This window comes from Eublepharis macularius, chromosome 1 (assembly GCF_028583425.1).
Source record: "Eublepharis macularius isolate TG4126 chromosome 1, MPM_Emac_v1.0, whole genome shotgun sequence".
NCBI classification, from domain to species: Eukaryota; Metazoa; Chordata; class Lepidosauria; order Squamata; family Eublepharidae; genus Eublepharis; species Eublepharis macularius.
The window spans coordinates 233717996-234867919 of NC_072790.1; the positions used below are offsets into that span (position 1 = coordinate 233717996).

The 1149924-nt window shown below is 46.8% G+C and overlaps 22 protein-coding genes, 2 long non-coding RNA genes, 1 other non-coding gene and 1 pseudogene across 41 annotated transcripts; 11 read left to right on the forward strand and 15 right to left on the reverse strand.

The window, feature by feature from the left end:
• Positions 1-6072: 6072 nt before the first annotated feature.
• KCNK4 (potassium two pore domain channel subfamily K member 4) lies at positions 6073-17908 on the reverse strand. Its single transcript, XM_054995670.1, has 6 exons — positions 17573-17908; positions 14632-14752; positions 12793-12953; positions 12093-12279; positions 10360-10499; positions 6073-6597 (listed from the first exon to the last, which is right to left on the reverse strand). The coding sequence occupies exons 1-6, from the start codon at positions 17852-17854 to the stop codon at positions 6073-6075; spliced, it is 1416 nt and encodes a 471-aa protein (XP_054851645.1). The 5' UTR covers positions 17855-17908.
• Positions 17909-24648: 6740 nt separating this feature from the next.
• Positions 24649-54297, reverse strand: LOC129325438 (centromere protein F-like). The gene is made up of 12 exons (XM_054973076.1): positions 54136-54297; positions 52043-52239; positions 49948-50050; positions 49611-49803; positions 48623-48700; positions 46947-47083; positions 36225-36333; positions 33732-34693; positions 32892-33018; positions 28289-28456; positions 27920-28076; positions 24649-25113 (listed from the first exon to the last, which is right to left on the reverse strand). The coding sequence occupies exons 1-11, from the start codon at positions 54295-54297 to the stop codon at positions 27934-27936; spliced, it is 2379 nt and encodes a 792-aa protein (XP_054829051.1). The 3' UTR covers positions 24649-25113; positions 27920-27933.
• Positions 54298-61471: 7174 nt separating this feature from the next.
• On the reverse strand, positions 61472-75054 carry GPR137 (G protein-coupled receptor 137). Its single transcript, XM_054993256.1, has 8 exons — positions 74919-75054; positions 73389-74092; positions 70960-71009; positions 69997-70222; positions 66119-66268; positions 62918-63046; positions 62100-62194; positions 61472-61740 (listed from the first exon to the last, which is right to left on the reverse strand). Exons 2-8 carry the CDS (start codon positions 73752-73754, stop codon positions 61572-61574), a joined length of 1185 nt encoding a protein of 394 aa, XP_054849231.1. The 5' UTR covers positions 73755-74092; positions 74919-75054; the 3' UTR covers positions 61472-61571.
• Positions 75055-77472: 2418 nt separating this feature from the next.
• Positions 77473-86204, forward strand: BAD (BCL2 associated agonist of cell death). The gene is made up of 4 exons (XM_054995193.1): positions 77473-77563; positions 78284-78509; positions 80872-81041; positions 85763-86204. Exons 2-4 carry the CDS (start codon positions 78356-78358, stop codon positions 85883-85885), a joined length of 447 nt encoding a protein of 148 aa, XP_054851168.1. The 5' UTR covers positions 77473-77563; positions 78284-78355; the 3' UTR covers positions 85886-86204.
• An 11-nt stretch (positions 86205-86215) lies between these two features.
• On the reverse strand, positions 86216-89282 carry LOC129340396 (glyoxal reductase-like). Its single transcript, XM_054995180.1, has 2 exons — positions 89180-89282; positions 86216-87307 (listed from the first exon to the last, which is right to left on the reverse strand). Exons 1-2 carry the CDS (start codon positions 89236-89238, stop codon positions 86443-86445), a joined length of 924 nt encoding a protein of 307 aa, XP_054851155.1. The 5' UTR covers positions 89239-89282; the 3' UTR covers positions 86216-86442.
• A 23464-nt stretch (positions 89283-112746) lies between these two features.
• Positions 112747-132100, forward strand: LOC129338753 (sodium/calcium exchanger 1-like). Its single transcript, XM_054993221.1, has 6 exons — positions 112747-114500; positions 119909-120015; positions 120949-121073; positions 122736-122835; positions 124851-125123; positions 131724-132100. The coding sequence occupies exons 1-6, from the start codon at positions 112747-112749 to the stop codon at positions 132098-132100; spliced, it is 2736 nt and encodes a 911-aa protein (XP_054849196.1).
• A 7311-nt stretch (positions 132101-139411) lies between these two features.
• PLCB3 (phospholipase C beta 3) lies at positions 139412-209251 on the reverse strand. The gene is made up of 33 exons (XM_054993232.1): positions 209104-209251; positions 200064-200141; positions 186711-186779; positions 184898-185041; positions 183759-183838; positions 183403-183456; positions 182830-182905; positions 182169-182269; positions 181451-181617; positions 181140-181286; positions 178394-178551; positions 175364-175446; positions 175123-175207; positions 171400-171580; positions 170423-170530; positions 168915-168979; positions 157577-157673; positions 156885-156978; positions 155717-155841; positions 154554-154708; positions 153842-154003; positions 152990-153089; positions 150838-150942; positions 149632-149723; positions 148099-148234; positions 147197-147232; positions 146270-146453; positions 145083-145251; positions 144434-144510; positions 144239-144328; positions 143798-143855; positions 143164-143250; positions 139412-140392 (listed from the first exon to the last, which is right to left on the reverse strand). The coding sequence occupies exons 1-33, from the start codon at positions 209200-209202 to the stop codon at positions 140228-140230; spliced, it is 3627 nt and encodes a 1208-aa protein (XP_054849207.1). The 5' UTR covers positions 209203-209251; the 3' UTR covers positions 139412-140227.
• Positions 209252-228136: 18885 nt separating this feature from the next.
• On the forward strand, positions 228137-234285 carry PPP1R14B (protein phosphatase 1 regulatory inhibitor subunit 14B). Its single transcript, XM_054979931.1, has 4 exons — positions 228137-229028; positions 232569-232652; positions 232794-232826; positions 233812-234285. The coding sequence occupies exons 1-4, from the start codon at positions 228801-228803 to the stop codon at positions 233878-233880; spliced, it is 414 nt and encodes a 137-aa protein (XP_054835906.1). The 5' UTR covers positions 228137-228800; the 3' UTR covers positions 233881-234285.
• A 3180-nt stretch (positions 234286-237465) lies between these two features.
• FKBP2 (FKBP prolyl isomerase 2) lies at positions 237466-243393 on the reverse strand. 3 transcript variants are annotated; one of them, XM_054980561.1, is made up of 6 exons: positions 241770-242007; positions 240270-240447; positions 238917-239029; positions 238272-238318; positions 238027-238062; positions 237466-237624 (listed from the first exon to the last, which is right to left on the reverse strand). In XM_054980561.1, exons 1-6 carry the CDS (start codon positions 241958-241960, stop codon positions 237563-237565), a joined length of 627 nt encoding a protein of 208 aa, XP_054836536.1. In that variant the 5' UTR covers positions 241961-242007; the 3' UTR covers positions 237466-237562. The 3 variants fall into 3 exon arrangements, with proteins under 3 accessions (XP_054836536.1, XP_054836552.1, XP_054836544.1); XM_054980577.1 differs by lacking the exon at positions 241770-242007 and adding an exon at positions 243272-243342 and having other exon boundaries at positions 237472-237624; XM_054980569.1 differs by lacking the exon at positions 241770-242007 and adding an exon at positions 243291-243393 and having other exon boundaries at positions 237512-237624.
• A 24923-nt stretch (positions 243394-268316) lies between these two features.
• On the reverse strand, positions 268317-293640 carry VEGFB (vascular endothelial growth factor B). The gene is made up of 7 exons (XM_054998054.1): positions 293008-293640; positions 289651-289693; positions 279094-279290; positions 276323-276396; positions 275168-275200; positions 272009-272134; positions 268317-268973 (listed from the first exon to the last, which is right to left on the reverse strand). The coding sequence occupies exons 1-7, from the start codon at positions 293077-293079 to the stop codon at positions 268952-268954; spliced, it is 567 nt and encodes a 188-aa protein (XP_054854029.1). The 5' UTR covers positions 293080-293640; the 3' UTR covers positions 268317-268951.
• Positions 293641-294008: 368 nt separating this feature from the next.
• Positions 294009-298905, forward strand: LOC129340454 (uncharacterized). The gene is made up of 3 exons (XR_008598016.1): positions 294009-294054; positions 297612-297734; positions 298827-298905. It is a non-coding gene; the product is annotated as an uncharacterized LOC129340454 (long non-coding RNA).
• On the reverse strand, positions 297754-360523 carry DNAJC4 (DnaJ heat shock protein family (Hsp40) member C4). 5 transcript variants are annotated; one of them, XM_054995251.1, is made up of 8 exons: positions 360462-360523; positions 357844-357996; positions 337756-337903; positions 334729-334828; positions 310905-311107; positions 310250-310423; positions 300710-300796; positions 297754-299128 (listed from the first exon to the last, which is right to left on the reverse strand). In XM_054995251.1, the coding sequence occupies exons 3-8, from the start codon at positions 337845-337847 to the stop codon at positions 298975-298977; spliced, it is 810 nt and encodes a 269-aa protein (XP_054851226.1). In that variant the 5' UTR covers positions 337848-337903; positions 357844-357996; positions 360462-360523; the 3' UTR covers positions 297754-298974. The 5 variants fall into 5 exon arrangements, with proteins under 5 accessions (XP_054851226.1, XP_054851200.1, XP_054851208.1 ...); XM_054995225.1 differs by lacking the exon at positions 357844-357996 and having other exon boundaries at positions 310893-311107; positions 360462-360521; XM_054995233.1 differs by lacking the exon at positions 357844-357996 and having other exon boundaries at positions 310893-311107; positions 360449-360466.
• A 10325-nt stretch (positions 360524-370848) lies between these two features.
• Positions 370849-377043, forward strand: NUDT22 (nudix hydrolase 22). 2 transcript variants are annotated; one of them, XM_054980225.1, is made up of 6 exons: positions 370849-370932; positions 372598-373108; positions 373446-373556; positions 373635-373732; positions 375227-375320; positions 376675-377043. In XM_054980225.1, the coding sequence occupies exons 2-6, from the start codon at positions 372641-372643 to the stop codon at positions 376777-376779; spliced, it is 876 nt and encodes a 291-aa protein (XP_054836200.1). In that variant the 5' UTR covers positions 370849-370932; positions 372598-372640; the 3' UTR covers positions 376780-377043. The 2 variants fall into 2 exon arrangements, with proteins under 2 accessions (XP_054836200.1, XP_054836191.1); XM_054980216.1 differs by lacking the exon at positions 370849-370932 and adding an exon at positions 371027-371224.
• Positions 377044-381627: 4584 nt separating this feature from the next.
• TRPT1 (tRNA phosphotransferase 1) lies at positions 381628-390192 on the forward strand. The gene is made up of 7 exons (XM_054971358.1): positions 381628-381846; positions 384575-384656; positions 385820-385989; positions 387096-387270; positions 387959-388015; positions 389070-389180; positions 390069-390192. The coding sequence occupies exons 1-7, from the start codon at positions 381754-381756 to the stop codon at positions 390089-390091; spliced, it is 711 nt and encodes a 236-aa protein (XP_054827333.1). The 5' UTR covers positions 381628-381753; the 3' UTR covers positions 390092-390192.
• Positions 390193-390682: 490 nt separating this feature from the next.
• FERMT3 (FERM domain containing kindlin 3) lies at positions 390683-443646 on the reverse strand. Its single transcript, XM_055000131.1, has 15 exons — positions 443542-443646; positions 438837-439004; positions 416852-417085; positions 416183-416308; positions 415459-415627; positions 413066-413168; positions 410011-410118; positions 409720-409854; positions 407513-407562; positions 405656-405780; positions 403958-404064; positions 401612-401821; positions 398070-398194; positions 394918-395059; positions 390683-391423 (listed from the first exon to the last, which is right to left on the reverse strand). The coding sequence occupies exons 2-15, from the start codon at positions 438994-438996 to the stop codon at positions 391244-391246; spliced, it is 1974 nt and encodes a 657-aa protein (XP_054856106.1). The 5' UTR covers positions 438997-439004; positions 443542-443646; the 3' UTR covers positions 390683-391243.
• Positions 443647-447997: 4351 nt separating this feature from the next.
• Positions 447998-471910, reverse strand: STIP1 (stress induced phosphoprotein 1). Its single transcript, XM_054993276.1, has 14 exons — positions 471827-471910; positions 466640-466849; positions 465001-465142; positions 462980-463121; positions 459900-460071; positions 458644-458770; positions 457698-457800; positions 456248-456368; positions 454603-454699; positions 452702-452826; positions 451200-451236; positions 450705-450808; positions 450059-450231; positions 447998-448493 (listed from the first exon to the last, which is right to left on the reverse strand). Exons 1-14 carry the CDS (start codon positions 471833-471835, stop codon positions 448421-448423), a joined length of 1635 nt encoding a protein of 544 aa, XP_054849251.1. The 5' UTR covers positions 471836-471910; the 3' UTR covers positions 447998-448420.
• Positions 471911-476915: 5005 nt separating this feature from the next.
• On the forward strand, positions 476916-861808 carry MACROD1 (mono-ADP ribosylhydrolase 1). 3 transcript variants are annotated; one of them, XM_054993310.1, is made up of 11 exons: positions 476917-477342; positions 485067-485168; positions 489702-489821; positions 738792-738821; positions 812218-812334; positions 856444-856565; positions 859995-860025; positions 860116-860189; positions 860378-860459; positions 860616-860645; positions 861658-861808. In XM_054993310.1, the coding sequence occupies exons 1-10, from the start codon at positions 477081-477083 to the stop codon at positions 860618-860620; spliced, it is 945 nt and encodes a 314-aa protein (XP_054849285.1). In that variant the 5' UTR covers positions 476917-477080; the 3' UTR covers positions 860621-860645; positions 861658-861808. The 3 variants fall into 3 exon arrangements, with proteins under 3 accessions (XP_054849276.1, XP_054849293.1, XP_054849285.1); XM_054993301.1 differs by lacking the exon at positions 860616-860645 and having other exon boundaries at positions 476916-477342; XM_054993318.1 differs by lacking the exons at positions 738792-738821; positions 860616-860645 and having other exon boundaries at positions 476916-477342.
• On the reverse strand, positions 529124-551900 carry FLRT1 (fibronectin leucine rich transmembrane protein 1). Its single transcript, XM_054993289.1, has 4 exons — positions 551871-551900; positions 533794-533873; positions 532974-533323; positions 529124-531488 (listed from the first exon to the last, which is right to left on the reverse strand). The coding sequence occupies exons 2-4, from the start codon at positions 533825-533827 to the stop codon at positions 529794-529796; spliced, it is 2079 nt and encodes a 692-aa protein (XP_054849264.1). The 5' UTR covers positions 533828-533873; positions 551871-551900; the 3' UTR covers positions 529124-529793.
• Positions 754741-755170, forward strand: LOC129338823 (profilin-1-like; annotated as a pseudogene).
• Positions 861809-864216: 2408 nt separating the features above from the next.
• On the reverse strand, positions 864217-878551 carry OTUB1 (OTU deubiquitinase, ubiquitin aldehyde binding 1). The gene is made up of 7 exons (XM_054978695.1): positions 878468-878551; positions 872561-872622; positions 871328-871426; positions 868943-869061; positions 868230-868314; positions 866178-866372; positions 864217-864637 (listed from the first exon to the last, which is right to left on the reverse strand). Exons 1-7 carry the CDS (start codon positions 878520-878522, stop codon positions 864440-864442), a joined length of 813 nt encoding a protein of 270 aa, XP_054834670.1. The 5' UTR covers positions 878523-878551; the 3' UTR covers positions 864217-864439.
• A 25841-nt stretch (positions 878552-904392) lies between these two features.
• LOC129345805 (U2 spliceosomal RNA) lies at positions 904393-904583 on the forward strand. The gene has a single exon (XR_008598619.1). It is a non-coding gene; the product is annotated as a U2 spliceosomal RNA (small nuclear RNA).
• An 8515-nt stretch (positions 904584-913098) lies between these two features.
• Positions 913099-916227, reverse strand: LOC129334643 (uncharacterized). Its single transcript, XR_008597523.1, has 2 exons — positions 916050-916227; positions 913099-913417 (listed from the first exon to the last, which is right to left on the reverse strand). It is a non-coding gene; the product is annotated as an uncharacterized LOC129334643 (long non-coding RNA).
• A 9052-nt stretch (positions 916228-925279) lies between these two features.
• Positions 925280-944097, forward strand: LOC129338841 (actin, alpha cardiac muscle 1-like). The gene is made up of 7 exons (XM_054993354.1): positions 925280-925305; positions 931566-931706; positions 938053-938377; positions 939450-939611; positions 939783-939974; positions 942477-942658; positions 943625-944097. Exons 2-7 carry the CDS (start codon positions 931578-931580, stop codon positions 943766-943768), a joined length of 1134 nt encoding a protein of 377 aa, XP_054849329.1. The 5' UTR covers positions 925280-925305; positions 931566-931577; the 3' UTR covers positions 943769-944097.
• Positions 944098-945475: 1378 nt separating this feature from the next.
• Positions 945476-960713, reverse strand: NAA40 (N-alpha-acetyltransferase 40, NatD catalytic subunit). Of its 2 annotated transcripts, XM_055001830.1 has the most exons (8): positions 960533-960713; positions 956705-956800; positions 955146-955198; positions 954796-954891; positions 954166-954324; positions 953031-953114; positions 951621-951698; positions 945476-948979 (listed from the first exon to the last, which is right to left on the reverse strand). In XM_055001830.1, exons 1-8 carry the CDS (start codon positions 960536-960538, stop codon positions 948838-948840), a joined length of 714 nt encoding a protein of 237 aa, XP_054857805.1. In that variant the 5' UTR covers positions 960539-960713; the 3' UTR covers positions 945476-948837. The 2 variants fall into 2 exon arrangements, with proteins under 2 accessions (XP_054857805.1, XP_054857812.1); XM_055001837.1 differs by lacking the exon at positions 953031-953114.
• Positions 960714-981063: 20350 nt separating this feature from the next.
• Positions 981064-991689, forward strand: RCOR2 (REST corepressor 2). Its single transcript, XM_054981930.1, has 12 exons — positions 981064-981761; positions 984421-984477; positions 985119-985199; positions 986090-986142; positions 986669-986830; positions 987351-987475; positions 988388-988457; positions 989601-989816; positions 990012-990089; positions 990238-990295; positions 990775-991013; positions 991093-991689. Exons 1-12 carry the CDS (start codon positions 981647-981649, stop codon positions 991456-991458), a joined length of 1620 nt encoding a protein of 539 aa, XP_054837905.1. The 5' UTR covers positions 981064-981646; the 3' UTR covers positions 991459-991689.
• A 2069-nt stretch (positions 991690-993758) lies between these two features.
• Positions 993759-1121784, reverse strand: MARK2 (microtubule affinity regulating kinase 2). Of its 7 annotated transcripts, none has more exons than XM_054993366.1 (19): positions 1121289-1121784; positions 1039763-1039942; positions 1026407-1026460; positions 1019542-1019590; positions 1019070-1019135; positions 1016396-1016466; positions 1014887-1014943; positions 1013542-1013778; positions 1013207-1013326; positions 1010190-1010289; positions 1009876-1009988; positions 1008313-1008445; positions 1006281-1006450; positions 1005478-1005575; positions 1001326-1001484; positions 999909-1000160; positions 997910-997936; positions 995618-995662; positions 993759-995349 (listed from the first exon to the last, which is right to left on the reverse strand). In XM_054993366.1, exons 1-19 carry the CDS (start codon positions 1121343-1121345, stop codon positions 994992-994994), a joined length of 2346 nt encoding a protein of 781 aa, XP_054849341.1. In that variant the 5' UTR covers positions 1121346-1121784; the 3' UTR covers positions 993759-994991. The 7 variants fall into 7 exon arrangements, with proteins under 7 accessions (XP_054849341.1, XP_054849358.1, XP_054849392.1 ...); XM_054993383.1 differs by lacking the exon at positions 1121289-1121784 and adding an exon at positions 1113660-1113739; XM_054993417.1 differs by lacking the exon at positions 1121289-1121784 and adding an exon at positions 1049988-1050051.
• Between the last annotated feature and the right edge of the window lie 28140 nt (positions 1121785-1149924).

A 1149924-nucleotide genomic window follows, 5' to 3' on the forward strand; every position in this document is an offset into this window, starting at 1 on the left:
GGTGTATCAGAGGCAGCAGCTTCCTGCTTTCATAGACTCGATATCTAGAGATACAGAGAACGGGGCTGAAATCTGAAAAATGACAACACCAGAAACTCACACTGATGAAATTTTGAAAAGCCATCTCTAAAAATCTCCATCACCGATAAGCTAGGGATAGAAAGACTGATTCAGTAGGAACAGGTATCAGAAAATAAGGACTGCCCTGGTAAACAAGAACAAATTCCAGGAAACAGATTTATCATCTCCATGAAAGGAACCTCCACATGCAGAAGCAGGATACCATGAAGAGCAGCTGTTGGAGATAATGATAATATTTGATTTATATACCGCCCTTCAAGACAACTTAACACCCACTCAGAGCGGTTTACAAAGTAAGTTATTATTATCCCCACAACAAGAATCACCCTGTGAAGTGGGGGAGAGGGCTGAGAGCGCTCTGGAGAGCTGTGACTGACCCAAGGTCACCCAGCTGGCTTCATATGGAAGAGTGGGGAATCAAACCCAGTTCTCCAGATTAGAGTCCCGCTACTCTTAACCACTACACCGAAGGGGACCTTCGGTCCCTGCTGGCAACTGCCTGGCCAATGGTAGAAGCAGGATCCTGGGTAAAGGAGGCCAATCCAGCCAAACCCCTTCTTAGAAACTATTAAAGTGTTTTTGTAGACCCAGTTTTGGAACTTTTCTCCATAACCAGAAGAGCTAGCTGTTTGCTTGGGGGGGTGGGGGGGTTTCCTAATTGAAATCTGGAATCCAGATTTGACAGCACACAGATCTGTTGTGCAAAATCTCAGGTGAACTAAGAAAATGTTAGGCATCTCCTGGAATGCCAGAGGGGGGACTTATGAGGAGGCACCAGATCACAAGCTACAAGGTCCTCCTTCTCTATCTGCAGTACTGGCCAGCTTTCAATGGAACAGTTGCTTTGCCACCATGTAAGGATAAGTAAAGATGAAGTGCGGCCAGGCCTTCAAGTGAAGCAGGGCTTTTTTTCTGGGGAAAGAGGTGAGGGAACTCTCACCTGGGGCAACTCCCAGCAGGAGGTGGTGCTCCTGTCACTATATACGTGTGCGCAAAGTGTGTGCACGCTCCCGGAACCACACAATGGAAGTGACATCATCGCACATGGTGCGGCAGCTGCCCTGAGAGAGAGGGAGAGGGAAAGAAAGAAAGAAAGAAAGAAAGAGAGAGAGAGGGAGGGAGGGAAAGAAAGAAGGAAAGAAAAAGAAAAAAGGAAAGAAGGAAGGGAAAGAAAGAAGGAAAGACAGAGGAAGACATGGAAAGAAGAGAAAGGAAGGGAGGGAGGGAGGCTTCAGCTTGTGGGGGAATCCCCTTCCTCTCAGCTGAAGTTTAAAGCCCGTTTGGGGCTTCCCCGGCAGGGAAGTCTTGAGCTGCAGGGAGAGGCTGTTTCACCATGTTCAGGCTGAAAAAAAGCCCTGAAGAAATGGCTACCATTTCCCCCAAGTCAGGGTAGCCAACTCCATGTCAGAAAATTCCAGGAGATTTGGAGGCAGAGCATGGGTGCGGAAATTAGGGAGGGGAGAGAACTCGGCAGGGATCTTTTGTCCTAGAGTCCACTTTTCAAAGCTGCCATTTTCTCCAGGGGAATTGATCTCTGTAGTCTGGAGATTATTTCATGCATGCCTAAGGATTTGGCAATACCAAGGCCAACAAGCCAGATAAGTTTTTTCTGGCTAGTCCACTGAGCTGCATAAAAATCTTCGGGGTTCACTTCCTGATGTATGTAGAAACTAGCAGACTCCATTGTTACTTATCACATGGTCAAACGTTCAGTTCCCCTGGAGAAAATGGCTGCTTTGGAGAGTGCACTCTATGGCATTATACCCCATTGAGGCCCCTCCCCTCCCCAAACCCTGCCCTCTTCTGGCTCCACCCCCCAAATCTCCAGGAATTTCCCAACCTGGACCTGGCAATCCTATCTATGTTTGTGTGTGTGTGTGTGATGTGCAGTAGACATGTGGTTATCCATTGTGTACTTCACAATTTTAACTTTTTTTTAAGGTTGTCACTCAGGGCTAAATTAGACATGCCGCAAGGATTCTGGCACCAAGAAGTGTTTTTTTGTTTGGATGAGGGCTGACAGGCTGAAACTTAAGTGCTACTGGAGGGGGGAAGGTTTGACCCAGGAATAGGGTTATCTCATGTTCAGAATACGGTTGCACTCCCCTAAAGAAGCAGGTTCATAGCTTGAGGGTGCTGCTGGATTTGGGCCTCCAGTCCGTTTGGGGGGGGGAAAGGTGACAAGAGTGGCCAGAGGTGCTTTTCATCAGCTCCAGCTGGTGAACCAGCTGTGGCCCTTCCTGGGCAGTAAAGATCTTGCCACTGTGGTGCATGCCCTGGTAATATCCAGATTAGATTACAGCAAGGCACTCTGTGTGGGGCTGCTCTTGAAGACTGTACAGAAGCTGCAATTAGTAAGAATGCTGTGGCCGGAGTGTTTACTGAAGTGGGTCGTAGAGATCATACCATTGTTCTATTTACACTAGCTTCCAATTTGCTTCTGGGCCTAATTCAAAGTGCTTGCATTAACCTTTAGAGCCATCTACGGCTTGGGACCAGCATACCTTAAAGATTGCCTTCTCCCATATGACCCTACCCGTCAAATCCAGTCATCTGTGGAGGCCTTGTTTTGGGTGCCCCCGCCATGTGGGACTAAACAATGGCTACTTGAGAAAGGGCCTTTTTGGTTGTGGTACCGAAACTGTAGAACTCTCTCCTCAGAGAGATTCTCCTGTCTCCTTCTGCTATTGTCTTCCGCCAGCAGGTGAAGATTTGTTTCATTTGTGGTACCCCCAGTAAACTCTTATCAGCCCTCTTCCCTGGTAGTGTGTTTGTTTATATATGCTTTTATTGTGCTTATATATGCCTTTTAAATGTAATTTTAATGTTTTAATTACTTGTTTGCCACTTACGGCTCCCATTTTGGGTGGGAAAGCAGCATATAAATGTTTTAAATAAATAAATAAATTTTAAAGTGATTTTAAAATGCTGCGAGGGGCTGATCCTGAATGGGTCCACAGCGATCTTGTTAATTTTCCACACACATCTTTTCAAGTGCTGAAACAGCCACGGGAGGAGGAGGTTGCTACCATTTGGGCCCTTGATAAGGCCCTTGATAAGGAGAGCCCTTCTGGCTGCCACACTGCACGCCCGCCCTCATGGTATTTTAACATATTTTAAAATAGCAGCAAGCTTCTGGTGGCCATAAGGACACCCTCGTGTCTAGTTTGACCCATAGTTGTAAGCTGGACTGTGGTTGACCTGGGCTAACTTTATACAATGGTGGGAACACATATTGTTTAGTGGCTTAAGGTCTTGTAAATAAATGAAATATTTGAGTGGGGCTCAGTGGTGGGGCCTGATAAAAGGGTGGAGTCAGCCAGCAAAGGAGCCAGTGGATGGACCATTCACTGTGTGCTCTGCCTCTTTACTGGCTGACTCCATCCTTTTAGGAGCTCCCCACCAAATCCCCATCCAGGTACCAGAACTCTTTTTTGAAAGTTGGCAACCCTTTCTGCAAACAATAATTATAACGGAAGTACGCTGCACGTTTTTCTCGGCCCTTCTTGCTTCATGATACGTTTTTATTTTTACTTGATCAGGTGCTTTGAACAGTTTCAGCTCTCTGTTCCTTGGCCCTGTGATGCAGGCTCAGTTAGCCTGGGAGTGATAATCTATAAGAATGGATTACCTTTTTGGTGCCCAGTTTTGATAAGATTGCATTTTTTGCTGTTGCAAGCGATATTGACAAACCCACAGGAACAAATCCAATAAGAGGTGGAAAGAGACAGCTAGGATGCCAGAGGGGCCCACCCCCCGAGTTGTAAGGAGCTTGGGAATGGATGTGATTTTGTTTCACCTGGCTGGCTTCCAGTACCATTAACAGCTGTATTGCAGGCTGAAAGCCAACAGGTGATAGGCTCTTGTTTTAAACCAGCCCCTTGTTTTAAACTTGTTTTCCCACTTCCCCTCCCTAATTTTTCTCCTGGGGGCCAGCAGACTTCAGAACAGCACGGGGGCAAATTGAGGGTACGCTGTGGGAGGGAGGCATCTGCCGAAATCACTGCCCCCTCGTCCTAAGTGAAAATGCCATTTTTTCAGAGGAACTCTCAGAGGAAAATGCCAATAGCCGATAAAATGTGCTGCCTTTGAGCCGAATGTACATTGTGTTCATAGAGGTACTCAGAAATATGCAGTGTATGGGTCAAATTGATTGATCATGGTTGGCAGATAACTGTATAAGGGAGAAATTATATAATTAAAATATAATGAACATAAGATAGGTAGAAGGAAGTAAAGAGTATCGTATAGAGTATAGGCTAGATTGATTGACTTATGCCGAATGTATACTATGTTTATAGAAGTACTTAAAGTTATGTAGAATGGGAGACAAATTGTTTGTTCCATATTGATGAGATTCGAATGTATGAGATAAAATATAGAGTACAAAAAACAGATAAATGATTATTATAATTAGAGGGTATATGCCAGGAATGTAATGTTTAGCTGATAAGTTAAGTGGGATAGGGAACAGAGATAGCACGGTATTATAATAGACAAGCTTAGAAGAGAGTGAAAGTATATGATTATTAGTATAAAATAAGTATGAAATGAGTAGGGGGAAAATGGACAAGGGGTTGGAAAACTGTTGGAAGTCAACAAAAAGGGGGGAAAGGGAGGGGGTTAGAATTTGAATATTTAAAGGAAATGGATTGTAATGAATATAATACCGATTGATTTCTAATCCAATAAAAAAAAATTCAAAAAAAAATGTGCTGCCCTTGAAAGGTACTCTCCAAATCAGGCAGGCTGACAGAGGGCCCGTCTTGCCATTGGAGACTTTTTCTGCCTCGCATCATCTAAGCGTTTGGGAACACGGGCACTTCTTCGGAGGATGCACATACAAGCACACACAAACGTCTCTTGAGTAGTTTTAGTTTTAATTCCTGGAAAACAAGATCCAAACAAAGAGAAAAAGAGAGAGAATGCTTCCACTATACAAAGTAGAGAACAGGCACATTTGTGAAGTGAAGGATGAACGGACGGAAAGGAAGGCACCCTCCTCCCACGCTCAACCCTTTGTAGCTTCCGGGAGCTGCCCTGTCTAACCAAACAACCCCTGAAGGAGGTCCAACAGAGCGGGACCTCAACCGGGATCACACACTCCCCATATTTTCTCCCCACTGATGGGGTGGGGGATTAGAGAACCCTCCCTGTGAGACAAGAGGCACAGCTGTAGATGCTTTTAGAAAGCTGGCCCTCAATGCAGCCTCCCTACGCCCTCTACCATCAAGGAGGAAGGGACAAGTCTGGGCCTATCTCCACTGCAAACCATTCCCGAAGGATCCTGGGAATGTTAGCTTGGCAAGGGCGCTGTCATTACAAACCCCTAGCTGAACATTCATGGAATGATGGTCCCCAGGATTATAAATATTAAATCTGTTCACACTTAGGGAGTAGATATGTTCCTTATCTGGCTCACAAGGGAGGGGGTGTTGTGTGCATGTTCGCTTGAGGTTAGGGGTTCAGGAGGGCATGCAACAGTAAACAGACTTGGTGCTTTGTGCTGGGGGCAGACGGGATTGATGCAGGCCCCCAGGAGGTGCAGTTCCAACATTAATAAAAGGGACGACCACAACAGACAGACCAGTATAAATGAGGCTTCCACTTAACTCAGCTCGGAAGGGATTGTAATCTTGTGGGAAAAGGTGTGTGTGTGGGGGGGTCAAAGATGGGAGCACCATGCGAAGAGGAGTGTTGTGATGCCAGGGTTTTGCCTCAACCAAAGCAAGGAACTCTGTTGGCACTGTAAAGAGGGTAGGATTCCCTCTGTTGATTGACGGGTGAGAGACTGGCTGGCAGCATAGAGGAGAGTACTGCAGCGTAAATGGTTTGTGCCAAGGCAAAGAGTTAGCACCACCAGGAAAGAACAGATGAGTTGCTTTGGATTTCACTTTGCTGGGGGGTAGGGGGTGGTAAAAAAGGGAATGAACAGAACTGCACCACGTGTATGTCATATGCTCCAAGCCAGAACATCGGCCCTTTCCCTTCCTAAACAGCTTCCCCTTTATCTCGGGTCCGACTCAGCAGATCCATGGGGAGTCCTGGGGGCTGGCCAGTGTTGGTGCGGTGTCGGGCCCGGGGGCGCAAGCGTCGGGGCAGCCTGGCAGAAGGTGGCCCTCCATCGCTTAGAGCATCTGAACTCTCATCAATGAAAGCCAAGTTTTCACCCGCGTAGTCTATAGGCCGCAGTGGGACGGCATTGCGGGCGTTCAGCTGGGCCACGCGCCGGTTGGTAGCTGGAGAAGGGCTTGGGCAGGGTAGGCACAACGATGGAGGCAAGGGTGGTATTAAGGCCGGGGGCTGCGATGGCAGTAAAGGCGGCGGGGGCTGTGCCGGTGACTGCTGTAACGGCTCTTCGCCTTCCTTGTGCTGCGGGATGTCCGAAGGAGACGGAGGCTTCCCTTTCAAAGTGCCCACTCTATGCAGCTTGTCGGGCAATGCCATGTTTGGGACACGCAGCTGGGATGCCATAGTGCCTGTCCAGGAGGCAGCATGTGCAGTCAAGTCCCCCATCTGCGGAGAGTGGGAAAAGGAGGGATAAAGACTGAAGAACACATGAAAGGCTTCTCAAAGGCCACCTACCTGCCCATTTTCTTTCTCCTGCAACCATGGAGCAGAAAGAGAATAACAAAAGTTCCCAGAGTGTAAGAATTGATCTGCTGGACCAGACCTGAGGTCCATCATCATCTTATTCCCTGACAAAATGCCTCCCAGAAGTCCACAAACAGGACATGAAAGCCTTCCTTGCTCTTACTGGCATTCAAAGATATGCTGCCTCTGAACATGGAGGCTCCACTTAGCTATTGTTTTATTATTATTTGTTTATAAAATTTAATATCCCCGCCTTTCTGCGTTCATCAGGGCCACCAAGGTCAGCTAACAGATTAAAAACTTACACAATAAAAACACAGCATTCAAACTATTAAAACCAAGTTAAAATACACATACAATACAATTCCGTAAAATAGACACATCTGAAAACAACAATTAAACACAGGGCAGGAAGGAGGGATCACTGAGGAACATCAGATGAAACAAAAAAAGTTCACTCACTGGAAAAAGATGGCAACGGAAGATGACAAGTGAGTTTCTCTAAGGACAGAATTCCAGAGCTTGGAGGCCTTAATCAGGGACACTTCTTTATGAATTAGGCCAAAACGTAACGAAAACACACTACTTTTTCTCCCAATGTTTTGGGCAATCCTATGTTTAATCTTGCTCCTTCTCTAGCACAAATTTCACCACTATACCACACTGGCTGTCTTGAAGATACAGGATTGGCTCTTGTAGATGCATTCTGCTAACAGTGGTGCTCCCTCTCTAATGCAGGAAGCCTTCGGTTAAAGCACCATTGTTAGAAGAATGGATTGCCAGGATTCAACCCATAAAAGTCCCATTTAGCTGCTATGACTAACAGCAGCTGTGGGGCACAGCACCGCGTCTTGTGGCAGTGGCATAAGTTCAATTATCCATTGCATTAATCCTCTTGTCTAAACTGGTTTGTTGTGCTGCGTGCATCAAGGGTCAGACAAGGCTGCCCTTCGGTGCCAATATCCTCTTTCTTGCACCCAGTCACATACACTCCCCAAATCTGTGGAGGAAGTCTTCCTCCTCATGATAAACCCAATGTGGAAAGCAAGTCTTCCCTATAACCAGTAGGCTGCACTGCACTGCCTGCAAACCAAGCGGGTCCATCCCTTCCCTCTGGTTGGCAAGGGCTGCTGGAAGATGCACAAGGCCCCCTCTTCCTTTCCCACTAATGAAAGCCCGCTGCCATCTGCAGCCGTTTTATTGCCTTTCATCTGAGCCCCAGAGTCAAAGAGAAAAACGGCTTTCAATTAGGCGAACTCCTTAATGAGCTCATGTGCAAAATTGATACCATCTGGTTTTTAAGCGGCAAAAAGGGAGCAGCTCCAGGCTGGGAGTGCGAAAGTCCTAACCACGGTATCACTGCAGAGCGTCGCATGTGGGAAGAGCAGGAAAGAACACCCCGAGAGCCACCGTGCTTTTAAAAAAACTTTTTCACTGACACATCCTCCTTCCTGTTGCCAATCTCTAGGTGGGGCCTGGAGTTCTCCTGGAATTACAATTGACCTTCAGATGATGGGGTTCAGTTCCTCTTGAGAAAACAGCTGCTTTGGATAGTTTATTATGCCTTTGTACCATGCTGAGGTCCCATTCAGGCTCCACCTCCCAAATCTCCAGGAATTTCCCAACCTGGAGCTGGCAACCTTACTTTAAAAGCAGCCACATCTGCAGTTAATGCTGCAAAGTCTAGTGGGAAGGTTCCTGGACATTTGGGGGCAGTGGCTGAAGAGGGCCAGTAAAGTTCAGGGAGCGCTGAGAGCTCAGCGGGAAATGTGACTCTAGGACTTCCATGTCTGCTAGACTACTCCATGATACACCATACAGTCCACCCTGGGAAGATGCCATTTCCTCCAGGGAACTTGAGCGATAAGGATTTTTTTTGTCTCTACACTATGCAAAGCTTTACCATTAGCATAAGAAACTGTGAAAAGCGCAAGAAGAAGCCAGGCTAACAGGCAACATGTTTGTCTGAATGCTGGAGAAACTTTCATCTGTAGGTTGGTGGTGGAGAGTGCCCTCGAGTCATAGCTGACTTACAGCGACCCCTGGTGGGGTTTTCATGGCAAGAGTCTTAACAGCTTGGTGGAACGCTCTGTCAATGGAAACCCGGGCCCAGCAGGACATATTATCGTTCCGCCGGGCCTGTAAGACAGAGCTGTTCCGCCAGGTGTTCGGTGATTGAAGGGGGCGGTGCCATGTCGGCCTCCCACCTTTGGGGTGGGGGAGGGTTCTCCCCACCACTGCACTTTTTAAATTTGTTTTATTGTTTGTATATTGATTTTAGTTCTTGTTTTTATCGATTTTAACTGTTCACCGCCCAGAGCCCCTGGGGATGGGCAGTATATAAATTGAAATATAAAATAAATAAAAATAAAAGAGGTCACCCACAGATTAAGCTGCTGCCAGTTGGCAGCACCTGGCCAGAAAACAGCTCGGAAACCTCAGTCACCTTCTGACCACGACAAACCTCATAGCTGCTGTGGGATGTAGCCAACCTCCAGGCCAGACCTGGAGTTCTCCCAGAACTACAACTGATCTCCAGACTACAGAGTTCAGTTCCTCTGGAGGAAATGGCCAGAGGGGGACTCTATGGCACTATACCTCTGAGGCCCCTCCTCAAACTCTGCCCTCCCCAGGCTGCACTTCCAAATCTCCAGGAATTTTCCTACCCATATTCGGCCACTCGACTCGCAAGGCAGCCTTGCAGAGCGCAATTCTCCCCACCCCACTAGCTTTTGTCTTTAGGGTGAGGGGCATGGCTGTGTGCTGAAGCCCGTTTTCCTGTGTGCTACAAAGCCATAAGTCTCCAATCCTCTAAATTCAATCCCTCCAGACAGCCGCGTTCTAGTCATATACAAGCAATAGTAGACTTTACAAATATATGAGTGGCATAAAGGGGTATAGTTAGGTACAGAAGTAGCAGCACAGGGTTGATATGGGATGATTAATAATAATAACGGTATGCTTATATACCGCACTTCCAGATAGATTAGTGCCCCACTCAGAGTGGTGATCAAAGTCCCCACAATACAGCTGGGGAGCTGGGCTGGAAGGAATGGCTGGCCCAAGGCCACCTCCTGAGCTCATGGCAGTAGTGGGAGTCAAACTAGCAGAGTGCTGATTAGCAGCCCGACCACTTAACTGCTATGCCGCAGCAACTTGCTTCACCAGAACATTCTGGTTCAAGTAAATCTTTTTTCTCTGGATTCAAGTGATTTTTATTATATTCAATAGTATAATATAGCATGATATGAAAGTTGATTTGTTTTGTTATGATGGTCCTTTGTGTTAAAATGGGGGGAGGTCAGTGCTAACTAGCTATCACGTTTTATGTTGTCCTTCTTCTGAGGAGTTCAAGATGTGGTTCTCTCCTCTTCCTCCATTTTATCCTCCCAACAGCCAAGATTAAGCTAAGAGAGTGTGCCAGTTCAAAATCATCTAGATAACTTCATGGCCAATTGAGGATAAGTTGGATTCAAGTCTCTGAAGTTTTAGTGGCTCTAACCATTACCACACACCGGCTCTCTCCACTATGCTACAAGATCAACCTGACTCGCAAGAGATAGTTGTCCATCTACATCGCTGCAATATGGGGGCTACGCTGCTGAAGGGAATAACAAGGAAGTATAAACGATGGGCTTACATGGCAGGGTTTGCATGCATGCTTAGGGCCACATGCTGCCTCACCTCAGCTCTTGTGCGTCGGGACAACACCCTCAACCAGTTGCCGATCATGGTCAGGATAGAGGCAAAATAGGCCAAACCAAGCAGAATCCAGAACCATACCAATGGTTTGTACCACGGATACTCCTCAGTTGATGTATCACCTGAAAAGAAAGGGGAGAAATTGGTAGAAAATTTGAGACAGATGCCTTTTAACCTCCCATGCTCAGGACCAAACTAGATGTTACAGTGTCTACGGGTCCAATCAGTGGACACCGCTGCCATTTTAGAGGTGAATTTGGGCTATCTAACAATGTCACAAGGAGGATTGGCCCTTCAGCATAGCTGGACCAGGCGATCTTGTCCCCCGACACCATTGTGTTTTTCCAAGTGATGAAACTCCAATCTTCCTGCAACCTGACCCGTTATAGACTGCCCAGTTTAGTGGTCAGAAAAGGACCTGGGAGTTCAGTCATGAACCTCTGTGCCCTTGGACCAGTCAACCGCTTCTCTCAGCCTAAATGCTTATCTGTCTAATACAATTTTATTCCATCCTTCTTCCAAGAAATTCAAAGCAATGGATGCGGACCAGACACTCCAAGGCCCTCTTCAGGGTTCAGTATAATCAATCCAAAAAATTTTAAATACATGAGGAACACAAATAGGCAGAGTTGTCCCGATGGAGGGAGCCACAGCAAATCTGGGAGCTTTATAGCAAGGAGTAGAGCAGGATTGGCTCTCTGAGATCAGCTGATTTCCTAGGCAAGGGGGATTCTGGAGCTATAGCGCTAGGACTGGAGAGAGACTCAATCTTAAAGCTGCCTCAACCATGATTCTTTACATATCGCTGTATCCCTTAGCATGCCTGGGCATGGAGCAGGGGTCACATGGAGTAGGGGTCACTGGGGCAGTCGGGGGGGGCAGTTGTGAATTTCCTGTATTGTGCAGGGGGTTGGACTAAATGACCCTAGAGGTACCTTCCAACCCTATGAGTCTATGAAAAGCAGTACTTTGCATTGGAAATTAGCATGGAAAACTACTAAAGTTTAAAGCTGGAAATGCCAATGACTGCAGATAGTGGTGTGTGTCGTTCCAGTCTTTTTCTTCTTTGCAGGAATCCAACAACAACAACAACAATATTTGATTTATATACCGCCCTTCAGGACATCTTAATACCACACTCAGAGCAGTTTACAAAGTGTGTTATTATCCTCGCAACAATCACCCTGTGAGGTGAGCGGGGCTGAGAGAGCTCTGAGGGAGCTGTGACTGACCCAAGGACACCCAGCTAGCTTCAAGCAGAGGAGTGAGGAATCAAACCTGATTCTCCAGATTAGAGTCCTGCTGCTCTTAACCACTATACCAAACAGTGTCTCCAGTGTCAAACTCTGTATGCTTTAACATTCACAGTGCAGAATGTAAATTTTGGTGTTGCATAGATCTCTTTTTTAGGGTGCAGTTCAGGAACATGTTAAAGGATAAAAATAAGGGTGACTGTCTGAAACTTGTCCCAGAAATATCTACTGCAAAGCACCCTCCATGATTGAGGAGACCACCTCAATCACCTTTACCCTTTCCTTGTCTGCCGTAAAGAAAACCACCCCTGACATGTCTATGGAAGAGCCCTACTTTGGTCTGCTCCATCAATCTACAGGGGCTAAGATGCGGGGAGGGAGTAAGAAGGAGGGGCAACAAACTGTACAGCTCACCCTGATCCCCTAGAAGGACCATCCCTTTCCACTACTCAGAGCACCCACCTGCCACATAATCACCAAATCCGATGGTGGTCAGTGTGATAACCACAAAGTAAACACTCTCAAGGAGGGACCAGTGTTCCAAATGCTGGAAGATAACAGTGGGCAGGGAAACGAAGAGGAGGCAGCCAATGAGAATGAAGAGCAATGCCGAGAGGATCCTTACGATGGTAGGACTGACTTGCCATTTCTGTGCAGGAAGAGAACGGAACGGGGGCAGCGTTCAAGAAACACACAGCCTACCCAAAAGGCAGTCGAATCCCAGAACACAAGAATTCCGCCAAAGATCTGTCTAACCCAACTTGAGTGTTGCCAGCTTAATATCTTTGGGAAGCCCACCAACTGGGCATGGTGACAAAATGCCCCTCCTCCATCTCCAACATCTGGCATTCTGCAACTGGACGGGGAGGCTCCATTTAGTTAATAGCCACTGCTAGACCTCTCCGTTTCCAGGAACCGATCCGATCATTAAAAGAAAAAACTCACCTAAGGTAATGGCCCTTGGGAGTTCCATATGAGAACTGTATCTTCCAAATTGGGAATGTTGATTAATGAAGTCGCCTGTGTTGTGCTGATGAACACAGCATGGGTACCAACATTTTGGTAGTGGCTACATGTCACAACTTCTGGAAATTCAGCAATGGGGTTTCCAGATAAGGTAGAAAAGGGGCCCAGGTGAAGGCAAGTAAGCAAAGCAACTCACCAAGAAAATATCCTCCACCTTGCCAATGCCCTTCCGTAGAGAGGATCCCAAATGGTCACCGACTCCAGCCAGCAGCATCCCAAAAAGGGGAATTCCCACCAATGCATAGAAGATACAGAAGAGCCGGCCAGCATCAGTTTGGGGGGAGTTGTTCCCAAACCCTACGGGGTGGAGAGGCCACAGCAAGAGACAGAACCGCTGTAACTGGTCAGGATTCACCCCATTTCTTGGTTAAGTACCCTTTTGGAATATACAGGCGTGTTGGCGCAGAAGAATTGAAAGAAGGGCTTTGCTGTAGAAGAAGGGGGGTTGCGTACTGTGCAATTGTACTGCATAAGTGCGGGAAGTATATCAGGCGCTAAATTTAGCATCCTGCTAATCTTTCCTTTGCAAAAAAATATACAGATTTCTAATTCTTGGGGTTATAGGACTAGATTTGAAAATATGAGGGCAATATCTTGCAAAGGCTCAGAAGCCAGAGAGATTGCCCAAGTGCTATCACCTTTGATCTGGAGGTCTACCGTCTTAGGGCCATCACCAGGTTTCAGGGGTCCTTTGGGCATAACCAGGGCTTTTTTTCAGCAGGAACGAGGTGGAATGGATTTCCAGAACCTCTTGAAAATGGTCACACGGCTGGTGGCCCCGCCCCTTGATCTCCAGACAGAGGGGAGTTTAGATTGCCCTCCACGCAGCGCGGAGGGCAATCTAAAGTCCCCTCTGTCTGGAGATCAGGGGGCGGGGCCACCAGCCATGTGACCATTTTCTCCGAGGGCAACCCACTGAGTTCCACCACCTCTTTTCCCAGAAGAAAAGCCCTGGCATAACCATTCCCTCCCCCAATCACAATTACCTTTCCCTTTGATTGGGGCACCCTTCTCTCCCTCCCCAACAATTACCCCAGCACTGGATGGAGCAATGTCTCTCATTCAGCTTTTAGTCCCATTAGTACCAAGAGGTCCATAAAGAGCAAAACCGAGTCAGCACAATCTTTGTAGGGCCTCTGGGCTCATCGCAAGGGATGCCTGGAGGACACAACAGAGTGTGCGTACTGTCTCCTCGGCTGGCTCCAGTTGCAGCGGTGCCCTTTGGCAGAATTGCGAGCCCAGGTAGGTACCCAAAATGCTGAAGCCTAACACCAGCCCTGTATCTTCTCACAAATGGGTGGAACCTGCCTGTGACTCCTACTCAGAAGAGCGGGAAGTTCTCCCTGTACATGCTCAGAGACTTTTTTTTCTATCACGAATTCTTGAATACATTTGGGGGCGAGGGGGAATGTACACGCCGCGTTCTCAGAAGCCCTTTCGTCATCGTTACGGACTCGTTTGCTCCAGAGATGACTTGCAGTTCGCACAAAGTTTTGCAAAAGGGTACCAATAGTCTGGGATTCATCCTGGGCCATTTCCACACAGCTTACCTTGTTGTGGAAAATAGCGAAATCTCACACGAAATCACGCGAGAAGACGCTGTTATCGTGTCTTTTTGTGTGATAACAGCATCTTCTCGTGTGATAACAGCATCTTCTTGCGAGATTTTGCTATTTTCCACAACAAGGTAAGCTGTGTGGAAACGGCCCTTGTTCTGTTGGGTGTCAACACCTTGATTGTTTGATTCCTGCCTCCTTGGTCTTTACAGATGCCCCCAAATCAGCCCAGCAAGACTTGCTGGATTGTTTTCCCTATCTGGGGTTGTAAATTCTTTGTTCTCATCGCCAGCACTCTCTGGGCTGTGGCCCGTTGGCTTGTGAATTGCAAGACCCCACCTTTTGCAACCACAGACAAGCAGCCTTCCTGCCCCAAGGTCTTCTCCCTCCCTTCTCTCCCAAACCATCTCCCTGTATACCGATCGTGGTGATAACGGTGCCAGCGAAGAAAAAGGCGCTGCCCATGTCCCAGTTGGAGCTGGTTTTGTTGGTATCATTGTTGAAAAGGTCCACGCCGGCTAAGATGGCCTCACTCACTTGCTAGGAGGAAGGGCAGAGAAGAGATTAGTCCTCCCAACACATAGAGGACCAGCACCCCAAACAAAAAAACCCAGCTTTCTTCCCCAGTGCTCACTCCCTTTCATTCTAAACCTCAGACCAAAATATCTGGAATCACAAGCTGGCAAACTCCGCCCCTCCCTGCATTTTTGTTCCCACTGCTCCATTGAGCCCAGGGCCAGGAAACCACAGCAATCTACTCCAGGGTCTCCTACCTAACCCTTTTAAGTGGGGCTGCGGGGAATTGAACTTGAGACTGAGCCATGTGGCCCCTCCCATTGCGCAATCAATGAATTGTGTAGTTAGCCCTGCTCACGTGTACCAGCTCCGGCAAATGACCAGAGACCTTTCCGATTTCCTTGCTCCTATTCCTAATAAATCACCGTTCCAGTTTTTGCCTTTTGGGGGGGGATGGCCCTGCTTAAATGTTGTTAGCGCAAGATGCTGGAGTTACCCATCAGGGTTCTGCTCCATCTCCTGAGGTAAAATCTCAAAACAGGGACCGTATGCATCGTCTCTTGTGTCAATGCATTGTGTCTGAATACTAAAGTGCCATGCAGTCCACAGCTTGCCGTTTCAAACACTGCCACTTCAGAGGTACATTCTGAATGCTTGGTATATTTATAACTTTAAAAGAATAATGCCCTCCTAAGAGTCTAAATTGATGAAAAGCATGCAGTTACAGAGAAAATAGATCCAGAAGGCAAAGGAAATTCTTCAGAAATGTGCGTGCGTGTGTGTTGGGGTGCTCAGGCAGCGGTCTTTAAGGTTCCTAGCCTCCAGTTTGGGTCTAAAGACCTCCCAGAATTGTAACTGATTTCCAGACTACAGGGATCAGTTCCCCTGGAGAAAATGGCTGGTGTGGAGGGTGAACTCTTTGGCATTATACCGTGCTGAACTCCCTTCCCAAATTCCACCCTCCCCAGATTCTACCCTCAAATTTCCAGAAATTTCTCAACCTTGAGTTGGTAACCCTAGAGAATTTGGGGCTTACAGCCACACCGATATTTCCATCCATGAAAGGTGAGAGGGTAACAGCATCCCCGTCCCAGAACCCCACAGCATCTTTACATTTCATAGGCAAGCACAAATCTCCTCACCCCTCTCAGAGGGAAAAAAGGGTATGTATGAACAGGGGGAAGCAAGGAGGCATGAGAATTTCTGGGCCCAGTGATCACTGAGGTCGGGCCCACATACATATCCTTGCCAACAGATCTTGCTTGTGTTATTCATTGCTAGGAGTAGTAACTATACAACCACGTATTGTTTTTTTAAGGATCCTACATATTATATAAATAATTCACGTAATTCATAAATAAATACTTAGTGTTTATGTAGTTCAATAGAGTTCAAAGCACTTTGCACCAATTGTCATGTGGCAGTCCTTATAAAAATACATATCCCCATATCACAGATGGGAATATCGAGGCAAAGAGAGGTGAGGGGAAAGTGGTTTACCTAAAGCTAAAGAGGTCACAATCAATTTGAACCAGGGACTTTCCAATTTATAGCTTCCAAGTCTTAGCCATTGGAGTGGAGAGCTCTGCAACTGTGGAAGACAAGATTTTGGTGAAGGAAACATTGGCCATTTCCAAACGTCCTCATAGGGGCCGCCCACTCACGGAATGCTGGCAGCTTTCCCCCACAATTCCAGACATCTTTGTTTGAAGAATGGTTTCAGGCTGCTTGGTCTTTTCTTTTGCCGTGGGCTGACTGAGTGTGTCTTCTGAATTCTTGGGCATGTGAATGGTTAAAGCGCTCTGAGGAATCGTATGGTCACAGCCCCGTTCCTCCCCTGAAGCTTTCAGCATGCAATTGTGCATGTGCAGAGCAAAAAAAAAACATTTGAAAGGGAGGACGGCAACTATGAAAGTGCCCAACCTCCCCTCCCAAACTGCTTCTTCTAAGAACTGTGGAGGCTGTCCTGCGACCTCAAAGCGCAAGGTAAGCGCTTTTGGGGAGTGTGTGTGGAGGCTGAGTTTTCAGAGCGACTCACAAAAAGTGGAGAAAGGGCGGGAAAGACCGACCATTCTTCCCTCAAGTCTTGATGTTGACACAGAATGGGAAGTTTGAAGGAAAATTCATGTGGCATCTTTGGAGGTGAAGATTACCAACTCCAGCTTGGAAAATTCCTGGAGATCTCGGGATGAAGTTTGGGCAGGGCAGAGCTTGGAGAGGAAGCTCAGGGATAAAATGCCATAGCATCTGCCCTCCAAAGCTGCCATTATTTCCACAGAAACAGATCTCTGTAGTCTGGAGATCAGTTAACTCTGGGAGAACCCTAGCCACCCACCTGAAGGTTGGTTACCCTAACGGAGGCTCGAGGTCAGACCAGATCTCAACCACCCAATGGATGGGCCGTCACATCAAAAGAACCTTGCTGGGTTAGTTCAAAGGTCTATCCAGGTCAACAACCCATTTCTCACAACGGCCAAACAGATGACTCTAGAAAGCCTACAAGAAGTGCACAGAGCTGTCTTCTTGTTACCCCTCCAGCAACTGGCATTCACTGATACACTGCCTCTGAACATGGAGGCTCCATTCAGCTATCAAAGCCGATATTAACTGATGGACCCGTCCTCCAGGTATTCATCTACTCTTTTAAAGGCATCATGCTTCCTGCAACAGTGAGTTCTATTCTGGTTGCTCACATCATGGTTCTAGCTCCTGACAAATCTCCTTCCCAATTCAATCTCTCCCTACCTTACCCGTGCCTGGTTGCCTGCTTACTTGTCTTTTCTCTGCCCTCCCCATCTTATCCTTTGCCCTCCCATCCAGCCCTTATTGTTATTTCCCTCTCACCCGAATGAGGGCATCCAATTCATCGGGCCCCACGCACTGGTGCCGTCTCAAGAACTGTTCCCGGTGCCCTTTCAGAAATTGCTCCCGGTGGGCACTGAGCTTCCCATGTTGGCGGACTTCATATGGCTGCTCCAGCTGGCGAAAGATGAAGGCCCCGGTGACTAGGTATACTAGGACCACAGTGAAAAGCGCAAAGACAGTGGTGAGGCGCATCACAGCGCTGCTTCCGCGGGGGCTCAGGCTCAGGATCGATTCCTTGGATGGGTAGCAGACGACAAGCATAGAGCCATGGTTGTCAGGAGGGCCAATGGCGGGGGGCAGAGGCGGCGGGGGGTAGCTCACTGTGGAGGATAAGGAGAAAAGGAGGTGTGAGTGCACTCAGATGTACACCATATTTCCACACTCCCTGTCCCCAAGCCTATGGCTAACAAGAGGGATACGTAGGCTCGGATCCATCCAGCTTTTTCACTCAATGTCACCCGGTTCCCCTCCATATTCCTCTCCCACGTGTATTTCAATATAGCTGTTTTGGTTAGTCAAAGATAGTCCGTCCTTTTACACCAGCAAAACAAGTTGGTTGGATCCAACCCACAGAGTCACCCAGTGAAGCTGAACGGCAGTAGGCCTGGGATGAACAAAAGGAAGTACAGTTGGCTTATGCAACTCACTGTGCAAGGTTGGTTTATGGAACTCACTGCCACTGAAACATGGCAATGGCCATTTGCTTCAGCACACACAGAAGGAAGCAAGTCCATACCGTTTATGGAACTCATTGCTACAATTGCAACCACATACTTGTAGAAGGCTTTTGAAACAGACCAGGCTAATTTGAGGAGCGGGACATGTCTATCACTTCCAAAGGTGCTGAAGAGAAGACATGCGGGGAAGGGCTGTTGCATTTATGCCCCATTTGTGGACTTCCTAGAGGGTATTTAGCTGTTCACTGTCGGTACCAGGGTGATGGACTGGATAAAGCTTGGTTTTATTCAGTGAGCCATTTCTGAGGAGCTGTTTTCTTTCTGCTTCTCCAGTCCAGGATTAGAAAAATTTATGATAGTGAAATAGATTCTCCAGTTACAGAGACATACCTTTGAATGACAGACACTGGCAAGGGGAGTGCGTGAAAAATCCTTTTTATTCATGCAAGGCTTCCCAGAGACATGGCACTGGCTGGACTAGATGGACAACTGATTTGATCTAGCGGGGGAAACAGAGTTCCTAATCCCATAAAAACAACTCTTTTAATTTTTCCCTCCCTGACTAATCTCTCTCAGTCCCCTATAATTCTATTAGATTAGTGCCGACTTGATGTTTCCGAACCTTTAAAATCAACCATGTGGTTTAAATATTGGTTATATTGAACACTTGTATCAATATTGAGCTTCCCCCCTCATTTATTTTCCCCTTAATCTAAACATAAAGACGTCAAGGCCGAATGAGCACTGCTGAGAGTTCTGTTCTTTTCAGTAGAACAATTTCCCAAAGTCAAACACAAACGGACTCAAGTGGAGGAGCTGCTCAAGTCTCTATTACCATCCAATGCCCGCCCCCCCCAATCCATTTCTTTGATTTGGACCCATAACCTATGCTGGGGGAAAGAAGAGATCAAACAAACCACCCGTTTTCTGAGCTGATTACAAGCTAGACCCGCCAAATCCTTATTTTTTCTCAGTAACGCTTTTGACCAGTGGTAGAATTGTATACATAGAACTCTTCCCCACCACATCTTCCTATGATAGCAATCATTTGTTCTTCGCTGTCTTCTCTATTTTCCCTTTTCTAGGGGATGGGGGGTTACCCCCATGTCTTCTCTACCACGGGGGGGGGGTTATAAAATTGTGCAGGAAAAGAGCACAAAGGTATAAAGAAAGGATAAGAGGATGAAAGGGGGGGTGATGCAGGGAAGTATTCTGTCCCTCCCCCATGAACAAGGTATGTTACTGGAACAGGGAGGGTAATATAGAAGGAAATAACAACATTCCCAGCCAATTTTCATCCAACTGGGAATGTTATTCTCCTGTTTTAAAAAAAAGCATTTGTCAAAAGGCATATTCCTGTACATCTCTTATTTATTGCTTGGAAAGGAAAAAAATCGAGACTCAAAAAGTATGCCAATTTTACAAGTTACACACAGGTAATATGGACTCTGTTACCACATGATTGTCACCCCAGTGGGTCTGGGGTGCACATATTCAAGAACTGCTCTCTGTTTGGTGCCCCTTTTCCTGTCCCCCAAACTGTGGCACTAACGTGGGTTAGAAACCGGCTTTGGGAAATGTTTCTGTCACAAAATATGGCACCCCAAAAAGAATCCTTTTCCATCCTTACCCATCCAGGACACAAACCTCTCTCGGTGTGGGAGAATTCAGGATACATGGGAGAGGAGGAAGCTGCCCCCCCCCAAGTTGCCCAGTCCCCCCCATTACACACTCACCGGCAAGGCTCTGATGGTTTGCAGACACAGACTTGATACTTTTGCTACACAAATGGATCCTTTTATAGCAGAGACCCAAAAGCCCTTGGTGTGTGTGGGGGGGAAGAGATATGGAACCTGGCAGCCCTTCCCAGCACTGGGCTGTGGGTGGACGGAGATGATTGCGGTACTGCGGGCTCCTGGCCAACCCCAAAGAACCATGGATGGCTCCAATTAACTGGAGACAATTCAATTAAAAGCTGCTTTCCCTCCTCAACCAGATCCCCAGGCACAGGCAACCAACCACAGGAGCTGGCAAACTTCTTACCTGGCTCTCCGGGGACACCAATCTTCCTTCTTAAGCACTTCTTTTCTTCCCGGACCTACCTCTTCCACAGTAGGGAGATGGACATTTAAACCAAGCTAGAGTTACTTGGTCCAAATGTGTGCCAGCCTATTACAGAAGTCCAGCAGGTGGCACTGTTGGGGAGTCAAATATGGGGCATCTCCACAGCAAAACAACAGAATCGAAAAACACTCCTACCAGTATAGCAAGTTTCTGTATCGCACAGAATTCTTCCCCAGGCAGCTCAAGCCTATCTGAGGAGTCTGAAGGAGATTTTTGAAAGGGATGAAAGATGTGTGGCTTGTGTTTTCTCCTACAACATGGAGAACAGCCACCTTTCAATTCTGACCTGAAGCTTTCTGTGCAACATAAAAGCTTGTCGTAGTATTCTTGAACTCGGTTCAATTAAGATTTACCCTCATTAGAACACACACACGATAATAGCAAGGAGTCCAGTAGCAGCTTTAAGACTAACCAACTTTATTGTAGCATAAGCTTTCAAGTGCCACAGCTCTCTTCGTCAGATGCATCTGACGGAGAGAGCTGCGGCTCTCAAAAGCTTATGCTACAATAAAGTTGGTTAGTCTTAAAGGTGCCACTGGACTCCTTGCTATTTTGCTACTGCAGACTAACACGGCTAACTCCTCTGGATCTACACACATGTAGTGCTGATGATTGTAAATGCACACGAACTATGTGCAGTAGATTCTTCTTCCTGATTCCTCCTGTCCATCACATGGGAGGAGGCAGGAGGCACCCATGTCCGCCATGTGGCCTCAGCTTCTTTCCCACATATGGCAGCATGTCTGTGTCACAAACAGTTTGTATCCCTCTTACCATCTCAACCTTCCAAGCCTCTCTCTCACACACACACACAAACACCCTATTCAACACAGAAAACAGTTTCTTCCACCCTTGTGTCCCATTTTCTGCAAAAAATACTTGGCCTTTCTCTTTCTCAGATCTATACACCCACAGACCTCTGGTGTCCTCCACACACTATGTTTTTAAAAAGCACTCTAGCAGAAGTGTATGCTCTCTCTGACATACACACACAAATACACACTCTTTTACTGTTCTATCTGGCATTACACTATCTCCCTTGCGTGTGTGACACACACACACACTCATGCACTTTGCCTGTCCTGTGTTTTACAAATATACACCCATAAACTCTGCCCCCCTTCTAATTTTTCACAGCAGTCCTGCAGCCAAGTTCAGCAGCAGCACCCCTCTGCCATCGCACCCTGCTTTGCACTGTCACACTCTCCCTGGTGCGTCCTCGTCACTTTGTGTTTCACTGACAACTCACGAGCATAACGTCCACACACACGCTGTTCAGGATGCAACCCCAAAGCAAGCCTACTTACTTGAAGATCTGCAGCCCCACAACAATCGATAGGAGCTGCTCCTGAGTAAACATATTCTGCTAGGATGGGGGCATCACCCACAGAATGCGGCCTCATTGGCTTGCAGCCCCTGGTTGTTGTTTTTTTTGCAAAGGCACAAGCCATTCACCACCTCCTGGGCTCTGATGTTTCCCTTCCACCCCACCTCGTGTGCTCCCACACACACACTCACACCCTCAAGACAATGCATCACAAAGCAGCTCCCCCTCCCCAACTAGAATACTGGTGGTGGAGAGGGGAGGGGAGAAGTGCCCGATGGGGCACAGATGGTGAGGGGGTGCTGCTAGAGACCGCCAGGGGACCCGCCCGAGCCTCCCTGCAGATACTCACTCTCTCTGCAGCCGCAGCTCCTCCCTGCTGATGCTGAGATGGCTGGGCTGGGCTGCCACTAGCAGGTGAAGCCTTCCTCCCCCCCACCCCGCCTCACTCCTCTTCCCCTCGCCCACCCACTCCCGCTTGCTCAGTACCCAAATCGTGCCCGCCTGGCAACCAGACGGAGCCTGGCGTGGCCCGGGGTGAGCGTGGACGCGAGGGAGGTGTTAGGACCAGGCGTTAACCCTTTCGGGGAACGGTGGGGGGGACGATGGGGAAACTGGGCTGAGATGGGGTGGGCGTAAAAATGGCCCTGCTGACCTGGGGTGTGTGTGTGTGATTAGCCGGAGAGGTGGGAGGGGGCTGAGAAACAGATGGCATAGTGGAAAATAGAATATTTTAAAATAGCTGGAAAATAGCAGTTATTGTGATGGATCTGGGGTGGAGTGCTTCACTTTTGGGGTGGGGATTATTGTTTGGAAGGAGGCGCTTTTTCAGGCTGTTTTTCGAGGGAGGTGCGCATGATAACCTCCTGGGTAGACGCAAAACAGGAGATGAGAGTCTTTTCCTCTGGGGAGGGGGAGATATTTGGTGGCCCGCTAAGAGGGCCTGTTAAGTAATCCAATGATGTCAATGCCCAAAGAATGACTAATCCAAAAGGGGGGGGGGATCCAGGGAAGAATCTGTGTGGAGCAGATGTGAAAGAGCCGCTGAAGATACACACAAATGCACAGACACACCCATGCTCTGGAGGGTGAGACAAAAGACAAAAAAATTGCTCACCTGTCATGGTTGGCTCACGCAAGACCGAAAAACGGCTCCCCCCATTGCTCTTTATCTTTCTGGAAGTTGGCTAAAACACACAGCCAAAGCAATTGGCCCCATATCTAGAAGTATCATATTATGTTGTCCTGACCTGGATAGTCCAGGTGAGCCTGATCTCATCAGATCTCAGATGCTAAGCAGGGCCAGCCTTGGTTAGTAATTGGATGGGAGACCTCCAATGAAGACCAGGGTTGCAGAGGCAGGCAATGGCAAACCACCTGATAGTCTCTTGACTATCAAGGGGTCATCATATGTCAGTTTTGACTTGAGGGCACCACACACATGTCAAGTTATATGTAACCATCATCCTGTTTTACCAGGAATGATGTTGAGAGTCAGCTTGGTGTAGTGGATAGAGCATCAGACTAGGCTCTGGGAGACCCAAGTTCAATTTCCTACTCTTCCCCTTCAAGTTTGCTAGGTGACCATAGGCCAGTCACTCTCTCCATCCAACCTACCTCACAGGGTTGTGAGGATAAAAGTTGTTTTCCTTGGAGGAAGGTATGCTATCTTTCTTGGAGGAACAATGGTATAGAAACATACTATACAAAGACGTGAGTCCTCTCTTAACCCTCCCTCTCGAAAAAAAATTAGAACAGCTTCATCCCCTGCCCCACAGCCCTCCTGCCCCAAATCTAAACCCAGAATGTAGCTAGTGTAGCAAGGGCCTAGTTTCAAAATCATATCACATTTGAACATGTCAGCAGTCTTGGACAGGATGTGGATTTATAAATATTTTAAATAAGTAAATAAATATTTGAATATCAATTTTCCTTTAAGCTGTCAGAGAATTTATAAGCGAGGTAGGGGGAGATGCACAATTTTACCAGAAGATCCACCCTCTTTCTGCAACGGAGTAGATGCTTTGCTGGCAGAATTAGAGAATATGAGGCTGCAGGGACGATGGCTGCACTAAGCAGCAAGCGTAGCCCTCTTTATGTTCAGATTAATCACCATGAAATGCAAATGTGCAGTATTTTATACACTGCATGAAAAAACCCTTTTTCTGAGATCTCAATGGGGGGGAAGTCGAGTGAGCTTTTTTTTCATGGCGAGATATGCTGGAGAACAGGATACAGCAGGGTTGGCATTTTGGTGCGTTGCTACTTGCCAGTGGGTCAGACACCAACAACAAGCCGACCACTTTGGGGGAGCTTGCAGTGAATTCCTAAGCAAAGTTACACCCTTGTACGTCGGCTGGATGTAGAGTGGCACCGTTGGTCATCTACCACACTACGAAGGGTAAGGAGAGTTTTACTATTTGATTACTGGTAACTTTCAAAAACACCAGATGTCTCCTGGGGCTCAGCAACGGGAAAAGCCATAGACCCCTCCTCACTCCACACCCCGAATGCAGACCCCTTTACGACGGAGGGCTCCATTCTCTGCCAGCTTCCAAATTCCTGCACTGAGATACTGTGCAGTTGACGGGCAGGCTACCTTCTGCAACCGCCAGACATGTGAGTTTCCCTCCATGTGTGCACACAACAAAGCACATCCATGTACAGTTGCTACATGTGATGCTCTCTACACATGGTTACATATGATTCCATACAAGGACTTCTGTTTCGCTGTGAGAGGTCCAGTTCAAGCATCTTTAAACAGATACATAAATAAAAATAAAGCATCTTTAATGGTTCTCCAGGTAGCAGAGGGTCTTTTGGGGCTATGTTGTTTACTGCCATCAGAAAAACAAAATAAGGAGGAGGGGGAGACGGCCACGTGTTCAATCTTCTTAGCTATTGGGTGGGGGGGGGGTGAGAGCAAACCATGCTATGAAGCCTGCGATTGGCTGTCAGGGAGCAACAGCAACTACGGAAAGATGGCCTCCTCCAATGGGGGACCAGTAGGCAAATGGGGTGGGGGTATGCTCCCTTCTTCTCCCTCCTCTTTCAGTCATCTCCCAAAACGGGAGATGTCGGGAACAGACCTTCTTCCAGAATGGTGGAGAGAAGGGTAGAGTGTGTTTGTACGGAGGGACAGAATGTTGTCTTTGGCTCAGAATGCTTCTGGCCCCTCTTAGGAAGTTTTAAATCCTTGCGGATAGCAGCAGCTCGTCAGCAAGGTGTCTTGTCCAGATCCTTCCACATAAGGACAACGCAGTGCAGGAGGTGAGGAAGCAGGAGTCTGCAATAACCACTGATCTGCGGTGGCCAATGAAGAAATATTATTGCAGATGTGAAAGCCCCAGTATGACGCCGGCACAACGCAGAGCTGATGTTGCAGTGAAGATCGTCTGCAGTGGGATAGTGAGAAAATCCAAAAAGACAAGGAAACATTATTCGGATTGACTTTTCACATTCTTATCCCACCCTTTCACCAAGGAATTTAGGGCAGTGTACTGGGTCCCTCTCCCTTACTTTATCATCACAACTAGGGGTGTGCAAGCCAAAAATTTTCGGCTATAGCCGAAAGTAGAAAGCCGAAAGAAGATTCTCTATCGTTAAAGCCGAAAGCCGAAACAAGAATCTCTTTCGGCTTTCGGCTTTCGGGATTCTTTCGGCATTATTTCGGCATTCTTTCGGTTTTTTTCTATGGGAAAATGCCTCCGTCTTCCAGGACGCCTGGAGGAGGCATTTTCCCACCGAATAAGCCCAAAATTGGCGGGGACCTTCCTCTAACCCTTCTCTAACAGCCACCCAAGTTTCAGACAGATTGAACTTTTGGGGGGGGACACCAAAGGGCATGGAAGCAGTATCTTACACAAAAATAACACAACTCACTTCACATTAAAGAATCACCCCAAAAATTGCTGTCAAAAGCACTTTATTTCTGTAACTGCTTTAGGTTACACAGTAGGAAGGCACCACAGAGCAGGAAAGCAGTGTACTACACAAAAATAACACAACTCACTTCACATCAGAGAATCACACAAACACAATTGCTGTCAAAAACGGTGAAGTGGGTTGTATTATTTTTTGTAGTACATTGCTATCATGCCCTGTTGTGCCCTCCTACTGTGTAACCTAAAGCTGTTCAAGAAATAAAGTGTTTTTGCCAGGAATTGTGTTTTTGTGATTCTCTGATGTTAAGTGAGTTGTGTTATTTTTGTGTAAGATAGTGCTGCCATGCCCTTTGGTGTTCCCCCCTGCTGTGTAACCTAAAGCTGTTCAAGAAATAAAGTGTTTTTGACAGGAATTGTGCTTTGTGATTCTCTGATGTTAAGTGAGTTGTGTTATTTTTGTGTAAGATAGTGCTGCCATGCCCTTTGGTGTTCCCCCCTGCTGTGTAACCTAAAGCTGTTCAAGAAATAAAGTGTTTTTGACAGGAACCGTGTTTTGTGATTCTCTGATGTTAAGTGAGTTTTGTTTTAATTTTTCTGTGTGGGGGACTGCTGGTGTAATGTGTCATAATGCTTTGCCTACTTGTACTTTGGAAGGGAGAAAATAATTTTTTAAAAACTTTATTTTGTGTTGTTCTTGTTTTATTCTTTGTTGTGCAGTTGGTTCCCATCATAGGGAACAATGGGGCTGGCTGGCCAGCCATCTCTGTAGGTGGTGGGGGAATTTGAGGGAGGGTGTCTGTGGTTCAGGTGCTCTTTCACAGGGACCAGCTGGCACTCAGAAGTGTGCCCACCATTGTGGCACCCCTGGGCTGTGCAGAATTGCCCAGGGAAAGAGAGTTTAGAAGTTCCCAGCATAGGGAACAAAGGGAGAGGGCTGGCCTTTGCCAGCCTGTTCCTGGGGTTATGGGTGTGGGGCAGGTGGGGGTGGATTTGGGTCTGTGAGGGGCTAATGTGGGGATTTGGGTCTGTGTGTGGCAGCTGGGGGGGAATTGGGTTTGTGTGGGGCTGTAAGGGGTGGACTTTAGGGGCTGAGAGGACCTACTTGGGGAGGCCATGAAATGCCCCCCCCAAGTGGGAGCAGTCTGAGCCTTGGTGGGGGTGGGAGGAAGGGTGGGAGAAGGGCCCCTGAGGGCTGGGGGGCATTTTGCATGCAAAATGCCACCCCTGGCAAGACAAGCCTTCCCCAGCTGTCAGTGGTAGAGAAAAGAGCACCTACTTGGGGAGGCCATGAAATGGCCCCCCCAAGTGGGAGCAGTCTGAGCCTGGGTGGGGGGTGGGGGGAAGGGTGGGAGAAGGGCCCCTGAGGGTAAGGGGGCATTTTGCATGCAAAATGCCACCCCTGGCAACACAAGCCTCCCCCAGCTGTCAGTGGTAGAGATTAGAGCACCTACTTGGGGAGGCCATGAAATGGCCCCCCCAAGTGGGAGCAGGCTGAGCCTTGGTGGGGGGTGGGAGGAGGGGTGGGAGAAGGGCCCCTGAGGGTGAGGGGGCATTTTGCATGCAACATGCCACCCCTGGCAAAGGAAGCCTGCCTCTTCATTTTTTCCCCATAGGAAATAATGAAGAAGATGAGTAGCAGCATGCTAACAATATGCTGCTCCTTCGCTTTCTTCTGGGAGGATGGGGGGACCTGCTTTGGGGGGCCATAACATGGCCCCCCAAAGTCCAATCTGTCTGAAACTTGGGTGGTTGTTAGAGAAGGGTTAGAGGAAGGTCCCCACCAATTTTGGGCTTATTCGGTGGGAAAATGCCTCCCCCAGACGTCCGGGAAGACGGAGGCATTTTCCCATTGAAAAGCCGAAAGAAAGCCGAAAGAATCCCGAAACGTTTTGGCTTTTTTCTTTCGGCTACCCGAAACGTTTCGGCATTCCCCGAAACGTTTCGGCATTCCCCGAAAGAAGCCGAAACACTTTTGTTTCGGCATTCTTTCGGCATTCTGAATGCCGAAACGCACATCCCTAATCACAACATCCCCAAGAGGTAGGCTAAGTTCAAAGAATGACTGGCCCAGGGTCACCCAAGAGAGCTTCATGACAGGACACGGATTTGAACCCAGATTTCCTGACCCTTAAGCATGACATGATGCTTGTTCTCCTACTTCTAAGAGGAAGGAGCTGGGTGGCTAGCATGGCACAAGAGACGTTGTCAACTATTTCAAACTTTTCCAAAAAAAATGCAGAACCTTTTGATCCCTGGCTTGGCTCCAAATGCAGCTGCCTCTGGGGTGGCACAGCTGTTGGAATCTGGGCTTCCTCACCTAATCGGCTGTTCTCAGATCCCTGTTCCTTCCTCCGCCTCTGGGAAATCCTCTTCCGGCTCTGCTCTCGGTGCCAGCTGGGCAACAGGGGCACTTCCCAAAATGCCTCGGCGGAGCACGTAAGGGCACAAAGGGCCAGAAGGAATGTCGGCAAATCCTGGAAAGGAGATCAGACTTGATCAGGAGGAATCCTTTCTGATCCCTTAAAGGCTGGTCTACACATGTGGGAATGAGAAGGCAGAATCCTGAGGTGGTACAATAGAACGTACCGTTCCAGATTGTAAGCAGAAACTCATTTTGGGGCTCAGCTGTAGGGAGCTGGTTCAACAACTGGCGACACTCCTGAGTGCCCTTCCCCTCTCCACATACCCTTCATGACTACTTCAGGAAGCCCGTAGGGTTCATACTGGGTGTCATCAAAAGCCACTGAAATGTGCTCCCGGCGCTGAACGCCACAGTACGGTCCCTCGGTCTGGGTCTGAGCATCCCACTGGCTCCCCTGCAGCCAGAGCTCCCTCTTCTGGGCAGCCTGAAGAACTACAAGATGTAGAATCCATAAATTAGAACAGAACGTGAAACTTGTCTACCCTAAATCCAGAGGTTTTAAAGGTTGCCCTCCCTTGTGGAAGGGGCCAAAAAAAAAATTAATGAAGGAAAGGCCATAGCACAGAGGTAGAGCCCCTGCTTTGCATGCCCAAAGATCCTGGGTTCAATATTTGGCTCGTTCAACTAAACAAAATAGAAGTCCAGTGGCACCTTAAAAGACTGTGAAACTCTCAGAGCCAAACTACAAGTGACGCCTGACACAGGTTGGACACTTGTCAGCTTCCCTCAAGTTTTGATGGGAAATGTAGGCATCCTGGTCTTGCAGCTGTAATGGAGAGCCAAGCTGTAAAACCAGGACGCCTACATTTCCCATCAAAACTTGAGGTAAGCTGACAAGTGTCCAACCTGTGTAAGGCGTCACTTGTAGCTTGGCTCTGATTCCAGCAGGATTTTCCATGAGTCAGAGCGCACGTCCTCAGAAGAAAAACATGGCTGCCCCTTTGGAATCTTTCCGCTGAAACACCTCAGGTAGGAGGTGTTGGGAAAGCTCCGTCCCTGACTGAGATCCTGGAGAGCTACAACCAGCTGGGCATGACTGCTACCGAAACAACAGAAAAGAGCTTCCTTTTCATCTGTACCTGACTCCAGTGTCAGATACAGACTTTCACATCACCAGAGACCTGGCCATTTCTAAACGGGAGATGTTAGGAATTGAACGTGGGAGTTTGTGCATGTCAAGCCGATGCTCTACCGCTGATAATAGGTGACCAGATTTTGTGACTTTGTTTTGACATTAAAAATTGACACTGAGGATGCTGCAGCACTGGGGGGAAGGGGTTTAACTCTTTCTGTTCTGCTGTACTTTCCACCAGAGTTACTCGTTTTCTTGAGAACTAAAATGCAGGTAAGAGAGATACATACCACCAGGTATCCAGCTCTCCTTCCACCACTGCGGCTAACAGCAGTTGTGGGAGGTGTTTCCTAACAAGAAAAGGGTATGGAGGAGGGGAAGATTAAATGCTGCCTCCCCTGGCACCGTGGCCTAATCACACACACTCTCTCAAATACACAGTCATTTATGATAACTATCACTTTGGGCCAAAATAACATAGAAAGTTATGACTGGATTTCCCAGCATCCTTTTGTCAGAAGATCCAATTGCGATCTCCCACTTAACTCTGGCCCTCGGTGACAACTGGCGTAAAAAAATCAACAGGCCTTGGTACTCAAACATATGCATGGCAAAGTCCCAAGTCCCAAAAGAAGGCAACGGACTTGTGAAGAAGAGAGCTACACAAATAGAACAGCAGCAAATATCCTTAATACTGGTGGTGGGGCAAGTTTTTCGTGCTTTAACTTTTTTTTTTTTGCTGTGCACCTTGCCATCCTCCCCACATTCTTCGAAATTTCTCACCTCACTGCCCCAAAGATTCAAAATGATACCTTCCAAAGATACCTACCATAGCTAAAGGGCAGCAATTTCAGCCTCTGTTTATGGCTAGTGGCATGTTGGCTTTAATATCTTTTTTTTATTGTATTCTTTTACACTTAGGTTTTATACTTGATTCTTTTATGTTTTGCAATAAAAAAACATTATTTGTGAAATATCATTTGCAATAAAGACAAATAAGCAACACAGTTGTCTGTATCTCAGAAATGATTATCCTGACGAATTATAAATAAAACCTTTATGGTTGGCTTTTATAAGTAATTGACTTTTTTTTTGGCTCACTGCTTTTTTTGGCTCACCGTTATTTGAGGCAAAAATAACCAGGCGGCAACTGGTGGGGGAAGGGCTGCTTTCAGCACTCTGAACTAGGGTTGCCAGCCTCCAGGTAGTGGCTGGAGATCTCCTGGTATTACAACTTGTCTCCAGGCCACAGAGATCAGTTCACCTGGAGAAAATGGCTACTTTTGGGGGTTGACTCTATTGAATTATGCCATGCCAAGGTCCTTTCCCTTCCCAAACCCCACTTTCTCCAGGTTTCACCCCCCCCCCCCAGATCTCCAGGAATTTCCCAACTTGGAGCTGGCAACCCTACTCTGAACCAGTAAAGACAACCCCAGGATGAAGTGAGGGGAGTCACACCATGCCTGGCTACCTTGTCACGCCTCTTCAGAAAAAAATGGCCTCATGCATTGGCCTAGTTCTAGAGCAGCGTTACCTAATATGGTGGATGTGGTCACCATGGCACCCACCCCAACGCAAAAAGCCAGTCCTGCATTTCCTCCACCTCATTGGCACAGGAGATGCTTCAGAAGACCACAGGAAGTATCCCCTTTAGAGCTGCAGGGGGCATCTCTTTGAATTTAGCTTCCCCCATCATTGGCTTGGAACCGCCCAGCATTCTGTGATAGTCCCCCCATCGTGGCCATTTTGTGATCAATCCTGACTCAATGGCAGCCATTTTGTGGTGATACCTATTACCCAATAATGAATACTGTGAAAGTGCCCACAGACTCAAGTTTGGGGACCCCTGTTCTAGATAGGTTTGTCTGTTCCAGCAGCACTATAAAAAACTGATAAAATTATTGTGGCAAAAGCGTCAGTCAGCCCCCATCCCCTCAACAAGCTAAGCTTGGGATTGGGGGACCTGTGTGTATAAAAAGCCACATAGTATAAGGCCACAGCAAAGAGAGAAATTGAGCAAAATTCCTTCCAGTGGAAAAGTGGTCAGGATCGAAACTATTTATATCCTGTTCTCTCAGAGAGAAACTACACAAAACGCCCAGGCACGTGTCGGGCCCTGCAAGGTTCCCTGGGTAGTGTAGTCTTACATAGAACAGCTGCTCGAGTCTCTGCCAGGGAGAAGAGTGGTGGTGGTAGTGGTGGGGGGATTCTCTCTCTCTAAGAGCCACCGTGGATTTCCTGCCTCTTGTTACATCCCCCACCCCCAAGCTCCCGGAGCAAAAACCTGAACCATGACTTTTCGCAGGAGAGAGAATCCTATTACTCTTCCCCTGGTGGAGAATCGCATCGAGCGGCTGTTCTCTGTAAGACTTCACTACCCAGGGCAACTTGCGGGACCCGACACGTGAAGAACATGTGTCTGGCATCTCATGTAGTTTAGCTCTCAAGAAAAATGACCAAGGCGGCACACGTGTGTTCATGTGCACACACAACAAAAGGACGAAGAAAATTATTACAAAATGAGGCCCAAAGGTCCAGGAATCCAAAGACAGATGCTTTCTGTGGAGAACAAAATCCAGTTAAAAGAGTAAAAGAGGCAATCCAAACAGGGCTTACACCACTCCCAACAGGTGATAACCTAGCAAGGGAATAAGAACATAACCTCTAAAGAGGGTTTTCGGTAGCAAACCAGCTGTTCCCAGTCTCTGCTGAGACCAAGATCAATAGCGCTTAGGAACTCCCAACTCAGCAGCTTCGTTTTGCCCTCACAAACCCATGCTCAGGTTAGTGCCATTTCAAACTGCAGCAACCAGCTCACACAGAGCCAAGCTACAAGTGACTTTTTTCACGTGAAGAACACTTGATCGTTTTCGCAAGTTTTTCTGGGAACTGAAGTCCTAGTGTCCTTCCACTCTCTGTTAGAATCGCTGCCTGAAGAGCCAAAGAAAGCTGGCGCCGGCGGCAGCTTTTGCAAATCGTTCCTCCAGTCACAAGCCTGCTCTCAACGATCTTTGGGGGCGGGCAGCTGCAACTTTCTCCCTGGGCGTCCTGCTCGGCTTCACCGACATGTCGGCTTTCTCCAGAGCAGCTCCCCGGGAGCAAGACGCCCAGGGAGAAAGTTGCAGCTGCCCGCCCCCAAAGATCGTTGAGAGCAGGCTTGTGACTGGAGGAACGATCTGCAAAAGCTGCTGCTGCCGCCGGCTTTCTCTGGCTCTTCAGGCAGCAATTCTAACAGTGAGGGGAAGGACACTCGGACTTCAGTTCCCAGAAAAACTTACGAAAATGATCAAGAGTTCTTCACGTGAAAAAAGTCACGTGTAGCTTGGCTCTCAGTTCAATGCTCCTCAAAAGAGCCCCACATAGAAAACAGCAGATCAGGAACACATGAAGCTGCCTTATATCAAGCTTGACTATTGGCCTACTGGGGTCAGTATTGTCTACTCTGACTGGCAGCAGCTCTCCGGGGTCTCAGAGGTCTTTCATATCATCTCCTACCCGATCCTTTTAACTGGAGGTGCCAGGGATTTAACTTGGGACCTCAGAGGCTCTTCCACTGAACTACAGGCCCTCGTATCCTAGGAAGGCTGGTTGTAGCCTAACCTTCTCCTTGACATGCTCTTTATCTGAAAAGAAGTTTTTGTATACAAGCACTTTTAAATTATGCAAGTCTGCAGTGTGACAACCCAGACGCAGACAGACCACCTTAAGGAGAACTAGGCTCATGAGAAAACGCTATTCCCTCTCCCAGTTCCATTTGGATCCCCTTCCTTTCCACATGGTGTGCCCCATACTTACCATCCACAGCCTGACCACTGTCTCCTGAACACACCAAGTCAGGGGGACCAGTGACATTGCCATCTCCTTTTTGCCAATGCCAGGCCTCCTGGTTTTGCTGGAGGACCCATGAGTCAGACTTGTCCAGCTGCAGAAAGAGGGCATTGAGGTGAGACTGACATTTATCTGGGGAAACAAACTGGTTCAGTTCCGAGATCGTCATGCCAAACCGTGGTTTGTGCTAAATGTAGTTTAGATTCCAAACTGAGGTTTGAATTTCCAGATGTGTAACATGCAATCCACGGTTTGGAATTTTGCCCATTTGCAAGATTTGAGTCCGGTAGCACCCTAATGACCAACTAGATTTTCAGTGTATGAGCTTTCAAGTCAAAGCTCATTTTGTCAGATGTCTGTTTACATCTCCCGACTTCCCAAGTTCACTCCTGCAATGACTGTATCTGTGGTTTGTCAATTCAGACATACATCAAATCAGGCCTGGCATTAATCCGGGATTTTCATATCCATATGAAATTTGGATATGAAACCAATTGCAACCAATTGCAAACCACAATCTATGCATTCAGATGGTGTTCCTTACCATAATGAAGAGCCATGGTTTGGCAGGGTGTCGGAATTGAGCCACTGATTTCTTAAAAGGGATGCGGGCAGAGCTGAAGCCTGCCAAAGCTGTGTGTTATTCAATGATGAGAAGGGGAAAGAACTCTGTATATGCTCCAGTGCACCCTTCATTATCGTGGCATTCAGGGGCGGCCGGCTTTACCACGCTCGCGGCCGGCTGGATTCTGTATGCACAGAAAAATACCAGCCCTAGGACCACCCCCCTCAAAAAAAACCCCTTACTTGTTCCTTCATCCCACGCTTTTCTCCTTGCAGATGTCCTGCTAGGCCAGTACCAGCCTGACCTTTCTGTGGCTGGACCTGTGATTTTTCCACAGGAACCTCTCTTGTCTCACTGCCTCTGTGTGGGTCTGAGACACTGGCTGTGTGTGGTTCCCTCAGCAGCACCCGCAGCCGCTGGCTCTCAGCACTAGCCATATCCAATGCCTTCTTGGTCTCTTCCAACTCCTGGCTTAACCTTTGCATCAGCTGGTCTTTCTCCTCAGCGTCGGTCAGCAGCTCCTCCACGTGGCAGCTCTGGGTCTCCATAGCTTGCGCCAACCGCTCCGTCTGCTTCCCTAGGGTGGCCTGAAGACTCTGTAGTTTCTGCTGGGCCAAGATAGCTTGAGCCTCTGCTTTCGCTTTCCCTGCGGCTAAGGCCCGGATCTCCACACGTAGGGCCTCCATGTCTCCCTCCAGCTCTATTTTCCCCTCACAGTTGGCTTTGCTGTTGGCCAAAGAGTGGACTGTGGTGTGGTCCTTCTCTTCCACTAAGGCAGGCATATCCCCTGGGGCCTGCTCCAAGGCTACAGCCACCATTTCAACTTCTGCTTCAGCCTCTCCCACCTCAGGAAGTTTCAAACCTCCCTTATCTCCTGACCAGGCCTTCACTTTGGCCCCTCCTCCATCCCCCTCAACTGTTTCTGAAACGGAGGCTTCCCCTTGACCTAGGCCTAGCTCTCTGGCCCTATCATGGCAGTTGCCCTGGATCTCCGGTGTCTCCTGTTTCGGTGACGCCCTCCAAGACAGCACCTGCTTTGCTTGGGCCCAAGCCCCAGATTCCTGTTTCTGCCAGCAAGTCTCAAGCAGGCTTTTGCATTGACTCTCAGAAGTATCCAGGTTCCGCCGGAGCATCAAAACTTCCGCTCGAAGGGCCTGCAGTTCTTCTTGGGCCTGGTCAGTGCTCTGGAGCCGGGGACTTGGTCCTAGGAAGCCAGACGGAAGACAGAGAAGGCATAATGATAGGGTCTGTCTATTTCTATTTTATTTATTTAGAGTCCACGTTTCTCACTGAGACTGGATGTATTACAGCACGACCCAGTTTTTAAAAAGGACGTTTCTAATCCTGGTGGATGCGGAGAAGACAACTACTCCCTCTCCCCCTACCCCACCCATAGCAACAGCCGGGCAGCACGGTATAGTGTCAGATTAGGAACTGGGAGTAAAAAATGGTAAAGGTAGTCCCCTGTGCAAGCACCGAGTCATTACTGACCATGGGGGGATGTTGCATCACGACATTTTCTTGGCAGACATTTGTTACGGAGTGGTTTTCCATTGCCTTTCCCAGTCATCTACACTTTACTCCCAGGAAACTGGGTACTCATTTTACTGACCTCAGAAGGATGGAAGGCTGAGTCAACCTTGAGCTGGCTACCTGAACCCGGCTTCCGCCAGGATCGAACTCAGGTCGTAAGCAGAGCTTGGACTGCAGTACTGCAGCTTACCACTCTGCGCCACGGGGGAACTGGGAGACCCCGGTTCAAATCCTCACTTTTCCATGGAAGCTTGCTGGGTGACCTCACACTCTCTCAGCCTAACTTACTTTATAGGGTTGTTGTGAGGATAAATGGAGAAGAGGAGAACAGCGAAGCCGCTCTGGGTCCTGACTGAAGAGTGTGTATAAATGAGGTATGGTATAAATGAATTAATAAATACATAACTTCCCACTTTCTCAGAACTAATCGTTTTAAATTAAACTTGGATGGTATAATTTTTATTTCCACCTCCCTTCCTTCATTTATTCCTCTCTCTCTTTTTTTTAGCAGGCGTTTGGGACTTTTTAGTTTAGGAAAAAAGTAAGCAGGAATGACGCTTCTTACATCTTGGACAGGGCACACCAAAGGAAACAATTCTTCACACAACTAGCTTATAGAACTTTTTGCAGCAGGATGTGGCAATGGCCACCAATCTGGATGACTTTAAGAGATAATCAGGCAAATTCATAGAGGAGGAATGTCTATCAATGGCTTTTGGCCACAGAGACCAAAGGGAAGCTTTGTGTTCAGAGGCGTTGCACCTAAATATATCAGCTGCTGCAGAAAAAAAAGGAAACAGCAGTCAAGTTTGCTGTCTTTGTGCTTTGCTTATGCAGTTCCCAGAGGCATCTGTCCGGTCACTGTTGGAAAGCGGATGATGAAACTTTTGATCTAATCTAAGCTTTCCCCTCCTCCCAAACTCTGCAAATAAAAACTGCTCTTTCTTACAGAGGTTTTTTTTTACCATTGCAAAAGTTAATGCAAGCTTTGTTTGCAATGAAATATTTGGAAATTTAGAAAACAACAACAAAATATAAAATAAGAAAAAACACCTTGGGTTTTGCCTGCAGACTACAACAAACCGTAATTGTCTATATCCAACCAGGCTTAACTGGCAAGCATTGTTCCTCAATAGCAGAATGCCATTTGCTTTTGACATGAAATTATACTCAGGAGTCACCCAGTCTTGCCTCCGTCTTACCTTTCAGTTTGATGGCAGCTCCCCGTTTCACAGGCGGCAGCTCCAAATGGGAGGAGCTCACGCTACGGCAACTGCCACTAGGGGGCATCCTTTCTATCCCCAATAGGCCCTGCTTCAGAAATGGAGTAAGAGCAGAGGTGAAGAGATGAGCAGAGATTGGTCATGTTGTCAGTCAGGAACAGCCAACAGCTTAGCAAACAAAATTGAATATGTTCATTTTCTGGGCTGAGCCTTAAAAAAATTATAATCTGACATTCCCACTGCAAAACAGAAGGTGGTGAAGAAATCCCAGTACGATAAAGGCACGTGATTAGTAAACATTGCTGTAGATCACTGCACATGTTTGCTTCTTTTTTTGTGGGGTGGGTGTCACATTTTCCTCTTTTGCACCTGCCATGCAGGTAAGCAACTTCCAAGCCTAACTTGTTCTCCCCTCCAATGAAGCTGCACTGTAAAATGCCAATGGTCTGCCTCAATGTGTGGTAAGTTCATAACAAGGGAATTGCGGCTCAGTGATGGAGCACTTGCTTGGCATGCTCTAGGTATCAGGTTCGATCCCTGGGCTGGCATCTCTAGGTAAAAAGATCCCCGATACCAGGGGCTGGGGAAGACCTTTCTCTGCTGAGACCCTGGAAAGCCAAGGTCAGTCAGAATAGACAATATCGAACTAGATGGACCAGTAATCATCTGACTTGGCATAAGGCAGCATGTAGAAAGCCTCAGGTTCAAGTCCTGCTGTTACTGAATGAACGATTCTGATGAAGCAGTGCTGAGAAAGAAGGCCCCAGGTGGAGCAGCCAGCATTAGGTTAGAAGGGATCAATAACTGTTTACTGCAAAGGAGGCAGGGCTGCTAGTTTTGCACAGACTTTTTAAAAGAACATAAGCCAATACAGAACACCAGCAAATCTAGCAACACCAGCTGGATTTACTCAAAAGGAAAATGACCCTGAAAGTCAGCAGCAGCCCGTTCAAGGGCTTTCTCTGGGGTGGCCCCTATCCTGTGGAATGACCTGCCTGAGGAAGTCAGAAGAGCCCCCACTCTCCTGGCTTTCCATAAACGATACAAAACCGAGCTGTTCAAAAAGGCTTTTTACTCAAATGGGAGGACTGTATTGTAGGGAAGGGGTCTCCGATGCTTCATTAACAAGTTGGGGATCATAGACTTCATCACTATTTTTGCCTTATATATTATCTGCTGCTTTAAATATGTACTATGTACAACCAGCGCTCCATGTTGTCTAATGTTAGTCCTAGAATTATGTTTTGCTCCAGTATTTTTTCTACTCTGTCTTGGATCCTTGCTATTGCTATGTCTTTTAAACTTGTATCTGTTTACCTTATGGTATTGTATTGAAATGTACTTGATACTGATTGCATTAACCTCATACTGTGCAATCCGCCTTGAGTCTCAGTGAGAAAGGCAGACTATAAATGACGTAAATAAATAAATAAAATAAAAATGTTAAATTTATTATTGGTCATAACTAACTTGTATGTGAATGGAAAACAATACATTCTCTTCTTTTTGATGGCATACCTGGGGGGGGGGAACCTAGTCTTGCATTCGAGTAAATACTGTATGTGCTAACTAATGGTACAGCTGCATTGGCATGCAGAAGGGGGCAAGCATCTAAGGGCCAAGCTGCAAGTGACGGATTACACTTGTCTGGCAAGTGAACAGACTCACGTGTGTTCCTCCCTGTGTATTCCTCCCTGTTCACAAGTGGAGAGCAAGTGAATGGCAAGTGAACAGGGAGGAATACACGTGAGTCTGTTCACTTGCCAGGCAAGTGTAATTCGTCACTTGTAGCTTGGCTGTCAGTCAAAGCTCTAGGCAAGGCTTTACATTTTTTCTTTATTTTTTTTTCATTTAACAAAAGGAGATCCAGAAGCACAAAGAGCTCTACTTGAGCGTTCTGTAGCAGAGGGCCACAGCTGCTCCATGTGACCCTCTGCTACAGGAAGCTTTAGTAGAGTTCTTTTCCTCCCACAGATAAGGGGATTCCAGAAGCAATACTACTACTAAAATCCCAATAGAGAAATGATAAATTAAAAGACTGGCTATAAAAACCAACAGGGGAATGCATAACTGCAATGAAATCTAAAAACTGGCATAGGGGGAAAAGATAAAAGAGAAGCAGTGTAGGGGGGGATCATAAAAGTTAAACCTATCAAAATGTAGGCTTGGTTTCACAACAAGGTGAGGTTAGGCAGTGGCTTCAGGTGGTAGATTTCACGGGATGGCAGCCAGCATCAACCTCACGCTTTTCTCCGCAGGAGTTGAAGCAGATAACCTGCCTTTCTTTTTTTTTTTAAATTTTTATTGGAATTAGAAATATTTTGTCATTTATAACAATCAAATTACTTTAATATTCCAGTTCTAACCCCCTCCCTCCCCCCCCGTTTGTTGACTTCCAACAGTTTTCCAACCCTTTGTCTATTCTTCCCCTACTCATTTCAACTTATTTTGTCAATTAAACATATACTTTCACACTCTTCTAAGCTAGTCTATTATAACACAGTACTAAGTCAATTTCCCTTCACTTATCAACTAACTAATACATTCCTGGCATGTTATTCAATAGTAATAATACTGGTAATATTCTCAATATCCTGTACTCTAACTTATTCATTCTAATGTCATCAATACGGGACAAACAATTTATCCCTCCCTATACATAACTTGAGTACTCATAAGTGATGAATACATTTATAAGTCAACCAATTTAACTTATACTCTATATGTTACTCTTTACTTCCTCTTATATCTCTTATATCTCTTATCTTTATAACATAAAGTCAATCAATTTGACTCATATTCTACACATTTCTAAATATACCTATAAACACAATATACATTCGACATAAGTCAATCAATTTGACCCATGTTCTGCACATTTCTAAATATCGCTATAACCAAAAATACCTTCAGCATAAGTCAATCAATTTAACCTATATTCTATATGCTACTTCTCATTCCCCCCTTCTTGTATTCATGAATTTTAATTCTGTTAATTCTCAATTACACCCCTATCTGCCAGCAACATAATTAATTAATTAATTTCTATTCTTATATATCACATAATAACTATTACTTAATACTGTATAGAATAATCAAATAGAATAATTGCTTAGTAATTCTTCTTTAACTCTCCTCCCCCCGGTATAGTCACTTCTCTCTTCTTTTGTTTTTCTTCAATAATTTTCAAACTGCCACAGTTCTCCTCCCACCTCCCATTTTTTCACCAAATATTGTTTCAGCTTCTCCCAATCTGTGTTAAACTGTCCTGGATCAAGGTCTCTTAGTTTTCTTGTCAGTTTATCCATCTCCGCCATGTACAGCAATTTGTGAATCCAGTCCTCGATAGTTGGCACTTCTTGTACTTTCCACTTTTGCGCATACAAAAGTCTAGCCGCTGCTGTCATGTAAAAAAGCAATGTCCTATGTTGTGCTGGAATATCTTCCATTCCCAAGTTCAGTAGCAGGAGTTCTGGGTTCTTATTAACTTGAAACTGTAAAATCTCACTTATTACTCTTATTATTTCCCCCCAGTACTGCCTGACTACCTCACAAGTCCACCAGCAGATAACCTGCCTTTCTGAAGGCAACAAAGGTGCTCTAATATGGAGCGAAGGGCACCTTCCTCCCCAGGAAGGAAACCTGCTCCTGCAGTCATCTGGTCAACAAGTACAAAGATGCTGCAGTGATTGACAGGTATATGGAGCCTTCTTGACAGGTATATGGAGCCTTCTTGTAGCCAGTCAGAGCCTTGGGGCGTCACGCCCATCTCAGGGACTGTGCCCGGGATCTTTTTCATGTAGATTATTAGCCCTGAGCTATGGCCAATCCCCATTGCTAGCCTCTAGCTAGCCAGCTGAAACTGCTCAGACCAGAAATATACTGATCGAATGAGCCAGGATTCAAAAAATCCCAGGCGCCAAGTCACCAGGTTGCCTAGAAATGTCATCATGGTGCCTAGAATCTTCTTCAACAAGCACACTCTCTCTCTTACAGTCTCTTAGCTTAGCTGCTCCTGCTTCCACTATCCTTCCATTTCCCCTAACCTCCTTGACCAACCGTAATGGGAGGGGGAGAGAGTTAAGTTTCAGATTGTTAGGGGTGGTGCAGATATTCATGGCACAAAAAGGCACAAGGTAATAGTCACGTTGCATTAATGGACCTTCCATGGAAGATGGAGCCCAGAAGAGGAATATATTCTGAGAATGACTTTATCAAGATCCTAACAGACTAGTGGGGTATATTTGTAAGTTAACCCCTCCCCCCTTTTTTACACTCCTGTCATTCTTTTAAAAAAAAGGTGTTTTATATCTGGGTTAGAGGTTATCTTTTGATTGTAGCAATGTAGCCAGAGGTAACTCAGTATTTATTTCTCTGCAAGACTTCTGTCAAGGCATTAATGAAATTACGAGAAACGGTGTTAGGATTAGTTTTGGGTGGGTTGGTGCAGCAGAAGAGGGAGATTTGGGTCCAGTAGCACCTTAAGGACCAGCTAGATTTCCAGGGCTTGCGCTTTTGAGAGTCAAAGCTCCTTTTGTCAGATACACGGAGTGAAAAAGAGTAAATCTTTAAAGTCCAGGCAGAGGGTGGGAGGGGTATTGCAAATTAGATTGTGAGGAAGCTGGCTATACTACCTGTTCTGATTAGCTAGATAGAACATGGGTACGAAATGTGTAAAATAAGCATCTGTAATGCAAGAATAATCTTACGTTCCAATTAATCTCTGGGGGATCCATTGTTCCAAATTTGCAAATAAACTCAATTTCAGCAATCTTGCCTTGTCATTTTCCTTTGAAGTTTCTCTGCTTAAGAACGGCTACTCTTAGGTCAGCAATGGAGTGGCCTGGCAGATTGAAGTGTTCTCCCACGGGTTTTTGAATATCAGATACCAGATTTACGTCCATTTATTCTTTTGTGAAGGGACTCTGGCCTGTTTGTCCAATATAGAGAGTTAAAGGGCATTGCTGACACTTGATGGCATATGTAACACTGGAAGATGAATCAACCTGAGATGGTATAGCTGATGTTGTTAGATCCGGTGATTGTTGTTGCTGCAGTAGAAATGTGCTAAACGACAATCGGGGAGACAACCTGGTTAATGAGATCAAACAACAAAGCCTAGCCGGTAATAAGGAAATATATATCTATTGTATTAAAGTGCATTAAAGTGCAAATAGCAAATATAATATAAACAGTGTACAAAAAGCAATAAATATATAGTTTACAATACAATTCCGTCAGTGTCCGTAAATGTTCCACAATGGGAGATCCAAGGAAGGGGAGGCGGAGTTCAAGTTGGAAACTGAATATCCAGGGAGATTCATAAACAATTCTTAAAAATCATAATCCATGCAAGATGAAACCATTATTGCCGACAAGCAGATATGTGCACAGATGTTCCAAATCCCGTTTCGTGGCAAAAAGACACTTCTTCATGGGCATATATCTTCTGGAAAGTAATAACTCCCGGTAAAACACACTCCCGGATCCAGTATACAATCAATTGTATACAATTGATAAGACGGTCCGTCTTATCAATTGATTGTATACTGGATATTCAGTTTCCAACTTGAACTCCACCTCCCCTTCCTTGGATCTCCCATTGTGGAACATTTACGGACACTGACAGAATTGTATTGTAAACTATATATTTATTGCTTTTTGTACACTGTTTATATTATATTTGCTATTTGCACTTTAATGCACTTTAATACAATAGATATATATTGCCTTATTCCTGGCTAGGCTTTGCAGTAGAAATGTGGGCAGAATTGGCATCTTGGTTTCTTGCAGACCCTGGTACCAGAATTTGTGAGGTGCATTGTTTGGGTTAGTTTTTGTATTAGGATTTTGTGTTAGGATTAGTTTTTGTAATAGCCAGGGCTCATTTCGAGGGGGAACACACAGGAAGGCAGTTCCAGCAGTTCCCCAAAGAGGTCACACAGCAGGTGGCCCCGCCCACCTCTCGGCCATTTTGGGCCCGTTTCAGCCTGGATTGGGGCCAAAACGGCCCGGATCGGGCCTCTGACGGGTGGTGGATCACTCTCCCACTCATCAGCGGCCCGATCCTGACCATTTTTGGCCACTTTTTGGCCATTTTCAGCCCCTTTTTGACATTTTGGGCCCAATTTCAGCCCTGAATGGCCAGGATTGGGTCCAAAACAGCCAGAATAGGTGATGTCAGGGGATGTGGCATATGCAAATCACTTATACTAATGACACACTTCCAGTGATGGCAAGAGGCGTGGCATATGCTAATGAGTTATGCTAATGAGTTATGTTAATGAGTTCCTCCAGATCTTTTTCTACAAAGTGACCCCTGGTAATAGCAATAATTAGAAAATGTGGTCATTAGAAGAGCAAAATTCTGGGTGAAAAGTGAGTCTGGCTTGTAAATTTGGGGCATGGTCCTAGATCCAAAGAAAAATTATCAAGTCCAGAACTGGACAATCCTAGTTACAGATTCCAGGATCCACATTCCCCACATTCTTGGCACAGAGATGCCAAGACCCTCAGCTCTTGCAAAGCTTATCCCAGCTTAGTTCTTGCAAAGCTTATCCCTTTTATTTGAAGAGGAGCTCCCACAACGAACACGTCCACCCTTTCCTGCCCATATTTTTATGGGCTAGATTGGGCAGCTCTGCAGACTGAATCTCTCATAGCCACCTGCTCCCAAAAACCATCACAGCTGCCAAGGCCCTCTGAACTGTTCCCGACAAGGATCTCATAAAAAAGCACTCTGTTGATGAGCTGCAGCCTTGTTAAAATTCCCTGCTTTTGGATTGGGCAGGCACAGCAGGGTGGCAGTGGAGAAGATTTGGCTGCTGTCCTTCCGCAGCGCTTCCTTGGCGTAAACACGGGTGATAATTAATGATGCTAATAACTTGGTCCGCTCCATGAAGAGATGAGGACTTGGGGCCTTGTAAAGATGTCAGGCCATGCAGAAGAAAATGAGGAGAAACTGTTTTTATCACAGGAGTCTGGGAGATAGTAAAGCATACAGGACGGTTCATATTCAAGTAGGGACTGCTGCAGAAGGGGAGTTTCCTTTCTCTTCCCCTTTGCAAGCAGCCCTAGAAAATACTGCAGTGATCAACGCATTGGGACCCCCACCACTTGCAGGCAAGATTTAACTTCTATACAGTGACAGAACCAGGAGCCCAAACCCAAAGCAACCTGCAACTTCCTAAATACATGTAAAGAGTCCAGTAGCATCTTTGAGACTAACCAACTTTATTGTAGCATAAGCTTTTGAGGACCACAGCTCTCTTCGTCAGATGCAGTGCTACTGGACTCTTTACTATTTTGCAATTACAGGCTAACACAGCTACCTCCTCTGGATCGGTCTGCATCTGACGAAGAGAGCTGTGGTTCTTGAAAGCTTATGCTATGATAAAGTTGGTTAGTCTCAAAGGTGCTGCTGGACTCTTTACTATTTTGCAATTACAGGCTAACATAGCTACTTCCTCTGGATCTAAATACGTGTGTGTCTCTCTCTGGATGGTGAGAGAAACACTCTGTGCACGCTCAGAAGAAATACATTGTTACTGCTTTTCACACATACCAAGACTGAATCCTGGTTCACAATTATTCTCTGCTTGTCAGGGACCCTTAAAATAGCCTATTTCTCAATACTCTGACAAGAGCTATAATTCTGAAATGAAATGCCCTTGCGAGGGACAGTCCCTGTGGGAGTGTGCATTGCATTGTATTTCCTGGCTTTGGTGGGTGGGGGCGGGAAGGAGTGGCGCATCAACCAACCAAAGAGGTTAGCTGCCTCACAGGAAACTGGAGGATCTAACTGCCCAATCGCTGCTAGTGATCTGTGGAATTAAAGGCCTGCCCACTGCACCTAGGCCATGACCAACTCTTGAGGTCTCATTTGGGTCCAAACGGCACAGAAAACACTGAGCAATGCAGAACTGGGCCAGCACAAGCAGTTGGTGAGGTGAGGTGTGTGCTGAGGCCCACAGACCGGTAAGGACTACCGAAGCAAGGGCGTTATTGTTATTCTCCCTACTGGGCACCCAGAAAAGTCAGACTTATCACACCACTATCTATAATAATAATAACACCAACAACATTCGATTTATATACTGCCCTTCAGGACAACTTAACACCCACTCAGAGCGGTTTACAAAGTACGTTATTATTATCCCCACGACAATCACCCTGTGAGGTGGGTGGGGCTGAGAGAGCTCTGGAAGAGCTGTGACTGGCCCAAGGTCACCCAGCTGGCTTCAAGAGGAGTGGGGAATCACACCTGGCTCTCCAGATTACAGTCCTGCCGCTCTTACTCATTACACCAAACTGGCTCAGCTTTTCAAAGACCAAGAACTCATACCCTCCCAGGGACTGCTGTGGCAGGCAAGGATTTGGATGAGAACAAGGATACAGGGTAAGCGGGCTGACAGGCTGTGAGAGGAGGTAGCCCTTGAAGAAAAGCCACCCCAGAAGGTTTGTGGGAGTTCCCCCACTGGTGTACCCTACATTCCTCCACCATGAGACCCATTTATTTCACTTACTTCATTTATATCCCGCCTTTTTACTCCATGGGGACCCAAAGCAGTTTACATTGATCTACTTTCCTCCATTTTATCCTCAGCAACTACACTGTGAGGCAGGTTAGGCTAAAAGTATGTGATGGGCCCAATGTCACCCAGCAGGCTTCTAGAACAGGGTGGGAATTCAAACCTGGGTCTCCAAGGATTCTGAAGGAGTAACATAAAAGAAGAGCGCTGAGCATCCCAGACTTTTATGCCTGGCTTGTCAGGTTACCACTGCCTTTGAAACATTATTTCTTTCTATCTCCTGTCTTAAAGAAGCAGAGCCCAAGGCTTGGCTGTTTGCATACAGTCCAGTTATTAAAAAATGAAAGGAATGTTCAAATTAAACCAGAAGGGAAAGGAAAGCTGGGCTCAGATCTCAAGTCAGCCATTTTTTATGGCCTTGGGTAAGTCTCTCGGCCTCTATTTGCCTATTTAACTAGCTGGACTATTAAGGACCTATCTCGCAGGCTTATTTGTGGAGACATAGGCGATCATTATCACACAACATCCTGTCCTAATAAAAGCACTGCAGATGATCTTAACAAGGCCCCTTGGACATTTTAGAAGGCTCCCTCAGCCTTTTAACAGCATGTATCATCTGGCAGGGGTTTAATATTTATGTGGTACTGGAAGTCTAAGTACATGCAGTCCAAGACTTTTGTCTTGTCCAAGTATGAAATTCAAGAGAAATGAGGATATCAAGGGACAAAAATCTTCCGTTTCCAACCCCCTACCCCACCCTTCTGTTACTAATGGCCTACTGACTGGCACCTTCTAAAAATAAATGTATGTTCCCTGTTTCATATTAGTTGATAATTTTTTGTCAATAGGTTTGGTTCTCCGTTTTTCACCATTGATTGTGTAGATTTTAGTGGTGCTGTGTATGTGTATCATACAGTTTGTACACAAGATTTGTACAGACAACCTATGTCATTTATACATATAATTATGTATGTATGTATTTATAGTTAGCTGTTCTCACTGAAATCCAAGGCGGATTACACAGTGCAGGTAAAAATATAATATAATCAACAGCTAGGATATTCACTGAGCAAAGTACAATAATGAATAACAGTTAGGACATTCAGGGAAAGAGATACAAAGAGATAGGGTATGGTAGCAGAAATTTTGAAAAACAAGCATAAAGCCCAGCATAGAAATGAAATCTTTCTGAAACAAAGCATAACTTATTTTACATGGCATGCTTCGCAATGTGGAAACTTCCTAGTAGGAGCATGTCTACATCAGCAGACATTTTCTAAATAAATAAATATATTCTGCCTTTTTAATCCTAGTTTTAGCCTGATGTGTTGTTAGTGGTTTTATGGCTGCTGGATGCAGACAAGATTTTTTTTTCCCTGAGGGGGAGTTGTTTTATTGGGATGGGTTGTTTTAATTTGAGTTTTAATCGTCTTTATCACTGTGTGCTATAAGCTGCCTCGAGCAGTTTTTCTGGAGAGGTGGTATACATATTTAATAAATAAACCAATGAAACCATGCCTGTTTAGCCAGCCAGTCTCTCTCAGTCAAACCTTCTTCACAGGGCTGTTGAGAGGAGGAAGGAGGAAGAGAGAATGATGTTGTAAGTTGTTTCGGGTTGCCACTAGGGAGAAAAGTGGGGTATAAACAGCCAGTTTGGTATAGTGATTAAGAGCAGCAGGACTCTAATCTGGAGAGCCAGGTTTGATTCCACTCTCCTCCTCTTGAAGCCAGCTGGGTGACCCTGGGCCAGTCACAGCTCTCTCAGAACTCTCTCAGCCCCACCCACCTCACAGGGTGATTGTCATGGGGATAATAATAACATACTTTGTAAACCGCTCTGAGTGGGCGTTAAGTTGTCCTGAAGGGCAGTATATAAATCAAATGTTGTTATTACATTAAAAATAAATAAATTGATGCACATGTGAGATTTTTTTAAAAATTCAAGAAAAAGTTGGTGTAAGAAAGCAGAAAACCACTCAGAAGAATCCCAGGTTCTACTGGCACACAAAGAAGAAGCAAAACCGAAATGGAAATTGGCAGGCTCAAACAGTGCAAAATAAGCTCATTGGAGCTTGCAAATCAGCAGAGCTCCAGAGGCAGGTTGGTGGGGTCAGAACATTGTGAGGGCCTGCACTAGCAGCTACGTGCTCAAGCTTTTTAGGCTACTCACCTCAGCTTGGCCACTTCGCTGCTTTTTCCACTGAGCCAGCTCAGCCCGCGTCACTTCAAACTGCTTCTGCAGGTTCCATAGTTCCCTTTCCGTCTCTTGCTTTTGTTTCTTTGCTTTGGCAAGCGCGAGCCTCAGCTCTAGATAGTGGAGGGAGAAGGGACTTAGGTCAATAACGCAGAGAAACCTCAATTTTCATACCTGAATCTGGGATTATCACATCCTCTCAGCTTCATTGCAAGGAAAATGACCAAGTGACCAGATAGACAAGTTCCTAGCCCTTATGGCTACAAGGTAGAACTTCAACAGAGTGCAGTTCTAAGTAGAATAGCTCTGGACTGCAGTGACAGTAGCTTAATCATTTTTGTATTAATCTAGTAACAAAAATTATCAATTAAAGAAGCCCTTGATTAATCTGGAAGCATATATTCTAAATATTTTTAGCAATTAAGTGGTTGGGTTGCCGGTCAGCACTCTGCTGGTTCGAATCTCACTACTGCCATGAGTTCAGCAGGAGGCCTTGGGTAAGCCACGCCTCTCAGCCCCAGCTCCCCAGCTGTATTGTAATAATAACACTGAGTTTGCTCACCGCTCTCAGTGGGGCAGTAATCTGTCTAGAAGAGAGGTATATAAGCACAAAGGCACTTCCAACTACTTTGTCAGACTGCACAGGGAAGCCATTGAAATTCACAAGCATAAGCAAAACTTCAACAGGAAAGAAGAAACCTTAAGAATGAACAGAGCATGGTTTCCAGTTCTGAAAAACACCAGGCTAACAAAACACTCTATACTCGACAATAGCCCTGCAGAGAAGATTAGCACATCAAGCACCAATCCATATGCAAAAGAACCTCCTCAGGATACAGTGAAGCCTCCCGCCATTAGCATTCCACACCCTGGGAAACTCTTACAGGATGACTCAGCTCAACCCCACCCCTCCTGAGTAGATACAAATGACCTGCCAACATCTTTTCCATACTGTGACACTGGGAGATCTCTGTCTTTTGGTGCTACACCTCTGAAGATGCCAGCCACAGCTGCTGGCGAAACGTCAGGAACTACAATGCCAAGACCACGGCAATACAGCCCGGAAAACCCACAACAACCATCTATATAAGCACAGTTATTATTGTTGTTGTTGTTATGCTGCAGGAACCATCTTTGACAAGGCATTCCTCCTTTCTCTGTACGCACACAAAAATGCCTCCTTTGGTGCCTTCCGTAGGGTATGTGAGCATTAGATTAAAAGAAGCATTTCCTGTTCTCAAATGAAGGGAATGCCTCTTGTAAGATGGTGCTGTGATATTTGTAGACATTATCTAAGGGACAATTTACACATTACAAAGTTCTGGTGTCCGCCATGAGGACTATGGTCTGGCATGTGATGGGAGGTTGTGCACCTCCCAGAGGCACGAAGTCCCCGTTCTGATCACGAGTAGGACTGCAGCACACACAGAGAAGGGGTTCATCCGCCCGTATCCTGTTTTCACATCCTGAAGCCACTTTCGGGACCCCAGAATGGTTTCAAGACATGAACAGTGCCAGGAAGGTAGCGAGAGGAGAGGCTGAAGGTCTTTCTCCATTCATGCAAACAGAATCGGTGCTAATTTATGCAGAATTAATTAATTGATTAAAATGCACGCAGTTAATTAAAACTTTTTATCGAGCGGCAATTTTACCAGGAACAATTTGTAAGCGTATCAGCTGCAGCGGCACCTTAAAAGGTATCAAGTCTGCTGGAGTAGCATTTAGCAGCACTGAAAGCAGAACATGGAAAGAGAAGTTCAAATCCTCAGTTGTCCATGAAGCTTACTGAGCCAGTCACTCTTGTCACTCTCTCTGTTAGTCTCTCTATATGAGATGCCTGGGCACGTGTTGGTCAAGTGTAGGTAGACACAATGTTAGCCAGGAAGCGTAGTTTAAAAAGACAGAGCAGGTGGAGATCACTCCTCAGAGGCTCTTGTCAATTTCATCTTCACCTCCCCAAAGACTCTGTCAAGTTCATCTCTCCAATCTAAAACTGTATGGGATCACAACCAGAGGGCAGCGAGGAATGGAAATGGCAATGGAGCTGCCTTCCTGAGCCAGGCTTAGACCTGGAGAGGTTATAATGGGCTGAAGTTTCTCTTCTGGCATTTCACAGCCCCTTCACACAGCTCCAGTGTACAGCAAAGCCTTTGCCCTGCTGCTGACTCCATCTTTTTAAACTACCCTTCCCAGCTTCCATTGCATCTCCCAACACGTGTCAGATGTCTCATGTAGAGAGACTCTTAAGACTACCTCATGGGAGTGTTGTGAGATCAAAAGGACTGAGAGGGAGGAAATCATGTATACTGCTTTAATCTTCCTGGAGGGAGGGCAGAATACAAATGCATAGATATGGCATAAGCTTTCATGGATCCATTTTTCAAGGGCTACTGCATTCTTGGCTTTTGTTTTTAACCCCGACAGATTAAAATGGCTACTATTCTTGAACTACAAAATGTATGGGAAATACCGCTATAAATCTGTTCTGGAACCAGATTTATGCAAAAACAACCCCTGATAGGAAACTGGATCACAAGCTGGCAGCCAGAGCCCCTCAGAAAATGTACCTCATAGGAGACTTGAGCAAGCGAGCCAAGCCAAGCCATGTAGCGAAAGAAAAAAAGGAAAATCTCCCAATACCTTCATTGTCCTTCTTCAGTTGCTTTCCTGCAGATACCAGTTCTGGTGCTACGGACTGGGTCCCTTCGCCATTTTCTGTGGGGGTGGGACTTCCGGGTGGGGCAGCAGGACAAGCTGTCTCTTGTTGCCAGTGGGTCACGGGGTTCTTATTCTCACAGGAATTTGCGAGCAGGTGGCTGCTACGTTGAATCTGCTGGAAGAGGAGGAGGAAAGATGGAGTTTTATGATCCAGGGCAAGCTTGTAAGGCCATGGTTAAATTAAACAATGCCTGAGGCGGGGCAGGGGTGGGTGGGAGGGCAGCAAGTGGAAGAAAAGCAGGACATTTCCTGTACTCACACTGCTTCCAGCTGCAAGGGTCCGGCTGGGTTCTGCTTTGACCTCACCATCACCTGCAGGGCAGAGGAAGTATGGGGTCCGGTTCAGGCCATGATGGACCCCTCTAAGATTTCACAGAGGAGATTAGGGAGACGCACAGAACACCGTTATGCTAATACTAAGGATCGCCACTTGAGTGCTTCTCCCCGTTATTACACACTGTCAACGTGTTTACTGCTATAGCACAGTTTTTAAGTGGTTCGGCTGCGAATCAGCACTCTACTGGTTCGAATCCCGCTACCGCCATGAGCTCAGTAGGTGGCCTTGGGTAAGCCACTCCGCTCAGCCCCAGCTGTATTGTGGGGATAATAATAACACTAACTTGTTCATCGCTCTGGGTGAGGTACTAATCTCTCTAGAACAGTGATATATAAGCGCAGTTGTTGTTGTTGTTACTCCACTGATCCTATTACTGCTCTGAAAGCCAAGAGAGCGTTCACGTTGTTCTTTTGGCTAAAGATATATTTGAATGACAAAAACTGTGTGAGGAGAGAAAGTCTTCCCTCAGAGAAGCTCCAAATTGTTGCGAATGCTTCAGAAGATATGAGGGAACTGAATAGGATGGCATAATGTCTCTGACTTGAGAGCACATGCTGTCCAAGACTGCATTCCTGAGGGAGAGATCTTTGTGCCAATCTTTTATTATTTATTTAATTTACTTCATTTATACCCTGTCTTTCTCTCCAATGGGGACCCAAGCAGCTTACATCCTCCTCCTCTCCTCCATTTTACCCTCACAGCAACCTTGTGAGGTAGGCTAGGCTGAGGGTGTGCGAATGGCCCAAGGTCTCCCAGCAAGCTTCCATGGCAGAGCGGGGATTCGAACCTCTCCCACATCTTCGTTCAGCATTCTAACAACTACAAAATTTGCAAATGGCTGCTCTGTGCCGGTGCAAAGCCCGTCTGAGTAATTCACACAAGTAATATCTTTCAACCATTCAAGACACAGACTGGCAGTTGCAAGGTGTGAAATGGCAGGCCTACATGTGCTGTAGAGGGAAGAGGCCTCGGAAAGGGATGTGAACCCTGAAGAAGGACAATGCTCACAACTGATCCTCACTGATTTTTAACAAAGTAACCTCAAAACAAACTAAATTAAGACAGCAATTCACAGGCAGTGCTCCCTGGTCATGAGGCCATCAATGTGGGGGGTGTCAGCTGCCAGCACCTTAGCTTTATCCCTCAACTGACAGCTTCTTCTTTCTGCCACACCACAAAGTCACTGTCCTGATCCTTGGCTGCTAATTCTGTCTCCATCTGCCAATACTTTTAATCCACATTTATCTAGTGCATCAGGAAGCTGTTCTTGTCGGCCTAAGAAAACCTCTACCGTTTCCTCTTTGGATTCTTTACCTTCAGCACATGGTGTCGGGGAACCCCAGCCAGGAGATGGAGGAACCAACATGTATCTTGATTGCAGCCTTTCAAGTTCTGATTGACACCTGTAGGATTTTTAAAACAGGAGAAACGGGCAGTGGCAGGGGGAAATAAGGGGTCTATTTGCAATACAGGGATAATAATACTGGTATACCTTAAGGGGCTGCAGTAAAGATTACTGAGTTCACGTGAAGCACTTTGAATGCACTAAAGCACGTAATATAAATGTTGTATTGTATTCTATAAAAATAAAAACAGTTCTGCATCAAAATAAAAACAAATACTCTCAAAATTAAGTACGCTCTGAATAGATCATGCAAACAGAAAAATCTGCAAATATCTACTTATTTTGGGTAAGTTATTCCAAACCTGCTAATAAAAGAGAAGAGCAAGTGTTAGAATACCAAGCACCAAAGCCCAGACCTCATGGCTTTTAAAAATGCAACTTAACTCCTCTTTCTAGCTTCTGAAATTTCAAACACTGGCAGCATACTTTTACTATAGCCCTGAAAGCTTTAAATGTGTTTCTTCTTTTTAAAACTGTTGTGTTTTTTTAGGGTGCCTGATCCTGCACACAGTTTTGCTTTGGGTTCTTTGAAGAACTGCAGAATATTTGCAGCAGCATTCATGGCCGTTGCAATGCAAATCCCGCTTGCTGTTTGCATTCCCAAGTGTGCACCTGTGCAATTCTTCCTCGAGTTCCGCCTGGCGGCGGTTTGCCTGAACAAGCTGACCCTCAAGGCAGCTCAGCTGGACTTCTTTCGCTTGCAGTTCCTGAGCCAGACGCTGGCGGGCACGCTCCACCTGCTCACGGGCTTCACTCAAGCTCCTGTTCTGCTGAGAAAGGAGACAGCAGGAGATTCTCTCTTCTTCGTGCTGAAAAGAACAAAGACAGAGGAGCTTCTTAAAAGCCCTTTAAGCTCTCTCTCTCTCTCTCTCTCTCTCTCTCTCTCTCTCTCTCTCACACACACACACACACACAGAGCATCACATTCTGTGACTCAGAGCCAAACTACAAGTGACGCCTTACACAGGTTGGACACTAGTCGGCTTCCCTCAAGTTTTGATGGGAAATGTAGGCATCCTGGTCTTGCAGCTGTAATGGAGAGCCAAGCTGTAAAACCAGGGCGCCTACATTTCCCATCAAAACTTGAGGGAAGCTGACAAGTGTCCAACCTGTGTAAGGCGTCACTTGTAGTTTGGCTCTCAGAAGTCCACATGACCAAGTAAGGCATATTATAAATGTTTGCGAATGTTTAGTATTGTGATATTTTCTTTTCCTTCCATGGCCTGGTTTTCCAACCTGGCCGCTGATCAGGAACATAGGAAAATAGCACCACAAGCCTCCCTTGCAGGGAAGATTTCTAAGATAGTGTAATGTGAACACTTGGGAAATATAAAAGTACTATATATTGCAAGAGGTGGGGTAGCTTATTGGTTACAAATCTGTTTCAAATCTCAGTCTAAGCTCATTGTATGGGCTTTGGCCATACACCAGACACTTTTCCCCATGTGAAGTTTGGGTGGGAGTGTTTTTGTTTAAAAGTTATATTTTGGATTTTTCACTTTTAAAGTGAAATCAAAGTGAGATTTAAAAAGGAGAAACACCTAAAAAGAAAAGAGAAGCACTAAACGAGCCATTGATCAAAGGCTTGGGAAAAATAAGGCAATCTTATTTGGTACCTAGAGGAAAACAAAATTGGAAGCAAGCAAGTCTTCAGGGAGGTTATTCCACAATTGGGGAGCCACCACAGCAAAGTCCCTGTCCTTCAGAAGGTAGAGTGGAGCAAGTTCTCAGAAGATACCACAAAGAACAGGCAGGTTCATATGGGAGCAGCTGGCCATTCAGATGATAATAGGGACCCATCCTACAGGGCTGTTGTCAGGACTGCAGAGCTAACGCATGTGAAACAACTTTGGAAAAACATGACATAAGATTGGGCCAGGTTAGGTCAGAACATGAAAGTCCAGGTTCTACACACAGCTGAGCTACAGATTCTCAAGGGGGCTTCATGCAGACTATTACTCTCTTACTCCCTTTTTTGCAAGGCCGGGATAATAATACTGGCCTACCTGATAGGGTAGTTGTTGGGACAACCAATATAAATGTGTGCAAAACATTTTGAATTCTACAGAAAAAGTGCTACCATAGAATCATAGAGTTGGAGGGGGCCTAACAGACCTTCTAGTCCAACCCACTAAATGAACAGCCTAAAGCATCCTTGATAAGTATTCATCCAGCCGCACCTTGAAGACTACCAACGTGGGGGAACCCACCACATCCCTAGGCAACTGATTCTGCTGCTGAATTACTCTTAATGTTAAGTTTTTTTCCTAATGTCCAGCCAGTACCTTCCCTCCTGTAGTTTGAACCCCTTGTTTTGAATCTTATAATCTGCTGCCAACAGCAACAGCCCCCTTCTCCCCTCTAAGAGACAGCCTTTTAAATACTTAGAGAGCAATCGTGTCTTCCCTCGGCCTCTTCTCCAGACTGAACATTCCCAGTCCCTCAGTCTCTCCTCGTAGGGTTTGGCCTCCAGGCCCCTGATCATCCTGGTTGCTCTCTTCTGCACCCGTTCAAGTTCTTTTTGAAGCGAGGCCTTCAGAACTGCACACAATACTTTAGGTGGGGCCTGACTAAAACCCACCCAACTGTGATTCATTCTTACTATTCCTTGCTGACCCACACTCACAGAAACCTTTCGCCAGGGCACGCCAAAGAGACAGGGCCCAACCTCTCTGAGCACCCTGCCACACACACTTTCTGGTTACCTTCTTTCTCTGCTTGTGCATCATGGCCTCCAGAGTGTCCAATTGCACCTGCTTTTGCTGGCGCTCCTTCTGCAGGCGCTCCATGCGCCGCTCCACCTCGGCTATAGCCCTCAGGGCCTGGATTGGCAATCCCACCTTCCATTCTTCAGCAGGCCAGCTCATGATACCCAAATGACACTCGGTGGGCCTGCACAGGCCTTCTTTTCCCCACTCCCTCTGTCCTCCAAGGACAGATTGCTGGGATTATAACGCCAGCAAGGGCTTAGGGCAGCGTCAGAGCAGGGCTGATGAAATCCCTCCTACGTCCGGCAGATGGGTCAGTCGCATGCACCTGACGGGGCCATTCACAAGATCAATCTGCTCTGGGTTTCCAAACCAGGATAGCATCAAAAACTTCTGGGAGTGTGCTATCTTCCCCAGGCCCGCCTTCTCTCCATTTCAGATTTTAAGCCAACCCATTTTTCTGCCATGTTCTTCTAGTTTTCCTTCCTTTCTGTGACAGAGTACAAATAGGCTGTTTTCACACTACTAACCTGCTTCCGTAACGTTGCGAAACATCACGCAAAAAACGCGGAAGACAGTGTCTTCTCACGAGAGTTTTGCGCGACATCACGAGAGTTTTGTGCGACATCGCGTAAAACTCTCGCGAGAAGATGCTATCTTCTGCGTTTTTTGCGCGACGTTTCGCAACGTTACGGAAGCAGGTTAGTAGTGTGAAAAGAGGCAAGAGCCACTAACCCATAAGAAGTATATTTTACGAATTAGAAAAGTGTACCACCAACCCTATACTGGAGAAGTTAGGCCTAAAATCTTTTTTTTAAAAAAATAACATATGTGGGTCTCCTAGTTCCACCCCTTGCTTCAAAATGACCCCCCGGGGTTGTCAGCTCCAGGTTGGGAAATTCCTGGAGAATTTGGGGGTGGAGCCAGGAAAACATGAGATTTGGGGAGGGGAAAGACCTCAGCATGGTGTAATGGCATACGGTCCAAAGCAGTCATTTTCTCCAGGGAAACTGATCTCTATGGCCTGGATATCATTTGTAATCCTGGGAGATCTCCAGCCACCACCTGGAGGCTGGCAACCCCCCAAGCTCTCAGGACCCACCTTCTGAGGCCTGGAGCTTCAAGAGTGCTAGCAACCTGACTCTCTTTGAGCATCATATAAATTGTAGAGTTACTAGCTCCAGGTCCAGAAATTCCTGTAGGGAGTGGAGTGGTTATCAACTCTGGGTTGAGAAATTCCAGGAGATTTGGGGGTGGAGCCTGGGGAGGGCTGGGTTTGGGGAGGGACTTCAGTGAGCCGTAATGCCATAGATCCCCTGCTCCCAAGCAGTTATTTTTTTCCAGGAGAACTGATCACTGTAATCTGGAGATCAGTCTTAATTCTGGGAGATCTCCAACCTGGAGGTTGGCAACCCTTAGTGCCACCCCAATGTGAAACAGTTTTGGGTTTATTGCAGCTCACCCTTGCTAGTTTTGCAATTACACTAGTTCTTAACCAGCACATCTGTTTCTGGCTTGGCTTGAAACTGCATCTATCAGAGGGTATTCAGGCAAGTCTCTGAAGCAGTCCCTTTTCTATAGACTCTTTCTAGGGGTGGCAAAACCTGCAACACCAAACAGTGACGGTCGATGGAGCCAGCTATACAAACCTGGATGTTGCATGATTTATGGAACCAAAGGCTGTTATGACAAACAACACTGAAACCGGGCTTTTATTTCCCTCCACCGTTGTGTACAGTCTAAGGAAAAACAAACTTACATTGACTGAATCATACCTTTGGTTTTGACTGTCTTCCACTTCCTACTGAATAAGAGCCAGCTAGGGTGGGCAAGTTTTGATTTCATGCACAGTGACTCTTTCCTTGGCGTGTCCAAAGAGTAGATCAGGTAAGTGAGGAGCTGGTAGAATCTAACCAGTCAGGGGCAGATCCTTGCAAGTCCTCTGAAGCTCATGTTCTGGCTACCACCACTAGTTTTCAGGAAATTTTAGTGGTTACAAAAGGGTAAAAATGAAGGAACAATTGGCTGGCCTGTTAGCCATGTTCACAGTGATGCGTTACAACCTATTTTTAAAGGTTTTCCTGTATTTCCCATCTCTCTTCATGATGCATTAACCCCTGCTTATCCTATGCTGTTTCAGATGGGTAGCCGTGGTGGTGTACAGTAGAAGAGCAAGATTTGAGTCCAGTATCTCCTTAAGAACCAACAAGATTTCCAGGGAATGAGCTTTTGAGAATCAAAGCACCCTTTGTCAGATGCTAATGCTAATTAACACACATCTTCCAAATTCAGGGCATACAGACACTGTATTAAACATTTTGAGATAATATATTAACGGTATTTTGGTCCCATCATGAGAAGACGAGACTCATTGGAAGAAGACAATACTGCTAGGAAAAGTTGGAGGCAGTGGGAAAAGAGGAAAACCCCAAATAAGATGGTTTGACTCAATGAAGGGAGACACAGTCTTCAGTTTGCAATACCTGAGTAAGAATAGGGGATTTGGGAGGGCCTTCATAGCGTCACCATAAGATGGAAGCGACTTGACGGCATATAACACACACACATTTATGCACAACTTTCCCCATAGAAAACCAACTGAGATAACTTAAAAACAAGATCAAGATGGGTAGCCATGTTAGTCTGTCTGTAGCAGTGGAAAAGAGCAAGAGTCCCGTAGCACTTACAAGACTAACAAAATCAGTGGTAGGGTATGAGCTTTCATGTGCTCATGTAACCGAAGAAGTGAGCTGTGCCTCACGAAAGCTCATACCCTACCACTAATTTTGTTCGTCTTATAGGTGCTACTGGACTCTTGCTCTTTTCCTTAGTTTAAAACAAGAGTTTTTAGTATGTTTTCTCCCTCACCCTTCTTCCAAATAACTCAGGTTGATGTACATAGCTCTTTCCTCCATTTTACCTTTACAACCCTGTGAGGCAGATTAAGCTGGAAGCCTGTGTCTGGCTCATGGCCACCCGAAGAACTTCCTAGTCTTATATCTTACCCACTGCACCATACTTGTTAATTTATTTAAAATATTTCTACCCTGCTTGAGTTCGCCTCAAGCTGCCTTATACTGAATCTGGCAACTTGTCTGTCAAAGTCAGTATTGTCTGCTCAGACTAGTAGCTGCTCTCCAGGGTCTCGGGTCAAAATCTTTCACGTCAACTGCTACCTAATCCTTTTAATGGAAGGTGTCAGTGATTCTTCAGACTCTACGTGGCTAATAAAGCAGCAATGAAACAAAATATCTTAAGGGTACCCGTTCATTTTATCCTACACGAAGAAGTCCACAAAGAGCAATGGAGTGACAAAATTGAAAACCAGAGACCCTACCTGTGATGTTAGCAGGTTCAGCACCATCAAAAAAGACAGAAATCTTCATCGCCTTTTTCTGAAAAAGAAGTTTGGTTCTTACTGAAATACAAGTTTCAGTGGACACCGGGGGCAAGGGAGCATTCTTCTTCAAGTAACATTTTCATCATGAAATAAAGCACTATTCAGCAGCGTATAATGAAGTTTAATGACATCAGCATCAAATTCCTATTTCTCTACCATCTACGGTTTAACCTATTCATTTATTTATTGCCATCAAGTTGCAGCTGATGTATTGTGACCCTCGTAGGTTTTTCAAGGCAAGAGATGTTCAGAGGCGGGTTGCCTCTGAGTAGCAACCCTAGACTTTCTAGGTGGCTTCCTATGCAAATCCTAACCAGGGTTGACCCTGCTTAGCTTGCGAGTTTTGATGCGTTCAGGCTAGCCTGGACTATACAGGTCACGGGGTTTAACCTAGGAGGTGGGTAAAAGCAAGAAAAATCTAAAACAGTGAAGTATTAGAAAAATCTATGCAGATATGTGAACGCTGTTGAATAATTTAAAACAGATCTACTTGCTGAAAATAGGTGGGTGGTCATCAAGTACATGGCCTTTTCTGCTGTGGCACCTCAATGGTGGAACTTCCTTTTCAGTTACCCAGCATCTCCAGTGAAGACATTTGGCTTATTTGTCTTTGATGTTAGATTTTCTTCGCCTCCCCATACCTCCTGCTTGCTCTTGTACCAATTTAGGTTACTGCTAGGCACTTGTTACTAAGTCAGTTTGTAAAATTAATTCATTGTGATGATGTTTAAAATGGTTTTATTTTTTATTATTATTATTATTTTTATTTACAAACAAAATTCATAATCTATAATCTTTTATAGGTCTCCTGACCTTTGCTGGGGTGCCATTAGCACCTGTCTCATCGGTCCGGAGTCTTGGAGTGATACGGGATTCCTCCTTATCGATGGAGGGTCAGGTCACGGCAACTGCGTCCTTCCGTCTTCGACAGTCCAGGCAACTTGTGTCCTATCTGTCAACCCACAACCTAACTACAGTGATCCATGCAACAGTCACCTCCAGAATTGATTACTGTAACTCGCTCTATGTAGGGCTTCTCTTGGGCCTAATCTGGAAACTACAGCGGGTCCAGAATGCTGCTGCACGTGTCCTGATGGGCACACCACACAGGGCACATATTACTCCCATCCTGCAGCAGCTGCACTGGCTCCCCGTCGAATTCCGGATTAGGTTCAAAGTTTTGGTTTTAACCTTTAAAGCCCTAAACGGACTGGGACCAGCATATCTGCGGGACCGTCTCTCCCTATATGTACCCCAGAGAGCATTAAGATCTGCAAATAAGAACCTACCGGTGGTCCCTGGACCCAGGGAGGCCCGGCTGGCCTCGACCAGGGCCAGGGCATTTTCAGTCCTGGCCCCAACCTGGTGGAACTCTCTGTTGGAGGACACCTGGGCCCGCCAAGATCTATCATCCTTTTGGCGGGCCTGTAAGACAGAGATGTTCCACCAGGCGTATGGTTGAGGTCAGTCTTTGATCGTTTAGGAGCCTCCCTACTGGTGTCCTACCAGGGGGGCAATGTTATCATCTATAAGTGCAGTTACTAGATTATTATGAACTGCGGCCCCACCCCGCCCCTTCTGTTCTGCTGTTTTATATAATGATTGGGAAATTGGAGGGGGGCTGCCATCCGAAATGCTTGTATTTATGGTCTGTTTGGTTCTTAATTGTATTTATGTTTTAATGCCTATTGAGCATTTTATTGTAACCTGCCCTGAGCCCGTTTGCGGGAAGGGTGGGCTATAAATCAAATAAATATATAAATAATAATCAAAACCAATACATTATAGAACTTAAATGTACTTTTTAATATTTCACTTAATTTAATTTTCAGATATATAATCACATAATTTTTCATCTTACTTCATGCTCATTCAGTTTACTCTTCCATTCCTCCAAATCTGGACAGTTTCCTGCCTTCCGTTTTGCAGCAAATATTACTCTTGCTGCCATCGCCAGATATTTAAATAATTCATTGTATATTTTTGTAATATTGCTTGGTAAGATATTTAATAGCATATTTTTGGATCCATCGCCAACTTAACTTTTAATCTCTTTTGCATTTCTTCCATGTATCTCTATCCAATATTTTCTTGCTTTTTTGCATGTCCATCACGTGTAATAAAATGATGCATCATTTAATTTCATTGTTTGCTATTTCTATGCCTTTTGAGGCGATACACCATCTATAAAACATTTTATACCCGTTCTGCCTTAATATTTGACATTCAGTAAACTTGATTTTTTTAGTCCAAAGATTTCCCCACTGATTCATGTGTGTATTTTATCCAAAATTTTGCATCCGTTTTGTCATACTATTTTTTACTTGCTGTCAGTGTCATTTTGTAATAACATTTTATACATTTTCTCCAATAGGTGTCTTAAATGTTCTTTAAAAAATCAAGATTTGGGATTTTTTAAAAAAAATTTTTTAAAGTATATTTGCCCAAATGACATGATCCAATGTTGCTTCCAAAATTTGACCTGGGGGGTGGGGGGAAGGTGTGTATCATATGAGACGCAGCTGATGGGAGTGTTTGCCTCCTAGATTCCCACCCACCCCTAACATGACCACAGAAAAATTCTGAGTCTTTGGCTTCGACTCTGCCAAAAATTTCCATCAGCACTGTACATATTCTGTACCTTCTTCTCCCTCCTGATGCAGCCCAAACTGTTCCTCCTGGATCTATCAGCAGCCTTTGACACAGTAGACCATGCCATTCTGTTGAGGCATTTAGAGACAGAAGCGGGCATCAAAGGATCTGCCTTGAACTGGTTTAAATGGTTTCTCATGGAACGGACTCAAAGGGCTGCTGTCGGAGATCAGCTATCTCCAGAATGGGAACTATCTTGCGGGGTTCCGCAGGGCGCAATCTTCTCTCCCATGTTATTCCACCTCTACATGAAGCCTTTAAGAGAACTCATTCGCAGCTCTGGAATTGGATGTCATCAATATGCAGATGACACCCAACTCTATATCGAGCAATTCATGTCCCCACAAGATGCAGTAGAAATCTTGAATCGCTGCCGGACAGCTGTGGAAAAATGGCTGAAAATGAACAAATTGAAATTGTTGTCTAACGTCAGTCTTAGAATTGCTTATGTTCTGTTTCAGCATTTCTTCAACTTCGTACTGGATTCTTGCGAATGCTGTATCTTGTAAACTTGTATTTATTTACCCTGTGGCATTGTTTATGGAAATGTCCTTGATACTGACTGTACTGATCTCGCACTGCATAATCCGCCTTGAGTCTCAGTAAGAAAGGCGGACTATAAATGACAAACAAACAAATAAATAAATCACTGCTTTAGGGAGCGGAACAAGACTGGGATCAGGGACAGCAATGAAAGAGAAGTGACAGTTTTCTGTAGGAAGGGGGAACCGGCAAAAATCTCCTGCTTTTGTAAGTAGAAATTATTCGCAGAATCCAACCCCGTATTTTCAACTTCTGTTTCACTAACAGCAGCAGAAGACTCCTTGCGCTGGTGGGAAGCACTGTTTAGCGGGATAAAAATAATCTAAAATCGATAAAAACAGCACACAAAAGATGCTAACACAAATGGTCTTTATTGTAAGGGGAGAATGGAACCAGCACCAAAACTGCAGCGAGTCTAGCATACAACAAAAAGGCTACTCCCAACACTGCAGCTCTGGCTTGGGGGGGCGGGGTAGGAGGAGGGAAGAGAAAACTCCCCCCACTCGGGCCCAATTTTGCCAGAATTCTATTTAAACAAGGACATCACAAATAAAACTGCACCCCAACCTACCCCATCATTTAAAGTGCCAGAGTTCTAAGTATACTATCGGTATTTAGGAGATGGGGGGGAGGGGGTCAAGCATCGGGACCCAGAATGCCAGCAAATGACCAACCAGCCCCGTGGCTAAGGAAAAGGCTAGATTTCCTGACTACACAATTTGGGGAAGGGGTTGTGGCTATAACACTCTGGGCATCCCTGTCTCTCCACCACCTGATTTCCTGCATCGGTAAGGAGCCCCTCCCTTCCCCGTCCTGCCTCCCAACCCTCCCACGTTCCTCAGTTCTGCGGGGTGGAGTAGAGGCTGTGGTGGTGGCTGCCAGAAACTGCTGCTTGTGAGAAGAGAAGAGGGGCTGTGGGAGGGTGATTCCCAAACCAATCCTGCTCGCCAACGCTGCTGTGGTTGATAGAGCCGTACCAGCTTCCGCTGCTCAGCCGTCCCGTCAGGCTGTGGGGGGAGAAGGATGAAAGAGAGACAAGACAATGCCATCGTTCAGGCTTTGGCAGCATTATTGGGTCAGGAGTCAAACCTAAATCGAACCTCCAGGTTCAGGCGCAATCTATCTCTGAATACCTGTTGCTTGGGAACCGAATGGCAGGGGAGGGCCCTTGGCATTTGTGTTTGCCAGAAGCATCTGTGGGCCAGTTTTGCTATCTCTGTGGATTTACACTGTCTTTGAGAGGCGGGGTGGGGAGGAGGAAGTTGAGCCAGTTCTCCGCACATGTCCTGCAGATGCCCACCATAATACAAATCATGAGGCTGGGATTATGATGGATGCCCGGTTACCAGGGAGGAAGGGTGCTTACCTGCTGGTCAGTCCTTCGCTATCACGCTGTCCAGGGTGGTCAAAGAAATAGGAACGGGAGACTCCAAGCTGCCGGGTGAAGACGCGGCTGGCACTCTGTAGGGAGGTAAATGCCGTTACTATGGATCTCTCCAATGCCCTGACCTCCTTTTCCTCCCTCTCCTCCTGTCCAAGAACCGTGACTTGCAGCACAGCTGCTCAGCAGCCGACATCCAGCAGTGAAACTGCCCCTCCAATCTTCCCCAGAGGAACATCAGGAGAGCCCTGCCAGATTGGACAAGTGGTCCATCCAGTCCAGCACTCTGTCTTGCACAGTGCCCAACTCATTGCCCCAGAGGGCCAACAAACAGGGCATAGAGGCCAAGGCCTCCCCGATGTTGCCTCTTACAATTGGCATTCAGAGGTTTATTTCCTCTAGCCGTGGAGATTCCCTTTCACCACCATGGCAGGTCACCATTGATGGCTCTTTTCTTCATGAATCTGTCTAATCTCCTTTTAAAGCCATCTAGGATCTTGACTATCCCTATGTGCATTGGCAGGGAATGCCACCATTTAATTAGGGCCATGTGTCAGCACCCCCAGAAGAGACAAATAGCTCCCCCAGCACGGCAAAGATCCGTCTCGCTTCATTTTGCTTTCCCACAAGACAACGCAGTCTAGAATCTTGCTCCTTTTATACAACCTACTACATTGCATCAAATCCTGAAACATAATTCTGTGCAGTGTAAAATGCTTAGGGCCACAGGGAAGCCTGGATGCCCCACCCCCACCCCACCCCCACCCCACCCGGTTCACTCTTTTCCAGGCTCCCCCTCTCACCATATCCTGAGCAGGTCGGTGAACCCGGAAGAAGCCAACCAGCAACGCAGTGGGCAGCAGTTCCCAAATGAAGAGGATGAGGCCGAAGACGATGTATCCTTGGTCTCCCAAGTCAGTGATTAGATCCGCCTGAGATGGGGGCAGACAGGGGGAGCTCAGATCCCGGGTAGGGAGCAGAACTCAAAACCGACATTCCCACTCTGGTGTCGCAATGAGGCTGGCCAGGATAGCATCAGCTGAGCCAACACCACGTTCAGGGAGGCAAGCCACACGCTATGGCAGAAGGCAAAATAATGCCCCACAGTGCGAGGGACAGTGCCAGAGCCAGGATTGGCATGCAGAAGGTCCCAGGTCCAGTCCTCAGGCAAAGGATTCAGGTAGCTGGTGTTAGGGACGGACCTTCCTCTGCTTGCGACCTGGGAGAGTGGCTGCTGGTCAGACAACGCTGACATAGATGGAGCAAAAGTGAAATCGTTTTCTTAAAAAAATCACTTCTGTCTATAGTGGGTGGGACTTGGATGCCTACAAAAGTTAGCTGTTCCCTGGAAGACCAGTTCTGGAGCTATCCAGGGAACAGCCAAGCCCCACTCAAATCCATGGGAATATTCATGAAGAAATCTGAGCAACCTACTGTTGATTTCTGCATTGTTTAACATGTCATGTCTATTACATTGCTTATTAGGTGTCCCATCCTATTGATCTGCATTGACTTATAGTCTATAATCCACCGTGAGTCTCAGCAAGACAGGTGGACTATAACTAATGTAAATAAAATAAAATGGGATTCAAGCACAGTTAAGATGGATCCTGCCATAGATGGCTGTAATTTCACAGGCACCGCAGCCCTTTTTACCCTAAGCCTAGAACTGCGGAGGCTGGTGGCAGTTTATACAACGAAGACAGAAAGGCTTTGTATCGCTAGCCTTGAACACATCAAGCTGCCTTCTCCCAAGTCAGACCCTCGATTTATCAAGTGACTGTCTATTCTGATGGGCAGCAGCTCTCCAGGGTCTCTGGAAGAGCTCTTTCATATCCCCAGCTACTTGCTTCTTTCAGGTAAGTAGCCTTGTACGTCTGCAGTAGAACAGCAGGATTTGAGTCCAGTGGCACCTTAGAGATCAACAAGATTCTCAGGATATAAGCTTTTGAGAATCAGAGCTCTCTTCTTCAGATACCTACCTGGAGAAGGGAGCTTTGACTGATCCAGAATGGCTGGCCCACAATGGTCAGTTATCTGAAGAAGGGAGCTTTGACTATAGGAAGAAGAGACAATGGCCGGTCCAGAATGGCTGGTCCTCAATGGAGAGCTATCTCAAGAAGGGAGCTTTGACTCTTGGAAGAAGAGACAATGGTCGGTCCAGAATGGCTGGCCCACAATGGCCAGCTATCTGAAGAAGGGAATTTTGACTCTTGGAAGAAGAGACAATGGCCGGTCCAGAATGGCTGGCCCACAATGGCCAGCTATCTGAAGAAGGGAGCTTTGACTATAGGAAGAAGAGACAATGGCCGGTCCAGAATGGCTGGTCCTCAATGGAGAGCTATCTCAAGAAGGGAGCTTTGACTCTTGGAAGAAGAGACAATGGTCGGTCCAGAATGGCTGGCCCACAATGGCCAGCTATCTGAAGAAGGGAACTTTGACTCTTGGAAGAAGAGACAATGGCCGGTCCAGAATGGCTGGCCCACAATGGCCAGCTATCTGAAGAAGGGAGCTTTGACTCTTGGAAGAAGAGACAATGGCCAGTCCAGAAGGACTGGCCCACAATGGCCAGCTAACTGAAGAAGGGAACTTTGACCCTTGGAAGAAGAGACAATGGCTGGTCCAGAATGGCTGGCCCACAATGGCCAGCTATCTGAAGAAGGGAACTTTGACCCTTGGAAGAAGAGACAATGGCCGGTCCACAATGGCTGGTCCACAATGGACAGCTATCTGAAGCAGGGCCAGATCAAGGGGAGGGCAGGGGGGGGGTAGCCTGCCCCCGGTGCCGCCAAAGAGGGGGCGCCGGGCGCGGCTGCCAGCTGTCCGGGAGGCTGAGCGCAAGGTTGGGAGACCCTCGCCAGCCCCACTGATGGGGCGGCTGGCTGGCTTGCCGTGCAGGACCTCTCAGCCCTGCGCTCAGCCACCCTGCGCGGCAAGCCAGCTGCCCCAGCGCACGCCCTCGCTGCCGCCAGCTCCGCAGCTCACCATGCGCTGGGGCGGCCGGCTTGCTGCACGGGCGGCACAGGGCAGCGGGGCACGCTAACTGCACGGAGGGCCTCCTAGCTCTGCGCTCAGCTGGCCGCGCGACAAGCCGGCCACCCCAGCACCTGGTGAGCCGCGGAGCTGTCGGCAGCGAGAGCGTGTGCTGGGGCAGCTGGCTTGCCGCGCGGGGTGGCTGAGTGCAGGGCTGGGAGGTCCTGCGTGCATGGCAAGCCAGCCAGCCGCCCCAGCGCACGCCCATGCCGCTGCCAGTTCCATGGCTCACCGGGCACTGGAGCGGCCGGCTTGCTGCGCATGGCTCCCGCCCTACGTGATGACGTCACAAAAGTGACGTCATCACGCAGCGCTCGGAGCGCCCGGGCAAGGTTTGCCCCGGGTGTCCGCGCGCCTGGATCCGGCGCTGCTCTGAAGAAGGGAGCTTTGACTCTTGGAAGAAGAGACAATGGCCGGTCCGGAATGGCTGGCCCACAATGGCCAGCTATCTGAAGAAGGAAGCTTTGACTCTCAAAAGCCTATACTCTGAAAATATTTTTTAAATAGTTTTTTTTTTAATAAAAAAAGAAAAATGACAATAGAAAGTGCATAGAAACTTATACAGAATACAAAGCACTACATCTGAGCTACATTTAAGCTACAACAGAAAAGTATGTTCAAATTATGTGACAACACAACTAGCTTATGTAACAGTTCTCTTCTCTCCCTCCTTGACAGCTTATACCTAAACTTTAACGTCAACAGATTTTAATCAGTCCTCTCTCTGAAAATCTTGTTGGTCTCTAAGGTGCCGCGTGACTCAAGACTTGCTGTTCTATTTGCACCTTTTGACTGGAGGTGCTGGGGATTGAATCTGGGACCTTCTGTATGCAGGTGCTTCAAAGTACTCTACGTGACTCTATCAGATGTTCCAGAGATGAGACCTTCCACTGGGATGCGGGGTTCACAGCTCAGCCCATATGAGCTGCGGCCCCGTCCCCCTGACCCAAGCATCGCTCGGCTGTGCTCACCTGGTCCGATACGTTGTACCAGTCATAGTCAAAAGAATCGAGACGGGTGCGGGAGGATAGAGCCAAGGCTGCCAGGTTGTAGCATGCTCGGCTGGCGTACAGCAAGACAATGGTGCCACCCATGGCAGCCGTTTGGCACAGGGTGGTGCCCTGCAAGGGAAGAGATGAGTGGAGTGGAGAAAGGGAATGAGGGGTGTGCTGCAACAAATAGCATTGTGGCATTTTAAACGCTAATAAATTAATTGCAGCGGTGGGCAAAAGCTCACTTCATCAGAGGCAAGAAATGGCCAGAGCATATCAACATCCCTGCCGGATCAGACCAAAGGGCCATTTAGTTTAGCACTGCTTTCCCATAATGGCTGGCACAGATGCTTTAGGAAGGTGACCAGCAGGGCATGATGGCAGTAAGCTTTTTCTCCCATTGTCCCACTCAAACGTAACTGATATTCAGAGGTGCACTACTTCTGGACGTGGAGTTTCCATTTAGCCACAGTGTCAGATAGACCCTCTTTTTAAATTCTGTAACATCCAGCCTAGTGAAGAGTTCTGGTGAACTCGAAAGCTTGCACGTTCTGTATGAATCTAGTTGGTCCTCATAAAAGGTACTGCACAGACTTTAGTTTTGGATTTTGCATGGACCAGCAAGGCTGTACAGTTTTTTCCCACCTTCCATATGCTGGTCTAGTTTCTATCGAAACTATGAAAAATTACAGCAGCCAGTGTGTGAGCAAAAACTAGGCCCTCGCCTGAGCCAACATGGGGATCAAACTCACAGCCCAAGGATTAGCCAACATGACACCAGCCAAGGTCACCTAAGTAAATAGATGCTGAAGGCAAAAACCACAAGAATTACACTAAGAAGAGATCCAGAGGAGTTAGCCGTGTTAGTCTGTAGTAGCAAAATCAAAAAGAGTCCAGTAGCACCTTTAAGACTAACCAATTTTATTATAGCATAAGCTTTCGAGAATCAAGTTCTCTTCATCAGATGCCTGATCAAAACTGGGCAGATACAGAAGAGGAGGGGGGTGATCTGGGGGAGCCCAGTGACGCCTGGTGTGGGCTTTCGGGGACCACAGTTCTCTTTGTCAGATGCAACTGGCAGGGAGAGCTGTGGTTACCGAAGGCTTATACTACATAGGAATTGGATACCTTCACTGCTACAAACTGACTGCACACCAAAAGGAGATGTTTACATTTCCAAGCAAAGGAATGTTTTGATTGCCTCTATGCTAATTGCATTCTGTCTTCTTGTGATTTATGCCCCCTTCCTTCTCTCTCTTTCCCCCTCCTCTTCTGTATCTGCCCAGTTTTGATCAGGCATCTGATGAAGAGAACTTGATTCTCGAAAGCTTATGCTATAATAAAATTGGTTAGTCTTAAAGGTGCTACTGGACTCTTTTTGATTTTACTAAGAAGAGAGGCTCCCCCAATGCTAGAGCACAAAACAAGGGGTGGAAACCCACAATCCAAGGGAAAAATATAACAATAATGTCAATAAATGTAGTTAATGTCAAATCTACTGTATACTACACTCTGTATATTTGTATTGATACTGTTTGAGAACTCATAGCTGACATCCTAGACACTAGTATTGTTATATTTGGTTATTAGTACCTTTATTGTGAAGAGATTGTATATATCTGAAATGCTGTTTAGAGTTTATCTGACCTTTATAATATTTATGTAAGCACTGAGTCACTTTAGCACATTGTTTTGATGTTTACATGTTGTTATAATAGATTTTATATTAACTACATTTATTGACATTATTGTTATATTTTCCCCTCGATTGTGGGTTTCCACCCCTTGTTTTGTAAAAACCACAAGAAGTCAGACAATGTAAAAGTAAACGGGGGTTGTTGCGGAGTTCCTTAGAGCACAAATAAATACTGCATCTAATCAAATGAACACCAGATCCAATTTGTGTGGGTGAAACCCACTCCTAACTAGCCGTCACCAGTAACAAATAGGTGTTGCAAGACCAATAGTCTAAACAAGCACCTAAAGTATCGGTGTGACAAATTCCAGCAGGCCAACTGGGTTAGAGCAATGACAAAAACAGAGTTTTGTGGCACCTTAAAATTGCCAACAGATTCATTGCAGCAAAAGCTTTGGGGGTGGGGTGGGGGAATCAAAGCTCACAAAAGCCTCCGAGGGGCTGCAGTACTCCACAAAAGTTCAATCTGTACACCCGCTCTTGCTTCAAGTGCCATAAGCATCTCTACCATCTTTTAAGGAGTGCATGCCAGCCATTCCTGGGGCTTTGCTGACACCAAGTTCCCAGAGGGTCAACTTTGCTAATGAGTTCAAGATAAGAGACTGTTAAAGTCTTCCCAAGCTCCATGCCGGGGCATCAAGAGGCATTATATTATCTTTGCCCTGCGTTGTGGCCAAAACTGGCTCCCACAGCAGCTTATAGCAATTTTTAAAATGATGCAAATACTAATTAAAAAGTGATACAAAAAGCTGCCCGGGCGGAGAAGGGCGATCAGCAAGCTTTGTGCCCAGGGAGGATTGAAGGGATGTCACTGCAATCCTCCCGTGGCTACAGTGGTAACTGCCCAAGACACAGATGTCCCTATATAACCGCCACCCTTCAGCCTGAAGGTTGGCATGCTCTCGAAGATGAGAAGACAGCCAAGAGGACTTTGGACCTGCAAGGCCTGAGTTCCGCTCCCACCTTGGCCATGAGCTCACGCACGGTCTCAGGCCAAGCCTTCATCACCCAACCTCGGTTACTTCAGTCAGTAAGACAAGCCCGGGCCTCTCCTCTGAGCAAACACGCTGCAATTTGAGAGCTGGAGATCATTACTCTGAATCCCAAGAGTATCAGTTTTCATTTAACCCTTACGACTTAAAGATGTCTGGGCAATGCAGAGATATATCTAAGAAGGCAGAGGGGGGACAGAACAGGAATTCCAGCCCATGTCGGGAGGGGGGAAATGGGACAGAAGGGGTTTAATAAACTCCACACCTCTGTCTTCCTTTTAAGTAGCCACCTCAAGAATCTCAGCTGTGACCACACCGTAGAGATCATTTAAATAAAACAAAGAAACAAAATGAAAAGGAACTATGCAAAGTAACGCAATAGGTTGGAACCCCCAGACCTCTCCCTCCCACCCCGTTCAAGGAGCTTTCCTTCTCTGGCACAAGAGGAAGGCCGGTTGCACTGGGAAAGGTGCTGCTTTCTGAGGAACAGGTCTTTGGGATCCAACCCTCTCTGCGCAAGCTTGCTTAATATGTACCAACAGTACAAACTTGTATGCTGTCTGCAGTAACTTTTATGCAGTATACTGTAGCACAGCAGTTAAGTGGTTGGGCTACAAATCAGCACTCCGCAGGTTCGAATCCCATTACTGCCATGAGCTCAGTACGTGACCTTGGGTCCGCCACTCCCCTCAGCCCCAGCTCCCCAGAAGTATTGGGGGGATAATAACAACCCTGACTTTGTTCACCGCTCTGAGTGGGGCACTAATCTGTGCAGAAGAACAGAATATAAGCACAGTTCTTTACAGATGGAATCAGGGCTTTTTTTCTAGGAAAAGAGACGGTGGAACTCAGTGGGTTGCTCTCGGAGAAAATGGTCACATGGCTGGTGGCCCCGCCCCCTGATCTCCAGACAGAGGGGAGTTGAGATTGCACTCCGTGCCGGGCAATCTAAATCTAAACTCTCCTCTGTCTGGAGATCAGGGGGCGGGGCCACCAGTCATGTGACCATTTTCAAGAGGTTCCGGAACTCCGTTCCACCGCGTTCCTGCTGAATAAAAGCCCTGGATGGAATTAAATAACCTGAGGGCAAAACATAGTGAAAGTAGATGGCAATTTGCATAGGCCACAGTGTCGCATCCACCCACTCCTCCAAACTCAGCAGAACCCACCTTGGCTTCCAGATAGATACGGGTGGAAGGAGACCCCCGGGCCACGAGACAGAGACAGAGTGCAAGAGAGACAGCCCCCAGTACGAACAGTGAGTCGTTGATTAGGACCCGCGCCAGAACCACGGCCCAGGGCTCCACCCGGCGTCCCCGTACTAGCACGGCACATGCCACATTCACCACTAGGAAGAGGATACTGGCGCCCAGGCATGCCCCGCGCACTGCCAACCTGGGGGGAAGAGAAAAGGATGGAGAAACTGAGTCACTGTATGAAGAGCCCTGTTGGATCAGACTAAGGGTCCATGTAGTCTGGCATCCAGTCTTTAGCAGAGGCTGGTCGGATGCTTCTGGGAAGCTCAGGAGCAAAGCATGAAGGCAACAGTCTTCCCCAGCACTGGGCATTCAGAGGTACACTGCCTCTGAACATGGATGCTCTATTTCCCAGTCATGGCGCAGAGCAGCTGATAGGCCTCTCCTCACTCACAAATGGGTTGAATCCCCTTAAAAAGCTGTATGTACGATCAGGGCTGCAGAAAAGAGCAAGAGATCAGTAGCACCTATAAGACTCAGAAAATTTATTGTAGAGTATGAGCTTTTGTGAGACACAGCTGATTTCTTCAGATAAGAAGTGCATTTGAAGAAGTGAGCTGTGTCTCACAAAAGCTCATACCCTACAATAAATTTTGTTAGACTTACAGGTGCTACTGGTCTCTTGCTCTTTTCTACTGCTACAGACAGACTAACAAGGCTACCCATCTTGATCTACAATCAGGGCTGTACACCAGAAGCGAAGAGACTTGGATCCTGTACTGCTGGGCATACAGCCAAGCTCTCTCTCCACCCCCTCCCCACCCTTCCCATTTGCCCCACAACTCCCCCCACCCCTAGCAAGAAGGAACGTGTGGAAAGGGAGGATGCGAGTGTTATGATTTACACAGACAAAACCAGACACACACAGATACTCACAGGCCCCTGGTCAGTTCAGGGCGGTATTTTGCTTTGGCTTTGAAAACCACCTGGAAGGGAGGGGGGAGAGATTAGCAGTACACAGAATGGGGTGGGGGAAACCATCTTGAAACAACTGATCTGCCTTCCCTGCCGCCACCAGGACCCAAAGCCCAAGAGGATCATAATGGAGCTCAGCTCTGACCGGCATGGGCTGATCCCTACAGAGAAAGAGTCCTGCTTGCACACTTTTAGTCAAAGCAACAGAGTGGGAGAAGCACTGCAGCACTGTGTGCATGCACCCTTCGCCCCTCCCTAGGTCCAAGGTAACCTGTCTGCTTGCACAAGGCCCACTGTGGTTGGGAAACACCACCAAGTAACTCATTCCAGAAAAGTAAATGACGAGCCCAGATATGGAAGTGACCTTTAGAGCAGTGCTATGGGTACACAGGTGGGAGACAGACGTACACTCCTCTTCCTCTGTTTGTGTATGGGAAACATAAGGGGGGGGAGACAGAGCAAAGCCCCTTTCTAGATCCCTTCCGTCTTTGTTTAGCCAACACTGCCCATACTTTTTCCAGTCTCACAAGGATGGTGGTTTCAGAGTTTCTGAGTGACTGAATCACTGGACAGAGAACTGGGCGCAGATTTAGGAAGAAGCCCCAGTGCTTTTGCAGATCCACTCTGCAGCTCACCAGCGCTCAATTCTCCATTGTTAAAGTGGGGGGGAGCATATTATTTCAGAGTTTTTCAAGTCATTCCCAGACATAATCAGGAACATTTACTGCAAAGCTTAACACCTTGCGAGGCTGTTAACCTTTGCAACCATCACAACAACCCTGCAGCATTGTTATCGCCACACCTCAGGTGGGAGGCCGAGGGTGAAAGACAGCGGCGCCACTAAGTGCGTTCATGGTGGCAGAGGCAGCGTTTGTATTAGTAGCTTTTCAGTTCAGACCCTTAACCCCAATGAGGCATTCCCTCCCAACAGTAAGAAACACTGACAATGAGTTCATGTTGTAAGCCTGATTTCTGCAATTCAGAGAGCGAATGCCAATTTCTAGAGCTCCTCCAAGTATAACCAAATATGCAGACAAGGATATACACACTCCACCACTGCTATTATACCCTTTTCACAGATCTAAAGCGTACAAGGAATTTGAAATCAACAATAACAACACCTTACAGAACTGCAAAAGACGCTACTTGGAACAGTGTACATATTACGCTGATATTTGGTTGATACTTAGGTCTCCTGTGGAAACATATCAGCTTAGCAAGGCCAATCGATAATAACATGTGACCTCTGCTTATTGTTGATTGTGTTTCAGATAATTCGAATAATAACAACATTCGATTTATATACTGCCCTTCAAGATGACTTAACATCCACTCAGAGCGGTTTACAAAGTATGTCATTATTATCCCCACAACAGCAAACACCCTGTGAGGTGGGTGGGGCTCAGAGAGCTCCTAGAAGCTGTGACTGACCCAAGGTCACCCAGCTGGCTTCAAGTTCAAGAGTGGGGAATCAAACCCGGTTCTCCAGATTAGAGTCCCATGCTCTTAACCACTACACCAAACCAGCTCTCTCAGCCTGCATGTGGCACTGCAGGGTGCCATCAAATCATAGCTAACTTATGGCAACCACTGGTGGCATTTCCACAGCAAGAGACTAACAGAGATGGTTTGCCACTGCCTGTCTCTGCAACCCTTGTCTTCATTGGAGGTCTCCCATCTGATTACTAACCAAGGCTGACTTTGCTTAGCTTCTGAGATCTGACAAGATTGGGCTTGCCTGGGCTATCCAACTCAGGGCATAAGGCCTATATACAGGGCTTTTTTGTGCTGGTATGCACCAGTACAATGTACTGGCACCTCTTTCAGACAGCGTGGCTTGGGCCTTCTGTGCTGAGGACAGGCCAAGCTGACTGAGAGGCCATGGATTGGCCCATCCTGCAGTTAAAAGTTGTGCCCATTGATGACATTTGCAGCCGTGACAGTGTATATTGGTTGCACTGCTGCCATTTTTCCAGTATGCCTGCCTGGCCTTCTCCGCCACCTTCCAGACTGATGTTTCTGAAGCTAACAATTCATGGACAAGGCAAATAGGTTCAAGAAGCTTCTGCTCATTATTAGGAAGTAGCTGCCTTTCCATTCATTTCTTTGAGAACCCTTCTGGAAATATTAAAAGAACTATGTTTTAATCTCTTAACTCCTCATATATTATTTATTTATTTAAAACATTTCTTTGCTGCCTGGCACATTTCCACCTGAATATGATCCCCAAGCTGGCAAACATCTTGAGTATCAGTATCTTTTTTAAAAACAAAAGCATTGCCTACATATATAACCAAGGCCCCTGTGATGCTCCCGTTTGCCAAAGAAAGGCCTTCCAGACATTCTAAACAGGCATCTTTACCCACAAGCCACCTGGGCAAGTGCATTACCTGGGCAAAATACAGGTTCATGAGGGTCAAGGTGAAGAACTGCAGGCAGACCGGGCAGCAGTAGAGAAGCCAGAAGAAGAAAGGACCCAAGTGGTTGGCCTTGAGGGTGTTTCTGAAGTAAAAGGAGAAGAGGGTGGTGCGCAGGGCGGCCCAGAAGAGGCAGAGGAAGAGGAAGACAGTCTGGTAGCTGAACTTCTTGTGACGATAGAAGAGAACCAACCAGAGCTGGGCGTAGACCGAAAGGAAAAGCAAGGCATACAGCGCTGTGTACAGTGCCGTGAGCCCAACCTTGACCGCAGGTGGGAAGGCTGGTGTGAGGCGGGAAGCTGGCACAACCGCACTGAGGTTGCCAAAGACTTTCTCCATCTTGAGTGTTCCAGGTTGGTGGGGGGGGGGGTGTCCCCAATTCGGCTAGGAGGGTGCCATTTCCAGGATTCAAGGTGTCAGCTGGGCATCAGTAGAGCCTCACTTGCTTAGGCGGAGTTGCCCCCAGCACGGGATGTGGGGGGTACATTACATCCTTCAGGGTTGTGGGAGTCCGACCCTTTGAGCAGATGAGTCAAGGGCAGTTGGCAAGTTCCATGGAGGGTAAAAAAGGGTGGGCAGAAAGAGTGGCACCGCTGGTGCCTGCCCACCCTCTCTGCTACAAAGACATAGAGAGGAGAAACTGGATCCAATTTCTGGTGCGAAAACCGTCCCAATCCCTGTAAGTGGGAAGGCAGGTCAGATACCAGTTATACAGGATTCCTATCCTAAGAAAGAGCAGCAGCCTGCCCTCCCAAATTCAGGGTTCCTTCCTTCCTTCCTCCATAAACCAGAAGCCAAGAGATTTATGGGACTGTTCAGTGCCTTGTCCCTCAATCAGTCTTGAGATATTTTATTTTGTCTGATTCTCAGGCACCTGGATCCCAAGTGCTCAGACACCTGAGTCCCTTTGCCACTGGTCCCTTATTCTTGCCTACTCCAGGATCTGCCTCTCAGGTGCCAGGTCTCTTGTCCACCAGTTCATCGAACCCCTCCCCTCCCCCCCCCCCCGCGCCCGCCTCCTCCAGATTCTCGGACACCTGGGTCTCTCCGCCCCCAGCTCTAGGATCCCTTCCCCTTGCCTCCTCCAGATTCTCGGACACCTGGGTCCCTCCGCCCCCAGCTCTAGGATCCCTTCCCCTTGCCTCCTCCAGATTCTCGGACACCTGGGTCCCTCAGGTCTAGGATCCCTCCTCCCTGCCTCCTCCAGATTCTCGAACACCTGAGTCCTTCAGCCCTCGGACACCTGAGTCCTTTAGCTTCTTCCGCTTCTTCAGTTTTTGTGCGTCCCTCAGCCCCTGCCTCCCGGATACCTGCGACTTTTGGCCCCCTCCCCTCAGATTAACTTCCCTGTGGACACCTACGTCTCTTGGTCCCTCCCTTGTAGCTTGCCTTGCCTCAGGCCCTCGGACGCCTGGGTCTCTTGATGCCCCTCTGTTGCTCCCCCCCCCGGAACTCCTGGGTCCTTTAACCTCCCCCCCCGGCCTCCTAACCTCCCTCCCGCACCCTTGAATGCCTGGGTTTCTTGGCCGGTTCCAGATTCTCGAGCTCGGGCGGCCCCCTCGGTTGTCTTTCCCCCCCAAGTGGGGGGAGGAGGGTCCCCCGGCCTAGAACGGTCCCCAGCTGCGTTAACTCCCGTCAGCTCCCAGCTACGCAAAATGCGTAAGCCCCGCCTCCTCTTTCTCACCGGCTTGGAGAGAGGATCGCAACGAATCCCTCACCCCCCCTCCTCGTTCCTTGCGCAAAGGACGTAACCAATGCTGTGAATGGCATTGAGCATAGGGTGCGGGGACTAGAGCGGTAGGGCCGCTTCCGGCCGCCATCTTAACTGTGGGCAAACAGTTTCTGCTTGTCATACTGAACAATTTCCATTAGAGGCGGCTACATAGTTTTTAGGTGGATAGCCGTGTTGGTCTTCAGTAGAACAGCAGGATTTGAGTCCAGAGTGAAAGCTCCCTTCTTCAGGCCTCTCAGAAGCGTATACACTGAAAATCTTGTTCGTCTCTAAGGTGCCACTGGATTCAAATCCTGCTGAGAGGCTGCTACAGTTCTCTTGAAGCTAGCTTTGCCAACTCCAGGCTGGAAAATACCTGGGGATTTTTGGGTTAAGCTTGCAGAGTGCAGGGTTTGGGGAGGGAAGGGACCTCAGCATGGTATAATGCCATAGAGTCTACCCTCAAAATCAGCCCTTTTCTCCAAGTGAACTGATCTCTGTGGCCTGGATCTCAGTTGTAATTCCAGGAGATCTCCAGCCACCACCTGGAGGCTGGCAACCCTACTTGAAGCCTGTGCCACAGTAATGATAGTTGCAAAACTAAGCACTTTGCCATTTTGTGATTAAAAAAACAACACTAGTCACTTTTGCAAAATTATATAATGTACACAGAGAGTGAGATAGTTACTTATATATACTTGACTTACATTTTTATTTATGTTTTAAAATGTATACACTGCTTTTCCAACAGAGAGGAAAGATTAACAATGCAATTCTAATCTTCAGCCTTTGGTAGACTGTGCCATCCTGTTGAGGCCAACACTGCTACTAGAGAAGCAAGTAAATGTAGCTACCCCCAAAAAAGGCCCTCTCACAACTCAGACTAGCCAGGAAAATGGCCTTCTACCCTGACATGGCCAATCTGGCACCAGGATCCACACCACAGTAACATCAAGACTAGATTATTGCCAAGACCTCTACATAGGTCTTCCCTCAAACGTAGCTTGGAGACTCCAGCTAGTGCAGAACTCCACAGCTCGATTATTCTCAGGAGCTAGATGAAGCGTGCATATCACTCCCATTCTGCAGCCACTCCATTGCCGACCGGTCAGTTACCAGGCTCAATTCAAGGTCATGACTATCACATTCAAAGCCCTTCATGGCCTTGGCTCCTCATATCTGCAGGACTGCCTCTCCCCCTGTGCACTTCCACAGCAGCTTCACTCATCTGCAGTTTATTTATTTAGGTCATTTCTAGTCCCCCAAGATTCAAGGAGGACTAACAACAGAGAATTCTCATGCATTCTCTGTGGTGACCTCCACTTTATGAAATGGCTGATGTGTGAATTTTTGGGGTGTGTCCCGGTACCCCCCTTGGCAGCCCTCGGTTCTTTTGAGGAAAGCTCCCACTCTTTTGATTTCCCACAAACTATGCAAAACAATGATTCAGGAGGCCTTTTTTACTCAGGCAATAGGGCTGTACTGTAAGAAATGCCTCGTTTGGAAAATAAACAGGAATTGTATTATATCTACAATCTAGATATGCTCCTACTGGATACTGTTTGCATCATTAAATATGTTGTGTTCAATTACATATGCTTTGAGCAGCGTTTCATCTCTGTATTTGGATTTATGTTGTTTTCAAATTTCTGCAACCCATCCTATTGTTTATTGAATGTTCTCGCTGTTGATTGTATTTATTTGCCCTGGGTAATATGCCTCAAGTCCCAGTGAGAAAGGCAGACTACATACATACATATATACAAACCACATAAGTGGTTTGGTAACATCATTTTTCTATATTGGTCTTGGTACTGTAATAAAAAATGGTGGTGGTGGTGGTGGTCTCCAGGCGACAGAGATCAGTTCCCCTTGGAGAAAATGGCTATTTTGGGGGGTGGGCTCTATGGAACTATGCCACACCAAGGTCCTTTCCCTCCTCTAACCCCACTTTTCACCCCCCAGATTTCCAGGAATTTTCCAACTTGCAGCTGGCAACCCTAACATACATACATACATACATACATACATACATACTCCTAAAAACATTGATTTAAATGGATTTAAAAGGGTGTTAAAGGGTTAAAAGATTGCACATGCCCTACAAAAGTGCAACCCTAGCAAAGCTGCAGGAAAACCCAAGAAGCAAGAAATTCTCCTCCAACTTCCAAAGAACGAACCCACGGGAGGGGCCTATTTGCATTTCGCAATCTTTTCGCTCCTTTCACTGTCAATTGAAAGGGCTGGGGGAGGAAAGAGAAGCGCCTGAAGGGACTTGGGAGGAACCAGAAGGCGGGGCAGGCCCCTCCTCTGTGACGTTGGCGACCCAGATTGGACACGGAAGGTGGCAGTTCTCCATTACCCCGGCGACTGTGGCTGGAGCTTTGCTGGTGTAAACAGTAAGGGTGGAGGAAGAGCGAGAGAGACCCCAATTTAGGTAAGGTGGAGGGGGAAGTGAATGGGTTGCAAATGGAGGCGGGTGGGGGAGAATTAAGAGGTCCAGCATTTGGAGGGGGAAGAGATTGGGATTCCAGATCTGGAAAAGGAAAAAGGGAAAGAGAGAGACTGTGGAGAGGAGGAAGGAGGGAAGAGCTCAGGATTTGGGAAAGAGGGACGTGGAGGGGGTAGGGAGGGTAGATCCAGGGCTGGGGATATAGGACCCCAGGGGTCCAGAGAGACGGTGGTGATAGAAAGGAAGAGTGATGTGAGAGCATTAGGGACTGGTGTGACAGCATTTGGGGCAGAGGGCTTTTCGAAAGAGGAGGTATTTCCTTCTATGGTACCCCAGGATAAGAGGAGACTGCTAAGGAAGCAGAGAACTAATTGTGGCTTCCAGGCAAAAAGGTTGATTTATCAATAATAAACCATACTTCTAATAATATTTAGCAGGTAGGCAGCGGGTGCCAAGAACATTGTGTTGATTATCTCACAGTGCAATCCTATAGAGTTACTCCAGGGTAAGTTCATTGACTCAAGCCAGAATTTCTGTCATCCCCCACGTTGTAGGCGCTGCAGAAGCGCCTTATCTAGGGCTACTGAGTTTGTGGCTGAGGTGAGATTCGAACTGGGGACTTCCTGGTTCTCGGCCGCTTGTCTCATTCTTTGGGACACATCCTTGTTTTGATGCCTGTTCTTTTCTCCTCCCCCCACCCCCCAGTTGAGTCGGAAACCTGGCAGACCCCTGGATAGTGGGAAGCCAGTTGTGGGGGGCCATGCCAGCCCCCTGACAATGTTCCAGATTGCTGAATACCATGATGAAGACGCGTTCCAGGCAGAGGAGAAGGAATTGCAGGGCCACAAACTGAACTGGAGGGGAGTTGCAGGAGAGGGCAAGGAGCCAGAGAGTTCACCACACCGTGAGACCACTTCCACTGAGGCCCAAGGTTTGCTACAGGGGAAAATTTCCCTTTCCTTCATCCTGTGCCCCTTTGGGGTACCCTGGGCAAAACCATCTTATGCCCCCCGTCTCTCTCTTTCATTTACTCCTGTTGTTTTGCTCAAATGGTATCCCTGTAGCCTCCTCATTCTCTCTTTTTTTAAAGCCATACTTTTCCACATTTGTCTCATTAAACTTTGTTTAAAACTTAACATTGGGGCTCTCTGTTGCTGGGAGGTCTGATTGTAAATGATCTTGTACTCAGAGGCATTTATAATAATACAAGTGCTGTCTAGTCACAGCTGACTTATGGGACCCCCTCGTGGGGGTTTTTAAGAGAAGAGTAGAGGTGGTTTGCCATTGCCTTCCTCTATATCGTAACCCTGGTCTTCCTTGGTGGGTCTCCCATTCAAGTGCTAACCATGGCTCGCCCTGCTTAGCTTCCAGGCTGTGATGAGCTTGGGCTAGTCTGGGCTAGTCAGGTTGCTCAGAGGAATTTTCTTCTGAGAAATATGGCTAAGAATGGGATTCTGTTTCTCTCTCAGACATTTTCTCCTGCCTTTCCTCCAAGCCCAGAACACTGTCCATGCTTCTCCCTTCCTCACAACAACTCTGTAAGATAGGTTAGGCTAAGAGAAAACAATTGGCCCAAGCCTCATGGCAGAGTGGGAGATTTGAACCTGGATCTCTTAGATCCTGGTTTAGTCTTCTAGCTACTACATCACAGTGGCTATCTCAGTTGTGCTGTTTAAATCACAACAGAGAGTTCTGGTCCCCTATAAACATATGCCGTATAATTCATACAGCAGAATATTACCACAGTCATTAACACAGAGTAAAATTCAGATTCTGTTGGTTAGAGTTTAGCTGGACGAGCTTAGCTGTGGTAAGTATACTCTTTAAACTATTGCTTCAGATAGCAAGTGGCAGCCCTCTTTGAATAATGCCTCAAGTATTAAACACATCACATGTTAGGAGGCCTTTTAGGTCTTGCCTTACCCGCAGCCTGCTAGCAGGCAAATAATTTTTCTTCTTCTTCGCTGGGTACATTATTGATTATTATTGCCATTCACTTCATTTATATCCCCCTTTCTCTCCAATGGGGACCCAGAGTAGATTGCACCATTCTCCTCTCCTCCATTTTATATTCACAACAACCCTGTGAGGTAAATTATTTATTTATGTTGTTTATATTTCACCTTTCTCACTAGGACTCATGGCAGCTTATTACAAAGTCAATACAATCAACATCCAAAAAGCAATGCAGTAGGATTTGTATAGTAGAAATCTGGAACCAACCCGAAATCTAAAAACAGAAGTAAAACATAAGTATTCACCTGACATGTTAAGTGATGCAAAAATTATATAGTAGGATCTTACGTAACAGCCAAAGGCAGTATGAGTTATGAACGGTAGTACAGATCACTGTCCCTAAACTTTTACAGAAGTAGTTTTCTAAACCATTCTGTACAGTACAACCCTGTTTAGGCTAAGTTAGGTTAAGAGTGTGTGACTTGACCATGGTCAACTACCAAGCTTCCATGGCAGCGGGTAAGTCTAAGAAGAATTCCACCCTGTGCTTCTTGGGCCATGAAAACTCTTAAGGTGAATGATGTTATCCTAAATTGGTTATGCAAACAAAATGCATTGAGGAAATTACTTGGCAGTCTTTTTGACTGGGCCTTTTGATGCCACATCTTCAGGCATGGGCTCATCTGTTTTTCTAGTTAAAGGGAACACTCCACCCCACCAACTGACAGGGTGTTCATGGAGAAAGTTGTGAACACCCTAGGGCATTTTCATAGCAGTCTTGAGTATTTCATTCCTCGGCATAAATAAGCCAGCAAGAATTACTTCCCCACAAGGAAGCTTTCAGGAATGAGCTCCCCCTCCTTCAGAAAACAAAATCTGTCTGTCTGTCCCCCTCTCCCCCACATTTTCTCTCTACAGCACTTCTATGAGAAATGCAATGAGAGCCAACAACTGGCTCAAACAGTTAGCTTTGTGGCTGTGGAGGGACAGATTCAAAACCCAAGTTAGCCTGTTCTATTATGTCCGGTACTTTATTCTTTCCCCAATTTGTACCCTGCGTTTCTCTCCAATGAGAACCCAAAGACACTTACAACATTCTCCCCTCTATTCTGTAATTACATCGACCCTGCGAAGTAGGTTAAGTTGATAGAAACTGACTGGCCCCAGGTCCCCCAGTGAGCTTCCGTCGCAGATGGGGATTTGAAACCTTGAATCCTAGTCAGACACCACTAACGCTTCACCACTCAATCCAATATGCTATGTCAGAAATGACGAATACGGGTTAATAAAGTTTGGGACAACCCCACGTTTGTTTTTCCTTTCACCTCATTCCCCAGAGCTGCGGCGCCGCATTGGGTCAGACCCTCCCTTGCCGGAGTCGGAGCTGCCAGATGAGGTGGGCACTTTCCGGGGGCGTTCACAATCTGCTCCTCCCATCCTATGGGCTGCCCAGCGGTATGGACGGGAACTGCGGAGGATGAGCGATGAGTTCCACGGGGCACTGCAGGTGAGACCAGCACGTCCCACAGGCTGGGATTCCCTGGGGAAACGATGTGTAGGTACTTTATGTGTTTGTGAAAGGATGGCAGCGTATCGCTGAGAGGGGGGGAAAGTACTGGAATAGTATATATTGCACATATACGTTAAATAATACTTGTTGGGGTTGTTTATTTACTTCAGCTTATATCCCATCTTTCTCCCCAATGGGAATCCAAAGTGGCTTACACTGTCCTCTTCTCCGTTTTATTCTCACAGCTCTGTGAAGTAGGGTAGGCTGAGTGTGTGTGGCTGGCCATAGGGGACACAGGGAGTAAGTTATTCGAGCTTAGTTTTCCCAGATCCTAGTCTGACATCTAACCACTACACCATGCAGTCTGTCTAGTGAATTCATCAGTGACATGGATTGTCTTCTAGAAATAATAGCCTCTGTCGTGTATTGATGCTTTTGCTGTTCCACCCAATTCCACCAGGCCATGGAGGCCGGGTTAAGTAGATTTCTTGTTGGAAATATGACTTCAACAGTGACATACAACCACTGATATAACTGTGACAGAAACAGTAACTTGCATAGTGGAAAACCACACTGCATTTAGAAGACTGTTGCAGCCTACGTGCCCTAACCTGGATAGCCCAGGTGAGCCTGATCTCATCACATCGCAGAAGCAGGGTCGGTCTTGGTTAGTAATTGGATGGGAGACCTACAGTGAAGACCAGGGTTGCAGAGGCAGGCAATGGCAGACCACCTCTATTAGTCTATTGCCTTGAAAACTCCAGGAGGGGTTGCCATATGTCAGCTATGATTTGAGGGTACTCTCCTCCAGTTTGCATACTTCCCATGTACCGTGAACCTAGTGTCTCAGCTTGTGTTAATGACTTCTGTAAGTCACCTGTCTCAGACAGCCAATTATTTCCAAGACAGCTGCTTTTCAATATTTTTTTTCAAAATGACATACAGAAGTTAAAAAGAAATCAAATGCCTAACAGTATTAAATATCTACAGTTACAAACCCAGCAGAGCCAAGAACACCTTCAGTCAACTGCTGAGGAGCAACCAGAAGGAAAGGTCTGGCTTCCAGACAAACAATGGAGCCGTGCAAAGCTCCCATGGGAGAGTGAAACAAAACTCTGGAGCCACCACAGAAAAGGCCCCGCTTCTCACAGAGGACAGCTTATTACATTCTTACCCTGCATTTCCTCAAAGAAACTCAAGACAGAGTACAGGTCTTTCCACTCCTCCCTTTTTGATCTTCACAGTGACCCTGTGAAGTAGGTTAGGCTGACAGAGTGTGACTGGGCTAGAGAGTTACTCTCCACTTAAGGTGGAATCTTCAACCAAACCTCATTAATAGATCTTAAGTGTTGTGTGGAGAGGGGAGATCCTGAAGAAATAAATCAGGATCCAGAGCGTTCAGTCTTTAACCGTCTCTGTATCAGGCATCTGACGAAGAGAACTTGATTCTCGAAAGCTTATGCTACAATAAAATTGGTTAGTCTTAAAGGTGCTACTGGACTCTTTTTGATTTTAGTCTTTAACGGGTTAGAGCAAGCACATTTAATTGGGCACAGAATCAAACTAGCAAGAAAATTCGTATGTCGTTTAAAAGACGATAGGTTTCATTCAAACATGATGCTGTCAGAGCAGACGAATTTAACCCGTGTGACTTTGCATGTGTCCAATCAATTATTTAAAACATGGGTAGACTACTTTCTCCAGTGATTCAAGGCAGTTTACAAATCAACACACCGGGTTGCAGTAAAAATAAAATGACAGCCCCTTCCTTAATTATGAATGCCGGAAGCCAGTGATGCAGGCTTTCCAGAAATCTATGGACTGGAAAATTTTTGGATGCCTTAATACAGTGTTATTTGATTTAGCATATTTATTTTGATAGGTTTTTTAAAAAAAAATGAAAAGTAGAAGTTTATTACAAATCAATAAAATATACACAAGCTCTGCACAATTTAGAGTAATGTCCCAAGAAAACATTTAATTACAACACTGAAACAGCCAACCTTGGCTAATAGAGTATGAGGAATAGCATCCTTGCATTGTTACTAATTTTGTGAAACCATGAATCTTTTAGAAATGTGAACCTTTCCATGGAAAAATCAAGCATTTGCAGAAACTGTGCCGCCCCACATCTCTGCCAGAAACACTTTCAAGCAATACCAAAGCAAACAGTCTGCTGCAGCCCTCCAAATCTGATACTATCTGTCACAAAAAAAAATCCTCTGAAATTGACTGCTTTGCGTGCCGTGCTTAAGACAGAAAACTAAGGCGCCTTCCATGCGTCTTCCGGCAAGCCATTCCAAATCACTGGTCCTGCCCCCAGCCAGTCCTTGTGGAGGTGGAAATGGAGCAAACGGATTTAATGGAAGGGGACAGCCAGGTCGTCTGCGGAGCACAATGAGCGCACAGGAGTATATTGGGAGATACGGTCTGATAAGATATGGGGAAGGGTCCCCTGGCTGTGAAGAGCTTCAAAGATTAAGGAAGGATCCTGAATTAGGCCCCAGAAGCAAATAAGCAACCAGTAGAAATGTTGAAGCACAGATGGCGTAGAGGATGGCATGGAGTTGTTTTCCGCCGTCCTAGAACATCAGACCAGAACCAGCGAATTGAAATTAAAAGAGTTTTCAGCTAAACATTAGGAAGAGCATCCTGACAGTGAGAGCGGTCCCTCTGTAGAACAGGCTTCCTCGGGAGGTGGTGGGCTCTCCTTTGGAGGTTTTTAAGCAGAGGCTAGATGGCCATCTGACAGCAATGCTTATTCTGTGAAGTTGGGCTGATCATGAGAAGGAGGGCAGGAAGGGTTACTTAGTTCCCGTGGCCCCTTCTTGCATGCCCTGGGCAAGGCCAATCACAACCTTCTGGTCAGGTAGCAATTTTTCCCAGGACAGTTTGGCTAGGAATCCTGGAGGTGTTTTGCCATCTTCTGGGCACGCAGTGAGGGTCATTGGGTGTGTGTTTTGGGGGAGGTAGTTGTGAATTTCCTGCATGTGCAGGGGGTTGGACTAGATGACCCTGGAGGTCCCTTTCAACCCTATGATACTCTGTTACACGTTCAGAGGGGCTAACCCCAGACAAAAGCCTGACTGCTGCATTTTGTGCCTTCCCTGATCATTTCAGAGGGGTAGCCGTATTGTAGCAAAACATACAGAGGTCCAAAGAAGTGAGCTGTGACTTAAGAAAGCTCATACTGGAATAAATGTTGAGAGTCATTAAAGCGCCACTGGACTTATGTTTTACTTTGCCACATTTTGTACCATTTGAAGCTTCTGAGTCTTCAAGGACAGCCCCATGTAAAGTGTGCTGCAGTAGTCCAGCCTGAAGTTTAAGATGACATACATCTGTGTGGCTGGAGCAGTAGCATATAGATAGGGCACTAACTTATGAGCAAAAGGTAACTGAAAGAAGGCACCCTTAGCAACAGTGCGTCAGTTTTTCCATCAACAAAGCTGTGTCCAAGCGCACCTTCATGCTTTTAATGTACTTTAACAGCCACCTAAGGTTGGGGCTCTAGAAAGACAGCATATACGTTTCCAAATAAATCTGTTAAGGAAAACTTAAGCCCCATATAAAGCTGGTAAATCAACCCTGTTCAAAGTTCTCTTGCCTCCCTAACCAAGCATCCCGTCTTGTTTAGATTCAATTTCTGCTTGTTCATCCTCAGCCACTCTGGCACTTGCCCAGGACAGTTAAAGAAGCTTCCAGAGGCTTAGATAAAGAAATAGAGAACAGGGTGTCATCTCTATGTGGATGACAGCCAACTTGAAAGCTACGGACACTTTTGCACAATTTAATATACATATTGAAGACAAAATGGACCCTTGTGGAACTCCGTAAATTAGATCCCAGCCTACTGACTCTCCATCTCCAATGGAAGCTCTTTGTGAGCAATGCTAAGCAGTGGGTTCCATTTTACTCAATGGGGTTTACACCCAGGAAAGTGTTCACAGGATTGCAGCCTTTGCGAAGAAAGAATAAAACAACCAAAAGCCCGACCCTTCCTTGCCTATGATAATTTCAGCCAATCTAGCAAAATATGATGGACTGTGTCAGATACTGCAGATTGATCTAACATAATTGGCAAGGAAGTATTGTCTTTATCCACTTGCAAGCAGAGGTCGTCCACCAGAGCTAGTATAGCTGTTTTTGTCCCCGAAAGAGATCTGAAGTCAGATTCAAAGGGGTCAAAGGCAGCTCAAATCCTACCTCACCCTAAAAGCTACGTGAGCTACAGTGGCTCTCATAAACTTCGCCACCTTTAAAAATGTTCCTTCTCTCTTCACCTTTAAAGATGTCTTGAGAAAAGATATACTTCCTTCAAGATGCATCAGTTCACGCATGAGCCACATGACTAGAAGGTGGAAGGAAAGGAAAAACAAAAGACATGCAATCCCGTTGGCACATAACAGCAGAGAGCCAGTTTGGTGTAGTGGTTAAGAGCACGGGACTCTAATTTGGAGAGCCAGGTTTGATTCCCCACTCCTCCACTTGAAGCCAGCTGGGTGACCTTGGGCTAGTCACGGCTCTCTTGGAGCTCTCTCAGCCCCACCCCCTCACAAGGTGTTTTGTTGTGGGGATAATAATGGCATGCTTTGTAAACCGCTGAGTGGGTATTAAGTTGCCCTGAAGGGCGGTATATAAATTGAATGTTGTTGTTGTTATTATTATTGTGAGGGAGAGATTTCCCGCCTTTCTCTTACGGCGTCCTTCTTTTACAGAAGCTGCCACGGCCCAAGAGTGCAGGCGCTGCCTCACAACTGTTTCGAGCGTCGGGTTGGAAGGAGACCCTGCAGTCATGGTGGCGCCTAAGTTCACCGGGACCTCCGAAAAGTCCTCCATGAACATGTTTTGCTGCTGCCTGTTTTAATGAACAAAGGAGGGGCCAGGGAGGGAGGGCAGAATAAGTAGGATTGATGTAGCACATTTTCTTATCCCAAAGTATTCAAGAAGGTGGGAATTGTTCCTCAGCATCTCCCCACCCATCCCAAAGGGGAAGGAGTTTCCCTTTTGCCACACACTATCATATGACGTGTAGCCATTTTACCTCCTCCCCCTTTTACAAGGAATCACAACCATTCCCCCCACCCCTTCACTCCAAGTACTTCTTTAAAAAAGCAAAACACTGTATGGATAATTAGAACAGAAGCCCTGAATTGGTTTTTTTCTATGAATAAATTTGTAAAAACCTTTATTAAAACACTGTTATTTCTGGTGTGTGTTGTCAAGAACCCATCACTCAAGCGGTTACAAATCCACCAGCAGCAGTCGCCTCTGGAGCTGGCCACAGACACATACCCAAATCTTGGATGCTGAGGGAAAGAATTTGAAAATTTTGTATTCGAAGGGTCTTCCTGACTTTTAGAACTAATTCTCGCCACAACCTCCCAGGCCCGATGTCCTAAGCCACACCACTGGGGTCCCAACAATAGTGTTTCCCACAATCCAGTGCACTCAATTCCTCCATCTCCATTTGGGTCAAGCTCCAACCCCAGAGCTGACTGTTCTCAGCCACACGGGCTGGGGATGCTGACTTAGGGATGACGCTCACCCCCTGCTGTAGAGCCCAGCGTAGCAACACTTGGGCCGGGGTACACCGTTGCCGCCCGGCGATCTTCACTACCTCTGGCCGACCCACAAGTGGGCCGGTTCCCAACGAAGAGTAAGCCTGTAGATGGATGCCCTTCTGGCGACAGAAATCCAGCAGCTCTGACTGGGCCAGTTCCGGATGGAACTCCACTTGGAGAACAGCTGGAGGCACACGGCAACTCATGAGCAGCTCTTGAAGATGCTCGACAGTGTAATTGGAGACCCCGATCGCCCGGAGCTTCCCAGATTCATACAGTCTCTCCAGAGCTCGCCAGCTCTGCTGTCGATGTTCTTTGTTACCCTTATCTTCCTGGGGTCGGCCTTGTGTGCCCGGCCAATGGATGAGATAAAGGTCCAGGTAATCGCAGCCCAATTCCTGCAAGCTATGGAGGCAGGCCGCTTCAGCAGCCCCCTCTCCGTGGTCTCTGGGGCTCAGCTTGCTGGTAAGAAAGATATCCTCGCGTCTGAGACCATAGCGCGGTAGCAGCTCACGAAGCGCACTCGCTATGGCTGCCTCATTGCCGTAGACGGCAGCCGTGTCCACCAAACGGTAGCCGTTCTCCAAAGCGGCATTCAGGCTAAGGCGCACCATCTCCCGATCTTTCAGGCGGTACGTGCCCAGCCCCAGAAGAGGCATAGGTGCTCCAGTATTCAACCATACGGTACGTTCTGGCAGCCTGGGAGGGACAAAATAGGTGGATTAGATTTCATGCCCCTCTCTTGGGAATGCCACGCTCAGCAGGGCAAATATTTTGACATCTTGTTCAATGACAGAAGCTGGAACGGAGACCACAAGACTGTCAAGTCTCCTTTGTAGTGAACACTACTGTTTTACTCACCAAAGCTTGGAACAGGATCCTTATACAATTATATATACAAATATATCTATTTTAGAACATATGAAGCTGCTTTCTTCAGTGTCTGTTCCATTTAGCTTGGCCCTGCCTACCCTGTAAAGCAGCCTGATTATTTGTTGGGTAGAGATGCCAGCAACCAAAATGGGGATTTTCCCCCCTTTGCAAGCCTAGCATGTGCTCTGCCAGGAGTTACACGTTCTTTCCCTCATGTGGTGCTGGCACGATCAGAAGTTGGAAACCGAGAGTCGTAAGATACTTGGGTCTCCTCTCAACAAGATCTCAGATGTATGCTGGTGTGAAAAGACCATTCAGGGGCCTCATTTCTAATCTCAACAAGGCAGGAGGAAGAGTTGGATGCAGTAGCACCCTAAAGAACAACTAGATTTCCAATCTCAAAAATGTCTCCTTTAAATACAGTGACATTCCAGCATAAAAGCTTTTGAGGACTGGAGCCCACTTCTTCTGATGCAATAAAGGGAGTCTCACTATGCAGACCTTTTTTGTGTAGTGGTTAAGAGCGCGGGACTCTAATCTGGAGAACTGGGTTTGATTCCTCACTCCTCCACTTGAAGCCAGCTGGGTGACCTTGGGTCAGTCACAGCTCTCTCAGAGCTCTCTCAGCCCCACCCACCTCACAAGGTGTTTGTTGTTGTGGGGATAATGATAACATACTTTGTAAACTACTCTGAGTGGGTGTTAAGTCATCCTGAAGGGTGGTCTATAAATCAAATATAATTATTACATAATAATAAAGCCAGTTTGGTGTAGTCGTTAAGACCGCGGGACTCTAATCTGGAGAGCCAGGTTTGATTCCCATTCCTCCACTTGAAGCCATCTGGGTGACCTTGGGCTAGTCACAGCTCTCTGGAGCTCTCTCATCCCCACCCACCTCACAGGGTGATTGTTGTGGGGATAATAATGATATACTTTGTAAACAGCTCTGAGGGAGCATTAAGTTGTCCTGCAGGGCAGTATTATTATTATTATTTTCATTTCCTGTGCGAACCCTCTGATCACATCTGAAGAAGCTGGCTCTAGTCCTCAAAGGCTTCTGTGGGAACAAAATGTTATTATATTTCAGCATGCTGTAAGACGCCTATTCATTGTCGCGGCAAACAGACCTAGACAGTAAGTCCCATTGACTTCAGTGAGGCTTGCTGCTCAGCAAAGGTGTTTAAGATTGCGCAGAAAAATGGCAAAAATAAAAAAGGGGGAGTGGGGGTTGAAAACTAAGAGCACGCTTAAGCGAAGAGCTTCATACTTGTGGCAGGCCTGATTCATGAGCTAGGCCCAACAATGTGAAAAAGAAAAATCACATGCTGTCTGAAAAACGGCGCTGGGGGAAAGGGGTGAAGCACATCTTGTGCAAAGTGTTATGCGCAAGGAAAGGAGATGTTTGGGCAAGGGGAGCAGCCAAATTATGCCTTCCTCCTCTCGGCTCACAGACACACAAAAACCCCATAAGGGTATCCGTGCTGCGGTTGTCAACCTCCAGTTGGTGGCGGGAGATCTCCAGGAATTGCAACTGATCTCCAGGCTACAAAGATCAGTCCCCCTGGAGAAAACGGTTGCTCTGGAGGGTGGCATTATGGCATTATACCCCGCTGCGATCCCTCCCCAGGATCCAACCCCCCACCTCCAAATCTCCAGGGGTTTCCCAACCCAGAGGTGGCAACCCTTCATCTCCCTCACCACGATCCAGGTAGCTCCCGCGCTGCTTGCCAGCTTTGCATGGTGGGCGACTCGGCCATGGGAGAGCACCCAGAGAGGAGGGCGGGGCTGCAACAGGATGGACAGCAGCTGTTCGCCAATTGGTGCGCAAAGAAAAGGGTAGGAGGCGTGGCCCCGAGGGAGACTAGGAAAGTAAATAAGAGTCGATTGGGTTGCCCTGCGGAAGGTGGGCGTGGTGAGCGCGCTCCTGCTTGCTCGGAGTTGCGCAGTCCTACTCTCAGTGCAGTGGAGAGGTTAAAAAAAAGAGAGAGAAAAATGGGTTCAGTGCAGGCTGCGTGGTTGGTTTTGCACGTCCTAAAAATCTATGCGATATATGTTGATATATATGTTGAGGTGGGTAGCCGTGTAGATCTACAGTCAAAGAGCAAGAGCCGGGTACAATAGCAGCACCTTAAAGACCAACTAGATTTCCAGGGTATGCACTTTTGAGAGTCAGAGCTCCCTTAGTCAGATAGGAGTGGAAATAGGAAAGAGTGCATATAATCCAAGTGGTGGATGACAATTTAGAATGTCAGGAAGCTAGCTGTAATAACATGTTGTGATGAGCTGGCTGGAACATGGGTGTGAAGTGCAGGAAATCAGCATCTGTAATGCGAGAAAAATCTTTTGTCCCGATACCACCTGGAAGCTCCATTGTTCCAAATTTGCAAATAAACTCAAGTTTCAGTAATTTTTGTTTTAAGTTTCTCTGCTTGAGAACTGCTGCTCTTAAGGAAACGATGGAATGTGTACCAGTTCACATACATATGCCGCTAATTGGAAGAGCAAGATTCAAGTCAAGTAGAACCTTAAAGGCCAACTAGATTTCCAGGGTATCAGTTTTTGTGAGTCAAAGCTCCCTAACTCCCTATAGGCAAGCATGCATTCTTTGTTGGTGACTGTGTATTGTCTATTGTGAATCGCTGTCCATAGTAAGTCCCTTCTTCAGATACATTTAGAAGTGGGTTTTATCCAGCCAGAAAGTAGGAGAGGTCTTTAGAGTAATAGTGTAAGGCAGGGCTTTTTTTCAGCTGGAACGCAGTGGAACGGAGTTCCGGAACCTCTTGAAAATGGTCACATGGCTAGTGGCCCCACCCCCTGATCTCCAGACAGAGGGGAGTTTAGATTGCCCTCCGTGCCACAGCTGGAGATCAGGGGGACGGGGCCACCAGCCATGTGACCATTTTCTCAGGGCAACCCACTGAGTTCCACCACCTCTTTTCCCAGAAAAAAAGCCCTGGGGTAAGGTATAATAATACTGTAATTAGCTTGATAGAGTTTGGGTGTGAAAAGTAGAAAACCATCTGTAGTGAGAGAATAATCCAATGTCCCTATTATCCCAACAACTGGAAAATTCTGCACCAATGTGCTCTGGAAACGTATCTATAACGGTGCCTCTGACTGAGTGCAGAATGGCTCTCTTTTGCAGCTGAACCTTATAGTGGTTGGGAAGAAAACCTTTGATAAATAAATCGTTATATAGGTCTCAGGAACCTAATTAAAGGATTCCATGTTTGAGCCGTTAGCAGAGTCTATCGTGTGGCATAGGAAGCATGATTACAGGTGGTTGTGAGCTCGTTCTGCTCGCTGGTGTGTGTGCAGGAATGAAAATAACAAAAGCATACGCTTGGTTTATATTTAGAAAAGAAATAAGAGTTCTTTATTGTAGGAACTCCATACTCTGATAGGAAAGGAGGAGAGACAGATCCTAACTACCTATCTAAGGATGGACATGGATGGCAGGGTAAGGCCTGTATCCATGCTGCTAAGATGGAGGGAGGAGAAGGAAAGAGGTGTTGCCTGGAACAAAGCCAGGAAGAGAAGGAGAGAGAAGGAGGAAGTCAGGAGGAGGAAATCCTGAGAATAGCAGTCTGCATATTAAAGGACAATTAGAGCAGTAAACAATAGTAAACAGTAAACCCTGACCTCTCTATCTTTCTAATTCTTTGGTTTGTCCCCCTCTGAAACCCGAGGAGAGAGACAGCGCTGGATCCTCTTCTCCCAACAACCTTTTAAAAAAAATCCAAAGGGTTTAGATTCTTGTTGACAATTGCAGTATGCTTTACCGTGCCACAGAATGAAGAATTGCTGAGCGAGAGTACATGTTCTCCACAAAGATTAAAATTAATATGCACAAAGTACCTGTAAACCCATTTTTTTGGCTTAAATTGATATTGAATGGTGTTTCATAACATTTTAACTCCTTCCAGATCTCCCATAAAAAGAGAGTTAAAGCAAAATTTCTTTGGGGAGGCAGGCTACAGATGCTCTGTGGGTTTACTTTCCGCTCCTTTCCTTTTCTGCGGTGAAAGTAGATGTTAGAAGATCAGATGGGTGCTACGGAGACCTGAGTAGAAATCACTGTCATTAACTCAGTTTAACCTACCTAACAAGGTGGTTGTAATCAGTTTAACCTACCTAACAATGTTGTTGTAATCAAATGGAGAAGGGCAAGCACTCATCCCTTGGAGGAAGAGTGGGATAAAAATATAACATTTCATCAAATTTCCAAATTAAACCCTGGCTGAAATTAAGACTTAGTTTAGGTTTCGAAGGCCCAGGTTCAAAATCTCTCCTTAACTCCCTGGCATAATACCATCTCTCAGCTTAATTTACTTTCCAGTCATGCTACAAGAACAGTGGCAGAAGGCTATTTATTTGCTTGTGTGCTTATTTTAAAACATTTCCGTCCTGCACAGATAATTGGAATTCTCAAGTTATTATAAAACACAATTAAAGCAATACAATGAGCAATAATAAGTCCTGACAGTTTAAAACAGCAACAAGATTTATATACGAATGAACTAGCAAATACAAGCCGTTAGAAACAAAGGAAAGGGCTGCATTAAGAGCTACTAAGAAAAAAAGTAAAATGGCCAGGAGAATAAATTTTGGACAGGAGCTTTGGGGAATCAGGAAATTAAATCAAACAAAAAAATCGACAAAGAATGATAAGAAAAGCAATCTCATCTGCCACCCAAGACCTAGAAAAATAGTTCTTGTAAAATACTCAGTCCACTAGAAGTTCCAAACTGAAACGGTAAGTGCTAGGCAAATAAACAAATTCCACAAACAAGGCACTGCCATAAAGAAGACCCTGCTTCTACCAGCCAACTCGGCAGGGAGGAGAACACAGTGAAGCCTCATTTGATAATCTCAACAAACAGGCAAGTTAATACAAACTAGCATACACGGAGACACTGCAAAACAGGGTAACTGGGATCTCCTGCAATGTATACCAGGATATTCTCGTAAAGAACTCTCAAATTAATCAGGCAGATGTTCTACAGGAAAGGTTTCTTTATTAACAAAGAAATAAAAAGGCAAGCACACAGAAAACACACAGCATGCGCACAGAGCTAGCTAAGGAAAACGAGGAAAATGCGAGAGAGTAATTGAGATCGGGTGATATCTACCAATTTTGGGGAGAAGGAGGAGAAGATAAATGGAGGAGCAGCAAAATGACCAGTGCTTCCTGGAGAGGAGACTCAAGCAAACTTGAGGGCATGTGGATGGGTACCAAGACACACACGCCGAGCAGTGCAATTATAGTGCAAAACGCCCTGGAGCAAGACTGGCGCCTCGCCTCCAGAACAGTGGCTTGATTGCTTATCCGAAGGTAGGACAATAAGTTGGGAAAGGTGTGATGTGACTATCTGGGCTGAACTATAGGTAAAAATATTGCTTGATGACCTGGTAACTACCAGATAAGGAGGCTATCAGATGCGTTGAATAGCCTTGATTAGGTAAGTGAGAGAGGAAAGGTGTTGATGAGATTAGGCAGGGAAGTGTCTCAGGAAACTTGGTTATCTCCAGGGGTCATTTTGTAGAAAAAGAGCTGCAGGAACTCATTAGCATAACTCATTAGCATATGCCACACCCCTTGACATCACCAGAAGTGTGTCGTTAGCATAACTGATTTGCATATGCCACACACCCTGACATCACCTATCCTGGCTTGTTTTGGACCCAATCCTGGCCATTCAGGGCCAAAATTGGGCCCAAAATGGCAAAAATGGGCTGAAAATGGCTGAAAAGGGGCCCAAAATGGTCAGGATTGGGCCGCTGCTGAGCGGGAGAGTGATCCACCACCCGTAAGAGGCCTGATCCTGGCCTTTTTGGGACCAATCCTGGCTGTTTTAGGCCCAATCCTGGCCATTTGCGGCTTAATCCAGGCCAAAATGGGCCCCAAATGGTCAAAATCAGGTGGGCGGAGCCACTTGACATGTGACCTCTTTGGAGAAGTACCAGAACTGCGTTCCTGCGCATTCCCCCTCAAAATGAGCCCTGGTTATCTCTGCTGCTCTCCTGGGTGTAGGGGCTGTTTAGCCAGTCATTCCGCTATGATGCATGTCTAGTAACTTTCCAGTCTCCAGGCCACCTGGCATCCATGCTGTCTCACTCGGCAGTGCCCGGCACTGTTGGCAAGGGGTTTATGATATTCCATATCCATAAACTGCCCATTTATTATAAGGAGAGGGTTTGACTTCTAACAAGAGTGAAGCCCTTTCTGGACCATGTTCCTGACCCAAATCAGGGCCCCACATGCTTGGGAGATAGGGTTGCCAGCCCCAGGTTGAGAAATTCCTGGGGATTTGGGAGGGGGGAGGATCCTGGAGAGGGTGGGGCTTGGGGAGGGGAGGGACCTCAGCTGGGTATAATACCATGGAGTCCATCCTCCAAAATGGTTATTTTCTCCAGGGGAACTGGTCTCTGTCAGCTGGAGATGGTAATTCCGGAAGATCTTCAGCTACCTTGGCACCCCTAAATGGGAGATTCTCAGCACAGTAGCATATGGTTGATGGCTTTCCAAAGGAAAAAGTGCAAGGTGTGGCTGGCAAAGTGTGGAGTCAGTGGGAGAATAGTGGAGGTGCGTGCATGCGTGTGTAGTTTGTGCTGCTAACGCTCGCCTATACACCTATGCATGCATAGATGCGTGCATGCATGTAGTGTGTGCTGCTACCACTCACCTATGTATTTTGAACTCAAGCTTTCGGTCCTCATCCTGGTTCCTTCTCCCAGTAAATCATCTCAGCCATTCCTACAGTCAATTCACCTGCTTGGTCACTGCACAACTTTTTCCCGAGGTCTCCTTCCCTGAGCCAAGTCACTCGGCACAGATGTACAGAGCCTGATAGCACCATGAAGCAGGTGGAGCACGAAATTAGACTCTAAGAATCATTTCGTCTTCATTTACCACAATATGCCATCTTTGTGCATGTTAGATGCCAGGCCAGTGATACACTCCTGGATAAACAAGTGACCTCAAGTAACCAACAGGCCCAAAGTCGCCATATTTCCATAGCATCTTCTATGAGGTTCATTCTCAAAGGGTGGCTTCTAGCAGCTGAACTTGACACCTCTGAGAACGAAGCTGGCACGAACACTGAGCTACTTGGATGGTTACCACTGTACAAGAAGAAAAAAAAGAAAGGATTTGTGTTGCAACGTATTTGTAGAATAAAGATAAATCAAGGCGGGTAGCTGCAGGGCTTTTTTTCAGCGGGAACGCGGTGGGAGTTCCGGCGCCTCTTAAAAATGGTCACATGGCCGGTGGCCCCGCCCCCTGATCTCCAGACAGAGGGTGGGGCCACCAGCCATGCAACCATTTTCACCAAGGGCAATTTAAACTTTTAAAAACTCCCCCCTTGTTCCAGCTGACCCAAAGTGATGTCATTGTGAGGTCTTGAGTTCCACCACTGAGTTCCACCACCTCTTTTCCCAGAAAAAAAGCCCTGTGTAGCTGTATTTGTCTGTAGCAGTGGAAAAGAGCAAGAGTCCAGTAGCACCTATAAGTCTAACAAAAGTTGTGGTAGGGTATGAGTCACGAAAGCTCATACCTTATCACACATTTTGTTAGTCTTATAGGAGCTACTGAACTCTTGGTCTTTTCTACTGTAGAATAGAGACATTCATTTTCTATTTCATTTCTTTTTTGTTTTGATTATTGATTATGAATGGAACACAGTTCCTGGTAGAATAACACACATCTATAGTTTACACTCCCTGTCCCTTTACCTCCAGAAGTTTGCCACAGAATCTTTGATGAAGATTGAATCCAGATGTTCTCTGATGATTTTCTTTTACTGATTGCTGTTTTCAGTGTGGTTTGAATTCCATTGCTTTGATGCTCCTATTGGCTTGCTTTTATTGGTCTATAGTCTTGAGGGTTTTTTTTACTGCAGGCTCTATTATTTATACTGGGTTAGCACTATTTAGTATCTTCATTTTGATTACTTTTAGCTTTGTAAGGCAGCCCAAGTGCCATGTTGGCAAAAGAGCAGGGTAGAAATGTCTACAGCAAACAAAAATATCTGATTCAGAGCTGCATGTTTAGTTTGAGGAGGAGAGGGCCTTCAGCAGGTTATAATGCCATAGAGTCCACCCTCCAAAGCAGCCATTTTCTTCAGGGGAATTGATCTCTGTCTTCTGACAATTGGTTATAATTCTAGATGATCTCCAGGCACCCACTTGGAAGTTGGCAACCCTAGAAATAACATTAAAATAGCATATCTTTAGTAGGAAAAATAAAATGACAAAACGAAGGCTGTTGTACTTTGGTCACATCATGAGAAGACAAGACTTTCTGGAAAAGTCAATAATGCCAGGAAAAGTGGAAGGCAGTAGGAAAAGAGGAAGACCTAAAATGAGATGGCTTGACTCAAAAAAAGGAAGCCACGCCCTCCAGTTTGCAAGATCTGAGCAAGGCTGTTAATGATCAGACGCTTTGGAAATCTTTCCTTCGTAGGGTCGCCATAGGTTGGAAGAGACTTGATGGCACATAATACACACACACTGTCGGAAAAATCTAGCATGAAGAAATAGAATATGGTACCAAAAAAGCCCCCTCTGGTTCAGTTTACACAAGGAAGAAGTGAAAGTTTTCTAATCAAGCTAGGAGGGATGAGAAATTCAAAGTCATCTCTCTTGTTGACCTTTTCCAAGTATCCAGAGGAGTTAGCCGTGTTAGTCTGTAGTAGCAAAATTGAAGAGTCCAGTAGCACCTTTAAGACTAACCAACTTTACTGTAGCATAAGCTTTTGAGAATCACAGTTCTCTTCGTCAGATGCATCTGACGAAGAGAACTGTGATTCTCAAAAGCTTATGCTACAGTAAAGTTGGTTAGTCTTAAAGGTGCTACTGGACTCTTTTCGATTTTTCCAAGTATGAATTTCAACCATTACCTTTATGTTCATTGCTGGCTATACTCCTTGTCTGATTCTTAAAAACACCCCAGCAGAATCATAAGCGAGTTCATTAATCTCACATAACCCATTCTCTCTCTCACACTCTATCTTTTTTTTGTATCTCCTAATATAATTTTTCCGAATCATTTCTTTAAACCAAATTACAATTCCACCCAGAAGACCTTGGCAAAGTTAAGAAAAGATGTCCTTCCAATAAAATATCATCGGATATGAATCTGACAGATACCGGGAGAGGTTCTGTTAAGTTTAATACCTTTGGCAAGACTCCCAAAACCTTCAATTCCCTTTTTTTTCCTGGCCAAAATAAATTAAACAAAAATCAGAGTGAGCCACAATATCAATAAATGGTCAGCAGAGGGCGCCACATACCATCCTCTTGCCTAAATCATGGTGGTGGGGGGGAGAGATACACACACATTACACACCTGGTCCTTTTTTTGGATGGAAGGGCTATAAGGACCCCCCTCTCAACCCACCGTTTGCTGCAGCGCTTTCTCTTCTCCATCACCCCAAATTCCAGATCCTATAATGCCAAAGAGGTTTGCATGATATAGGGAAGCTATCCAAACCCCATATATTGATTTCTCCTGCACTGGGATTTTGTTTTGCTTCATCTCTATTCGCCCCCAAACACATATGATACCTCCTGGGAGGTCCTAGCCCCCAAACACATACAAAGGGCTAGACTCCTCCAATGCCCCCACTGCAAACAGCTTTCCGTCTCCCTTCCCAAGTTTGAAGTGGGGATGGTAGAGAATCCACCCACACCCCCAGATCTGATTGATAGCGAAATCCCAGCTGCCATGAATGGGGAAATCCTCCCCTCCCACTCAGCTGTTGGGCCTAGAGAGAGAGAAAGAAAAATGAACAGTCAGGATTTTTGCCTTGCAACTTGGTAGGCTCCATTCGCTGGTGAAGTTGCACTTGCAGCCGGATCTGGGGTAGCTTTGCAAAAAGGCACAGGATAGGGGTGACAGAGGCTTTATGGCAGGAGATGCTCTTACAAGCGGGGGGGCAAAGAGTAGTTCGGGCTAAAAGTGCCCCCCCTTCCCTCTTTTGCTTCCCATCCTCCACGTCTTGGCATGGCAAAGCAGCAAAAAGGAATTGCAGCCAGCAGAAAGACAGCGTGCCCGGAATACAGAGAAGAGACCGAGCAAAGAGCAGGGCTGCTCGGGGAGCCCCTTGGGTCCCAGCTCCGCATAGCGCCTCCTGGGCGCAAAAAGTGGAACCGGCTGGTGTGGATTTTGCTGGGACGAGTTCTTTGCTCCATACAATCCCTAGTTCGCTCACACACTTATCCCCACCCCACCCCGGCCGGTCCCTGGACGGGACTGCACACTGGAAAGGCTAGGAAACAATCGCCTTCTGCAACGTCCCTCAGTGAATGCGGCCGGGACAGGCAGTGGCAGGGAGTTCCGTCGACGTCCGCCCTCCTTTGTCCCCGATCGTTTCCCCTTTGCATCTTGCAGAAATGCAAAGGGAGGATAATCCCGACCTAATTCGGTCCAGCGTCGGTGCGCGCGCCCTTTGTAGATGTCTTTTCAAAGCGGTCTTCGATTTTCACGACCGGCTGCTGTGCGGTGTGGAAAGCAATGTAAGGAGGGCAGATGATGGGGCGGGGGGTGAACAGGCTCTTCCTGGCTTGTGGGCGACGGGAGGGGGTCTAGAGCACTGGCTACTTATGGGGACCCCCCCCCCCAAATCATCAACCCCCAGGATCTGGTTTCTCCTTCGCCTCTGCGATTGCTCCAAACCGCCCCCCCAATCCAGCAATGCAGCTGGGGACCCCTTGAGGTGGAGATTTGGGGAGGGGGGCACCTGGGGCTTTGGATGCCTTCCGGGCACCCTGGTGGGGAGGAAGCGCCAGGCGCTTTCGGAGCAGCTCCCCCCCCCCCCATTGCAGGAGCTGCGCGCGGTCCTCCCCACCCCCCCGGCCAGGCTCTCCAGGGTGGAGCAGAGGAGGATGCGAGCTGGAGCGGAGCATCTCTCGGTGCCAGGGACGGTGGCTCTGCTCGAAAGCTGTTTTGCTGGCATCCGAGCGCCCTACATCTCACCCCCCCCCCCGCGCCCCAGCCGGTGCATCAGATCCGCTCTGGCTTTGCAAGCTGAAGGGGGGAGAGCAAGCTGGGTGGGGGGAGGAAGCGGGGCCAGAGGGAGACATCAGGTCCGCCTGCAGCATGGAGAAGTGATCTGAGACGACAGCTCAGCCCCTCCCTCCCCTTCCTCGGTGGGGGGGGGCACAGATCTGAAGGGAGGGGTACAAATCACACCCCTACACACACACACACCGTCCTGTCACTTCGCATCCGTCTCCAAAGACCTTCTGACTGCCAGGTAAGAGCAAAAGGGGGAGAGCGCAGGCGGGGGGGGGGGGGAGGTCAGTTGAGGCTGGTGTCAGGGTGGGAGAGAAGAGTCCCTTGCAATTTCAGGGGGGGGTCCACATGCATTTGGTTCCCCCTACATAGGATTTCCCAAAATGATGAAAGTTGGCTGCTAATGGATCGGGGTGGTTTTATTTTTCAACACCCCCCCCACCTCCAAAATTGCAAGGGAAGCAATGATGCATGCCACGCGGGGAAGGGAATGGGGGGGGGGAGTCTGCATCCCTAGGTTTTTGCACTTCTGCTCATGAAGAGAGGGGGTCGGGCAAGTTATTTGAGGGGGGGGGGATGCTTTAGAAAATTGCCAGGAAGAAGATCTTTTTTGCAGGCAAAACCGAGCTGCTGGGGGTGGTGGTGTGGAGTGTTAGTGAAAAAGAAAGAAATGTGGGGGGGGGGGCAGGAGCAGGGGCAAGAGAGGGGTTGAAGAGAAGCAGTCCTCCTGTCATTTCCCAGCAATCTCACTCCCCAGATTTGAGAATGGGAAAGGGGGCATTCCTTGTGCATTTTCCTTTGAAGCGTACACACAGACCCCTAAGTTTTCGGGTTAGGGGTTTGGGGTTAAGGGTCAGGCTGCCTCTGACCCAAATAACACACACATTGCAAATCCCTTGGGCCTCCAGTGTGCTGATTCTTCCCCCGTCCAGATAACATTCCCTTGCCCACCTGCACCCCCCAAAAACCTGCTATCCAGGAACAGCTTTCACACAAACACAGGCATGCACAGAAAAACAAGGAGGGGGTGCTGTGGGCTCCTGGCTGGTGCCAAGGCTTTTAATCAGAGGGATTTCCCCTCCCCCCCCTCTACTTCCTCCCCATCAATTCTGCATAGAGGGGGGGATGTTCTGGCTTCCCTTCTTTGGCATATAAGCAACAGAGTTCAGCACAAATTGCACCAGGAGGGGGGTGGAGGAGAGTAGGCAAGACAGAGAGCACGTGGACGCACTGCCTGGCACTAAAGGAGGAGGGGACCTGCAGGGACATGCTTGCACTGCGTTGCACAAGAGCCACATAGACACTTGCACTCGGCCACCGTGGCTGCGCTCGCACCAAGATTTTGGTGGGTGGAAACGTGTGTGTTCAAACACAAAAGGGCCCTGGGCCCTGGCCAGGTCGCTTGGAGGCTTGCCATTTTGAGTTGTGACCACACACGAATGGAATAGCCAAGTTGTAGTATGCGTGGGCGTGCAACAGTATGTATCTGACATGAATGCGCATTGGGTGTTAAACATGCTTGTAGACAAGGGGCAGCCACAAAATCATGCCAAAAGAGAGCACTGTTTGGTATGTGTGAAGAACGAATGTCCAAGGGGTTGTACGTGTCAGAAAGCGTAGTCTGGATTTCGAAAAAGCAGCTTGCAAAATAGCTCAAACATGGCTGTGAGAGTTCAAAGGGGCATTTCAAGAGGGGTGTTATTCTGGGTGCCCCAGTGTTTCTGGGCAGGTCCCACATGGCCTGGAGCCAGGTGAATGGGACAGCACTGGACTCATGCCGCCCAGCTGCTTCTCCCGCCAAGTTATCCATGTTCTGCCAAGGAACTTTGGGCACACATCGCTTATCCCTGGGGTTTCAAAGGATGCCAGTGTAGAGCCAATAACTGGCACAGGGTGGCCTCCTCATGCCCCCTTGGCAGTGGCAGTGATCAGTGCCAACAAACTTGGCCGGTATCTATGCTAGGTTGGCCCCTTAATGCTGTGCAGAAAGCAATTGCAAGAACATTTTTACTACACACAGGGTGTTAGAACTGGAAGGAACCCAAAAGGCCTTCCACCTTACCTTCGGTTCCCATGGGTCTGTGAGTATGTGTGCATGCAACACATTGATGCTTAAAATTCATGCCTGGAGCAAACACCTCCTTCCCAGTCTCCCACCTCCTATGCACCGCGCCATGTGCACATCCAGTGTGAGATTCCAACTACAGTTTTGCTTCCGAGAACTAGTTTCCATTGCCAGGGTCTGGTGTCGGAGCGTATGAAGAAAGAGTCTCTTAGAGCATGTACCAAATGCTTCCCCATCATATCTGCATCATCTCGAAATTGGCTTGAGATTGGACCTGCCTAATTCTAGAGCATAAGCAATGTGTAATATATCCTCTGTGCTCATACGTCAGCTGCACATTGACGCATCTTACAGACGCTCAGCCATTTTACACCCGTGCATTTTTATGCCTATGTGCTGGTCACAGGTGGAGACCCTCTCCTGGTCCCCTTTGACCACACATGTGCGCCTTTCATGTGTCCCTGAATCACATCTATTTTGCACTATTTTTTTACGTGTGTCCAACTCAGCAACCGTAGACATTTTTTCACAAGCCCTGGGACACGAGCTTTTCGCCTGCCTGCTTGCCTCAGAATGCGCCGATCGCCTAGTCATACGGCTATGCTTTCCATTTTCTCCCCAATTTGACCACTTCACACATGATAGATTTCCTATAAAGACATAAGCGGCCATGGAGGGAATTGCATTTCCATCACAATGTCGCAAGCGATAAGCAGGTGCCACATGTCTGTCTCGTTGCATGTATATGCAGTGGGATGCTCTTCTCTGCAGCAGGACCTTGTACCAAAGCAGACATGAGTTCTGGTTTCATATGTGACAATGGGTTGGATTCTGTACCGCAAACACAACAGTGCTCCTGGACTTCTTTCCCACCTTCCCCTGGCAGCTGCCTGGGACCTCTGAAATATCCGAATGCACACCCCTAGCTCCAACCCCTCTATAATTTCGGTTGCCATTTTCGGCATCTATTCTAGCCATGCTATAACTTTTTTTTTTTGAGATGGGGTGGCCAGAATTCCTATTGCATCGTTTATTAATTGTCTTATGCTGTCTAATTGTTTTTCTCTATCTTGTTATCCGCCTCGAGTCTCAGCAAGACTTACAACTGGAGAAAATAAATAATTTCCACATGTGAAATGACTGTGGAAGTTTAGACCCACACACTAAAGGGGCAAAGGTCTGTTCCCTCTGCCTTAAAACTGGAGGCTCTATCTATGTTCTGGGGCACTAAAAGAAATTCCTACTTTCACATCTTGTGTAATATTTTCACGGAGCCATGTGTGTAGGGGGAAAAAACAGAGGGGGACAGAGAGACGTCTTTTCTCCTCTCCCCCTGCTCTGGAAGAGGGTAAGCAAAAGAGGAATAATGGGACATCATACTTCCTCCCCCCACTCCCTACAAACAGCAGTGGGTGGATTAAAGACGGGGATTACAATGCCAGATTGCCCAGACAAACGGGCACAGGGGCCGATTTAGGACAGAGGCGTGTGAGGGGAGAGGCAGGAGAACCTGGGACAATGGAAAGAGAGATGCCTTCAGCAGAGGAGGCTGCAAGCTCAGTGCCCGTAGGGCAGCGTGTTACTCCTCCTGGCTTTCTTTCAAGAGCTCCCAGGCATTCAACTGTCTTCCATGCAGCTGCAAAGGAACTGCATTCTACCCACCACCACCACCCCAACCGGGAGAATAAGTTACATCCAGGGCCCTATTATACATAAGGCTAACTAGGCTGAAGCCTAGGGGCCTCACAGGGACTTGGGGCCCGTCAATTATTTTTTGCTGAAGAATTGTCACCTGCTCCCTAGGGCTCCAATGGTTAAAGGCATTTTGCACTCTGCATTGTAGCAATATGTGTACGTATATATTTATTCATATATATATACTCTCTCCTTTAATGGCATATTGCTTTCCGGTTCCTTTTTTGTCCATATCTCTATTCCAGTACTCAGGCGAGAGCAATAAAAGGCGGGAGTGTGTGCTCAAACGTTCCCACGGGCTGTTGGGACTGGAGGAGGCCTGAAATATCTTAAAGTCTAAGGACCCAGCCATGGGTTAATACAGCTCCGATTACATCACATGCAGGGCTTTTTTCAGCGGGAACGCAGTGGAACGGAGTTCCGGAACCGCTTGAAAATGGTCACATGGCTGGTGGCCCCACCCCCTGATCTCCAGACAGAGGGGAGTTTAGATTTCTATCCGCTGTGCTCAGTGGGGTGGAGGGCAATCTAAACTCCCCTCTGTCTGGAGATCAGAGGGCGGGGCCACCAGCCATGTGACCATTTTCTCCGAGGGCAACCCACTGAGTTCCACCACCTATTTTCCCAGAAAAAAAGCCCTGAACACATGTATTCCTTCCATTCTCCTAATGAAATCCAAGCTCATTTATTCTCCCCCCACCACATAACTGCTCTCAGACCTACCAGCGGGAACCCAAGTGGCTTGGCTCTGAACCAAGAAGTGTCCCCCCCCCTTTCACTGCCTTTAATCTTGCCTGTGCCATAAACTCACAAGATGGCCGTGGGCAAACTTCTGTTTTCAGCCTCAGCTCTTCCATCGGCAATTTGGGGGAAACAGTAATGCAGGCCTACCTTACAAGATTGTTGTTATTGTCGTGATACGAATGTTTGTTTTGGAGAAAACCAGAAACCTTTTAGTTTAGATTGTTTTGTTGTTGTTTTTGTTCTGTATTATGTATGTTTTTGTATGTTGATTCATTGGTTTGTTTTGTTTTAATATTATATGAGTAATTGTAGTTTTTTATGTTTGTTTTTAATTATATAAAACTTTTAATTTTAAAAAACCTAGATTGATGTGAGGATTACTGAAGAGACAAAAAAAACCCTCTTTGAACATTCAACCAAAATTATTATTGTGATCAAACTGCCCCACTGGATTTCTCCAGTCCCATCTCCCCACGCTATTGTTGAAACTCATGGACAATATTAATGAATTAATTTGCCTAAATGGATTCGGGGAAGGGGTAGGGATTAATGGAAAGGGAAATGTACTCTGTGCAAGCTCAGATACACTTTTTCACATGTTCCGGGATACAAAACAAGAGGTTTCAGCCATGGTATAAAAGACCTATGAATGATTCCCACGGGTATGGGTAGGAAGGAAGTACACAGCCTCCCCCTACCCCCCTTTCCTTAGGTGCTTTCACCGTCTTCAGCTGCAGCCTTATGCACACTTCCTTGGAATTTAGCCCTATTGTAATCAGTGGGATTTTCTTCTGAGTAAACATGCAAAGGATTGGGATGTTCGACCTTTGTCTTATGCTGGGGACATGCCCGGAAAATGAGTTGTCTTTAGAAATGCTGCTTCGGTCTGTGGGGTTTTTTTTTTTGTCATTTCCCACACGTGGAAGCCAATGAAAGCCAGAGATTGATTAATAATAAAATTAATATTTAGTATTCATAAAGCGCCTTAACACCTAATGCTGCGCAGTCATTGAATTAAGAAGAACAAGCCCTGCAGATTTAACGACCTAACCACATTTGACTTTTATGAGGCCCGTTTGATTTCCAAAGAGCCTGTCTCCCGCTTCCCATACCTAATTAGCAACGTTCACAAGTGACATTGTTCCAGGTGAAGGTTTTGTTCAACAGCCTGTATTGCACTGGCTTTCAGGTACATAAGCAAATGCTCCAATTCTTCCTATTGACCAGAGAAGGATCCCAATTTACTAGTCTCTGTCCCTGGAACACCAGTTTACAAGTTACAGTGAACACATATACAACATGGGTACGAGTTTTTTCTCAGTATGTGGTGAGTAATTGTCATGATACATGCAAAGCATGTACAGCTGAACACGTGAGTTAAACCTCATGTTTATCCAAGGACTAGTCCCCAGTTTCATTTGTTAAGTAAATGTGTGCTGGCTGTTCCTTACAAATAGATATATGCAAGTGCATGCAGAATGTGCATGCGTTCGCTGTAATGTGTGAATGGACTAGAGTCCCATCAGGGGATGCCTTGTTAAAATATTGTAAGTTCTGGTTGCTAGAGTTGTAGTTCTTCAGAGATCAGCTTCCTCCTGACAGTCTCAAAAAGTTCAATCTGTGAGTGTATTGGGTGGGTGGGTTGCACCTTGTTTTTAGAGTGCATGAAAGAAATGTGTGTGTATAAACACAGCACCCTGCAGTGTGCAGTTTCAGCATGGTGTATTTTGAACTCTTGATAACAGATCATAGGACAATTGTGCTAAAAAACCCCAAAGTCTTCAACAGTCCAGCGTCTTGGCCTTTAAATTGGTGGCAGCCAGGCCACTGAGCAATGAATAAATACTGCAAATAGCAGGGGGTGGTGAAGTGCCTTCAGCCATATGTTATGGCGAGAAGGCGATGTAGTTTGTAAAGTGACCCTTGGTATAAAAATCAGAGTTTTCCAAGTATATCATTAGTGAAATGCTAGAGGATAAATGTTGGTAAACTGGCCAAAACAATTCCCTACTCCCCCCACTACAACACACAAAATATTTCATAGAATGCTTAATCTTATTTTATTTATTTAGAAAATGGATATGCCACTTCTCCAAAGACCTGCTTGAAGTGGCTCACAAAGCAAAATGGTGCAATATAATAAGATCATAAAAAGCCACAGCATAAAATACAAGCCAGAGGCATAAAAACAGCATAAAACATTAAGCACTTAAAATGATATTCATCAAATATTCTTCAGGCAAGAAGCAGATTATTTGACTGGGGAGGGTCAAGCCATGAAGAACTAGACCTTTATCTAGGGCAGTGTTTCTCAATCTTTTTTTCCATGGAGGAACCCCTAAATTAATTTTTCAGATCCTGAGGAACCCCTACCTCTGAAAACGTTTATAGACCAGAAAAAGTTGATGGCAGGAATGCAATTCAATACTACTAAATCATTGTCAAGAAAACCATAAAGAGCTTGTGTGTGTATATATGACCCTATGAATTAACAACCTCCAAAATGTCCTATCATTAACAGACTTGCTCAGATCTTGCAAACTGGAGGATGTGGCTTTGAATCAAGCCTTCTCATTTCAGGTCTTCCTCGTTTCCTTCCGCCTTCCATTTTTCCTAGCATTATTGACATTTCCAAAGAGTCTTGTCTTCTCATGATGTGACCAAAGTATGATAGCCTCAGTTTTGTCATTTTAACTTCTAGGGAGAATTCAGGCTTGATTTGATCTAGAACCCACTTCTGTGTCTTTTTGGCTGTCCATGGTATCCACAAAACTCTCCTCCAGCACCACATTTCAAATGAATCAATTCTCTTCCTCTCTGCTTTCTCATTGTCCAGCTTTCACATCCACACATAGTAATGGGGAATAACAAAGTATGGATGATCTTGTTCTTGGTTCCCAGTGACACATCGTTGTCCCAAGATCTTTTCTAGTTCCTTTATGGCTGCCCTTCAAAGTCTCAGTCTCCATCTGGTTTCTTACTTGCAGTCTCCCTTTTGATTGATGATTGAGCCAAGCAATAGAAAATCTTTTAAGAATTTCAATTTCTTCATTGTCAACCATAAAACTGGGTGATTCCTCGGCAGTAGTCATTACTGTTGTCTTCTTGATTTTCAGCTGTACTCCTGCTTTGACACTTTCTTCCTTAACCTTCATCAATAGTTGTTTCAGGTTTTCACTATTTTCTGCCAGGAAATAAGCACAGTATTTTCAGGGATATTTGGAAATTTTTCTGGAATTGTGGTTTACTGTATGATTTCTTGTGGAACTCTTCATGATATCCTGCAGAACGCCAGAGTTCTGTGGAGCCCTGGTTTGGAAACACCGACTTAGGGACTCCATCTTGACCATGTGTTGAGGGACAAAGGGGAGAAGTTCCAACTTGGAGAACTAAGAACTTTTAATTTTTTTAATTATTTTTTTTCATCATTTATATTCTGCCTTTCTCCTCAATTGGGACCCAAAGTGGTTTACATCATTCTCCTCCATTTCATCCTCACAACAACTCTGTAAGGTAGGTCACACTGAGAGTGTGTGATTGGGTCAAGGTCACCCAGCAAGCTTCCATAGCAGGACTAGAGATCTGAACCTGGGTCTCCTAGATCCTAGTCCAATACTGTACCCACTACACCACACTGACTCTGGTACAACCTCAAGAATTACTCTCTCTCTGTGTGTGTGTGTGTATAAAGTGCCATCAAATCGCAGCAGACTTATGGCAACCCCACAGGCTTTTCAAGGCAAGAGATGTTGATAGGTGGTTTGCCATTGTCTGCCTCTGTAAAGTGACCCTGGACTTCCTTGGTGGTCTCCATCCAAGTACTAACCAGGGTGGACCCTGCTTAGCTTCTGAGATCTAACAAGATCAGGCTAGCACAGGCCATCTTGGTCAGGGCCAAGGATTATTAGACTATCCTAAATCAACATTCTTTAATATAGAATTTAGGGTTTAGAGAATTGCACGTTTTCACCTTTTCTTTATGTCCTTGCTCAGGTTGATGTTGTACAGACCATGTGTTTCCTTTTTGTCTTTGTTGAAGTTTCTTATATTTTGTATGGTAGAAGCCTGATCTGTGTAAACGCACCACTCCTATTCTGTCCCATTTTCCAAAGAGTAGTAAAGGGGAAGGGCAGCAGTCGAGCTCGCCATTCCGTGAGTAGAAGGGCTTGAAAGTGTGAAGGATTGCCCCTGTGCTGGCTAGGATGAACAGAGCAATTAGGCAGAGCCTCTAAAAACGGCAACGCAGAAAAAGAGTGCAAGATATACAACTCTGTCTAGCAGGAGATACTCATACAGATTTCGTAGGGCTAGTTGTTTCCACCTAAAGAGAAATTGATACTCCTGGGAGTAAGGGCAAAGGTTGCCTCACTGCAGGCTTGCCAACGTCCAGGTGGGGCCTGGAGATCTCCTGGAATTACAACTGATCCCCAGACTACAGAGATCAGGGCTTGCAAGACCATTCCTTCATGCAGCTAAAAAAGATGGAACTCTTTACCTGGGTAAAAAGAAATATTTTGGTCCGCCACCTAAAAAACAGGAAGGCAGCTTCAACATGGAGACTTTGCTCCAGTTTAGCATTCAAACCAGAGTATTTTTTTTTAAAAAACATCCATACGACATCTTCCCCTAATCATCTACCTTTTGTCTTTCCCCCAGCTTTGCTGCAATCGCCCCCAAATGTGGTTTGGTACAATCTTTTTGGGAAGATCACAGACAAAGCATGTTTGTATGCCATACAGTCTGGAAGGTACACAGTTATGCTGGTCCTACCCACATCAGAACCATTTTCATGGCCTCAGCACTGGAACGCTTTTTGGGGCTTTAAAAAAATGTTGATCAACATATTACACTAGTGTTATCAAGCTTTACCAATTGATATGCTCGTTTCTGTGAATGACTAGCTTTCATTTTCTGTTGCAGAGATATATGCCTTTTCCCCTTATACCTCTGCAACAAAAAGGGGTTAGAAATTTACTTTAACAAATTCAGTCTGAAATTTCAGAGGAGCTAGTAGATAGATTGTTATAATGGTACGGGGACAGATTAATTGTCAATCTTGAAAAAACTTCCCATGCTATGGGGGAGGAAATGGCAGCCACCGAGGGGGAAAATCAAGGAAAGTGCAGGGGAAACAGCTGTATGGAGGCTCCACTGCCACTGTAAATGCTTCTTCATCATTGCTGTGTGGTAGTAGCAAACAGTCTGTCCACATAAAAGTTTTTCTTCACCATGAATTCCATAAATTTCTCCCCTTTCATACAACATCCTCTAATCATCCACTTTCAAGGCTTTGCCTGTCTTCAGTATGTTATTTCCCAAACCTGGCGGGGTACAATCTTTCTACAGAAAACACAGCCCAAGTGCATTAGCAAGACATCTGGATGGGAAGACGCACATTTTCAAAAGTCCTGCCTGCAATGACACCATTTTCTGCTTCATCCTCTGCAGCCGTGCACATACCGTACACCACCTGATCGTTTTCCAAAAATCGGTAATTGCTATTGGGCTATATTTTTTTAATATTAAAAAGTGCCGCAAAAATGGCAAGAGATTTTCTTTAAAAAAAAAATAAAAGCTGGGAATGCAGAAGTATTAGTATATCTCTGCAATAGATTGTGATACCATTATTGCAGTATACCACAATAGCAATTACTGATTTTTTAATATAGCCCTCCAGTGACGCAGCATGGGAGAAATGCGGGAGAAATGGCAGCTGATGGGGGGAAAGTGCACACAAAACTCCCACGTGGACACTCCGTCGCCAATGCAAATGCCTCAGGCGATGAGAGTTACACAGAGAATTCTGTGGAGGCAACCTAAGATACAGTTGATCGGGCTGTACTACAGAATATCTGCAAATCAAGACACATTCAGTAACATAAAGTAGCAGCGTTGGAAGGGGAGGGCATGTTTTGGATCCATATGCACTGCATTTATGTGTTTGTGCATAACAGTCAAGATGACTGTCTACAGGGCTTTTTTTCTGGGAAAAGAGGTGGTGAAACTCAGTGGTGGAACTCAGGACTGCATAATGGAACTCAGGACTGCACTTTGGGTCAGCTGGAACAAGGGAGGAGTTTTTAAAAGTTTAAATCATCCTTGGTGAAAATGGTCACATGGCCAGTTGCCCCGCCCCCTGATCTCCAGACAGAGGGGAGTTTAGATTGCCCTCCGCACTGCTGAGCGGCACGGAGGGCAATCTAAACTCCCCTCTGTCTGGAGATCAGGGGGTGGGGCCACCGGCCATGTGACCATTTTCAAGAGGTGCCAGAATTCCGTTCCACCGCGTTCCAGCTGAAAAAAAGCCCTGACTGTCTACAACTTTGAAAGACTTTCAGTCTCCTCAAAAGTCACACTAGGAAGAGGGGTTTACCAGGGACAGGAACCAGACATAGAGCATGTGATATGGTTGACAACTCCAGATAGGGAAATTCCTGAAAATTATGGGGGTGGAGCCTGGGGAGGGGTGGGAGCTCAGCATGGAGCCATTTTCTCCAGGGGAATGGTAGTCTGTAGTCTGTAGAACAATTGTAATTCCAGGAGATCTCCAGGCTCCACCTGGAGGTTGACAAACTTATGTGTGGGAGTGTGAGAGAATCAAGGCAGTTAACAAAAGGTACAGCCTCTCCACAGTTCCTGCTAAAAGCATGTAAAAAGCAGAAGTGGCGATCATAATCAGAATTAGTGGTTGCAAACAGGACTTTTTTCTGGGAGAAGAGGTAGTGGAACTCAGTGGGTTGGCAGCACACGGGGCAACTCCCGGTAGGAGGTGGTACCCCTGGCACCACATGCGTGCATGTGCTCCCGCGCAATGATTTCACTTCTAGGCAGTAACATCATCAGGGTGCATCCATCCTTGGGAGCGCTCCTGCAAGAGGGGGGAGTTTAAATTGCCCTCCATGCTGCTGGCGATTTAAACTCCCCCCCCTTGCGCCAGCTGACTGGTGCCAGTCAGATAGAGCAAGGGGGATGGGTTTAAAGTTTAATGGTCACCGGGCACGTGACCATTTTCTAGAGGTGCTGGAATGCCGTTCCACTGCGTTTTGGCTGAAAAAAAGCCATGGTTGCAAATATTGGAACAGGAAGTGATATTTATGCTGAATTAATGAACAGGAAGCAAAAGAGAGTGAACTTGTATCTGTTAGCAGTGATGGCTAGTATGTAGAGAAACGTAGGATGCAGGGGCCTGAGTTGCAGCATATGCGTGTTTTTTTAAATGGCTGTCTTTATTGCTTATCACTTGCCACCATGGGAACACAACACATGAAATGCAGAAAAAGTTAAAATTCCATCCCCTTCCACCTCCCCTTCTACTATCAGTGATCGTTTCCAATGAGCTTTAACGGGCTTGGAAACAGTTGAGGTTTAGCAGACTTTGGAACTTTACGGGAGAGAGAAACTATCTTAAACTTAGAGCCTTGGTTAAGCTTTAGAAAAGAAAAGAGTTCCTTTATTGTCAGAACTCCATGCAGGACAGAAAAGGGTAGGTAGAGAGAGATCTCTTGCTAGCTGTCTAGTCTCAAGATGCCAGAGGATTGCAGGACAGGATGTCCTGTATCTATGATGCCAAGAAGGACAGTGTGACAAAGGAGAGGAAGAGGAGGTGTCATGAAGAGGAAGTGCCTAAGAATATCAGAGCCAAGCTACAAGTGACGCCTGACGCAGGTTGGACACTTGTCAGCTTCACTCAAGTTTTGATGGGAAATGTAGGCATCCTAGTCTTGCAGCTGTAATGGAGAGCCAAGCTGTAAAACCAGGATGCCTACATTTCCGTTCAAAACTTGAGGGAAGCTGACAAGTGTCCAACCTCTGTAAGGCGTCACTTGTAGCTTGGCTCTGATGAGTCCACACTTCAAAGCATAGCAAGGGACAGGGTTCAGTCCTCTTCTTCTTACATTATCCACAGCATCAGTTTGCATTCTGTGTTTATGTGGAGTAATGGCAAAGAACTCCTGCATTCTGTTCCTGGAAGTGGAGAGAAATAGAATGCATTTGCTTCCAGTCGCTGGGGCAGGGAAAGAGAGGTTGCTGTTTTTTCTATTGCAGAAAAGTGTGAAAGAGGCAGGAAGGAAGTGCTTCTTTTGGAAACATTTTTATTCCAAAATCCAGGGTGACAAAAAGTACGAATGCAGCAAGCAGGGTTAGCAACTGAGAGCGGAAAGAGCACGTCTGGGCATGGTGTAGGCAGAGAGACAATGAAGTTACAGATGGGAAGTTTGACATAGGCTGAGCAACTGTTTGAAGGTTCATATTACAGTCCAGATAAGGAAAGGAGTGCTGGGGATCTAAGAACTCCAGATTCGTCACCTTTCTTCTAGGACCCACCAAGTACTGCCACATTGCCCATGATCCTCCTGCTCTGCCTAGGTGTTCACTTGTGGCTCTTATGGTTGCCAGCTCTGAATTGGGAAATTCCTGGAGATTTGGGGGTGGAGTCTGATGAGGGTGGGGTTTGGCAAGGGGATGGACTTCAGCAGGGTATAATGCCACCCTTCAAAGCATCTATTTTCTCCAAGGGAGCTAATCTCTGTCGTCTGGAGATCACTTGTAATTCCGGGAAATCTCCAGGCTGTCTACCTCCATTGCCCGCACACGATCCAGTGAATAGTGGGAGAAAAACAGGGGTTTGGTCCTGTGACATTGAATTAACTCGATCTTTGTGGGTTTTGCCATAGAGGTATTTGCCATAGAGATTTGGGGGATTCCTAGAGTGTCATGTGTGTGTGATTGTTGGTGCAGGTCTGGCAACCCTAGTTCCATCCCATGTTTTCCAAATTCTATCCTGGCTCTGCCTGATCTACCATATTCCTGCGTTTGTCATCTCACCTCTTAGGGCCAAATTAGTCAAGACAGTTATTCACAGGTTGGGTTTAGGTTCTTGGATCCAGCTTTCAGACAATCAGCCAATTGTCAAGCCCCTGGGACCTAATTTTCCAAGTATGTGGGTCCCTGATTTGGATCAGGAGTGTGGAACAGAGAGAAGAGGGGCTTCCGTATCCCCCATGCCATTTACTTGATTTAGAATGGCTGAGGTGGGGTCTGTTTGCTCCACTGGAGGGGCTGCATGTATACTGATGGACTATACTTGCAGCCCCTCCAATGCGGCAAATACCACTGCCCATGGGCTTACCAGGCCTCACCACTTCTCAGCAAGATAGCAGAGGGAAAAGGGTGTATGTGTGAGTCATTGTGTCATTTCCATGATAAACCCAGAAGTGATATCATCACAGGGCATGATGCTCTACAGTCCTCCCAACTCTTGTTTTTGGGAGAATCCTAGAACATAATGCTGATGCGCTGACATCACGTCTGCATTTACACCGGAAGTGATGTTGCACCACCACCACATCACTCGCCCTATCTCTGCCCCCCCTTTTCTGCCCTGCCAATGGCTTGCAACCTTAACCATTCTGAGTTGAGAAAATGGAGTGGGGGGAGGCTGAAGCCCCTTCCACCTTGGACTCTGACCCTAAACTGAATCAGGGCCTTGAACATTTGGAAAATTATTTCCTAGCATTGTGATGTATAGTTGATGGCTTGAAAGTCAGGTCAGGGAACCCAGAACCAGTACTTGTGGGTCTTTTGAGTGTGAACAAGTATTAGATTGTCTCCTGCTCAGAGTTCATGAAACTTTGTCAAGTTCTGAACAATTCAGATATTTTACATAAGGCACCAAAAAAGCCAAACCTGAACTGGCATTTCTTTTGTGCTGTTTTCTGCTTCACAGTTTCCTTTTTCCTCACCATGTCACACCTATCTCAGCTGAAGGCTTCGGCCCTGCTACTGGTTTTATGCCTTCCGTTGCCACAGGCGACAGCAGATGACCTTCTGGGCATACTTGGGTCTGGCACGGCGTCTTCAGATGGTGGCAACCACAGCGACAAATGTGAGGAGGCAACCGAGTGCCAGGAAGGCGTGATCCTGCCCGTATGGCTCCCTCAGAACCCCTCGGTGGGTGACAAGGTAGCACGGGCCATTGTTTACTTTGTGGCACTGATCTACATGTTCCTGGGCATGTCTATCATCGCTGACCGCTTCATGGCCTCTATCGAAGTTATCACCTCACAAGAAAGGGAGATCACTATCAAGAAGCCCAATGGAGAGACCACCACCACCACCGTCCGCATCTGGAACGAGACCGTCTCCAACTTGACCTTGATGGCCTTGGGTTCCTCAGCGCCTGAGATCCTCCTCTCCATCATTGAGATTGTGGGCCATAACTTCTATGCAGGAGACATGGGACCCAGCACAATTGTAGGTAGTGCGGCCTTCAACATGTTCATCATCATTGCTGTCTGTGTCCACGTGGTCCCTGAAGGGGAGGTACGGCGCATCAAACACTTGAGGGTCTTTTTTGTCACTGCAGCATGGAGCGTCTTCGCCTACATCTGGCTGTATCTTATCCTGGCCTGGTTCTCCCCTGGTGAAGTGGAACTGTGGGAAGGACTCATGACGTTCCTCTTTTTCCCTGTGTGTGTGATCCAAGCATGGGTAGCTGACCGGCGGCTCCTGTTCTATAAGTACGTTCAGAAGAAGTACCGTGCTGACAAGGCCCGGGGGCTTATCATTGAGACAGAGGGTGACAGCGGCTACCCAAAAATGGACATGGAGATGGACAATTCACTAAAAGAAGGCTCCGAGGGCCTCATGGAAGGCAGCAAGGACCAAGATGAGGAAGCTCGCCGGGATATGGCCCGCACTTTGAGGGATCTCAAGCAGAAACATCCGGAAAAGGACATGGAACAGCTTATTGAGATGGCCAATTATCATGTGTTGGTCCAACAGCAGAAGAGCAGGGCCTTCTACCGCATCCAGGCCACCCGCATGATGATCGGAGCTGGGAACATCCTCAAAAAGCATGCGGCAGATCAGGCCCGCAAAGCGGTCAGCATGCAGGAAGTACGGGCAGAAGAGGATGAATCAATGACCAAAGTTGGCTTTGAACCCTCGCATTACCAGTGTTTTGAGAACTGTGGCTCGGTAGTGCTGACCGTGGCCCGGCGAGGAGGGGACCCATCTTGCATCACACTGCGAGTGGACTTCCGCACGGAGGATGGAACGGCAAATGCTGGTTCAGACTATGAATTTGCTGAGGGCACTTTACTTTTCAAGCCGGGTGAGACGCACAAAGAGGTGCGGGTCGGAATCATCGACGATGACATTTTTGAAGAGGACGAGTACTTTTACGTTCACCTCAGCAACGTGCGGGCGGTCTGGGCTGAGCCAGGCCCTGAGCCGCCCCCCAAAGCCTGCCTCGGACCCTCCGAGATGGCCACTGTCACAATCTTTGATGACGACCATGCTGGCATCTTCACCTTTGAGGGGGCCTCCATGAGGGTGAGCGAGAGCGTGGGGGCTGTGCGCATCAAAGTGCTGAGGACTTCAGGGGCCCGTGGGCGAGTGGCCATTCCTTTCCACACCATTGAGGGCACCGCTAAAGCTGGAGAGGACTACGAGGAAGTGGCCGGCAAGGTGGAGTTCCAGAATGATGAGACCATGTGAGAGACGGGAGAAGGGGGGGCTGTGAAGGCAGGGGAGGGTACTGTGTGAGGACATGAGGAAGACAGGGTGTGGAAGCTAAGGGACAGGTGATAGAGATGTTGGTTTCGAGTAATTGGGGTAAAGACATATTTTTAAAGCATCAGGGCTGAACTGGAAACCCATTTAGTATAAATGTATGCCTTTCTCTCCTGGGGTGAACGCTGAAACAAACTGGTTTTGAAGTTTGTAGTGAGGTACAGTCAGAATCAGGGAAAAGGCCGCTATGGAGAATATAGTTTGGCTAGCACCTGTGCTGTCACTAACCAACCTTTTCCCTCCATCCCGAACTTTGCAACTGTTAAAAAGATTTGCAGTTTGTTTGCTTTAAAAAGAAAGAATGGATGAGGAAAGTATAATCAGGCACTTGCTGTTTTCAAAGTTAAGCAGATAGTGTGCTTGGAGCACAAGCGGGGCGGGGGGAGCAGGGGCTGACAGCTAAACCAGGATTCAATTCATTGCCTTTAATGGAGGGACTGTTGGGGGTTTAAAGTTGCAGAGTTTAATATTAGCACAGTGGAAATAAGTAGACCCACTTCTGTGGTTTAGCTCTAGAAAAATACTTTTACTACATATCAGGGAAAAGGGTACATTAGTTAGAAAATAAAGGATAGCTAACTAACTCCTACATCTCTACGTCTTGGTGATCAGACTAGAAGACTGGGAATGGAGAGAGATTGACAGAGTGGACAAAGTGCAATAAAACTTTAATATATGTTGCTAGTTAATTGCCCCCCAATAAACTGGTTCATCCAATAGACAATCCTAGATCCCTTCATTAAGACTAAAGACTCCCTTTTCAATGGCAGGAACTTTTACTCCACAGCTAAGTGGTCCTATGCTAACTAGTTATCTAACTAAAGAAACAGAATAACAATTTAACACTTTCATGACTGAATGTAGGACACTTGCTAAAATCCCAACAGGGACAAAGAAGACACTGTCAAGGATCGCCCTTTAAAACTATTTACCTCAGTTGTCATTGTGAGGAATTGAGAACTAATTCCACCTTCCCTCACAGAGACAAAGTGTTCAGAAAAGCTTGCCTGCTTAAATTGTCCATGTGGCAGGCCTCTGTTAAAGGCCAAGCGGAGGATAAGACAATCCAAAACAAAAGACGGCAATGATAGGACATTTTAGATATTGTTAATTCATAGGGTCACCGTAAGTCCCAAGTGACTTGACAGTACATAACACACACACAGAAAGGACAAGATTAAAAAAGGAGACGATCTTATGGACAGATCCAAGAAACACTTCAAGAAGATTGTGCTCTATGGTGTTCTAAATGAGCAGCTAATAATGGGGTGAGTGGTGGATGGGAAGAGATGTATACATTGGAATTAAGGGGGTCAGTTCATCCATCTGTCACATGTTTGTCCTGTTCCTTCCTCCAAGGAGCTCACGGCGATGTACATGGTCCTCCTCTCCTCCATTTTATCCTCAAAACAAGCCTGTGAGGTAGGACAGGCTGAGAGAGACTGGCTGGCCTAAAGTTACCCAGTGATTGCTGAGTGGGGATTTGAACCTGGCTCTCTCCAGCCTGACCGTTATAACACATTGGCTCACAGTCGTATCTACGGTTGTCTCAGGGTGGGACAAATGGAAGACATTTAGCAGAGAACCAGCCCCCCCATAACCCCTTTCTCCCATGAGAAAGAGTCTATTTTTCCCTCCGTTTCTTCTGACACAGAGCGTAGGGCAACATACATTTCATACTCAAAACAACCCTGCAGAATTGATTTAGTTAAGCAGGAGTGACTGGCCCAAGAGCACCTTCTAGTTTTTACAAATGAGTAAGGATTTGAACCTGAGAACGTAGGTTCTCAGCAGTGTTATGCCAGAAGTTGTTTCTTTAAAAAAAAAACTGCTTTCCAAATTTTCCCAGCGACTTTGGTAGGGTTGCCAACTCTGGGTTGGGAAATTCCTGGAGATTTGGGGGGTGGAGCATGGAAGGTGAGATTTGGGGAGGGGAGGGACCTCAGTAGGGTACAATGCCACAGAGTCCACCCTCCAAAGCAGCCATTTTCTCCAGGGGAACCAGTCTCTGTAGTCTGGAGATCAGTTGAAATTCTGGGAGATCTCTAGGCTCACAAGGAGCTTGGCAACCCTAAACCCTGTAGAGGTCAGGTGTAGCCTTAGTGACTCCAGGGCCCTAGATAAAGATCATGGATGGGACCCCAGAATTAGTGAAGTGACCCATCAGGGGCCAAGCAAGGGTTGGCTCTCGTTCTATATGAGGTAGGTATGAACCATTGCTAGAAGCTGGTTCTCTGATCCTTGGAGGGAGTGAGCATATGCAGCCAGGTGCTTGAGCCCCAGATGAGGTGGCTGCAAGCAGCTGTTGCTGTGAGCGGGCAGCACAAGTTCTCCTCCAGATATGATGAGAGTGAATGGCAGCAGAACCCTGCTCTTTTTCTTCTTCCTCCTTTTGTTGGGGAAGGAAGGAGGGCAGTTGGGGCCCCCACAGCACAGTCCCTGCTTCAGTCCCACAGCACAGTCCCTAAGACTACGGCGGGAGAGGTCCCCTTCTTGTTTTTTCTGGCCCTATTCTGTTAGCCTGCAAACAGTGGCCGTTTCCACACGACTTACTGGCCTCCGGAGCATTGTGGAAAACACACGGAAGATAGCGTCTTCTCGCGTGAAATTGCACCAGGAAGACGCTATCATCCGGGAGTTTTGTGCGACATCACATCGTCCTGGTGCGATTTCACACGAGAAGATGCTATCTTCTGCGTGTTTTGCGCAGCGCTCCAGAGGCTGGTAAGTCGTGTGGAAACAGCCAGTAATAATAGTAATAACAACGACAACATTCGCTTTATATACCACCCTTCAGGACAACTTAACACCCACTCAGAGCAGTTTACAAAGTATGTTATTATTATCCCCACAACAGTCAATCTGTTAGAGAGCTCTGAGGGAGCTGTGACTGACCCATTGTCACCCAGCTGGCTTCAAGTGGAGGAGTGGGGAATCAAACCCGGCTCTCCAGATTAGAGTCCCATCGCTCTTAACCACTACACCAAACTGGCTCTCAGTAAGCTGACACAGGCACAACTTTAGCTAGTGAAGCTTTTCTTGACTGGAGAGAGAGATATAAATATGTATATATATTTACAGAGAATAAAATACACGGATAAAGATACAGAAGTAAATGTAATGTAAGAATAGATGTAAATAAATGCAAAGAAAGAAGGTAGAATGGGAGGAAAAGATAGATATTACCTTGGAATTATATGGCTCCTGAGCATTGTCAACAATCTCCATTTTTCAATAAATGTGTCACTTTATGTTCTAATACAACTCCTTCTATCGTAAGTTAATTTTAACGTCCTGGCTGAAGGCATTTCTTGTGCTAAACATTTTTTCACTCCTTTTCCTGCCCTTCAGGCAGCTCACAGTCAATAAACAAAAGCAGCAGAACAGCAAAAGAACAGCATTAAAATTAAAATGTCATGAATAATAAAATGGACTATCAAAATGGAAGCAGCAAAGGAGAGTCTGAAGAGATAAGAAATGGAAAAATCACATACTTACTGCCTGAATGCGAGTGTGATGTTAAAAGCATGAGAGCAGAGCCAGGGGAAAAAATAAGATGATGCCTTTAGAAACAGACACTCTGTACACGCTCAAAAGCACCCTTGTATACAGATGCAATTTCTCATGCTACATGGTAAGCAGTTCAGTGGCTGATGAACCCCTATTCCACCCTATAAACGCACAGAGAAATATTTGCCCCTTCAGTTTCTACTCAGCCCCCTTTCGCCTCCAGTCTTACCCACTCTCCCCCCACCCTCCAGCACCACCATACACATGGAATTAATTTCTGGAAATGTTACCCTTTCACCCCACCAAGCACTGCCTCAGAAAACTCTAGCTCCCCGTCTGACAGGCTCTGACCTAATTGTATGCAAGGGGAAGAGAGGCCCGTTTGGCCAACGGCAGCTGCGGGAGAGCATGAAAGCGTGTGGGTGAGTGAGTGGCTGGCAAGCCAGAAGCTGACGTGAGGCGGAGAGGGTGTGAGCATGAAGAGATGTGAACAGGCGCCTGTGATTAGACAGAGGCACAGAGGAGCGACCATGCATGAGGGGGCACCAGTGCGAGTGAGCCATTGAGGGGTGGCAGACATGAGTAAGTGTGAGGGAAGTTTTGTGGGGGGTGTGCACGAGCATGCGCACGTGCAAGCTGGCTGAGATTGTCACCTCTCCCAGAGAAGAAACCTCACCGTTAATGTTCTACAGATTTTTTTTTTAAAATCACACATTAGGTGTTCTGACCCTGCTCCTGGGCCATGGACAGCAGTCTAGCACAAAGATGAACTGAGAAGAAAACGCTTCACCTGTTTAGTTTCTGCGTGTCAGGCTGTGGTTAAAGGCCCAGGAATAGGACTGAGAAGAAAAGATAGCAACTTTCCCTCACAGTTTTGAGGTAAAAGCAGCACAAATTGGGGAATTGTCCCTATGTCTGCGAGAGCGTTGTCAAGAGGCCTCTCCTCCTCTTGCCTTTATTATTCATAAAATCTGTATGCCACGAAGGTCACTGTGTGCCTTTGTACCAATCATTCACTATCAGTCTGGCCTGTCTCGCAGGACTGTCATGAAGAGATACCAAGTACACCAGTTTGAGCTCCTTGGAGAAAAGAGAGATGAAAATGCAACAGACAGAAAATAGACTGATTAACTTTTCCTTATCTCAGTCCTTGGAGAAGTTTCCCCAGATACATTTTTGTGTGTGTGTACATGGTTTGTAGGATATCTCGCCACTTCTAGAGAAGGCAGGATGATGATTCAAAGCCAAAAGATGTCTGAAAATTTGCACATTATCTGTCCTACTACCTTTAAAAAAAATCCTGATCTTGTGTTTGGAATAACAGCCTGCTTTGTAGAAATGTAGACGGTGAAGACGTTTCCCCATTTCTGCTGCTCCATGTGGAGGTATTGTGTACATATGTGGCAGCACAAAGGGGAAAATTCTCCTTCCCTGTGCTGTTTTTCCACAGGGAGGAAAAGTCTCGGGAGAAAGGCAGGCGCTTTCCCTCCCCTGGCAGCAGCTTTCTGAGCCCATTTGCATGCTTTTTAAAAAAATACAAGCCAATCCTTGAGATGATGTGTGTCTGCACAGAAAATGGGTTGGCTCTGCAGAGAACTCGTAAAAGAAGTAACGTATAGGGTGACTATAATAGGGAAAGCTTCACTTGCTACATTTCTGCACATAAGGTTGCTGTAAAAAGGCACACGCCTAGAAGAAGAAGCCGGAAACTGCTTGGGGAGGTTAGCTTCACGCAATAGGCCTAAGGCTCAGTGATTGATGGCTGGGCAAAAAACTATTGCCTTCCTCTATGAGAGCGTATGTTCTCTTTCTTTCCCAGGAAATACATTGAAATTAAAATTATTGACGATGAGGAGTATGAGAAAAACAAGAATTTTCATTTGGAATTGGGACCTCCAGAATTCCTGGACACGGGCCCACGGCACGGTGAGCGTGGAGAAACGGGGGTGGGAGAAGCAAGGATGAACTCAGGGTGAGAAAGAGAAAATCAAAGGAACGGGAAATGGGTTGGCCTCTCAGTATAAGGGAGAGGAAGGAAAGGAGGATGCCATATACGTATGACAGTAGAAAAGAGCAGGAGTCCAGAAGCACCTATAAGACTAACAAAATTTGTGGTAGGGTGTGAGCTTACTTCAGATCTGAAGAAGTGAGGTATCTGAAGAAGTGAGCTGTGACTCACGAAAGCTCATACTGCTACAGACACCTACCTATCTTGATCTATATGACTATGATGTTTGAGTAATAGCTTGGGATTTGGGTGGTGGTGGTGGATTTGTTCGGAGGCACATCTGGCAGAAATGATGGGAACCAGCCTTGGCTGTTTCCACGCTACTCACCTTCATCTGGAATGCTGCGGAACGTCGCGAAAAAAACCGCGGAAGATAGCGTCTTCTCGCGCGAGAAGACGCTATCTTCCGTGTTTTTTTCGCGACGTTCCGCAGCGTTCCAGATGAAGGTGAGTAGTGTGGAAACGGCCCTTGTTTCTGCAGAGTTTTCCAACGGGTGCTGAAGGCATAAAAGGAACCATCGCCTTTCTTTCTTTACCTGGAAGATGTTTAGGAGGAGAAGCTTTTCTTAGTAGTGAGATGAAACATCAGAGGAAAAGCTTCAGGCTTAATTTCTATGTGCCGGCGGGCTGTTCAACAGTTCAGGAGCTGGGCGGGGCTGGTAGAAAAGATGGCAAAACCGAAGGCACAGTCTCGGCTGGGATTTGTGGGAGAGGAGGCTTGAGGCGTTTGGGAAAGGGGTATGAGCTACTGTTGGGTTTGAGAACAGAGAGGGATAGGGGAAATAAACTGGAAAGAGGGAGCTGGAGGTACTAGATCCTCTGGTAACGGCTTGCTTGCCCTCCCATGCCAGGTGACTCCAATGAAAATCGTCTGCCCAATGGGGGAGAAGAGGAAGCGATTGCCAAAATGGGTTGCCCGAGCTTAGGAGAGCACACCAAACTTGAAGTCATCATTGAGGAGTCGTATGAATTCAAGGTGAGACACCCCTTTCACACAAAAGAGACCCACAATCCCTCTCTCCCATCCGTAACATCTTCTCACATCTTAATATCCTGCAGCTGCTTCCACAATATCTGCCAATGTTTTACGGGCTCACCCGACAATGCTTCTGCCAGAAATCTCCCCTAGAGTCTCTACCTTGCGATTCCCTTGGCCCTTGCTAATGTCCCTGGAGCTGGTTCCCTTCTCTTTCTTCAGCAAAGAAGTGCAGATGCAGTGTGAATAGCCTACTCCAAGTGATACCCCACAGAAGGCTGTCCCCCTACAAGAAGGCTCTGGAGCAGAGATCATCCATACCTAGGGGGACCCACGGAGCAGGGGACCCACTAAGTCGCAAGCACATAACAGGAAGTAATGTGACAGAGGGCCAAGCTACAAGTGACGCCTGACACAGGTTGGACACTTGTCAGCTTCCCTCAAGTTTTGATGGGAAATGTAGGCGTCCTGGTCTTGCAGCTTGGCTTTCCGACTACTGTCCAATGGAGTTTTCAACTGTCACTTGCCCAACATTCCGCCAAGCTGCCTACATTTCCCGTCAAAACTTGAGGGAAGCTGACAAGTGTCCAACCTGTGTCATTCGTCACTTGTAGTTTGGCCCAGAGTCACCTGATAGAAACAGGGAGGAGCCAGTCCATAGGGTTGTCAGCCTCCAGGTGGTAGCTGGAGATCTCCCAGCATTACAAATGATCTCTAGGCCTTAGAGATCAGTTCCCCTGGAAAAAACGCTGCCTTGGAAGATGGACTCTATGGCATTCTAGCCAGCTGAAGTCCCAACGCTCCCCAAAACCCACCCTCTCCAGGCTCCCCCCCCCCACAAATCTCCAGGAATTCCACAACCAGGAGGTGGCAATCCTAAACCAGAGTTAGCACCAACCACACTTGTGTCATGAACAGCAAAGACAGAGCCTGAGACAGGAAGTGCTAGCAAAGTTAAAAAGGTGTATCATAGAGAGGAAGAAGCCATGGAGGAATCCTCTCCAAGCACAGTGGCTTGCTGCTCCTTTCCACTGCATAGAGAGGCAGGAAGCATAGCTTGCTGTATCTACTAATGCATGCTAGCAGGAGGTCCTTCCAAGAGGCAGCGAAAAAAGAGTGGCTCTGTAGATATTTGTATCCCAGTGGGTGGACGTATCTGAGGGTCCCACCTCACGGGTTGAAGATCATTGCTCTAGCACCTTGTCCTATGCAAAAGTTCCCTTTTGGCTCAAAGCACTTTCAGGCAGGCCAATTATATTCAAAATGCGTGGTCCTCTGTTCTATATTCAGGGCCCTTCTACGGGGAACTGGGCCTCAGGGACCAACGTCAGCCTCATTACGGCTGGCACAAATCTCGTTCCTCTCTAGCACCCTATTTTTCAACCCAATTTGAATCTTTCTCCCTGAATCCCATGCCACCTTACGCTCCAGTAGCCTCGACATCACGGCTGGTTAGGCAAGCAGCAGGGGGGGCACAATGCCAAAAGATGCAGTGACGTTTTTCCGCACCATTCCTGTGTGCTGGCACCAAACAGCCAAGATGACAAAGAAGATAGCAATTCCTGCAGTGGTGAAGGGAGGGGGGCTGACCATGCAGGAAATACTGCCCCCCATCTTTTCTCACCCCTCCTTGTTATCCCCTCCTTGCCCCTCATTTTCCAGAGCACGGTGGACAAATTAATCAAGAAAACCAACCTGGCACTCGTGGTGGGCAGCAGCAGTTGGCGGGAGCAGTTTGTTAGCGCCGTTACCGTCAGTGCCGGTAAGAAAGGGGCTGAAGATCACTGGGGCAGGAAGATCAGGGTGAGGGATGCAGTGGAGAGATAAACAATCCAGTGAGCTGCATCTCACTCAGGGCTTTTTTCTGGGAAAAAAGGTGGTGGAACTCAATGGTGGAACTCAGGACCGCACAATGACGTCAGCTGGAACAAGTTTAAATCGCCCTTGGCAAAAATGGTCACATGGCCGGTGGCCCCGTCCCCTGATCTCCAGACAGAGGGGAGTTTAGATTGCCCTCCGCTCCAGCGGCGCGGAGGGCAATCTAAACTCCCCTGTGTCTGGAGATCAGGGGGCGGAGCCACCGGCCATGTGACCATTTTCAAGAGGTGCCGGAACTCCGTTCCACTGTGTTCCCGCTGAAAAAAAGCCCTGGTCTCACTGCTTCTGATTATCCTCTTCACCTGGCACCCCGACCCTCCCTATATGTGGCATGTTATCGTAAGCAAAACCCAAATGGTTGCTGAAGACCTTGCAGGCTGAGTTTGGAGAGAAGAGACAAAGCTAAGGATGGATGGGACCTAAGGTTGCCAGCTTTCTGGTGGGGCTTGGAGATTTCACAGAATCACAGCTGATCTCCAGACTGCACATGTCAATTTTCCTAGAGAAAATGTGGACTCTATGGCCACCCTGCCAAAGTCCATTCCCTTCCCAAACCCTGCCCTTGCCAGGCTCTGCCCCCGGTTCTCCATGAATTTCCCAATCCAGAGCCGACAACCCTGAAGATCAAGTGCAGTGTTCATCTATCTGGGCTTTGTTTTAGTTGAGGGTGGCAGGTTGTAAGTCTCCCCAGAAAAAGTGGGTTTGGGGCAGGGAAATCAGGAAAGTAGGTGTTGTGGGAGGGAGCTCCGGGCATAAGGGGAAGCAAGGGAGAAAGGGTGAAGTTGTGTGAGGCCCTCTAGCTCCATTTCGACTGTCACCAAAAGAGAGGAAGGCGGCATCTCTCTTTGGCTGCAATTCATTAAGCACGCTTGTGTGTCAGGGGAATTAGGGCTTTTTGTGGAAGGAGGAAAATATTTGCTAGGAAAACACCAAATATTGCCCTCCTCCCCATGCACAACAAACGGATGTCAAGTGCTTCCTCCCAGATGGTCCTAAGTGGTGTCCCTGGCAGGAAATTCAGATGCTGTTCTCTTTCCCCCCAAACCCCCGTCTGTTGTGTGGCAAAAATACAAGGACAATGAACTAAATAATTCACGTTGCTTATTTTTAATCTTACCCCCAAATCTGCTGCCTTAGGTCGGCCTGGCCCTACTTTCACCTCTCCCCAAATTACTTTTAGCACATTTTATTCCACCCCTCCTCCAAGGAGCTCAGGGGGGGTGTTTGTGGATTTCCCCTCCATTTTATCTCCACAACAACCCTGTGAGGTAGACTAGGCTGAGAGAGAGTGACTGTCCCAGTGTCACTGAAGAGATTTCATGGGAAGCAGGAATCTAACCTCAGGCCGCCCTAGAGCTATTCCAAAAGGCTCTGGCAAATCATAGAAGCAGAAGCAGAGTAGCTAAGCATTGTGAGGTGTGGAAGAGATGTCCCCCCCCCCCCAGTAAGTTTGTCACATTGGTCTCACTGAAATACCCTCACGCAAGGAAACCCAATTTCCCCTTGCCCAAGGATCCTCTCCAACTGTGTTTTAAAGTGTTAAGTAGAGGAAGGGAGGCCAGGCCTCCCGCCTAAAAGTGGGAAACCTCCCAGCCTTCCTCTTCTCTGCCTGCCACCACTCAGAGGGGTGGTGGGAGAAATAATAGCTGGAAAAGTGGCGTTGCTGGAAGTGACATCACATTGCTGATTTGACACTCTAGGACTGGGCCTAAGCTCTATGGTTGTACCATAGAATTTTAGCAAGTCCCAGAGTATTGATGGATATAGATTTGGAGGTTTTTTTATCCCTGCCAGCATGGTGACATCACTTCCTTCTATTCGCCATTGGCATGATGGGTGATGAATAAGATTAAACCAACTAGGTTGGTTCATTTTGTATCTCTGTGCTGTCCCCCATAGGTGATGACGAAGATGATGACTCAGGCGAGGAGCGCCTGCCCTCCTGCTTTGACTATATCATGCACTTCCTGACGGTTTTCTGGAAAGTTCTCTTTGCCTTTGTGCCACCCACCGAATATTGGTGCGGCTGGGCCTGCTTCTTCGTCTCCATCTGTCTCATCGGGGTGCTCACTGCTCTCACAGGGGATCTGGCTGCCCACTTCGGCTGCACCATCGGTCTCAAAGACTCCGTCACAGCGGTGGTTTTTGTGGCACTGGGCACCTCTGTGCCTGGTTAGTAAGGGGAGGGGAGGGCTATGGTGGCAAGGATGCAGTACAAAAACCCAGCAGTATGTGAGGTGGGATGGCTGGGCTAGCCACAAGGACTAGGGTTAGAGACCTGGTTCCGAGTGATCTGAGCCCTCTGCCCCTGGTTGTCCTCCGAGTGCTAGGATTACATGGCTACGAGTGAAGCTTTTGCTGGCAGGGAGATGCATGGGCAGGAAGTGCTTTAGTTGCTCGATTTCTGTGTGCCAGCTACAAAAGACAGGAAATGGCAGCCGCCGCAATTAACATAAAAATTGCCTTAGGGCAGGGGTCTTCAACCCCCAGGCCACGGACCAGTCCCAGTCCGTGGCCTGTTAGCCACCGGGCCGTACAGGAGGTGAGTGGCGGGTGAGTGCAGAGCTGTCTCCAGGGAGCAGGCGAGGTAGGCGGTCGCCGTCTTGGGAGGGGCGGCCGCGCCTTCCCTGCGCCTTGCCTGGCCGGCCCTGCACTTTTCATTAGAAATATCACCTTGCCTGGCTGGCTGACTCCTATCATGCCTCTGGGTCTCTCCCCCACCCCGGTCCGTGGAAAAATTGTCTTCCATGAAACCAGTCCCTGGTGCCAAAAAGGTTGGGGGCCGCTGCCTTATGGTGTCCAGCCAGCTATCCAGTATGGCTTTCTAACAAAGGCTGCTGAGATGCCTCGGGAAGCTCAAACCCTCCCCTTTGCCTGTCATTTGTTCCTTGCGTACAGTATTGAGCGGTAAACTGCCGCTCTACCTGGAGTTTCCATTTCCAGTTTCCTTGGTAAATGAGCACCCTCCCCAGTCCTAACCTCTTTGCGTTTGGCTCATCCTATAACTGAGCTTTGTCTCAAACGTTCTTACATTGTGGCCACATACATGTTAACAACAACAACCATAACAATAACAACATTTGATTTACATACCACCCTTCAGGACAACTTAACACCCGCTCAGAAAGGTTTACAAAATATGTTATTATCCCCACACCAAACACCCTGTGAGGTGGGTGGGGCTGAGAGAGCTCTGAGAGAGCTGTGACTGACCCAAAGTCATCCAGCTGGCTTCAAGCAGAGGAGTAGGGAATCAAACCCTGTTCTCCAGATTAGAGTCCCGCCGAGCTTAACCAAACTGCCTCTCAAGAGTAGAAGATTAGACCTGTCTTACGGCCCTTACAAGAAACCAGGGGAGTCAAACATAAGGACCCCTCTGCTAGATCGGACAAGCCGTCCCTCTAGTCTGGCATCCTGTTTCACACAGGGACTTAATTAGTTGTCCTGGAGGGTTATAAGAAACATGGCATAGATGCTGAGGTCTTTCCCTTGACACTATCCCCTAGCATTGGTATTGAGAGGTTTGCTGTCTTTGAATATGGAGGTTCCCTTTAGTCAGTCTCGCTAGTAGTTGTAATTTGAAAGGGGTGGGGTTTGGATTATCTGAATACTGTTACAAACTCCACAATTGGGTCATTTCGTAGAAAAAGAGCTGGAGGAACACATTAGCACAACTCATTAGCATATACCATGCCCTTTGACATCACAGGAAGTGTGTCATTAGCATAACTGATTTGCATATGCCACCCCCTGACATCACCTATCCTGGCTGTTTTGGACCCAATCCTGGCTATTCAGGGCCGAAATTGGGCCCAAAATGTCAAAAAGGGGCTGAAAATGGCCGAAAAGGGGCCCCAAATGGTCAGGATCGGGCCACTGCTGAATGGGAGAGTGATCCACCACCTGTCAGAGGCCCAATCCAGGCTGTTTTGGCCCCAATTCAAGCTGAAACAGGCCCAAAATGGCCAAGGGTCAGGTGGGCAGGGCCACCTGACATGTGACCTCTGGGGAACTGCCAGAACTGTGTTCCTGCACATTCCCCCTCGAAATGAGCCCTTACCACAATTACCATAGCTTCTTGGAGAAGGAGAATGGAAATCGTGATGGCTGTTCTGGTTTTAAAGTCGTTTATATTTCTCTTCAAGGAGGTGGTCAGAATATTCCCAAGAGGTTGCCTCTGCTGGCATTGACCACAACTTTGGTCAAGAAACTGAGTCATATGTCCTCCAGCCCTGCTCAGGTTTGTAGGGGAAATGTTCCCCCACAAAAGCGGTTACACATCGTTTTGGCCCTTCCCTCACCAAAGCTGCAGTCCTCTAAGAACACTTGCCTGAGAGTAAGGCCCATTGAATGAAATGGGACTCATGTAAAGTTGCCAACAACCTGGAGAAAATAAATGTCCTTCCCCATTAATAGAATGGAAATGAGCAGGTGATACTTTTCATGACATGGCGATAAATAACATTGCTTGGTAAATAATACCCCATTAAGCCTCTGTTAAAGGGCTGGGACATTTTTTTCTCCAAGTTGTTCGCAATCTTGGACTTACTTCCAAGCAGACCTGCTAAAGATTGCTTCTCAAATCACACTTTCTTCAGACCAGTCCCACTTACTTAAACTTAAGAAATGTGGCTTGTTTGTTTTAAACATCTTGGGACGGCTTTCAAATTCTCAAAAGCTGAAAGGAATGTGCTTCATGTGTGCTTTTATCTCCCAGTTCACTTTGAGCTAGGACATTGCACAATTCAATCAACTGCAAAAACGGGGAGGGAAAGAGGGGAGGAGAGAGCCGAGGCCCCCCCAGGGAAGAAAATCAACTTAGGCACCAAGGCAGGTAACTGGTGGCAGCCCTACAGCAGATGGCATTGGGCCTGGACACAGTTAAAGGCCAGTCCACCCACTCCCTTGATGCTTATTGGATACCCCCCTCCCTGACACAAAGTTTACAATGGGCTTTTGAAAATCCCAGCCCTGCAATAGCTATTTAGGATGCACACCAGAGCTTGGGGCCAGCAATGTGTACATATTAATGAATTGGATGAAAGAGCAGAAAATTTAACTTCTAGAACATGTGGCTGAGAAAGCCGGCGGCGGCGGGCTAGAGGGAAGCAATTGTATTTAACCGGCAGTCTGGAGAACATGATTAGAAGCGAGAAAGCTCTCTCAATGGGTTGGTGGAGAAATGGTGATAAGACTCAGGCTCGTGTGTATATATAAAGCGTTAAGCTCCTAAAGTGCTTAAAGGACAAAATACTTATTACAGGGTGGAGAGGGAAAGATCGCAGAGAGGTTTGAAGGGACGACTGCAGAATGGGATGGTGTAGCAGGGGGACAGAGGCGACTATCATATTTATAAAGGTGGAGATTTATGGTGGCTGATGCTTTCAGGAGATGGAGCCTCACTTTATTAAAAAAGTACAGAGTGGATTTATTAATAGAGATGGGCATGAACTGAAATACAAACTAAAATTAAGCACCAACCAGGCCAGTTTGTGGTTTGATAACCACGGTTCGTCAGATCCCATTTCTGATGAACTGCCACAAACCTTAGGCTGGTTCGTTTGGTTCATTTTTTGGTTCGTCACTGCAGACAGCCTGGTGCCAATCAATCGGTTTCCTAGGCAACAGGGGATGGACTTCCTGCATACCTTCTGCTGACCTGGAAGTGAACTTCTGCTGACTCGGAAGCGATGATTTTCTGACCTGGATGTGACATTTTCATGAACCAAACGAACCAGTTCGCGAACCACCAGGGGCAGGTTTGTGAAAGTTCGTAGTTTGTAGTTCAAGAAATTTGATGAACCACGAACCACATGGTTTGGTTTTTTTCTGATTCACGCCCATCTCTACTCATTAATAAAGGGTACACTGAGACCCACAGCATAGAGAAGGAAAAGTTCGGGCAAAACGGCCATCTAATGCAAGAAGTCTAGCCGGTGACGTTTTTGGGCAAATGGCTGCAAGAGAAGTTCTATAATCTTTCACAACATCAGTGATCAAACTTGATTATATTCATCGAGGTTTATATCAAGAAGAAGCTTTTCTAACCCACCACAGGTTCAAAGCCAAGGAGCATAGTCACAGACTGCATCTCATGTATTTCAAGGCCTTTGACTTCCCTGTTCATAGTTTTTCTTTCTAGTCCATACTCCTAGGTATGTTGGCTATTTGCCAACCAAGAATACATCTGGTGAAGTTTTCTCTAATCCATGAAAGATCCTGCCACTATAAACCTGCTAGCATGCAGTGAAGTGCCTTTAATACTGTGTAGTAGCTGGAGTGGAGCTGTCTTAGAAGAGATGAGAAAATTCTAGGGCTTATGTACAATTTAAAAACTAAGTCATTTCGTCAGGATGGCATTCACCCAAAGGTTCTGAAGGAACTCAAATGTGAAATTGTTGATCTCCTAACCAAAATGAGCAACTTGACACTAAAAATGGCCAGGTAGAAAGCAAATGTAATGCTGATTTTAAAAGAAAAAAGAAAACCAGAAGAGATCCAGAAAATTACAGGCCAATTAGCCTAATGTTTGTTCAGGGTAAATTGATGGGAACTATAATTAAACATTAATTATTAAGCATATAGAAGAACAAGCCCAGCAGAGAGAAAATCAGCGTGGAATCTGCTGAGGCAGTCCTGTCTCACCAACCTTCTGGAGTTCTTTGTGAGGGATTTAACAAATAACATGGACAATGGTGATCTGGTAGACATCAGATAACAACTTTTGACAAAGTCCATCACTAAAGGCTCTTGAGTGATTTTAGCAGATGAGAGGAAAGGTCCTTTCATGGATTAGAAATTGGTTAAACAACAAGAAGCAGAGAGTTGGTGTAAACTGATAGGGTTTTTTTTACAATAGAAGTAAATGGTGGAGTTCCACAGATTAATGCTATTTAATTTGTCCATAAATTATCTGGAAATTGTGGGTGGTAGTAGTAGGGGTACCAGCCTCCTAGTGGGGCCTGGAGTTCTTCCTAGAATTACAACTGATCTCCAGAGTACAGAGATCCGTTCTGGACGAAATGGCAGCTTTGAAAGGCAGACTTTATGTCATCGTGTCCCTGATAAGGCACCACCCCCAAATTTCCAGAAATTTCCCAGGACGGAATTGGTAGTCCTAGTGAACGGTGAGGTGACCTTGTGTGGAAGATGGCACCACATTATTCAGGATGGTGAACTCTGAAGTGGATTGTGAAAAGCTCCCAAAAGATCCCCCCCTTACTGGGTGAGTGGCTGACAAAGTGACAAATGAGGTTCAGTGTGAGGAGTAAGTGATACACATTGCAGCAAAAAAAGAAACCCTTTAAATAAACGCTGATGGATTCTGACCTGCCGATGACCAAGCAGGAAAGAGATGTAGGATTTGCAGCCGGTAACTTGATAAAAATGTTGACTAAAGGGTCTAAAGCAGTAGCAAAAAATTTCTCTGTGAGGAATTATTGGGAACAGGGCTGATAACAAAACAGCCAATATTATCAAGATGTTAGCCCTTCTGAAGCAGGAGAAAAGAATAAGAGATCCAGTCCAGTTATCCTGCAGATGAATTTCAAAGGGAGATTAAAAGACAGACTGCTGAATTGTAACATAACACGAAGCTCAAGACAATGCATCCACCTGGATTGAATCAAGACTTCGGCTTCTGGTCTCATTACCAATGCTGAGTTCTCCACACCCTCTACCCCTCTGCATACCCCACCCTATCCAATCACGCCTGCTATTGTCATGCACTGGCTATGGTCATTCTGCATCTGAAATCACTCTACTCTCCAAGATATAAGGACTGATGGACTCACATTCTAGCTGTATCTGAAGAAGTGAGCTGTGACTCATGAAAGCTCATGCCCTGCCACAAGTTTTGTTAGTTTTATAGTTGCTACTGGACTCTTGCTCTTTTCTACAGCAAAATTATAATACTCTTCTATAGCTTTATGGTGTCGCCATATTCGGAATACCATGAAACAGATCGTTCCTGTATCTCAAGAAGTATATTACATCACTGGAAAAAGTACAGAAAAGGGGTTGGAACATTTTGCCTACAAGGAAAGGCTAAGGAGTTTTTGACTTGATAGTTCAGATAATGAGTAAGGGGTAATATGATAGAGGTTTCTAAACTTATACATGGGGTGGACAAAGTAAATAGAACTTTCCCTCGCCCCAAATTCTAGAATTCAGAGGCACCCAACAAAGTTGAGGGGAAGGATTCAAAATCAATGAAAGGAAGTACTTATTTATTCCGTAAGTAAATGAATTCACAGCTGGTGGATGTACAGATGGCTATGTGAATCAGTGGTTTTAAATGGGGATTAGACAGATCCATGAAGGAGACGTCAAGCAATAGCAATATTCAGAGGCAGAAATCCTCTGCCTAGCAGTGATGCCGAACAGGAGCAAGAAGAGGCTTCAGCCTTTGTGTCTTGCTTGTGGGCCTTCCGGATTGATTGGTTGGCTGCTGTGTGAAACAGGATGCTGGGCTAGAGGGATTATGGGTCTGATCCGATATAGCTACTCTTGCCTAGTCATCTTTCGAGCAAGAATTGAGGCGTTTACAAGCACCTCTCTCTTTTTGTATGTGAAATGCAGAAGGGGAGCACCTCCTAATATCTGTATAAGTTGAGAAATGGAGATCAGAAATATTTGGGTAGGGAAAGGTCCAGACCTCTCCATCCTGAATGGCCATTAACCTTGTTGGCATTTATAATGATATTCTGTATCTTCAGGTTGGGGGGGATCTTCCAGCTGTCATACCTACTAACCCCCTTATTTTCTGCACAGATACCTTTGCCAGCAAAGTGGCTGCCATCCAAGACCAGCACGCTGACGCCTCCATTGGCAACGTGACCGGCAGCAACGCCGTCAACGTCTTCCTAGGGATTGGGGTGGCCTGGTCCATTGCTGCTGGCTACTGGGCCTCCAAAGGCCAACCATTCAAAGTACAGCCAGGCACGCTGGCTTTCTCGGTCACCCTCTTTACCATCTTCGCCTTCATCAGCATCGCTGTGCTGCTATACCGGCGCCGGGCACCCGTTGGCGGAGAACTGGGAGGGCCCCGAACCCCCAAAATCCTTGCCACACTTTTCTTCGTTAGCCTGTGGCTTATCTACATCCTCCTGGCCGCTCTGGAGGCTTACTGCCACATCAAGGGATTCTAGGAGAAGAGGTGGGACTGGGTAGATTTGCTTGTAGGCTTGGGCCCAGGGGAGACCCTCTCTCCTGGATAACAACCCTGAGTTGGGAGCCCCCCCTTCATCTACCAACCTGGTGACCTCTTTACTGCTGGTACTGTCAGGGAAAGACATTGTTGAACACCTAGACAGTAGCCTGTGGTCTTGTACTGATGAAGGCAGCTATGAGCATGGGGTGATTTGCACAGGGCAGGGTTAAACACTAGCCAACTGTTAAGTCTATTCTGTGACTGACTGATGGGGTCTTCCATCTCCCTCGGAGGAAATGATGTATCTCCTATTGCTTCCAAGACTGATCTGGGAGACCCCCTTGGGGGGATGCCAGCCTCCTAGGCACATACGGGGCACAATGGACTCAACCAGGGATGGCCCACAGACCAACCCTGAATGCAATGTCTGTGGACGCAGGGTCCCTGCCAACTCTAACCTCCCTTTCGAATGGGCAATACTTGGACTGGAGGGGAGCGTATTAAGACACATACTTCCCCGCTCCCAGGCCTGGCCACAATTTCTCAAGTGAGAAAGCAGAGGGCTGTCCGGAGGTCTGAGCTCTTCATTGTGGACGTTGCATGTATAGGGTGTTTGGGACGAAGGTGAATATGGTACAATCTGGCCTCCTCCCACCCAGGTAATTCAGAAAGGGGGAGGGTAGGCCAGTGGGAAAAGCATGTAAGGAGTGGGTGGGGAGAGGGCCCCACCCACCCACCTCCATGTATCCTCTTCCAAGCACAGTCAAGACCCTCAGAAATCTACTCATACAAACCCCTCCAAAACAGCACAAATCTCAAAAAGCAAAAAAAGTGGGCGGGGTCTAAATCGGCTGCTTCCCCAACCCCATCCCCAAATTACCACCTTTCCCACATCGTCATTTACTCCTGTACAGAACCCAGATTTCTATTTAGTTGAGTTTATTTTACTGAAAGGAAACGCAAAACTTTATTTTATTTTTATTTAAAGGGGAGGGGGACCTCCTCCGACACCCATCCACTCCTCCCTCCTTTCCCTGTCTCTTAATGTTGACTCTCTGCTCCTTCCCTGAGGCCGCTGTGCGCGGTGCTTCCCTTCCATCCCCCATTAATGGGGGGGGGAGGGATATTGGTGCATCTCATGTCCTAGTCTGCATGGCGGCTCCTGTACCCCCAACCCACATGGTCTGCGTGTGTCTGAAAGTCACTCTCTGTTCACGCTTGCCTGTTTGTCTTTTTGCCAGTGCCTGCTAGTCTACTTCCCTGCTATGTCACCCTTTCCCATGTACACCCGCTATGTCCAACTGCCTGTGTTACTTGGGATATGTTTTGTGTGTGTGCGTGTGCGCGTTTTTTAAAAAAAAAGTTATTTAAAAACTTGGAGAAAGTTGTGTTTTTTAAAAATGATCCTGGAACTTCTCTTGAAGATAGCGATGGTCCAGTGGGTGTGCAAAATAACATTTGATTTATATACTGCCCTTCAGGACAACTTAAATGCCCGCTCAGAGCGGTTTACAAAGCGTGTTATTATCCTCACAAAAGGAAACAGAATTTCTTCTCAAAGGTTCTCTTTTTAGACCCCTTTAAATGCGTGGTCTCTAGTTGCTCAGGTGATTCCCAAATCGGTTCCTGTTAGGTGGCAAACCCCTCTCTCTCAACCCTTCTGGAGAGGCCACATTTTGGAAAGAACTGCTAGCACACGTGTGGAGAGGGCACTGTGCCGCCCTTTTTTGGCAGGCAAGTTGAGTGATGCAGCAGTAGCGCAAGAAGAAGTCGCTCAGGAATGACTTGTTTTCCTCTGCATATGGTCAGCCAGATGTGCGCTGGGAGTTCTGGGCTTGGAATTTCATTCCCAGGTGCACAGACCCCCAAGGGTAAGTGTGCAGCGTATGAGAGGACCCCACACATTGTTTTTCCAAGCAGCTCTGAGGAGTTCCTGTTTGCCTAGATGGGAAAACATTCCTGTAGCACATCAGTGTAAGTTCCCCCCAACTAGGTAAATAGTTCCCTCGGGGATGCACTTAAAGCCCATATACCTGCGTATTGCAGTCCCAATTCTAATTGGCCCCATCTGTACCTGAAAGTTGTGTTAGACAGGATTTGTAGCAGACACAGGTGGGCAAAAAGGTCCCTATAACCTGTGAAATGGCCTGCGCACTGTAACTTCAGAGAATTACCTCATGACTCTGGCCCATATCTGATTTTTTTTATTTACTTCATTTATGCCTTTCTCTCCAATGGGGAATGGAAGTGGCTTATATCTTTCTCCTCTCCACCATTTTATCCTCACAACAACCTTGTGAAGTGGGTTAGGCTGAGTGTGTAGGATTAGCCTGCCAGGTATGTTTTGCAGGATGGTATATCTGCAGGTCAGCTTGTTTCCTGGTCAGGTTTCCTTACGGTTCTCAACTCCGGTATGGGAAATTCTTGGGAGTTTCAGGGATGGAGTCAGATTCAGGCAGGGAGGGAGCTCAACAGAATGCCATAGAGCTAGTTACGAACTCTAGGGTGGGACATTTCTGGAGATTTGGGGGTGGAGCCTAGAGAGGGTGGGGTTTGGCAAAGGGAGAGGCCTCAGTGAGGTATAGTGCCATTGAATCCACCCTCCACAGCAGCCATTTTCTCCAGGGGAACTGAACTTTATAGACTGGAGATGACTTGTAATCCTGTCAGAACTCCAGGTCACACCTGGAAGTTGGCATTACCATGTATTCCAGGGCACACCTGGAAGTTATTACCTTCTGAGGCACCCATTTCATGTAGTGGGAACTGAAGATCAGTTATAATTCCAGAACTACAGCTCTACTTTGGAGTTGGCCGCCCTACGTTTTATACTTTGCTGCTCACAATCCTAGTTTTGGCATTAGCAAAGTCACAGAATCACAGAGTTGGAAGGGGCCATACCGACCTAGTCCAACCCCCTGCCCAATGCAGGTTGTGCCTAAAGCATCCCTGACAAGTATTCATCCAGCCTCTTCTTGAAAACTGCCAGTGAAGGGGAGCTCACCACCTCCCTAGGCAGCTGATTCCACCTTTGAACTACTTTGACCGTGAAAAAGTTTTTCCTAATATCCAGCCGGTACCTTTCTGCATGTCATTTAAGCCCGTTGCTTCGAGTCCTATCCTCTGCTGCCAACTGGAACAGCTCCTTGCTCTCCTTCAAATGACAGCCTTTCAAATATTTAAAGAGAGCAATCATGTCCCCCCTCAACCTCCTTTTCTCCAAACTAAACATTCCCAAGGCCCTCAGCCTTTCCTCGTAGGGCTCAGTCTCCAGACCCCTGATCATTCTCGTCACTCTCTTCTGCACCCTCTCAATTTTGTCCACATCCTTTTTGAAATGGGGCCTCCAGAACTGCACACAATACTCCAGGTGCGGCCTGACCAAGACAGTATAGAGAGGGGCTATGACCTCCTGCGATTTCGATGCAATGGCCCTTTTGATACAACCCAAGACTGAGTTTGCCTTTTTTGTCACCGCATCACACTGACTGCTCTTATTTAGTTTACAGTCCACTCTTACCCCAAGATCTCTTTCGCATACACTACTACCCAGAAGTGCATCCCCCATCCAGTATTTGTGCTTCACATTTTTGTGGCCCAGATGTAATACTGTGCACTTATCTATGTTGAATTGCATCCTGTTCACAGCTGCCCACTTCTCCAGAGTATTCAGGTCTTGTTGAATTTTAATTCTATCTTCTTGGGTGTTTGCCACTCCTCCCAATTTGGTATCATCAGCAAATTTACCGAGTAGCCCGTTTACCCCTTCATCCAAATCATTGATAAAAACAAGTCATTACTCTTCTTTCTGGCACATGACTGATGGCACATTACTCCCTATCATATTTTTGTTCAGTGGTCCATGGGCACGGTGGCTCCGAGAAATTGAAGACCCCCATTTTAAAGATCCCAATCCAACCCATCAGTTAAAGCATGCTCTAACCAAAGACTGGCTTTATAGGCTCATGGAAATCCTGCAAGAGAGCATCTAGGGAGATGAAGACTGTAAAAAAAAGGATTGAAAATTGAGCAAGATAAGCCACTTATTACAGGAGGGGGAAGTGTACTGCTTGCAAAGTATCATATACAAAGGAACAAGTAAAAGGTTCACAAAATGGTGGAGCAGGCTAGGTAGGTGATGGTATGTTTGATATTTTTATTTCAGGCAGTCGGAGGGTCAATCCCTCAGGCCTGTTCTCACCAAAGTAATTTAGAATTGATTCATCTAGCCTAAGTAACTAGACCACAATGAGTTCACCTTTCCAGCCATGATCCATCCCCACTTTCTACCATTGCTTTTAGCCACTCTGCTAAAGACCTCTCTGCCCCTTTTGCCTCAAAGACTTTTCTGCACATTAAGACCCCCAGGCTTTCCCTAGCCACCTCCCTTGGCTATTGAGTAAAATAGTGGTGGGAAGTGCCGTCAAGCCACAGCCAGCCAACGGCAACCCTGTAGGGACGTTCAGAGGTGCCCTGCCATTGCCTGGCTCCGCAGAGCAACCCCGGCCTTTCTTTGGTGGTCTCCCATCCAAGTACTAATCAGAGCTGACCTTGCTTAGCTTCCATGATGGGATGAGATGAGGCTAGCCTGGGCTACCAAGGTCAAGGCTTGGGTAACATCAGCCAGGATCTTTTACTGGGATATTGCCCGACACTACGGCAGTCAGTCCTAACTGAAGTGACTTGAGCAAGCAGGACAGTCTTTGCTGAAGTGCAAAAAAGGACTCTACACAACGTTGTGAAGACGCACACTCTACTCCACTTCCCCACAATGCTCTTTGGTAAAGTTACCAGACTTTTGTTGCTATCTTGGTTTTGTCCAAGTGAGTCTTGAAGCCGCACTTCTCCTTTAGGGAGGTTTAGACTTTCTCCATTGTCCCCCTTATGGCACTCTTAAGCAATACTAACCAAGGAAACCTTTCCCTCTTTTGCAACTTAGCAGAAGGCAAGTTCTGGTCCCCTGGATCGTGGTAGTTCCTCCCCATTAAGTTATCAATTGGCTATTCTCCTAGCCAGCTCAGATAAAGTTGACCAGAGAAACCTGAGCTGGGCCGTTGGTCCACTTGGCTGTGTTATACCTGCCTCTGAAAGTATCACCTTTAAGACTAAGCAACTTTATTGTAGCATAAGCTTTTGAGAACCACAGCTCTCTTCATCAGTTGCATCTACAACAAAGTTGGTTAGTCTTAAAGGTGCTACTGGACTCTTTACTGTTTTGCAACTACAGAGTAACACAACTGACTCCTCTGGATCTCTGAACATCAGAAGACTGCAAACCAAGTCTTTCCCCTCCAGAATTTTTATACAAGTTAGCAACGGGACAAGGTCATTCCACTCAGCGGCCCTGCCCAATTTCTGCAACACCCACTAGGGATGACACCCATCTGTTTTTGCCGCACAGTTGGGAAGAGGAAAAAGTTGTCAGGTTACAAGTGAAAAAATAAACAACATGTTTCTTATACAAGAAAATCCTTGTGGGAGGTGAAAGTGGTGAAGCCCTTGAATTGTTCAACTGGGGCAGAGAAAGCCCTTTCACATGCGGCCACAAGAGGGCACTCTCAGTAGCCAACACACACACTCAATCTCTCCTCTGGAGATATCCCCTTTTTTCTACCCCCCTCCCCCCCCCAAAAAAAACAGTCTAAGGCAACGCTTACCCCAACCAAACTGTTTTCATTCCAGGAAAAAAAACTGTCTGCTAAATTTCTGCATGCCCATTAAAGGCAATATCGCAGGCTTAGTAACAGATACCCAAGGGTACAGTAACACTACAAACTAATATTGGTTTTATACCAGCGTGACCATTATGATTTCTCCCAAAGAATGCACAGAATTGTACTGAAGAGCAGTGAAAACTCTCAATCTCCAGCTCCTCCCTGCCACCCCCAACTGAGCCTGGTTTCAGAAAGCGAATTATTAAATCAAGCCTGTAATGCAGATACCCCAGAGCAGCTGTGAGCCCCAAGTCCCAGATGTGGCCAGTCGGATCTTCTAAGGAGGTGCCCCCAATTGCTCAGGGCGGTACGGGCTTCCAGCCCTCTTGTGACCACGAGTCTGTTGTCATGTTCTGATCCGACAAGGGCCAGCAAGACAAAGCTTTCCAGTGAAGAGGGCACCTCTCGTTTCTGTACAGTTGTTCAAACGCACACGTGTATTTTCCCCACAAGCCAGAATGTTACAGAACCGCTTTCTGGAAAAGTGGTAGGGCATCCTACAGAGGACAGACAACCCCTCTTGGAAGAGGTCGGGCTCTATGCTCTGGCTAACATGTTCAGGAAGAAGAGACTTACGTGCTTCTTAACTCCTCTCTCGGAAAGGAAGAGCCAGAAAAACAGCCAGCATAGCAGGAAACCACCTAGAAATACAACGCCAGGCTTCTCTGCACGTGGAACCTGTCGCTGGCTCATCGACCTCCCCTGGTTCAGGCAGGCGACAAGCAGCTTCCTCCAGACAAGCGTCGAAGTCACTTTGAGCACACACTTTCTGCCCGTGGAAGCCTGGGGGACGCTCGAGTGGCATTTTCATTAGCCGTTTCCAAATTGTACTTTCCCCTAGTCTTTGGAGACGGAGCAGTCTAAGCATTCAGGTACAAAAGGAGATGAATAAAGGGAGAAGCGCTGGAGTGGCACAGCAGCGAAGTGGCTGAGCTGTGAAGTGAGGAAGCGCAAGGTGAAGTCTTGCTTCAATAGCTCGCTACTGAAGCTGCTCTCCTTGAACCGCAGCACTCGCTGGCAATATGAGCAAAATGTTTACTCCTCTAGGTTTAGGGAAGGACTGGAGCTCCATGGCACAGTAGCAGCTTTGCATGCAGAAGGGCCCAGCCTCAACCCTCAATAACATTGCCAGTTAAAGGGAGAAATGATAAAGGGGGAATCTCTTTCACTGTAGATAGTATCTGACTAGAGGGAACAATGATATCAGGCAGCTTCATCTGTTTTCAGAGGTTGTGTGTGTTATGTGCTGTCAAATTGCCTCCGACATTAAGGCGACCCTATGAATGAAAGACCTCCAAAACGTCCTATTATTAACAGACTTGCTCAGATCTTCCAAACTGGAGGACGTGGCTTCTTTTATTGAGTCAAGCCATCTCGTTTTAGGTCTTCCTCTTTTCCTACTGCCACCCACTTTTCCTAGCATTACTGACCTTTCCAGACAATCTTGCCTTCTCATGATGTGACCAAAGTAAGATCTTGGGGGGAAATCCCACAAAATCGCTACCTACCTGCTAAGAATCGGTGCTACCCATTGTATTGGCTATAAAGCTGGGGCAGCAATCCTAGAACCATCAACGAGGGAACAAGCAAAAGGCTACTGAATTACAAGTTTATTACTTACATTTTTTTAAAAAAGTTAGACAGGAAGAAAAAGGAACAGGCCAGGTAGCCTTCCTGCCGCTACCCAACAGAAGTAGAACAGCCCCGCCCTTTTCTCTTTCTTGTCCATCTCCATGAGCGGTGAGGGACCCGCCTCCCACAACACAGTAACGAGGCTCTTTCCATTACAACCCCTGCCGATCTTGCCCTCACTGCTCCTCGCCTGCAGCAAACAGACTCAGGGAAAGCGACGGCGTTCCATAGGTGGGTCTCTATGACACACGAAGTAAATCTGTTTTCTTTTTTTAAAAGATGAATATTAAAAAATAGCCCTTTTTGTTCCCCTCCTTTCAATGGGAGGAAGGGGAGGGTGAGATTACAGATTTCCCACCCACCGCCAATAGTGCATTAAAAGGTCATCGAAGCTACAGGCAGCAGGAAGAGTTACCCCTTCCCGGGGCAGGTGTGTGTACATGCATTGGGGTGGGGTGGCAGGGTTCTAACAGTCTAGTCCCCCCTTGGCCCCAAAACACAAACTCCTTCACTAGCCTCAACACAAACTGAGACGTGACAGAACATAATTACAAATTAGTTGTTTTTTTAAAAAAAAAATTAGTTTAAAAAAATAAAACATTTGCTCTTAAAAAAAACAAACAAAAAAGAAGAGAAGTGCCTTTAGTGTGTTTTTCACTGTCTCTGCCCCCATCACACTTTCAACAAGTTCCAGGGTGACGGGAAGACGGCAGTCTGTGAAGATGCTGTTCCCCGCCTCTCAGGCCCAGCCCCGCTACCGCACCCCCCCCCGGCCCTTTTCACAGCACCGTCAGCTCCTCTTCGGCAGGGCTCGGGCAAGCGTTTGACCCTGGTGGGTGTCCATTGCTGATGCTGCTGTCCAACTCTTCCTGCAGGTAGCAGCGGATCTCCTGAGGGAGAGAGAGGCTCTCTAGTTCACACTCACGTTCGAGCTGGGCTGCCAACTGCAGAGCAAGGAGAAGAGAAGATGGAAAGAAAATGAGCACGCCTCGTTTGTACCGAAGGCACTCACAGCCGTCTCATGTAGAGCCAGACCATCGGTCCATCTCACTCAACAGTGTCTGCTATGACTGGCAGCAAGTATTCAGACCAGGAAAGATGCTTTTAACTGCAGGCGCCAAGACTTGGCTACAGACCCTGAACCACAGCCCCTTCCTTAAAAACAGGCTGTGGCTCACTGGCAGAGGATCTACTTGGCATGCAGAAGGTCCCTGGTTCATTCTCTGGCATCTCCAGTCAAAAGCATCGGGTACCCAGTGAGCCCCAGGCAGGCCAGATCTCGTCAGATCTCAGAAGCTGAGCAGGGTCAGCCGTGGTTAGTCATTGGATGGGAGACCTCCCGCGAAGACCAAGGTTGCAGTGGCAGGCAATGGCAAACCCCCTCTGTTAATCTCTTGCTAGGAAAACCCCACCAGGGGTGGCCATGAGTCAACTATGACTTGAGGGCAGGATTTCATTTCAGGTGCTGTAGAAGGCCTTTACCCAAGATCCTCGACAGCTACTGTCAATCAAAGTAGACAACACTGGACTTAATGGACTCAGCAGAAGATTCCTGGACTCAATAACAAGGCAAAGGGTGCTTTGACTCTTAAAAGATAATACCCTGTTGGTCTTTAGGATGCTACTGGACGCAAAGGGCGCTAACTAAATCACCCCCCCCCACCCCTAATTTAAAGCTGCCTTCATCCACTGAGGCTAGTGTTTTCTGATCTGACTGGCAACAACTGAGCAGGGATACTCCCCCCTCAATGCCTGGAGATGCCAAGGATGGAACTTTTGCCATGCAAAGCAGGGTGCAGCACCTCCAAGCACCAAACCCCTTCCCAAATTAAGCTGCTGGCTCCAAGAGAGAATCTGAACTCATGCCTCCCCAGCCCGAGTCTTTGAGAATCACACTTAAAGGGGTCACAACAAATATCTGAAGCTGCCTTATACAGAGTCAGACAGTTGTCCACCTAGCTCACGCTGTGCCTCCTCTGACTGGCAGAGCTCCCCATGTTCCCGATCAACATAAATCAGTGCTGTGCTTAGGGCCGGTTCAAGCTACTGTGTCACCTCAAGCAAGGTGCTTTTATTGACTCCTAGGCTTAGAACTGGCCATCGGTGGTGCAGATCCAAGAAGTAACACCTGTTGCCTCCTAACTGGAAGCAAGCAGAGCTCCAGCAGAGTGGCAACGGGCACCCTCCCCCCTGTGTTGTTCCAAATAGTCAGTTGGGTGGCTTGGCAGGAGAAGCAACACCGGCAGCGCTTTCTGTAAAAGGCTTCTGCCCCAGTTCATTTGAGAAAGACACAGATTGTTTCTGCTTAAGTTTCAGCTCACTACATTGTTTTTTTATGCTGTTGTTGGTATGACCTGGCTTTTGGTGATTTAGACAAACCGAAGAAAGACGAGATGTAAATATTTTAAAAATCTACAAAAATTAAATAATTCAGACTCTTTGCACAAGTGGAGGCTGCTAAGAATATATTTGCCTCTATTATATGAGGAAGAGGGTATGAAATTCTGCTCAGTGCATGGAGAACGCCAATAGCATGGCGAAGCTTTTTCAAAATGACACTAATTTAAATACAAAGCCACCCAAACACCCTGAGGCCAAAGCTTACTTAAACTTGAGGCCATAATGCAAAACCAACAATTCGCCAGCCAGCTGTGTACACAAGATCAGTGGCACAACCGCCTTAATACCTCCCCAAACATGTGTGGTTAACAGGGAGCTCAAAACACTGCTAGAGAGAAGAGCACATCCTTGGCAGCTGCTGGCCTAAAGCCTCTCCACATTGCAACTTGGGTTTTAAACCAGACGGCCTTTGTGTGGAGTGCATCCTGTTTTCCGACACCCTTTGTGAATGCAATGCTCAGACCAAAGATGGAAAGGGTCCCAGGCACCACTGTGAATGCTAGAACCCCTCCAGGGTGAGCAATGGACACCAGAGGGCGGTGAAGAGCTGTGACCTCTTCAAGCTTGGCATCTGTTCTCTGTCTCTCTCTACAGGAGACATCTTATACAAGGACGCTCAAGTGTAGGGAAATGCAATATTAGCCTGGAAGCGTAGTTTAAAGACAAAGCAGAAGGCTCTTATCAATTTCACCTTTCTACACAGAGCTAGCAGAGATCACTCCTCAGAGGGTTTGTTAATTTCATCTTCGCCTCCCTGAAGGGGAGGTGAAATTGACAGAGATTTCAGTGGAGGCGAAGATAAAATTAACAAGGAGCAATCTCTGCAGGCTCTGTGTAGAGAGGCGAAATTGACAGCTCCTTTGGCTCTGTCTTTTTAAACTATGCTTTCCGGCTAACGTTGTGTCTCCCTACACTTGAGTGTCCTCATGTAAGATGTCTTGTGTACAGAGAGACAGTAGAAGCCATGGGAGTTCAGCCATACTTCTTTGCCCCCTGCACCCTTATGCCTAAAATAGCGATCCTAGGGATGCCAACCTACAGGTGGTGGCTGGAGTTCTCCTGGAATTGCAGCTGATCTTCAGACCACAGAGATCAGCTCACCTGGAGAAAATGGCTGCTTTGGAGGACAGACTCTATGGCATTATTCCCTGCTGAGGTCCCCTCTCTCTCTTTTTCCCATTCCCAAATTTCCAGGAATTTCCCAACTCGGAATAGGCCATTTTCATTTCTTCGGTGCAAGGCCACAGCTGCGGTCTCAGAGGCAGAATAAAATACGGGAGTCTCCCCCAAGCCTGTGCTGTAGTCAGGCACTCACCCGTGGCTCTTCTTCCTCAATGAGCTGCAGTATCGATTGGTGCCCTGCAAGAAGTTTCTCTTGTCTCCGTTTCTGAGCTTCCTCCAGCTTTGGGATGGAAAAGAGACTCGACTCAGGGGGAAGGAAGGACTTGGGGGGCACAAGAAGGGGGCTTGAGGGATGCAGGATCTCAGTGGTTTCAGCATCCTGGGAATCTGGAAGCTTCTCCCATACTCTGGCCATCTCACAGCACCCCCACCTATCCGCACCAAGTCTCCTGCGCCCCCGTCCCCAACCCCTTTCCATTATATGCCCACCTGAAATACCAACTCTATTCTGAGGAGTGCAGCCATTCAGTCGTATACTACAACTATAGCTTATTTTACTCCCACCAAGAATTTGGGGCAGTGTGAATGGAGGAGGGGGCTTTCCTTTATTTTTACAACAATCCTGTGAGGAAGGGTAAGCTGAGAGAATGACTGGCTCTAGGCCCCCCAGGGAGCTTAACGCCAAGGCGGGGGTTGAACCTTGGCCTTCCTAGTCCACTGTAACCATGACACCAACTCATTTCCCGCTCTACCTCCAAACCCGTATGTTGCTAAGAGAACACCTAGAGTGGGGAGGGTAGGTGAGTGGGTGAACGGACGACACTCACCCTGCGAATGGAGTTCACCGACTCAGTGATGTGCCTTCTATTTATCTCCGTGAGCTCACTGAGGGGAAAGATGTGAAAATACGGCTTATCAAGCGGAGCCTCCCTCCTTCCGAGTAAGCACACACAAGTACGGATCCTCCAAAAGGAGCAGTTGAGAACCAAGTCCCTTCACCACCCCCCAGGCAGAAGTGCTTAATACCATCCAGCTCTGACAAAATGGCTGCCGTACCAGCACAAACCAGGCCTACCATTACAGGCCCAGCGGGACCCACCCTCTGTCCAGGTTGGCCAAGCATCCCCAGGCATTCCCAGCTTTGGCTTAACAGCTCCGTTTCTCAGATCTTTCTGGCCACCTTGCATGCCACTTCTCTCCCTTGCCCCCCTCTTCAAAAACCCAAAAGCTATCACACACCCCCGACACACACTTCACTTCAAACTCACACATCTTTTTTACTCCTCTCACGGGATTTGGCCTCAGAGATACTGTTGTGCCGTTTTCGGTCCAAGATTTTCTGAAGCTCCTTCTTCTCTCTAAGGTAGGGGAGAGAAACAGGAGGAAGGGTGACACCCAAAGGTCACCCCCAGCAGGGGCAGGATCGAACCCGTCTCTTCGTTCTGCCCCCCAGCAGTACTCACTTCTCACTGATCTCCTTCAGTTTCTTCAACTGGGCAGCCTGACATTCCCGGGCAATTTCTCCCAGGCGCTGCTGGGCCTGGAGAAAAAAAAAGAGGCGGTGGAACGAGATGAGACGCCTAACCCTCAAATTGATTCTTATTTGTATGTCAACTCCAGGGGTGCATATGCCTCCGAGTTAACTGCATAAATTAGGCACGTTAAGTTTGCACACACTGAAGACCTGCATCGCTGCCTTAGACCAAGTCTGTCAAGGTCAGTATTGTCTTATCTAACTGCGTCATTTGACCCTTTGAAACAGAGTTCCCAACAAGAAATCATGTGCCTTTCTGCATGCAAATCAAATGTTCTACCACCTGCCCACAGGCAAGTTCTGTACCAGAGCTTAGGAAACCCTGTCCTTTGCTTCAGCAATTCTAGCGTGACCACACTCCCCAAAGGAGAGGGGAAATCCCGGTGCAAGACACTTGCAGACAATTTCTATTTGGTACCTTGAGGACTAAAAACTTGGATCTCTCGTTTATTTAAATCCCACAGCGCTGAGGTTTTTAAACTGAAGCACTCCTTGTACCTCCGACACTTGAATCCCATGTGTATGCTTTATTTTCCCCACCACTTCCAAGATGGTGGCTTAGAACCGAGTGGACACACCTGGTGCAGGTGCTCTTGCTTGCAGTCCCTCTCCAGCTGGTGCTGGGCCTCCCGCAGCTTTAGGAGCCCCTGCATCTGCCACTCCTGCAGCTCCAGCTTCCGGCGGGTCACCTCTTGCTCCTGGCCTGGCAGCACGGCCTCCACCGAGCGCACTGAGCTGCGGGGGGAGCTGGCGGGGGAGAGGGAGAGAAGAGCCATTCATTAACACAGGCAGGCAGGGGGGGGCTGACTTGCAAGCCAGCATGACGACGGGGCTGGGTGGGGAAGTGTACTGCAAACCAAGGCTGAAGAGGGAGCGGACGGAGGTACAGAGCTGGGCCCCCTGCTCCTTTTCCGTAATCGCCTCATCCGGACATTTATTTTATTTACATTATTTACAGTCTGTCTTTCAGATTGCACAGCGTTAAGTCAATACGATCAGAGACTGGGACATTCAATAAACAACGCAATAGGATAAGGATGGCAGAAATCTGAGCTGGGCGGGGAGGGGGGACGGAACGTTGAAGCCAAGCATACGCAGACGGATAGGACACGCTGAACAACGCAGAACTATCCAGCAGGGTCGCATTTGCAGCAACGGACGGTACACAGCAGCACTCGCAAGCTCCAGCCTTCCTCTCCCCACACCCACCTTCTCAGCTCCGATGTTGCCGCGTCCCACCCCACACTGGCTTGGGACCGTGAGAGAAGAGGCTGAACCACACATGAAGCTGCCTGATACTTAATCAGACCTTTTGGGCCCATCGAGGTTCGTATTGTCTACTCAGAGGGGCAGCTGCTCTCCGGGGTCTTTCACGCCACCTTCTTCCTGATCTCTTTCGACAGAGATGCTGGGCACTGAACATGGGACCTTCTGCCTGCGAAGCAGATGCTCTGCCACGGAGCCACATCCCCTCCCCCTTTTGAGACACAAGCAGCGGTGCCTCAGGTTTCGTATCCGTTCCCTCCTAGCCTCCGTCCCAAACAAATGTCTTGGGCACCGATAGGTTTCGTTTGCCCTCCAAGCAGGATTCTGGGGGCCGCCCCTTCAGATTTGGCGCTTGGCCACAAGAACGTGGGAAGCCCCAGCGCCTTCCCTAGAAGCCCACAACATGTGGACGTGAGCACTCGGATGTGATGCTCCTCAACCGAGGCTGTGCAGCACCGCACGCTATTGCTGTGCCTACCACGCAAGGCAGCCCCCTCACCCTTCCCGGCTGCGCTGCCGGCTCCTTTCCACCTGGGAGAGCTGAGCATTTTGCTTCTTGTTCAGACTGCAGATCTTCTTCATGTGCTTCCGCCGCAGCTCCTTCAGCTCCCGGTACTGCTTCTTCAGCAGTTTCACAAACGCTTTGTGCTGCCGCAGCTCCTCCACGGACTGGGGGGACACCTCTGGGGAAAGAAGAGTCTTTCCTTCAACTCTACTAGTTCGCCAGTGGTGCATTGCAGGGTAATCCACGTACATCAACCCACCCACTCCCAATACAAACACACACGAACGAGAGAAACTGGTAAAGCACACTGTATAAGGATCTTCTGAAGAAGTCAGCTGTGACTCACGAAAGCTCACACCTTACCACAAATTTTGTTGGTCAGAGAGCGGAACTACAAGTGACAAAAGCCACAGGTTGGACACTTGTCAGCTTCCCTCAAGTTTAGATGGGAAATGTAGGCCTCCTGGTCTTGCAGCTTGGTTCTCCGACTGCTGTCCAACGGACTTTTCAACTGTCACTTGTCCAACATTCCGCCACGCCGCCTACATTTCCCATCAAAACTTGAGGGAAGCTGACAAGTGTCCAACCTGTGCCTTTTGTCACTTGTAGTTCCGCTCTTAGAGGTGCTACTGGACTCTTGCTCTTTTCTACTGCTACAGACAGACTAACACGGCTACCCATCTTGAAGGATCTTAAAAGTTTCTCTCCCCCCAGTTCGTGATTTAGAGACTTGATTTAAAAAGATTAATCCCCGCACCGATATGAAGGGTGGAGATTTCTCAGGGCAGCGAGTCCTGCGTCGCTGTGATGCCACACAGAAGAGTTTTGGCTCAGACCCCACCCAAGGAAAAGAGCGGGGTTGTCTAGATGACCTTCAATTACCCACCACGCTACCAGTGCTGGCACAAGCCTTTTCCTTACCTGCCAGGATGCTGGCGATAAGATCATCCCTTTGCACTACAGGGTTGGAAAAGAATGGAGAAAGAAAAAAAAGAGACACACAAAGAAACAGTTAAATTGGGGACCAAGAAGGATCGTGTTCTCCCCGCTCCCTTTCATAGAGACAGAGGGAAGAAGCACCTGCTCAAACCATTTGCCCATTTAGGGATGAATTTATCGCAAATGAGCTCCATGCTTCTTCCCCATCTGCAAGCACAGGACAGGGTTTGGGGGCAGGCAAGAGTGTGCCACAGCTGGAAAAAAAGGACGGGGGCAGGGCCATGGCTCAGTGGTAGAACATCTGCTGGGCTTGCGGCAGGTTCCACATTCAAATCCCCGACATCTGCAGTTAAAAGCATCCGGTCGTAGGGGATGTGAAAAGATCTCTGCCTGAGACCCTGGAGAGCTGCTGCCAGGCTGAGCAGACAATACTGACCTTGACAGATTCAGTATACAGCAGCGTCATGCGATCTTTACAGCGCAAGCCCTGCTCAGTATGTTTTGGACGAAGCAGAGAAGGGAAGGATAGGTCTGATACTGGGAGGCAGTATGAGGTAGTGATTAACATATCATAGAGCCCAGGTGACCTGGGTTCAAATCCTCACACTGCCGTGAAACTCAGTGCAATCTTGGGGTACTCACGCTCCATCAGCCTGACCTTGCTTGCAGGGTTGTTGTGATAATAAAATAGTGGAGGGGAGATCTGCATAGGCTGCCCTAAGCTCCTTACTGGAAGAGTGTACAGGAACAGGGGAAGGGGCAACAAATCCTGGTTTTGTTTGCCAACCAAACTACAGGCTCTAGTCCTGTGTGTGTGTGTGTGGTGTGTGTGATCCCACCACCCTGTTACGAGAGTTGTGTCCATGCAGCTTTTGAGACCTTACCTTGACTGGGAACTACGCTGGGGCTCCGGGTGGGGGAAAGCAAAGCAGGTGGGGGCTTGCTTGCTTCTTCAGAGGGGGAGGAAGTTGCATCAGAGTGGCTCCTTCCTAGGGACTCCCGCGGCTTCTCTGTGCACTCCTGTGTGCAAGAATTTAAATAGAATATGATGAAGATCTCAAATGTTGCCCACCCCCATCTTAGAATCATACAATAATAGGGTTGGAAGGGATCTACAGGGTCATCTAGTCCAACCCCTGCACAATGCAGGAGAATCACGAATACCTCCCCCGGCCACACCCTCAGTGACCCCTGCTCCATGCCCAGAAGGTTGGCAAAACACCGTCAGGATCCCAACCAAACTGGCCTGGGGAAAATTGCTTCCTTACCCCAAAGTAGCGATCAGCATTACCCAGGGCGTTTAAGAAGGGGCCACGAGAACGAAGCACTGATGTAACCCTTCCTGCCCTCCCTCTCATGATCTGCCTAGGTTCACAGAATCAGCACTGCTGTCAGATGGCCATCTAGTCTCTTCTTAAAAAACTCCAAAGGAGAGCCCACCACCTCCGAAGGAAGCCTGTTCCACTGAGGGACCGCTCTGTCAGGAAGTTCTTCCTAATTTTTAGCCCCAAACTCTTTTGATTTAATTTTAACCCATCGGTTCTGGTCTGACCTTCTCAGGCAATGGAAAACAACTCTGTGCCATCCTCTATATGACAGCCCTTCAAGAGCCTGTTTGGTGCAGTGGTTAAGAGTGCGAGACTCTAATCTGGAGAACTGGGTTTGATTCCCCACTCCTCCACTTGAAGCCAGCTGGGTGACCTTGGGCTAGTCACAGCTCTCTGGAGCTCTCTCAGCCCCACCCACCTCAAAGGGTGTTTTATTGTGGGGATAACAATGACATACTTTGTAAACCGCTCTGAGTGGGCATTAAGTTGTCCTGAAGGGCGGTATATAAATCGAATGTTATTACTTGAAGATGGTTAAATCACTTCTCAGTCATCTCCTCTCCAGGCTAAACATACCAAGCTCCTTCCATCTTTCCTCATAGGACTTGGTCTCCAGACCCCTCAACATCTTCGTTGCCCTCCTCTGGACACATTCCAGCTGGTCTATATCCTTCTAAAATTGTGGTGCCCAAAATTGAACACAATACTCTAAATGAGGTCTAACCAGAGCAGAGTGATACCGTCACTTTGTGAGATCTGGTCATTGTACTTCTGTTGATACAGCCCAAAAATCACATTTGCCTTTTTACCTACTGCATCACACTGCTGGCTCATGTTCACTGTATGGGTCTACTAAGTCCCCTAAATCCTTTTCGCAAATACGACTGCCAAGACTCATCCTATAATTATGCATTTGATTTTTCCTACCTAAATGCAGAACTTTACATTTATCTCTGTTGAAATGCGTTTTATTTGTTTTAGCCCAGTTTTCCAGCCTGTCAAGATCATCTTCTCTTCGCTGTCACCCATCTTCTCCTCTATGGATTTCATCCTGTTACTATCCCTCCCCTGTCCTACGGCTGCCCTTACCTCACTTTCCCCCATCAGAGCTGCCAGCTGCTTCGCCCGCTGGTCCATTAAGCTGACATGTTTAATGGGGTTAATCAGAGCCTCCGCATAATCTGAGGAAGAAAGATGATGTGTAATAGGGCTGCTCACGTAATTTCTTTTTTAGGGTATGCATGAAAAAAAATAACGCCATCATTCATTGATTTCTTTATATTAATTGCTCAAGCTTCAGTCAAGTGGATCTGCATAAATTTACACGTGGGAAAATGCAATCATTCTGAAGGCAAGACAGTGCTCACATACAGGACGGAATGCCTCTTCTAAAGGGGCATTAGCCACCTGAAGTTTTCTATAAGCGCCTTTGTGAAAAAGATGTTTTAAAATCTGCTGCTCGAGCCATGGACGCCTTGTAGCTAATTAATCTACTTAAGTATTGCAGCACCCCCCAAAATGTAATTCACGCACACAGCTCTTCAATACATATAAATCCTGGGCAAATGGGCAATTACCCTGTAGAATGTGTAGCGTAACCCTTGCCTTGCCCCTGAGCCCCCTCCAATATATGCAATTGCGCTCTCCCCAATCTCTTCTGCCTGTCCAGCTCATTCAATTCCTCCCTCTATTCTCTTAGCATTTCCCCTGAACTGAGGATGATTTTCTTAGTCTTGTTCCCAAGGAAATGTTGGGGGAAATTCACGGGGGATAAGTGTGTCAATAGCTGTTTAGCCATGCAACTCCAAAAGTGGAACCTCCATTTCCAGAGGCAGTGTAAATCTGGACCACAGGTGATGGGAATGAAGAATAGGGGAGGGCCTTGGCTTTCATACCCCGCCTGTTGGCTTTCCAGAAGCACCTGACTGGCCACTATCGGAAAGAGGATGCTAGACCTCTTGTCTGATCTAGCAAGGCAATTATTTTGTTCTTAGAAGCTGCGTCAGCTAAAAGAAGCTTGCAGCGACAGAGAGGGCAGACCCTGAGTACCATGTCCTGGGGGGTGGCTAACAACAAAGGAGGGGACTTTTGCCTTGCCACTCTACTTGGTGACAACTTTCCAGAGGCATCTGCCCAGCTGTTACTGGAAACGGGACAGGATGGACTTTCGGTCTGAGCCACCAAGGCCAATGCTATGTTCTCTTTCATCTATGTGCCTCCAAGAAAACATGAGAAAGAAGCTCGAATCTACAGCAAAGCCCTCTCCCAGACCTCCCAGTCCAACCGTTCAATTACTTTGGTGATCATCTGGAATATAGTCATAGGCCTCTGTATAGACCAGCAAGGCTGGGAGACAAAGTGGCTGATTGCTCTCACTGCGCAGGCAAATGTAGTGATATCCTGCAAGGAAGAAGAGGGGGGAACAAAATAAGGCAACGTTAGTCAATTGGGGCAAGGGAAGTCAGGAGACAGTGGCACATATATCAGACTCAGTAATGCTTTTAACTCTGAGGGTGTTTAACAGGTATAGTTTGCCATCCCACCAGTTTTTTAAAAAATAAAGTTTGACAATGCTGTACGCTCTGCAATAAATATGCCAATTGTGGAGACAGCACGGGATAAAAAAAAAAGAATGATGAGCAAACAAACTGGATCAGAAAGACACTTAGAAGTGACAACTATGGGGCTGGATCCAAATCATTCCAAGCACATCAACTCTCGGGGCAGAATTTTCTCCTTTCCTGCCGCTGCTTGCTGTACTCCTGAGAATGCGACCCCTGGTGTTACGGGACTCTTGGGGACAGAGGAAATGGCAGAAACCCACTCCTCACACACATGCCAGCAGAAACGAAACTTGCACAAAGTGCAAAGGTACAACCATATGTGCACATTTTAAGAGTTAGGCTTAGATCAGGGAGGCAGATGTTGACGGTTCTCTAGTTTGGCTCGGGGGCTCAGAGACTGACTTTGGGCCAGTCTGCCTCTCTTGGCATAAACCTGAATTGTAGGTGCTGTTTTGAGGCTAGGAGGGGGGGGGGAGGTTAACTCCCCACCACCATCCACGTCTGCCACCCCGAGCTTCTTGCAGGAAGTGTGGGATATAAAACATATGGAATGAATGAATGAATGAATGAATGAATGAATGAATGAATGAGAGATTTCATTTAATCATTATGCATGAACACACACACATATGGAAAGTTACACTGCTGCTACCCTCAGCACGGAGTAGCACATTAGGCTTCAAGAACCTTACCCACAGTCAGATAGCCGACTCAGTCTTTACGAAAGGTCTTACGACACACTGTTGAGTATCTGTGTGTATGCATGATGTGACTAACTTTTATTAGCCAAGCCTTTGGGAACTAGAGTCCAGTTCAGGAGCACAGAGCATGCCCCTGGTTGGCAGATTAATTACACACACTCGCACACTTGCAGAAAAAAATTGATGGAGGAAAAAATGTGCTAACAATGAGATCAAAAGGCCATGAAATGCAAAGAGCATGAAGTAGGTCTTGGGACATTTCTATGCAGAGCACAAATGTATACAAGATAAGAACCGCAGCCACTGGGATAAATTAGCAGACTACGGCTTGAAAAACAATTATTATTGCAATATTATCATTCTTATCTGGTAAACATTTGGGCTCATTACTCTTTGTGTTTCATGGCCTTTTGGTTCCAGCTATCAACGTTCATGCCGCAATGATCCGTCTCTAAACGTCAGTGTGGTGAGCAGTTAAAGAGTCAGACTACGATCTCAGAGACCCAGGCTCTGATCTGCACTCACAGGAAAGCTCACGGGATAACCTTGGGCCAATCACCCCTTCTCTCAACCTAACCCACCTCACAGGGTTGCTGTTGTGAGGGTAAAGCAGAGGAAGGGAGAATGTTGTTAATCTGCTGTGCGCACTACCACTGGTCTAAGTAAATAAATGTGTGAGTGCAAGCAATTTTGATAAATGCACCAATCTGCAGAGAATAATACTTCAAGTATCTGACAAATTGTTCCCTAGTCCACCCAATCTTGTTTTATGACAAGCTACTGCGGTGTATTTATACAGCACCACCCAAAAGCTTTACAGAAGACAAGATGACATGTCCCTGCCCCAAGAAGCTTACAATCTCAATTTTAACATAAGGGAGACAAAGAAAGCAGGGAGCCAGGGAAGAATCTCCATTCTAAGTACTTAGGCTTAATTTCAGGGGAGGAGGCTCTCAATTAGTCTTTCAAATGCCCAAAGCATTCTTTGACAGAAGACGATTTCCAAAGCTTGAGAGACAATTGATGCCTAGCAAAGCGTCTTGGCCTGTCCTGGCCTCAGCACTCCTGATGGGGCCAAGAACTGTCCTGCTGCAATGCATTGTGGGACAGAGCACAAAAAAGAAGCCCCTCAACAAGAGCACCAACAGGTGGGGAAAGGGGAGGAAACGTGTGATGCCTCACCTGAGCGGATGGCAGAGACTGGCAGTATTCTGTGCCCCACGAACTTGCCCCCTTCTTCAAAGACGGCTATGCGCAATGAGGCCAGAGTAGGAAGCACCACCTGAGGGTAAAGATGAAGAGGGGGTTGTATTTTTGGTTGAGGGGGGACCGACACCGGCAGCACCACAGCTCCTCAAAACAGGTTGCCTCATGAAGTTTATCACATCAAAAGTGAGGGCTGGAATGGGGTCTAAACAGCAGATGTACGGTAAGAGTTCTTGGGGAGAGGGGGTTTGGCCTATTTAACTGCTTTAACGGCATATATACACTACAAATATAGCCATTTCAGCAGCATTTTATCGTCGCCATCTGAAGAGAAGCTGTATTGAATTTATTGTATAAAGTTGTTTTAATGTTATTTGTATAATGTTTTATCTGTTTTTAACTGTTATTTATGTAAATTGAAATGTTGTACTCCGCTGTGAGCCTGCCTGGCAGGGATGGCAGACTAAAAATCTAATCTAATCTAATCTAATCTAATCTAATCTAATCTAATCTAATCTAATCTAATCTAATCTAATCTAATCTAATCTAATCTCATCAATTTGTTTCCACAAAAAATCCTAAGAATTGTGGTTCAGCGAGTTGAGGACAACTCTACCAGAAAGGCCTAACTCTCCTCACAGGACTACATTTCCAGATTCCTTGGAGAAGGGGACAACTATGTCATGGCATAAATATTCCTTATGGTGGAGAAAATCCACCTAAAACCTACTTAGAAGGCACTCTCTATCAGTCCACCTCGTAACTGGGAGCTGAGCTCTTAAAACAAAGTGTTTCCCAACCAGGGCCTTGAAGCTCTTAGTTGCTTACCTTGTGGAAAACAAAAGGCTCTTCATCCCACACAGGGTTGAAGGAATTCCCCTGTGACGTCCGCGTGCGGAATTTGCGCTTGGTGTCCACTGGCAGCCCAAACATGTCCACTTCCACATAGATCCCCACTCGCTTGTCAGACAGGAATTGTCCTGAGATTATCTGGCGAGATGGAATGAAACAAGTTTTAATTTGTATTGAGTGCTGTTCTGCAATCTTTGTGAAACTGGACTGTGGCTGCCTTGTTTAAAATTGTTGCTTTAACCCATTTTATTTGCTAGAGAACAGACAAAGTGGCATATAAATGATTTAAAGGGATATGGCACTTGCCTACCCGGATGCCCACCCCCAGCTTATCCTCAAACCCCACACACCCCAAAAAGCATGACAGGATGCCTGCGGGAGGTTCAGTGGAACAATGCCACTCTGCACATGTTCAGAAGCTGTCTTTTCCAACCAGCCTGCTACCACCGAGAGTACAAAAAAGCAATCATAGCAGATAGCAATTCATTTGTCCGTACCGCCCCCTTTTTTCTTTCCCAGCTGTCAAATTTTACACTGCAAACTGTCCGGGGCAGAAACTCTCTTTCTTATGCTTTACGCCATTTTTCAAAGGGCTCTGAACAGTGATTAAATACACAGTAATTACCCAAGGTCTCCTGCACCGAAGCAACAACCCCCCCCCCCAAGCATCCTATTCGCTCTCTCAAACCTTCACTTTGATGGTGTTTGCAACGATGCCATCGATAATGTCTTCAGTGAAGGGATCAAAGGGCTTGTCTTGGCGCCGCATGAATTCTGGCTTTAGCAAGTAGCCACTCCGTCGGTTGTACTCGAAGATGCCCAGATTCAGCTGCATTGCCAAGTCTGTGCAAACGGAGTCAGAAGCACAAGCATCGTATGAGCACAGTGAGAGCCAGGGGGTGTACATGCAGCGAAACGAGGTGGCACACCGGACTGTGCTATTTCAAAGGGCAGATGGGGGGGATGCTATTTTCAGACACTCCACTATTTAAAGCTAAACCCTTCTCTGTAAGTAGAAGGTTACTAGAGATGTGTAAGAACTAGGTTACAACCCTTCCCTGCCAGACATGCTAGTCTTCTATCAACGGAAGGTTTATGCAGAGCAGCATTCAGAAGTGGTATCTCTTACTATTAACCTGAAACGATACACTGCATTCTGCCTCTACATTCTGCTGCATGTGTGCTGGGTGCTGTCAGGTCATTTCCAACTTATTGCAACCCTTTGAATGAATGGTTTCCAATATCATAGAATCGTAAGGTTGGAAGGGACCTCTAGGGTCATCTAGTCCAACTCCCTGCAAAATGCAGGACATTCACAAATATGTCCTATCGTTAACAGCACTAGTTGGGTCTTTGCAAACTTAAGGCCATGGCTTATTGAATATTATTGAATCAGTCCATCCCATGTTGGGTCTTCCTCTTTTCCTGCTGCCTTCAATTCTTCCTAGTGTTATCGTCGTTTCCAGTGAGTCTTGTCCTCTCGTGATGTAACCAACTAAGCCAAAATACTTCTCTCCCACCTCAAAGACAAAATCTCTCTCCTTGTAGGGTATAGGAACCTTCAGGCTCAATATTAAAATTACATAAATCCAACAGCCACCAGCAGGATTCCACTTTATTATTTGGGAAAGGAGAAAAAAAGTTTGCGATGGTCCCACGCAGTTTGTGCTCTGCCACAGAAAGTACACGTACAGAAGCCTTGCCAGGAGTAAAATAAACCTGTTTCTGTTTTGCCTGCTAGGGCCTGCAGGAAAAAAATCAGGGGCGGGGAAGAGGAACCATTTCTCTTTTATAAAAAGCAACATGTTCCTAGCCCTCATTAGGGAGGAGGGAGAACGAGGCGACACTCACCAAGAGTCTGGAAGTTGAGTGCCACCAACTGGCAGCCGGCATTCCAGAAGACCTGAGGCATGTAGTTGGAAGAATCCACCCGAGTCCCTTTTGGGTATATCCGGCTGAGTTGCTTCTTGTTGTATCTGGGGTGGTGGTGTCAAGGCAGCAACAGAAACGAGGGGGCTACTGCTCTACAGATACGTGCAGGAGTGGCTTCTATTTCGGGAAAAGCTAGCTACACTGGGAGGACTAAGCAGGCCCGTGGCCTGTCATGTCACTGCCCCAAGAATTTTCTGCCACATTTATACAAAAATGTATTATACATAAAAATTGTGGCACACTCCAGTAGAAGATTTTAGAACCCCAAGGGCCAAGCAGGCACTTCCTGCCCTTCTTCAGCTGCCTCCTGAAGATTGGGAATGATGGGGACAGATACACTTCCCTGGGAGATTATTCCTTGTCTGTGGGGGTCGCTAAAGGCCCTCTCTCGTGTATCTACCAGACAAGCTTCTTGGGTCGATGGACAGTCAGGAGGGCCTCTCCCTGTGATCTTAACTTCTGTACAGGATCGTATGGGAGAGGGTGGTTTTGCGGACACCATGACAGGGTTAAAGCCATGTGGGGTTTTAAAGTACAGCACTGGCTTGCAGGAAGATGCCAGTCTGCCTACCTTCTTTCCTACTAATCATTTTCAATCGTTCCTGGTGCTCAAGTTGCCAACAGAGTTGCCCGCCCAGGGATCCTTGGCTAACATCTGGATCAACAGAATAAATCACACCCCACTTCCACTCTTCAGCTGTTGATTCTCTGGCTTGTTATGCCCAAGAAGCTGAAGCAAAACAAAGCAAAGGGGCACACAGCACTAGAAGTTTGTCCCGTGCACTATTTAAATAGAAGGAAGCTACCTACAGTTGATGTATTGTCAAAGGCTTTCACAGCCGGAGAACGATGGTTGTTGTGGGTTTTCCGGGCTGTATTGCCGTGGTCTTGGCATTGTAGTTCCTGACGTTTCGCCAGCAGCTGTGGCTGGCATCTTCAGAGGTGTAGCACCAAAAGACAGAGATCTCTCAGTGTGACACAGCCCGGAAAACCCACAACAACTACCTACAGTTGCTTAGCATGGACCCCATACTCTGTGCCCCACCCCCATCCGCCCACTCCATCCCCACAACACCTAGCAGGATACTCAACAAACTCCATGCCCCCCATGGGGCTGTTGGTTAGTTGCTCCAGACCTTTAGTCTCCACAAATGAAGACATCTCGTAGGATTTGTTGCGTTCTTTGTGGAAAGGGAAAGAAAATTGCAGGACTTTAAAGTTCAGTGTTAAATGCAATCCCCTGTCATCGGTCTCTTACCAGTCCCTCCCTCTTTCTTTCTTTGTCTCTTAATGGTACTCTTTGTAATAGTATACTCTACTCTTTGTAATAGTATAAAACCAATACAGGTTTGAACAGTCAAAGCTTCCCTCCAGAGAATCACGCAAATTACAGCTTGACAAGTGAACACAAAATACTCATTGCAAAAATTCTCTTCACAGAACTACCAGAGGAGAGCCCGGTAGCACCTCTAAGACTAACAAAATGTGTGGTAGGGTATGAGCTTTCGTGAGTCACAGCTCACTTCTTCAGATACGAAAGCTCATACCCTACCACAAATTTTGATAGTCTTAGAGGTGCCACTGGACTCTTGCTCTTTTCCACAGATACAGACAGACTAACACGGCTACCCATCTTGATCTATCTCCAGGGGAGAGGAAGTGAATTTAAACCTATTTGTGATGCAGATTTGACTTAAACCACCACCCTCTATTCACCACGCATCTAGTTTTGCAAAGATGCTCCCTTCCCAGCCACCCCACTTTTCTTCCCCTACTCACTGCTGGCCACTTCAAAAGATTTGAACTTGACAGGTTCAATGTAGTTCACCAATGTGGACATCTCTTCCGTGGCGATAGCCTCACTACCTGCGGTACCCTGCCATGCACCAGGGGTGGGAGGAGGAGAGAAAGAGAGAGTGAGATATCACTTGGGTTGGCTAGGCAAAGAAACATTCAAGGAACAGAGAAGTAACCGGACTTCCGGTTTGGGATTCATGGAGGTCTAACGCAGCTCCATTTGCGGAGCTGACCGGATTGCCGTTTTAACCGGCCGGAGGGGTGAAAATAACCCGCGGCCGACTGCTCTCAGGCGGGGAGCAGGCAAAGAACGCTCAAGACCCTAGGGTGAGCTAGATCTCGGACGAGGGGGGGCTCTACACAAGGAGTCTCCCCCCCGATCCTTGAGGTCCCACCTTGCGACGGGTCGGCTATAATCTCTGCGGCAATCTTGGGGCCAATTCGGTTGGCATAAGACCTACATACCCAAGCTTCGATCGGGGAGGGAAGTCGAGAGGAGAATTTAAGATCGAAACAGCGATTACAACCCGAGAAAGTTGAAGAGAAGGTAAAGATCGCTATCTCTTGAAACGGGACAGATTGACAAAAACAGAGAGGAAAGAAAGTAGATTTTTAAACTGCAACAGACTAGTGAAAAGGAGGTGAAGACTCGGCAGGAGTTGTATTTTAAAAGAGACTAAGTTTAAAGAAGTTATTACAAAAATCGGACTATTGTTTTGAATACCTGTGGTTTTGGAGCTGTGGGAAAAAGACACCATCGCGAGACCTGCTGTGGGAAGACGGGAGACAGGAAGTGCGTAACAACAATAGAGTGGCTGGACAGGAAGTGGGGAATCGCCATTTTTGAAAGTGGAAGGGTCGTGGCTTCAGCGGAAGAGGAAGTAGGCCATCTTGGATTATAATAACATAGAGAAACCATAGAGAAAAGACGCCCGACATTTTGGATATAAAAAAATTAATTTTGGCAAAGATTGGGACATTTGAAAAAAAGGAAAACGTTTAATTATACGCCACGGAGCTGAGGAAGAGAGCAGATTCGTGGGAGCGAGCTAAAGCAAGCCCCACGATGTCGAAAAAAGAGTGGCAATCGGCAATAGAAAATTTGGACAAAAAACTTATAGACATGATGAAAGAACTTAAGGACACGAAATTGGAGCTTATTAAAGAGGTCAAAGAAGTTACACAGACAGTAAAGTCGGAGCTGTCAGAAGTGAAAAAAGGCGTGGAAACGATTAGCAGTGAATTACAAGGAACGAAACAGAGAGTCAAAACAGTAGAAGACGCGATGGAGAATTTAATAGAAACGCAACAAACAGAGATGAGATCGGTAAAGGGGAGGATGTCAGTTGCAGAAACTAAACACATGGAGAAGCAGCTTCGTTTTCGTGGTCTGCCAGAAGTTGAAGGGAAGTCAGCGCAAGAACAGATGACTGAGGTGTTGGCTGAATACCTGGGGAAGGAGGAGGAGGAAATTGTGGCTATCCTAGATGTGGCGTATCGTGTGAACTCGAGAATTGCAACCCAGAGGAAACTACCAAGGGATGTGATCGTGCAGTTTACAACTAGAAATATGAAAGAGATGATTGTGACAAAACAATTTCAAGACCCATTGGAGATCGATGGCAAGACGATTATCATAATGAAGGAATTGCCCAGATCAGTGTTACTGGACAGGAAAAAATATAGAGTGTTAATTCAGACTTTGAAGGACATGAACATTAGGTACAGATGGGAGTTACCGGAAGGAGTGTCCTTTGAGTTTGGAGGGGCAAAAAAGCGTATCAGATCTGAGCGTGAGATGGAGAGATTTATTAAGGACAATGAAAAAGACTTACCAACAAAACCATGAATATGGAGTGTAAAGTATTATCTTGGAATGTAAATGGACTAAACTCACCGAATAAGAGAAAAAATATTTTTCATTGGCTACTAAAACAAAAATGTGATATTGTTTGTTTGCAGGAGACCCATATTAGAAAACAGGATGTAAAATATTTAAAATCTGGAAAACTGGGCAAAGAATTTGTAGCGGCTTCCAACAAGAAAAAAAGAGGAGTGGTGTTGTATATAAAAGAGGAGCTGCAGCCAAAATTTGTTATGAGAGATGTGGAAGCTAGATTCGTAGCAGTGGAATGTAATTGGAACTTAAAGAGAGTGTTGGTAGTCGGACTTTATGCACCTAACGGTGCAAAGGAAAGCTTCTTTGAGGACTTAAGGAAGCATTTAGACGATTTTGTATATGACCAGATAATTCTTGCTGGAGATTTCAATGGAGTGACAGATTTGGAACTAGACAAAAAGACTACAAAAGCACAAAAGAAAAGAGGATTATTGCCAAAGCCTTTTTTTGAGTTGATTCAACAAGAGACTCTCGAAGACGTATGGAGGAGAGAATATCCTAAAACCAGACAGTTTACTTTTTATTCTGCAAGGCATCTTACATTATCAAGAATTGATATGATCTGGGCCTCAAAGGACTTAGCGTTATGGACTAAGGAGGTAGAAATAATGCCGATGGTAGGCTCAGATCACAACCCAATTATGTGGAAATTTGGAAAAAGGAGAAAAAGGAAAGCCTGGAGAATAAATGAGGACTTGTTACAGGAAAGTGAGAATATGGAAACATTGAGAAGAGAGACTAAGTTTTTTATACAATACAACGTGAATAAAGAAGTACCAACCAATAAAGTTTGGGATGCGTACAAGGCAGTTGTAAGGGGCATACTAATGGACTTAAATGGCAGAGCAAGAAAAAAGAAAGAGGAGAAAAGACAAGAGATTGAGGAGAAAATAAAAGCCAAAGAAGCACAGTTAAAAAAGAGACCAGGGAAAAAGAAAATATACCAGGAAATCAAAATTCTTCAAGAACAGCTAACAGCAATGAGTAATAAAGAATTGGAGTGGAACCTTAAAAGACTGAATCAAAAAGCGTTTGAGGGTGCTAATAAACCTGGGAAATATTTGGCATGGCAATTGAAGAAGAAAAGGGAAAAGAAAATAATAAATAAAATCTGTGAAGAAGATAAAACGTACTTGGAGCAGACTACCATTAGTAGAGCCTTCTATAAATTCTATGCTAAGCTGTATAATAAAAAAGAAGTAAACAAAGAATCAATAGCATCATATCTGGAGAAAACCAAACTTCCAGAAATCTCGGAAGCTTGGAGAAATAAGTTGAACAGTGAAGTAACTGACGAGGAAATAAGCAAGGCAATACAATCCGCAAATCTAGGAAAGGCGCCAGGGCCAGATGGACTTACGGCTAAATTTTATAAGACAATGGCCAATGAACTGGCACCATTCCTAAAAGAGGTGATGAATGGAGTTTTTAGGGATCAAAGGATTCCAGATACTTGGAGTGAAGCGAATATATCATTGATCCCAAAAGAGGGCCAAGACCTGACCAACGTGAAAAATTACAGACCTATATCACTACTTAACAATGACTATAAAATTTTTGCGAAGATATTGGCGGAGAGATTGAAGGGGTGGCTCTCGGAAGTCATAGAGGAGGAACAAGCAGGCTTTTTGCCAGACAGACAAATAAGAGACAATTTAAGGACAGTGATTAATGCTATTGAATACTATGACAAGCGTTGTGACAAAGAGGTTGGTTTCTTCTTTGTAGACGCTGAAAAAGCGTTTGACAATTTAAACTGGGACTTTATGTTTGCCACTATGGAAAAGCTACAATTGGGAGAAAGATTCGTCAGAGCAATTAAGGAAATTTATAGAGACCAGACTGCAGCAATTGTAGTGAATGATGAACTGACCAAGAAATTGATGATTAGTAAAGGAACAAGACAAGGTTGCCCGTTATCTCCATTGTTGTTCATTTTAGTATTGGAGATTCTGATGATACAAATCCGACAAGATGAGGAAATACGAGGAATAAAAATAAAGGACTATTCATATAAGGTCAGAGCATTTGCAGACGACATAATGTTAATCGTAGAAGACCCACTGGAGAACATGCCAAAAGTGATAGACAAGATCAAGGAGTTTGGAGACTTGGCAGGTTTCTTCATTAACAAAAAGAAGTCAAAGATATTATGCAAAAACATGACTAAGCAGAAACAACAATTGTTAATGGAAACAACGGATTGTGAAGTAACTAGTAAGGTGAAATACTTGGGAGTTGAGCTGACTGCAAAAAATATAGATTTATTCAAGAATAATTATGAAAAATTATGGACTCAGATAGAGAGAGACTTGATTAAATGGAATAGATTGAACCTGTCATGGCTGGGCAGGATTGCAGCAGTTAAGATGAATGTGTTACCAAGAGTAATGTTTCTGTTACAGACAATACCAATCATCAGAGACTCTAAACAATTTGAAAAATGGCAGAGGAAAATATCAGATTTTGTTTGGGCAGGCAAGAAGCCTCGAGTGAAAGTAAAAGTTTTACAAGATGCAAAGGAGAGAGGCGGAATGCAACTGCCCAATCTGAGACTTTACCACGATGCAATCTGCCTAGTTTGGCTAAAAGAGTGGATGACATTAAAGAATAAGAAACTATTAGCCCTAGAGGGATATAAAAAATTTTTTGGATGGCACGCATACCTATGGCATGACAAAGTAAAGGTCAACTCGATGTTCCTGCATCATTTTGTAAGGAGAAGTCTATATACAATCTGGAAGAAGTACAGAACTTACCTACAAGAAGGAACCCCCTTGTGGGTGGTTCCATATGAGGTGATAGATCCGAGAGCTGTGGATAATGAACAACAATGTTTAACGTATAAAGAAATAACTAAGATTGAAGTATCTAAACTTAGAATAAAGACGCAAGAGGAACTATCACCTAACTATGATTGGTTCCAGTATAGACAGATTAGAGACTTATACAACTCGGACTTTGCAAAAGGGGGCATACGAACAGAGAACTCGGAACTAGAGCAGACCCTTCTTAAAGAAGACAAGAAAAGAATATCCAAGGTATACCAAGTACTGTTGAAATGGTATACTGAGGATGAGATAGTTAAAACACAGATGGTGAAATGGGCCATAAATTTCAATAAAGAAATAACAATGGAGGCATGGGAATACTTGTGGAAAACTACAATGAAGACAACGACATGTATTAATATTAAAGAGAACATTTTCAAAATGATCTATCGTTGGTACATGACACCAAAGAAGATTGCGCTAGGGAACTTGAATACTTCTAATAAATGCTGGAAATGTAAGAAACATGAGGGCTCCCTCTATCATATGTGGTGGTCGTGTGAGGTAGCAAGGCAGTTCTTTGGGGGAAATAATAAGAGAAATGAGTGAAATTTTACAGTTTCAAATAAATAAGAACCCAGAACTCCTGCTGCTAAATTTGGGAATGGAGGGAATTCCAGCCCATCATAGGACGTTGATTTTTTATATGACTGCAGCAGCTAGACTTTTGTATGCGCAGAAATGGAAAGTACAAGAAGTGCCAACTATGGAAGATTGGATCTACAAATTGCTGTACATGGCTGAAATGGATAAGATGACAAGAAAACTGAGAGATCTGGACTCAGGGCAGTTTAACACAGACTGGGAGAAGCTGAAACAATATCTGGAGAAGAAATGGGAGGTGGGAGGAAAACTGTGGCAGTTTGAGAACTATTGAAGTATAATAAAAGTATAAAAGAGAGGGGTGACTTTACCGGGGGAGGAAGAGAAATGTGAATTTATAAGCAGTTAGATTAATAGATTGATATATATATAGATATGTATAGGTTAACTGATAGAACATTGATAGAGAATAATTAATGACAAGGTTTAAACATGAGGATTGAGTAACTAACAATATTTTCTTTCTTTGATAAGATTTATATGCACCAAACTGAATGTACAGAAGAGTTAAATTGATTGATTATGCGAGGAGTTATATAGAATTACCATAAAAAGTTGAAATGAGTAATATATAGAGAACAAATCAAATTGTTTGATTTAAATGTGGGAAATTTTTATGGTTTATGATATATAGGTTAATATAGAAATATTCAAAACTGGAAAATGGGATAAATTGTTTATCTAAAGACGTATAACTTGGGTGTATAATAAGTAAAGGAGTTATAGATGTACTGCTTAATATAATGGAGAATGTATATCTGTTTTAGACAGAGGAACTTAATAGAAGTAAGGGAAAAGGGACAGAGGGTGGGAAAGCTGTTGGAAGTCAACAAAAGGGGGGGAAAGGGAGGGGGTTAGAAACGAAAAATTAGGGGAAAATTGATTGTAATGTAAAAATAAAAATGTTCTAACCCAATAAAAATTTTTCAAAAAAAAAAAAAAAAGGAACAGAGAAGTAACCCAGAGAGAGGGCAATTTTAAAAATTATGTCAGAGCAGAACCACAAGTGACAAAAGGCACAGATTGGACACTTGTCAGCTTCCCTCAAGTTTTGATGGGAAATGTAGGCATCCTGGTCTTGCAGCTTGGCTCTCTGACTGCTGTCCAATGGACTTTTCAACTGTCACTTGTCCAACATTCCGCCAAGCTGCCTACATTTCCCGCCAAAACTTGAGGGAAGCTGACAAGTGTCCAATCTGTGCCTTTTGTCACTTGTGGTTCTGCTCTCAGTCATCAGTAGCAGAATTAGGAAACAAATTAAGGAAGCTCTGCATGCTCCTCAGAAGTCACCCTTTCAAAAGGCTAGTCCTGACCTGCTAATTTTATATATACAAGGGAAATTGGATGGAGTCGCATTAAAATGAACAATCCCCAGGGATTCTCTGCGGTGGTATAGCCCACGTTTCCAAGGGAAGGAGGGGCACAAAAAGCCAAGTAGCCCTAGGAGCCCATGGAATTAGGCAAGCCATGGGATTGGTGGCACGATGTTTGAGTGAGGGGGTCCATACTTGGCAGCCCCAGATACAACTCCATACAGGACTGTATCACAATTGACTATGGACATCTGTACAGCTCCAAGTTCAATTGCGAGTCCATTCTTTCTCCTTTTTTAGAATATTGCTTTGGAGGAGCAGGATGTCAATGCAGCTGCCTGAGCCAAAAGATATTTTCTTGTCTACTCTTGTGTAAGTCTGGTATTGAACGACAGAGTGAATCATACTCATACGTGGCTGCTGGCTAAAGATCCAATGAGTCAGATTCTACAGTGGTGAGAATGGAAGGAGTTTGCCCACGTGGATCTCGCCCACCTTTCCCTTCTTCCCTTTAAAGGTGATACCCATGATTGAAGGACCCGGGTACACAAAATGTACCGGGACAGAAAGGGCTGCAGCAGAGGTGAAAACTGAATGAATTTGTCCTTCTTCCTGACAGAAAAAACTCTCCCACTAAAGAAGAGAGAATGTTGGCCAGTTCACCCTCCTTGCCAAATACATTTGAAGAAACAGAAGATTTCAAAGAATGTCTTATGCAAGATTTATAACTTTCTGAAGAGATCGCAGATGAACCAAAAATAGGAAAACTGAAAGATAAATGTATCATCTGAAAGCGTGTAGCCGCAAAGACAGTCTGAAAATAGATCAAAAGTATGAAGTAGATGAATCAAGTAGATAACAGGTACAGGAGAAACAGAATTAAAGTAAGAGGAATCCCTGACAAAGTTGAAATAAATAATTTTAACAGCTTATTTAGAGCATCTCCTAGACCCGGCGATGGGATTCAGGTCAGATGATATATTAAGTGATATGATGTATTATTGTGTCAATTCTGCAGATAGAAGAAGACAATTTGATACACTTTATTTCAAAGAGAAAATTATCTATCTTGTACAACTTTCATACTCTAGAAATTAAGAATGTAAAGAAAGGACTGTTTTTTATCAGACTTATCACCTACTGTGTTGTTGAGATAAAGTAGAAAATGTCATTCAAATGGGGTCTCTTCAGAGCCACATTTTAAGGTAATTGAAAGAGGACAGGTGTTCAATCCAAGGAACAAGACAGCTTTTGAATGAACAGGACTCTTAGATATAGCATAGATATGCATCCTGTTTTAAAGAAACTACTTGTTCTACAAGGACAGACATGGTAAGAATCAGTAGCACAGATAATACTGAAGACAGTACCTCATTAAACTGATAACTATAGAAGAAATTGAACGTGCATTACTCTTATTTCTACTAGAATTTGGTATATCAGTTGAATTGGGGAGCATTGATAATTATGTAAAAAGTTAAATTGTTTAAAGTTTAAAGTGTCAGGGGGCTAAATCATTCCATGAAAAGAAATCTTTCAAGTCTTACCTTCTTGCGGGAAGCACATATATTAAAGAACAGCGGGATAATTATTTCAATTATAAGATATAAGATATTATTGCCACTGGAAGCATGGGGGTAAATGTCAAAGATTATTAAATCCATCGAGGTCTTCTCTTAACCCCTTTTGTATAGAATGATGCTTTTCTTTAGAAGAAGACACCATTTTATGGAGATTATTTCTTGTACTGGGGTGAAGAGAAGTTTGGATTGTTTAAATTAAGGAAGTAATTAAGGCAGTAATAATACCACATTGCTTTGAATATCTACAGCTTAGCAATTATATTCATGAAATTATGGAATGTGTTCATGAAACAATATGAAATCTCACATAAAACTGACTAATTCTGAAGCTTTCATTGAAAACAAGATGAAAGGAAAAGGATTACTGTCACAAATTTATAAACTGCTTTTATTTTTAGGAGACCATTTAGGGAAGAATTTTCAGAATTAGCTGGAGAAAGATGTTGCATTCATTGATGCATTGCATTTGTTCAACATTTTACCCAAATGGAAATTTGCAAAAATTTGAATGTAAATTAATATAAGTCAACGTATTCAATTCCATGTAGGATTGATAAAATGTATCTGGGTAACTATGACAAACTATTCCCAGAATAAAGTCGATTTTTTCACATTTGGTAGCGCCGTCCTAGTGCCCAAACCTTTGGGGAAAACAATTGTATGTTTGATTAGGAATAAGATTCATTATAGTTTACCAAATCTTTTATAGAGTTTGCTTGGATATTTAGACAGCTCTGTGGGGGGAAAAAATTAGGAAGTATTTGTTAACAACTGCAAATATTCCAATATCTAAGAATTAGTGTAAACAAAGTGACCATTGTTAAAGAACTAGTTTGGTCAAAGCGTGGAAACAAAACAGTCACTATAACTGAGAGCCAAGCTACAAGAGACGAATTACTCAAGGAGGAGCATGTGAAGGGAGTCACAATGTTAGTTGGGAAGCTGAGTTTTAAGAGAGATCGGAAGGCTTTGTTAATTTCCCCTCACTACAGAGCCAAGGAGATCACTGCTCAGGAGGTTTGTTTATTTCCTCTTGGCCTCTTAGAAGGGGAAGTGAAACTGACAGCCTTTGGGAGGCAAAGAGGAAATTAACAAACCCTCTGAGCAGATCTCCCTAGCTCTGTAGAGAGGGGAAATTGACAAAGCCTTCTGATCTGGCTAACAATGCAACTCCCTTCATGTGCTCCTCCTCGTGTAATTCGTCTCTTGTAGCTTGGCTCTGAGTGTGTACAATAAAAAAACCCTGAGGAATCTTCCACAGGTCTGACCACCATTTATGAATTTCATTGAAAGATGATATAATTTAAATGGTACTTTCTAAAGGCGCTTTTCACTTATTTGGATTAGTGTTGAATGATAGCTATTTAATTTTTAGGTAATATAATGACTATAACTTATGTATTTATTACTCCTGCAAATTAAATTTGGGGGTGGGGCTTCAACTGTTGTGGATGCATAGGAATATACTTTTGCAAAGATGCTGGGAATTTTCTATCCCCAAATTTTCCTATCTTAGCTCTAGTTCCCAGGGCTGAGAGAAAGCCATGACAGATCTTTATTTAGCAATCAAAGCATCCCACCAGAAATCACCTGTCCCAGGATGCAAAACAGCTTTGCATGTGTTCTACCACTGCTGTTGGTTAATTACTCAAGTTTTGCTTAGCAAGGAACTGAAGTTCAGATATTCTTGGTGAAGGGATTGCAACAAAATTATCTGAGGCATCCAGGCAGCTTTCAGTTCCCAGCCAGATCGTTCCAAGAAAGAGAAACAGGCAAAACATCTCTGGAATAATTTATCAACCTGCAAGGTTGCCTCAGAAAAATCTGTCATCATGAGCAGAAGAACTCCAACTTTTGTGCATACATAGCACTAGTTCAGGAGACCCCAACGTGGTGCCCACAGGCACCACATTGCCTACCAAGACCTTTCCTGATACCTGTCAAGTGTTTTTAAAAAAGAGGAAAAGTCAGGTGGGGCTTTTGCCCAGTAGGGCTTCTTATTGGCCACTGGAGATCTGATTGGCTTATCAGACTAAAAAAAAATTTAGCAGCCGCTCTCCCCATAGCACAAGGATCTTCACTGCATAACTGAAGGTATGCAAGCAAGAAAATAGTTTTAAACATTACATTTGTTTAAAAAGGGATTCTGTTAGGCAGAGCTTCGGCCTGAAGTGTTAAAGAGATACAAAGTTATGGATAACCTCACTGACATTTTTGGGTTGGCTCTGTCTTCTGTGGCAGCCATTTTTTGTTGGCTCCACCTCCCTATGTCAGAATTCCAAAGGGGCCTGCCGGCTCAAAAAGGTTGGAGACCCCTGCTCTAGTCAATAACTGCGAGTAAACTTGCCTATAGCCATCGAGAGCTTTTTCCCCCATTTAACCAACCAAATAAGCTTTTGTAAATTAGGAACCAACTGTTTCTGTGACCCCGCCCCAAGCAGTCAATTTCCCAATGACTAGTACAGAATGTGTCAACAGGAGACCTAGTAAAAACTTGTACGGATTGATAACTTCTCTCTGCTTTACAAGGCTATAACAGCTGTATGCAAGTAACAGATGTATGAAAAGCAGACAACATTCAATCCAGAAACTACTATTCTTTTTTTTTTTTATGTGTGTGTGGGCATCCCTGGAAGCTCCCTCATTTGTCAGCTTTTAAAATTTAACTTCTGTCCTCATCGTAGTTCAGAAATTTCAGAGTTGCTTACATGGGGCTCCCACGCTCTGAACAAGCTGATAGCAATATTAGATGCAGTAACAAATGCAGGACTGCCACTGAAAATGGCAGCCCCATGTTGTCTTTCCTTTCCTCTCCTAGAACGGAGACATATGATGGGACAAGATCATGTCACATTTCCCTTCTCCAAGATATAGGCAATTAGCGGAAGGAGAGGGGAAACACACAGTCATATAACATGTGATGATTACAAGGGGAAGTAGATGGAAAACTCAAAAACAGGGCTGCCATTTTCAGCGGCAACCCCACGTTCGTCCCGAAGTCTCGTTCTATCCCAAGGCCTGGTTATAACAACATACAGGTCCCCAGAGGCTTTGGGATACAAGTCAAAATAAGTCACCTTACATAGATACCTCATCTGTTGTGGGCTTTTTCAATTCTTGTTGCTCCTCCTCTTCTTCGCTCTCAGCTTCACGGTCTGGGCACAATGAGAAGGGAAAGGGTCAGAAGCCCAATTAAGATCACAATGCCAAAGAGAAACATCATGCCTAATCCTAAAGGCAACAACTGAGGACTTAAAAGGCTCCCTTTCCCCCACAGGGAATCCTAGTAATTTTAACACTATGAAAGAGAGTTCTTGGGGCTAGCCTACAGGTAGAGACGCCAGGAAGATGTAGGGGGCAGGGATAGGTGTGTGACCTCACTTCCAGTGAGTACTAGAGGCGGTGTCATGATGTTAGGGGTGACACTCTAGAATCTGCCAAAACTCCATGCTTAAACTGCAGTTTTTGCAAATCCTAGAGTGATGCCCTGACATCACTTCCATTTTTGGCCAAAAGCAATGTTGCGCAATGCCAACATGCCCACCCCATTTCCCCTGTAAGCCTTTGAGGTGCAAGCAGGCAACAGATGGGATTGCTAGGAGGTCTCCTGCCACAGTAGGAGACCTGGCATCCCAACCTACACGTGAAGCATGGGAAAATTGGACTGTACCACTTTAGACAATACACATGGGTAGGGTCTTGTCTGTAAAAGAGCCCGTGAACAGAAAACTAACTGGGAACAGGCAAAACTAGAACTTGCTGTGCTAGTTTTCTACTTGCAGGGAGTTTTTACAGACAGGCCCTTTAAATATAATACTCCTCTGCCATCTGCAGTGGTGTAGTCCCTTCCACAACCTACGTCCGTTCTGTGTGTTGGTTAGGCCTCAGTACCGTCACCATTCTGGAATTCTTAGAATTCTTTGGGGAAGTCAACAACGTTAGCACGGTATTAATCAATGTTATATTTTGCTGTGTAGATCTGGTCTCCAAGACATCTTAGGATCCTATTTCTGGCACCAAAAAAGAGACTTTGACAACATACCCCATTCTTCTCGCAACTAGCATTACTGATCACACACATTCCCTCCCCCTATCTACCTTTGACAGCTCCAGATAAATCACTTTCCCCCAGTCCTAGCTAGTTAAAATTTTATATTTGCGAGTTACTAGCATTGCCATTTTTCAGTGTTCAGTTCATCCCCTGGAGTATCTGCAAGTTAAATCTCCAAGCAGCGAGTTGCCGCATCTTGTCTCTGGTGCACATTCACATCAATGCATGCACATGAACACCATGCAATGCGTGGCCTGACATTTCCCACACACTGCAGCTGCTTGGGTATTTCTTGGTCAGTAAGGGACTGTAGGAAAATGTCTTTCTAGCATCAATCACCCTCGTAGCTCAGTGGGAGTTACAGCTATTGCCAAGTACACCAACACAACAGATGGCAGATACAACCTTCAGCAACAGGCTATGGGGATGGAAAGGCTGAGCTATGATCCTTGGTATGAGCGTAAGGGTGTTTCAAGTTTTCATCTGTGAAGCACTCATGACAACAATAGTTCCTTCATTCCCATCTCTCTCCCTCTCTGTCACTCACCGATGGATTTGCGGGGTTCAACCAGCTTAGCTATTCGCTCAGACGATTTCTCCTCGCCGTTGGTCATAACTGGTGAAAGTGGTTCTTGCTGTTCCACTAAAGGAGAACCTGGGGAGAGAGGGAAAGTGTAAAAACCGAAAAAAATGATACTTCATAGTATACAAGGTGAGTGAGGTTTCCTTTAAAATAACAGAAAACAGGATTTAAAAAAAAATCTAAGTTCCACAAGCGTGGAGCTCGGAATCCTGATACTTTTCGGTGTTTGCCTGTTTTTAAAACCAAACAAACCAACAACGAGGCTCCCTTGGTAACAAAACACAAAACCAAAGAGTGGACAAACTACAACTGGAGGAATATAAATATAAAATCCACTGCATAACAAAGATGCATGCATAACAAATTCATAAGCAATATCTGTTAAGTAACGGTCATATAAATAGTGGTTGCTTTATACCCAGAGATTTTTATTTTGGAATGTTCATTGTACCTTTGTATGAATTTTTAGAGTATTTATGAACATTTATAGAAGCACATAGTCACTTTATACATTTGAATGTTACCACTTATAAATTCAAACTTGAATTCTTTTTCATTGTTATTGATTAGGGGTCTCTGATACCCTTATTCCTCCGGTTGTGGTTTGTCCACTCTTTGTGTTTTTAAAACCTGGCTTCCAGCCCTCATGACTGTCAAATGTCATTAGTGAGCAACCATGTCAAAGGACCTCTGAGAATGCAGGGAAGCACACGATTTTCTTTCAGTGGTCTGTGGGGAGGGACTGCATTACACTATGTAGCTTCTTGGCCCTCTGGCTAGCAGAAGGCGAGTTGTACAGCACACACACGCACACTCAAGCTGTGGAGCAAGCCTGCATTATAGGGATCATCTTTCGAGAGCTACATGTTAACATGGGTTCTTGTCTAGAGGAAAGCAGCAACGTAGTCTGAGATACATAAGAGAAGAATCAGCGCGCTTACCCAGTGAGGGAGACCCCGTCTCGGCCACACTCGAAGAGTCACTGTAGGAACTGGGTGTCTGCTCCAGCACCCGCTTCCGTACGCTGCCCTCAGACTTGCTGTGCGGACGACGCTTCTTGTTCTTCACCAGGATACGGCCCAGCAGCTCCTGGGGACTCGGCAAGGCTACACCAGGCTGTAACTGCAAGTCGAGAAGGGAAAAGAGGGGTCAAGACCTGTGTAATATTGCCTGATTGGGCAAACTAACAGGCGCACGGGTCCCTTCCCCCTAATTTTCAGCATTTTTTATCTAGGTCTAAGAGTTTGTACAGTATAGTGGTTAACAGAATGAGCCAGAAGTCCTTGGTTGAAATCTCTGGCATAGACACATTAGATGGTTTGGGGTCAGCCTCAGCTCCCCTTCTCGCAGTGCGGGGATACTGCACACCTACCTTACAGAGGTGTTACAGAGAGCAGGGAAGGCAGGTTAGGAGGAACACCGTTGCCACTTTTTCTGTCTCAAGCATATAACTTTGGCTTATACCTCTTGGTCATGCCCAGGGCTTTTTTGCTGGGAAAAGAGGTGGTGGAACTCAGTGGGTTGCCCTCGGAGAAAATGGTCACATGGCTGGTGGCCCCGCCCCCTGATCTCCAGACAGAGGGGAGTTTAGATTGCCCTCTGCGCTGCTGAGCAGCGCAGAGAGCAACCTAAACTCCCCTCTGTCTGGAGATCTGGGGGCGGGGCCACCAGCCATGTGACCATTTTCAAGCGGTGCCGGAACTCCGTTCCACCGCATTCCAGCTGGAAAAAAGCCCTGGTCATGCCTAAGGACAAGAACTGAAGGGCCCTTGGGCTCTTACCTTACAGCTTGTGCTTTGCAGTGTGGACAACGGGCCACTGCACTAACTTTTAAGGATCACAACAAGGAAGTGATGTGTTCTGAACATCTAAAACACTATACAAATGCTAAGTATTAGTATCTATAGACCATTTATCTGTGAAGGGGCAAAATAACACACATACAGAAGATATTCTGCCCAACTGAGCAGGAAGGATGCAAGTTTGTTTCAGCTTTCAATAATGATGATGATGATGATGATGATGATAATACTCAATTTATATACATCCTTCAGGATGACTTAACACCCACTCAGAGCGGTTTACAAAGTATGTCATTATTATCCCCACAACAAAGCACCCTGTGAGGTGGGTGGGGCTGAGAGAGCTCTGAGAAGCTGTGACTGACCCAAGGTCAGCCAGCTGGCTTCAAGAGGAGGAGTGGGGAATCAAACCTGGTTCTCCAGAGTCCCGCACTCTTAACCTCTGCACCAAACTAGCCAAGGACAGCAAACATATTTTGGATGATTGACAGGCACTCAGATGTTCTTTGGTTTAAGTTACATCCCTCTCCCCACACCTAGATGGGGTCTGCAAACAGAGGCCAGGATGGAGAGGCATTGGGGAGCATGAATGAGGAGGGCTTTCGGAAGCGGAGCTTCTTCTTTCAACAGAATCAAGGCTCTGTAATTCCCTGCCACTGGAAATTTGCCTTGCTCAGCTTGGTATAAGGTTCAGTTAATTTTTGTTCAGAGGATCTTGGTGATTTGATATGACTCTGTATTTTTTCCTGCTGGCAAGTTTTGTTTTGTCCCTTCCAATGGCTTATGTACAAGGGTTCAGTTTTTCTTACAAGCTGTCTTTGTTTTTCTTACAAGCTGCAGATACACTTTGGATAAAAGGTTGTGCTATACATTTTTAATAAAATACCCTCAGGTAACCATGTGTCTAGGAATTTCTTCTGCAGGAAAGCAGATTTACCGTGAAGGTTTCCCCTGGGTGTCAACTGCATCCTGGGTCTGACTTTGACACACTGCACTCTACTGAAATGAGAAGCCTTTTTTCTCCAGCTTACTTACTTACATCAAGCCTGAATTCTCCCTTGAAGCTAAAATGACAAAACTGAGGCTATCGAACTTTGGTCACATCATGAGAAGACAAGACTTTCTGCAAAAGTCAATAATGCTAACAAAGGTAGAAGGCAGTAGGAAAAGAGGAAGACCCAAAACAAGATGGCTTGACTCAATAAAAGAATCCTACAGTTTGCAAGATATGAGCAAGTCTATTAATAATAGAACATTTTGGAGGTCTTTCATTCATAGGGTCGCCTTAGGTTGGAGACGACTTGACAGCACATAGTTCTAATAGATGGCTAGGTAACATGAGGAACAATTCTCTGTCACGTTATGTGATGGTGGTGCTGAAAATATCTAAATTTATTGAAAAGATACCGGACTGAGCATGGATTAGAAGTCACAATGATAACAGAGCACGGTCATTTTAAAGACATGGAAGGTGGCACATGATTGCTCTGTCTGTCTTTTTGCTAAATTGAAAAGACTTTTGTGTTTGTTTGATGCAAACTACCATTTTTGTTATTTATGGTATTTTTACAGACCGTCCTGGACGTGGATGGTCTAAGCCAGCTCAAGCTCATCAGATGCTGGAAGGTAAGAAGGGTCGGTCCCGGTTAGTACTTGAATGGGAGACCTTCTAGGAAGTGAAGGGTCACTATGCAGAGGCAGGCAATGACAAACCACTTCACAGAATCAGAGGGTTGGAAGGGACCTCCAGGGTCATCTAGTCCAACCTCCTGCACAATGTAGGAAACTCACAACTACCTCCCCTTCCCACAGTCCCAATGACCCCTGCTCCATACCCAGAAGATGTCAAAAACACTGTCAGGATCCTTAGCCAAACTGGCCTGAGGAAAAATGCTACTTGACACCAAGGTCGCGATCGGCCTTACCCTGGGCATGAAGGATGGAGCCACAAGAACTAAGCACTGATGTAACCCTTCCTGCCCTCTCTTTCATGATCTGCTCAGGTTCACAGAATAAGCATTGCTGTCAGATGGCCATCTAGCCTCTGCTTAAAAGCTTCCAAAGAAGGAGAGCTCACCACCTTCCAAGGAAGCCTGTTCCACTGAGGGACCGCTCTAACTATCAGGAAGTTCTTACTAATGTTTAGCCGAGAACCCTTTTGATTTAAATCCAACCCGCTGGTCCAACCTTCTGTGGCAATGTAAAACAACAACTTCAGAATGTCTCCTGCCTTGAAAATCCCACGAGGGGTCACAACTTGACAGCACTATCCATCACTGTTTTTGCAGAGTGCCTTGTTATGCTCAGGTACACAGAATGGGAACTATCAGACCCAGACTCAAGAGATGCTTGGGAAGAAGAACATTTTGCTGAAAACAGATGCTCATCCTTAGAGGCTTATTAGGTACACTGTCCAGATTTGCCCTACTTTGCCAAGTCATCAACTGTCAGGAGCAGTCCCCAGATCCACTTCAAGAGAATCATTAAATTTTTTGATAGGATATTGTTTTCTTCTGCACTCTGCGATGTAATGTAACACACCTTACCCCGGGAAACTGGGCATTCTAGAGTCTTTGCAACAGCAGAAAGGGAGGGCTAGGAAGAACTATTCGTAACTCTGGGTATAAAGCTCTCTGCCACGCAACTGCGAAGTAGACCCTAGTTCACAAAAGATTATAATGCAATAGACTGGTTAAATCAAGTGGTTGTTGCAGAGGAATCAACCCTTGACCGCTGGATGGAAATCAAAAGCCCTACGGGAGAGGTCCATACAGATCCGTACAGCAACACGCAGACTAGCTGAATAGCAAAGTGATTTTTGGAAAAACACTTTTTCAGAAAATGCCTAAATACAGGACGCACCGGGTATTTTTCCAAGGGATCAATGAGGAGAGCATCCCCAAAGGTATTCCGGCAATACTCTGCCATCTTTGCCTGCTGCTTTGCCCTAGGAAAGGAAACACAAAGGGAAGATTACCAGTGATCCAGGCCTCCATCTTCTCCCAGTTATGTGGGATTATGAGGGGACGGGTGACAGCTTGGAGGGGAAAGGGAACAGATCCACATTTCTCCTCTCCAGGACTGAGGCAATGCAGCTACTCACGAGTCTACATGATTCTCAAATGAAAGGATAACAGGAAAAGGTGACGTCTTGAAGGCACTTTCGGCAATGGCCTCTATGACTTCCTGTAATAAAAAATGAGACGGGAGGAGAGGTTAAGGGGTCAAAAGTACTTCTCTGGATAGAGTGGGGCAGAGGCTGAGGGGAGGAAGAGAGGCTACATGAGGAAGATATTGGCCGTTTCCACATGGCTTACCTTCCCTCGGAACGACCCAGAACATCGCGCAAAAAACGCGGAAGATTGTGCTTTCTTGTGCGAGATTTGCGCGACATCGCGAGAAAACGCGATCTTCCGAGGTTTTTGCGCGATGTTCCAGGTCGTTCCAAGGGGAGGTAAGCCACGTGGAAACGGCCTCTGTCAGGAGTGGCTGTGTGCCTCACAATTCAATCCCCACACCAGGCCCTCAACTGGTGACCTAACATATATCGCAGTGAGTTGTGTCTGTGCAGCTTCAACCTGTAATAGCTAAATGGAGGCAGCTTCTCTGCCAGGTACCGGGTACTGAACACAAAGGGTAATCACCACAACTGGAGGTATAGACTATATCAAGCCAAACAGGAATATCACATACAGATGATGCTCAATGTATAAGCTTTTATAAGTGCTATAAGGCAAAGAGAAATACCCTTAAAATAAAGAGTGCTAACAATAAATAAGGTAAGCACGGAGTCATTACTGACCCATGGGGGGACATCGCATCACGACGTTTTCTTGGCAGACTTTTGTTACGGGGTGTCATTGTCTTCCCCAGTCATCTACACTTTACCCCCAAGAACCTGGGTACTCATTTTACCGACCTCGCAAGGATGGAAGGCTGAGTCAACCTTGAGCCAGCTACCTGAACCCGACTTCCGCCAGGATCGAACTCAGGTCGTGATCAGAGCTTGGACAGCAGTACTGCAGCTTACCACTCTCTGCCACGGGGCTCTTAACAGTAAATAACCATTCCTCTATTCCAACATTCCAATATTCTGTATCTCAACCAATACAATAAATATCTAATGCAATTAATAACAGTTACAAAATCTAATCCTATTAACAACTATTACATAATTTACAAACGTTCTTGGCCGTTAATCCACTAACTGTTGTGGCAGCCTTATATATGCTGGTAATCGGTCTCTCTTAATCCTTTTTAGATACACTGGGATAGAAATCTCACAGCGGTACTGGGGACAAGACTATAGGGAAAGGCTGTTTGCCTTCACATTCCTTTTTTCTGGATTTCCTGAAAGCTTCTGACTGGCAAATATGGGAAAGAAAATGGTGGACTAGATGGCCTTCGGCCAAATCCATCCAGGCTCTTTTTATGCTGTTCAGTTTATGACACACAGTAAATAAAAGGGAACCCTGCTAGTCTCAACTTTTTGAAACGGGAACCCTCTCCTAAACTTACTTAACTCAACCTTTCAGGACTTCCTTGCATACTCAATTTCTATTCTACTCCTCCATACTCCATCATAAAATACCAGACTCTCACATCAAGTTTATGAACAAGTTGATATTTAAATATAAATAGAGTATATTTAAATATACTTTAAAAAAACCAAAACTTGCTTTGGAGATGAGATTTCAGCTGTTGCGTATGAAAGAAAACAGGTGGCTATGTGGAAAGAGGGAGGGGAGAGAGAGATCTCACTAACTTGTTCAGATATATGCTGGAAAAAAGAAATTTCAACCAAAAAACAAGATGAGTACCCATATCTGTTTATAGCAGTAGAAAAGAGCAAGAGTCCAGTGGCACCTATAAGACTAACACTCACTTATTTAGATACCACTTCTGGAGAAGTGAGCTGTGACTCACAACAGCTCATACCCTACCACAAATTTTGTTAGTCTTATAGGTGCTACTGGACTCTTGCTCTCTTCTACAACCAAAAAACGAGCAATCTTGAGAGAGAGCAGTTGAGTATCATGCTGGGATACACCTCATGTAGATGATGTTATTGCAGAAAGAGCCAGACAGCAGTGTTACTCAGGGCCAAACTACAAGTGACGAATGACACGTTGGACACTTGTCAGTTTCCCTCAAGTTTTGGCGGGAAATGTAGGCAGCTTGGCGGAATGTTGGGCAAGTGACAGTTGAAAAGTCCATCGGACAGCAGTCGGAGAGCCAAGCTGCAAGACCAGGACGCCTACATTTCCCATCAAAACTTGAGGGAAGCTGACAAGTGTCCAACCTGTGTCAGGCGTCACTTGTAGCTTGGCCCTCAGAAGGTACAAGGAAAAAGGTAAGTCGCCTGCAGGTTAAGAAACAAATAATGTGGAGAAAGAGGATTCTGACAACAAAGTAGGTGGCTATCTTTTACTGTCAGTGACAAAACTAGAGACATAGCAGTAACTGTTTGCTTATCTGGGCCACACATTCAAAGAAACAAATTTCAGAATGAGACAGAAGCTGCTATTTTCATCGCTCTTTGCACCACTGGCAGCAGGCCCAACTCTTGCAGCAGCACCGATAATGCCACAAGCGGGGCTTGGCTGATATACAGCTGAAGACAGCGAGGAACTGGGAGGCCAAAGGTGTAAGCTGTGCTCATCACTTCCTATGCTGCTAGGGCTTGGATAGGTCAGAAAACATGGTTGGGGCACTGAGTCTACATACTGACTGACTGAGCCTCTCCCTGAGGGAACGAGGGGGGCAAAGGTAGGAGGGAACGTGGCAGCTCTGCCCAATTTTACCACACCTACTGTTGGAATGGGGCAGGACCACAGTTTCCCAGCTGAGGAATTCAACCTTCAAGAGAGCAGGTTGTACGCCACCCAGTTTCTCCCTCTTGCCTTTCAACATCACACTTCACAGTCTGAAAACCACTGAACTAGACCACTGAGGGAACCTCTGACGAGGAACAAGCCTCAGCAAGTCATGTGACACTCCTGTCCTTTATAAAACAAACACTACGAATGAAGATTTGGGCTATCTCCTCAAACCCAGAAACAACCTGTTAGGAGGAGAGACATCAACTTCATTACTTGGAGGAAAAGTGGCTTATTGAGAAGAGCCTGGTTACCTTGAAGGATATCTCTGTCGTCATCGTGAATCCATGCGTGATGAAGGGCTCCTCATCTTGAGGGCGTCCCTTCCAACAGTCGAGCTCGATGCAACGGCAGCCACTGAGCAGCACCTGGCGATACATCTCTACTGAAGAATTGCCTGTCAGCTGCCCAGCTTTTGGGGGAGGAGGGAGGGAGGGGGAAAGATACAAAAACTATTAAGTGAGTGGGGAGAAGGTAAGGGAGCCAATGACTCAAAGCCTGTCTGGATTCTCCCTGCAAATCTTTGCAAACAAAAGGATATTGAAAAATGTGTATTTCTATAGTATTTTCAGCAGTCAAATCACTTCACGCATTATCTTGAATGCCTTGTAAGAGGCCTGTAAGATAGGCCAATATTATCATTATATTACAGAGGAACAGGGCTCATTTTGAGGGGGAACGTGCAGGAACGCAGTTCTGGCAGTTCCTCAAAGAGGTCACATGTCAGGTGGCCCCACCCACCTGACTCTTGGCCATTTGGGGCCCATTTCAGCCTGGATTGGGGCTGAAACGGCCTGGATCAGGCCTCTGACGGGTGGTGGATCACTCTCCCACTCAGTAGTGGCCTGATCCTGACCATTTGGGGCTCCTTTTCGACCATTTTCAGCCCCCTTTTGCCATTTTGGGCCCAATTTCAGCCCTGAATGGCCAGGATTGGGTCCAAAACAGCCAGGATAGGTGATCAGAGGGTGTGGCATATGCAAATCAGTTATGCTAATGAGTTCCTCCAGCTCTTTTTCTACGAAATGACCCCTGCAGAGGACTGTAGTGAGGTCAAGACTGGAGCAAGATTTGAACCATTTATTTATTTATTTATTTATTTATTTATTTATTTATTTATTTATTTATGTTATCATATTTATATTCCGCCCTCCCCGCAAGCAGGCTACTACGGACTTCCTGGATCACCGCTCGTTCTTTCACTCACCATGCTATAACAGTTTTCATTTTTTTTAAAAATAGACAGAAAGGACAATAATTTGAGGGGAAAGGCGAGAAAAGTTTCTTTCACAAAACCCATTTTACCTAAAGTTTACTGAGCGGAACGTGTAGCCTTGTGGAAATTCTCTTGCCCAAGAACAGTTCTGTTGTGGCTTTCACTTAACCATCAATATACACTGCAGCGAAATCCAATGAGAACAGAATTTTACACTAAATGGGAACCTTTTTTGGAATTTCTCTCTAGAAATGAATTTTTAGTCACAAAACTTCCTCAACAAGCAGTTTGTAATTTGGAAATGTTAGGCTTATGGTAACTCATTAAGAAGCCAAACAACATAATGCAAGTTGTAGTTTATCAAAATGCCAATGTATGGAGTTTTATCAAAGCTTTAAATGTTACAAGTTGTAATTGTAGATTTTTTTATTGTTACTTGCTATTTGTTATATGTTTTTACTGTTATATTTAAAAAATGGAAAATTAATTTAAATTTTTAAAAAAATATATATACTGCAGCGTCTTGAAAGTTAAGCTTGCGGGCATGATTTGCCTCTTTTTAACATCACTGTGCAGTACCTAGTTTTTGTCAAGTGGGTAGCCATGTTGGTCTGTAGTAGAAGAGCAAGGCTTGGGTCCAGTAGGATCCAAAAGACCAACTAGATTCCAAGGAGCTCTGAGTCTCAAAAGCTCTATACCCTGGAAATCTAGTTTGTCTTTAAGGCTCTACTGGACCCAAATTTTGCTCTTCTACCTAGTTTTTGTGGCACTTTGTAAATCAAGATTTATTTATTTACGTTCTTTATAGTCTGCCTTTCTCACTGAGACTTAAGGTGGATTAACCCTAAAGCGTCTGTTCTGTAAGAACAAGAGGATTCAATTGCAGCCTAAATGTGAACTATTATGTCTAGGTCAACATCCTCAGAATACCAATGGAAACACTTGACTGTCGATGCCTATATGTCGACAACTTCTTTGTGAAGAAACTGAAAGCATGAAGCATTCTAGAACCATATACATATTGGTTGTTGGGGGTTTTCCGGGCTGTCTTGCCGTGGTCTTGGCATTGTAGTTCCTGACGTTTCGCCAGCAGCTGTGGCTGGCATCTTCAGAGGTGTAGCACCAAAAGACAGAGATCTCTCAGTGTCACAGTGTGGAAAAGATCTTTTCCACACTGTGACACTGAGAGATCTCTGTCTTTTGGTGCTACACCTCTGAAGATGCCAGCCACAGCTGCTGGCGAAACGTCAGGAACTACAATGCCAAGACCACGGCAAGACAGCCCGGAAAACCCCCAACAACCATCGTTCTCCGGCCGTGAAAGCCTTCGACAATACATCATATACATATTGTTTATTGGAGGTCCTTGCTATTTGATTTTTTTTTAATTGTAATCAGCCTTGAGTCTCTGTGAGGAAGGCAGCCTATAAATGAAGTAAATGAATAAGAACTGTTCAATTACTGCTTCCTTAACTGCATAACTTGCAACACACCCATGTCACAGAGAAGGCTTCGAAGCTCAGCGTTTTCCCGGATATGCTAGTTTTCTATGCACCAGGTTGGTAATGATATGTAATTACATTCACCTCATGTAAGAGCGAGGTCTATATTTCAGCTTTCCCAAAGGACCACTCAAAGAAAAAGGTGAAGGACAGAGGACCAATTCCTTAACTGCCACCAACTTCTTTACCACAAATCTTTTGCTTCTAGGTTGGTAAGTGGGGAAGGGAGGAGGAGAGGGAGTCCCTCTTGGCGTACTGCAGGTGTTCAAACGCCTCTCATACCTGTGAGGTAGGTATTATGTGAGGAGTTAATTAAGTAGCTGCTCAGAGGCTGGGTCATATCATCACTTAAATCCAGCTTGTCAGGGGGCACAACGGTGTTCTCCTCTCCCCCTAGGTAACGACCAAACCCTTCCATCGACATCTGGTCTAGGGGAGAAAGGAGGGATGAAAAACAGGTCAACAGAAGCACAGGAGGGAACTGATGTGGTAAGAGGGTGGGGGGAAGTCTACCCTTACTCCATAATTACTCCCACACTACCACTTAGACATTATCCCACTATCCCTAGCCCGGATATGAGCAAGGGGCTCACCACGCTGTTTGAACTGCTGATTGGGCTCATACTTGTCAATTAGCTGCCGCACCTGGGCCCGAGTCAGTGGGGGGTACAGAACCTCGTTGAGGCGGGGGTCCCTTTGCTTCTGGTTAATGAAGTCCATCAGCTGGTCCAGACTCAGGTAAGGTTTTCCCTTGGCTCCACTATTAGAAAAGGGAGGGAGGGAAGACAGATGGTCTTATCAGACCCTTTCCAAGTTTATTGCCGAAGAGGTGGGCGGCCTTACGATTAATAGCAGGCCAATTCCCATAACAAAGGAGTTACATGTTGTATAACTAAACAACTGTTTGCTTTTTTTTAGGGCATTCTAGGGAATTTTTCTCAGTTATTAGGATTGAAGTATAGGAAAAATGTACATGCACAATTACGGGGGCTTTAATAGAGTACAGGTGTCCATAAACAAGATGTTTGATAGATTAAAAATGTGTGTGTGGTGGGGGGGGGGTAATTTTCTTGTGACAGCCGAAATAATGCAAGCAAAATGAGCATATCAAATGCACTAAACTCTTGTGATGTATTTTTATGTTATCTATCCACCCCAACGGAAGACAGGCAAATACACATTACTCCTCCTCAGTTTACTAGTCCTCAAAAGACCACACCAGAATCATTTCTGATCTGCCTCTAACACTCTGGCTTCAGTCTCTCTCTCACACACACACACACACACACACACACACCATAGCCAACTCACATCTCCAGCAAGATTTTGTCTATGTCTGGGCGAAGGCAAAGCTTATTCAAGAAGCGTTCAAAGATCTCTAGGGTGAACTCGTCAGGTTTGATGGACTCGCTCTGGAGGGAGGGTAGGCGAGAAGAAGAAAAATAAAGTTGGATAAGCTAGGGACAACTCCAGGAAAAGAGATTTTTGCAGTTTCAGAGGAGGCGAGATAAAAATACGGTTTTGGGGAGAACACATGATTGGTCCTGGGTTCAATTTCCCAGCATCTCTGGTTAAAATCAGGCAGGCAGCAAGCTTGGGATAGAACTTTCACTGCCTAAAACCCAGGAGAGCAGCCACCAGTCACAGTAGATAACACCGAGCTTGATGGGTCTGACTCGCTCTGCATAAAGCAGCTTCATATATACAATTTTATCCTGCTGGTTGCTGCAGCGAGACAGAGAAAGGCTGGGCCATATATTGCTGCAGGAAGAACCAGGCATGGGCTCCGCAGACCAGGGGGAAGACTGAACGAAACAAATGGACGGAGCAGCTCCCACTCAGACCTTAGCAGACCCAGGGGGCGTGGGAAGGCCTCTGAGGGTTCATTAAAGACCCCGGCAGGATGGAGGAAGAGGGTTGGGTAGGAAGGGGATGGGAGAGAAGGAGAACCCAGGAAGAGAGGAAAATATACCCTGTTGAAATTAAGGCCGCAGGACTCCAACGCTGTCTCGACTCGTTTCTTGTCAGCGGAAAACATTTTGAGAATGCTGCAAAAAGGAGGGAAATTGGGGGTATCTGGGTCAAACATGCAGAGCTGACAAAAGACATTATGAGGAATGCTAATAAAAAGATGGATGGATGCGGGAAGAAACCAAACAAAGATGATAAAGGGTTTGGGGAAAACGTATGACACACCAGGATAAGCTTGAAGAAACTGGCTATATTTGGTCTAAATAAACTGTGATGCTGCTGTGGGGTGGGGGGGAGTAGTTTTCAAAACATTTACAAGAGTCTGCTTTAGAGGGAAAACAGCTGTTTCTTAGAGGCAGAGAAAAAAGCGCTGGGGTTCAAGTGACAGCAGCACAGATGGGGAAAAAATCTTTTAAACTGTAAAAGCTGTTCCCACATTAGAGTCTGAGTGACGTATCCATCTTCCCAGTAACGCATCCTAAATTCAGAAACCTCATTAGGAATACTATAGAGCTCAGGGCACTACGGTGGGGAAAGAGAAGGGGAAAAAGAGTTTGAGGGCAGGCAATCTTACTTTTTAACAGGGATCCTTCCATCTTGATTGACTTGGAGTTTAAGCCGGGTGTAACTGCAAGGACAAAACCAGAATGAGTTACAGGGCAGCCCTTTGTATTCCTCGCTGGATAAATAAGGGAGGATAGATAGGGGCCTGCTTAGTTCTGGAAAGGTTTCAGTGCCCTCCAAACAACCTCTGTTCAATGAGAATTCTTGCCGTACCCTCTACACCCAACCCTACAAATCTCTAAAATCTACCAACCCACATTGAGAGAAGAACTGGCCAGACGAACTGATCCCTTCACGGGACATGAAAATCACAGGCCTTTGAAGGACGTCAGAACTGACCGATGCAATGGGACAAAAGTCACTCACGCTTTCTGAAGGAAGGTGTTCCGTGAAGCGTTCTGAGCTAAGATATTTGTGGCCAGATTGAACAATCCCTCCGTCCATACCTGAAGGGAGAGATGGAGGAGGAGGAGGAACAAGGTTATGCCAGCCACTTGCCCGTGCTTGTTTCCACCTAGGCACAAGCTTTGGCCTAACACACCTCAGGACCTAAGAACATAAGAAGAGCTTTGCTGCATCAGCGATGTATCTAGTTCAGCAGGGCATTTCCTTTGCATGAAGGCGTCCCCTTTTCAATATCTGGCATTAGGTTGTAGGTGAGTCAGTCAGAACAGACAATACTGAGGTTGACAGACCAAAGGATTACCTCAGTATAAGGCAGTTTAATGTGTTCAGTGGTTAAAAAGACCAGTGGTCTGGCTCAGCAGGGCCAGGCGGAGGCCAGGGGAGCCATTTTGCACAGGCCTCAAGTTCAAAGGGGACCTCAAATTTAGGTGTGTTCATTTTTTGGCATTTAATAAGTCAGCACTCTGATTCTATGCGCATCATTCATCATTTTTATTACGACAACAGGCTTCAAAAGTGGGAGGTGGCCTAGGCCGCAAACTCTCATAGGTTTGCCACCTTGCCTGCTGACTCGCCAGTGGTCAGCAGAAGGTGGCAAACTCCCAGAGGCTGGCAGGGCGCTACACGGGGTCGCTGCAGAAGACAGAAGCGCAACTGTGCTCTGAAGCAGCCCAATCTGGGTCGAATCAGTCCTGAACTAGGCCACTGCAGAGCACAGCAGCACTCCTGTGCTCAACAGAGGCCCAAACTGGGCCCCTGCGGAGTGCAGGAGCACTCCCAGGGTGATGTCACTTCCTGGAAGTGATGTCATCACGCAGACCAGGAGCACAAGCATGAAGAGACCACAACGGTAAGTCTGATAGTGGTCTGATAGTTGTTAGGCCTCCCACCTGGGGGTAGGGGGACCTGGCAACCCTACTCTGAGAGGGCCTGTGATTCAGCATAACATAGCTTCATACAATGTACATATAAACCATCCTGCTTCTCTCATTCCCTTGCTATTCCAACTACCCTATGTACATCTTGTACTCTGTGGGTAATGCCATTTCTCTTAGCAGGCCCTCTCCCTGTCATCTTCTCAAGCAACACTCCTGCCCTACCTTAGCAGTCTCATCCTGGACAACCGCCATGAAGTTGAGGAAGCTGGTGTTGACCAGATCGGGGCCATACACAACCGTCACCAGTTTCTCCTCGAGGCGCTGTTCGGAGCCCCCAAAGCCGAGTATCTCTCGGATCTTGGGGTCCTGTGACAAAGTAATGGAGACTCTGAATATGGCTAACTTGATTCACACAACAGAGAATCTGAGGTAATAAAGACAGGGATTCCCGTTTTTCCCTCCTGGCAAAGACATTATGTGCAGACCTAGTGTTACCTTGGAGTAAGGCACTGGTTGTAATTTTTTAAATACAGAGGAAACTTAACCACTGGTTTCAGACCACAGTCAGTCACACACACACTTCTAGGCTGACATGCCCTGAAACATAGAAACCCTCCTCTCTTCCTCACCTTTAAGGCCTGAATTATGTCCGTAAGTAGAGTTTGTCCCCAGGGCTCGTTTCAGGCCCCCCTATTCCACAGTCTTGACCTGAATTGGGCCCTTTAGTGTCTAGGGAGATCCCCACAGCAGTTGTCTGGCTGTGGGGAATCAAGTGGGAGAACCCCAACTTGAATTGTGGGCAAACATCTTGTGTAGTTCAGGCCTAAGCATGGCAAAATTGGGAACGAGCCTCAGGGTCACATCTTTCTTTCCCAGATATGATTACAATGTGTAGAAGGGGGGACAAAACCAGTGCAGTATAGTATGAGAATCTGTATAGCACTTCTGGGTGTTTAGAGTACTTCACATGCATTATATAGCTGTAACCTTTACAATAACCCTGTAAGGTAGGCCAGTAGTAGAAATGGGGATGGGGTGCTGAAACCCAGGACAAACACCTTGCTTAAGACCACCTTGTGAGTTTAAGGCAGGGATTTCTCCATTCATAACTAATTTCTTTGCCGCTACGCTATACCAGCTCTCGGAACCCCAATCCCACAAAAGCACACAAAGAAACTGCAGGGCGTGGTATGAGTCCTTGTTTTAAAAAAAAGAGAGGAGGTTTTTTAAAGTTTCTAGCCAGTATGTCTGCCATTTCCTTCATTTCCTTCTCAGGAGCCAGAGGAAAGGATTTCTAGTACCCTGCATAACCATTACCCCCTCCTCACAGCCAGCAGGAGCAAAATAAATGATGCAAATTAAGAAAAACAACATCAGTGTACTCAGCTTACACACAAAGAATTCAGCTTTATTCATAGAAAAACCTGTACTTCCTTGAGACACAATCATAGGTTAAGAGCAAGAGTACACACATTTCTAAAAGGCATGTTGGGAGAGGTAGACAACACAAAGCCAAGGAAATCTCCCAGCCCCAGCACAGAGAGGGTACCTTGGGTGGGAACTTAAATATCCCTACGACAACAAGGAGAGAAACTGTTTGACAAAGCCATCCGATTCATAAGCTCCAGACTTGATTCAACCCACAGTTTATTTTAACCGTAGTGAATTAGAGAATCTATTCATCTTGCAGGCCAATATTCAAATCCTTTTTTGCCTCGATAAATGAAGGTTTTATCGGCATTGTTCTTTTCTCTTACACAGATCTGACTGGTATCCCTTTCAGCACTGCAGCAAGGGCAGTGCCAGCAAACAAGGCGGGATATCCACACATGTACATCACGTCAAGCCACAGCCAAGACTAACCGTGGTTTAGCCAACTTCGAATCATGGTTCCCAACCCTGGTTTGACTGACTCTAACCCACTGGTAGCAGAGCACTCTGCACTCAGACGACCACACAAGCTATACGTAGGTTCAATCAAATTAAAGTTTCTGAACAGCGCCCTTCTCTGTTTCTCTGACAGCATCTTGGTTACCTTGGGAAGTTTGGCATATCGCCCAGTTCGAGTGTCCCGGATGAAGCTGATGTCCAGAATGTCCACTTCCTGTAATGGGAATAGGATTAGAACAGGAAGAAAAAGACTCCCCCCCTTAGTTTACAGCCCATTATTAGCAGATGCTACACATTTTCAACACCTTCTGCACAAACAAGAACTACAAAACATGTTAATTAGGCTGGGTAGCAAGGTCTTTTCGCAACGTGACAAACCATGCATTAATTTTAGCTTGCTAGCCGGCTGCCATGTTCAATTGGACAACAGATGCTTATTTTTGCATAAATGCTTCAAAAAAGGGGGAGCGAGAGGAACAAAAATCATTTATAATCATTGTATTTCGCTCCAGGCTGGCCATTAACGCAAATTTACCCCTTCGTATTCAGGAATGTTAATGTTCCATTTATCTTCCTTTCTCTAATGGAACTGTAATGTAATCTTTTCATTTTATCAAGCCACATTTCCATTAATTATTATGGTCAGCTTGTTGCTTATTGAGAACTACAGGAATTCTCATCTCTTTTAAGGCTGTAGTTATGCTGGGAGAGTACAGCGATAGTTATCATGTGTCTATTTAATACACACGTCATAGACGCACATGGCACTTTATAGAAGTGAGGGTCCCTGTGCCAAGGAGATAATAATCTATAATTTGAGATGACAGAAAACGGGTGATGGGGGAAGCAGAGGCAAGAATAAACAAGGAAAGGATGTGTGGTCCAATCCCCGTTACACATGTTTCAGCTCCGAAGGGCTACTATGGCGTTCATGGAAAAAGTGAGAAAGATTCTGAAGACAGACAGAGCAGCGTCGACATGCAAGCGTCCCAGCAGGCAGTTTCAGGCAGAAGAACCAGAAAGGAAGAAAGGGCAGAGTCACTGGGAGGGAGGAGATCACCTTCCGATAGCCAAGCTTGGTGCACATGGAAGAAAACAGAGCATGGCAGGGCTGTATTGGGATAGGAGAGTACGGAGGTAAGGCCACGGAGGGCTTTGAAGGTAACTTAAAGGAAGTTTGTTCTGGTATCCAGGAGCAGGCAAGAAGCCAGTGCAGGGATTTAAAGAAAGGCACCATATGATCAGATAGGTGAAAAGTTTTGAGACCAAAAGCCTGGCAAGGCCAATTCAAGGTTATCTCATCGTTCCATTGCTTTTCCTCTGTGTCACTGCTGCTGGGCTCCAAGCAGAACCACTTGGCTTGCAGCCAGGCGAAAAATGCTAAGCCCCTGTTGGGAAAGGGCACAGCACCCCCCCCCCTTTACTGTGCCACTCCAAGCAGCTGCTGGCTGAATAGCTTGGCTACAGAGCCGAATAGAAGAGGAGCCAAGATGCACCAACCTAGAACAGGTTGCAGTACTCGAGGCCAAAGACCACCAGAGCATGAAACGAAGTTTTTGTCCACCAGAAACTGCCTTCTATTGAGTCGAATTGTTGGTATCAAGGTCAGTACTGTTTACTCGGACTGACAGCAGTTCTCCAGGGTCTCAGGTAGAGGTCTTCTGCATTACCTAGTGTGGTGGAGAGTGCCCTCAAGTCACAGCTGACTTATGGCAACCCCTGGAGGGGTTTTCATGGCAACAAACTAACAGAGGTGGTTTGCCGTTGCCTGCCTCTGCAACCCTGGTCTTCACTGGAGGTCTCCCATCCAATTACTAACCCAGGCTGACCGTGCTTAGCTTCTGAGAACAGACAAGATCAGGCTCACCTAGGCTATCCAGGTCAGGGCACATTACCTACTACCTCTCTTTTTAAAAAATTAAGACTTATTAAACTACAATGATACCAAAGAGACAGAAAAGGGTGAAAAACATACAATATAAGTATATTGTCAAAGGATACGCTACTATTATACGCTACCTACTGCCTTGATGAGTTAGCCGTGTTAGTCTGTAGTTGCAAAATAGTAAAAAGTCCAGTAGCACTTTTAAGACTCACCAACTTTGAGGCATAAGCTTTCAAGAATTACAGCTCTTTTCATCAAATTCATCTGACGAAGAGAGCTGTGATTCTCGAAAGTGTATGCCTCAAAGTTGGTTAGTCTTAAAGATGCTATTGGACTTTTGACTATTTTGTGCTTACTACCTTTTAACTGAAGATGCCACGGAAAGTACCTTCTGCATGCCAATCACGCAACTGAGCTGTGGCTGCACCCGGAAAGAGGAAATGCTTGTATGTGAGAGAGATCAAAGGCTGTAGCTACTAGGGTCAGCGAGTCAAGCCCACTTAAGCAACGTCTCAACATTTCCTAAGCGCATGGCTTGTGTTAGAGCCACAACTTTCAACATACAAAGTCGCTAGCCCAAGGGTAAGCCACACATGCCAACAGCAATATACCAGACAATTCTGCTTGGCCCCCAACTCCAAGCCATCTAGCCACTAAGCGCTGGCAGCTCTGCTGGGTCCAGCAGTGAGGGAGAAGGCAACAGGAACGGTTTCTACCCATCGTTGCCTCCCAGACCTGCAAAGCCACCAGCCCTGAGATGCTGGCCGTGTCGCTGGGGCTCGGTTTGCACCAAAGGCCACATGCAACCCTCACCCCCGTCCAATTTGTTTGTCAACATACCGACTCCTTCACAGAGAGGCGTTGCATACTTTTCAGCTGTTGGCTCAATAGGAATGCCTACTCCTACTCTAGTCTTTTTATTTGAGGAAATACAAGGAAACATGTTCAAGCAATATTCTCCGCTGAGTCTGAAACCAATCTGCTCCTAGCTTCCGGCATTCCATCAAGCGAGTGCAAAGTTGACAAGCACATTTTAAAAGTGGATTAAACATTCCATATGGCTATCTTTAATAAGACTAAACAATATTAGACTACTTCCACTTAAGATTTTTCACTGGATATCATTGGCTTATTGCGCATCCTCATATACGATGCTAAAAACAACCCTGGATGAAACCAAAAACTGATTTAGACCAGCATCCCTGCTTCCCACAGCAGATAAACAGATGCTTCCAGGAAGTCCAAACCAGGGTCTAAAAGTGACAGCACCCCCCGGTGGTCTACCCCGTTGCAACTGGTATTCAGAGGTAGACTGCATCTGAACTTGGAGGTTCCATTAAGCCATGATGGCTGTTGGCGATCAGCCTCTCCCTCACCCTGAACGGGCAGTTTATGAATATGGCAATATCATAAACCCCTTCTCCTCATGTGGCCTGAGCACAAAACAACCTGCCTGGCTAGGCAGAACGGTTCCCAACCTGGCTGGAGTTGGAAAATTACTGGAATGTGCGTCATGAGACAAGAATGGCTAGCTGCCCCACACCCCAGAGATGTTCAAGGACTTAAGACAAAAGAGGTCTTCCAGGACCTCCTGATTTAATCTCATCCACGCCTGATCTTCCCCCTTCCCAATCAGAGTTATTCAGGGACCTGATAACTCTTCCTTTCCACTAACTGTAGGTCATCAATCACTTTTTTTACCTATAGTTCCACCCAGATATGCTCAATCAAGCCTTTCCCAATTTATTATCTCACCTCTGGAGACAGATCAAGATGAGTAGCCGAGTTAGTCTGTCTGTAGTAGTAGAAAAGAGCAAGAGTCCAGTAGCACCTATAAGACTAACAACATTTGTGGTAGGGTATGAGTTTTTGTGAGTCACAGCTCACTTCTTTAGATACTTATCTGTGACTCATGAAAGCTCATACCCTTCCACAAATGTTGTTAGTCTTATAGGTGCTACTGGACTCTTGCTCTTTTCTACTGCTCCGGAGTCTATTGTTTGTGGGGCAGAAGATGGGATCCTGCCCCAGGCTATGTTTCACAGTATAACTTGGCTGCCCTCCGCCATAGCTGTGTAGGTGTCCTTGGATCCACATGCATACCCTGAGATGCTTGCTTGAGCCTTCTCCTTCCCGTCACGAAGTGCTGGTCGCTTACGCTGCTACTCTCTACGGACGTCCTCTATCTCTCCTAGAACAGTAACTATTGCCCTACCTGAATCTCTCTCACTTTTCCTCACTGATTTCCCAGTTAATCTTGTGTGTGTGTGTGTGTGTGGTGTGGTGTGAATTTTGTGTGCAACTGTTGTTTTTTTTAACTGCCCCTTTAATAAAAACTATTCCGGTGCCCCGCCTGTTTATTACAGCGTCCTCTAAGGGAACAATCCTGGTATACACTGGTGGAGATCCTGAGAGTTACCCCCTCTCGCTGCATCTCCTTGTATGCTAATTCCCCCAAATCACAAGGAGACCTTCCTTTAGGGTATCAGGTTAATGGCCACTGATAGATGGCTAGCCTCCATGAATTGGTTTATAGTTCCCTTTTAAAGCCATCCAAGCAAACGGCCAGCACCACAAGCCAAATGCATTATTGGTGCGGAGCGGCAATGGTTGCCTTGATCCTTTGACTCAGCAACTAAAGGCCATCTGGTTTGGCATCATCTTGTTCGCTGAAGCTGGGCTCACTCGACTCACCAGGGCCTATTGGCACATCAGAAGCAAACATCCACTAAGAAAAATGTTTGGGTGGTAGTGAAAGCTCCAGGGGGTGCAGGGTACATGCCTTCTGGAGGAAGGTGACATAGCGGAGCCCCTTCTCTTGTGCTTTGATGCCCGTTACCTGCCTGTCCACCCTGCCTCTGATCCCCCGCCCCCTCGTCCTGCTGTTCAAGCATTCCTCGGAAGGAAAGGGAAGAGAGGCAGCGGAAGTTGTATATAGCCACTTAAGCTAACTGTTCTGTCTTGGGTCTTGGCCAGATGTAAAAGAGCTTTTAACCACAGGGAAATTGTGCGGTAGCAAAAGAGGCAAAGAATGGAAGGCAGCTGAGACTTTCCTCCAGTCAGAGGGAAATGGTTATCGCTCGTGCAGAGGACATTTAAGAGAAGGGAGGAGGAAAAGCCACAGAAGAAGAAAAAAGTCATTTTGAAGTTCAGGTGTCCAAAGTTAACAGCGCACCCATAAGAGGTGTGGCATTTTCTCTCTCTTTATGAATAAGACAGGAAATGAATCTAATTTATCTTTTAAAATCAAATCAAGAAGCTCCCCCCCTTTCCTCTGAGCTACAGAGAAACAACGTAGACAAAATAGTTACACAAACTATCCTCCCCGAGTCCGTTCTGCTGCATGTTGTCCCTACAAGCCAAAGCAAGGACAGATTAGGTTTTCTTTGGAGGTCTTTAAGCAGAGGCTAGATGGCCATCTGACAGCCATGCTGATTCTGTGAACCTAGGCAGACCATGAGAGGGAGGGCAGGAAGGGTTACATCAGTACTTAGTTCTTGTGGCCCCTTCTTACATGCCCAGGGTAAAGCCAACTGCAACCATGGGGTCAGGTAGCAATTTTCCCCAGGCCAGTTTGGCTAGGGATCCTGACGGTGTTTTGTCATCTTCTGGGCATGAAGTAGGGGGTTATTGGGGGTGGGGGAGGTAGTTGTGAATTTCCTGCACTGTGCAGGGGGTTGGACTAGATGACCTTGGGAGGTACCGACCCTATGATTTTAATTGGGGCTCATCATTGACCCCGCAGCTCCTTCAACACTCTGAGGAAGTGTTTGTTTACACCTGCCTCTTTCACCCTGCTTTTCTCCAGAGAACAACGTCACCAACTTAACATAACATTCCTTAAATATTTAAAAACTGCATTTCACATGGCATAATCTGCCCATTATCATCATATAGCTAACAACCATTGGGAGGGAGGTGGGCTTCCTGCGCGGCCCAGATTGATTTGCAAGAGGGATATTCCACAGCGAGGCTGTACGTTTCTGTGAACTTGGGGCCAATCCCCAGGTTTGCAATAAACATAAAAAAGTTAAGCTATATACATACCCAGACAAACTCAGAATTAACGGGTGTTGTCTGAGTACTGCAAATAACAAACATGCAAAAAAGTTTCTGAAAGATAGCAGACCAGCCGAGGGGAGGAAAATACGCAAGTGACGGAGAATATTGGTCACAGCAAGAGCAAAGGAAGGGTGACGGGATTTCCCCTACCTGCAAGTCCAAACCTAAGTTATATCATCTACTAACACGTTAAACTGCAATTATACATCACAGAATCAACACAGCCGTCTTTGGTTTTCTTAACTGGAGAAGGTTCTTTCAAACAATTCAGCTGTACCTTTACAACTATATTCCTCTCAAGAAAGCCATCCCACAGACCTGGGGCAGCTACTGAAAAGGCCCAGGAATGGGCTGTAGCCAGGGCTTTTTTTCTGGGAAAAGAGGTGGTGGAACGCAGTGGGTTGCCCTCAGAGAAAATGGTCACATGGCTGGTGGCCCCGCCCCCTGATCTCCAGATAGAGGGGGGGTTAGATTGCCCTCCGCGCCGCTGAGCGGCGCAGAGGGCAATCTAAACTCCCCTCTGTCTGGAGATCAGGGGGCGGGGCCACCAGCCATGTGACCATTTTCAAGAGGTTCCGGAACTCCGTTCCCCCACGTTCCAGCTGAAAAAAAGCCCTGGCTGTAGCTATCTGAGAATGTCTGCAAATGGGGATGGAGAACATCCAACAAACTAAGATCAGGAAAAGTACAATAGCCACACCTGGACGTGCCAGGAGAGGCAGTCATTAACCAGGGAAAGTCCGGAGGATCATGCATGAAAACACACTAGTTGAGCAGACCTCTTGGGCAATTCACATACAGTTCCTCAAGATTACAGTATAAGCAAGCAACCATCCTTGCTTTGTTTCAGGGGCTTTGGGGAAATTCCATTTCTTCTTACGGACAGCTCAAGATAGGTGTTGCAAACTCTTCTGTTAGAAGTATCGATCGAATAAAAGCAGTCCCGACAATTTGCTTTAGGTTCCAAATTTGCAAAGCATGTACAAGTTTTACTTTTGCAGCTGTGCTCTTACTGTTCCCTCCTTGGAAAAGTTAACTTTGAATAAGCTGGACGGGCGCCCAGTCCAATCTGTAAACAAGTTGATCTAAAGGTACACAGTTTGGGTACATATGGGAAATTTCTTCTAATAATAATTTCTTCTAATAACTATGCTTATATACTGCTCTTCTAGCAGAGTAGTGCTCCACTCTGTGCATTGAACAAAGTCAGTTTTATTATTATCCCCACAATACAGCTGGGGAGCAGAGGCTAAGAGGAATGGCTTGCCCGAGGCCCCCTGCTGAGCTCATGGTAGTGCTGGGATTCGAATCACCAAACTGCCTGACCACTTAACCACTGTACTACAACAGCACTCAGAGAAATGCTCATCTCATACCATCAGAAGTGACAAATTGGAAGGTTTTGGTATAGTTACGAGGGTTGCACGTAATTGAGCCTATATAAGATAGTCAGGGGTATTTTGGGTGTGACTCTCTCAGAAGTGGGCTGCATCTAATTTTTCTAAAAGTGCTTTGATGAAGGTCTTTAAAAAGGGCATTTTATCTTTTAGATTTAAGACAGTTCGGATAAGAGATGCGCATATGCTTATTTATTTAATTTATATTCCACCTCTCTACCATATTTGGCGCTCGAGGCGGTTTACAGCATACATATAAAAACACTATGAAAATAATATAAATAGAAACATTAAAATTGGTAGTACAGTATTAAAAAAGGAATACAAACATTAAAAGCCAATAATACAATAGAATACGAACATTAAATCCCATACATCTAAAAGAACGGCGCCATCACTATTTCTATTATCTATTTCTATTTCTAACATCTCTGAGATATTCAAATGTTTTTGAATCATTGTGATTCTTGCATAGTTGATACAATTAGATTCAGATTTTTTAAAAAGTCTTAAAAGACAAGACTGAATGATTATTGGTTGGGATACAGGTTTTCATTTCACACCTGGAAATAAAACAAAATTCTGATTTCTCGCAGCCTAAGAGACAGGCTGATGGAGAGAACAGCTACTGAAATAAAAACCAGTAGTTTAGTGGTTAGAGCAGTGTTTTTAGAAAGTGAGTGGGGAGAGGTGGGGCTTTTGCAAAGCACAGCTTCTGATAGGCCATTGGAGATTTGATTGGCTGGGCAGATTTTTAAAAACACTGCTTTGGCAGAGGCTGCTTCCGCAGCACAAGGATCTTCATTGAGTGACTGAAGGTAAGCTGCAGCATCCATTTTGTGGCTGGGTCAGCCTCCTGTTGCAGCCGTTTTGTGGCAGCCATATTGTTGCTGTACCCACCACACTGTGCCTGAATTCCATATTTTCCTGCAGGCACAAAAAGGTCAGGGACCCCTGGGTTAGAGCATCACTCCAAAACAGAGACTCTTTGTTTACACGTGTCTGTTTTGAAAGTAATGGTTCCCCTGCCCTAGATAATATGCTGTGACAGAGGTGAAATGCCACTTAACGCAGGCAAAAGTATTTTGTGGACTAGTAAAGTTGACAAGTTGGGGACCCATGAAGATCATGGGGAGGGAATTCCAGCCTCCCTGCCATGCTATTCCTATCCCCTCAGTTCTACCACTGCAACAGCGGCTCTCCACAGCCTGCCCACGCCCTCCACTGCCTCAACGCAGCGGCAGCAACCATTCACCCACCTGCCAGCCTGATGGAGAAACAGGTAAGTGCGTGGTCTGCAAAAGTACAAACAATGCTCTTATTCTGCGGAGGGCATTTAAGCCTCCCAATTTCTTTTCCAGGTTTTCAGATCTTTTTGCAGATGGGGTGGGGTTCCTCCCCAGTTTGCAGAACTGTTTCGTGTCAGCACGGCCCTGATCTATGGATTTAAGTATCTGCAGATGGGGCCACACTTGGCTATTGCATTTTAGGACAGCAGTTTCAGGTGAGTAGCCAGGTTAGTCTGTTGTAGCAGAACAAAATCAGAGTCTAGTATCACCTTAAAGACCAACACTTTCCCCCCTAGGTATAAACTTTCATTAGCTAAAGCTTTCTTTGTCAGATACAAGTAAGAAGGGAGATACACCAGCTGATCTCTCCAGGTCAGAAGGTGGGAGGGGAGTTACAAAGAAGAGCCAAATGGAGTCAAGATGCAGAAGTAGTGTCTATAAAATGATCTATCGTTGGTACCTGACACCAAAGAAAATTGCGCTAGGGAATGTGAACACGTCTAATAAATGCTGGAAATGTAAAAAGCATGAAGGATCTTTGTACCATATGTGGTGGACTTGTGAGGTAGCCAGACAGTACTGGGGGGAAATAATAAGAGTAATAAGTGAGATTTTACAGTTTCAAGTTAATAAGAACCCAGAACTCCTGCTACTGAACTTGGGAATGGAAGATATTCCAGCACAACATAGGACATTGCTTTTTTATATGACAGCAGCGGCTAGACTTTTGTATGCGCAAAAGTGGAAAATACAAGAAGTGCCAACTATCGAGGACTGGATTCACAAATTGCTGTACATGGCGGAGATGGATAAACTGACAAGAAAACTAAGAGACCTTGATCCAGGACAGTTTAACACAGATTGGGAGAAGCTGAAACAATATTTGGTGAAAAAATGGGAGGTGGGAGGAGAACTGTGGCAGTTTGAAAATTATTGAAGAAAAACAAAAGAAGAGAGAAGTGACTATACCGGGGGGAGGAGAGTTAAAGAATTACTAAGCAATTATTCTATTTGATTATTCTATACAGTATTAAGTAATAGTTATTATGTGATATATAAGAATAGAAATTAATTAATTATGTTGCTGGCAGATAGGGGTGTAATTGAGAATTAACAGAATTAAAATTCATGAATACAAGAAGGGGGGGAATGAGAAGTAGCATATAGAATATAGGTTAAATTGATTGACTTATGCTGAAGGTATTTTTGGTTATAGCGATATTTAGAAATGTGCAGAACATGGGTCAAATTGATTGACTTATGTCGAATGTATATTGTGTTTATAGGTATATTTAGAAATGTGTAGAATATGAGTCAAATTGATTGACTTTATGTTATAAAGATAAGAGATATAAGAAATATAAGAGGAAGTAAAGAGTAACATATAGAGTATAAGTTAAATTGGTTGACTTATAAATGTATTCATTACTTATGAGTACTCAAGTTATGTATAGGGAGGGATAAATTGTTTGTCCCATATTGATGACATTAGAATGAATAAGTTAGAGTACAGGATATTGAGAATATTACCAGTATTATTACTATTGAATAACATGCCAGGAATGTATTAGTTAGTTGATAAGTGAAGGGAAATTAACTTAGTACTGTGTTATAATAGACTAGCTTAGAAGAGTGTGAAAGTATATGTTTAATTGACAAAATAAGTTGAAATGAGTAGGGGAAGAATAGACAAAGGGTTGGAAAACTGTTGGAAGTCAACAAACGGGGGGGGGAAGGGAGGGGGTTAGAACTGGAATATTAAAGTAATTTGATTGTTATAAATGACAAAATATTTCTAATTCCAATAAAAATTTAATTAAAAAAAAAAGATGCAGAAGTAGTAACCAGCTTGGCTAGAACTAGGAGATATGCATAGAGGTGCGAAAGGAAGAAATTTAGCATCTGTAATTGCAGAACGCTATTCAGCCCTAGAAGTTCCATTGTCCTGAACCTGTTAATCAATTCTAGTTCAGCAATTTTGCTAAGTTGCTTGCCTCAAAGACTTCAGATCCACTTATATTTCTCACTATCAAACCCACTTGGGAAGCAAAGCATCTGGTTTGGAGGCCAATCCAGTAAAAAGTGTTAGGAAAGACCTTTCTCTGCCAAAGAGTTGCAGAAAGTCGGGATAATTCTGAGCTAGACAGAAGTAGCCTGACTTAGTACACTGTAGCTTCTACCTCTGAAGTTGCCTAACCACCCTGTCAGTTTGAGAGACAGGCACAGCGATGGAGTCTCTGCATTCTTTGCAGAAAGAATGCCCTGGGTTCAATTCCTGACATCTCCAGTCAAAGGATTTCAGGTCAGAGGCACTAGGGTAAGACGCTTCTCTGCCTGAGACCCTGGAGAGAAACTGCCAATCAGCGGAAGCCATACTGAACGAGAGGGACCAATGATTTTTGACTCAGCACAGAGAGCCGCTGAATTTCACAAGCCTCAAGGTACAAGGGTCAGGTTTCAGGTTGGCGGGGTGTGGTGTGTGATAATGATGGTGGAGTAGATTGCAGGGGGGTTCGCTGCAAAGCCAGAAAAGTAAAGAAAGCAAATTGGGTGGGGAGGAAACAGAGGTTGCCGGTCAAATCAATTTTTCAGTTCCCTCCCTTCTCTTTCTCTCTCCCTTTGGCTCTAACCCCAGCATTCTTGCCAAACCAGCTTAACAACTGAAGGCATGACAAGAGAGTGGAATGAAGGGAGCCTGCTGTGTATCACTCCTTCCCCTGGGGCGGAGGGGGAGACAGGACGGCAGGCAACTGACTGGATTGCCTGCCTTGCCCTTCCAGCAAGAGGCACTATAAAATACCATCCTTCACTGCTGGCTGGGCTGCTGAGGACCACCAGAGGGCCTGGAAAGTCCTTGTGACTCTCCTCACACGTTTAAAGAGAGAGAGCCAAGCTACAAGTGACTTTTTTCACACGGAGAACACTTGATCGTTTTTGTAAGTTTTCCTGGGAACTGAAGTCTGAGTGTCCTTCTCCTCTCTGTTAGAATCGCTGCCTGAAGAGCCAGAGAAAGCCGGCGGCCGCAGCAGCTTTTGCAAATCGTCCCTCCAGTCACAAGCCTGCTCTCAACGATCTTTAGGGGCAGGCAGCTGCAACTTTCTCCCTGGGCATCTTGCTCCTGGGGAACTGCTCTGGAGAAAGCCGACATGTCGGTGAAGCCGAGCAGGACGCCCAGGGAGAAAGTTGCAGCTGCCTGCCCCCAAAGATCATTGAGAGCAGGCTTGTGACTGGAGGAACGATTTGCAAAAGCTGCTGCGGCCGCCGGCTTTCTCTGGCTCTTCAGGCAGCGATTCTAACAGAGAGGGGAAGGACAGCTGGACTTCAGTTCCCAGGAAAACTTGCGAAAACGATCAAGTGTTCTCCACATGAAAAAAGTCACTTGTAGCTTGGCTCAGAGGCATGAGGGAATGAAGGAACTCATCAACCCCGTCATATAAAAAAGCCTCTCTAGGAACCGCCTCAGTGCTCGTTTTAACTTTCTGCTTAACTGGAAAACCTAGAAGAGATCTCTTTCAGGAGAAGAGCACTTCCTACAATTTCAAGTGAGCTACAACAGAGAGTAACGCAGTAAACAGATGTCAATACAGAAAACAATAACTTGCCCGCGTAATCTTACTAGTGCCTTCAAAATTTATTTAACACGTATAATCACCACAGTTGTATAAATAATTGCTGAAACCACATATATCATTTAGTAACCCTATACACAGTCAGAAAACCATTTTCACTGGTGCCTCACAGGCTTCTATCATAATGGATAAAGTGCTTAGTGCTCAAAGTGCTTCAAATATTATTGCACAGAATACTAAAGTGCAAATGCAGATATAGCACCATACGAACACCAGTCCTTATAACAACATTTAAGATCCTGACTCCTGAGCACCATGTGTCCAACCCATAGGGTAAGATGTGGCCGCAAAAGTACTTTGAAGCACTAAGCACTTTATCAATTATGATAGAAGCCTGTGAGGCACCGGTGAAAATGGTTTTCTGACTGTGTATAGGGTTACTAAATGATGTATCTGGTTTCAGCAATTATTTATACAACTGTGGTGATTATACGTGTTGTATATGTTAAATAAATTTTGAAGGCACTAGTAAGATTACGCGGGCAAGTTATTGTTTTCTGTATTGACAATTTCAAGAGAAGCAAAGGGTTAAAATTAGCTATTTCCAGGGCTTAGCGGGAACACGGTGGAACAGAGTTCCGGCACCTCTTGAAAATGGTCACATGGTCGGTGGCCCCGCCCCCTGATCTCCAGACAGAGGGGAGTTGAGATTGCCCTCCATGCAACTCCCTTCTTCTCTGGAGATCAGGGGGCAGGGCCAACGGCCACGTGACCATTTTCGCTGAGGGCGATTTAAACTTTAAAAAACTCCCCCCTTGTTCCAGCTAACCCAAAGTGATATCATTGTGCGGTCCAGAGTTCCACCACCTCTTTTCTCAGAAAAAAAGCCCTGGCTATTTCTATGAGGTTTCTTGCTATCAATGAAGCCCTTAGATTATATTACCTGGTTAGAACATGAGAGAAAAACATAGTAGGTGGACTTCTTGGTGCCCGCCCCTCCATACTCTCCCTGAGCAACACAGTCCTAGGAAGTTTTGTTCTCTTGGCCCTGACTGGCAGGCAGCAGACAAACAGATCTAGTATAGCGCAAAAGCTAGTTCAGACTCCTTCCTACACCAGCCTCCAAGATAAGAGGGCGCTCATAAGTGCCAAGGATTTCCTAGCTTGGTCATACTACTCAGTGATAAGAAGCCATGCTTGTAATTTAAAAAAAAAAGAGCAAAGTATGTAACAATTTGGGCGGGGGGGGGGAAGAGAAGAGAAATAGAGAGTTTGCGGAAGACAACCAATACATACCATGCTGGGGCCAGTCCAGTAGAGGAAAAATCCTTGTGGATCTACCCGCAAAGTCACTAAAGCCCGATTGGTGGGTTCCTAAGAAAGGGAACACAGTGAACAAACATTTGTCAAACTACATGTAATTACTAATTTGTTGTTTATATTGTTCCATCAACCTACCAGGTATGAGACATGGTAACATACTTGAGAGCAACAGGCCTCTGCCCCAAGGAACTTACAACTGCCGCCAGCTTAAATGACTTTTTAAAAGACTGTGTGTTTTTATCGAGTGTATTGATGACTTCCAGACATACCAGCTTAATGGAACCTCCATATAAGGAGGCAATGCACTTCTGACGTCTCAGGTGCTGAGAGATACAGTACGGGGAAGGCCACAACTTCCATGACCTCCTTGAGACCTTGCTGGACACATCTAGCAGAACACAGAATGCTAGAACAGATGGACCTTTGCTCTGATCCAGCAAAGAAATAAACATTTCTAAAAGTCAACAGCAGCTAGAGAGAAGGGCAACCAGGAATACTAAACCCCTAGAGAAACACCACAAGCTGTGAATGACCTAAGGCAAGCAGAAGTCCAGAATTCCTGCCTCCAGTTCTGTTCACCTTCCATTCTCCCCACATGTTTCCAGCACACGTTTCCAGCACACATCTCCCCAGATGATGTCATCTGGAATTACTGTTAACCATTCATTTTGGAGGTATTTCATTCATAGGGTCGCCATAGGTTGGAAGTGACTTGACGGCACATAACACGCACATTCATTTCTTAACACACCAAGAGTTTTCCAGTATTTGTGCCCCCCCCCCCAAATCACCCTGCAATGTTGGTCGCCACCATTCCTATTTTAGAGATATACAACTGCAGCCAAACAAAGACCAACTTGTCCAAGAACAGATGTTACATCTTCTGGCTGAGCTGGCACCCAACTTCAAATTTCCCCAGGTCAAATGCTTAGCAGTTCTTTGCTAAGGCTCTTGTTATAGTAGCAAAAGAAGAAGATATTCAAAGGGTTTCGCTTTTCCAGGCAGATGTTTTACAGATGTTGGACATCAGTCTGTCACTGCTGCTTTCCCAGGAACCCCGCATGGCAAAAGATGCCCCGACCCTATCCCACTAGTTCTAAGACCTCTGTTCACATGAGATTCACTAAAAAAGTTGCATAGGTAGCCCTGTTCCAATGCTACTTCTGCTGAAATCTAAGAACCAACTTTTATATATCAATTTTTCTTAAATAAATAGAAGCCACTTTAGCTATTATTCCATCCTTCCTTTCCAGGAATCATAGCCAGGGAGTCAAGAATTCTCTCCTACATACACGCCTATCTCGCCTTATAAAATTACACTTCCCAGGGGATAAGAGAGTAGAGATATGAATTGCTTTTAAGGTAATGTACAGGCACCCAACTGAGAAAGGTTTCCACACCCTCCTTTCTCCACTCTTTCTGAGCTCTCCAAGGACCACTGTTTCCCTCTAACCAGCTCCAGTTCTCAGGGCCCTTACACCCAACCCATAGCTCTTCTCCACCCTCAAGTACCTGCGGGGAGGAAGCTTTCGCCATCTTTGCCCCTCAAGGGTAACTTGAAGCAGTCATCCAGTCTTGAATAGATAGGAGGGAAATTATGAGAATTCCACTGCACAAATGCTAACTCTGTTTCATTTCATACACACACATACACTTCACCATCTCATCGCTATTATCGCTGGCCACGTGGAGGGGCAGGGCAGTTTAAAACAAGGGAACCTAAACAGGAGACCTACATCTTCTTCATGATTGACAAGTGCCCTGTTTATATGTTACAGCAAACACAGGTACACCCAGCATGTAGGTGCATAAAGCTGTTTGTAACAAAAGAGCCCATGCGTGTTCATTTTACAGAGGAAACTGGGGGCCAGTACCTGGATAACTATGGGGTTTAAATCACACACTGACCTGTATATACATTGAACGTCATGTGAGAATTCCATAAATAAAAATCAAGTGTACCCTGCACACAGTTCGCACATCCATTCATTAACTTGTGAACGGGGCTGTTGCAGTAGATAAGAGTTTGAGTACAGGGAGTACATAGGAATTAATGTCGTTGTAGTCCAGCATTTTATTTCCCACAGCAGTTAAACAGATGACTCTGGAAATCCCACTGTCAGGGAAGGAAAACACTAGCTTTCCTTCACTGTCTGTACCCCAGGGACTAGTATTCAGAGGTACACTGCCCCTGAACCTGGAGGTTCAAATCCGCTTTCACAGTTATATGAATACTTCTGGCCTCTGTGAAGTTGAAAAGTAGTACTTTCTTTCATTTGAGCATCTTGTCAGTTCCGCTGAATGATCCACACATTGGGGGAAGGGGGGGGGAGAGAAAAAAATCTCTACCTACTTTCTCCATGCAAATGTTGTAAGCCTTTCACATGTGCACCCCAGTTACCTTTTTAAAAAATTATCCATTCTATTTCTACTCTGCCTTTCTTTCCAATGGGGACCCAAAGGGGCTTACATTATTCTTCTCTCCTCCGTTTTATTCCTCAAAACAATCCTGTGAGACAGGCGAGGAAGAGAATATGTAAGTGGCCCATGTCACCCAACCAGCTTCCGTGGCAGAGTGGAAATTCAAACCTGGATCTATCTCCCAGATCTGACATTAACCATGACACCATACTAGCTCTCTAACTAAAACTGAAAAGCTCCAAATACTTTAGTCTTTCCTTGTAAGAAGACGCTCAGGCCCTCGATCCTTTTGGTTACCCTTTCAACAACCTTTTCCAATTCCATAACAGCATTTTTTAGATGAGTTGATCTGAACCATACACAGTATGGCCAGGGGTCATTTTGCAGAAAAAGAGATGGAGGAACGCATTGGCATAACTAATTAGCATAACTGATTTGCATATGCCACGCCCCTTGACCTCACCAGAAGTGTGTCATTAACATAACTGATTTGCATGTGCCACACCCCAAGACATCACCTATCCTGACTGTTTTGGACCCAATCCTGGCCATTCAGGGCCGAAATTGGGCCCCAAATGGCAAAAAGGAGCTGAAAATGGCAGAAAAAGGGCCACAAATGGTCAGGATCAGGCCACTGCTGAGTGGGAGAGTGATCCACCACCCGTCAGAGGCCTGATCTGGGCCGTTTCAGCCCCAATCCAGGCTGAAATGGGCCCAAAATGGCCGAGAGTTGGGTGGGTGGGGCCACCTGACATGTGACCTCTTTGGGGAACGGTGTTCCTGTGCGTTCCCCCTCAAAATGAGCCCTGGCTGCACTGCAGATTTATACTGAGATAATACAAATACTGGCCGTTTAATTTTCAAATAGTTGTCTCAGAATCCCTAGAATGGAATGTGCCTTTTTCTCTGCCACCTGTACTCGGCTGACATGACCCTCAGCTCTCTTTCTCAAACACAGATTTTCTTTTTGCCTCAAGGTTCATCAGTTTACTTTTAGTGACAAGAAACCTCATTGATCTTTTTGTTGCCCGTTCCTCAAGCATGAAGAAATTTCTTTGGAGCTCTTCAGTGTCTGCTTGGATTTTTCACCATCCTGAATAATTTGGTGTTGTTAACGAAACATGGCCACTTCACTACTCATCCCAGATCCTTCTAGGAGCCAATTATAAACAGTATCAGACATAATACTGATTTTTGAGGGACCTATTTCCACTGTGAGCACCCCATCTATTTTCTCTATCCCTTTGCTTCCCATTTAATCCATAACAGGTCCTGTTCTCTTACACAGTGACTGCTAAATTTACTCATGAGCCCTAGGTCGAGAGACTCTGTCAAAAAGCTTTTTTCAAAGTTGAGATATATAAAGCCTTACTCGATCATTCCTAGCAGACATTTCCGAAGAAGTCTCAAATGGCAGATGAAATGGCTCTCCCCTTTGTGGAAACCATGCCTCTCCTTATGTGGCAAGGCTTTTTCTTCCACAGATTTAATGATTCCAGCTTTAATTATGCTTTCAACCAATTGACCTAAGACAAACATTAGACTAAGAAGCCTGTAATTTCCTGACTTCTACTGGGGCATTAAAAAAAACACACACACACTTTGGCCAATTTCCAATCCTCTAAGCCAGGAGCCAGACTTTAGTGACAAGTTCTGCAAGGAGGTCAAATTTGCATTTGAATTCCAAAGCATTTCTAGGGTGTTTGCCTTCCGCACACAGCAAGTCCCTGCTTGTTCATGAAGTCTCTGAAAGACCTTAGATCAGTTATTCTCTCGCTTTCTTTCTCTAACCTACCTCACAGGGTTGCTGGGAGGATGTGGGGCAGAAAAGCCACCTTTGCACGCCAGATAGTGAGCGGGTTCACTAGAAGCCAATTCAAACAGGATTCAAATTTGGTAAGACAAATCTGTAGCTGTAATCTCCATGAGATACAACACCAAGCCACAAACAAATTTCTAGCAGGTAACTCCTGCATGGGTAATTGCATTGTAGCGGCATTTTAAAAAACCAACACAACTGAGCTTATTAATTTTTTTGCAAGACTGCAACCATGTCCCACTGAGAAAAACTCTACCCTCCACAAACCTTTGTTTTCCACCCCTCCCACTCCCAATACACACAACTTGCTCCAGCATTCCCCATCCCCCATTCCCTTTATTATCTGAAAAGATAAAGCTGTTCTCAGATTCACATTGGGACCAATACCCTGTCTCCCCACCCCCCATATCCCTGGGTTCAAAGAATCCCCCCTCAGGCACTGTATTGGGGTAGGGGAGAGAAAAAAGACTGTAAGTCAGGAATTTTAATGGAGGCCATATGCGCCCCTCTGGCCTGTACTAAATGCCCAGAGACCCTGGAAAAGTGCATCTTGGATGGGAAGATGAAAAGGAAATGGGGGGTGGGTGGGAGAGAAGAAGTAACAGAACAGAGACTTTGCAACTGAATTTCACTCCCCCTTTCTCCTCATATCCAATAGCTCACATCATGTGCCCCTCCCTCTCTGCTGCCTTCTGGACCGTTATCTCTGTGGGAACATTAGACTGGAATTATTGTTCCTGCTTCTCCCACTTGCGATAAGGAAATTGTTCTTGAAGCAATGGGGGGGGGGGGTTGATGTAAGGGGAAGGAAGAGCTGAGGATAGTATCTTACCCCCACACAGGGATATTTTTCCAACTTGGGGGGCGGGCAGAGAAGCAAACTACAGCGCAGACCCCCTAAAATATTCAGGGAATTTGGAGGCAAGGGACATCACACATGCATTTTTAAATAGCTTCTTTTCAGAAGCCGGGCGGGGTTGCTGGGAAAGGAAATCAAAGGGGACAAAGAGAACGGGGAACCCCAATTTCAGAATTAAAAAGGTAAGCAATGCAGGGCGGGGGGCTCATGAAGCTAGAGGCAAGCCAACTAATCTGCAAAGCCTGGAGCGAGTTACTGCTTTTTTTCCCCCAACAGAGAAAAAAAGTTTTACGGGAGACGGAAAAATTAGGATCTGCTTCAGGAGACTATTCTGGCCTCCTGTAATTTCACCCCAAAAGATCTGTTCTGTTTTGCGGAGGCCAAGGCCTGAGACTGACAAAATTCCTGGAGAGATCTCTCGGAGGCAATGTCTTCACAGCTGGTTAAGAAACATTTTTGGATGGAAAGGGGGAAGGGGGGGTGAGTTGGCAAAAACCCCAGGAGCATGTTTCTGTGAGCTGTGCAAACACTCACTAGATTTCACATCCGCAAGCAAGAAAAACGGAAGGGGGGAGCCAACAACCATCAGACCAGAGACGGGCACCTGGTAACTGAAAACCCCCTTAACCCCCCACCTCAAATTTCTCATCCCCTGCAGGCTTGTTCAGTCAAGCCCAGTTGACACCCACCAATTCTCCAAAACAGCTTGTCCTTCCTCTTCCCCACTCCACCCCAACACAGAAGCTGCCCACACTATTACAAGAGAGGTCCCTGATGGAAAGGGCCACGTCTGAGGCAAATATCTGGAGTATTTACACACACACTCACTCACACACATGTACACACCCTTGTGTGTATGCACCCATATCAGAGACAGACACCAAAGAGTCACACCCGGGGTGCGCAGCTAGCAAAGGAAACCCTTCACAAACACCCATTTAGACCCAGTGAGGGCGATTTCTTTGTGTTGCATGAAATAGGACTTTCCTTGGCCTCGTTGAGGGTGAAGGAGCTTAGAAGTTTCAACTCCAGCTTCTACTTTCTTTCACGGGGTATGTGTGTGTGGCTGCCTTGTCTCCCCTCCCCAATTCTCCCGGTCCTTTGAACCATAGGGAGAAGACAGCAGGGGCCCGTGCCCCCTTGATCTATCTCCCTTTCTGTCATTTTGCCTCAGGCGCCCGCTTCCTTTTTTGGGTCTGATGGAGCAAAAGGAAGTGTGAGGCCAGTGTTGTCACAGGCACTCTCGCGGGGCCTAGATTGTGAAACCCAAGGCAAGGCCGAGGGAGTGAGAACATAGGGGGTGGAGAGGGGAGAGCAGCAGGCCGGCGCCCTGCTGGAGAAGCAAGAAAGGGACAAAAAATAAAAGCCTCTCTTGGCCCTGCAATTATTATTATTAGAGGACCCCCAAGAATCCCCCTTGTAAACACACTTCTGCCAAATCTCCCAGGCCCCAGTGAGACTGCGCCATATGTACCTACATAGGCTCCACCCAAAGCTATCCAGGGATTGCTAATAGGGCCTTCAAGACCCCCCACATGGGCTACCACTAGCCACAAACCTCTGAACACCAAGTCTGCTGTGCCGTACTTGCTCAGAACATGTCCCTCTGAAGCTCCTCAACCACACATTTCCCCGGAGTGTTACAGGGCTAACTTTTAGCACCCCCTCTTTGGGGGTGGGTGGTGGAGTCTGCGTGGCATGCGCTGTGTGATCCTGAAACCAGCACTACTCCTGTGCCTGCAGGCAGGCAAGTAGATTCTAACCCACTTCCCATATAACTGCTTCCCAAGCTCAAATACTCCCTACATGTTCGCACAGGAAACAAATACCAGAGAGACTGTCTGTAATTCTTGACCCCAGGAAAGAGGGCACTCTTAGGTTTTAGGGCTCACAGAGACTGCCTCCCTCCCCAAACAGATGCATGCTGTGAGAGGAGAGACAGACAGGCATTAGGTCCTACTGAGACACTTCAGCTTAACAGTTTCCTAGTCCTTATTGAGGCTACGCTGCTCCTTAGACACAACTTCAGTAGAGCTGGTTTTGGCTCTAGTATGAAACCACAGGGAGTTCGGTTAACTGGGAACCCATTCAGAAAGCATCAAACCCACAGATCTACTGTAAGTCCTGCATTGCCACACCAAGACCACAGAAGAGAACACCCCATCTTATTTATTTATTATTTTATTTATTTATTTTTTATGTCTGTTATAGTCTGCCTTTCTCACTGAGACTCGAGGTGGATTACACACCGTGTGAGATGAGTACAGTCAATATCTTATAAGTACCAAATCTGATTTTAGTAAGCATATTTATTCTTACACACCATTTTGGTTTAAAAGATTTGTATATACACAAGCACCACGCGCATGGGATGCTGAGTGAGGAGTAGCAGCAAACAAGGGGGGGTCCCCTTTTTCATAACATATTTAAAGCCTTCTGGACAGATTGCAAAAGAGGAGTATTTAATAGGCCGAGAACACTTCCCCCAAGCTGCATTATTTAAAAACCCAGGTAAGCAGGAAGATAGACTGGTTTAGGGAATAAAACCTACAAAAAGTTAAGGTCAGACAAGGGAAAGCAGGGGGGAAAGTCATAGATCCAGAGGAGTTAGCTGTGTTACTCTGTAGTAGCAAAATCAAAAAGAGTCCAGTAGCACCTTTAAGACTAACCAACTTTACTGTAGCATAAGCTTTCGAGAATCACAGTTTTCTTCGTCAGATGCGTGGAAGGTAAGAAGAAACTAGTCAGGAAAAAAAGTGTGCGCGCAAAGATGGGGGGGGGGGACACAACTCCACTCCACGGTGACTTGACAGATCAGAATTTTGGAATGGCCAGTTTGGGGGCAATATGGTGAGAGAGTAGAAGAGAAGGCAGCCAGGGAGGAATTTGCAAGTATGAACAGCACTGAGATGCTATGTTAGAGACACATCATAGAGCACAGACAGAGCCCATGGGGGCAAACTCTTCCAGGGGAAAGGGGCTGCTAGATGTCCCGAGGTGGGGATGGGGTGAAGGGAAACATAAGGGTGGAGCTAAGGGAGAGACTGGGCACCCCAAAGGCACCTCCGAAGCAACCCAGCTGATCCCACTTCCCAGGAATCCCTATTGACAGCATAAAAGGCATTCCAAGAATGTAGAGCTATCCCCCAGTTTCGAAACCCTTAAGCTGATCTGCTGTGAATCAGGAAGTAGGATTCCCTCCCAAAACATCAGAAATACACTGGAGTGTCCAATGAGCCAAGAGCAAAGGGGGTAATTTTTTTTAATGCATGTTGGGGGAGCTCCTTCCTGGTTACACATAACCCCCCAATCTCCCCTTGGGGGGGTGGATCCCCTGAAAAATAATGGGAGACAGAGACGCAGAAAGTTTGATTCCTTGGAATCCAGGAGGATTTGCATAAGGAGAGCAGAAAAAGAAAAAAGAGAGGGGGTGTCTTTCCCACCCCAAGTCAAAAATATGAAAATTAAGAAGTTTCCAAAGGAATGGAATTTAGGAATGTCTTATGAGATAGACGCGGGGGGGGGGGGGCGAAAGAGTTCAAGGAGAGTCTCTCCAGGCTAAAGTGCAGCACTATAGAGGAAAAGCGGCCCCACTACAGAGGGAAAAGCCCCATAAGAAATGCAATGGGGCGGGTAACGGGATGGGAGTGAGATTGTAATCCAGGGGAAACCAACAGAATTAAAACTCAGAGAGGGAACAGTAGATTTGTTTCCCAGGAAAGGTTTGGAAGAACGCAGGAGAAGGGGGAGAAAGGCAAGCGGAGGATCGCCTGGTTACGCGGCTCCTCCTTAAGCCCGCTGCAAAGCAACGGGGCTGCACATGCACCGCGAAGAACAGTGGCCGTTTTCCGGGAAGAGTTTGCAACGCCGAGAAAGGGACCCGGGAAGGGACTCGTTCCCCGCCGCCCACTCACCTCGTCCCACTTGATGAACTTGCTGCCCTTGACGAGGGTCTCCGGCACCCGCGGGGGCTCCAGCTGGAGCGCGTGGACCCCCGGGCGCGCCCCGGCCATGGCTGCGCGCAGCTCGCCCGGGACCCCCGCGCCGCCCGTGCGCTGCCTCCTCCGCTTCTGTGGCGGCGGCCGCTGCCTCTCCCTGGCCCGGGAGGGGCGAGGCGGGGACTGGCGCGGGGGGTGGGACCGGCCCGGGAGGAGAAGGAACTTAAAGAGACAGCCGGGCTCCTCCTGGAGGGCGAGGGAGGCGGAGGAGGGGGGAGATCGGAGCAGAGGACGGGAGACGAAAGGGTACTTCGAGCCAGTGCGTGCCTACTCCGGAGTAAGGCCCATTGGGCTGGCTGGGGCTGACTTCCGAGTCGGTTGCGGCTGCGCGCCTTCCAGCTGTGTTCGCCAAGGGTTTTGCAAAGTATGAATGGAATGGGAGACGCCGGGGAGGAGGAAAGTCGTTCTCCGGAATTCTAGAACTCGGAGCCATTCAGTGCAACTGGCTCAGGGCAGAGGAAAGGAAAGTCTTTCTTCTCCCGACGTTTAATTATGGAACTCTCTGCCACAAGATGTGACAAGAGGTTTTTAAAAAATGGTAAGCGAATGGCACGGTCAGGTCAGCCCGGGGCGGCGAGCCAGAAAAGCCTCTTTGTACACAGGCAGTCTATCTTTAAGTCTGTTGTTATTGTAATTATGAATTAACTGTCCCACCTTTCTTCCAAGAAACTCGGGGGGGCGGGTGGCTGGCCCTTAAAATGCTGGGCTAGAGGGATGCCTTGCGCTGAGCCAAGAAAGCGCTTCTTTGTTCGTTTGGAAATAAGCCCCATTGAACTCACTGGCGCTTACTTATGAGTAAGGGTCACAGCAGCAAGGAGGTGGAATCCTTACCTCCGACCCACTTTTTGGAGATTTGGAATGAGAAATGACAAAAATGTCTGGAAGGGGGGTTAGGTTTGTGAAGAAAAGGGCGTGATGGAGGCTTCTTAATTGTGGGAATAAATTAGTTTTCTTTTGCTCCCCTAAGAGCCATTTAATAAGTCCATCAGTGGCTACTGGCCATAATGACTAAATAAAGCCTCCATATTCAGAGGCAGTGTACCCCTGAATACCAGTTCTTGGGGGCAACAACAAAGGAAACTTCAGACTCCACACTTAGCTTTGTAGGACTTCCAGTGGCATTTGGATGCTGAACTATAACGGACCACGGGTCTGACCCAGCACTGTTGATCTTATATTAATCTTTTGTTTTCCTTCTCTCATAGCATTGTTAAATGAAATAGATCAGCAGCAGCAGGTTCAAGATGGGGAAGGAGCATTTCTTCACAAATGATGTAATCTATATATGGAACTCACTGCCACAAGATGAGGTACTATGGGCACTATTTTAAAAAAGGTTTAGACAAATTCACAGAGGATAGGTCCATCACAGTGCTATCCAAATCTGAGTTACATCTCCTTAGGATGACGCTATGAATGATGGTTAAATGGAGCCTCCATGTACAGAGGCAGTATACCTCCAAGTAACAGGTACTGGGGTTAAACATCAGTGGAATGCATGCAATACTTGTGAGTTTCCCAGAGGCATCTTGTAGCTGCTGAAATGCTGGTCTAGATGGAACTTTGGCCTAATCCAGCAAGGTTTTATATTTTTAAGAATCTGGGCTATGTTCTGTTGACATTAGTGAAAGTTGCTTTCAGATAAACATACCTGGAATCATACTGTCCAGAAGAAAAACTCTTACCCCCTCCACACTTTAAGGACCTGGTGAATTGGGGTGTTCTCCTTTTGAGGAATTAGACCCTTAGCTTGCTAGCATTTTTAAAAGTACAGAGAAGTTTAGTTTCATTGGACCAAAGCTATAGGCGTTTAGGAAGGTGGGGAACTAGGCTGGAATATCAATGCTGGCTCTTTAAACAGGGAGAGCAGAGAATGGGAGGGAGGGTGCTAGTTCTTTAAGGTTTTAAGGTATCAGAGAATTAAGTTGATGGCTTGTTAGAGGGGCAGAACAGAATGAAAGACTAGGCAAAATAAAATCTAACTGCTTGGCCGTTTGTGGTGCAAGGAGCTAGATCAAGATGGGTAGCTGTGTTAGTCTGTCTATAGCAGTAGAAAAGAGCAAGAGTCCAGTAGCACCTATAAGACTAACAAAATTTGTGGTAGAGTATGAACTTTCATGAGTGAGCTGGTATCTGAAGAAGTGAGCTGTGACTCACAAACGCTCATACCCTGCCACAAATTTTGTTAGTCTTATAGGTGCTACTGGACTCCTGTGGTTCAAGGATGTTGGCATTTTTGGCTACTTAGAGCCAAGCTACAAGTGACGCCTGACACAGGTTGGACACTTGTCAGCTTCCCTCAAGTTTTGATGGGAAATGTAGGCATCCTGGTCTTGCAGCTGTAATGGGAGAGCCAAGCTGTAAAACCAGGACGCCTACATTTCCCATCAAAACTTGAGGTAAGCTGACAAGTGTCCAACCTGTGTAAGGCGTCACTTGTAGCTTGGCTCTGAGCTGGGAGGCAGATTGGGGATTTCCCAACTCACAAGTCCCATTTGTAACCCAGCCCTACACCAGCTCCGAAAGAGAAGGGCCTGGCGCTCAGAAAATCCATCCAAACCTGAACTATGACCTCGTGTACTTGCTCACGCTGCTCAGTTCCGTACACTGATCAGGTCACTTGTGCTCAAGCTTGCTAAACTTCTTGAGGTTGTTAGATAGTGAGTGGTAATGACCGCAATAAGTGGAAATCGCTAAGTGCGCTATAAAAACCTAGATAAGTAATAACACTTCGTTATGTTCCGAACTCAAGGATTTCCCCTTGGACAGAGAGCTCTGGTGGCATGGGTCCCACCCAGCTTTCGCACAGGATCACAGCATTAAGCCACCTTGGCTGGAATCCCACAAAGGAAGCAGCCGTCACTTTCGAACTCTCAGAGAATGTAAACAGGAGAGAGGGAAAGCAATCTCGTCTTGACCCCCATGGAGTCTCTCTCTTTTGTATACTTGAGGAAGCCCTGGAAAGGCAACCCGGAACACCCTTTTCTTGACAGAGTCACAGAACACATTAGTTACTTCTGAATTAAGTCCGAGTCCCTATTTCTTTGTGTAATCAGGGCACAGCAAAAGAAAAAAATGGTTGCATTTGAAAGAAAAAGTATTGGCCGTTCACCATCACCATCATTATTTATTAAGCAACCTAATATTGGACCCAAGCATTATTTGTTCAACTTTTAGCTCTCTGATTTCCCGTGGCCAGGACACGCAGCCAAGACAATTGTTTGACTGCATAAAGACAAATTGTTAAGGGTGTAAAACAGCAAGCTGAAGATTTTTAGAAACCCCATTGTGTCACCTGACAACTGCTAAGTTAGAAAGTTGCAGTACCTTCTTTTAGCCAGATGCCCAGGGCTTTTTTTCTGGGAAAAGAGGTGGTGGAACTCAGTAGGTTGCCCTCAGAGAAAATGGTCACATGGCTGGTGGCCCCGCCCCCTGATCTCCCGACAGAGGGGAGTTAAGATTGCCCTCTGCGCCACTCAGCGGCACGGAGGGCAATCTCAACTCCCCTCTGTCTGGAGATCAGGGGGCGGGGCCACCAGCCATGTGACCATTTTCAAGAGGTTCCGGAACTCCGTTCCACCGCGTTCCAGCTGAAAAAAAGCCCTGCAGGTGCCTTAATGGTGCCCATGAGATGTAGATTGTAGGCCATGGATTCCCTCTTGGGGTGAACTACCATGGTGCCTCAGCAGGATTTGGTCCTGTGGCACCTTAGAGACCAACAAGATTTTCAGGGTGTAAGTTTTCAAGAGTCAAAGCTCTCTTCTTCAGATGCCTCAGGAAGTGCAGGACTTAGGATGGCAACCAAAATTCCTGCTTCTAAGCCTCAGCGCTGTAGTTTTTCAAAGATTTCATGGCCCTTTTTAAGAAAACATTAAGATACATTTCATGGTAGTTGACAAGAAAACACTGAAAAGAGAGTATATCATTTCATTAATTTGATTTTTAGTCTGCTCTCCCCATGGCTGGCTCAGAGCGGTGTAACAACCAGGTTAAAACACATTAAAATATACATAAAACAGTTCATACCCTGACCTGGATAGCCCAGGTGAGCCTGATCTCATCAGATCTCAGAAGCTAAGCAGGGTCGGCCTTGGTTAGTAATTGGATGGGAGACCTCCAACAAAGACGAGGACTGCAGAGGCAGGCAATGGCAAACCACCTCCGTTAGTCTCTTGCCATGAAACCCCACCAGGGGTTGCTATAAGTCAGCTATGACTTGAGGGCACTCTCCACCACCACAAAACAGTTCATACAATGCTAAGTTCATACAACAATAAAACTCAGGTGGTGGCCCCCAAAATATGCCCTGCCTCGTTAACATTCAAGGGCTGGGAGGTTTAGAGAGCAACCAGTCTGACGGAAAGCTCAAAGGGGGCCACAATACCGCCTCCCCGGACAGGAGGCCGGTAGGGGGGTATTTTGAACATAGGCTTTTCAGAAGGAAAAGCTGTTGTCGTCCTCAGGACCCAGGCCTTATTTTGGAGGACTCAGTACAAAGCAGGGCTTTTTTTCAGGGGGAACGCGGTGGAACAGAGTTCCGGAACCTCTTGAAAATGGTCACATGACTGGTGGCCCCGCCCCCTGATCTCCAGACAGAGGGGAGTTTAGATTGCCCTCCGTGCCGCTCAGCGGCGCGGAGGGCAATCTAAACTCCCCTCTGTCTGGAGATCAGGGGGGCGGGGCCACCAGCCATGTGACCATTTTCTCCTAGGGCAACCCACTGAGTTCCACCACCTCTTTTCCCAGAAAAAAAGCCCTGGTACAAAGTAATATGAGCCCTCCTGCTAGTATCTCAGATGTAGGATCTCATGAGTCATGAAAGGAAAATGTGTTTTATTTCTGAAATGATGTAAAAAAAATGATCTGAAGGCAATAGGCTTGCAGTCAGAAGGGTGGAGCAGACTGCTGCGTCCTGGTTCAGTGTACCCATTCCTAGCCTCCAAGCTAACCGAATACTGGATCAAGCAAGCCTTTGGTGTCGTCCAGAATGGCTGTTTGTATGCAGAAAAATGTTGTGTGCTCATCTGTTAAATTAATAACTGCTGCTGGTTTGGGGAGCTCAGAAGGTGATTTAGAAGCAGAATTTGGATTACGAAGTTTGAGAAACAGCGTTAAAAGCACGTTTTGCATCGTGGGCACCGTCATGCGCAGATCGAAAACCTACTTTGGTGAAAACATACGTTTGGTTTGTACAAGGTCCCTCTTCCACTTTCTATCCAACATCAACATTTGCGTATTCACAGACTGTACCGCTTGAATTTCATTGTCCTCCCCGCCCCCCTCAGTGTTTTGCACCCATGAGTAGAGGAAAAGTGTGCAAGAGAGAGTGTGAGAGTCAGTTGAGGATAACATTTCATGCATCTAATTAACCAGCTGCAATCCCCAAAGCTTCTCCCAGAATAAATCTGACAGTCTTTACAGTTCCCCCAAGACTCCCTTTTTTCATTTGGTTGAAGGTCACTGACAGAGCTGTCCCCCTGGAATGGGGCAAATTGGGGCTTGTACACGCTTTCCAGGATCACAAGTCATGCTTGTTAAATAGGACTCCAGACGAGTCTCACACACAGCAGCATTAAAAAAATACACACAAGATTCTTGACTCTCACGATTGTTCAAGGGTCGATATTTTGGAATTTGGCTCCTTTTATGGTTAGGAGCTTTCTTCCAATCCCCAACCACAGTTTATTAATGGGGAGTTTATATTAGTCCGACAAGATGCCAACATTTGCTCCTTCGACTCCCAATCTGTCTTTTTCAGCTTGACGTTTCTGTGCTAAAGCCTGAAGACTCAATACTAAATTAGATTTCACTAGCAATACAGGCCACGGCCCATGGGGAAGGTTCCTGTTTTTGCCCTTGGGGAATGCCTTATTAAAATGTGTTTAGTGCAAGTCACTGGCATCGACATTTTTCAGGGTCCAGCTCCCTCCCCAGTAGGTTGCCAGTCTCCAGGTGGTAGCTGGAGATCTCTCAGGATTACAACTGATCTCTGGGCAACAGAGACCAGTTCTCCTGGAGAAAATGGCTGCTCTGAAGGGTGAACTCTATGGCATTATACCCCACTGAGGCCCTTCCCCAAACCCTGCCCCCTCTAGGCTCCACCCCCCCAAATCTCCAGGAATTTCCCAACCTGGACCTGGCAACCCTATCCAATGGGTCTCTAGAACCAAGGTCCCCACTTTTTGGAACCTATGGGCACCTTTTGAATTTTGACATAGGAAAGTAGGTGCAACTACAAAATGGTGACTGCAGGAGGCGCAACCAGCTACAAAATGGCCGCTGCAGGATGCAGAGCCAAACCCACATAAAGGATGCCCAAGCACAGGGGATAAGAGGAGAAATTACACACAACATCATCATCATAACGACAACAGCAACAACATTCGATTTCTATACCATCCTTCAGGACAACTTAACGCCCACTCAGAGCAGTTTACAAAGTATGTTATCCCCACAACAAACACCCTGTGAGGTGGGTAGGGCTGAGAGCGCTCTGAAAAGCTGTGACTGACCCAAGGTCACTCCACTGGCTTCAAGTGGAGGAGTGGGGAATCAAACCGGGTTCTCCAGATTAGAGTCCTACCGCTCTTAACCACTACACCAAACTGGAAAAGAAGCCTAAGGGAATAAAATGAATGCTGTAGTGGCAGCTGCCACAGAAGCAACATTATTCTGGAACAAGATCAAGTCCAATAGCACCTTAGACCAACAAAATTTCCAGAGGATGCCCTTTCAAGAGACAAAGCTACAAGAGTTTTGACGCTCAAAAGCTCATCCCCTGGAAATCTAGTTGGTCTTTAAGGTGCTGTTGGACCAGAATCTTGCTCTTCTACTGCAGACCACCACACGGCTATCCACTTGAAACATTATTTTAATCTGCATAACGAATCAGATCTCCAATGGCCAATCAGAAGCCCCGCTGGCCTCACCCATTTTCTAGAAAAACTTGTTTGGCACCGAGAAAGGTTCAGTCGGCATTGTGGCACCGTGTTGGGAACTCCTGCTCTAGAAGGTAAAGCTCAGAGTGGGTGGGGAAATGCCCCTTATTTCTTAATGTTTGTGCATGAGCATTAAGGCATTACACAGTGCACTGCCTGGTGGTGAAGCCTAGGCTGAAAATGTAAGAAATGGTAGGACCATTATTTTTCTACCATTATCATACGCAGAACGAAGTCCCTCTTGGATTTTAATGGAGTGCAGGAAAGACTGTTGAAGAACAGATTCCCTACTGCAGATGGAAAGGAGCGATCAGCTGCTTGCAAGATGGGAGGAGCTTGGGCAGTAATTCTTGGCTATGAGAATAGGAACGTTACAGCTTGTCCTCAATTCCATCTCTGAATTGCTGGAGGATAAATGCCCCTTACTGGATGTCAACTACTGTGCAATCCTTTGCCTGCTGCTTTCAACTAATTCAAGGGCTACCGATCTGTTGTCGTAAAGCTTCCTAAGTGATACCTCTTGGTAGCTCAGTGTGCAAATCTAAGGCAGACTCTCACTTGCATGCGGTACTTACAAAGAGAGCTTTAAAAAGCAAGAGTCGAGATGCGACAAGCTAAAGAGACAATTCCCAAAGCTCAGAATTGCACAAGCGCCGCCCAGGTGAGGAACATTTGCCTCTCAGGAGTAGGTAGGCTGTGCTGGACAATAGCAACCAGATGTTGGCCCTGCCCATGTGGTTCTGAGGTGCACATGTTCCAGAAGAAGCATGAGAAGGAAGGACGTGGGAGCAGAGAGATTTCCATACGAAACCGGGCCTCTCACCAGCTGCCATAGTTCTTCTTTTCCACCTGTGGATAACTGTGGTCCTGGGGAGAGCTCGCCATCTAGTGGCAGGTGTGGAGAGGTGCAGGCAAGTGACGCCTTAAAAAAAAAACCCTGAAGCTAATTAAAATTTTAATTTTATGCTAAGCAGGAGCCAGACACTGATCAAGGTCGGTGTTGTCTGTTTTGACTGGTAGTAGCTCTCCAGAAGCAGTCTTTCACAGCACCTGCTACCTGATCCTTAAATTGACATGCCACGGATTAAACTAGAGACCTTGCAAAGCTGAGCCACAGCCCAGTTAGGTTCATAAAAAAGCGTACATGTTTGTCTTTAAGGCATCACAAATCTCTTGGCTGTTTGGAATAATGTGAGCAGTGACAGGCAAGGTGAAAGAAAACCAAGAATATTGTTATTTGTGAGTCTGTGTCAGCTGAATCTGTGTCACTCCCATCCTACAGTCAGTCCATTGGCTACCTATCAGTTACCATGCTCAATTCAAGGTATTGGTTGTTACAAACAAAGCTCTTCATGGCCTTGGCCCAGCATACCTGTGGGACTGCTTCCCTCCCTATGTCCCTCCACGGCAGTTTTGAATATTAGAACAGGGTCTCTTGTAGGCGCCAGCCTGCACGTGGGTGAAATCAATAGCATCCCGCACACAGGCTTTCTGTGTGGTAGCCCCTACCCTGTGGAACATCCACAAACGATGCAAAACCGAATTATTCAAAAAGGCTTTTTAATCAGATTGACGGTTGGTATTGTAGGGAGGGGGGTCTCAGATGCTTTGCTAATGAGTTAGGCACCATAGACTTCACCACTATGTTGCCTTACATATTATCAGTTGCTTTGAATATGTACTCCTATATACTACCTGTGCTTTGTGTTGTTCAATGTAAATCCTAGAATTGATTGTGTTCTGTTTCAGCAATTCTTCAACTCTGTATTGGATCCTTGCTACTGCTATGTCTTTGTAAAATCCTATGATGTTGTTTATGGAAATGTTCTTGACACTGTATTGAAATGTCCTTGATACTGATTGTACTAATCTCACACTATGTAATCCGCCTTGAGTCTCAGTGAGAAAGGTGGACTATAAATGAAATAAATAAATAAATAATAAAGACAACTGTTGGATTTGATAACAAGCATAGAATGGTCACCTCCCAAGTGCTTCAGCTTTCGTTTGTGAAAAGAAGCAAGTTCCTAGTTCTCTTGATTGCCTCATGAAAGTGTCAACAACCTCTGGTGTAATCTTTGAGAGTTGGGGAGGCTGAGGGGCTGAGAGAATGAGAGCCAAACTACAAGTGACGCCTGACACAGGTTGGACACTTGTCAGCTTCCCTCAAGTGTTGATGGGAAATGTAGGCATCCTGGTCTTGCAGCTTGGCTCTCCGTTTAATTGAAGTTTATAGAGTGGCAGTCTGTGGGAGGGAGAACATGCAGTTGGGAGGGGATTGCAGGCGTCGAGCTCTCACCGGGCACCCCCCTTCCCCTCCGCTGTGTGTGTGTGTGGGGGGGGGGGTTCTGTAAACTTCAATTAAATGGAGAGCCAAGCTGTAAGACCAGGATGCCTACATTTCCCATCAAAACTTGAGGGGAGCTGACAAGTGTCCAACCTGTGTCAGGCGTCACTTGCAGCTTGGCTCTCAGTCAGTTCAAATGCTATCTCAGCTATAACCTCATTTTAGGCAAGCCGCTCTCTCTCTCTCTCAGCCCTGTAATCAAGAATATAGGGATGACAATAATACTGCTCCATCTTACAGAGCTGAATTTCTTATTTATATCCTGATTTTCTCCATGATTAGGTCCTAAAGTGGCTATTCACATTGTTCTCCCCTCCTCCACTTTTTTAAATCTGCCTCAGAAACAACCCAGACATTAAAGAAGGAGACAAAGGAGGAGCAGACGTCATCATGGAGAATCTGACTACCTTCAGGAGGTTGAAAGGCAACTCCCCAATACACAATCTAGTTGGTTCTTTTTAAGGTGCTATCGATCCTGGCAGGTTAGGCTGAGAGATTTTGAAGGGCCAGGATCCTTTGACAAATTTCTGGGCCAGGGATTGAGCAAGGATTGAGGCCTAGGTGTCACGTGCCAAACACTCTAACCACTACACCACACCAACACCTAGTTTCTGAGATCATGTCATAATTGCTCAGTAAAAATTACAGAGTGAGGGCCAAGCTACAAGTGACGAATGACACAGGTTGGACACTTGTCAGCTTCCCTCAAGTTTTGATGGGAAATGTAGGTCTTGCAGCTTGGCCTTCCGACTGCTGTCCAATGGACTTTTCAACTGTCACTTGTCCTACATTCCGCCAAGCTGCCTACATTTCCCATCAAAACTTGAGGGAAGCTGACAAGTGTCCAACTTGTGTCATTTGTCACTTGTAGTTTGGCCCTTAGAGGGAGAATATAAAATGAACCGTGCTGGATCAGACCTGTGGTCCATCTAGTCCAGTGTCCTGTCTTACCCGTTGGCCTAACAGATACTGTGGAGGGTCAACAACAGGACGTAGAGGCCGAGGCCTTCCCCTGCCGTTACCTCCTGACCCTGGAATTTCGAGGTTTATTGCCTTTGCTTGTGAAGGTTCCCCTTAGTCACCATATCTTGTAGCCGCTGATTGACCTATCCTACTTGAATGTGTCAAATCCCCTTTTAAAACCTTCTATGCCCATGGCCATCGCTATATCCTCCAGAAGTGAATTCCATATTGTGTAAAGAAGTAGTGCCTGGATCTACTCATTCCATCTCCTCAAGTTCTAATATTTTGGGAGATGGAGAAAAAGTTCTCCCTGTCCTCTCTCTCTACCCCATACATAACTTTATAAACCTCTATCATGTCCCCCCGTAGTTGTCTCTTTTCTAACCTGAAAAGTCCCAGACTCTCCAGAGTTTCCTCATAGAAAAGGGGCTCAAACCCCCTAATAATCTTGGCTGCCCACTTCTGTACTTTTTCCAGCTCTGTAATGTCCTTTTTGAGATACGGTGACCAGAACTGCACACTATATTCCAAATGAGGCCACACCAGATTTATACAGGGGCATGATTAATATTGGTTGCTTTATTTTCGATCCCTTTCCTAATAATCCCTAGCATAGTTTGCAGCAGCACGGTGGGTTGACATTTTCATTGAGCTCTCCACTACGACCCCAAGGTCTCTCCCTCTTGTCCTCAGCACGTTCAGACCCCATTAACATATTCTCAAGGCTCAACAGAATTTCCAAGGGCAGTTGCGAGGTGGGTGGGGAAGGATTTAGTATCCTGCTCACGAATACTTTCTAAATAAGCAAATATTTGCTTCTTTGTGTCAAGTTTGATGTAGTGGTTAAGAGTGACAGGACTCTGGAGAACCAGGTTTGATTCCCCATTCCTCCATTTGAAGCCAGCTGGGTGACCTTGGGTCAGTCACAGCTCTCTCAGAGCTCTCTCAGCCCCACCCACCTCACAGGGTGATTGTCATGAAGATAATAATAATATACTTTGTAAACTCCTCTGAGTGGGTGTTAAGTTGTCCTAAAGGGCAGTATATAAATTGAATGTTGTTGTTGTTAAGTTGGCAGGTCTCTGAAATTTGGTTAACAGTGCAAGATTTTCCTTTTTAAGCGCTATCTGCCTGTATTCCAGGTGGTGGGAAATGCCCTCAAGTCACAGCTGACTTATGGCGACCCCTGGTGGGATTTTCAAGGCAAGAGTCTAGCAGAGGTGATTTGCCATTGCCTGCCTCTGCAACCCTGGTCTTTGGGGGTCTCCCATCCAATTAGTAACCAAGGCCGACCCTGCTTAGCTTCCTAGATCTGACAAGATTGGGCTTGCCTGGCCTATCCAAGTCCTTCCTAAGCCTAATTTAAACAGCAGTCATTCTTTGTAGGAAAAAGAGCCAGAAATCCTCACAGACTATTCTACATATATTTAAATAACAACAACTGTGCTTATATACTGCTCTTCTTGACAGGTTAGTGCCCCAATCTGAGTGGTAAACAAATTCGTGATGTTATCATCCCCACAATACAGCATATAGGGAACCACTTTACCCCCCATTTTCCACAGATGAACAAAAGGGACGTGTTTGGAGCGCCCCTCAAGGATCAATGTGTGAGCTGCCCACTCCCCTTCTCACAATGATGCATTCCTGAAAGCTGGACTCTGTTTCCACTTACTCTGCAGCAGGCTGTCCTCTTGTTTATAAGAAAACCAAGATGGTGTTTGTTCCTTTGGTCAAATATATACTTAAAAAGAAATCATTAGCAGCAGTTCAAAGCGTACTTTGGCAGCTTCAGCCAGCACTGCACGGTGCCTTGATGTCCACAGGCAGGGATTTGTGCGTACTGCAGACAAGTTGCATCGGCTCCCCATTCAGAAGGGCCTTGATAAATTGGACCAAGAGTCTGTCTACTCCCACAGCCCATTTCCCACTCTCGTCAACTGGATGTCCCCCAAAAGACCCCACAGGAGGGGCACAGAGGCCAATGTCTCCTGAGGAACTGACATGCAGGCATAAATTACCTTTGAAAATGGAGGTGCAGGCTGCTGGGGTGGGGGGACACCTGGGCCAGCTGGCCTAGGGTGCCAAAAGCTCTTGGGCTGCTCATCATGGCTAATAGATATTGATCTAGGCTTAGCAGCAATTACTGGATCTTGTGGCAGTGAGTCCCACGAGTTTATGATGAGAAATTCAGAGACCCTGTAGAAAGAGATGGACTGGAAAGTGTTCCAGTGTTCTACCATCTCCTCCGGGCTTACCAATTATCCCTGTATTTGTCTTGGTTTGACCTTGCCACAGTGATTCATGCTATGGGCACCTCTCGTCTAGACTACTGTAACTTGCACTGTGTTGGACTACCCTTGAATGCGCTTTTGGAGACTCCAGTTGGTATAGAATGCAGCTGCTAGACTGCTGACCAGCACATCATGGTCAGTGCATATCACTTTGATCTTGAAGCAGCTTCACTGGCTTCCAATTGGGTTCTGAATCAAATTCAAGGTTTTGTTTTAAACCTTTAAAGCACTTAATGGTCTGAGACCCTCATACCTACGAGCCCATCTCTCCTGGTATAACCTCACACGTGCCTATGGTCTGTGGCTCCCTCTGTCTGGAATGCGTTAACAGTGGAGACTCACTCCGGGATTGGGTGAAATTCTGGAGGGCCTGCAAAGCAGAGATGCTTCGTCTGGGATTTGGAGGCTGATTCAGATATGTGTATTGGCTTGACTCCATATGATTTATTTATTATAGACAATGGGCAGACGTAGGGTTTAGGGATGGCGCTATTCTTTTAAAAGTATGGGTTTTAATGTTCTACTATGGGTTTTAATGTTTGTATTTTACTATATTATTGGTTTTTAACATCTGTATTTCATTTTAATACTCTATTATTGATTTTAATGTTTGTATTTTATATGTATGTTGTAAACCCCTTCGAGCACCAGACATGGTGGAGAGGCAATATATAAGAGGGAGGGCGGGAGGAAGGAAGGAAGGAAGAATTACATTCTTAACAATTCACATTAATATTGGCCGAAAAGGTTCCCAAATGACTTACTTTGTTCTCTTCACCTTAATTTTATCCTCACAGCAATCCTGCGAGGTAGGTTCCACTGAGTGCATATTTTATTTTTTATTTATGTCATTTTTATTTTATTCATTATTTTTATTTATTCTATTTTATATTTTATGATATTTTATATGTTTATTATATTATTTATTTTATTTTTATTTTATTTATTTATGACCGGCCCAAAGTCACCCTGCGAACTTACATAGCAGAGTAGGGATTCAAACCTGAGTTTTCCACATCCTAGTCTGACACTTTAACCACTGCACAACACTGGCATCCCCAAGACTGGCCTTCAACACAGTTGCCACCTCCTGGCCCGAGTTCCCATTCTGTAAAAGGCAGTGGAGGAAAGTGCTATCAAGTCAAAGCCGACTTATGGCAACCCTTGCTGGAATTTTCAAGGCACGAGACTAACAGAGGTGGCTTGCCATTGCCTGGTCAGACCCTGCTCTTTCTAGAGTGTCCCCCATCCAGTTACTAACTAAGGCCAACTTGCTTAGCTTCCAAGATCTGACAAGATTGGGCTTGCTTGCCTGGACTATCCAGGTCAGGGCTCTCTAAAAAGACGGCACTGTAAAGCACCTCAGAGGAATGAAAAAACGTTATAGAAGAACAAGAAACTTTGAAAGCTAACGTCATCCGTAGCGAGCATGTCGCATTATGAAACAGCATTTCTGGGCCTTTGCCAGCCGCTTGTCTCAGCTGAAGCTTCTCCACTGGCTGGAAAAAGCTTCCCTTAAGTTATGACATCTCTGCTTTCCATATAGCAGCTATAAGATACCCAAAGTCTGCCAGGAGGAAAAGAAAAGGAACACAACCAGTTCCAAAGCCAAGAGTGGCATTTTAGACAATAATAATAACAACAACGTTCAATTTATATACCACCCTTCAGGATATCTTAAGGCCCACTCAGAGCGATTTACAAAGTGTGTTGTTATTATCTTCACGAAAATCATCCTGTGAGGTAGGTGGGGCTGAGAGAGCTCTGAGAGAGCTGTGACTGACTCAAAGTCACCCAGCTGGCTTCAAGCAGAGGAGTGGGGAATCAAACCTGGCTCTCCAGATTAGTGTCCTGCCACTCTTAACCACTACACCAAACTGGCTCTCACTCCAAAGGTCAGGTTCCTACGGTGGCCTGCCCACACCCTAAGTACTTGTTCTTAACCAAGTCCTCTTTGAGGTATTTCATCACCCTGAGGAAGTTGCACCCACCACCTTCTTGGCTCCAGTGGCCACAGGACCTCAAGAGGTGGTGCCAGCAGCCAGGCCCCTGTATGGTCCCAGCACTCTCCTCACAGTGCCACCCCAAGCAAGAGAACGCCCCTGTTTTTACCCTCTGAGGAAAAGATGCAAAATGCAACTGGGGTTTATGTGGGTGGAAATCCTTTTGTCCTCCCCCCCCCCACCGCCCCTTCAAAAGCCACTTCTTCATGGAGCCTGAAGGGGGAGATGTTACTTAGTTCCCTGGCACACAATAAGGGAACTGGTCTTTTGTTGTGCCAAGTTGACTTCCTGTCCTTTGTAAACCTCTCTTTTAAAACCCTGTGGCTCATCTCCCAAAAGCCTGGCCTGCCTGGGCCCGGCTCTTGGTTTCTCCACAGCCGGCTGCCAGCATAGCAAGAACATCTGTAACGCACTCTGAAAACAGACACTGTTTCATTTCTGATCTATTTTTCTCTCTCAGGAGACCAGTTCTTATTCCGCTGTCATGGGAAGCCAGGAACTTTTGCCTTTTAGTTCACTCCATCTTCCAACCTCTAGGCATCACTCCCTTGTAGATTCTTTTCCAGTTTCAACTTATTCACCATTTGACAGCCTACATTTTTGCACATCACCAATAATTCAACAAAGCACAGCAGAACAATAAGAGAGGATGTAGGGTTGCCAGCTGCCTGGAGAAAAAAATGCCCTGTCCCTATAGTAGAGGTTTAGTGGACTGTTATTTACCAGGTGATATTATCTACCTCCATCCCATGAAAAGCTCATGCCTCCCAGTTCCACCCATTAAGCTTCCATGAAAGGGACAGGACATTTTTCTCCAGGCCTGTTGGCAACCCTAACAGTAATAAACTTCAAATAAAATATTGGAGACTCATTGCGAGGGTCTTCCTTAAAAGTTGTTTTTATGCAAAAGGCAGCCTAATAGCATTAACATGATTCAGAAATACAACTTTACATCCGGCTGATTTTTAAAATGCTGTGTAATTCAAGAATCAAATGTCACTCAACGAACACACAATGTTAGAAGACTGTACCAAAAATAAATATGCAAAGGGAATAAGGATGTAGTGAAACCACTCTTCAGGAAAAGACTGTTCAAACTACAACGCTATTCCCTTTATTTAATTTCCTATGAATTTTTAAAGGCAGTGTTGTTTTTTTCTCCCGCTCATATTGTACCGTTTATTGGCCATATTATTTCACTGTTCTCTGGGTGATCCAATTTTATTGCATGGTTTATTGGCTATGTTAAGACTGGTCTTTATTGCAGTTAGGATTCTGTAATCCGTCTTAAGTCTCAACAAGAAAGGTGGATGAGAAGTCAAACGATAAATACAGGAGCATGGACTTCTAGGTACAGGGAAGCCAGCATTTCTGGGATCTTGGCGAGGAAGGGGACTGATAGACTTTTTAAAAAGATGCATCTGCAGTTAAAAGATCTCAGGCTGGCCAGATTTCTGCTCGATACCCTAGCGAGCAGCTGCCAGTCAGAGGAGCCGGCGCTGGACTAGAATGGCCAATGGTCTGAGACTGACTCAGCTTCCTCCGTTCCAAAGAGTTTCTTGCAGCTGCCGCCGCCGCTCTTCTGCTTGGCAGGAAGTGGCTGAATTGAGCGTCTGTTGGGGCCCAAGCCATGTGCTCCGCTCCACCACCACCCCCAACAAGTATCATGCAACTTAAAGCCACAGCAATCTCTGTAGGCCCATCTCCCACCAACCGCAGAGACAATATAGGCCTTCAATATGGGGGGAATCCATAAGGCATGGGAGAGAATCTGCCCTTCTTTGCACATTTCAGTATTCAGAGAGAAGATGCCCCGGCAAAAAGTTGGCAGCAGATTCTAGCCTCCAACTGGCCTTTTTTTACACTTTGTACATAACCCGAACCCCTGCAACTTTACTGAGCCTGTGGGTACTTTCAGAATTCTGATGCAAGCTCGTGGGCTCAACAGGCTTGCCAACCTCCAGGTGGTACAACAATCTCAGTGTACAACCCGGGGGGAAAAGATTTCAAGAATTCACAAGACAAGAAATTTTAAATAGTGCCAAGTGCCAAGACAATTAGTATAATAAATACAATTTCATGAAATCCAACTGGTAGAGACAAAAAGTTCATACAGTAAAGAGTCCAACTGGTGAAGATCACACCATCAATTTTCTCTTTCTTTTTCTTTCATTAATAGGTTAAATGGCAAAGACCATCAGATTATCTAGAAGAACTAGAGCTGAAGGTTCCTTCAAACATATGGCTGCTTTGGACTGTATTGCAGTCCTCATGGAGGTCCTTCCCTTCTCTAAACCCTGCCGTCTCCAGACTCCACCCCAAAATTTCCAGGAATTTTCCGATCTGGAGGTGGAAACTGTAGGGTTCGACCACAAAATGGTGGCTACAGGAGGCAGAGCCAACCTCAAAATGGGGGCGAGAGGATCTTAACCTGTTAAAAATCTGTGCCTAAGGGTGCCAGCACCAGGCTGGGAAATTCCTGGAGATTGGAGGGTAGAGCCTGGAGAAGGTGGCATATGGGGATCAGAGGAGCGTCAGCAGGATACAATGCCATACAGTCCATCCCCCAAAGTATCTATTTTCTCCAGGGGAACCAATCTCTGTGGCCTTGAGATTAGGATCTGGGAGATCTCCAGCCCCCACCTGGAGGTTGGCAATTGTAGTGCCTAACAACTCTCTAGGAGGCCTACTAATGTCTACTTTACAAGAAGAGCTGTTGAGTAACTTTGAGGGCAAAGATGAGCAACTAGTCTTCATTGATTAAATCTTTAAATTGAAAGCACCACCTGGAATTGGAGACCCTGAGAGCTAAGACTGCAATTGAGAACTGGCCTGAGGGAGCAGTTAGGGTGTGAGGCTAGACAGCTGGGTTTAAATCCCCACTTCTTCCATGGAAATCTGACAGATTACCATTGGCCTGTCATAATTCCTCAGTCTAACCTACCTCACAAGGTTGTTGTGAGGATCAAATGGAAGAGAGGAGAAAGACGTAATGCACTTCTGGTCCCTATAGGGTATCAATGAAGTAAATAAATAGCTGATGTCTAAGTGACCACGCATAAGATTTTCGTTGGGCAAACTTCTTTGGAGAAATATTTCCAAATTTAAAAGACCTTATTATTACCAGCGGGTGAGGCTGGGATGAGCAAATCTTGAGGCACACACCCTGCCCCAGAACCAAATGCATTACAACACAGCAGGCCGTGAGGGCTACGTGGCCTACTGCCCTAGTTCCTGTGAGTGTTTTAAACACACATTCTTCTCCCCACCCCCTTCTCTGCCTCCACCCTGGACCTTTGTCCTGTCCAGATTTTGAAATCTTTCTTAAACTGGCCCTCTATGTCCTTTCTCCATGTCCCAAAGTGGGAGCAAGGCTATGCGATTGGGTGTGTGCGTGTGCGCGCTGGGGAAGGAAACAGTTTGCAAAATAATCTCCCATTCTTTGATGGAAAGCATGTGCGTACATCAGTCAGGTCAATTTTTAAGCAAATGTTTATTTCTAAATTATTCCAGGGTGGGTTTCATGAAATGCGTGTATATATTTTACACAAGGAAGCAAATAACATTTCTGCACCAAATTGGCTCTTTCTCTCTAAACGCTGCAATCCTATGCAGTTACTCCAGTCTAATTGGTTTCAATGAGTTTACACTGGAGTGATTGAAAAGGATTGTACTGTGAGTGCAATCCTAAACAGAGTTACTCTAGTTTAAGTCAATTGAAATCAATGGGCGTAGACTGGAGTAACTCTGTTTAGGATTGCACTGTGTAAGATTTAAATCGAATGAGCCCTTACCGAGGAGTAAACCTAATTGAACATAGTGGGGTTTACTTTTGAGTAAACATGCACAGTAGCGCTAAAGAGCTAGCCTTGAGTTTACAGATAGTTTAATTTACAGATAGATACAGGGACAGAGACAGCTTATTTTTTTCTGTGATTCGATTTATGGATTATGTATTCATTGATGCGATTCGGTGTAAAAGATCGAAACGTGAATATGGCATGAAAGAAACATGTTTTAAATAGCGCGTGAAAGCAAACTCTGAAAAAATCGAATATAATATGAAATAGTTCCCACCCTTCCCCCCCACATAAAATAACCAGACATCTATGGGGGGGGGGTCATATAGACACACCCATGTGAGAAGAAATGGGAGGGGGGCAGAGGAAGAAAGAAATTCCCCAGGCAGAAGAGGGACAGATGGAAATCCAGCGCGGGGGGTGGGAATATAGCAAATAAGCTGGGGGCGGCCAGGCAGGGGGCAGAGCAGCTGGACCAGCGGGGGAAGGGAGGCGCAGACAGACCCACCGACGGCCGTGCGGCCCCTTTAAGGGGGCGGGCGGGGGAGAGGGAGTCGGAGCCAGCGGCACCGGCGGCCGCAGCAGTAATAGCAGAGGCAGCGGGACAAAGGGGCCGTCCCCGGGGGAGCGAAAACGGATCGGAACCGGGCTCTGGCTGGCTTCGGAGCGCTGGAAGGGGAGTGAAGCCACCTCCCCGGGAGGAAGGGTTGGGCGGACAGCGAAACCGGTTTCCAGCGTTGGAAGAAGGGGAAAGAAGAAACAAGAGGAGGAGTTTGGAGTCCGGTTCTGATTCGGTGCCAACTCTCTTTCTCTCTGCCCCTTTGCAAGAGGAGGCAAGATCTCGATCCGTTTTGCACGTGGTTTCGGGCAAGGGAAAGGAAGAGCAGAAGGGGGGGAGACTCGTCCGTGCTCCTTGGCCAGTTCGGTGACTCCTGAGATTCGGTCCTGGTCCGGTTCGGGACAGGCAAGGAGGAGGACGCGCTTTCCCTCTGGTTTCCCATTGAAAAAAACCCTGAGCCGAGGAAGCGAGAAAAGAAAGCCGACCCGATTCTGGTGCCGGTTCGGTTCTGAAGACCCACTAGGAGGGGCGGACGATCCGATTTCGGATAGCACGTGGCGCCGGTTCGGGAAAAGGAAAGATCTCCCCGTACAAGCCCAGGAACAAAACCAGAAAGCGGAGCCACTCCTTTCCCCCTCCTTTCTCCCGCTCCTCCTTTCTCTTCTTTCTTTCTTTCTTTCTTTGGCGCTCCGGTTCCGATCCGGTTCGCATGGCGGCCCCTTGCAGCCCGGAGAGCGGCCCGGCGGCCACAGGGGGGACGGGGCCCCGGGTATATTTCCAAAGCCCCCCAGCGGGAGAAACGGGCGCGGAGGAAGAGGAGGGCCCGGTGCGGCGCCAGGGCAGAGTGACTGTGAAATACGATCGCAAAGAGCTCCGTAAGAGGCTCCACTTGGAGGAATGGATCCTGGAACAGCTGACGGTGCTCTACGACTGCCAGGTAACCACCGCCCCAGAACCCCTCGGACTGGGGTTGGAATCCCCCTTTCCTCCCTAGATCCCCAGATACTCGGTTGGAATCCTGTTGCTGGACCCACTTTTCGGAGACCTTACAGAACCCAGCATCCGTCCATCATCTGTAGGGTGCTCGTCTGTGCACTCGAAGGGGAGATTGAATCCCCCCCTTTGAATGCCATCTCCACCACCACCCTTCTTTCTCACTGTTAATAAAATCAGCCTCTGCCCCGAGGCGCTTCCAGAGTGCAATTGTGAGCAGAGGTACACCTTGGATTTAGGGGTGTTGCCTGGGATTGCAACTGCATATTCTGAGAAAGGAGGGTGGAAGGGAGAGGTAGAGTGTAACGGGCAGGCACCCCACAACATCTCTTGCCCCATAAGGCAGGAACACCCCCCCCCCTTACCAGCTGTTGGTATTGCTCACTTCTTGGCTTTGGGGGCGGGGCCTTTTTATCTTATTATCAGGATTGCAACAGTACAAAGAAACTAATTCAGGACAAAGGGAATGTCGAGGTATGCATCCTTGGATTTTATGACAGCCTCCCCCCCCCCCCCCGCCAGCCTTGAAGCCACTCCCTGGAAATCCAGACCCCAGTTTGCAGCTGTTGTATTCTCATAAACCAGTTCTAAAGCTTTCACACACTGTCTATAAAACCCTTTTTTGATTCCCTAACCGTTTGCATACATACCCAATATATTCCAGCCCAACTTGTTAACTGTCTCCCTCTAACCCAGAACCTAGAGCAGTGCTTCTACCTTGCTGGCATGCCTCCACCCATAATCTCCTCCCCACCATCAGCTGTAGAGGTACACCCACCTCCATGGCTGCAATTCTTTTGTCATTCTATAGCAGGCAGCCCTAACTAAGCAGGGACCCGGAATCTCACATGGAGGGTCTCCCAAGTAGATACACACACACACACACACACACACCCTTTAATCTGATCAATTACAAGATTAATGTAATCTCTCAAACGTGGTGCCTCCTCCCAGCCATCTAGTCTCCTTTATGGCCAATAATATGCCTGTATTGCCAGGGGAGAGCCCCGTAACTGTTTTTTCAGAGTAAACTCTACATTTCTGCATCCCATAGAATGGTTGGCCTGTGTCTTTGCTTTGGCACACCTCCATTTCTCCCATGCTGAATTTCTGGGGATGGGGGAGGAGCCTTCATACTTACCTGTTACTGCTCCCATCCCAAATAATTTTTAGTTTGATTCCATCTTGCATCCTTTTAACGAGGAGCGGTACCCCCCAGAACAGAATCAGACTTTGGTCCATTCGCCCCAACTTGCTTTTTAAAGTATCGTCCCACGTATTGCTTAAAGGACTCATCAGTGCCCCTTTATGACATCGGCAAGATTGGGGCATCTGTGCCCCTCCCCTTTTCTTATCCCTGTTCTTGGGTATCCAGTCCAATATGGTCTCTTTTGCATTTCCCATGTACCGTTAACCAGTCTTACAAAAGCCCCATTCATTTTTTTCCCCGATGTCATCTTCCACTGTTCCTCCAGTTCCAAATAAATGGACCTATCTGATAGATCTCCCCAATTCCTTCTTCCCCATCCCCAAAATTGCGGAGATGGCTCTGTATTTGTGACAAAGAACATTTAATACTCTTACGTTGGTAGTGAAGGTCATTTAAGGTCATTAGGATACAATCCTTCTGGCTGGGCCTCGGCGTGTATCGCACGTGTTTTGGGAAATTCATCCTAACCCCTCCCTACTCTGTCCCCAGGAAGAAGTGGGAACAGTATCTTGGTTTAAATTTCCTTCTTCCTATGTTGATATCCTAGCACATTGTATGGGGAAGGGGGTGTTAAACAGGGATCTTTGACTTCCCCCCCCACACACTGTTACCCTTGTAACAATCTCAAATTTGGGAGAATGCAGCTACCTCTTCAAAGGACCGTCTTTTATTGCATTAAGTATAATTTGTTAGCCATGTAGAATTCCTGTGTCTAAACCAAAAAGCACAATGAGGCTGTTAAAAGTGTGGAAAACGTGTTGTGTTTTTTACTTCCTCTTGTTCATCCTTGCAAAATTGTCATGTTCCTGCCCAAGAGGGGGGCCAAACGGACGGCCCAGTATGCAGGAACTTTTTCTCCTAGATCACCCAGTGGATTAATGGCCAAGGATTTGAACCCGAGGCCCAAGTCTAATTTTATATCTGCTGGACCTCCAGAGCAGGATCAACTTTCAGTCTGCCTGTTTCTCCGCCAGACCCCTCCCCAGCGCCATCTGGCAGCCAGCCAGCCCACCCTTAGCAATGTGGACTAGAGGGGAAGGAGGAGGATTTAGCGGCCATATGGACCTCGTGTATGAGCAGGCTAATGGGGCAGGGTGAAGCCTGTAACTAACTAATCAGGAGTGCCAAACCAAGGGCCCTGGGTTCAAAAGCTGCTGTGACCCTTCCCACATACATAACTAGTTGATCATTAGCCAGTGAAGACTTTACTGGCGGCCTTGGAGGCAGGATGGTGGCTGACCGGATTACCTTTGCCCCTGTTCTTGCTCAAACTTAACCACCTCCACTAATTCTCCTTAATATCCCTCCATCAATGGCTTTCTTGTTACTAGGCTGTGCTGCACAGTTAAAGGGTGCCAGTTAGGGCAACTCTCAGCATGCCCTGCATGAGATCATGCTAAGTTGGTTTTAAAGGGGAGTAGGTTGGCTTCCAGAATGATCTTGGTCAATTAATAGTTGAAGTGTTAATGGATTGAATAAGGATATGTGATGTTTGCATGTACAAATAGGCAGTAATTTGGAAGAAAGCTAGCTTTCATTGTTACATCCACACTGGGCACGTGCAGGTCTCATCTTGGAAGAGGCATTCCAGAGGGGGAGAGCAGGAGGAATGCCTCTTCTAAAATAGCCCTGTCCTCCAGCCTTCTGCAGGGCTACTATTAAAAATAACTTTTAATAACTGTGGTCCAGTTTATTGAAGCCACCTTATCAATGAAATGCTTTTTTAAAAATCTGTTACTCTGATGGATGAATTTGATGGAAAGGTTGCTGTCTGGTGGGTGGTGGGAAGAGTTCTCTTCCTTGCCATAGAGTCAGGGAAGGATGGGATTGCTGCCCACCACCACCCACTTTCCAAAGGTTGTGCCCTTGTCTCTCTATGACTGTTAGGTGGCGTGCATGATGGGTTTACACAGGCACCTGAATGAGATAAAGAGTTTTGAAAGGGTAGAAAGGACTATTTGAAAACATGCCTGCATGATGTACACCCTTCCCTTCATTAGGCAATTTTACTTACTCGTTTTGGTGTGTATGTGGGGAGCCATAATGCTCTCCACCCCATAGATGCATTATTCCGCTCAAGAGTGGCCATTAAGCGGAATCTTCCTCCCTTCCGTTCAAATTTTGAGTGGCGCTTCCTTGGGGCAGAGACCTCACTGTGAAACAAGCAGCTCCCAACTCGACGGCCCAAAGGCCTCCTTCCTTAGCCTAGCCATTGCTCTTCCGCTCCCCCCAAATCCACTTGCATTTTTGTGTTTGTGTTTCTGGACCTTGCAGGAAGAAGAGATCCCAGAGTTAGAAATTGATGTGGATGAATTGCTGGACATGGAAAGTGACGAAGCTCGCAGCGCCAGGGTGAAGGTAGGGCAAACAAACCCTAACCCTAGCCCCATCACTTTTGGGCAGGGCAACGTGGCTTTCAGAGGCCCCCAAACTAACCTGGTTGGGAGGGGAGAGCAATTCTGAATATTGGCCTCCATGGCTCTCTTCTCTCTTTAACAGGAACTCCTGGTTGACTGTTACAAGCCCACAGAGGTAAGTGCTGCTCTCGCCACCCCCCTCCCTTTCCCATGACTGAACAATCAGGTTCCCACGTCCTTTCGCTCCCCCCAGGGCAAGGGAGGTGGATCTCCCAACTCTTCCCTGCCAGCTGCAGCAGCCAGAAAAGTGAGAAAACAGCCACCGCCTCCCCCACCTCTCCAGTTCCTCCTCCCTTCCCCAGCTGAGAGCGAAGTCCTCTCCCTGGGAAGGGTGCGGGGGGGGGGGGAGCTCAGCTGTCTCCCCACTGTCCCCAGTTGCACAAAGCAAGAATGCTTTTCAGGGGAGAGGCAGGAAGGTGAAAGGGAGATGAAAGGTGCATTTTTGGTGCAAGAAATGAGCCTCTTACTGTTTTTTCCTGGGGTGTGTGGGGAGGAGATCAAGTTGGCAAGAGACACCTACCCAGCTGAGACCAAAGGTCCTTCTAGTCAGCAGTCCCCCCCCCCTCCATCAACCTATCAGATGGTGTCTGGAAATTCACCTGAAGGCCATCAAAGCCATTGCTGAGAGCTCTCCCCTGTTGCTCTTGCCCAGCCTATTGTATTTCAAGGTAGACTGCCTCTGAACACAGAGGCTCCATTGAATTATTCTGCCTGATAACAGCAGACCCACAGGCTTGGATCTAAGGTCGATCTAATCCCTGTATTGGTTTGTAGCACCAGCTTGCTGTATCCGGGAAGCTCAAAATTGGGGTTAAAAGACACAACAACTTTGCCGTTTTGTGTTCAGTATCTGTTATACCGCCTCCATAGGTGCAGGTTCCATTTAGTTATCCTAACTAATAGGTCTGCTACCTTGCATGGCTGTTTTAGGTGGTAGAGAGTTCTGTAAGAGTGGGGTCAGGGTTTTTTTTTTAGTTGTCAACAAACTTGGGTCTAGAAATTAGATGACAAGTATAGAGACCATTTGATGCGATTATGAATTTGAGGCTGTTGCTATACATCAGTGACCCCCACCCCTTCCTCTGTTCTTTCCTTTCTAGGTATTTGTAGCAGACTTGTTAGATAAGATCCGTGGGATGCAGAAATTAAGCACTCCGCAGAAGAAGTGAATTGAGAATAGGGATCTTCTACCACTGCGCCTCCTCCCTTCCACGTGGAGGTTGTTATTGAAACTCTGCTCTTTGAGGGGGGAGGGTACTCTCACGACGGACCGGGAGGCTGGTGGAGAATCAGTTATTGCCCCCCTATGAAAGAGAGGGGAGACTCTCTTTTTTGGGGATGCTTTGATAATCAAAACCATCTGGACACCTTTTTTAGCAATATCAACCTGTACCTAATGTTCTTCCCTCCGGTTGTGTGTTTGGGAGAGGAGGGAGAGTATACACCGTGTGAGGTGGGAGAGAGGAGACGGGGGGGGGGGAAGAGGGTAGGATCTTGAATTTTTTTTTAGAATGTTTGAGGTTTTTTTTTAATTGTGTTTTTATATAAATTTAATAAAGATGCTTTGAGAAGAAGAGTCTAGTTTCTGTCTCTAAAAGGGAAGAGGAGAGGGAAGGAGACACCAAAATTCATGTTACACAGATTAAAAACCTTCATATGCACATTTATGCTGCCAACTAGATTGTTCATCCACCCATATCTAATATATGCCATGCCACACAGGTATGTACTGATGCCAGTTTCCACACTATCCATAGAACGACAGAACAAGAGATATTCTGGGTTGGTTGATTTGGGTTGGGAAGGTGAGTCCATCATCTTCCCCTTTTCTCACTGCTTCGCCCTCTGCCCATGGTCTGCAGTGAACTCTGAGGTGGGAATACAAAAGGCAGCCAGAGACCTACCTAATATGTGCTGTGCCACAGGTCTCACCGTTAGCAACACAGCCCCACTGGGACTGCAACTGGCTTTGCCCCTCCCTGTGTCTGTGGCTGGATTGAACACAGCACGGAAAGAATGTCTTGTGGGGCCTGGAACAAATCGGGCCTTCGTGTTTCTAGCCTGAAGTCACCCTACTTGAGGCGAAGTGCCCGCCCTGGCCTGGAGAGGCCGCTTTGGCCATGCCCCTGCTCTTTCCACGTGGCTTCAGGGCCTCCCCCCACCCATCTGAAACAGAAGCACCTATTAATTTAGAGAGATTGGCACAGACCCTAAACGGGGTGGGGGAGCAAGTAAGTACTGGAGCAGCGCCAAACCTCACCACAGGCTTAAACCACCTCCTGGTACCCGGACCGCAGGAGGGCCTGCCTTGCGCTGCTTAGGGAAGGCAAAGATGCTCAGCCTTGCTTCCATTTTATGAGCCAACTGGGTAAAATAATACCAGGCTTCTGTCTCAGGGTGAGGCTGGGCCTCCTTCACCTCTCGTGCCAAAAGGGGTGTGTGTGGACTACTCTAAAAACAGGTGTCTCCTTTATTGACTTCAGCTGCAACTGCTTCGTTGCTGCCAGTTTTTCTTTTTTTTAAAGCCTGTGTGTTCCTTACCACAGAAGCAGGCTGCATCTTTTCTCACTGGCAGCTTGAGGGAATTTCCTGAGGAAGAGACATGCTTTCCTGGCCTCCCCCTTAGCATTTTCCAACAATTTTTCAAAGCTACCGTCTTCCAGAGGATTTACACAGCTTGGTCCTTTGCCCCATCTTACTAAGAAATGTAGCCCAAGACTTACGTCAGTCACATGTGACATGATTACATGCCTGTACTTTACCAATGTCGAACGGGCAACAGAATCCAACCTTTTTTTTTTTAATTGTGTGGGGGTGGGGGGTGGGAAAGCAACTTGCTAGCGCTTAGGATCACGAGATCAGGGTGCAAACTGCGTTGCAGAATCACCCCAAATAGAGGCGGGGGGATGAAACACAGGATCTGAAAGGTTGTGGTTGATGCATTCAATGTGAATTCTTGGTCTACCGTGCACTAGCAGGAAGTTACACCATATACGCAAATTTACTTGGTATTCATAAAGGATGCACATTGCAAAATTATGCACAACTCTTTTTTTAAAAAATCAAAGAGATTCTAAATGAAGGAAGCATGGAGGATGCTCTGGAAGCAACTGGACATTCTCTTGCACCAAGAGGGCAAGAAACAGTTACTCGGAACAGTCCCTAACGGCCCCTTCCCCGTGATATCCACAGTGATACAACCACTGTTCTTCTAACAGTAGACAATACTGGCAGGATTCCAGCAGTGTTCATGCTAGTAGTTTACTGGAGCGGCACACGCCCTGTGCTTCATCGCTGTTTATATTCTGCAGCACCAGCTCAGCTGTTGCCACCCTGCTTGCTCACCCTGTTCTGCTATGCCACGAAAATCCCCCTTGCTCTCTGCTGAGTTACCACAAAGCCCAGGCGGGCTTCCGTTTCATGTACACACGCACACACTTGCAAATTGCACCTAAGAGACCCCTGCCAGTCAGAAAGGGAGCTATTGTGGGCAACACAGATGAAGAGAAAGCCGCGGTGTTCCTTCTACCATTGCTCAGAAATCCAGAGCTTTTGAGTCACACCTTAAAAGCAAGATCATGTGTTGGTGCAAGGGTCAAGGGACTCCAGGGCATACCCTCACAAGACATGAGCAGGCTGGAGGAAGCCAGGCTGCTTTTTGCCTGACTGGGGACCATGCCAAGATCAATGAGTTGGCTTCCGCCAGGCAGGCCACACAGCTTCCTTGCCAGCCGTGCTCAAAGAATGTCTTGCTCCCCCTGTCTAACTTCTTCCTGGACTTTCTGTAACCAGCTATAAAGAACAGTGGCCATTCTGTACACCGTACACCACCTAAACACAACAGTGGTGGTAAGAAACTCTGAGATCTGATGAAGAGAGCTGTGGTTCTCAAAAGCTTACGCTACAATAAAGTTAGTTAGTCTTAAAGGTGATACTGGACTCTTTACTATTTTGCAACTACAGACTAACATGGCCATCTCCTTTGAATTTCTGAGTAAGTAATTCCTCCATGTGGAGGTTGGGGGAAAAACGCCTGATTATCTTTCCGGTGAGAATGCAGACGACTGACTAAGCCACAGTCATCCCCGGTTTCAACATCAAAGGAGCCCAGCGTGTTCAGCACCAAAAAGGGCTTATCGCTCAGGGATATTTATGCCGGGGCTTTTAAGCGGGTGTAGGCTGCAGGTATTTCTTTTAGAATGGGGAAGGAGGTGAGACACCAGGAAAAAAGGCTGCACAGAAATATATGTGCACGTACAAAGTTCCTAATACAGATTAGGCCTACTGGCCCATCTCTGCTTCGATTGGCAGCACCTTTAACTGGAGACGCCAGGAACTAAACAGAGACTTTCCGTAGGCCAGGCACGCACCAAGCAATCACCCCTCCCTACGGATGCCAGAAGGACCCAAGCAGGTCCCAGCTCCCAAGTTTCTTGTCACTTCACGAAAGGTACACTCACAGCTACAGGCCTGCTCCAAGCCGAGAGCCGATGGCAACAGCTTAGATTCAGCCAGCACCACTATGGGTCCAGGACTGCCTGGCCTGCCATGCAGTCAATGGCTAGAAGGCAAGCTGAGCCCCTGCAGCCTGCTGCTGACATCCTTGTTGGTTGGAAAACCAGCCGCCAGCACAAAAACTGGAGCCGGGGCCCTTGTTCCCCCTCCTTTCTTCTACAGTAGCATTACCCATCCTCCCACCAGCCGACTCCCCTCTCGCAGCCCCACCACAATACAACTTCTGGTCTGTGCTTTTATTTGACCCAACAATGTCATCATATCCACAGCCACTTCTGTAGATCTCCTCCCTCACTCCCTCCCCGCCCCCATGCCCCCTTCCCCAAAAAGACATCGCTACAGTTCCTGTCGTCGCTCAATCTTCAGCAGCTCAACTTCAAAGATTAACGTTGCGCCACCTGGGGAAGAGCACACAAAGAGAGAAATCAAGAGGGAGTACAGAAAGAGATAAAGGGCCCACAAGGTATCACTTGTCCCATTCATCACACTGTGTTTGGAAAGCTGTCTGACCCTCCCAACGGATGGGCACCAGAAGTAGCGTGGCCACTCATTTTCCAACTCCTGCCTGCTGTTTTCCTGGTGCCCTTAAGGCCAGGAGACAGGTGGGAGGTTATGGAAGTGATTCATTCATAAAACAGCAGGTATTTTACTTGTAGTGCGTGAACCCACTAAATTTTGGGGCAAGCAAAAGCACACAAAATTCCCCAGCTGTCCCTTCCCCCTTTCTCATTCTGCAATTCAGAAATTGCAGCAGGACTAAGCTTGTCGGTAAGTAGAAAGGGGCAGTGTACAGCATTTACCTGGGATTTTGGGCGGTGCTCCCCGATCTCCATAACCTGTGAGCCAAGAGGATGGAACCAAAGTCATTCCGGAGGCCCCATACTCCCTGCCCCAACACACTGCTGCCCGAGCTACCAAACCCAAGTTTCAGAAGCGTAGCAGGGCTCCTCAGAAGGAGCAAAGGGCCAGGCCCCGCCACGCCAAGCCTGGCTCTGAACCACAAAGCCCTGCACCCCAGTCCTAAGTTCACTTTCTTCTTCCTCACCCAGCTCAGAGGGAATCACCAGTTTCCTCTTCTCACCCTCGCACATCCTAGAAGGACCAAAGAGACAACACCATTAGCATGCAGCCCTTAAAAAACCATGAGGGCTAGAGTTTCCATCTGGGGGAAAGCGGCAGCAGCACAAAGTTAGAATTTCTCATCATTCCCAAAGGAAAAAGCATCTTCCAGCATCCCCTGGAAAAAGGAAGGCAAGAGAGTGACACAAGTTAAAACGTAAGAGAGGAGCATTCGTCAGGGGTACAGCATATCCTGGGCTCAGTCCTTGACATCTCCAATTAACAGGATGTCTGGCAAAGGGTGAGGGAAGAAGGGTGGGGTTTTTTTTGCCAGAGACCCCAAACAATTAAGTTTGGTGTGCAGAATGTCCTAGTTTCAGTCCCAAGCATCTCCCTTTAAAGCATCTTAAGTAAAGGACTGTGGGGGGAGGGGACTGCCTGAAACTTTCAAGAATCACCGCCTATCAGAGGAGATGACACTGGGTTACATGGACTTTGTACAAAGCAGATTCATGTTTACCATGGGAGAAATTCCACTTCTGCTCCGGCTGCTCAAAAACCAGCAGCCACGTTGAAGCAGTCAAGTCCCCACCTCGCTCCATCCCAGATCCCAGCTAGGAGCAGGAGTTACCCAAGCAGTCCTTGGTCCCAGCCTTTAATGACTTGTCCGGTCCCCAAGGAGAAGACAAACGGCTGATCGCGGGTCAGGCTGCTGTCAAATTCGGTCCCGTCTTCCAGCTTTCCCTGTGGTGGGCGGGAAGGAATGACGCCGGTGGGAAGGAGTGATGGCTTCTTTCAGCAACGGACACCCTATCGTTGCTATCCTTAGAAAGTGACCTCTGTCTACACAGATGAGGAATCCCAGCGTATTTCTGCTACAACTAAAGGCCAGTTCACACATACCAGTTGAATCTCAGCTTGCTAGGGAAACAGTAACGTGCTTGTATCACCTGAAAGATCTGCACCCTGCCTTTTCCTGTGCTCAAGAAGCATCAGAGCTGGGTAAGAAAGGTTGGCCATGTGATGGCCCATTCACACGTGCAACCCATTGCCAGATGTTCCACCCGATCAACCAGTGAAAGGCAGTATTTATTCATTTTATTCCGATGTTTACATCCCGCTTTTTCTCCTCAATGGGAAAAGCAAAGCCGCTGACACCATAATTCTCCACTACTCTGTTTCACTCTCACCCTGAGAGGTAGGTTAGGTTGAGAGTGCATGACTGGCACAAGATCACCCAGCAAGTTTCCATGGCAGGGTGGAGACTGAAGCCTGGGTCCCCCTGACCCTCCAACCATGAACTACTCTGTTTCTTCATGTGTAAACTAGCCCTCGGTCAGCAGAGCAGCGCACCGACCAAGCGCCGCTGCGATTCCGCTGAGGGGAAACGAAAGCACAGTTTGTGGACCTGGCGTAGAATCTTAAGCAGCTAATATTCAAAACAAACAAACAATTCTAGCCCTTGTGGCTGCAAAGACATTCTTTTAAGCATGTATTTAACGTCTAGTGAAATCTCGGCAGATAGAGAGGGAGCTGAGATTTCCTGTGGTAAGACAGGAGGTTAGAGGGGACACAGTTCCTTCTAAAAGAGAAATCATGCAAATATACTCAGTTCGCCCAGGGTTGCAGAATTTTCTGATTGCAGAATTGGGGTCACCTCAGGCGCAGAATTTTAATTTCATTTTTAAGTCTCTCTCTTAGATTACCTGTCAGCATCTTTGGGTGAAATATTCTAAACTCTGCCCATTAGTCAACCACCAGTCTCATAGTTTCAATCTCCCATTCATTCTTTGAACACGCAAATGTCATACCATGCAGCTGCGCAGCGCCTTCAACAGTCCAAAGCTCAGATTCTTAGCCGCTGTGCTACACCAACTCAGACCATTTCTTGACCATGTCCTCGCCAGAGCACAACCCCTCTGGAAATATTCCTGGTGCCCCAAAATAACAGGTAAACAGCGCCCGCCCCACCTGCGGCACTTACTGTATAATGCATATGGAGCACATCTCCCTTACGAGACTTGATGGGGCAATTGTCCACCCGTTTTTTGACTCCAATCTGGAGCTTCCGTTTGCCTTCTGTGCTCAGTGCCGGCGTGCAGAGCACCCACACGACAAGGGTGAGCAATGCTGCTCCCCGGCTCGCTTCCATCTTAGAAGTCCTGTAGCAAGGGAAGAGTGACCCAGAATGGAAGTCGCATTTCCCACCCTGCCAAAGCTTTACAAGAGGGAGCTGGTTCAGTGGCTCCCAGTCCCCTCCCCCAACAAAACCCTTTTCTTCATTGTACATGTACAAGAAAAGCGTAAGTGGAAAGAGCACCCGCTCGTCCATGCACCATGTCACACCACTGCATGTAAGCTCACCCTCAGTACATCCTCTCCTGCTACCACAGAGTAGTAGAGCTCATAATTCTGCTTCCTCATTCAAAAACTGCTTTCACAAGAGACATGCATAGGTTATTCCCACTTCCTCTGCCAATGAGATTTTGTATTCCTAGTGCAATTGCAGTGTTTAGTAGATACTGTATGACTGTATTTTTTCCTCTTTCTGTACTGCGTAATCCATCTTGAGTCTCAGTGAGAAAGGCTGACTATAAATAGGCAAATTTGCATGCTCTTATCTCCCAGAAATAGAGCATAGATGGCCATGGTTCTCTACAGCCAATAGCAGCAGCAGTTATGTATCTTTTTCACACAGGCACACACATGTTGAAGGGGATGTGGCTCAGAAGTAGGGCATCTGTTTGGCATGCAGAAGGTCCCAGGTTCTATACTCCAGCATCTCCAGATAAAAGGATCAGGCGGTAGATGACGTGAAAGGCCTCTCTTCCTGAGACCTTGGAGAGCCGCTGCCCATCTGAGTAGACAATACTGACCTTGATAGATGAAGGATCTGCCTCAGTATAAAACAGCTTCATGCCCCTCAAACTAAACAGCCAGACTGATGCCAAACAATTTTCTCCCATTATACATGCTGAATTCGTTAAGAGTGGACAATTCCTGGGACATACAAGCTCCTAAAAAGCTGATGAAAGGGTGTGAGAACTGTACTATTTTCTCATATCTGTACCATGCTAGCTCTTATATATTGGCTGTTCAACACTGGGGGGTTTTCCCAGCTGTAAAGGAGATTAGAGAACAGACATGGCTCCAATGAAAGCAGAGCTGAGGAAGGAGAGCTGATGCCCATCAGGAGAAGAGAAATAAATCCTGCCCCAAATCTCCCCTCTTACAAGGACTGGGGCCCAGACAGGCAGTCTGCCCCTCCTTTTACATGGAACCCCAAGACCCAAAGAAAGAACTCCTTGGATACAAAGGCAGACAGCCCCGAACACCCTTGCCACACAACAGTTCATGCACGTTTCTGCCCTTCCAGCTGTCTGTATAAATCAGCCTCATTGGCCCAACCACCACCTCCTACCCTGGCATGCAACAGCGCGCGGTCCGTTCAGGTCCCCCCAGGAGCCTCCGGACCCCGACTTACCCGTGCAGCCGGATGTGACTTGACTCTGGTCCCTCCCCTGGTGGCAGCAGCAGCCACTGCCACCAGAGTCCAGATTCTTTCAAGGATACTGGGGTGTCTCCACCCCAGCAGTCATCCGGCAAGGCCTCTCTTTTTCCCCTCTGTCTCCTCAAGACTTCCCTGCCCACTCCTCTAGACAGGATCTCTTTCATCAGAACCCAGATTATTCCTAGCACTTTCCCCAAAAAAGACGACCATAGCTTTTTGTCTCCCCCAACACATGTAAGACTGCAGTACCTCCCTCCCCCAACCCCTGCTCCCCCCAATACATCCCCTTTAAGATACCCCATACCCTCCCTCACCTTGCCCACCTTTTCTAGGGCCCTCTTTGCTAAAGGTCCAAACCTCGGCGTCCTCCACCTCTTCTTCATTACAATTAGTCACCTGGGCCCACACCCACATAACTCCAGCCCCTGATGGGTTCCGCACCTTGTGCACCCAGACATCCCCCGGTCCTCCACCAGCAGGTACCGGCTTCTCCCTAGGAATCCAGACCTGGCTGAGGTCAGAGGAACTACCAACCTCTCCAGAGTCTGCTTCCCACCCGCCTGGTCTCCGCTGGTGATCGGCTCCCCCCTGTGACCAAGTGAGCCCCATTCCCTGGGAGGCCCTCCCTGGCTTGCGAGGGACCCAGACCTGACCAGAAGCCTCCACAGGGCCCCGGCACCACTCCTTATGAACCCACACTGCGGCCCCTCTAACTGGGTCCCGCTTAGGTCCATCGTGGCTGGAGATTCCCCCGAAACTGCGGCTGCTGCTGACACCCCCTGCTCGGACCCCCTTACCCCTTTGTCCACTGAGATCTCTGGGCTGCCCCAGTCCCAATCCCCAAGTCTCTGGGTGCTCCGCACAGGGCAGCTGAGTCCCCACCTTCCGGGGGCTCTCCCCCTTTGCAGTTAGCACCAGATAAGAGTTGCAAAACTCCCCAGAGTCTTCTCTCTTTTGTGGCTCCCCCTGACAGCTCCCTGCATTCTCATTCTCTGCCTTGGCAGGGTCCTCGCCCCATAACCTCAAGCCCCCAAACTCTGCACTGCTGGGGCGGGCTCCTGCCCAACGAATGGCCCTTCGACCCATCTTGGCTCTCCCAACCTGGCTCTCCTTGGCTTTCTCCTGCCCCTCCTGGGCAGCCCCCACAGCTGGAGCCTCGGACTCCTGGGTCCTCCCATTCTCTAGCTCCCCCCTACCTGGACCCCAAGACACCTGGGTGCTCACGTCCTTCAGCTGCAGCTTCTGAGGGCCTTGGGCTGCCTCTGGCTCTGAGGGCACCCCCTTGTCCCCAAAGGCCACCCATTTGGGGGGCCCGGACTCCTGGGTCCCCTCCTGCCTGTCGCAGCCCCCCGCCTCCGTCCAGCACCAGTTCTGAGGCTCCCGCCTATCTGGCCCCCCGGGAGGCTCCTGCCTCCCCTCAGCGGCCCCATCTCTCCTAGGCGCCCCCTTCCCAGGCCCCACCCTTTCCTCAGGACCCCCCATCCCCCCTCTCACCTTTCCTCACTGGATACCACCACCCCCCTCTGCGCATGCGTCCTCCGCCGCACGCCAGCCTAAGCGGCTATTGAAGCCGCCCTGGAGGGCGCCATGTGTAGGAGGGCCGTGGGGCCTCTGTCACGTGATCCAGACGACTAGCCACGTCACGTGACAGCCCTTTTTTAAAAAAAAAAATTTTTTCTTTCATATGGTTGGATACTAGACCGTATCACTTTCTTTCTCGCGCCCGCGACTAAGGGTGGGGAAATCTCAAATCTTGACTGCAACCATTAGACACGTAACTAAAAAGGACTCGTCCCTCCAGGCCCGAGGTTGGAATAGGGGGAGTGGGCGTGGTTTCGCCTGAGGGCTCCCCCTGGTGTTGAAGAGCGGAGGTGCTTTTTCTTTGTCGCGTGTCTCCTTGTCAGAATTAATGGGAAAGCTTCTAATTGAAACATGAATTTGGATTTTCATATATTACATTTTCCTCTAGAATGTCTGCAACCAAGCAAAACTTTGATTAGGCATTAGTAATAAATCCGTAATAAAAGACGACCAGTTACTACATAACAGTAAAACAGCATCAAAAATGGCCCTAGTAAATTATGCTCCAGGCGGTGGCTGGCGATCTCGCAGAATTAGAGCTGATCTCTAGGCTACAAAGACTAGTTCCCCTGGAGAAAATGGCTGCTTTGGAGAGTGGACTCTATAGCATTATACCCTGAGGTCTCTCCCTTCCCCAAATCCTGCCCTCCCCAGGTTCCACCAACCCTAAGTGGGTTTCTCATTCTTTCTCTTCTCTTTTCTCTCAGGGGCTTCAGCTAGGATTGTCACTTTCCTGGAATCACAACTGATCTCCAGGCAACAGAGATCAGTTCCCCTGGAGAAAGTGGCAGCTTTAGAGGGTGGGCTCTGCCATTAAACCCTGCTGAAGTCCCTCCCCTCCCCGGACCCCACTCTCTCCAGGCTTATCCCCCAAATCTCCAGGAATTTTCCAGCCTGGATCTGGCAACCTTAAATACCGAACCCTGTGATGTCTCTGCAGATTGTCATCGCAAAATAAAACAAAAGTTGAGTGGCACCGTAAAGACTAACATTTATTTCAACATGAGATGACTCACACCTCAGTTCTTCAAATATGTGAAGGAAGATCATAACAGGAATTCTTCTCATGGGGAATATAAGAATTCCCAGTACTATTTTTTTATGGAAAGGATGAGAATTCCCAGTATGACTTTCCCTTCACTATCTGAAGAAGTGACCTGTGACTCACAAAAAATCAGACTGAAATAAATGTTTAGTCATATTCATTCATTCATTCACAGTCCACCTTTCTCACTGAAACTCAAGGCAGATTACACTGTGGGGTTTTCCACCTGAACCTGATAGTCTGTGTTTTCCTTGCTGCTAGACCACTTTTTGCCGAATCATGCTGACAACAACGCTTCCGCATAGCTTCCCTACATCTGCTTTTTTTTTGTAGTGTTATTTCTTGTTTTCCAGACATACCTGAACAAAAGTAAAAATTGTCTGTGCTGGGCACTTCCACCAGTGGGGGTAGCAAAGCACTGCCCACTTTTACATCTTTTTACAACTTTGTGCATGTACTTTATTGGTGCATTCAGGGCTTTTTTTCAGCTGGAACGCAGCGGAACAGAGTTCTGGCACCTCTTGAAAATGATCACATGGCCGGTGGCCCCGCCCCCTGATCTCCAGACAGAGGGAAGTTTAGATTGCCCTCCTTTGTCTGGAGATGGGGGGGGGGCACCAGCCATGTGACCATTTTCACCGAGAGTGATTTAAACTTTTAAAAACTCCCCCCTTGTTCCAGCTGACCCAAAGTGATGTCATTGTGCGGTCCTGAGTTCCACCACTGAGTTCCACCACCTCTTTTCCCAGAAAAAAAGCCCTGAGTGTATCGCATATTGTGAGTGCCTGACCCGTGTCACCCTCTGCACAGCATAGCTCCTCTTCTTAAGGACTGGACAGTCACCTTTCTACCCTAGTAACTTTGACATCATTGTGGACAGTTATTTGATTTGCTGCATCATCACAGTGTTATAAATCTCAAGGAAGGGGTGATCACAAATGGGGTGATCATTATTCTTTGTGTCAGCTTTCTTCGCTGTCCAATTTTAACATCCATATATACTAATAGGAAATACCATTGTATGAATTATTTTGATCTTGGTCCCCTGCAACATATCCTTAATTATCTTTTCTAGTTCTTTCATAGCTGCCCTTCCAAATCTCCCGTCTCCTCCTGGTTTCTTGGTTACAGTCTCCCTTTTGGTTGATGACTGAGCCAAGCAATAGAAAATCTTGAACAATTTCAATTTCTTTATTACCAGCCTTAAAACTGAGTAATTCTTCAGTAGACATTACTTTTGTCTTCTTGATGTTCCTCTGCTTTGGCACTTTCTCCTTTAACTTTTATTAGAAGTAGTTATAGGTCTTCATTTCATATAATAAGCCATGTAATAGGACTAGAAGCAGTAATGATAACCTTTCCCAGGAAAACTCATGTTATATTTCTATTTATTTAAAAAATGTTTAATGAAGGAGAAAAAAAACCCCACCCTTCCTGCTCCTTTGATAGGAGGATTTCTTCCTTTAGGGATCTCATATGACAGCTGCCACTTGATTTTGTTTATTAATTATTTTATTATGTGACATTTTGCAGGTCTCAAACCTTTTAATTTTTAGGAAAGGGTACATAAGAATTGCAGATCAAAATCAACATAATCCATCAGAATAAAATTCACTGGAACCACACAATACACTTATTAGGGCCACCCAAGGTAGAACTTTGCTGAGGCGAATTTCGCTCAGAACTGTTGCTCAGGTAGATTTTTTAAATTAAACAGATCTGCCCCATAGCCTTTTTTTAAATTCCAGCCTGAGGAAGAATTCTGTGTAATTCTAAAACTTGCACACTGCTTTATACATTTTTGTAGTTCCCAGTCAGCTCTATCTCTTTGAACTTTGTACACTGAAAATTGCAATAAAAAGGAATAGTGTTAATAAATAAAAAGGCACGCAGTTTCCCCATATGTGATGTTATGTTCACCCATTATTCCTTCCGTTTCTTACAGTACCTATCATGCTTGCTGTTCCAATACCTCTATGCCCACTTAGGCTGATAAAAGCCTTGGGGGGTCAGTCCATCCCTTGCAGCGAATGAGAAACTTTGGGGCGGCATCTCAAACATCCTAGCCGATGGCTGTCATTGCATTCCTTGACAGCCGTAATCTTGTGATCTTTCTGCGATTGGTTGGCGTATGAGACCATGTGACCTGGTACTAGACTTTGATCCTTATGTCCCTTTTGTGAATGTCTTATCCTGTGGAAACTGAGCTCTGGGGTCACATAATCCGATAAGGTATTTTAACTCCTTTATCTACATACAACCTGCCCAGTTCCTGACAATCTCTATCACACAACCTCCTTGACCTGTAAAATTCCATGGGTGAAAGACTTTGACCCTTGGTGACCCGATCGCCTATAATGTGACCCTCTCCTGATCCTTTGGCTTTCTCACCACTCCATTTCCTCTCTGGGGATCCAGTCCAGAGGCTCTTGTCAGCTCTGTTCATATTCCCAACTATCTAATGCCTCAAACTTTGGATAAATTGATCGGATGCTAGGTAGTGCCCCTCCCATTAAAAATAGAGACTATATAAATTTATTTTTACTCTGTTTTTCTCCCTGATGGGGACCCTAAGCAGCTTACAACATTGTCCCCCCCCCCCCCAATTTCATCCTCACACAAAAAAAATGGAGGTAAGTTGGGCTGAGAGAACATGGTTGGCCTAAGGTCACCCAGTTGAGCAATGGGGGATTTGAACCTGGGTCTCCCAGATCTCACACTCTATGCACTACAACAAAGTAATTCATATATTGTCTATCTATATCTCATACATTTTTATCCTGCCCTTCAAGCAGTATGCATGGCTTTCAAGCAACATACATGGCTTTCCTCTCCTCTTTTTTAATCCTTGCAACCAGGGCTTTTTTTCTGGGAAAAGAGGTGGTGGAACTCAGTGGGTTGCCCTCGGAGAAAATGGTCACATGGCCGCTGAGCAGCACAGAGGGCAATCTCAACTCCCCTCTGTCTGGAGATCAGGGGGCGGGGCCACCAGCCATGTGACCATTTTCAAGCGGTTGCGGAACTCCGTTCCACTGCGTTCCCGCTGAAAAAAAGCCCTGGTTGCAACAACCCTGTGAGGAAAGTTAGGCTGAAAGAAAGTGACTGGACCAAGGTCACCCCATTGAGCTTTGTGACTGATACATCTTCCCATTTTTATATCTCAAAAGATTTAGTTAGCACTGAATTGTAGAAACTAACTGCCTTCAGAGGAACCTGTTTATTGTGGACGTACATCCTGGTTGGCGGAACAGTGACTAAGAGCCAAGCTACAAGTGACGCCTGACACAGGTTGGACACTTGTCAGCTTACCTCAAGTTTTGATGGGAAATGTAGGCGTCCTGGTTTTACAACTTGGCTCTCCATTACAGCTGCAATACCAGGATGCCTACATTTCCCATCAAAACTTGAGGGAAGCTGACAAGTGTCCAACCTGTGTCAGGCGTCACTTGTAGCTTGGCTCTCATTCAGTCACATGACGGTACGCTTCTCCTGTATATCTCTCAGTTGGAAGTGACAAAATAATTCAATCATGTCCAGTATAGACAACCCACAGAACTGTTTATCTAGGCTGATGGGCAGTTGCAATGTTGTAAACCATGCAGAGTTGCAACAGGCAGACTCCATTGGAAATGGGAACTTTGGGCTCACAGGAACCTTTATTTATTTTTTGTGGCACACTACTAGAAAATCACTCACAGCCAGGGCCAGCTCCAGCATCGCCAGCACCCGAGGCAGATTAATGCTGCCTGTGTGTGCGCGTGCGTGCGTCCTCGCATGGGGAGCCTTCCTGCCCTCCCATTCAGTTGCTCTGTGGGCCAGGTGCAGCCGGCTGCCCTGGCCGTTGGCTGCACCTGGCCCAAAGAGCAACTGAATGGGAGACTGCCAGCTCAGCTGCCCCACACTGCTGCCACCAGCATATTCTCTTGGCCGGCGGCGGCAGCGGCAGCGGCAGCTCCGTGGCGTGCACCCCTGGCCCCAGGTCGGCGCCCCTCCAGCACCTTAGCGCCCTCAGGCGGCCGCCTCACTGGCCTCAATGGATGGGCCGGCCCTGCTCACAGCCCCCAGTTCGGGAATTATTTAATTAGGAATTTCACTAGAGGGGAGAGATAGCTACCCCAACTGTTTGAGTCCAGAAGCCTAGCAACTTGAGCAAGGGGGGCTATTTAGTAAATGTAGAACAACTTTCCCTGGGAGGCACATCTTTGTTTTCATTTCATTGCCAGGAGCACACACTTTTATTTCAAATTCCAGCTAGGCAGCTGCTGCCTTGGGACAACTCAGTGCCAGGGTCCCCAACACAGTTACACCTGTGGGTGCTTTTGGAATTTTGAGATAGTTGGACTGAGAACTGTGAGCACCACCAGAAAATGGCTGCCACGGGAGGCGGGAACAGTCATAAAATGGCTTCCAGAGCAATCTCAAGAGGCTGGGAAGTTCCAAGCCAAGCACCCTCCTTTGATGGGGGCAGCTGGATTTGGGGAGGGGAGGCACCTCAAAAGGGTGAAATTCCATAGAGTCCATCCTCCAGAGCAGCCATTTTTTCCAGGGGAACGAATCTCTGTGGTGTGGAGGTCAGTTGCAATTCCCGGAGCTCTCCAGACACCACCTGGAGTTTGGCAACCCTAGCTCACTGCAAAGTGAAATGGCTTAATCTGCTGAATTAATCTTCTGGTGTAAAGAATCAAAATCTCTGCATTTCACTGAGTAAAGTGATCAGCCCTTCCTGTTGACGTTGCTTTCTGCTTTTGTTCTTAGGCTGCTATTTATATCTGCTGTTTTATTCTTCACGTCCTTTAAGTATTTTAGACCACATTGTCTGATTTCAGTTTTGTTAGCTGGTTCAAGCATCTTTTTTGGACAGGTGAGCTATTACTGGCTTAAAGAAATACTGCGTCAGTACACGGAGTTTTGTGCCGCATGGCTTTTGGGTGCCAACGTGGTTAAAGTGATTAAAGTGCTAGGATCTGGGAGAGCTAGTTTTGAATGCGGATTCTGCCATAGAATCTTACTGGGTGACTGTGGGCCAGTTATGCTCTTTTAGCCTAACTTACCTCACTGGCTGTACTGAGGGTAAAATGGAGGGGGGGTGCCACCCTGAGCTCCTTGGAGAAAGGGCAGGATAAAAATGTAGTAAATAAATAGATAAAATGTAATTGCTTATGCTATCACAGTAGTATAGCATATTTAGATCTCGTGAGCATGCATGAAGCTGCCTCACACCAAGTCAGCCAGACCATTGCTCTGTCTGGCTCAGTATCGCCTACCCTGATCGGCAGCAGCATTCCAGAGTCTCAGGAAGATAAAGGTCTGCTACCAGAAATTTCTGGACCTTTAGCCTCGCACTTTCTGCATGCACAGGACATGCTCAGTCACTGAGCTATAATTTATTATATTTTACTTCACTTATACCCCACCTTTCTTCCCAATGGGCATTCAAAGTGACTTTCCTTGTTCTCCCTTTCTCCATTTAATCCTCACAGCAACTCTGTGAGGTAAGGTAGGTTAGATTGTCAGAAAGAATGACTGGTCCAAGTAGGATTGCCAACTCTGGATTGGGAAATTCCTGGAGATTGAAGGGTGGAGTCTGGGGATAAAGGAGTTTGGGGATGGGAAATACTTCAGTGAGGTTTAATGCCATAGAGCCCACCCTCCAAAGCAGCCGTTTTCTCCAGGGGAACTGATCTCTGTAAGCTGGAAAGCAGGTGTAATTCCAGGAAAACTACAGGCCGCACCTGGAGATTGGCAATCCTAGGCCCTAGGCCTAAGGTCACCCACCAAGCTTCCTTGGCAGACTGGAGATTTGAACATGGCTCTCCCAGATTCTAGTCCAAAACTCTAATCACGAGACTATACTACTAGCCACTCTGCTAGAGTTCCCAAAGCTCCCCCCTCACCCCGTTCTGTGTCATTTAGAGCCAAGCTACAAGTGACACCTGACACAGGTTGGTCACTTGTCAGCTTCCCTCAAGTTTTGATGGGAAATGTAGGCATCCTGGTCTTGCAGCTGTAATGGAGAGCCAAGCTGTAAAACCAGGATGCCTACATTTCCCATCAAAACTTGAGGGAAGCTGACAAGTGTCCAACCTGTGTCAGGCGTCACTTGTAGCTTGGCTCTTAGTTGGTCTTAATAAAAGGTACTATGTGGATTGTGTCCTTCTTTTCCCCAAAACTGTGTCCAACATGCCCTGCAGAGGGCAGCAGAATCCCATGTCAACATGGGAGGGGGCATGTGTCTAGTGGAGATTTGGGAACCAACCTGGCTGTCCCAGTTGCCAAAAAGAGGTACCTTTCTGCATTGGCTTCCTTCTTCTTTATCTCATGTGCCCAGCTGCGATGCTGCCATTGATAGGTTAGCCAGTAACTGCAAGGGGTCAGACAGATGACCCTGTGGACTGTTCACCCCACATGGCTGATGTGGGCCGGATGCCGGGCAATTCTTCTTCAGTTTTCAGCTTTTGACACCTGCAGATCTCACAAAATAGACTGTTGAAGTTGTTCGCTGTTTGAAAAATTGGGGTGGGAGAGAAAAACAGATGTGGGTGGGGGAGGCTGAAAACCAGAGCAAGAAAAATGCAGGCAGGGCAATGCTAACGCCAGTTTTATGACAAAATAATACCACTCTCTATATACAGTTATTCCTGCATGCAGTGGCATACATCTAACCGTGCATGTCTGAAGACTGATGTCATTTAAATCTTCAGACAAGGGGGTGCTAATTTCCACCAATTCCCTCTTCCTACTGAAGACCCCCCAACTTTGCCCCAATGGGAGCTTGCTGACCCATGGAAACAAAATTCCAAGGGGGAGGGGCTCAGTGGACTTTAGTGGGAAAGAGAAGTAGGGAAGTCCCTTTCTGCAAAATTTGCAGATGGTTGGCCTTGCTATACACAAATGAAGCAGGGTTCCGGGTAAAGTCCCATTTCAAGCAAATCAGACATTGATCACAAAAAAATTCCCAAACGTTCTTGCTTTCAAACAACTCCATTTAAACGCCAAAGGTACAAACCGCAGAAGAACTCTAAAAGCCAGAAACAAACGTGAACAGTCACACAAACATTGCCAGTACTAAACGTGCCGAATGCGGACCCTAAATGCCTCATTATTGGGGAGTAAACTGCCTGTCATCTTCTTGCATTAGTAAGGCTTGAGATGCAATTTTGGCGCTTGGGGAAAAAAACATGGAAGCAAGCCTAAGCAGATCAGAAGTAAGCCCCATATTATCCAACAGGGCTTACCCCTAGGAAAATGTCCTTTGGATTGTAGCCAATGACAATCATAATAGTACTTAGCATTTGATTGTGTCCAAAGCACTTCACAGATACCATCACTATAATCCTTACAACAACCTTGTAAGGTAGACCAGTATTATTGTTACCTTACAAGGAAAAGCTTGAGAATGATCACTTGGGGAGTTCATGATTAAAGTTGAGATCTGATCCAGCAGCCTCCTGGGCAGCACTGTATTTCGCTGCCCTAAAGGCAAAAGCCAGGTCATATCTTTTATTAATACCAAAATAGCACAACAAAGTGTGCAAGCTTCTGAATTCCACAGAACTCTTAATCAGGCTGGATGCTTAAAAAGTCTGCTGTAAAGGTTCTACGGAACTCAAAATCTTGCACACTATATTATGTTATGTTGGCTGGTCGTATTAAAAGGTATTACGTGTTTTTTGGATTTTGCTGTGCAGCAAAAAATCCTATTTCACATCTTGTGTACAAATACTTGGGTAGCCGTTTCTTCATGTCAACTGAACAACTGCCAGCAAATGTTTGGCATTTTATCCCCCTGACTACCGCCTCATAATTTATAGCTTGTCTCACTTATTTGAGTTTTCTGTATGCAGCAGATGGTGTTTGGCCTTACTGTCTGCTGGGATCTGAGCCCAGAGGCCTACTGTTTGGCTGTCTTGGGCCTTACCTGGTCACCTGATCCTTTAACCTGGAGCATCTACAGGCAAAATTATGGCCTCTCCTTGAATGAAAGGAGCCAAGCGGGTGGCCAGGGACAGTTCATGGCCTGAGTTCTCACCCCCCCCTCAAAGATATAGAACCGCTCTGCATGGAGGTTCTATTTAGCTGTTCTCATCCTTATAGTTCTCTCCCCACCCCCCAAAAACCTCAGCTACCAGCAAGCAGTGGCCTTGAGCAAGGGCTTGGGGGGTGCTTTACTGTGCCTCCCACCATCTAGGGCTCCAACCGGACTCGCTAAATATTGACACTTGCAAGGTTGGGGACAAAGTCCACCTGGAAACCCCAGAGGGCACATCCAGGCATCTGTTCCTGGGTATGATATACCTAAATCACTTCCCTTATCAGTCTTGGGGAACTCAGGGAGCAGGGATTAGCTCAATTTACAGGATTCAGGAGGACCCCCCCCCCACACACACACACCTCAAGTGAAAGGAGGGCAGTAAAGAAGGAACCATGCTGGATTGTTCCCTCTGGTTTCTCATTTCATTTTTAGCAGAGACTGCTTAGGTGCTTCTGGGAATCTGACAATCGGGGTTTGAAGGCAACAGTCCGCTCTTGCTGGTTGTTCTCTGGCCTCCGGCACTCAAAGATATATTACCTCTTTACATGGAGGTTCCATTTAGCTGTTCAGTAGTCATCAACAGTCTTACACTCCACGAATCTAATCCCTTTTGGAAAAGCTAGTCCTATATTTATAGCAAAGCAATTTATAGCTAAGCAGTTCAAGAGGAGAGCAAGCCAGACATCCCTTTCCATTCTTTTCACCATATAATTCATAATTTTACAACCCTTTATGATGCCCTTTGGGAGAGAAGGTGGGGCGGTATAGCCCGATCTTGTTGGAAGCTAAGAAGGATCAGTTTGAACCCCAGACTTCACTGTCTCTCAAGTCTTCATCCAAGCTGTGATCTTGCACTTGCAACTGAGACTAATCTTTCTTTTACAGTTGAAAACAACTCAAAGCCTAACTTCTCTTGTATTGTCGAAGGCTTTCACGGCCGGAGAACGATGATTGTTGTGGGTTTTCCGGGATGTATTGCCGTGGTCTTGGCATTGTAGTTCCTGACGTTTCGCCAGCAGCTGTGGCTGGCATCTTCAGAGGTGTAGCACCAATTTTTTAGAAAACAGGACCCTGTCTTTGTGCAAAGTGACAGAGACAATGGAAGCTGAAAATGAAGAACATAGCATCTATAAATCAGCCTGATGGATTTATACTCCAATGCTTCTGATGAAGTGAGCTTTAAAGCTTATGCTGGATAAATTTTACTAGTTCTGAAGGTGGCCCCTGCCTCATTTCCTTTAGGGCTTTGTTGTCAGGCTATGATTCAAACGTAGTCTGGACATCCTCACAAGAGATTTATCAGGAGCTCTCCAATGACAGGAGAAGCCCTGACCCGGATACCCCAGGAGAGCCTGATCTTGTCAGATTTCAGAGGCTAAACAGGGTTGGCCTTGGTTAGTAATGGGATGGTTGGACCTCCAACCAAGACCAAGATAGCAAACCACCTCTGTTCGTCTCTTGCCATGAAAACCCCACCAGGGTTGGCCATAAGTCAACTATGACTTGAGGATTTCATTTTCCCGATGAGAAGATGCGTGGTGCCTAAGTTTGCATTCAGGTGTGTACTACTGAGAAGAGGTATTCACTCCCCGTATGACTTCTAGTGACCCTAGAAAAGGAACTGAAGTCTGAAGAATGATGATGCCAGCAAGCGGACTCGGGCTTACGAAACTGGCTGCCATATTTTCAAGGCGCGATAAGACTGTGATTTTGGCTGTAGCAGACCAATACAGTCACCGCTCTGGGATTTTAACAAAAACTTTCTTTGCCACGTCCTTCAAAGGCGAAAATAGGAACAGCAAAGGAATGGGATGTACAAAAACCTCAGATAAATAGAGACAGCTGGAGGTATTGTTGTGGGCTGGCTCTCTGATTACTGTCGATGGGTCTCTCACTGTGGGTTCCGCCAGAAATGGTGCCTGATGGGAACCAGGGCTGATGACAAAGGAATGTTAATGGCTGTCGATGTTTCCTCAATGGGAGCTAATTGTCAGGAGATGGGTTCCTGATAGTGAGCTCTTTCTTTTGTTCAAGGACTCCTCAGAGCTGAAAGTGGCTCCCTCCAGCTGAGGGAGGGGGGCAGATATATGTTTGTGTGCACACATGTGAAGAACAGCAACTTTAAAGTTTATAACAGAGAGAAAATCAGAGTTGTGAGCCGGCTATGAGTAGGTTTGCCAGCTCCAAGTTGGGAAATTCCTGGAGATCTGGGAGGTGAAACCTGGAGAAAGTGGGGTTTGGGGAGGGAAAGGACCTTGGCATGGCATAATTCCATAGAGTCCACCCCCCAAAATAGCCATTTTCTCCAGGTGAACTGACCTCTGTGGCCTGGAGACCAGTTGTAATTCCGGGAGACCTCCAGCCACTACCTGGAGGCTGGCAAGCCTAGCTATGAGTGAAGCTTCTTGAGGTTCAGGACCTCTCTCAATGCTGTTATGACGTGTGGTGGTAAGTCTCTCACCCTGTTGCAGTGCCCACTTCCTTCCACCTATGCTTTTCCTGTGTGTTTGTAAATAAAACAACTATCACAAAGAGTCCATAAATCTCCAGTGTTCTCTCCTCCGAAAGAAACCAGATCTGGGTGGAGAGCACCTGATGCTTCTCAAAGCTGGATCGAGGAAGCCAGACACGCATAACCTAACCATTTGTTTTATGCTCTGAGGGGGCCGTTCCCTGGTTAGGATCTTGGCAGCCTCATTCTGAACCTCATTCTATATCCTCTGGATACTCTTCAAAGGTGGCCCGGGGTAGCGGGTACTAAATGAGGCTTCTCCTATCAAAAGTTTGCTTTGGGCTAGTGTAGAACAAGGCGTGTTATTTGCCTACATCAGAAAATACACAGGTCTCTGGACATCACATAAAACATTTTTAGATTCCCAGATTACACTTAGCTAGAGTATTGTAATACTCAGGAGCATTCTTGTGACACCCGCCCCCCGTTGTGCATGTGCATGCACGCGCATGTGCGCACATGCGCGCACACACACACACACACACCACAATTCCCAGGCATCCTTCTACAAAGGAAATCTGTACAGACCAGACTGTAGGGAATTACTTCACCCCCCCCCCCCGCAAATCTCCAGGAATTCCCCAACCTGGAGATGACAACCCTATTGCGTCATTCACAATTTTGCAAACCTGTCATACCCTCCCCTTAGCTATGTGTTTCCTAAACAATCTCAAAATGCAACTCTGTCTCCTACATTTTTATCCCATCCTTTCCCCAAAGAGATCAAAACAGCGTATGTCCCACCCACCCCTCCATTTTATCCTTGCAACAACCATGTAAGGTAGATCAGGCTGAGAGAGAATGACCCAAGATCACCTAGTACTTTTCATCAGAAGGAGGGATTTTAACTCGGGAATGCCTCGTCTTACTCCAACTCCCTAACCACTGTTGCCATAATAGCTTTCTCTCTCATACTGGCGATGAAAGAATAGACCTGCAAGTCCTTTTCCCTTGAGCATGGAAAAACCCTGAAGCTGTTCCAAGTCTCCACTCAACAACGGCACTCCTTTCCCTTAATCCCAGGGGACACAAACTTCTCCTTGGGTCGTATTTGCTGCCACCAACAAATCTGAAAGAGATGTTCACACATAGCGCTCTGTGGCTGCTTCCACACACATTGGATAATGCACTTTCAATGCTCTTTGGTGATCATTTGGAACTGGGTTTTCGTGTGTGAAACACAAAATCCACTTCTAAAGGATAACTAAAGTGCATTGAAAGTGCGTTATTCAACGTGTGTGGAAATGGCCTGTATCTGTGTTGCTGTTTAGGGATTCCACCTAGCTGCTGCAGCTCCCTCATGCTAACTACCACTAACTACTACTACTATTATACTTTCGTACTTTAGGGAAGGCGAGCACAACCATTGCTCCTCCCCTTTACCGCTGTTTGGAAGCAAGATGGAATAGGAGTGATGTGTTTCAAGAGATCAGGCTTTAAGCTTTCAAAATAAAGGAAGGTTTAATAAAAAATAAAAAGAGAAACCACAATCTGTTCAAGCAGGGCTGAGCAAGAATACAAAGAAAAGGTGGAAACATGCAGTCCTCTTAACCTCAACTCTACACTTATTGTAATGACTAGCAACAAAGCCCATTGTGGGAAAAATACAATGGGTTCTAGAAAGGGCAGGGCAGGCGAGCTGCATATTGCCCCCTCTACAGCTTCCCATTCTGGCCAGGGGAGGGCAGGACAGCCAGGCCGAGCATTGCCCCCTCCACAGTGCTCCAATCTAGGGGGAGGGCAGGGCAGCTGGGCTTCACATTGCCCCCTCTGCAGTGTCCTGATTGGACCAGGGGAGGACAGGGTGGCCAGGCTGGGTATTGCCCCCTCTGTAGTGCCCCATCTGAGGGGGAAGAGGGCAGGGTGACTGGGCCGGGCATTGCCCCCTTTGCAACAACCCAATCTCAGCGGGGGAGGGCAGGGCAGCTGGCCAGGCATTGCCCCCTCCCCTGCCCCCCATCTGGGTGGTGGAGGGCAGGGTGGTAAGGCTGGGCATTGCCTCCTCCCCAACATGGGGCCAGGAGCGCTCCCAGTGGGCAGAAAGGGACTTGGGAGTGCTCCCTCCGTGTTGTCCCTTGCAGCATCAATCAAGGGCGGGGGGGGGTCAGGAAAAGATGGGGATTCCTTCCTCCTTTGGCCCCTAAGCCACTGTTCCCAAAACCCTGTAGAGGCAGTGGGGAGCCCTGCCCCCGGCCACTGCAGGACCTTGGGAGGGCTGGAGGAGGCTTGGTGCTGTGGCCCTGGGTTTGCCCGTCACTGGGATAGGGTTTCCCCGGTCTTCGAAAGCCCTGAGACAGCAGGAAGGCCTCCCCTCTGCTGAGCTGGGTCTTCCCGGGCCCCTGGAGACCCTGAGGAGGCAGCAGGGAGGCAAACTACTTTGCCCCCAACTTGCTTCTTATCCTCGTATACTGCGCCTGTGCAGGGATAAGAAGTGAGTCATCGGCAACATGGTTTGCCTTTTATGTCTCAGGATGTTGCTAGAAAAGGCTAGGAAATCTTGAAGTTGCAGCATGTAAAAGCCCCTCATTACCTTTGTTCTTAGAACTGGGACTTCTGTTGTCCCTTGACATACAGTCAAGATGGAGTCCCTAAGTAAAAGTTTGCTCTGTCGTGGCTTATGCCCATCTGAGGAAGATGAACTATAAGGGCCAAAGTACAAGTGACGCCTGACACAGGTTGGACACTTGTCAGCTTCCCTCAAGTTTTGGCGGGAAATGTAGGCAGCTTTGTGGAATGTTGGACAAGTGACAGTTGAAAAGTCCATTGGACAGCAGTCGGAGAGCCAAGCTGCAAGACCAGGACGCCTACATTTCCCATCAAAACTTGAGGGATGCTGACAAGTGTCCAACCTGTGTCATTCGTCACTTGTAGCCTGGCCCAAAGAGAAGAGAGCCTCCTAAGAATGTGTAACTTTCCATTTTTGAGTCCTCCACCTCCTAATCTTCCTGCCCCAAGAGGAAGAAATTACTATCTAGTCTTTTGGCTGTCTCAGACTCTGCCCTTTTTAGGTGTGACATTCCAGCAAGGTGAGAGATATTACACCCTTATCATTCTTATCCTGTGGCCAGGGATGTTTGAGTAACTAAGCTCCATGCTTGGAAGAGACATGACTCCTTAGCGTCTAGAGTTAGGGTTTTTGTTCTTACTGGAAGATTTTGTGGCAACTTAAAAACTAACAGATTTCAGAGGCTGCATCTCAGGAAACCTCCTGCCACCATAGCTGTGCAATCTGTTATTTATTTACCTGTTTATTTTACTTCATTTATACCCTGCTTTTGTCCCCAAAGCAGCTTACCTCATTCTCCTCTCCTTTTTTCTTAACACTGAACTCTGTGAGCTAAGTTAGACTGAAAGTATGGGACTGGCCTAAAGTAACCCAGTCAGCTTCCATGGCAGAGTGAGGAATCTAACCCGGGTTGCCCAGTTCCTAGTCTGTCACTCTGGCCACTATCCCACACTAATTCATAGAATCATAGGGTTGGAAGGGACCTCTAGGTTCATCTAGTCCAACCCCCTGCACAATGCAGGAAATTCACAACTCTCTCTCCTCCTCACACCCCCAGTGACCCCTGCTCCATGCCCAGAAGATGGCAAAGCACCATCAGGATCCCTAGGCAGACTGGGGATTCCCTACGAAGAACTGGATCTAAGCACATGGATTTCAATGGGCATGGACTGGAGTTACTCTTCACAGGACTTAATTGAAAATGTGTACGTTTTTAATATGCCACAAGAAATTTTGTTATTTTACTAACGAACCTACAGTTTAAGAAGCCAGGATTAACTCTCAAAGGAGAACTCTGATTCTGAACAATGCTCTTGTGAGATGTGCCGGTCCACTTAAAGTTCTGCTGGCCTAGGATTGCCACCTCCCCCCACACACACTTGGAGTGGCGAACCCCTTACCCCCAGCCCCCCCCACCTCTGTTAACCAGGCAAGCAGGGGGGAACGCATCTGGGGAGAAGCACATGTGCGAGTTTCCTTGTCACACTGGAGAAATGATGTCATTTTCACCATGATATGGAAGCTATGGGTCAGTCCAGGGGACAAATCACTAAAAATTGCTCTGAAACACTGAATTGTCCCCTGGCTCAACCCGTAGCTTCCATGTCATGCCAGAAAACAGTGTCATTTTCTGGCATGATTGGAGGGCAAGCACCCTCCTGCCCCTGCACCCCACCCCCCGTTAGTCCCCTGGGGGACTTGCCACCCCTATTCTGGCCCTTTCCAGTCCCCCAAACAACATGGCAATCAGTTAATAACAACAATAATAACAATAACACTCACTTTATATACTGCTCTTCAGGGCAACTTAATAGCCACTCAGAGCAGTTTACAAAGTTATTATTATAAGTTATTATTATCCCCACAACAAACACCCTGTGAGGTGGGCGGAGCTGAGAGAGCTCTGAGAGAGCTGTGACTAACCCAAGGTCACCCAGCTGGCTTCAAAAGGAGGAGTGGGGAATCAAACCGGGTTCTCCAGATTAGAGTCCCACCGCTCTGAACCACTACACCAAACTGGCTCTGAGGCTAAAGTAACTCAAATTTCTTACTGGTACTAACCCTTGGGGTTTGGGGGAGGGCAAAGCAAATGATGGGAGGGTTCCCAGGACCCTATCCCCTCCCTGTGGGAGGTGGGGGACCTGGGACTTAGCCTCTGAGGCCTCGTACGCATGCGCTCCTGGAGAGGCGTGATGACATCACTTCTGGGAAGTGATGTCATCATTCCAGCCACATACGCATTCCCATACTTTGCACGGGGCTAATTCTGGCCCATTTGAGGCCAAAATTGGCCCCAACAAAGTACAGGAGCACACCCACAGCCAGCACGATGACATCCGGAAGCAACAACATCATCGCATCCCCCAGGAGTGTGCCCAGAGCGTTTCCCGGATTGCCTGCAGACGGCAGGTGATCACCGGGGGGGGGGGGTTGCCACCTCCCTCCAATTGCCAGCGCCAGGCAACCCAGAAAACCTCTGGGAGATTGCCCACCATCAACGGGCAACTCAAGTATACTTCAATTACTTTCTTAGGAGTATTCTGTACTAGGCTATACCAGCATACTTTCGACTAACCAAATCACATGATCTACCACCAGAATCTTAACTTGGGGGTACGGTTGCCAGTTCCAGTTTGGGAAATTCTTGCAGATTGGGGGGCAGTGTGTGAGGGAGGATTGAGTTTGGCGAGGGCAGGAAGCTCAGCAATAGGGAGGCCAATTATCCCACGTTTTCAGGATTTTGGAATATAGCAATGTCTTATATACAAAGAAGAAGCAAACAAGAAGATCCTGAAGGGGACTGAAGATCTAGACAGACAGGAATGTTCTTAAGGACATTTGCAACTTGTTTGTCTGCAGAAGGCTAATCTTGAGCTGTCCTTCTAAAACTCTCCCAATTTCACCCTTTCTTAAGCTACCTAGGAAGCTTAGCTTATCTCTTCATATTCCTATACAGCTTGCCAGTTCTAATAATAAAGTTTTTGTTAATCTTAAATCAGTTTGATATCCTAAGTGCTACCAACATGAAAAAGCAGCATTGCGCCCAAGTAATGTCACATTGCTGGCACGACGCTCTAAGATTCAGACAAAACTCTTTGGTTCGAATCCTAGAACATCCCATCAATGGCACACTTGTGCTGTGATGTCACTTCCGGGTATTCCCCCATGTCCCCACCTCCTCCCTCTTCTGCAAGTCGCCAGCTGATGGCTGGCTTTCCTACTCAACACAGATGTAGAGTCCACCTCGTAGAGCTCACCTCCGAAGCCTCCATTCTCTTTGTAGTTTGGAAATCAATTGTAATTCTGGGAAAACTCCAGGCCCCAGCAGGAGATTGGCAACTGTAGTTTTGGCTGGCCTCAAAAACTAACATAGGGAAACCCTCCCACCTGCATGCATTTTATCCGTTTTAGAGTTGCCAGCTTCCATATGGGGCCTGGAGATCTGCTGGAATTTCAGTTGATCCCCAGGTGACAGAGATGAGTTGCCCAGGAGAAAACGGCTGCTTTGGAGCTGCTTTGGAGGGTGGACTGTATGGCTTGAAAACAGGGACACATTTGCAGCATCCCATACCAAGAATCATTTCCAGCACACACCCATTCGTACTCATTGCTGAAACCCTGACTCTGCCTGCTGAATTAATTTGCTCTGCGGCAGCCTATCCTCAATTCATCAAAAAAGCCAAGAAAATCTTTGTTTTTTCTGGTGAAGCTATATTTGAAAAACATAAATATCCTGCAATATGTTAGCAACAATTCAAAATGTATCTCACCAGCTGCAGCCTGTGAAATGGCAGGCTGCGCACTGCGTGGCGCCTTGGTGTTCACGTGCACACATTGACATAAGAAAATGCATTCTCTACACTGAATATTAGAGTCCAGTAGCACCTTTAAGACTAACCAACTTTATTGTAGCATAAGCTTTCGAGAACCACAGCTCTCTTTGTCGAAGAGAGCTGTGGTTCTCGAAAGCTTATGCTACAATAAAGTTGGTTAGTCTTAAAGGTGCTGCTGGATATTCTTTACTATTTTGCAACTACAGACTAACACGGCTAACTCCTCTGGATTTCTACACTGAGTGATACAGTGCAATCCTCAGCAGAGTTACTCCAGTCTAAATCCATGGTTTAGGATTGCACTGACAGAGTAGTGGCTAGAGTGTTCAACTAGAACATGGGGATCTGTGGAAACAAATGCTATGGTACAGGAAGAATCAGATTAGAAGATGATCAGTGCTGCAAACACACTCCCTCAAATGGTAGCCCGCTTGTTTTGGGTGATAACTCAGAACGAGATTGCAATATTGTAAACCAAATCTTCCAAAGACCCACCCCCTACAAACCCCCTACAAACCCACCTACTTACTTTCATGTTTTGAACTTTCTGGTTCAGTCACTGTGGGAGGGACTTTACCAGCTAGAGAGCCGCTACCAGTCCGGGTATAGAATACCGCAGCCTCTATTAATAATTTGATAGTCAATGGCTAAATGGAACCTATATATCCCGTGGCAGAAGATCTCTGAATACCAGTTGTTGGCACCTTGGGGGGGGCGGCGGCAGGGGCAGTTTGCCTCTGCCTGTGGGCGTCTTGTGGAGATTCATCTGGCTGCCCACTGTAGGATGCAGGATTCTGGATGAGATCGGGTTCGATTGAAACTGATCCAGATTTGCGGGCTGGATGGTGTTCAGAACCACCTTTCCACATGTGTGAGATTAAACAAAACATTTCCAGGTTTGGTTTTTAAAATGTGAAGTTAGCACGTGGCATCTGCTCTTTGGCTCTAGAATGAGGACATTCTTTTGTGGCTTGTAGAGGGGCACTCGCCCTGTGGACAAGTTACAGCGAACGCACGTACAATTGTTATACAAAGTACTCCACGTTTTTCTTTAAACACCTGTAGAAGACTCCTCATCTTACATTCAACGCAGGGACAACTGAACATGTGATAGAAAACCCACATTGACCCAATGTCCTTGGTTTCATTTGTACAGTGAAAGCACATTGGCTGTTTTTAACAAACAGGTGGAGGTATGTACATGTAAGATGTGTGTGTGTGTGTTCATGCATGGGAGCTCCGTGGAGGCAGGAAAAGTAGGGAATGCTCACCCACCCACCCACCCACCCACACAAACACACACACACACACACACCCTAAGCTAAAGGAGGGGAAGGCAATCTGTGCCAGATCAGAACAGAGTATCAAACCACATACCAAAACAGAGCATGTGAGCATGTGACACAAAAGGGGTGCCCATAAACAATTCAGGGAAGTATAATGACCCATGCTGTGCTGGGACTAAGGATTCACACACACACACCCCGGCGATGAAGCCCACTGGATCTCCTTAGCTGGTGACTCTCTTCAGCCTAAACTACCTCACAGGATTGTTGTGTGGACAAAAGGAGAGGACGGGCACATACACCATCCTAAGATGGCTGGAGGAAGCAAGGTGGGTGGGTGGACATAGATCCTCAGAATATATTAGGCAAATACGGTGAGAGTAACGCTGAAAACAGCACACAGTAAAACACGTCAATACTTCAGATGTGATAAAACATGGACAAATATTGAGGCTCAGGGCCGACCATTTGTTGCAAAGGCGATTTCTGCCTGCAATGTTTTGTTCTTGTGTAACTTCATGTCTACTATATTTTGAGGATCTATTTTCAAGAGCTGTCTTTTTAGATGAGTTTGCGCTCATAGCCTCTGGGTATTGGGGGAGGGAGCGCGACTCCGTATGATATTTCCACCCATAATCATGGTTGCCAGCCGTTTTCTTGGCCCGTCTCCTGTGGCCTTCTAACTCAACAGGCTGACACGCAGAAATGTTGCAAACCAACCTGCAAGATCTGTGCAGACGTCCTTTTAAAGACACAAGAGCAGGGCCACAAAAAATGGTGGCGACATTAGAAATGCTGCCTACCACAGAGACCACCGCAGAGATCTTTTATCGGTAGAATTCTCTCCTAGATACTACTAGTCCCACACCCTACCCCAGCATGGAAGGAGTGTTTAATAGAAGTGTGTGTTACTCAACCGCCCTAGTCGCTGAACTTTACCTCTATTTCAGCAGCTCCTAGGAATACAGCTAGGGAGTGGGAAACGTTGACTTTGACCCCGAAAAAAATGACAGCAAAAGACAGAATTGTCCCAGTGTACGCCGTGCGAGGATATATGGTATTGTTACACTGTGTACAGGAAGCTGGAAATTATTAAGGCTTCTAAATGTAGTTATTAAGAATGGTGCCGGAAGAGTGGCTAAAAAGCAAGCTTTTGTTTTGTTTCTTTCACTCTCCCTCCTCAGGGACTGCCAGGGAAAGTGTCTGGCAACAGATTCATGACTGACAAAAGAGTACTTCTGGACACACCACGTAATTAACATATGGAATTTGCTACCAGGAGAAAAAAGGGAAAGTTTAGAGCTGGGCCGTTTTCACACTGCTTACCGGCCACCGAACATCATGCCGAGCTCCTGGAATGACAGCGTTTTCCTGGCATGATTTTGCGCGGAAATCGCACCATGAAGATGCTGTTGTTCCGGGAGCTTGGCACGATGTTCCGTGGCCGGTAAGTAGTGTGAAAACAGCCCATGTGCAGAGTAGTAGGTAGAGCGTCTGCCTAGGATATGGGAGACCCGGCTTCAAATCTTTATTCTGCCATGGAAGTCCCTGGGTGACTTTGGGCCGCTCTCTCTCTCACTCACCTTCTGTCTAATCTACCCCACAGGGTTATTGCTATGAGCATAAAATGGAGGAGGGGAGGTCAGTTTTGTTTCCAGTCCTCATTGAAGAGAAAAGTGAGGTATAACTGTCTAAATGATAAGACGTAGTATTAGGGTTGATTGAGTTATAAACCTGGCAAGGCAAAAAGACTTGCCCATGGGGCTCTGTGGGCGGGAAGGTAGCATGATATAGCCCGATCTCATCAGATCTCGGAAGCTAAGCAAAGTCGGTACTTGGACGGGCGACCACCAAGGAAGATTCTGCAGAGGAAGGCACTGGCAAACCACCTCTGCTTCTCGTTTGCCTTGAAAGCCCCTTGCTGGGGTCGCCATATATTGGTTGCAACTTGATGGCGCATGCATGCATACATATGGGACTTGGCACTTGCACAATGCCTTGTTCAAGCTAGGCTGCTTCTCTTGGCTATGCATCCTGTGGAGCTGCCTTTGACAAGTAGCAAGACCAGTTTAAAGAAGATGATGAATGGGTGCGAAGTCCCACAGGAAAGCTCTTTGGCCACAGCCACTGCCCCATGTATGTTAGATGGCTTTTGCAAACAATGGCAGATATTTGCAGAATGGGACAGGCCTATTGACAGCCAATAGCTCAGTATGCTAAATGGAAGCTCCAATTTGGATCAGATAAAGGGCAGTGGGTGCGCTGCCGCATCTACTGAACTAAGAATCTTTAGATGGGTTAAATTTGTAACATGCCATGAGATCTTGCTTTTTAGAATAGGGAATTTTTAAAAAAATACATCCGTGGAGGTTGGTGTCCCCCTCTCTAATGCTCCAAACTTCACCCACCTAATCTACCTGACTCTGTGTACCTAAGATTTCCCCCGGTGGAAGGTGAAATAAAATTCCTGCCTTTAGATATTATAGTTGAGCATAGGAGGGTGTTTAAGGGTATTGTTTAAGGAAGGTGTTCGTGGTCAATATGTGAAGGTCTCTGAGGTTTGAAGGTAACATTTTTTCCCCTGCTTGTATGTTTTTGATGCTCACAGCCACTAATAGTTCTGATTTGTTCTTTGAGCTCCTCCTGGAAATGTGACAGTCCAAGAGTGTATTTGAGATGGCCTGGCCTGGGCTCAAACAAACAGCCCCCATTGTCCTACCTATACCACAGGGTGCAAGCTAGCTGTTGCCTACGTCCCAACATAACAGGGACTTGGCTGAACTTGCTCTTGGCTGAACTTGCTCAGTGGCCATGCAGGGCAATGGCCCACCATGAACTTTCCCAAGCTGGCCCACTCCAGGCAGCCCCCGGCTTACCCAGGAAGGCTAGTCATGTTCCTGGGCGCGGTGATGCCTTCTTGACTCACATGCGGGCTTCTTGGAAGGGCCACATCAAGCCACAGTTAGAAATAGCAATGCTGGACTAGACAGACTTTTGATCTGATTCCGAAGAGCTCTTTTTAGGCTCTTACATTCCACTCCAAGCTCCGAGAAATTGGTGCAATGGGTAAGGGTACCAGGAAACTTGGACTCCCTAGGGAAGACAGCCTAATCCACAGAGCTGCTGATCTCATAGAGATTGGGAACCTTTTCCCAACTCTTGGAGGAGAGGGGAATCAAACAGTAGGGCACTGGAGCAGGCGGCTTGGAAGGGAGTGGGAACCAGTGAGTCGAAACAGGACAGGAATCGGACCTTTGCTGACCTATGCTATTCCTAAGGCTGAGCTCCTGAATCGATTAGGAATGCGAGGACTGATCCCTGCAATCCCAAAATCATGAGAAGCGTGCCCCTGAAAACATGCAGCGTGCTTTCCCACCCCCAATGAATTTCCAGAGCCATCACACACACACAATTTCCTGATAGGGCGAAGAGTTATTTTAGTACCAGCTCTTTGTAGGAACTTAATCATCCGATCCTGCTCTCATTATCACCTTGACTCCCTATTCTCACAGCAGAAGCCAGATCACGTGAAGCTGATGCAGCTGGGATCCCACACGCACAGCCCGGCACGGCTGGAGAATCCATGCGGAGCAGCACGTCTCAGGGTGGCAGTGCCAAAGCTGGGCATGGCTGGGCCCATTCAACAAGCCCAAGAAAGAAAGGAGCGACTCAGCAATTCACAGGCCTTGAAAGAGAAATGGGGAGGGGGGGGGGAATCGGGTTCCATGTGCCGCAGGGGAGGGACGGAAGGACACTGTGCAGCAACGGCAGCAGCCAAAGTGGAGCAGGGGGGAAACGCCGGGCTGTGCTCCTCCACCCACCCACCCACCGACTTTGCCAAATTATAAACAGCTCCCCATCAGCCATGAGAGCAATATAGATCCTCCAGATTCTGTTTGTGTAACAGCTAAAAAGATACAAAATAGGAGTTTGGATCCATGGAACCTCCATATTGAGAAGCAGTATACCTTTGAATACCAGAGGCCTCCATGCTGTGGTTGTAAGCTTCCTGGAAGCAGGGTACTGAACTAGATGGATTCTGTGATTTGATCCAGCAAGACTCTTTTGACATTCTGGTCCTTCTGTTGTTGGCATACCAACATAAGACTTGCAATTCTCTTATAAAGAGCTGGCAGGACAGCATATTCACGCCATACTGGGAATCATGCAGCCTTCTCTGGGGTGAGGTCACTGTTTAGAACAGGGACTTCTCCATCCTTCCACCTGAAAACATACCTTTTCCCATGAAGTCTTCAGCTTAGACTCTTTACTGACACTTAAGCTTTGACACAGGTATGACCTGCCTTCGCTCAACCCCCCCCCCCCCCGCCCCACATCAGCCTCGTCTCTTTCTTTCCCCTCTCCAGTCTTGAGATCTCTACACTCCTCAGGGCAGCTTGTCCTTTGCACACGTATACTTGCCCCTATTTATTTTACTCCGTAACAAAATGGTAATAGTTGAGCTCTCCTGGGATGGGAAATGCAGCACACGAACACATTTTAAGCTGCCTTATACTGAATCAGACCATCAGTCCAGCAAGTTCTATCATTGTCTCCTCAGGCTGGCCGTAACTTTTCAGGGTCTCAGGTATAGGTCTTTCACATTACCTACAACCTGGTCCCTTTTAACCGGAAATGCCGGGGATTGAACCTGGGTCCTTCTGCATGCAAACCAGAGACTCTTCCACTGAGCTCCAGCCTCTCCCTTCAGATCTTGGGTTGAGTGTCTCCTTGTTATCTTGCTAACATGGGAGGCTATTCACTAGCTAAGGTCCCAAGGGGCCAGTCTGGTGTAGTGGTTAAGAGTAGAGATGGGCACGAACCGAAATACGAACCAAAATTAAGCACGAACCAAGCTGGTTCGTGGTTCGTGAACCATGGTTCGTCAGATCCCATTTCTGATGAACCGCCATGAACTTTTAGGCTGGTTCGTTTGGTTCATTTTTTTTGTTTGTCATGGCAGAGAGCCTGGTGCCAATCAATCAGTTCCTTAGGCAACAGGGGATGGACTTCCTGCAGACCTTCTGCTGTCCCGGAAGTGACCTTCTGCTGACCCAGAAGTGACGATTTTCTAACCCGGAAAGCGACGTTTTCACGAACCAAACGAGCCAGTTCGCGAACCAGGGGCAGGTTCGTGAAAGTTCGTGGTTCATGAAATTTGACAAACCACAAACCACATGGTTGGGGTTTTTTCTGGTTCGTGCCCATCTCTAGTTAAGAGTGGCAGGACTCTAATCAGCAGAACCAGGTTTGATTCCCCGCTCTTCTGCTTGAAGCCAGCTGGGTGACCTTGGGCCAGTCACAGCTCTCTTGGAGCTCTCTCAGCCCCACCCACCTCACAGGGTGATTGTCGTGAGGATAATAATAACACACTTTGCAAACCATTCTGAGTGGGTTCAAGTTGTCCTGAAGGGCGGTGTATAAATCGAATGTTATTATTGTTATGTTATTATAAAGGCTTAGTAGATTCAGTCCCCAAAGCCATTATGAATGCCAGAACTCCGCATCGCAAACATAAAATACAAAAACCTCCTTTTAAAAAAGTCCTGACCAATTCCCTTCTATCCATTGTCTCCTTCTCTCCTCTCCCACAGCCCTGTCCCAAAGACTATGAACTCCTTGTAGGGGAGACCTGTCTATTTATGCTTATGGGAACCTGTAAAGAATCCGAGACCGGGAGAAAGAGTTCTGCAGGGTGTCTGGCGGAGTGGTCACATTCCCATGGCAGGGTCTTACAGGCAGATCTTTATGGATATTAATATAATAACAACATAATAATACTCCTAACAGCGTGACGGGAAGTACAAGCAGACGTGGGGCTCCCGTGACTGCCAAAGCTTTAAAGGTGTCTCTTTCTTCAGCCTGGAAGGAAGTGGTCTCTTGGAAAGAGTACCATTGCGGGAAGGTGTAGTGAATGTAAAAAAGACCGGGGGGGGGGGAATACAATTTAAGGAGCCTTCAGCGGGGAGGCCATTAAATTAAAAGAGACATGGGTGGACCACAGGAGACTGGTTTAGGATTTTAAATACGGATGGTGCATCTCTAAAATGTCTCTAGGCTAGACCTTTCAGCTCTTGCAGTTACATGGTACGGCCTCACTCCAGTGCGGAGAAAGAATCAAGGGGGGTGCAGGCCAGGGTGTTTGTGTGTGTCCTTTCCTGGCAGTTGTCAGACGTCTCCTGGACAAATAGGTCTTCCCGACAAATAACCCTCGTCTGTTCCCAGCAGAGAAAGTTCATGGCCAGCCGGGAGAGAGGGAACTTATCATCGAGCCTTTCTCTCCAGCTTCTTATCCAGCTGCGCGGCAATCTGGGGGAGGGGATGTTTGTAGAGTCCCCTCCTCCTCACTCTCCTATTGGATCATCTGCGGAGCTTTTCACACCTGCAGGGAGAAGGGGAGGACAGGATACTTTAGTTTGAGACCCTTTAAAAATGCATATTGAGATTTTGAAAATTCCTTTCCTGGACAAGGGTGCTGGAAGAGGAACCTCAGGGATATCTGGGCAAATGGCTCCAGTGCGCTCAACCTGGCGTTTACATACTAAAGGTGAGCTGAAAGAACCCGGTGTAATGGGCTGCTTTTTGAAATGCAGGTTTGCATCATCAAGCTGTCAGGTCTGTGACCCATTTTGTTGCGTATTGTCTGTTCGGATCAGCAGAGGTTCTTTTCTGCTACCTAAGATTCTTTGGCAGGAAATGCAAAGGACGGAATATGGGACACTCTAAATACCACTGGCTGTGGGTTTTCAGGCAGGCGTTTTTCTTATCCCTCCTACCTGAGCGCCCGTAACTTGATATGTCAGGAACCGACATTCGGGCCTTCTGCTTGCAAAGCCGGTGTGCCACTGTTTAGCTACGGCTCCCTCAAGGCAGACAAATGCACCTATAGGATTTTTTCTCCCGAATACACACAGCTGCCTGAATATATAAAGTCAATTCGCTGGGCTATCCACTTTGGTTCTGTGTGCTGTGACTTGCAGCCGCTGTCCAGGGAGCCAAGCAGAGCAAGGGTCTTTATTTCTTACCACTTGCTGCCTGGAATCTTTTGGCTGGAGATGGAACGTGGGGACTTCTGCATGCCAAGCAGATGCCATGGCCCGTCCCAAGACTGATTGTCTGGGGTGAGCTAAAGCATGCATAAGATTGCTAGACCAAAGGTCCGCATCTTGTTTTCCTACACTGGCCAACCAGATGTCACTAGAACACCTATAAACAGAACACAAATGCCGTTGACTCTCTCTGTTGTCCCTTTCCCCAGCAACGGCTATTTAGAGGTACACTGCACCCAAACACGGAGGTTTAATTTAGCCGTCTTAGCTAATAGCTTTCAATAGCCATCTTCTCTTCCATGGGATTCTTTTAAAGCCATCTAAGACAGTGGCGGTGAATTGCTAGAATACATAAGAATGGTGGTTTTCAAGCAATAATCTGGGGGTACTCAGGTACTCGGAGACATGCAAAACCATGGCAGAAAATGTGAATGAAAAGCCAGGGTGCCACTACTGATCTTCCTGTCATGCCCAGAGTGTGTGTTTTGAACCATGATCTCATTTAGATCTAGAGGGGGGACGGGTATTTTCCATAAGGGGATGAGCTTGTAGGATTTCCACATCGCTGTTGTTGTTGCCAATATAGTGCAGCAGCAACAGGTCTTCCAGATGGCAAATTTTCCCACATTTTACTTCTCCAAGACCCCATGGCAGTCGTTCCACCTCTAGGGCTGCCAGGACTGTTGCAAGCGATGAACAATGCAACAGTCTGGGATACCCAACATGGTGTTCATGAACACCATGATGCCCACACATAGGGTGGCCAGGCATGGACTGGCAACTGGCAGGAGACGGAGGAGGCAGGGACTTCTATTGGGGGCGCAATTGGCATCCCCAGGGCAATAATGTCACATCTGGCATGACCCAGAAGTGACATCATTAAGGGCTCTAGCATTCTCCCAAAATTCTTTGGTTTAACCACACAGTCTTGGTTGAATACTAGAGTGTCACCTAGCATGATGAAGTCATTTCTGGGTCATGGAGGAAGAGATGTCATCACAGCAAGGATGCAGATCATGCCTCCATTTCCTTCTGATGCTTAGCTGAACATTGGTGGTAGGGCTTCCAGGAAGTTGGAGGCATTCTGCTGGCAGCCCTTGTTGCCCACTGCCATTCAGAATGGCAGCGGGGGGGGGGGGGGGAAAGTCAGCATTGTGCGTTGGTACGTCACTTCTGAGGAAATTCAGAAGTGATGTAGTGGTGCACACGACACCACGGCCCCCACCCCTGTCCCTGCATGTGAAGCTCCCATTGGTTGCCAGGCACCACCTGGCGACCCTATAGGATTGCCAGTACCCCACTAGGGCAGGTGATCTCCCACCCCCAGCTGCCGACCCCCCGCCACTGCTTACCTGGCCAGCAGGGGGGAAGGTGTCAGCAAAGGAAGGAGGCGGGCTGGCAGGCTTGCAGAAGAAAAAAAAGAAAACCGAAGCCTCAAAATAAAAGGCATACAATGAATGCTTTTTGTATGCTTTTTATTTTGAGGCTTCGGTTTTCTTTTTTTCTTCCGCTTGCGTTTGTACCGGGGCTGCCCCTCCTTTGTTTTCTGGCAGGCTTGCAGGCAAATGGGCACGTGCACGCCTGTGTCACCTTGGCGAATACATCATTTTCCACACAACATGGGAGTGACGGGTTGCCCCAGGCCCAAAACAGCAAAAACACTATGTTTGAGGCTGACTTTTAAAAGACTGGCCCATGGCATGACCTGTCACTTCCGGGTCATGCTGGAAATGGCATAGTCGCGGGGGGACACGTACACACAGGTGCCCACCAAGTGTTTTTTAGAAAGTGGGCAGGGCCAGGTGGGGCATTTGCCCAGCAGGGCTTCTGATTGGTCACTGGAGATCTGATTGGCAGTGCAGATTTTTAAAAAGTTGCTTCAACAGCAGCTGCTACCACACCTTAAGTATATTCACTGCTGAGTGTATGCAAGAACATATTTTTAAACAATATGTTCATTTAAAAAGACATCCTGTTAAACAGAGCTGCCTGAAATATTGAAAAAGTTACTATGAGAGTCGCACACAATTTCACTTCCTGACATTTTTTGGTTGGCTCTGCCTCCTGAGGTGGCCACTTTGTGGTGGGATCCACCTCCTGCAGCAACCATTTTGTGGTTGACTGTACCTCCCACGGCAGCCATTTTGTGGCTGCTCCCGCCACTCTGTGTCAGGATCCCAAAGGTGCTCACAGGCTCAAAAAGGTTGAAAACCCCTTCAACTCCCCGTGTATTTGATTTTCATAACTAGAAAAAAGATTTGGATGACAGGGTTTTGAGAAGTGAATTATGGTAATAGTCAAACCTCCCTGGTCAAAAAGCCAGATATAAATATCAAAAATCAATAAGAGGTTATATGGGGCTTCCCACCTGCAACTGTGTTCATTGAGTTCCAAACCAAGGTTCCGGCAGCGTCGAGGACGGCGCCGGCAGCGACACTGGCACGTCTGTGGGTCTGGCTGCTTCCGTCTGTCGAGACAAGGGGGGCAGGGTACCCTAGGTGGGACAATGGGATTCTGCGTAAAACAAGGGTCCTTGGCCTTTGTCCATACAGGTCTCATTTGTGCAGATACAAGTGACCTACGCTGGCCTCCCTATTCCTGTCTTTCTTTCTTTCTTTCTTTCTTTCTTTCTTTCTTTCTTTCTTTCTTTCTTTCTTTCTTTCTTTCTTTCTTTCTTTCTTTCTTTCTTTCTTTCTTTCTTTCTTTCTTTCTTTCTTTCTTTCTTTCTTTCTGAATAATTTTATTAATAAGTTTAAAAACCCAATAAAAATGGAAGAGAAAAGAGTAAGAAAAGAAAAAGAAATAAAAAGGAGAGAAAAAGGAAAAGAACAAAAAATTAAAGAAAAAGAACAAAGAAAAATAATACATATTTCCCGGGCTTTTTTTCTGGGAAAAGAGGTAGTGGAACTCAGTGGGTTGCCCTCGGAGAAAATGGTCACATGGCTGGTGGCCCCGCCCCCTGATCTCCAGACAGAGGGGAGTTTAGATTACCCTCCGGCACGGCACGGAGGGCAATCTCAACTGCCCTCTGTCTGGAGATCAGGGGGCGGGGCCACCAGCCATGTGACCATTTTCAAGAGGTTCCGGAACTCCGTTCCCCCTGAACAAAAGCCCTGCATATTTCCATTTTCCGCTTATCTCTACAACACTTATCATACAAACATTATACTTGTAGTTTTGATACCTCCAGAATGTTCATTTTCAATACGGCCCCCCTTCTATATAGTTTTCCCAAATTTATCTTCTTAGAAATCAAATCCACAAATCTTCAGTTCATTTTTTCTTATCTCACGCAGAAAGACAATAAGGGATTTCCAATTTACTATAAAAGTAGACAATGTTTATCTCTGATCAGAGCTGTAAGTTTAGGCTTCTTCACTAACTCCATCATTTTAACAATCCAGTCATCCCTTGAAGGCAGTACTGTACTTTTCCATTTTTGTGCATATAAAAGCCTAGCCGCCATTGTCATATATAAAAATAGGATACCATGTTTATTTTCCAACTGTTTGTCCATTAGTCCCCACAAAAAGGCTTCTGGTTTAAATTGTATATTGATCTTCAAAATTTTCTGCATTATCATATGAACACTGGCCTCCCTATTTCTGTTTTTCTGACAGTGTTCCCATGTCTTGAAGGCAAGGAAAACAGATTTTCAGTGGTATACTTGCTTTATTGCTTCTCTGCTTGACCGGACAACTACAGTATGAACTGAAAATGGTTCCATATGGATTTTAATTGCCACACTTTTCTCCAAGGAACTCTGGGGACTGTTGTTTCGAGTCCAAACAACTGTGGGAACTGTTGTGTTTAGAGAATGTTAATGTTTTCCTGTTTGAAACCCTTTACTGCTTTACAGAACTACAACCCCAAGCCGTGATTTTCAAGGAAATTAGAAACTGAATTACACTTTTAGGAAAGAGAAGGACGATTCATCACATCCTCTTCAACTCTGTGACACTATGTGATGTGTTCAACCAACTAGCCATTCTCTGATTTGGTTACACCAGGGGTCAAAATTCAGACCCCCGCCCCCGCCCCCGTGATGCTCAGCCTTGCTTCTGGGGATCCAGAACGGAAAGAAAGGTTATACTTCTCATAGGTTTGTGTCAGTTAGATGCAGAGCTTTTTTTCAGCTGGAATGTGGTGGAATGGAGTTCCGGAACCGCTTGAAAATGGTCACATGGGCCACCAGTCATGTGATCATTTTCACCAGGAGCAATTTAAACTTTTAAAAACTCCCCCCTTGTTCCAGCTGGCCCAAAGTGATGTCATTGGTCCTGGGAGCATGCACGCATTTTGCATGCGCATATGTGGTACCAGGAGCACCACCTCATGCCAAGAGTTGCCCCCTGTGCTGGCAACCCACTGAGTTCCACCACCTCTTTTCCCAGAAAGAAAGCCCTGGTTAGATTGATATCCAATTTGGAGCTAGAGGAGAGAGTGCAGCTTTGTGGAACCGCACAACCACCAGTATATAGCGCTCTTGATTAAGAAGAGACGAAACAGGAGTTCAGCTTGCGCCCTGTTGAGCGCATGGTGGCTTTCCGTCCTCCCTGCAGGGTTGGCGTCCGCTTTGTGGAATCTCCCAACTGGGGCTGGTCATTGGAATGTGTTCATCATTTGACCACCGTGATTAAGTGAAAGGAGTGACTTGCTTCATTAAGAGACAATTTTGGGACGTCTTCCCCATAGGGGAGTGTGGACTTTCTGTTTGTACAATCTTTGTGTTCATTTTGTATTGAAAAGGAACAGTCTAGTGGCCTTTGTGATTAATATTGCTCATAAAAGTGGTTAGTAACTTAAATCATAAGTGTGTGCTGTACTTTGTGTAAGTTGCTTGTCCTTACTGTTGTGGGTCCTTAGATTCATTATCTGGTTAGATGTTTAGCAGGTGAAGCTTTGACTACTGTGCTGCTGGAGGGAGGACAGCAGTTGTTCCTGTTGATTTCGGCCTGTCATATGGCTGTTAAAGGCACAGAACCCTATTTATGCAGGACAGCCCCAGGGCATCTACACCAGGGAAGCAGTTTGCTCTTCCTTGCATTCCTGATACATTTATCTTTGGACTTTTTCCTCAGGAGAAGAACCATAGCAAAGCAAAGGGTTTTAAAATGTTCTTATACGCCAGTATACATAAATAACTTCTGCCAGGTGTTGAGCTGGGATTTGTCAGGCCTCTGCCACAGAACTTATTTATCAGTGCCAGAGGTCAACTCTTACAACAGGCAAAGAAGAGAGTACCCTTGAGCATGGGCAGAATGCCCCCACTACTGAATAATTACAACCACCAAGACACATACAGGTGTGGCTAGGTCAAAAGGTGAGCCTTGGCACCTCCCTTTTCAGTAATAACTTTAAACGGTAATTGTAAGAAATGACCGAGTTAATGTCTCTGAAGCACAGCGAGGGCTCAGAAAAAGTTACATAAATACTCAGTATGATTCTGATTAAATCAGCCATTTAATCTTTAACTGCCCTTGAACGGACGAGCTGATGGAGGCGACGGGAGAGGGAACTATCTTACCTTTCTGTTTTGTCTGCGATCAGTTTCTTTGGTCTGAAATAGAAGGGATGACAATTAATATATATTGTGGCTGTTTGGGGGTGGTCAATAACATTCGCCTGAGCTCCTTTACTAAGGAGTTGATACCTGACTGGGTTTTTTTTAAAAAAGTCTCTGACTTGCTTTGAGGAGGATATTTAGAGCACGTATGCTGAATGTACATGTGCTGCAGATGTTCAGTAATAAATGCAAGCAGATCTATGGCGGTATTAAACATGCTATCGAATACTCTCAAGTTTAAAGCACAAACAACCCCTTTTGATGGTCAACACGTACTACTGCCTACCGCAAGACAGGCTCTTGCAGCATATATGAATGATCTTGTCTCATGGCCAGTGTGGTGTAGTGGTTAAGAGTGGCGGGAATCTAATCTGGAGACCTGGGTTTGATTCCCCACTCCTCTGCTTGAAGCCAGCTGGATGACCTTGGGTCAGTCACAGCTCTCTCAGAGCTCTCTCAGCCCCGCCCACCTCAGAAAGTGATTGTAACATATTTTGTAAACCGCTCTGAGTGGGCGTTAAGTTGTCCTGAAGGTATAGAAATCGAATGTTATTATTATTATTAATTTTGGCAGTTGTTCTACAGAGAGTCAGCTGTCAGTTTGAGCCAGTTGGCAGCTCTGGAGTAGGTGTAAGGAAGTTTTCTTTACATATTCTAGTGATATGCCAGGAGATGTACGTTTCTAGCACATTTTTTTCCTTCATAAAAGAGCTCCCGATTCTTTTCTCCTTCCACCATTTTCCTGGCCTCAAACAATCTCACGGAACTGCTATATGCTCAACTGAGAGAAATGAGATCGGGTGCCTCTATGATTCCATCAAAGAGGCAAACAACTCTCAGAGGATATTTGAGGGAAAGAAAATGGCATGAGGGACGGAGTTAACATTCTTATTTGCTGGGCCACAGTTCTTGTCTCTTCCTCCATTTTATCTTCACAACAACCCTGTGAGGTAGGTTAGGCTGAGAGAGAATGATTGGCTCAAGGTCACCTAGTTAGCTTCCATGACAGACTAAGGATCTGAAACTGATGAAGGCATTGAGATGTTGGGAAAGCACTTGGGATCATGTTTTTAATCCAATCCCCAAACTTGCCCCTCTACAACCGGTGACTCTCACCTGCATTCACATGCACTGTGCTCCACAAAAGACATCTGACCTAGGTGGCTGCGTGGAAACCGGGTCCGCATCACCTAAACAACAAGGGAGAAAGAACATAAGAATCACCTGGTTCACTCAAGCTGGACTGTCTAACGTGGTGTCTCCACCCAACCCCTGATATACAGAGTCTCTCCACACAAGACATATATGACGTGTGAAGAACATGTGTCAGATGCAATGGTAGCTGGGAAGGGTAGTTTTAAAAGTCAGAGCCAGTGGTAAATGCTTTGCTATACACTGGAGCTGTATGAAGGGGCTGTGAAATGCCAGAAGGTAAACTTCAGCCCATTATAACCTCTCCAGGTCCAAGCCTGGCTCGAGAAGGCAGCTCCAGCCCATTTCCATTCCTCGCTGCCCTCTGGTTGAGATCCCACACAGTTTTAGACTGGAGAGGTGAAATTGACAAGAGCCTTCCAGGAAGCAAGATGAAATTAACAAACCCTCTGAGGAGTGATTGCCACAGGATCTGTCTTTTTAAACTATGCTTCCCGGCTAACATTGTGTCTCCCTACACTTGACAAACACACACCAAGGCATCTCGTGTAGAGAGAGTGGCGAACCATTGTCCATATCCCTTATCTTTTATTCAGAGGTAAACTGCCTCTGAACGCAGATATTTCATCTAGCCACCGTGGCTAGTAGCTGTGCATGATGCTAATTTCCTTTTCAAATAAACCTAAGAAGACTCCTCGGATCAAAGGGCCAGCATCTTGTATCCCACAAGTCCACTCTTCTATGTCCTACAAACAGCCCAACTTTAGAAGCTGGGCGTGCCAGTGATGCTCCAGCTTGAAGCCAGCATTTGATATTCAAAGATAGAGTGCCTTTGAAGTTGGAGGCTCCATTCCTAGTCATTGATAGGCATATACTCCACTGATTTGTCTAATCCTATTTTGAGAGCCATCTGAACATACCCTCAGTGAACCCCCTCCTGATTGTTCATCATGTTTTTCCAAAATATGAGCTCACTCACTCTGGTGTACTAGTTATCTCTGATCAATTTAAGGGAGTGGCTATTGTTATGAACAATTAAATTGGCTGTGTATTTGATACGCCTGCCAAAAAGCACAAACTGCTTGGCTTAAAAATCAAAGGGTGTATGTTTGCTTGCAGGGCCTTCTCTTTTGTTGAAAACATGTTTCAGTGGTAGGGCACTTGTTTGGCACACTGCCAGTTAAAGAATCTCATGTCCAGGGAAAGAGCTTTGTCCACCTGAGACAAAGCACTGTCTTGTAGATAGCACTGACCTAGACAGACCGACATTTGGACTCCTGAAAAGGTGTTCTGAAATGTTCACTTTTACCTATTAGATTGTTAATAGTTCCTTGGCAGAGTACATGGCTGTTTCCAGATGGCTTACCTGAAGCCGCTCCATGCCGCAATGTTGTGGATTGTGCCAGGGAAAACGTGAAATATTGTGTTTTCTCGCGCAACGTCACGCAAAACGTCACGCAAAACTTGCGCGAGAAAACGCGATATTTCGCGTTTTCCCCGGCACGATCCACAACATTGTGGCATGGAGCAGCTTCAGGTAAGCCATCTGGAAACGGCCCTGGTTTGGAATGTAGAAGATCTTTGGTTCAGTCCCTGTCACTCTCTTTAAAGGGTGTCAGGGCTGAGATCAGAGGAGATCAGAGGAGACAAGCCAGCTGACCAAGAGTCTGGCAAGACAGTAATTTTAAAAAATTGGGGTGGGGGCCTGGCTCAGTGTTAGCGCACGTGGTTTGCATGCAGAAGGTCCCAGGCTCAGTTCTTTAAAAAATTAGGTAATAGAGGCAAGCCCTAACTCATCAGATCTCAGAAGCTAAGCAGGGTCGACCTTGGTTAGTAAGTGGATGGGAGACCTCCAAAGACGATCAGGGTTGCAGAGGCAGGTAATGGCAAACCACCTCTGTTACTCTCTTGCCACGAAAACCCCACTAGGGGGCGCCATAAGTCAGCTATGACTTGACAGCACTCTCCAACACCAATAGATAATATGAAGGATCTGGAAAACAGCTTCCCATCAGAGTAGACAACCCTGACCTGGATAGATGAATGATCTGACTCTGCAAAAGGCAGCTTCGGCTGTGTTTGAGGAGGAGGGATAGGATATGTCTCAGCAATAAAATACCTGCCGTGCCTGCAGAAGGTCCCAGGTTCAATCGCTAGCACCTCCAGTAAAAAGGCTCAGGTTGCAGGTAGCAGGAAAGCCCTTTACCCGAGACCCTGCTGCTAGTCAGAACAGAAAATACCAATGCTGATAGCTTAGCTTCATGTATTCCAAAGGGAGAAAGGGAAGCAGAACATGTCCTCTTAAAACACCCAGGGGCTTTCAGCATGTTGATTTGCAAGTTCCCAGGGCTTTTTTTCAGCAGGAACGCAGTAGAACGGAGTTCTGGCACCTCTTGGAAATGGTCACATGGCCGGTGGCCCCACCCCCTGATCTCCAGACAGAGGGGAGTTTAGATTGCCCTCCGCACCATGTGGCGCGGAGGGCAATTTAAACTCCCCTCTGTCTGGAGATCAGGGGGCGGGGGGCCACGGTCATGTGACCATTTTCGCCATGGGTGATTTAAACTTTAAAAAAACTCCTTCCTTGTTCCAGCTGACCCAAAGTGATGTCATTGTGCGGTCCTGAGTTCCACCACTGAGTTCCACCACCTCTTTTCCCAGAAAAAAAAGCCCTGCAAGTTCCTATTCCCTTTTGACTCCCTGAGATTTAAAATGGCACCCTGCCTACTTCTTACCTCCATGATCACCACGTGCATCTGGACTGGAACGCACTGCAATTCCTCGTCAGAGCAGCAGCCGACACAACGCCGCAAAGGCACACAGGAGGGCACCAGGATGTGCTCCACTTCCCCAGGGTGCTCAGCGCTCACAGGCACCAGCGTCTCCTTGGGCTGGCAAAAGCTGCGGTTATACACGTCCATCCACCGGATCACTGCAGGGAGAGGAGCAACAGCCCATCAGAGAGCTGCCTTTGGAGTACCAGGTGTTGAATGATGGGCCTGTGCGCCCAGTCGGCGGCGTGACCCAGTTTGTGGTTAGGAGCAGCAGGACTCTAATCTGGAGAGCCAGGTTTGATTCCCCACTCCTCCGCTTGAAGCCAGCTGGGTGACCTTGGGTCAGTCACAGCTTCTCAGAGCTCTCTCAGCCCCACAGGGTGATTGTTGCGAGGATAATAACAACAGACTTTGTCAACCGCTCTGAGTGGGCATTAAGTTATCCTTAAGGGTGGTGTATAAATCAAATACTGTAGTTGTTATTGTTGTTATCTCCCTGCCAGGTCCTAAGCATGGAGTGTGGCATTTTGCCCCAAGTTCATTCCCACCATTAGGGTTTCCAACTGGCCTAGAGAAAAATGTCCTATCCGTTTAATCTGACAAAGGGAGCGTTGTCTCTTGAAAGCTTGTATCCTGGAAATCTTGTTGATCTTGAAAGTGTTACTAGTCTCCAATCTTGCTCTGTCCCTTTAACAGAGACTTTATGAGTGGAAATGGGCAGCCAAAGCTTATCAGAGTGTAAAGGTAAATAACATCCCATTTTTCTTCAGGCCAAACCCTAACCAAGATATATTCTCTGCACGTCATTTCAGAACTAAAAGTTGGAGGCCTAAGAGGAACCATGGGAGGGGGAGGGAAAATTGGAACTCCCCCCTCCCCCATGTACCTCCCAAATCTCTCTCATGAAGATTTTCTAAGGGGCTTATAAGATAGTCTAGGGTTGCCAACAACCAAGCAAGGCCTAGAGATCTTCTGGAATGACAACTGATATCTGTCGATTGCCTTGGAGGAAATGGCTGCTTTAGAGGGTGAATGCCAGGGCTTTTTTTCTGGGAAAAGAGGTGGTGGAACTCTGTGGGTTGCCCTCGGAGAAAACGGTCACATGGCTGGTGGCTCCGCCCCCTGATCTCCAGACAGAGGGGAGTTTCTCTGTCTGGAGATCAGGGGGCGGGGTCACCAGCCATGTGACCATTTTCAAGAGGTTCCGGAACTCCGTTCCACCGCGTTCCAGCTGAAAAAAAGCCCTGGTGAATGCTATGACATCATAACCCTTTGAGGCTCCTCCTCTTCACAAACGCCATCCTGCCCAGGCTCCACCCACCCCCAAATCTCCAGTAATTTCCCAACCTGGAGTTGGCAACCCTATTCAGTTCTTATATTTGTGCTTTTTCTTCCTGACGTTCCCCCTTTTTTTCGTTAAGCAGAAAAATACGACTTTATTAAATTATCTGGGGATTTGCCCAAGGATGTCTTCTCCATTCTCTTGCTGTGCTGCTCTCAAGACTGGCAGAGGGCCAATAATCACTTTAATATTAGGAGTGATTTTTCTTTCGTGACTCATGAGATTTTACATATGGGATAGGGACATAAGGTTGAGCATTATGGGTCATACACATCTGTATTGGGCTAAGATAAATGATACCTGGGTCCTGCATGCTACTCCAGGATTTATAGGCATAAAAGCGATTGTGGTCCCCTATAAAGTTTAATCGTTTTAAATTTAAAACACTAGTGAATCAGATCATCTAAAGCAGGAAATCCTAACCTTTAGTCCACTACCACCCACCAAGCATGCAACAGTATCAAATGTTTCCCAAGTGAAAAATTAGGACATAAAAACAGCAGTCCAGGCAGGCATTTAAATATTTATATAGTGTATTTATTATATACATATACAACACACAAGCATACATTCAATGAAACCCTGGTATCCAAAGGCCATCCGCCAATTCCTTAGGTTGGATTTCTATTAGCTGTTTACCGCTTTTTTAAGGACCTGGGAGACCTACGATTTTATCCTCACGGTGAGGCAATTGCCATTACGCACTATGAAACAACTCTCCTTAGTTTTTGGAAGCCATTGTATGTAAGGGAGAAAGAACTACTCAAAATTCCCCCGCCCCAATTTATTCCTGAATGTCCTTCCAGTTTTGCATATTGCTCTTGCGGGGGTCCGGTCCAGAGCTGTATTGCCCCTCTGTCTCTGAAGAATCACTTATCTACAGCCAGTTTTCAACAGATAGGTAGTTTACATTTGTGTGTTTTGTTTCTAAAAGCTGTTCTGGTTCCAGTATATTACTCTAACAGGGAGTGAAACAGAAAGATTAAAGATAACCTTTCCTTTGAACAATTTAACTTTTAAAATTAAATTATAAGTTCTCCCTTGTTTCCTTCGATATCTCTAAAAAGCATCTACACTGTGGTTTTGTTAATACGCAAGTTTATATAAATTTAAGTGATTAATCTTTTGCTGGATTACTTAAAAGGCAGGGGAGAAATAAATAGCCTCCATCTTAATGCAGTTTTAGGAAACTGGGGGAAAGGATATGGTTTAATTACTTACTAGAATAAGAACTCATGGAGGGGCTTCTCAGCCCTGGAAGGGGAGTGGTGACCAACGTTTAGAGCTGGAGAACCTTGGAAGGGGCGAGGGTCTACAGGGCAATAATGTAAGGAGGGGAGCAAATTGAATTCTTGAGTTTTAATAAACTCTTGCAGGGAGATCAACACTACATTTTTTGCTCAAGAAATGGAATTTACATGGGTGGTGAAAGTGTTAATAGATTGTAAATCAGGACTCCTTGGTTCTTTAAATGTGCAGGGGGACCTACAGTTGAGAGACTCGAAGAGCCCAAACTTCTAAAAGATCAAAGGAAAGGAATCGGTCCTGCTAGTTACAATAGGAGTGTTTGTGGGCTCTAGGAAACTGGACAAAAGGGCTGCAACATTTAAGTTGAATAGCTGCATGAATAGATTAAAAACTGTTTGGCTTGACCAACATTGCATCTGATTACTCAGGCAACAGATCTAATTTTTTAAAACTAAACCACCCATTAGAAGAGGCACACTCATTTGCATGATATAAGATAAAATTCTTGTGTGCTGATGCGCATTTATATCACAGTAGATTCTTATCTCAGAAACGAGGAAGAATGCCTCTTCTCAGATAACTGTCCATACATATCATAGCAAACACCATGTTGGAAGAGGCATTCCCTCTTTATGCTATGACACATACATACATCATCTTAAACGTAAGGTTGCCAACAGGCCTGGAGGAAATGTCCTGTCTCTGCCATGAGCTCAGTAGGTGGCCTTGGATAAGCCACTCCTCTTAGTTCCAGCTCCCCAGCTGTATTGTGAAGATAATAATAACACTGTCTTCATTCACCCCTGTGTGGAGGAGAGTGCCCTCAAGTCATAGCTGACTTACAGCAACCCTTGATGGAGTTTCCATGGCAAGAGACTAAAAGAGGTGGTTTGTCATTGCCTGCCTGTGCAACCCTGGTCTTCTTTGGAAGTCTCCCATCCAATTACTAACCAAGGCTGACCCTGCTTAGCTTCTGAGAGCCAAGCTACAAGTGATGAATGACACTTGCCTGGCAAGTGAACAGACATATGTGTATTCCTCCCTATTCACTTGCTCTCCAGTTGATCAAGTGGAGCGCAAGTGAATGGCAAGTGAACAGGGAGGAATACACGTGAGTCTGTTCACTTGCCAGGCAAGTGTCATTTGTCACTTGTAGCTTGGCTCTGAGATCTGATGAGATCAGTCTCACCTGGGCTATCCAGGTCAGGGTTCACCCTGGTGAGTGGTGGACTAATCTGTCTAGAAAAGTGATATAAAAGTGCGGTTGTTGTTACTGCTGCTGTTGTTATTAAAAGAGGTTTAATGTGTAGAAATGGGCAGGTGAAGCTTTTCATAGCGGAGGTAAAGGTAAATAACATCCCATTAAGCTTCTATTAAAGGGACAGGATGTACTTTTCTCCAGGCAGTTGGCAATTCAACTTAAAATGCTTCCCTCTCCTTTAGAATGGTTGGGGGTCGGTGGGGTTGTCCTATGCAAGGTGATACCATCTTAACTGATTGTCTAAAACTCTGACTAACTTTAATCATCCCTAAGAATGAGAGAACTTAAGCAATTAAATGGCACATTTCATGAGCGCAAAGCGTTTTCATATATTCTCTTGGCAATCTTTACAACAGCCCTGTAAGGTAGGACACAGCTGCTCTCATTTTGTAGACAGGGAGCCTCCGGTTGAGAGGGTCTCCTAATTCCATCTTGTAAACGTATGGAAGAGATGAGATTCCCACTTTGCAAGATAAGCCATTACATTCATAAGCCATTATGCTCTTTCCTGTCACAATTTTCTCTGCAGATTGCTATTCCATGCGATGAACACATAAAGCGACTTTATACTGTCTCAGATCTTTGGTCCATCAAGGTCAGTATTGTTGACTCAGACTAGCAGCAGCTCTCCAGGCAGAAGTCTTCCATACCACCTCCTACCCGATCTTTTTCACTGGAGATGCCTACCAGATGCTCTTCCATTGAGCCCTACCATTTCCCCCTTCCAAACAAAACTTGAAATGTCTTGGGTTTACAAGGGCTGATTCCGCACACGTTGGATAATGCACTTCCAATCCTCTCTAGAGATCATTTGGAACTGAATTTTTCGAGTGTGAAACAAAAAATCCACTTCCAAACGATTGCTAAAGTGCATTGAAAGTGCATTATCCAACGTGTGCGGAATCAGCCAAGGAGATGCAAATGGTAACCCAGAGGCATAAACAGCCAGCAGCTGGAGCACCTATTCCTGGCTACGTGGGTAGGCCGAGCCTGCTCATTCTGCAATTCTGCTTGAAATTCCTTGAGTCAAGTTGAGCAGTAATCACATACTGGCCTTCTACACTGGGTGCTCAACTAGATTTATGCCAGGGTCGCCCAAGTGTATGGAAAAGCTCTATTTTCCTCCTGTAAGACCAGCTAGATTTCTAAGGTATATGTTTTTGAGAGTCAGACGAAGAGAGCTGTGACTCTCAAAAGTGTATACCTTGGAAATCTAGTTGGGTCTTTAAAGTGGTATTATAGTAAAGAGTCCAGTAGCACCTTTAAGACTAACCAACTTCATTGTAGCATCAGCTTTCGAGAGCCACAGCTCTCTTCATCAGATGCTTATGCTCGAAAGCTTATGCTACAATGAAGTTGGTTAGTCTAAAAGGTGCTACTGGACTCTTTACTATTTTGCTACTACAGACTGAAACGGCGAACTCCTCTGGATCTGAGAAAGTGGGATTTGACTTCGATCTTACTCTTTGACTGCAGACCAACACAGCTGCCTACATGAAACTATTTTGCTCCCATTCGTCTCTAGGGTGAAAATCCTCCTTTTTCTTCAAGGCTGCGTGTTTTCTTTCATTCTTGGTGCAAGTTGTATTTTCTGAAAAGGATAGATACCTTTGCCACAAGAAATTGGGGCATCACAGAGCCAAATTTTCCTTAACAACAACAACATTCTATTTATATGCTGCCCTTCAGGACAGCTTCATGCCCACTCAGAGAGATTTACATAGTACATCCTTTTTATCCGCACAACAACCACCCTGTGAGGTAGGTGGGGCTGAGAGAGCTCCGAGAGAGCTGTGACTGACCCAAGGTCACCCAGCTGGCTTCAAGTGGAGGAGTGGGGAACCAAACCCGGCTCTCCAGATTAGAGTCCTGCTGCTCTTAACTGCTACACCAAACATATGGAAGGTACACTCAGGACAAATGCCATGTTGGAAAGCAAAATTCACATGGATTCTGGAGGACAGCTCCAAGGGAAGGGCAGAAAGCATACGCTCCCTCCCAATGATCAAGGACGCTGGAGATGGTGCCAGCATGCTTGTGCCGGCTCTCCCTTTGAGTGTTTAGTCAATGCATGGAAAGGTCACGTGTACAGGCCTTTGGTGTGACATGGTTTGAATGTTGCCAACCTCCAGATGGGTCCTGGAGACTCCTGGAATTATAGCCGATCTCTAGGCAACAGATGAGTTCCCCTAGAGAAAATGGCTGCTTTTGAGGGTGGGCTCTCTGGCATTATATCTTGCTGAGGTCCCTTCTCTTCCCAAACTTCACCTTCCTCAAGTTCCACTCTCAAATCTCCAGGGATTTCCCAGCCCAGAGTTGGCAACCCTGGCTAAAAGTGTTGTATAAATGTAAAGTATTACTAGCTTTTTGAAGAATAATTGCCATAAACTTAGATACAAAGATTACATCATACTTAGCACTGGGTGTTCAAAGCATTCCATATAGGAGGGTAGCACAGTAAACCTAACAACAACCTTGCAAGGTAGAGCAGTATTATCATCCTTAGTTTACAGATGGAAGTTAGAGAGAGAACAGCTTGCCAGAGGCCAGCTGGTGTGTTTGTGGCAGAGGCAAGATTTGAATCTGTCACTTGACTCCTACATTATACTTCCAAGCAAGCAGAACACTTGCAAGCCAACAAAAATAAACTAAAGAAAGGCGCCAGCGATAGAAAAGCAGTGATAAATGAGGAAAAGAGAAATGTTTCTAAAGGTCATACAGCAAACATGCAATACTTAAGCTAAACAAATGCTACATGTTTCCCTCGCAGAGATGTCGTAGTGTAGAGGTTTGAGTGTCAGTCTGAGACCTGAAAGAACCGGGTTCGAATCCCACCCACCCACTCCCCGCCATGGAAGCTTTCTGAGTGACCTTGTGCCAAACACTCACTCTCAACCAAACCTACCTTACAGGGTAGTTGTTGTGGGGAACAAATAGAGGCGAGGAGAATGACGTCCCCAATGGAGAGAAAAACAGGATATAAATAGGTATAAATAAAAGAACTTGTCCTTGCCCACATAGATAACCAAGGTGGGTTCGAAGATGACACAACCAATTCCCAGAAATAGCAATTTCATAGAAACAAGCGTTCCTTCATATGTTCACACCATACAGATGACGTGGCAGAATGGGAGGCTAGGCCAGTATGTTCCTGGCTGGCGTTCCTCCCCACATGTTTAGTCAATGCATGCAGGGGTCATGCGTAGATGGCTACAGTATCCTATTCTTGCAAGAGCCCAGTAAATTGAGTCAGATTAGTCAGTATTGTTATTCCCATATTGCAGAGAGAGACAGACATATCTCAGCGCCAAAAGGGGCTGGGGACTTTTAAAAAATGAAAGCTGGAAATTCCATTGTCCTGATAACCAGATTGCTATATCATTATAACATTCAGTTGCTGACTTATTAAAAGCCCTGTTGTGTGTGTGAGGGGGGGGAGAGGATAACTTCTGCCAGGGTCTCACCTGATTCCAAATAGGTAACACCAATAATTGCCCTGACCTGGATAGCCCAGGTAAGCCTGATCTCATCAGATCTCAGAAGCTAAGCAGGGTCAGCCGTGGTTAGTAATCGGATGGGAGACTTCCAACGAAGACCAGGGTTGCAGAGGCAGGCAATGGCAAACCACCTCTCTTAAGTTTCTTGCCATGAAACCACACCAGGGGTCGCCATAAACCAGCCAAGACTTGACGGCACTCTCCACCAACACCAATTATTACAATTTCTCCCTGTTCTATTCTTGATTATCTTTGCATTTGTACATAATATTGACTGCATTCAGACGTCATGCTACACCTCAGGTCGTCAACACCAGTTTGCCGCAACGGGAATGAACCCAGCTTGTTTATCATGCCTGCGTGATAAAGTCCCCTACACCCCTTCTTGCACAGAGTGCAAAAACAAACCCCTGCCCAGGGGTGAATCTCAGTTTTGTAGGGGGCAAACTAACTCCAGTTCGTCCAGGCGCCTGCATTCAGATGTCACAGGGAATTCAAGCTGTTTTCCAACCGGAGTTTGTTTTTACTGTCTGTGTACGAGGGGAGAGGGAGAGAAATAACGGAAGCATGCGGGCTGAGCAAACAAGCTGTGTCCATGCCCATTTGCAGCGAACAGGAGCTTCAATGCAGCTTAACATGATGTTGGGATGCAATCCTTGTCACATCTTGGACTTCTTGAGATTCCCAGCCCTTTGACCTTGCCAACAGAGCTATTTGTTCAAAAGTCCCTATTAGACACATGCATGGGTCTAGAGGCTGGTTCACACATGCAGGTATGTAACCTGAATTACTTTACACTTGTTTACTATGCAACAGATAACTCGCAGCTGAACTTAACTGAAAGACATTTAGGTTTAAGAAGATATGACAGTGAATTGTACCTGCGGAGGGCTGTTCATACGTGCAGTCTATCACGGGTGTGGCAGACGTGTGGTGACAGACATGCTAATGTGGGCTAGCACTAACACCTCATTTACCCATAAATATCGAGGTTTAGGACCATCCAGATCTGGGTGGTCAAGGATGGTGGTAGGAGAGGTGAGAGCCGTCAGATTTTTTTTCTCGTGAACTCTCTCCATTCTTCCCTACTTCTTGTCAATGGAAGTCTAAAGATCCAGAACTGCGTATGTTCACAACCATCCTTGTTACACATCTGGGCTTCCACGCTGTACGCTCAGCCACAACTGCTGCCAGGGGTGGTTTAGTCCTTGGAGAAACTATTCCCCCCGCCCCCCGTCTGATACCATAATGCAAGTTATCTCTAGGGTAAGATCCTTCATTCTTCCGCAAGAACTACTCATTTCTCATCTTTTCCCTGGGGCCCAAGGCACTCCCTTCTCTTACTCCTCCATTGTCCAATTTTAATTGAAAATTCATTTTGCTTATAAAATATTTTACTTTGTGCTGCTGTGATGGTGCTGTATAAGACTGGGCAGTATCCGATTATCTCTGTGTGGAAGACACACGAGGATTTCCCTTTCCCTTTCCTGCAGCTCTTTTGACCCCCAAAATTATCATTCCTCCTGCCGCAGGTTATAAGAGCCCCGTGGCGCAGAGTGGTAAGCGGCAGTACGGCAGTCCAAGCTCTGCTCATGACCTGAGTTCGATCCTGGCAGACGCCGGGTTCAGGTAGCCGGCTCAAGGTTGAGTCAGCCTTCCATCCTTCTGAGGTCGGTAAAACGAGTACCCAGTATCCTGGGGGTAAAGTGTAGATGACTGGGGAAGGCAATGGCAAACCACTCTGTAAAAAGTCTGCCAAGAAAATGTCCTGATGTGACGTCCCCCATGGGTCAGTAACGACTCAGTGCTTGTACAGGGGACTACCTTTACCTTTTACCTGCTGCAGGTACTCTGCAGAGGAACAGCCGTATGGGTTGGTGATTTGGAGTGCAAAGAAGCAAGGGGATAACAACAACAACAACAACAACATTAGATTTATATACCGCCCTTCAGGACAACTTAATGGCCACTCAGAGCGGTTTACAAAGTGGGGGAGGAGTGGGAATCAAACCCAGTTCTCCAGATCAGAGTCCTGCCACTCTTAACCGCTATAACCCTTTTCCTCGGTAGAGCTGCACTTGCGAAGAGTGAGCAATTTCTCTTCCTTGCCCTCCTCGCTTTATCCCCCCCTACCTACCCCAAAGAAGCTGCACGGTCAAGGAGGAACATGGAAAAGCAAGGCAGACTGGGCACGGAGTGGCAGGATACTGCTCATTATCTTGGGGGACCAATATATCGGGATGACCTTTCTGTTAAGTGCCACCACCTTGTAATGACCAAGGCTGCAGCGAGGTAACCCATGGTAAGACCCCCGCCAGTATCCTACTACCATTACCAACCTGAATTCCTCTCTGCTGCCCCTTTCAGCCCCTGGAAGGATCGTTCCCAGGGCTACAGCACCCATGTGCAGATAAATAGCTGCCTGGAGTGGGGGGCTGGAACGAGGACAGAAAAGGAAGTTGAAATCGCTCCTCGTTCGGCAAGTGCTGCTCCACTCAGGAAATAGGTTGATTTCATCCCCTTGTCCCTCTTTACTCCAGCCCATTTACGGGCATGGCTGTTCCTCTGCACAGATTGTGTGACCCTAGGAATTATCTTTCTAGGGATCAGAAAGGGCTGCGGGAACAGAGAGGAACAGGGGAAAATTTCCATACGTGGATGATGGGATACGTGCCATAGTCTTAAACCCACTCCCCCCCCCAGTGTCAGTATTTATGCGCATGCAACTTAGAAGGATCGAACTGTAGGTGACATGAAAGACCTCTGCCTGAAACCCAAGAGCTGCTGCCAGTTAGAATAGATAATACTGACCTTGACAGATCAAAAAGATACACAGACCTTGATAATCTTATTTGATATAAGGGCAGCTTCCTAAGTTCATGAATGCATGGAATGTCAACATCATAAATGCATTACATAGTCTAGGATGTAGTATTTAACGAGGGCAAATTAGTTAATAACCATGAATGCCAATTTACTCGATAGGCGAAGAGGATTCATATTGGACTCTGCAAGTCAGTGCCCTGAAGGTCAAAGGTGGGACAGGAGCAGGCTTGTCCACTGACTTTAGGCCATAAAAACCAAGGCGTTGGGGCCTTTGGGCTTAAAGAGTTCTAGGACAGTTGGCCCCCATTCTGTACTTCAGTGATGACCAGTTGCCCAGTTCTTACCTTCCCCAGATGGATGGGTCTTGTCAGCGTCAGGGTGCGTCATCTACAAACAGATCAGAAAGAGAATCGGGTCAGAAAGGAGAGGGCTATTTCCCGCCATTCTTGTAAAAGCTGGTTTGCGGCCTCCTCTGATCTTCTTTCTCGGAGCCAGCCCAAAAGTAACCCATCCCTCAACCTCTCTCATGACTGCTACAGACAGAGACAAGCGATTGCAGTAATCTTACATGGTGCCAGGGTGATGTATATCCAAAAGAAAAAGACCCCAAGGTTGCCAGCTCCAGGTTGGGAAATTCCGGGAGATTTAGGGGTGGAACCTAGAAAGGTGGGGTTTGCGGAAGGGAGGGATCTCAGCCGGCTATAATGCCATAGTCTACCTTTCAAGTCAGCCGTTTTCTCCAGGGGGACTGATCTCTGTCACCTGGAGTTCAGTTGTAATTCTGGGAGATCTCCAGCCACCCCCTGGAGGTTGACAACCCTACATTTTCACACCAAACTAAACCCAATGTATAAATGATATAAATTGCACTAATTTGCATGATATATCTGATTTTATATAATTTATTCTGGATTTCAAAAATATTCTGCTTCTGCTAGTTATGAGAGCTGAGGGGGAAGGTGGGGAGCACTTTGAAATCTTGTTTCCGGACCACAGAGCATCTTATTTGGTAACTCCAGCCAAAGTGGCGTTATGGTCAGTGTTTCAGCTGGGGAGACACGGGTTCAAATCTCCACAGAGCTGACTGGGTGATGCTTGGCCAGTCATGACCTCCCAAAGTTATTGAAAGGGGAAAGAGGAGGAGGGAGAGAATTGTACCACCTGTGTTTCTTGGAGAAGGCAGACTCAAAATCTAAGAAAGAAACCTGGCCTGCTTCTAAGCCGTCCTCGTCCACCATTTTGTAATGCAGAAATTTGCAAACCTAAGGGCTAGAAACTGGTTCTCTTTAAAAAGCAGAGATGTTGGAAGCAATTTTCCCCAGGCCAATTTGGCTAGGGATCCTGATGGTGTTTTGCCATCTTCTGGGAACGGAGCAGGGGGTCACTGGGGGTGGGGGGTGAGTTCACTGCATTGTGCAGGGGGTTGGACTAGATGACCCTGGAGGTATCTTCCAACCCTATGATTCAAGGTACTGGCTCGGTGTCCAACACAGTTTTCTGCACCCCTCGGGAATTATGACAGATCTGCAGCCCAGAGAACCAGACAAAGAGAGGAAATCTTGCAGAGGCAAAAATCTGAACAATCCACAGCGAGTCTCTCCCCAAATTCTCCATCCTTTTGAACCACCCCCTCCCCCAGGAAATGCTAGATTTTTACGATAAGGACGTAAGAGCTCTGCTGGATCAGACGGCCCAGTCCTGCATCCTGCTTCCAGCCAGATGCCTCTGGAAGTTCATAAACAAAATGTGGAACAGAGGGTCACCCAACCTCCACCTTATTTGCCTCTACACGGAGTTTGCTTTTCCCAGGCCCACCATCCAGGGATCTGTCTTAAGTCTTTTCTTAAAGGCAGCGTGCTTTGCCGCTGCCACCCCATCTTGTGGTAACACTTTCCACAAGCTGCTCATGTATCGCGTGCAGAGGGCACATTTCCCCCCCACTCTACCACTGATAGATCCCACATGGGGGCAAAAGAAATTCAAGATGGCAGGAAAAAGCGTTGGGACCCCTGCAGCGAATGGAAGTTCCCCAAGGCTTGTTACAGCCCTGATTTGCATGTTAGCCACAAAAGCACACTGGGTGACTGTCAGGTGAACGGCCTTTACGGTAAATAAGACTGAGGGGCTCAAGATGGCAACCTTGACGGCGGTGTTGAATCAGGGCATGTGTGCTGAACAGATTTACCGCTGCACATGGGCTCATGCGCATGATGGGACATGCTGGGAAGCAGGGAAGGACATTTGCTTGTCAAAAGCCACGTGGCAGTGACCTGTAGTCCTTGCCTGAGGAACGTGCAATTGCAAACTCCTCCCAGTGGCTCCAACTGCAGCAATGGGTGCAAGGCTCTAGCGTAACATAGTGGCTGCAACCCAGCCGTGACCCTGGAAGACCCTGGTTCAAATCTTCGCTGTGCCATCATCTCACATGGGAGCCTGGAGCGTGTCATTCTCATCTTCAGCCTTCTGCTTCTAAAATTGTGGGGTGGTGGTAAGAATGCTGGCCTGCCTTACAGGGCTGTTGTCAAGATTATCTATCAATTGTACAGGCAGCGCCTTAAGCCATTACATCAGTCTTAACCCCAGGCTCTCTGATCCACACTTACTTTTTCAGCCGCTAAACCTTACACTGTCTCTAGCAACTATTTAGGCAAAGCTGGAGGGAAACCCAGGAGAGTAAAGTGCTGGGAACCTTTCAAAGGAAGCAGAAGGACAAGCATAGCAAATTGGATTAAAACCTGGGGGCCAGATGAAAGATTTAACCTTTTCAGTCACCGGGACAAAAGGGTGGCAAGTTTTGGAGTTTTTTAATGCAAGGGCTCAACTCTGGAATGCATTTCCAGGGCTGAAACCTGAAACACAAGAAGTTAATAGACCTCTGAGCATGTGCAGAGAATGTTTCTAACTAGCTCTTTTTGAACTCAAGGGCAAGGACCATTTTCTGGTCTGCTGCCATAACCTGGAACAGGGCTTCCCAAACGGAAAAGGGGGTAGGGTGCAGCAACCGCTGTTGAGCTCTACTGGTTCTGGGTGCAAAAAAGGTGTGTTAAGGGGGAACTAATTCGAGGCAAGTTCTCTTTTCCAGGTGCCCTTAAGCACTCAGAAGGGACCCACAAGGGAGGAGGGCTGGTTTGTCGAGGGCACTAAAAGCTGTATAGGACTTGAAAGGCAACTGGCAACTCCCAGATGGCGGAGGGCAGAGGAGCGCCTGGTGGCAATACATTGGAGCTGCAGGAAGTTCGATCCGTGAATGGTGCCCCAGCAGGACGCCAGCTTGGCCACCCTCCTTCTCTTACTGCTGTATCCAAAGTGGCACCGACTGGTGGGCACACCACTGTCGCCAAAGGAACCACACCCCCTTGCCTGCAGCCCTCTCTTCTCCTCGCCCCCCTCCACCGACGGCACCCTTCTCTTCGAGCCTCACTCCATTGGCTACCAGCGCAGGCGACCAGCCGCCCCTTGCCGTGCCCTCTGCGGCTCCTCCCCACCGCGCCAATATGCCCGCGCCTCCGAGGGCCCTCGCCGAAACCTCCCGGTGCCAGCTGCGCCTCGTCTCCTGCCCTTCTGTGCTCCCTGGCTGCCTTTGGGGAAGAAGATCACCCCCTCCCGCTGTTCACTTATTGCCCCCCCCCGCCCAACCATGCTGCCAGGTGTTCCTCGGTGCCAACTCCCACCCCCCACCCCCGATCTCAGTGCCCACCTACCGTTGCGGCGCAGTACAGGATCCGCAAGGTTGTTGCCAGGAGAAGCTGAAGGGCATTGCAGGGGGCATACATGGTGCCAAGGCTGCGTTGCTGGGGGAGGGGGGTAAGCGGGCAGGGGCTTCTTCAGTGTTGCTGCCCCGAGGATCCAGACAGCCCCCTGCCTCCGATAGCCTCCTGGCCCCCGAGCATTGTAATCCAGGCCAAGGGGGCGAGGCGAGCCGCCCCCTTTTCCAGCCTTGTCTCGAACGCAGAAGACACTTTGCCAAACTTTTGTGGGGGGGCGGTGTGGGGTCGCTGTCAGCTGGGAAAAAATCCTCAATCCATCGAAAGGGGCCGAGGGAGGGGCCAAAACGATTCCCGAGATCCCGGGCAATGCCCTCAGAGACAGAGGCGCTCCTGGCGGCTGGGCAGTGCCCCTAAACAAGGGCACCGGTGCCCACGGCTTTTCCGGCTCCTCTATGATCCATGCCGCTCCCGCTGGAGGTTCGAGGGACGGGAAAGGAGGGGGGACGCCGCGGGGCAGGGGGAGGCTACAGGTGCGCCGCCGCCGAGCCCCCCTCGCGCCTGCCCGGGAGCCGGCGTGCCAGGCAGGGAGTGGGAGAAGTCACTGGCTCCAAGTGCGAGAGCGACAGGCAGGAGCGGCTGGCAAAAAGCGGCGAGGGAGCCGAGCGGGCTCATGTGACCTCGCAATCCCACCCTGCGCAGGGGAGGGAGAGCCCGGCCGCTGGAAGCAGGCGGCCCTGCTGGGGTGGAGGCAGCGAGGGAAGGGGGCCGGGGATGCTGCCGGGTTGCAGACCCGGGCAGGGCGCTAAGCACGGCTGAAAGGCTCACCGCCCAACTAACGGGGCCCCGGTGACCCATCACCGCCGGCACCTTGGCATTCAGAGGTAGACTGCCCTTGCACGGGGAGGTTCCGTGGCCCAGAGCCGGTCCTTAAGCGCGCACTGGATCGGATCCCTGCTGCTTTGAACAGTGGCAGGCCAGGTGTGGCCGGAGACAGAATACCAAAGTAACCCCCGTTTGTCCCCAGCAGCCTGCTATTCAGAGGTACACTGTCTTTGAACAGGGAGGTTCCACTCAGCATCCGGAGCGAATAGTTCTGTCCCAAGGCCCTGCTGGATAAGACCAGAGCAGGCGAAAGCCATTCACTGCTGCTGGTGCCCCCACGACGATTGTTCAGCGGTGTACTGCCTCTAGACATGGAGGTTCTGTTTAGGTTAATAGCAGACTGCTTTGCCTCTCCCATGACTTTGTCTAAAACAGAGAATTATGTACACCATTCTCAACTCTGTGGGCAAACGCCAGGTTAGAAATGTTTTTAGAGACACGAGTTCAAAGTCTCTTTTAAAACCATCTAAGCCATCAAACCTTGTGCCAGTGAATTCCGTAAGCCAATTATATACTGCCCGGGCAACTGAAGTGGGTTTCTATTATCTGTAGCATCTTTATCCGGCCCCTTTCTCTGCAGAGCTTAGGGTGGCATATACAGTCGTCATGTCCCCCCCCCCCCCTTTTATCCACACAATAAGCCTGTGCGGTAGCTTGGACTGGAGTGGCTCAGAGTCATCCATTGGCAGAGGAGGCATTTGCGGTGGGTCTCCCCAGACCGCATCCAGTGCTCAAACCACTACTGATCACTCTCAAGCAGGGCAAGCTGAGCCAGCCCCCCCCCCCCCAATACACACCTTTGGGGCAATATTTTTAAGGAGTTTCTGAAAGAGCAACTTGCAGTGCCATCCCAGTCCAAGGTTCGGATCATTCTGCACCAGAGACAAAACCGGCAGGAACAGTTTAAGGAAATGAAAAATGGGTGTCCTTGTAGCATCTTAAAAACTTAACAGATTGCGGCGGCAGCTTCTGCCGCAATAAATCTGTGGGTCTTTCAAGACTTTTTGTTTTTCGCTGCAAAAGAGTATCGTGGCTACCCCTCTGGAATGCATTACCCGAAAGCGATTCTGAGTCTGCCGTTGGCATTGGTGCATTCAGCTCCCTGGTCGCCTGCAGGACAAGAATGGCCGATTTCCACAAGGCTCTGTCCTCAGCAGGTCACAACTTCTGCCTGGCACAAACCCCAGGAAGGCGAGCTTTGTCCTGCAAAACGAGCACCAGTTCAGCCTGGCACAGGAATCTCATTCAAGGGAAGGAAAGGTTGCCAAGCAGAGTTCCGTTCGCACTCCTGGAGCTTGATCCCCATGAACTGGAAGCCAAACACCAGAAGCTGCTACAAGCCTCCGGGCAAGGGCTCGATTCTGGGACTCGGTGAAGACAGGTGTCCTTCAGCACCCGCATGTGTGTGTGCGTGTGAAGTGCTGTCAAGTCACAACTGACTAGGGCGACCCCAGCAAAGGGCTCTCAAGGCAAGTGAGCAGCAGAGGTGGTTTGCCATTGCCGTCCTCTGCAGAGTCTTCCTTGGTGGTTTCCCTGCTTAGCTTCTGGGATCTGACGAGGTCGAGCTATCCCACGCTGCCTTCCCTCTATATATACATTTGATGAAAAATACATGACATCTATCAGCTAAAGTGCGCAACTGTCCCCATGAACAGGGACGCCAGTCGCATGCCCCACATGTAAACTTTTGCACATGTGCCTGCTTCATACCTGATGTGCCACCTGAGTGGAAGTTCCATTAAATGACCCCGAGAAACCAAAACCACAGCCTGTAGGGATGAGTTTAGGAATAGCTGGGCCCTCCCACAATTGGGGCGCAACTTCCAAACTACATTTAAACCCCAGCATCTATCAGGTCAGTAATTAAAAGTGGGTAACAATTCTTCAGCTGCTAATGGAATCCAGCAAATGAAGAAATTGCTAGATCCATGAGGGGTGTGGTTGGAGCAGGATACCCTCTTTAGTCAGGGAGGGGAAGGGAAAGTCTGCACTTTATGCAGGTTTCTATTTTTTAAAAATGAATACCCTCCCTGTCCCTTTCTTCCATCCCCTTAGTCAAATCCCCAATACTTAATTGGTAGCTCAAAGTCATGTCAAATGTCTGAGGAAGAGGTTGCAAACACCAGATCCTGTGCCCACCTCTGGGGAAAATGGCCTGCACCCCCCAAACAAGGTCATGTCCATTGGCCACTTGGTGGGAAAGTGCTTCCCGAACCTGCCAGCAGGGGGCACCAGCAGCATAATGCATGCAATCAGAGAAAGAGATCTTAAATGCAGGTTTCACACGTTACACAGAGACGGTCCAAGGTTTGACCCCAAACGTATACTCAGCAGTGGATCATGGCTGCACATGAAAAGCTAGCACATCAAGGAAAACAGTTCCAGTTGAGCTCCACCTTGTAGCCTGATGCTCTAGCTTTCTACTTGTGAGGAACTCTTGAGACATGTGCAAAGGAAAGCATTTAAACAAGCAAATCCCCATAAGAGGGCTGCTGTTTTCTGGACATCTGCATGGGCCGGACATGCAACGGGCCATGTGCCTCTTCATACACACTACCCACGCACTCTCTTTGCTGCCTTCTCGCTTTCATTAATTTTCAGCTGCTTCGTCTACATTCGGTCTGCCAGCCATCCTCAGGGTGTTCTTTCGGTATATATCCCTTTTTTAATTTCCCCCCATATTTCTTTTCTTTTTTTTAACCATCTGGGCCTCTCTCCCCTGCACTTGTGTGACTACATGCAGACCCTTCCCAGGAGGCCAAGGACAGGTATGAGCTGTGGGTCACATTCAGTGTTAGGTGTGCTCTTCCCCCCACCCCCAAGCTGTAAGCAGGAGTCTTGTGGCTCAGGCCCTTGTGCACAATAAGATTAAACCTGCATTTCGCACATAGTTCCCATTGCAGCGGGGTCTTGCTAATCCTTCATGCACGTCACTCCTAGCCACCTCCAATGGTCCTTTCCCCTCTTATTCCCCCAGCCTGTGCGCACACACACAGAGAGCATTTGCTGAAGGAAACAGGCTGCAAGGGGGGGGGGGGGAAGCACCATTTTTAACGCCCTGAATCCCCTGACCCTTGATTGCAGCTAATGTGCAAATTTCTTCCCCAGGGATTTTTATGCCGTTCTCATTCCTTACCCCTGATTCTGCCAGTAAATTCCTACTTTATCCTCTGCCTATGAGCAATGCTTTGCTTCAGATTAGCCATTCCCAAAAATGTCTGGGGAGGAAATAAACTTGTGAAATAACTAAAGGCTCCTGTGGACAGAGAGCACCAATCCATTCACAGGAGTCTTCCCACTGTGCGACTGCATGAGTCAGGGAAGAAGACTGTGATCTAATGCAGCATTCAACTTCTGCTTGGTCTCTGCATTAGCTGACAGTTCCACTGCACCCGATGCAGAAGAAGAGAAGGATCATCTAAGATGATTAAGGCAGCTTTCTGTATAAGTTGCCAGCTTGGGCTTTGTCCCCTTCCAATAATCCTCAGACAGTATCTCTTTAATGAGCATGGCTGTAAAAAAATCAAGTCACTCAGGCTGCAGTCCTAAAAATGTTTTCCTTGGAGTATAAGCCACTGAATAAAATGGGACGTATTATATCAGAGTAGAAGTTTGCTTAGGAAAATCATTCCATCACAGTAGAATGAACCAACCTCAAAAGAGGTTGATCGCTACAACTCTGTGTGATTCACTGTTCCGGCTGTGCTTTCTTTCAGTGTATCTCTGGTGAGAGACAGGTGTGATTGAATCTCTTCCAAGACAGAAAAGCAGCAGAATCAAAGGTGGCTGCCTGTTGCATTGACACACACAGAGAACCGTGACTGACGAAAAGCAAAGAGGTGGGCCTTATTGGTGTGAAATTCTTGCTTTAAAAAAAAAAGTAAATCTTTTGATTATTCTGATTTAATTTGGGGATGTGTGCAGACGTTTGAGAAAAACATTGCCTGGATTAATGCTGACAGCCCAGCTTGGCTTCCTGAGGCTAGCACAGTGGACTCTTGGCAGCAAAGTTTCCCCACCCACCCACCCGCTCCTACGCCTACCCGGGCACACCTCAATTGCTGTTTCCCTTGCTCATGGGCAGGAGAGCAAGAGAAAGCTGCCCCAAAGTGGAACTGGGGCTAGCTGAAGGGACTCATCCTTTCAGAAATGGAGCCCAGAGGCGGGAGCCTTGATAGCTTTGCTGGCCGTGGTGTTCTGGCGGGCAGCTGACATGCCCTGTGCATTCTTCAAGGTTTGGCTATGCAAGGAAGGGGCACCAAAGAACGCAAGAAGAACCAGCTGGATCAGACCCTTCTGTCCATCTAGCATACTGTTTCATACAGTGGCAGACCAGTTGCCCTGGAGGGCCGTATGAGAAGCTGAGCCCCCCCCCCTTGCTGCTGTGTCCCTGCACTGGAATTCAGAAGTTTGCTGCCTCTGGAGATGGAGGCTCCCTTCACTCACCATGGCTAGTAGCCATTGACGGACCTCTCCTCCATGAAGCTGTCTGACCCCCTTTTAAAGCCATCTTTGCTTGTGCCCATCAGTTCCTCCACTGGCAGAGGATTCCATAGCTGAGAAAAGAAGGGTTTCCTTATAGCAGCGGCCAGAAATCGTCAGCCTTCCTCTGAAGTTCCAGCCCAAGTCCAATTGGGGGAGGGGTTAATGGGGTGGTGGTAGGGGGTCCTGCAAGGAGTAGGCTGGGTCATACAAAACTGCCTAACAGCGGCAGGTCATTGGTTCATTCTGAGCCAACATTGCCTACTCTGACTGGTTGTCCAAAATCTCGAGCACAGAAATGTCTTCCCCGACACTAGTTAACAGGAGCTGCCAAGAACTGAACCTGTGACCTTCGGTAGGCAAAGCAGGGCCTCCACTTCTGATCGACGGCTTCTCTCTCCATAAAAGCAACGGCGAGCCCCTTCTTACAACATGTTTCTATTTTACAGATAGATGAGCAGCAGAGATGGGGGGGGGCACTCCGCCAACATCCCCCCCCACACACACACACTAAAACACGAACACATCCTCTCTTTTGTACTTGGCGTCAGAATCTCTCCAGCAACTGCTGGAAGAAGCAAGTCCAGGACCGGAGCTTCACTTGGCAGTGGAGGAGGGAGCAGGTGGGTCCTTAACAGAGTCCGAGGCTCCCGTTGTTCGTGGGAGTTGTCCGTGCCGGATGCCGTAGCGCTGAGCGAATTCGGCACGCTTCTGCCGCAGCAGCTCCTGCTGCTCCTGGAGGCTGATGGACCTGCAGGGAAGTGCAGAATTGAGCAAGACAGCAGCGGTCCCGTGGGCCCACCACAGGCCCAATTTCCTGCTGGTTTGTACACAAGAGTTCACGGAGACCACGTTTATACCTGTGTCTTGTGCCGGATTTCATAGTGCTAAAACAGGGTCCTCAGAAAGAGAAGTACTGACCTAAGTAAAGGGTATGGTCCTTTAGTTTCGGGGAAATGAGGTCTGCACTATTCTACATTGTAGGGAAGCAATGTATATAGAGACATCCCCCCCCCCCGATCCATAATATCAGAACGGGGGGGGGAGGTGGAGAGGAATCGTCCAGTCTCATCAAATCTCGGTCACTAAGCAGCATCAATACGTGGATGGGGACTGCCAGGGAAGACTCTGCAGAGGGAGGCAATGGAGAACCACCTCTGCTTCCCACTTGCCTTGAAAGCCCCTTGACAGCACACACACATGCATAATACTAGAACTTACGTACGTATACGTAGGTATAATACTAGAATACTAGATTCTAGTAGACCAGCAGTAGATCCAAGAGAGATGAAAGGAAGTACTACTTCATACAATGGGAAGTTGACTTGTGGAACTCACTGCCACAAGATGTTGGACAAAATCACGGGGGGGGGGGGCTATCAGCCATTTAATAGGCGTAACAGCTGAATGCATTCTCTGGTTGGTGTTTAAAGGCAGAATGCCTTTGTGAGATGCTGGGAGGCGAGACAGCAGGTGGGCTTTCCTGTGGCATCCATGCTGGACCACTGGTCTGATCTGGCAGGGCTAATCTCATGATATCCCATTGGCCTTCTGATGCTAGAGACCTTAGGTTTTATGGTAGTTATCTTCTCCCAAGAGAATCCTGGAAACCACCTCTGCTCCAGGATTCCCTTGGGAGAGGATTTGCTCTAAAATCTCACCATTCTGCTTTCGGCAGCTCTGAGTCTAAATACACCTGCCTGATTCATGACTACTTCATGCATCTGATGGAAGTGAGCTATGACTTGCTGAAATAAAAACTTTCAGCCTTTAAGGTGCTGCTAGGCTCCTTTTTTATTCTACTATGGACGTCTTTTGGCAAACTACAACTCCCAGAACTCTTTAAGGGAAGCTACGGCAGCACTAGTTCTTCAGAAAAACTTCTGGAAATTCTGCCCTAGCTGACTACCCCCAACCCCGCTACCTGTTGTTATAAAACATTCAGTTGTGTGCACATTTGCCAATATTTGCAAAGAAGATATCTTTTGAAAGATACGATAACAGGGGCTGCTCACAGTAGCTGATTCTGCACAGAAAAGCATGAGGTTTGGTCTCTGGTGCTATAGCCAGCATTCAAAAATGAGCAAGCGTCTAGTCCTCATGGCTACGAAGGAAAGCATGATTATTGTTGGGAAAACCTGGTAAAACCTCTGCAGCCAGAGGAAGGGAAGGTTTCGGGAACAGAGCTTCATGGCCTTCCAGAGCTTCCTGTCCCTGTCCCCCCCCCCAAATAAGGACAGTGAAACAATTGTACAGAGTAAGCAAACACATTCACAGGGTGGTTTGCGAGGGCACAACATGGAGGTGGGATGAGGGCCAAAGCTCCACATACCTGGCTCGCTCCTTGTTCTCATTGTAGATCTGAGTTATGACTCGGTCCTTCTCATCCATGAAATGGTTGTGCGCTTCCTCCAGCTTCCTGCAACCAAATTGGGGGGGTTGGGGGCAAAAGAAGCAACAGGAACTGAATAGGGTGTGCTGGCAATGTACTCGCCCTGAGCCCACTTACAGGTTAGAAATGTTGTAATAAATAATACCGAAAGAAACCAGATGCAGAAAATTCTGCTGCAAACCAGAATTCAAACAGTTCAGCTCTTCTCATGAAAACACACGAAGCTGCCTCATACTGAATCAGACCCTTGGTCCATCAACGACGAAGAGAGCTGTGGTTCTCGAAAGCTTATGCTACAATAAAGCTGGTTAGTCTTAAAGGTGCTGCTGGACTCTTTACTATTTTGGTCCATCAAGGTCAGTACTGACCCAGAATGGCAGCAGCTCTCCAGGGTCTGGGGTAGAGGGTTTTTCACATCACTTATTGCCTGGTTGTTTTTTCAACAGGGGATCGAACCTGGGACTGCATGCAAAGCAGAGGCTCTTCCTCTGAGCCACGGCCTCTCCCGTTTGTTCTCTGCTCCCAACAAGAACTGGGGGGGAAGCCCCTTCCTGTTGGAATGGGGGGAGGTTCAGCCATGCTCCTCCCCCTTGCCAGAGGGAAAGCCTCAGCCCAAAGCATCTCCTTTTATAAACTAAAAGGTGGCCTGTGCCCCTCCTTCCCCACCTGACTCCCTAGGCAGCTAGCAGAGAATGCAGTCCCGAAACTGCACAATGTGGCACTCCTGTGCTGTGGCTGCTGGAGCTCTGCACCTGGTCTCACTCTGGCCTCGGGGTACTGAGGCAGAAAGAGACCTGCAGCCCAGGGACAGACTACGCTGTCAGGCCTAGACTCCTGCCCATCCATCCCGTTCTGGCACCAGCTCTCCAGGGTCTTAGGCAGCCAAGGCCTTTCCTTTCCCAGCCCTGGTATCAGGGATGTTTGAACTGGAGAGGCCAGGGAGTGTGTGGAGTATAGGTTTGATCACTAAGCTGCCCCCATTTCCATACCAACAGCATGACGCCCTTCACAGGTGCCCGAGTCAGCCGTGTGATGGGCGTCCCTCTCTCCCACTTTATAGGCAAGGCTGGCGGGAAGTGGCAGTTTCTTTCCCCCTCCTGTTCTACCAACAGGCTTTCCCCCACACCCGAAGCGAGAACATTACATTCAAAGCGTGTCGTCCATACGGTTACCGGTTGCCACCGCTCTCCTCTTCCCCCTCCTCAAAAAAGACACAAAAGAGCACGTCACTCATCTAATAAATACTCAGCTCTATGGAGCTGTGCAGGGAAGGGCTAATTAGAGGCTCCCCTCCTCAAACCAGATTTCCATAACAAAGGGACAAAAATGTTTTGCCCCTCCGTGCCCTCTGGTGTGTTTACACTGGACTCTGGAAAACTGGGAGGGGTGGCTGGAGAGCCAGGGTTCAGCCTGCTGAGCGGGCAGGCGGCACAGGCCATCCCAGAATCCTTTGCAAACGTGCCATTCTTTGTTCACCAGCCAAAGAAAAGAAAAAAGCCTGTGGACTGATTGATGAGGGTGCCCCCACCCTGCGTATTCTCCCGCCCTTCCTCCAATTCTTTCTCCATGGGGTTCGCTCAAGGGATTTGGAGGAGAATTAATAATAGGCTGGCAGACTCTTGGGGAAATGGCTGCCCCAAACAATGTTTGTGTGGCCTCCCTAAGGAATGGAAGGGGCGGCTTTGCTCCAGGATCCCCTGGATTCTTAGATGCAAGGGGTCTGGAAGTGCAGCTGGCTTGGCCACTCCCTTATCTAGCACTAAAGGCAAGGCTCCCTGACTCAGGACGTGGTTGTACGAAGCTTCTGGGGGAACGGAAGTCACTCTGCAGGGGTCCTCCTGGAGTGTTTCACTAAGTTGTGCAAAGCACGGGCTGATTTTTCCCCCTCTAGATTTTCCTAGAGCTTGAGAGAAGTAAGATTTACTTCCTACTGGATGACGACAGAAAAAAGATGCTTGCTAGTTGGTGATGGCTGGTAGTTCCTAGCCATATACACACAGGTAGTATCCATATAGGGATGGGATGTTGTGGTTTCGCCACTGCAGGTGCAGCTGCAGATGATAAAGTGCAGCCGCACGGCACTTTCCCCTGCCCCAAGCTCCCAGAAGTGGCCACCTCCCCTCTCCTGGGACACCAGGCCTTTTGCAATGGATTAAAAAAAAACAGCACTAGAATATTGTTATAGTGATAAACTGTAGTAACTATAGGTGTATCGGGTTCTCTGAATTCTTGGCTTTGATTTGAAGAAAAGGTAAATCTCTAGTCCCTTTCCCTGTGTGATGGTGTGGCTGGAGTGCTAGACTAAGATTCGGGAGACTCCGCTTCGATTCTCCACTCTGTCATGAAAGCTTCCTGGATGATCTCAGCCTAACCTACCTCATAGGGTTGTTGTGGGGGGGAAATAGAGGAAAGGAGAATGATGTAAGCAGCTTTGTGTTCCCACTGGGGAGAAAGGCAGGATATAAATGAAGTAAAATGAAGCATTAAAAACACATAAATATACCTTTTTCTATGTATCTCCACAAGCAAAGCAGCTAGAGACTTTTTTAAAAAAATGAAAGCTGAGAAACCAGAGAACCTGACACACTTATTTCACAATAGCATAATATAAGAATATTCTAGCATTGATCTTAAAAAAAAAAGCCCCCCCCCCAGTGGCAGGGAGGAAATGGCTGCTGCAGGGACAGGGTCAAGGAAAATGGCTGCCACGTGGGCTGGAAAACCCAAATGTATCTGCCCACACAGCAGCCATCCAGGCTTTATTGCAATCTTTCCCAAGATTTTGGAGCAAAGCACGTTTTTTAAAAAGAGTGGAGTAAAGCCGGGGAACCCACCCGCCCAGAGGCGCACAAATGCACCCAGAGGCTTTGGGGAAGCAGGAAAATAAACCTTCCAGAAGCACTGGACTCAGGGAAGATAACCTGTGCCAAAATGGCCGGAGTCTGGTAGTTGTCAATGCAGCCAGAAAAGGAGACAGAAGGCTGAGTTGTTTCAGCCAGGTGGAACAAGTCCCAAGGGCTTGGGCGAGGGAATGAACCCCGGCGGCTTTAAAAGATGGCATCTTCTGGGCTCCTGGCAACTTCCTCATGCTCAAACTTGTCTGTCTGTAAATTCACAGATATGGCCAAAAGGCCATCAGTCTCTGCTGCTCTCCTCTCCTCTGCAGGGAAATAATCTTGTGAAGCGGCAGCCGCTGGGTTTCCCTGCCATTCGGGGCGCAAAAGGCAGTGCTGGCGGGCCTGCCTTCCCTCCTTGCTCATCTTCCACCTGCGCTCGGGATTTATCCCCGCAAAACCCGCAGGCACACTTTTGCCTTCCCCCATCCCCTTATGCGCCCCTCCCCATTTCAGATTTAAGTGGGCATGTTTAATTGCATTAGCCTTGATTAAAGGCTGCTCACGATTAATCTCTCCCTGGTCATGGCTGGCTAATTAGGCAATGGATTGGAATTAGAACTGGCTGGCAGCCGGGCTTGGCAGTCTCCGTTGTGCAGGGAGGGCATCGATCTCAGAAAGTTTTTTTTAAACAATCTCCCCCCCCCAAAAAAACCCACCCCTAAATCAAACTCTCTGCTGCAACCAGTCGAAGAAGCTGCACAAGGCACCCAACCATAATGACACCAAAAGGGACTGGCCAGATACAAGCAGGTTGCAAAGCTGCCATCTGAGCACTTCCAGCGCCCGTCTGCTTTTCTGGACTGCATACACTGCCCATTCCGGAGCCTGCACTTCATTACACTCACATGAACATCACCCTGGCGCCCTGCCTTTGTCTACTAGGCTTGTGACCTGCAGCAAGGTGGCATCCTGACCGGATGTTGGTCGTATTAGGGGTACCAATGCCATTTTTCTGTTTACTTAGAGTTTGGAAACAAAGATAAAGGCTGGATTTTACGAGCTCTAAGGCTGACGCAGCTGGCTTGGGGAAGAAAGCTCTCTCCGCCCCTACACCTAGGATGGAAAAGCGCAGCTAACTTTTTCTACTTAAGATTTAGGATACTGCCGCAGGTTGTTACAATCAGACATGCAAAGAGTTTTGGACTACTTCTACAGAAGCATCTCTATAGTCTGTTACCAACATGAACCAAGAACTCAAATCCAATACATGTAAAGGCTTGAAGCTATGTAAGTTTTCATTCTTTTTGAGAGTTTATTTTATTTTGTTGTTTTTGGGGGGTCGTTGTTGTTGTTCTAGCCTGCTACTGTATTGGAAAAAGAAACTGAAACAATTCAATAAACAATTTATAACAGTTTGGAAAGTAAGAAGAAAGACTGGGTGGAGGCTGAAGTTGTGGAGGGGGGGGGAGGAGAGAGAGAGAGGGGGGGAGGAGAGAGAGAGGGGAGGGGAGGGGAGGGGAGGGGAGGGGAGAGAGAGAGAGAGAGAGAGAGAGAGAGAGAGAGAGAGAGAGAGAGAGAGAGAGAGAGAGAGAGAGGTGCAGAGTGAATTATTAAAACAACATTTTCCATGAGCTCAAAGTGCTTCACCTACATTATCTTTACAACAACCCTATTAAGATAGATCTTTGTTATTATCTTATCCCCATATTGCAGATAGAGAATAAAAGGGGAGGGACAGGAAGAGGGAGAAAGAAAGGGGAGCTCGTCTAAGGCTATTCTGAGTAGTGGTCTTCAACATTCCCAAACTCAGGATCTAATGACATGTAAGCACATGACAGGAAGTCATGCCACACCAGTGTCACATGACAGGAAGGAGGGGAGTCAGAGTGAAGACCTCACTGGTGTTAAGGTCAGGGCTGTGGACAGCGGACCAAAAGAGCTGAGAAGCAGAAAACACAAGCCAAGCACCAGGAGGTGTACCGTTCTGAAAGGATATTCTCCACCAGGAAGTGACATAATTTCACAGTCCCACGCCCCCTCCTCAATGTGCATGCAAATAAAAGCAGAAGGTGTGGTCCTCTTGCTCTCTATGCACACACACACACACACACACAAGAGCGAGCAGGGCTTTTTATAAAGCAGCAAAACTAAAAGAGGATGGCTCTGGAGGGTCTAAGGCCCCTGCCCCATGAGTTGAAGACCACTGGTAAGTTTATGGCTAGGACTGCCAGCCTCCAGGTGGGGCCCGGAGACCTCTCAGAATTACAACTGATCTCCACATTACAGAGATCAGTTCCCCAGGAGAAAAGGGCTCCTTGGGAGGCCGGACCCTGCTGAGCTACCTCTATTCCCCAAACCTCGCCTTCCCTGGGTTTCACCCCAAAATCTCCAGGAATTTCCCAACCTGGAGCTGGCAATCCTGTTTATGAAGCTGCTTTCTACCAAGTTTATCGTCAGTCTATCAAGGTCAGAACCGTCTACTCTGACTGGCAGCAGCTCTCCTGGGGCCCAGGGATCTTCCACACCACCTGCTACCTGACCCTGCCAACTGGAGATGCAGGGGAACAAACTGGGGACTTCTGACACGCAAAGCAAGATGCTCTACTCCGGAGCCACGCTGAAATTCACACTGGAGACTCCTGGCTTTTTTGCAGTTCGTGCTCAGCCACTTTGCCTTCGTAAAAGTGCCCCCCACCCCATATTGTGGACAGTGTTTAACAGACAGTTCCTGACCATTAAGAACCAGGTCTGGATCGCAACCTGAATGTTTTCTCTGGGGGCGGGGGGGGGGGGGAGAGGCAAATCCCTTTCCGGCGACATCAAATGAAACATCGTAAGCAAGACGTAAGGGGAACCGAAGTGCTCTGCGTTGTTCTGGTCGCTGCGCTTTTAAGGCGGATGCAAACAAAACCAGGGAGGATTTAGAGGAGAGCATCAAAGATGATAAAGGTTTTGGAATGTGTGGCCTCGGAGGGGAGAAGGGCAGAAGGGCTTGGGCAAGCCTAGCTTAGAGAAAAGAAGATTAAGGGGAGGCCAGAGGGAGGGGGGCAGGGTGATAGCAACGTAGCCTAATGATCAGTGGAATCCCCCTTGCTGGACTTGAAGAGGGCTCTTAGCATCAGGACTGTGAACACAGAGCAATGGCAGGGGTCCAAGAATCCCAACGTGTCACCCTCCTCAAAACGCTGAGACCACTGACATTCCTTTTCCAATTCACGCTTGTAGTCCTCATGGTGGTAAAGTGTGGGCGGAAGCCACCTGCCTGTTGCCCAAGGCACCCTGCTGTGGTCCAAGAACATGCGATAGAATCTCAGAGAAAGCAGTGCGATCCAAGTGAACACTTGCCAAATTCATATCCAAGGTTTGTTTTAATAGAAGGGAGCATGTAAAATGATGACCCCGCTCCCACCCAAGATAGCCTTGTGCCCTCAACCATGGCCAGCCAGATGGCATCAGAAGCTTTGCACAGAAGGCACAATCACACTATACCCCCATTGCTATTTCCCACAAATAGTTAAAAGGTTTGCAAACAGCCATTTGTCTGCTTGCCCCTCAGAGTCATCTGGAAGGGACCAGGCAGTAAAATTTGGATTCCCCCCCACCCCTACACATTATATGCCTAAGCAGAGTGGTAAAAATGTTTTTTCTGGGCTACTGAATTCAGTGGTTACTTGGAAGGCAGCATAAAGGCAGCCCCAGGCAAGAGCAGGATTTGGTGCTGGGTGCAGAACACAGTATGCTTTTTTTAAAAAAAAATCATGTAATGAGGTTGCAAAGACAAACTTGATGGTCTGTAGGCAAAATGGGGGAGACAGTAGAGAAGAAAAGGGAAGAAAGGTGAAGAGATGGGAGAGAAACTGAATGACTTTTGTCTGTTTTTAATGTGGAAAATGTGAGGCAGGTACCTATGCTGGAGCTACTTGTTTGGGGGGAAGGGTGTCTGAAGAACTGAGTGCAACAGGAGAGATGAAAGATGAAGTTTTGGACGACTTGGCAAAGTGAAAAACTAACATTCCTCCAAATGGCAAATAACCTCAAGGGTTATTAAGAAACTCAAATGTGAAACTGTTGATCATCTATCAGGAAAGTAGTAAATGTCACACTGATTTTTAAAAAAAGGTGTCCCAAGCAGATCTACAGAATTACAGGCCAATTGGCCCAACATCTGTTCCAGGTAAATTAGTAGAATGTTATTACAGAAAGAATTTTTAAGCACACCGAGGAACAAAGCCTGCTGATGGAAAATCAGCATGGCTTCTGCGAGGTGAAGTCCTGCCTCACCAATCTTTTGGAGATCTTTGAGAAGGTTGACAAGCATGTGGGTAAGGGTGATCCAGTAGACATTCTACTATATAAAAGACTAACCGTGTTCCAGACAACGCACTTCCTACTCTGGTGAGCCTCTAGAGGGCACTGGCGTGAAGGGAAGCCCAGAAGAGGCAACCCATCCCTACAGAGAGCGCCCTGCGGCGGGAAGCCCAGGCTGGGAGCAGATGTGGAGCAGGTGGCAATGCTGGCCCCCCACCTTCACCCACCTGGGATCAGGAGCAGAGCAGGTGATAATGCTTTCCTCCCACTTTCACTCAGCTGGGATCAGGAGTGGAGCAGGTGGCGATGCCCGCTCCCCGCCTTCATCCAACTGAGATCAGGAGCAGAGCAGGGGACAATGCCCGCCCCCTGCCTTCACCCAGCTAGGATAAGGAGTAGAGCAGGTGGCAATGCCTGCCCTCTCCATCAACCAGCCTGGATCAGGCATGGAGCAGGAGGCAATGCCCGCTCCTCCCTTCACCCAGCTGGGATCAGGAGTGGAGCAGGTGGCAATGCCCACTCCTCCTTCAACCCGCCAGAATCAGAGAGCAGGCGGCAATGCCCGCCCCCCTTCACCCAGCCAGATCAGATGCGGAGCAGGCAGCAATGCCTGTCCCCCCTTCACTCGGCTGGGATCAGGCGCGGAGCAGGTGGCAATGTCCGTCTCCCCCCCCTCCACCTTCACCCAGCTGGGATCAGGCATGGAGCAAGACAATGTCCAACCCCTCTTCACTCGGCCAGGATCAGAAGCAGAGCAGGCAGAAATGCCCACCCTCTTTCACCCTGTCGGGATCAGACGCAGAACAGGCAGCAATAGCCAACCCCCTTCACTTGGACAGAATCATGCGCAGAATAGGAGATAATACTCGTCCACCCCCTTTAACCGGCCAGGATCAGGCGTGGAGAAGGTGGCAATGCCCGCCCCCCTTTCTTGCAGCAATGCCTGCCCCCTGCTTTCACTTGACCAGGATCAGGAGCGGAGAAGGTGGTAATGCCTGCCTCCCTTCACCCGGATGCAATCAGGTTCAGAGCAGGAAACAATGCCCGCCCCTTCACCCAGCCAGGATGAGGAGCGGAGCAGGTGGCAGTGCCCGCCCGCCCACCCCTTCATGCAGTCGGGATCAGGAGCAGAGCAGGTGGCAATGTCTGCTCCCTGACTTCTCCCGGCCAGAATCACTCACGGAGGAGGAGGCAATGCCCTCCTGCCTGCCCTCCCTTTACTAGAGCCCATTGTATTTTTCCCACAACGGGCTTTGTTACTAGTTATTATATACTTGGACTAGCCTGTTGATAAAACACATCACCAAAAACTCCTGAGTAAGCTGAGCAATCATGAGCTAAGAGGATGGATCTTCTGATGGACTGAAAACTGGTTAAACACCAGGAAGCAGAGTATAGGAATAAATGTATAGTTCTTGTAATGGAAGGAAATGAGCAGTGGGATCCCACAAAGATCAGTACTGGGACCAATACTATTTAATTTGCTCATAAATAATTTGGAAGTGGGGGTGAGCAGTGTAGTAAAGTTTGCAGATGATGCCAAATTATTCAGCATGGTGAAAACCATGTATTGTTCTGGTTGCTGTATCTCAGAAAGAACGTTTCAAAGCTACAAAAAACACAAAAGAGGACAACCGCGATAACTGGAGCACCCATCCTATGAGGAAAAGCTGAAGAGTCTGAGAATTTTCAGTTTAGATAAGAGACAACTAAGGGAGAACATGATAGAGGTTTACAAAATTATGCACAGGGTAGATAGTGTACAGAGATAACTTTTTCTCCCTCTCTCAAAATCCTAGAACTCGAGGGCATCCTCAATGGGCAATAGATTTGGGGTGGACAAAAGGAAATACTTCTTCACTCAACAAGTATTTACAGTATCTAATTCACTGCCAGTGGATGAAGTGACAGCCACGAGCATAGATGGCTTTAAAAACATTGTCTACTGGTCAGGCCTTTTGGTGCAATTTACTCTGACTTGGACAGAGAAGGGCTTTTTCCTGCTTCTAGAGATCTATTAACTGGAGGCTGAACCTGGGAATTTTTACATGCAAAGCAGGTGAACTTGATGCCTGAATTGCTTTCAGCTGGAGATGCCAAGGACCAGAGTTGAGTACTCCTGTGTCCAAAGCAGGTGCTCAGTCTCTGAGCGATGGCCCCTCCCTAATCAATCCACATGATGTATCGTTTAAAGGGAACCTCTTTATCTGAAAGATTCATTCCCCACTTTCTCAAGCAGACTTGAACCGGAAGCCTCCAAATTCTTGTGCTGTTGCCTCTGGGGGGTAAGCCATAAACATTGCAGAGTGGAGGGGGAAAGGAGGCATTACCCTACCTGTACCCCACATAGTGGACAAGGAGGCTACCCAGCATCATGAGTAAACAGTAGCCGAAGAGCCTCCTGTTCAGGCGCTGCTTCTCCTCCAGCTCAGGACCCGAGAAGGACTCCACAGGGGGCTTGTGGAACTGCTGCCAGTAACGGACGTTCTCGTTGGGATCTGACTCTCTCCTGGAGGGAAACCAGGAGAAGGATCAGCAGGGGGCAGGAAGGATGGATATTAACAGACAAGGCATCCCCATGCAACCCACTGCTGTCCTCCCAAACAGAGCCCCAAACAATGACCCTGTGAGGTAGGTCAGGCTGAAAGATAGCATGGACCGCTGGCCCAAGATCACCCAGTGAGCTTCCGTGGCTGAACGGGTAATTCAAACCCAGGTCTCCCAAATCCAGATCCATCCTACTTCAACCCCAAGGAGCTTATGATTTAATGTAGACAATGAGGAAAACAGCAGAGGGAAAGAAGGAAACTTGGAGAGAGGGGGAGAGAAAGGCAGTTGCAGGGGGAGATTTCCCTACAGAGCTGCCTTATCTTCAGTCAGAGCACGGGCCCAGGGGACTCCATACTGTCTCAGGCAGTAGCTCTCCAGGAAATCAGGGAAGAGAAAGGCCTTCCTCAACCCCTGCTGGAAGACCACACCTCATCCCTTGCCTTGCTCCAAAGCTGCCAAAATCGAAGGGCTGTCTCTTGGGGCTGCTGTGGTAGCTGCCTGAGGAAGACTGGGGTCCCTGAGCGGTTCTCAGGCGATCGTAGCACCGCCGACTGCTCTCCTTGCTCAGCACCTTGTAGGCCTCGTGCAGCTTCACAAACTGGCTATGCAGGTCCGGGTTGGATGGATCACTGTCAGGATGGAGCTGAAGGGGAAGAGAGGAATCAGAACCAGAACAGCCCCCAGCTCTACCTACAAGTAGAGAACTCTGTCAACGTGATTTACCTGGATTCCAGCAAAGCTTTTGATAAGGTTTCCCATAACATTCTAATGGGTAAACTGGAAGACTGTGGACTGAACTATAGGACAGTTCGGTGGATAGGGAACTGGTTAGAGGACCGCACCCAAAGAGCGGTGGTCAATGGCATTTCATCAGATTGGAGGCAGGTGTCCAGTGGGGTGCCACAGGACTCGGTTTTGGGCCCGGTACTTTTCAGTATTTTTATCAATGATCTGGATGAAGGGGTAAACGGGCTACTCATTAAATTTGCTGATGATACCAAATTGGGAAGAGTGGCAAACACCCAAGAAGAAAGAGCTAAAATTCAGCAAGACCTGAATACTCTGGAGAATTGGGCAGTTGTGAACAGGATGCAATTCAACATAGGTACGTGCACAGTATTACATCTGGGCCACAAAAATGGGAAGCACAAATACTGGATGGGGATACACTTCTGGGCAGTAGTATATGTGAAAGGGATCTTGGGGTAAGAGTGGACTGTAAACTGAATATGAGCAGTCAGTGTGATGCGGTGGCAAAAAGGGCAAACTGAGTCTTGGGTTGTATCAAAAAGGCCATTGCATCGAAATCACAGGAGGTCATAGTCCCTCTCTATACTGCCTTGGTCAGGCCGCACCTGGAGTACTGTGTGCAGTTCTGGAGGCCTCACTTCAAAAAGGATGTGGGCAAAATCGAGAGGGTGCAGAGGAGAGTGACGAGGATGATCAGCGGTCTGGAGACTGAGCCCTACGAGGAAAGGCTGACGGCCTTGGGAATGTTTAGTTTGGAGAAGAGATTGAGGGGGGACATGATTGCTCTCTTTACATATTTGAAAGGCTGTCATTTGGAGGAGGGCAAGAAGCTGTTCCAATTGGCAACAGAGGATAGGAACTGAAGCAACGGGCCTAAATTACATGCAGAAAGGTACCGGCTGGATATTAGGAAAAACTTTTTCACTGTCAGAGTAGTTTAAAGGTGGAATCAGCTGCCTAGGGACGTGGTGAGCTCCACTTCACTGGCAGTTTTCAAGAAGAGGCTGGATGAATATTTGTCAGGGATGCTTTAGGCTCATCCTGCATTGGGCAGGGGGGTTGGACTAGAAGGTTTGCATGGCCCCTTCCAACTCTGTGAAGTACATTGCTGCATCTCTGGACAGACGGACCAGGCTATCCATCCATCCGCACATCCTCTCCCCTTAAAACACTAGTTTACAACATACAGGAGATCTTTTGTTTTCTCCATAGGATAGCATCAAAAAAATGACACACACAAACATCCACACATCCTGCCAGTGTGAAGTGGTACAGTCTGGAATTCCACATGGCCCCCTCATCCTGCACAATATGATGCGAGGATCAACTGTTCGCACCGTCATGATGGATAACAGAGCAACAGGCCCGATGTACAAGTGGCCTTTTCAACGCAGCCTGGAGACAGGCACTATCATCAGAGCCCTCCCTTTACAAGGGAACAACCCACCACCATCTCCGCATGGCAATCTCATCAGGGGTTGGCATGGGCTTTGCAGCCGGTTTGAAGTCTGTGTATAGGGCTGACAGTGAAGGCTGGAGAGGCATGGAGAGAGAGCCAGAGATAGGAGATCATGCTACAACTGGGCCTGTATGACATGCTCAGTCAAGACAGTTTGACAGCCAGCAGAGGCAAAAGGGTCTGATCTATGGCACTGGAAGTACTAGGTTTGAATTTCCCCTAACCGTGAACACAATTTGGTGACCTTAGGCAAGCTCCCCTCACTTGGCTCATCTGCCTTCAATCTGCACCACAAGGTTAAACAACTCTTAACGTAAGAAGAGCCCTGTTCGGTCAGACCAGGTGTAACGAGCTTTTGTCTGAAACTAAGCTTCTACTAGCCAAGAGAAAGATGTCTCTCTCTCCTGGAAAGCTTACAGCAATTAGTTCTCAGACCTGTCAAACAGATAAGTTCTTTGAACTAGCTGTTTATCAGTACATTTATTTATATAGGGTTCAATATTGCTTTGCAACTCTTTATCAAACACACAGACACCTGTCTAGAGTTTATTTCACTTTATTGAAAATACACCCTAGTTTTTTAATGAAGCAAGTAATCAAAATATAAATGGCTATTAATATAAATCCTATAAAAACAGAACACAGAAAGGCAATGAGAAATAAGTTTGCTAACATTTCTTAATAAATTCCAAGTTTAACATAATCAAAGTTTCTATGAAATGTATAGGTAAAAATAAGTTCTCACCTAAATTCTCTCAAGAGATTTCTTCCATCAGAGCTCTACCATTCTATCTGTGTTTGCAATTTTATACCTCATCATATGCAAATATTTAAGGTCTATTCACATGATAGCACAAACAAACAATGATTGGTTTGACGCTTCACTGAATATTCCTAATTTCTATAGTACAACCTTCCAATTAGTAAAAAATTACGTTATACTCAGGCTTTCAAAACAAAACTACAAATCTCTGAGAAGTGTCAGGAAAAGTTAAGTTGACTGATCACCATTGGTTGAATCTCTGATAGAGGAACATTAATCTCGATAGAGTCCACTATTTTAATTCACTGTCAAAGGATGAAAGCGCACCTGTTAGAATTACCTAACACATAGAAAAAACACACAGACAGTTCATGCAAAGTTTAAAAGTTCATCTAGAGAATACAAGAGTTTGGCCTAGTATAGCTCAGTATTGATTACTGTCATGTGCTTTTATCTATATTGGTATAACACGGGGGTCCATCTAGTTCTACAGTCCATCCCTCACAATAAGGACCAACATGGCATAGAGGCCAAGGCCTTCCCCTGATGTTGCCTTCTGGCCCTGGTATTCAGAGGTAGACTACCTCTGAATGTACAGGTTCCCTTTAGTCTCCATGGCTAGTAGCCACTGACAGACTTATCCTCCATGAATCTGTCTAATCCCCTTTTAAAGCCATCTATCCCCGCAGTGACAGTTTCAGGTGGGCCGCCGTGCTGATCTGTAGTAGAAGAGCAAGATTCGGGTCCAGTAGTACCTTAAAGACCAGCTAGACTTCCAGGGCGTGAGCTTTTGAGAATTTTTTCTCATCACTCATTGTCTAAAGAACACCCCCCCCCCCGACAGGGCTGTAAGGAGTAGCACGAGGTAACATTCACACAGGGCAGTCAGTGTTTTTAAAAGTTACATAAATGTTGGAGATTCTTAGTGCAGAGGATGTCTGGATCTAGGTCTTTCTGCTCTCAGGCAAAGAGCCTAGTGTGGATTAAAAACAAAAAAAGGTTAATCCCACACTAGTCACCCCAATTCCCCAGAAGAAGGGCTGGATGCAAAATGTAGCAGCACGGCAACATTTTCATGCCTGAGGTAAAAAAACAAATCCAAACTGGCACACTCCTTCCTGGTAGTTAACACTGGGTGCCATGCAGCTGTAAATTCTCACGCTAAGCCCTGCTGAAATTGATAGAAAAGGTGCCTGAATGGTTCCAGTGTGTGGTACGGTGCTCAGAGTGTCAGACTAGGACCAGGAAGATCCAGGTTTGAATTCCATTCGGCCACAGAAGCTCGCTGGGCAATTTTGGGCCTGTCGTCTGCTGTCAGGATAACTAAGATACATTCAGGTGGGTAGCTGTGTTGGTCTGCAGTAGAAGAGCAAAATTTGGGCCCAGTAGCACCTTAAAGACCCACTAGATTTTCAGGGTATGAGCAAAACTCCCTCCCTTGGGAGACAATGGAGGAGGGGGAAAGCACGTATGCCACACCCTGAACTCCTGGGAGGAAGGGGGGGGGAATAAAATGTACTAGGAGGCTAGATAATGGCAGTCTGTCTCCAAAGGTGTTGAAAAAGACAGTGCCATGTATTTTGTTGCTATAAATGGGGGCAAACATCAGCCCCCGCCCTCTTTCAGGCCCTATCAGGGACCTGGGCAAGAGATCAGGCCTTGGTTACCTCAGGAATTTAACACCCAAGTGGGAACATGAACCAGGCCTGTTGGCAGTCCCATGTCAAACTGTCTGAGCTTTGAAGATCAGAGGGCCACAAATGGGACATGTTCCCAGTCAGGGCCACCTGGGATGCCTCGAAGAGCCCAGGAGAGTGATGGCGAAAGGCTGTTTAGTGAACCTTTCTCTCCCTGCTTGCCCCCTCCCCGCAAGCTGTTCAAGTATCTGCAACAGGCACACACCCCCTCCAGAGAGGGTAAGGTAAGTGACGAGCTGTAGGTTGAATGCTTGCACCAAAAAAACAGGAGGGGACATCTTTGAGCGTTCAGCAAGTATTTCCAATATAGTCTAAAAACTTGACTTTTTAAAGGAAAGCTGGAACTCAGATAGCTGAATTCTATGTTCAATCCAATACTACATTACACTCTCAGGGGCAGTCATGGCACACACTCACTTTCAAAGCCAATGCCTGACAGGGCCTTTCCAGAACCACCTCAGGCCTAACAGTGCTCCTCTCCTACCCTGTGAACACATAAAGCTGCCTTCTATTGAGCCAGACCGCTGGGCTGTTTCGCTCAGTATTGCCTCCTCTAATTGGCAGCAGCGTTGCAGTGACTTATGAAGAGAAAGAGCTTTCCCAACACCTGTGACTTAAGATCCTTTAAGTGGAGACGCCAGGATTGAACCTCACTTACAGGACCTTTTTGCAAGCACTGAGCCCGTCCATCAGTGCTGCCCTCCCCTGCCTGGTTAATTTGCAGCGGCTTGAAAGCCTTCAGGGAAAGGGTTCTCTCCCTCTCGCTCTGTCTTTCTATACTGCACCTGGACAGATGCCGCTGAGATCCCGTACGAGGATGGAAAGATGCGGTAAAAAAAAATTACTGTTAATAAAAATTAACACACACTGTTGGCACAGGCTTGGAGCTGTGTGCCAATTTCACTCTTCCCAATTGTCTCTTCTCTCCATGCCCTCAGCTAAGGTGGTTAGATCAGCCTTGGCAGCGGCTCCATGCAGTTGGAACAGAAAAACAAGGAGGGCACCGACTTCGGTTGCCTTTAGGAAATCCCACTGCAAAGCCGCATTATTTAGGAGAGCATTTGAGGGAGGTTAATCCTTTCTCTTATGGCAACTTTACATTCATTGGCGTGGGAGGATGGTGGACTATAAATTATAATCATATGGGAAGAGTATGATGTTTTACCGGCTGTACGGTGGAGATAACACTGGCTTTGTTCATCACTCTGAGAGGACACTAATCTGGCCAGAAGAGCGGTATAAAAATGAACTGTTGTTATTATTTTTTGGCTGTGCCCACGTATGTTGGATCTTGGTTTCTGTAAGCTGCCATCAGTCCCCAGGTATGGAGGAGATAAGATCTAATACAAGTTTTCCAGTAAACGCATAAAGCAAATAAATGTGAAATAGTTTTGCCCTACCTTTCCCCAAACAGTCAGGTAGCTTAGAGCAAATACACCAAGTGATATTAAAAACTATCAACCATGCCCCGACAAGCTCTCCAACATTAGCGAGCTGTTCCCTGAAATGAGGGCTGCCTTGCACCTCTGCCCTAAAAACCAGTGACCTCCTAATCTGCTCAGGCAAGCCATTCTGCGCAAATGACTGAAACAATGTGCATGAAGCACTTTGAACGTCTGAAACCTCCAGATATGTGTGTTGTTGTTACTACCAAGTAAGTATGAATAATGGCATAAGTAGCATCCACGTGCGTGCAAAACATGGGACGTTTGCAGGACTATTCGTTCACAGGGACACACCCCAAGCCCCTCCCCGTATCTTAAACCCACGCTTGTGCCTGCCATCCCCCTGCTGCTAAGAAGCCTCTGTGCCTTGGCCTGGCAGTGGGGAAGGGCGGGACTCTTTAATCTCTGATTACATCTAGCCAAGCTGCAATCGTCTCTTAGCAGAGCAATCGGGCAAAGGCTGCCAGGAAAAAGAGAAAAGGCCCTTGAGGGCTTCCAGAAACAATAACCAGGGACAGAGGCCCTGGCCAGAGGCTGCTGTTGCTGTGCTGGCCGCTCCTTTGTTCCCACGGGACCGTCCATCATAGAGCAGCGGCGAGGTGGGTGGCAACAGAGACCCAGAGCCAAGGTTCGCTCCTCGTGCCAAACTGCAAGGATGCAGCGCAGCCCCTCCTGCAAATAAGTTACAAGTTACCGGGAAGTTCTTCCTTGAAGCTGGTCAAAATCCACAGCTTTTAGGAAGACACCCCCTGGATTACTGCTCAGACCGTGTGGTAAGACGGTGTGGTGTAGTGATTAGGGCACTGGACTCAAATCTGGGAAACCCAGGTTTAAATCCACACCCCGCCATGGAAGCTCGCTAAGTGACCTGGGACCAGTCATACGCACTCAGCGTAACCTTACCTCACAGGGTTGTTGTGAGGATAAAATGGAGGAAAGAAGAACAATGTACGCTGCTTTTGATCCACCTTGGGGAGGAAGGCAGGCTATATCAATGATGTAAATAAATACTGAACTTTAATAAGGGAAGAGGGGGGGAAATTTACACTGTTAAGAATTTGTAAACATAGGAACAGCCCAACTGGAGATCAGACTAAATGTCCATCTGGCCTAGCATTCTGTTTCTGACAGGGGACAGCCTCGGGAAGCCCCCAAGCAGGCCATGAAGCCAACAGCTTTCTTCTGTTATAAGTGCCCCACCATCTGATATTTAGAGGAATACTGCCTTGGAACAATTTTCCCGATTATTTCTCACTTGAGAAAAACATCCTGTGGATGTCCACGTGCCCCCAAGTGAACAAAGCAGCACAAAAAGCTAGGGCGAATCTGTCACAAGAGAACCACGTACCTACACACTGCCTGGCCGATCTTCTCAACATGCTCCCCCTCAATCACACATTTGGTACAAGCAATTAAAACAGTCTTGCAGTTAAAACCATGGAAGCATTGGGGGGGGTTAGGGTAGAAAGGAACAAGGGACATTCAGAATGGAGCGCTTGTTCTCTCCAGAGGTAATCCCTTTGGCTAAAATGAGTTCCCACAGACGACTTGGAGATGGGTGGGCAGTAGGAGAGGCCCGGAAATCACTTGGAAATTAATGCTACATCTTGTGTGTATGGCAATGGCAAGACCACCTGACAACCCAAAGAAAGCGCGGGGGCGGGGGGGGAGATTGCTCAACAACTCCCTTTGTATGGCTTGCACTTAATTCCTAAATGGTCTGTTAAAAGCAGGACTCTTTGCACTAAATCCCTTGAAGCCAAGCAGATCCTCCACCCCCCCCCCTGCCCGCAAGAGCTTCAAACAGACACAGAGACAGACAAAAGCATTTGTTGAGGCAGAGCTATCCCTGTGCATAGTGCTTTGATGACAGAGTAGAGAACAGGTCCCTGCCCTAAGGAGCTTACAATCTGCAACCTGATGCAAGGGAAACAACAAAGGGAAAGGAGGAAAATGGAGGCAGGAAGGAATTGGGCGTAATGAGTGTTAGGTTCAGTTATGTTTCTGCAGGGGATTGGGGCAATAGTTTTGTAGCGGCATCGCTGGTCATAACATACCCATTTCTTTTTGCCCCATGGTCACCTCTGGTCAGAAGTGTTTGGGAAGCCAGCACAAAACCCCGCAAAACCCACTTGGCCAGAAGTGACAGGGGAAGGGGTGTATATATACCCCTGAGCATATGCTTTCTAACACCAACTCTCTGACACCCTCCCCCACACCATTTCCCGCTTGTGTTCTTCTAAGAAGCGATGGCTTCCCGCCCCAGTTCCTGCCTCCTCCCATTTATCTCTATTCAAAAATGACCTTGATAGGTTGAAAAGCTGAACTGGAGCTAACAAAACAAAATTTAGCAGAGATTTAAAAAAAAATCTGCTTTTAGGCTGAAAGAATCAAATGCCTAGATGATGGATGGGGGAAACCTGGCTTGGCAAGTGCAGTACATTAGACTACTGTACTGCGCTCTACGCAGGGCTTCCCGAGTCTGATCCGGCGGTTACAACTGATCCAAAATGCAGCAGCACGTGTCATCACCGGAGTGTCTGGTGGTGCACATATAGCACTGTTATCACGCCAGCTGCATTGGTTACCAGTGGAGTGCCAAATCAGATTCAAGGTCTTGGTACTTACCTATAAAGCCCTATGCGGACTGGGACCTGCGTATCTGTGGGACCGCCTCTCCCCGTATGTGCCCCAGAGGACGCTCTGATCAGGAGATAAGCAACTACTAGTGGTCCCTGGTCCCAGGAAGGCCTGCCTGGCCTTGACCAGAGCCAGGGCCTTTTCGGTCCTGGCTCCAACCTGGTGGAACGCTCTGTCAAATGAGACCAGAGCCCAGCAGGATCTGCTATCCTTCCACCGGGCCTGTAAAATGGAGCTGTTCCGCCAGGCATATGATCGGGGCTGAGTCGGGCCCCCATTGGCCGAATAGAGGACATTGAGTCCCTCCCTGTTTAGAACCATCCACCACCTAACGGCTGTTCTGCTGAATGGGAACGATTGATTGATGGGTAACAGTGATTGATTGTTTTGGTGCTGCCTTATATAGATTTTTTAAATACTTAAATATTGTATTATTATTTTAAGTGATTTTAAATGTATCTAACGTAAATTATTATTGTGTGTTTTAGATGTATGTGATCCGCCCTGAGCCTGCAGGATGTGGGAAGGGCGGAATACAAATGGAATAAAATAAATAAATAAATTTGAAAAGGAACTCGGGACTGCGGTGGATTACACGGCGAACACTGGCCATCCGGGTGGCATGGCTGCAAAAAAGGCTAAATGCAATGTCACAGTTAGATCCTACCAGATTTTCCATTCAAGCTCTTCCAATCGCCCTCCACAATGTTGACATCGTACCACATGGATTTTGCCCAAATGGGTGCTGCAATCCTCAGCACAGCCTCTTTGGTGGTTCAAACAGGCCCTCTTCCCCTTTCCCCAGCAGGAAAAGCTGGAATTTATTTTTTATTTATTTGTGTCATTTATAGTTCGCCTTCCTCACTGAGACTCAAGGAGGACTACACAGTGTGAAATTAGTACAGTCAGTTTCAAGGACATTTCCATAAACAATGCAACAGGGCAAATAAACACAATTTTACAAAGACATCGCATTAGCAAGAATCCAATACAGAGTAGAAGAAATACTGAAATAGAACATAATTCTAGGATGGACATTAGACCACAGGAAGCACAAGTAGCTCATAGGAGCACATATTTAATACAACAGGTAGTACATAAGGCAACATAGTGGTGAAGTCTATGATCCTTAACTCATTAGCAAAGCATCTGAGAAGCCCCTCCCTACAATACAAAAGCCTTTTTGAATAATTTGGTTTTGCTTCGTTTGTGGAAAGCCAGGAGAGTGGGGGCTCTCCTGACCTCCTCAGGCAGGTTGTTCCACAGGATAGGGGCCACCACAGAGAGAGCCCGTGTACAGGCTTCTGTTGATTTTGCCCATGTGCAGGGTGGTACCTGCAGGAGACCCTATTTAGATAAGTAAAGCTGCTGTGGAGAAGGGTACAAGCCCATAGTATCCAGGACACAAAAAGTAATAGTTCTACTCTACTCTGTGCTAGGCAGACCTAGATGGGAAGTGGAAGTTTTCTGTGCTAGGCAGATCTAGATGGGAAGTGGAAGTTTTCAGGGAGAGGCCAACAAGACATCTACTGGAGATGCTCTAACTTGGGATTTCCTGTACTAAGGAGAGGGTTTGTCTAGATGGCTGATCAGACTCCTTCAGGTCTATGAGCCAGTTTGGTATAGTGATTAAGACAGGCAGGACTCTAATCTGGAGAACCAGGTTTGATTTCCCACTCCTCCACACTGGAAGACAGCTGAGTGACCTTGGGTCAGTCACAGCTCTCTCAGAGCTTCCTCAGTCCCACCCACTTCACAGGGTGATTGTTGTGGGGATAACAACATACTTTGTAAACCGCTCTGAGTGGGCGTTAAGTTGTCTTGAAGGGTGGTATGTAAATCGATTATGTTATTATATGATTCCACGACGTTCAGGACTGTGATTCAATGGCAGGAGGTCCCAGATTTAATCCCTTCCATTTACAGCGAAAAGAATCTCAATTTCCAGGTGTTGGGAAAGACCCCTGCTTAAGTGGTAAAGCACAAAGAATCTGTTTCCAGGTGTTGGGAAAGACCCCTGCTTAAGTGGTAAAGCACAAAGTTTCATCGCCAGATAAAAAATGGATTTCACACAGCTAGGACGGGAAAGACCTTTTTCAGGCCTGGAAACCTTAGAGAGCTAATGCCAGCCATAGAAGACTTTCCTTAGCTAAAAGGATCAGGAGTCTGAGATGGCGTGAGGCCACTTCATATAACTCGCAGAGCACGTGAGCTCTTGGAGCGATCAGTCCTAACCTGAGGATTCAGACCCTTTTAAAAGTCTTTTTTCTTTCTCTAAGCCATTTACTTTTTATTATTCAATCCACTATTTTTATTTTTTTTTTGCCTCGGCGACACTCAGCGGCTTTGGTTTCAAAACACGAAGCACCTGCCCTCAGCAGTCAAATGAAAAACAACCTCCCGACACACTAATATTTTTCACGGCCTCACAATGGCAGGCGCTTGATGACAAGCACTCATAACCTCTCTGCGGCAAAGCTGGCATTGCTTAGTGGCGGCTGGAGTCCCTGACATTCTGGAGAAAGGAGGAGGGCTGTGTAAACGCGATGTGGCTTGTGCATTTCTCCCTTGATGGAGGAAAAAATAACTAATCCAGAGGAAACAAAAACCTGTTACTTTCAGGACCTCTGGCAGGTTACTGGACTGTCAGAATGTTAAAAGGAGTGGAGAAGAAATTACGGGGTTCACCCCACCCATCTGAAAGAGAAACAAAAAACCCCCCCAAACACCCCTCTGTGTCTGACAAGCCAATAAATCCTCCCTAATGGCTAATTAAGCAATGTGACGCAAGAAAACAAGCAGGCCGGAGGGGGAGGTTATTGTTTTAAAGCGGCAGGTCAGCACGCACAGACCGGCCTTATTCCCCTCTCATTAAAAATGCCAGGGTGGTTGAGAAAGGAAGGGGGGGGGACAGAGGGGAGAGCTGGAAGGCAGGAATGTGTCAGCAAATGCAGGGCCCATCTGTGACCCAGATTCTCTGCCCAACTGAAGGAGCTCAGGAGAAGGCCCAGAAGTTCCCAAAACTTGTATCGTTTCCAGCTTTGGGGTGGGAGGGGTGGACTCCTATTTCTTATCCTTAGTCCAGAGAACCCTGCCCAAGCTGCCACTGGGGCCACCACAGACAGTCCTTTGAGAATGGTTTGCACAACCCAACAGAATGTTTCCCAACCCAGCCAAGGAAGCAAATGGCCAAAGGCAAGCTTTCGCACACCGGATGGCAAGCACCTGAGGCACCCTCCAGGCAGGGCCAGGCTGCTATCACTGTGGGCTAGGCACCAAATCTAGACCTGGAGGTTGTGTTTCCCAGTCCAGATTCCAGAGATCAGTGCAGCCAGCAGAACGTAACACTCTGTTGACCAGGTGAAGTCAGAAGACCAGACGTGCAGAACGGCGTTTCTATCAGGCCAGGCTGAACCAGATGGCTAGTCAGAGGGAAGAACACTGTATGCACCATTTCTTTCTGGACTCAAAGGTCTTGTAAGCAGTTCTAGACAAGTTCACCAGACCAGCCGCCAGGTACTTGCCACAAAGTTCTTAGTTCAAGCCCCAGAATCCCAGACAGCTACATTACCCTACTTGAAACATTAAGATTGGTGGGTTATAAATCTAAAATCAACATAAAAAATGACTATTGTTCTTACTGTTTATTTATAGTCTACCTTTTTCACTGAGATCCAAGGAGGATTACATACTAGGGGTGTGCAAGGCCAGGTCGCTTCGGGTTTACCCAAAGCGGGAAAATAATTCGGGAATACCGTAATTCCAAAGTGGCAAGCCTGGCGGCGGCTACATCACTCGACTGCAGCATCATCGTCAAGCATCGTCATCGCTCAGCTGCAGCTTGGTCATGGCGGCGGCGGAGGCAGCAGCGGCGGCAGCCTGGAGCCAGCCAGCTCCTGCTACTGCACTGCCTCCTGCCGCACCGCCTCCTCCACTGTTCTGCGGCCCTGCAGGTAGCAGGGAAGGCCGGAGCCACCACCGACTGCGGGGCCAAGGTAAGTGGGGGCGGGGTGGGTGGGTGGGAGTGGGGGGCTGTTTTTGATGGTGTTTAAAGGGCCCTGCCGCTGCTTGCAAGCAGCGGTGGGCCCCTTTAAACTAAGCCCCAACGCTTTCCGAGGCATTCTGAATGCTTCGGAAAGCTTTGATTCGGGATTTCCGAACTGGGGCCAGCATGCTTTGCCACCTAGCCTTTGCCATATGAAGGTGGTTGGGTGGTGGCTCCTGGAGGAATCTCCTGCTATATATCTTTTTAAAATCTGCTGTATTGTTTGCTGTGTGCTTTTAAATATTTAAGGAGTTTTATTGATTATAAAGGTATTTGTATTTTATAGTAGTGTATTAATTGTAATCCGCCCTGAGCCTGCTGATGCGGGGAAGGTGGAATATAAATCGAATAAAATAAATAAATAAATAAAATAAAAGCAACTTACATCGTTCTCCCCTCTTCCATTTTTTCCTCAGAACAACCCTGTGGGGTTAGCTTGAAAGACAGTGACTGGCCCAAGCTTCCATGGCAAAATGGGGATTCAAACTTGTCTCCCAAACCCTGGTTTGACACTCTAACCACTATACCAGGTACCCTTTTCCAGCACATGGGGACAACCAGATTGGGTGAAGTTAAATTGTTGAATGACTACAAAACCCACCTGCTATACCAATACGGAGTTTCCTTTCCCATGAGGTCAGAGTTAGGTTTTCATGAAATGGGAAGTAGAATCTTAGGAAATGTTTATTATTTGAAAAAGCAATCAGACAAGTCCCTGTACGCTTCCTTATTGAGCAAACAGGGAAATGTCAAAATGGCATTCTTGGCAGTACGTCAGAGAATGTGATGAGCGAATGTGTGCAAGTGGCTCAAAGTCATCTGGAAAGCCTTCATGGCAAACTGGGAATTCGAACCAGGGTTTCACACTCTAACCACTACACCACACTGGTTCTCAGACACAGCAATACTCCTGGCGCGTCTCTTCGCTGGAGTCATGCCCTCATATATCTTCTTTGCACCTAGAAGGGACTGGATGCAGAAAGAGAGGTTCAAATCCCCACTTGGCCGGGGAAGCTTATTGGGTTACCTTATTCCAGGCACATATGCTCAGACCAACCTACCTCACAGGGTTGTTGAAATAGAGATGAAATGGAGATGGGGAGAATGTTGTAAGATGCTTTGGGTTCCCTCTGGGGAGAAAGGAAAGGCCTTTTTGTAACAAAGAACACTAGAGTGGCTGCCCCCTGCCCTGGGCAGCCCGTTGTCCCCACATGGCCCTCGGGCACGGGTCTTCTCTTTATTTACCTTGCAAGCTCGTGAGTTTGGGGAATGGCGCTAGAAAGCAAACATTGGCAATTTTACCACTACCACTTACAGGAAACTTGGCGGGGACAGGAGGGAATTGATGCACACAGAGTACAGCCAAGTTTTAACTCCTTCGGAGAAAGGTTGCCATGCCACCCACTGGGACCCAGAGAAGTGTCCACGTTAAGCATCAGGTGAAAGGCATCACTAAAAGTCACAAACTCAAGGCACAGCTCACCTTCCTACTTGTACATCTGAACCCAAAAGGCTCTGTGGGTTCTTTTCCAAAAGAAGGAGGGCATAAAAAGCAGCTTGTCCCCACACCCGTTCTCTGCTTTCCTGCCTGCTGTCTAAGGGGAATCCGTCCTCGTTTGCTCTCCTAGTACCAAGGCTGTGAGTGCCGTGATTCTGCAGAGAGTAAGTGCAAAAATAAGTACACATTGTTTTTACTGTTTTTGTTTTATTGTCTTGAAAGCTGCCTCAAGCAGGTCACTGGGGAGGCAGCATAAACACTGCTTTAAAAAAAAAGGGGGGGAATTGGGTGCAGCGGAGTCAAGCTTCCTAAAATTCTCAACTCCCGTTTAAGATAAAGAAGTTTCTTGCCCTCACTGCTATGAAGTTATGCTTGAAGTGTGTGGGAAGTCACAGATAAAATCTAAGAATTCAATGAATAAGATTTCTGGTGGCCTTTCAGTGGCCCTGCCTATTATTACAGGAGGCAGAATAAATGGCACAAAACACAAGGCACCATGCTGATGTGATTAATGTAGGACATGGAATTTCACTTCAGCTCAGGGGCATGTTCTGGGTGGAACTGAGGGTTTGTGGGAGAGGCCTGGCAGAATTTGGAGCTGGCAGCTGTTAGGGTTGTAGCGCCAGCTGCCTGATGCAGCACACTTGTTTGACTGGGTTGGTAAAATACTAGCAAGCCTAGCGGTGGGATCTCTTCAGATGTCTCAGTACTACTTCCTCCTTCGCCATTTATTTATTTAATTTGCTTACTTCATAACACCTTCATCCCCACCCTGCAATGGGACCCAAAATGGCCTACATCAGTTTCCTCGCCTCCATTTTATCATCACAACGACTCTGTTAGGTTAGTCTGAGAATACGCGGCTAGCCCAACGTCACCCAGCAAGCTTCCCACAGTGAGGATTTGAACCTGGGTCTCCCAGATCCTAGTCTGACACACTATCCAATACACCAACTGGCTTTTAATCCAGATCCTACATCTAGAAAAATCCCTCTTTCATTTCCACCACATCCCCAAATTGAACTGCCCATGTCCCTTTTTCTCCCATGAAAGGAGAACTCAGGATCACCTGCTTAAGTTGATGGGAAGATGAAGGAAGTACTATGTCACAGGACTCTTGATCAATGGGTAGATTTTTCTCCCGCAAGAGTTAGCAATACTTTTGAAAAGGAATTAGACAAATGCATGGAGGAGGACAGGGCCATCGATGGCTACCAGCTGTGATGGCTACATGGAGCCTCCATGTTTAGAGAGAGTGTAACTCTGACTGTCAGCTGTGGGGAGGATGAGACAGGGAAGGGCTACTGCCTTGGAGCCTGCCTTACAGGAAGCACCTGGCTAGCCAATGTAGAAAACAGGATGTGCTGGATAGACCTTTGGTCAGATCTGATATTCTTACGATGAACGCTGCACACGTCCAACCTCGAAACGGTTTGAGGGGTGGCTTTTATTCTCCCTTAAGTTGTGGTAAGCGATTCTACTCTGGCTATGTGGAAGAGCGTGAGACCGTTTGCTGTCAGAGAACCTGAAAATAATTACCAAGGGACTGAACAACAAACAGACGCTAACTTATTAACTATTGATCTCTATAATGCGTTCATGACAACCAGCAGCGAACCTTGTGACTGTGAACGATGGGGAAAACTCTTTTCCGCTGGCCTCCTTCGATTCCACCCTGTCCTCTTCCCCAGCACACACCCTCGTCAGCCCTCTTCAGCCCATCACGTGCAACCCACGTTCTGATTCATGTAAGCCGTTGCAGATGCAGGACCACTGAGCTTTGTCCCAGATCTTTCGGCTGATAAAACAGATTATAGTAATAGTGTGGTGAGGGGCTGGGGGTGGTGGTTATTACAAAGATGGAGGAGATGGGGGAATGTTAACAAATACCCAATGGCCAGTTCCAAGCTTTAGGAGTGTGTCCTCCGAGCTCAGCCAGGTCTGAAAACTTTTGCAACGCTGCCTGGAACGCCCCCAGTTGTACAAAGTTTGTGGGCTGTCCCAAATTTTTTTGCCAGCAATGTTTCCCCTCTCTCCTGCTGGCCTGACTCACCCTCCCAACATGTGCTGCGCTGGGACCATTTCATGGGGATGGAAGTCAGAGCCGGTGGGAGGGCTGGCGAAGGAAGAACATGTCCCTAATGGGTAACCTCATGTTAAAAATCTACTGGGAATGAGGGAGCCAAAGCAAAGAAGGAAAAGGGGCCCAGTTAAAGATTGATCAGAAGGGCTGCTATCTCCTTGGAGGTTTCGACACCCCTATTCCAGCCCACTTTATTTCCCGCCTGGGTTAGAGAAACAAGCAAAACTGGCTCTGCATTGGCAAAGGCTGAGCAGCCCTCTCAGGCAAGCCAAAAAGATAAAGATTTCCAATGCGAGATTCCTGGGCAGACTTCCAACACAGCTGAGGCCGGAGATGGGTTAAAGGAGGGAGCTGGCCAGAGGCGTATAACCCTTCCCTCATAGCTGCGTCAGCGTTCGGGGGCTGTGGGATGCGACAGAAGAGGGCAGGGGGTTTTCCTCAGAAGGAAGTCTAGTAAAGGGAGATGGGGGGGGGCGGTTAAGAGAGCAAATACCATTTTTGTTGTTTTTGTTGCAGTAGCCTTCACAAACAAAATGGAGGGCTTCTGGCACTAGGCACAGCAAAGATGTGCGGAAGGGCAATCCTTGCCTTAACCGAGAGACGAAGAAGAGAGGGCTTTGGCTGTAGTGGAATAACATGTGCAAGAAGTCCCACTTTCCACCCCCGGCACCTCCAGTAGAAGTCACTCAAGAAGCAGGGATTCGAGAAGACATGCTCTGTCTGAACTGGAGAGCTGCTTCCAGTTAGGGAAGGCGATACTGAGCTAGGGCCAGTCGTCGGGCTCAGTACAAGGCAACTCTGTTTGTTCATCTGCTCCACTCTTCAACTGACAGGAGGGAGAAATAACATTTATTAAACCAATAAACGCTCCTGTGGAAAAGCGCCCACCCACAGAGGAGGCTGCCCGCTGAGTCTCCGTCTCCGCTCCGATCCACAGCTTTCTGCCTGGCCTCCTTCCAATCAGCTTCCGCAGCAGGCAGGCCGGCGATAATCCCGACACGTTTTTTGTCGCTGGGAGAGGCTGTGTAGTTTTATTGACTCTTTAACCATATTTATGCTGTCTGTTCATTCTGGCTGACTAGTTTACGTTTATTGGCGCTGTGTTGTGTTATTAGATCTTGGGGAGGAGGGGAACTTTACAGAACTCCGCTCTGATCCTAAGCCACATCACGGACCACCAACTGAAAATGTGGGGTTATAGCCATTCTAAATAAAATCAACAGCACGTTAAATAATGTCTGCTGACGGATTTATCTTCTCGGAGATAATCTCAGCCTAATCCTGGTGCGGGACCACTACCCCACATGATAAAATGCAAATGTTTCCTCTAAAAAATGGGGGCAGCTGTGTAAGGATATCCTTTATGACCACGTTTGTCCAGGTCAAATGTTAGGTGGGTTCATCAGCCCTCCTCCTCCTCCTCCCCTCCCTCATCTCCTGCAGCGGTCTCCCCAGCAGCCACTCCCATTCACCACATTTTCTAATCAGGCTGCACCTACGCAGGCTTCTTAAGCAAAGGCGGTGCTTTACTTTTAAGGAAACAGGGGCTGTGGCTGCACCAGTCCCTTCACCTGTCCTGCTCTCTGATTTGAAGGGTATGGGGACAGGCTGCAATGGCTCAATCAGAAAGAGCCCCCCCAGCTCAGTGGCAGAGCACTTCTTTGGTAGAGGGAAGGTTCCTGGTTCGATCCCTGGCGTCACCAGTTAGAAGGCTCAGGTAAGAGGCGATGTGAAAGACCTCCACCTGAGACCCTAGAGAGCTGCTGGCCTGTCAAGAGAGGATCCTCTGACTGAGAGCCAAGCTACAAGTGACGCCTTTCCCAGGTTGGACTCTTTGTCAGCTTCCCTCAAGTTTTGATGGGAAATGTAGGCGCCCTGGTCTTACAGCTTGGCTCTCCATTACAGCTGCAAGACCAGGATGCCTACGTTTCCCATCAAAACTTGAGGGAAGCTGACAAGTGTCCAACCTGGGAAAGGCATCACTTGTAGCTTGGATCTCAGTAAAAGTCAGGTTCATGCGGAAAGGCCCTCTGTATGCACAGCACAAATTTTTCTTCTATAGTGCCTTATAGAGAAACAACACAAATGCAGGTTCCTGATCCAAGGAGCTTACAGTCTAAAGTTCAACAAAAAGGAAGTGAATTAGGAGGTTCTGCTTAGTCATACATAGACTTAGTTCCCACAGGACTAAGAAGTCATGTCTTTGCAGAAACGTTGGGTTCTGAGGGCTGCATGGATGTGAAAGACAGACGGTGATGGGACATGGATGTGCCAAATAAGCTTAGTGAACGGTGGAGAGATGAAACGACAAAATCAAGGTCTCCAAAGGTTTTGCTTCTGTTTCCACCCCTGGGCAAGCAAAGGGGCTCAGCACAGCAGAGCACCCGCCTGGCATGCAGAAGGCGCCAGTTTAAAGGATCTTAAGCAGCGGGGTTGGGAAAGAACTTTCTGTGCCCCAAGTCACAAGTAGGGACTACGGCTGAGCAGCAGAACATCTGCTCGGCATGTGGAAGGTCCCAGGTTCAGTATCAGGTGGTAGGTGATGTGACAAGACTGGAGAGCCTGGAGAGCTGTTGCCAGTATGAGTAGACAATAGGGACCTTGATGCAGGGCAGCTGGCCATAGATGTCCAAGATGACCATTGCAAGTCAGAGGAGACAATATTGAGCTTGGAGGGGACAATGGCTCAACTCCGTTTTTGAAGAGGGCAGGAGAAAAGCACCTGTGGGCCACGCAGAAGGTCCCAAAGTTCAATCCCCAGCACCCCCATTTTCAAGGGCCTGAGGTCGTAGCTAACGGGAAAGACCCTTTCCTGTCTGAGACCCTGGAGAACCGCTGCCATTCGCTGCCGTTAGTATTGAGCTGAATGGACCAGCGGCGTGAATCAGTAAAAGGCAGCTTTGTGTGTTTACTGCTTGAGAGACCATCACTGCTTCACCCCCCCCCGCCCCAACTTGACAGGCGCTGATTTCAACACCCTCTTCCCCTCTGGCTCAAGAGCTTGGTTCTGAAACCCCCTCCCAGCTCCTGATGTTGCTACCGGGGACCCAACTCTTCCAGAAGTTAAGTGCATCCCCTTGACTGCAAGTTGGGAGGGCGAAGTGCTACTTGGAAGCGATCAATTAAGTACAGGGGCCTCCAGATTCCTTTTTGGGGAAAGGGCGGGCTTGGGGCCAAGATGTTGCCTCCTGCAGTTTTGGAGGAACACAGACAGCTGCATGCAGATGGTGGGACAGGGAGGGAGAGGAGAGTCTACAAAATCCTCTGTGCAGCGCATGTTGCTGAAGCCGCTAATGCAGGGTCGGGTATTCTGCATCCCCAAATGCCCGAATTCCATGCTGTGTGAGAGCCCAGATCTGGCACTCGAATTGTGCCATTTTGTGTACCAATGACTGATCTGCCCCATGCTGTCCACTGCCAAACAATGAATTTTGGCAAATTTCTTAGCATTTCAGATGTCACTGACTGGAACAATAAAGCACAAGGAAGTGAGCTGTGGCCCAAAGCAGAGAGCTCCCAGTAGCTTATCCCCAAGCCTTACCTCTTCTACTCAAAGACATCAGCCACTGTCCATACAAATCTTTGCAGTAATAAGGTCTGGAAATATTTTTTTTTTAAAAGAAGGCTGAAATTCTCAAGATTTGACACTGGTTGCTAACTTCTTTGTTTACACAGTGCAGAATTATGGGCATCCAGAAGTTAGAAAAATACTTATCCCTACTTGAAAGTACTTCTGTTTCCATGATGCAAGGAAGGAAGTTAACCATTGAGGGATCACCTTAAGCCCTGCTTTGTAGCAGACAGGTTCTGAAACTTTTGGCCCACAAATCCAGCAGCCAACGCTATCCTGTCCAGAGCTCACCCTCAAACCAAACAAACCCACTGCAGGAGATGTAACTTAAAGCAACAGAAGATTAACTAACTGCTCTGTGAAATGTCCTCCAACCACATCAGAAGGGTCCTAATCGCTTCCCAACTCTGCAAGGTTCTGCCTCCTCCCTCAGTGGCACCTTAGCAAGCTCTCAAAAATACATACAGGGGGGCACACTTATTTGCGATGCAGCAGACTGCTTGAAAGATACTCCCGTAATCATGGCAAGACATTTTCCCATCACCATAGATAAAAAAAGTGAGTTGGATGTCCCAGGTGGTTTCTGGCGTTGACTACTGATGGTCCAGGAACACCCTACAATGTTTCAAAGGGTTCTGGCATGCCGTCTCAGTTCTCTTGGGGAACTAAGCATACAGAACACGGAACCCCAAACTGGGACACCTTCTTATGGAAAGCACAAGAGTTTCCTGATTACAAGTATAGGTTGTCTCTCTCACACACACTCACCCACATGCACAAATACACAAACTAAAACCTAAGACTGGAACAGGGATTCAAATGAGTACCCTCCTGGTGACCAGAAAGACTAGTTTTCCTTAAGGAAGCCGCTCCACCTCACTTCTGGCCTAGCACTGCCCTCTTCAGGAAAGCAGAGGGAAGAGAAAAGGAGAATGTTCCTGGAGGCAAAGGACTGCAGAACGGGTCACTGGGTTTATTTTATTTTAAAGACTCGCTCGAGGATTAGATGCTCCCTTCTCTTTAAAAACATTCCACTGTGTTTCCTTCAATTATTCTATCGGTTTCATAATCCATTCAATTCTCTTTGGCTAAAGATCGGTACATTTAGAGGACGGAGATTCCAAAAACACCTAGAGCAGGGTAACGTCATTTAATCAGAACTAAGGAAATTGTCCAGAAGCGTTGTGCAAGCTTTTCAGTTCCTTGGAACTCTTAATCAGGTTAGACATCAAAAAATAAAAGCAGGAGGGGAGAGGAAGAGAAAAAGATGTTTCACAACATGCAAAGCCTGCAGTTCACAGCCTACTTGAAACGGAGGCAAGCAGGCACTGGAGAAGTAATTAGATGTGATGGCGGTGAGTGAAAACCAGATTTCGAGAGGCACCAGAGATTGCGCTCCCGGAGAAAATGGAAGTCAGCAGGCCATCAGATCCCAACTTGGTACAAAAAAACAGAGTTGTTCTCGGTTCTAGTTTAAGTCTGTAGGTGCAATCCACAGGGGATTGCACCTACCAGAGCAAGCCCCACTGAAACCAACGGGAATTGTGCTTCCAGTTTTGTAGGATGGGGCTTGTGCCATCCCCCTCACCCCCCCTCACTTGCAGCAGAGTTCGGATGAAGGTAGGGGCTGATGCAGGGAGGACCCTGACCTGTGGTGCCTCTAAAGTAAACACTGGGAAGTCTGCACGGGCCTGATGCTAACAAGGCCAGCGGTCTGCAAATCCATGGGGTTGGGACCCTCAGGGAGAGGACACAGAAACTATCTACAGAACTGTATGTTTTTCCTGCTTTTTGGGGAAGAATCTGCTGCCTGTGCGCTTGCGTAATGAGCAAGGGAGTCACACTTCCAGCAAGATGACCAGCGTGGCAGAAGTGGTTAAAGTGCCAGATTAAGAACTGGGAAACTGAGGCCTGAATCCCAGCTCTGGTATGAAGGTGACCTCAGGCCAGTCGCATACTCTTAAGCCTGACCTTCCTCGCAGGGTTGCTGGGAGAATAAAATGGAAGGGGGAGTGATATAAGCTACTTTGGGTCCCCATAACAACAGCAGCATTTGATTTACATACTGCCCTTCAGGACAACTTAACACCCACTCAGAGCGGCTTACAAAGTGTGTTATTATTCTCCTCACGACAATCACCCTGCGAGGTGGGTGGGGCTGAGAGAGCTCTGAGAGAGCCGTGACGGACCCAAGGTCACCAAGCTGGCTTTAAGTGGAGGAGCGGGGAATTAAAACCGGCTCTCCAGATTCGAGTCCTGCCACTCTTAACCACTACACCAAACTGGCTCTCTTTAGGGAATATATATATAAACTCTCTTTGCATACGTACCATGAGGAGTAGCAGGACAGCGAGGCCAGCTCAGTTGGCAGTGGAGAGGATTCCTCCACGGCTCTAATCCATGGTTTGCCCCTCATCTCTTGATGCTGAGCTTTTGTTTCCTGTCCCCAGCTCTCCTGGCCTGCTGCCCGCAATCCTGGTTTGGACACTGGTGAGTATGTATCTCCGATTCCCCCTTTTCCTGTCATGTGACTCTGATGTCACTGGCATGCGGTCCCCTGGGTGCTGAAAGGTCGAGGACCACTGCTCTATCATTTAGGCTTGTATTCTGCGGCAGGGGAAAACTGCCTCTAGGAGACCAGGCAAGGGAGCTTTAGGGAAGCTGTTTCCAATGCTCCTCCTAGGCAAATTACCAGCTTCAGAGGGTGGAGGCCGGCTGGCTAGTAAAATTTTCAGTAACCTTTTAAGCTCCTATCTGCAAAGCTGCCCTGTTGGTTTCATAAGCACAGCAGAGGGACAGGAGACACTCAGTCATGTGTCTACCCCTAGTTACTCCCGCAACTGCTTTTCCTCTGGCCAGAAATGCAAGGTATGCTTGCTTTTGTTATGAACCCTGCCCTCCAAAATAAAGTGGTTCTAAGGGATCTGATGAAGGTGATGCAGAACACAAAATATGCTAGTGGGGAAAGAGTTAAGAATCTCCTCTTTGCCTGTTCATTCTCTCTTCCAAATATATTTCTTTAAAATGTGGAAATGCCACCTTTCCGCAAAAATAAAACTCACAACAGTCCTACTGGATCAGGCCACAGATCCAGCTCATTCACCATCTTGTTTCCTACAGTGGTTAGCTAGATGCCAGCCGGTAAGGCAGGACGGTAACATCCTTCAGCTGCCATTGATGTTCAAAGGTATACTGCCTCTGAATAGGGAGGTTCTACTTCACCGTCATGGCTAAATGATGACCTGTGATTGGCCTACCTCCTGCATGATTTTTTTCTAGCCCTCTTGTATTATATAAACATTGCTGTATGCCGTGGCAGAGAATTCCCTTAAGCTGCTTACGTATCATCAGCACAATTGTACAAATACTGTACAGACCATTAGACACAGTACTACAAAGCAGAAATTAATTATCTTCTTATGCAAAGGCTTTTATGAAAGGGCAAAATTTAACTTGTTTCAGTTGCTTAAAACTCATCATGGAAAAAGCCATGCGACGCCTCCCCCCACCCCCAGCAGCGACTGCCGCAGTCTCGACACTGCTGCTGAGATGGTCCCGTCTCCTGCAACCACTTTCTGCTCTTCAGAATACAAAGCAGGACGTCTGAAGCTGATCCGAGTAAACAGGAAGGCTCAGAGAGGAGAAGGCAAACCTTTAAGACACGCTGGCCCTAGACCAATGAGAGCTTTAAGGCTCAACAGCAGCGCTTTGAACTGGGCCCGGAAACTAAGCAGGAGCTGGTGAAGTCGAGACAGCGAGATGCTCCGTGCGTAGAACCCATTAAGACCTTTGCCGCCACATTCTGGACCAGTTGCAGCAGCTGACTGCTTTTCAAAGGCAGGCTGGCGTGCAGTGCAATTTCTTAATTCACAAAGCTGCTTTTCAGCTGCCTCCGAGGCCATCAGAGGGAGGGGAGGCAGCAAGAATATGCTGCTCCCCCCCCCAAACTGCTGCCAACAGAGCCTTCGCCCTGGGCAGTAGGATTGCTAACCTCCAAGTGGAGCCTGGAAATTTCCCAGAATTACAACAGACATCCATTCCCTTGGAGAAACTGGCTACTCCAGAGGGTGGGCTCTATGGCATTGTACCATGTTGAGGTCCCTCCCCTCCTTAAACCCCACTCTCCCCAAGCGCCATCCTCAAATCTCCAGAAATTTCCTAACCTGGAGCTGGCAACCCTACTTGGCAGCCTGATCGAGACATCCCATCATTCCATTATATGGCTCTATCTACCACGAGGGCTGTTGCTTCCTCCTACAAATATTTTTCACCTGGCCCAACCAAAGGGCAACCCCCCCGCCCCCGCCCCATACCTTTTTGGATTTCCTGAAGAAGGCTTGCTTGACCTCCTCTAAGGTGGCATCCTGTTTGATTCCCAGCAAATCATAGTAATTGCTGTTCCTGGTAGGAGACCTGTGAAGAGAACAGCGAGTTGCTGGCAAGTCTTCAAAGTATAGGCTGCTAGGAAATTAAACAGATTCATGGAGAAGAAGTCCATCAATGGCTACTAGCCATGGTGATTAAAGGAGGCCTCCATATACAGAGGCAGCAAACCTCTGAATACCAGTGCTGAGAAGCGACTGTTTGCCCTCCAGGGCAACCGCTGGCTGCTGGGTGAGACAGAATATTGGACCAGATGGACTACTGGTCTGAACCAGCAGGGATCTTCTTACGTCCTGCCCAGCGTGATTTACCATCTTTTCAAAGGGCATTCAAGACAGATGTTCTGCCAGATGTAGGGCTGAGGATGGGGCAGGGACAAGCCTCCCAGCCGGTCTCTTGTTGAGGAGGGGGTAATGTAACCCTCCCCACCCCCTCCCCACCCCCCCCACCCCGTTCTGCTTCCCACCAGTTGGTTCATCTTGGTTATCTGGTAACCTTTCTCCACCCCGTGGGGTGTGCTGGCTGGGGTTAAGAAAGTATAGCCACTGTTTAGGGTGATGTTTTATTGAACGGAACTGTCTGTTAATTATGATTTCATTGTTGGTTTTAAATATAGTTGTTATCCGCCCTGAGCCCATTCGTGGGGAGGGCGGAATGTAAGTCAAGTCAATTAATAAATAAATAAATTAACTCACTGCTCAGAGATGTGGTGCCAGCCACTGGCTTACGTGGATTCAAAAGGGGGCCAGACAAATTTATGGCGGGTAGGTCGTCACATCCTATTAGCCACGATAGCTGAAGGGAACCTCCAAATTCAGAGGCAGGGTCCTTTTGGCTGTTAGATGTTGGGGGGCAGTCAGGAGGTGCGGGCTGCTGTCTGTGGGCCTGCTAGTGGGCTTCCCCACGGCCTCTGACTGGCCACTGTGTTGGAAACAGATGCTAGACTAGACGGACTGCAGGTCTGATCCAGCATGGCTGCTCTTCTGTTCATATCACTTCTCTGGCACTTTCCAGAGCAAAACACAAATGTAATTTTTATCACAGTGTTTCACAGCGGTTAAAGTGTTAGACTGGGAGCGGGGAGACCAATTCAGCAACTCACTGGGTGACCTCAGGCCAGTCACTCTCCCTCAGCCTAGCCTACCTTACTAGGTTGTTGTGAAGACAAAATTGGGGTGGGGAAAGAACCGTGTACACTGCCTTGAATGCACTACTGGGAAAGTGGGATTAAAAAAAACAGAGTAAATGTAAGAATTGCCTTGTTAGAGCAGACTTGGAGTCCCTCTAGGCCAACATCTTATTTCTAGCAGTGACCACCCAGACACTTCTGGGAAGCCCACAAGCAAGGCAGTGAAAGCGGTGGCTATACCATGTTTGTTCCCAGTATCTAGTATTCAGAGGTAGACTGTTCCTGAATACTGCAGTTCCATTCTAATACTTTATTAAAAGTCATCTAAGCAAGCAGACACCATCACATCCTGAGCTTCAATCTGTCACGTGAAACCGCAGTTAAGAAACTGTAACTATGATTCAGTGTGACATGTGAAATGACAAAATCGCAAACCACGGTTTGAAGAGCTTTTGCAAACCACAATTGGTGCTATGATTTGCTAAGACGTCTGAATTGACAAACCAAAGTTATGGCTGCTGTTATGCCTCCAAAAGCCACTGCAGCTCTGAGTAGATGAAGAGGGGAGGGGGGAAATAATCAGCTCTTGCCTATTGTACGCATGGAAACTATGATTTGGGTTCGAAACAAAGCCTAGCCAAATCATAGTTTGGCGATAATATCTGAACTGATTCAGTATGTTTAAAAGCTTCACCATGTTATAAAGATAAATGCAATACTGTTCGTAAACTTCTGCGCACTGAGGCAGTCTATTTGCAAATGATAGACACTACGGGGGGCAAAAGTGGTCACCTTCATGCTATGTTTGGGGGCAACCAGAAGTTATCTGCCTGGCCTGGTCAGAAAACGAATACTGAATTACATGGATCTTTGGTTTGATCCAACCAAATGATTCTGATGTTCCATTCTGATAGAAAGTTTGATAGAAACAGGGACCATTTTACATAATGTGATTCCAAAAGCACCTAAATGCAGGAACCGCTAGGTTGGAAGATGCCCAGAGAAGAGGCTGTGCGTATAAATATGGGGCTCCTTCACCACCACTACCTTTCATATAGTACATTAAAATTCAGACAAGATACCCTAGAGAGCTGGGAGAAGTACGCACAACAGAGCACGTTTCTCTTCCCAACACACATGTACTGAATGTGAAAGAACAGGAGGTTCATCGCAAACTTAAGAGGACAGGGCTAGAAAGGGTATTTATAACATTCGCCAGCTGTGTATATAGTATCTCCTGAATCAGCCAACCAAAGTGCCTCCCTGTTATCAGGTCAGCCTGGAAGGTGGGAAAATCGCCAACAGAAGAAGTGAGGTTTTGCCTTCCCCCCACCCTCCAGTGCTTCCCTGTTATTTTGGGAATAAATCTTTCTAATTCAACCAGGGTAAATAACTGTTTTATTTAAACAGGTGTGGCCCTGAGGCATCGGTGATGCTCTCTGCTACTGGACAGCCACGGAAGGGATGTTTAATACACTGGGGAAAAGGGTGGTGTGACCCTCTGAGCAAGTTGGAATCCAGACATGGATCATGTGCTTTCCAACTCTCTAGATCCCAAAGTGACAGAGCCTGAAAAGTAGCAGACAGGTTTCTCAAGAACAAAAAGCCTGGTTCATAGTATTTATATCATGCATGGCCAACTGAGGGGCTTCGTACTGCCTGTTGATTCCAGGGGCCCGCGATGCACATCCCTGTCCCCTTCTGTGCCTGAAGAGAGCTCTGTGGCTCTCAGTCCCACAAAGCTCACCAGCCAGGTCCCACCTCTGGCCCATGAGGCTCCTGGTTCGAGTCCCAGACACCCTGGACAAACAACAGGGAGAGTGCTCACCAGCTGCAGAGTGTGGTTGAGAATGCCCGATGCCTGGCACTTTGACACTGTTGGTAGCATCTGCAGATGAGGTAAGGAATGGCTGAAGTCATCTTCAACCCCGAGGAGCACCACACCCAAGTTCTAGGAAATGGCAGATCTACAATAGCTGGGAAAGAGCACAGGGAAGCAACTGGAGTTATTGCATTTCATAATTACTACTGAGTACCTCCTTCCCAACTGCACCCAAACTTGAACTACTTATCACTGCTCCTGGCCACAAACATTTCCCCCTCCGTCCATTTTCCTCCACATTGGCTGTTTTAGATTGCATGCTCATTTTGCGGGGAAGGGGCCCATTTCTTTGTTGCAATGTGAGGCTTTGTAAGAACTGTACGGAACGACGATGCTGAAAAATGAAAATATAATTGCAGTTCTTGAGATCTGCACCTACATTACAGCAGTAATCATTACCGCAGCCCTATAAAATAGCCCAGTGTTTCTGTCTCCACATTGCGGATTGCAGGACCGAGGTTCAGAAAACAGTGGCTTGGCTAGGGCCACTTAGTGACGTTGTGAGCCAGGGATTTCTCAGTCTACACCTGTGAGTCGGACATAACACAACCAGGCCTGAGGCTCACTTGCACATGCACAGCAAACCAATCAGATACTTCTTGCTTTATTCTTCCAAAATCCCACCCTTCTGCCAAATGAGTTCAGGGCACCCTACCTGAAGAGCCCCACTCATTTTATTCTTACAACAACCCTGTGAGCTGGGGTGGGCTGAGAGAGAGACTGGCCCAAGATTATTCAGCAAGCTCCATAGAAGAGTGAGGATTCGAACAACGATAGCCCCAGTCTCAGTACAGTTTGCTGCAAACCAGGAAGCATCCAATCATCCTGCCGGTCATCGCCTTCCTGTCTCATGTGTTACATGGTGTCGAACCATAGTCTGGCATTATGTTCGAACCAAGCCATAACCACCGCGCAACCCCCTCTCCCACTTATCCATTTGCTTATCCAAGAGCACGCATGAGCATTATGTAGGAAGGAGGTCCTTGTTTACAAATATGTACTGCAGAAGCTTTGAAACAAGAAGACACTATGAGGTACAGGGTTGGGCCAAGGAGATCCAACCTTGTCCCCACTCGGTTATAAACTTCACGGCACGACCATGGGCCAGTCGCTCTCTTTCTGCTTGATCTCAACTTAAGGGGTTGTTGTGATGGCGAAACTGGGAAATCCCTACATATGTTGCCTGTGGTCCTTGGAAGAAGGGGCAGGATACAAAATGGAAGGAAGTGCCATTTGCCTTTGTTTGAGTGAACGCAGCTTCAGCCAGCTTACCTCTGGGCATTCCAGTGGCAGGCTCTGGGCAGGTGGGGAGGGAACAGGGGCTTTGTAAAGGATTCACTGCTGAGGCTGCAACATGGGAAGCACAGAATTCAGCCAACGAGAGCCAAAGGAGCCAAGAATAATACGGTGGGATGCATTCCAGGTCAGAGTTTGGCAGCTTCTCGAAGGACGATGGCAGACACAGGGCCACCCTGCCAGCTCCTCAAGCCAATGGCAGGCAATGACCCCTCCCTGCCCTACTTGCCTTTTACTAACCCACATCAAAGGACTTCCAGTCTGAAGCTGAACTGGGTTTTCCACTCTGCGTTCCAATGCAAAGCATATACGAAGTTAGGCCACCAGAAAGAGCAACACTGCTCTGCACCCATAGAGATCAGCAGCAGACTTTAATCTACCACCTGAAATTCAGGCTGTGCGTGTGTCTCTCCAGTCTGCTCTATCTCTAGATGTTTTGACAGCAGGGGTAAGGAAACCCTGAAGTAGGGGTCTGCTGCCTATTGCTCGACAACCTATGGCTCTAGAGCCAAATGTGGCTCAGCAGGGAACCAACTGAAAAAGAAAATGAAATCTTTAAGGGTCTACTGGTGCGGTAGGTGGGATGCTAGAATATCCAGTACATAGAGGGAATGGCAGGCAAAGATTTTCACAGGACTCAAGTGCTTCTTAGAAAAACTTTACAGAAATAAAAACGATGAAAGAGAACAGCTGCCCATGAGAGCTGCCCACAGATTTACACCACTATATTAAAATGATCACACAAGGTGCTCCTGAGTATATTTATTACATATTGTGGGACCTCACGTGTGTCACCTCCTAATAAAAAAATAGTAAACAGTCCAGTAGCACCTTTAAGACTAACCAATTGTATTGTAGCATAAGCTTTCGAGAGCCACAGCTCTCTTCATCAGATGCATCTGACACAAGAGAGCTGTGGCTCTCGAAAGCTTATGCTACAATAACGTTGGTTAGTCTTAAGGGTGCTACTGGACTCTTTACTATTTTGCTACTACAGACTAACAAGGCTAACTCCTCTGGATCTATGACCATGGAAAACTCCTAATAAAAGACTCACAGCAATCAGTGTCTGGGCTGTGGAAATTTTATAGATTCCTAAGTCAACATTCGAGGGATCAGTAATGCTAAGGTGTATCTTTCCTGTTATGCAAACAGGCTTTCCTGGACTGGGTTCTTTGTTGATCTTGCTCTATATCTTCATGTAGTTGGTCCCTTTAACTGTAACTTTGCTGAGCCTTGTCCTGAAGCAACAGCATGAGGACAAACGGCCGGACTTGCCAGTTCAATATGGGTCAGTTTTATAAAAAAGTGAAACCACATGGGTACAACTATCTCTACCATCACTTCAGAATGCAGACGAAGGGAAGAGCATCCCAGGTTGGCTTCTGCTTTTGCAGCTTTGCTCAAGCAAACTGACTGAAGAGGTCTTCTGAAAGCTGTCCAGAGAGGTGCAGGGTCACAGGCAGTGGGGCAAACGCCCTGTGAAATCAGCAACTGAATAATATTACAACAATCTGTGTAACAAGTTCACTGAATCTCCAGCTTTCATTTTTTTAAAAAAGCCTCTAGCCCCTTTCATTGCAGAGATATAATGGGAAATGCCTATTACTGCAACAGAAAGAGCACGAGGCTTAACTTTTAAAAAATGGAATTCAGAAAACCTAACACACACACTGTTGCAACATTATAATGATATTCAGTTGCTGGTAAAAATAGAAAAAGGCATCCAGTAGTGGGGAGGGGGGGCAGCACAGGGGCAGGGAAAATGGCTGCTGTGTGGGTAGGACTGGGAGAATCCAAACTTTCCCACCAGCCTGATGAAATGTTTCCCAAACTTCAGAGTGAAGGAAATCCCAGGAGGTGCAGAAATACACCACAATGTTGTGGGGAAGCAGGAAAAAAAAACCAATAGTATCAAGCCCGAGCAAATGACCTGTGTGGAAAAGCCACTGGCCTGGGCTCCATCTCTACACCTTAGAAGCAGTAAAAAAAAAAAAATTCTCCATGCACATGGAAAAGGAGATGGGTAGGCTGCACCCTTTTCTTCAGTGTGCTAAATTTGGCCCCCAGCTCAGTCCTGGATGAATACAGCTTCGATTGGTCTGTCATGCTTTATATTCCCACGTAGCCAGATGACAACAAACTCTTGGAGACCACTACCATATCTCATTCTGACCTCGAGGCGTCCACAATAAACAGGGAACCTGACTTCAGATGGAAGCCTTAATCAAGAGCCAAATTAGGAGGACACAATTTCTATTTGCATTCCCCATCAGACGGTTAATTTGTTGCTACAGCAACTATGGAGACCCTTCCTCTGATACATTGCTTATCCTTGCAAATCCATCAACGTACTTCCCCTTTCTCATGAAATGATTTATTGCCATCTCTGGAGCAGAGCACCTCTAGCTGCCCCACATCCAGAGGAAGGGGAGAAAAAATTCACAAGCCTTCACAAAATCCACGAGTGGCTGGCCCCAGCAGCTGCAGCACTAAGGCAAACAAGCTTTGAGGCTTAGAAACCATCGCTGCAAAAATGCAGAATAACATAAATTTAAAAGGCACTAAGCAAGGCAGACGCGTCGGAGAAGGTTACAGATTGCTGTCATTTTCCTGCCATTTACAGATAAAAATGGACCTTTTGTCTCTTTCGCTTTTCAAAGCTCCTTAAAGAGGCTTGCACTCTTGCCCTGCGATTCCTACTCCCCATTACAGCGAATTTTTTCTGAAGATAAAAATATAACCAGATGAAGATATCAAGCAGCCTTGGATCAAATATTACAGAGAATAGCGGAAATCAACATCTCTGTGATGCCAGTTTATGGAGAACATGTTCTGACTCTTCCCCCCCCCCTTCTCTTCTGGCTCCCTTTGCAGCTGCTTCTTCCATGCTGGGGGTGGGGTGGGGGTGGGATTACAGCTAAGGGTTAAAGCTAAAAAAAAAAGCTTGTTAAGAAATGATCTGCATTTTCCACACGTGTGAGCAAACTGCCCTGGCAGATCTCCCCCCCCCCACACACACACCCGCAACTCTTGGATGCCTCTGCTGCTGGGTGTATTTTTAGCAAAATGCTTTGACTCCCTGAGTCAGAGATGCCCACCCAATGCCAAGTTAATTAATTATTGTTATTAAATTCATTTCAACGTACAAAATGCTTAGTGAATCTTCTTCCAATTGATCTTAACACTGACTGTAGCAAGGGTTTGTATTGAATGACAGAGGCATTTAACAGCCTAAGGAGTCGCACATTTGTAAGGAAGGATATCCTACCAAATATTATGAGATACTGTAATGGGTGAAAAATAGAGGGGCCATTCCGTGCGCGTATCAGCTTTTTGAACTGGCTGATGGGTGGCCGTGACGGAAGGTGGGTTTTCAATCGCATTTTGACTATCTGAGCTTCACGACATACGTGTGGTTTCAGTCACATTCCCTGAATAACTATGCACAGGATTCCAGCCTGAAACTGTGACCAAAAATACACGCGTGTGTTGAAAAAAGCACAGAAAGGCTGAAATGCGACTGGCACATCCACCTCCCTGCGTGGCCACTGCTGATCGATTCAGAAACCTGATATTCACATACTCAGGGCCATGCTACACGATATGTTCAACATGTGCTGGATCACAGGTGCATGACTGGACTCACTGTCGGAACTCACCTTAAAAAGTGCTCTGCTCCTGAGGGAGGAGCAGGAGCTGCCAGCTTCCAGTTGCCCCCCCCCCACTTTCGCCAGTGGAAAGGAGGTGCCTGAGGGGGGGGGGAGCTTTTCTCTCTCTTTTCTCTGGCTCCACGGGCCCTGTGATGACCTCCTTAGAACTAGCTTCTGCTTTTCACAGGCAGACACAAACAGCAGGAGAGAGGCCTGTGTGAATTCTGCCTCGGGATAAGCAAGGCTTTGAGAGAGGAAAGGAGAATGAGGCGGGGCTCTCTGGAGAAAAGAGGGGCCGGGGAGATTTGGGGTGTGGGCGACATCCCCACCCCCATGGGTCAGTAATGACTCGGTGCTTCCACAGGGGACTATCTTTACCTACAAAAGAACAACAGGCGGGGGGTGCCTGTGTCCTTTTTAGGCTTGATTTAAATGAGGCCAAAGCACGTTACAGTGTGCAGGTGCTTTGCGTGGTAGCAGCCAAATTTAAACTAGATCTTGCGTGGCACCATGTCCTAAATCAAGCCTTTGTGAGGAGGGGGCAGAGATAAAAGGGGGGCGGATGCTGGAGAGAACCCTGCAGGCCATCATTCCTGTCTGGAGGGCTGTGCTCAGCTGGGTGGCCCGCATGTTCGTGCCTTTAAAGGATACCTACCCTACCTTTCTGCACCTTGCCCCCCCCCAAGACAGCTTGCAAAAGGTTCAGCGGAAGAGACATGACGCCCTTAATTTACTAAACCAATCAATAAACTAAAACCAGCAGCATCAACAGTGAAACAATAAACACGCTGGGCAGCTCGGACGAGCTAGGCTGAAAGCAGCCAAAAAGGAAACGGCTTTCTTGGCAACTAGAAATACAGCAATGTGGTGGGGAGGGGGGTGGTCATAAAGCAGAAAATGGCTTTGCAGCCCATCTAGGCCAACCCGCTGCTCAAGGCCGGAGATCCAAAGCTAGAGCATCCCTGGGAGACGGCTGTCTAGCATCCACATGAAGAACCCCCCCCCCAGCAAGGCAGAACTCACCACACCTCCCCCCACAGGGGCTTCACTGTCAAACTGTTCTCATCGTTAGGAAGTTTATCCACATGTTCCACTGAAATCTGCCCTCCTCCTGTAACCTGAGTCTATTGGGGCTTGTCCCACCACCCTGTGGGTAGCAGAGAAGAAGTCTTGGGCCTCTCCTCCAAATGCGTCTCCGGGGAGGGTATTTTGCAGAGAGCCGGAAACCGGATCAACAGAAAGCTTGATTGCATTCTGAGGGCAAGTTCCTGTGATGGATAGTGATAAATGGAAAATTCTGAGGGGGGGGGGGGTCTTGCTAGAAAGTTTTGTTATCATAGGTGACATTTTATCCGTATCACCTAAGTTTGCCAACCTCCAGGTGGGACCTGGAGATCTCCCAGAATCAAAGCTGATCTCTTAGACGACAGAGATCAGGTCCCTTGGGAGAAAAAAGCTGCTTTGGAGGGTGGACTCTGTGGCACTAAACTCTTGCTGTCCCTCCCCTCCTCAAACCCAGCCTTCCCCAGGTTCTACCCTCAAATCTCCAGGAATTTCCTAAACCAGAGTTGGCAACCCTTCTTTTGCCTCTAAACTGGCAAAAGATTCGGGATGGGGCGGGAAATGCATGCTTCGTTTCCCAGGGCTGATGATGGCTCAGGGGTTTGCAGCTGCTGACCTTCTATGCAAGATTAAAGAGAGCGTTTATGCCCTCTCTCCGATGCCAGATAAATTCAATCACACAAGGCATGGTGTGGTGGTTAGGAGGTCAGAGAAGGTCCTTTCTGGTAGTTCCTGATTTATTTCTTCTGAAAAAAATATATCTTACTCTTTGGATATAAAATCTAGCAGGGTGGCTTACAGATTTTAAAAAAACAACAGTTCTAGGACCAATTTTTTAAAACCCCTAAATTGCTACAGACTACCACCGCCCTCCCTCTCCAAGCACGTAACGTATGTGAAAACAGTTCCCCAAAGCAACAGAGAGCCAGTGTGGTACAGCACTTACAGCGGCAAGACTAGGACTTCAGAGAACTGGGTTCAAATCCCGACTTAGCCACAAAGACCTGTCGCTCTGTCTCACCCCAACCTGTCTTCACAGGGTACATGTGGGGATAATATGGGTGGTAGCGGTGGTGGGGAGGCGATCCTTATACACTGTCCCGAGCTCCTTAGAGTAAGGACAGGATGAAAACGTGATAGGAAGTACTACAACAGAACAATCAAAATGCTTTAAAAATTAAAAATAAAACTGCATTAGCCACACGTGTATTTTTCAAGGTAGAGGAACGGAACTAGGAAACTATAAAGCAGAATGTTAAAACCAGGCCAAGCCACATGCGTCATTTACAAAAAAGACAGTTGTGACACTGGTATTAATTCGCCAGCCACACGGGCTGCCACCCTCTAAACTTCATTTACACGGGCTTCAGGTGGGCCAGCTGCTTCCTCCCCCCCCTTTGCCCTGCTGTATACCCTCCCCCCCTTCTGCCACACTTCTTGCCTAGTCTGCACTATTAGGTGTTTATTTGTTCTCATTGCAGTGTTCGCAAAAACACCATCTGGCTCATTACAGTTTGGAGCACACTAAATCAATTCTACCCCGTTAACCAGGTCAAAAATAAACAGATAAAAGGATGCCAAGCTGAGAGTTTCCAAAGGGCAGCTGTGGGGGGCAGCCACACTCATAAGCAGAGCATAAGCCCCTGGTCAGCAACTATTTTATTTTTCATATCAAAGGGCTGTGTTTTGAACTGATTAAGGACCGAAAGGGCGACCATATTAGATCTGCCCAGTGACTCACTCTGCTCACAAGCCAAAACTTGGATCTTTCCACAGATGCAAAGAGTTCCCCCCATGGAACATGACTTTCTGGCATCCCCCTCCCACAGAAGCCAGTAATACCCTCCTCCCAAATCCTTTTCCTAGGGTACAGGGACGAGAAAGTCAAGCTTCCCAGGTGGAAATTCTTGAGCATGTAGAAACAATAGTCTGAAATGGCAACAGAAGCCCTGCCCAAGCTTTCCCCGTTATGTATCTTAGAACAGCAGAGATCCCCTCACCTCTGCAGGAGTATACCGTATACCCTGCAGCTGTGGACAAGTTTACATCGGGACCACAAAGCGTAGCATCCAGACAAGAATAAAAGAACATGAAAGACACTGCAGACTTGGACAGCCTGAAAAATCAGCAGTGGCTGAACATAGCCTAACTCAAACAGGGCACAGTATCTTATTCCAGGACACCAAAATACTGGACAACACTTCCAACTACTTTGTCAGACTGCACAGGGAAGCCATTGAAATTCACAAGCATAAGCAAAACTTCAACAGGAAAGAAGAAACCTTAAGAATGAACAGAGCATGGGCTCCAGTTCTGAAAAACACCAGGCCAACAAAACACTCCACACCCGACAATAGCCCTGCAGAGAAGATTAGCACATCAAGCACCAATCCATATGCAAAAGAACCGCCTCAGGACACAGTGAAGCCTCCCGCCATTAGCATTCCACACCCTGGGAAACTCTTACAGAATGACTCAGCTCAACCCCACCCCTCCTGAGTAGATACAAATGACCTACATCTTTTCCACACTGTGACACTGAGAGATCTCTGTCTTTTGGTGCTACACCTCTGAAGATGCCAGCCACAGCTGCTGGCGAAACGTCAGGATCTACAATGCCAAGACCACGGCAATACAGCCCGGAAAACCCCCAACAACCAACTATCTTAGAATTTGTCTTCATTTTAGTACACAGGAGTGAGAAGCTATTGACACAGCCACTGTTACAGCTGTTCAAGCCAGGGGATAAAAGAGCCCCTTGCCCAGAGGTTGACACAATTCAGCTGGCCTTGATAACCAACCAGCATTTCTGCCCATCACAAACAAGACTAAGCCAGGGAAGAAGGAGAGAGGGGGTTTCATCTTTGATTACCATGCTGAGCTTTGGATTCATTCACTGCTCTCCAAGCACCTCTAAACCCCAAGCATACTGAGCTTGGGTATAACTTAGAATGCAATTAATTAAACAAAAAGTTTTCTCCGTGTGTCTTGGGATGGCCCAGGGGAAAAAAAAAACCAGATAGACAAGCAGAAGCCCTCTCCTGTTGTTTGATTCCAGTATCCAATAGACTTATACTGCTTCTCCAGAGGAAGGTTACATTTAACTATCATGCTTGAGAGACAGAGAGAGAATGAAGAGTGATTTGGGAAATATTATTTTCTATCAAGGAATGAGAAAATCCTGGCTCTACCGTAATGCAACCGTGCAGTCTAAAGAGTAGCAGAAACATCTCTTGCTGTTCGCCAAGCCCCTTTGTACAAGACCCCGTGTCCTTTTTGCAGCGGGCACAGCTGGCATTTAGACGAGCTACAGTGAAACCTTCCAAACCATTTGTCAGAAGGCCTGGAGCTCCTGTCACAAAGCAGGTGGCAAGATGGCAAACCAAGGGGGGGGGGATCAGGGTCTGGCCTTTTCTGTCTCTCCGCAGAAAGGGCCAAAGGTCAGCTGCCTCATGCTAAGTGGTACAGACATTTCAGCCCACCCTCAGCAGCCGCAGATTCAACGGGTGGCCTTAAGCCAAGCAATCATTTGCTCAACTTCTGTAACACAGGACCTGGATAACTTAAGAGCCATCTGCTGCCTTATGCATCATTGGATATATGGAGGGCAACCAGCTAGAACAGGGCTTTTTTTGCAGTGGCACTAAACTGATAAAACTGCCTCCTGAAGGAGGCCCACCGCGCTCCTTCTCCATCACAGTTTAGGCATTTCTTTATTCAGAGAGATTTCAAGATGCAGTGAGTGTCCTGATTTGGACCGCTGCCGCTACTAACTTCTCTCCTTCCCCCAGTCCTGATGGGTCTCTGCTGCTTTCTTGCAGGCGTTTCATGGGTTTTAGACTGTATTTTGGTTCATGAGGAACTCTTCTGCTACCTGCCTTAAAGGTTTTTTAGTGAAAGGCAGGGGTGCATCAACATTTTAGTAACAACCAATAGGACATTTTAATAGCAATAAATGCCGCTTCCCCAATCATAGAAGAATTATTACACTTTCATGACCATGCATTAATAATCGTATTCTTAATTAGCACTTTAGTATTATACCTTATAACCCTAATATTAACAACAAACATAACTTACACAAACACAATAAATGCGCAAGAAGTAGAAATAGTCTGAACTATTTTACCCGCAGTAATCCTAATTATAATTGCACTTCCATCCCTACGTATTTTATATCTTATAGATGAAGTTAATAATCCACACCTAACAGTAAAAGCACTAGGACACCAATGATACTGGAGCTATGAGTATACAGACTACGAAAATCTAACATTTGACTCATACATAATCTCAACACAAAATCTACCCCAAGGAAACTATCGTTTATTAGAAGTTGATCACCGAATAGTTGTACCAATAGAATCTCCAATTCGCATACTTATTTCAGCAGAAGATGTCCTACACTCCTGAGCAGTTCCAGCATTAGGAATTAAAACTGATGCCATCCCAGGACGCCTTGGTTATATCACTCAGTGTTAGTTTCATATCTATTTTTTTAAGCCTGCTCTTAGGCAGGGTCTCTTCCAGTGAACTGACCAGGTCTACATCTGTTTGGCTACAGCATTAGACCATCAATTGAATCCTTCAGTTACCATCTATAGAAAGTCAACCTTCCATGATCATTGTGATGGCAAATATAATCAAGAGAATTACGTACTTCAACAATCTAAAAAGCCTGAGAAATGATAAACAATGGGACTAGACCTAAAATGAGATGGCTTAACTCAATAAAAGAAGCCACGTCCTCCAGTTTGCAGGATGTGAGCAAGTCTGTTATGATAGGATATTTTAGAAGTCTTTCCTTCATAGAGTCTGCAGAGGTCGGAAGTGACTTGATGGCACACAGAAGCCTCATAGAATGCTTCAAACCCTGGTTAACACTAACTATGGTTTATTGTTGTCTGGTTACTCTGGTCTTTTGCTGGTTATGACTGCAGACTTCCTTCCCATCTTGCAAGCTGAGAAATCAGAGAGGCAGAGAAACTATCCAACCTTAATTTGTTCAGTCCAGGCATTCAACACTTAACCACATGCTTAATGCTAAACAGAGTTTGCAAACAAGGTGGTGGTGGTGGAAGGTACCCTCAAGTCCCAGCTGAATTATGGAAACCTGTAGTGGGATTTTCATGGCAGAAGACTAACGGAGGTGTTTGCCATTGCCTGCCTCTGCAATCCTGGCCTTCACAGAAGGTCTCCCATCCAATTACTAACCAAGGCCGACCCTGCTTAGCTTCTGATATCTGACAAGATCAGGCTCATCTGGGTTATCCAGGTCAGAGCTTGCAAACGAGACCCATCCTTTAACACAGTTTAGGTTTGTATATGAATCATAACACTTAACGATGGTAAAGAAAAACAAAACATGGCTCAGTTACATTGGTACGGAGCTACTAGGGTGGGAACATGGTGGCAGGGCATGCTGAACTTGGCATAGACATAGGTTTGAGAAGCTGAACTTCCACATTAGCAAAGGCTAAATGGTTTGGAGCATCCCTCTCTGGGTAGAGATCTGCTCCCAGCCTCCCCAAGGAGTCATTTCCATTCAAATGCATCTCACAAGCTTTTTGGAACTGCCTCCGGGGTTCCAAATCCCCACGGCAACTTCTGCAACGCTAATCAAAACTAATGTTAATTAGAATGGCTCGCACTCCGGCAGTAGTTCATTTTAAAAATCTCCTTGCTTGTTCTCTTTGGCCAGCGGGCCAAGTGGGAACCAAGCCATCTCCAGTTTTACTACTGGAACCATCTCTTTCTCTCTCTCTTTTTCCCATATTTTTTTTTTAGTAAGTAAACAAAGCAGCTGCAAAATGCAGGCCATTTGTTTTTACAATAATCCTATCACTTACCCCAAAAGAACCACCTATTAAACTAGGCCAGGTCAGTTGCGCCCCAGGGACAGCTTCCACAGCTGAGCAGAATGCAGGAATTTAGTACCAAAGAGATTCAGGCAACAATCCTTTAAAAGCAAAAAGAACTCCCCCACCCCACCCCAACATCAGACCGCTGCTAACAATGTGCCAGTTTAGAAGTCCACAGTGCGGCTACCGATGCATGCAAACAATGTTGAATTGTTTCTTGCATGTTACATTTAACCCCATGGAGGAAACACAGGATGTACGGGACCCCAGTTCTTCAAGCATTTCCCCTGTGCAAACGCTACTGGGGTTAACCCACAGTTGGGTTTTTTCGAAGTCCTGCAGAACTGTAACTATGGGGAAAAAATTCCATTCACTCACAGGAATTTTAACTAGCAGCCAGCCTGCACGTGCGTTCTGTGGGGATAGAGAGATGGGTGAGCTGGGGAAGCCATGAATTAGGCCATGCGGACGGCTCTGTTCGGCTGACTCTGTAAAGGCAGAGAGCTGAATCTGTAATAGTTATGCCTGGCCAATCCAGAAACCTCGCTCGGCCTGCCAATCTCTGCACAACACTGATGCTGTGCAAACTCTCTTTTCCAAGAGGGCTCTAATGATCAAACTGGAGTTTATTAGCAGATTGTGGTGTTGTGTGGTCTACTTTGGTTTTTCTTTCTAGAAACTCTGTGGTTCTTTTTTAAATTTAAAAAGGAAAACTGGGAATAACTTCCGTAATACTAGAATTTGGAGTGGTGATGGAGAGTGGAGGCAAGGTATAGCTGACTTACAGCGACCCCTGGTGAGGTTTTCATGGCAAGAGACTCACAGAGGTGGTTTGCCATTGCCTGCCTCTGCAACCTTCGTCTTCCTTTGAGGTCTCCCATCCAGTTACCAACCAAGACCAACCCTGCTTAGCTTCCAAGATCTGATGAGATCAGGTTTGCCTGGGCTATCTAGGACAGGACAGAATTTGGAATGCACTCCATAAAATTTATGAGCAGTTGATTCAAGGCATAAAAAATGCCAGTGAGACCACAATAAATGGGCTGATGATTCCACAAGCAGGGTTGCCAGCTACTGGTTGGGAAATTCCTGGAGATTTTTGTGGGTGGAGCCTGGAGAGGGTGGGGTTTGGGGACGGGAAGGCCTTCAGTGGGATATAATACCATAGAATCCACCCTCCAAAGCAGCCATTTTCTCCTGGGGAACTGATCTCTGTGGCCTGGACATCAGCTGTAATTCCAGGAGATTTCCAGCCACAACTTGGGAGGTTAACAGTACAGAGAGAATCACAAGAAGCAATAACGTAACAAAGTATCATGATGTTCTAACAAAATTAAGTACTAACACAACAATTAGAAAAATAATTAACTTGTTCTTATTTCATCTGTGCACAATTTACCATCAACATAAGGAGCATTACCTGACGTCTGGCTTACTAGTGGTTGAATAGGATGGCTTCAGGAATGGTGAAATTGACCATCTTTGACAAAAGAACTGAAACAGGACCTAGATGGTTTCCTTTCCATCCTGCGCGCCTTGACCTACAATTGGCATTGATGGACTTTATGCACCTTATATCAAGAATTGTTTATAAAAGCAATATTGAATGTTGTTAAATGTCTGCTCCTCAATCGTACTGAATGCACTAGCACTTTATGTATAGGTCTGAAGGTGGGAAGATTGTGTGTACTGTTATGTTGATGGTAAATTGTGCACAGATGAAATAAGAACAAGCTAATTATTTTGTAATTGTTGTGTTAGTACTTTATTTCGTTAGAACATCACGATACTTTGTTACGTTACAACTTGGAGGTTGGCAACCCAATTCCACAGGAAGCTGTGTTTGGGGCGCACGGCATATGGCTTGCAGGCTGCATGTGACCAGTACTAGGTATCCCCTACGGCCCTTGGCCCAGGCACCCATAAACTGCTCCACCCCAAGGGAGATACAGCACTGATCGCCTGCTAAGAGTGGTCCTTTGTGATGCAGCACACATTTCCCAGGAAGGAGGAGAGGGTTTTGGTTTCTGACCATCACCCTCTAAACAGTAAATTTTGCCACTGTATCCCAGGCACTTGCAAAAGCCCTCGGGGTTATTCTAGATGGCAGGCATTCTGACCCTGCATTCAACAGTTAGATGGGCCATCCTGTAGCCTGGCATTGTCCTGGAATGCCCCACCCACAGCTCCGCTCCAGTAAAAGTCTTGGCAAATAAAACGCCCGTGCAGTGCGTTTAAATCATGCATCAGTTGTACCTTCTGCCCATCCCTTGCTCACAAGGTGAACCCTAACAGTGCAATCCTAGCCAAAGTTACTCCAGTCTAAGCCCATTGATCCTAACTCTGCTTAGGATTGCACTGCTCGTCTCGTTCTCCCAAACCCCTAATTAAAGTTGCCGATCTCCTAGTAGGCCCTAGAAACAGGCAGTTAAAACAAAAGACAACTGTCTCTGATGTTGCTGTTCAGGTTATACCGGAACCCGTGGAGTTTGGGAGCATGGGACCCTGTCCCGGGAGGAGCCAGGCTTCAGGAACGCAGCCAGGCTCAGAATACTTGAAGTCTCACTCTAGTACTTGCTGGCTAACAGTCTCTCCCAGCAAAACTGATGAGCGGCCGGTTCAGCGCACAGAAATCCTTCTTCACACACATCAGATCCTTCACTTATGAACTTCTCTGCCACATGATGTAATGAGGGACACTGGCTTTGATATAGCTTTTTTATATAACAAAAAAAGCATATATTGCACATTTTAAAAAAAAACAATATATTCAGTTTTATTTATTTTTATTTTATTTAAGTCATTTATAGTCCACCTTTCTCACTGAGACTCAAGGCAGATTACATGTAGTGAGTTAGTATGGGGAAGGGTGTTGTCTAACCAAGGAAATTAGATTCGATTATAAACTTACCTTTAAGAAGCAGAATTACCCCTGACGTGCATTCACGGGGGCATTCTGTGGGTACAACAATTTCCACCCACAAGAGGGACTTTCTCTTCTTCATAGATGCAGAGGAGTTAGCCGTGTTAGTCTGTGGTAGCAAAATCAAAAAGAGTCCAGTAGCACCTTTAAGACTAATGCCTGGCATCTGACGAAGAGAACTTGATTCTCGAAAGCTTATGCTACAATAAAATTGGTTAGTCTTAAAGGTGCTACTGGACTCTTTTTGATTTTTCTCCTCTTCCGCACTCCTGCTTCAGAAGCATTTCAGGGCACTTTTGGGTCTGCAACGTGGGGTGTGTGAAAAAGTCCTGATCCGGTGGATCCAAACTGCTGAATGCCACATGCCGGGGAACAACCAACACGGAAGGGCTGGTGCCTTCATATCCTACTTTTGGACTTCCCAGAGGTTGGCCACTGTGCAGGCAGGATGGTGGACTTGGTCTGAACAAGTACGGCTCTTTATTCACCAGTGTTAAGTGATTCCAGGTAGTTATCCTGGATTAAGAACATCAGAAATGCTTTACCAATGTACATACCATCTAGCATTCTTTGTGAGAACCTGTGAACTTTGAGAGAATGCGGCTATGCCCTGCGCACCGGACTCAAGGAATACAGACAGGCTTCAACACTTGAAGATGCCACTGACTCAATGTGGTGGTCTTGTGAAAAAGCTAAACAATTTTGGGGGAATATTGTTGATGTTATGTCAGATATATTACAGAAAAAAGTGAGTAAAAACCCAGAGTTGTTATTGTTTTGTATATGTTTAGAAGATTTTGTGACCCAAGACAGAACGTTAATGTTTTATATGACAACTGCAGCAAGGATGTTATACGCACAATTATGGAAGACACAAGAGATACCGACAATAGAAGATTGGATACAGAAATTGCTGTATATGGCAGAGATGGACAAATTGACAAGGAAAATGAGAGAACAAGATTCAGAAGAATTTGTTATGGACTGGGGGAAATTTAAAAGTTATTTGGAAAAGAAATGGGACATAAGGGGGAAAGGGTGGTCATTGGACAACTATTAAAGGGGGAGGTAGAATGTCTTTACCGATGGAAATAATATATGGAAAGTTAAAATAAGTTAATAGAGTGAACTAATATTCTTTCTTTTTTTTTAGACAATGTATTGGATAGAATAATAGATACAATTAGATAATGGATTGGAAAGCTGTTGGAAGTCTAACAAGAAAGGGGGAGGGAGGGGGTGGGGGAAACAGGAAGAGGTGGGGTAATAGAATGTATATTAATTAATTTATATGTTAACTCACCCAATAAAATTTTAAAAAAAGAAGATGCCACTGACTCAAACAGCAACTGAAACTACCTTCTAATAATTTCTACTGCCCTTTGAGCGTACAAAGCCTTCAGCAATCCGTTATTGCCTTCACCCCCACAGCAATCCCCAGAAGCAGTTGACCACAGTAAACAATTCTACAGAAGCAGACAGGCTTGTCATTTCCAAACACACACAAAGTTAGCACCCTGTGGCATGGCACGGGTCCATCCTAAGCACCCTTATCGTTCCAAACAGAAGTAGGCAGCGGAAGATCTATTAACACAACCTACTCAAAGAGGGAGGAGTGGGGTACACCCAGGGAGATGGTGTATCCACCACAGTAGCCTTTGTGCCCCTGACCTCCTCTATATATTGGCACAACAGCCCAAAAAGATGTCACAGATGGAGTCAGGAAATGCAGCCACAGGTTTTTCACAAATTTGATAACCTTTTGGTCAGAGATACACAATGGGATAATAATATTATCATACTTCAGATTTTGTTCACTCCCTTCCTCCTCCGACCTCAAAAATGGCATAAAATGGGATGGCGGGTGGGGGACGTCTCCCACTCAGCTATAGGCCAAGTCTAGATCCACTTAGTGATGGAGCTAACTAGGCACAAGCACAAAAAAAACTCCTAAATTGTAAAGCGTTTAGCAGCATCTTTAAGACTAACCAACTTTATTGCAGCATAAGCTTTCGAGAACCACAGCTCTCATCGTCAGATGCATCTGACAAAGACAGCTGTGGTTCTCAAAAGCTTATGTTACAAAAAGTTGGTTAGTCTTAACGGTGCTACTGGATTCTTTACTATTTTGCGACTACAGATTAACACAGCTAATTCTTCTGGGGAAAAAAACCCTGGCCTGCTTCTCAGGGGTTGATGAGGAGGACTGCATCGCTGTCGGGATCACATTGAACTGAAAAAGGCCACTGGACTCTGCTGCTTTTCTTCAGAAGTAAGAAGGGGCCTAGAAGCCTCCTGTGTGGATACATATGTTTGCGTATACACACACCTGATCAGAACACTTAAGTTTCTCCAGCAGGGCAAACAGTGGCTCCTAGGATCATTTCTGGTCAGGAAAACATTACAGGGGGTGAAGAAGGCTGCCAACACACTGCAGTTCTGATTTGAATCAGGTCCCCAAATGCTTGAGACCTGAGTTTCAAAAATTGCTGCAAGCTGAGCATGCTAGTATCATCACGTATCTTGATGGGACTGGACTGAGAGACCAAACAGCGACCCTCAGAGGTTCATAGCTGGCAGGGGGCTCCTAGTCATTTACACTGGCCTCTAACTGGCTTCCAAGTTGCATACAAGATACTTGTTTTGACTATTAAAGCCCTAAACAGCTCACGTCCAGAGTATATGAAAGACCACCTACACTCATATTTAATTTTATTTTATTTACGTTATTTACAGTCTGCCTTTCTCACTGAGACTCAAGGCAGATTACTAAGCGTAAGTCAATACAAACAGCAGCAGGGACATTCAATGAACAACGCAATAGGGTATACCAATGCAAATTTGCAGAGATCGAAAACAAGCAGAAATCCAATCCAGAGCTGAAACAATGCTGAAGACAGAGCATAAGCAATTCTAAACCTGACATATTAAACAACACAGAAACTGCCCAGTAGGATCATATCTGCAGCAGCAGACAGTACATGGTAGTACAGTCTATAGTACCAGTCAAAGACATACCTCTGATACGTATTTCTGCCTCCAGATGCCTCAAAAGAATGGCATGTTCTACCGTATCAAAGGTTGCGGATCCAAGAGGAGCAACGAAGAAGCGAGGCCGTTTGTTGCTATTCAGACGGAGGTCATCAACAAATGCCACCAGAGTATTTTGTTTAACGGGACTGGACTGAGTGACCAAACAGCAACCCACAGAGGTTCATAGCTGGCCTCGAATTTTCTAATTATTTCATTTACACTGGCTTCCAATTTGTTTCCAGGCTCCCAATAAGGTGCTGTTTTTGACTATTAAAGCCCTAAACTGCTCTCGTCCAGAGTTTATGAAGGACCACCTCCACCCATATCAACCAACCCAAGACATGAAGATTGCATACGGGCTTTCCTCCAGGAGCCGGCACAAGCACATGTTTGGCTGGCAGGGCCACCCAGCCCTCCCCAAACAATGGAACTCCCACTCTCAGAAGCTCGGAACAAGCACATCTCTGAAGGCCTTCCATCTTCTCCAGTGCACCTACGGGTCAGATTAATTTGTTAAATGGTACGGCAAAGGGCAGTAGATGAACATGGGCAATACTCTAAAATTGTCTTCTAGATATGATGTTTTCGTTCATAATTTTATTGTGTTTTAGTAAATATTTTTAAAACATCTTTGGGATCATTTGGACAAAAGGTGGTCTGCAAGGAAGAGAAATAAATAAAACAGTCACCAGTCCGTAATGTTCTGTGATTTGCTATCATAAGCAGACCCTAATCTTAGAATGACTTTTTAAAAATCAGGTAGTAAAATGAATTAAAAAATCTATTGCTAGCCCTCCTAAATCATTCATGAACAGAGCAAGTGCAGCTCAATGGATATACAGCTGCCAACTCAGGTTTGGGAAATTTCTGAAGACTTAAGAGGTGATGTCTGGGGAAGGCAGAGTTAGGGGATGGGAGCTCAGTAGAGGGATGTTATGCTACATCCTGTGATGTCACATCCAGCTCCTCCACCCTCCTCACTTCACATGAGGCCACTTCCTCCCACCAAAGTTCAAATTTTAAATATTCCTTGCCTGATACCACTCAACCTTAAAAAAAACCTCTCAAAATTGTCTTCAGATTTTCCCCAGCGTTAAAGAGAAAAATCCAACCTAAAGACCCACAATAGGACACCAGCCAACAGCAGTCCTATCTAAGGATCCCATTCCCCTGTTTGGGGGGTGGGGGATCCCCTGCTCCCACCTCTGCCCCCCCCCCGCCACTGCTTGTTATCTGGCCATCGGGGGTAAAGGTGGGGAACGGGCCTCCTGGGTGCACTCCCAAGGCCGGTGTGATGACGTCACTGACATCATCGCACCATCCCAAGAGTGCTCCCATGCTTTGCTGCAAGCCAGTTTGGGCCCCAAGCGGGCCTGATTTGGCTCATTTGGGGCCCAAATCAGCCCACAGCAAAGTGCAATGATGTCACTTCCCAGAAGCGATGTCATCGTGCTGGTACGGGGCTGCATGCGTGCTTTACGTGCACACAAGGAGGGTCCACAAATACCAAGAAAGTAAGTGCTGGGTCTCCCCCTCCCACTGGGAGGGTAAGGGGACCTGGCAACCCTAGGCCTATCGCCCTCTCAATCCCCAGCGGACCTGGAGTCCTTAGTGTCTTTAGAGGCAGCTATCAACCAGTTTCTCCCAAACTGTACGGAATACCACAGGCAAAATGGAAATCCAAGACTATCTACTCTATGTAGCCACTTCCCCTCGACTCCATTTATCCTAGATTCTACTTTTCCTCCAGCAGAACTGATCTCTGTAGTCTGGAGATCATTTATAATTCCAAGAGAATGCTAAGCCCCACCCAGAGGCTAGCAGCCCTAAATGGATACCAAGATGCCCCCAAGCTGAGAGATCTAAGTTCAAATGTCAGTGATGTCTTTAGAGGGTAGCACTGGGCAAGCCACACTCACCCAGTCTCTTCAGTGAAATAGTAATAATTTCAGATAGGAAAACAACAGTATTTTTTACATTTTCCATCTGGGACAGGAAGTAGGATCACAGGGGTTACCAGAGAAATGTCTGTAATGATGAAGACTATAAAGTTCTGTGAAATGATGAAAACTATAAAGTTCTGTGCAAACTAAAAGTATTACATACAACTATAAAAAGTGTGACAGGACAGGACATTTAAATTTTACAGACGCTTCCAGAGGCATGTGTTAGATTCAGCATACAATTTCATTTTAAAATGTTTTATCGATTTAACAGTGATCTGAGTTCCTTGCATTGTGCTGGCACGTCACGATGAAATATCTTCACTGCTCTGTAACGTTTGCAATGGGGCTGAGATAGTTTGCATTCAATTCAGAAATGGTCATTGAGGGAAGGAGCAACAGAAGTTCCAAGTGCCCTGGAGTAAAATATATTAGAGAAAATGGAAAGGTAGTTCCAGGATAACCATCTGGCAACCTCCAAAAAGATACAGATGGATGGAACATAAGTTTCAAACAGGCCTGCCAGTTTTAACCAGTAGATTAATCAATTAATTGGTAAAGAACAATTTTATCCATGAGAAGGAATCTGAATTAATGGGCTGCCAGTTAAAAGGTGCTTTTGCTTATTTTATCCCCAAAGGCTACTGAACTGAGGCCTTCCAAGACCAATATGTTCCATATTTCTACATATAGAATAGCCACAGTGATTTTCTCAACATGATTCATGCATCTCAAAAGCACTTGTAAAAACTGAAGAGTTCTAAACCCTGTACCTAATTTTGAAGCTGACCACCATGCGGACTGAAAGACCCGCAGAATGCAGCAATGTCCAGACAGGGGTATTCTTTTGCAGACTGGAGAGACCTGTCCCCAGCTTGCAGAAAAATGTGGCACCCTCCCCCAAATGAAGGGGATTTAAATCCCCCCAAACACAGGAACATTGTCTGTACTTGCTGACTGTGAGTGGGGAAGGGAGGAGCCAGTCCCCAGTCCTGCTGCAGTCACCTCTCCTCTGCAGGCTGGTAGTTGGGCAGGGAGCCAAGGAGGAGGGGTTGCCGGCCCCTTGCTGCTGAGGTCACCGATGCCAGCTTTGCCACTGCCACTTCTCATCCGCAGGTGGGGGAGGAAGACCAGGAGCAGTCACTGTTCACCCCCTCCCTCAGCCACAGCCCCCACCACTGCTGCCTCTTCTTTCCAGATGGGGGCAGGGGAGGAGGAACAAGAGCCACTGGCCCTCTGCTGTGTGAGCCAGGTGGGCAGGGACCAACAGCTGTGCTCTGGGCAGCTGAGCAACAGGCTGACTTGGCAGGGGTGAGTGGGATCTCCCCTCTAAAGTCTCACAGGTCCCCCACTTGTATAATACATACATTTTAAAAAAACAATGTTCAAGAGTATTGTCGAAGGCTTTCACGGCCGGAGAACGATGGTTGTTGTGGATTTTCCGGGCTGTATAGCCGTGGTCTTGGCCTTGTAGTTCCTGATGTTCCACTGTGACACTGAGAGATCTCTGTCTTTTGGTGCTACACCTCTGAAGATGCCAGCCACAGCTGCTGGCGAAACATCAGGAACTACAATGCCAAGACCATGGCTATACAGCCCGGAAAATCCACAACAACCAATGCTCAAGAGCATCACCAGCTTTCCTTAACTGCTTGACCAAACCTACTTCACATCCCCAACAGACTCAACAACCTAGAAATCATCTTTTTCACATTTAAGCCTAAATTTTCACTTCATCAGATGAAGAGCAGGTTCAGTTACAACCATTTTTAAAATCACAAGGGAGAAAAAAACCTCTTACCACACAAGGGAAAAGTACAACAGCAACGCAAACGGAAACAGGTTCTTCTTGGGCTTTATATACTCTCTGGGGTTGGCCTCCCCACCCTACGAGGATTGCTATAGAGTTGAAAAGTCTAGTTCTATACACGGAAGAAGGAAAATGGCTTTGAACTAGTACACCTATTCATTCATTGCTGTCCCTGGTTCTCCTTTCTCCAGCTGAAATGCAAGCAGCTTGGAGCAAAGATCTTTGCTTATGATACTCAGATAAATATCCTGTATGCTGATGTCACACTATATAAGTAATACCAAATCACCCCATCAAAACAGGGATTTTTCTAGGACAGGGAGATAAGATTGCAATGGGAGCAATACCAGCAAGAACAAATTCTCTCAGTGGAAATCTTGTATTTGGTCAAAGGTCAGCAGGACATTGTGAAGATCTGTTACGTTTGCACCCACCCTTCCTGCAAGGAACAAAAAATGTTCCCGGTTCTAATTACCCCTAACAACCCTGTGAGGTAGGCTATGCTAAGAGAAAGGGGCTTGCCCAAGGTTCCTCAAAGCCATGCTGCAGTTCCCTCTTCAAACTAGAAACAAACCGCTTTGGGTTTTCCCTCTGGATTAAAGCAGAAAGCTCTGGGACCACCAAGTGACCGGCGCTTCCTGCTTTCCACGCAGAGGATAATCCCCATACACAAGCAGCCCTGCCTGAGCGACGATTTCACACCTGGGTTGCCTCAATCCCAGACTGCCATTCTAACCACTACGTAAAATCTGAAGGGCGGAACGATAAGGAGGCGGGTACACGTTTCCGGGGTAGGAAAGGAGGGCGACATTCATGGTAAATGCAGCACTTGCCTGAGGGAAGAGAAACGGCGGAGCATATGTTTCGCGGGGTGGGGCGCGAACAGGGTTGAGCAACGCTAATTTTAAACAGCGTCGAAATGAAAAGGGCAGGGCGTCTGGGGTGTCATCAAAATAATATTAAACCAGAAGCAACTCCCCCTCCCCTTCCCCTCACCAAAACAAAGGGTCGTTGCAGGAGAAAGGAGGGAGCGGTAATAGCGGGTACACGGCGGTTACCATAGAAACTCACACTTGGCGCGCAGGCCTCGCCACCATTTTGGACGGCCCTCCTCTTCGCCGGCGAGATTTGGCCCCGCCCCTTTCGAAAAGGCGGAGCGGAGAATCGACATCCGGGTACTTCCTCAACAGACTACTAGTTCTCATGCAGTTTGGGATTGTTGGGTAGCAGCTGTGTATTATATAACAAAGCAAACGTTTTGTGTCGTAACATTATATAATAGTTAATATTATATCCACATAGAACATACACATTTCCCTCCCATGTCTTTTACAGCGCTTTGACAAGCAGAAGTTCAACAGGAGGTAGTCCATGTGTCCGGGCTGGGCTGGAAAGAATACATGTGTTGAATTTCTGCCTGTTGTGGCCAGGATCATCTGCCTTCATGTTTTATCTGAGGCATGTTAACTGCTTTAAGACAACAGATTCCCTCCTCCCCCATTTCTGTGCTGGGAGAAGTTGCACCTGTAGAATGCCTACCTACTGTGTAGGTAGTAGAAAAGGGGAATAGAAACCCCAGATTCAGGCTGACGATACTCAGAATGTGTTGCTTCTCATAAAGAAAAAGTAGAACTCACATGGTATAGGAAAATAGCTGGCAAGCTTGGCTCTCGATGTTGCCAGCTTTTCTCTTTCTATTTTGTAACTGGCCCTTTTCCTCGTCCTTTTAATACACAGAAATTTAGCAAGGTAACACTTTTCCTGGCATGTCAAAAACGGATGGAAAGGCTTTATTTGATTACTATTATGTGGTATATGGCACTTGTTAAAAGCCCAGGACTAAGGCCAACACAAAAATAATAATTAAAATTGGCAACCCTAAATGAAACAAAGCAGGGCACACAACCCCATGTATTTCTTGGAATTATTCCTAAGAAGAGTGAAATCAGGCTAAAAGGTTCATCTGGACCAGCATCTGTTTCAGGGCTCCTACCTCCAGAGGTCAACAGTGAGGGCTGTTTCCTAAACTTAAATTACCTCCCCCTTTAGAAAAAAGGCCTAAATAATGGTTCTATGTAACACGAGCCAAAATTCACCCAAGGGTCACCAGTTGTCTGCCATAAAATTAACTTAAGGCCATTTTTGCTGGCACTGCACCTTCACATCTTGCACTACAGTTGCACTCTAGCAATAATTCACAACTAGACTGGCTTCTTTATGCAGGAAAATCCCATTGTGATGATTGCACAAATACAATGATTGCATAAAAACATCCTACAGGGTGTGTGGATGCAGCGTAGGACTTGGTTTTGGAACACTTGTGATCACAGACAAATGCCTTTCCCTATCACTGACATAGTTTCCAAACATCAAGTGATTGATTGTTTGCCTTTCTCACTGAGAAGAGCCAAGCTACAAGTGATGCCTGACACAGGATGGACACTTGTCAGCTTCACTCAAGTTTTGATGGGAAATGTAGGCGTCCTGGTTTTACAGCTTGGCTCTCCATTACAGCTGCAAGACTAGGATGCCTACATTTCCCATCAAAACTTGAGTGAAGCTGACAAGTGTCCAACCTGCATCAGGCATCACTTGTAGCCAGGGGCGGTGGGCCTATTGAGGTCAGGTAGGCGGTGGCCGCAGGCGTGGGGTGCCGTAGGGAGCGCCGGAGGAGGTGCGGCGCGGGAGCGCGCGCCACAAAGCACCAGCCTCCTATCCCTCCCACCCCGCGCCGCTGCCGCCGCCAGCACAAGCCCCCGGCCAGGCGCAGCCACCGCGGGCAGGCATCTGCGGCGGCACAGGCAACCGAGCGGGAGAGCTCGGAGGCCGCCCGCCGCAGCAATCGGGCCGGCGGTGGCGCGTGCGCTCCCATGATGACGTCACGCGTGATGTCATCACGCAGGCTGGTGCGCGCGGACGCACGCAGGGGCACCCGGCCAGCCGGCCGGCCACGAGCGTGGTAAACCCTTGCGCCGCCCCTGCTTGTAGCTTGGCTCTTCTCAGTGAGAAAGGCAAACAATCAGTCGCTTGATGTTTGGAAACTCTGTCAGTGATAGGAAAAGGCATTTGCCTGTGATCACAAGTGTTCCAAAACCAAGTCCTACGCTGCATCCAGACTCAAGATGGATTTTACATAGTGTAGGCCAATACAACCGACAACACAGATGTTCAACAAACAATAGGGTGTGAATCACAGAAATTTGAAAACAAGCATATACCTGGATGCAGAGGTGAAACATTGTTTTGGGTTTTTTTAATTTTTTATTTTAATTTTCAAAAAGAACAATATTAACAATACAAAACAAAGCAATATTATACATAACTAACTTCAAGCAACAATTTAACTACAATTGTTATTCAACCATCTGGTTAATGAATACAAGGTATAAATGGTATTGTATTACGTTAATAAGTAGAACAGTTATAACTCAGATGAAATATACTATATCCCCTTCGTCATATCTAAAGCCTACAATTCAGATTAGATGAAACATTGTTGAAACAAAGCATAAATAATTAAATATGACATATTTAATCATGTGGAAACTACACAATAGGAGCATATCTACATCAACCGATAGCAGGTGTATTCATGAGATCAGATATCAGGAACAGGAGTTTGTTTGGAGGGTTTTTTTTTTAAACATTTACTGTCTTCACAAACTTATCCATTAGACCAGGGCTCCTCAACCTTTTTGAGCCTGTTGGCACTAGGGTTGCTAGCCTCCAGGTAGTGGCTGGAGATCTCCTGGAATTACAACTGGTCTCCAGGCCACAGGGATCAGTTCATCTGGAGAAAATGGCTACTTTGGGGGGTGGACTCTATGGAATTATGCCATGTCAAGGTTCTTTCCCTCCCCAAACCCCTCTTTCTCCAGGCTTCTCCAGGTTTCACCCCCCAGATCTCCAGGAATTTCCCAACTTGGAGCTGGCAGCCCTAGTTGGCACCTTTGAAATTATGACACACAGTGTTGGGAACACAACTACAAAATGGCTACCACAAAAGGCAGAGAGCCAAACACAAAATGGCTGCTTCAGGAGTAGCAGCCACACACACACAGGATCCTAAGTACAGAGGAAAAGAGGGGTTGGAAAACTTTAAAAAATACACTGGGAAAGAGAATAAATAGAATAAAACTAACACTGTGGCAGCAGCTGCCTCTGAAACCACCTTATTTTAATCTGCTCAGCCAATGGGATCTCCAGTGGCTAATCAAAAGCCCCACGTTCTAAAATTATCTGGTGGGTGCCAGGAAAGGTGTTGGCCCATGGGTGCGAGAGGGTCCCTGCATTAGCCTTTTCCTCTGATCTACTCCCAAAGAAAAAAAACTCCATCAGAATGGTCATCCTGAGGTTCCCCAGCTCCATCTACAGACCAAGTTTTTAAAAGTTTCAAAATTACAATTTGGCAGCTGGGCAGAATCACAGCTCAGTAGCCGCATGTCTTGGGCTTGGGAATGAAGACTCACCGCTCCATTGCTGCTCCAGGGCTATGGCCTCTTCCCCTTGGCTTGTGCCTCGGGGTCATCATCAAAAGAGTGGCTTTCCTATCTAATGCGTGTCAAACATTGTCTTTCTGTAAGCAGCCAGACTGTCCCAGGTCAACACATATACACAACATGTAATCTAGACATGCAGTTCAGGCTAAAAACTGCTGACGCAAACTATGCTAATACCGCTTTACACAAATATGCAAACGAAGTGCAAGCAAAATACAAGGGTGACGGGGTATGAGATGTCAGGGCCTTCGTTGGACCTGTCTTTCTTGACGCGAGGGGCTCCATAGAAAGTACTGCTCTCTAAAGCAAATCGCTGAACAGAGACCACAACTGCTTAGCACTAATTGTGGGAATGGTGCCAAGGAGAGGGTGTGGTGCAACTGGCCAACAAAACCCACTTTTGTCAAAATTGCTACAGTGACTTCATTCTTTTGGGGGGCACAATGGTCCCCTTTCTCTCAAGGGGTTTCTCTCCACAATGGACCCAGTCAGGCCTGCTTAGCAGAAGTGCCAGAGGAAGGAGCGCTGTTGTCAAGGGAGATGAAGAGCTTTCTCCTGAGGGGCAGGGAGATGGGACCTCTGCATGGTATGAAAGAGAAGTTAAAGAATATGAGGTGGAGAGGTGTTCAGCAGAGGCTGCTAGCTAGGTCACAGAATGGACCTAAGAAGGGTGCGACTCTGTTTGGGATGACGTTGATACACTGAGGTGCAAAATCCAATTGTCAAAATATATTTAAATTAACTGAAATGTGCTACTGGACTCTTTTTGAAATGTGCTGTCATTGAAGAGTGCCCAGAATCTGTTGACTGATAAAGCCCTCTTTGCTTGGCCTAATGGTGTGTGTTGGGGGGTGCTTCATTTGGAGATCTTCCGCATACAGTGCCTTGTACGGCAGTATCTCTGGTTTCAGCAAGAGAAACAGCAAATATAAGACACAATTGCCATTTTTCTTTCCAATGGGGGTTCTCATATTTTTCACAACTGGGCAGAAGTTCAGGGGGCGAAGGTATTTTCATTATGGCATCCTCGGGTTTAGTAAAGTTTCATCTGCCCATTGCTGCGTTTTTTAAAGATACAGGATGCCCACAAGGCAGCATGTGGAAAACAGGGTTGTAATCTTTATTTAGATGTGCATTTGACCAGAAGAAAAACCACCCAGCCTTATCTGCTCTTTCAGCTTTATTAGTAGTTTGAGCTCTCAAAACCAGCAGGTGAAGCTTTTCAGGGAATGGAGATCCTCTACTAATGTCTACCCCTCAAGCTGATTTTGAAGGCGCAAGAGCAGAGGCGAGATGAAATTGGGGCTAGTTACAGTGCTTTGGGATACTGCAGGGAACCCACAGCAAATCTCCCCTCCCATTGTTACGTGTCCTCCTAAAGTGTTCCCACTGAGATTAAAATTAATTAGTGCCAATTACAAATCAGATTAGAGATAGCCTCTTGTGGGGGCAAATCGCTTACTGAATGGAACTATTGCCAAAGGGGTGTTTTGCGCAGGGACGTGATAGATGGGGAAGCAAGATTAATTTACCCACATACAGTCATAATCCCCTCCTGCAAAACTACGAATGAAATCCAAGATTTCTGGTAACCAGTAGACACTGTTCCTCTGCAACTTGAACTAGAAACAGAGAAATTTAGTTCCTGTTTGTTGCCGTACTACAATGTGACCGAACTTTGAGCATCCTAGCCTCCAATGTTTCAAGACGTTTGAAAAAAGGGACACCCTGATTCTCATATCAAGCATCATGCCCGACTCCCACCACAGGCATTTCTGCATATGGCTGACAGCTCTACTCGATCCACTCTGTATTGATTTACTATGCAACTGCCTATCCTCAATTGATTTAAAAGCTTAAGAAGGCGTTTGGTAAAGTTATATTTGAAAAACAACAACAGCTGTCTTGCAAGATATTAACAATTGTTCGAAATACAGTAGAGGTAGGTTATGAAACAGCAAGCTGCGCATTGCATGGCTCTTTAATGTTCATGTGCATACATTACTGTTCATGTGCGTTGGAGACAAGAATGTATCTGTTCCCGATTTGGATATGTAACTTCAAAATCCAAGGGGAAGGAGCTGAAGCCTGAAGAATGACATTGCCAGCAACTAATGACATTTTAATAAGAGGTCCTCTCCTGAAAAAAGCAAAATGAAGGACAAAAAGGAGTGCTAATTTACTATAGAGAAGGACCAAAAAATAGAAATTGTCCTTGACAAACAAGGGCAACTGGAGGATATCAGGAGCTAGCTTTTATATATAGCAATATTATTCCAGAGCATATAACGATATAACAAGGTTTTATATATATATTTACAGAAATGGCCATAAAACAAGCAGCACCCATAAAAGGGAAAATCAACCACAATTCTAGCTGATAAAGGAGCAGGCCAGCTCGGCGGGTGTTTTGCCTCAACAGATCTTTTTCTTGATGACTTTTGACAGGTTTCATCTATCTTCTTGTTAATGCTGTCTTGATCCTAATCAGATTCATCAGTCTCTCTTTCTCTTCTTCGTCTGAAGCCTGAATGAACTCTTCAACACCTATCTTCTTCCATAATCTTGCATTGCGGCTTCTCAGGGATGGAGACTGTCAATCTGTTTGCCTTTGTTTATAGCACTGGTATTGCAAAGGGGATTCTTTAGACACCAATTCTGTTCTGTGGAGGAAGTACAAGTAGAAATAGGTATGTCAGTCATCTGATTAAAGAAAAACTTAGTTAACTAACTGTATTTTTTTATCTGATTGAACCTATGAAGCTACCTTATATCCAGTCAGACCACTGGTTCTTCTAACTTGGTATTTCCCAAAAACATATTACCTGAGATCCTTTAACTGGAGATGTCAGGAACTGACCCTCAAACACACAAGGTTTGTGTTTCCCAATGGGCCACAGCCCTTCCACTAAAGTAGAACACGCAAAGCCGCCTCAGACCATTGGACCACAGAACCTTGGATCACAGAACCCAGTATCTCTCCAAGGCCTCAGGCTCAGAAAAGTATTTCCCAACATCTGGAACCTCCATGTGGTGCCTGGAGATCACCCAGAATTACAACAGATCTCCAGACTATATAATATTCTGTTCCCTTGGAGACAACGAGGGCCAAACTACAAGTGACGCCTGACACTAGCTGGACACTTGTCAGCTTCCCTCAAGTTTTGGCGGGAAATGTAGGCAGCTTGGCGGAATGTTGGACAAGTGACAGTTGAAAAGTCCATTGGACAGCAATCAGAGAGCCAAGCTGCAAGACCAGCTTGAGGGAAGCCGACAAGTGTCCAACTAGTGTCAGGCATCACTTGTAGTTTGGCCCTGAGTCTCTCTACACAAGACATCTTACACAAGTAGAATCAAGTGAAAGTTCTTACACTTGTGCTCCCAGTTGTGGATACTAGGGAGACAGAGTACACTTGAATATAAGACCACACAGAAAGTCACTTGAGAATCCCCATGTAGGATGTCTTGTATAGATTTTATGGTATTATGCTTTATTGAGGTTCCTCCTCTCCTTAAACCCCACCTTCCCTGGGCTTCAACCCCAAATCTCCGGGAATTTCCCAACCCAGAGTTGGTAACCACAGCTGGTGCTCTTTTCGTGAGCTGTTTTTTTCCCCCTCAGTCTGCCCCTGGCAGAAACCCCTTTAACTGTAGATGGTCATAGAATCTTTCTGCATGCAAAGTAGGTGCTCCGAACTACAGCCCCTCCTCTAAATCTACACACATCTGCATATTCATAAAAACACCTGCATATTCATAAAAACAACGGTTCTGAAAAGGGAATGTACACTTTGTCTCAAGAGGAAGCGTGTATGTCTCACAGCAGACATTGTGTTCCCTCCTGCGTGCAAGATAACAGCAAATGTTAAGGCTCATCTGGAAGTGGGGGTCACAGCAAGGGAGATGTTGGACTGGAACTCTAGCTTTTTAAAAATTGTTCCAATTTGGAAAAAAGATTGAGGCTTTAAAAAAGTATTTTCCCTCTCTATGTTTCCTGCAATGAAGCAAATAGGCAATTTGAGGTGGGAAAATGGGCATGGGTGAAAAAGAGTACCGGGGGTCCTAGTTTAGGTTGACTTATTAATGCAGGGATTTCTATATGCAGGGATTTTTTTCTGTATGAGCCACCACTTAAAGCCTGGTGGCAAAGATCAAACAAAGGTTTACTTATCCTCTCCCCAAAATTGCACACAAGTTTTTAAGTCCTCATATTAAAATAAATGTTAAAAATGCCTGACAAGCGAAGCTTTGACTCTTGAAAACACTTACCCTGGAAATCTTGTTGGTCTTTAAGGTGTTATTGGACTTGAATCTTGCCCTTCTACTGCAGATCAAAGTGGCTACCCGCCTGAAATCAAAAATACCTGTTTCCCTTGTGATTGACAAAAAAGTGATTGACAAAAAAAGGTTTTAATACATTAATTCACCAGACTAAGCAATGCAGTCCCAGTTGTAAAGAATTCTGCAGCTGTCCTGAAGGCCTAAATTCCAGGCAACCCAGTCTTTCTCTCCTCTGCTGCCAAAAGATATTTCTATTAAACTGCTAAGATTACATTCCACATTGTACTAAGACCAAATGGGAAAGTCTTTGCTTTGGAATTAAATTGAAGTGTTATAATCTTCTAACACTGAGCCCAAGGGCTCGCTTGTTTTTACATCCTTCTGAGCGTGTAACATCCATTATAAGGTCAAAAACTGAATCAGGTTTAATATTGGAAAGCTCTTAGCCTTGAAAATGTGGATTGAGGATGGTTGGCAGTAGGATATCTGTTATTTCTTCCACACATATTCCTGTTTTTTCTTCTTCTCATTTTTTAAAAAAGTAACTTGGACTGCACTAGGCTATGACCCCAGGTTGCCTTCTTTATCAATGGCATAAATTTTCTTCCTTTAACAGCAAACTTCGCCTAACATTGAGATATAATGATGGGGGAAATTTCACGAGTTGAATGTCTGTATATCAGTCTGCCGATTGATTGCACACGAGTAGAAGCAGTTATCAAAAGGCGCCTACCCTAGAAAATCTGCAGCAGGCAAAATACTATCTATGCACCACTGTAACGGGACCAGGCTAGGGTTGCCATTCTCCAGGTGGGGACTGGAGATCTCCCACAATGAAAACTGATCTTCCCAGTCTACAGAGATCAGTTCCCATGGAGAAAGCAGACTCTTTGGAGGGTGGACTGTATGGCATTATAACCTGCTGTGCTCCCTTCCCAGGCTCCACCTCCAACATCTCCAGGTATTTCCCAACCCAGCGTTGGCAACCCTTTGCACAAGCACCTTCTTGTGGGGCCAATCTGACCTGTCCACAATGCTCCTGTATGATCACAAGAGTGCCAAGGGTTGGCAACCTTTAAACTGCTAATAATCTGCAGTCATTAGTGGGTGGGTACTTTATTTCCATGCCGTGAAAGGCTTCATCTGTAGATTTCTTCCAATTAAACAATGTTAGAGGCACAAAAATAGGCTGCGCTCAGTTCCCCAACAGCTGGCAACTCACCCCTTCCATCATTCATGCAAATAAAAGGGGATGAGCAGGCTAGACCCAGCATGTTTTCCGTCAACCGACAAACCTTTTGTTTTGGATGTTTCTGGTCAGGCCTGATTCAGATATAGACATGCACTTAAGAAACCCTGAATATCTAGTTAGGTTTCCTATATCAAATAATTTAACTCCTGGCAAGAGGTACGCCACAGATAATGTTTTAGGTTCATTACTGGGTATTGCACACAAGTAATACAATTATGGAGTCTCTGCTCCCATTTTAAGCATTTATTATTACAAAATAATTATTCAGTATTCTTGATATTAACTCAATCAACAGAAAATCATACCATCCATCATAACTATATAGATTATTAAAGAAGAGCAATTACATGAATCCAAAAATGTCTCTTACCCAAAGATATGAAGATCACAGGCAAGGAGCCTCTCTAAAGAGGAAAATCGCGATTAGTTTTGCTTGTCCTATTTATAGGATTTCAGAACCTTTTTTTTTTAAAATAGCTGCTTCAGAGACTCAAATTGTTGGCTATTATGATTTCATACACTAAACTGTATGATTTCATACACTTCGGGGCATGGAACAAGGGTCACTGGGGGTGTGGGGGGGAGGTAGTTGTGAATTTCCTGCATTGCGTAGGGGGTTGGACTAGATGTCCCTAGAGGTCCCTTCCAACCCTATGATTCTGATTTTAAACGAGATTATCCATATTTGAGACATCTTCTTGAAACATATAATAGCTAATTCATTCTTGCTACTTTTTGTGTTAAAGTTTCTCCTACTTCAGAGTATCTTTTGGCTTTCCACCAATGTAACTATCCTCATATAATGTTGAGAGCTTCTTTCAAGTTAAGACACTCCTGCCATTCCCAGATACCTGGGCCTTGGTACATTGTATGAATGAGCTCTTCTAATATACACATGGCAATACAACCGTGTAACTCTATTGTTTTATGCCTCTCTCCAAGGTGGTTTTATTCTAAACCTCTAAATAGGTCACCTCTTTGTGACCTATCTAGTTATGGGGCTGGGCTAGCCGTTTCTGTGTGCATAGGTGTCTTCTTGAACAACTTTGTCATATCCAGCAATTGTTCTCCTATAGTTCTAGCCATATCCATGACACATTTTATCCCCCTGCCATAAAAATGACTCAATGGCACACGAGCAGTCCCAGCTGGCAACTGAGGTTGCCAACCTCCAGGATGGGCCAGGAGTTCTCCTGGAATCGCAACTGATCTCCAGCCTACAGAGACCAGCTCCTCTGGAGAAAATGAAGAAGAAGAACTCCTAGACTGTGTCCCGTCCTTGGCCGAAGAGTTGGCATACCCTAGGCGGCGTTTTTGTGGCCGGTTGGCAACCACCCCGACCGCATGCCATTTCAAATAATGTTAAAGGTGCAAAACCAAGGTATGTTTGGGGGCAGTTAAGTGGGACCGGTAACGCAAGCGAGCTGCAATAGGAAATGCGCTTCGCAAGGCGGGAGGCTCCTAGCCGCGGCGACCGGACTTCCTTCCTTCCGGGAGGCGGCAGCGGGAGGTAAGCAGGCCGGCTGGAACCGCTTCCCCGCCACGACCCTTGCGGACCCCCGCAGCGCAGCAGCGCCTCTCGCTCGGGTCCAGGGACCGGCTGTTCCTTGCGACGCGCTTCCTCTCCAGGCTCCACCAGGCGCCTCTCCGGGCTTGAGCAGCTCGCCGCTGAGCGCGGCGTGATTTGCAAGTCATCTGCCCAGCCGGGCGTTCATTATGCACACAGGAACGTGGCTCGTCGGCAGAGGAGCCGATTAAAGGACGCGCCGCCGGTCCCTCGTCGCCACTGGCGAAAAAAGCGGGTTAATGAATGCGCTCGCCTAGCCTGCGCAGCGCCGCTCGGGAGCAAGGCCGGGAGCCCAAACTTCCTCCCCTCCTAGTCTGGCTGCAGCTCCTATCAGGGAAGGGAGGCAGCTGCATGGGGTGGGGGGTGGGGGAGTTAACGCCGGTTAGCGTTATGGGTAGCTGTTAGCTAAGTGGAGCCTCCATGTTCAGAGGCAGTGCACCTTGGAGACAAACGGGGGAGCGCGTCGTTTGCATGCTTTGCTTGTGGACAAGTGACTGGCCCCTGTTGGAAATAGGACGCTAGGCCAGACGGATCCTACGTCTAATCCAGCCCATCTCTTCCTCCATGGCTGTTATGTGATCAGGATTTGCGAATTCATTTTCTCTGTAGTTAGTTACAGGTGGGTAGCCCTGTTGGTCTGTAGTAGAAGAGTAAGATTTGGGTCAGGAGCACCTCAAAGACCATCTAGATTTCCAGAGGAAGAGCAAGATCCCGGTCCGATAGCACCTTAAAGACCAACTAGAGTTCCAAGGGTTTTATGTCTTGGACCCCAAATCTTGCTCTTTAACTGCAGACCAACACGGCTATCCACCCGAAATGCGATTCCCAGGTATGAGCTTTTGATAGTCAAAGCTTTGACTCTCAAAAGCTCGTACTCGAAATCTAGTTAGTCTTTAAAGGTGCTACTGGGTTCACATCTTGCTCTGTACTTACTTCCAATGGCTGGTGACTTTTGTATTTTTCTCCCCCTTAGAAAGGCTTCCAAGGCCTTTGACGCCTTGCCTTTCAGGAAGAAATCCAGCAGTTGTGTATTGTCTGAACTTGGAGCATGCAATGACAGGAGAAAGCGTTAGTGGCTGAATTTCTATCTCAAAAGAGTATAGTTGCTGCTGTCTTTATCACTCTGTGTCTTTAAACAGCAGCTGGAACAAGTAGAAATTCAGCTAGTGAAGCCTCTGTTGTCATTGATTTCCCTGTCTAGAGAAACTTTGCCTTCTTGATCATGTTGTCGATGCTCGTTTTGGAAGTAGAGGAGCAAGACTAGTGAAAAAGATGGCAACCTTAGTCCTGTGCCTTTAATGCCTACTACGTTTCTAGAAATCAGGCAGCTGTTATAGCACTGGAATGGGTCCAGGGGAAAAAAAACCCTATATTCTTCTAAGAACTTAAGATTATGCCATGTGAGACCATTGATAGTCCATCTAGTTCAAAATCATCTGCTCTGCTGTCTTTTAACAGGGGATACAAGGGGAAGGAGATTTGAACCTGGGATGTTCAGTATAAATAACAAGTGCTCCAGTGCTAAGCCAAATTCCTTGCCTGTTGGAAAATTCGCCTTTAATTTCTGTGGCAAAATAAGTGGCAAGTGCTATCCTCTTTGTCTTTCAGACGTCTGAGGACTGCTTTTAGATGGACGCGGGGCAGCTAGAAGATGGATCCCGATATCTCCCTCATGTTCCAGTGTACGGCCCCAGTGGGCATCTCCGAGTGTCAAGTCCAAGCTGAACTTTCCCCTCAGTATGACCGACACCAGCTACCTGGCGACCGGGTCCAGATTGAGACTGCTTGGGCGGCACGGCGGCAGCAGAACCCGTGGCTCTTCGACGGGGCCAAATTCCGGCTCCACTCGATCAAGCAGGAGGGAGGTGTCTTAGTTTTTCGCCTCGGCCTCACCTCCTACAAGGACTTTGTGGGAACCAATTTGGCCCACAGAGTTGAGCAGTTGCGGCAACAGGGGCATGAAGATTTTGGTAACAGCCAGGCCTACCTTGCCGACCCCCTGGGGGTGGGTGCCATGCTGCACACAACGGATGATAAGTTCGTCTTGTTGCGGCGCAGTCTGCATGTAGGAGAGGCACCTGGGAAGGTTGACATTCCCGGGGGGCATCCTGAACCACAGGTTGGTATTGCCCAGTGGTTGTGTGTGTGAGAACAGGGAAAATCCTGTCATTGTCCGTATCAATGCGGGGAAGTAAATTTAAGATATTGTGGAGCCTGTGGCAGAAAAATCAAATACCTTTCCTGCTCGCCTCCTCAGTAGTTGACTCGACACATCCAGTGAGATTTCTGCATATGTCCTGTTGAAATCACATGAGTCATGGGTCCGGCCTGGCCTTCTCCAATTCTGCTGCCATTCAAGACAACCCAAAATGGGGGTGGGGGAGACAACACAAGCTTGGGCTGTACAGAATAGAATTGGGTTTCCTCTCTTCACTCTTGCACTAACTGTTTTTCAGGTTGTGGCTGGAAATGCTGTCTCAGAGGGATCCATCTGCCATCAGGACCTCCCGAAAGAACTGGTGGTGAAAGAGTTGTTTTCCTCTGTGTTGCGGGAGATTCAGGATGAGGTGAGACACCCGCAGGACAGGGCTGGGCCATTTTCTGGGTTTCCCTCCCTCCTCTCTGAACCACCATTTTCTTTCTAGGTTAACCTTCCCCTGCCCACCCTGAGCAGCCCGGTGTTGCTGGGGATAGCTCGGAATGAGACTAGTGGGGGCCGGGCCAGTGCCGAATTCTACGTCAGGTAATACATGTGATGTCAACATGGTGGCCAACTGGCAAAGAGCCACGGTTAAGAACTAGGCCCAACCACTTCTTGGCCTCTGTGCCCCCAACCTATAATAGGGAGAGAAATTGTCAAGGCTGCAGTGATTAATCAATATATTGTTGAAGGCTTTCACGGCCGGAGAACGATGGTTGTTGTGGGTTTTCCGGGCTGTATTGCCGTGGTCTTGGCGTTGTAGTTCCTGACGTTTCGCCAGCAGCTGTGGCTGGCATCTTCAGAGGTGTAGCACCAAAAGACAGAGATCTCTGAGAGATCTCTGTCTTTTGGTGCTACACCTCTGAAGATGCCAGCCACAGCTGCTGGCGAAACGTCAGGAACTACAACGCCAAGACCACGGCAATACAGCCCAGAAAACCTACAACAACCAACCTTAATCAATATAGTCGATTGGTTTTTGAAGAGCACCCACAATTAATTGAACAGCAGTTTGTTTTTTAAAGAAAATTTATTAACTATTTAGAGGAGAAGTGTCCCTTATGGGCAAGTGGCTACTGTGAAATGTGTGGAGATTATGAAAGAAGAGGCATTCCCCACCTGCCGAACTCATGAGGGAGGAATCCCTCTTCTATGGCTAAGCTTGCTGTGATTTGTATGGGCATTATGTAACGAGGCATTCCTTCGTTTCCTCACAGGAATGCCTCTATGACATGTGGACGTGTCATTTCAAATTCCTTTACTCTGGCAAGAAACCTGCTAATAATTCTGGCCAACCATACAGGGAGTTGTTTTGAGGGGAAATTATGTTAATGAATACTCTGAGGACTGAGAGGGAAAATGATATAAATAATGTTATCCATTTATCAAATGCTGGGCCTCATGCCACCTGATAGGCTCTGGTTCCTCACATGAGTAGAACCGAGTTTCTTCATGTTGTTGACCAGCCTACAAGTCCTTATAAAAATTCTATTCTCTCAGGGCTGTAGGTTCTTCCAAGCTCTGATTGGTTCCCAGTCGAGACCTGTGACTGCTTGAGAGCCTTTGGAGGTGTGGCCGATTGTAGTCATAGGGATGCCAACTTCCAGATGTGGCCTGGAGATCTCCCAGAATTACAGCTGATCTCCAGAGATCAGTTCTGCTGGAGAAATCCCTCTGATGAGGTCCCTCCCCAAACCCTGCCATCTCAGGGCTCTATCCCCAGATCTCTAGGAATTTTCAAACCCAGAATTGGCAACCCTACATAGTTAGGTTGTGCCAGCAGCTGTGGCCACAAAGCAAGGCCTTCTTCCACAAAGTCTTCATGGCCCTTCTTCCCATATTCCTTTTGCCTGCTCTTTGTCGGGCGCCTGAACTGGCTCCACGAGTTTTGATTCTGGCTGGTGTCTGGCCCACAGAACAGTCACTGTGGATGGGATTCCTACCTCTAGATCCACAGATCTACAGAGTCAGGTTTTTCTGGTCAGCTCCCAGATTTTATTCACTTCCACTAATAGGGTCTTTATTTCTGCTTTTCAGGTGTAGCCTTACTTCTGAGGAAGTGCAGCATAACTATGCCATTGGGGGCCCTGAAGCCCAAGAGTCGACTAGCGCCATGTTTGTCACGAGAGAGGTAAGTGGCAGTCCAGAGGCAAAGCTGATCTGGCCTATCTGGATGGAGTTAGGGCTTCACCCAAGGATCAGTTGCTCGTGCAAAAGAGCCAAGCTGGGCAGAATCAGAGGCTTTATAGGTTCAAGTGAAACCCCATTGGCCTGTCTGTGTCACCTGACAACTCCTGTACCAGCACTGCAGTACCACCTTCTGGCTAGCAGCATTGGGGGCACCAGATGCCTTTAGAAAGAGTGTATGCTAGTGGCTCTCCGAGCAAATTGTCAGGACAGTACACCCTGATTGACCAGTCTCTCTACACGAGACATCTTACACAGGGACACTCAAGTGACTGAGAGACAAGCTACAAGTGACGCCTGACACAGGTTGGACACTTGTCAGCTTCCTTCAAGTTTTGATGGGAAATGTAGGCATCCTGGTCTTGCAGCTGTAATGGAGAGCCAAGCTGTAAAACCAGGACGCCTACATTTCCCATCAAAACTTAAGGGAAGCTGGCAAGTGTCCAACCTGTGTAAGGCATCACTTGTAGCTTGGCTCTTACTTTCTGAGTGGTCTTATATTCAAGTGTACTCTGTCTCCCTAGCAGTGCATGTGTATCCACAATGGGACAACAAGTGTAAGATCTTTCACTTGATCCTACTCGTGTGAGATGTCTTATGTAGAGAGACTCTAAGTGTGTTTACTTAGAACTAGGTGTCTGAATTCAATGGGACTTCCCGATTAAGCAGGCATAAGATTACTGTTGGAGACCATGATTCTGGACCTTTCCCTGCCATTTAACAGCAGTGGCATAAATTCACCATACCCAGAGTCCATGTGCGATATCTTTCGGGCATGCAGTGAGGAAATGATTAGTGGAAGGATTTTGCTTTCAGATTTTGGACCAATCCTAAATGGGATTAATGATTTTTGGCTGAAGGCGTACCTGATCATGGATCATCCCCTTTGCTTAAAACATCTTCCAGGCCTTGCAGTGTATTATTTCTAAGGCTGCAGTCCTCAGCATGCATATTAGCAAGGACATCCTGCAGTCATAAATGGGATACTTGTGAGTGAATGTGGTCAAGATCAGCCTATTAACTATTGCCACAGTGAATACAGGAAGCCGCCAATTTGGTGTAGTGGTTAAGAGCACGGGACCCTAATCTGGAGAGCCGGGTTTGATTCCCCGCTCCTCCACTTGAAGCCAGCTGGGTGACCTTGGGTCAGTCACAGCTTCCCAGAGCTCTCTCAGCCCCACCCAACTCACAGGGTGATTGTCGTGAGGATCTGAACAGGGTCTCCTGCAGGTACCAGGCTGCACACAGGTGAAGTCAGCAGCAGCCTGTACCTTCCAATTCTATAATTCTTTGTGCAGAACATCCTAACGACGGAGCAGAATGGGGACCTGTGGAAGGAACTGTGCCCTTCAGCCAAAGGGGCCATAAAACTCTACACAGAAGTGATGGGCCTGTGCCAGTGACGTGACCACCCAGAAGAAACAGTAGGAGGAAACGAGTGACTCAGGGACCAATCAGGATTTCTTTATGTTTTCTGGCCCAGAATTGCCAGCTGTTTGTTGGCACAGCTGGAATATTACTCTAGGAGTATGTATAGTGGGCCTCCCCTCCAGCCACCTTGAAGCTGAATGGGCTAACTTCTTCCTTGTGCCTTGCCAGTCCTGCTGCTACCGCTGCCGTGCCTACTAGTCACCCACCTCAATAAAATCTTTAAAAAACTTCTTACAGGTATTTGGGCTTCACTTTCTGAGTATTCATTACTTTACTGCACTTTGCTTTTCTCACGCTTGCTAATCAGCAATACTAGCTACTTTTTCCTGCGACCCGTGTTTTTAAAATGTATATTTATATATATATAATTGTGTGATCCAGATTTGGCATAATTTATGCTCTTGTTGGTTCTGGGGAGGGCACAGAAACTTTGCAACCCCCTCCCTAACCATTGTTAATCTCAGCCAGCAGCCCTTTTACAAGTGTCCAGAATTACAGCTGGCATCACTTACATGCTTTTAAATCAACCAAACATAAGGACTAGAAACGTGTTTTTTTAAAAGCTTAGATTATTGGGAAGGCGAGTACTGCACATAGCCTCAGCTATGCCTTTCACTGGCTTACTTCTGGGAAATTCTTACCCTTTATCCCTGTGCAAATTATATGCGTGCAAAGAGCAGCACATGCCAGCAGTAAAGAAGTGTCTCTCTTCCAAGAAGTAAATGGGTTGCTCCAGGCAAAGCCTGTCTCTTCCCTGTGTTTGCACGCAAGTAACTCTGGAGGCTAGCCAGAGTGTGTCTCTCGCAGGGGTGGAGGGGTTGGGTGAATGAGGGGTGGGCAAGGGTGGCGTGAGAGGGGCCGCATTACAAGGAAAGAGTTGATCCTCTCCCTGAGCTGCCATTATCTGGATTATTGGCAGCTTGGAGGCAGTTAATGAGTCGGGATCCGGGACCCCACAATCCAAGGAGCCTGTCACCTCGCTCCTGAGCAGCTTAGTGTCTGAGCCGTGACCCGAGGGGCTCAGCTGCTGCATTTACTCAACTACCTCTGGTTTATAAGCGACATCTCCCCCCCTTTCCTTTTACACCAGCGATGTGGCTTCAATCCACCTGACACTGCCGCCTGTCCAGAAAAAGTACGAGTCTGGCCCACTTTTGTGCATTTATGAGCAGTTTGGTCTGCAGAAAGGGGGCAAGCAAAATTTCACAGCCGGGGACAGTCTTAGCTGGGCAGCTGCCTCTGTTAGCCCATTGCTTGGGGAGACCTAAGTGCCCATCACTCCACCCACCCCCGACAGAGTGCAGGAAAAAGAAGAAAAACAGCAGGCCCTCCCTGCCGCCGCTTGCGCCTACCCCATCTTGGAGTTTGGGTTGCCCACTTGCAGCAACCAGGAAACAGGGTGACGGCTGCCCCTTGCTTGGCCCGGTGGGGTGGCAGGAAGGGGTGGCACTGATTCTCGGACCGTGCCCTGGACTTGATTCCAGATTGGATTCAGCAAGGTTCTACTGACGTTCTTTACGTTCGCATTTCAAGATGGTATTAAGATAGAGCAGCAGGGCTGGTGAAAAAAGGCCGGCAGTGCTCGAGTCCCACAACGCAGTAACTTCTCAAGAGTTCAAAAGTTTAGGGGCTGTCACACGCAGGTACTGACCTCTTTACTGGCCTTCCAACTCCAACACACGTGAAGCTGCCTCCTAACAAATCACATCACTGATACAGGAAGGTCAGTATTGTCTGCTCAAACTGGCAGCCAGCAGTGCTCCACAGTCTTAGCAAAGGTCATTTGCATTGCTTACGACTGGGTCTGTGCAACGAGATTCGGGGGATGGAACCTTGAGCTTTAGGCAGGCCGTGAAGATGCTCAGGCACTGAGCCACAGCCCCTCCGATGCTGTTCCTTTCTCAGAAACAGTGTGCCAGGATGGCATAGTAATTAGCAGGGGTCATTTCGTAGAAAAAGAGCTGGAGGAACTCATTAGCATATGCCACGTCTCTTGCCATCATTGGAAGTGTGTCATTGGTATTTGCATATGCCACACCCCCTGACATCACCTATTCTGGCTGTTTCTGGACCCAATCCTGGCCATTTAGGGCCCAAATGGGGCCCAAAATGGCAAAAAGGGGCTGAAAATGGCTGGAAAGGGGCCCAAAATGGTTGGGATCAGGCCGCTGCACCACCCATCAGAGGCCGAAATGGGCCCAAAATGGCTGAGAGGTGGACGGGGCCACCTGACGTGTGACCTCTTTGGGGAACTGCCAGAACTGCGTTCCTGTGTGTTCCCTCTCGAAATGAGCCCAGAGTATCAAACCAGGATCTGGGTTCGAATTCCTGCTCAGCCATGAAGCTTGCCAAGTGACCTAGGGACCGTCGCACACTGTCAGATTAACCTGCTTCATGCTGTTGTGAGGATAAACTTGGAGGAAGGAAAAATTACGTGCAGTGGCCAAAGCTCATGACAGGAAAGGCAAGATAAATGTTGCAGCAGTTAGCAGATGATGATTTTGAGTCCCCTGCTCCGCCGTGCCATTTGCTGGGTAACCTGGGGCCAGTTCACATACTCTTAGCCAACTGTACCTCACAGGAGTGTTGTGAAGATAAAACGCTTATTGCCACCCTGAGCTTGGAGGAAGGTAAGGTTCAACACATACTAGAGAGAAAGAGAGAGATTCCATGGCGGGAAAATCTCCATGGGCTGATTTTTGCACTGCCCACCTCTGCTAAAGTCAAAGGATCGGAGCTTTTCTGGCAACCCCTCCTTCCCTTTATGTTGCCTTTTTCCTGTACATATAATTTGAAAAGAACAAACAATTACCAATAATACAAGATCAGTATTAATAAGGCCTAACTAGACCAAGTAACAGAGGGAAGGTCTATGAACAGCAGGATGGCTAAACAGAACCTCCATATTTAGAGGTAGCGTACCTTTGCCCAGGTGAGCCTGATCTCATCAGATCTTGGAAAACAAGGACTGGTTAGTAACTGGCTGGCAGACCTCCAACGAAGACCAGGGCTGTAGAAGCAGGCAATGGCAAACCACCTCTGTTAGTCTCTTGCCTTGAAAACCCCAGCAGGGGTCACCATAAGTCAGCTATGACTTGAGGGCACTCTCTACCACCTTTATATACCAGTTGGGGTGGGCAATGAAGAGAAGAGACTTCCTACCTAGCTTGTAGACTTTGGGGGGAATTTGTGAGGACCATTTAGTTGCTCCAGCAGGGCTTTTCTGACCTTGACGGCTGTGCATCTTAAGTAGGTCCCTGCCCCTAAGGAGATCACAATCGACATTTCAGCAGACAACTGCGGAAGGGAAGAGAAAGAGTCGGGGAAGGTTATTTATTCTCCCCATGGCCATTAATAGGAGCTTCTGTCTGGCATTTACGTCTACAGACTCCCCCGCTCCTTAAATTGCTGCAATTTCCCTGTCCCAACTGCCAGTGCAGCCCATCTCCCGCTCCTTGGTATTTCAGGCTTCTTTCCCCCCCGCCCGATCTCAACTCGCTTCGCTCTTGAAATGACCTTCCCAAGTCTGGGCGCAGGAAACTGGATACACAAACCTCACCTGACCAAAAGGGAGCGCAAAAATAAGGCAGACAGCGCCACTCAGTGGTCATACTTCGCAATAGCTGCCCGTCGGATCTTGGATTTTTAATTTGCATAGCACTTTTTTTTTTAAAGTCCAGTGGCACTTTAGGGACTAACAGGATTTGCAGAAAATGAGCTTTTGGGAGTTAAAGCTCTTTTTTCAGATGCACTGGCGGAGCAAGAAATATAAGTACAGCCCCAAATGAAGAAATATTAAATTCTCACTGGAGGGGGATCCTTTGTTGACAATTCATCAGCGAGGGAGAAATCCAGTTTCTGTCTGTATCAAATATATATGTTTATATGCTTCTGAAGTCTTGTGCCGCAACGGCTTTAGGAATAAAATCAAAGGATGATTTGAGAGAGATGCGCGGTGCCTATCGCGCTCCTTATCTTCCCTGTGATTTATGTTTGTTATGTGCAATATTTTACATGCCAGCTTTCCTCCCAGACAACTGGGGACGAAGGTGGGTGATGGAGGAAGCGTACAAATGATCCAAGAGCATCAAAAATAGAAATCTGAGGTGGGTGCGCTCATAATCCGAGGCTAAACCCTACTAGAAAAACCTGACAACAAAACATTTTCATAGATCCAGAGGAGTTAGCCGTGTTAGTCTGTAGTAGCAAAATCAAAAAGAGTCCAGTAGCACCTTTAAGACTAACCAACTTTATTGTAGCATAAGCTTTCGAGAATCACAGTTCTCTTCGTCAGATGCAAAACGTTTTCGACTCTCTTCCATTTGCAATGAATTTGGCTCCCAAATGCACAATGCGCTATGCACGTAAGGATTGCCAACTTCCAGTTGGGGCCTGGAGACCTTCAGGAATTACAACTGATCTCCAAATGACAGAAATCAGTTCCCTGGCAGATAATCGCGGCTTTGGAGGATAGACGCTATGCCATAATACCCCGCTGAAGTGTCTCTCCAAACCTTGCCCTCCCCCATGCTCAACCCCCAAATCTCCAGGAATTTCCCACCTTGGAGGTGGCAACCCAAATACTTTCACCGGGAGGAAATGAAGGGGCCTGAAAACAGCAGAGAAGGTTGAATTGGGCTGGATCCTAACTCCAGTTAAGCGCTCCCTAACTGTAAGGTGCAATGCCAGCTTAAGGAGAAAGGGGTTGGGACTCAGTGGAGACGGAAAACTACAAATCCCAGAAGCCTTTGTGGCACGTCGACTCTGGTTTCCTTGTGGTCTGGGAGGAGGGGCTATATGGCATACAAGTAGGGCAGGAAGGTTTGGGGGGGCGGCTGGGGTGTGTGCGTAAATTTAGAAAGTTGCAATAAATACCTGCGCGGGGGGGATAACAGGCTGATTTCCAGTGGGGCTTTGGTTTTGCAAACATTGGTGGGATCCTTGTTATGGAGGCAGAGGGGTCCAGCATTGGTCAGCCACCCCAAAACCCTGCAAGGAGAGCTCGAAACCAGGCAAACCGGAGAAGGCGCAGAGATCAGGTCTGAGATCGTCCCCGCCAAAGCTCCTCGCTTCCTTCTGCTCGGTCAGACCCGCCTTTGAGGCACAACGTTTCTTGTCCCTTGAAAGTCCTGCTGTTTTGAGAGTGGCTTGGGGTGGATGGGATTCTCCTATTGTGCAGCTTCTTTAATATTGCTACCGAACCAACAGAAATGAACTCTTATGTGCCACTGTAAAAGCCCCTTCAGGGGTCAGGCTTTGTGTGTTAAGAAGCTATTTTTCCCCCCTCTGGCAAAAATAAAAGCGAAGGGAATTTAGAATCCTAGAATCAGAGCTGGAAGGTACCCCCAAGAGTCATCTAGTCCAACACAATGCTCAGTGCAGGAAATTCATAGCTATCCCCACCCACTGCCCCAATGACCCCTGCTCAATACCTAGAGGAAGGCCAAAAAACTCCAGGATCCTTGGCCAATGTGGCCTGGAGGAAATTTCCTTCCTAACCCCAAAGCAGAGATCTTACCCTGGCTGTATAAGGGCCATGAGAGCTGAGCACATGGCTCATCCTTTCCTGCCTTCACAATCTGAATAATTGAAGCAACATACAGAATTTTGACATCTTACGTGCTCTCCTGCTTTTGGTATAAATATATTGGGGGATGGCCAACATCTCCACAGGTTTATATTATGCTCTATTAAACACGATGTTGTAGTAATAATGATGCAAAATACCTGTGGGAACATAAGCCTGAGAAAGTGGTTGAAAATGAGAAAGTTAAGATCTTGTGGGGTTTCAAAATCCAAACAGATAAGAAGCTGGAACATAATACTCCGGATATTACTGTGGTTGAAAGTAAAAAAATGGTCAAAATGATTGATGCGGCAATCTCAGGTGACAGTCGAATTGAAGAAAAAGAGATTGAAAAGATATCAAAATGTCAGGATCTAAGGTTTGAAGTTCATCATCTCTGGAAGAAACATACAGTGATTATTCCAGTAGTGATAGGAATGACAGGTGCGATTCTAAAAGGATTAACTGAACACCTAGGCAATATTGACATAGACAGGATAACACATGGACAGTTGCAGACAGTCGCACTATTTGGAACATGACAGATCCTAAGATTATACCTCACTGACTCCTAGATTCTTAGATAAAATCTGAGTTGGTGAGAGACCAAAAATTCCAGCCCAAACATCTGGTGGATTGTGGAAAATAGAGATAATAATAATATGTATTGGTGTGTACGTAGCAATTGCAATTGTTCCGAGCTCTTTGCCTATATGAGCTGGTTGTAATGCTTACAACAGCCCAGTGAGGTAGGACATTTTCATCTCTGTATCGCAAGTGTGGAGAGAGTGGGGCTTGAACCTGAGAGCGTGGCTGTCCTGAGGCCACCTAGTGAATTCACAGCGGAGGTTAAATTCAAACTAAGGACTTCCTGATTTGTATGCTGTTTGGATTGCAAAGAGGAGACATAGAGGGTCAGTTGATAAGATAGGCCACAAAGGAGTTGTGTTTTCTCCATATACAGTGACCATGTTTCCTTATTGCTGATGGGAAACCATCTCTTTTCGTCTTTGCTTTGAAAATCATAAGTTGCCATAAGTCACCTGTGTCTTGACAGCACCTTCCAGTCTTTTAATCACTGTGTTATACTCCTGGTTGCTAAACAGGCCTGGGAAAAAATCTTGTCTCTTTAATAGAAATTGTGGAAATTGGCACCTGATGCTTTTAATGGCACGGAGGTAAAGAACATCTCCTGGTAAATAATATCCCATTTGTGGGATGCAGCCCTGAACCCCCCCCCCTAAATTCTTAGTAAGCAGAGTCCCCCAGAGTCCCTGAGTGATATTTTATGCAACTCTAGATATAGCACAAACGTGTATCAGAAAGATAACTATACGAATGTAGATGTAATCATGTTTTATGATTTTTGTCTTTACACAGCCACACTAAGAGAAGCCCCTTACCCATCTTTCTCTTGTCCTTGCAAGCTAACAAAAGTGCTGACGGTAGAAAATGAAACTGCATTTCTAGAATCTGTGAGAACAAAACAATTAATATCCAGGCCTGTAAAATCTGAGTTCCCTCTTTGGCAACATTGCAAGAGATAGATGGTCATCATCCTGCCATAGATTGGGGCACTTGCATTAAAGCCTTTGTTTCAGGAATGCTGGGAAATGTTCTTTGCCCAGCACCTATATCATGTAATGGAATAAATTAACAATGGGTAGTTGTCCTGCTAGTTACATCAAGGATGGGAACAGATCCGGGCTAGTGTTAATTGAGTAAGGGGACAACCCCTAATTATGCTAAACCAATAGAATGATCCGAAGTCATATGTACACGTAACTAACTCAACCAATAACTTACTGAATACATAATAAACCCAAGGTGATAAAAGTTGATGGTAATGTTTCTCAAACCTCGGAAGAACGATTGGTTTTACTGGGCTTTTATTGCCCTTGTATCCACGGTCTTCCCTCTATTCGAATAAAGTAACTGTTTCCTCTCCTCATCGGACTCTATCTGTCTGTTTCTTCTGAATTGGGCCTGAGGCAGAACAGGCCACGAATTTGCGTGGTTCACATTCCTCCTCTGTTAAAGAGACAGGACTCTTTTTCCCTCCAGGATGTTGATGACCGTAGCTACAACAGTCCTTTACGTATGGCCCCAATTTTTGGAAGACTCCCTGGCTGGAGCCCTGCTTTCTTGTCCATAGTCTACTCCCTGGCCTGCTGACTGTTTCTTTACGAAATGTGTTACAGGATGCTGATGTTCGCCTGTCCAAAGCGCTCTCTTATGCCCTCCGCCACGGTGCGGACAAGCTGGGGTTACATATGGGTCCTGGTGAGTGTTTCTGCTCTGTCTTCTCCCCCGCTGCCTGGAAAAGCCTCACCAGTTGCATTTTTGTTTAATTAATACACAAGCCCCAGTGGAAAGAAAAGTTGGTGTCATGTATGCCAGCCTACCTGCCGTTACTGTATTCTGCATTCTGTACTGGTCATTACTGTTTTGCTAAAGTTGTATTCTGTTACAGCATCTGAGAGTGTGTAAACTGCTCACATGAAAGGCAGGTGAGCCAGTGGGGCCTCTCCCTTATCTGTTGAAAATATTTACTTTCACTTTTCGAGCGAGCTGCTGAATGCAGCAATGTATCTTTTCCCAGAGACTGGGCTGATTTCACTTTGTACTCTGTCTAGTCTAAACTAATCAGTTCCCATGTAACTTCTTTGGGTTTTCGCGCCAGAATGTCAACGAACCCGACGGGCGGGAAGTTTCCCTATAATTAGTAATGCCTTTGTTTGAATTGTCACTTCTGCCAATTGCCACCTTTGTGTGAACATCCTGAACTGTATGGCTCTCAATAAAGTTGCTTCAATGGGAACACCTGCGTGTTAACTGTGGAGAGCTTGAGGGACCTAACTGCCAGGGACTGACAGTTGGCCACTTGGACATTTGGCATTTTTGTAGTCAGCTGGGTGAGAAAGCAGATTATAAATCAAACCCAGTCCAAGCCCCCTTCCCAAATGCAAGTCTTCCCTATAATAAACACATATGCACACTCAGTCCAATGTGAACGTGGCATGTGCAGAGAGCAGGGACATAAAAGGATACCTGTGGAACCAAGAGTTCTGAACGACCCAAGAAACAGAGCCAAGCTCTAAGGTAGAAGGGACAGATCCATCAGTGGCTACTAGCCATGGTGAGGAAAGGGAACCTCCATGTTTATTATTTGAATATTTATTTAAAATATTTATTAGCCGCCTTTCTACTTTATGGCACTCAAGGTAGCTTACAATGTAAAAACAACAATCGTAAAAATGCCTCCACCCTGGGGAGGTTGTTCCATAATCGTGGGACTGCCTCTAAAAAGTAAACTTCTGAATTCCAGTGCTTAGGGAGCAGCATCAGAAGAGAGCCTTGGTATGGTTTAGCCGGGCTTTTGTGTACGCACAGTCTCGCTGGCAACAGGGTGGTCAAATGATGCTCTTGTTCTTCTCTGACTGCAGATGGTTTTGTGGACGTAGCAGAAGTCCTCTGTTTGCCCCAGTTTAAGGCTTGGTCCCCGGGTGACGTGCAACGCGTCGTAGAGACAAATGACAAGCAGCGTTTTGCTATGCGGCTGCACCCTTCCGATGGACACCCCCAGATCCGTGCCAATCAAGGGCACTCACTGCAGGTGGGTGAGTACGGGATAGCAGAGCATGCGTCAAAGACAGGCAGGGTAGGAAATCAATGGAAGGGCTGTGTGTATATCAGGATTGCACAGGGTTAAAAGCACAGGAGGATATGCTGTTGTATACTCATGGAGGAGAGGTCTCTTGTCAACAACTATTAGCTACAATGGCTCAATGACTGCAGAAGTAGTCCGTTTCCAAATACCAGGTGCCCTCTTCCTCCTGGTAACCCCTCTAGATACAAGCTGGGTAACTGGATATAGGGGGAGGGATGGTGCTTGAGGAGCAAGATTCTGGAGGAAATCTGAATTGCAAAGGTGCAGCTGATGGAAAGAAGCATCTTGGTCTAGGGCTGTCATCTGAGTAAAGAAGCCATACTGGATGAAGCATAGGAATTTTAACTAATTAAATTTGCACAAGAATGAGAAAAAAATATGCTTTTTGTGTATCTCAGCCAGCATCATGTTAGAAGAGGCATTCCCTCCTGAGGGAGGGAGATTGAGGAATGCCTCTTCTTAGATAATGCTATATTTATATATATCACAGGTGGCATCGTATTAACAGAAGTATTCCCTGCAGGTCAAGAAAAAAAAGGGGGTGGGATTTCTGATAATGCCCACACGTATTATAGCAGGCACCATTTCAGAAGAGGCATTCCCCTCCTGTGCAAGGGGAAATGTCTCTTCTGAGACAATGCCTGCATATATTGCAGCAGGGACCTCAAGCACAACAAAGGAAGAGGAGATGCCTCTTCTGAGATAATGCCCAGAGATCACACAGCAGGCACCATCTCAGAAGAGGCATTCCCTTCAAAGTGAGAGAGAGGGTAGGAATGTCACTTCTAAGGAGGGACCTGCTGTTAGTTGTTTTTGTATTGCACTTATATTAAATATAATATATTTATTTTTTAAACTGCCCAGTTAGTTGCACCTCTTTAGCTTATTAAAAGTTTATAGCCTTCATCATATTAAGCATCTCTGATGTCATAGGGCAAAAAAGGAAAAGGAAGGCTGCAGAAAGGGGGCAGAACAATTGGGATGGGGGGGAAGTGGGAATGAGTTGGTTATTTCCAGTGGATCGGTATCTGGACCGTTATTCCGTGCTGCAGGTATCTGAGTTGGAATTGGTCCCTTTGTTGGACCCCGCAGACTTCCCAGACACTGTGGCACATGGTACGTATCTGCGTCACTGGCCAGCAATACGACGTACGGGCTTGTCTCGGATGGGGAGAACGCACATCCACTTGGCCCCAGGATTGCCAGGGGACGGGGCTATCCTGAGCGGTGAGTCTTCCTTTCTCCTAACACACAAAGGGGAAATTAGTGACTTTGTAATGGCCAACCTAGGACAATACACAAGCCCCAGCCCTGTTCCACTGAATTTCTCCAGTATTGCCTCTTTCTGTGTCCACCCCACTGCCGGCTGAGATCAATCCAACAGGGAATCTTAAACATTCTTTCTCCACTAGACTGTCTACTGAAGTACAAAAGGTGTCATTTTCTGTGGTTGTCCCTTCTGATTTTTGAATAGTCTTCTGGAGGGACTGGGAAAGTCTTTTCTCTCCTTCTGTTTTGGAAGGGCCGTGGAGTACTTTTGTTCATAACAGCGTTGGGCTCCTGCTTTGGATCCACAGGGTGTGGGTCATTTCCCAGCATGTGTGAAGTGGGCCTGAGGTGGCAGAAATGGGCTGTGCCACTTTAGACCGCAATTGGGAAGCGCCCCAGTTTTAATTACTTTCCCATGTGTAAAAACTCCCTGCAGATTAAAAAAAATGAGCGTGTCAGGGTTCTAGTCTAGCTCTCAGCAGGCCGAACTAGCTTTCCATTTACAGGGTGTTATTAGTAGAGCTGGCTCATTCAGCTGCATGTATGGGGGGGTCTTGTCCTTCCTGCCCCCCTACCCTTGAGATAAGTGTCCTCAGCAAGACAGGAGCTGTATCTGACAGACCCTTATGTGGTTTTTGCTCTGCAGGAATGAGAAACAGCTGTGAGGTGGCCATAATCATCGATGCAGCCAAAGCTCTAGCAGGTGAGTGAGGAGGAAGCAGAGCCCACCCCCCAGTTAAAGAAGAAATGGGGTAGGCCACTGTTTGTAGCCCAGACCTTTCCGTTCACTCTTTGCCTCCTCTATTACTGCCTGTCTCCTTTCCTCCTTCCACAAGCTCATCCCATCTTACCTTTGCGACAAGACAACGATCAAGGTTGGCTTTTGAGATCATGGCTGGCTTCATTTCCTTCACTCATTGAGTTTCAGAGTTCAGTTGAGATTTGAACCCAGGTCCAGCAGAGTTTCTCAAACTTTGGATAGCTGAGATTTTTTTTTCTAAATTAAAATGGGAAGTACTGTTCACGGTTATACCCAAAGTGGTTTACTTTTAGAGTGTGTAAGCATAACAGTTATGTGCTTTCGCTGTGTGTTTCTGCCTGGGCCTGCCTCCTAATTGGAAGAAAACGAGCCTGGAACTGGGACTCGTGCAGAAGTGCAACAGGAAGCCTCCTTTGGGGAGCAACCATTCTGCTGCGTCAGAAAGGACTGAGTGAGCCATTGAGGCCAAGGCACCAGAGGTCAAAGTGCAACAACATGTCCCACCCAATTTGGAAGGAGGCAGTGAATCACGTAGGGTTGAAGTGGTGTGTGCTGCCTTTGTAGAGCGTGCACTTTGACCATGCAGGAGCCATTTGTGGGTCTACTTCTGTGCCGTTTGGAGATTCCTGCTGTGTATTCTATACTATTCTGGCTCTTACTTTCTAGATCTCCCCTTACCATCACATTGGAGAACAGGGAATAGAACGCAGGCACCCTGGATCTCAGGAATTCTTCAAACCAACAAAACCTGAATTGAGAATAAAAGGATATGAAATTTGGGGATCCTATTGCACTACTTTCTGGGGCCAGGAACAGCAGTTCGTTGCCGATTCCGCACACGTTGGATAATGCACTTTCAATGCACTTTATCCATCGTTTGAGGTGGATTTTTTGTTCCACACACAAAAAAATCCGTTCCAAATGATCTGTAAAGAGGATTGGAAGTGCATTATCCAACGTGTGCGGAGTGCTATAGACCTGATTTCTTCTCTTGCAGACGGAATTCCTTTTTACCACTCGGCTAATGGTGTCATCCTCACACCCGGTAATGCCGACGGGCTTCTTGTTCCCCGCTACTTCCAGGAAGCCCTGCAGCTCCGGCCTGTCCGTAAGTTTATAGTCAGACTAAACCTACAAACACATTTTGCATTCTAGTGCCCGTTAGGTTTGGTGGATGCATTATCACCCACCCAGATCCCACCCTGAATGCTCTTCAGTTATGATTGTCTAAAGAGCCTCACACTTAGGTAATTCAGCAGCTGTATACCAAGAATACTGCTTATGAAATAGACATGTGTCACTTCTACCCATTTTAAAAGATTATTTTGTTTACATTTGTGTAGTACCAGATCCCACCCCCCTTTTTTCATATACCCTTTTGTTTCATGTTTCATGTGGTGGGGAGAGGAAACAGCTTCCATCCAACTTAGCTACAATTTAACATACATTCATTAAATCCATTTCTAAATAATAATATTCTGAAAAAGAACTATTCAATACCTTAGTCAAATTTCAGGAAAGGGTCTCCATCCAATAAAAGAACATTTTTAAAAGAGCTATATTCTGGAAATTCCGTTAGATAAGTTATGAAACCATTCCATATAATCTTAAAATCATCATTCTTTTTTTCTCCCCAGAATTAATCTAATCTTATTTAATTATTCATTTAGTTTTTCAAGTACTGCTATATTTCTTAATTTAGCGGCACCTATCCAAGGAAATCTCTTTAGCATTTTTCTAACACTGGGCAGTAAGTATCCTAACGGCAACTAAAAGAAAATTATTAAGTGTTTTTTGCTTACATAGAAAACCTTCATTGGTAAATAAATTGAGCAGAGTTAATTTAGCAGTCAGTTTTATTTTTTCCCAGGTTATTTAACAATCTCTCTAAATATTGATTCCCAGAAACTTAGTGTAACTGGACAGGACCACCACATAGGTAGAAACGTGCCTAATCCACGATAACCTCTCTGCTCACCCCTTTTTTTCTCCCAAGGATGCCGGCTTTCTCTTGAGTGACCTGCCTCTGCACCAGGATTGCCCTCTTCTACATTTCCCCCAGGAGATAACAATTTCTGGTGTGCATATAATTTATTACTAAACAATAAATGTCACTATTTAAATATAGAATGTGCACTTTCTTTTTCTACATACAGCACCTAGACAAATTCATGGGGCGGGGGGGGGGGGGAGAAGGTCTATCAGTAGCCCACATGGCTAAATTGAGCCTCCATGTTCAGCAGCAGTCTGTATCTGAATACAAGTGGCTAGGAACAATCAGCAAAGGGAACACTCTAGCCTTCATGCTACACTTATAAGCTTTGCTGGAGAGGGGAAGATAGCATGCTGGAATATGGATTTCTGATCTGGTTCATGGGACCCAGCACTTAGCTCTTGTAGGTGCTCTAGCAAAATAATAGGCTGTCAGCCACCTAGGAAAAGGAACAGAACCTCACCAAATAAAAGGGCCACTCGAAAATGTGCAATGATGAGTTCTCTAGACAATGCAATTAAAGGGTTTTTTTACAGTGACAGTGCAGGTCACAGGGCAAAGCAAGAGAGAAAGACCATGATACATTATTGAGAATCAATAACATTTTTATTTATATTTCTTTAGGGTAGATAAGAATACAAAAAGCAAAACTCAGCTGAGGGGCCTTCAGTAAAACAGAATTTTTTAAAAAAATCCCATACCTTTAAAATAAAATGGACTACTCCCCCCTGCTCCCCCACATCAGATCCCTGAGACGTAATTATGAGGCCTGTGAAATGCAAAAGCAGCTGTGGGGGGACCCAATAGGAGAAATAACTCTCCCCACTCAATGCAGTTTCCCTGAAATTTGCCCCCTCGGCTGTGTTTAGCCCTAATATGGAGGGAAAAGACAGACACACTACAAGTACTGTCTTTTTACCCTGCTTTCTCCAGACTCCAAACCTCAAATCTCCAGAAATTCCCCAACCCAGAATTGGCAACTCTACAGGCACCTACACAGAAGTCAATTGGGTGGTGGTGGGGAATCTGATCATTAGCCCCCAGCATCAGTTATAGCTTGGCCTTTCAAGTCTTTAGGGGGCACCTCAGGTTTCCATCAGCGCTGGCCAGACCGTTCCTTGAGAAGGCAGGCCAGCGTGTGTGCTGCTGGGGAGGAAGTGTTGCTTGGTAGTGCCAGGTCAGAGAGCTTCATGGCCACCCGTCAGCTTGTGGAAAAGGTCTTCTTTCAGCTCCTGGGCACTTTCAGCCGTGCGGGTGGACAGGAAGATGTAGCCGCCAATATATTCATGCACAATCTTGCAGCTGGCGGAAATGCAGCTGAAAGCCACGTTGATGTGTTCGTCGAACTCGATGGCCACCTAGGGAAGAAGGGCAAGCACAAATTCATTCCAGGGTTAGAGCATCTTCTTTACGAAGAAAAAGTTAAAGGGATGGATCTGTCTGTTTTGGGGTGGTGCCTTCCCTCAGAACATGGTTCAAATGTCACCATTAGTAGAACGAACTTTCAGAATCCATCCTATAGTCAAGACTAAGATCTGGGAGACCCAGGTGCAAATCCTCATTCTGCCATGGATTGCTGGGTGATCTTAGGGCATGTCACACACTCTCATTCTAGCCTACCTCACAGGCTTGTTGTGAGGATAAAATGGAGGACAGGAGAATGGCATAAGCTGCTTTGGGTGCCCATTGGGGAGGAAGGTGGGGTATAAATGAGGCAAATAAAATATTGTTTGATGTTTTTTGTGGGTGGATGGGCTAAGTTTAGAAAAGCAACAGTGGGCATGATAAGAGGTTATTAAAATGGTGCGGAAGAAGTGGAGAGAGAAATTTCTCGTCTCTCGAAATGCTAGAACTTCTTGAGAGGGTCATGTAATGAAATGGATAGGCAGCAGATTCAGGAGAGATGGAGGGGTGTCCTTCACACAACTCCTAATTAACATGATATAGTTGTGGCCACTGGCTTAGATGAGTTGAAAACAAGGTTGGACCCATTTTCTGTGGTTTTGTCTTAACCACAACACCTTAATGGAGGTAAGTCTACCTCAGAATACCAGATGTTGCTTGACAAAGAACAAGGGGAGGCTGCAGCCATCTTGTTCTTCTTGTGGACTCAGTTGCTATGGATACTGGCTGCTGGACGAGAGGCTTGTTCCACCTGGGCTTGTTCCACCAAAGCTCCAGAGGCAGTCTTAGAGCTAAACGGTAAGAGGCAAATTACACAAGGACACTCATGTGAACACTGCCGGCGCCAGGGGTTCTAGCGCCTGCGGCAACCCCCCATGCGTGTGCGCAGCGTGCGCGCGCGCCATGGACTGCGCAATGACATTGTGCAGCGCAAGCCGGGGGCATTCACCGGTGAATGGCTCCACGCTCTGCACGCTGCCCCGGCAGCGGCTCGTGGCTGCTGCAGCCGGCTGGGGGCATGTGGCGGCGGCAGCATGGGGCTGGCTGGCTGCAGCAGCTGCAGGCCAGCCACGCCAGCTCTGCGGTGCGCGCCTCCGCCCCTGATACCCCCTCCAGCGCCTCTCCAGTGTCCTCGCGCCCTGAGGCCACAGCCTACCTGGCCTCAATGGGCGCGCCAGCCCTGCACGTGAAGGGAGTCGCAATGTTAGCTGGGAAGCTGAGTTTTAAAAGACAGATTGGAAGGCTTTCTCAATTTCCCCTCTCTACAGAGCCAGCAAAGATCCTGCCTTAGAGGGTTTGTTTATTTCCTCTTCGCCTCCTAGAAGGGGGGGTGAAACTGATGACCCTTTGGAGGCAAAGAGGAAATTAACAAACCCTCTAAAGAGCTATCAGAGCTTTATCAGAGCTTTATCAGAGCTGGCTCTGTAGAGAGGGAAACTGACAAATCCTCTTGATATGTCTTTTAAAACTCGGCTTCCTCACTAACATTGCGACTTCCTTCACAAGCACATCCTCGTGTAATTCATCTCTTGTAGTTTAGCTCTTAGTGAGTCTGGGGCTCCAGGCGGAGCCCCAGAATCACTGGGTGAGAGGGGGGGCATGACATGACATGTCACAGCCCCTCCCTCATCCCAGTTCATTGCCAATGCTGCTTGACAGTCAGGCAGTGAAGCGGAATTGAGCTGGGGGGGCAATGCCCCTTGCCTGCTGTGGGAGGCATCAGCAGGGCAGGGGGCTCCCAAACAGGGCAGCTCAGTGGTCCAAGCCCTCCCCCCTCCCAATGTGAAGGACACTCAGTGCAGGGTCTGCTGCAACTGCCCCGGTGGCCCCATGGCTAAGACTGCCCCGAAAAGCGCTTTTTATGTTCTTAAGCCTAGAAGGCAAGCTTTTAAAATAGCAACTTGCTTGATCACCTGTGGTGAGTGAAATTCTCTTCCAGGTCAACAAGAAGCAAATCTTAACTTTCCCACCAACTCATCCCTTCTTCTCCACAAATGCACTGTAGCATCAGGTATGCTGGTAAAAAAAATTGCTGATTTTCAAGGCCAATGGAAACAAAAGGGCAGATGGGGAGCTGAAGATTGCCTAGTTTGATTGCGGCATTTCTTCTGAGGCCCACAACTGAAAATGCTAAGCTTTAAAAACACACACACACACACCAAAGTTTGTGCACACTGCACCAAGGTAAGAAGCAGGCAGGGGATTGGGGAGAAGGGATATTGCCATCTCTCATTATCCTGGAACAGGCAGAAGATGAGGCCTGAGAATTTCCCATACTGCCTGTGATTATTTTGATTACAAAGAATGGCAGCCATTGTTGAGAGTTTGGATTTATTGACAGGCTGCATGGCCCAGCAAACACCTGACATCTCTACTCTGTGGAGTCAGTACTTCTGACTGAAGGAATCACAACTGAATTCTCTAATACATAGAAAGAAAAATCCCATGCATGCTGAAAAGAAGCATGTCAGGGACAGGGACAGACTACAATCTTTTCCTTGGACATCTAACCTTCTGTGTGAAAGGATTTTTTTTGTCTTACAAAGTGCATTCCATCACGCATGCCCCCATCAGCAGGCTGTAAGTGGTATAGCCCAGTACACGTCTACCACCTTGTGTGAGTTGTAAGTCCCCACTTTAAACCTTGCACATGTACACACATGTATCAGGGAGAAAACGGGGCTAGAATGCTTTTTGCTGACATGCTAGTTTTCTACAAGAGGGGGATATTTTTGCATGGAGGAACATTCACACAAGCCCCAGCCTTCAGTCTAAAACAACACATTTCAGATGCAGGTTTACTACTTGCAAAAATTCTGCTGCACATGTTTTGGCTTCCGGCAAACTACTGCTACTTAACATCAGCCTACCAGTCCATAATATGGTGATGCTGATTAAACCTGGCCTACCATACAAGGATGTTGTACAGATTGCTGAGATAACGTACGTGAAATATTTTGGATACTGAAAGTGCAACAGAAATCCAAAATCGGTGAGTGATATGTAGGCTGGGGTTTTTTTGTTTCCAGTTAACAATTTTAACATGTTAAAAGCAAAAATCAAATTTATCCTCCGTTAATAGGAGCTTTCTCATTTCAGAGTAATAGATCCAAGATAATGTTTTCCTCCAGGAACAAAAACATTATTGATGAAAGTTTACTGCTGGCGCGGAGGGCAATCTAAACTCCCCTCTTTCTGGAGATCAGGGGGTGGGGCCACCAGCCATGTGACCATTTTCAAGAGGTTCCTGAACTCCGTTCCACCGCGTTCCTCCTGAAAAAAAGCCCTGGACTATACAATGCACAATGACCACAGACTGGAATCTTCTGTACTTTTTACTTAATAAAAACAATAACCAGGGTGGGGGGGATGATCATAGAGCCACTCAGGCTTGTCCTGGGAACTCAAAACACAGGAATCTCTCCCCCATCTCATTGCATGGGCTGACCTGGCGGATATCCCAGTTGACATTCCACTGGCGCATGTTGCTGTACCGCCACGTCTTCACCACATCCCCGACAGCCAGGTCAATGCGGATCAAGCGGTTATTGGCAATGCCCAGGATTTCGTCCTTCCGGCTGCCCTTGAACCTGCACAAAGACAGCAAAAGGTGTACAGGAGGGTGTGGGTTGAAGGTAGACAGGCCCTTGAGTTCCTGGGGAAATTTCTCAGGCAGCAAGATCTGAGCTCAGCCGAGGGCACTGCAGGGTATGACTGGTCTGGATCCGGCCCGTGGTGGCCTCCATGGACGTAAGCTTGCCTGTTGCCTATTCTTGCTCTGCACAATTTAGAGAGAGGCAACAGATGAGTCTGTACTTGTCAACACTGCCGGTCCAGAGCAGCCAATCCCTGGAGTGCAGCTGGCACTGTAGGGGGCTCAGCTCAGCTTGTTTCCAGGCTGGTTCAATTATCCCCGTCTGTACCTGGTTTGGATGTTATATAAAGCTAAAGATGATGACTCTGAAAAAATTAATCAGTGATTTATTCGGCATCATCCACGCAATGTTGGAAAGGTTGTGGCAAAGAAGGAACTTTTGCACACTGTTGGTGGGAATGTCACCACATCAATAAATTCTGGAGAAAGGTCTTAAAACTAATTAAAGAAATGACTGGCTTTGATGTTCTCCTGGCACCAGAAGCAATTTTTTTAGATCAATGGGATAACATTTCTGTTCCTAAAATTAGAAGAGACCTTATAGCAAATTTGTTAGTAGCAGCCAGAAGCGCTATAGCGATGTATTGGAAATGGAAAAAAACAACAACAAAAGATAATTGGTTTCTAAAAGTCTGGGATCACTTTATTTTGGAAAAAATAAATGACAAACTTTATCATGCAGAATGTTACCCCAACAACACAAATTTTCTGGAGAAATGGTATCCATGTTTTGAATATATAGAAAGCAATAACCTTCAACCCAAGTCAAGTGTATTTCAATCTTTAATGAGCTTCTGAGACATTCTATTATTATCATTTTTAGGTTTATAATGTTGCTTGCTTTAGGACTTTATTGAAGCTTTATAATGTTAAACTGTAAACTAGTTTCTGTCTAAAAATATTTCAAAACTGTTTAAAAAAATTCTATTAAAATGTAATTTATTTAAAATAATAATAAAAAGCTAAAGATTATACCATAAACTTTAGCTGCACCAATTACTGGGGGAAAGAAAGACTGAGAAAGTGCAATTATGACTGAATATTCTGATGCGTTTCGGTTGTCTTCCCCAGAGGGATTTATTTATCAGTCACCAAGCACGAATTGCATCTCCTTCAAATATTACACGCTTACGGCAGCTGTGTCTGTGATCACAGCTCCTCTGCGTATTTTATATTAGAAGGAGATGTAATTTTGTTGAGCTGCTGAATAAACTCCCTTGATAAAAACAGCCTGAATGCGTCAGAAATTACTCATTCAATAATAATTGCAGCTTTCGACCTTGGCTTTTGGCTTTTAAAAAAAAGTCACATAGCCCCCAGCAAGGACCGCTACAGGGTCCCTTCTGAGATATTCCATACCCTTTCCCTACATTTACAATCTTTATTAACAAAATTGTTAGAACTTTTACTTATAGTGATAAAAATAAACAGGCTGTTTTTGCTACTTGATTGCCCGGTAAGAGAGAAACTCATTTCCCACCTTCTGTTGTTCTTACCAATGAGTGCCAAACACCAGAATTATTTGAAATTGCCTGAATGCTTGTCAATTTTAGAAAATTCAATTTTGTCCTATGAAATTAAGTAATTTAAATTGCAGTAACACAAGGGCTAAAAATTGCAGAATATACACATGCTCTGGGATGGGAGAGGGAACATTTAAGTGCGGGGAGAAACAACAATTTCTTGCAGTATTTAATAAAAAATGGTTTTTACTTCCAGATAAAGGACAGTAAATTTGTGGTGCATGAAGCTTTTGTGGGCCAAAAGATTTCAGACATGAGATATCTGACTCATGCTTTTGGCAAAGTGGTTTGAGGCCCATGAAAACTTCTGTCAACCTTTTAGGTGCCAAAAGACTGGCATGTCTGATTTTTATTCATTTAGGACTGAATCAAGATCACGGTTCTCTTTCCCATTACACATTCATGTATCTAACTTAGAGAGCCTGTATGATCTTGAGATGTAATGTGAAACCACGGTTTATTTTATAGCTTGTGAAGCCAGGATTTGGCTATGGATGATCACTCAAATCCTGATATGCCTCAACAAATGCTAGATTCAACCCCTTTCCTCTGGCCAGAGACTGAAAGATGGTGGCAACCGGAAGAAAACATTATTAAGCCAGGTCCGCATTTGTATGTCACATGAAACCATAGTTAAGACAAGTGATGGGTAATAAGCCACCTTCAGATTGTGATTTCAAATCCAGTTTTATAGATCCTAACTAACTATAGTTAGTGGAGTAGCCCATGTTATGACAAGCACACTAACCATAGCTAGTTTAATTAAACCTAGGTTTTGCATCATGTCTGAACCGAGCCTTAGTCCTGGAAATTCACTTGGGGTATATATTTCGGTAGGATGCAAAGAAAAGTGGCTGCACCTGTTCATTGTCACCTGTGCCCCTAACATATACCTAGTTTACACCTACAGTTTGCTTTCGGTAAACAACAAAGTAGATATGGTGACTTAGAAATCTGTGTGTTTAGGCACTGGGATAGTTTTTCTTCCACCAAACCATTTAACATATTTTGGGGGGGGGGGATTCCCAGGAGTTCCTTATCCCAGAAATTTATTAAGACTCCCATTTTGGCAGCAACATGACATGTCTCTAGAATATTTCTAGACTGATTTATGTTAATATATTTTATGCAACTGGCATTTTAAGACATGATCCAGTCAACATTGTAAACTTTCAAATCTGACTGATTTAAGTGGGTGAGAATGGACCTCAGTATGTCCTTAACTTTCTCCCTTGAGGGACTTTTAAAAATTATTAATTTTGTTCTCCATCATTATAAAATTAGAGCTTAAACATGCCTATTGCCGTTAGCAGCTGGATTCTTTCTGAGCAAAAATCCAAGTTGAAAGGTCAGCTTTGGCTTAGTTCAAGAAAGGAGACTATATGCTTACAACCAGACTGGGGAAACAGAACGGGTCCTTACCTGACCACAAAGTAAGAGATGCCAAAATCAGGGAGCGACTGCCAGGCCTGGATAAATTTCATCTTGGCATCAGTGAGCGAGAGCTGAGCCACATTCTGATAGGCTTCCAGGATACGTGGGGTTAACTATACATTTGCAAACAGAAAATATCAGAAGAGATTGTAAGTCACCTTAAATTGCAGGGAAAAGCATAATGCAAATAAATGAATGAATGAACCAATGAGACCAAAGGTCCCATTTAGTCCAACTTGTATCCCACAGTGGCCAGCCTAGGGTCGCCAACCGGTTTGGAGAAAGACACCCTAATGATTGGAAATGGGCAGCTGAATCCAGGCAAATAATATGCCATTAAGCCTCTGTTAAAGAGAGAGGATATTTTTTAATCCAGGCAGACGGCAACCCCAGTGGGGTAGAGCTTTTATTATTACACATTTGCAGCCCAAATTGTCACTCATTATTGTTCTTTTTACATTTTAATTGCTGGATTTCAACATTATGATATCAGGGGGGGGAAATCAAGCAATGGATTTGGCTACAAAAGCAACACACTAATTAGAGCCCCTCTAGGGGAAGAATCCATTCAGATATACTGCAGCTACTAAGTGATCGGAGAATAGTGAATTAAGAAGCTGAAACAAAGAAGAATGGAGCGAAATTTAAAGGGACAGAAGCTCTAGAATGCTAGAATAGCACATGGCCAGTCCACACTGGACGGGCTGCCACTGCACATTTTTAAATTTTGTTTATTTTATTTATACCCCACCTTTCTCCCCAATGGGGACCCTAGGTGGCTTACGCAATTCCCCTCTCCTCCATTTTATTCTCACAACAAGCCTGTGAGGTAGTTTAGGCAGAAAGGGTGCAACTGGCCCAAGGCTACTCAGCAAACTTTCATAGCAGAGTGGGGATTCGAACCTGTTTCTCCCAGATCCGAACCACTACACCAGACTGGCTATTTGAGAAATGCATTTTAAAATGCATTTGTACTTAAAAATGCCTTTTAAGTAGAAAGTAAACATTTCCACAACTAGGGTCTGAAAAAAAAAAAGGGAAAAAGTACCCCCCCCCCAAAAGCACCGGGCTGAACATTATATCGTCTGGACCAAATGACCAAATGACAACCATTCGGTACCAGAGAGCTAATAAAGAATGGCTGATTCCACACACGTTGGATAATGCACTTTCAATGCACTTTATCAATTGTTTGAGGTGGATTTTTTGTTCTGCACACGAAAAAATCCATTCCAAATTATCTATAAAGAAGATTGGAAGTGCATTATCCAATGTGTGAGGAATCAGCCATTATTGGAGTAATCTAAGCACATTTATTTTATTGTCAGTTGTGTTTTTAAAAACTTGCTCATTCATAATGGTCCCCCTGGAAGAGGGTGTGGGAGTCAACCAGGGGCTTGCACTTCAAAAAGATCAATTATCTGAAACGTGCATGACAGCCTCCAGTCTGATAGCTCCACATTTCATTTTTATTATATTATATTTCTATTCCGCCCTCCCCGCAAACAGGCTTAGGGCGGATTACATCAGTTAAAACACAATCATAACTACAGCAAAATTTACAAATTCATAAAACTTATTAAAATCACAGTTACATATAAATAATTAAGACATCAAAAGGGCGGCAATCACAGTATAGCTTATCTTTGCTCAATAAGACAATATTCTAAAGCAGAATGATAGTAACATTAAGCATTCATTGACTCCCCCCCACACACACACATATGGCCAGCGGAGGCCAGACCTGGCCTCAACCGTACGCCTGGCGGCCAGGGGTTATTTTGTAGAAAAAGAGCTGGAGGAACTCATTAGTACAACTCGTTAGCATAACTCATTAGCATATGCCACGCCCCTTGACATCACCAGAAGTGTGTCATTAGCATAACTGATTTGCACATGCCACACCCCCTGACATCACCTATCCTGGCTTTTTTGGACCCAATCTTGGCCATTCAGGGCCGAAATTGGCCCCAAAATGGCAAAAAGGGGCCGAAAATGGCCAAAAAGGGGCCCAAAATGGTCAGGATCAGGCCACTGCTGAGTGGCAGAGTGATCCACCACCCATCAGAGGCCCAATCTGGGCCATTTCGGCCCTAATCCAGGCTGAAACGGGCCCAAAATGGCCGAGAGTCAGGTGGGCGGGGCCACCTGACATGTGACCTCTTTGGGGAACTGCCGGAACTGTGTTCCGGCGCGTTCCCCCTAGAAATGAGCCCTGCACCTGGCGGAACACCTCCGTCTTACAGGCCTGGCAGAAGGACAACAAATCCTGCCGGGCTCTGATCTCAAGAGACAGAGAGTTCCACTAGGCTGGAGCCAGGACTGAAAAGGCCCTGGCCCTGGTCGAGGCCAGATGGGCCTTGCTGGGGTCAGGGACCACCCATAGCTGTTTGTCTGATGATGGAAATGTCCTCTGGGGTGCATATAAGGAGAGGTGGTCCTGTATAGTCAAGAGAAGTATCGCACTGTGTCATGGTGACCTCTTTCCCTTAGAAATGAGCACAGGGGTCAAGCTGGTTTGACTGTACTCGAAACACCACATTTTGACTTGCAGATGTACACTGACTTTCAAACCGATGGCCCAACAATCATGAGGTTTACTGCATGGGGCTGCATTTTGCATTTTCCTTTACTTGTTTGAAAAAGGCCGTGGGCGTGTTGGACTATTTTAGGAACCCAAAATGTGCTCTGAATTCAGGTACTAAATTTCATCCTGATATCTCAATGTTCCTAGGAGTTATTCTGTTACAAACAAACTGATAAATAGAATCCAGATGTGGTAGTTCAACCCCCCCAAAAACCCTCCACTTGGGCAAAAAGGAACAGCGAAAAGGTGCCTCTAGGGAGAAAATCAGACAGAGTCAGCAAGAGACCCACGGGTTGAATCCTGCAGACCTGCTTTACTAATGGTGCTGCTTTCCCCTGATACAAGAAGCAAAGCCTCTTGCATCAGGGGAACCTAATTAACATTTTGCTCCAGAGGAAAGCATCACCGCCTTGGGGACCTTCTTTCGGGTGGAAAGTTGGCATATAAATGGTTTTTAAAAAGAAATAAAATAGCTGAACAGATCTACAGAATCCAACCTCACGATCTCCAACTTTTTTTAAAAAAGCATTAAAATTAGCTGCAGTTTTCCCAATCTAAATCACCCCCTTAAATTTGCAGTTTGCTGCACAGGGGTACCTCTGTTGCTTTTCCTCCCATGGGGCAAATAACAGCCTTGGTTGGGTGACTGAGATCTGGAAAATGGCTAAAGGGAGAATGTTAGCCCTCTCCTACCAGCACTGCTTCCCTGAACCAATTTTCCTCTCTATCTAGGAGTGCTTTCAAATTTTTAAAAAGCCTTGCAAGTGATCCAGTCATGGAATTCCAACCTTCTCACTGAATTTGGCCATTACAATGCTGAGGAAATGGGCACTGGTTTATGGTTTAATGAATAGGGCTTTGAGTACCCTCAAGGCATGGGAGAGCTCTGTAGAGCGATACCATAGGATAACAATATGGGGAGGGGGACGCAGCACAGAGATACCTGCTTGGGTTTGAATTTCTTCTGGTAACGGGGCGACACCAGCCATTGGGCACCCTCGGCTTCAGGGGCAAGGGGTGCGTCCGGGTTGGCCCGCTGCAGCTGTAGAAAGGATAGGATGTTCTGCACCTCAGCCTGGTACGATGCATCTGCCATGGTTTTACCCTTTGCTGCCAGCCGGCAGCCAGCCATCCAGTGAGCATACTGCTGCTCCTAGTGGAAGAGAGAGGAGGAAGATGTGTCACTTTTACACAACAATTCGCCCTGGAGCTCTCGCTGCCCCCGCTGGCATCCACAGCAGTTGTCCTTTCACATTCCTTGCCTTACACTCCCTCCCTCTGCATAGCTGCCATTCCCCCTGTTACTGGATGGTTAAAAAAAAATCACCAGTTGCTAGATTGCTATAGCACAATAACACCGGAAACATCTATTGATCTGCTCTTCTGAATTCCCAGCTTTATTTTTTTAAGTGTGCAAGCAAAGGGGCTGTGGCTCAGTGGTACAGCATCTGCTTCATATGCAGAAGGTCCCAGGTTCGATTCCCCAGAGTCACCAGTTATGGGGATCAGGTTGTAGTAAGTAATACGAAAGACCTCTGCCTGAGACCCTAGAGAGCTGCTGTCGGTCTGAGTAGACGGTACAAACTTTGATGGTCAGATTCAGTATAAGGCAGCTTTATGAGTGCGCTCAACTAAGGTTTCCCCTTATACCTGCTGTAGCACAGTAGTTCAGTGTATGGGCTGCAAAATCAGTACTCTACTGCCATGAGCTCTGCAGGTGGCCTTGGGTAAGCCCCTCCACTCAGCTCCAGTTCCCCAGCTGTATTGCGGGGATAATAACAACACTGAGTTTGTTCACCACTTTGAGTAGGCAATAATCTGTCCAGAAGGGTGGTATATAAGCACACTGTTGTTGTTGTTGTTAAGATTTGAGTCCCTCCACTCAGCTCCAGTTCCCCAGCTGTATTGCGGGGATAATAACAACACTGAGTTTGTTCACCACTTTGAGTGGGCAATAATCTGTCCAGAAGGGTGGTATATAAGCACACTGTTGTTGTTGTTGTTGTTGTTGTTGTTGTTAAGATTTGAGTCCAGTGGGACCTAAGAGCCAACAAGATTTTCGGGGTATAAGCTTTTGAGATTCAAAGCTCAGATAGCTTTGACTCTTGAAAGCTTATACCCTGAAAATCTCGTTGGTCCTCTAGACACAAATCCTGCTGTTATACTGCAGACCAATATGGCTACCTACCCCCAAACTATCCTTATAATTCCATAATGAAAAGGGTAGAGACTTTTTAAAAATGAAAGCTGGACGTTTAGAGAGGTTAGTAGATCACGGCAATCAATTATTATAATGTTAATGTGTTGCAGTGATCTAATCATTGGCCATCGTCACACGGGCCCTTATTTCGTCAGTTTTGCACTAGAAATCATTTCTTCTGTTATCGTTATTAAAACAGATTCTCCCATCTTTTGACGACTGCTTGCGCTTCCAGTCGGTCACATTAACAGGGAAAAGCGCAATTCGATGGTCAGTCAAAGTGCCTCCGGAAACGGGGCCCTAAAATCCCGCCCCTTAAAAAAATTTTTTTTTTGCATATTTGCGCTATATTACTCTTCTATTATACCAATGTTGTGCTGGGCCAACCCAAAAGCCAACCGTGATAGGTAGCAGAGGTTTCTCGCCCATGGCAGAATAGCGCTATAGCGCTATAAGGCTGACGTTTTTAAAAAAAATTACTTTGAGGCTTAATTGCGGGTCACGCTGGGGATTGTGGGAGTGTAGGGCAGGAGAATCAGTGTTAGGTGAGACAGATGATCGGGAGAGTGAGTGTTTTGGTGTTGCAAAGCGTCCATCGTCGATCCAGGGCATTCACATGGAAGTGGATAAAGATGACATAAAGAGTCACAAAGCACTAAATTTATGGCCGTGTGACGACGGCCATTCAAAAAAACAAAACACTGAAAAAAAGTCCTCTGGTAGTGTAGGGGAAATGTCAGGGACAGGGGTAAGGAAAATGGCGCCAATGGGGGAGGACCTTCAAAAGTATGCATCTTCCTGTCCACATGTAGTGCAAAGGCACTTTGACGGAGATCTTTCCAAGTTGATTCATCAACCTAGGTTTGGGAAAGGTCACATCAAAGTAGGGGAGAATCTGGAAAGCGGACAATTAGGGGACAGTGCAATGTGGATACTTAAAAAAAAAAAGTTACTCCATCTTTGATACCAAACTGCAGCAAAACTTTCTGGAAGCAATCTTTGTCGGCAGAGCTTCCGCATCACTGGCTTGTTCATACAAAGGATGCTTCCTTTTAAAACTTGGTTTCTTTTCTGCACCCCAGTACTCACATCTGCACAACGCAAGTGAAGTTCACTCATCCCATCCGGTGAAGGAACCAATAGCTTGATGCAGAATTTCTGCCCTGAGATATTGACATCGGGTACTACCTCACAACCTGGAATGGGAAAGAAATAAGATTACAAATGGAGAAGATAACGGATGCAAAACATATGAAACTACCTTATACCGAATCAGAGCCTTGGGGTGGAAATACACATTACCAAGTACCTAGGGACCCTCAAGTGAACCTCATTTCACACGTGTCCCCTCCAACTTCCCATGCACTTGCTCACACAGTCACACTTCAATTTGCTCCCTGTGAATACATTCACACGTTGGATATCAGTTCCTCCTCAACTGCTAAAAGTATCCCAGTTTCCCCCACCTCCCACTTCCGTTCATTGAAATGCAGACCTTGACATTTTCTCACACCTTAAAGAAATGCAAATTGGCAAGTCAAAGAAGCGTACAGTACTTGCTGCTGCAGCAAAAACATAGCTGAATTAATGCTCTGCCCTCCAGACTCACTTGCAGATGCAATCACACAAAGGGAGCTCCTGTGAAAGCAGCATGCACATACGCCGAGCAAGAACAGCATGCACGTGAATTGAGGACCACACATAAAATCCTGCACTTGAGCATCCTCAGGTAATTCGCAACATGTATTTCCACTCTAATTCTATTGAAGTTATTGTCTACTCAGACAGGCAGCGGCTATCCAGAGATCGATCACATCACCTTCTGCTAGACCCTTTAACTGGAAATGCCGGGGAATCGAACCTGGGACTTTCCCACTCTACCACTGCGCCATGGCTCCCCTCCCCATGACCATATGAACCTGCCTTATACTGAATCAAACCATTGGTCCACCTGAACTCATTAGCATCTAATGACTCTACAGGGTTTCAGGTATAGAAACATAGAAAGGTCTTCTGCTGTTTCCAGAGATCCTTTATCTAGAGTCACCAGGGACTGAACCCAAGACCTCCTGTATGCAGACCACATGCCATATTAATTGGACTGTGGCCCCTCTCACAATACACTTGAGGAAAGTGAGTCTAAGCTGTGCTTTGGGGAACCCAGGGGTTTTCCAGCAGCTTTATCAGGGTCTGCCACTATGGCTCTTCTCCAGTAACAACTTCTGAAGGTATCTTATATGCAGGGCTTTTTTTCTGGGAAAAGAGGTGGTAGAACTCCATGGGTTGCCAGCACAGAGGGCAACTCTTGAGGGGGAGATGGTGCCCCTGGTACCACATGTGAACGCGCAAGGTGTGTGCATGCTCCCAGGACCAATGACATCACTTTCGGTCAGCTGGAACAAGGAGGGAGTTTTTTAAAGTTTAAATTGCCCTCGGTGAAAATGGTCACGTGGCTGGTGGCCCCACCCCTGATCTCCAGACAGAGGGGAGTTTAGAGGGCAGCGGCATGGAGGGCAATCTAAACTCCCCTCTGTCTGGAGATCAGGGGGCGGGGCCACCAGCCATGTGACCATTTTCAAGAGGTTCCGGAACTCTGTTCCACCGCGTTCCAGCTGAAAAAAAGCCCTGGCTTATATGGATAGAGCCACATCCAGGACTGCCTACTCTGACCAGCAGCAGCTTTCCAAGCTGTGCTCCGCAGTTTCTGTTTAACTGGAGACACACGGGACTGCACTTAGACGAAGCATAGCTCTGCCTCTGGAGCTCCGGCCTTGTGACCACACTCACCCTTCAGGTTGAGCTGTTGCACCGGTTCCCCCAGGGCTTCCTCTGGACTCTTGTAGTAGGAGATGGAGGTCTCTTTGAAGGTGACCCAATACTGCTTGTAACCTTTCAGTGTCAGCTTGCGAGGCCTGTGGGGCAACAAGGGAGGTCGTCAGAACCCCAATTGCTCTTTCCATGAGCCCACACAGAAAGCCCACAGCAGAAAAGGGAAAGAGGACATTGTTTAGTTTTCCTTCCTTTTTTTACTCTTCTCTTTCACAGATTTCCTCTCTCACTTCCACACCAATGTCCTTGTAACTTTTTCCCAACGGCTTCATGGGTTTCGTCCTCTGTACACAGAAACGTCACTTGAGGGAGTTATAAATCTTCTAGTTAAATCTACGACTGCTCTGTCTAGTTCTTTCCTGTGTCTCTTTTCCTTTGCAGCTCATTGGGCGGCCCAGCCTCTTTTCCTTTAAGCCTCCTTAAGAAACACCTGTTCACACATTTTCTCAATTCATCCTAAGAATCCCGCTGGGCCAGACCAAACGTCCAGCATTCTGTTTCCAACAATGGCAGGCTTGATTGGTTTTAGGAAGCCTGCAAACAGGTCACGAAGGCAAAAGCACTCCCTGTTGCCCCATCCCACTACTGGCATTGAGATACCCCACCTCTGAACCTGGAAGTTTCAACTTAGCAATTTGGGCTGAGAGGATTCTCTTCCTCCAATTCTCTTTTTGAGATGCCTAATAGCTCTTGGGACCTCTGTTTCATATGATTATTTACATTTGTGAGTTTTATAAAAAAAAATTGTTGTAAACTGCCTTATGAACAGTCTTCTGTTTGTGGGGTTTGGGTGTTTAATGGGACTTGCCGCATGCAAGCAGCAGAAAAAGTTTAAATGGCCATTTCCCCGGGGAAATGGCCATTTAAACTGCCCTTTAATACAAGCCAAACAAACCAGTAGACCAGTTTGTGGAAGTTCGTGGAAACGAGCTTCCGCGAACCATGAACCGGGCTGGTTCGTGGGGGTTTTTGGTTCGAATTCAGGTTCGTGCCCATCTCTATTCATAAGCTTGGCTGCTTTATTATTGAGTTTTGTATTGTATAGGCGCTTTAGAAATAAAAAAAAAAGTTCAGCGCCTTCAAGGAATCACCCAGGGGAGGGAGATAAATTATTTGGTCCTCCACTCCCCAAACCTCCCTCTCCTGGAAGTTATAGGCTCCCATAGGCTTCAGCAAGCCGATTTCCCAGTCTCCTTCTGTTTCCATCTTTAATTTACTCTCAACACTACATGCCTCCTGCAACACTCTCAGGCCTCTTCATCAAGCTGTCCCCCTACCCCCAGCTAATTTTCAAAGGAATATTCTTTTTTTAATACCTGTGGATCCCCTCCCCTGCTCCAAACATGTAGAAACTCTTTCTAAGCAAATGGCCTGGATTTCCTGACGTTTTTATGACTGATGCAAGCCACCCGCTTTATTTATAGTTAGGGTTTGGCAATGATCAGGGAACTGTGCTTTTGGCTGAGTGCTAAAGAATCAGCCCTGGAATGGCACCATCACTTCCGGGTCGTGCCAGAAGTGACATCATCGCACAGGGATGACTATCGTGCTGATGGCTGCCAGATTCCAGGGGGTGACCAGAGATCTCCCGGAATTACAACTGATCTCCAAATGATAGCGATAGTCCTCCATTTGCTGAGCGGCGCGGAGGGCAATCTAAACTCCCCTCTGTCTGGAGATCAGGGGGCGGGGCCACCAGCCATGTGACCATTTTCAAGAGGTTCCGGAACTCCGTCCCACCATGTTCCTGCTGAAAAAAAGCACTGACTATTACCAATTTAAGAGCTACTCCCAGCTTACGGTTTTCGGACTCACCTGAGTATTCGGAGGTAATCCTTCAACTCTGGGATAGCTGTGAGGCTGTCCTAGAACGGCAAGATGAAAAAGGGTCACAACAACTTCACAAGTCTTGGAGGTGAAGGACTGTACTGTATCTCTTTGTCCAAGCACATCACTACTCCAGAAGGGGCAGTAGGGCTTGAAGGTAGATAGTGCCAATTCCTCTGTATCCTTCCCTCGTGTCTGCTCTGCTGTCATCTCTTTGTTTACCCAGAGTGCTACTCTCAGGGACTTCCTTCCTTCCTGCTAATCCCCTGATCTTCCTGTCTGTCTAACCTCCATGAAATCAATATGGGCTCGCTCAGGATCATTCTGCGTCCTGTCTTAAGATACCCATATTGAAAGCTTGTTCTTCCTTTCCTGCCCTAGTCCAGAGTTCTTTAACAATAAAGGACATCCCTTTCTTTCCTAAAGCAATAAGCCTCGTGTGGAATTTATTCCTAAAGCAGCCTCCGCTTTCTGTTAGCAAATCAGGTCTATGCTATTACGCTACACCCAAATCCCCCCTCTCACCCTGTGCCAGCTCTGAGCCCTCCTCTAGAACATTATATTAAACAAATTTAGAATGCATATAATCACGCACAAGTAAAAACTTGCCTTATATCAAGTCACACCATTGGCACATTTAGCTCAATATTTAAAAGGCAGGCACTCTTCTAGGGACTTGGGCAGAGAAAGGACTTGTGTGTGCAAAGCATGTCCTTCAGTGTACTATTAGTCATCTAGCTATCATTTGTTCTGGCTGGTTCTCCAGGATCTAAGGCAGAGAAAAGTGGTCTAAATTCTAAACAAAATCCTTTTAACTGGAAATGCCACGACCTTCTGCAAAGATCCCCCCCGCCCACAAGTGTCCTACAGTCAGAGAGGTTCAACTCCCTCATGCAATATTGCTGTGTTTAGAAATCAGGGTTGGGTCCTGTGACTTCCTTCCTCAAAGCTGGTTCCTATTACTCTTTGCTAAGTCTTCCTTTACCAGAGAAAGCCTGCTTCCAAGGAAGAATGATTTTTTTTTGGATGAAGTAAAGTTTTAACAGAGGGAAGTCTTTCTCTGTTGGAAGAAGACTTGGTAAGAATGATAGGATCCAAAGGAAGGTAGTGCAGGGGAGAGCCCTACCTCGTGGTCCTACCTTACTTCTGGGATCCCTCGCCCCTGGTGGGAAAATGGCAGTCCTAGATCCAACACAAAGTATGTTATAATCACCATAAGGATAAGCTGGCACTTCAGATAAAATCCTAGGTAAAAAGAACTGCTTTGTTCTGGTGCTAAAACAGAGTAGGGTAGGTGCCAGGTGAGCCTCAAGTGGAAGTAGGGTTGCCAGCTCCAGGAAGGGAAATTCCTGGAGATTTTGTGGGTAGAGCCTGGAGAGGGCACGTTTTAGGATGGGATGGACCTGAGCAGGGTGTAATGCTATACAGTCCACCCTCCAAAGCAGCCATTTTCTCCAGGGGAACTGATCTCTGTCACCTGGAGATCAGTTGTAATTCCAAGAAATCTTCAGCCACCACCTGGAGATCTCCTGGAATTACAACTGATCTCCAGGTGACAGAGATCAGTTCCCCCGGAGAAGGCATTCCAAAGATGAGAGGCCACCACTGAGAACTTCTCCATGGTGTCCCCCTCTCTGCAGAACACCCTGTCATAAGAAGTTCTTCAGGCTTATTTGCTCTTGTTATTTTGGAGATTCGCTTGTACCCAGGGCTTTTTTTCAGGGGGAACGCGGAGGAACGGAGTTCTGGAACCTCTTGAAAATGGTCACATGGCTGGTGGCCCCGCCCCCTGATCTCCAGACAGAGGGGAGTTTAGATTGCCCTCCATACCGCCAAGCGGTGCAGAGGGCAATCTAAACTCCCCTCTGTCTGGAGATCAGGGGGCGGGGCCACCAGCCATGTGACCATTTTCTCTGAGGGCAACCCACTGAGTTCCACCACCTCTTTTCCCAGAAAAAAGCCCTGCTTGTACCCTTTAATTCCAAATGGCCTTGGCAAGGGGGGGGACCCCCATATACTCTGCTGAGCTATGGATTCTGCCTGTTATTTCAGTTTTAAAATGTATTAGCTGTTCTGTGTGACCTTCAGGACCTTCAGTTGGACTTCAACAGTTTGGCCTTGGAATGCTATGGTGGAGGCATGTCCTGTTCCATCAGCTCAGCGTACAGGAAGACCACGCCTATATCAGAACTCACCAGAACATTCAGAGTTGTTGATTTTCCTTCCAGTTTGACCTCCAGTGTGGCAAGAGCTGCGTCCAAGTCATCGAGGCCGGAGTCTCCAGCGTGGTCTGCAGGGTTGGTGTTCAGGGACAGCTGGTTGATCCGATACTGGAACGGATGACAGAAACAGGTTCTGCTTGACATGCTGGCACCAAGTGATTGACACTCAACGGGCCTCTCAAATAAAGGTCCAGAATCCCAGAATTAACCGCTAGCCATTCCACAGTCAATCGTTCTGGGGTGGCAGGGAGAAGAGAACCTTACCTGCAAAGCAGCAAAGACCACCATCTCTTCCTCTGTACAATCTGTCTCCTCTAGAAGCACAGCCCAGCGTGCCTGTTCATACAGTTGGTTGATCCGCACAGCATCATACTGGGTGCAAGAAGAACACCACGGTTTGGCTGAATGACTTACACATGACATGCTCTGCCCTGCTTTTAAATGCTCAGCAGTAAAGAAAATCCCCAAAGGTGAAGTTTTTTCTAGGGCAGCCAGCCTTGATAACTCCCAGGACTGGCAACTCCTGGGAGAATAGCAGCAGTGGAATGTACTGTAACAGCATCCCATAAACACCACAGAGTTTTGGATAAATCCTAGAGCATCCTATGGTGCAGTGACATCACTTCCTTTTACGCCTCTGGGGAGTGATGCTGCAGCATTGTGGGACAGTCTTTCAATGCTGCCCTCCCCATTTTTCTCCAACCACCCAACTGAGTGCCAGCAGGAGAGAAGTGGGCAGGCGTATGGCCACACTAAACTCTTCCTTCCTATCACTAAACATACATAAAGCTGCCTAGTTTTATGTCCACCTAGTTCAGTAGAACTTTCACCTGATTAACACCAACTGTTTGAGGTCATAGAAAGGCCAGAGAAAGGTCACTTCCCCATGTCCAAACCCATGCAGATATAAGATTTCTAACATCTGACTTACGCATTGGAAAGAGAAAATGTACACTCCAAGGAACCTTTGCAAACTGGTAATTCAGTCCCTGCAGGGGTCATTTCGGAGAAAAAGAGCTGGAGGAACTCATTAGCATAACTCATTAACATAAATCATTAGCATATGCCACACCCCTTGACATCACTGGAAATGTGTCATTAGCATAACTGATTTGCATATGCCACACCCCCTGACATCATCTATCCTGGCTGTTTTGGACCCAATCCTGGCCATTCAGGACCGAAATTGGCCCAAAATGGCAAAAAGGGGCTGAAAATGGCTGAAAAGGGGCCCAAAATGGATTGGGCCACTGCTGAACAGGAGAGTGATCCACCACCCATCAGATGCCCGATCTGGGCCGTTTCGGCCCCAATCCAGGCTGAAACGGGCCCAAAATGGCTGAGAATCAGGTGGGCGGGGCCACCTGACATGCGACCTCTTTGGGGAACTGCTGGAACTGCGTTCCTGCGTGTTCCCCCTCGAAATGAGCCCTGATTCCCTGTACTACAGGGCCTGTAGCTAGGTTTACCAAGCTCAAGGAGAGGCTAGGAGTTCTCCTGCTGATCTCCAGCCTACAGCGATCAGTTCCCCTGAAGGAAATGGCAGCTTTGGAGGGGATCACTTCCCCTGCTGAACTCCCTCTCCAAACTCCTTCCTCCCCAGGCACCAGCCCCAAATCTCCCGGAATGTCCCCAGCTGAAGTTGGCAGCCCTGCCTGTAGCCTGTACCCAAATCCAAGTGTGTTTTGAAACACCACGTGCTAAAAACGTTGACATCAGTCAAATGTAGCATAGTGGCTAAAATCTGGCAATCCCTGTTTCAAATGTCACCTTTCTTCTGGAGTCTTCTGGTAGTCTTAGATCATCCACTCTTTCATAAATCCAAAAAACAACACCCCTAACTGACTTCTATAATTAAAAATTAGGTGGTAGTGTCAAAAGCCCTCCTGAATAATTCTGCCCTATGCAGCTTCTGGAATCTCAACCAAGTGGAAGCCTAATCCTAACCACTTCAGGAAGTCTGTTCCATTGCCATAAAACTGTCCTAACTAGTCTACAGGTGGGGACAATTAATATGCGTTGATCCTAGAAGCAGAGATGTTGCATGGCTTGCTACGAGAACGGGCAGTCCTGAGATAGTAGAAAGCCGTCTGAAATCTTCAACTTAAAATTCTGCAAAATTCACTGCCAGAGGTTATAGCAATGGCCTTGAACATAGGCTGATTCCGCACACGTTGGATAATGCACTTTCAATGCACTTTATCAATCGTTTGAGGTGGATTTTTTGTTCCGCACACAACAAAATCTGTTCCAAATGATCTATAAAGAGAATTGGAAGTGCATTATCCAACATGTGCGGAATCACACAGAGGCATTCCGCACACATTGGATAATGCACTTCCAATCCTCTTTATAAACCATTTGGAACTGAACTTTTCATGTGTGAAACAAAAAATCCACTTCTAAATGATTGCTAAAGTGCATTGAAAGTGCATTATCCAACATGTGCGGAATCAGCCATTGATGGCTTTAAAAGGAGATGGGGCACATTGGGCAACTTCAGGGGAAGGCCTCAGCCTCTATGCCTTGTTGTTGGCCTTCTGGGGCAACTGCTTGGCCACTGTATGAAACACAATACTGGACTAGATGAACCAGTGGTTTGATCCAACAAGGCTCCTCTTATACAAAATTTTCTTTTAACATGTTTTCACGTTTAGCTTGACAATCATGAAGATTAAAAAACTTGATTTTACACCTGCTGAGCACTATGTTCCTTGATGTATGATGCTGCCACGGCCCTCAAAACAGTGTTGGGTGACAATATTTTAAATAAATAAAATACAACTTGGCCTCTGTACAAACGCTCAGAATAATTGGGGCGGAGGTGATAAGGACGTAAGCAGCGAGACTGGGTGTCAGAGTGTCAGTTTGCTTGTCAGTCCTCTAGCCAGAGTTACGCCATTTTACTTTGCTATAATCTATAGTTGTTTAGTTTCCCTCCCTCTAGGCCCAGGTGGTGCCCAGGCCGCATATATCCATGGGAGCGAAGAATTCTTATCAGCCCCTTCCGGCCAAAGACCTTGATGTCCTCGTCTTCCCATGCCTTCGCAGACAGGACTAAGGGGGGAGGCTGGGAATGGGTGTTTGAAATGTTGTTACTTTCATTTCATGTGTCATTCTCAACAAAGCTTTCGTTCAGCCAAGAGTCGCAAACCCTTGGAATGTGGACACCTGTATCCTGAGCATAATCTTCCAATAAACCTTTTGAAATCAAGAAACCTTGTGCTTCTTGCAGAGTGGGGAGACGAACTTTGGATAACTGGGATTCCATAGTCTGACACTGGGGGCCTGTTTCTGTGGGGAGGGAGGTGGCACTGACCTTTGGTTCTAGGTCAAAGAAACTGTAGTACTTGAAGCGTAGCCACAGATGATCGTTTTCCTTGATATCTTGCTGCAGCAAGGTCCGCGAGGAATCCAACCACCTGGGGAAGCAGGAAGTGAGCAAACATGAAGACCGATTGAGGAACTAGCTTTGTTGCAACTTTTCGTCCCATTTTTTGAGGGGTCTGCTTTGTAAGGAAAAGCACGCACAGCTTGCATTTGGTAATCTCGCTAGAGCTAAGCGAGAAGAGACAAATTACACAAGGGCCATTTCCACACACGTTGAATAATGCACTTTCAACGCACTTTAGCAATCCTTTGGAAGTGAATTTTTTGTTCCACAAATGGAAAAGCAGTTCCAAATGTTCACTAAAGAGTATTGAAAGTGGATTATCCAACCTGTGTGGAAGCAGCCAAGGACATGCTGTGAAGGGAGTTGCAATGTTAGCTGAAGCTGAGTTAGGAGGCAAAGATGAAATTAACAAACCCTCTGAGGATGCCTTTCCCCTGGCTCTGTAGAGAGGGGAAATTGACAAAGCTTTCCCATCTGTCCTTTAAAACTCACCTTCCCAGCTAACATTGCGACTCCCTTCGCGTGCATGTCCTTGTGTAATTCATCTCCTGTGACTAAAGATATCTTAGTTGACTAATCAGTTAATCCTGCAGACATTTGTATGAGTAACAATGCTGAAGAAAAAGCCCCTTTTTGTTACACATATGTATTAGTCTTAGAAGCAACATCCCCTTCTGTTTGCAGGAGGTGGGAATGCCTCTGCTTAGATCATGCCCTTACATATCACAACAAGCAATGTATCAGAAGAGGCACTCCTGTGAGAGAAATGAGGGGAATGCATCTTCCTAGATCATGTCCATGCGTACCAATGACAGGATCTCTCTAACAGGTTTTCCTAGTGTGAGGAAGAAGAGGAATATTTCTTCAAAAAGGGCCAAACTACACATCTAGGTTTTTAATGAGTTGGGTCTGGGTTCCCCAAACACAACTTGGGTTCCCGCAGCCACACAGCAGTTGTGGAGAACGGCTTTTAAAAATAAAGGAAAGCCCAAAGGCACAGAAACAGTGCTCGGGCATGGGAGTTATTTCCCGGTTTTTGCTGCTCACGTACACAGAATACTCCACATGGAGCAGCTAAAACAGGGAAATAGCTCCTCCCAGACTGTTTCTGCATGGGTAAATAACTTGGAGGGGGGAAGATAGGAGCCCTTCCTCCCCTCTGTGGTGGCATCCTAAGCCTATTTGCACTCGCCTTTATTTTTTAAAAGCCATTCTATGCAGCTGCTGCATGACTGATGGGAACCTGACTTACAATGCAATCCTATGGTGAGTTACTCCAGTCTAAGCCCATTGAAGTCAGCGGAATTAGACTGGAGTAACTCTCTATAGGATTGCACTGTTAGAGTCTCTCTACACATTACTGAGTACCTAGGAACACTCAAGTGACCCTCGTTTCATGTGTCCCCCTCCAACCTTCCATGCACTCGCGTGCACAGTCACACTTGAATTTGCTCTGTGTCACATGTTTGATATCAGTTCCTCCTCGACTGCAAAAAGTATCCCAGTTTCCCCCAGACCCATTCATTGAAACGCAGATCTTGACACTTTCTCACACCTTAAAGAAATGCAAATTGGCAATTTAAAGGAGCCTACAGTACTTGTCCTCGCAACAAAAACAGCGCGGAATTGGTGCTTTGCCCTTCAGAATCCCTTGCGGATGCCGGCACACAAAGGGAGCTCCCCTGAAATCGGCATTCGTGTGCATTGAGCAAGAACAGCCTGCGCCTGAATTGAGGAATAGACATACAATACTGCACTTGAGTGTCTCTAGGTACTTAGTAATGTGCAGAGAGACTCTTGGTGAACCAAGCAAAAGAGGCACACTGGGATAATGGGGCCACTCAGACCTAGGCTTGGGGCAGCATGGACAGCTCCCTCCCACCACCGGGGCCAGAAGAAGAAGAGGCAACGGCCCAGCATGATGAAAGAGTGCTTGGATTAAGATCTCATTAACAATCAAGCGTAATTGATAACGGTGTTATCTTTTAATTGCTACAAGCTGCTCTGGCAGCCAATTTTTGGCTGAAAGAGCGTAATACACAGCCAACAAACTGGGGATTGGCTGTCTCCATGTTTCTTGATAGCTTCCTAAGGGGGAACTGGCTGGCTGCAGTGAAAGAGAGAACGCCAGACAAGAAGGATCGTTAGTCTCTTATCTAGCAAAGCAATCCATGTTCTTGTGTTCAATGAGCTGGCAAGTCTGTGGCAGGTTCTATAGGTGCCCCTTTCCCCCGTAAAATGCGTCTGTCCCATCCCTCTGTTCCTCCCATGCCTACCTCATCCCCCCCCCATGCCTCCCCCCCACTCCTCCTCCTTACCTGCTGTTAATCTGAGTCTTCTCAACTAAGGATCCTGGCCGGTGCATGCGCAAGATCTGCTCTGGCGTCAGTCCGGTCTGACTGACCGACAGCATCCTGTAACAGGCTTCGGTGTTGGCGCTGTCCGAAAAGTGAGCAGGCATCCCGCGGAAGAGCTGCTGTTCTGCATCTGGTGTCAGGATGAATTGGAGGGAAGGTTCAGAGATGGCAAAGAAGTCGGTGTGTTTCACCTGTACTCTCTAGAAGGACTGCCAGATGGTCCTTGTCTTAGAAAGTGGACATTGTGATCTCTGCAGGGAGCCAGTTTGGTGTAGCGGTTAAGAGCGGCAGGACTCTAATCTGGAGAACCGGGTTTGATTCCCTACTCCTCCGCTTAAAGCCAGCCGGGTGACCTTGGGTCAGTCACAGCTCTCTCGGAGCTCTCTCAGCCCCACCCACCACACAGGGTGATTGTTATTGTGGAGATAATAATAACAGGCTTTGTAAACTGCTCTGAGCAGGCGTTAAGTTGTTATAAATTGAATGTTATCATTATGATATTATTATTAATATGCGATGTGCATATGCAATTACTATATTGTCATTTAATTTTTTTATATCGTTTTAATTCTCTGTATGCCACCTTGAACACCATTGGTGGAAATAGCGGGATAGACATGATTCAGATTCATAAATAAATATTAGCTATTGCACATGCTCACTTGGCCTCCTCCAAATTACTCACTTGTTGGGAGCCGCACTCCTGTCAGGTCATAGGTCTGTGTGGCAGTTCCTTCTTTCTCCTTCTGCTTCCGCTTGTCCTTCTCCACAGGTGCACGTAGCAACGACAGTTCCTCGGGATGACGGATACCTGCAGGGGGGCTGTATTAACCCCTTGGCTGATCACACTTATCGCTATATCCTTTCCTGGTCTCCTGCAATCCACACTACCCCCTTGCCCCATCTTTCCCTGTAACTTTCATGCCTCAAATTTGGGATCTGGACATGAATCTGCAAAGAGCTTGGCTAAAACCCATCCTTTTTCTTAAAAATTCCAGCTCGCTAAGTTGCTAGTCCTCATTATTGTAAGGAAAAGTTTTGGGGGGGGCAGGTGACCAGGGCACAAGAGAATGGAGCTAGGATGGCTGGCTTTTTACAAGAGGATGTACTGGGAGGTATGTCTTGTCTTGCCCCCACACCACAAGCCAACTTCTGTCATTTGTTCAGCTGTTCAAGGTTCAGGAAGCTTCTTTTGTAAGGGTTAAGGTATGCCAGAGTTGGAAGCACTGAAAGTAAAGTGCTCAGATCCTGAAATAGGAGCCCTTGGGGTAGAATAGGAATAAAGAGTTGTGGAGGGATGTTCAACGCCCAGTTCGATGCCCCCATGCCACCCTCTACCTCACGGGGTGCTCACCAAGTACCCTGCAGATGTCAATCACTGCACTGAAGACGGGCCGGGCAAAGTTGGCTCGGATACGAACGACACACTGGTTTGGTAAGGACAGACGCACTGGTTTATGCTGCGGCGTGTACAGCAAGCGGGCATCAGCCAAAACCCCATATTTATCCAGACTCCAGTGTGTATTCAAGAGCCACATTTTCTTCTGCTCCCACCATAGGGCATGGTCTGACCAGTCCCGCTGCAGCTCTAGAGGAGAAAGAGAAAGCAAGGGGAGAAACTTAGTGACAGAGCACGTACTTTTCTTGCAAAGCAGGTTCTATCCCTGCTGAGGATCGGACATTGGGAATGCTCCTTCTCCCAGTAAGAGCAGAAAACACTCAACTAGATTGACCAGCACTTTGAGTTGGAATAATGTAGCTTCATAAATCCTTATACAAGGGCCCTGTGGCATCAGTGCAAAAGCCAGAGATCCAAAGATCTGTGGGGCCACCAAAACAGAAGCAAGATCAAAATTCTGTGCCTGTGTAAACACCAGCAAACAGCAGCCTGTGAGAGGGTACACAATACTGGCAAGATAGAGGGCTGTGCAATGGCAGAAACTCAGTTTCAGACAATATACCCTGCCATGGCTTAGTGTAAGTACAGTTAGTTTGTGAACCCAGAATTCATTTCCCACACAATCACTCAAATCTTGGTTTTTCTTGGCAAATGCTTTGTTTCATAATCTCTGTAGCTGGAGATGTCTGCATTCCACCATCATGTGAAACCATATCTAAGATTAACCAGGGTTAATAAATCAACTTCAAACCAATTCTGGTTTGACAAACCCTAACCAGTGACCCACACATGGACAATCCCATTGATCACAGTTACTTAAACTCAGGTTTTGTGTGTCATCTGAAGATGTGAGGAAAACCTGGGTTGCCTCAGCCACAGATCCATTTGAGGGCCTTGGGCAATCACTCTGTCATGTTCTTAGCTCCCCATCTGTGCTACAGGGGACTACTACCACCCTGGCTTGCCTTACAAGGATGTTGTAACAATGATCGAGATTATGCAAATGAAACACTTTGAACAATCCCGATTTTGATCACTAATGTGTGTTATTTGGACAGGCTTGGATATTATTATTGGATGTATTTCCTGCTTTCCCACTGCATAATGGCAACTCAGTTCATCAGGACTTTTTCAGGATATGCTGTTCAGTAAAATCTGGGGTGTTCTACAACTCTCTCCCTGTCTGTAGGTTTGTGATTGGATGAGACTAGCTCCACGGATGTTCCAAAACCCTCCCTGCCCCACCTCCATCCCATCTGGGGATTCTACCTAGAGCTGCCCCTTCTCATGTCCTAGAGGGTGGCTTCTGACTCAAGGATGCCATGCTGGGATCACCGTTGTTGGTCTTTCTGGTGACACTGGACTCCTGAATTGCTTTGTTCAGTGCAAAACATAGGAGGGGTCTCAGGGCACTTTGGAGGCTGACCCCACATTATTGGACTCCACCCCCTTCCCCTCCGCACACACTGTTGGCTGCTGTGTGCAGTTTGCATGGGTAACCTGCTGGTGTGTAGTCTGAGGGCTTGTGTGGCTGCTCTGGCATGGGGGGGGGGTAACTCGCTCTGGGTCCCACAGTCCCCCACTGCACTGCTGGCATCAGGGTGGGTGCATGGGAGCTGCCGCCTTGGGGGCAGTAGAGGTAGGGTTGCCAGCTCCAAGGTGGGAAATTCCTGGAGATCTGGGTAGTGAAACCTGGAGAAAGTGGAGTTTGGGGAGGGAAAGGACCTCGGCTGTTACCAGAACTGCTCTTTATTATAATGGGGAATTAGCTATAGCAGTCTGTAACTTAATATTAAGCGCGGATCATATCCTATGTATACGGAGGTCCCGATCCCAGACACTCTAGTGAAAAAGAGGCAGACAACAAATAGGTTCCAAACACGTGTATTCAGTGTGGCGTAAGCCTAAACTTGCACAAGCATACAAGAGAACATACAAGACCTAAGAAACACAGAGTAGGAAATATAGAGACTTTCGCATTAGCGGGTTCCCAACGATGATAAGGGAAATACTCACAATCCTGGGGCGAAGCAGAGACACAGCAGCGAGGGTGGCCCAATGCCAGCACTGGGACCACAGACGGACAGCAAGGAGGTCTGGATAGGGAATGGCCTGAGCACCGAGTGGTCTGGGAGACCAGCTTAAATACCCCAAAATGTACCCTGGGGCTGGTGCTGTACTTGGTGGTTCTCACAGATTAAAACAAAGGTTCTAATGGGTTACTGAATGGCTTGGATGGGCCACTTTGGTAATCAGATTGCGATAAGTGACACCTCAGGAAGAGGGGACAAAAGAGGGAGGGGGAAATCCAAGTGGGCTGAAAGGATGTTCCAGCGGACAGGGCTTGTCCTGATGTCATCAGCTCTGGAATGCGGAGGTTTCTTTGAGATGCATTCTCTAAGTGCTTGGGATGGTCGGCACTTAGATCCTTCTCCGGGGCGGCTCCTAAGATATGCAGAGCGGGGCGAGGTACTCTCACTGCGGACGTGGTGTGTCTGCTTCGCCGAAATGGCTTCCCAAAGCAGTCTTTTCCTCTGGGTCTTCTGGGTGCCTGAGAACATGGATGCCGGCTGGGCATAGCTGGGGCTGGTTAGCAGGCTGCCCGGTAGCGAGGGCAAGCTCGGCGACCGGCCCGCGGGAGTCTCCAGGCGGGAACTGACCAGGGAGCGCCTAGCCAGGCTCGCTGGAGGTTTCCCCGGCAGGCGCCCGGCTGCTAGCAGCGGCTTGGGCCCATATGAGGCAGGCTTCCATGGAGGCAGGGGGAACAACACTTAAAACACAGTCCAAGGCAGGGAACAGGCACGGTCCGTGGCAGATGGCAATGCAGGCACGGGGCACACTTGTAACGGAGTCCAAACACACACTGGGAATTCCAGATACAGGGCAGGGCAGGGCTGCCCAGAAAGAGAGTCCTTTTGTGCAGTTATCCAAACATGGAGTCAGTAAACTGCACAGTCTATTGCAGCAGCAAGGTAATAAAACAGCAGACAGGAAACTGGCACGTGTACCAGAACACACACGTGCAAAGCAGTCTTTGGTGTAGCAGTGAAACAGTAATGCAGGAAACTTTAACACAGTCCAAAGCAGGGAACAGGCGCGGTCCGTGGCAGATGGCAATGCAGGCACGGGGCACACTTGTAACAGAGTCCAAAGCTCACACTGGGAAATCCAGATACAGGTCAGGGCAGGGCTGCCCAGAAAGAGAGTCCTTTTGTGCAGTTATCCAAACATGGAGTCAGTGAACTACACAGTCTATTGCAGCAGCAAGGTAATAAAACAGCAGACAGGAAACTGGCACGTGTACTAGAGCACACACGTGCAAAGCAGTCTTTGGTGCAGCAGTGAAACAGTAATGCAGGAAACTTTAACACAGTTCATAGCAGGCTTTAAAGCAGGGGAGGGGGCCTACTTGGCAACAATTCCCCCCCTCGGAGACCCCGTGACGTCAGGCGCGCGGGTCTCCGAACTTGACTTCAAAGGCGAGGTGGTCGGCAATGTCCGGTGGTCGAGCTTCGAGCGGAGAAGGAGTGGGAAGGGAAGGGGGAGGAGGCGTCACTCAAAAATTTAGTTTGGAGAACCACCTAACCGAATAAGTGCAATTTAGATCAGCCAATGGGCTGCAGGTCTCTGGGTTCACACCAGGGGGTGTGCTAAGTGCAATCGTCAGAATACATAGTAGCAATAGTAATTCATAGTGATATAGGCAGCAATGAGCAATTCATGCATATAAATAGCAATAATTCATATTTGTGTACATTGATCAATACATGGATGAAGGTAATTCATACGTAATTCATGGTGGATTAAAAGCACTAAAAACCAGGGGCAATTCATATACATGGATTAATTCATAGGCATAGAATTAAAAGCAAAGGCAATTCATGGATACAATTCATGAATGTAAGAATAAAAGCAGGCTACTTCATAGGAAGTTAAAAGCAGAATTCATAGGTGAGGGAATAATTCATATAGGAAAGTGCAAGTCAGGCATGGACCAATTCATAGAGGGTGGAGCAATTCATAAATGGTTAAAATCATAAATACATATATAGGATTAAAACAATAATTCAGGAAGTTAAAACCAATTTCATAGATAAAAGAAGCAATAGTAAAAGCAAGTGCGGGGAAACAATTCATGAGGGGTAAGCGGCGGAGGGGCTCATAGGGGCAGAAAAATAAACTCCGCAATTAAAAGACCAATTCATACAGTCAAATTAAAACCAAATTCATACAGGCTAAAACCAATGTTTAAATACCCAGTAAAAGAGGCAGCACAGGAGGGGTCTCAGTTAAAACCCAAATTCATAAAATAATAGATATGCTAGAATTACCTCGGCGGAGGGAGTCAGGTTAAAAAGGCAATTCACAAGGTTAAAATCAAATTCATAGGGATAAAGTTAATAGGGGGTGATAAAAGGGGTCCCAGTTCATGGGAAGATCATGGGCGCACTTGCAGTAGATAGAGGGAGGGACTAGTTCGGGGCTAAATTCATGGGAGTAAAATTCATGAAAAGCAATGGCAAGAAATTCATAAAACAATAGGGCAACAATGATCACAGATGGCTCAGTCCGCAGTACAGCTGCTGGACTGGGTTGCATATTTACAGAAACAAGCAAGCTTAGTCCATGTGTTCCAAAACACACTTCCACCCCCCCTTGCTGTCTGCGTCAATCCGCAGAGCAGGGTCGGCAGGCGGCGAGAAGGGCTCCAGGCACACAGTTCTAGTCCTCATGGAGGTGGCGCTGCTGGCGGTCATTTGGAGACGGGCCGTGGGCGGGGAGGCTGAGTAATATGACCCCCCCTAGTCCACAAGAGGGCCTCGGAGCGGTGTCCGGCAGCAAAGCGTCCATGGGGCCGGTTCAGGATCCGTACACATAATAAAATACAAGCATAGTTCATAACTGACGAAACAAGCAAGGGATAAATAAAACGAATGGGGCGCCAAGAATAACCCTTAAGGCAGAAGGAGGTCGGGATTGTAATGATCCAAACGGTAGGACAGTTGGAGTTGCTGGAGCTGTCGGCGGCTCCAACAGCCCAAATAAAGTAGTGAGGCACACAACAAAACTTGAAAAGCCAAAATAACGACGATCGGGTGCAAAGCCAAATTGTAAATTCCAGTGGCAGTGGGGCTCCAGCCAAAGAGGGTCTCCCACCACGAGTGCTCACCGGTGGTCTTGATCCGCTGGGCAAGATCCAAAATCTCCTTGCCGTTGTGGGACACAACCAAAGCAGTAGTGTCTCCGCCCCTCTGGATGCTCTGGAGGGTGCGGTGGAGCTGGGGGTGGGTCAGGAGCTCGTGGATTAATTCCAGACCGATGCCAAGGGAGACTGGCTTCACATAACGATAGATGGAGGGTGCCACCAGGATCTCTTCTTGGGTCCAGACCGGTACCGTGTAGGTGAAGTCGCAGGCTGCCACCGAAGACAGGTTGCAAAAGCAGCGGTTGACTCCCGGGATCACGGGCTTGAGCTGGAACGAGTTCAGGATCACAAAGTCGCAGGCCGTTCGCACGCAGGCACATCCTTTCCCAATGTAGACCATAGCGGAGCCGTTCTCCTGGACGACCTCGAAAGGGCACTCATTGAGGGCGTCGACTTGCGGGGCTACACAGGGGTGATGAGGTGCAAAGGCTTGGTCTTGGCAGATGAAGCCGGTCTGGTCTCGATGCTGGCACCCTTGGAGGCTGACGAGCTGCCATCCGGTCGGGGTGAAGCGGGCCCAATGGTCGGGGTGGCGGGCGTAGAGGACTTCGGTGTCGCTGACTTGGAGTCCCAGAGGCACGACTGGATACACATGGAATGACTCGTGCGCACTGGCCGTTAATAAAAATAATTTAAGCTCCTGGGTGGTCGGTGAGAACGAGGAATTTACAAGAGACCACCAGGATTCAAGCTCCAGTTCTATGGGTGACAATTTGGGCATAATCAATCTTTTAATTTCCAGGGGCAAGTGCCCGTCCGTGGCTTGCCGAATTAGCCCCATGGCCACAGCCTGGTTTAATTGTTGGGCTTGCATACATGCCATGGCTATCGACACGTTGCGTTCAAAAGACTGTGTTCCTTTGAGCAGCAGAGAAAAATCTCTTTCAATTTGACTCTCCCAGTTAACTAAAATGGAGCTGATCTCGTGTTGCCCATTCGAAATGGAATTTAGGGACTGCACCACCGGTTTACCTAAGTCGGAGATGCTAGTCGTGACATGGGCAAACTTATTAGCGAGAGTCTCAATATTGACCGAATCCATGATTGCTAAGCCTCCGGCTGCAGGAGCAGTCCAGTCGGCAATGCTTCGTCTGGCACGCGAGAGAGAGGGAGAGGGATCGATCCACAGTTGTAGCCATGCATTCCAACCCTTGCTACCGGCCTCCAGATAGGGAGCGCACTGCGGCAGCCTCTGGGTTACATTTAGCTCAGCTAAGTCTATGCGGATCTCTTTTAAAGACATTTGCGGGCGGACTAGAACTCTCTCTCGAATGTCAGTTTTCAAAACATGGGAGCCCACTATATGCGTGCCGCCTTGGCTTAATTGTTCATTGCTAGCAATCAAAGGGTCAATTTGGATGGTGTGGGTCTCCTGGGTCCGGATCAGCAGGGAATAATTGCCTGGTTCATGAGTCAAATTTACAAAGAGCAGCCCAAGCCGGTGAAATTTCTCTACTAGGGGCTTGGTTTGGCATTCGGGCGTCTGCTGAACCAGTATCCAATCAGGTGGGCCGTGTTTGGCTAGGTCTTCCTCTTTTACAATCCAGGTCAGGTTCTCCCAGCGTTCTATAGCAAAGGAGAGAACTGCGCCTGAAGGGGGCATGATAGTGACTGATGCGGATTCAGTGGTAGTAGTGCCTAGTAAGATGGTCATTCTAAAGGGGTCTCCTGCCTTCCATACTGCGGCCGACACTAAAATAACTTCACAATATGGTCCGAAAGCCTCAGTGACAAATGGCGAGGTCTCGAAGTTGACAGGGGTGGTATATTTGTCTACCACCGGGACTGCGGTGGGGGCTGGCCTGATACGGGGAAGAAACATACATGGAATTGGAGCAAGTGGTGAAACCGTATCAGTAGGCGAGTAGCACACTAGCTCTTGGGACATAGTTTTCACTCCCACACATAAAATAACAAGCTCTGGGGGTCGGATCCACTGCTCTTCGCAACTGCGGAAGTTTGTGCGATCCGTGGGGGTGGTCATATTACTCTGCTGTACAACTTTGCAGACCATCATTTCATTTCCAGCTAGTGTATTTATACATCTCCAGTGGGGGTAGGGCATTAGTTTGGACGGGCGTCCCTCTGTTAGGGTGCCTGCTAGCACGAGCAAACACAGAGTAGCCAGGTGCCTCATCTCCTGGCCTTCCTTTTCCTTTTGTGGTGAAAATATCCTGGGGAGACCTGCGGATATAAGTACAGGTTCCCTGAGTTTCTTGCAGCAAAATAAAATAAAGTGAAGCAGGGAAAAGGAGGGCGTTTTTCTGCCAGCACTGTATGTTAAGCGGGGTTCGAACGAGAAGTCCCAGGGGCACTAAGCGAGCCTTCCAGCTTGTTGCTCTGGGGAACTCCTGTGCGAAGGTTTCTTTCTCAAGCATGTATATTTCAGGGGGAACGTCTTTGCGTCGAGCAAGGGTCGGCTGTACGTTAGGCGGGATTATGCAAACTCGCCCCAGGGGTCCCTGGGTGCCTAGACTATGTGGCCTTCAGGTGCCCCTTGCTCGGTGGCGGGTTATTTTTATTTTGCGGGCTGAGAGCTATCGGTCCGGCTTGGCCTGGCCTTGCCGTTTTAAAAAGAAAAAAAACTAGAGAGCGGTTTCCATTAACTATAAGGGTTGCTGCTAAAGGAGACCTTCGTTCTATTTTTCTAAAATAATTTTTAAGTAGATGAGGTTAGGGTTGAAGGTATGTTTCATGATGGTTCGCTTCCGCTTTGCCTCCTTCCCTCTGCTTTTTTGCAGGACCTCATGTATGTATTTCAGCGGACCATTTTTTTCCTAGGATCAATTTTTGGAGGGACTCCTTCGGGAGGCCCCAATTTCATGTTAAAAGAAAGAAACACACAAAGCAAAAGCACACGGGCGTGGGTTACTTTCAGGTTGCCCTCACTTGGAAGGCCTGGCAGGGCTTCACTATAACTTCAATATGTCTCCCCCCCTTCTTTTCCCTTATACGGTACGGGCAAGGGAAAAGATTTCAGTACGTGGGGCGAGCGGCTGCTGGCGGAAAGGGCCGAAGTGGAGCCGAAGGTGCTCGGCAGCGTTTATCGAAAAGCGGCGGAGGCGGCCGAGATCTGCCGGCGCCACTGTGTCTGGGTTGTTCGGGGGTCATCTTGGCGTGGGGGATCCTGGCTATGTAAATGAGGCACGCTGCCCCTTGTGCGTAGCGAACGCACCTCAATAACATATTCCAGGGGTAACATATTTACAAAATACTGGCGGGTCTTTTACCTTTGCACTAAAGCGTACTGGATGGTGGCACCGTATAGCAACTCACCATGACGAATATGAACATTAGTAAAAGAGGGATGTTGGGCTATCTGGGGGTTCTTTTCCAGGGGAGGCACGGCCCTCAAAGCCAAAGCCGACCATCATGCGAAAGCGTGGGTCTGGCAGGTGAGACCCCGAATCTACGTAGATGCGGGATCTTCACCAGCACGGCGGGTGAAATGTTTTCAAATACAGAGATCACCTTTATTGGTGTGTCTCTAATATTGGAAATGCATTCACTTTTGGGCTAAAGCCTCTCCAAACACTTTCACACACAGCAAATCTCTTTTGCCTGTGCAATTTTTTTCCGAACATGCGGCTTAAAAATCCAATTAAGAATCACTCTCGGTGGTGGTCCTATTTGGCTTTGGTTGCCGTGTCTTCCCCAAGGGTCCCAACTGTGGGGCCCGCCTAATGAAGTTAAAGAATAGAACTGGAAAAACTTTTGACATTCACACCTACATCTACATATTCTACTGTTTCTTTTATACTAAGGCTACAAAGGTCTGGTCTAAGGGGACACAGGGTATCTCTGGCCCAGGGTGAAGGGATATCTGGCGAATCACTGGGCAGAGGGGGGCTGGGCTGGTGGCGGCTCCCCCAGGGTCATACACAGGAGGGGCGGTTTGGAGCGGCTTCCCTTTCCATTCCTTTAATTGAGAGGCATGAAAGTATTTTAGCCAAGTGCCTCCTGTCTTCCTCTGGATAGCTACCTGATAGACGGCTGGGGAGACTCTTTTCGTGATGGGGACTGGGCCTGACCATTTGGCTGCTAGTGAATGCGCCTTTTGCGAAAACTTCCTGTACAGAACGAGCTGTCCTTCCTCCCACTGCCTTGGGTTCCTGACCCATCCTTATTTGCGGTCCATATCTTTCTGGGCTGCGCCCAACTTCTGGGCCACTTGCATGTGGACGGCGTGTATGGATGAGAGCAGGTCCTGGACCCAAGCGTCATTAATCACTACGGGCTGCATATCAGAAGGGAGCTGCGTATCTAGCCAGAAGGCTTCCGGGAGCTGCATCCTTCGCCCTGTCATTACCATATGGGGTGTGAGCCCGTGAACTGCGGTGGTGCCTCTGATGGCCATTAGGATTATGGGGAGTTTTTCATCCCAATCTCTCCCGGAGGAGCGAACCATTTTGCGGAGGGCCTCCTTGAGGGTCCGGTTGGTTCTTTCTATGGCGCCTGAAGCTTGAGGGTGGCCGGCTATGTGGAAGCGTTGCTGGATGCCTAGCGCCTTGCAAAGCTCCTGGGTGACTTCTCCGATGAAGTGTGAGCCTAAATCAGAGTCCATGACTCTCACAATGCCCCATCTTGAAAAAACATTATTAAACAGTAGTTTGGCGGTGGTGGCTGCATTGTTGCGCTTACAAGGAAACGCTTCGACCCATTTGCTAAAGGGATCTATGACAGTGAGACAGTAGCGATTGCCGCGAGGAGTGGGGGGAAGGGGGCCGATAAAATCAATCTGGATGCGAGCCCAGGGTCCGTCAATTCTCTGATGCTGGAGGGGAGCTCTAGGTCCGGTGGGGTCTGCATTGACCATAGCGCAGGACAGACAGTTGTCTACCCATTGCGCTACTTCGGTGCGCATGCCAGGCCACCATCCAACCTCTTTGACCCTCTCCAGAGTCAGGTCCTTGCCTCGGTGTCCCTGCTCGTGGACAAACTGAATCAAGTCGGCCCTGACTTCCAATGGCACTACCCAGTGGCGTTCACCGGCTGTATCTACTGCCCAAACTATGCCTTCCTCTTCTCGGATCATTAGTCTTCCTGTCTGATCTCTTCCTGCGGCTAGGAGGTCAGCTACTTCTGGGTCAGATATCTGCAGTTGTGCTAGGTCTAGTGTTCCTGCGATTCCCTGAGCCTGGCTGCGGGCTTGTGCGCGGGTGGTGACAGGGTGGAGAGGACAATCGGTGGCTGGTTCCGGTAAGGGAGCATTTTCAGTGGCGGCTGCCTTGGCTGCGAGGTCTGCCTGGTCATTCCAATAAGCGGTCTCTGAGTTTGTCTTTTGGTGTCCTTTGACATGGGTAACCTGCGTTGGGCCTGAGCGGGACTGAAGGAGCGCGGCTACTTGCTGCCATAGCTGTAGGTGGGCTACGGGTTTCCCATCACTAGCTCTCCACCCCTGATTCTGCCATACCGGGAGCCAGACCGTGGCGGCTTTGGCCGTCCAATCCGAGTCTGTGTAAATGGCAAGTGGGCTTTCTGGGGGCTCGAACTCAAGCACTGCCAGAAGCGCTTGCACCTCAGCCGCTTGGCTGGAATGGGGGCGGGCTGGACCCTTTAGAGTGCATGCGTCGCTCACTCGCACGGCGCCGTAGCCTGTCCGAGGGGAGCCTCCAACGTGAAAGGAGGAGCCGTCGCAGAACCAGCATGTGAAGCCATTCAGTCGGGCTTCCTCTAGCGGGACTCCCCAAGTGACTGGCCAAACAACCTGCGGTGGCGGGTCCAGGGGGCACTCGTGCTCGGTCCCGGTCACTAACAGGCCGTAGGGAGCTGGTGGCTCAGTGGTTTCCTTTTTAAACTCTACTCCGCGGTTGACCAGGGCCAGGGTCCACTGTGCTATGCGGGCGTTTGAGACTTGTCCATCTTGTATTTTGCCAGACAGAATATATTTGAGGGGCGTGTGAGTGGTTTGAACTATTGTGCGTGAGCCTCCTATGATAAATTCCCAATGGGTCAGACTCCAAACTAGAGCAAGGCACGTCTTTTCGCATGGGCTGAACTTGGTCTCTACTGAAGTTAGGTTGCGAGAGGCATAGGCTACTACTCTAGCGGTTCCCGCTTGCTGCTGGGTGAGCGTGGCTCCTATGCTCTTGTCTGACACGGCTAGCTGAATAAAGAATGGCTGGGTAACATCTGGATGGGCTAGGGCCGGGGCTGCGGCCAGGCTGCGCTTCAGCTCGGCTAAGGCTGTCTGTTGATCCGGTCCCCACTCCCAGGGAGTGTTCTTCTTGAGGAGAGCATAAAGGGGGCGAGCCTTGTCTGCAAAGGACTCGATGAAGTCTCGGGAAAAGTTAAAAGTTCCTAGAAGGGCTCTGAGGGAGGGGACATCGGTGGGTGCAGGCAGCTTGGAAATGACCTCCATTCGCTGGGCATCCGGGGTGCGTCCCTCGGGTCCCAGGGTCAGACCCAGGTACTTGACGCTGGTCTGAACCAATTGGGCCTTTTCCCTGCTTGCCTTGAACCCAGTCTCGCGGAGGAGTTCCAGGACTTCCCTGGTGATCTGGCGGGCTAATTCTTCCGTAGGGGTGTGGACTAAAATGTCATCCACGTAGCTCAGTACGTGGGGCCTCGAGGAGGGTTGGAGGCGTTCCCACATCTGAACTACATGGGCATGACAAATACTGGGGCTGGAGTGGAATCCCTGGGGTGTCCGCTTGAATGCGTATTGCTGGCCGCGGAAGGTGAACGCGAACTTGTACCAGCAAGACTCATGCAACCGGATGGAGTGGAAAGCGTTGGCCAGGTCTATGACCGAGTAGAACCGGGACCCAGCGGCAATGGCCGTCAGGATCTCGTTGTACTTGGCCACAACCGGGGCAACTGGAGGGGTGGTGGCATTCAGGGCACGGAAGTCGACCGTCATTCTCCAGGTCACTCCATCTGCTTTCAGAACTGGCCACAATGGGGCGTTGCAGATGGACTGCATCGGGAGTATGACGTCCCACTCAAGGAGTCCTTCTATAGTCTTGGCTATCCCTGCCTCAGCTTCCGCTGGGTACTTGTACTGTCTCTGGGGAGGGGGGTCCTTTCCTTCAATCAGGACGCAGGCGCCCTTCACTATCCCACACTCGGCCTTGTCTGTCACCCAAACTTCGGGAAAGTCCTGAACCCAGGGGTCTCCTGCGATGGGGGCGAGAGGAAGGGGGGCCTTAAGGGCTGCACATCGATGGACTGCATTGACAAAGTCTGGGCCTCCTGGGATGCGCCACAGGAGCCCATTTGCTAGGTCAATGGTCAGTCCCTCGGCACGGAAAAATGGCATGCCCAAAAGTCCATCATCTTCTCCCCGGTTTGCGCATGCCGAAATCCGGGTGGCCAGGTTCCCAACGGAAAGGGGGATATCCTGCCAGACCGGGGATTCCTGCATGCCGCCTCCAAAACCGGCGAGCTGCATGGTAGTAGAGGTCTGAGTTCCCTTCGTAACTAAGGTGGGCCGGAGTATATTAAGCGAAGCTCCGGTATCTATGAGGAGGGTGGCAGGCTTCTTCTTTTCCCCGGGAGTCCCGATCCCTGCCTTTACTGTTGGTCTCCCCCATGTGTCCGGCTTTAGTTTGGCAACTATGCCCACGGAAGGAGACTGGGACTCGGGGCGACCCTATTCTGATCCTGCACCCTGGTCGGTGGAAGCGGCGCTTCCTCTAAAGGGGTTGTTGGGGCTCGGGCGTTCCCGGACCGCAGCTATCGGGGGACTCGAGAAGGGAGGGTCTGGCGGTAAAGGGGGCGCCGACGGGGGTACTGGGGGCTGCTGCTGGTCTTCCCACTCCATGATCGCCTTCATCAGAACGGACGTGGGCTTTCCATCGAATAGCTCCATGTTCGCTCCAATGTTTTTGAGGCGCATCCACAGTTCCCAACGGAGGGGGTCCCTGGACTGGGGCGTGCTGCCACGGTCCCGGTAGCCCTCGTGGTTGCCCTGCGATGCTCCCCAAGCGTTCGACTGATCTGGAGGCGGGTAAACCTGATGGTTGTACGGGTGTGATGCTCGCGAGTGAGAAGGGGCTAGGGGCGCATCCTGTGATCGGGGCTCGTGGGGTCCCTGCTGGGAGGAGGAACCGTAACTCGGGGTGGGTGCAAAGGAAACTCCCGGGCGGTAGTCCCTTGGCCCTCTCCCCCGGTTGAAACTGCTGCTCCTTCCCCTCAGGATTCCTCCCCTTGCCTCTGAGTACGAGTTGCGTCCCTGCGGTCGGTACTGAGAGTGGGGGCCATGATTGGCGTAAGTGACTGCACTTATCGGCTCGCTCTCCTTCCTACGAGAGGCCGGGGACTTCACATGGCGGATGGCGCCGGTTTCTCGCAACAGGCCAGCAATGCTCCTGATGCGAGCTTCCAGGTCTCCCCATGAGATGCTCCCAGGCTCTACTCCTGCTAGGGCTAGGCGAGTGGTGCTGTTGAGTCCATCTATAACTGCCCTCCTGAACTCTAACTCGTCAAAGTCGGGTACATCGCTGGCATCTAGGTCCACTTCGTCTGCCAGCTCAGCGAGAAGCTGCTTTCTAGCTAGATATGCCTCTGGGTCCTCTCCGGGTTTTTGAGACTCTGCAATGTACAGAGCCTTCAAACTCTTAGTGGGCCATAGGAATGCGCACAATTCTTTGATGGACCCATACTGACTGCGGGTGGCTAACTTTCGATTAGAAACGTAGGCATTAAGGGCTGTGACTATTTCGGGGCTGGCGCAGTGGCGGGCCAGTTGGGCTACATCGGAACCACTAGTGGAGGGCTGAGAGGTGGTCACATGGGTGAACCACTGGATAGCCGTGTCTCGGTTTAGGGGTCCCATACGATCTGCTATGGCTTGGAGCTCGTCGGGCCTCCAATTGCGGGTTTCCTTAACGACCCGGTCTGGCTTTCTGCCATCCTCGTCCATGGATACTATTTCTTTAGTGGCTATTGGGTGGAGGGGCTGTGGGGCTTCCTCGGGCTGGGGCGACTGAGACGCCCAGCTATCCTTACTATCTTCTGGGAGGGCCAAGAGGGCTGAGAGGTGCACGGCGGAAATTACGGCCTGTTGCATCCCCAGGTGCTGCTTTAGGGCCTCTAGCTCCCTCTTACAAGCGGAGTGGTCAGCGGAGGTTACCTTGGAGTGGTTATGCTCTGCCATGAACTGGGCGGCATGGGTTAGCTTAGCGATTCTTTCCTGTCCCTCGATTACTGCATGCTCAGCCATGTCGGCACGAGCGGTGGCCACTTCAGCCTTGTGCTGGGCGTCCTGGAGGGCGGTAGTTAATCCTTGCTTTTCTAATATGAAATTGACGCGTTCAGCGCGCCACTCAACTGCCTTTTCCTCATGGTCTCTCTCCTGTTCGGCTAGTTTGGCCCTGAGACTCTGGATTTCTAGATGCAGGGCGTCCTGTTCTCGCTTTGCTTTTTCCTCTAGCTCCTTCCTCTCTTTGTCTTGGGCTAATCTGAGCCTCTCTATTTCCTGCTCACTATCTTCCTGCGCTATCTGTAATTTATTTATCAGGGACACGCTGTCCTGTAAGGCAGTGAAAAGCGCCCAAGCTCCGTATCTGTCTTTCTTGCTCGACTTGGGTTTTTCCTTCTCACAAAAATCTTGGAAGGCGCTTCTGACTATCTGGAGCGGGTCGGGTCCCTTGAAGGAACCGGCTTCCCAGGGGCAATCTCCCTTCTTCACTAGCCACTTCTCCAGGCGGGGCACGGTGGGGTTTGCCCGGTACATTTTTTCCTTTTCGTTTAGGGCTGATCTCGGGGGAGGTTAAAGAGTGGATCAGCGACACCAGGGGTGGGGCGATTAAAGCTGCTCAGGGGTTTTAACAACTTCTTCCTCTCTATGTTCCTTTTGGGAGGTTTATCCTTCCCTCAGGTCCTCAAGGGTTTTTACCAGGGGGTTTTAAGGTCCTACTTTTAGGTTCACAAAGGTATTCTAAGGGTCCTACACTCGGTTCTTCTCCACCGGGGGAGAAGGAAAAATTCCTATTCCCGTTTCAAGCTTGCCTACAAGCCACGGGACCAGGAAAAGTTTACTGGCTCAGAAGGTGCTCTCAAGCTCTCTAAGCCCAAGAACAAAACGCTCAATGCTTCCAAGCCTCTGCTCAGAAGCTAAAGCTCAGGGGTCTCCCAAGCCTATACTCGGAAAACCAAAGCTCAGGGGTCTCCCAAGCCTATGCTTAGGCAACCAGAAATGCTCCCAAGCCTCTGCTCAGAAGCTACAAATGCTCTCAAGCTCTCTGCCCAAGAACTAAACTCAAAAGTGTCCCCAGGCCTCGTGCTCAGAGACAAACGGTTAAACTGTCTCCAAGCCTAGACCAAAAGACTAAATGCGCTCAAGGACTGCCTCTGCAAGTCCCCAAGCAAAGTGCTCAGGAGTAAATTTACTGTACTCCCAAGCGAGGTGCGCTCAAGAGTTCTAACAACTCCCAAGCAAAAGTGTGCCCAAGAGTCCTACTGACTCCCAAGCGAGGTGCGCCCACGAGTCTGACTTAAAACTCGCAAGCGGAAAGGCACCCAAGAGTCTAACTTAAAACTCTTAAGCACGGTGCGGCCGGCTGCCGCGGGGCTTCAGGAACCTGGCTTCAGATTCCCAAAGCTAAACTGAACGAACGGACTATCGATCCCTTCACGTTTCCTCCGGAGCGGGGATTGAAGTCTAAGTGCTGGCAGGAACGGGGTTTGGACGGACTTAGGAGAGACGGGGGAGGGCGGAAGAGAATTTTATATGTGCTGCTTCAGGAAGTATATATATCTATAGAGCCTACTTCTGGGATCCCACCCACATAGACGTGTTTAGGCGGCCCCGAAGGTGGCCAGGAACTTCACCAGTTCAGAGGTCCTCACCCACAGTACACCGGTTATAACGGCTGGAGGGCCTCGCGGTGCACCACAAAAGGCAAGTAGTCCAAAGCTGGCTGAAGGAGGAAATGGGGGAAAGCCAACCCACAAGATAGAAATGCTCGCTAGAGCCACACACACTCACACTTTTAATTCCCTGAGCTAAATTGCGCTCCTTACACTGAGGTCTGGAAAATTTTCCTCTAAGTCAGTTCGCTGAAGACACGCGTGTCGACTCACGTGCATTCACACGAACTGGGTTATGCCCGCATCCTCCACCAGTAAACTGTTACCAGAACTGCTCTTTATTATAATGGGGAATTAGCTATAGCAGTCTGTAACTTAATATTAAGCGCGGATCATAACCTATGTATACGGAGGTCCCGATCCCAGACACTCTAGTGAAAAAGAGGCAGACAACAAATAGGTTCCAAACACGTGTATTCAGTGTGGCGTAAGCCTAAACTTGCACAAGCATACAAGAGAACATACAAGACCTAAGAAACACAGAGTAGGAAATATAGAGACTTTCGCATTAGCGGGTTCCCAACGATGATAAGGGAAATACTCACAATCCTGGAGCGAAGCAGAGACACAGCAGCGAGGGTGGCCCAATGCCAGCACTGGGACCACAGACGGACAGCAAGGAGGTCTGGATAGGGAATGGCCTGAGCACCGAGTGGTCTGGGAGACCAGCTTAAATACCCCAAAATGTACCCTGGGGCTGGTGCTGTACTTGGTGGTTCTCACAGATTAAAACAAAGGTTCTAATGGGTTACTGAATGGCTTGGATGGGCCACTTTGGTAATCAGATTGCGATAAGTGACACCTCAGGAAGAGGGGACAAAAGAGGGAGGGGGAAATCCAAGTGGGCTGAAAGGATGTTCCAGCGGACAGGGCTTGTCCTGATGTCATCAGCTCTGGAATGCGGAGGTTTCTTTGAGATGCATTCTCTAAGTGCTTGGGATGGTCGGCACTTAGATCCTTCACACTTAGATCCTTCACACGTGGTGTGTCCGCTTCGCCGAAATGGCTTCCCAAAGCAGTCTTTTCCTCTGGGTCTTCTGGGTGCCTGAGAACATGGATGCCGGCTGGGCATAGCTGGGGCTGGTTAGCAGGCTGCCCGGTAGCGAGGGCAAGCTCGGCGACCGGCCCGCGGGAGTCTCCAGGCGGGAACTGACCAGGGAGCGCCTAGCCAGGCTCGCTGGAGGTTTCCCCGGCAGGCGCCCGGCTGCTAGCAGCGGCTTGGGCCCATATGAGGCAGGCTTCCATGGAGGCAGGGGGAACAGCACTTTAAAACACAGTCCAAGGCAGGGAACAGGCACGGTCCGTGGCAGATGGCAATGCAGGCACGGGGCACACTTGTAACGGAGTCCAAACACACACTGGGAATTCCAGATACAGGTCGGGGCAGGGCTGCCCAGAAAAAGAGTCCTTTGTGCAGTTATCCAAGCATGGAGTCAGTAAACTACACAGTCTATTGCAGCAGCAAGGTAATAAAACAGCAGACAGGAAACTGACACGTGTACCAGAACACACACGTGCAAAGCAGTCTTTGGTGCAGCAGTGAAACAGTAATGCAGGAAACTTTAACACAGTTCATGGCAGGCCTTAAAGCAGGGGAGGGGGCCTACTTGGCAACACGGCATGGCATAATTGCATAGAGTCCACCCCCCCCCAAGGTAGCCATTTTCTCCAGGTGAACTGATCTCTGTGGCCTGGAGACCAGTTGTAATTCCGGGAGATCTCCAGTTACTACCTGGAGGCTAGCAACCCTAAGTGGAGGAGGGGCTGTGAAGCAGTGTCCCATCTAAAATAATGGCTCTCTGGGGCAGCCCATCAATTGGGCTGTTCTTGTTTCCCCTTTTGTCATTTGTGCGGACTGAACATCAACTCTGAAGCTTTTGCTTGCCCCTGGGGGAATCCAGCAGGGAGCCCTGGCCCTGCTATCCCAGAGCCTTTTCATTGGGCCATGCAATGTTCTCTGCTGGTGGTGACAGAAGGGATGCCGTGGAGTGCCCAGTGCAAGCTGGCATGCCCTCATTTGAACCTACCCTCTTGGCCCAGTGGCATGCTGTTCTTGGTGGTGGGGCTGTGTATTGTAGCCTGCCCTCTGTTTTCTTTTTTTGCTTCCCCCCTCCACGTTTTCCGGGGAATGGTGAGTGTGGCTCAGAATAAGAATGGCTTTCGCCTATGGGCTGGGGGTGGGGGGGGGACTTCTCTTGCCATGGCTCTTTCCTCCATGCCCTTTGGCTCTTCTGGGGGGGGGGTAGTGGAGCTAAGGGGGCAGTGGCAGAATCGAAGGGCACTGATTGGATGCATGTGTGTACCACTCTGGCACTGCCTGATTGGTGGATGTTGCTATGGATGCTCGCTGTGCCCTCTGTGACTGAGCTGTCGTTTCCCCCTGCAGAACGTCCTTAGAGAAAGGACCGACACCAACGTTTTTGTGTTGGCAGCCCTCAGATGCTCTCCCCCACTGAGGAATATCAAGACAGGACCGGGCATTTGTGGCATTGCTCACCTGTCTTGCCATCCACATAGAATGACCACTCTCGTGGTTCTTTAGGGGAGATTAAAATCAGGTAAAGGTATACTAGAACTAGTTCTTGCAAGGAACATACTTCCCCCCAACACTCAGTTTCTTGCATTACATTTCTGTTCAGCTGTTCCGCCAAGTGAAACCATTAAAACTTTAAAATACCTCTGAGAGCTCAATGATGGCTTTAACAAGCGATCCGGGTATTGAGTCTTACTGCTGTTTCAGCTGCCACAGTGCTTTAGAGCAGAACATCAAGACTACTGAGCCTCAGAGCCAAGCTACAAGTGATGAATTACACTTGTAGGTTGGCTCTCAGCAACTTTACCACAGTTTTGTAGCGCTGCCATTACCACATCGCTTTCAGTATGGCCAGTTGCTGCTTTTAATACAGGAGGATACAGGAGGCCCAAGGTTCAAAAGTTTAACAGGAATAACAGCAATTTGTTTTTGTTGATCACACCTATGTTTTGCCGCAGATGTTCCGGACAGTGTTTGGAAATAAGGATACCTACCAGCATTTCACAGATGAAAATAGGGACGTAAGCAGGGCTTTTTGTTTTTTTCCAGAGGAGAGCCTGATCTCGTCAGATCTCAGAAGCTAAGCCGGGTCAGCCTTGGTTAGTAATTGGATGCTGCAGAGGCAGGCAATGGTAAACCACCTCTGTTAGCCTCTTGCCATGAAAACCCCACCAGGGGTCACCATAAGTCAATTATGACTTGAGGGCAGGATTTCATTTTCATGCGTTAGTATGGAGTACCAGCACCTCTTGGGCATTTGGGACTTGGGCTGAGAGGGAAGAACACCATAAGGACCAGTGCTTCTTCTTTTTTTAATAAGCTCTGCACATAACATTCAAATTCTCATACCAAAGATCGTTGCATAAGCACATATGTAGCATCCACTGTCACTCTTCAGCCCCTGACTCTATACTCTGAACATTTACTGTCCTCTGTTGATTTAAAAGCCAAGAGGGTTTTTGGTTTTGGCTTGTGGATACAGCGGAAAAACATAATTATTCTACAATACACTCAGCAACTCAAAATGTACCGCAGGAGCTGCAGGGTGTGAAAAGGGCAGGATGCGCACAGTGTGGTGCTTTAGTGTTTCATGCACACGCATATTTACATGCAAGGGCAAAATGCACCCAGATGAAACCTGGAGAGACGGGTGAACCTTGAAGAATGACACCTCCAACTAAGATTCTTATGAAGCATCCCCAGCAGGCAACAATAGGGACAGCAATTTACCCAGGAAACAGGGACTCAAAAGTAGGGACTGCCCCCGGTAAATAAAGGCAGTCATAAATAGTTGCTTATTAAGCAAAGGGGTTCCCCCTCCCTTTACTGAATCAGCATTCCCACAGACACAAGGCTGATATTGTTCAATTTCTCCCACTTTGATGCAAATGACCCCCCTCTGAAATTCACATAGTATAGTCCCTTTGCAAAGACCGAACCAGGGTGATAAAATGTCCAGAGGGGAACTACCTTTTTGAACAGCTTGGTCATTTCCTGGTCTGGTTATCACACCCTAGGCCAAGCAGGAGCAAGGGGGGTTAGTCCCATCCCCTAAGGATGACAATGTCATAACGTTTATCAGAAGGATTCCAGAAACCCACTGAGGAAAAGGGGTCTGACCACAACCGCTAGCTGAGTCACTATTCCTCCCTTACACACAGGCAACTGGACAGAGGCGCATCTTCATTGTGTTTTGTGAACTACCAAAAGAGAGACATACTTGGGTGCACCATTTAGTTATTTATTTGCCTCCATTATGTGACTTCCTCCATTATGTGACTCTGGAAGATCTGAGGCAAAAACTTAGGATGTGAAAAGAGATAGCAAAGCTTTTATTTCTAGTTTTGACTTTGGACCTGGTTCACTTTGAGATGGAACAGCAATGGCGTACTGTCCAGAAAGCAGTGCGTTTCTTGCTGACGCACAGTGATCCAAAAGTGCTGTAAAGCACACTGCTGGAACATACAGTAAAGTGTCAAAATGCAGACAGTAAAATTCATGACTATTGCTTGGGTAAAAGGAGGGAAACGAGGATAAAGTTGGAACCAGACTAGATGTTTCTTCCTACATTATGTGATTTTCCTACCTCTCCCTTCCCATAACAGCCCGAAATGCCCCCTGAGATTCTGTTCTTGGGGGTCCCTCTCTCCTCAGGAAGAGAATTTCAGGAAAGTATTTCAGAACAATTTTAAAAAGGGGAGATGGGAAAATCATGTTCTTTGCAGGGGCAGGGCCGTATTAACTGATGGCCGGGCCCCTAGGCTTTCAGGCTTACTCTGGCACTTCAATCTTTCACCCCACTACAGTTGACAGCCTGACCTTGGTATGGTACGTACTAGGCCACAGTATATAGCCCTATATCCATTTTGAGGGTCTTCTGAAGAATTCTATTAACAATTTTTTTAAATATTTTATTGCACGAGTAGAACTCAGGAAAGCATATTTTAGTGGTATAATTGTTCAATATTGTAATATTTTGAAGTGATTTTTTAATTAATTATTCAAATATATAATATATGGATAATTGTTTTAATATAAGAGACAATTTGTTTCACTTCAATAAGGAAGCAGTTAATTTTCTTATTATTAGAAGTTATATAAGAGAATCAATTAATTATAATTTATGTGGGGTTGTGCCTCAGCAAAAAAACCCCTAGGCCGAAGCCTAGTCCCTGGGGGCCCCTAGGCTTTGGCCTAGTCAGTCTTAGGAATAATATGGCCCTGTGCAGGGGCAGAAACGTTAGTCTGGATCCAACCCAATGTCTCCATTTGGAAGAAATCTATGTACATTTTGTAGTGTGCCCCCCCCTTCAACCTAACATCCAAAAATCTACACAAACCACCAACACACAGCTAGGTTTCTGCAATCCTGGACAAGTCATGTGGGGTGGAGCTAAAATACTACGTGGAATGGTAGCCATGCCATCTGAGTATACACAAACATCACAGGAAAAAGCAACTACCCAGAACTTTGCGTGCCATTTCTGAATCCCCAAATGGCAATTAACTGTGGCCCATAAGGAAGAAATTATTCGTGGAGGGGAGCAAGAGCAAGCAGGTGATGGAGGGAGGAGACAAGATGGGGGTTAGGGGAGACAAAAGTGTAAGCGAGGAGGACAAGCGGCTAGGGGTAAAGAAAACAGGGTGGAAAGGAAGGAAGATGGGGTGAGGGGAGAGAAAAAAATGAAGCAGAGAGGGGAAGGGCCAACAAACAGAACCGGAACAAGGTAGGAAATTGGGGACAACGGTCTGGGAGGGGTAGAATTCCCCCTACCCCTTGAATCCCCCCTTGTAACCAATAAAATATCTTTAAAAACATTTATGTATCCACAAGCTTGTTCTATAGTTTTCAGATAAGTGGGGGAAAAACCATGTTGGGGACTTACTTAATTTATCTACTATTTGGAGCATGACGCCTCCGATATGCATGCTACCAGAGACCCGGAGGGGGACGGGGTCAGCCTGAGGCCCCAGATCTTCCACGAACACGCTGAGCTCCCAAGAGTCATCGATATATTCCCCAGTGGCTGTCTTTATACCAGCCATGGTAACTCCTGGAGAGGCAAGAAAAGGCAATAGGTTGAGAGAGGCATCCTGCTGAATTGAATCAAAAGGTCCGTCTAGTCCAAATATACAGGAAATGACATTCCTCTATTTCTCACCAGTATCTGATATTAAAAGAGGTACACTGCCTCTTTACATGGAGGTTCCATCTAGCTATCAGGGCTAATGGCCATTGATAGAGCTCTCTTCCATGCATTTTTATAACTGCCTACTAAGGTAGTGGCAGTCATATCTTGTGACAGTGAAGTCATAAGTGAATTGTGTGTCTTGTGAGGAAAAACTTCCTTGTGTCTGCTCTGAATCTACTCAAATTGCTGGGAACCCTAGGATACAAGTTCAAGTCAACACATACTAGCCGTGGCCTCAGGACTGATTCTTGTATGACCTGAACTGCAAGTGACCCCTTACAAGCAGCAACCACACGTGAACACACACGAAGCTGTCTTGTACTGAACCAGACCATTAAGGTCACTGTTGTCTTTTCAGAGAATAGAAATAATGGAACAGCATAGGAAGGCCCCTGTAATGTAGCCTATTGCATCTTTTATTATATGTACCAACTCCCTTTTTACTGCATCATCCTTTATCTTTGTAATCAGATAGGAGAGCAGTATTGTAGGGAGGTGGTCTCAAAGAGATGCTTCGCTAATGAGTTAGGGACCGTAGACTTTGCTGCTATGTTGCAGTTGCTTTAAGTATGTGTTCCTATGTGCAACCTGTTGCTTTGAGTATGACCCGTCCCTGCTGGGTAGTTGTGTGTTGTCTAATTGCTTATGCTCCGTCACAGCATTTCTTCAACTCTGCATTGGACTTTTGCTAACGTTCCTTGTAAACTTGCATTTTACTTACCTTATGGCATTGTTTATTGAGATGACCTTGATATTGACTGTACTAATCTCACACTATAATCTGCCTTGAGTCTCAGTGAGAAAGGTGAAATATAAATGACAAACAAACAAATAATGGTTGTTGTGGATTTTCCGGGCTGTATAGCCGTGGTCTTGGCATTGTAGTTCCTGACGTTTCGCCAGCAGCTGTGCTGGCGAAACGTCAGGAACTACAATGCCAAGACCACAGCTATACAGCCCGGAAAATCCACAACAACCATCGTTCTCTGGCCGTGAAAGCCTTCGACAATAAAATAAATCATGGTATGTAATGGTTAGACTAGGACTTTAGACTAAAGACCAACTACATTTCAGAAGAAGGGACTGCCTGACTCTCAAAAGCTCATACTCTGGCAATCTAGTCAGTCTTTAAGGTGCTACGGGAACCAAATCTTGCTTTTCTACAGCAGACCAGCACAACTACCCACCTGAAACTATGCTTTAGACTAGTTTTTGTGTACATTGTATTTTCAGTTCTGTTATGTGCTGGCTGAGGGTCAGTCTGAGCCTAGGCTCCAAAAGCTCTCATTCCTATTGGTTGTTTTTTCTGCAGGCTGCCTCCAATCCACTATGTATAATAAAGTCCAATCACAAGCTCTGTAAAAATGTTACATTGTATATAGTTGATGCAAATGATGGTATTCTAGGGTGCGTGTTACTGGTTATTGGTTATCATCAGGGCGGGGTTTGTGTGTATATATATTTGGGCTCGCATTTGAGCTTAAGTTAGCTGTCTGTTCTGGTGGTCAATAAACATGTTGCTCTGAGCTGAAATCATTGCTGACTGAAATCACTTGAGTGCAAGGCTCAATACAAGTTCTGTAATCTGCCTACTGCGATGTTTATTGGATGTTTTTTGCCAGGGCTTTTTCTCTGGGAAAAGAGGTGGTGGAACTCAGTGGTGGAACTCAGGACCGCACAATGACGTCACTTTGGGTCAGCTGGAAGAAGGGGGGAGTTTTTTAAAGTTTAAGTCGCCCTTGGAGAAAATGGTCACATGGCTGGTGGCCCCCGGCCCCTGATCTCCAGACAGAGGGGAGTTTAGATTGCCCTCCGCGCCGCTGGAGCGGCGCGGAGGGCAATCTAAACTCCCCTCTGTCTGGAGATCAGGGGGCGGGGGCCACCAGCCATGTGACCATTTTCTCCGAGGGCAACCCACTGAGTTCCACCATCTCTTTTCCCAGAAAAAAAGCCCTGCTAGAAATGGTTCACACACACAAGCAGGATGAGGTGGGAATGAGACAACAGAGTGCTGAGGTTGGGGAATAGACTATATCACTTCAGACTGAAGGTCTGAGAACTCTGGAAAACCAGCATAATGAGAAACTGGCCAGGTTTCTTCTTCACTGTGATAAACTTCTAAGTAAATGTTAAATAAAGTATTAAAAATTATATGTACAGCTGTCTAAAGCAGCACTGTTTATGCATGTACAGATCCATAGTAATGCCTGCAATCAAAGATCTGCTGCAATAAAGATTAGTTACCACATCTTCTATTCCATCTCCCTTCCATACTTCCTGTGAAGTGCTGGTGTGGCTCTCTCTGGTCTAGACAACTGTGAAACCCTATGCATCACATCCTTTTCTCCTACTGTGTGTAAGCTCCTCTCTCTGGCCTCAGCTTATATTCATCATCTACTCCAAACACTTATGAGTCATGATTGCCATAAAAATCCATGCGTGAACTGCCTGCAGGTTTGCCTGCCAAGTTCCTAGTCCTTAGGAACTACTAGAGTTGCCAGCCTCCAGGTGGGGGCTGGAGCTCTCTGGGAATTACACCTGATCTTGACTACAGGGATCAGTTCTCCCACAGAAAATGGTACCTTTGGAGGATGGACTGTATGGCATCACCTCCCTGTTGTAGCCCTGCCTTTCCCAAACTCTGCAACTTTCAGCCTCCAAATCACTAAGAATTTCCCAATTCAGAGTTGGCAACCCTAGAAACTATTGTTGGGCTCAAGACTTCAGATAGCCTTTTTCTTGAGAAAAGTGGTACAATAAACATGCTGAAGGGAGTTGATGAGCAATTCCTAGATTCAAGGAGGTGCCAAAGGCTGTTGTGAAAATACTTGAGACAAAGCACGCTATCTTTTTAATGGTGGGGCAGGGAGGCAGGGTTCAGGAATGATGTTACTTAAGGCTATTTGGTAATTCTGTCAATACCAATAATTTTATGCTTACACCGAATCTGTGACGTTTCCTGAAATAGCAGGAAAAGGACCCGTTCGTTGGTCACTACTCTCATTGCTCAAGGTTTGCTTCCAGGCTAAAGGCTTTTTTCCTTGGTTGTAATTGTTCTGGTTATTAAGTTCTATTTAATAATGAGCTGCGAGTAGCATCGCAACCAGGGTTCCAACGCAGCTGTCATCTCCCTTTCAAATCCAGCAGTATCCATTCCCACTGGCCAGATTCTACTGTTACTCATACGCAAGTCCCTTTTTAGCAAAGTTTCCATTTCTTGCTGCATTTCCTTTTGTTTCATCCCTTCCCTTAGAACTTGACTGCTTACTCTTAGCTTCTGAATCAATGGTTAATTATAAGTTAGTGTTCCCTGCATGAGGGAGTGAGGTCAGAAGAACTGCTTTTCACTTTGTAGTCAAAGCAACCGATTTTAAAATATTAATTTAAAATTTAATAGTAAACAAAAAAATAAAATGAGCGTGCCTGCTGCTGGGAGGGGCCGTGGGCATGGCTCAGCCGCAGAGCATCTGTTTGGCTTGCAGAAGGTCCCAGATTCAATCCCTGGAATTTCCAATTGCAAGGATCAGGTAGTGATGTGAAAAACTTCAACCTGAGACCCTGGAAAGCTGCTGCCAGTCTAAGACAACACTGACCTTGATTGACCAATTTTCTGATTCCGTATAAGACAACTGTGTGTTTGTTCATCAATACTGAACTGTGGAACACCCCAAAAACTGAAGCCTGCGGATGGTCCCCTAGCATTGTTGGGGGGGGGCGGGGGCAGAATCACACAAATGCCGTTTTTATGTCAAATTTGCAACCTTCAGAAAACAGCAGGGGTATATTTCAGTCCCCCCAGGCCATGCTGCTTCTGACTCAGAAATTACCATTTTACAACAACCGAATTTCAAACGGGAGCTCCAACAGGAAATTGCTTGACTAGTGTCACCGAGTTTGATTCAAATCATTTAGGACTTCTTGAAGAGCGTGGCTTTATTTCCCAGCACAGGTGTTTATCTTAAAACCACCAGTGATTGCCCTTATCTTGAGTATCTTTTAAGATTCACAGAGAAACGGCACAAACCGTAATTCTCTTAAATAGGGCACAAAATGCAAGATGTCCGGATTAGCATACATTACACAGAATACGTTTGACCTCACTGTTAACCATTTTTCGTGTGTGTCTGTGTCCGTCTGAACCCTTTATGCAGCCAATGAATTATATTCTGAACTACAAGCCTTTAGCCTTTATTGTAATTTAGACTACAGAGGTGCCCCAAGACCCTCTGCCGTAACAGACTCCCCTTTCCCCAGCCTGGCACTCTTCTCCAGTGAGATCCCAAAGCAGAGAATTTAAACTATGATAACTTTACCAAGTAGTCTTGCCTAGGAACAGGTACAAAAAAGAGGAACTTCCTAATCTTGTGGCTGCGTCCTTAGAAGGAAACTGGAAACATACCTTTAGGCACTGGTCTTGCCTCCAAGACCTCGGTGTCACTGCTGTGGATTAGAATGTGGGTCCAGGCGTCCAGAGGTAGTCACAGCATGCTTCTAGAGCCGCCACCCTGCTCCGAGTTCAGGGCGTTCTCCTCCCCCTCCCTTATCAACTTCCTCACTGTGCACGTCACATGCTTGAATCCACCCCCTTGCAATACAAGACTTCCACTTTTGAACAAACTCGCCCAGGAAACTGTACAGCTCCTCCAGTTGGCTGTGCCCAGTGGGGAGCACCTGCCACCGTTCTTTATAGCCATATCTCACATTATAATCACACCTATGTACACCTCAGAACAGAAAGTTGGCTAATCTATTGTTTAACTAACAGAGGCATTGTGCAACAGCCTGCATCCTGTTGGCCAAAGGAGATGCCCACCCCCATACATGTGGACAGCTGGAAAATGCTTAAAAACTTACCAGCAGCTGCACCAATGGATGTTAAATGGGAGGATAGACAGGGAAGAAGAAAATCCCATTTTTGAATGTGGTTAACACCACCCTCCAGTTCCCTGCAAGTAGAAAACTAGCACAGCAAGGAGAGCTGAATTAGAACTTCTCAGCTGTGATAATCTTATGCTTGCAGGGGGTTTCTTCCACATTCCTTTACACAGAACACTAAAATAGTATCCTGCCCCAACACCCACCCACCACAATATTCTGTCAATCTGCATCCAGTGTCTTGAGAGTGAAAAGGTTTACGTGAACATGACTCCAAGGAAGAGGCACATCATGGAGTACGGGTATGTCAAAGAACCAGACTGGTGTTGTACTTAGTGCTAGGATAAAACCTGGGAGACCCAAGTTCCAATCCCCACTTTGACATGGAAGGTTGTGGGGTGACTTTAGGCCAGTCACACAGCCTCAGGTTAACCTACCTCACAGGGCTGTTGTGAGGATAAAACAGAGGAGGAGAATGACATAACTGCTTTGGGCCCCCGCTGAAAAGAAAGGTAAGAGATCAATGAAGTAAATAAATGTACACAATGCTTCACTGATCCAAGGATAAAGTGCTCACTTCAGCAGCACATATACGAAAATTGGAATGATACTGAACCATCCAAGTTAAACTGTCTTTCGCATCAGGTGAAGTTTCTTGTATTGGGGAAAATGCACAGCTATTAGTGGGATAGATCTGCAGGACTCAACTGCGTACTCTGCAAAGGGGGAAGCTGGAGAAATTCAAAATAAGTTTACACATGGTTGTTAGTGAGGTACAGTTTGATTAAATTGTTCTTTGTATTGCACTTTGAGGTACAAAGCCATGCAGGCAAGAAAGCTCCTACCATCTTCCGTAGGTCCTCATGATATTATCTCACATCCTCAAGCATTCCCTTGCAGCCAGAAGGACTTGAAATTTGCTTTAAAAGACAAAACAGCATGGGTTTCAGAACGCTACTTCTGAACTGTTTTAAAAAAATACTAGTTCAACTCTGGCCTTTTAGACTGTAAGTATGTATTTTAGTTCTTTATAAGGGGACTGGATTCATTCTTTTGCAGCTTATAAAGATTAGCAATTCTGTATACACTGCAGCTGCACACACCTCGCCAGATTATGCAGCCATAGTACAATGGGGCTGCACCCTGCAAATCCAAGGGATTTGCTAAGGGAAGCACTTCACCTCGCTGCAACGAGTCTTTGACCAACAAGACAAGAGAGCCCCTGGCCTTCTGGGGAACGGGCGACTCCGTAAGCCAGGGACAAGTGTAGCAGCAGAGATCCATGAAACCCACCACTGTGCATCTATGTCAACGTTTCCCATATCCATCCTAGGCTGCATTTTATAGTCATCCCATTTTATCTGGGTAGTGGAAACCCGTTTTATGCAAAACTACGCCTATGAGGTCTAATGCTCCTTAAAAGGCCACACCGCCCCATTTGTGGCATTTGGCACAGCGGTTATTCGTGGAGAGGTTTTACAGATGCTGAAATCCCAAAGGAGCAACCCATGTCCCTTCTGTGTGATCTCATCTAAATCCAGCTTCCTCAAAAACCTTAGGTCACTTAAAACGAAAATAGAACAAGGCTATAACCCTCGCGGCTACAGAAAGAGCTTGAAAACATGTGGAATGGTCACGAGCCAAAGGAGTTGGGTAACTGTCAGGAGCCAAAGGCAGGGTCTCCGTGCCCAGCATCAACTGCGTGCTGATAGCTAATAGAACGTTTTGCAAAACTGCGCACAGCAGCAGGACTATGCAGAATAACTATACCAGTCTGGAGAATTTTAATCGACAAAACGGGCATCACTGGTTGTGACTGCAAGGGAAGTGATACGAAGAACACCCTTAGACTAGACCAACTATTCAACTAGTCCAGCATCCTGCTACCTACTGATGAGCTCAGGAGGATCAAAACTGGTCACAAAGGCCAATTGCTTTCAAGGGCACATCCTCTGCGCCGCTGGCATTTGAAGAACATGGTCTCTGCACACTAAGATCTCACTCAGCCATCATGACTAATTGCTAAGTGGCACAGAAGCCGACTCAGGGCTGCAGCAAGTGTGTGTTTTGGGGGGGTGAAGCCAGGGTTTTTCTCCTCTGCACCGCTGCTCCATACCGACCTGGACGCTTGCGGATGACACACACAAGGGCACAGCGCAGACATGTTTGTGAGTTGCAAAAGGCCTGTGACTGAGAATTGGGAGGAGTTGGAAGAATTACAGCTTTGACTGCGGTTCCCCTTCTGACCCCACCGTTTCCTGTTTCTGTGACTACACTGGAAGGTTTTCTACTTAGAAGCCCTGCCTTGGGGTTGCTCTAATGCTCTGGAGGGGAGGTGGCTAGGCTGTTGGGAGCTAAGCCGCTTCCCCTGCCCATCAGCACCTCCCTCTAAACAGGGTCGATGTCAATGCAGACTCACCCCCCCCGCCACCTCTCATGTCTTTACTTCTCCAAGACTCTCCGCCCTAACCTCACACTTTGTTGGCACGTGTGCAAAGCGTGAAGACTTACTTTGCTTCTGAATTTTATTTTACTCGAAAGCAAAGGATACACAATCATTTCTGTTGCTTTCCCCAAGCTCTAGATCACCAAAGGCTCATGTGTTCTTCAACCCTTGACTGGATAGCCAGTGGATACTCTCGCAGTTCTGCTTCTCTTCACAGGGAAGCGTGAAGCAGTGACTGTATCCCCCTTCGGAGGCCCTGAACTTCCCGGTGCTGTTGCAATAAGGATTTCTGAGGCTGAATTAGCAGCTAAGGAGAGAAAGGGGAACCAGTGGGGAAAGCAACCGGAAAAGCTTCTCTACCGAACCACCCTAGGCTTAGAGCATATGAACAGCTGCATCAGACAGCTGTCGCCAAAAACACCTCTTCCAGACCATAGATCAGTATTCTCTGCAGTTCAGCACACTCGTCACACATTTCACCTGCAGCAGTTGTTCTAGCGCCCTCTCTCAATCATGGTGAAACCTGACTGACAGGAGGGAACAAATCAAAATTAAATTAACTTTAAGGACCGCTATCGCGCCAGTCAGCAATGCAGGTTCTCTTCAGGAGCAGAGTTTTGTTATGAGCACAAACTAGGAAGTCCCTGATTGAAGTCTTGTTTAGCTCACGCTCCGCCTGCGAGGGATGGCCATGGACATAAATGACTGCATTGCTAGATTGCAGGTAACCATCTTCAAGGCTGAAAAACTAGAACTAAAGTCCCCCAAAGCACTAAGCAGGCAGTGTTCCACACGAAGCATCTACAGTGTATTAAAAAGGAGAGAATAAAGTCCAATGGACAGTGTTTCCTGGATCTAGTCACGATAATATTTGGGAGCAGATAAGAGAAAATAAATTTGCAACAATATATAAAAAAAGGATTGTCCCACTGATGCTCGACACGGAGAATAAACTAGCTTGGCTATCTTCAGGGCTGCATTTAAGTGCAGAATTAGTTTTCCTTTAGAAGAGAAAACCCATGAAAACTCAACTTACTAGACCTTATGGTTGCAAAGATATGCTGTGAAGTGTTTAGGTAACGCTTGGTGAAATGCCGCCGTTGGGAGCCTATCTGAATGGAAAGGTAGCATATAAATATCTTAAAATGTATTTAAAATCTGAAGACAAGGGGCTGAAGACGATGTCCAGTAGTTGGGAGGGAAATCTTACTCTTCCCACTCCTAACAGAATTATGCAAAATAAGACTCTCTGCATATTTGCCTAACTTATTCCGGTTGCCAGATGTGAAGCGCAGAGTGACTGTTTTGTCAAGATGGTTCTGGGCTGTGTAGTTTTGACTGGCGTGAGCACTAGAAAATTAGCAGGGAGAGGAGACAATCTAGCCACATGACTAGCCCACAAATGACTGCAGAATATGCTTCGCCCGCTTCGTGTTGTGTTTGTGTAACCAATGGCAAAATCAGCATGCATGCTGTGGAGTAGACAAGACACGATTCTTGGAGGAAGAGAGGCAACGCAGGAAGCCAAAGCCAGTAACTTTGCTTTTGTTTTATTGGGTGTGCAGTAGACAAAACGCAGTCTCACAGCCAAAAAAGAAACCAGACAACCAACAAGCGATGAGCCTTCCCCACGCCAGGGCCACCGGCGAAGAGGATTAAAATTGCAAGGGGCGGAGGGGAAAGAAGAGGGCAGCGTACAAATGGGAACAAATGCCAAGAGGCAGAGCAACGGGGCAGGATGGTCGATGGGCCAGTCCCCTATGCTGACAGGGTGTTTGGCGTGAGCACACACACACACACACACGTGTATGTGCGAGAGAGAGAGACTGACACACCGCTTGACTGTACAAGTCTCTGCCTCCGGCAGAGCGGAGGCGTCCTCGGACTGCCTTTGCCAGCACCCCAAAAGTCCCAGCTGCCCTTTTCAACCGGGAGAGGGAGGGTGGAGTCAAAATCATCACCGAATCGCAATCAAACCAACATCCATAAGCTTCTGGATTTTCTGAGCGATGACAGGATTCTTCAAGTGTCTGTGGAGAGAGAGGAAACGAAGGAACTGGCATCAGGGTGGCTGCCTCCCAAAATGGCCGAACAGTTACTGTGTTCCCACTGAGTTGCAGAGAGAGCCTTCTGACAGCACAGAGACAATGTGGGGGCCTGTGTAGCGCTTACTGCATTGGACTAGGATCTTGAAGACCCAGGTTCGAATCCCCACTCTGTCACAGAAGCTTGTTGGGTGACCTTGGGCCAGTACCTCACCCTCAGCCTAACCTCTCTCACATGGTTGTAGAGAACAACGTGAACGGGAGCAGGAAGATGTAAGACACCTTGGGTCCCCACTGGGGAGAAAGGGGGGGGGAGAATAAATGAAATAAACAAAATAAAGATTTACACTTTGTTGAAAACAATTTACATGGGGATTTCAGAAACTACAGGGCTACCGGCAGAGCAAACTGCAGGAAGGCCTTGTGGGAGAGGGTTGCCGGGGCGGAGGAGTGCGTGGCGGAGCTGAGGTGGCTGGCTGCAGCAGTAGCTGCAGCCAGCCAGGCTGCCCCGTGCTGCCGCCGCCACATGCCCCAGTCGAGCGCAGAAGCTGCGAGCCGGGGCTGGGGAGGCGCGCGGAGGCTGCTCCGTGCGTCACCCCAGCAGCAGCTCACGGTTTCTGCGCCCAGCTGGGGTGGAGGAGCGCGCAGCGGAGCTGGCGTGGGCTGGCTACAGCTGCTGCTGCAGCCATCCAGCCAGCTCCGTGCCGCCGCCGCCGCACGCCCCAGCTGGGCGCAGAAGCCGCGAGCCGCTGCTTGAGCGGCGCACAGAGGCTGTGCCCGGCTGGCGTGTGTGGCGGCGGCGGCGGCAGCAGTAGCTGAAGGCAGCTCAGTCACTCCAGCTTCGCTGCGCGCGCCTCCACCCCCAACACCCCCTCCAGCGCCCCTCCCGTGCACACGCTCCCGAGGCCACCGCCTACCTGGCCTCCATGGGCGCGCCGGCCCTGCACATGGCCACCTGCCACAGATGTCAAACCATTTCCAGCCCTTCTCTGTATCTCTCCTGATGCCACAGCACACGAGAGAATTTACAGGAACTTTAAAAGCCCAGAACTCAGAAACTGTCCAGAATAAGGCTTGCAAAATCAGAATCTAGTCAAGGCACTGATCAGTGTACGCAATGCTGATCTGCATTTATTCAGAGTAAAACCTGGATCGCAAATGCTCTTTGCTTTAAGGGCTTTTTCTATACCCATGCATGCCGTTACCAATTTTAGCGCCAGCTCATTTTTTCACATCATCTTTTGACTGTTCAGAGCACGAGATGTTGTTCAAAAGATGCGCTGCTACATGACTGACTGCCAGTGATGTCCCATCAAGCTCAATGGGACTGATGCTCTGGTGTTTAGAACTGCAGCATCACTAGTATAATCTGGCACTATATAGGAGTTGCCAGACTAAAGGTAAAGGAACTTGAAACCAGAACACCCCTTCTTCCATTCAGACCAGCAGCCCCCTCACCCCGGATCTCCGTGGACAACCCAGACCAGTTTGCCCAAGCTGACCACACTAATCCAGCCCCTTCCCCCACTCATCTCCCTGCCCTCACTTACTCGCTTAGCGCCTGTGGATCTTTCTGCATCTGCTCAAGGATCAGCCTCATGGCTGGATCACTCATGATCTGCTGCACCTCGGGATCAGCCATGGCACGGCGCTTCACGTCCTCGGGGTTGTCATTGCGGTTGTACTGAGACATGAGGCAGCGCTGGTAACCCTCTGAGGCTTCCTGCGGGGTTGGAGGCAGTGGCATGAGGGAGTGTGCCTGGAGATGGGGGTGCACCTTGCCCCTGCACGCTAGCGTGTGAACTTGGCAAGATCTACAAAGCTCTGTATTTCTCTGCAATAGCTTCTCGCCCCCTACTGGAACATGTTGGAGAGACACTCGATTTCTTGGGGGATTGCAAACAGCTCAGCATACACAGCTGGGAGAAGAATATGACTGGCTAGGGGGGCATATGTACATGTACATGTGCATATGAAGGCAAACAAGCTTAATGCTTAGGAATGTCCCTTTTCTAGAAGAGAAAAGCTGGTTCCACTAGGAAGGCAATCACAAGGCCAATTTTTCATTCTTGGGGAGCAGGAGAAGGGCACCCACCCCATAACACTCCTCCTAACATTTCTTGACTCTGTAAGGGAAGAGTCCTCCGACCCTGTTGCCTTGGTTACAGCAGCCTCATCTAGCAAATGCGCACTCACCTTGCAGTTTGAGTCAAACTCAAGTGCCTTCTGATAGACATCCATGGCTTTGGTATAATCTTTCATTGCTTCCAGCGCTGCTGCTTTGCGTGTGTAGCCCTTAACTGCAAGCCAACAGAAAACCATTGGTCTCCACCAAATCATGAATTACTAGTCTGTGTTCCCCGATCTAAGTTATCTCGTTAAGAGAAGAAAGCCACTGTCCAACACTACTGGCTACAGCTAAGCATTTTACAGTGTGAACTTAAGGAGAGTGAGCTTGAATGCCACCCATTCATTAGCAGCAAGCCATGGTTCGGTTTTTAACATATGGACCTAGGTGTGGTGGCTTGGAATAAGCTGTAGCCCCTCGGAAATTTCCAGGCAGCTTGTAACCAGATCAGCCTCTGGGCCCTTCCCCATTACCAGAACTCTTTCATGATGTGCTGTTTCATCACCTTTTACCTTCCCCTAATCCCCTTTTCAAAGTTAGCATTCTCAAGATCACAAACTTACTGAAGGTGGGTTCTAGACGGATACATTCTTCACAGTCCTGTGGAAAGAGAAATCACTTTTAAAAGACCACTTTCTCTCCATACTGTGTGGGCCACTGGTTACAATCCTCCTCACAAGGCCTACTCTCTAGGCCCCTGCCTGCAGAAGACAGCAACCAGATAGCACCCTGTCCCAGTGGCTTCAGCATGCTCCCCACCCCACCCCAAGGCTTGCCTGATGCCAAACTTACTGTCTTATAGGCACCTGGGAAAAGCCATCTTTTTACCCTGGCTTTTAAGAGAGATTCCAACTATTTTTTAGGGGTTTTATGCACTACTTCTAGCCTAAGGTAGTCTGCTAAATGTTGTTCTGTTATTCATAATTCTATAGTTTATGATCTTATTATATCGTTTTTATTTTGTGAGTTGCCTCAAGGAGATCTCTAGAGAGGGAGTACATAACATTTCTAAATAATGGAGCTTGCCGCTCACTCCAATGCAAACCTTTCCTAAGCCTTCAAAGCCAGTCTAGCTACTTGTTTCAAGCAAAACAACCTGACAGTAGAGGAAGGAAGAACCCAGAATTTAAAATTAAGTGTTACGTTTACTTGTTCAATTCTGGAGAAGATGTAGGCGTGTATTTGTAAAATTGAAGGACCTACCGTAGGGGTGACCGAACTACAAAAGAACTGGGAATTGGCCCTAAGCCGTTCCAGACCATTAGGTGAACCTGAAGCTGGTAGCAGATGAGGGGAACAGAAGCTTGGCCAGACACCAGATTTAAGTTGTAAGCATTTGCAGCTAGTAAAGAGGAGGTAGTAAGTCTGTTTCTGTACTGCACCAATTTACACTGCAAATGGAATATCCCACAGCTGAATGTTTCCCCCATGCGGGCGCCCAAGAAGTGTGCACGTGCGCACGCACGCACAGAACAAATGGAGCCAAGTTCCAGGCTCCAGGGCAAAAACCGATGTGGAAATTGCTCCTCAAAATCAATGCACAATGCTTTGACACCAGTTTTCAATCTTTCTACCTTCAAGAAACAGCTGGCCAAATCAACAGTATCAACTACCTAGTATTTACAGAAAACATGCAATGGTCAAAGCACTTCACACACACTGTTACATACGTTACATGGGCTGGTATTGTCCCTATATTGCAGGCACGGAGTTGAGACAAACGTCTCAATTAGGACTATGAGTGCAGCAGAGAGGAGATCTGGAGACTACCCTGGAGCATGGCTGATACTTCTGCCCACTTTGCTTGGTCAACTCTTGTATGCCACAGAAATGCGTGCTTTGCAGAGGACTCTGGGCCATTTTCCAAGATACGCACTGTTGACGGAGTTTCTCTATGAATGCGTGCCCCCCCCCTCCCCGAGACCAGCTACTGTGGCCAACATGTCTTTTAAGGAAGCTTATCCACTTTTGCTGATCTCATAAGGAACACCAATCAGCTTCAAAGGGGCTCCAGGGTCCCCCAGAATACAGTTCAAAAGCCCCCCACTCCAGGAGACTCGGTTACCTTCAGTGCTAACTGGAACTCCAGCAGTTTGGTGTAGCAGGCAGCTCTGTTGCTGTAGAGTTTGGCATCGTTGGGGTTGCGTCTGATGGCTTCTGTGTAGTGTTTCATTGCTTGAGGGTAGTCCCCTGTAAGGAAAAAACAGAGAGCCAGCTCATATTAAAAATTTACATCTTGCTTTTAGTCGCTCCGTCCGGCCAATTCTTAATCAACAAAACACTAGAACGGAACAACAGGACTAGTTAAAACATGACACACCGGAAAGGTAAGATCAGCAGCAGGTATGTCACAGAAAAAAACAATTTAAATAACCTTGGATATGTTCAGTTAAGTCGGAAGGATAGTGAAGAAATTAAACTGCTTTATATAAGGAAAACCACTGGGCTATCACGGTCTCCTCTAAGGGTAAACACTCCTCAGGCTGAGGACCTTTACATCTCCTGCTATCGGATTCACTTGACTGGAACTGCTGGGGATTGAGTCTGGAATTTTCTGCATGCCATGGAGATCCATGGCCCCACCTTCTTCAATCAGTGACTCTGCATGGGAGAGTGTTCCCCTAGTTGTGATGCCACAACCAAGAAGGTCCTAGTTCTGGTACCCCCACTCCACCTCAGTGGGAAGAACCCAAAGCGGCAGCACTGGAGAAAATCTGGTTTCTAATACTTCAGATATCATTGTGCCAGACTTTAGAGCTTTATAAGTCAAAATCGGCTCTGTTTGTTTTAAACCCATCTTTCCATCCCAATAGGGTCCTGTGTTTGGTATAAGAAAATGCTTAACTATCAAAAATTTAAAACCACACGTGTGTGTGATGTGCCATCGAGTCATTTCCAATTTACGGTGACCCTATGAACTCCAAAATGTCCTATCACTGATAGCCTTGCTCTGGTCTTGGAAACTGAAGACTGATTACATTTTCATTTTCCGTCTTCGTCTTTTCTTATTGCCTTCAACTTTTTCTAGCATTATTGTCTTTTCCAGTGAGTGTTGTCTTTTCACAATATGACCAAAGTATGACAGCCAGTTTTGTCATTTGAGCTTGAATTGATCTAGAACCCATTTACTTGTCTTTTCGGCCATTCACGTTATCTGTAAAACTCTCTTCCATCAACCACATTTCAAATGAATCAATTTTCTTCCTGTTGGCTTTCTTCATTGTCCAGCGAGGGAATGACAACCCTAGGCAAGAAATTCCAAGGGACAGGTTCCACTGTCCACCACACAGATCTAGCCACTAAACCTCTGATGGCAATGAGACACAAAGCAGACTCTTGATGATCTAAGCATGACGGCTAGAGTGTGGGGCAGCCCTTGAAATATCCAGGTCCAAAAATCACTCAAGTCTTTGAACTGGGCCTGGAAACGAACAGGAAGCAAGCAAAATATTGGCATAACATACTTGGAGTGAGATTTTGAGATTGCTCTGGCAGGCACGGTCTGTATTAAGTTTCCAATTTTTTTTCAAAGGCAGCCCCCACATCCAGCCCATTACAATAATCTAATTTAGATGTCATCAAGGCACATGTGACAATCTACAGTGGTTAACTGGGAGGAAAAACCCTGAGTGCCACTCCAAGCTTCTTAGATAAAAAAAAAATCAGGATAAATGTTAAAGTAATATATAGCAGCAGCAGCTAGCTTCCATGGGTCTGCTGCCACAGAACACCACAGCAAATACACCTGCACTTACAGAACAGTCCTCTGCTCAAAAGCACCCACAGAATCCACAGGATCACAAGGCGCACAAAAGGCCCTCCTTGACCAAAGACCGGTGAACTGCTGCCTGTCAGACAACACCAAACCAGATGGACCGAAGGTGCGTCACTCAGCCTAAGGCAGCTGTGTTATGTTCAGTGGCTCAATGAACGGGCAAAGGTGCGGCTGAGTGCAGACTCTCTCACCTTTCTGGAAACACTCGTTGCCTTTGTTCTTCTCCTCCAAAGCCAGCTCAGGATCAATGTAGGCGAGTCGCTCCTGCTCTTTCAGTATTTTTTCAGCCTGCAGAAGGAAGTTGCGTTTAGAAACAAAAATACCATCACCAGCCCGTATCACTTCTGGAAATCCAGCCAAATCAAAGGCTTTAACGCTGAACCTAAGCCCCTATGCTCTATGTAAACCCCAGTAAAGTGAACGCATGCATTATGGTCATTAATGACAGCTAAGGAGAGTATTCAAGGGATGTGGCAGGAAAGACAGAGTTCCAGCACTTTCTCCCCTATTGGCCACATCCGAGCCTTAGATAAGGAGCTCCTGAACAAGGAAAATGATTCAAGTCCAGTTGCACCTTAGAGATCAACTGGATTTTCAGGGTGTGACATCCGTCTCAGGTTATGCTGCCTCTTTGCTCTTAAAATTACACTGCAGGATTTCTGCAGTCACTCAGCATCACAAATTCCTGCAGGAGTTGTATGAAGAAGACTGGATGCTTGTAGTGAGGGAGGCAGGACAGCAAAGGCAGCCGGAGACCGCAGATGCTTTTGGAGAGTCTGGAGTTGGGGGTGGGGGGCGCAGAGGGACAGGATCAAATTGCCCCCAGTCAGGGTGGATTTGATTTAAGTCACGATTTAAATCACTAGTCATTAAGGCTTGATTTAAATCATAGTTTTCTACATAAAGACTAATTCTTGCTGGTATAACTTTAATATGCAAGTAGATGCCTGCCTTACCAATAGGTAAAGGAACTTCATTAAAGTATTCCCAAACTGGGTCTCTTTTACGGCCTGCTGCCATTATAGGTTTTTTCCTCCAAGGAAAGAATGTGATAAACCTCAGGCCATACACACAAAAGATCCAAATACTTGTGCAGTATTGTGCTCAAAAAGTTTCACTTTCATTTTGTACTGCTTGCCCCTCCCTCCTCACACTTAGTTTCTTCTTGTGCAGATCTATTCCATTCCAAACAATCAGAAAAATATTGGTTGTTGTGGGTTTGTGTACAGTCCCGGGAAACCCACAACAACCATCGTTCTCCAGCCGTGAAAGCCTTCGACAATAAATCAGAAAAATACTGTTTCTCTTCACTGAACTTCTTGAAACTTAGCACTGGAGGGGTTGATTCTGTCTTCATAGGTTTGTAGAACAATAGGATTAAGGTCTTTTTCTCAACTCTGTTCATGTTATAACATTTTTGCTGTGAAGAAGAGGCATGTGATCTCTGCTGAGCTGACACAAATTCAGTTTTGAGAACTGCAAAACCAAGCATCTGTGATAATATCTTGTAGGCAGAGAAACTGCCCAATAATCTTACAAAAACCTCTGGAAGAGCATGACATTGTGAATGGATTAATGGAATTTATTTACCAAAAAAATTAAACATATACAGCCTTATTCTACATAATTAAAAACTAATCTTTATTTCATGATGGAATAACCTTTGGATGGTAATATATTTTCCTCAAAAAGCATTTTATTTTAAAAAATCCAATTTAAATAAAAAAAATCCGATTTAAATAAAAAAATCAGATTTTTTGATTTTTTTAAAAAAAAATCATTGATTTTTATCCACCCTGCACCCAGTAGGAGAAGGTTAAGGAATGCAGCACTTGCCTGCTGACACTTTTTCAACACATCTGGAGTGCGGTGCTCAGCCAGAGACTTATTGTAAAACTGAGTAGCTTCCTTGTACTTTTCCTCCTTGAAGAAAGAGTTGCCAATTCGGGCGTAAGCTCTAGACAGAAGAGAACATGCTTAGAATGAGTTAAGTGCAGGTCCCTGAGCTACAAACTCCCATGCGGTTTTGTTGGGGAGGACAGGGAGAATCAAGCAACACGTAAACAGAGGCTGGTTCCCCAGAGAGAAAGAGGGTGTGATCTTAGGGCTCAGCAGCACTCTCTGCCATTCACAAGAGGACGTTTCAAGCAATCACATTTCAGCTTCCGTACAGTTCACAGATAAAAAGTTCTCAAAGCCTTATAACAGACTGGCTTCTGTTTGCAAAGAAAAAATCCTGAAGAGAGCAAGCAAATTAATGGGCTGGGCCCTTCCAACTGGAAGTATAAGGCACTTAGAGGCAGAGCTTTCATTCATTGTTTTTTCCCCTTCCCCAGCAGTCTCCTAAGACACACTAGAAGCCGCTGGTGGGAATAATGGGAGCCTCTTAGATAACAAGACGTGGCACACACTGATGCAGGAACTCGGACACAGCCACCCCCAACTCACGGCACATGTTTTGCGCTGGTGCTGAGAGAAAAGGCTGATTTGCTCAAATCCCCTACCTGAGTTCAACAACCTATCCAATAAGGCTCCCCCAATTCTGCCTTCCTTACCTGCAGCATTCGCTTTCTAGAAGTCTTAACCGACTGCTCAAGGAAGATTCTGAGTGCATAACAACAACAACGTTTATGGTCCACCTTTCCCACTGAGATCCAAGACGTATGACACAGTACAAGTGAAAATACTATAATGAACAACAGTCTGGACATTCAGTGAAAAAGATACAATATGGTATGGTAGCAGAACATTTGAAAGACAAGCATAAAGCCAAGCACAATGATGAAATCTTTCTGAAACAAAGCATAACTCATTTATATGGCATGCTTAGCAACGTGGAAAACTGTCTAATAGGTACATGTTTATATCAGCAGACAGTACCCAACAGAGCAGCATATAGTTCATGTCCCTACCAATGCATCTTCTGACCTACTGCTTATGACACAGCCCTATCATCTGTACAGAAAGCCCTCCTGAATAATTCAGTTTTGGATTATCCTAGAAAGCCAGAATAATCCAAACCACTTCCTTCGCTCCAAAATAAAGAAAGGTCTATGATGTATAGATCAGGTGTCTGGGTTGGCAAAAGAGTTTCCTGAGAAGTATGTAGGAGCTCAACAGCATATGGTATGGGACTGCAACACCTCCCCTCCCCCTCAACAACAATGGGCGGAAAAGCCACGAAGGATCCCCAAAGAAACAGATGTCCCATCCAAACAGGTTTGCTAAAGACACACAACAGCCCCCAGCAACAGAGGATGGCTCTCAGGAGATGCTTGCTGCTTACTTGGCAATCTGGCGGTAGTCCTCTCGGTTCTCTCGCCCCACCTCGATGGCCTGCTCACACAGCTCCCGGCACTTATTGTAATCCGCCTTTTCAAAATACACCGCTGAAAGAGGAAGGTGGATGAAGAGAGATAAAGCAGTGAGCCCCGACAATCCTAAAACCACAACAGCTATAAGCAACAAGGTCTTTATAGATACAGTTGTCTGATAGGCAAGAAAGCACAAATTCCGGCACTTATACAAAACCACAACAAATTATATGACATTTGAGTCTCTGCCTCAAGGAGCTTATAAACTGGAATTTCAAACAAAAGGGAGAGATAAAAAAGGAGGAAAATGCATTCTTGTCCGTTAGGTTTTGTTTTGGTAGGGAAGGAGACTGCCAGACAACAGGGGAGAAAGACAGCCAATCATGATGCCCAAGAACTAGAGTTTTGGCTTAAGCCTCCTTAGCTGCAATAACCCTGTGCCAATTTTATGTTCTTGAACTGAGAAAAAAAGATGTGGCATAATGGCTAAGTGTCAGCTGGGAAGTGCCCGTTTCAGCCCTCGTCTTTGAGAGGAGGTAAGCTACTTGCTCTCAGCTTCAGCCCTGCCTCTGCACTAGAGGGATAAAGACATTAGTCCTGCCTTACCAGATGTTGTGAGGATTACTGAGAACGTGTGTGGGTGTGTCAACAGTACTATTTTATAAGTTACTATTAAATCGAATCAGGTCCTGGGCAGAAGTGTCATCTTCTTTTGCCAGTATCTTCTTGGCAAAAGGATGACTGAATGCTATGCTTCACTGCTTGCAACTGGGAAATAAGCTACTAACCTGGCACCACTCCAGCGCTAATATTCCCATTCTGGCCTCCTTCCCTGGCGTGGCTTTTTACATCTGCTAAAAACTGCTGGGAACCTCTCACCTGCCTTTGGGAAAGGAAAAGGATCTTCTTTCATCTTACCTGCTTGATTAGTGATATATGTCATGTTGGTCGGATCCAGCTCCTTGGCTTTGTCATAATGCTTCAGGGCTGTTTCAAAGTCTTTCTTCTTGTAGGCCTCATTCCCCAACTCTTTCTCCTTAAGAGCCTGAAAAGCAATCAAGATGTCTTTAAAGACATATTCCAGAGTCAAGGGGAGATTTAGGACCCTTCAAGGATGAAGACGTTTACTGCAGGAGAAACGGAAGATACCACTTGGATAAAGTGTGTATGCAAACAGAAGGAGGAAGAGGAGAGAACATTACAGGGGGCCCAGCAATCTACGAAACAGGTGTGCAGCATTCCTATGCAGAATTCAAAGGACAAGATCCAGAGAAAAAAATCTCACAGTGAATGCGCACTAACCCCAACCAGGGATGAATCATGATGAATAGTGAACATCAAGAACGAGGACAATGGGCAGTAACCTACCTTCCCTGGGTAGAAAGCATATGGAGTTTCCCCCACATTCCTCTCCATTGCTGCAGCTCTTTTGGGTCACGGGATCCGTGCTCAGGAACAACTGTGAGGACTGGCACGCTGGAGCAAGGAGGGGATGAAACTGCTCCCTCCCTCAGCTGACCTGCTCTTGCAGAAGGGGAAGGAGTAGTGGACAGGATCAGATAAACACTCTCTAATTGCAGAATGGACCAATGATGGACCAATGATGATCTGCTCACTTTCCTGTCCTCTTTATTGATTTATATTTTTTATCTTGCCGCTGGACACAGTGTTACTTTTTGGCTAATGTTACGTGACTGAAAATATGAATCAATTAAATCTTAAACCAATCATAGTTGATCTATGCTATCACATGAAAAAAGATCTTAGATTTTTTGCAAAGGATAACACAAATAGTCCTTTACAGAAGCGGTGACGACCAACTCCTTGACCATTCCTCACTCCAGCGCCTCCACCTGCCTGGCTGTTCCTTTGCATGGATCCTGCGAATGATCTTCCTGGGGTGGGGAAAAAGCTGCAGCCAAGGAGACGAAAACGGGAAGACTATACACCTTCTTGTGCACAGAGAGATGGGAGTCTGCCCAGTTAGTATAAGGATCTACGGCTGCAAAACACAGTCCTCAAGAATCACAGCCAAAGGGTGCTCCGGCACGTTAGAAGCATCGTAGCCTGCCCTGGAGCTGCTTCCCATGCTGCACCACTGCCCAGACGTGAGGCAAGTTTACGTGGCAGTATAAGCTAATGGCCTCTGAATCTCTGCATTCAGCAGGCAGTACCTGCTTCTTGTTCTCTGGGAGGTCTTCCTCCATGGGCTCCGGTTTCTGTTCCTTCTTGGGGGGAGGCGGAGGTGGTGGGGGAGACATCGCTTCATCGTCATCATCTGCACCAGCCAAGTCTACTCCAAGCAGCACCCCCAGGGTTGTCATCACGCGTGGGTCCTTCAATTTCCTGTCATGAAGCAGAGCACGGAACAAACAAGTTACGTGCTGGAGACAGCAGGATCCAGAGGCCTGGAGACAAAGGGTCTACCTTTGCCTCTTCTACACACAAGCATTGTTTACAGCCACTCTTATCCCGAATTAAGACACAATCCACATAATACCATTGCTCAGGATTACCTACGATGCTACAGAGCCCATGGGTGCCCAGTCACTATTAGTCTAAGTTCCTCCTCTGTAAAAATCTAAACAAAGGAAATCTTCATCACAAGATCATCAACTCTGTTAGTCCTTTCGAAGTCCGTAGAGCACTTGTGCCTTTGAGATGCCAAAAACCCACCTGAAGGGCTGTCCTATCAATATCCAATGGTACTTCCTGCGCCTACCTTGAGGACTGCAGGCAATGAGGCACTGGGGTTGAGTTTTGGAGAGAGAGCCTGAGAGATGGGCTCACCCTCCAAGGAAGCCAGCAGACACACACGCCAATTTCCTCCCTGGGGAGATGGCTGGAAACCACAACTATATAAGGACTCCTTTGAGGCCCTGTAATGGGAATTAGACCCTTTAAGAGGCATCCATTGGAGGGCAAATCTAATGCTAACGGCAATGGCAAACCACCCCGTAACAAAAAGTCTGCCAAGACAATGTCGTGATGTGACTCCCCCCATGGGTCAGTAAAGACTCGGTGCTTGCACCTTTACCTTAAAAATTTTTTTTTTTAAAATAACATATAAAGTTGTTGCAGTTGAAGACAGATTAAAGTTAGAACTTGAGAGGGGGGATCAAATACAGCACAGTGATAAAAGCATTCACTGTGCTCTGGTCTCCAGCCAGCCCACTGCTCCTGGCAGCACCTTCTCCAAAGGATGTAGTACCAGAGATTTCCTAGGGGGCCGAACACCACTATAAACGACTTCTTCCTGTCACAGAATTTCCTGCCAAGCCCACTGGACCAGAGTTCCCAGTGCAACTGTATAAAGGTTTGAGTGGACAGACTCTGGGCTTGGGTATAAAAATCTAGATCAATAAACTGAGGGCCAAGGAGGCAAAGGACTGGGAACGAAGATGGTTTACTTTTGAAAAGTGAACTAGCATAACGTTTATTTAGACAAAGACTGTGGTAAACTTTAATGCTTAATCAGGAGTTGTGGGACATTACATTTCAGACTGTATGGGCCCAAGGAAAAGTTTCTCTCAGGCAGGTTTATAGCACAGAAAATACAGCACTTTGCTACAGTTAAGTTGCACAACACCTCAGCCCTCCAGAAAGTGAAACTTAACCAAAGATCTGATATTTCCATAGATCTTTAGTTCTCTTTCCCATTAAACTAAGCCTTCTAACTCTCCCACTGACAACTTCCAACTTCTAACTCTCAATCCTCCAAAACCAAACTGACTAAACCTTCCCCCATCACTCTTTCCCCAAACAAATCTCTTATGGGTTGGTTCAAGGAGCTGCTCTGACAAGTCCCTGTGTTGCTGGGGTAACATTCCTGAGCTCCCCCTCCAAACCCTGAGAGTAAAGATCTACTTTCCCCCAAGGAGGAATCCAGTAACAGCCACACAGTCAATGCCACAGCTGGGACCGAGTTCTGCTCCCTGCCGTTTCCAGAATTTTACAATGCAGAAAGGCTCTGTTCTTTTGATGGATGTTGGAACTAGTTATGTATGGTGTAGTAAGGGTATAGGGGCCATTTTTTTCTAAAATAGACTCGACAGCTACAAAGCATTGACTATTTAATTTAATTTATCCCCTAACGGACTAGCCATTTAATTACTTTGATCCAAGCCGCTAGGGAAGAGAAGTGCATGCACTTGGGACAAAAACTATTTCAAGCTGCTTTGTGCCAGTATGATAGAATTTAACAAATCTGAATGGCCTGGGCGCAATTCCTGATACCTCAGGTTTAAGTAAACTTGTCAGAACATCTGTATTGGATCTGATGAAGTAGGCAACACTACAATAGAGAATTCCATGGTCCGATTCACTGTAAACCAGCTTCATATGTGCGTCTTTCAGCATGCCACCATGCAGTTAATATACACATGCACAGCAGCACCCTAGCACTTCAAAGCTGACATGTGCATCACCAGTCACATCTGACCCCTTTCCAGCAGGCACTTTGTGCAGAAACCGATGGATTTCCCAAACCAAGTGAAACCCAGGGGCCGTGGGTTGCTCTCATATTTCTGTCTCCAACTGTTCTGGAACTCTGCATCCAAACCTTGCCCTCAGCTGGTGGCACGGACACCTGGCCTCTGCAAGCTACATATCCCATTTTCATTCTGTGTTTGAGTCATAATGCAGAACAAATGTTGTCTGGCGCACCACCAATGGATGCAGGCACCAATGCCCAAGGCAACGGAGGCATCAAGGCTATTACATGGCTACCACCAGAAGAAGGCTGTGCCCTCAAGCTGTAACTGACCTACGGTGATCCCACCCACAGGGCATTCCAGGTGAGAGACAAGCACAGGTAGTTTGCCATTGCATTCCTTTGCATAGCAACCTAAGTCATCCTTGGTGGTCTCCCACCAATGTACTAACTATGGCTGACCCTGCTTAGCTCCTAGGCTCTGATGACCCTCGGCTAAGCTGGGCTACTTGGGCTGCTATCACCAGACCTAACTACAAATCCACCTCCGGATTCTGCCTCCAAGTGTCCAAGTTTCCTGCAAGTGGTGCCGTTTCCAGGGCCGATGATACCCTCAACTGCCCCATCTCTGCCCTCTTTCAAGGTGACAAACAAAGCTGTGGTAGCTGAATGTGGTAGCTGCCGCATACAGGCAGTCTCCCTCTGAATATCAGATCCTGGTGACAAACAAAGTGAAGGCTATGTATCTCACACCATATTAAGAAGCTCTCCAGAAACCGCCTTGCTGCTGAAGACAGAATACTGGACTGGACGGGCACTTACGTCCCCAGCTCCGAGGGCTTGTTGCGGAGCTGTTCGATCAGGTCTCTGTAGCTCGGGTCGCTGAGCAAGCTTCTTGTGCGGGGGTCGCTCTCCAGTTTCTGGTACAGGTTAGGCATGTTGAAAGGGTTCATGAGATTCCTTTCTGAAGGGATGAACGAGAGAAAAGTGAGATTTCTTTAAGCAACGTGCAGCGCCACTCTTGGTAACAGGATCGTTTCTGTCAACCACACCTGCCAATCCTGGCGAAGACCAGGAAGAGGAGTGCCTCATGCAAGGTGTGATGCTCCTGGCCAACACCTAGCTGCACCACGTGTGTGTCTTTCAAGAGCCAGCCTGTGTGGAAATACAAGTTCCTGACTTTTCAGCCTGGAATCTCAAAGGAGGCCCAGCCCTTCAGTGCTGTCTCAAAGCAATGAGCTTTGAGTCCAACTATCTCTGCCACAGCTTCCCCCCTTTTGGGCATGCAGTACAGGGATCGGAGGTCACCTGGGCAAGGTGCTGTGGAAAGGAATCAATCCAGGAGGTGGCTTTGCCGGTACACCAGTCTGGTGTTTTGTACGGCAATCTTATTTTCTTCCTAAGGCATAACTAACTTCTCTGGTGTTCGCACCGACTACTTTAAAGAGTTTTTAGGATAAATGCAAGTGATTCCATATCCCTCATCTGGATTTATTTGCATTTATACGGACGAAAATATGACAAAGCAAATATGCCAAGTGTACTCCTAGTGAGATTGTCAGAACCACAAAGAACCTTGGCCGCTGGAAACAATAACACTTAGGGCCAGTTCAGATGTAAATCAGGACTGTGGTTAGTTTTGTAAAACAAGGTTTTGGCTCACAGCAATCAGTCAACCTTGGTTTGCCTCAAATTTGTTGGTTTCATCCCTTTGGCACATTCCTCCGCCTCCCCTGCAATGATCCGGCTGGTACTCTAGTCTGTACTGCTGTGAGGGTGGCGTAGGGGAACAAGCTAGGAAAGCAGCACTTGTATGTCATGCAAAACCATAGCTTAAACTAGCTGCAGTTAATAGACCAGCGTCCAAACATTGTTTCAGGTCCTGGTATAATGTACCTCAACTAACAGTCAATGAAGCAGCCTGTGTTTGGATGATCATACTAACCGTAGTTTAGCTTTGTGTGGCATTAGATTATATAGTCATGGAGAACAGGTCTATCAGTGGCACCTAGCTAAGGTGACTATAGGGAACCTCCACATCCAGAGGCAGTCTATCTCTGAATGTCATTGCCAGGAGGCAACGTCAGGGGAGGGTTTCAGCCTCTACGCCCTGCTGACCCTCAATAACAACTGGCTAGCCACTGTGTATGACAGAATGCTGGACTAGATGGACCACTGGTCCGATCCAGCGGGGCTCTTCTTACGTTCTTATGACATCTGATAAGAACTTTTTCTGTCAAGCTGGAGGCCCTCTTCAATGACAGTGCTTGGAAACCATCAGTGATTGAAGACCTGAGGCAGAGCAGCACTGAACTCCTCCCTGCATGGCTCCCAGGGCATTAAAGACGTCCAGTCCTGGGAAGGAGGGGCTAGGGCACGCATCGCCTGGCAACAGCCATTCAAAGGCCACAGACAGAACACCATCTGAATAACCCATACGCCCAGATTTTGTTTTTAAAACTGTTCTCGCTTTTCCGGGTGTGCGAGGATGAATTCATTCGTTCCTCAATGCCCTCCACTTGCAACTATGCCTAGCGTGTACAAAACAAGTCCGTTCCATCTTCCAACTCAATTCAAGCTACCAAAACATTCAGAAGGGGCTCACCACTGAGAATGAGAGATTTCTTTATTGGAAAATAATTGGGGAGGACTGTACACAAACCGACAGATCAGACAAATATTGGATATTCCCCCATTTGATTCCTGCAGCTGCTAGCAAGGTCCCACTAGGCCAGGGCTTAGTGGACTCCTCCTTTGGAATAATGTCAAACTTTTTTTCAATTCAGCTGCAGAACTAGGAACAGCACACGTTCAGGTGCCACAAGGATGGAAGCATACCTTACCTGCCAGCCTGGCTTCCATGTTATGGAGGCCTTCCTTCAACTGTGCATTGCCTGGCTCATGTTTCAGGCCTTCTTCGTAAGTTTTCTTGGCCTCTTCAAAGCGGTTCAGGAATTCCAAGGCAGCTGCCTTTCGGGAATAGCCCTATGGGCAAGAGAAAAGAGGTGATGTCAGTGAGGCTGCCAGGAAGCAGAGAATGCTACTGGCACTTCCACAAAATATGACATTCAGTATCAGTGACAGCTACTTCCAGGGCTTCAGATCAGCCCTCACTCCAGATGTGGCTTGAGATCTGAGATTGTTTGAAAGTGGCATTTCCCTTGGAAAAAGGGCCCTGAACTGAGGACAGTTGGAAGGTGTTATTAAAGGCAAGGAAGCAATAAGCTGGATGTGAACAGTTTTTTTTTAAATTTAATTTTAGTTGCAAAATCTTATACTATGAACAAGAAACATATTTGGTATCATTCTTCCAATAACCTATTAACACAATTGTTGTTATTTACATTCAGGTTAAGAGTTTCTGAATAAAAAATATCTTCCCTGATGCTTTTATTGCTCTCTGACGATGATGTTGAGTATATATTTTCCTAATGCCTTTTCAAGAGTTATCAAAAATAGTAAGCAAACTATAATAGTCCTGGGTTGGCAAAAGCTTTTTTACAAAATCTTTTTACCACTGCTCTATGAAATGTGATTTATGATTTGGTCATCCTGATGGTTTTTATTTGGTCGGTGAGTTTTTCCATAGTAAATTGGTCTCACACTCGGGTAAGCCAATTTGAAATGGTTGGGGTTCCATTTTCCTTCCACAATGAGGCAACTGTTGATTTAGCAGCCAATAAAAAATTTCCAATCAAATTTTTGTGTACATTTGGGAGCGAGTCATCTTGCCAATCATTTAGGAGAATGGTTTCCGGCATCAGTGGGACTGAATAGTTAGTTATGACTTTGATATGTTTAACCACTTTAGTCCAGAATTGTTGAATATAAACACATTCTCACCAACGACATGGACAGCTATGAGCAAGGGTCATGGATCAGAAACGGAGCACCTGCTCAGCATGCACAAGGTCCCAGATTCAGTCCCTGGCCTCTCAGGAAGCAGATAATGGGAAAGGCCTCTTTCTGCCTTTAACCTTGAGAGCCACTTCCAGAGTTGATAACACTAAGGCAGTTTCACGTATTCATATGAGCAAACAGACTAGATCAGCAGCAGGCAACTTTTTCGGCATGAGTGAGAAAAATCCCGTAATGCCTACATGTCAAGATGTTGGCGTGCTGTGAAGAGAGATACATGCTGTGTGTGGCCAGACACATTGGGAGCAGGCTGAGCCCCAGCAGCAGTCCAGCTGCCTCAGGGATTCATGGTCCCCTTAGACCACTAGACAGAATTCAGCCCTGTGGGGAGAGAAAAATGGTCCAGATGTGCCTGTCTGGCACGTACTTGCTGAGGGTTGCCTATATCTGGACTAGACTTCTGCAAGGTGCCAGCTACAGAATTCTTTTGCTGAAACTGTTCAGGGACGAGCAGTACTCTCTGGTGGAGTCAACCAAGTGAGTCTAAAAGAGGTACAGGGACTCCCAACCACACAGAGGATTTCCCTGCCCTGAAAAGAGTCTCAGCTAGAAAGATCCTCTCACCTTGCCCCACTCCGGCTTCAGCTCGACGGTCTTGCAAGCATCTTCCAAGGCTTTCTGATATTCCCCCTTTTTGGCGTAAGCCGCAGACCTGTTGCTGTACAGCACGTGGTTGGAAGAGTCCAACTTAATGGCCTCAGAGTAGTGCTTGATAGCTTCAGCTGTGTTTCCTGAGCTCAGGGCTTTGTTACCTTTCTCCTTCAACTGGTTCACCTGAGAAGCATCAAAAAAGAGAGAAAAACCCCTCAAAGGCTTGTTAAGGATTCTGTGTGCTAGTAACCCAGTAAAGGAACCTATTTCCCCACTGCACTATTTCTTATAAAATAATGAGCACCCTGGATTAGTTACTCTATTATAACCTGCATCCAGACCTACATTTTTGCTTTCATGAACTAGAGCTTGGGTTTATAAAGACAAAAGAATGTTCTTCCTACTAAAGCTCTCGATGTTTTGAAAAGAACCTGGCCTTCCTAAGCTGGTCGTCACTTAAAGACACACACTTGCAACTGATCACCTAAGGCTCAATTTGAACATCTCCCGTGGGATCCTGCACCCACACAGCACCTCATTTTAACTAGGCTCCTACCCAAGCAAAACAGCTACTTCAGCCAGCGTCATGCTGAAATTGAGCCAAATATGCAAGGCAGGCAGGAATACCAACCAAAAAGAAATCCCTTTAACCAGCCAGTCTGCACAGTGATGTGGGTGGCAGTTGAAAACTGGTCCAGGTTTGCTTTTCATATAACCCAGATGTAGCACTCAAATGGGGGGACAGCAGAAGCTCCCTTCTTAATTCGTAGGGCTTGCTCTGCTCTCCAGGGGACAACCTGGGGAGGAGGGGGGGGCCCTGAAAGTTGATTGTGGAGCTTGTGAGGAGAGGGGGCCACGGGTCATTGGTAGAGAGCATCTGCCTGACATGTAGAAGGCCCCAGGTTCAATCCCCAGCATCTCCAGTTAAATAGCACACAATGCGAAAGACCTCTGCCTGAGACCCTGGAGAGCAGCTGCCAGTCTGAGTAGACAACGCTGATTTTGATGAACCATATGCCTAGTTCAATATACAGCCGGTTCAATTTAACTGGCTCCATCTAATTGCTTTTCAGTGATGCAGCACAAGCCTACTGAACCCTATTAATATATTACATACATCGTGCATTGTTTTATTTTACAGGATCAATCAATATACAGACCCTCCATTTCTTACAAGTCAGAAAGATTTTTCATCCCATCAGTGACAACAGCAGGAAGAACTTTCTGCAAAACCTTAATCAACATTTGGTTAATTAAGGGTCAAACGTAACTGTCACGGGGTAACCTCCTCCAGCCCATCAGCCCTCAGTTAACGATCCAACCCAAACACACGAAGCTGCCCCTATACGGAATCAGCCCATCAAGGTCAGGACTGTTTACTCAGACTGACAGCGGCTCTCCAGGGTCTTATGCAGAGATCTTTCACATCACGTACTGTTTGATCCTTTTAACTGGAGATGTCGGGAATTGAACCTGGGGCCTTTGGAACGCCAAGCAGATGTTCTGCCACTGAACCACCCTCCCTCTGAAACTGTCAGCACACCAGGCTTCACCCTAGGAAGAAATGCAGCAAGATCCTGAGGGACAAACAGGCCTCCAGGTATGACTCACTGCTTCCACAGGTAGCATCTCCCTCTAATGAGCTCCAGAGGAAGAGGAGCAGAGAGTGCAGCATTCACTGCCAGCACAAACGGGCAGCCCATGATCTGCCAGGGCAAAACAGGAGGACAACGTCCCCATCACATTCAAGGCCGCTCCTGGAATGAGAGGAAAGCGAAGGCGGCTGAATCACAGCTCCGTTCAGATGGGGACTGATTGCCGAAATTACAGACAGCGAAAAGGAGAATAATCACCATTTTCAACAGCACTGAATTGGAACATTTGGACTATACATGCAGAGGCCTAGGGCCCTTGTGACGCTACTTCGAGAGGAAGAACAGCTGCACATTAAATTGTGGCAAGATTAACGTGCGCACCTACAAAGGGCGAAATAATCTGCAAACAAGTCCAGAAGTAGAGCTCTCATTACTCTTGTCACACAACTGGTGGGAGACGAGAGAACCAGAACTGAACCCAGGGTTTTGTGAAGAGAAGCCAGTGGACTACAGCCAGGTTGCCATAGCTCAACCTTGGCAGAGACTCGTGACAGATTTACTTCGCCTCCCCTACGTGCCCACAATTTCCCCCTTGCAAACAGAAAAATGGCACCTTGCTAGCCTTGTTTAAAAAGGCAGTAACTTTCCACACATTCCATTTTCACACACTAAGGTAACGATGGGTTTCTTTTGCAATTAATGTTGGAATTCAGTGCCTATATTTAGTGTGAGGTCAGACAGGGCTATAAGTTCAGTGGCAAAGCTGATGCTTTGCATGCAGAAGCTTATTTATTTAAAACATTTCAGGGCTGCCTTTCCACCCAAATAGGGTCCTACACCAGCCTGTTTGGTGTAGTGCTTAAAAGCAAGGGACTCTAATCTGGAGAACCAGGTTTGATTCCCCACTCCTCCACTTATAGTCAGCTGGGTGACCTTGGGTCAGTCACAGCTTCTAGGAGCTCTCTCAGCCCCACCCACCTCACAGGGTGATTACTGTTGTGAGGATAATGACATACTTTGTAAACTGTTCTGAGTGGGCATTAAGCTGTCCTGAAGTGCGGTATATAAATCAAATGTTGTTGTTATTATTATTATTATTAAACAATGGCAGACATCAAAACACTAAAATAAGTTCCTATGAATACCATAACAATTTAAAAAACTATTTCTAGCAGCAGAGCTGGGAAAGTGCCACAGTTAGAGACTGGAGAAACAGCTGTTAATCTGAGTAGGGCAATACAGCCTCAGATGGACCACAGATCCAGCTCAATGCAACTTCCTGTTTTTATACTAATTCATCACTGAGCCCTTTTCACCAGAGAAATTTACGTTTGCACAGTGATTCCAATACTGCACAAAACTACATCAAGATCAACACCACCAAGCATGAGTGCAGAGGACCAATAGAGCCCTCCCTTTGCTATGGTGATGCAAAACTTCCCCTGAAACAGGACAGCTGAAATGCCTCTCTCAAAGTTTCCCTCTAGCAGCTGCCAAACATGCTGCAACTTGCCGACTGAGGTAAGCCCAGAAGGCACCCGAGAACAAGCATGCCTTTAAGAGCTATAGAGTCCCATCAAACCACAAGCAACCCAACCAGGGAACAGCTTCTGCTTCAATCCATGTGTTGCGGCACCCACATAAATCACCTCAAAGCAAAATACAACACACACCCCATGAAACAGTATACAACATCAAGCTTCAGAAACTGTTCCGCATATGCATTTCAATTTCTTGGTCTCACTCTTAAGAGATGACTCTGCATCTCCAAAGCCCTCCATAGACACCTTCCTAAATTGTGTATCTTTCCCAGCACAATTCAGAATTTCAAAATCACAACCCTAGATCAAGATCCCATATAATACTTGAAAGATACACTTTCCAAAAATAATGCTCTGTATTGGACCCGTGCTGCAGGATACTCATTCCAAATCCGATAGACACATTGCCATTTCCCATGCAAGGTACCTACTGGACACCCCCTTCTGAGGTACTCTCTTCTAAAACCTTACCTCCTAGGGGCAAATTCTGAGAGCAAGCCTAGATACACTAACGAGAGCTCTATGATGAACACCTTTGCAGCAAGTTTCAAATATTAAAATACAGTGGCATCAGGCCATCCAATGATCCTCACAGCTCCTCAGGGTGGAAAATGCACGTACTCCTACAGCAACAGTACCCCACCCTCACCCCCTTGTAGGACAAACAGTCAAGACAGGGAGGAGTGTGATAAACCCATCTAAATCAGGGCATCACGTATTCTGCATAGTTTTTAAAAAGTGGAAGATGAATGTACCGATCTCCAATCTAGTTTGGCCTGCAAAGAATAAAAGCAGAACGCTAAGACAGGGCTATTGTAAGATATGCAAAACAATCTAAGTATTCAAATATACCATAAAACATTAATACTAGTAGCCTATTGTTCATTTTTGGTTACATTTGAGTAATTTTACATAGCTAACCCTAGCCCACAGGCAAGACCCTCACACATGTCCCACTTTTTCTCCATCTACACCATTTCAGTCCATATTACCCCTCCAGGTCCACCCACCCACTACCCCACAGTACTACTTGCTCAAACCCCAATGTCCCTTGCACAGTTGTAGCACCTCCTTCCCTACCATCTCATATTATATTATCCTTCGTGTACCTATTACCTTCTAGTCTCCTCACCTTCGCATGATACCATCCCATAGTTAGACTTTTCCCCCTTAATAAGTCTAGGGGAGGGCATATTAGTCCTTCTGCCAGTCAAAATACACAAGAGTCCTGCTGTGGCACCTTAAAGGCAAACTACTATTTGCACCAGAACAAAACTATGTCTGTCTTTCAAGATACCAAAGGTGTCCTGTTGCATTTTTTCCTCAAGGCCCTCAAACCCACCTTAACAGCCCCTACCCAAGCAATAACTGTGATTAAAGATCACTCTGGATAGAAGAGCAGAATCTATAAACAAAATCAGTGTTGTTGTTATTCCCACAACACAGTAAGGGAGCTGGGGCTGAGAGGCTTACCCAAGGCCACCTGCTGAGCTCGTGGCAGTAGTGGGATTTGAACCAGCAGAGTTCTGATTCACCACCCAATCACTGCTACAGCAGCTCCCTCAATGACACACACCTTACCAGCCTTCAAACCTGCCACACTTTCCACCCTCAAGACCCCCAAATTCTGACACCCCCTGGGCCTAACCTTCCCAGAATCCCTTGCCCAGAAAGCCCTCTTTCAAGACCCTCTCCCTTCCTGAGCTCTACCCACAATCCCTTGCCTCGTGCTACACCATATTCTCAACCCCCCCCATTCAAGGACCCCCTGAGACTCACTTTCCCACAATCCTTTGCACACAGACAGCCCCTCGGAGACCCCCTCCTCTCCTAACCACCCCTCTTCCCAGAGTCCCTTGCTTTTCTCCACCATGGATCACCCCCCAGGGTCCCCCTTCCTCTCAAGCTCCCTGAGAAAGGCAAGGGCCTCAAATTTCTCTCACAAAACCACATTCCCTCAGGACCCCCTTCCCATGAGCCTTTGCGCAAGATGCAAGCCCTGCTTTTTCTTTCCTCCTCCCCACCTTCTCCATGGCGCCGGCCAGGTCTCCGCGCCACCACTGCCGCCGCCTCTACTTAAGCCTTCCCCCCCTCCCTCGCTCCCTGCGCCCGCCTTTCCTTTTCCCACCCCGCCTTCTGGAACCTGCTAGAACCCTCCGGCCCCGCCCCCAGCCCTTCCGATTGGCTCCCGCCTCGTCCTGAGAGACACGCCCCCTTTCCCCGCCTCTTCAGTTAGCATGTTCGGTGACCCGCCCCTTCCTTGGGCTTCCTTAGTGAGCATTTCCCCCTCGCCTCTCCACAGCGTCCCGCCTCCGCCTCACGTTGATAGGATGGCCGTCACGAGCGGGCTAGCTCCTTGCTGTTCATAGGTTTCTGTTTGTGTGCAAAGAGTGGTTGATTGCGAGAGGCGTCCCGGATTCCTATTGGACCCATTGGGAAGGGAGGGGTTGTTTCTAATAAAGCAACCGTCTTCTCATGGGCAAAGCCATGCTTAGGTCCTATTGGGTGAAACAGGTTGAAACGTCATCGAACGCCGCGCCCATTGGCTGGAGATTCCTTCCTTCCCCCTACCTCAAGATCTCTTTCATTGGCTCTTTAGAGTTCTTCTTAGACTGTACCTGAATTGGACATAGAGAGTGACGTCATCACCATGCCTTTTATGGACTCCCCATATGTGACGTATGAAGTTGTGAAACGTTTTACTTAACCCCTTTTTTATGCTACGGTCACGCACGCGCAAAAAAGCTGCAATCTTTAAAACGTCAGTTCTTTGCGCCTTAAAAAAATAATAGTTTTAATTCTAGAATTGGTTTTGATATAACTGGGCATAAATTATGGGGCATGCCGTACGGTGCTGGCCGTTGTAAAAATGCAGGTTCAAACCTTATGCTGACTATAGTTTTGCACATGATTGAGCGTATAATTTTTCTTTTAAAAAACAACAACGCCTTGACTTAAGCATTGCTACAATAAAATAGTTACTTCTGCTCCCCAATGAACAAAGTTCAGTTGTGGTTTTTTTATTTGTTTAAAAGGGCGTATACAAATTTGCAAAGATTTAAAACCAGCAGAAATCAAATACAGAGTCTGCAAATTCAATAATAATACATTTATTTTGAAGTAAGACTCAGTGTGGTAAGAAAGGTAGAATATAAATGCAGTAAATAAATTAGTTTGCTAACCCAACCAACACCGGTTCTTCCATTAATCTCACTGGGCTGTCTTGAGCTTTTATAAACATGTATGTAAACATGCATAAAGACCTAGAAAATGGGGGGTGGGGGTGGTGGTTTTTGGTTATGCAGTTCTGTGCCACTTTACTGAATGGTGGTATACATAAAATCAGTAAATATATGGCTGTGCTCTTATGCATGGTTTGAACATTGTGAAATATAATTAAGATTACATGCTCAGCTGTGCTTATTTATTTTTTAATTTATATTATCTTTCTCACTGTTACTCAGGGGAGATTATGCAGTGTAAATCAATGCAGTTAATAGGAGAGGACATAAAATAAATAGTGTAATAAGATTAGGATTGCGGAAATTAAAACTAAGTAATAGCCTGGATCAAAGCAGATACAAAATATAAATGTTAAAGTGGCATATTAAATTCTGGAGAAATTGCATAACAGGAAAATATACCATAGGTTTTTAGGTGGGGCCTCCATATGCATATTGCTTTGTAACCCGATCAATATCTTAAAGGTATATAGGTAATTCAGCATTACTGAGCTGAGACATTTTAAATTAATAGAAGTTAAAACCTGCCTCTTGTCAGCTTAGGGGTATTAAAGCAGTGCTCCCATTCTCATAGCAGAGATTGCTGCTCAAGTCTCCTTACCCTGGTATGTGTTCCTGAAGGTTCTTCTGGGTTTTTTTTTTTTTTTGGTAAGATGTATTCTAGTTTAAGATTGTGTTTGTTCTTTTTTTTTTAAAAAAAAGGTATATTAAAATGAGATAGCAGTTTGAAATATCTCTCTGCTTCTGTACGGTGAGAAATGATTGGCTGTGTACTGCATGATGCCTTGGTGTTTATGTGTGTACATATACATATTTATAAAGACAGCATGCACACAACATCACTAGATTTAAAAATTCAGCTTCCAGAGACTGGAAAGGGGTCTGCATGGAGTAACAACTACAGAATTTAAATTTTTTAAAATTTATTTTTATTGTGGAAAAGTTAATAGAGAACAAGAGGAAGTGAAACATAACAAGAAGACAACTACATAGGGCCAAGAATGGCCTACAAATCAATCTACAAAGTAAAAACAGTAAGAAACATAATAGGCATATTATTAATCCTTTACAGTTTTTCTCCTACAACACTTCTCTCTCTATTATCAATCAGCTTGTTGTCTCATTAATATCTTTTTGTGTCTCATCTTGATATCTCAGAACCTTATTCTTAAAAATCAAAGCCACAAATCATTAATTCATTTTTCTTTGTCTCTCACAGATAGTCCATAAAGAGCTTCCAATTTGCCATGAATGAGTGTTTTATCTCTAATTAACGCTGTAAGTAATTTAACAGGGCGTCCCCAGAGGCAAAAATAGAAACAATGACTTACTGGGCCTAAGAAAACTGGCACCCTTCCTGTTCTATTGGAGATTTTGCTAGTTAAAATGCATTTTTTAAAAGCATAGTTTGCTTTGAAATGGTGGCATTGTTGATTTATCTCATGGTACTTCTTTGAGGATTAATGGCATAAAACTTGTAAAGCACTATATACTATCAAGACTGTGGTCCTAATTTGCACACCAAGGAGCAGATTATAGGATTATGCTGTATGTTCTGCACAGACAACTCTTAGAAAAAGAAGAAAAGTTCTAGTCACATTTGAATGAAATGTCTTATTACTGTAGCTTATGCATTTGAATGAAATGTCTTATTACTGTAGCTTATGCATTTGAATGAAATGTCTTATTACTGTAGTTTATGTGACCCAACTTGTTTGTTCTGGACTATCCAAGTTCCTTGTGAACTGGAAGGGATGTAGTCTGAGCTTTCTAGGTTTGTTAAATTTCTAATTGGTGCTTGTTCGGACATTGAAACAAGGATATGAGAGTGGTATTGTCAAATACAGGGTGCAGGGAGCTGCAGGCACAAGATATATAAAGGGGGATGGGTGGGAATGAAGAAGTAAATTGAGGGTGCAGCCTTTAGGGAAAGTTGTGATGGACTTTAAGATCACAAAGGTCTAAACTTGGGTAAAAATGTAACAGTAGACTTGTAAGAATGGCTATAAGGACAAGAAGCTTTTAATTAAGGTTAGATCAAGTTGACTTATGAAATCATTTGTTTAATTTTTTATTGGTAGCTAAAGGTAAAGGTGCAAGCACCGAGTCATTACTGACCCATGGGGGGATGTCGCATCACGATGTTTTCTTGGCAGACTTTTTTGTTACAGGGTGGTTTGCCATTGCCTTCCCCAGTTATCTACACTTTACCCCCAGGAAACTGGGTACTCATTTTACTGACCTCAGAAGGATGGAAGGCTGAGTCAACCTTGAGCCGGCTACCTGAACCTGGCTTCTGCCAGGATCGAACTCAGGTCACGAGCAGAGCTTGGACTGCTGAGTACCCAGTTTCCTGGGGGTAAAGTGTAGATGACTGGGGAACGCAATGGCAAACCACCCCGTAACAAAAATCTGCCAAGAAAACATCATGACGCAACATCTCCCCATGGGTCAGTAATGATTCAGTACTTGCACTGGGGGACTACCTTTACCTTTTTTTTATTGGCATCATTTATGTATCTTGGATAATAGGCTGGAAAGACTACTACAACATAAATAAAAATACAGCCGCTTTGTTCTGGCTATGCTGCTTCTTCGGGCAGTAGAGAGAAAGCTAGGCGATTAGTTCCCTGGCTATAAATAGAAGCTTGGCTCCTTGACTTGGCTTGATGGTGCCTTGGCAACCTACCTAAATTTAGCCCAGTCAGTCACGCCAACAAAGGGAGACTAGTTCTGCCATTGTATAAAAAAAAATTGTGCCCTTTTCCTTTCTGAAGCTATCAAGCAACTAAACGTACAAAACCGGGCCACACATCTCTTGAATGAATCTGGAACGGCATGCTCCTTTTCCATAGCTTTAGACCTGTCATCTCCTGATTTCCTTTGATTATGACTTCTTCTCTTTTCCGATTTTGGTCTCCCTTTGTTGTGTGTGGGATTGTTACCCTTTCTCAATGCACTCCTGAATCCTGGCATGAGTGGGGGGCCGTGATTCTTAGTCGAAAAACGGCCAGCAGGAAAAGAGCTTAACCACCTCCCGCAAAACTGCAGGCTCTCCAAACTCCCTCCCTTTCTTTCAATGTTGGGGCTTTACAGGTGGATAATGTGTGGGAAAATAGTGATTTCAAAGGAAAGGCATGGTATTAAGAGGTGGCAGCCAGAAGCTGCTAGCTGAGCCTGCAGAATTGCTGCACTGGGGTGGGACAGACTTCCCCAGGAGTTTTCATCCGCTGCTAATTTGTATGAAAAGGTTGTGAGGAATGGAAATGTAGGGTTGCTAACCTCCAGGTGGAGCCTGGAGATCTCCTGGAATTACAATTGATCTCCAAACTACAAAGATCAGTTCCCCTGGAAGAAATGGCTACTTTGGAGGGTGGACTTCATGGCACTATACCCTGCTTAGGTCCTTCACTGTCCCAAACCCTGATCTTCCCAGGCTTCACCCCAAATCTCCAGGAATTTCCCAACTCATACTTGGCATCCCAGGGGGCTAGCTTCCCCAGAGAAAGAGAATGTTTAAGTGCATGCCTGCAGAAATATGCCATATTTCCTTAAGAGGCATTCAGCTGAGACAATGCATCTCTGGCTGAATACCTAATTTTTGAAGGCAGCAACAACAACAATCTGTTATTCCCCCCTGTGGAGACAATCTTTCTTCCGAGCCAGAGGTCTTAGTGATTTTTTTTTTTAATGAGTGAAAGAAATCAAAATCTGGGGTGCCTTGCACTGCTGCTGCTGCTGCTGCTGCTGTGTTTTTGATTTCCTGAAAAGCACAGAGAAAGAGACCAGGAAGGAGACTTTCCAGAACTACATTTCCCAGAAGACCGTGCAGCCGTCGAGGGGAGGGAAGAGGCTTAGAAGTCAAAGCCCCTTGTCGTGTGTTGTGGCAGCAGCTGCTGCAGCTAGCAACACTATCCCACTCTCCCACCTAAATACCAGGTGTTATAAATAAGGGAGAAGAATTTCTCTGGCTGGCTGAAGGGCCAACCAGAGAAGCAGGCTGGGAGCCCAGTTAATTCCCCTTAGTCTTGCAACCATGCCAGGATTCCTTATGCCCCTGCGAAACAGCAGGCTGTCTGGAGCCCTTGGGAGGTTGTGGAGGGTGTGGGGCAGCTGCCCTATAGCACTGCAAGGAGGTGGAAGGAAGGGTGCGTGTAGTGGAGGCAGGGTCCCCAGCTGCAGCGTGCCAAAGCACTGGGTGTTTACAAAGGGCATTCGGAGCTGGGCAGCGGCTCCTCTATTGGCTATGGCAGCCAAGGTGGATTTGACCTCATGCACTGACTGGAAGGAGGCTAAATGTAAGTGAGATGGGGCAAATGTGGGGGCTTGGGTGCGTCTGTGTGTGTCTGTGATGTGCCACTGCCGCGCCACTGCTGCTCCCTGTGCTACGGTCACATCTAGTTTTACCAGTGCAAAGTTTGTATATCTTGAGTCTCTGTCTTTTGCTAGGCCAACTTAAGGTGGGCACTAAATAGTGTCTACGTGCCTTCGGCTGACTATGTCTGTGTGAATTTAACTGTACCTCTGATCACCATATTCCTAGTTCCCCTGCAATACTCATAACGGCAGGTGGCATGTTGAGAGTTTCGGAGTGGGTGGAGAGAAAAACCCTGATCCAAAGGAAAGGGCTAAATATTTTAGGAATTGTGCAGTTACTGAACCAACAACTTGGCTTGTGTGTCAGCAGTGAATTATGGGTATTTAGCTCTGGTACCCATTGTGTTTGTATGATTCTTGCAATGTATTCTGGGAAACCTAAATGGTATCCCGGGATATAGGCTAGGGCAGCCATGTGTTTTCCAGAGGCCCAGATAAAACAACTCTCCAAGAAACTCAGGTTCTCGTGATACCTGGGGAAACTCTGAAGTTGACAGTTTTTGGGTGGGCATACGCTGGAATTAGATGTGCACAAGAAGATAGAGTTGCTGCATTTTTAAAAATTGGCCCTGTTGCTGAGCCTCTGGTACAAGCTTGAGCCACAAAAATTAAGCCAGTAATGTTTATCCTATACTGGAGCTGAGAAGTGAGGCAGGCCTCAGTAACGACATCTCTGTGTGCTAAGTTGTTCTGTTAAAAAAAGAAAGAAGCAGTTATACAGCACTTCTGCCAATGAACAGGCCTGTTTCCATGCCGTGCTGTTCTTGCACCCCTTAAAGAATGGCGAAGCGCATGCCTTAACTGTGCTATGGAGCACTGATTTTCAAACTTTCCACACTCAATGAGATTGTTTGGACATCCGACAGATTTTTCTGTGTCACTTTGCCTGCAGGGAATGCTGGGTATCAGCTGCAGAATTCCTACACATTGTACAGGATTTTAGGATACTTGTTGAGGGTGATGGTCAAGAACTGTGGAAAGTGGTGAAGTTTGGAAGCCCCTCCTTCCCCATGTTCTTGTTGTCAAGGAATTTTTCATGCTGATTTTCCTTCCTTTTCCTTCTTTAACTGTCAACTGCTCTTAATATGCTCCTGAAGCATATTCAGTCAGGCACGTCTTTTAATTTAGGTTAGTTTGCTAAGTTGTATTCTTCTGAATATTGTCCCTCAAGTACAGGGCTATTTTTCAAGGGGAACGCAGGGGAACGGAGTTCCGGAACCTCTTTGAAATGGTCACGTGGCCAGGGGCCCCGCCCCCTGATCTCCAGACAGAGGGGAGTTTAGATTGCCATCTAAACTCCCCTCTGTCTGGAGATCAGGGGGTGGGGCCCCTGGCCATGTGACCATTTTCTCTGAGGGCCACCCACTGAGTTCCACCTCCTCTTTTCTCAGAAAAAAAGCCCTGCTCAAGTATATAAATGCCTGTCCTAGTTTTATTGCTTTTGTGATTGACGCATGGCGGAGCATGTGTTGCTATTAAATGTAGCCATGTTCTAGGGGTTGCACAGCACCCTAGATTGTGTATGTTTCTTATCAAGAAGACGCATGCAAGAAGCTTAAGGTGCCACAAGCTTCCTCGAAGAATTAATTTCCCCATTTTTAAATTTTTATTTAGTTTTGCTTAATAAACAGTTACAATTTTAAAAAACAGTTATTATACATTGATCTCAAATAGATTTTCTATTACATATATTAATGATGGTTTTCATACCGTGATAACAATAAGTTTTATCTTTGGATTTCAAATAAAGGTTAATATACTTAAATGATATCCTAAAACCTGACATTACTATTGGGAATTCTTTATATAAACATAAACGATTGTATTACTTTTGTGATAATAATTGGATTACTGTTAAAGATAATATTTAAAATAGATTCTTTTGTAGTAATGATTAAATAGGTATTATTATAAAGTCAAACCTTTTGTGGCTCAATTACAGACAGAAATAAAAAAGAAAAAACAGTGATTTTGTAACTATTATTATAGCCCTTATGAACCTTGCTAAAATAACCCCCCTTCCCTTCCCCCCTCCCTCTCTTGACTCCATCCTCTTACTTACTGATTGATACACTATAAACTAAATTAACAGTGCAATCCTAAGCAAAGTTACACCAGTCTAAGCCCATTGATTTCAATGGGCTTAGACTGTTGTAACTCTGCTTAGGATTGCTCTGTAAGCTGCATACTAAACAGTTCTCTGTAGCCCAAGACAATTTGGTATTTCTTATACCAACCTGAAGAACTGTAGAAATAACTGGGGGCCGTAATTGTGAGCTCCACTGTTCCTTGGAGAAGAATTTGAAAACTTCTAAAGGGTAGGTGGAACTTCGCAGAGCCCCTGGGCTTAGAGTATGTCATGGTTGCTAGTAATCACATCTAAGGATGATTATGCCACTATTAGGTTTCCAGCTTCTTGTTTTGTGCATTACAAAAGTTGTTATTTTCAAGCAGTGCATCTGAGCATGTTTTTTCCCATCAGGAAAAAAAGATTAGTAAGGGCACAAGTGTGTCTGAGTATGTCTGGAGTACTTTTTGTTTGTAAAAAGATCTTTTTTCTGCCTAGAAAAGAGTGGCGCTAAAGAAATAGTGCCTTCAAGCACATGCAAATAGCTCTCTGCCTCTGACAGGAACAATGAAAAATTCTAGACGTGCTTCCCCCCACCCCGGCCACCTTTATTGGTTTCTGTTCTCGCTTATGTTGAGAACGTACTTGAAATTCTATCGGGCCTGATAATTGCAAGTTAGTTGGCAGTCTATAAGCCGCAATGGACTAGCTAACACTGTTAGAAGGAAAGTGTTGTACAATGAATAGGAAGACTCGAGTTCAAATTCTCTTGAGTAACCTTGGGCTAGCCACACTAACCTTGGGCTAGCCACACTCCTAGCCTACCCTATTCATAAGGTTATTATTGTGAGAATAAAATGGAGAACCATGTATGCTCCCTTGAGCTCCGTGAAGCAAAAGTGAAAGAAAAAAATGTCATAGACAGGAGTAAAATGTGCTGAATTTGCATGCAGCTGCATTTGGAAGGGGGGACAATAATATGCAGTCTTTAGATGAGGCCTAGTAACGAGGGCTACAGAGTGATGGTGCTATTGGCCTTCCATGTGACTTCTTACAATGATAGCAGAGCATCTTGGCACTGTTGGGCCTAGCAATCACAGCCAGAGAGCAAGGGTGCCATAGCCTTTTGGATGTCTCTAGAGGGCCACGCTCCAGTAATCACTAATGGATACTGGAAGGCTAAGGGCCTGGTTGCCTAGCAACCGTTCCTATTGTATAGCAGGAGAGCACCTTCAACTCTTGGGCCTAGTTTTGCTAGACAGAGGCTGGGTGCCAGAATGCCACCACAGGCTTTGTCAGTGGGGCTGTTTTAGAGGCCATTTTCTCTGCAGGCAGGATAAACCACAGAGTCCTTATTCATTTATGATATTTTGTAGTCTGTCTCTCAACAAAAAGAGTCGCAAAGTGGTTTGTGAAAGATTAAAAGCCTAAGAAAACAACAACCATGCAAGGCCTTTACGCGGGGTCCAACTGCAATATCATAAAATAGCAAGATTTTTGAGTTGCCAAGAATTCTTTATCAAGTGGAACGTTCAGATTATTAAAAAAGTGGGAGAGAAAAAAGATGTTTCAGGGCATGATGGAGAAGCCTCAAGTCTATAGTTTGTAGAGCTTTAAAATGGAATATAAGATGTGTTGCAGAATTGATTAGATAGTTCTAGGTGCACAATAGGTTTCAAGATGCACCACAAAAAAGAGAGAGAGAGAGAGAGAGAGGTGGTGGATAAAAATGGGATTTGGACTTTGTCTATGGACCAATCTGACTACTATGTACATTTCTCTGCCACCAGTCAAAACTGTAATTTAAAAGTGATCCATGCAACGGTCACCTCCAGGCTAGATTACTGCAACTCACTCTATGCTGGGCTACCCCTGGGCCTGATCCAGAAACTACAACTGGTCCAGAATGCGGCAGCGCGGGTCCTGACTGGTATATCTTACCAGTCACATATCACACCTGTCCTGCGCCAGCTGCACTGGCTTCCGGTTGAATTCTGAATCAGGTTCAAGGTGTTGGTTCTTACCTTTAAAGCACTGAGCATATCTTCGGGACTGCCTCTCCCTGTACGTTCCCCGGAGACCGCTTAGATCAGCGGATAAATGTTTACTGGTGGTCCCCGGCCCTAAGGAAGCCCGCCTCACTTCAACCAGGGCCAGGGCCTTTTCAGTTCTGGCCCCAGCCTGGTGGAACGCTCTGTCAATGGAGACCCGGGCCCAGCGGGACATATTATTGTTCCGCCGGGCCTGTAAAACAGAGCTGTTCCACCAGGTGTTCGGTGGTTGAAGGGAGCGGGGCCATGTCGGCCTCCCACCTTTGGGGTGGGGGAGGGTTCTCCCCACCATTGCACTTGGTTAATTTATTTCATTATTGTTTTGTATATTGATTTTAGTATTGTTGTTTTCTTGTTTTTATCAATTTTAAACTATTCACCGCCCAGAGCCCCTGGGATGGGCAATATATAAATTGAAATATATAAAAAAAAAGTGTTAAAGTCTTCATGTGAATTTCTAAACAAAGTAGGCCAGCAACAACACTTTCACTGAGCGTAACCTTGCAAACAAGAGTAGAAATCACAAAACCTATATCTAAAGCACCGGAGAAAGTGATACGGCAGTATATCTGGTCGCTGAGAGCCTTCCCTGCTCAGGTCTACCATTTCCCTAATCCACAGTCTACCTGATAGATCCAAAAACACACTTGGCTTCTCTGGGAGAGCAATGGAATAAGAAATTAGAATACACATCTGGCTGTGGAAAGCTTTTTCAAGGCTTTAGCCCACTGGTGTAAAATGAAGGTTTTTAACAGTAGAATTTAATATTTCACACATATTGAACACCTAAAAGATTGTTTCAAAAGCACCTGCTGCAGGTGGCTGGAGATGCTATCATGTTTCGACTTCATGTGATCCACACAATCTGGGAATGTCCGGTAATCCCATTTTGGAGGTAAGGTAAATATAATGTACACCTGCTTCTAGAAAACAGCCTTCAGTTTACAGAGCTAATTATTGAGGGGTGAGGAGGGAATACTTTGCAACCCTGTGGAAGATCACGCCTGTTCGGTGGAAATGGATTTTGTTACCACATTTGTGGCCGAGCGGTTGGTGTTGCGACATTGAAAAGATAAGAATTTGCTGGCTATTCAAAATTGGAAGGAAAATGTTATTTCCCTCTTTATGTATGAACTTAATGCTGAAGATAACAAATGATGCACATAAAAAGAGGCCTGCTGGATCAGACCAGTTTGTCCACGTAGCCCAGTATTTTGCCTGCTTCTCACAGTGACCAACTGGCTGCTTGGCTGGAGGATGAGCAAATAAGACCTGAAGTTGCCTCCTAGCACTGATTTTTTTGAAGTTTATTGCTTCTGCATATGGAGGGTCTCTTTAGTCGCTATGGTTAGTAGCCGTTGATTAACCTATCTTTCCTGGATCATCTCATTCCCCTCCAAAACTATCCATGCTGGAAGCTATCACCACATCTACCGGCAGTGAATTCCACACATTAAATGTTGAGTAAAGAAGTACTTCCTTGAATCTGTCCTGAATCGCCTTCCTATCTGTAATGCCTTATGGTTAGTTTATATGAGAGCGTACACATGGGGAAAAAAACCCAGCCACATGGGCCAAAATGTTATGTGACATAACAAAGCTCCCTCCAAATCAGCCTCTTCCCTTCCCCCTTAAATCAAAATTTTCAGCTACTTTGGCAATTTATCGTTTAAAAAACCCAATTATTTTAAAAGTTATGTTTAACAAGAGAAAACATGCTATTGATAAGGTTTTAAAAAAATAAGAGGATATAAACCTCAAACAAGTTGACTGAACCTATTTTGATGCTTGAAGAGAAAATGCCATGGGGTCGATGTGTACTGATAGGAAATTTTTTTGCTAGATTCCTAGAAATAAAGTTTAGACTCCTCATATTACACAGATCCCTTCTCTCCCCCAGATTAAAATGTTAATTAACCAGATTAAACCAGCAGAAGGAGAAATTAAAATATGTTTTGGGAAGTCGACTGAATGGAGAAACCTGTAACTCAGTGTACAACTGCTCGATGTCCCCCCTGCCCCAAATTTGGCCAGACTATACCCTTTGCCAAGTAAGTGTCCCAATACTACCTTTCACGTTGTCAGGATATACTCATTTTATTACAGACTTCTCAGGCATTGTACCAGCACAACTCTGAGCAAAGCAACTGCCTTATCTTTGCAACTCTTGCAGCAACTGGATAATATTTAATTAATTAACTTTATAGTTTAACAGGGATACACAATAAAGCGTGATGGTGTCAGTTTGGGTTTCTTTAAACACTGAAGTGCCCCAATTACATACCAGAGGAGTTAGCCGTGTTAGTCTGTAGTAGCAAAGCAGTAAAGAGTCCAGTAGCACCTTTAAGACTAACCAACTTTATTGTAGCATAAGCTTTCGAGAGCCATAGCTCTCGAGCCACATGCATCTGATGAAGAGAGCTGTGGCTTTCAAAAGCTTTTGAGAACCACAGCTCTCAAGCCATGTGCATCTGACGAAGAGAGCTGTCGCTCTCTAAAGCTTATGCTACAATAAAGTTGGTCAGTCTTAAAGGTGCTACTGGACTCTTTACTATTTTCCAATTACATGTGTGTGTTTGAGCCTTGAATGGCAAATGGTGCATGTGGGAGTGAGAAGTGCTGAACCCTTTCTACATCCACATTTATTTCCCCATATCTCCTCCTGCCTAGCCAAAATCATGTTCTGTATCCCACACTAACTATAAAGAAAAGTGCGCAGGGAACGAAGAAGTGGGGAGTTGAGCTGTGAGGTGCTTCTGACTGCTCTCCTCGTCCATAAGTACCTTTTGCGTTTAATCGGACCTACACATATATACCCTTTCTCTGATTGGGTCCGTTCATTCTCCTGCCCTCTGGCCTTAAATAAGTGACTTTTATTCATAGGCCTTTTAACCATGTTTCAAGTTATCTCACCAAAGTTTCTCTAAAACCTGGTCAGAATTAAGCGCCAGCAAGTATTTTAGTAATACGATCTAACAAAGCCCACTTTAAAACTGTTCATGTTTTTAGTGGCTTTCCTCTGCCCTATGAGAGTGGAGAAGGAGTCTGTATTTACCCATATGTTAAAAAAAAAAGAAGTTGGCAGGTGTAAAAATTGAAATAACAGATCTGAAAGGGAGGCTTTGACTTCCCAGCTGTTATAAATGCTTTAGAAGCCTGTCACCCATCTTAATATTTTGACACAAACTGGATTGCTTGCTGTGCCAGAAAAGTATCTTTTGATGTGTGTGAGGATGGGTGAGGCACTTATATTGATCTGTTGTTGAAGCCCACTTCTCGCAAGGGTGGTCAACCAGGATCCAGGTTGCATTGCTTTCAAGTGTCGTTAGAGGGACCTACTTTATGGCCCCGGTTTGGACTAGAGAAGACGTGGGTTTCTGTTACCTCTGTTGTAGGATGTGTTTTGTGTGTCTGAGCTAAAGGTTGGCTCCGACCTCTCTCTGCAAATTTTCTCCCCAGATTTGGATCGTTTAATAACCATGTTTGTTTCTATCCTCTCTCCCCCACCCTTTTATTTCCTGTTTAGCGTTTCTGAAAGGGTTGAATGCTAAGCAGAGGCGAGACCATTATTTCACCAAAGATTTTATTAAACTGAAGCAAATACCCACGTGGAAAGAAATGGCAAAAAGTGAGTCTCTTTAAAGCTCTCCCTTCCCCTCTCAGTATAATTCCATTGGTTACTGTGTATTTCTGAGGGAAACCTGAGACATGAAGAGCCAAGCTACAAGTGACGCCTTACACAGGTTGGACACTTGTCAGCTTCCCTCAAGTTTTGATGGGAAATGTAGGCATCCTAGGCCGATTCCAGTCGACTAACCTGAAGGCGCTGCATGCCGCCATGTTCTGGATCACGACAGGGAAAACACGAAATATCGCGTTTTCTCGCGCGAGTTTGGCGCGATGTCGCGATGTCGTGAGTTTGGCACAATGTCGATGTCGTGCCAAACTTGCGCAAGAAAATGCGATATTTCGTGTTTTCCCCGTCGCGATCCGGAACATGGCGGCATGCAGCGCCTTCAGGTTAGTCGTCTGGAATCGGCCCTGGTTTTACAGCTTGCCTCTCCATTACAGCTGCAAGACCAGGATGCCTACATTTCCCATCAAGTGTCCAACCTGTGTCAGGCGTCACTTGTAGCTTGGCTTTCAGCCTAACTTACCTCACAGAGTTGTGAGAACAAAAGGGGGTGTGGGAAGAACTATATACATCGCCTTGGGCTTCTTGGAGGAAGAACCAGATGAAAATGCATAGAAGGATACATTTCATAATGTTCCACATTTTTCTGTCCATCCTTATCTAGAACTGTTTTGCTGATGTAGATAGAAGAACCATCAGCAATCTGAAAATAAGGGTAAAATATGAGGCTAAGGCAGGAATCTTGTTCCCTTCCCTTCTCATTCTTACAAGCTGCTGATTCATATTCTACAGCCGGTTTATGGAGTGCCTCAGCTCTGGGCAGTGACCCATGAAACACTATCAAGGGGTCTGTTGTGGACAAAATGATGTGGCGGAAGCTTGGAAAGGAACAGAGTGAAAACAGAAATAAAGTTTATTGAGTGGAATAATGCAATGGGCCGGGCTGGAGAACTGGCAAACGCACGCAAGCTAAATACGGTCGAGCCACTCAACGATAATGCCCAATACGAGAGAGCCTTCTGAAAGGAGCCGAATCTTCCAAGCGCCTACATGCTGTGCAAGATTGTCTGCTCAGGCGGGAAGGCGAGAGGCCAGAGAGGGAAAAACAGGGACTATAACTGTGCAGGTCCATGCAAAAGTCCCAGGTAGGAGACTGAACGTCTCGGGAGGAAATGATCCAGAGGAGAAGAGAGGATGTATTTCATGTGTCAAGGTTCCCTCAGTGTTCTGTTTATTTAGGCCATTTTTGTGCTGCCTTTGTGCTTGAAGCAGTTCTGCAAATAAAATATAAACATACATTGAACAATAAAATTAATTTCCGTTAATCAGAACATGTTTATAAGAATTTAAAGCCACAGGAAGGACTCGGTTTAAAAAGGCCGTTTGAACTGAAAAAGAAAATCTTTAGCTGATGACTCAATGCCTACAGTGAGGGGACTAAATGTGATTCCAAGAGGGAGGGAGTTCCAGAGGTCATGGTCAGCTGCTGAGAAGGCCCGCGTATGGGTCCGCACCAAAAGGACTTCTGTAATTGTGGGGTCCTCCTTGCATGGATTCTCTTCGTGTGGGTTCTATGGGGCTTAGGAAGCAAACTTGCACATAATTGTAAGTTAAGAATTTTTTAAAACGTTTACCAATAAATACAAAACAACTGTTTTTTTCTTTAACTAAACGCATAAGTGCAACCATACAGAAACTTTCAGCCAACCATGGCCGATTCCAGACAACTAACCTGAAGGCGCTGCATGCCGCCATGTTCCGGATCGCGATGGAGAAAACACGAAATACCGCGTTTTCCCCGTCGCGATCCGGAACATGGCGGCATGCAGCGCCTTCAGGTTAGTCGTTTGGAATCAGCCCTAGTCTTTGAAAAGGTAAACAGTTCAGCTTGTCGGATCCCATCAAGTGACAGAGTCCTTTTTCACAATCTTTCCAATTTGAAGCAACTGGAACACAGGCTTCTGTCTTCTTCTTGGGGAATTACAGCCCTTATTCAAGGTGATAAGAGCGTATTAATGATTATTCAGCTCCCCAGCGACCCGCTTCTTCCTCAGCTGCCTGGCTCTAGCTACTGACTCCATCCTACTGGGCTAAACCAATTGCCTTATAGGGGTTGCATGATCTCTGGGTACAGGCAAATACATACGGGCAGTCAAAAGTGTTGAAGTCTTTAAAGGTCAAACACACTACTTGGTGCTGAGCTGGGAAACAAACCAGGAGTCTGTGTAATTGGTGGCTTCCCCACCTTCCAGTTTTTTTTTCTGGCTCTGCTGTGATTTCTTTTCCCAAACCTGGTTTGGCAGTCTTCCCTTGAAAGTGGTACCCAAAGTGGATTTGGAAGTGTGCAGAAGGGACGGTGCCATTTCCACCCTGTCTGCCATGCACCCCACCACCACCAGCAGGCTTTTACTGGTTTTTGTTTTTACAAAAATATGAGGTATCACTCTAAAAAGCCCACCAGTAGTGGGAGGGGAAAGCATGGAATAAATCCCTGGTGAAGCAGTGTGGCTGCTACAAATGTCTCCACATCTGGAATGGCAGAGCAAAAGAGAATCCCTGTGTGGAAGCTACCATTGATTCAGGGGAAATGATTTGTGCTTTTTGTGGCAAGCCCCTGTTCACAAGACTAGTCCCGGACAGATGAAAGATCAAAGCCCTCTGCTTGAGATTGAATACAAGGCCCCCCCCGTTACAGATTGAATCAAAAGCAAACATTTTTTTTTCTTTCCAGTCTTTGGGGAATAGGGGTAAGCCATGTATATCATCTGATAAGGAGGAACAGTTCAGGGTCTGGGGAACATTTCCAAACCAAAAAAAAACAGGAGGTCTCTAAGAGGGAGGATAAAAATGCATGTGTGTTTTGTGAAGTGTGTTTTTGGCAGACAGATTGTCTTAATTATGTTGCTGAGACATTCAGACCTATTTGTGGGAAAGTGAGAGTGGGCACAGTTCTTTGGCGGAATTCTCTGTTCTTTGGCGGAATTCTCTGTGAAGGATCCTTTTGTGGTCCCATCAACGTAGGTTCCATCTTCCCGTTAGGAAGTCCTTGAATTTGTAGGGGAACAATAGGAGGACTTTGTATCACCTGAGCAAAGAGAGTTTTCTGCTTCCCAGATGCAGAGCCTCAAGATTTGAGCCCAGAAGTACCTTAAAGACCAACAAGATTCTCAGACTATAAGCTTTCAAGAGTCAAAACTCTCTTCATCAGATACAAGTAGGAATGGAACTCCATGAACCTTTATATCCTAACCAGAAGGTGGGCGGGGTGTTTCCAGGAAGAGCTCTGGGATCTCCATTCCTCCTTGTATCTGACAAAGGGCTCTTGAACGCTTATATCCTGAAAATCTTTTGGGTCTTTATGGTGCTACTGGATTGAATCTTGCTGTTCTACTGCAGACTAACTCAGCTACCCACGTGAAACTAACTGGATGCAGAGAAGGCTCTTTTCTGTTTGTGACCAAAACAGATAGGGAGAAGCGGCTTTAGCCTCTTGGTTGCATATAAGTTTCACAATGGAGCCAATAGCCACTCTACAGAGTCTGTTTGCAGTCACAAAAACAGCTGTGGGTAGAGGCTAAAGCTGCTTTTCCCTGCCTGTCTGGGAGGCACAGAATTCCCATTGTGCGTGTGATGCCAAGTTGTCTTGTTTGCCAACAAACCTTGGGATAGTAAGGGAAGATAAAGGCAAATCCAAATGGAGGCTTGGGAATGCTTTTTGGAACTTCCTGGGGAATTTAATTGCTGTTCCCTGCTTAAGCGAGCCACCACTGCTTTTGTACAATTGGCAGCCATTGCACCAATCCCCTTCCTCCGCTCATATCTGTTTGCATCTCCAGCAACCAACATGCCTCATTTTAAGGGTAAGACAGGCAGAGACTGCCGCTGGAACCCTCTTTTGAGGCGCTGAGCTGCTGGCTGGAAAGAGCAGTGTTTCACACCAGCAAAACTATTCACCAATCAAGGGCTTTTCCAAATGGCTTGTTTCCCCTGTGTTCAATGGGTTTTCCCAACAGCATTATGGTGCATTCGTCCACTTCTCAGGTTGTTTTCTGGCTTCTCTCCAATCTTTCCCAAATCTTCATAGTTGCAAATTTTGGGGAAAGATAGCAACGAGCTTGGACGCCTTGCCCCGTGGGCAGGAAAGTCCGGATTTTCCCAGTCCCACTGTTTCCCCATTCCAAGTCCACATGATAGCCATTCCCCCTTTGCCAACGGGGGTCTTTTTTGAGGATCTTATTTACTGGTAAGTGATGTGACAGCATCCCAATAGAACGATGCATCATTGTGTTAATCAGGGGTGGGGGGAAAGTCATCAGAAAAGATTCCTGGTGGGGAATCTTGTGCGTCCTTTTGGTGCAAGCTGCATGCTATCCAAGAGGAGCATAGAGCATTAGGGGAGGAGGAGAGATTGCTTGCCCGCTCTTTTCCTGGACGGGAGCTGGGAAGTTGCAAATACATTCGGACCTTTTTGCTACTTGCCCATACTGGTACTGAAATGTGTGACCTCTGTCTTTTTCCCCCTACCAGGTGCCCGACTTAAGCCTCCAGAAGAGACCGCCTATTCAAAGGACAATCACCTGAACGAGAAGATCTCGCTGTTCCGTGGCGATATCACTAAGCTGGAGGTGGACGCAGTTGTCAACGCTGGTGAGTAAATCGGATTTGTTGTTATTTGGGAATGGAATTTCTTTTGGCTTTCTTGGGGCCCTTGTCACGTATGCCAGGCTGTGACTTGTGTCTGTTTGGGAACTTTGATGGTGGGATTCCCAAGTGTGGTAACAGTGGAGAGGTCAACCGTGGTTCCCCTCCACCCCCCAGGTTTTTGTGGTGCTTATTGATTTTGTTTAGTAGTCGAGTAGAAGAAATTGATGTCTGTTTGCCACATACAGCATTGCATCTATTGTACTCCCTTCAAAATAAATTGTCTCCAGCTTTAGTAAAAGTGTTTAGCACACAGAACAAAAGTGATACTATTTTAGTCAAGAGAGGGATTTTTTTGTTTTTTTGTTTTGCAAGTGAGATCGCTGGTCATAGTGTATACTTTTGTGAGGACTTTGTTTTGTTTGGTGTTCCTTCAGTGACTCTTCCTGCCCTATGTTCTGATTGCTCTTTCCTGCATTTTTATGTACGCATTTTAGTTTTAGTGACTAAGCAGAAAGGAGGGATTTAAATGTAAATAAATAAATATACACTCAGCCTGTTTTTGCTTTAGATTTATATAAGTTTTACAGATTTCTGTATTGCTTAAAAAATCTGCTTCAAACCCTGTTTGACCAGATGTGATGGGGGAGAAAAGAAATTCATGAGTATGCCCTTGGAAGTGATTTCTCTCTCAAACTACTTTCAACTCTCTCAAAGAATGCCTTTTACTTAAGAATACCAGTTGCCATTCACAATGTTGAATGAAAGAAACCTCTGTTAAAGATAAGTGGTCATGTTGGTTACAAAAAGTTGCAAGATACGGAAGATACTGGGTTGTGTTGTGTCCTCAGATGGCAGAACTTTCGGCTGGTGCAAAGGGGTTTCTGGATACAGCCCATTGCATCTCTGGGCTGGCCTTGACCTAGCGAGGCTGAATGTCCTCTAAGGAAAGAATTAGTTGGGTTTCAGTAAAGTTATTGTAAACTGGATTACAAACATCTGAATTTGCTGAAGCGATTGGGTTATATAATGGGCAAGAAACAAAGTAATAGGGGATGACTGTGGAAACAAACCACACGCAACACTTCGTCCAAGTGAACAGTCTTCTCCCCAGGGCTGAGTTCAGGCAGATTGCTGGTTCCTGTGACATCACGATGTCGCACCTGCCCAGTCTTTAAAAATTAGGAGGAGAAGCATTTGGTACAAGGCTAACGACAGAACCAGCGTTTGAACTGCTGTTACATATGCCTTGGCAATCCTGCTTTGAAAGTCTTTGTGCACATCCTTAGCTAAGAGCCAATCTATACGTTCTGTTTTCCTCTGGTTCTGCACAGTTGTTGTGAGTTCTGTGCTAAGAACTCAGCTTCTAAGTGCAGAGGGCCCAATTTGGATTGGTGCAGTACTGTACAGGGAGAGGGAACTTATGCCTTCTGCACCTGTCCTTTTCCTGACCTGAAATGGCCCAGAGGGTGCTATTTCCCTTGTAGGGGGGCTTCACGTGTACTGTTGGAGTACACCTAGGTTTTTCCAACTTGTAAATAGTAGCCCCTGGGGCCATTTCAGCTTGGGAAAACAGCGCAGGGGGTCATAACTCTTTTCTCCCTGGGTGCGGGGGGGACATAACTCTTCTCTTCCTGTGGTCCCAATTCGAATCAGGCTGTGCATACTTGGGAATTGAGTTCCCAGCATGGGACTTGTGATGCAAGCCTGGTTGCATGCATCTGTGGAGGATCTCAAGGAAATCCTAAGTGTGGTTAGGCAACTGTTAAAGCATCAAGACTTGCAAAATTGAGTTTTGCAAGGTGCAGGTGTCATTTCCCTCGATTTACACTAGAGGGCACCAAAGCCTTATGGTTCAGAGACTGGTTCTAATTTTGCTCCCTCAATAAATCAAGCTGTTTATTAGTGGAATAAAAGTCTTTGCTAACAAGAGGTTTTGTTGGCGCTTCATAAATCCTGCCTCTGTGCACCATGAAGCCCATATGTGCTTAATTCATATGTAAAGTCGCAAGTGGGACTATAATATGTGTCCATTAAATTCTAGGAGACTTGATAATTATCATTAGCCGTGAGTAATTACCTGTACGGATCGAGGCCAGGACGGTTAGCTACTATTGCTGCAGCGCCAAGCATAGTGGGTGGCTGGGAGGTCATGCAGCTCCAGGCAAACAGGGTGGGCTATATGGTGCAGGTAGGGGGAACTGACGGGCCGTTTCTTTCCTATTAAACTTGATTCCCCGCTAGGGTTCCAGAGTGCCAAACTATTGCCAGGCATGATTATAGCGTGTCTGTAGCAGCAGATAGCCAGGCCTTGGAAAGGAAGGCAGCTGGACTGTAGCAGGACTGGACTGGGGGATGTACTTACTGTAGTAAGTTCAGAGGCACAGAACAATGCTAAGCAGATAGATACCTGCCAGGTCTAGTTGTGCTGATGGTGGGCTTAGCAGCTGCAGTGACCGTTCAGCAGGCTCCTACCCAAACTTGCTGCTAAAAGAGGGAGCAAGCAGTGACTTCTCCCGATGCCTATCTGGCAGGGGGTGCCTATATTTAAAATAAAAATATTCTTGCATGTTTTCCTGCAGGGGTCCAACCCTAATCTGCAAAGTTCTAACCTCCCCATTATGTAAGGTGGGAGTGCAGAACCCATAAGGCAAAAAGCCCCAGATCTGTTATTGCTGTTTATGAGTCAGTCAGGTTCAAAAGCATGTGGAGTGCTGTACGTAAAAATTAGTCTTGAATACCCAGTATCCTGGGGGTAAAGTGTAGCTGACTGGGGAAGGTAATGGCAAACCACCCCATGAAAAGTCTGCCAAGAAAACATTGTGATGCGACATCCCCCTCCCCCCCCCCATGGGTCAGTAATGACTTGGTGCTTGCACAGGGGACTACCTTTACCTTTACTTACTAGATGTTTCCGATCCGATCCAAGCCACACAGTCGCGACCGACCCTCGGCTACTCGGGAGATCGTCCCCCTCCAGGCCTTTCTGTCCTATAGCGTGTCAAGAGAGATCCGCAGATTCTCGCAGTAAAGTTTTTACAGGGTAGTTCACCATTGCTTTCCCCAGCCCAACACATTTAGCCGTACGACAGCCACGAATGGTAAGTCATACATTGCCACCCCCTTGGCACCTTGAGCCGGTGTGGGATAAGGGGGACTAGATGTTTACATGTTGGGATTTTAAAAAAGAATCACAAGGAAGCATTGAAGAGCAAGACCTGTTCATAGAATTGTACAATCCAGGGCTTTGCTTAAGAGCAGCTTGTGTTTAACTTGGGCCTTAACTCCAGGTCTGTTTTTCAGCCATGCCCGTCCTCAAGAATCTAAAACAGGCTGTCAAGTTGGGGGAGGAGGGAGAGGTCAGGTTTGGTTCCTCGAGAGTGGGGATGGTATAGAGAAGAATCCAGTGGAGGGGCGGTGGTGGTAATGTGAAAACAGGGTGCGCCCTCTCCAGATGTCTAAGGAGATTTTATAGTTTCTTTTCAAGCCCTCTCGTGTAGCAGTGCGGGAGCTACAAATTCCCCAAAGGGAATAGAAAAGGCACAGCACGCACATTCACTGCTGTGCAGCATGTGCAATTGATACTCTTTTGGCACTGACGATAAGGTGTAATCGGAGTGGTTGCTGACTTTGATTTCGCTGTGGTGCGGGGTGCTGACCCAGTTCTTTCCCTCTCCAGCCCCGCTGCCCTAATGGAGGAAGCGCAGCCGCCTCGGTGCGCTCTGTCTCTTGGCGATGTTCAAGTAATGGGCTCCTTTTGCGCAGGAGCAGAAATGGAATTGTTACTGCTCTGGGTGGTGTTGCCCTTGAAGGAGCAGGCTGGCTCGGTAGGGTCAAGCCAAAGCTTACCTCGGATGCCGAAGTGGTGTTGGTAGTGTGTGGTGCCTTCAGGCCACTCAGGCCACTGTGCTGCCTGTGGTGACATCTGGCGGCAGGGCCACATTGCACTCCGTCGGGCTGTGCTTATAATTGAAGGGCTGCCCTGCAAGTCTGTCTGCTGCAAATCGTGGGCTGGGGCCTGAGAAGCATCCAGCTTTGGTCCCTGTGAGCAGTTTTGTCACACTCTTTGGGCTCCTTCTCGGCTGCTGGTGGCATTGCTTCTTTGGGCTTTCGCCAAGGTTGAGCTTTTAGCTCCTAAAACAGCTTGCCGTTGCAGGGGCTGACCCTCCTTGGGGGCAGGAGACTGGGTTGGCGCTGCCTTTTGCTTACCCGGCTGCCTACTCTCCTTGTGAGGTCGGTGAATGGGCACTCCTGTTCTTTACAGGCTCCTCATAGGGCAAGGATAGCATTGCCTCAGTTTCGTACATGCTCAGGTAATGTCTATTACCTTTTAGGTTTCTTAATTGTAAGCCTGATAGCCCAGGTGAGCCTGATGTCATCAGATCTCAGAAGCTAAGCAGGCTCAGCCTTGGTTAGTAATTGGATGGGAGACCTCCAATGAAGACGAGGGTTGCAGAGGCAGGCAATGACAAACCCCCTCCATTACTCTTTTGCCATGAAAACCCCACCAGGGGATGCCATAAGCCAGCTATGACTTGAGAGCACTTTCCACCACCCAGTTGTAAGCTATCTTGAGGGCCTCTTGTGAAGCTGAAAGATTAGGTATAAAATGTCTTACATAAATAAATGAACAAAAATTCCCTTCTTAACCCAGGAACTTCTTGGCCCAGCTATCCCTCTTCTTTGGGGATGGCTCCCCCCCACTTCAGTGATAGCCTGACCTGGGCTGTTTCTGCACGGCTTACCTTGTTCCGGAAAACAGTGAAATTTTGCGCAATTTCGCGCAATAACAGTGTCTTCTCGCGAGATTTCGTGCGAGATTTCGCTGTTTTCCGGAACAAAGTAAGCCGTGTGGAAACGGCCCAGCTTTCCTCGACCGCCTCAGACTGGCTTTGCTTGGGGTCACCTAGCAGTGATTCCAGCCCTTGTGCTGCCCATTGGTGATTGGGGAGGGGCGAAGAACATAACAGTGCTCGGCTTTTGTTTGAGCAGAAGAAACTGCAGACAACCGACTGACAGAGAGATCGTAGCAAAACCAACCGCCTCTCTTCTCCCAGCTGGGTGTTTTATGGATAGATGAATGGATCTAGCTGCTGTGTATCCTCTGTATTATGAATCGTCGCCTTATAACGACAATAGTTATGGGACCGCGAAGTGCAGGAGACAAAGCTCTAGGCAGATATTACGATGCCGAACTGTCAGCGTAAATCGCTTCACCTGTCAGTTTGGCGGGCCGATTGCTTGCGGATGTTTGCCGCTGCTCAGGAAGAAGAAAAAAGGCGGTGGGAGCTGAGCCAGCGTTGTGACTCGGGATGCTCCTTCTGTGGGAAAAGGGTGTTCTCCCATGCACCTAGAAATGGGTGTCGCGGTGTGCCTCTCCCAAAGTTGCATTCGGGGAGGGGCTTTGACTCAGCGGAAGAGCCTCTGCTTCTTGTGCGGAAGGCCCCAGGTTCAATCCCCAGCGTCTCCAGTTAAAAGGACTGGGCAGTAGGTGGTGTGAAAGGCCACAGCCCGAAACCCTGGAGAGCAGCTGCCAGTCTGAGTAGACAATACTGACCTTGATGGTGGTCTGATTCAGTATAAGATAGCTTGATGTGTGCAGTGGCCATTTGGAATCCAGTGGATGCTGTAGGGTTGGATTGGACCCTCCAGATCCTTTCCGCTAACAACAGAACCTTCCCTCAATCCAAGAAAAGTTCCCCTGAGCCTAGAGGGGAAAGCTCCTGAGACTAGGGAAGGGGGCAGGCGCCACTGTTAGTGGGACATATCTGTGGGACCCAGCCTACTGTGTAGAAAGCGAGAAACGTGAAATAAGCAACGTCGGGGGGATAGCTGTGATTAGGACGAACCAAATTCTTTCCTCTAATGGATGAAGAGGGCTACTTACAACTTTTCCCCTGCAAATGTGATCTAGATTCTTTGCCGCGGGAGGAAGGGCGAGGGGACGCTCTGTCCCAAGGCGCCTTATAGTATGAATCTGCCTTCTCCTGACTCAGTCCATTGATCTGTCAAGGAGAGTATTGTCGACTCTGGCCGGCAGCAGCTCTCCAGGTCTAATTCAGAAGTCTTTCAGATATCTTCCTATCCAACCCTTTTTAGTGGAGATGCTGGCAACTGAATCTGGACTTCCTTCGTGCAAAGCAGACAATGGTGGCAATCCACCCCAAATTAAGTCGAAACGAAGTCCCAAATCAGTGGAAAAAACATGGTTGCTGCTACCTGAAGTCCTCTAGCTTTCAATTTGACATGGGGACCAATGAGATGTGACAGCATCCTCATGTCTGCCCCACGGGGATGCCGCCGCCATTTTAAAGCCTAAAATGAGCGAGTGAAAAATTCCCCCCTCGTGGCCATTTCAGCACTGGAAGAGTTGTGAGAAGGTAAGAGCACCTTATCTCGCTGATCTGTGGACTCGATGCTGTTTAAAATGATGGTGGCGACCCTTAGTTATAAGCAGCTAGCTAGCTGGGCGTGGGCCAGTGTCTGGAAAAGAGCCTGTTATCCGAGAGGCAGAAGTCTGGGTGCCTCGTATGACAATCTGGCCTTCTCTCCCAGCCACCACTCATTTTCTCTATCAGCTCTTGTTACAAGTCGCTGGCCCTTCTGTCACTGTGACGCTTGGGCGCACGGAGTGTAGTTATTGAAAAGAGGTGCATTTGCATAAATGCTGTGGGTTATTTTATTTTTTTTTGCAATTTGTTTACGGTCACTGGGTTTCCTTCATAAACAACTCCATCAACCTTTCCTGAACTGCCGCTGTTGAACTCCAGCACCCTAGCAGCTGTGTCTGAACAATATTCGGAGAACTTTACAGACCCTCGTGGACCAGAACTCGGGATTTGGCTGCGCTCTGTCTTCACACGCAACAGATGGCAGTGGGTGGTGGGCCCCTATTGTCAGAGAACGGGCCATACCATTTCAGGTGGTGCAGGATGGATGCTGTTTTGGAAAACACCTCCCGCCCTTAAAACTCCCTGCAAGTAGAAAAGAAGCACACCAGGGAGAGTTAATTCTAACACGGCCCACTCCCTGCTGCTACTGCTTTTGGGGAAAAAAAGATTTTTTTTAAAATATGAGGGGATCTTTTAAAAAAGATATCCCTCTTCTGCAATCTGATGTGGTATAGTCCAGGTTACCACTTTGGTTCTTACCTTATTGCGCTACTTGTTTAGTTCTCACCTGATTTGCCAGCCTGTCGAGGATATGACTTCTTATAACAAATTTGTTTAATTGTCCTTGATAGCTTCATGACTTTCTGTAAGCAAGTCTTGCAAGTTTTGGTCTCCACACTTTCTGAGAAGCTCCTCACATCCTAGCTTGGCACTCCACTTCTGATAATTCCTGCTTAACAAACCTGATGTTCAGGCCCATCTACTCCTCCGTTTTTGTTATCTGTTCTTTATAGACTCCTGGCCTCCTCGGAACAGCTCTTAAGTTGGGAGACTTGCTCAGCTGCGTTGCAAAGCGCTGTCATAAAGCGCCAATCTGATGGTGCGCGTCGGGGGCTCCGGTGCAGAGTTTTTAATGGACAACTTTTATCTCCCTCTTTTTTTATGGCGTAGAATAATTTTTAGCGGCTTTCTGACTTGGCGAATAAAACCACTAGCTCTTTATGTTCCCATGGTGCTCACAAGACGCTGCTCCCTGGGCCTTGCTGCCTTCACAACCAAGGTCGAAAGCTCGTTCTTCTTTGCATGCTCGTTCAAATATTGAACTGCTCAGGCCTCCCTTCCCAAAGGGAGAAATAACTTCAGGCCTCCCGTTCCTGAGGGAGAAATATTTATTACTTTGTTTTTTTTACATCCACCTCTAACTGTCGACTCTTAAAAGATCTCTTAATAGATTAACTGTTTGGCTTTTCTGGACTGGGTTAATTAAACATACTTATGGCAAACACCTCCAAGGTGCTTTCTAGATGGCCCTGAACATGCTAACTCGAAAGAACGTACCGCCCTTTCTGTGGGTTTTTATGGATTTCCTTGTAATTCTGCAATGCATAAGAAGAAATACGGGCTGGGGACAGGCAACGATTTCTCTTTAGTGGTGTTCGGGGAGGCTGTAGGATTCTTTGAAACCTTGTGGGAGTCTTCTTTGTGGTGGGCAAGCTTCCTTGCAGGTTTGCCTAGTAGGGTTGCCAAGTCCTCCTGTCCTCCTGGTGGGAGGTGGGGGACCCGGCACTAACTTGCTTTTTTGTCTTTTGCATGCGCTCCCAGAAGTGTCGTCATCGCGCAGGCCGTGGCCACCACAGGAGCACTCCTGTGCTCTGCGGGGGTGGGGTGGGGAAAAAATTGGGCTGGATTTGGGCCAATTCTGTGCTCCATAGCAGTCTGCTCTGGGCCCATATTGAGCCCGAGGGAGCGTGCTGCATCACCTGGGGTCGCGCCCCCAGGAGGCCTGTGTCTCCCCTGCTGGCCAGGTAAGCGGGGGCGGGAGGTGGAGGGTGGGAGAGGGGGATTCCCCATCCCCAGCGGGAGACTGGCAACCCTATTGCCTAGTAGGATCAGGAGTGGACTGGGATAATGGCCCTGGAGCAAGTCAAGCTGAGTGGCCCCTGCTGTGCTCTGAGCCAGCACTGCAGGGCCTGTTGGCTCAGTGGGGCTGACGATGGGCATTAGCTCACCCACTGTATCATCCTCCAAACTGGAAGCAGTGCAGGAGGAGACATTTGGTGAGTTGATACCATGGCCGACAGCAGCAAGGGGTCTGGGCCAAGCGGCCCCTAAGGCTCAGGCAGAGTTGCTGGGGCTTGGATGTGCTTGTTTTTGGCCACTGGGGATCTCTAGGGCTGTGCCTCATGGGTAAATATTCTTGTAAGTTAAATGGCCAGTCCACCCCTGTCTAGGACCAGCCTTCTCCTGCCACTTGCTGCCACAAAAGCAAGGGTCTCTAAGTAGGGTTGCCAGGCCCCCTCAATCTCCTGGCGGGGGGACAGGGGCCTGGCACTTACCATTTGGGAGAGGGGGGTGCGCACGCACGGAGCGCGTGCGTGTGCCCCCACAGGCGCGATGATGTCACTTCGGGGTGATGTCATTGCGCGGCCGGGTGCTGCAGAATGCGCCCGAAACAGGCCGTTCTGCTGCGGATCAGACCCGGTTTTGAGGCGCTGCAGAGCGCAGGAGTGTTCCTGCGCTCTGCAGCGCCTCAAAATGGGCCCAATCCGCAGCAGAACGGGCCTGTTTTGGGCGCTGCGGAGCACAGGAGTACTCCTGCGCTCCGCAGCTGCTGAAAATGGGCCCGATTTGCCATGGATCAGGCCCGTTTTGAGCACCGGGGGTCTGGGATCCCTATCTCCAAGGCAAAGACTTCCACTGGGCCCTCTTTTGTATCACGCTGGACCAAACATCATATGAAAATAGTCACATTTATTGTCCACATCAGTGATGTAATTATTGACTATCTCTATGTGCACCGTGCCAATTTTTTTCTTTCCATTCCTCCCATTCATATCCCAAGGGTACCACACCTCTTGCTTCTCTTTGTTCACACATGCAACAGACCAGCAGCATTGTAAGGTGGGGTCCCTCTGTAGTGGTGAAGATCCCTCCGTGGCTTTAACCCGGATTGGCTTGACCACTAGGCAAGCCTAGGCAAGTCACCTAGGGTGCTAGATTTTGAGGGGTAACCAAAAGGCAAGAGGAGCCTCCTTTACTGGCTTGAAAGGAAGCTTGGCATTAACTAGTTTCTAGAATCTGTTGAGTCTGGTTTGCCATAACTGCCAGGATGTAATATGGAAGGCTTTGACAGAGCTTATCTATTTTTATTTTTACATTGGACGTTTTGAATGCTCAGTGAGTAAAACATTCATTTTAGACACCCCGCTCTTCTCTGTATTGAATGGTGTGTGCATTTACCAAAATCGTACATCACCTCAGGAGCCAATAATGTTTTCTTTAGTACGGGGCACTTCCTGGAGCTCATCTTGTGTTTCCTGACTCTTGAGCTGGTGCCCGCTGTCCTATTCTTGATACCGCTGAGGACATAACTTTGGCTCTCTCGCCTCTTCCTGTCATGTGACTCTGATGTCACATGACTTCCTTTGCAGTTGAGTAGGTCTCATACTGCTGTCTGTGGGTTGTTGAAGTGGGTCCCGGGTTGGAAAATGCTGAAGACCCCTGAACTAGAATATATTCTTGAGGTTATGTTACAGTTGACATTGCAGATCCGTAAGCGGGTCCGCCATCGTATAATTTAACTGCAAAAAAAGTGAGACCAGGGTAGGGACTGCAACAGTTGGGGAAGGGAGGTTAATCTCTCCCCTCCCTCACCAGGACTGTTTTCTTGATTGAAACTGAAAACATACTTTCTTGGGCTGCTTTAAGTCCCGCTAAGGAAAAAAAGAAGCACAGTAAGGTGTCTATCTCTTTTGCTGTGTCCATTCTTAAAACATCAGGGTGAGGAAGCACTTTTGATCAGAGGAATGGCAAGGGGATAGAGTTGTACCCTCACCCCAGCATTTTTGACCTTGATCCATATTATGGTCCAAGATGCTTACATCAAGAGATCAGATATCCTCGGCATGTGTATCCTTCGACCATACTCCCCATTCTTACACGGCAATGGGCTTTGTCCTCCATTTTTTAAAAAATTAAGTCTCTAGCTCTTTTCGTTGCAGAGATATAAGGGAAAAGGCATATCTCCACAGCAAAAGGGGCTAGAAAGTTGGGAATTCAGAGACACTGATGCACTGTTAGTTATAATGTTTATACATTGTTTGTCATGTTATGTTATGTATGTGTGTTATGTGCCATCAAGTCACCTCTGACTTATGACGATCTTATGAATGAGAGACTTCCAAAATGTTGTAATAATATTTAATAAATGACAAGCCTCGGTGGTGTGGGAGGGGGTGGCCACTGCTGGGGAAATGGTGCAGGGGGAATGTGGGTTAACCTGCGACGTGGAAGCCCCACTGCAACTGGCCTGTATTGGCAGCCACAGCAGCCACAGAGAAGCTGTTAAACCTTGTCCCCGCATGGACAACACCTGAGGCTTGTAGTGTTTTCTTATATGCAGAGAAGTTGATCATAGGGGAGCCGTCAGAAATATGATTTCTCTCCCAGTTTCAACTTGAAATGATTGCAAAGGGATAGCCGTGTTAGTCTGCCGTAGCAAAATAAAACACTAGTCTAGTAGTACCTTAAAAACTAAATCAAAAAGAGTTCAGTAGCACCTTTAAGACTAACCAATTTTATTGTAGCATAAGCTTTCGAGAATCACGTTCTCTGACGAAGAGAACGTGATTCTCGAAAGCTTATGCTACAATAAAATTGGTTAGTCTTAAAGGTGCTACTGGACTCTTTTTGATTTTGCTACTACAGACTAATACGGCTAAATCCTCTGCATCTATGACTTTAAAAACTAACAACATTTATTTCAAGTGATAAGAGTTCATTCTGCTGCTTTGTACTCTGCTGCTTAATTCTGCAGCAAATATGGACCAGACCTAATTTGGGAAGGAGGGAGGGGGGTGTCCTATTGCCTCCCCCCCCAAGTTTTGGCTGGGTCCTCTTGTTTGCAAGCAATTCTCTACCCTTGTGGAGTGCTGTTTCACCACATCAAAGAGGCAAAAGCTATTGAGCCCCCCCCCAGCCCATTTCCTGTCTCTCTCTTTTTTTTTGGCGAGGGGGGAGACAACCTTCCTCTCTTCTTCCTTGCTTCTCTCTTTTCAGTAGATGATAACAATGGTGGGGTTTTCTTCTTGGAGAATGAGAGCTGTGTCAGCAACCTTGGTGGCATTTGAGCCTTTGTTCAATTTAATGAACGCTGTTAATGGGAGAGCCAGCCGGGCGGTGTGTTCCTGGAAGGGGGGGGAAGAGATTTCTGCAAACGCGAAAAGGGCAGGCCACAGCGATCTTGTGCTGGGTGGTGGTTGCAAGATGGAGATACGGGATTAAAAGGAAGGACGGCAATGCTGTGCCGGTGTTGCGGGGGGGGGCAGTATTCTAGGGGATGCAGCCAAATATAGGCATCAGAGTGGGAATAAGGGGGGGCGGGGTTTGCAGGAAAGCCAAAACCTAAATGGAACCTAATGTTTAAAGTTGTTTAATTCCATTAATACAATTTTAAGATTTGAAAGAGTGACTGACTAGTGCTGGTCAGTCATCCAAGTCTTTCATTGGCCAAAAGACTGGGCTTGGCATCATGTTGAAAATGTAATGCGACATCCCCCCATGGGTCAGTAATGACTCGGTGCTTGCACAGGGGACTACCGTTACCTTTTTATTTCTTAGTTAGGAACAAGGAAGGTAGAATTTCTTTATGGGTTGTTTTCCCTGGGACGTGTCTGCAGGATTCAATCTTCCACAAGACTACCAGTTAAAAGACAAGAACTGTACAGCCAGAAGAGCCTAGAATATGCCTGGTCCCTGGAATATCCCCTGGCTGTGGCCCTCAGGGTATCAAACTGATAATCTGAATTTCAGTAATGAGGGAGATAAAAAGGAAAGGGAGGGAGAAGAGGAAGAGGGAACGATATAATCTCAAGACGAAGATGAGCAAATCCTTCATTTACTTAGGCCTTGTTCCTCAGCCCAGACTGCTGAAAGAACAACATTATCGTTTCCAGGATCTTGGTTTTCAAATAATGAGGGTGTCTGAAGGCCAAGTGGGTGCTTAATTCAGTGGCCGAGGACATAAATCCCAGGCATTTCAAAAGTAAAGAATTTCTGATATCAGGGCAAGGTCTCTGCCTGAGATTTTGGAGAACCATTAGCAGCCAGGATAGTTGGTAGAGAGTGAGAGAGCCAGGATGGTGCAGTGGCTAGAGTATTAGACGATGACCAGGGAAACCCAGGTTCAAATTCTGCTCAGCCAGTGAAGCTGGCTGGACCAGTCTCTCTTCCATAGTAAATCTAACTTGTGGGGTTGTAACAGGGATAATATAGGAGGAGGAAAGTCTATATATGCTGCCCTGAGCTCCTTGGAGAAAGGGCAGTCTCTGTCGTGGTTAAAGTGTTGAACCAGGAACCAGGAGACTCAAATTTGAATCGCCTCTGAGCCATGGAAACTTGCTGAGCCACTATGGGCTAATTATACAGACTCAGCCTAACTTACCTCACAGGCTTGTTGTTGGAGATAAAATGGAGGAGTAAGCTACTTTGGGTCTCATTAGTGCTTGGCAACCAGTGGGAGGGCTGTGAGCAGTGATATGGGAGGGGCATGACACTGGCTGTAGCGTCAAGTATTTCTCGTAAAAGTGACATAGGTAGCTCTAGGAATTGCTGGAAACTCTGTGATAAAACCATACAGTAACATTGGCACAGCATGCAACACTACAAGGTTTAATGTTTTTTTACCTGCTGCTGCACTGAGCAGCTGTGGGTAATGGGAGTGGGGCGGGGCAGGGGATCTCCTGCCCACACTGGGCGAATGAGACAGAAGAATGTGAAGAAAGATGGTGTATAAATTAGTGTAAATAATAAATTCATTAATTGATTGAATAGATGGACCTACAGTCTTCCTTGCTGCAAGGCAGCTTCATCTGAGTTCTGAAATTTTGTCAAGGCTCTTTAACTCATGAAGGCCTTTTACCTCATGAAGGTGCACACATTATAAAGTCCTCCAGCAATGGCTGTTTCTATCAGATATTTGCCATATGTATTGGGAGCTGCTCCCTGCTAGGTGCATGGGGGTCTGGTTCAGATCGAGACCCCAGGAGGAAGGGGCTTCAAACCCTCCCCCCTTTCTACAGTTTTCCCAACCTGAAGCGGCCATTATTTACCACTTTGAGGAAACTTATGTGCACGTGTTGAGTTTCCTCACTGGTTCCTTGGGGCCATTTCAGATCAGGCACGTGGCAAGTCATGGGAAGGCCGAATTACCTTCTCCCTGAGATCATGATCCAAACTGGACCCCAAAGAGGGGTTTGAAGAGACAGCAAGAGAGAATTGTGACGCTGCTCTGGAAGGGAGTTCCAGCACGGGAGAGAGGCAGAATCATTCATGGGTTTGGAGGCAACAGTATAATGGGAGAAGTGGTGGACACCAGAGCTCCCCAAGCGTTACATACCCCTTTTCACGGGTATCGCCTGTGTTGCTTAAGGGCTCGGATCCGAGGCCCTTGAAATTCTCGGGAAGTCTGCATGCACACGGCATAGCGCAATCTACTCACAGCTCTGTCTATCTTGGGCAGCCTATGAGAAACACCTCTTTGCTCCAGTCACTGTCCTTTGATCTCCTCTGTACACTTTTGAATTAAACCACGCCTAATAACTAGAATGGACCCACAGGTGTCTTGCCACCTACACAGGGATTCTCCTATCTGGTTCAAAAGACTGCAACAAGTGTAATTGGGCAGCACCGTTTCTCTGTTTCGCCCCACCTCCCTCCCCCTTTCTCTCTCTTCCCACCTTTTGGCTGTAAAAATTGCCATAAAAAGAGAGATTTGCAGCAGCCTTCTGCATGGCTAAGTCGGGAACGCTTCCCCATCAGATGGCTCTTGTCTCAGATCCCTTTTATTGTCACCGCCGGCCTATATTTCACAGGGAGGTTTCAAAGATCATTAAACCACCTCCTCCTGGCTGCTTTCTGAGGGGTTGGTGCTGAGGGGAGGAGGAATTTGAAGTTGGTTGGAAGGGCTGCTTAGCATCCGGGATGCCGCCCGTGGAAGACCGCCTTGGCATATTGGCAGACGTCGGTAAATGTCAGTTTTACTTTGCGTACAGGCAAATTGCTTTTACTTTTGCTTCTTTCCAGTCCTCCCGAACATTCACATTTATCGGGGACCTGTGATATGAATCTAAGTGAAGCTCTCTCCTGCCGCCATTCCTCATATACGTCTGTGATAGCCCCATAGCTATCAGAGAGCAATTTGTTCTAGAGACTGCGTGCTCCAGGTTTGGGGAGATCTGCAGCAAGATGACCCCCCTGGAGCCCTCCCCTCCTTATGTGGTGAAGTCGTTGCAGTCACCTGCCTCGTTACCAGAGAACTGAGCAAGTTGAGCGGCAGTGTTGGGTCCCTTTTAGCCACCGAGGCTTCCCTGAGAGCACCATCCCTTGATATCGACCCAGACTCTAGTACTGCCATCAAATTTTGCCTTACGTACTCCCTGTTGTCTTAAATATGTGCTCCTATGAGCTTCGTGTACTTCATGTGCTCTAATGTCAGCCCTAGAATTGCTTATGTTCCGTTTCTGCATTTCTTCAGCTCTGTACTGGATTCTTACTAATGCTATGCCTTTGTAAAATTGTGTTAATTTACCCTATGACATTGTTTATGGAAATGCCTTGAAATTGACTGTACTAATCTCACACTGTGTAATCCGCCTTGAGTCTCAGTGAGAAAGGTGGACTATAAATGACAAGAAAGAGAGAAAGAGAGAAAGAACTAAAGAAAGGTGAATCTGGGGGGGGGGTTCAACCTCAAGAAAGATTTCTAAGGAATTTTGAGGGGAGCCAGAGTAACTCTGGTGAAATTTCTCTGAAGGGTTCTTTCCATACATCCCTGCCTGAGATGCACCGAAAACCAGGGCTCATTTCAAGGGGGGACGCGCAGGAACGCAGTTCCAGCAGTTTCCCAAAGAGGTCACATGTCAGGTGGCCCCACCCACCTTACTGTCAGCCATTTTGGGCCCGTTTCAGCCTGGATTGGGGCCAAAACGGCCTGGATCGGGCCTCTGACAGGTGGTGGATCACTCTCCCATTCATCAGCAGCCCGATCCTGACCATTTTGGGCCCCTTTTCAGCCATTTTCAGCCCCTTTTTGCCATTTTGAGCCCAATTTCGGCCCTGAATGGCCAGGATTGGATCCAAAACAGCCAGGATAGGTGATGTCAGGGGGTGTGGCATATGCAAATCAGTTATACTAATGACACGCTTCCGGTGATGGCAGGGGGCATGGCATATGCTAATGAGTTATGCTAATGAGTTCCTCCAGCTCTTTTTCTACGAAATGACCCCTGCCGAAAACACAGATGCAGGGTTTGTGAAAACATGCACATTTGGCCCAAGTCATCGGCCTTGCATCAGTGCTGAATTTTGTTGTCTTGAAGAGGGTACAGCTGGTGAAGAAACTCCATGCAGTGGGCAAAGTTGGCACGATCCAGGACTTAGAATTGCCACTTGAAATTTGAAGCTTCTTTCTTGAGCAGTGTCAGGGTTGGGCTTTAGGCAGCCTTTAATACTGGTCATGAGCCAGAATCGGGCATGGTTGATCGTCTCTTTGCTTTCGCCCCAACAGTTCCTAACAGGTTGAAGTGGAACTTGCAGGAAATTTTGCCAACAGTAGATAAATAAATAAGATTAGTAGAATTTCTCATAGGAAGGCATCCCTAATTTATTGTTGCCTGACCAATTTTGACTAGGTGGAGCCCATTTGTAGCTGTCAGTCCAGGGTACAGAATGCCACAGTAGTTTTGGGGTCCTCCAGCATTCTATCATGGCAAAGAGGCAAGATTTCAAGGGCATAAGATAAGCAAGTACGGAATTCATTTTTTTAAAAAAGCCAGAACATTTTAGAAACCAGATATATTTTAAAAGTGCAGTCCGTTTCCTTTTTTAGTCCCGCGCACTTGGATTCTTTTTTGGGGGGAGTGGGGGGCGTGGTGTGGCACTCTTCCTTTTTCTCAGGCTTTCACTTTTTTTAGGCTTTGACTATCCTCTGACTCATGCCGGTGTGTGCTTGAACACGTTTGCAGTTGTCACGATGCTGACACCCTTTTCTAAAAATAGCATCCGGAACCCTCCTGTTCCTGGCTGGAAGAGCTGCTTGAGGGTTTTTTTTTTTTAACCCAGTTCTAGCACTAAACGTTGACTGGCGGGAGTGGGGAAAACTGTGAGATCTACTCCTCCCTCAGCACTCACGGTAAAGACCCTTCTGGTCTCATGGAGCAGCTATTTTAAGGATTGATGCATAAATTACCTGGAGAGCATCTAGATCGAGGAAAGAAGAAACAGCCAAGCTTTTAAAATCAACACTGCCTTGCTCTGCAGATCCTCTGAGACAGGCACCATATGCGAGACCTCCTTCCAAGAACAGCAGGGTCTTTTTGTCGGTGCGCCAGGCGGCTGCAGTCTGGTAGCGACACAACGCATCTGAAAAGCCCCCTGTCAGGCCCACTTGGGTAGTGCTAAATGGAACCATGCGTGACAGCTGGTTTAGCACTCGTCGAGCCTCACTTTGCGGCTGGTGGGCCTTGTGATTGTCCAGCGGGCCTCGAAAGTGTTGTGCTCCCTGACAAGCCAGGCCCTGCTTCAGGGTAACAGAGACATTGATCAGAACACTTAGCACTTGCGCTGGGCTTCCTGACAGGCCAGGCCTAGCGCAGCATCGAGGAGGCAGACGTTTAACAACCGTCATAACACTTAGCATTTGCAGAATGTCCTATCCATCACATTGTTACTCCGGCCTTTGTCCAAGAGGCTCAGGATGACCAGCACAGTTCTTCCCTCCTCTGTTTTACCTTCATAGCCCCCACTCTGGAAGTTTAGGGTGCCAATGGATTCTCCAGGTGGTGGCTGGAAATCTCTCAGAATTACAACTGATCTCCAGGCCACAGAGATCATTTCCCTCCAGAGAAATTGGTTGGCTTGGAGGGTGGACTCTATGGCATTATACCCTACTGAGGTCCCTCCATTCCTCAAACCCTGCATTTCCATGTTCCATCCCCTAAATCTCCAAGAATTTCCCAACCAGGAGCTGGCAACCCTAGGCTGTAGGGATGCCAGTCTCCTGCTGGGAGCAGGGGATCCCCCGCTCCCACCCTCCACCCCCCCCCACTTACCTGGCTGGTGGGAAGGGGAACATGCCTCCTGGGGCATGCTCCTGGGCAGCGCAGCATGCTTATGTGTTCCACAGTGGCCCAATTCTTCCCCCTGTGGAGCATGGAAGCGCTCCCAGGGCTGGCATGTGGCCTGCATGATGACGTCACTTCCAGGAAGTGATGTCATCACGCAGGCCAGGAGCATGTCCACACTGCAGTACTAGAGAGGTAAGTGTCAGGTCTCTCACCTCCCGCTTGGGGGGGACGGGACCTGGCAACCCTACTAGGCTGAGAGAGGGTGACAGGCCCAAGGTGATCCTGTCTGCTTCATGGCTGAGTGGTAATTTGAACACAGGTCTCTGTAGTCCCAGCAGCAGAACCACTTACTCACACTGGCTCTGTTTAGTTTTCAAATTACTTCTCATATACCCTCAGTAATCTTTAGAACACCCCTGAAAGAGGCAAATTGTTGTCCTTATGTTGCAGATGGAAATGGGGGAAAGGCTGGGACCAATAGAGTGTGACTTGCCTGAGGCTATCTTATGAATTCATGGCTGAGGTGAAATTTGTACTGGAGATTTCCTGATTCACGATTTAGGCAGGTAAGGGAAAGATACTGTTGTTGGTTTATTATTTATAGTGTTGACTCTCATCCCTGTGGCCACTTTGCCACCTAGTTGGATATTTGTAGCATTAAAGCTGTGGGGACAATAAGGGAGAGATGTGTGCCCACTGTACCTGTACTGCCCAGCTGGGGCTATGACACTGTCTCTGGAGCCCATCTGGTCTCGTTGGGGGTGACTTAGGAAAAGTTGCACGCCCCACTCACCTGTGTGGACCAAGTCTAAAATGGGTTGGAGGGGGCAGAGCGAAAGGAGGGTGCTTGGGGCAGCAATCCCATATTTGCATCTGAAAAAATAGGAGTTTTGTTTTTGAAATGGAGAAGAAGAAGGGGCAGCCGCAACAAGGCAAAACAAAGAAAAAACAGCAAGTAAGTGTGTGTTGTAGTGTACATATGGGAAATATACTAACAGGAATTTGGGAGATCCCCCTGATGAAGCTGTATGCAAAAAGCGTAGGAGTTATACCATTATTAAAGATTCTTCACTTTGCACCATTTGCTGGTTTTTCTTTGTTTTTGAAATGGAGACAACGATGAGGTAAAAGAAATCTGTGTGAATTGTGGAGAATATAGCCTCCCTGCATCAATTTACTTTCAACTTCCTTAAAAATAAATCTTTTTTTCTGTCCCTAGTTTGGGTCTTTCCTCTCTTGGGTCTCTTGGTGGATGTGCAGTACCAGTTTTAATGGAGTCTTTCTGCTCAAGTTTACATATCTCTGTTCCTTTTATTAAACACAAGATTTTTTTTTAAAAGTATGAATGTCAGATACCATGTTTTTTAAAAACTAAATTCTGGCCCTCATTGAGGAACAAGAAGAACTCCTCTTTGCTGGAGTCACTTTGGAAAGCTAGAGCAGCTATACCTGTGTTTTGTGTACCCCTTCTCTGAATTGACGTAGAATGCTCAGCGTGTGGCTAGATATGCTGCTGGCTCGTTGTATGGCTTGAATGTGTATGTAATATTTTATACACGGGGATAAAAATCGACCTGATTAAAAAGGAAGGAGACAGTTGGTTAAAATGTTTATCAAAACTTAAAACAGGAGCCTCCTGTTTGAAACCAGCTGTAAGTGGTGGAAAGGGAAGTTTCCCTGGGGTGGGATGGAGTTGTGACTCAGTGGCAGATCACATGCTTTGTACACAAAAATTCCTGGTTCCACTCTTAGCATCTCTGGTTAAAAAGGAATGATAGTAGGTAACAGACCTCTTCCTGACACCCCGGAGAGCTGCTGCCCGTAAGAGGAGACAATACTGACCTTGATAGACGAATGATTTGACTCCGGCAGCTTCAGGCGATGATCTGATGTGCGGACAACTGCCACAGGAGCAATCATCTGACCAAGGGAGTACATGAGAGTTTCACCTGAAGTTTTAGGGATTTTACCTGGTTCATGGAATCAAACGACATGAGTGATCACGGACCTCCCGGCTGTCCCTTCCAATTCAGGCCCAGGCTACACCCACAGGGGGAAGGGGGGGGTGTCTGATTTTTCCAGCCATTTATGGTTTTTTTCAGTTGCCCATGCTCTGTGCTTTTAGCCTTGGAAAGAGAGGAGGTGGGCCTGAAGCTTTTGGTAGGTGAAGTTGGATGGTGATGGAAGGGTTAATCACCTTTGCTCTATGGCCGTGATCCAAACTGAGGAGTGCCTAAAGTTTCACTAAAATAGAGGCACAAGGAGATGCATTATATCTCCCCCCTACACACTTTTGGTCCTTGGATCTCCAGGCGAAGAAGTAAAATGTCAGAGTGAGGGATCGCTATCACTTCTATTTTCTGCTCGGCTTGGGAACTGCTGTTCTTCTCCTAAGAAACCAGGCAAGGCAGCCTTTTTACCTCAGCCACCAGGTGCCAGCCACCATTAGAGTCTCTTCCTTCATCTGCCTGGCAAAGCCCTGTAGTGTTCAGTCCCCCCTTGTGTCTTAGGGCCTGAGGCAACACCTAAAGTAAAGAGAGGGATAAATCTGCATCGAGAATAGCTTTTGACAGGATGTGGTAACTAATGTTTGTGTAACAGCTGAGGACGTCTTTCATAGTTGTGGATGCCCTCCGTGGTAACTTTGTGTATAGCTCACTCCGAGTTCTCCTGGGAACTGTAGCGTGAGGGCACTGAGAATAGACATGAGCTTGTTTTCGTTTTCGTTTATTGTCATTGTCATTGTCTCTTCCGACTGTTGTCAATTATTCTTTTGATTTTTTAAAACACCATGTATATATTATATCCCTTTACATGCAATTGATACAAAAATGTGTAAATTTTAACCGGGTGGAGACGGGATTCGTATGAAGATAGTGGATCAAGTGTGAAAATAAGAATCCGAAGGTTCGCTTCTCACAAGGGAGAAATGAAACCGAACTATTCAAATAGTATTGGAGAAGAGTCATAGTGGGCGAATCCTAGCCCCTCTCCCCCAAGGAGGATTCTCAAGGTTTCTCAGCAAGAGGTATTGCCCGTCAAACCAATTTAAAGCCAAAATCACACCGGTATTGTAAAGCACCAGAAAGCTGGAATACGATTGTAAATCATCCCTCTTTGCATAGCCATGAATTGATTCTGAAATTGAAGATAAGTTCTTTTAAAAGTGCTTCTTTGTGTGGACAACTGAGAGGGGCTGAAAAGAACTTTCGGATGACAACGCTTGGCTTAGATCTCCGTACAGCAACCAGGATGCCAAGTGCTTATAGGACACTTTGCATAGTAGTTGCTGTATGAAGATCACTTTGTGACAGACAAAGGGTGTGTGTGGGGGTGGCAGTTAATGTGAGCACAAAGCACAGTCATTTTGGAAAAAAGCAGGTTCAGATTTACTGGCGGAGATGAATCAGAACTGAACTATTAAAAAAAAAAAGAACTGATGTGCTCCACTTGGAAATGAGATATGGGAGAAACAGCAATACAACATATGTTCACCTGCCTGTAGTTCCTTCATGGTTGAGGGCTGTACTGGCTTGAACTTAAATGCTCAGCTTTAAACCGGTTTTGTAGATCGATTGGCGTGTGTGCGCACGCTGCCGCAGCCAGTACACATCCTGCTTGAAGGTATCTTTCCAAGACTTGCGTTGGCTGCCTTCTGACCTTTTCTATGCATTAGTCTTTTAAGAAGACACTCGCAATCCATCCCAGCGGTACGGGACGCCTCAGGGCCTTCTTCAGCTGTGCCTTCATGCAGGATACGGCCGTCTTCTCTTAGGCCCTGAGAGCTGGCATTTGCCTTCTTTCCAGGGTTATTAACAAGGCGATTTTTTTCCTTTTTGTTTTTTTCACATCAAAACTCAGCTCCAAGAAAGTCTAGATTTAGCGATCGAAATAGACGGTGTAAATTAACGTACATTGCACTGTTTGTGCGTAACTGATTCTTCTCCTCAAATCTCGTTTTTGAATACAGATTTTTAATTTTTCTCACCCAAGCGATACTTTTCAAGCGGAACGCTTATGAAACATTCCCACTCCCCTTCTTTTGCCTTGCGAGGGGGCCGAAGCAGGTCAATAAAATATGGCTTTAGAGACGTAGCTCAATAAAGGCAAGGCTTATAAAAAGCAAGCGGGGGAAGCGTTTGCCCACAGGCAAGTAAAAGCAAGAGCAGAAGGAATGGGGCGGGGGGGGGGATGATGATGAGGTATTATCGGCCTGACATTAAACTTGCCACACTGCCTTCGAATTGGAGAGTGTAATGGTTTTCTTACTGCTGCAAGAAAAGTCACCTGCCATTTTGGACGTTATGAATAGATGGATTGTATATAAGGCTGGACTTAGAAAGGATCTGTTTGACTGGCGGTGGTTGGGCCTCTACTTAGCTGCTCTGATTTTTCTCCTCCCCCCACCCCTTTGGGGCTGATGCTGCTTAGGAAACCTTGGGCAAGAAATGTACAGGAAGTGGGGAGGAAGAGAAGAAAGGGGATGAAAGAGCTTGAGGGATTTGTGGGTGCTCCAACACCGATTTTGTTCAGTGTAGCCCTTGATATAATAATATCCTATCTGTATAATGGAAGGGGTAGAATAGCCCTGTTTATTTATTTAGGGATTTCCAGGGATTTTTTTCAGGGGTATGCGCCAATATATAGTTCCTGCATCTCTATGGAGCATCAGCACCTCTTAGGCTTTCAGGAGAGGGGAGAATATCATGAATACTGGCACCTTTAAAAAAATTTTTTTTTTTTAGGAAAACAGCATTGGGTATTTCTGTCCTGCTTTTCTTCCCACCTGGGGAGAGAGAGACGTGGTCTCCAAGTTAAAAAGAAACAGAAGACTATAATGTAGACAAAGCAAGGAAGAAACATACAACACGAATCCAGCGTCTGGGCTGGTTTTGGAGGCACTGGGCTGGCATGCTCAGGGTTACAGATTGCAAGCTGTGGGTTAAGAGCCAGGGGCTAACAGCCCACCCCCAAGGCCTCTGGCAATGCCAGGGTTCAGTACCTGTAATGGAGGAGGAGCAGAAGCGTCCCATTCAGCTGTCATTAAACTATTCTGTTGCCGGCAGTAGGAGAAGAGTGGAAGGTGTTTGCATCCTTGTTCATCTTCTAGTGCTGAGCCTGATAGATCAGATCGGAGGTTCATCTGCTCTAGAACTTCGATGCCAACCGGATGCCTCAGGGAAGCACACAGGCAGGGCCAGAAGGCGACACTCCTCCCCCGTTATCTGTCCCCACTCCCCCAGTATCTGGTGTCCAGAGATATACTTCCTCTGAGCATGGGAGTTCAGTATAACTATTGTAGTTAAATGGGAAACATGGACATGAAGCTACCTGATTCTGAATTAGATCATTGGTCCATCAAGGTCAATCTTGTCCACTCAGATTGGCAGCGGCTCTCCAGGATCTCAGGCAGAGGTCTTTCATATCACTTCTTGCCTGGTCCTTTTTAAAAACAACAACTGAAGATGGTGGAGGTCGAACCTGGGACTGTCTGCATGCAAAGGAGAGGCTCTTCCAATGAGCCACAACCTCTGCCGTCATTGTGGTGCTCATATGAGATGTAGCCTTGCTCCTTCAGGCAGCACCAGCCTGAGATATTTTGGCCTTCAAGGTCGTGCATCCAGATTTCCCCCCTTCTCTCTAAAGGTGGGATACAATCCAATGGGGATGTTGTTTTCCTTGGCCCCAGAAGGTCAGACCAGAACGAACGGGTCGAAATTAAATCAAAAGAGTTTTCTGCTAAACATTAGGAAGAACTTCCTGACCGAGCGGTCCCTCAGTGGAACAGGGTTCCTCGGGAGGTGGTGGGCTCTCCTTCTTTGGAGGTTTTTAAGCAGAGGCTAGATGGCCGTCTGACAGCCATGCTGATTCTGTGAACCTGGGCAGATTATGAGAGGGAGGGCAGGAAGGGTTACATCAGGGCTTAGTTCTCGTGGCCCCTTCTTACATGCTCAGGGTAATGCCGATCACCACTTTGGGGTCAGGAATCAATTTTCCTTAGGCCAGTTTGGCTAGGGATCCTGATGGTGTTTTTCCATCTTCTGGGCATGAAACAGGGGTCACGGGTGTGTGTGTGTGGGGGTGGTGGTAGTTGTGTGTGTGTGGGGGGGGTGATGTAGTTGTGAATTTCCTGCATTGTGCAGGGGGTTGGACTACATGACCCTGGAAATTCCTTCCAAGCCTGTGATTCTGTGATATTTTCCTCTTTGAAAAGGGCAACATCTGGGCAGGAGTGCCTGATCAGGCCCAGAGATCCACCTTGCAGAGTCGGTTCGCTTCACCTTCCATTGCAGCAGGGCTGCCTCTCTTTTTCTCCCCCCCTGCGTGCAAATCGTATTGAAATCGGAGCACAGGGAGAGACTCCCCGCGGCAGTGTTTATGATCCCTTGATCCAGCGACATTGATCAGTCGCAATTTCTGCACAGTGTTCTTGTTCGCTGCATGAATCTGTACATCTCCCACAGCGGGAGAACAACGGCCAGGTTGATGAATGTGAGCAAAGGGCCTACTGAGTGCGCATGCCTGCCTGTTCCGAGCATGAATGATTTTTTTGTAACCCCGGATGCTCAGTGGCTAAAAGGGAGCTTTGATTATCCTCCCCCCTCCCTTAACTCTAGCTAGGCTGCCTAGCCTTGCAGTCAGAAGACTGGAGACCCCGCTACTGCAAAACCCCAGACCTGGCTTTCCAAGGGCCAAAAAATGCCTGGCTGCCACCCCGTCGTATCTGCAGGCTGAAAAATGGCACCTCCATCCCCAGGAGAAATCCATTAACCTGCGGGCAGACGCTGGAGCCTGTCTAATGCAGAAGTAATGAGCTCTGGTTTTATGTTAAATTTAGCAGAAACCACTATTACAAGTGACAGAAAATAATTTCCCCCGAGGGGTGTGATAGGCCGGCAGGCAAGCGGGTAGCCTGGGGTGTGTGGGAGGGAGGGGCTGTGCTACAGAGGGAAGCAGTTTCCTCTTCCACCAGGAGAACCCAGCGCAGCCTAGGCGGCCCTTGCACCAATGCAAAGCCTGACGAAGGCCCTGCTTCACACTGTTTCTTTCCTAACATGACAGGAAGAGGCAAGAATGGCTGCAAGCTGCCTTGGTCCTCAAATGTGCAGTGGAGCAAGGAGGGCTGGGCCGGGGGGGCTAGGACTGTGTGCCTACAGACCTGAATATACAGCCAGGGGGTCAAGCCAAGTGTGGATGAGCTGGAGAAAGAAGCAGACCTCTCTCTTTTCTGGCGTGCCTCTTGCTGCCCCTGTTTGATTGATTTTTACATGGCTGTTTTACGTGGTGTCCCAGTTTGGTGTGGGTCCCTTAGTTTGGTTGGGCATAAATGCAAACCTGGGCAGTGTAAAACCTTTAGGAAGAAACACTGGCCCTTTTCATACTACATACGTGCTTCCCAGACATCGCGAAACGTAGCACAAAAAACGCAGAAGATAGCGTCTTCTCGCGAGAGTTTTGCGCGACGTCGCGCAAAACTCTCGCGAGAAGACTCTCTCTTCCGCGTTTTTTGTGCTACGTTTTGCGATGTCCGGGAAGCAGGTATGTAGTATGAAAAGGGCCAGTGTCTGGCTAATGGCAGCTGATTATTTCCCCCCACTCCGATGATGTATAACAAAGCCATCATTTTCCAATGGTGCATGCATTTGTCCCACTATTGACACCAATCAGACAGATTCTTGAAGATTTTTGTGCTGTTTTGGGAAAACCTGAAAAGGTTTTTGTCCGGGGATGATAAGAGGGGGGGAAAGCAAGCAAGTGGCTGGGGCAAAATAGTTTGTTTCAAATAAGAAACAAATCGTTAGGAATATGTTTCTTTGTTGTTTGGCACACTCCTGAGAAAAAACAGTTGAAACAAGTGGAAATGCTGGGCTTCTCGTTGAATGGAGCCGTTTAAATATCCTTTTACCTTCTTTCGTCTGGAAGGAATATACAAGGAAATGATCAGTTTTGGACATTGATGAATATATTTAAGGCACTGCTACACTTTCTGGGCCATCTGAAGAATATAACTTTGGGATCCTTTGTGGTTTATGCTAACCCTCCGTCTGTATACTGACTTGCCAATTTGCACTTTATACTTGTTTACACGCATTCACTTTATGGAGGTTGAAATTGGACTTGCTAATTATAATACTGCTTTTTGAAAATTTCTCTTTGAAGAATTGTTAAATTTGAATAGTAAGTTGGCTTGCGGTGGGGGATTTCCCTGTATAATGGCTGTCTGCTACTGCAGCGCTCTGTTTTTCGTTGGTCGTGGGGCAAAATAATTTGGCAGGAGGCATGCAGGGAAGGGGAAGGGTCTGCTTCCTTCTCCTGCTCTCCCACTGGCCCTTGTATCTACTTGCCCCAATGGGCTTGGGGCAAAGGATCATTGGTAGTGCTCATGATGAGACCTCCCTCCTGCGATGAGTGATTACGTTGCTTTGGATGAAGCAAACCCTGGCCATTTCCACACGGCTTACCTTATTCTGCAAAATAGCGAAATCTCGGGAGAAGACGTTGTTATCGCGTCTTCTCGCGCAATAACAGCGTCTTCTCGCGCGATAACAGCGTCTTCGTGCGAGATTTCATGCGAGATTTCGCTATTTTGCAAAATAAGGTAAGCTGTGTGGAAATGGCCCATATCACTAGCCGTAGAGTGGTGGGTTTCTCCCTTATTGCCTAACTTGGACAAAGCAATGGAGGGATCAAGACCGACTGGTTGGTTCCTGCTGTTCTGCAAGCCCAGTCAGGATGAGGCCCTCACAGCCTTTTTAAATGGCCAAATTTTTCTCTAAAATGATGCTGGAGTCCAGGGATTTGACCTGCAGATGCCGTAATGTCTAGTTTGGTCCTATATTCTTACTGTTTCTTTTCTGTGGAACTCTTTACTAGCCAATACATGGTTCTCTTCCTCTTTTTGTTCTTTTATGCCTTAAAGCTTGTTTAGTTCAGTGAGCTTTTGTCTAAATATTTGGTCTTCTCTGCGATTTTTACTTTGGTTTCTGGCACCTCATTGTCGGAATTAGATTCTAAAATCACAGGGGCAGGGCTTCTCTTTCTCTCTCTCTCTCTCTCTCTCTTTGTAAAGCACCTTTTTTTTAAAACAAGCATTTCACAAATAATGTATGTTTAATCATGCACAATAAGTCTAATCATGCACGAAAGCAGAGCTGTAGTGTTCTGGTGGGTATGGCTTACGGTTCCCAAGGGAAACACCTTGACCTGCGAATGATCCAAGGCAGACAGGGAGGGTAGCTGAATCACACACTGGAATTCCTTGTAGGCTTAGACAGGGGTTTTAGTCTCAAGGTTTATAACCCTGAGATAACAATTTCTGAATCCCAGTTGCATGAATAAACCTTATGCTATGGCTTTCTGCAGAGGCATTAATGCGATTTGTTTTGATATGACCAGTTGTGCCATGTAAATCCTTCCCTTGCTCTATAAACTCCCCACCAAAAAAATTCCTTTAATGGTGGCTTTTCTCCGCTGTAGAACATTCTTACTTATTTTTCACCTTTTCGCGTTCCCTTCCCTTCCCAGTGATACCACCAAGACTGCAGTCAAAGTTAAATCTTTTCTATTTTATTCCAAGAAAGGGCAAGGAAAGATTTTCGTTTGATAATTATATATATTTTTTTAAAACTTGTACTTTTATGTGTTTGTTTTTCTATGAAAAACAAGGGCAGGGGAGGACTAAGGGAACTTGCAACACATTCATCAGAAACATTTGAAAATTTTCAAGGCACCTAAAAAGAGAAGGAGGCCAAAGGGCGCGCAAAGAGTGCACTTTGGTTTCTCTGGAGACCAAAAAAAAAAAAAAGACACCCTTATTTTGGCGGAGAGAGTCTGGGATAGGATTCTGTCTGTCTTCCACAAAGAGCTCCACAGAACCCAAGAGAACTGGTGGGTGGTTGGAAAGAAAGGAGGCGGCAAAGGGCAGGAGTATTGAGGCTTGTCTTGTCCAAAATAGTCTTTCAGAGGATACTGTCCTCCTTGTCCGTGAGAGTTTACAAAGGATTTTCTTCAACAGTGTTCAGGAAATGCAGTGAGTTGAGTGTCAGTGCTCGTTCTAGGATAGTGACCATGGATGATGCACCTGCTTGATCTTTCTTGTCCTTCCCCCAGCACAGATCAATGATTTAATCCTATCACACACATTGGAAATGTAGCCAACTTGTCCAGTAAAAAAACACGAGAATCGTCTTGAAGCCCTGGATTTCACAACTAGCCCTGGATTGGGTTTTTTTTTGTTACACTCTTTAGCTTACCATGCCAGAATCTCAGGCTCAAGTTGGCACCCTGCGTAGCCTTCCGATTTGACTTGGAATCCTACAACCTGCCTTCTGTGTCAGCTCAGCCTCAGCTCTTGGTCTCAACTTGCTTGAACAGTACTCCAAAGTTCTTGGTTCCTATCCTCCCTCACTGGCCCCTTGCCCATTGGCTTCCCCCATGGTCGTGGAACATCTTTCTTCTCTAAAATGGCCTCCGAGTTTGGGTCCCTGCAAGAAAACCTGACTGCCTGCCATCTTCCAGACTTCTCTCAGTGGGGTTCCTTCCTGATGGACAAAAACTACCTCGGCACTCAACAACTTTCCCCATCAGCAAAATGGTTTTAGCACCAGAGAGCATGTACTCAAGATGGCGAAGGGATTTACGGACACTGCCAATAAGCCATCAAGGATGGTCTCTGCTATATGTATGTGTCCTAGACCAAGCTGGATTGTGTCTTCTTCCTCTGGATTGGACCCAAGATTGCTAGACAGCACATCTCTCAGTTGCTCAACTGACACTGCACTGATGTTCTCCTTGCTTATTTCTCCCAACCTGATAAAAAGGCTGCAGTGGGTGAACTATGAGCCACGCCTCTAATTCTGAATGTAAAGCAAAAGGAAAATGAAAGTGTGTAGGTCTCTTGTATCCAGAAGCTTATGTACCGGCTCACTTCCCTTCCTTTGTGCGCTGTCATCATTTGAGACCATCACGCTATGTGCACCTTCCCATCATTTCATTTTCTACCATGAAGAGAGAAGTCTGACGACTTGGTACTTTTTCAGCCCTCTCCTCCTCTCCAAAACCATGTATCCCTTTCCTGTATAGAAACCACAAAGAAAAAAAAAACATTTTAGTTCTGCTTCTTGTCTGGAGCCATAGCTCAGCGGTAGGGCACACATTTTTACATGCAAGAGCTCCAAGGTTCAACGCACAGCATCATCAGTTAGAAGAATCTCTGGTGAGGTCTGCGGAGGACTTCTCTGCCAGAGAGCGGTTTTTCAGTTCTGGACTAATGGTCTGATTGGGTAGAAAGCAATTTTGTACGTTTGTGTGAATCTCTTGCATACTCAGGGTCAAACCACACGAGACAAAATACACTCGAATTACACTCAAATACACTCGAATTACAAAATACACTGGAATTATCCGTGTAATTCGAGTGTATTTTGTCTCGTCTGGTGAGACCCTCAGTCTACAGCTTAGAGCCAAATGGGTATGCTTCCCTTCACCAGCAGGTCGTTATAATATATACCAGTAAAGAGTCCAGTAGCAGCTTTAAGACTAACCAACTTTTTTGTAGCATAAGCTTTCGAGAACCACAGCTCTCTTCGTCAAGAGAACTGTGGTTCTCGAAAGCTTATGCTACAAAAAAGTTGGTTAGTCTTAAAGGTGCCATTGGACTCTTTTACTATTTTGCAACTACAGACTAACACGGCTAACTCCTCTGGATCTATAATATATATCTACTCTGCAATGGGTGCGTCCAAAGCCAGGGGCACCACATATCCTTTAGGGACTCTTGTCTTTTCATCTGGGCATCATTGTTAACTTGATTAATCTTTGAGATGTATCCAGAAGTTCCGCAAATTTGTGGAATGTTTGCTTCAAAGCACGAAACTGCAGGCTGGAGGCTGTGGGTCTATTCTACGTATGATGGTGGGTCTAGAAGCGGCAATCGGATATACCAGTCCAAATATTTTGGAAGCCTGTTGCTCTGTTTCTTGCGTAACGTTTACAATAGGGTAGTTTTTTTTTATCCTGGGCTGGGAATTTTAATGCTGGAGTTTAATATCTTTGCACATTTTGTTTTTATTGTAACGTTGTAAGCCGCCTTACACAGGTCCCTGGAGAGGAGGCATAACATTTTTCTAAATAAATAAATAGCTTTCGAAGGCAGGCCAGATATAGCGTTGTGATGCCATGCTTGTAGGAATTCATGTAGTTGCGCTCAGGGTCTGCTACCTGGCAGAGTGTCTTGAGAACTTGGGTTTTACTTTTTATTAAAAAGCAAGTTTCTGGTCCTCTGTACTGCCTTGTCGTTCCGGAAATTTTTTTTTTTTTTTAAACCTGGAGGTTGCGCTTCACCCTTATGAGCACTGCCAGCAGTGGAAAGCTTGCCTAGTCCTGTTGTTCATTTACTTTTAAGTTGCAAACAGCAGTAAGGCTTAAGCCCCTGCTGCAAAGCAGCTCCTGCCTAGTAACAGAATTCTGTACTACCGGAGTTCGATTTGCCAGGAGCGCTGTGCTAAGAAGATAAAATGCTGTTGGGCCACTTTTTAGAAAGCATTATGAGAGGCCTCCTCTTGGGCTTATTGCTGACCCTTTTCCAGGAGCTCAGCCTTAAGAAGTCGTTGCAGTACATGAGAGAATTTAGTGGAGAGGTTTGAGTTGGTGGAAGAGAGGAGAGGTTTAAAAATAAAACGTACACAGAGAGGAACCGTCTAGGCCAGCATCTTACGTCTCGCCGATCACTCAATCAAAGAACCCGGGTCCTGCCGTGATAGAAAGGAAAAGCTTGCTTTTCCCAAGAAGAACATTTAGTTGTTTGCAGACATTCTGTTATCATTACTAGCAAAAGGTCACAGATAGATAATCTGAGGCAGGTTAGGGTCTGCAGGAGACAGCTCATCACAACTGCAGGTAGACATGGGGATTGAGGGAGAACAAATTCTTAGTCATTGTTATGAAAACTCTGCATCCTTCCTAGACTACTTCTGTGTTACCACACTGCTCGTCTAGATTATTGTTTTGTAGTGGGGTTACCTGTAACTGGGATCTATCTCAACCTAAGATGCTTTGCATCAGTGACATTGCTTCTCTCTTTCGAAGGAGAGTCCAGTAGTACCTTTAAGACTAACCAACTTTATTGTAGCATAAGCTTTCGAGAGCCACAGCTCTCTTTGTCAGATGCAAATAAAGTTGGTTAGTCTTAAAGGTGCTACCGGAATCTTTACTATTTTGCAGCTATAGACTAACATGGCTATCTCCTCTGGATCTTTCAAAGGAGACGGTGGAGAAAATCAGCAGGGGGAGAGAAAAGGGAGTAGGGTTGCCAGCCTCCAGGTGGCTAACGCTGGAGATCTCCCGGAATTACAACTGGTCTCCAGGCTACAGAGATCAGTTCACCTGGAGAAAATGGCTACTTTGGTGGATGGACTGTATGGAATTATGCCATGCGAAGGTTCTTTCTCTCCCCAAACCCCACTTTCTCCAGGTTTCACTCCTCAGATCTCCAGGAATTTCCCAACTTGGAGCTGGCAACCCTAAAAGGGAGAGAAGGCCAAAAAAAAACTGGATCTCATGACACCATTTGTTATTTAGAGTATTTATAGTTGTGAAAACGCTGAAGAATTTTACTCTTGGGTAGAGTTGGCCTACACACAGGGCCGTTGTGTTGGAAGGAGGAGAAAACGGGTGGGGAAGTGAATGGCTTCCTGTAGGTCCAAGGATTCTGAAATATCTCTGGAAAGGGAAATGGTTAAATGAGATAGAAAGTGAGAGCAAGCCAGGGAATGCAGAGCACGAAGCTCTTTCTCTCTGTCACTCACAGAAGAGTTAAGTGCTCTTCTGCTGAGCAAGTGGGAAGCCCAAGGCAGCTGTCAAGTTAGATGGGGTAGATGCTGCAAAGCGCTGAGCGAGTCTGATGGCTAACTCTGCCTCGTACGGAGGATGGATTGGGAGGGTACCCCACAGGCCCTCGGCGAGGCCGGCTTCCTCAGCCACTTTGTGTACCGCCGGCGGCATCCTAAGATTTTACTCGAGATCAGAATTTGCGGATGGAGAATGATTTGGTTTTAATTAGGGATATGTGAAACTTATCCCTTTTATACCTGCAGAGCTTTGCTTCCCCTCATTCCTTTCGCATATCTGTGAAATGTCTTAGGGGCATATGGGATTGCTGGGAGAGGGATATTGCCCTAGAAAGCGGTTGTGCCTGGCGCATGCATGTTGACCAACTGGGGATGGGAATGCACATCCCGTTAAGAACAGTTAAACCTACAAGAATGACCATGCTGGGGGAGCCCAGCCCCTCTAGTCCAGCACCATGTTTTATGAAGGCCCCTAACAAGGGCACAATTGCTAAAGCTTCATCTCGGTGATGCCCACAGCTAACTAATAGTAATGGTATACTGCCTTTAAATATGGAAGTTCCATTTAGTCGTCGGGGCTAAGAGCCATTGATGGACCACAAATCTGCCTAATCCCATTTTACAGCCATCTATCTGCTCTGAGAGTTTCCCATCACAGTGAATTCCACAAGATTATTATACATTGTGTGGATTTTCTGAATCTACTGCTGTCAATCCGATTAGGTGCTGCTAACTTTTTTAGGCTTACATCCTACCACTCCATTCAGCCAAGTTGGAAGCCTTTTTCTTCTACCCTAAGACTCCATTCTCCACCTTAAGTAGCTCTTCCACCAGAGAAAGAACCACTAGCGTTGGAGAAATTCTTCAAACTGTGCTGAGCAGAGTGGTAAGATACAAGCCCCAGTATCTGGGGAGAAGCAGAAAAAAATCCTCAGCATTTTCTCCACAACATAAATAATTCAGCCTCCTCCCCTCCCTCCCTAACATTTGCAACAGTTTGCACATCTAGGTGCTAATAATTATTCTCCCCTTCCCCTTGCAAAAGGTAAATTGGGTAGACTTGGACAAAAGGGCCGTCCCCACACAGCTTACCTGAACCCGGAACGCTGCGCAGAATGCTGGAAAAAACGCGGAAGATCGTGTTTTCTCCCACGAGTTTCGCGTGGTTGCGCAACATCGCGCAAAACTCGCACGAGAAAACGCGATCTTCCGTGTTTTTTTTGGCATGCTGCGCAGCGTTCCGGGTTCAGGTAAGCTGTGTGGGAACGGGAACGGCCCAGGAAAATTTGGGATAATTTGCCTGTGCCACCAGAACAACAGCCACATTGAAACTGGACCTGGTGGTTTACCACAGTGTCCCTAATTTTTATTGTTTCGGAGCCTTGGCGGGAAGGGGGAATTTTGTTGGGGTGTGTGTACTTGATCATTCTGATTATTGACCTTTCTGTTCCATTTTCTGCACCCAAAACAGACAAACTGAGGCTAAATTGAGATGGGCCGGAAGTGGCACAGGGATGCAAACGCTCAGGAAAGGACTAAACAAGCGTGCAAGAGAGCAGCAGTATGGGGGAATGCTTAATTAAGCATAGGGGGAAGGCCAAACCATTGTCAGGACCAGGCTAGGGCTGTCATACGCAATTCTGTATTGCGTGTGGCTTCCCACTAGGGTTGCTAGATGTATGCCTGGAACCCTGGGAGAGTTTTGGGGGTAGGGCATGGTTCACTTTTGGCTGAACCCAGAAATGACGACGCTGACATGTCAGGATTTTGCCCAATCTCTGTGGCAAAAACTATAGAGATCGGGAAGATTCCTAGAACATCACCAACGTTACTTCTGGGTTCCATCCGGAAGTGATATCGATGCGTTGCTGATGTCATTGCTGCCCCCAATTCACCTTTGCCACTCAGTTTAACATCAGTGGGGACGGGGAACCATCAGCAGTTTACCGGCCAATAGTGGACAAATGGTAAGCCTAGCTGTCACCCCGCTGTCCACTACAGGAGCAGGGGCCTTTGTACCCAGTACTTAGCATTTGTATAGCATTTCAGTGTTCCAAGCATTGCTCAAAGGGCCCTGCAGTAATCTTTACAGCATTCCTATACAGTAGCTTGATATTGTTAACTCCCCCTATTGTGACTTTGTGGGGAGTGGTGCTACGGTTGTGTCAATTGCCCACGTTTTTGGCAGAGGCAAGACTGAGACCGCCTGTTACGGTGCACAAGTTGAGCAAGGGCATAACTTGGAACTGGCAGAAGATACTGACCAGGGTCCTTGTATTTTTACCAGGCCCTTTCCGTACAGCCTACGAGTCCTAGAGGCTGATGCTTCACACCTTTCTTCCTTTCTGTGCCTGAAGCAGGCTCCAAGACCTGACTACGTGAGGTCTCGTGTTATACCAAGACCCAGCCACAGCCCATAAGAACCTTGGTCTGAGCACATCAGAATCTGAGACCTGCTACCCTCTCGCATGTCTGGCATCTGAGTCTTGTTGCTAAATCCTAAGGCAGTGATAGTAGCAGTAGGGATGTATCTTGGAGGCAATCCTCCCTTTTTTCTACCAGTGCCCCTTTAAAACACAAACAAACAACCCCCTCCCCTCCTAAATGATGAAAACTTTGCAAGCTGAGCTGCAAATTGCTTGTTACCATAAGCTCTGCGTGCGTGCCGGCAACAGCGTACACCGCGCAACCCTCGAATCACCTGAATTAATGAGCAAGCAGGGGGAAGGCAGGGCAGGGTTTTTCTCCCCCTCCCCTTTTTGCATTGTGCTAAACACATCCTCCCTGAGAGGCAGCTCGCATTAGCTGTGTTTGTTAAGTACTGTATATAGAGTTAAACACTTAATAAAATTACACTTCACGGGAGGCGAGACTGACGCGTCGGGTCCAAGGCCCGGATTGTGCGAAGTGATGTTTAGCGTATAAATATTACCCGGCCTGGAGCGCTCTCTCTTTTTGTGTTTTCCTTGTTGATGGTGTTTAATAGGAAGGAAATAAGCAACCCACCCACCGCTTCTTTCCAAACGACTTCTGTGGATGGCTTGTTTTTTCCCCCCACTGGTTATTTTAGTGCCATGCTAATGAGCTACATAAATTTGCATATAGAGAATTGAGGGTTGGGGTATAACAGTTGGAGAGACCGGCGTGCTTGATAGAGAGTATCTGTGTTACGGAGGTGGAGCTATGGGCACCTGTCTCTTTTAGAGGCATGAGACCCTCAAGACATTCCCAGAATATCGTTTCTCCCATCTACTGCCTTGGCTTCGGCCGTTTCCACACGACGTACCTTCCTCCAGAACGTCACGAAAAACACGCGGAAGATAGCGTCTTCTCATGTGAAATCGCAACAGGAAGATGTGATGTCACACGAAACTCCCGGATGATTGCAATCCTGATGCAATTTCGTGCGAGAAGACACTACCTTCTGCGTGTTTTTCGCGACATTCTGCAACGTTCCGGAGGAAGGTAAGTCGTGTGGAAACGGCCCCGATCCCTGAAACACTGCAGCTTCCTCAGGCCTGCCGCAGTGCCATTTCCAAGCAATTAATGGTGGTCTGGCTCTTCCTTCCTTCCCTTTTTATTCTCATTCCCACCAACCCGGTTTGCCTTTTCATAATTTGACACTGTCCATCTTTGTTCATTTGATGTGGGCATGAATTGACACAGGCTTGGGGAAGAGGTGGGACTGTTTGCTGAGCGGATTTACTCGCCAGCAGCTGCTTCACTGTTCCTTTTCAAGCGGAACGTCAAGGGAGGACAGCGTGGCTCACAGGTAGGGCTCACAAACAACCACCTGGAAAGCTCTTTTTAGCATATACCATAGTCTGTCGGTGGTGGTTTTGTAGCTGAAGTGCCTTCCTGCCTGGCCTTTCTACTGGCTCTCCTGCCTTAACTGCTGTAGCAAGAGAGCCTTGACGACTGCCCCGCAGCAGGTAAAGAGGAGGGTGAGTGGAAGGACTGGATTGGGGAGGCACTCTAATTGCACTATCTCCTTCTGCCCTGTCGAGAGTGATGCTGAATTGCCCAGATTGCAGAGCGGGCAACCCTGCTTTGCTAATGACATCCTGCAACAGAGGCACTTTGTGACCGGCCTGCCCTACTTGTAGCCTGCGAAGCTAAACATAGCCTGCAAACCGTGTATTGTGGTCTCCTGTTCTTATTGGCTGCCAGGACCAACAACAGGGGGATTGGCTGGTTGGTTGCTCTCGATAGCGGGTCACAAATTGTGGCAGCCCTGTCCTACAACCATAATCCAGCTTGTCTACTTTAAGGGCTACAGAAGCTCTTGTGCAGTTAATAAAAGTGCCTGCTCCTTACCAAGCAAGGCAAAAGTCCCAGTATGCCTGGGCCACAGAATGTGTTCCCAGCCTTCCTGTTAAGAGTTGCACACAAATTAATGTCTAGTATTAAAACTGTACACTGCTAGTGGCTGCTACGCTAGTGGAAACCAATAAGGGCATAGCTCTAGCCTTGCCTCTCTATGGAGAAAACCCTGTATGCTTAGCATTGCCTAGCAGAGTGAAACCCAGTTCAGTGCATTGGGATTGCATGTTCTCCCTTGCATGAAAGCAGGCATCCAACAATAATATACGATAAAAAGTCTCATAACTCTGCAAGTTCAGAGCCTCTCTACACAAGACATCTTACATGAGGACCCTGAAGTGTAGGGAGAGGCAATGTTAGCCGGGAAGCGTAGTTTAAAAAGACAGAGTCAAAGGCTCTGTCAATTTCACCTCTCTACACAGAGGGTTTGTTAATTTCATCACCACCTCTGGAAGGGGAGGTGATATTGACAGAGCCTTGGGAGAGGTGAAATTGACAGTGCCTTTGGGGAGGCAAAGATGAAATTAACAAATCCTCTGAGGAGCCATCGCTGCCTGCGCTGTGTAGACTTTGGCCCTGTCTTTTAAAACTATGCTTCCCGGCTTACACTGCCTCTCCCTACACTTGAGCGTCCTCTTATAAGATGTCTTGAGAGATGCTGCAGGAAAGGTTGGATTTGGAGAGGAGAGGCAAGAGAAGCAGCAGTGGGAGAGAAAGCTAGAGTTAGAGTTACTGTTATTAGGGAGTCAGAAAGAAGGTCTGGGCATTTTTGACAACTAGTTCTGCGGTGATTCAGAGGGATATGTTGCCCATTGGGCAGCTGATAGATGCAGAATCTTTACTGCGCCATTCTTATGGTGGTTGGCCTGGCTTTAAAAGCCTTTCTCTTATTCTGTTTCCTCCCCCCATCCCTTCCCCTGTCACTTTGTTTTGTCACCAGCAGCTTAAAAAGCATTTTTCTGAACGCTTATTATTGTCGCTATTAAGGAACACAAGCCTGTCAGAGAGCCCCAGTGGCAAGGAGAGGACTCCGTGGAAAAGATGCCTCTAATGGCGTGTTTATTGCCTGCTCTCCAGTTAGCCAGCTAATCCCATTTATTGCCATTCTCGGAAATTAAGGGGTTGAAACGTTGCATTTTCGTACACATGAGAAGGCGAATGAGAGGGAAATAAAAAAAGAGAGAATGACTGTACATTGAATGACACATAAAGTGATTGCTAATAAGCTTCCTCGGGGGATTCGTTTGCTTTTGGAGAAGAGCGGCGTCTTGGGAGGGGCTGATGATACGGGAGGGCAGGGTTCCTAAGTGATATTTTGTATTTTGGTAGAACCTCCCTGGTTGCCCATTAGGGACTTGGAAAAGAATTTTTAAATCATTTTTGCAGCCTGCTTCAGCCCTTTAGGAAAAGAAAAGCCCCCCCCCCCCACACACATGGTGAATTGGATTTGGGAAGGTCATCAGTTGTGCCCACCAAGGCTAGAGCCTTTTGTAGGCTCGCTGTTCAGATGGGAATTTATTTAACTGGGTGGGACTCCTGCCTGCTACTGCCTTTTGATGAAAAATTACATTTAATTCTGTCTGGCCTGATACTATTTTATACTTGACCAAGTTTTAAAGAAATATTTTTTATATTAGTGCTTCTGAGAACAGACAGGATTGCTAATAGGAAGAAAAATGGAACTGCGGAGGAGTTATTTCCTGAATTTTGTGGGGAGTTTGGAAACCATAGGAACTGCCTTACGATGCTGGGCCAAGGTCTGTCCAGTCTGGCTTTCTATTTCCAGTGGCAGCCAAACAAGAAGCTGTTGAGATGCATGGAGATAATGGCCTTTCCCCTGTAGTACTTTTTCCTCCATCCTCTGGTACATAGAGGTGAAGTGCCTTTATGCATGGAGGTTCCAGTAAGATATTAGCCACAGTAGACTTATCCTCCATCGGTTGTGTTTTTATTGCTCCTTTTCCAAGGAAAATCAAGGAATTCTTAACCTCTCCACTACATCCATTACCCTTAAACCTCCTGTAGATCTCTCCAATTCATTTGAGGGACTAGTGGAAGGAAACGTGTGCAGGACTGACATGAAAGAAAACTGACCTCTCCAGTTCCTTCATGCCAGCTCAGACCGGTGGTCCATCATACTGTCAACCATTCTCAACTAACTTTATATCCCTTTAAGTTTTCTCCAGCCGATTCTTTCCAGGCTCTTTCTTCATGCAAATTCTTCACTGACAATGCTGGCAGTCAGACCGGGAGCTTCACACATACAGTGTGAGTCCATTACCACTCAATTACCAGCCTGTTTCTTATAGGTCCTCAAATATCTAACAAGGAAAAGCCCAGTTTGGGCCCAATATCTCAACTGTGACCATCAACAAAAAATCAAGATTCCTTCATTCCCTATTGTTCATTCTTATCTCCTGGCACATCCACCGAGACCCTTTTAAGGGGTTTTAGCTGCTCAGGTACTGAGATTATATAGCATTTGTATGATCAAGTGAAGAAAATTGATAATTTTTTTTGGTGTTCTCCTCAGCCTTGAACCCTTCAGATCACTTTACAAGGAACCTAACTCACGTGGAAAGTCATTCAAGAACCAGGGCTTGCCTGCACAGCCTGCCAAGGTGACAATGAGTGTACCAGCCACATACAGCTGCTCAAATAGGGCTCAAATTATAATGTGTCTTTGGGACACCAAAATACAAGAGGGTTGTCAACCACCTGGCAAGTCACATGCCATATATGGTGTGTTTGGATTGGGGGTTCACAAGCTGCGAAGACTAGCCCGGGAAGAAACACTCAGAACATCTCAAACTAGCATATCAAAGGACTGTAGCTCTAGAAGTGTGCTCACAAGTCCAGCACTTGTGACAATTTCATTGATGTACCTTTGGACACGCAAACTTATCCCATGGGGAGAAGGGGCAAACAGTGTATATAAAGGTGTCAGCAGTAGACATAAAAACGCTTGACTGTCTTGGTTGATGGCCTAGCCTGCCCTCTTTGAACCAACTTGAGCCAAAATTTGCTTCTCTCTCCTTCCCTAACATCTCACAATAATTCACGTTCTGTGTGAACCTGAGATTTGTTTCGGACTCCATGACTCCCACCTTGGAAGGAACCTCTTGCTGGTTGGAAGACACCACGAGATCCACCTTCCGCTTCAGTTTTTGTTTTTTTGCTAAAAAGACAAAGAGCTACACGTTGAATTATTCCTACGAAGAGAATAATTTTGAATGATTGTCCCAAGGGATAGATGTGTGAGGCGGAGGTAACGAAACAGATACTCTTACAATCAGTCTGTGTGGAGCAGAATAGCTAAGTTCTTCTGTTGCAACAGAGCAAAAGAGGGCAAAGTTAGGGGAGGAAGGAGTTTGTTTCTGTTAACTCTGGAAAAAAACCTCAAAGGTAGACTTCCTCCCCTTATCATGGCAACTTTCATGATAAAATTGGAACCTGTAAAGAAAGCAAAGTTATAGGAACCAAAAGAAGGCCTCGGAGCCATGGCTGCCCTTCTCCAAAGATTCCCACTTATCTTCTCCCCCTGTACAGTCAACAGTTTAGCCAGTAGGAAAGACTTTTTGATGGTTTTTTTTTTTATAATCTAACCCCTGAACAAAATAGAAGATTTATACAGGAAGAAAGATAAAACAGGTAGCATTTTTGTTTTGTTTTTTTTCTGCTTAGCTTTTTCTTTTCTTTTCCAGGTTTTCCCTCTACCCCCCTCCACCCTTAGGATAAAACAAACCCAATGTTCTTCGATGGTCTGAGTTTGTTTTCTCTCCCTTAAATCTGGTATATTAAATATAAATTATGTCTCTTTCTCCTCCATGTCTACTTTTTTAAAACTTTTGTATTTTCCCCCCTACAAAATAGGCAATTTTTTTGTTTTGTAAAATTTTCCTTCCCCTCCCCTCCCTTTTGTTCCACCTGGTTCTGCTTGGAAAAATAGTTTGTGTTTGTTTTTGCTTTGCAATTTTCCATCTTGGCAAAAAACCTGGGGTGCATGATGAGGAGGGGGCAAAAACAAGGAAGAGTTTGGGTGGGGGATGTTTGTGGGAGGGAGGGAATTTTGCATCATGTATATGAGTAGTCTATGTCTGGAATTCCCCCGTCTCTATACCCACGAGTTGTGCCGTAGCCGATGGTGTGGGTACTTTTGTAAAGGCTGGTTCCATTGGAAGGGAATATGGTATGGATGACATATTCCTCCTTTGCCCGGTGAGGATTTATCGGTAACATCTGCAACCCAGGACCTCTGATCTCCAGGATGGAGTTATCCTTCTTGGTGCCTGACTCCATGTAGTCATCTTTCTTCCGACTGCCTCTGCTACAGGCCCGTTCTCGCGTCAGCAGCTCTCCTGTCCGGTGGACGTACCAGCAAATGGCAGCCAAGACCAGAAAGAGGAAGACCAAGGCCACAGCCCCTCCGATGATCCCTGCCAGTGGCAGCCCAGCCATCGGGTCCACATTTTGCTCATGATTGAGGGTGGTGGTAGGGCTATATATGTCCGCTGTCTCAGCTTTGGCGCACACTGGAGTCTCGTCAGGCACATAGGTGCTGCCTGTCTCCATCGTGACCATGCAGATGATGTAGGTGGACTTGGGCTCCAAAGCTGTCAGCAAATACTCTGTCTTGTCACCTTGCACCAGAGTTTCTGTGATGGAGCCCACAGCTGGGCTGTGTCCTAGGCGCAACCAGCTGAGGCGGAAAGAGGCCGCTGGGAACATTGCCTTCCAGCTGATGCGGATGCTGTCGGCCGTCAACGGCTTGACGTTCAGAACCAGTGCTTTGGCCCCAGCTCCCGTGGCCATTGGGTAGTCTATGTTGGAGTCCGGCAACTGGATGCCTGGCCTCCTGGCCTTGAGGGTGAAAAGGGAGCCCTGTGGGGTTGTGACGGCAGCATTGCTTGCGGTGGTCTTGGCCGCCGCCGGCCCTGAATTGCTTTGCGGGCCCAACTCAAAGCACTCGTCCATTTCATTAGTAATGTCCTTGATAGCCATGCCTCTGACCTTATCGGGGCCTTGGCACATCAGTCCTCTCACATTCACCACTGCGGCTCGGGCTTTAACCCAGTCCCGCAACCACATGAGGTTGCAGCCACAGTACCAGGGGTTGTTCCTCAGCAGGAGCTGGGAGAGGCTGTCGAGGTCGTCAAAGAGACCTTTGGGCAGCGTGGTAAGATTGTTGTTGGACAGGTCCAGCCTCTCCAACTCCCTCATCTTGGAAAGGGTGTTGTACGGGATGTGGCTGATGGCGTTATCTTGCAGGTACAGCTTCTGCAAATGGGTGCTGGGCAGGTTAAGAGGCGGGGCTGCCAGGGAGTTACGCACCAATGAGAGTTCGCTGAGGTTCTGCAGGCGACTGAAGGTGTCATCGGCGATGCGTTGGTTGGCCAAGAGGTTGCCATCCAGCACTAGGCGCCGCAGGCTGTTCAGTCCCTTGAAGGCATGGAGGGGGATGGTGGAGATGCGGTTGTCGTCTAGCCGCAATTCCTCCAGGGTGCGTGGCAGGCCGGACGGGATACTGCTAAGGTGGTTGCGGGAGAGGAAGAGCAGCTTGAGGCGTGTGCTGTCGGCAAAGGCGTCGTCTTCGATGCTGACGGTCGAGACAGAATTGTCATCCAAGTGCAGCTTCTCCAGGAGAGGGATGCGCGCCAGGGAGTCACGGGCAATGGTGCGGACGTTGTTGTCCTGGAGGTGAAGCTCCTTCAGGGAACGAGGCAGGTTGATGGGGAATTCGTCTAGGTCATTTTCGTAGAGGTAGATGACCTGATAGGAACGGAATTAAAAGGAGATTCAACAAGACAGAAGTGGAGAGAGACTGCGAATGACACATAATTCAAAATCAAGTTAAATCTCCAAAACGTTCATTTTTAGTTCTAGTTTATTAATACTAGAATACTACTCAGCTCATCGCACCAGAAGTCATAAACCTTATCTCCGGAAAAGGGGCCTAATTTATTACCTTCATGTTCTTTTGAGAACTTAATGTTAAAGAACCAAGATTCAAGTTTCAAAAACTACTTTTTGTTAAAAGACCAGATCATTACTAAAAGTTCAAGTATGACAGGCATACTCTGAAATCCACTCCAAAAGTGAAATGTCATGGGGCCCCTAAAGCTTCAATATGCTATTTTGATTTCCAAAATGGGATGGTATGGAGGTACAGATCTAAGCGGTGTCATCATTTCTTTAGGTTGTTGCTGCCCTCTGTTGAATCAGTTTTGTTAATTATTTTTGATATATGTGCTATCATATTCTTATTGTAAGTTGTCCCACGTACTTTTTTTTTTAAGTAGAAGGGCAGTGGATACGTTTTAGAACTCAATAAATGGGTATACTTAAGTCAAGCATCTAACCAAACATTGCATATATGAACCAAGCATTGCGTGAAGCTCTGTTAACAATTCAAACCGTTGGGTAGTTTGTGTAGCCAGCTATTGACTATTTTGGCTGCCACCAGCTGTCGGAGGCCTTTCTAAGCCCTGGTCTCTGAGATCCTTTCAAGGGGAAATGTAAGGGATTGAACCTGGGACCTTAAGCATATGCTGTGTCCCTCCCCGACCATCCTATGGCCTTTTTTAAAAAAAAACACTTTGAGCTTGACACAAGTTGACTCAGCAGGTCTGGGCATATCAAACTAGACTCACAAACCTTTCAATGACTCTTAACATTTGGAAAAATCTTCAAAATAAAAAAAATGGGTTGTCAAATCCATGCCTTGAATTCTCACTAAAGTATTTGAAATAATGCACTTGGGAGTATTCACAAAGTGTCGATTGTCAAGTTTCCATAAATATATGTTCAACTTTTAAATGAACACATGACATTGCCTTATACTGAATCAGAGGAATAAGCACAAAAGAAGGGCACCGCATAGTAGAACAAAACCAAAGAACTGAATCAGGCCAGAGGTCTATCAAGGCCAGTATTGTCTCCAGCGGCTCTCCAGGGTTTCTGGTAAAGGTCTTCCATATCACCTTCTATCTGATCCTTTTACCTGGAGATGCCAGAGTTTGTACCTGGGAACTTTTGCATTCAGAGCAGATGCTCTACCACTGAGCTATGGCCTCTCCCCAAACGTTTTGGATTTTGGGCTCCTCCCCAAATGGATTTTGGAAGAGTGAGAAAAGACTTATCCCACGCAACAATTACATTTTGAAGGGGAGGAGAAAGGGGCTGGGCTACAATCAGGATTAACTAATTAACAAAAACCCAAACAGCCTCTTTCAATCAAGCCCATGGTTCTCCAACCTGAACATTGAGTTTGTTCTTCAAGTTAGAGGGGATGCCGGCATTGTTGATCTGATTGTTCTGCAGGTACAGGGTGGTGGCGTCGTCCGGGATGTCGACTGGGATGGAAGTCAAGCCCCGGTCGTTGCAGTAGATGAAGCCGTTGTCACAGCGGCAGACTGATGGGCAGGTGGTACTGTCAATCACCTCGCTCAGGAAGGCAACCAGGCCATAGCAGAGGAAGAGCCAATCACGCAAGTCCATGGCCGCTGCTGTGGTCACCACAGTAGCCGTCACCACGGCAGCTGTCGGGGAGGCGGTCGCCATGGCTCTTCGGCTGCTAGGCTGATTCTGAATTTGGCCCTTGAAACCTGCAAAAGAGAGAGAGAGAGAGAGAGAGAGAGATTTTTTAAAAAAATCTAGGTATTTCCTGCCCTATTCCAAGGCTCATGGTAATGTGCATGGCAGGCTCATCTCTGCCCTCCCCCCTATATTTCCACCACATAGGTTAATCCAAGAGATGGTTACATCTCTAAGACCGCCCAAGTCAGAATTTAATTCAAACCAGGCCTTCATCCCAGAATCTTTTTCAAACTCAGTGGTGATGTTGCCTCTCAGCGTATTCAGGATGCCTTTTTTCACAAGGCATAGTATGACTGCCAAACACCACTTATGTTATCTGTGCAGAATCCAAACATGGTATTGCTTTCCCGTTTCGGGCTGCAGATGAAGGACTGCTTCTTTGAATCTCCTCCCACCCCAACACACATTTTTAAAAAAACTTAAAAAGCAACAGCACAGGAGACAACTAAGCTAAAAACCTTCTCCTTATTGTACTCACTTTTCATGGGTTTTCTCCTTACTTGGCGGAGCATTCAAACACTGTCTCTCTCCTCCCACCCCCTACTCTGGTCCAGCAATCTGAAATGGTACAGTTAAGGAAAGGTTATTTAACACATGCTTGGATGAATTATTAGATCCAGATTCTAATATTCCACTAGCCAGCTAGATACTCTTAGAGAAAAGGCTCCTCTGGTGTGTACATACTTGTAGGGTTGCCAGCTCCAGGCTGGGAAGCTCCTAGAGATTTAACAACAACAACAATTTGCACTTATATACCGCTCTTCTCGACAGATAAGTGCCTCACCCAGAGCAGCGAACAAGTTAGTGTTATTATTATCCCCACAATACAGCTGGGGAGCCGGGGCTGAGAGGAGTGGCCACCTACTGAGCTCATGGCAGTCGTGGGGTTTGAACTAGTAGAGTGCTGATTCGCAGCCGAACCACTTAACCATTGTGCCACAGATTTGGGGAGGGAGGTTAATATCATAAAGTCCACCCTCTAAAAGAGACATTTTCTCCAACGGAACTGAACTCTGTAGTCTGAAGATCAACTGTAATTCCAGGAGACCTTCAGGCCCTACCTTGGAGGACAGCAAATCTACAGGTTTGGTCTATGCTAACGACTGGCATACATGATGAGACGACAGATACAGTGCGGGGTGGTGGGGGTGGCGCATGTCAGCCATCTTGGCCTCTTGTTTCATCTCATTAGGAAGCACCAAACTTGATAACGAAATGCCTGAGAGGCTTCAAGGCCTTTTAAAACAACAGCTTTAATTAGTGTGAAAGCATCGATCGGATTTTTAATTGGATCTAAATCAGAGATGTTTTGCCTTCCCGCTCCCCTCACCCCACCCTGAAAGGAATGTGGTGCCCGTGGCTTGTGTTGCAAGCAACTAGTGTGTCTGTCTGAAAGTCGCAAAAAGGGGAAGGGATCTAATGTCGTTCATACAGGCCTCCAGGGCTTTCCCACAACGCTTTCCTGTTCAAGTACGCCAAAAGCACAACCATACCCGGCTGCTGCAGAGTATGCCTTTTTCAAAAACAAGACTGGGGCAAGGAACTGTCTGCCCCGCTGCTGCTTCCCATCTCTTCCCTTCAGAATCTGACAAAATGCTGCAAGGGGAAGGTTTTTTCCAACACTTAAAAAATATGAGCACTCTCCGAGTGGACCGATACAAGAGGGGAGCTATTTATTTATTAAAACTTTTTAAAAATCCTATTTTTCTTGCTATATGTGGTGGTTCAGAAGGCGACCTTACTTTACCAAAAGTGGCAGACAAAACATTTTGAAAAAACGAAGCATCAACTTCACACAACAGCCGACATTTCCCTCCTCCGGCGTAGTCCAGCATAAGTTCCGTCAGGGGCCTGTCTAAACAAGATTGCATTGCTACTCTTTGCAAAAAAAAAAAAAGTGGAAGCCAGCCTTGCTCCAGTTTCAAGGTACTGGAACTGCTTCGGATGTTCCAAACAAGTATCTCAAAGAAGGGCAGTGAAACAAGGAGATTTAAGAATTTACAAAATCTTATAGTCATCCTGCCCCGCCCACCCCCCAGCAATCCAAAGCAACTTTATCAACCTTGTATTTATGGGCAGAACAGGTCTTGCCAGAGTTCCCTGGCATGTGTGGGCAAGGTCTTGAAATGTCTACCACAAGGTGAAAAGCAATCTCTCCGAGAAGGCACCTATCAAACCCCAAACTAGCCTGCAGCCTGCAACCAACTCCGTCACCTCCAAAGTTGTTCCCACCTATGCTTAAGCTTTCAGGCAGCTTCTATCAAACCACAGAAAGGGTGGCAGACAAAATTATAAATCCCAGTTAATAAGAATTTGAAGTGTGGCAAGGCTGATGTGCAATGACCCTCCCATGGCCACCAACTGGGAGCCGCAGCCACAATCTTGCATACATTAAAGATGTGAGGAAGGGCAAGGAAGGGTTATTGGCAGCCTCTTGTGGGGCTTCCTTCACCTCTCTTGCATTGGTGTTCCAGCACATTTCCCAGCAAAGGCCCGTAGTGCCAAACCATTTGTTTGCTGGCTTCTCTGTTTCCCCCACCAATCTTTCTTCAGCGTGCAACAATTCAGCCTCATCTTTAATGTGCTCCTACTCTCACAAGTGGGTGGGGTGTTTTTTTTGGCAAACGTGCAAAATGCAAGATTCTTTAAGGATTTTTTGCTTCCAGAAGCAAGGATTTTTTGCTTTTATATTTGCAGGATATAACAAAACCCTAAATTGTTGATGTTATTGTTGTTCTCAGCTTGCTTAAGCAGGTACCTTTTTAGAAAAGTAGCTAGTTGGAAAACAGAGGAGCAGCACTGATGAAGTCTGGGAGGGAGGGCAGGCAGGTGGGAGCCTCTGTTCTCAGTTCTTGTCTACCTGTCCTTGCCATTTCCTGGTGGCTGTTTACAACCAGCCTCAGCTTCCAAAGACGTTTGGAGAAAGGAGGAAGAAAGAGCCTGGCTTTTGAGGGGGGGGGGAGAATAAAAGGGAGCCGTTTGCTTTTGGCTGCTCCTTTAAGCCCCTGTTGTTTATATTACACACTTTATGCAGCCTATCAAATTAAGGCCAGTAAATCGGCTTTGCTTTATAGTCTGTTTCTATTCTCTTGGATTTCGCTGAGAAAGGACGAGACGAGAACCTAAAGAGAGAGGAGTACAGCAGAGGCTGGGCAAGTGGCAGGATGTGCGTTGTGTGTATGAGAGAGCACACCTGGAAGCTGGCAGGGGCAAAAGTGTCTTGGTCTTTTTTGTTTGCCAGCGAAGAACCCAAATTGCAGGTTTCAGAAGCACTGTTTTCCAGCCCCCTCTTTCTTCCCCACTTTCGATGTAGCTGTTTCCAGCCTTCAGGCTCCCTGTGGTTGCAACACTAAGGACATTAACTCGGGAGTAAGTCCCATTGAACTCAGTGGGATTTGCTTCTCTGTTTAGGATTGCATGGTGCCTCTCACCTCAGCACCAGCTCAACATTTTCGGGGTCCTAAATGGAAAATCTAATACCCCCCCCCACTACTGCTAATCAACACAATGCACAATCCACCCATAAATTCTCTTCTTGAGCCTCATTGCAATGAATGGGAGAGACACAACAGCCTGCTTCCTTATTCAGTGGGGGCATTCACTGAAGAACTTCCTAGCTGATTGTGCCACAAAGGCTTTGGAGCTGCGTCTTGTGTCTCTCTCATTCTGCTGCCTTTAATGGCGGCCACAATCCCTTTCCTGAAATGGCTCCTTCCTCTGTTTTGAAGAAGGTGGGGGGAGATTGTTGGGGTGGCAGCAGGGCTTTTTTTCAGCTGGAACGCGGTGGAACGGATTTCCGGAACCTCTTGAAAATGGTCACATGGCTGGTGGCCCCACCCCCTGATCTCCAGACAGAGGGGAGTTTAGATTGCCCTCTGTGCCGAGCGCGGCATGGAGGGCAATCTAAACTCCCCTCTGTCCGGAGATCAGGAGGCGGGGCCACCAGCCATGTGACCACTTTCTCCAAGGGCAACCCACTGAGTTCTACCACCTCTTTTCTCAGAAAAAAAGCCCTGGGTGGCAGAATGGACTGCATTACTCTAGAGTTTAGGTGGAGGATTTTTAAATGGTCTCCTATGTTTTTTTTAAAAAAACTCTTTTAAATAGAAAGTCAGTAAAGTAGGCAAAGAACTGGTAAATAATCTTTTTCTCTGCTGGGGCGGGCTTAAATTTTTTTTTTTAAATACTCAGAACTAGTTTCTACAACCTGCACTCTGAAATGGTTGTCCATTCTAAAGCTTCAGCCCTTGGGCACCTCATTTATCTATAGGCAAAGGGAACACATGCAGCTCACTGAACAAAAGCGGGTAAGTTCAGGCTGCTCAAGCAAGTGAGCCATGCTACGCCAGAGTGCACAGTAGACCATACTCGTGCACTGAGTCAAAGGAGGGGATTCTTTCCAGCCTCAACATTCTTCACCCAACCCAGCTTGAAAATGAAACTAATCTGGTTTCCCCAAAAGAAGTGCGACTGGAGTTGCGGAACCACCAACCAACCAACCAACCAACCAACCAACCAACCAACCAACCAACCAACCAACCAACCAACCAACCAACCAACCAACCAATCAATCAATCAACATCCTATTTTTAGTTGCAGCAGATTAAAAAAAAAACTGCTCAGAGGAAGGATTGGGAGAGACCTGACCCCAGTCCCAATGAAGTCAATGTATCTTCAACCACATGCCAGTCTATAAGACCTTTCTCTGAGTTCTGTTTGTTTTCAGATTTCTGCAATCCAAACCCTATTGCATTGTTTATTGGATGACCCAGCTATCGATCGTATTGTCAGTGAGAAAGGTGGACTATAAATAATGTTAATAAATAAAATTAATTAACAGGGCTGGTTCGCTCTCCAAGCAATCACTGGGAGGGGCAGCACAGGAGACGACCAATGTGGCTTACACCAGCTGTCGCCTCCTAGACCTTGCTGCGGTTGGGTCCAGGGTCTGCAGTCTGCCTTAGAGCTGGCAGAGCCTGTACAGAAGGATGTGCTTCTCCTTCCCCCTTGTATACAGCTTGCCCAGGTCCAAGGGGGCTGCAGTCCTCCTTGGAACGGGCAGGGGTGGCACAGGGCGCCAACATTTGTTGAGCCAGCCCTGAGTACTGTAGAAACGCAAGAAGTTGCACCCTCTCTGCCAAGCAGCCAGGGCCAGCGGGATGGTGAAAATTATCCAAGTGCTGTCTTAGAGTGGCTTTAATTGTATCCTGCTATCGTCTGTGAGATGACGCACTGGTAGCCCCTGCAGAATTACACCCGTCTCTGGCTGTTTCCACACTACTCACCTTCATCTGGAACGCTGCAAAAAACTCACGCGAGAAGACACTATCTTCCGTGACGTTCCGCAGTGTTCCGGATGAAGGTGAGTAGAGTGGAAACGGCCCATCTCTGCATTGTTTGGATCTAGATTGGTCTAGCCAATCTTGTCTGTTCTGATGGGAAGCAGTTCTGCAGAGGTCTCAGGTGAGCGTGTAACTCGAGATTGGGCCCTGGATTGAACTTCAGTGTCACACACCAGATGTCTGCAAGGCAAGCTCTTACGATCATGGCTCGAGCCAATTTTTATCTCTCCCCCCCTTACTGTTTTTAATCATCCAAGCTGATGAAGAGTTCTGGAGAACCCCAAAGCTTGCATGCTGATTTGTGTCATTAAAAGGTGTTACAGGGACTTTCGCTTTTGGGACCTTTGTGTGTGCAAACCATATGCTCGGCTGTTGTAATGTGACCTCTCTATGCTTAACCACACCACTCATCCAATCTCTGTCCCTGAAATTCTGTACCAATGAGAAGCGAATTTCGAACTTTCTGTTAAGTTTGTGTAAGTACATTTTGCATACCTAGCTTATTTCTATAACATAATCTGCTTTGGCTGGGGAGTTTAGACATATTCAAAGAGGATAAGTCTGTCAGTGGCTACTGGTGACCAAAGGGCACTGTCCGTATTCAGAGGCAGTCAGCCTTTGAATAACGGTGCTTGGAGGCAGCATCAAGAAGCAGCCTCGGCCTGTTCATTGGACCTCCAGCAAACCACAGTGTGAAACAAGATGTGGGGCTAGCTGGTCCAGCAAGGCTTTTCTGATGACCGTAGCGCCAGGTGACTAACGCTTGTGACTCTGTAATACTTTTTAATACATCTGGCTTTTTAAAAATGACAAAATATTCAGTTTGGCTGCTGGGGAAGGTAAAACATTCTTCCAGTCCAGATTGACTTATTCTACAGGATACGAATTCTCTCTAGAAGCTAAAATGACAAAACTGAGGCTATCGTACTTTGGTCACATTGTGAGAAGACAAGATTCTCTGGAAAAGTCAATAATGCTAGGAAAAGTGGAAGGCCGTAGGAAAAGAGGAAGACCTGAAATGAGATGGCTTGACTCAATCAAAGAAGCCACGCCCTGCAGTTTGCAGGATCTGAGCAGGTCTGTTAATGATAGGATGTTTTGGAGGCCTTTCATTCATAGGGTCGCCATAGGTCGGAGACGAAATGATGGCACATAATGCATACATAACACAGGATATGGAAGTTCCTTGCAGCGACTGAGCATATCCAAGACTCAAAAAAATCTCTGTGTCTAGAAGCACTGTGTATGTCCGCTGCCTAGATGTTCTGTGAATTCATTCCCTTCCCCTGCTCTCTCATCTATTGTCCCTGCTCTGTCTGTCCCCTACCCAGCCCTGAATGCTTCCTCCGTCCGTCCTTCCAGATTTGACTTTTCATCCCTGCTTAGCAGAGCTGGGCACTCACTCATGCGGGACGCTGGCGGCTTCTGCTACAGAAGGCTACCTTTTACAGGGCTCCCGCGCATCCCTTTTAACCTCGGCTGAGTTAAACTTCTTCCAATGTTATTTTTTACAAGGCCCTTTTCATGGAAGATTTGAGTCGGCAAGGTGTCTTGCTGGGCCAGTGCCCGTTAAATCACTAGAAACCACTCACTTGGCTCGACTTCATTATGCATTCAATTCCTCTATAAATTTTACATTTCCTTTTTCTTTCTCTCACCACCGCCTATCTTTTCTCTCTCCCCCTTTTCCTATCTCCCTCTGGCTTACTCTTACTTTGGCCATATTCTCCATTATGGGACATAAAATCCTTTATAGCTCAATATTTCACGGTGTCAAATAAGAGGGCCCAACCGGACACGGTTTCCAGCCTCTTTGCAACGATCATTCCGCTAAAACAACCTGCTGTGGGATTCCTCCCCTCCTCTTCCAAACTTCGTAAATTGCTTTAGACAGTATTTTTAACCCTCCTAGAGCAGCTGTGAGCCCCACAGCATGAGGCTGCTGCTAAGAGAACTAATGCAATCATTCGCTGCATTAAGAGGGGATTATTGGGAAAGCTGACGGCCAGCACTAGCTGTCAGTGTGGACTAACAACAACAACAACAACAACAACAACTGTGCTTATATACTGCTCTTCTAGACCGATTTAGTGCCCCACTCAGAGTGGCAAACAAAGTCAGCGTTGTTATTATCCCCACAATATAGCTAGGGAGCTGGAGTTGACAGGAGTGGCTGACTCAAGGCCACCAGCTGAGCTCATGGCAGTAGTGGGATTTGAACCAGCAGAGTGCTGATTTGCAAGCTGACCACTTAACCACTATGCTATAGCAGTGGAGAGGTTACAGCTGAAATCCTCTCTCAGTGCTGTAGCATAAACTTTCTCGAAAGCTTCTGCTACAGTAAAGTTGGTTAGTCTTAAAGGTGTTACTGGACTCTTTTCTATTTTGCTACTACAGACTAACACGGCTAACTCCTCTGTGTCTCAGTGCTGTGATTATGTGTTATGCCATACTGAGTTCAAGATTTTAGGGAAACTGCGGTAAGGTTGCAGTCCAAAGACCCTCTGTAACCCCCCAAAGGTGGGATGTACAAACCAAATGTCATTTTAAGAGCGTGCCTGCCATTTTGTGGTGTCAAGGGGGAATAGTGGTGCTATGGGGTCCCTTTATGCTGGTCTTGGGGGTCAAAGAGCCATAGCACAGGTTGAATGTATGCTTTGCAGAAGGTCCTGTGTTCAATTCCTGCTGAAGAATCTTGGAAAGACTCTGCCTGATGCCATGGAGAGCCACTGCCGGTCAGAGTAGCCACTGTTGAGCTAAACGGCCCAGTGATCTGACTCCAGTAGTGGGTGTCCTGATACATTGCCACCAATGCCCGAGATCCCCCTTGTGCTTTGCCACCCTGTCACTTTCTGCATTGCACCTTAAGGCGCTCTGCTATTCCTCTCCTACTTATGTTTCTTAAGAAGAGGGCAATGGGAGAGCACCTGATTTGCCTGCAGAAGGTCACAGGTTCATACCTCAGTATCTCCAATGAAAGGATCTCAGGTGGTAGCTGCTGGGAAAGACCTTTCTTGGCCTGAGACCTGCTGCTAGCTAGAATAAACAAGACCGGGCTAGATGGATGGTAATAAGGTCTGGTATAAGTCAGCTTCCTATGTCCTTTCTGTCTCTCATTTTGATCCTGCCTTGCCTAACCTTTTGCCTCTTTGACTTTGGCAGGAGGCTCATTCTTTCTGCACTGTTAACCACTGAATCTTTCCAGACTCCATTCCTCTGCCAAGCCATGTCTCCCCCACTCCACCCCACTCTCCTTTGTCTTCTCCATCCAATTGTATTGTAAGACCTCTGGCTGGGAGCTAGCGTCATTTCTGCGTACCAAGACATAGCCAACATATTGTTGCTGTTTAAGCAATATTAAGTGGATTATGGAAGTAGTAAAAAGACCTCGGATCCTATCTGGACACATGCTACAGGCTCAGCACGCGATTCTGAGCAAGCCTCCATTTCTTTCCATCAGTTGAAGAGCAATCGTTGCTGGCTGTCCACATTCTGAGCAAAACTCAAAGGATTTTTTTTTAAAAATCTGCAGTACGTCTACTCACGTTCCTTATGCAAGAAAGCTCCAGTTTTCTGAAAAGTTAGGGATCTGTAAAACAGGCCCCCTTGTTTTTTCACACATTTCCATCTTTTTACACTTCGGCATCTCACATTCAGGACGCTGACTTGCATGAGCAGATATGCAAATTTCACAGGGCAGATCAAATCATATTTATGCATGGTGCACCTTACAGCCTGCAGACGGCTTAATTGCGCATCATGTGCCCCGTTCAAAAGCACAGCCCTCCCCCTTAGCAATCACTGAAGTCACTCTTGTGCATTGCGTATGCATTACAGCATGCAGTTGCACATCATGTTTCCTGTTTTAAAGCACTCTCTCAGCAGAGCATTGCAGAAATGAATCAGTCATATGACGCTGGCCCAGCTTACTTGCACATCCCCTACCTCACAAATCCAACGATAACATTCTCAAATTTGTTCTGCCTGCTACTAATCCACGGCGACTGAAATGCAGTTACGGCCTCAGATGCATTCCTGCTCATAGTAAATTCCGCAAGTCAGTATAACTTTGTGATCTACATTTCGAGCCAAGCTGGCTAGTGTTTTACATGGCTGTGCTCCATTTAGACCATGGCTCACCAATGGATTAGCTACTCCCTGAATGTCACACTACCACCTTATTAAGGAGCTTTACACAATTAGTCTCTTTCCTCGCAGTTCGGAGAACGTTTTAAGGCACAGCAAGAGGCGATTCTAATCCAAACTGACAATGGCGAAAGCCCCAGATTAGTTAATCTGGAAAGCAGACGTACAGGAGCACGTGATGAACACTATATTGGACGTGCATAGACAAAAACGAGAGGGGGCCAAAAATCCACCTTTTTCATCGAGCGCTTCGGATGTGCATAGAGAGCAATGTGTTCAAACACAATGGTGGGAACTCATCTGTATTAAGTAGCTGTGCACAGGTGCCAGTTTATGCAGTGTTAATTCTAGACTTTATTAGATACCAGCAAAATGTGTGTCATTAAGACTGGCAAGGGTGTATGTGCGTGTGTGTCTAGAGGAAGGGCTTGTCTATCGCAGCTGCCTCACCATGTGTTTGTAATGTGCTTCTGAGCATTGCACTCCGGTAACGGAGTCCCTGTCTGTGTGGGCCGAGGAGAACCAGTGTGTCGTCCCCACTGTAGCGTGCTCCAAGGGCAGTGTTTCCATTGTTCCCTGTCGGAGGGAATGGCAGCCTTTACTTAATAAGAATTTTGCATGTATATAGCACGTCCGTGCAAAGCGCTTCATATTTGTTATCTCAAACCTGATGCAGTAGGTCCTTTCGATACTCTCGGGAGAGTTGAGGCATAGCAGGTGGACGAGAGTTAAATTTAGAGACATGACTGTGGCAAGGGATAAAGGTGGGGCCTGGAATTCCAACTGATCTCCAGACTGCAGAGATCAGTTTTCCTGGCAGAAACGACAGTTTCAGCAAGCAGACTCTATGGTATACCATAGATTCTAGGAGAAATCCCTTCCCAGAATCCCCCTTCCCCAGACACTCCAGCAGTTTCCCAGGCTGGAGCTGGCAACCCTAACTAAAGGAAGGGTAGGCTTTCCTTTCTATTGAATATACTTTTGTCCTGGCCTTCCACCAAGGAGCTAAGAGGATGTACATGGACTTTGTTTCCTACTTTGTCCTCACCACAACCCTGTAAGGAAGGTCCGGCTGAGTGCTTGACCGGCTCAGGGTTGAGTTGGTGCTGTGAGTCTCTGTCTCCCCAGCTTTAATCCAGCACTCTGTCTGTTATACCCATGCTGACTTCCTTCCCCTGCTTTTCTCTTGAAATGCAGCCACTTCGGTTTGTCCCACCAAACGCAGCGGGAGAACTGAGCCCCACCCTGGATCCACGTTTTTGGTGTGATGCTTGAGGTGTGATGGAACCATGGGAACTAGCCTATAGATAGAAGCTTCCCAGTATGCAGTTCAGGGGATGGCGAGGAATTTATTTCAGAGGAATCTATTTTGAAATGTTTTTTTAAACGCACACACAGATTTTTCTGGCAAGTAACTCCTCGGGTGCTAATTGATAGGCATGAATTCCCTTCTATCTGCCATCTAGCTATTTTTGCATTCTGCGAAGTCCTGTTGTCATCTGGCCACTGGTTTGCCATTCTGGCACTCTTGGATCAGAAACACAGCTAGCATCTTCTCTTTTGTGGGTTGGCCCTCTTTGAAATGGGATTGCTTAGCTTCTCCTTTTGTTCTGGCCCTCCTCCTCTCTTTAATCAAGTTTCCTTAACACAGTGACCAGCAATTTTAGCCATCCCAGAACTAAATTTGCTAATTTTTTTAAAAAGCAGTTACGTATAACCTAGCTTACTTCCTTTGTAAGATACAGGCAACTTCCTTCAAGGGTATAAGGAAAGTTCTACTGGAGCATATCAGTGGTCGATCTAATCTTCACACAACAACAACAACAACATTCAGTTTATATAGTGCCCTTCAGAACAACTTAATGCCACACTCAGAGCAGTTTATAAAGTGTGTTATTATTATCCTCACGACCATCACCCTGTGAGGTGGGTGAGAGCTGAGAGAGCTCTGAGAGAGCTGTGACTGACCCAAGGTCACCCAGCTGGCTTCAAGTGGAGGAGTGGGGAATCAAACCTGGTTCTCCAGATTAGAGTCCTGCTGCTCTTAACCACTACACCAAACTGGTAATGGGCAACCTATTGCCCCAGAGGGCCAACAAACTAGGAACAGAAAGCACAGCTTGCATTTTGCAAGTTGCAACCCCTTTCAACTTCTCCGAGCAATCCAAAGGGGGAGCCGATGCTTTCCCCCCAAAATATTTCCCATGTTCCCTGGTTTCACACACATTAAGAATCTATAGCATGGCGTAACTGTATACTTAGTCAAAATCCTGTAATAACAGTCTTTCTCACTTCTCGGCTTCCTGCAACTAGTTTTTCCTAGAATCCCCCCCATTGTAAAGTATGTTTCTTTAAATATAACAAGCCACAGCCTTAATAAATAAGCCTTTTTGAACTTGCATTAGATGAAAGCACTCACAACTGGCTATTTTACAAGTCAGAGGCGGCAGAAAAGAGCAAGAATCCAATGGTACCTATAAGACTAACAAGATTTGTTGCAAGGGGTATGAGCTTTCGTCAGTCACAGCTCATTTCTTCAGATACCACTTCTGAAGAAGTGGGCTGTGACTCACGAAAGCTCATACCCTACCATGAATTTTGTTAGTCTTAAAGGTGCTACTGGACTCTTGCTCTTTTCTACTGCTACGGACTGACTAACACGGCTCCCCATCTTGATCTAAGTCAGAGGCAGGATATCTATGATTGCCAGGGCTCTTGCCCTCACACCCGGCTTGTGGGCTGCCCAGAAGTATCTAACTGGTCACAGCTGGTCAGAAATAAGATACTGGACGAGCGGGACCTTGATTCGATCCGGAACGGCTTTTCCTATCACAATAATAATAGACAAGAAACTTGTAGCACTGTACAAACAAGTTTTTTTAAAAAAATCTTGGTGCCACGAGGTTCCCATTTGTTTTTTGCTGCAACAAAACACGGTTACCCCTCTGGAATTAAAATCACAATTCTTGCTCACCTTTCCATCCAGCTGACTGTTATTGGAAAGAGGCCACAAAGGCTAGAGGGATGCCAGGCGCAATCGAGCAGGGCTGTTTACGTTTTCTTGTTAAGATAAAGTTTGCTGATGTTGAGCTGCTAGACAGCTCAGTGCTAAGATCTTGAGAGGACAGCCGTGAAGCCACCGCCCTCTCCAGAAACAAAAAAGAGCACAAATAAAGACTTGGATCTACTACGCCGCCAGAAGACATGTCTGTACAAAACGCACCCATGCTTTTGCTTGTTATCCAGTGGTGGAAAATTAGTAGGCACGTTTTTGGGTATGGAGTACAACCATAAGCTTTAGTGACGGCATGCAAGTATTGCTATAAGCTGTAACCTTTAAATGTTTTAGAAAAGGTTTTGGAGTGTGTTCTAGGCACGCCATCATGGGGAATGCAAGGAGGGGGCTGCCTCAGTTTCTAACGACAGATGTGTCCAAGGCTTCTGACCGGGTACAAATGCTAACCCTGTACTCTGGAAGGAAACCTTTTTCAGTGCATGAATGGATGCATTTGCTCAGTGTTGAGGGAAACGCACCCTGTATATGCTCAGAGGCACATCTGCTTATTATATAATAATTTCGCTTAACATCTGTTTCTTTAATGAAAGGGTGTGGCCAAAAATGAATGTGGTTAAAGGAGGAAGGCTGGGGCTGTTGCACAAAGACTAACAATACATGTGATATGCACGGTGCTGTGCCTAGTAACAGTAAGATAGGCCCGTGCCCTGAGGAGTTTATACTTATGAATTGGACACTGGGAGAGAAAGGGAGAGAGGGAAGGAATAAGAGGTTGAGGATGAACAGGGAGGGAAAATGCACCTAGTTGAATTTCAGTAGGGGGATGAAGATGGGGGTTTCAGTAGGGGGATGAAGATGGAGTTGAACCAACATTTTTTCTTTTCATACAAACTGGATGCAAACAGAGACAAGCACCTACCCCCCCCCCCCACCTTTCTTGGCTTTGACCATGAGCTGCTTTAACACCGCTTCACAATTTCAGACATTAGCACGCATGTTATTTTAGGATGTCTTTGCTGCTCACTGGTGGAGGGGGATAGCACTCAGGGTGGGGGGCAAATGATATTCATTCAGGTCTCCATTTTGCACAGGCCTTTTGTGCAGCAAATTCCTAAAGGGCTGTCCGTTGCAAATATTTTAAAATTTAAAAAAGCATTTCTGTACAAGTGCCACCTTCCCACCCCTGCGACTTATGGTGTTCAGGCCACTTCTGCTCACACAGCACCCGCCTCGATGATGAGCATTTTGCTAGTCCTGTATAAGAAATGGGAGGTGCTACCTAGTGACAGCTTGTGACCAGGTTGTAAAGCAGTTCAGCTTGACTTGTGCCAGCAAGACGTCATTCAAAGCCAGGAGCTTGTAGGCCATACCAGAAATGTTATGACCAAAGCTGCTTCTCAGCCTTAGAATTTCAAATCTCCCTAGTCCCTCCATTAGCAAGTTCCTTAGGCGGCAGAACCCTTTTGTGACATCAGAGCAACTAAGCCAATGGAAGGCGGCCCAGCAGATCAGCCACTCTGACAGGCAGACCCACACATAAGGCTGCAGGCTATGAACACATCAGTCTGCTAAATAGCTGAGATCCACCCACACAGACAACCGCACTGTTTGCACTGGGTGGGAACAAAGGAGTAAACCAGGATTTGACAGATCCATCCCAGATTCAACAGTCCAATTCTTCGGATTTCTGTGTGTTCGTCCCCGTGCGTGAGCGTGCACGCGCACACTCTCTCTCTCTCTCTCTCTCTCACTCTCTTTCTTTTTCCCATAAGGTAAATTAAAATGATGAAATTTAGTCCTCTCCAACCTGACGGCAATTTTTCAGCACAGGAAAATGGTTCTGCTCAGATGCCCAGATGTTGTCACTGCGGATGAGCTTGATCAGATGTAAAATACTAATGTTATTTTCCCCAAAAGGATTCAGTATCCCATCTGCTTCCGGTGTATGTTTGTTTGCGTGTGTGCATGTGTGTCGATAGATTTTTAACACTTGGCATCTGCACTAATTCCCAGTTTGACCCACGCTGCCTAATTTTTCAGAAGATGCCTACCTCCCCGCTGTGACCGTGAAATTCTTCTTCCTCTGTCAGAATACTAGAAGGGGGTGGGGGATATGTTTGGCCAATGAAGCTGACAGCGGGCAGCAGCTTCAGGAAGGGACAGTAAGGAAGTACTTATTCACACAATGCATAATTAACTTACGGAACTCGCTGCTGCGAGTTTGCCATTTGCTTAGACAGCTTGGGGGGGGGAAGTGATTAGAAATTGGAGGGATAAGTAGAGATGTGTCAACTTAAATACCTAACAGCGCAATCCTAGGGATCTTTGAAATCCTTGAAATCGGTGGGAGTAACTCTGTTTAGGATTGCACTGTAAAGGCCTCTGCAGTCTACCTCTGAAAGCCACATGTTGGGGACAGAGAGCAGCATGTTGCATGTGGCAAATTGGTTGGTGTGGGACAGAAACCCCCAAAGGGGGCAACAACAGAATCAAGATTTTGAAAGAGCGGGGTTTTTTTTATAATATACATGGGAAGGTTGAGAATAAATGTAGTGCATGTGACAAAACTCTGGCTAATTTGATTCCTGCTGGTAACCAAAAGATCTGGAAGTCCACAGAATTAATGAAGACCAGGCTCAACAATGGCTGTCTGCCATCATGTTTATTGCCACTGTTGGAAACATGATTCTGGGCTCTCTAGATCCTCGGTCAGACTCAGCAGTGCTTTTTTCTTAGGTTTTTATGAATTTCTTTGCAATACCGAGAGGAGTTAGCCGTGTTAGTCTGTAGTAGCAAAATCAAAAAGAGTCCAGTAGCACTTTTAAGACTAACCAATTTTATTGTAGCATAAGCTTTCGAGAATCAAGTTCTCTTCGTCAGATGCATGGTACATAAACTGGTCAAATATAGAAGAGGAGGGGAGGAGAGAGGAGAGAGAAGATCATCCCCTAACTGCATCTTCTCTCTCCTCTCTCCTCTCCTCCCCTCCTCTTCTATATTTGCAATACCGGAGATTGCAGCTGAATCTGCATACATATAAGAAGGGAATAAAATGCACTGTACCACTTTGTACTGCGGTTGGGAGATGCCACTTTTTGGGGTGGGGTAAGGAAAACTCCCTGCAAATAGGAAACAAGCACGTCAGGGAGAAGGTTTCAAGCTATACTAGTTTTCTAGATGCAGGGAGTTTTTGATGTAGGAAAGCTGGCTGAAGTGGTGCAGGCCACACACACACACACACACACAATTCTGTTGCGATCATGCGGCATAATGTCCCGAGAGACGTCCGATTCAAATTCCCACTGGTCACTTTTTCTCAGCCTAATTTACCTCACAGGGTTGTTGTCAGGATAGCATGGAAGAAGTGGTGGGGAAAACTATATTAGCTGCCCTGGACTTCTTGGTGGGAAACTGGGATAAAAATGTGATTGATAGATGGATGCATATAGACCAGGACTAAGTACTTGAATAATGGGCCCACCCAAATCGAGAGCAAAACAGCTTTTGCTCTTTTGGGTGCCTAAATATCCTATTCCATATTGATGATGGTGGGCTACTCACGTTGCTACTGAGCAGTTCTTCTGAGCAGCTGAACTTTCATTCACTACCTAACACCCCCCCAAATTTAAAAAAAAGAGGAAAACAATCCAATTCCTTCTGGAGTCTTTAATCTGCCTAATAATTCATAACGCTGCTAATTCCCTGTCCACAGCCCCCGAGTTCGTAAACCCTCTTTCCTCCCCTCTCCTTGCCTGAAGAAACACATGTTTAAACATTAAAATCGGCTCTTGCGTCTTTAAAGTTTCCATCAGGCTGGCTGCGTTCAAGGCAAAGAATATTAGCGGAACAGAAGAAGGAAAAGTAAACTCGGATTGTTGACTCTACAAAAGCTCTCTTTCTCATTTTCTCTCTCTCTCTTTTAAAAAAGACCAGATCTGGTATAAATATCTGGAGAGAGGCCAGCTGCTTATACATCTAATGCAGCTCCAGTTTTAAAACAACCGTGGTTTTGCGCTTAATTCACATCAGCTGGGAATCTGGCCTGCTAGAATAGAGTAGATCGAGGCACAGGCATAGCAACTTGGGATCGACTTGGTGAAGCGAGGCTGATTTAACAGGATGGTCCGTGAGCCAGTGGGGTGTAGAGGTTAGAATGTTGGATTAGGATCTGGAAGATCCGGGTTTGAATCACCACTCTACCATGGAACTTGCTGGGTGACCTGGTGCCAGTCACATGCTCTCAGTGTAGTCTGCCTCACAGGGTTGTTGTGAGGGTAAAATGGAGAAGAGGAGAACAAAGTAGCCTATGATCCCCATTGGAGAGAAAGGCAAGGTATAAATTCAGTAAAATAAAGTCATTCCATTGGATTAGTCTCCGGGGGGTGCATGCCAACTGAGTTTCTGGCTCCATTAACTGGAGGAAATCAGGATCGGACCATGCAAAGTTAGGGGTAGAGATAGAGGCTGATTTACAGGAAGAGGTGACCTGGTGATCTTAACTACAGTGGGTTGGAAAGCTGCACCCAGGAATGCTGATAGATTAAGGCTAGCATGATGCCCTGTGCCTTGAAACCCGTCTCCCGCAAGCACAGGTCAGGCGTTATCATCTCTAGAGGTTCCAGGCTGGACTTATGCCAAGTTGTGGTCTGGCCCGATTCTAGTGGATCAAGTTTTGACCCATAGATAGTGCACATCAGAACCCGTCTCCGCCAAAAGAACAAGCAACGGACTACGCAGTAAGCGACGCTCTGGTTTCCTTAGCTCCACGAGAACCAGTTGAGGCTTAACTTCAACTCCTAAGGATGACGACGGACTAACCGTGAGCAGGGAATCTAGCACCACTCCAGTGGTTCACAACTGGTCTAAAGCAGGATTGATTGACAGCAAGCAGAAAATCTAGCTATGGGTGATGGGACTTGCCATGGGGGCTCCTATCCAACTCATCCTATCTCTGGTGGATAAAAGGTTATTAAGGAAGTATCTCGACCCATTCACTTCAAGTGAACCCCGTGTGATCTGTTGCAGCTGGGGGCCTAGCCCTGCTTACCCTCCGAAACGAGCACGGTTCCCTTGCAGCCAGCAAGCCAGAATCCTATCAGGATTGTAACGCCTCCGCCTCCAATCATTTTTATTTCATCCTTCTTCCAAGGAACTCAAGGCAGTTTTCTAAAGTCTCAGAACAACCCTTTGAGGAAAGTTAAGCCTAATTCGGTTAAGTTAGGCAAAAAGTCCATCATTCTGTTTCCAGCAAGGGACGTCCAGGTGCCTCCAGGACAGATGTGTGTCCTCACTGTCTGGAACTGGACGGTATATTGCCTTTCGACTTGGAGGCTCTCTTTGCTGTAATTACTTTGAACAGAGCGCTACTAGATTTGACAAGAGGTCTGTCTAGTTCAGCATCCTCCAAGAAGCCTGACAGTATGAGCCATCCCCCTGTTGTACCTCTGCAGAAGCTGATACTCTGCCTTTACACATGGAGGTTCAATTTAGTTGACAAGACTGTTCAGCACCCTGACGAGAAGCCAGGAGGACTGGGGTTCAGATCCCCACTTGCCCATGAAGCTCATTGAGTAACCTTTGAATGGTTAACCTACCTCCCAGGGTTGTTGTTGTGAGGATAAAATGGAGAAGCATGTGTACTGCCCGGACTCCTTGGATAAAATGCTCTGGGATAAAAATGCGCCACACAAATCAAACCGAACATGAGAAGAATGTGGCAGCAGCACCAGATCACTGGGTCTATTTCAGCCAACATCCTCTTTCCTGCTGGGGCCATCCAGCTGCCTCTGGGATGCCCCCCATCTGTGCGAGTGGGGGGCCAGGTCTGGCCTTTGGGGGCACCCAATTGGTGCCCCCTGTTCTAGCCCCACCGCACCATAACTAGCTCCAAGGGTTCAAGGCTGATCACAAGGGGGTGAGGGCTTGCTCCCCATTCATTCCCGAGCCACAAAGCCTCCCCCCCCCCGATCCCTGCCAGGCCTCTGGCATCTGCTACTCCCCCCACCCTCTTTCCCCCTTGCAAACTTTTCTGCCGCGCGTGGGGCTACTTACTGCGCCGTGGCATCGCCGGAGCTGCTGCTGCTGCTGGCTGCGCGTCCCTTTTGCCCAGTGCCGGTATCTATATAGCAAGATCTTCCCCCGCCTTGCTTGGAGGGGAGAGATCTCCAAACCCGGGCGGGCTCGGGCTCTCTCTGCATGCACGGAGGAGGAGGCGGCAGCAGCAGCGGACAGATCTCCAGCGTGCACCTAAAAATGCCTTTTCCGGCATTGCGGTGCCATTCCGGCGGTGCCTGCGCGTGGATCGCGACCCTGCTTGGCTCCGCTTCCTCTTTTTTTGTATACTGTCTCTGCTACTCCGGATTCATCCCTCTCCGGGGCCCTATCGGAAGCAGCCGTGCAAACGGAGAAGCAGGAGTGATGACTGTGGGCTGAGTCTCTCTGTGCAAAAGGCCCGGGGGGGGGGAGAGTTTGGAGAAGGAGGAGGAGGCGGAGGCGGTGCTCTCCTTTCCTGGCGGGAGGGAGCCTCACTTGCAAGGGGGGGGGTCGCATGTGTTGTTGCTGAGGACCCCCCCCCCCAAACCAAACAGTTTCCCGTCTATCCTGAGATGCAAAGAATAATTGGAAAGCATTGTGAATCATTCTGGGTTTTGGAGGGGAAAGGGCTCCCCTTAAAAGGAAAGAGGTTAACGCTCCCTTCTTTCCTCTCCGTGGAAAAACTTCTGGCTAGGTAAGCGGGTTGCGATCCAGGGTGTCATGTTGAGCTCCAGGGGGCTTGCTTCCCAATAATTAAGCATGCACGAGATAATGGCAATAGTCCACTCCACGGAATTTTTTACTTACGAGTAAGTAAGCCATACTGCTCTCTGTGGGGCTGGCTCCCAAGTAATAAGCGCATAGAGTTACAGCCTGATCCTAGGCCTGTGTGCCTAGAAGCTTGTCCACGAGGATTTGCTTCCAAGTAAGTGTGTCCTCAGCCTTGTGGCCCTCTGGAAAGGAACAAGAGTCCAGTAGCACCTATAAGACTAACAAAACTTGTGGTAGGGTATGAGCTTTCATGAGTCACAGCTGACTTCTTCAGATACCTGTTAGTCTTATAGGCGTTACTGGACTCTTGTTTTTTTCCTGCTGCAACAGACAGACTAACACAACTACCCATCTTGTGGCCCTCTGTCTCTCCCCTTCCGTTTTCCTCCCGGTGTACTGGCCAGATTGCTCCCACCCACACACCCCCAGCCTGCAACCTCCCCACCAAATGTAGATGTGAGATTCCAGCCCCAGAGGGGGTGTCAGAATCTCTCTGGGGTTCTAGCACAGCAGATGGGTGCAGCCTACCCCAGGAGGAGGAGGAGGTATCTCGGTGCCAGAAACTAGAGGAGAGTCCTTGGAACTAAGTAAGGTTTACCACGCTGTATTTGTCACACAGTTTGGGGAAGCAAAACTGTTTTTATTTGCAGGTGGGTAGCCCTGTTGGTCTGCAGTAGAAAAGCAAGACTGGAGACCAGTCACACCTTAAAGACCGATGAGAACTCTGGAAATTTTAGAAAAGAGCAAGAGTCCAGTAACACCTAAAAGACTAACAATATTTGTGGTAGGGTATGAGCTTTCATGAGTCACAGCTCACTTCTTCAGGTATCTCACGAAAGCTCATACCCTACCACAAATGTTGTTAGTCTTATAGGTGTTACTGGGCTCTTGCTCTTCTCTACTGCTACAGACAAACACGGCTACCTATCTTGATCTACCTGGAAATTTTAGTTGGTCTTCAAGGGGCTACTGGACTTGAATCTTGTTTCCCTTTGGTGGTGTAAATTGTGGCCCCTAAAGAATCACATGGTAGCCTGATTAGCCCGGTTTGGCTTGGGAGCTAAGCAGGGCTGGCCAGCATCCTTACTTTAATGGGAGTTGCTATGTAGAGGAAGCCAATGACAAGCTGCCTCTGCTCGTCTCATGCCTCTAATGTCCTGTGGAAGGGGTCGCCATGGAACTTAATGGAACTTTATTTTAGAGAAACACATTTTCAAAAAGGGAATGCATACGTAGACCCCTCTGGATTGGGGGGGGGAGAGTTCTTGCATGCATGCAAGGCCACGTTAATGTATATGCTCTATATGGAACCAAATGCTATGCTTGGTGCAGCCTCCCCCCCCCCACCACTTCCCAATCTGCTATGTTCTTCTCCTTTAAAAGCTAGTTTTCCACAGGCAGATTTGGATACAGGTACATATTCAAACATGCAAATTATCCTATTTGTGTTCCAAGTCGGTGCTACAGTCCTGCAGTGACACTAGGGCATGCTTTTTTAAAAAAAATGGTCAGTTCTGCCATAAAACAGCTTGAATTATGGGGGGAGGGGGGAAGGAGTGGGGCAGGAATCTACCTCTTGAGTTTCCCTCGGTTTTCTAAAAATACTGTATGTGAGTGTGTGTCGGGGGGGGGGGGGGGACTACATACAAAGTAGGGAGCCAAGGGATTTCTCTACATAGAGCACTGCCCTGAGATCCAATGAGGCGTGTGGTTGTTGTCTTGGACTGAGCCTCTCAGTTATTAAGCTCCCTGGCTGTGCATTCCTAAACAGACTTATGCCCTTAGCTCTGCTTAGGGTTGTACAGCTGGGGTCTTTGGCCAGTCATACCCTCTTCTCTTGCCCTAACTTCTTTTGCAGGGCAGTGGCGCGGTTTAAACAGAGAAGGGGAGTAATGCCGATCGCCACTTTGGGGTCAGGAAGGAATTTTCCTCCAGGCCAGATTGGCCGGGGATCCTGGAAGTTCTTCGCCTTCCTCTGGGGTCACTGAGGGGGGTGCGGGAAGGGATAGCTGTGAATTTCCTGCATTGTGCAGGGGGCAGGACTAGATGACCCTTGGGGGTCCCTTCCAGTTCTATGTTTCTGTGTTCCCATGCATTGGAGCTCTTGGGAGGAAGGGCATGATGAAAACATAATAGACAGATAATTCCATGCTCTTTTCCTGTATGTTCAACTTGCAATTTCAAAAAGGGAGCTTAAGTGAAAGGTTAAGTAAAAAACGGGCAGGCCAAGTAGCCTATCCATTTACTCGACAGGAAGTCAACCACCTCCTGCTATTATGGCCTGTTAAGCATGAAGGCATTGAAGGAGGGGAGACACTTCTAAAAAAATTAAATTATAATTTATTAACATCGTTTAACACATTTTATCTAACGGACTAGGTTGCCTTACAGTGGCATCTCAATGTACTCCTAGAATCTGGCCAAAGGTCAGTTCATCTCTTGCCGCTGTTGAAGGTAAGAGAGGCCACTTGTCAGACCAGCAGCAACAGACAGCAAGGGAATGAGTTCCATACGAAGAGTGTGGAGCCATGCCAAGTCGGTGGCACCTACAGTACCTGGCAGAGTCTGGAAGGAGCTAGTTATTTTCCTAATTCCTTAGCAACGAGGAAACCTATCAAAATATTATTTTAATTAAAAACACACTCGCTCAGTGCACCAAAGTGCCTTAAGTGAGATGAATGATATGTCTAAAGATGAAGCTTTGGCCCTGTGGGGCAAACATCTTTCCCGGGAAAGGCGTCTTCACTTCCCTGACTTCTGCCACGCACTCCCCTTGCAGCCATGGGCAGGTTCCACAGTTCCCGCATTCAACTAGTCTGGAATCTTTTGGGAAGGCAGGGACTGGCAGTCATACCATGTCTGCCTCTCCCAGAGAGGCCCTCCCTCACTTTGTCTTCAGAAAATTAAAGGGAGGAGTTTTGTCTGCATGTACGTGCTCTTTTTCTTAAGCCATCGGCTGCAACTTAAAACTCATTACTAACAAAAATTCATATACGTATGCAACTGTGTAAGCTTATTCTGAAGTAATCTCCACTGAATTCAACGTATTTTCAAATAACTGTGTGTAGAATCTCATGGCCTTAGAGCTGATCTGTGGAGTAACCTGGTTCAGATGTATGGATGAACCAGGGTTTGGCTATCAAAAGTCACGCAGTCCCTTCTTCCCTCTCACTCTTCAGTGCCCTCCCTCCCTTCTTCCTTCCTTTCAATAAACCTCAGTTGACCATTATGCCTGAATTAAGTAAACCATGGTTTGTCTCCAAGCTTGAACTGGAAACCACAATTTGAAATGGGCTTTCCAGTTCTGATTCAGAGACAAACCATGATTTCTGGAAGCCATAGGTTGGGTGATTTGGATGTAACAGCCAACTGCGGTTCACTGCAAACATGAAGGTCTCGGCAGGGAGGGCGGACTAAAAATTTTATATAAATAAAATAAATTAATTGAAGGATCAGAGCACATGACAAGAGAAGAATGGAGTAGGAACTAGCGCACACACCCAAGGTGGCTAAACAATGGATTGGCCATTACATGTGAATCAAACCGTTGTCTTTTGTAGCCCAACACTTAGAAAAACGAGAAAGCTAGTTAATGATCATTTTTGGATTGATGGAAAAGAGGCCTGAATTGGTTGTTTTTAAAAATGTTAATTTGTTTTAACTGTGGGTTGCAAGGGACAAGTTAAGAAGAGGCATTCTCTCTTTCTTGCCCCGCCTTTTCTCTCTCACAGTGGGGAACAATTCTTCAAAGGTGGTGCCTATTACACATATCCTTCATAAAAAAACCAAAGGAAGCTTTTCTCTTTCAGATGTATTGTTCGTATGCAAATGTATGCAGATTTAGTTTATTGATCAATTGAAACACATAGATGAAGAGACTAAGATTAATTTTATCAGGTGACAGCCTTAATGGATTTACAGTACAATCCTAAACTAAGTTACAAATTTCTGTAAATCCACTTGGGTTACCTCCAAGTTAACTTGAACGGAGTGACACTCAGAGAAGGGGACTCTTCTGTCTCCCTCCTCTTTCTTAATCCCACTGAACTACCCACCCAAAAATTCTTCTCTGGGGGAGGGAGTCAGGAATGATCACAAACGATATGAAAAGTGAAGTGGGAACCTGCAGTAGGTGGAAGAACTGGCAAAAATCAACCCCCCCCCCCCCCGGCCAATCTGCCAGTCAGTACTGTTTTGCTAGTATTACGTGTAGTTACTCAGCACCTTTGGATCCAATTTATAGTTAATTAGAAAGTGTTTGAAGTGTTTCAAGTCCAGTAGTCATTACAGCAAGCATGCAAAGAAGGTCATCAATGTTGCTGTAATTAAAGATTGGGGCGTGGGGGGGTTATGAGGGGTTGTGTGCCTTGCCCAAAATCCCCAGGTAAATTTCTTGGTTGAATTGAGATTTGAATGAAGGACTTGCAGAGCACATCTAGCCCCTGTACTAAACTTTAAGGCATGTCTAGATGACCAAGTTCCTGCATTTTCACTCGAACCTGTTTCAAAGTAGACTAGAAGAGCCGGGAATGAAGAAAGCAGGTACTGTTTTAAACAGGGAGGGAGGGAGGGAGCCAGGAGAGTTAGATTCTCTTCCACCCTGGGAGGAAATTTATAGTACAGTCCAAGTTACTGTAGTCCAAGCCCACTGAAATCATTGCATTGGATTGCATTGGCAGAGTGGAGACCTCCAAGATCTAGAAATCTCTCCCCCTGCCCTATGCCATGACCTCTATTGCTATCTAAATGCTGCTGCTGCCTTTGGGAGTCAGATCCCTTCTTTCCTTCCCCCCAACTCTCAAGCAGGTATGAAGGATAATTTCCCCCCTGGCAGAGGTGCCAAGCCTCCATTAAGTTAATATCTATGGTGCCTTTTGAAGTAAATAATAACATTTTTTTTTTGCCCTTTTCATCTCTCAAGAGCGGACCGGATGGCAGACCGTAATTACCCTGGCTGCAGCTTGCTGGAGGCCTTTGTACCGTAGCTATTATTAAAGAGCCACTGGCTCCAGGGAGCAAAGGAGGCTTGTGCTGCGTTTTTCTTTAATCCATAAACTCGGGTGCCCCTTGATCTCTCTCCCTAGGGTTGCCATGCTCAGCACTCCTGCACCTCAGAGCCAGGGGAGGCCCCTCTGGCTGGTGAGCAAGGCAAGAAAGAGGCAAGACGGTTTCTGGGTTGTGCTCTGGAAGACAACCCGATGCATCCTTTGCCATCAGCTCTCTTCCCTCCTTTTCCTTTATAGAGCAAGTTTCTAGATCTCATGGCTCCACCATGGAAAAATGTGCAATTTCCCCCCCAATGTTTTCTATTCAACCACCTGTGGGCTTTCAAACAACACACAGCTGGAAAGTTGACTGTAGTGGTTTGAAAGAAACGTTGCTGCTCGTGGTGTATATGCAGATTCTGCTTCTGCCTCTGGCAGACAGGCTTTATAGGTTGGGTCCGAAAACCAGGTTGGGTCCGAAGAGAAAGAAAGCCAAAAGAAATACTTGTACACAGAGTGGGAAGAAATGTCTCATGAAATCATGAGCTCTCTTAAGAATTTTAGTTGTAGATTTTAGTTGTAGATTTTCCAGGCTGTATGGCCAGAAAATCTACAACAACTAACATTCTCCGGCCGTGAAAGCCTTCAAGAATATCTCTTAAGAATTGATCATCCAGGCTAAGGTTACAATTCTGTCCCCATTTAGGTCCAACTTTGTAAATTGCAATCCTCTGCAGATTTACATGCTTCCAAGTCTATGGAAGTGAATGGGCTTAAAAGAATATAACTCTGTTTAGGATTGCACTGTGAACTACGACTTGGGAATCTACCTTTGCTCTAGTTAATGTGCATTATCACCATTCATGGGTTACCTTTCTCCTGTGGCAAGGGTTGTGTCAAAGAGTTTTCCTTAGGACCAGCCAAAATATCTCAAAACAGTTTGCAGGCTTTTGAGTTCATCAGAACTCTTCATCAAGCTGGATGCCTGTTTTTTAAAAAATAGGGGTACAGGAGACCAAAAGGTGTTTTTCAGGTCATGAAGGAAAGACTGCTGGTGTGCAAGTTGTATAGGATGTATGGCAGACTTCATTAGATTAGGTGGTGCTAGGTGTTTCAAGTTGCACCCAAACTTTCTGGGATGGAGGGTAAAAATGGCAGTCTGCATTTGAGAATATCAAACCTAGTAATTAACTAAATGTCTCTCCTGTATTATAGACCATTGTGGCTGTCTGCAACCTCATTGTCCTGTGGTCACTGCGACCATATAGCCTTCCAGGTAATAGTAGAGAAGATACTCCCTTCTTACCTAGCCCAGATAAAACCTCATAGTGCTTTGTAAGACTATACTGCAACCCCAAAATATGTGTTTAGTTTTAGGTGGGTAGCCATGTTGGTCTGCAGTAGAACGGTAAGATTTGAATCCTGTGCCCCACAAGGTTTTCAGAGTACCTGAAGAAGGGAGCTCTGACCCTCGAAAGCTTATGCCCTGAAAATTTTGTGGGACTCTAAGGTGCCACCAGACTCAAATTCTGTTACCCATTTGGTGTTCTACTTTAACTTTGCTGCATCAAAAAGGACCTTTTTTTAAAAAAAAGGAAAGAGGAAATGTATACTTGGTATTCCTCTATGCTATGTGTGTTTTAAATAACCCCAAACAAGTATCTCTGTAGGAAAGAAACGATGGGTTGAAGGGTCAAAACATTTCAGGTAGAAAGCATTCATTCACATTACAGAAAAATTGCTTGGATCCAAAACTCGAACACAAACGCATAGAGGATAGCCGTTCTGACTTTGGCACATGCGCAGCAACCATGAGAAAGAGTCTTGGATGCGCTTTAAGTTGACTGTGTGAATTCAGTCTTATTTGGGAGGAAGCTCTGGTGGGTGCAGGGGGATACTTTGCATCGGATCAGCTTTAAGATTAAAGGATACTTTTGCTTTCTTGTTTCCAGCTCGTAAAAAGATAAACTACACTTGTAGATATGGATAACAAACCACATAATGTGGAAAACCACCATTAAACAGTGGATCGATGTGCTCTAGAAAGGTGGCTCTTTCGTTCTGCTCCCTAAATTCAGATTTATGTAGAATTGGAAGTGTTTTGGCAAGGACCGAGAGTTAGTGGAAGGAAACGGAGGGAGGAGGTAATATGGAAAACCGAACTCTGCTTATGTTGCCGATAAATACCTTTCCTTCTCTTCATTCCCTTCTGTCAAGCCAGTCATTCTTCAAAAAGTTACTTCAATATGCTTACTGTAAAAGTTATTATTATTCTTATTATTCATGTCTGTATGTCCATTGTGAATATAAGAAAATTAATAGCTCTGATCTAAGCGCTGAACACATTTCAGTTGTTTTTATGGATATTGGCTGTTTTTGCAAAGTGAATATTGAATAAGTTCTCGTCACTGTAGGTTTTTTATATTTCTAATTCTCAACCCCATGTTTGCCATATAATATAATTTTCAATAATTAAAAAGGCCCACAAATAATTTACTTTAACCGTGCAACATAATTACCAGCCAAAAAATTGCAAAGGAAACAGACAGAAAGATAGTAAAACTCTTGTGAAATTTCTTATTACAATGCTACGAAATGGCCAACGGGGAACCAGCTAAATATAAATAGATTGTTTTGTAGACCTGTCATCTCACGCAATCATACTGTTTTATCATTACTGTTGCCTCTTGTCACTTTCAACAAAATTACTGTAACAATTCACTTGGCAATCCAGGCAGCTGTTTTCTGGAGGATGTTGGTGCCCCACCATGGCCCCCTGAAGCCCCTCTACAAACCTTGCCTAGATTCTGCACATATATTAGACTCCACCCTCCATATTCCTTGTGCAACCATAGAGACCAGCTGCTTGCATTTCAAAAAGGAGTGCCGAATCCTCCAACAGGGAAACCGGTTCTGTAATTTGTGAAGATGTTTGATTTTGGTACTCCCACCATGCCTAATGGGAATGCATCTCCCCATTCCTGAAATCGCCATTTTGTGTGAACGGGGCAACATGCAAATTTTCCATGTGCACACAGCTTCAGTATGCGCAATAGAGCTCTTATGTATTTGAGGGACTGTGTGCACGTGTCGTGAACAGTATGTACATGGAAAATACATTGCCCCGTTCACACAAAATAGTGACTATGAGTATTGGGAGGATCATGCTCTCATGCACAGTTGAAGCACCAAAACTGAACATCTGAATAGGGTGTGTATATATTCTATATTCCCAGGGGGCCACATTAGCGAAGATCAACTCCTGCAAGCAGTCAAGGTCAGTATCTTGCCTATGCTCTCGTTCATGGATATATACCTTTTGTTAAAAATCTATGAAAATTCCAGGTTTAAAAAAATTATAAGAAGCCATATATGCACACGAAACCCTTTCAGAATCCCCAGCCTCATTGTACTGGCTCCCAACACAGGAAACAGAAAGCGTCTATCTCCTAATGAAAGCAAGCTCAAAATTGCAGCCTTCAATTCCTTTATTTCCCCATCCTCCCCTTCCCAGCAAAAACATTTCCATATCAGATGTTGCTATCAATATAATTAACCTCCCAAGACACAAGTTTGAAATCCTCTCTCACTCTCCACCTACAAAGTACGGCATTTTCTATTAACTTTGATAGTTTTTCAACACTGTGGCGGGAAGAAGCACCCCAAATTTCTTTTAAAGCATTATAGATATAGATACATTTTAAAAAATGATTTGCATACCTGCCTGCAATTACAGTGGAGATAAGGGAAGATGCATAATGCATATAGCATGAAATTGGCAAAATAATTAACTTTTGGGCCCTTTTATTTGGGCAGGGGAGGGGAGAGGGAGAGATTCTCAACTGCTGCCATTTCTATAACAAGACACCTCCTGATAAATATCAGACAGATGCTGCCTTGGTCCTGGATCTAGCTCGCTTGAGGCTCGTGTCATGATAATATCTTTCCTCAGCCGCTCTTGCAAACGAAGCAGGTTGATTCTCTGTCTTGATCCCTTAACTAGCACCTTTATCCCTGAGACTCTGTATCAGGACAGACAGCAGCTGCCAAGTCTTGCTGAGGCTAGTAAGAGCTAGTGGCCAAGGAACTGAGCGGTGGGTGAGTCAGGAAGGTTCCTGGTTCAATTTTTATCTCTGCCACAAATTCACTAGGCATCCTTAGGCTAGCCACCTACTTCCTGAAACTCAATCCTCTCTCTGTAATATGGGCATAATAAAACTGTGGCCTACCTTGCAGGGTTCCTGCTGCTACCATTATGGAGTTTGAATACTCCAAAGTGCTTTGTTAGTATTATTATTGATGCTCAAGGTAATTATCACCTCTTGCCAGGTTTCACAAACAATCCCAGAGAGAGGTTTGGACTGGAGGCTGTGGTGAAGCCAGGATGGCCCATTCAGCTACAGCAGTTTGTGGTTCAGTATTTTCATATCAACTTCCCTTGACGTGCCGTGTCTCCTCTCTTAATCAAGAGCCATCATTGGAGTATGTTTCAGGTAGGTAGTGCATTGGTCTGCAGTAGAATAGCAGATTTTGAGTCCAGTAGCATCTTAGAGACCAACAAGATTTTCAGGTGGAAGCTTTCCAGAGTCAAAGCTCAGATACCTGAAGAAGGGAGCTTTGTCTCTTGAAAGCCCATTTGGTGTAGTGGTTAAGAGCTGCGGGACTCTAATCTGGAGAAATGGTTTTGATTCTCCACTCCTTGTAGCCAGCTGGGTTGACCTTGGGTCAGTTACAGCTTCTCGGAGCTCTCTCAACCCCCCCCCCCCATCTCACAGAGTGGTTGTTGTGAGGATAATAATAACACATTATTGAGAGTCAGTTTGGTGTAGTGGTTAAGAGCAGCAGGACTCTAATCTGGAGAGCCAGGTTTGATTCCCTACTTCTTTGTTCACTCCTCCACTTGTAGCCAGCTGGGTGACCTTGGGTCAGTCACAGCTCTTCAGAGCTCTCTCAGCCCCACCCACCTCACAGGGTGATTGTTGTGGGGATAATAACAACATACTTTGTAAACCGCTGTGAATGGGCAGTATATAAATTTTAATTATTATTATTATTACAAACTTACTGGAGTACATCTGCAAGGTTCCTACAGACTCCGTGTCTTCTGTAACCACATGCCCACCTCTTAACATAGATGTTGCTTTGTCTTCCTTGCCTAGTTTTGAATAATAATATTTACTTGACCTCTCTCTTATCATTTGCATCCCATCACTCAGGGCTTATCACATTTAATCTCAACCCTTTGGGAAGTAGTGAAGCTGAGAGATCATGGGATGTGATTTTCGTTCCAATACTGAGGTTTTTAGAATGTGGTTCACATACATTAATTCAGCCATGCTCACGACAATCCTGTAAGGTAGGCCACTGTTATCATCTTGTTGCAAATTGGGGTGGGGGGCTGGGAGTTGAAGCAGAAAGAACAGTAAAACTGGTGAATTCATGGTGGAGGTGGGAACTTTGTACTAGGACTTTGTATCCTGTTTTGTCCCTATGTAGTCTTCAAGGAGATTTAAACCCTGTCCCAATGAAACCCAATTACAATAAAGGATATCTAATCAAACAATAACGAACAAACAAACAAAGGATATTAAGATTTGAAGACAGAAGGACCAGTAGAATACCTCAGCTGTTAATATCCTTGGCAAGCACAATAGTTTTGGTGTGGGATTGGAAAGACAGTGACATTAATATTACATGAACATGGCTGGGGAGGGCATTTTATCAATAGGGTGCCACCACAGAGAAGGCCTTTTCCCCAGTTGCTTAACTTCTGAAGGAGAGGGCAACCAGAGCAACCTCTCTGGTGCAGGTTCATATAGAAGAAAATGGACGTTCAGGTATCCCAGTCCTAAACCACTGAAGACTTTTTTAAACCTAAACTAACAATTTTGGATTGTGCCCCAACACAAACTGGAAACGACACCCTCTAATGCCAGTGAAATCGATTCTGAACAGTACATTCCAAGTTAACATGTCGGCCGGCATATTGTGAATCCTAAGTAGTCTCCAGTGGCAGCATCCCCCACTCCCATACAATGCATTATAGTAAAATAACCTGGCAAATAACCTGGCTGCCCCTTTGGCAAGGATTTCTCTGTCTACTGGGGCAGGTGTTGGCCTAATTTGATAAACGATGCTTCATGCCACAGATTTCACCTGGGCACGAGGGCCAGTTTGGTGTAGCGGTTAAGAGTAGCAGGACTCTAATCTGGAGAACTGGGTTTGATTCCCCACTCCTCCACTTGAAGCCAGCTGGGTGACCTTGGGTCAGTCACAGCTCTCTCAGAGCTCTCTCAGCCCCACCCACCTCACAGGGTGATTGTTGTGAGGATAATAATAACGCACTTTGTAAACCATCCTGAGTGGGCGTTAAGTTGTCCTGAAGGGCGTTAAATAAATCGAATGTTGTTGTTTTTATCTAATATAAGGGCAGGATGCCCATGTAGTGTAGGGGTTAGAGTGCTGAGCTATGAATGGGAATACCCATGTTTCAGTCTCTACTCTGCCATGGAAGCTCGCTGTATGATCTTGGGCCAGTCCCTCCCTCTCAGCCTAACCTACATCACAAGGTTGTTGTGATGATAAATGGGAGGAATGGTGACCTGTGTATGTCTCCCTCTTGCACTTCTTAGAGAAATTATAGGTGGAAATCAAACCACTCCATGAACCTTGCTCTAGAGCTCCAAGCTAGAATTCTGATCTTTAATGGAGCAGGGTGAATATCCCTTCCCCTGATTTTGGATTTTCAAAATACACATTGAGCGGTGCACGTCTGTTTCAGGGTGAAGGGAAGGGAAGTTTAGTTAATAAACTGGTAATCAATGGAGGGAGGGGGCAGGGGGCGGAGTAGCCATGCCTGCAGACAATTCATTACGACGCCTGAAAATGAGACCGTGAGATTAATAAGCCTTTGATTTATTGGCACTGTGAGCCCCTGAACATTATTCACGGTGTGGCATTGACAAGGCCTGAGTTCCCACCTCGGCCTGTGAGAACTGGGTGCGTGGGGGAGGAGAGTGTAGGTGCCTGGACCCTTCCGGATGAAGCCCTAAATGCCTGGCTTGTCGAGGCATTAATGGCTTTGTTGCAAGCCCCAAAGCCATGAAAGATTCCCTCTGGACGGGGGTAATTGTTATTGATTATGAAGGCAGATAAATCCAGCAGGAAGCAGCTGGTGAAAATCCACTGCTGGGATAGCAGCCGCCTGCCTTCTCTGGTCCCTTCCTTGATTAGTACAAAAATGCCTGCCTAGCCCTGCAGCTGCGATCCTGGCTGCTTAGGGCCTAGGACAGAATATAAAGTGGGGTGAAAAATCCTGAGTGCCCACTGGCCCCAAACGCCAGTACTGGCACCTAGGAGTGCCACAAGGTTTCTTGACCAGATTTCTGCATCGTGGTAACAAACTGCTACCATTAATTCCATCTATTAGGATGCTCCTTTTGCGGCTGTGTTGGAGACTTGTGCAGGAGAACTTCTTGGTGGGATAGACTAATGTATGTGTGGAAGTTCCATAGGGATTTTTCATCATAAGCAGAGTTGCCAACTTTCAGCTGATCCACAAACTATAGAGATCAGTTCCGCTGGAGAAAATGGCTGCTTTGGAAGGTGGACTCTGTGACGTTATACCCTGCCGAGGCCCCTCCCCTCCCAAACTCCGCCCTCCTAAGGCTCCACCCCCAAATCTCCAGGAGTTTCTCAACCTAGAGCTGGCAACCCTAACCGCAGGCACTGGAATGTCCTCAGCCAGCCTTGTATACGGTCGATCAGTTCCCTTCACGTGTTTTAAAGATTTGGTGTTGAGGAAGGCCAGAGAGAATAACCAAGAGCTTTAACTTTCCTCACTTACTACATTTTTATTCCACCCTTTCTTCAAGGAGCTTGGGGCAGTGGTCGTGGTTTCCCCACCCCCCTCCACCATTTTATTTTCACAACAATCATGTCAATTTAGGTTAGGTTGCGAGGGGACGAATGGCCCATGGTCACTTTGTTTTGTCACAAGTGGGGATTCGGCCGTGGATCTCCTTAGCTGTGACCTGTACTTTGACCACTACAGCACACTAGTTGGAGGGAGCCATGATTTAGGAGGCAGGGTACTGAGAATCAGGCATCTAAAGGAACAATGGCTGGAGGAATTGTGGGCCGGAGGGACCAAAGGAGAAGTTCAGGGGGGCGGGGTACATATGCCATGCCTGGGAAGGTAAGTCTAGGAATTCAGTCTTGCAGGAAGGTTGAAGAAGTGTGAATGGTCCACTCTTTTTACTTTACACCCTGTGGCTATGTAAGGTGTATTTTGAGCTGGGTTCCTCAAGAGAAGAGGCTTCAGAAAAATAAAGGACTGGGAAGGTGCTATGAAGAGATTCTTCATATAAGAATTACGGTTGCTTCCATGCAGGGATGACTCCCTCCTCTGTTCTGATTGCCTCCAGAGATTCAAAAGGTGTTTGCAGTGGCAAGAGCGTTTTCACACGGAGATTTACTCTGCACTTTCCTTCCTGGCCACCCTGACTCCCCACCACTCTGCAAGAACTCTGTTCAGAAGCAAGCTATGTCACTCTGCTTATCTGTGGAGCACGGGAGGGTAAATTTTAGTCGCTGACGTCAGATGACTGCTAATACTCCTTTTGATATTCTATGTTTAAAGTTACGTTTACATCAGCAGTGGACTTCAGGGGTTAAACTTTTCCTCGGCTGGGCTGCTTCAGGCTGCTTGTTGAAGTGTGTGGGTGTGTGTGCGTGTACTTGTCTGAATAAAGAAAGTAAAACTCCCTACAGGTAGAAAACTAGAATATCAAGATAGGGAGGGTTTTTAAAAATATGTTTAATTAACATCTGTATGTTTAATTTCTCTCCTGCAAGCTGACATGAGACTGTTCGGAAAAAGCGTTGCCTGTGCTTTGCATTGATAGTATTTCCTTGGCCCAGCCATGTATGGAACTGGGAACAAAATTTCCCAAATGGGAGGGCTCATGGAGTCAGGTAAATCTTTATTTACTTATTTTATAGTCTGCCTTTCCTCAAGGACTCAAGGCAGATTGTGTGATTTTTAAAAATATGATGTTGACTTGGGTCTGGGTATGGGAGGAGTCCCGGGATGTACCTTTGTTTTGAGGTATGCATGGTGGCTCTTGACGGCCCTAGCCTAGGGCATGCTGTCTTTTTGATGCTCTCTGCAAGTACTACGCACCATACCTCTCCAAGAACAGAGACCAGAACTCAGTGTGATCCCTAGCTTGTCTACTTGGGTTATATCCCCACTTGCTTGAGCTGCTTTCCTCAGCTATTTCTACCACCTTCTGCTTTCTGGCCTATTGCTTTTATTTAAATAGCCTATAGGATTCACGGTGCTTTTGGGGCCCCATACTGGTCTAGGGCATAGGTGTGAGATAGGCGATCTTACCTGCTTTTGGATTCAGAGAAGTGCCCTGCAGAGGTCGGAGTTCCTGTCCTGCGATGCAGGTTTTTAATGTGGTTCTCCGCCGCCTTTTCTACCCATTGACCTTTCCAAAGGCCTCAACACAATTTGCAAATTGAAAGAAGCCGTTTTACATTCTCGGGGTTGCTTGCCAGTCTTTCCTTCTCTTCTCTGAGCACACGAGTAAATTCCAAGGGTGCCTTCTGGTCCACCATAGGCCACCGAGACGGCTTAAGGAGATGCCTGTCTGAGGAAAAGACCTCTTTCCTTTCGACGGCTCCTGCCCTCTTCCTCTCGTTTTGCTTCTTCACGTTCAGTCCCGGTGGTCTGACTTGGCTCTGCTTTGCGAACCCATCCTAATGACAAATGGGTGTCTTCCCTTAAACTTTATCATCTGGGATGGTGTAGTTTGAAAACAGTCCGAACCCAATCTTCTGACTGTGAAAACTGCCCTCCCTCCTACTGCTGTCAGGAAATTCCAGAGCTTACATCCAACAACAGTTCTTCCTAGAAATAGCGCTTCAGATCTCCAAACGGAGCACGGAAGGCTCTTTCTTTGTAGGAGCCCCAGCGATGTTTCTTCGGAGATTGGCAAAGAGACGCAGAGTCTCCAGGCTGTTTGACCCACACAGCTGCCTTGTCAAGGATGGGTAAGTCTGTTGTTTAACAGCATGAAAAGAGCAGGGTCTTTTTTCTTTTTCTTTTTTCAAAAAAAGTAGCGATCAAAGTGTTTCCTCCATGAACTGGCGATGGGGTAAATCCTCCCAGCAACACCAGACTGGCGGCATCAAGGCAAAGACAGCAGCAGCTTCTGGAACCTGCAAAAGTCATTTCACAAGAGCGTTAAAGTCAAAGGGAGGGACAGTGAAGGTGGCAGGAGCAGCAGCACCCCCCGCCCCCGCACCCCACAGAACGTCACATGCTGGGGGCTTCTGTTCGTGGCCCTTCCGAACCTGACAAGATCAAAGGCAGCTGCTAGCTGACCAAAGTCTTGGTGCGCTGAAACAAAAGGGCAGGCCGGGCGCCCCCTCTTTGTCCACATCCACCCGCTTTATACTCAGGACTGTGTTCCCTTGAGCAACGGCTCTTAAGAGCCAAGCTACAAGTGATGCCCTACACAGGTTGGACACTTGTCAGCTTCCCTCAAGTTTTGATGGGAAATGTAGGCGTCCTGGTTTTACAGCTTGGCTCTCCATTATAGCTGCAAGACCAGGATGCCTACATTTCCCATCAAAACTTGAGGGAAGCTGACAAGTGTCCAACCTGTGTCAGGCGTTACTTGTGGCTTGGCTCTAAGTACTTCTATACAACAGTGATTTCCAGGGAATGCTTCCCACATCAGCTCCTCTGCCATGGAGTCCCTTGTGTGTTGCAAAGGATTCTGGGGCATGCTTTAGGACAGGTTGGTTGCCTTTTGTGATCAAAGAGAGTGAGCCAAAACACAACCCAACATTCCACGCGGCTGCGTGTTGCGGAAACACGAGCAGCCAGAGTGGGTGAATCTGCCTTTTAGGGAAGCTCCTTGGCCATGTCTTAACTTCCCACAGGAAATTTGGAGAGACTTACAAGGAACTCTGGGGTCAACTCCACTGCTGAAGACTGGGGTGCAGCAGCAAGTTGCTTTTTATTTATTTATTTAAAATATTCGCAGGGCCGTCTTTCTCCCAGGCTCCCCAGGACCCAACCATATGGAAACAACGCATCCTTCAATAAAACAAACATCAGAAGAACATATTACGCAGCCCATGCCAAGCAGGCGCTCTACCACTGAGCCACAGCCCCTCCATTCCTCATTTAAGATCTTTTCATTTGGGAGGCTTAAATTGATTTATACTTAATGATGGGTTGGATACCTGTGGATTCATTCTGCTAATGGCAGCCGCTGCCTCCCTGCGCAAAGAACCTTCCCCTGGTACCTCTGCAAGGCAAGAGGCGTGTTCAGCCACCAGGAGTGCCTCTTGCATCAGAGGAGAGTTTCTTGCACTGCACGAAGGCGCCACAGATACTGGAACCACTCTGCAGGATCCAAACTGCTGCTACACCAATTACAAGAAGGCAGGTCCCTGCCCCAAGGAGCTTCCTGGCTAATCTCTGGCACATGGGAGACAGCAAAGGGAGAGAAGGGAGATGTAGGCTGGAGATAAACAGAGGGAGGAGAGAGGATCATTTCAGTCACACCCTGAACTAAATAACTAGATTTGTAGGCGCTCGCTTGTAAAAAATGCGTGTGGATTTAAGATTGTCCATTCATTGACCAATTTGTTTAGATCCTCATTTAAATATAGAACAAATTCTGAGGCCTACCCTTGAAGACTTAGCAAAAATTTCCAGGGTACAAGCTTTCCTGAGTCAAAGCTCATTTAGGCAGAGACTGTTAAGGTCCATCGCCCTTATTTCCAGGTCAGAAAGTGGGAGGAGCTTTACAAAGAAGGTCCATTTGGAGGCAGCGTTTAACTCTTTTGCGCTGTACCTCTGCATCTGGCCCTTCTTTGTAACGTGCAAATTTTGTTGGTCTCGTAAGGTGCTCCTTGACTCGAATTATTTATTTTATTTGTTATTTATAGTCTGTTTTTCTCACAGGGGCTCAAGGTGGCTCACACTTTCTATTTTTTTGTTCTACAACTGTGGACTTAATATGACTTCCTGTCTGAAACTTATTTAAATACTCCCAGCAAATTTTTATTTATTCAAGTTCATGAACTGCCCTTTCCGCAAGTAGGGAGTGAGAATGATGGGGTTCTACCACAGGATTCAGAGATACGGTGGATTTTGAAGGGAAAGAGCTGGTTTCTCTCAGGTGTTCCAGGAGGCACTTTAAGGTCTAAGGGGCAGCAAGGGCTAGTAGTATCAGGTAGCATCTGTTGCCATCCACACATTAAAAAGTCTGTTTGGGAACAACACAAGGACTTCATATCACACGTGCAATGAGAGTTTTGTGCCTCCCAGGTGCATACTGACTCTGTTCTGTTTATAACCTCAGCATTCAGGGAGAAGCAGGTTGTAGCCCCCTTAGAGCCAAGCTACAAGTGACGCCTGACACAAGTTGGACACTTGTCAGCTTCCCTCAAGTTTTGATGGGAAATGTAGGCATCCTGGGCTTGCAGCTTGGCTCTCCATTACAGCTGCAAGACCAGGATGCCTACATTTCCCATCAAAACTTGAGGGAAGCTGACAAGCGTCCAACCTGTGTCAGGCGTCACTTGTAGCTTGGCTCTTACTCCAAGCTCTGATTCTGTGTTGATTGCATATGTAGATGATTTGTTACTTGTGAGTAAAAACCTGCAACGCCTGTACTTCTGACACCATTCAGCTCCTCTCCTACCTGGCCTTTGCGGGGTACAAAGTGTCTAAGTCAAACCTCCAGTGTTGTAAGCCAGCTATGTGTTATCTTGGGCATCAACTGTCGCACGAAGGACGCTCTCTTACAAAGAAGCACCTCCGGTCTGAAATTGCCTGGCCAGAGCCAAAAACTCAAAAGGAATTGCAAGCCTTTCTGGTTGCAGCTGGCTAGTGGATCCCAAACAGCATATACAGAGACCTGATATTTGCGGCACATACAGTCTCACTTTTATAGTCTCACTTTTTATTAGAGAGGCTTGTGGGGCTTTACATACAAATGCATATGTGGCTTTAAGCCATACAGTGGCCATATCCCAAAATGCTTTGGCTCGTTGCTGGGTCTATAGTGCCATTCCTCCATCTATGGAGGCAGGGCTGGTTCTCATCCCTTTGCGTCCTCAAGCTGCCACCTTGTATAAATCACATTACTTACATGGCTACATGTGAGTTTCACAGTGAACCTAAGCGATCCATGGGCCAGTTTGAAGACTCAAAAATAGCGTGTGGGGAGAGGGCAAAGTCACTTCTCCCTGCTTGTTTTGGTCACAAACAGAAAAGAGCCAGTGTGCTTCTGTTAGAGGCACAACCCCCCATGGCACATGCGATACAAAGTGCTTGTGTTTTCTCCTAACAAACACGAGGACTTTATAATGTATAGATGGAGCCTACGAGTCTCTCTACATGAGACGCCTTGGCGCATGTTCATCAAGTGTAGAGAGACGCTAATTTCATCTAGGCTTTGTCAATTTCACCTCTCCAGTCTAAAACTGTGTGGGATCTCAACCAGAGGGCAGCGAGGAATGGAAATGGGCTGGAGCTGCCTTCCAGAGCCGGGCTTGGACCTGGAGAGGTTATAATGGGCTGAAGTTTCCCTTCTGGCATTTCACAGCCCCTTCACACAGCTCCAGTGTATAGCAAACCCTTTGCTCTGCCACCGGCTCTGTCTTTTTAAACTACCCTTCCTGGCTACCATTGCATCTCCCGAAACATGTTCTTCACGTGTCAGATGTCTCGTGTAGAGAGACCATAAGAAGATTTTTGAATCACTGATATAAAGTTCATTGATTAGAATACGAGCGATACTTTATGTGAGATTCTCACAGGCAGCACTCAGAGTCCGTATTAAACCAAGATGATATGGGGTGGAGCTGCTTGTAAGATCACGGGGGCTGCCAACAAAAATGGCAACTGTTGCTGCCCCTTGCTGATGTTTGCCCACCTCATAACATGTCATCTGCTGCTGAGGAAATAAACATTGTAAGAGCAGGAAACAGTACAAAGGAAACTAGAGACTACAGAGGGGGAGGAGGGAATTGGACAGAGATAATGGGAGATGCCGCAATTTTCAGTAGCAGCCCTGTGTTCCTTTCATTGTCTAGTGTAATGCCTAGTTTTGCAGGAGCGGTACTGTAGGGTACCATACTTCCATAGAATATATGAATGTATAGGTAGTGTGGGCACTCTATATCATGTGACTTTTGAATGCAGTCGTTTTTTCTGAGGCTAGAAATCTTTTAATTCTTCCTTTGCTCCAAAAAATAGACATTACCTCTTTTACGAGCAAATAATAGTAGACCTATCAGTCTTTCAGTCGCGAAATTTTACGCGCTCGTGATTGATTTTTGCAGCCAGTTAAATGTGGTCTAGCTTTTTATATTTGAGTAGTCTGCTTAAAGCTAATAAGTTAAGAAGCAGTATGAGGTAGAGAGAGAGAGGGACATAAACATTGTAAGAGCAAGACCCGGTGCAAGGGAAACCAGAGACTACAGAGAGGGAGGAGGGAATTGGACATAGATATTGGAGGACCTGACAGTTTTTAGCGGCAGCCGCCTGTCTCTCTTAATGCCTAGTTCCACCCTCAAAGTTACCATAAAAGATAGAATTCAGGCCCAGGGTTTCTCTGATTTGTTCAGAGGCCATCTGATGGATGGTGCTTTGTGTCAGTCTAGAATGACGGGCGGCGTTGCCAAGGTATCTTTTTCACGGCATGATCCCCCTGTGCTGTGACAAGGCCTTCAGATTAATTTGCAAGAGGGAAGCGGGGAGGCGGCAGGAAGAGCAAGAGAGGGAGAGAGAAACCAAAAAGGTTAGGATCTGATCTGGATTGCACAGTGGCAGGCTCCAAAAATGTCCTCCTTTGCCTGGAATTAATTGGGAGCCCCTAATCCCAGACCCCTGTTTCCGTAACAAAAGAGCAAACAGAGGTGCCAGGTGAATGAGGCCTACCCTCCATGCCTCCCATCGTGGCCTAAGCAGCCTGGAAACTTCAAGCCAATTTGTCAGAACCCCACATTAGTGAGAAACAATTTTTCAAAACCCTGCAGATGTCAGCTTGCCTTTCTTTGGGAGGTTGCTGAAGTCAGATCGCCCAGCTGTGATCCTTTATTTTCTTCCCTTCTTTCTTTGAAGGGTTTCCCATCCCTAACGAGGACGAGCACAGCTGGAATATTTTGCTGCCTATGGTGAGCCCAGAAGGGACGGCAGCCTTGTAAACTTCTGATTTCAGATATATAATTCCTCCACCACCACCACCCCACCCCGCTTGGCCAGTGAGGCAGAAACAGGGCAGAATTTTGCAAGCCAGTATATGCTATAATGGTCAGACTGTGGTTCTAGAAGACTGGAATTCAAATTCCCCGTTCTGCCGCGAATGTGATCTTTGAGCGAGTTGTTTGTTTCTCAGACTTGCAGGGTTGCTGAAAAGATAAAATGAAAGAGCCCAGAAATATCTGGCAGGTCGAGCCGGGTAGAATAGCAAAGACCAACTGGAATTTCACTGGCTTTTAAATCCTTAGCACTTTTTTTTCCCGGGGAGGGTAGTGGTAAGGCTATCCTGCATCTCTCTGCTTTATCTCCGTTCAATCTTGAATTGGATCTGGTAACTGATGGGAATTTAATAGAGTGACTGCAGAATAGGAGTAATATGCATGACTCATCTTGCTTCTGATAATAATTGAGCTGTGACGTTCTGCACCAACTGGAATCTTTGATTCCAAGGGAAAACCTATGTACAGTGCATTACAGTAGTCTAGTCTTGATGTTATCGGCCATGTCAGGGTAGGGGGCCAGACTGAGTTAGGAGAAGGCATTTTTTGCACCTGCATTAACTTGTTTCCCTTCCCTTAACTGAGTCTTCAAGGGTCAAGTGAAACCCGTCGAAGGCGGGGAATGCAGTGTCATTCAAGCTCTCTGCCTTCCCAACCAGCATCACTTCTGGCTTGTCTGGCTGCAGTTTCAATTTGACCACATCTGTCAGGCAGTGGCTTAAGGCCTCTACTGCATCACCAGGGGATTGGGATAGAGAGATATAGGGCTAGGCGTCACCCCCATATTGATGACATCTAGTTCTGAAGTTACAAATGATCTCTTCTAAGGCTTTACATAGAGTTTGAATAACATGGGGGTTGCTCCTAGTAAATCACGGCTTGTATCCTGTCTGTGTTTCTGCCTCTTGAAGATGTCTTAAATTCTTCTTTTAATAATAATAAAAAATAATAACTGTGCTTATATACTGCTCTAGACAGATTAGTGCCTCACCCAGAATGGTGAACAAGTTAGTGTTGTTATTATCCCCATAATACAGCCAGGGAGCTGGAGTTGAGAGGAGTGGCTTCCCCAAGGCCACCTACTGAGCTCATGGCAGTAGTGGGATTTGAACTGGTAGAGTGCTGATTCACAGCCGAACCACTTAACCACTATGCTACAGCAGCTCTCTGGGTGTGAGCTGTTGCCGTCTTTGTTATTCAGGGTCCAGCTCCCTATCCAGGGTTTCTAGAAGTTAAATCTAGCACACATGCATGTAATGCTTGCACACGAACACTCATGCAGAGTGCAGCCTTGCCACTTCAAACCCAGCAGCTGCTTTGGGTATGTTTTTGAACGGTTGATAACATGTTGTAGGATAATTACGGCTCCCCCCGCACACACACCGGAGAATATCTCTCAACCAAAAGAACTGACACATTCTTAGCTTTTAAATCAATGCAGGACAATGCCGTTACAGAACAAAAGCATCAGCAAGCATCCAGCCAGGCAGTGAAGAGCCTTCAACAATGCGTAACGGTGGAGGCGGCAGAGCTTGCAAAAGGGATCTTTGGTATGTGATACTGGGTGTTACAAACACCGTCCCTCTTTCCACCTGTGGAATGTCGGAGGTGAAGGGCTGTGTTCTCTGTTTGCATGCCCCACTCCCCCTTCTGACGCAGGCCAGTTGAGGTTGCTGATGTTCTCTTGTGTGGGCTCCCTGAATCCAAGCTTGGGCAGCAGCGCTTTCAAAGCGCTCTTTTTCTAATTAATCCACCAGTGGGTTTCTTTCTACGTTGCAAAGCGCTCTGCCTAATGAAAGGAAAAGCGGCCATCGCATGGGGCCCCAAAGAACAAACAGGGAGCATAATTCCTTTCTTCCTATGGGGCTAAGATACAGCAATATATGTTTAAAAATAAAAGGGAGCGTATGTGTAGGAATTTGTGCGCCTCCTCCTCCGAGCTCAGAAGCCCAGCTTAATTCCCCCAACTTTGATGTTCTGATTGGAGCTTTCATCTTATTTAATAGCAAAGAAACAGAGAGGTGCTTTGATAACTCTCTCGAGTCCTGTGCGCTGCTAAATATCATAACGGACCCTCATAATTTCTTCTGTAGTGAGCTATAAGTGCCTTAGTAATTTTTTTTTAAAGTGGAACACTCAATACTCTATATGTACTTCTGTGTGGAGGTGTGATGGATTTAGGCTTTTCCAAAATTGGCATTAGTCATTTTCTTTGGGTTTTCTGACCCCAACCTGCTTCTAAAATGTACTAGTGACTTGGACGAGGGAAAGGTTAAGGAACGGTGCAGTTTCTTACTTTTGCAGAGTACGTGCCTTGTTCTTACTTTATTTATTAATTATTGTTATTATTATTATTATTATTTATGTCATGTATAGTCCATCTTTCTCACTGAGATTCAAGGCGGATTACACAGTGTGAGATTAGTACAGTCAGTATCAAGGACATTTTCATAAACAATGCCATAGGGTAATTGTCCTGAAGGGCAGTATATAAATCGAATGTTGTTGTTGTTATTAATTAAAGAAATATTAATTTATTAGTTGAAGCATTAATTATATCTGCATCAATTTGCATATGGAAACTAAAGAAAAAAGTCCTACTTCGTTTTCAGCTAATGTATCACTGGAGTATTGTAGAAGAAGCATTCTCTCCTAAGAGAGAAATAGACAAGGAATGCATCTTCTTAGTGCTTGCTATATTTCTAGGCACTATCTAAAGAGAAGCATTCCTATCTTTTAGTGTAGAAGGGAGAACCCTTCTTTAATAGAAGACTTGATCCCATTCATTCAGGAGGAAGGCGTTAATAAGTAATGCCCATTTAAAGTATTCTCTGTCGTAATGCGAGAAAAGGTGGAATGTATCTTTCTAGATGGTACCTGGCCATACCACAGCAGGCATTGTCATAGTTATTGTCCCTCTTGTGTGAGAGAGGAGGAGGAGCGCTGCTTCTGAGATGGTGCTGTTTGCAGTTTTGATGTGTATTTGTATTAAAAATATTTTTAAAATTAAAAATCCTAGAGTACCCTCCTAGGCAATTAAAATGTTTGCAATTGGTCTAACCCATTAATTGCCATAGCACTGCAGCCCCAGAAGAATGTTTGGCTTCTGTACAAGGCACTTCACATCCATTAGGCAAAAGCTGGTTGTGCCTGAATTTGTTACCCTACAATGAGAGTTTTGCTGGCTATTCATTCTGTGTTTATTTATGGTATTGATTTGATTTGATTGTTTTCATTTTGACTGTAGTCTCTGATTGAATGTAGTTACCTGCCTTGGGTTCCAGCTGTGCTTGATGGGCTTAGAAAATATTTTAAATAAATATTTTTCTCTTTCTTCCCTGGCCTCTCCATCCATTTTGTGCTGTGCTTGTTCGATTGTAAGCCGTTGTTTTAAATTATAACGTTCATTGTGCTGGTGGACAAAATAAACAGAGTCCAGTAGCACCTTAAAGACCGACGCAATTTCCAGGTAATAAGCTTTCAAGATCTGACTCTCAAAAGCTCATACCCTGGAAATCGTGTTGGTCTTTAAGGTGCCACTGGACTCAAATCTTCCCCAAATAATTTCAGCATTCCTTTATATCAGCCCTTCAAGGCAAGCCAGTATCACTTGCAAATAGCATCGGAGTGGAGATGAGTTTGAGGGCTTGAATTCTGCTGAGCAGACCTGCTGAAGGCCCCGATCCCCTCACCCTTTCGGAAGTGAAGACTGCCCTCAAGTCATAGCTGACTTATGGCGACCCCTGCTGGGGTTTTCATGGCAAGAGACTAACAGAAGTGGTTTGTCATTGCCTGCCTCTGCAACCCTGGTCTTCCTTGGAGGTCCCTGCCTAGCTTCTGAGATCTGATGAGATCAGGCTCACCTGGCCTACCCAGATCAGCTCCCCCCCCCCCCCGCCCTTTAGTTGCAGCAATTTAAAGGGCCAGAATCTGACTTGGAGCTGTCCTCTGCTCACTGCTCTTCCCCAGGAGCCTGCAGGGGATCTTGCAAAGGTGTCATGTGACTGGGGTCCCTGGACAGGACCACTGAGAGGCACTGTGGCAGGGTTGCCAACCTCCTGGCCGTGGCTGGAGATCTCCCAGAGTAAGATCTGGTCTCCAGACGACAGAGATCAGTTCCTCTGTAGAAAATGGCTGCCTTGGAGGTTTGACACCCTGGTGATGTCCCCCCTCCTCCCCAAACGCCTTTATCTCTAGCACCCCAAATCTCCGGGAATTTCCCACCCCAGATTTGGCAACTGTAGAGATATAGTGGTGAGAGGGTCCAAGTAGGGCCAGAGAGATCTGGGTTCAGATTCCCACTCTGCCATGAAACTTGCTGGGTTAACTTTGGACCCAGTCACTCTCTCATTCTCACAATGAAACAGAGGAGGAGAGAAGCACAGGAACACACGTGAAGCTGCCTGATTCTGGATCAGACCCTTGGTCAGTACTGTCCACTCAGACAGAGGCCCGTCCCTACTCCCTCATCCTTTCAACTGGAGCTGCCTTGAACCTGGGACCTTTTGTATGCCAACCAGATGCTTTGCCACTGAGCCACAGCTCCTCCCCTTGGAGCAAAGGGTGAGACAGAAAATGACTAGACGGATTAACCTTAGACCAGCCTGGGATCTGTGGATTCCTGATCTGACTCCTGCTTAACCACATCTTTATCCACTTCCTGATGTTTTTTTTTAATCCCGCCCTTTCTTTAAGGAGCTTCAGGTGTCTCTCCTCACAACCATATCAGGTAGGAGAGGCTGAGAATGAGTGGTTAGCCCAGGGTCATACGACAATGTTCTTGGCTAAGCAGGAGTTGGAACCTGGGTGTCTCAGATCCTAGTCTGACATGTACATGCAAATGAAAAATGCTAAAAGGGATTGGGGGGGGGATGCCTCATTCTTAAAAGCCCCCTATGTCTTTTCTTCCGTCCAGGGCTGGCACTGCCACGAGCTTTCTCTGTCTTGAAACTGGGCTCCGAAGCGGAGCCGCAGCAGTGCCCCGAGGTTGTTGATGGTACGTGAGCGGCGGCAGCGTCCTGTCAAGTTTTGTTAACCTCCCACCTTGCTCAGCATGCTAATTTTGATTTTCCCCTTTAGCTTGAAATCTTTTCGCATTGTGGAAAAAAAATTCAAGGAAGGTTTTCAAGATGGGAGGGGGGGATTGAAGCAGCACCTCCTCCCCACCCCATTCCTTCTCATCCCTTCCAGTAGCATCTTGCCGGCATTGGGATCGAGGAATTCACCCTGACACGTCTTTCCCCTCCGGCTGCAGTCCCGTCTCTCGGCCTGCTGTCTCGTGTAGGAGAGTGAAGGAGAGGAGTGGACATGGCGGAACCTGCCTCTTTTTTTGAGGCCTGGTGCACAAATGAGACACAGTGTGTGTGCGAGAGAGAGAGAGAAAGAGAGGGGCGACTGCCAGAACAATTGTAAGCAGGGAGTTCCATTAATTATGAATGGGCAACAAGCACTTTCCCCGTTGTTTGTAAATTAGCTGCTGCCTTTTCCCTTATTCTAAATTTATGCTTCTTAGAAAGGAGATTGTTCCAAGGGAAGGGGGGAGACATCATCCCACAGGTTTCCTTTGAAATATCTTGAAAGGAGAGAGGCCGTACATCAGGAACGGAAACTTGAACATATCTGGACTTCCGCTGCGGTTGGCTTGTGGTCGTGGGCTGTGGGGCTGTGATGATGATGGTAGGAAGGCGCAGGCCTGCCAGCTCCCTTCGACAGAGTCGAGCTGATGGCTGGGCTCTCTGTATTGTCTCTTCTAACTGGCAAGGACTCCCGAAGTCTCTGTCAGGGAAAGCCTCAAGACTTGCTGCCCAGAGCTCGTTTTAACTGTAGGCATTGGGGGCTGAATCTAGGACTTTTCTGCAAGCAAAGCCTGTTTTGTGCCATTGATTCACAGCTCTCTCCACCCCAGATATTGGACATATCCATTCAGGCTTAGCTGGGGTCATGGGCAGATAAATAACAGTCAGTGGCAGGATCGAGCAGGGCTGGCTGCAGGAAGAGAGGCAGGCTGAGTTGTCATTGAGGTAGTTAACCTATGTTGGGGCTATAGAATTATAGAATCATAGGGTTGGAAAGGTACCTCTAGTGTCATCTAGTCCAACCCCCTGCACAATGCAGGAAATTCACAAATACTTCCCCCCACCCCCACTGATCCCTGCTCCATGCCCAGAAGATGGCAAAGCACGCCAGGATCCCTAGCCAAACTGGCTTGGGAAAAATTGCTTCATGACCCCAAGGTGGCGATTGGCACCTGGGCATGTAAGACGGGGCCACGAGAACTAAGCACTGATGTAACTCTTCCTGCCCTCCCTTGCATGATCTGCCTAGGTTCACAGAGGTTTGTATGTAGGTTTAACAACCTCTAGGTGGGTCCTGAAGATTTCCTGGAACTGTACCTGATCTCCAGGCCACAGAGATCAATTCCCCTGGAGAAAGTGGCGGTATTGGAGGGTGGGCTCTGTGGCATCACAGCTCCATTGAGCTGCCTCCCCTCTCCAAACCCTACCCTTCCCAGGCTCCACCCCCAAATTTCCAGGAATTTCCCAACCCAGAGTTGGCAACTGAACCTGCAGGCTCACATAACTGAATGGTACAAGCACTGTTTCCTGCCTTACTAATTTCACAACGCCCAGCACCAAAACATTTCTAAACTTTATTGGAACGAGGGCTAGACCTGGACTGGGCCCTGCTAACCAGCTACAACCAATATCAACAACACCCAGTAAGTCAAAAGTGAAACTTAAAACAAAGGCTTCCCCCGCCAGTACAAGAAGGGAACATCACCAAATTCACAACAACCCCAGAATATAACACCTGCAAATAGAAAGCTAGCATGTCAGAAGAAGAGGGGTCGTCTAGCCTACCCTTTCTATATACAGGGATTTTAAAATCATGAAACATGAGCCCTCACTACAGGTGGAACTAGTCCAGGCCAAATATAGCTTGACCAGTGAGAACTGGGCCAGAATCTCATCAAACCCTGGACAGCTCCAAGTGGAAACAGATTAAGCTGCACCAATAAGTTACAGAGTGACTCATATCTGAGAGCAGGCAGCCCTCTTGATTGTTCCAAGCTTTGCCCTTTTGTGGAAAGCACATCAAGCTTACAGCCATGCTCTCCTATAGTGCTCTGTATTATCCGGGTGGATACATTACCACCTTTGGGCAAGGATTTGTAGGGAATTACGGAATCTAGAGCGCCTCGTGAGTTGAGTCTCTGGAGGGTGATGTAAGTGAGCTTCCTGACTGCTGCTTCCCCCAGGTCAGAGGCACGACACCGTTCTAGAACAGGAGAATTTTGGGTCCTTCTTGGCAAGATTGTTGAGGAACTTAGCTGTGGTACAAAGTGTATCTTCAGGTAAGCCCAGCTCTCGCACACCTTAGCCTTTCAATCAACTGTATTGTGTGACTTTAATTTTGTTTTAAAAGTTGCTTTTATGCCTCTGTATGTATTTTGGCTCTGGTGTTAATTGTTTTAATGATGTGTGGTTGTTTTGGTGGGTTTTAATGGTTTTAAAAGGTGGTTTTGTTATGCCAGGGCTTTTTTTCTGGGAAAAGAGTTGGTGGAACTCAGTGGGTTGCCCTAGGAGAAAATGGTCACATGGCTGGTGGCCCTGCCCCCTGATCTCCAGACAGAGGGGAGTTTAGATTGCCCTCCGCGCCGCCAAGCGGCGCCGAGGGCAATCTCAACTCCCCTCTGTCTGGAGATCAGGGGGCGGGACCACCAGCCATGTGACCATTTTCAAGAGGTTCCGGAACTCCGTTCCACCGCGTTCCAGCTGAAAAAAAGCCCTGGTTATGTATGTTTTAATTGGTTTAGCCGTCTCCATGGCCCTTAGGAGGGCAGAAAGGTGGGGTCTAAATTTTGTAAAATAAACAAAAAGCATAAAACTGCAACCCAAAGAAGCCAGATGGATCATCCTATAGCTGTGAGGTACAGGATTCATCGCCACAGGATGTAATACGGGCGACTAGCTTATATGCTTTTTTAACAAATGCAGGCCAAAATTGGGGCAGAGGAGACGCCTGTTGGCCACAGGACCCCCGTGCCCTGCCTGTGGGCTTCCCAGAGGTATCTCTCTGGAAGCCGCAGGAGAAAGTATGTGGCACTAGACAGGCCTTCGCCATGATCCAGCAGCTCTTTCCTTGAGCCTCTGGCTCTGACCGATTTCCCCTTCTCCCTGCCCAGTAAGGCCCTTAAATGCTGCCATCAGCGTTCCTCCTTTAAGCCAAACATATTGAGGTTGTTTAAGTGAGAGTGTGCTGCCAGGGCTGTTTTTCAGCCTTTCTTAATAGGTGGAGAAGGCAGTTAAAAATAATGGAGCCGTTTTTTGGCCTTCTGTGAGTGGTGTGGAGAGAGCACACCGGGTGGAGGGCGTGTGGAGAATAATTCATGGCCTTTCAGTATACAGGAGTGAAGCTCATCCATCCAGTTAAAAGGATGTCTTTCAGGGTTAAGCTAAGCAGACGGAAACATACACAGCAACCCCTTTAAAGCCTAAAAAAATGGATGGCAGCGTGAGCTTTCATAGGCTGGAGCTTATTTCATTCCGTACATATGGACCAGCACATACAGAAATGTTGTCTTTCTGTCGTGTCATGTCTCTTCACCCTCTGGAATCCATTGCCACTTGAGGAGGTGCTGTGGCAGCAGGCAGCTGCCCCTAGCAGCGTAAATGCTGGGGAAGAGTGATTCTCCTTGGTTAGGAGCAATACCTGGCCCTACAAAAAATGTCCAAGCAGAAGTAGTGTCAGGGCTGAAGGCAGGGTCGCCAACTGCATGGAAGGAAAAAGAAATCCTTTCCCTTTAACAGAGTCTTAAGGGGATGTTTTTAACCAGGTGATGTTAGTTACTTGTACGCCATGAAAGGCTCTGGCTGTCCATTTCCACGCATTAAACCTCTATTAAAGGGAAAGGTTGTTTTTCCCCTGGTGTGTTGGCAACCCTGGCTGAAGGTGCTGGCAGAGTATAATCAGGAAGGCAGTCGCTTACATACAGCTGAGCAGAGTCCCGAAATGGTGGGCCGGAGGTTAATGATCAGAATCTCAGCCCTTAAGTGTGGACACAGGTTATTTGGCCTGGAGAGCCAAGCCTTATTCTCGAGGCAAGGTAAAGCCCCCACTGGCTGCTTGCATGCCATCTGAAAAAACCACTCAGTCAGGCTGGGAACATTGGATGACCTGCAGTACCTCCTTCTAATCAGCTGTATTGGCGGTGCAGAAGAGCAGTTGATAACAGCCTTCTGGTACCCAGGGCTCCCTTTTCTGGCGTATTCCTGAGGCCTTAATCTGGCTCCCCAGTTGGAATGCCACTTTGTTTAGAAAGACCTTTCATCTTTAAAATACTACCGTGCCTTTTGTTGTCTTTGAGATTAGAGAGCATGGCCAAATGTGATATTTAATCAGTCTTGGATGCATTATTTCAGCATGGGGCTTCATGCGCATAATACAGGGCGCCTTATGGATATGGCCACCATCCTGATGTGGAGCTCTGATGGGTTATTCACATGTCACAGGGAAATTGATGCGGGAACTGAAGCACTGTTGGCTTCAGTTCCCACATAGAACTATGAAACACATAGAGGCGTACCACATTGTACATTCACGTTGCCATCTGCTTCTTCCCACACCCCTTTTGATTCGTGACAAAGCTTTAACATGGCTTGACTTTTGCCTTTTGCAGCCTGCTTGCTAGTATGTTGGGAAAGTACCGGCTTGTAAAGGGCCACATTAAAAAAGGAAATGAGTTTGCAAGCTTGTTATACCATCATGGCTTCCATCCAAGGCACACTGGGAATTGTAGTCCTGTGGCTTTCTAACAAAGAGTACCCTTTAGAATTGCTACAATTTGTGATAGAGACCTCAGGTTCTTCTTTCCTCTCTTTCTTCCTTGCTCTTCATTGTCACCAAAATACTGTTGGGATGTGTCGTGTGTATGTGCCTAAGAGCAAATGCTGCAATCAGATCGATCGTGGGCATGTCTTGCACATTGTGCATGGTTAATTTTAAGTGCGGAATCCTCCGTCCCCCCCTCCCCACCATGTACACACATGAGTCTGTAGCCATGATCAGCCATGCCCGCACAAACAAGGCATCGGGCCACAGAGAATCTGCCCGGCTTGTGTTTAAATCCGAGAGCTGCCAGGATTTTTAGACCTGGTGATTAAACTCTCTCTCTCACTCCCCCGGAGAGCCAGGAAGGTAATAAATCCACATTGTGCCGGTGCAGCGAACAGCTTGGGATAATTGCATTGGTGAAATAAAGCGAGCCGTTGCATATTTGGATGTCCTGACCCACCTCCCCCCACAACACCCTCCGGGACCTGCAGCTCCATATTGTCGTTTGCAGACAAACAGGAACCTTATTGAGAAATTTCTTCTTGCTTTGGAGGGAAAGGGCAAGGCATGTGTGTCTCCAGCTCCAACTATTCCTGCTGGGATTCTGCTCTGTTCATGTGGCATTTAGAATTCTCTGTGGCTAAAAAGGATGGGGAAGGTCAACTAGTCCAGGGCCAAGAAGAGGTCAGGAATTAGGAATTGTTGGCACTAAAGTTGAAATCTTAGACACTTTCTTGCCAGGTAAGATACAACCCCTCTCCCCCATCCTGACAAGTTTAAATGAAACTCCCCTTCCCACTTTGAAATATAACATAAAACTGAAGACTAGTGGATGCTTGTAGACTAATGGCATTTATTCCATCATGAGCTTTTGTGAGTCAGAGCTCTCTTCTTTGGATGTTATATGGAAGCAAATCATTTTGCAGATTTTTGTAAGGAAAATTACCAAGGCTAATCCTAATAAAAATCTGCAAAATAATTTCCTTCCCTATAGCATCCAAAGAAGTGAGCTCCAAATCATGAAAGCTCGTGCTGGAATAAATGTCTGAAAATTACCACTGGAGTTTTGTTTTATTTTAGTACAATAGACTAATGCAGCTATCCCTTGGAAATTGCTAAATGTACCCTATCATTGGCACACTTCTTATTAGCGAGCCCCACTTTGACCATCAGAAAACCTCTTTAATTCCTCCTCTCCTTTTATTTTTTGGTTTCTCACCAGGAATTGCCCCCATGCTTTCAAACCCACCTTTGCATTCTTAAGGGCTAGAAACTTGCTTCCTCTTTTTAGCAAAAAAGGAGATTCTCAAGTTGCTAAAATCCTACACGCTTCTGCTCTTGTGCAGTGTGATTGTGGAACTGGAATTTCAAACACTACCTGTATGCTATCAAACTCTTGTTGTTTCCATAAGAACTGGAAACTTGCCTTTTCAAAAGAGGGGAATAGAGATTCTCGGGATGACAAATTCAACCCGAGGTATTGGATTTCACACCAGTGCTGCAATCCCCATAGATAAACAAAATGCAGACAGTTGCCAAGGTTGAACTGCAGGTGCATGAGGGCACAGGAAGAGACACAGGTGCCTATTTATTTGTGTAGAAAAATGTGATGGCATCTTTTCTGAAACTTGTCCAAAACAGACCACGGACAGCTTGAAACAACAGTTTCCAGACTAAAATAGTGGGTGTTTTTTTTAAAAAAACCCCAACCCCTTAATTAAAAGCCTGGGTGAACAGAAACATTTTGGCCTGGAACCTAAAAAAAAGCAACAAAGGTGCCAAGCGAGCCTCAAAGGGAAGGGCATTCCATAAGCGAGGTGCCACTACTGAAGAGGCCCTGTCTAGAGCGAGGCTCGTAAAGCAGATCTTCATTGGTGGCTTGAACAATATGGGAGGGCATGGTCCTTCTTTGTTTATTTCTCTTTTAACGCCTGGATGAATTTTTGCCTGCTTGTTTCTCTTTCAACCCTTCCAATTGAGTTGTCAGGTATCATATCCGGCCCTTAGGAATCATCAGTGTGGCAGGAGGCACCCCACTCCAAACACTGAACCATCTCCAGGACTCAGAAGCTGATGCTCTTCATAGGAACTCACTCATGGCTGCTATTCACTGGCCAAGGCAAAATACTGCTTATGAATACATACAAAAGAGCCCTCTCTGGATCACACTCAGGGTTCCTCTCATCCAGTTTCCTGTTTCCCAGAATGGCTGGCCAGATGTTCTCGCAAAGCCCATTGGCAGGGCAGGAAGGCAACAGACTTCCCTGGCCGTTGGTCCTCAACATCTGGTATTCAGAGTTACACGGCCCTTGAATACGGAGGTAGCATTTACCCATCATGGAAAATAGATGTTGGCAAAAATGTGGTTTTGTTTCATTCTCTGTTGAAGCTGTCTAATACAAAGACAGGCCACCTTTGTGTGTGTCCAGAGTGCTGAAAGAAACACATAATCCATCTTTGAAAACATTGGGTGTGCTGGGGAACAAGAAGGAGAAGAGATGCAAATATTTCCCTTGGCCAGACACAGGGGGGACAAAGCATACTCTAATCATGTGGTGAGGGGCTTCCCTTCCATGTGGATCGCAGCCGGGCTGATCTGGGAGGAGATGAGAAAAGTGGATGTAAGCCACTTTCATCACTTTCTTCCATTCCACCAGCCCCGACATCTCTTCCGGTGCCTGAGCATCTTGTTGTTCAAATGCATGCCGAGCCAGATCATCTGATGTGCCACTTTTCTGGTGTGTGTGCGCACGCGCGCGCACGCATGTGCGCGCACCTGCCAACCACTGGTCTAATCGCATCACACTGGTGTTTTAAAATGTTTAAGAACAGGTGTCGTGCCAAAGCTTCTTCACTCATTTCATATTTTCCCAACAGAACTGAAGTGAGCGTTTGATTCAGGTGGAATTTATTTTTGGTGAAAATAAAGCTAATAGCTGTAACGGCTAAAGGAAACCTCCATGTATAGAGACAGACCATCTCTGAGTACCATTGCTTGGAGGCAACGTAAGGGCCTTGGCTCTGTGACCTGTTGTTGGCCTTCCAGGGTGTAAGACAGGGTCATGGGTCACTGGTCTGATCCAGCAGGGCACATGGCCCCAGAACAGAGAATTTGGCCCTGTAACGTGTTTGAGTTTGACATTTCCTGGCTTTAAATCCAGAGCCCGTTATCCTATATAAAATCCCATCACCTTTCTCTGTACACATGAATTAAATGAGATACAGATACTTAAGAATTAAAAGAAAATGTAGGGTTTTGTTGTTCTGTGTATTGCTGGGCAAATTTCCAGCAGCTGTGGTTGGTACGTGCTGGGGGAGAGGAGAGGCGGGAACTCCTGTCAATGCAAATCACGCACCGAATCTTAACGGCCAAAATAATTTCTTTTAACGCCTCTACGGGCATTGTTTCAGATGCTGTTCTCCCTTTTCCACATTAAACCTAGCACAGACGGGCCTCCTGACACCACATGCTGATCTCATCTCACCAGCTCAGGGGAGGCACGTTGGACTGGCGTATGGGTTCTGTTGCTGCCTTTGGTGGGCGATGGGTCTTCAGAGGCCAATGGAGAAGGGGAGAGACTTTCATAAAGGAATATTAACAGGGTAGCAGGCATTGGGGGAATCTTGGTGGGAAGAAGAACGGACCCGTAGAATGTTAGAAACAGCCCGTCTGGCTTCACACAGTGGTCCATAAGTACCATATCCTGTCCTTGATAGCGGTAAGGCCAGATGTGGCAAAGACCAGCACAAGGGTCTCATGAGAGCCCTGCTGGGATAATGTCACCGCCTGGAAGGTCACCCCAGCTGACATTGTTCTCTCTTAAACTTGTGGCTCCACCACATCATGGAACTTTGGTTTGGGAAAGCACAGCTTACTATTTGCCTGTATTTCTTTATCCTGCCTTTCTATTATATAACTTCCAAGACAATTCACAACAAGTAAGTAAACAAAACAACTTAACAGAAACCTCATGAGCCGATTAAAACAAAGGCAATGATAAAAAGCAACACTCATTTACCAAATATTGAATGACAGCCTGAAGAAAGTTAAGATTTACATCATCTATATATATAAAGACAAGTGTCCTGACTGACTCATCAACCCTTGGACCTAGAAACACGAAATATGGGGAGAACATTCCTTTCATAATGTAAACATCCACTAAGAAGGGATTTTAAGAATTTGCCTCCTAAGGGGGTAAAAAGGGGTAAAATGTGTTTTCCCAAAAGGATACAGCTTCCCTGTGCAGCTGGCAGGCTGCTGCCTGCCGGCACTCCCACTCACTGCCAGCTTGGCCACTCTTCCCTGATTGGACCAGCCTTTCAAGGTCATTTGCATATGTGGGCTGTTTGGGGCTCACAACATTCCACACCTTATCCCCCCCCCCCGAGACAGTTGGAACACAGAGGTCATTTGCATATGCGGACTGATTGGTCCTCAACCCCCCCCCCCCACACCATTCTAAAGAGTATGCAGTTGCAACTGGGAGTCATTGAATGTGACCTGAGGTAAAATGCACCTCCCAGTCTTCCCCTCAGAGTTCACTAGGGGTGCCAATTTCCCTGTGGGCCCTGGCTTTCTTGTGTGGCTGGCAGGCTCCTGCCTGCTTGCACCCCCCTCTCTCTAATTGGTCAGCAGTGGAACTCTGTGTTCTGAGTTAAAAATCAAGTAAACTGCAGACAGTTGAAGAAAGACGGTACAAGGTTCCTGAATAGAGATTTTATATAAAAGTTACATACCAAAAATGTTACATACCCGTAAGTATTATAACTGAATTTAAAGTAAATACTATAGCGAAGCAAGGGGATCAAGCTAGTATGTCTATATTTGCAGAGGCTATTTCATATTGGATGCCATCACAGAGAAGGCCCTGCCCCTGTTCATAGTATCATCTGAAGGTGCCTTGTACAGAGACAGACCGTTGGTGTACTCACTTTTTCCACGACTATCTGAGGCTCTCAAGAAAAGAAAGGTCTTTTATTTCCCATCATCCATTACCCAAGTTCTTTCAGTTTACAGGATCTGAGCAAATCTGTTAAAGATAGGACGCTTTGGAGGTCTTTCATTCATAGGTTCGCCATAGGTTGGAGACAACTTGACGGCACATAAAACACACACACATTACCCAAGTTCTAGGGCACCTTTTGCATGCAGAACATGCGCTTTACCACTGAACATATGGTTCCTGCCTAGTTATCTCAGAGTTCCCAAGAAGCACAGGTGCTTGCTAATTTTTTTGTATTGTGGCCACGTACAAAGGTGCTTGATGATTGATAAGTATTTCCCTATATGAAGCCTTAAAGGGCCTCTTTACACATGCCAAAGCCCCTGTGTTTGTTAAGCAACAACACCAGGACTTTGAAGAAGACATTAAACAAGGGTTTTGTGCCTCCTGGAGTTGCTTGTGTCCTTTTCTCCCTGACTGTTAAATTGGACTTGCATTTGACAATTGGTCAGTACAACCTAGCAGTGGCTTTCCATAATCTCAGACAGAGGAAGATCTTTCCCAAAGAGCTTTTAAGTGGAATTTGAGCGTAGGTCTTTCTGCACATGGTGTGTCACTGAGCCACCGCTTCTAACCTCTGGAAACGGGTTTTTCAGAGCAGGGCCTCCAAAGCGGATGATAAGGAGTTGTTACTCTGAGCCAGAGAATCCTGTTTTAAAAAATAACACCCTTTCCCACTGAACCACTGAAGTATAAGATTGAATTGCAACTCTTGTGTTTGCTAAACTACAGCTGTGTGAAAACCGGCCCAGCAGAAGTTTTACAGTGCTTACCGGGAATGCAAATTCCCAAGAGGAATATTTAAAGTAGCTCTGTTGTAAATTGCCGTTTCCCAAACATAAAAGACTAGTACATCGCATCTGAAGAAGTGAGGTCTGACTCACAAAAGCTCATGCTGGAATTAATGCTGTTAGTCTTCAAGATGACATGAGGCTTCAAGTGGAGCCTTTTACAACAGGGCTCAAAAAGGAGAATTTCCCACTTGATTGTGCTCTAGGTTTTTGGGGGAGATCTAAGCATATTTTGTTTAATCATATATTTGTCATTAAATTAATGAGACATTCAGGGTTTCTTTTACAAAGCTCTGTCAATCCAAACTGTAGGAACAGCCTCAGACTAATTCCTGCATGTTGTTGATTATATTTCATTGACTAGTTTATAGCCTCTCTTACCCCCTAAACTCTAGGCAGGGAAGCATTTTGTGATGGTGGGGGCGGGGCTTATCAGCAGATGCTAGAGCCTTAAAAATTAGGGTTGTTAATCTCCTGGTGGGGGCTGGAGGGCTCCCAGAATTACAACTGATCTCCAGAGTACAGAGATCAGTTCCCCTGGAGAAAAGTACAAAAGAGTCCAGTAGCACCTTTAAGACTAACCAACTTTATTGTAGCATAATTACTGTAACCAACTTTACTGTAGCATGATTACTGTGGCATAAGCTTATGCCACAGTAAAGTTGGTTAGTCTTAAAGGTGCTACTGGACTCTTTTCTATTTTGCTACTACAGACTAACACGGCTAACTCCTCTGGATCTGGAGAAAAGGGCAGCTTTGGAGGGCAGACTCTCTGGTGTTACACCTCACTGAGATTCATCCCACCCTGAAACCCTGCCCTCCTTTCCCTCCCCAAATCTCCAGGAATTTCTCAACCCGGAGACTACTTAAAATTGCTACTAAGGTGTTTTCATTGCCCAGTGGGGAAGAGGGGTCTGAAGAGAGGAAATAGGTTTGATGCTTCCAGAGAACAGACCACAGTCTCCCTGTCCAAAGGGGCTCGCTGTCTTTGGGTGCTGCTTCATAGCAGTGGTTCTCTGCCTGGCTCTTTTTCTTGCTGTGAATGCCGAAGCCACGGAGCATCCATGTGGCAGTTTCCCTCATACTTCCCTTGTCTCCATCTCTGTAAGAGCGGAACTACAAGTGACAAAAGGCACAGGTTGGACACTTGTCAGCTTCCCTCAAGTTTTGATGGTAAATGTAGGCATCCTAGTCTTGCAGCTTGGCTCTCTGACTGCTGTCCAAAGGACGTTTCAACTGTCACTTGTCCAACATTCCGCCAAGCTGCCTACATTTCCCATCAAACCTTGAGGGAAGCTGACAAGTGTCCAACCTGTGCCTTTTGTCTCTTGTAGTTCCGCTCTAAGGCAACTACTTCACATGCCACCAGACGGCTTTGGGGGAGCTTTCAGAAACAAATTGGTGTCATTATAGCACTATAATGCTGTCTCGATATGTCAATTATCAATCCTTTAAAAGCCCTCCTCTGGTGCTGCAGAGGACTGGGGCAAGAAAGATGGCACTGACGTGGGTGGGACTTGACAAAATCTACTTCTTTCTGTCCGCACTGCTTTGCTGGCAGGAGCTGAAACGTACATGCATACGGAAGAGTGCAGTGCAAATACTGGGAAGAAAGACCGCTCCTGTTCTGCGCCACAGCAGAACAAAACAGACATGTGGACGTGGCCTTTGGGGTATTGCTGTGATCCTCTATTGGTGGCAGTGTAATTGGATAGAGGGCTGGGAGCAGCTCCATCAGAGGTGCATGTGGAGTATTTTGTGCAAAACTCACATTTTAAAATTATCCTTTATGTGTTAAAAAAAAAACCCTCTCTGCAAGTAGAAAATGAGCAGACCAGGGAATTGATGAGCAGCTAGAGCCTTTCTCCCTGATGGGCTAGTTTTCTGTTTGCAGGAAGTCTTTATTATGTGGGGGAGACTCCCCACAAAGTATCTCGTTGCCTGTAGCCATATTTAGTATATTCCTGTCAGGACTCTACCACCTCATTCTGCTGCATTCAGCCCTGAGCTTGAAGAGGGTGAGAGACGAAACTCCCCGAGATCAGCATCTTGACCTGTGTCAATTTTCATTCCCCCGCTCCCTTGTCAATGATCGAGAGCGCCAAGAGCGATCTTAAAGCTTGGGGTGGGAGCAGATACAAAAGGGTCTTTCTCCGTTTTATAAGCCGCAAGTACTGAGTGTATCTTCCTGAAAGTGGGAGACACGATCAGAACTGGCAGATCTCAGCGGGATCCCTTATTCCTTGTTCCCTGCCAGCCAGTCGTGACCCGGCAACCTCCGTGGAGCCTATGAATCCCCCAGCCTCTCGCACGCTGCCTCAGGCTGCTGTAAATATTTACTCTGACTGAAGCTCTTTCTCCCGCCTCCCTCGTGACTCACTTTCCCTGGTCGCCTCCTTGTCTTTTGCCATCTGTTGGGTATGAATATTACTCTGCACTCCGAGGTAAGCCCCAGATGGTCCCGTTCTTTCAGAGTCCATGCCATAAATGGCCTCTTTTGTTTCTAGAACGCCTAGCCCAGGTTCCTGGCAGTGCCTCCCACTTTAACCCTAGAGAGATGCTTAGCACGGAGGGCTGATCCTGCACCACCAGGAAATGCTTCAAGGCTTCTGGTATTATACCAGGTGAGACTGCCAGTGTTTGTGTGTATGTATGTGTGTGTGAGAGAGAATAAAATTTCTCTGCATGGAGAAAAATAGCATCTCAGGGGAAAAAAAATACGCCGGAATGAAATCTGGAAGCAAAATGTTTCTGAGATTCAGATCTGGCAGAATTCAAATTGAATATTTAGAGCACTGAACCCTTTCAGATTTTTGTTTATGAAATTTAAGGCATATATTAGAAATACTCTCTATCTTAACTCTCCTTATTGAAGAACTTCAACGCAAGTGTTGGTTTTATTTTGAATTCATTGGCTTTCTATATTCAATGCATTTTAAGCCTTTCTAAAAATAAGACTCCTAAATCCTACATAATTAGTAGGACTAAAAAAAAAAATCAAAGTGGAAGAGCAAATGTTCACAATGTAGCTACCAAATTTGAGCTAAGATAATGAATTTAGTATTATTACTGTATACAGCACCATCTGTGTAAAAAATACTTTTGGCAGTAGCATATGCATAAAAGGCAGGTCCCTGCCACCGAGGAGTTTGCAGACTAAATTTCCACAGTGCTGCTGCTGCTGCTGGCCAGGAGGAAGTATTGCGGGCTGCTGTCTGACATGGGCTGGCTAAACCTGCAAATTTTTCAGGTGGCACAAGGGACCAATAGCATTTCACTTTGTCCTGTAAATCCCCAGAATCTGCCCTGACTGTGTCTCTGAAGTAAGAACAGAGCCGTTGATGCCTGCTCTCCTTACCAGCCCTGTACATGTCTTGCCTTGCCCACAGTTTGTGCAGTTACAACCTGCTACCTGATTCTCCCTTGCCTGCAACTTCAGCCTGCCAGCCCGGACACGTCAACTCAGAGAGTGCTGTTGAAGGGCTCTCGCTTTAGGCAGGTTTCCATTGGAATATAGAAAACGTAGATCTTCATTCCAAGGTTGAGTCCATGGGCAGAGTGACTTCACGGTCATTTCAAGCTTGGCACAGGATTGGTGGTGCTTCATAGGATACCTCACTGCTGCTTCTGATGCTAGGTAGAGTCTAGGACTGGGGAGGTCTAATCTCTTCTTGGCCCTGAAGCTAACTAGATGAACCTTGGGTCGGTCATGTTCTGCCTGCCAGCCTAACCCTAACTCGTAGGCTTGCTGAGAAGTTAGAATGGAATGTTTGTCCTGCCACGAACTCCTTTGTGGAAGGACAGAGCATCTCTTTGAGCCATGAGAGCTCCTAAAACTCAGCGGCTGCTTCTGCTCCTCTGTAAATAATGCTGTTCCTCCGGCAATGCTAATTTCTGAACTGGGTTCCCATGCTTGAATCCTCCCCTTCCCCACGACACAACTGCCCCTGGGGTGGAGCGTAGGTTTAGATTCTTGACTTGCTGAGATGTATGTGCCTCTGGGGCAGGGCACACCGGCCTGTGTTTACACCCACGCCAGCCGTTGCATGAAAGGAGCAATTTGATGCATGCATTTGAAATGAGCAGCAGAGTTGAAAGGGGCTAGGATTTTAATTACCTGAGCTGGATGAAATCCAGGGCACCGGGAGCAGAAATCTGAGCTCTGCCAAAAAAGCTGGCAGTTTTTTAATGATTACAGTGAGGTTTCTGTCCCCGGATCCCGCTTCACGTCCCGCCTCCCCAGCTTGCTGCCGCGGTTGCCCTGATGTTCCTGTAGCCCCACAGCTTGCTACCTCGAATGGGGGCATCGGGGTGGGGAATCAGGAGCTGATCTGTGTTTCGGCTGCGGGTCCCTCGAGTTTCAAGGACATTTCTAGCCCGTCTGCCAGAGCAGCTGGTTGTGAGAAGGGGAGTTTAAGGGGAAGATTTATGAGACAAGTTAAAATTTAATTTGGGTGGCAGGGCTCATGTGGTTACGATGCTCCTGAATAAGATTAATTGCTCCTTTTCTCTCTGAGCAGTTTATATTCAGGCCCCCCCCCCCACAACAACTTGGCATCCGGCAAAGGGAAATTGGGGGTTGTGGTGGCAGTAACAGCGCAGGACACCACAGGAAGAAGTGATGTCTTTTTGAGCTGTTGTCAAGTGGGGACACTTAAAAACAATATGGACGCGAAGATTGAAACTGTATGGAATTTCGTCACTTTGTCCTGTTATAAATTGAAACATACTAGACACCTGAAACCTGCAGAAAGAGGTTTGAAAAAGTTGCTCCCCTCATTGTCTCCTTGCCTACAGTGTGCCAAGTTATTTGTGACACATCAGGCAACAGAAAGCCCTAGTTGTTGCCACAGGAATGGCATCTCCCCCCCCCCAAAAAAAACAAAAGTGAAGGAAGGGAACCAACATCACATCAAAGAATCACATCCGTTCCACCCAAACCAAACTGAAGCAAGGGACTGCTTGGTTCCGTTCTGTGGTGTTTCTCCACTGGCTGAACCCAGCACCTGGCTGTTGTGAATGACACTGGATCTGTTGGAGTTTCTGGTGGAGTTTTATTTCCTCTGCCTTACTGCAGCAGGGGGAAACAAACAGGTATATATGTATTTTTCCCCCAGTGGGGATAAAAACAGCAGCAGGTTTTTCCAGCCTGAAATTGACGGGGAAGGAAATGGGTAAACTTGCTCTCCCCCCCCCACCCACACCTTTCTCCTCCTTGATAAAACAACCCTGCAGGCTGCATTTGCAGAAGGGGGGGGCACCGTTTAAAACAAACAGAAAAACAAATGGTTAATATGTGACTGATTTCTTTAAAAACCAGAAAAGTAGTCTCAGAGGCTGCAGGTGGGAGGCCATGATTGGTGGGGGAGAGAGGAAGAGGGGGCTGCTTAATACTTCCCCTTCCTGCTCAAAATCACGCCCCTTTTCAGCAGTTTTGCCACCCATGCTGGAAAAGACACCAAGACCGATTCACACAGGAGCGTGGTTGGGCCCTCTTGACGCTTCCTCTTCAGCTCTGGGCTCTCCCCAGCCACCCTCCTGTTGTTTTTTAAAAACAGTTAATGAATTCCCCGTCTGCTGCCCTCGCCTGATCCCCAGCCTCTTCTCTGCTTCTCCTCTTTGAAACTCTGTTGACTGCACTTACTCTGCAACCCTGCCATGCTGTGCTTTGTTCCTTCTCCCAGGTTTCAACCGCAAACATCTTTAGGCCCCCGGACAAGAGGCAGCTTTGGTCAGGGCTTGACATGACTCTTGGTGCGCTTCCCCCCCTCCCAGCTAGTTAATTTTCCACAGGCCTCTGTCCGAGCAGCGCTGAATCTCAAAGCCAAATGTACTCCTGGGCTCCTTCTGAGGCTATCAATCTCACTTAGGTTGCCAGCTTAGACTGCTCCCTGCAGGAATTCTCTAACTGGGATTGCCCTCCTATTAATCTAGCACCATCCCAGCTTCCCTCCCCATTAGACTCCCACCAGTTAACATGATAAAAATACTTAGTGTCTGAATACTGCCAATAGCGCAGCAAGCCAGATGCTCGGCGGATAGAAACAAGCCCCGTTTGCAAGCGTCTCCTTCCCTGGTTCGAGAATCTTAGTCCCCACCTACCCCCGATAAGCACAGGTTTGGGCATCAACAGTGCAATGCAGGACGTGATCTGCTTTGGGCTGGCTGATGTTAGGACAGAGAAGGCTCAGACGTATCTGCTTCAGTTCAATTTATTTACTTCATTTATACCTCACTTTCCCCCCCAACGAGGACCCAAAGTAACTTACAATGTTCTCCCCTTCTCCATTTTATCCTCACAACCACCCTGTGACTCACAGGGTAGGGTAGGCAGAGTGGGTATTTGAACCTGGGTCTTCCAGATCTAGTCTGACACTCTAACCACTATACCACACTGTCCTTTTTTACCTTTAAATCTCCAGTGTGGCTGAGCACAGGGTACTTCAAAATCCACCTTCAGTGTGAACCAGCTTGTACTCTTTTAAGAGAGCCAATGTGGTGTATTGTCTAGAGTGTTGGAGTAGAATCTGGGAGACCCAGGTTTGAGTCCCCGGTCTGTCATGGAAGTTTGCTGGGTTATTTTGGGCCAGTCACACCCTCTCAGCCTAACCTACCTGTCAGGGATGTTGTGAAAAGGCAGGAAATAAATAAATAACTCACCCAAGCTGCAGATGTCTGGCTGGCACCTCCAAGACAGTGGAATTCCCTTTTCTAGTGAACCTCTTTCAGCCCTATTCCTTTGAGCTTTAAGAAGCCCGGAGACTGTTTTGATTCAGAAAGTATACAGGTCAATTCTGAAACTGAGTTGTAGTCGATATATTGTCGAAGGCTTTCATGGCCGGAGAACAATGGTTGTTGTGGATTTTCCAGGCTGTATCGTCGTGGTCTTGGCATCTCAGTTTGACACTGAGAGATCTCTGTCTTTTGGTGCTACACCTCTGAAGATGCCAGTCACAGCTGCTGGCGAAACGTCAGGAACGACAATGCCAAGACCACGGCGATACAGCCCGGAAAACCCTCAACAACCATGAGTTGTAGTCGTTACTCTTCCTGGGTGTCTTTTTGTTTTGGAGTGTTGATACTTTTGTTGATTTTAATGGGTTTGTTTTTGCTTGCTTAATAATTGTACGCTTGATATTTTTCAAAAATTATACGGCCTTTGCAGGCCAGTTCTGTCCAAAAAGCATCTTCTAAATAACTTAAGTTAAATTAGTGCGAGGTTGGGCAGGGTTGGCACCACAGGCTTCGAGACTGGAATCCAAGATTCACAGATTCTGGATTTCTCGTGGAAAAATCACGGACGGAAACAGGCAACATTCGTCTGATCAGCCTCTGGTGTTGCCTTTGGATGTAAAAATAAGGATTATAGGTGGGGGAGGAGGAGACACAGCAGCAAGGAACATTGTGTGCAACAACCTTTTTTCCAAACAGGACCGTAGCTATCCGTCTTAAGACCACAGTGGGATCCTACGGCAAAATATCTACCGCCGTCCCACTTCAGCAAAAACTACACAGAGTCTAGTGCTTCTTCAGCACTAATCAATGAAACAGAAAGCTTTTTCCTCTCTCCGTTGTACCCCCACAGGCAGTCAAAATCAAAAATGGGCCATAGCTCAGTGGTAGAGTACATGCTTTCCGGGCAGAGAGGTTGACTCCCTGGCATCTTCAGGTAAAAAGACCTCAAGCAAGTGCTGGGAAAGACCTTATTCCGCCAAAGGAGAATCAAAATTACACTGGTGGTTGCACAGGGACTGAGGGAGCCTTTTAACGTAAGAACATACGTAGAGCCTGCTGGATCGGACCAGAGGTCCATCTAGTCCAGCAGAGAAGGCAAGACTTTTCCCTGATGTGGCCTCCTACTGGGTTTCAGAGGTTTGCAGCCAGTGTATAGGGAGGTCCCCTTTATTCACCATGGCTAGTAGCCATTGATGGAACTCTCTTCCATGAGTCTGTCTAGCCCTCCTTTTAAAGCTTGTGACCATCATTACATCCACTAGCAGAGGATCCCACAGTTTAATTGCTCATTGAGTAAAGAAATGTTTCCTTTTGTCCCCAGGGCTTTTTTTCAGCTGTAACGCGGTGGAATGGAGTTCCGGCACCTTTTGAAAATGGTCACATGGCCGGTGTCCCCACCCCCTGATCTTCAGACAGAGGGGAGTTTAGATTGCCCTCCATGCCGCTCGGCGTGGAGGGCAATCTAAACTCCTCTCTGTCTGGAGATCAGGGAGCGGGGGCACTGGCCTTGTGACCATTTTTGCTGAGGACGATTTAAACTTTGAAAAACTCCCCCCTTGTTCCACCTGACCCAAAGTGACGTCATTGTGCAGTCCTGCATGTGGTACCAGGGGCACCACCTCCCACCAGGAGTTGCCTCCTGTGCTGGTAACCCACTGAGTTCCACCACCTCTTTTCCCAGAAAAAAAAGCCCTGTCTGTCCCCAACCTATTTCCCCACAAGTTCATTGTATGCCTCTGAGTTCTTGTATCGAGGGAGGGGGAGAAAAAAAAATTATCTACTTTCTCTACTCTGTGTATAATTTTATAAACCTCTATCATGCTCCTCACCCCCACCCCACCTTCTTTTTACTAGGCTGAAGAAACCCAGTCTGCCCAGCCTTTCCTCACAGGAAAGGTGCTGCAACCCCTTAATCCTCTTGCTTGCTGTCTTCTGTACTTTCTTCAGCTCTGCCGCGTCCTTTTTGAGAGACGGTGACCAGAACTCCAAACGAGTCTGCACCATCGATCTATACAAGGGCATTACAATATTGGTCTTTTTATTTTCGATCCCTTTCCTAATAATCTCCAGCGTGTTGGCCTTTTTTACCACTGGTGCTGCCTGAGTCGACATTTCCTATCTACGACAACTCGAAGATTCTCTTTCAGAGCGGAACTACAAGTGACAAAAGGCACAGATTGGACACTTGTCAGCTTCCCTCAAGTTTTGATGGGAAATGTAGGCATCCTGGTCTTGCTGCTTGGCTCTCTGACTGCTGTCCAATGGACTTTTCAACTGTCACTTGTCCAACATTCCGTCAAGCTGCCTACATTTCCCATCAAAACTTGAGGGAAGCTGACAAGTGTCCAATCTGTGCCTTTTGTCACTTGTAGTTCCGCTCTCAGTCTTCAGTTCAGAACCCATCAGCATATATTCAAATATTATTACAGCGTGCATCACCTCACACTGACCCAAGATGAACTTCATTTGCCATGTTGATGCTCGCTCACCCAATTTAGAGAGACCCTCCTAGTGCTCTTCCCAGCCAGCCTTGGTTTTCACTACCCTGAATAACTTTGTGTCATCTGCAGACTTGCTCAATGCACTGCTCACCCCCCAGTTCCAGATAATTTATGAACAAATTAAATAGTTCCGTCCCCTATACCGGTCCTTGTGGGACCCCCTTGATTATTTCCCTCCATTATGAATGATGGTGGAGAGGACCCTCAAGACATAGCTGACTTATGTCGACCCCTAGTGGGGTTTCCATGGCAAGAGAATAACAGAGGTGGTTTTCCATTGCCCACCTCTGCAACCCTGGTCATCAATGGAGGTCTCCCATCCAATTACTAACCAACGCTGACCCTGTTTAGCTTCTGAGATCTGATGAGATCAGGTTCACCTGGGCTATCCAGGTGAGGGCCCATTATGAGTACTGTCCTTTTATTCCTATTCTCTGCTTCCAGCCATTTAACCAATCTTAAACCCATAAGAGGGACCTGTCCTCTTATCCCATCTTTCCTAAGCTTACTCCAGAGTCGATGGTGACTGAGGGACCTTGTAAAAAGCCTTTCAGAAGTCCAGGTATATAATATGTACTGGTCATCCTGCCCATATACATGTTGACCTGCTCAAAGAATTCTAAAAGGTTGATGTTGTTGAGGCAAGACTTCCCTTTGCAGAAGCCATGCTGATTTTCCCTCAGCTTTGTTCCTCAGTATGCTTAATAATTCTCTCTTTAATAATAGTTTCTACTGATTTACCTGGAACAGATGTTAAGCTGACTGGCAGGTAATTCCCTGGACCAGCTCTGAACTTGGGGGTGGTTCTGTAACTCAGTGCTAGATCTCAGAAGACACCTCCCGTTAAAGCATCTGGAAACTGCAGAGAAATACCTCTGCTTCAGATCTTGGCCAGACCTTGACCTATTACAGATCAAAGTAGTGGCTTACAATATAATCCTTCCCTCCCCTATTTTATTTTCACAACAACCCTATGAGCTAGGTTAGGCTGAGAGCATTTGACAGGCCCAAGGTCATCCAGCTAGCTTCTATGGCAGAGTGGGAATTCAAACTTGGCTCTCCTGGATCCTAGATGGGCACATATGTTTGGAATGGGAAGTGAGGCGTATCCTCCTTCCCTCCAGCCTATCTCTGGGAGCAGTTCCTATTTTGGAACCAGTCCTGCTTCTGATATTACCGGCCTTTTACTGTGAATCCCTGATGATTCTCATATCCATATTTAGATGCTCGGCAAAGGCATGAGATGATTACCTATCTCTCTATCTGTCTCTCTATCTGTCATCATTAATGTACATGCTTTTCACCCCAACATAGATAAATTAAAGGGCAGATCCCTACCATAAGAGCCTACAGCCTAAATTTAGGCAAGGTCAGGAAGGCAATAAAGGGGCATTTGTTTCCAAAATTGATGTAAAGCCCTTTCTTAATCGAGATCTGTATCCTGTAAAAAGCCCAAGCTGGAGGGGAATTAACAAGAGTCACTTGCAAACGCCGGGTGGAAATGCTCCTTCTCCCCTCAAGCCCTTCTTCCCTCTCCTGGGGCCTGAGATTCCGCCCCCACTGCTAGGAAATTCTATCATCTGCTCAGTGCGTCTTTTCCTCCATCTGCCTTGAGAGTGTCTCCGTGTTTGAAGCGCTGCCGCTGCTTTCGAAAGCAAGCAAGATGTTGTGAATCAGCAGGATTGCATCCGGTTAAATATTGAACGGCTCTTCCTCAGACCAGCCCTTCCCTCCTGCCTTGCTTCTCCTGTTTAAAGATGCATTTGGTGGTGGTGAGGAAGAGTTACTGATGGAAGGGGAAGAAAAGAACAGTAGCAGCCGCCACGAAAGGCAGCTCTAATCAAGGGATGTTGCTGTAAAGAGAAGCACCTCCTGGAAAGGAGATCTGAGCAGTTTTTGTTTTTTGCTTCGGGGTGTGGGCCTTGAGACGGCTGTTGCCTTAGACTAGGGGCGGGGGGGGGGGGAGGCTAGGAAAATATTTATTGGAAGAAGTGTGAGCAATGGAGAAAGCAAACTAGAAAGAGGAACAGACGGACAGACAGTAGAAGAAGGAAACACATGACAATGGTGTTTACCAAAGAATCAAGAGGGGACCCATCCAAGGCAGATGTCGTAGCCACTCTCTGGCCGTGGGTGGGTGGGGGAACAGACCATGGCAAACTGAGAGGGTACCGGGCACGGGGTTGCCACAGCAGAGTCTCCAGTTTGCTCTGATAAGCAAGGGATCCTGAAGCTTTAGAGGAATCAAAGGGATGACCTGAACCATCCCGTTCTCTTCGTAAGAGCCGTCCTTAGCTGGTCCAGTTGTACTCCTTTAGCAGTGTGCATTCTTTTCCAAATGAAAGAACCCAAGTGCCCTTTTTGGTTTCATTTGTTTAGCTAATGAAGACAAATGGGAAAACAATGAATAAGCAGATGCTGTTTCTAGCCCTAGACTCTGGCAACCTGGTATAGAGAATTTGGGGAGATCAGAGGGAGGGGGAGAGGCTCCTGTAGCTCCTTGCACTTCTCCTCCCCACTTTCCCCAGATGCTGCTTTTATATTGCCAAGACACTGTACTCCAATGCACCTTGGGAAAGGTAGTCTGAGGACTACCTTTCCCAGGTTGCACTAAGGCAACGTACCCTAAATGCATACAAAACAGCATTCAAGGTGCTGGGGAAGCAGAGACGGTCTTCCTGCCTGTTTGTCAGCCGACTGGCCACTGCAACCACAAGTCTGGGGCTTGGTGTGGTGGATTTGAGGAGAGGAAGGCCACCACAATGGCAATGGGAATGGAGGTAACAAGGACATTACAACGCCTGTACTGGAAAAGAATGACATTTTTGAAATGAAAACAAAACAGAAAAGTATGTATTCTCTTTTTTTTTTTGTCTCCCTGCAGTCCTTTCCTTTGGCAGCTAGGCCAAATCTTTGCTTTATGTCCTTTGGCACTCAATTTCCAGACCTGCTGCGTTCTAGCAAGCATCTATGTGCAGAAAATGTTTCTCTGGCCAGAAGTACAAACTGACGGTCACATCTTTGTGACGGAGGCATCCGTGCACTTTGTCCCCGTGCCTCTTGCTGTTCTCCCCGAGCCCCACTTGTGATCCATGATTCCACTACATTAGCAGCAAGGTTGGGTGTGTGTGTGTGGCTTAGTGGAAGAGCTTCTGCTTTGCATGCAGAAGGTCCCAAGTTCAATCTCTGGCATCTTCAGTTAGGACAAGGTGTGGTAGGTGATGTGAAAGACCTCCCCCTGCGACACTGGAAAGCCACTGCCAGTTTGAGTAGAAAATACTGATCTTGATGGACTGAGGGTCTCATTCAGTATAAGGTAGCATCATGTGTGTGTTCATGTGTAAAAAAAAATGTGTGTGTTCATGTGTGATGACAATCATGCGTGCGCGCGCACACACACATACACACACACACATCATGCTGCCTCCTTTCCCTCGTGGCAGAAAGTTGCCTATTAAATAGCTTCAAGGGGTGCTTAGCAGCACCATTTTGAACATGGAGTTTAGCTCCACCTCCCTCCCTGGACTGGCTGCAGGTGGATTCCATACAGATGCTTGTCTGCACAGTTTCCTCAATGAACTGGAGAGGGTTTGGAAGGTGCGTTGTTGTTGTTTTCCCTCTGGCTTAAAGGAGAAAGCCAGAAAAATCATGCTTCCGATGAACACAATGTTGTATAGAAGCTTCTCCGTAAAAGCAGGGGTTTCAAGGCTCTTCCTGGGCCCTGAATATCCAAAAGGAAGGAGAGTATAAAAAAGAAAGAAGTGACGGTCCACGTGAGCCAGGCAGATCAATTAGATATGAATTGTGTCTCCTCAAGAGCTTCTTGCGCTCCCGGCTCTAAAGATGGAAGAAATCAGGGTTGCCAACTGACCCAGCCTGGCTCGCTCTTACGCCTTCAACAGGCATCATCACTTGATGCTTTTCAAGGCAAATTGTCATTTGCTCATGTCTGCACACCAAGCTGCTTGTTTAAGGAGCAGCCACAGTGGCAGGATGGAAAAATGGCAACCGTAGATCACATCTGCCTGTTGCATTTTGATCCCTTTTTTCCTCCTAGGCGCTCAGGGTGATGCACATGGCTCTCCTCATTTTATCCTCACAACAACCCTGAAGAATAGATTAGGGTCAGAGAACGAGACAGGCTCAAAGGCATCTGGGTTGCGTCATGGCTGAGTGGGGATTTACCAGGCATGTACAGATCCACAGGCAGAATTTCCCTGCACAAAGAAAGCTAGCATACCAGGAGGGGAAAGTTCTAGCCTAGCCTTCTGCCTGACTTGCTAGTTTTCTAAGTGGAAGAGAATTTATTTATTTTGGATAGAGGGACTTCCATTCCTTGCCTCCCATCATTCCCCAGATGAAAATAGGCAGCTGCATGCAACACTCTTGATTTTCATAGCAAGGATACACTTCCTAAGCATCCCCTCCCCCCACCATTACACATTGCTGAAGCCCTTTTTCCACTTAACATATGCTGCATTAATTTATTGTGCAATAGTTGGTCCTCCGTGGATAATTGCCAAGAGGGTGTTTGTTCTTTTGGCTAAAGATATATTAAGAAAACATAATTTCCCTACAATCTGTTATCAACAGTTCCAAACGTACTTCAGCAGCTGCTGGCTGTGAAACGGCAAGCTACAGACCGCATGGGGCCTTAGTGTTCATGCGCATGCATTGGCAAGGATGCATGCTGGAGGCCAGATGCACCCACTCTTGAGATCTTGAGGGGGAGCTGAACGGTTTCGCATAATAATGCTAGAAACACGTACCAGCACAACATGTAACAGGGCATCACGAACAGGCAAAATAAAAAAAAAAGTAATAGGGACAGCAATTTTCCTGTGATAAATATCAGCTAAATAGGGGCAGTTGAAGCACATGTCAATTGTGTGAGCCCCCTTCAGTCTCTTGAGCCCTTCTTTCCTGATCCATCCCAAGGCACTCCAGAGAGTTCAACGACAGAGCTGAGCACATGCACCACATTGCGAGTGAAGTGTGTGAGGAGGGCATAGTCTCAAAACAATTTCCCTTCTCCTTGTGGATGGTGAAGTCTTGTTCTCATAGAGGCGAGAAGCCTGAATCTAAGAATAAATACTTCAGACTGCAGAGGGGAGGAGACTGCCATGTCTGACTTCTCCTCCCTATGAACACATTTCCTGTGCATAGGAACTGTGGTGTTGCTGACTTGCTAGTTTTCCATATGCAGGGTTTTTTTGGTATGGAGAAGCTATCAATCATACGAGTCTCCAATGTGAAGTGAGACAGTTAAGCACCAGTTTATCACATGTGGTGAGAAGAACCAGAAGCCGAGCCGGATTTACACACAAGCTAAGTAAACTACGATTTATGACCTCTCATACTATGAGTCATTTGAAATGTGGTGCTGGAGGAAAGTTTTGCGGATAGCATGGACAACCAAATAAGTGGGTACTAGGTCAAATCAAGCTTGAATTCTCCCTAGAAGCTAAAATGACAAAACTGAGGCTATCGTACTTTGATCACATCACGAGAAGACAAGATTCTCTGGAAAAGTCAATAATGCTAGGAAAAGTGGAAGGCAGTAGGAAAAGAGGAAGACCTAAAACAAGATGGCTTGACTCAGTCGAAGAAGCCATGTCCTCCAGTTTGCAGGATCTGAGCAAGTCTGTTAATAATAAGATGTTTCGGTGGTCTTTCATTCATAAGGTTATCATAGGCCGGAGGCGACTTGGCGGCACATAACACACGTACACTATGAGAGGGCTCTAGATGCAAACAAAATGCTAAAAATAATAAATTACCATTTGGGAGGAGCAATGCTACAGCGCCTCTTAAAATCGGCACAGCTGAGGATCTCAGTACATCTCAATCTGGCCCTGTCCAGGAGTGAATTGGCTCGTGATGGTGAGAATCGGTGCACGAGGTCAGTTTGGCCCTGGACTCCCTATGCCAACCCGGTGCTTCACCACCCGTACAACCACCTGAGAGGTATTTGGTGTGGTGCAGAGTGTGCCGCCTTGCTGGTTTTGAGGGTCCTTCTCTGCCCCACACGCCTCACCCCTCCCCAACAAGTGTGCAAGCCACCAATATCGGAGCCACCAAACCTGAGAAGGATCTGTGATCTGGGAGCATCAGCGTTGCTGTCTCTGTTTCATGTGTGGTCGTGATGACAATAGAAGTGCCTTTCCCCCTCTCCCTCCTTCCCCGCGCTCCTTTCCCTCCCACACCTTCTCTTTGCTGAAGCCCAGACTAATGGGTGGGTGTTTTAATAAGCATTTATTTTGAAGGGGCTGCAAATCTGAGGCCAGGAAGCGTGCTTGGGGGGGGGCTGGGGTGGTGGAAAGGGAGTTGGAATAACCAAATTACTCTAAACAGCTTGTCTTGTTTGCTGATGCAATTGGATTGATTTTTGTGTGGAATTTTTTTCTGTTACCTATGTCTGCTTCTTTGGTTGCGTCAACCTGCGTTTTTTTTTTACATTATCGTGCAACCAGGAGAGGCAACTTGTTGTTTGCATCCTACAAAAATGGCTTCTGGGGCTGCGTATGGGGGAGAAACAAGAGAGAAGGGGGAGGCTCTCCCTTGCTCTCCCCACAAACCTTACTCAGGACAACTGCCCTTCCTTCTCCTGCTATTCTTGAAGGCCCTCTGTAGCTTTACTTCTTTGCCTCCCCAATCTCACCTCTCTCTGCTCCCGTCAAGTCCTTCCTCAAAGTCCGCCTTTTCCAGGAACTCCTTAGCACAATCACCCAGTGCCCTTCTCTTTCTAAAACTGAGCCTACATACATGAGCACATAGCTTGCTCACCTGCCTTGGCCCCTTTCTCCATCTCCCTTATGACAAATTTGCCATTTCCACTCGCCCTTAAAGGGACGGCCTGCTCATTGAATGCTGGTGGCTTTCCTTGAGGAATCCAGATGTCTTCATTTGCAAAATGGTTGTGGGCCATTTGGCTTCCATTTTTTAAGCGCCTTTTCTGGAAATGCACTTCTTGTGGTCACAAAAAAGGCGCCGAAAAATGGAAGCCAAATGGCCTGCAAACGTTTTGCAAATGGAGATGTTGCCAGTGTTCCATGAGTGGGCCATCCCTTTAAGGGCGTGCGGAAACAGCCATTGTTAGCTCCTCAGGGCAGATACTTGTTTTGTCCTTGGTAAAGTACAACCATGAACATGGAAGGTGCTATATAACAATAATTAAAACTATTCACAATACCTAGGGTTGCCAGCCCAGGTCCCACAAATAGCAGGAACTTTCAAGTGGCGGAACTCTTGAAAAGTAGTGTTTCATGCATTGTGACATCACTTCCTGCAACAACCTGGAAGTGGCATCATGACCGCAATGCAACTCTCTAGGAATTCCTCAAATCTCTATGGTTCAGGAAGGAAAGCAGCAGAGGGCCACAGCAAAAGCAGGAGAGTGCCTGCCCAAACTGGGTAAGTGGTAACCCTGCGCAATACAATTTATGGGCTTTTGCTCTTCCTTCGGAGCACTGCTTTGATGATATATGTGCTTTCGCAGGGGAGGGGGGCTGAAACAAGAAATGCCTCAGTAGAGGAAGCCGAAATGCTGACTCCTCACAGAAACATAGAGCTGGAAGGGATCCTAAGGGTTATCTAGTCCAACCCGTGCTCAGTGCAGGACATTCACAGCTATCTCCCCTCCCGCCTTCCCCAGTGACCCCTGCTCTAGATCCAGAGGAACAAACAGAACAAACAGGGAAGGTAGCAACACAGTCTAAAAAGTATACTACTCAATCAGAAATGTAATAAATTGACAATGAAAAGAAATCTATACAATCTATAAATCAACAATTATGATGCATATGAAAAAAATGGGGACCCAATACAGTTTAACATAAAGGCAATTTATATACAGTATAACACAAATAAGTTGGTTTGTTTAAAGTAATGTGTAATAACAACAATTTCTAATCAGTTTGATAAAGGCAATTTATATGCATATCAGTTGTGCATATAAATTGCCTTTATCAATTTCTAAATTGTTATTACACATTAAACAAACCAACTTATTTGTGTTATACTGTATATAAATTGCCTTTATCAAACTTATATAAATTGCCTTTATGTTAAACTGTATTGGGTCCCCATTTTTTTCTTATGCATCATAATTGTTGATTTATAGACGGTATAGATTTATTTTCATTGTCAATTTATTACATTTCTGATTGAGTAGTATACTTTTTAGGCTGTGTTGCTACCTTCCCTGTTTGTTCTGTTTGTACCTTGAGTGGGAAGGGGAGCCCCTTGCTTTCCTTTTCATCTAGATCCAGAGGAAGGCAGAAGTTGGAGAGGGGGACAGTCGAGGGCACCAGTGGGTCCTGGGTCAACCCATAAGGTATAGACTGGGTTAAGGACGCCTTTATCCTATCGGTGCTCCTAAAGAGTAAGCGAGATGTGTTGATGGCACATGGAGCTGCATGTGACCTTGGCTGGGAGAAAAGCTCTTCAGGATCAGGGGGTGTGATGAAGGTAAGCCAGAAAGAAGCGGCGGGGGGGGGGGATTATGATTCCCTTCTCACTTTCTACATGATTGAGGCAGTTTTGGGTTAAAATGCAAATGGCACTCACTGTTGTGTCTCACGTGGCTTGTCTTGTGAGGCCAGGCCAGCTGTTGTCGCTCTCACCCTGCCACAGATTTATACCCAGATTTGGCTTCCTCTGGATTCAAAGAAGAAGAGCTTGAGCCACAGCAGCTGTTGACGCCCCTTTGGAGAAAGGGTGGTGCAGTTCGAAGCAAGACCCCAATGCAATGAGCCCTCCACACTGAGCTCCGTTGTAATATAATTTTTAGCTTGTCCTCTGAAATATTTGCAATCGCACCCAGCTTTGGCAAGCATGGGGCTCTTGGGGGTCAACTGTGTGCTGACAGGAAAGGGGAGGATGAGAGGGAGAGAAGGGCTATGCGTTAGGAAGAGAGAAGACATAGCCCCCCCCCAATTGTCTTGGGGTGCAAAGTTATGCCACTAAACCTTTCCCAGCAAAGCACCTGGCTGTTTTATAATTCAATACGTTAACTAATGCATGGGTCATTGAATGCAAATATGGGTAGAACTGCAACACAACACAGTCTGTCCCCAGAATATGCTTTCAGTGCCAGAACGATGCTTTTTTAAAAAAATTGCGAAATCATGAGCTAACACTTCTGAGCACGTACAGAATGCCTTCTCACCAATGAATATCTGCAGTCTCGGGGTCTGGGATCTGAGAAGAAGGCATCCGGTTCAGAGAGCATGGCTTTCAGGCTAGTTTGATGAGCCCTCAGACCTTTCATTTTAGAAACTGCGCACTGAATTTCTGTCTTCTCACACTAACTCACTCGACGCTCCTGCGGTAGCTTAGCAAACACCAGGCTTGAGCACCTTATCTGAGTCCTTCCAGCCTGACTTTCTTGGTGGGAGAAGAAAAGATTGAGTTTTAATTGGCATTAGATAGATAGCTCCCCCCCCCATATGCGGTTTAAGTCCTTCCCTTGAAACTGACGCACTACAGACTTCCTTGCTTCCTCTGTGCAAAGCCCACTGCTTCCTTTGTAGGCCACAAAGGCAGCTGGAGTAGCCGTCTCCTCTGGCGCTGCCTCGTTACCATTCCCACAGCATCGTCAGCAAACATCAAGGCGAGGAGCCGATAGCATCTCTTGGAAAGAGAGACTCCTCGGCAGGCGAGAGAGTGACTTGTCAGGCGAAACAGCGGCCTTCAAAATGGCCTCTCTCGGCTCACTTCAGAGATCCACTCGCCAGGCACAGGCAGGCGCTAACCTGAGGAGAAGCAAGGCCTGACTGCCTTGAGCCCTGGCTTTAGAGCACTATTTAAAGGCAGGAAAGTGGGAAAGAGGCAACTCTGACCCCCAGAAAACAATCAGTTAGGATGTCCATGGGGAGCCGGTGACTGTCAGAGAGAACTGAACCGAGCTGGGTGTCTTCAGCCTGCTGATGACCTCTCTCTCTGAATCTCTGAAAGTTCATCCAAAATGGAGGCAGCCCTCACCCGCTGAGATAAAGCCAAGGCAGTGGAGTCTTGCTGTCAGACTAATGTTTACTTTAATGTTAATTTTTTTAAAAAAGAAAACTTCCTTATATTCAATTGTGCTTTATGTTAGTAAATAGGGTAGTGGTAATAATAAAAACAACATTAAATTTGTATACTGCTCTTCAGGACAACTTAACACCCACTCAGGGTGGTTTACAAAGTGTGTTATTATCATCTCCACAACAATCACCCTGTGAGGTGGATGGGGCTGAGAGAGTTCTGAGAGAACTGTGACTGATCCAAGGTCACCCAGCTGGCTTCAGTTAGAGCAGTGGGGAATCAGACTCGGCTCTCCAGATTAGAATCCTGCTGCTCTTAACCACTACACCAAACTGGTAGTGTTGCCTGGCTGTCTGTTAACTGGTGGGAGGGTTGGGCATGGGGACGTGGGATGTGTGATACCAGCCACGCTGTTACGTAACTTCCAGGGGAACACCAGAAGTGACATAGAGCAGCTTTAGGAATCTCCATAAACTCTATGGTGAAACCATAGTTTTCAGCAATTCCTAGAGTTACCTTACGTGACTTCCAGGTTTTCCCTGGGACGGACGGGGCAGCACGGCCAATGCCAGTGGGTTTTTGTTCCCTCCCACCAACACTGTGAGTGATGGTGGGCAACTACAGCTGCCAAAAGGCATTCATAGTGACTGGCAGAAGAGGGGGTGTCATATGCTATAGTTTATCAGGGACAGTCCGTGGCCTCTGCCTCTGGTAAAGACCTTTGGGGAACGACTTGTCAAAATGCTGTGAGCTTATTAGGGTTATCGTTCTTCCCAGTTCAGCTGCTTCCCTCCCCTGGGTCTCTAGAAATTATATCTCAGATGAGGTAAGTCAGTGCGTCTTGTCTCTAATTCTCCTGGAGGGAAACACATGACCATGAACACTACAGCACCCGGCAGTGCTCAGCCTACTATTTTGCATCCTGCCACTGTTAAGATACGTTTCAAATGGTTTATATATTTACTTCATTGATATTCAGCCTTCCTCAGCTGTTGTTCTCCTCCCCTCCATTTTATCCTTATCACAACCCTGTGAGGGAGGCCAGGCTGAGTGCATATAACTGGCCTAAGGTCAACCAGCAAGCTTCCACGACAGAGAGAGGATTCGAACTGGGGTCTCCCAGATCCTAGTCCAAAACACTAACCTCTGCACTGCACATTATAAGATAATGTAGGATAATTCTTTTTTCCTGAACTACCTTTACCTAAACTACCCCCTTTAACTCAACAGAACAGGCTATTGCAAAACAAACTAATACATCTTGAAGGGGGGGGGCGGGCTTGGAGCACAGCCAGTCATTTTTGCATGAGTGATTGGTGTGAGAGGAGGCCGTAGGGAATGAACCCTACATAAGCTGGTCTTTTCTCAGGTCATTGAGAAAAACAAATATCCTCGCACCTCTGGAGTCAATTAGACCTCACAAAACCACCCGGAGCGATATTCTCAGAAGCACGGGGCACACCAGGGAAAAGGAGGTCTGAGCCAAAGACCGGCACAATCCAGGTAAGGGTTACTGCTGCCAGCCAGTGCCAGCAAGAAGCAGGGAGGTGAAGGGAAGCCCCCCCTCCACACACCTCACACAGAGAACAGATTAGCACACATCTGGAAGATGCTGAGAAGGGATAAACAGAGCTCACTCGCAGGTCATCTGCGCAGCTTCCTCGCAGAGAGAAAAACAGCGAAAGGTGGAGAGGCTCAAAGGGAAGAGGAGAGGGGAGTGGAGGTTGGGATTCCTGCCGTGCCGCGGCAATGTGATTCATCACCGTCATCATCCATTTGATGAAGGAAAGTCAGGCTGTAACTGTTTCTAGCAAGCCGAGGGAGTTGGGGGGCCAGGATTCCTCAGGTTCTCTTCTCAGCTAAACAAGATATTATGCTAGATGAGACCATAGCCAGGGCTCATGAGGACTGAGGCCCAGAACCGAGGCTCAGTCAGTATCAGGTTTGGATATGTAAATCAGTAAAGAATATGCACAGAGGCTATTTCCATAAGGGCTAAAACAAACAAACAAGCAAACAAATAACCACAGCACAACCTTACTTGTCTAGAATCAGATAGGCACTATATTTCTTTTGCAAGCCACAATTCTCTAAGCCTTAAAACCTTTTCAATCCTGACCTATTTTAGGGGTCTTGTAAAGATCACTGAGATGATGTATTTCAAAGGCTTGGAGATGCGATATATAACTGCTAACTTTCACTGAAGAGTGGCTATAACTCAGCAGTAGGTCTTAGGTTCAATTCTAGGTCCAGTGCAAAAGATCAGATAGTAGGTGACATGAAAAATCTTTCCCTGCGGTCCTGGAGAGCTGACTCCAATCAAAGTAGAACAGGGGCCCCCAGAGCATGTGGGCTGTTTGGGCATTTTGAACACAAGGCACCATCACAAAATGGCTGCCGCAGGAGGCAGTAACAAAATGGCTGACACCGGGTGCTGGGCCAGTCACATAACGTTGGCAGCTCGCAAGCCAAGCATCCTCCTACAGTGGAGGCAGTTGTTTTGGAATAAATCATCCCTGCAAGAAACAAAGGTGATGCCTTCTGTGATCTTCTGAAGTAACGCCCTCTTCAGTGAGGTGAAGGAAAGCCGGGCTTGACTATGCTTTGAGGAAGAGATGCTTTGGGGGGGCATCAGGAGGCCCACCCACAAGCATGATGGCACCCATGAGTGCCACCTTGGGGTTTACTGGAGTAGATGATACAGTTCTGGGTGAAGTGATCCAAAGGCCTGCTTCAGTATCAGGCAGCTTCATGTGCGTCCGCTGCCATTCCGACTAGGGTTGTCAAACTCCATGTGGGGCTTGGGATTCTCCCAGAATTGCAACTGATCTCCAGGTGACGGGGATCAGTTCCCCTGGAGAAAATGACTGCTTTGGAAGGTGGATTCTACGACATACTCTGCTGAGGTCCCACCTAGGAATCCCATTTCCCCGGTAGGGGCGGGGATCCCCCACTCCCACCTTTTGCTCCCCACCACTGCTTACCTGGCCAGTGGGAGAAAGGCGGGGAACGGGCCTCCCAGGCGTGCTCCCGGGGCTGTCACGACAACATCACTGACATCATTGCGCTGCCCCAAGAGCACTCTTGCACTTCGCAGCAGGCCGATTTGGGCCCCAAATGGGCCGCAGCTCAAATTGGTCCGCTGCAAAGTGTGTGCACTCCCCAGCCTTGCACGATGACATCACTTCCTAAAACTGGGCTAAATGATACACTTCCCAGAAGTGATGTCATTCTGCCGTCCTGGGAGCACCAGGAAGGTAAGCGCTGGTTCCCCACCCTCTCGCCAGGAGGATAAGAGGACCTGGCAATCCTATTTCCTCCCCCTCCCAAACTGCACTTTACCCAGGCATCACCTCCAAATCTCCAAAAAATTTTAAACTCAACTTTGGCAGCTCTAGTTCACACCCACTTGCCAAGTTGGGGAAGAGTTAGCTTGCAAAAAGGGAACTTTCCTAACTGAGGATCCAGGAACATATTGGCTAAGGTTGGAATGAAAACTGGTGGGCTTCCCAGGACTGTGCATATTCAGGTGCAGAAGGGGAAGGGGTGTGCCACATTGGTCCTTGCTCTCGGCAAGCAGAATGGATTGACTGAGCCAAGGCATTAAGTATTAGGGGCCTGGCCTTGTGCTCAGAGAACAACATAGATTCCAGTACATCCATTCCCACATTCTCTACATGGTATTCTCATTCCAAAAGACCATTTCACAGATACTGTTGAAGGCTCTTTGCTTCCTCCCATGCATGTATGCTACATTCATTTACTCTGCAACAGCCTGTCCTCTGCTGATTTGAAAGCAAAGAGGACGATTGTTCGCTGAGGATAGACACACTAGAAAAAAATGCAATTGTCCTACAATATGTTATTACTGTTCAAAATACATCTCAGCAGCAGTGTGTGTAAAATGGGAGGCTGAGCACAGCAGGACGCCTTAGTGCTCATGCGCAGGCAACGTGTGAGTGCTAGAGACAAAATGCAACCCCTCCCTGCTCCGAGATTTAACTTCTAGCCTGCCTGTGGAGGGAGCTGAACCCTGAAGAATGGCAATGATAGCTGTTCGCACTAACAGAAATTTAAAAATGCATCCCCAACAGGGCTAAAAGTAGGACAGGTACTAGAAAACAGACACTGTCCCTGGAAAATAAGGAATGCTTGAGCATGCATAGGTTTGCAGAAAACGGCTGTCCGTGAATGTGGGTTGGATAACTGCCAGATGCATCCTTCTGTTGGAAGGAAGGAGCAAAATGCTCCTATATGTAGTTACGTGTGTGTGTGGATGGGGTAGGATAAAATAAGGCAGAGTGAAGCCACACGTTTTGGAGACGGGGAGCACATGTCACAGCAGCAGTGTTGTTCCATGCTGGGCAATAGCTTTGATCCTTTTCTCTTTGCAGAAGGCACTTGTGCTTGCTGCTGGAGAGGGAGGGAGCAGGGCTGGCGCCAGAGTTTCTGGCGCCCGAGGCCGGGGGCAGCTTCAGCGCTGTTGCCGCTTCCATGTGTGCGCAAAGTACGTGCACGCTCGCACCTGGACTGCGTGATGACATCACTGCATGTGATGTCGTCACGCAGCATGTCGCTGCGAGCTGGCCCCATTGGTGCTCAGTTGCCCCACACCGCCCCAGCTGCCTGTTGCGCCTGGCCTGCAGCTGCGTGCAGGCGGCGGCAGCACGGGGCAACTGAGTGGAAGGGCTGGGAGGCTGCCCGCTCAGACTGCCCCACACTGCTGCCGCCAGCACGCGCTCCCGGCCAGTCGCAGCAGTTGTGGGGCAGGTGGCTGGGATGGCGTGCAGGTGGCTTCCCAGCCCTTCCGCTCAGCCACCAGTGCTGCTGCCATCAGTTCTGCATCGTGCGCCCTCGTCCCCGACTCCCCCTCCAGTGCCTCAGCGCTCAAGGCGGCTGCCAGACCTGCCTCAATGGATGCGCTGGCCCTGGGAGGGAGGCAATTTAGGGGGGGGATTCCCCCTCTCATGGCAGATCCCCACTCATCTCCCTTGCTGTTTCCAGGGGCCCAGAGTCTTCCTTGGTTGCCCTGAGAGGTGGAGAGGTACATCTGGTGCAGCTGTGCATAAGTGAGCCACAATCCCCCCCCCAGCTGATGGAAAAAGGTCGTTAGTCTCCCTGGATTAGGCACCCTTCCCCAGGGCCAAGACTCAGCAGGAGTCCCAGCTCCCTTGTCGGAACACAGACTTGGACCACCCCGTAGGTGTAGGAGATTGGGAGGGAGGAAGGGAGGGGAGGAGATCAGCCAGAGGCTTGAAACAAAAAGGAAAATTTTGCGAGCTCAATATAAACAGCAATTAATAGCTGCGCTCATTTGAAAAACAATGCTTAATTAATCCCCTCGATGGTGGCAAACAGCTTCCTTTGCTTATCTTGACATGGAGCAGAAGGAGTTGCGGTGGATGAGAAAACAACTCCCTGCAGTCTTGGCTTCAAACCTCAGCCCTGCCCTAACGGCTAAGTTGCCCCACACCATCTCTGACCTTCCAAAACAGACTAAACCCCGGGAGTCCTGCATCCAAACACTGTGCTACAACCACGAGGCATTTGCTGAGCTGAGGGAGGAAATCTTGACTTCTGTTGTAACTGCTGAGATCCACTACCTGTCCCAAAAGAATGCAGCAGTCCTTCATAGAATACACATGAACCATCCGGCGACTCTATCTTTAAACCACAGGTAGGGAACAGAACCAAAGAGCCTATGATTTTCAGTTTCTAGATGCCTCTCCCCTGCCTGCAGCTCAGAGAGACACTATTGTACCTGTTGTCATGGAACAGACATAGAGCGGGTTAAAGATCCAGCAGTCCTTTGAATGCCTCTCCTACCCGCCTCCTTTCTGACACGTTTCCTCAAACCCGCCCCCCCCCCAACGTGTTTAACACTTGTTCTCAATCAAAGAAATAGCTTGTAATATCTCCGGGCTTGCAAGAATGCTATTTCAGAACACACAAAGGCCTTCTGCTGTTTGTGTCCACTGACACATGCTATTCTTGTCTGTCCCCTGTTATCTCCCCATCACAGGGACCCATGCACGGCATTCACTCGCCGGGCTGGCCCGGCTCTTCTATAGGAGAAAGGGACGGCTGCCTGTGATTTATTTACTTCTCTGTTTATTTGCCACGAGCAGCTTCTATGGAGTGTTAATACACTGCCAGTCCAATGTCATCTCTAAGAAGGAGAGAGAGGCAAGAAGAAGCAGAGATGGCCGCTTCCGTTGGAGGACTTAGGAGACTGAAATAATGTTTCTGTCCCTCTCTCTTGGGCACATGCCCGTCTGAAAGCAAACACCAGGGATTTCTGCCACCCTGCGCCCTCCCTTCCAGACCGATCTCCCTTTGCTCAAAACACTAACCGTGAAATCCTAAGTAGAATTACTCCAGTCTAAGTCCATTGAAATCATTGGGCTTAGATCGGAGTAACTCTGTTCAGGATTTCTCTGGTAGTGTCCCCATTTCGTCAGACCTTTGAGCACACCCTGAGCCCAAGCCTTCCATTTGAGACCTACTCACTTTAGTATCAGGGCACTTGAAGCGACAGAAAGAAAGGGGAACAAAGCAGAACTGAAAGCTGCCAAATAAAATTAAAAACAGCCTACTAAATAAAAGTGATAGAATAGATCCAGAGATAAAGCACCTGTAAAACACATATTTAGCATTTTCCTTTCAATAGTTGTGTGCGTTTCCCCCCACACCTTTCATCACGAACTGCCTTCTTTGTACAATATCAACCTTTCTGTGACCCTCCAGCACACCAGAATGTTCTCGTATCACCCAAATGCATTGTTATTAACGCAGCAACGTATGGAGTAGATCTCATCCCCCCCTTCTGTCTTTTAACTGCCTGATTAGGTTTTCAGATGTGCCAGGCTGGTGGATTTAATCAAATCAAAACGGCATAATCATACCAGGGCTGTGTCAATGGACATACTCTGCAAGCATGAGGTTAATGGAGAGTATAAATTTTCCCTTCACGGTTATTATAGTTATTAGTAGTATTATTTTGTTATTTGGCTCTGCTTGAGAAAATGTTAGCAAACATCACATCGCATATATAGGTATATATACATTTCAGGTATATACGTGTGTGTGTGTAATAAAGGAGAATAGCTGGTAGTTTGTACTAATGGATATATTTCCCCCATGAGGAGTATTATTAAGTTTCCCTTCCTGCTGCTGCAGCATATTTTCAGAAACATAATCAGGAGTATGTGGAAGGAAATGGAGGCGATTAGGTGGAATGGGAAGAAGGTGGGAGGGTTCCGTGGCAAATTGGAGATGAAACATACCTACGCACAAACCTGTATGGGAGGAGCTACCTTTTCTAAGGGAGTTGCATTCTTGTACCTGTCCACTTGGGGATGTCTTGAGCCATCTTCAAAAAGCAGCCACAGCTGTCAAGCTGAGGTGGAGACAGAGTGCTGGGTTAGATAAGAACGTTGATCTGGTGATTTTCCTAAGCAGCAGGGAGAAATAAGTAGGGGACAATTTCTATGACTGCCATGTCGGTCCTTTTAAAACTATTTACAGGGCTCTATTAAATACTTAAACGGAGGCCTTAAAAATTGTATTCTTGTATCCCACCCTTCTTGCAAAGAGCTTAGGCTGCATAGTACAGTATGTTGTCTCGCGATACTTATTCCCACATGAATATAGACCCAAGCATCATTTCTTTGTGACCAGTACAGAATTGTTTCACATTAGGCGATTAGGTGGAATGGGAAGAAGGTGGGAGGGTTCCGTGGCAAATTGGAGATGAAACATACCTACGCACAAACCTGTATGGGAGGAGCTACCTTTTCTAAGGGAGTTGCATTCTTGTACCTGTCCACTTGGGGATGTCTTGAGCCACCTTCAAAAAGCAGCCACAGCTGTCAAGCTGAGGTGGAGACAGAGTGCTGGGTTAGATAAGAACGTTGATCTGGTGATTTTCCTAAGCAGCAGGGAGAAATAAGTAGGGGACAATTTCTATGACTGCCATGTCGGTCCTTTTAAAACTATTTACAGGACTCTATTAAATACTTAAATGGAGGCCTTAAAATTGTATTCTTGTATCCCACCCTTCTTGCAAAGAGCTTAGGCTGCATAGTACAGTGTGTTGTCTCGCGATACTTATTCCCACATGAATATAGACCCAAGCATCATTTCTTTGTGACCAGTACAGAATTGTTTCACATTCGCACCTCTCCCATCCCGTCTACACCATCTCATGAGGGGAAATCACTCCTTGTAATAGCAAATTTGATCGTTTGACAGTAAAAGTGAGCCATTCACAAAAAAGAGTAAAGGTGTGTGTACTCAGGGGGCTGTTTAGTTTTGTGAATTGAAAGAAGAAGGGCGGGGGCCATAGCAATGGCCTCATGAAGACCGAGCATGCACACTATCCTCCACAGGATGGAATGCTGAGGGCAAATAAGCATCACTTTTATTTATTTATTTATTTATTTATTTATTTATTTATTTATTTATTTATTTATTTATTTATTTATTTATTTATTTATTTATTTATTTATTTATTTATTAAAGAAGGAAAACAAGAGGGGAGGAACGACTGGCCTCATTTAATCCCTAAGAGTCTGTAATATCCTGGAGAGGGAGATTTGCATCTGGGGCACATTTTCTCATGGTTTATTCCTACAAAGAATGACTTGCAGCATATGTAAGTATGCTCCTACTAGATAATTTCTATTTCATTAACGTGTCATGTTTAATTACTTACATTTTGTTTTAACTCTGTGTCAGATTTCTGCGTGTTTTCAAATTTTCTGCAAACCAAACCCTATCAGACTGTTTATTGGATGTCCGGGCTGTGGATCATATTGACTTGCACTGTATAATCTGCGTTGAGTCTCAGAGAGATAGGCAAACAATACATAACATAATAATGATGATATATAAACAGATTGTACCATGAAAATTGGGCGAGGGCTTGCAGTCTGTTGTGGCCGTCCTTGAGACCCCCCCCCCCCGCGGTAAAATGTACCGAATTCCTCTCCTTACACTTCACATGATGTTTACACATATTTTAAGACCCTGCATGGCCCAGGCCTGAACATACACCATTACATTATTTGAATGGGATTTCCAAATTAAGGATTGAATGGGATTACATGAAAGGAACATTCAGTCCCAATAGAATCTATTTATACTATAATCAGCTGATGGGAAATGCACTTTTGTGTGATTTGTACCAGCTGTCTAACGAAATGGACAGTTCGTTCACATTCCTAAATGGAGAAACAAGTTTTTAAAAAAAAACAGTGACCACCTTATAGTTTCTGTGTTCGGGGTTCAGGCTGCAACATTGTGTATAAGTTAACTCAGGAGTAAGTCCCTGTGAAGTCTGAGTAAACATGAGCAAGAACAAGCTGCACCGAACTCAGTATTAGCAGAGAGATTAGCTGTGTTCCTTTTCTTCCATTCGCCGCGATTTGCTCCGATTCTTTCCTCCCTCTATCTTCTTAAACCCTACGAGCTCATCCATCTATGTATATAACATTACCAGGCAGGGCCTTTCAAGGCTCGTACGCTACAATAGTTATTCAATTTCCAGGTAGGAAAATAAATCCATTTTTATTGTAGCTAAGGAAGAGTGTGTTGTGCATGCTTGTGTGTGTATGTGTGCGTCCGTGTGTGATTTTAACCGTATTTTATTTATTCCTATCATGTCCCCGATTGCTAAATCGGCAGCAAAGTCTGCTTCTGGGTAGTGTCTGGAATAGTTTACGACGTTTTCCCGACGTCAGATGGCTGTAATATACCAACCGATTTTTTAAAATATCCTGTAGTGAAATAGAGGTTGTTTGCATTGTAGCTTCGTGTTCAGGAGGGGAGGAATGAAATGCCTATTAAATTATGCCAGGCCTCCTTAGACTGCCCAGACGTTGCACAGTTGGGAATTTGATTAACAGTGAAATGGCAACGGGTAATTCCCTCCCCCCCCTTTATGATGCAACAAACATAATTGCACAGTGCTCAGATGACACTTAGAACACCCAAAATTATTACATTCCCTTCTCTTTCAGGATAGTTTGGCTCCTTTCCGTTGAAATCCAGACACCTTCCATGCTCTTCCTTTCTTTTTCTTTCTATAGTATATGACTTGTTTAGTTTAGATGATCTTTCAACACAGAGGTCTCAAGATATCTTATGGTATAGAATACAAGTGTAGAGAGAAGAATTTAAACAATGGAATCAGCGATAAAAACTATAAAAACCATAAACAGCAGGATAAAAACATAAAAGATGCACAGTGCTGGCACTCGGCAAATATGCCTAAGGAAGGAGTTCCAAAGTTTGGGGGCCACCACAGAAACAGCTTTATATTTGATAGCAACCTGCGTGTCAAATGGGTGGGCTTGTGCATTTGCTGCTCGCCTATGGCCGTTTTGCTATTCATCCCAGGCGAATGATGGAAACAACACGGCCAAATTGTAACTTAGCTGCTTTTGTGCTATAAACCGCATAAACCAGGCCTGCTCAAGGTAGCCGGCTAAGCGAAATGAAGCCCCACCTTTTTTTCTGTGCACTCCCAGGTGTGCTTCAAAACCCCTCCCACTTCATCCATTTTAACAGTTCTAGGCGGGCAGGAAAAAAAATTGAGAGGTTCATAGAGCACTTTGCCTGATAGATTGCTTTTGACTTGGTGGTTAACAACAATAATAGCCAAGCTATTGTGACCATTTCTCTCTCCCCTCCTTCTCCCCTTCTCTCCTGATCTCCTCCTCCTGACTTTTAAAAGCCCCAAGGGTGCTCTCTGTCCCCTGACGGAGACAGCTAAACTTTGCATGTAACCGGCAGCTGCCCTTTCATAATTAAAATCTGGGGACTGCCAAGGGCTTTGCTTTTTTGGAACACATTATCCTGCAAAGAAGGTGGTCAGAGAGCACCCTTTCCCCTCCAGCTCTCAAAAGAGACGCAATCCTTTCTTCTTGCTCAGGATTTATGAGGATGGAAGAAAGCCAAGCATTCAGGTCTGCCAGTGGATACGGAAAGAAAATATCACTTCTGCCCCCCTCACACCTCCCCAAAAAGCAGCACCTGCTCCCCGACCCCCCCCTTTTATCGAACGCAATGGTGATTATTTCTAGCGTTCATTTAAAAGCTTAGTGCATGGTGCTAATGAGAAGAGCCGGTCCAAGCATGGGCTCGGACATGGACCCCAGAGGTCTTGGAGAGAGATAAAATCTAACCAAGGATGCCCGGGTGGTACAAGGTTAACCTCAGCAACTCATTTATCCTGCCTCTGTCTAGCCGGATCTTTTGGTGGCTGCCTGTGTTCCGGTTTAGTGCCAGGCGAGCCTTAGCGGTCTGAATAGAGGCCGGCTTTCTGCAGAACCTTGTTTGCCACTCCGTGCTCCTTGGAGGAAGACAGGCAGGCAGAAGACCAGAATCGGCGTTCTTTATTAATTTATTAATTTATGTCATTTATAGTCCGCCTTTCTCACTGAGAAGGTGGATTACACAGAGTGAGATCAGTACAGTCAGTTTCAAGGACATTCCCATAAACAATGCCACAGGGTAAATAAACACAATTCTACGAAGACTTAGCATTAGCAAGAATCCAATACAGCGTTGAAGAAATGCTGAAACAGAACATAAGCAATTCTAGAACTGACACTAGACCACATGAAGCACAAGCAGCTCAGAGCCAAACTACAAGTGACACCTGACACTAGTTGGGCACTTCAAAAAGAGTCCAGTAGCACCTTTAAGACTAACCAATTTTATTGTAGCATAAGCTTTCGAGAATCAAGTTCTCTTCGTCAGATGCATGATACAGAGACTGGTTGGGCACTTGTCAGCTTCCCTCAAGTTTAGATGGGAAATGTAGGCATCCTGGTCTTGCAGCTTGGCTCTCCGACTGCTGTCCAATGGACTTTTCAACTGTCACTTGTCCAACATTCTGCCAAGCTGCCTACATTTCCCATCAAAACTTGAAGGAAGCTGACACGTGTCCAACCTGTGTCAGGCATCACTTGTAGTTGGGCTCTCAGAGGAGCACAAATTTAAGACAACAGGTAGTACGTAAGGAAACATAGTGGCGAAGTCTACGGTGTTTAACTCATTAGTGAAGCATCTGGGAGCCCCTCCCTACAATACAAAAGCCTTTTTGGATATTTCGGTTTTGCATCGTTTGCGGAAAGCTAGGAGAGTGGGGGCTCTCCTGACCTCCTCAGGCAGGCTGTTCCACAGGGTAGGGGCCACCCCAGAGAAAGCCCGTTTGTGGGCTGCTATTGATTTCGCCCATGTGCAGGGTGGCACCTGTAGGAGACCCTGTTCAGAAGAGCAAAGGTGCTGTGGAGGAGCATAGGGAGGGAGGTGGTCCCGTAGGTATGCCCGGCCAAGGCTGTGAAGAGCTTTGTATGTGATAACCAATACCTTGAACTGAGCATGGTAGCTGATAGGTAGCCAATGGAGTGACTGCAGGATGGGAGTGATGTTCAGTGCTCCTGCTTGCTTCTGATAGCAGTCGCGCTGCAGCGTTTTGCACCAATTGGAGTTATGAGGCTCAGTTTGAGCTAGGCCTCCCCCAAACTTGTCCCAGAAATTAATTTTGTGTGCCAAGCCCTAAACTGTCAGCACTAGATCCAAAATTTGAGGCAGCTTTTGGAGCTCACTGGAGCAGCTTCAACTGGAAGAGCTATGGCGCACAAACCAATTCTCTGGTGTTTCCATACAGACCTTGCGTGCTCTGTATGGAAGGAAAATGTCAGCAGGCTTAGGACCTTGGCAAGTTTCCAATCTTTTGACTTTGCCGTCCTCTGGTAGTGACCCGGAGAGGTGGTATACGTACAGCCCAGAAGGGAGTGCCTCTGAGCAAATGCAGATTGCCTTTCCCCAAGTAAACGCAACTCGTGCCCTAACATCGAGAGCCTGGAGCAGAGCATAAGAGGATTTTCTGATTATTTATTAATGTGCTCCATTTATGTACTGCTTTTTCAGTATGAGGATTCTCAGAGGCAAAGCAATTAAAACGTCAAAGAGCCTCGCGGCACTTTAAAGATTAACCAATTCATTGCGGTAGAAGCTTTCGTCACTTTGGGCTCTGGCTTCCAAAAGCTTCTGCCGTAATGAATTGGTTAGTCTTCAAGGTGCCGTGAGGCTCTTTGACATTTTGGCTGCAATGGACTAATTTGGCTCCCCTTCTGGAATTAAGACACTGTAGCGCATAACAGCTCTTCACGAATGGAACATGAGCCAGTGGCAGCCGGCAGCCGGAGCTGCACCGTCGCCTCAGCCACCAACAGAGTACTCTTTGGCAAAACCACAGTTCCCTCAGCCTCTGGCCCTATCAGTTATGTGGGGGGTGATAAGTAAACAATCAACATTCAAACCGATTCACCGTCATAGTCACGATAGCTTCCCTGCATTTACGCAAGTGATTTCAATGCTCAAAAGTGCTTCACCTATATTATCTCTGCATTTATTTATTTACTTACAATGCAAACATATTGCAGCCGTGCAAGGTAGGCTGATAATGAATTGCGGATCAGGAAGGAGGGCGGAGCTGATGGAGACTTACTGAAGGCCACTAAGTGAGGTCATGGCTGGGTCCAGTCGACCGTCTGAATCATGCCACTTTTAGTCATTACACTCTGTTGATAACCCAGAAGCCAGCCCCGTAAGGTAGACAAATATCCTTATCCCCATATAGTACAGAGAGCCTTTCCCAAGGGCATGTATTTGTGAGCTCTAGTGAGATTTGAGCTAGGATTTCTCTTAGTCACTGTGCTTTGCTAACTTTCTCTGGCATTTAAAATGCCTAAATTGGATGTTTTAACTGGTTACGCTTAGCTTTTTGTTTTCCTATTTTGCCGTGAAGTAAGAACAATAATGTAGCTATAGGTGGGTCTTAAAGAACATCACGTGTATGTTTCCTTTATGGCATATTTGGGGCAAAAGTGAGGTGTACCAAGTATTAATAACTGGAGGTGTGTGCAAGATAGCAAGACCGTAAAGGGAGGGACACACACACACCCTCGGTGTGAAGCCTCCCTTTTCCTGTTGGACCCCTCCTTTCCAGATGGATTCGTCAGCCTTTAATTTAAGGCAGTAGATTGTTCTCCACTGCCTTTGTGGATAATTTTAATGTATTTATCCACCAAGCAATCTGTTAAATGTCCCCCCAGACTCCAGAACTCAGATTTGTTTTATTGTGAGCCTGTTTAAAATCAAACGCGTTTGCTCCGCTCCTGACGCCAGCTGTAATCGGGGCGCCGTTTTCCCCTAACACCACAAACACACGCACGCAGGCGAGCAGTGCCCCAGTCCCGCCATAAAAATCAGAGCAAACAATTTCCAACTCTCTAAGGTGTCCAAAGCTGTGGGAAAATTTCCTGTCTTGCTGTGTGTTTCTTGGAGCTGTGGCCGAGGTGTGGGAGGGCGGATAGCATAATGAGCACCACTGTGCCCCACAGCCCAAAGCTCTCCACACATGTGCCGCAGTTATGACCCATTATCAGAGCTGAGCGACAGGAGCCAGGGGTCGTGAAGCAGCAGGAGTTACGTGCCAGAAGATGGGGAATGCTGCTGTCAGCCAGGCAAAATCCCAGCCAGAACAAGAAACCTTTTTACTAGTGGCTAGTTCGGGGGGGGGGGGAGTCGAAAGCCCCCCTGGGTGGGCAGGGTCATTCCAGAGCCCAGAAATGCTTTATGGCCTAGGGAAACCATTCTCAAACTTAGCTACTGAGAGATTGCCATTTTGATTTTTTAAAATCCCTGGACCCCATAGGGTTGCCAGCTCTAGATTAGGAAATTCTAAGAGATGTGGCAACGGAACTTGGGGAGGGCGTGGACTGAGGAGGGGAGAAAACTCAGCAGGGATGTGATGCCCTCCAAAGCAGCCCTTTTCTTGCACCCAGTGCTTTCAAACAGGGACATCCAAGATTGCCAGCTCCAGCTTGGGAAATTCCTGGAGATATGGAGGGTGGAGCGTGGGGAGGGCAGAGTTTGAGGAGAGGAGGGATATCAGTGAGGTATAATACCATAGAGTCCAGCTTCTAAAACAGCTGTTTTCTCCAAGGGAACTGATCTCTGTGGCCTGGAGATCAGTTGTAATTCCGGGAAACAGGGAAGAGATAGCTGTGAATTTCCTGCATTGTGCAGGGGGCTGGACTAGATGACCCTTGTGGGTACCTTCCAGTTCTATGTTTCTATGTTCCTATGCATTGGAGATCTCCAGCTATCACCTGGAGATTGGCAGCCCTAGGGACATTTAAGAGGGGAGTTGAGCTTGGGAGTTTAGCAAGGGAGGTCAGTGGAAAGCAGGCGAGAACTCCTGTAGTCTGAGTTTCCTATGTGGGCGAGACTTTCAGATGGACCTGCTAGAGCCTCTTTTGTCCGACAGCTCTACCACAGTTGTGGAGACTGAGGGTTTTGTGGTCAGGCTGAGATGGAGGGACATACTCCCTTAGATGGGACTCCTCCCTCAGATGATAGGCCAATATCCTCTCATACGGAGGATACTCCTCTGGGGTTGGGAGGAGTGGGCCTTTGCTAGCGGGCGATTCAATTATTAGGAGTATAGAGTGTGGGATCTGTGACAGGCATTTTGACCACACGATGATTTGCCTGCCTGGTGAGAAAGTTGCAGACCCCATGATCTGTTTAGGTAGGTTGAAAGTGCAAGGGAGTAATCAGCAGTCATGGTGCACGTTGGCACCAATGACATTGGAAAATGTAATTATAAGGATTGGAGGAAACATTTAAGTTACTAAGCAGAAAGTTAAAGGCCAGGACCTCAAAGGTAGCGTTCTCAGAACTCCAGAGGAGTTCGCTGTATTAGTCTGTAGTCGCAAAATAGTACAGTAGCACCTTTACGACTAACCAACTTCATTGTAGCATAAGCTTTCGAGAACCACAGCTCTCTTCGTCAGATGTATCTGATGAAGAGAGCTGTGGTTCTTGAAAGCTTATGCTACAATGAAGTTGGTTAGTCGTAAAGGTGCTACTGGACTCTTTACTAGTTCTCAGAACTGTTACCAGTTCTGTATGCAAGGGCAGCTAGTCACGCTCAGATTAGGGGTCTCAATGCGCGGACGAGAACGCAGTGCCAGGAGGAAGCGTTTAAATTTGTTAGGCAGTGGGGAACTTTCTGGGACAAGCCAAACCTGTACAAAAGAGACAGGCTTCATTTGAAACGAAAGGAAATCACAGTGGGGTGGCAGAGCTGCTTTTAAACTAATCCCAAGGGAAAAGCTGACAGGAGCCGGGGAGCCTCCAGTTTGGGACGATTCAGTCCGGCACTTTTGGCAGGACCAAAATAGAACTTGGGAGTGAGGTTGGGATGGTTTAATGTTCTCTTTGGTATACTTTGAGGTTTCTGCTCTCTTGCCCCCGGACCTCGAGCAGTTAAATCTTGGGTGTGCAATGGATGCCCACACTCTAGCATTCATGCATGCCACTGATTGCGCATGAACACTAAGGCAGTGTGCAGTTTCACACACTGCAGCTGCTGAGGGATAGTTTGAACAGCTGGTAACGCATTATAGGAAGATTGTGTTTCCACTATTTTTAACAGCAACGACACAACCCACATTTATTTACTTGCTTTTATTTACTTCATTTATACCCCGCCTTTTCCCTTAATGGGGATCCAAAGTGGCTTTGGTTGTTCTCCTCTTCTTCGTTTTATCCTCACAACAACCCTGTGAGGTAGGTTAGGCTGAGGGAGTGTGATTGGCTTGAGGTCATCCAATGAGCTTCCTTGGCAGAGCAGGGTTTTAAACTTTGGTCTCCCAGATCCTAGTCAAATAATTTAACTGCTACAACGCAGTGGATCTCAACCACTAACCCCACACTGACCACATCACCCTCTTGATGCTTAGCTACGTGGTGAGCAAACTGTCACAGTATAAGTTAACACATGATGCACAGAGCGGTGAAAGAACTGATTTGATCCAGCCAGATTTTTCACTCCATCTTGACCAGTTCTCCTCCCTGCTACAGCCTCCGTCCCACGTGGCTCCTCTGCATGTAGGTTCCATGTTTCTGGTCAAAGGTGACCTCTCCTTCCTTTTCTCCTAGCAGAAAAGTTGGTTGGATCCGACCCTTTTTGTGTGTGCTTGCACACCTGTGTGCATGCATTGTGGGGAGAGCTGCTGGAGAATTCTAGCAAAAATCGAGCCAGTCCTTCGTCCAAAGGCCTGATTTCAATCCATGCCTTTTCTGCTGGTCTCACTACTGCAAAAAAAACCATGCCCCGGGACTTTGGGGCAGAACAGAGACCTTAAATTGCTCCCCTCTCCTGTTTCTCGCCAGCCTGTTGCTAGCACCACACTGGAGGAAAGAGGAGAGAATCGGGGAGGGGAGAGCGAGCGAGCATGCGAGAGCGAGTGATGGAAAAGGCTAATTCACAGCCGCCTGCTTCCCAGGAGAATAAAAACCCTGTTATCAAGGATATTGATGCGAAAATGAGTTATGGACATAAACAGCTGGGGTCTCTCGGCGACGTGACAGGGAGCAGGAGCTGATTCTTTGGCTGGGGCGAGAGCCATTTTGGAGAGCAGAGCTGAGGGAAAGGGGCCGCTGGGCAAAGAGGCTACATATAAAAGGGCTGGGAGGGGCTTCCTGGAGGGGCGTGGTTATAGTGCCATAGTCTGGAGTCCTGGCTTCTTTGTGCCCAGCTCTGGAGAGAAAAGCCCAAAGTGGTCATTTAAAATAAGGTGTGTGGGGTTAAGAAAGCAGTTTGGGGGTATAAATGGGACAGGGCACCAAGCGGCTAAGGCTGGATGGAGATGGGAAAGGGATTGTTCATTTGTTAGATTTTTTAAAAGCTGTCCTTCCTCTGAGTAGATGAAGGCAACATACATGATTCCCCATGATTCCTCGGAAAAACCTTACGAGGCTGGTTAGGCAGGAAGAGAGTAACTAGCCCCAGATCACCCAGTGAGTTTCGTGACTGGGGGGGGGATTCAAACTCAGCTCTCCTTTGATACTCTGACCACTGCATTGTTACATTTTTATCCCAGCAAGGAATTCAGGTTTTTATCCCTTTCTCATCCCCCTCCTTTATCTACAAAACGACCCTCCTACGAGGTGGGATAGACGTCATGGCTGAGTGATGATTTGAACCCAGATTTGCCTGGCTAAGGTCTGTCGCTTACATTCACAGTGCCCTGCCCTCATCTCCTGAAAAGGTTTTAGTTTAAGCTGACATCATTTTCTCATCATGAGAAAAAAATAAATGACTGAGCAGAGATCAAACGCTCCCTGATCGATAGCAATTTTGAGGACAAATAAAAGTGAGTTAAAGAAGGCCTCCTCTCTCCCTTCCTCCTTCTCTTTTGCTTTTCCTTCTGCTTTGCTCAGTATGTTTGCAGCAAGCAGAGAGAAGCTACAGACCAGGAGATCCTCAAGAAGACAGCGGTTTCACAGTGGTTAGAGCGGGAGCCATCTAGCATGCACAAACATCCAAGTAATGTGTGAACTGGAAGAAAAGGTCGTGGTGGGTTGCTAAGTTTTCATTCAAGACATTGCTGCCTCCTAGGCTGGGCCCAGCAGTAGATTTGCCCAGGGCCTTGGATGGGGGGTGATGGTACTCACTGGTACTGAGGGACCTTTCTGGGTGGGTAGGGGGAAATTGATGGAAATTGGCACACCCTTATACATGAGTACTGGCAACTTTATTAAAAACAAAAAAGCACTGAGGTCTGCCAAATTTTGAACTAAACCTTGCGCCTGTGCTTTTGACAGTGGCTTATTCTAAAGGCATTTTAGGGGAGTGAAAAGAGTCACCTGCATTTTCCTGTATGTTGGTCTGGGTATGTGATTCTCATATTTGATATGAGAGGTCCTGGGTTCAATTCCTAGCAAGTTCATATTATCCAGAACTGACAGAACCATAATCTTTACGGAGGATAGGTATGGCAATGGATATCTGCCATGATGACTAGGAGGAAAAAACCTCCATGTTTTGGGGCAGTACCCTTCTATAGTCACTATTTGAGAGCCAGATGTAGTCATTAGGGTGTCAAACTAGGACCTTGGAGACCTGGGTTCAAACCCCCCACTCTGCTATGGAAATTTGCTGCATGACCTTGGACAAGTCACACACCGTCAACCTGACCAACCCGTAGAGGAGTTGTGAGGATGAAATGGAAGAGAGGAGAATGATGTAAGCTATAGACTTCCAGGAGACATCTACCTTGCTTCCATGACTAGATGGACCTTTGCTCTGATCCAGCATGTCCCTTCTTATGTTTTTGTGCTTTTAGTGGTACAGTAGAGAGCTGGGCTATTTTTCTGGTATGTTGGCAACTAGGGGACAGAGCCATAACAGAACCCGGTGGCTCAGAGATAGGACCTGCAGGATTCTCAGCATCAAGAGGCAGAGTTTGGCCAAATTTGATCAAACCTTGATATACTCTCCCAGTTTGTTTCAGCTCCTACGCATCAAGCGGGCCACACGCTGGATCTGATCTTTGGGGCAGGGATTCAGGTGGACCTGGATGCCATGGAAGCGATGCCATGGTCATACCACCATGTCCTGAGGGCCCGTCTGGGTGTGCCGGCCCCTTCCTGCATGGGGGGTGAGCGGATTTATGCTCGCCCGTGGAGACTTACGGATCCAATTAGCTTCCAGAATGCCCTGCGGGATCCAATGCCCCTGGAGGTTGGTTGGATGAGCTGGTGGGGGACTGGCATGACCATCTCTCAAAAGCCATCGACAAAATCGCTCCCCGTCGCCCTCTCCGTCCCCGTGTCAGACTGGCTTCCTGGTATACAGAGTAGCTACGGCTGATGAAGCGGGAACTGAGACGGCTAGAGCAAATGTGGCGGCGGAATCGGGGTGAAGAGGCGAGAACATCTTATAGAGCATTTATGAAAGCCTATGAGGTGGCTGTGAAGGCGACAAAGAAGGAATACTTTGCCGCCTCCGGGCAAAATTGTTCCAAGTAGTTCGGTCCTTGGTTTCCCTATCGCAGAGAGACCGTCAAATTGGAAATTCAGCTATTAGCTGTGAGGCTTTGGGGAGCTTTTTTGCAGATAAAATCTCGTCCCTCCGTCGCGATCTGCCGGCCATGATTGATACAGTAAGGGAACTGGAGGCCCCTTGGCTGTCTTCTGGCCCATTTTTGGATCACTTTGGCCTGGTCTCCCAGGAGGAGGTGGACAGGATCCTGCAGCTGGTGAGGCCCACTATGTGCTCCCTGGATCCCTGCCTGTCTTGGCTCGTGAAAGCCAGTGCTGATGGGTTGGGGGCCCAATTGGAGGTCAGTATTAATACATCATTGAGCTTCAGGGTTTTTCCTGGGGTGCTAAAGGAAGCCGTAGTGAGGCCTCTTTTGAAAAAACCATCTTTGGACCCCACTGACCCATCCAGTTACCACCCAGTATCGAACCTCCCGTTCTTGGGAAAGGTGATTGAGCGGGCGGTGGTGGATCAGCTACAGGTGTTCCTGGAAGAGACCTCTGTCCTGGACCCATACCAGTCCGGGTTCTGTTCGGGTCATGGGACAGAGACAGTGTTGGTTGCCCTCATGGACGAGCTCCGTAGGCACCTGGATCAGGGCGGGTCGGTGCTGCTCATCTTGTTAGACCTTTCAGCAGCATTCGACACAGTCGACCATGAGTTGTTGGCCCACCGCCTCGCCGATGTGGGGATTCATGGGACGGCCTTGCAGTGGCTTGTCTCTTTTCTTCACGGTTGGGGACAGAGGGTGGCGCTACTGTCTGCACGCCAACTTTTGGAGTGCGGCGTCCCACAGGGGGCGATACTCTCTCCCCTGTTGTTCAATCTTTATATGCGCCCCCTTGCCCAGTTGGAGCAGAGTTTCAGACTGGGTTGTCATCAATATGCAGATGACATCCAGTTGTATCTGTTGTTGGGTGGCTGACCTGACTCTGCCCCAGACACCCTGTTGAGAGCTCTGGAGGCCGTGTCTGGGTGGGTAGAACAGAGCAAGCTGAAGTTGAATCCTGCGAAGACGGAGGTCCTGTACTTGGGCCACGGGCTGTCGAAGGCAGGGATCCTTCTTCGGACCTTGGGGGGGGCACCAATTGTGCCCGTACCATTGGATAGGAGTTTGGGTGTGATTCTCCTTGTCTATGGAGGGCCAGATCGTGGCTGTGGCTCGGGCGGTCTTTTCCCACCTTCGGCAGGCCCGGCAACTGGCGCCCTACCTCTTGGTCAGGACCTAACGACAGTGATCCACGCAATGGTCACCTCCAGGTTAGACTACTGTAACTTGCTCTACACAGGGCTGCCCTTGGGCTTGATCAGGAGACTTCATCGGTTCAAGAATGCTGCTGTGCGTGTCCTAACTGGAGCTTCATGTAGGACACACATTATGCCTATCTTGCAGCAGCTTCACTGGCTCCCAGGAGAATTCCGGATCTGGTTCAAGGTGTTGGTTTTGACATATAAAGCCCTAAATGGACTGGGACCAGCATACCTAAGGGGCCGTCTCTCCCTGTATGTGCCCCAGAGAGCACTTTGTTCAACCAGAAAACATCTACTGATGGTCCCTGGCCCTAGGGAGGCTTGGCTGGCCTGAACCAGGGCCAGGGCCTTTTCGGTCCTGGCCCCAACCTGGTGGAACTCTCTGTCTGAGGACACTTGGGCCCGCCAGGATCTTGTATCATTTAGGTGGGCCTGTAAGAGGGAGATGTTCCACCAGGCATATGGTGGTGGCTAATTTTAGTCCATCATTGCCGAGCCTTCCACGGGTCTCCCTCTACAAGGGGTATGGAGAGTCTACTCACGCTGGCTGCCCCAAAAGGGGTACAGTATTTTATCTGTTGCTGTTTTTATGATTGATTTTAAGTTGTATTTTAATCAGTGTTGTACCTCACCCTGAGACCACTTGCAGGGAGGGTGGGTTAAAAATAAAATAAAATAAATAAATAAATAGGTTACCCCATAGATGGAGTTTTGTAGACAGAAAGTTGGGGGTGAGGGGCCTCAGGGCATAATTGTGACCGCTTGGAACTGATTCTGAAGAAAGCCAGAAAGAGACGTAGTCTAATAGATATAAAAGTCTATTGTTGTTGTTGTTATATTATTGTTATTAACAACAACAACAATAACAACAACTGTGCTTATATGCCGCTCTTCTATACAGATTAGTGCCTCACCCAGAGTGGTGAACAAGTTAGTGTTATTGTTATCCCACAATACAGCTGGGGAGCTGGGGCTGAGAGGAATGGCTTACCCAAGGCCACCTACTGAGCTCATGGCACCAGTGGGATTCGAACCAGTAGAGTGCTGATTTTTAGGCAAACTACTTAACCACTGAACCCCTGTAGCACTGTGCTATAGCAAATACCATCAATATTACTAACATACACGTATAAATGTATTTATTTACTTCATTTATATGCCTCCTTTCTCCTCAGTGGAACAGTCCACATTGTTCTCCTCTCCATTTTTTCTTCACAACAAACCCTGCAATGTAGGTTAGACTGAGAGGCCCAAGGGTCGCCCAGTGAGCTTCCATGGCAAAGCGGGGATTTGAAACTGGGTCGCCCAGATCTTAGCCTGACACTCTAAACGCCACCACACTGGCTCCCGTTGTGGTTAGAGTTAATAATAATAACCTAGTTATTGTAGCTAGCCCTCATCAGCCACCTTAGGACCTTGACACACATTGGCCTGGACAATTGAAGGGAAGATTTGCTTCTCACTTAGTGATTGGGTGAATACTGTCTTCATTGCTGGAAGTCCCCTGACGTGACCAGGGCCCTTTGTGACTATCCCTCTCCCCGCAGGGCTCTTTTTTACCTGGTAGAACAGTAAAATATGAGCTGCTTGAAGAGAGTGACTTGATGGATGGTGAGTGGAGATGCCGCGGAAGCTCAGAGGGGCTGTGGCTAAACGGCATGGCACCTACTTGGCCTGTAGAAGGTCCCAGGTTCAATTCCTGGAATTTCCAGTCAAAGGGATCAGGTATTAAGTAATATGAAGGAGCTTGACCTGAGAGAGCTGCTGCCAATTAAAGTAGGCCTTGAGAGATCAGTGGACTGACTCCAGAGTTCATGTGTGTGAACCCATTTTAAGAGTACCTGTTTGACATGAGTTTGCCTTTATGAACTTCATTGGATGAATCCTACTTCATTCTCAGAATCCTACTCATGTCTATTCAATGGGGCTTATTCCCAGGAAAGTTTTATTTAAATCATGTTAGTATAGCAGCATTAGAAATGGTGAAAGTTAAAAAAAAATCACCAAATTCTGTGTCCTTTTCTTCTTGTCCTTAGAATATTTTCTGTTTAAATCACTGTTAATTTTTCCCCAATGGCACCTTTATTACTGTTATTATTAATAGTATTGTTGTGCGTTCGGCTGTCTGATTGCTCTGAATGGATCTGTCACTGTGGTGTTGTCTGAAAGTGTCGCTTGATTAAAATCCAGGGTCTGGCAAAAGAATGATAATGGTCCTTTGATGACTGTGAATGCTTCCTGAATGGGCAATTCACCTGTTAAGGTGTGGGGTCTGAGACCAACACTTGGAAGATTGTGTATGAACAATGGGCAATTTTGAGTTTTGAGGTAGGGCAGGGAGAGGGAGCAGCATAAGCTGAAAGATGTCTGAAAGTTAAGCCCTTTGGTGTTTGTGGCAGCCGTAGGGGGCGATGGAACTCCACTGTGCTTAAGGGGAAGGGAAATGTCGGAGAGAAGGCAAGATCAGGGGTGGACCCAGCTGCTCAGCCTAGACTTAAAAGGCACGATTAGACGCTCATGGGGGGGCAGAGGTTCCAAGGTGAGGTACGGTGGTGCAAACCACTTCTGGCCAGAGCTGTCGGGGAAAGTGTGAGTTGTCTACACACTTTATCAAGGCAAAATAAAAGAGGATTGCAACTGTGGCCCAGTCTCCTCTGTGATTTACTGCTGTGTCCACGGGGCCGGCGCACCCATTGAGGCAGGTCTGGCCCCTGCCTCGGGGGGGGAGGGGTGCCAGAGGGGGCGCCGGAGGGGCGGGGGTGCATGCCGTGGAGCTAGCAGCAATGAAAAAGAAAAGTATGGCCGTTTCTGCAACCGCAGTAAAGACAAGGGAGGGATTACCCACAGAAACGTTTGCACTCTGTGTGCAAGCCGCAACAATAATGAATGATTATACAATTTTCAAAGTGCAAGTGCCTCTTGTTCGTTGAGCCAATATTGCAATTCATACAAAGACCATTGCTCATAGGACAATTCATACATGTGCAAATCGTACAAGTGCAAAATATTACATGTGCAATTTCATTTCCGGTGCAGTACAGCTCTACAATACCAGGTATGTAAGTAATACAATAAATTTTATACAGATTCACTCCTTCCTCTCCTTCAACTAGTTCTTCCCAAAGGTGGTGTAAAGCCCAAATGAATTCCAAAGGAGGGAGTGGAGACCGCCACGCTCAATCTGGGGCCGGCTACGAACGCAGATTTCGTGCCACCTTCTTCAGGAGCGTGCCATAAACACTCCCCAATAGAATGTCACCACCACATTTCTCTCACCACATTTCTCTCATCGCCTGGTTAGTAGGTATGCTTGTTCTCTTCCTTGTGCATACCTACTAACCAGGCGATGAGAGAAATGTGGTGGTGACATTCTATTGGGGAGTGTTTATGGCACGCTCCTGAAGAAGGTGGCACGAAATCTGCGTTCGTAGCCGGCCCCAGATTGAGCGTGGCGGTCTCCACTCCCTCCTTTGGAATTCATTTGGGCTTTACACCACCTTTGGGAAGAACTAGTTGAAGGAGAGGAAGGAGTGAATCTGTATAAAATTTATTGTATTACTTACATACCTGGTATTGTAGAGCTGTACTGCACCGGAAATGAAATTGCACATGTAATATTTTGCACTTGTACGATTTGCACATGTATGAATTGTCCTATGAGCAATGGTCTTTGTATGAATTGCAATATTGGCTCAACGAACAAGAGGCACTTGCACTTTGAAAATTGTATAATCATTCATTATTGTTGCGGCTTGCACACAGAGTGCAAACGTTTCTGTGGAGCTAGCAGCAGCAGCGCTGGCGGCTGAGCGGGAGGAATGGGAAGCTGCTCATGCGCCACCCCGGCTGTCTGCCGGGCCTGGCCTGCAGCTGCTGCAGTCTGCCAGCCCTCCTGCCCTGCACTGCCACCGCTGCCAACACACGCCTCCAGCCGGGCGCAGCAACCGCAGGCCAGACGCAACAGGCGTCCAGGGCAGTGTGAGGAACAATGGAGCAGGAGAGCTGGGAGGATGCATGTGCACCTCCCCAGCCATCCGCCACGCCCGACTGGGAGCGCAGGCAGCCTCCGCACCCCGTCTCAGCCACCCGCCACACCAATGGGGCCTGCTTGCTGCATGATGACACACAGTGCGGTGCGCGTGCGTAGGGGCAGCCTCGGGCACCAGAAACCCTGGCGCCACCCCTGCACAGGGTCTTGTCTGCTTCTCAGCTTACTTTAACTCCTCTGCTACAGATAGGTGTCATGGACAGGCTTCATGACACCCACTGTAGTAAATTGCAATGACACTCAAAGTCTCGAGAAGGGGAGTGAGCCAAAGGAAGCTCTGCCCTTCGGAACATTCAGTGTCTCGGGGGAAATAGAAATCATTATATCCCATGTTCCAGAATTGAGCCCTGGCACAGAAAACCGATTCTAGGGCTGAGCCCTGGTGACCACTAGGTCAGATGGAGGAGAGACCCCTCGCAGTAGCAGGAACTATGTTCACTAGTCCTCAAGGGGTACCAACTTTTGATTATTTATTTCATTAATACTCCACTTTCTCCCTGTTGGGTTTCTATCATTCTCCTCTCTATTTTATCCTCACGATAAAACTTATGAGGTGTGTGATAAGCCTGAGGTTCCCCAGCAAGCTTCCATGAAAGCATGGGGGTTAAAACCAGGGTCTCCCAGCTCCACTATAGGACACTGAATGTATTTTGTTATCAAAAACTCTGCCCCCTTCTTGGGGTGAGGGCATAGTCTGGAGACTCTACACGAGACGCCTCACCATGCATTTGTCAAGTGTAGGGAGATGAAATGTTAGCCGGGAAGCATAGTTTAAAAAGACAGAACTGGTGGAGATTGCTCCTCAGAGGGTTTGTTATTTTCCTCTTTGCCTCCCCCAAGGCTCTGTCAGTTTCACCTCTCCAGTCTAAAACTGAGTGGGAGCTCAACCAGAGAGCAGCAAGGAATGAAAATGGGCTGCCTTCCAGAGTTGGGTTTGGACCTGGAGAGGTTATAATGGGTTGAAGTTTCCCTTCTGGCATGTCACAGCCCCTTCACACAGCTCCAATGTACAGCAAAGCCTTTGTCCTGCTGTGGGCTCTGCCTTTTTAAACTACCCTTCCCGAGTACCATTGCATCTCCTGACACATGTTCTTCACATATCAGATGTGTTGTGTAGAGACACTCTGAGGAGGGCTCATAGATCAGTGGTGGAAGACCTGTTTTGCATACAGAAAGTCCCAGGTTCAATCCCCAGCATCTCCAGTTCAAGATCTTTCTCCGCTCAAGAGCAGCTGCCAGTACTAAACCAGATGAACTAAGGGTCAGACTCAATAGACAGAGCATCAGATTCCATGCGTTTGGGGCGGAGTCCCATTTACCAGGGAAATTCCTTATTTTCTTGAATTAGTGCCCGGTAAATATTCCTAGAATAAATAATATCCCTAGACCCTGACTGGTTGGTCCATATTAGCCTGATCTCATCAGATCTCGGAAACTAAACAGGGTCGGCCCTGGTAGTACTTGGATGGGAGACTGGCAAGAAAGTCCAGGGTTGCTAGGTAGAGAATGGGAAACCAACTCTGTTGGTTTCTTGCCCTGAAAATTCTATGGGCTGCAACTTGATGGCACCTTACGCATAAAAATATCCCTAGAGAACAGAACTGTTACACAGCAAGTGAATACAGCAAGCAGCAAGGAAGAGCCCTCAACAATTTGTAATAGTGAATGGAGGCGGTGAAGCTCATAAAGTAATCTTTGTTATGGGAGCTGGGGCATTGACAAGCATGTTCTTAATTTCATGTATCAGGCACCTCTGTGGGTATGAAGCCTGTTGGTCTAGCCGACTATCATGTTCATATCCTGCCGTTCCTCCACTGAACCCAGGGTGGCACACACAATTCTCCCTTCCCCGTTTTGTCTTCAAAATTACCCTGAGAGGTAGGCCAGTCTGAGAGAGAGAGAGAGAGAGAGAGAGAGAGAGAGAGAGAGAGAGAGAGAGAGAGAGAGAGAAACTGGCTCCAAGTCCACCGGTGAGCTTCATGGCTATGGGCCTAGCCACACATATTGTTTATCGGTCCTGCCCCATATCTGTCCTGGGTCCTGTCAAGCAAACATGCATTGGACTGTGCTGAAATTTATATTCTCAGGCTCAGGGAGATCCAATGCAAATCAGAATGGTGATGCACTGGGAGGGAGGGCTTAAGCTTTCTCCATCCCCCCTCCCCCCGCACTGTTTTCCAACCTGATATGGCTTTGGGAGTCTCTATTTGGCACAGGATTGGGGGAATTTAAAACCCCTTTCTCTGTATGCTGTGACCTCAGTCGAAATTGGAATATGGAACTCTGAACTATGGCCCTTTCCACACGTCTTACTTTCTGCCGGAACATTGCGGAAGACAGCATCTTGGCACGCAAAATCACGCCAGGAAGATGCTGTCATCCGGGATTTTTGCACGAAATCGCATCTTCCTGGTGCAATTTCGCGTGCGAAGACGCAGTCTTCCACGATGTTCTGGCAGAAGGTAAGATGTGTGGAAACGGCCCATGTTTGGTCAACAGAATGCACGGTAGAACCATAAAAAATGTAATGTAGTTAGGCCCTAAAGGGGATTTGAACCTATGTTTCCCAGATCCTAGTGCAATCCTCTAATCGATGCACCATCCTGCCTCTCAAAACCTGCTGAGCTGGGGTACTCTCTGGAGGGATTGTTTTGGGTCGGTATCCATGTTGGTCTGCAGTAGAGCAGCAGTATTTGAGTCCAGAGGCACCTAAGAAACCAACAAGATATTCTGGGTGGAAGCTTTCGAGAGTCAGAGCTCCTGTCTAAAGAAGGGAGCTCTGACTCTTGAAAGCTTCCACCCTAAAAATGTTGATTTCTAAGATGCCATTGCCACTGGTCTTAAATACTGCTGTTTTCTGAAGGGAGGAGGGAGGAGGCATTATGGAATCTTTAAGAGGCAGGGGCAGAGCTAGAACAGAATCTACCAGATAGATCAAGGTGGGTTGCCGTGTTTGTCTGTAGCTGCAGAAAACAGCAAGAGTCCAGGAGCACCTATAAGACTATCAAAAATTGAGGTAGGGTCCTTTATAGTTAATTGACCTTCTGCGTGAGACAAGAAAAAATGATTTGTGGATTTGATTTCTAAGAAAATAAATTTTGGGGAAGTAAATAGAAGGGGGGAAGTATTGAAAAGGTAAATTCTGGGCATATCAAAACTACAAGTATAAAGTTTGTAAAGATATAACAGGTGTAGAGAAAAATGGAAAATGAAATATGTATTATTTTTCTTTGTTTTTTTCCCTTTAATTTTTGTTCTTCTCTTTTCCTCTTTTTCTTTCTCCTTTTTATTCCTTTTCCGTTTCTTTCTCTTTCCTATGCCCTTTTTATTGGGCTTTTAATCTCATCAATAAAATAAAAAATATTCTTGAGAAAAAAAATTGGGGTAGGGTATGAGCTTTCATGAGTCACAGCTCACTTCTTTAGATATTTGAAGAAGTGAATTGTGACTCAAAATAGCTCATTACCACAAATTTTGTTAGTCTTATAGGTGCTACTAGAATCTAGTAGGTTATGGGTGAAGCATGGCAGTACATGCTGGGTTTATTGCTTACCTGAAAGAATATTGAATTCTTGAAAGAATTACCTGAAAGAATTCTTGAAAGAATTACCTGAAAGAATTCTTGAAAGAATTACCTGAAAGCAACAAATATTGCTTACCTGAAAGAATGCCTCCCACTGGCAGAAGCAATATAATGCCAACCAGCTGAGAGACCCGTTCTCCTCTAGGAGTTGACATTAGAACTCAACCCTCCCTGCAGCACATATGTATCGCCGGTGAAGTCACCTTGACCTAGCTGCCATGTAATGCCATGGGAAGTGGGGGGGGGAGGTTGAGCTTCCTGATTAGCAGCTGCCCCTGTCTTCCTTGCAGCCGAAGTGGAGGGGGGCACAGAGCCATTAGCCGAAGCTGCTGCACAGCCAGGGAGGTCAGGCGTGGAGGAAGGCCTTCTGGCCTCTGCCATTTCCCGCTTGAGCGGAGCTCCCGGTCCCCCCCCCCATGCTGCAGTAATGTAGTTAAGAACACGCTTGGATTCTTAATAGAGGGGAAAGGATTGAAGGGTAATATTAATCAGGAAGCGCTGGGCTGCAGGGACAAAGCGGCTGGGGAGCTGAGGCAAAGGAAACTGGGCAGGGCTGGGGGAGAATCCTTTGTCATTTGGCTAGGCTACTGAGTTTTCCTGATCGCTCACAGCTACTGATGACCCCTGGGCGACACTCCCTTAGTACAGCTGACGGGAGAACACAGGATACCTATCTCCCAGCCTTCTCCAACCCACAAGGGCCCACCAGGAAAGGCTAACTCTTCAACCATCCTTGGATAAAAACAGGAATATGTTTGTAGCATCCTAAAAGGTCTCTGCTCAAGCATCCCCCTCCCCTCAATTATACATTGCTAAAGGCTGTCTTCGCTGCCTGCTGCATGCAGTTGAATCGAATGTTCGGTGGTGAATGTTTTCAATTGAAACGGGCCTTTTTGGGAGGCCAGACTGTTTCCTGAATGGTTCACCAGGGCTGATAGCCTTGATGAGCTGCTGCATTGGTGCCATCATCACCTCGAGGGGTGGATTTTTATCAAATCAGCACCGCACGGGTGCTTTCACTTCCTTGTTGCAACAAGTAAGTGGTCCAGAGCATATGGAGGCGAAGGATCCTCCACTCCACTAGGAAAAGTGGTAATCAGAGGTTAATCAGATGCAGAGGTGATGAAATGGCATACTGTGTGCACTGCATGGTGCCTTAGCGTTCATGCGCTGGCATTGATGCTCATGAGTGTTTTAGGCAAGACCTGGTGTCTCAGAGATTTAACTCTAGATACTACAGATACTACAGAGAAGAAACTGAACCCTGAAGAAAAACAGTGATCATAATATAACACCAAAATTTTTTTAACATCTCCAAAAGGGAGAAAATAGGGACAAATCAGGGTCCGTGTTTTCCCAAGAACTGGTGTCAGATAAAATGGGACTGTTCTGGTAAACAGGGGCAGTTAGAGAGCGTGGAAAAAGCATTCAGAAATCCTAGATTAAACATCCACACTCGTGGGCCTTCTCAGTGCTGGAATTGGGAATCCAGAGGCCCCCTCCTATCGCCAGCTGTGCTGTGGATTGAAATTAAGGAGCCAGAAGCAGCTTGTTTCTGTTCAGTAAAGTGGAATTGTTCAAGACGGCTCTTTGTAGAAAAGGAGTAGAAATGTAGGTTTTCCTTTTGTATTGTTTGTTGGATGGATTATATAATGTTTTTATTTCATTGTTCCCTTAATTTTTTAATTCAGCTTTATTGCGCTGTTTGTTGTACTGATCTTTATTGCATTGTTTTCTACTTCTGCAGTCCGCTTTGTGTCTCAGTGAGAAAGGCGGGCTATAAATGAAGCAAATAAAGCTTAGTCGCCCTGTCTCAAGAACGCAGTGCAGATTCATATGTTGTCGGAGTGCTTCATTTTTGCAAAAGAGGTTTTATGGTTCAAGCCTGCATAGGAGGCTGTTTTCTGCCTCGGAAGGAAACCCTTTTGTTTAATTCTAAGAGAGGTTGCTCAGGAGTGAAGGCAAAACACTCTGTACATGCTCAGAGATACTTTCTTTCCTCTTTCTAGTTCGAGCAGCAGGGCCAACCATACTTGCAAGATATTTCCATCCCCTCTGCGTCACTTATCCCACTGATACACACTTATTCACAAGCATGTATTGTGAGCTCAATGATAGCGTACTCAGGTTTGTCGCCTTGTCCTTGCACTTCCCTGTAGGTGGGTGCAAATTCATATTTCATAGTGTATGTGCGTGAACAAGTACAGAATATGTACAAAGCATTGCTTAAACCTTGCAACCCCTCCACATCCCCTGTCATTTGAAATGGACGAATCGGTGTCCTCGATGCCTTGTCCCGGTGGGCCTGTTTGCCGATGCCCCCCTCTCCATACTCCATTCCAAATCAGATGAGGACATTTTGTGTAGGAGGAGGAGAAGAAGAGGACTTGGTTGGGGGAAAGAGGAGGGGGGGATATGGAGGCATTGTCTGTAATAATTGCATTGTTAGGCCAAAGAGATTCCTTGTTCTGCTATCTAATTTCTGCGCCTTTATTAAACGTGATTGCCGGCTTGACAGCTGCGGGGAAATGAGCAGCACAGCGGCATGTCAGCGGGAGAGCCTGGCGCTTTACAAATTGTTGCGCGTGACAAGAAAACCTTATTGTGCCACAAGGCAGAGAGAGAGAGAGAGAGAGAGAGAGAGAGAGAGAGAGAGAGAGAGAGAGAGAGAGAGAGAAGCAGAATAGTGCTCAGAGAGATCCCTCTGGCCCGTTTGGAAAAGCAGCTGAAACCCAGCAGCAAACCAAACCTCCTCCTGTTCCCTTTGTGATCTCTCCATTGCATCCCAGCCTCTGGAATCTTGTGCAGAGTCATATCACATTCTGCGATAAGGAAGGCTGGATCCCGCAACCTGTATAAATTACAGAAAGAAATCGGCGCAGCTTCTCCTATGTATTGCATAATGGATTCTGACATTTTTGCCAGCTTGCATGGTTTATTTTCATTCTGCTTATCAAGGGCAGGGGCTTTCCAGCTTCCCCTCTCGTTACTGGAAATCGTAGGCAGAAATCCTCCTAGTTTCTGCGATCAGTAGACATTGACCACATGCTTCCAAGCAGGTATTTGCAGCCATAAGGGCTAGAAACTTGAACGGTGATGGTGTTGTTCAAATAAAAAGTAAGATGAGAATTCTGTACTTCCCTACCCCTGTACTTTGATCTCAGATAATTTTTAAAGCTGGTCTTTACTAAAATTGGGACTAGAAACTTTTTTTTAAAAAGGAAAGCGAGAATGCTGAGGTTATTCAGAAGCCACTCTATATTTTGTTGGAAAGGCATCCATACGCTCAATTCTTCCTTCTCCTCCGCTTGAAATTCAGAGCTATCCTAGCTATGTGAATCTGCCGTCTCATTTCTTGCTGGTTTGATCTGTGCGCTTTATATTATATTTATCTATTGATTAATCTGTGGGATTGGCTACATATCTGACTGCACAGGGCCTCTTGCTGCTGTTCCCAGACAAACCTAAAATCCCATCTTCAAAATGCATTATGCAAATGTTGCTTCTTTTGCATAAACTTCCCCAGTTCATAGAGCCCGGCGCTTCTGTTCCTCTCAACCCATCTATTTATTTGTCACAAGGGACTGTTTATAACTCTCCACCGAGAAAACCTCTAGATTTCTGCACTTTCAAAATAAATGACGCAATCAATACAGTGTTATGCAAATGTGCTGGTTTTGCATTAACAGCGTCTCCATTTGCATGCCTAACTCTAAGCCTGATGGTGGGTGATGGGCCAACCACTGTGTGGTGGCAGGAGCATTCGAATACGGCCCCCAAAAGCGCATTGAAAGAATTTTCAAGAGCCCATCCAATGTCACTGGTCCACAAAAGTGGCTATTTAATCAAGTGTGCAGCTGCTTCTGGGGTGGAGCGGCTGTTTATAACAGGACTGGTGGCTGATTATCACGGTGGGGCGAGCACTGTGCCCTGTCTTTGTGTAGCTGAAGAAGGAGCCCTGACTTGCGAAAGCTTTCACTCTGAAAACCTTGTTGGTCTTTAAAGTGCCACGGGACTCAAATCCTCCTGTTCTACTGCAGACCAACACGACTTCTCACCAAACTATCCTCTCTTCCAGGACCAACACATTTTGGTGCCAGAGGAGAAAGCACATAGGAACACACATATGAAGCCGCCTTATCTTGATGCAGGGCAGGCCGTTGGTCTATCAAGATCAGCCTTGTCTACGCAGACTAGCAGTGGCTTTCCAAGGTCTTCAGCAGAGGTCTTTCTCATCAGCCACTGCTTGGTCCTTTTCACTGGAGAACCTGGGGATTGAACCTGAGACCCTCTTCACTGCTTTACCCTTAAGCTGCAACCCCTCTCCTAATTGGCATGGGGTCCAATCCATCAGGAATTTCTCTGTGCAAACCCCATTGAAACTATTGGTCTATAAGGTGCTACTGGACCCAAATCTTGCTCTTCTACCACAGACCAAGACGGCTACCCACCGGAAAATATTTACCTTGCTATTGTTCCTGTCTCATAGCTCCTGTTCATTGCAATGAGGTCTATGCAAGAAAATGTCCCGGCAGATTATTTGTACCCTCTGGGGGTTGGATATATTACTTCCAGCATTTCACAGATGAAAATATGGGCATCCTTGCAACATTCCTGTACTTGCATCCAGGATCACTGCCCAGGGTTCCCCCCTGACCATTATAGTAAAAAGCCCAGTAGTACCTTTAAGACTAACCAACTTTATTGAGGCATAAGCTTTCAAGAACCACAGCTCTCTTTGTCAGATGCAGAGCTGTGATTCTCGAAAGCTTATGCCTCAATAAAGTTGGCTAGTCTTAAAGGTACTACTGGGCTTTTTACTATTTTGCAGCTACAGACTAACATGGCTAACTCCTCTGGATCCTGGCCATTATGACTTACTAGAGGCCTGATGTCTACTTGCAGAAACCTTCCACTACCAATTAAAAGACCATGACGATCTTAGGCAAATAAATATTTGAAAAATATGATTGCCCTGCCATCTGTTATCTGTCTTTTGAAATATATGTCAACCACATCAAGGTGTGAAAACTGAAAGGAGTTGCTCTGCACAGTGCCTTATTGTTCATGCTTAATATACATTGGTGCGCATGTGTACGAGAGGCAAGACAAAAATCCATTCCCTACTCAGTAATATGACTTTTATTCAGGACAGCTTATTTTAACTGTGTTTTTAACTTTGTTTTTACTGCTGTTTTTGATTTTATATTGTAAGCTGCCTTGAGCTCCCTTGGAGGAAAGGCGGCTAATAAATATTTTAAACAAACAAACAAATAACTTCTAGAGGCTCTGGCAAGGAAGCTGAACTCTGGAGAAGGACAATAACAATTTGCCTTCACAAAATTTTAAGAAGGCATTCCCTCTACAACCCCAAGGGACACTTTCCAGAGACAAGAACCAGAAGCACCCAGAACTGCATTGTCTGAGGCAATAACTTCACCAAACTTCATGGCTAGGCCATGTCTGCCCAGGACATGCCTGAAGTCGTGATCAGGATCAAATCTCTCTCTCTCTTTCTCTTTCTCTCTCTCTCTCTCTCTCAGATTGTCTCACTCCAGTGCCTGTGGCAAACAGGAGCCCTCCAGCCAGGCCAAGGCGCGTGTCTCTGTGTATATGTGTGTGATTGGAGATGGGGCGGGGAAGGAATCGCAGCGTGAAGGAAGGGCACGGCAGCAGCAAAGTCAGGGCCCGCCGCATCAATTTGGGCTGACAGCTAGCAATTACACTGCGCGATAGCCAGATTACCGCAAATGCATTTATTACAGGGCTGAAGAGCAGGGGACTTATTTACTGGCAAATCCATACTCATTACAAGACTCACCCTACCCTGGCCACAAAACAGCTCAAGTGAAACAAACAATTATTGAAGGCCTTGTGGGGATCACGCACTTTCCAGGGGCTCAGAGGGCTGGGTGAGGGGGGGGGTAAGGGAAAGGGGAGGGCCGTGCTTGCTTTCTTCCTTTCCTTCTCCTGTGATTTTTATCTTCCTCTCTATTACAGTAATTCCCAGAATGTGCCAGGGAGCTGGTAACATGTTACAAAGGATAAAGTAGCAACAGAATGAATGGCCTCTACAAACCCTAAGGCATCTTGCCCTTTCTTCTTCTAGAAGCACGAATTCTGCCTCATGTTTGCTTTAGTGCACTTAGTCCTTTCAAATACAGAAATGTAGCACAATGAACCTTGGTGGCTGGCTGCTGTATCTGAAGAAGTGAGCTGTGACTCACGAAAGCTCACACCTTACCACAAATTTTGCTAGTCTTATAAGCGCTACTGGACTCTGGCTCTTTTCTACCGCTGTATCTCTGTATGAGTCGCTGCTCTGGTCTTGCTTCCTTCCAGTCAAGAGCCATTTTCAGGATATGGAATAGCAAGACATGAATACAACAGAGTTCTTTGCAGAGGGGTCCTTCTAAGTCTTGCAAAACAACAATAATTTTTTGCCGGGTGTAAGAGGGAAAAGCACCTTCTGTTTTGAATCACTTGGATCCAGGTGGGAGCTGAAATAAACCTGTGTTATGTGTTGTAGTTGTTTTAATTTGTTGGTCCATTCTATTTCTACTCCTTTGTAGAGACAGTTTCTGCACGCTCAGGAGACTCCCTGGGTATGCAGAAAAATATTATTTGGTAAAATGAAAATAAGAGATATTTCCTAGGGTTGCTAAAGTCCTGGTGGGGTTGAGGATCTCCAGGAATTTTCAACTTATCTCCAGAATAGAAAGATCAGTTCCCCTGGAGAAAATGCCTGCTTTGGAGGGTAGATTCTGTGGCATTATGCCCTGCTGAGGTCCCTCCCCTCCCCAAACCTTTACTCCCCAAATTCCGCCTCAAAATCTCCAGGAATTTCCCAGCCCAGAATTGGCAACTCTCCTCCCCCCACCCAAACCCCCCATAATGATGAACACGGAGCATGTTTTTGCCTTCAAAATGTTGAGAACAGTTGAGAGTCAGGTAAAGGGGGGAGACAGAGTGACAGGAAATGGCTCTAAGAGCTACTAAGAGCTAAACTACAAGAGACGAATTACACGAGGACGCTTGCGTGAAGGGAGTCGCAGTGTTAGCCAGGAAGCTGAGTTTTTAAAGACAGATCGGAAGGCTTTGTCAATCTCCCCTCCCTACAAAGATTGCTCCTTAGGTTTGTTTCGCCACCTAGAAAGGGAGAGCCTTCTGACAGAGCCTTCTGGAGGTGAAGAGGAAATAAACAAACCCTCTGAGAGACAGTTTGGTGTAGTGGTTAAGAGTGCGGGACTAATCTGGAGAGCTGGGTTTGATTCCCCACTCCTCCACTTGAAGCCAGCTGGGTGACCTTGGGCTAGTCACGTCTCTCTGGAGCTCTCTCAGCCCCACCCACCTCACAGGGTGTTTTGTTGTGGGGATAATAATGACATACTTTGTAAACCACTCTGTGTGGGCATTAAGTTGTCCTGAAGGGCGGTATATAAATTGAATGTTGTTATTGTGGTGTTGTTGTGTAGCCAAGCAAGCCCTGCTTATAGGATCTTGACCATTTGTTGAAATTACTGGGGCAGATAGTGTTAGGCAGCATACTTAGATATGATACATATTCAGGGCAGTACCACACATTCCACACAATTCCATTCTTATTTTAAAGAACCTTGTGGAGAGAGGTTAAACAAAAGGCCAGCTACTGGGGCTGCAGTTCTGGGGAGGAAACCCAATGGCGTGGGACAGGATATTTAACCCTCTTACTGTTTCCTCACTGAAAATAACTCCAACTAAGCTGTTTTTTACACCTGCCCAGTCAAAACAAAAGAATTACAACTTCACATGACACTTAGTTCTGCCCTCAGTATGTAACTGGTATAGCTGGTAAAAAACTGAGGCAGGATAGTGTAGTGGCTAGAGTGATGGACTAGGATCTAGGCGGCCCAGGTTCGATTCCCTGCTCTGCCATGGAAGCTTGCTTGGGCCAGTCAGATGCTCTCAGCCTAACCTACCTCATAGGATTTGTTGTGAGGAAAAAAATGGAGGAGAATAGAATGATGTAAGCTGCATTGAGTCCCTAATGGGGGAATAAGGCAGGGTATAAATGAAGCGACATAAATAAAATAAATTGAAACTTGGTCTATTAAAATAGGGGCTGTTTTATATAAGCCTGCGGTTCTCCAAGAAAGAGGAACAATTTCCGCAGCACCTGTGAGGACCGCTTCCACCCTTGAGCCCTGATAGGTAGTGCCTCCTTCCTCCTGTGGTACCTCCCCAGGAGATATTTGGTGTGCCTGGTGGCATGGTGCATGAGTTGACTCAGTGTGGCAACTTCTCCCCAAAGTACATCAAGAAGATACCCGAACACCCTGTTCAAATGCCCTCTTGCTGTCCCACAGCTGTATCTTGACTCTTCATCCCTGTGTTTTTTCTTTTTGTCTTGTCGCCTGATGCTTCCAACTGCCTAATTGCCCGCGATCAATACTACCTCATCGAGGGGAAGCTGTCAGTTTAATTGAAATGTGGCCGCAGGCCTGCCAGCTCGCTTATTGCCTTCGCCTGCCTGCTGGGGGCTGGCCCTGGCACGGGGCTGTGCGACGCTCATCTTAAATATTCATTCACTTGACAGAACACTAATTAAACAAAGTAAGGTGCATTATTACTTGATTAAATTTTTTATTGGCAGTTTAATTGGTCTGTTAGTCGTCCCGCAGGGAGCCATGAGGAACCCCCTCCCCTTTCCCCATCCCGTGCGCACGTTAATGGATCAGTCGCCATGAAACGTCCTTTGTGACTGTGGTCTCTCTTCTTGCATGAAGGCACTTTGGGGAGGCAAGAGGGGAGGGTTTGTATGTGTGTATGCTATCTTACTGGTTGCCTTTGCAACGGTCACAGTCTGGTATGGCTGGAAGAGTATTGTTAATTCTAGATTCTGACTCCCCCTTTTCAATGCAACCCTCTCTCTCTCTCCTGGAAGGCACACCTGCCACCAGTTCTGACCCTTGTTTCAAATTAAAGTCACTTTTGCCTCCTTCCCACCTCCTACCAATTCATGCCTCAGCTTCTGGTGGATAGCTCAATGAAAATGTTGACTCATTGTAAAAGGCAAAATCTGTCCTAGGGATTATTAGGAAAGGGGCAGACAACAAAAATGGCCTGTACTGCAGGCGCCCATATAGATCTACGCGGCGACAGCGTTTGGAATACTCTGTACATTTCTTATCACCCTATCTCAAAAAGGTTATCACTGAGATGGGAAAATGCAGAAAAGCCTTCGACAAAATGATCCTTAGGTGGGAACAGCTTCCCTGTGAGGACAGATGGAAGAGTTTCTTCTGGATTTTCAGTTTAGGAAAAAGTCAATGGAAGGAAAACATGATAGAGGTTTATAAAATTATGCACGGCATGGAAAAGGTAGACACAGAAATTTTTTTTCCTTCTTTTTCCAAAGAAGTACAATTTGGGGGCACCCAAAGGAATTGAGGAGCATTAGATTCAGGATGGACAAAAGGAAGTTCTTGTTCATTCAGTGAGTAATTAACTTATGGGACTCAATGCCATGGGAAAATTGAAAAGAGTCCAGTAGCACCTTTAAGACTAACCAACTTTACTGTAGCATAAGCTTTTGAGAATCACAGTTCTCTTCGTCAGATGCATCTGACGAAGGGGGTTGCATCTGACGAAGAGATTCTTGAAAGTTTATGCCCCATGGTGCAGGGTGGTAAGCGGCAGTACTGCAGCCCAAGCTCTGCTCACGATTTGAATTCGATCCTGGTGAAAGCTGGGTTCAGGTAGCTGGCTCAAGGTTGACTCAGCCTTCCATTCTTCCGAGGTCGGTAAAATGAGTATCCAGTTTCCTGAGGGTAAAGTTTAGATGACTGGGGAAGACAATGGTAAACCACCCCATTAAAAAGTCTGCCAAGAAAACGTCGTGATGCGATGTCCCCCATGGGTCAGTAATGACTTGGTGCTTGCACAGGGGACTACATTTACCTTTACCTTTTATGCTACAGTAAAGTTGGTTAGTCTTAAAGGTGCTACTGGACTCTTTTCGATTTTGCTACTGCAGACTAACATGGCTAACTGCTCTGGATCTAATGCCATGGGAGGGGTTGATGGCTGCTAACTTAATTTTAGAGGGACCATTTGATCCCACTGTGGTTTCTTGTGGTTTTGGCATGGATTGGGCCCGTTTTGAGCCGCTGTGGAGCGCAGGAGCGCTCCTGCCCTCCGCAGCACCGGAAATGGCCCCATTTGGGCACGGATCGGGCCCATTTTGAGCTGCTGTGGAGCGCTGGAGCGCTCCTGTGGTCCGCAGCGGCCCCGATCCGGGCCAAACTGGGCCGATCCAGGTGGCTGCTGTGCACAGGAGCACGCAGCGCCGCAAGGAAGCGCACACACAAGGTGCATGCCCCCCCACCGGCCAGGTAAGTGGGGTGTGAGGGATGGGGGCGGGGGATTCCCTGCCCCCACCAGGGGTATGGTATCCCTAACTGGAAATCACCAGCAAAGCAAGAGGGGAAGAAGAGGGGATTGATGGGGGATGGAATTTCCCTTGCCCTATGGGTCCTTCCGCGTTGCCCTCTTGCACAAATCTATTTTCTGCTGTGAACAGTTGCTTGGTGGGCCTCTTCTATAGGGGTCATACATTTATTAGGGCCAACTAAAATGTTCCAAAGAACTAGTGGTGAGTAAATATTTCAAGTTAAACTCTTCTTCAAACTGGATGTTAAATGGATAAACAAAAGAAAAGTGTGTATTGGGGGAGGGGGGCAGTATGTTGCTAACCTGAGACTACAGTTTGTAAAAGCCTTAGAGTGTAGGAGGTGTTTGTGTGTTATGTTATTTTTTATCCTGCCCTTTCTCCAAGGAACTCAGAGGGGTGTGCTCATACACAATTTTGTCCTCACAATAACACTGTGATGCAAGTTAGGCATCCAGTGAGCTTCATGCCACAGTTACAAAGATTTTATTAGGTTAGGGCACAGCTCCCCAAACTTATTGAGCCAACAAGTACTTTTGAAATTTTAAGAAGGAGTAAAGACCAGAGAGCATTACCACAAAATGGCTGCCATGAGGGGCAATCATAAAATGGCTGCCACAGGTACTGGCTCTTTGCTTTCGGGACAGAGTTGTCTGACCTGCTTCGGCATATGCTGGGAGATTTTGAGGAAGGTGACTGAGGAGGGTGAAGTTTGGGGAAAATGTTATGTCACTTCAGGTGACACTCTAAGTACCCATAAGCTATATGGTGGCCGTTTTCGCACTACTAACCTGCTTCCATAACGTTGCGAAACGGAGCGCAAAAAACGCGGAAGATAGCGTCTTCTCGCAAGAGTTTTGCGTGACATGGCGCAAAGCTCTCGCGAGAAGACGCTATCTTCATGGTTTTTGCGTGACGTTTCGCAACGTTACGGAAGCAGGTTAGTAGTGTGAAAACGGTCAGAGAGGACCACAGAGAAATGGGGAAATTCCTGGAGCATGAATATGGAGGCTATTTCCTGGCTATTTATTCTCCTGCTCCTCAATTTCTCCAGAGCTGGAGATGGGCTGAGGGCAGGATTTTTACATGCTGTGGGTAGGCAAACGGCAAGCCTAACTGGGGAAGATTTTTGCTTTGTTGTTTGTTTCAGTTGCCAAAGGGAGAGGTTTCCAAAGCCCAAAGTGGCCAAGCTGAGGCCACCTGGCTTGCTTGGGATAAGTTTGACACTTTAGTAGTCAATCAGCAGGTAGGGCACTACTCAAAGCTCACTATCTTTTTCTGTTCCACCTGAGGTGCAAAAAAGATCTCAGTTGCACCAAAGGGTGATGAGTCAAATACACAGGTTTTGTTATCCAAATGTAAAACCAGCAGTCATTCGGCCCTCTTAGCAGGCTTTTACTCTAGTGGCATTGTAGAGAATAACAAGATTTTCAGGGTATAAGCGTTCAAGATTCACAGCTCCCTTCAGATGCAAGTAGGAGCGGAGATACCTGAGCCTTTGTATCCCAGCCAGGAGGTAGGAGGGGTGAAGCAAATAAGGCATTCAGGATGTAAAACAATAAAAAGTCCAGTAGCACCTTTAAGACTAACCAACTTTATTGAGGCATAAACTTTTAAGAATCACAGCTCTCTCCATCAGATGCATGAGAGCTGTGATTCTTGAAAGCTTATGCCTCAATAAAGCTGGTTAGTCTTAAAGGTGCTACTGGACTTTTTACTGTTTTGTAACTACAAACTAACATGGCTAACTCCTCTGATTCAGGATGTAGAATGTTACAGCGCAGCTTGATTAGAGCAGAAATTAGCATCTGTAGTGAGATAAGAATCCTATGTCTCTCTTCATCCTTGAAGGTTCTGTTGTGAATGAACTCAGGTTCAGAAATTTCACGTTATAATCTGCCCTTGAAGCTTCTTTGTTGGAGGACAGCCATTTTGAGGTCAGCAATAGAAAGCCGTAGAAGATTAAAATGTTCTCCCACTGGTTTTTGCAAGTTGTGATTTTTAATATCAGATTTATGTCCGTTTATGCCCCTATGCAAAAGAATAAAGGGACATAAATCTTCAGCTACAAAGATCAGGCAGTAGGTGATGTGAAAGACCTCTGCCTGAGACCCTGGAGACCCTCTGCCAGTCTAAGTAGACAAAACTGACTTTGATGGATCAGTGGCCTGAGTCAGTATACGGCAGCGTCATGTGTTCATGTGTTCACCACTGTACTTTCAGAGCCCTAAAACCAAGGGAGTCCAAGCCTGTCACAGTCCTTCAGGCACTTTCAGTTAAAAATTGAACTGGTTTTCCACTGCAAGGTTTGTATGTATGATACATTCAGGATGTAAAACAATAAAAGTATGTACATGCATGTATCTGCCTCTGTCTCTCTGTCTGTCTATTTAGTGCATTTTGATGCCAGGGGATAAAGCAACACCATTCTCTACCCATAAAGAATTACAGCCAATGGCAATTTTTAATTCAAAATGGAGGTTAGGGCTGTCTCTGGTGCTTTTTTCCTCCCTCTGTGCCCAGTACAGTACAGCATTATATTGCTTGTCTGGGAAGATCCCCCACAAACACATTTACTGTAAATGGCAGGAAACTTTTACATAGAAGGCTGATTCACTTTGCTAATCTCAGCCGTTGAAAGATGGTAACAGTTAGAACTGGAAGCATGTGGTGGTGGGGAGAAAATAAGAATGCCTTTGGGTATGTACCGAGGGCATTTTCTTTAAATGCTGTTATGCTGCCCAGCATCACAATTAAGGCATTCAAGGCAGAGGGCGTGTTTTGAGACCCGGCACCAATAATTTCAGAAACTAACCCTTGGAGAAGGGTCTAATCGTTAAAGAAAGAGGAGTATTGTGCCCCTTTGGAGACTTGAGTTATTATGGCATACATTTTCATGGGCTGGAGCATACTTCATCTGACACAGGAAGCATACGTGCACACAGAGGTACAGGGGAAAATACCAATAGCAGGAGCAAAAGGAGTCCAGTCTATGACACTGCAATGCAATGCCTCCGACATATACAGGATCAATACCGTGAACATTCCCAACAGCGGTAAATGCTGTTAACATGGTCTCCGTCCCTTTGCTGTGCTAATTAAAAACCTGTCGTGGGTGATAAAACCTTTGTCTCATTTCAGTCCTAGATTAATAACATCAAACTTCCAAATCAACCGAAAACAATAAGGATTTGAGGGTAGGGGGAAGCGTGAGATTCCCCTTATCACTGTTAGGAGGAGAGTGTTTTGAAGTATTTAGACCGTGTGTGATGAGGTTAGGATCCCAGCTCTGGTTTGGCGCTGAGTTTTTCTACCGTGGAGGTGGGGGCATGACCCCAGCACCAGCACCGCTCCCCGATAGCCCAAACAACTCCCTGGTCACTCTCGACCAGTAATTAAGCGTATCCAGGTCGTGCTTTAGGGTAGGAGAGGAGCAAGACTAAGCGGATTACACCGCTAAATCCTTCTCTCCATCAGATAAAGGGAGGGAGAGGCAGAACCTTTTGTCTCAACGACAGGAGAGCCTGGGAACAAGCACTTGGGCAGGAGGCCTGCATGGGGAGGGGGCAGCAGGAGTCTTGAGTGGGATTAGCTATTTATGGGATGCCGGAATGTGGTCACCATAGCACCTGTGCGACCATAAATCTGACTCCCCCGTCCTACTCGCTAAGAGTCTGTCTAGTTTCAAAATGCATTGACTTTCCCTCCAGTGCAACTGAAAATTAACGTCTTATTGCATACCTTCCAATATTTCACGAATGGAAATAAGGTAACACCCAGAATCTCATGCCAAGAATCACTGTCCAAGGTAGGGTTCTCCAATGTGGCACCCCTGGGCACCATGGTGCCCATCCGTACTTCCCTTGGCAGATGCCAAGCTTTTCAGAAAGTAGTTGGGGGCATTGAAAGGGGGGGGGGTTATTATTGGTTGCTTTCATTCAAATGAAAGGGTTTTCCACAGCTGCAAAAGCAGCCACAGCCACTGGAGGATCACAAGGACTGGTAAGCACCCAGGCTTTCATTAGTCAATGTGTGGTTTTATTCTCCCCTAGGGCTTTCCTTCCTTTCTTTTTAATCCCCTTCTCTTCCTCCCTCCCTCCTCCTTCAGGCTTTTCTTCCTTTTTCTTTTGTTCACATTACTTTTTCTCCCTCAGCCCCCCCCCCCGGCTTTCCTTCCATTCTTGTTATTCTCTTTTCTCTTTCTCCCTCCCCTCCTATGGGCTTTCCTTCAGTTCTTTTCATTCAATTATTTTGCAAAGCAAGGAGGGAGGTTTGCATTTGGCCCCACCTCCTGCAGCAGCCTTTTGGGGTTTGGCTCCACCTCCTGTGGCAGCCATTTTGGAGTATCCCTCACTACCCCGCGCTCAAAATTCCAAAGATGCCCACAGGTTAAAAAAGGTTGGGGATTCCTGGTCCAAGGCCTTGCTCCCCCCAACATTTTGTGGAAGACTACTTTGCATATTTTTAGGTGGGTAGACATGTTGGTCTGCAGTCAAACAGCAGGATTTGAGTTCAGTGGCACCTTCTTGCTGGTCTCTAAGGTGCCCATGGATTCAAATCCCGCTACTTTATGTATTGTATTAACTCCTCTGCAACAGCCTGCTGTCCGCTGGTGTAAAAGCCAAAAGCATTTTACCCATTGTGTTCATATATGAAACCATAATTGTATAAGTATCGACCATTCGGAATATACCTCAGTTCTGCATGGAGCAGCATGTCAGGCTGTGTACTGCATGATGTCTTAGTGTTCATGTGTGTGCAGTAATATAGATGTGCTGTTGAGGCGAGATGCATCCACTTGGAGATTTAATATCTACAGACGCTGGGCAAGGAGCTGGAAGCTGACAATGCCAGATCACACTTGCAAGGTTTTAACAAGGCATCCCTCAAAGGCAGAAAGGTTAAATGATTGACAGAGATCAAGGACTAGAAAACAGGAACTGATCCTAGTGAATAGGGACAGATGGAGCATTTATGGTTTGGGCATTAATCCAGAGACAGGGAAACAACTTCCCAAAACTTGTTCTCCATTCTCTGTAAGAGCTTGGAACCCGTTCACACATCGGTGTGGATTGTTTGATTTCTCGCAGTGTAAGAATTCACAGCTCCATGTGCGAGAAGTTGCAGCCCCAACGCACTATTGTTTGAGGTGATGTGTATGTGATAGAAAAGCAATGGGTTGGATCCTGTGCATCCTTTCCTCCAGTGCAAGAGGCTGTGCTGAAGCAAGAGAGGCAGGCAGAGGTCTTTTGCATCACCCTTTTCACTGGAGATGTGGGGGTTTAAACCTGGGACCTTCTACATGCCAAGCAGAGGCTGTACCACTGAGTCACAGCCCTCTCGACTTTCAGCAAAGGGGAGGCACCAAGGGAATATCTTGGGCTGGGGATCCTGGGCTCTGCTATGTGGGAGTCTCCCAACATCCATACTCGTTGTCTGCTGGCTCTTGAGGCACTGGAAGGAGGAAATGGGGGTACACTGGCACGCTTAGATGTAAGTGTGTTTTATGTGCCGTCAAGTTGCCACCGACCAATGGTGACCCTATGAATGAAAGACCTCCAAAACATCCTACTATTAACAGACTTGCTCAGATCCTGCAAAATAGAGGATGTGGCTTCCTTTATTGAGTCAAGCCATCTAGTTTTAGGTCTTCCTCTTTCCCTACTGCCTTCCACTTTTCCTAATATTATTGGCTTTTCCAGCGAATCTTGTCTTCTCATGATGTGACCAAAGTACGATAGCCTTAGTCTTGTCATTTTAGCTTCAAGGGAGAATTCAGGCTTGATTTGATCTAGTACCCACTTATTTGTCTTTTTGGCTGTCCACTGTATCCGCTTAGATATCCTCTGGTAAAAAAGTGGCATGGGGATGCTCAAAAACTTGGTGGTAAAAGCTAGTGGGTCTAAAGACATTGATTATGGTTAAAAAGTCAGTCTACTTGTACACCTTCCCACCCCCAATTCCTGCCCACCCCAATTCCACCACCATCACAAATCTTTGATACTCATTTGACACAACACACACACAACCCCCTCCCTCGCACACACACATTCAGTCTCCTGCTGCCCTCCAAATCTAGAGTTGGCTTGGAAAGTTTGCCCCCTTCCCTTCTGTACCGTGGAATGACTTGGTGGGAGAGCAACTCAGCCTCTGACCTGGTTTCCACCTCCTGACTCCTATGGAAAAAGTCATGTCTGGTTAGGCCCTGTCAGATCAACATCCAAGGCCTTGCTGGGTGTCCCTCTGCTGTCTGAAGTGCTTGTTTGGGACAAGTTTGGCTGTAGCATCTCCAGTTACAGATTGCCCTCCCACTAAGGTTGACAACTCCAGGTTGGGAAATTCCTGCAGATTTGGGAGATGAAGACTGAGGAGGGCAGAGTTAGGGGAAAGGAGGGACCTCAGCAGGGTATAATGCCATCGATTCTACCCTCTAGGGTTGCCAGGTCTCTGGGGGGCCAAACCAGGGGATGGAGTGCAGGGGGAGTTTCAGGGAGGGAACATACCTCACGTGTGCGCCCCAGAGCACCCTGTATCACTCCAGGAATGATGTCATTCCTGGTGGGACGTGGAAATAATGCGTTTCGCTGGGGGCCAATTGAATGAAAATTGGCCCCAAACACTAAATTGGGGGCCAATTTTAACTAATTTGTCCCCCAGTGCAACCTATCACTTCTGTGTCATGCCAGGAATTACATAATTCCTGGCGCGACGTGGGCGCATGCAGGGACACTCTGGAGCATGTAGGAATACACTTTGCTCCCACCACTGCTTTCCCACACCCTTCTTCCCCCTGCTGGCCAGTTGAGAGGTGGCCAAGGGAGCAGAAGCTGGGGGAGATGGATCCCCCACCCCCACCGGGGAATGTCAAGCCTACCACCCTCTAAAGGGCCATTTTCTCTAGGGCAGCTGTTCTCTGTAGTCTGGAGGTAGGTTTTCTAGGCATAGTTTGGCTCCCAGTGGGAGAAGGAAGGAGGTGGGAACTTATGAAGGGTGATGTGATCGTCATCCCTGTGCGATGATGCAACTTCCTGTGCGACCCAGAAGCAACACTGTTGTACCAGGGGTGACACACTTGGCAACCCCCCCCCCCCAGTTTTTGCAGTCCTTCCGGGTTACATAGGAAGTTGTGTCATTGCTAGGGTTGTCACCTCCAGGTTAAGAAATTCCTGGAGAATTTGAGGGTGGAACCTGAAAAGGGCAGGATTCAGGGTTCAAGAACTTCAGAAGGTTATGATTCCATAGAATCTACCCTCCAAACCAGCCATTGTCTCCAGGGGAACTGATCTCTGTCGCCTGGAGATGAGTTGTAATTCTGGGAGATCTCCAGCCGCCACCTGGAGGCTGGCAATCCTAGTCATTGCACGGGGACAACAATCACACCCCTGTTTGGTTGGCATGTTTCTCCTTGCCAATCAGCAGGCAGTGGCTCCAATCCTTGAGAGATCTGCCACAACCTGGTAAATAGGAACTCTATCTGGAGATCACTGGTAATTCCAGGAGATCTCCAGGACCCACCTAGAGGTTGGTAATCCTACCTCCTACAGGAAGCCTGCCAAATTTCTTTATCACTGCTAACCTTTCAACAAGCAGTGGAAATGCCTGTTTAAGAGAGCATTTGGAATCCAGTTTGTTGATTCTGGTCTTCTCATGAGGCAATTTTTCTGTGGTCTTTTCATTACTGGCTACTGTGATTCTGATTCTGATTTTTTTATAAACTGTTCCTTTTCGTATTGTATCTCATTGTTAGAGGCTCTGGAGATCTTTTCTGATAGGAAGGCAGAACATTCATTTGAAATAAATTAATAAAATTATGTTCTTTCAGGTAAAAATAATAAGGCATTTACATTTATATAGGCTGGAAACCCAAGAAAAATGGTGGGGAAAGGGGACAATTAGGAAATCCTCATTACTACCACCCCCAATTTCCCCCTCAAGGATTATATCTCAATGCAGGGTGGAAGGGCTAATTTCTCGTTTCCCTGCTTTTGTCTCACAGTTGCTCTCAAAATCTTATGCCTCATGAAGCAAGCTGAGATCTTACCTAAGTCATATTTTTCTGAATACCTGGTAGTCCCCCGAGCTGTCTGTGGATAGCCTGGTTTTGCTATTTTTGTTATCAAGAAAGGGGCCAGCCACTTAATGATTAGATGTAGTGATATACAGGGCTTTTTTCCAGCTGGAACGGGGTGGAATGGAGTTCCGGAACCTCTTGAAAATGGTCACACGGCTGGTGGCCCCGCCCCTTGATCTCCAGACAGAGGGGAGTTTAGATTGCCCTCCACGCAGCGCGGAGGGCAATCTAAACTCCCCTCTGTCTGGCGATCAGGGGGCGGGGCCACCAGCCATGTGACCATTTTCTCCGAGGGCAACCCACTGAGTTCCACCACCTCTTTCCCCAGAAAAAAAGCCCTGGTGATATATGTGTGTGTGTGCACGTGCACGCACACACGTGCATAATTTGTTTTTATGACAAACATTTATATTCCACCCTTTAATTCAAAGTGGATCTATAGTGCACCTCACAACAAAACTTTAAAAATCATCCTAATGTATACATAGAGAGAGAGGGGGGTGCTGGTACTCAGCCTGCAGAGATAACGGGCAGACAGTGTACTCTGCTGTGCCCGTTGATGATGTCATCATTGGGCGCAAGAGACTATATCGGCTGCCCTGTTGCCTTCTCTGCCGTCCCACTTGCTGCCTTCTCCGTTGACCTCTTTGCGAAGTGCTGGCACAAAAAACAAGCTCTCTCTGTGTATGTAAATCTGTCTGCATATGATTTCAACCCACCCTTCCTCTAAGAGCAACATACATGGTCTTTTGCATTTTTATCCCAGATCAGAATACGAAATAACCGGAAGCGCAAACAATGCAAAGAACAATCAGCAAAGAAGGGAGCTTGAGGAAATATCAGTAGTGTCTCTTTATTTTTAAATAATTCCGCCTTTCTCCATCGATTTAAAAAAAGCTTGCTCTCTATATACGTGTGAGACTTTTTATAACAATAAATAACCTAATAAAAGAAAATTGGGAAGATTTTAAAACGTTAAAGAAGCCATCATAAAATCAAAGAAAAACCTGCTAACGCAGCAATGGAACGAAAGCAGGACAGCTGATGATACTCTACAATGGAAGGGGATCTAGAAGTCTTGGTAAAATAAAAATATCTCTTAGATATGAGACAGACTGTGTAACTTCAGCACCAGCAAGGTTCTGTGAGGAGGGAGTTCCAGAGCTTGGGTGGCACCACTGAGAAGACCCTGTCTCTGGTACAGCAGAAGACTCAGAGCCAAGCTACAAGTGACGTCTAACACAGGTTGGACACTTGTCAGCTTCCCTCAAGTTTTGATGGGAAATGTAGTCTGGTCTTGCAGCTGTATTGGAGAGCCAAGCTATAAAACCAGGATGCCTACATTTCCCATCAAAACTTGAGGGAAGCTGACAAGTGTCCAACCTGTGTCAGGCGTCACTTGTAGCTTGGCTCTGAGATCTCACATATCCATTCTGCTGAGGTTTTCTCCTGATGCGAGAAGTCTCCTTCATCAGAGCAAATCCATAGGATGCATGCAGCTTTCTGCTAGTGATACAGTTCTTCAAAAGCAGACAGGCTTATGCGGGGTGGTCCTTCAGGTGCCCTGGTCCCAGACAGTGGAGAGCTTTTTGGGTAACCAGTACTTTGAATTGTGCCCTGAAGTGAACCAGCAGCCAGAATAAACCTTTTAAAAACTGTCAGAGTACGATCCCCTTAAGTCACACCTGCTAGCAGCCCAGACTCTGTGTTTTGAACTACTCAAACACATGTATATAAACACACACACTCAATATAAAGTATACTGCTGCTGGTGTCCATCTCTTTGGTTGCTTCTACGCTGAGATTTGAGTGGACAGCTACACGTTCCTTCTTTTGAGGGGGAGCTTCCTCACAATGACATGTTTTTTTCTGAGCACGACCTGTGGCCAGAGCAAAGGGGGAAAAACATGCCTCCAACCCCATGCCTGCAGCCAGTTTGTGGAGGAAGTTGAATCAGAGGTCCACCTTCAAAATGACAGAGCTTAGCTCTGCACCCCTCCTTTCAGCCCTTTAGTAGGCTGCCCCCCCCCCCCCCGCAGCTGAGTCACGGTGCTTTGAATATCGTGGCTCGGCTGCGAAGGGTTACTGGACTGCAAGGAGCACAGTGAAATCTTTGGGGTGCTGGCACTTCTGCGCCAGTGCGACAGTGGGGCAGGAAGGCGAGGCGATGCGGGGATAGTGTTCGTGGATTCCATCCCTACCCACCTCGGCTCTGCTTGCTGTTGCTGCCACAGAAGTGTCGCCATTCTGCACCCCTGTGTGAAAGTGGACTCACGACGCACTCATATGTAGAGTTACTCCAATCTTAGCCCAGTTAAGCCAATGAACTTATGCTGCATCCACCCCGCCGCGATTTTCCGTGTTCCTTTCATTGCCATTGCGAACGCAGAATGTAACATCCTCATGGTTGTTTCCCCACTTTCCTTGCCTAAGCCCCTGAACACGACTATTCTACCACCACTGGAGGTTTGGGGAGTGGGCGATTTAAAACAGAAATGGTAATTGGTATATAGCATAAAGCTCTAGCAATATGTCAGCTATCAATAGTAAATCCTGAAAGCAGAGCTTAGCTCCTCCCCACCCCGAATGGCTGTGGGGAGAGGATCCAGACGGACACTCCACCTACAGCCACCCCACACTTTCCCCTTTGAGCCAGTTACAATGGGGTTTTTACTTTCTGCAGCTCAAAGGGTGGGGAAATGGGAGCCTGATGAGCTGTGGCCGGATTGGGTGTGGCAGCTTCTGTTTACCGCCGGGGCTTTTCACTGCCCATGTGAGGAAAAATCTCCATGTGGCAGTAGCCTTAATTGAACAATGCAGCTCTGGAATGCCCAGCCTGCTATAGGGGAAAGAAATCATTACAAGAAAAGCCCATTTTCTGGTTCTGTGGACTCCAGTGACTAGTCCACATGAATCCAGCTGGCAGTGACCCATCAGAATCCAGCTGCAGCTAAAGGCCAGCTACTCACCCTCCTCTTATAGCCTCAGCCGGCCCCCCATCGTCCTGCCGTTCCTCCCAAGTCTGGCTTCTTCTACACGGTCAGGATTTCCACAGGTTCCCCTTCTGCATCTCCTTTTGTAGTTGCATCTCGAGTGCTCAAGCTTTTAATTTATATACTCCACCCACTGCCCCTTCCTAGCCACTGCCGGGCCTGGAGTGAAATTTACAGAGCACATAATTAACACCAGCAGGTCCCCGCCAGCACCAGGTCATCAGTCAGTCAGACGGTTCCCAAGTAGAATGGCAAGGGCAGGGCACCAAGGAAAGCAGGGCAGGGTTGGAATAGCGCAGGAGTGGGCAGGACAGGGGAGCAGACCCAGGCACCAGTGTGAAATATGGCCTTATTCTTCTCTCTGACTCTTTCCTCCTCCTCTTCCTCCTGTCTGCCAAGATGTTGGCTTTCCACAGCTCTTCCTTCTAAAAGCACAATTTCTCTTTTCTTGCTATGTCTCAAATAGCAGGAGAACAAGTTAGCTGGATGTGTGTGCGTGTATGCTCATGCACACACATTTCTGCAAGCAAATTCTCAACCTGGGCGGCAGGATTGTGCTGAAAGAATATGCGCATTTCTCCTCTCACTCTCTTTGCAAGCTGTTAAAACTGCGTTTTCACGCAAGAGACTTAAAAGCGCATTTAAGCCTCTGGCGTGGCACGGGTTGCTGTTGTGGAAGAGGTAATGCAATTGTACATACCACCCAGTATTGGATTGTATAGGGGCAGTACAGAAAGCGGTAGCACTTGCCTTCCTGGGCAGAAACACAAAAGAGGCCCGTATGAATGCCTGAGATGGTCATTAGCGAATACACGGCTTTTTTTGTAGGCATGTCTAAACAGTGGGTGAATACATGAAACATAGTGGGTTGTACTGATGGTCTATCAAGGTCAGTTCTGTCTACTCAGACTGAGAGCCAAGCCACAAGTGACTCCTGACACAGGTTGGACACTTGCCCGCTTCCCTCAAGTTTTGATGGGAAATGTAGGCATCCTGGTCTTGCAGCTGTAATGGAGAGCCAAGCTGTAAAACCAAGACGCCTACATTTCCCATCAGAACTTGAGGGAAGCTGACAAGTGTCCAACCTGTGTAAGGTGTCACTTGTAGCTTGGCTCTGAGAGCAGCTCTCCAGGGTCTCAGGCAGAGGTCTTTCACATTGTATACTACCTGAGGCTTTTAACTGGAGATGCCGGGGATTGAACCCAGAAATTCCTGCATGCAAAGTAGGTACTGAGCAACGGCCCTTCCAACTCAGGATCTGGTATGTGGCATACCTAATAAGACAAGTCAGTGGCTGAGGATAGACAATCTTTTTTGTTTGAGAGAGAGAGAGATTGATGGGGGTGTGATAGAGGCACCAAGACGTGTTGTACAACTGTTTTATCTTATCTCTGCACCGCTACTGGCTCTGTTCGAATAGGTTTTTGCAGGTTTACAAAGAACCCTGTAAAATCTGTGATCAGAAAATGCACACATCTTTGGGGGGGGGGGCTCGGTTCTGCTGCTTTAAATTCTCAAGTGGGGGGGAGCCCACTTTTTCATTTTCAGCCTTTAAAAAAAAATGTTTCCCAAGCACAATATTCTTTTGTTTGCAGAGTCAGATCAGCAAAATGAGTGAGTGGGAGCCAGGAGTTGATCTCTGAGGTCTGGCTTTGACCTTCCTGGTGGCCCTTGGCGACCCTCCCTCTCCATGGGCCTCTATAGTTTTTACCCTATGACCTTCCTTTGTCTGTCCCTGGTCTTCGGGAAGGGGTGGATTCTCATTGGTATGCACACCCACAGCCATGGGCTAGGATATTAAGTCCCAGCATAAAATGGCTATGCAATGCTCTTTTGTAAATGACTGGGATGCCCTGGCCAAGGCAAAGCCCTTATTCATGTATATTGTCTAAAAGGGGGATGATGAATGCATTGGGAGGGGATGGTATTATGGTGCCAAGCTCTGATGCCAGTGTGCATACTTAGGGTGTTCTCTGTGTGATCAGGGACCCTAAAAAAGCAGATGTTCTAAATGCACAGAGCGAGCCGTAGCCTCTTCATATGGCATCCAGTGACTGCCTGCAGGGTGTGGCAGAGCTTCCCATTACAGTCCTGCTCCCTCGGTCATGTTCCTTAATCCCATTAGAATGTCTGAAACCAGCTGGCACGTGAAAGGTGACCCAAAGCAGCTTATAACCTCATTCTCCCCTCTTCAGTTTTATCTTCACAACAACCACCTTGTGAGGTAGATTAGGCAGAGAGAGAGAAAGACTAGTTCTAGGTTACCCAGAGAGTTTCCATGGCAAGTTGGGGAATCAACCTTGGGTCTCCCAGATTGTCATCCAAGGCTCCATCTACACATGTATCCAGGAGTCATTTCGTAGAAAAAGAGCTGGCGGAACTCATTAGCATAACTCATTAGCATATGCCACGCCTCTTGCTATCATTGGAAGTGTGTCATTGGTATGACTGATTTGCATATGCCACACCCCCTGGTATCACCTATTCTGGCTGTTTTGGACCCAATCCTGGCCATTCGGGGCCGAAATTGGGCCCAAAATGGCAAAAAAGGGCTGAAAATGGCTGAAAAGGGGCACAAAATGGTGAAGATCGGGCTGCTGCTGAGTGGAAGAGTGATTCACCACCTGTCAGAGGCCCAATCCAGGCCGTTTTGGCCCCAATCCAGGCTGAAATGGGCCCAAAATGGCCAAGAGTCAGATGGGCGGGGCCACCTGATATGTGACCTCTTTGTGGAACTGCCGGAACTGCGTTCCTGCATGTTCCCCCTCACAATGAGCCCTGCATGTATCACATGCGCGGTGGGAGTTTGCCTCTCAAATGCATACTGGCTTTCTTTTGTTTGCACCAAAACAGGCAGGGAGAAGTGGCTGTAGCCCCTCCCCTAGGGTTGCCAGTCCCCCACTGGGGGCAAGAGGTCTCTCACTCCCAGTTGCTGACCCTTCCCACGCTTCACCTGGCCAGTGGAGGGGGAAAGGCGGGGCGGGGGGGGGGAACTGGCTGCCCACGTGCACTCAAGTTGCGCTGAGGGTCCATTTTCTGGCAATGTGGGAGGTTGCAGGGTAAATCCTGGTCTCCCCCCCCCCATCCTCCAGGTTGGCCCCTAAAGAATCTGGCATCCTTGGTATTTGAGTTGTTCCCCAACAAACATGAGTACTTTGTGATGTGTAGATGGCTCCCAATACTTCTAACTTCTACCTCAAGCTGGCCCATCCTTATTATTTATTTACTGTTTACGTACTATCAATGGTCAGCATAGCATAAGGAAAAGAAATCCCTGGTTACAAAGAGCTTTCAAACTAAATTTAACTGTATGTATGTGTGTCGGGGGGAGGGGTGAATGGAGCTGGAAGGGGAGGGAGGGAATAGGAAGGGATGAATTTAAGAAAAGCAATTAAATTGTTAGCAGTACAGCAGTCTGTATATTCAGCAAACAGAAGCTCCTCTTGGCCCCGTTTAGAACAGTTGCTGGTACAAAATATAGAACGAGTCCCGACTGTTGTTGCTCTTTCTCCTGGGCCACCTTTACCTAACAATGAAATGGCTGCCATAGCTTCCCTCCACTAGTGCCCCCAGAACTGTTTTCCTCGGTGCAACAATGCACAGGACACTTTGGTTCCTATGTTATTCACATCACATTAGGGGTATGGAAGTTTCCACAAAAGGGCTGGACTGGGCTGAATTGTGGAGCTGCCTCATTCAGTCTTTGGTGTCTGGGCTCTGTTCATCTTTGAAGGTGCCTCTCTTCATACAAGGCACACACCTCAGCCAGGGAGGCCCTAACTATTAAAAAAGTGATGAGAGGGGACAAGGTGTTTACAGTGGTGGCTCAAGGTTATGTAATTTGCATCTCAGAGAGATCATTGACCAGTGATCCTCTACAACGGCTTTTTAAAAATGCATGTAAGGCATTTTCACTCAAACAGTTGTTTCGGGATACTTTGTGAACTGTAAGAGAGTGCTTTTGAACATGTGCAGAGGGCCTTTCCATCACCATACAATAAGGTACCTGATCTTAGAGGCAACATTAGGGTCGCCAACTTAGGGTTGCCAGCTCTAGGTTGTGAAATTCCTGGAGACTTTGGGGGTGGAGACTGGGAGTGGGTAGGTTTTAGGACAAGAGTCCACCCCCCCCAAAGGAGCCATTTTCTCCAGGTGAACTGATCTTGTCACCTGGAGATCAGTTGTAATTCTAGGAGATCTGGGGGTGATAATCTGACCCAATTCCAGGTTGGGACTTTCTTGGAGATTTGGGGGGTAGCGTTTGGGAAGGTCAGGGTTTATGAAGGAGAGGGTCCTCAGCAGAGTATAATGCCATAGAACATACCAGGGCTTTCTTACTGGGAAAAGGGGTGGTAGAACTCTCAAGAGGGAAATGAGGAAGAAACACACAGAAGAAAAGTGTTGCTGCTTTCAAATGCCCCACTCCTTTTTTCAGCTGATGGGGGATCCCCTCCCCCACCCCTCAGCTGAAAAAAGCAAAGTGGATGTTTGAAAGCAGTGTTGCTGCTTTCAAGGCCCCCAGCTTTTTTTCAGCTGATGGGGGATCCCCCTCCCATCAGCTGAAGAGCGGCGGGCTTTGAAACTGACACTTTCCTTGCCACTTGCAAGTGGCAAGAAAATTGTTGCTCTTTGCCCGAAGCTAAAGAGCTGGACGCCTTGGGGTGCGCACGGGAGGAAACAGGATCGGGGTGGGGCCACCGGACATGTGATTACTTTCAAGAGGAGCCGCGTTCCCGCTGTAAAAAAGCCCTGGAACCTACCCTCCAAAGCAGCCATTTTCTCCAGGGAACTGATCTCTGTGGTCTGGAGATTATGTAATTCCAGGATATCTCCAGGCTCCACCTGGAAGTTAAACAACAAAAAAAGGCTCCTCTGGAATCTAAAACATTCACCTGGAAGTTGGCAACCCACTGCTCAAATGAAAGAAAAAGGAAGTCTGAAGGCTCCAGATCTTGTTAAGGTTGGTAACAGTTCCCCCCCTCCCTCCAGAGAGCCTTGAAAGTGGGTTAAAAGAAGGGTTGGTGCTTGAGTTGTATTTTCTACTTTCCCCCCTGATCAAACAAGGGTCCCCCCCCCCTTTACCATTATTCTTGCAAACCTGCAAATGTGTTTGACCTGAGGTGACAATTTGGATAAAAGAAATATGTATGCGCTTGTTAGGGAAGAATGCCTTTATCAACCCACTCACAGTTCTCTGAAAAAACGGCCGCCTGTCTCCATCTTCTCTGAACTGTCAGACACAGAGGTTTATGCCTTGTATGCAGTTGTTGGTTTTCATGTCATGTGGTGAAGATTTGTAGCAAGTGGAACATCTTCTAATAAATGTATCTGCTTTCGATCATGCAGTATTTTACCACTACTCTGAGAAGCCGTCCCCCGCCCTGTCAAACCATGACCTTTGTGAGGACAATGCAGGGGTAACAAGAGAATCCCCTAAGGGCTCCCAGATGGCGTGCGCCTTTTTGATGCAGTGGAAAGGGATTCCCTAGAAATGATTTGCTGGTGAAACCAAATCCGTTTGCCTCGCGCTGCACGATTCAAAGCCTGGCCTTTCTCCAGTCTCGCATGAGCCAAGATGGAGGGTGGCGGGAGGAACAGGGAAGGAGATTGTCTACACTGTATGTCCCATGAGCTGGAAGGTGTCACACTGACGCTGTTGTCAGTTATCAGCTTTGCTCCTGACACCCAAATTGCTGTCTTCTTTCTACAAGCGGCTCTCTCGTCTGTCAAGGGAAGTGCAAATTTAGGCACAGCAAACAGCTGTCGGTCCCCTCCCTTGCATCCTAGGCCCTCCTTCTCCCCCCCTCCCCAAAGCCTACCAAAATACATTATGTATTGAACACGCAAAAGTTAAATGCAGCTGCTTAACAAACGCAGAAGATAAAACTCCAGATGGATACAAAGGGAGACTGGTACTGCGCACATGTGCGCATAACCAGGGCTACATGCTTTCTGCTAACCTTGATAGTGCTGAGCAATTTTGACATCTGCTATGGGCACACTTCACTCTCCTGACAAAATCCTCAGCTTTTATTTAAAACAAACTAGTAAATAAACTCACCAATTTGCCCCAAGGGCAATTTTACTAGCCCTCTTAAGTTACGTTGCTCATTTGTAGCTTTAGAGGACAAAACCAAAACAGAACCGATTTTTCTAAAGTTTCCCTTGATAGTAATCTGGAGGAACTTCTTAACTCACCACAGATGAATGAGAAAGTGGCTACATCAAACATGGTGCTTATTTTATTTTTTTAAATTTTTGTTGTATAGTCCTCCTTTCTCACTGAGTCCTAAGGTGGCTTACACAGTGCAGGTCAACATGAACAACAGCTAACGCATTCAATGAACAAATAGAATAGGGTATGAGTTGCAAAAATTTAAAAATGAGCATAAATCCAAAACACAGAGATGGAACACTGCTGAAACAAAGTGTAATCAAAGAAAGAAAGAAAAAGCAAGTGTATAAAGCAACTGGTTTTAAGTAAAAAAGTAAAGAGTCCAGTAGCACCTTACCTTTTTTGCAACGACAGACTAACATGGCTAACTCCTCTGGATCTGTGACCATGGTTTTAAGTAAGGCTACAATGAGTAGTTGACAAGCTGGGTAGGTTAGTCTGTTTTTTAACAAATACAATTTGATTAAAAATTAATCAGTTAAAATATTTTGATAAAAGAAATGGGTTTATCCAATTATTTAGTCAGCAGTTTTATCTTTGAAAGCTAACTCGTTTTAATGCATGCATTTCTAAACATTGGCAGGTGATATTTTCGAAAAGGCATTCCCTCCTGTGTTTAAGAGAGAAGGGAGAATGCCTCTTCAAAGATGCTATCTTCTGCATGCATGCTTCTTCTAAGAACCGCAACTCTTTCTGTTAGAACTCTTGATTTGTTCACTTAATCACATTCAACCAGATTGATTCACTAACAGCATGACTACATTGTAAAACTCATCCAATTAATCACCAAAGTTTCAATCGGGGGACAGCCCTAGTTTAAAAAATGGGCCGCCTTGAAATGTGGGTTAAGGATGAAGCAAGCCTGTTGCCTACCACCAAAGTGCTAAAACTATGACCGGTTTCCATTTTGTCTCTTCCACCCCAGTCCCTTTTCTTGCCTGCATAGTTTAGACTTTCCAGCTTCTGTGTTGTCACATGTGGGGAAAATGCACAGGCCGTTTAGTCTTCCTGGCTTCCCAATCCCCTTTCCAAGGTGAGCAGGGAGCTAGACAGAGACTGGGGCTTCATGCAACCAAATGTTCTGAGATGGATGCAGGCAATACCCAGGTGTGCACATCATCATTAGTCAACAATATGCAAGCAAAAAAAAAAAAAAAAGAAGGGAGAGGAGGCTCTAACAATAGGAAAGAGCAAGGGGAGAAGCCCTGTCAATCAAGTGCGATTCTTATTTAACAGGTCATTTTGAGTGCATCTCAGCCGTCTTCATCAAGGGACTTAATTTATTCAGCCAAGCACCAAATTGCATCTTCTTTCAGAAGGCGGCTGAAACGCTTTGGGAATCGCCCATTAAATAAAAATTGCCACTTGTGGGCCTTGCCTCTTGCATCATTATTCCCCCCATCACCAGAGGAGCAAGCCAGAGTATAACAGGGGCTGGGAGGGAGGGAGCATGCTTACTAGATACTTCCACGGGCACCAGATGGTGAAGACCGATTCTCCGTCTGTGATAGGTGTAGTGTCAATATTGTATGGCAGTGCCCTTGTAATGTCAGGTTGACAGTGGACACCTGCGATATCAGCCAGCCTCAACCACTATATCATCTCCCTTTGTTTTTTTGCTGTCCAACCTCCAAAGCTATAACAACAACAACAACATTTGATGTGTGTTTTGCCCTTCAGGACAAGTTAATGCCACACTCAGAGTGGTTTATCCACATGACAATCACTCTGTGAGGTGGGTAGGGCTGAGAGAGCTCCGAGAGAGCTGTGACTGAACCAAGGTTACCCAGCTGGCTTCAAGCAGAGGAGTGGGGAATCAAACCTAGTTCTCCAGATTAGAGTCCTTCCTGAAGGTTGGCAACCCTACCAACTTAATTAAGAATGTGCCCGTGGTCTCTGTGTTTGTGTATGTTTTACTTAGATTTAATTCATTGATCTTTAGTGACGCAGTATCAAGACAAGCGCTTACCTCTCCCCTTCCATTCCTGCTCCTTTTTTCACTTGTCACTTCTGGAGCTGCCATTTCTTTACTCAACCTTGTGGCTAACCTGTTGTTTTAGTTACTGTGTACTTGGATGTGATACATCACCCACAACAACTAGTAAGGTAATACTCAAAATTGGCTTGTTGATAGTATTGATAACTTTTCAATAAATTATTATGAAGACACATTAAAGACAAAAAGAAAATGTGGAGTGAGGTCCACATTTAAAATACAGTTTGAAGTGTTGAGTTAGACGACAACAACAACAACAAAACTCTTCATGAAACATCCCCAAAGTATTTCAGATACTTAGAGTAGAAGCATTTCATCTCAGCCCATCAGTATGATCCATTTTTCCAAATATTGCCAATTAATTGTTGAATCACTTCCGAGGCGCCAACATCTTTTATCCTCATAAGAGGTCCATCGGTGGCTACCAGCCGTAGTGAATAAAGAGAACCTCCATATTCAGAGGCAGCAAACCTCTGAATACCAGTGCCGGGAGGCAACATCAAAGGAGGGCCTTGACCCATGCCCAGGACAAATTATTGTCCACTAAGTAAAACAGGATGCGGGACTAGCCAGACCACTAGGGTTGCCAACCTCCCGGTAGCTGGAGCTCTCCCAGAATTACACTTGATTTTTAGCTGCTGGAGATCAGTCTCCCTGGAGAAAACGGCTCCTTTGGAGGATGGCCTCTATGGCATTATATTCCACTAAAATCCTTCACTTTATATTCCACTAAAATCCTTCACAAACTCTGCCCTTCCTAGGCTCCGCTCCACAAATCTCCAGGAATTTCCCAACCAGGAGCTGGACTCCCTACAGACCACTGTGTCACAGAAATAGGGGTTAGAGCGCATTATACTTAATGATACCCATGTATTCTAGTGAACTGTATGTGAACTTTTCATGAACTTTACTGTCGTTTTTTTCTAGCATGTTGCATAATTACACGGGTGCTCTTTTGTCTTTGACAGCTAATTAAAAATAGTGGACAGTATCAGATAAATGTTCTCCAGTCATAGACTGGACCAATGATGATCTGCTCACTTAACTTTTCCTGTCATCTTTACTGATTTATATTTTTTTTTAAATCTTGCAACTGGACATAGAGTCACTTTTGGGCTAATTAAAACATCACATGATTGAAACTATGAAAAATTAATTAAATCTCAAACCAATCTTAGTTTATCTATGCGATCACATTAAAAAGATCTTAGATTTCTGCATAAGATATAACATATAAAAAGTACTAACCCAGATAGGAGATCAGACTTTTGGCTGAAAGAAATCTCATGAAGATCTAGGTGAGAAACTTACCTTTGTAATGTGTGCTATGGAAACCTTAATCCATTTCATAGTAAATCTGATTGATTTAAACTTAGAATTAATTAAGAAATGTTAGGAAACTTAATTCATGTTGCCTTTATCTATCACAAGTTTTATTTTCATAAGCATTTATATTTTGATACCTTGCTTCATTAAAAAGACTAGAGTTTATTTTAATAAAATAAATCATTAAACTCTTAAGAGGATTCTCTGTGTCTTGATTGGGAAAGTATTGCAAGAACCCTATAAATTATTTTGTACTGACAAGCAATTTCTCTAAAGAAATGAAAGCTGTTTTTCTCAGGTCTCAGTTCAAGGTCTGAACACTACTCAGGGTTTAAGATAATCTTCAGTCTGAGTAGTTACTAGTTAGCAACCTTAATGAGGCACAGAGAAGCATTCCTTTACAACTGGTTCGATCTAGCAGGGATCTTACGTTCCTATACCTTCTCAAAAATAGTCTGTCTAGCAATTAGGGATACCAACTCTGGCTTGGAAAAGTTCTGGAGTCCAAGGAGCTCAGCAGGAATGTGATGCCATGCCCTATTGATGTCATATCAAGGCCAAAGGGCAGCTCTTATAACTCCTCCCCTTCCTGTGAGGTCAATCCTTCCCACCAAAATTAAATTTTCTGTCTTGTAGCACTCAGCCGTAAAAAACACTCTCAAAAATAGCTTCAGGCTTTTCCTCAGTGTTCAGGAGAAAAATCCAATTTGATGACCTATAGAAGGACACCAGCCAACAGCATTCCCATCCCTGTCTCAGTTCCCACCTGGCCTAGAATTGCCAGCCAGTACTGGCACCCAGCAGGAGATGGTTGGAGATGGGGGTCTTACCTGATAAGCATCACACTGGCACTGTGACATCATCACATTGGCACGACACTCTAGGATTCACCCTAAACCTCTGTGGTTTAATCAGAGAGTTTTGGATGAATCCTTGACTGTCATGCCAATGCAATGATGTTACAGCCAGTTCACACCAGAAGTGATGTTGTGGTGTTGGTGTGATACTGATTCCTCCCCCATCCCCCCACCGCTACCCTATCGAGCCATAGCAGGGGATACTAGTTCCAGGGCAGGAGGTTTCCTGCCATAGCAGGAGACCTGTGAGCCCTAAAGCATCCTCTAGTCTTTACAGTGAGACTATCAATCAGTTTCTTCTATTCTCTATGATATATTATATAGTCTCTGTGGTATACCATACATGATCTGGTAGTCCTAGAACATCTACTCTCTGTTGGCCACTCTTGGACTTCCATTTCTCCTAGATTCAATGGTTCCTCCGGGGGAACTAATCTCTGTAGTCGATGATCAGTTGTAATTCCAAGACAGCTTCAGGCCCTGCTTTCAGCACTTAACCAGCATCCCTTCCTGAAGTCAAGAGGGTCTTAACTTCTCCTCATCTGGCATACACTGTGACCATAATGTCAGGGCTTGCGTTGAACACTGAGAAGGGCGGGGTCTATGGCAGCTAAGTGGTAGGGTGCATGGTTTGCATGTAATAGATCTAGGATTGGTAGGCCTTGAGGCTTTGGCAGCACAAGGCTCTGGTGACAGGGATGGGTGGAGATGGCATTGCACGCTGCAACGTCATGTCATTTCTGGCTGAAGAAAATAGAACTGGTAAGGCTTTAGGAATCCCACCTGTCTCTATGATAAAACTGGGCAATTCCTAGAGTGTCATGTCACTTCTGATTTTTTGACCGGAAATGATGTGGTATTGCATGACATCATTTCCCCCCTCCCCCTGCTGCTTATGTGAGCAGTGGCAGAGACCAGGGAGAATCAGCGACAACCCTCTTGCTGGAAACAGATGAGTGGCATCTCCAGAACTCCAGATCTCTCCAGAACTAGGAAATACTGGAGGGTTAACTTTAGAAAATTCCTCCGTACAAAATCTTGCACCCCCCACCCCCCGAACTTAGGAAATTAGCATGTCAGGAAGAAAGGGCTTATCTTTCTCCTTGACATACTAATTTTCTATGTCCAGAGAACTAGTCATGTAAGCAGTCAGAACTTTCGCTTTCGCTTTAAAGTGGTACAATCCAGGCACAGGTTCACTAGGCTTTGAGAACCTGTCAAGATAGTCCATCCAGAGCTCCTCTGTATATTGAATGACAGCCACTGTCACAATATAAGACTAGTACTCCCCCCCCCTTAATCTCGTGTATTATTTATTTATAGCAGGCTAATGCCTTTGCAGTAATCGGCTTCCTACCAATCTCTCTGCGGTCTGTCTTTTTTAAACAATCTTATTTTCAATCTGATCTGTCTTTAACCCACTCATCTTAACCTCCTCCACTTCTCCATCATTCAGTGGGCCCACTGCAGATAAGACAAGCAGCCCCCAAAGCCAGCCATGGTAAATGTTTGCGCAGCACTCGTGAGATGCAACGCCCGCCCCTGAGCATTTAAGTGCAGCAATGATTGTCATTATCCCCCTTTTGCATATTTTCTGCCAATTGCTGGATGGAAGTTTGTGTGTGTGTGTGTGTGTTAATTTTTTTTCACAACCACTGTTTGCTCTGAGTCCCAAATCTCTTAGCAATAATATTGCGTGGTTACTGAAAGGGTTGTTATTTTTCTTGCATTCCCAAAGGCTGCCGAGAGCAGCTACACAGACAAAAGTCTCCCAGCGGAAATCCCAGGAGCTCAGCGAGTGAGCAGGCTTGTGCAGTCTCTGGCTAACTGTTACAAGGCAGCAAGTTTTAGCACCCCCGCCCCTCAGCCAAGATCGTGAACCACTCCCGTGGAACTGAGCAGACCCAGAAACCGAGACTTTAAAAAAAAAAACACCAAACCCTGTTTGTTATCAGAGGAGGGGATGGAGGCTTCTCAGGGAAGGAAGGAATTGGGTTGGTTCAGACATAACCACAAACCACACTTTGGTACTATGTAGACAAGTCTTGTGCTCACACACTCCTTGGTTTATGTGCTCAGAGTCAGTTCACGGCTTCCAGTTTAGCACAAACAATAGTTTGCTGTTGCAGATATTCTCATATTATACATCACTTCCCAATTATTCCCCTCATAGTGCTTTGTTGTAACTCTACTCGCAGTAGGGTTCCCAGCTGCCCTTCCTGCCACCACTCAGCTGGGCAGTGGGAAAAAATAAGGGGGGATATTGGTGTGTGTGTGTGACATGCAGTGTCCAGACGTACTGACATCACTCCCCATATGACTGGAAGTGACATTGGTGTGTCACCAGGGACACTAGCATTCTGGTGAAACTATGATTAAACCACAGGGTATTGCCCAAATGCTGGAGTGTCCCCAGTGTCATGCTGACGTCACTTCTGGTTGCACAGGAAGTGGCATCAGCATGTTGCTGGCAATGACATTACCTCACTGGTGAGGCCCCCGCCCACCTCGTCAATCTCCCACCCGTTGCCAGCCTTGTGCTGGAAACCCTAACTCCCAAGGTCCTCAGCCTGTCAACCTACAGATCACTGTTCCCCAAACTTCTTTCCATGGAGTGACCCCTATATTAATTGTTCAAATCCTGAGGAACCCCTACCTATGAAAATGTTTACGGGCCAGAAATTGTTGATGGTGGGGAGCACAATTCAATGACTGTTAAATTATTATCAAGAAAACTTACTCGCAGAGAGGGGCTCTGTGTGAGAGAGAGAAAGAGAGAGCGTACATAACTTTAATAATCATGATATTTCAAATTATTTATTTATTCATGATTATTCATGGAACCCATATGATGACCTGAGGAACTCTAAGGTTCCACAGAATCCTGGTTGGGAGACACTGCTACAGACAGAAGGTAGTGGATGCCTCCACAAAATGGTTGCCAGAGGAGCAGGGCCAATTGGAAAATGAGGGAAGGTTCCAAGCCAAGTTTCTTGCTATGACAGAAACAACTGCCTCCCCCAGTTGGTGCTCCAAAAGTTGGTGCTCCAAAAGCGATGCCTTTCGCATCTCCTGCTCTAAGGAGGCAGGGGAACACTGAGATTGGCTGCTTTTTTAAGAAGAGGGCCTGTTTAGTTTTCAGTATCCAAAGAGAGGGGAGGGTTTGCTCTCTGTGTAGGCACAGAGAAAAATGGACAAACCCAAAGACAAAGAGCAGAACCACAAGTGACAAAAGGCACAGGTTGGACACTTGTCAGCTTCCCTCAAGTTTTGATGGGAAATGTAGGCATCCTGGTCTTGCAGCTTCGCTCTGACTGCTGTCCAGTGGACTCTTCAACTGTCACTTGTCCAACATTCCACCAAGCTGCCTACATTTCCCATAAAAACTTGAGGGAAGCTGACAAGTGTCCAATCTGTGCCTTTTGTCACGTGGTTCTGCTCATACACAAGTGTGTGTTCATGGTTGAAATGGGTGGTTGGGAGTGACCCCAATTTGTGTGTGTGTTCCATTTAAGACCCTTTGGATTTTGTTCTCACAAGACTCAAGAAGCAAGGAGACACAGGGAAACACCTCAGTGGGTACCTTGACACCCCCGCCCCCGGACGCCACATTGAGAATTACTGCTCTATTGTGTTAGTGGCTCTATGATAGCCCATCACCCATTCAGTTAAAACCAGGACGCTGCTTGTTTGTTCTTTTGCTTAAAGATATATTAGAAAACAACGTAATAGCCAGGCAATATGTTATCGCAGATCAAAATACACTTTAGCATCTGCAGTGTATAAAATGGCAATTTGTGCCCAATGTGGTGTCATGTGCCTGAAAGATCTGTGGCTGAGGTAATCCGAGAGGGCAGGCTGAAGGGCCTAGACAGAAGGAACAGAGGCTGAGAGAAGCAGGAGCCACAGTCTGAGAGAAGGCCAAGGCCAAGAGAGGGGGGCCTTAAGAAAACTAAACTGTGTATTAAAGGAAGGAGAGGTCCAGAGGAAGAGAGAGGGAGGCCTGAGGAATAAGTTTGAGGACCAAAACTAGAAGGTGCTTTTTAACATGAGGACTAAATAGGATTTTCCTGAGTTTTTGTGTCACCTCTCTTTTGTTGCAACCTCACAACAACCATATGTTGCAGGTTAGGCTAAGTGGAGACTGGAACTCAGGTCTTCTAAAGAATAGTTCAAAGCTTGTCCTGTTCTGACTTTTGAAGTAGGGGAATTGATCACAACAGGTTTTCTTTTGAGTTCGTCATGTTTTATAGAATGAATGCTTGCAGCCTGATGCGATCCATGTTTACTCAGAAACGTGCAAAGAATTGTGACCTTCAGGTGTTCTGTCTCTCTTTAGTGCCAGGTTAAGTCATCGTGGTTGCAATCATACGCACTCTTATGTTGGAACATATCCCACTGAAGCCCTCCTTCTTATCAAAACAGAAATAGGAAAATAAAGACAGAAAATAGGTACTAGCTAAGAAAACTTACAGTTTCCTCACACCAGCTCGAGGGAACAGTGGCAAAAACACAAAGACCATCCCTGCTAAACAGGCAACAGGCACAGTTTGAGCATACACCAGGGACTGTATATTGATCTGAAGTAACCAGTTAAATCTCTGGGCATACAGACCTTTTCGTAAATAAATAACTGCATGAATCAAGCAGCTAAGAGCATGTTGTCAGAGTTTGAAACTAGAGATAAGAAAAATAAGCTTTGCAAGAGTTGATCAGCCAAAACATATCAGAGGCCCTTGTTGAGAGAGAGAGAGAGAGAGAGAGAGAGAGAGAGAGAGAGAGAGAGAGAGAGAGAGAGAGAGAGAGAGAGAGATTTGGCTTAGAGACGTTAGATGAGCTTTTCCTTAAGGTTAGATTCACTCTAGAGAAGCAAAGCAGAAATATGTTTCAGCCTTAAAAATGGCTACATGAAGAGACCGAACGTTTTCAAGGAGCGTGATTGGAATGAGCGGAGCTGTACCTTGGGGAGGGGGAAGAGTGCATGCTTTGCATGTATAAACTCCCAGGTGAAAGGACCTCAGGTAGGAGAGCTGGGAGAGACCTCTGCCTGAGACCTGGAGAACTGCTCCTAGCCAGAGTCAACAGTACTGGAACATAGCAAAGGTGGGAAAATTGCAGTGCGGAGAGGGGGCACATCCGTTCCTAAAGCTGCTTGGCAATCTACCAGTAGGGAACCTTGTTGAACAGCTCAAGGGCCATTCAGAACCCATCAGAGCAACAGTAGGGGCAGAGAGGGCCACAGTCTAGGCTCCCAGTTGGACACAGCCTCTTCCTCTTCTAGTGCTGGTGAGCTGAAAATGGGAAGAGCAGGAATAAAATCTGGAGCCCTCAAAAGCAGCCAGAGAGAGACACGTGGCTGTGGGGCTGATAAATGTGCCTCCCTTTGGGCTTGAGAAACCAGAAGCCAAAGGCACGATGAAATGGCTGGCTTTCGAGGAGAGTTTTGAAGAGGGTAAAAGATGGCCATCATTGCCCCCACCCAGGTGATTGACTGATGGAACTTCAGTGAGGGTTGCTTTGCTGGGTCAGGGGGAGCATTGGCCCATTGCCACCTTCTGCTGAGAAAGACTGCAGAGGCCCTGCTAGCATTGTGTTCCAGCAAGGGGAAGTACATGTCCGTTGGGACTAAAACTAGCGGGCAGAGGCCGTGTGGCAGCCCATGCACCTCCTCCCACTTCTCCTTGCGCCACCAGCCTGCACAGCCAAGCTGCCTTCCTCAGCCACCCTCTGCCGTTCTCCATCTTGGGTGCACAGCTTCTCACCTGCTGGAAACAGCGCCTGCAATTCTTGCCTTTTTAAATACGTCACATCTCCCCAACGCTGCTGGGATAAATCAGGCAGACTAAGGTTGCTAATGAGCTGCTTTTGCAATTTCTTGCAAAAACTGACACGCCTGAAGGGGAGGGGGAGAAAAACTTTAATTGGGGAAGAGCTGATGCAGTTAATTAGAGCGAGGAACAAACGGGGCGGTGGTATCGGCCATATTTCAGCAAGGCTGCGTCTATCCATTAGGAGAGACCCCCCCCTGTTTTCCAGCAGGGCTTTTGTGCTTTTAAAACAGCTGCATGACAACAGGACAGAATTCAAGAGGGAATGCCCAGCTGTGCAGTTTTACACCTCTCCCCAGCTGCCCCAGTTTCCTGTTTCAGATAACTGTCCCCAGCAACACTGTCCTTGGAGAGCCAGTGAACACATGAAGCTGCCTTCTAAGGAATCAGACCTTGATCTGTCCAGGGCTGAATCCACACACTTGCGGAGCATCCCAGCATTGCGCTAAATGTTTGCTAAACACCTGGAAGTGTAGCGTCTTTCTAGCGCGATTCAGAAATCGCACTAGAAAGACGCTACACTTCTGGGTGTTTAGCGAACATTTAGCGCAATGCTGGGATGCTCCGCAAGTGTGTGGATTCAGCCCAGGTCTGTATTGTCTACTCAGGCCAGCAGCAGCTCTCCAAGGTCGCAGGCAGAGGTCTTTCGCAACATCTACTCCCTGGTCCTGTTAGCTGGAGATGCTGGGCACTGAACCTGGGACCCTCTGCCTACCAAGCAGATGCTCTGCCACTGAGCCACAGCCCTTCCAGTGAGAGAGCGTGGGCGGAGTGTCAGACAAGGAGCACTTGGCTGCAAATGCCCACTCAGGTGCGAAGTTCATTGGAAGACCATGGGCCAGTCCCTTTCGCTCTGCCTAACTATGTCACGGGGTTACTTATGGGGGTCAAATGGAAGGAGGGAGAACCACATACACAACACTGAGCTCCTCGGAGGAAGGAAGGAAGGGCTAGAAATGCTCTTTGCATCATTTGCCTTTTCCCCCTTTGTTCTATCAAATCAGACCATTGGTCCATCAGGATCAACATCATCGACTCACACGGGCCGCAGCTCTCTGGGTTCTCAGGTAGAGGCCTTTCCTATCATGGCCCACCCGTCCCTTTTAACTAGAGGTGCCAGGGATTGAACCAGAGACCTTCCACGTGCCAAGCAGATGCTCTACCATTCTCCTGGCATTCGCACACCAAGGACTACTGCCTGAGCTGTTTTTCCTCCGGCACTCCCCCACCTGGATCGACAAGCTCTTCTCCACGTGCTGTCTCTGTGCTTTATTAATTTACTCTGTGATGTGGGCCTATCCTGCCTCTGCTTTGGGAGCAGGCCTGTGAGTCAAAAAAAAAAAAAAAAGACAAATCTCGCAACAGATCTGATTGTACTTATTGCAAAATATTTGCAAATCGAATTCATTCAACAGCCTTTTGCTGTCTGGATAGCAACGTTGCGGACACAGGGACAAACTAATCACATTTTCCTATTTTTGAAAAAAAGGGATCCCTAGCATCTGTCCACCATGCAAAACAGAGACAAAATAAGGAAAGCCCTTCACCAGAGACAGATGCCAGAATACAGGGGGCTTTCCCTGATATAAAGAAGGCAGCAGGAGCGTATGCAGGTGGCACGTGGGCCAGTGTTGCCCCTTCTTTTTCAGATCCCCTCCTCCCTCCCACAACGGACTCCCCAGATAGGAAATATTGTTCAATGGGCTGGAGTTGCAGCTGATGCAGAATAAGTGCAGCTGCTGCAGTTGTGAGGTTATTTATATTTTTTTTACAATGTGCGTGCCCTGCAACAATCTCAGCCAAAGGACTGCCAAGAGGGCTTCCTTGCCCTCAGGCAATGAAAACACGTGCCAGTGAAAGCAGAGCAATCACCACAATCGACAACTCAGCAGCGTAAAATATCTGTGCAACTGTGTCTCTCAAGAGCTGCGTCCTACCTGTTTAACAAGGAGCTTGTCATGGCAAATGTGGGGCTTCCCCCTTCCAATTTACATCACTTAAAACGTTTTAAATTTAACAACAAATTTTGTTGTTATCGGGCAGAGTAAATAAATTATCCCTAACAAGAAGAGCAAGATGATCTGATCGCTAGAGCAGCAACAGGGAGGGATACACTGCAAAATCCAAATAAGATGTGCACCTAAACCAACTCCAAGTCTGAATTTGCAAAGAAGTTTGCCCCGGGCACCTTGTGAGACCAGGCAAGCCAAGCAAGCAGCTACAGAGCAGGAGATCCAGAGATGAGGTTCCACTGTTGAGGAAGCTGCATCTTTATTAAATCAATGTTTAATAGATTAGACAGGTATGTATATATTTATTTGAGCATCCCTACCTGGCTTCTTCTCCCCAGAGAGGTTTCAGAGGAGCTTACAAAGAAGCTCAAAAATATAATTTAGGGGAACAAGTAGGGAAAAATATATATTAAAGCAGTCAAATGGTAGAGTTCTCCACACAGAGAGTTCCACAGTCTTAGCATTTCTGTATAGAAGATGCTGTCCAGTAGACTCATCTGGACGAATCTAAGGAAGAGGTTCTGCAGAAGATGTATGGGCAAGAAGAGGAATTCCCAATATTGATTTCGAGTAATTCTCAATATCACTTTCCTATCATTCGTGGGTTTTCCCCCCAGAGCTCTACCAAGTGTGTAGTAGTAGAAAAGAGCAAGAGTCCAGTAGCACCTATAAAACTAACAAAATTTGTGGTAGAGTAGATAAGATTCTTATAAAGATGTCTCTGTGGGAACCAAGATTAGGATAATCCAAACAATGGTATTCCCTATTTAGGGCCTATTACGATGTATGGATGTGAAAGTTGGACAGTGAAGGAAGCTGACGGGAAGAAAATTAAGTCATTTGAAATGTGGTGCTGGTGGACAGTTCTGCGGCTACCACGGACAGCCCAAAAGACAAATAAGTGGGTAGTAGATCAAATCAAGCCTGAATTCTCCCTAGAAGCTAAAATGACAAAACTGAGGCTATCGTACTTTGGTCACGTTATGAGAAGACAAGATTCTCTAGAAAAGTCAATAATGCCAGGAAAAGTAGAAGGCAGTAGGAAAACAGGAAGGCTTAAAACAAGATAGCTTGACTCAATAAAAGAAGCCACGTCCTCCAGTTTGCAACTCTATTAATGATAGAACATTTTGGAGGTCTTTCATTCATAGGGTCACCATAGGTCAGAGGCAAGTTGATGGCACATAACACACACATGAGCTTTTGTGAGTCACAGCTCACTTCTTCAGATACCAGCAGCGTATCTGAAGAAGTGAGCTGTGATTCACGAAAGCTCAGACCCTACCCCAAATGTTGTTAGTCTTATAGGTACTACTGGACTCTTGCTCTTTTCTGTTGCTACAGACAGACTAACACAGCTACCCATTCTTGCTCTCTCTCCAAATGTGTAGTAGGTTTGCTGTCCCTAAAAGAAGCACGGCGACAACAGCTACCTCAAGTCGTGTTGTACACCTGCGTAAACCTATCAAACGTATAATGCCACCAACCACTTAGCATTTCCGTAGAGCCTCTGAAGTGTTCAAAGCGTTTCATTCACAGCTTTGTACGTCAAGTACTGTAGTTAGTGCTGCTATTCTTTTGTAATGCCAGGTTTCTCTTTAAAATTCAATAATTACCACTTCGGTATTTGCAGTCACTGGGATGGATGAAGGACGGATGCTTCACTAGGACGGATGCTTCATCCGTAAGTATGCATTAAAAGGAGTCAGGGAGAGAGGCACATACGTGATGCTTAAATTGCCTTCCTTGTGAAAATCCTAAGGGGGAGTTAAAGGGTGTTTGGAAAGAACTGGTCTCAGAAAGCAAGGGTGGGTGTAGTTCCAGGTGAAGTTTCCATTTCACATCCCAACACAGACAAAATGTATATGCTTCAGTAGCGGACCTTGTCCCTATTTTGACCTTTGGGGAATGCTTTGTTAAAATTTTTATCTGTGGGAAATTTTTTTATCTGTTTAGCCTGGAGAGGAGACGACTGAGAGGTGATATGATAACCATCTTCAAGTACTTGAAAGGCTGCTATATAGAGGATAGTGTGGAGTTGTTTTCCGTTGCCCCAGAAGGTCGGACCAGAACCAATGGCTTGAAATTAAATCAAAAGAGTTTTCAGCTAAATATTCGGAAGAACTTCCTGACAGTGAGAGCGGTCCCTCAGTGGAACAGGCTTCCTCGGGAGGTGGTGGGCTCTCCTTCTTTGGAGGTTTTTAAGCAGAGGCTAGATGGCCATCTGACAGCAATGCTGGTTCTGTGAACTTGGGCAGAGCATGAGGGAGAGGGCAGGAAGGGTTACATTTGTGCTTAGTTCCCACGACCCCTTCTTGTATGCCCTGGGTAAAGCCAATCGCAACCTTGGGGTCAGGTAGCAATTTTTCCCAGGTGAGTTTGGCTAGGAATCCTGACAGCATTTTGCCATCTTCTGGGCATGGAGTGAGGGTCACTGGGTGTGTGGGGCAGAAGAGGAGGTATTTGGGAATTTCCTGAATTGTGCAGGGGGCTGGACTAGATGACCCTGGAGGTCCCTTCCAACCCTATGATTCTATGATTCTAACTGCTAAAACTGCATCTGTTCATGGTTCAGCTCACTCCCTGGGGTCTCTTAGAAATTAAAGTTCAAGGAAGGGGTAGGAGAAGGCGGATGTATTTCTCTAAAGCACATGTGTGTGAATGAACATACATGAACACAGAAGTGCATTTTGCATGCTGGTGAGGTTCATTTTGAATAGTCATTAACAGATTGTAGAAGAGTGGGTGTTTTCTTTTTAGTATCTTAAAAACTGAAAGCTTTTCAAACAGTGCTGGAATATTCTGTTACAGAGTAAGCAGGTCGTTCAGGTTTTTGTGTTGCTTTGAAATCCCGCATAGAATCATAGGGTTGGAAGGGATCTCTAGGGTCATCTAGTCCAACCCCCTGCACAATGCAGGAAATTCACACATACACCCCCTGACTGCCCCAGTGACCCCTGCTCCATGTCCAGAAGATGGCAAAACACCTCCAGGGTCCCTAGCCAAACCAGCCTGTGGAAAACCACCACCCAACCCCAAGTTTGCGATAGGCACCACCCTGGGCATGTAAGAAGGGCCACGAAAACCCAGCACTGATGCAACCCCTTCTGCCTCTTCCTCACAATCTGCCCAGGCTCACAGAATCAGCATTGCAGTCAGATGGCCGTCGAGCCTCTGCTTAAAAACCTCCAAAGAAGGAGAGCCCACCACCTCCTGAGCAAGCCTGTTCCACTGGGGGGACCACTCTAACTGTCAGGAACCTGTTGGATAGATTTGACCCTGGGAGAAAAGAAACAGTGTGCATTTCCAGTGAACAGAGCCTTTGGCAGTGTTTAATGAGGTAGTCATCCTTGGTTTGAAAACAGAGACCCAGAGTGATAGAGTGGTTAGAGATGCAGAGGAGTTAGCCGTGTTAGTCTGTAGTAGCAAAATCAAAAAGAGTCCAGTAGCACCTTTAAGACTAAACAACTTTATTGTAGCATAAGCTTTTGAGAATCACAGTTCTCTTCGTCAGAGTGGTTAGAGAAAGGCTTCCCAACCAGAGAACCCTGGGATTTGAGTCTGGCGGCACCCCGGAGACTCTTGAAAGTTCACGCCCTGAAAATCTTGTTGGTCTCTAAGGTGCCACTGGACTCAAATCCTGCTGCTTTACTGCAGACCAAGTTAGCGACCCACCTGAAAATATCCTTTTGTAACCCTGAGCTTTCGCAGGACATTGCCAGGGGTTCTGCAAGAAATTATGGAATAAGCAGGGCTTTTTTTCAGCAGGAACGCAGTGGAACAGAGTTCCGGAACCTCTTGAAAATGGTCACATGGCTGGTGGCCCCGCCCCTGATTTCCAGACAGAGGGCAGTGTAGATTGATCTCTATGCTGCTGGAGCGGCCCGGAGGGCAATCTCAACTCCCCTCTGTCTGGAGATCAGGGGGCGGGGCCACCAGCCATGTGACCATTGTCGCTGAGGGCAACCCACTGAGTTCCACCACCTCTTTTCCCAGAAAAAAGACCCGGGAATAAGTAAAGAAATAAGTAAACTTTGTATTGACATTGGATGTGAACTTTATTTTGATTGTTAAAGTAAACTTGATGTGGTACTTTGATATTTGAAAAAAAAGATAATACAAAAAGGCAGTAAAAAGCTTCCCTTTTTTCTTAGAATATAAGCTGACAATATATATGTCATCTTACATTAACTGAAAAATTAATTTAGAGGTTCCTCCAAGGAAAAACGTTGGAAAACACTGGGCTAGAGTGTCAGATTAGGGCCTGGGAGAACCACATTTGAATCTCTGCTCCAGGCCAACCTAGACATTTTAGGGAAGAATTCAGCCATTTAAAAAACGCTCTGCGGCACGATCAGATTATCTTGCCCCCCCCTTTCAAGTGCTGGAACAGGGATGGGGGGACAAGATCACCTGCAGTGTAGGCCTGATCCAGTTCAGGTCCTTGCAGCATATTTTGATGGCCGAATCATTCTCAAAATTTACTGGGTGATCTCACACATTCTCAGCCTAAATAAACTGCTTGCGCTTCTTTCAGCATTGTTTCCAGCTCTGTATTGGATTTCTGCTTGTTTCTGTAAATTTGCATTTGCGTACCATATTACATTTTAAAAAAAATATCCAAGCTGTTGATTTTATTGACTTACACTGTAATCTAACACACACACAAAAATGCACACAAAAAAGAGGCTCCTCCAAACGAAGCACACTGGATATGTGGAACTACACACACGGGGGGAAGAAAATTAAGCAAGTAAAGAAACAATATCAAGTAAGGTTTACTCAGGTGTTTAGTGAAAAAGTGCTCTGTGCAAAATTTATAAGCCAAAGTTACACTGTAATCTGCCTGGAGTCCCAGTGAGAAAGGTGGACTCGAAATAACCTAAATAAATAAATACCTCACAAGGTTGTTGTAAGAATAAAATGAAGGAGAATGATGTAAGCTGCTTTGGGTCCCCATTGGAGAGAAAGGCAAGGTATAAATGAAGTAAAATTAAATAAATATTAATAATAAATAAATATGACTTTAGGCAGGCCCTGGAGCTGGCAAGTGAGTAAAAAAGAAAAGCGTGCTCTTGTGCCTTTAACAACAGCTCGAAGTACGGAAATCAGCAGATGAAAGCTTTTCACAGCTCCAACACTTGTGAACATCTGCACATCAAGTTATTGTTCAGTAAACTTGTGGCTGGTTGAAAAGCTGGCAGCCTCACTCAGCCCCGTCACGAACCCCAAACTGTGATCCGAAGACTAAAATACCGGCTGTGGTCTGAAGTATTTTGAAACGTGCTGCATATTAATAATTATATAATGCATTTGATGTTTCTCTCTCCTGTGAAAATAAATGGTTGCAGGCTACACTGCTTTGCCCTGGCCAGAAGGTGGCGCTGCAGATCCATCTTGCATTGGGTGTTACACACTCAGGTGTATACTGTGAGCATCGCCCAACTTGGCAGAAGGAGTGATGTTGCTCAGGTGGCAGGGAGAGGCATGGCATCACCTGGAGCCACAGCCAGTTATCATTATTTGCACACCGGCTCTTGGCCCAACAAGCCAAGGGTGGGCATAATAGGACCACAAGACCCCAATTCTGTGTGGATTGTGTTGAGTTCCCCTCTCCTTCCAGCAGGACAGTCCCCCCCCCCCCGCCCCTGCCCAAGTTTCAAAAGACCCAGTAAACAAGGCTCCTGCTATAAAGCAAGGTCAGCATTAGCGGATCGCTCTGAATATTTCTTTTTCGGTTAATCCAGCAAAATGCCACCCACCCTTATTTCCCCAGTTGTGGCGGCACAGCATATCGATTACGGCCAGGCAGGCAGGCAGGCAGGCGGCCAGGATGCCTGGGTTCTAAGCCCAGCATTGGGGGAAACGTGTGTGCTCCAGCAGCTGAAGCGAAAACAGCACACGAAGGAGGGGAAGGGGAGGGAGAGGCCTGGGTTTCCGGCCTCCGCAAAGGGATTCTTCCCCTCCCAGCTCTGAGAAACAAATGGCATCTTGGAGTCCAGAGCAAGGAAGGTGGGGGGAACCAGTGGGAGGACAGAGCACTAGAAGTGCTGCAAGAGAGAGGCTTTTGTTGTCTGTGCCGGCACACCTCAATCCGTACTCGCCTCTGATAAACAGGTTGTTCAGGTTTTTGTGTTGCTTTGAAATCCCACATGATCCTGTTGGAGAGCGGCGACCGGGGGAGAAAAGAAACGGTGTGTGTTTCCAGCGAACCATCTCTCCTATCGTATTTGTTTTAAACAATCATTTGCCTCTGGCCTTCCACAGCTGTCTCAAAAAAGGCATTCTGGCAGCTTGTCATGTCGTAGTGCTGCAGTGGGGCAAGAAACTGCCCCTGCTGGCATTCCCTCTTCTGTACCTCTCTTAAAGGGACAGAGCCTTTACGGCATCTCTTCAGCCCAGTTTCCAGTTCAGATCAGGTGGGTCTCCTGGGGTATTACCTGGAGTTATTCGTTGGTGCGGTGTCAAGGTTAGAGTTTCACACTAGGATCTGGGAGACCCACATTCAAATCCCCACCCTGCTATGGAAGCACATTGGATGGCCTGGGGCACGCCTCACAGGGTTGTTGTTGTGAGGATAAAGTGGAGGAGAGAGACAATGTTGTAGCCCCTTTGGGTCTCCATTGCGGAAACAAGATATGGATATCTAAAATATAATAAATGAGCCATGTGAGCTCTTGGCTATGTTCCTCTGTTTCTATTTGTTTTTATTCCACCTTTCCTCCAAGAAGCTTACGGTGGTACCCATACCTTTTCTCCCCCTCCTGCTTTATCCTCACAATAACCCTGTGGGGTAGGATTGGCTGAGAGAGACAAGCTTAAAGTTACCCAGAGAGCTTCATGGCAAGGTGGGCATTTGAACTTGGGACGCTCCATTAGGAAACACCGGCCCCCTGTTTCTGGCAGGGGACTAGGGCCTGGAAGTTACAATGGGCCTGAGGATGAAGGAAACTGGCCCGGCATGCCTGCGTTCTTCGGCTATTTCTATTTTAAGTGAATGAAGAGGAGGAGGGACAAAATGAGATGTTCATAAAGGTGTAAGAGCAAGATTTGGGTCCAGTAGAACCATAACAACCACGCTACTGGACCGAATCGAGCTCTCTACTCCAGACCCACCTGAAGCTATAAAGCTGTAAGGAACCTCCTTTGAATGAGAGAAACCATCTGTTCACCAAGCCTAGTATTTTATTTCCGCTGGTAGTAGCTCTCCGGGATCTTTAGATCTAGTAGATCTCCGGGACCTGCGGGCTACCAACGGATTGCACCCGGGATCTTCTGTGTGCTGTACCGCTGAGCTGCAGTCCCTCCCTAAGAAAATTGTCTTACACCGATCCCAGCCATACCACGAACTCATCCATATAAAGCTGCCTTCTACTGAATCTGACCCTTGCTCAATCATAGGGCCAAGCTACAAGTGACGAATGACACTTGAACGGCAAGTGCATTTCTTCCTGTTCACTTGCCCTCCACTTGCGCTCCACTCGATTCACTTTCCGTTCAAGTGTCATTCGTCACTTGTAGCTTGGCCCATAAGTCAGTTCCGTATGCTCAGACGGGGAGCTGCTCTTCAGGGACTTAGATGGTAGAATTCCACGTCACCTTCTACCTGATTGTTTCTACTGGAGGTGCCAGAGATTGAACTGGAAACTCAGGGCTGGCTCGAGCATAACTTGAGGCAGGGCAGCTGCCAGGACCCAAGACTTAGAGCAGAGCCCAAGGCCATCGGCACCCCACCCACATTCCTTCCCTGACACCCACCCCGAAGCCCCCTATGCCCAAGACAGGGTTGCCAACCTCCAGGTGAGGACCTGGAGATCGCCTGGAATGTCAACTGATCTCCAGACTACAGCAATCAGCTCCTCTGGAGAAAAGGGCTGCTTTGAGGTGTGTGTGTGTGTGTGTGTGTGTGGATTCTATGGCATCACGCCCTACTGAGCTCCCTCTGCTCCCCAAACCTCACACTCTTCATGATCCAGTCCCAAATCTTCAGGAATTTCACAACCCAGAGTTGGTGACCCTAGCTCAGGAGCGCTCTGCCCGTGCCACCTGTACTCCCGGCTGAATATGCTGCCCAGCGCCACCAGGGAAGGTCATGCAGATGGTACGCAATGGCAGCAGCTCTTCTGGCAGCCACAGGTGGCACTCCGAGCTGCACTCGCTGCCCTGTGCTGTCACAGAGCAATACTAGGCCAAGCAGTTGTACTCTAGATGGACGTTCAGACTTTGCATGAACCGTCCGTGTGTTTTTTCTGTGTGTTAGGTAATTCTAACAGGTGTGCTCTAATCTTTGGGAGGGTGAGCAAGAAGGGAAGTGCAAGCAGAGGGCTGGATGAGAGGAGGGCACCTCTGCCCCCTCTGCCCAGGGCCTCCCAAAACCTGGGACCCAAACTCGCACCAAGGCCCCACACAAGATATACCAGTAGTATAGTAGTGCAATCATAAGCATCAAAATTTTCAAATCCTGGACCCCCCCCCCAAGAAAATTCTCTTAAAGCACGAAGCTGCCTTTTACCGAATCAGATATCTACTCAGACTAGCAGTGACTACACGAGACATCTGACACGTGAAGAACACATATTGGGAGATGCAATGGTAGCTGGGAAGGGTAGGTAAAAAAGACAGAGCTGGCGGCTTTGCTATACACTGGAGCTGTGTGACGGGGCTGTGAAATGCCAGAAGGGAAACTTCAGCCCGTTATAACCCCTCCAGGTCTAAGCCTGGCTCTGGAAGGCAGCTCCAGCCCATTTCCATTCCTCGCTGCCCTGTGGTTGCCATTCCACATAGTTTTAGACTGGAGAGGTGAAATTGACAGAGCCTTTGGGGAGGAAGATGAAATTAACAAACCTTCCAAGGAGCGATCTCTGCCAGCTCTGTCTTTTAAAACTATGCTTCCTGGATAACATTGCATCTCCCTACAGTTGATGAACATGCGCTGAGGAGTCATGTGTAGAGAGACTTTTTGGCAGAGGTCTTTCACACATCCTACTCCCTGGTCGTTTTAGCTGGAGATGCCAGGAATTGAACTTGGGACCTTCAACATGGCAAGCAGATGCTGTACCACTGAGCCACGGCCTCTGCAGCTCCATCTTGCCTGGAAGTATTTGCAACCTGTCCCAGAAGGCTGCTCTGTTCCCACTATTCCAGCTTTGTGGGCAGATATGGCAGTTGCTTAGTGGAGAGGAAGCAGCACTCTACATGTATTTTTCTTCATGCCTGTTTTTTTTAAAAAGTGCAAGAAGTTTTCCAAAATGGGCATGGCTAAAGGAGAAGGGGAAGTCTATTTGTGGTGGCATCTACAAGAGATTGGCCGTTTCCACACATCCTTAAAGGGACGGGCCACTCACCAAATGCTGCCAGCCTTTTCCCTTTGCTCCACACATCTCCAGTTTCAAAACGATAGCAGGCTGTTTGGCTTCCATTTTGTCAGCGCCTTTCTGAGGACCGTGGGAAAGTGTGTTCTCAGAAAAGGCGCCGAAAAAACAGAAGCCAAACAACCTGCTACCATTTTGAAATCGGACAGAGACGTGTAGAGTGAAGGGGAAAAGAGCAGCATTCGGTGAGTAGGCCGTCCCTTTAAGGACATTTGGAAACGGCCATTGTTTTTTCTCTGTTTCCAGGTTTACTAGGCAAGGCCCAAGGTATTTATTCCAGAGGAGGTCCATGATTGGTCGATTATTCTTTTTTACTTGAGTACAGGTGTCTATACATGTGCATGCACACTGTGAACTTGGCCAGAGTAGTGGAGGGAGATGTTTAACCCATTTCTCCCAGTCCTGTTTCCCTGATCAAAACTGCCCTCCCTCTGCAACTGCTGTTAGTCCAGTATTTTTTGCGGGCTGGGGGCTTCAAGAAGCTTTAGATAGCTTTAATATTCCCCCGCCCCCAACCACCAAGAGTGGCTGCTTCAATCAAATTTGGAGCCCCACGAAAGTTCATAAAAGCATGCAAGTGATAAAAATGTCAGTTCATGGACCTTTCGCATGACATACGCTGGCCTTGAGATCCTTTTAAAACCAGATATGCCAGCAGTGACTGAAATGGTACAAAGCATGTGCTTTCAGGGCCCAGCGAGCACGGAGGCAGGCGTGTGAGAGGGAGGGTCTGCTGTACCTTTGGCTTTAAACCCCTCTCCTCGTAAACACACCCTGGCCTCCCTCTGAGTCTGGCGGGTCCTTGCGTTCCTGACCACAATGGTGCCTTTGAGACAGAGGTTAAAAGCTTCCATTTAACGGCCACAGTCTCACGGCCCAGGCTTGTCCGCAAAGACCCGCTTCCTGAGCCCTGGGCAATCCAGCTGCAGGGCTGTTGGCACAAAAGGCCAGGATTGACCTATACAGTGTGGCTTAGCCCCCCTTCCCCTCCATCCATTCCAAAGCTTTGTACATGCCCGGAAGGAGGGGGTGCACTTCTGTCGGGGGTGATATCTGAAAAAATGTTTGCTCTCCTCTTCTTGCAGTACTGTCATTAGACACACACATGCACACGGATAATCAACGGATCTCAGGACAGAGTTTCACCAAGGGGATCACGGACTTGAACACACCTGCTAGAATGCTCATTTATACAAAACTGTATGAATACGTTCCCTGCAAACAGGGAGAAAAGTTCTAGCCAGGCCTTCTCCCTTAGATGTAGGTTTTCTCTGTTCCTAGTTCGTGTACTTTTTGGGGAACACATGGGCCGCAGAAGAATGGCGTTCCACAATTGCCTCTCCACATGCCATCGCCACCTGAATTCCTGCATTCTGCATTCTTAAAATTTTAAGAGGAAAATGCCATAATTCTAACATTAACCAGAGAATCTGAAATCCAGCTGGGTTCCTTCAGCAAGCAGCCAAATGTCATTTTTCAATTCCATCAAAAGGTATTCAACCATGGATGTAAAAACGAGTAACAAACTTCATGACACCAGCATCTCTGACATTTCCCACTGGGCCTTGTAACATCTTAAAAATTACCGGTAAATGCCACCATTCTTCAAACTTCTGATATTGTCATTCTGTCTAAGTTACAGGTCTACCAGTTTGGGGCTGCCAGCAGCTTTCCAGGTGGTACTTCAGAAGAGTAAATGGAGAATAGGTCCATAGAAACACCTATTTTAGTGCCTGTGAGTTGCTAGTGCTAGAAACCAACCATCTTTCTTTTTAAGCTCAAAAGCTGTTACCTGCACGTAATGATCACTTTCCTTAAACAAATAATAATTTCCTTACCCCAGTTAAACACCCTGCCGTGTTTGCAATCGTAGTAGCCAAAAGGATTCCCCCACCCCTCTCTCTCACACACAAGATCCCTTCAGCATAAGGCTGGAAAATATCTTGAAAAATCCAACCTGAACTAGAGAGAATCTTGGCTGGACAGAGCGCGGGCAGGTCAGGTTGAGTTTGGGGAAGTACTTGGGGGCGGGGAATTTTGTCATCAGAAATGCCTCTCTTCTAAACAAAAGGTTCTTGTTTAAACGGAAGCTGTCATCTCACAAAATAAAACATCTGTGTATTTAAAAAATACAGAGGTTTTAATTTGTAAAATTAAATTGCTCTCCTCGGGTGGTGCTAGCTAGCACTGATTCCATTCTGGTTACGGCTCTATGCTCACTTGCCTTCCTCATCTGTTCTGTTGCTTGTCCTGGAGGGATATGTAAAGACTTCGTCTAAGATAATGACTTGGTGTCATGCCTTAGGATAGTGGGGCAGGCCTAGATGACCTCATGATACACCTTTCAAGCAGTCAGCTTCATAGGGGCTTTCATTGCACTGCCTCATCTCTTCTTGTCCCCCAACTCTCTTTTTGGTCTGTACAAAAAAAAAGTATTTTAGCAGCCTCCCTGTCTCTCCTGCCCTCCCTAGTTCCTGCCAACACACACAGGCGCGCACATATGCGCGTGCACGCAGACAGACAGACAGACACACACACACACACTAGCAAAAATTAAATGAAAGAAGTGTGATGGTGTTGCAAGAACTGGCAACCGATTTGAGAGAAAAAAACAAGTTCTTGCACTTTCAGGGAGAGATTTGATCACCGCTGGGATGTAACTCGGATAAAAGCTGAATTGTCAGCCAAAGCACAGGCTAGTGAAGATGCGGTGGGAGGTGCACAGCTGTGCTGCATGTCTAGAATGGCTCTGAACTGGATTAAAAGTCTTTGCTTTGCCCAAAATGCTCTGGGGGCAGTAGTTTTGCAAATGCTGCACCCATCATTGGTTAAGATATTTTCCTAGTGTTCCTTTACAGAACTGCAGTTCCCAATGGCAAGAATCGTTAAGCTAGTCTCAGACTGGTGTAAATGGGTAATGGGGATATGTCAAGGGCTGGAGGAGGCAGACGAATGAAAACAAGGTGTTGACAGTGAACATGCTGTAGCCAAAATGACAGAGGATGTGTCCCTTATTGCTACTACTAGATTTCACACAGAGGCTGTTTTCACACACACCCCGTAACCCTCTGGAAAATCACACAAAACTGACAGCACGAAGCGTCTTCCTAGCGTGATTTCCCGTCATGAGCCCGTTGAATGGCGCGATGACGTCAGAAATCGCGCCATTAAACGGGATCGTGATGGGAAAGTGCGCTAGGAAGATGCTTTGTGCCATGAGTTTTGTGCGATTTTCCAGAGGTTGCAGGAGTGTGAAAATGGCTAGAGTTCAGCGATTCCATTGCGGTTCCTTGTTAACATGTTGTGAAAAGAAATTGCCAGCATTCTCATTCTTTTTTGTTGCCTTGTTCCTCTAAAAGTTAAATCTCTGAATGGGGAATGGCTCTCATATGTCTGTAGTGCACATGCATAAAGATGCGCGTGCATGAACACGAAGGGCCAAGCTGTACATGAAGTTGGGGGTCTATGATCCATGGGTAATTCTGCTGCCAAAACCAAGGCCGATTCCAGACGGCCCTCCCCATCCCGAAACGTCGCGCGTCGTCGTGCGAAAAACGCGAAATATCGCGTTTTCTCGTGCGAGTTTTGCGCGATGTCGCGCAAAACTCGCGCAAGAAAATGCGATATTTCGCGTTTTCCATGCGACGACGCACGACGTTTCAGGATGGGGAGGGCCGTCTGGAATCGGCCCAGCTCAGGGGAGGCTCAAGATGGATCGGGGCCATAGCACTGATGGCGATGACTGTCCCTTATGCCATTTTTCTGATCAAAATTGCTCCCTTTAAGCCTTGATAGGAAAAAAGATATGTATCACCCAAGGTGGGGGCATTTTTGATAGGAGAAATGACCGGGGGATAATTTTCTTTAAAAAACCGTCCTCCAGTGTCACAGCCCCATGCCATAGAAGCCTTTGCAGCTAAATGACACGTCAAACCCTGAACATGAGCTTGAACATCATGTGTCATTGGTCCTCAGGCACCGTGCAGCTCATAGGCTGCTATTTCACACGCTGCAGCAGCCAAGTATATTTTGAACTCTTGATAACATCTTGCAGGGCGATTAGGTATACTGTAGGTACACGGCTTCCGTTTGGCTAATCACAGTTAATAGCCATTAATAGAACTTGTTTGAATTACAAGCCGGAGAGAAACACCCATTTAAGCACCAGCCTGAGGGCCACACGCTTCCCGCTAGGCCTCTCTCCTCCGCTGCTGGAAATGGAACTAGCTCTCTATGCTCCAATTTGTGGATGCTTTTCCCCTCGCTCCAGCGCTGGAATAAAAAGGACGCAAAGAGTCTCTGCTCCCAGCTTCCCATTCGCTCCAATCACTAGGCCCCGTCCCTGAGCGCAGAATTCATCCTCCCCCCCCCCATTCAAATCGCTTTGCCCTCTGAAAAGTGAACCACAAATCCTGCCTGAATTGTAAACCTCTGTCTGGAGGAAGATTCCAGCAGCCTTTAGGCTGAGTGAATACGGGTTTCTGGCCGCCATTAGCCACTGGAGGGGGGCTGTTGCATACCTAATGGCGAAACACTGTCTCCCATGACTAACCAAGCGGGCTAATGGAGGGTGCGAACCGCAGCTAACAAGACGCACAGTCTGCGCACAGCAACCAGATGGTACGGGCTATGGGATCCGTTGCCCAAGATTGCCTACTTGGACCTTTACTGGCCAGAGGTTTTCCTGCAAGATGACAGCCTGGGTCGTAAATAGTAAGACTAATTCAATCTTGGGTTGTATCAAAGGGGCCATAGCGTCGAAATCGCAGGAGGTCATAGCCCCTCTCTATACTGCCTTGGTCAGGCTGCACCTGGAGTACTGTGTGCGGTTTTGGAGGCCTCACTTCAAAAAGGATGTGGACAAAATTGAGAGGGTGCAGAGGAGAGCGACGAGAATGATCAGGGGTCTGGAGACTGAGCCCTATGAGGAAAGGCTGAGGGCCTTGGGAATGTTTAGTTTGGAGAAGAGGAGGTTGAGGGGGGACATGATTGCTCTCTTTAAATATTTGAAAGGCTGTCATTTGAAGGAGAAGAAGGAGCTGTTCCAGTTGGCAGCAGAGGATAGGACTCGAAGCAATGGGCTTAAATGACATGCAGAAAGGTACCGGCTGGATATTAGGAAAAACTTTTTCACGGTCAAAGTAGTTCAAAGGTGGAATCAGCTGCCTAGGGAGGTGGTGAGCTCCCCTTCACTGGCAGTTTTCAAGAAGAGGCTGGATGAATATTTGTCAGGGATGCTTTAGGCTGATCCTGCACTGGGCAGGGGGTTGGACTAGATGGTCTGTATGGTCCCTTCCAATTCTATGATTCTAGTACCCAGGGCTAACTTAATCGTCCCTCTACTTTAAAATATGGAACCACCTAATATGAGAGTGCAGGTGTCATGGTTATTATCGGATACAAACGATTCTGTTGCTTTTTCTGTGGCAAAATATATAGGGGCAATAATTAAACACCAGAGAAATGACATTAAGTAAGGTCCTTCACATTTTAATTTTTGCTTAAGGCAATAGCCATATGAGCAGTACTAGGCGGGAGATAGATAGATAGATAGATAGATAGATAGATAGATAGATAGATAGATAGATAGATAGATAGATAGATAGATAGATAGATAGATAGATAGATAGATAGATAGATAGATAGATAGATAGATAGATAGATAGATAGATAGATAGATAGATAGATAGATAGATAGATAGATAGTATCCAATTTGACATCTGGCATTGCTGTGCAAGTGCCTTAATTTATAGTGTGCACCCAGGACTAGCAATGACATAATACTATTTGTGTGTAACGCCCAGACTTCGTTTGAGCCAGAGCCCACTGGGCTTAACTTGGGATCAGTGTCAAATTCAGGCCCAGAACATAAGTTTTTAAAAAGTGCCTCAGAGCATCATAATTATGTAATACTGCAACCAACAGACACCCTTTAACGACATTGTGTGTGTGAGATCAGCCCTCAGGTCAAACAGCATGGCTTCCAGGCTGCCTCGACGTCGATGGTCAAAGCCCAGTGTACAGTAGTGGTTAGTGTGTCAGATCAGAGAGACCCGAGTTCAAATCCTCACTCAGCAAAAAAGCTCACTGGGTGACCTTGGACCAAACTCTCTGTCTCAACCTGACTACCTCACAGAGGTGTTGTAAGGATAAAATAGGGTGGTGGTGAACCACATAACCTTCCTAAATTCTTTGGAGGGGTGGTGGGATAAAAATAGAATCAATAGATAATCACAGTATGCATTTTTAAAAAATTTCTAGATCTCAAGTTTTCAGAGATTGGTTAGATAACGTGATGCATAAAATTCAGATGCTTAAAAGGTTGGAAAGAAAGAAACGTAAGACAAAGCCCAGCTACGTTTTATCCACTGCTTTCATAGCCTTATGTCTTTTCAGCTTTCATTCCTGTTCTGAGATATCCTTCAAAAGCATTATCAAAAAACCCAGCGGGAGGGGAGCTGTGTCACTCATCCCTCGTGATCACATGTGATGAGGCAATAGGACCCCGTGACACATTTATACACCGGTTGCAATAATGGGATTAATGGAGAGGAAGGGAGAGAGAGAGAGAGAGAGAATCACATTTTCCCAGTAATGAAAAGCTGAGGACGTGTGATTTCCTTTCCAGAGAAGGGAAGACGTCCTGGATTCTGCATATTATAAACGTACATTTTATCATGCAAGCATACCATCCGATCATGCGGAAATGTTATCAAGCTCCCCACATCGGACATTGGTATGTAGAAGAGATCAGTTCAATGCTGTGTCCTAGTACATATTGTCAGGGACCTTCAAGTGTCGTAGCCAGTGGGGTGGAGCCAGAGCTAGAGAATGAGCATAGACTGGTATGGGGCAAAGCCTCTTGATCCTTCTCCAGGCAGGAGTGCACAACATCAGCCCCTGTGATTGGAGGGCAGTATGAAGCCTTCGGGTTGGTCACGCCAGGTATAAATGGAAGATTCTTGGCCTTGTGGCCAACACAGCACTTCTGCACTCCAGGCTACACACCCCAGAAACACACCCTGCAGAGCTGGAGAATATACACTTCTAGTCCAGAGTGAGAGCTGTACCTCTCTGTCCTCCTGGCTCACAATTTGAAAGACAGACACCCTTGGGGAGAAAGAGTGTGGTGTAATGATTCACGTTATCAGACTAGAATTTGAGGTACCAGGATTCAAATATCCATTCAGCCAGAAAGGGGGTGACCTTTAACTTTCCCTTAGCCTAACCTGTGTCACACAGGGTTGTTGTGCAGATAAAACGGAAGGGGTGACATCCTTGTGCACCCACGCTTCTTGGAAGAATAGGATAAAAATGTGACAGAGAGACAGATGACGGGTGGATAGATACGTGCATAGTGTTGATCCCTGATAATTAAATAGGGACTGGAGCTGATGTCTTGGTAATAAGTGGCTCCGTTTAAGTCCTAATTAGTAGGGGAGTTAGTAGGAGTTAGAGTGTTGGACTAGAATCCAGATGACCCAGGTTCAAATCCCCAATCTGCCATGGAAGTATTCTGAGATATACTGCCCCTCAACATGGAGGTTCTAGTTAGCCATCCTGGGTGTTGGTAGACTTCCTCTTCATGAATCTCTCTGGTTCCCACTAATGTGATGAGTTCCCTGGTCACACCTTACGGCTATCAAGGTAAAGCTTGACTTAAGGTGTGTTGCACCTTGCAAGGGCTACAATATTTCCTTTCTAAAAAGTCTAAGACATCAGCAGGGAGAGAAGGCGAGAGGAATGGGGGTATTTAGCTCCACAGTTTTATGATGAGTTAACTGTCATGACTTCTTCCCCATAACAAAAATCCTGTAAGTTGTCGTTTCGCGCAAATGCTACGGATTCTTCTACCTCCTCTCCATCACTGCTCCCTACAATTCCTAGGTTCCTTAGGAAGAAGTGATTGCCAAACTGGTATGTCTGCAGAGAAGATAGGCCCCTTTAAGCCCAAGGAAGCAGAGAGAAGAGGAGGTAGAGGGACAGATGAGACAGAGAGCCAAGCTACAAGTGACGCCTGACCCAGGTTGGACGCTTGTCAGCTTCCCTCAAGTTTTGATGGGAAATGTAGGCGTCCTGGTTTTACAGCTTGGCTCTCCATTACAGCTGCAAGACCAGGATGCCTACATTTCCCATCAAAACTTGAGGGAAGCTGACAAGTGACCAACCTGTGTCAGACGTCACTTGTAACTTGGCTCAGAGAAAGAGGGGCATGTACATTTAAAATGCCATTTGGGGTTTCAAGTCATTCCCAAGTCCAAAGAAGTTAATGGAGAATTGTTCCAAGGCAGTCGGGGCGGGAGTTGGATCCCTGACTGGTGTTTCTGTGTTGGCCCACTGCAACCCCCAAGAGTCTCGAGGTACCGTATGGATCCAACAAACCTAAGATTTCGTCGGCCACACTTCATTGGATAAATAGGCTCTCTCACCCGTGGAAACTTTAGGCTGCACGATTTAAGTCCAGCGGCACCTTAAGAGACCAACAAGATTTTCAGGGTACGAGCTTTCAGAAGTCAAAGCTCCCTTCTTCAGATATGAAGGTGCCACTGGACTCAAATCCTTTATGCTGCAGTGAAACTGGTAGTGTTCAAGGTGTCACAAGACTCTTGGTTGTTTTTTGGAAGGGCGTGTCGCAGCCGGGTCCAAGAGGACAGGTGGAGTGCCTCAGAGCTGCAGAAAAGAATTGTGGGGTGGGGGTGCCTCTCGGGGGGTTCTGATGCCTTGTGGCCAGCCCTGAGTGGCAGTGCGAGAGGAGAGCGACAACCCGGGATTGCGGGTCACTGGCAGAACAGAACGGAGGGGGGGGGGAGAGCGGCATGAAGGAACGGGTGGCAGAAGCCTGCTTAGTGTCCTATTTTATTACTCCGACTCCAGAGTCAGCGATTCCTTTTACAGCTGTTAAGCATGAAAAATCCACTTCTCCGGTTCGTGATGAAGAGAACCAGATTGGTGAGGGGGGAGGGGGGGCCTGATCATATTTAATGGCCCTGTTAACACAGGAACTGATGCGCATGCCAGCGATAGCCATTAGGGATGACTCGTTGGGTTGGATCCGGAGCGGAAGCCTTTAAGATTTATGGGATGTGTATGGTTGACCGTGGACTGAGTGATAACATAGTGTAGAGATTGGGCCATGACAGGAGCGGATGGTCTGTTTGCTTTAGTCATATGGCAAGGAGGATGTTGGTGTTGCATCCACATCTAGTCGGGGAGAAACAGGAGAACGGCAAAACTCTCCTTGCTGTGCAGGCAAGCGCAGCGGACAGGCTGGCTCCTAACCTGGCTGGATGCCAGCTGCTTGATGGAGAGGTATATCTGTATTCACCTGGCATTTAAACCTATGCAAAGGTTGATGGAGACGTGCGGTACCCTGTTGCATTATCAGCGCTGCACTGACGTTTGCATAAGTATTGCAATAAAGTTTCAGTGGATGTGATGTGTTGCCTTTGCAGAACACGGGACGGTTCTGACAGAGTGCAGCAATGCGGGGGTTGTTTGCCCTGGCTTGGATGCTACCGGGAAGCAGGTTTGTGTTTCACTTCCCCACAGCACCATGGTGCTTCTATGCACCTCCCAGTGTTTTCCACGATCTTTCTCAAACCTCTTCTGTTGGGATTCTTTGGGAAAGATTGCAGCGAAGCTGGGGAAGAACCCATGTGAATGGGAAAGTCTGTATCTTCCCAGTCCTGCCTCCCATTTTCCCAACCCCAATCCCCTCATAGCAGCCATGTCCCCCTGCCTCAGAGGGCTTTTAATGAGCAGCTGAGGTTCTCTAAATTCCCAGCTTTCATTTTTAAAAAAATCAAGTCTCTAGTCCCTTTTCTTTCAGAGATACACCTTTCCCCTTATATCTCCACAACAGGGGTTAGAGACTTACTTTTTTTAAAAATGAAAGTTTAGCAGAGGTGCTTCCCTAGCCTTGCTGGACTCCCCTCCAATCTCACCAGTCCCCCCTGCCCATTTGTGCCCTTTCAGTTTTGCGTATGCTGTCATGCATAGTTTCATGTTCCTCTCTCTCTCTCTCTCTCTCTGCTACTATCCTCAACGGTGCTCAGAACAGGAATCTCCACTTCCTGCCAGAAAAAACATAATAATATTTCCAGAGCCTCTGCACGTTTGCTGCTTGCCATGACAATTTATGCAAAGTGCACACGTTATGCAAATGTTATTAGGATTATTTGATCTTGCAAATCTATCGTCTGATTTATGAGACACAAATCGCGCTCAAGTGTCGGCAGTCATTGTAACAGGGCATCTGAGGCAGTGCGTTCCACGCTGCTTTAGGCTTGGCTGTCTGCATTGCAAAGCTTGGCTGTCGGGTCCCTCTGATTCAGGGTCTTGGTTCGCTCATGTATTAATTTCACTTTTGTAGAATTGGTCTCCCTCCCCTTATACCCATCTCTTTCACTTTGTGCCCTGGATGATTTGCCTTTGTTAACGCAAGCAAATTAATCCATCGAGCATGTGCAGAGTGCCTTTCCTCCACCACTGTCACAATTATCCTTCCTTCTCATAGAACTGGGATTTGTTTATTTATTACACTGATATCTTGCCTTGCTTCCACCACGGAGCTTAAGACAGCGTCTGTGAAGTCTCTCATCCAGCCACTGACTAACTCCAGGCCTACTTCACCAGGGTGTTCACAACATATTTCTTCCAGCAATCCATGGGAGTAAGGGGGAAAGGCAGCAAACAGGAACTCATAGACAGCCTTGGACCACAAGAAGAGCCCATCGAGATCGGGTCAGAATTCTGTCTAGTCTAGCATTCTGTTTCCATCAGCAACCAGCCAGATGTTTCAGGAAAGACCATAAACAGGGCATGAAGGCCATAGCCTTCCCCTGTTGTTTGTTTCCTAGAATGTAGTGTTCAGAAGTAGACTGCCTCTGAACATAGAGGTTACATTGAGATGCCACACCCAATAATTTCTTGAAAGATTCCCTTTTTCATTAATTTGTCTAATCTTCTTTGAAAGCCAATGGCCACCGTCACATACTTGCGGCAGTGAGTTCTGTAAGTTAATAACCTGTTACATGGACTCATGAAGCTGCCCCTATACTGAATTAGATCATTTGTCTATCGAAGTCAGTCTTGTCTACTCACACTGGCAGTGGATTTCCAGGGTCTCAGGCAGAGGTCTTCCACATCATATACTGCCTGATCCTTTTTAACAGGAGATGTCAAGTGAAGGGGGGGGGAGATTTGAACTTGGGACCCTGTGCATGCCACTAAGAGGTTCTACCATTGAGCTCGGGCCACCCCCACATTGCACGAAGAAGTAATCCCTTTTTGTCTGTCTTAAATGTATCACAGATCCATTTCACTGAGTGGCACTCCCCTCCAGTTGCCCTATTACGAAAGACAGAGAAAAAAGTTTTCTCGGTTTGCTTTCCCCTGAGCTTTTCGTTTTCAGATTTGAACACAGCCCCCAGAATTGTAATTCCTACAATGTTAGCATTCAGACAGACTGAAACAGACAGTCATTAGATCATCAGACAATGAGGGTCATAAACCAAAGGTCATCATCGCAGCGTTAAAAATACGCATGAAATCAGTTGACCTTGTGGGTTTTATCATCAGTACTAGGTATATGTTTCTGTAATTCTCTGCTTTCACGGTTGGACGTGTACCCTAGGTGGCTGGTGGCAGCCGGGAGTTGGCTCGGGGCTGGGGAAATCAAACCCTGAACCTGCTTATTATACAAATGTCACACTGCAGCTGAAGTGGGACTTGGGCGGCACAGAGGCCTTGACGCCACCCCAACCCACTCTTACATCAGCTGCAAACTCCCCGGCGGCACCAGCAGGTTAGCAGGGAGAAACAAACACGCTTGTGCCATCGCCTGGAAATCACAGGTCGGATTATTCCTCCCATTTTGAAATGCTTGACAACACACAAAACTGAACGTGAAGAAAAGCTCAACTGAGCATAACATGCTGTATAGACCCAAGAGCCTTAACGCTTAAATGGAACCTCCCCGTACAAAGGCAATATATCCATAAATATCAGATGCTGGGTACGGACAACAGGGGGAGGGCAAACACCACTGCTTGTGTGAGCTTCCCGAAGGAATCTGAACGCTGGCCTAGCCAGACCTTGAGTTGGATCCTGCAAAGCAGCCGTTATGCTCGTTGAATAGATTACTCTGATTAGAACCTACATGTGCAGAGGCAGTCTAACTTTGAATACTAGACACTGGGCCAGAAAAGAGGACAGCAGCCCCTTTCCTTTCACTGCTTGTGAGCTTCCCGAGGCATTCGTCTGACCACACTCAAAATCAGTACAGCAGGCATGGTCAGTTTTTTGTCTGATCCAGCAAGGCAGTTCCTAGGTTCTAGTTTTTGGTTCCTGCTCACCGCAGAAGGCCACTCAATTTTTCTCTGTACTAAAAGGAAAACGAACCCTCATGCACTCTATTAATAATGTTGCTGCTGCTCCCGGAGTGGGGATGGGAAGAGAAGAAGGCCTTTGTTCAGATGCATACATTCATTAAATATAAAACATCTTTAAAGTTTAAAGCACCTGCATGTCAACAAAAACAAACTCGGATCCCCCGAACACAACAGGAAAACACCAGTCAGGGTGAATAACTCTCACAATTTGATGCTGGAAGCCCTTTTACTTTTGGAGTAGGGTGAGCGGCGTGTGCTGTCCGCGGTCAGCAGAACCTGCCAGGTCCTGGCATGACAGGTCACCCGGTCCCTTTACCAGCCAGTGGCAGAGAGAGCCACATCCATCTTCCCAAGTCTCTGAAGGTGATTAGAGATGACTTATGTGCCAGAAGCCCTGCACTCTCCCAGTTCTCCAGCTCCAGCACGTGCATATGTGCCTAACCTTTCAGTGGCTGTGCTATTCAGTTACCCAATAGTAGACAGCAAAAAATATCACAAGCCAATACAGCCTCCAGGTTTTGGAGGGGGGGCCCTTAGCATGGCACCCCACTTGTGGTTAGGGTTGCCAGTCTCCACGTGGTGGCTGGAGATCTCCTGGAATTATAGCTGATCTCCAGGCCGTAGAGGTCAGTTCCCTTGGAGAGAATGGGTGCTCTGGAAGGTGGACTCTATGGCATCATACCCTGCTGAGGTCCCTCTTCTCCCAAACCATGCCCTTCCCAGGCTCCACTCCCCCCGCAAAAAAACCTCTAGGAATTTCCCAAACTGCGCCTGGCAACCCTTTCATTTTTGGGAGAGACCCAGTGTGCAAACTGAGAATTCTCTGCCTCCGACCTTCTTGGGTGTTCTATGCAAAGTTAAACTGGTGCTACTAGGGGGCACTGGGAGTCTTGCGGTCTTGGCAAGTATTTTGCCAACCTCTAAAGCAGTCATGCCCCCAAGAGCCCTAGAGCGAAGCATTTCTCGGGCTAAGTTGTTCCTCATGCATCTGCAGGGCGTGGCGAGTTGCAAAATCTCTGCAAGGTTTGGTGTGTGTTTTGCACGTCCACAAGAAAATCAGGGCAGGAATTTGCCGTTTTCAGATATATAATCCAGAGATCATGTTATTTCAGAGTAGGCCCACCCACTTGAATTGATTTTAATCAGCGGGTAAATCTTTTGGAAGTTTTGCTGATTAATTAGAGGAGAGAATTTTAATTGAACGGGCTGCAAATGAAGGCCCACTTTTTTTTTTTATTCCAAAGCAAAGGAAGGAAGGGTATGTATCGAATGATGTAAGCCGCTTTCTCTTGGAGAGACAGGCAAGGTCTAAATGAAGTAAAGAAACAAACATATACTGAGGTTTGGTAATTGCAAATGTATTTAAATAGCATCGATCATCCCAATATTAGAGAAGCTGTTCTTCCTACATTTCATGGACACTTTGACCCTGCTGTTTATTTCCCCCCACAAAATCTCCTGTATAAGTGTCTGTTTGGTAGGATCTGCTACTTGCATCTGCTGAAGGAAGTGCTAGACCACCAAAATTTATGTTGGAGTTTAATCTTGTGATTCTTTAAGGTGCCACTAGACTTCTGTTTATCCTTGCAGTTAACTGATGAATTGGCTAAAAGGCCAGAGATTAATCAACTATATATTCTTCAGTGGGCAATCAGTCTCAATACAGAACAATAACCCTCCTTAACCATCATGTGAACAATGGTGGGATGGCTGTGCATATTTCTAGTAAAGGTTGCCAACCCCCACGTGGGGCCTAGAATTGCCCCAGAATTACAGCTGATTTCTAGACCACAAAGATCAGTACGCCTGGAGAAAATGGCTGCCTTGGATGGTGGCTCTTATGGCAATATAACATGCTGAGGTCCCTCCCCTCCCCAAACCCTCCCCAGACCCCAGACCCAAATCTCCAGGAATTTCCCAACCTGGAGCTGGGAACCCTAATTTCTGCCCACCTGACTCCACGGGCGACACTGTCCACCACCAAGAGATTAGAAACACAATTTTAAAAATACCATACAGTGTAGGGGGATACATCAGATCCCTGTGTCCTCTCCGGGTCCTTGTATCCCTGCTGCTTCCCTTCGCAGGGCTTAATGCAAAGTTGAACGAGGAACCATTCAAGGGAGTGTCAGGTTGCCCTAGCTCCACACCAGCCTAATCGCAGCCTGGTAAGTCAATGAGAGGCCAGGCCTCAATGGCAGAGCATCTGCTTTGCATGCAAAAAGTTCACAGGTTCAGGCTCCAGTTACAGAGGTCTCAGGTAGCAGTGCGAGGAAGACCTTTTCTCCCTGAGACCTAGGAAAGCCGTTGCCAGCAGAAGTGCTGCAGCCAGGGCTAGATGGGCCAGTAGTTAGAAAGACCCAGGTGTTCAGCCGTCCTCCAGAGCAACTGCTCTCATAACCTTCACGTCATTCCTTCGTTGCTTCTGCATGGAGCTTTTGCTCCAAATCTGCTTCCCCAATGGAAGCAGGTTTAAATTGGGCTCCTGTGCAACAGTGTCGTGCTTCTGCCAGCTTGAATTCCCCCCACTTCTGCTGTGCTTTCCCCCAAACCTGCTATGGTATGATACTCGTGAGTCCCCTCTCAAAAAGCCCACCTAAAATATGTTTGGGAAACTGTGGAAGAGAAGGCACAGATTTCCGCAGCTCCCCTCCCACATCTGGGCCTACGTCCAGCACCATTTTCCCACCCACCCAAGCACCGTACGCCCCCTCTGCTAGCATGTTTTTTATCATCTGTAGTGAGAATAGCTATACGCACACTATCACAAGATACTGACTATAATTTTTTTTTTTTGCCCAAAGCCTGCTGGTGATGGCTGCGGCGGCAGCGGCAGAGAGGGAATGGCAGGCAGTAGGAGAAAGCAAGAAGTAAACGTCTGCTCAGTGGCAATCAGAGCAGAATGGGGAAGCAAGCTTGGCCAGTCTACTAACTGTTGATGTTTTCGGAGAAGTAGCCACCACACCCATCTTTCCTTGTGCTACCCCCCCCCCCCCACACACACCAACTGCAGAGGACTCAGCAGCTCCGCCCCTTGGGCCTCCTCTGCGTCTCCAGCTGATTGGTGCATTGGCACCAGGCCCCACGCCACCCTGTTTCTTTTTTCAAAGTCTCCTTCCTGGATGGAGAAGGGCAACAGTGTTGTTCTTTCCCACCAGCAGGCACACACACATACACATATTGATGCACATGACACATGCCTCTTTTTTCTGATTCCCTTGCCTTTGCTAGAACTTTAGTCCTGTCCACCATACAAGATAGAGCTGAAGAGTCATGTCTGGTATGGCGCTAACAAGCTACACTTGGCAACTCAGGCCCAGCATGCCCACTCCCGGCTTTTGCAAACTGCACTGAAATTTTTTCCCCTCTCTTATCACACTGTTGCATAGACAAATAGGTAAAACTTCATTGAGCCCAGCCCTAATGAAAAGAGCCAGTTAGGCATAGGATGCATAGCTGAATCCTGTTTTCAAACCATAGCAGAAAGAATGAAAAAGAGACCTGTGCAAACTGGAAGCTTGTTGAATTGCCGTATCCATGCAGCAGGTCTAATAAAAGATGCCATTGAACTGCTTTCAACTCTGTTCATCTTTCTTTAGAACCAACACAGTTTCCATACTTGTAATGTCAGTATTCCTAAGCGAAGCTATTCCTTCCTTCCTTCCTTCCTTCCTTCCTTCCTTCCTTCCTTCCTTCCTTCCTTCCTTCCTTCCTTCCTTCCTTCCTTCCTTCCTTCCTTCCTTCCTTCCTTCCTTCCTTCCTTCCTTCCTTCCTTCCTTCCTTCCTTCCTTCCTTCTTGGGAAACAGATAGTGATGAAAGAGGCCAGGATGGCATATCTCCGTCCTTCTCCTCCCTTAAACCCAGACATGCGCACGCTCACGCTCACACACGCCCCCTTTCTCAGTCTTCATTTTTTATCTCAGGCACAAAATGTGTTGAATTTTGCAGGCCCCTGAATAGCTATTTCGGAAACTCCCTCTCACTTAGAGTTTAATTTGTGAAAAGAGCGGTGCTTGAGGGTGTCTCCAGCCCGACAGCCTCACCTCTCGGCATCCTGGGTTTTCTGTGGGGAGAAAGCACTCTGCACGTGTTCGCAAACGTACTACTATGTCCAGGGCTGCAAGCTTTGATTGGTAGATAACTCAATTAAAGCTTTTGTTGATTAATCAGTGATGTGTGTGTATTAGGGGGGGTGGTAATCATTGAGGCTGACATAAGGGTACAATTGCTTGGATGGGTTTTTTAGATTGTTTTGTTTCTGGTATGTTTGTGGAAGAGAGGGAAAGGAGATTCTAAATATGGCCTTTTCTTCTAAATGTGAACAGTTGCTTTTGGGTCGCTAAACTGGAAGTCTTTCCTTCCAGGTCTTGGGGCCAAACTCGAAGAAGCTCCATAATTATAATAGGCTAAAAGTGAGGGGTGGTGGTGGTGGATTGGGCTTATGAGGTGCTGTAGGTTTTTTTTTTTCCTTAAACCCTCCCCCTCCTGCCCATGACATTTTCTTGGCCTTCCTGGAGTTGCTGTTTGCCCCTGTGAGGGAAAGCCATAGATGGTATACGGATGTATTTTTCTCTGTGGGGCTACGAGAAGTTCAGAGTGTTGAGATGGAGAAGAGAACATGTAGGAAAGGATTAAACCCTTCCCCCTCCCTGCAGCTGCTGTTAGCATTAAAAAACAAAACGGGAAACATCCTAAGCATAGATCTTCCCAGATCATGTTTAATTTGGTCCTCAATAAGGCACACTTGCAATTAAGAGGTTTGGTTATGTGCAAACAGAGAGCTGGATAGAATTGATTATTTGATCGCAAAGCAGAGGATTAACCACTTTAAGAACTCTGCAATTGGTCAGCGGCCCTAACTGATACCCCTGTGTTGCAGAACTGAGTCCTTGATACTGAGTGCAGGATCCGGGACCCTGTCATCGTCGAGAGCCACGGCACAGACCCATTGATTCCTGCATTTCACTCGGCACGCTTCCATACCTTCTCGGGACTACACTTTCAAGCCCCTTGGAGGTTTCCTGGGTGTGCAGATGCTGATGACAGATGATGAAATACCCTAAAGGAGGAGAAGACTCTACCCTTCCCCGGGGCTTTCCCTGCCCTTATGTTTTACTCCTTGGTTGATGTGTTTACTTCTGAGTCGTTAGAAGCATTTCTTGAAGTAGAGACTAGAGTTAATTTGCTTGCAGGTATGAAAATGTAACAAGGAGTGGGGTGGGGTGGGGGCAATGGGACTGCAACCTTCCCCTGTTGCAAAGTAGGAAGAGACACCCACAACTATCCCATGTGAAATTCTTCCCGCAAAATTCTATGATATTTGCAAGGGACTCCAAGATAATGGCTGAGTTTGCAATGTCCACCCGGATATTTGCAAAACGTTGGCAAAAGCTGCTATTTACATCAAGGCCTGTGTTCTTTACTATTAGACTATTAGTGCTGAAAAGAACAATATATCTATATATTTTAAATGCCCCTTTCCCAAAGACCATCTCAGCTCTTCGGAGTACGTCACTTTGGGGGGAGTGGGGGGTGCGATCTCAGTCAGCCCCAGCGGGCTGGGTTGAAATTGCATAGAAACAAAGTATTTAATTTGGAATGGCAGACCTTTTGAGGCAGCAGGTTAATAATGGATTTATATGAAAAGCCAGGTCTTATAAACTTTGGGCACATTCTTTGGAGAAGTTCTTAGGGCTTAGCACCGGAGAGCTTCCCCATGGAACTTCCGGAGAACTTCCCCATGGAATGTGCCCGATTTCTGATTTCCCCGTTCAGTCCGTGTGCAGTGGTCAAGGCCTCTCACTCGGAACAGATGCTGGGAGAGGTGAAACAGCCACTAGTACATTCGCTAAAGATTGCAGAGTAAATTAAAGCCTACTCTCTTCCTCACACATGGCCTTTTTGGGCCCCCAAACCCACACTTCCCAGTTTCCCTCCAGTTTCCTCTACAAACAAACCTGGTTTCTTTTGCCGTGCTGTCTGCTAAACACATCCCTTTAAAACACAAGGTAAATCTTTTTTACCAAAAGAACAAAATGGGGGGAGACTTGGGAGTTGCTCACAAACCTCTTAAAAATGCATTGAGGGAGGGAATGAACACGCTTTATCAAATCAAACCAAAAACCAGAACACACGCCAGCAAACCGATGGTTGTTAAAATGTCGGTTCTTCCTTAGTATTTGATTTTTAAGATCTTCCAACCATTCCCAAAAGTTCAGTCTGAGAGAAGCCTAGGCAGAGCTTCATTTTAAAAATTGCCAGAAATTTCATCAGGAATAGGCTCAACGTCTGGAAGTTTGAAATCTTCCCCGCAGGCAAATCAGCTTTATGGAATCTATACATCAGAAGCGCTCACCACTGTTTAATAAGCAGCGCCTTGAGTTTGATTAGAGGCATGACATCGGTTTTCCCACCAGACCTCCTGGCCTAGGATGGTGGCAGCTATTTGGATATATTGGGGTGCATTCACTTAAAATCAATGGTCTGCCCTTGGGGTAAAGAAAGAAACAAAAGAATGTGCCGGCTCAAAGGTTGACAATATAAGATTAAAAGCTTTGCAAATATAATAATCTCCTTTTTGCCCTTTCCCATCACCGGCCACCTAAGCTCTTCGCAAACATCTATTAATTAAAGCTTCCCAACTTTCCCATTGCCGAGTTACCATTCAGAAGAGAAAACACCAGCTCTCAAAAGCCAAGGGATGTGGTGAAGGTTTGGGGAATGGGGGCAAGGGTGTCCCCCCCCCTATATAAACTAGAAACCAAGAGTTAGGTTTACGCCTATGTGTAAAGCTGTAGATAATATAACAACCTTTAACAGACTGATACTGACACGCAAATAAAATCCAAGTATTCATTTTTGGAGGCTCTGGTTTGGACCATGCATGTTGGCCATATGGGTCAAACGGTTACCGAAAATGGTTACTGATGGGTTTGCTCAGCTACAGATGACAAGAGCACCCTGTCGTCAACCTCTGGGGCTTCAACCCAAAATGTCAGTTTCCATTTGCAGCAATCCAATGAGGATTTCAGAAAGGTTGTTTTTAAAAAATGAAATAAATTATGACCATTTTTCTTTTAGCCCCTTTACACACGTCACCCTGCTAAAGTGACTGAGAGGTTTACAAAGATGAATTATCTTGGGGGGCGGGGGGGGGGGAGAGACATGTCTCTTTAAAAAAATGACAGCTAGAATTTGCCAAACCGTTCCCCTGCGACACTCTCAAGAGCTGCCCAGCCAGCCCTTTTGCCAGCTCTGCCGCTCGTGGCAAGAAATTTAATATTTTCCTCTCCTTTGGAAAGGGTGGCGAAGTGCTAGGAGCATCCCCCTGTGCTGGGAAAGTGTGTTTGTGTGCTGGGTGGGGGGGAGAAGGGGGATCGGCTACGCATGAGTGGACCAGTAGACAAAAACCCAACCCCGAAGGTATGTACACACAATTAAAAAAAAACATCTATCCCCCATTACAAATAAGACATTCAGCCTCCTTGTTTCTCTGCAGGTGTTAATATAGTCCTTTTTAAAACACATCAGATTTCTACCTTTGCAGAGGACCCTGGCTGCCTTCGCCCAATTGCTGGTCCATATTTATCCCTTCCCACAGTGACCGAGGTGAAAAGCCAGCAGCCTCACACATTGGAAAGCAACAGCATCAGCAAAGACTTTATAAAGTGCATTGGGCATCGTGGCCATCGTGTGGTTCCATTGCAAAACAGGGAACCGGAGGAAGATCTGTCTCCTCCCTGGGAAGTGTCGGCTGCTGTGTGGATTCCCTGCACGCTTGCAAAAACCAGCCAGCAATTTTGTTTAAAGACACACACATACACGCAGACCGAAGAAGTAAACACCGGCTACGAAGCCAAGATAGTTTGATGGTACACCATCCACAGATATTCCCTTGCACAACCAACTCTTCCCTCCCCCACACACCCCCCGTTTGAACTGTTGGGTTTTCTGCCTGAGCAATTCGCAAGAACGCAGTAAAATCCCAGCACTGAAAAACCGAGGCAGGGGCACTTTCCCTTTCCCTTCCCCTTCCCCTGTTACATCTAGCCAGCCTCTGTAGGCTGACCGCTTGGGCTGGTCGAAGCATCGCCTCTTTTGGTACCCAAGGCATCTCTACCAGCCTTCAAAAAATGCAACATTCGTGAAATACAAAACTGACATTGCCTTACCTGATCAGGGGGAGTTGTGCTGGACAACTGGGGTGGGTGGGTGTTGCGGGCAACGAAGCCCCCTTTCCCCTTTTGCAAAGTTTACTGTGCCAGCCAGCCGCTTATTCCAGTAGCAAGAGCACAATAACCAAGGGAGGAAGGAGTAGAAGATGACACGGTGGGGGGGTGCAGAAAAGGGAGCAGGGCACATTGGGGGGAGTGGATGTGTGTGAGAGAGGGGGGGAAGGAGAGAGAGAGAATGTCACAGAGAGAGAGGGGGAGAGAGATGAGGCTGGGGGTATTGTTTCTGCAAGGAGCAGAAGGCAGCGAGATGCTGAGATCTGTGTGTATGTGTGTGTGTGTGCGTGCCTGCCACACTCTGGAAAGGGAGGATGCTGTGACACACACACGCCAGATGAGAGCGAGAGCGCTGTTGGCGTACTAACCGCCTTGCTGCTTCGCTGCTGCTGTGGATGGTAACGTGGTCCAGGCTGGCAAAGGGAGCCGCCGTGCCTTCAGCATCCTCGCAAGTTTGCTTTGATCTGCATCCTCTCGCCCTGAACTGCTTGCGCGCACACAGCACAGGCAGGCAGCTAAGATGACAGTGGGGTGGTTGAAATGTCAGGGGTGGGCAGGAGACATCCTGAACAGGAAGGGGCTGCATTTTTACCAATGGCTAGATGAATCTGAGAAGGCCAGGAAGGGCGGGGGGGGGGAGGTATCAGCGAAGATTTGATGTTCTCAGAGTTGGACTCAACAGAGACTGGGAGTGGTTAGCTCACTGCAGAGAGTGACTGTCCTTCTTTTGGTATTTATGCACACAATCCATCATTCGTTGGGGGTGTTGATTCTGACTGGGTCTTTTACTGTTTTGACTGGATCGTGTTTCCATTTTTTGCTTTTCTTAGGAATGTAACATAGACAACATTCTTACATTGCTGGGCTATTTAGCCTCACTGTAGGCACTGTAGGCAGTTTGTGCCTAAATGAGGGCAACAGTTCATGCATCTGATGACGTGTCTGCTGAATCTCATGCGTCATACGTTTGTCTGTAACATTTCCCAAAATTCTTGGTTGTTTTGGCTATAGCAAACTGACATAAAGATCTCTCTGAAATTTCTACCTTTGCCACAAGTTAGATGCTGGAAAATAGGTTGGGAGCAAGTTTAAGTCCAAATTCTGCCACAAAGCTGAATATTGCTGTTTTCTTGGACCCTCCAAGGCCAGATGCATAAATGGTATGAATGAATGAATGAATGAATGAATGAATGAATGAATGAATGAATGAATGAATTTATTTGCGGTCAGAGACCATAACAACGGCAATACATCCTTATCCTTATCAATAAATAAATAATTAAATCCAGCGTAAAAATGTAAAGGACATAAAAAAATACATTTAACATTTAAAATCTTATCTTAAAATGTATATAGTTCTCTGGGAACCGCAGGAATTCTAATATTTACATAAATGGTATAAAAATGGGATTCTGTGATGGGGAACAGGGGTGCAAATCACATTAGAATACACAGAAGTCAAATGGTAAAATCTAAGTCTCACGTGAGTAAAATCAATTGAGCCAGAGTTTGACTTAGGTTAAAAGACCTCTTGCTGGGCTTTGTGGTCCAGGGGAGACCATGTGGACTAGTTTATTTGAGATAATACAAAAATATGTGGGTGTCTGTGAGACCAAATTCCCTTTTGTGCTTTAGTTGTACAGTCAGATCCTTATCTTCTTTAGCCTCGCACAAATATTCTGTGTCTGAGCTGGGATGTTTCTTTACTTAGATATTTGTACCTTGCTTTTCTCACCTGTGGATCTAAAGCGGCTTACAATATCCTTCCTGCTCCTTCATTGTATCCTCACCACAAAAGCCCTGTGAGGTTGGCTGGGCTGAGAGCAAGTAACTGGCCCAAGGTCACCTGGTGGATTTCCATGCCTGAGCAAGGATTCACAGAACTACGTCAGAGGGAGTCATCCCTGGGCATCTGCCACGGCTCCATTGTCTTGGGAGGGAAGGCCTGCCATTGGGTGGTGGCAGCAGTAATTGCATCCCACCCTCTTACAGAGTTGGAGAAGTGGTGCCATTGGGACCCGGTAGGAGGACCATCCTGCTCACCTCCTCTCTCCCCCTTGGCATGCAAACCACCTTCTTCTTCCTCCTCTCCTCCTCTGCTAGACAGTCAGAAGGCAGGCAGCAGTGGTTACTGCGTGCCCCTACTGTTTACTTACTTGCCCAAGTGAGTAGTGATGGCCTCTAGCAAGGAGCACCAAGGGGAAGGGGCTGTGGCTCAGTGGTAGAGCCTCTGCTTTGCATTCAGAAGGTCCCCAGTTTAATCCCAAGATCCGGTAGCAGGTGATGGGAATGACCTATCCTTGAGGCCCTGGAAAGTTGCTGCCAGTCTGAGTAGACAATACAGCTCTTGATGGACCAAAGGTTCATGTAGCATGGTGAGGGCCTGTGGAAAAGGATTGGGTAATAGTTGATGTGACTTCTACTCAATACCCTGAAGAGCCACTGCCAGCCTGATTATACAATATTGACCTTGATAGTGCAATGGTCTGCTTTCAGTACAGAGCAGCTCCGTGTGTTCACGGGGCTAGGCGTACCATCTTCCGGGGTCTGAGTTAACTTAGGGGCCCAGGCAGCTGGGCGAGATGCCAGCAGTTTGTAGCAGCGTACCTGCTCTAGCCAGCCATCAATTGCGTGTGCTTCTGAGTAGGTAGGGGGCATCCGGGGGAAATCTTTGACCAAAGATTTCAGCCCTGTTGCCGCTGGTGATGCTCTTATCTGCCAAACTGCACTCACATGTGAGGGGCTCACAGTACAGTTGCAGGGCATGTGCTTTGCAAGCAGGTTGAACTTCCCTGGCCTCCATTCCAAAGGGTCTGAACTAGGTAGCAGAGCTGAGGAAAGCAGGCAACAACAACCCTGCAGGATAGGTAAGGAAAGGATAGGAGGAAAGAAAGTAACTGATCGAAGTCTCCCAGTGAACTTCATAGAATCATAGAATCACAGAATCACAGAATCATAGAGTTGGAAGGGGCCATACAGACCATCTAGTCCAACCCCCTGCCCAGTGCAGGATCAGCCTAAAGCATCTCTGACAAATATTCATCCAGCCTCTTCTTGGAAACTGCCAGTGAGGGGGAGCTCACCACCTTCCTAGGCAGCTGGTTCCATTTTTGAACTACTTTTGAACTACTTTTCCACTATTCATGGCTGAGTAGAGTTTTAAACCTAGTTCTGTCCAACATGCTAATGGGGAGGAAGGCGTTTCAGAATCCATATTTGAAGATACCTTACACTGTCTGACCATAGACCTGCAAACTCCTGGTTGGGAAATTCTTGGAGATTTGGGGGTAGAGCCTGGAGAAAGTGGGATTGGTGTGTGGGGTGGTGCTCAGCAGGGTACAACACTATAGACTTCACCCTTCAAAGCAGCCATTTTCTCCAGGGGAACTGATTTACATAATCTGGAGATCAGTTTTGTAATTCTGAGAAATCTCCAGGCCCCACCTGGAGGTTGGCAACCCTATCAGACCATCAGACCCCCCCCCCCTCTCCTACTCTACTGTCAGGCCATCAGCCCACGTAGCTACTCGAAGAAGGAAAAGCTGACGGGTTCAATGGCTTGAATTGGTACAGGGCAGTTTGATTTGGCTCTAGCAGGACTTGGTTTGTGTTGTGGAGTCCCAAGGGCACCAATCCAGCACTTGTGTGCAGTACTAGGGTTTAGCCCTCAAACACGTCAAGCAGTGATCAAGAATCCAAGGGCCTTCAGCTTGGGTGCAACATGGTTTGGATCTTAATCAAGAGTGCTTGGAGAGGCATTTGGTATCACTCTTCTCGCCGCCTCCTCTCACCTGCAGTGTGAGGCTAATACCATCCTACTTTAGGGGCTGCCGTGAGCATTACCAAGCTAAAGTGCACAAAGCCCACAGCCTCGCCAATAATAATAAAAGTAACATTTGATTTATATACCGCCCTTCAGGATGATTTAACACGCACTCAGCGCATGTTACAAATTATGTCATTATTATCCCCACAACAACAATCACCCTGTGAGGTGGGTGGGGCTGAGAGAGCTCCTAGAAGCTGTGACTGACCCAAGGTCACCCAGCTGGCTTCACATGGAGGAGTGGGGAATCAAACCCAGTTCTTCAGATTAGAGCCCCCACGCTCTTAACCACTACACCAAACTGGCCGCCGGGCATATGGCTGAGATTGGGGCACTGGGCGAGCTCCTCTGCCCATCTCCTGCTCAGGGGGTACGAGGGACTGCCTTGCAGTGGCTTGTCTCTTTTCTCCACGGTTTCTTTTCTCCATGGACAGAGGGTGGCACAAGGGAAGAGGTTGTCATCATGCCACACTTTGTTATGTGGCATCCCACAGAGGGCGATACTCTCCCCGATGTTATTCAACATCTACATGTGTCCCCTCACCCAGTTGGTACAAAGTTTTGGACTGGAGTGCCATCAGTATGAGGATGACACCCAGCTGTATCTGCTGATGGACAGCTGGGCCAACTCTGCCCCAGATGCCTTGGTTGGAGTGTTAGAGGCCGTGATTGAATAGTTGAAACAGAGTCAACTAAAATTGAATCCCTTGAAAATGGAGGTCCTGCACTTGGGTCGTGGGCTGTTGGGTTTGGGAATCCGGCTCCCAGCCCTCAATGGGGCACTGCTTGCACCATCAGAGTTTGGCGGTGATTCTAGACATCTCTTTATCAGTGGAGGCCCAGATCACTACAGTCGCCAGACCTGCCTTTTTCCATCTGCAGCTGGTAAGGCAGCTTGTCACTTACCTTTTGACCCATGACCTAATGACAGTAATCCAAGCAACAATCACCTCCAGATTAGACTACTGTAACTTGCTCTATGCAGGGCTACCCTTGGGTCTGATCTGAAAATTGCAACAGGTCTAAGAACAGAGGTGTACGCAATGGGTTTCCGATTCAGGTTTTTAATCCGAATTGGTCCCGATTTGGGTAGATTCGGTATTCCCAAATTGGCCCCAGCATTGCTGAACTGGTTTAGAAATACCAAAGCAAAGCTTTCCAAAATGGTTCGTAATGCTTCAGAAAGCTTTGTGTAGAGCAGCAGCTTTCAAAGCTTCCCACTGCCTTCTTTCACCCAATGGGACAGGGAAGGAGGGGGTTCCCTCCTCTCCCATCGGATGAAAGAAGGCGGCGGGGGAAGCTCAAAGCAGCACTTTTCTTGCTGTTTGCAGATGGCAAGAAAAGTGTTGCTTCGATCTTCGGTGTGCTCCGAATCTTTACAGAGCATACTGAAGCGGTTTATATACCCAAATCCAGAAGCGGCTTTCCACTTCGGGATTCGGGTTATTCTGGAATGTTTTTCTGCTTTGGGTAAACCCGAAGCAGGAAACCCCAATCTTTTTTGCGTATACACCATAGTCCAGAATGCGGCTGCACATGTCCTTATAAGGGTGCCATATAGGGCACATATAACACCTATTCTGCGTCAGCTGTGAGTTCCGGATTAGGTTCAAGGTATTGGTTTTGACCGATAAAGCCTTTAGTGGACTAGGACCAGCATATCTATGGGACCTCCTCTCACCATATGTTCCCCAGAGGGTACTTGGGTCAACTAATAAACAACTGTTTGCCTGGCCTCAACCAGGGCCAGGGCCTTTTCATCGTGGCACCTACCTGGTGGAACTCTCTGTCTGTGGAAACTAGGGCCCAGCGGGATTTACTATCTTTCTGCCGGGCCTGTAAGACGGAGATGTTCCGCCAGGCATGTGGCTGAGTTTGGGGCACTAGGTGAGCTCCTCTGCCCATCTCCTGCTGAGGGGGGGACCCCCTCCCCTCGGTGTTCTGCCGACTCTCTTCATGTGTATACCACCTCCTGCCCCTTGGATATATCAGGCTGAATTTGATATATGGGCCGCTATGTAGCTGCTGCCTTGCACTGAATTTTATGTTTTCAATATGTTTTAATATGTTTGTATGTGATTTTTATTACTTGTTGTTACCCATTCTGAGCCCACTTGCGGGAAGAGAGGGCTCTAAGTCCAATGAAATAATAAAATAATAAAAACACTTGGAACCTTCTTTAAATGACAAAGAGCATGTACAGCGTGTGCCCCAAGTTGAGCCCTTCTTGTTGAGCAAAAGAAGAGGACAGTTTGGCATCTAAAAGGTGACCCAATTGGTGGCAAGAAAACATTTCTGGAGAGGACCTCCACAAATAGGGTGCCGCTGCAGCAAAGGCCCTGTCACCATCTGTCTGCAGAGAGTGCTGTGGGGGTGCGGCACTCACTTCGAATCCTTCCCTGACAACTGATTCAAGGCCTGCTGCGAGCTCAAGTCATGACCCCCATACCAGCATAACTGTGAAAGGCAGAGGGAGGTCTGTTGCATTCACACCTTGCTTGCAAGTGTCTCCGAAGCCTTATCTTAGCAGCAGGATGTTGGCGTGGCTGAACCTTTGGTCTGGCCCAGCAATGGTAGTCAGACCTTTCAGTGTTTGTTAACCAGGATAAGAGTCCAGTCCAGAGGCAGTGTACCTCTGAGCAGCAGTCCAGAGGGGAACAAACAATTGGGGAGAGCTGTTACCTTCCTGATAGGGTTGCCAGCCCCGGATTGTGAAATTCTTGGAGATTTTGAGGATACCGCCTGGGGAGGGTGGAGTTTAGGAAGAGAGAGACCTCAACAGGGTGTAATGCCAAAGAGTCCACCCTCCAAAGGAGCTGTTTTCTCCAGAGGAACTGATCTCCGTCATCTGAAGATCAGTTGTAATTCCATGAGATCTCCAGCCACCACCTGGAGGTTGGTAACACCACTTCACTCCCTGCCTAAAAAGCATCTGATTGGTTGTTGCAGTAGGAAGACACTGGACTAGATGGATCCAGTTTGGTATAGTACTTAAGAGCGGTGGGATTCTCATCTGGAGAACCGGGTTTGATTCCCCACTCCTCTGCTTGAAGCCAGCTGGATGACCTTGGGTCAGTCACAGCTCTCTCGGAGCTCTCTCAGCCCCACCCACCTCACAGGGTGACTGTCGTGAGGATAATAGCAACACACTTTGCAAACTGCTTTGAGTGTGGCATTAAATTGTCCTGAATGGCGGTATATAAATCGAATGTTATTATTATTATTATCCCTTCGCTGGATCCATCAGGCTCTTACGTTCAAGAGCTGAATTAAGCACTGTTATGGGGAGAGGGGGGGGCGGGTCTGTGTCGAACTGAACAAGGCCTCCGTCTCTGCCGATACATCCGATTGCAAGTAGTATTCTGTCCCATCCCTGCGCCGACTCATCACACACGCGGGCAAAGAAAGGAACTCTTTCAGCTATGCCTCGCCTAATGAATCTAGGAGGAACGACGGCGAGCGTTATAAATATTTATCCATCCCTCGTTGTTTGCCTGCTCTGTGTCACTAATGAAGCCTCCTTATTAGTCTCCAATAATCCCTGCCAAATTTTGCATTTCACCATACTGCTCTTTTTCTCCTTACAAATTCTGTTCGTTCCCCACCGCCACCTCCGCCTCTGTCCTGGCACAGCTTTAATTCCTGACATGAAAGATGCCAGAGCTCAATCCTGCTCTGAGAGAGGTCGACTTCTTGCCTCTGTAACCCTTCTCCTTAATTCCAGATGTGCAAGAGCTGGTGGTAGTTATTCACTAGTGAGAAGAAATCACTCTGCTCAAAATCGGCCGTAACAGCTCCTGCAAAGCATTCCGGGGTGGTTCTGGGCTGAGCTGTCAGTTTAGATCTGGGATGGCAACTCCTGGCAGGCAAGCCAAACAGTGGCACACCAGACCATTTTGCTCAGTTCTTGGCCCGTGCAACCACAGTCAGCCCCTGAGGCCCTGGCAGCAGTGCTGGCTGAGCCTAGCAGTGTGGGAGGAGGTGGCGGGCATGACATATGCCCATCATTGCCTCCTCGACTAGGGCATCCACCAGCTGGGGACATTGCCAACCCCTGAGGCGTTGGCAGCACCTCTGGGGCTCAGCTGGTTCCCTGGTGCGTCTGGCAGCCTTTATGTCGTACACACATGAGGGCACATGAAGCTGCCCTATACTGAATCAGACCTTTGGTCCATCAAGGTCAATATTGTCTACTCAGACTGGCAGCTGCTCTCCAGCTAGATGTCCTTCACCTGGCCCTTTTTAACTGGTCGTTCAACATGCCAAGCAAAGCCATGGCCCCTCCCCTTTTCTTTGCTGCCACAACTGCATCTTCACCGATTAATGTGTCCCCCTCCCCACCCCAGTTATACAGTATGACCTGCATGTATTTAGCAGGATTAGAATCTAGTGGCGTCTTAGAAACCGAAGATTTTCAGAGTGTAAGCTTTCGAGAGTCAGAGCTCCCTTCTTGTTACCCAAATAGGCGGTCTCCTAATTAGTTGGGGGAATTAGCTTAAGGAAGCAAGTGAGAGGGGGTAACTGGGATTCTCCGCCTACGATTATGGGGATTATTCCCTTAGAGAAGTCTCAAACAAGCCAGGCAGATGTTCAACTGAAAAGATTGTTTTATTAAAGAGAAATAAAAGGGCAAACATACAAAAACCCACACACAGCACACATACAAGGCTAACTAGAAAATCAGGGAGGAAAAGGGGAGAAAGCAGTTTCAGGAGGGCGATAGTTTTGAAGACAGAGGTTCACAGAGGCAGCAGCAAAACAACCAGCGGTTCATGAGGAGAAGAAGCCCAAATGGATTTGGGGATATGTGGACGAATCCAGAGAAGCACACACAGACACACACTCACTGGTTGCCAGAGAGTCCAATTATAGGGCAAAATGCTCCCTGGAGCAAGCTAACGTCTTCACCCCCAAAACAATAACTTGATGGCTGTCTCTAGAGGTGGACAATGGAGTTGGGAAAGGCTGAATGGGTCTGCCTGAGGTGGACTGTAGGTGAAAATGGTGCTTGATGGCCCTTTGAATACCGGATGGGAAAAGCTACCAGGTTTGCTGAGTAGTTTTGATTAGAGTAAATGGGTGTGGGGAAATGAGATCGGGCGTTGACGAGATAAGTCAGGAGCTTCTTGGGAGACTCATTGTTCTAAGTTATGGGTCTCTCTCCAGGGCGTGGACGGGCGTCAGTCAGTCAGCCACTCTGACTCGCACTCTGGTAATTTTCCAGGTTCCCACCGTTGGCATCCACTCTGGGCCGGGCAGTGCCCTTGGACTTATGATATATGAGGAAGGGGTATTTATGCTATTCCATCCATAAACTGCCCTCTTAGCAAGAGGAGGGGAGGTCTGACTGCTAACATTCTGACTCCTTGAAAGCTTATTTTCTGAAAATTTTGTTGGTGTCTAAAGTGCCACTGGACTCAAAACGTGCTGTTCTACAGCAGACCAACACAGCTACCCATCTAAAACTGCCTGTGTCTAGAAAGCTTTTGTGTTCAGGAGCAGAGTATCTTATTACCAAGGCTGGAGCAAATTAGATGTCTGTAAATGTCCATTTCAAAAATCCCAATAATTTTTCTCACATGTATTCTTTTCCTATTCGTTTTTGTTGTGACATTGTTTTTGATTCCATTGGTTTTCACTGGGAAATGTTTCAGGCCGTAATTTCTTTTGTTTTCCATTCCACTTGTATGAAACGGTCAGTGATTGTACCTCTCGTGGAAAAGATCCTCACTCCCACATTTTAGACGGATAAGGAAAAGGGGGCCCTGCTTTAGTGTCAGCCACAGGTAAAGCACAGTGAAACGACTAACGGCAAAACAAGAATGGCAAATACTGTTCGCTTATTCGGTGTTATTTCCATTCGGTTTTGCTATCTTAACAGATTTAATTAAGAGGTCTGTTTTAGTTCAGTTTTTTTATTAGTTTGGAAAGGAATTCATGACCCTATTCTGAATTCCAGATGTAAACAACGGAGGAAGGCCACCACTCCCGATTGTGAACTTTATGGCTGCCGTTAGGAGCGGGGCGCTGGGCTGCCTGGACTAATAGTTCTGATCCAGCAATCTGTATCTCTCATCTTTATACCTAACAATGAATAGCATTTGAATTTCTCTTCTGCTACATATGAATAATGCAGAATAGATTTCATAAGAGAAACTGAATCTTCCTTCCTTCCATGGCAGGATTTAAATACTTGTCATAGATTGATTGAAGCAGACCTGATTTTTTTAAACCAGGGAACACTTCGGTTCTTTGTCTATTTTGGTTTTCAGGTCTGAATTAGTGTTTTCCATGAAATCAACATTTCCCTTAAAATAAAACTTGGATTGTTCAGCTTTTCTCAGTCTTGTTCTGGACAATTTCCCCACCCTCCACGCAACCTGGCTGCTATCTGTAGCTTTTCTCCTTCTTCTTGAATTAGCCACATGGGTGATTCCAGCCTATCAGGGATCACGTCGTGCGCAAGCGGGCAGCTCAATGTTCCGTCTTGGGCATGGTGATGACAATACCGGTCATCGACCAATCAAATTACTGCCAGGCACGTTTGTGTGTGTTGTCTGTGAAGGCAAATGAGGCCAGTTGAGAGGGAACGTAATTTTTAGTGAACAAAAGCATGAAGGGAAAGGTTGTCTTTTGGTCACAAAAAAACAGCCTATTCATTTCCAATTAGCTTCAAGTTCAACCCTGCTGGCAAATCGCCTGTAGAAATACCCATCCCTTCAGTCAATCCTGTGTGCCAAGATTGATAACGATGTTTAATACCAGCTCCCTGCGAAGCTTGACCTGTTAATGATTTTCTTGATCTCCGAGCAGATTGTGCCCGTTTACAGACCTCTGCCATCATGCATGCAGTGGCCACTGCCCTCTGCTGGCAATATATCCAGGTGCCCAGTTGTATCTCTGAGCAGCTATCTCGGGTGAGGATTCTGAGCCGGGAATCAGTTCACACTGCCAGAGCTTATCCTTGGATTTTGCAAAGGGAGCTTCGATTCTTGAAAGCTCAAGCATGGGAATCCAGTTGATCTTTAAGGTGCTATTGGACCCAGATCTTTTTCATTCGTTTTATGAAAAGCATACCGCTCATTCTTTTGCATATTGTTCTGCTTTCCCTGAACAATATCTTAAGGAATATCCTCTCCCAAATTCTTGGCAGGTATTCTTTTTTTATAATTAAAATATTTGTATTCCTCCCCAAAAGGGTTCTCAAAACATCTTTTCATCTGCTCGAGCCCTGCTCCATATTCCACACATACATGCATATATACAACACCATACCTCATTGACTGATAGGCTACTCAAGATCGGGCATGTCATGCAGTGATGTCCAAGCTGTGGAACTCCTTTCCAGTGGAAATTAAGCAGGAGTCCACTGTCCACCTTAAAAGACTTAAAGGACTAACAAAAGATTTAAAAGACCAACAAAATTCATTTCAGCTTAAGCTTTCATGATCCAGAGCTCACCGTTGTCTTGCATCTGACGAAGTGAGCTTTGGCTCACAACAGCTAAAGCTAGAATACATTTTGTTAGTCTTTAAGGGGCCGCTGTTCAATTTTGCTGCAGCAGCCTAACACAGTTGTCCCTCTGGAATTATTCCCTTCCAGGGAGGGCTTGCTTGGCACTCTCAGTTTAACTCACAGGTTATTCCCCAGGGGCAATGGTGTTTTGCATGCAAAGTATTCCAGTGTTTTGATCCTCTGCATCTCTACTTAAAGGATATCAGACACCAAGTGCTGGGAAAGACCTTTCCCAGGGTGAGACCTCAGAGTGTCGTTGCCAAACAGTTGCGCACTGCCACCTGTTTTGATGGTGTTGCTGGTTTCTATGATGACTTCTAACAGGGTTCTTCTTGTATAGCCATTTGGATGGAAAGGCAGAATACTGTGATTAAATAAATGCATCAACGCGCGTGCCTCCCACGGCAAGCTTGTTTTCCTCAGATGCTGCTATTCCTGTTACACAGAGGTGTAAAACAAATAAGTGGGTACTAGATCAAATGAAGCCAGAATTCTCCCTAGAAGCTAAAATGACAAAACTGAGGCTGTCAAACTTTGGTCACATCATGAGAAGACAAGACTCTCTGGAAAAGTCAATATTATTATATTATTATTATATTTCAATTTATATACCGCCCATCCCCAGGGGCTCTGGGCGGTGAACAGTTAAAATCGATAAAAATAAGAACTAAAATCAATAATGCTAGGAAAAGTGGAAGGCAGTAGGAAAAGAGGAAGACCTAAAATGAGATGGCTTGACTCAATAAAGGAAGCCACGTCCTCCAGTTTGCAGGATCTGAGCAAGTCTGTTAACAATAGGACATTTTGGAGGTCTTTTATTTATAGGGTCACCATAGGTCGGAGACGACTTGACAGCACATAACACACACACAAGAGCATCTCAGGAATCTCAGCTGTCCTTTTAAAAATGTTAGCAGATTTCTAGTCCTTCCAAAAGCGAAGACAAGTCTGAGAAGCCAAGAGAGATGGGATGGAAGGGAATGAGGCAGGGCCGAGGGTTTTGTGGTGCAATCCTGTGCAGAGGCACTTCAGTCTAAACCCATTGATCTCATTGGACAAAGATTAGAGTAAATCTCTTTAGAACAGCAAAATATGAGTCTAATGGGACATTACAGACGGATAAAATTTTCAGGATAACAGCTTTCAAGAGTAAAAGCCAGTTTGGTGTAGTGGTTAAGAGCAGCGGAACTAATCCGGAGAACCGGGTTTGATTCCCCACTCCTCCACTTGAAGCCAGCTGGGTGACCTTGGGTCAGTCACAGCTCTCTCAGAGCTCTCTCAGCCCCACCCACCTCACAGGGTGATTATTGTTGTGGGGATAATAATAACATACTTTGTAACCGCTCTGAGTGGGCATTAAATTGTCCTGAAGGTAGGGTTGTCAGGTTTCTGTCCCCGTCCTCCTGATGAGAGGTGGGGGACTCGGCACCTACTTTCTCTGCATGCACATACTCCTGGGCCTGTGCGATGATGTCACTTCTGGGAAGTGATGTCATTGTGCAGGCCACAGCTGCCCCTACAAGTGCTCCCACACTCCGGGGGGGGGGAATCTGGCCTGATTTGGACCCGAATCAGGCCCAAATTAGGCTGGATTCTGGCCAATTCGGCCTGAATCGGGCTGCTGTGAAGCACAGGAGCCTTCCTGTGCTCAACAGCGGCCTGATCTGGGCCAATTCAGGCCAGAATCAGCCTGGATTGGGCCCGAATCAGGCCAGATTCGGCCCAGAATGGGCAACTTTGGTAGGCAGAAGCTCTGCTGTGATTTGGGGCCAATCCAGGCTGGATCAGGCCCATGAGAGTGTGCCGTGCCACCTGAGTGTGCGCCACCAGGAGGCCCATGTCTCTTCTTGTCGGCCAAGTAAGCGGGGCCGGGGGGGGGTGGATGGTGGGAGCGAGGGATCCCCTGTTCCTTGCGGGGGACTGGCATCCCTACCTGAAGGGCAGTATATAAATCGAACGTTGTTGCTGTTGTTGTTACCTTGAAAATCTTATTGGTCTCTAAGGTACTGCTGGACTCAAATCCTACTGTTTTCCTCCTTGTGGAGATCAGAAGCAGAATATATTATGCAAAAGCAGGCTTTGTTTGCATAATGTAAGTCAGCCCTAAAATTTAAATGGAGGGGGATAGATGGGTGGGTGCCATATTCATAGCAGGTACACAGGAGTGAAAGCAGGACATTATCGTTGCTCTGAGCTTGAACTTTGACTTCAAATTCCTAGCAGCCAGGGTCACCGGAGGAGAGCCTGCCTTCAGTTTTGCACATCTGGCTATAATAAGGTAGTGCTGCAGCCTCTGTGTAAGATCCTGGTAGGCGGCTGGATTTTTTTATACATCTTTTTTTCTTTAGATTTTAGGGTTGCCAACTCCAGGATGGGAAATTTGGAGATTTGGGCTGGAGCCTGGGGAGGGCAGGATTTGGGGACTGGCGACTCAGCAGAGTATAATGCCATACAATCCGCCCTCTAAAGCAGCCATTTCCTCCAGAGAAACTGATCCCTGTGGCTTGCAGATCAGCTGCAATTCTGGGGATCTCTCCAGCCCCCCACCTGGGGGTTAGCAACCACATTAGTCGTGCATGCGGTACCCGGCGGCACCGTTTCTCGATGCAATCCTAAAGAGAGCTCCTCTAGCCTAAGCCCGCCGACACCAACGGGCTGCGACTGGAGTAACGCCTCCTAGGCTTGCGCTGCCCGTGTTCCAGACGGGGCGGAGCGGAGCGCCGGCGAGCTGCGGTCGGGGCGCAGACGTCTGCCGAAATTGATCGGGCGCGGAGAGAGAGCGGCGAGGGGGCAGAGCCTGGCGAGGGGGTTGCCCGGCAACGGAAACGCCTGCTGCCAAGGCAGCCGAGGAGCGGGAGAGGGAGCCGGGCGGGGGTGCCAAGAAGACGCCCGCCGGAGCGCAAAGCGCGCGGGGGTTTGGAGCGCGGACGGGGAGGTTGGCAGCCTCCGCCGCAAAGCCGTGCCTGCTGGGTTAGGCGGGGCTGCCAAGGGAAGGGGGGGCGCTTCTCTGCTCCCTAGTTGCCCACAGCCCGCTTCTGCCGTCCTGGCATTGCAAGCGGCGGAGGAAGGGAGGGTGGCTGCTCAGTCATGCTGCTAGGAGGAGATTTGGTGGCTGCCGCTTGGCTGCTATGCCACCCTCCCCACCCACCTCAGATGGGAAATAATATGGCTGCCATGAGCCCTGGAGATCGTCCAGCATTACAACTGATCTCCAGACCACAAAGATTAGTTTCCCAGGAGGGAATGGCCGCTTTGGAGAACGGACTGTGCGGCATTATATTCCTCTGAGGTCCCGCCTCTCCCCAAACCCCACCCTTTCCAGGCTCCACCCCCAAATCTCCAGGAATTTCCGAATGCAGAGTTGGCAACTCTAAGGGCGGTCACCTGGTGAATGGGGAGGTTAGTTTGGACTTCCTGCCTCAAGCACCAACGTATCTCCAGCTGCTAACCTTCATTCAAAGGGATTGGCAACAAGACAACCAGAGAGAGGCTGGACCTTTCTTGGCAGAAGTGCCTTATGCGGAGGTGTGACTTTAAGGGGCAAGGAGGAAGCTGTGTGATCAGGGAGCCTAGAATGGCCCAGGATTCTGGGGTGCATCTCAGATGCTGTGCTGCAGCAGCCTGCGGTGGCAGAGAGTCACCGGCCTGCTCTGCTCTTCTGATATAGCTTTGTCTGTTGAATCATTTCCCCCTGCCTCTCCCTGCCTCAGTTTCCCTCCAGGTACTAGCTATTTCTTTTTTTTCTTTCTCTTCACCCACCCAATCATTTCCAGCATTTTAGGATGCAACTTTAACTTTCTCTCCCCCAGCCCATTTACCTTGTGTTTCTTAGGAGCCATTGAAACTGTATGGGACGTACTAATCTCACACTATGTAATCCGCCTTGAGTCTCAGTGAGAAAGGTGGACTATAAATAAAATAAAATAAATAAATAATGAAAAAAGCCAGCCCACAGCATTCTGCCCCACTCTGTCACATTCCAGTGTGACCGAAGGGACAGAACCCAGGGCAGGTCCAGGCAGCCAAAATCTGGCGCTGTTTCTTGGTGGCTGTCATTGGAATCGTCTGGGACAGACTTGAGTAGGTTGTAATCTCAGGGAGAGCCCTCTTGGTTTCTGGATCCAGGACACAATGTCAATTGAGCCAAAACGGTTTCTTGCTCCAGGTGCTGGGATCAGCTGAACCAGGTTTCACTTTCAGTCCCAACCCCAAAGACGGTCATCGAGATGTCCTCGGATTCTCTCAGATCCATGCTGGGCAATTATATACCAGCAGGAGCCTCTGGTAATCTAACAGGTCATTTTATTCAGGGGGGGTTCACCTTGAACTGGAGGCCCCTCCGCAGATCATGAACCCTTTTTCTCTTTTCCATCCCAACATGTCAGTTTTCTCATCCCCCACTCTCAGCCTCAGGACCAGGATTGGGTCCATCCATTACACACCCACAGGCTTTGAGTATCTCCTCCTTTCTGAGATTGGATGTGTGGCAACCCAGAAAGGGCCTTCTCGGTTGTGGCACCAAAATTCTGGAACTTTCTCCCCTCAGAGACTTGCCTTTCTCCTTCTGTTGTTGTCTTCCTACAGGTGAAGACTTTCCCCCTTCGGCCTGGTGTTCCCTCAGCAATCCTGCCTTCCTGCCCTGTTTTCAGCTGTTGTTTTTATGTATGTGTATTTTTTTGTATTGTATGGGTATTTTCCCTTGGTTTTATTTCTTTGAATGATGTGGGGTTTTCGTTTGGTTTTAATGGTTTTTAAGTTGTGTTTTTTATTAGGTGAGTGTTTAATCGGTTAGCCTCCTTGTTGGCCCTGATGAGGGTAGAAAGGCAAGGTATAAATGCTGTAAGTAAATAATAAATAAGGTGGGCACTCCTGGGAACCCTGTAAGGGCCCCACCTTTCCTGAAGAATGTATGCAGAAGGAGTGCATGTGGAAATCCTTCCGGACCCTGACCCGCTTTGAAAAAGAAACTGATACCCAAGCAGACGTGCACAGGTCATGGGCACCTTCCCGGACCTCTGAGACGGTGCCAGACTAGGTTGGCAAAGATCCCTTTCATGCCCACTGCCAGCTTATCTGCAGCGCCTTTAATTAACAGTGAGATAATGGAAAGGATTGAAGACTGCCAATCAGCAAGAGAGCCTGGGATGAAAGCAGAGAAAGTGCCCTGAAGCCCCGTCGGAGATTCGGGACCATGTGTTCTTATGTGCTTGTGTGCATTCTTTTGCCCTAGCCTGGTTGCTGGCTTAGCACCCCAGATTTGTGCACTCTCCCAGTTTGGGAGTTGTGTGCTCCGTCTTAATTAGCTTCCCATATTAATTTGGCAAATAAGCGCAGCCCTCGTGCATTCAGGATGCTGAATTAATTATTCCCTGAGTGCAGGACTGTTTGTGGGGGGGAGAGAATGTGTGAGGAAGAGGTTGAGTTTGAACAGAAGGGTGGGGGGAGACAGAGCTGCACACTTGCAGAGTCGGCTGGGTGGAGGGGAGTGCCAGCAACAGCTCAGAAGACATTCTATTTTCTAGACATAATGCGATCTTTTAGATTGTGGGACAGCAACTGAAAGCTCTCGGTCACGTCCCATAACTACATGGCTTAGCCTCACAGCCTCACAACCCCAGAGGCAAAAAACACATGCACAAAGTGTTGCGCAGAAGGCCTCCTCCTCCTTGAGCCCTTTTCCAAATGGCCTGCCAGGTAAACTCATTACTGGCCAACTCATCTATCACACTGTTACCTCGCTCACTTTTTCTGTGGTGGCTTACATGGTTTCCACCCTTCCATTTTATCCTCACAGCAACCCTGAGAGGTAGGTTAGACTGAAGCGATGTGACTGGCCCAAGGTCACCCAGCGAGCTTTCATGGCAGAGTGAGGATTAGAACCCAGATCTCCCCAGACTTAGTTCAAAACTCTGGCCTTTGCATATCCATTCTTCATTTTTTAAGGCTGGGTTGGAAACAAGCTTGCATCACGGGTGGGCAATTTGGAGCAGCGCTTTGGCTCTTCACAGTTACAAAGGGAGAAAAAAGCAGCAGCCCGATTAATGCGCCAGTCCCTGAAAGCAGGTCTACTTATTAGCAAGCACCCTAAGTTGCTGCTTCAGATGGTGGGTTTGCAAAAAAGCATGTTTTGGGCTGGGCATGTAAAAAGTTCAGAACCGCTTTAACAAGCCACTGGCTTCTCCATTACAAAAACTCAGAATTGGAACCATACTCCAAGGCATCAACTGGAAATCTAATCTGGGACATCTCCTGGGAACCTGTCTATTTATCTCATTTTTATCCAGCAACTCCTCCAAGGAGCCCAGAGCAGTGTACACAAAGTGTTCTTCTGCTGTTTCATCCTCACAATAAACCTGAGAGGGGTTACAGTAAAGCAGGGGTCCCCAACCTTTTTGAGCCTGCGGGCACCTTTGGAATTCTAACACAGGATGGGAGGTGCAGCCAACCACAAAATGGATGCCACGGGAGGCAAAGCCAACCACAAAATGTCAGGGAATTAGGTTATACATAACTCTTAAATGTTTCAGGCAGAAGCTCTGTTTAATAGGATGCCTTTTTGAATGAACGTACAGTTTTTAAAATATTTTCTTGCCTTTGTAGTTTACCTCCCATCCCACAATGAAGATCTTTGTGTTGTGGTGGCAGCTGCTGTCAAAGCAATATTTTTAAAGGTCTGCACAGCCCATCAGTGGCCAATCAGAAGCCCTGTTGGTCAAAAGCCTCACCTGGCTGCACCCAATTTCTAAAAACACTTGGCAGGCATCAGGAAAGGTGTCAGTCGGCACTATGGTGCCTACGGGCACCACTTTGGAGAACCCTGGAGTACAGAGGAAGAGAGAGAAAGAGAAAGAGAGAGAATATCACTGGCCCGAGGTGTGCAAAATCCTTCTTTTCCTGTCTTAAGAGCAGAATATTCACCCTGCCCACTCAAGGCAATGTGTACGCTATGCTAAAAAAACCTCAAACATGCTGAATTCTGAGCCAAGGGAAGCTGAATGTGGTGCTATATATAAGTAAATGGATTTGCATAAATAATGGAATAAAATATGCAGCTTGAACAAGGTTGCATACCTCCTGAAAATGAAGCAGACTTGCAAAGTTTCCTCAAGTTAGCTAAATCCATGCTGTGGTTTTTACTGCTTTTGTTTGCCTAATTTCTTTGGCTGTGCACGGAGTTCCAGAAGGTGTGGAGCCTGCCTGCCTGCCTTTGATTTTTATATGCCATTAATGGAAAGATAATGCTGAGAAATGCACTGCTTTTCACAGGGAAAATCAGATCTAGGAAATTACACGTGGGGACAGACAGGGAAAGTATTGCAGGCTTTATTTGCACAAGACGAAGTTGGAATCAAGTGTAGATTTTCACATTGAACTGGTGGGGATGAGAAATACAGTAGCGCTCCTAACTACAGCCTCTAACTCTGCCCACTGGAAGTCTTATTAAGGTATCTGTCTCCCTCATTTACAAGACTTCAAAAGCCATACCTCTGCACCGGTGCTGAATTAGTAAGTTTTGAAGTGCAGGAGCTCTTCGTGACACCCAACAGCCACGTCCTCAGCAAGCCAGTAACAACAAAAAAAGATAAAACTTTTGATTTCTTTCCTGACACAGTTTGCAGAGAGCCACCTAGGTCCAAAGTGAAATACAAAACTGAAAATGACACAATACCTCACAAGACCTGTGAGGGAGCTAGATAAGATCCTTAAAGATAAAGATGTCTCTCTGGGGACCAAGATCAAGATAATCCAAACTATGGTGTTCCCTGTTGCCATGTATGGATGTGAAAGTTAGACAGTTTCTCCAATTCTTGCAATTCTAGTTCTGTGGAAACTTTATTCCGAATAATGAACCATCTTTGATCCATTATTCTTTGCTCTGTTATACCACATTGGAAGACAGGAAGAGAGTTGATTCATTTGAAATGTGGTGCTGGAGGAGAGTTTTGCAGATACCACGGACAGCCAAAAAGACAAATAAAGGGATACTAGATCAAATCAAGCCTGAGTTCTCTCTAGAAACTAAAATGACAAGACTAAGGCTATCGTACTTTGGTCACATCATGAGAAGACAAGATTCTCTGGAAAAGTCAATAATGCTAGGAAAAGTGGAAGGCAGCAGGAAAAGAGGAAGACCTAAAACAAGGTGGCTTGACTCAATCAAGGAAGCCACGCCCTCCAGTTTGTAGGATCTGAGCAAGTCTGTTAATGATAGGATGTTTTGGAGGTCTTTCATTCATAGGGTCACCATAGAAGCAACTTGATGGCACATCACACACACTCCCAGATCCTAGTCTAACACTCAAATGACACTGTGCTGGCACGGTTCCCTTGGATTCATTCCACAAAGCCTCCTGCATTAAAGGAAGACTCCTTGGCTGAGGGAAGACACTACCATTAGGAGAAGAGGTCTCCCAAGATCCATCCCAATCCATCATTCTGTGATTGTGCTCGCAGCCTCAGCTTTCCTCTACCTGGATCCAGCCATCCGTCTGGCCCCTGCTGTTGCCCTCCCTCTTTGGCCCGTTGGTCCCATCTCTTCCTATCTATTTAATCTGTCTATCTGTGCAGCTCTGCTTCCCAAGAGCCCAGCACATGGCCCTGCTGCCGTTCTGCCTGTCCAATCCCATTTACTCTCCCTGTATTTCTGCTGAGCTCCTTTCAGTTCCTCCCAGGTGGCTTCCTTGATCAGGGCAGACACCGAGCAGGCCGGCTTGATGCTTTTTCTTGGCAGAAACCCATGGGCGCTCCTTGTCACTTGCCCCCCCCCCCCCGTGTCTGTGTACACCTTCTTATACAATTGGACGCGTGCACCCTGGTGGTTTCGTACGCTCTTTCTCTCTCCCTCTTTCTCTCTCGATGGCAGAGTTTCTGTAGGTTTTATTTGTAATCTTGGATTCCTTGAAAGCCCTACACGAGTCCAAAGGAGAGGACTGCAAAGAAAATAATACTGAATGATGAATAATGGAACTCACTGCTAATGGAAAGCAGCAGCCATGGGTAAACAATCCATGGCTTTAAAAAGAATCAGGCAAATTCACAAACAGGGTTAGCAGTGCAATCCCAAAGTACAATTGCACCCTTGAAGTCAGTGGGCTAAGAAGGGTGTAACTCTGTTTAGGATTGCACTGTAGAGCTCCCAAGGGCTATCAGTGATGATAGGTAAGTGGAGGTCCCGTATTCAGAAGCAACCTACCTCTCAGGACCAGAACCAGCGGCGTGAGAGCAGGAGAAGGCCTTCATGCCTTCCTTGTAAGCTTCTCGGGGGCATTTGGCTGACTGCTGTTGGAATGCTGGGTTAGAATGCAGAGCTGCAGGCAAGATTCTGTCTGATTGCTACGTAAGAATTAAACCTGCTCCCATCTTCCAGCATTTTGGCCAATGGGCCAGATACTCAACACATATCAAACATGTGGCTCTTTGCCAAAAACTGTATACAAATGTTCTGTTTTATGAACTTTATCTCAGAAATTAACTTTGAACACACTGGACTAATCGCATTTATGTCTGAACATTTCGTGCAGATTTATGAAGGTCTTCGTGTTTCTTGCTAAAGACATTGGCTGGTTTAAGACTTAAAACCAACACTTTTGCTTCCAGATGACCCTGAATGCTTGCAAGCAACATCTGTATGTTCTGCTATGCCCCAGTGGGGACCATAAGGGCTTACACCATTTCCTTCCATTTATACACAACAACCCTGTGAGGTAGGTTTAGGCTATGAGAGCGTGACTGGCCCAAGGTCACCCAGCAAGCTTCCGTGGCACGGCAGGGATTCAAACTTGGGTCTCCCAGATCATAGTCCAACACTCTAACCGCTACACTACACTACACTACACTGTCCGTCCGTCCGTCCGTATCTATCTATCTATCTATCTATCTATCTATCTATCTATCTATCTATCTATCTATCTATCTATCTATCTATCTATCTATCTATCTATCTAAGCCTTCCAAGTAGCTCAGCTGCAACATGCACATTTTATTTTATTTTATTAAAAGTATATTCCGCTTTCCCTGCAAGTGGGCTGAGAGTGGCTCACAAAATACAATAAATACAATAAAAACATGGTAGCATGGATTAAAACATCAGTCAGTAAAATCTATTTCAAACAATTGTGCACGTATTGCATAATCCACCAGGCGCAATCCACCAGTTCTCCTTTGTTATCCTCATAACACCCCTGTGAAACTGGTGAAGCTGGAGCGAGGGTGGGCGACTGACTGGCACAGGGTTGCCTCACCCAGCAAGCTTCAAGGCAGAATGGAGATTTGAACCCGAGCCTTGCCTGTCCTAGTCTGGCACTCTAGGCTCTCAAGGTCGAGGAGGGGTCATCCCAGCCACCCCTTTCTGAAGAGGCTGCTCTGCCCATTTCAATGCAGCCAGGCTTCCATGCCACTATTCACCTGGATGCCGACTAGCAGGGGAAAGACTGACAACCTCAATTAGCTTTGCAACTCGATCTAGTCCCGCTTGGGGAGACGGCGGATTAAGCTTTTGCTGGGGTGATTGACAGGAGCTGGTGAAAGCGTGGGAGTCCATGGAGAGATGGGCTGTCTGGATGCCTGACAGAGGGGTCAGACTCTTACTCAGGGAGAAGCAGCACGGGTGGGCTGGTATGTGTGCCTAGTGATTGGAGGGGGGGCAGTAAGAGAAAGAAAGATGGTTGTGGAGACCTCTTGTGTGGCGCTGACAGCTGGGTTTGGATTCTGACAACTCTGTTTGCAAGCCTAAAGCAGTAATGTCTCCCTGCTCCTAAACCATGTCATCAACATGGACCCACTATATTATCCCTGGGGGTAAATAGGGGCATGGACAGGCCCATACGGGCTGGAATGGCTTCAGGCCAAGCAAAAAAGTGAAATGCATATTTACTGTAATTTATATTGAAAATGTACACATTAAGAAAATTTGTATCCTGCTTCTTGAGAGACTGGCTTGTGGCATCTCACAAAGGAAAAGGCAATAAAATTGTTTTCAAAAAACCTTAAGAATTTTCAATATTAAAATAAAGCATAAAACAGCATAAAATAACCACGGAACAATATTCATGAAATAAGCCTCCGGTTTGAAGCAGACCATAGAAATGGCTTTGAAAGGTGGAGTCCTTTAACTATAAGCCTGGGGAAAAATAAATGTGTTAGCTTGGCCTCTAATGGAAAGCAGTGAGGGCACTGGATGAGCCTCAAGAGAGAGGGCATTGCACAGGTGAGGGGCCACCACTGAAAAAGCCCCGTCTCAGGTCACCACCCACCCCACCGCTTCTCGCAAGGGCACAGAGAGCAAAACTTGCGAGGAAGATGCTAGGTGGTAGGGTTGACAGTAAAGGAGGAGATGGTCCTTCAAGTACCCAGCACCAAAGCATGTAGGGCTTTAAAGGTAAGGACCAGCACTTTGAATTGTGCCTAGAAACAGATGGGCAACTAGAGCAGATCTTTCAGCACGAGGGTGATATAATCCCCTTTATAATTCTCCCTAGAAGCTAAAATGACAAAACTAAGGGTATAGTACTTTGGTCACATCATGGGAAGACAAGATTCTCTGGAAAAGTCAATAATGCTAGGAAAAGTGGAAGGCAGCAGGAAAAGAGGAAGACCTAAAATGAGATGGCTGGACTCAATAAAGGAAGCCACGTCCTCCAGTTTGCAGCATCTGAGCAAGTCTCTTAATGATCGGACGTTTTGGAGGTCTTTCCATCATAGGATCATCATAGGTCGGAGGCGACTTGATGGCACATAACACACACATCCAGCCCCTGATAGTAGCCTGGAAATGGATTGCACTGTAAATTCCAATGGGCTTAGACTGGCGTACCTCTGTTTAGGATTGCACAGTGTGGCATAGTGGCTCGAATGTTGGATTAAGACCTGGGAGGACCAGGTTGAAATCCCTGCTCTGCCATGGAAGCTCGTTGGCTGACCTTGGGCCGGTCAGCATAACCTACCTCACTGGATTCCTGTGAGGATAAAATGGAGGAAAGGGGAACAATCTGAGCCGCTTGGGTCCCCACTGGTGAGAGATGTGTGGTGTAAACAGGGCTTTTTTTCAGGGGGAACACAAGGGAACGGAGTTCCGGAACCTCTTGAAAATGGTCACATGGCTGGTGGCCCCGCCCCCTGATCTCCAGACAGAGGGGAGTTGAGATTGCCCTCGGCACAGAGGGCAATCTAAACTCCCCTCTGTCTGGAGATCAGGGGGCGGGGCCACCGGCCATGTGACCATTTTCTCTGAGGGCAACCCACTGACTTCCACCACCTCTTTCCCCAGAAAAAAAGCCCTGGGTGTAAATAAATAAAGAAATTGGGGCCAGTTGAAGTCGAAGCTTCGGCAGTCCCACATAGAGTGCATGATGGTAATTTACCGGTCATATTTCAGGTATCTGAAGAAGTCAGGTATCTAAAGAAGTGAGCTGTGGCTCACGAAAGCTCATACCCTAACACAAAATGTTGTTAGTTTTATAGGTGCTACTGGACTCTTGCTCTTTTCTACTGTTAACAGACAGACTAACATGGCTACCCATCTTGGTCATATTTCAGAGCGATTTAACTGCTTTTGCTTGCTTCCGTCCCCTTTGTACCCTTACGTCTCCATCCTTTCCTTCTCCCCCTTTACATTTTGATGTCGAGTTCTCTGGGGGACAGACCTGCTTGTGAAAGCCTGTATCATTTTGTCAAATTGTGGGTATCAGCATCCCAAGCCCAAAGCACCCTGGGACACGTAGTTTTCAGGACATCTCTCATCTTGATCACTGGGGAGAAAGTACATTTCCCACGATCCCATTGTGCCTAGTTCTTTGCAGTTTCAGCATTCAAAATATTAGAAGGGGACGGTGTATTCCTGGAGGCCTCTGGCCTTGACGTTGCTTCCGCTGCCAGGTAAATTGTGGGGGAAAGGAAGGGACTCCGGTTAATGTGGAAGTTGTCTCATGGGGGAGGCTGACTGGAGGGAGTCATTTAGCGACATCTTCAGGAGCATATTTTGAACTTTGGAATAGGCTTAGGAGAAAAAAAATTAATCGCTTTCCCTTAAAAAATAAATAAAAAGCAAGCTGAGAGACCAGAATTCTGAAATTTTTTTCAAGGACTGGGGGAGATTGAAGGAATATTTGGAGAAAAAGTGGGACGTGAAGGGGAAATTATGGCAATTTGAAAGTTATTAACTGAGAGAATTACTAGAGATAGGGATCTTTACCATTTAAAGTGATGTTTTAATTATTGTTAAGTTTAAGTTTTGAATAGATCTGAATTTAATGGATACTATTAGTTTATTAAGGGAATACGGGATAATATCATATAGAGGGAATAGATAAGTAATAAAATAAGATATGGGTTGGAAAGCTGTTGGAAGTCTGAGGAAAAGGGGGGAGGGAAAGGGTGGGGGAAATTGATATTTAGGTTTTTAAATAAAAATTTTATTTGTAATTTGTACTCACCTAATTAAAATTTTTCAGAATAAATAAATAAATAAATAAATAAATAAATAAATAAATAAATAAATAAATAAAAAAAAAGCGGAGGCCATTCTGAATTGAGCCATGGGGAGTTCACTAATGCAAATCAGCCTTCCGTTTCCTGAGGAAGAAGGGTGTAGGCTTTACGTTCTGTCTAGCGCCTGACATGAAATAAATTTGCGATTTGATAATGCTGTCTAGTGTAGAGGTTTCCAAGCTATCTTAAGCGACGCCTTTTTTGATCCAATACCTGCTGAGAATCCTTATAGTGATTTCGCACACCCTGCAAATAACGCACTTGAAAATTGGATTCTCCTAATGTCTCCATCTGATCTACTCCCATATACTGATATATCCACAATTTAACATGAGACGTGTGTTGAGCTCAGGTGCCACTTCGGAGCAGCCAGTGGAACTCTTGTTCGTTTTTATGGTAGGCATCCGGTCAATAACCGCTGTTGGTGTTATTCTCTCAACTTACTGGTTCAGGAGCAAAGTCACGCATGCTGACCTTTTACATCATTTAAATGTTCTCTGAGAAATGTTCTCTGCTGAACATGGATCCTAATCAGGGCTTTTTTTCAGCTGGAACGCGGTGGAACAGAGTTCCGGAACCTCTTGAAAATGGTCACATGGCTGGTGGCCCCGCCCCCTGATCTCCAGACAGAGGGGAGTTTAGATTGCCCTCTGCGCTGCTGGAGTGGCGCAGAGGGCAATCTAAACTTCCCTCTCTCTCGAGATCAGGGGATGGGGCCACCAGCCATGTGACCATTTTCGCCGAGGGCGATTTAAACTTTTAAAAACTCCCCCCTTGTTTCAGCTTACCCAAAGTGACGTCATTGACCCTGGGAGCATGCGTGCACTTTGCGCGCGCACATGTGGTACCAGGGGCACCACCTCCCGCCGCTGGCAACCCACTGAGTTCCACCACCTCTTTTCCCAGAAAAAAGCCCTGATCCTAATAAAAAGGAAAATAAAAAATGATAACAAGGAGGCCAGCAGCTAATAAAAAGGAAGCTTTAAAAAAAACAGTTTGTTACTCATGGTTTGTGATCAAATTATGATATTTGCCCATCGGTAAGTACTTCTGTGTGGCAGAAAATCCTTGGACATGTCCTGTGGTGGGGAGATGACTTTTTCCCCCATCAAGGAGAAAGTGGACTGTGCGACATGTACATTTTTCTGCATTTAATCAAATATTTTATGTATTCATTTATACTCCACTTTTTTCCCCAAGGGAGACTCAGAGTGGCTTAAAACATTCTATCTTCTCCAGTTATCCTTACAACAGCCCTGTGAGGTAGGTTGGGCTGACAGTATGGCCTGGCCCAAGGTCACCCACTGAGCTTGCATGGCAGAACGGGGTCTTCCATATCCTAGTCTGACACTCTAATCATTACGCCATGCGGGCTCTCATCGTGAGGCTTATTTTTTTTTATAAGGGCTTTTATTTTGTATTTATATCCTGCTTTGTCTCCCAAAGTGGCGTATCACATTGTTCTCTCCTTTTCCCCATTATCCTTACAACAGAAGCCCTGTGAGGTTGGTTAGGCTGAGAGATTGCAATAGGCCCCAGGTCACCTGGTGAGCTTTCATGGCAGAGTGGGGATTTAAACCAGTTGTCCTAGGTCCTAGTCCAACACTGTAACTGGAAGATGTTAGGGGAAGTCCTTTTCCACCTGAGATCCTGGAGAGCAATGGCAGGTCAGAACAGACAGTACTGAACTAGATGAACCAATGGGCTGACTCAGTAGAACGCAGCTTCGTACATTGTTGAAGGAGGTCTGTGTCTCAGTGTTGCGGTGTGTACTTTCTCTAATTTAAAAGGATCTCAGATCAGGTGAGCCGCTGCTGCCTGGCTCCTTGAAAAGCAGTCTCATGATCACATGAAGCAGCCTTATACAGAGCCAGACTCTAGGTCAGGGGTCCCCAACATGGTGCCCGTGGGCACCGTTGCACTCACTGACATCTGATGCCCACCAAGTGTTTGTAAAAAGTGGGTGTTCTATCCTAGCACGGCTTCTGATTGGCCACCAGAGATCTGATTGGCTGTGCAGATTAAAGTGATGTTGCCAATGGAAGCTGCCACCACAGTGGTGGATTTATTTTCCCTCCCTCTCCCCTTCTCCCTCCCTTACTCCTCTTATTTGGTGTATTTTTGGAATTACTCATCTTCTCCCCTGCACTTGGGCTTCCTCTGGGGAGGAGAGGGTTTGGTTCTGCCTCCTACCACAGTAGGGTTGCCAGCCTCCCGGTGGTGGCTGAAGATCTTCCGGAATTACAACTGCTCTCCAGGCCAGAGAGATCAGCTCCCCTGGAGAAAATGGCTGCCTTGAGAGTGTACTCTATGGCTTTATACTCTGCTGAGGTCCCTCCCCTCTCCAAACCCTGCTCTCTCCAAGCTCCAGCCTGCAAATCTCCAGGAATTTCCTAACCTGGAGCTGGCAACCCTACACCACAGCGATTTTGTGTTTGGCTCCCCCTCCTGCTGTAGCCATTCTGTGGTTGCTCCCACCACCCTGTGTCAGAATCCCAAAAGCTCAAAAAGGTTAGGGATCCCTCTTCTAGGTCAGAGGCTCACCAGCATTTCAGGTAAAGGTCTTTCACATCACTTGCTCCCAGATCCTTTAACTGGAGATGCTGGGAATTGAACTTGGGACCTTCTGCATGCCAAGCAGCTCCTCTGCCACTGAGCCACAGTTATCTGTTCATTTTAGGCAAAGTATGGAGAGCTAGAAGACCATCCCTGTCTTCTCACCTCTGAAGTTCCCTGCAGCACACCTGGAAAATCCATCCCGTGGCATCTCTCACTCCAGTCCCTTTGATCCCCACATCAGACACTGCCTGCTGTCTGTTTACATACAACACACAAAGGCAATATGGGCAGGCTGCTGTGAAGCCTGCGCGCATACACACGCCCCATGACACGGCCCAGTTCTCCCAGCTCAAGCCATGCCAAGAAGTTCCTGGCCAGGTTTCTGGGCCATATGGGAATGATTCCATGGTGGGTGTTTCCTGAGGTGACAGCAATCGTACGCGATGCTCCTGTTGCCAAGGTAACTTCTTGGTAACAGGTGCTAAACCTTCAGCAAACTGCTAAGGCATGAATGAAGTCTGGAATTGCATTTATTTTCAGCTGTAACCTGAGCGGGGGAGGAGGGAGAAAGCCCTGTTTTGAAGCACAAATCGGCTTATCCCACAGCTTCAGGCCCTTCTGTAATCCAAGGATCATTTTTATGATGATGGGTTCTTTCCAGCCCTTAGGTTGTAGATGAACTGGGTTCGGGTTTGGATTTTGGCTTGGTGTGGTTTATGGAACTCACTGCCACAACTTGCAGCCATAGCCGGTTGCTTAGCTTGGATGGTTTTTAATAGGGAAATTCACAGAGGATAGATTTGTCAAAGACAATCATTTAAAATACCTAACCAGAACGTCAGTGTTCAGAGGCAATAAATCTTTTGAGTACCTGATGCCTGAACAAATAAGAGGCTCTGTTTGTGAGATTCCCAAGGACTTCAGGTTAGCCACAGTTGGAAACAAAAGGATGAATTTTTGGCTGTGACGAGGCAGGGGTTTTCTTATGTTCTCTTTCCCCAGTGTCAAGAATTGAACCCGGGTTCTGAGCTCCCGTTTTCCTCTGCTCCAATAAGCTGATTGGAAAGTGCTTCTAAGCATGCATAGAGGTTTTCTTTCCAGTATTATTCCCATACTCCCAGTCATCTTCTATGCCAATGGTCTCACATTGTGGACTGGGACCTAAAAGTGGACCGTGTGACTTTAATTTGTGTGTTGTGAGGCCAAATGGGGCAAGTGGGGAGTGGACACTCTGGAGTGCTTCCCAGGAGTTTTTTTGCCTACCTCACAGAGTTGTTGTAAGGATAACATGGAGGAGAGGAGAATTATATGAGCTGCTTTGGGTCCTCGTTAGAGAGGAAAGCAGGGTATGAAAAAACAAATGAATTTGTTCATTGTTAACTCATATGAGATTCTTGTTTTTCATGTTGTGGAGGGAAAAGAAGTCCTGAGTTATTCTGCAAGTAGGCCTTGAAAAACGGGGTACTTTTAGAAGAGGATTCCACTTCAAGAAAGTTTTACAACCACGGTCCTAAGCCATTCCCTGCTCCTCAGCCACACATGCAAAGAAAGTTGTATGCTGAGCTGTGCATTTGCCATAATTCCATGATCACATTTCGCAAGTGCAGAGATTGGCACTGTTCCCAGAATTCAATTCAGCATCTATAGAACCTCGGTTTCTAGGCCTTATGACAAGGACCCTCCGGACAATGCTTTAGGCAGCTCTTTGGCCATTCCCACACAGGTTATCTGCCCCAACTTTGATGCTTTGGGGGAGCTTCTCTCCCCCCCCCCCCGCTTTCCCACAGCATCATGATATATTCATGCGTCTCCAGGGGTTTCCCTGGCTTTTCTTTGATCTTTCTCAAACCTGGTATGCTTCTGAAGTTTTGGGAAAGATCACAATAAAGCCCGGATGGCTGCTGTGTGGGTCTGAAAACTTGAGTTTTCCCAGCTGAAAGGCAGCTATTTACCCTAACGCTATCTCCATGATAGTCATCTCCTTCCCCTGCACTGATGTGCTTTCTAAATTTAAAAAATCTGCACTAGAATATGGTTATATTGATATAATAATATATCAGGTTCTCTGAATCTCCAGTTTTCATTTTTAAAAGGAAAAATACGTCTCTAGCCTCTTCCATTGAGGAGATATAAGGGGAAAGGCATATCTCTGCAATGGGTTAGAATTTTTTTTGTAAGTGAAAGCTGGGAATTCAGAGAATGCATACCGGTACATTGTTATATTGATATAATGATATTCTAGTGCTGATTTTTTTAATGCAAAAATCCTGAGAGCCCAGGGGAGGTGGGTGGTCACTGCTGGAGGACTGGGGCAGGGAAACTGCAACGAAACCTGCCACGTGGAAGCTCTGTTGCTACTATACTTTATCAGCAGCCACACCATCAATGGGGAAATAACACAAGCCGGTCCCCTATGAAATTTCAAAAGGCAGAACGGGGTGGAGAGTAAATTGTGTTAGTCTAGAGAAACTAGGCATTCGTGTCTTGCTGAACTCCTTGTCCCTTCTGGTTAACTAGAATAAATATTATGCAAATATGCAAAATTGTTCAGGTGGCTTGCATGCCTGAATTTTCTCCATGTAGAATTTGAATTACCTTGGCATAGTGTCAGGAATTATTTTGGGCACACGCAGCCCCCGTATAGGTATGCTACTGTAGTATAGCAGGAGCTGACAGCTTTACTCCCCTGGAGGCCTGGGCTGCTGCATTCACTGTCAAGAGGCTCTGCAGCTGGAGCTTTGTCTAATCCGCAGTTGGTGGAGAGAAACCCCTGTCCTCTTGATGACACCTGACTAGTGGAGGGGAACAGGAGTCTGTTTTTCACCTGGCTTACATCGAGCAGCAGTTTGCTGCCAGAGCAGTGCTACTGAAGGTGCAGTACCAAAGGGATAGAGTCCTTTGGGCTGCCTCTTCATGAAACAGTAAGGTGAACTTGGGAGTGTTAATATGTATGCATACCAAGGTTTTGCTCTGGTTTTGTCTCTATGACAGGGTGACGAGGAGACCTCCAGCAAGCATCCTTTGCTTCCCACCACCACTGCATCAGTCAGCAGGAGAAAAAATTATAAAATTAATTTAAAAAATCAGCATCAGTGTAGCAGCATGATGTCACTTTCAGGGGAAACCTAGAAGTGACATTGTGTCAAACTAGGACTCTGGAAAATAAAACCATAGTGTCTCTGGTTATTCCTAGAGAGGCATGATGTCACTTCTGGTTTTTTTCATGTCAACAGCACCTCCCTGGCTGTTTCCACACAGCTTACCTTGTTGTGGAAAATAGCGAAATCTTGCACGAAATCATGCGAGAAGACGCTGTTATCGCGTCTTCTTGTGCGATAACAGCATCTTCTCGCGTGATAACAGCATCTTCTCACGAGATTTCGCTGTTTTCCCCAACAAGGTAAGCTGTGTGGAAACGGCCCCTGTCAGCTGTGCCCTCATGTCCCCAAACTTGACTCCCTTCAGGTACTGGTCATTGTCTTGCAACTCTAGTCTACAGCTACAGATTTTTACCTGTGAGGACAGTGTGAAACCCCTGCTATATTATTTGCTATATAAGTGTAACCAATCCAGGCACGACATGTGCAGCTCTTGTACTTTTTACCTGATGAGCTGGATTAAAGGAAAACATGATGAAATCTGGTTCTTTGGGGAATGTGCAACGTAGTAGTGGGAGGAGCAGCCACGTGGATCTTCTGCCTGGAGCCACTCTGGGGAGCGGGGCAGAGTGAAGCTCTACCTTCAAAACAGCAATGCTAATCTTCACATCGCCCCCCCCCCTTCAGTCCTTTAATGGTCTTTTTTCATGTTACAGCTGAATCGGGGAAGGGGAAGGGCGGGCTCTGGGCTCAGAAGCATTGCTGTGACAGAGAGGAGGGGAAGGCAGCAGTGAGTGCAATGGAGACAGGGCTTGCGGATGCTGTCCCCACTCCCTTCCACGCCGCTCACTGCTGCTGCCATATCAAGGGCACATTTTTGCAATCTTGTGTGGAAGCAGCCTAAAATGGAGGTTTTAAAAAAATATCCAGAGGAAGTAGGGATCCAGGTCCCCTAGTCGGGGCAGGGGTTCCCCCACTCCCACCCTCCACCTCCCACCACCACTCACCTGGCCATCAGGGGAGGGGGAAGGCAGAGGAACAGGGTATGCCGGGTATGCTCCCGGGACAGCGCAACACCATCAGTCCTGGGAATGAGTACTTCCACGCTTCACACAGAGCCAATTTGGGCTCCACGTTTAGGGCCCAAATCGGCCCAGTGCAAAGCACTCACTCCTAGGCCTCCCAGTGACATCACTGTGCAGGCCGCTGGAGGTTTTAAAAAAACCTGGTAATTGACATCACCATAGAATTAAGCTTCAGCAATAAGTCAATTACCATGTAATTTTTTTAAAAAACTGTGAAAACCTTGCCATGGAGGAAGAATCGCAGCAGTGGGAGGCTGGAGCAAGGAAAGTGGGGGGAAAACTAATGTGTGGACGCTCCATTGCTGCTGCATGAAATTAGAAGCACCACAGATTGAATCTGAGCCCTTCAACACGCAAAGCAGGCCATTTGCCACTGAGGGTTAGATATTTATGAAATAATTAAGTGATTGCGCGATTTGTAAGTCGCCTTAGAGGATAGGGGCCTGGAGGCCAAGTCCTACGAGGAAAGACTGAGGGCCTTGGGCATGTTCAGTTTGGCAAAGAGGAGGCTGAGGGGAGACAGGATTGTTCTCTTGAAATATTTAAGCTGTCACTTAGAGGAGGGAAGGAAGTTGATCCTGTTGGCAGCAGAGGCTGTTCCTGCACTGAGCAGAGGGTTGGACTAGATGATCTGTAAGGCCCCTTCCAGCTCTGTCATTCTGTGATCTAAAGATGGGATCTAAATCAGTGGAATAAATAACTGAAGAGGCCACTAATGGAGTTCCCAGATTTGTAAGTACTCGGGCTTCCACAAAGTGATAGATGCGGCCCAAAGAGCCGTTCTGAAATGCAGCAAGGGGAGGAACTCCTTCAGCGACTGGCAGGGACGTTAACTGCCCTTGGGGGGTTGGTGCGAGATGTACGAAGGCTACGGTTTTGTGAATGAACGGAGATGGCTTTCGTACTGGCAGCAATTTAATAGCATCATCTTTCTCTCTGTTTTCTTTATAGCTAACAGTTCCCTGCTGGGAGGCGGCGGCGGTGAGTCTCCTAATTGATACCTTTTTCTTCACGATTTTAAAATTAATATCTCTGCTGGTTCGAAAGGGAAGGGGAGTGACAAGAAGAGGGAAACAAGCACTGCCTGGTTGCCTGGTTGCCCCAGGGCCGTAAAGAAAACCTCTGCGGCTTGGACCAATGGCTTGTCTTGTCCAATATTCTGTGGTCTGTCAGTAAGGTTGCCACCTCTGGGTTGGGAAATTCCTGGGGATTTGGGGGTGGATCCCCAGAAGGTCAGGGTTTGAGGAGGGGAAGGACTTCAGCAAGGTATAATGCCATAGAGTCCACCCTCCAATCTGCCCTTTTCTCTAAGGGAACTGATCTCTGTTGGCTGGAGATCATTTGTAATGCCAAAGATCTTCAGGCCCCACCGGGAGGTTATCAGACTTATCTGCCAGATTCCTTTGGAGAGCTCAGAAATGGATCCAGCATCTGACTTTGGAGGGAGGCATTTTGTTATCAAGGCAAATGGTTATTGATTTACCTGTTTAGTACATTTTTATCCTGCCTTTCCTCCAAGGAGTTGCAGGTGGTTTACATGTTTCCTCTTTTTATTCTCACAACAACTCAGCGAGGTAGGTTAGGATGAGCGTGAATTATTGTCCCAAGCTTACTCATCAAACTTCATAGCTTGAATCTTGGTATCCCAGATTCATCCAATTGAAGGACGCTACCGATGTTGCCAAAAATGCATTCGACTGTCAAATTTACCATGTTTGAAGGTGATGATTGGACATGAGCCAATCGCTCAATATGTTGGGTTTGTGCCAAGCAGATGCAAAGGCCTGCTGAATCGTTTTGCATTGGCTTTTCCCAAAACTGCACAGGCACGAAGACGCCAACAATTCAAATGGACCGGCAGTCATTAGCGTCACTAAGGACTTCTTAGCCAAATACTGGAGGATAGAATTGTATTGGAACGCAGCATTTTTGAACGACTGATTTATATGATTTGAGCATGAGCTAATCGTCCATTTTTTAAAAAATTGCCTGCCGAAGGGAACAGTTACACAGCAAGGATGGGAGACAGTAGGACGCAATCAGGCGATGTGAAAAATGCGCAGGTGCAAAAAAACCAATTGTGCTGTACCACATGGTTAAGGAACACAGCACAACAACCTGCCAAATGCTCTCAAACAGGTCGATGAATTATCAAACTGAATTTGAATTGCTTGAGGAGGAGTGTGGAATTGAATACTCACAGTCATGTATTTTCTGGAGGTCTCATTTATAAAAAGATTTTCATCTCATGGGTTTGGTAAAAATAAGGAAACAGAAAAAAGAGAAGAATATCTTCTGGATCTGAGGAAGATGGTACGTCGCAATGACTTGCTAGCAGATGTCATTCTGCTCTGTTATATTCCATTCCTTCTATTTATGGTCTTATTGCAGACATTTATTGATGCCATTGTGCTAATATCCTTTGATTTTTTTTTCATTTTGAAGCATTGTATGAATTGTGCGATATTGGATTTATAGTGATTTTTTTCTTACTGTGATTTTGCATTTTTCATTAGAATCTCATTTTTTCTCATTTTGTGGGTGTCAGTTGGTTTTATTCAATATCTCTCCACTTTTATTTTGTCTCCCTTCGTACTTTGGCACATCTTTTTTGGCATTTCAGAAGGGTAACCTCCCTCCCCCTTTCCCCCATTAAAAAAAGCCATCTTAGCTACAGGCCATTGCCAAATCTTATGGAAGGGAACCTTCGTACTTGTTTTTTTGGTGAAGAATTAGTACCTTCCAGTATGCTAATCTTGAATGTCCCAGTTATCTGTTTTCACAGTTTGTTCCGTGATGCTTAATTCAGACTGATGATAAAAACGTGAGAATGTGTGAACCACCCTACTGCATCAGACTCAGAGCCAAGCTACAAGTGACGCCTAACACAGGTTGGACACTTGTCAGCTTCCCTCAAGTTTTGATGGGAAATGTAGGCATCCTGGTCTTGCAGCTGTAATGGACAGCCAAGCTGGAAAACCAGGACGCCTACATTTCCCATCAAAACTTGAGGGAAGCTGACAAGTGTCCAACCTGTGTCAGGCATCACTTGTAGCTTGGCTCTGAGAGTTTACCTAATCCAGTGAGCCCCTTCCAGCATTGGTTAACCAAATACCCCCAAGAAGCCCAACAACAATGAATGCAGCACCTCTCCTGTGCTGTATGTCCCCAGCATCTTGCATTCAGAGATATACTGCCTCTGTATGTGGAGGTTCCATTTAACTATCATAGACCTATTATCAACAAATGTGCCTAATCTCCTTTTAGAGGAAAACTTTTAGACTGGGTTCATACCTGTGTTGCAATCCTTCACTTTTCGTTTAAGTCACTTTCCTTTTACTGTGTTTTGAAAGAAGTGCGCTGCGTATACTTTGCAGTGTTTTTGTGAGCTGTGCTGTTCCGCTATACAGAAGAGTGGTCTTTGATGGGGAGAAGGGGCTGTGATGGGCACTAGTTATTGGGCAATCAATGCCACAGCAAAGATTAATTCCGCCCATTTAGATGGCCAGCCACCTGGAACATATTTTTAATTACTCCCTTGGGTGTTGAAAGTAGTTGGACCAGTTGACAACCAGCAAGAGTTTTTTCATTGAAAGATCTGAAAGCCAGTAAGGTTGTTGTGTTAAGAAGTTCGGGAGCAGAAGTAACTGATATTGCTTTGATTCCGGTGCTACCAAGATGCTTGCTTCAGCATTGGCGTAACATTTTCTTTATTTATTCAAGAATTTATACTTTGTGTTTCAATATAACATTTCCAAGGCAGCCTCTATCAATTAAAATGCTAATTAATTGACTGAATTTTAGGTACAATAATGCAACACATATTAAAAGTCTTAGGGAAACAGCAAGCAACTCCCAAAAACTAACATCACTTCGGAACAGCAGGAATTATAACATGCTTGTCAATCATTAAGAAAGCAAGTCTAAGTAATTCTGATGCTCCCTTCTAGGACAGTGTTCTTCAGATTGCAGCCTAAAAGCTCCAGTAAGTATGAGACAGTTTTAACCTGGTGCCTAAACTGCAAATAAGGGCAGATGAGCATAACCACAAATACAGGTGCCGCCACCTGCATAAAAAGCAGCCAGAACATGAAACAACATAAAAATATTGAGTAGCTTGACATGATCCTTGTAACGCAGTCTTCAGGCTAGAATGTAAAAACCATTTACAAACATCAATCCTCTTAGTTAAAAGCCTGGGTAAAAAGAAATGTCAGAACATTTTGATGCTTGAAGGACAATAGGCGAGCTTCAAGGAGGACAGTATTGCAACAGCAAGGAGCTACCACTGGAAAAGCCCTGTCCCTGGTTGCCCCTTGCTTCACCTCTGCAGTAGGATTTATTTAAAATATTTATATCTTAATTTTCTCTTAAAAAGTAAACTCAAACAAGCTTACATACCACACTTTAAAACAACCCATCGAATTTAAATACTGGGTTAACATTGTAAAAGTATACTGTAGCACTGTATTTATTTACTTCATTTATTGCCTGCATTCTCCCTGAGACTCAAACTGGATTAGAAAATTTGAAAAGCAGTTCAACCAGACAGCAAAGACCACCAATAAACAGTGCAATTGGACTTAATCAGTGATAACAAAACCATGGCTGTTTTCTCACATCGTTAACGTCACACAACATTGCACAACACTCACAGAACAGTGGTGACTTCATGGCACAATTTCTGACATCAATGCGCCATAAAAACATAATCATGGCGGGGTGACGTCAGAAATGCGCCATGAAGTCGCCACCGTTCTGTGAGTGTTGCGCAATGTTGCGCAATGTTAACGACATGTGAAAACGGCCCATGCCTGATGATTTTTGGGAGCTTTGGGAGTGGGGACAATGTAGGGGAGCGCTGTCATCTGCACCCATGATGTAAAACTATAGAGTTTCTGGTGATTCCTAGAGCTATCTGACATCACTTCTGGTGGACACTGACCCCCTTTTAGAGCTGGATTCAGCCACTTAAAAGCAGCGTGAGGGCCCAGTCCTGATCAGGCCTGCAGCAAAGTGGGACTAGGCGATCTTCTTCCCCACCTCGTGCCTTTTTAAGTGCTAAAATAGCCTTGGGCGGAGGGGTGAAAGTACAGAAGGTGGGCTGCAAAGGTGGGAAACAACGCAATGAAACCAAGGTAATAATACGATAAACACTGAAATAGACTACAGTCCTATTCTGCTGGCTGCTGAAGAGCATATCACTGTTATTTCTTGTTTGTTCCTTTTTTCCCATAAGAAATTCTTAGGTCTAAATGTTTTGAAGCATCACCTTTCTACACTGTGCTCCTCCAAAAAGGAGGAGAAGCTGTTTCGATTTGGTTCCCTGCAGTATTCTTCTCTGAATGAGGGCTCTTCTAGTGCCACTGGGTTCCTGGGAAGGATTGCCAGATACTTTAAAAAAAAACCCCGAAAAAAGGGAGTTTAGCAAGTTGCGTTTCTCCTGTCCAGCCATTCGCACCAGGTCTTCCCTCAACTCACCTGCTCAAGGTTCCTCCTAGCACCCACATCTCATGAAGGCCACACCTATGAAATACAATAGCGCAATAGAACCTCCATATTCAGAGGCAGTATACCCCCAATTGCCAGACACTGGGAAAAGACATTAAGGGAAAGTCAGCACCTCCAAACCTTGTTCCTGACTTCCAGAGGCATCAGGCAGGCTTAGAGTCCTTCCTCTCAATGCATTTCCCTCCTAGATCCCCTCCAATGAATTGTCCCCTTTGAACCCAGTCCTAGTCCAACGCTAAGCCAGCAAGGTACCCATGTGTTAGAGGATAAAGCTGCAGAGCGATTATTGCGCAGTAGAATCAAAAGACTGACTCCTGTGGATATAGCTCTAGAAAAATACTTTTGCTATGTATCAAGGAAAAGGGTACATTTGTTGAGAAAATAAAGAATTGCTAACTAGCTTCTACATCTTGCTGGTCAGATTAGGACAGGATAGACTAAACTGCAGACTGAACTAAGACTGAACAAAGAGCCATAAAACCTTAGTATATGTTGCTAGTTCATTGCCCACCACCCAATAAACTGGTTACCCCATGGTGCATTCTAGAGCTCTTCATTATGCATAATACTTCCCTTTTCACTGGCAGGGACTTTCACTTAAGGTCTAAGTGGTGCTATGCTAAGTAGCTATCTGACTAAATAAACAGAACAACAATTTAACTCTTTCATGACTGAACATCACCAGGGCCTCAAGGCCACCTTTCCTGGTGGCAGCCAATGGCTTTTAGAAAGTGGGCAGGGATTTTGCCCAGCAAGACTTCTAATTGGCCACTGGAGATTTGATTGGCTGGGCAGATTTTTTTTAAAAACATTGTTTTGGCAACAGCCGCCACCACAGTGCAAAGACCTTCACTGTGAGACTGAAGATAAACTGCTGCAGCCATTGTGGGGCTGGCTGCACATCTTGCGGCAGCCATTTTGTAGCTGTGCCCTCTATGCTATGTCAGAATCCCAAAGGTGTTCACAGGCACAAAAAGATTGGAGACCCCTCTGCTCTAACCACTATACCCTGGCTCCCTCCCTCCTTGTGCACTTTCTAACTTCAATAAAGAATATATTTTAGAGGCCCCCTCCGGAAATTTCTCCATATCCTTGGCCTAACGCTGCCAGCAGTAAAGTCTCCAAGCTGGAAATATCGGAACCAAGGAAGATTGGTAGTGCCTTTTTGAGACGTGACATCGTCTCGAAGATGAATGGCCTGTCCTCCTTCACCTTGTAATATCTTGCAGAATCCAGACATTAAGATCACCAGAAAAAGCGTATCTTTGATGGAAAATAAAAGAAAGCGACAAGGGCCATTGCAGGAATGGGGGGACTGGCCCCTTTCAACGCAGCCGGGAACAGCGTGGTATGTGCACAGAAAACAAAAGCTTCTCGGGTCCTCCAGGAGATCGTGTGTTAATGCTTCCAGACTCGCTGTTCTCTACACAAGTAGAAGGTTGTGCTCGGCTTTTGACAAGGCTCCTGGGAGGACTGCGACTTCCAGGATCTGGTTGGAGAGAGGTCATGCTTGGACAGTGGCAGCCCCTGGCTCTCCAAGGCATTCATGACTCTCCAAGCAGCAGGATGCCTGGATTTCTCTCTCTCACACACACACAAATGGCAGTTACATGCCCTGTAAAGCTGATGCCTCTTTTTGCTGCAGCTCAAATTCTTCAACATTTGAAAGAAGCAAATTCAGTTTTCCTGATCTTTTGTTTCCTGGAACCTTTCGCCAGATGCTGCCTCCGCTGGGCACGGAGCTGCAGCTGCTGTGCTTTATTTTTGTTTTACTTCATTTCTATCCCACCTTTCTCCCCACTGGGGATCCAAAGCAGCTCCTCTCTTTCATTTCCCCCTCACAACAACCCTGTGAGGTAGGTTAGCCTGAGAGGATGTGACGGGTATGAGGTCACCCCACAGGCTTCCATGGCAGAGTGAGGAATCAAATCTGGCTTACTTAAATCCTAGTTTGTCACTGTAGCTGCTATACCACACTGGTTCTCAGGGATTCCTCATACTTGCATCCACAACGGCATAGCGGTCCAACGTCCAAGGTGCTCTTCCCTCCCCGTTTTATCCCCACAACTCTGTGAGGAAAGTCAGGTCTGACAGTGATAGCAACTAGTCCAGGGTCATTTAGTGAGCTTCCTGACAGGATGAACCTGGGTCTCCCTGGTCTTAGTTTGACACTACAACACACTGGCTGTAACCACTGTACAGTACTACTGCCCTGCCCTGTCTAGGGAATTTCATGAACTCCCATTTCCCAAAACAAATGCAGCGGTTTTCTTTTGGGGGGGGGGGGTTCTTGTTGGAAATACTGTTTTCAGAGCTGAGTGTGGGCCAGGTTTACAATCTCTGCAAAGGGTTTTAGTGGATTTATTTTTTTAAAAATAAACATCCGAAAAGGCCCATGCTTAGCTGTGCAGTAATTAATATTCTGCTTAAAGCAATGTTTCACAGACTATTCACGGCTAGCAAATTTCCCTTAACTTAAAAAGACAGAGAGATGCTTCACTCTTACAATGAAAATCTATTTTTCTTTAGTGTGTTTTACAGTAAAAATTACCTGTTCTCAGATGAGTCCATCCCCATGTATCTGTATGAGTTACTGGTCTAGGCATGCCTTCTGATTAGAAGGAGGCAAGCCAGGAGTAGAGACTCAGTCAGAGACCGAATGGTTGCACTCCTGTCAGGGTGAGTAATTTTGCATTGTCTCTATACTGACAGTGTCTGACAGTCACACACAATGCAGAATTATTTACTCCAGTAGAAGCCAACTGGAATAAGACTAGACCTGAGCAGAAACTCATGCAAAGTTATAACAGGCACCTGCTTCTGAAAGTGAAGAACGCTTCTCTATATCTGTACCGGGAGTCACAGTCCATGTAGTAACATTTTATTGTATTTAATTTTATTTACATTATTTATAGTCTGCCTTTTTCACTGAGACTCATGGCCGATTATACAGTGTAAGTCAATATGACAACTGGCTGGGACGTGCAATAAACAATGCATTCAGGAAACAATAGAATAGGATTTTTGAAATAAGCAGAAAACTGATGCAAAACTGGAACAATTCTGAAACAAAAGATAAGCAAATTGACATGACCTATTAAACAATGTGGAGAAACTGTCCAGTAGGAGCACAATTACAGCAAAAGACAATACACAGTAGTATAGTCAACAGTCTCTCTCCTTTTACCAACACATCTCTCAGAACCATTTCCTTACAGCACAGTCCCATTACCTGTGTAAAAAAAGCCCTTCTGAATAATTCAGTTTTTGCATAGTTTGCATAAAGCCAGGAGAGTTGGAGCTCTCCTGGCCTCACTTAGGCAGGCCATAGAAGTGGGGCAACCACCGAGATTGTGTGTGTGTGTGTGCGTAACTGGTGATCTTGCCAGTTGTGGCACCTGCAGAAGGCCCTGTTCAAATCAGTGAAACTACTGAGGTTGGACATAGGTAGAGGGAGGGGGTCCTATAGATATAAGGGACAAGGCCATGAAGGGCCAAAACCTTGAACTGAGCCCAGTAACTGATGGGTAGCCAATGGAGTGACCGTAGAATGGGAGTAATATGCCTAGCTCCTGATAATAATTAAATCTGCAGCGTTCTGCACCAGCATCTTTGCGTTGACTTTCTGCACCAGCAAAGTCTTTGTGTTGACTTTGAGGGAAGACCTATGTAGAGTGTATTAGAGTAGTCTACTTCATTGATTGGCAGAAGGCTTGGCCAGATCAGTGAATCATGCAGAGACACAGCAGATGGTTACTTTGTGCTCATAGGAGCCTCTATACGTTTAATTAATTCATTTATCATGGCCTGCAAGCCGTTCCTTCACAGTAAACAGCTTGGGGATTATCGATTAAAAAGGAACAGTGACCTTCCAGAGATTCCTAGAACGCCAGAGGCAAAAAAAAAAAAAGGATGATTTGCTTGCCAACATCTGTGCTCGATCCTGGCCTGACTTGTGCCAGGGCACCTCCGGAAACGGGAGGATGCCCTTTATGGGTCATCGGCCACCATTCCCAAATCTGCACTCCGTCTGCAAGCGCAGGCAGGCCTTGCTGAGCGGAGATTTTACACACAGTCAAAGCCCAAGGTGGTGCGCGAAAAGGGGAAGGGAAATGGCAAGGAAAGGAAGGAGCCAGGCAAACAAACAAGCCCAGCCCCCAGGCCACCCATTCCCGATGGCATCACTGCCAACGTTAATGGGCCTCTTATTTATGCCTGACCCAAAGCGATCCCATTTTATTTCCGCTCTTTAAAGCCCTGGACCTGTCGCCCAAGTTTGAACGTTGATAAACAAGAACCGAGGGGGATTTATCCTCACATCCATTAACCTGTGATCTCGCTGCTCACAAATAATGCTGAAGCGGCAAGCTTTGTGGCAAGCCGCCCCCTTTCCTCAGCCCCCCAGTGCAGCTGAGGCGGCAGCGAAGTGGGAGGTGATGCAGGAGGCTTGCCAGGCACAGACCAAGAGATGCTCCGTTCTGCAGCAGGGGAACCCGCCGTCCAGAAAGGATGCTCTTAGAACCTCGGTTCCCTGGTCCCCGTGGCCTTGAAATCAGGCAAGGAGGGTGCCAGAGATTCAGGTTGTGAAACAGGAGGTTGGGGCACAGCCCTAGTAAGCTAGCTACCTGTTGCAGAGTAGGTCCCCCCACTCTGCAATATTGGCCTCAGCCCCTGCAGTCAATGAAGCGAACACATCAGACTAGGATCTGAAAGGCCCAGGTTTGAATCCCCACTCTGCTGTGGAGGCTCGCTGGGTGACCTTGGGCCAGTCTCTTTCTCATCCTGGCCTACCTCACAGGGTTCCTGTCGCGAGGATAAAATGGTGCTGGGTGGGAGAATGATGTCATAAGCTGCTTTCAGTTCCCATTGGGGAGAAAAGTGGAGTATAAATAAATCAATTGGCAGGCAAGAGGAGGCTTCTGGATTGGTCGAGCCAAATATCCTTCACTATAGCCCAGGTAAGCCTGATCTCGTCAGATCTCAGATGCTAAGCAGGGTCGTTGTTGGTTAGTAATTGGATGGGAGATCTCCAGTGAAGACCAGGGTTGCAGAGGCAGGCAATAGCAAACTACCACTGTTAGTCCCTTGACATGAAAACTCCACCCAGGGTCCCCATAAGTCAATTATGACTTGAGGGCAGGATTTCATTTTCAAGCTCACTTGGATCCTGATGTTTGGGAGAATGGTGGACTTATAAATAGAGAGACCAATATTCTATTATTATGTTCCAATGATTTTTTTTTCTAATATGTCTTTTGGGTATCAGGTGAGGGTGTGTTACATGTGCCCCTCTTCTGTGAAATGTTAGTAGGCAGGGCTTTTTTTCAGCTGAAATGCAGCGGAACTGCGTTCCAGCGCTTCCTAAAAATACCCACATGGGCCATGGCACAAGTCAGGCTAGGATCGACCACAGGGATGTTGGCAAGCAAATCATGGCCTGTTTTGGCCATTTTGGGCCCGTTTTGGGTTCCCCCATGTGGTAGCGGTTTATTCCAGGCTGATTCGGCCCAATTTGGGCCCAAAAACGGCCAGGATTGGGCCGCTGCCAGGCAGGGGAGTGCTCTCTCACACGCAACAGCATGTTCCGGACCGATTTGGGCCCAAATCTGGCCCTCTGTGGTGCATGGGAGCGCTCCTGGGGCGGCCACAGCCTGTGTGATATCACTTCCCAGATGTGATGTCATAATGTGGTCGCTTTGCGCGCATGCGCATGGTACCCAGTGAGTTTCACCACCTCTTTTCCCAGAAAAAAATCCCTGTTAGTAGATACGAAAACGTCATCGTGTGTGGAGCGGAAGGGGGGGGCAGAATCTGCCCCAGGACACTCCATCCCCTGCCCTCAGTTCCCAAAGCCATCGGTGCAACTCACATGCCATCTGCGTGAAGTCAGTGCCATGTAATGGTCACAGCGTAAGATGAGATGATTTAAATATCCCCCTGGGCCACGAAACTTAGTGGGTGTATTTAGGCGTCTCTTAGCCTAAGCCACCTTTCAGCGTTCCACAGGTGAAAATAGGGTCTCTCTGGTCTCACACTGAGGATCAGTTCAGTTGGTGCGATGTCTCCAATCCGCCGTAGACACACCATTCCTCTTCCTGAAGGGTGCCTGCTGCACTAGCAAAGTGAACATAAAACCTTTCCTTTTAAAAAACTTTAGAATATTTAATCTCTCATTGGATCTGGCTTTACTTATTATAGAATAGCTGCTACTCAAACACATTCATCACCATTTGTTATCTGGAGAAGTGGCCCATGCCCATTATGGATTTAACCTTCAGAGAGATAGTAGTTGCATAGAAAACTGACATGAGGAAGTTCTGTTGACAAAGCCCGTTCCTCTTCATTCTCCAAAGAGTAGAATCCTCTCCACCGTGTGGATGCAGCCCTAGCGAAAGTGAGAGGTGGAGCTAATGCACATTTTAAAAGGCGTCACCTCCAACTCTTCCTTCAGAGGGCGAAATCCAAGACAAATTAAGAACAGGGATTGCCAGGAGCAAGTAGGAGAAGACACGGAGTGTTTGCCATAAACAGGGGCAGTCAGGAGAGGGTGTGCCACAGAGCTCTCATGTGCAGGCCTCACTGAAGTGAATGCAGTTGTCATGCAAAATATGCGCTCTCCCACTGAGCTGTGGGGCTCTTGCCTGACACTGTGGATGTATCTAAAGGCCAGAGAGAAAGGAAGCTGGGCACATTGTTCCTACAATTAGAACATCTTTGCTGAACAACTCGGGATCTTTTCCATAAATAGCCAAAGATATTCAGCCCACCAGGCAGAAAAATTTCTAAACTCCTAATCAGCAAAATAGCTCAGCACTAGAGAGAGAGAGGGAGGGAGAACAAAATCAATTTCTACATCTCCAGGAGGATATGAGTATATCTCCTCCTAAATGGGAAGTGACAGCGCTCACTTAAAACCACGGTAAGATTGATGCCACAGAGAGCAATACTCTCGACAACTGGGGACTTTTTCTTTTTTTGCTACTACCAGTGGGGCGCTAAAAATAGCTCCTGCGAAATGCTTCTGTTTGGGCACATCTGTGCAAGCGAGTGTTCATCCAGATGTTTGCCTAGCACCTGGAAACAGAACGGCCATAGATTTTTTTAAAACTGAAAATCTTCTCACATTGTTGGAGGGACAGACAGGCAAGTGTCAGAAGATTTTAAAACAAAATTGAATTGTACAGGGACAGAAAGACAGACGGTGTTGCTATGGCCATCCGAAGGGAGGAGATGACCTTTCTCTCTAAGCTGCTATATTTTGCTGTTAGCTAAAGGTGATCATCAGTGGCTAGAAAATGCTTCCTTTAAATGAGCATCGATGACTTCTGATGGCTGGTGGCAACTAGCTATTGGTCACACCCAGTCAGCGGCTTGGGTAATTAACAGGAAGCACTTGGAACTCTCTGACTGCTATTCCAGTGTTAAGGATTATTATGCTCATCGAATGATTTTTTTAAAAAAACCAATGCTATCAAACGCAAGAAGCTGCTGTTCCAGCCACTGCCAACCTGGCAGCCATCTTAAAGCAAGAAAGTAGTGTATAGTCCAATTCAGCAAGTTTGCAACAGACTGTGGTCTCATAGAGAGTGGGGGAGATGCAGCTAAGCGTGTATCCCCCCCCCACATTCCTAAGACTGACAGGGATCCATTCCCTTTGTGCCCCTTATACATACCCAGCATTGCCTGATTGCCTGGCTTCAAGGAACGCACGCTCGCGCGTCGTATCCCAGCGTGTCTCTTCCTTCTCTCCTTCCCATCCACAGCACTCTAGCGCTGTTCCCCAGACGTCCTTGTCCAGAAGTACAATTAAGCCCATTACCTTGGATTTTATTTTCCTGCCTTTAAAAGTTGTTTTGCAATCAAATTAAAAAGAGAGGAAGGAATTGGGGGGGGGTGGATTCTGCCCTTCCGCTAATGCACTCTCGCACCGCTAAGTGCCATAAATCTCCCCATGGCGTTAAAAAGCTGGACCTCGGAACTCGGCTATTTCACAAAAATCCCCCATAAATCTCTGTCAAGCTGAGCTAATGAAGAGAACAACAAACTGTCAATAGGAGAAGCTTCCAGAGGGCCCCTCCCTGTGGGACCCCTATATCTTCTCACACCGGATGTCAAGGGAGTGCTTTTTTATGAAAGGCAAGGGGCCAATTTTTTTCTTATTACCCCATTACTGTACAGTAGCATCTACAGGCTGCAGAGCCAAAGACGGTAAAACAGCTTAATTTTACCCCAAAGAGCTGCCAGGAGACTAAATGGCACCCCCTCCCCTACGCCTCCAGTTCCGCAGAAGTGGGTGCGGATGGCTGAAATCACAGCACGCCAGCACTTCAGAGTCTGCATTGGCCAAGTCCTGTTGCCTTCTGTTCCAGGCACAGCCCAAGGTATTTTTTTTACACACAAAATCTTAAGTGGCGTACAACGGAAGCACCAGAGAACGATCACCAGAGAACGGCGTCTTCGTCATTCTATCCGGCTACATCCAGTGATCATGGGTTATCCATGTGTTGCTCCTTGCAAGGGTTAGATGATTGCCATGTTCTTTATTGGGGGGGGGGGAATGCCTTTGAAGACCTCTCAGAAACGACTGGTCCAGAACGCTGCAGAAACCATGCTAACAGTAACGCCGTGATCACGTTACCCTGATGCTATGAGATCTGCATTGCCTCCAAGTTTGTTTTCAAGTGTAATGCAAAGTGCTGGTTGAATTCTTGAACGGTCTGACTTTAGAAATGTATGAAGAATTGTCTGCTGTCATATGAATCTATCCATTGGCTTTTAGCTGTAACAGGGAAAAAGACAGACATCCCTGTTGTGACTGTCTTTTTTCCTCCCAGAAAAACAACCCTGAAGTGATGGTTGTTGTGGATTTGAAGTGGATGCAGATCAGAGAAAGAGTTCAAAAGGGAGTTTTAAAAAATCCTTCCTCACTTTTGTGACCCTAATCCAGACAGGGCATCCCTCATAGTTAACTTTGGCAGCTCCGTTTCACAACTGAGATCCAGCCACTGTCAATTTTGGCTCTTAGGTATTCTTCCTTGGGTTCTGAAAGTGGGTGGTGATGTGGAACAGGGCCTTCTCAGGTTTGGCTCCACACCTCGGGAGTACACTACCCTGTGAAGTCCGCCTGCTGCTTTCATTGAACTAGGTGTTCGGATGAGCTGTTTCGCTCTTTTGCTTGCCCTTAGGTTCAATCTTTGGATGCATTTTCTGCTTATTTTGTTGTTGGTATATTATTGTAGTTTTATCGTTGGTTCCTTTATTGAGCTGGATTGTTTTCTATTGCCATTACCTAGTTTGGGAGGAAAAAGGTTAAATCTGGAAAAACTGGAAAGGAATTCGCTTATTAAATGGATAACCTGTTTAAAAAACACAAGATAGCAAGACCCTGCAGAGGAGCGTCGTCAAAAGCTAGCACATGGCAAATAGCCATGGAGGTTGCGCCAGCCTGAGCGTGGGAATTTTTGTAAGCATTGTACAAGATTATATGTTCCCAGCATTCTCTGGTCAAACAGGTAATGCAGGGTTTTGCTGTGCTTCATAAGCCCATTGGACCAGAAGCCATAGCAGGACAGAAAAACTAGAGTGTATGCCATCTCCCTGCTCCATTACTCTGTTTAGATATATACCACAAACTGTAGTATAGTGGTTAAGTGGTGGGACTGTGAATCAGCAGTCTGCTGTTTTGAATCCCACTACTGCCATGAGCTCAGCAGGTGGTCTTGGGTAAGCCACTCCTCTCAGCCCTAATTCCCACCTGTATTGTGGGGATTATAACACTGATTTTGTTCACTGCCCAGAGTGGGGCCCTAATCTGACTAGAAGCGTGGTATATAAGTGCACTTGTTGTTGTTGTTGCTGGGCAGCTATAAATGTCATGGCTTTCCATGAAAGCTGGAATAAGCTGAATGTAAAAGGGAGAAGGAGGAAAGAAAGACATAGGAGGAGGGAAAGAAAGAACTAATTGTGAGGTGTAGCTTTTTGCTCAGAAAATAGGCTATACTGTGACAAAATGATTCACAGTGAAGCTTGTGGTAAAGTCTTAAGGATTGTGGGCTATACCGTTTTATATAGTTTCTGCTATCTGTTACTGTAGGCAGGTTCTTACTATGTAATTTTTTGCATTGTTTAATGTGCCATTTTTGCATTGTTTAATGTGCCATGCTTTGCTTCCGCACCATTTCTGATCCCTGGTTGGTTCCAGATTTCTACAAGTCAAATCATATCGCGTGGTCTATTGTATGTCCCTTCCTGTTGACTTTCTGTATTGTCATATTCTTTGTAACCCATCTTGAGTCCCAGTGAGAAAGGCTGACTAAAAATAATGTGTTCAGCAAACACGACTTATAGCCGGTCCCTAATGCTGCACAGCAATACAGCGAGATCAAGGGTTCAAGCAGAAGAGATGAAGTCAACCAATACGCTTGTAGCCCATGGTGCGATCTCAATTTGCCTCTGAGCCATGCCAGGGAAGGAGAGGGTGTTTAACCCTTGCACTTGCTTTTACTATTCAGCACTGAACTATCTGCTTTGTTATTAGCATTTGAAAGGAGAAAACTGTGTGTATCTTAAAGAATGTGTCTTTTCTGGATGGAACAAGATACGTGAACTCTTTTTTGTCTGTTTGAGACCCAAAAAACCGTAACACAGCATGAGACTATATGTAGATGAAGGGGCAGAATTATACACAGGTAGGTAGAAACAAGTTGTTTATGCTTAGAGGCAGGCAGGGAACAGATTTTACACCTCCCATCCCAGTTGCGGATGGCTGCTGTTCACTTCAGCAAGGAAAAACAAAGCAGGACAGAAGGGGAAGCTGTTACAGCCCAACCATCTCCAAGTGGGATCCCATAAAGGTGCTTGAATGGGTTTAAAGTCTCTCTGTACACAGAGAGTCCTTGCCTCTAAAGACATCCACCTCTGGTCCTCCATGTTTGTTCACTGCAAGCAGGACAGTCTCTGGCTGCCATCATCCTTGGGCCTTGTATGCCAGGTCTGTTTAGGGTTGCTAAGAAGCATCACAGACTTCTTCCCCAGAAAAAGGGATCTGCTGGAGATTTCCCGACCCAGAGTTGGCAACCCGAGGTCCCCCTCACATCAAGGTTGCTAGCCTCCAGGTGGTCGCTGGGGATCTCCCAGAATTACAACTGATCCCCAGGCCAAAGAGATCAGTTCCCCTGGAGAAAACGGCTGCTGTGAAAGGTGAACTCTATTGCGGGAGTCGATCGTGGTGCGTGCCGAGGAAGCAGCAAGGAGGCGCCGCCGTTGCCACGCAGCGCTCGCAGACTCTGCGGGGCAGAGCCACCTGCCTGCCCGCCCGCCCGCTCGCTCACCGCCCCGGACCCCACGTCGGCCCACCAGCCCTGCCCAGCCCAGCCCAGCCGCAGCAGCCATGAGCGGCTGGAATGGCTACATCAACAGCCTGATGGCCGATGGCACCTGCCAGGACGCCGCCATCGTGGGCTACAAGGACATGCCCTCCATCTGGGCCGCCGCCCTGGGCAAGACCTTCGCCAACATCACGCCTACGGAGGCGAATGTGCTGGTGGGAAAGGAGCGGAGCAACCTCTTTGTGAACGGGCTGACGCTGGGGGGCCAGAAGTGTTCCGCCATCCGGGACAGCTTGCACACGGATGGCGAGTGCACCATGGACCTGCGGACGAAGAGCACGGGCGGTGCCCCCACCTTCAATATCACAGCAGCCACAGACGATAGTCCTTGTGATGGGCAAGGAAGGAATCCACGGCAGTTGTGTCAACAAGAAGTGCTTTGAGATGGCCAGCCACTTGCGGAGGTCCCAATATTGATGTGCCTGCGCTGCCCCGCCTCTGGTACTACTGATGGAACAATGTAAGGATGTCCAAGGTGGTGGCGACTGCCTGGGGCCACCGGCCTTGCCATCGTGGGATCGACCCTGGTGCCAGACCGCTGTCTATTCCAGCCCCGTTTGTTGCCTCCCCCATCCCTTTCTATCATTTTTTTCTAACCCCTTCCCTGGCACCTTCACTCCTTTTCCTCTTTGCCATTTTTCCATCACAAATCCTTATTGCTGCCAAATTTTCTGGTTGTTACAAGGTGTAGTTTTTTGGTTAAGAAAACTATATTGGAACAAGAAAAATAAAAATAAATTGAATTCTAAAAAAAAAAAAGTGAACTCTATTGAATTATACCCTGCTGAGGTTCCTCCCCTCACCAAAACCCGCCGTCTCCAGGCTCCCCCCCACCAAATCCCCAGAAATTTCCCAACCTGGACCTGGCAACCCTACACATCACCCTGGAAACAAGCGATGGGCTCCAAGGTGACCACAACCCCTGGAAATTTGCTCCTCGAGTTTCTCCTGGTCAGTGGGCCTGGCTCTGCAGTCCAGTCCAAAGGAGGATACTTGAGGCCTAGCTCAACTCCTCCAGCTTGCCATATTGTTCCCTCACCAGGGCATTTCTCCGTCTTCCCAGCTCCCATTTTTATCAACGGTAAAGGAACTGGCAGGGTGAGGGAGGGCGACTGCTTTTTTGTTTGTTTGTTTCATTTTGTTCGGTTTTGTGCATTTACTTATTTGTCTCTCCATTCTGCCAGCCACTGTGAGGTGTAAACAAGCTGGGGAATGGACAGCTCTCTACCCCTTAAGCTCCCCAGAGGGACTCGGGGACGTCAGCAGCTAGAAAGAAATTCCTGGCCTGTTTGCTACCACTTCACAAGGAGTCAGCCTTTTAAGCACCCCCCACACACACACACACACACCTCGCCCCTTAGGGAGAATAATCAGTTTCTTTAAGGATTTCTATTCTACTGCCTTCCCTTGGGCTTGAGATTGAAGCATGTGAGGGGAACAGGAGAGGGAGAGAGAGACCAGAGAGGTTACCGAGAGGGAAAAAGAGAAAGAGAGAGACTAATTTTTGTGAAGCAAAAATTGCTTTCCTGAGAATGTGAGCTAAAAGGATGCTTGTGGCTTCAAAGCAGAGGCAAAGAGGCCTCTCCACAAAGCCTCCCCACCCCCAGTAAGCCCCGAGATCATTAGAGATAATGGACTGAGGTAACCTGCTGGAGGGATAAGGTTGGTGTGTCCCCCCCCCCCCCACACACACAGCTACTTCCATTATATTTATGTGAATTCAGCTGGGGAGAGGAATATGGAAGACGGTGGCAGGTGGGCCTTGTATCTTAAGGCATATTCATACATTTATTCATACTGAAGGGTTATCAACAGGGGGGAAATTTCGTGGCCAATGGGTGGGTGGGGGAAGCTTATTTAAAGGAATGATTTTCTGCAGCATTCTCGGTAGGACCTGGCGGGGCAGGGGGGGCACATGAACAGTATCTGCTATGGGAATGGTTTGCTGGGACCCAGAGACGGCTGTAGCAATAGCAAGAGAGGGGGAGCCACCGACATATCCCTGCCACCAACTCCCTCGCTTTATTGGGCACATGGGAACTGTGATGCCGGAGGAATTCCCGGGGTGTCCTACAGTCCTAGGTTATATAAACACACAAACTGTAAGGAATTGCTTGGAAAAAAACCAACCTTTAGCCCCGGAAATCCTTTCTCCGTCTGTCAGATGTTTGAAACTGGCTATGGTCATGTGGCAGTCAATGCTTAGAATGCTCTCAAGGGCCCCCTGTTCTCTCTCTCTTTTTAAATATGTTAAGGGAAAAATTGGTTTTTTAAAAAAAATATTTCAAGAGGAAAATGGAGCTGGAGAGGGCCTTAGCAGCCGTTTTTGCCACAGAGGCCCGGAAGCAGCTGCGGAAGTGATGTCAGACTTCATAAGAGCGTGAACTTCAATTGCTTTCAGCTTTATTTATTTTACTTAAATATATTGACGCTCTGGACTTTGGTAGCAGATTTGGGATGTCATTAAAAGCAACGCAGCGGGAAACTGTTGAACCACGGAGAAGAAATGGGATAGCCAACTCCAGGTTGAGGAATTCCTGGAGATTCGGTGGTAGCACCTGGGAAGAGCTGAGTTTGAGGAGGGATATAATGCCACATAGTCCATCGTCCAAAGCATCTGGTTTTTCCCAGGAAACTAGTCTGTATAGTCCAAATATCAGTTTTAATTCTGGGAAATTTCCAGGACCTGCCTGGAGGTCGGAAACCCTAGTAGAAACCCCCCGTTTGCATGACTTCATTAAATATCAGCAATGCTGACAGACATTTCTATTTATTCACTTGTTTCACTTTCAACCACCTTTCTCATTAAGGCTTACGGTAGATTCCAAAGTTATAAGAACAATGCAATAAAGATTAGTATAATAAATTGCATATAATACTGGATTACACAATTAAAGAACAATGAAATTAAAACGGTATAATACGCCCAGTATCCTAGATTTCAGAAATTACAGGGTCCTTTAAATTGGATTTAACAATTAGAGAAAAATAAGATAAATACAGTATAATAATCAAATGAACAATGCAGTATGGAGGTGAAAGGAAAAGAAAAATTGTCTTAAAATTTTCACAAGCAATTATCATTTCAGTGCTCACTAACCTTTATAGAAAGTGCCCATGTTTGTTAATTAGGGTATGTTAAGCAGGGTGTACATTTGTCCAGAAACGCTAAAATGTTTTGGACTAGCTCTGGGTCCATCTTCCTTTTCCTGGAGATAAAAAAAAATCCTCCTCTATCTGTTCCTCTTTGGCTTGCCACCCACCTGTTCCCAAGCTGTAATCAGCAACTGTAAGGACTTGTAACTTGTGCTTCAAAGCTTAGGGTTCTTCTTAAAGTATGTACTTATATACCACTCTTCTAGACAGATTAGTGCTCCACTCAGAGCAGAGAACAAAGTGAATGTCTGATTGTCCCCACAATATAGCTGGGGAGCTCAGGCTGAGAGGAGTGGCTTACCCAAGGCCACCTGCTGAGCTCATGGCAGTAGTGGGGTTCAAACCAGCAGAGTGCAGATTCACAGCGCAGCCACTTAACCACTATGCCACAGCAGATTGCTAAACCCTACCCATATGTCAGCTACCCTATTCAGGGTAGAAGAAATGGAGAACTGAGATTTTCAGGTTGCTACATTCTGCCCTACATATTATGTAGCAGTGTGAAATAAGGTTCTCAAGTCCCCTAGTGGGGGCAGGGAATCCCCTGCTCCCAGCCTCTCCCCCCCCCCCCGGCTGTCATTCACCTGGCCAGCAGGGGGGAAAGGCCTCGGCAACGGCCAGTGCACAGTGGGCGCACTCCTACCATCCACAACAAAGTCACTTCCTCAAGTCCAAAGTAGTTAGCCGTGTTAGCCTGTAGTTGCAAAATAGTAAAGAGTCCAGTAGCACCTTTAAGACTAACCAGTTTTATTGTAGCATAAGCTTTCAAGAGCCACAGCTCGCTTCATCAGATGACGAATGCATGCATCTGACGAAGAGAGCTGTGGTTCTGGAAAGCTTATGCTACAATAAAGTTGGTCAGTCTTAAAGGTGCAACTGGACTCTTTACTATTTTACTTCCTTAAGTGACATCATTGTGCCCATTGGCAGGCATGGTCCCACACTTCACAAGGGGCACAAATTGGCCCCTGTGAAGCACAGGAGCATCCCTGCCAACAGGCGTGATGATATCACACCTGCCAAGAGCACGCGCAGGCTTTGCTTGCACGCAGTGAAATCGACCAGGGTAAGTGTCAGATATCTCCCCCACCCCGCCGGAGGACAAAGGGATCTGACAACCCTAGTGTGTAAGCAGTGGCACAGAATTATCAGAATCCCATGACTTCATAAAACACATATTCCAAAATTTCACAGATGAATATAGAGGCATGTTTTCAACCTCTCTGTTTTCGTTGCAAGAATTAGCCCCGCCCTCAATCTGTATATTTTTTACAGATGGTTGAAGGCTTGCTGTATTTTTCAAAATCCTGTTCCACCATTGAATTGAAAGCCAAGATGATGTTTGTGCTTTTGGTTAAAAGATGTGTGCGTCAAGGGTGAGGGATTGTCCTACAACAGTTCAAAATGTGTCTGTGTCAGAGGGTGAGAGCCCAAGGTCCCATAAGTTGGATTCCCAGAACCTCTAATTACTGATCCACGACTGAGAGCCAAACTACAAGTGACATCTTACACAGGTTGGACACTAGTCGGCTTCCCTCAAGTTTTGATGGGAAATGTAGGCGCCCTGGTTTTACAGCTTGGCTCTCCATTACAGCTGCAAGACCAGGATGCCTACATTTCCCATCAAAACTTGAGGGAAGCCGACTAGTGTCCAACCTGTGTAAGACGTCACTTTTAGTTTGGCTCTCAGCCAGCTTAGCAAAGTGGCTATATATCTGCACTTTGACTGTGTAGGAGCAGTGGCAGCAAGAGCTTGTTCTCCTTCTCCCCCACCTTCTTTGGGGAGGTGGGGTCATGGGCGTTGGGGCCCCTCCAAGCACTGGGCCCAGAGCAGCTTCCGCATTGCCTGTTGGCCAGTACTGCCCCTGCGTAGGGCCTGTGTTCAACACCCACTACAGTGTATTAAAATAGCAGGCTGTGCACGGCACCTTCATGTGCATTAGGGTGCCTGCTGCTGCTGGTGGTTGGAGATCTCCCAGAGTTACAACTGATCTCCAGACTACAGAAATCAGTTCCCCTGGAGAAAACGGCTGCTTTGGAGGGTAGACTGTATGGCATCTGATGCCTCCTGAATTCCTTCCCTTCCCCAAGCTCCTCCCTCCTCAAGCTTCACCCCAAAATGTCCAAGAATTTCCCATTTCAGATCTGGAAACCCTAGACTAGGCGCGTTCCTTAACATCCAACTTAGAATTGATTCCTAGAGAACGCTGGGGAGAGAAATGATCCCTGAAGAATGACAAAGCTATAATCTGAAGATAAATCAAATGTTAAGAAAGCACCCCTTAAGGCCAAAAATAGGGTCAGTGATTTATCAGGACCAGGAAAAAAAACCTGCCCCTGGTAAATAGGGACGGTTGGAGCAGAGAATTATTCCTCTCCAAGTTACCTACCAGGCTTCTCCCCTCCCCCCATTTTTTTTTTTTTTTGGCTCTCAGCAGATGTGTTTACTGAGTCCAAAGCATTTTCGCACACGTTTAGGATGTTCCAAATTTGTGTATGCTTTTTACAGTGCATTTTAGTAACAACATATTCCCACCTCCTCAACACCCTTTCTAGTGGCTTGGCCCTCCCACCTTACTCTTAGCATTAGGAAATCACAGTGCTGAGCAGCTCATACCAGCAAACTACTCCCCTCTCCCAAATGAAAACCCCACTACACGGGCCCTGCCAAACCCGGTTCCTGACAACAGCCTGCTCACCTCCAGACATCTCCCATTCATCCTGTAAGAAGGCTCAGCCCTGCTTAGTTTACGGTCCACAGCACATGTGGCTGGCATTTGGAGGGCATAGTGGTGCCAAAGTTGAATAGGGCCCGTACTGCAGGCAGTGCCAAGAACTCCGCGCCGAACATTCCTCCAGGCCAACTATAAAAGGCTTTTTACTAGGTCGATAAAAAAAGAAGAGAAAGGCTTTTCTGTTTTTATTAGTATTATGATTATTACAACCCCCACACACCCCAAAACAATAAAAACGACACTAGGCCCTTTTCTCATCATGCACTAAGAAACAGGGGCAAAGGCCTTAAATCAGCCACTAAATCAACACACTGCGCCCCACCCCACCTCGCATCTCAGCTCTCTTGTTTATTAGGCCTGACATGTTTACTCTGCGATAAGAAACGGCGCTTTCACTGGGAGATTTGTGTTCTATTTTTCAATTACCACTCGTCTTTCTCTGCCACTTTTGCACTAAAGGGATAATAAATGTATCGGAGCGTTTCAATTATTCATCTAAATCACGGACACGCCACGGCCGCTGCTGCAGTTGCGCACTCTTGACAGTTTAATTCAAGGCTTTCTCTTTCTTCTAGTTTTCTTTCCTTTTCATTCCCCTCCCCTCCCCCCCTGTCATCTTCCGTTTCTTTGCAATTAAGCTGTGATTCCCCCTCGGAAGACCCAAGTGCATTTTGTCAGTACAATACACAGAAGAGCAGACTGCTGTCAGTTCATCGTATGAGTGTGCGGGCCAAGGAGAGAGGACCACAAATGGAAGGCCTCGGGTTGCCAGCTCCAGGTTGGGAAATTCCTGGAGATTTGAGTGTGGACCTTGGGGAAGGCAGGATTTGGGGAGGGAAGGGACTTCAGCAGCATACGGTGCCGCCTTAGTTTGAATGTCACCTCCGCCACAAAAGCATCAGGTGAAAGACTTCCACTTGAGACTCTGGAAAGCCTATGCTGGTCAGCATAGGCAAGACTAACTTTAATAGACAAGTAGTTGGACTCAGAATAAGGCAGCTTCATGTGTCCAGGTATCCTCTTTGTGGACCTTAACTGGGGAGGCTCACATGGCGAGAGAGACTCTCAGATGTGAATGATGAGAGTGGGTAGAGTACCCATCGATTGACAAAAGATATTATTGCTCGATAATTCATTTGAACATGATACGTTTCTCCTGCAGCCCTTATTTGCAATGGTCTCTAGGTCAAAAATATTAACAGTGATGCAGGATATAACTTTCTGATCAGCAGAACGGGACGTATTGCCAAATTGGGGTACCAAGTTACCTATAACAGGATTAACCTTTAACTCTGCCATGTCAAAAAAAAACCCCATCCCTTGAAATTGTTTCTGGAAAATAGTTGGCAAGCCAGAACAGCTGCTATAGAACGTTTGATGATAGGAATTCTGATTGACTGTATTACAGGCACAAGTTGCCACTTCGTGGTTGTTGCAATACCAACACCCCCAGAGCTGTGAAAGCAACAGGCAGGGCAGAAAATAGCAGCTTACTGTAGTGGTTAGAATGTCAGGCTATGATCTGGGAGGCCCAGGTTTGAATCCCCACTCTGCAAGCTCACCGGGTTATTTTGGGCCAGTCACCCCGCTTCGCCCTAACCTACCTCACAAGGTTGTTGTGAGAATAAAATGGTGGAGGGGAGAACAATGGTATAAAGCTGCTTTGGTCCCCATTGAGCCAGTTTGGTGTAGTGGTTAAGAGCAGTGGGACTCTAATCTGGAGAACCGGGTTTGATTCCCCACTCCTCCGCTCGAAGCCAGCTGGGTGCCCTTCAGTCAGTCACAGCTTCTCAGAGCTCTCTCAGCCCCACCCACCTCACAGGGTGATTGTTGTGAGGATAACTATAACATACTTGGTAAAATATTAAAGAGTCCGGTAGCACCTTTAAGACTAACCATCGTAGCATAAGCTTTTGAGAACCACAACTGTCTTCGTCAGATGCATGGAGGTTGTTTCTTCATACCCTCCATGCATCTGAAGAAGACTCTTTACTATTTTGCAACTACAGACTAACAAGGCTAACTCCTCTGGATACTCTGTAAACCGCTCTGAGTGGGTGTTAAGTTGTCCTGAAGGGGAGTATATAAATCAAATGACATTAAAAGCAGGATATAAATATCTTTAAAAGTTAATTTTTTAAAATACAGAGGAGGAGCACCAGGATGGAATTTTCTGGGTTATGACTGAAGCTGGAGCAGAACCTGAAGTTTACAGGCTTTTGAGTCCCCAGTACTGGGCACTGACCTGGTCCAGCTGGTAACAGAAGCTCACGCACCAGACTGGAAGGAGGCACAAACCCTTAAAAAATGGGTGGGGGTGCTGTTCGGCACCCCGATTGCATACAGGATGTATCTCCCTCTTTTCCTGATTTTACAGTTACCCCTCTTCCCACAAAGAAAACCCCTCTGCTGAGGTGTAGCTGCTTCTTTCCAAACTGTCCTGAGTGCCTGACCCCAGAGAAAAAGGATAAGGAAGCTGATCTTGTGGGGGGGGCAGTTATAAGAGTGAGTGTGGTTATAAGTATTTATCTAGCGATACCAGCTTTTTTCTCCTTTCATTTTCTTATCCACCCCGCCCCTTCCCCCGGTCTCATGATTGCTAAGGTCTTTTCTCTCAATCAGTATTAACCTGCCTAAAACCTTATTGCTTTTCCAAAGGATTTGGAAACTATTCAATGTGAGATTAGTATTGGGGGGGGGGGGTCGTGTGATGGTAGCAAAGTGAAGAGAACTCACTGAGGGGGTTAGACATTTGACTAATAAAGCAGCCCCATGAACCTGCAGTGGAGGGGGCGCTAATCCCTTCTTTGCGCTGCCCCCCAGATGCTGAAGGACAATCCCCCCTCTTTGGGGGCATCACCTAGGGCACTGCGCTTTTATTCTGTAAAGCCTACCTAAAGTTGTCATTCAGCTCCACAAGGACAGTATAGGCATTTGTGGATCAGTTGCCAAATTATTTTCCTTTTTTAAAAAAAGGTATATGATTATTTGTTTTATTTGATTTATAACTTGCGGCCTGTCACTGGCGGTAACTTTATTACTGGGTGCTGTGAACAGGTCATAAATTATTACACAATCCATGAAGACCATATACTTAAGGTCTATTTCTTTTTTTCCCCCTCTAGGACCGCAGGTATCCCACAAAAGTATTACAGTTGCAATCTATCTACAAAACAGCTAAACCGCTAAGAAGGAGTGAGGCTGATAAATTTATGAATGGAGTGGAGAGAGGGATGCTTTTCTTCCTCTCTTATTTCATATATACTGAAAAGTAGGAGAGAGAGAGAATTCAGAAATGTCTAAAAGAGCCTATTGCCAGCACAAGATTGAATGATATTCACCAGCTTCAATTGCAGAAAGAAAGAGAGAGAGATGGAGAAACATAAGTCTATCAGTGGCTATTATTCTATTTATGTATGTATGTATTTATTTTAAACATTAATATTTCACAACTTACATGGCCAACTTTGGCTCTCTGTGGTGGCGTAGGAGAATAAGCCACCACAAATACCTTTTAAACATAACGCTATTTAAAATCCATTATCAAGGCCACTTTAAAAACCAATTAAGTCAGCAATCCCTGATAAAATTAACACAGATACAGTAAAACAGGTAGCAGAAACAATATCCTGAAAATACATCAGGCCAGCAGATGAAGAAGATAGTAGCAGCATACACAGGGAAAGCAAATCTCTTAAAACAATAGAGGCACGTACACAAATAATAAACACCAGTTTCCTAAAAACCAGGAGATATACCAGCACGTGTACCGTATAAATCAGCAGAATGAGGAGAAATAGAAAATGAATTATTCAAAAGGGCTTTTTACTCAGATAGGAGGGCTGTATTGTAGGGCGGTGGTCTCAAAGACATGCTTCACTGAGTTAGGGACCATAGATTTCACCCTTATGTTACCTTACACACTACCTGTTGCTTTAAGTATGACCCTACTGGGTAGTTCTGTGTTGTCTAATGTCTGTCCTAGAATTGTTTATGCTGTGTCTCAGCGTTTCCTCAACTCTGGATCAGATTTTTGCTAATGTTATGATGACTTTGTAACTTGCATTTATTTACCCTAAGGCATTGTTTATTTAAATGTCCTTGATATTGATTGTACTAATATCACGCTGTATAATCCGCCTTGGATCTCAGAAAAGCAGACTATAAATGACATAAATAAAGTTTGTCCTCACCCAGCACTGCATATTTAAAAGACTCGGTGCCATGTAGGCGAATGTTGAATGGACCTTCCGTACCTGGGGTGTCACACTTGCCACCAACTTTCTCTTCTTGGACTTGGACAAAGTCAGACTGATAACCTTTACCCTGGTCTGGCAAGCCAGTCCTTATTAGTCATGATAATTAAATGGAGCATCCATGTACAGATGCAGTATACCTTTGGATACCAAATACTGGGAACAATCAACAAGGGAAGACTGTCACCCTCCTGCCATATGTGTGAGATTCCCAGAGACTGCCTTCCAGGCAGACCTTTGGTCTCATGCCGTAAAGCAGTTATTTTGTTCCTAAGGGAGAGGCGCAATGCACTTTGGCCTTGCTGACTCTCCCTGGGCCCTTCTTTTAGCAATTTCGCAACCCCGCCCCCCACAGAGAGCAAGGGATGGCTCTCTCTGCCCCCTGCTGTACCCTACAGAGAGAGCCTCAGTACAGCAAAGAAACAGGCCCTTTATGTCTCATGAAGCATTCCACTGTGGCAGCCTCAATCAGCACCCCAGCAAGGATGGATTCATCGCTCCTTCAATAAGAACCCTCCACGCACTTCGGGAATGGCGCCCTGGCCTATTTGGGGGCATGAATGGGGGGCATTCATGGCTGGGATGTTTACCGCTCTTCCAAGGCTCTCAGAGAGCAAAGCCTGCCTTCCTTCGGCGCCCTGGGAAGAGAAAGGGGATTGTGCCAAGGTTCGAAGTAGCATGGGAATCCGTGGGATAGCTTGAGAGGGTAGTTGTAGGTTCTTTCCTTTCTGGGGTCTCTTTGTGCTTCGGAGGCGAGGGATTAATTGATGAGAGTGTAACGTGGACTTTAGGAATCCTGACTTGTGGTGTGTTTTACTTTACTTTTATAGGAAGGAGATCCATTGAGTGAGAGCAGGGGGGGCCCAGAAGCTGTGGTTCAGCTCTCCAGGCTAGGATTGTCATGTTTTTAACTATCCTTGCTCCTATGCCTTTAAGAACAAACCTGACAAGAAGAAATGCAGCAAGCAAACTTCTGCCTCATCCCTTTTCTCTCCATGCCAGGAAAAGATGTGCTTGTTGAATTTCTTTGTTATCATGCTGCTGTTAAAAGGCAAAGGCAGAAAAACAATGCTTAGCATTTACATACCACTTTCTGCATTCAAAGGGCTTCACACATAGTATCTCCTTATAATCCTTACAACTAGGGCTGATTTCGAGGGGAAAGCACAGGAAAGCAGTTCCCCAAAGAGGTCACATGTCAGGTGGCCCTGCCCACCTGTCTCTCAGCCATTTTGGGCCCGCTTTGTCCTGGATTGGGGCCGAAACGGCCCAGATCAGGCCTCTGACAGGTGGTGGATCGTTCTCCTGTTCAGCAGCGGCCCGATCCTGACCATTTTGGGGCCCTTTTCGGCCATTTTCAGCCCCTTTTTGCCATTTTGGGCCCAGTTTCGGTCCTGAATAGCCAGGATTGGGTCCAAAACAGCCAGGATAGATGGTGTGAGGGGGTGTGGCATATGCAAATCAGTTATGCTAATGACACGTTTCTGGTGACATCAAGGGGCATGACATATGCTAATGAGTTATGCTAATGAGTTCATCCAGCTCTTTTTCTACAAAATGACCCCTGCTTACAACAATTCTGTAAGGTTGGCCAGTTTGTGAGTACCTGGCAGATTTGAATGGGGGACTTTGCAGCACTGTCTCTTAGTCACTGTGCTACACTAGCCCACATGCCGTTAGGTGAAGGGGGAAAAAAGAGGCCAATCCTAATTCCCTGGGTAGAATCCAAAAGCAGTTATCCCAGCTCCCATCCTGCAGGCAAACCGAAGGCCTAACTTCGTGTTACATTTTCCCTGTGTCCTTCATGGATCGTGATGACATGTGTGCCCTGCAAATTCTATGCTCAGAGCTCAATTCCTAGGCACATAGGAGAGGCTGATTTGAATTGGGACCAGGGGCACAGGAAGAGGGGGCTGAAGTCTCTCCCCCATGCCATTTGCCTGACTTGAGTGCCACAGGGAGACACTATTTGCTCTTTTGCAGAAATTTAACATAGAATCATAGAATTGTAGAGTTGGAAGGGTCCTCCAGGGTCATCTAGTCCATCCCCATCTTACACAATGCAGGAAATTCTCAACTACCCACACCCCCACTGACCCTTGCTCCATGCCCAGAAGATGGCAAAAAACCTTTAGGATCTCTGGCCAAACTGGCCTGGAGAAAATTGCTTCCTGACCCCAAGTGGCGATCGGCATTACCCTGGGCGTGTAAGAAACACGATGGGCTGCATGTGCGTTTCCTTGTGTGGATCCATAGCAGACCTGCCTTGAGTTGTTTCAGGTCAGGGAAAATGGCAGAGGAAAGGCTTTGCCCCACTCTTCCCACGTGCCAGTGGTTCCGATCCAAATCGGCTCGCACGTGCCAGCAAACTGAATTCGAAGCATGGAGCTTGCTGCCCGTGTCTGATCGCCAGGACCAGGAATGATGGAAGGAAAAGGTCCGGGGTGACGAGGCCCCGAGAGCGGCAGCGGCAGCTTTTCACAGGTGCATCTCTGCAGATGTAAAGCACCACCACCTTACAAACAGATGAGGGTTTACTCATGCATGTGTGTCATCTGACAGACTACTGGGTGAAGATGTGTGTGCAGGAACGAGCTAATCTGCATCAAGCATCACCACAGAGAGGAACTTCGGCATCCCGTCAGCCCCCAGTGCTTTTCAGTGAAGGCAGTAATTCAGCTGCAAGTCGTCAAGGAGAGGGAAGTCAAGCTACCTGCAATGCACACGTGAACTGTCAAAAAGCCATCAGAATGAAAGCAAGATGCAGCCTGGCACCCCTCCATGGTGCCCGGGTCTGTCCTCAGCTAATAGCCTCCTCTCTAGTCACCTACCAGTTGCCACTGTTGGGGCTGTCTGAGGGAGGGGTTCAGCAGGCAGATACCCCCCCCCTCCTTCGTGCCTGCATCCACCTCCGGCTGAGAACCCCTTCCTCATAGATCTCTCAGAATTACAACTGATCTCTTGACGACAGAGATTGGTTCTCCTGGAGATAATGGCTCCTTTGGAAGGGGGCATTATACGCTGCTGAGGTCCTCCCCACTCCTAAACCCCTCCCTTCCTAGGCTCCAACCACAAAATATCCAGGAATTTTCAGAACCTGGAGCCAGCTACTCTACTTCCCCAGAACATCTTGTATTTACATGCTGTTTATATTGCATTTTGATTGCTGTTTTGGGAACCGGTTTTGGGTTGGCAAGTGGGATGAAAAGAGAACAGGTAAGTAAACCACCCCTAAAGTGTCAGAGGCTTGCAGGCTGCCTTAATCTCCCTCAGGCCTGATTCATACATGCAGGCGTGGCACTTTGTCACCATATCAAACAGGTCTGATAGATGTAGCTCCATCCTGCCAGTGGAACCTTGGGACCACTTCCTGTGAAATGCATGAACCGCTCCCTTCATCTTTAGCTGCATTGGCAGAGGTGAGGCAGGCAGTTGTGCAGTAGGAAGATGGAAGCCCCCCCCCCCTTGCAGGAAGCGCACCCACTTCAACTCCTGGCATTATTTTAAAATTTATTTCCGGAGGCGTTTTGAAGCGAGTAAAAGTTGTTGCTGTTGTTTTGAAAAAAATCTCTAACGCTGCCGTTTTTAAATGTTTCCTGGGAGATGTCAGTTTGATTGTGATAGGAAGAGCAATTAGATTTTTATCATGTTATCTTGATTTCACTGCCGTTGTTGCTGTAGAGCAGAGAGGTGGGATACAAGCGCTACAGATAAATAAAAGCGTGCTGGGATCTGGCATGGAGCAGTTCTGGCTGTACACATCCGCGTTTGAATGGAACGTTGTGTCTTCGACTGCTGGCTAAAAAAGCCACAGAAGCAACACGCCTCAGGCAGGGTGAAATGGCCCTCTTCAGGGGAACAGATCTTGTGTAAAATAATGGACAAGATGACAAAGGAGATTAGACAGATTCATGGAGGAAAGGTCTATCAGTGGCTACTCGCCATGGTAACTAAACAGAATCTCCACAGCCAGAAGCAATAAACCTCAGTTTGAATACCAGTGCCAGGAGGCGACATCAGGGGAAGGCCTCAGCCTCCATAACCAGTTGTTGGCCCTCCACAGTAACTGGCTAGCCACTGTGTATGACAGAATGCTGGACTGAATAGACCATGTAGCAGGAGAAAAGAGCAAGAGTCCAGTAGCATCTATAAGACTAACAAAATTTGTGGTAGGGTATGAGCTTCTGTGAGCCATAGCTTACTTCTTCAAGTACGTCTAGAATGTGAGTCCATCTGTCCTTATATCCTGGTGAATGGAGTGATTGCAGTAACCGAATGATACTAGCCGGTGAATGACAGTGGCAGGTGTGATGTAATAGGGCGGGGTATGCAAAGGGGTAGTGGGTGTGGAGCAATTAGCATGGATAATGAGACAGGAAGTCAGTGTCTCAATTCAGTCCAGGTGGGTGCATTGTCTTCTTGACTGAGCTTCGTTACCAGTTGCAACAAACGGACGCACATTCTATCTGTGTCTGAAGCAGTGTGAGCTGCAGCTCACGAAAGCTCATACCCTACCACAAATTTTATTAGTCTTATAGGGGCTACTGGACTCGTGCTGTTTTCTACTGCTACAGACAAGACTAACACGGCTACCCATCTTGATATATTATTCCATGTGTTATTTGAATACTGCCTAAACAAAAGTGCACACAAATTTGCTGCTAAAACCATTTTGGTTTAAAACTGAATTAAGCTTTTGTGCAGCCGTAGAGCATACTAAACTATTTGATAGGGTAATCCTAAACAGAGTTATACCCTTCTATGCCCATTGGCGTCCAAGGACTTAGAAGGGTTTAATTCTCTTGAGGATTGCACTGTATTTAAAAGTGTGTTCAATATTTTAACTTAATATGTTTTGTGATGTGCAATATATTTCATGCATTTCCCTCCCAGTTGGCTTAATGCTTATGAACCCAAGTAGGGTTTCTTTTACAACCTATGGATGTGATGGATTTTTGTAAACAAGTGCTGGTTGGAATAACTATTGAAGGGGCTTTTTTCAGTGTTTCTTTATGCATTCATCTGCCCCTTCTCCTTTCTCAGATAACTTCCCTGTCCTGCCCCCAATCTACAAAATAGTAAATAATCTCAATAGGAAGCAAGAACTGGAAAGGACAGTGTTCTTCATGAAATGGAAGATAAATGTCTGCATTTTTAAAGCTGATACTTATAAACCAGAGTTCTGAGTAAATTGCAGAGAGATGGGTAATTTTGCCAGAGATAAAGTCTGACGTTCCCCATCCCTCAATACCAAACCATAAGTATCTGAACTGGTATGTTATCTGCTGAGTAAAAAGTTTTCCTCACAATTTTCTCTTTACGGAGAAAAGCAGACTTTCCGAATAGGGTCGTAGTTTTAAGAGATTATATATTTGTATTAGACTTTATTTCAAACGAGCTTACTTAAAAAAAAAATTAAATCCGGTTTAAATAAAAAGCATATGATTTTTTTAAAAAACCACTGGTTTTATCCACTGCTTCCCTGACCCTATAAATCCTCTTGTCTCTTGCTATCCCTTCACCCCATCTCCTCCCTGGTCTGTAATGAATAGGGAAATCTTTCTCTGCTCGAGAACTGTCTGATTGGGTGGCAATTCTGCAGGAGTGGGACGGGAGGGGGGGGGATTAATAAAGGAAATGATTGTATGTGATGAATGAGGAGCAGTTGCTTGCGCACCCATTATGAAAGCTTAATGTTTTCAAATATCAATTGAGGAAACTGATCACTCTTAATAATGGACGTGGAATCACATCTCGAGGAACGGCAGCGCTTGTCTGTCTTCCGCTTTTGATCTCGGTGTGCCGGAGCAGCCTCAAAGGGGCCCACAAGGTTTTGTGGCTTTGGCACCCTATTACTCAGACCCTGAGACGCAGTCAAATTAACTCACTGTCTTGGCCCATTTAAACCCAGATCCCCACAAGCAATAAAAGGACTCTGGATCTGCAGAGGCAATAAAAGGCTTGCTTTATTAGGACTGAACAGTGTTCGTAATGGTTGTTGTGGGTTTTCCGGGCTGTATTGCCGTGGTCTTGGCCACAGCTGCTGGCGAAACGTCAGGAACTACAATGCCAAGACCACGGCAATACAGCCCGGAAAACCCACAACAACCATTGTTCTCCAGCCGTGAAAGCCTTCGACAATACAGTGTTCGTAATATTAAGATTATAATTCTGTTAACAGCTGCTAGCCATGTAAGCTAATGTGAACCCTCCAGATTCCAGGGCAGTGTATCTGATGCTGGGGAGGAAGTGACAGTGATTTCAATAGGTTTAGACTGTGGAGTAACTCTGATTAGGATTTCATTGCAAGTAGACTTTTGATTCAACAGGGCTGTTCATCTTTCGAAACAGCTTCCTGTAATCCAGTACGGCAGTTCTTAAGAGTTCTATGCAACCTGAAAGCTGACATATTAGGCATTGCATCAGGATTAGTCTTCGTGAAGGCATTATTTTACAAACGTTACTATTTACAGGTCGATATTGCAGACTTTAGAAAGCTGCAGCCACTCAGATTAGACAATATTTAATTAGAAACACCAACTGTCTGAGGCAATAAGACAGCTTCATATGAACTTTGCAAGCTCGTAGAAAAGTCATAGCTCAGGGGGAAAGCGCACATTCTGCATGCCAGCGTTTTCTGAATTCATGTGCTTTTCCAGATAGAAGGTCCTCAGGCACCACCAGCCCTGGCTGGTTTTGAGGCCTTGGAGAAGCGGTGACTGTCAAACAAGATGGAGAAAGGCAAGACATGACAGCAAGAGCTTTTCTCATTGTTTATCAACTATCAACCGGTATTCTGAGATATACTACCTGTGGACTTGGAGGTTCCACATTAGCAATCAGTGCAAATAGTTTTCAATAAACCTGCCTTGTGTGAATTTGTCTAACCCTTTTCATAAAAGGTCATGTGTGCATTTTAATCACAAATTTTGTGAAGAAGTTACATGTGTTATTTGCCCTCAAGTTGCTTCGGCCTCGTGGCAACCCTATGAATTAATGACCTCCAAAACGTCCTGTCGTTAACAGCCTTGCAAACTGAAGGCCTTTTTATACTTTGATACTTTTCTGAACATGGTATAATAAGGGACCTTTTCACATAACTCTTCCTCAGGCAGCTGGATCGGCAACCATCAATTTTTTTTTAATGTGCTGATGCGGTACAAGGCAACCTCTTATCTTTGTTAAGGTCAACATCCAAATTCTCAAAGCTGGATTCCAAATGATTTTTTTCAAAGCGTGTTTGTTTTTCCTCTAAAATCCGCCACTCGGGGGGATTTTCAGGAGGCTGGGCGCAACAACCGCTCCATGTACTTGGCAGTTGCAGTCTCCATGCATCTCACGGGTGTGGGAAGGGCTTCCAAATGCACGCATATATACAATCGATACAGAGCCCGTTAATTTCCATCAGGGCCTGCCTCTCTCTTGTACGCTCTCCCTCCTTTTTTTTTTGGTACTGATATAGTGCAGCAACGAGGGCTGGCAGGCGGTAGTGATTCATGGACTCCAAACTGCCGAGCCTGGCATTTAGAACACATTTCCTTTAAGGAAACAAACAGCGGTTGGGGGAGTCGGGTGGGGAAGGAGAAGAGGCCGGTGGGGAGGGTGGAAAGGGTGGCCACATGAGCTGCCAAATGGAAGGAGAAAGATGTCAAGGGCCGCCCGCAAGCGGCAACCAGCTCCTGCCATTAAAGTGTGTTTTCAATAACTCGTTCCAAGCTGGAGTGATGAATAAAATACGGCGGTGAGGGATATTAAATGGAGTCTTTTTCACTGAACTTGGCAAACTCGAGTTTTCTTCCCCCTGGGGCTCTTTCATTCTGTGGAACTGAGAGGGCCTAGTAGGGTTGCCAGCTTTGGATATTACAGGGAGAATGGCAGCCCCCCAATGGACAAGGCCAAGCTATAAAGCCTGCTGGACTGTGGTAGAGACTGAGTTGTGGGAGGAGTCAGAGTGTGGGAGGAGCCAGAGAAGAAGATGGCCGATTGTGGAAGCGGCAGAGCGGAACCTGGTGAATGCTGATTCACCAATGGGGTGAAAAGCAAAAAAAGACACCTCCCTAGTGAAATGTATTGGCTTCTTAGAAAGAAGAAAGTCGCCTGTTCATGTACAGAGTATTTTTCATTAATCACTGAGTAACTGTAAGTTGCTGGCAGGGGAGGGGGGGCTGCTAAATTTCCTGGCTGGCATGTGAACGATACACCTCTAATTTAGTGATATAGCACTGGGTTTTATTGTACTGGGGGTGGCAGGGCCCACACTCGGCCCACCTGCCCAAAGTCCTATTTTTGAGTTTGGGTACAATGTATACAAGCTTCTTTTTGTGCTTCTGGTTGTTCTCCTGTTTTTGCATAAAAACAAGATGATCACAGTAAATTCACACCACAACGCATACCACATTTTGCCCTCCATTGACACCCCCAAATTCGTGTCCACACAGATGTGGTGCATTGCAGGTGGGTGATATCTGATGTGCTGTGGGTGGGTGGCATCCCTGTTTCCCCCTTAAATTTTTTGCAGAGAATCTCATGCATGCTCCCCTACAAACCTGTCCGGTATGCAGGAATTCTAGCCCAATAGGCAGCCTTTGCAGTTTCAGTTATGCCTTTAATCATAGATTCGCACCAGCAACAGCCTCAGTTTTAAAAAGAAAAAACGTGAATAGCCCACTTTCGACTGGCAAGGGTAGGTGATGGCAGAAAGGCCGGGCAATGGCAGAACGGTGTGGCAGGAGGTATGCATAGGTACTGCTGGGACAGAGGCCACAGTGAGATAGTCAGAGATTGGTTGGAAAATGGGGAGAAGGTGTCAAGCAAAATGTAAGGTCAGGAATGCTAGGAGGGAAGTTCCTCTGGGCTGAAGGAGAAAATCTGCCCCCCTGCTAACAGTGCACACTGGTTCTGCCACTCTGCACTTGCACATGATACTGAATAGATGGCAGCAAATGAAGTTTGGAAGAAAAGCAGGGTCAGAATTAGGAAAGCACGTCAGGACTAGACATGGGCACGAACAGCATTACGAACAGAAAAAACCCACGAACAGTCCAATCTGCTGTTCGTGAGCAAGCTGTTCGTGAGGACCCATCCTAAACGAACAGGTGGTCGTTAAAAGCCTTGTTCGTTGCCTTCAGCAGTCATTGGACAAGCAAGACAGTCTGGTGCCTGCTGCAATCAATCCCCTTGGCAACCGGAGGGAGGGAGGGACTGAACTCTGTCTGAACTCCTTCTAGCTTTCCTTCTTGCTTTAACCCTTCAAAGTACTTCCAGCAGAGAGTTCCGTTTTTGCCACTGTGAAGAGAAAATGACAGCCAACGGGGAGACCTGTGGATCATGCCTTTCCCGGGGTGCAATCTCTCTTAAACTTGGGGGGTCTTCAGAGGACAGTGAGGACTATGTCCCTTGCAAATTTGGTGGGTATTGGACATTGGGAAGCTCCGTTTGTGGGATGTTTAAAGGGCCCTGCTCCTTGCACATGGCAGGAAAGGGCCCTTTACTCTATCAGCTGGCAGGTGACGGGAGGGAATCCCCCCGCCTGCCAGCTGATAGTTTAAAGGGATATTTAAAGGGCCGGGTAAGTGGGTTTGAGGGGACGGGGGCTAAGTGGGGTGGTTGGGGTGTGGGTGGTTCTGGACCCCATGAACAACGAACATGTCCGGGAACAGTCCATGTTCGTCCATGTTCGTTGTTCGTTGTTCGTGGATGGCACCGAATGACGAACAGGGTGTTCGGGGTTTTTTTTCTGTTCGTGCCCATGTCTATTCAGGACACAGTGGTTGGAACAAACAGCATCTGACTTTTAATAACTGAGCAAACCAAGGAGTATGATAGTGGAGGGGGGCACACTCATATCGGTTGTATGCAGTTTGTTTCATAATATAAAGGTAAACAATTTGATATTTTTCATAGATCTTTACAATGAAGTTTGCTGGGTTTCAGAGTTTAACCAGAGTTTAATGTCCAGTCTTTAATCTCCTTCTCAGGGTCTTTAGCAGGAGTTAAACCTTGGAGTGAGAGCTAGAAGTGGTGCAAGGGGAGCGATTTATCACAGATCCTACACCCTCCCCAGCCTTCTTCGTCCCTTTCCAGCATATTCTTCCACTTTCAATGGAAAAAAGAGTAATTGAAAGGTGGAAGCCAAATGATGAGAACACAGAAGAAAAAGAGCAATAATTCTGCACAATAGATCAGTTTGAGAAAGCCATAAACAAGTAGGCTACATATCTCGCTTCCCCAAACGTCACCTGTTGTGATAGGATTGCAAACTGTCTTGGAAAATTCCTGGTAATTTGCAGGTGCCGGAGTTTGGGGAGGGAAGGAAGCTCAGCAGAGATATGATGTCACAGATTCCACCGTCCAAAGCGGCTGTTTCCTCTGGGGAAACTGATCTCTGTAGCCTGGAGATCAATTGTAATTCCAGGAATTTTCCAGGTCCTACTTTGAGGTTGCTAATCCTACTTCCCAGAAAGTGCCTCTAAGCCTCAATGAAGAAGAACTGGCAAAGCCTATCTTACAATTCTGTACCCTCCTATGTTTCACAAATGAAAACAGGGACATGCTTGTAACACCCTAGTTCTCAATGCAAAGGATAATGTGCAAGTCCTACCCATTCTGTACGATACGAATGCAGATGAATCTTCACTATTTCACTCTAATGCTGTATGAATGTGCTCTGCAGTGGCATCTCCTCCGTTGATTTAAGCCAAAGGAGTGTTTATCTCGCTCTCGCTCTTTCCATACATACACACACACAAGCGTGAGTGCACACGCACACATACACTAATATATACACATACACACATGCATTATCAACAGTTCAAAACATACTTCAGCTGCTGCGGGGTATAGCACCTTAGTGTTCATATGCACACATTGATATGGATGTGCACTACAGAAAAGATATATTCAGGCACAAATCTCACACAGAGGTTCAATGTCCGGACAACTCTGGGTTGAACCCTGAAGAATGGCAAAAATAGTGACTCTTTAAGAATGTATCCCCCTAAGGCAAAAAAAAAAACCCAGAGACAGATCAGAAAACAGAGCCTTAAATAGGGATAATTTGAGTGCATGCAATTCATAATGATCCAAAATAGAATCCTTTAGAAATTTCCAGACATCCTATATTCTGTGACCATAAATCCCCCCTCCCCCCAGAAATCAACTAGTAATAAACTATCAAAGGTTTATAAAAGTATGTATAAAATGTTTGTGAACCCTGGAGAAAAGCAGTTGAATTCCTCAGTCACAAAATTTAGGGGTGAGACTGGTTCTCCCTTTGCCGGAGCCAGTACTGTGGTGGAACAGTTAGAGAGTTATATTAGGACTAGGAAAATCTGGGTTTAAAACTCCCTGCCCCTTCCCCCAGCCATGAAACTCAGGTGACTGTGGGCCAGTAACTCTATTTTTCAGCTTAATGTACCTCATATGGTTATTGTGAGGAAGGGGGAAGAATCATGTAGACCACAGCTTGGAGGAAATGCTGTATAAAAATGTCGAAATTGTGCTGGAACACAGAGAACTTTGTTCTCTTCCACAAGGTTCTGCCACAAATAAATTTCTGCCACAATTTTTTTTTTCTCATGACAAACTTACTGCAAGATTAGGAATTTACCCATCTGGTGAGGTCCCAACCTTCATCCACCTCAACTTCCTAGATCCCAGCTGAGTCCTAAATTTGACCCAAGCGACATAAAAGCACTTGTACATAAAAATATATCTCTGGCCTGGATAGCCCAGACAAGCCTGATCTCGACAGATATTGGAAGCTAAGCAGGGTCAGCCTTGGTTAGTAATTGGATGGGAGACCTCCAGGGAAGACCATGGTTGCAGAAGCAGGCAATGGCAAACCACCTCTGTGAGTCTCTTGCCATGAAAACCCCACCTGGGGTGGCCACAAGTCAACTTGACTTGAGGGCACTCTCCAGCACCACATAAAAGCATACTGAGCTATTGTGGGCTGCTGAGCTATAAAGTGTCCCTGGTTCTGGCGGCTGTCCCTGGTTCTGGCCTCCCTTTTGCAAGGCAACTGTGCCAGTAGCTTTGCAGCACATGGTGTGTGTTTGTGTGTGTGGGGGGGTGTTCAGTGGAAGGTAGCACTTTGGGACAGTGTGTTCCTGCACACTGAAGTGGAGTGGAGACCACGGCAGCAGGAGGAATCTGTCATTCACCCTTCTACCAAAGAACTTGGTTAAAATGCATTCTTCAGGAGTCCAGCTCACCTCTGCAATGTGATAGAGGCTTGCTAACCTTGCATGTGATGAAACGGGCTCTGACTCCCGAAAGAGCCTGCCACAAATAAATTCACTAGTCTTTAAGGAGCCATGATGCTCTTTGTTATTTTGGCTTCAGCAGACCAAAACAACTACTCCTGTGGAACCTGGTATAATACAATACTTGCTTTTGAGAATACAAACGTGCAGGGCTTTTTTTCAGCTGGAATGTAGCGGAACGGAGTTCCGGAACCTCTTGAAAATGGTCACATGGGCTGGTGGCCCCGCCCCCTGATCTCCAGACAGAGGGGAGTTTAGACTGCCTATCTAAACTCCCCTCTGTCTGGAGATCAGGGGGCAGGGCCACCAGCCATGTGACCATTTTCTCCGAGGGCAACCCACTGAGTTCCACCACCTCTTTCCCCCCACAAAAAGCCTTGCAAACGTGTCATTTTATCATCCAGAACAAAAATTGTTCTTCATATCCCCCTGAAGATTTCCTACCCATGTGTCAAGATTTTGGTATTTTTTAATTAAAAGAGTTTCAATACCCATTTCAATAAGGTTGCCAACTTTGGGTCGGGAAATTCCTAGAAATTTGGAGGTGGAGGCTGGGGAGGGTGGGCTTTGGGGAAGGGAGGGACCTCAGCATGGTATAATGCCATAGAGTCCACCCTCCAAAGCAGCTGTTTTCTCCAGAGGAACTGATCTCTGAAGTCTGGAAGTTAGTTGTAATTCTGAGAGATCTACGTGCCCCACCTGGAATTTGGCAACCCTACAGTACCCGTATACATCTTCTCCCCGCTTGCCCTTTAGTAAGATGGATGTACACTGTTGGAACCTTCTAAATTGATAGGTTAAAATAGTGTTGGGTTCTGCAGATCTGTTGTGCTATCAGCAGTGTTTTCCCCCAATGCAGTGGTCCTTTGTCAAGAGAAGGTCCCTTACCTTGGGGAAAGCCCTCTATCTGTAAAACAGATCCAGGGGATCCAGCCCATTGTTTTTTAAATAAAGATTTTGAGAAAGTTGAGTTGGTGTCCATGGAAGAATGGAGAAAAGCTGCTGCTGATTCCGTTCTCTTTGCAGGTACAAGAAAATGCGCTTCAAGTGCCCCTGTATGTCAAGGACATTCTTATTTTCTACCTGCCATCCCTGATAAGTCACTCACTGCCTATCTTGTCCCTGGTTTTGCTCATGGAAATTCACATATTTTCATTCCTCAGAGCTTCATTTCCTCCCCAGGGTCTCTGAAAGCAAACTCTCTGAGTGGGTAGATAAATGCTTCTTGGCTTTAGGACACATGAGTGTCAATGTGTACGCATGAACACTAAGGTGCCTCACAGTGCACAGCTTACCATTTTATACCCTGTAGCTTCCGAAGTATATTTTGAGCTGTTGATTACATATTGTAAAGGAATTACATTTTTCCCCTCCGATATGTCTGTAACCGAAGGAACAAAAACACCCTCTTCGCTTTTAAATGCAGCGGAGTAGAAGCTGTTGAAGAGCAAATGAATGTGGCATTCAGGGGGCAGAGAAGAACCTTTTACTTTGTTTCCATTGAAGGGGGGGGGCCCAAGCAGTGATCTGCGGTATGCTTAGAGCTGTTTGAGCGTAACCCTCTTTTCCAGAAGCTGCGCAATACATGTCTGATGCAGTCAATAGCAGGGGACCCCTTGCAATCAAAATTCACGGGGGTTAGTAACGATTCATGCCATTCAGAGCAGAAATGTTTACTCGACCCGGTTCTAAGTGCAGTTATTGATGAGTAAATCTCATTGAAAATCCATGGGATTTACTCACTTGTAAGTGCATCTGAGGTCACCACCTTAATCTATTATAACTGGGAGTGTGGGTTTAATAGGAGCAAGGCCGTACTGATTAACTCTCCCCTGCCTCTCCCCCATTCTCGGGCCTCGGGCACTCTTAATACATGTTAAATCCCTTTTCTGAGTTAAACTTAATCCCTTTGCAAACCGGGTTAATCTTAATTGGGGAGGGAGAAATCCATTTAATCCACATGAGTAAAGTCCCCATGGCTATGTAATAGAGGCCAACTAACCCATATAAAATTCAGGCCTCTAATGGGAATTGATTAGCAGAGTTGAGGCATTCCCCTACCCTCCCACCATAGCCACACCGTGCAGTTTGCAGCGTAACCCATTCAAGTTGTGACCTGCCCCGAGCCTGCTTGCGGGGAGGGTGGGATAGAAATGGAATGAAATAAAGGAAATAAATAAATAAGTGCTTGTCACATTTTTAAATGAATTTTGGAGTTTCTTAACTGTTGCAGCTTCCTATGCAAGTAGGTCACTGCAATTTTGTGAATGGATGGGCAGTGATCAAATTAGGTAGGGAGGGGATCTAGCCCCCCCTTTGTGATGGCCTCCTTAGCTACCGTTTTAGAAGGCTACAACATGGGTCTGATTCTTCTCCATATCTTTTATCAAGCCCCCCCCCCTGCCCCGGTCATCCCCTCCTGCTTGGTCCTCTTTAGTTCTATTATGTTGAAAATGTTATTTTTAAAAATAGAAAACTTTATAAAGTAATTTCAGAGGATGTCTTTTCACAAAAGTTTATGCTAGAATAAAAACTGGTTAGATTGGAAGGTGCCAGAAGGCTTCTGTTGGTCCTAGAGAAGATTGACATCACTTCCTAAGAAAATACAGAAGTGACATCAGTCCTCTCTAGGAGTTGCTGAACTCTACAGTTTTACCATAGAGTTTCTGGAGATTTCTAGAGATGTGTGACATCATTTCTGGTTTTTTTTGTGGGACTGATGTCATGCTGTCGACGACAACTGTCTCCCATGTCTCTCCTCCCGATCTCCTGTGGTTGCCCTGCTAGGTCTGGCAACCCTAATTCTATGGCATTATACTTTGCTGAGATCCCTTCCTTCCCTAAACCCCACCCCCCGAAGCCCACCCCCAAATTTCCAGGATTTGGCAACCTTAAGGGAGGGCAAGAGCAGCCTACATGGCAATGGCAATGTCAGATCAATAACTGAGACACTGGCAGAAAAGAGGGTATCCAGTAGGATTAGCAGTTGCCCACCAGTGGCAGGCAATCTCTCAGGGGTTTGCCTGGTTGCCTGCCAATCGCTGTGGTGACCTCTGGGAGATGGCAACCCCCGGAAAGTGTGCACTGGGTGTGCTCCCAGCAGGGCATGATGACGTCAGTTCCTGAAGTGACTTTGTCATGCTGGCCGCAGGCATCCTCCTGTGTTTTACTGGGGCCCAAACAGGCCAGAATTAGCCCAGTGCAAAGTATGGGAGCATGCTCGTGGCCAGTGTAATGATGTGTCATCATGCCTCTTTGGGGGTGCGCGCATGCACAAAGAATGTACATAACAAAACTTCCTCAGGTAAGTCCCACGTCACCCTCCCCCCAACAGGAGGGTATAGGGGCCTGGGAACCCTAGTATCCAGAGATCTGTTACTCTTTTTCTCCACCCCATCTGCTAGGCTCTTGTCCTGTGGGGAAAGAGGTGGTGGAACTCAGTGGGTTGCCCTTGGAGAAAATGGTTACATGGCTGGTGGCCCCGCCCCCTGATCTCCAGACAGAGGGGAGTTGAGAGTGCCCTCCGTGCCGCTCAGCGGCGCAGAGGGCAATCTCAACTCCCCTCTGTCTGGAGATCAGTGGGCGGGGCCACCAGCCATGTGACCATTTTCAAGAGGTTCCAGAACTCCATTCCCCCGCGTTCCCCCTGAAAAAAAGCCCTGCCTGTAGGGATGTGGAAGATGGGCCAAGTCTCTCTCTTTGGTACTGGGGCGTGGGCCTTGACAGGTGCCTGACCTTCCTGACTGAAGGCAGCGACTTGGGCAAACAGTGGCAGGAAAAAAGAGAAATTCAGGCACAGGCTAGCGTATACGACACCACTCCATTCTCAGGCCTGCTGCTGTGAGACAGTGATTGGCCTCTAGTGTGAACCACAAGCTGTGTGGTTCACACAGTGTGAACCACAAGCTGCACAGGAAATAAGACCCTGCCCTCAAGGTTTATTATCTGGTGGGTTTAGGCTGATTTACTGGGCATCAAACGGACCTGTCCACGGGTTGCTGACTCTAATTTCACTCCCCTTTGTGCCATACAAGGCTTCCTTTCTAGCTATTAATGGAATTTTTTTTCTGTAATAAATTATTAACATCCAAGTATGGTGTGCTTGTTTAGCATAAACTGACATGTGTGTCTTCACGCCCTGCCTCTCCCCTCCCATCTCCATTTGTTTGAAACATTTTTTTTATTATTGGCATAAATTTCAATATTTAATCTCCCCTTCATGAATATTACAAGGACCCTAAATATCTCCGGAACAGATTGCTAAAACGGTTTTTATTAAAATCACTCCCAACGGAGACTTCTGGAATACGAGGGCGTTTAAAAATTCCTTTACAATGGAGAAGCGTGTTGGGTTTGGAGGAGGGTGGAAACTGGGAATTTCTGGGGAGACATCAGCTTGTTAGCACTGGGAAGGAGCTATAGCTCCGTGGCGAAAGCACATGCTTTACATTCAGAAGTACAACCTCTGGCATTTTCATTAGCAGGACTGGGGAAGCTGCTTGTACTCCCTCCAACCACTGGCCTGACTAGCTCAGTATCGACTACTCTGACTGGCTGCTAGGCCTGGCAACCATAAGGAGGGGTGGGGCTGAGGAGGAGTGACATGCAATTCTGGTGACCTCACTATGTCACTTCTGGGTACAATCTGGAAGTGACAATGGGGGGCTCTAGGAATTGCTGGAAACTCTATGGCAAAACCGTAGATTTTACACAAATTCCTAGAGCTACCTAGAAGTGATGTAGTGGCAGAGAGGCTGGCAGCATTTTTCTCCTGCTGCTGTTCAGAGCAGCAGCAGGCAACAGCAGCGATCAGGAGGAGACCTGATAACCCTAGTGGCAGCAGCAGTCCAGGGTCTTGAGCAGAGAAAGATATGTCCCGATACCTGAGCTGGGGATAGAACCTGGGACCTTCCACTTGCAAAGCAGATGCTGTGCTCTTAAACTCTGGTTCCGCCCCAGTGTCAAGCATGCTGTCCAATAGATACCACCGGGCTAGAGTTAGCTGATGGCCTGACCCAGTATAGCGCTATTCCAATGAGACTGGGAAGAGGCTGATCTCTGCCTTTTTAAGTTAAAAAACTCTGTGGGAAAGACCTGGTTCTGAGACGCTTGACAGCTCTTTCCAACCAGAGGACCCAGCAGTGGATCTATCGCAGTATAAAGCAGCTTCATATGTTCAGGCAAACCACAAAGGACCCTTAAAGTTGCTATGCAGCTTCGGCGTGGTTGTATTAGCTCAGAGTGATAGAAGTTAATTTGCGGTCGTGTGCCTGTTTGCATTTCGAGCAATTAGCTTTCACCCTGCATTCCTTGCATTTCATGACCCCTTGGCCCTGCTGCTTATTTTACTTTCATAACTTCATATATGTCTGCCAAATGAGGACCTGCTCTACGACAAGAAAAGCAACAGCCTCTAGTCCACAAAATTTTACGCCACAGTGAAATCATGTTACCTCTTAAGATGCTGGTGAACGTTTATCCTGGAAGCAACTTGTGTGCATGTAAAGTACTATCAAGTTGCAGCTGCTTTGCGATGGTTTTCAAGGCAAGAGATGATCAGCGGTGGTTTGCCTCTGCATAGCAACCCTGGACTTCCTCAGTGATCCTCCACCCAAGTACCAACCAGGGTTGGCCATGCTTACCTTCCGATCTGGAGGCCAAGTCCTATGAGGAAAGGTTGTAGGCGCTCGGTATGTTTAGCCTGGAGCGGAGACGACTGAGAGGTGATATGATAACCATCTTCAAGGACTTGAAGGGCTGCCATATAGAGGATGGTGGGGAGTTGATTTTCGTTGCCCCGGAAGGTCGGACCAGAACCAACGGGCTGAAATTTAATCAAAAGAGTTTGCAGCTAAACTTTAGGAATAACTTCCTGACAGTGAGAGCGGTCCCCCCAGTGGAACAGGCTTCCTCGGGAGATGGTGGGCTCTCCTTCTCTGGAGGTTTTTAAGCAGAGGCTAGATGGCCCTCTGACAGCCATGCTTATTCTGTGAATGTAGGCGGATCGTGAGAGGGAGGGCAGGAAGGGTTTAGTTCTCGTGGGCCCTTCTTACACATCCAAGGTAATACCGTTCACTCCTTTGGGGTCAAGAAGCAATCTTGGCCAGGGATCCTGGAGGTTTTTTGCCATCTTCTGGGCATGGAGCAGGGGTTGCTGGGGCAGTCGGGGGGAGATAGTTGTAAATTTCCTGCGTTGCGCGGGGGGGGGGGTGGACTAGATGACCCTGGAGATCCCTTCCAACTCTATGATTCTATGATCTGATAAGATCGGGTTAGCCTGGGCCATCCACCTCAGGGTGGATACGCAAAATACAGTCCGTGCAGAAATCAGCCAGGCTTGGAGCACAGCAAGGTGTGCTTGTATAACTTCAGCCACTGTTCTAAGCAGCAGTTTCATCCCATTGTTTATCACTCAGTTAGGTTTGCATCATCCTGGCCGCCTCTGCAAACAAAACAAAAACGCTCCTCTGCCAATCTGCAGCTGGTTTTGAATGATCCGACTTTCTCGTCTTGCTCTCTGTGACCCTGACCCTGAGGTGTCTCCTGTTCTGGACGGCATTGTGCTAGGACGGCCAGCTCTAGCTGGCACCCCCATGGCAGAAATCGAGAATGGGCACAAGGGACTTGATGCCGTGCCAATGCATGATGTCATTTCTGGTGTGAAACTTGAAGTGATGTTGGCTCAGCAGCCTATGTTTAACCATCGTTTTGGGTGACTCCTAGAGAGTCACACGAATGCAATGATCTCACATCCTAGCACACGCTAGAGCACAACTTCTTGTGGTTATACTGGGGGGGGGACCCATTATTCTCCTGCAATATATTAGTGTTAAAAATATACTTCAGCAGCTGCACAGGGTGAAGAGGCAGGATGTGCTCTGCTTGAGTGTTAATATGCTTGCATGGTTGAGCACATACACTAGAAACAAGAGGCGTCCACACAACACACGGATTCTTAGAGATTTACTGTGCAATCCTAAGCCATTTTACATCCTTTTCGGTCCTTTGACTTCAGCGAACTAAGAAAGGTGTAACTCTTCTTCGGAGTACACTAAGAATTTCTAGAAGCTCTGTGGCGGCAACTGAAGCTTGAAGAAGGCAACTGTAGCAACTCACGTTCTCATTTTTTTTAAAAAAAAAAAAAGGCATTCCCATATGGCAAAAAGTAGTTACTAGGGACACAGACCAGAAAATAGAGACCAGCCTTGGTAAATAAGGATGTGTCTATATGTGTGTATATATATCAGGAGACAGATATATAAAGATCTCTGAGCCTGAAAGCAAAAGGTTCTTATCGAGAGGTTGGACACAAGAGTTGTTTTGAAGATCTTCCCATTCTCCAGGGCTTCCTAGCTTTGCTTTTCGGCATCCCAAGGGCCCCATCAGAGGCTGTGGATAAACAAGCTTTAATTAAACTGTGGCTGAAATAACAAGCCCCTAACTAGGCTGGGTTTAACTAGCTCTGGAACAGAGGGCACCAGTGTCACAGAGAAATTGTAAGCAGAAAGGGTGCAGTGCTTTGGTTTGAATTTTCTTTATTTAAACTATAAAGTATACACCATAACATAATAAACAATAAACATAGACAATAAGAAAAAACACACAAGGGTGCAGAGCTTTGAGGGACAGGCAAAGAGGCTGGAAAGTAAGCGTAAAACATATGCTCGTGCGCGCATAATTAGAAAAGCCCAGTTTTTACATTTTTGCCATGGCAAAGCTTGAAGAATTTTCAGTTGCAGTCTTCCATGCAGCAGCAAGTCCCGTGGATTTCGAGTTCATACAAATCTTAAGAAAAGATTTACAGGACAGTTGGGCTGAAGATAAAAATTACTCTTTTTTTAAAGCTGAATATAAGACAGCTTGAAAGACGGACTCGGTGATGCATGCTTGTCCCTATTTTATTTCTGGTCAAATAGGTTTTGTAGGTTTTGGAGTTGTTTCCCAAAAAGCCCTGAAAACCTTTCTATCCAGGGGCAACCACGTATGGGGGGGAAAATGTGTGTGTGTGCCATTAGTCTTGATGCCTATCTCACCTACGGGTCCTACAGACTTTGGTTCATTTCTGGCATGCTGTGAACAGTTCTGTGGTTAGTCATGCTCCATGTTGATGGGAATATTTGGTGCTGTTTGGATTCTTCAGTTCAGGGATCAAAATCCTGCAGTCCAGCCAGTCCTAATTGAGGCAGGAGAATAAGAGTCTCTCTACACAAGATATCTTACACAGGGATGCTCAAGTGACTTAGAGCCAAACTACAAGTGACGTCTTACACAGGTTGGACACTAGTTGGCTTCCCTCAAGTTTTGATGGGAAATGTAGGCATCCTGGTCTTGCAGCTGTAATGGAGAGCCAAGCTGTAAAACCAGGGCGCCTACATTTCCCATCAAAACTTGAGGGAAGCTGACAAGTGTCCAACCTGTGTAAGGCGTCACTTGTAGTTTGGCTCTTACTTTCTGTGTGGTCTTATACTCAAGCGGACTCCGTCTCCCTAGCAGCACATGTGTATCCACAACGGGAGAACAAGCGTAAGGTCTTTCACTTGAGCGTCCCCATGTAAGCTGTCTTGCGTAGAGAGACTCTAAGCTAAACAACCCTTCCTAAGTCTTCTGATGGTATGCCTATCTCTTTTACACACACAAACATCATTCCGGCTGCCTCCATGTTAGTCCCTGACACGCTAGCCCCATTTGTGTTGCAGTATGAAGTCTATTTGCACTTTGAAATTGATTCTTCGAACGCCCCTGTAGAAGTGTGAATGCAAAGCCAGCGCAAGAAGGAATCAGCTTGTGCTTCTCTCACAACTCAAAAGTTCCCTCCCACCCCATCCTGCTCTCCCAATCAGCATAGTCAGGTGTCAGGACGAATCAGGAAACCCTATTTACACCACAACCCACCGTGTCCACGGAACCGTGTCAGCAGACCCCCCCACAAGTGAACCTGTGTAATTGGTACAAGTAAGCATTTTTCTCACCTGCTGATGTGTTCTGAATTCATACGCCTAGTACAGGCATTTTCCCAATAGTTAGATTTATCCCAGCTAGTCCAAGCAATGCCGCCGGTCAGGAACTAGATCTCGCTGCTTTTATGAGCGCACCGTGAATTTCAATGCCCTGAACTTCTGAGCACTTTGAGAATGGAGCTTTTATTCCTACCTAGCAATCAGTGTATGAAATCCCATACTGACGTACGCACTTTCTGGTTTTGAAAGGATGTCTGTCATAATTTTTTGGTTACAATAACCATTATAACACGGTACTTTCATTTCATTTTGAACAAAAACTCTCTACTCTTTCTGTTTATTTTAGTCAGTAAAAATATGTTAGCACTAATATAATCCGGTTATTCCACTGTAAGAGAGCCTGGCTAAATCAGTCTGCCATCTTACTTCCCCCAGAGGCCTATCTAATGCTTCTGGGAAAATCTGAAGGACATACATTTCCCTGCAGCTGCCTTCCAGCATCGGACATTCAGAGGTATATTGCTGCTGACCTACAAAGGTTCCGTTTACTTATCACAACCGATAGTTTAGTCTCTTCTGTGAATTTGTCTAGGTTGCTTCTAAAGTTGTCTAAGCTAGTAGCCATCAGCACATCTTGTGGCAGTGTGTTCTGTAAGTTAATTATGAAATGTGAAGAAGTATTTCCTTTTGTCTGTCCCATATCTACTGCCCATTAACTTTTACTGCATGGCCTCAAGTTCTATTATTATGGGAAAGAGAACAAAGATGACTGCAACGTAGCGCTTTAGAAACCTCTATTATATCTATTTTTAGTAGTCTTTCCTCCCCTGCTCCTCCAAACTAGAACCATCCAAACTCTTTCAACCTTTCCTCCTAGGGAAGGTAAGCCAACCCCTTTCTTTATTCTACCCTCTGCCTTACCGCTATGCCTCAAAACCATCCCACCTTGCATAAAAACAAAAAAGGAGCCTCACAGCATTTTAATTTTTTTAATTATTATTTTATTTTATTATTATAACATATGTACATAATCATACATTGAATCATACATCTATTTTTACCCCTTCCCTCCCACCCCCCACCCCCCATTATATCTTCATATCTTTAACCATGTGCACAGATTCTTCATTCAGGCTTGAATGCTTGGGTTGGCTTCCCCCCTTCCCCCCCAGTGCCTATAACACAACCATTTACTTGTAATCTTTTGACGCTTATCCTCCCATGTCTCATCAGCAGTTATCTGTACAAATATATCCGATTGTACACGTTCAAAGACATAATTATTCCATTTTTCCATTGTCCATTTATGCTTGTCCTTCCATCCCGATGCTATTACAGCCATTCCGGCTAAAATCATAATTTTATATAGGTCTTGCTTATTTCCATCTACTCTTTTATTTCCCAATATTCCGGAGATAAGCAAATCCCTATTAACCTCTATATTACCTCACAGCATTTTAAATAATGATTTATATTGGCTTAGGCTTTCTTGTTTCTATGAATGAATTGATAAAGAAGTGGTTAATAGTTCAGTTCTTTCCAGAGTTACTAAATTCTGACGTTAGATCAAGATGGGTAGCAGTGTCTGTCTGTAGAAGTAGAAAAGAGCAAGAATCTAGCAGCACCTATAAAACTAATAAAATTTGTGGTAGGGTATGAGCTTTCGCGACCCACAGCTCACTTTTTTAGATACAGCTAGAATGTGAGTCCCTCATTACCAATGTTGATTTCTCCACACCCACTACCCCTCTGCATATCCCACCCTATCTAATCACGCCTGCTGTTATCATTCACCGGCTAGTACCATTCGGTTTCTGCAATCACTCCATTGGACTCACATTCTAGCTATATCTGAAAAAGTGAGCTGTGACTCACAAAAGCTCATATCCTACCTCAAATTGTGTTAGTCTTATAGGTGCTACTGGACTCTTGCTAAATTCTGAAGTGTTAGGGCCTAAGAAAGGCCCTGCTGGATCAGACCAGTGGTCCAGGTAGACAGTTTCCCACCAGCTGCCCAGGAGAGCCAACCAACAGGGCATGGAAGCTAAGGCCTTCTGATGTTGCCTCCTAGCTCTGGTATTCAGAGGTTTACATCCCCTGAATATGGAGGCTCCCTTTATTTACTGCGGCTTGTACCCACTGATGGACTCCTCCATTCATCTATTTAATCCCCCTTTAAAGGCATCTGTGTTCCTGGGCATCACTAAGTCCATCGGCAGTGAATTCCACAACTAAGAGCCAAGCTACAAGTGACGAATTACACTTGAATGGCAAGCGAACAGACTCGCGTGCATTCCTCCCTGTTCACTTGCCATTTACTTGCGCTCCACTTGGGGCCAAGCTACACATGACGAATGACACTTGAACAGCAAGTGTATTTCTCCCTGTTCACTTGCCCTCCACTCAATCCACTTGCCGTTCAAGTGTCATTTGTCATGTGTAGCTTGGCCCTTGACCACATAGTGATCAAGTGGAGCGCAAGTGAACAGGGAGGAATACACGTGAGGGCCAAGCTACACATGACGAATGACACTTGAATGGCAAGTGTATTTTTCCCTGTTCACTTGCCCTCTACTCAATCCACTTGCCGTTCAAGTGTCATTCGTCATGTGTAGCTTGGCCCTCAGTCTGTTCACTTGCCATTCAAGTGTAATTCGTCACGTGTAGCTTGGCTCATAATGACTCGTTGAGAAAAGGAGTATTTCCTTTTGTCCATCCTGAACCTATTGCTCTTCAACCTTATTGGGGGACCCTGAGGCCTAGTATTATGGGAGAGGGAGAAAAAACTTCTCTGTCCTCGCCCTCCACCCTGTGTATAATTTTATAAACTTCTGCCATGCCCCCCCTTAACCATCTTTTCTCTAAAAAGTCCCAGATTCCAACCTTTACTTATACGTAGAGAATTCCAGAAGATTTGGGGTGGAGCCTGAGGGGTGGGTTTTGCGGAGGGGAGGGTATAGTGTCTTAGAGTCCACCCTCCAAAGCAGCCATTTCCCCCAGATGAACTGATCTCTGTCATCCGGAGATCAGTTGTAATTCTGGGCCATCTCCAGGCCCTGCCTGGAGATTGGCAAACCTACCTTGGGTTGAGACCCCCTCTTGAGCTTAAATGTTGTAATTCTGCAAGGCATTGCAACATTTGAGGGACACAAAGACCTCCTTTTGGATTTTTTCCCATAGTTAACTCACACAGCTTCCCTTTCTGCAGTACTTTTCCATATAAATGCACACAAAATGTGTTTATGCCTGCGTCTCTCCCCCAGTCTCACATCCTGGCTTGCACTCTCTTTCCCTTCCCTTTGTGCAACACTAAGCATTACGTAAGCCTTAACCAAATCCATTATTTATTAACTATTATTTATTATCTATTATTTAGCTCTGTTATGTAACTTGAGGCTTGTATAATTCATACTCCTCCGCTGTGGCTCCTCTGCACTCGTTGCCCCCCTAAGCCTCCAGCCAGCAGGGGGAGCCTTGGAGCACCCTGCTCTTCAGCCATTCTCACCAGCCCACCCCAAACCATGCCATAGAGCTCAGTATTGTTCTCACTGAACAGAAAGTGTGAGTCAAAACAGTTTCTAAGAATAACCTGGGTTTCAAGTGTTCAGTGTCGAAACTGGCATTGTTTGCCAAGCAAGGATTTAGAATGTTCGCACATTTAAGTTACATTTTAAAAAGTTACTGAAAATTTGAACTTCAGTCTATGCTTTTGAAAGCTGGATTTTTCTACCTCTTGGCAAAGAGAGACATCATTTCCCACTACGTCCTTTTGCAAGCGTCTATCTGCTTTTATTGTATATTTTTCCTTTTTTAAAATAATCCTGTGGGGCCAAAAGCATGTCAGCTTTTCTCCCATATTGAAGCATGCACAACTAGCCAATTTTTAAAAAGGACTGCCGGGGTGGGGGGGCGGGTGGAGGATCTCATTTCCTTCTCTCCTGCTTTTCCTTCCTTGAAAGCCCCCCATAAGCCTCTTCCTTTTTCCTGCTTCTTTCTCTTAGGCTTGCCAGCCTCCAGGAGATAGTTGGAGGTCTCCTGGAATTGCAACTGATCTCCAGGTGACAGAGATCAGTTCCCCTGGAGAAAATGGCTGCTTTGAAGGGTGAACTCTATGGAATTATAACCCCACTGAGGCCCCTCCCCTCCCCAAACCCCACCCTCTTCAGGCTCCGCCCCCAAATCTTCAGGAATTTCCCAACCTGGACCTGGCACCCCTTCCTTCTCTCCTTCCCACCCACCAGCCAACCTGCCTTTATCCCCCCATCTTTACTAGGGTTGCCAGGTTCCTATACCCTCCCAGCTGGACCCGTCACCAGGAGGTAATTGGCCCCTTTGAAGCTCGGGAGCATTCCCACCGCTGGCACGATGACGTCACTTGAGAAACTGACATTGTCACACCTCATTGGGAGCACACCCACTGCATGCTTTCCCTAGTTGCCTGCCATTGGCAGGCAATTGTTGGGAGGTTTGCTATCTCCTACCTGTCTCTGGCGATCAGTGGATAACGGGGCAAACCCTTGGGAGATTTCCCACCACTGCCAGGCAACTGGGAACCCGAACCTTCTTCTCCCCTCCAGTCTCTTCCCAGGAAATCTCTGGCTGAGTTGTGTGGTACTGGCCACCAGGTCCAGTTGCATGGTAGGGAATCTGCAAGGACTTGCTGGGTGCACCTCACTTTCCCTTGTATTTCCTTCCACGTTATTTCCTCTTTCCCTCTACCTGGCAACCCCCGTATCCTCACCTTTCCCTGCTGCCTTCTTTCCTTCCCCCTCACCCACCCATCTACATTTAATCTGCCCACCGTCTTCAGCTGAGTAATTTCTGCATTGTCAGGTTTAGAATTGCTTATGCTCTGTCTTCAGCGTTGTTTCAGCTCTGGATTAGATTTCTGCTTGTTTTCAGATCTCTCCAAATTTGCATTGGTATACCCTGTTGCGTTGTTCATTGAATGTCCCTGCTGCTGTTTGTATTGACTTATGCTTAGTAATCTGCCTTGAGTCTCAGTGAGAAACGCAGACTGTAAATAACGTAAATAAAATAAAATTAAATAAAATTCATCTACCCCCCACCTTTCTCTTCAGTGAGCACTCAAAGCAGCTTACATCACTCTCCTTCATTTTATCCTCACAACAACCTTGTGAAGTAGGTTAGGCTGAGAAAGACTGCTGGCCAAAGGTCACCCAGTGGGGTTCCATGCCAGAGTAGTGATTTGAACCTGGGCCTCTCAGATTCTAGTCTGAAACTCTTAACCACTATACCACACTGGCTTTTGTGGGGTGGCCCTGTTGAACATTAACAAGCAGCTAGGCCTGGGCTGAGGCCTGGGTAGCAAGTTTTCCAGGGGTTACTGCCAGGCCTCCAGCCAACCAGAAGGTGTCCTGGTACCAGTAATGGCCAATCCACTCCTGAAAGGAGGAACCATGGCCTGGCCATGTAGAAAGATCTGTCTTGTCTGTTCACAGCTCCAGGCTTTGGATTTAAGTATCCGCAGATGTGGGCTTGTTGAGAATCAGATATATTGATAGTTTTAGGTGGGTACCCATATTGGTCAGCAGTAGAACAGCAGGATTTGAGTCCAGACATGTCTGAAGGGAGCTCTGATTCTCGAAAGCTTACACCCTGAAAATCTGATGGATCTCTAAGGTGCCACTGGACTCAAATCCAGATATATTGATGATATAGCAAACAATAGCATGAATGTTGCATACCGATTGCAGAGTCAAGTTCTGAGGACGGCAACACAGGTTCACACCCTCACTTGGCTATATAGTAAAGAGTCTAGTAGCACGATGTATTGTCGAAGGCAGGAAAGGAAAGAAGCAAAACTTCAACAGGAAAGAAGAAACCTTAAGAATGAACCGAGCATGGTTGCCAGTTCTGAAAAACACCAGGCTAACAAAACACTCTACACCCGACAATAGTCCTGCAGAGAAGATTAGCACATCAAGTACCAATCCATATGCAAAAGAACCTCCTCAGGATACAGTGAAGCCTCCCGCCATTAGCATTCCACACCCTGGGAAACTCTTACAGGATGACTCAGCTCAACCCCACCCCTCCTGAGTAGATACAAATAACCTACATCTTTTCCACTGTGACACTGAGAGATCTCTGTCTTTTGGTGCTACACCTCTGAAGATGCCAGCCACAGCTGCTGGCGAAACGTCAGGAACTACAATGCCAAGACCACGGCAATACAGCCCGGAAAACCCACAACAACCATCAGTCTAGTAGCACCTTTAAGACTAACCAACTTTAGAGTAGCATAAGCTTTCGAGAACCACAGTTCTCTTTGTCAGATGCATCTGACAAAGAGAACTGTGTTTCTTGAAAGCTTATGCTACTATAAAGTTGGTTAGTTTAAAAGGTGCTACTGGACTCTTTACTATTTTGTGACTACAGACTAACACAGCTAACTCCTCTGGATCTATCACTTGGCTGCGAGGCTTTCTCTCGTTCTGTTGATCATGAGGCTCAAACGGTACTCTGAGCACCAATTCATAAATTACTGTAAGAGTTTTTCCTCCAAGGCCAAACTAGCCATGACTGAGGCCACAATTATAATCTCACACAAGTTTGTAGAAGGCTAAAGGCAGGGACAAAGGTGAGGGGCTGATTCAGACTGCAGCTGTGGGGTTGATGCTTGTTCTTGCACACCCCGTAGTTGCTTTTTGCCCCATGGGGGGAAAACACAGCCATTGTTATATGGGTACCTTATGGTTTTGCAGGGACAGGTGAGGCAATTGGCATCTGGAAAATGGCCCACGGGAAAAGGTGAGATTGCTTTTCAAAGCCCCAATCCAGATCAGAACCCCCTGCAGCTGCTTAGAGATATCCCACTGTTGTGTAGTGGTTGGACTAGAATCTGGGGGGGCCAATTTGAATTCCCACTCTATCATGGAAGTTTGCAGAGTGATCTTTAGCTTTCAGTCTAACCTACCTCTCAAGGTTGTTGTGAGGTTAAAATGAAGAAGAGGACAACTATGTGAGCTGTTTGGAGTCTCCATTGGGAAGAAAGGTGGGGTATAAATGAACTAAGTAAATAAATAAATTTTAGCCTTTTCAAAAATGTGGGAGATCCTAATCAACGATCTCACATCTAGTGTGGGCCTAGGATGTTTTGAGTCTACATGTAAAAATGTTCAGTGTGCAAAATCTGAAGACCCTCACCTCCCATCCAGAATATGTAGGTACTGAGGGAAGGGGACTTGGCTCCGCAGTGGATGCCTCAGGTTCAGTCCCCAACATTTCTCCTTAAAAGGTTCAGGTAACATGATTCAAAAGACCTCCACCTGAGACCCTGGACAGCTGCTGCCAGTCAGAGTAGACAATACTGACCTTGATAGACCAAGTGTCTACTCACTATAAGAGACACTTGTGTGTATGTGTATTCCTGGATTACATGGGATGAGAATGTCGGCAATCTTTTAAAAACTAGGTTTCTCACCTTTCATGTCGGAAAACGTGGGTGATGCCTAAAACAACTTTTTAAGAAATCCAGAAGTGAGACTAAGCAGGAGTCCCCCGTGGTGTGGGAGTCCAGCATCTGGACAGAGGCTGCTTAATGCAGAGTTTCCCAAGCCCGATGCTGCTTTCCACTACTTTTCTACTTTCCCAAGCCCTTTCCACTCCAACAAAGCCTCTGCTTTTCCTCACTCGCGCTAGGAGAGCGTCATTGATCGTGCCCCAGATCTGAGCCGAGTCTGGGGGGTGGAGGTGGATGCAGCCTCGGAGACTTAATTAATGCCTAGGAAAAGAGGCTGCAGCATCAGCGGACTGATTAGCGGCTGCAGATGGGCTCAGCCGTTAGCTGCCGCTGCCCTTGTTTCCCCCCCCATGGCAGCCCTTACCTAGAGACTCCAGTGCTAACTGTTTTTGCCTGCAGCCTCTGTGTGGCTATTAGGAGATACAAACTTGTGAGCTTCACCAGGGAATGTCCTGCGCTGAACGGGCTTTGATCCTTAATTAGGGTTTTGGTGGGGAGGGGGGACGAGGGGAGGAGAGGGGCAGCACAGTATGGTCGACAACTGTGCCCTGCTCGTTGCGAAAGAGGTTGCGCTCAAAGCATTCCCTGTCTACTGACAAACAGGTGCCAGGAGCCGAGCGAGCGGAATGACATGTCCGCAATGTGGGATTCACCTGGAAGCAGTGGCGGATTGGCCATTAAGGCCGCTGGGGGAAGCCCCACTGGGCCAATGGGCTAGGGGCCACACACACACGCGCGCCCATTGGAGCCACCCTGGTCCCGAACAAGGTAATATTGAGCTCATGCAGGGTGGCCCCATGCGAGACAGGCAGGAGCTACTGCAAGCTGTTGGCTCTCGGCCAAGCTACACATGACGAATGACACTTGAACGGCAAGTGGATTGAGCGGAGGGCAAGTGAACAGGGAGAAATACACTTGCTGTTCAAGTGTCATTTGTCACTTGTAGCTTGGCCCTCAGTTTCCATGATGTGGGCAGGCAGGAGCCGTCTTTTCCATCGCTCTTTTTGCCTCCCAGTCCACCCCTACCTGGAAGGTGTGTTGTATTCAGTGGACTTTCAGCTGGACTTTCTTCCATGTATTAGGGTTGTCGACTCTGGACTGAGAAATTCATGGAGATTTTGGGTGCTACCTGTAGGGAGATTTGGGGAGGGATGGCGCCTAGATTCTATGGTATATCACAAAGTTGGCTTCTCTGAAGCTGCTGTTTTCTCTAGGGGGACTGATCTCTGTTGAGGGGAGCCAGTTTGGCATAGGGATTAAGAGCGGCAGGACTCTAATCTGGAGAGCCAGATTTGATTCCCCACTCCTCCCCTTAGGTGACCTTGGGTCAGTCACAACTCTCTCAGAGCCCTCTCAGCCCCACCTACCTCACAGGGTGATTGTCCTGAGGATAATAATAACACCACTCTGAGTGGGTTTTAAGTTGTCCTGAAGGGTGGTATATAAATGGAATGTTATTATTATTATTGTCTAGAGATCAGTTGTAATTCCAGGAGAACTCCTGGCCCCACCTCGTTGTTGGAAATCCTAGTACACATTGTTAGGCCAAACCGTGTTGGAGAGGTGCATACATTCCAGCTATCCTTTTTTGCCAGTGAGAATGTTATTTTCTGGTCCTCTCTGGCAAATTGTTGTCCCTGTCCGTGCCTTTCAAGAATGTCATGTTGAAATTCTGAGTGTGAGTTGCTAACATCGCCACTGTTCAGTTCCCTCCCCAAGGTCTCTGGAAGTTACATCTCTGAGTGCATCTTGTCTGTCGCAAAACATGCATACAAATGCAGCACAGGAGGCCTACAGCCTGCCATTTCCCAAACTGCAGCTGCGGAGGTACATTTTGAACTGTGGATAACAGATTGTTGGAGAATTATAGCTGCAATCACTCATGTGTTGTTATGCACAGGACGGTTGAAATGCAACCAGAGATCAACCTTTCCGCATGGCCGTCGGTTCAAGAACAAGGCACAAATGCATTGAGAACTGCCTGTTTATTTTTTACACGCACACGCCAACAGCAGAAAGGGTGTGTAGGCATTTGGCTAATGTTGTTTGGTATATCTTTAATTGGCTCTTAAATTCACAAAATACTGCAGAACAAATGGATGATGCGAATATTAAGAGAAGCACAATGTGCAGCGTTCAGGAGAGGAGTGCTTTTGAAGAGATCCTGGGTATGAATTGGAGTGTTAGGGGCATGGTGCTATTTTCATCTGGGGAATGCTAGAGGGAAAGAGGTACCCAGGCCCTGTGGCTGTCCCAAGACTTGATTCTGCACAGTTCATGATCAGAAGAAGACCCACAACATCCCACTCCACATGGAAGGCTTCAAGGTACAGATAAAGGTAGTCCCCTGTGCAAGCACTGACTCTTTACTAACCCATGGGGGGGACGTCACATCATGACATTTTCTTGGCAGACTTCTGTTATGGGTTGGTTTGCCATTGCCTTCCCCAGTCATCTACACTTTACCCCCTGTAAAACTCATTTTACTGACCTTAGAAGGATGGAAGGCTGAGTCAACCTTGAGCCACCTACCTGAACCCGGCTTCCACCAAGATCGAACTCAGGTCGTGAGCAGAGCTTGGGCTCCAGTACTGCAGCTTACCACTCTGTGCCACTGGGGCTTCCCAAAACCAAAATCCAGTAAATTGCACGCCTGCAGCAAGAGAGGAAGTTTTTTGGGTCTGTATTACCCAAACTACACTTCCTATGGCTAGAGACTAGTAGATGTCAGTAGACTGTGCTGTGTGTGTATCTTTGGCAGCATCCACACTGTGAGGATTCTCTGTTTTGCATTTATTGCTACTAAAAATACACAGGCATTTGCCTTTGCAACAGAGCTTCCTCTTGGGAGTGTTTTGCACACTTTCCTCCATCAGCTGCCATTTTCTTTGCAGTTTCCTCCTACCATGCTACAAAACAGAAGTAATGGCAGGTAGTTCTAGGAATTGCCAGAAACACTATGGTTTTACCATAGAGTTTCCAGCTGTTCCTAGAACTACCTGCCATTATTTACAGGTTTTCCCCACCATGCTACTGGTTGGCTTTTTGATGGCTTTTAAAAAAACAACAGTTATTGCTTCATCGTTATACAAATAACTGATTCCGCCTGTCAGAGTGTCAGTTTGCTTGTCAGTTCTCAAGCCAAAGCTACGCCATGTTCTCATGTTATAATCTGTAGTTGTTTAGTTCTCTCCCTCCAGGCCCAGGTGCCGCCTATATCCATGGGAGCAAAGAATTCTTATCAACCCGTTCCGGCCGACCTTGACGTCCTCGCCTTCCCAGGCCTTCTAGACAGGACTAAGGGGGGAGGCTGGGAATGGGTGAAGTGTTGTTACTTTCATTTTATGTGTCATTCTCAACAAAGCTTTCGTTCAGCCAAGGCTTTTCTAGCCCTTGGATTATGGTCACTTGTATCCTGAGCAATGTCTTTCAATAAACCTTTTGGAATCAAGAACTTTGTGCTTCTTGCAGAAGGGGGGAGACGAACTCTAGATAACTGGGATTCCATAGTCTGACACCGCCCCCTAAAAAGCTGGCAAAAAGCCCGTTAGTGATGTGGTGGGGAAAATGGCAGCCACAAGGGGCTGACAGAAGGAAAATGGAACTGAACTGGGCAGGACCTTGGAAAATGAGCACCTTTCAATCCATATGGCATAATGCATATGGTGTGCGGATGCAACCAAAAAACCAAAAAAAACCCCAATGCCTCCAATTTTGAAGGGAAAGCAGAGAAAAATCTGTGTGGAAATGGAGAAAATCCTCTGAGTGTAGAGGTAAAGAAAAACCTCCATGTGTGGAAGCAGAGAAAAATCTAGGTGTGAGGAAACAAAGAAAAACCTTTGTGTGTGGAAACAGAGAAAAACCTCATAATCTCTGTCATCTCTGAGGTTCTGGAAACTTTACAAAAACCCGCAAAATGTTTGACCAGATCGGAGACAATAGCGGGATGCACAGGGCGAGCATATTCTGGAGGTGTCTTTGTTGTTAAGGGCCCAAACCTCCCAACACTTTTTCCTGGATTTTAGACGTTAATACTGAGAGAAGTGGAGATTTGCTAGTTTAGTTTGAGACACCCTCTTCGCGATAGCCAGCTGCCCCTCCGCTGTGCCCCCTAGCTTCATAGCCCCAGCAGCAGGCATAGAAAAGGGGACATAGCTGACCCTGATGTGATTTGAGGGGATAATTCTCAGCCCCGACAGATGGGCCTGGCGGGCGCCCCCCTTTATGTAAGGAGATCTCAGGGAAAGTGGATTATTGACCTATCCTGTTGTGCTGCCCTTGAGAGGGGATTAGAGGCTTCCATACGAGGTGGGGGGTGAAGTGGGTTGCTTTTATCAGACTGGTTTAGGACAGGCTATCATCAATGCCAGAGTCAGCAACCAGGGTGGGTGGGAATAAGGATTGGGGGGGGGGGTGCTAAGAAAAATAGAGGCAACCGATTAGGGGGATAGGGGCTGACACGATCCTCCCCGTGAACCCTCGGACATATGAAGTTGCCTTTGACTGAGTCAGGTTGTTGGTCAGTCCGTCCCAGTACTAGCATCAGCCTCCTGGACAGAAATGTGGCCAAGTAGTTAGAACAGGGGACTAAGAGGTGCCCTGGGTTGTTCAGCCTAAGGAAGTCATAGCTGAGGTTTTCTCGTGGCCTCGTTTGCCACCCTGTGGGTCAGGAACGTGAGGGGGCCAGGATCTCTTATGGGGAATGGTGTTAAGAGCTCGGATTCCTGGGTTCTTCTCCAGTTTAGTGAGTTTTGCTGGGTTAATGTGAGATGAGTAGAGTATGGAGGCAACATGTAAGACAACACAAGGAATGTATGAGATTACACACATCCTTCTGAGAGATTTTAAAATGGATGTTGTCCAGGCTGCAGGGCTGATTGCCGCATTATAGATTGGGAAAGAACCTGAACCCTGTTGGCGAGAGTTTCCGGGTCTCTCTCTCTTTTTCTGTATTTTCCTTCCATCAATAAAGTTGCCTCCTGGCAGGATCCTTGCGTCTCTAAGAGCTGTGCAGCTGCCAAAAATTCAACAGATAAAGCGTGTCCTCCCCCCACCCCCGCCAGCTGAGCCTGTTGGATGTTATGTTATATTTTCTTAAGCTATGATAAAGGAATGGGTGTGATGCTGCTGGGCAGGGTGGGGAGTAAGAAAGGGAAGAGCCACTCTCTCGTCCGCTGTGTAATTCCAGAGGCCGCCGCGTATAATATAGCTTGGCCCTCTAAAATTTCAAGCATCTGGCACTGTTTGTTCTGCAAAGCTCTCCTGCAGCACATCTGCTTTCTGAGCTGTGGCACGAGATCTTTTGGATTGTGTAAAGCTGATCTTCAGGGTAGCAGAAGAGAGGGGAGCTAGAAGGGCTGGTTTTTAAAGCATGGTGATGCATCTCCCAATTCTATGAATGGTTTCAGAGGGACCAGAATGAGGGGAGAGAGCCCTCCTGAGTCCATCAGGCCCATCACTCTGTTTTGTTCTGCACTCAGTGCCATTGCCAGGGGGAGAGGGGCTCACCCCAAAAGAGGAGGAGGGAGGGGAATAATGCTGCTCTTGTTTCTGCCCACTTGCTGCTGTGCAGTGCCCCCTAGTGCCCTTTAAGGGCACTCCAGCGTACAGCTGGCTTCAGAACGGGGTGGGGGGGAGGCAGTGGTTTTTTTCCAGAGATTTGAAAGGCACATGACAAAGCCCCCTGGTGCATGAACTCACGTCTTTGGCTCCTGCATTTTTGCGTCTCCTTTTCTGCCCTTATTTTGCCTACCCCCAGGGCTCATTTCAAGGGGGAATGTGCAGGAACGCAGTTCCGGCAGTTCCCCAAAGAGGTCACATGTCAGGTGCCCCCGCCCACCTGACTTTCGGCCAATTTGGGCCCGTTTCAGCCTGTATTGGGACCGAAACGGCCCGGATCGGGCCTCTGACAGGTGGTGGATCACTCTGCCACTCAGCAGCGGCCCGATCCTGACCATTTTGGGCCCCTTTTTGGTCATTTTCAGCCCCCTTTTGCCATTTTGGGCCTAATTTTGGCTCTGAATGGGCAGGATAGGGTCCAAAACAGCCAGGATAGGTGATGTCAGGGGGTGTGGCATATGCAAATCAGTTATGCTAATGACACACTTCTGGTGATGTCAAGGGGTGTGGCATATGCGAATGAATTGTTCTAATGAGTTATGCTAATGAGTTCCTCCAGCTCTTTTTCTGCGAAATGACCCCTACCTACCCCCATTGCTTTTATACCTCATCTGAGCCACATGCACCCCACCCCTCCTTCCTACACCAGGGCCTTGTTGCAAGATGCATAAAATAGCTGGGGCGCAGCCTCACTGAGGTCCCAGAAAAGCCTTGCAGGTCCGTTGTTCATGTTAGTGCGTTTGCTAGTTTGGCTCTGTGTACTGTCCCAATCTTTCGGCTTGGCTTTTAGTTGCAATCCGCCTTGAGTCTCAGTGAGAAAGGCAGGCTATCAATGAAGTAGTCAGAATAAATAAATGAGAAGAGTCCTGATGGATCAGACCAAATAGTCCAGCGTCCTGTTTCCTAGGGTGGCCAGAGATGTATTTCCAGCTTCATCTCGTCCTGGATGTTCCAGTTAGCTGTCATAGCCTTTTGTAGGCTTGTTTCAGAAGGGTAGCCATATTGGTCTGTACTAGAAAAGCAAGATTCGAGCCCAGTAGCACCTTAAAGACCAACACGATTTCCAGGATATAAGTTTTTGAGAATCGAGTTTGTATCTGATGAAGGGAGTTTGACTCTCAAAAGCTTATCCCCTAGAAATCTTGCTAGTTTTTAAGGTACTACGGGACTCGAATCTTGCTTTTCATAGACATGAATTAGTAGCATCTTAAAGATCAAAACGATTTCCAGGATATAAGTTTTTGCAGGGCTTTTTTTCAGCTGGAACACAGCGGAACGGAGTTCCGGAACCTCTTGAAAATGGTCACATGGCTGGTGGCCCCGCCCCCTGATCTCCAGACAGAGGGGAGTTGAGATTGCCCTCCGGCGCGGAAGGCAATCTCAACTCCCCTCTGTCTGGAGATCAGGGGGCGGGGCCACCAGCCATGTGACCATTTTCTCCAAGGGCAACCCACTGAGTTCCACCACCTCTTTTCCCAGAAAAAAAGCCCTGAGTTTTTGAGAATCAAGTTTGTATCTGATGAAGGGAGTTTGACTCTCAAAAGCTTATACCCTAGAAATCTTGCTACTTTTTAAGGTGCTACGGGACTCGAATCTTGCTTTTCATAGACCTGTTCTCCATGAATTAATTTAACCTCTTTTAAAACCCTCTAAATGGAGAAAACAATGATTGATGTATTGTGAGGGAGAAAAATGGGATAGGCAACATTAGAAGTTCTAGACACATTATTAGTAATGGTAATTCATAGACAAGTGCCTCCTGCGTCCTCCACTGGACATGCAGCTGTTATCTCCCCTTCTCGAGTGGGGATCTCGTCTTTGCACCCTTCAATCTTTGCCCTTTCCTGGATCTCATTCTCCTTGAAATATCTGTCACTTTCAGTCTCCGTCTCACAGCATCTCTGCGTGGGAGTATCGGCGCGTGGAGGGGATGGGGAACCATGCATGATGGCAAAGCTCATTCGAGTTAACAAGTTGGGTGTCGGGGCGGAAAAACAGCTGATGCAGAGACTGTGGTGGGGGTGCAGGAGCCAAGGATGCATCTGAGAACTGCCCATGTAGAGATGTCTACAAGAGGGATGGAATGAGGAGGTAGAAGGGCCGTCCCATTTACTGCACGAATGGGACATATTCCTCCAGTAATAGGAAAATCACGACTTCTGTCTCCATCCCAGCCCCATCAGGGGAGGGAGGAATTGTGTTAGAAGTTCATGGGGCCTTTTCCTTCTCAGATTGTTCTCTCGTCAAGGTGATTGTTTGCAAAGGAGAGCAGGGGAATATAGGAAGCTGCTTTAGATGGAGCGGCTTTAGGTAGCTTCTTCTTTGCAAACCCATCACTTTGAAGAGAGAGTGGTTTGAGAAGGAAGATAGACTTTTGGCCTATCTAGGATTGATTCCACATGGTGGTCAAGTTGCCGGTGTTGTTATTGTTCAATTTGTGCTTGTAACAGACGTTCCGCACAGCCCAGGGCAATCCAGGTTTCCACCTTTGTTAGCGATGGCATCTCTTTCACACCAAATGCAGATTGTGTCATGCACGTGCAGCAGTTGTCTGGCCATCCTCTGGTACAGGGGCTCTTTCTATTATTTTGGTGGTTTTTAATCTTCCCTTCCTTTTTTTGATTTCGGATTTTTCTGCAGACCTGGGGCTTTTCTCAGGTTTGCTGAAAGATCTGTCTTGTCTGTTCATGGGGCTATGTTGAGAATTAGATGTATTGATTTCCTGAGGGCTGCTGCCTGATACCCTTTAACAGGAGCTGCAAGGGATTGATCCTGGGACCTTCTGCATGACAAGCAAGTTCTCCTGGGTTTTTTTCCCCCAGTTGTACGAAAGACAGAATTTTGTCAGGCTCAGTTTCCAATGCAGCAATGATGAGGCCCAGCCTACCAAACTATCTTCTTTTACACCACTATTAACAACGAAGGAAATCTGTGCTTCTTTGGGCTGAAGGATCCTTCCTCTTTGCCATCCCCCAATCCTCCCATTCCCCTTTTTAAAAGAAGCACGAACAAACAGGCAAACCAGTCATGGTGCTTTTAGTGCAGTCCTCCAGTCAAAGTCCAGTGATTTAGGGAAGGGGTAGGCATGCCTTAGCAACTGTGCCAGAAAGTGGACATGCCAGACAATTTTGCTTGGCACGTAGGGCCGGGTCTCTGTACAAGCAACCAAAGCAAGCCTGTAAGGAGCCACTGGGGCTGGTGGCCTGGGAGAATTCAGCAGGCATGGCTAGGGTTGCCAGTCCCCTGCTGGAGGAGGGGGATCCCTGCTGCCACCCTCCACCCCTGGCCCCACTTACTTGGCCAGCGGGGGGAAAGGCTGGGGAATGCGCCTCCTGGGGCGTGCTCCTGAGCGGCGGGGCATGCTCCTGGGTGCTGCAGTGGGCAAATCTGGGCCCCAAGCAGGCTGAATTGGACCCATTTTGGGTCTAAATTGGCCCACTGTGAAACGCAGGAGCTCGCCAGGGCTCTCCTGGCAGCACTCCCAAGCTCTGCAGCTGGCCGAATCGGGCCCGTTTGGGGCTGAAACTGGCCAGCTGCAAAGCACAGGAGCACTCCAGGGCCCTAGCAACCTTAGGCATGGCTTGTACCTGTCGTCACTCACTGGGTCTGTACAGCCATCAGCTAGGGGAACCCTGAGGAGATGGGAGCACGGAAGGACCAGGGCAGTTTCCTTGTGTCTGGCCATGGATCCTGAACATGGGCCGATTCCAGACGGCCCTCGCGCGGCGTTTCGGCATGGGGAGGGCTGTCTGGAATCGGCCATGGTGCCCGCCAGCACCTTTTCTGGCACCTGCAAAGTGTTTTTAGAAAGTGTGTGTGTGGGGGGGGAGACAGGTGGGGTTTTTGTCTAGCAGGGCTTCTGATTGGCCACTGGAGATCTGATTGGCAGTGCAGGTTTTTAAAAAGTTGCTTCAGCAGCAGCTGCTACCACATCTTAGGAATATTCGCTGTTGAGTGTATGCAAGAAAATGTTTTTCAACAGTATGTTTATTTTAAAAGGCATCTTCTGCCTGAAATGTTGAATACTTACTATTAGAGTTATGCATGTCCTCAGTCCCTGAGATTGTGGTTGACTCCACCTCCTGTGGCAGCCATTATGGAGTCGGTTTCGCTCCCTGCAGCAGTCATTAATAGTTGTGACCACCACCTAGGGTTGCCAGCTCCAAGTTGGGAAATTCCTGGAGATCTTGAGGGTGAAACCTGGAGAAACCTGGAGAAAGTGGGGTTTGGGGAGGCAAAGGACCTCGGCATGGCATAATTCCACAGAGTCCACCCCCCAAAGTTGCCATTTTCTCCAGGTGAACTGATCTCTGTGGCCTGGAGACCAGTTGTAATTCCGGGAGATCTCCAGCCACTACCTGGAGGCTGGCAACCCTACCACTACCCTTTGTCAGCATTCAGAAGGTGCCCACAGGCTCAAAAAGGCTGGGACCCCTTCCCTACCCTGTTTGTCAGAGAAACAAAGATCCTACCAGGAGGCAACTTTATTGATGGAAGGAAAATACAGAGAGAGAGAGAGAGAGAGAGAGAGAGAGAGAGAGAGAGAGAGAGAGAAACCTAGGAACTCTTGACAATAGGGTTCAGATTTTTTCCCAATCTGTCAGTAGGAGAGTATGCTGAGAAAATTTCAGTTTCCTTTTCAAATCCAGAGTTTCTGAACAAATTATGTAGCATTACTGTTTTTTTCTGGGTAGAGTATTGCCCATTCAGATCTAATCCATTTGAGGTTTTTTTCATTATCACAAGTTTCGACCCCATTCTTTGCAATGAGGGCTTCCAAGTGCTTGGGGCAGCTGTTTTTGCACTTAATGGCACCAAAATCACACAGATTACAGTCCTCCCTCTAAACCTTTGACCCACCAAGTTTGAACACAGACTGCAATGGGGTTTGGTGTTTATGGACTCCAAAAAATGCTTGGGGAAGGTGTCAAGGCACGTGTTGGTTGTGTGGGTGTGTGACTGCATGCGCACTCAGTGTTCTTTTCTTGTTGGGGAAACAAGGCTCTGGGGAAGCTGTTTTTGCACTTAATGGCACCAAAATTGCACAGAACACAATCTGTTCTCTAAACCACCACCCAGGGTAGATAAAAATCAATGATTTTTTTTCTAAAAAAAATTAAATCAGATTTTTTTATTTAAATCAGATTTTTAAAATTTAAATCGGATTTTTTAAATAAAATGTTGTTTGAGGAAAAATCTATCTAAAGATAGTTTTCTATTTAAGAGGCATTATAGTCCAAAGGTTATCACCATGAAATAAAGATTAGTTTTTAATTATGTAGCATGAGGCAGTATATTCTTGCAATGTTTAAATTTTTCGGTAAATGAATTCCATTAATCCATTCACAATGTCATGCTCTTCCAGTGGTTTCTGTAAGATTATTGGTCAGTTTTTTCTATCTAGAAGATATTATCACAGATGCTTGGTTTTACAGTTCTCAAAACTGTGAATTTGTGTCGGCAGAGATCACGTGTGCCTCTTCTTCACAGCAAAAAGGTTATAAAATAAACATACACAGTTGAGGAAAAGACCTTAATCCCATTGTTCCTTTCCAAATCTTTGTACACAGAACCAACCCCTTACCTCTTAAGTGCTAAGTTTCAAAAAATTCAATGAATAGAAGATTGTAAAGAGTAGAACAGATCTGCACAAGAAGCTAAGTGTGAGGAGTCTTTATGCAGAAAAGAATGAGCCTTTATCTAGAAAACCATGATTTAAATCTAGTCGTACTGATTAGTGATTTAAATCATTATTTAAATCATGATTTAAATCGACACACAACAACAACGGGCCCCGAGGAAGGTGAGTGTCAGCGGATGCACACAATGGTGGGAAACTGGCTGGTCAAGCAGTAACAAAGCGGCGGCAGCACCCAAGCAGGAGATTGCTCCAACCAGCGCAGGACGGCAACATTAAAAAAATTCCTGCTTTATATTCACTTTTTTCTTTTTCTAACTGATGGTAATGCCAATAAATTATTACCTTTGTGTCCTGCTGTTGCTGCTGTGCTTACTTCTGCTTTGCACTTTCAGTCCCACGATGAGGGGCAAAACGGGGTGTTCCTGCATTAATCTCTGCCAATCTCCATCACCCAAGTGCAGGCAGAAAGGCAGCATGGTTGTCGGAATCCCTGCCTCCCCTCCACTTAAGCAAACCTATGTTTTCCCCATTAAGTTTTCCTTTTGCTGTGGGCCAGCAGGATAGTTTTTGAAAGGGCGGAGTAGGACAGTAGCTCACAGGGGGCTTAGCTTAGGCTTGATGTAAAGAATTTGCTTTTAAATAATGTTTTGGCAAATGCTGGATGGGAGGAAGATTGCAGTCGGATGGAAACCTGAAGAGAAAAGTAGATTATATGTTGTGTGGGTTGGAACTTAGAAGAAGCTGAGGTTTCATTGGTTTCAATGGGGGACACGTTTGCCTCAGAAAAAGAGACACTATCCTAAACAGGTCTACTCAGATGTAAGTCCCATGTTACTCAATCGTGCTTACTCCCAGGGAAGTGTCTTTAGGATCGCAACCTATGATTGAAGTCTTCCATGGCTTTTATCAAGTTCAGTTGATAAACCATTTGCTCCTTGTCCCATGGCACTTTTCTTCACAGTGACCGACCATCCAAGTGCCCTAATGGGGTTGGGGGAGAGAGACCAGTGCCCAGGTGGCACTCCAAACCACCCCCCCAAAACCCAAGATGCCCATTCCCTCTTCCCTCCAACAGAGTTTAAAAATGTTTCCAAAGCCAATAGATAGAGAGAGGTCTCCCCTTACAAGGACACAGTTGGCAGTGAGGCAGTGCCATTACTCAGATAGCGCCAGGGGGGAAATGCAGTCATGCACATTGCGCACATTCCCTTTTCTTGCCAACGGAGTTAGGGGCTCTCTCCTCTTGGGATCCAATTGGTGAATGTTGTTAAGGAAAACAAGAGGCTGCCGTGCCAGCCAAGTGCCTATCTGCTTGCTGCTGTGCCGCCACGCGCTGAGAACCAAAATGAAACACACACACTTTTTGGTGGGAGGGTGTCATTATAACTTAGTTTCCCAGATCTGGTTCTCCATTCTGGACACTGCTTTAACTAAACAAAACAGTGAATTCTGAGTGTATGTCCAGCTAATTTGTTTTGTTTGCAAACCCCCTACTTGCCAACCTTTGGTCTAGGGAAAGAGGAGTCTAAGGAGCCCTAGAATGCTATGGGCTAAGCTCAGTCCTCAGTGAAGTCTCCCTGCATCCACTTGGCAAAAGATGTACACATTCTTCATGCAGGACGGTGTGCAGAGACAGCAAATGCAATTTTCTCCTTTGAAGCTGGGTCAAAAAATTCTGGCACCTCAAGCTGAGTGCCTGTAAGTATAGGCGGAGTGCCTTGTGCTTGAGCAATGTTAAAAGGTCTAAGGGCAAAGTGCCTCTGAGCTTGGCCTTTCCTTTCTGATTGGAAACAGCTTTGAAATCCAGTGTGCAGTGTGCAGTGTGCATTATCTGATGGCTCCTAACTATATTTTGAAAGAGCATCTTTTAAAAAGTAGGAAAATAAGAACTGGTGTGTACATCTTCCCATCCTAGCAAATAGCCCCAAAGGATGAATATAGCCAGTGAAATGTGTTGTTGTTGTTATGTGCTGTCAAGTTGCTTCAAACCTATGGCGACCCTATGAATGAAAGACCTCCAAAACGTCCTGTCATTGACAGACTTGCTCAGCTCCTGCAAACTAGAGGACGTGGCTTTTTTTATTGAGTCCAGCCATCTCATTTTAGATCTTCCTATTTTCCTACTGCCTTCTACTTTTCCTAGCATTATTGTATTATCTAGAGAATCTTGTCTTTTCATGATGTGACCAAAGAACCTCAATTTTGTCATTTTAGCTTCTAGGGAGAAATCAGGCTTGATTTGATCTAGTACCCACTTATTTGTCTTTTTGGCCGTCCACGGTATCTGCAAAACTACCCTTCAGCACCAGTGAAATACCAACCAGTTATTGGTGGTCTTGCTTGGAAGTGACTTGTGTAAAAGGTCCTGCAAATGGACTCTCCCTTTTAACTCCAGAGTCGGGCAGGCAATAGGGACGGGGGTTATGGGATGTTCAGGGCGAGGTCGGGTATGGGTGTCTGTTGTCTCGATTCCCCATGTTGTAGATCTCAGGCTCTGGGTCTGTCAAACAGAGACAAAAAAGTTCAGAAGACGGGCAGTCAGAATAGAAGGCGGGGGAGAGGCCGCTAACCTTGGGTGCAATCGCTTTCCTGGTGAGCAGAGCTGACAGGCGCCTCCCCGGAGGCTCCCTGCTTCCTACGCTGCCAGAAATAGCCCAGACACAAATGACACCCCACCCCACCACTCCGCCTTCCTCCTCCCCCATTGTTGGGACAATTTGCCTTCAGTGTGTCCTTGTCTCCTCTCACCCAACTAATTCCTGGGTCACAATACTTCTGCCTCTTGACCTCAACTTCTCTCCCCCCTCCCTGGGTTATTATTTGGCCTAAATAGGGGTCTTTGCTCTGTGGGCAGACCTGTATCCACTTCTCTCTGGCTGGGAAAATACCGGCTCACTTGCTTTGCTACAGGATCTAGTATCTCTGCTAGAATATTCTGAATTTTGATGTTATTGAGGGGAGGAAGAAGGTCCTCAGAAACTCCATTTGCATAACAGACAACCTCAAAAACATACCAGCGATGCTTCTCCTTAAACTCCCCCTACACTGACTTTCTGTCATTCAGCTTTTATGCCATATTTTCTTCAAGGAGCTGCACTTACTTACTTTTATTGAGTCATATTCTACCTTTCTCATGGAGACTCACATGATTCCCCCCTTCCTTCATTTGATCCTTCCAACGACCATCTATGAGATAGGTTGGGCTGCAAGAGAGCGTTGTGGCTGAGTGGGATTTGAACCCAGCACTCTTCAGTCCTAGCACACTAAGCACTATTCCCCATACCGGCTTTCTTCTTAGAGCAGGTGTGCAGGCTCCTCCTCCTTGTCTTCAAAGACCTCCAAGGTCGTGCCCCCTCCTCTTTCAGATCCTGATCTCCTCTCCCCTGCCTTGTACTATAGCCCATAACCTTCACTCCTCTAGCTGTGCCATTCTCCGCTGTCCTGCTCCCTCAACCAACTCTTCCTGTTCTCTCTCATTGACTCTTATCCCTGCATCTGCCTCCGAGAGTATCTGTATGAAGTCCCTTCACACACTTCCTGTAGATCCCTCCTCAAAACCCACTTTCTTGTGACTCCTTTAGCCCATCCCTTTAGTCCCTTTTCTCTATGGAAATGCTTGTCACGGAAACAGAGGAGCAACCCTTCCGTAGCATTCGACCCTGATTAGGAAATAAGGACTTCGTATAATGTATTTTGGGAACATACCTCACAAACTAGGGTGTTTTCAGAAAGTCCCCAAGAGTCCAGGAATATTTAGGGCTGTCATCCAATTAAAGAAGCATCTCAGTGAATTAATCTTAACAATATCCGTTTTGTGATTGATTAACAAATTGATTAGGTAAAGGTAAAGGTAGTCCCCTGTGCAAGCACCGAGTCATTACTGACCCATGGGGGGCATCACATCACGACTTTTTTGGCAGACTTTTTGTTATGGGGTGGTTTGCCATTGCCTTCCCCGGTCATCTACACTTTACCCCCAGGAAACTGGGTACTCATTTTACCTACCTCGGAGGGTTGGAAGGCTGAGTCAACCTTGAGCCGCCTGTTTGAATCCAGCTTCCGCCAGGATCAAAGGTTGTGAGCAGAGCTTGGGCTGCAGTACTGCCGCTTACCACTCTGTGCCACGGGGCTCTTAACAAATTGATTAAATGTACATATATCTGCATATGACTAAAACTATACTTCTGAAAAAGAATACTTTGCTTTTAGATTTTGCAAGCTCATGTTGCAGCAGAGGTAGAAGAGGTATTCTGTTGTACATGAAAGAAGCAGGAATGCCTCTTCTTAAATAATGGCCACACACATCAACAGCAGGCAGCACCATGTTAGAAGAGGCATTCTGTCATGCATGGTAAAGCTGTGGGAATGCATCTTCTAAGATGGCATCTGCCAACCCAATTTTTTTGTAAATGCCTACATTAAAAATAATTAACATTTAAAAAAAAATCTACTGCCCAATTAATTCAAGATAGTTGATCAAAGTGTTTTAATATAACTGATTAGTCAACTAAATACTGCAGCCATTGAAATAATAAACTGGTGAGAGGCATTTCAAGAACAAAAATGGACGAGTAGCAGATTCAAACTTTGGAGAGTCTGTGTAACGTAGTAGCTAAGGGTGTCAGTGGATGCGAAGGAGAACCTTCATTCAAATTCCACAAACTCATTAGGAGTCCTCAGAGAAGGCACTGCCTGCTGCCCGCTCGGATTGTCACGCCCACTGTTCACCCGTGCCCACAACCTTCATTATCCTCTGGCTACATTTTCTGTTTACTTCAGTCAATAGACATTTTTTTTCCTTTGGCTGCTTTCTCTCACTTGTGCGCACACAAACCCCAAACTAGGTTAACGAGGCCTGCTTAGTATGGCCAAAAAATTACCCCTTGCCTTTGCAATTCTATCGACTCCTCTCGGAGTACGGCAGATAAAATATTGTTTTATGGATTAGGAGATGGACTGAGAATGAGGTAATAATGGACCTTCTTGATCAATGCCTCTCCCTAATGGACTTCGGAGTGGACAGCAAATCACCCATCCCGTGCTGTCCCTGGAGCTCTAGGCCACGCTCCCCTTCTTTTCATGCCCCCCAACCATATGAACCTAAAAGCCGCCTTTCTGGGTCAGACCAAAGGTCCATTCCCCCCTCCCATTCTGTCGCCAGCAGCTGCTAGGCTGAGGCCTCTGTGGAAAGCCACAAGGAGGGCATGAAGTTGATAGTCACTCCCGTCCTATTGTTTGTCTTCAGCATCTGCTAAGGGCCAAACTAGATGCGGCAGCGTCCTCGTGGCTGCCCCAAGGATGCTACCACCATTTAAAAGTCATTTTAAAATGCCACAAGGGAAGTGACATCACACCTTTTCAAGTGCTGAAACAGCCATGGAGTAGGGTTGTCACTTTTTCAACACTTGATAAGGTGTGTGAGTCGTTGGTGGGGGGAATGGGACAAGAGTGCCTCAGTCTGCTGTGCTGTGGGCCTAGGGATCCCATTCCCCCAATGAATGGGATCCCTAGGTGGAGGATCCCCCGCTCCCACCTTTTGCCCCCTGTCACCACTTACCTGGCTGGTGGGGGGAACGAGCCTCCCAGGTGCATTCTCAGGGCTGGCGTGATGACAGCACTGACGTCCTTGCGCTGCTCCGTGAGCTGTCCCGCATTTTGCCCAAATCGGCCCTCAGCGAATTGACGTCACTTCCTGGAAATGAGGTCATCACGCCAGCACGGGACCAAGCACCAGAAAGGTAAGAGCTGGGTCTCTCCCTCCTGCTGGGAGGGTAAGGAGACCTGGCAGCCCTATGCAGACCCAACCAAGACTGTTCACTCAACAGTATTTTTAAGTGGCAAGAGCGACCTTGTGGTAGTTACAAGGACATTGCCATGTCCAGTTTGGCCCTCAGAGATACACTGCCTTTGGACATAGAGGTTCCATTTAAGCTGTAGTTCCATTAGAACTATCCTACATGAGTTTTTTTCTTTAAAAAAAAAACCCCTGAGCTAGTCTGTTTCCAGATCTTGTGGCAGTGAGTTCCATAAGTCAACTGTGTAAAGAAGTGCTTCCCTTCCCCCCTGTCCGGAACCTATTACAAATTGTTTTCAACCTGTCCACTAGTATACCTCTTACTCTCCATTGCATCAATGCTGTTCATTTAATAAACTTTTATCCTGGTTTATCCAGATACCTGAAGAAGGGAGAGTCGACTCTCAAAAGCTTATACCCTGAAAATCTTGTTGGTCTCTAAGGTGCCACGGGACTCAAATCCTGCTGTTCTACTGCAGACCAACACGGCTACCTACCTGAAAATATGCAGCCTGATGCATGTTTACTCAGAAGGAAATCCAACTGAGTTCATGCCGGTTTGCTCTGTATTGACTGTCCATAAGATTCCAGCCCAGGCTAGAATTAATGGTGTATGAATGAATAGTGCATGAAGAGAGAGAAGGGTTGAGGGAGGAGGGGAGGCAGTCCCACACTTGCCCAGAGCTCGGTGCCAGAGGTGATGATCGCCTCATCTCAGAAAAGGTATTGTGAAGAGTACAGAAAGGGCATTCAATTTGAGGGGTTGGAGCATGTTTCCTACAAGGAAAGGCTAAAACATTTAGGACTTTTTCATTTATAAGAAAGACAGCTTAAGGGGGAAGCCATAAGAGAATTCAATAAATCACAAAGAGTTTTTTTCTCCTCCCTCTTCCTTAACACTAGAGGTCACCCAACATGGAGGACAGACGTGAGGAGGTACTTCTGATCACCATACATAATTAATTTCTGGAATTCACTGTCACAGCAGCTTAGGGCCAAGCTACAAGTGACAAATGACACTTGAATGGCAAGTGAACAGACTCACGTGTATTCCTCCCTGTTCACTTGCGATCACGTAGTGATCGAGTGGAGTGCAAGTGGAGCGCAAGTGAACAGGGAGAAATACACGGGAGTCTGTTCACTTGCCATTCAAGTGTCATTCGTCACTTGTAGCTTGGCCCTTAGATGGCTTTAAAAGGGGAGTTGACTGGTCCAAGGAGGTCAATCTGTGGCTATTAACCATGATGGCTACACAGAACCTGCATATGCAGAGGCAGTGTGTTTCTGAAGCCTAGTTGCTGAAGGGTAACTCTAGGGCCGCTTGTGGGCTTCTGGAAGCATCTGTTTGGCTTCCATGGGAAAAAGGGAGGCCAGACTAGATAGACCTTTGGCCTGATACAGCACAGCGATTTTTAAGTAATCTGTTCAAAATGCCAGCGCTCCGTCCTGGAACAGATGAAGCCAAATACGTTTCCCCACAGTCTATTATATCAGCTATGAGCATCATAAATATTTGCAAGTGCACCTCTGCTTGCCTCGCTGACCATGTGGTTTTGGTTCCTTCCACAGTGGACGGCTGCATTCATCGTGCTGCGGGGCATTTGCTCAAAGAGGAATGCCGGACCCTAAACGGATGCGAGACCGGCAAAGCCAAAATCAGCTGCGGGTACCGTCTCCCAGCCAAGAGTAAGTCACTGCTAGCTGCCGAGCAGGTTGTGAAGCGTCATCAGCTTTGCGTTGTGGGAGAGGGCTTGTGTGCTTTTAACACCTGCATAGTTGGCAGAAATTCATGGCGTTTCCACACTTAGAATTTCAAATCCCTGGCCATTTAGATGTTTCTCTGGGCAAGTCTCTGTCAATCTCATATTCTAAAGTCTTGGACACACACTCACACACACACACACACAAAGCTGCCTTCTGCTGAGAACTAAGCTACAAGAGACAAGTTATACAAGGACGCGCATGTGAAGGGAGTTGCAATGTTAGCCGGGAAGCTGAATTTTAAAAGAGATCGGAAGACTTTGTCAATTTCCCCTCTCTATAGAGCCAAAGATCCTGCTCAGAAGGTTTGCTAATTTCCTGTTTGCCTCCAGAAAGCTCTGTCAGTTTTACCTCCCCTTCTAAGAGGAGAAGAGGAAATAAACCCTCCAGGGTAGGATCTTTGCTGGCTCTGTAGAGAGGGGAAATTGACAAAACCTTCCGATCTGACTTTAAAAACTCGGCTTCCCGGCTAACATTGCAACTCCCTTCACGTGAGCGTCCTTGTGTAATTCGTCTCTTATAGTTTAGCTCTCAGTCAGACATTTGGTCTATCAAGGTCAGGATTGTTTGCTCTGACTAGCAGTGACTCTCCGGTAAGAGGTCTTCCACACCACCAACTATCATCCTTTTAATCTGCCTCTGAGCCCCCTCTGAGAAGAGAGGGGTCATCTCTTCCCCTTCCTCTGAGCAGCATATATGGTCCTTCCTCTTCCACGTTATCCTCGCAACAACCCTGTGAGGTGGGTTTGGCTGAGAGAGCCAGACTGGCGCAGTTAGCTTCATAAGGCAGTGGAGATTGGAAGGCGGGACTCCCCAAGATCCTCGTGAAACACTCTAACCAGTACACAGGCTGTCTGCAACAACTCCCACACAAGGATGGGGTGATAGTAAAATGCCTTATTGGGCTCTTCCAAATTTTAAAAAAATGCTGTGTTATGCCTAACTTTTCCCAGCCTGGATGAAATTGCTTGCCATATGCCCTCTCCCCAACATCTGATAAAGGGGTATTCCTTACCCAGCAGTTGTTGTTTAATCCTCGCTGTTGAAAGGAAAGTTGTAACGCGGATCCCTTCCCCCCCCCCCCGCCTTCTGCTCTTTCTTTCCCTCCCGTGTGCCTTTCCCGGCCGCCCCCTCCAATATACGCTTGTCTGATTGAGAGGGAGCAGGGTGGGTTAATGAAAGCTGCCTGGGAGATGCCAGCCTGAGCCTCCCTGATTCGGACTGAGAATTCAGCCGTGCAGAATGCATTTAGAACCATAATGTGTGAAAGTGACACTTAGCGGAATGGAACGATGCGGCGGTGGGGAGTCGAGGGCAACTCGTCCTCCTTGACCAGGGAAGTGAGCACCCCAGATTTTTAGGGATGCCCCATTTTTCAGGGGTGAGCAATTGGACTGACAGCCCCAGACACGTTCGGGGGCCACATGCATTCCACAATGCCAGATGAGAGAGAGGCTTCAGGTGGAGCAAAGAATTCAGCATCCTGCCTTTATTTTTTTTACCCTTTAAAAGCAAACATCTAGCCCGACAAAGGGAGATTTGAACCTGGACACGGAAAGGCCTGTTTAAAGCCATGGAGAAGAGATGAGCCTGTTAGATTTCGCACGTGCCACTTGAAGTGCTTATTTTGAATGTCTCTCCCAGTTCTGGCGCACAATTGCAATAAGTAGATAACAAAGCAGAGATGTGCTAGTGAAAGGATGGCAATGCAAGAAGATGGACTTTACAATCGCATTTTGAACCTTCTTATATTTCTTTCCTGTTTCATCTGTGAACAAACATGTTTTGTTTGAATGTTTTAAGTCCTCCATCCCTCCCCTCTATTTTTAAATAATTGCATGCATGTTGGAATAGCCTTTTTCACATTTTAACTTCTCCTCCACAGAAGAGAGAGAGAGAGAGAGAGAGTATATGCGCGTGCACGTGTGTGTGTGTGTGTGTGAGAGAGAGAGAGAGAGAGAGAGAGAGAGAGAGAAAGAGAGAGAGAGATTTCCTTCGCCACCACCTTTGCAGCCCTGTTAAAACTCTGGGAAGTATCTCACAGATCCATTCAGCTCACGGCAGCTCTTCCCTCTGGCTTATGGGGTCTGTGTACTAGATGGAAGACCTTTGGTTGTTTTTAAAGGTAAACTTTAAAAAAAACCTGTCCTTATTTGTAGGCAGCACAGACAGCTTGCCCGAAAGAGCCGCTGCAAATCTATCCCCTCCCCACCAAGATGGGTAGCCGTGTTAGTCTGCCTGTAGCAGTAGAAAAGAGCAAGAGTCCAGTAGCACCTCTAAGACTAACAAAATTTGTGGTAGAACTGCTACAGGCAGACTAATACGACTACCCACCTTGATCTATCTCCATGGAAGGCACCACATTTAGCCGTACAGAATGGAAATCCATCAACCCTGTGAAAAAGGTATCTGAAGAAGTGAGCTGTGACTCACGAAAGCCCATACCCTACCACAGATTTTGTTAGTCTTATAGATGCTACTGGATTCTTGCTCTTTTCTACCCCTCCCCACCAATAAGTTTTTCTAGGGTTCCATTCCATCTGATTTCACCCCAATCTCTACTTCCTGCTGTCTCAAAGAATTGTGAGAGGTGGGAAGAAGTTCCCCCCATCCCCTCCCTCCCTCCCCTTTAAAAATGTGCAGGTGGCTTCCTCATTGCTCAAAACCAGCCCTTCTTAATTAAAAACTGAAGTGAAAGTGGCAGTGGCGTATCAATCAGAGGCCCCTAAATACAGCTCTTAGCTCATCTCTGGCTAAGTGAGCAAAGCGAGAACGGCTTAGTGTGTTGGAGTAACAGCAGATGAACAGATAGAGATGGATGACGGACAGACAGAAGGGGGACTGGATTTGCTTTATGTGCGCTCGGTTTCAACATCGATAAAAGGCTGTTCTGACCTATGCAGCAACTCCTTTTTGTGCAGGGCCTCTGCTTTCCTTGTTTGTCTCTTCTCTGCTGGGCATGATTACTTGACTAAGTTGACAGCTCTTACAGGGTAGGGGCTAAAGGTCCAACCAGACCAAATACTAGGGGCTCTGTCTTTTCGAGCTCTGGAGCGTTTTCTTCTTTGTCAACAGCGGCTGGGCAGAGATGTGATTCCGATCGGGGCTGCAGCAATAGGGGAGGGAGATTGCCCTCCTCCCTCCAGCTTCCTGTTATTTTCCCGCCCTGAAATGACTTCACAAGAGCTGCTCTTTAGGACAAAGATGTGGGTGACCTACAAAGTAGCTGGGAATTTCCCCATTTAAATATCATCCCAGTCATAAGTCAGATAGGAAACCTCAGGACAAACCTCTGTAGCCTTGAACACAATGAACACGTGAAGCTTTTTCCTTCTGAGGGCCAAGCTACAAGTGACAAATGACACAGGTTGGACACTTGTCAGCTTCCCTCAAGTTTTGATGGGAAATGTAGGCATCCTAGTCTTGCAGCTTCGCTCTCTGACTGCTGTCCAATGGACTTTTCAACTGTCACTTGTCCAACATTCCGCCAAGCTGCCTACATTTCCCATCAAAACTTGAGGGAAGCTGACAAGTGTCCAACCTGTGTCATTCATCACTTGTAGTTTGGCCCTGAGTCAGACATTTTGTCTATCAAGGTCAGCATCGGCTTCTTTGACTGGCAGCTGCTCTCCTGCATCTTTCACATCACCTTCTGCCAGATGCTTTAACTGGAGATGCCGCGGCGTGAACTTGAGACCATCCTCATGCAAAGAAGATGCTCAGCCACTGAGCCACGGCCCCTCTCCTGCCTTAGGCTCTGCACCTGCTAGACAGGGGATAATAATAGTGGCCTACCTTACATGGCTCTTGTAAAGATTACAGAGATCAGTGGGTAGGAATTGCAACACTACAGAAAAGCCATTTTTCTTTACTGTCCTAGCTTACTGCAGTCTTGATAATACATTTACAAAAGTTATGAGCGGCTCTCAGAATTTTTGTTCAGCAGCCAGCTATACATATCCACGTGCTAGTCAATTACGCTACATAGATGCAGGGCTTTTTTTCTGGGGAAAGAGGTGGTGGAACTCAGTGGGTTGCCCTCGGAGAAAATGGTCACATGGCTGGTGGCCCCGCCCCCTGATCTCCAGACAGAGGGGAGTTAAGATTGCCCTCCATGACGCGCTCGGCGCAGAGGGCAATCTAAACTCCCCTCTGTCTGGAGATCAGGGGGCGGGGCCACCAGCCATGTGACCATTTTGAAGAGGTTCCGGAACTCTGTTCCACCACGTTCCAGCTGAAAAAAAGCCCTGTATAGATGGCTTATAATAAAAAAGGAAAGGGAAAAGAGCCACGTTCTCTTGGGTGCATACAGAATGTTGTTGTGCAGCCAAGCTCACCCTAGGCCTTTAAGTCAAACGTACAATCTTGAAGTGCAAGAGAAACTGAGAAACAGCACAGATTGGTTAGTACCTGGCACATCATGAAACCAATGGTGAACTGTATAAACATGAGGGCGGTGGTTTAAAAGATAGTGTGCCTGAAGTGTGGGGGCAAAGAAAAGATCAGCCTTGGATTATGAGGCTGTGCTGTTTGAGGAGCATAGTTGGAGGGAAGGGAAGGTCACCGTGCACCATAGCCACTCTTGTTTGTACCCCTGGCTGCGCACCCTGATTAATGAAAACTCTTTTCCCGATAACCTAGAGCAGATTCTTAGTCCTGGGCGACTGGGTAACAGGATATTCATAAATCTGATTTATTCTGCTGTTACCTGAATGTTTCATTTTATTGAGGGCTTGTTTTGTTTAGCTTTTCTTGACCAAACACTGGAAAGGCAAGTCGTACCTTTGATATATCACTATTTATCCACTGCCTTTACGAACACCCTGTGAGGTAGGCTGGTATTAATATCGCCATATCACAGATGCAGGAAACTGAAAAGTGAGAGACGGTGGTTTGGCTTGAGGCCGTTTGTTTTGTTGGTGACAGATGGAAGCTGTGTACTTTCCTGGCTTACAGCTCGGCGTCCTTCTCCGCTGTGACAACTGAGCCTAGTGCAATCAGGGCATTGTTCCCTCCAACAGCAAAACTGATAGTCTGTTGGGAAGCAAAACCACAGACAGGAAAAGTTCTGGCTTATTCAGGGAGATTCCAGAAATAGGCAGAAAAATACTACTTTTTACATTTAAAAAAAAGAAAAAGACAAAAGGCTCGATGAAGACTGAGTATGCTGTGAGAGGCAGGAAATGGAGAGGGCAGACAACTGTCAGTAAAAGGCAGCCAGTGTGTCATGGTGGTTAGAATGTTGGACTGGGATCTGGAAGACCCAGGTTCGAATCCACACTCTGCCACGGAAGCTCACTGGGCAACTTTGTGGCCAGTCACTCTTTCAAACCTACTTGATGTCAGCCACTTTGAGTCCTCCACAGGGATAAAAATGGGATATAAATGAATAACTAAATGAAGAAGGGTGGGGGGAGGAAAGCGACAAGAGGGGCAATTGGCCTGCTCAAGATCCCAAGAGATTATGTATCCTCCTGGGGGGAAGATCTGGGTTGAAGGGAACTGTCTTGATCCTTTAAGGACCCTGCCCAGTGATGTTCCATGGCCCCACACTAATAAGTTTAGGGAAAGCAAAGCAGATATACGTACACATGAAGCTAACCATTGGTCCATCATGGTCAGTATTGTCTACTCAGACTGGCAGCAGCTCTACAAGGTCTTAGGCAAAGACCTGCTACCTAGTCCTTTCAACTGGAGATGCTGGGGATTGAACCTGGGACCTTTTGTGTGCAAAGCAGATGCCCTGCCACTGAGCCACGGGCCCCTCCCAATGTTACTCTGATGATATATGCTTTGCTGCCTTTCTAGATGTGATGCTTCTAAGATGCGATACTCACAGGCTTCCTCGGGAGGTGGTGGGCTCTCCTTTGGAGGTTTTTAAGCAGAGGCTAGATGGCCATCTGACAGCAATGCTGATTCAGTGAACCTGGGCAGATCACGAGAGGGAGGGCAGGAAGGGTTACATCAGTGCTTAGTTCTTGTGGCCCTTCTTATATGCCCAGGGTAAGGCCGAGCGCCACCTTGGAGTCAGGAAGCAATTTTCCCCAGGCCAATTTGGCTGTGGCTCCTGGGTGCTTTGCCATCTTCTGGCCATGGAACAGGGCTCACTAGGGGGTGGGGGGTGAGATAGTTGTGAATTTCCTGCAATGTGCAGGGGGTTGGACTAGATGACTCTAGAGTACCTTCCACCCCTATGATTCTGTGATCTTCTAGATGTGTTTTGTGGCTGGGCAGTATTGATTGCATAACATTTAATACACATTGATTGTAGGAAAGTCAATACGATTGAAAGCATGACAAGCCAGCCAGCCAGGTAGCTATGATAGTGAGTCTGAGCTGAATTTTGGAGCGAGGACTTCCCTGATGTTGACCACTGACAGCCAGTGAGGTGTAGAGTCTAGAAAGTGATGGGCTGGGATCTGGGCAGCGCCGGTTCGATTCTCTGCTCTGCTATGGAAGCTTGCCCAGTGACCTTAGGCCAGTCGCACCCTTTAACCTAACCTACCTCACATGGTTTGTTGTGATGGGGGGAAATGGGGGATAAGAGAATGATGTGAGCTGCTTTGGGTCTCCACTGGGGAGAAAGGTAGGGTATAAATGAAGTAAAATAAAATAAAATAACCACCATGCTGCACGAGCTCAAGAGCACAAAGAGCGGAACTGGAAGGTCTCCGGTGCGGAATGTTGTGCATTTTTTGATTCATGATCAATTAGGTCCCTCCTTTGTTCCAGCAAAGCTTTGGGAGCCGTGAAGGCAGGAAGGAAAGAAGAGGCAAGGGAGTGATGAGAGCCCCCCACCCCAGAAATTCCTCCCAATTCCCCAATCTAACACTGGGGAGCCACTCCCGCTTGTTGGAAGGGAACTGAGCCCCATGGGTTCTCCCTACCTCCCCAAACTAGGCCTGCGGTCTCCGTGCCAGGAATGCTGATCTCCGGGAGAGTGTGCCAGGCACACGTCCGTCTTCCTTTCTCCGGCACGCGGTATTCAAGTCACATTCTAAGCAGGTGTTTAGCATTCAGCACAGAGAGCAGCGTTTTCCTCCGACCGCCGCTTCCAGAAGTAACCACTGCTGCCTTGCGGGCAAGGGGAATGGCAGTGGGTGGGGAGAAAGGGATCTGGTGGAATCACAAGCATGTCTCTGGACTGGAAATCCAGTTCCACAGAGCACACTTTAATGGGGGGGGGGAATACAGTGGAGCTGATTGGAAATGGTGTGTGTGCGCATCATGTTGGACTCGGTTATTGCAACTCGCTGTAACCTCTTGCTAGTGAAAGTAATATCCGTTATCTGTTCTGAAGAGGTACCATGACTACTGCATATGTATTCCTCCCCTGGTAATTCCCAGCTGATGTGTTGGGAGAGCGGCTGGTATGCCTCAAGAAATTAATTAAACAATGAAAAGCTCCTCTGAGCCTTAAGCAGTTAACCGTGGAGGAGGCTTCCTGCTGCCCCTCTGCATGATTTGCTACTCTGGCCTTGTCTCCTTCCTTCCAGTGAAGCCTCCACTGGGGCAACTCTGCCATCGCTCTGCATTGGATGGGGCCGAATCATTCAAGCTTGCCTCAGGCAGACAGAGGGTAGACATATCCATTCTTCGAGGAGGGTGCCTGCTACATCTCTCTTCTCCACACTTGCCTATGTTCCAACTCGAGTTATACCCTGATCGGTGGGCCAAGCAGCAGCACAGTGTGCAAACTCCTTGGAGTTCACACAGTTCTTACACATGCTTTTTAGGTACAAGGGTGAAGCATGCCTTAATTATTAATGCAGTGCAAAAAAGTATGCTCAGCTAGCAGAAGTTTGCTGCTCAGCTTTCATCAGTTTATTAACTCCAATTCATTATCCCATTATTACAATTTAAACTTTTTTGTCTTTCTACATGGTTAAGGATATTTCTTCTCTCTCTGTCCAGCGGCAGCATTTACTTAGTGATTTGGAGATGCTCAAAGTGCCTCTCTTACATTCTCAAGAAGAAGCATTCCAATAGCAAGAGCCAATCCAATAGCAATTCTGGCCTTCCGTAACCTGTTGTGTTGCAGGCATGGTTTCGTTTATATTTTATTTATTTTGAGGATTTATGCCCTGCCTTTCTATTCTACAAGAATACCCATAGCCACTAACAGTAATAACAATGAAATAGCATATAAAACATCCAATAAAGCCCAACAGTAAATAAGACAATATCAGCATATCAATCAAAGCAATGTTGTCAAACAGCACTAAAACGTAACAGGACTCTAGCTCTCAGGATGCCAAGTTAAATAGTCAATTAATTTCAAAGTGCCCCCCTCTACCAACCCTCCCCCCCCAAATATGGTTTTCAAATTACAGAAGAAGACCTGCAGAGATGGTCCAGTTATACCCCTGGAGGGGAAGTTCTCCGGCTTAGGGGCGGCAGCCGGAAAAGTTTGTTTGCAAGTTCCCAACAGTCTGACTGGAAAATGCAGTTCCCACAACAAGGATCCGCTGTCCATCTTGGGGATTGTCTGGTTTATATGGCTTCAGTTGCATCTGCAAAGATAGGTTGCTTCCACCCAGCAATGATTTTCCGTGGCACTGTCAATGCTGTGGACACCGAGGCATCTTCAGTGGCAAGAGAACGTCCGGACAAGTGGCTTTGCTGCACGTTTGCCCTGAGGTTGTTGGGGGTTTTTTAATGGAGTTCTACAGAGCTGCTGATTCTCTCTTCAATCTGGATGGGCTTGCACTCTCCTTAAAAACCCAGACTGCATCTTGGGAGTATTATTGAATGCAGCCTTGCGGACGGACAATCAAGAATCATCCGCAGAACCTATTCCCCCCACCTTCCTTGGTTAATAATGGTGCTGGTGCGATATAACAACTGTGAGGTTGGTTTCAGAGGTTGAAATCGTAGAGGGATGGAAGGATTATGCTCCTTCTCTGCTCCCCCCATGGCCCCAAGCAGGACCATGCACAACTGCACGTTATTATTACTGTTTTTTTAAAGCTAGGGAGATCAAATCTCCCAGTGTCTCATTTGACTCTTAAAAGGATAAACATGGCAGCAAGCAGATGAATTACAGTTCAAAGGGTAGCTGCCAAATAAGAAAATTACAGTGCAATCCTAAATAGAGTTATATCATCCTTCGCTCACTGACTTCAGTGGACTTAGAAGGGTGTAACTATGCTTAGATGGCACCAGGGCTCATTTTGAGGGGGAACTCACAGGAACGCAGTTCCGGCAGTTCCCCAAAGAGGTCACATGTCAGGTGGCCTCGCCCACCTGACTCTCGGCCATTTTGGGCCCGTTTTGGCCTGGATTGGGGCCGAAACTACCTGAATCGGGCCTCTGACGGGTGGTGGATCACTCTCCCACTCATCAGTGGCCCGATCCTGACCATTTTGGGGCCCTTTTCAGCCATTTTCAGCTCCTTTTTGCCATTTTGGGCCCAATTTCAGCCCTGAATGGCCAGGATTGGGTCCAAAACAGCCAGAATAGATGATGTCAGGGGGTGTGGCATATGCAAATCACTTATACTAATGACACACTTCCAGTGATGGCAAGAGGCATGGCATATGCTAATGAGTTATGCTGATGAGTTATGTTAATAAGTTCCTCCAGCTCTTTTTCTACGAAATGACCCTTGGATGGCACTAACAATCACCTATCAGCAGCAGGTTTATTTGGATGAGGAGACCAATAGCGAAATCCAATGCAGAATTACTGTAGTCCAAGTCTATAGAAATCAGACCGGCAGTCCATCCAGTTCAGCATCCTGTTCCGTACAGCAGCCAACCAGTTGCGCTGGAGGGTCAGCAAACAGGGGAGAGAAGCCAAGACCATCCCCTGATGTTGCCTCCTAGCTCTGGGTTTCAGAGGTTTACTGCCTTTCAATATGGAAAATCAAAAAGAGTCCAGTAGCACCTTTAAGACTAACCAATTTTATTGTAGCATAAGCTTTCGAGAATCAAGTTCTCTTCGTCAGATGCATGATCCAAACTGGTCAAATACAGCAGAGGAGGGGAGATAGGGGAGAGAAGGAGACATATATCAGAAGGGGACAGGATGCAATTAGCGGGGAGGCAACCAAAACATTCCTTTGCTAGTAAATGTAAACATCTCCTTTTGGTGTGGAGTCAGTTTGCCGTGTTAGTTTGCAGCAGTAAAAGCATCCAATTCCTATGTAGTATAAGCCTTCGATAACCACAGCTCTCCCTGCCAGATGCATCTGACAAAGAGAACTGTGGTCCCCGAAAGCCCACACCAGGCGTCACTGGGCTCCCCCAGACCACGCCCCTGTAAAGGAAACCTGCTACCTGTGATAATGTGATAACCATTCATAGTCTCTATTCAGTCCCAGCTTGACAGAGTCAAATTTGGAGGCTCCCTTTATTCACTACGGCTAAGAGCTGTTGATGGGCCTCTCTCCCCCATGAACCCGTCTAGTCCCCTTTTAAAGCCATCTCATGGCCATCACTCCCTCCGCTGGCAGCAAACTGCACAATTTGATTCCTTGTTGAATTAAGAAATATTTCCTTTTGCCTGTCTTTTGTTGCACTGCACATCCTTTTAAAGGGTGCAGTGTTTGCCTGATGCTGAAAAACCAGGCAGGTTTGTTTGGGGAGGGAGTTCACAGGTTTGATGCTGTTGTCGAGAAAGCAGAATCCCGCTTGGCCGCTCCAATAGACCTGCTGGTTGAGGTAGATGTGGAATTGCTTCAGAGGCAGATCTTGGCAATTGGGAGCAAGATTCACATGGGAGTAGGTGGTCCTTTAGGTACCTTTTAGGATTTTTTTAAAAAAGACAAACCCAGGACTTTTAAAAACATCTGGAAACAAACTTGCATGCCATGAAGCTGGTGGAGAATTGGTGCAATATGCTCTTCATGAGCCCCAACTGACAATCTGGTGACTGTAGTCTCCAAGAGCTGCAGCTTGCTTGCTTGCTTATTTATTTATGTCATTTATAGTCTCCTTTTCTCACTGAGACAATAAATGCAAGTTTACGAAGACATAACATTAGCAAGGATCCAATACAGAGTTGAAGAAATGCTGAAACAGAACGTAAGCAATTCTAGGACTGACATTAGACAACACAGAACCACCCAGTAGGGTCATACTTAAAGTAACAGGTAGTACCTAGGAGCTCATACTTAAAGTTTCTGGACACTCTTTAAAGGCAGTCCCATGTGACAGTAGTCAAGTCTAAGATAACTAAGGAAAGGCTGCGGCAACATACTTTTTTGAATGTGGTAAACCACCTGGTGAACTATGGCTGGGGGGCAGGACATAAATATTTTAAATAAACAATATCAGTAATTTAAATAATGCACACCGTTGTTTGGAGGAGCAAACATCATAAATACATGTGTTTCCCCCCCTACAAACAGCAGATATGCTCATATACACTGTTAAGTGTCTGTATTTTCTAGTCCCTACTTAATGCCTATTTTTGCCTTTGGGGGATGCTTTCTTAAAATTGGGGGGTTGGTGCTATCATGGACTTTGTTCAGCTTCTTTCCCCAAACCACCTAAATTTGTAGTGCAGTCCTAAGCAGAGTTACTCCATTGGGTTTAGACTGGAGTAACGCTTCTAATGGATTGCACTGTTAATCTCTGAGCATGCACTGAATGGGTATCTTGTCTCTAGCGCACATCCGTGCCAATGCAAGCACATGAACAGTAAGGCCCATTCGGATGTTTCGCACGGTGAAACTGCAGAAGCATACTTGAACATATTGCAGGACAACTGTCTTTCTCTAGTATGTTCTTTTGATAAAGATAATCGCTTCTCTCGGGAGAGACTACCGCAGAGCAAATGAATACAGCAAACAGCAGGCAGAGAAGAAACTTCAGCGACGTGTAATCGTGTGTATGCGTGGGGGAAGGAGCTCAGTCAGTAAGAAAAAGCACATTCCTGTTTCCATCTGGGGAATACTGGAAGAGACATGTGACCTAGGAAATCTTAGCCAATTCAGATGTTCCTGTGCATTGCTATTCCTCGCTTAGAAACATATTTCCCACTATGCGCTTTGCAGAATTCACTTACCCCAAATGCCAATATAGTGGTGGAGAATGCCCTCAAGTCATAGCTGACTTATGGCGACCCCTGGTGGGGTTTTCATGGCAAGAGATTAACAGAGTGGGTTTGCCTTTGTCTTCCTCTGCATAGCAACCCTGGTCTTCATTGGAGGTCTCCCATCCAATTACTAACCAAGGCCAACCCTGCTTAGCTTCTGAGATCTGACGAGATCAGGCTCTCCTGGACTATCCAGGTCAGGGGCTAGCATAGAAGCCATGGGAAGCCCTCATGGAAAATGCCTGGGAAACTCTCCAGAATTCAAGCAGTATTTTGGAGGGACCGCATATAAACTTCCCAAATAAATAACTACGTTTGGCCCTCCGATTCATTCTAGCCTCCTCCCCCAGTACAAGGGGTTGTGAGCTCATGCATACTGAACTCCAAGTGGCTTTTTAACATGGTCCATGAGGGCTTGAGGACAGTTGGTTGGCTTGCCGTGCCAAGTTCAAATCCCTTCTGTGAGATACTGATCCTGGGCAGCTTGGACCGACGGTGGGCGCTGGATTTTCCTGACTTAAGGCGGGAATTCTTGCTTGTAAAATGGCTGAGTTGGGAGTTGAAATCCTGAGCTGTGGTGGTTTTTCTTTTTTAAATGCGACGTAGTGCTGAAACCTCAAGCACAGCGTTGCCAGCAGAGACATGCCTGAACGTATGAAGCGGCCTTACTCTGAGCCAAACCTTTGCTCCACCTCGCTCAGTATAGACTATGCTGATCGGCACCTGCAGAGATCCTTTTAATGCAGATTCCCTGAACTGACCCTGGGAATTTCACCAGGCAGAAGCGACAGACTCTCCCATGGCAGCAGTCTTCCACTGAACTGGAACACAGATCTCTCTAAGCCCTGTAAGGACACTTCGGACCGGCAGCGGCCCTCTGGGTCTAAAGATCGTTTTAATCAAGACGCTGAGGACCAAGCCCTTCATCCTTCTGCGTGCAAAGCACAGGCTTTACCCGCTGAACCAGAAACCTTCTCTAAGCTGCCATACCAAATCTGACATTTGGCCCATCTTGCTCAGTCTTGCCTTGTCTGGCTGTCAGAGGCTGTCGGGCAGAGAATAGTCTTTCTCAGGGGTCATTTCGTAGAAAAAGAGCTGGAGGCACTCATTAGCATAACTCATCAGCATAACTCATTAGCATATGCCACGCCCCTTGACATCACCAGAAGTGTGTCATTAGCATAACTGATTTGCATGTGCCACACCCCCTGACATCACCTATCCTGGCTGTTTTGGACCCAATCTTGGCCATTCAGGGCCAAAATTGGGACCAAAATGGCAAAAAGGGGCTGAAAATGGTCAGGATCGGGCCACTGCTGAGAGAGATCCACCACCCGTCAGAGGCCCGATCCGGGCCATTTCAGCCCCAATCCAGGCTGAAATGGGTCCAAAATGGCCGAGAGTCAGGTGGGCGGGGCCAGCTGACATGTGACCTCTTTGGGGACCTGCCAGAACTGCGTTCCTGCACGTTCCCCCTTGAAATGAGCCCTGGTTTTTCTCAACCCCAGCTTCCTTGAAGCAGAATAGGAATGTTAGGGTTGAACCTGCAACCTTCTGTGCTTTCCCATTAAGCGATAGACCCTCCGCCAAGAAGATATTGCCTTATATCATTAGTAACCATATTATGATCTCCTCTGACCTGAAGCCTCTCTACAGGATTTTTCCCTACTTCAGTCGGGCATGAACTTGGGGCCTTCTGCACAGAACTGTAGAGGAGCACAACTGTTAGTGCCTTATACCAAGGCCGTTTTCACACTACTAACCTGCTTCCATAACGTTGTGAAATGTTGCGTAAAAAACGCGGAAGATAGTGTCTTCTTGCGAGAGTTTTGCGCGACATCGCACAAAACTCTCACGAGAAGACGCTATCTTCCGTGTTTTTTGCGCAACATTTCGCAACATTATGGAAGCAGGTTAGTAGTGTGAAAACGGCCATAGTCACATCTTTGGTCAACCTAGTTTAATATTGTCTACCCACTTTCCCAATGCCTTCCAGCCCTTGGCAAGAAATACCAGCTATTGACTGAGCAGATGCTTCTATGCTGTTTCGGACAGAAGATGGGGCCCCATAGAAATCACACGCTGCCCCAGAAAATGTGCTTGATTGTTTGGCCTGGCAAATCCCCACCCCAGCTACCCCCAGTCTATCATGCTCTGGAGTAGTTGAACCAGACTTCAATAGAGTTCACGTCACCTTATCACAATTGACTCCAGGAAGCCACAGAGAGAATTACTCTCAACTAATGCCTTCTATTAAGTGGCACTACTGTTAATTAACAGCATCCTTTATACTCTTTGAAACAAACTTGGGTGAGATTGACTTTCTTTTTTTTTAAAGTTTCCTGAGAATTATTATTATTATATAAGCATTGTCTTCCTTCAAGGACACTGCTATCAGAAGGTCCGAATTCTGCTAAGAATCAATTATGCAGCTTTTCAGCATTTTAAATCCGGGCTGGTTTTAGGGTTTAAACCTCTGATGTTTTTAGGAATGGGTTGCCAACTCCGGTTTGGGAAATCCCTAGTGATTTGTGGGTGGTCAGGGGAAGGGCACGGTTCGAGTAGGGACCTCAGTGGGGTATAATGCCATAAAGCTCACCCTCCAAAGCAGCCATTTTATGTAGTCTGGAGATCAGTTGTAATTCCAGATCTCCAGGCCCCACCTGGAGGTTGGCAACCTTAGCTTAGGGAGTGGAGCGGCCTGTAGGCCTCAAGGCAGCCTTGCTGTCATGCGCAGGTCTCAGGCCTATATTTTCCAGGCACCTCCCAAGCTTCAGGATTAGACTGGGCTTGCTAGTCCCCCCTTGGGGGCGGGGGATCCTCCACCCCCTGCTGCCTCTCACTTGGCCCGTGGGGGGGGGGAGAAGTGCGGGAATCAGCAATGCGGTGGGGGGGGCCAAGTGTGCTCCCTGCGCATTCCCACATGAAAGTAATGGGTTGCGCTGGGGGCTAATTGAGTGAAAATTTAGTGTTTGGGGCCAATTTTCACTCAGTCGTCCCCCAGCCTGACTAGAATTCCCAGGTTCCTATACCCTCCTGACATGAGGTGGGGGACCTGGAACTTAGCTTATGTTGTCCCCTTGCTTCCGGACAGGCGTGGTGATGTCACTTTTGGAAAGTGATGTCATCACGCCACCCACCAGCGGGCTCCCGTGCTTAGCGTGGGACTAATTCTGGCCCATTTGGGGCCAAAATTGGCTCCAACAAAGCACAAGTATGCCTGTGACCAGCGTGATGACATCACTTCAGAAAGTGACATCATCGTGCCCCAACGGGAGCACACCCAGTGCCCACTTTCTCGGGTTGCCTGCTGGTGGCGCTTTGCCACCTCCTGCCAATCCGGTCAAACCTCCATGAGATTGCCTGCCACCAGCGTGCATGACCCATTACTTCCGCCTCATGCCAGGAATGACAATTCCTAATGCGATGCGGGGGCTCTGGAGTGTGCATGTGCTACGTGTCCACACAGGATAAGTGCTCCCCTGCACAACCCCGCCCACACACACACCAGTTGGGGCCCCCCAGAGACTTGGCAACCTGGGACTGGGGGGAAATGGAGGGAAAAACAGAAGCCAATCACTGTTGAGGAGGTAGAGCTTGGACAGAGAACGTATAAGGCCCTGCAGAGGGAGGTAGGAAGGGCGTTTACTCTCTGAAGCTGACAAGCAATGAGACTGCTTTTAGAGGGAGCTGATCTCAGTGCCTCGGTTGTCAAGTGCCATGTGGGGCCTGGAGATCTTCTGGAATTACAACTGATCTCCAGACAACAGAAATTAGTTCCTCTGGAGGAAAATGGCTGCTTTGGACCCTGCTGTGGCCCCTCCCTTCCCCAAACTCTACCCTCCTCAGGTTTCACCCCCAAATCTCCAGGAATTTTCCAACACAGAGCTGGCACCCCTGTCCCTCACCCCACAACAGGGTTGAGTCTGGCCTACTGGGATCAGGTATTGAAACAGAAATAGGAACTTCATAAGTCTGTCAAGTCAGGGAGCTTTGTTGGTTTCTGGCTGGCTTTTTTCCTGTGTGAGTTTTGCTCTATGTCCTTGTATTAATTCTGCCCCATTGTTTTAATAACTTTTCTCCTATTTACTTAACCGCTGTAGTATTTGTTTAATAAACTGTTTCTTGTTCATTCTGCCTGGGTGCTTCATGCCTCAGAATTGGTCATAGGGCATGGCATGCTCTGACTAAAGAGAGGGTTGCCTGCTGCCAGGAAGGGTGCTTTGGGCCCCCTCCAGTCAATCCTGGAGCCAGAGTGGTGGCAGCCAGTTATGGAACTTGCCTGCACCAGGCCTGAAGGGGACAAGAGGAAAGGAGAGGATATGTGGAGAGGGCAAGATCCCTAGAAGGGACATCCTGTCTGTGGAAAAGCTTGCACAGTTCCGCTCCTTCCAGGACAGATGCCAAGAAGACCTTGGGCTATAATCCTTTCAAGGTTTTGTATTCTAGCATAAATTGTTGTCAATTAGTGCCTGGTTGCTCGAATAAAATGATTTCAAAGTGCCACAAGACTACTGTTTGCTTTTTACTGCAGAAGATTAACGTCACTGCCCCTCTGGAATTATTGCCATGGAATGACCCTCCAGGGAAGACCTTCTTTGAGTGGGGAGAATCTTCCACAGTGGCCCTAAGGGAGAAGTTACTGGCGAGGGAACCATCCTTGAAGGTTTCGAGTGCTACATTTACGTCCGTCCTTCGCCCAGAAAAACCACTTGGAACAGAAGCTGGGAACGATCCCCCAGGAGGATTTCCGAGCAGCTGGCGTCGCTTTGTGCGAAGAGAAGCCGACTGCAGAACCAGAGCCAGCTGCTGCAAGCTGGAACACCTTGGTACTGTCTATGCGGGATTTTGTCTCTAGAATGACCCTCCGGAGCTTCTCGTTCAACACCTGCTGCAGCTGTAGTGGAAAAGGAGCCAATGGGCAAAGCCACTGGTTGCATCCCAAAGAATGATGCGTCTTCCTTTGGTCCAGAAAGGCTGCTTGGAGTTAAAGACTCAAAAATTCCTCCCAACTTAAAAAAAAAAAACCAGCTGGTATAGCCTGGAGGGGAAGGGAGGCTGGTTGGGGGGCCAGCCATTGTGAATTGAAATCCCTGTTGGGCACCCTGGGAAAAAGATCCAAGAATCTGTCTGCCTGAAGTTGAGCCCATAACCCCCAAAATGCCAACTAAAACCTTATCTCCACCAACTTTCAAAGGCAAAGAGAAATACTAACTTCTGTTGTGATGATGAGCCGTCTTACCTGCCTTGTTCTCCCTGCAGGGTGGGGGGTGGGGGTTTGCAACTCATACCAAGTAGCCTTGAAGGCCATATTGTGTGTGAATGTGTTATGTACCGTCAAGTGGCCTCCAACCTATAGCTACCCTATGAGTGACAATCCTCCAAAATGTCCTATTATTAACAGATTTGCTCAGATCTTGCAAACTGGAGGGCGTGGCTTCCTTTGTAGAGTCAACCCATCTTGTTTTGGGTCTTCCTATTTTCCTACTGCCTTAAATTTTTCCTAATATTATTGATTTTTCAAGAGAGTCTTGTCTTCTCATGATGTGACCAATGTACAATAGCCTTAGTTTTGTCATTTTAGCTTCTAGGGAGAATTCAGGCTTGATCTGATTTTGAACCCACTTATTTGTATATTTGGCCTTCCATGGTATCCACAAAACTCTTCTCCAACACCACATTTCAAATGAATCCATTTTCTTCCTGTCGACTTTCTTCATTGTCCAACTTTCACATCTGTACATGGTCATGGGGAATATCATACTTTGGATTATCTTGGTCTTGGTCCCCAGAGAGACATCTTTATCTTTAAGGATCTTCTCTAGCTCCCTCAAAGCTGCTCTTCCAAGTCTCAATCTTCTTCTGATTTCTTCATTGCAGTCTCCCTTTTGGGTGATGATTGAGCCAAGGAATAGAAAATCTTGAACAACTTTAATTTCCTCATTGTCAACTTTAAAACTGCGTAATTCCTCAGTAGTCTTTTGTCTTCTTGATGTTCAGCTGTAATCCTGCTTTGGCGCTTTCTTTTTTAACCTTCATCAGTATTCGTTTCAAGTCTTTGCTATTTTCTGGCTGTAATGTGGTGTCATCTGCATATCTCAAATTGTTAATGTTCCTTCCATCAATTTTCACCCTGCCTTCTTCTAAATCTAATCCATCTTTCCTTATAATATGCTCGGTATAGAGGTTGAACGGGTGGGAAGATAATAAGCATCCTTGTCTGACACCTTTGCCAATCGGAAACCATTTTATTTCCCCATATTCTGCCCTAACAGTAGCCTCTTGCCCAGGGTACAGGTTGCTCATCAAAACAATCAGATGTTTTGGCACCCCCGTTTCTTTTAACACCATTCATAGCTTTTCATGTTTGCCTCACCAAGACCAGTCCTCTGCATGCTTGAATTCCAAGTACCATTTCCACAATGGATGTATGAAATTTCAGGATTTAAACTCACAGCTGTTGCATCTATAGCCAGCCTCCTCTGCCCGCCCCCTGGCATTATGCCAGCTGTTGGGCACTTGCCTTTGGGGGTCATTCTTGAGGCTTATTTATTTATTTATTTATTTATTTATTTATTTATACCCCGCCCTCCCCACAAATGGGCTCAGGGCAGCTAACAACATTCATAAAACACAGTGAATTAATCACAAAACCATAAAATCAATAATAATCTTTACAAAGTCATTAAAATAGTCCAGGCACAGGCTTTTTATATACATATCTGGGAGTCTGTATATGGGCATAGTAGATGGCCGAGGGCAGCCCCAGAAAAAGTGGTGGTCTTAGATAGAAGAAGGGGGACACCCGCTGGCACTCAGCCAAAGGCCCGGCAGAACATCTCCATTTTACAGGCCCTGGGGAACTGTAACAGGTCCCGCAGGGCCCAGATCTCCAGCGGGAGAGCGTTCCACCAGGCTGGGGCTAGGGCAGAAAAAGCCCTGGCCCTGGTTGAGGCCAGACAGATGTCCTTTGGGCCGGGGACCACCAGGAGTTGCTTGTCTCCAGAATGCAATGCCCCGCAGGGGACGTAATGGAAGAGGTAGTCCCGCAGGTATGCAGGTCCCAGTCCAAGCAACCTTCTAGGGCAAAAGACAGACAGAAACAAAAGTAATCTCTGGGGATTTGAACTCACATCCATTTGGCTGTCTAGATGCAGCTCCCCCCCCCCCCGGCTATAGCAACTGCTATGAGTTGTGTCCTGGGGGATTCATTCCAGAGGCTCTAATTCCAGAACGAGAGCTTAATGCACCCACGAAGTGCAACTGCTGACACCTCAGCCAATATCTTTTTCACACAATGAAGATCCTACTGGGAAATTGTTCTCAGAAGCCTCTACGGGGCAAACTAGAGAGCACCCCCTGATGGGACTTAGGCAAGTATCTGCAGCCAGCCACTTTTCCTGATGGAATTCTTCCAAATGACGTGTAGTCCTGCCGCAAGGTCATTCTTCATTACAAAGCAGCCTACGCAAGTTAGAATAAGTAAAGGCATCTGGGTGAGACTCGAACTTGTCACTTGCTGGGCTGGTACTCGCCTGGCTGGAGCTGCGTTTGGAGAGGCCACCCTGGAGGCTCTAAGTTGCTCACAAAGAAGTGAGTGAAAGCTGGCAGGAGGCTTGAAACAGACACGGTCAATTCGGAAGAGAAGCATCACTGGCTAAAAGGAAGTCTTGGGGATGCGGTCAGGAAATCTGTTCGTCAAACCCCTTATTGACTTTCTGCGTGAGACGAGGAAAAATGAACTGATGATTTGTGGGTTTGATTTCTAAGAAGATAGATTTGGGAAAAATAAATAAAAGGGGGGTAGTAATTTTGGAGATACTAAAACTAAAAGTAGAATGTTTGTTAAAATATGATAGGTGTTGTAGAGAAAAATGGAAAATGAAATATTTATTATTTTTCTTTGTTATTTTCAATTTTTGTTCTTTTTGTATTCGTTTGTCTTTACTTTCTTTTTCTGTTCCTCTGCCTTTTTATCTTTTTGATCTTATTGATAAGATTGTTTTACTCTTTTAATCGTGTTAACAAAATAAAAAGTATTTCTAAAAAATTTAAAAAGGAAGTCTATTCGTCAGACAGCATTGCTAAGACAGGAAGGAACTAAAACTGGTATTGTGGGGGTGGATTCAGTGCTGTGAATTTGACAGTCAGCAAGCTGATGGATTTGGGTATCCTGCACTTAGTAGAAGGCGAACTCACGGCCAAGCTACAAGTGACGAATGTCACGAACGGCAAATGAACAGACTCACGTGTATTCCTCCTTGTTAGACATGGGCACCATCTGAATTACGATTTCAAAAAAACCTCGATTTTGGCGTTTGCGCCATCGTGACTCAGCTAATCAGTTCCGTCCACGGCAACCGATCCAGCAGTCGGGGGTTTGCTTGTTCGGGACTTGATCGGATGCATTGGTTTCTGGTCAGAATTGCAGACACTCTGGCGCCAGTAATTTATTCCCGGGGCAACGGAGCCAGGGGAATGAGCTGTGTTTGCCCTCCTTCTGTCGCCCTCAAAACACGAATGGAAGCCCAGCTTTCCTTGATTAGCAGGCTTCCTTCCAACCACGGAGCAGCAACCCAGGGGAGGGAAGGGGAAGGGGGTGTTCTGAAGCCATGGGCACAAAGGAAAGGCAAAAAGGCAACGCGGGAGGCTGGGAGGCCGCCCGCGCTGTTCGTCTTTCCCCAGGACAAGGGGCGCATGGGCAAGCCGGTGGCTCCTTGTCCTGGGGAAAGGCAAAAGGCAGTGCGGGAGACTGGGAGGCCGCCCGCGCCGTTCGTCTTTCCCCAGGACAAGGGGCGCACAGGCAAGCCAGCCGCCCCTTGTCCTGGGGAAAGGCAAAAGGCAGCACAGGAGGCTGGGAGGCCGCCTGTGCCGTTCGTCTTGCTCCAGGACAAGGGGCGCACGGGCAAGCCGGCCGCCCCTTGTCTTGCGGGGCAGGTGAACAGCGCGGGCAGCCGCCGAGCCACTAGCACTGCCGCCAGCTCCGCAGTGCACCGGGACAGCCAGCTTGCTGCGTGGACGGGGGGGGGGGCGACCCAGGAGCGCACGCACACACGCGGGCAAGAACCTGACTACGGTTGCCCTGGGCACTGACAACCGTAGATCCAGCCCTGGGAATGTCCCCTCCCTGAGAGGAGGCGGCTCGTTGCCGGGTTAAAAACATCCCCCCCTCTACTCTAAGTGTGTGTGTGTGTGTGAATGTCCCCTCCCTCCCTGAAGGGAGGTGGCTCATCACCGCCTCCCCCTGCCCACTGGGCCTGGCAGCCGCTGCCACCAACCACCGTTCCTATATCGCTGGAAACAGTGGGCCGCCCTCCCCGATTCCGGATCGGAAATGGGACTTGATCGGTTAGAATCGGTGGCCTGGGTTCAGCAGCGGCCCGGATCCACGAACGGCTTAATCGGTATTTTTTTTTGGATCGTGCCCATCTCTACTCCCTGTTCACTTGCACTCCAAGTGATCAAGTGGAGCACAAGTGAAGTGCAAGTGAACAGGGAGGAATACACGTGAGTCTGTTCACTTGCCGTTCAAGTGTCATTCGTCACTTGTAGCTTGGCTCTCAATGGCCTTTAAGGCCCCTTCTAGGACTGATTTCTGGAATCCTTCTCAATGTCCCAGAGAAAATCAGCTTGGGAGTCACACTTCCCTGGCCTTTACTGCTCTCCCTTCTGGGATTAGAGCAGCAGTCACTGGAGGAGTGAGGCAGGGCAGTAGCTGTGAATTTCTTGTATTGTGCAGGGGTTGGACTAGATGACCCTCGGGGGTTCCTTCCAGCTCTGTTTGTGTTCCCTCCATCCCCACCTTTGGCTAAACATTCCGCCTCACCCTTGATTTGATTTAAAACTAGTATTATTGAAATGAACGCCAATCGTGTCAGTGCAATCTGATATCACTCTATCTGGGAGGCCCCAGCAGGCAGATTTAATCTGTAACAAATGCTATTATTCATTACCATTGTCCGTTTCAGTCATTTTGACAGCTGGCCTCAACATATGTCATTTAAAGGGTTTTGAGAAGCCACGCATTAAGACTGCGTCACCACTACCCATCAGCACAACTCTAATTCTGCAAGCAGAGAAACAAAATTCTGCAAACGCTGTTGATTTTGAAACGTGGGATCCCACTGGTTTTTTGTTTCCTGACACTTGGAAGTTAAAGAAATTGGTCTCCCCGCCAGCCACCATGCACTGTTTTGTTGGCAGCCTGGAGAGTAGAAGGACGTTGCTGTCAGTTGTCCAAAAGAAAAATGAAAAAACACAACCCACATAATACCTTTTATTGTTTGTGTGCATGCGTGTGTATGTGTTCTGTGTCGTCAAGTCACTTCCAACTTATGGCAACCCTATGAATTAATTACCTCCGAAACATCATGTTATTGACAGCCTTGCTCAGGTCTTATAAACTGAAGTCTATGGCTTCCTTTAGTGTGTCAATCCATCTCATGTTGGATCTTCCTCTTTTCCTGCCACTTTCCCTACAATTATTGGTTTTTCCAATGAACCTTGGCCATTCCCACACGGCTTACCTGAACCCGGAACACTGCACAGCATGCTGAAAAAAACGTGGAAGATCTCGTTTTCTCTCACGAGTTTTGTGCAATGTTGCACAACATCGTGCAAAACTCGCGAGAGAAAACCCGATCTTCCGCGTTTTTTTCGGCATGCTGCACAACGTTCCGGGTTCAGGTAAGCCATGTGGGAACGGCCCTTGTCTTCTCCTGATGTGACTAACCAAATGACACGTAGATGTGCAAGCTGTTGAGTTCTCCAGAGTTCTTCTTTAGGCTAGATGTTACAAATAAACAATAGGAAAAGGAAAATGCTTCAGGGCATGGTTTTCAGCCTTGGGCCGTTTCCACACGTCTTACCTGCCTGTGGAACATCGAGCGAAAGACCCGGAAGACACTGTCTTCTCGCGCGAAATTGCGCCAGGAAGACGCTGTTATCCGGGAGTTTTGCACGAAATCGCACAAAACTCCCAGATAACAGCATCTTCACTGTCCGTCTTCTGTGCAGCCCCACATGGGACTGCGCCTGCGCAGGCCTGCCGACCGGATTTTTCTTTACTAGTCAACGTCCACTAGGGGGCGCACGTCCGATCCAATGCGCATGCGCGGCAGTTTCCCGCCCGAGCGACATTGGGCGACGTCGCCCCCTTCCCCTCAGTTTCTTCTTTGCCGCCGACCGGTTAGCAGCTAGCTGTCCGTTGTGAAGAAGTTACTTTTTTTCTGTGAGGAAAATCGACTGTTTGAAGGAGATGGCTGACAAGGCCTTGTTTAAACGTTGCGCGACGTGCTCTACAAAGATGACGAGGATGGATGGACATTCCGTTTGTCTGGAGTGTTTGGGAGAAGGTCACATCGTGGAGAAGTGTGAGCATTGCCGGCGTTTTACACCTAAGGCCAGGGCTGAGAGGGCTAATAGGTTGAACGCCCTACTTTGGAAGAGGGCTATGAACGCGTCCGGGGCCCCGGGTACCCCTTAAAAAGGGCCATCGCCGGCTAGTGGGACGGTCGAGACATCGGTGCCCGTTCAGCCTGCCCGTAGCTCCATCTCCACTCCCCGATCCCGTTCTCCTGATCGGATCCACCTCCGATCGCGGGAGACTGTTGAAATCGGATCCGACTCGGAAGCGTCGTCATCGGTCCAGGTCTCCCTCGAGGTCGGAACCACCTCCTCCATCGGCTCCGAAGGTGCAGAAGAGGACATCATCGGTTCCAAACATCACTGCTGGGTCGGTTCCTAAGCCATCGGATCCGACACCGCAATCGTCTTCTTTGGTTCTGAGGCCAGCCGATCCGACTGGCCCCAGTCTTGCTTCGAACCTTACTGTTCAACCGGATCCGAATGCTTCCGATCCATTGACATCTTCGGATCCGACGCCTCGGAGTCATGATTGCGACCGTGCCCTATCGGCTCCGACTGGCAAAAAGACCAAGAAGAAGTCGAAGCATATACAATCGACTTCGGCCCAAACCGACAAGGTGTTATGGGAGAGGCCTGCGACTCCATCTCCACACCTGTCTCCTCCATCTCCCTTTTCTGCAGGTGGGGATGGTGACCTGCCTGATGCTCCTCCTCTTCCTTCCCATGCCTGGGTGCACGGGGGACCCACCGGTGGAGAGGACCCACTTTATCGTTCGCCTTGGAGAGGTTTTGAGGGGGAAGGCTCCCTCTATGCGAGATCGCACCACTCGTATTCCCCGTCCCTGGGCAGGGAGTACTGGGGTGAAGTACGGAGTGATTTCTCCCGTTATGGGTCCCCCGGACGGGGGTCCCCTTATCAGCAGGGTGATCCTTATCAAGATCCGAGTCCTAGTCCTCCATCTGACCCATTGCCAGAGGACATCGTTATCGGGACTGGTCGTATTTCACCAACGGATGATTATAGGCTCTATACGGAACAGATGGTCCGTATGGCCCGTTCTCTGGACATCGACATTTCGGCAGTAGACCCAAAGCCGAAGGATAAGATCCTGCAATATGTCCAATCTGGGAGTCCGCAGACCATCTCATTCCCGTTTACGGAGGGCTTGGTGGACATTATTAACACCATCCATGAGAAGCCTGCAACGGTTTGCCCGACGTCTCGGAAGCTGGAAGCTTTGTATAAAACCAGAGATGACGTCTGCACGTATCTGTTTGCTCATCCGCCTCCCTCTTCCCTCGTTACGGAAGAAATGCAAATCCGTCATCGCCAGGGTCCCCACGTTGTGCCCACTGACAAGGAAAGCAGGAAGCTGGATTCCCTGGGCAAGAAGTTGTACTCGTCCGCGGCTCTCACCTTGAAAATTTTTAATTATTCGGCCATTATGGGGGCTTATCAGATCTTCCTATGGAACCGAATGGCGGTCTTCATGGAGAAGCTTCCTGCCGATCAAAGGGTTTTGGCCAAGGTGGTGCTTGATGAAGCGCTTCGGTTATCACGTCAGCAAATCAACGCTGGCCGTGACACGGTGGACACCTCTGCAAGAGCGTTGGCCTCCTCCGTTGTGCTTCGCAGGCATTCGTGGCTCCGCACTACGGCACTCCCGGTGGAGACGCGTAACAAAGTGGAGAACCTGCCTTTCGAGGGCCAATCCCTCTTTTCCGCCAGAACGGATGAGTATCTTTCGCAGAAGCGTAAAGACCGGCTGACGGCTCGTTCCTACGGGATCCTTCCCCCCAAGCAGTTCAACGATAACCGTTACCAGTACCGCTCGTTCCAAGGCTACCGTGGTTGGCAACACAGATACCAGCCGTATCCGCGTTATGGGTCCTACAGACCGCCCCAGCCACCTGCGAATACTTTTCAGTGCAGAAGGCCTACTTACCGCCAACGACGTGTGCATCAGGGCTCTGATGCCAAACAGTCAGCAACTCAACCCAAGCAGTTCTGACTAGAAGTGGAACAGTCTGTTGTTTTTGGGAACAGATTGGCTCATTTTGCCTCTGCTTGGGCAGAAATTACCCGTGATAGTTGGGTTCTTAACGTTATAGCTGTTGGATATAAAATTCAGTTTGATGCTTACCCCGTGTTGTCTCTTCCTGATTATGCAGTGCACTCCTTTTCTGATAAGTTACAGACGGAGGTTATAGAACTTCTGCATAAGGGAGCGGTGCAGGAGGTACTCTCAGAGGACTCCTCCTGGGGGTTTTATTCTAGGATGTTCCTTGTAGACAAGAAGGACGGAGGGGTCCGGCCCATCTTAAATCTAAGAGAATTGAATAAATTCGTTCTCGTTAAACGGTTCCGGATGCTTACATTGAACACAGTCCTCCAATTAATGCCGGAGGGCATGTGGTTCGCTGTTCTGGACCTCAGGGACGCGTACTTTCACATCGCCATCCATCCTGACCATTGGAAGTACCTTAGATTCCTTTGTAATAATAGGATCTACCACTACCAGGTGCTCCCGTTCGGCTTATCTTCAGCCCCTTGGGTCTTTTCAAAATGTATAGCCGTGGTGGTGGCGTATTTGAGGGAGCAAGGGTGTACCATCTATCCCTACCTTGATGATTGGCTGTTGGCGGCTCCATCTGCTGATGCCCTTTGGGCCCAAATTGATACTGTCCTCTGTACCTGTTTCCGGTTGGGGCTTTTGGTCAACCTAAAGAAATCCAACCTTACGCCGTCCAGGAGAATATTATTTATTGGTATGGAACTGGATGGCGTGGTAAATAGGGGTTTTCTACCCAGGGACCGTGCATTAAAAATTGGGAGAATGGTAAACCTCTTCTTGAGGTGTAGGTTTCAGTCAGTTACATCTATACAGAAACTGCTCGGCCTTATGGCTTCTTCCACGGCAGTTACCCCTATGGCCCGGTTGCACATGCGACCTCTTCAGTTGTGGTTCCTTTCTGTTCACGATTTTGAACATGGGTCCCAGAACAAATGGTATTCCATCCCCAGAGGGGTCCTTCGCTCATTGCAATGGTGGCTTAGTGAACCTAATCTTTTACGTGGAGTGGGTTTTGGTTCGGTCCACACTGATATTACCATTTCGACCGATGCCTCCACGATAGGATGGGGGGCCCAGTGTGGGTCCCTTAGGGCACATGGGATTTGGTCAGAGCAGAAGAGCGATCATATTAACCTGCTAGAACTAAAAGCGGTACGTTATGCCCTTATTGCTTTTGCAGACACTCTACAGCAGAAGTCAGTTCAGGTGCTCACGGACAATTGCACCACGATGTTCTACCTGAACAAGCAAGGGGGCACTACTTCCAAGGCACTCTGCGACGAGGCCAGTCGAATTTGAAACTGGGCCGTGGAGAGGGACATTTTTCTGCATGTGGTCCACATTCCAGGCACCACGAATGTGATCGCAGACAAACTGAGTCGAATGCGATCCGACAATTACGAGTGGACCATAGCAGACTCCTACCTGAATACCATCTTTTTGGACTGGGGGTTCCTGGACGTAGACCTTTTTGCGTCAGAGGCCAACAAGAAGGCCCTGCAGTTTTGTTCCAGGGGAGGGCTTGGTCATCATTCCCTGGGGGACGCGTTCCAGATACGCTGGACAGGGCACCTGTTTTATGCCTTCCCCCCCTTCCCACTGTTAGCTCGAGTGGTCAGCAAGATCCAAAGGGATGGGCCTCACATAATTCTGGTAGCTCCCTTTTGGCCCAGACAAGCTTGGTTCCAGCATGTCATGCAGCTGTCTCGAGGGTCATATTGTCGGCTCCCTCTGAACCCGGACCTTCTGTCTGACGAAGGGGTATGGTATCACGACCTACCCAAACTCAACCTCACTGCTTGGCACATTCAGGGGCAGAAGGGATGTCTGACAGGGTAGCTGAAATCTTGTTAAACGCAAGGAGAGACACCACTCGTAGGTCATATTCAGCTAAATGGAAACGTTTTGAGGCCTGGGCTACTAACATTGGCCTAAATGTTTGGGAATGCCAATTGTCTTCTGTGTTTGAGTTCCTCCTGTCTCTAAAAGACGGAGGACTCTCTAATTCCTCCATTAAAGTTTATTTGGCTGCTATTTCAGCCTTTCACCCTAAGATAGATGGGAAGACGGTGTTCTCCCACAGTTTGTCAAAGTCTTTTTTAAAGGGGTTATATAACATGTACCCACAGGTTACAGATATCGTTCCCCAGTGGTCATTACAGGTGGTGTTGACGGGGCTTATGAAAGCGCCCTTCGAACCACTGGCTACTTGTGAATTGAAATGGTTGTCTTGGAAGGTGGCCTTTTTGATAGCCGTTACCTCTGCCCGTAGGGTTAGCGAACTGGCAGCCCTAAGATGTGATCCCCCCTTCTTGAAGGTCCATCAAAATAAAGTGGTCCTGAGACCTGACCTTCGTTTTCGACCTAAAGTCTCCACTCAGTTCCATACTTCACAGGACATTGTCCTACCTATTTTTTTTCTGGATCCTTCTGATAATCCTGAAAGAGCCCTGCATTCCTTAGATGTTAGAAGGGCTATTTTATTTTACTTACACCGTACGTCACAGTTTAGATGTGCCAAACAACTGTTTGTGTGCTACTATGGACCCAGGAAGGGAAGAGCTGCTACGGCTCAATCAATTTCTCGCTGGGTTACCCAAACTATTAGGGCATGCTACTCGCATGCTAAGTTACCTTGCCCTTTGGAAGTAAAAGCTCATTCCACCAGAGCGCAAGCTGCCTCTGCAGCCTTCCTTAGGGGCGTGCCCATGCAAGACATCTGCAGGGCTGCAACGTGGTCGTCTTCTGACACGTTTGCCAAGCATTACACACTGGATGTGTGGGAACGCAAAGAGGCTGCTGTGGGTCAAGCAGTGCTTCAGTCTCTTTTTCAGTGAGAACACATGCCCGCCTCCTGGGTAAGTGGCTTGTGAGTCTCCCATGTGGGGCTGCACAGAAGACGGACAGTGAAAACAGAGTTGCGCTTACCGTAACTACTGTTCATTGACGTCTTCTGTGCAGACACACAACCCTCCCTCCTACCCCGCTGTGTTCTTCCAGGTATTGTGAAGACTGCGGTGGCAAAGGAGAAACTGAGGGGAAGGGGGCGACGTCGCCCAATGTCGCTCGGGCGGGAAACTGCCGCGCATGCGCATTGGATCGGACGTGCGCCCCCTAGTGGACGTTGACTAGTAAAGAAAAATCCGGTCGGCAGGCCTGCGCAGGCGCAGTCCCATGTGTGTCTGCACAGAAGACGTCAATGAACAGTAGTTACGGTAAGCGCAACTCTGTTTTCCTGGCACGATTTTGCGCGAAAAGTTGTGTCTTCTGGATCTTTTTTGCGTGATGTTCCACAGGCAGGTAAGACATGTGGAAACGGCCCTGGTCAAGTCTACATTAGATGTTAATCATTTTTCCTCGAGGGGGGGCTTCTGGGATGCAGCTCCTTTCCCCTGCTGCAATTGAGAAATCCTTGGGGGAAGGGAATTCTGAATTTCCTTTCAAGTGTTTTCTCAACTGCAGCTCTTCCATATTAAAACAGTTGTGGTTGACCGCCCCCTCCCCAGCCACATTCCCAGTGAGACTCAGCTGCTATTCGTCAGTAAGAAAAAAAAATAGAGATTCATCCACTGATTCTGTGGGACTTTCTTCCGAGTAAGCATGCCTAGGGTTGGGCTGTAAGTCCGAAGCACAGCTGGAGATGGAAATGGTCTTGGCTATAAGGTTCCCAACATTTTTACCAAGTGCTGCTCCTGTGTCTTTAACAGCAGCTTGAATTGCAAGCGTTAACAAGAAACAAAATGGGGGGAGGAGAACACAGCTACAAGGATCGAGCTTCTTTGGAAGAAAGGCAGGATAATAATGTTAGACAGCTAGGTAAACACTTTAGCTCCACACCACGAGAAGTTTCCAGTACTGATCTTTGTCAAACCTACAGCTATTTAAGGTTTAGCGGCCGCCAGCGTGAGTGTGTGTCTCTTCTGGTCTGTTGGCAACCCTTTTGGGCCGGTCACTCTGCAGTGTTGCTAAGGGAACTGATGGGAAGGAGACATGACACCCTATCAAGATTTTATTTACTCATTTATTACTGCATTTCTAGCCTGTCTTTATCATAAAAACTCAAGGCAGATTGCAAAAATTAAAAGCCAACAACAAATAGAGTACAATAAAAGCCATTACCAAAAGCTTTCAGCAAAACCTTTAAAACTACAACTATATCCTGTTCATAAGAACTCCCTCCTAAAATGGTCCATTTTGCACCATACGTGGAAAGACCAGAGTCTTCCTGAGTTTGTCAGGTAGGTTATTCCACCAGGTGGGGCCCCACAGAGAACACTGGGGTACAGGTAGCCACTGATGGCACCCTCTTGCCACATAGTACCTTCAAAGGGCCCTGCTCAGTTGAAAAAACCTTTCACAGTGGAGCAAGCAGATAACGTGGGTCCCAGGTAGAGCTGTCAGCCCAGCAGGCACCCAACAAGATATTGAGAAGGAGCAGAAGCCTACCTGATTGGCATCACGTTAATGCCATGATATCACTTTTTGGTGTGAGCTGAAAATGATGTCGTCATGTTGGCGCAATGCTCTGGGATTCACCATAGTTAACTATGGTTAACCATAAGTTTTTTTGGTGAATCCTAGAGTGTCCCGCTGACATAACATCACTTCTGATTAATACCGGAAGTGACATCATGGAGTTCGCGTGATGTCAAATTGCCCCCATCCTCCCATGCCACCCTGTTGAGTGGTGGAGGGGAATGGGGCATCCAGAGTGGAAGATGTCCTGCAATATCAGGAGACCTGGCCACTCTAGTCCCCAACCATGAAGGACTTTCCCGGTGATAACCACAAACTAGTTGGAATGCCTGCAAAACAGGAGTAATATCCTTTCTTTCTTTTGTAATGTGTAATGTAACTTTTGAGGTCTCCAGCTAACTCTCGCAGATCTGGCACCGGCCTGCTTGATTCCCGATTGGCAACCACACCAACACTCAGCCTGCCAGAAATGTTCCCAGGGGAACCAAAGGGGCCCCATGAAGAGGCCACCTCTGCCGTCCATGTGAGCCAGTGCAAAAATTGTTGCTGCTTTCTAAACCATCCCTCTGCATTCTTGATAGGGCAGGTTTGTACACAGGCGAAGCCAACCTGGGCATTCAAGGGCCGCTAGCTATTTATCATGCCGATATTATAGACTCAGACGGCAAATGCAAAGGACTATTGATTGGGCTGTCATGGGAGAAGGACGGCACGGGGCAGGCGTCAATAAAAGCCGCTGGATGCCAGGCCCCCATCTCTCCGTAAATCACATCCACAGGAGTCAATCTCCCCCTGCCTGGCTCTAATAGCAAAACCACCTCCTTAATGGCAAATGCCAGCGGTCTCTAAATCACCCTGCGGAGGGCAAGGACAGAGGCGCGTCCACTATCGACAGAAATCGGACACGGAGTGGTGATAACGGGCTGGCCTGGAGACCATAAATCACCCAGACGGAAGGCAGTCGAGCAGCTCAGCTTTGCCATGTAGCATCACAAACGCAAACAATATATTCTGATGTGCTCAGATTTCCCAATTGGTCTCCAGTGCTCCCCTCTTATAAGGTTTGCATTCACAAAACCGTGGCAGGAATTTATCACAGCCCTCTTTAGAACCACCTTTCTGCCATCTCAGGGGAGTGGCTCAGAGAGTGAGCTGTGACTTGGGTGCTATGACGCTGGATCGAATCTTACCTCTGCCATGAGCTCAGTAGCTGGGGATGTGGCAAGCTGCTCGCTCGCTCTCAGCCTCCCACCTGCGTAATATCAGTCTACTTTACAAGGCTGTTGTAAGGATTGCAACCATCGGGGCTCATTTCAAGGGGGAACGCGCAGTTCCGGTAGTTCCCCAAAGAGGTCATATGTCAGGTGGCCCCGCCCACCTGACTCTCAGCCATTTTGGGCCCGTTTCGGCCTGGATTGGGGCCGAAACGGCCCAGATTGGGACTCTGACAGGTGGTGGATCACTCTCCCACTCAGCAGCGGCCCGATCCTGACCATTTGGGGCCCAATTTCAGCCCTGAATGGCCAGGATTTGGTCCAAAACAGCCAGGATAGTTGATGTCAGCGGGTGTGGCATATGCAAATCAGTTGTGCCAATGACACATTTCCAGTGATGTCAAGGGGCGTGGCATATGCTAATGAGATGTGCTAATGAGTTCCTCCTGCTCTTTTTCTACGAAATGACCCCTGGCAACCATGTTTCTGGGACACTTGAAAGCACTCTGGGAATACATAGTATTATTACAGTTGGGGGTATTGTTTTTGTCCCCTGGGACCCAAGTGGGCATTAGAGACCGTCACAGCTAGAGAGATCAAAGTGTTCTGGATGGTTCAGAATTGCAGTCAATGAAATTTCATCTTGGAAGATTGGATGGGTAGGTTTTGCTCACTGTTTGCATCTTGCTGATAGTCCCAGGCCGGGGAGAGGAGCGGGGAGAGGCAGGGTCAAATCAGATTTGCCTGAGTGGGACTTGCCTTACATGTGATTAGCTTTCTTGAATCGTCTAGATTGCTTGATTATCTGGGCATGTCTACACGACACTGCATTACGTAAACTGGTTTTGCACCAGTCATCATGGCTCCCTCCAGAATCCTGGGAAGTGTAGTTTGATGAGCCTGCTGAGATTTCTCTGTCCAGAATCCAAACAGTTCCCAAAGGTGTCAAATAAGCTGTGGGTTGGATTTTCCTTTTCCCCAGCACAAGAAACCCTCCCCGGATGCAAGCATTAGAGGAAGCCTTCTTGCTGCAGGGGAAGCCCCACAGTTTGTGGAACGGATCCACAGGATCCACCCCTGTGCAACCCACTTGTGTTGTAGATATGCCTTTAGGCACCATTTGCTTGACCAATACTCTTTCTTAGAATCACAGAATTATAGGGTTGGAAGGTATCTCCAAGGTCATCTAGTCCAACCCCCTGCACAGTGCAGGAAATTCACAACTCCCCCCCCCATCCTCAGTGATATGCCCAGAAGATGCCCAGAAGATGGCAAAACACCATCAGGACCCCTAGCCAAACTGGCCTGGGGAAAATTGCTTCCTGCCCCCAAAGTGGTGATCGAGGGAGGGCATGTAAGAAGGGGCCATGAGAACCAAGCACTGATGTAACCCTTCCTGCCCTCCCACTCATGATCTGCCCAGGTTCACAGAAGCAGCATGGCTGTCAGATGGCCATCTAGCCTCTGCTTAAAAACCTCCAGAGAAGGAGAGCTCATCACCTCTGAAGACAAGCTATAGGCTGAACTGGGAAGCAATAATGTTGAAGGGGAGAGATGAAGAGTTCAGGTCTGAATACTGCTGATAGGCTTTGGGGGCAAAACAGACATCCTGGAGTGAGCTGGGGGGAGAGGGGATTTGCATAGGGAAAATGGCATGAGAGGGGAGGGTTAATTCCTCTCATGTTGTGTCCCTGATTTGAATCCACCCTCCTCCTATATGTAAGAATCACAGCAGGTCCATTCACCGCTAACTTATCTTCACATCTGTTTTGACCCTCAAAGCCCTTATTTCAGCTTTATGATTCAACTTGTAACGGTGAGTAAGAATTCGAATTCTCCTCAGCAGCTGAGAGCGCAGAACTTTCCGGCAGGTCGTTTGTTGTTTTTGTTGTTATCTCAAAGCCAAAAGGTGCTGCTGTGTGGGAATGGACAAAATGGCAGACGGATGCCAAGGATCGTAAAGAGAGGAAGGAACATGTCAAGTTTTGTAGGGCTGAGACTCCGGAATGGACGCTGGCTCTTAAAACACTAGGCCTGCAATGCTGTAGGAATTTCACCTTCTCCATCTCCTTCCCTCTTGGTTGTTTGTGGTAGCTCCTCACAACGATAACGTCAGGGCCCTCTTGGATCTGACCAAGGGCCCCTCTAGTCTGGGCAGCTTCCTGTTTCCCACTGTGCCTCACGGGATGACCCTCGAAGGCCTACAGCCCAGTCAAGAAGCCCCAAAAGCCTGCTGTTCCTTTCCACTCCGCCTCCTGCCAACAACTGATGCTTGGAAGTACAATCCCGTGGCGCATGGAGGTTCCATCCTAACTAAATGATTCTCTCCAGTTCCTAATTTGGGAACAAAGTGATAGGTCCAGGTCTGCAGGAAAACACCAGCCTCTCATGGGAAGGGAAGCCCTCTCCCAAGTCTCTGATGGATGAGGACTCAATCCCTTCTTCTGTCTGCTAACTTTGTAGTGAGCGAATTGCACTCTTTAGTTAGTTATTTACTTCCCTTATATCCCACCTTTCCCCAGCATGGGGACTCAAAGCAGCTTACGTTGTCTCCCTCTCTTTCATTTTGTCCTCAACAACCCTGTGAGATGGGTTCGGCTGAGAGCCTGTGACTGGCCAAACAGTCAGCGAACTTCCGAGGCAGAGTGGGCATTCGAACCCGGGTCTCTCAAATTGAGGTCCAATACTCTAACCACTGCACCACACAAGGCCTCAATAAATAAATGTTTCACAGCTCAGCCAAAGCACTGAGAATAGCTGTCGTAGCACAAATGAAGCAGCAATTCTTTTCCCTCCTCCCTTTGTTGTTTGAAGAAGCAGGTCTTCCCTGGCGGAAGAGTCATGAGGGTTTTAACTCCTTGCGAGGTCTATTCCCCACGTGAGCTGCATTTCTGCCTTCCTGGGAGCTCTTGTGTTTCCACCTACCTGCCTTGTAATTGAATTTCACGCCAGGCTGGGCGCCCGCCTCTGACTAACATTTTGTCTGCGAATTTCTTTTCTCTCTTTCTCTCTTTCACCACAAGGCCACGGTGGGGGGATTTTCTTTTCTGTTTTGTTCTACCTTCCGTCTTCTCGGGCTCGCCGAAAGCCGGTGGTGCGGCAGCGATGGCAATCTACATGATTAAATCGATTCGTTCACAAAACAGAAGATCAACGAGACGGGCTTAAAAAAAAAGAAAGAAATTGGGATTACGTGGGGGGAAAAATTAATTGCTGCTTTGAAAGAGCTGACAGCAACGTTCCAAGCATTTTTTCCCCGATACTGAGACTGTGCGGAAGATGATTTGTCAGAAAAATTCATAGAAACCTAGAGTTAGAAAGATCCCACAGGCCATTTGGGTCTGCCCTCTCCCACCTGAGATACGTCCATATTACACAGCATGGGAAAGATACATGGTGGTCGTGAATGGAGTATGGCAGGGAAAGGACAGGCAGGAGGCACTTAATCACATGGGTTTGGGGAGGTGGCCAGGTACAAAGGAGGAGCTGCAAGGTTCCTGTCATTCATTCATTCATTCATTCATTCATTCATTCATTCATTCATTCATTCAACATTTGGGGAGATGAGTGCGTTTCTGCTGCAGCTGCTTCTCTCAACCAAGCATGGACAAGCTGCATCTACCAAGACCACAGAGGGACCATGGCTTTGCAAGCAGAAGGTCCCCGATTTTATCCCTGGCATCTCTAATTAAAGGATCCACTATTAGGTGATGCAGAAGACCTTGATCTGAGACCCTGGAAACCTGCTGCCAATCAGAGTAGACAGTACTGACTTTGATGGACCAAGCATCTGACTCTAAGTCAGTATTAGGCGATGCCATGTGTCCAGGATGCCCTCTTCTGTGCATCTGTTAAAGGTGCAGGTGCCCAGTTGCCCTCCACATCTGGCTGTCCTCTTCTAGCACATACACACACGTGGTGGAGAGTGCTCTCAAGTCATAGTTGATTCTGTGAACCTAGGCCAATCATGAGCAGGAGGGCAGGAAGGGTTAGTGCTTAGTTCTCGTGGCCCTTCTTACATGCCGAGGGTAATGCTTATCGCCACCTTGGGGTCAGGAAGCAATTTTCCCCAAGCCAGTTTGGCTAGGGATCATGACTGTGTTTTGCCATCTTCGGGACATGGAGCAGGGGTCACTGGGGGTGTGGGAGGAGGTAGTTGTGAATTTCCTGCATTGTACAGGGGGTTGGACTAGATGACCCTCAAAATCCCTTTCAACCCTATGATTCTATGACGTATGGTAACCCTTGGTGGGGTTTTCATGGTGGGAGACTAACAGACTAATTGTCTGCCTCTACAACCCTGGTCTCCTTTGGAGGTCTCCCATCCAGTTTCAACCAAGGCTGACCTTGCTTAGCTTCCGAGTTCTATCCAGATCAGGGCACATACACACACATGCGGCCATTATTCAGTTGTCCTGGGGGATCCGGAGGAGCACATTTGTTTCCCGATTCTTCCGTGAGGTTCCGGTGCCTTTTGTTCCCCTTCCTGTATTCACTTTGTTGTTGTGGTTGTTACTGTTATTTTGGTAGATGAACGCCGTTCATAGTTTTCGTAGGGAAAAAAATTGCCCCCCCCCACTGCCAAATCATACTTACACTCAGCCTATTTTGTTTTAAAGGCCTGTGATTTTTAAAAAAGGGCCCCGATGATGACTTCTTTCAGTGTGGGACTTCTGCGATGGGGCAATCACATTGACCCCGCCGCTCTCCCAGTTCCATTGACCACTCTTGTGATTCTGAATGCCTCTTCATGGTAGCAGTGGCATTACCACGGTCCCCTATTCGATAGTCCCTTGATGGTCACTAGTTATGAGTGACAGAACTCCTTTGCCTGCCTGCCCACCATTTGAGTGCTTTTTTCAAAAGTTTTGTTGTTTTTGTTGTTGTTGCTGCTGCTGCTGTTGTTAAACTTTAGCTCTCCTCTGGCGAAGCACTTTGGTACAGGAGTGCTCACCTTGCACCTTTCAATGAACAATAAAAACAAAAAAAGGTGGTGGGTCAGCCCCTCTTCCCTTAACACCAAGGCCTCCCATCACTTCCTTTTTAAAAAATATATTTTGAACCTCTTATTTACTTCATTTATACCCTGGTTTTCTCTCCAATTAAGACCCAAAGTAGCTTACACTGTTCTGCTCTCCTCTGTTTTATCCTCGCAATGTCCCTGATGTAGGTTAGGCTGAGTGATTCTCACCGGGGTCTCCCACATCCTGGTCTGACACTCTAACCAGTAGACCACATTGGCTTTTGAGAAGTTTTGAGAACATGGTTTGATCTGTTTTTTTTTCACTTGAAGTCTGGTTGAGCCAGTTTGGTGTAGTTGTGAAAAGCGGCAGGACTCTAATCTGGAGAGCCAGGTTTGATTCCCCACTCCTCTGCTTCAGAGCTCTCTCAGCCCCACTTACCTCACAGGGTGATTGTTGTGGGAATAACAACAACATACGTCATAAGCCATACTGAGTATGGCATTAAGTTGTCCTGAAGGGCGGTATACAAATTGAATGTTATTGAGCAGCCCTGTGCCGCAGAGTGGTAAAGCTGCAGTACTGCAGCCCAAGCTCTGCTCACGACCTGAGTTCGATCCTGGTGGAAGCTGGGTTCAGGTAGCCAGCTCAAGGTTGACTCAGCCTTCCATTCTTCCGAGGTCGGTAAAATGAGTATCCAGTTTCCCAGGGGTAAAGTGTAGATGACTGGGAAAGGCAATGGCAAACCACCCCGTAACAAAAAGTCTGCCAAGAAAATGTTGTGATGGGATGTCCCCCCCATGAGTCAGTAATGACTCGGTGCTTGCACCTTTACCTTTACCTTTATATTATTATTATTATTGTTATTATTATTATTATTAAAGAGCACATGCTCCAAATGCCACAAATTACCAGCTCCTCCTGTGTGCCCCTGGTGTGATCTCTGAGTGCCACTGATAGACCATCTAAAATTTAGAGTCTAAATGGTACTGTTTGTATGGCTTGTTTGGGGCAGCAAGGGCCAAAGAGAGGCATTCTTGGTGCCCCCTGCCTCACTGTTATGGAGCTTCATACTACCATATGCTTGCTGATGTCTAAGCCAGAGCACCTTTTGAAAGTGTTGAAAGACCTATCTGCATCTGACAGAGGTGGCTTTTCTGGGCTCAGGGCTGAGGTGGGCAAAGGAGAGGAAACACCAATGAATTTGACTGTGAAGCCACTGTATTCTTTTTTTCCTCGGATTTGCTTGCTTGGTTGATCTTGGCTTTCGTTATCCACCCTAAGCCTTTTGGATAAGGAAGACTCTAAAGTCCAAAGCAATGAAAACATTTCTCTTCCCAGTTTGGATAGCTGGGAAGTGAAATTGACAAAGCCCTGAGCAGATAATTCTGTGTTCTCGGTCACAGAGATGGATTTGCGGAAGGATTTTGCAAATGTATTTGTTCGTTTATAATACACACATCCTGCTTGCTCCGTTGCAAAAATTCCCATGGTGACTTACGAACCTTATAAATACAAATAGGGAACTATCACTTAAAGCGCTGGCGGTTGAGTCCTGTTAAGGAACAAGTCATCATCACTGGTATAGTATGAAGATTCCCAGGCCTCCACCGTCAGCTCACGGGCTCTGCAGCCAGCAAGAAAGGGGCGAAGGAGGGCCAAACTCTCTCTCTCTCTCTCTCTCTCTCTCTCTCTCTCTCTCTCTCTCTCCTCTCTCTCTCTCACACACACAATAGTCATGAAAATATAACAATAATTAGTTGTTTGTTGCGGATGAACTGTACCCCCAAACCCACTGCTTGAGCCTGTTCCTGATCTAAGAGTAGGCTGGGCCAGCAGAGAGGAATGACAGCTTGTCCCCCCACACCAGGGTCACGGGGCAATGAAGATCCAGCATGGCTGACAGCCCTCCCACCCTCGGAGGTTTACTGTAGAAGTTGATATATCGCAGGCAGCTTTGTGGCATTTGCAAGAGCGATTGGTTTTTATTATCGGGAGCATCGTTGGCGTATCAGCTGGAGATTTGCATTTTGATTGCCTTCCCCAGGAGAAGGCGGCCACGAACCTCCCGCTGCACAGAAGCAAAGAGGAGATCGAGGCTGAAACGCACGCTGCAGTTTTAGTCTTTGCACCCTGCCATTCCGCTAGGGGGTACTAGTGCCGCATGGACCCGACAGCCACATCCACAAACAAGAGCCACCTTTCATTAGGAGCGACCAAAATGACCCATTTTGCAAGCTTTCGGGTTCTTCTAGAGGATGCGGCCAAGGAGGCCTTAACAGCATGGCTTGAAAGACCCCCACCCCCAGTTCTTTCATTTGAGTTGAGTTCTGGAGAACTTGATAGCTCACGCACGCTGGGTTGTGTCATTCTGGTTGGTCCTAATGAAAGGAGTTACGTGGCTTTTGTTTTCGGATTTCGGTTTGGACTAACACAGCTCTCTCTGCGGTAACCATTTCAGATGCATGTCTGTCTCATGCCATGTCAGGTTCACAGTTCCCCCTCATTGGCAGTCTTTAAGGATGGCGGCCGGCGGGATAAACACTTGTTGGGGATGCTTTAGGCTTTTCTTGCATTGGGCAGGGGTTGGACAAGATGGTCTGTAAGCCCGTTTCAGTTCTATGATTCTACGACTCCCCATGTCTTCTTTCTTTGCATCCTGCTTGGGAGCTTGACAGAACCTCCCCCCCCCCCCACCAAACTGGCATGCCCTTGCCAGCCTCCAGGTAGTGGCTGGAGATCTCCCGGAATTACAACTGGTCTCCAGGCCACAGAGATCAGTTCACCTGGAGAAAATGGCTACTTTGGGGGTGGACTCTATGGAATTATGCCATGCCAAGGTCCTTTCCCTCCCCAAACCCCACTTTCTCCAGGTTTCACTCCCCAGATCTCCAGGAATTTCCCAACTTGGAGCTGGCAACCCTACCTTGCAGGCAATTAACATTGATTTAGTAAGCGCTTTCATCTCGTGTGTGCATGCGTGTGCCATTATGTAGGGTGTATACATTATGTGTCTCTCCCCAGCATATGGAGCTGCTTTGTACAGAGTCAGAGTGTTGGTCCATCCGGCCCAGGGGTGATTGCTGTAAGAGGCAGCAGCTCTCCAGGCCTCAGGCAGCCGGAAGTCTTTGGAATCGAGACCCTTTTAAAGAGAGATGTTGGGGATCTGCAGGCAGAACATGCACTTTACCCCAGAGCTACGGCTGCTTCTGAGCAAGTGTCCTCTAACAAGTAGCAGGGAACATTGGGAGGGGGTGTAGATCAGGGCAAAGCCCCCCCCCCCCGCCCCGCAATGAGTCATTGGCACGGGCTCCCTGTGTGTTAATCATTGCAGATACTCCAGATTGCCCCAACAGCAGGATGGGGCCTTCCTCTGGGAATGGGCGGGAGGGAAGCCAGAAGCTGCCTTCATCAGGGAAAGAAAGCCAAGCCCTCCCCAGGGTCAATGAGTCACGGCCAGAGCTAAGGTGGCATCTGGCTGCCAAGAGATTGAAGAAGGCATGGCGGGGAGGGACAAAGATGCCGAGCAGCCAAAGCAGGACTCCCGAGTCCTTTCCACAGCTTGGGAGGAGGGCGGCGTTGGTAACCTCACACTCTGTTTTTAAATTTTATTTAACAGCAAATCATTTGAATTTATTAAAAATCTTTTGAGCTACTTGTTCTTGGGCATTTTGATGTTTCACATACGATGCCCTCCTAGCACAGTTGTGCAGTTGGTTATTCATTTGTGCAGTTGATTATTCCTTGTAACCATTTGCCCAGTTTTACTCGCATATTTGCACGCTGCGACTGCTTCTGTACGGTCCCTGGCCCATGGCTGTGGCTTTTGGGGGATGCCTTAAATAAAACTTGTGAGTTGCGACGTTCTTCAGGCTTCATATACACACACACTCTGCATCTCTAGAAGTATAAATCATAATCCTCGGCATGCTTTACTTGGAAGTAAAACCCATTCGGTTTTCTGATGGGTAAGTTTGCTTAGGATTCCTGCTTTAGTGTCTTGGAGGGGTTGGGTAGGTGCATCTCCTTTCTACTGTGCATGTCATAGAGATGTGGATTAGGGCATATTATACTTAGTGATACACATGTATTCTAGTGAACTTTGTATGAACTTTACTGTAGTTTTCTTTCTAGCATGATTGTATAACTGCACAGGTGCTCCATCTTTGATTTGATTTAATTAAAAATAGTAGACAGTATCAGATAAATGTTCTCTAATTGCAGAATGGACCAATAATGATCTCCTCACTTAACTTTCGACTGTCGTTTTTACTGATTTATATTTCTTATTTTGCAGTGGGACACAGTGTCACTTTTTGGCTAATTGGAATGGCACATGAATATTAGAATGGCACATGAAAACATGAATATTTATTTATTTATTATATTAGGCGGCTTTTTTTCAGCTGGAACGTGGTGGAATGGAGTTCCGGAACCTCTTGAAAATGGTCACATGGCTGGTGGCCCCGCCCCCTGATCTCCTGACAGAGGGGAGTTTAGATTGCCCTCCGCGCCGTTTAATACTCTTTAATACTCTTTTATGGGGTTCTTTTAATACTCAAATCAAAGATGGAGGGCAATCTCAACTCCCCTCTGTCTGGAGATCGGGGGTGGGGCCACCAGCCATGTGACCATTTTCTCCGAGGGCAACCCACTGAGTTCCGCCACTTCTTTTCCCAGAAAAAAAGCCCTGATATTAGGTATTTAGCTCACCCTCCCCTGCAATCTTAAACCAGACATAGTTTATCTGCATTATCATATGAAAAAAATCTTAGATTTCTGCATAAGATAACATAAAAAAGTGCTAACCCACATAGCAGTTCAGGGTTGGGGCTGAAAGAAATCTCAGGAAGAGCTATGTGAGAAACTTACCTTTGTAATGTGTTATACGGGGACCTTAATGCATTTCATAGTAAAATCTGATTGATTTAAACTTAGATTTACTTGAGAAATGTTAGGAAACTTAATTCTTGTTGCCTTTATTTGTTCCGTCTTTGTAGGTTTTATATTAATAAGCATTTATATTTTGATATCTTGCTTTATTAAAAAAGACTAGAGTTTATTTTAATAAAATCAAAAAGAGTCCAGTAGCACCTTTAAGACTAACCAACTTTATTGTAGCATAAGCTTTCGAGAATCACAGTTCTCTTCATCAGATGCATCAGATGAAGAGAACTGTGATTCTCGAAAGCTTATGCTACAATAAAGTTGGTTAGTCTTAAAGGTGCTACTGGACTCTTTTTGACTTTGCTACTACAGACTAACACGGCTAACTCCTCTGCATCTATTTTAATAAAGAAAGTAATTAAACTCGTAAGAGGAATCTGTTTGTCTTGGTGGGCAGAGTATTAAAAGAAGAACCCCATAAATTATTTCGTACTGACAAGCAGTTTCTCTGAAGGAGTGAAAGCTGTTTTCAGTTCTTTCTTCAAGGCCTTAAGCTGCTTGGGATTTAAGATAAGATCTTTAGTCTGAACAGTAGAAGCTTTAATGAGACACGGATAAGCCTTCCATTACAGTTGCATGTGTGTCAAGAAGCATGAACACTAACGCGCTAAGCCGTGCACAGCCAGCTGCGGTTCACACATTGCAACTGCTGAGGTTTATTTCAAATCACTGGTAACAATTTGGGAGACGACGAGAACTGGTGTAGTGCAGTGGTTAGCTTGGTGGGCTAGGATCAGGGAGATCCAGGTTTGAATCGCCACTCGGCCACAGAAGCTCGCTGGGTGACCTTGGGCCAGTCACACATTCTCAGCCTAACCTACCTCACAGGGTTGCTGTGAAGACAAATAGAGCCAAGGAGAATGATGTCAGCCACTTTGGGTCCCCGTTGGGGCGAAAGGCAGGGTAGAAATGAAATAAATCCATATTTTTCTATTATATCTGTAATCAAATGAACAGACAACCGCTTGGTTTTTAAGTCAGCAGAGAGCCAACTGTTGCAGAGTGGGGCGACTTAGCAAGCAGGGTAGAGCCTTCGATGAAGAGTAATGGTGGAAGGAGGGGCTTGCAAAGGGAATTGGGTGTGTGTGTGTGTGTGTTGATCACATCCCCGTTTGCACTTGTGAAACAACAGAGATGTGCATGTGGGGTGTGTAACCTTTTGAGGAAGAAACATCATTTCTGATCTAGTCCTGGGAATATCCCTGTCTGGCATCTCTGTCGGCTGGTGCAGGCATATGGCTAAGAGAACCAGCCAGTCCAAATCCCATCTCTGCCACAAACTCACTGGGCTGCCTTGGGGACTTCCCTCCCTCCCTGGCTCAGCCCTCCCATCTGCGACATGGGGATAATAATAAAAGTGGCCTGTCTTAAATTGTTGTTGTAAAAGCACAGCAACGTTATTACTAATAAATGCTTGGAATTAATAATCAGGGTAACAAGGGGGCCGCAGGAGGGTCTAGCGGCCATTGAGATTTTTGTGCAGGGTTTTCATGCCAGTGCTTGCAGCGGTTCGTTCTGCAAAAATCCAGGGCAGAGGGCAGGTCCTAGCAACAGCTTGCCAAGGCCCAGCTGAACCTCTGGTCACCCTCACATTTCCATAATTTGCACACTGGTGGGGAAAAAGGGGGGGGAGACTCTTTTAACTTCCGTTCCATGTGCTGTGATTGCTGGCTCAACAGCTCCCCCTGCTGTCTACAGCAACTGTTTCTGATTTTATGCAGCTGGAGTCAATGATGTTTGATACATAAGTACTGCTGCTCTGTATTGAAAATGCACAGAAGGGATGTGGAATGTATTTGGCAGGCCCAGATCCCCAGCCCTGTGGCTTAGGACTCCACTTATCCCTTCCCTCACTTTCATGTCACCTACAAAGCCATGTTGTCTTCTGTCGTGGGGCAAGAAGTTTATATACATGATTCTGGGTCCTATATTGTACTACTTGAACATTCCTTCTTTTTTTAACCATGCAGAGTTAAGCTCCTGCTATTGTTTTGCCTCTTTATTTGAAAGGTAGTTCACAGATCCTATTTCCTAGAGGACAGTCCCTATTTTCTACCTTCTGTCGCTAATAAATTCTTGCCTTTGGGGTGGGTAGAAATACCTTGTTGAAAATCTGTGAGGGTGACTAACTGATATTATCCTCCTTCAGAGTTTCTGCTCCTTCCACAGGGTTCCTAGAAGTTAAAGCTGAGTGGGGGAAATACATGCGCCTTGGCTCCAGCACATGTGCACACAACGCAAGCGCATGAACACTAAGGTGCCATGCAATTCCTGTCCAGACATTTCACACCTTTTGTAACTGATATTTTGCACCATTGATGACATAGTGAAGGACGATCGTTTTTCTGTTTTATCTTTAACCAAAGAACTAACATTTGCTTGGCTTTTAAATAGATGGAAACAGGGATGTTGCAGGTTGAAATTAATGCAGTACACGAGATGGAGGATTGCAAGTATGTGATACCAAGCCCCTAACATGAATCATTCAGAGTGTATATTCTTGTAGAAGTCTATAACCTCACGTTCTAATAAAATAGGAACATTAAAAAATATATTGCTACTTGATCAGTGCATTGCTAAGTGTATGTTTAATACAAAAAAGGAACAAAGAAAATCATTACATTACACAAAAGTGCTTTTTTAAGACTGAATTATAGCTTGCAAAGTACCTTAGAGCCTTGGTATAGCTGGAGGTCAGTATATAAATTTAAAATAAATAAATCCAATATGTAATCATCATGTAATATTTATAAAAGGGCCTACGGCATGCTAGCAAAAGTAATCTTTGCTCTGCTTTCTTGGTAAGGAATTGGCTCCCACATTATCAAATGAGCACAGGAGCCTTTGCAAGGAGCTTTGGTTGCATCCAACTGCTGAGCTCTTGCAAGTTGTTCTTGCAGTCACGGGTGGGGAGAGACACTTCCTGGTTATGACTACCTTCTCTCCTTTCAGATGTCATTCATACTGTAGGCCCCATTGCTCAAGGGGAACCCAGTGCTACCCAAGAGGCGGAACTCAGTAACTGTTACAAGAACAGCCTGAAGCTCGCTGTGGAGAACAAGCTACGGACTGTGGTAAGCAGGCAAGGAGGTTCCAGGTATCTGATGATGAAGAGGGGGGATAGGGTTGCCAGCCTCCAGGTAGTGGCTGGAGATCTCCCAGAATTACAACTGGTCTCCAGGCGGCAGGCCACAGAGACCAATTCACCTGGAGAAAATGGCTACTTTGGGGGGTGGACTCTATGGAATTATGCCATGCTACGGTCCTTTCCCTCCCCAAACCCCACTTTCTCCAGGTTTCTCCAGGTTTCACTCCCCAGATCTCCAGGAATTTCCCAACTTGGAGCTGGCACCCCTAGGGGGGATAAAGAAGGGGAAGCATTTGGCTTGGGGTTTTAGGAACACTGAGCGAAAAAGACTACCACCTTCATGATTTACTTGTGAGCTTCTGGAGATATCTGGCTGGCCACTGTGGGAAATAGGGAGTTAAGATCCATGACCCAACAGGGCTGTTCTGAATAAGTCTTGCTTTTAAAAAGTAGTAATATAGAAAGGAGCATGCTCCCCAAATGCTGCTAGCCCTGCCCCCAAGAAGCGTTACTTTCCGGTGACTTGGATGAAGTATTATTTCTCCTTCACCCCGGCATTTAGACATGAATCTTGTCAACCTGGAAAATGGGCAAAATGGGCGTGGATTTCTCACAAAGAGACTCACAAACAGCGTATTAGATCCCTGCTCCCTGCAACTCCTTGCCGTTTCTTTTAAAAACAAAACCTACAAAGAATTCCTGTTCCGCTGTGCCTCTCCCCTTTACTCTTGCACGGGAACAGCACACAGCCTCTTAGCGGAAGAACAAGGTTTTTTTTAAAAAGCAAGTTTCTAGTCCTCACAGTTGCTGAATTGTATGTATGGGGAGCACCTGGGGCAATTTCAGAAGGCAAGTGTGGGATTAAATGAGATGATCCGCTGTTGGGTTTGGGGTTTCAGAGCCTTTGCCACTCCCCACAAGTAGCAGAACCAAAATGTAATTAGAATAAATTGTGCAGAATGAAAGTACAGAGGTGCCTGAATTTAGCTTTTCTTGGAGCAGAACAAGGGGACTAGCTGTCTGGATAAACCTCTAGGCTTAGCAATGAGTGGCTCGATTCAGGCAGCCAGGTGAGCTTTAAGAAAGAGAGTTCAGCACAGGCTAAGAGAGAAATATGACTCTCATTGTTTTTACTGCATCCCCAAGCCCAATCTTAGTTTATAAAAACCAATTTAAGCATGATTTCCCTTTTAATTGGAGGATTTTATATGTTGGTGGTCAGATTTTTCTGCTTTATAAATTTATTACAAATTCCTGTTGCTGGAAAGGCCAGTGCTTAAAGCGTTCAAGCAAATCCTTTGTCTGTCTTTGTAGCCGTAATAGCCACAAATGCAAGTTCCACGTGCCAGTGGCTGTAGTATCTATCTGACACCCAGCCCTAAGCAGACACGCCACTGGAGAGGGCTAGGCTCACACTCTTGGCCCACTTGGGAACGTTAAGGGTAGGGTTGCCAGCTCCAAGTTGGGAAATTCCTGGAGATCTGGGGGGTGAAACCTGGAGAAACCTAGAGAAAGTGCAGTTTGGGGAAGGAAAGGACCTCGGCATGGCATAATTCCATAAAGTCCACCCCCAAAAGTAGACATTTTTTCCAGGTGAACTGATCTCTGTGGCCGGGAGACGAGCTGTAATTCTGGGAGATCTCCAGCCACTACCTGGAGGCTGGTAACCCTAGTTAAGGGCCATGAGGCTGGCTGCCAGCGGAGACAGAGCACTGGGCTAGACAGATTCAGCTCAGCAGCTTTTGGAAGGGGCGAAAACCTGTAGCCCAGCTAAAGACACGTGTATGTGCATGAAGGGCGGGGGAGCAAGTAAGCATGGAGAACCGGATATTTATGGACATGGTGCTTTACAAAATGCAAGATAGCAGGTCTCTGCCCCACAAAGCTAACAATCTGAGCTTTGAGGCAGAGAAAGAAGGGATAAACAGGGGAAGGATGCATTTGTTTCAGGGACACCCCCTTCAGTTTAGATCTGGTTGACCCACCCTAAAGAGTGAGGGAGAAAGGATGGCAGGGCTTCAGTCTGCAGGAAAAGGGTCCCGTTTTGGAATGCTCCCTTTTATGTAAAATCCTCTGCAGACAGAAAATCAGCACAGCGAGCCGAGTGTACATTATTATTATTATTAACAACTTCCTTTATGGCCTGCCTTTCTCAGTGAGAACCAAGGCAGATCACAAAATACGAACAGCGGTTCAGTCAGACGCCAGAGACCTCCAATAAACAATGAAAGAGAGCTACAAGACAGCACCGCAAAAGCAATGCAAACCACCAGCTATCTAAGGCATGTCATGTCACAATGAAGAAAGGAGGTTATGAAGGCAGACGGTGTGTGTAGGGGTGTGTGTGTAGAGCCTTTCTCCCACTTGTGCGCGTTTGCATGGAGCTTTTTCATGCAAAGGAGCATTCAAGGCCGGAATCTACCACCTGCCGTCTGAAGTGTAGTCTGGCACCTCAGCTGTCTGCCGCCTCCTTCTCCTGCACCTGTGAACCAATTGTAGAGTCAGTCGGGTTGGAAATGCAAGGGTTAAGCCAAAGTTTTAATGGGTTTTGGCCAGAGGGGAGTTCCAGATTTGGGAGGGGGGCATTAAGGAAGCAGAAACCCTCCCAATAGGGGCAAAGCTAGCAGAGCTGGAGAGGCACAGGCTCTGGGCAGTGCCGGGTTGGGTGGAGAAAGCAGAGGGGCAAAGTCACAGCACCTGGCGGGCTTTGGAAGGATGCCGAGTCCCTGCTGGATGCAGGAGCAGGCAGGAACTGGAGGAGGGAGCGAGACCCTAACGCTGAAGCGTCGCAAGGGAGCAGAGAGGAAGGGCCTTCTTTGCAGTGTCCCTGAGAAGTGGGAGAAACCACCCAAGGAGCCAAGAAGGAGAGAAAGTAAAAGAGGGAAATCGGGGCAGGCAGAATTTCCCCCAGCAAGCCGCAGGGGCCCGAACGCACCCTTCTCGCACGTGCAAGGATTCCAAGCTCTCCTTCACACTTGGTCACCCTGAAGACACCTACAGTGGGGGCAGTTTTGTGCCCGTCAGCTAGGAGGAGGATTTCAGCACACTGCTGTAAGGGAAGAGAACGCCACTGACCCATAGTGGTGAAAAACAGCCCCCGGGGCTTCGTTTTGGCCAAGGGGCACAGCTGCATTGGATCCCCCGGGGGTCTCTTTTGAAAGCCACCTGTGAGAACCCTGAAATCCCACTTTGCAACCTCTCCAGCTGAGCCTGTTCTTTTGTCACAGTTGGCTGGGGCATACATGTGCAGAACTCCTTTCCCATCACCCCACCAATAAGGCAGCTAGCGCCTCGCTTTCTATCCAACACGTTAGCTGGGATTAAGAGGGCAAGGGGCAAACATTCCCCCAGACAGTTGGGAGTCCCCAGTGCCTCTGGGCTTTGTCACTAATGGCCGCTTTTTCTGTCCCCCCAGGCCTTTCCCTGCATTTCTACGGGTGTGTTTGGTAAGTGGATGGAGGGAGCGGTGCTGCTTCTTGACAGGGAGGGGCTGGACCAGAGCCTCTTCCGCAACATCCCTCTCCCGCTCTCTGCAGGCTACCCCAACGAGGCCGCTGCCAAGGTTGTGCTGAACACACTGCGCCAGTGGCTGGAGGAAAACAAGGAGAAGGTGAGGGTGGGAGAGAGACCCTGTCGAGCTGGGACTGCCCCCAGGGAGCATCTCCCACGCTTGCTGGAGGGCTAGCTCAGCCTCCTCCATCTCTTATGTGCCCACGAGGGTAGGAAGAACGGGGAATTGTTGAAGCTACATTTATGTAAAGGACTTACAACTCCTCCCTTTTGCTGTCCCTCTGACAGGTCGACAGAATTATCCTCTGTGTCTTCCTAGACACAGATGAGATGATCTACAAGGAAAAACTGCCCGAGATCTTCCCCATCGGTGGGTCCTTGACAGCCTCTTCATGGGTTTTTTCAAAGGGCAGGTGCTTCTGATGCCCCCACACATCCGGAGCTCAGCTTCCTTGCCCGAGGGGTAATCAGGGTCAAGGGGAAAGGGTTCCTTGTAGGGATTCACCTCTTCTTCCTCTGTTTCCAGCTTGACCACAGTTCCCAGTCTCTGAAGGGGGTAAGAGCTTCCTAGCACCGGCTGCAGTGTTTTAAAGGGAGGGGGGGCGTGTGTGTGCTTGCCTGACACTTAACACTCCTACCTACTTGCTCACTAATGCAGCCAGCCAGGAGTCCAGGATCCTTTCTACAGCCTTGGGAGGGGAGCACAGACCAATAACTGAACAGGTCCCCTCCTCAGGGATGGGCTCTAGGAGGGGAAAGAAGGGACGGGGTGGCAGTCTAAGTAGAAGGATAACAGGCCACATTGGGTTCAGGAAGCGATTTTCCCCAGGCCCGTTTGGCTCGGGATCCTGGCGGTGTTTTGCCATCTTCTGGGCATGGAGCAGGGGGTCACTGGGGATGTGTCGGGGGGAGAGAGTTGTGAACTTCCTGCATTGTGCAGGGGGTTGGACTAGATGACCCTGGAGGTCCCTTCCAACTCTATGATTCTACGAAGAATTTCAAAAGCTACTAGTGGAACTACAGAGGTCAAGTCTACCCCTGCCTTGCGGGAGGACAGGGATTTTTTTAATGAAAAAAAAGGAGTGGAGGGCCACTTGGCTAATCTAGGGAAGCAACGGGGGACAGGTGGCTTAAGGTCAGCAGCAAAAATGCAAGCCGGTGGCCTGAAGTGATGGCGTATGGCCCAGGCTGGACCCCAAGGAGGGAGCTGTGGTGGGAGGGGATGCTAGCCAGAGCTCAGCGGTCCAAGAGGTAAGCTGGGGAAGAGATTGAGGGCGGGTCCTCTTATCTCCATACTAACAACCAACAGGCTTTAAGGGTGGCGTTTTCTCCTCCAGACTTTTTCTTTTTGCTGGAGAATGGAATTGCCTTCTTCATTCCCTCCCATTTCTCAGCCCTACCCTCCTAACTGTGTAACACCTTATCACGTACCGGCGCGCAGAGTGGGGGGAGCCTGCGTAGATTCGGAGCCACGTAGCTAATGAAGGATCCTGGAAATGTATTGCGGGCCTGGGGAGGAAATGGTCCTTGCCCAACAGATCTGACCTTGACCTCTTCCTTCCTGACAGATGCCTGTGGAGACCTGCACTCCCGTCTCTGAGCTTCCTTCACTCTGGCCAGTTGGCACAAGACATCTCATATTTGGAAGAGGGGAGGCGGTGGGGCGGGGGGAGAAAAACAAGCTCTGCAGCTGCTATTGGAATAAATTATGTACCTCCAGTCCAGTTGCACACCTTGTAAAATGGGGAGGGGAAGGGGGGGAGGTGTCAGAAGAGCTGGAGCCAAGCCTAGCAGAAAAATATAACCATTGGGAAAACATACCAGCCCACCTGCCAGCAAGACCCTCTGTGCCAGAAGGCAGCTTTGGTACTGGTCTGGGAAGAAATTGGCAGGTGCCTCTGGCGCGTTCTCCAACAATGCTGGTTGGGATTTGTAGAGGGAAAAATGCGAGGGAGAAGGCAAAACCATTCTGGGAGAGCTGGGGGTGGGGGGGGGAAGCAGGGGTAGAGGAACCAGCAATGCTATAAATAAGCCCAGAACCTGGAATCCACATCAAAACCCTGTCTTTAGCAGAAGACTGCCAAAGACTGCTCCCAGCTATCAAGAAAACCCCTTTTAAAAAATTAGGATTCAAGCCTCTACCAAGATGCGTAGCACGCGAGTCTTTGGAGCTTCTAGGACCCTGCCCAAGACCCCCACCCCCTAGTCCCCAGCCAGAAAGGGGGAGAATTGGAGGACAAAGGACGATGCTGAGCAAATAGGCGCGCATGCCTGGGCTCCCTCTCAACAACAGGGAAACAGCAAGTCACACGCCCCCCCAGCTGCCTCCAAGCAGGGCGGTATTAATTAATTCCTCATTTATCTCTTCAGGAGAATCCAAACAGCAATTCCGTCTGTCTCTCTTTCTCTCTCTCTCGCACACACTCACACACACACAGAGCGCTCCACAGAGATATCAGCAGCAAGAAGAGACAAGAGCAGAATATGGATCTGCTGAATAGCACCGAGGCAGGGGGTGGGGGGCTGGAAGGGAAACAGAAATGGGAGGAACAGCTTATGGAGCACAATTAGAGGCACCTGCCGGGAATGGGAAGTTGGTGGAAGAGGTGCCATAGTCTATCTGGACTGGAAGGAAATTAAGCACAGGTGAAAGGCTACAATTGCCCACTTAGGAGGAAAAGCTTCTAAGGAAACCCCCTTTTCCAAAGGCTAGTTTGGGGGGGGGGGTTAATAGGAGGTGTTCAACTCCAACAGTGGTTTTAGGTGAGTAGCCACATTGGTCTGCATTAGAACAGCAGGATTTGAGTCCAGTGGCAACTTAGAGACCAACAAGATTTTCAGTGTACGCTTTTGAGTCAGAGCTCCTACAGTAGTGTCTTCTGAGGGTCCCCCTGGACTCTGGAAACAGCCCCACCGGATCAGACCAGAGGCCCATCAAGCCCAGCACCGTTTCCAGCAGAGGCCGGTCAGTTGTTTCTCAGAGGTCAAACAAGCTGGGCAGGAAAGCAACAGCTGCCCACTCCCTGCCCCCTTGTAGCCAGCATTCAGAGGTAGCCGGCTTCTCAACACAAAAAGTTCCAGTTAGGCCCCATGATTAACATATAAAGCCTCCATGAATTCCTGTAGTCTCCCCCACCCCAATTAAAAAAAATCTAAACTAGTGGCTAAGACCACATCGTGTGACAGTGAATTATCTGTAGGACAAATAAATTCTTCCTTTGGTGTACTTAGACCTGCGTGCATGTGGAGGAGGGAGACCCGCTTGCACCCTGTCACACCGAGAGGCACGCACAGACCATGTCACACCTGCACAGCCAGATCCCGTCGCAGAGCAACCCTGCAAGGCAGCCAAGGAGAATCGCCTCCAGCCAAGTGAATGCAGGGCAGGAAGAGCCAGCTACTTCCTTGGCCCCACTTCCAATGAGCAGCGTCCTGTTTGGAGAAACCTGCTTCGTGAAACACTGAGTCAGCTGCAGTGGCTGGCTTGGGTGGCCCTCCAGCCCTTAGCAGCAGCAGATCGACAGTTCGGGGTCACGCAGGAACCAATTCTGCCCCACATACCCCCTCCCCAGGCCTGCCTGCATCGCTCGGGCTTCGTTTACAAGGCAGCCATTCTCTGTGCCAAGGGAATCAAAATTATGCGCTAAAAAAATCTCGAGTACATCCAATTCTGCAAAACAGATGCTGATCAATTTGTCATCCAAAAAAAATAATATGATGGGGGGGGGCATCGAAGCGCAGCCAAGTAAGAGGAAGACTAACCTTTGCAAAGTGCCAAGAGCTGACAACTGGATAGCAGGAAGGGCCCATCCAGACCTACTTCCATTTCCAGGATTTCACCAGGCTCTGGCTTTATATTTCCAAAAGACTTGTGTTTGCGGTGTTAGGGGCTAGAAACTTAACCCTTACGTGCCGTGATGTACCAGCTGCCAGATTCCAAATGGGTGTGCCCAGCCCTGCTTACCAGGAGTCTCTGAAGACCTGCCACTGCTTGCTCACTTTTTAGTGATGGGGGGTTTGTGCCTAGCTAGACAAACATTCCTGGGGGCAAGACTGGGGGATGAGAAGAAAGGCGAGACAGTGGCAGCCCACCCCTTAAAACATCGAACAGAGGCCACAGGCAAGCGTTTCACCGGCATCCCCTTTAATAAAACACAGAAGAGTGTAAGTGTAACAACATAAGGAGAAAAAAATATATAATAATAAACCAAGTGAGCGAGATGGCAGCAAGAGCGATCACCATTTACAACCACAGACGATGCTGCCTAGCGGGTGGGCAGGGAGACGTGGGCAAGACAGAGGAAAGGGGGGCTTGGCTCACTGGCCAGGAGCACCCCCGATATACCGCCTCTATTTATACAGAATGTCGTAGTGTCCCGGTCTGTACAGTAGATACACTTTAGGTTCCGAGCCCTCGGGGAAGATGTGGGGATTGGTGGTGCCGCCCTCGCCCCGGTCCATGTATTCCACCAGGATGGAGACGTTGAGGGCCTGAGCCAGCGCGATGATGTGGATGTGGTCGCTCTCCTTGCACATGGGCTCCACCTCCTGGGCAGGGGGAGAAAACCAAACGGGAGGCACAGTCAGCACTGCCCTCCCAGGGCCCTGAAGACTCTCACACACCACCCTTAAAACCAGGCCTTCCCGAGGAAAAGTTCTAAATCAGCTTTTCAGTTAAGAAGCACGGCAGACGACAACTTTTTAAAATCACAATAAAGCAACAAAAGCCTGGAGACAACAGGTAACAGGAGAGGTAAATTGACAGCAAGCTCGGGAAAACGGAAGTTTTGACCAGGCACCTAAAAGGTCGTCAAGGAGATGCCGGGCAGGCATCTCTAGCTAAGGCACCACCACAAAAAGGACCCCTCCCCCATACTCCTCCAGTCTTATTTCCGAAGGGAGGAGGGTCCTTTGGAGAAGGGCCTCTGAAGATGGCCTTAAGGATCAGGCAGGTTCACGTGGAAGCAGGCAGGCTTTTAGCTAGTCCCAAAATGCATTAGGCTTTGTAGGTCGAAATCAGCCCTGGGAGTTCTGCCCAGAAATAGACTAGAAGCCACTGAACAGATTTTAATACTTGTGAGAAAGCAGAAGCAGCCCTGTTCAATCTGGCCCCCGTTTTTGATTTCCAACACACTGTCTGTGATTGGTCACGCCACCCACAAGCTATCCTGCAGTGAGGAGCCGGATCAAGCTAAAACCATGGACGGAGCTCGCCTGTATGCCCGGTGTGATGTCAGATAGCAGGTCCTGTGTTTGGCACAGCGATCCTACAAACACACAGTATCTGCAAAGCCCACTGGGAATGCCTTTCTCCAAATCTGTGCCAGACAGACAGCAGAGCACATGAGGTCCCTCCTCTTGACAAGCACTCCTGGAGACACTCTGTGCCAAGTATGCTAACCCCCCGCCCAAACCTGTGCTGAGAATCTCTATTAAATCATTAGAGGGTTTTTTAATCACTGAAGTCACTGTTCTGTTTAGAGGCACCATTTATACTCAACGTGATGCAGCCCAGAATTCTAAAAAAGGGAGGAGAGCTGCAATAGCACAAATAAATATCTAAAATGGGGAGGTCAATCCTGTCCCAGGCCCCCCTGGTTCAGCAGGAGGCCAACCTCTTTCCCTGGGATTCCAACAGTTTTGCCTCGGAAGGTTCAAAGCCTTGTCACTGGGATTCACGAACAGTTCTCTCTCTCGAGAGTGGCAGGTAACCAGGAAGCACCTTAGGGGGCATCCAGGGAGCAAAGGTCACAGGAGCAGAGAGAGAATGCAGACAGATTGCCTCTTTGGCCCTGAGTCCTGCCTAAGGCTCTTCTTTTTTCAGCATACAGCAGCCATGTGTTTTTCTTGCTCCCTGCTACATCATGAGGACTAGAAACCTCCAAACCAAAAAAAACTGAAAATGATAAGTATTTCATATGGAAAATGCAGTCAGGTAGACTTCCAGAAGGCTCTGCTTTTCCACAGCATCATGGCCCTCTCAGGAACAATAAAAGGAGAGAGGGCCAGAAGCCTCTTCCTTTCTGGCAAAACTATCTGGTCCTCGCTACAGATTTCTCTCCTTGCTGTCTCCACTAACGGTCCTGACCTGCTGGCAGAACTCCTTTATGCTGCGTCCTCCCTCGATGAAGTGCTCGAAAAACTTGTTCTCGCGCTGCAGATAGCCAGAGGTGAGCAGTCGCAGGTACACCACCAAGTAATCCGAGGTGCTCTGGTCATTGAAGGAGGCCAGCAGCTCCGAGACTGTGGTCTGCTTCTCCACCTGCTCTATCAGGTCCATGAACTGCAAGGAAAGAAACAGGGCTGAGGCCGAGCAAGGGCACCTCTACGGCTACACAGGTGGCATTCAGGGGGACTGTGGGGGAAAGAGGGAGAATCACCAATGCCATGAAGCAGCTCCAAGGTGCTGCTGGACTCTTCCTTGGGCTTATTTCTGAAGCATGGGTGGAGAAAGGCGTGGGAGACTGAATGTGTCATAGGTGGGTCCCCCTCTCTCTTCTACAGATAGACAGACACCCCTGAACTGCTCCCTCATACTGCTTTTTCCCCCTTTTCTCAAAGAGTCTGGGCTGTATTTTTTCAAAGCTACACTAGGGTATCAGAAAAGAGAAAGAAGAGCAGACTGCTGGCTTCTGCCACAGGAAAAATAGAAAGGCAGATTGGGGTTGAGTGTTGGAAGAAGCAGCAGAAGCCAGCTGGGTCATAAGCAAGATCTCCCTTCTCCAGAGGTGTTCGGGGGGGGGGGGGGCTGGCTGCTTTCTGTCAGGCTCTCGTGTCTTAGCAGCCTGGGACTGAAACAGAACCCGACCAGACCAGATGCGGGGGCTCTCAAGTCCACCACCCCATTCTCAAGACTAGCCCACACCAAGACTAGCCAGATGCTTCCAAGAAGCCCACAAAAAGAGCCAGTCTGCTTTGTACTACCTCTTGACATGGAGGTTCCCTTTAACTACTGAGACTAGTAAGAGGAGAAAAACCGTCACCCTGAAGGTGACAATGGCTCCACCTAGTTCAGCAATAAACACGGCACGCCAAGGGCTTCCGGGAAATCCGCAAGGAGGACGCGAAGGCAACGCAGCCCGCCTGTTTTCAGAGGTAGACCCGTCTCTGGTCATGGAGGCTACATTGAGCTTTCACGGCTGAACCCACCCGCCCATGAATTTGCCTAACCCCCTTATGAAGCCACTGAAGCCACTGGCCAGAACCCACATTAGGCGGTGGCGATTTCCACAGGATAATTATGTATTGTCTAAATAACTTATTTTGTTTGTCCACTGAGAATGCCCCATCAACGTTACTGGGCAATTTTCTATTTCTAGTGTTATGTCTGTTTTCTAGTATGTTTCTGGCATCATGTTTGTTTTCATCCTGTTTCATGGCTGGCGACAGAAGCAGGTGTCCTCAGGCTCTCCCCTGCCCCCCCCCTCCCCACCACCACCAACATGTACTGAGTATCTCAGATCCTTACGACGTTTGTATTCTTTTCACTCACTACATATAAAGGGCAATTCTGTTTGGCGCACAGGCAACATTTCCCAGTCTCTTAACCACAGTTAAGCAATCAGGAGTGCCCGATAGGCTTGTATGTTCCTCCTCAGCATTGCAATTCATGTTACATCTGCACCAAGTTTATTGCTATCAACAGCCGACTTTAAACTATAGTTTGAAAACTGCTTCTGACCATGGTTGAAACCAGGACTGGAAAACGAACCATAGTTAGTTTCCAACTCTCTGTAGATGTTAGCGCTAGGAAAGAAAGGGAGTAATGAACAGGAACACAGACTGGTGAGAGGAGCCATTAAGGGGACTCTGTATCTCTTACCCATGATTAAGAGATTGGGAACCATTAGAACTTTCTTAGTCTTCTATGCCAAGGTTATCATACATTCGAAAAAGGACTCAAAGAGGGCAACAGAGACCCAATACAGGCACAAGTAGAGATAGCAAAGGGAAGACCCCCACACTCGCTTTGAAACTACATTGCTTTCAACAAGCAAGAACGAAGTTTCAGAAGTTTCTCGCCTTTTTTTCCTGCCTTGGTCAGACCTCAGGGTGCCTTTGAGGGTCCCCATCCCATCAACACTTCTGCTCCTCCTTATCCCACATGTGCTGGGGGGTGGGGGAGAGAAGCAGGCCTTACTGTGTTATGGAAGTCCTCAATGGTGAATTCTGTGAAGCCTTGTGAAACCAACACATCTTTGCTTTTGGCGGCTACTTCTTTGAAGCTGTGCGCAACGAAAGGAACAACAGAAACTAATCATGCTGCTGGAAGTCACCAAGGGCCTGGCTCTTGGCTCTGGGTTCAAAGCTGCCACGTGTATTTCAGCCTTGGCACAGAATGTGGCTGCCTCGTGTGGGCCCGGGGGAAGGTCTCCAGGGGCGGCTCTGCAGCACGCCCAGCCTGAGTCACGTGACCAATGTAACGAAAGCCAGGAAGTGAGACAATCCTGCCGGGGCCCTGATATCCCATCACTATCCCACAGAGAGCGAAGGTTACCAGAGCCGGAAGGAGCAAAGTGAAGGAAGAAACAGGCCCGGGTTCTTTCACCCAGGAGAGCAGAACCCCCCACCCCAGATCTGAGAGACTGCTAAAGATGAGGAAGGTAGCAGAAGATGTTCTTTTTACAGACACCTTCCCTACCCCATGGCTAGGACTTTGGAGGACCACCACATGCGATGCTACATCACTTCTGGCCTGGTTTTATTTATATCCAGCTGGGCATGTTACAAAAACACTACAGAGCCCGCCAGGGCCTGACCCACAACATCACATTCTGAAACCCAACCTGGCAACTGGAGCTAAGCCACTCTTCCGCCCCCAAACTCCCCTTCCTTCCCCAGCTCAACTCCTACCGCTGCAGTTCCTTGCTGTCCTCCATCAAAGCCTCGAGGTGGGAAAAGCCAAACGCCCGATAGAAGCAGTTGCCATCCGGCCTCGTCTTCCGGATGAACGAATACTTTTTCAGCAGATCCTGCATGAGAGAAAGGGGAAAACAGGGAGATGACAGAGACGGCGTATGGATGACTCAGCCGCTTACAGATGGCAACACAAGACTGCTACAGCCATATATGGCACCAACCTGCTTACGGCAATAAGGTAAGCTTAGACAATACATTATTCATTTATTTCACAGCAGCTTTCAAAAATGTAATACAAGAAAAACAGAAAGCAAAATCAGTTAACTATTACCAAAGTGCTACCACAGAAAAGACCCTGTCTCTGCTTGCAAACCCCTCACCCCTGAAGATGAGGATACAACAACCCACTTCTCAATTGATGCACTTGTTAATTTTGAGGAAAGCAGCCAGTTCTTCCTTTGCACCTCCAACTTGATCCATGGTCCTTCAGAGCCAGTTTGGTGTAGTGGTTAAGAGTGCGGGACTCTAATCTGGAGAGCTGGCTTCAAGTGGAGGAGAGCCCACTCCTCCACTTGAAGCCAGCTGGGTGACCTTGGGCCAGTCACAGCTCTCCGGAGCTCTCTCAGCCCCACCCACCTCACAGGGTGATTACTGTTGTGGGGATAATAATGACATATTGTCGAAGGCTTTCATGGCCGGAGAACGATGGTTGTTGTGGGTTTTCCGGGCTGTATTGCCGTGGTCTTGGCATTGTAGTTCCTGACGTTTCGCCAGCAGCTGTGGCTGGCATCTTCAGAGGTGTAGCACCAAAAGACAGAGATCTCTCAGTGTCACAGTGTGGAAAAGATGTAGGTCCTTTGTATCTACTCAGGAGGGGTGGGGTTGAGCAGAGAAGATTAGCACATCAAGTACCAATCCATATGCAAAAGAACCTCCTCAGGATACAGTGAAGCCTCCCGCCATTAGCATTCCACACCCTGGGAAACTCTTACAGGATGACTCAGCTCAACCCCATCCCTCCTGTGGCTGGCATCTCTGAAGATGCCAGCCACAGCTGCTGGCGAAACATCAGGAACTACAATGCCAAGACCACGGCAATACAGCCCGGAAAACCCACAACAACCAATAATGACATACTTTGTAAACCGCTCTGAGTGGGCATTAAGTTGTCCTGAAGGGCAGTATATAAATCAATTATTATTATTATTATTATTATTATTATTATTATTATTATTATTATTATTATTATTCAGACCCCAAATCCTTTCACCACCAACGTGAAGGGACAGGAGGACATGTCGCTATTTTGAACTGCCTGAGAACAGTTCACAGCTCCCAAAATTAGTTTGCAGAACTGGAAAGTGGGCAGAAAAGGGCTACACAAATGGTTGAAAAGTTGGAACATCTTCCTTATGAGCAAAGATGGGAAGTGTTTAGAGCTTTTCAGTCATGGGTGGAATGGGAGAAACAATTAAGCGGTGGGACATGACCGAAGTCCATTAAATCACGTATGATACAGACAGAAGGAGCTTTTTCTCCCTCTTCCATCACAGTAGAAGTCACAGTCTCAAAGAAAATTCAGCACAGGCAAAATAAAGGCACCAGTGACTTTAGAAATTACAATATTCAGGTCCAGCAGCATCTTAAAGACCAACTAGATTTCCAGGGTATGAGCTTTTGAGAGTCAAAGCTCCCTTAACCAGATACGACAACACACCCTTTTATCTTGATAAAAGGTGCTCCGACTCTTGAGAACTCATACCTAGGAAATCTAGTTGGTCTTTAAGATGCTGCTGGACACGAATGTTGCTTTTCTACCACAGACCAACACGGTTACCCACCTGAAAATATCTTTAGGAATTACATGACACAAGGCAGGATACTGCCACTGGCTTTACAAGGGGATAATACTAATCCATGTAGGGCAAGTCCAGCCATGATAGCTAAAGGGAACCACCATGTTCAGGGTCATTTGGCCTCTAAGAAAGAGATGATGGGGATTAGCAAGCAGGGAAGGATGCCAACTTTACGCGCCGTTTGCGCGCTTCCCTGAGCCTTCCGTCTGGCCGTGTTTGGAAACAGGCCACTGCTGCAGACTGACCTTTGCTCTGACCCAGCAGCACTTTCCTGATATTCCTCCCCCCTTAATTTACTTTCAAAGGCTGTTTCTTTTCAAAGGTCTCCCAAACACCACTCACATTTCAAGGGGGTGAAAATCTTGCAACACAGTGACGGTGCAACCTGAATTAAGCGGTTGGTCCTGCCACAGAGTAGCCCTGGGCAGGTTTGGATCCATCTGTCAGGAGCATTTCCCAAGCAGCCTCCCACCCCATGGCAAGAACACACAGCTGGGTACGAGCTGCCTGCTGTTATGCTTGCCTTGATCTTCTGCTGATAGACATGGTCATCATCAGCGTATTCTTTGTACAGGACTGACAACTCCATCCTCTCCGAGACAAGCGGGTTCTGGACTGCGATCTGCCAAGGAAGGTACAAAAAGGCGAGATTCAGAGAAAAAGCAGGGAAAATCCCCTGCTTTGCACACAGAAGGTCCCGGGTTCAGTCCCTGCCATCTCCAGTTAAATGTATTTGATTTTTACCTGCCCTCCCCACAAGCAGGCTCAGGGCTGGTTACAACACTATAATAACAATAAGACAATTTAAAATACGATACACAGAATTAAAAACAGTCACGTTATCAAGTTAAAACCAGGTTACCCAAGACGGCTCTCATGAGTTCACCATGCACGCCATCACTTGAGATGTTACGGGGTAGGGCAGGCAGATGATATATGATGTCAAAAGAGAAGCATGGGGGAAAGGGCTTGAGCTGCCAGAGACCCTGGAGAGCCACTGCCAGTCAAAGGAGGCAATAGGAGGCCTGATCTGGTCCAATTCAACAGAGGGAGGCGTTGAACAAGGGTCTTTCCTGATGATGCCTATTGCACCAGCCCACCCTCATTCACACAGGGCCATTCTGTTTATACAGAGAGTTACAATTGCAGTCCAGAAGGTACTGCAAGAAACAGCCAGTGCGTCCAGAAGAGGTGACCAGTCAAAGCAACAAAAAAAAAACCCAAAAGGAATCTCACGGCACCTTGAAGTCTAGCAGATTTATTGCAGAAGAAACTTATGGGGATAAGAATCTACTTCGTCAGATACATGAAGTGTTATCCGCAGCTGGCAGATACAAATATGCACACAGTGGGATGCAGAAAACAAACACTATTAACAGCAGTACTAAAAGGTCATGAAATTCAAGTGCCGAAAGGCATAAAAATGTCACTAGCTGAGCCCTTGGCATTCCAGGCTTTTCTGATCACACAAGCGCGCTCTCTCTAGAATCTATACACACACACACACACACAAACATACATACATGCTCCATGTATCTGATGAAGAGAGCTTGAGCCCCTCACAGAGTATGGATTACAATAAATCTGCTCGCCTTCCAGGAGCCCCTGGCTTCTTTTTTTTTTAAACTTTAGAACAAGTCACCTTGGCACAAGCTGTGAAAAGTCTGGGTCCCTGGCTCCTCGTCCAAAACCTGAAACACAACATGAAAAAACCAAGGCAGGCCGCAGACCAATCTTTCTGCTCCCAAGCACTCACCTCCTGCTGAATTCGATCCTGCTGGGCCATTATGGCTTCATCGTAGGCCAAGCAATTCACCCCTGGGAAAGAAAAGGAGAATAATCCAGATGAGTCGAGAGCCCCTCACGACATCTTCATCTAGGCAGAGTCGCAATGGCCTCCTTAGGGTGGAAGTTAACTGTAAACTTGCTGTTCTAAAGCACAGCTAAAACAAAATGAAACGTACATTCCTAGTGCACCAGGGTAGCCTGCTGACTTAAAATGTCTCCCTTTTATCTTTTTCCCCCCAAAGAGTACAGGATCCATCCCACTAAGCTGATTGTGTTATTGACACACAACTTAACCTTTGGCTTGCAGACAAAGTTTACAACACTAAAGCCCCCAGCGCTGGACAAGTGGCCCACTTCTGCCTTGTTAGCAGGACAAAATTAGATGCCATGGATGTGCAACGATGATGCCGGGGGTGGGTGTTCATTTAAAACATTTTGCATACCACTTTTACCCTAAAAAATACAGCTTATAACACACACATGAAAAAAACTGACTAGAAATCTGAAATGTTGATGTTAGTCTGTAGTAGCAGGATGGCACATGTGTATCACCCCTCCATGAGTTCTCTTCCTCTGTTGAACCTACCCACTGAAGGATCTTAGGTTGAAGTCCGGCCCAAGGTCACCCAATAAACTCACAGCACAGAAGGGATTCAAACCTAAGCCTCCCTACCCTAATCACTAGTCCGCACAGGCTTATTTCCAGCCCTCCTTTGCTCACCTGCTATACACCCCCCCATCACCACACAGAGAGAATAGCCTGCATGAAATTTTTCTGCTTTGCAACACCGTCAGGCACTGGCTCCCAAATGCTTCCTCTAGCATCATCTGCTCACAGCCGCTGCCAACACTGCAGAAAACCGAGAAACCAGCCTGGGGCCGTTCCATGTCATACATCACTGACAGGGAGATGTCCGGACTCCGGCCTGCTGGTACTGCAGTGAGGCAGGAGCAAATAGTTGCAGCTCCCACAGCTGGACTCGCAGGCTGCACTTCCCCTCACTTCCGAGCAGCAAAACTGGAGCCCTCCCCTCCAAAAGGGAACCTCGGCCTAGATTCACCACCACAGACACACCAAACAGTTCTCTAAAGGACGGGGGTAACACACAACATTCACGGAGCCAAAAGAAAGCAAAACCCTTGTATGTGATAAGGGTACTGATACTATAATTCCAAGGAGAAAGAATGCCAGCAAAGAGGCTCCAAAGTACTCATGGAAGACTAGGAACTTCAGAGTCTCAACAGAAGGAATTTGGTTCCTCTTCCACCTTCTTTCCCCACTAGCTAGAGCAAGGAAGACTCCCAATTTCTACTTAGGAGTAGCAAGGCATAATGGGAAAACACAGCAAGGCCCTCACTGGGCACATCTACACTGCAAAGCTGAACAGCCTGGCTTGGTGGAGGTGCTGAGGATTCTATTAAGATCCTTAGCTGTGTCTCACAGGGCAGGGAAAGTGTTGTTTGCCTGCTACAGAAATCATGTCACTTGCTAGCCCAGGAATAGAGCAACTGGACGCTGGTAACAGTCCCAAGACCTCTAAGGCACAGGACAGAAAACTAAGGCAGAAACCAACACAAAAAGTTCCTTTATTAAAAAAGGAGCACTAATGGGGGAGCCATCAAACACCAATGTAAAAGTAGCTGAAGGATCAAGCTTATTACTGAAGGGAAATGTCTCGGCCTGCAGCCTCCATCGCAGTCAATGACTGTTAAAGCACCGACTTAAATACGACCCTCAGTTGGCTGACAGCAGCTACAGGCAGCCGGCCAGCCACCCAAGTGAGATCCATATGCAGCCAAGGGTCTGTGTTCTTGAGTCTTGTAAAAAGTCACTGGATTGCTTCAGGCAGAGGAGAATGAAACAGGCTCAAGATCCAGTGAGGCAACAATTTGGGTCAGAACAGGTCCTACCTAACCCATATGAGTCTTCATTAGGCATCTGTCTACATCGTGTTCTACCAACTACTGATATATTATTAATATATTAATTATTATTACCCAGCATGCTGAACTAAAATGCTATCCCAGCTAGTTTACTAAAGTTTAAACCAGCATCAATGAAGAAGTGAAAAAAACCAGCAAGAAAACCTGTTTAAAACCATGAATATGGACTACAGAGTAAAACAATTATACACAGCAAATCCAGAGCAGTCAAGATAACAACAAAACAGTAAGCAAAGGGAGTAAGGGCCATAACAATGAAACCAGAGCAGCAAAATTAATGAAGGGAAGCAGGGTGGAGAAAAATACAAACAAGGAAAAGCAAATCCAAACAGACAAATATGCCTAAACCACCAGCAGCCAATCACGAAATGTCTGTGAATATAAAAATTAGCAGATAAGGGGCTACGGGGAGGACACTGTGAAATTGAGGAGTCACTACAGAGAACCCCCATCTCGGACAGCCTCCTGCCTCACTTCTGAAGATAAGGATATGCAGAGGATCTCTTAACTGTTGAGCAGCTTCATATGGTAACATGCAGGCCTGGCTCCAGGCTGTTTAGGGCTTTAAGGATAAGAATCAGCACTCTGAATTGTGCCAGGACACCAATAAGCAGCCAGTGAAACTCTCCCGTTACCAGTGAGAGATACCTCCCTATGAAATGTACCAGACAGTATTGCGGCTGCATATTTTGAAGCAAATGAATTTTCCAAACTGTTTTAGAGCCTGCTGAAGTAATTTAATCTGGATTTGATCAAAGCATAGATAATATCCCCATTCTGCCACTGGGTGGCTCAACGGGTGACCCTGGCCATCTCCCACTAGGTTGTTGCAAGGATAAAATGAGGAAGGGAGAACCAAGTATGTTGCCCTGAGCTCCTTGGAGGACAGGCAGGAATAAATTCAGGCAGACCGACCTTGCACCAACGAAACTCTGTTAAAGCCATTACATGCCAGAGTATCTCTCACCACATGAAGGTTCTCCACCACATTGTAATAACATACACAAAACAGAACTTGTCAAGAAACAATATCGGTGTCCAGTTTAGAGCAAATTCAACGCACAAAGGTCATGTATGCTTGATATATACTACACATGGTGGATGTCTGACCCTCTAGGCACCATGTGCAAGAGAGAAAATTTTCCCCGAGAGAAATAAAGTTTGCAACCCCCACCCCACCCCAAAACCTACTTCTACTGGGGACTGTTTGTCTATGTAGGGTCTATCAAGATCTCTCAGTGAGAGTTTAACTGCAGAGCGGTGATCTGAACCTGGGTCTTCAAGAGCTCTGGACACCTGAACCATAATGGCACGCTTTTAAGTGGAACCTTTACCTATTTCTTCTTGAAGGAAGGTGACAACTGAGTTTGGAGGCCTTGCAAGGAAAGGGAGCTGTGTGGGTTTCATCCTTGGAGTCTGGGAAAGCAAAATTCTGTAGTAAAATGCAAGGCGGATGATAACTAGTGTCACCAGCAGGGCATCTTTTGGGGAGATCTCACAAGGTCCTCAGATTGGCACTGCCAAATTAAACAGGTGAGGCTTTCCCTAGCGCAGGTCAGTTCAGACATCACACCAAGACATGGTTTAAAAAGCTTACCTCTGGTTCGGTGTAAACCTGAATTAACAAATCATACTCTGCAATCGGCAGAGCATGTACCAGGACCTCTGATCTGAAGTGACATTACAAACCACAGTTTGTGCCCAAATTAAACCAGTTTTACAGCTATTGCTTCACCCTTGCAGGCTGCTTGCACAGAACTAAGCAGATAGGAAACAAAAGCAGACAGATCCAAACCAGTTTGCCCACTTAATGTTCCAAAGCTTGAACTGCAGTTTGGGGCAATGTCTGGACAGACAAATCATAGTTATGATCATCACTCCACCTCCAGAATCATTATATCATGGAGACAAGGGTTTACGAAGCCAAGTGGAGGGAAAGCGAAAGCAGACAAGTAGTTCCACGCCACAGTTTTCCTGCAATATGTCTGAAGCATGGCTTCAGCATGTTTTCTGAACTGAGAACAAGAACTGGAGGAAAGAGTCACCTTCTAAATTGTGGCATGTGCTAAGACTGCTGAAAGCATATGGAAGGAGGCTAGGGGGAAAAGGAAATTGTAACACTGTTAAAGCTTGTTGAAAGGGATCTCTGCCATCCTACTCTTGAACTATTGGCTTTTGCTTGCTGGGTTGGGACCGGTAAGTGAGTAGCACTGTGATCTAAGATGGGACAGAGCAGTTGCATCACCACCATTTTGTTTTTTCAAGAAAATGAAAGAAAGAGGAAAGATGTCCCAAACCAAAAGAAGACAAGTGTCCTAGAATGGTTTAGAGAAAGGATCAATAAACACTAATTTTATCAACTCTGTTTCACAAGGTGCATCTACCTGAATGCCATTTTCATTAAAGGTACTGGAGCCCTGTCCTCCCTGACATCTAGTCAGCTAGAGGCATAAAAGCAGGGACATGGACATTTTTTTCTTAAAAGTGGGTTGCATTTTACAGGTTGAAGTTAAGAACTAGATGCCAGAACAGAACAAGTTGAAAGCTTTTATCACAAACAACTCCACCCATTCTCCCTGATGCCTAGGACTCCCTCCCTGAGTATGTATAGGATGCTCCCTTTCGCTCCTCTCTCAGCCCTTCTTAAAAAGGCTCCTTCCCAGAAAGCCTTTGGTTTAATCCTCACCCTAAATTGCAACCAAGCCTGAGCACTTGTACTCTGGAGAAGAGTCCATGGTTCACTGATGCAGCACATGTTCCACAGGTAGAAAAAACCTACCTTCACTCCTCAGCACCTCCAGTTAAGAGTCTCATGGAGTAGAGGCAGGAAAAAACTCCACCTGCATCCCTGAAGAATCGCTGCCAGTCCAAACAGACATCCTCGGTTTGCTGTACCTTCACTTGCTCATCTGTACCCCTGCTAACCTTGTCCGTCTCTCTGCTCTTAACTCTTCTGTTGTCCCCACTGTCAAGATTTAGATTAAGTGGTAGGGCTGTGAATCAGCACTTGCTGGTTGAAATCCTATTACTGCCATGTGCTCAGTAAGTGACTTTGGGCAAGCCACTCCTCAGCCCCAAATTTCTTGTGGGGAGTAACAACCCTAACTAGTTCGCCTATCTGAGTGGGGCACTAATCCGTCTAGAAGAGTGGTATATAAGTGCAGTTGTTATTTGTAAGCTCCTCTGGAGCAGGGACCAGTCTTAAGAAACCGGTAAATCGTTCTTGAAAAGAATTCTGATGCACCGTAAGGCAAACGAGAATGACCGAGAAAAAGCTTCTGTTGGCAATTTTGCAACTTTGTCAGATATCTTGAGCGAACAGGGTGGGCATGCCATCTTCCATTTTCTCAACAACCATGTGGGTAAGTAAGGCTGAGAGAGAAAACAGCCTAGGGAAGGGAAGATTATCACTGAGCAGGGACCTGGACCCAGGGTCTTCTCAGGCAATGCTCCAGCCGCTGGGGCCCTCTCTGAGGGAGATGGGCTTGAAGGGACAGCCTCTCCTGGGGAGATGGGCCTATTTGTGCCATTTAAAACCAAACCTAAAAAGAAGGGGGTAACTGTCGTTTTCTTCAGGGGTTTCCTGAGTGGACGAAGGGGCGTTTCCATGGAAACTGCCAGGAGGAAGGGGAACACGAGCAGGGCCCGGCCTTCGGCGTCTGCGTCCTAACGGGGCGGACGAAGGGCGAGGGTGCCGTTTCCATGGAGACCAAGGGCAGCGGCACTGAGTGGGAGGGGGAGCCGTTGCCAAGGAGACCGTGAGGCCGAGCTGGACGGGGCCGGGGGGCAAGGACGGGGGTCGGTGGAACGTGGGGGGCTGTTCCTACGGAGACCAATGGGGTCCTCGCCGGAAGCGGGCGTTGCCATAGAGACAGGACCCAAAGCCCCCCCGGCCCATAACGACGACCCGCGAAGCTTTCCCCATCGTTACCATCCGTGTCCCCGCCAAGGGGCTCCGGCTGCTGTTGAGGCTCTTCCGCCGCCATCTTCGCGTTGCAACCCCACGAGGAAGCTCTTCCCGGTCAAGTCTGAGCGCACCGGAAGCACTTGCCCCTTCCTCTCTCACACCGCCATAGCAACCGGCCCCCTAGCAACCGCCCGTTCGCTTAGCAACGCCCCCTCCCACCTGCACAATAATGAGGGAAAGAGGGTTCGACTGGCCTCAGACCCTCCCTGCTGAAGGGGAAAAAAGGCGTTTGCGTCATCACACTGTCCATGACGTCACCATATGGTACTCTTGCCGTGACGTCACTGGTTATGACGTCGTGGCCGGCTTGCTTCCTAACGGACGGGTCGCTGTATGCTTCTGCAAGGCAGGCTGGTTTTGACAAACGTGCAAGAGTAAGCTGGTCACAGTATTGGAACTGCAGAAAGCATCACCTGAGTTGGCATCAACCGATGTCCGACATACAAGCAAGCTTTTGAGTTCACCAGAACTCAACCCTGAGTCTGAGGAAGCGTTCTGCGAATCTCAGAAGCCTGCATCACTAATATTTATATAGAACCGTCAACATGCACATCTCATAGAGTTTAGAGCTCCGCCCTGAAGAACCTACAATCTAAGATGAAAAAAGGAGGGGGGTTAACAACAACAACACACATATATATCACTCTTCTAGACAGATTAGTGGTCAGAGCTGTGAATAAAGTCTGTTACCAGGGCTCATTTCAAGGGGGAACACACAGGAACGAAGTTCCCCAAAGAGGTCACATGTCAGGTGCCCCCGCCCATGTGATTTTCGGCAATTTTGGGGCCCTTTCAGCATGGATTGGGGCCGAAATGGGTGGTAGATCATTCTCCCACACAACAGCAGCCCGATCCTGACCATTTTGGATCCATTTTCAGCCCCTTTTTGCCATTTTGGGCCCAATTTCGGCCCTGAATAGCCAGGATTGGGTCCAAAACAGCCAGGATAGGTGATGTCAGGGGGTGTGGCATATGCAAATCAGTTATGCTAATAACATGCTTCCAGTGATGGCAAGGGGTGTGGCATATGCTAATGAGATATGCTAATAAGTTATGGTAATGCGTTCCTCCAGCTCTTTTTCTACCTAATGACCCATGTGTTACCGTCCCCATAGTATAGCTGGGAGCCAAGGCCAGCCACCCCCTGAGCTTATGGCAGTACTGGGATTTGAACCTGCAAAATGCTGATTAATATTACAACCACTTCACCACTATGCTGCAGCAGCTAAACAGCCCAAAGGTGTGCATTTCTTCCATTTACAGATCCTGAGTGATGTGAGTTGTATCACACTGGTCTTCACTGTAAAAGTAGTTTTCAAGGAGAGTTTTAAAGTGATATCACACAGTTCTTGGGATACAATTCCAAGCACAGTACATTCAATAGGAAAAATTAACTGGGGTCAGCCCTAATTAAAGGGGAGAATCACAGGTTGACTCCGCTTTACAACATTTCAGCTGTAATAGGATTGCCAACTCCAGGTTGGGAAATCCCTGGAGTTTTTGAGGCTGGAGTCTAGGCAGGGGAGGGTCTTCAGTGGGGTTTAATGCCATAGTGTCCACCCTCCAAAGCTGCAATTTTAGGGGAGCTGATCACTGTCGTCTGCTGTTTAGTTGGAATTCCAGGAGATCTCCAGGCTTCACCTGCGGGTTGGCATGCTAGTCTGCAATGTCATAATAATTTACTATGTCACCATTCTTCTGCCCACATCATTCCTTTGACCAGCCGTCTTGTTCTCATAGTAAAAAGCATGACAAAATAATGTTATGGAATCGTCTATTGCCATATAATTTTCCATTAATTGGTAAAGAACATTGAGGCAATTCTTTTATGTGACACAAATAAGGGCTTCACATAGCAGGGTAATGCCCAAGGGACGTAAAAGGAACTCATTTGCCAAAAATGTTTGCTGAGACAATATATTACGTACAATTCCAAAATCAGTATATTACTTTTATTTATTTATTTAATTACATTTTTAGACCGCCCTCCCCGTCAGACGGGCTCAGGGCGGTTTGACAACAAATTAAAAACAGTAAAAACATTATAAAAACATTAAAACATCGTATAAAAACCCATTAAAATTGGCGGGTGTAGAATATTAAATATTAAAATGCAGCATTGTCCTGCATGGGTGGTGGAGGGTCTTCAGTGGTATAGCCAGCGAGAGGACAGCCCAGCCCCCACCAAATGCCCGGTGGAACATCTCCGTCTTGCAGGCCCGGCGGAAAGATAACAAATCCTGCCGGGCCTTAGTTTCCTCAGACAGAGAGTTCCACCAGGTCGGAGCCAGAACTGAGAAGGCCCTGGCTCTGGTAGAGGCCAGGCGGACCTCCCTGGGGCCAGGGACCATCAGCAAGTTCTTAGTGGCTGATCGAAGCGACCTCCGGGGAACATATGGGGAGAGGCGGTCCCGAAGGTATGCTGGGCCCAGTCCGCATAGGGCTTTATAGGTCAATACCAAAACCTTGAACCGGACCTGGTACTCAACCGGTAACCAGTGCAGCTGACGGAGGATAGGTGTTACATGAGCCATAACTGGTGCTCCGGCAACCACCCGTGCAGCTGCATTCTGAACTAGCTGCAGTTTCCAGATCAAGCCCAAGGGAAGCCCTGCGTAGAGTGAGTTGCAGTAGTCTAATCTGGAGGTGACCGTTGCCTGGATCACTGTTGTGAGGTCATGGGTCGATAGGTAGGGGACAAGTTGTCGAGCCTGTCTTAGATAGAAGAAAGAGGATCTGACAACCGCTGCAACCTGTGCCTCCATAGACAAGGAAGCATCCAGGACCACCCCCAGGCTCCTCACTCTCGACACCAGCGTAAGTAGCACTCCGTCGAGAGCAGGGAGCCGGAGTCCCACACCCATGGACCCTAGACTCACATGCAGGACCTCCGTCTTCAAGGGATTCAATGTCAGCCGACTCTGCTTCAACCATCCAGTCACAGCTCCGAAGGCACGTTCCAGGACATCTGGGGCAAAGCCAGGCCGTCCGTCCATCATCAGATACAATTGGGTGTCATCTGCGTATTGATGGCACCCAAGTCCGAAACTCCGTACCAGCTGGGCGAGGGGGCGCATATATACATTAAATAGTAGAGGGGAAAGTATTGCCCCTTGAAGGACACCGCACACCAACGGGTGGCAGGATGACAACTTCTCCTCTAGTGCCACCCTCTGTCCCCGACCGTGGAGAAAAGAGACAAACCACTGCAGAGCTGTCCCTCGAATCCCCACATCGGCAAGGCGGTGGACCAACAGGTCATGATCGACCGTGTCAAATGCTGCTGATAGATCTAATAATATCAGCAGTGCTGACCCGTCTTGGTCCAGCTGTCTACGGAGATCGTCCATCAAGGCGACCAGCAATGTCTCCGTCCCATGTCCCGGACGGAAGCCCGACTGGAAAGGATCTAGGAATGAGGAATCATTCAGGAAGACCTGCAGCTGCTCTACCACCGCCTGCTCAATCACCTTACCCAGGAACGGGAGGTTTGAAACTGGGCGGTAACTGACTGGGTCGGTAGGATCCAAAGATGGTTTTTTCAGGAGAGGCCTAACCACAGCTTCCTTCAACGCTTCCAGGAAGATCCCAGAGCTCAGAGACATGTTGACAATGGCCTCCAGGGCATCCCGTAGCCCATCTATGCTGGCCTTCACCAGCCACGAAGGGCACGGGTCCAAGGAGCATGTGGTAGGCCTAACTGCTCGCAGGATCCTGTCAATCTCATCCCCAGAGAGCGGACTGAAATGGTCTAATATCATCCCAGAAGGCGGCCAAGGGGCCTCCAGTTCGCACACTGTATCAACTGTGGCTGGGAGATCACGGCGGAGAGACAAGATTTTATCAGCAAAAAAGCTCCCAAAAGCCTCACAGCTAATATCCGAATTTAAATTTTGACGGTCCCCTCCCGATAAGGAGACCAGAGACTGAACCACATTAAACAGTTTTGCTGGGCGTGAGCTAGCTGATGCAATGGAGGCTGCATAGAACTCTTCTTTGTAGCCTTCACTGCCATCTCATAGGCCTTCATAAACGTCCTATAAGATGCTCTTGCCTCTTCGTCACGAGTCCGCCGCCACACTCACTCTAGCCGTCTCAGCTCCTGCTTCTTCCGACGTAGCTCCTCTGTATACCAGGGAGCTAGTTTGGTACGGGGGCAGAGAGGGCGACCGGGGGGGGGGGGCGATTTCATCGATGGCTTCGGAAAGACGGACTTGCCAGTCTTCCACCAGCTCATCCAATGAGCCACCAGGAAGCATCAGATTCCGCAGAGCATTCTGGAAACCAATTGGATCCATAAGTCTCCGCGGGCGAGCATAAATAAGCTCACCGCCCTTGCAGGGGGGAGGTGGGATATCCAGCCGAGCCTTCAGGACCACGTGGTCTGACAATGGCACCAACTCAGTTGTTTCTAGCACCACATCCATCCCCATCCCAAAGATCAAATCCAGCGTGTGGCCTGCTTGATGTATAGGGGCCGAAACAATCTGGGAAAGTCCAAGTGCAGCCATGGAGAACACCAGGTCCACAGCCCGACTAGAGGTGTCATCGTCAGCATGGACGTTGAAGTCACCCAATACCAATAGTTTTGAGTGTTCCATGGCCCATCCAGCCGCCACCTCTAGCAGATGTGGCAGGGCATCTGCTGGTGCTCTGGGCGGCCGGTACACCACACAGATGGCCAAACTTTCCTCGGCACCCCACACTAGACCTACACTGTCAATGCCGGAGATCTCTGGGATGGGGAGCGGCCTGAAGGAGAAAGACTCTCGGACTGATATTTAGATGGACTCTGAAAGAAAACTCGATTTAATGGCTCACTAATACTGTCAAAATCAAAAAGAGTCCAGTAGCACCTTTAAGACTAACCAACTTTATTGTAGCATAAGCTTTCGAGAATCACAGTTCTCTTCGTCAGATGCATGGAGGGTAAGAAGAAACTGGTCAGATATTTAGGTGGAGAGGGGACGGAGGGGTAGATGCAAACAGTAGCTTCTGATATGGAGATCAGTTTGCTTCTGTTAAGGAAGTTACTTTGCATGTGCATACTCCTGACATGGTGCGATGACATCACTTTTGGGAGTGACATCATAACGCTGGTCGTGGAAGTGCTCCCGGGCTTCACACCAGGCCAATTTGGGTCTCCACACAGGCCAAAATGGAGCACTCCCATTTTGCAAGATGATGTAAAGCTTTTGATAAGGTCCCCCATGACATTCTGATGGGCAAACTGGAAGACTGTGGAGTAGACTATAGGACAATGGTTGTTGTGGGTTTTCCGGGCTGTATTGCCGTGGTCTTGGCATTGTAGTTCCTGATGTTTCGCCAGCAGCTGTGGCTGGCATCTTCAGAGGTGTAGCACCAAAAGACAGAGATCTCTCAGTGTCACAGTGTGGAAAAGATGTTGGCAGGTCATTTATATCTACTCAGGAGGGGTGGGGTTGAGCTGAGTCATCCTGTAAGAGTTTCCCAGGGTGTGGAATGCTAATGGCGGGAGGCTTCACTGTATCCTGAGGAGGTTCTTTTGCATATGGATTGGTACTTGATGTGCTAATCTTCTCTGCAGGGCTATTGTTGGGTATAGAGTGTTTTGTTAGCCTGGTGTTTTTCAGAACTGGAAACCATGCTCTGTTCATTCTTAAGGTTTCTTCTTTCCTGTTGAAGTTTTGCTTATGCTTGTGAATTTCAATGTCTTCCCTGTGCAGTCTGACAAAGTAGTTGGAAGTGTTGTCCAGTATTTTGGTGTCCTGGAATAAGATACTGTGCCCTGTTTGAGTTAGGCTATGTTCAGCCACTGCTGATTTTTCTGGTTGTCCAAGTCTGCAGTGTCTTTCATGATCTTTTATTCTTGTCTGGATGCTACGCTTTGTGGTCCCGATGTAAACTTGTCCACAGCTGCAGAGAAAGAAATCGAGGGAAAACTCCCATTTCTGGATACCTTGGTCATCCGCAAAGCAAACTTTCAGTTAGGTCACAAGGTCTACAGGAAACCAACTCATACTGATCGGTACTTACACAAAAGCTCCAATCACCACCCCCGACAGAAAAGAGGCATAATGAAAACATTAGTGGATCGTGCAAGACGGATATGTGAGCCGCACTTTCTCAATGAGGACAAGTTTACAGCGGGACCACAAAGCGTAGCATCCAGACAAGAATAAAAGAACATGAAAGACACTGCAGACTTGGACAACCTGAAAAATCAGCAGTGGCTGAACATAGCCTAACAAACAGGGCACAGTATCTTATTCCAGGACAGCAAAATACTGGACAACACTTCCAACTACTTTGTCAGACTGCATAGGGAAGCCATTGAAATTCACAAGCATAAGCAAAACTTCAACAGGAAAGAAGAAACCTTAAGAATGAACAGAGCATGGTTTCCAGTTCTGAAAAACACCAGGCTAACAAAACACTCTATACCCAACAATAGCCCTGCAGAGAAGATTAGCACATCAAGTACCAATCCATATGCAAAAGAACCTCCTCAGGATACAGTGAAGCCTCCCGCCATTAGCATTCCACACCCTGGGAAACTCTTACAGGATGACTCAGCTCAACCCCACCCCTCCTGAGTAGATATAAATGACCTGCCAACATCTTTTCCACACTGTGACACTGAGAGATCTCTGTCTTTTGGTGCTACACCTCTGAAGATGCCAGCCACAGCTGCTGGCGAAACGTCAGGAACTACAATGCCAAGACCACAGCAATACAGCCCGGAAAACCCACAACAACCATCATTATCCGGCCGTGAAAGCCTTCGACAATACAGACTATAGGACAGTTCAGTAGATAGGAAACTGGTTGGAGGACCGCACTCAAAGAGTGGTGGTCAATGGCGTTTCATCAGATTGGAGGGAGGTGTCCAGTGGGGTGCCACAGGGCTCGGTTTTGGGCCCGGTACTTTTCAATATTTTTATCAATGATCTGGATGAAGGAGTGGAAGGGCTGCTCATTAAATTTGCTGATAATACCAAATTGGGAGGGGTAGCAAACACCCAAGAAGATAGAATTAAAATTCAACAAGACCTGAATACTCTGGAGAAGTGGGCAGCTGTGAATAGGATGCAATTCAACAAAGACAAGTGCACAGTATTACATCTGGGCCACAAAAATGAGAAGCACAAATACTGGATAGGGGATACACTTCTGGGCAGTAGTATATGTGAAAGGGATCTTGGGGTAAGAGTGGACTGTAAACTGAATATGAGCAGTCAGTGTGATGCGGTAGCAAAAAAGGCTAATTCAATCCTGGGTTGTATCAAAGGGGCCATAGCATCGAAATCGCAGGAGGTCATAGCCCCTCTCTATACTGCCTTGGTCAGGCCACACCTGGAGTATTGTGTGCAGTTCTGGAGGCCTCACTTCAAAAACGATGTGGACAAAATCGAGAGGGTGCAGAGGAGATCGACAAGAATGATCAGGGGTCTGGAGACTGAGCCCTACAAGGAAAGGCTGAGGGCCTTGGCAATGTTTAGTTTGGAGAAGAGGAGGTTGAGGGGGGACATGATTGCTCTCTTTAAATATTTGAAAGGCTGTCATTTGGAGGAGGGCAAAGAGCTGTTCCAGTTGGCAGCAGAGGGTAGGACGTGAAGCAATGGGCTAAAACTACATGCACAAAGGTACCGACTGGATATTAGGAATAACTTTTTCACGGTCAGAGTAGTTCAAAAGTGGAATCAGCTGCCTAGGGAGGTGGTGAGCTCCCCTTCACTGGCATTTTTCAAGAAGAGGCTGGATGAATACTTGTCAGAGATGCTTTAGGCTGATCCTGCACTGGGCAGGGGGTTGGACTAGATGGTCTGTATGGCCCCTTCCAACTCTATGATTCTATGATTCTATGATTCTATGTCAATCCTGGAAGTGACATCGTAGCGCTGCGCCAGGAGAATGCACCAAAAGGCCTGTTCCTGCACCTTTTCCCCTGCCAGCCAGGTGAGTGATGGCGGGGAGAGGAGGCTGGGAGCGGGGGATTCCCTGTCCCCACCGGGGGAAAAGCAACCCTAGCAGGCAGTGTTCCCAGTTCCCTATACCCTCCTAGCGAGAGCTGGGGGACCCGGGACTTACTCTTTGAAGTATCTTTGCACACGGTCGCAGAGAGACGTGATGATGTCACTTCTGAAAAGTGACATCATCATGCCAGCCACGGCCATGCTCCCGCACTTGGCATGGGGCTAATTTGGGACTGTTTGGGGCCAAAATTGGCCCCAACAAAACACAGGAGCCCATTCACGGCTGGCACGAGGACGTCACTTCAGGAAGTGACATAATCAAACTCCCCCCCCCCAATTGCTAGGCGCATGGCCAGTGAGCACTCTCCCAGATTGCTTGCTGGTGGTAGGCGATCGCAGGAGAGGGGGGGGGGTTGCCACCTCCCACCTCAAGCCAGGATTTCTTTTGATGGATATGAAACAAGCAGCTTGTTGGATCTGTAATTCCTGTGCTTTACTTGCTTTACACCACCTGTACGATATTAAATAATATTCAACACGATTTTTTTTGCCAAACTGCCTACCATCTGTACTTGTTGTCCTACGATTTGTATAATTAATGGTTATAGATTTCTCTCAATTACTTCAACCATTTTCCTAAAAGAAAAAGGAAGATTCTGTTGGTTGTTTTAATTATCATGCTGCCTGTTTTATATTTTTTTCCGTGATCCGCTGTGAGCCTGGTTTTCAGGAAGAGCCGAATACAAATGTAATTAAATAATAAACAAATAAATAAATTGTAACATGTTAATTTCAGCGGTTTACTCATTTACCACTGTAAAAACCTGAATAAAAGAGTGCATCCCCCCTGCCTTTACAGATTCTCCATACAAACTATTGCTTGGACCGATTTTGGGAATCCAGAGAGAGATTAGGCAATCAACTTGATGACCGACTGTCCCAGTTCTCCAATGGGTGCCCTTCCTAAACTGGTGTAAGTGTTTTCAGAGTTGGTGCTGGAGACCCCGAGACTGATTGTTCTGGGGGACTTCAACATTCATGCCAAGGGCACCTTGCCTCTGCCAGCTCAGGATTTCATTTACTTTAAATGTTTATTTATTTGTGCAATGCAAAAAGAAAGGAAAACGGTAACAACAAATGAAACAATGCAGGTGCATCTATGCATAATCTATACATAAAAGGTCTCCAAATATCTAAAAATAAGTCCATATGCAATTGTGTATATGCAATACTTTCAAATACTGATAAGTTTATAAGGTCCTAAATCCAATTGGAAGTGGGCTTTTGTCTTTCCAGTGATGTAAGTCTTTTAGCGACCGTAAGGGTGTGGTGGGTCCATTTCCATCGACCATCAGTTAGGTTTCAAGAGACAGGCAAATAGTTTAAAAATACATAAACATCCTCAAAGATAAATGAGTATTCTAATCCAAAATTAATATGAGTAACGACTTCTTCTCAAAAGGATTGAATAATTTGTCATGTCCAAAGCATATACTTGAGAGATGCATCTTGTAAGTTACAATGCCAGCAACTGGACACTGTACTTAATCTTTTACTAAAAAGGCTTTAGATCAAGATGGGTAGCCGTGTTAGCCTGTCTCTAGCAGTAGAAAAGAGCAAGGGTCCAGTCGCACCTATAAGACTAACAAAATTTGTGCTAGGGTATGAGCTTTTGTGAGTCACAGCTCACTTCTTCAGATACTGGTACTGCTCTCCAACTGATCTCCAGATGACAGAGATCAGTTTCCCCGGAGAAACCAACTGCTTTGGAGGGTGGGTTTTATTATGGCATTACATTCCCACTGAGTTAACTCCTCTCCCTACTTCTCCTAGGTTCCTCCCCCAAATCTCCAGGAATATCTCAAGCTGGAGTTGGCATCCTGCATGTGAAGGGCCACAGGTACAGGTTTATCCTGCAGTGACTTTTCATTTTGCCTGTGCCCTTTCAACACAGCTTTGTATTTTATGTGTTTATGGTTATGTTATAAGCTACACTACAAATCTTAGCACCAATTCTGTCAGCATATGATTGACCTAAATGGCCTATTTACTTGCACAGGAAAGCTGAGAGGGGAAAAAAAATCTTTTTCAGGTTAAAGACATAGATCAAAGGAAATGTTTCATCCACTGCACCCTTTCATTTAAGCTCCTTGCCCAGTTTGTCTCGCTTAGATTTTAATATTAGCGATAAGTTGGTTGTCGGCAGAGCACTTTCCTTTGTGCTCACCACAGAAGGCGACCAGAAAGCCTTCTATGAGAACTCCAAATGGAACATCAAGAAGAAGGGGGAGTCAGTCTTATGACTGAGACAGGAAAATAAGCTGCGTCAGAAGTCGGCAGATCTCCTAGAGGTAAGCTTCCTAGCTATGCTCTGAACTAGAATAAAAGGACACACTTGCTGAAAAGGGGAAATAAAAAGTAGAACTTATGATAAATCCAAAGCCTTTTTGCTCTTAGATCCATGCTCCTGCTCTTATAGTTCTTGTCTAGGTGTGAGCTTGGGAGGGAAGGTGGCATGGTATAGACCAGTCTGGACAGATCTTGGAAGCTAAGCAAGATTGGTGCTTAGATATGGGACCACCAAGGAAGATTCCACAGAGGAAGGCGACGGCAAACCCCCTCTGCTTCTCACTTGCCTTGAAAGCTCCTAGCTGTGACTTGACAGTACATACATAGGTAGGTGTGACCTTATTTGGCAGGGATGGAAGCACAGGTAGCCCTTTATTTATAGTTTCTGAACAAGCGGTAGGAGGTGCTTCTGGACTTTGACTTATCCTCTTAATTTGCAGTCTTTCTTGCTCTCTTGTTTATTGCCCAGTGCCTGCCCCGGGTTTTGTGGGTCCTTCTGGAGAATATACTCAGTAGCCTCCCTCCCTCATCGGATGTGCTTTCTCTAACCATTGTCATTGCTGGCTACGGTTTCTTCAGCAGCACTTGAGAGCAGGCAGCCCAGAGTTCAGCTCCCCACCCAAAAAAAGCAGGGCCAAAACACAACACTTGACAGTTATCTTTTTGGCATCCGTTCTAGATCCTCTAGATCCTGCCTGCATCCATTCTAGATCCTAAACAGAGTTACTCCAGTTGAAGCCCATTGATTTCAATGGGCTTCAACTGGAGTAATTCTGCTTAGGATTGCACTGTTAGGGCGGTTTCAGGTGGGTAGCTGTGTTTGTCTGCAGTGGAAGGGCAAGATGTGAGTCCAGCTGCACCTTAAAGACCAACTCAATTGGGGCAGAAGATCTTGGCAGTATTTTTCCCCTTTCTGTTCTGTCTTGGAACATCAAAACCTTAAAAAAAGTCTAATCATCCCTTCCCAACACCTCAATTGGGCATTCTTGCAAACACCTCCTTCTACCATGGGAAATGTTGAATTTGCACAGTTGGCTCAGGCCTCAAGCCACTAGTGGCTACATTCCTCAATGTGGAATTCACTGCTCCACCTTTAGTCCACCTTCCCAGCACATAGAGGATTCCTTTTCTGTGACCTTCAGCAGGTATGAGAATTAGAGGTATGTTTGTCTAGTAGCACGCAACACAGACACTCTATTTATGTCTCTTGAGAGATTTTTCTTCAAATGTTGCATCACCCTCCTATTTTAAACTACAGTGGGTGTAGGGGGACACTTGGAAATCTCCGTTCACAGGTGTTTTTTCACCTCTTCTTTGCACCTGAATAAACTCAGACCAAGGTAAGCTTTTATATGGGACTAGATAGACCACCATAACACTGAGGCCGTTTTCACGTCTTACTGTCCACGCAAAATCGCGCAAAGCTCCTGGAATAACAATGTCTTCCTGGCTCACTTTCCCGTTACGACTCCGGTTTGTGGCGCGATTCGCGCCACAAACCAAAGTCGTGACGGGAAATCGCACCAGGAAGACACCATTGTGACAGATTTGCATGGTTTTGCATGACCGGTAAGACGTGAAAACGGCTTGATTTTATTAAAAATGAAAAAATTAGTTTGAACCATATCTGGTGCAATTGATTCCAAAAAGAGAAACCTTATAGTTGGGCTAACAACATGTGAACAGAGGAAAATAAAGTAAGTAATACCTGAATATTCTCATACTAGGGCGAAAGTTTACCCTCCTTTGATTATGAATTATGAAGTTGGGAGAATAATCATGTTTCCCGATTTCTGTTCATGATTCTCTCTTTTCCTTCCCTTTTGTTGGTCTCTTCACTTGGCGTCTGACTCGCATCACCTTCCAAAAGAATCCCCCGATTCTTCCTTTATCTTTCTCCCCTTCATAGAGATTCTCTGATACATCCAATAAGACCCTGACCCTCCTTTCTAGTGGGAAGTTACCAGCTGGCTCTCAGGTCCATTCCCAACAGATTTCATTGGCTGCAGGCATCTTAGGTGCTCCTGGAAAAGTATTTTCCGCATCGCCCTTGTTTTTATCATGGAGGATATACTCAGCTGGCCCAGATCTCAAGCTGCTAGACTTCCTTGAGTTCACCATGTTAGTCTGTAGTTGCAAAATAGTAAAGAGTCCAGTAGCACCTTTAAGACTAACCAACTTTATTGTAGCATAAGCTTTCGAGAACCACAGCTCTCTTCGTCAGATGCATGGAGTGTATGAAGAAACTGGCCAGAGATTTATAGGGGGAGGGGAGGGGTGCAGGGAGTGAGGACTATGGAGATGCAAATCAGTTGCAAAAGTCATGAAAGAGGTGGAGTGCGCAATCCAGGCTGGGTGCAAAAGTCATACGTTCACCTGTCCAGTTTCATCCTAGGTTTACTCTCAGCTGCCAACACCAGGCCACTAGTAGAATTGCAGCTTGGTGGCCTATGCTCAGACCGTAAAAATCAAATCCCCTCCTTAATTCTGCCAAGGTGGAGTTAGAAGGGAAATTTCAGAAATCTCACCTGTCAGAGATATTCCCAACTCTCCCTGATTCTCTCTTATCCTTTGATAAGTGTGAGCCAAATCATGAGGCTTTTCCCGTTGTCTCAAAGACCAAACAACTCCAATTGAAAAAGAAATATTTATCTTACAGAATCAGCAAATAGATACAAGCAGGGCTTTTTTTCAGCAGGAACGCGGTGGAACGGAGTTCTGGCACCTCTTGAAAATGGTCACATGGCCGGTGGCCCCGCCCGCTGATCTCCAGACAGAGGGGAGTTTAGATTGCCCTTTGCGCCACTTGTCTGGAGATCAGGGGGTGGGGCCACCGGCCATGTGACCATTTTCACCAAGGGCAATTTAAACTTTAAAAAACTCCCCCCTTGTTCCAGCTGATCCAAAGTGACGTCATTTTGCGGTCCTGAGTTCCACCACTGAGTTCTCCCACCTCTTTTCCCAGAAAAAAAGCCCTGGATACAATGAATAAAAGCATATAGGTTGAACAATAAAAAATTACAATTTCTGAGCACAGAGAACAGCTACCTCGCTCTTCAGTTATGGCTGCTTCCCTCCCAAAACTGCTTCCTCTCCTCAAGGAGCGCTTCTTCTATCCACAACCTCTCAAAATCGGTTCCAAGGTAAAATCAACAAGGTGGAAAAGGAAGAGATTAGAACCAGTGAGTCAGATTGAGGCTAGACGGTCTCCCTGCGTATGTGCACTCAAGATCACTTGCTGTTGGGCTGCCTCTGTTATCACGCTACTAGTTTTATTGCCCCGAAACTCTGCAGCTTGAAATTCAGAAGGAAATAAGGAGTGGGGAGCACTGTCTGCAGGCTACCTGTAAAGGCAATTTGAACTGAACCCCTGAGCATTCGCAGAGTGTAAGCCCAACACTCACAAAGCAAAGAGGCATTTTTTTATTTTGCTACAGGCTACATCTATCAATGTATCAGTTTGACATCCTATCAGCATGGCAGATCAAAAAGCCTGTTTTGCAACTATCTGCCTACCCGTAAAGGTTTTAGATTAACCTTTGAGCATTCCCAGGTGCAAATCCAAAATTTACCTTGCAGAGTTCATAGAATCATAGCATCATAGGGCTGGAAGGGACCTCTAGGGTTATCTTGTCCAACCCTCTGCACAATGCAGGAAATTCACAAATACCCCCCCCCCCACACACACACACAGTGACCCTATTCCATGCCCAGAAAAAGGCAAAACACCATCAGGATCCCTAGCCAAACTGGCCTGGGGAAAATTGCTACCTGATCCCAAGATGGCAATCGGCCATACCCTGGGCATGTAAGAAGGGGCCACGAGAACTAAGCACTGACGTAACCCTTCCTGGCAATCTTTACATTGGAGCCCCTGGTGAAGGGTTATTTTGGCACACATCCCTTTCATGAAAGAGAGAGCCCACATATTTATTGCAAGTCCAGCAGAGATTAAACCCTGCAACTATCACCTTGACAGGTCTTACTGAGGAGTAATGTCATCTATCTTCAAGTTTCACAACGGTTTCTCTTAAACCCACATTCAAGGAGATAAATATATCTTTATGTACGCTGATCTTGGTGGCATCTGGAGTATTAGTTCACCAATCTCCCGCTTGTTTTACTTTCCAAGCTCCCCCCTACCCCGGATATGGTGGTGGAGAGTGCTCTCAAGTCATAGCTGACACGGCCACCCCTGGTGGGGTTTTCCTGGCAAGATTCTAACGGAGGTGGTTTGCCATTGCCTGCCTCTGCAACCCTGGTCTTCGCTGGAGGTCTCCCATCCACTTACTAACCAAGGCTGATCCTGCTTAGCTTCTGAGAGCTGATGAGATCAGGCTCACCTGGGCTCACCAGCCCCCCCACCCAGTATAGACAACAGTAAACAAATATAGGCCATCTCTTAACTGATAGATGCACCTGTAAATATCATGACGTAGTCACATTGCTTCCCCCCATTTGTTCCGTAGCCCTGTCGCCTACTCTCCTCCTTCCCTCATAGCTGTGGGGGGGAAAGTCTGCTAGGCAGCAATAAGGACAAGCCCAAAAATAATGTGTGTGTAAAGTACCATCAAGTAACAGCAGACTTATGGCGACCCCCTCCATAGGTTTTCAAGGCAAGAGACAAACAGAGGTGTTTTGTGATCGCCTGCCTCTGTGTAGCACCCCTGGAGTTCTTTGGTGGTCTCCAAACCCAGTACTAATCAGGGGGTGACTGTACTTTGCTTCAAAATTGACAAGAATGGGCCAGCGTGGGCTATTTGGGTAAGACAAAAAACATTTAATGTTTAGAAATTCTGCATTTTTGAGCCAGTGATTGTTTTGAATGGCAAGGAATAGTTAAGAGGAGCTTGGGATGCTTAAGGGAAGCAGCTGTGTGGGCAACAACAACAGCAACAACAACAGTAACAACATCTCATGGAGATCCAAGGCAGATTACACAGTACAAGTGAAAACACAATATAACAGCAATATTCGATTTATATACCGCCCTTCAGGACAACTTAACCCCCACTCAGAGTGTATGATGTTATTATCCCTACAACAATCTCCTTGTGAGGTGGAAGGGGCTGAGAGAGCTCTGAGAGAGCTGTGACTGACCCAAGGTCACCCAGCTGGCTTCAAGCAGAGGAGTGGGGAATCAAACCCGGCTCTCCAGATTAGAGTCCTGCCGCTCTTAACCACTACACCATACTGGCTTTCTCATGTGTATTAACCCCAAGTCCTCTGGAAGCACATCATAGGGTGTACCATCTCTGCAGACATTGCTCTCTGGATAAGCCAGGAGAGAACGAAAGCCAGTAGGAAAGGTATAATCGTTCCTGGTAGCTAGAATGCAAAAGGTGTTGCTAAATATCTGCTGGGACACTAGTACTTAAAGACCGAAGAAGTGCTGTAATGCCAAATGAGAGAGAATGAGTTTTTATTTCCACTAACATTTTTCCTCATTGTCTTGCAACACAATGTCTTGTTTTCCAGCGAAAGTTTAGTCAGGAATGTATTATAATTACTAGATTGGTGACTCACTTTTCCATTTTCCTTGTGTATCTATTCATATCCACAACTGGATGTCTTTTCGGCTTTAATCCAGTCCCGTCATTAAGAACAGCGCTATTTGTACTTGTCCCCCGCTCTTCCCCAGGAGCCAAACGAGTGCCATCCGACCTGTCTTCCAGCAGTATATCTTCTTTCCATTTGGACTGTCTCATAATAGAGTTTTCAAGGTAAGAGATGAGCAGGTTTACCATTGCCTTCTTCTGCACAGAACTAACCAGGGTTAGCTGAAGTGACAATGTCATTGTCTGTGAGAAACCCTCCGCCAGCTTCACCTTCCACTACTGTTGCCCAGTAGCTGCCCTTCAAAAATTCCTCGTTCCCATCGCCATTGGAATGGTCAGTTCTCTTAAGCTGATGTGACCATTGATTCCTGAATGACTGCTACTTTAGAGTATGAGCTTTCGTGAGTCACAGCTTCAGGTAAGTGAAGTGTATCCGAAGAAGTGAGCTATGGCTCACAAAAGCTTATACCCTACCACAACTTTTGTTAGTCTTAGAGGTGCTACTGGACTCTTGCTCTTTTCTACTGCTACAGGCAAATTAACACGGCTACCCATCTTGATCTTGCTAGTGTAGACTGAATTTGTGTTCCTGACGTTGTTGCTCTCAGCTTCACTGACACACTCAAACCCCCTCGCCATGTTAAGGTGTGTATCCAAGAGGCAGATTCAGTGTGCTCAATTTTTATTCATGCCCTCTGTGGCAGCCACTTAGGGTAAAAACTCACACTGTCTCCTTCACTGCGGGTAAAATGTACAAATACCCAAACTTGGGGTGGGTGGGAAATCATTTGAAGTGAAATGTTATTGTTGCCAGCTTTCACATGTACGTACAGAAATGGAACTCAGACACAACAGGATTCCGTTCTTTTAACCCATTATTTAACTGCAAAGAATCCTTTTACGGCCATCACATGAATGCTTTTCTGGCCTGGACGCATTGTTGATGTTGCCATTCAGGTATGTAGGGGTTTCCTCATTTATTTTCTTTGTTAGATTGATATGCTGCCCTCCCTGCAAACTGGCTCAGGGCGAGCCACAACAGAAAGCCACAATTTCAAGAGGATATATATACAATAGATGTTTTTCTGGAATGGGAAGGCAATTTTTTCAGCTGATTTGGGCCTAAGGGATTCCCCCTGTGTTTATGTGATAGGAAGGCAATTGTTTTGAGTTGGTTTTGGCCTTGGGGTGTTCACCTAAGAAACTGGATTGTGGGTGGTTTTTTTAAAAAATGGTCTTTTGCCTCTTCTTGTCTGTCACTCACCCAGAGATTCAATAGCATAAACGGCAGCAAGCATTGCTTTTATATTCTCCTGCATTATATCCTTGACCATTTGGCTGTCTTCACTGAGAGCTGTCAGAAAGGCACTGGTGCACAAATCCTCATGCCGGCTGACCTCCAGCTCCATCATCTCTTTGTGAAGGCATTTGGAAAGGTCCCGCTCGGTTGCACACTGGTTTAGAATATGCTCAGCAACTTCAGTGAGCACGGCCAGCCTCTAGTTCCTGTTTCTTGTATTTGCTAACCAGGTGGCAGGAGACAACTCCGTAACACTGGGAGGGTTGGTAGAAGTTGAGGCCCGTGATGCTTGAAAGAAGGAGGAGAACAAAACAAAACAAAAAAGGAATTTTCATTAGTATTCAAAACTGTACGTCTGCATCCATCTTGGCGGACCATACACTAATCAGTGACACATTGTATTTTACAACTAGTTGCTCTCTTGCGTTTCGAAAGATTATATATCACGTAATGCATCTTCTTTGGAACTATTTGCGATAGACAACAAAGAAAAATACATCGTGGTAATCTGATTCTGATTGTACAAACAAACAAATATAATCAAACGGGGGGAAAACAGTAGTTGCTCCAAATGAGAAAAACTTACAGAGGAGGGGAGAAGACTACATAACTTACTAACATTAGGAGTGGAGCTGCAGATATTTTAGTTAATGTGGTCAGGTGGAAACAGGTTCCTTTGACCACCCGATTCTACTGTTGTTCCTCAAATAGTGTTTACAGTTTTAAATGAAAGGCTTCTTGTCAGTCTTATAGAAACATAGAAGTATAGAGCTGGGAGGGAAATGGGCTGAAGTGGGCCCATTTGAGGTCCAAGCTGGCCCACCGAGAAGCGTGCGCACGCTCCTGCGCCTGCATGATGACGTTGCCCAGAAGTGAGATCGCCGGAAGTGACATCATTGCACAGGAGAACACGCGAGGGACACAGAGAAGGTGAGTGCTGGGTACCTTCCCTCTTGCCAGGGAGGTAAGGGGACCTTAAACCTAGTGGGAACTAGGAATGCAAAGCTCCTTGAAGAGATGGATAAGACTGCTCCTTGTCATTCTCTCCCACCCTTGGGGCAGAAGCCAGTCCTGTGGTTTACCACATCGCTGGATGACCTAAAGATGGTTGGTTTACCACATTCGTGAAAAACCCACACTGAATACAAAGCACTCCATCAATATGGCCAATAAATCCAAAAATACCTGATTCTGCACAAAATTGACCTAAAATGAAAAAAAGAAAAAAAGAATTATTTTTTTAAAAATATAATTGTCTACATATTTAGCAGGGAACAAAACTAAAAATGTAAAATACATATGATTATAATAAATAAAGTTACTCACACAAGGATGTTTTATAAAAAACAGTCATGGCCGTTTCCACACGGCTTACCTTATTCTGCAAAATAGCGAAATCTCGCGCGAAATCTCGCGAGAAGACGCTGTTATCGTGCGAGAAGACGCTGTTATCGCGCAAGAAGACGCGATAACAGCGTCTTCTTGCGAGATTTCACGTGAGATTTCGCTATTTTGCAGAATAAGGTAAGCTGTGTGGAAACAGTCATGAAGTAAATGTATTCAATTCCTTCCATAAAGCAGCTTAAAGTGCAATATGATTATGCAAGAAAATAGAGGAAACCCCTCACAGAAGCAAACAACTCTCTTCAATAACTTATTACAATGAAGTCACCGTGTACAAAAATATTAATATAATTTAAAGTGTCAAAGTGCTCAATAATTCATCTCATTCATGAACAATATATTCATCCAATACAAACTTCATCACAATAATTGTAAACAACAATCCACTCCCCAGGCAATCCAAAAAACGTTGCGATCACTCCAGGAAAAGTCTAAAGGTAAGTAACTTCAAAACAATGAATCAATGTCTCAGTTATGCATTCCTCTTTGTAAGTTGACTTGGTGGATGAATCCAAAGACTCTGCGCCAGACCTGGGGCAGGCTATCACCAATGCAGATTTCGTCCCTCGGACTTCCTCGGGGGCGCAATATGTGCAATATGGACAACATATGTTTTGTATGAATATGGCTTTTGGGCCAAAATGTGTCTGGTTCTATACATAGGGAGATAAAATGTACTAACATACCTGAATATACTTGTGTATGCATAAGGGTATGGTACTTATATGTTGAACCACACTTGTGTGTTAGTGTGTCAGTCCTTGGCAGTTAGTTCCCCACGTTCTCCACAGCAAACACTCAGGGGTATTGGTTGAAGTAACTATTAGAGATTCATCAGGTTCAAGGAGCTTAGACAGTTGCATTGGCAGAATTGACATAATTATGAAGGGAAGTGTTAGTTATAGGGAGAATTCCCACCTTCAGGACAGAGAGTTCTGGTGCGAAGATGCCAGGAAGGGGGGTGGGGACAATGGGTGTAGGCTAAGCCCATCTGTGGGGAGGGTGGGGTATAAATCCAATTAAATAAATAAATAAACAAACAAATAAATAGGCTAGACAGTGAAAGAATGAAATCATCTTAGTTCCCAAGGATGTTGCATCTCGAGCCGGCTTCAGCTAGCATTCAAGGGCACTTGCTCCAGTCGGCTGGGAAAGCGAAAGTAAACATTAGCCGGATAAGCTACCAGCTTAGTATCCATGGTATACTTCCCAAACCCTCAGAGGATCAGAACACAGAACACATTCATGGCAGATATGCAGGCAGACATATATGACATAGTGATTTTAATCACACTTTTTCACTTTAATTTGTCGAATTAAATTATATACTGGTGTTGTATCACGCTTGGAGTTATATTTAATTTACTTTTTTGTTGTTGCTCCAGCCGCTTTTGTTACTCTTCTTCAGCAAGATGGCCTTTTTTCTCCCCTTTTTTTGTTCTCCTTGACAGAGATCAGTTCTCTGGGAGAAAATGGCTGCTTTAGAGGGTGGACTGTATGACATTTTACTCTTCTGAGGATCCTCTCCAAGCTCCGTCCCCAATACTCCAGGAATTTCCCAAGCCAGAGTTGGCAACCTTATCCTGTGCAGAATTATTCCAGTCTAAGTCCATTCAGTCCAGAAGATTGACTCTGAATAGCAGCTCTGTGTAAGAATGCAGTGTGATTCTGCCACAGCTGAAACAACAGGCAGTATTGTGGCTGGCGTTGCCAGGTCCAGGTTGGGAAATTCCTGGAGATTTGGGGGGGTGGATCCTGGAAAGGGCGGAGTTTGGGGAGGGGCCTCAGAATGGTACAATGTCATACAGTCCACCCTCCACAGCAGCCATTTTCTCCAGGGGAACTGATCTCTATCGTCTGGAGATCAGTTACAATTCTAGATCTCCAGCCACCACCTGGAGGCTGGCAACCCTACTTGTGGCACCTGAAAGACTAAGGAAGTGGCAGGAACTTAGTCCTAGGCAGATTTACACTGTCAGATTTGCACTTAATAGGCACTTGAGGGAAGGTTAGCGAATTACAAAAAGTAATTGTCCTTCCTTTTATGTACAGTTTAGGTAACCAATTCAGAATCGTCCTCGTTCGCCCCTTCGCCAACCACCAGGGGTGGGCCACCCCTTCACTCTTGGTGGATCTTTTACTCTTCTGATTGGATGACATAATGAATGCTTTCCAGCAAATTAATGTCACAGCTTGTCCTGGGACATGGGGCATTCTGGGCCACCTTTGCAATATCTCCCTACTCTCTCAACAATTCAGAGCATTCCTGGGCCGTCGTCACACGGGCATCTCTTCCGTTAAATTTACAGCATATAGTGTCCTACCTGTTATCGGCACAGTAACGTTTCTTTGGGTCACCTAACGGCTCTTTGCACCACCAGCTGTCCACACCGAAGCACTCTGTTCTGTTCTCTCTAACCGCGCAGAAGCAGCTCCTCCCCCTTTTAAAAAAATTATTCTGGCGTTTAATTCCGCTATAACGGAATAACAGCATATAAACATTCCGTTAGAGCAAAACATTACGACCCTTTTGTTTTTCCAACTTTGAAATTATATAAATAGCCCTTTGCCCGCAGAAAACTCCCTGTCTGATGTGATCCCCATCGCTGAAGACTCTGCCATGGCGATTGAGTCATTTTTACTTCAGCAGAAAGTTTGCATTGTGTTATGTCGTTATGGCATTATAAGGACATAATAAAATAAAGGGGAGTCGCAGGAAGAAATGGATTCTGGGATTGAAGGGAGGGCATAGGACGTTGCGAGGCGAAATACATCGATGTGAGGCATTCGCACTGAGGCACAAAATAGCGCGACTATCAAGCACAAAGCAGAAGAGAGAAAATCGCTACAGTGTCGGAATAAGGTGGGTGTTTGCCGGGAAATAGCACCATTTTAGCGCTAAATAAAAGCCCGTGTGACGACGGCCCTGTTTTTGGCAGGAGGCACTTCGGAACAGGGAAAGCCCTGCAGGACTGGACCAAACGGGCATCTGTCCAGTTACCAGCAATGCCAGCTTGATCCCTCCAGGACCCCCACAAGCAAGCCATGAACAGCCCTCCCGCAGCCCTCCCGCAACTGCTAGACTGCCTCACAATGTGAAGGTAACATTATTGATGCCTGGCTCTTGGCTTTATTCGTTCTAAAGTGCTTTTTGTTTTTAGAATAATTTTTTTCCGTTCCGTTCCTTTATGACAAACTACTGCTGCGTGAGCGTTCTGCTGTTTCTATATTCATGTAGATATTATATTTATTCAGGCTGATGTGCATTTTTAACTTTGGTGATCTTGTGAGTTGCCTCAAGCAGTGTCCCCCCCCCCCGCCCCTCCGCCACACGCCAATGGAGAATGGGGATTGCGAATATAAAAATTAGGCTGCAATTCACCGCACACTTACCTGGGATTACGTTGACACCATGGAAATATGCATTTACTCAGGCTGTTCACGTAGGCCTCTTTTTGTTTGTGTGTGTGGGTCAAGTGACTGTGGAGGGATGGATGTGGCGAAACCTTTTTCCAAAGAGGGCCCAATGCCACCCCTGCCCCGCTGAGAGATAGAAAGCAGGCTGCACTCAATGCTAGGCCTTATAACATCACAGGGCCTATCGGATAAGCCTAACCCTAGCCCTGAATGTCAGTTTAAAGTGACACTCCTTGCCTGAGGCATTTTTCAGCTCTTGTTAAAACGCCTGTGTACAAATTTCAAACTTGTTGTCTGTCTTTTTCATCTCTTTGGAACAGTTTTCAAAAAACATTGTTTATTTGCTTCACAACTATTATTCCACTTTTCTCACGGATATCCAAGGCAGATTAACACAATATAATCAACAGGTAGGACATTCACTGAGCAGAATATAATAATGAACCACAGTTGGGACTCCCCAATGAGGACCCAAAGTGGCTTGCATCTTTCTCCTCACCTCCATTTTATCCTCACAACAGTCCTGTGAGGTAGGTTAGGCCGAGCGTGAGAGACTGGCCCAAGTCACCCAGTAAGCGTCTGAGGCAGAATGGAGATATGAACCTGGGTCTGCTGGATCCTAACCTAACACTTTAACCACTAAACTGCTCTCGCTCTGGATAGAAAGTTTTGCTTTTCTCTTGCCTGGTGTTAATGGTACATTGCTTTCTGCGCTCTTGGGTAAAATTAGGGAGAAAGTGACTTTAAATTATATTGTCGAAGGCTTTCACGGCCGGAGAACGATGGTTGTTGTGGATTTTCCGGGCTGTATTGCTGTGGTCTTGGCATTGTAGTTCCTCACGTTTCACCAGCAGCTGTGACTGGCATCTTCAGAGGTGTAGCACCGAAAGACAGAGATCTCTCAGTGTCAAACTGTGGAGAAGATTACCTGCTAACATCTTCTCCACAGTTTGACACTGAGAGATCTCTGTCTTTCAGTGCTACACCTCTGAAGATGCCAGTCACAGCTGCTGGCGAAACGTCAGGAACTACAATGCCAAGACCACGGCGATACACAACAACCGGAAAATCCACAACAACCGTGACTTTAAATTGTTATCTGTAATATATTCCCATATTTTCTCGGCAATCTCTTACAGACCCTCAACAACCGGGCCGCTTGAGTATTTTAGCTAGGATTGCCAACTCTGGGTTCAGAAATTCCTGGAGACTTGGAGCGTGGATCATGGGGAGGGCAGGATTTGGGGAGAGAGGGTCCTCAGCAGGGCATAATGCCATAGGGTCCACATTCCAAAGTAGCCATTTTCTCCAGGGGAACTGATTTCTGTTGCCTGGAGAGTGGTTGTAATTCTGGGAGCTCTCCAGCCACCACCTGGAGGTTGGCAAGCATGATTCTAACCCACTTTTTAGCCAAAAAGCTAAGTGCCCTGGAGAGCTGCAGGGTTTTTTACTGCCTAGTGCATTGGCTGGCTGCTCCCTCCCTTCAGTTGCTGCTGGATCCAGGTAACAAGGAGAGGTTGACTAAGGCCTACCATTTCCTGGGGAAGAGTTTCACTGACAAAGTAAGTGTGGTTTTCAGAACGAAACAATTTTCTTTGGGATGAAAAGTACCTGCCACTGTAAGAAACCGGTTGGTCTCATAGCACTCTCTCAGTAGGACAAATGGGGCTGGGGAATAAATGGGGCCTGGGGTAAAAAGCTGAATGGGTGTTTGGGAACAGGTGGATGCTGGGCACAAAGTCATACCCAGACTAGCAGCATTGCCAAGCTATTCATTTATAAGTTTGAGCTAGGGTTGCCAGCCTCCAGGTGGTGGCTGGAGATCTCCCGGAATTACAACTGATCTCCACGTGACAGAGATCAGTTCCCCTGGAGAAAATGGCTGCTTTTGGAGGGTGGACTCTATGGCATTACAGAGGGCCCCCCCTTGCCAAACCCCACCCTCTCCAGGCTCCACCCCCAAAATCTCTAGGAATTTCCCAGCCTGGATTTGGAAATTCTAGTTTGTGCACTGTTTTTCTCTGCCACTCAGGGCTCATTTTGAGGGGGAACGCACAGGAACGCAGTTCCGGCAGTTCCTCAATGAGGTCACATCAGGTGGCCCCGCCCACCTGACTCAGCCATTTTGGGCCCATTTCGGGCTGGATTGGGGCCGAAACGGCCCAGCTCAGGCCTCTGACGGATGGTGGCACAACACTCTCCTGCTTAGCAGCGGCCCGATCCTGACCATTTTGGGCCCCTTTTTGGCCATTTTCAGCCCCTTTTGCCATTTTGGGCCCAATTTCGGCCCTAAATGGCCAGGATTGGGTCCAAAACAGCCAGGATAGATGATGTCGGGGTGTGGCATATGCAAATAAGTTATGCTAATGACACACTGATGGTGCTGCCAAGGGGCATGGTATATGCTAATGATTATGCTAATGAGTTATACTAATGAGTTTCTCCAGCTCTTTTTGTACGAAATGACTCCTGCTGCCACTGATTCATTCATTTCACATTTTCTGCTTCCTCTGTGGAGATCCACATTTGCAAGCAGTGTCAGTCCGAAAAAGACACATTTATTTTGATCCTTGGCTTGAGCCCTGTACCTCAGGGAGGCCTGCAGTTTGCCTGTTCCTCTCTTGGTGGCTGTTTCAAGGTAAGAACTATCTGCCATCTACAAGCCTCACAGGGAAAGGACCCCACTTTCCTAAAATAGGGTACATCGGGGAAAAGTCCTCAGAAGAGCCACAGATGACATGCCCAAGAGACGCATGTGGCTCCCATGCCACTGAGTGAGTATCACTGCTGTATAGTTTTAGGGGGAGCAATCCAAGGCTGCAAAGATGGTGAAACTTCTGGATTCATTGCTGATGTCTGAGAGACCCCTAAACCCACTGAAGTCTGTTGGGATGAAAGAATGTCGCTCTGCTTAAGATTGCATTGTAAGTCTTTGGGCTGAATGCAGCTGGCCTCTGGCTCACACAAGACTCTGATGCCCCAAGCAGTGTGGCAGTCTTTAAGATGCCACAAACACTTGGTTGTTGGGGTTGCCGTTGACTACCACCACTCTTTAACCATTCACTTTCTTTCCATCTTAGAGATTGTGCTCACAGTGTCACACAACAATGCAAAATTTTATCTGAAAACCCACAATTAATTATTTTGCAAGTTGTTTAAAAATGCCTTGATTTTTCAACAGTTGTTTATGGGGATATTGCTAGCAACTTTACTTTAACATGGCCTGTTTTTTTTTTTTTAAAGGACAGCTTGATTCATTTTTAGGAAATCTGTGAGTGCTGAAGATTAGTTCAGAATCATAAGATTTTGACTGTGGAAAGCGACAGAGGGCCGGCTCAAGAGAAAGCAACAAGGAAATTAAAGGAAGAAAATACAAGGAGGAGGAGAAGCCACAGAACAGTTCTTATTCATTATGAAAGGTATGAGAATGTTCATGCATGATGCTCTTTCCTTTGTGCCATTTCTCCCTAATCCTTTCTTTATAACCTGAAAAGTTTTCCTTTTTTCAATGATAGTTCTAGGAGCTAGAAGACGAGACAGAAGAATGCAGAAAGGAAAACATCTGAGCATCAGCCATGAAACTGAAGGGTTAACAGAAGCACAAGGCCTCATGGGAAAGGAGGTGGGAGTATGCAGATGACTGGCCAATGTCTCTCCCAGCCCTGGCAGTCAGAATCGTGAAATTGACACAGCCGAGAGAATCGGCAAATTATGTCATCAAACTATCTGGCTGGAGGCTGATAACCTCAAAGGTAGAAAGAGTAGCAATTTCAGAATGTCATGGGCGGTCTTGTGACCCCGGCTCTCCTGGCTGAGGGGTCGGGCACCTCAGGCTGTTGCATTGCTCTCTGAGCCCTTGAAGCAAATTCAGATGGTACGAAATGCTAGTTTCTGGAGAATTTCTTTATCGCTTCTCGGCCTTTTGGCTAAGATCAAGTGTAGTATCTGTTCTTATCAGTTTAATATCTGATACGTCCTCTATCTGAGGACTATATATTAAATGGATTTTTGGAACTGGGAGATGGAATAGGGGCTTGCTCCGTCCACTCCACGCATTGACCTGGTATTGCAGTACCTCCAGGAACGGTGCACCTCCCCTCGGGGAGAATATCACTGGTTCAAAAACAGATTGGAAATCTTCTTTCATATCTTTTTCACTTTCTTCTATTCACTGTTTCAGTTTAACTCGTGCTAAAGAGTTTTTCCATGAATCAGTCTAAAACAGTCCTTCTTAAGTTCCTTGAAAAAAATACTGGATTAAAACTCAAAACTCTTCCATGCCACCTAGCTCAATTTATCCATCAAGAGACCTTTGGGCATATATTTAACTATATCATGTGCCTTTTTTAAAAAAAAAATCCAAATTTGTAGCTCTTTTCCTGTTTCTCAAGCCTGTTTTAGCAAATAATATGGGACTATACTTAAATTCATCGGTGAGACAAGTTACAACAAAAAAAGAAAAAATAATGAAAAAGAAAAAGTGAGAAAGAAGTAGATGTTTTATAGTAGTGAAGAAAGAAGAGAAAGACTTCATCTGTTTTGTTTTTTGTTTTGGTCTGATCCTCAAAATGTCACTCTGATTCCAGCTATGCCTATGCTACATGTAACACTCCATCGCTCTTTATGTGCTGACAGTTTGCAAGCGACTTATGGTGAGCCCTAGCAAGGGCTTTCAAGGCAAGTGAAAAGCAGAGGCAGTTTGCCATTTCCTTTGCAGTGCTGCCACGGCGCAAAGATGTGGTTCCAAAGCAAGGATCCTCTGGATTTTCATGCTTCGTCACCCCAAATTCTCTATCAAGTAACATGTCCAAGGCCATACCCTGAATCCATGTTTTTGCCCCGTGGTGATGCCATGACACAGTGGTCCATGTTTTTTGTGTTTCACTGTGTGGCCATCCCCATGATACGCGATTTCCTGGAGAGTTTGGGGAGACCCCGTGTCAAAATCCTGAGGATCTGTACCTTAGACTGATGATCTTATGCTATGAAGTGCTGTATGCATAGTTTTGTGGTACAGTCGGTGACTGTGGACATGATATGTAATTTGATGTTTCGTTTTGAGGAACTCCATGTAAAAATCTGAGGGCCTTCAGTCCATGTTTTTGCACTGTGGTAGTGCCACGAAACACGATCCCTGATTTTTTTGTGGTGCAGTTTATGGACATGGATGTTATGACTTATTTGATAGCAAATTTGGGGTGACCAAACAAAAATTCTGAAAATCCTGTCTTGACGGTAGGGTTGCAAACTATCACGGGAGAACCATCCCTTGCACTCCCCCATTACCAAGCAGCACTCAGTGGGGCAGCATGGGGAAAGGCGGGAAACAGTGTCATGCAAAGCTTCAGTGTAATTTCCAGTTGAAAATATTGAAGTGATAGCACTGTGATACTCTAGGAATCCTCCTGATCTTTATGATAAAAACCATAAAGACCAGGAGGATTTGTAGAGCATCATACAACATGGTGATGTCACTTGGTGTTTTTTGACCAGAAATGACATCACAATGTCACATGGTGCCATTGACACCAGTCTCTACCTCCCCCAGCCCTCCCATCAGTTGCCATCTTTCACATGTTCTCCCTGTTTCTGCCCTCTGTTTTTAAAGATAAAATGAAAATGGCACAACCAACTTTAAGGTGGTCCACAATCCAGTTTTGGGACCCTGTTATATAAAAAAGTTTTTTAGACCAAGTAGCTTGCCAGAATTATCACAGAACATTCATAAATTGTCTGAAATTGAGGGGTTGGGATGGAAGGGAGCAGTCCTTAAATTGCCGCCTTGGGCCTGGGACCCAGGGATGGAAGCTTCCTGAATGCCTGTACCTCTTTTGTTTGTGGTAAATTGTTAATTACAGAGAACTAAGATCAAAATTAATACTTGGCCTATAGGTCGCACAGACTTCTGCCACAGTTCCCTGTGCCAAATCAGTTGCTCGTTTCAGTATTAATCATTAGTGACTTGGTCTTTTTTTATTTACTGGTGTAACTTCATTAAAAAATTGATAAAGTCCATTACAATTCATCACTGCTGTTCAGCCTTTTCAGTAATTTGACCCGCAACGTCTGATTTGAGGGTGGGGGTGGGAGAACCGCCACACATCAGCTCAATGCTTTCTATGCCATAAGATAAAAATGCCAGTTTGTTCCACGAAATAGGTAGGGAGGTACTTTCTCCAAACTCATCCTAACAACCTCCTGATTTGTGTTAATTGGTTTTGCAACAGATTGGCGCGATCATTAGCACTCATTAATTTACTTATTCACAGCTAACGCGAAGCGCCGCAAAATGTTTCTTCCATATTAACTGAAGGTCAGAAGAGACGAAGGCAAAGTTACCTGCAATTAGTAAACATATATTCAGATTGTCAAGCTTGTAGCTTTTCCCATTGGAGAGTATATTATTATTTTGTTTATAAATTGGTTGTTTGCAATTTGTTTTAAGCAACACTTGGATGAAAATGGAAAACATATTTAAAAATTATATGAAAACAGCATTTATGTGCAATTGTTAGTGACCTGCATTAGATCCTGTTTTTTTTTTAAAAAATCCTGCCGTATTAGTATTACAGCAATACTGTAACCAAGCAGCATAATTAAGACTCGGAAAGATGAGATCATGTTTAGAAGAGCAGTTAGAGATGTTGACATTTCAGACAGCGATCAATATGGCAATTACCCATAGGCGTCAAGCAATTGAAGCGGAGGAAAAAGTCAGGTACTTAGTTTGATTGGAAGAGCAAAGTGGTTGAACAGAAGTAAGGTCAAAACACGTAACCCCCGGTCTTCTACAGATGACAACAGAGACAGGGTTGCAACATTGCAGTTCTTCTTGTCGTGCATCACTTCAAAAATGCTCCACGCTTGATGTACGCCGAGGTTACAGGTAGCCACATTGCTCCGAAGCAAAATCCAAAACCGAGAGCGTATATGACCAACCAGAACAACCCAAAATTGTGCGATACAGCTTTCAAGAACGAATCAAGCTGGATGTTTAAAAACATAGTAGCCGCAGGGCTCAGGAGAGCTTTCGAGCCATAATCCTCAGGCCTCATGTGTGTGCATCTTGCATAGAACGCAGAGCGGGTTTGCCTAGGGTTTAAATTTTTCCTCAGTGTCTGAGGTTACATTCCTTCCCCTCAGACACTGACCCATTTATCTCTTATAGAGTATGATTTTTTTGCTGTAGCAGCCCAGACAATTTGAGCCAGAGCTGTATTTAGTGAGAGTAATGCTTTTATTTTGTAACTTTGGTTAAACCATTTTAATCACTAATATTTGTAGTTATGACTTATATATCTATGTCAGAGTGTTTTATGTGTTTAGGTTGTAATGGCCTGTGGCTATAGGCAATAAACTTATCTACCTACCTACCTAGACAAATGGTGCCAGGTGGAGCTGGAATCCAGTTGCACCTCTGGTTTTCTAGGAAGAAGCAGCAAAAATCAGAACCTCAAATTGAACCCAGAAAAGCCATTAATGGATTAAACGTCTGTAATCCCAAACAATCCACAGATCCCATTAAAAGAGGGGAAGCATTGTGGACATTATACTGATACCCTTCTCTTGATGTCAAGAGCGAAGGAGATGAGAGTTCTTTTAGTTTGTTATTTATTTTATTTCATTTATACCCTGCATTTCTCCCCAATGGAGTCTTAAAGCAGCTTACTTCATTCTCATCTCCATTTTTTCCCTCATAACAACCATGTGAGGTAGGTTAGGCAGAGGATGAGTGTTACTGTAATGATTTCAAGTAAATGTGTGCATGTATCTTTAAATGCTTGGTGTGAGATTGGTGAAGAGTGGGGGTGAAAGAGAGGGATGAGTGAGCGATATGATTGGTTGCTGACTAAGAGTGTGGGCGGAGTGAATGCAGTTTAGACTGAGAGTGGAGAGAAAAGACTCAGAGCAGAACTACAAGTGACAAAAGGCACAGGTTGGACACTTGTCAGCTTCCCTCAAGTTTTGATGGGAAATGTAGGCAGCTTGGCGGAATGTTGGACAAGTGACAGTTGAAAAGTCCATTGGACAGCAGTCAGAGAGCCAAGCTGCAAGACCAGGATGCCTACATTTCCCATCAAAACTTGAGAGAAGCTGACAAGTGTCCAACCTGTGCCTTTTGTCACTTGTGGTTCCGCTCTCAGTCAAGAGAAAGCAGGCAAGCTGTGTGCAGCCTGAGTAATTTTAAGGAGTCTGAGAGAAATACTGAGTGAAGAAAGGAGAGGCTAGCTGTGTGTGAGAAATATTGAGGCAGAAAAAGATGCTAACTGTGTGAAGCCTTAGAAGAGATCTGTGTGAATGTGTTTAAATGAAGTAACTTTAAGAACCGAGAACTACTTTTATGAAACCGATACGCTTCTTGAAAAAATAAAAGTGTATTTTGTTTTTGTTATATCCCAGAGTAGCTGTCATTGCTATATCCCATTTCTATCCTCAGGGCCACATAGAACCACGAAAGAGCCTGACGCTTAGGCACGTTACACAAAGGGAAAATTTAAATAAAATATCTTGGAATATAATATTCCTGGTGGCAGCAATCTACCCAGAGGGTGTAAGGGAAAGATTAAAGGTAAAATCTACCCAAGAGAAGAAAGGGGTCATAACAGTTACCCAAGAAGTTTCCACGGCAGTAACAGGGAATCGAACCTGGGTCACCCAGATTCTAGGCCAGCAAGCTTAGCCACACTGGCTTTCTGATCCTTTTTTTTTAAAGGTACACTACTCATATATCTGGAGATAAAGCAGTATGGTTATCCGATCTTATCGGATCTCGGAAGCTAGTCAGGGCAGTACTTAGATGGACAACCACTGAGGAAGACTCCAGAGGAAGGCACTGTCAAACCACCTCTGCTTCTCACTTGCTTTGAAATCTCCTTGTGACTTGACAGCATGGACATGAACACACTCATATATCCGGCTGCACTGATTTCCACGAATTCCCTCCTCATGACTGGGCAGAGCCCCCGAGGAGATGCCAGTACTCAGTACAGGAGAGTACTGCCATGAAAAAGCCCTAAAGTTATGTTGTTTTATACTGTAATTGTACATATTTGAACTTTGGGTACCTTAATGTAGGATATTACGCATTTGCAATGCGGCAAATGTCAGGTTGTGAACTGCTGAGTGCCTCCGAGTCTCACTACACGATACATCTGACACATGAAGAACACATGTCGGGAGATCTTGAAAACTTGCACGATGTTTTGTTTTCAAGGATTTTTATTCCGATGCCTCTAACTATCCTGTTTAAGGATTCATAAGAAGTTGGAGAATGTGTCATCCCTCCAGCTGAGAGGAAAGGGCAGCAAGGAAGGGCAAGAGTGTGAAAGACTTCAGGTAGAGGGTTTCTCTCTAGGGTAGCAGGGTTGCAAGCAGATGAAAGTCCAGAGAATACCTGGATATGACATCATGGCTCTCTAGAAATTGCCATACATTCTAGCAATTGCTGAAAACAGCCATTTCTAGAAAGGCATGTTGCTTCTGGCTTTTACCTGGAAGTGATATAACATCATTGCACCAATGGCAATTTTAACCCCCCCCCTTTTCCCTCCCCTTCTGCAACAGAAGCTGGGGCCAAATGTCCTACTTCCAGCAGTTGCCCTGTGAGACCGCTTCTTTGCGCCCATCTGTGCTTTATGACTATATTTGTAAATAAAATAACCATTTCAAAAGCCTATTAGTCATCCAAAGGCAACCAAATTTTGCCCCAAACACTTCCGGCTCCTTAGGAAATTGGGAAGCAGCAAAGTTGTAAGGATCTCAGATAACAGGACTAGAGAAACGGTTGCCTGAGACCTTAGCGAGCTGCTGCAGGATCCGGAGTCCCCAACCTTTCTGAGGCAAGTTGGTTGGGGAGGATGCAGAGGCAAGCACAAAATGGCTGCCACAGGAGGCGGAGCCAAGCATGCCTATACACACTCAAGAGGAAAGGGGATCAGGAATTTAAACAGAAGATATCTGGGGAGGAGGGATGCTCCTCTTCCATCAAGCCCCCACCACCTTACAATAAATCCATGGGTCTTGTAAGGTCCTGGATGCTTCCGCAGTGAGTGGTGGGGAGGACCCAAGTGAAAAGCCGCTTTATTTGTACAAAGGCAGCCAGGCAGTTTCTGCCTTCACAATGGCTCTTCCTGCTTTCCTGAAGTGCATTGTGGGAGCCTGGGGAGGTGCCCAAGGGCACCATGTTGGGGAAACCTGCTGTAGCAAGCAGCCCAGAGGAACGAAGGGTCTGTTCTGTGCAAGTCATCTTCAAAGTGTTTACAGAGCTACCCCAACCCTTGGCATATCATCCATATTCATTTCTTTGGTAGAAGGTATAGAAATGCACTAAATAAATACACAGGAGTCTGACACTGTTTTTCCTCCACAAAGGAGAAATTAGGCTTTATAAAAGATTTCACCAGTCAAGAATGCCCAGTAATACTGGAGCTGTTAATATTATCATGTCTGTGAACAGCACAATGACAAGACCCAAGATATTTCTTGAGAACTACCTGCTAAAGTCAGCCAGAACTTAGAAAGTATGAAGACAAACACACACTGCCGGTATGGCTGAAATGACTAGGAAACAATGCTACCAATCAGGAGGTCCCTGGTTCAGATCTTACCTCTGCCATGCACTCGTTACAGAAGCTCATCTCAGCCCTCCTTTCTGCAATGCAAAGAGGACAACACTGAACTACCGCATAGGGCTTTTGTAACAACGGCAGGCGAAGTATTTTGAAGATGCTACAGAGAAGCTACACATACTCAGTTTGATGGACGGGCCTCACATACAGAAGACTGCAGCAAACTTCCCAAACCAGAAAAGCAGTCCATCTTTGGCTGACTCAGTGTTTAAAACTGCAGCAGGTCTCCATCAACTAACTGCAAAAAATGTGCTAAGGCAGCGATACTTCTCAGTGGCTCAGGAACCACACGTGGCTCTTTGACATGCCACGGGTTCCTATTCCGAGCGCCTTTCTCCTGTGTGGCACCCACCCCAGGTTCCAGGCAAATGAGCAAGGAGCAGGAGGCTCCCGTCTTGAAACAGTTGACGATGGAAGGACTGGAGAATAGGTATGCTGTGAGCCTGAAGCCAGGCATGGAAGGACAAACCTCTCCCACAACCCCCAACTCGTCTCTGCAGCCTCTGTGTTTTCAACCCAGACAAGGAAGACAGCAGGCTCGAGTGAGTAAAAACCCCATCACCACCTAGCACGCTAGCCACACTGGGGTTGAGGTTTTACACTCCTCCAAGTTAGAAAACCTGAGCACCTTGCAGGTACTGGCCAGATCTAAGTGAGGGGCTCTGCAAAGAAAACAGGTGCTTCACTCATCCTTCTGCTGGTATTCCGGAGACATGTGGCTCTTTGGGTTGTTGGCAATCAGAAATGTGACTCTCCACACCCCCCAGAGCAAGTACCACTATCAACTAGCACACAGAGGTTAGGTCTCCTGTAAAGTTATAGGACTATTCACTAGGGCTAGAGGACAGCATGTGCGGAGAGACTGGCATCCAAGACACAAATACTAGGAACAGATCTACTGGACATACTGTTTCCAAGTGGGTAACTGACTGCCGTGCAGGAAACGAAGTGGATGTCTTTAACCAGAGCCAGCCACAATGCAAGGCTACAGCTCACCCTGCTGGCAATTAAGAAACATTGCTCCTTCAAGCCATTGGAATGGTTACTAAATCATGAACTCAAATGCCTGCACGGGCTTTTCTCAAGATGTCTTTCACAGTCATTCCAGCTAAGATACCTGAAAGGAACACCTAGAGAGGAAGAACTTGTTTCTCTTAGTCTTCTTTCCCTCCAGCATCATAGATGGAAGGATTGTGAAAGAGACTTGTGCATACATTTTGAATGAAGCCAATACAGGTATTTGAGTGATTTAGCAAAAAAGAGCACTGAAGCAGCATAAAGCTATCTAGTCTTTTGTTCCTTAGAGTTCAGTTATACAATTGCTGTATTGTAACCATTTTTTTTAGCTTATGGGAAGTTAAAATTGCTAACAGAGAAGCAGGAAGCAGCCAGACACGCTTCCATTATTACTAGTCTCTCCCCCTAATTTTCCGCCGGATAGAGGAGGGAAAACAGGACATATTCAGGTACCCTTCTATCATGCCCCAAATCCAGCCCTATTAAGGACTTCTCTAAGGAAAATTGTGCGTTCATATATTGTCCTTTGGAACAGAAACACTCATCCTCAGTACTTCCCATCTGTAAAATGGGTACACAGTTTTCTAGAATGTATTCTAAAGGATCAATTACGTAGGAACATGCAGGATGAGTATGCTGAGTTCCCACAGCAACAGAGCATCTGTCTTTTGGTGCTACACCTCTGAAGATGCCAGTCGCAGTTGCTGGCGAAACGTCAGGAACTACAATGCCGAGACCATGGCTATACAGCCCGGAAAACCCACAACCATCGTTCTTCGGCCGTGAAAGCCTGCGACGATATATCGAACACTGACCTTGCTAAACCCAATGGCCTGATTCTGTATAAGGCAGCATTGTGTGTGTACACCCCTGAATGTACCCGTAATGTAATCATTCCAATCCCATAAAAATTGCATGCAACTTGCCAACAGTTAACTAAAGAGAGACAAAGCCACAGAGGCACAGATCATTAGTATGATTTATTGTAACAGATCGTAAGTCTCCTCAGAGCACCTCTCCTGAACTACATCTTCGGTGGTCCAGGAAACGGCACAGAGTAATATTTCAGGACACTGGTCCTCATGGAGTAAGGGCATGGGAGATGCCAGCCTCCTCTTCTGGAACGAAATCATGCGGCTGAGCTGAGAGATCGCAGCTGTTCTTCAGGACAGGAGCTTGGTTTTCCCTTCTCATTCTCTACTCTTGTAGCTTTCGAGATTTGCCATGATATAACCAGAAGGTCCCATGATCGCCAGAAAGAAAGTAGTGAAGCCAATCAAATTCTCCTGCATAGGACAAAACAGAGCAGGAACACTCAGTTCTGAGACCAGAAGGTAACAGCAAATGGAGGGCCCTGGACTTACCCTGTCCCCTCCCCTCAGCAAAGCACCAAAGGGAAAAGTTGCTATGAAGTGATGAGCACAGCCCAAACCATCACCATAACCACAATGCTTTTTCTATGTTATCACATTCAGTTCTGGATCACCACCAAGAGCTAGCATACAGTAGCAGTAGCAGCTGACCAGAAAAAGGTAGTGGGGGGTTTGAGTGTCGGGCTAAGATCTTGGAGACCAGAGTTCAAACCCTCACACCGCCACCAAACTTGCTAGGAAACCTTGGTCCAATCAGACTCTGCACTACCTCACAGGGTTGTTGTGGGGATAAAATGGTAAAGGGAGCACACTGAGTTCTGATCAAAGTTCCTTGGAGAAAGAATAGCCTGAAAACGTGTTTTATAACTACTGATCATTGGACACATCCTACAGATTCACAGGTTGAAGCCATCCTACGCAGGGCTTTTTTCTGGGAAAAGAGGTGGTGGAACTCAGTGGGTTGCCAGCACAGGGGCAACTCCTGGTGGAAGGTGGTGCCCCTGGTACCACATGCATGCGCGCAAAGTGTGTGCACACTTCCAGAACTACACAATGATGTCACTTTGGGTCAGCTGGAACAAGGGGGGAGTTTTTTAAACTTAAAATCACCCTCGGCGAAAATGGTTACATGGCTGGTGGCCCCTGCCCCCTGATCTGCAGACAGAGGGGAGTTTAGATTGCCCTCCACGCCACTAAGCAGCATGGAGGGCAATCTAAACTCCCCTCTGTCTGCAGATCAGGGGGTGGGGCCACCAGCCATGTGACCATTTTCAAGAGGTGCCGGAACACTGTTCCACCGCGTTCCAGCTGAAAAAAAGCCCTGATCCTATGGATACACTATTTCCAAGACATATAGGACATGGATGATCGTAGTAACACACAAGGACCTCTGTCTCAGCTCTCCTGAACACCTCCCTCAACCACAGCCCTCTTCCCCACCCTCACATAACTGCCACCGCCTCATATTTTCCTATGCACACAAGGTACCCACTTCCTGATTGCCTTTTTCCTGGTCATCCAACCCTCAGCCTGTACCCACATACTTCAATGTTCTTTTCAAGTCGCAGTGTCTTTGGCATGCTGTTCAATTTGATTTCAGAGCAGGCCCATAAGACACAACAGAACTACTCCAAAAGCACTCACTTCAGGTCAGGACACAATTTTAAACATGGACTGGTGTAAACTGCAAATTAGTATGCTGCCTGATTTATGGTTGTTGGGGGTTTTCCGGGCTGTATTGCCGTGGTCTTGGCATTGTAGTTCCTGACGTTTCGCCAGCAGCTGTGGCTGGCATCTTCAGAGGTGTAGCACCAAAAGACAGAGATCTCTCAGTGTACACTGAGACACTGAGAGATCTCTGTCTTTTGGTGCTACACCTCTGAAGATGCCAGCCACAGCTGCTGGCGAAACGTCAGGAACTACAATGCCAAGACCACGGCAATACAGCCCGGAAAACCCCCAACAACCATCGTTCTCCGGCCGTGAAAGCCTTCGACAATACATCTGCCTGATTTAATTGGGCAATCTGCCTTATGTCTCAGTGAGAACAGCAAGGTACAAATGAATAAAATAAATTCCGGGCCAAGCTTCTCTTTCATCCCCATGGGTTTCCTTCTCTCTTAATATCTTCATATTTCCACCCCTTACAGTGCAATCCTATGCAGAGTTACTCCAGTCTAAGTCCACTGAAGTAAATGGGCTTAGACTGGAGTAACTCTGCATAGGACTGTACTATTAGTCTTCACAGTGAAGCAACCACGACATATTCTGCTGCAGACAGGAAAAGAAAATAGCCCAACAGCATCTTGAAAAATTAACACATCTGTTGATTGACTGATTACATTTATACCCGGCTCTCCCCATGAAAGGGGTGCACATGTTGAACTATGATGCTACAAATGCACTTGTTAGTTTTTGAACAGCCACAAAATTCTTTTCCTTTCATCCCTCAGAAGCAGAGAAGTGCATAGGTACCCCTGCACCATTCACCAGGCCGCATCCAGATTCCCTACACTACTCCCTCCTTTTTCAGAAAGTCAGTTTGGTATAGTGGTTAAGAGCAGCAGGCCTCTAATCTGGAGACCTGGGTTTGATTCCCTGCTCCTCCACTTGAAGCCAGCTGGGTGACCTTGGGTCATTCACAGCTTCTCAGAGCTCTCTCAGCCCCACCCACCTCACAGGGTGATTGTCCTGAGGATACTAATAACACACTTCGTAAACCGCTCTGAGTGGGCGTTAAGTTGTCCTGAAAGGTGGTATATAAATTCAATGTTGCTGTTTTAAAAAGTTCATTTTTGTCCCATCCTTCATACAAGATACCCAGAAAAGCAGATAGAGAAGCCCCTTCTCCAACTACCCTGTGAGGCAGGCCAGGTGAATGCATGGCCCAAGGTCACCCTGGGAGTTTTCTAGCAGGATTTGAACTCAAGTCCTCCGCCAGCACTCCAGCCACTACACCACGCTGCCTTCCCCAAACACTGCACACCCTGCTCCCTACCCCCATTTAACCCGCCCCGTCCCAGTACTTCCCCCCCCCCCGTCTCACCAGCGGGGTCGTCGGGTCCTGGGGGGGCTTAGAGGTGATGCCCCTGACAGGGCCGGCGGCTAAGCGCCGCAGCCGCAGCCGCAGCCCCTTACTCAGCAGTTGCAAGGACATGACAGCAGCGACCTCCCTTCTCCTCTCCTAGGCACCAACAGGGCAAGATGGCCGTCCAAGACCGGAAAAGGGGTAGGAAATACAACGTCTCCCCTCTCAACTTCCGTTATGAAGCAATAGACTGAGGGGATTGGCGGCGGGTTAGCGGCGCTCTAGGCTGTGGAATATCTATGGTGATAGTCTCCTTCGGTGCGCCTACGCAGTTATTTTAATATCTTTTGCTTTCTTGTTTCCTGTTTTTTATAGTGACTTACTGTGACTTTGCATCTTTTTCCTCCACTCTTATCTTTTAAAATCTTTTTATGGCTCTCTATTGCCTCCTTTTTTCTCTCTTGTCTCATTTTAATCTTTTTCAATGCAATCCTATGCAGAGTTATCCCAGTCTAAGCTCATTGAAATCAATGGGTTTAGACTGGGGTAACGCTCCGTAGGATTGCATTGTTTGTCTGCAACTTTGCATGCCTTCCTCTCCTTTCTTTTTCTTTCTTCTTTTTACACGTCTTTCTATTTCAGCGACTGACACCACGTTTTTTCACTTCTCTCTTTTCAAGCCATCTTTTGTCTTTCTGCGTCTGTGATTTTTGTATTATTCTTCCATTCTCCCCCCCCCCTACCTTTAATAATGAATGCCTGGTTGCTTTGGGAAATATAGTAGAAAAATTATTCATTTCTACACTGGCAGTATGTCCTTTGGAACTTACCTGTGGCCCCCTTGCCACAGGTAGAAGTACACGAAGGGCATGTTTCTCTCGATGCTTGCTTTCAGATTTCTGCAATCCACACTCCGTTGCATTGATTGTTAGGTTTCCAGCGTTGATCTATTGCCTTACACTGTGTAATCTGCCTTGAGACTCGGTGAGAAAGGTGGACTATAAATAACGGAAGGAAGCAAAAGGGCATGAGAGCAGCTTAAGGAGACCAGCTGAGAAAGGTGATGCTGCTTCCGTGTGGGCTGCCCATGTCATTAGCAGAGGGAGAGAGACAGGCTTTATGTCTAGGCTTAAAAGCTCCTTAAAAGTGTCCACTGTCCTCTTCAGTCCTGCAGCTCACGAGGCTGCGCAACATCTCTCCCCACCCCCTTGATCTGGTTATTTTTTAATTTATTTATAGTCATGGTGGATTACATCATGTGAGTCAGTACAGTCGATATCAAAGACATTTCAATAAACAATGTGATAGGATATATAAAATGCAAATTTGCAAAGATTTAAAACCAGCAGAAATCTAATACAGAAACGTAGAGCGGGAAGGGGCATCAAGGGGCATCTAGTCTAGCCCCCTGCACAATGAAGGAAATTCACAGCTATTCTTCACCACCCCGTCACCCCGCCACCTCCCTCAGTGACCCTGCTCTATGCCCAGAGGAAGGCAACCCACCCTCCACCCCCAAAACCCAGGATCCCTGGCCAATCTGGCCTGGAAGAAAATTCATTCCCGACCCCAAAGTGGTGACCAGCATTACCCTGAGCATATAAGAAAGGGCCACGAGAGCCAAGCACCAGCTCATCCCTCTCCTGATATGTGTACATTCATATTAAGGCAAAAAATCATCATATCTGTCAGATGACCATCTAGCCTCATCTTGGATACCTCCAAGGAAGAAGAGTTGAAGAAATGCTGAAACGGAGCATAAGCAATTCTGACACATTAAACAACATAACTACCCAGAAGGATCACACTTGCAGTAATAGAAAGTACATTGTAATAAAGTCTGTAGTCCCTGTCTCTTTACTGATGTGTCTCTTCGGAACCACTTCCTTGCCACCTTTTCATTCACTGGCACTAGCCGGTAGACTCAAGCGAAGCCCTTATATGGGGAAATGAACAACAGCTGGCATGTCTGTGCAACTGGGAACTGCAGTTTCTGAGTTTAGTTTGAGCAGGGCTACGACAGGCAGAGCCAGTTCTCAAGCTAGAACCCAAGAGTTCACTCCTCTAACACCATGGGAGTTACTCCTTAAGCTGTGATATGTGTCTTATACCCAGGGCTTTTTTTCCGCTGGAATGCCGTGGAACAGAGTTCCAGCTCCTCTTGAAAATGGTCATGACCCCCGGTGGCCCCGCCCCCTGATATCCAGACAGAGGGGAGTTTAGCCCTCTGCGCTTTAAAAAACTCCCCCCTTGTTCCAGCTGACCTAAAGTGACGTTATTGTGTGGTCCTGAGTTCCACCACTGAGTTCCGCCACCTCTTTTCCCAGAAAAAAAGCCCTGCTCATACCTTTTTACTCTACCCTTGCTGCAGGGAGCTCAGAGCTGTGTTTCCTCAATTTAACCTTACAACAACCCTTTGAGGTAGGTTAGGCAGGCTGAAAGAGAGAGTGACTGGCCCAAGGTCACCCCGCAAACTTCTTGGGCATGTGACAATTTGAAGCCCAGTCTCCCAGACGCTAGCCAACCGTTCTAACCATTATACAACACTGCTTCATGTTCAGATTATATGGTTGTAACACACACAGTTTCAGGCGGGTAGCCATGTTGGTCTGTAGTAAAAGAACAAGATTCGGGTCCAGTTGCCCCTTAGAGACCAAGTAGATTTCCAGGGTATGAGCTTTTGAGAGTCAAAGCTCTCTTCATCAGATATGTGGAGTTGGGGCGGGGAGGAAGCTCTTTTTCACAACTATCCAGATTGTTTAAAGTCTTCTTGTTGTCATCTTCTTACTCCTGAACTGATCCTTTACTGGCTCAAGAACAGACAATTAACTTGTGACATCTTTGTAAAGTTTTTTTTGCTGATAAAATAGAATGAATGAGCTTTTGGTCTGGATACCAACTGTAATATAAGTGATGCTAAAGAACACCTTAATACACCATCTGGTCTGCATATGAACTACTTTGACCCAGTTACAGTGATGGATATTGACAGGATCCTCCCATTATTTGTTCACTGGATCTTGAGCCATCTGGACTGCTAAAATCATGTATAGATCACTCATTATTGTACTCCTAGTCTGTGCAACAGATGTCCCAATAAAGATCAGGCAAATGAGGGGGGCGGGGGCGGAGATCTCAGATGAGCCCTTGATGTCTATCGTACATCAGTCACTAACTCAGGGCACCTTCCCCCTTGGCCACTCAAAAAGGCAATCATCCACCCACTTCTTTTAAAAAAAAATTATTATTGGATGGGTTAACAAATATAAACATACAAGTCATTATCATTTTCCACCCCATTGCATTTTCCCCATCCTTCCCCACCCCTTTTTCTGGTGACTCCCAACAGTTTTCCATCCCCAACTTAATCTAAAGAATATATCATATCTTAAAATCTATAATAATATATATAATATATATCTAGTCTATTTACTTGTATTAACTATCATAATATAATACTTATCTAAATTAAGAGTGTAAAAATTATATGGCCATATAATAAGTACATGTATATATATAAAATATACTATTCCTTAACTCCCTATTATCTATATTATAAATCTATTACTTCTGTTACATCCCTAAAATATCGTATATACTTATTATTACCCATACAATCATTATTCAATCTTATACTTTTCCAAATAATTATACTATCTTACTCTTAAGTTTATACTACTATAATACTATAACTCTCTAGCTCTATACTATTCCATTAAAAGATAATAATATACCCCCTTTTAACCTTAAGTAAGTTTCTTACTTAAGTAAGAAGTTCCTTAAGTAAGATAGATAGGGAGATAGATCATCCACCCACTTCTTTAGAAAAACATCTCTTGACAAAAATGATGTGGGTAGTTCTAGTCTGCTCTTTCTGGGCAAAGTGATTGAGAAAGCAGTAGCTGACCAACTCCAGATCTTTTTAGATAACTCTTATGCTCTAGACCCTTGGACGGGTTTAAATTGTTCCTTAAGCTACCTTCAGTGTAGGAATTACCTTGCAGGGTCCCACAGGGTGCAATCTTATCCCCCATGTTATTCAACCTCTATGTAAAGCCTTTAGGAGAAATCATTCGTAGCTATGGAATTAGATGCCTGACTGTTGTGGTCAAATGGCTGGAAGCAAACAAATTGAAACTGAACCCAGACAAGATGGACGTGATGCTGGTTGGGAAGGTGGAGATCTTGAAGGACATTTTTATTCCCACTTTTGATGGGGTTCAGTTGATCCTGGCTAACTCAGTTAAGGGCCTTGGGGTTATACAGGATAATATTGGTTGTGTGTGTTATGTGCCATTAAATTGCCTCTGACCTATGACGATCCTATGAACGAAAGACCGCGTATTGGTTATATGGAACAAAACTTTTCTAATGCATACACAGAATCAAAGCAAGGATTCATATTTGTTGTGCTGTGACAGAAGCGATATTTAATTGCACCTTAATGTATTTGGTTAATTTATTATTGTTTATTGTATGTTGATTTTAGAATTATTGTTTTCTTGTTTTTATTGATTTTAACTGTTGTTCACCACCCAGAGCCCCTGAGGATGGGCGGTTTATAAATCAAAATAATAATAATAATAATAAATGTATTTATTTATTTACATATTTATTTATTGAAATGCTTTTGGTTCCCCTTAAAAACTCATGAGAGGTTGTGCCTGAGGAATTCACTGCTACAAGATATGACAATGATCATTAGCTCAGATAACTTTAAAAGGGAACTTGCTAAATTCACAGAGAATGGGTCTGTCAGCTCCTATTAGCAAATGAAACAGGGTACCAGTTCCTGGATGGATATGGGATTTAAATCACACATTCAGTGGTATGTGTGCCAAATATAAAATGGGAGTTGATCGACACTGGGATAAAGAAAAATCAAGTGTATACTGAACAGGAATTGTAGGAGCATTCACTATAATTTGTGATCAGGGCTAGTATACTACTCAGTACCGACTGCTGGAGGCAAAAAGCAAAGAGTAGGCCCCACACACCATGTTTTGGGAGGTACCTAGAAGCATCTGCCTGGTCAATATAAGAAACAGGATGTTGGACTTGACGGGGCCTTGCTCTGAATTACCCAGAAGTCCAAATCTGCTTCAGGTAAAATCTGGCGACAATCTAGAATTGTGCAAGGCCGGTCCTAAGAAAACCTCTCTTTGTGTCCCCTTCAAAACAGAGGTTTTCCCTCAGGCAACAGCTTCACATTTTACTCGATCGAAGAGAACTGAAGGATGAACTTGTGCCCAGTGGTCCTCGCACAGGGGATGGATGGGGATGTCTTCTTCATTTCATCACACCCCTCTCCCCAGCCTAAGAAGGGAAGCCAGGTGCACACCAGTTTCCCCCACACACAAACTTTTCCACATAAGGGCTGGATCTCACTAGGGGCCTTCAGCTATTCCTGGCTCAGCGGCTGCCAGCAGTTTCACAAGGATGACATCTTCTCACTCTCGGACACTTGCTCTCTGTCCATCTCCTCACCCTCCTCTGCTGTGCTGCTGCCTCTCCCAAGGAGTGGTCGGAGCAAACTTACTACCTTTCCTCATCTGAACTCCGGCTTGGGGTGGGTGGGCACATGGAGACCCTGCAGCCAAGCTCCCAGGTCCCTTGGCACATGGTTTCGGCATCAGCCAGCGCCAACGCAAGTCCTCCTGGCTGCTCAGACACTTACCCCTCCCCATCGGTCTCCACTCTTTGAAAAAACGCTGCTGTGGCAGAAACCAAAACCAGCTGGCTGGCTGAGGCGCTCTTCGGTGAAAGGAGACGGATTAATGGTTTTAGAGACCCCTGTTTTCCCTCAGAGGAGGCCTGAAAGCTTCTGAAAGGGTTAACTGAGCTTCAGGAGAAGGGAACCTTCTTCATCCCCAGACAATCCCCAGAGGAAAAGGTCACATTTGGGGTGGACGGGATTAGATGGGCAGAGAGGAGACTTTAGAACTTCTGGGCCATATTGTGTTATATACGAGAACGACATTTCAAGCACCGATTTTGTATATTTCTAGGCAGCTTGAAAAAGCCTGTCATCTGTCAGCAACTGGATTTCATTCTTTCCCACAGACTTCTTGAAAACAAAAAGACAACCAGGTGTTGCTAAGAACACACGTATGCAATGGACGTATACCCCCAGAACTGAATCCAGACCTATGTGGGCCTACAGAGGAGATTCCGGTTTATTCTGTAACTATAAAGGGGGGGGGGATGGACAAATATTTGAGAAAAGTGGGTTATAAATAATACCTAAATAAATAAAAATGAATAATTTAATAATGCATGTTTTATTATGAAGGGGAAAGGGCTGTGTGATTCAGTGGTAGCATTTCTTTCGTATCCTTCCCTTAGAAACGCATTGATTCATAAATCTTGAGCAGCAGAAAATACTTATTCCTTGTTTTTTGGATGCAAGGGCTAAAAGGGACTGAGACATATTTTGCAGTTGTTAAGGTCAATTTAGGATCCTTATTGCTAAGCAAAAGAGCCAGGGTTTCTGGAGTATAAGGGGATGGTTGGTTAATTAAAAGCTCTAATAATAATCTCTAATATTGGGTCCTGTATTCGTATTTCCTGGGTAGATATGAGGGCAGAGTTGGCATCTGGGTCTGTTGCAGGGTCTGGTACATGTGTTGGTGACTCTGCTAGCCGATGCATGGTTGTTTGTGAGAAGTGGTTTAAGGTTGGGGGGCTGTCTGTAGGCAAGGAGAGGTCTTCCACCAGGGCTAATGAGAGAGAGGCATCGTTTTCCAGGATGGGTTATAGATCACTGATGATGTGTTGGATGGGTTTGAGCTGGGAACTATAGGTGACAACAGTGCTGTTCTGTTGTTAGTTTTTTTCGGTTTGTCCTGGAGCAGGCTGTTTCTGGGTACTAGTCTGGCCTTGTTGATTTGTTTCCTCACCTCATTTGGTGGGTACTGTAGCCTCAAAAATGCTTGTTGTAAATCTCTTTAAGTGGGAGTCCCAATCAAGAGCATTGGAAAAGATACGATTGTAACATAAGGCTTAGCTGTAGACAATCGACTGAGTGGTATGTTTAGGGTGGTAATGGAAGCATGTAGATATGAGTATCGGTCGGTGGGTTTCCGGTATAAGGTGGTATTTATTCGTCCATTATGTAGTTGTACAGTGGTGTCCAGGAAGTGTACCTGTTGTGTAGAGTGGTCCAGGCTCAGGTTTATAGTAGGGTGAAAGTTGAAGTCCTGATGAAATCTCTCAAGGGCTTCCTTCCCATGGGTCCAAATGATGAAGATGTCATCCAAGAACCTTAAGTACAGGAGTGGTTTCAGTGGGTGGGAGCTGAGGAAGCGTTGCTCCAAGTTTGCCATGAATATGTTAGCATATTGTGGTGTCATGCGTGTGCATGTGGGATTCTTGTTTCTGGAACTTTGTAATGATGGTTGCGCATGGCTTGGTTGGGAGGGTAATTGCTGCTGCGATGGTGTCTGTTCAGCGTTTTGTTCAGCGGAGTGGTTGAAGAATTCTTTTAGTCTTAGGCGTCTAAAATAGGCCTCCAGGTCTCCACAGAGTTGCATGGTTTGCGTGGGTCTGGCTATGCCAAAAGATAGTCCACGTGAGAGGCTCAGTTTGTGGCTGGAGAGGTTGATAATGTTGCTAGGTGGATCTAAAGTGGTCTTGTTCCTTGTTGCATGCAGGAGTTTTGAGTTTCAACTCCTCCTCCTTCTGTAATTCAGTAAGTAGGGTGCAATAGATGGTTTCTCTGGTTTGAGTAAAAATCTGCCAGCTCCCGGTTTGTGTAGAGGGATTGTTTTTAGTGGAAGAGTCCAGTTCAGAGAAGATGAACGTTTCTACCCTAGCCCTTCGCCTGCTGCATTCGTTTTCCATTTGCAGGGAATTACTAACGTGGGGGAACTTGGCAAAATGTAACCTTTCCCCTGTAATTGGAAGCGCTACAATCCAATCTACCTCCTCAGTTCATTTTGCTAAATCAGCAACTATCAAGGAGGGTTGCCAATCTCTAGGTTAGGGCTGGAGTTCTCCTGGAATTACAATTTATCAGTTCCTCTGGAGAAAATGGGAGCTTCAGAGGGTAGACTCCATGACATTATGTCCATACTGAGATTCATCTTCTGCCCAAACCAAGCCTTCCAGCTTTGCCTCGAAAGCTCCAGGAATTTCCTAACCCAGAGTTGGCAACCCTAACTCAAGCCATCTCGTGGCAGCAAATTCCTTTATTTTACTAGATCAAGATGAGTAGCCGTGTTAGTTTGTCTGTAGCAGTAGAAAAGAGGAAGAGTCCAGTAGGACCTATAAGACTCACAAAATTTGTGGTAGGGTAGGAGCTTTTGTGAGTCACAGCTCACTTCAGATCTGAAGAAACAAGCTGTGGCTCAGGAAAGCTCATACTTTACCACAAATGTTGTGAGTCTTATAGGCAAGGCTTTTTTCTGGGAAAAGAGGTGGTGGAACTCAGTGGTGGAACTCAGGACCACACAATGACGTCACTTTGGGTCAGCTGGAACAAGAGGGGAGTTTTTTAAAGTTTAAATTGTCCTCGGCGAAAATGGTCACATGGCCGGCGGCCCCACCCCGATCTCCAGACACTGGGGAGTTTAGATTGCCCTCCGCGCCGTGGCGTAGAGGGCAATCTAAACCTCTGTCTGGAGATTAGGGGGTGGGGCCACCGGCCATGTGACCATTTTCAAGAGGTGCCGGAACTCCATTCCACCGCGTTCCAACTGAAAAAAAGCCCTGCTTATAGGTCCTACTGGACTCTTGCTTTATTTTGCTGTGTGTTGTTATTTACTTCTGGAATTCAGTGCTACAAGAGGAGGCTGGAGACGTTAGCCCCAGAGTCCTGGCCTCAGAACTTGCATTCCTCTTCAGAACCACTGAGCTCAGCTCCTTCCCTGTATCTCTGGCTATCAGGACACCGTCGGCTTGTCTGGATGCAGAGGAATTCCCAGCCAAGAGTGTTACTGTATATGGCTAAGGAATGGCATTTGCCATGGTTACTTCAAGCAAGGGGTCCCCCCCTTTTGCCCTTACATGGGCCTGCAAAGATATGAAATGAGGTGGGGGTGGAGGGGTGGGTTCTGGCTTCTCCGGCAGCTGAGCCATGAATGTCCACGAAAGGCCCAAGTGACAGGTGGCCTGGAGGGTGTCCAAATATGGCATGTATGAAACTGTCCTATAACCTCTGCAGGGCCACAGTTGGAGGCGGGAGGGAGGAGCAAGGAGATTAGGGGTATAAATCCCCCAAATCCAATCCAACCTTTTGCTTCCTTCCTTTCGCTCTCGCCTGCTGCAGGAGCCGGTGAGTACCCCTTGGGAGTTGGCTTTGATTGGAAGCTCTTTGGGGCAGAGCCTATATGTGGGGTTGGAGAGGGTGGGGAAAGCACACACGCATGCAAGGGCACACACACAATCAGAGCTATTAGATCCATAACATCAAATCTTTTGTGCTCTGTGTTGATTTATTTATCTGCAGTAGTGTGTCATCCGCCTTGGATCTCAGTCAGAAAGGTGGAATAACAATAACAACAACAGCACTTATAGTTGTTATGATGTTGATGATGATGATGATGATGATGATGCTGGCCAAGCCTGAAATTCTGTGCCCCTCTCTTTACTAAGAAGAATCTCTGCATAACATGTAAGCATGCACTTAAAAAGATGTCATAGATCCAGAGGAGTTAGCCGTGTTAGTTTGTAGTAGCAAAAATTGAAAAGAGTCTAGTAGCACCTTTAAGACTAACCAACTTTACTGTAGCAGAAGCTTTCGAGAATCACAGTTCTCTTCGTCAGATGACGCATCTGACGAAGAGAACTGTGATTCTCAAAAGCTTATGCTACAGTAAAGTTGGTTAGTCTTAAAGGTGCTACTGGACTCTTTTCAATTTTTAAAAAGATGTGTATGTGTTGGGGTGAGGAATACAAATTGCCAAACAATTAAAAACAGATGGGCCAGAGTATTTATTTGGATCTCTATCAGGGGGAGACATTATAAGCTACAGATAGGGCAGTGTAAATAAATACACTGCCCTATCTGTAGCTTATAATGTTCTCCCCTCTTCGGTTTTATCCTCACAACAACCCCATAAAGTAGGCCAGCTGCAAAGACATCGACGGGCCCAAAGTCACCCTGCAGGCAGTCATGCAATGGCCAAAATACTAGCTGCAAAATTACAAGTTGTACATTCAAATCCCTGTGTCTTTTTTAACGGGAGGGACTATAGCTCATTGCGCAAGGTCTCAGGCTTGATCTTCAGTTAAAAGGAGGACTCCAGGAATCCAAAAGAGCTGTTGTTATCTTGCAGAGATGCTGCCTCTGCCTGAGATTTAGGAGAGCCGCTGTGAACAAGGGCTGTTTTGGGAATGGATTGGACTTGAAATTGAGAAGACGCAAATTCCAATCCCCACTCAACCACAGAGGTCATAAGGCCAGCTTGAGTCAGTTGACCTGCTTCACAGGGATGTTGTAAGAATACAATCGAGGACAGAACGCCGGCATGTTGGTCCCGGAAGGAAGGTGAAGGTGAAAATGGGAGGGATGGAATTCTAGGTCAGATGATCTCTACAAGTGATGCCAGACATGAGTTTTTTAATGTGTCGGGGACACAGTTCCTGGGAACTGTGGTTCAAAACAGCTATGTCCCTAGTGTGGGGAGGGGAAGAGATTTTCAAAGACTTTTCAAAGACAGAGCCACATGGGATTGCTGGGGGAGAGGAACTTTAAAATTGTTTTCTTGCAAGCTCAACGGAGATTGGAATACAGGACCCTGTCCCTAGCGCACAAAGGCAGAGGAGGGGAAGAACTTGTAGTTCATCTCTCCAGATTGCAAGAAAACAATCCTCTCCTCTTCCTCTCTCTTTGAAAACTGCCTTTGAAAATCTCTTCCCCTCCCTGCACTAGGAACATAACACTGTTTTCAACTACAGTTCCCAGGTACAATTGCGTCCCTGACACGTTAAAAAACACGTGTCTGGCGTCACTTGTAGCTTGGCTCCCAGGAGAAGGCAGTTCAGTATGTTCTCATTTCCTGTGAGCTCAACCTTCAAATAGGTTAAGTGCTAATAAAGAACATGTGCAGGGAGGTTTTCCTTCCTGGTGTAATCTGGTTTGATTTTGTAACTAGGAAGCAGTGGAAACATAATAATGCTGTGCTATATTGCTTATTCATTTGTGTATTCCACTGACTCTGCAAAACCAAGATTCCTACTGTCTTAAGGACTAGCTACCTTTAAAAAAAATTAAATCCATAGAAAAAATAATTTTTTCTATGCTTGTATGGAATTGTTGGATGTAGACTGCCCTAAGCAAAAGCGACAGAAAAAGCCAGAATCATCCATCTGTCTGTCAGTCTGTTCATCCATCTGTCTGCTATTTATAGTCTGCCTTTCTCACTGAGACTCAAGGCAGATTACAAAATGGAAGTCAATAAGATCAGTGGCTGCGACATTCAATAAACAGTGCAACAAGGCTTGGGTTGCAGAAATTTGAAAATGAGCAGAAATCCAAAACAGAGGTGAGAAAAAAGTAAGAAATTTAACATGACATATTAAACAATATGGAAACTACCCGTCTCATGTAAACTGTGCAAGAGTTTTTCTTGATGTCTCTCCAAATATGATCTTATCATAATGAAAAAGCCCAATTTTTCCTTTCCTTCAGGAGACACACAACACCCCCCCTCCCCAATTTATGGAAGCAACATCTTGTGGTAATCCGTTCATTCACTATTTTACCCCACAATCATAAGGACTAGACACTCTGTCCCTTGACAAAACAAGAACATACTGTACCTGGAAGCCAAAGTCTTCTATTGCCATTGATAAACAACCATAGCTGTTTGGAATATAGAAAGCACATGCTACATGTAAACGTTCCTAAGTAGAGAAACCCAATTTTAAAAAATTATTTTGAAACAGTCTCGCAGGCATGATATTCTTCAGATCAATCTCAGCCTTTCAGGTTCTATGCTGAACAAAACAGAACATCAAACCAAATTCCCGAAATCCTGAGTTTTTGAGAGTCACACGTTAGACTTCACCTTAAAATTTACACATATGCAACCCTTGTGTCCCAAGATTAAGTGAAACTGCCTTATAGTGAAACAGAACTTTGGTCTGCAAGGCTTGATATAGGTTGCTTCCATATGGAACGCGTGTTCCATGCCTCCCCACCCTAGCAGTCACACACCTTCCAGGCAGGGTTGCCAGCTCCAGGCTGGGAAATTTCTGGAGAGATGGGGGTGGGTTCTGGGAAGGGTAGCGTTTGAGATGGAGAGGGAGCTCAGCATGGTATAATGCCATAGAAGCCACCCTCCAAAGCAGCCATTGTCTCCAGGGGAACTGATCTCTGTTGTCTGGAGATCAGTTCTAATTCTGGGAGATAACTAGGCCCCACCTGGTGGCTGGCAAGCTCTAGTTCCAGGTTTTCTTTGACTCTTGTGAGTTTCCCTAAACCTGTTTGGGGGGAAACAAGGCTTTGGGGAAAACATGGATGGGAAGGTCAGAATTTCTCTATTCTCTATTTCTCTGCCCACATTGGGTTCCATTTCATTCATTCATTCATTCATTCAATCAATCAATCAATCAATCAATCAATCAATCAATCAATCAATCAATCAATCAATCAATCAATCAATCAATCAATCAATCAATCAATCAATCAATCAATCAATCAATCAATCAATCAAAACATTTATTAGCTGCCTTTCTACCTTATGGAACTCAACACAACTTCCAACGTAAGCGGTACAACAAACATAAAAATACATAAAGGTCACAGTTTAAATCACAATTTGAGATTACCAATAAGTGAAAACATTGAACTAATCAAATGCCATTCTGGATATAGCTGTCTTCTCCTGGTACCTACCACTGCCCTTTGCCACCAGTGGGCTTTTGGCCTTTTTTATTTTTTAAATGTAGGTATATCCCTATGGTGTTAAAACTTTATATTGCTATTCCTACCACCATTTTTTTAAAAACAACAACAGCAAAAAGCATGCCGGTGGTGAGCGAGGTGGGAATGGCAGGTGCAAGAGGAAAGCACACACACACACAATTTTTGTGCAGAGCTCAGTAGCCACTGTGAATGCCTTTGCATTCGCAATGACATTAAGAGCAAAACGGGGCATCACCCGGAGTAGGAACAACCATAGCCTTCTTTCACTGACCGTGACTCTGTCTATGGTTTTTAGGTAGAAACGTTTCTGCTACCTGAAATCCTTTAACTGGAGATGCCAGGATTTGAAGCCGGGACCTTCTGCAATCCCAGCAGACGCTCCACCACTGAGCCACGCCCCTTGCCTAACATGATCATGGGTCAATCAAATGTGAACGTATACCGCTGCCTTAGGGTCCCACTACAAGTGACGAATGACACTTGCCTGGCAAGTGAACAGACTCACATGTATTCCTCCCTGTTCGCTTGCCATTCACTTGCACTCCACTTGATCAAGTGGAGTGCAAGTGAATGGCAAGCGAAAAGGGAGGAATACATGTGAGTCTGTTCACTTGCCGGGCAAGTGTCATTCGTTACTTGTAGTGGGGCCCTTATATTCAATGAGAGCCAAGCTACAAGTGATGCCTGACACAGGTTGGACACTTGTCAGCTTCCCTCAAGTTTTGATGGAAAATGTAGGCATCCTGGTTTTACAACTTGGCTCTCTATTAAAACTGCAAGACCAGGATACCTACATTTCCCATCAAAACTTGAGGGAAGCTGACAAGTGTCCAACCTGTGTCAGGCGTCACTTGTAGCTTGGCTCTGAGTCCAATGTTCCCTCTGTCTCTTCTGTTCTCTGCGTGGCAGCAGCTCTCCACGGTCTTTCCTAACGTCGGATGTGTGGAATCCTTCAAACTGATATGCCAAAATTTGGGACCTGTAGCACTTTAAAGTCCACCTAGATTTCTGGGGTATGAGCTTTTGAGAGTGAGAGCTGCCTTTATCAGAGCTTCTGACTCTCGAAAGCTAGAAATCTAGTTGGTCTTTAAGGTGCTACTGGACCAAATCTTCTACAACAGACCAACATAGCTACCCTCCTGAAACTATCTTGATATGCCAGAGATTGAGCCTGGGGCATTCTGAGTACAAGGCAGGGGCTCCGCCATTGATCTGCCTTCAAAATAATGTATGAAGCTGCCTTCTCAGCCCTTTTCAGATGTTACAATCACACATACTGGGAACGTACCAACTGCACATAGGTTCTTCCTAGGGTTGCCAGCTCCAAGTTGGGAAATTCCTGGAGATCTGGGGGGTGAAACCTGGAGAAAGTGGGGTTTGGGGAGGGAAAGGACCTTGGCATGGCATAATTCCATAGAGTCCACCCCCCAAAGTAGCCATTTTCTCCAGGTGAACTGATCTCTGTGGCCTGGAGACCAGTTGTAATTCCGGGAGATCTCCAGCCACTACCTGGGGGCTGGCAACCCTGGTTCTTCCAGTATGCATATTCACCATGTTGTGTGCATATTTACCATTCGCTCCAGAATGTACATATGGACTGTTCATGTTCCAGCCTGCAGAGGCTGCATGCACATAGTGTGTTGCCCCTGTTCATAAACGTGATAACTGCACATAGGATTATTTTTGTGTGGTTGGTATGCTCCTGGTATGTGCAACTGTAACATCAGAAAAGGGCAAACGAAACTCAGATCAGTCGTCCATTGATCTCATCTGGGACGAGTGCAGGAGTTCTCCAAGCATCTCAGCCAGAGAAGGGTCTTTCCTAGTATTGGCTACTTGTTGGGCTGCGGATCAGCACTCTGCTGGTTTGAATCCTGCTACTGCCATGAGCTCAATAGGTGGCCTTGGGCCAGCCACTCCTCTCAGCCCCAGTTCTGCAGCTGTATTATGGGGATAATAACTACACTGACTTGCATCTGACGAAGAGAACGGTGGTTCTCGAAAGCTTCTGCTACAGTAAAGTTGGTTAGTCTTAAAGGTGCTACTGGACTCTTTTCTATTTTGCTTCTACAGACTAACACGGCTAACTCCTCTGGATCTACACTGACTTTGTTCACCACTCTGAGTAGGGGGCTAATCTGTCTAGAAAAGTTGTATATAAGTGCAGCTATTATTAAATGGAGATACCAGGAATTGAATCTGGGACCTGACACCTGCAAGACATATGCTCTACGCTCTGTCCTGCCTTCACCCTTTGGTGGACCATATTATGTGAAGGCAGGGACAAGTACAATAATAATTACTCCCACAAACCAATTATTACAATATTTCAGCATGCATTTTATAAACAGTATTCAAGATAACCAATTGCACACAGACACACAAAAACCTTGCCATGGCAGCTGCAAAATGCAGTACAATAAGTTGAGTTCATACAGAGTTTTTTTAACATAAAGTGCTAGTGCCAATTCCAATGTTTATACAACACTCGTTGCATAATTAAAGTGCAAATGCTACAATGATTATAATTCATAGAGCACAATGTGCCACCCCACTTAATATGGGTCAGAGTTTCTTCTCTCCGAAACCAAGTGGGCCGTGTTAGGAAAGGTGGGATCATTCCTAGAGCGTCATCTGAACTGTACATTCCGTCTTTCCCCCAGTGAACCAGCACCATGTGTGACGACGAGGAGGTCACCGCTTTGGTGTGTGACAACGGCTCTGGTTTGGTGAAGGCTGGCTTTGCCGGTGACGATGCGCCACGTGCTGTCTTTCCCTCCATTGTTGGACGCCCAAGGCACCAGGTAAGAGCGTGGTCGATGCAGGGTTTAATCTGAGGGAAGGTTTACGGAAGGAATGGCTGCTAGAACACTTTGATTCCTTAGGGGAGGGGGCATCGGAATGCATTAAATGAAGAGCAATTTTTTTTGCTTGCTCAGTGGTCTTTTCCCTAACCTGGATAGCCCAGGTGAGCTTGATCTCATCAGATCTCAGAAGCTAAGCAGGGCCGGCCTTGGTTAGTAATTGGATGGGAGATCTCCAGCGAAGACCAGGATTGCAGAGGCAGGCAATGGTAAACCACCTCTGTGAGTCTCTTGCCCTGAAAACTCCACCAGGGGTCGCCATAAGTCAGCTATGACTTCATGGCACTTTCCACCACCAGTGGCCTTTAGGGAACATTCCCAAATAGGATTAACTACAGCTAAACTTCCAGGTCATAGAATCATAGAATCATAGAGTTGGAAGGGGCCATACAGACCATAAAATCATAGAATCATAGAGTTGGAAGGGGCCGTACAGACCATCTAGTCCAACCCCCTGCCCAGTGCAGGATCAGCCTAAAGCATCTCTGACAAGTATTCATCCAGCCTCTTCTTGAAAACTGCCAGTGAAGGGGAGCTCACCACCTCCCTAGGCAGCTGATTCCACTTTTGAAATACTCTGACTACATTTGGAGGTCCTACATTTGGAGGCAGGGCTGAGATCTTGTTCACACATGGGCCGTTTCCACGCGGCTTACCTTATTCTGCAAAATAGCGAAATCTCGCGAGAATACGCTGTTATCACACGAGACAGCATCTTCTCGCGAGATTTCGTGCGAGATTTCGCTATTTTGCAGAATAAGGTAAGCCGTGTGGAAACGGCCATGGTGTCGTGGTTCGAGTACTGGACCAGGATCTGGGGGAGACAGGTTCAAATCCCTTTACTGCTATTAAAGCTCACTGGGTGACCTTGGACCCGTTTCATACACTCAGCCTAACCTGCCTCCCAGGGTTGCTGTGAGGATAAAATAGAAGAGGAGAGAACAATGTTGTGAGCCATCTTAGTCCCCGTTGGGGAGAAGAGAGAGTGTCTAAATATCGAAGTAAATAAGAACTGAGGGCAGAAGAGTGGACCGTACTATTAAGACTGCATGGGGTGGATTTCAACTTTGCATGATCATTTGCATTTAAAAAGTCCATGCAAGGAGGAACTAGCCCTGCAGGGAGAAAAGTTGTAACTCCTCCACTTTGCCTTGCTGCGCTGGCTCCCTATCATTCCAAAATTCTTCCCCTGCAGTCTGAAAGCCAAGCTACAAGTGACATCTTACACAGGTTGGACACTTGTCAGCTTCCCTCAAGTTTTGATGGAAATGTAGGCATCCTGGTCTTGCAGCTGTAATGGAGATCCAAAATGCTGCAAAAATGTAATGAAACTGATTTGGTCCCGGGTCAAAAGAGTAATGTCTTCATTCATTGCTTTACTGCTGCTTAATTGCTTACCTGACACAGAGGATTCCTTATCTCGTGATATGGTCACAGGCATGAGATTAGATAACTTGGTTAGATGACTCAGCGTTGGCTAGTAGTCACCACTACAAAGGAATGGAACCTCCATGTTTAGAGGCAATATTCCTCTGCTGGTCTGATGCCAGGGATGGATAAGGCAGTGTCTACTTCCTGTCATGGATGGCCTGTGTGCTTTGCAGGGGCATTTGATTGGCCGCTGTTGAGAACAGAGCACCACGAGACATCCCAGAGTGTGTTTGTCAAGTGTAGGGAGATGCAATGTTAGCGGGGAAGCATAGTTTAAAAAGAAAGAGCAGGCGGAGATCGCTCTTTAGAGAGTTTGTCAATTTCATCTTCACCTCCCCAAAGGCTCTGTCAATTTCACCTCTCCAGTTTAAAACTGTGTGGGATTGCAACCAGAGGGCAGGGAGGAATGGAAATAGGCTGGAGCTGCCTTCCGGTGCTGGGCTTGGACCAGGAGAGGTTATAAGGGGCTTCTGGCATTTCACAGCCCCTTCATACAGCTCCAGTTTATAGCAAAGCCTTTGCCCTGCCTCTGGCTCTAACTATTTAAACTATCCTTCTGACTAACATTGCATTTCTTGACACGTATTTTTCATGTGTCAGCTGTGTAGAGAGACTCTCAGAGCCAAGCTACAAGTGACGAATTACACTTGCCTGGCAAGTGAAAAGACTCACGTGTATTCTTCCCTGTTCACTTGGCATTCAGTTGCTCTCCACTGGAGAGCAAGTGAATGGCAAGTGAACAGGGAGGAATACATGTGAGTCTGTTCATGTGCCATTCAAGTGTAATTCATCACTTGTAGCTTGGCTCTCAGCCTCAGTTCCCCAGCTGTATTGTGGGGATAATAATAACACTAACTTTGTTCACTGCTCTGGGTGCGCATTAGTCTGTCCAGAAGAATGGTAAACAAATGAACTGTTATTGTTATTCTTGATGCAGCAAGGCTGTTCCTTATGGAATTTGATGGGGATACAATCTAGGTTTATGACCCCGTGGTGCAGAGTGGTAAGCTGCAGTACTGCAGCCCAAGCTCTGCTCATGACCTGAGTTCGATCCTGGAGGAAGCTGGGTTCAGGTAGCCGGCTCAAGGTTGACTCAGCCTTCCATTCTTCCGAGGTCGGTAAAATGAGTACCCAGTTTCCTGGGGGTAAAGTGTAGATGACTGGGGAAGGTAACGGCAAACCACCCCACAAAAAGTTTGCCAAGAAAATGTTGCAATGCGGCGTCCTCCCATGGGTCAGTAATGACTCCGTGCTTGCACAGGGGACTTCCTTTACCTTTACAATCTAGGTTTAGACCTGCAGGTAAGCAAGTGCTGTCATTTTCCATTTTTAAAATCAGAAGCACTGAACCCTTACTGTCTGCCACTTCAGGGCTGTTCTTTTCCCTGCCTCTCCTTGGGCTGAATCCTGCTGAACTGTTCTGCCAACAGGGGTGGTTTTCCCCATTGCGAAGCACCTTTGAGCTCTTGTATCAGGACGGTGCCTTGCGGCAGGGGAAAACACGCTTGTTACCGGAATGGATCTGCAAGATCCAAAGCAACTGGAGCTCCACCCAAACCAGCACACACCCCTTTCCTTTTACATAGATTTGCCCTCCCTTTTTGCGGTCAGCTCTCCTGACCTGGAAGGGCTGGCGAGGCCAGAGAAGATCGTTCAATCCCAGCAGGAGGTGCCCCTGACAAATTCCAACCTGGGTAATTAAGAGATAATTTGCCTCTTGGCGTTCCCAGAGGATAATGTTTCCCCCCTTGTGTGAAGATATGCTCTTAACCTATGGCCTAGCAGCTGCTTAAGAAGGGACGATCGTTTTGGAGCTGAAGGAGGGCAGGAATAAGGATTGACTGTGTGCCTGTAGAGTAGTGACTGCTACCTTAAGCATGCAGCCATGTTGTCCACCCTTAAAGGCAAGGGTGTGAGGAAAAAATGTTGGAGGAAAGAACAATCCACTGATACTCTTCCACCCTCCCCACATCTCCAAGCCACAAGTGACGCCTGACACAGGTTGGACACTTGTCAGCTTACCTCAAGTTTTGATGGGAAACGTAGGCGTCCTGGTTTTCCAGCTTGGCTGTCCATTACAGCTGTAAGACCAGGATGCCTACATTTCCCATCAAAACTTGAGGGAAGCTGACAAGTGTCCAACCTGTGTCAGGCATCACTTGTAGCTTGGCTCTCATGAGAAATGCCAAGGGGAACACCTCCTGCACCGTGGCTCCCTTTGGAGGAAAGCATGCCAGAGGCACTTCTACAGGGGGGGGCAGATCCGCCACCCCACATCAGATAGGGGGAAGAGATCCGGCCCACCCAAGTGATTCACCTTGCTCATAGCAATGTCTGTCCCCTTCTCTCTCTCTGTGCCAAACTCAAGCTGCTATTTCCTCACACACATCTGCCCCCTCATATCAGCTGGGGAGGGCGTCACTTCTTTCAAATCCTGATGGGTGTTTCCACAGAGGCATTGGAGGGCTATTGTCTAGTAGTTGGTATCCTTTGAGAAAACATTCACAGAAAACATCCCTTTGACCCAGGTTCTGGTTCTTTCTACATGTGCCTTATTTTATTTTATACTTAAAAAAAATTATGCCTCACTTTGCTCCCTATGGGAAGCCAACGTAGCCTGCAATAGCATCCTCCCCTCCTCCACTTCTCCCTCAGAACAACAACCCTGTGAGGTAGGTCAGGGTCAGAGAAAGAGAGAGCAGGAGGCCCAAGATCACCCAGTGAGCTTCCGTGGCAGAACAGGGAGTCAAATGCCGTTGCCTCAGGTCCTAGTATGGCATTCTAACCACTAGGATACACTGTCTCTTGTGACACTTTAGCACAAGCCCATAGAATACACTCGATGACATGGGCACCAAACTCATCACAATATTATAGGATGCAGGTTGTCTGGGTTATGGGGCCAGTTAATTGGTTCACCTTTGTTCTGACTTCCTGCCATTCCATTCTCCAGCAGTGGCTCTTCCAAGTTGATTCCTCCTTCCGAAAGGAGTTGTTCCTGCCATATTTTGCCTGACTGCATCCCCTTCTAAAAACAAATCAGAGTACTTCCCAGATGAGACCCCCCCCCTTCTACACACATAGTTAGCTTCAGGTATCCGTTGCCCCCTAGTTTGGCACTGAATTCCAATTAATACGAATTTTTAACCATTTTGGGACTATGAGTGAGCGGTTGTGTTAGTGATCTCAGAATGAGACAGAAGGGCAGTTTAGCCCAGAATAATCCCTCTCTTTCTCCGAGAAGCTCAAGGCAGCAAACATCATTGTGCCTTTTCTCCTCACAACAACCCTGTGAGGTAGGTTAGGCTAAGGGAGATCACTCATCAAGCCTGATGGTGAGAGTGGGAATTTGAACCCAGACCTGATCTAGGCCAACCGCTATTCCACATTAGCTCCTTTTAGGGTACCAGTGGCTAAAATAGTACATTAAAATAGGCAGACTTGTAAAACGTTGGCTAGTGCAGTTCTGGCCCAGATTTGTAATTTATTTAATTTATATCCACGAAATTTAAGGCAGCAAAGAAGAGAGTCAGCCGCCAATCTCCATCCAGGCTGGGGCTAGACTTAGACCTGCCCAGTGGAATCACATCCTTCTTTTCTGTCCTCTGGCACTTGGCTCATACATGCCAGCACTAACCAGGCCTAGCTCTGTTGACACCTGGTTACAGCACCAGGTTTTGACATTGGAACATACAGAACAAAAATCAATGGAAATACCCCTGAGCGGTGGCAGAGTGTTTTTCACTCACTGCTGCTCAGTAACCTCCAAGAGTGTCTTTGCATATCAAGGGTTAGGAAAAGAACATGTAGCATTCATTTTATTTGGCATTTATATATAGTGTTTTCAGATAGCTACACCACACATCGTAATATTTACAACAGTCCTCTAAGGCAGGCCAGTATTATCTCCCCATATTGCAGATGGAAGACAGTGGCTTACCTAAGGCTAGAGATGGGCACGAACTAAAATACGAACCAAAGTTCGTCACAAATCTTTTTTGGTTTGTGAACCTGTGGTTCGTCCAAGCTCATTTCTAATGAACCGCGATGAACTGCTATGATTTTAGAGTAGTTCATATGGTTCGTTTTTCGATTTGTCACAGCAGACAGCCTGGAGCCAATCAATTTGTTACCTAGGCAACCAGTGGGGGGAAGATGGGCTTTCTGCAAACCTTCTACAGCCTGGAAGTGACAAACCGATGAACCAAATGAACCGGTTCACAAACAGGGCAAATTCATGGCAGTTCGTGGTTCTTGAAATGCAACGAACCACAAACTGCAATGAACTGCCATTTTCCTAGTTTGTGCCCTCCTCTACTTAAGGCTATCATTTGTGACTTAAAACGGAACCCTCATGTTCAGAGGCAGTGTACCTCTGAAAAAGTTGATAACTAGGGGCAGGAAAATGGTTAGCTCAGGGACAGAGGACATTCGGGGGATCGGCAGCTCAGTGGCACAGCAACTGTTTAGCATGCAGAAAGTCCTAGGTCCTGTCCCTGGAATCTCCAGTTTAAAAAATCAGGAAATAGGTGACGTGCAAGAACTTGACTTGAGACCCTGGAGAACTGCTACTAGTCAGAGTAGACAATTCTAAGCTTGATAAAGGTCTGACTCAGTAGAAAGCCACTCACGGCGTGTACTTTGTATACAGAAGGCCCCAGGTTTAATCCCCCGCATCGCCATCTGAAAGGATCTCGGATGCCAGAAAAGACCTTTCTCCTCCTGAGACCATGCAAAGGCGCTGCCAGTTGGGGCGGAGAGTGCTGACCAGTGGTCTGACTCTGCATAAAGCAGCTTCTTATTTATTTGAAATCTAATCTTGCCTTCTCGTCCTATATCCGTGTGTTGTTTCTAGGGCGTCATGGTGGGCATGGGTCAGAAGGACTCCTATGTGGGAGACGAAGCTCAAAGCAAGAGGGGCATCCTGACCCTGAAATACCCCATCGAGCATGGAATCATCACCAACTGGGACGATATGGAGAAGATCTGGCACCACACCTTCTATAACGAACTGCGCGTGGCCCCCGAGGAGCACCCTACGTTGTTGACCGAGGCCCCCCTCAACCCCAAAGCCAACCGGGAAAAGATGACTCAGATCATGTTTGAGACCTTCAATGTGCCCGCGATGTATGTGGCCATCCAGGCTGTGCTGTCTCTCTATGCCTCTGGCCGTACCACCGGTAAGAGAGGAATCTGGAAAGTGTTATTGCTGTAGCATTCAAAATTCCATGCCAGGGTATCCTAGCTTCTTTGCCAAGAAAAAGTGGGGGGGTTGCCCACTTGCTTGAATTAATTTTGTTTAATTTGCACAGGATTTGGCCTATTTTTGCAGTTTGGTGTAGTGGTTAAGAGCGGCAGGACTCTAATCTAGAGAACCGGGTTTGATTCCCCACTCCTCTGCTTGAAGCCAGCTGGGTGGCCTTGGGTCAGTCACAGCTCCTCAGAGCTCTCTCAGCCTCATAGGGTGGTTGTTGTGGGGATAAGAATAACACACTTTGTAGACCATTCTGAGTAGGAATTAAGTTGTCCTGAAGGGCGGTATATAAATCGAATGTTGTTGTTATCATCATCATTTAGTACCTTTCTGCTGATTATGGGGAGAGTCAAGAAGGCCGTGCTGCTAACGATCCCCCTTCCCCTTCCTCTTCCCCTTCCAGGCTTTTAAGATTTTATTGCATGTTTAAAAAGCACTCAGAAGGGCTAGAAACTTGCTTTTCAAAAAGCGTTAGCAGAGATTCTCAAGATGTCAAATTCTGTGTATACCTGATATCAACGATCCCTGTTCGTTTGCCAACTTTGACAAGGGAGAAAATGCCTTCCTGGCCCCAAATAGGATTTTCAGAGCAGGGATCAAAAGTTAGGCCGTTGTGAGTTCGGCCAAAAGTCCGGCCATTGAAAAGCAATGGAGAAACGTACTTGAGTATTCAATACCCCTTTCTCCTTGTTTTCCGGGATAGGTTGGGGCTCTAGTGCTGTCGTAGAGAACATGCTTTCCTTGCAGATTGTCCCAGATTTGGTGTCTCCAGTTAATATGGCTCTTGAATGGCTTCTGTGTAGCATTGGGCTGTGTGGACAAATGATCCAGACCACTATAAAACAGCTTCATATGTCCATGTATGTAGCAGAATGTTAACAGAGAGGGAGGAAGAGAAGCCATATATAGATAGGATGGCATTGGCTTTGGTTGACGGAGCTAGCATTCTCTCTGCATTTCCTGCGGCTCTCTGCTAACCAGTGTTTCTCCTCCCATAGGCATCGTGTTGGATTCTGGAGATGGCGTCACTCATAATGTGCCCATCTATGAAGGCTACGCCTTGCCTCACGCCATCCAGCGCTTGGATCTGGCAGGGCGTGACTTGACTGACTACCTGATGAAGATCCTAACTGAACGCGGCTACTCCTTCGTCACCACGGGTGAGAGCTTAAGCACGCAGCAAATGTTGGTTTGACTGCTAAGGTCTGAGAGTGCCTGTAGCGGCGTCTGTTGAAAAATTAAAGTTAGCTGAGCTTAGTTGTACTAGAACTGGATGTCTCTTCCGCCACGGTCTTCTCCGCTATGAGTTGAATCCTTTTGTCTTTCCTCAGCTGAGCGGGAGATTGTGCGTGACATCAAGGAGAAGCTGGGCTACGTGGCTCTGGATTTCGAGAATGAGATGGCCACAGCGGCTTCCTCCTCTTCCCTGGAGAAGAGCTACGAGCTCCCCGATGGTCAAGTCATCACCATTGGCAACGAGCGTTTCCGGTGCCCTGAGACTCTCTTCCAGCCTTCTTTCATTGGTAAGATATCGGGCTTTGGAGCCTTAAGGGAACTGGGGGTGAGGGGAAGGGGATGGAACCAGTCTCTGTAGACCAACAAGGGGAACGTTCTAGAAGAGAGACTGGATCGCCCAGGAGACTAGCTATCGCTCTTGCTTCATGGGTAAGCAGGGATCCAAACCCAAGCAATATGCACCCAACTCTGATTTTCTTTTTCTTTTTCTTCTCTGGCTTCCATCATCAAAGCCATAGCAACTGTTGGCTTGGGTGAAAGAATCAGAACAGAAAAGTGGCCTTTCTTCCTCATAATGGCCAGCACAGCATCCTGTGCCAATGAGTTCCTTAAGTTAAAAACCTGCCAGGTGGAAAAAATGCTCCCTTCCCCACCCGTATTAATGTCTATTGCCTATTAATTTTAAGAGAGGAGCGCCCTTTTTTTTTGCACTTTTAAAACTGGTGGACTTCCTATTCATTCTGCTGTCTCCACTTGTGAATTTGTAAAGCTCTATCTTGCCTCCCCTTTCATTGATCCCTTTCCCCCTAAACACCCCCAATTGCTTGTACCTTTATCGATAAGGAAGCCGCTCCTGTCACTGCTATCGGTTTCTTCCTAAGTGAAGCTGTCACTTGGGAAAATGTCAAGCGATGTCAGTTTGCTATGTAATTAAGAGATGCTTAGAGGGGGTAGGTATTTCAGAGGCAAGAAAGGTCAACCTGTTCCTTCCAAGACTCCTAAAAATGTCACAAGTTATAGAGAACTTCTAAACCTTAACTGACACCCATCAAGAGATGCGGGGAACGCGTCAGGGTGGGAGTCTTACTTAGCCTTGACCAACGGTATCGGGTAGACATTCCTTTTATGATCAGGCTCAAGGATTTGACGGTGGGTGGAGATGACAGCTGATCTCTCTAGGCTTGACTTCCTTGCTCTTTTTCCACCCAAAATAGGCAAGGAGGCTGCTGCGAATTCCATTTCCGCTCTATTTAAGAGAAGCCCTATCTCCCCTTGGCAGCTGCCGTAACCTGAGGCTGTTACAAAATCCTTTGACTTTTGCCCTTGGTGAAGGCTTCTCCATCAGATGTCCTCTTTTAAAAGATCTCATGTCCCCTGACCTCCCTGCAGTTCTTCCTTCAGACTCTTCCAAGCGTTGGGGTTGGCCTTATACGGTCAACAACGAGTTATGTGTAAATGCCACAGTGGCGCACAAACGTTAGCGAAAAAAGGGATGGAGTCTGGCCAGAGATTTCAGAGTTTCTCAGATGGGAAGAGCAACAGGGTGGGATGTAATGCAAGACAGAACGGGCAGAGGGTTATCTTCCCTTCCATCCTACATCATTAAAACTTACATGTTTCTACCATGTCATCTCTGACGGTCTTGCCTTCCCCACAAGTCTTCCCAATATGAGATACTTTGCATCTAGGTAACCATGCCATAGAGAAAGCAGGGAATGCAGGGAAACTCCACATTCCGTGCCGACTGGTAGAATCCATGCTGCCAAATCTAATAATTTGGTTTACTTATTTATGTCATTTATAGTCCATCCACCTTTCGCACTGAGATTCAAGACGGATTACATAGTGTGAGATTAGTACAAATAGTAGCAAGGACAAGGGCAGGCATTTCCGTACAGTGTCAAATACATTTCCACAAACAACGTCATAAGGCAAGTAAATAAAAGTTTACAAAGACATAGCATTAGCAAGGATCCAATACGGAGTTGAAGAACTGCTGAAGAATTCCTGATTCAGCTCTAGGAGTGACATTAGATAACATGAAGCACAGGTAGTATATAGTACATAATTTAAAGCAACAGATAATATGTAAGGTAACATAGTGGTGAAGTCTATGGTCCCTAACTCATTAGCGAAACACCTGAGACCCTCTCCCTACAACACCGCCCTCCTATCGGAGTAAAAAAAGCCTTTTTGAATAATTCAGTTCTGCGTTGTTTGCAGAAAGCCAGGAGAGTGGGGGCTCTCCTGACCTCCTCAGGCAGGCCGTTCCACAGGGTAGGGGCCACCACAGAGAAAGCCCGTGTACAGGCTGCTGTTGATTTCACCCATGTGCAGGCTGGCACCTGCAAGAGACCCTGTTGGGATGAGCAAAGCTGCCACGGAGGGACATAGGGAGGGAGGCAGTCCCGTAGGTATGCTGGGCCAAGACCGTGAAGAGCTTTGTATATAATAACCAATATTTTGAATTGAGCACGGTTACTGAAAGGTAGCCAATGAAATGACTGTAGGATGGGAGTGATGTTCATGGTCCTGCTAATAGGCAGCATTTTGCACCAACTGGAGCCTCCTAGTTAGATGGGAGACCAATGTATAGTGCATTACAATAGTCAAGTTTTGATGTTACCATAGCGTGGATCCAGGAAGCCAGGTTGTCCAGGTCGAGGTAAGAAGCCATCTTCAGGCTTGAGCGAGATGGTAGAAAGCACGTTTTGCAGCTGTTGTGACATTCACTGGCATACGTGCACACAGCGTTCGCCACGGCTGTGCAAATCTTATCTTTTGCCCAGGCATGGAATCTGCTGGCATCCATGAGACCACTTACAACTCCATCATGAAATGCGACATCGACATCCGCAAGGACTTATATGCTAACAATGTCCTCTCCGGGGGCACCACCATGTACCCTGGCATTGCTGATAGGATGCAAAAGGAAATCACAGCCTTGGCCCCCAGTACCATGAAGATCAAGGTGAGATTGGCAGATGTATAGCAGAGCTGGAAATAAGGGGATGCCCTCTAATTTGGTGTCGACTACTCATTTTTCCTCTCCAAAGGAGCCTGAGCGCTTGACTCCACTCTGTCAGGCCCCATTGTTTCCAAGACAACAGACCAGGTGCTCCAATCTCCTTCCTTTTTCCCTGCAAAGCAGCAGGCTTAGTTTAGTGCATAGATGCAAATCTTATCAAGTATTTCCTCCAAATTTCTTGTTTTATGGGAGATGATATTGAGCTAGATGGACCAGCAGTTTGACAAATAATAGGGCAGCTTCACATGTACAGGTATACCTTAATTCTATTAGAGGAAGGAGCTATGGCCTAGTGAGAAAGCACAAAATTTGTCTACAAAAGGTCCCAGGTTCAATTCTAAGCCTTCCCAGTTAAAGATCTTTAAAATTCAGCAAGCGCAGAATTTTCCTCCTCTATGAGATCAGTGGTTCAAAATACACTTCAGCAACTGTGGGGAGGATCTCTTGATGGGCCTGGTTTCTTCATGCGGCATACTGCTGATGGTTCTTTGTCCCTTTGCGGGATTAACTCATTTAGCACTGTCCTCTTTCTGTTCTTTGAAAAGCCACTACTACTATTCTTTGCAGGGGCGGGGACTGTCCTGCAATAGTTTAAGCTGCTGAAAACATGCCTTGGTAGTTGAAGATCGTCAAATAACATCTACAGGGTGCACTCCATGAGACTTTAGTGTTTATTCACCTGCTTTGGCATGGATGTCTGTTAGAGACATCCACTGACATCCACTGAAGGATTAATTTCTAGAGTGCCTGAGCAGGCAGCTGTACCTTGAACGATGACGATGCATGTAACTTGCACTAAAAAAAAAAAATTAGCCTTCCCCAAAGGTAGTGAGAGTAACACAGATACCAGGACTGGGTACCAAACCGGGCCAGTAGGTAATAAACTGTTGCAATTTCTCTCCTGTTTAGATCATTGCTCCTCCTGAACGGAAATACTCTGTGTGGATTGGTGGCTCCATCTTGGCTTCTCTTTCCACTTTCCAACAAATGTGGATCAGCAAGCAAGAATACGATGAAGCGGGGCCTTCTATTGTCCACAGGAAGTGCTTCTAAACATCCCCCCCCACTCCCACTCCCACCCCTTTCCTTTCTTCTAATTTCATGCTCCCAAAGTCCTCCTCCCATCAATTTCATGGAGGTAACAAGTCCCTCCTCCACCACCTCCACGGGTGTAAAGCCACCATCAAAGATGACACAAACATAAAACAAGATCTGCAAAGATTGTTTTCTCGACGGTGAAGCAGTAATGTAACACATCATGCTTGAACCTTGTAAAAAGTTCCATTTTTTTGTGTTAATAAAATGCAATTTTTTAAAAAAAATTGTTAAAAATGATCTGTCCTTTCCTCTCACAAAGCCTTAAAATAAAATGTTTTACAGTGTGATGCTGTGCGAGAGAGTTCTGTTCTAGGGCATGCACAGCCTTCTTGATCCATGTCCAAATCTTATTCCTCCAACCCATTTAATGGTTCTCAGTTCGTATCGCAGGTCTACGTAGATTCAAGCCTGTTTTCACAGGCACATATGGTGAAAACTTGACTTCTTTTTTTGTCTATGTAAAATCTGCTGCTCCAGCTGACAAATTTTCTAAGCTTAGCACCTGCTTCCCCAAGTAAGATACTTCTGAGCTCTAGAGATAAATGTTACTTACCCACCCCTGACCCCGAGCATTTTTAACTTCATTTTTACCTTGCCTTTCTCCCCAACGGGGAACCAAGGTGGGTTACATAATTCACCTGTTTCTCCCTCAAAACTCTCTTAGGTAAGTTAGGCTGACTGTTTGAACCTGGGTCTCCAGATCTTAGTCTGAAACTCCAACCACTCTACCACAGAACTGCCGAGTCCTGACATGAGGAACCCCTGTGATACAACGAAGGAAAGGGATATTTTGATCACTACCTCGTGCTGTTGACTTCGGGCAACAAGAACCACATGGCACATATTTCCCAATTTTTCCACCCATTCTGAGATACTATCAGCTTTCAGGCTTTGTGCTCCATTCAGGCGAGTGTGATTAATTAGGATTTGATGTTCCCAGTTAATACTTCTGCGCCAGCCACTGCCACACCAAGATGTTTTTAGCTTTACAATGGTGAGGGCCCTGATAAGGACCGGCAGGGAGAGTCAGGATCCATCTCATAGTATGTATCCCCCTGCCTTTCCAGGATTCTATCATCCTGGGGTTCACCCAAATCACCTCTGTCCCTCCAAACTGTATTAAACATGCCATAGAGGGCAAAAAACCTTTTCAAGGCACATTAAAAAATTTTTTTGCATGCCTGAGAAATCTACCAAGTTTACACAAAACCCAACATAGTCTGCGGGTGGTCCTATTTCACCATGCTACTGATGGGCTTAGGAGCACATTTACTATCAAGGGGTTATAAAAAGCAGAGCCCAGGTCAACTCCTGCGTACAAACAGGTAGAAAAATAGCTGCACTAAAAACAGCTATACTTTTTATAACAACATCATTCGATTTATATACCGCCCTTCAAGACAACTTAATGCCCACTCTACAAAGTATGTTATTATTATCCCCATAACAATAATCACCCTGTGAGGTGGGTGGGGCTGAGAGAGCTCTGAAAGAGCTGTGACTGACCCAAGGTCACCCAGCTGGCTTCAAGCGGAAGAGTGGGGAATCAAACCCGGTTCTCCAGATTAGAGTCCCGCATTCTTAACCACTACACCAAGCTGGCTACACACTTCTACTTTACTTACACTTTTAGTTACACAAACACACACACACACACCAATCTAAAGACCGAACAAAATGTTTATTAACATACAAATAAAAAAGACAGTCCACTTTTTCCCTTTGATTCCTGTGAAAATATTTGCTAAGAAATTATCTTCAAATTTCTTCTAAAAACTGAAGAGAGAAGTGGAGGAAGAATGAAAAATATACCAGACACACAAAAAGTATACAATATAGAATTATTACAACTTAAAAATAAAAAAGTACTAAACATGCCCAATTTTGTTGGGGGAAGGGGTGAACAGAGAAATTATAGAAATACAACTTAATCTTATCCGTCAGTCTTCTCTTGATGTTTATTGGTGGGGACTGAGGTGGACCGGAAGCCCAAAGATTGATATAACTGCTAAATCAGGATATTATGGGACAAGGGACAACCTATTTAGCAAGCTCCTCATTTAGCCAAAAAATGTCAGGTTCGGAAGCTTTGAAAACTGTCCTCAGTATTTCAAACAAGCAAAATCAAGAAAGAATAATTATTTTAAGTGTGTGTTTTTAAAATGGTTTTAGAAGCCTTCCCCCTTTAAAAAAAACCCTGTTTAAGCATTGAAATAACCTAATAAAGGCAGGCAGTTCATACTGGCTTCAGGCAAACCAGAGGGTCCCGTAGGAATGGCAGAGAAAACGAATGGGAACTTAATAGCTAGGAAAGGATTCATTTTCGGGGGTCTAGATTGACAGAGGGCTCCGGCTCCACAATTTTTACAATCTTTTTTGGGTTGCTAAGCGAGGTCTGGATTGACAGAGGGCTCTGGTTCTAGGAAACACATCGCCTTTGAAAGCAGCCCCCACCACAAGCAAATGACTCCCCTTCAGCTCTGTCTGAGCCAGCTCAGGTTGGTGCAGACTGAACTAACGGTGAGAGGCAGGGCTCAGCTGCAGATTTCTTACTGCCCTAACTTGGGCAAAAGCAGGGGTGCTCCTGCACATGCCAACAGAACACCCAAGACACCCACGCCCCCCCGCTGAAAGAATTGGGGGGGGGGTTGAACCTTGAATCTGTGACCATACTTGAAGAAGTGAGCGCACTCAAGACACGTGCACCGATGTGGGTAAGGTAAAAGCCTTTTCCACTGTGCTGGATAGTGCCCCGTTTCCCCAAAAGAAAAGACACGGTACAAGGCCTTGCCTTTGCAATCTGGATCAGGGGCTAGTAGAGCCATGCTGAACTTCTTCCCTTAAGACACAAAGGGCTGCCCCAGAGGCCTCAATGTTAATTTGGAGTCCTCTGGGGCAGCATTCTCTCTCTCTCAAGGAAACGGATGCCCTCCGGACCGAAAGCAACCTACGAATCTCACGTGCCTGGCTTTCAGCAAGCCAGCATCAGTCCCAAAGCCTTGGCTCAGAGGCCAACGCTGACAGCTGAAAGCAAGCCAGGTTCTCCTTTCCTGAGAGGAACTTGGAAGGTAAGGAATGGTGTGAAGTTCTCCCTGGCCCTGTTCCCCATTATTCAGGCACCCTACTTCTCAACAAACTTCTGGAGGTAAACTTTATTCTGTAAATGGAGGGCGGGGAGAGAAAATATCTGGCCTGCAAGCAGGTCAGAACCTGCCACTATCTTCATTTTTCTAGGGTTCACAAAAGCTGGCCATTCCTGGTATCGCTGCCCCTGCTAAAAGCCATCCATAAAAAACAACAGACTACTCCCTAGCCTAGACGTCCATTACAGGTCTGAAATTGCGGGATCCCAATTGCAGGAAGAAAACTATAGTCACCTTCCTTCCACTTCTCAAGATGCAACTCACCCACAAGGGCATGATTCAAACATACGAAATAAAACACAGGTTTAAAAAAAAAAAAAGTGCACCATTGGGTGGGTGTGTAGGCTAACATTTTTAAGGCCACCCAGAAAAATGTTGCAAAGAGATCAGGGTAGGAGAATCCATTCCCCGCTTCCTTCAGCACGAACGGCAAAGGCAATGAAACGCACCCTGAGGTGGAAGTGGAGCCCTGAGGTTGCAGCTTCAGTGTTACATACGGGGCTGCTATCCAAAAATGCAACCTGGACAGCTTGTGTTTGTGTGTGTGGGGGGGGGGCATGTTACAACACACACACACAACCCCCCCCCCGCAAACTATTGGGCTGAGAAAAGAATGCCAGCGGCAGTTACTTGGCAGTCAGCCAACAGAACGTGCTTCTGTTAGGAAGCCATGTTCATCCCATCAGGGACGCTCAGAAGACGAAGGACTTGTCCCAGGGGCGGATCTTAAAGGAACCCCGTTAGCAAGAGGAGCAAAGTTCCTACACAGGGAATGAAGAGCGGCAGCTCAAGGGATTAACCAAGGGCAGGGACTGCCTTGCCTAGGGATGAGGCCATGAAATAGCATTAAGCGAGGCACGGGTTCATCGGAGACTTTGGGGGAGACTTTAAAACAAACCGTTTCGCTCCTCAAGATACGCAATTCATAAATGCTGTTCCCCCTTTAAAGTGAACGCAAGAATCTTAACCAAAGCAAGCTGTTCACCACATATGGTTTCATAGCAGTCCTTCGAGCAGGGCTTCCAGACACCACGAAGTCAAACTCTGACGTATCCCTACCCTTTTTGCTCTGGATTGGTTATATGCAGAGCTGTCTATGCACCTTGGTGATAGAGGACCTTCTCGAGGTGAATCAAACTATGAATCAAGATTTAAGGACGAAAGGGAAGTTGTCTGAGAGATCCACATGGCTCGATACTTTTCCAATGTACCTAGGGAAATGGCTAGATGAACAGATTTCTGGATGCAGAGCAGTAAATAAGATCTGTCTCTAGACCTCTACAAAGCACCCTTTTTCTAGAACTGGTGTCAAATCAACAGAGCGAAAAATAGATACAGTTACCCCTGATGTTCTCCTAAAAACAGCCACAGTCAATTTACTACATATTACAGGCCTACAGAAAACAGCAGCCACACTTCACTATGGTCAAGGAAGAGAGGTGCACGGTCAACGCAAAGTGAAGGAAGTTCACATATTTGGCCCTTCTACTGCAGAAATGGATTTGCAGAACTCACGAAAAGTCCATTCTTCCTCAACCCCTTTAAGCTTGGAGACTGAATCGTCCCCAATGCTTACTCGTTTAAGTGGTAACTATTTCTTCACTGCAGAAATATGAACTTCCAGGTCCAGACCACACACAAGATCGGGGGCTAGGCCTGAGAGTTAGGCATGAGTTTAGTTTCCAGACCCTCCAGAACGGAGGAAGATCTTTTCATCCTGGGATTCAGAATGCAAGAGTCCTTTGTTATGGCTCAGGGGGGGTGGGGAGCAAAAGATGCGAGTGGCAGGATCAGGTGTGTGTGTGTGGGGGGGAACCAAAGAGAAAGGCAAGTTTATCTTGAGAACTGGGTTCTTTGGGAGACGGTGAACAGAGGAGAATCTCAATGGCAACAGCCTCCACAGTGACTGCCCGAGTGAGTGTGTTGGCTCTCTCCCAATTTTGTTCTTCGGCTGAGGATTTCATAGGAGCAGTCATCTCCGCAGCATCCAGACATGCTGGGTGAGCTATCATCCATTTCAAACCTGCAAAATAAGGAGAAAGGTGAGTGGGGGGGGGGAGGGGGGGAGTTTGCATGTAGAGAAAATCGCCTGACATATACACCAGGAATTCAACCATTTCAGGAACTACGTGGTTGCCTGATTGGACCAGTGTAACTGGAGCCAGGTAAGCACAGCGTTGCTCACATGGGCGAGCGCTCTACTTGCACCAACAGTGTCACGCATAGACACTAAGCTTACACTTTCCATCCATGAAGAGGGAAATGGTAAACCCATCCACAACTCGCACACACGGAGGGGGGGCACGCATGAGCAGGGAGAGGCAAGGGTTAGCAAGCCGCAGAAACAACTGGACAGGCCCTCCACAGTCCTTCATGAAGCATGAATCGGAAACAGGCAACTTCTCGCCAAAATCTGTGAGGGGTCAAGAGCCACAAGGGACAGACCTAGTTCTTACTGAAGTCATCAGCCTATGCCTGGGCAAAGCTGTACGTTCAGAATATTAGTATGCCAGAGCAAAGGAAAACCAAGAATCTTTCTGCTTAGGTGGCTAGTTTTCTAGGTTCGTGGGTTTTAAAAAAAAACACAAGCAAGAGCATGCCATCATGTAATCTGCCCTGCCTGCCCCTACACACTTACAGCCATCTGAAATGGCTGAAGAATAAGCCATGGTCTCTGCTATCATTCCCCCGTTCCTGACGTGTTCTTCATACAACAGATATGATGCTTGTCTCCTTGACAGACTTCCATTTGCTATTATTGAATTTGTTCCTAAAAAGAGAAGTACCTGGGCTAAGGCTTGCCTCAAAGCCAAGCCTTCTGGTCTAGGAGCTCTGCCTCCTGTCCCCTCGCACTTAGAGATGGGTCATAAATGCTCAGAAGTTGTGGAAAAATACACAAGCATCACCCCCAAACCCCAGCCCACTATTACTTCACACATTTCAAGGGTGAATGTTGGTTGAGTATCAGGAGTTTCAAGCATTTTCTCATAGGGACAAGAGCCACTCCCTTTAGACGGCAGACAGTCAATGAATTTTGGACGGTTCATCTCTTTTACCATCTCACTCTCTTGCAACCCAACTTGATGGTGTAAACTACCAGTATTGTTATTGTGCTGGGACACAGAACAGTAGAGGAGCAACTCGACATTGAAAGAACTGCTTTCTCCTCGGAGCCCTAACCTGAGCATATTCCAAATGCGGAGAAACTTTTCTGCATAGGCATCCATTTAGTGGCGGGTGCCACTTTAACATGTATTTTGCATGAATTCAAACAATGTGACGTTCTTATCTACTTAGCCTAACAGACGGGACTAAAACAGATGTAGGCAAATTAGTTACACGCAGTGACACATCTGGACCACGTGAGTTCATCATACAGTCCACAACCTGCTTGATTTGTCAAGAGTATTAGACTCTGGACTGCAGCGTCAGCTAGCAGACTGATGCTTCCACAGAACTCTTAAAACAGCTCAAGGGCTGAAAGCCATTAAGAACAGCACAGTAGGAGAGAGGCCAGAGAGGTTTGTTTCTGAGGCCTCCACATCGGATGCCAACTCCTCTTCGTCTTAGGCTGAAAAAACTTGCCCATACCAGGACTAGAAGCTTATTAGTTTCCTTATTAGAAATAGTTTGGTGATTGATCTTCCTTAATTATTGGGAAGACATGGCCGTGCCGCAAATTAGACAGGACCTAATCTCAATATTATTTGTGGCAGCAAAGACTGCAATTGCAATAAAATGGAAGTTGCAACATCCACCATCTCTTAATTTGTGGCATACTAAAATTTGGGAACAACAGATAATGGAGAAAATATCGGAAAAAATATACTAATGTCTACTAACATTGTCATCAAACTTATATACAAAATGGAGGCCTTTTTTGAGTTTCTTACAAACAATGAGTTATTGGCATCTAACTTACCTCATCGAGAGATCATCAGCCTATATATATAAGATCTTTGTTCTTCAATGTATTAAGCTATGTATAAAATGCGATTTCAGGAAAAAGCACCTCTGTTATTTAGTCTCTTTAGATACTTTTTGTAATTTTACATTGGATAGTTACTGTTATTGTTCATGTTTATAAAATAATTTTTAAAAAGGGAAAAAAAGAAATAGCTAGTGTACTAAGAGTGGTGGGACTTTAATCTGGAGAACTGGGTTTGATTCCCCACTCCTCCACTTGAAGGCAACTGGGTGACCTTGGGTCAGTCACAGCTTCTTGGAGCTCTCTCAGCCTCGCTCACCTCACAGGGTGATTGTCGTGGGGACAGTAATAACGCACTTTGTAAACCGCTCTGAGCGTAGCATTAAGTTGTCCTGAAGGGTGGTATATAAATGTTGTTGTTATTATTATTATTAGTTGAGCAGTTTAATTTAGTTTATTTGGTTTTTACTCACCCTCCCTGGAAGCCGGCTCAGGACTGGTTACAACAATATTAATAACAATAAAACAACTTAAAATACAATATGTAGAAGTAAAAAGTCACATTATCAAGTTAAAACCAGGTTACCCAAGATGGCTCTCAGTGTTCACCATACACCTCATCACTTGAGATGTTAACTCAGATTCATGGATAAGGAGTATCTGTTCCCATCCCTGTTGCCCACCCACCTTCCCGCACAATCCAGAGAGAAAAAGAATAATTAAGCTGTTTTCTTACTGTAAAGCTTCTCTGAAGAACTGATACGCCCCATGATTGTGTTTAAATACTGTTAACATGACTTTCTTCATTTGTGTGCTGAGAGGGAAAAAAATCATAGAGAACCACTGTCAACTTGAGGGTCAAAATTCAGGAGGAAAAGAAAAAACAGATGCTAAATAAAACTCCTTGCCTGTCCCTGGGACTGTAAGCACTAAGGTGAATTCTAGTTCTTTGTAAAAGGAAAGATGACACGAGGAAGCTTTTATATTCAGAGGGACGATCTCTATTCAGTGTATTAGATCCAGACTAAATTTTCCAGTGGCAGAACAGAACTTTCCTCCCTCCCTCCCACTGCAGCGCACTGATCTCCACAAAATGCTGCTCTGGAGGAGAAGGGACTCTGAGGAACGGCACGATGGGGGTCTGCTGTGGTAAAGAGGAATTGCTGAAAATTGCCAATTTAGCCTGGATCAAATCCACTGTCTGATGCAGAGCGTGATATTCACAGAATCGTTAGGTTCTAAGAAATAAGGCTAAGGACACCCGTAAGAGAAGAGCCAACCTGAATAAAAATGAGGAGCAAAATCTAAGTTTGGAAATACCTGGATTATTATTATTGTTATTATTTTTTAATGAGAGTAAGGAAAGTCTAACTACACTATTGGGGATTATGACGTGTACGTGCAGCAGCAGGTAAGGGTGCTTCCAACCACCAGAGGGGTTTCAGAGAGATCTGGCCCAAGCAGAAACTGTATAGTGAATTGATCGGTCCATCGAAGTCAATTTCCTATAGTCAGAGGCTTTAAAGGGCCTCAGGTTGAGGTCCTCCACATCACCTACTACCTGAACCTTAAAACTGGACTTGCCGGTGATGGAATCTGGCAAGCAGATGGTCCACCACTAAGCCACGGCCCGTCTCCTAACTGCTACGCAACCCTTTGCTGCTCGTCCTCTGCCAAGAATAAGTACATGCAACTGAATCAAAGGCACATTCTTTCCACTTAGCCCTGCTTCCATGTCCTGTAAGTTAACTCTTCCTCTTATACCAAATATTAAATGGTTAGTTCCTTTGGAAAGGGATAGGCTATTAAGATTATGTCTCTCATAGTACGGCAACATACCGACCTCTTCGATTTATTCCCCCACCTCTTTTCTCCCATCCTTGATACCAAACACGAGGCTGAAGAGAGAACCCAAATAGTTTGCAATAGCTTTTTTTTTTACTTTGAAAAGTCCAAGATGTGGGATCTGATTTCAGAACTGTATAAACCCACGTACAAGAGGGCCAAAAAGAGTCTCTTTATTGCGTTCAAGTCATTATACCTCCAGAAGCATTTTACTTGGAGCAAAAGTCCCATCGATACCTATGGAATCTGTTCCAGGTAGGCACGCTCAAGATTGCAGCCTCAAACAGAGGGACGTGTTTACCTGTTTGCCACGAGCTGCAGTATCTGTATGAGAAATTTGCCCAGACCTTTCCTTCTCACTTTGCTTTCCAGCTGCACTTCATAGCTAGCAAGAGAAGTGGGGAAACGATGAAAGCCATTCCCTACAGCTTAAGCACGCCCAAGACTTGAAATCCTCCCATGAAATTCTGCAATTCAGTGCAAAAAGATGGACTTGGAAGTTTTTTTCTAATTCGAGCCTCCCTTGTGGCTTCGACTGATCTCTTGCAACATTAGGATAAAGCAAGGACATCATAAACTGGGTATTCTAGCCCTCAAAGGCAAGGGGGAAAGGCTTCTAAATGGGAGTCAGAGATTCAACAACTAGAAAGGGCAGGATAAGACCATCTGGGAAACCACCCAGCTTCTTCTCGCTCAACCTCCCTCCCCATATCCCCTCAATACTTTTAAGAACTAGCATAGTCCAGTCGCTAGGAAATGGAGCTATGAATCACGAAGTCTCTGCTTCAAATACTGTCTCTATTATCATCTTCCTATGCTTTCAGACTCAAAAGTGCTGTTCTTCACCCCAGGGATAATACTGATCTATCTTACAAGTTTGTTGTAAGGAACGCTGATAGGAGTAATATTAAATAACTCCGCATTTATATGGTCACCACTAGAAGTAAAGCACTTCATACACATTACCTTGTCATGATCCTTACAACAGCCTTGCAAAGCAGGCCACTGTTATATCCATAGACAGTTTGTGGAAGAGGCGAGGAAGAACCCAGCCTGTTCTCTTAGTCACTACTGTACACCAAATCCCTGGAGAAGTGTACTGAACACTCAAAAATAGTTTCTAAAGCTACCTATCATTAACATATTAATTCTACCATTTTTTCAGGCATGCTGATCTGCAACACTGTATTCACTCATTCCTCCCCTTCAGCCACTCCAGCTGCTGTCTTTTACACATGCACACAAGTTCTGAAAACCTCCAGATTTTGCACCTGGTTTAAACACAACCATCTATGCAAACAAGCAAACGTCTGCCATTTATCTCATTCCCCAAACTGGGCTTCCTTGACTGGAGGAATGCAGACACTGTGACAATCTTTATTCCCCCGTTCCCGCCCCCCCCCCTCCAGTCAAAACATGCCAACCAGGACACCTACCAATAGAGAACCTCCTCTCCACAATCTACATCGAAGCGGAAGTGTGAGAAAGCCACGGGGACCGAGCCGTCTTCCAGAGCAATGAGATACCATGCTCGGTCATCTGTCAACTCATCCCGTTTCTCCCGGTCTTTCCAACCCCACTCGCTCTGCTCGTACCTTTGGAGGGGGAAAAGGGGAGGTGAGGAGAAAAGCAGCAATGTCTCAGGAAAAGGCAGGCCTCCTGGAAACAGGAAACATTGACTTTTTGGTGCCTCCGAGAGGTAGGGAGACCCAAGTCGACCTCAATCTCCTTTTCCTACCCTACTTACACTCTTATGGCTTGAAGCAAGAATTTGGGGTTGCAACCTGGCAAATCGAGATGGAGATACTGTTATGTAAGGTCAAGAAGCTACTGCCTACTCTCTGTGATTGGGTACGCTCATTGCATTCCCCTCCTCTCTCCAAGCAATTCTGAAAGAAACTCCTCAACCTTACTAGAAAGTAGGGAGGAGAACAAAGAGAAAGAGAAGAAAACCCCCAAAACGCAACAACCTGCACCACTTGCTTCCGCGTGTCCCAACAACTGCTGGTGACTGCGCTGGACTGCACCCCCCGTATTCCCCATAACACTTTTTCTTCAGGTCTTACAGTGTCTGCATATTTGTCTTGGTTAGTTCAAAAGCCCAGTCAAGTGTGGCTGGGTCCAAGCTGGATACTCGTTTACATTCGATGGAGACATTTAACCTGCAAAGAAACAAGAATAATAAGGTGGGAAGGGGACATTACCAAGATTTGCGGCTGCATCCCTTGACTAGAAATCAGGAGACATCAGGAACAAGTTTTATTGCAAGTGTGGAGAGAAGAGTGGCTCACAGGTCACAGTGAAACCACGACACTTGGAAATAACAAATACAAATGCCAGTTCGTTTGAGAACTGGGACAGCCAGAATCTATTTTTTTTTGTTCTAAAACAAAAAGACCACGGAGTTTTTACTCACCCATTCCTGTCATATTTCTTGAACACAGGGAAAGCTTCCAAGGGGTCAACCAGCTATAGGGGAAAAAAGCAACTGATAAAGAGGTTGATGTCTACAGAACAATCTGGTAAGAATATGTCTTTCAGGAACCGGCTTTGAACAGGTCTACTGCCACGTTAGACATGGCAAAGGTCTTGGCCATGGGCAGTGAGAAGGTGACCCAACTAAGTACTTTACCAGGGGGGTTCACTTGTGGCAAGCCAAGCACCATCTTGGGGAACCAGGCAGCGATATATCACAGGAGCTGGGTGTTACTCTCCCCACCCCCCCATCTATTAGGCCGTCAATTACTTGAGGACAATTAAACACGCACAGATCTAGAGTATTATAATTTTACTGGCTTTCTGCCCCTCCCCCCCTTTCAGTTTATACCTATATATTTCCCCAGCGCACTCATACAAGAATCTTCTTCCTCTTGTTCTAGGGACTCTATTCCTCAGCTTGATACGATAAAATATCAAAACTGCAACCTGAGGAAGAAGAGGGCATACCGAGGTGAAATTTTGTTCGAAAATACTGTTTATCCTGACAAGAAACCTATGCGACTGCAAATGTTTTAGGGAGGTTCATTTATGAGAAATCTACGGAATGAAGAACTTCAGTTTATTATTTATAAAGTACCCGCCAGTATGTGGTTTTATAAAATATAAATTTACGAGTTCCTGCCTCGAGGAACTTGCAATCTTAAAATTTGACAAAGGGGGAACGATCTGTGGACAAAAAGCTAAACAAGGCAAGCATATGTATTTATTTCAGTTACACGGGCTTAATTTTGGTAGGGGATGAGGACCAAGGAATTCTGCCAAAACTTGTTGAGAAAGGATTTGTACCAAGAGTGAGAGGTGGTATCATACAGGGGTTCTGGGAGACTGCTCCGGATTATTACATTTTCTTCTTGTTCTTCGTTGCTGAACAGCTGCTGCCCTAAGGCAAGGGGGAGATGAATGTATTTATTGTGTATTATATTTTAGGACATAAGAGTATCTGTGCTGGATCAGACCAATAGTCTATCCAAGCCAGCATTCTGTTTCCAAGAGAGGCTAGACAGATGCCATGGGAAGCTTGCAAAGGAAGGAAGGGTTTCATCCTGCCCTTTCTCCAGAGAGGCAGAGCATCATTCCTCCTCCGCTTGTTTTTTGTATCCTCCCATAAATCCTGTGAGATAGGTTGAGTTGAGGGATCGGGACAGACCGAAGGCCTCCCAGTGAGCTTCGCGGCTAGACAGGGTTTTGTATCTGGATCTCCATGATCCAACCACACCGTACGGGCTAAATAGTAAAGAGTCCAGTAGCACCTTTGAGACTAACCAACTTTATTGTAGCATAAGCTTTCGAGACCCACGGCTCTCTCCGTCAGATGCTGTGGTTCTCAAAAGCTTCATGCTACAATAAAGTTGGTTAGTCTTAAAGGTGCTACTGGACCCTTTACTATTTTGCAAATACAGGCTAACACGGCTCACTCCTCTGGATCTATGACCATACGGGCTAAGAAACAGTGGAAGAGGAAAAAATGAGGCTTACTTTGTTTGCAGCTTCCACCTTGGCAAAGACAGCGTCCATAGCTGCCCGCTCCTCCAGTCGTTTCTGTTTCTTCTCCTTGCCTTTACTCGACTTCCTCTGAAACAAGAGGGTTGAGATGTTACAGCGGGACACAGTCCATCTCACCTAAGCTCTAACAACAACAATATTCGATTTCTATACCGCCCTTCAGGGCAACTTGACGCCTACTCAGACCGGTTTACAAAGTATGTCATTATTATCCTCACAACAAAACACCCTGTGAGGTGGGTGGGGCTGAGAGAGCTCCTAGAAGCTGTGACTGACGCAAGGTCACCCGGCTGGCTTCAAGTGGAGGAGTGGGGAATCAAACCCGGTTCTCCCGATTAGAGTCCTGCTGCTCTTAATCATTACACCAAACTTGCTCTACCCAAACACTTCAGCATGCAAGTGTGGATTCCCCCTACATAGACTATACATCCCAGCAAGCATTGTTGTAAGAGGTGCACTCTGGGACTAGGAACAGAAGAAGTCTGCAACGGCAAAAGCTGCACAGCAGGAGGCATTTTGAACAACCACTTGATTATGCCAGCATGAAAAATTACGATGATGAAAATTCATATGCATAGTTCTTCTGTTACAGCTGCACAGCAAGATTAAAATAAAAATGAGGCAGGAACACCCATCCTTGCAGTTTTATGCATTAAAACTGGTCCCACCATTCGATGAAAGCTCAATTTATCTACCGTTTAAGTGCAGTAAAGCTTGACGCCTTTGGCGAAATTTTTTTATAAGAACGAAAGCTTCATGCCGAGCCTCCTAACAAAGACACAACCAGCACCTTGTTGGCAAGCTGGTAAAAGAGTCACTAAGGAACACTGGGGTGATGCCAAGACGACCCAGCTCACAGGCTACTTAGCTGTTTTTCAATGGTTACATTTTCCCTACATAGATATCGCTCCTGTTAAGGCCACACACCCTGCCAAGCAAGTCTTCAAAAACAACAGGGAGCCAAACTCTAATAGAACAGAACCCTGGCCTTCTGCTTAGAGAAAACAGCTTACCACACTGTGCCTGTTTCTTCCCCCCACCCCACCTGCTGTGCTACAAGCCAACAAAAATCTGACTTGGAAATATTGCCATTAAAAAAAAAATCTTGCTACAAAGTTTTGCCAGGCTGGTGAGTCAGAAAATACCGGTAGTTCAGAGCCAAAAACGTGCACTTAGCCTCAACACAACCTTTCCACCCCCATTAAAGTTCAAATAAGGACGCCCTTTTTTTCCTTTCTGACATGTAGTTGGCTAGGAAACAAGCTGAGAGTCTGCGGCTAGCTAGGGAAAACTGGAGCAGGAAGCCAGCCAGGCAGTGAGCTCCAGAAGTGGACAGTTGCCTGCAACTCTTTGGCACAAAGAGGCCCCAATGCTATTTTTCAAACACGCACACACACATGCCTGAACTCAATGAGTTATCTGTCAATAAAAAAAAGAAAATCCTTGCATATGCCACTTTGCACATATGAAGAAAGCTCTTCAGTTCAGAGAGGATGATTGAGCTTTTGGACTGACATGACCTCTCCTTCACCTATGGCAGGCTGTAAGTCCCCATCCCCAACATTAAGGCTTTCTGATCACAGACTCCAGTGGAAGCTGTATCTACCAAAACCTGGGGTCTAAATGAATGAATGAATAATGTCGTTTTGGAGTATTTATCTACCCCTACCCCACCCAAGCCCTAGTTTCACAATCCAGATTCGCAGAGCTATCAAGCTACTGAGAGAGAGCATTCTGACAGAATGCTGGATACTAAAACTTTGCGGGCAACAACTGCCTCCTGTCCATCACAGCCATTTGGATTTAATCCTAACAGCGTCGGTGTTCAACAATTCGGACATGAAACTGCCATGGCTCAAAAACGGGAAAAAGTTTCCCTGTAGATCAAAAAGTTCCCTACATGAGACAGACACTGAAACCATCATCTGCAGGTGTAGGCTCTCTCGTTCTGGTTACCTTCACCAATGTCATTTGCCTAATTTTCCTGCCATCCAAGTGTCACATCGCACAAGCCTTTCCCTCATGTCTTACTGCGGCATTTAAGCACTTTTGCTGCAAGCTCCAGAAGTGGACAGTTGCCTGCAACTCTTTGGCACACAGAGGCCCCAATGCTATTTTTCAAACACGCACACACACACATGCCTGAACGCCGGGTGCTGGCAAGATACAAGAGGTAAGGGGGTGTAGAGGTCAGAAAGGGATAGGCATAAGTCCTTTGTGAGACACTCGGTGGTTATTAGCCACCTTGAACCCTCAGAATGGAGCAGCATGTAAACAAGCAAGACACAATTTATAATTTATAAGACACAACAACAGTTTATATTCCATATGGACGGAGACACGTAATTAGCTCAGCATCCTAATAAAGATGGAGTGATTTGATTTTATTAGTAAGGAGAACCCACCTAAACATATCCACAATCTGTTATGAGCCTCATGTAAGGTCATTTAAGTTTTTTAAAATTGTGTTTTTATCAAGTTTTTCAAAGTTAAAGTGGCTAATAATCATTACAAGTTGAACCTCCTGTCATCCCATTTCCTTACTAACCCCCCAAATATTCCTTGCATAGCTACCCTAGCCATTCCCAATGCTCACCCCTCCCTCCACCTCATATGATGTACAACTTCCCTCTCTCCCCTATACTGACCCTAAAATAGCTCTGCATTCCCCACTTCCTCAACCTCCAGCTCCTGAATCTCCCTCCATAATTACCATAAACATCCCCTCAATATGGAGCCCCCCCCATGCCTATCACTTCAGCGTAAGGCCCCTCAAATATCCTGTCCCCGTCAATAAACCTTTGATATTCCTGGAACAGTGTTATGTATACACACGTCTGGTTTGGTATTAATTTCACTACAGACCTAGCCTGTGGCTTGTTATGCATTGCATATTCATTTCCTTCTGTTAACTGACATCTTGGGGTTCACTTGGGCAAAACAGCAGAAAAGAAATCCGGAAACAAAATAAAACACCCTCACCCCAAACATTCCCATCTGTACATAATTATTATAACACCACGTAACAGTATTTCCACTCCCAGTTAGTCTAATTTCCCCCCGGGAAATTCTACATAGAATTACTCCAGTCCAAGCCCAATGGGCTTAGATTGATTGATTTCGTTTACAGTCAATGACCATTAAGAATCATCGATACATAGTTACGGTATTCCCAGAGAAATGGGGAATACATGAAATTTCCAAAATATAAAAAATACATCCCAAGGTTTAAAATACACATTAAAAACGTTAAAATTGTTAATATCATATTAACAGGAGGCAGAATAAATCTCTATGTACAACCTTATTGCTTGCTGTGATTTTATCACGGAAGCAATGGGCTTAGAGTAACTCTATTTAGGATTTCACTGCAAATCCCCCCCATCTCAAACTCCCCCTTCTTTGCACAATTACATTAATACCCACACACTAGCCCAGTTTTTCTCCCTCCAATATCAGACTTTGAATGCCCACCCCCGTTAACCCGCACAAACATACCCTCCAACCCCAAACCATCCCTAAACAGGTATTTCTATCAAATTTCCCCCAATTATTTCCCCTTCTTAATACCAGAATTTCCCCCCTCCTAACGTCCCAAGTGCCCCCAACTTTCTCCCCTCCCACACAAAACTTCCCATATCCCCCAAATTAATCCTCAGTCCTCCATCCCTCCCGTGAATGTCTCATTGTTTGTGCCCCAGTATAAAACTTTCTAGCTCCCCATATCTCCTCTCCCCCCCATTCCTGACTCTCTTATTCAATGACCCCCCCCCCCAAATGTGGAACCTAGGCCTTACTTACTCCCATAATGATGCCGGTGGTTACGACCCCCCTACAAACTCCTCAAAAATCCGACAACTTGGGGGGGACGGCAAGATAACTAGGGGAAGATATATCCTTAGTGCGCCTGCGCAAGGCCCAAAACAACGGGGCAGGAGGGGATAACCCAGCAGCACCTGACGCACAGCGTGGAGGTGGGAAACATCCATGAGGAAGGGGGCGTTCTCACGCAGGCGCGGCACGTTCTGTGGGCAAGAAAGAGGGCGGAAGGTAGAGGCGCGGACGTTCTGAAGCGCGTGCGCCGAAAGGGGTGGTGACTAAAGCGTTGCAGGACTTGAGGGAAGACGAAGGGATTAAGGGGTGGAGAGAGGGGGGGAAAGGCGGGAAAACAGAGAAGGAAAGAAAGTGAGGAACTAGTCGCGCGTGCGCCGTACTGGTGGAAGCGCACTTTCCAACGGTCGCCGGGCGCGCGCCTGGCATTATGAAAGGTGGATTTTTGGTTGGCGCTGATTGGTCAGTGAGAGGTAGAGGCGGATTTTTGCCTCAGGGAAGCCGGCGCTTATTTGTGCCTGTAGAGGAAAAAAAGATCTTCTCGGGAGTTCTTTTCGCTAGGTTCATATAAGCATAACGAATTTAAAACATTTTGTGAAAAGAACAAGCACCGTGTCTTAACTGGTGCCTCAGATAACTCCACACGTGAAATAGCCTTTCATTTATTTAAGTATGGACACAAATGAAAGTCTCTTAAAATTGAGGCATTCAAACCACTCCATTATTGGTTAACATGGCTTCAGTGATCACACCACCCACATCATTTACACAGTAATTTTATACACCGCCTTTCTGTTAACTACATTCAAGGCGGTTTACAACATCGCTGTTAGGCTAATTCTGATAACTAGGCATTGTAAATGGGGGCGACTGAGGCTTGCCTCAGGCAACTTAGTGAATTAAATCCTCTTTTAAGTGCCTCACATTTAATTACGCCTTTAAAATGACTGCTGAAAGTTCCTTCAAGTGAAATTTGATTTGCTTTCTTCTCTATGGGAGTTTATCAAAATGTCAATTTAAAATGATCAGCTTCAAACTTTTCTTGTGTCAGAATTAAACCCTTTTCTCTAGGCCTGCAGCCTGTGGAAAGGTGCAGTTTAGCTGTTCTCCGGCTTGCTGTTCAAATTTTGGTTTTGAAAGTGGATCATTTTTTAAACACTTGAAAATTAAAATTGTATTTATTTACTAAATGTACATTCTCTTTCCTTACATCAGCCTTTTGAAGCTGGTTAAGCTAATATAGAGTGAGTCACAGTGGCCCTGGCTGAGGAAGATTTGAACCCAGGTTTCTCCAGTCCTAATAAAACACCCTAATTGTTATGAGGCTGGACAGCTGGCAATCCAAAAAAAATGGACTTCTGCAGCATTTACAAAAAAGATGGAATTTCCTCCCCAGGGAGATTAATCTGTTCCTTTCTATCACTGTCTTCTGCCAGTGAGTGGGTGAAGACTTTTTTGTTTTGTTTGGCATTTCCTCTCTGATTTTCATTGACACTCCTTACTGTTTATGTGTGTGTGCGACAGTCATGTGTGCACACACACATATATCTATATACATATATGTACTTCTAAACTTGTTTTAATCTTTTTATTGTGCTCTACCTTAGGTAAGTTGGGTGGAAAGGCGGCTTTAAAATGTTTTAAATAAATAAATGCCCCACCGGCATGGTTATGCTACATTTCGAAGCTGATCCACGTTCAACTAGAACTACACCAAACAGTATGTTGTTTTTCAAATTCTATTTACAGTTGTCATTTTTTTCCTGACAGAAGCTTCCAGTAGGCAGAAGGTCACAATGGGTGCAATCCTAAGAACCTTTTCAGGAGCAAGACTTTTTGAATAAAATGGGATTTACATCTTCAGGCCTGCCTAAGCTTGTTCTCATATCTGAAGAAGTAAGCTGTGACTCAAGAAAGACTCTTGCTCTTTTCTACTTGTTCTCTGAGTGTAACTTACCTCATTATGCAGGGACAAAATTCCTAAGCTCCTAAACGTACATTAAAAATGTGTGCATGCTTGCATATATAATACTGTATACTATTCTGTGTGTGTGTGATGTGCCGGCAAGTCGCCTCCGACATATGGCAACCCTATGAATGAAAGACCTCCAAAATGTCCTATCATTAACAGACTTGCTCGGATCTTGCAAACTGGAGGACGTGGCTTCTTTTATTGAGTCAAGCCATCTCGTTTTAGGTCTTCCTCTTTTCCTACTGACTTCTACTTTTACTAGCATTACTGACTTTTCCAGAGAACCTTGTCTTCTCATAATGTGACCAAAACTCATTCACAGAAACTACCCATCTCTGGAATCAGACAGGAAAAAGAAGAGCCTTCATATTGACAAAAGATACAGATTAGCTAGCCCTCGTGGTTTCTCCTCATCACACACATCCTATTGCATGCATCTGCTTGGCAGCCCTGGTCAGATATATTCCTTTGCCTAACACCATCATAAGGACTTCCAGATTGTGGTCATCACATTTTCTAAGCACTCCTTTATGACAATTCAGCATTATGGAATGGGTCCCATGTGCTACAGCTGTCAATTGTTATTTCATCAGTTAATAGACTGCATATTATTTCACCACACTCAAATATTGGCACATATTTCATGAGAATGCCACTGTATTGTTTATTTATTTACTTCATTAATTGTCCATCTTTCTTGTTAAGCCTCCAAGGTGAATTACAAGACTATTAAAAATGTAATAAAACCCAATATAATAATACAATAAATAATGTCATACAATTTATATATGGTTTGGTGACACCTCAGTTATCACCAGTTATCTCAAGGGGTTTTGTAAAAATTTTTTTTTTAAATCTCAACACAAAATTAATTTAAATTCATTTTAATTTAAAATAAAATGCTATACTACTTTTTATACTTTGGCAATTTTTAAAAAATGTAGATTTTTTTTAACTTGGAGCATACGGATCCTTTCTACAATTCCAGTGGGCACTAATTCTCAGGAGCTGAATTTTGGGGAGCACAGCAGCCTGTACCAGGAAGGGGGAGTCAGAAAGCTCTTTTCAGTTAACAGAATTTTACGCAACTGGCATAGGTAACTTCAAGTTTAATACATGGATGCTACTATTTCTTACTGAATTAATGTGATTGTTTAATTTTTTTTTAAAAAAAATTATTTTATACAACATATAATTCCAAATTGATTTATTTACAGAGAGGGAATGGTTGCAAAAACAAACAAAACGATAGGGCATCTCAAATTCCTAGTAAAGGTTAGTAATCACTGTATTATTACAGTGATCTCTGAAGAAGAGTTATTCCCTTCTGAATCAATTGAAGTCTGTTAGTCTGTGGCAACAAAAATAGCAAAAGGCAAACAACATTTTTATTCGTTCATAAACTCTAGAGCCCACCTTCAGATGTATCTGAAAAAGCAGGTTCTAGTCCATGAAAGCTTATGCTGGAATAAAACATTATTAGTCTTCAAGGACTCTTTTAACAATGAGTTTGTTACTTTGCTTTATTTCTGTTTTAATTTCTTGGGCAGGGGGCACTTCTTAATATGTAGGCTTATCCTGGTATTCCAAGATAAAGACTAAAGGAAAGAACAATTCAGTGAATGTTCACCTTCAAAGAAACCTTCCCTAACATTGTTAAAAATTATACAAAATCACAAGCTAAGAACCTAAAGGACTTTTGGTGAAGAGAAATCGCATGCCCCCTAGCTGCCTCTCCTACTTTTGTACCCTCATCCACCCAATATCCCACTTTTTCTGTCTTTCCACACATTTCTCCCTCCCCAGCCCAGTTGCCACTTTCTTTCTCATCTTCCCCCCCTTGTCACTGTTGCCCCCTTTCCTTCCCAGGCCTTTCTCTCCTGCCAGCCCAGTTGCCACTTTCTATCCCCCTTCCTCTCCCATCACTACCTTAGCCTGTTCTTCCCCAATTAGCGTGTGTGTTGGGTGGAGGTTCTGTCTTGCTTGTTACCACAATTGGGGCTATATGGCTCAGTGGCAGAACATTTGTTTGGCATGCATAAGGTTTCAAGTTCAATCCCCAGCATCTCCACTTAAAAGAATCAGGAAGGATGTGAAAGATTCCCACCTGAGATCCTGGAGAGCCACTGCAAGTCTGTGTAGACAATACTGACCTTGATGGACTAATCATCTGATTCAGTATCATCTTCACATGCTTTCCCCTCTCTTCTAGCAGCAGGCTGATGGTGACGGCAAGAGAGTTGGAGCACAAAGGGGCCAGAAAAGGCTTTTTGCTCCAAACCTGCACTGTTGCCCTGCTCATCAGGGGATGGAAAGTCTGCTGTTGCCTCCTCCATACTGGCCCTGCTTTTTTTGTCCCCCCCCCCACACCGTTATCACCTTTTGTGGCATCCTAACACCTACCATCATCTCTTTTTCCCCTCGTTCTCCTTCTTCCCACTCCCTCTCGGTCTCTATGGCAGCCACTGCTGCATTGTTTATGGGGGTTGCTAGGTAACCTCTGAAATGGCAGTTAAGATTTTTAAAATTTCATTTATACTCCTCCTTTCTTCCCAATGGGGACCAAAAATGGCTTACATCGGCGAGCCAGTTTGGTGTAGTGGTTAAGAGCGCGGGTCTCTAATCTGGAGAGCTGGGTTTGATTCCCCACTCCTCCACTTGAAGCCAGCTGGGTGACCTTGGGACAATCACAGCTTCTAGGAGCTCTCTCAGCCTCACAGGGTGTTTTGTTGTGGGGATAATAATGACATACTTTGTAAACCACTCTGAGGGGGCATTAAGTTGTCCTGAAGGGCGGTATATAAATTGAATGTTGTTACTGTTGTTATTATTAACATTCTCCATTTTATCCTCACAACAACCGTGTGAGGTAGGTTATGCTGAGAGTATGTGACTGGCCCACCCAGCAAGCTTCCATGGCAGAGCAGGTATTTGAACCTGGGTCTCCAATATCTAGTCTGATACTCTAATCACTATATCACACTGCCTCTCTACAATCTTGCAGTGTAGTATCACAAGATCTTAGCTTCGGCAGTTTTGGGGGGATTTTAAATGTTTTCTACAAACCTGGGAACTGACCCAGGTTTTTTTTTTTTTTCAAACCTACCTTCTCATACATGGCTTCATTGTGTGGTTTTTTAAATCAGCATTTTGGAATCATGTTCAGAATTAGATATATAGATCAAAATGTCTTTAAAAGTTAATTTTATTGTTTCACAGTGTCAGGCACTAGGATTTTTATAGATAATGAACAAACCTCTTGGTGAGTCTGTGCAGTTTGAAATAGAATTGTTTTTATGTATTTACGTATGTATTTATTTATATAATGTATTTATTTACATTATTTATAGTCTGTTTTTCTCACTGAGACTTAAGGCCTGTCTGACTTCTAGACAGAGTCATACCTAAGTAAATGGGCATAGAAGAGCGTAATTCTGCTTAGGATTGCACTAAGAGTTGGATGAGGTCTTTATAGACCACCTAGTTCCACCCCAGAACATCCTTAGCAGATAGTTGCTCTACCTCTACTTGAAGACCCCAAGCAAGAGTAAACGCACTGCACCCTCCTTGCCAGGTAACTGGTTCCCTTGTCAGACTGTTCCTACTGTTAGAAAGCAACTCATAATGTCTATTTAAGAACACTTATACCCTCCCACCACCAAACAAATTAGTCCTCAAGGCAGCTAACAATATTTTTGTGGGTGTTATGTGCTGTCAAGTCACTTCCAACTTATGGTAACCCTATGAATGAACAACCTTCCAAATGTACTATCGTTGAGAGCCTTGTTCAGGTTTTGCAAACTGGAGTCCATGCTTTCCTTTATTTAGTAAAGCCATCTCATGTTGGGGCTTCCTCTTTTCTTACTGCCTTCAAGTTTTCCTAGCATTATTGTTTTTTTCCAGTGAGACCGGTCTTCTTGTGATGTGACCAAAGTACGACAGCCTCAGTTTAGTTATTTGAGCTTCTACGGAGAATTCAGGCTTGATTTGATCTAGAACCCACTTTGTCTTTTTGGCGGTCCATGGGATCCGTAAAACTCTCCTCCACCACCACATTTTGAATGAATCCGTTTTCTTCCTAACAATATTAGGGTTGTTCTAATAAGATGACTGCTTTAAAAATACGTGACCATTCACAGATTAATGGCCTGTCAAATGATCAACCCTACCACGCACAGAACAGCATGTCTGTGTTTCAGCACTCCATGGTCATTAGTGCAGATGAAATGTTTGAAAGCCAGTGGATGTGTGCCCTGGCCCAGTTGCCACACTGTTTTTCAAAGTTTGTGTCAGTCTGTAGTGCGGAGGAATGTGCAGTGCCGATATTAGAAACTTTCCATCCAGTTGGGCTTGTGCATATGTTAAGCAGCATCAAACATGCATAATGCTGTCAGATGAAAGACCTCCTTGGACAATATTTTAATTTTTGTTGCTGTTTTTGTTACAGGGAGCAGGTAGAGTAAAGCTATGAATCGGGAAGTCCCTGTTTCAAATGTTGCCTTTGCCGTGAACTCACTAGGTGGCCTTAGGCAAGCCATTCTCTCTCAATCCCCATCTGGAATATGAAGGCAATAATGTTTTATTTCTGAGGCTGATATAAAAATTTCAAGAAGGTAATGTATGCGAAGCACTTTGAACTCTCTTGACTGTAATATAAATACTATCAGCTTTCGTATGGGGCCATTAGATTTGCACGGCCCCTCTGTCATGGGGGGGGGGTAGTAGCCAAGACAGAAGATGAGGAAAGGCAGGGTGTTTGATTGCTTCCTTGGCGCAAAGGCAAACAAAGTTTTAATTTTACTTTGTTGTCTACATAGCCCATTCCCACTGCCGCCCCCTAATGTCCACTTTGTCCCTTCACGATATCTCCTGTGCTCTGAGAATCTCTCTACACAAGGCATCTTACATGGGGGTCGTTCAAGTGTAGGGAGATGCAATGTTAGCAGGGAAGTTAGTTTAAAAAGACAGAGCCCACAAAGATCGCTTCTCAGAGAGCTTGTTAATTTCATCTTCACCTCCCCTTTGACAGAGCCTTTGGAGAGGTGAAGATGAAATTAACAAATCCTCTGAGGAGGAATCTCACCTTTTAAACTACCCTTCTGTAGAAATGTTAAATTGACAGAGCCTCTGGGAGGCAAAGATGAAATTAATAAACCCTCTGAGGAGCGATCTTTGCCAGCTTTTTTAAAACTATGCTTCCCAGCTAACATGGCGTGTAAGTGTATGTAGTGAGACTCTGAGTTTCCTCACCAACTTTTCTAGATTGTCTCTGAGTCTTAACATGTTTGTCTATCTCGTCAGACTCCTGTTTAAACACATGCCTGTGTGCATGCACACGCGCACTATATCTTCGAGTGACTGTTTGTGACAGGACAAAGAAGACATCTTTGCTGTAACCTGAGCCAGGGACCACCAAACTATAGAACACAGGCTTCAATTTGGGAATAGGGCAGAGCCTTTGAACATGTGCAGAATGCTCTTCTGTCAACCAAATCACCACAAGAAACCTGACTTCATCTGAGATTGAAGATAAGGACTTCCACCATGTGACTTCCAGGCCTCAGAAGGAAGCCTCCGTGCCTTTCCTCTCAAGCGAAGTCAAGGCCTGGACTTCAGCCTGAATGTCTGCAGGGCACATCTGATCCTTCTGAGAAAGGTAAGATTCCACCCACTCCATGTTTAACTCCCATTCCTCCCAACCCCACAGCTGCAGCTCCCCAAGATATTTAAAGAAATATTAATTTGGCAAGTGCACCATGAGGCCCCCCACTAAAGCTGTTTCGGATGTGTAGGTGACCAGGTTGGGACCAGTGAGAAAGACATTTTTCTCTCTGCAAGTTTTCCTGAGGCAGGCATGACTCAGTTGCATCCCTGGGAGAAAGGTTCTTGCCAGCCTGCTTTTGACCTCCAGCCAACCATCTCTGCCACACCAGGTTTTCTGCATACGTGCATAGAATACATGGGGAGGGGGGAGTGTCAGGAGAAGGAATAAGAACGGAGGAGGAGGTGGGGAGGCCCTTTTTCATCATCAAACAACAAATTGATCCTTGAGAGTCTAGCTGGTAATGAGAAGCCTTTACTTTGAAGCAGAAGAGCCTTGGATCTTTATCTCCCCTCCAGGTCCCTACAGATGCTTATTCCTATCTCCGTAGCCATAGTAGATGGCTTTGTTGCCTAGGGCTGTAATACACATAGCACTGGTCTCTTAGCAGGGGGGCTGTACAGTTAACTTGGCCCCTCACAGGAGTTGTAGTGGGGGCAGAAATGACGGCTCCCCTCCTGCACTGTTGACTGCACTGATCACTGTTTTGGAACTGGGTTTTTTAATGTTAATTGATGTTGATGTTGTTTTATTGTGATTTTAAAATGTATTGAAATTGCTGTAACCCACCCTGAGCCTTCTTGCGGGGAGGGAGGGCTAGAAGCCCAATGAATGAATTAATGGCTTGCAGCACAATCCTGAGCATGTTTACTTGAAGAGAAGTTCTACTGAGTTTCATGGCACCTACTCCAAAGTAACTGTGCATAGAATTGCAAGTTGTCGTCATTGGTTACAATAACATGAAAGCGTGCTGGTTTATATAGGATTGTAGCCTAAGAATAATGGCCTGTAGCCAACAAGATCTGCTTGCAGAACAGGACTTTCCTGCTCCCCCTCCCATGGAAGCTCACTGAGCCCTCTTTCATTCCTGGAGATCAGCAGTCCCTCAGAAACAGCATTAGGGGCAATGTGGAGATTAGCCGAAACCTTCCCCAGTCTCTTCAAGACAGAAATGCCTTTGGAACTCTGTGATTGGCTACAAGACAGTGTTTTCAGCATTTATATATGGCATTTGAAGTATTTCAAAGCATTTACTGTACACTTATCTGAGGGCCAATGAGGTGTAGTGCTTAAGGTACCTTAGTAAACCTGGGTTCAACTCCTCACTCTGCTCTGCAGCTTACTGGTGACCTTGGACTAGTCATCACTCCCTTTCAGTTTAAACCTACCTCACAGGGTTGTGTCAATGAAACAGTGGAGGGGAGTACCTCATCCGCTGATCTGAGCTCCTTGCAGGGGAGGATGGATAAAAGTGAGACAAGTATACTTGGGAGCATCCCTGTAAAAGTATGACAGAATTTTCTTCCCCGTATTGTAGATGGGGAAGCGAGGCTGAGTATGTCTGTGCTATATAAAGAGAGAACGAACCAGAACCAGAGAATTCACAGCTCAGTCAATGGGCTTAGACTGGTGGAATTCTGCACAGGACCGGATTGCATTGTAAAAGTAAAATGTCTTATCCTTAACCAATCTCCTCGAGACCACTACAGTGGTAACTCACTGGATGCTCACATTGCCTCCTACAGATAAAACCTGGAATCATAAATTGTGATGCTACTGGTTCCAGGCCACATGTGTAGAAAACGAGATTTATTGTAAATGGTTCCTCGCTAAACCTTGGGGATGCAAGCTAAACAAGACACCAGAGGGCGCTCGTGTTACAGGTGACTTTCGTTAAAGCTAGTACCTAAACCAAAAGGCTCAACACAACCCCCCCCCCTTTCTCACTAGGAGAAGGTGTGGTGGGGTGGCAGAAGCCATGAATGCAAAGTGGAAGGTGGCGGTAAAGACTCTTGCCTCGGGGTCTTTTGCCGATTATCTCCCATTGCATCATGGGAAGGGCCTGCTTGCTTTTTCACTAGGTCATATGATCCTGAGCTCAGGTTGTGTGCCAGAGACCCAGTGTCACCTCTGGAGGAAATATTGTTGCAGTAGAAAGGTGATGTTTTCTTAGAATCAGTAGGATGAGATCTCTCGAGGGAGGACCCCCTACTTTCCTTTATTCCCCTGTCTCTAAATGCTGCATAGTGCTTTCAGTTCTCTCCAGTAATATATTATGTGCAGTTCTTAGCCTCCCCTTTTGCATTCATTAACACCTTCAATTCCAGACACATTCCTTTCCCTCATTTGGTTTGCATCGTCACCCTCTGCTTTTGAAAGAACAGGAACCGAGTGAGATCACATGACTTGGCCTAGGTCATGCAGGTCAGACCTCCAGCCCCACTCTTTGTGAATCAGCCTTCCTCCTATGAATAAATATAACTTGCATCCTTTATTCGAGTGTACTGATAAAAACAGTCTAGCAACATGGCAGCCTGGCTCCGTATTTGTCTGCTGGTGTTTAAACAATCCTGTACAAAGAGGGGATGCAACAGTCCAGGAGAGATCGGTAGCAGCTCTAGCAGTCCTAGAGCAAGTGACCCTGGCCCCCTGCTCTGAATTTTGCTAATGCAGGTGCTATATTCAGATGCACAGTTTTTCCAACTTCCGTAACAAAAGTCGTATAATATCATTTATCCGGACCACACAAAATAGCGTGCAAGCTTATAAACACTTCATTGGTCTGGTGGGGAGAAATTTTTTCCCAGGCCACAATGGAAATGCTCGGGGTCTGCAGGCCGTGTTGTAGATTAGTGATGCCAGGTGTCACTGGTTTAAACTCGTGAAAAAGCCTTCTGGGAAGAAAAAAAATGGCTGCTCTCTTAAAATTCTTTTTCTCTGCTCCTGTTCACACACTGGAGATAGATGAGACTACATTTTCAGTGAAATCCTAAGCAGAGTTACTCCAGTCTAAGCCCACTGAAATCAATGGACTTTGACTGGAGTAACTCTGCAAATGTTTTCACTGTTTGACACCTTTTTGTCTATTTGTAAATGGTCTTTTTTTTTGCACATGTGAACTTTATGGGAGCAATTTGCCTGAATAATCCCCACTGGAATCCTTAATAACTTCACTTTTATTTGTATGATCAGCTGCAAATTGTTAGCTCTTTGGTTTTTTGAGAAAAGTTCTCTAAACTCTTGTTCCTGGTGTTGCTTCACACATGGAAGCATTTCCCCTACAGCTTACGCTAACATGCCGAAACCTTCAGGCTTTGTATTCTCTCCATTTATGTGAACCCACTTTTTTCTGCCGTTCCACATTTGAATCCACCTTTAATTTATGAGTCCCAAGCCACGTCTCCCTCTTCCTTCTTTTCCAAGAATTGACCCCACTTCAGAACAGCTGCTCCACCATCATTTTGCTGTTCCAGACCCGGAACCGAGTTTCACATTTATAGCTGCAACCCTTTTTCTCTGTCAAGAGCTGCAGCTCTCTTTGCGCTCCTCACACCATGCCCCGTTGTGGATCTAGTTGTGAGCTGTAATATATGAGTGCAGAAAGTATGTAAGTGTGAACGATAGGCAGTTTCTTTCCGCTCTGTTTGCAAACTAAATTCTTTGGCCAGCATTCAGAAGTCATGCCACCATCCAACATCCCTCTTTCTCAGTACCTCCGGGTTCCTGTAGCCATGGCTCCCCCCTCCCCCCTCATTTGCAGGGATGAGGGTACTGTTTCAGCTTGCAACCAGAAATGTGCAGCTCTTGCTTTGTGAATAATGACAAAGCAGCTCAGGAAATGCAGGTATTCTTTCCTTGACTGCCAGTGGCAGCGATTTAGGGGAGCGTGGGGCGGGGGGGGGGAGGTAGAGAGGTTCCTTGCACAGCCAGCTCATGTATCCAGTCTCCAGGGGAAAGGCCAAGGTGACGGCAGGCAGAGGGAAGGCTGCATTTCAGCACGTTGGCTCCCTTCCCAGGCTGCTAGAGACAAGCTCCTGTGTCCTTCTTCCGGAGGGGAGTCACCCCCTCCTATTTTTTTTTCAAAAAATCAGCCTGAGGGAAGAGAAGCTAGTGGTTAATCTAGGAAGAACAATGCATTGTGCCTTCCCTCCAATATGCCTGTATTATTGGTCTACCCTAATACCACTTCTGCCACAACCCCAGGGTGTCAAGCTGCTCCTTGCTCTAGGATTCTCTCATCTTCTTCTCTTGTCTGGCATTATCCATAGAAGCCTCCGACTTTCCCCTTCAGGCCTCTCCAGGCTTGGGGTTTGTGCCAGTCAAATTCTACATCTTCTCTTGGCCAGCCTGAATGGACATGGCCAGAGGGATAAGGCAGTTTGGATCATATCTCTTCCCGTGCTCTCCCCCCTCACCCCATGAGTAGAGCGGGCAAGAGGATGGCTTGGCACAGCTTGACTGAAGGCGCAGCTGCCATTGCTGAAAGCTTAACCCCTTAAGCACCGGGGCATAGGTCTTCAGTTTTTTCTCTTACCTTCAGGGAACAAAAGGGGCAAGGCATTGTGCTGCTTAGGACTCTGGGTGCTGCAGCCAGGAAGCTCTTTAGCTGGCACGCAGATCATTCACAGCGCCTGTCTGCCTAAGCAGGCATGCTTTACTTCCATTCTTTATTGCTACAGTTATAATATTGCCCTAGTGCAGGTAAATAGCACAGGCTGGTGTCACAAGGACTCTTGAGATTATTTGGAGACTCCAGGTAGTTCTTTCCCCAGTCTTAGGGCAAACATAAAAATCATGTGCTCGTATAGGCTGAGGATTTCTGGGTGAAAATTGCTCTTCTTCATGCTACCCAACACTAGCGGCCCTTTTTCTTTTTCTCTTCTGGCAGCAACATGGGAGGGGGAGGGGGAGGGGGAAAGTGCCTGTCTCTTTAAGACTGTCAGGTTGCAGGGAGCAGATGGCATCTGCTTCCAGTCCTTGTTCTTTGTGTGGCTGCACAAAAGAGGGAGCCTGTCTCTCCTGAATTTACCCCCCCCCCTTTGTGTTGGGGTGGAGCTGGGTGCAGGGAGAATGCGGCCAGGGGAAGTCTGAAGCTGACTAAGGAAGAAGGGAAGAAACCATATTGGGGTGTGTGTGTAGAAGATTTATTGCAAAAGTAAACTTGGATTTGCCAGGCCTTTGTGCACAAGAGAATGAGGGAGCCAGGGGCTTCTCTTTTTTGTTGATTCTGCCCCTCTTCATTGCACAGAAGCAACCCCAAAGTTTCCATTTTCCCAGATACTAAAATGATGGGGAGGTGTTAAAAGAGGCCAGTGCTGCTGGAGCTGAAAGGCTATCAGCAAAAGCAGACCTCAGGAGGATGTGAATTAAGTTATCTGGCAAACACCAGAAATAATGGGGGAGAGGCTACAATCATAGAGGTGGGAAAGGATCTGGGGAGGGGGGTGTTCAGAAAAAATGATAAATGGTATATTAAGGTACACTTTTTGTAAAGGTCATGGAGAAGGAAAATTGGGGAGAGGTGTGCTTATATTTGGATTGCAAGTGTATATAGGATGGATATTTCAGCATGCCTGCAGAAAACCAAGTTCTGGGACAGGAACAGAGGTGCTTTGAGAGCCACAGACCTTTTTAGATGGTTGCTGTAAAGTATGTAGGATGCTTGGACTGGGGAACTGGTGTAGCTTATGCTGGTGTGGCATGTGATCTTCTGCATTCAAGGCTGAGACAGGTGCAGTGCACAGTTTATATGTAGGAGAGATGAGATTGTCTATGTAGTGATGGAGCTTATGGGGCGATGGCTAAAAGAGAGCATGTGGCTTTGCAGCTGTAAAACGAAGGAGGGAGGAAGTGTATGATGGCCAGCAGTGGGAAATGGGGCTGTGTATTAATAGGGTGATGGGGTAGTAACTGTGTGTAACAATGGAGGGACTGGCTCTTTGTGTGGACAGAGGAGGGAAGTGAAGGATGTGTGACTGGACCTGAGGGAGCATGGCTGTGCTTTTGGATGGTGGTGGGAGCATAAGGTTGCATGTGTGCGCTCTCAGCAATGTGTGGACATAAGGGGAGTGTGTACGTGACCCCGATCAGGCCCTTCCTCTCTCCTCTGCTCTGGGCAGAGCTGCAGGCCAGGCAGGCTCCCTGGAGGGCAATCAGAGCCTTTAATCTTCAGCAGGATGGAAAACGGCTGGGTCTGTTCAGAGCTCTCACTTGCATCCACTCCCCCCCCTTTGGCTTTGATGTTCAGCTTCACCATGGAGAAGCAGACAGGCTGGGGTATTCACAGCCCAGTCTTTATGAGAACATGCATGTGCAACACACATGCACATTCTTTCTCACACATACACAAAGAACAGCACACACATGTTCTCTCAGTCTGAAAGCAACCTGTGCACTGGTGAATGTGCCGCACTAGTCAGCGTCTAACTCCAGGCTCACCAGCCTGCGGGTGCCTCATCCCACAGCCCCAGTGGAGGGAGGGAGGAGGCGGGCTGCAGCAGGGTGGGCTGATGAACCCAGAACTCCCTGCTGACGGTGGTAGGCCTGAATGGCCTCAAATGTGGTGAAGGACCAGGCAGGCCCCTGGTTGGTATCTTCTAAATTTAGGATCCTGATTATAGTCTGGGGCTTGGAAAGAACAGAGGAAAATTCCCATCAAATCAAATAGGGCTTTGGGCAGAAAGAGTCAGAGAATGCATGCTAGCATGACTGTACATCATGAGAGATACACACATGGTACGGGCAAGAGCCACTTGCGCTCCTTCTGTCCCTCACACACAATGGTTTATCATTGTCACAGGCTCTCTGACTCACAGACACAGTATTTCTTATCACTCTCTTTGTTAAACACACATGCACAAAATCTTTCTCCTGTATACACAATAGTTCAAGTTAGGCAGCTGCTGCCGTGTTGATCCCAAAAGGAGAAATGCAAATCAGACAGTGCTAGCTTTTAATGGAGTGGCGACCATTGGTGTTGGGTTGCAGTATGCAAGCTATTAAGCTGCACAGACCTCTTTATAGCAGGCAAAACAGACTGACTGTAAAAGTTCTGTCTAATTCAAAAGCTTGCAAGCCTGTGGTGTAAACATTGTGTTTAACTTGTATGGTGTATGTTTTGTGTGTATGACTATACTAAACTCAAAGTCTCTTCCTCTCACTTGCATTCCCTAGCCTCATTCATTTAAGGCAGTAATTCTGGAGTAACTTGGGAAAACAGCTTTACTTTTCCTGCATTACAGTTTGTTCCATTTCAAATCAAGGACTAGTATATGATTGAAAACAGGATTACACTTACAGTTAGCCCAGATCACAGATTTTCCATACCCTTGGATACCTGTGCCTTTGTTTCTGTGGTTCCCACTCTCATCTGTTCAGGGCCTGCTGATGCACCGGGGAAGAGGCAGTTTCTCTAGACTGCAGTGGCAAAGGATATCTCACAGACCAGCAATGCTGCCCTTAAGAGGGGAGGTGGCGTTTCTCACATTTGAGCCAACACGGAAGCTGAATTCCAAGTAGGGCATTGAGCCAGAAGGGCTGAGCGTATGTAGAGGGATGAAGCCATCCCGCTGCTCCGGTGAGCAGAGATCGTGGGCCTGTTCGAATCTCATTTGCTTCCTCTCCAAATCTTCTGGCCTGTCCCCACTGCAAACAGAGTGGGTGGCAGGAACACTTTGCTGCTACCACATCAGTATTGCCTAGAACACACAGTAGCTTGAATTAGCTTCATCCATCCTCTAAGTGAAATTGTTTGCATGCAACTGAACTATCTGTAGCAGGTACCTATCGGCCACATAAATAGCCCGGGGCAGAAAATAAGCCATGTTTTCCTGACTCTCAGTCCATCATGGGGTTGTGTTTTGAGTGACAAAGGGGGAAACGAATCACATGCTTCTTGGCGGCTTTGCTTAACAAGTCTTTCCTGGGACAGTAGCCTGAGCTCCAGCTTTCAACCCCACCCCAGAATGTCACTCAAATAAAGCAAAGGGGTGGGAGAGGCAGTGGTCCAGCAGGGAGTCAGCAGATCTGTCATGTGTGGGAAGCAGGCAGACTGGCCCTGTGCTTTTGTGTGTGCAGCTGCTGCTGTTGCAGCTCTGCCCTCCATTGCCACCCACCCTGGCATCCAGATCCTAGATTTCCTTTCCTTTGCAAAGCAAGCAGTATCACCAACCAGAATGGGAAGCCCCCCCCTTATTCTATTGTTTCTTTTCACCCCCCACCCACTGCAGCCTTCCCTGTGCAGCCATTTTTCCAGGCCTATGCTATGGGATCTGTGTGCGTGCGTGCATGTGTGCAAGGAGCAGAGGGAGAGAAGCAGGCAAGCAGGTGTCTGTTTAGACAATGCTGTTGCTTTTTCATACTCCAGTGGGAGGGGAGGATGATGGGGGTGGGGAGGGGGGGAAGAAAGGGAGTGGGGGAGAATAAAGGTTAGAGGAGGCTTTCCCTGGTCTGTTGAGGGGACTAGGTGTGCAGATGGTGCCTCCGTTTCTGCTACTCCTATATAGGTGCAGGTAGCCCTACCACATTTGTATAGGGTGATGATTCTGTGGGTGAGTGCGCACACATATGCATGTAGTAGGAGTTGATGGTGGAGGAGAGAGGGATAGATGATGGAGTTAATGAACGGAGAGCACCAGGGAGGATGCCTAGGAAAGATAAATTGTTGCATTTGGAGTGAAAGTAGGTATAGCGATCTTTCCCTGAACTTCCTAAGTTAGGAGGGTATGGGCAGGTCTTGGAAACTCAACAAAGGGCCACTGGCGAGCAGAACAGAATCCTATATTTAGTATGTGCCTGTGTGTGTGTGCTTCGGGGGGAGGTATTTGATTAGTGGCTGCTGGGAATTTGATTTCTTGATTTCAATGGCTTAATGTGTCCATTTGCCCAACCAAAACCTGCTTCATTTGTGTGTGTGTGTGTGTGTGCGTGTGCTTTTTGCAGGGGCATGTCATGCAAGTTTTTTTGCATGTCTTCCTTTCCATAGCTGGTAGTTCCATACCTCTGGCCTTTGCCTAGGCTAAAAAACACATCCTTGTTCAGACTCCAGTATGATGTCTTTCCTTCCCTTGTGCAGCCGCTCCTGCTAGCAGATCTGAACTGCCTTGGAGTCTAAAAAGGCTTGTGGTGTTAAGTTTGCTGTGCTGGGAAGAGTATCAGTTTCACCATATGCAGTATGATGTGTTAGGTATGTGTACAAGTGTGTGTTTGTGGGTATGAAATGTGCAGTTTACAGGTTTCAGGGTTCCACATTCCCATAGAGAGCCAACATGGGTCGTTTCCACACGGCTTACCTGCTTGCGTTATGTCCCAGCAGATCGCGCAAAAAACGCGGAAGATCGCGTTTTTTTGTGCGAAATTTGCGGGATGGCTGGGACCGTTTTTTGCGCGATCTTACGGGACATAACGCAAGCAGGTAAGCCGTGTGGAAACGGCCATGGTGTTGTGGTTAAGAGTGTTGGACTAGGATCTGGGAGACTCAGGTTCGAATCCCGCTCTGCCATGCATACTTGCTAGGTGAACTTTGACCAGTCACTCTCTCAACCTAACCTACCTTGCAGAATTGTTGTGAAGATTAAATGAGAGGAGAATGATGTAAGCTGCTTTGTGTCCCCATTGAGGGAAAAAGGCGGGGCATAAATGAAGTAAATAATTTTTTTTTTAGCAGTGGATTCAAATTTTCCACCAGTCACTGAACATACATACAAGCAAACTAGGGACTTTACATAGATAAAAGAGGCAGTCCCTGTGAGTCTACCAGATCTGTCTCAATCTTTGATCCCGAATAACAGTAAATTGCCATGTCAAATGTCTTGTGATAACACCCTTGAGATTTTGTCCATGTGAAAGAGCAAACTGTGTGTGCCTATCTGTTCTCCACCGGTCAGCTCACTCAGCAATCTCTAGCACCCCTTTCCTTTATACAGGGAAGAGAGATGCCTGCTCTGCTTCTTGCCTAATGGACTGCAGCTCCATATAACCTGATCAGTCAGGCAGGAACTGCTCCCCCTTTCTGGCTGCTCTCGCTTCTGTAGCCCTTAGGAGGGCTCTACAAATGCGAATAATAAAAGTTAAACTGAGCCCTGCCACGGCCCACTCCAGAGCCACAAATCCAGAGTAACTGCCCTCTTACGAGATAGCAAAATCTGACCCCTGCATTCCATTCCAGCTAATTGACCAGGAAACAAACAAGACTCTAACAAGACAGGGTGGATGGCCTCAGCTCCCAGAGTCCTCCCTTCCTGCCAGCTCAATCCCCCCCCCCATCTCCACTGCACACTGCTGGAAGGCAGCCTAGGACCTCAGCTCCTTTGACATCAAAGAGCCTCTACAAAGAGTCTGTGAACAAACAGAATTCCCCACTGCCACCTACAAAAATTCTCTGCTCTGCTTCCTCCCCCTTCCAAGCACCAGCGCTGGGGAGGAAGCTATTGTTCCTCCTTTGCTCTCTCTCACCAGCAGGGAATTTCTCTGTAATGTTGACAGTGCCGTGCTTTTGCACCCAGGCATGGTTTTGTCACCTTGTGTCTCTCCGCCACCCACAGCCTTCCTCACCCAGCCATTGTTTTATGGCCCTGCTTAAAATCCATCCTCAGCTTGAGCCATGTGGTTTCAGAATCTCCACTAGGTTTTTTAACTTTCCTGAATCATCCGTCTGGCTGCCTGGGAGGCTGGTAGTCTATTCCCGCGGTAAATCCTATAGCAAACAAAATGACAAGGAAGAGAGAGACTGGTATCTATGAAATAGAATAAGAGACTGTGAGAAAACAACCAAAAGGAAGGCAGGTTTGAGTGAAAGAGGAGCAGCAAAAGTGAATTGGTGTAGAAATTAGCTGGAGCTATGGAAGGCACTAAGGAAGGAGCAGAGTTTTACGTGCATTGCAGGGATGAAGAGAGTAAATTTTTTTTAGAGGTATTTAAGTTGACTAGTATAGCCAGTGAAGGACAGTGCAGGGAAAAATCACAGTAGGGTTATTGAATTAGCAGTGGGCAATTGGACTGACAGAGCTTGGCAGCAGAGGTAGATGCAGCCATTTCTTATAGGCTAGTATATGGGAGTTGAGCAGGGGCCCCATTTAGGTAATGCAGAAGGGGGCTGTGTTTCAGACCACGTCTTCCTCAGAAGCATGAATATCTCTGGCTAAATCAATGAGCTCCTGTATTAAAGAAGCACAACAAAGATGTAAGTCCATTTGCTTTGGGGGCAAAATAAAGAGAAGCTTTGGAGTGTCTATAACTACTGTCTTGTATCAAGACATTTCTATAGGAAAGAGAACATGGGTTTAGATTTATATGGAATTATGAAAATGTCTTAATAAAAACCCTTCTTTTCCCAATTTTCAGTATATCCAGAGCAGGGCCTTTGGATCTTGCTAGAGCTCCTCACTTCCAGCAAACTGAGATGTTGCTCCTTCAGATGTTGCAGGTTGGTGTCAATGAACGCAATTACTTGATCTACTGTACTTTTCTTACAGACCCATACAGAAGATTACTAGTCTGAGTGTATTCTCAGATTAATCTTCATTTGAACACAACTTCTTGTTGTGGACATTGATTTCAGGAATGTTCTTGTGAAACCAGTTATGCCTTTCTTGTAGTCTGTGTCAGCATAAACTACATTTGTGCTATAAACGTTGTGGTAGGACTGACATTTAATGTTCCTCCATGTGTGGGGAGAACAAAAACAGCATTTAGAGAGAAGTGGCCCAACCTTGAGGCAAGGCGAGGTGTTTTATGGTGCCACTAGCTACTAAAGTGGGGAAGACATCTTCCCCATGAGGCAGAAGGCAACTGGGAATTGTCCTGTGCAATGCCAACCTCCCCCAATGAAATTAACATAATCCTTCTGTTCAGTTCTGTGAGGCTGGTGCAAGGCAGATTCCTGGGGGATTGGTTGTGCTGCAGGGGTGTGTTTGTATATATATATATATATATATATATATATATATATATATATATATATGAACACATCCATTCCCTGCACAGAGAGTTTAGATTTAAGAGCTCCTTTAAAAGCTTTGCAGAGATAGCTGTGGTGAGGGAAAGGTCACTACAATATGCAATTGGGACTTGCCCCCTCCCCACTTTGGAATGGTTTTTCCATCAACAATGAAAGCTGTCTTTAGCAAACGTAAAAGGACAAACAGCAGATATCTTGGGAATGTTCGCAGACTTTACAGTTTGCAAAAATATCAAGATGTCCCTGTTAGGCTGCTACCAACAGTGCCATCCTCCTGGATGGGGAGAAAGTGAGAGAACCAAGATTAGAGCAACAGCAAACAGAGGAGGGGAGAGAGAGATACTTCCCACGTGGCTCCTGCTGGGAATTGAATATCTTCCATCCTTCTCTCATTTTTCTCTCTTGAAAAGGGAATATTCCTATTTTAAAGAAAGACCAACTTGCGCTTTCAGAGAAGGATCGACGTGCCCCCCCTCCCCTGACCTTTTCCTCTGCACTTAGCACATCTGGCCTCCACCCTCCCCTTTCTGCATGCCTCTTGCCCCTGTGTGCCTCCTCTGGCCAGATGTGCAAGCAGGCGGAAGGGTCTGAGGGGAGGTACTAAGGCAGGGAACTGGAACTACTTTCTCACAGCAGCAGCAGGAGCAGCAGCAGGAGCAAGAGCAAAAGCAGCGACAGACTCATTGTGTGAGAGGGAGGGAAAAAGAGATGGTGGTGGCGGCGGCGGCGGCGGCGGCAGCAGGAGAATGAGGAGACGGCAGCTCTTGCAAATCCTCCTCAGGCAACTTTTCCTCTAAGTGCCTCACATGCACTGAGAGAAGCTTTCCTCCTCTTTTCCTGTGGGGCGAAAACAGGGACTCCTGGACTCGATCCCCTCTTCTTTTGGGGGGGGGCACAAGTTACTACATCTCCGAAGGAGGAGAAAAAAGAGGAGGACTGATCTTTTTCTTGGGACCTTAGGCAGACTTTTAGGTACCAAATGGCATTGCCTCCCTTTGAGATCTCCTAGAATTCTGAAGGTGGTAGAGATAGATATATTTTTCTTTTTCTTTTTGCAGAGTGGAGGCACCTGGAATCCTATCTGGAGAAGAGGCTTATTTTAGAAGTTACCATTGTGGGTTACTGCTTTTCCCATCCCCCTTCTAGGTGTTAAGAGTCCCCCCCCGCCTCCTACATAACTTCAGTCCCAAGAGTTTCTCTTCACTCTTCATACCCATTACAAGGAAGTTTACAGTAACTTTGAAATTTTGTCTCTCATTCCAAAGTGAAAGAGGAAACCCCCGAACTCTCTTTTCTGCCCCTTTGAATGGAATTTACATTTAACCCCTGCATTCCAACTCTGGGACTCCCCTCTCCCCCTCTGGGTTTTGCAAGGGACAGTAGGTTCCCCCACTCAGTGTTTTAAAGTTGGAAGAGGGAGAGCTGTCAGCTAGCATGGCTGCAGTTTTGTTCTTTTAAACAACCTACAAGCGTTTTGACTTCTTTAAAGAGGCACAAAGAGCAGGAGGGGAGGATATATTTTCCCCAACCTGGAGGTCTTGTGGGTCTTGGAAGATGCCTTCCGTAATGGAAAAATCGGGGATACTGTCCAGGAGCCGGTCCAAGTCAGCCACCAACGGCAACCATCAGAACTCAGAGGATGACAGCAGTGAAGAGGAACACTCCCACGGTAAGCCAAGTTGGGCTATTATGCTATGCGCTCAAGTGTGTGTGTGTGTGTGTGGGGGGAGGTATTAAAAGTGGCTGTTTCTGAAGACTTCATTGTGATTGAGAGGGTGGAGGATTTGAATCTGTGACTGTGGGATTGGGGTCTAAGGTGCCCCAGTTCAATCGAGTTGGGAATTTACCCAGCTGTGTTGTTTTGGAACAAAGAGTTGGACCTCAGGGACTCTCCAGGAGATGGATGGGAGGCCACTGGACTCACGGCATGGATGGCCCCAGTTTGCCTCTCTCCACTGGAGGGGAAGGGCCTTGTGTCAGCTCACTTTGCCCTCTGGTGGCCACAGACTGTGGGTTGGGCAACAGAGGATGAGAGCCAGTTAGGGAGATTTCCCCAGGGCGGCAGCGGCAAAAGGCAGTCGTGTTCCATAAGAGTTGCCTGAACAGGGGAACAGGTGATGGAAAATGCGCACCCAGGAAATCAAACCCTTTGGGGATGCACCGAGTGCCAGCATGTGGGTGGGATAACTTGAAAAAAAACCACTGGTCTTTAAAACAACAGAGATGTGGGAGTGGGCATGAAAAAGCTGTGTGTGTGTGTGTGTGTGTGTGTGTGTGTGTGTGTGTGTGTGTGTGCTTGCAATGTAACCTGGTGTGATGCCAGGGAGGAAGTGATGACCCTCCTTGGGTGTCGTGACACAATGCTTGGGTGCCTCAAGGGATGAATTGAGGGAGCAGGTTTAGACCTGGAGTTGAGGTGTGCCAAAGACTGTCCTAATGATGGGATGGTGAAAGATAAATGTGTCTGCCTGGATTTCCCAAATGTCACTCCAAGCATATGCTCCAATGGTCAGAAACATGGAATGAAACAGAGATTCCAGGGCACTCTGATTGAGAGAGATCTTCTGTCCCTGAATCCTTCCCAGCTCCATCTCATTTCAGCTATCACCCTGTCACCCAACAGCTAACGCTCGACCTCTTTTGCCTCTGTGGTCAGATCCAGAAGCATGAGTAAACTACAACTCCCTTGCTTTTGCCCCTTCACCTTCTCTCCAGCCTCGCTGCCTGGTCAGGTTAACAAAGAAAGCAGCTCAGGACTTGGATCAAGAAGAGGGGTTTGGGCTCAATTTTATTGTCCCTAAGCTGTTGTCCCATGTCACTTTTCTCCCCTCTGAACTCTGCTGTGGCCTCCTGTGCAGGCTTTGTTAGCCTCCCTCTTTGTAGTGGAGATGGTGCACTTCTAACAAGGCACTTGGCAGCTGTGCATCTGTTCTTAGAGGTATACAGTGCCCTTTGACTTGGTGTTGGGAGACTTTTGTCCACCAGCTACTCGCTATGGAGTATGTAATTGAGTTTGACTTCAGTCGGATCTAACCCTGCAGTGTGCTCCGGAAAGGAGTTTCCAGGTTGCATCCGTGGAGAGGCATGGAGCTGTAGATCTCCTGGCAGCATAGCCTATCAGCGAGGTAACAGACTTTCACTTAACCCTGCTGGGCTGTTGGAAAGGCCTGCTGAGTTCTCTGGCTTTCCCTATGCGTCCCCCCTCCTTCTGCAGGATCTTGCTTGGTGGAAGGGGGAGCGCATGGTCCGGCTGATGGCGCCATCTGTCTCTGCTAAGTGACATCTACCCAACCTGCTTAAAGATTCTGCCACCAACACCTTCCCACCCTGATTACGCCTGTCAGACATACTTTGTGCACAGGCAGGAAGAGGGGCTAAACACTGCCCTAGACTTAGAAAGAGGACAGTTTCTTGGTCACGATCTATATATCCAGTCTGACAGATAGACATACCCAAAAAAGCATCCTGAGTGCCATGGGGAGAGCGTATCCCAGAATGGATATGGAAACCTTTCCACTGATACTCAGTCCTCAGCCAGACATGTGTTTCTTGGCCCTCGTGCCAGAAAGCGAAAGCTCGGGAGCTCCTTGGCATGATGTTGGCTAAATGCTTCCAGATCTCGCCTGCTGCTCAGCAGCTGTTTGGTAGGCTTTTTTTAAAAGAATGGGAGCTAGAGAGGGGGAAGGGACTACTTGGCCATCCAATTCATAGCAAAAAGTGCCTCTGCTGCCTGAAAGCAGCTTTCTCAGCTGCCTCATTGCTCCTAATGTCTTTCTGCTGGACTCCCAAGCGGCCTTGCTTCTGCTTCTGGTGTGGTACGCACTGCCGTGCATCTGCATGTTCTCTTGGCTCAGCTCTGAGAGTGGGTCAAGCACAGACATTTCTACTGGGGCTCTCTCACCACCACCTTTTGGGTTCAAGCAAACATGAACACAAAGAAGCTGCACAGCAATCTAGAGAGGAGAATGAAAATCTTAAAAGAACTAGGAGCTGGAAGTTCTTTAGAAGACAGAGTGCCTCCATGGAAAACCTCGTCCCACAATGCACACGCGCATGCACCCCGCCGCAAATAAGAGTCGCTTGCGCTGGGCCATTGCCTTTACTGGCTCAGAGCAAGAGGGTACCTCATCCTGTTCCCTGCAACCCAGCATCCCTTTGGAATCAGGCAGATTGGGCAGGCAGGCACTTCCTAAGGTATCAAGGCTCTGCTGGGAGTGCCCAGTGGCCCTTCTCTCTTGTGATTCGGACCCCACTGGCATCTAACCCTTTGTCCTGTCTATTGTATCAGCAGCAGATCCTTCACGCACAACCTTTTTGTTCCCTTGCAGACAGCATGATCCGCGTGGGAGCAGATTATCAAGCTGTGATCCCAGAGTGCAAACCAGGTAAAGGAGCTTGTGTGTGTGCAGGAAATTGTTAAGCAATAACAACCCCAGCTCTTCCAGATGAAGACGCTCACTTAAGAGGACAGGGTGATTATGATTTCTAGGATAGAGCCCCTTCTTTCCAAGTGGCACCTGACCCAAAGAGATGGGGGGAGGGATGATAGGTCCAACAATCCTCTGCCTGCCAAGTGGCTTCTGTCACATTCTCCTCCCTCTCCCACCCAGCATCAAGCGGGTGCAGTTGCTCTCTTCCAATGCACCTTTAGTGCCTCCTGTTCTCAACCTGGCATCACACAGCTGCTCCTTTCTGGGCTAGGAAGCCCCACCTTCCATTGCTCTCATTCTTAGAGCGGGAAGAGTAACTCCTGTGTGCTGGCTGAGAGTAAGAGAAGAGAAGGGGTCTGTACTGAAGGGCCAGTTACTGCCTGTGTGTACAGGTGAGGGCAGAAGGGAAGAGCCAGCAGAGCAAAGCTTTCTAACTGGAATTGCAAGGGGGTGGAGTTCACCTGCCAGGAAATGCTGTGCTTCCCTCACTGTCTTGGTTTTGGGGGGCACCAGATCTTGAACCCAGGAAGAAAGCCTGCCCAGGAGGGCCTCAAGGAAGCATACCCGTCACCCTTGTTTTCTTCTTTGCTGTTCAGAGAGCCCAGCTCGTTACAGCAACAAGGAATTGAAAGGGATGCTGGTTTGGTCTCCTAATCACTGTGTATCAGATGCCAAATGTGAGTTGCTCCTCCCCTATTGTTTGTGGAAAAGGGAGGGGGGAGAAGGGGGTCAAATCAATGGCTGTTTGGAGCTCTTCTCCTGTGGACCATGTCCTCCTTTGGCTGCTCCAGCAGCTTCCACCCCTCCAACCCCCCCAATCTGAACCAGTTCCAGAAGCAGCCAAGAATCAGCCCTGCTAAGAGAGGGAGTGGGGGTGGGGAAACGCATTCCATCTTCAGCTGGTAACAGAGCCTCTGATTGACAGCTCCCCCTTTCCCCCCTCCCGGGACTCCTAGAAGCAATTACCGTGTGGCTGGTGCGCTGCCTCCAGCTCCTGGGTTATTAATCTGGCTGGTGCAGGCAGCTTTCGGGGGTAGGAACATTGGCTGTGCTGAAATGTGGGGGGAGGCAGAGGCCCTAAACTGGGGTTCTGCTCCCCCAGATACTGTTGCTTGTCAGGTCCCTCCTCCCAAAATGCCACACAATGCAGCTGCTTGTTACTCCTAAGCTTTTGTCATGGGTGTGTGTGTGTCCAATGTTAACATCTCTTTATCGCATACACACAATGTATAAGAACACCCCCTTTATCTTTGTAAATACGGACTTTCTAAAGACTGCCCCCACCTATTTTCAAATGTTGCCCTTTTGAGGACAACCCACGGATGTGCCTTAGCTTCCTTGGGTACATGCGAGTGCGAATGCTTGGATTCTCTCCCCGTTAGCAGTGGGTCCCCCACTTGGAGCCTCTGTGGGTGTTACGCAGGAGGAAGAGATCACTCCCACCCGGAGCTGGCAGGCTGGCCAGCCACCCACTAAGGGAAGAGATGTCAGAGGCTGCTGCTACATTCTCTGCCTGCCTTCCCCGCCCCCCCCCCAGCACCTGATGTTTGTCTCTTTCTCCCTCTAGTGGACAAATACATTGCCATGGCCAAGGAGAAGCATGGGTACAACATAGAGCAGGTAAAAATCCGATTGCTTGTTTCCCGGCCTGCCCCAGGATTGTTAACAGAGAATCCGAAATTGAACAAGTCTGCACACCGGGAGCAAATTAGACAAATTAACCAAAATTTGATCTATTAAACACAAATGCCGTTTAGCATCAACAGGAGCAGTTAAGAACTTATTGAAGAAAAGTGTTACCCACTTTAAGTTAGGTGCTCTCTCAGAGCGATACCGTGTGATGACACAAATATGTTGACTGACAGCTTGGCAGACAAATCAAATACCGGGTATTAAGCCAGGGAGGTGGAGAATGTCCTTTCCGTCTCCAATGAAGTCCTTCCTGGATGATCCTGTTCCAAGACAGGTGCTGTCATCACCGTCACTTTTTAAAATTTGTCTTCAAAATGAGGACAAGAAACAGATTTGTGAAAGAAGTAAGACTTTTGGAAGCCAAATTGTCACCCCCCCCCCCCCCGCTCTAGTGCTATTGTGGCCACATTCTGTCATGGGAGTAGTTAGCTGTTCTTGTTGGTGTTACCCAAAGGCTCTGGGGATGCTGCTGTGGCACAAACACGATGTGGAGAAGTCCCTTGCAGACCTGGCTAATTTCACCCCTTTCCCTGATGAGTGGACAGTGGAGGACAAAGTCCTGTTTGAACAAGCCTTCAGCTTCCACGGCAAGAGCTTTGCTCGCATCCAGCAGATGGTAGGTGGTCCCTGCTCTCTGGGTTGGGGCAGGACAGGAGAAGAATGGGGCCCAGAGAAGGTTGTTGTTCTTCTGCTATCAGAGACAGCTTAGACCCTGAAGGACATCAATACTAAATTATGTGCAGTTGTCATACAGATATCACGCTGCTAGTCATGCGTATTTGGCCCTTCATGGTGTCCTGAACTGATCATATAGTCATTTTATTTTCCAGCCTTACAGAAAACAATACTTCTTTCCTCTTATATTTTGGGGGTGGGGAAAGAGAGGAAGTCAGTCAATGGTGAGATTTGAACTATATACTCCCACTTCTTTCCTGACACTCAGGCACTTTACTTTTGTTTCTTGCCCCTCATACCACACTCCAAGTGTTGACAAAATCCAGGGCCCTGAACGCTGCATACCAGCCATCTCCCCTCTTCATTACCCAGCTGCATCTCTGGTTTTATCTGCAAATTCAACTTTTGGCATCTTTTTCCGCCCATAGCCACTCACCACTCCTTCTTCATTGCCTATTCAGCTTCCTGATAAATTGATTCCCAGCCTGGTGAAGTACTACTACTCCTGGAAGAAAACCCGGAGCAGGACCAGTGTGATGGACCGGCAGGCCCGCAAACTGCTTAGCAAGAAGGAGAAGGATGACAGGTCAGAGGGAAGTAACATGGGTGGGGGCTAGTTGAACGTTAGGTTCATGGCAGAAGGAACTAGTTTGTAGCAGAGGTTGCTGTGTAGTGTTAGGGCCAGGATCTTTGATGGCAAAGGGGACCCCAGCTGCTCAAATTAATCACTGGCCAGCTTAAACAGGTTTGGCTTAACAGCCATATGGAATGGAGATGTTTGCCCAGAAAGCTAGTCTAAGCACAGCAGGTATACACCCTGGCAAAGCATTTGCGATGAGGAAACCATCTTTTTGCATGGAGGATGTAAAAGCTTGGCACGTGCAGCCTGGATTTTTACACTCTGCAGCGTCTTCCAACACTGGGGCTGTCTGCTGCGTCACAAGCTACACTTGGCAAAATCTGTGCTTTTTACAAGCACATCACAAGATTGCTCTGTGTCCTCCTGGGGTGGAAGATTTCTGCCACTTGGAGAGAGTAGCACATGCAGGGTCAGCCAAAAGATTGTATTTTCTTGAAGAGATACTATGAATTGGTGTGCCCCAGCTAGAATTCAGAGACAAGCAACATCATCCCAAGATAGAACAAGAGCCCAGCGGCACCTTGGAGACTAACAATTTATTTCTGCATAAGCTTTTGAGGCTCATGAACACTTATGGTGGAATGAATTTTGCTAGTCTCCAAGGTGCCACTGGACTTCCATTTTATTTTGCTGCTGCTAACATGGCTACTCGCCTGGAATTAGTATCCCAAAATGTTCTTAAAGAAACCACAGCAGTCCCAAACACATGACGGCCCCATTACTAGCGCTGGTGTTTCATACCCACTGCTGGGTGGGGGGCAATGAAAATGTACCAAGCTGAAATTGCTAAGGGCGGGGGCGGGGGGAGGAGAGGTAAGAGTAGAATGGCTTCTGAATGCTGCTGGATTTCCCCCACAGCAATGATGAGCTGGAGGAAGGGCGGCAGGCCAGCGAGGGTGAATTTGATGCCATGGATCCCAAGAAGGAGGTAGGGGGAAAATAATGTACTGCTAAGCCTAAACTGATGGTAAATAAGCAAGGACTAAAACAGCTCCTTTAGTGCCATAACCTGGAGCACTGATAAAACCTGAAATAAATGCAGCTGGGGTTAACTTCCAGTTCAGGTCACTGAAAGCAGTGGGAATTGGCACGAGTGAGCCCCGTCACGCTGTATACATATAAAATGTGGTACGGCACATAGATTTCAGTGTCCTGATGAATCTCAAGCTTCAGTGGCTTAAGACTCTATCCCTTATGGATGTAAAACAAAGCTTTGTACTAAAAGGGCTGCAGTTTTGGTTACCCTTGACAAGAGAAGGTGTTCGATATATCTTGCTTTAAAAACAAAAAATATATATGCATTGGAGAGATTTGTTTGTAAAGGATATACTTGTATTTACTCAAAAGGAAGATGACCTTGAATGCAAGACAACCTACCTAAAAATGTTATACATGCAAAAATTATTATTGGACATAACTGTGAGTTTTATGCAAATATAAGACAACCCCCCTCCCTTTTTTATGGCATACATGGGGGGAAACCCAGCCTTGTATTTGAGTAAAACGTAGCCTCTGAAAATCACTGTAATGGCAGGATGACACAGGAGCCCTCTTTGGTCATTAGGATTCTGACACTCCTACATTGCATACCCAGAGTCCTTGCTATACACAACCCTCTTGATATGCCAGATTGTAGGAACAGGGCAACATGCGTATTTTCCATCGCCACTGTCTGCGCGCGCGCGCGTGCGCGCGCGCACACACACACACACACACACACACACACACACAGAAAAAAAAATCTGGGTTTCCTACATCCTATATACCAATGCAAGAATTTGAACAAAATGACCACCAGTCTTATTGAGAGGGCACATACAGACAGTGTTCTGCTGGTACATGAGGTAGAAGCACCAAAATTAAAGGGCTTGTATGGCGGGGGAAGAACTGCCCCACCCCCAGCATCAGGAACAAGGAATTAGTACAACTGGAAGATGCTTCAAACAGGGGCTGCTGAGGAAAGCAGCCTTATAGGCTGGGTGAGTTCTGCCAGGGTTGTCGTTCTGGCGGAAAGGACCTTGCGGGGGAACCCCCATGTGGGCCTCCACTAAGCTTTCTCAACCCCACTCAGCCGAGTTACCAGAAGCCGCCAAGCAGCAAACCAGGTCCCGTGAAGAAGGAGGTCCAATTGTCGCAGTACCGGCACCACCCACTCCGCGCCCGCCGGCGACCCCCCAAGGGCATGTACCTGAGCCAGGAGGACATCACGGGCCTGTCCACCAGCCCCGACATGGCTTCTCTCACACTACGCCACTTGGACTCCCAGCTGGTGTCCCTCAAACGGCAGGTAGCAAAGTCTCCCCTCCCTCCCCTAAAGTCTGCCCCTATCCATACCCCTTGCTGCCTCGCTGGGATGATCCCACAGACAAAATATACCGTGGAAGGGCTCTTTCCTCTCCCAAGGGATCGGCACTCCCCCGTCCCACAGTCCCAGGCAGGTGGGAATTGGATCGTCTGAACTTTTAACCTCTGTCTGATTCAGGTACAGAGCATCAAACAGATCAACAGCAGCATGAAGCAGGTATTAGAAGGAGGAATAGACAAGTTGCGGCCCCCTGAGGTGAGTGTGGCCCAGGAGAAAAGACGGTGCTCCCCTGCGGGCAGGGAAAGGCCACCTGTTTCCTGACTGGCCCCCCAGCAAGCAAAAGAGCACAATTTTTAGAGGGATGCAAAAGCAGATTGGAGAGCACTTTTTTTTCCTTTTCCAGACAAACGTTAAGTTCAATTCACGTTGGACGACAGACGAGCAGCTCCTCGCCGTGCAGGGTGAGCCCCGGAAGGACTGGCGGGATCAGGGCCGTAAGACAGCAGGAGCAGAGAAGAGCTTCCGCTGGGGGGGCTGCCATGACAGGCCATGCCTGCTCCCTCTGAATTTCGCTTGGCACATACTCGCACGCCTAATCGATGGGCTGTTCCCCTCAGCAGGGGAAAAAATGTCCATTTGGAATTATGGGTTAGTGCTGATGCTGCCAGGGACCAGCGGCCCTGGAGCAGTTTCTCTGCAGTGCAGATCGCTGGAAATGCAATGGGAGCCAGGCCACAGTATGTTCTAAATGGGGCAGCTAGGAGGGGTGGGGGACTTACCGCGGCAAAATCAGCAGCAGGGCATTTGTAGCACACCTCGTTCTCCACAGTACTAGCTCCCCCCGCCCCCCCCCCGCCACAGGCATGTTCTGAGCAGGGCTGCTTCCTTCTGCCAAGCGGAATGCTGCGGTATTGAAATGCATCTTTCTTCTTCCGCTCAGCCATCCGAAAATATGGGAAGGACTTCCAGGCTATCGCAGAGGTGATCAGTAACAAGACTGTAGCTCAGGTGAAGACTTTCTTCGTCAGCTACCGGCGGCGGTTCAACCTGGAGGAGGTGCTGCAGGAATGGGAAGCAGAGCAGGAGGGAGGGGGTCCCACTGCTCCACAGGGCAGCTCCCCTGCCCAGGACCCCAAGAGCTCCAGTGCTTCACTAGCGAGCAGTGAGGAAGAGGATGAGGTGAGGGGTGTGCCGAAAGCCTGCCACGCAGAGAGCTCCTGGCTGCCTCACACTGACCGCCCTTCTCTTGTCCTTTCAGGTCCAGATCACGGCTGTCTCCCGTTCCTCCTCCTCCTCCTCCTCGCAGCAGCCGCAGCAGCCACTGCCGCCACCCCCACCCCCACCCCTCCCAGCTTCTTCTCCCCGACCACCCCCGCCAGCGGCCCTCTCCCAGCCACCCCCTTTGCTGAGGCCCACGCTTCCAACAGCACCCACGCTGCACCGCCAGCCGCCACCCCTGCAACAAGGTCGCTTCCTGCAGCCCAGACTCTCGCTCAACCAGCCACCACCCCCGCTCATCCGACCGGCGACATCACGACAGCCAGCCCGGGGAGGCCAGCACCCCCCCTCTCTCCTTGGCGGTGGGACAGGGGAGCCCCCTACGCCCTCCTCCGCCTCCCTCTGAGGAGACCTTTCAGCCTCCTGCTGAGCAATCTGTGAGCCTCACGCCACAGCAGTTACCGCTGGGACTGGGACAACCTGGTCTCACCCCCTCCCTGTACAGAAACGTGTGGAACTGCTGTGGCGGTGGCAGAAGGGGAGGAGGGAGAAGGGTCCCAAGTGTCCTCTGGTCCAGCTCAGGTAGCGTCTAGAGAGCTGGCACTGAAGCCTAGTCCCCAGGTGAATTGAGATGGGGTTTTTTTTGTGAGGGGGGAGAAATGAACGGATAGAGGAATAGTAGCTTGGGGTGGGGGGGATGGATTATGTTTACACACTGCAGGGTTGGTTTACATCAGTGCCGGTGTGGATGGGGGAGGGGGGCAAAAGGGGTGTGTCAAGTGGCTGAGTGGCCACTAGTGGAAGTACTGGGGGGAGAAGAGCCAGACAGGAGTCATGTCTAGTTAGGCAGGCGGGAGAGGCAGCGTGCTCTGAGAACGGGGACCCTGAGCGTTCTCGACGTGGCGGCAATTTCCCCTCTTTTGCAGGAGGGGAAGCGGTTGGCGAGTGCCACATGCTGGACCAGGCTGAGGGAGAGCATTGCCCTGCTTGGCACTTGCCCATCTTCTCTTGCACAAGTGGGCAACAGCCTTGGCAGCAGGCAGCGCCACCCTGGCTCCCTAAAGGAAAGGGTGGGGGCAGGCCTGGGTGCACATGTGCCACACTCCCCTCCCGCCCTCCCATTGCTGGGAGAATAGGACAGATGCGTTTTCTGTTGACGGAGCATTTTCAATAAAGGTATTTTGTTACAAGTGGCTGGTCTTCTCACCCTGCGCCTGTACTGGGAACAAACTGGGAGATGGCAGAAATTGTGCTGGGAACGGCAGCGCAGAGGAGGAAAACCAGCTGGGTGCTCTTGGAGAAGAGCTGTCACGGAACAAGGCACCCTTCGAGGAGAATACTTCCCCATCTCCTTCTGGAAAACCAGTTTGGAGGGTCCTGGATGTTTCTTCTTTGGGAAAAACGAGGCCCTAGGTGAATGTCTTCCTTTCTCCCTCTTGGAGATGTAACTAAACCCTGCCAAGCTGCGTAGCCAGAGCAGGATGAACAAAAGGCTGCTGTCACATGTGGCTACAGCTCCCAACTGACCTGTTACCCCACTCCCTTCAGGGCTGCTTCAAAATCCTCGTGGTCAAAAGAAGCCGCCTTGTGAGGGTCTCGCCATGCCCTCTTGCCCCACCTGCCATCAACTTCCAACAGCATTCCTGCCAGAGGTCAAGGCACAAAGCAAAAAGAAGTCAGGCAAAACCGGGTGACCGGTCAGGGTAATCTCCCTCGGAAAGGAGCCTTTTGAACCGCTGTCCTTAGGCCTTGCCTTACCAGCGCCAGCAGCACCACTGGGGCAGCTTCTCACAGCTTGGCACTTGGAAGAGGCTGCCGGCAGAACCACCCAAGCTTCCTTGACCCTCATTTGGCCCTGCATCCCAGCATTCGTACCCTTGATGCTGGGTGATGTGCAGGAAAGAAAACCAGAGGAAGCCAAACCAGGCAAATGCTTTCTGGAAAGTTTAATCTAGAACCTGTAAAACTACATCAAACGGCAGCGTCCCTAGAGGGAGGGGGGGGAGGAAACAAACAAAAAAAGGGGGGGGACATGATTTCTCTTTAAAAAAGGCATTTTGTGATCAGAATTAAACAAAAAAATAACCACTCACAAAACCGAGGTATCAGTACAGTTATATACAAATTGTGTGTGTGTGTGTGTGTGTGTGTGTGTGTGTGTGTGTAAGAGTGAGAGATGGTGGTGGGTTTGCTCAGTGTGGGGGGGGAGCCCAACCACCCCAAAGAGGGATTTAAAATACATTCTCGAGTGGAGATATGACAATGGAAGATACCCAGCTCAAGGGGAAGGGGAGGCAAGGCAGAAGAGGTAACTGCAGCCAAGGTCCCATTTTTCTCTTGTGCTTTGGAAAGAGGAGGGAGGATGCTGGCCTTTTCAATGGGGAAGATGGGGGGGAAAGGCTGTGCTCTCCTTCAGGAGAGGGGTAATAAGGGCTCCCTTCCACCTTCTGTGGTAAGCAGTGGCAGAAAGCTGCGAACATTGTACCTGGTTAGGGAGAATCAAGACAACCGCTAACATCCCTACCACAGAACTCTACCTCCCGTACCCCACACATCGACATGGCTCCTGCGTGCACTCCCTAGCAGTGGAAAGCTTGGGGCAAAAAGCAGCCCCCCCCCCCCGCCCCAGCTCAGAAGCAGCCCTAAAGCAAGCTCTTTCACCTTCAGAGTGCTTGTCTGGAACATTCAAAGCTACCCTCAGGCCCGGGGGGGGGGGCGTGCCAGCGTGTGGCTTTGGAGAAAGAGAGCCCCTAATATTCTACATTTAAGTCTGATGACCACATGCTGGAAGTTAGCACAACTAGGAGAATCTGAGAGAGGATGCCCTTTGGATCCAAACAGGGCCGCAGGGCACCAACACAGCTGATGGAACAACCACCTAGACCAGGGCACTAAGTGGAGCAGTCAAGCCTGTCAAACTGAAAAACGGAGCTAGCCCTGTAAGCAACTCCCAGAAGCCCCTGCCGTTTTAACCTGTCAGCCCTTGGGCAGCGCTCTCAACTGGTATGAGACTGAGGATACAGAGGGAAACATGGGCTCTAATGTGGATTTAACCTCATACCCCACCCCAACACCCGCTCTGCTCCCCCAAAAGGGGAAGGCAACCATGTGCATGGCTAGAATCTCCCATTCCGAGTGGTCTCTTTTGGGGGGGGGGAGGGAGATGACCTAGCGGAAGAAGTGGCGAGAAGAACCGGTTGGTGGACTTTCCCCTTCCCCTTCCACGTCCAAATGGAAGAATGGAGCAGAGCAGGGTCCAAAAGCAGGGAGGAGATCCCAAGCCCCCCTAAACCTACCACCCTCCTTCACTAGCCTGACTAGGGAAGCCCAGAAGGGGAGGCATCTTTAAGTAATGCCCACGGGAAAGCTCAGCCTCCTCATTGTTCCCCCCTGCCCCACCTCGCCCGGCATTTGTAGACCAGGACCCGAAACCATCACCAGAATACAGACTTCAGAAGGAAAAGGAGGGCACGCTCATGAGAGGCACTGTGGGAGATGAAAAGCATGGGGGAGAGAGCTCTTGCTTGGGAGGGGAGTCAAATTTTTTTGCTGTGTTTGGTAATTTAAAACCCTGCCTAATGTGCAACAAAAAAAGGAAAAGTACCATGGTCACCACGGAGACCAAAAGGGATGCCCCCCAACACCGTCGCTATAGAGACCAACAGCCCTTGGTACACTCCCACTACTGTTGCCACGGAGACCGGCCTGGTGGCTGCCAGCCACCACCCCACGCACTGTGTCTCCATGGAGATTCAACAGCCAGGAGAGGGCAGAGAGGGGATGTCCCCAAACACCACTGCTGCCACCCCCCTTTTCCTTTCCCAACCTCCCCCGTCCTGCACCAGGGTATCAAAAAATAAACCCTTCCAGAGTTAAATTGCAGCTTTACTCCTAACCCCACCCCATGCGCGTGCAGGCCGGGCCCCCCCTGGGGGCTTGTTAAAGCTTCAGTTCATTGGCGATTTTTGAGGCAATGTTCTTGAAGGCCATGGAGGTGCCGGATATCCGCTTGAAGCGGACGCCGTTGAGCGACAGGCGTGGGAGTTTGCACACCTCCATCTCCCACTGCACAAAGGCCTCGTGGCCCGGTGCTCCGTGCATGCACAGAAGCATGTACTTCTCTTGCAACTCGCACTGGCAGTTGTTAGCGTCCAGCACTTTCCGTATCTCCTTCATCATCTCGTTGGGCTCCATGGAGCTCGTCGTCTTCATGCTCCAGGTGAACCGCAGCGAGCGTGGCTTGGCCTCTCGGTTCTCATCACGTTCTTTGTCCCCGCTGCCGCCTACCATATGGGGCCTGAGATGGAGGAGAGGGGGGGGAGACAAACAGTGAGGGAGGAAGGGAAGGACCCCCCCTCTGCTTGGCACCCGTGCCCTGCCCAGCCCAATTGGCAACGGAGAGCTAGAAGAAGAGAGAGCGAAGGGGGAAGTTAGAGAACGACAGGAGAGGGACACACACAGGTGTATGGAGAAGATGGAGAGGAGAGGCCGAGGAGCAGCCTGGCCCTGCTGCAGAGAGAGACAGAGTGGAGCAGAGTTTCCCCCAGGCACTGGCTGCATCTCACCTGAGCGTCTCCACACGGTCTTTGCTTTCGGGCTCATGCAGGTTCCTCAAAAAAGAGTGGGAGACAAGATGTCAGGTTCCCTCAAGTTAGCAGCACCTACCCCTGAGCTCCTTTCCTTCAAAAATGGGGATGGGTGGGCTGTGTGGCTCTGGCACTGAAGGGTATAGCCTAAGGTGTAATCAGGGCATGCTGCTGAGTCAACAGGCTACTGGCATGCAACTGCAGACACCATGGTGGGGGAAAGGGAAAGAGAGCTGGTATCTGGCCCTGAATATGGGATGAAACAGCCCAAGGTGGCACCTCTCCCCCAATCCTGCCCCACAAGCAGAAGCTATATCCAAGCAAGGGGTGGGGGAAGAACTGGCATAGTGGTGGAGAGGCTGAGCTGTGAACCAAGAAGCTCCTAGTTCTCACCCAAACTGGCTAGTTGGGTCTTAAACCAACCACTGTCTTCCCAGGCCCTCCCTCCCAAATCTACTGCTCTGGCCTATCTTGCCAGGTGCTGAAAAGATTACCAAGGTAACAGATGCGAAGGGCACTTTTAACATGGGACCAAAAATCTGTTCCAACACACGCTGGGTGTGTTCCTCTGCCCTTCTCCCCACCCTTAAATATGCCCTCACTCCAACCTTAGGCCACCTGCCCCCCAAACAAGGCAAGACCTCTCAGACCCCATGGGCAAGGGGCGTTCACGATGGAGCGTGGGGTGGAGATCAGGGCCTTTGTCCAGCCCCTGCAGTCTTTGACAGCAATCTAAACACAGTTGCCTGGTCATGATTCCTACTTTTCCGGCTTTATAAGCTGGAATGTTTTGCGATGTCTGGAGTTGTTTATGAACGCTGCTGTATCATAGGATTTGGGTTCTTAGAAAAGGTTAACAGCAACTGGGTTTTGAATCAGTCTTGAGTGGTTTTAAGAATATTAATAAAAAAAAAACACCCAACACTGAAACTGTTTGTTACCGATATTCATGACCAAGCGCAGTACTCACCATCAACATAATTCACATTTTTTAAAATCCACATCTAATCAGCCATCACTGAACTGATGCCTCTTTCAATCCCGTCCTAGGAGCCACTCCTGCCTCCTGGGGGTGGAGAGGGGGGCAGACTTCTCCTGACACAATCCCCCAGAAGTAGGAGGAAAGCTCAAGGGAGGAAATGCCCCCCTCTTTTGAAGCAGCAGAACAGAACTGGGAGGGATTTTGCTCTTGTACATCCTCCTGTCCTTAAACACGTCCCCTCCTCAATCAATCTCACAGCAAACAGTTCCACAGATAAAAGAGGCAAAGAAAGATGGATTTGCCAGGGCAAAGTGGCCACCCCTAGGACTTCTAGCCAATTGGATGGGGAGGTGGCACAACTGTGTGTGTCATGTGTGTGTGTTTTAATTTGTTAGCCGCCCTGATGGCCTTTACGGGGACAGAAAGGCAGGGCATACATTTAAATAAATAAATAAATAAATAAATAAATAAGATACCCCCAAACAGGATTTTAAAAAAATCAGTGGCTAGAGAAGGCAGGGATTCTTAATACATACACACCCCTCATTACTGGAAGCTTCATCTAAATATGTGCAGAGATTTGCACATATTTCAATAGATACAGAGTTGCTTCCACATCCATGAGAACCAGCCCTTAAACAGTCCGTGTAGGACAGGGGAATCGCCAACACCATGAGGCAAAGGGCCGGTCTCCTCCAAACTGTGCTCCAAGCAGCCTCCCTTGCGTGCCAGACTTGGGGGCCATGCAAACTGCCAAACCTCTGCCCCCCCTTCCCACTCCACTCCACTCCACTCCCTGCCCACCCTGAGCCCTCAAGGCAGCTGCAAGCAACAGAGCACAAGGCCAGCCCAGCTCCTCCTGACAGCCACCATGCAGGGAGAAAGGGGATGAGATGAGGGGAGGGGGAGAAAGGAGGAAGGGTCCTCCTGAAAAAGCAGAGGCCCAGCCTGGGGAACCAGGGAACAGGGAGAGCACCTTTCAAGGCACAGCGTTTCCTGCTGCAGAGGCCCACCAGGGTCAGGGCCGGCAAGCGACCTTCAAGCCCTGCCCTCCCCCCCACCCCCCAGAAGGGCCTGAGCCAATGAGTCCCCCCCCCCATTCCGCCCTCCCTGGGCAGGGAGCTCACAAGGTCACCGCTGTCCCTTGGGGCCGGGGTGGGGGGAGTCACACATAGACACCATTAGCAGCCAGGAGGGAGGGAGGGAGGGAGGGAGCAGAAGGAAGCCGGCAGGGAGGTTAGTACCGAACAGGAGGAGGACAGAACAAAACCAGAGTGATGAACGCCTACCTTCTGGCAAACCTGAAAGACAGATTTCTAAAAGAAAAAAAGGGGGAAAAAACGGTGGGTGGGTGGCTGAGCAAGCGGGGGAGTGTGAAAGTGAACGAGCAGGCCGGGGACCCCACCGCCCTCCCAAATTTTGGGGGGGGTCACATAAAAATGCTTGACTCCTGACTCCAATGTTCCTGGGGGGACCCCCCCCCCACATCCTTTGCCACCTTTGCTCCAGACAGAGACCGGACTGAGGGGCGGGGGTGGGGTGCGGGTGATTCCCCACCGCCCAGACTTCTGCTAACCTGCAGCAAAGATAGGAAGAGGGGCCCGGAAAGTGTTTGCCCTAATCCTGCTGACTCTCTCCACAGAGCAGGGGACAGAAATCGGGGGGGGGGGGCTGGGGAGGATTGGCAGGTGGGAGGGGTAACATTTACAGCAGAGAGAGAAGGGGTGGGTGGGGCAGGAGGTGCTAGGCTGTACAGAATGCCCCCCAACATACATCAACCCCCCCTTTATCAAAGACAAAAGGCTTTCGAGAAGATATGCCACCCTCCTCCCCACTGTGGGGGGGGGGGAAGGTATTTTTAAAAAGTAAATCACATCCACAAAAAGCTGCCTTGAGGGGCAGGGGGGTCCGGCGCCCTCCACTGGAATACCAGAGGGTATTTACAGGGCTTGGTGTGCATCTTCCCCCAACACCCCCCCCCATTATAATGTGCTGCTTGAACAGAGGATGGAGCACACCCATGAAGATGGCGGCTTCGCTCAGCTCTTTCTGGGGTCAAAGGACATAACCCACCCCCAAATCTCTGCACTAGTCCACTAAATCATTGACCCCTACTCAATAGGATGCAGACCTCATGGGTCACCCCCCCCTTTTCTCCTCTCTCCCCTCCCGCAACTCAGCAGCAGCGGCTGCCCCCTCCCTGCCCCCTGAAATTCTGGACTCCACATTTGCGCACGGGAGGACCCAAGTAGGACGGCTGGAGCACTGTCACCCTCCACAAGCAATAATCTGCAGCAGCCTCCTTGGAAGGAAGCCCCTGTGCTTTGCGCCACAATTCAATTCTGAAGTCCTCCATGTCCTGCAAATAGACACTGGGCTTCCCAGCCGGGCCCAAAACCCAGGAGTCCTCGGGAAGAGCAGAGGAACAAGGCAACCACTTGAATCTGCAGTGCGGCTGTGTGCTTACTGACACTTCAGGGGGTACCTGGGGAGTTCTTCAGAATGCCAACCCCTCCTAGTTAGCCTTGTCTAACGTGTGTCTCCCCTTGTCACTCTTCTGTTCCATCCCCAACAAACCCTGGCTACCCGATCCTTGATCGACTGACCCCGATTCCAGATCTCAAGCTGGAACCCACTGCCCTCGGGGTCCCTTGCTAGCTGCACATTCCTTCCTTGTCTCCCTAGATGATGTGAGACTCTCCTTTGCCCTTCAGTTCCACAAGAAGCTGCGTGAATCAGTGCTGAGAAGCACGGGGATGGGGTTTTTCTCTCCCCACCGTCTGCTACTGCAGCAAGAATGCTGCCCAAGCTGACTCACGAGGCTAGTCTGCCTTGAACTCGCCAGATGCAGCTGCAGAAAGGAGGCCCCTCCCTGAAGAGCGGCTGACACTCCTGCCCTTGGTTAATACATGCAGCGGTGGGGGTGGGGTGGGGCAGGAGAAACAGGTTGTGCAAGACACTGAGCTGTGGTTACAATGGGGGGAGGGGAGAGATTAGGGCACTGTAGGGGGAGCAATTCCACATACACACGCAAGGGAGCGCATGCATGCTAACCATCACTCTAAAGAAAATCGAGCTTGGGTTGAGGTCCTCTCATCCATCCCTCTTCCCCTCTGCTGATCGGAACTGCACTGCCCCATGAGCAACACTTCCTGGAATTTATACTAAACAGCAAGGAACTGCAGCAGTATATACGAACAGGGCTAAGGAGCAGGAGCACAGGACCCCACCCGCCATTCCACCATCAAGGTAGCCACAGGGTTCCCCACATGCCACTTCCCATCTCACCTGCGCACGAACTTGGAAGTGAACTTGCTAAAGAGGCTTCCCGAGGCGCCCCTCCTGCCTTGGCTGTTCCCGGAGGGCGAGGCGGGCGTGAGGCCGTAGGGGAGGTTCTGCTGGTCCCGGACCTGCCGGAGCTGCCCGGCGTGGAAGGTGCTGCGGCTGGAGACTCCCCGGGGGAAGTTGGTGCGCTCTGGGAGGGCACTGCTGATGTTGTGGGCTGAGGGGGAGGCAACAGGGACCCTCTGAGGTGCAGTGCTGCAGGGTGGGAAAGGAGCAGAGAGAAGGCGGGTCAGGGGGGGGGGCTGCTTCCCAAGGAGCAGGCCGATCCAGGAGCTGGCAACCCCCACGGGGCTCAGGCTGAAATGCAGCTCTCTGGCCAGGCCTGCACGGCCCCCAACCGGTTTTACTTGCTCAGCTTTTTCTTGGAGAATCCTGAGAACTGTAATTCTACAAGGGACAAGAAGACAGCGGTTGGAGGGAAGGGCCCTGGGGATTCTGCGCAGCCTCTCCAAGCAGCAAAACCTCAGGGTCCCTTAAGAGGAAGAGAAGCCACACTGAACTGGCCTCCAACTGGATTGCCTCCATAGCGTAGCTGGGGCCTGAAGTGAAGGTGCCGTTCCCAATAAAGCTCACGAGTGAAACTGAAACATCACAGGAGGAGGAGGAGGAACCAACACACACTCAAAAGCCTCCTCCTCAAGCCGGGCACGCTCCTCAGAAATCGGGGGCGGGGGGGGGGCTGTGCTTGGACTTGGTCAGTGGCTGGTGGTGATGACCAAGGTTGCTGGCACCAGCTGAGAGAGAGGGGGGGCAAAGGGCTCCTTCTTCCCAGGGCAACTGCCAAGAGGGGCTCCAGTGCCCCCTTCGCTGGTTTCCTCTGCTGTTCACTACTATCCATGAATACTGAGGCACAGGCCAACCACCAGAGGGGGTGCAGAAAGGGGAGGGGCCTGCAGAAAGGGGAGGGGCCTGATGCAACCTTGATCTCGTTGCTGCTGCTGACACTGAAGACGATGCGCCAAAGATCTCTTTGCCCGTGTTTTAAGTGGTGCAGAGAAAACCACTCAGCTGCATCGGAGAGCCCTGGAATCACTGGCTGTGCCGGAGGCTGGTTCTCGCTTCCTGTCCTTCCCCACTGACCTCCCCCGCCCCCCAGTACTCTTATTGCAGCTGCCACGCCCAGAAGAGGAGCTCTTTTGCAATTCTCCAGGGCATTAATCCTGTTTGCAGGGTGTTTTGGAAGAGAATTTGAACTGGGTCCTCACAGGTACCTTAAGTTCACTGCCTCTGGCTGTCACCCACTGTGCCGCTCACCTCCAGGCCTGGGTCGGGTGCTCTGGGGGAGGGCACAAGGGTCTGGCTCCAGACAGGGAGGAGGGGCAATTTGGAGGCACGGAGAGGTGCTCAGCCGCCCACTTGCCTGGGTCGCTGCGCCTCACAGTTACTGTCGGAGGGGGGCAGCGTGGGCTTGGAAGGGTGCACCGAGGCAGACATGGATTTCTGGTGCTGGCGCGGGCGCGCGGAGCTCACGGCGGCTGAAGCTGAAGCAGTGGAAGCCCTGGAGCCTGGAGTGGTTAGGCTAGGAGGGGAAAAACAAGCAGGGAGAAGCACAGATTTAAAGGGAGGGGAAAGGAAAGGGACTGAGGCGGCCGGCTGTATCCGTAGCTGACCCAAACAGTGCCAACGGCCCCCTCACAGGTCCTCCCAGCTAAAACGGAGACCCCCATCACCCCCTCCCATCCACAATGCTCCCAGAGCAGCCTTGACTATGAGTGGGACAAGGAAGGCTGCTTCAAAACCTCCACCTTCCCTCCTTCCACAGCTTTGGGGCCAACAACTCCTGCTGCCCAAGACTCACAAGCCCTGCAGTACCGCCAACCGACTGCCCCTACCTATTAACATGGCAGAGGCGGGGCACAGCCCTGGCTAAACACAAGGTGAAGGGGGCTGAGTAGTTCAGGCAGGCGATGCCGTGCAACAAGCACCTCATATGCTTTATCTTTCCTTGTCGGGGCTAAAGCCCTGAGCGGTGGTGAGTCTTCAAGCTATCCGATTGGTGGTTTGCTAATTTGTAACTAACCCGTCAAATGCAGTCACCCCTCCCTGCTATCAATCTTTCCACTATCTACTTTGGATTATCTAGTATTTTTCTGCACTTTACCCCCACTCGTGCTTTCTGGAAGAAAAGGGGTGTGCGCACGTGTGTGTGTGTGGGGGGGATGCCCTCCTCTTTCCTTTCCTTCCCTCCTCCAATATAAGGCCTGACAGCGGAGGCCAGACTGGAACTGACAAAATGTACCTACCACCTCCTGCCCTGGATAACTCACAGGCCACCCAATACAAGGATTATTTAACTGAAGAGGGCTGTATTTGTCCTTATTCAACAAACCTTAACCTTTTGGACACACTTTCTCTTTGGAGAGCAAGATTTCTCCCCCTCCCGCCCTTTCACCACGGATACAGCCGCATGTTCACATCCCGGGAGGGAAACAAATATACAATATACAACCCAGTATATGTGTATATGGGGCAGGCACAACCTTAATGCAGGGTAGGAATGTATGTGGATGGAGGGGAGGTGGAAGGGTGGGGATGCATGGCCATGGGAGATCCTGACAAAGCCGTGTTTGTCAGGCAGAAAGAAAAACAGGGGAATGCACATGTGCGCGAGCATGTGTGAGATGAATGAGAAATGGCAGGTCGCAGGGCCACTCCTTGGTCGCATCCCAAGCAAAAGGCAACATGGGGTGAGGTTCAGTCTGAGACAAATCCTCGAACTGTGCATGTATAGGGTGGGGGCAGAGTGGAAGCAGGGGCCCTACACAACAGACCTGCATTGGGGGGCTAAATTCAGCACAGTTGTTGCTGTGGCTGATGGCCCTCTGCCTGGAGCTCTGCCCCAGAAGACTACAGGTGGTGGTGGTGGGGCTACTCTGATAGAAGGCTCCTCCATACGTCAAAATCCCCTGTGGTTAGACCACTTGCATGTAAGAGGGGAATGTTATCACTCTAGCATTCCCTCTGATGTGGAAGCTACTACGTGCAGCAAGCTTCTGGGAAGAAGACAGCTGGTGTGATGCAATGGCTAAAGTGACGGAGTAGGGTCTGGGCAACCCAGCTTCCATTTCCCGCTCTGCTACGGAAGCTGGCTGCGTGACCCTTGGGCCAGTCACACCCTCTCAGCCTAACCTACCTCACAGAGTTTGCAGTGAGGAAAAAAAATGGCGGCGAGGAGAATGATGTAAGCCGCTTCGGATCCCCACTGGAGTGAAAGGCAGGGTATATATGACATTTTTAAAAAGATACCTATTTCTAGCTGTCTAGCACATTGTTATCCTTCCCTTCCTCCAAGGGACTCAGTGCAACATACATGGGTTTCTCCTCCTCCATTTTACTCTCACAGCCATCCTGTGAAGTAAGTTAGATTGAAAGAGCAGGACGAGCTCATGAAGTGAGAGCTTCATGGCAAAGTGAGGATTCGAACACGGGTCTCCTAGATCCCAGTCTGGCACCAACCACTACCGAAGACTGGGTCGCGAAAGGATCGTGGAGGAAGTCCAATCCCACAAGCCTTCTCTCCTGGTCTGAAGCGGCACAGACGCAGTGGTCCGGTCGGGAGAGAGGTTTACCGTTTCCAGTGTGAACGAGGACAGAGCCGCATCCCCGCAAGGAAAGCTGCTGGGAATGAATCCTTGCCCTTGCTTTGCTTCTCTTCTGACACGGGAAAAGGACATCTGAATGCCCTTCAGCCATCCCATAAACGCTGTTTGAGGGCTTCCTAGGAAAGGAGGCACTCACTCCCAGGATGGTATACAAAATGGGTGTGTGTGTGTGGGGGGGGGGAGCGGAAGGGCCTACCTCCATGAGCACCTCCCCTTTATGAGCCGACAGGTATGGGAGGCTCATTACAAGGCTAAACCTGCGCAGCCGCTACCGGCACATGGAGGCTTGTACTTATCTGCAAGCACAGTGAGTCGGGGTATGTGTGGGAGCAATGATGGGAGGAAGGGCTGGCTACTCGGTCCTGGATGGCTCCCACACTTAATGCAGCTGGGAGCATGCTCTGTGGATAGGATTGGGGCAAGGAGGCCTGGGCTTGGTGGGGTAACTAGAGGGGAAGGCAAAGGCCAGTTTCTACCTGGAGGTGCCTCTAGCCTGGAGAAAGCTGTCGCTCCCCATTCAGAGAGTGTAACGCAAGTCACTGCTGATGGACCGGACAAGAGAAGGGTCCCAAACCATCCCTCATCCTGCTCTGACACCAATCGGCACAGAGTTTACCACCACAGTGCGTTTAATATGCGGAGGTGCTCTGCTATTCTTATGCCCTCATCACAACGCATCCGGGACGTGTTTCTGTTCTTTCACGTGGGGAAAGGGGGAGGTGGATGGGTGCCCATGACTAAGCAAGCACCTGAATGCTGGGTAAAGGGCCAAGGGCATACTTAGCCCCCAAACTAGTATTTGTTTTCAGCCTCCATAATTCTCAAGGCTTCCTCTGAAAAATCCTGAGAACTGTAGTGTGGCAGGCATGCCGATACTGCATTGTACCTTTCAGGGAATTACTGCTAAAGCCATTTAAAGCGGGCTTAGTAGAGGAACTCAAATTGGGGGAATCTAGGGAAGCCAAGGTGGTGGCTGCTCAGGAGGCGAGCACCAAATTGGCAGGAAGGTGGCTCCAGGGTCAGCCTCTGGCATATCCAGGTCAAGGTGATGGAAAGACTCTTCCTTGTCCGAAATCTTGGACAGCTGCCTCCAGGCAGACAATACAGATCCAGACAGACCCATGGGTCAAGACTGGGCATAAAGCAGTGGGGGCCACTGCAGAGAGTGTGTGTCTTCATCTAGCTGGTATTGTTTGAATCAGCCTGCGGCCCACTGGCCCTCAAGGTTTGGCCTTGGCAAATATTATCTGGCAAAATGTCTTCATTTTGGACACCACAGAGGCATGCTGCCAATGGTGTTCTTTTCCCCCATGGCGCATGAAGCTTTATCGTGATGCACAAGGGGAAAACCGCCGCCATTAACAGATCTGTGGGGTATGACCCTTTGCACTGCTTTAGCTTGCAGGCGGGAAGAACTACTCCCCGACACTGCAGAGCCTTTGGCACACAGAAAACTAGCGTGTCAGGGAGAAGGGTAGCATTTGAACACGCAACCCTCTTTCAGAGCTGCACTCTCAATTTTAGGAACGGTTTTAGCAAGCAATGACCAGTTTTGTCTATATCAGGCTTCTAAGTCCCATGGCAGCAAACAGCAGCTTCCGAGGCTACTGAGCTGGGCTCGCCTGGGAAGTGGACAAAGCCCAGCCCCCCCCCCTGCAAAGAGAGGACCGGCCCTTACAAAGGCCACGGGAAGGAACAAGCAGCAAACTGGGTGCAAACTGGCACGTGCCCGCAATCCACGCTTGGCGGCCTGTAGACGGCGACCTGCAGAATGGGCACACGCAGGCGCAGAATTTCTCCGCCACGCAGAATTTTAAAATATTGAACTAGACTGGTTGACGCTCTGCTGCCTCAAACCCAAGGCCCTGCAAAGCGCTGCCTCCGAACTCCCCCACCCCGAGTTCCCATACCTATCTTTGCCGTTCTGGATGGAGTTTTGGCCCAAGCTGGTGTGCTCCAGCATAGGTGAATTGCGGCTCCGGTTCGTGCTGGTCGAGAGGACACTGTTCTGCAGGGGAACACAGACGCCAGTGAGCGGGACCCTTCCTCAGCCCAGACCCCTCAGATCCCACCGAACAGCAGCGGGCAGCAGCAGCACCTCTTTGATTAGAGATTAGTCTTTTTTTTGCGGAGGGGGGAGGAGAGTTGCCAGTTTGGCCCCAAAGAACTTGAAACCGCCAAGGAAGGTGTTCCTTCCTCCTTCCTTAAAGGTTTTAAGTTGTGCTGCAAGCAGCACATTTCAGCCTTCGTTTGCACACACAGAAAGTCCTGCTGCACAAATATAACATTTCTGACATGCAAAAAAACCAGAAAAGCACTTTAAAATGTGCTTCTGCCAGATTTCTGAACCGACAGATGGCCATGCAGGGCGGCAGACGTATGGCTGCACTTAACCCACCCTGTGCTCCGCATCGCATGTGTGGGTCAGCCCATGAATCGCCTGCTGGTTCCTCCTCCCGCAGGGCCTGCAACTCAGTGGCCTCGAACCCCTTGCTTTGCACGGAGAAGGTCCCAGGTACAATCTCTAACACCTCCAAGTTAAAGAATCTCACGTAGGAGAACCTTGGGAAAGACACTTCCTGGAAGCCGCTCTCTGACCCAGAAGTGGACCCCCCCCCCCCCGAACTATACTTATAAGAGCTGGCCGTATTTTATCACACAGCGAAGACCAGACCGGAGAACCCACATCCCCAAGCAGCAAGGAGGGACTGACTGTGGAGGGGGTGGGGGTGCTCTTCTTCCTCTCAAGGCCGGGCAACGGGCTGGCCGGCACTTTGACGGTACTGCTGGCCTTGCGGTCCCGCTCCTCTTCGGGCCGCTTGTTCTCCGCATTGGCTGCCTGCGTTTTCTTGGAGTACGAGGTGGACGTCGGGATGGTTGGTACTGTTGGAGGGAGGAGATCAAAGCGTTAGCAGCACAGGGGCGCGCAGTCTGCTGTGTGCACCCCTGCTCAGGCAAGCCAGGGCATCACAGCCACAGAGCAGGAGTCAGCTCGCCCTTTAATGGGTCACCGAAACCACTCCAGAATTTTCTGAGCCCCGAAAGTGGAATCAAATTCCAACTGAGGAACTTCAAAAGCTGCAACTACAAACTATGCAGAGCAGGAGGTTTTTTGTTTAAAAGAACAGGGTATGATTCTAGCCCTCACTGTTGTCCGTAAAGACTGAAATGTACAAAAAGAACAGGGCTGCTCTGGAGACCAGCGAGGAACGAGAAGGGGCCTCTAGTTCCTCGCACCTTCATCCATTGTCCCACAGGATCCCCACTTATGCCTCCCCCCTGGTCAGGCCGTCACCCCACCTACCACCAACCCAGCAAGCAGAATTAAAAACACAAACGCATTTTAGTGAGGGTGTCTTAACTACCTAGATACTACCGGTGTCTATCCATCTGATCGGTTGCTAATGTTGAGTTGGTGGGTGAATGCAAACTGAGGACATTTGTACGCATTCGCTGGATGTCATGAAGAATGCTCACAAGCACGCACCACCAACAGGGGGATTCCACTCATTGTCCGGACGATGTGTACAGTTTCTGAGTGATGCAGAACACTTGACCATCAACAGGCTAACTTGCATATTGCCTGGTCTGTGTTCAAATTCCCCACTTGGAGGCTCTGCACAATCACCTGTCTGTGTGCACAACACTCTCGCTGTCCAGTGTGACTTGGGAGGGTTAAGCATGTGGATCAAAAAATGGATACAATTTTATTTGCTTAATGGGTGCGTCTCCTTCATGATGCCCAACAGACATTTTATATGAATGTTAGAAAGGCCCTGCTAGACCTGAGCAGAGGCCCAACTAGTCCCAGCGTTCTATATCTCCCTGTGGCCAAACAGGGGCTTCTGGGAAGCCCACCCACAGGGCAGACAGCAATACCTGCACACTGCTCTTTACCCCCTTTGCTGTTGCTGCTCTGATACATGCTATCCCTGGAGCCCCCCCCCCCCCCCGGACCTATCTACTTCCAGGAATCTGTCTAGTCCCCTTTTGATACCTTTGCTTCTAGCCCCCTTTTAATGCTAGTAGCCACCACTGTGCCTTCTGGCAGAGAACTTGAATTATGAGGCAGGTTAACCAGAACTTTATTTTGTCTATCTGTGCATCAACTTTATTATTTGACACCCAAGTTCTAGCACTATGAGAGGGGGAGAAAAAATTATTCACTTTCTCCATGCCAGGCACTGGCTCAGATCCCAGTCTTTGCTGATGAAGGACTTCCGTCCGTGGAGTGTGACTTTCCTGCCTCCCTCCCTCCCTCTCCTTGCAGCCCAAAGCGCCCCTGAAATGCTGCTTCTGGAGGAGGAAGACCTCCTCGGTCTGTATGGGAGGGGGGGGGTCTGAGGACTGCTGCAAGATTCTGGGGGGAGAGGAGGGGAAATCAGCAAAAACAGACAGCAGAAATGAACCATCAGCAGAGACTCTGCCTTGTTGCTTTATCTACCACAATCTATCATGTCCTGCTCAGGCTCCACCCCCTCACGTGTGTGTGTGTTTCCTAAACTGAGCCTCCTAGCTGTTGGGTCTTTCCTCCACCTTTTCCAGCTCTCCGTACCCTTTTCACGATGCAGTGACCAGAACTGTACGCAACATCCCAAAGCATCAGTATCACTGACCATTTGATTCTCAGTCCCTTACTTAAACCAGCATTTTCCTTGTGGGCCTGCACTCGTTCTCTGTCCCTTTCCCTCCAGCGTGAGGCAAACGCTCCTCAAAAGCTGCCCCGGAGATGTCAGGGGACTCACCCTGGTCGCTGAAGCGGCGCTGCTTGGGGTTGGCCGATACGCTGCGCTGTACCTTGTGTGACGGGGAGGGGGCGGTGCTGTTGGTGAGGTCGGGTTGGGGTCGTGGCTTCAGGGTAATGCTGTCGTTGTCGAGCTGAAAGAGACGGCATCGGAAGGTGGGACGGGGGCTCGGCCTATGAATAGGGGCTCACGCCGCAAGGCACGCCCACTCTGTGCTGCCCTCAGTACCCGCCCCCCCCCCCCAAGCATCTATGGAAATATACTTTTCGAAGGTCATGGCCACGGTCTTGTCACAAAATGTCACCAGACGACAGGACACCAACCCTACACCTTAAAATTATATAATCTCTTCCCAACTGTTGAGGAAGAACCCCAGATGGTGAATGCTCTGAGGACTGTGTTGAAGGGGACTCCCCCTCCTTGAGCCTCAATAAAAAACGCTTTTCGGAGGGTTCCGGCAAATGTACTACCAGGGACTGCTCATTCAATGTAACCTTCATCATTTGTATGATGTTTCAGATAAACTAAGTGCTGCACACTGGATCGGAAGCGGCAGAGTCCCTGCCCAAAGGCCTAAAATTTCCAGTCCAAAGCTGAACTGGTTCCCCAGTGTATTGCCCCCCTCATGCAAATCATATTACAGTCATTCGCTAGAGAGAGGTGAAGAGACACAGCAGTTACGCTGCCCTTCTATCCAAATAGGGTTCCCCAGGAAGCAAACATTAAAACACGAAAAAAACAATTTAAAACAACATTTAAAAACAATTTAAATGTGAAACAACATGTATGATTGTATAAAAACAATTCAATAAACACACACGGCCGCACAGGGAAAAGGGCCAACAATAGTTATTGGGGAGAGGGGAGATGGCAAACAAAACCAAAAAGTCTTCACCCACTGATGAAAGACAGCAATAAAGGGGGATAAGATTAATCTCCCAGGAGAGGGAATGCCAAAGTTTTGGTGCCACGGCAGTCTGTTTCCACACGGAGACAGAAAGAGACACAATCCTGGCGGCAGGAAGCAATACAGCACCAGCTGCAGAGATGGCAGTGGGAGACGAACGTGTCAAGATGCTGCTGTGGTCGCCAGGAAAGGTGGCATGGTAGAAAGTACGCTTTCACACCGAGTTTCATTTCCAGAGGGCTGAGATACGCTCAGGAGCTTTATACCAAAGCCTTTTCATGATGGGGCTTTGAACGACAAAGAAAGAGCTCGACACGGTAGAGGGGAACTGCTGCAAATGAAGGCTTGGAGGGACCCGCAGACGCCTGTGGCATGGTATTCAGAGAGGTGAACAACCCTGGAGTCTGTGGTTTGACGTGTGTGTGAAGTGCCATCAAGTCACAGCTACGGATGGTTGCCCTCCCCGCCCCCACACACAGGGTTTTCAAAGCAAGAGATGGTTTGCCATGGCCTTCCTCTGCATAGTTACTCTGGACTTCCTTGGCGGTCTCCCACCTAAGTACTAACCAGGGCTGACCTTGCTTAGTTTTTGAGATCCGGCTAGCCAGTTTGACACACCTCAACAATCTCTCCCGCCAGTGGCTCAATCGACTCACCTCTGAGTTTTTGTATCCTAGCAGCAGATAGGTAGCCATGACTTCGTTATACTTCTGGCTGACTAGCGAGTCCTGGATTTCCTCCCGTGTGTATCCCATGGATATCATGAGCTCTGGGGGACAGCACAGGGGAAAGAAAAAGTCAGAGCTCCTTCAATGATAAAAACGCTACCGAAAATGCTGCCTCGAGGATGGGGAGCTTTGGGCTGGGAGGCAGATCAAGACCCGAGGTCACAGCCACAGCTTCTGCCTGCGTGGTTCTTGGGCAATGCTCCCCGCCCCGCCCGCCAGCCCTTCCTATCCCATTGCCCCACCTGTCCGCCTGGGGTCCTTGTAGTCGGGCAGAGGCTCCACGTAAGGCTTCAGTTCGTCGTCCTCGTGCCCCACATTCATCCAGCGGTCTTTCATGATTTGCTGTTGTGGGGGGAGGGAGGGGGGCAAGCAGACAAGGGAAGGAGTTGAACAACGTAAACCAGAGGGATCCGGTGAGGCCAGACTCTGATGGGAGATCCCCAAACGCTTCTGCTGAAGTCGAACCCCCTAGTATTGCCATGCCAGATAGTTTTTAAATTGCAACTGCACTGGCTAAATAAATAGGGCTTCACTGCCCTACCCCCTGTTCAGTTATATACATGATAAGACGCAGAGTCAGACCACTGGTCCACTCGAGCTCAGTACTGCCTGTCCTGTAGAGCTGCTGGAAGTCAGGGTGGGTCTCGGGCAGAGAAACTGAGAGCCAGTGTGGGGCAGTTTTCATAAAGCCAGATTAAGATCTGGGAGACCTGAGTTCAAATCCTCTTCAAATCCTCTGGGGTTGGACTAGATGACCCTGGAGGTCCCTTCCAACCCTATGATTCTATCATGGAAGCTTGCTTGGCAACCTTGTGGCCAATTGCCCTTTCTCAGCCTCACCTACTCACAAGGTAGTGGTGGTTGTGCAGATAAAATGGACAATGGGATAAGAGGAAAATCAAGGCACAAATATTTCAATAAATAAAATTAAAAATGCACTAGATACAAATGGCTTTCCAACTACTTCCTATCCGAGACCCAGGGATCAATCCGAGGACCTTCTGCATGCAAAGTCTGACCTCAAACGTTGGTCTAGGATGAGGAGGCAAGGAATCTCTCCAGGCCCAGCCCACTCTGCTCTGAAAGCTGCTCAAAAGCAGGGCGGAGAGAGGAAGCGGGGAATAAGCCCTTACTTGCCCCCTCAACTTCTTTCAGGGCAAGATGGCAGAAGCCTTTCAGCATCATTCCACCGTATGGATTGACAGCTCCCTTTTTAAAAACCTCAAGTGCACACTGAGGCCGATGCAGTAATTAGAGCGTAACAGAAAAAAGCAGACCTTCTCCCCCAGCTCTTGGTGGCAGGTCTGGACTTCCAGTTACCTGCTAACTAGGGGGCGCTGGGGGAAGGGAAAGATATCCCCAGCAGAGAAAGGAGAGAGATGGATGTCTCCCTCCAAAGAATGCCCATGGCTGATTGGAAACCTCAGTTTGCTCTGACCACATGCCAAGATCCCCCCCCCCCCAGTGGTATATTCCTCTCCCGCCCCACTCATCCATCACACACAGCCTCTTCCTTCTGCTCTGGAGGACAGCAGGGGTCCTTTTGCTGCCTCTCCGCCAATGTGGGAACATTAAACAGCCCCCCTTTCAAATCAAAGAGGGCCCTGCATCCCCATAGCCAGTGGCTAAAATTATTCCTGGCAGGGAGAAAACAGCAGGGGCATCCCCATGCCAGAAAACAAGCCGCTCCCTACTCCCCGAATGAAGGAGAAGGCTGGCGGGGCTGCTTAAACAGCCTACCTACACACACAAAAAGGCAATTTTGGATGGCAGGGGGCACTGCAGCCCAGCCAGACAAAGTCACGAGCCAGGAGCTGGGAAGTGAACTGTGGCCTATTCATGCTAGCACGAAGAAACGGAGGGGGAGAGAAAGCAAATTAAAAACAGAACATCACAGAGAAGGACAGGGCTTCCCACGTTGCCAAAACTGTGGGAAACTGGCTGTATCGTTTAAAAACCAAAAAGGAATTAATAAGAATTTTTCTTTAAAAAGAAGATACAGGCAGGGACAGAAAGAGTGGATCTACACCACAGACTAGCAAAGAAGATGACCAAGGAACAGTTTTAGGTGTATCTTTTTTAAAAAGCAAACCCCTAGAACTGTACGTGTGAGTGAATTGGCTGAATGTTTATCATATGGCAGGAGTAGCTGCTGCCTGCAGTCAGGTACAGAGCCAGTCACGAGTCAGAATCTGCAGGATCCTTAATGCATGGGAAGGTTTTTAAAAAGGCAAACATGTCATGATTGACAGCATTGGAAGCCCACTAAAATAAATGGGCTTAGGCTGGAGTAATTCTGCATAGGGTTGCACTGTTAATTTGTAAGAAATGTAAGGGTGGGGAGAGAGAGAGAGAGAACACTATGCCGGTTTGAAAAATGGCCTATGATGAAATTAAATTCTAAAGAGCTGTAATCTATTCTTATTTATAACACCGGTTATGCAAATACAAAAACACACATGAGTGAAAAGTACACAAACTCACAAGCGATCGAATAGTTCTTGGCTTTCATCCCAGATCTGGTACAAGCTTTTTTAAAAAACAAAATTAGATATACACACACACACCACAGAACCCAGAACAGCTATAAAAGCCAACAGTCGGTTAACGGGTGGCTGTGGTTACTATGCAGGGCAGGAGGTGGCTGCCCCTAAACAGGGGATTGGGGTGGGGTGGGGGTGGAGACAGCAGCTGCAAATCCTTCTGCCTTTGCAGAGGGAAGCTGCTGCTACACGAGGGCCTTCTCGGCTTCGTGGAATATTTGACCATGGAAGAAGCAGAGGCAGTCAAATGACTACAGCTGATTGGTCACCTGAGCAATGTCCAAAGCTACACTGGCCCCGTGTTAAAAGCACTTAAGAGATGGAGGAGGTCATCACAGGCCTTTTAGAGGCAGAGACTGCTCAGCAGACACAGCAAGGGAAAGCTCCTCTGGCATCTCAAATCGAAAGGCTGTCAAGTTAGCAGGTGTGGGGATGGGGTTTTTCTCTGCCCGGAGAGCCACAGCTTGTCAAGGAAGACGATACTGATGTATATGGACCAATGGCCAAATTAGTATAGGGAAGCTACTTACGTTGATCTTTCTCTCCCCGCCAGATAGCAGATTTTATTTGGCAGCCCAACCCAGAACTGCTGCTTTGAGGCTACACAACAGGGGAGGGTATCCTTGCATTTCAGTTTTGTCATTTTTCTGACAAAGAAGCAGCTCAGATGCTGGTGGGAAAGCAAAAGCCGATCAGTGGATGCCAGGTCTGCTTACCTCTAAAGTGCCTCTTTTGCTAGGGTTAAGGATGAGGAATTTTTTCAGCAGGTTCTCGCAGTCTGTGGACATGTAGAAGGGGATCCGGTACTTCCCCCTCAAGACCCGTTCTCGCAGCTCCTGCAGAAGGGAAAGGAAAGATGACGCAACAATTCCATTGATGGAAGATGCCATGCACAAACATACACAGGCTTATGCACCCAGGACAGCTAAAAATCTGTATTACTGTAGGCTAGAGATGATCCCCCTTAAGATAAACCTGGGAGAGTTACTCCTGAGACATGACTGTCTGAACAAACCTTCGGAAAGGTCAGCTATTCCCTTAAACCCCTTACCTTGAGGTTCTGCCCATCGAAGGGCAGCGAGCCGCTAACCAGTGTGTAGAGAATGACCCCCAGGCTCCAGACGTCCACCTCGGGCCCATCGTACTTCTTGCCCTGGAAGAGCTCGGGCGCGGCGTACGGGGGGCTCCCGCAGAACGTGTCAAGCTTGTTGCCGAACGTGAACTCATTGCTGAAACCGAAGTCTGCAATTTTAATGTTCATGTCGGCATCTAAGAGCAGATTCTCTGCCTGCAAAGGAGAGGAAACTTCAACTCATGGAAGGCAACAACAAAGCTCAGCTGTGCTGGAGCATCTCGGGGGGCTGAAAAAAGCCTGCAACGGCTCACGGCTTACCATGAGAAACAGCAAATGGGAACACAACAGATGGGAGAAATTGCATACAAAAATTCTCTGCAAGTTAGTGTAGCTCTGCTGGCCTAGGACTGCTCTTCCTATTATGCCGGACGTTATTCCCACTTTGGGTGTGCAGACCAGGGTGCATTCATTTACTGTACATGGAGTAGGGGTAAAAATGGCAGCCCTCTTTTGTCTTGTCACAGAGTGCTTTTTGATTCTCCACCCACTGCACAATTTTGGGAAGGTACATTTGGCAGGAAAGTGATAATCTCAAACGAACAAAGACAATATGCTGGCCTCTGTTCATTATACCATCCTACTGTCCCCTGAGAGACCAAAAAAAGTCTCAACTATATTTTACACTAATGCTTTTGGTTGATTGCGATGGTCCCCCTTTGGTTCCCCTTTGGGAAAAAAGGCTGCCTCTGACTGCCATCTGGCTCAGTCTGTGCACCACCTCCCTGATTCCTTGACACGGGGTGGGGTGGGGAGTGGGATGAATGGACAGATGGAGAGAAAGGGCTGCTACGTTTTACCCCCTTCAACAGAACAGGCCGTTTTGCTTCAAAGCAAACATGGTATTTTTGCTTTTGGGGCTGAGATGTGCAGGGGGGAAAAGGCTCTCCACAAACTAGCAGTGCCGAAGCCAATTTTTCATCCTCCTTCTTATTACAAGGACCCCTCCCTAACGGACTCCTTGAGATGCAATTCCAGAAAAACGACGCTCACAGAACCGCACTGGGAAGGATGAGATCAGCACAGAGCACCGAAGCGCAGTTCAATTCCCCACCCAATCTTTTGACAGTTGTTACCCTCCGGTTTTCAAGCTTCTTTTGGGAAGTCATGAGAACTAGACGCTTGCTGCTAACCCCCACCCCCCTCCCGCCCAGCGAAAGTTGCCTACTGCCTCCCAGTTCTCATTGGCACAGGATGGATGGGGGATGAGCAGATGTTACAGCCTTCCCTGACCCAAAGTGCTTTTTTTAAGGTTTATACTTACCTTCAAGTCTCTATGTACAATAAATTTTTGGTGACAGTACTGCACAGCAGACACTATCTGGAAGAGAACAGAGAGGTCAAGGGGCGGGGTGGTTTCCACACCAAGCGGCTTCCCAACATTTACTTCTCGTCACCTAACACTTGGGCTGCTCAAGTGCCTTCCCCAGCTGTTCAGGAGCCACCTTTCTGGGATGCGTCCTCCCGTGCGCACGCGCGGCACAACAGCACGGGGCTTTCCTGCAGAATCAGCACCCAGGAGGGGAAGAACCACGGAACCAGCGGCACCCATGTGGGCTGCATTATTCTCAAGCACATGTTCTCCTGGACTGCTTGCTTCCATGGAGGCAGAGACCTTTGCCTTATGGATGGGTAGGCCGGCAGGACGGGATGGCATACTAAGGGATAGCGGCATCTGAGCAGAGGTCCCCTTTCCCACCACAGACCTGGAGCTCATCTGATCTTACTTCAACTGATGCACAACTAAAACTATGGCACTTGTTACTCCCTTCCCCCCAGGCACAGTGAGAGTCATGAGGGGTGTGAGGGGTCTATCCACGCCTGCCAACCCGAGGGTTAAGTGCAGGGTTCCCCGACATGGTGGCCACGAGTGCCGTGGTGCCTGCCAGCACATGCCTTGGCACCCGCCAAGCTTTCCAGAAAGTGGGCAGGGCCACTGTAAGGCAGGGCTGCCTTCGTTCAAATCAAAGGGTTTCCCACTGGAGGGTCAAGAGGACTAGTAAGCATCAGGATTGCCTTAGTCAGTGTGTCGTTCCATTCCCCCTTCAGGCTTTCTGCCTTCCCAGAAGGTATGAGGAGGAGCGTATGCTTCCTGCAACAGCCATTTTGGATCTGGCTCCACCTCCTGCTGTAGCCATTTGGGGGCGGTGTTAATCATCCCCTCTCAAAATTCCAAAGATGTCCACAAGCACCTGGCTAACAGGAACCTACCTGCTCAGAGGCAGTCTACCTTCTGGTTACCAGATGCTGGGCACAAATAGCGGGGGTACAACCGCTGCCTTCAGGCCTTGACTGTGAGCTTTCAAAGGGCAACCCATGGTGGAAACTGGGTGCTGGGGTAGACGGGCCTTTGGCCTGATCCAGCCAAGGCTCCCCTTCTGCAGCCATCACTCTCCAGTTCAGTTGCAGGCCAGAGTGGAAGAAGAGCATTCCGTGCAAAGCAGCGCTGCTGCTCGTTTCCCACTCCCGGCAAGCCAGACCACCTGTGGCGCTGCCTTGGGGCAAGCCTCCCACCCTCTGCCCAGTTTCACAAGGATCACAGAGCACTGCCCAGACCCTTACAAGCACAGCTGCAAGGGCAGAAGTTCACTGTTCCTTTCAAATGAAAGGAGAGACTGGGAAGAGGCTCAGGTGCTCTGCCTCCAGGACGTCAGTTCTGCACCTGTGTGCCGGGACTGCAAAACAGACACCACCCTCTGATTGTGCTCAGCCACTGACAGGGCACCATAAAACGCCGCAGTTCTTTGCAGCTGGAGGATGAGACGACACCAACCTGTCGGAACTTTGCCCGTGCTTCCTTCTCTTTCATCCTTCCGTGGGCTACTAAGTAGTCAAAAACCTCGCCTGCAGGGGCATGAGAGAGAAAGAAGGAAGTATTTGGAGTCAGGATCCCAACAGAAAATGGGGGTGGGGGGATAGGGAGGAGAAATGTGACAAGCCCCAATTCTTGCTGCTGGAATCAAGTCCTACACCTGGGGGGAAGCGTGGTTTATGCAAAGGATGAGATAAACTTATTCCCAAGCGCGCCTTACAGACTGACATGTTTATCATGACATAACAGGAGATTTTCATGAGCTAGGCCTTGCTTCATTGCAGTGACGAAGCGGGTCGATCTATAAATGGGCAGAATAAGCAGAACAGCTTCGGAGACTGGGAGGTGGAAGTGTAATTACAGAAGAGAAGGCGAAGCGAGCTGAGAGAGAGGTGCGTTATCTTATTACGCGGAGCACACAAGGAAACCAGATCTGGTAGAAAGGGTAAATGATGCCCACCAGAGTGGGTGCGGACCACTCCTGACCAGCGGTGAGTGGGCAAGGCAATTAGAAGACTGCACATAAACCTCGAATGAAGGACGACTACTTCATGTGCTGACTTAGCTGATCCCAGTCTCCACTGAACCCTAGTCCGGCAGTGTCAAATCTGCCTATGAATTCCAACTCAGCAGCTTCATTAACACTTCCGTACCGGCAAACACACACACGCAGCATTAAAGATAGCAAGCTCTAGTCAAGGGGCAGCTATTTGGAGCCTGGTGGGACAACAGGAGAATCGACACCGCTGTTGGAGAGATGAGCAAGACGTAACCTGTTTCCTGCTGGGCTGTTTCCACACAAGAGAGGCGGCAGATAACTCTCAGCACCTGATTTACAGGCAGGCCATGCCAAGGTATCTCTCTAACATCTCCAGGTCTGTTTTTGTAAGAAACCGGAACTGGGAAAGACCCTGGAAAGCTGCTGCAGAGCAAGACAGATAAGACTGGGCGAAGGCAGACAACTGACCTAACTTAGGACAATGTATAAAGCCAGTACTATCTGTTGCATATTTATTTCGCCCTCCCTCAGGGCAACAGACACGGTTCTGCCCTTTTGTGCTTTAAACTCACAATGACCCTGCGAGGTAGGTCAGGTCGAGAAACGGTGAATAGCCCAAGGTCACACCTTGAGCTTCACGGCAGAGTGGGGATTTGAAGGTGGGCCTCCCAGATCCTAGTCCGACACTCTAACCACCACACACATCACAGGCTCTCTAATTAACACACCACACCAGCCTGGTGCAGACCCAACATTTCTGTTCCTGAAAATCCCCCTTTTGGAAGGTGGTGGAGTTCGCGCACTTCTTCCCCACGTTCCAATTCCCTCCGGACTCCCAGGGCTCGCAGCTCACGACACCGCATGATCAGGAAAGCCACAAGCCCACGTTGTAAGGGAGCACAAGAGATACTTCTTATTGGTTGCTTCTTCCAACTGCAGGGTGTGAGTCTGTTGGTATCAATGTTTCCCCATTAAAAAAAAAAAACTCAAGGCCAAAGGAAAATAAATGCCAGGAAGAAGGCTAGGCCAAACAATTCCTCATGACAGGCTAGCTTTTCACAAATAAGGAGGGGGTTTTAGTGGGAAGGACTCGACATACCAACCTCCATCCGAAGCCTGAATGGCCACAAGCCCAAGAAACCCTCTCCCCACTTTATTCTGCTACATATATAATCCGCACCCTTCCAGCTGGGGACTGAAACCACAATTAGAAGTCTGTTTCAACCCTCCGCAGGTAGGTAAACTATGCAAAATAGTTTGCTCAGTTTGTATCTAATGGACAAGTATGGGTTTGCTGTGAATCAGGAAGTGAAACACTCCAGAGGAATAGGGAGCGGAAACGCAGCCCTACGCAGAGGTGATTCATGACCTGCAGTATCAAGGGCCTTACATCTGTATCGGGTCCTGTGATGTGGGTTTCCCAGAAAAACCAGAACCAGAAAACCTTCTGATGCTCTCAAAAGAGCGCCATCTGACGCAATGTGTTCATTTGTACTTCTATTTTGAAAACAATTTAAAAAGTACCCCAATGTTAGCATTATAATCGAACAGCAAAAATTTTTAAGAGCCAAGACCTGACGTGGGTGGCCCAGGCTAGACCAATCTTGTCATATCTTGGAAATTAAGTAAGCTCAGCCCTAGTTAGTACTTGGATAAGAGGCCACCAAGGAAGTCCAGGGTCGCTGTGCAGAGGAAGGCAATGGCAAACCGCCTCTGTTTGTCTCTTGCCTTGAGAACCCCACCGCAGGCCGCCGTAAGATGGCCACAACCGGATGGCATTTTACACACACATTTGAACCAAAATATTTGATTGGGGTGGTTTAAATGTTATACTTTTTTAAAAAATTGAAAGTTTTACGTGGAAGTTATTTGTAGGGGGCTAATATTGGTTAAAAAATGAAACGGATAGGAATGGATAGACTGTGCTAGAGAATGTCTGCACCTCCAAGCCCAAAGGCCAAGATGTGACATGTTGCTTCTCAAGCTCATCGGTTGGAGGCTGTGATGAAACGACATGGTCAGAAGCGGTTAAAATCAGGCTAATCCATCTTCTTGCAGACCCTCTTCTGATTCTGTGGCTGTTGGCTTCACTCAGATGCTTTTACAAGTCCTTGTAGACAAAAAAAATATGCTTACCGCCACTGGCATACTCCATAACGAGGTACAGTGTCTTCTCTGTCTCTATAACTTCAAATAATTTAACTGCAAGACAGGAGAGAGAACTAAGATCAGTGACCAAGGTTTATAATATTACATAAAGAGAGCAGAGAAAGTTCTCCCCCTCTCTTAAAATGCTGGAATCGAATGGCTGAAGGTTCAGAAGAGAGAAGACTTCTTTGCACGATGCGCAATTAACTTGTGGAACACGCCACCATGAGATGTTGCGATGGCTGCTCATTTACAGTCTTTAAAAAGGGATTACCACAGAAGAACACCACACCTCGGACACTGAGTTTATTTGAAAGTTAAATGCCCAGGGCACTGCCTGCACAGCTCTACGCCAAGGACAAGATGATGTTCAAAAAGGATTCGGCAAATTTTTGGAGGACGGGGCCTATCAAAACAATCCCACATAAGAAGCAAGCAGGGAAAGAAACGAAGGACTCACCTATATTGGGATGATTCAAAACCTTCATTATTCGCACTTCCCGGAAGAGCTGGAGAAACAGAACAGAAGTAGCAGTGTAAATGAGGGTGGGGGGTCTACAGAACGTGTCTGGCTCAGTTAAATTTTTTGTAAGGCCCTCTGGTAAACAGGTGATGCGGTTTTGTGGGAAGTGGCTGGACATGATGACATTTGGAGGTCCACTTGTATATATGGCTTGTGTTTGCCACTCAAAAGTTGCTGCACTTAAACCAACTGGGAGAAACATACCACCAGGAGTAGATGGGATATCAACAGTTATTTCAAGCTACGGAGACAAGAATACGCCAACAAATACGGAAAACAAAACAATGGCCCTCAGACCAGAAAAGCTCAATCTACATTCCATTTTTGAAAAAAGGAGACGTCAAAGATCGCAGCAACAAACCAGAGGCCAAGATCAAGATAATTCATACAATGGTATTCCCTATTACTCTGTATGGATGTGAAAGTTGGACAATGAAGAGAGCCAACAGGAAGAAAATGGATTCATTTGAAATGTAGTATTGGAGGAGAGTTTTACAGACACCATGGACTGACAAAAAGACAAATAAGCGGGTTCTGGATCAAATCAACCGAGAAGCTAAAGTGACTAAACTGAGGCTATCATACTTTGGTCACGTCGTGAGAAGACAAGACTCACTGAAAAAGCCAACAATGCTAGGAAAAGGTGGAAGGCCCAAAATGAGATGGATGGACTCCATCAAGGAAAACACAGCCTTCCATTTGCAAGAACTGAGCGAGGCCGTCAATGACAGGCCGTCTTGGGAGCAGTTAATTCACAGAGTTGCCATTAGTCAGAAGTGACTTGATGGCACATCACACACGCTTGCCATAGCTGCCCTGGCTCGGTCAAAACTCGCCCCATCCCCCTGTGATCTTTGCTTCCACTGGATTAGACATTTTTAAAGGATAATGCGTTACTGTAATCCGTTAATTAAAAAAAAGCAATCCGATTGCCTGCAATGAGTCAAGGTAATAAGCTGCTAGCAACTGAGCAAAGGGCTATTATTTGGGGTGGGGGGTGCGTGCCAACAGAGAGAAAGGGGGCCAAGCTGCACACACCCCTGCCAACAGTAAAGGTAGCATTTTTATTACAAAAGCTTCCCTCAAATGTTTCAAAAGCGTCAGCTGACGCAGTTTTGGTCAGACTCCCAGCCCTCTAGCTCTAGAAAGGAGACCCCATGGTGCATAGTCGATTTAGAGCAACCAACAGATGTAACCCGCTGTCCCCCTTTGCCTGAGCTTGGGGCAACTGCTTGGCAAATCCCACTGGTGCTGGTTGGAGAAAATGCAACTCAGACCCTGTTTCAGCCTAGAGGCTACAGACAGATGGCAACTCCTGCTCCCCGGTCCTAACTTATATGTTTGCCTGGATGCTGAGTGCGCCTACACAGATGCGGCAAGACAATGATGCTGATGGGACATGGGGGGGGAGGGGAGGCGCGGCTGGAGCACCGTTCCGTTCCCCTAGGGGGGCAACAGCAACCTCTTCGCGAGGCACAGCCCTGTTCCACAGCCCCTCTGTGATGTTTGCCAAGCAATACCTGCCCGCTCCCAAGAGCAGGCTTTTCGGCACTTGCGCAAGAACAGGAGCCCAGAGTATGGGCCCAGTGAGGGTGAGAAGGAACTGCGCGCCTTGCTGTAATTCACAGAGCTGCTGACTCGTTCGGTATGTAAAGGGAGGTGAGAGTGATCAGCGCCATCCCGTCCCAAGCAATTAAAATAAAAACCCTTAAAGCCAGCAAGCTGCAATTACCTACGACACAACATGTGACAATTTTATTGCAGCGAATGGCTGTTCTACGGTCCCCACCTGATTAGCTCTTTCAACCCAGTTCTCTGGCTGCGACAGACGGGCTCTTTCAGGCAGTCGACAGCAGCCTCTGCCTTGCCCTCGGTGGCAGGTCCCGTTGCCCATTCCAAACTGGCAGATCATCAGGGGCATCGGACCCATTTCCTGAGCTGTGACCTGTCTCCCTTCTCCCTTCCCAGCTCTCCCACAATAGTCTCTTTACGATTTCGAGAAGCCACTTCCCCCTCAAACAGAGCATTAACCCCAGATCTGCATTCTGGGTCACTAAGAACATCTGAGGAGGCCCCTGACAGAACTCCCAATTTCTCTTGAGTGTGCACAGAATCATAGGGTTGGTAGGGACCTCCAGGGTCATCTAGTCCAACCCCCTGTACAATGCAGGAAATTCACACACACCCCAAACACCCCCAGTGACCCCTCCTCCATACCCAGAAGATGTCAAAACACCATCAGGATCCCTAGCCAAACTGGCCTGGGGAAAATTGCTTTCTGATCCCAAGGTGGTGATTGGCTTTACCCTGGGCATGTAAGAAGGGCCACGAGAACTAAGCACTGATGTGACCCTTCCTGCCCTCCCTCTCATGATCTGCCCAGGTTCAGAATCAGCATTGCTGTCAGATGGCCATCTAGCCTCTGCTTAAAAGCCTCCAAAGGAGGAGAGCCCACCACTTCCCGAGGAAGCCTGTTCCACTGAGGGGACTGCTCTAACTGTCAGGAAGTTCTTCCTAATGCTTAGCCAAAAAGTCTTTTGATTTAATTTCAACTCATGCGGGGAGAAACTCCCTACCAACTTACTACTACGAAGCATGCCCCATTGTCTCTCGTGGTTTCTGCGAAAGCAGCCTTTGTGCTGCTTCTGGGTTCCCGAAGATTCAACCCAGTTGAATCTGCCCTCCTCTCTCCCTCAGCTCTGGCAACTGAGAAGCCAGTGGGGACCACTCATGGGAAGAGAGGTCTGTACGTTGTTGCCAAACCCAAGGCAGCATCTGGAAATACGGTAAGCCTGGCAGCTGCCAGCAAGCCAGATGTTCAGCTGCCAGAGCGACTGCTTAAGTTACAGCCAACAGAGCCTGCCACTGTAGACTCTCAGCCGATGCCCCTGGGAAGCACTCCTGGACTGAGAAGATGGAGAGGACGACAGATGGCCCTTTACCTCGGGAGGCCACCCTCCTCCTTTCGACTTCCTCCAGGATGTCACAGGCATTAAGGTTTGCTTATATTTCCGAATGCTTCATCTGGCTGGTCTCGGAGTCCATCTCTGAGAAACCGGAGACGAATGATTCAGGAGCCAGAAGGCGAGGCATTTGGATCCGATGTACCCTTTGGCCTGTTCTGCCTGCGCTATACCTACTGGTGCGGCTGCGCTACAAAACGGGAAGTGAGCAGACATGATGGAGAGGGGCAAGTAAGCAGCAAGACGTTTCTCCCTTTGAACATTACGTGCTGCACCTTAGTCCGAGCTCATTTGCAACGCGTCCGTATTTTCTCCGCAAAGAGGGTATTCAATAAAACCAAGGCCCAGCAAATGTTCCAAAGCGGTGATCCATGAATGGGCCTGGACTGCAATGTGCGGCGGGATCAGGCTACTTCCACTGACTGAAAGCAGCGGAAGGTGCGAGCCTATTTTTGTATTAAAATTGCACCCATCATAAAGATGCAGCCACCTTAACACCACAATTCCCTCGGGCCAGCGGAGGTTCTGTCCTGTAGCTTGCCCCTCCGTCTCTTTGGGGCAGAAGTCAGCATTTGCAATAACCTGTTCCAAAAACAGTTCTGGTCTCTAGAGCAGCACCAAGAGGAAGAGGCCTGCAATGTTCACAGGTGACTGCTAAGCAGCGAGAGGTCAGCTACAAGGAGCTGTGGGCAGCTTTAAGCGAGTTTGCGCTGGAGGGAGCAGGCCTTGCCCTCTGGGGTGGTGATCATCTTGCTGGGGCTCTGAGAAGGCAGGCAAGCAGGCAGGCAGGCAAGCAGCGCAGCTCCCTCTGGGAGAGGGGGAAGGATCCATCTTTGCAGCCACAGCCCAGCCTCTTGTGGAGAAGAACATGTGCTTGCAACGCCTACGCGGTCCAGACGCCTGCTGTGGAACAGCAGAAGCAACGTGGGGATAGCTGCCTTCTGATGGGGCAGAGCGTTTTACAGCTTGCAAGAAAGCCATCATCGGGAGCCTGGAAACAATGGGCCCTCTTCCACAGTGGCTCGGGGAAGGGCGAAGGCGGAACAGGAAATGTTCGGTTAAAGGAATCCTAGCTTTTGTGCCCAGAGAAGACCAAATCTGACAGATGGAATCAGTTTTGGAAACAGGTCTATGTTTACATTTGCACAATTTATTCTGACTACATATATTTGCCATGGAGGATAGAAAGAGACCTGTTTTGTGACATTCGGGGTGGTGATGGTTCCAGACAGAGACGTGGCACGATGCATAAACAAGAAGGGGGTGATGAGAAAAATGGTAGGATACGGGGAAAGCAGCAGCAATACAGAAGGAGGAGCTGTGCTCCTGCTTGCCAGCCCGATGGACACTGTCCTCCGTGCATAAAAGCAGCTAGAAACTTTAAAAAACACACAAACTAGAGATCCTCGATGCTTCAGAATGATACTTCAGAAGGCCATGCTTTGTGGTTTACAACACAGGCGCCAGGATCCTGACCAACTGCCTAGTCCCACTCTCTCTGAGAGTCCTCCATGTATATGACAAGTGTGTAACAGCTTCACTGCTAGTTGAGGAAAGATAGGGAAAAAACAACTATCCAGAGAAGACTTCCAGTTATCCTATGGAGTCTATACTTCAAGCTCTCAGCTGTAACTCTAGACTAGGGGTCAACGCTCATAGCTCAGTGCTAAGGGGCATGGCAAGATCCAGCCCCTTGCAGCCAAGGACAAGCCTCCCTTGCCAACCCAGCCGAGTAAACCTTTTATGCTGCCGAGAGGCTTCTGAAGCAGACCCTAACTAGGAGAGATAAGCAAAATCAAAAAGAGTCCAGTAGCACCTTTAAGACTAACCAATTTTATTGTAGCTACTGGTGCTACTGGACTCTTTTTGATTTTGCTACTACAGACTAACACGGCTAACTCCTCTGGATCTAGGAGAGATAAGCAATTCCATGCTGGTCTGCCAAAGGGGAGAGAGGTCAACCAGCAGGGAAAATGGCAACGCCCAAAGGCTCCAGGCAGCAGAGGCAAAACAAAGCAATCAGAGAGAGAGAGAGAGAGAGAGAGAGAGAGAGAGAGAGAGAGAGAGAGAGAGAGATGGGGGGCGGCTTCTCTCTGAGTTCAGGGAGCTGCCGCAGCAACGGACAGCCCGGCCGGCTCACTCAAGCTTTTGTTTACAAGGCCTCGTCAGCAGCTGCCGCTGAGCTGAGCAGGGCCGCGTGGGGCTGGCTGGTCGTGTCAGGCTCGAAGTCAAACAGAACCCCAGGCTGGGCGGTCACATTTCAGCCACTGGTGGCGGCTATTGCTGACAGGCGCATCGTCTGCAGGTTGCGAGCCAGCAGAGGGAGAGAGAGGCTGTTATCTCGGCTCTCTGGAAGAGGCCCCAGCCGGACATGGCCCAACTCCCACAAGGGGCTGGGGGGGGGGGAGTATCACAAGGCAACAAAGAGGAGCAGCAACTAAGACCCTTCTCTTGAGTGACGGGATAAAGCCAGAGAACGTGCGCATGTGTGTACATGTGCATGGTATGCCAGATCTTGGCTGGCTGCCCGTTCTCAGCACTCTCCTCTTACCAGCCTCTGCAGCGTTGTCCACCAAATGCAGACAGAAAAAGAAAAGGGAAAGGGGGGGGGGGAGAAGCATCTCCATTCTTGCTTGGCATAGAGCGAAGAATCGGTATTGGTGAAAGCAAGCAAGGCCACGCTCAGTGAGGAGAAAGATCACCGTAGAGAATGCCTAACACCCTAGTCCCAGACTAAGAGCTGCTGAAGACAGCTGCTCTGGCAGGGCAACAGTTGAGGCGGTCTGCTGAACAAGAGGAGGAACAACACAGATAACAAAGAAGGACGGGTGCCGAAGGCAATGCAACCAGACTCAAAGGAGGGCTAAGTTCAGACGTCAAGGATGGGCACAAATCTGTTCAGCTGTCAGGCTCAGGCACTCCCTCTTCCTGCTGCGCACAGATTGAAGACGGTAATCTTCCCTCTTGGCGTGCCATGTGAGATAAAAGGGGGGGGGGTTGAGGGAGAGAATGCACGCAGGAGAGACAATTAACCAGTCATGAACAAGGTAGCAGGCCATTAATTCCAGAACTGGAGGGAAGGGAGTGGCTTAGTTAAGGGGTACGTGCTTTGCATGCGGAAGGTCCCAGCATCTCTAGTTGTGTTAGGAATCACTTTCTCTGCCTAAGGTTTTGGACAGCACGGGCGATACAACACCGAGATAGTTGGAACCCTAGACGGATTTTGTAACGGAAATTACCAGAGAAGTTGCAAAATTTTTGGAGGAAATACTTTTAAGATCAAATCCAAATATGCTGTAAAATGAGGTCTTATGTTAATTTTATGTTTTTATGTTATGTATATGATTTCAACTCCTTATACATTGTGAATGCCATTTTATGTTTCTATTATACCAATAAAGGAATGATGATGGGCACAGGCAGTTTTAAATGCAGAATTCCATGCCTCAGAAAGGAAAGGGTTCCTCCTGGCTCCCTCACCTTAACGCTACATTTTCTAGATCATTCCTTTCCAAGCCTTGCTTCCTAAGCCTGGTTGCCCTGCTCCTGTCCAGCATCAGAGCAATTCCAACTAACGTCAACCAGAGACCCTGTCTATCATGTGTCCCTCTGTGACATCACAGCAATTCAGCCAATCACAGCTAGAGCCTGCACCCGCACTGCCACCGTTACATTCTTCAGCAACACAGAGATGAGCCCCTGCTCTCTCGACATTTGTAAGAAGAAACGAGTAACCTTTGTCATTAAGGCAACCAAGAACGGTAAGAGCAGCCTGCATGTTTATATAGTGCTCCTCTAGGAGTGGATAAACCCAAACCATCTGCATATGCGCTCCTTACCTTCTGTAAGCTGGATGAGTTCAGCTGCGTCTTGTCAATGATTTTCACAGCCACCTGAATGGAAAAGAGACACAGAAACGCCATGTTAGGTTTGCCTGTTAATTGAAGGAAAGGGTTGTGGTCAAGCTAACCTTGTTAATGCTCACTGTAGGAACACCCTGTCTTTCCCCCCTCACCCCAGCTCCACTTTTGTTAATGGTAACTCTATACCTTGCAGGGAGAAATTTCAAAAGCAAGCTGTGTATATCTTGGGACACATATTTCCAGGTCTGGTCAAGTACTACAAAGTTTTATGGACAAGGTGCGTTATTGAGGAAAAGACAGTGATAACATTAATAGAAGATATTTAATTTTCTAACAACAGCAATGATTTTTTTCTAGTTCTGACCACCTCTTAAGCCTGCCTCACCTCAGCCACTTGCGGCTGGCACTGATGCTGCCAAGGTACTCTGACATTTGGACCAGTCACTTGGAGCAGAGCTGAGGTGTTTTAAACCTGGGAGGTTGAGCACAGTGCAACAACCATCAAGGGTTCACAAACTCTGAGTGACTTTGATAGCCCACCCAAATTCAAACTCACCACAATTCATGCTCCCTGTGGATGGAAAAGGGACAGGGGAGCCTGACCTACTTTTCCTACTGAGTTTCCAAGGAACTCCCAGAACCCTCTGAGGCTCACAACTCCCGGCTGAGTGGACAAGGTGAGATCCCAGCGCAGAGGATGGCAAAATCTCCCCTAATCTTCTCCCACCCTCACAGAACGGAAAAGGAATCCTTCAGACACTACAGCGATTTTGGAAAGACTGCAAATCAGCTAGACGTTAAGGGGTTGGGCCACAAATCAGCACTTTGCTGGTTTGAATCCCACTACTGACATGAGCTCAGTAGGTGGCCTTGGGTCAGCCACTCCTCTCAGCCCCGGCTCCCCAGCTGTATTGTGGGGATAACAACAACAATGACCTTCTTCACTGCTCTGAACGGGGCACTAATCTGTCCAGGAGAGCGATATATAAAGTGGATTAAGTTACTGCTGAGTTTGCCCAATGAGACGAATTTATTATCAACCAAATTTTAGAGCGGTACACAAGCGACCAGTTTGCACAGAAACCCTTCTTCAGAGACAAAGTATTCTGTACCTTTAAAAAACTTCCATTGTTCACATCTGTAAGTATTTTGGAACAGGGTAATGAATTACAGCGATGTTTCATTGTTCTGTTATTAGGCTGTGTTAGTAGGTATTTTATTACTGTGTATTGATGGCATTAGGCTTTATTATTATGTATTTATTTTTACTTTTAGTTTCACTGTTTGCTTCTGTGTTTCAATCGTAACTACAAATACGTTAAAAAAAATCACAAAGCGCTCACCAATGACAACCTGATGAAATTGTGTGCCAATAATATTTAGCGCTTTACCCAAGTGTTCAAGTTTTTCTTCGTTTATGTTCGATTGGATCCCATGGATCCATTCTCCTAACTGGTGCTGTCCCCCCATGCAAACAGCCTCCCCTCTCTCTGGTGCACCTGTAGGGCCTGTTCTATGAGAGAAAATATTCCTTGTGCTGGGGGGAAGCACTGCTGTTAATTGGCAGAACAGATCTATGGAACTCAACCCATTATTTCATCAATCCTTACAACGGCCCTATAGTGCTAATAATAATATGTCCATATTGCAAAAGAAAGAAAAACACAGAGTGGCTCTCCTAAAGCTGGATCACCGCTACTTTACTTCTTGCAAAAATGCTCCATTTATATATGGGGGGGGGAGGATCATTTGCAGTGTCTGTTTCCAGCCTAAAGCAGCCTGACCCAGAGGGGGCTCACTGTGCAGTTCACTGTAGTTTCTGCCACACAGATATGGGTCCTAATCAGATATACACAGATCCCAGTGTCTGAGCGGGTGGATGTTCAAATGCTACCTCCCTCCCCCACCCCTCTTCCTGCAGCTCTGCATGCAGAAGGGCTTCGGGTTCAATTTCTAGCATCCTCAGTTAAAGGGAAGGGAAGATTTGCTTCCTGAAAGGGTCAGAGCTCAATGATGAGAGTACATGGCTTTGCATGAAAAAAGGCCCCAGGGCCAATCGCCAAGATCTCCAGGAAAACTGTGATGGGAAAGAAAACTCTTCTCTGCCTGGGAACTTGGGAGTTTCAATGGGGAAAATTCCGAGGCAAATGGATCAAGGGCCCCTAAGTTCCCCTCTAAGGCAGCTTCATAGATCCCTCATGAACGTCATGATTTGGGGGGGGGGGGTGTTTTCCAGGTGGTGCCCAAGCCAAATCTCCCCCTGGGTAACCTTCAAGTTCTAACCAAATGCTGGACTTCAGTCTTCTCTTGGATAAGCAGCACTTATGTTAATGAAACTGAAATGCTCAATGATGCCCTTTGCAAGACCTCTATAGCAAGAAGGAGTGCCCCTTGCAGTTTATGTGATTAAAACACTGGCATCCGCAATCCCTGGCAGCCCTCGTCTGGTTGGCAAATCAATATATGGGACCCTCAGCTACTGAAGGAAAGAAAGAAGCAGAGTTTTTCTTGTTAAGTTCAGTATCAAAAAGAGCGCGCACTACCAAAAGTGATAGCCAAGCCGTGGAGTCCTACACAATTGCAATCAGTTAAAGTGGGGGGAAAAAAGGAAACACACAGCCAACAACCCACAAATGAGAAATGGAAGCAGGCCAGCAGCAGCTCCAATCGACCAGAACATGGCTGGTAATTGCATCTCTCATCAAGTGGCAGGGAATTACTGCTAAGAGGGGAGGGCCCTGAACCAGCACCAATGCTCCAGTTTCCTGGATAGAGTGAAGGCTGGGCCACGGTTCGCACTCCTGCATCAGAAGAATTCTATAATCCTGTTCCATGGAAACCCTGATCCACCCTCCAAAGAAAAGCTGCTGCCGCAAATCAATTAAGGTGCATGGGCAAAGCTAGCTGATTCAGGCACGGTTCAACCTTGAATTCTGTACATGACAGAAACCAGGAAGCGGGGAGGGGGCAGACTTTTGCAGCATATCTTCAAAAGACACATTTACAACAACGAGGGTTAGAACCTTGATCTTTGAAGATTCTGATGAACGCTACATCCATACCACCTTCTCCAATATGAGCCCACCCCCACAGCTGAGTCACCAGAAGAGGCCCCGCAACTGTGTTTTGCCACCCACAAAAATTTCGCAGCAAGCAATTACCAACCGTGGAAACAATCACGCACTTAAAGTGCACCATGCAATAATAGCCAATCGTATCTTTCTTTAATTCAAGAACCGAAGGTTCACTATCAATCCCTCTTGAAGTGCACAGTGCAATTTACATGAGATTCGTAATTACAATTCCAAATATTCCTATACGATCATACTCAGTTCACATACAGTCCGATATTGATAGAGTTCCAATAGAGATATTGGTCACACCACTTCCTCTTCTTTTCTGTTCGTGTTTAAGACTTGAGCTGTTCGATCTTTATGGAAATACTCTTCTAAATTCTTTCCCAGGTGAAAACTCGAGGCCGGAAGTGGCCTGTGTGGGTGCCGACTCTCAGTCCAAAGGAGAATTCACAGCTGTCCAGAACCACTCAACAGGATGCCAGCACTTCTCCTGTTTTGTACCTGCTTTGTCAAGAGTGTTCTTTTAGCAGTTACCTCCCTGAACAACAATTTATGCAATAATAATAAATACCTTTCATCAAGCAGAAACGGTGTGTTTGAAAAATTTCTCATATCATGTACTCACAGCTCCAGGTACTCCATTTACTCCTCAAATTGGTCTACTGATCATAGATAGTACTTCTAATCTCCCAAATAGCAAGACCAATCTAAATTGAGGGAATTCCGCTTCACAGTCCATAATTAAAGGTACAGCCTCTTCTAATCTGAAGCAGCAACTGTTAAGGAGGGAAGCATTTTGGATTTTTCAATTAGACGCAGTGCACCCAAAAGAGTTGAATCAAAATTTAGACTGGTCTTGCTATTTGGGAGAGTAGAAGTACTGTCTATGATCGTTAGACCAATTTGCCTTTGTGAGTTACAGACCATTTAGACATCTATGTAGCCTGACAGCCCAAGGGCATGATACTGTATCTTTAAACAGTTTGGTAGGTTCCTCCCGCATGGTCAGCGTTTGGTATAAATTAGATTGACTTGTGATCCTCATGCAAGTATCTGTGGTTCCAATTGGATTAAGAGGAGTGACTAGCCATAAGTAAATGGAGTATCTGGAGCTGTGAGTACGTGATATGAGAAATTTTTCAAACACACCATTTCTGCTTGATAAAAGGTATTTATTATTATTGCATAAATTGTTGTTGTTCAGGGAGATAACTGCTATAAAAGAACCCTCTTGACAAAGTGGGTACGAAACAGGGGAAGTGCTGGCGTCCTGTTGAGTGGTTCTGGACAGCTGTGAATTCTCCTTTTTCTTTGGGACTGAGAGTCCCAGCGGCTCTCCCACCCAGGAGTCGGCATCCACGCGGGCCACGTCCAGCCTTGAGTTTTCACCTGGGAAAGAATTTAGAAGAGTATTTCCATAAAGACTGAACAGCTCAAGTCTTAAACACGAACGTAAAAGAAGAGGAAGTGGTGTGACCAATATCTCCATTGGAACTCTATCAATATCGGACTGTATATGAACTGAGTATGATTGTATAGGAATATTTGGAATTGTAATTACGAATCTCATGTAAATTGCACTGTGCAATTTAAGAGGGATTGATAGTGAACCTTCGGTTCTTGAATTAAAGAAAGATACGATTGGCTATTATTGCACGGTGCACTTTAAGTACGTGATTGTTTCCGCAGTTGGTAATTGCTTGCTGCATATCATTGTAGCCGCGGGCCCCCCTTTTTGTCTGACCCACAAAAATTTCAGCAGATGGTCATACGTGACAGTGCCTTCTTGTTGGCAGCACTGAGGCTGCGAAACACCATGCCCCATGACCTGCAGAAAAAACTGAAAAAATGATTCTCTTCGGGTGGGGTGCTTGGTTTGAGTTACTGTGCCGAAGCTAGAATTTTCCAGTCTGGATTTTGGTTTAAATAGCTCTGCAGGTTGCTCATTCTTAAATGCTGGTTCCTTCAGTCGTCGATTGTGACTTTGTATTCTAACTCTATGTTGTGATGTTAAATCCTGACTTAGTCACCACGTCCAACATTTCGAGGAAACAGCTTTCTGTGAAGCAGGGGCACCAAGAGGGGACCCTCAAAGAAACTCTGAAAGACAGAAGCTCTGCTGGGTCCAGAGCTTTGCGGCCAGGTGGAATACCGTTACCAGTGGTCAGTGAATAGCTTTTCTCAAGGGAGAAGGGACAGGCCTAAGGACGGGGTGAGCAGGTAGTTTGGCCTTTCCACCCACTGAAGGGGCCACTGAGCGGCAGGCACTGCAAGGCTCTAACCAGAGGCCTGTTAAGTCAGGCTTCAGCTTCTCAGTCTCTGGGCAACCAGGACAGCTGCTTGGAAGGGGGTGGGGTGGGGGACAGACTTCCAGCTATTCAAGCCAATAGACAAATAGCCCTTGGCAAGCCAACCTTAGTCAGAAGCACCCAGCACCCCCTGCTTCCTGCTATGTAAACCCAGGGCTTACTTCTTTGGTTGAGGGGAAAAGGCACAAAGGGAAAGCACCTGGCTGCACACATCAGTGCTCATCAGATCTACGCTTCTGTCAGAGCTATCCCTCACCCCACCCCCTCTTAGCTTCTGTTCATAGATCACACCACTGAGATCCTCCCAAAGCAGAAACGGTGCCGGCTGGCACTTTATTGTGCATGCCAGTTGTTTAACGCTTCTCCAATAGAGGGAAAAGAGCAGCACCTCCTCACCTGGTGCCTCTTGGAACGTCCTGTCCTGAGGCCTGCATCACAGCCCAGCACTGATGGGCTCACCAGAGACTACAGCCCAGAATGTAAACACTGTTGTGCGAGGGACGGAAAAACCATGGAGGCATGTGAGCTTCAGCCAAGCTTGCTCTTGGTCATCAGTTGTTGTGAGTATTTCCCTGTTCATCAGAGAACAGGATAGACCAGGGGTTGACAAATCCCAGGCGCCAGGCTGCTGTGGCATCTAGAAAACTCCGCTGAGGCACCTAGCGTTTTCAGCAATGTCTCTCAGCTATCCTCAGTAGAAGTACGAAGCTTGTTTATCATTTTACATCAGACTACATTTTACTATTTTGGCAAAAAAATAAATGTGCATTTTATCACTGTTTGTTTACAAGTTAACTTCCCACCATTCAATGGTGGGAGATTAGTTCATTTCTTAACCAGTTTTCTATAAAGTCTCCAATATTCAGTTAATGGAGCTTTTTTAAAGCAACAAATAGGGGAGTTTGGTTAGGGATATGCGTTATGGTGATGACAGCCAAGGCTAACCCTATACTTTACATACATAGATCAGGATTAGGTTTTATAAATGAGTCTGGCTCCTAGAACCAAAGAAAATTTGTCAAGGCCTGGGGGCTAGAGCCATGCTTAGTTTGAAGCTGGCTGAAGAAGCTACATCCAGACTTAAGGGAGCAGGGGAATCCAAAGAGGCTCGTAAACACTGCTGTTCCACAAGCGGTTCCAAAGTGCAAGAAGGTGGCTGCCTTAAAGGACTTTAGAACCAGCCCTGACCGGGACTTCAGGTTCTCCCCCATCGCCCCTCCCTCCCTGGCCATCAGGAGAAGGCTGAGAGTGTCTCAATTAAAGCCCAAGAGTAAAAGCACCGCCGTCAGCCCACCATCTGCTGGGAAAGCAGTCAGAAATGGGTCCTTGGCAGGCTTTGGAAAGGCAAGAGTTGGTATTTTTGAAGGCTAAAAGTGTGTTCTTCAGGACTGTGCTAGGAAGTGGGGGAGAGAGAGATAAAGAGGAGGAGATGTTCAAAAACACTTTGCTAACAGAAGAGAGCATGTCACAGCAGCCACAGCACACAGAGGTCTCAAGGAGAAAAATCAATACCGTCTTCTCCGCCACAATGACTTTGCTGTGGTTTTAAGTATTATACATTTCTGTACCTCTTTAGGACATGATACAAGACATTCTCCTTTGGGCATGTGGTTTAAGTGGCCGGAGGTGAAAGTTTATTTTTGCAGCTCATCACTTCCAGTACAATGCCAAATGCATTTTTTTAAAGATGCAAGCAATACATTTATAAGAGGCAGAATAGGTTGTTTTCAAATGTAAGCAATGTTTTGTATTGTCCCAAGGTTGTTACCTACCCAGAGCCCTTGGGATATGAGTTATACATTGAAGATAAATGACCCTAGAAGCAAAGGATTCCTTAGACAACTTTATTTAAGCCAGTGTGGCACATGGGCAGTTTCCAGATGGCTTACCTGCACCCGGAACGTCGTGCCACATTGCAGGGAAAACGCGAAATATCGCGCGACTTTTGCGCGGTCTCGCAAAACTCGTGCGAGAAAACACGATATTTCGCGTTTTCCCCGCAACGTGGCGCAACGTTCCAGGTGCAGGTAAGCTATCTGGAAACGGCCATTGTTACAGTGTCAAACTAGGATCTACGAGACAACAGGTTTAAATCTCAACTTGCCAGGGAAGCTCGCTGGATGACCTTGGGACGGGTCACTCTCTCTTAGCCTAAACTACTTCGCAGGTTGTTGTGAGGATAAAATGGAGGAGGGTTCAAATACCTAAATAAGAAAAAACAGTGGCAACTGCAGCTGTGAGTGTAGTGGCTGCTACTGGCAAGGTATCTTAATTTTTCACCTCAGCCCATAAATCAGTAGCAGGTATTGCAGAAGTCCTCTCTTTCCTAAAGTTGCTGCAAGTCTAAGTCTATAACATTGAGCTAGACAGTCCAATGAGCTAGTCTGAGGCCATTTTGTGTGTGTACGGGACTACCTGGGAGAAGTGCTATGCCTCAGTGGCACAGCTTTGCATGCAGAAGATCGTGAGTTCAATCCCTGGCTTCTGCACATGCTGCGAAAGACCTTGCTGCTGTTAGAGTAGATGCACTCAGCTCAGGTAGACAGACAAATGAACTAACAGTATAAGGAAATCACTAGGTAGCCTTAAGCAAGCTGGAACGGAAACAAAAAAAAAAAAGAGGAGGCAGATCTTTAAAGACACACAAAAAAAGACAAGTACAAGAGTACTTTAATTGTATTCATTAGATTGTGAGTGGGTTTTTTGCCAGCAGCATTGTAATGTCATGGGTGTTCACATGAAATGGATTTTTAAAAATATTTTATATTTGATCAATGACTGCCAAGTGTATGGCCATTATATTGTTCCTTCCTCCTCGGATGTTCAGATGTGCGCACGGGTGTTGCACCAATATAGATAAAAGCACATGACAATAATCAATACTAAGCAATATTAGGCCATGTACTTGTATTCTAGATGAACTTTCAAACTTTGCATGAACTGTCTGTGTGTTTTTTTCTAAGTGTTACGTAATTCTAACAGGTGTGCTTTAATCTTTTGACAGTTAATTAAAATAGAGGACTCTATCGAGATTAATGTTCCTCTATCAGAGAGTCAACCAATAGTGATCTCTCAACTTAACTTTTTCTGACATTTCTCAGAGATTTATAGTTTTGTTTTGCAAGTTTGAGTATAACGTCATTTTTTTTTTACTAATTGGAAGGTTATACAATAGAAACTACGAATATTCAATGAAGCATCAGACCAATTATCATTTGTTTGTGCTATCACGTGAAAAGCTCTTAGATATTTGCATATGATGATTTATAAAAACGCAAATTCAGATAGAATGTCAGAGCTCTGATGGAAGAAATCTCTTGAGAGAATTTAGGTAAGAATTTATCTTTACCTATGCATTTCATAGAAACTTTGATCATGTTAAACTTAGAATTTATTAGGAAATGTTAGAAAAGTTATTTCTTACTGCCTTTCTGTGTTCTGTTTTTATAGGATTTATATTAATAACCATTTATATTTTGATTACTTGCTTCATTAAAAAACTAGGGTGTATTTTCAATAAAGTGAAATAAACTCTAGACAGGCGTCTGTGTGTTTGATAAAGAGTTGCAAAGTAATACTGAACCCTATAGAAAATAAATCTACTGATAAACAGGTGGTTCAAAGAACTTAGCTGTTTGACAGGTCTGAAAACTAATTGCTGAAAGCTTTCCAAGAGAAAAGATACATCTTTCTTTTGGTTAAGTGGAAGTTTAGTTTCAGACACGGGCAAAAGCTCGTTACATGGGCGGATGGGACTAAGGGCAGACTGAGTATCCTGCTAGTTGACTGGCCACTCCGGTAAGCCCCCCCTCTGAGTTGGCAGAGGTGCTCTTGGATGTGGAGCCGGAGACACCTAGACTTCAACATCCATGCTGGATGCTCCACATCGAGGCTGGTCCAGGACTTCACAGCTTTCTTGGCAGCCCTAGGCTTCTCTCAAATAGTGAGAGCCCCACACAGGAAAAAGGCCACACCCTGGACTGAATCTTTTGCTCTGAGCTTTTCAGGGAAGGTCTTCTTTTGCAACAGGAGGTTCAGCCTGAAGCACGGACTGACTGCTGAAGTCAAGGCTGAATATGGCCCAGCTAATATGGTCTACCCATGAAGGCTCATGGATCCTTTTGGATTCCAAAATGCTTTGGGGGGATTTTAGAATTACAAACCCAGGTTCTGTTGAGGCTGCAGTGGAAGCTTGGGATGTGAAGCTCCTTGAAGCTAGTGACAAGATCTCTCCTCGCTGACCTCTCTCAGCCTCGCAGCGGAGGCCAACCCCGTGGTTCACCGTAGAGCTGGGTGATCTAAAGAGGGCTGGAAGAAGCCTAGGAAGATGCTGGCGGAAAACTCCTGCTGATAGACCATCTGATAGACCATGCTACAGAGCCCGCTGGAAGACTTGTGAAGCTGCGGTGATAGCAGCAAAGAAACGTTACTTTTCTGCAACCATTTCACCAGCTGGTCCAAGTCCATTCCAACCACTTAAGGTATCTTGACCTCTCTTGACCTGTAAATCGGAACCTTCACTGGCTCAAGAACAGACTATTAACTGTGACACCTTTGCAAAGTTTTTTTGCAGATAAAATAGCTCAAATATGCTCTGGTCTGGAGGCCAGCTCTAATACAGGTGAGGCAGAAGTCATGTTTCATGCACCATCCAGCCCACTTCTGAATCATTTTGACCCAGTTACAGCAATGGATACTGTCAAATTCTAGCCTCTGTGAAAGCCACAACTCATACACTGGATCTTTCTCCATCCTGGCTGCTAAAATCTCGTAAAGATAAAATAAGGGAGCCCTTGGTGTCTGCTATAAATCAGTCACTAATTCAAGGCACCTTCCCTCAGCCTCTCAAAGAGACGGTCATCCACCCACTACTTAAAAAACCACCCTTAGTCAAAAGTGATGCAGCCAATTATTTCCTAGTCTCTAATTTGCTCTTTCTGGGTAAAGTGGTTGAAAAAGCAGTAGCTGAGCAACTCCAGGCCATCTTGGACAACTCTGGTGCTTTGGACCCTTTTCAGTCTGGTTTTAGCCCAGGCTGTGGGACAGAGATGGCTTTGGTGACTCTAGTTGATGACCTCCACCTGAATGCAGACAAAGGCCAGGCTTCATTGTTGCTCCTCCCAGATCTATCTGCAGCTTTCAGTACAGTAGACCATGCCATTATGGAGGCAGAAGTAAGTAGCAGGGGGTGTGTCTTGGACTGCTTCAAATCTTTCCTCATGGAATGGACTCAAAGGGCTGCTACTGGAGACCAGCTATCCTAAGTGAGGGAATTATCTTGTGGGGTTCCACAAGGCACTATCTTACCCCCATGTTATTCAACCTCTATGTAAAGCCTTTATGAGAATTTATTTGTAGCTACGGAACTGGATGCCATCTATATGAAGATGACTATCAGCTCTGTATCTCACTATCCAAATATCCTGGTGATGCAGTAGAGGTTCTGAGTCGCTGCTTGACAGCTATTGTCAAATGGCTGAAAGCAGACAAACCGAACCTAGACAAGATGGAAGTGATTCCGGTTGGAAATGCAGAGATCTTGAAGGAGATCGTGAGTCTGTCCTTTGGTGGGGCTCCGTTGACCACGGCTGACTTGCTTAAAAGCCTAAGGGTTATACTACATCCAGAGCTACTGCTAAAGAAGCAAGTAAATGCAGCTGCAAAGAAGGCCTTCTCCGAACTCAGACTAGCCTGGAAGACGGCCCCTTATCTTGACACGGCTGATCTGGCCACCCGTATTCATGGCACAACAACACAGAGATTAGACTACTGTAATGCGTTCTACATAGGTCCCCTCCTCAAACTTGACTCTGAGACTCCAGCCGGTGCAGAACATTGAATTAGTATGCTGCTGGTTCAAATCCCACAACCACCATGAGCTCAGCAGATGGGTAAGCCACTCCTCTCAGCCGTAGCTCCCATCTATATTGTGGGAATAATAACAACACTTTGTTCACCACTGTAAGTGGGGCACAAATCTGTCTAGATGCGCGATATGTAAGCACTGTTGTTGTTGTGTTGTTGTTGTATTTTGCTCAGTGAATGTCCTAGCTATTGATTATATTGTGTTCACTTGCACTGTGTAATCCACCTTGGGTCTTGGTGAGAAAGGCAGACTACAAACACATAAATAATAACATTGTATTATTATACAATGTTCATGTTTGAACACTTATTCATAGCAAGGGTTAAGGTATTTCTTTATCTGGATTTCCATAATAACATCCATTTTTCATACTTGTTCATCTGAAATGTGGTGCTGGAGGAGAGTTTTACAGAAACTATAGACTGCCAAAAAGACAAGTAAGTGGGTGCTATATCAAATCAATCCTGAATTCTTCCTAGAAGCTAAAATGACAAAACTGAGGCTATTGTACTGGTCACATCGTGAGACTCACTGGAAAAGTCAATAATGCCAGGAAAAGTTGAAGGCAGAAGGAAAAAGGGAAGACCCAACTGGAGACAGGCTTGACTCATAAAGAAACCTGATCTGAGCAAGTTTGTTAATGACAGGGCTTTTGCAGGACTTTCAATCACGGGGCTCTGTAAATCGGAAGCAACTTGGCAGCACAAAGCACACCCATAGAATCTTGTACTTGTCTTCCTTGAAACCACCGGTTTCCAAGCCCCCAGCCCCAATAATATACGGATGACAATAGTATCTAGCTGATTTACAGGACTGCAGTTAGAATTGCTGGGATTAACGTATTTGGAGTGCTTTCAAAATTCAAAAGCAACTAGGGTAATTATTTGGGTGCAGAATCTGCAAGCCTAAGATTCTCCATTCTTCAATTTATATTTTAAATTTTTAATTTGTTTAATTGGGTCAATTATCTAAATGCTGAGGTCCTCCGGATTAGTAACAGTAATAGTGGGTCATATCCTATTCAACTTTTCTGTTGGCAAAAGCAGGAGGACGGCCTGGGAAAAAGAACTCCATATGGAGAAAAACCACATGGGATGGGAGCTGCAACGAAGAAGGGAATTGGGCAAGACAGCAGAAAAGCTGTTAGAATGCATACAGCCCCGTAACAATGTATATATGCTTATATACGTTTATGTTCAAATGCTTTTTTTCTTTTGGAAAAGGCAAGTGACTAGCCCTTGTATCTGCAGAAGACGCAGCATCACCTGACATTTAAAGGCTATTTTTCTATACTTTGCACTGATGCTGGTCTCTCCATCTTGGTCTCTCCTGATACTCCCTACTAGAGATGGGCACAAAACGGAACATGAACCAAAAAGAACCACAAACCGACCCGATTTGTGGTTCTCGAACCAGTGGTTCGTGGAAGCTCCTTCCGAACTGGTATGCTGGTTCATTTGGTTGGTTCATTTAAAAAAAGCAATGCCACTTTCCGTGCCACTTAGCAACGGCATGGAAAGGGCATTTAAACCCACAGATCAGCTGCGGGGGGGAAATGACCATTTAAACCACAGGTGGGGCTTGGCTGGCCAGCTGGGATCTCCCCGACAAGCAGCTGATCTGTGGGTTTACATGCCCCTTACCATGCCGCTGCTAAGGGCATTTAAACCCCATGTACGAACCACGAACTGGTTCACGACCTTGCCCCAGTTCGGGGAAGTTTGTGGTTCGTGAAAACGCATGAACCAGGAACCACACAGTTCGTTTTTTTTCGCGGTTTGTGCCCACCCCTACTCCCTACTCAATCAACCCAGTTTCTCTTTGACTCACCCCCTCTATCATCTTACTCTAACGCCCACCAAAAACCAAGACCATCAGATCTCTAAGAAAAAAATGTGAAATGCGTTCTGTAACTTTCATCCCTGAGAGGATGCAGAATCAGGTTGCCCTGCTGTTTCGGCCATCAGCCTACCATGTGCTGGACAAACAGGTTCTCTCATATCCCCTTTAGCGAAATGCAATTGCCTGCTTTAGTGAAGCACCCCCTCCCCCCGCAAACATTTTTTGGGACTCCTCTCACCTCTTTCCCCGTCAGGACATGCCGTGCCAACTTGACCTTGGCGAAGTTACCCTTGCCAATGGTTTTCAACAAGCGGTAGTTCCCAATGTGCGGTTGCTCGTCTGCGGAGGTGGCCGTGGTGCGGCCTCGCAGCATGTTGGACTTTGTGCTTGGCTTGGACTCCGGATGTCCTAAGGCCGGCTGAGGAGACATTTGGAGAGAGAAAAAACAGATCATGAGTATGGTTCTGAGAATCCGAGGACGTTCTGAGAAATGGCAATGCCCTTGTGGCCAGTTTAGCAGTTATTACCAGGAACAAGACAAGCACAGGATTGTAAGTGTTGGCTTTCAGATATTCTAACTCCCATGCGATAAGGCTACAAAAGTTTCTAGTCCACAAACATTTTCCAAGCCCGCTTGATCACAGAGATGTACCTTTGCTCTGCCTGCGCTATGTGGCACAGTTTGGATTACTCCAAAAAAGGCTTTAGATTTTTAAAACCCACAAGATACAAACAAGCTCTGCTGTCTTCTAGGCTACAAAACTCTCCCTCTAACAAAGCTACCTCTAATACCCATAATAGGGTATTCAGCCAAACAGTCTGAATAAGCCACATCCAGTAGTGACATTCAGACCCCAAAATCCAAGCAAGGCCAGGTCCAGAATGGTGGAAGTTCAATGAAGACCACCCCACCTCCACAGAGGCTGCTTACTATGTGAATCTCCCCTGTGTGAATCCCTTTGGGGCTCAGAGCTCAGAAAGACCACATTGCTTCAAAAACAATTTCTGTTTGAGCTAAATCCCCCAAATAAGCTATTAAATAGTCTACCAGGCAGTATTACAAAAGAACATGGTGAACTTTTCAAGTGTATGGTGACAGCTGTGAGAGTACTATATACAGCAAAATGGAAGACAGAATCTTGCCCCGATATGTCTGAGTGGATGGATAAAGTGTCTGAATATGCATGGAAGGCCAAATTAACTTCTTACATGCGTAACAGACCAATATCAGAATTCCAGAAAAAATGGAAAGATTTCTTTGATTACAAAGCTCAAAGTTAAGAAAAACTGAGAATAGCTAATATGGAAATAGACTAATTATAAAATAGAGACCTTAACAATGTTGACTGTAAAATGTGAAATAGATGACTGATTAAAGATTATTGATATGAAATTTTAGGTATAAATAATTAAGGAGAGGGAGAGAAACATTCCATAATTAAGCTGTATTATCACATATTCTGAATATACTTTTCTGTTGTACTTCAAATTTAGAATTCTGTATTTTGTATAAGTTTCTATGCACTTTCTATTGCTATCTGTATTTTTCTTTTTAAATAAAATTCTAATAAAAAAAACAAAAACAAATTCCCCTTCCAATGTGGTGAAGAAACCATAAAAGCTGGAAGACACAGAATCTTAGCCACAGACTTTGTGGATGTTGGGGTGGGGTGGGGGGAGCATAACAAGCTCAGGAACTTAACTGATGCTCCATATAAGTTGTTATTTATATCTGCAACCAGCCCAACATCCTCTACGGAAATGCCACCACCTGCTTTATCTTGCTCATCGCAGACACCCAGAGATTATGAGACCCATTCCACAGATGGGAAAAAGGAACAATTTGGCTCAAGGCTATTCAGCCCTGGCTGAGAGTTGGGAGGATCTGAGTCATGGTTCTCATTACTTTTATGTAGCATTTATTTATTTAAATTTATATTCCGCTCTCCCTGCAAGTAGGCTGAGAGTGGATTCCAGTAATATAATAAATATAATAAAAACATGGTATCATAAAATTAAAACATCAATCAGTAAAACAATAGTTTAAAACAGCCACACACATATTGCACAATCCAGACACTAACAAATCCATGGGGCAGGGTGGCCAGCTACCAGATGAATACAAAATCTGGGAGGACATATCCCACCCACCCACCCCCAGTGGCAGGAGGCTGGTTTGGTGGCCCGCCCGTCTCAACCATCGTATGCCTGACAGAACACCTCTGTCTTGCAGGCCCAGTAGAAAGAGAACAAATCCGAGTAGCCACAGACAAGAGAGTTCCACCAGGTTGATGGCAGGGCCTAAAAAGCCCTGGCCCTGACTGAGGCAAGGCAAACCTCCTTAGGGGCAGGGACCACCAGTAGATGTTTGTCGTCCGAACAGAGCAGCCTCTGGGGAACATATGATGAGAGGCAGTCCCGCAGGTAAGCTGGTCCAATCTGCTCAGGACTTAAGACCAAAACCGTGAATCTGATCTGGAATTCCATTGGGAGCCAGTGCAGCTGGCACAAAACCAGTGTTATATGTGACCAGAGTCCCGATCAAGATACGTGTTGCTGCCATCTGGACCAGTTGTAACGTCCAAAGCAGGCTCAAGAGCAGCCCAGCATAGAGCTAGTTGCAACAGTCCAAACTGGAGGTGACCGCTATGTGGATCACCACAGCTAGGTTGTGGGCTGAGAGGTAGGGAACAAGTTGCCCGATCTGGCGAAGAGAAATCTGGCAACTGCCGCGGCCTGTGCCTCCATTGACAAGGAAGTATTCAGGACCACGCCCAAACTCCTCACAATGGCACAGTACTTTATGAAGTACTTTACACAGACTAAAAGAAACAAGGGAGATAATCTCTGCCCCAGGGAGCTGATAGTAGGTGCTGTAGCACAGTGGCTGCAAATCAGCACTCTACTGGTTTGAATCCCACTATTGCCATGAGCCCAGTAGGTGGCCTTGGGTCAGCCACTCCTCTCAGCCCCAGCTCCCCAGCTGCATTGTGGGGATAACAACACTAACTTGTTCACTGCTCTGAAGTTTCCTTTCCCCTAACCTCTATTAAGCCCTGGACTGTTAAGTTCTAGACCTCGACTCGTGATAGCGACTAGAACCATGCTTGATTAAATGAGAAATGTTAACTAGAAAATTACGTTCTGATGGCAGCAAGTTCAAGCAGGTGATTACTCTATCATCGTGCAGCTGAAACTGCCAGTGCTGTTAGACCTGTCATCTTCTTTCCTTGATTCCCACATGCCAGGTGCTGTTTGGGTTGCACCAAGTGCTTTGCTTGCACTCTTCTAAACTGGAGGGCATAGCGCGCTGTTTGCACCCCCTTACAACAGGAAGTAGTGATTTAAGAGTGTCTGGAGGTGCTTGCCAGTCTCCAACGTCATAGAGGGCTACATCGTACCCGTTGGTGTGTGGTGTCCCTCAAGGGGCAATACTCTCCCCTCTGCTATTTAGCATATATATGCGCCCCCTCGCCCAGCTGGTACGGAGTTTTGGACTTGGGTGCCATCAATATGCAGATGACACCCAATTGTATCTGACGATGGACGGCTGGCCCAACTCTGCCCCAGATGTCCTCGAACGTGCCTCCGGAGCTGTGACTGGCTGGTTGAAGCAGAGTCGGCTGAGACTGAATGCCTCGAAGATGAAGGTCCTGCATGTGGGTCTAGGGTCCATGGGTGTGGGACTCCGGCTCCCCGCTCTCGATGGAGCACCACTTATGCCGGTGTCGAGAGGAGCTTGGGGGTGGTCCTGGATGCTTCCTTGTCTATGGAGGCACAGGTCGCAGCGGTTGTTCGATCCTCATTTTTCTACCTAAGACAGGCTCGACAACTTGTCCCTTACTTATCGACCCATGACCTTACAACAGTGACCCAGGCAACGGTCACCTCCAGATTAGACTACTGCAACTCGCTCTACGCAGGGCTTCCCTTGGGCTTGATCCGGAAACTGCAGCTGGTTCAGAATGCAGCTGTACGAGTGGTTGCCAGAGCACCAATCATGGCTCATATAACACCTATCCTCTGTCAGCTGCACTGGTTACCGGTTGAGTACCAGGTCCGGTTCAATGTTTTGGTGCTGACCTGTAAAGCCCTATGCGGACTGGGCCCAGCATACCTTCGGGACCGCCTCTCCCCATATATATGGAGGTCACTTTGATCAGCCACAAAGTACTTGCTGATGGTCCCTGGCCCCAGGGAGGTCCGCCTGGCCTCTACCAGAGCCAGGGCCTTTTCGGTCCTGGCTCCGACCTGGTGGAACTCTCTGTCTGAAGAAACTAGGGCCCGGCAAGATTTGTTATCTTTCCACCAGGCCTGCAAGATGGAGATGTTCCACCGGGCATTTGGTGGGGGCTAGGCTGTTCTCTCGCTGGCCATACCACTGAAGACCTTCCACCACCCATGCAGGAAAATGCTGTATTTTAATATTTTATACCCGCCAATTTTAATTGTTTATGATATAATGTTTTAATGTTTTTATAATGTTTTTATTGTTTTAAACTGTTGTTAAACCGCCCTGAGCCTGTCTGACGGGGAGGGCTGTCTAGAAATGTGATAAAATAAATAAAATAAATAAAATAAATACATTGTAGTGCATTCCTGACTTTTCAGAGCCGTTAATTTTTATTTTTTATTTTTTTTTAGTGGTCAGGCTGGGATGGAGGGAGATTGTAGTCTCAAATAAAAAACCTGAGATCAGGCGGAACCTCCCCTCCGCTCTCCTCCAGGGCCCATTTTCATTCCCTATTAAATAAATCCCACCTGAACAAGCTTTGGGTGCCAAATTTCTTCAGTCCATCCTAGGTTCCGAGCTCTGTACAGTGAGCCTACGGATGGATGCATATATAAAGCCTTCCGCTCTGGATCTGTGCCCTACACTTGGCTGGCTCTTCAAGGACGCTGTGGGCTCGTTGCTCTCCCGGCCCACCACAACAGCTGAGCCACTGTTCCAAAAGGCACCCAGGAGGAGCAGAATCAAAACGCTGCATTGCTCATCTATAATTTACACCCAGGCAGGGGATGAAAGGATGAAAAGGAACACTTAAGCACTGAGGAAAGATGAAACCATCAAATTTTTTACTCCGGAGGGCATCTGGGGAGGGGGCTTCTTTTGGCTGCTGTTTCAAATAAGCATTTGTTACTCAAGAGATGTGTGTGTGTGTGTGGGGGGGTAGGTATTCAGATGTGGCTTGCCACTGCAGACTAATCATTCCACAGGGGATCTCAAAGGATCACAGGCTAAACAGGATTCTGCCATTTCATTTCTTTTCAACGCTACAATGGACCAACAACTCTGGACACTGGAACAACGCAAAGGGAAGTACGTGGAATGCTGTGCCAGTCCGCCCACCCCAATGGTAGACCTTGTCCTGTAGGCATTTGGCAAACTCATAATCTCCCGTGGCGTCTCAAAAAACTAATATATGGTGGCATAAATATTCCTAGGCTAGAGATTCATTCAGATAGGCCTGGGAAAATGAGCTCTGGCTTACAAAGGCTTACACTGCTATCTGTCTGATAGTCTTTAAGGTGCCACAAGACTGCTTAAAAAAAAAATTACATATCATTTATTTATTTATTTCAAACATTGGTGTGCCACCTTTCCACCCAGCTTAAGGTCCCCAAGGCAGCAAACAATCAAAACATTAACATACAAAGATGTATAAAATATTTAAACCAATTAAAACATATCAACGCAAACACAGAGACACACAAAGGCAGGAGGAGGACCAATGAGAGTTAACGAGGGAATGCCAAACAAAAGTCTTCACCTGCTGGTGGAAGGCAATGACAGGGGGACACGGCTGAATCGCCCTGGGAAAGGAGTTCGATAGATTTGACATCACAACCAAGGAAGTCCTTTCTCTGACTGCGTGGCCCAGATGACAGGGGCACGTACAGTAGGGGCTCCAAAGATGAGCAGAGTGGTCAGGCAGCTTCATATGGGAGTAGGTATCCTTGAAGGAATGCTGGCCCCAAGCCATAAGGGGCTTTAAAGGTCAATGCAGCACCCGGAATTGAGGCCACAAGAAAATCAGGAGCCATTGTAGATAAACAAGACTGGAGTGATATGTTTCCTAGGACCCACTCCTGTCACTATTCTGGCTTCAGCTTTCTGTACTAACTGTAGCTTCTGGACACTCTTCAAGGGCAGCCTCACATTCAGAGCACAGCAGTAGTCCAACCTATATGGTACTGGTGTGTACATCACGGTGTCGAGTTCTTCTTTTGCCTAGGAAGGGCCACAGCTGGCTCACCGGCCAAAGCTGATCAAAGGCATTCCTGACCACTGCTGCCACTTGTTTATTCAATAGGATCCCTGGATCCAGTAGCACTCTCAAGCTATGAGCCTGTTCCTTTAGAAGGAGTGCAACCCTACCCAGAACAGGAGGCATCCCAATTCTTGTGTTAAATCTTTCCCCCACCAGTAGCATCTCCATTCTGTTGGGATTAAGTTTCAGCTTGCTAGCCCTCATCCCTCCTAAAACTGCCACCAGGCACCACTTCAAGGTTTCCACAACCTCCCTGGGGTTTGCTGGAAGCACGAGATACAGCTGAGTATACGGGCGGCAACTCCACCCAAACCTCTGGATGACCTCTACCAGCAGCTTCATGCAGATGTGAAAAAACATGGGGGACAAGATGGAACCTTGCAAGCCCCTGTAGGCCAGGGCCAAGCAGCAGTCCCCCATCAACACCCTAACCAGGCTATCCCTCTTAAACGTGGACTTTCTGAACTTCTAGAGAAAAGGAGTATATGAAACAAACCTATGCAATTGTTTTTAAAACTGAGCTCCTCAAAAGCTTATTTATTAAATGTTTTATCTTACCTTCCTGCTCAAAGAATTCATCAGAAGCTCATCTCTGAAATCAGACCAAAGGTCCATCTACTCCAGCACCCAGTTTCCGATAGCTGCCAATCAGATGCCCCTAGAAGGCCTACATCGCCTCAGGACATGGAGGTTCCATTCAGCTGCCGTGGCTGATGGCCACTGGTAGACCTCTCCTCCTCCATCCATTCATGGCGACCATTTAAACATCATTGAAACTGTTGGCCACCCTTCCGTCTTGACGTACACAAACCCATACTTTAATTATCCATTTGTCTGAAATATAAGTGCAGCTGGGAAGGTTATTCCACAAGCAGGGTGCCACCACAGAGAAAGTCCTGACCCTGTCATCCTATGCCTAACCTTGAAAGGCAGGAGCACTTGAACTAAGACCTTTGAAGATGATCTCTGAGAACAGGCAGGTTCATATGAGAGAAGGAGATCCTTCACGAGTTCCTGACTGAAGAACTTCAGTAATGGCCAACAAGATGTCCTGGAAGACAGTTTGCTCACCTGTACTGATCTCTGCCTGAATTGCTGCTATATGCCAATAAAGGCTAACTTGAACTTGAACAGGCAGCTTACAGAGAATGCTGGGCTCAAGGAAGGGGCCACGGCTCATTAGCAGAGCGCCAGTTTTGCATGCAGGGCCCCGGTTTAGTCCCTGGCACCGTCAGTTAAAGGATGCTGAGAAGCAGGATTGGGAAAGACTTCTCTCTGCCTGAGACCCTGGAGGTACGTATTGGGGTTGCCCTTTCGGCAGGTGCGGCCCAAGAGGCCAGGCCAGCATCCTGCATGAACTGACCAAACGCTCTAGAACAGGGCTGGGATCCTATCCTATGAAGCGAGTGGAGCAGCGCTGTGTAAATAGCAACTTTCCCATAACCCTCTCCTCCAAATGCTTCTGAAGGTCAGTGGACCCCCAGGTGGTCAAAGGGAGGGGGAAGCTTAAAGAACAGGTATGAGCAAAAAAATCAGACCCCTCCCCTCTTCTGGGAGATTAAGACCCAGCAAGCCTATGTCCCAGAACCCCTCTGCAGCGCTGCAGTGGTTCATAGCAGATGAGCAGGAGGCAGAAAGAGATCCCCCTGAGAGTGGAGTGCCTGAAACGTCACTTCTGCCATCAGCCAACTCGTGCAAAGCTCTGGGCTGAGTTATCTTTCTGGTTAACTGAAAGAATGCATTGGGGCTGGCTGCAAAAATGAAGTGCCAATAAACTCTCCACAATACAGAGATTTCCTGGTGAAAGGATTACCAGAACAAACTGCAGACTCCCATGCCCTGGACGGCGTAACCTCTGCAGCTGCAAGGCTCAGGTTCCACTCCAGGAAGTTCAGCTTCCGAGAATCTAAAACCCACCTGCTTTAGATAGGCAACAGACACCTGGAAACACAACAGGACGCTATAATCCTGTAGGAGTTGTGCGTGCAACTCTTTCCCTCGCACAACCCTTTCCTGACCCACTCAAACGGGCAAACAAACAAAACTTGAATCCGCACAGAGCTAAGCCTGATGAAACACACCCTAAGCTCTGCCAGTGTGAAAAAGGTGCACTGAATACCTGGACCTCTCAAAGGATTGCTCTGAATCATTTTACTGCCACAAATGCCACACACTCCCTCTACAGCCACCGCTGCCAAGTTCTCCCAAGTCACCAATAATGGCGCCATAACTGGCGTTAGTCTTTAAAGTCCTAAAGAGCATGGGCCCTCGCACGATCCAAGGATGGGCTGCTGCTCTCCATCAACCTCTTCAGTGTTCGGGGGCAGGGGGGAGCCAGCATGGTGTAGTAGTAAGAGTGTTGGACTAGGATCTGGGAAACCAAGGTTTGAATCAAATTCCCACTCTGCCATGGAAGCTCGCTGGGTGATCTTGGGCCAGTCACACACGCTCAGCGTAACCTACCTCACCGGGTTGTTGTGAGGATAAAACGAAAGACAGGAGAAGGATGTAAGCTGCTTTAGGTCCCCGCCGGGGAGAAAGGCAGGGTATAAATCAAGTTAAAAATGGGGGGAAAAAACCTCTTTCAAACAGGCTGAATAGGGGGAAATGGCTCACCCGGAAGTATCTTCTTATAGCCCCACTTCCCTCCTTCACTGGGGTGGAGGTGATTTAACAGGCACACTTGTCAACGCTACAGATTTTCTACGCAGCCTCTCCTCTGAGAGCTCTGGAATGTCGTAGATGGTTGCACTTTCTAAGAGGAGATCATTTAAGTCATTAGTGACACCCTTGCTAAGGAAATTAACAGCTCCCAAGCTGTGTATTACCCGGGCTCCATAGGCCATGTCTGAGTTAACCAGAAGCTCCGCTCGCAGCTCACGCGTATCTTGGCTGCTTCTTTCTGTTGCAAATTTCCAGCAAGAGAATCTTCATCTTAGTTCTGTCTGCAATCTCAAAGTCACAACGCGGTACAAGGAGGAGTGTAAAAAGTGCTCTTAACAGGGTAGACCTCCATGCAAATCCACTATAAACCTCCTCCAGGCCACTGGAGTCAGGCATTTCAATCGCCAAGTCCATCTCAGGCCTTGCTACCTTTCTTCGATTTTCGATAAAAGGCAGGGCATGATCCAGTTCTTTTCCCCAAGAAGCATACCCCACAAACATTTCATAAAGGCTCAGTCCCCTGAACGCTACTTGGATCAGACCATATTTTCTCCCTTTGGCTTGTAGCCAAAAAGCTTGAGAGGGCGCTTCAGGCTTCAGTGTCGGGGAGGGGGGGGGTGGCAGTAAGAAGTGAAGGGCCAAACTGAAGGGATCTTATTATTTACAATTTCGCTGAAAGAGAACCTGCTTTCTGGCATCTTTAATCTTGGGAGGAGCAGTGGGTTTTCCATTTTTGGTCAGAAAGATTTTGCCAAGTGGGATCACTACATTTGGCCGACTGCTTCTTTCCTGTGATGAAAAGGGAAGTGAAAGGGGAGCGTGGGAAGGAGAGGCCATCTCCCACTCTCTCCCTGGGCACAATTCCAGGACAGGACAGGGTGTCATTGACGTGGGTCCCTGCTGACCCAGAGTCACCAAGAAACCCCAAATATACCCCCCACCACCACCACAAAAACCACGCCTTGAAACAGATTTAGAGTCCCCTAGGCAATCCAGACACCAAGTACTTGAAGGCAAGAGACTTACTACTCTCATCGTCACAGGCACGGCGTGTACGTATCTATTTCCTCCGCTCATTAAATGCCGCCTTCTCTGCCACCTCACACAACAGACCCTCTGTTTGCAAGAATGCCTTCCGCTCCAGAGTGCCTGCTGCCCACGAAGAGATGACCTGTATCTCAATCAATCCATCACTGCTTCGAGGAAGAAAAGAGAAAAAAGCCAGATCCTACTGCCGGGCAGTGCCACTTCTTTAAAAAGACCAAACCCGTCCCGGGGGGGGGGGGACTGCAGGCTGTGAAGGGCCAGGTGTGGCAAAATCCAAAGCTCCTGAGATTAAATCTGAGCGCAGAAGCACTTCACGGACAGGGAAGGATCATGGCTTCACTGGGAGGAGGGAAGCCAGCACGCACCCCTTCATTTGTTGACCCAAAGTGAAACCTTCCCGAAGGAGCAAAGTACAGCAACAGCCCGGAGGAAGTGCAGAGCTTCCTCATCCAACCGGTGCCCAGTCTCCACCTCCGATACCTGAGCAAGGCAGCACCTTTCGCAATTTCCCCAGAGAGCGCCTGGGCTGTTTGGCAGGTCCTTGGAGCCTGTTCTCAAGTTCGGGGAGGGGCGTACGTGCATGGAAGAGAGGGAGAGTCCTCCCTCTAAAAAAAGGACTGCTGAACTTTTCCAAGTAAAGTAGAGGAAGGGGCTACTTTACATTATCTTCCAGCATCTACTAAAAAAGGAAGTCTTGGTTCCTAGAGGCCTCCTTCCACCCCCAGACAGGAGACAGGAGGAAACCTGCCTTGCGTTCAGTGGGAGGAGAGTGAGTGAGGGCGACGTCATCTTCTCCCCGCACAGGAAACTGCCTGCCCCACCCTGGCAAACTGCAGGCAAGGCTTTCGAGAGAGCCGGGGAGGGGAAGAAGAAAATGAAATGACGTTGCACCTTTGACCTGCCATCAGGTGATCGATCAGCTCTGACTGGCAGGGAGTCCCATGGAGCTTGCTAAGGTCATAAAAGCAGGCTTTAAAAGGTTGCCAATTACAAAGAGGGCAAGGGAGGGAAAGCACAGGTGTGACTCCGCAGAGGCAACACGGAACAAGTGGTTTCCGCCGGGCAGGGCTGTGTGCCCTTCTGTGCCAAGGGAACCAAACCCTGCCACCGCTGTGTTAATGCAGCTTCAGCAAATTTGCATGAATCCTGACCATCTGCATAATTGACGTAACGCTGCTCACCTCTGTAAAATTTCACCAGGCATTGCCTACCTGCCTGCAGCCACAGTTTTGCAAGCTTACGGACCAGGAACTTGATTTTTAAAATGGAAGCTGTAGTTGCCAAGAGAATGAATCCTGTGGTTATCACTGTGGAGAGAGCCCTCAAGTCAGAGCTGACTTATGGCAACTCCTGGCAGGGTTTTCATGGCAAGAGACTAACAGAGGGGTTTTGTCATTGCCTGCCTCTGCAACCCTGGTCTTTGCTGGAGGTCTCTCATCCAATTCCTAACCAAGGCCGACCCTGCTTAGCTTCTGAGATCTGACAAGATCAGGCTCACCTGGGCTATTCAGGTCCGGGTATGGTTATTACTGCATTCTGGGGAAAGCTCATGAAAGGGGTTGGTGAGGCATGTTTTCCCCATTCCCCGCCCTTGCAAACACATCCCCTGCTGGGGGCTTGCTACTGCTTCAATGATAAGGGCCTGTTCACATCACAGGCACCTGTTCAGACTTTACATCTTCAGAAATACACACACCACCACCGTCTTGTGCACTGTTGCTAGAAGAGTCATTTCCAGCTTACGTGTGTTTGACATGATGGATAGAGGCTGCAGCTGTTAATGGAGCTCTACTAATGCAAAAGGATATTGCAACCTGAGGCAGGAACTGCAAAGCCAGACAAACTGCAGAAAATCCAGCCTTCAAACTCATCCATCCCATTCTCTCGCCCTCCCCACATACTTTCTACTTCTTCAAACGGCATCCTTAGCCGCCAGCTCTCCAGAAGCAAGCAGCAGAGGGGCTGCAAGCTGCCCCAGTTTACTTCTGCCATTTTTCCCCCTGGAAGGTCTTTAAACTGCGTTCCAAAAGGCCATCCAGGGTTTGGTAATCAGAGCAATGTAAATTTGCGTGGGGATTATTATACTGCACAAAGAAGCTCTCTTCATGAACAGCCTCTTAGGATTTAGGCAGATGACTAAGAGCTGCCGAGAGAATCTGTCGAGGCAACCCTAAACTGAGCTACATCTTTCTGAGCCTACAGAAAGTCAACGGCCTCTGCTTCAGACGGCGTTCTAACTCACTTCCATCGGGTGTGCCACAGCTTATCAAATCTGAGCTAATGAGAGAAGTGAAAGTTAACATAGAGTTCCAAAGAAAGCTATTTCAGGTTGTTAAAGTTAGCAAAACACCCATTTTTATTTATCTTCCACCTTTCTCACTGAGACTCAAGGTAGATATTCCAAGTCAAACCTTGCCTTAAGCTTTTCTATCAATCAGATTCCCCATTGCAGTAACAAAACAACTGTCACCTCCAATGCCAAAACAAGAAGTGAACAGCTCCATATCAATTATGACTTTAGACAATTAACCTTTGCAGCGCATGACCCTTCCACACTGTGATCTTTATTTGGTCCACTTTACTTTGGTAACTTTTATTTATTCATATTTTTTTCTTATTTATACCGCACTTTTCTTCCCCATGGGGACCCAAAGCAGCTTACATCATTCTCCTCTCAACTTCACAACTATCCTGTGAGGTAGATTACTCTAAAAGACAGTGACTAGCCCAAGGTCACCCCGCAAATTTCCATGGGGATTCGAACCTCAGACGATGAGATTCTAGTCCAGCACTCCAACCACTGCACAAGACTGTCTTTCACAGATCTTTCAGCGATTTCTAGTCCTCTATGCTGCAACTGCAATCACCCAGTAAGAAAAGGGTTATGAGCTCCCAAAAAGTGCATAACTATGCTCCGACTCATTATTTAAAAGATTTAAAACCGTTAACATAAAATTCCTCTAGGCAGCCTGCAGGAAAGAGTGACACTCTCACAAACAATAATTAAAAGACACTAATTAAAAAGGTCTTACAGTAAGAGATAAAAGCAGAAGAATTAAAATAAGGCTTCCCCCCCCCCCCCGCCAATAGCTAAACCAAGAGAAATGATCTTAAATACTATTAAAAGCGCAAGAGAACAGCACCGATTTTGCTCGGTCACGGAGATACAGCCAGGATGGTTGTCAGGTAAGCATTCCTAGGGACAGAGTGCCTTTGCTTAGGCACCGCCGCAAAATAGGCTCTTTCTGGTAATCTCATGCCTTGACCCCCAGAAGTATGTAAGGAAGCGCCTCCAAAGATGACCTGAAATGACCTTCAGGTCCACATGGGAGGAGCTGGCCCTGCAGATTCAGTGGCCACAGGATGTCTAGGACTTTCAAGGTCAAACCCGACTCATGGAATCAGGCTTGGCAACAAAAGTGGAAGTCAGTGAAGTTTCTCTATTTTTTAAAAGAATACGCTGTAGCGACCAGTTTCACAGTGGTCAGTGCTTGATAGCTGCCCCATTTTGTACCAGTTGAAGTTTCCAAAGTGACAAGTTCACTTGGTTTTATCTATTGTGATTTATTTATGGTTGTAACCCGCCCTGAGCCTCCTTGCGGGGAGGGCGGGCTAAAGATCTAATAAATCAATCAAATCCATCAGTCAAAGTCCACATGTGGTGCATTTCCTGAAAAGGACTATCAGAATGCCTTATAGAGGAGGTAGGAGTAAGAAAACTAGGCAGTAGGAAATATAACCAGTGCCTTGCATCATGCCACATTCATGCAAGTGCATATGGATTAAGCGCACAAATTAGAGATGATCACGGCTCATTTCGAGGGGGAACACGCAGGAACACAGTTCCGGCAGTTCCCCAAAGAGGTCACATGTCAGGTGGTCCCGCCCACTGACTCTCGGCCATTTTGGGCCCATTTTAGCCTGGATTGGGGCCGAAACGGCCTGGATCAGAACTCTGATGGGTGGTGGATCACTCTCCCGCTCAGCAGTGGCCCGATCCTGACCATTTTGGGCCCCTTTTTGGCCATTTTTAGCCCCCTTTTGCCATTTTGGGCCCAATTTCAGCCCTGAGCGGCCAGGATCGGTTCCAAAACAGCCAGGATAGGTGATGTTGTAACGAGTCAGTTCCCGTGTCTAAAACCAAGTTTCAACTTGCCAAGAGAAAGATGGATCTCTCTCCGGGGAAGCAGAAAGCAGTTAGTCTTTAGACCTGTCAAACAGATAAGTTCTTTGAACCAGCTGTTTATCAGTACATTTATTTATATAGGGTTCAATATTGCTTTGCAACTCCTTATCAAACACACAGACACCAATCTAGAGTTTATTTCACTTTATTGAAAATATACCCTAGTTTTTAATGAAGCAAGCAATCAAAATATAAATGGCTATTAATATGAATCCTATAACAACAGAACATAGAAAGGCAATAAGAAATAAGTTCACTAACATTTCTCAATAAATCCTAAGTTTAGCATTGCTCAAAGTTTCTATGAAATACATAGGTAGAAATAGTTTCTCACCTAGATTCTCTCAAGAGATTTCTTCCATCAGTACCCTGCTTATTCTTTCTGTGTTTGCAATGATATACCTAATCATATGCAAATATTTAGGGTCTATTCACATGATAGCACAAACAAATATTGATTGGTTTGACACTTCACTGAATATTCATAATTTCATAGTACAGCCTTCCAATTAGTTAAAAAATTATGTCATAATCTAAACTTCACAACAAAACTACAAATCTCTAACAAGTGTCAGGAAAAGTTAAGTTGGACGATCACCATTGGTTGAATCTCTGATAGAGGAACATCAATCTCAGTAGAGTCCACTATTTTAATTAATTGTCAAAGGATGAAAGCACACCTGTTGAATTACCTTATACATAGAAAAAATACACTGAAAGTTCATGTAAAGTTTAAAAGTTCATCTAGAGAGTATAGAAGTTAGGCCTAGTATTGTTCAGTATTGATTATTGGCATATGATCTTAATCTATATTGGTATAACAATGTCAGGGGGTGTGGCATATGCAAATCAGTTATGCTAATAACACACTTCCGGTGATGGCAAGGGGCATGGCATACTCTAATGAGTTATGCTAATGAGTTCCTCCAGCTCTTTTTCTATGAAATGACCCCTGGAGATGATACATGGAATCAAAAGCTCTCTCCGTCCCCGCCACAGCCTGAGGCAGCTGCCCACTGGAGGGCCCGGATCTTGTCTGAAATCTGAGCTTTGTTCAACTTCTGGAGCAGCATCTGGGAAGTAGGGAGGCTGTGAATTTGCAACTGGGGCTCCAGGGAAACCAACTATGGGCGCAGAACCCGTGGCCATGTCCAAATTCAGGCCAATCAGAAGCCTGGTGCTGCTTTCTTCTGAACAAGGCTCCTGCTGGGAAAGGCGGGTCTTTAAATACCCTCACCCTGGTCTTTAATGGGATGAGAAAGTTACACAGCGGTTGTGAAAACAGCGGGTATCCCAGGACTAAACCTGATTTTGCCTGAGCACAAGGAAGTGTATTTTTATTGACTGGTAATTTCTCATTTATACCCCAACATTGCTTCCGGCCTAGAACTCATCTACAGCATACACAGAACTGCCAGGCAGCCTCCCTGTGAAACTCTGGAAAACACCAGGAACGGCTCTGCATTTAAACCATCATCATGCAGCTGCACACTACTAGGGTGGCTCCGGCCTGCTCACACAGCGGTCAAACCCAGTCTCCCTGTATCCTCTCGCTGGGGACTTGAAAGCCACTCTGCTCTGTCCCATCAGAGCTTCTCTACAGGCTCACAAACACATAACAAGGTGCACTTGGGGTATAACCACAGCACAAGCGATGTGCTAATTGCTCACTTGCATGCACCCAAGCAATCAGTAAGTGCCACCCCCCCACCCCCCCCATGAGGAACACCAGCGGCGGCTGCACTCCTGCCATTAATATGCTCCAGAGCTGCTCCGTTTACCCATGAGGCTTGCAAGCGGGCCTGATGAAATTAATACAACGCTCCTTGGGCTTCCACGATGCCAGCCAGGGATTTCCGAGCTCTATAGATGCTGACGTGTCATTCTGTTTAACGGTTCTGTGCTATCTCACTTCCACAGCCTTCCCAGTGCAACCCTGGAGGCAGAAAGAGGGGTTCCGCATGCGTCGTCCAGCTCTAGCTGAGAACAGCCTCTTTTCACCTTCTCTATATCAACAGGATTCGAATACGCATGTGAGGTGAGGTCCAGGGCCTGATCTTGCAAGCCTGCTTTGACACCAGCACACCCAAAGAGGCAGGATTTTGTTGTTGCCTTTACGTGCCAACACAAAATGACCAAAGGCAGACTTGCAGCACAACAGATGTGAAATCCCTGGGAACTTGGCTTCTGGGAAAGTCCATGCACTCCCACCCCACCCCAGTAATTTCTTAGCCTTTATCACTCCTAGATTGTGTTACTATGAAGTTATTTAAAATCTCGACCATGGGAAGCTGCCTCATGCAGGTCATCCAGATCAGTCTGACAACAGCTTGCTAGGGTCCTCGGCAGAGTATGGTCTTTCCTAATGCTGGTTACCTGAGGCCCTTTTAATTGTAAATGCCAAGGACTGATCCTCCTGCTCAAATATTAAGCTGCTTCCCCTTCACAAAGCTGCTTATAGAAGAATTAAAAACATAACACAGTAGCATTAGCAGCTTAATAATAAGCAAGGTGAACCAACTCATTCAACCAATCTCCTGCCATAACTATAGATCCAGAGGAGTTAGCCGTGTTAGTCTGTAGTAGCAAAATAGTAAAGAGTCCAGTAGCACCTTTAAGACTAACCAACTTTATTGTAGCATAAGCTTTCGAGAACCACAGCTCTCTTTGTCAGAGGCATGGATGAATGCATCTGACGAAGGGAACTGTGGTTCTCGAAAGCTTCTGCCATAACTAGCAGGCAATTCCATCAAGAGAAGGAAAGGAACCATGGCTCAGGGAAGAGGACACACTTTGTATGGGGGTGCTTCAGGTTTGATCACTGACATTTCCTGCTGATGACAGATGACAGCCAGCATTGCCTAGTGGTTAAAGCACTGGTCTAAGACTGGAGGAACCAAGTTCAAATCTCCGTTTTGCCATGGAAGTTCGCTGGATAACCCTGGGCCTATCACAATCTCTTAGCCTAACGTGCTTCACAAGGTGGGGGTGGTGATGAGGATAAGATGGAGGAGCGGAGAATGACGATAAGCTGCTTTTGCATCCCCACTAGGGAGAAAAGGGGTATATACACAGAATAATGAAAAGTAAGAAAGATGGGAAGGCACGCACACGCACACACAGGCTTGTCCGGTGAGTTCATGGCTCATGCAAGACTGGGACTAGAAACATCTTGATCAATAGCTACATCTCTTAGCCACTATGCCACGATAGTCTCAGCATACGCAGCAAGACACACAACTTTATGAAGAACTGTTTGCAATGGGGAGGGCTGGGGAGTTTGGGGGGCGGGGAGGGGTAAAGCAAGGAAACGAAGATTGTCATGGAGTCAGATTTTGCACCAGATGGCCGATCCACCCTGTACTGCCATCTCACAGATACAAAATGTGCACACACACACACACACACACAAAGTCCTGCACCCTATCTGCACTGAACTTATTCCACAGCAGCTTACACATGAAAGCCTCGTCTGTTGCCATGATCCTTCGTCACCCGGATGCCTTCATTTTTTGTATTTATTTAAAGAAGCTCCCCACAGTGGGCTCTGAAAAACAAACCCTCTCTCAAGGAATGAGACTCTCTCCCTCACTGTACGCTGTCTGGCACGGCCCTGGAAACCCTGCACCAGATGGCTGCGATTCAGACGAGCCGCCCGTTGCTGCAAATGGGGCCATGCACGGCCATCCCCTTTTCTGGGTTCGGTGAGGATCTCTGGAAGACCCGGGTCTACACTAAGGGCACAGCACATCCACGCAAGCGGTTTTGTTTTCTTCAGAGTGAATGTTGCCTTTGTGTAAACAACCATCACCACAAAATATTCCAGGAATCATTAGCCTCATTTGGCAATTAAAGGCTGAGAGAGCAGGAGGAGGAGCTGGAGGAGAAACACAGCCCAACCCGCCATTATTCCACACCAAGGAGTGCCCTTTTCTGACTGGCCTCTGGACAAGGAGGCATCACCAAATCCCCATTATTTATCTCCGTCTAGATCAGCCAAAGTTAAGAGGCGTCTTTAAAAAGAACTGCTAACAAAAAAGTTGGCTTTGGTATGCTCGATTTGGACCCACTGAAGTTAAATTCAAAACTGTGGCTCGCTCACACTCAAAAAGGGCCACAAGTGTTAACATCTCAAAGAGATACAGAACTGCTGGTCCTGGGGCTTTCTGCGTGTAATACAGGAGCTAAACAAGCGAGCTATGGGCCCTTCCAAAAGGCAAAACCATAGCAGCAGGACTTTTGCTTCTAAATATATTTATTTTTATGTATTTATTTGTGTTATTTACAGTCCACCGAATGTCACTGAGATTACACCATGGAAGTTAATAAGATCGATGGCTGGGACATCCAATAAACAAGACAACAGAGGTGTGGGTTGCAAAAAGTTTGAAACACGCAGAAATCCGATACAGATCTGAAATTGTGCTGAAACAAAACACAAGCAATTTAACATGACATACTAAGCGATGTGGAAACTACCCAGCAGGAGCAAACTTACAGCAACAGACAGCACACAGTAGTATAGTCTGCAGTTCCTATCACTTTACCAGAGCATCTCTACGACCCATTTCTTCCCAGCACAGCCTTCCACTGAGCCACAGCCTTCTCCCCAAATGTGCATTTCTCTAATCTTTCCCCACCTCCACACATCATTCCACCACTTGCTGTACCACTCGGCCACAGGGGAGCCCCTCCCATCCTGAGCGACCCCAGATTTGTGGGGGGAGGGGAGGAGGAGGAATGAAGCAACTGAGAACCAAGCCCATGTCTATCGGTCTTGTCCTGGTTTCTGCTTCCTCCTCATGCATGAGCGCAACAGAATGTTGAGAGCTGACTTCAGGTTGGCCCATCCCAAAAACAGATCATGGGATAGGCCAGCCTAAATAAGGGTCACAATCACAATTATTTTTAAGAGGAGAGGAGTAAAGCAGAAAGATGGTGGGGTGGGGTTAAAGGAGAGAAAGACGTATTTAAAAGATGAAAAGTAAGTCCCGTGTAGTAGAATTAAGGTAAGACAAGTGTGAGCCAGTGTGATGTAGTGGTCAGAGCGACAGGCAAGGATCTTGGAGATCCAGGTTTGAACCCCTGCCTTGCCACGGAAACTCGCTGGGTGACCTTGGGTCACTCACATGCTCTCTGCCTAACCTACCTCACAGGGTTGTGAGGATAAAATGGAGGAGAGGAGGACACCATAGGTGATTTACGTTCCCACTGTTGTGGGGCATAAATGAAGAAAGCAGTAAAAAGACAAAGGTGAGTCCCAGTTAGAAAAGGCGACGCACCAAAATCATTGGTGGGGGGAAGAGGGTTGCATGTCACAGACATCATTAGTCATGTTAATTTTATGCAGCTCTTTTACATTGTCTGGCCAGATTGAACCTGGTCACTGCTGCCCACACAGCAACAGCCTTTGTCTCAAAGTTTAAAGATTAAGAAAATGACTTCAGTTTCATGGCATGGTGTTAGGCAACCTGCTGGGGCTCTGAAGCAACAGGGTAGATGTGGTTGGCTACTAGACAGCCGTGCCTGCGGGTCAGGTTCTCTTACCCACAACCACAGAAGGTACCGGTTTATTTAGTTAAGAGCACTTGTGCCCTGCCTAGCTCCGAAGCGCTCAACCGCTTGGTTGTGCTGTGCACGGCACAGTCAGTCAGGCTAGCTCCAACCAGCACCCATGGTTTCGCGCAGGACGGGTGCTGGTAGAATTAAGACACGAAGAATGAATGTAATGCAAAGGGCTGCCCCATTTCAGTGCTTGTTTAGCTGGAAGGTTCTGTTCTCAAAAGCTGGGAATACCACTCCCAGCTCCATAAAATGCCACAGAGAACAGGCTGTTAAGGTGCCCCACCTTCCCACCAGGTGAGGAGGATGGGAGGGGGGACTGGACGACAGCACTCCAAAGTGGAGGCGTTACTCCAAGACCGTTAAACCAAGCACACGAACCTGCCTTATATAAGGAGTCAGACTGCCATAACGGGCATAGCCTCTCAGGGTCTCAAGCCATCGGCTCCCTTCAACCGGAGATTATCTCCAGGCAAACCATGCCTCCCACAGGCTCCTGGTACCATCTCACTGCAGTAACAAAGAATATGCAGGTGGCATACACCCACAGTCACACAACACCCATGGAAACAAGTCGACGTTACGGCAGGCTGCGAGTGAACCACCGCCAGGCTCCACATGCAACACAGTGTTCGAGAGAATCAAGCAAATTTGGGTTCAAACCAGGGCAGCTGATGTCTCAGAAGGCCTGTTTGTATCATCATTTATTCTGCAGTTATCCACATTCATTCACATTGCAAAAACTGAACCTTTCATGGCGCAGAGTACCCCTCTGCATGCAGCTTATGGTCATCTCCTTTTTTTGTCTTCTTTACCACCCCCTCCCATTTTTGTTTCTTCATCCTTGCAAAGATGAGAAAAAAACAATCTAGTTTTTACTCCCATCTCCAGCTCCCCTGCCATGTGGCCAGTTGTTAAAATATCCCCAAGTTTTTCACCTCTGCCCGTACGCATACCCTAAGACACAAAATACTGTATCCTGAATATTTCTTCCTATTAATAAAAAGCCTACCTTCTCCTTCAAAAATGCCCCTGGACATGCCCAAGTGTGTTAAAACCTCCTTAAATCTCACAGTGCCATTTAAAGGGAGAAAATCTAGGAGGCGGGGGGGGGGGGGGCTCAGAAAAGGGGTGAAGCCACGGTCCATTGGCTAGCAAGTGCATTCCAACAGCAGACTGTACAAGCTGCCTTATGCAGGCCAGCAGTCTACGCTACTCTGCACTGTCTACTGGCAGCATCTCTCCAGAGCCTCAAATGCAGAAGAGTCTTTCCCTGACAGCTGCCACCCGAGATCCTTTAGCTGGAGATGCCAAGGACTGACCCTGGCGTGCAGAAAGGCTGGGAAACACCTGAGCCTCTGCTATTCTCCGTAAGGCTGTGTGAAGAGTGGGCATGCTCTTCATGTCCCCTAATAAGGATGCCTTGGGAAGACCCCCAATACACACACACACACACACACGCAACTGGGGATGCACGGTCCTACAGAAAGTTCTCCCCATCCCTGGCAACTGCTGCTCCACCAGGCTACTTGCCAAAACTCGTCCAACCGGTTACTCCGCTGAGCAGCTTTACTTATGTTTGCATCTCCCCAGCACTGTATTTGTTCTAGATAAACACCGCTGAAGGAGATAAAGCTATTTACTCCTGGCAAGAGGAGGCTACAGACACAGTTTGTTTCAATGGTGGAAGGGGAGGGGGGAAATCACTCTTCTAAGAAAGGGAAAAAATGAAGACAGAATCTTTAAACCACCCTGCCCTCAACAACAAACAGCAGACACGTTTATTTGATTTCATTTATACCCCACCTTGCCCTCCAATGGAGACCCAAAGAGGCTTACACTCTCCTTGCCTAGACTTTACCCCTACAACAGCCTTGCAAGGTAGTTTAGGTTGAGAGCGTGTGACTGGCCAAGTGAGCTTCTATAGGAGAGTAATAACAACATTCAATTTATTGTGAATTTCCTTCATTGTGCAGGGGGTTGGACTGGATGACCCTAGAGATCCCTTCCAACCCCATGATTCTATGATATACCATCCCTCAGGACAATTTAATGCCACACTCTTAATGGTCTACAAAGTGTGTTATCTGTGAGGTGGGTGGTGCTGAGAGAGCTGTGACTGACCCAAGGTCACCCAGCTGGCTTCAAGTGGAGGAGTGGGGAATCAAACCCGGTTCTCCAGATTAGAGTCCTGCCGCTCTTAACCACTACACCAAACTGGCTCTCAGTAGAGAAGAGATTCAAACCTGAGCACTCTAATCACTATACCACACAGGCTAAGGTTGGGACAAGGACTGTGTGCATGCATGCGTGCACACATGCACACTCCCTACCCATGCCAATTTTAGCTGCTGCAGAAAGAAACAGATATCAGCTGGAGAAGAAAACCCATCCCGTGTGACTTCAACTTGGGTGGGTGATTAAGAACACTACTGGGGATGGACAATACCCAGTGAGAGCTAAAGACTGTAGAGAGCCACGTGGCTCCTGCTCCTTCGAAACCCCCGCAAGCACAACAGTGGTACAACACTTCTATTACGTCCAAGCAAAATGCCGTAAAACAGGAAGCAAGTTTTCCATGACTCTTTCCCCTCATAACTCTTCATGAGGCTGGAGGATCAGGATCGGTAGCCCTGACTGGGCAGAAAGGGGAGAGAGTATAAATACTGTAAATAAAAATAAATCTTTGCTGCAAAAAAATTCAGGAAGGGGAGGGAGAAGGTCAGGAAATGATGTTTGAGGACATTATGGAAAAGGGCAAGTCGGCAATGTGTACGGCCTTAAAAAGGAATACAAGGTGCATAGCCAAATTTAATTGATTAGATTATGCCGGGCACTCAAGAGGTTTCAAGATGCACCGAAGACACAAAGAAGCAGCAGAAAAAGTAAAATAAAATAAAAGGCCACTCTTTCGCAAATATAAAAGCGATGCCTCCACAGCATTAACTGGAAGACACTGGTCTGTTGCAAGGCAGAGAGCAGAAGAAAACCATAGTGATCTTGTATCAACGAAGCTCTAGACCATTCTCAGATGATGCACTAGTGAAAGGAGTTAACAGATGCCAAACTGGGCAGTATCACACAGTGGTTAGAGGGGATTTTCAACTCTCAGATTTGCAAAGTCCCGTTTGAAGATCTTCCTCCTGCAGTTTTTTTTTTAAAAAACCACTTTTCTTTGACACGTTTATTTATTAAAACGTCTGTATCCTGCTTTTCCTTGCGGCTCAAGCTGGCAGGACCTTGGTAGGCCAGAGAGTCGATGAGCTGAGGACAAGCGCACAAGGGCTTGGCCTAAGATTGCCTGCTCAGTTTATGACTGTTGCAAAACCCCAAGAAGGGTCTTCCCAGTTCATACTCTTAGCCACAGGGCTGTTGAATAGTAGCCAAAAGTCATTCTGAGGCACTGTGTACTGGCTGGCAGCCCTTGGAACATAAGCTCCCTCGCCCCTGAGCCACAGAAGCAGTGGATGTATTCCCATTCCAGGGAATTCCAAGACTCAAAGAGGTTCTCTGCCCATGCCCACAGCCCATTAGGCTCCCTGCAGCAGGAAGAGCTAGAAAAGCGTCAAAGACGGCTCAAGACCTGCTGCCTGGTCAGTTCTGGCACGCTAATCTTTTCTTCTGCCCACCTGCTCTCCGACCCTCACTCCCCCCCCCCATGACTCACAGCTTCTACCATACAATCTGGCATTGTCTCCATTTCTGCTCTCCTGGCATTTATTCTCTGCACCTCCTGGTGACCAGGCTGACGCTTGTTTATTTGGCATACTCCTGGTTGCTGCTCCTATGATACTGACTTGTGGCCCTGGCTGCTGGTTCCCCGTGGCCAGTGATCTCATGCCTGGACACAGAAGGAGCTCTGGGACTCTTACAAACTTTACCAGCTCAGCAGTGCGGGATTTCAGGATGAATGCGCAACAGCTAAAGCGACATACCATTGCCACCGCTTCCAGCTTACATAAGCAGTGACAACTCCGAATTTCACAACTTTAGTAAATGCATGCATTTTGTTTTGCTATACTAATCCTCCAGAGACGCACCCAGTGAGTCTCACAAGCATGTTGCTGAAATTTCATATGAGACCATTATTCCTAGAGTTGCTGGGAAGGTGTGTGCACGTATGGATAAGGGAGGCAGGAATAAACTCTGGGCACCTTAGCTACACAGGCAGCAGGAACGCAATTCAAGAGCAAGGAGCCTCTCTTGCTAGCTTTTACAGCTCACAGCCTCTGGGCGTTTCCATGGGAAACTAGCTAACTAGGCACAAGGTAGTAACTTATTCCCACAGAAACCCATCTGTCCAGAAAGAACTCCCTCGTTCTTAATACAACCACAGTGTGCTACTAGAAGACCAGTCCTAAGGGCTTACTTCTCCAGGCCTGGGACAAATGTAACACCCACCTGCCCTCACCCCACCCCAATGATGCTTCCTGATACATACTAGAAATTGTCATTTCTGAACTAACAAACTTAGCGCGCATGCAGATTGGGCCAGGCCTGTTTGAATATCCAGGCTGTGCTAAAGGTGGATCTATTTCCAAACCACCATGCGTGGATATCGAAGATTCGGGGCTCAAGGGGCAGCAAGTGCCCATTATGCAGACTTTCTCACAACACTTTCTAGCAACATCTCCTGAAAAGAATTCCTCCACGCCAGCATCCAGCTGCAATTGAGAACTCCCAGCTGTTGTCAATAAGGCAGTAGGAAAAGAGGCTACAGCCAGACACCCGCATGCCTGGATCCAGCTCCAGCTAGAGGGCTCCTCCTTCCCCCAGTTATTAACTGCCATCACGGAGGCCAGAAAGAGAAGAGGAGGAAGCTGCCAGGCACCTTTTCATCGTGTCTGGAACCAGACCTCCCCGAGAATTCCCCTCTCTAAGCGCTGCATTTTAATTGATATTTATTGGTTTTTAAAGTGCTATCAAGCCGGGCTTTTTGGTGTCAATTTCTGGCTGAAAATGTGGGGTAAAATATGTATCGTGAAGTGTTTGCAACATGCTGAGTACTTTCATAAGTCTTATTTAATTCCCACTAGCTGTTATTCTGAATTTTCCCCAGATGAATGGAGATTAAGAGACTGACATAACCTATGCTGATCAACCAGTGGGCAGTGGGTGCCAGTTAAAAAGACAGCAGAGCTGGATTAGAATCCAGGCCCAACATACCAGTGACTGGACTGGTGCCAACCCCAAAAAGAATTATTTCCTCTCTCTGCTTAGAAGCTAGCTCCCTCTGCTGCCAATACGTGTGCTAATATACCTTTGTGATAGTTTCAGGTAGGCAGCCATGTTAGTCTGCAGTAACACAGCAGAATTTGAGTCCAGTGGCACCTTAGAGACCACCAAGATTTTCAGGGTATAAGCTTTCAAAAGACAACACTTCCTTCTTCAGCTCTGACTCTCGAAAGCTTATATCCTGGACACCTTTATGAGTGTCTGCAGACTGGAAAACAGCTGGCCTAGGGAAAAACAGATCATGTTTTATTTTAAGATAAATGAGAGTGTCTATTCGAGTTCTGTCACAAGATCAGCCTCAGGAATCACACACACACAAAAGTGTGCTCTCCTTGGGAGAAAAATGCCACGGACGCCTGGTGCGGCGGCATGGCTGCAAACGCGGCTCTAGAGGGGTGTACTCCTGCTACAGTTTTCTTACAACCGAACAGGGACCAATGCCAGAAAAAGAGGCCTCGCTCCATAACAGAGGTGCCTGCACTGCGCTCCTGCCACCCGGAGCAGGAATCTCCACATAGGAACAGGAAGTGAGAACTGCGCGTCTAGCCTTTTCTTTTCTCTATGAGTCCAAACTAAGGCCTAGCTCCAGCTGTTTGGATAGCTTCTTAAAGCCTCCCTGCAGCATGAAGCAGGGAGGCTGCAGGTAAGAGATCGTAGCAATAATGCTGTTGCAACGCTGTCCCAGAAGCGGCTCTCTCTCTCGGCAAAACGTTGCCGCCCTCATTCACAGCTGGCTAGCAGAGGATAGGGTGGGAAGGGATGCTACCGGCTCCGCTATTAATTTCCAGTTCCATTTTTATCACCCTGGGCTTCAGCATCAGATAGCTTTAAAACAAATCAATGAGTTGATAAATAGCTTCCTGCAGGAACGGGCTGCGGGGCGGGAGGCGGGGGGAGCAGATCGGCCCAGCTTGTTGACAACAGGGAGCCTCCAGTGCTGGAGAACAAACCATTTGACACATCAGTTGGAAAAACTTATGAACAAGCCTGGGCAAGTTAAAAACACACATCCACCACAGCCACTGAAGACCATATTTCTTTTCTCTCACACATAACACCAGAAGGTTTCTTCTTTGGCCCCAAACAAGAACGGGGATTCTGGTGTGAGCACTGAGCACATCTGGCAACAGTGTGATATGAAGAGCTGCTCAAGTCACACTCTAGCGAAGCTCAGATTCTGGCTGGAGTCGCTCTACTCTCGTCACATGAAGTGAACTTCTGACTATAGCCAGGCTGTACCAGTTGTTAATCTTAGGGTCGCACAATTGGTTACAAAAGCAGGTTGCCAACTGACTTGGAAAGCTGAGCTAAGAATTAAAATCATAGAACCAGAGGGTTGGAAGAGACCTCAAGGGTCATACAGTCCAACCCCCTGCACAATGCAGGACAATCACAACTACTGACCCCCTCCCGCTACTGATGATCATCAGGGGCTGAAAAGAGACCAGAGTTTTGTGTAATGTGCGACACAATGGCAGGTTTTAAAGTTTTGGTTTTTCCCTTATAAAAACGGTGTGAGGTAGGTTAGGCTAAGAAAGGGGGCAGCTGGCCCAAGGTCACTCGACAAGTTTCCACGGCAGAGTGGCTCTTAAGATCCAGGGCCAGGTCATCCTAGTGAGAAGAGCCGCTACTCCCCTTCGAGAGAAGATCGATACTCTAGAGGAGGGCAGACTGACGGTCACATACACAACTGCTTCCTTCTGCCTTTATAACTGATACTTGGTTTTAACTCTGAATTGTTTTTTTAAAACATCTTGGGAGTTATTACAAATGAAAGCCCTGTTAAGTAAATAATTAACTAAGTATTTAACTATGAAACCTAATGCAGTGTGTGAACACAATCTAGATAGCCCAAGGCATCTCACTCTTTCCTTTTGGCCGTACTATACTTGTTACAAATCCCTAGAATGATACTTCCCATCACAAAAAAAAGAGACGCATTGGTCCCACCTGTGCTCAAAAGCTGATGTGATGTACAAGGAAGCTGGAGCAAAATCAAATGGAAAACCCATTACTGAAGTCGCAATGTAAGCTTCATTGTACAGAAGTCTTGTGTTTCTTTCTACCACCAGGAGATTTTGTAACATGAATTCCTGCCCTCCTCTTCCATTCTAATCCCCAAAAGTTCACTGAGGTTTCCAAAGACTCTCAATTCTACTCCAAATCCTTCCAGTAAAAAAAAAACTGCACATGTACACATGTGTACACAGCCAGATTCAAGTCCAGTAGCACCTTAAAGACCAACAAACTTTTAGGGTGTACATTTTTGAGAGTCAAAACTCCCTTTATCGGGTAACACGATGACTCACCTGAAATGCGTGCACTCACGCTCAGTTCAGTCATTCACTCAACCTATGGCAACGGAAGATCATGAATGAATTGTGGGGTGGGCCTTGTTTCATGATCATGAGTGAACTGTGGGCTCACATGCTTTCTCTGCCTGTTTTGCACAGTTTCATGTTCAGCGCAAGCATTGGTTTGTCATGATCTCTGAATCAGCACGCCAGTTAGTGCCAGTTAGTGCTTCAAGCCCAAATCAGAAATCTGTTTCAAACCAAGGTTTCTGATTCTGGTTTGGAGGGCAAGCTATAACCATAGTTTGACCATCGAGACATCGTGACAGACTACATCTAGCACTAGAACAGGCAACTTAGGCGACTGCTCCGGAAGTGTAGTTTTGCAAGAAGGGCTAAAGATCACCCACAGAACTACAGTTCCCAAGACTCTTCACCAGACACGACTGTTAAAACTGGTTTATTAAAATGAGACAAGCTTGTAATGCAGGTAAGCCCTAGGAATAGGGGCTTCTGTTCCTAAACTGTCTCACTTGAGATGTAGAGGAGCATGAAAGGCTGAAACACAGTCAGAGTCTCTTCAAACCATGGTTTGAAGAATCATCTAAATGAGACACACACACACACACGTAAATGCACATGCAGACAAAGCCTGGTTATTTTTTCACTATCATTTCCGGAGGGGGATAAGAGATTGCAACATCCTTATGACTCACAGAGACTGGTGCTCTTTCCTAACCCTATAATTATACATATGAGGTAGCTGCAGCTGAACTGGGGGCAGAAAATGCCAGTGGTTCAAAACAGTTATACAACTGAAACAAGCAGATCGGTGCAAGTGTTAGGATTATACACACCGCTGATCACAGCCTTTGGAAACCCGGGTGATGTTTTCAGGAACGGGTTACGCTTGCGAAACCCATTCCTTTAATGCCTCTCCTGTTCTTGATGCAGGAGTTTTTTAAGCGAAGGGGGAAACAGGGATGTAGCCACACAGATTTAAACTGCTTTAGGCAACTGCTCCCGTAGTTTTGCAAGGATGGCTAAGGCTTGCCCACAGAACTACAGTTCCCAAGACACTTTAGCAGACATGAAATCTGTTAAAACTCTGATTAAAATAATGAATGAAATCCTGCCCTCAAATCATAGTTGACGTATGGTGACCCCTAGTGGGGTTTTCATGGCAAGAGACTTACAGAGGTGGCTTGCCATTGCCTGCCTCAGTAACCCTGGTCTTCGTTGGAGGTCTCCCATCTATCCTAGGCTATCCTGGTTAGGGCTTATTAAAATGATACAAACTTGAAATGTAGACATGTCCTATGAATTATGCACTTTTATTGCTCAACTGTCTTAAAAACTGGGCCCACCCCACCATTTTTTTCAGGATGCCTCCGTATAACAAATTAGAAGCAACTCCTTTCTTGGAACAGATGCTTCCAGCAAGTGAAGGGTTAAGGCAAGGCTGGTATGGAGTCCTGGGAAGGCAGGTAAAAGCCGTGATACAGTCAACATAAATCCACTATGCATGTCATTCTCTTTGTGGAAGAACATGGTACATTAAGTACACAAACAGTCAAGGCACCACAATTCCTCAGTAACCCCTGCAGAAGTAACTGTCCTTGGTTGGGCAAACACCGGCTCTAGGTAGCGTGAGATAGCAACAGCTTGTGAAATCCTGATGTTCCCCTGCCTGCCATCTTCCCGCTCATAAACCAGCCAGGGCTTGGCCTCAGCCTATCCACTCTCTCCAAGATTCCAAATATCCAGGGGCAAAGGTTTCCTCAGTTTAAGCTAACAGCCAAATCACTTCCCAATTCTGCGTAATAAAAATTGGGTTGAATCAGAGGAGATTCCACAATGCTTCATGTGGGGATTTTCTAGGGCACTGACATTCCTGCCTGTAAACGATTGAAATTTTACACACTGCCAGTAAGGGACCCAAACAAGGAGGGGTGGACAGCAGAAAAAGAAGGCAGCCTCCCTCCCAGACATCTAGTAACGCAATATGCCACTTGGATCAGCCAGGTTCTTGGCTGTTCTATCCCCTGCCCCATTTCCCAAGTGCAAGCAAGTTTTTGCCCCCACAGCTTAAGAGCAGGACCACTTCTGCTAACACAAACTTGCCAGTGGTGTAAAATCAGATACTAGTACTCTGTTCTGCACACATCTGCAGAGGGATAAAGTTGACAGGTACACACGACAGGGCTTTTTCAGCCATGGCCCCCAAGACTATGGAACTCTCTGCTCTAGGACCACCATCAGACACCCTCCATTTTGGCCTTTCAGAAATCTGTGAAAGCCATTTTGTTTCACAGGACGGTTGGCATTTTTACTGCTTGAATCTGTTTTATTCTGTGGATTCTATTGCTGACTGCTAACTTTATGACCGACGGGTGCTTTTTGTCTTTTATTTGTGGCGGCCCTTTAAAGTTTTGTTGCTGGTTTTGCTATCATGACGACTGCTTTCATTTCTGCTACAGGCTCCTTTTAAAATCGTTGGTGTTTTATTTAAAATCTGGTTAATAATTTTACTTTAATTTTCATGGTGTGCATTTCCTTGCCCGCCATTTATGACAGAAAGTCAGAATATAAATCTTTTTTTTAAAAAAAGCAAGCCGCATAGACAAAGAGGCCTATCAAGCCCCTGATGAGCTGTGCTTGGCATTGAGGGAGGTGGGTTGCTTCGGGCTCACTGAGGTTGTAAATCTATCTCTGGCCTTTAACTGGAGGTGCGGGCCTACACAATGGAATGTTCCTCCACATAAAACAAATCCTTCCATATATAGAACCACACGTCAATGACAAGAGTTCTGCCTTTGCCTTCTCCCTGATGCACTAGCTTTCTATGAGGAGGAGCAGAATTTGAGTCCAGCAGCACCTGAGAGACCAACAAGATTTTAAAGGTATAAGCCCCACTGTCCTGTGAGCACTGCCCTTTCTTGCCCTCAAAGATATCTAGGGATATCTGCCTGGCACTGCCACCCACTTGGTGCCCCCATCTTGTGACACAAAGACACACACACCCCTGCCAACTACAGTCAAAGTGATACAAGCTAAGACATAGGTTCACTACTTCAGTCTGAAAACACGGTTGCACCCACCGGTAGCTGTTGTTCATCAAGTGTTCTTCTGTGCAGGCACACTGCACAGAAGACACGACGATGAACTATATTTTTAAAAACTAAATTCAACAAGCAGACAAGCTCTTGGAGGTACCAAAAGCCCCAAACAAACCTTGGCCAATCGACTGTTCAAACAGTCAAGTGACTAAAAGTTTTATTTTATGAAGACTAATGAACAATAACCCTGACCTGGATGGTGCAGGCTAGCCCCGTTGCGACAGATTCCAGAAAGTAAGCAGGATCAGCCCTGGTCAGTACTTGGATGGGAGACATCCAAGGAAGTCCAGGGTCACTAGGCAGAGTCAGGCAATGGCAGATGACCTCTGTTCCTCTCGGGTCTTGAAAACCCCAATAGGGGCTGCCATAAGTCAACTGTGACTTGAAGGCACTTCACACATACAATGATGAACAGTACTAGACACAGGAACTACTGTTGTTTAGTAGCTCCAACCTCTCCCAAAACCTCAACAGAACACCACTGGGACAGGCCACAGGACTGCCTCTTCCTTACATGAAATGCCGCTGACCTAGTGATAATCGTGAAGCCTGAGCACTTGTGCCGTGAGTATGCAAGTTTATGAACAGGCTGGCACAGAAGGATGGGTATCATGTGCAAAGCTCTCCATCCCCAAAGAAGAACACTTTTAAAAAAGGAGAAAGAACTATGAGCAAACTGGTCTGATATGCAGAGAGCCTCTCTCTTCCTCAAGGGAATGCTTCCTTTGGAGACAAGAGGTCTGGTGACTTGTGCCTCACCAGCAGCCAGCCGTGCCTTAGGTAAGAGCGGCCCCAGAGAAGCTGCGCTGTCAGAGAAGCATCTCAGGGCAAGATGGCAGGCAGGCAATCATTCCACTCACAGGGGCAGGTTTGGGTTCTACGCCGGGGCTGCCGGTTAGTCTTACGTACCCAACACAGCCACACATGCAGTCTCAACAAACACACCCAGCAAACAGTGCCAGCCACCTCCATGGATTTCTGAGACTGAGCCATGGAGCAGCACGGCATGCACACAGGGTTTGCATTCACAGCACAAAACTTCTACAGGGCATGCATGTGTAATATACCACAAACACATCCCACCCCCCTCCCCCTAGCAGGTAGTACATTTAAACCCTGCTGACAACATACACAAGGTGACTGCAAAAATACACACACAGCTCAGCTGGAACATTTTTCTGGCTTTACATTTTCCATGTCTGGTAACTGGCCAAGAGCATAAAATTCTGGCTAGCTGGCAACCTTAAGATCCATGCTCACCTGATGACAGCTTTATATGGGTTTGCTTTCATGATTCAACCCTGTGCCCTTGCATCCTGTATAGCAACGCTTGTAGCTGCAGTAAAAGTGGCCAGGTGGCTTAACTGAGGCCAGAAAGAACACAAACTCATGCAGAGATGCAGGATTCAAGGGGCCCTCAACTTCAGCCTTGATATTCAGATGACACTAAAACGTGCACTCTACACTACCCAGAGGCCACTCACTACTTTGTGCAAGTTATATGCAGTAGTTTACCACAGACAATCAGCCATTAATTGAAAAATACTGGCAGCCACTTGGCTGGCATCCCTACCCATGTTAAATGGCATCCTAATTTAAAGTTTTATTGAAACATTTTTAATTATCACTTCCAACCAAAACCACTAACCACCACTAAAAAAAGTTAAGACTTCACAGTTCACTGTCCTTCTTAAGGCATTGTGCAGAAAACCAAAACAAGAATGAAGTTGTACTGTAGCATACATTATGTCCAATGTGGTTTCAAAAACTGTCTTCAAGGGCAAGGGAGTCCTGGTCTACCTTCTCCGACAGGAACAGCTAGAACATGGAGAGAAATGGTAGCCGCATTTTCTTCTTCAAACTTCACATCCAATAACAACACAAGGAAAATCGCTACTTTTTCCATTTTACAGAGGGGAACAAAGGCTGCCAGACCTTTTACGGTCACAGTGGCTAACCTTGGGGCGGGGGGCACAGGCTGGGACCAAAGTACTGTACAATACATACATACATCTCCCTGTGGCTTAGAGTGGTTTTTCTCTTGTCTGCTGAGTTAAGGAGCAGGCAAGAAATAGGAGAGGCAGGCAAGAATAGGAGAGGAAGGCCTGGTTCCATGCCCCCTTCCGCCAAGAGCCCCACAAACCACTGTGGAGCATGCCATTTGTGACACTCATCGCCACAGGTTGCCCATTCAGACTTTTGAGAGCCTCGGGAATTAACTAGAATTCAAAACCAGACGGAGGCCTGGACTCACCAAAGAACCTCACCAAGCTCATCATCAACTACGTAACACAAGCACACTTCACAGTTTAAGCAAGAGGGCGGCCCAGCTTGACCAAACAAAAGGGTCCATCTAGTCCAGCATCTAATTTTCCACAGTGACTAACCGGATGCTTCTGGGAAATCCTTTACTAGGGCCTGAACGCAATCACCCTCCCCTCCTTTGCCCTCCTGAAAGGAAAACACCTTGATGACCAACTGCCACCAACAGCCATATCCTCCACAAATAGCCCTAATCCCCCTTTTCAAGCAGACTATTGCTACATCCTGTGGCAGTGAATTCCACATATTTTAATCATGGGCGGTGTGTAGTAGTGGTGGTACATTCTTTGAGCTGTTCTGCGTCTGCTGGCCATCAATTTTACCAGATGTTCTAGCATTATGGGGATTAAACATGAACTCTTCTCTCCACACCTTTCAAAATTTTATAAATCACTGCCCTGCCTCCCCACCCCACTGGTCATTTTTCTTCTAAAACAAACAAAAAAGCCTCCGGTCACTTTGCTGTTCCCCACCGGGAAAGCGCTCTCACCCCTTGATCATTTTTGTTGCCTTTGTCTACGTTTCTTCCAGCTCTGTGTCCTTTTTGAGTTGTGATGTTCTTGGGCATATGTTACAAAGGTAGCAGCACGCACACAAAGTTTTGGGCAGGAGTGACAAATCCGAAGGCCTTTGTTCACTACCTTCTCTGGGGGGTTACCACAGCACTCAGAGATATTCCCAGGAAGCCTCCTGTTGTATACCATTCAACTGAAAAGACTCCATTGTTGCTATCTACTATAACGGTCATGGTTTATAAGGACAAGAGATCTGCCCCTGACTCTGAGCCACGCAGCATCCCCAAAGCCAATTTTGACATCCTGGATGCCTTCTAGTAAGAAAGAGAGGCTCTAAACATCTTTTTACTCCCCCTTATCCAATTGAACTCAATGCATCTAAACATGCTGTTTTGCTTGCCTTCCATTCTTACCCCAAACACTGTTTTAATAAGGCAGGAAATGACTGCATTGTGGGAAAGGGAGACAGCAAGAAGTTAAGAGCTCACTGGCATTACCAAGTCTCACCCTGAGAGGTACAGCAGATTGGGGGGGGGACCTTTACGTAGGGAAGCAAACCTGGAGGACATGCATATTTCCTTCTCCAAACTGTATATATCAGCTACGGACTGGAGAAGGCCATATCCTGTATGAAACCTGACAGTCAGTTAAGGTTGTCATCAAGAGTTCCTCCTCTGGATCTCCCAGGCTTCCAAAGTCAGGCAGGTGAGAGATCATTTCTGCAGTTCAGCCTGTTTCGGGAAATCTCTTGTGAAGGATGAGTGCTGGGCATGTGCCATCATTCACATCATTCAGGTGCCAGACAATATCTTGTACTTGTTTGCTTCATACTTTGCGGACTGATTCCTTCCTCTTGCACCTAGTTCCTTGGTTTTGCAGTTTCTGGAATCTGTGCTGCGGCTTGAAATGAAAAACACCACTGGTATGATTTAATGCTATTTTATTGATTGTTTTATATTTGCTTGATTGCCGCAAAACTACCTTGAATGCCCACTGGACAGAAAGGTAACACACACTTTTTCCCCAGAAAGACAAATATCTTTTTTTTAAAAGATACATCTTTTTAACTAGTTAGTATCTAAAGGACAGGGGAGAGAAAGACACACAAGCAATTTCCAATGAGGTCTACAACCTGGCAAGGAGGGAGAACAACCCTATGAAAATACTGGATGTAGAAGTGTCTACTTCACAGGGTTGAACAGATATAAAATGGGGTTAAAGAAGCTATGAGGCCTTGAAAGGGCAGAACAAAATGGCAATGGAACGTGAGTATACTAAGAGGCACAAAAAGCTGAGCAACACACAGTCCAGCCACCATCGCCTCTCCCTGTATGTACCTCAGAGAGTTCTTAGACCTGCGGGCAAACACCTACTGGTGGTCCCTGGCTCCAGGGAGGCTCAGCTGGCCTCAACCAGGGCCAGGGCGTTTTCTGTCCTGGCCCCAACCTGGTGGAACTCTCTGTCGGAAGACACTCGGGCCCGCCAAGATCTTGTATCTTTTCAGCGGGCCTGTAAGACAGATGTTCCGCCAGGCATATGGTGGAGGCCAGCACTGGATCCATCTAATTAGCCTCCCTGCTGGTCTCTGCCGGGGGGGGAGCATACAGTCCATCTGGCCCCCCATGCCTGAGGAATTAGAGTTTCACCAACCCACACCTCCACCCTTTTCTTCCCTTGTGTATGGTGGGCAGGGAAAGGTGGAAGGGTGCCCCATCTGGAATGCTGATATTCATATTTGCACTGAAATGTTATTTTATTGGTTTTATCTACTGTACCTTATTTATAACTGTAACCTGCCCTGAGCCTGCTTGCGAGGAGGGCGGGCTAAAAATCTAATCAATCAATTAATCAATCAATCCATCAAACAGCTGGAGAAAGATAATCCCATCAGCCTTAACCTGTGGTTTGGAATAAACTTGATTATTCTTTAACGTAGGACTTGTGAAGGGACATTAGGAGACATGTTGGGGTAAGCAAACTATAAAGATGGAGGTTTCTCTCTCCTGTAAAAAAAAATTACATCTTAGCATCTGAGAAACCAGCTAAAAATAGGGAACTAAGAATACGAACCTTTACTCAACAGTCATCCCAGTGTTTGGCATATGTCCCCCCCCTCTCCTTTCCTGTGGTTAGTTTTAACCTTGCTTGGGTAAACTGCATTCTACTTGCGGTTTCTTTTGCCTCCCCTCCCACTGTAAGACATTGCTCTGCAATTCTCTGCAATGCCAACAGGGGCTGCAAGTCCTGGAACATTCCCCTTTCGCCCATGTCTCTCTCTGGGCTTTATTTACCCTTTGTGAGAGCCTTATGAACCAGAGACGTAGGACAGACAGAAAGCAAGGAGTGGCAAGAGAGACTCTGTATGCAAGCAAACACCCAAAAGGCAACCAGCAAGAAGGAAGTATACCGAGGACTTGGGTTTGAGAGCGCCGCAATCCTCAAGCCAGCTTCAGCTGTCTCAAACGGCTCACTTCTAATGGCTGTAGCTTCACTTTATTATTCTTGGTCCACAAACCAGGTTTAGAGGCAAGTTGGGGGCTACAGCATTCCTGATGTAACTAGTCCCCAATGGCTGTTTCGGTATTGAATTCTGAACACTTACATGCCAAATTCTCAACCATTTACGCCTCACTGTAGCTCAGAAGGCAATTAAGCATACACATTACAAGCTATAATAAAACAGCCAAATAGAAAAATCCCAGTTGAAAAAAACCAGCTTCAACTGCTCACTGACCAGGAGCACCACAAAAACAAATTCTACTCCCTTAAGCCCCTCTGCCCATTCTCCTGCCCTGCCCCTTATGGCTGCAACACTTTCTCAGAAGCCAGGCAGTGCTGCCACCCACCCCACTGCCCCATCTTCAAAGCGTTCTTTGGTTTGATCCCGCAAATCCTCAGCCCTTCCACACCTGAACGCAAGCATAAATACAATCCGCTCATTCCATTTTAAAGAGAAATCATTGGTAGTTATGGCATTGGCTGCAGACGACACCCAGCTCTCTCTCTCTCTCTCTCTTTGTCCAGTTCCCCTGGCGATGCAGTAGAGATCTTGAGTCACTGCCTGACTGCTGTGGTCCAACGGCTAAAAGCGAACAAACTGAAAATGAACCCAGACAAGACGGAAGTGATACCAGCTGGGAAGGCAGAGATATTGAAGGATACCGTGCTTCCCACTTTCAATGGATTTCAGTTGGCCCTTGCTAACTCAGTTAAGAGCCGAGGTGTTAGACTGGATCTAGCATCGCTGCTACAGAAGCAAGTTAATACAGCTGCAAAAAAAATGCTTTCTTCCGATTCAGTCTAGCCTCAAAGATGGCCTCCTACCCTGACCCATACCATGGCAACATCAAGACTAGACTATTGTGATGTGCTGTACATTGGATCCCCTCAAAATCAACTTGGAAACTCCAGTAGGTGCAGAACACCGCAGCTCGGTTATTATTGGGAGCTAGATATGACTCCCATTCTGCACTCACTCCTTCAGGAACCCACCAGTTACCAGGCTCGGTTCAAGGTTTTAGCCCTTTGTGGCTTCGGTTCCTCAGATCGGTGACACTCCCTCTCTCCCTATTGTCTGTCTCAACAGCTTTGCTCATCTGAACAGGGCCCTCTGAAGAGGCCACCCTGCAAATGGGTAAAATCAACCACTGTATGCACGGGTGCCTTCTCTGTTGTGGTCCCCACCTCATGCAACGGCCTGCCTCATGAGGTTCAAAGGATTTCTGCAAACTATGCAAAACTGAATTATTCAGGGGGTCCACCAGTTCACGCCTGCTTCTCAAGCTCTGCCAGCAGTGTCAGGGCAGGTGGCAACCACAGAAAGGGCTCTTTAAGTGGTGGCACCTCACCTATGGAACATCCCCCCACCCCCCGATGCTTGCCTGGGACCCACATTACTGTCCTTTACATGCCAGGCCAACACATTTCTTTTTACCCACACTTAAAACTGAGCAGTTGCACCTTCCTTAAGCTGTTTTTATGTCTCGCTTCCAGCCTGAGGATTATCTTATTAACTTCCTTTGAGGCTATTTTTTATAGTTTGTTTTGTTATTGATTGTTCTGCTGCTGAACATGCTAGCTTGCTGGATCAGACCAGTGGTCCATCTCGTCCAGCGTCCAGTTTCATATGGCAGCCAACAAGGCTTTTTAAAAAAAATCATTCTATTGTATTGTTTTTATTTTGCGAACTGCTTTGAGCAAGTCTCTGGAAAGGCAGCACATAAATTCCCTAAATTAAATAATGTTCCTCGATGATATCATGTCAACAATAATTGTAACAGCTTATGCAGCATGACACATCCTAGGCTGGGGAGTGCCAACCGAGCTACCCTGTAAGACAATATAGCGCAGCTCAGAATCCCCCAGCCGTTGTCATCTGGAAAGACACTGAAGAGTCGACTAACAATAAATAAAATAATCATCCAGCTACATGAGCAATCCACTTAAAAGCCTGAGACACAACTGAGAGAGCGGCTTCAATGGGATGAGAATTTACGTTCCTGAAAATACATTTTTTAAGTCCGGATATACTGGGCATTTTACTTCTTGCGCCACAACCTCTTCATTTACCAAATTCAAGTCTGGTTTATCTTCTTGTCTCGTTCACACAGCCACAGAGCTTGGAGTGTATAACCACTAGTGGCAGGCTGAACTTTGTGAAATTAACGCCACATCTACGGATCAGAGCAAAAAGCCTCCAGAACACGATGAGACAGACAGCGGAGTTATTAAGTCTGATCCAATCTCTTTTCTCTGCTTGTGAGTTTTTCAAATTTCTGTAAGTCAAGTTTGGATGCACACAGCCTTGGGGTGAGGCAGGCCTCGTTTGCTTGGTTTCTGTTTGGAGGTACACACACACACACAGATACACACACACACAAAGTGCATGTACAAGTCTGTGCAGAAATGCAGCTCCTTCTTTCTCACTCCCAGCCGTGGGTAGTATTTCTGGCTGTGCTTGTTCCACCGGGCCACCTCCGATCGTTTTCCAAATCATCCTGACACAGCCCTTTTCGTAATGCATCACCTTATTTTAATTCGGCATGGAAGGTGTGGGCACTTCATCTAAAGTACAATCACAACTGGGCTAAATTCCCCGAAAAAGTATCACTTTTAGAAGCGGGAACGCTTTTCCAAACCAAATGTAGGGAGAATAAAATTCTCCCTAGAAGCTACGATGACGAACCCAAGGCTATCGTACTTTGGTCACATCATGAGAAGCCGAGACTCACTGGGAAAGACAATAATGCCAGGAAAAGTTGAAGGAGGCAGGAAAAGAGAAAAGAGGAAACTAACATGAGAGAGATTGATTCAATAAAGGAAGCCATGGCCATCACTTTGCCAAGACCTGAGTAAAGCTGTGAATGATATGACATTTTGGAGGGCATTCATTCATAGGGTTGCCATTAGTAGGAAGAGGCAGAACACGCACGATACTTTTTGGGAGTAACAAACCAGACAACAGAACTGGCCTCCCCAGGAGTTTACAATCTAGACTGCAACACAGAGGAAGATGGGGGAGCACAGGATCAAAAAAAGGTTGATAGAAGTGCAGAATTCACTGCCAGCGGGTACAGTGATGGCTAGGGGCATAGAGAGCTTTAAGAGAGAATTAAACAGATTCACGGAGGAGAGGCCTATCAATGGCTAGTAGCCACTGTGACTAAAAGTGTATACAGAGGCAGCACACCTCTTTTTTCCCTTTTTAAAAATTAAATATTAACATACATGATTAATAATACAACAAACAAAAGTATATACATTTATGTTTTGCAGAAAAGGAACAAAAAGAAAGTTAGTTTTGATGATTTCTGCTTTTGGTGTTTGAGGATTTGACTCTGGGCCTAGGAGTTCTTTGTTTGTCAACGTATAGAAAATTTTATGAATTAAAAGATGGTTTGGTAAATTAGATTAGGAGCTTGGAGATCTTTTGTAGTAACGTATTCAATAAAGGGCATCCATTTTTCTAGGAAGTTTGTTGGTTTAGGCTATATATCTGATTGTTGGAGGCCATCTGTTATTTTATCTATAATGAAAATAATCCCAGATCTTGGAATATCATTGATCTACTGTGGGTGCAACTCGTGCATTCCATCTTGATGCTACTGAGGTCTTGGCACCCGCCAGGAAGTTGGTTATATGATCACGTCTGATCATAGGTAGGTTTGTGCCTTGCCGTATGTCCAGAAATATCAGTTGAGGATGTAGTGGGATATTATATCTGGTTATGAGATTTATATGTTTTATTATTTCCTTCCAAAACTTATTTTTTTGCATTGCCACCAACAATGAGGCAGCACACCTCTGAATACCCGCGCTAGGGGGCAGGGGAAGGGCTGGGCCTCTGTGCCCCGCCTCCTGCCTCTCCAGGACAACTGGTTGGCCGCTGTGTGAAACAGGATGGGGGATTAAATGGACCACTGGCCCGGCGCAGCAGGGTTCTTCTTACACAATGGAAAATAAGTGTTGCATTACTTCTACTCAGGCTTAGTTTCTGAACCGAGCAGAAGGAGAAGCCAAGAAAAAGGTGAGATTTAAGAAGGGATATTAACAAGCCACAAGACTCTATTTAGTTGTTAAGGAAGCAAGAGAGCTCAAGGCAGCAGAAGTTAATGCAATTTAATTATTCCATAATCCCCATACGGATGTTCAGGTGCATATTCGAGACTACCTGACTTGGATTAGTTACCTCTTCAGTAACACTCTCTAAGCCTGATCCCTCAGATCTTCTGGAAAGGTCCTGCTCTTCTGGTCCCCTGCTTTCAAAAGGAAGGCAGTCAGGAGAGGGCCTGGCCCAGGACAGCACTGCATCTTTGCAACCATCTGCAAAGGGATGTCCCAGCTGGCATTGACACTGGTATATCATTCAGGCATAAGGTGAAGACGACTCTGTTTTAGTAGGCCTTGGTACATCTCTCCCCTCGATTATGATTCTTGAGAACAGTTTGCGTGTTTGATTCAGATGGTCACAGCTCCAGAGCAGTTAAAATCCTTCTGTTTTCACTGTATGCTCAGACAAGGCATGAGGAGTGTGCTTCCCCACCCAGCCCCAACAGGTAAGATGGCTCCTGCTGGAAGGCTAGCCCCCATCCGCAAGGAAAAGAGGCAGACACAAAGAATCCAAGGATCATATTCCTGCAATCTAGCTGCAGGACGCAAAATCTGCCTGGATATAGTTTACCTTGGGGAGGTCAAATCGAGCAGAGAACACTGTCTGGAGTCTCTGTTGACTCACCCTTTTTGCCCAGGGCTTTGCCATCACAGGACAAGATGACAATTCTCTCTCTCTCTCTCTCTCTCTCTCCCCCCCACACACACACACAACCCCAGAGAAAAGTCCCTGTTTGTGCAATGTCCTCTGCTCGTTTCAATCTCCGCATTCAGCAACTCTACCCACTCCCCCAGTGCACACAAACTGAAGGCTTCCACTAACCCAGAAGCATCTCCACAACATCTCTCTGCATTGAAAGGAACATATTAATGAAGTGGTGGAACCACGTGCTTTCTGCCCACATAATGAGGAGGACACAAGGCCTCAGATGAACTGTAAGGCACTGCCGTGGCAATCAAGGTACATGTTTCCCACTTACTAAGAAACAAAAACAAGCAAACCATTAGAATTGGTATAGGATAAACAAGAGCCTGGTACACCCTTTGGGCTAACTTTTGTGCGGGACAGAGGCTTACAGTATCAGCCAAGAGGTCCCCGAATCAAATCTCATTTTAGTCACTTGGCGGACTTTGGCAAACCACCATCTCTCACTCCCCCACCCCCCAATCCCATCTGCAATACGAGAGCTAAAGAACGTAAGAAGAGCTTTGCTGGATCCGGCTAATGGTCCATACAATCTATCATTCTGCTTTTCTACAGGGACAATCAAACACCCTCAGGGAGTGACAGATATTTGCGGCACGCTGCCTCTGATGACAAGAGGTTCCATTTAGGCAACGGGGCTAAGAACGGCTGATGCTGACAGAACCTAGAAGGCTGTCGTAAAGGATTAAAGAAATAATGTATAACGTGAAGCACATGAAGATTTAAACATATGATACAAATGCCAAGTATCATCATCATTGTTAGAATGTAATAGAGGGTCATTTAAAATGCATGTCAGCTACTCCAAGGGTTACAAGTTAAGGGATATCAAAGACGCATTGCTATTCTTCTGGACTTCCTTGTTCTTTTCCTTTTTGACCCCGAAATCATCGTGACTTTATCCGCCCTACTACCATCACCCATGGCCAGTAACCTGGCAAGTTGCCCCAAAGCCTGATCTCCATAGTTTGGGTACACGTATATAGACCGATGATGTTTTCAAACAAGACTGGAGGTATTCATGCCTTTTTCAAGGGGAAAAACCCAACCAGGCACTAGTTAAGATGATCACGATAATTATAGCTATGTACACCGTTACTCTGGGGTTAAGTAGTTCTGCAATTAAGCTGGCAAGACACCAGTACTTTGGAAATTGCCAGGCGAGAAGGAGGAAGAGAAAATGATGGACAACTTTGTATGCACCACAAGATTAACTGCACATCAGGCGGCCTGCCAGCTCTGCAGTTCTCTCTTGGAGAGCCGCACACGGAAAACAAGCAGCAACACCAAGCTCTCTTCCTCTGGCCACTCTTGGGAGGCTGTCACCAGAAGGCTGGTCAATCTAACCCTTCTCGCAGAGAGTCTACATAAGTGCCTAGCAGACCAGGTTTGTTTATTGGAAAGCCTGTCTGCCCACCAGCCCCTAGGTCAGCCACATTTGAACACAGAGCGAGAGAAAACTTTTACCCTGCTCCATTGCTTGGTCACCTGGAAATTAACCTTGCTCGCCCGAGGCAGCCCAGGCTATTTCTAAAGCTGAATGCTATTTAGTTAGCTCAATTTCTAGCCTGTGGTTTCCCAAAGACGAGTTACAAAAGCTAAAAAGGAAATCAGAAGTGCACAGAACAAAACAATCCAAGCAAGTTACCCCACGCCTGCATCACTCTACTCACTTAATGCAAACCCAAAGAGAAAGTTCCACAGCTGTAGGAGAACCACAACTGGGGGGTGGCAGCTGAGAATGCCTCTCTATGTACCTTTGCAGTTAGAAGCTGGCACGTGGAGGGCATAATCAAGGAGGTACTCTCCGGCTCACGGGTAAACAAAGGGAGCAAAATGGTACGAGCCTGTAACATCAAAGCAACTCTATCAAAGCACAGAGACTAATGTGCAGAAAAGAACTTTGGAATTGCCATGAAGGTTCTTTCTATTTGAGCTGGAGGAGGACATCCTGACGCTTGGGTGCCTCTTCTCCCATGATCCTTAGAAGCAGGATATTAGGTCATTCCTTTCCCGCCTCTGAGGGGGGTACTCCTCCTTCCTGCCTCCTCACAAGTGCAGGCTCTGTTGGAATGCGAACTGCCTTTTGGCCTTTTTCATTCCTGAGCCCTTCAGGTCAATTTTTTCTTTCCCAGTGTACTTCCATCATGTGTGTTTTTTCTCTGCTTGCCGTTCCAGTGGTGGGTGCTTTGGTAGCCCGCCTGGCCTCAAGCATGGCCTTGCCTGAAGAGAGGGAAAGCTCCTTAAAGAATTCCACAGATTTAAGAAGTGAGGCATCCACACACAGAGCTCATGAAGCACTGGCCTATTCTGTTAGTGACTCTGCTGCTTCCTCACTCACGGCTAGAGCCTCCATCACGAGGCTTCACAAACTCCTGAGGGAAAGTCTCTATTTGTCAATGAAGCTTATTGGATACCTCTCTAGACTAGAGAGAGAGACACGGCATTCATGGCTGAGGCCAGTTTCAACTTTATAGCCCAGGGCTTTTTTTGAGGGGGAACGCTCCAGAATCTGCCCACGTGATTCCTTCCTCCTTTGGCCCTGTGGGCTCTGCAGAGGTTAAGCTGCTTTGAGTTCATTCTGCTTTCTTGAGTGACTGAGAGAGAGAGAGCGCGCAAGCAGATGCTTCTCAGGCCTGGCGCTGGCTCTGCAGAGGAGGCTTAGCTGCTTTGAGTTCGTTCTTTTTTTTCATTCCTCAGTGTGCGTGCGTGCGAGAGAGAAAGAGAGAGAGAGAGAGCGCTGGGGCCCGGCAACAGCTCTGCAGAGGAGGCTAAGTTGCTTTGAATTCATTCTGTTTTATTTTTATTGGGGGAGTGGATGGGTGGGACTGTGTATGTATGTGTGCTGCTTTGAGTTCATTCTGCTTTCTTTTCATGGAGGTGTGTGGGCTGTGGGGGGCTGTATGTATGTGTGTGTGTGCTGCTTTGAGTTCATTCGGCTTTCTTTTAATGGGGGTGGGTGGGGCTGTGTGTGTGTGTGTGTGTGTGTGTGTGTTGCTTTCATTCTTTTGTTGACTGAAGTTGACATTGTTATGGTTCCCACAGCTTTTGAATGCAGATTGGTTCTGTGTTAGTTAAATATATCAGTTATGGTTATTTGTATTAGTTAAAATATCAGTTATGGTTATTCCAGTTTTATGCTGGGAATGGATAGCTGTGTCCAAGTCACAGAAGGCTTTCATCAATATATTTATCAGCATATAGGTGTTCTTATGTCTTAATAGCTGTAACTCAAATGGTTCTCCTCACCCTCAGCAGATTGACATCACTGAAATTGCAGTGGACATATGTGTGTCAAGGAAGTTTTTATGAATATTGTTTGTCTGGGACATTGGAATATTTATGAGCATTTCACAATGTCACAACAGCTTAGCCATAGAGTTGGCAGGCAACAAAAAAAGCCATTTTAAACTAAGTATAAATCTAATTGTTGTTGAGTATCTAATTTTGAATTGCTCCAGTAAAGCAAAACCCTCCCTGAAAATTTGAAAATTCAATATACATTAGATTAGGAATTTCAGACTCTGGAATTTTGAGAAAGTTTTGGAATTTTTTTCCCTACACTGGCAGAGGGAATCTGTTAGAATTTAAATTTGTGAGATGGGTTTTGGATTTCTAGAGGCCCCCTCCTTCTTGCATATTTTAAAATATGATTCTAAAGAAATGAAATGTTTGGGAAAGGGAATGGAAGATTTCACTTTTTGTAGAGGATACAGAAAGGAAAAAAAACCCTTTCTCATAATAGTGTGATTTTCCAAGCTTACTAACATTTATCTCATCATAATGCATTGTGCTGGGTTCCGGGAAGCGACGTCACTTTCGGAAGTTACGTCATCTCACGTTTCTCGGAGCGCTCACTCTCTGCGCGTGCACGTATCATAATAGAGAGTTCCACCACCTCTTTTCCCCGAAAAAAGCCCTGTTATAGCCTAATATCCAGGGCTCATAGGAGGAATATCCAAGCATCAGAATGTCCTCCTCTCCTCAAATGAGAAGGGCTCAGGTTCAATCCCCCGAACCTCCAGGTAAAGGGCCAGATAGTAGGTGATGTCAAAGACCTACACCTTGAGAGCTGCTGCCAATCAGAGTAGACAAGACTGACCCTGACAGATGAATGCTCTGACTCAGTATAAGGCAGCTTTTGTGTCAAGGGCCCCGGCAGATGACGGAACCTCTGGAAGTTCTTCTAACATGTACAGCGCTGTTCTGCCCAGCTGTGCCTCCTTGCACTTTTGCTTCTCTCTGCAGAAGCATCTTTGGTGCACTGCAGACACCAAAACACCTTGGGCCATTTCAAAAGCATCCTGCTTGCCCTTCTCGCTGTCAAGCAAGACCAAATGGGTTTTGTACTGCGATTCCAGGGACTCGCCACAGAGCCAAGCGCCACTAGGAAACAGGCCAAAAAAAAACCTCATGCAGGAGGGCAGGCCAGGGAATAGATTCGACAGCTTCCAGTTGTTTACAGGTCTCAGGAAAAGCAGCCTCATTAGTTCCCATTAAACACTCCCAAGGCATGGAACTGTAACTGCCCTGTGTGTCTTCTGGGAAAGACACACATCCCACACAATCTGGGACAGAAGGCAGGAGTTCCTCCATGCTGCACAGCACAAGAACAATAAGGTGCTCTGCTTTACCTGTGGAGCAATAAGCAGCAAGAAACGCAACCTAACAAAACCACCACGAAGCCTCTGAGATATTCCACCGGCTGCAGCCATCAACATGGAACCATCCTCTATGAATCTGTCTAAGCCCTTCTAATAAAGGCACTCTGAATGCTTTCCATTTTTGTATAAAGGCAAAGTGTTATTAAGTTAATAAGCTTCAGCCAATAGGGTACCTCATTCAAATAGTCCAAAGCCCTGCCCAAACTATCCCTATATTCTGCAGCCACCTTTCAGCTGCAACATTCGGCTTTCCATCAGGATCCCTTGAACAAGCCAACAGATTTGCAGTATCTCGAAACCGACACCAACACTCCACTCTAAGATAAGAGCCACAGAATAAGCATGTTGTGCTCAACTTGTTTACAAGGAAAAGGGATTTTAAAACTTTCTGACTCAGGAGGGAGGGATTCGAGAGGGTGAAGCTAGGAGTTTGATATACAACAACATTCGATATATATACTGCCCTTCAGGACAGTATACTGCCCTTCAGGACACTCGGAGCGGTTTACAAAGTATATTATTATTATCCTCATGACAAACACCCTGTGAGGTGAGTGGGTCTGAGAGGGCTCTGAAAGAGCTGTGACTGACCCAAGGTCACCCAGCTGGCTTCAAGCGGAAAAGTGGGGAATCAGACCCGGCTCTCCTGATTAGAGTCCTGCCGTTCTTAACCACTACACCAAACTGGCTCCCCCATTAAACTGGCTCTACCTTCTGACAAAATCCATCTTCTGCTCTAGGAAAGTGGAAGGGGCTACCTAGAGTCTACCACAACCACCTCACTATGATCTTCACAGAATGCAACGCTCCTGTCTCACGACTACATAGCTAATATGAGTGAGTGACCGTCTGGTCCCTGCTTGGTCTGAGCTGCTCTTTTATTTGTGCCAATGGCAGCAAAACATTTTCTGAGATAACTTGGTCTGGAGGCGGGGGGGGGAAGGAGGGGGGACTGACTCAGTGACAGAAGAAGCACAGGCATGTTTAAACATGGCCCTATTACAGTTAGTTCCAGCCCCCTCCCCAGTATACACAAGGGGCCAGGTAACCAGAATATACAGCACTCGACTCTGTCTCCTTTCTTTAAAGAGAAAGGATGACCCTAGCTTTCACGCAGAAAAAAAAAAACCTTCCATTGCTGGATGAGACTTGCTGCAGTCCCAGAAAGAGTCTCTCAGTCCCACACAAATGTTTCACATTCCTGATGCCAATGTCAATTTCTTTGAGGTGCCCAGGCAACCGTGAGCCTGTACCACTTCCAGGCCTGGCCTCGGTCTTCGGCGGCCTGCACGGCTCATTGCTCCTCTCTCATGGTCACCATTTCTGCCCCTCCATGGTACTATCTCCTTGTCTTATTCACACGTGCCTTCCCTCCAGATTCAGCAATATATGGAGCTCTTGGATACCAGCTGAAGCTGCTCCTGGGAAGACGGCCAGAACAGAAAGCATCAATGCCTACGGGGCTCCCACCAACTTAATATCAGTGATAAAACGAGGCCAGATTACGTTTCAGTTTCAAGTGCCCACGCCCTACCCCTAGACCCTCAAGGGTATACAGATGAACTCCCAGGCAAAGTATGACAGCTAATCACAGTTTGTATGGAAGCAGTTGCATGCAAGGATTTCTAAGACAGAGGATTCAAAAGCAAAGTGGAGTGTGGTATAGCTGCACACCACCTTTCCATAACGACCCACTGACCAAGGAACCTCAGCCTATTGCAGAAGATTTCTAAGCATGTTCTAGGGCGACACACTCAGTGCATACGCAACGTGGCTCTGGTTCTGGCAAAGCCTACGGGACTTTAATGTAATCCTATGTGACCCAACAATGTGCCACAGAACATACTCAAGCCTTTCCCCACAACTGCATGTTGCTAGAGGAGAGACACAATGCACCTCCAGCGATGCCTGTCACCCAGTCCTGACCTTTCTCAATGGCAAACGCTAACACCCTGGACATCGCTTGCAAACTAGTGCCATGTGGTACAAAGGAGCAGATAACAGGCTAGCATTCTATTACATAGGCAATAACCAAATCCAAAGCACAACACAGAATGTGTCCAGGATCTGTTGCTTCCTTGAAAACAATACGAGTTGGAAGAGCCGAGAGTTTTCCGTAAGTTATCTGCACACAGTTACCATGTAGCTATTGGGTCCTTCCAGCACGATGAACGCAAAGCTTGTATGTTTGTTTTTTAAACCTGCATACCAGACAGGAAGGCATACGTTTCCTGAACCAGAGGCCGAATGCAAAAATGAAAGTCGCAGCCAGGTAAAATAAAACGCTGGTTATCCTATCGCATAGGGCCAAATGAACAGTGCCACATTTCAACAGCCATTTCATAATATTTTGGCTTCATGCTGTAGTCAACCTCACTTAGCAGGCTATGGCATTCTAACTGTATTCGCTGGGATATGATCTGTAAAGGTTTAGTTAGGTTTCTAATAGAGGGGTGAGCTACTTGTCCACACACAGAGGGCAATCTCTGACAGGTCTTCTGAAACACTTCCAATGAAAAGCAGGGATCCTGAGCATAAAGCAGCTTTGATGCAGAATTTCAAATCACAAGAACCTAAAGCAGTGTGGTGCAGCTGATGATCTGCAGCTGGGTTCAAATTCCACCTCTGCCACAACTAATTTGTTTTCTGGCTTAAACAGGTCGCTCTCACTCAGCCTCGGTCCTCCAACCCATGGGAACTGGGAACTACACAGGATCACTGGACACCACTTTTTCAAATATGCTTGTGAAACCACAAGGAGAAGGAATGCACTTTAAAAACTAAGCAAGAGAACAGAGTTCCAGCCCTCTAACGAGCCCTCACACCCACTCTGAGGTTCAAAGAAACCATCTCAGGAGTCACTGAAAACCCATAGGTGGCTTGCCCGGCACTTCAGCAAAAACAAAAACGAGCGTCCAAAACTCTGACCAAGTTCTCTCTTCCTCCTGATTTACTAGTGTGCCGTGGAAGACCCTGGCGATGACACGTTTGTAGATTATTCAATGACACCAAAATAAACTCCAGGCACCTCTGCTTTTCCTAGCAGCACTGTAGTACATATGCCATCCATAAAAATAGATGAGGTATAAAAAGAGCCATTAATAGCAGGACTGCTCAGACACATACATTAGATGGCTCCAGTGCCTTGCTTGAGAGACGGTATACAGGATTCCAGGGTCCATTCAAGCTCTGCCATAACAACATGCTCTTCAGCAATCCCCTTGGAGTCTGATGCCTAGTTAAGACTGGAAGCACTCGCTTTAATTTTTGGTGTGTGTGTGTATGTGTTTTAAAGCATTGTTGTTTTTAAAGTTTCTAGACCTCAGGACTGTAGCAACTATGTGTGAAAATCTGCAAATTGTGTCTGCAAAAAAAAAAAAAGGTAACCAAGCACAATTTCCATGCCCACTGCTACCTGTCCACCTTTTGTGGCACACAGCTGTATTTCCCCCATGCATACAACATCATTGCCTCTGTCCAGATCTCTCTACTTCTGCCATATCACTCCCCATGCATTTGCAAAACGTAAAACATCAGATTCAGAAGAAAGCTTTGGAAAACAAGCACTCTGGAAAACAGAAGCAAACTGATAATCTTTCATTCCTCCTCGGGGACTAGATTAATGATCTTCAATGCACCGTTCTCCTAGACAGAACTTGAATTTCTGTATTCTCCAAGCGTGTACAGTTCTGCCTGATGGAATGCCTTGTTACAGACACAAGACAAACAGCCAGCCAGAGGGCTGCCAGGCTTTTACTGGGCTCACAAATAAAAACTAAGCATTTTATTATGGATAGGTAAGTCCAATAGACTAACAGGAAAAACAAACTTTAAAAAAAACAAGAAAGAAGAAATTAGGATGTACCATTTAGTTTCCAGTATAAGTCCCCTGCCCCACCACAGAGAGAGAGAACAAACATGAACAAACACACACAGCAAACCGGGCTAGCTCTAAATGAATGGAGACATACTTCATTGCTTCCCTTCTCTTGTCCCAGAGGAGTTCTGAGTGACAAATGCCATAAGCACCCCCACCCAAAACCATGGGACTGTCATCAGACCCTAGCCCCCCTCCTAGCCCCTTCTAATACTCACTAGCCCATTAATTCTCTTCCATATTGCAGCGGTCATAGGAAGTCAGGCTAGCTGCCGCTTTTCACACGGCCAGTAACTCCTGTTTGTCCTATTCCTTTCGAGAGAGAACCGAGAGGTTACTTCCCTGTGCATAGCATTGGCACCGCCTCTTCCTCCGTCCCTGCAAAACTAGCCAAAGGGAGGTGGGGGGGGGAGAGAGAGGGAGAGAGGGATAGCGAGAAGAGATTTGTTCACCTTTTGGAGAACGCTTCCTGCCGTTTGGTAGCATACATCCACTCTGATGCACCGTGAGAAATATGCTATGCTATACGCAAGAAAACTGAAACCGGCAACAGTTCTTTGGCCCTTCCATGTAACCCCCCCCCACACACACACACACGCTCACCCCAGGAGAGAAAGGGCTGGCTTGCTTCCAAGAACTTAACATACCTTGTCACAAATAATCCAGCAAGACGCAGCCACAGCTGGGAAAGATCACGAGAGGGAGAGAGCTGATATCACAGCGGTAAGACAGGATGCGGGAGAAGTTTGGCAGGGCCAAATGTGCAACAGAAACACAATTGTGAAAAGGGTTCTTAAAAAACCTCCCAGCAGTCTCTTTCGGGGGGGGGGGGGCAGGGGGTCTACAACTGTGGGCAGCAGCAGAGAAATGACACAGGATCACAGAGAACAGAAAAGACTTCACAGTCCATGCAGTAAACCAGTTCTGGGGTGGTGCAATGGCAAAGACACAGAGATGCAAATCGGGAAGTCTCAAGTTCAGATCTTACCTCTGCCATGAACATGCTAAGAGGCTTTAGACAAGCCACTCTCGGCATTTCCTCTGCAATATGGAGATTATAATACTGACCTACCTTACAGGGTTAAGGATTATGTGAAAGGTTTTCAACACAATCCAAAACACTAGATAACATATGGACAGCACCCGTCTTCAGACAGTCCCGGCCCACAAGTGAGCAGCAGGAGCAAATTAAGATCCCCCCCCTCCCCAGCCAGGGAAGTTGCAGCTGTCTTTGTTTCTTTCCCACTGGTGCCTTTGACCGCTGCAATCAAACCCCTGCTAAGTCAGTTTCTGTTAAGAGGGAAAGATGACATGGCTGTGGGTGTGCCAAACATGGTCTAGATGAGAACTCACTTAGAAAGTACAATAAAAAAGGAAAGCTTCATTTTATCCAGGCTTTTAAATAGTTGCTCACCTGTGGCAAAAAAGGATTGCCTCCAGGTAAGGAAGTTGCTGTTTGATCGGATGATAATGGGTTCCTTTCCCCCCACCTCAGGTTACTGACGAGCCACAGAGCATACCTAGGCATGTAAAACCTATTAAAATAACGCTGACAAGCATCTTTTGCAAGCTTATTGGCAAGGCCGTGTTCCTTGTTCCGGAAGCTGCACTTTCCCTCGTCTATTTTACAACACTGTGCTTGCGGAGCACCACAATGGGAAAGAAGAATCCTGCTACAGGACAAGAGAAAGGACCGGATTACCTATCGGCCTCCCCATCCAGCTCTGCCCAGAGGTTATGCCGTCCTGCCGGCTGAAAGGCGATAATATCCAAGGGAAAAGGCTCTTTACAGACCAGCTTATACAGCTGGTTTAAAATTTCTGAAGACATCAGACTCAACTGTTTCAGAACTGGCAGGGCCTGAGCTGTCTCCCATCCAACTGCAAGAGAATCACAAGGGGATTGGCACTGCCTGGGGACAGCGCTGGCGCCTGGCGCTTTCACATTCAGGAGAACCATCACCTTCCAGATAACATGGCTGGTCACAAGTTTCTGCAAGCAATGCCGTGGGGCTGCCCCTCTCCGCCAACAACCTTTTCACCTGCTGTTGCAGACCGGATCTGTCAGAGCACATGGAAGCTACAGTAGATCCCCAAACGGGAACGTGAAGCCTCAGACTGGTTTGTCTGATCTTCTGAGACTGAACTCAATGGCCACCTCTTGCATCTTCGCTATTTAAAAACATGGAGAGGGCAACCCCTTGAAGAGATCTTAGCTCTTCTGCTCCCTGCCCCCACATATATACACACAATAGAGAGCAAGAGAGAGCTCTGCTCAAACTAAGGGGGGGGGGGACTGCTCCGGCAGTGGTCTATTAACGCAGATGGCTCTTCCAACATAGGAAAAACAAACATTCCCAAGGGCTTGTTGCAGTCCTGCTCCTTCAGGAAGTCCAAGTGACAGTTTCAACTTCCAACCCTTGACAGCTACTAACCAGAAAATTGACTACTATGTTGGGGGGTGGGGGGAAGAGTCTGAAAGTTTCAGCCCACCCCTCCAAGGAGGCAAAGCAAGCCACAGGCTAAAATAGGCATCTTTAAAACTTAGCTGAGTGAACTTCTGCCAACTGCTCTAAGCATCAGGGGGCAAACAAAAGGATCCAAAACTCACAGCATCTGAAGGAGGTGAAGCTTCCCAGGAGACTTTCCTTCTTCCCAGGGTCCCGACAAAATAAACGAACAAAATAAGCCATTTAGAGAATTCCCTTGGAATCAGCACCCACAACTCAGCAGCCCCTGATTTTGCACTTCACACACACATATCCTTCTTCTTGGGATATGAAAAGGGCGCTGTGTTGCTATTTTGCTTAGGTCTTTTATATTCTTCTTTTTTGAGACACCTGAGCACTGATTATTGCCTCTCAAAAACGTAGGGATGACTTACTTGCATGGGGAAGTACAGCCCAGCAGCCGTATACTATGTCAGATCATTGGTCTACCTAGTTCAGTATCATTTACGCTGATCGGAAGCAGCTTTCTGGGGAGTCGAGCACAGAATAGACTTGCACCTTTTTTCGCTCCCGGAGACTGAATCTCAAGTGATGGCTGTTCTCCATCACTGAGACACGGCCCCTGCCCATGAGACACAACACAGCCAACTGGGTTTTATCTGACCCCAGTCCTGTCGTTATGGGAGGGACCAGGTGTGGGATCCGAAGGGAACTGGGCAACATCTGGCTTGAGGCTGCTTCAGGTTGGAACTGAATCCACCCCTCCTTTCACAATAATAGGAGAAACGCTCTCTTAGAAGTCCCTACTCTCAGCAACTATCCAAGAAATAATCAACAGCTAGAAAGGCCACATGCTCACTACCAAAGAACATATATACCCATGTGCCTCTGTGAACACACACACACACACACACACACACACACACACACACACACACACACACACACACTCTCTCTCTGTTGGGAGTGGTTGATTAACCAAATCAGGAAATGGGTCACCCACAGGGGAAAAAAAAACCCCTCTCCTCCACTTAGCTAGCATTCACAGGAATTCAAATTCCATGGATTTCTCTCCCATTACAGGTGGGAAATTAGCATAGCAAAGCAAGGAAGGACTACTGCCCCGATCTCTACTGTTGCAGATGGGTCACTGTCCTTACCATGCATACATCTGGACACTACCTGAAATAGCACTTGCTGCAAGTGTTCGTTGTATTTCATGTGCTGTTGCATTATTTTCATCGGGCTTGAAGGCTGAGAGAGTGCCTCGCCTACAACTTCCTACTGAGTTCACAGCAGAGGAGAGATACAAACAGGGACGTCCTGATCTATTGCTCAGTCTCTTCTTTATTTAGGAGATTTCTATGCCACCTCATCAGAGTCCTGATTTTAGCCGTTATACTACACAAGGCGTTCCCAATAAGGCACCAACAACAACTTTCCTCAAGCCCAAGTGTTTTCAGAAAGTGGGCGGGGCCAAGTGGGGCTCTTGCCCAGCAGGGGCTTCGGATTGGCTGTGCAGATTAAAATAACGTTGTTTCAGCAGCACCTGCCTGCCACCCCAGTGCTGGTTTTATTCTCTCTCACTCCTCTTTCCCCAGGGTATTTTTTTTCTTCAAATTATCCCTCTTCTCTCTGGCACCTGGGCTTCCTCTGTGCATGTGGATCGCTCTCCTGCGCCAGCACCCATCACCTCTGTCAGAATTCCCAAGGTGCCCACAGGCTCAAAAAGGTTGGGGACCTCTAGACTACATTATGCTACTCTTGAACTTCAGCATGGCCTCTGGGACACACTGTTAAATGTGTGTGTGACAAAGAGCGCAGACATGCCTAAATGCTTTTTTTCCTTTGTACATCCACAAGTGCATACATTTTTCTCGGTGCTCCTATGTGCATTCTTGTGTATGTACATGTATACAGGCAAGATCTGTCAATCTAGTGTCATATTTCATACAGTGGATAAAGTGAGCTCTAGTCCCCAAACTTTGTGCTATAATAAATACATTTACCTTTAAGGAACCCCAAACTCCTGTGTTTTTTACATGAATTCAAGCTCTCTATACCCAGAGCTCCATGCGTGGCAACACACACACATACAGGCCTACCACAATCTCTGACACAAGCTACAACGTTTCGCTTCACATAACAGACAACAAAAAAAACTGAAGGGTACTGATCAATCACAGAAGACAAGCAAGGCAGGATGTGGGCCCCCCCGATTGAATCCCACCAAGAGTAAATCCACACATTTGGAGCCATCCTGTATGTACTGATAAGCCTGCTAACTGTTCAGGTTATCCCAGCAGTGCCAAGATAAAACCCAAGGGGGCAGCTGTTCACACCTCTCACGTATCATCCCCATGCCTCGATCTCTGCAGAACTTGGGTGGCCAAACTGCGACATGCCAGGCCACAAAACTGTGCAGCGGAACTCCTGGAGAGGATCTGCAAATGAGACCGAGGAAGACTCCAGTGTTCATCTCCCACAGCACCCACTCCTCGGCTCAGCAGGCCAGTGAAATTCACACCAAAGCAAGGTGAAGAGGGGCTGTACATATTAACGGAGCACAGCAGCCACCAGGAACTGGAGTGGAAAGATACAAATCGTGGCTCAGTTGCATGCTCTGGCTGAAGGGATTCATTTGTTTCTCAAGTTGTATCATAGCTACAGTGATGTGGGTTTTCAGGAAAAATTAAGACTTGGAAAATTTTCCAGTGCCCTAAATAGAGTGTGATCTGATCTAGCATGTTTATTTTCACTTATATTTAAATCAACAGTTTTCAAAGTACCCCCCCCAGGTTAATAATTTTATGTCCCAATAAAACTGGAAGATCTGATCCGGAACAAGATCAAATCAAGGGTGGTGTAAATGTTCAAACAAATTCAGCGCGATGTAGTGACTAGAGCGCCAGACTAGAACCTGGGAGACACACGAACACACGTGGAACTGCCTTATATGAACCTGGGACCTCCTGTATACAAAGCAGCCCTTCTACACCATTAAGCCATGGTCTCTCCCTAGTTTGAATCCCTACTCTGCCAGAAGCTTCCTGGGAGACCTGGGGCCAGTCACACACTCAGCCCAGCCCAACCAAGTTCACAGGGCTGCTCCAAGGACAAATAGGGAGATGTAAGCCACACTGTGTCGACACTGGAAGGCAAGGCAAGGCATGAATGGAACATACATAACACAAATTCAAAGTCTGATGTGGAATTACTTTTATAGCATCTGCAACAATGTAAAGGCAGTGTAACATGCATGTCCCTTACGTTGCTTAAATGCAAGGAAAAAATGAAGACACTGAAAACTCTTGATGCGTGACTTTTTGCACTCTCAGATATGTTGTGAACATGGTTGTTCACTCATCGACTTCAAAAGAATACAGCTCTCATCCTTGGGGGTCACTGAGGCACCTCATCGCTTCCACTGCTTCTTAGTCTCATATCGATTACAGTGGCAGCAGCCACTCAACTGCTCAGGGAGAGCCAAATTTGCAACTGCTGTCAACCCGAAGAGCCATGCAACTTACTCTATGCTCTCTGCACCACCCCAAATACTCACATACAACAACAGGAGATACAACTGAACATCAAATATATATCCTTCTTCATTAATAGATTAGTTCTGAGTATGTAGTGTAGCTTGTCCGCACCACTCTTGAACCTTAGCCAGCCCTCCTGCACCTGGAATGAAGAAAAGGACTCCCATCTATATCTTCTAGCAGTCTCCTCTGCGTAAGGCAGGCAGAAGCAGCTCAAGAGAGAGATTGCCAAGGCACCCAGAGGACAGAAAACCAGCTGTGGAGAAGAGGAAAACCATCACCCCATTGATGACATCTTGTTCTTTTCATGGGTAGAAGACACTGCTACGGCTTCTCTCTCTTTTCTCTGCAATGAGCTTACTCTATTTCTGGCAGCTGTTCAGGTGCTGGGATGAGAGCATGAAATCTGTGGAGGTTGTTGGAGAAGATGGACCCTTACTTCCGTCCTTGGCATGAATCTTACAGCTCAGTGAAGCTCACAGCTTAACTGGCCCTGCAGCTCACTTTATCAGAACATTAGCTAGGTGGCATGTCGGAGAATGGTACTCAGAAGGGCCTACATGGCTGATGAGCCACTGAGTATCACTGGACTACAGTATGCCTCTCAACATGCAAGCTGAAACATGGGGTAGAAATATTTTAATATACAAATAAAGGACATGCAAATAAGAAATACAGCTTCGGCTATGCAGGTAAACCAAAACTTGATTTTTTAAAGAAAAATTGAATCATATGTATGTGTGCTTTTATCTCCCCTTCCCAGTTCACAAATCCACACAGCATCTACACACTCTGTCACACAGTTCCTATGGATAACTCGAAAAACATAAATTACAACCTTCAGGCTGCCAGGCTTGCCCAATATTGTGCTGGCAATAGCATCCATTCGTTGCAATTAACTTTACGAAACAACGTAGAAGATGGAAAACCATCCACTGAAAACACACACACACACACACACACACACACACACCACCTTTTACTACTGAACAATGCTTTCAAACTTTGAACACGTTTAACCAAGGGGGTTGGCTTTTGATGGGGGGGGGGGGAGAGGCTGGCCCAACAGCCAGTCCTTATAATTCTTTTGTAAAGATTTGTTCAACTCACTCTGAACCTACAGTTCTTTTGAGCCTCTATCTCCTCCCCGCCCCCGCCCCCGCCCCTATTCTGTTGTTGCTAAATCAGTTCTACCACAATGTCCCACTGTCCAGCGCACAATAGAGTCAGCCCAAGCAGCAGCTAGAGTTTACTGCTCTATTTGACCCAGCTCTCTGGTTTCTAGCACACAGCAAACCTACACGGAGGGAGGGGGGGCACCCAAATAGTAAGCAGCTGAAAATGCTGAAAGAGGCAGAAGCACAAGACCAGCTAGGGCTGGGAAGAATTCCTAATGGGCAGCCGTTGCAGTCCGTAGCAGCAAAATAAAACAGGAGCCAGGCGTACCCCAAAGACCAGCAACAGCTACTCCAATAAGTGTCGACTCACAAAAGCTTGAGCTAGAATAATGTTGTTAGTCCATGATGTTTCACTTGATGCCTATTTTGGGGGCAGGGAGGAGAATCATGCTGGGGGAGGAGGTGGCTGAAAACAGAATGGCCCATTTGGAAAACAGTGGTGTGGTCTGAAGCCAGTTTGCTGTAGTGGTTAAGAGCGGCAGGACTCTAATCTGGAGAACCGGGTTTGATTCCCCACTCCTCCGCTTGAAGTCAGCTGGGTGACCTGGGGTCAGCCACAGCATCTTGAAGCTCTCTCAGCCCCACCCACCTCACGGGGTGATTGCCGTGAGGATAATAAGAACACACTTTGTAAAGCGCTCTGAGTGCGGCATTAAATTGTCCTGAAGGACAGTATATAAAACGAATGTTGTTGTTATTATTATCTCTAATTTTTCTGAGATAAAGATGAAGGTGACTCACATTGACAATTTAATGCAATACTCCATGCTGGAAGTATAACTAATATAAGAAGGTCGTGCCCGTAGCAGATAATAGTATTGCATTCTATTTCCAGCAGCGGTCAGCCAGGAGTCTCTGGGAAGCTCATAAACAAGATCTTTCCCAACATCCACTACCTGGGATTCTTTTAAATGCAAGTTGAACCAGAGGCCGTCTTCCTGTCAGGCATGTGGTCCATCGCTGAACTGTGGCCTCTCCTGTGGGAAAATTTCTCACACACACTCGAAAACAAATACCAACAGCGGCAGCAGAGCTGCTCCAAATGCCATACAGCCAAGCACAGTTGACTGCAATTCTCAGTCTGCCTTATGGAACAGGTGGACCTTGCACTACCCTCGGATGTTCAGAAGGAAGAAGCACAACTGTAGCTCTTGAAAAAGGTCACTCCACACCACAGCATGCCCTCACTTCCTGAATCAAGGAAATCTAGGGAGAGGCCCCCTCAAAGATGATCTCAGTAAGCAGGCAGGCTCCTACGGCCAGAGGGCAGAGGCGCTCTCAAAAGTATGAAGGCTCCAGGCCGAGGAGGACTTTTAAAAAAGAGAGAGGTTCACAGGGCTAGACTTGAGCTCAGCTCAGAATCTCACTATGAGTTCATCTTGCAAGGCTGACAGAAGAGAGATCAGTGAAGGGGTAACCTTCTAATCGTCTGCTTTGAGCAGAACTGGGCATCTGATAAGAGAAAGAAAGTGATGGAGGCCCTAGGACTGAAAAGGGGCTCTTGTTATCCTCCTACATTCGCGCTGCTATGACTTGGGCACTAGTTAATGCACTTTTCTCAGAAGCTATGCACCAGGTAAAAGGTAAAGGTAGTCCCCTGTGCAAGCACCGAGTCATTACTTGACCCATGGGGGAATGTCACATTATGACATTTTCTTGGCAGACTTTTTGTTACAGGGTGGTTTACCATTGCCTTCCCCAGTCATCTACACTTTACCCCCAGGAAACCGGGTACTCATTTTACCGACCTTGGAACGATGGAAGGCTGAGTCAACCTTGAGCTGGCTACCTGAACTCGGTCTCCGCCAGGATTGAACTCAGGTCGTGAGCAGAGCTTAGGCTGCAGTACTGCAACTTACCACTCTGCGCCACGGGCCTCTATGCACCAGGACGTGAGGGAAAAAAAGTCATCTCTAACCCAACAGAGGTGTGTCATGTTCCACAAAGGAAGGATTTTACTTCATCTCCCAACTCTCACGCCATTTTCAAGCTTTGATCAAACAGGTGGCACAACCCCAGAGAGGAAGAACCAGCCAGCTGCCACGGCCATCTGCAGGAAAGGTGCGGTATAAAGTTCTTTCCTTCAAGAGCTGCACAAACACTGACAAGGTTCATCAGTAGCTTAATGACACTCGTCAACAGAGTGTACTTGTGCCTGGCATTTTCTGATGCTGCGGCCTGAGAGAACACCACTTCTAGCACAGTGGAGACAATAAAGACAAAGCCAGGGAACGGCCTGAGAACAACCCTCAACATCTCCATTAAAAGGGTGATGTGAAAGGTGTCCACCTGAGACCCTGGAATGTCGCCGCCATTCCGAGGCCACGAGACTGACCTCGATTAGACCAATCGTCCAACTCGGCATAAGGCAGCTTTGTGTGTGTTGAAGTGCAAGAGGGATTTCAGAAGAGAGAGCCCGAAGGCACTATTTAAATATTGATGGACCCTGAGAGGGTAAAGAGCCCTCTCCTTTAGGACAGAGCACATGGTTCTGATGTTTGGTAATGTCCACTCAATTTCTAAATACACAAATACTATGGTGCATTAAAAGGCAACGATCTATCATTTATATAACACTCTTTGAGTGCAAGGTGCTTGATGATCCCTCTGGATGCTTCTGCACAAATTTTGAAGAAGAGGAAGTGAAGGTTTAAGCCCTGGGGGGAAACAAAGCATCTTCAGTTGTCTCTGCCAGGGTTAAAAGATCCACAGCCCCTACAGACTTGTATACATCTCCCCCCGACCATTCCTGTCCCAGCACTGATGCCAAAGTTTGCACCCCTCTGGCTTGGAGTACAAGATTCAGCAGCCACTACTTGTCATAGAATCATAGAATTGGAAGGGGCCATACAGACCATCTAGTCCAACCCCCTGCCCAGTGCACTTTAAAGCATGACAAGCATTAAAGATCCTAAATTCTTTTCTGGGACTTCTCCCCCCACCCCACCTAATTATTTACTGCAACACAGACAAGTAGGGGCAGCAGACGGCCAGAAGAAAGGAAGATTATCTCATCTCCCTACCTGCACTCTTCTTTCCTATCTTTTCTTCCCAGGTGCCTCAAACACACAACATCCAAGGTGACTGGTGCATCTTGGGAAATGTAGTTCCCAAGGACAACCAACATTCGTCAGATGGTCTGGGGAGTACATTCCACAGAGTAAACAGCAGGATTTGACTCCAGTGGCACCTCTGAGCTGAACGAGATTTTCAGGGTAGAAGCTTTCAAGAGTTAAAGCTCCCTTCTTCAGATTCCTCAGAGTGTGACAGATGCCTCAGATGGACGCCTGGGAAAGGGAGAAAGAGATCTTTCTTCCTCCTGGCAAGCTAGTCTACAAACCTACCAGGGACGGGGTCATAGCTTGGTAGCAGCACATCTGCTTTGCGTGCAGAAGGCCTCTTGCTATGCGTGCAGAAGGCCTCTTGCTATAAGTTCAGGTATCAGGTGATGTGAATGACTTTTAATCCGAATCACTAGAGAGCTGCTGGCAGTCAGAGCAGACAATACAGACCTTCATATACCAATACACCAAAGGGTGGAGTTTGGGGTACTCAGAACCACACAACACTCCCCCCCCCCGCCAATGACAGCCATGGGATAAACCTTAGAAGAACAGGTAGCCTAGGACAAGGTAGCAGATGGTATCAAGGTCTGAGGCTGTACAGTGCTTTTTTGCACTTGGGCATGTAGTGGGGAGGGGCCGTGATTCAGTGGTAGAACACATGCTCTGCACGTAGAAAGGTCCCCGGTTAAACCCCAGTTATAAAGCATCTCGGCATGGGTCAAGAAAAGCAGGCCAAAGCCCTGATTTGACATTTGGCAGCATCACACATCCACATGAAATCGGCAGAGCTCTCTCCTAGATCCACATGGTCGCGAACAAGGCTGGCTGTTTTTAAGTCCCTCCTGCCTTGTCAAGCAAAAAGGCGTTTGTGCCAAAACGCTACTGTGGCAACAAGGCAGAGGCACAGCTTGTCAGATGGTTGAAGGCTGCCAGGGAATAAAGCTTGGAATGCAATCGTTTTCCGCAGTAAGCGAAAGAACGCAACAGGGAATGGCTTTATTAGGACACTGATGCACTGAAACGAGGGACCGCAAGAGGTTTCCCCAGCCTGTTTGCTAAAGGAGGGCCTGCCCATCACCTACTAATCAATTAGCAACCGTCTCTCTGCACGGGCATGATCAGAGTAATTAAGGTAAAGATTCCTCCCCCCCTTCCCCTCGCAGGGAATTCGTGCTGTATTGAAGCACTAAAGGCAAATCCTGTTAAAGGAAGCACTGGCAGGCCAAAGGAAAAAAACGAACAGCGCAACAACCTATTCTACAGGTTGCACGGGGAAGCATCTGTCTTAACAAACAATCTGGCTTGGGGATGTTACTGAATGTGGCAGCTGCCTCCTTCACATCCACCCCACCATCCTAATAAGATACAGTTTTAAAGGAAAAGAACAAAAACTCCATCTCAGGAACAAAGGACTAAAATACAAAGAATACAGTTAGTGGCAGATAGCAATCTATTTATACGTTTCATTTATACCTCACCTTTCTCCCTGATAAGGATCCCAAGAGATTTACATCATTCTCTTCTCCTACAATTTTATCCCCACAACATCCCTGTGAGGTAGGCTCAGCTAAGCATGTGTGACTGGCCCAAGATCACCCAGTGGGCTTCCATGGCAGACCTGGGATTCAAAACTGGCGTTTCCAGTTCCTAGTCCAACACTAACCACTATGCCACACTGGCTCTCAAACAAGCGCTCTGTGATTAGCTTATGCCTCATGCTGTGTCACAGAAAAAGAGCTGATCTTACATGCCCCACTAGCTTAGTCAAGACCAACCCAAGACAGACCACAGAGTTCCTCCCTCCTCTGTTCTTCCTCCATCTGAACCTGCCCTACAGTCTCATCTGGCTTCAACCTTGGTTTGAGGCAAGCTATTATTCAAAGCAAACAGCTGTTTCTAGCCTGCACCAGAATATTGCTAGCACACTGGTAACATTTATGCAAACGTTCCAGGGTTGCAAGCAGCAATTGGAGTGCCCAAGCTATGACACTGTTCACAAGATCAACAAACAGGGCAAAGGAAGAAGACTGGAGAGAGGGGGGGGGGCAGGTTATAAAGCATTAATACAGACTGCATGCAAAGAGCGCAGCTACATGCTGCATGCAAAAGCTGGAGAGTGGAAAAGGGCAGGATGCGTGCAAGCCCTTAGGTCAGGACACAGCAGAGCAGGATGCAGAAAGCAAAGTCAGCCAGGATGAAACAGCAGATTCAGATGGAAGCAAAGAACAAGGGGTTAGATCCAGACAAAATGTTCTGACTGCCGAATGGAACTTTGCTGCCTCCCACCTCCCACCGCAGCCACTGATCAACATGCTGCTCCTAGGCGATAGGATATGATGGGGTGCGGGGGGAGAGGTCTGCAATATAACAAACGATATGACAGGGGTCTGCGATGGGAAGGGAGAATTGGTGGAAACTGATACACTGGATCCATCTCAACAAAAGGAATACCTCTGTGGCCTCAGTTGACAACACCAAGCTGCATTTGACTCAGATGTGTGGTCCATTTACTTGGGTTAGTGACACATGCCAGGCTTTGTCCAATCACAACATCCCTCCTAAGCACCCTACTGGTGCTCCAACAGCTTGCAGTGAATCGGCTTCTAGGACAATTCAGAGGCTTCAACTAGCACAGAAGGCTGCTGCCTCACCTTCACCTCGATGCTGGGAGACAAGAACACATCCAACCTATTTTGCAGCAAGTGACCTAGTTAGTTGTTAGTTTCCAGGCCCAAACCAAATCCAGGCCTTTGAGAAGTGGGACCCGCTCCCCCTCATCTGCCTCACAGACGCCTGCCCACATATGAATCCAGGTTTTTTTTACAGGCTGCAGAATGGATGCTGCCCATCTAGGAATGAGGCGAGAAGGGCCTTTACTGCATTTGTTCCAATGTTATAAGTGGACCTTGCCCCCCCCTGCTTTTATGGCTTTCTGGAGATGATGCAACATCTCCCCTCTTCCAAAACACCTGAGTGCAGGCCCTGTATTACTTATTGGCTACTACTGCATATGCCGATTTTTACTGACCAATTACGATGCTGTCATTTATGTGTGATTTTTGTTAGGAACACCCCCCTAAGCACTGGAGAAGCAAAATACGAATGTTATAAATAAAGAGGCTCGTGAGCCAGCAAGGTTGTCTTGCTTAACTCCTGGATCCCTCCAGTGGGTGGGGCAGCTGCTCAGGAAGCAACATAACCCTCACTTTGAGCCCACAAGAACAGTTCCCTTACAGCAGAGATGGAGGAAACAGTATGTTGAAAGAGGATGTTGCTTAGTTTTTGCTTAAGCTCTTGTGCCAACACTATATTTGGATTTCTTCACACCTCTAGAATCTTTCAAATTAGGAGCTGCTTCTTGTACCAGCTTGGCGTTTTCCTTGCAGTTTGGAAGAGGGAGTTGGGAGGATTTTTAAATTAACTTGGGAGGATATTTTGCTGCTTTAAGATTCCATCCCACCCACTGTAAACTCAAGTGTCCAACAAACCTATTAGCAAATTAAATCCCTTGGTAAAGAGTTTGTCAGATCATCTTCTCTATAAAACTGGAACATCTATTCAACTTGTCAGCACTGGATCGCAGACCACCAAAACAGACCTGGACAGAATAACTGCAGAATAGGGGCTAGTGTTGTCAGGGAGTTCCCAGAGCAATGGGCAGAAGTTCAAGACAAAATACAAAAAAAAGAAGAAGGCAGAACTCAAAACAGAATTGTCTCCATCTCAGAGGTCAACGCTGAGATATCACTTTTGCAGGAGCAGGAGGGCATCAGATAAGCAGGCAAAGAGGTTTGCTGGAAGAGGATTTGGGGAGGCAAAGGCAAGGCCAATCCATACTTCAAGACCTAAAACTTTAATAGCCTAAATAAGCCGACTAGCAAATGGGTGTGTATGGGTACCACAAACAGACACTACCCAATAACCGTTTGCCCACTAGGACATGAGCCTAAATAATAAAAGAGAAGACGAGCTCTTAAAGACGGAGCTGAATATTTACTATACCTTCATTATGCACTGATATTAAAATATCACTGATATGCAATGATATCTGAGCACATACAAAAACAATTGCAATACCAAAATACTTAATTACTGGATTGCTTTTACATGGGGTCAAATTCTGTTGGTCTGAAAAGTTTTTCATTCACCTACTATTGCTAACATATGGTATTCTGGTATATGGTATATGGTATTCTTTTTTACTGTGTCATCTTAGCATTTTTACTTCAACACTGCTCCATGTTTGTGAAGCTGTGTGCCACTTCACTGGGAAGAAATGTTAGCACGCACTTCTGTCGGTTTGTTTTTGAAGGGCTGCTCTTCTGTCAGTCTTCTCAAATTTAATCTTTCTGCAGGTGAGAATACCTCTCTGCCTTTGTCCAGAGAGGGAGAAGCTACAAAGAAACAACTAATGCGGTGTATTACTAAGCTATGAATCAGGAACTTCACAGCTTGAATCTCATACCTGCCATCAGCTTATTAGACAGCCTAAGGCAAATCGCTAATTGGACTTTAGAGGGAAGTGGCTCAATGGCAGAACATCTGCCCTTACAGGAAGAAAAGTCCCAGGTTCAGCCTCCAGTGGAAAAGATCAGGTAGTTCTGACTCAATTCAAGGAAGCTCCATGTGTGTTCACTCCTTATGTGCACAAAATCTCATGGTCAACCTTTTGCATTTCCTCTGAAAAGGAACTCTGCTTGCCTGCTAACCTGAAGAGCTGCTGCTAGTCACAGTCGGCTGCAATGGACTAGATGGACCAAGGGCACCTTAAAGGCCAACAAAGTTTCCAGGGTATAGCCTTTCAAGCGTCAAAGCTCCCTTCTTCAGATACTTGGTCTCTCAAGCTTACACCCTGAAAATCCCATTGGATTCTAAGGTGCTGCTGGTCAAATCCTGTTGCTCTACTGCAGACCGACACGGCTACCTACTTGAAACTATCTTGATGCAACAAGAGTCTGATGTAGAAGGCAGCTTTGTATGTTCATACAGCTGGGCCAAACAGACTCTAATGGGCTCACACTGGATCCATTCTGGAACCATACGAGGACAGTAGCCTCCGACTCAACAGGGTGCAAAACCAGCCCGGTCCATGTCTCAACTGATCCTGACACAAGTGGCTCACGGCACAGAGCTTTCTGGAGTACTGAATGCCCAGATACATTCTCTTAACTTTTCCTCCAGCTCCACCTTACCAGTAGCAGTCGGGCACATTTCAATTTAGAAAACATTTAGGTTTTTCTATTTAAACATACAGACCTATTCTTAACATAAATTCCTGTTAAAGCAAAGTGTTCCTGCCAGCAGCCCTACAAATATTTTTTTTTAAAAGATGCCCTGGGACTACTATGTGGCCAAAGGGAAATCATAAACAGAATGTAATTTGAGCCTTAATTTGCCAGGCTGAGATTAAGCGCAAAGAGGACATACTATATCAATTGCAGCTCACCACTTAGATGCTTAAAATACTTGCAGTTTAAACAACTCAAGTAATACTACAGGAAAGCCTAATTAGACAGAGCTACTGGAAATATTTGACATCCTGTTGATATTGCCTACAGAGATAAGAACCTATGATACAAAAAGGGTTAACAAAGAGGAGCCCCTGGGAGCAATAGAGCCATACAGGTCTGCAGCACAAATTACTTTTACCCTGGAGAAGTCCCAGGTCAAGTGCTTAATAACTGGACAAGGGCACAAAGGAGTCTGAAATAATTTCCGCGCCCCCGACATTAACTCAAGATGCCCACAGGAATGCTCTCCGCCAAACTCCCACCCACACTGATACGTTAAACCTCTCTACACAACATCAGGTGCCACAACCAGAGGGAAGTGCTCTACCCCAAAGGTGTCCACTTAACCCATGGAATGGCTTGGTCAAACAATCCACGGGGCTCATGGAACAAATGGAGTTAACACCCTCCGTGGACTGGAATGGGATCAGGGACCATTCCAAACGAGGTAAGAGTCATCCTTCTTGATACCAAGTCAAGAAAGGAATGCTTAAACAGTCTCCAAGCATCATTCAAGATGATACAAAGAGGACTTGGTTTCGCAAAGAGCATTCCTGTTCTAGGCAAGGGCCAAACACCAGAAGGAGGGGGAGGGATCAAGATATTGTTCCAACCGTTCCAACCTGCCCCAGTGCAGTATACCTGCTTTTGCATGAAGAAGGTCCCAGGTTCAATACCAGACATCGCCTGACCAATGGCTCTCAGATAGCAGGTACTGGTTTATGAACGTTAACAAGGAACGTCTCTCTGCCATGCACACGCTGGAAAGCTGCTGGCAGTGACTAGAGAACACTGAACTAGGCAGGCCAGTGATCCGACTCTATACAAGGCAGTTCTATATGATCACATATCCCTGCTGCAAGACACACACACACACACACACACACACACACACACACAGAATTGAGCTGCCCCAGTATCCATCCACCCCTCCTGTACTTGCTCTGGGCTCCTCCTCTCTACTTCCCCACATTTGCTCCAAATAGCTTGTCCCGTAACCCTCCCCTCAAACTTTCTCATCTTCCCTCTCTGACCTCTTCTGCCTCTGGTGAAAAGGCTCGCTTTGGGTATTCAGAGCTCTGTGTTTAATACAGTGAGTGATCCAAAGAGGATTCCACAGCTGGTTTCATTCTCTGTTTATACGATCACTCCAAGGGAGAGTTGCAACTGATGGGGAATGCCCCTGGAAAATAGGATTGGGGTTTTTTTTAAAAAAAAAGATTAAAAACACTCAGCATCAAATTGCATCCAATCCTTGCAGAGAAACTGATGTGGGATTGTTGCAGCCTCTTATGAACGTAGCAAGGAACATTTCGAATGCTCATACCAGGAGCTAGTTAGAACTGGAACATCCCCAAACCCATCCTTTAGCTGTCACCCTCTTCACCCTTTATAACAACAGAAATTGGTTGTGTGTGTAATGATTTATTGGGGAAAAGATAATTAATGACAGTGCCACAGGCCTGAAGGTTAGAGGCGAGTTAAACCCATTATCTGGATTATGTGTTTATTTATACATAACAATAAAGATTTTAAAAAGGGAGAAGTATCGCGCCCTGGGACAAGCATCCTTTTCAAACCGATATTATAAATACACAATTCTCACTCCAGTATCATGAAGCAGCTGGGAGATGATGTAGACAGTTTTTAAAAGTACAAGTCCCTAGTTCAAACATTAGGGATATTTGATTATTAGCTCTGTACTTTAGTTTGTGTTGTTATGCTCTTATTTCACTGTTGTTTGTTTTTATTTTAGCTGTAAAGCTGCCTTGTAGATCAGGGTGGAGTATACATACAAAAGCACTATGGTGCAGTGGTTAAAGCACTGAACTAAGATCTGGGACTCCCTGGTTCGAACCCCCACACTGCCAGCTTCTCAACCACAACTACCTCAGATAAACATCCACAAATAACAGCTCACCTTGGAAGAAAAGTATTATTTTCTACTAACCAGGTGTGGAAGTCAAACCTGTCACAATTTTACCTGTAACAATCATTCCCAGACTGCTAGACAAATCAGACTTTATTAGGAACTGTGTTAATAAAAGGGAAACTATTAACATTTTTTAAAAACTTAATTATCTTTAGTGTTTGCCATCTTCAATCTTAAAAAAAAATTAAACACATGATTTTTTTACACTTCCAAGCGGTGATTAACTTTGCGTCTTTAACTGGTTTGCTCTTTCAAATTCTTAATTTTTTCTGCCAGCAAATACACAATCTTTTCCATAAGTACTGCACAACATGTACACTTTCTGGCAAAGGAAATTTATTATGCATGAAGAAATACAGGCCAGTTTCTAGCATCTTTACATTACAAATAGTATTTATATATCATTCCTGAGCCTATTATAAACACGATGTATTTGCCGTTAAAAGGGACAGTACCGCCTTTAAGTTCCTGATCAAAATAATAGATTACAAAAGTGAAGAAGACTGGCCAGTTTTGAAAGATCAAGGAATGTTATGGCACTTTAAAGACTAACATGTTTTGGAGCGAGCTTCTAGGGCCCAGATTTCAGACAACAGTTTTTCAGTAACAGGGGGATGCGCTTGGAGGTAGAGCACATGATTTGCCTGTAGAAGATTCCAAAATACAGATGCTGGCATCACCAGGTAAACAGACCTCCTGGTAAGGACCGATCTATGGGTATGACCCTCAAGGCCTACTCTGGTTCAGGCTAGATGAGGGGCAGGCTGAACCAATGGTCAGACTTGGTATACGGCTGTTTCACATGCGCATGGCTGCAATCCTTCACACACTTACTTGGGAATAAGCACTAATAAACACAGTGAGACTTACTTCTGAGTAAATATACATATGATCAGACAGAGTATCGTGGAATCCCCCTGCCACGGGCTAGGGATGTAAAATGTCCAGAAATTCTGAAGCCATGGGGGAAGAAAACATTTCCCCCCAGAAAGAGCAGACATTTGGGGGAAATTTAAAACTTATGCTATGCTTACTTTCCTATCAAACCTATACTTATTTTACTGATTAACCAACATAAAATGCAGCACTAAATCAGTTTATAAAATTGAACTGTTTGGAATATCTATGGAATTTACAAGTCGAAATGTCTTCTTCTACAGGAAAAACTGCAAATATACCAAATACTTGAGAAAGAGTTTCGAACTGCTACACCATAAGCCATCACAGCACATGTATTTTTAATTTTTGCCATTTGAGAGTTAGGAAAAAATAGAATTTGAAGACTAAAAACAAATTCTGTTGTAAGCAAAAGAAAAGTGTATTACTTGGACAGACAGGACTCTGCCATGTTTGGATATTTAGCTAAAATTTATAACTTTGAAAACACTAAACTATTTAACAATGTGTTGTTAAACACATTATAGTACATTAATTGTTGCCAAAATTGTTTACATTTAAATTTAAAAATCTTAAGAACTTTTGTGTATGACTACATTTTTAAGGTAGTTTCAGGTGGGTAACTGTGTTGGCCTGTAATAGAAGAGCAAGATTCGGGTCTAGTAGCACCTGAAAGACCAACTAGATTTCCATAGTATGAGCTTCTGAGGGAGCTTTGACTTTCAAAAGCTTACACTCCGGAAATCTAGTTGATCTCTAAGGTGCTGCTGGACCCAAATCTTACTCTTCTACATTTTAAGAGTTTTTTCCCCTAGTGCTCTAAAAAATTCTCAATTTTTCCACTGGCAAAAATTAAGGCCTCAGACTTTTCCCATGTTGAACACTGATTCCAGATAACTTCACTAAACCAATGGAAATGGGGTAGGTGGTGGGTGAGCGGGAGTTAGTAACCTTCTGAAAATTCGGAGGGGCAGAGCCAGATATGCCCCCATGAAAAGGGAATTCCACAATCTCAGGGCTACCACCAGAAAGACCCTGCTGCATCTGTGTTAACCCATGAAATGTAACAGTGATGGCACAAAGAGCAAACAGGGCCACTCAAGCTAGAGATGGTAGCCCTTTAGGCATCCTGGCTGCAAACAATTTAGAGTTTTAAATGCGATAACCAACACTTTAAAACTTGGCCTGGAAGCAGATTGAGAAGCAACAAAGCTGCCTCAGGATTGGTGATCAAAGCAACTCACGGACAGTAATCAGGTCTCTCTCTTTTGAGCCAGCTGATGTTTCCAAAAACTTTTCAAAGGCAGCCCTGCATAACATGCGCTACAGTAATTCACAGAGTTTGTTACAACAGCTTAAATAAAGGATCAGAATGTTTTTTTTAAACAGAATGTTGATCGTTTCAGCAATCGGGGTAGCAACAAGCCAAATTAGACTAGGCCACAGCAATTGGTCCTCTGTTACAAACATAATACCTGGAAAGCCCCAAACCCACCACCAAGTCACTTCTCAGGTATGTGAAGCTCACTGCAGAACCATGCTTGTTTCTGAAGGTGCATTTCCAAACAAGAACGATTTCCCAAATAAGAGCTACACTGCAAAAGAATGGAGCTTCATCTCTTTCTTAGCCTCCAACAGTAACAGAATCTACTGTGACCAAAGTCACATGCGTCCACTCTTGTGCTTCCTTCTACAGGGTCAGCAGGTGAGGAAAATGGGTTTGCCGAACTGAAACTGTAACTGAACATTACGTACCTTAACAGAACCTTAAGATGGATAATGTACAGGAGAATACAATACAAAACAAAAATGGTACACTCACGGATTCCATTCAGGTAATTTTTAATTAAAAGTAGATTTATACACAGCATGTGTTGCCCTCCAACACAGCTCTCTGAGTACTCGATTTGGCTTCTTCCCCAGGCTTTTCCTTTAAATCAGAAGGGTAGTGTAGCGTTCTGGCAGAGGCACAGTTCACCCTTTAAATACATCTCCATCTAGAGGTGTATAGCTGATTATTAGCTTTCCTTTAGCTGCCCCCAGCTTTTCCAAACTGGTCAATGAAGCTGCCACCACTTTATTTCCATAGTCTTACTGCTCTGCCTGCACAGCAAATGGAGCGTCACTACTCTCCAGCCATGGGATCAAAAGCAGAAGGGTAGCAATGTCCAACTAAATTGCCACCGCTGTCCTTGGCCTCAGACCGAGCCCAAATCTCTACACCATAGGCTGGCCCTGGGAATCCTCCTTGACCTTGTTATGCTCTCCACTTGCCTCTCTAGGGGCAGCCTCTTCTCCTCTAGTGCCTTCTGCCATCCCATCATTCTGGCCCCAGAGTTGCTGTGGGTGCGTCAGGTTGCTGAGCAGCTGGCTCTGTCGCCTCTCACCTGGTCTCCTCCATCTCCTCCCTTTCGGCTTTAGGAAGCCTCCTCCAAGGAATCTCTGTGGCCCTCAAAGAAGCCTCTTGCTGGGGCTTGTTCTCTCCCAGTAGGCAGGGGTTGCCTGACACCTTCTGGCCCCTGTGTCCACTTTTCAGCTTCCCAACTGTTCCTCTGGCCGCTTGCCAGGCACCTGCCAAGACTCCTTCCCAACAGCTCCCTGGCTTTGTCACCAATATTCCCACTGGCTACAGCCTATTGAGATTGCCTCCCCCCCCCACCCCATCACAGCCACCTTCTGACAGCGTGCCTGGTTGGGACAGGCCCCGCCTTCCCAATGGCATCCCACTTCCCCTCCCAGCCTGGCCCTATTTATTTCTGCCCATGTTGTTTGGAGTGTGGAAACACCCCACAGGCCCTACAGGGCTGCCCAAACGAGCAATGGGGCCACACTGGTGACCAACCGGAAAGGGGGAGAGGTTATGAGTTTTCAGGGAAGGAAAAGGGGAAATAGTTGGGGAGAGGAAAATGAGATGCCCTCCCCTGTAACACCTTGCAGGACCCCCACTTGTTTTATATATTACTGGTGCTCTTAATATGCATGCCTGTTTGTTTTAATGTATTACTTGCGTCAAAGACTTCAACTGTATTCATTTGTTCACTCTTGATGTATTTTTCCCTCTAAAGGTTTTCAGTAACAAATCAAGTTTGGCCTGAAAGACTGACTTGGAGTTTTTCTTTTTTGATCTCTCTCAGAGCACAACATGGCCCAGGAAAAAAAAATGAACACCAATCATTATCAGAACCGGCCCGACCAGTTTAGCAAACAAGAAACATGACCCTCCTTCCTCTCCACCCTCCTGTTGAAAAGCAAAGGGTGGGATAAGAACCCTCCTCCTACACAGGCTGAATTTTTAAAAATGCACACCAGGACACCCATCACATCCAACCAGTGTGGTTCACCCGTCGTCGCACTTGTGAATCTCTCCATAATGCAAAGCAGCAGCAACAATGCAATGATTAAAAAAGGGGGGAAGCAGAACAGTCTGCTGGCGATTCACAAGTCAGGCGCATCAGTACCCACCTCTCAAGAATTCCTAATATGAAATGTCAGAAATAATAACGGGGGGGGGGACGCGAGAGTGGGGGAAATAAGTCTTAGGAAAATGCCAAGAGTAGAGACATCTCTAAAAGAAAGTGACAGAGTGAGAGATTCCAGCAAGAACGCAGAATTTCAAAGCCCAGGCGCATCAAGAGAAACATCCTGTTGTGTTGTACACCCAGGAGGGCATGTTGATAAACTGTGAGTGCAAACTAGCTCCATGTGAACTCTTTCTTTGCCGCCAAAGGGCTGATGACCACCTTTAGCCTAGCCATTCTAACATTCAGTTGTTAGGCTTTTACACTGACTAGACCAGTCCTACGAGTGCAATCCTTAAAAGAGCCTTCGGACTCAACAGTGGCTGCAGTGTTACCAATGAAGTCCCGTTTCTACACCCATCCTGACCTTCTCCAGAAGTTATTGTGTCCGATGGTCACACCAGTGCAAGATTCAAGGTAGAACAACCACCTTTAAGATCACACCTTCTCATATAAACCATACATTCACATGGTGAAACACACGCGACTTGTGCGATAGGGCTCAACATATCCCAGATGCCAGGTCACTGTGGTACCTAAAGATTTCATTGTTGCACCATGAGTTAGAAAATATGGTCATTAAAATTTTTAAAAATTCTGAAGACATTTTTGGGCTGGCTCATAGAACCTAAGAACATCTGTGAAGGCCTGTTTTGGGATGGCCCCAGTCAATCGCACAGATGGCCATGCTTTGCTTTAGCAGTACACCCATGTTATGGGCCTTCAGACCATTCTCTGCCCACAGATAGTATCACTTGTCCTTGTAACCTTAGGACAAGAGTACAAGAGGTTCGTTTTTATTTTAAGTACTATGCACATTGATGGCAATATATAAATAATTAGCAAAAAAAAATACAAGGACAAGGGGAAAAGGCTTGGTTAGGAAGTCTGAAGAAAAACCAGGGATGCTGGTGCTGCTGGGCTGGAAGGAAATGTCGATCCATGCCCATGCTGCTTTCATCTCCTATAGGAACACACATACCCCTTAACTCCGTCCTTAAAAGCCACCCGCCTGGCAGATATAGTCTCACAGAGGTGGCAATGAGGCCTAGGCAAGAAGCATCACAGGGCCAAGTAATGGGATAACTGACAGGAGTGGACCCGTTCTCTCTGAGGAACAGAGCTTCCGTTAAGTTTTGTATTGTTACATTCCGTAATGTAAGAACATTAAGAAGAAGAGCCCTGCTGGATTAGACCAGTGGCCCAACCTGCCCAGCATCCTGTCTCACACAGTGGCCAATGAGTTACTGTGGAAGGCCAATAGCACAGCATACTGGCCAAGGCCCCCTGCCCTGAAGTTGCCCCCTGGCTCTAGTATTCAGAGGCTCACTGCCTCTGAATCTGGAGGTTCTCTTTTGGTCACTGTGACTAGTAGCCACTGATAGACCTCTTTCCTGAATCTGTTTAATTCCCTTTTAGAGCAGCAGCCATCACCAGGGCTTTTTTTCAGCTTGAATGTGGTGGAACGGAGTTCCGGCACCTCTTGAAAATGGACACATAGCTGGTGGCCCTGCCCCCTGATCTCCAGACAGAGGGGAGTTTAGATTGCCCTCTGTGCCGCCAAGGGTGATTTAAACTTTTTAAAACTCCCCCCCCCGTTCCAGCTGACCCAAAGTGACATCATTGGTCCTGAGAGCATGCACGCACTTTGCGCGCGTGCATGTGGTACCGGGGCACCACCTCCTGCCAACAGTTGCCCCCTGTGCTGGCAACCCACTGAGTTCCACCAACTCTTTTCCCAGAAAAGAAGCCCTGGCCATCACTACATCCTCTGGCAGTAAATTCCACATCTTAATCACTGTGTAAAGAAGTAGTTCCTTTTGGCCATCCTGAAACTACTGCCCATCAGAGCCATGGAATGCCTTCAAGTTCTAGCATTTTAGGAGTGGGAGAAAAAAGTTCTCTCTGTCTACTCTCTCTACCTGATGCGTAATTGCATAAAACTTCTATGTCGTCCCTTTTTAGTTGTTTCTTTTCTAAACTGAGAAGTGACTTTTCAGCCTTTCCTCAAAGGAAAGGTGCTCCAAACCCCTAACCATCTAGGTTGCCGTCTTCTGTACTTTTTCCAGTTCTGCAAAGTCCTTTTTTTAGATAACAGGGTTTGTGTACACAAGCATTTAATCCAAGCAAAAAGAAGGAAGGCTTTGCTCCCTGCCTCCTCCCTGTTTTTTAAATGAGCTGGGTACTTGAATAAACCAATTATCACAGACACTCAGAGGAAATTCACAAAAAAGGATCAGTCAAAAGAAATTTAATCTGTTCTAAGCAGAAAGCCAAAGAACCGGGCCCAAGCATTTCTCCCACAATCTGAAGCTTGAGGTGAGGGGAGAAAAGTTCACACTCATCAGGGGGGGGGAGCAGAAGGCCAGTCCTTCCTGTGGCAGGCAACTTATCCGTTCCAGTTTGTCTGCCGTTTAAGACAAAGTAATAAAGGGAAGAGTTTCTCCTGTTAGTCCACACCAGTTGTGATCAAACGTCGTCCAGATTTAGTTATTCTGAAAAAAGAAACCTGGCGCAGCGCAAACAAAACAAGGCAAGGGATGCCGCTTTGTGTCAAAAAGAAGGGGGTGCTCTCCTCTTTCCCAGTATTTAAAACTGCTGCTGAAAAAGTGGCAAGCCGGTTGCTGAAGGAACAGCACGGAAGGCCCCAAGCCTCAAACGTTCTTCTCTCTTTTGTGCCCTCTCTAACATAAGGGATGCTGAAGATATATTTAGGCCAACGTTATACTTGTCTCATCTCCGTGTTAAGTCTCTCTCACCAGGCCTTGTTGCTAGGACACATGTAGGCACAGGCATCTAAAGGAGAGTCCAAGATCCTAAACTGGAGGCTTCCCCGCTCTGAAATGAATAGGAAAAGTGGCAACAATCTGACGGGGTTGAAAAAGGGGGGACTGGAATGCAGCTGTCTGCGGCAGGCACCCCCCCCCCCGGGAGGTATTGCTGTTGACCCGCAAGATCTGAGGAAACTCACCAGAGGAGAGGACAGCAAAGCTAGTGGGTGGAGGCTCATCGGGACAGAATTCAGAGCCTGCCAGGCCCGTCTGCTGCAGCTGCCGTTTTTCAAGTAGTCAACCCTACCTATCCCTTCTACCTTTCCCCTGTAATCTGGTGAGGACGTCACAGGGAGCTCACAGCCTTCGCAGAACCGGAACAGCTGCACCCAGTCCAGCCCCACCCTTCAACTCTCTCCTTGAAAACCACAGCCTTCCCCCTCGTTTAAAAAAAAAAAAGTCAAGGAATGCCAAAAGTATTGAAGATTTGCTTCCATTTATTACTGAGTGTGCTCGGATCATAAGCTTGTAAAGAATTAGCAAAACGCTTCCTGGTAAAGCTCCACTATTCACAACTGAACTCCAAAACAGATTTGTTTTCTTTTTATCAATGATTATTGTTGTTAATATGTTTATTAGTGATACGCTTCTATTCCAGAAAATTGCTCAAAGGCAAGTTCAAATCAAAACTGTATCTATTTAGAGCAGCAAGAGTCCATACAGATGGCCTATAAATAGCAGTGGCCCAAGAATGAATAAACTATTTTGTTACCAAGACATATTTTAGATTTTTTTAAAAACTCACTGAGCAAAAAGTCTCAACTAAAACAGAGATTCAAGAGGCAAAGAGACGCAGCAGGCTTCCCAAGAGAAATGGCTATTCATATCCCACTTTTTAACCTACTGGGAAGGGGCACTCCTGACCCCCAGAGAAAAACTGCTCCTGGGTAAACCCCCACCCCACCCCCAGGCACATCTAAAGAAACACCAACTTAAAGAAAGGGAGAAAAAAAGGGGTTTGAAAATAGTGAGAGGAGCACATGCACACACTTGGGGGAAAGGAGGGAAAGAATTCATCACAGAATCATAGGGCTGGAAGGGACCTCCAGGGTCATCTAGACCAACCCCATGCACAATGCAGGAAATTCACACATACCTCCTCCCACATCCCCAGTGACCCCAACTTCATGGCCAGAAGATGACAAAACATTGTCAGGATCCCTAGCCAAACTGGCCTGGGGAAGATTGCTAACTGACCCTAAAGTGGCGATCGTACTTACCCTGGGCATGTAAGAAGGGGCTGCGAGAACTAAGCACTTATGTAACTCTTCCGGCCCTCCTTCTCATGATCTGCCTAGGTTCACAGAATCTGCATTGCTGTCAGATGGCCATCAAGCCTCTGCTTAAAAACTTCCAAAGAAGGAGAGCCCACCACCTCCCGAGGAAGCCTGTTCCACTGAGGGACCTCTCTAACTGTCAGGAAGTTCTTCCAAATGTTTAGCCAAAAACTCTTTTGATTTAACTTCAACCTGTTGGTTCTGGTCTGACCTTCTGGGGCAACGGAAAACCATGCCATCCTCTACATGACAGCCATTCAATGCTAAAGGGTGGGGAGACTCTCTAGGAATTCAGACTCCCTCACCTTAATTTTGCTTTACCAGAAAACATCACAAGTGCCCTCTTGATGCAGCAGGGCACTCCCTATCGTTTCAAGTCCAACAAAGGATTAAAGGGAAGAATTTTGGATTCCTAAAGAGAATTTTAATGCCTTGGCATCTTTCTACTGGGACCATCAGACATCCTGACAGCTGCTCCCTTGCAGTCACACAAAATGAGGTAGGGCGGACTGCCTGGCTTCTCAGGCCCCCAAAGCAACTCGGGCCCTGGAAATGTTGTGTCCCCTCACCACCCTCAGCAGTCCACAAACCAGACTGCCACAGGGCAAAAATCCAAACAATATGAAAAGGAACAAACCCCCCCAAAACCACAACCAGCAGCAGTTACGCAAAGCAGCTCAGGCAAGACCATCAGATCACAAAAAGGAGAACTTCAGTACACACGGCTGCCATTTACAACCCATCTCTGACTGATCATTTGTTCTCTGTTCCTCAAAGAATTATCAGTCTAAAATGTGGCTCAGCTAGAGTCTAGCTTTGCATGCTGCTCCTCTTGACCTGCTCAAGAGGGGTGGGCCATAATGCAAGCCCCCTCAGCTGGAGAAGCCCAACTCTGCTCCCTATCACCCGAGGCTTGGCCATTGACTACAAGTAATGTGGGGGGGGGGCTCCTTAGTGGTGGCTCAAAGACCTGTGAACCCCCTTCCTCTACATGGCTCATTCGACCCTCTTTAAGTTCTTCTGCAGGCTCACTTCTTGCTTAGGTGAGAGTTTGACTTGATTTTAAATTCATACTGATCTTTATTATGACCAGGGCAGACTGGGCCTATAACTTATTGGAAAAGTTTCCAGGAGAACAGGGGGCGGAAAGCCAGCATCACCGGGGCTACTTGCTTTTGCTCTTTTCCTGGTTCTTTTCGTATCTGTTCAACAATCCCGTGAAGCTGCACTGAGAACCGATGGTTAGCCCAAGGTTTCACAGTGATCACCATGGCTAAGTAGGAATCTGAATCCAACACACAAACCACTACACCACACCAAAGCTTTCAGAGAGAGGCTAGGTTTCAAGGAGGGATCTGCAGGGAGAGAGAGAGGGAGAGTACAAGACGGTATCGTGTACGGAATCAAGGAGTCCTGGGCAGCAAGTGACAATGGCCTCTTGTTCACTTGGTGGAGACCAAACCGAATGTAAACAGGATGACAAATTGTAACCTTAGAAAGTCACGTTCAAGAGAAAAACAGGGAATTAAGAGACGGGTCTGAACTGAAGATACCTCTTGAAGGGAGCAGTCTGAACCAACTAAGGCAGGACTTTCCAATGTAAATTGACAAAGGCAAAAGAGGGTGGGCCAAAGAAAGAAGTGATTCCCAGCTTTTGTGCGAGACTAAAAACCTGGCCGTAAGTTTAGAGAGGGGACAGCAAGCAAATCGTACCATATAAATGGGTCTAAGGTAACTGAGGCTTTGACAACAAGCCAGCAAGGTAGGCTGATAGAACAGGGCTGAACAGTAGCGAGGTGTGGCCCCCAAGCAAAGCAAAGAAGTTTATGAACCCACAAATGAAATCGAATAGACCTGTCACAGACCTTTTTGATTCCAACATGAGAAAATCTAAAGGTCACTAATTAAATTGGAATACAATACACTGGGAAAGTTCTCCTACGCAAGCCTCCTAAAATGAATAGGTGCTGCGCTCGCACAGCTCCCGTTCACGCCAATGAGGCCTGAGCAGGAAGACTTCCAAGCGGATTACAGGACTCCCTGTTTCTCAAACCGCTGGCCCTAATGACACCCTAAATCCACTGCCTGAAGCAGCTGCTTCATTATGCTGTGTGGAAGAGCTGCTTCCAGGGTCAAACACCAACAATCAGACATGGGCTTTTTTATAGCAGTTTCTAAGCACGATAGCCATTTTTAGCATCCATCCACACAGCCCACCTTACCCTCTGCAACATATTCCTTCCCCCTTCAGCAGAAAACTACATCACCCCACCAACGCAATTAAGAGATTGCGGAAGCCATGAGGAATAGCCCACAAGAACAGGAAGCTGCCCGAGCAAGAAAGATAGGCACATACAAGAACGAATGAGTCGAAAAGGGTGGGAAGCGATTTCCCCCCCTTCTCTGCACTGAGCCAGTGCTGGTTCCGTGGGAGTCACGCAAACGTCAGTAGGAGGAATACAGGAGAGCGCACAGAAGACCTTTCCTTGCGCAGACTACAGAAGAAGCTGTGACAGGAAAAGGGATCTTTTTGTTCACAGTATTTAGGGGTGTCTTCCACCACCCCACCTCATCACAGCTTGCAAGTGGAAAACGAGCACCAGAAAAGAATCCTGGGACAAATTTTTCTCTCTCAGTCCTATCTGAAGATTTATTTTTAAAGAACTATATCTGGCTCCCGTAGGATGACCCAAATGGCATGCCCAATTCCTTACACAAAATAAGATTTAAAATGCACTGTAAGAACAAATAAAACAGCCAACTTCTAAAATCAGCAAAAGGCAAGCAATAAAGCAGAAGCATACAGCATCAGCGCATTACTAAAAGGGCCATATAATACAGCCATAACTTAATTTGAACAACAGTGAGCCTGACGGATTTCCTCTGGGAGGGAGTTCAACTCCCCCCTCCCTGCCTCGAGATTGCCACCATCACCAAAAAGTCATCACTTCTCACAGTCACCAGCCTAAACTCAGAACACTGCAGGACCTTGTATGGAGCCAAGCCTCCCCAGACAACATTAGTACACATAAGAAGAGCCCAACTGGCTCAAACTATTGGTCCATCCAGTCCACCATCCTGTTTCACACAGCAAATAGCACCCCCGGACAGTCAACAAACAGCACATAAAGGACACATTACAGAGGATGTTCACGGAGGAGACAATATATATATGCTCTCGTATAGGAGCTATGCCCTGATCTGGATGGCCCAGGCTAGCCCGATTGAATCAGATCTCGAAAGCTAAGCAGGGTGGGCCTAGGTTAGTACTTGGATGGTAGACCACTGAAAAAGCCCAGGGTTGCTATACAGCAGCAAGCAATGGCAACCCCACCTCTGTTTGCCTTGAAAATCCTATAGGATCCCCATACGTTGGCTGTACCTTGACAGCACTTCATGCACATATACACACACAAACAGAGGAGCTATAAACTCAGAAGTGAAGTCTCTACCACCACGTTTTTTTTGTTTGAGGTGCTTTGCAAACTTTGATTTGCCCAAGGGATGGAAGTGTATAAGGAAGCAAACATGCACAGCCGGTCTACGTGCTGCGCACCTGCGTCTAAGCTTCATGCCAGGTTAGAGCCAGAAACATTTCATGTGTTCATCACCAACCTGTTTTAGGGCCCAACCCCTGGGATTTTTCTAACCCTGATATTAGAAATTCTCCTGGAAAGAAGCAGCTGGCTTGGACCATCGCAGCAATGGTCTGCTTGGGTCTAGAGTTGTCTCCTCTGATTGGCAGCAGTGCAGTGGTTCAGGTAGAGAAAGGCCTTTCCTCACACCTGTAACTCCAGTTTCATTTTGGAGATGCTGTTAACGGAAAACAGGGGCCTCCTGCCTGTAAAGCAAGAGCTAGGGAGCATCGGGCTCCTCTCTTGTGAACTCTTTCCTGAACGGCCCATTCACTATGGAAGAAGTGTCTAGATTTTAGTAGGAACTTGTGTGTCCAGAAGTAATTAAGCCGTAAGATTAAGTATTCTATGGGAACCTCAGCTGCGGCTAACCGGACAAGCTGGGGAAGTCCCAATTCGTGCCACACCTCAGCCACAGTAGGTGGCCTCAGACAAACCATAAAACTCTCAGCCTCCACCCTTCAACTGCAATATGGAATTCAGGATATTGTCCTGCAACATGTTGTAAGATTTCCGAAACAACAAAGCTGGAGTAGTATGAAGGCTGGAAGGGCACTCTGTACAAGCTAAACACTGTGTTCATTGCAAACAGCCCAAGAACCCAGAAGTCACCATACAAGCATCACCACCTGGGGAGAAGCACCTAAGGAGGTGCTTCCGCTTCTAGGATACAATCCTTAAGGGCAGAGTCATGAAAAAGGGAGGCAGCCGCAATTCAAAGGAATACCTCCCTCAGAGCACCCTTGAAAGATGAGGTCACGGTCAGAGCGTCATTTGGGTTGCATCAAACCACATACACCCAAGTATGCACAGGTAATCTATTTGCACACTAACTTCCACTTACTTCATCGGTAACCAACCTTCTCAGTCCAAATTATAAACCAAAGGGAAGCACAAAGACAAGAGCAGTGCAACCTGAAAATGGTCAATGAGAGAGAAAAGAGATAACTAGGCGGGTCTCCCTAAGAATTTCCCTCTTTACACAGGTGGCTCCTCAATCCGCTTCAGAGCATCCCTGGCCAACACAGGAAACCAGAACAGGCAGCTGTCTCAACAACTGTCCTCAGCATACGATATAAGAGATGGCTCTTCCCTCACCCACATACTCTAGCCCTAGATTCTGCTTCCTTCATTTATCCTGTTATTCATTCGTCAAGCAAGTGAGTCAACTCCCCTCCCATATGACAGTAAGAGGAAGATGGGGGCAAGGAGAACCCCACTTAGTAGCTATCCCCATTCTCTGTAACTTTCCAAATTATTCTTGGGGTGGGGGGAGGAAGCAAGAACCACTGCTAGTTCCTTCAACTGCACCTTCTCTGGATTCACAGTTCCTGTCCTTCAACCCAGTGTCCAGCTGGTTGCTTCCAAGTCACTTCCCAAACCAATACCTATTACAACCTATGCCCTAGACAGGTAAAAGTGGAGGGACATCATACCTTCCCCTCTCCCCGTCCTAAAAACTGTAACCTAAAAACTTGGCCACAAACTTGATCGCTGAAAGAAGGCCATGCATCCATCACTCCCACCTTCTGAAGGGAGAGTTGAGCCAAAAGAATAGCCCTCCTGGAGTCCTTGTGAACCCTAGATGAATAGGTAAGTTTGCCACTTTTCAGTCTCACTGACCCTGCCTCTTTTGACAGCAGCCCAACACACAAAGAAATTTCACATTGGAAGTTTTATTTTTATGGCATAACGTAGATGAGAGGAAAAGCTTTACACTTGCTTCATCGCTACATGTCCTGGCTGCTTTTGAAAGAAAGGAGCAAAAGTCCTTTAAGAAAGGCAGCAGCTTTATATGATAAGCACCAGCAAGAAGGTTCCTGTACTTTTAAGAGCTGTGTGAAAGGGAGAATCCAGGCAGGTTTAACTTTCTTCTGCAGCACTAGGATTGGAAAAGCTTAACAATGCCCCCTTTACCTCTCTGGCCACAAATGTGTAAGAGCCTAGCTGGATCAGACCAAAGGTTCATCTAGCACAGCATCCTGTTTCCACAGCAACCAGCCAGATGCCCCTGGGAAGCCCATAAGCAGAACACAAAAGCACCAGTCCCCTCCAATTTTTTCACCCTCTAGCAGCTGGTACTCAGAGACATACTACATCTCAATCTGCAGGATTTGAGTCCAGCAGCCTCTTAGAGACCAACAAGATTTTCAGAGTGTAAGCTTTCGAGTATCAGAGCTCCTTTCTTGAGACAAGAGAACTATGACTCTCGAAAGCTTACACCCTGAAAATCTTTTTGGTCTCTAAGGTGCCACTGGACTCAAATTCTATTGCAGACCAACATGGCTATCCAGCTAAAACTACATCTCAGTCTGGAGTCTCTCTTTAACCACGGCAGCTAATAACGACTGACAGCACCCCCCACTCCAAAGCGAGTGGCTACCACAGTATCTTTTTAGAAGCAGCACACAGATAACACACAGTTACATTGCAGAACTGCAGAATTTGAGTCCAGTGGCACCTTAGAGACCAACAAGATTTTCAGAACGTAAGCTTTGGAGAGTCAGAGCTCCCTTCTTCAGTTATGTAGCAGGTGAAGCTATTTCCGGCACCTGGTCAGTTTCACCCTCTCTGCATTCCGGCATCTGAATCCGGTTGAAGGTATCCAAGAGCTCAGGTGCAGGGCCAGTAAAAGATGAATGACAACCCCGAGCTTTTCCCACGCTAGCGCTGTAAGGGGGGGGGGAGGGTAGTCGCACCTGCTTGGATTTCCCTTTCGAGGCAATGCTCTAAAACACAGGAAAGCCTTACCTTCGCCGTTAGGAACCCCAAGGAAGGCACATGTGCTGCAGGGAGCCCCCTACTTGACTATCTATCAGGCCCACAACATCCACAGTGCCCCCCACCCAGCCATTACCTGCTCCGTGTCTCTCTCATTGACGGTGGGCAGGGGGCTCCGGCCGCTGTTCGACATGGCTCCCGTTGGCAGGGCCTGAGGGGGAGTCCCCCCAGGTGCTCGGTTCCTTCTCCTTCCTATTCCCTGACCCAGCTGGAAGGGGGTCGGGGGTTCCTCTTCCTCCTCCTCACGGCGAGGGGGGCGGCCAGGTCACCAGCATGGGGGAAATGGGGCTCAAGAGGTGGCCGGGAAGCACCAGCACCGGCGGCACATGGGGGTCGTCGTCACGCCGGGTCTCGGTGAGGGGTGCCCGGCTTGACAGATCACGCAAGACCGGGGATGAAGCGCTGGGACCAGGCCTCACCGGTCGAAAATCCCGGACGGGGGAAAACCCGAGCACTGAGGCAAGCGGGAGCTTCGGGGGAGGCCGCCGAGCCGCCAAGGCCGGGCCCGGGCGCCGTCTTCCCGCCCTCGCCGGTGCCCGAGCTCCGCTCGCTACCCTTTCGCTTCACACAGCGGCGGCTCCCAACATGGCCGCCTCCGCCGGGCTTCGGGAAGTTCCGCGGGACTTCCGGAAACACCCGAAAGCAGCCTCCGCCGCAACAGCTGCTTCGCAGGCCCCATCGCTCGCTGTGACGGAAATAACCGAAGTCCCAGCCTACTTTCTTCCCACGGTGTACGGAAAGGCCCGAATGGCTTAGAGGGGACCGGATTGGTCAAATAAGAAGGAAAGGCGGGGCTTTTGTCAAAAAGAGGGCGTGGTTGGCATTTTTTTAAAAATCTCTTGGGAGAGAAAGTGGGGGCGGGTGTGTGAAGTAGCAATATCTGGAAGGAGGGATAATGCACTTCCGATCTTCTTTATAGATCATTTGGAACGGATTATTTTGTGTGTGGAACAAAAAATCCACCTAGAATGATTGATAAAGTGCATTGGAAGTGCATTATCCAACATGTGGGGAATCAGCTGGGGAAGTTTGGGAAAGAGCCGATGGGGTTTGGTTTGGAGCCCCTGGAAACAACCGAATAAGTTTTCTCTCCTGGTTTTTGGTTTCTTGGGAAGAGGTTGCCGTAAATGGACCGAAGCAGGTGCCTGAAATTGCTACCTCAGGATCTGCTACCTGAGCCAGCTGAAATTGCTACCTCAGGATCTGCTACCTGAGCCAGCTGAAATTGCTACCTCAGGATCTGCTACCTGAGCCAGCTGATTCCAGGAGAATCGCTGCCTTGGTCTGTTGCATCACCAACAAAGTTTGTTCAGGGTTAAATTTATTTATTTATTTATTTACTATTTTATTTTAATGTATAGTCTGCCTTTCTCACTGAGACTCAAGGCGGATTGCGCGGTGTGAGTTAATACGGTCAATGTCCAGGACGTTTCAATAAACAATGTAATAGAGTTGATAAATGCATAATTGCAAAGATTTAAAACCAGCAAAAATTTAAGACAGGGTGGAGGAACTGCTGAGAAACAGCAACAGAGACTACCTACGTCCAAGAGCCGTAGTAAAAAATCATGTTATTCCAGTTTATGCTGGAATAAATTTTGACTCCCTTTAAAGTGACACTGGAGCATTGGTTCCTCCCCATTTCACATATGTGTGTGTAGCATTTCACACCCAGGGCTGACCACTTTTCTCTGTATGCAGCTGATGTGATCCAGCTGGTCCTAACCTATTTTAGCGTAGCATACGGCAAGCACAAAACAAAGGACAGAAATATCTGAACAGCCAATAACTATGCACTCTGTTTAATAGGGAGTATACACATATCTGTGTAGCCCAGGGCTGTATAGCCCTGGAAACTTGGAAGCTAAGCAGTGTCAATTTTGGTTAGCAATTGAATGGGAGACCTCCAAAGAAGACCAGCGCTGCAGCAGTAAGCCTCTTTTGTTAGTTTTTTGCCTTGAAAACTCTCAGTGGTTGCCATAATGGTACCTTCCACCACCACATAACAGTTCGATTTTTTAAAAAATTCTAAATATTCATATTTTATGTTAATCTTAGAGAATAACTGTGTGATCCTATACAGAGCTACTCCAGTCTAGGCTCTCTAAAATGATTGCAGTAATATTGTACAGAAATGCCCTGTAGAAGTGGAGAAATTAACATTAAAAAATTAAATAAGACCCTCCCCCCAGAATAATTACTATCCAGGCAAAGTTCACCCTTTAACATAATGAGGTAGGTCTGATTCTTCCCCTGACTATAGAGACACAATGCGTTGGATCCAACAAAGCATTTCTGTGTATGGAAAATGGCTTTCTTGCTTCCCCCCTTCCCCATTGCACCCCTAAAGACTCCCAGAAAGTAAGGTTTGGGGGGGCATTGGGGGCTGCAGTGGGGTGGGGGAGCAAGAAAGATACACTTGTGGGCAGGGCTTTTTTCTGGGAAAAGAGGTGGTGGAACTCAAGACCGCACAATGACGTCACTTTGGGTCAGCTGGAACAAGGGGGGAGTTTTCAAAAGTTTAAACTGCCCTCGGCGAAAATGGTCACATGGCCAATGGCCCCGCCCCCTGATCTCCAGACAGAGGGGAGTTTAGCGGAGGGCACTCTAAACTCCCCTCTTTCTGGAGATCAGGAGGCAGGGCCACCGGCCATGTGACCATTTTTAAGAGGTGCTGGAACTCTGTTCCACCATGTTCCCGCTGAAAAAAAGCCCTGCTTGTGGGTAGAAATCCTTCCATCTGCAGAAATGCTCCATTGGCTCCAAACCAGTTATGTGTAACCGCATATAATCTGCCCATGAAATAGATTCTAGCTGCCTAAATTTTAAAAAATAATAAAACTGTGGTGCTATTCCATTTGTGCTGTCATCTTCCCATTTGGTCTGCTTACAGTCACTGGGGTTGTAAGGGCCAAAAGACTCTTCCTTTTCCTTGTGACCGCGAAGGAATTAATTGCCCTTTGATATCAATACATTGGCACGGCAGAATAGGTACTGATTTCTTATTTTGTGAGTTCCAGTATGGAAACCTCTACATTTTATCTTTAAAAACAGCTATACTAGCTACCTATATTTCTAAAGATTAATCTTCATGCCTTGATTCTTGAAAGACTGCATAGGTAGTGATGGTGATGAAAGGGGTGGGATGGATTGAATGAATGAATGATCATATCTTCTGTAAAGTCCTCTTTCTACAGCATGTGCAAGGTGAGAGGGTGGAGTTTACATGTTTCTCCTGCCCTCAGCTGTCAGGTCCATGGATGACAGGCTATGGCAGATAGATCCCTGCAGGGCTTTTTTTCTGGGAAAAGAGGTGGTGGAACTCAGTGGGTTGCCCTCGGAGAAAATGGTCACATGGCTGGTGGCCCCGCCCCCTGATCTCCAGACAGAGGGGAGTTTAGATTGCCCTCCGCACCGCTCAGTGGTGTGGAGGGCAATCTAAACTCCCCTCTGTCTGGAGATCAGGGGGTGGGGCCACCAGCTATGTGACCATCTTCAAGAGGTTCCGGAACTCCATTCCACCGTGTTCCTGCTGAAAAAAAGCCCTGGATCCCTGTACTCTCACAGCAAGCACTCCAGGGTCTTGGTGGAAAGGCTTTATTCAAGGAATCAAATCATGTTCATAGATATGTCCACAGGTTGATCAGAAGGTTGACAGGAATAACAAAATCTGTGAAACTATGGCTTATATAGGTTCCAAATACTCATCCCCCCTCCCAACAGGAAAACATAACTTTTGGCGCGAATCAGTCCTGAGAACTCCCTAAATAGTTTACATGCTTCGTCTAGACAGGAGAGAGGCAACAGATTAAAAACGAAACACGGTATTCTTCTTCCCGCTGAGAACTAGCAGGTTTGCAAGGTCAGAGACACTGAGCTTCAAAGCACAAGAGATAAGACACTCTGGAGACAGCAGGCCTGTGAATACAAGGCAAGTTATGGCATCAGAAATATGATATCAAAGCACAGCACAGAACAATGGTTCACAGCAACACATCAGCAAAAATAATGGCATGGATGGGTGACAGACATGACATCAGCTACCAGAGTGCTGGCATTTATGAGTCCATTATGGATATTATGAGTCCATTCTCAGAGGGTGGGGTAGGTGTTGTTCGATAGACGCCCTGTCTTCCTGGTTCCTCTCTGGTTATGCTATTCCCTGGGAGTATTGACTTCTCTTGTGGCATTTTCATGGCTCGCTTATATATGAATTGTTTAAGCACACATTAAGATGGCCACTGTGATGTCACATGTTTGCTAACTTTCCTAGTGCCACCCTTTTCAGTATGACTTATCCTTCTGTTTAAGGACATCAATATGACCTATCCTAATTAAGGACTTCGTCAAGATCTAAGTTCTCCCCCCACCCAGATGTCAAATTAACATAGCAAAGCTAGGATGGTTGTATCACCCCCAATTTCTGCTGTGCTGGATCTTCATTATTTATTTTACTTATTTTATACCCGACTTTCTCCCCAGTGGAGACTCAAAGCAGCTTACATCATTGTCCTCTCCTCCATTCTATCCTTGCAACAACTCTGCGAGGTAGGTTAGGCTGACTGGCCCCATGGCAGAGCGGGGATTCGAACCTGGGTCCCTCCCACATCCTAGTCTGACACTTTGACCACTATATTTGGACATTACATAGCAAGCAACATCACTGAATGGATGGCTTACATTTCACAGCCTCCTTGGTGGGGACTCTCACATGGTCAGAGTATGGGGAAGTGTGAATGAGGATTTTGTCCAGTTTAAGTAACAGGCAGGAAGCCGGGTTCAGGTAGCCGGCCCAAGGTTGACTCAGCCTTCCATCCTTCCGAGGTCGGTGAAATGAGTACCCAGTTTCCTGGGGGTAAAGTGTAGATGACTGGGGAAGGCAATGGCAAACCACCCCGTAAAAGTCTACCAAGAAAATGTTGTGATGCGACATCCCCCCATGGGTCAGTAATGACTCGGTGCTTGCACAGGGGACTACCTTTACCTTTTTAAAGTAACAGGCAATTAATGGTGCAATCCTAAACAGAGTTACCCATTTATTTCAACAGGCTTCAAAGGGCGTAACTCTGTTTAGGTTTGCGCTGTTGGTTGCTCAGATAAAAACAGTAGCCCCGTGAATGCATTTTGCAGCATACAATAAGAATGGGGACAGATCCTCTCTTAGTAAGTATCTCTGGTCGCTACACTGCTTTCCCCGTCCTTTATACCGGGAGCTCAGGATGACAAATGGATTTCAGCCTTTCTCTCATTTTAACCTCACCACAATCCTGTGAGTTAAGTTAGGGTGAGAGCTCCAAGCCACCTGTGGATCCAGGAGGGCCATTCTGAAAAACAGCCCAACATGCCTGGAAAGGGTGTTGGGAAGTAAAAAGAAGAAGAAGTGGGCTGGCCTAGCAAGAGGCCTACTGTGGCCATCTCGAGTGCTGAAACCAGGACTCAGCAATATCTGAGAGCCAAGCTACACCTGACGCCTGACACAGGTTGGACATTTGTCAGCTTCCCTCAAGTTTTGATGGGAAATGTAGGCGTCCTGGTTTTACAGCTTGGCTCTCCATTACAGCTGCAAGATCAGGATGCCTACATTTCCCATCAAAACTTGAGGGAAGCTGACAAGTGTCCAACCTGTGTCAGGCATCACTTGTAGCTTGGCTCTGAAACAGAATCTGTAGTGGGATACAGTGACCCAGGTGAAAGGCAGAAAAACAAATTCTTGATCACATCATCATAACATCACAGGATACGAGGGTGGATTTATTTATTTGTATTTATTCATTTTCTCCTCAATTGTGACCCAAAGCAGCTCACAACACTGTTCTCCCCTCACCTTTTTTCTCACAACAACAACCCTGTGAGGTAGGTTGAGTGTGCGTGATTAGCCCAAAGTCACCCGGTGAGCTTCTATGGCAGAGCGGGGTTTCGAACCCAGGTCTCCCAGGCCCCCACACTGGCTGTCCTAAAATGATGGATGTACAAAATCAGAGGGAACTGATAGAACTGTGGAAGCTGAGGAGAAGTAGAATAGAGAAGCAAGTGGGATATTCAACCAGCTGAAAGAGCAAAAAGCAAAAAAAAAGAACCATGGTCAGACTTTAGATAATTTATTATTTATTTCCTCCATGACATTGAATAGGCTGAGCAAATTAGGAAAAGCAGGAGATTCAAAAAACACTTAAATATATTGCCAATAGGTGAAAAAATAAATACTAGAATTTGGAAGAGAACTATGCAACACCCGCTGTTTTGGTTCCAGGAAACAAATCCTCTTGGAGCCCGCGTTTATGGGCAATTGCTTATTTCCTTCGAATATTTCCAGCTTTGTTGTTCTCCACTAATGGGTTTTATTGAACTGTTGTGCCAGCTTCTTCAGCTTGGATTGCAGTAGAATAAACGGCAAAAAAATTAAAAGAGAGAGAACCTCTTAAAATGCCTTGCAAAAATGTACACATGGTGAAGTCGTAGGCAGCAAGTCGCCCGTTGGAAATGGTTAGTACCGATGTTACACTTTGTTGCTGATATTCTTTACTCTTACCTACATCTTGTTCATTTTGGAGAAAGGTGGGTTCTTAACTTTAAAAATTCATCCCTCCCCAAAATTATTTTTCCAAGGCTGCTCTAGGGAGCTGTGTTGGCCGAGGGCAGATGGGAATGCAGTCCTCTTTTGTATTTGCCTGCAGTAAAAAAAATAAATTAAGATATGGTTGACACCGGGCTGATTTCTCAGCGAAAGTATCTGATTCCTTTTTGGTAGTGTTGCCGACCTCTAGGTGGGGCCTGGAGATTTTCCAAAATTACAACTGATCCCCAGACTACAGAGGTCAGTTCCCTTGGAGAAATTAGCTACCTTGGAAGGTGGACTCTTTGACATTGTACGCTGCTAAGGGCCCTCCCCTCCCCAAATTCTGCCCTCCACCGCCAAATATCCAGGCATTTCCAAATCCAGATGCAATCTATACGCTATTGTAGTGTTTATTAAATGTCCCAAGAGTTTATCATGTTGATTTACACCGTGTAATCCAAAGTTGCCAGGTCCTCTTACCCTATCCAAAACCAGAGACTCCGCCAAAGATAACCTGTCAAGGACAGGTGGAAAAACCACAATTGGAGGGCAGGGGGTTAAGGAAACCCCAGCTCGAATAGAATAAATAGTAATAAATAGCAATAATTTAATTAGATAAATAGTTATAAATATATAAAGGATTTAAAGTGACAAGTGCTCTACAAATAACATATAGAAAATAGATATATGGATTATTCCTATACTGTTAGGTATGTGCAAATATACATCAAGTAAACCCTGTTGGAGCTGCCGAAAATCCTCCTCCATAGATCTCTTTTGGCCGCCAAAAGAGATGAGCTAGATGCTTTTTGTGAGAATAATGTCCTATGTGATTAATCATTCAGGTGAGCCTTTGAGCTGCCCCTGAGGAAGTCCACAGACAAAACATCAAGATTTGTAGCCCCTACTTCTATGGCGTCACCTGTAAAAGAAAACAGAATACATTAGGTCAGGGCTTTTTTTCTGGGAAGAGGTGGTGGAACTCAGTGGGTTGTCCTCGGAGAAAATGGTCACATGGCCAGTGGCCCCGCCCCCTGATCTCCAGACAGAGGGGAGTTTAGATTGCCCTTCGCACTGTGGTGCGGAGGGCAATCTCAACTCCCCTCTGTCTGGAGAACAGGGGACGGGGCCCCCAGCTATATGATCATTTTCAAGAGGTGCCGGAACTCCGTTCCACCACGTTCCAGCTGAAAAAAAGCCCTGCATTAGGTTATCATCATCATTCATGCGTCTTTGGATTCTTACCTGATTGGATTTGGTTCCGGTTTGCCCCTTCAACCGTGCCTACAAAGAAAAAGAAAAAAAGAACATGATTAAAAATTAACTGAGGACATGACTTACCACCGTGTGGAGGAGGATTTTCGGCGGCTCCAACAGGGTTTACTTGATGTATATTTGCACATACTTAACAGTATAGGAATAGTCCATATATATATTTTCTATATGTTATTTGTAGAGCACTTGTCACTTTAAATCCTTTATATATTTATCACTATCTAATTAAATTATTACTATTTATTACTATTTATTCTATTCGAGCTGGGGTGTCCTTAACCCCCTGCCCTCCATTTTCTTGACAGATCCTCTTACCGTCCCAGCAGGAATGGGGGGAGGGGACCTGGCACTTACCAGGTTGATCTTCTCCTGCGCTCTCCCATGGGGTACAATGACATCACTTCCGGAAGAGGTGTCATTGATTCGGGTGGCAGGCATGCTCCCACGCTTCACAGGGGCCCCAATTGGCCTGTGTGAAGTGCAGGAGCATGCCTGCCACCGGGCATGATGATGTCACTTGAGGAAATGACATCATTGTGCCCAGCAGGAAGAGCACCCGCTGCATGTTGGCCTGGGAGGTTTTTTTGCCTCTTGGGCCCATTTCCTGGGACTTTCCTCCCTGCTGGTCAAGTGAGTAGAGGGGGGCAGAGCCTGAGAGCAGGGGAATCCCCCATCCCCACAGAGGGGGGTATTGTCAGCCCTAAATCCAACATGAATCTCAGTAAGAAAGGGGGACTATAAATAACGACAACAAAACCAAATGTTTTGGGAAGACCAGCCACCTTTCATTGTCCTCAACTCCAGACTACTAACCCCTTTGGCACTGGCTAGGGAGCCAAGGGGGGGGGGTTGACCCAGAAACGGGGCTATCTCCTGTTCTGGATGGGGTTGCACTCCCCCCAAAGGAGCAGGTTTGTAGCTTGGGGTGCTGCTTGACCCGGGCCTCCTGCTGGATAAACTGGTGGCAGTAGTAGCCGGGGGCACCTGCAGCCCACCCTGGGCAGGAAAGATCTTGCCACTGGGGTGCATGCCCCGGTTACATCTAGATCAGATTACTGCAATGTGTTCTATCTGGGGCTGCCCCTGGAAACTGTACAGACGCTGCAATTGGTACAGAACACTGTCTAGCCAGAGCGTTGAGTGGAGTGGGTTATAGGGACCATATCACGTCATTCTTGTTCCATCTACACCGGCTCCCAATTAGCCTCGGGGCCCCATTCAAGGTCCTGGTATTAATCTTTAAAGCCCTATATGGCTTGGGACCAGCATATCTTCAGAATCGCCTTCTCCCATCTGAACCTACACGTCCAGCCCGTTCATCTTTGGAGGCCTTACTTAGGGTGCCCCCGCCAGCTGAGGCTAGATATATCTGAAATTTATGTATTAATGGTTTCTTTATTGCAGTTGTATATTTGTTATTCTATATTGGCATAGCAAGTTAGCTCACAGCTATTTTTTTGCTTTTAGTAAGTTCTACTGTGACTCTCTCTCTGTATCTGTGAGGCTAGATGGGTGACAATCTGAAAAAAGGTCTTGGTCACAGCCCTGAAACTGAGGAATTCCCTCTCCGAGGAGATTCGCCTGCCTCCCTTTGCTATTGTCTTCCTCCAGCAAGTGAAGACTTTCTGTTTTGTTTGGCATATCCCCAGTAAACTCTTAGTGTCCTCCCTGGTTTGTGTGTGTGTGTCTGTGTTTATGTGTTTTTATCGTATTTATATATAGAGAGAGAGATTTACGTGTTACTTTAATTTTTAAAATGTTTTAATATTTGCAGTTCACTGCCTTGGAGGCCCTATTGTGGGTGGAAAGGAGACCTATAAATGCTTCAAATCAATAAACAGACAAATACACAAATAAATATTCTTTGTTTCTACCACCCTCTACTCTTCCTTGGTCCAAGGACAATGACGCAAGAATGTTTTCATACAGGCAGTCTGTCTGAAATTTGCAGCCAGTCAGGATTTATTCATCATATTTTTATTCCATCCTTCTTCCCAAGTGTTCAGGATAACATACCTATGTATTTAAGTGCCATCAAATCACAAGCTACTTATGGCGACCCCAGTAAGGGGCACTCGAGGCAAGTGAGAAGCACAGGTGGTTTGCCATTGCCTTCCTCTGCAGCATCTTCCCTAGTAGTCCCCCGTTCAAGTACTGATCCTGCTTATCTTCCGAGATCTGATGAGATTGGGCTAAATAACAACGACAACAACAACATTTGATTTATATACTGTCCTCCAGGACAACTTCACGCCCACTCAGAGCAGTTTACAAAGTGTGTTATTATTATCCCCACAACAATCACTCTGTGAGTTGGGTGGGGCTGAGAGAGCTCTAGGAAGCTGTGACTGACCCAAGGTCACCCTGCTGGCTTCAAGCGGAGGAGTGGGGAAATCAAACCCGGCTCTCCAGATTAGAGTCCTGCCGTTCTTAACCACTATACCAAAACTGACTCTCAAGCCACCTTCCTTACCATAACAGATATGCCCCTACCCTTTCATCTTTCACAATGACCTAGGGAAGTTGTTATTATTGTCATTGTTATTATTAACAGAATTTTAACTTTGCTTTTCTGCCCTCACTGGGCTACCAAAGTGGTTAAAATATGCAAATTAATATATTATCTTAAAAGCTGTTAAAACCAATACATAAACGCAGCATTAAAACAATTTAAAAGCAGAATTTAAAATAAACACAACAGATAAAATAACAACAGTGAAAACACTGAGAAGAGGGATCCCGGAAGGAATACCAAGTGAAACGAAAATGTCTTCACCCGCTGGCAGAAGACAACAAAAGAAGGGGATGGGCTAATCTCCTTGGGGAGGGAGTTCCAAAGTTTTGGGGCCACAGCCAAGAAGGCCCTTTTCTGGGTTGCCACCTGCCTAATCTCAAATCTGAGGAAGAGTGACTGGCCCCAGGTCCCCCCTGGGAGATTCGTCAGCACGAGTCCAACACCCTAATTGCTACACCTCCCAGATTGTAAGAAATGTGTCTTTGAAAGAAAGAGAGCTTGTTTTCAGAACAGAAAATGCTATCCTTAAATGAAAAATCATAGCACCAAGGCAAAAAACCTGCGACCACCCAAAAGGCCAGAAAACTAAAAAATGTGAAGTATATATGTAAGAGTGAAATGGTTGTAAATTCAAGAAATACTACACTCAGGGCTTTTTTTCAGCAGGAACGCGGTGGAACAGAATTCCAGCACCTCTTGAAAATGGTCACATGGCCGGTGGCCCCGTCCCCTGATCTCCAGACAGAGGGGAGTTTAGATTGACCTCTGCGCCACTGCGTGGAGGGCAATCTAAACTCCCCTCTGTCTGGAGATCAGGGGGCGGGGCCACCGGCCATGTGACTATTTTTGCCAAGGGCGATTTAAACTTTAAAAAACTCCCCCCCGTTCCAGCTGACGTCATTGTCATTGTGCGATACTTCCACCACCTCTTTTCCCAGAAAAAAAGCTCTGACTACACTAAACAACTAAATATGTTTTAATAAATGAACAGTGGAGGTGGTAGAGAATGCTGTTATGTCATAGCTAACATGGCAACCCCTGGTGAGGTTTCCATGAAAAGAGACTAACCGAGGTGGTTTGCCATTACCTGTCTTTGCAACTCTGGTCTTCCCTGGAGGTCTCCCATCTAATTACTAACCAGTGATGATCCTGCTTATCTTCTAGGATCTGGTGAGATCAGGCGCACCTGGGCTATCCAGGTCAGAGCAAATGTATACCAAGTAACACAAAATATATAGAACGTGCCTATTGCATTTGGTCCTTCATCTGACAGGAGAGTTTTATATGTTACGATTATTTTTCCTGTACATTTGTTAAAGGATATTGCTCTGTCTACAGTCAATGGGCTTAGACTGGAGTAACTCTGCTTGGGATGTCACTGTTAGTGTAGTATTTATGGGATTTACATAAAAAGATTTACCAAACTCTTTTTTTTTTTTGCTAAATAAAAAGTTATGGCAGCACCCGTTCCCCACCCCCTCCACAAAGTGATCTTGTTTCACCTTCCCACCTGCGAGGTCCACCCACCCACGATTCCCCCTGGCTCTGGGTGGATTTTCCAAGATCCCATCACCTCCTTTCATTTAACACTTTGAAAAGAATCCCCCTATGAGTGTGAGCATGGCAGACTCTTGAAAGGGAGTACGGAGTGATCTGTATTTACACTTTAAGGAAAGTGTCGATTATAAACTGGTGAACGTTTCTGAACTTAAAAATAAGTGTTCTCAGTCACCTTGTACCTTTCTGCCGCTAGCTATTCAAAGATGCTAAGACATATACAGGAAGTTGACAAGAATGTTCTAGAAGTCCCTGTGGGTTCTCAGAGAATGCTGATTTTTCCATTAATTCCTTCAAGGTCCCCCAGGAAATGTGGCAGCCCTGCCAGCTGGAAAAGGCTGGATAAGGTCACGGAGAAGTATTTTTCGGTTTGTTGTTGTGGTTAAGAGCAGTGGGATTCTAATCTGGAGAACCAGGTTTGATTCCCCACTCCTCCACTTGAAGCCAGCTGGGTGACCTTGGGTCAGTCACAGCTCTCTCAGAGCTCTCTCAGCCCCACCCACCTCACAGGGCGATTGTTGTGAGGATAATAATAACACACTTTGTAAAGCGCTCTGAGTGAGCGTTAAGTTGTTCTTAAAGGTGGTATATAAATCAAATGTTGTTGTTGTTGTTGTTATTGTTATTATAAAAAAACCTTTCGTCAGAACAGCTATCTCACAGGGCTACACCTGACCCTACGTTGGCCTGGTGAGGTAGGTGGCTCTCCAAGGGCAGAATCTGAACTCGCAGGAAATTCTAGTTATTCCTTCCCTTCCTCCTCCTCCTTCCTATTAATACTTTCCTGAGTGAGCTAATGTGGTATTGTGATTCCAGGCTAAGGCTTGGGAGATCTGGATTCCTAAATCACCCACATGGGGCCAGTTACCTTCTCTCAGCTGAGCCTACCTCTCAAGGTTGTTGTGAGGACTAAACTGGAGAGGGAAGAAAGAGACTGTTCGGGATCTATGGAGGAAGGGGTGGGATGAAAATGCATAAGTAGAGAAATAAGTGTTAAGCACACAGTTTGTAGCTTTGGAATTAGATCTCATCAGTATCGCCAAATCCTCTGGTCGGTGGCGGACCTACATTTTTGGGACCCTGGAGCTTGAACAGTTATGGGGGCCCCTTCTCAACCAGCAACAATAGGGCAACAAGGTCCAAAGAGCCTTCCTGCCCTTGCAAGGACCTCGAGGCCCAAATGGTGGAGAACGGGGTGGTGGGGTGGAGCCCTTGAAAATGGGTCATATAGTGAGCCCCTTAGAGCTATTAAGCCGTGCACCAACGAAGGATTCGAGGATCCAGCTGCCAAAATGTAGGCTCTGAATAGATTCTGGTGAGCTCAGCGAGCCCATACAGTTGGGGGTTCGGGTGCTGCCAGCCCCTGAGAAAATTTTAAAATTTGACCAATTACAGGGACATTATGAGGGCATATTCTAAGGTCAATATTAAGTACTTCAATCCATTGGCGTATGATTCCGTCACTTAAATAGCCTTATTTTAATAACAATTTTTAAAAGTCCATCAATTTTGTTGAAATATTCACTCATTAAAAAAAATTGCTTCAGGGCCTCTCTAGGATTAGGGGCCCCGAAGCTTAAGCTTCATTAGTTTCATAGTAGATCTGCCCCTGTCGAGGTCTTAAGTCACTGTTTGACAGCTGTAGTCAGATGGCTGGAAGCAAACAAATTGAAACTGAACCCAGACAAGATGGAGGTGATGCTGGTTGGGAAGGTGGAGATCTTGAAGGACACTGCGCTCCCCACCTTTGATGGGGTTCAGTTGACCCTTGCAGACTTGGTTAAGAGCCTAGAGGTTATACTGGATCCAGCACCGCAGCTAGAGAAACAAGTTAATGCATCTGCAAAAAAAAAAGCCTTCTACAAACTCAGAGCCAAGCTACAAGAGACGAATTACACGAGGAGGAGCACGTGAAGGGAGTCGCAATGTTAGCCGGGAAGCCGAGTTTAAAAAGAGATCGGAAGGCTTTGTCAATTTCCCCTCCCTACAGAGCCAGGGAGATCTCTGCTCAGAGGGTTTGTTAATTTCCTCTTTGCCTCCCCAAAGCTCTGTCAGTTTCACTTCCCCTTTTAAGAGGCAAAAACTTTCAACAAACTTGGCAAAAGTGAATTATTCAGGAGGGCTTCTTCTCACAGGCAGGAGGGCTGTACTGTAACAAAACGGATCAGAAAGATGTTTGAGTAAATGGACAGGGATGGTAGACTATTCTACTGTGCACTGTCCCTTTCCTATTAGTTCATTTCTGCATTGTTTCACATGCTGTGTGTAATTGCTTATGCTTTGTTTCAGCATTGATTGAGCAATGTATCAAATTTCTAATTGCTTTTCAGATTCTCTGCTATCCAAACCCTTGTGCATTGATTATGGGATATCCCAGTCAGAGAGCCAAACTACATGAGTCATAGATGGCAGAGGAGTTAGCCGTGTTAGTCTGTAGTAGCAAAATCAAAAAGAGTCCAGTAGCACCTTTAAGACTAACCGACTTTATTGTAGCATAAGCTTTCGAGAATCACAGTTCTCTTCGTCAGATGCAGCAAGAATCACAGTTCTCTTCGTCAGATGCAAACTACATGAGATGCCTGACACGTGTGTTTTTCACATATTGGGCCCCGCAAGTTTCCCTGGGTAGTGTCATCTTACAAAGAACAGCCGCTCCGTGTGATTCTCCACCCGGGGAAGAGCGGTGTGTGTGTGGGGGGGGGGAGGTATTTGTCTCTTGCAAAAAGCCTCTGCTCAGATTTTCCTCCAGGACCTGGGGTGTGGGGGGGTGGATGTTGCAGGAGGCAGGAAATCCAGGGCAGCTTTTTTTGCAAGAGGGAGAGGGAAAGAATCCCCCCCCACTGCTCTTCTCCTTGGCAGAGAATTGCATTGTGGGTTCTCTTTCTCTCTATTCAGGGAACCTTGTGGGACCTGACATGTGCCTGGATGTCTCGTGTAGTTTCCCTCATAGATCATATTGATTTACGTTATATAATACACATCAAGTTTCAGTGAAAAAGAAGGACGATAGATAGATAGATAGATAGATAGATAGATAGATAGATAGATAGATAGATAGATAGATAGATAGATAGATAGATAGATAGATAGATAGATAGATAGATAGATAGATAGATAGATAGATAGATAGATAGATAGATAGATAGATAGAGGAGTCATTTCGTAGAAAAAGAGCTGGAGGAACTCGTTAGCATAACTTATTAGCATAACTTATTAGCATAACTCATTAGCATATGCCACACCCCTTGACAGCACCAGCAGTGTGTCATTAGCATAACTGATTTGCATATGCCACACCCCCTGACATCACCTATCCTGGCTGTTTTGGACCCAATCCTGGCCATTCAGGGCCGAAATTGGGCCCAAAATGGCAAAAAGGGGCTGACAGTGGCCAAAAAGGGGCCCAAAATGGTCAGGATCAGGCCACTGCTGAGTGGGAGAGTGATCCACCACCCGTCAGAGGCCCGATCTGGACCACTTTGTCCCTAATCCAGGCTGAAAACAGGCCCAAAATGGCCAAGAATCAGGTAGGTGGGGCCACCTGACATGTGACCTCTTTGGGGAACTGCCGAAACTGCGTTCCAGCGCATTCCCCCTCGAAATGAGCCCTAGATAGATAGATAGATAGGAATAAGTTCATAAAAATTATTTTAACATCTAATAGAAAGAGGGTACACATACACACACACCAGTAACAAACACAACAGAACAGAAATGTGGGAAGAGTTTTTCCATACTCAGAGGCCTCCCTCATCCAAAAATATGACACTGTAAATTCAGCAATAAGGGGGAAATAGCCTGATAAGTAGGGTCACCAGCCTCCAGGTGAGGCCTGGAGACTCCCGGCATTACAACTGATTTCCAGGCAACAGAGATCGGTTTCCCAGTAGGAACTGGCTGCTGTGGTGGGTGGTCTGCTGACATCCCTCCTGTCCCCAACCCGCACCCCAATTCTCCAGGAATGTCCTAACCCGAAGTTGGCAATCCTACTGATGAGGACTGAATAGGCTCCAGGAGGCACAGCAGGTTGATAGACCACTGAATTTATTTATTTATTTGTTTGTTTATTTATTTATTTATTTATTTAACATTTCTGTTCCTCCCTCCCTGCGAGTACTTATTTGCTTTGCCTATAGTCTGCCTTTCTTGTTGAGAGGCCAGGCAGATCACATCATTTAAAACAAAGTATTAGGAACAATTGAAATCATGCAATCAAAGGTGAGTAAGACAGGGTTACGAAGTGAGAGAGGAAGGCCCTCAAAACAGTATAATACTGCAAATAAGATAACAGAATTTAATTGCAAAAGTAGCAAACAATGGAATAAAAAGTTTAATGGTTGTTGTGGGTTTTCCGGGCTGTATTGCCGTGGTCTTGGCATTGTAGTTCCTGACGTTTCGCCAGCAGCTGTGGCGGGCATCTTCAGAGATGTAGCACTGAAAGACAGAGATCTCTCAGTGTCAATGTATGGAGCCCTGCAGGTAAGATTAGCATATCAAGCACCAATCCATATGCAAAAGAACCTCCTCAGGATACAGTGAAGCCTCCCTCCATTAGCATTCCACACCCTGGGAAACTCTTACAGGATGACTCAGCCCAAACCCACCTTCCTGAGTAGATATAAATTACCTACCAACATCTTCTCCACACTGTGACACTGAGAGATCTCTGTCTTTTGGTGCTACACCTCTGAAGATGCCAGTCACAGCTGCTGGCGAAACGTCAGGAGCTACAATGCCAAGACCATGGCAATACAGCCCGGAAAACCCACAACAACCATCGTTCTCCAGCCGTGAAAGCCTTTGACAATACATAAAAAGTTTAATATACAGACAAAGAGCCAAGCAATGGAAACTAACATTTTATAGACATGAAATGAGCTGCTCAAGCCCCAGAGTGATTTTGGAATCCTGGAGGGGGAAATTTGGGGAGGGGGGGAAACCTGACCTGGATGGGAGATCAGAAGCTAAGCAGGGTTAGCACGTGGATGGGAGACCACCAAGGAAATCCAGGGTTGCTAGGCAGAAGCCTTCAAAACCCTACAGGGTCTTTATAAGTTAGATGTGACTGGACCATAGTGTTGTTTATGTTTTTTCAATTTTTAGCCGGCCCTCCCCACAAGCTGGCAGGGGGTTACAACAACAGTAAAGCACATATTAAATATAAGGAGAGAGAATAAACATGTAAAAATCAACAGTTGATAAATACACAATAGCCAGCTTGGTGTAGTGGTTAAGACTGTGGGACTCTAATCTGGAGAACCGGGTTTGATTTCCCGCTCCTCCACTTGAAGCCAGCTGGGCGACCTTGGGTCAGTCACAGCTCTCTCAGAGCTCTCGCAGCCTCACCCACCTCACAGGGTGATTATTGTTGTGGGGATAATAAGAACACACTTTGTAAACTGCTCTGAGTGGGCGTTGTTTTGAAGGGCGGTATATAAATCAAATGTTGTTATTGTTATTATTGTTAATATAAATTAGGAGTTAACAATATCGATCCAAGTATGGCATCTAAAAACAATCAGATAGGCACTTAAGGCAATATGGGGTTAGATAAGTAAATAAAAATATGCCACGATTGAACCAGCACTAAAACAGAGCAGAACCAAAGCAAGGGAGGCCCGTAGGACAATTGCCCATCGCCTCAGCCACAGCCATTGGCCAGGTGGAACATCTTCCATTTTACAGGCCTGGCGGAACTGCAGCAAATCCCACAAGGCTCGGATCTCAACAGGGAGAGCGTTTCACCCAGCTGGGGCCAGAGCTGGGAACGCTCTGGCTCTGGTTGAGGCCAGGTGAACGTCCTTTGGGCTAGGGAACACGGATGAAGCCGCGAATAGTACCCTCCTTCCAACTGTACTCCTGAGCCACGGACTCTCCCCAAACTGAGCCTGAGAAACTTAGCTCTCCTGTTTTCCTATGCTGACTCAGAGAAGCAGAGATTGCTGCAGGTGACTGATTCTGGACTCACAGGAATTTCTGGTTCCCCCTAAGGGGAATACATGCAACAGAATACATTGCCCTCCCCCCACCTCTCCCCCAAGTGTGAAGCTGGAGACGTTATACAGGGAGGGATGCTGGCACAGACAGCTTTGGGAAAATCAGCTCCTGTTTTCCTGAACTTGGCCTGGGGAGGCAGGCAGCGTGCCAGTTGTAGGACCTGTATTCTGGATACCAACAAAAGAATAGAACACTGAGTAATACTTAGCATTCATACAGTGGTGCGAAGCCCTTAACCTAAACGATCTTATTGCCAGTTTTTAACGACAGCCCTGTAAATTTGTTTGATGATAAGCTTATCCTCGGATTATGTATTAGTTTTATTTTGCTACATTTATACCCTGCCTTTCTCCCCAACGGAGATCCAATATGCTCGACACCATTCTCTTCTCCTCTCGTTTATCCTCACAACAACCCTGTGAGGTAGGTTACGCTGAGACTGTGTGACTGGCCCAGTCACCCAACAAGCTTCCATGGCGCAGTGGGAATTCGAACCTGGGGCATCCAGATCCTAGTCTGACATTCTAACCATTACACCAAATGAATTTGAAAGACTGTGGCTTATCAAAGACCACTTAGAGAGGGTATGGCAGAGGTGTTTTCGAACAGGGGCCTTAGACACAATGCTACACCAGCTGCCATAATTGGTTTCCTCATTTCTGATATGGAGCACACAATTTGATACATGAGAATTGTTTCCACGGAGCATGCTTTCAGATTTTCCAGGACCGGGAAGACAGAATCCAAACTGGCTGCTGTTGTGCAGTAGTTACAAGCACTGCCTATATCACGTATCTGTTGTGACTGGCTAGCTAGTCTCATTCTTTGTTTTCCTACAGTAGAAAGCCGTCAATGCACACGTATTCTCTGTGGCCAACCTCCAGATGGTGGCTGGAGATCTCCTGCAATTACAACTGATTTTCAGGCCATAGAGATCAATTCTCCCACGGAAGCTTGGGAAAAGGTTTGGAAAAATGTAGTTAAGATTTCAGCATGTACCACTGTGCGTGAAAATGTATATAAAATGTTGTATAGATGGTATTTAACACCGAAGAAGTTGGCCAATGGTAATAGCCAGATGTCTGATAAGTGTTGGAAATGTAAACAGCATGAAGGTTCATTTTATCATATGTGGTGGACTTGTGATAAGGCTAAGCAGTTCTGGGGGGATATAGATAAAGTTATGTCAGATATTTTACAAAGGAATATAAATAAAACCCCGGAATTGCTGTTATTATGTATGAACCTAGAAGATTTTGATAAAACGGACAGAGTTATGGTGTTTTATATGATCACGGCGGCCAGAATGTGTTATGCACAGATGTGGAAGACTCAGGAGATACCATCTATGGAAGATTGGATTTTGAAAGTTTTGAACATGGCAGAAATGGCCAAATTAACAAGGAAATTGAAAGAACAAGAAGAATTGGACTATACATCAAGCTGGGAAAAATTTAAGAAATATGTGGAAAAAAAGTGGGACATGAAGGGGAAATTGTGGTCTTTGGAGAAGTAGGGGAGATAGAAACTTACTTAAGCTTAAAAAGGGGGTATATTTTACTATATGTTATGGGATTAGTATAGTATACTTACAGGGGATATGTATGTAATTTTGTTTTACTTAGTTAACATATGTACTTATTATTACTTATGTAATCTTTATATTTTTAACTAAGATAAGTAATATAGTTAGAGTAGATAGTAGGTATAATATAGATATATATTACATTAGTACTATAGATTTTATGAATTTATATGATATACTTTTCAGATTAAGTTGGGTATGGAAAACTGCGGGGAGTCACCAGAAAAAGGGGGGGGGAAGGATGGGGAAAATGCAATGGGGTGAATAATGATAATGATTTTTATGTTTATGTTTGTAAACCCGTCCAATAAAAATTCTTTAAAATAAAAAGAGATCAATTCTCCCAGAGAAAATGGATGCTTTGGAGGATGGACTGTATGGTATTATATCTAACTGAAGTCCCTCCTCAAACTTCGCCCTCTCCAGACTCCACCCCTCAAAATCGCCAGGTATTTCCCAACCTGGAGCTGACAACCTTACGGGGCGTCCACCTTATGCAATAGTCTGCCTGAAGAAGTCAGGAAAGCTCTCACTTCTCTGGCTTATAACAAACTATGCCAAACTGAATTTTTCAGAAGGACTTTTTAACACAGGTCATAGGACTACTGCAAGGAAAAGGTTCAGAGAGATGTGTTGCTTATGGGATAGGGACTGTTGGCTATAACACTGTGTACTGTCTTTTGCTGTAATTATGCCCCTGGTGGATAGTTTCTCTGTGCTGTTTAACACTTCATGTCAATTTGCTTATGCTTTGTTTCAGCAATGTTTCATCTCTGTATTCTGCATTGTGCTTATTTTCAAATTTCTGCAATCCATAGACTCTTGCATTTTTATTTAATGTCCCAGCTGTTGATATATTGATTTACCTTGTGTAATCCGCCTTGAGACTCAGTGAGAAAGGTGGACTATCTTACTATATAATTGAGTAAGCGTATTTCAGACAACTCACTTTATAGCCTGGTGCACCACCAGAGGGCGCTGCCATGGAGGGAAGCCTAGGCCAGGCACCATGTCCCTGCAGAAAACGTGCCATGGCAGAGCAGGTGTCAATACCCACCCCCCTTCACCCAGCTGGAATCAGGAGCAGATCAGATGGCAACGCCCGCCCTCCTTCACCTGACTGGGATCAGGAGTGGAGCAGGTGACAATGCCCCCCCCAACCCAGCTGGTATTAGGAGCGGAGCAATGCCCACCCCCTGCCATCACCCATTTGGGATCAGGAGTGGAGCAGGTGGCAATGCCCACCTCGCACCTTCACCTGGCTGGGATCAGGCGCAAAGCAGGGGGCAATGCCCTTCTTACCTTCACCCAGCCAGGATAAGGAGCAGAGAAGGTGGCAATGCCCACCCTCTTCAACCTACCGGAATAAGCCACTGAGCAGGCAGCAATGCCAAACCCTGCCTTCACCCTGCTGGAGTCAGGAGCCAAGCATGCAGCAATGCCTGCCTCCCCTTCAACCTGCTGGAATCAGGAGCAGAGCAGGTTACAATGTCCGTGCCCCCTTCACCCAGCTGGGATAAGGAGCAGAGCAGGTAGAAAAGCCCACTGCCCACCTTCACCTGTCAGGATCAGGCACGGAGCAGGAGGAGGCAATGCCCACCCCCCTTCACCCAGCTGGGATCAGGCTCGGAGCAGGCAGCAATGCCTGCCCCCTTTCACTCAGCTGTATTCAGGCACAGAACAGGAGGCAATGCCCCCCCCCTTTACCTAGCATAAGTGAGGCATAGAGCAGGTAGCAAAGCCCACTACCCCTTCACGTGGCCAAGATCAGGCAGATCAGGCATGGAGCAGATGACAATGCCTCCCCTCCTTCACCAGCTGGAATCAGTGACAGAGGAAGAGTGAATGCCTGCCTGCCCACCCTCCCCTTTCTAGAACCCATTGTATTTTTTTCCCTACAGCAAGTTTTGTTGCTAGTAAACAAATAAATGCAGCATGCATGTGTGTGTATGTATGTATGTATACACACACACACGTTTAACCTGTTTTATTTGTGGAGACACAGCATACTACAGTGGCCTGTGGCAGCTCCGTGGGTGACCTAGGGGCAGTCTCTCTCTCTCAGCCTGAATTACCTCACAGGGTTGTTGTTGCAAGGATACAGTGGAGGGGAGTATGACATTATAAGCTGCTTTGGGCCCCTGTTGGGGAGAAAAACAGGGTATGTATAAATAAAAATAGGTTTGAGGGTTGGCAAGCTGAGCATATGCCACGTGGGTGGTCTAAATACATTTGGGGTGGGTGTAGCTTCAAGCCAATGGGGAAAAGCAAACATCCTAATATCTTTTAGAATATTTCGAACACCCTTCATGTGACATGCTACGCCTGTCATCATTTCGGGATCTGTTCTCCCTGCCAAGTCGCTCACAGTTGAATCTCTGAGTAAGGAACAGATACGTCTTGTTTCTAGAGCGCATCCGTGGCAATGCATGCGTATGAGCACTAAGGCGCCACGCAGTGGTTTGCCTGCCTCCCATTCCATGCACTGCGACTGCTGCGGACTATTTGGAAGTGTTAATAACAGACTGTAGGAGAATTCCATTTTGCTAGTGTACCTTTGGCCAAAAGAACAACGGAGAGTGAGGAAGACAGCTATGGCAGAATGAATAGATACAGCAGGCAGAGTAGAGCGTTCAGCAATGCCGGTGGAATTGGGGGGCTCAGTCAGCCATCCTTATGACCAGGGCTTTTTTTCAGCTGGAATGCGGCGGAACGGAGTTCCGGAACCTCTTGAAAATGGTCACATGGCTGGTGGCCCCGCCCCCTGATCTCCAGACAGAGGGGAGTTGAGATTGCCCTCCGCGAGGGCAATCTCAACTCCTCTCTGTCTGGAGATCAGGGGGGCGGGGCCACCAGCCATGTGACCATTTTTTCCGAGGGCAACCCACTGAGTTCCACCTTCTCTTCCCCCCCCCAAAAGCCCTGCTTATGACAGAAAAATTGGGTATAAGAAGCCTATCCCTATTTTCACCTGTGAAACTTTGGGGAGCTCAAGAACACCCGTTTCTCACAAGCGCCACGGCGTTCTTCAAAAAGCCAGAGCAATAAACCATCATGAACAGAAATTAGAACAAGGGCATATAAGCATCTCAGGTCCCCGGCACAGAAAAAGTCAGCCCTGCTGGAGCAGAAAAGCCATAATTAATTCAACATAGGGGAAAAAATAATAGAGGTAGTTTAATATGTTTGGTGTTATGTGATTTATTCATCGCAAAGCTCTGTTTAGGAATAATAATAATATGTTAATTTATTAATAACTGGAAACAAAGCCCATTGTGGGGGGAAATATGACGGGCTCTAGAAAGGGGAGAGCGGGCAGGCAGACATTCCCTCCTCTTCCATTACGGATCCTGGCCAGTGAAGGAGGGGAGGGGACATTGCCACCTGCTCCATACCTGAGCTCAGTAACATGAAGGGGCAGTGGGCTTTGCTGCCTGCTGCATGTCTGATACAGGCTGGGTAAAGGGGGGCAGGCATTGCAGCCTGCTCCACTCCTGATCCCAGCTGGCTGAAGGGGGCGGGCATTGCTACCTGCTCGGCTCCTAATACCAGCTGGTTGAAGGCAGGGGTGGGCATTGCCATTTGCTCCACTCCTAATACCAGCTGGGTTAAAGCGGGGGGCGGGCATTGCCACCTGTTTCACTCCTAATACCAGCTGGCTGAAGGGGGGCAGGCATTGCCAGCTGCTCTGCTCCTAATACCAGCCAGGTTAAGGTGCAGGGAGGGTATTGCCACCTGCTCTGCTCCTGTTCCCTGCCTGGGCTTCTCATCATGGCATGTTTTCTGGAGCGATATGGTGAGTTACCTGGGCTTTCCATTGCGGCAGCACCCTCTGGTGGTGCACCAGGGTATAAAGTGAGTTGTCTGAAACATGCTTACTCAATTATATAATAAGAAGATGGCGCACAGCCAACCATCCACACACATGGAGCTTTCCTGTGTTCCTCTCAATGTCTGCAGCCCTTTCTGCCCCTCACAGAATCCATGTGGAAGAGCAGCCATTTGGGGCGGGGTGGGATGGGTGGGGTGGACTGCAGAGAGATATGGAGATGAACTCGACCCTTTTTCTTGGCAGAGCCATGTTTGCGGAAAAAGGAGGGACGATTTCACCCCCATGTCTTTCCTTATTCCAGCCCCCGACCAACTCGTGTAGCTATTCCTCCGTATGGGCTTTGCAAACTTGAGAATCATCTTTTGGGGGGCGGTGTCAGAAGGTGCTTCAGGGACAGAGAAGAGCATAGGAAAACTTTCCATGCACAGACTAATAGGTTACATTCCCATTATGTTTCTTAATACGGTGATAACGTTTCTTATTAATAAATAAGCATTTTCAAAGCACCTTGCATATGTTACCTTGTAATCCTTACAACAACCCTGTCAGGTAGATCAGTTCTCTACTCTTACCCCTTAATTGCATATGGGGAACCCCTCCAGCAGCACCTGGCTTTGGAGGTGGGGCAACGGGCGAACATAACATCGCATGATGTGCCAACGTCATATCCAAGGGAAAACCCAGACAAGATATCAGCTCATCAGCAGACAAACTCTATGACATTACCCAAAAGTTTCTAGCGCATTAGCTGACCTCTGCTGTCACATCTGGGTTTGTGCATGGATCAGACATCGGCTCAGAGCATGATGTCACATCTGCCCCCTGCCGTTTCCCCCACGGGCCCCTGGGGCGAGGGTGGGGAGGAGGGTGATCTGCTTGGAGAAGGGCCACCCAAAGCAGGCACTTGGCATCTTTATCGAGACAGAAAGGAGCAGCTTGCCTCAGGCTATCTAATGAGATCATGGCAGGAAGCAGGACTGAACCCCAGATTTCCTCCTGATGCACCCTGCTATGCCACCCCCTCATTTTTTCCAATTGGGCTTACATCAACACAACATTACAGCTAAGCAGGGCTTTTTTTCAGCTGGAACGCGGCGGAACGGAGTTCCGGAACCTCTTGCAAATGGTCACATGGCTGGTGGCCCCGCCCCCTGATCTCCAGACAGAGGGGAGTTTAGATTGCCCTCCACGCTTCAGCAATCTAAACTCCCCTCTGTTTGGAGATCAGGGGGCGGGGCCACCAGCCATGTGACCATTTTCTCCTAGGGCAACTCAGTGAGTTCCACCACCTCTTTTCCCAGAAAAAAGCCCTGCAGCTAACCATGGCTTGTGCCCTGTTCAAAACTGAGAGGCAGGAACAGGGCCGGATCGATGGGAGGGGGGCAGGGGGGGTAGTCTGAGGCCTTCAGTGTTAGCTGAGTGCAAACAGAGAAGTTACGCTGTGCTGATTAAAGGGGCAAAAAGTTTACTTGAGGAAATACATACTTGATAGTGAAGAAGGAGGGATAGAGACAGGGTCCTTGCTATCTGACTACATTTGTAGAGAGAATGAATAAGGCAGGAGAGAGAAGAAGCAGGATATTGCCCTGTTTAGCCCAATAGGAGACAAGACAAGGAAATGACCCCCAGGAATCAAAAGAGTTGCTGCTCTCACTGGCCTAAGTAAGTGATCCTTGCTGCCCCCTGCATGGAAGGCTCTTCTTCCCTTCTGGCTGCTGCAGTACACCAGACATTGCAATTTCCAACAATTCAGCTGCCTTGGGCGCCGGCAACTGTAGATCCGGCCCAGGGCAGGAATCAAACAGCTGATTCTAACAACAGTAACAGTGAAATCCTAAGCAGAGTTATACCAGTCTAAGCCCATTGAAATCAACGGGCTTAGTCTGGAGTAACTCTGTTTAGGATTACACTGTGAAGCTTTGATGTCGCTCTCACAAAAGCTGAGACGCAACTGAGGACTTAAATACTCTTGCAAGGAGGCGGAGCTATAAGCCCCGCCCCTCCAGGAGCCTGTTTTTAAAGGTGCCAGGCCCGATTATGGTGGTGGGTCCTCTGATGGGGTTGAGGTGGTCCTGGAATCTGTTGGAGAGACACCTTGGGTGGTGCAATGTGCAGTGTGCTCCAGGGTAGGGGGTTCAGGGACCAAGTTTGAGTCAGAAAGTTCAGCTGTATCCCAGGGTGAGAGGGTTGGCGAAGTTTGCGACTTCTGATGAAGGCAACCGGAAACGGGTCTTACCGGAACACTCATTAAGTCCATTATTAACAACAAACACAGTCATCAACAACAGGGTTATACTGAATGGGTCATCTCGACTTTGATGTGAAAACATGCTACCCGATCATCATTTAACAGTAGAGGGCGACCGAGTCATTCTTTTGTGTCATCCTTTTGTGCTACTGGACTCTTGACTATTCTGGAAGCCTTGTGTGAATATTTGTAAGAGTGCACATTTGTGTATATTCCGTCTGGTGTACTACAGTGACTATATATTGTATTTTTTCATTGTAGTGATTGGAACTTATTGCTTGTGCTTCACGTGTGTCGTTTCAGGGTATTTCACATTGTTCTTGCGCTTTGCAAATATGCAGATATTACATAATACATTTTGCATATTTATATTTATTCACTGTTCGCATTCAGGATATATTTTGGTGTACATGGTGGTTTTGTTTGGCTTGTACATTCCTTTGCACTGGGGGGCCTTTTATTTTTATATCCACCTGGAGATTGGCAACCTCACCTGGGGGTCATCTTGCACATCAGAGGAGGGGCCTGAAGATGTCTCAGCTGCCTCCTTCTGTGGTGGTGGGGGGTCAAGTCAGGTGCTCAGCTCAGCCCCCTCCTCCTCCGAATCTTCAGTCTCTCTGCTGGACGGAGGAAGAGTCCATCCTCTGCTCCTTGACAGCTTGGGACTAGGATATTGAGGGACTGCCTTCTCCCCTATCAGCCCCCACCCCTTAGTGAAGATCTGCCTCTACAGACCTGATCTAATCTAATAGGCAATTTAATAGGACTAGAACTGCAGAAATCTAGAATGAGAGCCAAGCTACAAGTGACGAATGACACTTGCCAGGCAAGTGAACAGACTCACGTGTATTCCTCCCTGTTCACTTGCGCTCCACTTGCATTCCACTTGATCAAGTGGAGCGCAGGTGAACGGCAAGTGAACAGGGAGGAGTACACGTGAGTCTGTTCACTTGCCAGGCAAGTGTCATTCGTCACTTGTAGCTTGGCTCTCATTCTCCAAAAGCTTTTCCTCCATGGATTTAAAAGCAAAGAGGGCCTTTTGATGGAAGATATACAAAGAAAATGTAACTGTCCTACAATGTATTATCAATAGTTCAACGTGAGATTAACCGTCATGGTGTAGACCAATGGACTAGGACTAGAGAGACATGGGTTTGAATTTCCGCTCCTCCACAGAGGCGTGCTGGGTGACTCTGGGCCAGACATACATACGCACCTACCTCATAGGGTTGTTGTGAGGATAAATTGAAGAAGATAGAGAACAATGTTTTCAGCTGTCATGAGTCCGCATTAGGAAGAAAAGCAGGGTGTCAATATCTGAACAAGCAAGCAAAGAAACCAATAAAGCAGTATGCGAAAGAGCAGGGAGCGCACTTCACGGCGCATTAGCATTCATGCGTGTGCCTTACCACACACGTGTGCTAAAGACAAGATGCATCCCTTCACCCGCTTGGAGATTTAACTTCGAGAAACCCTGTAAGGGGAGAGCAAACGTGAAAAACGACCATACCCGCATTGCTCCCTTACAAAAATGTGACATCCTCTCAAAAACAAAATAGGGACAGTGATATACAAAGGACAGGGATCAGGGCTGTCCCTGGTATACATAGGAAATGGATTCAGGCCTGGCCTACCTCTGTGAGTGGAGGACACAACCACACGTAGGCCCTTCTCTGGTGGGCTTCAGCCTGCATCATTTTCTTTGATATGTCCCCCCTCAATGTTTCAAGGTGTAAGAAATTGCAAGGCGACCTTGTATGCTGGGAAAGGGGGTTAAATATCAAGTGCTGCCTAAAAACATCTCCTGGCTCTTTGCATGTGCACACAAGCATGCGCCCGCACACACCCTGTCATCTACACCTCCTAGTTCCCATTCCTGTGGCAGGAACTCTCACATCAGAAGCTGCGAACAAGGCGGGTGGGAAGTTATGCAGCGAAAACCTTGTGTGGCTGAGCATCAGCTGTGGTGACGGGGGTGCAAGTCATGCACCCGTCCTCTCTGAGGCAGGGTGGAAGGGAAGACGCAGCCACAGCCCGTTCTTTTTTCAAGGAAAAACATACCTGGGCTCTCCCTGAAGGTGGGACCCGCCTGTAAAGGAGGAATAAGCAGTTGTGCTCTGCCCCCTGGTGGGGAATGCCCGGCACTGCAGCTCCATTATTGAAAGTTGGACTGGAAAGGGAGACCTCCACTCTGTGGAATTGCCGGAGGAGAATTTATCAGCAAGCTTGTTTTGTTGTTCGGGCCTTAATCAAGAGGAAGGGTTCCTTTCTCACTACAGGTATTAAGTTAATGTGGCAGAGATTCACCTTTTTAACGTGAGAGACGACGTACAAACATTTTCCTATATCATCATCGTCGTGAACAGTCTGCCTTTCTCATTGAGATCCAAGGCGCATTTCATACTGGAAGTGAACACAATATAATCAATAGCTAGGACATCCACAGAGCCAAAGTACAACATGATCAACAATTAGGACAGTCAGTGAAAACAGATGCAATAGGGTATGGCAGCCGCAAATCTGAGGGGGTTGCTGTAAAGGGGGAGAGTCAGGCACCCCAGCAGGGAGGAGACCAATAAGAGTTTATACGTCATGGTGGCACGGCTGGCCCTTCTGCCAATCTCAAAAGCAGCAAAACCAAGCCACTTCCCTACAATTCTTTGTGCCTCCCTTCCTGTGTTTACTATTTATTCATCAATTTACTTCATTGATACCTGGCCCTGGATAGCCCAGGTGAGCCAGATCTCATCATATCTCAGAAGCTAAGCAGGGACGGCCTTGATTAGTAATTGAATGGGAGACCTCCAGTGAAGACCAGCGTTGCAGAGGCAGGCAACGGCAAACCACTCTTGCCATGAAAACTTCACCAGGGCTCACCATAACTCAGCTATGACTTGAGGGCACTCTCCTCCACCACTTCATTAATATTTCACCTTTCTCCCCAAAGGGGACCCAAAGAGGCTTTCCTCATTCCTCATGGATCCATTTTATCCCCACAACCCTGCGAGGTAGGTTAGGCTGAGGCAGGTCACCTTGCAAGGTTCCACGGCAGAGTGGGGATTCGAACCTGGGATCCTGGCCCAAACGTGACACCACGGAAAATGAAGAAATGACTTCCTACAGCTGAGAAACAAAGATGCCAGCAGC

Excerpts from the sequence above, each read along its gene's own strand:
- KCNK4 (XM_054995670.1), bottom strand. The coding sequence starts at position 17,854 with ATGCTTGTCGTCTGCTACCCATCCAAGGAATCGATCCTGAGCCTGAGC. Across the intron at positions 12,280-12,792 it reads AGGTGGAGGATATTTTCTTG|AAATGGCAAGTCAGTCCTAC; the intron begins GTGAGTTGCTTT and ends CTTCCTGCACAG. Across the intron at positions 6,598-10,359 it reads CCCGACGCACAAGAGCTGAG|ATGGGGGACTTGACTGCACA; the intron begins GTGAGGCAGCAT and ends CACTCTCCGCAG.
- LOC129325438 (XM_054973076.1), bottom strand. The coding sequence starts at position 54,297 with ATGAGCTGGCCTGCTGAAGAATGGAAGGTGGGATTGCCAATCCAGGCC. Across the intron at positions 48,701-49,610 it reads ACTGAAGAAGGACAATGAAG|TGCTGCTAAATGCTACTCCA; the intron begins GTATTGGGAGAT and ends TTCTGCTTTCAG. Across the intron at positions 33,019-33,731 it reads AGCGTGGGATGAAGGAACAA|CTGGACAAGTCTGACTCATG; the intron begins GTAAGGGGTTTT and ends CTCTTTCTGCAG.
- GPR137 (XM_054993256.1), bottom strand. The coding sequence starts at position 73,754 with ATGGAGAAAGTCTTTGGCAACCTCAGTGCGGTTGTGCCAGCTTCCCGC. Across the intron at positions 70,223-70,959 it reads CCTGAACTGACCAGGGGCCT|GTTGGCAGTGCGCGGGGCAT; the intron begins GTGAGTATCTGT and ends TCTTCCCCCCAG. Across the intron at positions 66,269-69,996 it reads GTATCTATCTGGAAGCCAAG|GGCACCACCCTGTGCCAAAC; the intron begins GTGGGTTCTGCT and ends CTTCCCTTGCAG.
- BAD (XM_054995193.1), top strand. The coding sequence starts at position 78,356 with ATGTTCCAGATTGCTGAATACCATGATGAAGACGCGTTCCAGGCAGAG. Across the intron at positions 78,510-80,871 it reads CACTTCCACTGAGGCCCAAG|AGCTGCGGCGCCGCATTGGG; the intron begins GTTTGCTACAGG and ends CTCATTCCCCAG. Across the intron at positions 81,042-85,762 it reads AGTTCCACGGGGCACTGCAG|AAGCTGCCACGGCCCAAGAG; the intron begins GTGAGACCAGCA and ends CTTCTTTTACAG.
- LOC129340396 (XM_054995180.1), bottom strand. The coding sequence starts at position 89,238 with ATGGCCGAGTCGCCCACCATGCAAAGCTGGCAAGCAGCGCGGGAGCTA. Across the intron at positions 87,308-89,179 it reads CGGGAGCTACCTGGATCGTG|GCTGCCAGAACGTACCGTAT; the intron begins GTGAGGGAGATG and ends TGTCCCTCCCAG.
- LOC129338753 (XM_054993221.1), top strand. The coding sequence starts at position 112,747 with ATGTCACACCTATCTCAGCTGAAGGCTTCGGCCCTGCTACTGGTTTTA. Across the intron at positions 114,501-119,908 it reads TTCCAGAATGATGAGACCAT|GAAATACATTGAAATTAAAA; the intron begins GTGAGAGACGGG and ends TTTCTTTCCCAG. Across the intron at positions 120,016-120,948 it reads GGACACGGGCCCACGGCACG|GTGACTCCAATGAAAATCGT; the intron begins GTGAGCGTGGAG and ends CTCCCATGCCAG.
- PLCB3 (XM_054993232.1), bottom strand. The coding sequence starts at position 209,202 with ATGGCCGGGGCGCGCCCGGGGGTCCACGCGCTCCAGCTGGAGCCCCCG. Across the intron at positions 181,287-181,450 it reads TCAGCAGTTCAAACAGCGTG|ACCAGATGTCGATGGAAGGG; the intron begins GTGAGCCCCTTG and ends TTTCTCCCCTAG. Across the intron at positions 156,979-157,576 it reads ATCTTTTGAAGTGGCCAGCA|AACGCAACAAATCCTACGAG; the intron begins GTGAGTAGGGGA and ends CTTTCCACAAAG.
- PPP1R14B (XM_054979931.1), top strand. The coding sequence starts at position 228,801 with ATGGCGGCCCCTTGCAGCCCGGAGAGCGGCCCGGCGGCCACAGGGGGG. Across the intron at positions 232,653-232,793 it reads CTCGCAGCGCCAGGGTGAAG|GAACTCCTGGTTGACTGTTA; the intron begins GTAGGGCAAACA and ends TCTCTTTAACAG. Across the intron at positions 232,827-233,811 it reads ACTGTTACAAGCCCACAGAG|GTATTTGTAGCAGACTTGTT; the intron begins GTAAGTGCTGCT and ends TTTCCTTTCTAG.
- FKBP2 (XM_054980561.1), bottom strand. The coding sequence starts at position 241,960 with ATGAAAGAGATCCTGTCTAGAGGAGTGGGCAGGGAAGTCTTGAGGAGA. Across the intron at positions 239,030-240,269 it reads TGCTCCATATGCATTATACA|GGAAAGCTGGAAGACGGGAC; the intron begins GTAAGTGCCGCA and ends CGCCCACCACAG. Across the intron at positions 238,319-238,916 it reads TGGGACCAAGGACTGCTTGG|GATGTGCGAGGGTGAGAAGA; the intron begins GTAACTCCTGCT and ends TGGTCCTTCTAG.
- VEGFB (XM_054998054.1), bottom strand. The coding sequence starts at position 293,079 with ATGTATGCCCCCTGCAATGCCCTTCAGCTTCTCCTGGCAACAACCTTG. Across the intron at positions 279,291-289,650 it reads GACCCATCCATCTGGGGAAG|TGATCCGGTGGATGGACGTG; the intron begins GTAAGAACTGGG and ends CTCTCCCTGCAG. Across the intron at positions 272,135-275,167 it reads ATCGCAGACAAAACAGAAAG|GGTACCCTGCCCCCCTTGTC; the intron begins GTAAGATAGTTC and ends TGTCCCACCTAG.
- DNAJC4 (XM_054995225.1), bottom strand. The coding sequence starts at position 337,847 with ATGACTTCAGCCATTCCTTACCTCATCTGCAGATGCTACCAACAGTGT. Across the intron at positions 334,829-337,755 it reads TCAACCACACTCTGCAGCTG|GTCTCCTACCAGGAACAGCA; the intron begins GTGAGCACTCTC and ends TTCTCTTCACAG. Across the intron at positions 299,129-300,709 it reads GAGAACAAGGAGCGAGCCAG|GTCCATCAGCCTCCAGGAGC; the intron begins GTATGTGGAGCT and ends ACTTCCCTGCAG.
- NUDT22 (XM_054980225.1), top strand. The coding sequence starts at position 372,641 with ATGGATCCCGATATCTCCCTCATGTTCCAGTGTACGGCCCCAGTGGGC. Across the intron at positions 373,733-375,226 it reads AGTGCCGAATTCTACGTCAG|GTGTAGCCTTACTTCTGAGG; the intron begins GTAATACATGTG and ends TCTGCTTTTCAG. Across the intron at positions 375,321-376,674 it reads CCATGTTTGTCACGAGAGAG|AACATCCTAACGACGGAGCA; the intron begins GTAAGTGGCAGT and ends TTCTTTGTGCAG.
- TRPT1 (XM_054971358.1), top strand. The coding sequence starts at position 381,754 with ATGGAGGCAGAGGGGTCCAGCATTGGTCAGCCACCCCAAAACCCTGCA. Across the intron at positions 381,847-384,574 it reads GGAGAAGGCGCAGAGATCAG|GATGCTGATGTTCGCCTGTC; the intron begins GTCTGAGATCGT and ends AATGTGTTACAG. Across the intron at positions 385,990-387,095 it reads ATCAAGGGCACTCACTGCAG|GTATCTGAGTTGGAATTGGT; the intron begins GTGGGTGAGTAC and ends TCCGTGCTGCAG.
- FERMT3 (XM_055000131.1), bottom strand. The coding sequence starts at position 438,996 with ATGGCTGGTATAAAGACAGCCACTGGGGAATATATCGATGACTCTTGG. Across the intron at positions 401,822-403,957 it reads TTCACTTGCGTTGTGCAGAT|GAGCAGCAGTATGCTCACTG; the intron begins GTGAGTACTGGG and ends CTCTTCCACTAG. Across the intron at positions 391,424-394,917 it reads TCAACTGGGATATCCGCCAG|GTGGCCATCGAGTTCGACGA; the intron begins GTCAGCCCATGC and ends CTTCTTCCCTAG.
- STIP1 (XM_054993276.1), bottom strand. Across the intron at positions 456,369-457,697 it reads GACTACCGCCAGATTGCCAA|AGCTTACGCCCGAATTGGCA; the intron begins GTAAGCAGCAAG and ends TCTTCTGTCTAG. Across the intron at positions 450,232-450,704 it reads AGTTTGACTCAAACTGCAAG|GAAGCCTCAGAGGGTTACCA; the intron begins GTGAGTGCGCAT and ends CCAACCCCGCAG.
- MACROD1 (XM_054993301.1), top strand. The coding sequence starts at position 477,081 with ATGCCAGGATTCCTTATGCCCCTGCGAAACAGCAGGCTGTCTGGAGCC. Across the intron at positions 856,566-859,994 it reads AGAACAAGCTACGGACTGTG|GCCTTTCCCTGCATTTCTAC; the intron begins GTAAGCAGGCAA and ends CTGTCCCCCCAG. Across the intron at positions 860,026-860,115 it reads CATTTCTACGGGTGTGTTTG|GCTACCCCAACGAGGCCGCT; the intron begins GTAAGTGGATGG and ends CGCTCTCTGCAG.
- FLRT1 (XM_054993289.1), bottom strand. The coding sequence starts at position 533,827 with ATGCTCCGCCAAGTAAGGAGAAAACCCATGAAAA. Across the intron at positions 533,324-533,793 it reads AAGGAGAAAACCCATGAAAA|GTTTCAAGGGCCAAATTCAG; the intron begins GTGAGTACAATA and ends TCTCTTTTGCAG. Across the intron at positions 531,489-532,973 it reads AGAACAAACTCAATGTTCAG|GTCATCTACCTCTACGAAAA; the intron begins GTTGGAGAACCA and ends CGTTCCTATCAG.
- OTUB1 (XM_054978695.1), bottom strand. The coding sequence starts at position 878,522 with ATGGCGGCGGAAGAGCCTCAACAGCAGCCGGAGCCCCTTGGCGGGGAC. Across the intron at positions 872,623-878,467 it reads CCTTGGCGGGGACACGGATG|GGGTGAATTGCTTGGCCTAC; the intron begins GTAACGATGGGG and ends TTTCTTTCCCAG. Across the intron at positions 864,638-866,177 it reads TAAAGGAGTTCTGCCAGCAG|GAGGTGGAGCCCATGTGCAA; the intron begins GTCAGGACCGTT and ends CCCCCTGCCCAG.
- LOC129338841 (XM_054993354.1), top strand. The coding sequence starts at position 931,578 with ATGTGTGACGACGAGGAGGTCACCGCTTTGGTGTGTGACAACGGCTCT. Across the intron at positions 938,378-939,449 it reads TGCCTCTGGCCGTACCACCG|GCATCGTGTTGGATTCTGGA; the intron begins GTAAGAGAGGAA and ends CTCCTCCCATAG. Across the intron at positions 942,659-943,624 it reads CCAGTACCATGAAGATCAAG|ATCATTGCTCCTCCTGAACG; the intron begins GTGAGATTGGCA and ends TCTCCTGTTTAG.
- NAA40 (XM_055001830.1), bottom strand. Across the intron at positions 954,892-955,145 it reads AAGAAATATGACAGGAATGG|GTTAAATGTCTCCATCGAAT; the intron begins GTGAGTAAAAAC and ends GTTTCTTTGCAG. Across the intron at positions 948,980-951,620 it reads TTCTTCAGAGAAGCTTTACA|GTTTGAAATGGATGATAGCT; the intron begins GTAAGAAAACAG and ends CTTATTTTGCAG.
- RCOR2 (XM_054981930.1), top strand. The coding sequence starts at position 981,647 with ATGCCTTCCGTAATGGAAAAATCGGGGATACTGTCCAGGAGCCGGTCC. Across the intron at positions 988,458-989,600 it reads CCATGGATCCCAAGAAGGAG|CCGAGTTACCAGAAGCCGCC; the intron begins GTAGGGGGAAAA and ends AACCCCACTCAG. Across the intron at positions 991,014-991,092 it reads GCAGTGAGGAAGAGGATGAG|GTCCAGATCACGGCTGTCTC; the intron begins GTGAGGGGTGTG and ends TTGTCCTTTCAG.
- MARK2 (XM_054993366.1), bottom strand. The coding sequence starts at position 1,121,345 with ATGTCGAACAGCGGCCGGAGCCCCCTGCCCACCGTCAATGAGAGAGAC. Across the intron at positions 1,039,943-1,121,288 it reads ATGAGAGAGACACGGAGCAG|CCGGCCTTAGGACATCCGGA; the intron begins GTAATGGCTGGG and ends ATGTCTCCTCAG. Across the intron at positions 1,013,327-1,013,541 it reads TCGATGGGCAGAACCTCAAG|GAGCTGCGAGAACGGGTCTT; the intron begins GTAAGGGGTTTA and ends TCCCTTCTGCAG.